Source organism: Solanum verrucosum, unplaced genomic scaffold (genome assembly GCF_900185275.1).
Source record: "Solanum verrucosum unplaced genomic scaffold, falcon-dt-bn FXZP01000125.1, whole genome shotgun sequence".
NCBI classification, from domain to species: Eukaryota; Viridiplantae; Streptophyta; class Magnoliopsida; order Solanales; family Solanaceae; genus Solanum; species Solanum verrucosum.
Genome location: NW_026019923.1, coordinates 2898117 through 3889847, shown reverse-complemented (window position 1 = coordinate 3889847; position 991731 = coordinate 2898117). Strand labels below are relative to the sequence as shown.

General features: G+C 33.1%; 99 protein-coding genes, 1 long non-coding RNA gene, 9 other non-coding genes and 3 pseudogenes across 129 annotated transcripts; 58 read left to right on the top strand and 54 right to left on the bottom strand.

Moving 5' to 3' along the window:
* The first annotated feature begins 6840 nt into the window (after nucleotides 1-6840).
* LOC125825572 (probable protein phosphatase 2C 23) lies at nucleotides 6841-9860 on the top strand. The gene is made up of 4 exons (XM_049504902.1): nucleotides 6841-8360; nucleotides 8465-8578; nucleotides 9014-9278; nucleotides 9377-9860. The coding sequence occupies exons 1-4, from the start codon at nucleotides 6960-6962 to the stop codon at nucleotides 9490-9492; spliced, it is 1896 nt and encodes a 631-aa protein (XP_049360859.1). The 5' UTR covers nucleotides 6841-6959; the 3' UTR covers nucleotides 9493-9860.
* A 5618-nt stretch (nucleotides 9861-15478) lies between these two features.
* LOC125825479 (dol-P-Glc:Glc(2)Man(9)GlcNAc(2)-PP-Dol alpha-1,2-glucosyltransferase) lies at nucleotides 15479-22295 on the bottom strand. Its single transcript, XM_049504809.1, has 8 exons — nucleotides 22081-22295; nucleotides 21737-21828; nucleotides 18889-19222; nucleotides 18079-18349; nucleotides 16832-16969; nucleotides 16526-16733; nucleotides 16001-16143; nucleotides 15479-15860 (listed from the first exon to the last, which is right to left on the bottom strand). Exons 1-8 carry the CDS (start codon nucleotides 22168-22170, stop codon nucleotides 15601-15603), a joined length of 1536 nt encoding a protein of 511 aa, XP_049360766.1. The 5' UTR covers nucleotides 22171-22295; the 3' UTR covers nucleotides 15479-15600.
* Nucleotides 22296-22999: 704 nt separating this feature from the next.
* Nucleotides 23000-24921, bottom strand: LOC125825562 (actin-71). The gene is made up of 4 exons (XM_049504889.1): nucleotides 24802-24921; nucleotides 24321-24714; nucleotides 23534-24147; nucleotides 23000-23075 (listed from the first exon to the last, which is right to left on the bottom strand). Exons 1-4 carry the CDS (start codon nucleotides 24859-24861, stop codon nucleotides 23010-23012), a joined length of 1134 nt encoding a protein of 377 aa, XP_049360846.1. The 5' UTR covers nucleotides 24862-24921; the 3' UTR covers nucleotides 23000-23009.
* A 5034-nt stretch (nucleotides 24922-29955) lies between these two features.
* LOC125827027 (uncharacterized) lies at nucleotides 29956-31816 on the top strand. The gene is made up of 4 exons (XM_049506386.1): nucleotides 29956-30270; nucleotides 30701-30841; nucleotides 30927-31085; nucleotides 31703-31816. The coding sequence occupies exons 1-4, from the start codon at nucleotides 29956-29958 to the stop codon at nucleotides 31724-31726; spliced, it is 639 nt and encodes a 212-aa protein (XP_049362343.1). The 3' UTR covers nucleotides 31727-31816.
* Nucleotides 31817-32976: 1160 nt separating this feature from the next.
* LOC125825917 (uncharacterized) lies at nucleotides 32977-34613 on the top strand. Its single transcript, XM_049505208.1, has 4 exons — nucleotides 32977-33264; nucleotides 33463-33603; nucleotides 33699-33866; nucleotides 34488-34613. The coding sequence occupies exons 1-4, from the start codon at nucleotides 32977-32979 to the stop codon at nucleotides 34509-34511; spliced, it is 621 nt and encodes a 206-aa protein (XP_049361165.1). The 3' UTR covers nucleotides 34512-34613.
* Nucleotides 34614-55037: 20424 nt separating this feature from the next.
* On the top strand, nucleotides 55038-55796 carry LOC125825865 (uncharacterized). The gene is made up of 2 exons (XM_049505160.1): nucleotides 55038-55428; nucleotides 55480-55796. The coding sequence occupies exons 1-2, from the start codon at nucleotides 55065-55067 to the stop codon at nucleotides 55794-55796; spliced, it is 681 nt and encodes a 226-aa protein (XP_049361117.1). The 5' UTR covers nucleotides 55038-55064.
* Nucleotides 55797-58451: 2655 nt separating this feature from the next.
* On the top strand, nucleotides 58452-62180 carry LOC125825619 (uncharacterized). Its single transcript, XM_049504945.1, has 7 exons — nucleotides 58452-60149; nucleotides 60284-60374; nucleotides 60457-60614; nucleotides 60890-60941; nucleotides 61032-61111; nucleotides 61198-61291; nucleotides 61374-62180. Exons 1-7 carry the CDS (start codon nucleotides 58518-58520, stop codon nucleotides 62081-62083), a joined length of 2817 nt encoding a protein of 938 aa, XP_049360902.1. The 5' UTR covers nucleotides 58452-58517; the 3' UTR covers nucleotides 62084-62180.
* Nucleotides 62181-62827: 647 nt separating this feature from the next.
* Nucleotides 62828-66198, top strand: LOC125825986 (uncharacterized). The gene is made up of 5 exons (XM_049505282.1): nucleotides 62828-63465; nucleotides 64528-64582; nucleotides 64660-64780; nucleotides 64873-64990; nucleotides 65985-66198. Exons 1-5 carry the CDS (start codon nucleotides 62899-62901, stop codon nucleotides 66039-66041), a joined length of 918 nt encoding a protein of 305 aa, XP_049361239.1. The 5' UTR covers nucleotides 62828-62898; the 3' UTR covers nucleotides 66042-66198.
* Nucleotides 66199-70326: 4128 nt separating this feature from the next.
* LOC125825876 (uncharacterized protein At3g17950) lies at nucleotides 70327-72018 on the top strand. The gene is made up of 2 exons (XM_049505172.1): nucleotides 70327-70473; nucleotides 71474-72018. The coding sequence occupies exons 1-2, from the start codon at nucleotides 70327-70329 to the stop codon at nucleotides 71984-71986; spliced, it is 660 nt and encodes a 219-aa protein (XP_049361129.1). The 3' UTR covers nucleotides 71987-72018.
* Nucleotides 72019-74104: 2086 nt separating this feature from the next.
* Nucleotides 74105-78190, bottom strand: LOC125825771 (putative E3 ubiquitin-protein ligase XBAT31). The gene is made up of 8 exons (XM_049505074.1): nucleotides 77874-78190; nucleotides 77136-77195; nucleotides 76859-76930; nucleotides 76658-76779; nucleotides 76329-76469; nucleotides 76142-76249; nucleotides 75743-76001; nucleotides 74105-74681 (listed from the first exon to the last, which is right to left on the bottom strand). Exons 1-8 carry the CDS (start codon nucleotides 78054-78056, stop codon nucleotides 74274-74276), a joined length of 1353 nt encoding a protein of 450 aa, XP_049361031.1. The 5' UTR covers nucleotides 78057-78190; the 3' UTR covers nucleotides 74105-74273.
* An 18083-nt stretch (nucleotides 78191-96273) lies between these two features.
* On the bottom strand, nucleotides 96274-98466 carry LOC125825821 (dof zinc finger protein DOF2.4-like). Its single transcript, XM_049505118.1, has 3 exons — nucleotides 98235-98466; nucleotides 97769-98052; nucleotides 96274-97632 (listed from the first exon to the last, which is right to left on the bottom strand). The coding sequence occupies exons 1-3, from the start codon at nucleotides 98283-98285 to the stop codon at nucleotides 96777-96779; spliced, it is 1191 nt and encodes a 396-aa protein (XP_049361075.1). The 5' UTR covers nucleotides 98286-98466; the 3' UTR covers nucleotides 96274-96776.
* Nucleotides 98467-100932: 2466 nt separating this feature from the next.
* LOC125827017 (transcription factor-like protein DPA) lies at nucleotides 100933-105595 on the bottom strand. The gene is made up of 8 exons (XM_049506378.1): nucleotides 105506-105595; nucleotides 105346-105389; nucleotides 104676-104741; nucleotides 104454-104594; nucleotides 104022-104090; nucleotides 103800-103898; nucleotides 102399-102469; nucleotides 100933-101083 (listed from the first exon to the last, which is right to left on the bottom strand). The coding sequence occupies exons 1-8, from the start codon at nucleotides 105507-105509 to the stop codon at nucleotides 100933-100935; spliced, it is 645 nt and encodes a 214-aa protein (XP_049362335.1). The 5' UTR covers nucleotides 105510-105595.
* Nucleotides 105596-107981: 2386 nt separating this feature from the next.
* LOC125825810 (beta-glucuronosyltransferase GlcAT14C) lies at nucleotides 107982-112769 on the bottom strand. Its single transcript, XM_049505108.1, has 4 exons — nucleotides 112062-112769; nucleotides 110013-110088; nucleotides 109782-109897; nucleotides 107982-108545 (listed from the first exon to the last, which is right to left on the bottom strand). The coding sequence occupies exons 1-4, from the start codon at nucleotides 112588-112590 to the stop codon at nucleotides 108031-108033; spliced, it is 1236 nt and encodes a 411-aa protein (XP_049361065.1). The 5' UTR covers nucleotides 112591-112769; the 3' UTR covers nucleotides 107982-108030.
* A 3226-nt stretch (nucleotides 112770-115995) lies between these two features.
* On the bottom strand, nucleotides 115996-116570 carry LOC125825928 (RING-H2 finger protein ATL33). The gene has a single exon (XM_049505218.1). The coding sequence runs from the start codon at nucleotides 116476-116478 to the stop codon at nucleotides 116026-116028; it is 453 nt and encodes a 150-aa protein (XP_049361175.1). The 5' UTR covers nucleotides 116479-116570; the 3' UTR covers nucleotides 115996-116025.
* An 18986-nt stretch (nucleotides 116571-135556) lies between these two features.
* Nucleotides 135557-138056, top strand: LOC125825737 (uncharacterized). 2 transcript variants are annotated; one of them, XM_049505054.1, is made up of 2 exons: nucleotides 135750-135838; nucleotides 136521-138056. In XM_049505054.1, exon 2 carries the CDS (start codon nucleotides 136733-136735, stop codon nucleotides 137867-137869), a length of 1137 nt encoding a protein of 378 aa, XP_049361011.1. In that variant the 5' UTR covers nucleotides 135750-135838; nucleotides 136521-136732; the 3' UTR covers nucleotides 137870-138056. The 2 variants fall into 2 exon arrangements, with proteins under 2 accessions (XP_049361006.1, XP_049361011.1); XM_049505049.1 differs by having other exon boundaries at nucleotides 135557-138056.
* Nucleotides 138057-138810: 754 nt separating this feature from the next.
* LOC125825659 (heat shock cognate 70 kDa protein 2-like) lies at nucleotides 138811-142334 on the bottom strand. Its single transcript, XM_049504988.1, has 2 exons — nucleotides 142016-142334; nucleotides 138811-140751 (listed from the first exon to the last, which is right to left on the bottom strand). Exons 1-2 carry the CDS (start codon nucleotides 142227-142229, stop codon nucleotides 139016-139018), a joined length of 1950 nt encoding a protein of 649 aa, XP_049360945.1. The 5' UTR covers nucleotides 142230-142334; the 3' UTR covers nucleotides 138811-139015.
* A 2390-nt stretch (nucleotides 142335-144724) lies between these two features.
* On the bottom strand, nucleotides 144725-145648 carry LOC125827006 (protein pleiotropic regulatory locus 1-like). The gene has a single exon (XM_049506367.1). The coding sequence runs from the start codon at nucleotides 145646-145648 to the stop codon at nucleotides 144725-144727; it is 924 nt and encodes a 307-aa protein (XP_049362324.1).
* An 8570-nt stretch (nucleotides 145649-154218) lies between these two features.
* LOC125825839 (uncharacterized) lies at nucleotides 154219-155260 on the top strand. Its single transcript, XM_049505126.1, has one exon. The coding sequence runs from the start codon at nucleotides 154259-154261 to the stop codon at nucleotides 155240-155242; it is 984 nt and encodes a 327-aa protein (XP_049361083.1). The 5' UTR covers nucleotides 154219-154258; the 3' UTR covers nucleotides 155243-155260.
* A 10405-nt stretch (nucleotides 155261-165665) lies between these two features.
* LOC125825628 (uncharacterized) lies at nucleotides 165666-170075 on the top strand. The gene is made up of 3 exons (XM_049504957.1): nucleotides 165666-166220; nucleotides 167872-168039; nucleotides 168370-170075. The coding sequence occupies exons 1-3, from the start codon at nucleotides 165666-165668 to the stop codon at nucleotides 170041-170043; spliced, it is 2397 nt and encodes a 798-aa protein (XP_049360914.1). The 3' UTR covers nucleotides 170044-170075.
* A 362-nt stretch (nucleotides 170076-170437) lies between these two features.
* Nucleotides 170438-173655, bottom strand: LOC125825977 (dolichyl-diphosphooligosaccharide--protein glycosyltransferase subunit 4A). Its single transcript, XM_049505271.1, has 2 exons — nucleotides 173589-173655; nucleotides 170438-170786 (listed from the first exon to the last, which is right to left on the bottom strand). The coding sequence occupies exon 2, from the start codon at nucleotides 170784-170786 to the stop codon at nucleotides 170673-170675; it is 114 nt and encodes a 37-aa protein (XP_049361228.1). The 5' UTR covers nucleotides 173589-173655; the 3' UTR covers nucleotides 170438-170672.
* Nucleotides 173656-173799: 144 nt separating this feature from the next.
* TRNAH-GUG (transfer RNA histidin (anticodon GUG)) lies at nucleotides 173800-173871 on the bottom strand. Its single transcript has one exon. It is a non-coding gene; the product is annotated as a tRNA-His (tRNA).
* Nucleotides 173872-175226: 1355 nt separating this feature from the next.
* LOC125825592 (5-oxoprolinase 1) lies at nucleotides 175227-181739 on the top strand. Of its 2 annotated transcripts, none has more exons than XM_049504924.1 (2): nucleotides 175227-175360; nucleotides 177610-181739. In XM_049504924.1, exon 2 carries the CDS (start codon nucleotides 177615-177617, stop codon nucleotides 181419-181421), a length of 3807 nt encoding a protein of 1268 aa, XP_049360881.1. In that variant the 5' UTR covers nucleotides 175227-175360; nucleotides 177610-177614; the 3' UTR covers nucleotides 181422-181739. The 2 variants fall into 2 exon arrangements, with proteins under 2 accessions (XP_049360881.1, XP_049360875.1); XM_049504918.1 differs by having other exon boundaries at nucleotides 177559-181739.
* A 645-nt stretch (nucleotides 181740-182384) lies between these two features.
* Nucleotides 182385-190156, top strand: LOC125825690 (kinetochore-associated protein KNL-2 homolog). 9 transcript variants are annotated; one of them, XM_049505037.1, is made up of 11 exons: nucleotides 182402-182518; nucleotides 182599-182684; nucleotides 183390-183534; nucleotides 185934-186012; nucleotides 186157-186337; nucleotides 186518-187004; nucleotides 187843-187918; nucleotides 188029-188087; nucleotides 188427-188484; nucleotides 188681-188760; nucleotides 189705-190156. In XM_049505037.1, the coding sequence occupies exons 1-10, from the start codon at nucleotides 182426-182428 to the stop codon at nucleotides 188722-188724; spliced, it is 1308 nt and encodes a 435-aa protein (XP_049360994.1). In that variant the 5' UTR covers nucleotides 182402-182425; the 3' UTR covers nucleotides 188725-188760; nucleotides 189705-190156. The 9 variants fall into 9 exon arrangements, 8 of the variants coding, with proteins under 8 accessions (XP_049360963.1, XP_049360994.1, XP_049360975.1 ...); XM_049505018.1 differs by having other exon boundaries at nucleotides 185934-186069; XM_049505041.1 differs by having other exon boundaries at nucleotides 185934-186069; nucleotides 186157-186517; nucleotides 186878-187004.
* Nucleotides 190157-196520: 6364 nt separating this feature from the next.
* On the top strand, nucleotides 196521-201719 carry LOC125825638 (cation/H(+) antiporter 20). Its single transcript, XM_049504966.1, has 6 exons — nucleotides 196521-196767; nucleotides 197708-198069; nucleotides 198624-199287; nucleotides 199931-200513; nucleotides 200860-201103; nucleotides 201365-201719. The coding sequence occupies exons 1-6, from the start codon at nucleotides 196585-196587 to the stop codon at nucleotides 201717-201719; spliced, it is 2391 nt and encodes a 796-aa protein (XP_049360923.1). The 5' UTR covers nucleotides 196521-196584.
* A 789-nt stretch (nucleotides 201720-202508) lies between these two features.
* LOC125825755 (probable ADP-ribosylation factor GTPase-activating protein AGD6) lies at nucleotides 202509-206478 on the bottom strand. Its single transcript, XM_049505073.1, has 3 exons — nucleotides 205528-206478; nucleotides 205107-205196; nucleotides 202509-203317 (listed from the first exon to the last, which is right to left on the bottom strand). Exons 1-3 carry the CDS (start codon nucleotides 206326-206328, stop codon nucleotides 202811-202813), a joined length of 1398 nt encoding a protein of 465 aa, XP_049361030.1. The 5' UTR covers nucleotides 206329-206478; the 3' UTR covers nucleotides 202509-202810.
* Nucleotides 206479-218849: 12371 nt separating this feature from the next.
* On the top strand, nucleotides 218850-223456 carry LOC125825848 (short-chain dehydrogenase TIC 32 B, chloroplastic-like). Its single transcript, XM_049505136.1, has 8 exons — nucleotides 218850-218993; nucleotides 221298-221529; nucleotides 221620-221699; nucleotides 222000-222153; nucleotides 222366-222444; nucleotides 222600-222684; nucleotides 222848-222894; nucleotides 223113-223456. Exons 1-8 carry the CDS (start codon nucleotides 218882-218884, stop codon nucleotides 223284-223286), a joined length of 963 nt encoding a protein of 320 aa, XP_049361093.1. The 5' UTR covers nucleotides 218850-218881; the 3' UTR covers nucleotides 223287-223456.
* A 1100-nt stretch (nucleotides 223457-224556) lies between these two features.
* Nucleotides 224557-227426, bottom strand: LOC125825946 (DNA-directed RNA polymerases II and V subunit 6B-like). Its single transcript, XM_049505238.1, has 6 exons — nucleotides 227274-227426; nucleotides 225728-225761; nucleotides 225451-225629; nucleotides 225280-225331; nucleotides 225111-225178; nucleotides 224557-224998 (listed from the first exon to the last, which is right to left on the bottom strand). The coding sequence occupies exons 1-6, from the start codon at nucleotides 227303-227305 to the stop codon at nucleotides 224929-224931; spliced, it is 435 nt and encodes a 144-aa protein (XP_049361195.1). The 5' UTR covers nucleotides 227306-227426; the 3' UTR covers nucleotides 224557-224928.
* Nucleotides 227427-229779: 2353 nt separating this feature from the next.
* LOC125826998 (LOB domain-containing protein 24-like) lies at nucleotides 229780-231916 on the bottom strand. The gene is made up of 2 exons (XM_049506355.1): nucleotides 231545-231916; nucleotides 229780-229845 (listed from the first exon to the last, which is right to left on the bottom strand). Exons 1-2 carry the CDS (start codon nucleotides 231914-231916, stop codon nucleotides 229780-229782), a joined length of 438 nt encoding a protein of 145 aa, XP_049362312.1.
* A 5535-nt stretch (nucleotides 231917-237451) lies between these two features.
* On the bottom strand, nucleotides 237452-237845 carry LOC125825967 (uncharacterized). The gene has a single exon (XM_049505259.1). The coding sequence runs from the start codon at nucleotides 237843-237845 to the stop codon at nucleotides 237456-237458; it is 390 nt and encodes a 129-aa protein (XP_049361216.1). The 3' UTR covers nucleotides 237452-237455.
* Nucleotides 237846-239613: 1768 nt separating this feature from the next.
* LOC125825787 (UNC93-like protein 3) lies at nucleotides 239614-350715 on the bottom strand. 2 transcript variants are annotated; one of them, XM_049505077.1, is made up of 11 exons: nucleotides 350711-350715; nucleotides 248297-248469; nucleotides 247819-247982; nucleotides 245289-245352; nucleotides 245101-245214; nucleotides 244965-245009; nucleotides 244629-244879; nucleotides 244459-244549; nucleotides 241588-241700; nucleotides 241378-241501; nucleotides 239614-239939 (listed from the first exon to the last, which is right to left on the bottom strand). In XM_049505077.1, the coding sequence occupies exons 2-11, from the start codon at nucleotides 248453-248455 to the stop codon at nucleotides 239754-239756; spliced, it is 1311 nt and encodes a 436-aa protein (XP_049361034.1). In that variant the 5' UTR covers nucleotides 248456-248469; nucleotides 350711-350715; the 3' UTR covers nucleotides 239614-239753. The 2 variants fall into 2 exon arrangements, with proteins under 2 accessions (XP_049361034.1, XP_049361042.1); XM_049505085.1 differs by lacking the exon at nucleotides 350711-350715 and adding an exon at nucleotides 319433-319437.
* On the bottom strand, nucleotides 253131-260246 carry LOC125825608 (eukaryotic translation initiation factor 3 subunit A). Its single transcript, XM_049504936.1, has 14 exons — nucleotides 260108-260246; nucleotides 259281-259342; nucleotides 258539-259020; nucleotides 257748-257963; nucleotides 257292-257660; nucleotides 257169-257198; nucleotides 256726-256953; nucleotides 256455-256616; nucleotides 255620-255841; nucleotides 255338-255541; nucleotides 255057-255263; nucleotides 254815-254895; nucleotides 254115-254316; nucleotides 253131-253855 (listed from the first exon to the last, which is right to left on the bottom strand). Exons 2-14 carry the CDS (start codon nucleotides 259324-259326, stop codon nucleotides 253431-253433), a joined length of 2874 nt encoding a protein of 957 aa, XP_049360893.1. The 5' UTR covers nucleotides 259327-259342; nucleotides 260108-260246; the 3' UTR covers nucleotides 253131-253430.
* Nucleotides 264019-266749, bottom strand: LOC125825648 (pentatricopeptide repeat-containing protein At3g53700, chloroplastic). Its single transcript, XM_049504978.1, has one exon. It carries the CDS (start codon nucleotides 266638-266640, stop codon nucleotides 264340-264342), a length of 2301 nt encoding a protein of 766 aa, XP_049360935.1. The 5' UTR covers nucleotides 266641-266749; the 3' UTR covers nucleotides 264019-264339.
* Nucleotides 269748-273097, bottom strand: LOC125825957 (actin-depolymerizing factor 1). The gene is made up of 3 exons (XM_049505249.1): nucleotides 272948-273097; nucleotides 270281-270546; nucleotides 269748-270187 (listed from the first exon to the last, which is right to left on the bottom strand). Exons 1-3 carry the CDS (start codon nucleotides 272948-272950, stop codon nucleotides 270037-270039), a joined length of 420 nt encoding a protein of 139 aa, XP_049361206.1. The 5' UTR covers nucleotides 272951-273097; the 3' UTR covers nucleotides 269748-270036.
* Nucleotides 285653-294264, top strand: LOC125825746 (arginine biosynthesis bifunctional protein ArgJ, chloroplastic). 2 transcript variants are annotated; one of them, XM_049505065.1, is made up of 17 exons: nucleotides 285653-285804; nucleotides 286305-286430; nucleotides 287258-287381; nucleotides 287645-287718; nucleotides 288196-288240; nucleotides 288457-288507; nucleotides 288589-288657; nucleotides 288844-288902; nucleotides 289100-289169; nucleotides 289542-289622; nucleotides 289698-289784; nucleotides 290424-290546; nucleotides 291040-291102; nucleotides 292344-292421; nucleotides 292503-292648; nucleotides 293104-293174; nucleotides 293910-294264. In XM_049505065.1, the coding sequence occupies exons 1-17, from the start codon at nucleotides 285742-285744 to the stop codon at nucleotides 293990-293992; spliced, it is 1413 nt and encodes a 470-aa protein (XP_049361022.1). In that variant the 5' UTR covers nucleotides 285653-285741; the 3' UTR covers nucleotides 293993-294264. The 2 variants fall into 2 exon arrangements, with proteins under 2 accessions (XP_049361022.1, XP_049361016.1); XM_049505059.1 differs by having other exon boundaries at nucleotides 285666-285804; nucleotides 286299-286430.
* On the bottom strand, nucleotides 294365-297772 carry LOC125825857 (uncharacterized). Its single transcript, XM_049505148.1, has 3 exons — nucleotides 297212-297772; nucleotides 295829-296253; nucleotides 294365-295014 (listed from the first exon to the last, which is right to left on the bottom strand). Exons 2-3 carry the CDS (start codon nucleotides 296228-296230, stop codon nucleotides 294547-294549), a joined length of 870 nt encoding a protein of 289 aa, XP_049361105.1. The 5' UTR covers nucleotides 296231-296253; nucleotides 297212-297772; the 3' UTR covers nucleotides 294365-294546.
* Nucleotides 303171-304186, bottom strand: LOC125825938 (histone H2A-like). Its single transcript, XM_049505228.1, has 2 exons — nucleotides 303906-304186; nucleotides 303171-303617 (listed from the first exon to the last, which is right to left on the bottom strand). The coding sequence occupies exons 1-2, from the start codon at nucleotides 304098-304100 to the stop codon at nucleotides 303375-303377; spliced, it is 438 nt and encodes a 145-aa protein (XP_049361185.1). The 5' UTR covers nucleotides 304101-304186; the 3' UTR covers nucleotides 303171-303374.
* Nucleotides 305774-310332, bottom strand: LOC125825907 (uncharacterized). The gene is made up of 2 exons (XM_049505200.1): nucleotides 309652-310332; nucleotides 305774-306100 (listed from the first exon to the last, which is right to left on the bottom strand). Exons 1-2 carry the CDS (start codon nucleotides 310284-310286, stop codon nucleotides 306094-306096), a joined length of 642 nt encoding a protein of 213 aa, XP_049361157.1. The 5' UTR covers nucleotides 310287-310332; the 3' UTR covers nucleotides 305774-306093.
* Nucleotides 311355-315199, bottom strand: LOC125825896 (soluble inorganic pyrophosphatase 4). Its single transcript, XM_049505195.1, has 10 exons — nucleotides 315087-315199; nucleotides 314952-315006; nucleotides 313817-313961; nucleotides 313681-313709; nucleotides 313160-313225; nucleotides 312973-313080; nucleotides 312301-312366; nucleotides 312109-312229; nucleotides 311874-311955; nucleotides 311355-311749 (listed from the first exon to the last, which is right to left on the bottom strand). Exons 3-10 carry the CDS (start codon nucleotides 313950-313952, stop codon nucleotides 311707-311709), a joined length of 651 nt encoding a protein of 216 aa, XP_049361152.1. The 5' UTR covers nucleotides 313953-313961; nucleotides 314952-315006; nucleotides 315087-315199; the 3' UTR covers nucleotides 311355-311706.
* On the top strand, nucleotides 323125-328301 carry LOC125825886 (ras-related protein RABE1a). Its single transcript, XM_049505183.1, has 9 exons — nucleotides 323125-323174; nucleotides 323311-323425; nucleotides 325522-325594; nucleotides 326328-326428; nucleotides 326582-326647; nucleotides 327008-327105; nucleotides 327203-327265; nucleotides 327342-327434; nucleotides 327869-328301. Exons 2-9 carry the CDS (start codon nucleotides 323353-323355, stop codon nucleotides 327950-327952), a joined length of 651 nt encoding a protein of 216 aa, XP_049361140.1. The 5' UTR covers nucleotides 323125-323174; nucleotides 323311-323352; the 3' UTR covers nucleotides 327953-328301.
* On the bottom strand, nucleotides 339050-352502 carry LOC125825670 (uncharacterized). Of its 3 annotated transcripts, XR_007442878.1 has the most exons (7): nucleotides 352380-352502; nucleotides 349326-350701; nucleotides 349178-349246; nucleotides 348894-349092; nucleotides 348725-348814; nucleotides 340499-340698; nucleotides 339050-339246 (listed from the first exon to the last, which is right to left on the bottom strand). XR_007442878.1 is itself a non-coding variant. In XM_049504996.1 (6 exons), exons 2-5 carry the CDS (start codon nucleotides 350661-350663, stop codon nucleotides 348744-348746), a joined length of 1677 nt encoding a protein of 558 aa, XP_049360953.1. In that variant the 5' UTR covers nucleotides 350664-350701; nucleotides 352380-352502; the 3' UTR covers nucleotides 339050-339246; nucleotides 348725-348743. The 3 variants fall into 3 exon arrangements, 2 of the variants coding, with proteins under 2 accessions (XP_049360953.1, XP_049360960.1); XM_049504996.1 differs by lacking the exon at nucleotides 340499-340698; XM_049505003.1 differs by lacking the exon at nucleotides 340499-340698 and having other exon boundaries at nucleotides 349178-349243.
* LOC125825833 (WAT1-related protein At2g37460-like) lies at nucleotides 339567-342159 on the top strand. Its single transcript, XM_049505122.1, has 7 exons — nucleotides 339567-339919; nucleotides 340064-340126; nucleotides 340206-340322; nucleotides 340478-340718; nucleotides 340797-340958; nucleotides 341404-341555; nucleotides 341627-342159. The coding sequence occupies exons 1-7, from the start codon at nucleotides 339726-339728 to the stop codon at nucleotides 341835-341837; spliced, it is 1140 nt and encodes a 379-aa protein (XP_049361079.1). The 5' UTR covers nucleotides 339567-339725; the 3' UTR covers nucleotides 341838-342159.
* A 4760-nt stretch (nucleotides 352503-357262) lies between the features above and the next one.
* LOC125826987 (uncharacterized) lies at nucleotides 357263-364159 on the top strand. Its single transcript, XM_049506346.1, has 4 exons — nucleotides 357263-357374; nucleotides 362196-362462; nucleotides 362663-362739; nucleotides 363329-364159. Exons 1-4 carry the CDS (start codon nucleotides 357263-357265, stop codon nucleotides 364157-364159), a joined length of 1287 nt encoding a protein of 428 aa, XP_049362303.1.
* Nucleotides 364160-367254: 3095 nt separating this feature from the next.
* On the top strand, nucleotides 367255-372236 carry LOC125826978 (two-component response regulator ARR2-like). The gene is made up of 5 exons (XM_049506335.1): nucleotides 367255-367339; nucleotides 368979-369128; nucleotides 369992-370324; nucleotides 370666-370742; nucleotides 371844-372236. Exons 1-5 carry the CDS (start codon nucleotides 367255-367257, stop codon nucleotides 372234-372236), a joined length of 1038 nt encoding a protein of 345 aa, XP_049362292.1.
* Nucleotides 372237-375309: 3073 nt separating this feature from the next.
* Nucleotides 375310-378828, top strand: LOC125824087 (nascent polypeptide-associated complex subunit beta-like). Of its 2 annotated transcripts, none has more exons than XM_049503444.1 (7): nucleotides 375310-375374; nucleotides 376273-376340; nucleotides 376832-376980; nucleotides 377068-377124; nucleotides 377370-377408; nucleotides 377500-377677; nucleotides 378441-378828. In XM_049503444.1, the coding sequence occupies exons 2-6, from the start codon at nucleotides 376273-376275 to the stop codon at nucleotides 377673-377675; spliced, it is 489 nt and encodes a 162-aa protein (XP_049359401.1). In that variant the 5' UTR covers nucleotides 375310-375374; the 3' UTR covers nucleotides 377676-377677; nucleotides 378441-378828. The 2 variants fall into 2 exon arrangements, with proteins under 2 accessions (XP_049359401.1, XP_049359408.1); XM_049503451.1 differs by lacking the exon at nucleotides 378441-378828 and adding an exon at nucleotides 378044-378062.
* A 1675-nt stretch (nucleotides 378829-380503) lies between these two features.
* LOC125824079 (uncharacterized) lies at nucleotides 380504-387760 on the bottom strand. Its single transcript, XM_049503432.1, has 9 exons — nucleotides 387577-387760; nucleotides 385820-385868; nucleotides 385586-385674; nucleotides 385389-385445; nucleotides 385233-385295; nucleotides 384955-385020; nucleotides 383588-383674; nucleotides 381504-381597; nucleotides 380504-381159 (listed from the first exon to the last, which is right to left on the bottom strand). The coding sequence occupies exons 1-9, from the start codon at nucleotides 387679-387681 to the stop codon at nucleotides 380672-380674; spliced, it is 1098 nt and encodes a 365-aa protein (XP_049359389.1). The 5' UTR covers nucleotides 387682-387760; the 3' UTR covers nucleotides 380504-380671.
* A 16763-nt stretch (nucleotides 387761-404523) lies between these two features.
* Nucleotides 404524-418458, top strand: LOC125824216 (mitochondrial fission protein ELM1-like). Its single transcript, XM_049503572.1, has 11 exons — nucleotides 404524-404752; nucleotides 406688-406853; nucleotides 406943-407009; nucleotides 412891-412987; nucleotides 414445-414594; nucleotides 414676-414802; nucleotides 416760-416872; nucleotides 416935-416998; nucleotides 417348-417441; nucleotides 417533-417641; nucleotides 418012-418458. Exons 1-11 carry the CDS (start codon nucleotides 404642-404644, stop codon nucleotides 418111-418113), a joined length of 1200 nt encoding a protein of 399 aa, XP_049359529.1. The 5' UTR covers nucleotides 404524-404641; the 3' UTR covers nucleotides 418114-418458.
* Nucleotides 418459-418861: 403 nt separating this feature from the next.
* LOC125826967 (F-box/kelch-repeat protein At3g23880-like) lies at nucleotides 418862-420061 on the bottom strand. Its single transcript, XM_049506323.1, has one exon. The coding sequence runs from the start codon at nucleotides 420059-420061 to the stop codon at nucleotides 418862-418864; it is 1200 nt and encodes a 399-aa protein (XP_049362280.1).
* A 6027-nt stretch (nucleotides 420062-426088) lies between these two features.
* LOC125824245 (mRNA-decapping enzyme-like protein) lies at nucleotides 426089-435213 on the top strand. Of its 2 annotated transcripts, none has more exons than XM_049503595.1 (8): nucleotides 426089-426331; nucleotides 427446-427486; nucleotides 428999-429048; nucleotides 429213-429360; nucleotides 430814-430864; nucleotides 432551-432674; nucleotides 433603-434073; nucleotides 434974-435213. In XM_049503595.1, the coding sequence occupies exons 1-8, from the start codon at nucleotides 426173-426175 to the stop codon at nucleotides 435025-435027; spliced, it is 1098 nt and encodes a 365-aa protein (XP_049359552.1). In that variant the 5' UTR covers nucleotides 426089-426172; the 3' UTR covers nucleotides 435028-435213. The 2 variants fall into 2 exon arrangements, with proteins under 2 accessions (XP_049359552.1, XP_049359559.1); XM_049503602.1 differs by having other exon boundaries at nucleotides 426139-426331; nucleotides 429216-429360; nucleotides 434974-435210.
* LOC125824334 (uncharacterized) lies at nucleotides 431442-616678 on the top strand. Its single transcript, XM_049503694.1, has 4 exons — nucleotides 431442-431445; nucleotides 614642-614738; nucleotides 615924-615977; nucleotides 616290-616678. The coding sequence occupies exons 2-4, from the start codon at nucleotides 614685-614687 to the stop codon at nucleotides 616521-616523; spliced, it is 342 nt and encodes a 113-aa protein (XP_049359651.1). The 5' UTR covers nucleotides 431442-431445; nucleotides 614642-614684; the 3' UTR covers nucleotides 616524-616678.
* LOC125824143 (nuclear intron maturase 4, mitochondrial) lies at nucleotides 436505-440136 on the bottom strand. The gene is made up of 2 exons (XM_049503506.1): nucleotides 439993-440136; nucleotides 436505-439146 (listed from the first exon to the last, which is right to left on the bottom strand). Exons 1-2 carry the CDS (start codon nucleotides 440060-440062, stop codon nucleotides 436706-436708), a joined length of 2511 nt encoding a protein of 836 aa, XP_049359463.1. The 5' UTR covers nucleotides 440063-440136; the 3' UTR covers nucleotides 436505-436705.
* On the top strand, nucleotides 442553-466736 carry LOC125824132 (uncharacterized). The gene is made up of 18 exons (XM_049503496.1): nucleotides 442553-442654; nucleotides 445580-446066; nucleotides 446385-446476; nucleotides 451514-451678; nucleotides 451772-452165; nucleotides 457036-457154; nucleotides 457247-457319; nucleotides 457397-457617; nucleotides 457698-457742; nucleotides 458384-458438; nucleotides 460117-460308; nucleotides 461471-461571; nucleotides 461709-461787; nucleotides 463865-464005; nucleotides 464786-464914; nucleotides 465525-465695; nucleotides 466171-466230; nucleotides 466311-466736. Exons 1-18 carry the CDS (start codon nucleotides 442614-442616, stop codon nucleotides 466413-466415), a joined length of 2670 nt encoding a protein of 889 aa, XP_049359453.1. The 5' UTR covers nucleotides 442553-442613; the 3' UTR covers nucleotides 466416-466736.
* On the bottom strand, nucleotides 466336-469636 carry LOC125824378 (protein trichome birefringence-like 8). The gene is made up of 4 exons (XM_049503752.1): nucleotides 469258-469636; nucleotides 467146-467535; nucleotides 466893-467051; nucleotides 466336-466800 (listed from the first exon to the last, which is right to left on the bottom strand). The coding sequence occupies exons 1-4, from the start codon at nucleotides 469629-469631 to the stop codon at nucleotides 466467-466469; spliced, it is 1257 nt and encodes a 418-aa protein (XP_049359709.1). The 5' UTR covers nucleotides 469632-469636; the 3' UTR covers nucleotides 466336-466466.
* LOC125824275 (B3 domain-containing protein At2g36080-like) lies at nucleotides 481898-486492 on the bottom strand. The gene is made up of 3 exons (XM_049503625.1): nucleotides 485750-486492; nucleotides 484789-485078; nucleotides 481898-482735 (listed from the first exon to the last, which is right to left on the bottom strand). Exons 1-3 carry the CDS (start codon nucleotides 486465-486467, stop codon nucleotides 482685-482687), a joined length of 1059 nt encoding a protein of 352 aa, XP_049359582.1. The 5' UTR covers nucleotides 486468-486492; the 3' UTR covers nucleotides 481898-482684.
* LOC125824183 (uncharacterized) lies at nucleotides 501496-506354 on the bottom strand. The gene is made up of 10 exons (XM_049503548.1): nucleotides 506004-506354; nucleotides 505524-505713; nucleotides 505158-505291; nucleotides 504481-504593; nucleotides 504032-504155; nucleotides 503012-503167; nucleotides 502312-502467; nucleotides 502133-502212; nucleotides 501812-501861; nucleotides 501496-501651 (listed from the first exon to the last, which is right to left on the bottom strand). Exons 1-10 carry the CDS (start codon nucleotides 506352-506354, stop codon nucleotides 501518-501520), a joined length of 1488 nt encoding a protein of 495 aa, XP_049359505.1. The 3' UTR covers nucleotides 501496-501517.
* On the bottom strand, nucleotides 511213-517143 carry LOC125824194 (endoglucanase 8-like). Its single transcript, XM_049503558.1, has 7 exons — nucleotides 516885-517143; nucleotides 516404-516811; nucleotides 515369-515461; nucleotides 514372-514533; nucleotides 512561-512672; nucleotides 512285-512448; nucleotides 511213-511740 (listed from the first exon to the last, which is right to left on the bottom strand). The coding sequence occupies exons 1-7, from the start codon at nucleotides 517086-517088 to the stop codon at nucleotides 511414-511416; spliced, it is 1470 nt and encodes a 489-aa protein (XP_049359515.1). The 5' UTR covers nucleotides 517089-517143; the 3' UTR covers nucleotides 511213-511413.
* On the top strand, nucleotides 523239-524524 carry LOC125824304 (casparian strip membrane protein 1-like). The gene is made up of 3 exons (XM_049503657.1): nucleotides 523239-523632; nucleotides 524026-524149; nucleotides 524309-524524. The coding sequence occupies exons 1-3, from the start codon at nucleotides 523325-523327 to the stop codon at nucleotides 524522-524524; spliced, it is 648 nt and encodes a 215-aa protein (XP_049359614.1). The 5' UTR covers nucleotides 523239-523324.
* On the top strand, nucleotides 526050-531374 carry LOC125824316 (peptidyl-prolyl cis-trans isomerase CYP18-2). Its single transcript, XM_049503668.1, has 6 exons — nucleotides 526050-526183; nucleotides 526270-526365; nucleotides 526532-526593; nucleotides 529787-529920; nucleotides 530639-530723; nucleotides 531039-531374. Exons 1-6 carry the CDS (start codon nucleotides 526112-526114, stop codon nucleotides 531082-531084), a joined length of 495 nt encoding a protein of 164 aa, XP_049359625.1. The 5' UTR covers nucleotides 526050-526111; the 3' UTR covers nucleotides 531085-531374.
* On the bottom strand, nucleotides 543170-561297 carry LOC125824350 (probable UDP-N-acetylglucosamine--peptide N-acetylglucosaminyltransferase SPINDLY). Its single transcript, XM_049503718.1, has 18 exons — nucleotides 561110-561297; nucleotides 559792-560230; nucleotides 554326-554487; nucleotides 554055-554230; nucleotides 553863-553938; nucleotides 552763-552891; nucleotides 552021-552140; nucleotides 551867-551935; nucleotides 551702-551783; nucleotides 551055-551149; nucleotides 550564-550628; nucleotides 546674-546872; nucleotides 546337-546531; nucleotides 545329-545423; nucleotides 545103-545238; nucleotides 544741-544958; nucleotides 544161-544288; nucleotides 543170-544003 (listed from the first exon to the last, which is right to left on the bottom strand). Exons 2-18 carry the CDS (start codon nucleotides 560200-560202, stop codon nucleotides 543564-543566), a joined length of 2796 nt encoding a protein of 931 aa, XP_049359675.1. The 5' UTR covers nucleotides 560203-560230; nucleotides 561110-561297; the 3' UTR covers nucleotides 543170-543563.
* Nucleotides 564519-567126, top strand: LOC125824340 (vacuolar protein sorting-associated protein 55 homolog). Its single transcript, XM_049503707.1, has 5 exons — nucleotides 564519-564543; nucleotides 564619-564670; nucleotides 565007-565046; nucleotides 565157-565241; nucleotides 566741-567126. The coding sequence occupies exons 2-5, from the start codon at nucleotides 564638-564640 to the stop codon at nucleotides 566922-566924; spliced, it is 342 nt and encodes a 113-aa protein (XP_049359664.1). The 5' UTR covers nucleotides 564519-564543; nucleotides 564619-564637; the 3' UTR covers nucleotides 566925-567126.
* LOC125824285 (NAC domain-containing protein 90-like) lies at nucleotides 569523-575646 on the bottom strand. The gene is made up of 3 exons (XM_049503634.1): nucleotides 575423-575646; nucleotides 573705-574009; nucleotides 569523-569963 (listed from the first exon to the last, which is right to left on the bottom strand). Exons 1-3 carry the CDS (start codon nucleotides 575607-575609, stop codon nucleotides 569637-569639), a joined length of 819 nt encoding a protein of 272 aa, XP_049359591.1. The 5' UTR covers nucleotides 575610-575646; the 3' UTR covers nucleotides 569523-569636.
* Nucleotides 587724-596440, bottom strand: LOC125824258 (uncharacterized). Its single transcript, XM_049503614.1, has 9 exons — nucleotides 596229-596440; nucleotides 594673-594739; nucleotides 593763-593791; nucleotides 593485-593693; nucleotides 592674-592792; nucleotides 592004-592099; nucleotides 591844-591919; nucleotides 590737-590890; nucleotides 587724-587959 (listed from the first exon to the last, which is right to left on the bottom strand). Exons 1-9 carry the CDS (start codon nucleotides 596424-596426, stop codon nucleotides 587810-587812), a joined length of 1098 nt encoding a protein of 365 aa, XP_049359571.1. The 5' UTR covers nucleotides 596427-596440; the 3' UTR covers nucleotides 587724-587809.
* On the bottom strand, nucleotides 601016-602079 carry LOC125824295 (uncharacterized). Its single transcript, XM_049503646.1, has one exon. The coding sequence runs from the start codon at nucleotides 602048-602050 to the stop codon at nucleotides 601328-601330; it is 723 nt and encodes a 240-aa protein (XP_049359603.1). The 5' UTR covers nucleotides 602051-602079; the 3' UTR covers nucleotides 601016-601327.
* On the top strand, nucleotides 605732-613825 carry LOC125824207 (sorting nexin 1). The gene is made up of 11 exons (XM_049503565.1): nucleotides 605732-605851; nucleotides 605957-606094; nucleotides 607806-607941; nucleotides 608315-608448; nucleotides 609664-609738; nucleotides 610023-610182; nucleotides 611003-611136; nucleotides 611219-611287; nucleotides 611983-612062; nucleotides 613203-613263; nucleotides 613353-613825. The coding sequence occupies exons 1-11, from the start codon at nucleotides 605840-605842 to the stop codon at nucleotides 613557-613559; spliced, it is 1206 nt and encodes a 401-aa protein (XP_049359522.1). The 5' UTR covers nucleotides 605732-605839; the 3' UTR covers nucleotides 613560-613825.
* A 1470-nt stretch (nucleotides 616679-618148) lies between the features above and the next one.
* Nucleotides 618149-622679, top strand: LOC125824388 (protein ORANGE-LIKE, chloroplastic). Its single transcript, XM_049503761.1, has 8 exons — nucleotides 618149-618369; nucleotides 620050-620167; nucleotides 620277-620393; nucleotides 620909-620995; nucleotides 621150-621226; nucleotides 621410-621537; nucleotides 621699-621832; nucleotides 622527-622679. Exons 1-8 carry the CDS (start codon nucleotides 618161-618163, stop codon nucleotides 622602-622604), a joined length of 948 nt encoding a protein of 315 aa, XP_049359718.1. The 5' UTR covers nucleotides 618149-618160; the 3' UTR covers nucleotides 622605-622679.
* A 446-nt stretch (nucleotides 622680-623125) lies between these two features.
* On the top strand, nucleotides 623126-623205 carry TRNAL-UAG (transfer RNA leucine (anticodon UAG)). The gene has a single exon. It is a non-coding gene; the product is annotated as a tRNA-Leu (tRNA).
* A 1042-nt stretch (nucleotides 623206-624247) lies between these two features.
* LOC125824327 (40S ribosomal protein S14-2) lies at nucleotides 624248-626782 on the top strand. Its single transcript, XM_049503680.1, has 6 exons — nucleotides 624248-624384; nucleotides 624522-624641; nucleotides 624741-624786; nucleotides 625175-625260; nucleotides 626306-626435; nucleotides 626574-626782. Exons 1-6 carry the CDS (start codon nucleotides 624382-624384, stop codon nucleotides 626639-626641), a joined length of 453 nt encoding a protein of 150 aa, XP_049359637.1. The 5' UTR covers nucleotides 624248-624381; the 3' UTR covers nucleotides 626642-626782.
* A 1741-nt stretch (nucleotides 626783-628523) lies between these two features.
* On the top strand, nucleotides 628524-628621 carry LOC125827076 (small nucleolar RNA Z266). The gene has a single exon (XR_007442968.1). It is a non-coding gene; the product is annotated as a small nucleolar RNA Z266 (small nucleolar RNA).
* Nucleotides 628622-628868: 247 nt separating this feature from the next.
* Nucleotides 628869-628965, top strand: LOC125827058 (small nucleolar RNA Z266). The gene has a single exon (XR_007442964.1). It is a non-coding gene; the product is annotated as a small nucleolar RNA Z266 (small nucleolar RNA).
* Nucleotides 628966-629236: 271 nt separating this feature from the next.
* Nucleotides 629237-629333, top strand: LOC125827065 (small nucleolar RNA Z266). Its single transcript, XR_007442966.1, has one exon. It is a non-coding gene; the product is annotated as a small nucleolar RNA Z266 (small nucleolar RNA).
* A 254-nt stretch (nucleotides 629334-629587) lies between these two features.
* On the top strand, nucleotides 629588-629684 carry LOC125827044 (small nucleolar RNA Z266). Its single transcript, XR_007442962.1, has one exon. It is a non-coding gene; the product is annotated as a small nucleolar RNA Z266 (small nucleolar RNA).
* A 204-nt stretch (nucleotides 629685-629888) lies between these two features.
* Nucleotides 629889-629985, top strand: LOC125827051 (small nucleolar RNA Z266). Its single transcript, XR_007442963.1, has one exon. It is a non-coding gene; the product is annotated as a small nucleolar RNA Z266 (small nucleolar RNA).
* Nucleotides 629986-630259: 274 nt separating this feature from the next.
* LOC125827071 (small nucleolar RNA Z266) lies at nucleotides 630260-630356 on the top strand. The gene has a single exon (XR_007442967.1). It is a non-coding gene; the product is annotated as a small nucleolar RNA Z266 (small nucleolar RNA).
* Nucleotides 630357-630734: 378 nt separating this feature from the next.
* Nucleotides 630735-630829, top strand: LOC125827038 (small nucleolar RNA Z266). The gene has a single exon (XR_007442961.1). It is a non-coding gene; the product is annotated as a small nucleolar RNA Z266 (small nucleolar RNA).
* Nucleotides 630830-632711: 1882 nt separating this feature from the next.
* Nucleotides 632712-635223, bottom strand: LOC125824359 (beta-fructofuranosidase, insoluble isoenzyme 1-like). The gene is made up of 6 exons (XM_049503730.1): nucleotides 635031-635223; nucleotides 634786-634794; nucleotides 633678-634696; nucleotides 633358-633602; nucleotides 633176-633272; nucleotides 632712-633090 (listed from the first exon to the last, which is right to left on the bottom strand). The coding sequence occupies exons 1-6, from the start codon at nucleotides 635221-635223 to the stop codon at nucleotides 632908-632910; spliced, it is 1746 nt and encodes a 581-aa protein (XP_049359687.1). The 3' UTR covers nucleotides 632712-632907.
* Nucleotides 635224-636809: 1586 nt separating this feature from the next.
* LOC125824173 (beta-fructofuranosidase, insoluble isoenzyme 1-like) lies at nucleotides 636810-640874 on the bottom strand. The gene is made up of 6 exons (XM_049503537.1): nucleotides 640646-640874; nucleotides 639275-639283; nucleotides 638145-639166; nucleotides 637604-637848; nucleotides 637306-637405; nucleotides 636810-637176 (listed from the first exon to the last, which is right to left on the bottom strand). Exons 1-6 carry the CDS (start codon nucleotides 640842-640844, stop codon nucleotides 636997-636999), a joined length of 1755 nt encoding a protein of 584 aa, XP_049359494.1. The 5' UTR covers nucleotides 640845-640874; the 3' UTR covers nucleotides 636810-636996.
* Nucleotides 640875-649489: 8615 nt separating this feature from the next.
* LOC125824163 (pentatricopeptide repeat-containing protein At4g21065-like) lies at nucleotides 649490-651480 on the bottom strand. Its single transcript, XM_049503526.1, has one exon. It carries the CDS (start codon nucleotides 651426-651428, stop codon nucleotides 649560-649562), a length of 1869 nt encoding a protein of 622 aa, XP_049359483.1. The 5' UTR covers nucleotides 651429-651480; the 3' UTR covers nucleotides 649490-649559.
* A 379-nt stretch (nucleotides 651481-651859) lies between these two features.
* On the bottom strand, nucleotides 651860-660374 carry LOC125824122 (kinesin-like protein KIN-5C). Its single transcript, XM_049503484.1, has 23 exons — nucleotides 660122-660374; nucleotides 659871-660000; nucleotides 659347-659505; nucleotides 658908-659257; nucleotides 658689-658827; nucleotides 658337-658434; nucleotides 658100-658256; nucleotides 657335-657404; nucleotides 657156-657232; nucleotides 656738-656791; nucleotides 656562-656642; nucleotides 656374-656485; nucleotides 656213-656299; nucleotides 655960-656135; nucleotides 655650-655811; nucleotides 655427-655534; nucleotides 655121-655279; nucleotides 654965-655048; nucleotides 654672-654877; nucleotides 654368-654469; nucleotides 653357-653466; nucleotides 652801-652952; nucleotides 651860-652305 (listed from the first exon to the last, which is right to left on the bottom strand). The coding sequence occupies exons 1-23, from the start codon at nucleotides 660169-660171 to the stop codon at nucleotides 652105-652107; spliced, it is 3024 nt and encodes a 1007-aa protein (XP_049359441.1). The 5' UTR covers nucleotides 660172-660374; the 3' UTR covers nucleotides 651860-652104.
* A 3604-nt stretch (nucleotides 660375-663978) lies between these two features.
* On the top strand, nucleotides 663979-666185 carry LOC125824152 (cullin-1-like; annotated as a pseudogene).
* A 411-nt stretch (nucleotides 666186-666596) lies between these two features.
* LOC125824368 (1-aminocyclopropane-1-carboxylate oxidase homolog 1-like) lies at nucleotides 666597-667877 on the bottom strand. Its single transcript, XM_049503741.1, has 3 exons — nucleotides 667348-667877; nucleotides 666940-667261; nucleotides 666597-666855 (listed from the first exon to the last, which is right to left on the bottom strand). Exons 1-3 carry the CDS (start codon nucleotides 667875-667877, stop codon nucleotides 666604-666606), a joined length of 1104 nt encoding a protein of 367 aa, XP_049359698.1. The 3' UTR covers nucleotides 666597-666603.
* LOC125824397 (uncharacterized) lies at nucleotides 666974-677233 on the top strand. The gene is made up of 2 exons (XR_007442771.1): nucleotides 666974-667100; nucleotides 677071-677233. It is a non-coding gene; the product is annotated as an uncharacterized LOC125824397 (long non-coding RNA).
* Nucleotides 676430-678007, bottom strand: LOC125824235 (1-aminocyclopropane-1-carboxylate oxidase homolog 1-like). Its single transcript, XM_049503585.1, has 3 exons — nucleotides 677437-678007; nucleotides 676910-677231; nucleotides 676430-676817 (listed from the first exon to the last, which is right to left on the bottom strand). Exons 1-3 carry the CDS (start codon nucleotides 677973-677975, stop codon nucleotides 676566-676568), a joined length of 1113 nt encoding a protein of 370 aa, XP_049359542.1. The 5' UTR covers nucleotides 677976-678007; the 3' UTR covers nucleotides 676430-676565.
* An 808-nt stretch (nucleotides 678008-678815) lies between these two features.
* Nucleotides 678816-680555, bottom strand: LOC125824267 (1-aminocyclopropane-1-carboxylate oxidase homolog 3-like; annotated as a pseudogene).
* Nucleotides 680556-695129: 14574 nt separating this feature from the next.
* Nucleotides 695130-697320, bottom strand: LOC125824226 (1-aminocyclopropane-1-carboxylate oxidase homolog 1-like). Its single transcript, XM_049503578.1, is given in 4 exon segments — nucleotides 695130-695499; nucleotides 696101-696422; nucleotides 696774-697089; nucleotides 697092-697320. Coding segments are annotated over 4 exon segments (1110 nt in total). The 5' UTR covers nucleotides 697312-697320; the 3' UTR covers nucleotides 695130-695247.
* Nucleotides 697321-699350: 2030 nt separating this feature from the next.
* LOC125825551 (uncharacterized) lies at nucleotides 699351-701396 on the top strand. The gene is made up of 2 exons (XM_049504880.1): nucleotides 699351-699467; nucleotides 700458-701396. The coding sequence occupies exon 2, from the start codon at nucleotides 700596-700598 to the stop codon at nucleotides 701178-701180; it is 585 nt and encodes a 194-aa protein (XP_049360837.1). The 5' UTR covers nucleotides 699351-699467; nucleotides 700458-700595; the 3' UTR covers nucleotides 701181-701396.
* Nucleotides 701397-702845: 1449 nt separating this feature from the next.
* LOC125824581 (1-aminocyclopropane-1-carboxylate oxidase homolog 1-like) lies at nucleotides 702846-704126 on the top strand. The gene is made up of 3 exons (XM_049503986.1): nucleotides 702846-703372; nucleotides 703459-703780; nucleotides 703868-704126. The coding sequence occupies exons 1-3, from the start codon at nucleotides 702846-702848 to the stop codon at nucleotides 704117-704119; spliced, it is 1101 nt and encodes a 366-aa protein (XP_049359943.1). The 3' UTR covers nucleotides 704120-704126.
* Nucleotides 704127-704537: 411 nt separating this feature from the next.
* On the bottom strand, nucleotides 704538-706748 carry LOC125824413 (cullin-1-like). 2 transcript variants are annotated; one of them, XM_049503798.1, is made up of 2 exons: nucleotides 705411-706748; nucleotides 704538-705332 (listed from the first exon to the last, which is right to left on the bottom strand). In XM_049503798.1, exons 1-2 carry the CDS (start codon nucleotides 706746-706748, stop codon nucleotides 704538-704540), a joined length of 2133 nt encoding a protein of 710 aa, XP_049359755.1. The 2 variants fall into 2 exon arrangements, with proteins under 2 accessions (XP_049359755.1, XP_049359747.1); XM_049503790.1 differs by having other exon boundaries at nucleotides 704538-706748.
* Nucleotides 706749-716988: 10240 nt separating this feature from the next.
* On the bottom strand, nucleotides 716989-719496 carry LOC125826948 (uncharacterized). Its single transcript, XM_049506302.1, has 4 exons — nucleotides 719425-719496; nucleotides 718730-719269; nucleotides 717476-718614; nucleotides 716989-717418 (listed from the first exon to the last, which is right to left on the bottom strand). The coding sequence occupies exons 1-4, from the start codon at nucleotides 719494-719496 to the stop codon at nucleotides 716989-716991; spliced, it is 2181 nt and encodes a 726-aa protein (XP_049362259.1).
* Nucleotides 719497-730104: 10608 nt separating this feature from the next.
* On the top strand, nucleotides 730105-734232 carry LOC125824459 (uncharacterized). Its single transcript, XM_049503842.1, has 3 exons — nucleotides 730105-730934; nucleotides 732673-732841; nucleotides 733718-734232. Exons 1-3 carry the CDS (start codon nucleotides 730134-730136, stop codon nucleotides 734158-734160), a joined length of 1413 nt encoding a protein of 470 aa, XP_049359799.1. The 5' UTR covers nucleotides 730105-730133; the 3' UTR covers nucleotides 734161-734232.
* Nucleotides 734233-735376: 1144 nt separating this feature from the next.
* LOC125824611 (auxin-induced protein 15A-like) lies at nucleotides 735377-735863 on the bottom strand. The gene has a single exon (XM_049504016.1). The coding sequence runs from the start codon at nucleotides 735818-735820 to the stop codon at nucleotides 735398-735400; it is 423 nt and encodes a 140-aa protein (XP_049359973.1). The 5' UTR covers nucleotides 735821-735863; the 3' UTR covers nucleotides 735377-735397.
* An 11018-nt stretch (nucleotides 735864-746881) lies between these two features.
* On the top strand, nucleotides 746882-751415 carry LOC125825422 (rho GTPase-activating protein 5-like). Its single transcript, XM_049504766.1, has 5 exons — nucleotides 746882-747457; nucleotides 749123-749243; nucleotides 749385-749504; nucleotides 750019-750249; nucleotides 750535-751415. The coding sequence occupies exons 1-5, from the start codon at nucleotides 746937-746939 to the stop codon at nucleotides 751126-751128; spliced, it is 1587 nt and encodes a 528-aa protein (XP_049360723.1). The 5' UTR covers nucleotides 746882-746936; the 3' UTR covers nucleotides 751129-751415.
* Nucleotides 751416-753818: 2403 nt separating this feature from the next.
* On the top strand, nucleotides 753819-757826 carry LOC125825527 (uncharacterized). The gene is made up of 9 exons (XM_049504855.1): nucleotides 753819-753896; nucleotides 753995-754104; nucleotides 754535-754710; nucleotides 755683-755750; nucleotides 755846-755947; nucleotides 756021-756176; nucleotides 756945-757064; nucleotides 757355-757484; nucleotides 757565-757826. The coding sequence occupies exons 2-9, from the start codon at nucleotides 754004-754006 to the stop codon at nucleotides 757675-757677; spliced, it is 966 nt and encodes a 321-aa protein (XP_049360812.1). The 5' UTR covers nucleotides 753819-753896; nucleotides 753995-754003; the 3' UTR covers nucleotides 757678-757826.
* Nucleotides 757827-758360: 534 nt separating this feature from the next.
* LOC125824936 (putative pentatricopeptide repeat-containing protein At3g11460, mitochondrial) lies at nucleotides 758361-760566 on the bottom strand. The gene has a single exon (XM_049504288.1). The coding sequence runs from the start codon at nucleotides 760564-760566 to the stop codon at nucleotides 758635-758637; it is 1932 nt and encodes a 643-aa protein (XP_049360245.1). The 3' UTR covers nucleotides 758361-758634.
* Nucleotides 760567-762157: 1591 nt separating this feature from the next.
* LOC125824970 (signal recognition particle 54 kDa protein, chloroplastic) lies at nucleotides 762158-769666 on the top strand. The gene is made up of 15 exons (XM_049504319.1): nucleotides 762158-762413; nucleotides 762490-762625; nucleotides 764441-764508; nucleotides 764582-764683; nucleotides 764833-764985; nucleotides 765189-765266; nucleotides 765442-765567; nucleotides 765647-765749; nucleotides 766708-766808; nucleotides 767507-767644; nucleotides 767736-767879; nucleotides 768140-768215; nucleotides 768545-768630; nucleotides 768743-768868; nucleotides 769324-769666. The coding sequence occupies exons 1-15, from the start codon at nucleotides 762249-762251 to the stop codon at nucleotides 769429-769431; spliced, it is 1710 nt and encodes a 569-aa protein (XP_049360276.1). The 5' UTR covers nucleotides 762158-762248; the 3' UTR covers nucleotides 769432-769666.
* Nucleotides 769667-770461: 795 nt separating this feature from the next.
* LOC125825361 (uncharacterized) lies at nucleotides 770462-771976 on the top strand. Its single transcript, XM_049504705.1, has 2 exons — nucleotides 770462-770670; nucleotides 771799-771976. Exons 1-2 carry the CDS (start codon nucleotides 770548-770550, stop codon nucleotides 771949-771951), a joined length of 276 nt encoding a protein of 91 aa, XP_049360662.1. The 5' UTR covers nucleotides 770462-770547; the 3' UTR covers nucleotides 771952-771976.
* A 1149-nt stretch (nucleotides 771977-773125) lies between these two features.
* LOC125825024 (FBD-associated F-box protein At2g26860-like) lies at nucleotides 773126-775258 on the top strand. Its single transcript, XM_049504378.1, has one exon. The coding sequence runs from the start codon at nucleotides 773251-773253 to the stop codon at nucleotides 774688-774690; it is 1440 nt and encodes a 479-aa protein (XP_049360335.1). The 5' UTR covers nucleotides 773126-773250; the 3' UTR covers nucleotides 774691-775258.
* An 806-nt stretch (nucleotides 775259-776064) lies between these two features.
* LOC125826937 (FBD-associated F-box protein At5g60610-like) lies at nucleotides 776065-776972 on the top strand (annotated as a pseudogene).
* A 1028-nt stretch (nucleotides 776973-778000) lies between these two features.
* LOC125824947 (ABC transporter B family member 29, chloroplastic) lies at nucleotides 778001-786640 on the top strand. 2 transcript variants are annotated; one of them, XM_049504300.1, is made up of 10 exons: nucleotides 778001-778670; nucleotides 779513-779599; nucleotides 779696-779803; nucleotides 780161-780427; nucleotides 781349-781432; nucleotides 782690-782906; nucleotides 783027-783112; nucleotides 784609-784796; nucleotides 785384-785513; nucleotides 786197-786640. In XM_049504300.1, exons 1-10 carry the CDS (start codon nucleotides 778065-778067, stop codon nucleotides 786341-786343), a joined length of 1920 nt encoding a protein of 639 aa, XP_049360257.1. In that variant the 5' UTR covers nucleotides 778001-778064; the 3' UTR covers nucleotides 786344-786640. The 2 variants fall into 2 exon arrangements, with proteins under 2 accessions (XP_049360257.1, XP_049360263.1); XM_049504306.1 differs by lacking the exons at nucleotides 784609-784796; nucleotides 785384-785513 and having other exon boundaries at nucleotides 786197-786584.
* A 1689-nt stretch (nucleotides 786641-788329) lies between these two features.
* On the top strand, nucleotides 788330-789882 carry LOC125825345 (replication protein A 14 kDa subunit B). Its single transcript, XM_049504692.1, has 2 exons — nucleotides 788330-788625; nucleotides 789607-789882. Exons 1-2 carry the CDS (start codon nucleotides 788370-788372, stop codon nucleotides 789669-789671), a joined length of 321 nt encoding a protein of 106 aa, XP_049360649.1. The 5' UTR covers nucleotides 788330-788369; the 3' UTR covers nucleotides 789672-789882.
* A 7756-nt stretch (nucleotides 789883-797638) lies between these two features.
* Nucleotides 797639-805044, top strand: LOC125825007 (heterogeneous nuclear ribonucleoprotein Q). Of its 2 annotated transcripts, none has more exons than XM_049504362.1 (9): nucleotides 797639-797839; nucleotides 800269-801296; nucleotides 801375-801491; nucleotides 801680-801820; nucleotides 802045-802215; nucleotides 802686-802893; nucleotides 802988-803175; nucleotides 804423-804508; nucleotides 804858-805044. In XM_049504362.1, the coding sequence occupies exons 2-9, from the start codon at nucleotides 800880-800882 to the stop codon at nucleotides 804985-804987; spliced, it is 1458 nt and encodes a 485-aa protein (XP_049360319.1). In that variant the 5' UTR covers nucleotides 797639-797839; nucleotides 800269-800879; the 3' UTR covers nucleotides 804988-805044. The 2 variants fall into 2 exon arrangements, with proteins under 2 accessions (XP_049360319.1, XP_049360325.1); XM_049504368.1 differs by having other exon boundaries at nucleotides 797715-797839; nucleotides 800844-801296.
* Nucleotides 805045-821850: 16806 nt separating this feature from the next.
* Nucleotides 821851-826677, bottom strand: LOC125825136 (F-box/kelch-repeat protein At1g57790-like). The gene is made up of 3 exons (XM_049504473.1): nucleotides 826572-826677; nucleotides 823354-824469; nucleotides 821851-822155 (listed from the first exon to the last, which is right to left on the bottom strand). Exons 1-2 carry the CDS (start codon nucleotides 826601-826603, stop codon nucleotides 823371-823373), a joined length of 1131 nt encoding a protein of 376 aa, XP_049360430.1. The 5' UTR covers nucleotides 826604-826677; the 3' UTR covers nucleotides 821851-822155; nucleotides 823354-823370.
* A 4693-nt stretch (nucleotides 826678-831370) lies between these two features.
* On the bottom strand, nucleotides 831371-832619 carry LOC125825110 (uncharacterized protein At5g39865). Its single transcript, XM_049504454.1, is given in 2 exon segments — nucleotides 831371-832573; nucleotides 832575-832619. Coding segments are annotated over 2 exon segments (1209 nt in total). The 3' UTR covers nucleotides 831371-831409.
* Nucleotides 832620-837844: 5225 nt separating this feature from the next.
* Nucleotides 837845-839677, bottom strand: LOC125825252 (mediator-associated protein 2-like). The gene is made up of 4 exons (XM_049504603.1): nucleotides 839488-839677; nucleotides 839079-839157; nucleotides 838848-838931; nucleotides 837845-838415 (listed from the first exon to the last, which is right to left on the bottom strand). Exons 1-4 carry the CDS (start codon nucleotides 839614-839616, stop codon nucleotides 838060-838062), a joined length of 648 nt encoding a protein of 215 aa, XP_049360560.1. The 5' UTR covers nucleotides 839617-839677; the 3' UTR covers nucleotides 837845-838059.
* Nucleotides 839678-850915: 11238 nt separating this feature from the next.
* Nucleotides 850916-851851, top strand: LOC125825242 (uncharacterized). The gene has a single exon (XM_049504593.1). The coding sequence runs from the start codon at nucleotides 850983-850985 to the stop codon at nucleotides 851832-851834; it is 852 nt and encodes a 283-aa protein (XP_049360550.1). The 5' UTR covers nucleotides 850916-850982; the 3' UTR covers nucleotides 851835-851851.
* A 2305-nt stretch (nucleotides 851852-854156) lies between these two features.
* On the bottom strand, nucleotides 854157-858492 carry LOC125825377 (alpha carbonic anhydrase 1, chloroplastic; the record flags this gene model as incomplete). The annotated part of the gene is made up of 6 exons (XM_049504724.1): nucleotides 854157-854294; nucleotides 855057-855236; nucleotides 855800-855902; nucleotides 856050-856156; nucleotides 856278-856498; nucleotides 858399-858492. Coding segments are annotated over 6 exons (840 nt in total), but the record flags the coding sequence as incomplete, so codon positions are not given.
* Nucleotides 858493-863686: 5194 nt separating this feature from the next.
* On the bottom strand, nucleotides 863687-870469 carry LOC125825204 (uncharacterized). Of its 2 annotated transcripts, XM_049504549.1 has the most exons (13): nucleotides 870129-870469; nucleotides 867735-867799; nucleotides 867575-867647; nucleotides 867360-867378; nucleotides 866619-866738; nucleotides 865866-865935; nucleotides 865525-865568; nucleotides 865387-865428; nucleotides 865131-865190; nucleotides 864923-864990; nucleotides 864247-864304; nucleotides 864052-864140; nucleotides 863687-863968 (listed from the first exon to the last, which is right to left on the bottom strand). In XM_049504549.1, coding segments are annotated over exons 1-13 (1005 nt in total). In that variant the 5' UTR covers nucleotides 870425-870469; the 3' UTR covers nucleotides 863687-863967. The 2 variants fall into 2 exon arrangements, with proteins under 2 accessions (XP_049360506.1, XP_049360497.1); XM_049504540.1 differs by lacking the exon at nucleotides 863687-863968 and having other exon boundaries at nucleotides 864050-864140; nucleotides 870129-870457.
* A 17344-nt stretch (nucleotides 870470-887813) lies between these two features.
* On the top strand, nucleotides 887814-888436 carry LOC125825261 (uncharacterized). The gene has a single exon (XM_049504614.1). The coding sequence runs from the start codon at nucleotides 887826-887828 to the stop codon at nucleotides 888405-888407; it is 582 nt and encodes a 193-aa protein (XP_049360571.1). The 5' UTR covers nucleotides 887814-887825; the 3' UTR covers nucleotides 888408-888436.
* Nucleotides 888437-929525: 41089 nt separating this feature from the next.
* On the top strand, nucleotides 929526-949992 carry LOC125824889 (uncharacterized). The gene is made up of 17 exons (XM_049504233.1): nucleotides 929526-929936; nucleotides 932705-933077; nucleotides 933163-933234; nucleotides 933332-933394; nucleotides 934805-934975; nucleotides 937359-937961; nucleotides 938052-938795; nucleotides 940064-940348; nucleotides 941368-941523; nucleotides 943203-943618; nucleotides 943840-944278; nucleotides 944534-944860; nucleotides 945422-946193; nucleotides 946276-946334; nucleotides 947745-948215; nucleotides 948781-948819; nucleotides 949661-949992. Exons 1-17 carry the CDS (start codon nucleotides 929563-929565, stop codon nucleotides 949844-949846), a joined length of 5550 nt encoding a protein of 1849 aa, XP_049360190.1. The 5' UTR covers nucleotides 929526-929562; the 3' UTR covers nucleotides 949847-949992.
* Nucleotides 949993-950731: 739 nt separating this feature from the next.
* LOC125824929 (putative pentatricopeptide repeat-containing protein At3g08820) lies at nucleotides 950732-952833 on the top strand. Its single transcript, XM_049504277.1, has one exon. It carries the CDS (start codon nucleotides 950742-950744, stop codon nucleotides 952803-952805), a length of 2064 nt encoding a protein of 687 aa, XP_049360234.1. The 5' UTR covers nucleotides 950732-950741; the 3' UTR covers nucleotides 952806-952833.
* Nucleotides 952834-955142: 2309 nt separating this feature from the next.
* LOC125825305 (glucosamine 6-phosphate N-acetyltransferase) lies at nucleotides 955143-956512 on the bottom strand. The gene is made up of 2 exons (XM_049504651.1): nucleotides 956448-956512; nucleotides 955143-955631 (listed from the first exon to the last, which is right to left on the bottom strand). The coding sequence occupies exon 2, from the start codon at nucleotides 955617-955619 to the stop codon at nucleotides 955149-955151; it is 471 nt and encodes a 156-aa protein (XP_049360608.1). The 5' UTR covers nucleotides 955620-955631; nucleotides 956448-956512; the 3' UTR covers nucleotides 955143-955148.
* A 7401-nt stretch (nucleotides 956513-963913) lies between these two features.
* LOC125824997 (IQ domain-containing protein IQM3-like) lies at nucleotides 963914-969050 on the top strand. Its single transcript, XM_049504350.1, has 9 exons — nucleotides 963914-964432; nucleotides 964608-964722; nucleotides 966690-966755; nucleotides 966844-966932; nucleotides 967117-967204; nucleotides 967412-967558; nucleotides 967646-967738; nucleotides 967996-968097; nucleotides 968461-969050. Exons 1-9 carry the CDS (start codon nucleotides 964047-964049, stop codon nucleotides 968935-968937), a joined length of 1563 nt encoding a protein of 520 aa, XP_049360307.1. The 5' UTR covers nucleotides 963914-964046; the 3' UTR covers nucleotides 968938-969050.
* A 794-nt stretch (nucleotides 969051-969844) lies between these two features.
* Nucleotides 969845-979563, top strand: LOC125825060 (uncharacterized). Its single transcript, XM_049504410.1, is given in 10 exon segments — nucleotides 969845-969873; nucleotides 969906-970100; nucleotide 970161; nucleotides 972902-973096; nucleotides 977873-977986; nucleotides 978065-978142; nucleotides 978408-978473; nucleotides 978656-978721; nucleotides 978842-979114; nucleotides 979116-979563. Coding segments are annotated over 10 exon segments (1452 nt in total). The 3' UTR covers nucleotides 979551-979563.
* Nucleotides 979564-980008: 445 nt separating this feature from the next.
* LOC125824920 (subtilisin-like protease SBT4.15) lies at nucleotides 980009-989745 on the bottom strand. The gene is made up of 11 exons (XM_049504267.1): nucleotides 989599-989745; nucleotides 989181-989272; nucleotides 988571-988671; nucleotides 988334-988474; nucleotides 987561-987666; nucleotides 986688-987195; nucleotides 985997-986097; nucleotides 985110-985331; nucleotides 984359-984467; nucleotides 983154-983370; nucleotides 980009-980594 (listed from the first exon to the last, which is right to left on the bottom strand). The coding sequence occupies exons 1-11, from the start codon at nucleotides 989677-989679 to the stop codon at nucleotides 980038-980040; spliced, it is 2235 nt and encodes a 744-aa protein (XP_049360224.1). The 5' UTR covers nucleotides 989680-989745; the 3' UTR covers nucleotides 980009-980037.
* Between the last annotated feature and the right edge of the window lie 1986 nt (nucleotides 989746-991731).

Genomic DNA, 991731 nt, shown 5'->3' with positions numbered 1-991731 from the left:
TGTTAAACAGTATGCAATATGCAACATACAACTTCACCATCTATAGGCTTAAAACTTCAAACAATGAAAGAAAATAGTGATCCAATACTACATTAAGCCTCTAATAGTCGTAGACGAACCACCTATCCTTTTTATTGAAAATGCCTTAGATATAAAGATGACGATAAACTGAACATCTAACATGACATGCTTAAGAGTCTAATAAACATAAAAACTATTTTGTTTTCTCTTTTTTTTCTCTGTTCTTTCCTCACCAGCAACTCGCTTTCCACCCTTCCTTTTGCGCGGAAGGCGTTTCCTGTGAAGTATCCACATGCATCCCGGAGGATTTTCCGGACTAATACTAGGATCTTGGTGCTGCAATCCCTTTCCCATTGTGTTATAGTACAACAAAATCGCCTTTATTCTGAAGGCCTAGCGAGTTCCTTTTTTTTTTCTTCTATCAAAAGGCGGTCCTTTTCTTTCCTCAGTCTTCCTACACCTGAACCATATGTAGGAAGACAATTAGCTAAAAACCAATAGATGATCAAACAAAATAACAACAATTCACTTATTCAAACTTTCCCCATTTCAATTACATCTAGTAAGATCTATAAAGTGTGTTTCACTTTCAAATCTCATAATATGGGCATCTCAAAGTGAACAGATAAACAATCAATCAGTTGTTTCAAAGTTACTTGGTATCTGTGCTAGTGGGAGGTAATAGTACACTGTGATATATGTTGAGGTGCATGCAATTTGGCCCAGACAACACGGTTATACATGAAAAAAGGATTAATACATGAGTAAGTTTGTTTAGACAGAGTATTCCTTCATCCTTAACCAGAGGTATCGGGTTAAAATATCTCTGGATACATAGTAGCCTTTGTTAGGGATTGCTTTACCACCAATGTGGAAAAGTTTGTCTAGACAGAAAAATGAATCAATGTAAGTTTCTGCATGACATCCTTATCACTTTCGAATCCAAGTATCAGATACATGATTAAACCAAAAACAAAAAAAACTTCCCATTTTTTATTTTTATTTTGACAAAGCAATTTTCACATCCATACCATAAGATTAAAAGAAAAGACAAATAAGGGTATAAATTTCTTTAAGATCAAGAGAATAATCATAGATGAATCCAATATTTATGCAATGTAATATATTAAATGGTGCACTTACTGATTTTTAAATTCTGAATCTGTCTCTCACATATATAAAAGAGTATTATAATTAAAATATTATCATCATCGTTATCATTGTCATTATAATACCTTAGTATATAAATTGAAGCTTCACAAACATGGTTGAATTTTGCAGAGAAAGGGAAGGAAGAAGAAGGAAATGGATGGAAGAGAATTGGGAGAGAGAAAATAATAATACTATTATTTTGTTTATTTAATTTTGGCGCCATTTATCCGCCAACCGTTTTCCGTTTCTTTCTCTAAAATTAATTAAAATGGATAAACTTTAGGTTTTAATAAGGATTTTAATTTTAATTTTTTTTTTAAGAAAAGAATTTTTAATTAGGTACATACTCTACTTGTGGATTACACCTGATATATTGTTGTAATAAAAGAATTTAACTAGGCAATTCATTTGCTACATCCAGAAACAAGGTTTTTCCCACTACAATGAGAAATTCTGAATTTACATAATTCGCAACCGAATTATACAAGTTCTGAATTTATACAATTAAGAGCCGAATAGCAAAATTTAAGAAACTATAACCGTGAATCGTAAATATCCAAAACTGTAGCTAAATTAAATAATATACTATAAATGTTTGTCATTTCGCATTTACGGTGATTCACCAAGACTTGTGAATATGTACATGGGCTTGTCGATCACATGCTAGTTTGATCCACGAATCTTTGATTAGCCTGTTGGGCTGAAATTTCAGGCCCAAAATCCTGTACTCTCTTGTAGTATAAATGCACATTAAGCCCAAAATGTAATCATTGTTGTTTCTTCACCTTTCTATGTTCCATTGATGATAATTGTTCAAACATATAATGCTAAGAGGAAGGATTTTGTTTCGAAATCGCTTATTTTCTGATTTAATATGTTTTACTTGAGTTGAGGGATTTTCGAAAACAACCTCTCTACCTTCACAAGATAGGAGTAAAGTCTACGTATATATCAAACTTTCGAGACTTCACTTGTAAAATTATACTGAATATATTGTTGATGTAATTGTACATAGTTTTCTACCGCTGGCTATTCTTATAGAAAGATTAGGATATTAGGTGTGTAATGCATTATTAAAGTTTAGGGATAATACATATTTTTCCTCATCAAATTGAACCATATATATAGTTATATTAGTTTGAATATTATTTTTTGGTGATATCCTTTACTTATTTTTCTTACACATTCTTCGATTATTTATGAAAGATAATTTCCTATTAGAATTTATATATATATATATATACTGGAATTGTTAACTTCACCACTAGAAAACGGAACATAGAATGAGTGTCTGGTAGCCACATTTTAGCTCTATCTTCGAAAAATAGTTATTACACTAAAGTTTCAAATTTTACAAATGAACTTCAAACATTACTCAAAAGTTTTACGTGTAACATTTAAAATTATAGATTCATAATTATTTTTTTAATTATAAACGCTAAAAAGTAACTATTTGTAAATATTTCTGGGGATGGAAGAAGATAAAGAAAGACTAAGAGGTCAAAAAGTAATTATGTGAAGGAGACAAGGAGTTGTGTCTTATTAGTGTGAAAAATAATAATTTCAGTATAATCATGAGGAGTCATGTGTTAAAATTAATTTGCCTTTATACTAATTAGTTACAAAAATGAGGAAAAATAATCTTCACATAAAATAATCTGATTTTATTAATGTTCATTTTTCTTGATTGTGGATGTTCATTTAATTTGTTGAACTTGAGTTATAATTATATTTTCCCTTTTTTCCCACTTTTCTTTTTATATAAATATAGATAGGATGATAATAATTGTTGATAACAATATAGTGAATGCTTAGAGATTAAGATGACAATTGACAGCTGCAATTATGTCTTTTTTGTGAAGTATGTAGTTGACCATAAGGCTAGCTTATTAATTATTTTGCTTTTCTTTTTAAAAAAAAAAATGCATAATGAAAAATGATTGTCAAAGTGAAATTGTGTATTAAAAGTTTGTTCAATTCAGATTTCAAGTCAATTATTTAATTAAGTTTCCTCTAATCAATTTTAATTTCCTTGGTTTAACATAAGATGTTGGAAATTGATTACAAGAATCCAAAATTTAATAACACCTTTATTCCATTTTATTTTTTTTGTTTTGGATAATAATATGTTAATGCCAAAGTCAGAAGATGTGGATTGTTGAAGAATATGGCAAATAAAAATAAGTAAAACAATAAAAAGGTTTAAAATAGTTAATTTCTTCACCACTGACTTAGAAGTCAATTTTTTTTAAGAAAAAATTGTTTAGTAAGTGTCCACTAAAATATTATTATATACTCTCTATTTAACCGTCATTTTAGCTTAAAAAATAATTTTACATAAAAGATAGAATAGAAGAGATTTAAAAATCTAATTAAAATAATCTGATTTTATTAATGTTCCATTTTCTTGGTGGTGGATGCTCATTTAATTTGTTATGTATGTATTAAAATGAGCCTAACTTTACATTGTTTGGTTACAAAAAAAGGGGAAAAAATAATCTTTACAATTCTATTACTATATTTTTTTTTTCCCATTAATTGTCATATTTCATTTTTAAATAGTTATTTTAATTTATTTTTGGAGCTAAACTAAACTAACTTAATATTTTAAAATTTACAATTTAGTTATTGAAAAACTAAATGAAAAGAAGTATTATGTTACTATTCTTCTTTATCAATATGATGAATAATATATCTTAAAATATTGATCAAAATTAATTTAATTTACTTATGAGCCGAAGGGAGATCGAATAATTTTTTTCTTCTCTTTTCCAACATAAAACATAGCATTACCAATATAATATTTGGTTCATGTTTTGCTTTTTTCGCAAAATCAATATATGTACAAGTTATGAAGAAATTTATATGTTATTTATGCAGAGTATGTAGAAGACTATATCTTACATATAACTAAATTTTATATAAATAATTTATGAATAGCTAATTTATGTATTATTAATACCAACATGACTATAATCATCCTTGAGTTAATTAATCCCGCCGGAAAGGTAGGATAAATGACACCAAATTTGATGGAATAAGTTTATGTTTTGTTTGGTTGAAGGTACAAATTTATTTTAAAATAAATTTACGTTTTTAATCAAATAAAATATAAATTTAATTCAAACTTAATCTTATAATGTTCCACCTTTATCTCCATGATCAAACAAATTCAAAGGTTGATAGCAATTTAATTTGGTAACCTTGAGTTATTACATTTTTCCTTTTTTTTCCCACTTTTCTTTTTATTTATAGGATGATAATAATAATTGTTGATAACAATATAGTGAATGCTTAGATATTAAGATGACAATTGACAACTGCAATTTATTTATTCTTTTTGTGTGTGTGTTTTGTGAGGGATGTAGTTGACGATAAGGCTAATTTGATATATCTTATATTTCAAAATAAGTGTAATTTAATTTAGCAATAATATTTTATATTCCTAAATATGTGTTATCTTAGAAATTTAAGAGAAAATTAATATATATTTTTAATAATACTCTTATACTAGAAATTTAAGAGAAAATTAATATATATTTTAATAATACTCTTATACTATATCTTTTCAATAGTGTTCAGTTTTTAAGAGACATTTATTAAATATGAATAGTTCAGTAAACTATATATTATATTTATTAATTTCTTAATGAGCATAATATTTGTTAAGATAACAAGAAAAAATAAATTTTAAAGTGAATTTGTATTTAAAAAAGTTATTGAAATTCATATTTTCAAGTCAATTATTCATTCAAGTTTCCCCTATTCAATTTTTTAAATCTCCTTGCCTTTTATAAAAAGAGGGTGGAATTGGAATCCACATAATAATACCTTTATTCCAATTTTGTTTTTATAGATAATAATGTGATTAATGCTAAAGTCAGAAGATGTTGAGTGTTGGAGATGTCAAAGCAAACCAAAAATAAAAAAGGATAAAAATAGTTAATTCTGTCACCACTAACTTATAAGTCAAATTATTTTAAAAAAATTCATATCCAATAAATATATTTTTATATAAAATAGATTATTTTATGAAATATAAATAGGGGGAATAAATATATAAGCTATGATTGGTCATGCCAAGCATTTAGCCAGCTGGATTCATATCTCCTGCAGACATGGCACCCAAATTATTATTTTTTCTTGACACAATTATCATCTTAGTTATCATGCCATTTTTTTTTAAAAATAAATCAAAATATGTTTTTTATTTTAATTTATGTATTTTAAAGAAAATTGATATTATGCTCATTCTACTACTCGCTTCGTCCAACAATAGTTATCCACTATACTATTTTGGGATTTAAACAATATTTGTCCATTTTATAAAATCAATAAATAATTTTACACTTAGTTCCTAATTTATCATTATCATTTCTATTTTTATGTTTTTAAGAATTGTGTAAAGTCAATAGTAAACATGTATTGCTGGTCAAACAGAGTATTAATAAGTTAATTTATAAAATCATATGAATATTTAATTAATTATAAATTTATGTCTAATTAAATAATGTCACAAAAAATTTATAATAGAGAAAAATTAATTTTGATTTTACTTTGACCCCATTCAATATTCTCATATTCCACGAGTTGCTCCATTTGACTTTTCGAAATCAAAGTACTATATTAATAATTATTCAAAAATGAACACGCTTTGGCTTTTACCTTAGCCTTAACTCCTAAAATTCCAAGCCCCCCACCCCCCCACCCCACCCCCCCAAAAAAAATCCTCACCACCAAAATAAAAAGAGGTAAAAAAAATAATATTCTTCGATAATTGATAAAAAAGTTATTTTTCACTTTAGCTAACTAAAAGTATGTAACATTTAATCACTTATTAAAACTATATTATCCCCGAATATGATAAAGTTATACAAATTTAACATCAACAACTCGAAAATTGAATGATTTAATACTTAAAAATTGAATAAATTTCATGAAAATCAGAATAAATAAAAAATACGTATCAAATTAATTATTATTGAAGATTAAATATATTTGACTAAAATTATAAAAATCAAAATTAGAATTTATTAGATTATTATTTAAGGGAGTACCACCCCCTTACCCCACCCCAAAATACGTATGTCCTAAAAAATTTGTTACTTTCAAACTGAAAAAATTAAAAAAATTAAAAATCAAATCGAACTAAATCGACAATAACCAAACCACGATTATTTTTTTCATTTGTTTGATTTTAAAGATTTTAAAACTAATTAAATTAATTTTAATTTTAATCAATAATCAAATCAAACCGAATTATGAACACCCCTACCCCTATCCCCCACCCCCACCCCAAAGGAAGAAAAAAAATTCCTGACTTCTCACCCACCGCCCAAAACAAAAAACAAAGAATCAAACAAAAACGTTATTTAATTGAATGTCAACGCCCCACCCAAAAAAAAAAAAAAAAAAAAAAAATATATATATATTATTTTTAAAAAAAAAAAATTAAAAAAGTTAATCAGTGAACTGCCCACCCAAAACACAGTATCAGTTTTATTTTTTATTTTTTATTTTTAGCAAAATTCAATTAATATAATATTCCACTTCTTTTTTTGGTTTATCAAAAGTCAACTCTTTCTCTTTCCTCTTACATCTTTTCTTCTCCATTTAAATCCTCATGCCATAGCACTTCCTCTGAACTTTCAAAAAAAAAAATCACTTTTTCAACAACATTTCTTCATAAAAATTCAATCTTTATGAACCTTTGATGATCAAAATCTTATTTTTTTTGTTGATTTGTTGATTTTAGTAGAAATAATTTCTGGGTTTTTCTCAAAAAAATGGGTAATGGAGTTAGAAAATTGAATCATTGTTTCGCCGGAGATGTTGGAGAAATATCAAAAAGACATAATGATTTGAACCTTACTGATCCACTTGATGAAGGTTTGGGTCATTCTTTTTGCTATATCCGACCCGACCCGTATTCAAAACCCCACCCCTTTTCCGATGATTCATCTTCTTCTTCAACCACCACCACTATTTCCAGCACCACCAGCACCACCACCACGGCGGCGTTCTGTACAATCTCCGGCGCTTCCATATCGGCAAACACTTTCACACCTTTGTCAACGGCCCTCGTTGACTTTTCTGCTCATGTAGATAAAGCTTCAGCTTTTGAGAGCTCTCAGTTTTTTTCATCTATCCCTCTGCAGCCAATTCCGAGGGGTGTTTTTCATTCCGGCCCGATCCCGGCCCGTGTATCAAACACGGGCTTAGGTTCGGGCCCGGTAGAGAGGGGATTCATGTCGGGCCCGATTGAAAGGAGCTTTATTTCGGGCCCGATGGAGAATCAATATGATCATATACAAAGGTATAAACTGAAATCCAAGAAATGGGGCTTGATTAGAAGTTTAAAGAAAGTGTTTACGAGTTCGTTTTTTGGGTATAAAGAAGTGAAATTTACTGAAAAGAATATTATTAATGTTAGTGAAGTTAAATTTATAGAGAGTAATAATAATGTTGGAAATGTTTTGAGTAGTGAAAATAGTTTGGGTGATGATGATGATGAAGGAAATGATTCATTTAGAGGCCAAAATGTTCAATGGGCACAAGGTAAAGCAGGGGAAGACAGAGTACATGTTGTGATTTCTGAGGAACATGGATGGGTTTTTGTTGGTATTTATGATGGATTTAATGGACCTGATGCTACTGATTTTCTGTTGAATAATCTTTATTCAAATGTGTATAAAGAACTTAAAGGGTTGTTATGGAATGATAAGTCAGAAACTCCCAAGAATTCGATGAGCAACGAGGTTGTTTCATTGAGGAATTCGGGTGTTAGTAAAGTGGAACATTTTGTTCCAAATCAAGAATTTGATGGGGTTTCTGGTGTTGATCATTCTGATGTCTTGAAGGCTTTATCTGAAGGGTTAAGGAAGACTGAGGCGTTGTATTTGGAGATTGCTGATATGATGGTGAATGAGAATCCTGAATTGGCCTTAATGGGATCTTGTGTTATGGTGATGTTGCTTAAGGATCAAGATGTTTATTTGTTGAACGTTGGCGATAGTCGTGCTGTTTTAGCTCAAAATCTTGAATCTGATCTTTCTGTTAGCAAGTTCAGAAGGATAAATGAGCAGAGTGTTAGCAGCATTGATGCACTCTATAGAGCTGAATCCGATCGCAAACATAATCTTGTTCCAGCTCAACTTACTATGGATCATAGCACATCTATCAAAGAGGTAACAAACCATAGCTCATTTACATAAGTAATTGCAAGAAACGTTTTGTATTTTTCCTGTTTTCGTATGTTTATGTTGAGCTTATCTTGTGAATATGATTGCAGGAAGTTGTTAGGATTAGAAGTGAGCATCCTGATGATGCGTTCGCGATTAAAAATGATAGAGTGAAAGGTTCCTTGAAGGTTACTCGAGCATTCGGGGCAGGATATCTCAAACAGGTATTAAGAATCGACTATAAACTCATTTGTATCATTGATCATATCGATGCCTGGCTTGCTCAACATTTTTTGAACTTGTTAACTATATTTGCAATCTAATGAAATATGAAGCGATATGCTTAACACAAACAAACACATGTCTATATTGCACCAGTATTGTTCGAATTGAAATCTTTCAAGTGTTCTTATTACAGTCAGACCTCTTTATAACAATCATTTTCTCGTGGATTCCATCTTTCATTTTATGTTATATTATATGTTATGTATAAAACACCATTTTGCTATAGCAACCAAAAAGTATCCAGACAACCAATGATGTTATAGAGAGGTTTGACTGTAGTTAGCTTGTATTTCACCTGAACGTGCTGCTGATTTGTTTGAAGATTGTTTTATTAGCCTTGTATTGATATCGTTTCGACTTCTATGATTTTACAGGCAAAATGGAACAATGCACTTCTAGAGATGTTCAGAATTGACTACATTGGAAATTCACCATACATCAACTGTTTACCTTCACTTCACCACCACACACTTGGTTCAAGAGACAAGTTTTTGATCTTATCATCCGATGGGCTCTACCAATACTTCACCAACGAAGAAGCAGTCTCGGAAGTTGAGACCTTTATGTCTATATTCCCTGAGGGAGATCCTGCCCAGCATCTCGTTGAAGAAGTCTTATTCAGAGCTGCTAAGAAAGCTGGTAAATACTAAACACTCAGAATCATTGCCATAGAGATTTGCTAACTACTAATGTCTCATATCAATCGTTCTAAACAACGTTCATTTTGGATTTTGCAGGCTTGAACTTTCACGAGTTGCTTGATATACCTCAAGGTGATCGTAGGAAGTACCATGACGATGTTTCAATCATCATTTTATCCTTCGAAGGAAGGATATGGAAATCATCGATGTAAATCTCAGCTAGATCGAGGAATTTTGGAAGTTTATAACCCTCAAGACAACAAAAACAACAGTACATAGAAAAATTCGAGCTAGTTTTGCTGTGCTAGCCCTTGTTTACCCCGAATTTAGCAGTAGTGTTCATAGTATACATGTCTAGGTTGCTCGATACAAAGATAGCGCGAGAGGCTGAGGTTTCTTGATCCACAGAGACTGTAAAGTTACCAATAAACTTACAATCCCCTGCCTCCTTTTACATTCAATTGTTGTTAGGACAATGGTGAGTTTTGTAACAGATGGAGTTCCATCTCACAAACTTTACCTCAATACAAAATTCCTTTATTTTATATCATACTTACTACGGTTAAACCTCTTTATAAAACGTGATTTGTTTGGATATTTTCTGACTGTTGTAGCGAAATGTTGTTATACAACTACCTAGGCGTAATCCCACAAGATGGGGTCTGAGTATGGGAGGTCTATGCAAACCTTATCCCTACACTAGAGGAACATAGGTTGTCTCTGATAGACCCTTGGCTCGATGAAAAACATGTCAAAGTAGTTCGGAAAAAGAAATAACAAAAATGAAGAAGTCATGGCAAAATACTATTAAAAACATGTCGAAACATATACTAATATAACATAATATATCGATTCTAAAGAAAACTTGACCGTTATAGTACAGTATGTGAAATCAAAATAAATGGCATAATGTCAAAAGTTGAAAATATGATGGAATTCTTTTTATTCTTCATATTTTTAAGTTTTGGTTTCTCATACAAACAATAAGATTGTTGTTGGAAAATGGAAATTGAAAGTTGACTATACTAATTTTGTTCACCATTTCAAACTTTGCCTTGTTTTCCTTAATTTTTTGTCATCATGAATGATTCAGGTTGACCAAGTTGTAGTCATTATAACTATACAAAAACTGTTCAAGTTTCTTTATCTGGTTAGTTTGGTACCAGCTTTCAATGTGACTAATAGCAATTATGTGTTAATCTCAAGCAAGTTGAGGTCAATTATATGTATCATTAGAGACAGATTCAAAATTTTAATTCTAAGTGGTTCATGACTCGAGTTTCAACAATTGAATCTATTACCTTATTTAAGTTAAAGAGTTCATAATTCAATATCTTCAGAGGATATTACACGTATAAAATCAGGTCTAGACTAAAAGTTATGAGTTCAGATAAACTTAGGACTATTTGATACGCCCATGTGAATAGTCACCGTCTTTCAATTCGATTAATTTGAATATAACAATATTTCTCATTTTTCTCCAAGAATTCAAAGTCTTCAAAATTCCTCTTTTTCCCCCAAGAATTCATTATAAATTTTAGTTGAAAATTTCAATATACTCCCTAAACAGAAATTAGTTGGTTAGAAAATGGAGATAGTCAATTAAACTCATCATTTGACATAAACTCTACGCGTTTTTTTTTTGGTAATCTATCCTTTCTTGAGTTGGAAAAAAAGAAGAAGAAAAAATTGGCAAATTAACCATAATAAGTCATACTTTTTTCTTTTCTTATTGACAAGGCAACTCGTGGTCGTTACTCTTCAGGTACACACTAGAATAATAGCCCGCAAATCATACATGAGAGGTGAATTGCATTAGATAAGCTTTGTGACGAGCTCAATCATATGTGAAAATATGCAAACCCAAGACTCTGTATTTAATTTGGGAGATCATCTGCTCAATTTGCTCGATCAGACTGGCGATTTATAAAAGTCATACTTGTGACCTATGAAATATTCAGAAAAAAACAGCATATTTGGTTTACTTACGTTAGTAAACGCCTATTATAGTATACAATAATGCATGACTCGTAAAAACAAACTAGAAGCAAAGAAAGAGAAACAAAAGGGAAATAAGTTGACTAAAAGCTAGAAGACAAAAAAGATTGCATTAAGGTTGTCTTTGTTCTTTTAGCTTTGTTGATTGGAGGTTTTGTTAGATGATGATGTAATTAACATTAACAATAAATAAATCACCATCGTGTTGGGATGGTTCTCATCATCTCTTCGTAATTAATCAGATATCTCGTATTTCTATTTTTTGATAAAAAACATTTTATATCTCTTGAAAGATTTACTCTCTGTGAATGTGTATTATTAGTCGGGTCAATAGCAATGGATAATGGTGTAGCCACATTAAAGTGAATGATAGTCAGTTGAACAACCTTCATCAGAAGATGCTACTGATTTGATATACAATTTTTTTGATGGTCAACAATGTTCAATACTAATTACCTTTCGTCAATTGCATCTCCTTGCATATTTTGTCCTTCAAATGAGCTTGTTTTAATTTTTTTTACCCTCTAGCAATCAAATTTACTTAGATATAAATTATTTAGAGATCGAAGTTATATCCGAACATAACTTATGAAATACAATTTAGAAATTGAAGTCATATTTGAACATAACTTATACAATATTATAATATGAAAATATAAATTTATGTCCATGAAAAAGTTATTTATTATGCGAAACATAATTTGATAACCAACACAGGATAGAGAAAAAAGTATAAATAACTTTGTTAGCACCACCTCTTATGATAGTTGACTTCGAATATCAGATGGTTAAAATCGAAAAAAAATAGAAAAAAGGGGGGAAAAGTGGAGGTTGGGTAGGTTTGGATCAATAAATATTATATGTATACGTTGCATGTACAATAAAATAGGATATATTAACATGAAGGTAGAAAGTCAACTTCTCGAAATAAAAGCTAAAAATAAAAATATTATTATTTGACAGTTGCTTGTGGTTTAGGTATCTCTAAAATCTCGTGATTTTATTAATGGAAGTATAAAAAGATGAAAATAATAAATGTTCAAAGGACAAAGAGGAGTTGGTTTTGATTTTTGGACTATCAACATCACTTATTACCAAATGAAAAATACACTATTGATTTTTTGTGATAATTAGTTGCAAATATCTTGTGAGAAAAGAAAAAGGATAATTAAATCCTTAAAAAAATAGTAGTTGTAAACATTAAGAGGTTGTATGGTTGGTTGAACAAGAGATTTGTTATTATTAGAAATAAAGATTTTTTCTATCGTGATATTAGTTATTTGATGATCGCTAACGCACACAAAATCACTCTCATAACTTTTTTTTTGCAAGTGGAAGGAAAGATAAAATGAGGGAAATGAAGAGCAAAGGGGAGGGAGGATTTACTTGAAATTGACGGGAAATTTGTGCTATAAAACATGATTTTTCACTGAACCAACTGATCATTTGAAAAATACATGGTGAAAACATATTTTCACTAAAATATTTGTTAGTTTCCTAGTTTTTTCGTATGAGAACACTATTATTTTCTATTTTCTCACCAATTCTATCAAAGTATATGTGAAAATAGTCACCAAATATTTTTCAATAGAAAATTTTAATAAAAATATAATGTTTTTTTTTAGTAATGTGGGATAAATTTTGGGATTATTTTAATTTTTCTCCTATAATTTTGGTAGTACAACATTTGATTTCTCGATTAGCAATTCTAAGATTGTTTATACCACAATTATAAAAATTTTGGGATTTCTCCCAATCATTTTAAGAAGACTAGGTTACATTTGTAAATGAAATTTATCCAATTTAGACTAAATAGGTATTTATATTTATACCCATATATGATATATCCCATTTTTAATCTAATGAACCAAGCATCTATCAAAAAAGTATATCTACTTATCTAGCAATAAACCATCATTGTTTAATTTCACATTATATTTTAGAGATAATTACTTGTTCCTTAAATCATAATGAACACTCAATTTATAATAATTAGTCATCAAAATCACTCAATTTTATTATATCTTTCACAAGTCATTAAACTTTGCTTAATTATCTTTCATAATCATTCAATTTTGTTTGGTTAGCTTCCCTGATCATTTAAGTCAAAAATACCATTTTTGATATCTATTTAATGACATAACATTTAGGAATTTTTTTTTAAAGAAATTAAAATCAATATTTAGAACCTAACCCACTCTATATTCAACCCAATTCTTAACCCAACCTACTTAAAATGAATTAACTATACAATATATGCCCTTAATAATATTTAACTAAAAGAATACGACGATTCTTCAATTTCTAATAATTTTAAATATTTAACCATCGTATTCTTTCAGTAAAAAAAAAACATTTAAAAAACTTATAAGGTTTAATCATGTCATTTGAGTTAGACTTCATTGTTGTCAATATTAATTATAAAAGGTGTAGGTAATGCAAGATGTGAAGCAATCTTTGACCAAACTAAAATATTAAGAAAAATCACAAATGGAGTATTAACTTTTTTAAAAAAAATTCCAAAATAGAATAGTCCAATATGAAAATGATTTATTTGTAATCCAACCATATATGGTTTAGGTTTGTACACACAATTAGTTAATTGAATCAAATAGGAATATTTTGGCAAAAAGGGTCCCATCATTTACTTCCTACTTTCTATATTTGTATGTACTAACGTCATGCAATTAGGTTGTCTTGAAATTTTTTCTAAATTGATAATTTCTCCGTTTCATATTATTTGACTCATATTTACTTAACATATCCTTTAAAAAAGTATTCCCGTCATCGATCTTTACGTGTCGAGTATTTTTTCCGTTTTGATTTACTTGTCAAAATTTAATTTGACACACTTATTAAGAAAACAGTGATTAATATAGTATTTCAAAGATATTTACTCACAACATTTTTCAAAGACATTAACTCAATGTTAATGAATTAAGGGTATAATAGAAAAGAAATATCCTTTCTTGATTTGTTAAAAATAATAAGTAAAAATAAAAATCAAATTTGACAATATTTGACAAGTAAATAAGGATAGAGGAAGTATTAATTTAACCTTCCCCATTAAGGTATATTAATAAAATGATAATTTTGCTGAAATATATTAAAATTTGCTGCATAATTGACTTTTGATAATATTTGATGTTATGAGAGTTTAATTTGACATTTTGATTTATCAGATTTACTGGTTGGTTCGATTTTTTATATCAGGTCATGTTAGAGCTTTTTACGATAAATCACGTGCAATGATTTTTGTAAGATATAAGTTGAGTAAATTTATTAATATAAAATTAAATTTAGTGACTTTACTAAATAATTTCACATACTTAAGCGACATTTTGAATATTAGAAAGGGTCAAGGGGGTTTATTCGAATCTCATTCAGTAGAAAATCATACCATTTATATATGGTTAAAATTTGTTTTTAGATAAATATTATACATGCAAAACCCCATTAAATTATTCGCATATTTATTTTTTATATTTTAAACTCCTTTAATAAAATTTTTGGCTCCACGATATAAGATATAAATACATATCATTCTGTAACCAGATACAATGAATTAATGTAACAGTTAAGCATAAAAAACGTGTAAAGTAATGTCATTTCATTGACTAAAACAAAATACATAGTGAGTACTACTTTTCTTACACAATTAATTCAATTCATACTTAATGTTCAACTTTCAAACAGAACACTTCTTTTAAAAAAAATAAAAAAATAGGATGAAGCGGAGACAATTAACTTGGAATATCCCGTACTAAAAAAAAGTCATTTTCTTTATTTTTTAAATTTAAAGAAAATATTCTTCGAAACATGATAAAATTAAAAACTATTTTCCTCCATTACCAAACACACCCTTAATGAATTAACTTTAATTTGTCCTAATTCCAAATTAGTTGGAATTAGCAATAAGAATTTTCTCTATTCCACTTTGCTTTTGTTTATTTATTCTAGTGGTGGCCTATTGTCTTCGAATCCTGAGTCCACCTCTGCTCTCTGTTACAATCAAACACCATCATATAAAACGACAAAGAGAGAATTATAGAACGAATATGTAATTCCAAAAGAAAAAAAAGGAAATGTAATATTATGAACTAGTAAAACAACCTCAATGGTTAAGACACTAGTTTTGATTGAAACAAATTCCTTTTACCACTCATTTTTTATACTAAAAAAGTTCTTGTACAATATAGCATCATTCTACAAAAAAATTATCCTAAACTACATTTCAAAAGTTGAGCAAATTGGGATCTGCAGGTACAGCCAGAACACTGGTGCAGCATATCAAAACTTGTTGAATTCTCCTGAGTATCTTGCTACCATATGAATCTCTGTACACCAGTTTCGTGGACCCAAGAAAACGGACGGAACAAGAACATATATATAGTGAAAATATTAATGGCAACATATAGGATTCCCATCAGAAGCCAACTTCTGTCATCATCAACATGAGAGTGGAGGATCAAGAAAAAGAATGGGATTGTATAGTATCTGAACTCTATAAGTGGAGCTGGAATCAGTGTTGCAGCGGTAGCCAAGAAATATACCAGTACCCATGTCTTCCTCTGACTTTTAGCTGCAAATAGAGGGAAACAAGAATATGTTTAAAAGAAACTAGAATTACGAACAAAAAATTTCTTTTCTTTGATTCCGAGTAGGAGCTAGGGATGTATTGTAGCATGCACAGGTTAGAATAGGACAGAGTGCTTTACTGACCCAAGATATTGAAGATGGAGATCCATGAATATACATAGAGTGGAACCAGGAGGTACTTCATTGACCAATGAAATTTGATTACTTTTCTCCACAGATAAAAGGTATAGTGTCGATTGTCAGCGACAAGATAGGGGTGAGCAATGCTGCAATATCAATATATCATGTCACATATGTATACTACCATTTCCTGGTCACTTGAATGCCAAACTATTGTGTTTCATTCTTGCAAGGAACCAATTATTAGATATCAAATCCAAATCAGAAAAAAAGAAAATGATGTGCATACAGCTAGAATTTATTAGAAATGGACGCCATTATGTATTCGGTATGAAGGAAAACATTTTCCTTCATACCGAGCACACCCTAAATCTTTGATGCAACATAGAAGAAAGAATGGAAAAATTATGTTATAGATTGTACAGCATGACAAAAAAGTGATGAATTGCACGAAAGAGAGGAAAAGGGACGGGAGGGTATAAGGATGGTGCAACTGAACTTAGAAAATTACAAAGCCATTCATCTAACCTGAAAAAGTGCACTGAAAGGAACCCAACAGCTAATGCCGTGCACAACTGAAAGAAACTGACCAGCTTATTTTTCTTCCAGAATGATCGGGCCAGTGCTGCAGCCTGACCAATTGTGAAGTGCACGGGAGTCACAAACAGCACAGAAATCAAGCTAAAATACATCAATTGTGCAAAATGTGGAGAAACCGTGTGAGCCTCTTTTGCACCTGGATAGCACAAGGATGGGAAAAGAAGTGTGTGCACGCACGGTTAACAAATGGAAGAGACCATAAAGAAACAAAACTACAAAAGTGAGAGTTGGTACCAAGCACTATACTCCCGTTCCAGAAAACAAAGGTGATGAAAGCGGCCATAATTACGAGGTAAGGCCAAAACGATGCAATAATCTCCCACTTAAATTGCCAGAGTCTTGAGATAATCTCACGCACCTCATGAGAGAAATCTGAAAAAGGAATGTAATCTCTTATACACTAAGATGACATATACAAAAGGAACCTAAATCGCATTGCCAACAACTAATATGCAAGAAAGGATAACTATGCATGAGCCCGAACAGCTTACCAGTCTATACCATGCCATTTGACAAGAAAAGCTTACATGTCTGTACCAAGCATAATCAATTGAAGAATTTCTTGTAAATGTGTTTGTGAACATGATAGCCACTCTGGTTAACATTTAATGGATGCTTCAAACATGCGAAGCAAGTTTTCCACATGACACACTTCTCATAAGAATGTTAGCAGCAAGGAGTGTTCCTTCAGTTTATCTAACTTTGTTTTTGATCTCCTAACAGATTCCCTCAAATCAAAGGGAATTTGGATACTAATTAGAAATACATTATATTTGTAAGAATTTATTAATGCTGGGATCAAAAGCCTAAAATTTGATTTAGTGAGGGTTAAGAGTATTTAGACTAGAACCACAGGTTGTCAAAAGACCAAAATAGCAAGTTTCTCTTGTTAAGTAGTACGTAATATTACCTAACAATTGAAGTAAACTATATCACTAGGGAAATTATTTGTACATCCAAGTAATTATTTCAAGTAATAAGAGTTCCTTTTCCGCCCCCACCAACTTCCATACTCTGGATTGAGGTGTTCTAACAGAAAGAAAATTTTTACAAAAGCACAACCAAAAGTATCTCTGTAGGATGCCAGAACGAGTGGAGTATTTTATTCCCTCATGTCATCCATGGTTACCAGGTTTTTTTACAACAGATAAATTAAATCTTCATGATGCCGATTCGCAAGTAAATCTTTTGGATATTTCACCTCATAAAGAAACGCTTGATAGCTTGTAAAATTGAACTTGATGTATTATTCTTTTTTTTTAAATGTTTTTTTTTTTAACTTGATGTGCTCCAAAATGGTGTTTGATTGTATTGTTTTTATTCAATGTTACTTTAGATCACTGAACAGAAACTACTTATCAAAAAGAAGATGCGTATCACGTGTCCTACACAACATAAATCAACAGATGCTATCATGTGTCCTAACACAACACAAATGCAGATTAAAAAAAAAAACTTGAAACAAGATAAGAAGACAGAACCTGAGGAAGGCACTGACGAAGCAATCTTTTGGTGGATAGGAGAGCTAAATGTAGCTGCCTGATTGTGGATTCTGCGCTTTCTCAAGTTAGAGTGTGTTCCAACACCTTGACTCGAGACTGGGAAAGCATCTTTACCTTGTGATTGACTAGAATCAGTCAAATCGGCACTATCCTTCGGCTGACCTAAAATATAGTCTAAAACCCCAGTGCATGCTATGAAAAGGATCCATACGATATTTGTTTGTCGTATCAGCACAGCCAAAGCCCCAACCTTCAGATGTATGAAAACACTGTTAACTTCTCAATTAGAAAAACAACATGGTCAAATTCAATATCTGATCATTAAATAGAACTATCCATAGCATGCAAAACAATAGCATTAAAGTAAATCAGGCTTGAGAGGAAGATAAATTGTTATGAAGTTAGAATTATAGTTACTGTTTCTTTTATTCTCTCTCCCTCCCCGTATTTACTGTTGAGTATTGTTATTCTTCTGATACAGCTCAAGTGGAGGCAACAATAAAATACAGTACTCAAAGCACACTGCGGTCTTACATGTGGTATACAGTAATCAGCAATTTGTCAGATGTCAAAATGACATATATCCTTGGAATAAGTAAAGTGCAGAATCTATTCTTGGAACAACATTAAAGCTTTCGATTGATATTAATCGCAAAAGTTATAAAGAAGAAAACAATTCTATGACAAGGAATGGGCTATAAAGAGTTTGAATAAAAGTCAATTTTATAACTTTGCTCCCCATTATTATCAACTAGAAAGAATTAGATGGGATTGAGTTGATCCTCTTACCAGGGAACTGAAGAAATATTTCTTCTTAAGACTCATAAGATATGATGCCAATACAGCAGTTAGCGATGCTACATCTGTATAATAAAGGAAAGTGAAGAACCAGTGAAGGGGATACAATGCAAGGACAACCGTCCGAAGAGTTACTTTTCTGTCAGTAAGAGAAGGTCTGAGGTGGGTAAGTATGTTGTAAACCATCATGCTGCAAAATATAGCCAATACACCATTGCTGGAGCGTAGGATGGAAGAGGAACAAGCATCTGAAAACGAAACATCTGCTTTCATAGAGAATATCCCTGGAAACAAAGAAGCAACATAGGCAAGTGAAACAATGTACCTGCAAAAGTTTTAAATTATTTGCATTAAATTCCCTTATCAGTTAAATCTATAGTGTTTTTTCAACTGAATCATCTTAGAGAACATTTCTTTTCATATCTAACATGGATCAAGGCCATGGCACAATTTATGCGATATCAGCTAGCTCCACTCTTTTATCTGTATCCTTATCTGTTATCTATATCCCTTTTTGTCTTTGAAAAACAAAAGAGACAAATCTGAGAGAATTCCTTTAAATCATTTGATGATGTTATATAGCATTTAGCTAACATATACTCACTAACATTGAACCACGTTGCCAAAGATCTATTGATTTTTTTGGACCCTCCATCAGTCCATCTCATTTATTATCTTATTTGACCTAGCATATCAGTGATTATTTACTGCAGGAATATGTGGATCCATTGTTGAACTTTCTGTTTATGGAGTTCTTTATTAGAAAGAGGTTCCTTACTGCCATTTTTTTTTGTGAAGTAAGGTTAACCTTACCAAAAAAACAAGAATTAAAAAAGAAAAATAAGCTGTATTGAGTTAAGTGGATAAGAGAGTCCAATTGTATAAAGATTCCTATTAGAGAAAATAGGCATCACTCAGGGACTGCCAAAAGGGAAAGTGGAACTATCTTTTCGGACAGGGGAACATTGTTCAAAGTAACTTACTGAAATCCCCACCCAATATAACTTCATTGCAAAAACGCTCCTTATATTTCAAAACCAACACTCGGTGCCCCTATATAATGGAAACCCAAAAAAAACTCAAAACTGTGGATGTGGAAAACATAATACCAACTCATGAAGCTAGCCTATGTAGACAAACACTACTATACATATGTACTTATCCTTAGTGAATTTTAAGCAGTGTGGGAGTAGATGACAAACTGGAAGGAATGGGTGGAAGAATGGTATGGCTAATGCACCATCTATGTTGCTCGGACCCATCAAATCATGCCTCACCCATGTCAATCCGACACGATTTGGGAATGGATGTGGAATTGCACCATCTATAAAAATAATAAGTAATGTTAGATGGGTGTTAGTAAATTATATTGCTACCACTCCCTCCAATTCATTTTATATAGTGGTATTTGACAGTTTGACTGGGCAAAATGTTGAAGGAAGAAAGAAAGATCGAACCAAAAGTACCCTTAGAACTTGTAGTCCTTACATGCCATTCCATTTCTATGGCTATAAGGGCATCTAATTAAGGGTAGAATATGTAGTTTAAACTAAAAACGAATCAAATATAATATAAAAGTTCCATTCTTTTGAAACAGTCTAGAAGGAAAGAGTGTCATGTAAAATGAAATAAAGAGTATTAATTTATTTCCTTTTGGTTTACTCCATCTATCAACTGCACCTTAACGAACTAATTGCAATATGAATCATCTAAATCCAATTCGCTCTAGATGAGCCCATTTTCATTCCAATACTACTTAATCTGTATTTTAAGGCAAATAATGATTTCTCTAAAGCTAAAGACTCTATTAATCTCATACCTATCCTTACACAGACATACAAGTCTTTAAGAAGACTAGAAAGGCTTCTAGCAAAACACCACATCACATGTACGTCTCTAGCCTTAGTCACTAAGGAGGACAAGGGAAAAGGACAAAATTACTGGAATTTCAATACAGAGTCTACATGCACTAGACTGATATTGTCCTCTTACAAATCATACATAACATACTCATTTTTTGCAACTAGAAGTACATGCAAACAATGAACAGAGAAAACCTCTCCTACCCAAGATTTAACATTCTACTACAACTACTACTGAAATTGGGGTAGGTTGTTTTGAGACCTCTAATTTACTCTATTGGACTTGTTCGCTCCAACATTCAATAACTTGGGGTTCTCTAACACTAGTACACTACAGGTCCTTCTTCATACTTACTCTTTGCATAGACTTTTCCTGTAAGCCACTTTTCATGATAACTGTGGAGAAAGATTGTAAGACTGGTACCAACTACCAATAACTCATTTATGAAGAAATCACTTGCTAAGTTAAGATCATCAAACAAAGTAAAGCTATACTTAAAAAGAAAAACAATAGACATTTTGCAATCAATTAAAGGAAAAAGACCCATTTATAGATACATAAAGTGTTCAAGCTCTTGTAAGATTGGGAAGAAGCATGGCATGTGCAATTCCTATTTCCAAGCAGACATGTTTGGTTTCCACCCTAACTAGATCATGTATCTCGCTATTTAGTCGATGTAGCTCTGAACCATAATTTAACACCAAAAAGATCAAGAAACGAATTGACGAAAAGCTCTCAACTTGTTGCCATACAACATATTCCCAACTCATCAGGAAAAATTGACTATATGAAGCTAATACTATAACATTTCATTTACAATATATCGACTCCAAGAGGCCAATGCAACATGTAATTTACTCCCTATTTTACATGCTCTCTGAAGTTACAGTACAAAGCAGGAACAATTTTGACAACACTACCTAAACCAACGACGAAGCAAGTAATCATACGAAACAGAAGAAGAACGAGATAGTACGTACAGCCCCAGAGGGTGGTGATCATGGGATCCCAACTTCTGAAATTGCCTTTGCAATACTGTTGCGCTTGAGGTATGTGGAATATCTCATCCTGCAAAAACACCCATATCCACATTACACCTCCAACAACAACTACGTAACCAGTGTAATCCCACAAGTGGGATCTCAAAAGATTCAAAATCATCCATATCCACATTACACCTCCAACAACAACAACAACAACAACATATCCCCAGTGTAGTCCCACAATTGGGGTTGTTTCCGATAGACCCTCAGCTCAAAATCCATAGAAGATTATCAAATCAATAAATTACATTCATATTAAACAAGAATACTTGATTACCATGTAAGGTTCAGTGACAATACGATTGACGAGGATGGATACAGCTACTACCCATGAACTTACAATCACTGCTACTGCAATTTTACCCATTTTTTCACCACAATTCTTGTATTCCCTCTTCTTCCTTCCTCTCAAGTTCGGATCTTTCTGCAATTTGGGTCTTCCCTGATACAGAAATTGGGATACCCAAATTCTACAGCAGCTCAAAGTAACGACGTCGTTTAGTTCATGATATGTTTTTTTTTTTTTGGTTAAAAAACCGATAATACTCCTCCTAAATATATTTTTTTCGTTTATTTTTAGTTGTTCACTGTATTAAAAATATATTTTCACTTTTAGCATATTAGGAGAAAATGTGTATTGTGATAAAATATTCGTGACAACCATTGTTTCTTAAGAGCATGTGAACTATGAAGTACTATCTGAACAAGTAAAAGTAAACGAAAAGTGTATTTAAGAAACTATTTTGAATATATTGTATTATTTAATGATCTTTTAAGATGGATTTGCAACTACCAAACTCTTTTACGATTCCTAACCATTTAATAAAATATTAATGTCTATAATTTTTCATAAGTGTCACTGGACTTTACCATTCTAACATATATGTAGAGAAAAAAAATGTATGCAAACTTTATTCCTATTTTTATGCAATAACTCTTTGTTAAGAAAATAGCTTCAAGGTCTATCACAAATTAATATTTGATGATGTTCTAGACCAGTTACAATTGATTAATACTCCTAGTAAGTAACAAATTAAATCCAACGACCAATTAACCCAAGTGATAAGAAGGGTTGCTCAAATAGTAAGTATTTTCTGTCTCGAATTCAAAGATTGTTAGTTCGAGTCACCAAGAAAACAAAAAGAAGAGGACTAAAATTGCCATTAGAAACTCACATGTTGAACCCAGACTCCACATTTGTTCTGATTAGAAGCACTTCCTATGCACAATGGAGGGGCCAGACTCATCATACTCTGCCTTAGCAATCCACATCTACAAATCCAAACAATGATAAATATGTTAGTCATCATCATTATCAACAAAAAGATAAATAACTCAATTAGTTGAAAATCAAACACACATGTATAACAATGAAGGAAAATGCCCCTCTTTGGTAGGAGCCCAAAAAAAGCCCATAATGGATTTCTACGATTCGAATCCAAATTGGTCGAGCTAGTGTAGGTTTCGGGAACCAGGTGGTTAAACCAAAAAAATGAAGGAAAATGCTTCACTTTGGTAGGGTAGGCAAAACCCTTTTTATACTAGGATTTTTATGGTATGAATCCAGATTAGTCGAGCTAGTGAATTTCGGGAACTAGGTTGTTAAACCCAAACAAATGAAGGAAATGTCTCTCTATGGTAGGTCGGGTAAGACCCTCCATAGTGGGGGTTTTTACAGTGTGAATCCAGATTAGTCGAGCTAGTAAAAATAACGGAAGGAAAATGCTTACCTGTTGGAAGGTACTGAGGGATGCCAAAATTGAACCTCCAATCCAGACACTATACTTCCTTTCAGGGGGAGCAACCACTTTGATCTTCATGCTACTTGGTGCTAAGGCTTGAATCTCCTTGCTCATTCTATCAGCAATGCCAGGAAACATAGTTGACCCACCGCTAAGCACAATGTTCCCATACAAATCCTTTCTAATATCAACATCACACTTCATTATAGAATTATACGTTGTCTCATGAATTCCAGCAGCTTCCATTCCGATCAAAGAAGGTTGATAAAGAACTTCAGGACATCGAAAACGCTCAGCACCAATAGTAATCACTTGTCCATCAGGCAGTTCATAGTTCTTCTCAACAGCAGAGCCTGTCTTGGTTGTCTCAAGTTCCTGCTCAAAATCAAGAGCAAGGTATGCCAATTTCTCCTTCACATCCCTTACAATTTCCTTCTCAGCAGTAGTAGTGAAAGAGTATCCGCGTTCAGTAAGAATCTTCACCATGTACTCAGTAAGGTCACGACCAGCAAGGTCGAGACGTAGGATGGCATGAGGTAGTGCATAACCTTCATATATAGGAACTGTGTGGCTCACACCATCTCCAGAATCCAACACAATACCTGCAAGAAAACATGAATTATATTTGACTACAATTCACTATTTACATCTCGAAGTACCCTTTCACTAAAGTGTAGCAAATCATTATGAAAAGGAGGAAAACGATAGAGGAAGAAAACATAGAAGCACGAAAGGCAAATTAACATTCGAAACAAAGAAAGTAAATATATCTTACCAGTTGTACGTCCACTAGCATACAAAGACAAAACAGCTTGAATAGCAACATACATTGCTGGGGCATTGAATGTTTCAAACATTATTTGAGTCATTTTCTCTCGATTAGCCTTAGGGTTGAGAGGTGCTTCAGTAAGCAAAACAGGATGTTCTTCTGGAGCAACTCGAAGTTCATTATAGAATGTATGATGCCAAATCTTCTCCATGTCATCCCAATTATTCACTATGCCATGTTCAATTGGATACTTTAGTGTAAGAATACCACGTTTCGACTGAGCCTCATCACCAACATATGCATCCTTCTGTCCCATTCCTACCATCACTCCAGCATGACGCGGACGCCCAACAATGCTAGGAAAAACAGTCCTAGGTGCATCATCTCCAGCAAATCCTGCCTGCAAGAAAGAAAAGATATACAATATCAAATTGTATATTCACAAAGCAAATTAAAAACGACGACATTTGCAAAGCAAATTTGTTACCTTAACCATGCCAGTCCCATTGTCACAAACAAGAGGTTGAATATCCTCAACGTCAGCCATTTTCTAAAACTTTCAAACAAGTAAAAAGTTATCAACAACTGAAAAACAAGGCTAATGAAAGTCACTACCCCATTCCAACCTCATTTTGTTTTGATAGATTATATATAATTGTTCTTGAGATAATAAGTAAGAAAGTCACTTGTTTTCAAGAAAAGATTTCTAGGAACACTAATTCATTTATCTTAGAAAGTCATGTTTCTTTTTTATTCTGATTTTCTACAACAAAGAAAGTGATTTTAAAAAATAATAACTATAAAACGTAATGACTGTAAGTTGATTGGCTATACGAAAAATCAACCTTATACAGGTTAACACTACTATACAACTTAAAAGTTCAATTTGAATTCCAAAACAATAATTATTATTTTTTGCTATAAATAACCAAAAATCTAATACAATCACAAGAAAATGAACATGTAAAACTAGAAAATTCTTGCGAAACGAAGATTAAATTCATTGTCATTTCAACAATTTAATTCAAAGGATCGAATCTATTCACATTTCCTATATATAGTTCATATACATGCTTCTACTAAGTGTCTATCGTCATTAACCAGAGAGGTTGAAACTGGAGGAACGTTTATCCTAAAGTGGATTTTGTTACAAATTTTGATTAATCGAATCCCAAAATGAATATCAAACTAATGAAAAAAAGACATGCTTCAAAATAAAAACATCATGACATGAACATAAACACGTAAAATAAAAACATCATTCTCACCTTTGTTGAACTTTTCTTTCCAAAACAAAAAATGTAGAAAATATTGTGATTAAGAAAAAAAAAATTCTAAAAATAAAACATAATTTGGAAATTATTTGGAGATAAATATAAGAGGGAACCGAGAGAGACGCATTGTGTATTGATGATGAGATCCTTTCGCCTTTTTTTCCGACTTCTTTTGTACTAATAATATATTTAATTTCGTTTTCTTTCTTTTTCTTAGCTTTTGACATATTATATTTTTTTGGGAAAATACATAAAAACACCCTTGAACTTGGCAGCAAAACTTACTTTAACATTTTAACTTTACGGGTAATTATTTACCCCCCTAATCTTATTACAAGTGAATTTAATATCACCCGGATGGCTGACGTGGCAAATTTCAAAAACATCAGCGCGTAAATAAAGAAAAAATAAATTAAATGGGGCCTTTTTTTTCCCTTTCCAGCCAATACAATTTTTTTCCCATTTCTTCTTCTTCTTCTTCTTCCTTGCACCCATCACCCCAAACCCAACTTATTTCTTTCTTTTTTTTTAATTATTTCTTCTTCCTCACAACTTGCACACCCCCTCCTCTCATTCCTCTATGCATCCTTTATCTCCGATTTTCTCCTTCTTCTAAGTAGTTTATATTTATAATAAAAGAGAAAATTTCAAATCAAAATAGCAAATCTTTAAAAAATTTCAACTATGATTTGATTAATAAAGAATTAACAAAGTGTCAGAACCTTAAAAAATAATTAATCATCTAACTTTAAACATTACTTATTCTATACCTGGATATGTATTAGGAAGTTAAACAAGAAAACTAACAATAAATCTAAAAAGTTAAGCACACTGATTTTGCACAAATCTAAAAGCGCCATTGTTGATGTAAGTTGAAGCTTCACTTAGCTGAAAAAAGAGATTAATGGAAGTAATAATAAATCATTACAAAGTAATGAAAATAGAATGAATCGGTCAGAATTTTAGAGGTTAAGAAATTGACCCAAATGAAATAATGAAGATAATGGGTGAATAGTGAAAATAATTTTTTTTTAAAATCTAGGGAAATAAAAATATAGAAAAAGTATATTTTTTTTCAATTATCTGACGTGTCATTGATGTGGCATAGAGGTGGTGCTTAAGTGGCGCGTGTGTATTTCACCCATAAGTATGAAACTGGTATTGTATGTGTAAGGTGCTATTAAAATCATTTGAAATAAGTTTAGGGGGATAAATAATTACCTGTAAAGTTAAGGTGCTAAAGTGAGTTTTGCTGCCAAGTTCAAGAGTGTTTTTATGTATTTTCCCTATTTTTTTCCCATTTCAAAGGCCGTTAAGATTTTCTATTGTCAGTAAAAAGGGACAAATTTGAAAATCTATATTTAAGAAGAAAAGGATCAATAACGACGGTGGATGCCATTATAAGAAAATGAGATGTTATTCCACTATCAAAACAACAACTATTGAATTGCACCTTTAAACACTATCCAATGTTTGATCTTGAGGGAAATCTAGATAAAAAAGGAATGTTTCGTATTATCCCGTAAGATGACTTAACATATTTGCTAAGAAACAAGTCATAATAGAGGAAGAAAAATATCACTATATTATGGAAAGAAGTAATTGCAAATGTCCACCTGATTCGGTATGTGTAATTGTTAGTATTGTAATTCTTTATATTATTTAATCTCCTAAAAAAAAACTCTCATCTTTATGGTCTGTTCCAGTTTTCTATTTTTCTTTTACGGCTAGTTATTGCTTTTTGAATGTGAAGAACTCTTGATTTTTAGCAATTTGAGGATTTTTAGCTACTCACTTACTCTTCCATTTTCGTTTTGTGGCCAGAAGAATTAAGTGGGCAAAATTTTTAATAGTTTGATTTGAATTTCTTGTCATGACAAAAAGACGAAAGAAATAACACAGCTTAAGGCCTGAAAATTCAATACTTGCCTATGATACTTTTTTCAGGAAGTACTCAATAACATTATTTTAGTTGTGTATATGTAGTGATTTTAATTTTATGTAATATTATATCTTTTGTTGTCATAAATAACATTGTATCTATTCTATTTTTCTAGTGATCTCAAATGTCTATCCGGTGGAAAAAAAAAGGTAGTCGCTTCGGGCTGCGAGGTTGCTATAGAAAATAAAATTTCCAAAATCGCTCATTATCACTCAAGAACGTTTTGAAGAAGAAAAAGGAAATTCTAGGAAAAATTTCAACATATATTCATAAAAAATCTTCATAAAAATGAGCAATCTGATCCTCTATTGTTGTAGTTCGATTTCTAGGGCTAAGAAAATATAATTTTGGCCCTTGGGATGACTTGAATTCATTTTAAGGTGTTAAAAATTCAGATTTATGAGGATTTAAGGGTATAAGACCTTGGCTAATCTCAAGAATATTTGTTCTCGATTTATTTACTGCAATTCACATGGAAAAGTCCTGAAATGGGAAGCATATAAAATACCATTATGTATGTTGATAATCTCATGCAATGAACATGCTATATGACTTGTGAATTTCAAGGGTTATTGTTCATTGTGATTGTGCATGATTTTTTTGTGTTTGCTGGTTGGCTCGGTACCAAGCCGATACAAGAATACTAACGATTGGTTCGGATACCTTGTCTAATATGATTACTAACTCTAGTTGGCTCGAATATTGTGTTGATACACTAACGTGTGAGTTCCATTAGGGAACCATGTTTACATGTTTTTTTCATAAGTGAATCAAATTTACTTTTTCATAATACATAGAAGCTCCTGCTCATGTTGAATGTAGAAGAGTTATGTTGCAAAGGCACTTGAGCACTAAAATGAGAACAATGTAAAGCTTTACTCACACTTTCCATTATCTTTTTCCTTTTTTTTTAGAAACTGATAAGGTTCCTCTAAATTTATTTTAGGGCACTAAAATGAGTTTGACCATATTCTCAAGGACGATAATGGAGGTAGATGTCAATACTTCATTTTCTATATTACCTTTTTGGTAAAAAATAAGCGAGAATGAATATTTTCAAGCTAAGCTAGTGCGACATATAAATCAATCTTTGAATTTCCCGATTGTTAGGCCAAGGGTAATGAAATCTGCTATACATTCCTTTTTGTTTCTTTACTTTAAATATCCTATAGAATGAATTAACATTTCAATTCTTCTAGTGTTGTCTCCGATACAAAACTTAGTCTCCTATATATTTTTCGGCCAAGAATAAATATCATTTTAGAATATCAAAAAGACATTATGTTTTTTGTTCAAGTCTACTATCTTAAAGATATATACAGAGTGTAATTTGAGAAAATATATATAGAGTACCTTAGTCAAATGATCCTCATAATTAATGCAATCATACAGTTTCTTATTAAGTAGGTCAAAATCTAAATCACTTATTTAGGATAGGAGGGGGCGATTTATGAACATGGTAAAAAAATATTAGATTAATATGGACTGTAATGGAATTATTGTGATCTATCCACTCTTAATCAGAAATATTAAGTTTGAGACTTCAAGAATAATTTTTTTTAATTGAAAGTATCATCTAAAAAATAAATTCTTCAATATGTGAAGCCATATCTAATCAAAATATCATTATCTATTATTTATAAGCAATGTATTTTCAAGGGATTAAGCTCTAGGTTTAAATTATAAACAACTAATCTTGTTCTCTTGTTCATATAAGAAGTTTGACTGCAGATACTCCTCAATACTATATATCAATTTTTTTTAATCTAGAGATGAGAGACCATCATTTTTTTTGTTTAAAAGAATCGTTAAGTAACAAACGTTTAATTATCATAATTTTTTGATATTTCTGACAGCAAAATATTGTTGATAGTACATAATAGAGAAACTAACCTTAATAGAATTTTAGTAACAATTAAATTTTATTTAAATTAAGTAATATCTCTATATATAACTTATTATTTTTTTTAAAAAAAATTTAACAATAAATAGCAAATGACAATGTTGTATATTTAATTATTTTTTTAATAAAGAATGAAAACTCAATTATTTCCTCACTGCTAATAAATTTGTAATTGTAGTCTTCAATCTTCATAGTGTTCATATTTTTATTAAGATACATGTTTCATATCACTAATAAGTTTACCATTTTTACACTTATTAAAAGTCATTTGAATATTTATAAAGCTAAAAGTAATTTTCTAACACTTTGTCGTGGGTTGAGTTATTTTAATTTACAAATAAGGAAAATTTTATAATTATTATAACTTTATAAATACGATAATTATTTATGAGAAACCAAAAATAAGTTTTGGGGTTAAAATTAAAATTTACGTCTACTTTAACGGTGTTAGGTTAATTCTGAAATTGATTTTTTAACAGTTTTGGGGTAAAATTAAAATTTACGTTTACTTCCGATCAGTTCATGTCGTCGCCTCCGCCACAATCATCGTCGCCGCCGCCTCCACTGCCACAATCGCCGCTGCCGCGGCATTACAGAGGTTCCTCAAGCGAATCGGATTGTCTGCCGTCGTTGAAGAAACAAAAAGTGGATGAGGAAGATGGAGAATCTAGCGATTGCGAAAGTGAGCAACCTTTATCCCCTCTTTCAGATATAAGCCTTCCCGACTGGGATATCGAAGAATTAATGGAAGATTTATTTTGCCCTATCGATCCCAATGATAAAAAGGTGGATAAATCTGTTTGGTATAGGTACTTGCAGCAGATCCGTGAGAGTGAGGTATCTTTTCTCTCCATCCATAACTATTTGCTCTATATCTCTACTTGTTGTTGCTTCTTTTTGTTGAATGTTCAGCTCAGAGTTTGTTGCCTTTTTACTGATTGCTGATTCTTATTATTAAGATGAAACACTTTGTTGGGAAAAAATGGTTTTTTTTTTTTTTTTTTATGACAAGGGAAATTCGCAGCTGCTATCCTTTGGGTGCGCATAGGGTAAAACTTTCGCTTCTATGCAATAGCTCGCAAATCACATAGGAGAGGTAACCCGCACTAGGCAAGCCTGATGCGACGAGCTCCATTCAGAAGACAAACCCCTTGCTTTCGCTGACAAGGGGTTTTGAACTTGAAACCTCCAATATGGATTAAAAATTCAAAACTTACTTTTAGAACAAACATATTTATTTTTAATTGATTGAGTTTTTTTTTTTTAGGGATTTGATATTAAAGATTATCCCGGTTCGGGTCCTCTTACTACCATTTACCCCATGACTAAATACTTAGAATATCCTGGTGAGGTTGAAAAGTTGAAGGTTTATGCTGCAAAGGCACTTGAGCAGTACAATGTCAACAATGTAAGCTCTACTCACACTTCCCATTATCTTTTTCCTTGTTTTCTCTATAAAGCTGATAAGGTTCCTCTATATTCATTCATTTTAGGGCACTAAATATGAGGTCGACCGTATTCTCAAGGTTAATGGACAAGACTTCACTTTTTACATTACCTTTTCGGTCAAAAATGGCGAAGATGAATATTTTCAAGCTAAGGTGGTGCGAGATATAGATAAATCTTTGGATTTCCCAATTGTTAGGCCAAGGGTAATGAGATATGCTATACCTTCCTTTTTGTTTCTAAACTTTAAATATCTCATAGAATGAATTAGCACTTTAGTTCTTCTAGCTTTGTGTCGACACAATTTGACATAAGATTCAATTAAAGATATTAATTTGATTAGATGTCATGTATTTGTGATCTCCTTACTCTCTCCGTTTTTAAAAGATTAGATAGATGTCTTATAACTTTATTCAAGAGCTCGCTTTCCTATTAGGTAACATTTGAAATCTCTGTGGATCGATATGAATGTTTTTGTGTTTTCAAATAGTTTGTACTACTATGTTATTAACCTCTTGATTTTCAAAAAATAAAACGCTCAACTAATCACGCTCCCAAAATGGTTCTGTTAATTTATCACATTATGAATGCTCATTTTTGCTTTGTGATTATGTAACTTTCATGTTGTCAAATCAAATAATTTTTCATTCTTCCTCTGGTTGCTGTTTTTCCATGTGTTGTGTGAGAAAACAAATGTAAATATGATATTCGGTTTGGATTAAGGGAACCTAGAAATTGTTTTGGAAAACCTGATCTACTTCTTGATTGCTTATTAAGTTTCAGCATTTGCAAGTTACTAACTCTCTTGTGTGTTTTTATGTAGGTGAAGGGAGGTTTGGACATATAGTAATGTGAAGTCTGTGCATCCTTTTGGCTTTGTGTTAACAACTCTTGTCAATGTTGGACATCATTACTAGTAAATTGCTCTCTTCTTAGTTAGTTTTGTCTCTATTGTTTAGTTTGAATAATAATGTACTACAACAACTATGCCTCAAACTCAATCTAAACATATTAGGATATGATGAATCCGCAATTGCGCCTCAAATACAAGCTAGTTGAGGTCAGCTATATTCCTCCTATATGAGAAATCACACAACAATCCTCAAAATCAAAAAGCTAATTGTATTTAGCTACATGAACCCTCGATACTCTATGGATGTCGATAATTAGGATTTAAGGTTAATAGATGGTTGAGCATTGCCTAGTTTTTCTTCTTTGTATTGTTAATTATTTTCTTATTAACTTACTCTTCGATTTTAGTATTACTCATCATGTTCTTTTTTTCGATTATCATATTATTTGGTACTGTTACTGTTTTTTTTTTCCCCATTATTTTCATATCTAATTTAATATGTTTTACTTAGTCAATTAGAAACAACTTCTATACCTTCATAGGATAGAGTAAACTTGTACACTCTACCATTCCCACACTCCTCCACTTGTGAAATTATACTAAGTATGTAAAGCATCAAAATGTGTCTTCAAAAAAACTTAATTATTTTATACAATAATTAATATTCTTAATTTTTTAAAACAAGGTCTAATAGCTATTGAAAGGGGTATCTTCATAGTTTAATTGATTGATTATCAATGAGGGTTCGATTTCTCACATAGCTAAATGTCTAAATCACGTGCCTATTTTGCATCAAAATGCGTATCAAATGAAAGGCGAACGATACCCATCAACCCACTTTGTCCAAAATTACAAAAATGTATACGGAGAAGCATCTTTCGCCACAATCACCTATGAAAAAGTCTTTTGATTATTTATAAAACTAAAAGTGATTTTCTTATACTTTGTCTTGGATTAAGTTATTTTAATTTGAATCCCTTATACGTATATCTAAATATATGTTTAGCCCCTTAATTTTTTTTAAGAAGTAAAATTTGGTAACTTTTACCTATTACAATTTACAAATAAGGAAAATTTAATAATTATAACTCTATAAATACGATAATTATTTATGAGAAACCACAAATAAGTTTTGGGGTTAAATTAAAATTTACGTCTACTTTAACTGCGTTTGTTAATTCTGAAATTGATTTTTTAACAGTTTTGGGGTAAAATTAAAGTTTAGGTTTACTTCCGAGCAGTTCATGTCGTCGCCGCCGCCACAATCGCCTCTGCCGTGGCAATACGGAGGATCCTCAAGCGAATCGGATTGTCCGCCGTCGTTGAAGAAACAAAAGGTGGATGAGGAAGATGGAGAATCCAGCGATTGCGAAAGTGAGCAACCTTTACCATACTCTCTCTCAGATACAAGCCTTCCCGACTGGGATATCGATGAAGCAATTGAAGATTTATATTGCCCTGTCGGTCCCGGTGAAAAAAAGGCGGATAAAGCTGTTTGGGATAGGTACTTCCAGCAGATTCGTGAGAGTGAGGTATCTTTTCTCTATTTGCTCTATGATTATCATAGTTTATGGAGAATTTTAGATTCATATCTCTACTTGTTGTTGTTGTTGCTATTGTTCAGCTCATTGTTGATTCTTCTCAGTAAAACAAAACACTTTTATTGGAAAAAATATCATTTTTTTCAACAGAATAAACATATTTGTTTCTAATTTTTTTTACTTTGATAGGGATTTGACATTAAAGATTATCCCGGTTCGTGTCCAATAACTAGCATCTACCCCATGACTAACTACTTAGACACTCCTGCTAATGTTGAAATGTTGAAGGGTCATTGTGCAAAGGCACTTGAGCAGTACAATACGGACAATGTAAGCTCTACTCACACTTCCCATTATCTTTGTAGTTTTTCTTTTTCCTTGTTTTCTTTGTAAAACTAACGAGGTTCCTCTATTCTTCATTTTAGGGCACTAAATATGAGGTCGACCGTATTCTCAAGGTTAATGAAGGTGGCTGTCAAGGCTTCATTTTCTATATTACCTTTTCGGTCAAAAATGGCGACAATGAATATTTTCAAGCTAAGGTGGTGGAACATTTAAATAAATCTTTGGAGTTCCCAATTGTTAGGCCAAGGGTAACGAGACCTTCCTTTTTGTTCTAAACTTTAAATATCTCATTGAATGAATTTACACTTCGGTTCTTCTAGCTTTGTGTCTAACTTGGTGACACTGTACATAGAATTCAGTTAAAGATATTAATTTGATTTGATGTCCTGTATTTGTGATCTCCTCACTGTCTCCGCTTTTAAAAATGTCTTATAACTTTATTCAAGAGCGCGCTTTCCTATTAGGTAACACCTGAAATCTCTATGGATTGAAATGAATGTTTTTGTGTTTTCAAGTAATTTGTACTATGTTGTTAACCTCTTGATTTTCAATAAAAGAGAGAGTAAAACGCTCAACTAGTTACGGTCCCAAAATGGTTCTGTTAACCTATCACATTATGCTTTGTCATTATTAATTATTATGTAACTTTCATGTTAGCAAATCAAATAATTTTTCATTCTTCCTCTGGTTGCTGTTTTTCCATGTGTTGTGCGAGAAAATAAATGCTAATATGATATTCGGTTTGGATTAAGCTTAAGAAAGGAACCTGGAAATTGTTTTGGAAAACCTGATCTACTTCTTGATTGCTTAAAGAATGATTAAGTTTCAGCATTTGCAAGTTACTAACTCTCTTGTGTGCTTTTATGTAGGTGAAGGGAGGTTTGGACATATAGTGATGTGAAGTCTGTGCATCCTTTTGGCTTTGTGTTAACAACTCTTGTCAATGTTGGACATCATTACTAGTAAATTGCTCTCTTCTTAGTTAGTTTGTCTTTATGGTTCAGTTGGCAGTAATTGAAGGAGAAAAAACCTTTGCTGTAATTGTGATGTTTACTCTATAATTATTATTTTGGTAGTAATTGAAAGTGGATTATCCCGGTTCGTGTCCACTAACTAGCATCTACTCATGACTAACTACTTAGACACTCCTGCTAATGCTGAAATGTTGAAGGGTTATTGTGCAAAGGCACTTGAGCAGTACAATACGAACAATGTAAGCTCTACTCACACTTCCCATTATTATTTTCCTTGTTTTCTTTAGAAAGCTAATGAGGTTCCTCTATATTCCTTCATTTTAGGGCACTAAATATGAGGTCGACCGTATTCTCAAGGTTAATGAAGGTGGCTGTCAAGGCTTCATTTTCTATATCACCTTTTCGGTCAAAAATGGCGAGGATGAATATTTTCAAGCTAAGGTGGTGGAACATATAAATAAATCTTTGGAGTTCCCAATTGTTAGGCCAAGGGTAATGAGATATGCTATACCTTCCTTTTGTGTTTTAAACTTTAAATATCTCATAGAATGAATTACAACTTCAGTTCTTTTAGCTTTGTGTCTAACTTGGTGACACTATTTGACATAGGATTCAGTTAAAGATATTAATTTGATTTGATGTCATGTATTTGTGATCTCCTCACTCTCTCCGCTTTGAAAAATGTCTTGTAACTTTATTCAAGAGCTCACTTTCCTATTAGGTAACATTTGAAATCTCTGTGGATCGATATGAATGTTTTTGTGTTTTCAAATAATTTGTACTATGTTGTTAACCTCTTGATTTTCAATAAAAGAGAAAATAAAACGCTCAACTAATTACAGTCCGAAAATGGTTCTGTTAACCTATCACATTATGAATGCTCATTTTTGCTTTGTCATTATTAATTATTATGTAACTTTCATGTTGTCAAATCAAATAGTTTTTCATTTTTCCTCTTTGCTGTTTTTCCATGTGTTGTGCAAGAAAACAAATCTAAAAAATGATACTTGGTTTTGATTACGGGAACCTGGAAATTGTTTTGGAAAACCTGATCTACTTCTTGATTGCTTAAAGAATGATTAAGTTTCAGCATTTGCAAGTTACTAAACTCTCTTCTGTGTTTTTATGTAGGTGAAGGGAGGTTTGGACATATAGTGATGTGAAGTATGTGCATCCTTTCGGCTTTGTGTTAACAACTCTTGTCAATGTTGAACATCATTACTAGTAAATTGCTCTCTTCTTAGTTAGTTTGTCTTTACAGTTTAGTTGGAATATTGTGGAGTATGTACAGTACAAGGTATATTTTGGAAAAGGACAACGCTTACAATGTCAATTGGTTTGTTCTTGTTATACTCCTGACTTTTTGATGCCACAACCTTCTCCAATCGTCCATAGTTTCCTTTTCATCTAATGTTTTTGTTGCTTAACCACCTTCATCACGCTTATCGCTGAAATATCCATCTTCTCTCCGTTTCGCTGAACATTCAGATCACGAGAGAATTTGCACTTAAAACCCTTAGCACATTGCCCCGCCTTAAAGAACTCACATAATATAGATTTTGGAAAAGATTCTCAGCAAAAGGATGATTCCAACAACAATTCAGGTTGGATATTTCACTTCAGTATCAAAATTTTTGATCATTCTTTGATATATAGCTTGACCCTTTTCTTGATGTTGTGAAAATTGCTCCTTTAGTTGCATATCAGTAGTTTTCAACCAATTCTAGTAACTGGCTTGACCCTTTTCTTGTTTGTGAAAACTGCTGCAAAGTTCTAGTCTTTTAGTTGCGATTCAGTAGCTTTAGACAACAAAATGATGATTCCAACAATAACAACAACAACCCGAGTGGGTTATTGCACTTCCTGTATCTTTTTTTGACCATTCATTGATATATTACTTGGCCATTTTTCTTGATGTTGTTGAAATTATTTTCCTTAGTTGCATATCAGTAGTTTTCGATCATTCTACTAGTAACTGGCTCGAGATCCTTTTCTAGTTTTAGTGAAAACTGCCTCAAAGTTCTAATCTTTTAGTTGCATTTCAATAGCTTACTCAGTTCGGTACTTTCACTTCAGTATAAATATTTCGACCATTCATTGATATTTGGCTTGACCCTTTTCTTGAAACTGTTGAAATTGTTGTTCTTTAGTTGTATATCAGTAGTTTTCAACCATTTTCACTAGTAACTGGCTCGACCTTTTTCTTGTTATAGTGAAAACTGCTGCAAAGTTGTAGTCATTTAGTTGCAGTTCAATAGCTTTAGACAACAAAATGGTGATCTCAACAAGATCTCATGTTGGGTATTTCACTTCAGTAAAAAATATTTTGACCATGTATATCATATGCCTTGACCCTTTTATTGGTATCGTTGATATTGTTGTCCGTTGGTTGCTTATCAGTAGCTTTCAACCATTCACTAGTAACTGGTTCGACCCTTTTGAGCCTTTCTTTTTATTGTGAAAACTGTTGCAAAGTTGTAGTTTTTTAGTTGCAATTCAATATTTCTTTTTAACTAGCTCTACCCTTTTCTTGATGGTGTTGAAATTGTCATCCTTTAGTTGCAGATCAGTAGCTTTCGACCATTCAGTAGTAACTGGCTCAACCCTTATCTTTGTTATAGTGAAAACGACTGAGAAATTATAGTCTTTCAGTTGCAATTCAGTAGCTTTAGACCCGTTCTTCGATATTTGCTTGACCTCTTTTTAAATTCTATTGTTGATGCTGTTGCCAATTTTTGTTTTTTTTTTTTAGTTTCTGTAGTTAAGAACTGAGAAGCTAAATTTATCCTTTTTAGTCTAAGCAACAGATGGTGGTGATTAGGGGTGTACAAAACCGAATCGATAACCGAACCAAACCGTAAACTGAGTCAACCCCAAAAAAAACCGACTAGTGGTTTGGTTTGACTTGGTTTGGTTTTGGAAAAAAAACCCGACTATATTTGGGTTGGTTTGGTTTTAACTAAAAAAAACCAACCCGAGACCAAATCAACCCGAATTTATATAAATAATTTTAAAATTTTATTTTATACATAAAAATATTTACTTTGATATAATTTTTAAGTATTTCTTATACTTTTCCATAGTTTTTATCTTTTAATATATTATTTCAAGTTTGAAACTTAGAATTATGAATGGGCCAATAAAGATTATAATACATAGATGTTGGTAATTATAATAAAGCTTAAATCAAAATCAAAGTAATACTAATGCAAAAAGAAAATCAATTCAACACTAAGAATGAGAATAATATTGAAAATTGTTCTTTAGTTTTACATTGGTTTAGCCAATTAAAATACATAATCTAATTTTAATTTTCTTTAATATTTAGTCATGTAACTAATACTTATTAAACTTAATTTTAGCATGATTTAGTACTTTTAAATTATGATAATTTTCATTGTGACTTGTTAATTTGCAATATTTGTTTTACGCGATTTCATTATTATTATTTTTGTTGGATATTTTAGTGTCATTAATCATATTATATTGTGTTATATTTTTAAGAAACATCTTAGATAGTTGTATTTTGGTAGGACTAAAGAAATATTTGAAGTACAAGTAAATTATATGTTTGTATAAATACTTTACCGGAAAAACTTGAAACAACCCGAAAAACCGAAAAACCCGAGGTTGAAAAACCCGAGTTTTATTGGTTTGGTTTGGTTTATAAATTTAAAAACCGACACAAATGGTTTGGTTTGATATTTGAAAAAACCGAACCAACTCGGCCATGTACACTCCTAGTGGTGATAAACTGCTAGAAAGCTTATGTAAGGATGCTTTGAAAGATGCAAGCTTTACAGGTCATGGTTATAAAGGCCAATCCAGTAGTTAGAGTCAGTGGGTGCATCTAGTGGCGGGTACACGATTTTCACTTAATACATGAAAAAATTTAACCTTATATAAGGTTCGGATGAACCCCTTTCCGTCCCTCTAGCTCTGTCCCTGGGTGCATCAGATAGTTGGTTCATGATATGCTAGTGTGTTATACTAGCATTACTATCTGCTGAATAATTGTACGCACTAGATAAATTCTCCACGATGTAATAGTCTGCAAACTGCACATGGACATGAGATATTTGTAATATTTATTATGACTTAATTGATTTGAATTTTGTTCTTATTTTACAAATGACTCCATAGATGGCATAGGATCATATAGAGTCTGATATCAAAACGGATACTTTTTGGGCACCATATATTAAAAGGGACCTTCTCTATAAATATATACACCAAAACGGATACTTCACCCACAAGTGGGTGAACTGTTACATCCCAAAATAAATTATAAATATTTAAGGTTTTCACATTTTAAATATTTATGTAGGAAAACCGATTATAAGAGGAGTTTTTGTCCCTGCCAACCTCAATAATTTTTTACGATTGATTTAGGCGAATAAATAGTATAATTTATTTTATGAAAAAAGTTCTCAGTTTTTTTTTTTACTTTTATTGTTGAGAAAACTCGCTATTTTATTAATCAAATAGACTTCACATTACAATTAAAATTTACGTATGAAATAGCTTTACGTGAAAAGCTAACAAAAAAATTGCAATTCACCCATTTGTGAAACTATCTTAAATTATTTGTGATTTATTTTGGGATGAAGCAGACGGAGTTAAGTTCATTTGTGATAGTTCATCCATTTGTGGGTGAAGTATATATTTTTAGAAAGTCTCTTTTAATATATGATTTCAAAAAGTGTCCATTTTGACATCGCCCATTTGTGATTTATTTTGAAATGAAACGGACGGAGTTATTTATCCACTTTATCTTTAGTCACAAATTTTTATTTGATACACAAACATTATATAACATATATAAAAGTTAAAACTATACTTATTTATTCATAAAAATCATTTCAACATCTAATTTTTTTTTTTTAATAATTGCAACAATTAGTCCACACCTAGTAGTAGCAAAGAAAACAACTGGCAAGGTATACCAAATAATAACCGTATTTTCATCACAGAATCCTATGCTTTATTTCAAAAACTTCAAATAAACGATAGGTCATTTCTACTATATTGTTTTAGTAAATATAGTAGAAATTTGTTGAATGAAATATAGTTCAGATTATCATCCCTACAATAGTTCCAAGCCTTTCACTCTGACTTCACTATCATACATCAGTTAGTTTTACATTGGTTTTAGCTTAGCTTTCAAGTTCAGAATAGGGAGACTCTATGGATATGTCATGAAACTCCTAAGTCCTATTGAAACATGTGTTGGGTTCGAAAGTGATTATGGCGTTCGCGAAAGCTTACAATTGTAAATTATATGGAGATAAATTAGATGACACATAAAACAATACTAAAAGACATAATATTATTATATGATATAACCAATGGGCCTACATAATTAATAGCTAATAAAAAGAATAGAAACTGTAGAGAGAAAAATCTTCCCATAAACAAAACTCTCTAAACGACTACATTGTTGATGCTATTGTTGTTCTTGATATGAGAAGAGAGGTTTTCAATTATAGAGTTCCAAACTTTTCCTCCAAGGAAAAAATAAATCAAATATGGAAGAAAATTATATTTTCCTTTCAGGAAAAGTTCAAGCATTTATGGTAATACTGACTTTCCTTTAAGGAAAAAATAAATTTCAAATAAAATAAGAAAGTCAAGGCAAAACCCTAACAAGATGTGAAAGTAGATGAATAACAAGAGTTTACCAATACGGTATGCCTAGTAAGCTTATAAATTGGAACAATAATTTTTTTTTGGTTAACAAATCAGAAAGTGAAAACATATTATTCATCCTGTTTTTTGGGATGAGCCATAGTATTGTGCTCCACAAATTATGAGGGGATTATGCTTTAGGTAGGGGTGTACATAATCGGGTTGGTTCGGGTTTTTCAAATATCAAACCAAATCATTTGTGTAAAAATTTTAAATTTATAAACCAAACCAAACTAATAAAATTCGGATTTTTTCGGGTTTTTTCAACCTCAGGTTGGTTCGGGTTTTTCAAATACCAAACCAATTCATTGTGTCAAATTTTTAAATTTATAAATCAAACCAAACTAATAAACCTCGGATTTTTTCAGATTTTTTGATTTTTTTCGGTAAAGTTTGCATACAAACATATAATTAACAATGTGCTCCAAATATTTCTTTAGTCCAACCAAATTACAATTATCTAAGGTGTTTCTTAAGAAAATAACACAATATGAGATGAATATTGATGACACTAAAATATTCAATAAAAATAATAATGAAATCATCATATAAAATAAATATTGCAAAGTCATAATGAAAATGATCATAATTTAAAAGTACTAAATCATGCTAAAATAAGTTTAATAAGTATTAGTTACATTACTAAATATTTAAGGAAAATTAAAATTAGATTATGTATTTTAATTGTCTAAACCAATGTAAAACTAAAGAACAAATATTCAATATTATTGTCATTCTTAGTGTTGAATTGATTTTCTTTTTGCATTAGTATTAATTTGATTTTAATTTAAGTGTTATTATAATTATCAACATCTATGAACTATAATCTTTATTGGACCATTCCAAATTCTAAGTTTTAAACTTGAAATAATATATTAAAAGATAAAAACTATGAAATAATATAAGAAATATTTTAAAATTATATCAAAGTAAATATTTTTATGTATAAAATAAAATTTTTAAAATTACATATATAATGTCGGGTTGGTTTTTTTAAGTTAAAACCAAACCAACCCAAATATAATCGGGTTTTTTTTTCAATACCAAACCAAGTCAAACCAAACCACTAATCGGATTTTTTCTCCGATTTAACTCAATTTGCGGTTTGATTTGATTTTCGATTCGATTTTGTACACCCTAGTTCTAGGTTTAAGATGGTACTGTGAGGCCAAACTTTTAAGGTAAGTAGTAAGTCCAATATATGTTTTGCCACTGAAGTCATTTTAGTGTAGTGTCAGAGTATAATAAAGGTTTCCCCCAACAAGTCCAACGATACTTGTTCTTATCATCATTTATACATCCCAAAAGAAATTAGGTGCAAGATTTTCAATGTCTTATAATAGTCTTGTGGGGGCAACAAAACACACTTTAAATAAATTGAATTGAATTGTATGAAATGCTTGTAAATAGTTGTTTTCCTGACAATTCACTTCCATAAACACATACAATTTCTCTCTTATTTCATCAACACATTGAAGATTACCAGATTTAAAACAATATTGAGATGTTTATAACACAAATGTGTTCTCTGTTGCTTGACATACATGTCAATAATAATTAATGATATCTTTGTCTTGCCCTTATTTGATTTTTCAGACTAAATTTACATGAGTTAGCAAAAAGTTTCTTCTTGACACTCAAGATAAAAAAGATTGTTGTAAGTCTCGCTTTTATTAATCATTATTATAGTATTAATATTATTATTGAATTACTTAATTTTAAGGCTGCTATTGGGCATTCGCCACTATTGAATCAATAACGACCGGTGGATGCCATCAGAAGAAAAATAGACGTTATTCCACTATCAAAACAACAACTATTGGATTGCATGTTTAGCTCTATCTATTACCTGAGCTTGAGGGAAAGTTAGATAAAAGGGAATGTTTTGTATTATCCTGTAAGATGACTTACATACTTGCTAAAGAACAAGACATAATAGAGGAAGAAAAATATCACTACATTATTGTAACATCTCGCACCTAGAAACGACTATAAAGAGTTTAAAATATGAAAATATTGATTTTTGGAAAGAATAACGAAATCTGGAAATTTTGTCTAAGTTAAGAAAGTGAGTTTTGGCCATTTTCAAACGGCCATAACTCCTAGCTCAGAATGAGTTAGGAGTAGTTCTTGATATGGTTGGAAATCCCTTGGAGAGATCTTTCCAACACCACCAAGATTTTACGATTTCGACATCGTATGAGTGAGATATGCCTTTTGGAAGTTGGGCTGTTGGAAAGTCCCAATCCGGATTTAGGGAAGGGCAAAGTAGTCTTTTCTCTAATTAATTTTCTAATTCAGTTTTAGGGATTTATTGGGGTAAAACAGAACTTAATTCAGTTTTGAAAAATTAGAATACGCTTAGGCTTGGAGAAAAGAGAAAAGAAGAAAGAAAGGAGAAAAGCCAAGATTTCGCCAAGAACGTCAAGCGTTTGAAGTGGAATTCGTCGGGGGTGATCCCTATTAAGGTATGTGAGATCTTTTAGTGATGGATTAGTTCACCCACACACCAATTTGTTTCAATTCAGCGATTTTGAGTTGTTTACATGTTAAGAAGTGAAGTTCTTGAAGAACATTGTTGAATTCTTGTTGGTTGATTGTTGAATGCACAGTGTTGATTTAATTCGTGTTTCCGGGTTGTTTTTCGAGTTAAATCCATTGGTTATTGAGGGCACTAATGATCCTAAGTGTTTGGGGAAAGAACTAGGGAAGATTGGAGGCTTTAGAGATGAAAAATCGAGAACACCTCGGTAACGGGGCTGGGGCGCCGCGCTAGCTAGTGCTCCCCAAAGCAGCCTCTGAAGTTTTGGCCTTCGGGCGCCGCGCCAGCCAGCGCGCCCCACAGACTTCTCTGAAGTTTGGGGCCTGGCGCCCCACGCCTCTCAGAGCGCCAAAGACACTAGTTTACCCCATTCTTCCCTTACTTTTTCGTACTAGCTAGTTCCTAAGTGATGTACCTATATTTCCTAGTTGATTCTAAAACTCTAAGGTACATCTAAACATCATGAAATCATCCATAAACATGATCATGAACCTTGAATCCATAATCCAATTCAAGGAAAGTTAAGATCAAAGTCAAGAGAAGTAAGAGTCAAGTCAAGATAAGTTTCTAAAGTTTTCCAAGAGTCTTTTCCAAATGTTTTAACTTTGTTTTAAGACTTAAAATTCAAGTTGAGTAAAAGAGTAAAGAGTAAAGTTTGAAGTTCATTTCTTCAAAAGTATATGGGGACTAAGTATTCCTAAAGAGATTTTAAATGTTTTCACATTTAAATAAGAACGGAAACTGAGATTTCCAAAGAGCCTTCGTGCTAGTTTTCAGAAAAAAAATTGCTTTCTAAATGAAGCAAGAGGGGAAAGTTTGATTTCCAAGATAGCCTTTGAGCTAAACTGTTGAGCACTAATCTCAAATCACAGAAGAAGTATGTCTTTAAAACACAAGAGCCAGTATATTTTGGGAGTAGTATTGAACACCGAATTAGGGATGAGCATGAGTTTAGATAACTCACGTCATCATAGAACCATGTAGCCATCATGGGTAGAAAAGGGTCATACTTTTTGGATGAATCATTTTCGCAATAGACTAGTGGATCCATTAGGCAATTTAGGCTCTATACCTTTGGCCGGGTATAGGATGCGCTGACAGCGTGAGGTAGATCGATGTATCATTACTATAGCTCTTATGTGATGATTGTCGGTTAGAGAAACTCCCACAGAAGTTATTGTATTTTTATATACATCAGTTTATTGTATTCTTACATACATTTCAGAGTTATGTGTATCCTTGTATATACACATAGTTGACATCATGTTTTTAAACAACTTTTCTTTATATTGCATTTGTTTAAACTACTTTATATTGAAATGAGTTCAGTAAGTATTCATGAGTTGAGAAGAGCCAAGATAAGTGTTTCTTTCAGATTTCCCTCTTAAGCCTATGTTGTTTTAACTTTCCAACTCGCATACTCGTACATTCAATGTACTGATGTCAGTTGGCCTGCATCTTATTATGATGCAAACACAAGTAACTAGGATCGGCATTTCGATGCATTGTTGATCCAGTGAGCAGTTCAGAGTCTGTTGGTGAGCCTCCTTGCTTTCCGGAGGATCCATTTCATTGCTTTCTAGTTTAGTTTATTAGGATGTTGTGGGGTCTGTCCCAACATCCATCTCAATTGTTATTAGAGGCTTCATAGACATTCAAATGTTAGTCCTTGAGTCTTTTCATTATCTTTTCTTATTGTTAAGACTTGGGTTACTACTTTTGGCCAAGTTAAATGTTTAATTTTTAAAACATTCTCAGTTATTTTGTTATTCAGTTCAGTTAAGTTCACTTATCATTATAGATATGAATATTGTCTTCCGCTGACTAAGTAAGCCAGGCCAAGGGTTCGCTTGGGGCCAGCAATGGTTTTCGAGTGTCGGCCATATCCAGGGTGTAGGCTCGGGGCGTGACAATTATGGTTGATGTTGTGTAATTGTTAGTATTGTAATTCTTTATATTATTTAATTTCCTAAAAAATACTCTCATCTTTATGGTCTGTTCCAATTTTCTATTTTTTTACGGCTAATTGTTGTTTGAGACAAGTATCATTTTTAATATTTGTTGGTAATCTGTTTTGATTTCACTTTAATTTTGAGAATAGGGTGCTAGGATGTTGTAGAAGATAAAGTTGGTGTCTTTATTATTCGTATTGATGTATGATTTCATTTAGGATCAATTGAGGGTTTATTGAAAACAACCTCATTTTGTGTTAATTGTTTGTTTTTTTTTTCCTAATTATTGATTATGTTTAATTGTCTTGTTCTTTCCTAACGTGCTTTGTTTTTGATGCAGTGAGGATAGATCGACATTCAAATTTTGTGTTTACTTGTCTTTTTTTTTTTCTTTCTAATTTACTGATTATGTTTAATTGTCTTCTTTTTTATAATGTACTTTGTTTTTAAGTAGAGAATTTTGTCTTTTAAGTAAAGGATTGTGAAGATCGATGGACATTGACAAGACAAATAAGAAGGAAATATAAGCTAAGAGTGCATCAAAATGTAGCCTTTAACCTATTCTATTAAGTGTTTTCCTAGTCTTCAAAATTATGTTGAAGAGTTTATATTTATCTTTTTTTCAATCAATTTTTAACCAATTAGCTCTTACTTATTATATATAATTATGTTTTTCTAATTCAATTTAAATTTTAGGAAATTTACCTAAGACCCGTGGATAAAGAAAAAAAGGCAATGATTGATAATAACGAGACAAAATCAATCTCTCATGCCTTGTTTATGGTGGGCTATGGTAAAGAAAATGGAGAACAATTCTATCTGATTCAAAATAGTTAGGAAAAGAAGTGGGGCTATAAAGGGTTTTCTAAAATCAAACGGTCTCTTGTCACTAGGTTATCATATCCTTTTATACTTGGGGAGGAGAAAGAATAAGTAGGTTGACTTATTTTTTTGTCGACTGAACTAAAAGAAATTGGACGAAAAAAGGTAGTCGATTCGGTCTATGAAGCTACTATAGAATGATCTAGACTATTATAGTGGGAGTATGAGTCTAATTGGGCCATTATAGCGGGTGAGATTATGTAAATATAGAAAAACTTCCAAAATTGCTCATTATCACCAAGAACGTTTTAGAGAAGAAAAACGACAACCTAGGGAAAATTTTAACAATTTTTTTCATCGAAAATCTTTGTAAAAGTAAGGAACCTAATCCCCTATTTTTGTAGTTCGATTTATAGGCCTAAGAAAATATAATTGTGGCCCTAGGGTTTGGCTTGAATTCATTCTAAGAGAATGAAAATTCTTAATTATGAGAAACTCATTCATGCCTTTTTTTAGCTTCGATCTTGCAAAACCACTTTTTAAACCCTAAATAAGGTTTAACACTTTTCAATTGAAGTTTTTGGATCAAATGTACTCTTTTTGCTTGTTCTTCCTTAAAAACACCAAGAACACATGAAGAACATAAACAACTCCCAAATTTTCAATAAGTCTTATAATAGTCTTGTGGGGGCAACAAAGCACACAATAAATGAATTGAATTGAATTGTATGAAATGCTTGATCATAGTTGTTTTTTCCGACAATTCACTTCCATAAACACATACAATTTCTCTCTTATTTCACCAACACATTGAAAATTACCAAGTTTAAAACAACATTGAGATGTATGCAACACAAATGTGTTCTCTGTTGCTTGACATACATGCCAATAATAATTAATGATATATTTGTCTTGCCCTTATTTGATTTTTCAGACTAAATTTACACGAGTCAGCAAAAAAGTCATTCTTGACACTCAAAATTAAAAAGATTGTTGTAAGTCTCGCTTTTATTAATCATTTTTATTGTATTAATATTATTATTGAATTACTTAATTTTAAGACTGTTATTGAGCATTCACCACTATTGAATCAATAACGACAGTGAACGCCATTAGAAGAAAAAGAGAGGTTATTCCACTATCAAAACAACAATTATTGGATTGCATGTTTAACCCGTGCTTGATCTTGAGGGAAAGTTAGATAAAAGGGAATGCTTTGTATTATCACGTAAGATGACTTACATACTTGCTAAGAAACAAGACATAATTGAGGAAGAAAAATATCACTACATTATGGAAAGAAGTAATTGCAAATGCCAATTAATGCAGTATGTGTAATTGTTATTTATTGTAGTTCTTTATATTATTTAATCTCCTAAAAACAACTCTCATCTTTATGGTCTGTTCCAGTTTTCTATTTTTCTTTTACGGCTAATTGTTGTTTGAGACAAGTATCATTTTAATATTTGTTGGTAATTTGTTTCGATTTTACTTTAACTTTGAGTATAGGATGCTAGGATGCTGTAGAATAGAAAGTTGTTGTCTTTATTATTTTTATGATATATGAGTTCATTTAGAATCAATTGAAGTTTTATTGAAAACAACCTCATTTTGTTTTTAATTGTCTGTGTTTTCCTAATTATTGATTATGTTTAATTGTCTTGTTTTTTCCGTAACATACTTTGTTTTTGATGCAGTGAAGTTAGATGAACATTCAAATTTTGTGTTTACTTGTCTTTTTTTTATTTCTAATTTATAGATTATGTTTAATTGTCTTCTTTTTCTAATGTACTTTTTTTTTTCTTTCTAATTTATTGATTATGTTTAATTGCCTTATTTTTTCTAATGTACTTTATTTTTTAAGTAGATGATTTTGTTTTTTTTTTTTGTTTTTAATTGTCTGTGTTTTCCTAATTATTGATTATGTTTAATTTTCTTGTTTTTCCCTAACGTACTTTATTTTTTATGCAGTGAAATTAGATGGACATTCAAATTTTGTGTTTACTTGTTTTTTTTTTCTTTCTAATTTATTGATTATGTTTAATTGTCTTCTTTTTTCTAATGTACTTCTTTTTCTTTCTAATTTATTGATTATGTTTAATTGTCTTCTTTTTTCTAATATACTCTGTCTTTTAGGTGGAGGACTTTTTAAGTAGAGGATTTTGTTTTTTTAAGTAGAGGATTATGAAGATCAATGGACATTCAGAAATAGACTTTGGCAAGACAAATAAGAAGGAAATACGAGAGTGCATCAAAATGTAGCCTTTAACCTGTTCTTTTAAAAGCTTTCATGGTCTTTAAAATCATGATGGAGAGTTTATAGTTATCTAGTTTCAATCATTTTTCAACCGATTAGCTCTTACTTATTATATAATTATGTTTTCCTAATTAAGTTTAAATTTTAGGAAATTTACCTAGGACCCATGGATGAAGAGAAAAAGGCAATGACTGATAATAAAGAGACAAAATCAATCTCTCATTCCTTGCTTATTGTGGGATATGGTAAAGTAAATGGAGAACAATTCTATCTAATTCAGAATAGTTAAGAAAAGAAGTGAAGCTACAAAGGGTTTGCTAAATTCAAACGGTCTCTCATCACTAGGTTATCATATCCTTTTATATTTGAGCAAGATAAAAAGACAAAATCAATTTCTCATGTCTTGCTTATTGTGGGATATGGTAAAGAAAATAGAGAACGATTCTATCTAATTCAAAATAGTTAAGAAAAGAAGTGGAGCTACAAAGGGTTTGCTAAAATCAAACGGTCTCTTGTCACTAGGTTATCATATCCTTTTATATTTGAGTAGGATAAAGAGACAAAATCAATCTCTCATGCCTTGTTTATTGTGGGATATGGTAAAGAAAATGAAGAACAATTCTATTTAATTCAGAATAGTTAAGAAAAGAAGTGGAGCTATAAAGGGTTTGCTAAAATCAAATGGTCTCTTGTTACTAGGTTATGATATCCTTTTTATACTTGAAGAGGAGAAATAATACTTTTATACTTGAGGAGGAGAAATAATAGGTAGACTGAACTAAAGGAAATCAGATGAAAAAAAGGTAGTCGATTCGGGCTACGAGGGGGGCTACGAGGCCGCTGTATCATGTTCTAGGCTTTTATAGTGGGAGTAGGGGTCTAATTGGGCCATTATAGCGGGTAAGATTCTGCAAATGTAGAAAAATTCCAAAATTGCTCATTATCATCACATAACGTTTTAAAGAAGAAAAAGGATAGCCTAAGGAAAATTTCAACAATTTTTTTCATTGAAAATCTTCGTAAAAGTGAGCAACCTGATCCCCTACTTTTGTACTTCAATTTTTAGGCCTAAGAAAATATAATTGTATTGTGGCCCTAGGGTTTGGCTTGAATTCATTCTAAGAGAGTGAAAATTCATAATTATGAAAATTTTAAGGTGTAAGATTTTGGGCTAGGGAAAAAGGCTCAAATATGCTATCGAGCTTTTAGAAAAGGCTCATTTATGTCATACGTGAAAAGTTTGGCTCATCTATGCCATTTTTTTAACCCCGATTTTGCAAAACCACTTTTTACACCCCCAAACAAGGTTTAACACTTTTCAATTGAAGTTTTTGGATCAAATGTACTCTTTTTACTTGTTCTTCCTTAAGAACACATGAAGAACATAAGCAACTCCCAAATTTTCAACACATTCAATTTTTCACGAAATCATCTCAAATTTCGGATACATCATTATTATTTTTATTTTAAAAAAAACCAAAATTCTAAAATCATTTGTAGAGTTTAAAAAATTCACGCGTATTAAGAAAAATATTTCAAAAAAACAAAAATCAGTTTCAGAATTTTAAAATTTTTCTTTGATTCGTGTTTTTGTAGTTGTTTTTGACATTAGATCTTTGTTCTATGTTCAAAATTTCAAATGACTTGAAGTTGTGAATAAAATTCTACCATTAAAGAATGTTGAAGTTTTGAAACTTAGAAGAAATTTCAAGTGGGTCTTGTTGAGTTAGGTTGAATTAGTGCTCAAAAGATATGAGTTTTGGTATCTAGCTCGGAGGGAAACTCTTTTGAAATTTTAGGTGATTTCGTGAAGAATTAAAGAATTTTGAAATTTGTGAATTGTTAATGTTCTTTATGTGTTCTTGGTGTTCTTAAAAGAAGAAGCAAAAAGAGTACAGTTGATCCAAAAACTCCAATTGAAAAGTGTGAAAAGTTGTTTGAGATGTAAAAATTGATTTTGCAAAACCGAAGTTAAAAAAATGGCATGGATGAACCTTTTCTTTAACAACAATGGCATAGATGAACGTAATCAAACTTTTAACGGATGACATAGATGAAACTTTTCTGAAAGTTCGATGGCATATTCTGTAAATGTAGAAAAACTTCCAAAATTGTTCATTATCACCAAAGAACGTTTTAGAGAAGGACAACCTAGGGCAAATTTCAACAATTTTTTTCATCGAAAATCTTCGTAAAAATGAGCAACGTGATCCCCTACTTTTGTAGTTCAATTTCTAGGCATAAGAAAATATAATTGTGGCCCTAGTGTTTGACTTGAATTCGTCCCAAGAGAATGAAAATTCATAATTATGAGAATTTTAGGGTGTAAGACTTTGGGCAAATGTGAAGAATGTTTGTTCTCAATTTACTACCGCAATTTATTAACGTAATCATGGTAATTTAGGTGAATTATTGGTGGGAAAGCCCTGGATCAGGTGAAAAAATTATGAGGTTGGTCTAGGGTTTGAGTTGTGGGTATAATATGAGAATATATAGGCCTTTTTGTGATGTTTTGTACTTGTATTATTATTTTTAGATCGAGAACAAGCTAAAGCTTCACAAATGATCAAAGGTTCGTGATCAAATTTTTGTAGCAACTACTTGCTATATTTTCTTAACTCTATATTTAGACTTGTTTTCAATTACATGATATTTTATAGATTGATGAGAGGTTTCAAGTCTAGTTCTTTCAGGTACAGAGTCTGGAGGGTTAAAAATTGTTTCTTATTGTTGTTAAGGTGGAAAAAGACAATGACTAAGGGGTGATTCTCTAATTTTTTATTGTTATCCTTGAGTTTTCTTGATTGCGATTTGCGGTTAAGACGAGAAAAGATATTCTATTGACTTTTGTAGCAACATCTTTTTCAAAGCTTACTTTTTACTAGAACGAACATATTTGATTCTAATTGATTGGGTTTTTTTTTCACTTTGATAGGGATTTGACATTAAAGATTATCTCAATTCGTATCTAGTGACTGCCATATTACTAATTACTTAGAAGCTCCTGCTCATGTTGAAATGTTGAAGTGGGAGAGCAGAGGTTATTTCGGTAAATCAATCATGAATTAACACTTCAGTTCTTTTAGCTTTGTTTTTAACTTGGTGACACAATTTTAATAATTTAGTATTCAGATTTAGAGACAATATCTTAATCATTCAAATGTGCATTTACATTTAAATTTCTTAATCTTAATGAAAACAAATTAGACCTTAAACTTGTACAAAATTGAACAATTAGACACATTCATCTTACATGACATTAGGTATACCACGCCATGTATCATCCACTCGGCTCAAGCCGAGGAGAGATAAAGAAAAATCAAAGATATGGTGATCGTGCCGTAAGACCTTGTTCCTTTCTACTTGACGTTCTTATTTTCCTTTGTTTTTACCCCACGGAGTGGTAATGCAGATTCAAAGCAAAAGGACATAAATGTCAAGTAAAGCTAAATTAAATGACATATTTATGTATATGCCTATTTTTGATACTGATACACTATACTTATTTATTTATAAAATCATTTCAGTATGTACCTGCTACTAGTAGTAGTAGCAAAGAAAAGAGCTAGGAAGGTATACCAAAAAATAAACCGATTCCATTTTCATTGCAGAATCCTATGCTTTATGTATTTCAAATAAACGATAGGTCATAACAAGTAATTAGGGGCGGAGCTAGCTAGAGTAGACGTCTACGAATTCAGTCGAACTCAACAGCTTTATTAGTTTCAAATTTTAAGAAAATATGGGCCAGGCTATTGCTCTCGTTGCATTATAGTTAAGCCACCTTTGATGGTGTGTATGCAATCTTACCCTATTTTGTGAATGTATTTTTAATCCTTCGGCTAAAATAATAAAGTATATCAAAATCAAGTATGGAAAAAAACACAATAATAATCAAAAAGTCATGTTAAAATAAAGGAGAAGAGAATAATAACAAACAATATGATAATACCGCATCGAATATATAAAAAGACATATATATATATATATATATATATATATATATATATATATATATAACACTATAGAGCCTGAAATTTCATGATGGGTGTCCAAAAAAATTGCACATCACTTCGTGTAATATTTTACTTGTATATATGAATATGATATTTTTTTCCGACGAATGGTGTCCAAATGAGCACCATGACAACCACGTAGCCCTGCCCCTAATAACACATACAGACAACAAAAAAAGAAATAAATCATATATATTACCCTATATAGTTAAATATTTGCAAATTAGGACTTAGGTTAGGTACACCTTTTCCTCATATTTTTCAACAGTAGGTGAAATTTTTAAATGACACCTAAAGACTGGTCGATAACATGCATGATTCAAGATAATCATTTTCTATTCTTGTTATTACTGGAAGTATACATCCTACTTTTCGATGGAATGTAAAAGAAATAAATGCTCAATCTGCAATATTTGATAACAATATTAAAGAAGTGAATCTAACGATACCATATATATCATAGCAATGGTATTCGATTTTAGATCTAATTAACATTCTGCCTAGTAACCATTCGGAATGGGAGATCGATTCCCATTTGGAACAACCTTAATAATAATCGAGTACACTACTAATAGCCATGAAATAATTAACAAATTTTCACTTTGTTCGTACTGAATACAATTAATTTCCCATCGCTTGCCCAACATTCTAATAGAGAAATTGATGTGCCTAAACAAAACTTAATCTCATATATATTCTCCGTCCAAAAATAAATATCATTTTAGTTAAATTAATTTAATTCAAACTAAATATCGTTTCAGAAAATCAAGAAGACATTATGTTTTTGTTCAAGTCTACGATCCTAAATATAAAATATATACAAAGGGTAATTTGAGAAGATATATATAAAGTACCTTAGTCAAATGAACCTCATAATTAATGCATTCATGTAGTTTCTTATTAATTAGGTCAAAATCTAAATGACACTTATTTGGGATAGGAGGGGACGCTTTATAAACAAGGTAAAAAAAAATTAAATTAATATGGATTGTGGTGGAATGATTGTGATCTCTTCACTCTTAATCAGAGATATTAAGTTGGAGACTTTGAGAACGATTCTTTTAATTGAGAGTGTCGTCCAAAAAAATAAATCCCACAATATGTGAATTCAAATTTAATTGTATCTCAATATGAATATCGAATATCAAATGAAAAACAAAAACAAAAACAATTTTATTTGATAGATCCGTTTAACTTAAAACTCTTCATTTTCCTTAATGACAAGTTGTTATAATGATACAAAATGTTATAGTTTTACGATCAAAAGTTTTAAGACCATAATTTAATAGTTCTTATTTTTTCTTAAATTTCATACATAATCAAATTTTACCACATAAATTGAAACGAGAGAAGTATATTTGTGTTTCAAATTATTGAACGGTCTCTTAGGAAAAAAATTATACAATGAGAGGTTGTACTAGTAATTGTAACTCATGGTGAGCAAATTAATGCACTGATAAAGTTACAAAGTACGTTACTAAAATATTTAAATCGTAATAATGACTCATAAACACAATTGAAAGATACATTATAGTTATTAATAATATAATGAATGAATATCTTATCGTTTTGAGAATATTTTCGAGCAACATTCTTATTTTGGCTTACTTGATGCATCAATTTTCTAAGGCCTAATCAGGAGAAATAGAGGTAGGTCGAAAAAGTATTAAGAAAAAATGATTCGATAAGATATATACGTCTTCCTATCGTAACATACCGAAGAGACATGAATCTAGATAGAAGATTATAGATGTCGATAATTAGGATAAGATATACACGTACTCCTGTTGTTTTTATACTTTAATTTCTAACTATCTTACTCTTCAATTTTAGTATTACTTATCGTGTTCTTTGTTTTGGTTATCATATTATTTGCTATTGTTATTACTCTTTTCCTCATTATTTTCATACCTAAGTTGTTATGTTTTACTTAATCGGCTCAAGTAGAAACAACTTCTCTACCTTGTAACGTTACATACATTCTACCCTCCCACATTCCAATTATGAAATTATAATGAGAATGTAATCCATTAACATGTGTGTTCAAAACTTAGTTATGATTTTAGATATGTCACGTAAAATATTAAAATTAAATTATTATTTAATATAATTTTTCCTTTTTTTTTTTTTAAAAAAAGGAGGTATAATAGCTATTGGTCCCCTAGCTAAATCACGTGCCTGCGTTGCATCAAAGTGCGTAGTAAATCAGAAAACCAAACAAAAGCTACCCATCAACCCTCTCTCTATCTACAAAATTAAAATTTGTACAATATTTTAGTTTGTTTCGAAAGAATGTCTTTTTGTGAATTTTTAAATTTTAGCTTTTTTACGTGATATGTTTAAGATAACAAGACTAAAATATATTTTAGTATGTTTGATATATCTTTAATTTAAGATCACATGATTCAAAAAAGTAAATTCATTACACTTCCTGTCAAATTAAACTGGACAAACAAATTGAACGGAAGTAATAAAAAGAAAAATGAAAGAAAAGAAGAAATTACCACTCTCTTCACTTTTACTTGTCACAATTCTCTTTACAAGAGTCAATTTAATTAATTTTTTAAGCTAAATTAAATTAATTTAATATTTAAAAGTTATATAGAGGTTTGAAAACTATATATACATACAAAATACTATAATTAAGTTGTATTCTTTTTAAATATTAATATAATAAGAAAATACATTTACCAAAATTTATAAAGTTTGATGTGACAAATAAAAATGAGTTAAAAGAAATTACTATTATTACAAAGTCATATTCATGACCAAACACAACAAATAATATTATGATTTTCACCCAAAAACTACTTAAAAAAGAAGAATTTTATGAGAGTTTGTATGCATTGGATCCTTCACCCAAAACTTTAACCATATATAAACCTTAATATAAAACGTAAATAATTATTTTCCTTCTTTATTCCCCCTTCTTTTTCTTTCCCTTTCCTCTTCAAACTTGTGAAACTATACATAAATTACCATCAATTATAACTAAAAGAGCTAGCTAGCTAGGTCCAAAAATATTTGGTAACTTTTTTTTGATAAAAAACTCTTCTTCTTCTCCTAATTCTAATGTAACTACTACACCTATTCCTATTCCTATTCTCCTCTTTATAATACATCAACAAAAAAAAAACCCTATATTTAACCCCCAAGACCCTTTCTTGTTCAAGATTTCATCTTTTTGAGTATATCATGGATATGTCAAATTTTGATGAGAGCAATTCTAGTGAAAACCAACAACTACCCACTTTTAAAGATCCAAAAGGGTGTCTAGATATTACAACAAATCATCAAAAAGATGATGATACCAAGAAAATTGTAATATTGCATCAAGATCCAAAAGGGTGTCAAGATATTATAATGGATGAACAAAAAGATGATGATGATGCCAACAAAATAGAAATATTGCACCAAAATAATCCAAAAGGGTCTCAAGATATTACAAAAGGCATCAAGAAAATAATGGTATTGCAAGAAGATCCAAAAGGGTGTCAAGGTATTACAATGGACACCAACAACATAGTAATATTGCATCAAGTTCCTAATCAAGATCATCGTCAAGAAGATGGTGTTGTCAACGAGACAATAGTACTACAACCCGTTGAAGATGGTGATGTTGTTAATGAGACAATAGTTATACAACACGTTGAAGACAAATTGGTACAAGAAGATAGTGTTGTTATACAACACGTTGAAGATGATGTTGACAACAATATAATAGTAGCACTATTAGAAGATGACAATGATGGATTTAGGACTCCAACTTCTTTGGAATCGAAAATTCCAATTTTGACAACATGTCCTGGTGCACCAAGAGGCAACTATAGTGGTATTAAACGAAAAGCTTCATCACCACCAAGAAGAGGGGAAAGAAATATAAGAATATGGAACGATTATCGCCACCGCGATACCGCTAGATTTTGATCGGAAAATCAAGAAATTGATTACCAACACCATACCAAGAAGTGAAAATTATAATTACAAAATAGAATTTTGCACAAAATTTATCTTTAGTTAAGCTATTTCATTTTAATTAATATGTCCTAAACATATTTTTCCATCTGTTCCATTTTATATGATTCAAATTATTATTTTGAGAGTGTCTTTTTCTATGACAGAATTATATGACTTTTAAATATTTTAAATTGTTAATGTGATTGAAAATTAGATAATTCGAGCATCATAACGTGAATATTAATAGAGTTTGATTCTATTTTGGTTTTTCAATTTGTATGTTTTCATGTTTTTTCTTGTGATTTTAACTTTTTTTGCTTAAGATTAAAGTTAGTAAAAGAGATTGGGGGGGGGGGGGGGGGGGGAGGGAGTGAAGTACAGACCAAGAAACTACAAAGAGGTAGGCATAAACATACAACTTTATTATATTGTCACCTATCTTCTTTTGTGATCAAGGTGTTATGTAGTTTATAAAAAGTAAAGATTCCCAAAATATAACGACTCTTTCTCCTTTACACTTTTTATTTTTTCTCAAAAAGGTTTTCCTATAGAAGTTAGTAGAGGTGTCAAAAAATAAATAAATTAAAATCAGTTAAATCGATCAAATTGAATTAATTAAGAAATAGCTATTACTATATATCAAAAGTTCTTTACTACCGGTCATTTCTTAATCTTAAAAGGAAGGGAATTGGAACTTACACTGACTAATAAGTAATCTTAAGATCGAAGGTGAGGGTGTTTATCAATCAGGTAATATAAATAATATTTATTTACCTACGTGTGAGATCACTTTCTTTTTTTTTAAAAAAAAGAAGAAGCTATCACTAATTTCTTCAATAATATCTAATTTAAATCATCAGTTTCATAATACGAAACAATGCGTTTTATTTGTTAATGTGCTTGAAATTGCTACTTCCATAATTTTGCCACACTGATATTCAATGAGGTTATAAATTAGGACCTGCTGGGAGCTACGAATGTAACCAATAATATTTTTGCAACATGACAATGAAATATGGGCGGAGCCATTTTAGGAAAAGAGTGGTCAAGTGCATATTTTGATGAAAAGTTATATGGTTTATAGACGTTAAATGTTTATTAGCTATTATGAGTGTTATATATTTAATTTTGTACATTCTTCGTATAATTGAGAAAAAATTTACACATCCTTCGTCAAATTTCTGGTTCCGCCATCACACACATATATATGACATACACAACAAAAGTATATCAATAGTGTATATTTTAATCATATTTGAATTTCGATGATTGGTCGAAAACATTCTTTGTACCTCATATTTGAGATAGAGATAAAATTTGCATACATTTTATTCTTTTTACATCTCACTCGCAAGTTTATATTGAATATATCAAATGGTATATTTATGTAATTAACTTTTCCATTACATTTTTTTATTAATCAGGTGGAAACAATCTTTTTAATTATTCTCAGAGGTAGATCATGATTTGATTTGCATGATTATAAGGCGTAAAGTTCAATAGCCTAGTAAACATAAATAAAATTTTGATTAAAAAAATGATACAAAGTATTTAAGTTTTTTCACAAAAGTTAATTGATGTATTATATATATATAGTTATAAAAATTTGTGTACAAAGTTGGTTGATTTGATCTGATTTTATCTTCTATTTATTTTTAATAAAATCAAATCAAATTAAATACTATATTAATAAACTCATCAATTGACATTATTTGACGAATAGAAAATCGCCACATATAGTTTAGCTATAATCATAAACTTTATAATACATGCAAATAATTCGTGGTACAAATTGTGGCTTCAAACACTTGGACAACTATATTATGATAATAATACAATTAATTATTGCCTACATTACTACCAACAAGTTTGTTGCCAGAATTATAGTACTAAAAAAAATATTCCAAAAGCTTAGAAAAAAAAAAAACTTTTTTAATGCACGACCTTCCAATTCTTCATATCCTAGGCACATCATAAAATATAATAATAAATGATTTATGATTGGGTAGGAATAAAAAGAATGTCAGAAATTTAAACACAAATAAATCAACAAATGCAAAGACATGATAACCTAAATGCCAACGTGAGGAGATGTAATCCTCCCTCCCTTTCATTATCTGGATTTTAACTTGACACGAAATTTTAAAAAGTAAAAAGAAAATTTAAATTTTGTTATCTTAAATTAAAAATACGTAGAATATATCAAATGCTCTTTAATATGATGATTTTAAATATGTCACATGGTAAATTTGCATTAAATAGTTATAAAAACAACATCGTGATACCTAGTGAAATCTCATTAGTGGAGTTTGGAGACAGTTGAGCGTACGCAGACCGTAGTGATAACAATACAGTAACAAACCACAAAAATGCGATAACCTAAACACAATCAACAACAAGTGATGGTGGAATAAAACAGTAATATAATTTTATTTTATTTTTTAAAACAGACTAAAAAGGAAAGTAAAGACAGATCGTTACGGAAAAGGGCATTTCATCAACCGTTTTATTTTCCCTCTTTCACAAAGAGTCTTTCTTACCTTATTTTTCTCTCTTCCACTTCTCTGTTTTTTTCCCTCATTCCTCTCTTTAGAGATCAAACAAACAACAACACAAAAAAACACAAAAACACAAGTTTCTTTGATCATATTTCATTGATTATATTCATCTTTTTACTTTCAATGTGCTACGATGGATCATCGGAGAACGTTAACGATGAACTGGGATGGTCTTGGAGACGATCAAGATGACGATGACAACTTCTTTGAGTCTCGTGATCGTCTCTCCACAGCCATCCCCCTTGACTTAGGATCCTCAGGATCAGACGATGATAATGAATACGAGGACAGTCGTCTCTCCTTTGTTTCGACTCTTTCATCAGCCTCCGTCAAGAAATTCCAGGGAATTGAAATTGAAACAGTTTCTGATTCATTTAGCAGCGCGGACTATGGAATGTGGATGGCTGAACCAGGGGATATTAAGGAACGTCGTAAACGCCTCTTACAAGGTATGGGATTGTCAAGCAATAAAGACCTCCTCAAGTTGAAAAGTGCCAAGATTGTAAGAGCTATTTCAAGAAAGGTTGAGAAAATCAAGGACACGAAAACATCTAAGACGAATGATTCTTCTCGTGTAAAAGGATTAAATCAAGAACGTGAGCCTGTAACTATACAACCGATTAAGTTGGTAAGGTCGAGATCAGATGGAGATATACAATATTTTTCTGTAAATACAAAGAAAAGGAAAGAGGATTTAATTGGTGACATTTCTAAACAACGTCTCACAAGGACATTTTCGGGTGTTTTAGCACCGAGTATAGGTACATGTCAATTAACAGGTTCTGTTAGAATGTCGCCAACAAAAAACAGAAGTAGATCGTTGATGCAAAATGGGAGTGATTTGTTATCAAATGGGAATCCTGATGTGGGATTTGCTTCTTTTTTCTTGATAAAGAATTTGGACACCGGAAAGGAGTTTATCGTCAAAGAGAGTAATGAAAACGGAATGTGGAATAAGCTGAGTGATATTCAGACAGGGAAACAACTTACGATGGATGAATTTGAAAAACATGTGGGATATTCACCTGTTGTGAAGGAGCTGATGAGACGAGTAAATGGATCAAGAAGTCACGATGATGAGAGGAAGCTAAACGCGAATTCATATCTTAGTAAGAGTTTTAGGAATAGTAAGAGAAGGGGAGTTGCTCTTTTGAAGAACATAAAAGGAGTAGCACATAGTATGAGTGGAAAAATTATTGATAAAGAACGCGAACAACCTGTACCTGAGGAACAGCAGAAGCCGAATAAGAACTCCTCCAAATGGATTAAAGTCCGTCAGCATGGGAAATCGTGCAAGGAATTCACAGCTTTGCATTTAAGCCAAGAAATCCATGCTCACGAGGGTTCAATATGGACGATAAGATTCAGCTCGGATGCACATTATCTAGCAACAGCAGGAGAAGATACATTGATTCATATATGGGAAGTTCAAGAATGTGAAGTAACCAACGATCTAAACTCTGTTGGTGGTACAATGGGAGGTTCTGCAAGTGCCTCGCCTAATCATCCAACGAGTGGCTCATTCAGTGCCTCCCCTGTTCATCCAATTGCTAGGTCTAATTCAGACCGGCCTCCTCTTCCGGAGACTGGACATATTACATCAGAAAGAAGGAAGAAGGGGAAGGTATCACATAAGAAAAAGGACAACTCAGTTCCGGAGTATGTCAACGTACCAGAAACTGTTTTTGCTCTTTCGGAGAAACCAATATGCACTCTTAAAGGTCATCAAGATGATGTCTTGGACTTGTCTTGGTCAAGATCTCAGGTCAGTTTCCTCCACTTTCATTTCAGTTAACTAGCACAAAACCGCGTTGTTTACTGCAAACAAACCGAATAATATCTACTATCATGTTTTAACTTTTAAACATACATAACATGGAATGTGAAACTTGGATGCAGCAACTGCTGTCATCGTCGATAGACAAGACTGTCAGGCTATGGGATGTTGAAACTCAGAGTTGCTTAAAAATGTTCGCGCACAATGACTATGGTAAGATGCAGCTAGTCAATTTAGACTTAAATATAATGATTCCTTCGCGTTATTTGCTTCTGATGAGCTTATGGTCTGGCAGTAACTTGCATACAGATCAATCCAATGGACGATGACTACTTCATCAGCGGTTCTCTGGATGCAAAGGTTCGGATTTGGAATATACCTGATCGGAAAGTTGTAGATTGGACTGATCTTCATGAAATGGTCACTGCTACTTGCTTTACCCCTGATGGCCAGGTAGATATGTCTATTTTACTTGTATTATATTGGAACATTCACTAGACTAAAGCTTACGCCAAACACGCGCCATAATACTCCAATTTTACATTAACTCCTGCTATTACATACCCTCCCTGCTATACACAACAACATACTCAGTGTAGTCCCACAGGAAATTTCCCGACTCCTTAGAATTCAAGTATACAGATGTACGAGCTTATAGAATAGATCCTGTTCTAGTAAGGTTGACAGTATCAATGAATTCTTCGTTTTTTTTTTTTCCGTTCTTGAAGGGTGCTTTAATAGGCTCACATAAAGGAAGCTGTCGTATGTACAATACTTCTGGTAAGTAATGCATTACATACCATCTTTTATTAAATTGATAATTACCCGCGAAAAACAGTAGCTGATTTCCACTGTGTGTTTATTATTCAGAATGCAAACTGGAACAAAAAGACAATATCGAAATTCAACCTAAGAAGAATTCTCAACTCAAGAAGGTCACTGGTTTACAGGTATTTACCCTCTTCTAGAGCTACTGTGTCGATGTACGATTTCTTTTCTTCAAGATCAATTGAAAGCTGAACACATTTATATCCAGTTTGCTCCATGGAATCCATCAGAAGTGCTTATAACTTCAGCTGATTCTCGTATCAGAATTTTTGACGGATCAGATATGATCTATAAGTTTAGAGGTATTTTCTCTACTATTTACTCTTTTCGAGAGTTCAAAATAACATCCATGTAACAAAATGTTCTATTTTGTGGTGGCATCAGGTTTCCGAAATACAAGTAGCCAAATTGCAGCTTCGTTTAGTTCAGACGGAAAGTATGTCATAAGTGCTAGTGAAGATTCTCATGTGTACATATGGAAGAGAGAAGAACCTAAGAGCCCCAGGGGAAAAGTTAGAACTTCAATCTCAGTTCAAGCTCACGAGCGATTTCAGTGTAAAGATGTTTCAGTTGCCATACCATGGCTAGGTAGTGTAAAGAATGAGGCACCACTTGTAGAGATGCATTCAAAAAGGCATTCGAAACGTTTCCTCCCACCCCAGTATCCTAACGGAGGTTCTCCAACAAAAGAAAACTCGGATGTGGCAAATAGTAAAAGGCATACGCCACCTCTACCTAACAAAAGTAATACATTGGAGAGAGTTCACAGTAGTCAGGAAGAGGAAGACTTAGCTCAAATCTCTCGTGCAGATTTTGGTAATGGTCACGGAGAATCATTTGCATCAGGTTCTTCATCAAATAGGTTTGGTGATTCACCTTCTATATCTGCGTCCAGCAGCTCCCGATCACAATCTTGGTCCTCCTCTTGGTCTCATGATGGTAGTAATAGCCACGGCAGCAATGTTATACAAGCAACAGCATGGGGGATGGTAATTGTGACAGCAAGTTTGGGAGGTGAAATCAGAATTTATCAAAATTTTGGGCTACCACTGAAAGCTGGACGTCAAACGAATCTCTTTAGAGACCTGACATAAATTGTTTGTTAGGAATCAAATCGATAATATTCTGTTCTCGCCTTCACATTTTTCTGTAATACCTAGTTGTTTAAGACTTAGACGAGCTCACGATAAACTGAACAAGGCTGAAGCCATCGGCTTCCAACTGTTGATAAGTAAATGCAGAAACAGGTAAGTTTTTTTTTTTCTTTTTAGTACCATTTACATTAGAAAAGACCAAGTAGAGATCATAGTGTTCAATGTTCCAACAAATTCAGCATTTTAACTAGCATTGTGCAAACCTTTGTTTTCATTACAAGTGTTACAAATATCGAATACATGAGAAATTTCATTGGCACAGTTTACTTTTAGAACATCTCAAGGTGTGTGATGTAGACAGTCTATCCTAATGCAAGTGGTGCTTTCCAGGCACAAACTCGTGACCTATAGATCACACAGAGATAACTTTACCGTCGCTCCCTTCCTGAAACAACAATAACTAGGGATGTTCAAAAGCAATGACGGGATATCAAAGGCGAAAAGCACAAACAAACTCTAAGATCCGTTGTGGCTTTAAGCACATAGGTCAATGCGGAAATAACGTGAGTGTTTTAACAAAGAAAGACAAAACTAGAGAAAAATCACAAGTACGACTTGAAATAAGGTCAAAGAAAAACTTATTTAAATCTCGAAATCTGATAAATGTCACGTAAATTGTTAAAGACGAACCGACACGTATAAGCTATTTTAAATTTGAATTCTGGCACTAGGCGGTAAGGTTCCGACTCACATTTCCAAATCCGCAAAGTTGAGCACAAACTTCTGGAGAAAGTTTTACATCTCTGAAGAATAAAATGGATTCTCCGATCAATTACGCAATCGACGACAAGGATCTAGACGACGCTGCATTATGGGCGGTGATTGATTCCGCCGCCGCTGCCGCCTCCTCCACCACCGCCGTCACTAAGTACAGCAAACCGCTACCTAACAATCACTCTCCAATTAGGCCTTTTCCTAGCTCAAATCCTTCTCCACAATCTAGGCTCGGCAAAACCCCTAGAAACTTCCAAAATCATCACCATAACGGAGAGGTACTAAATCACCGGCCGCAGAAAATGTCCAGGTCAGATTCTAACTGCGTTTCGGGACTGAGCAAGACGAGTCCGAATCCGATGGCGGTAGTTAAGCACGTGCAGAGAGATCCGGCTGTGACGAGTTATTCGTCGCCGGTGACGAGGTCTCCGGCTCCGGTGATGGAGTATGATCAGAGGTATAACAGTCCGATTGTTTCGGAGTGTTCGCTGGTGGCTACAATGAGTCATGGACAGCGTGAGGATAGAGATGGCGTCGTTAGGCATAGCTTGGCTGGTCCATTTCCATCCGTTTCTCTGTTCAAGGAGTATCAAAATGCAGCGATGGCGGTAAATTGATCAATTTTCACTGTACTATGTCATATTTCCAGCATTAGATAGTACGTTTATCAAAAGTTTAGCCAATTTTTTAGATATAAGTGTATCCAAATTGCTTAAGAGCTGCACAGATAGAGTGTTTTGGCATGATAAATGATTCTGTTTGATCTGAAATTTAATATGAATTTGGTATATTACCTGTTGTTATGCGAGCTCAATTTTTTGATTCACATAAAAATTGACAGTCCATATTAGCCTCTTGCTCAATGTAGATGTCAGTTGTAACTTTGCTTTCTGATCTTTGAGCTACTTTAGTGCACTTGAAGAGAAAGCTCTCCAAGTTATTGTGTCTACTCGTTTGTAATCCTCATCTTCACCTATTTTGCATTAAGGGCGCGAGTAAGATGTATGCTATTCGTAGATTTGTAAGGGTCCGTTCCCATTTTCCCACTATTGCTTTCTTGGTGACAGACTTGTCAAAACAACAACAACAACATACCCAGTGAAATCCCACTACGTGGGGTCTGGGGAGGGTAGATTGTACGCAGACCTTACCACTACCTCGTGGAGGTAGAGAGGCTGTTTCCGGAGGACCCTCAGCTCAAGTACATCATGTCACTTGTCTAATTTCCTCATTGAACATTTTGCTTCTTTTGCCATCACAAGAAATGTATCTCTCAATTTTTTAATGGTAATGGAAGTACTTTAGCCTCTTAAACAAACTTGGTACTTGGTAATAACTGAAGGAAAGATGAATCAAGAGAAACTATGGATAATTACAAGGAATTGATGAGGAATCAGAATTTTATGCTTAAATTGAATCAGCAAATCATTGTGCGAAAAATCATTAAATGTCTAGGTATAACTTGACTATCTCTCAAAATCTGAGCAATGTCTGCACCTTTTCGAGAATAACTTGTTACAAGTCCCCTTCAAGATAAATAGAACTACACTGCCTGTCAGTTTTTGTTAACGTGTATGATTATCAGCAATTACAGCTGTTGTTTCGTCATGAAGTTTTTTGTATACATGAATGTGATTTCATCAGGGCTTAAACAATTAAACATTTCACAGATTCTGGAGAAAAGTGACTACACTATGATTTCGGGACATCCCTTCATAAAAAAAAACTGGTATGTTATTAGACTTGGGTTGTTGGTTTCTTCTACTCTCAGTAAAACTATGTGATCGAAATCAATTTTTGTGCAGGTTGGAGGAAGATATCTTTTTACTTCAATCTATCATATGAAATTAAAGACAAGACCATTGAGTTTGATGACAACCGTAATGTCCTGCGTGCTGAATTTATAGTCCGGGCGCATATGCAGTAAGTTCTTTTGGTTCACCAACTATTCCTATTCAAATGTGTTGCTATGCTAGATTTTTTTCCATCTGTCCCTTTCTTTGTTTCATTCATAGGGGTGGTAGGTTCTCAGATGGATGGGGATCATGTGAGCGGCGAGAGAAGAAGTTTCTAAAACCAAATCATGACATTCCCAGCACAGCAGAAACCAGAGCAAAAAATAAAGCATGTCAGGTACATAGATTTCCTTCCATAGGAACCCTGTAAATGATAAGTTACTTTTCCTCGTTTAATTCAATTTATTCGTTCTCACTCTTGCTCACTGCTTATTTTGTTTGTGGAACAAGTTCTTTAATGGTTTTAGAATTTATTGTTGTTGATTTCCTGCAAATGCAGATCGCACTTTACGTGAATTTGTTGTTCTTTGTGGGTAGGGTGTGTTGTTTCTACCATATTAGGTGCATGGATCAGCTAGAGTAATAAAACTTCTTTGATTTTAATGTGATAACCCCAGCACTTTTTCTAGAGTCAGATTATCTCCACTGTCTTGGCTCATTTTCTCTGCAGTTCATCCTAACAAAAAGGGAAATTCCTGCAACGCCTTTATTATTCTGTACAAGCATTATTCAAATATCAAGTTACTGTGTTCCACATTAGTGGAGGAAATGAGCTGTTATCTCCTTATTTTTACCCCTTGAACTAGTTTTTGGGGTTGAATTAGGCTCGAGGTTCATCCTTTTAAAATATGATATAAGAGACTGACCCATTCATATTCTTGGTTCCCATATCATATTGTCCACGCACCATATGTCCAACCTTGGGTGCTGGAGGAAGGGGTTACTATGTGACCCATATTGGTAGAGGTTATGAGTTGTTGTCTCCTTGTAAGGACTTGAGTAATTCTCACCTTATGTGAGCTAGTTTTTGGGATTTTGCTAAGCCCAAAATCTATATATGAGTTTGACAGTGTGAAATCCCACTAAGAAGAAGAATATGGTAGTCTTCTATCAATGTTCTTTTTCGAGAAATCATGCATGCATTTTGCTTATTGAAAGTGCATGGTCCGTACTCCGTGGCATACTAACCTTATCTTTGTTCTTGCCAGTCATCTCTATTTGTACCATTCACTCTCTGCTGTTTGGACAATTTGTTCCTTCCAATAAGAATCAATTCTCCAACTTTTGTAAATTAGTTTGTTAAGCAACTCAATTAGTTTAAAAATTTACAGGACTTGCTTGGAATTGGAGAATATCGACCTGGAATGGGCCAGAGTACTAATGGGTAAAATAATGATACAGTAAGTATTCCATAAGGTACTCTATATCTAAGTCATTTGCAGTTCTATTGACCAAGAGGAGAATTCACAGGCAAAATTGAGATTGGGTTATATTAAAACTCATGGAATCAAGTATAGAAAGAAGTATGTACTGTAGTACACTCCCAGTGTACTTGTAATATCTGTAGTAGTTTACCTAGTAATTTTGAGCAGAGGATCTATTGGAAACAACTCTCTACCCCACTAAGATAGGATAAGGTCTGCGTATTTTCTACTCCCTCATACCTTGCTTGTCGGTTTGCACTGGATATGTTGTTGTTTATTGTCTCCTTGGCATGATACCTACTTTCAATCGTGCAATAATACACCAGGCAGCAGCATGGACTTCCAAATTTTATAGCTATACTTGTCCATGTTTGATTTATATAAAATGACATTTTTATTTGGCATTATATACCATAAATTGACAGTAAGCTTGTCTTCATCAGACCCTATCTTCACCTTTTGACCCAAATTGTCACATTTTTTCTTTTTAGTGGCAATGTGAAAATGGGCAACTGGGGTAGTCTGGTAGAATGGTTTTTTAGATCTGACACACCGACAGTTGCTCTTGTTAAATTAGACGTATATTTCGAGTATTGTGTATATTATATTATTGAGATGGTGACACTCCTATTAATGATCTCCGTTGACATCGCCGTACTTGAAGACTGTGATCTATTTGCCCCATAGTAACTTATTTTAAAAATGACTGTGGGGGTTTGGTCACGAAGTTCTTTTTACTTATTTCTCGGAGTTGAACTCCGACATAAGAATTTAATATCTTAGTTAGTTGACTACGTGAACTTTCACCTTGTTGGTGAGGGCTCGATTCTCCTACCTTATAAACTCCTTCCCTATTTTCTCCTTCCTTTCGGAAAACAAATTAGTGGAATTCAACTTGAAGTTGAATTTTGGGAACTCCAAAACTCACAAAAATTCAAAAACGTCTCTTATTTGTATTTATAGTTCTAATATCATTTTTTACTTTGAAAACAAAAGTACTTTTTTCAAATACTCACTATTTTCATAGTGAAATGCCCTTGAAATGTCTATTGAAGAAGTACAGATCATAGATTTTTCTGCACGAGATGTTAACCTCAAATCAATAATACTTGATATGAATATGTGGATAAATTGTCATCTTGTTAAAAACAAAAATTAGAATATTTTGATATAAATAGCGGGTGTGGATAATTTTTCAATCGATTGCCTATATCTTGGCATTGTAAGAGTTAATTCTTTACTTCTTAACCTTTGCATTTTCTAATTAATTATTTTGTTCTATAATATATGGGCTAAGCTTTTAATGTACAATACTTTTGATAAGCTATTTTTTGGTTTCTTTTAAAACTTTTCATGATTGACAATTATTTTTTTGGACGCTTTACTTTGAACTAATACTATGTAAAAATTCTATTAAATTCTCACTTTAGTAACTGTGTCAACTTTGACCATGTGAGTTTAGCAAATCATAATTAGTCTTAAATTGGGATAAAAAGGACAAATAACAATACCTTGACAGCAAATGTAAAGACTTTTTAGCTATGAATTATGATGACTCTATATCCTTTACTAACGATTGATGGGGTTCAACCAAAAAGCTTTGCAACTATGTATGGTTTTTTTTTTTTTTTTACCAAAAAACCATTCGCACAGAAGTGTTCACCTCCTGTGTGATGGGGGGGCTTTGGCAAGACCCCTACCATATCCATTTCACTACATATATATAAAAATACATGAGTTGGAGGGGGACATCGAGCCTTACCTCCTTTTACATCATAGAATACAAAAAATATCCTAATAGAGATTATGATCAGAAAAGGATCTTAAGTCATTAATCTCCCATGTGATGCACCCAAATAAAACACCTAGAATGTAGCACACGGAAGAAACAAGCGATGAAATGACTTATGGAGGGTCGTAGTGCCAGAAAGAGGCCTTTTTTGGTCTTCTCCTGAAGGAAGGCAAGTGAAGTTTATTCATTCTTAAAAGACCCCTAACCTCGGCCGGAAGTGAACTATGTATGGTTTATCATATAAATAAAAGCAATCAAGATGTGACCTAATAATTAACGAAATTGACACAAATAATGAAGATTAGAGTTTAAATTAAATGATTTTTTCTATATATTTTAAGTTTTAGCAAATAAAATTAATTGACAATTATGCTAGGAAGGAGATAATAAGCACTTGATGAGAGAATCCAAACTCGTAAATAAAAACCTACATCCACCCATGTTAATAAAATAATTGAGGTGTACGAAAAATCACAAATAATAGATATTTAGAAGGGAAAAAAATTAAGTTACACATAAGGTAATCCGTTACAAAAATAAAATAAAAAAATAAAGGGGTAACTACATTGTACTAACCATGGCCCTCGTACCCAAGAGACAGTCATAGACCAATCTCTTCTTTTATTCTTTTTCTTTTCGGTAGAGGTGTACAAAACCGAATCAAAACGCAAATCGAGAAAAAAAATTCGATTAGTGATTGATTTGACTTGGTTTGGTATTGAAAAAAAATTGACTATATTTGGGTTGGTTTGGTTTTAACTAAAAAAAAACAACCCGAGATCATATATATAATTTTAAAATTTTATTTTATACATAAAAATATTTACGTTGATATAATTTTTAAATATTTCTTATACTTTTTCATAGTTTTTATCTTTTAATATATTATTTCAAGTTTGAAACTTAGAATTCTGAATGGTTCAATAAAAATTATAGTCAACAGATATTGGTAATTATAATAAAGCTTAAATAAAAATCAAATTAATACTAATGCAAAAAGAAAATCAATTCAACACTAAGAATGATAATAATATTGAATATTTGTTCTTTGGTTTTATATTGGTTTAGACAATTCAAATACATAATCTAATTTTAATTTCCTTTAATATTTAGTCATGTAATTAATACTTACTAAACTTATTTTAGCATGATTTAGTACTTTTAAATTATGATCATTTTCATTATGACTTGTTAATTTGCAATATTTGTTTTACGCGATTTCATTATTATTATTATTTTTTTGTTGGATATTTTAGTGTCATTACTCATATCATATTTTGTGTTATTTTCTTAAGAAACACCTTAGATAGTTGTATTTTGGTAGGACTAAAGAAATATTTGAAGTACAAGTAAATTATATGTTTGTATGAATACTTTACCGGAAAAAACCCTAGGTTGAAAAACTCGAGTTTTATTGATTTGGTTTGGTTTATAGATTTAAAAATCCGACACAAATGGTTTGGTTTGATATTTGAAAAACCTAAACCAACCCGGTCATGTACACCCCTACTTTCCGGTGTCCGAAAATTACATTGAAGTCCTAACTAAATTCAAATCTCACCCATTTAACGATAACGCTCCCCACAAGATTTTTCTTCATATCCAGGACTTGAACTATGGATTTCTAATTGAGGGTGTGCAGTCCCACCAACCAAACTTACTTTTCTTTGGAAGATGCTATTATTATTAGTTCTCAGTGCCACCACATTCTTGTATAAATACTTTTCTTTTCTATCTTTTGTTGTTCAGAGAAAGAAAGGATATAAACTAAACTTATGAAGTTGACAATTAATTCTTTTTCACTCTCATTATCCCCCCTAATTTTTAGTTAATCTTTAAATCCATCAATCAATCAATCTCTCTTCAAATCAACAATCAAGGAAATCCATGGCTCAACAGGTATACTCCTTTGTCCTTAATTTTTTTTCTTCAATTTTTGTCCATTACATGAGGGGGAAAAGAGAGAATGAGAAGGAAACCAATATTGTGAGAATCGAACTGACACCTATTATATAATGATTCTCATCGATACTACTAGACTGTAAGTTCGTAATAGTCACTCCTCTTTTGTCCTTGATCTTTTCCTATTACATTAGGAGGGGAAAGAGGGCAATGAGAATCGAACTGGCATCTACTATACAATGATTCTCATTAACACTACTAGACTGTAAGTTCGTAATAGTCACTCTTTTGTCTTTGATCTTTTCCTATTACATTAGGAGGGAAAAGAGGGAATGAGAATCGAACTTACATTTATTGTATAATGATTCTCATGAATATTACTAGACGTAAACCGATATTATCAGAATCGAACTAACACCTAGTATATAAATGACTTTTACTGATACTACTAGACTATAAGTTGATCTTCTTTTTCCCCTCACTAACATCAAAATGAAATTTCTTTAACATATTTCTTTTGGAAGATTTTTTTTATTGATTTTAAGTTTGGATGATATGATATTGCAGGATGAAGGTTGGCCACTTGGGCTTCAACCATTAAATGTGAGAAATCATGGATTTAATGGATCAATTTCATTCAATACTTTGATGACTGTTTCTCCCTCTTCTTCCTCTCATTCTTCTTCTGATCTTGATACTGAGGTTTGTACACTTTTTTTTTTCTTAAAGAATATTCTTTATATCCAAAATTAGAAATAACTAAAAATGAACAAATATTGGCCTTAAAAACACTCTAATTGGTTGAGAATACATCAATAAGGAATCAAAGTGATATGTGAAAGTTGTCTTTCCTTTTAGATTTAATCATCTGATATCTGAAATTTATTACGCTAAAACACTTTATATTAGTATTTTGGTTTTATTTTTTACTCGAATTTAACATTTTTAATTAAATGTGAAGGAATCTAATTATATTTTATGACACCCATTTATGGTGTTATTTATTTTTTAATAAAAGTATGCATGATTTTTTATTTTTTTCATGTTATATTCACAATGGGGTCAATGTCTTATCAAAAAGTGGAAGGGGAGATATAGCACTTTACTCTTTACACATGGCCTTACAATTATTATGTTTCTCAAGTCTTTCAGAGAGAAAAAAGAGTAATATTTTACACAAAATATCCTCTTTCTTTTTTCTCTATATATATTAGAGTATAATATGTTGACAATATGTTAAATAAGTCAGTAAATTTTACTTAAATATTCAAATAATAATCCATTTCAATGAAATATTTTTATTAAACACTTTGGATTTATATTTTAGAAAAGTTTATGCATGTGTTCTCTAACGTAGATATGCATTTTTCTTTAGTTATACATATCAATTAGAATAGGCCTGAGATTCTACAGATTATTGAGACTAATATGAATAATTACAAGAAGCTAAGTGATATATTTTAAGTGGTTTACTCTTTTATATAATGACTGATTGAGAGCACATGCAAAAAAAATTCCAAAATTTTGAATAAAAATAAAAACATACCATGATTCAAGTACCTAAATAAACTTTACTGATAAATTTAAAGGTTGGTCAATATATTCAACTTTTCTCTTTTATGATTTTTCTTTTAGAGATGTATATTTTTTTTATACGTAAGAGATCTGAAAAAGTTATTTTCTTATTCGTTGGTTGTTGCAGTCTACTACTACAACATTCTTTCATGACAAAAGCATAACTTTAGGAAGCCTCATTGGAATTACAAGTATTCTAGAGTTTTCAAGAAGATCAACAAGAAGAAGAACAATTGTGGAAACCAAAATAAGGGACAAGAACAACAAGAAGAATATTAATATTAATATTAATATTAACAAATCAAAAACTTGGTTATTTTCACTTTGCTCAAAATTAACTACTGATGCAGTTAACATTAACAACATTAATCCTTCTCCATCTTTAGGCCATTTTCTTGAAGAAGAGAGAAAAGCAGCTGCTAATAATAATAATAATTATGGAGTTGATGATTTTAATCAATTATTAGATCATGATCATTCAAATGTGAACAATAATTCATTGTTCATTAGTGGCCAAATTGCTCCTCCTCATGATAATGATGATGAGTCAAAAAAAGGGCTATTTGAGCAAAATGATCAAAATGGTAATCATGGAAGTCCTTTAATTTTCTCATGTTTATGTGGACATTTAGTTCATTGATTGATTTTTAATTGTTGTGTAATTTTATTATTATCATATTTTTGTTGTCTTCTTGGGATGGAAAATTAAATTTGGTTTAATTTAAGGTGGGGGTTGTGTGGATTGGAATCTTGATTCTTGAGCATTTGTTATTGTCATTGGAATAGTAGTAAATCAATTTTCATTCAACATCTTAGATTCTTAATTACATTACTTTGTTTTTAGCTTTAATACAAGCTAATTCAGAATTTTAAATTTATGATTTTTATAATAATTTCTAATTAATATTTTCTTTATTTCAAAATAAGTGAATTATTGAGGTATTGCATATTCTTTAAGAAAAGAATATCAAGACATTAATTAGATATTATTTTTTATTGTTATCCTTATTAATTAGGAAATTCAATTAAAAGGTAAAAATAGAAGAAAATTTTAACAATCTATTATGAAAAAGTTTATAAGCTTGTTACAATTTTTTTGGAGTTTCTCATAATTCAAAATATTCTGAAAAAACTCAGTCCTATTGGATTCCAGACCACTTCAAATTAATCAAGGCAATACTATATACTTAATTCAAAAAATTACTAAAAGACAAGTAAATTCAAAACATTTTAGCGTTGTCATTAAATTTTATTTAGACACTCGAATTATTTTTATTAGATACAGGACATTTGCACGAATGCCCCTATTTAAGGGTGATCTCTTAATTTTACCCTTCAAATTTATGATCTTTAATTTTCGCTCTTTTAACACTTTAAATAATGAAAAAGGTGAATGGAAATAACCCTGACATCAGGGGATAAAAATCACAAAAGTAAAAGTTTATATTTTCATATCATGATATATCACAAGGTATGCCGCTTAATGTCTACAAAACTTAGATCCTTACAGACATAAGTTCAATTCATAACCCACAAGTTATACCTTACAAGGCATAAGTTCAACTTCGGAGCATAATGCTTTTACAAGTTTATTACCCACAAGTTATATCTTACAAAGTATAACTTAATTCTTACACAATTTATGCGAATAGAGATATAAATTTAGTTTCAAAAACGATAAAGTTATGTCTTCAAAAAAATAACTTATTCCTACAAAAAAAAATTGTCGACAAATCAAAAGTTCTCTAAACTTATGTCTTGAGAATTAGATACTACTCCCTCCGTCCCTTTTTAGTTGTCCACTTTAGAAATGGCACACAGATTAAGGCAACAATGATTAGCACAGTGAAGTTACAATTTTACCCTTATGACAACTTTTCACTTCAAAATTACAACCACTTATTTGAATTCAAGTGAAATAAATTGGAGGGAAACAACATACACTTTTATAATTTTCAAGAAGTGTAAATAAGGGTATAATAGGAAAAAATTTGTTGTCCTTTCTTGATTTGTCAAAATGGACAACTAAATAGGGACAACTAAAAAAGGAAATATGGACAAGTAAATAGGGACGGAGGGAGTATATACAAAGTAGCCTGACAAAGCAAAAGTTCTCTAATCATATGTCTTGTCATAGTTAAAGGTATTTTGTCCCACAAATTTTCATGAATGAGTAATATGAGGAAAATTGGAAGGACATTCTATTTAATGGCAAACATTACATATCACTCCGAGATAGGGGCAATCCGTAAAAAAGAAAACTTGATTAGATATAATTATGAAAAAAAAATTTGTACAACCGCATAAAATATTTCACATCATATAACTATATACATCAATCTTAATTGGAACATGCCTAAAGTTTACGATTTATTAATGCTAATGTATATCATTAAAAGAAGTGTTGTGATTAATTTATCTACGTAAAAGCACTTCAAAACATGTTTAAAAGTGTTTTCAAAATCTTTATAGAAAGTGTCAAATTATTATATGTACTCTTTTTTGTCAATTTTATTTGTCGTCCTTACTAAAAAGTGAAATTTCAAGCTTCCCCGCTGAACAAAAAGGGATGGCATAAACAACTAGAGGCATTTGTTTCATAGATCCAACAAGTCCAATAACATTGTCTCAAAGATGGAATCACTACAAAAATTCTTCAATCAACTGCCCATAGGCAGCCAGCATCATAATCATACCCCTTCAATTTGTAAAGGGGTATAGTTGAGCAACTATTGGAACAGCTTAAAAGTACCCCCCCCCCCCCAACCCCCCCCCCCAAATAGATATATAGATATACAATATATAAGGTATAACATGCCTCCTCGCTAGCTCGATTTAGACTGTGATTAGTCTAAATCTATGATTGAGCAAAGGATGTTCAAGATTTAATATATTTCACAGAGAATAGACGAACAGTTACTATCATCTTAAGGCTTAGCAAACGCTTCAATGCACTCAGCACTGATTTTGCCTGAATGGCGACAACCCAACTTCCCAAATGAGGTTAAGGGTGACAAAACTTTCAAGCTGGTGCTACTACTGCTGCTGCTGCTGCCGCCTTCAGTAAGACTGAAAGACGTTCTTGATTTTCTTGGCCTTGAGGGACTCGATACCTCTTCATAAGTGTCGATTTTATTCTGGACAACGACTAAATGAGTGATATCACTCCGGCAAAAGGGGCATAAAGGAACCTTCTCACTATTGCTAGCTGGATTGGGTTTATTGTGGCAACATAAGGCCAGAGTGCAATGAGCACACATCTGATGACCGCACTTTTGTATCTCAATCGTGCATGCCTGCTCAAAGCAGATGCAACATAGCTCAAGATCACTGCCCTGTTTGGAAATGAAAAACATGGAGTTGTTAAAAGAAGATTCATAGTAAAGGTCAAATACAAATGCAGTACTTAAGCTCCATTATGTTCGTCTATAATTAATCCAGATGAGTTCTTGATGCAAGATAAATGACTATCACCGATTCAAATGTGAAGCAAATTTATGACTCCGTGATTAGGGTCATACTGCCAAGGGGTGTGATGTAGGCAGCTTACTCTAAGCATAAGTGATAGATTTCATGGCTTAAACTCATGACCTGTAGGTCACACGGACTTTACCATCGCTCCAAAGCTCCCCCTTCCGAGTGCCTACACATTCTAATAAGATATCTCCCTACCAGCTTTGTAAGTTCTCCAGAGGCAAGTTATATCACTATAGGAAGGATTTGTAGTAATTTCTACTAATATCACTCAACCCCACATGTGGGATTACACTGGATATGTATGTTGATGTTGTTTGTATCACTCAACCACACCAGAAACGATTTGTGTTGATATTCAAGGGAAATTACAGCGACAAATCTGACGTAGAATTGCAGGAGAACACTGAAAGAAAGAACATTTGTCCTAGCCTTTCCTTTTATATAACTAACTCCTATAACAACATCACCCCACTTCCCACTACATAATCACGCAACTTTTGACGGCCTTTGTCTTGCTCGTTTTCCCCTTCCAATATTACCCTCCATAGCCTCCTTGGTGGACTCCACATCAGCTCCTAACTCGTTCATCCCATCAGCATGTTCATTTTCTGATTCTTGGTTCACAATATCAGTATGTTGTGAACTAAGAATCAGAATATGTACCTACTGACAAGTTGGTTGCGGATGTGGAGTCCATGAAGGACAACAGGATTGCATATAAGCAACAAATTTACAACCCTATACGTAAAACCATTTATTTATTCTCAAATGAAAGCTCTTTCATTGTACCTGGGAAAAATGCTACTCATATCAACAATCTGCTGAACATATCAAAATATTTGACAAGCCCAGACAAACAATTGCAGCCGCCGATGCAGAATAGTTATTAAAAAAAATTATTGGGAATGAGACTCGTTACCTCAAAGTCATCACTCTCAAGGCCAGAATCACAATGCGAAAGTGATATTTGTGAGACAGCTGTTTTTTCCAATATCAACTTCTCTCTATCTTTGTTGGCCTCGATCAGAGCATTTTCTAGTAAAGCTTTTGCCTCGGCGTCAAGCTCAGTAATGAACTTCAAAGGCGATGGCCATGTCAAAGGCTCCGGAGATGATGGATTCAAAAGAGCAGCACATGCTTCATGCTTGTTCTTCAAAGCAACTATGTATGGAATTCGCCTGTACACATTCCATTTACAGCCGATCAGTTTCACATCAAAAGACGGATTACTTGCAAAGAACTGAATAATACACAAAAAGAACTGGAAGGATATGGAAAATGACAGTTAAGGGAAGGGTTAAAGAAGCTATGAGCTCACCCAGAAGAATCTCTATAAAGTCGATCTGCACCCCAAGCAAGTAACTCACGTACACAGTCCAAAGAACCTTCTCGAGCTGCTAAATGCAGTGGAGTACTTCCTGGACGGCTGCAAAATCTTTAATGTCAATTAACCTTCAACATACAGTAGTATTTAAGTAAAAGCAACTCATGGAGAGTTTTAATACCCATAGCCACCACTAGAAGCACAGACAAGAGCCTCATTGCTTAGAAGAATCCGGACACATGCTGGTCTACCATGACGGGCTGCTAAATGCAATGGGGCTGCACCACTTCCATCTCTTATGTTCACGAATCTCGCAAATCCCCTGCACTCGAATTAACATATTGCAATTCATTAATAAAATAGCGCAATGCACCTGATGCTCAAATAGGGGACTTTGACAAGTAAGACTGAAAAAAAATCCTGGCTTTAAAAGTAAATCTCACTAAACTATAGTTGTACACTTGACACGAAAAGCAAAGGAGAGCAGAGTCGAAGGAACTAGAAATTTACCAAGATTGAGCAACAGGAGCTGAATGAGCGGATGCAAGGATAGATTGTAGGCAGTCAGAGTGGCCATGGTAAGCAGCATAATGCAGACAAGTTCTTCCATGTAGTGAATCAAACATTAAAATCTAATAACATACGAAGAATTACCAATTAACAACCCATCTCAATCAGTCAAAGAAACTATCACAAACGAAATTCACATACATTAGCACCTAGCTGAATTAGCCTCTCCACGCAGGACACATTTCCATGCATAGCAGCTAACATTAATGGAGTCTGAAGCAAGTCACAGTCACACAAATCAAAACAGCAAAAAAAAAAAAAAACACATTTCAATGATTATCATTCCAAAATGCTACAAAGTTTACAATTTTTCAATCAAATGAACATCACAAAGTGAAACTTCTTGAGAATTTGAATACACAATTGGCAAAATACACTAGGAACACATGAATCACAATTCACAACTACTACTAAATACCTGTTTGTGGCGATTCAAGATGTCTGGATTAACCCCACGATCCAAAAGCATACACAGAACCTATCCAAAATCACTCATCAAAGATCAACAATCATTACAAACAAAAACAAGGGAAAAACAAGACTGTAAAGAATACATTTTTTTCCTGACAAAAGGGTTGCTCAAACGATAAACACCCTCCACGTCCACCTCCCACTTTAAGGTTACATCACTCATCAAAGATCAAGAACCATTAACACCCCACCCCACCTTTAAAAAAAACAGGAAAAACCAAGATTGTAAAGACTACATTTTTTTCTAACAAAAGGGATTGCTCGAATGATAAGCACCTTCACCTCCTATTCTAAGGTGACCATCACTCATCAAAGATCAAGAACCATTAACACCCCACCTTTTAAAAAAAAACAGGAAAAACCAAGATTGTAAAGACTACATTTTTATCTGACAAAAGGGGTTAGCTAAAATGATAAGCACCTCCACATCACTGATCTACCTTTAAATAAAAGCATCAAAAATAAACAAGAGGGGTTGCTCAATGGTTAGCACCCTTCACTTTCCAATTTATAAGGTTATGCATTCGAGTTACCAAGAGAGCAAAAAGACTACATTTTTAGTCTGACAAAAGGGGTTGCTTGGATAGTAAGCTACTTCCAATTCTAACAATTCTAAGGTTGTGAATTCGAGTCACGAATAAAGCAAAAAAGACTACATTTTTATTCAAGAAAATGAAAAACCAACCTCGATCTGGCCATTAATAGCAGCTACATGAAGTGCAGAGAACTTCCCACGAACAGTTGTAAGTCTAATCACATTTGGATTTTCATCAACCATAGCTTCAACTTTTTCAACCTCACCATTTTGGGCTGCAATAAACAATCCATGTTCATTGGATTGTTGTCCACAGCTCAATTTCTGCCCCATCACCACCTCTCTATTAGCATTGAAAGTGAAGTAACCCCCCGGAGAGTGAATATCACGCGCCACCCACCACGGCGGAGGGGGACGGTGGGAGTTGAAATTGAGTAATGGAAAGTGTTAAAAAGAGAGGTAAAATGGTAATAAAAAGGAGTGTGAGAAGTAACCTCGGAGTTTGTTCCTGCCCGGTAAGAGTATGGGGCAGGTGCCCGTTGCTGTTTGGTGGGGATTAATTGTCAGATTTTTTATTTTTTTTTGTTCTTTTGTTTTATTTTTTATTTTTATTTTTTTACTTTTTGGACTTCACTTTTACTGGAGCTGAATACTATAGTATCAAGAATATTCTGTTTCAATTATTGAAATAACGGAACAAATTAACGACAGATAAAATTTCATTATTAGTCAATAAAGAGTTTGTGCGAATATCATTTAGTCATATGCGGAGTCATATTAGGCGAAGGGTGGTTGTGGGTGCACATCCTTTGGTGAAAAAAAATTATTGAAATTTTTTGCATGTCTTTAATATAATTGCGAAGAAAATTTGCACATTATTGACTAAATTTCTAGCTCTGCCACTATTAATGATAGATTATAAAAAAAAAAAATTAGTGAAGAGCTTTTTAGCGACGAATTAATTAGAAATTATCGATAAATTTAATAGTTAATTTTAGTATTTTCTTATAGTGAAAGAAGAGAGGGAAAGAGAGAAGATGAATCTTATTTGGCTCCACATGGTATAAGGGTGGTTGTATTATATTATATGGAAAGAAGAAAAACATTATTGCATTTAAAAAGATTTTAATAGTTAGAAAATTTTGTTAAGTAATTGTATTGTAGTAAGGAGGTTATAATATTGAAAGAATTTGGATGGTAAAATAATCTTTTTATCTTCTTTTTTAATACAATAACATTATCTCATTATGATTTTGATTAAATAAGATATGATATTCTTCAACTCATTGAGGATATGATTTTACAATATTTGGAGATTGCGAACTAACATAGAAGGTTAATAGATAACTAAGCATTATCTCGTTTTACTCAGGATGAAGCTTGGTGATAGTTTGACTCTTTCTAATAAATCATGCATTATTATTTTTTTCTAATTCACTCTTTCTAATTTAGTCCAATATATATATGTCAGTTATAGACTTATAGTTAATGTTATTAATTGATTTTCTTAAATACTCTATGAGACTATGACCATTCACTTAGGTATAAATAATTTCCAAAATAAAAAATAAAAAATTCGATTAGACTTTTTATTCACGTATGGACAACCATGCTCATTTCATGTCCAACTTTATACTAAAAAACAAATGGATTTTCTTTTTAATTTTAACTATTTATTTTTGTTGAAATGAAATAATTAACGGTGAGCTAAGCAAGTTCTTTTAGGAGCTCTGATTATTAAATTGATTTTATAACATGATTTTTTAAATGTAAATATTAATCTGCACTATTTGACAATGTATACAGAATAATTTAATTTAAAATTCAAGCAAAAAATGCCTGTTAAATTTAAGGGGGATATTTCATTTTTGCTATAATTTAAATTATACTTTTTGAATTTTATTAGGTTTGATTTCTTCATATAATTTTAGTGTTCTTCTTTACAAGAGGAAGAATAGATTTATATTTTTTTTTTCTCCAAAATTGTATTAGGCTGAGTTTTTTTCATATTGAATGTTTGTCAGTTTATGTCCTTAAATTAGCTTTTACTAGAAGAATTTATTGAATTTTGAGTGATATATTTATATCGAATGAAATATCATTACGAATAATATTTTAACACACCTCAAGCTATTAAATTTTCTTTCAATTTTTATGATTAAATATTTTTCGTAATATTTCAACCATTATCGGAGACCATAGTGAGAATTCCTTATTGCCATATACACTGATCCCTTTGTGAGGAAATGATCTAATAAGACCATTAATTCTTTACCTTACCATTTAAATAGAAGTGAAGATTTAAAAAAAAATTATATTTTGTTTTCAGATATCTTACGTATATATAAGGAGTACTAAATATTTCCTTAGAATTTTGACATAATTTTTTTTGGAAACTTTCGCATATAGCCACTTAAAAATAACTTAATTATGCTTCATAACTATAGTTTGCTAATTATGATTCGTAGCTACATGTTATAGGAAGGAGAGAGGCAGCAAGATTGGGAGAGGGAGAAGAGAGGCGAGCGAGAGAGGGCAGAGAGTGGAGAGAGACGAACTGTATATGTATTGTATATAAATAATTGATATACATATGTATCTGTATATCTGGCGAGAGAGATTGGGAGAGGGAGGAGAGTGGCGAGTGAGACTGGAAGAGAGAGGAGAGAGTGAGCGAGAAAGGTCAGAGAGTGGAGAGATGCTAATTGTATTTGTATATATGTCATATAAGTGTATATATGTGTATATATATGTGTGTGTATAATGTGTATTTGAATATGTATAAAAGAGGACAAGAGACATAATTAAAGCTAAAATTAAGTTGTAAATCATAATTAATTCAAACTATAGGTATATTAGCTAATTAATAGCATATGTTTATTTTTCTACGTAATTTTTCCAGTTTTTTTTTTTTATAATAATAGATGACAAGATCAATTAGCCATCATTAGAATCCCATACGTTTTTCTATTTTAGTCAAAATTATACGGCATATTAAAGAGAATCTTGAAAACTAAAAAGTTGGCACAAGGGCTGCTTTACATTAGTCAATTTAATCCCATATTATTCCAAAAAAAAAATTAGGAATAACACCTTTTTAATGATATTTTAAGCTAAAGAAAACGATGTTTAGCAGTAACATTGACAAATTTTTAATTAATTAAAGATATGTGCTAATTGGATCAAGAAAAGTACACTTAATTATGTTGAAAGTTGGTCACCTCTTAGATCTAAACAGTACTTAATATTTGACAATTAATTTAAGCAGTAAAACAGATATTTAATTAGTCACGATCATATCATTATGGGAGACAAATTATCGACATATTATATTATCCCAATGAATGTGTTGAGTTTCTCACGTGTGAAATCGTGCAGATCTCTTTATATGATTTTAGACAATTTTAATTTTTTTTAATCGTTAGGCTTGAAAATTGATAACAGTAAAAGTGTATCTAGCATATTGAAAATATTTTATAATTTTCCTCCTATTATTGTTGGACCTCAATTATCATTAATGTTAATTTTTAGGTTAAAAATGATCAAATTATGTTTAATCGATTATACACATCAATTATATATTTGTAATACGATGATGAATATACATCAACGATATTGATTATAATTTATTATGTCTAAAGGGGTAAAATGAATTTGTAGAAATTTCACAGGGTCTATTATTTGAACATTATTATTTAACTTTCGAAATGTAGTGACTGAAAAATTATATATCGCTAAAATAGAAAGAAACTGCGTGAAGTTCAAAGAAAGACGACATATATATGAAATTATTTCAAAGTGAATAACTTATAAGTTTTTTACTTATTATGAATGACTTAAATAATAGTCAAACACCACATTGCTGCCAACATTTTTTTTTACCAATTGATTAAAAATATTAGGTGTCCGTTTGATCATGGATATATTTTTCACTTTTTCAAAATATTATTTTGAAAAAGTATTTGAACATAAAATTATTATAATTTTCTATTTGGGAACATTTAGAAATATGAAAAGTTCCAAAATAATATTTTTACCAGTGACGTGCTGGTGAAGGCTTTTTACTTTTCAAGAAGAAGAGAAGCAAATCCCAAAATGACTATGTTTATCCTTTCCAATTATTTTTTCTCTTGTTTGATTTTCCGGTATTCATATTAGAGTTCGATTAAATTTAAATTCACATCGAAAAGTTTCATATTGGGGAGTAAAACGCTTCCTAACAAAGACGACTCATACCAAAGGAGACTCACACCTTGTTTGTTTTGATTGTTACTTAAATTTTATTGTATCGTATCGTTTAAATTAATCGTTTGGTAACAACAAAAAGACCTATATAACGACCGATTTGGTGTGATCGCATCGTTACTTTATTCTCATTCGTAACAACCATCCAAAACAAAGTATAGTAATCCTTATCTTGTTTCCTTCTTTAGTTCCTCCACCCACCCACCCCCACCCCATATATATTTACGACTTATTTCAAATAGCAAGCTTCCTTTGTTTTTAAATTTACATCTACTATCTAGTATAGTCAAATAAAGGTGACTAATTGATTATTTGGAAAATATATTTTACAAAATTTTCAAGTTTTCCCTCACATAATTTCAATTTAAATTTCATGTTTAAACATAACTATCAATTTTCAAATACTAACATTTTTCAACTCCAATTTTAAATTATTATATATATATTTTTTAAAAAGTTTCAACCAAATCATATCTAAATTAAACTAACTTTGGTTAAAATAGACAACTTTGAAATAGAGAATAAACCATACACTCAACAATAATAGAGTTATGAGTGTTAAAAGGTAGTAGGTTATAGGTAGTGTACAAATTTGGGCAAACAAATAGGTCCATACATATATCAACCATGAAAGTATTCGTAGAGGGCAAGTAGCTCATTCACATATAAACGTTCGCGAATTTATGATTTCTAGAATATGTATATTACTAGAAAAAGAAGCAAAAAAATATAGTAATCAGAATTGATTCTTTTAAATTCTTTAAGATAACGTTCAATCAAATATATTATTTAGTTTTATTATAACATAAATATAACAGAAAATACTATATATATATATATATATAATTTAGGTGATATATTCTGGAGAATTAATTCAATCTTAAATAGTAAAGATGTGTAATAAATCATCATAATAATTTAAACGTGTAATTGACTTTTCAAGATAAATTATGATTTTTTTCCTTCTAAAGAAGTACATGCATGATGCATGTCTACTTCTAGTTAAAGGTACGGTTCATTTAACCTGTTTTAATTCAAAGTGTTTCTCATATCATTCTCAACTACTCAAAAGTCCAGATACACTAGTTTGTCCACTACCTTAAAAAAAAAAAATTGAAAAAAATATAGCGGCTATTTTTATAGATATTTTATTAAATTGGTGGAAAAGATAATAATTGTATTTTCAGGTGAAAAAATTAGAAAGTTTTCTTATATTTTTGTGAGAATTTATTTTATATCATGTGTTTTTCGAGTGAGTTGGTTTAATAAAAAAATATATTTCATAACATAGATTTTGTATTGATTTGTGGTGGAAAAAATCTTTATTTCTATTATTGTTCATACGGAAGCAAAGCTAAGTAGAGCCAAGGGTTTCATCAACACTATTCGACAGATAAAAATTATTGTTTATATATTATTTTTAATATATATTTAGTAAATATTAAATCCTCTTAGAATTCTTAGTGTATTTACTCTTTTCATAATTTAAACCTTTTTATAAAATAATCCACTTCATTAGCGTGTATATGTATTATTTATATATATAGGCATATTTTGATCACCCTCCTTAGAAGAATTTATAATTTAAATTTATTTTATCGCTAGGGATAGTTAAAATATGAAGAAGTGTAAATGTTTTTTATATAATATGATTTGCTTATTTATTAGATTTTAGAAAATAAGTAAAAAAAAATCATTTCTTTTCCAAGAAAATATTGTTTAGGAACTAATTTCTTTTTCACGGAAAAACATTTTTATTCGTACCAAACAGTCACCCTAATTTGTGTGTGAAATTAATTATAATTTTGTGTAGTCAATTACTACTTCCACTTCTTATACCCTAATTGAGATGATTATTATTTTATTTTTGTCTATTCGGTATCTTGAGTTCTTTGTTATTTGATTTATTCGAATTAATTCACGCATCATGGCTCATAAATGAGGAAAACATATATTTCGTACTATAAGTTTCTTCATTTTTAAAGTTTAAATTCAAAAATTTTAATTTACGATAAAAAGATTACGTCGTCATATTTTCTCCAATACGTACTGTACTATAGTATATTGCTTTACTTCGAGGACAAATTAACTACGTTATCAATCAATTCATTAAATTGTGACCATACACTTTTCTTTATGCTCTTTATTTGTGTGTTATACTCGATAACGATGAAATTAAATCAAATGATATGCTTTTAGAATATAGATTTGGAATTTAATTATTTGATTATGGATAGTGACGTTCGTTATTCCTGTCCAATCCTTATACTTGGCACGTGGATTCACACGTTTTAATGGAACTCCTAAATCAATGGCTAAAAGAGAACTCTTAGTAGCTCGATCGATTAATTGAATATCTGAACTTTTATCTTGTTCGTGATGATTCGATTCTTCACCTTGTAATCAGCTCGCTCCCTGTTTTCCTTTTTCCCCAGCCCTAATTTATAGACAAAAAAATGCCAAAATTATAGGTAAAGGAGATTCTTTTTCTTTCTTTTTTTTAGTCAAAATGTTATAATTAAAGAAAAGAAAAGATAAGAATTAAATTATTACTATAAGTTATATTAATTTTGAAATAGCTATATATATAGCTACCATTGTGCTAATCACTATCAATGTTTGGAAAAAGTTTTGCCTCTATGGGTAAGGTGGAATTCTTTCTGCCACATGGAATATATAAGTAGTACTTTTTTTTTATTAAAAGGATTATGTTTAGTCCAAATCTAGTGGTCCTCTTGATATATATAGTTCATTCATTGCTTTTGGTCAAAATTATTTTTTAGCTAAACTTTATATCTAGGATGATATCATTGGTTTGGCTTCCTAATGACATATAATTAGATCAACATGAAAATTGGCTTCTTGGAACAATCATATGTACTAGGGACCATTTACTCGCACGATTTATCTTTTAAATGATTTGATATTAATTTTTACTTTTAAAATAAGTTGATCTTTAATTTTTGTCATTAGAAAACAAATTTATGCCTAGTGGAAAGGGAGGAGGGGTGGGGGGAGACATAACTTTGTGAGAAAATATGAAATTATGTCATCATAAAAATATTATATATTTTGAGAGTCAAAATTAAAGACCGACACATAATAAGAGCAAAAGCGAAAATGACCCCAATAGGACGATTAAATATATGGTCCATTACAAGTACTTTTTATAATTATATGATTCTTTTGGCAATTAAATCATAAAAGGAATATGAATCTCTACGCTTTATACAATGGCCTAACAAAGCTCATAACGTAAAATAACTCCTAATATTTATTTTCTTACAAATTTTAATTAGTATATATAAATTATGCCTAATTAATATGTATACACTATATACATTACTTATACACTTAGTATTCACCTTGACAAACAATTATGATAGGGTGAATGATTTTTTCTCAACGTACAAACGTATATTGTAAAGTCAATTTTTTTAACCCCTCCCTAGTCAGGAGCTTCCACCCTTTTTTGCTCCCTCGGCGACTCAAATCCATAATCTCAAGACTGAAGGTAAATGATGTTTACCATTCGAGCAACTCCTTTTGTCTAGAGCCAACTTTCAAATTCTATATAGTTCTTAATTGTTCCCGATATATACTTAGTGTATATAAAGTATATAATAAGTGTATGATTAATATACATACTATTATTAAAAAAAGATTATTTTTTATTGTAAATTATATATGTACAAATATCATATATTGTAAAGAATCAAGGCGCAAGTAGGGGTAATTTACATTTTAAAATCTAAAATATAATGGTCCTCTTGATATATATAGTTCATTGCTTTTGATCAAAATCATTTTCTAACTTTATATCTTGGATGATAACATTTCATTTGGCTACGTAATGACGTATATGATCAACTTGAAAATTGATTTCTTGGAACAATTATATGTATAATAATATCGACGATATGACAGATCAACTTTAATTTATGGTCCATTATATTACAAATACTTTTCAATATACGATCCTTTTGACAAAATATCCACAAAAGATAATTTTTTTGAAAATTGGTAGATAAAACACGAGAAAACTTTTGATGATAATTTTTTAAATTCCGTTTTTAACTTATTATAAAAGATTATTTCTTGTGATAAAAATATAACGTTTGCCTTTGGAAATTATTAGAAGGTAAACTTTTACCTTTTGTTGGGCCTCTGGCCCAATAGGTTGCAGTATCCATCCTAAATGGATCAGTCATTCCCTCAGGTCTTCGGCCCATCTTTGTTATGATAATTCTCGTCGTAGAAAATTTCAGAAATATCAAACATAATAGACATAATAAAGCTCTATATACCTATAGTTTTGATAATTGCGCTCCATCGTTATAGTTTCATTTGCTATGGAGATTGCGGTTTGTATATTTTTGTTTGTTTGTATATTTTGTTTGCGAATATACGAATAGGATAATTATGTATAATTCTGTATTTATACATTTAGGATTTTTACAGAACTATGTTTGTATATTTCGCTTGTCAATATACAAACATGGTAATTTATTATGAATTTTTCATAAATCGTATACAAATACCTAATATATGCTAAATGATTGCTATTCTGCATAATTTTCCCTTCTCATTATTCACTCGCAAATCACGACATTAACGACCGTAGTTCACGATATCCAATTTTGAGATTACCATTTAAGTCATATTCATAATGCGTAGAAGTTTTTATATTAAAAAAAAAAAAAAAAAGACATTATCTTAGAACGTGTGCATGGAAAACAGATAAGGAATCATAGTGGCTTTAATAAGACAAACAACTTTGCAAAATAATTATTAACTTGAAGATAAAATTAAAAAAATAAAAACCTAAAGTGCTATTTTACGTAAGCATCCATGCAAATCATGCAGTATCATTCAACTCTACTACAACTTTGATATTAACAGGTCAAACGCACGTAACCACTAATTATTATATATATATTGTGCTACTTGGATTTGACCACTTATAAAATAAACAACTTACATATTGAATTGAATTTGTTCAATAACTATATATACGACAACAATATATTCAGTAAAAATATTGCACAAGTCGAGTTTTAAAAAAATTGATGTAATAAAGATAAAAAAAATTATTTCTGAAAAAAATTCTAGGTTCGGATAACGTAATTTCAAACGAGACATATAAAATCGAAAATAATGTAAAAAAGGAATAGTGACAGCAACAAATAATACGAGTTTCTCGAACAGACTTACACAAACTTTATATTCAGTAAGAGTGTTCTCCAAGTGGAGTTTTAAAAAGGTGATGTAATGAGGATAAAAGATTATTTCTGAAAAATTCTAGGCTCAAGTAATGTATTTTTAAAGCAGACGTATATACAAAACTGAATATAATGTAAAAAAGGAAAAATAACAATAGCAAATAATACGAGTTTTCCAAATTATTATTATTATTATTATTGAGAAAACGACAAATCACTAGCACACAAGGCCACGTTTCAACATTGAACATATAACTTATAACCATAATATAAAAATTATGAGAAATAATATATATATTGTGGAGTATGCACTATAGCTAGGACTCGACATTGCTGAGGCAGAAATTGTCCTATTACAATATATTTATTTGCATTGTATTTTTTTTATAAGACTTTCCATATGAAAATAACAATTATTTTTTGAGCTGTAGATTGATTTTTGATAAATTACAATTTTCTTTATGTCTATACAATGAAAAAGACATATTATAAAATACTAATGAAAATTTACATAACTTTAATTTTGAAAAATAAAAAGTGCCACTAATTGAGACGTATGTAGTTCTATATTAGGAAAGCCCCAGAATTTACCTCAAAAGAAAATCCATAAAGAATACTATCGTCGTCTATTTTTAATTGTCATAGTTTCTTTTTTCAGAGTCAAACGATAATAACTTTGATTAATATTTTAAGATGTATTTTTTCATCATATTCATATGCAAAAATTGGAATTTATAGTACTTTAATTTTCATATAATTTTTTTATTATCTAAATTTTTTGTTTAAAATTTTAAATTAATGTAATCTAATTTAACTTTGAAAATTAATCAAATTGATATTCGAAAAATGCAAAATAACAATTTAAAGTGGACAGAAAAAGTATTTTTTTTATTTTAGGGTTGTAGAAAATATTTAAAGTGCTGTTGTGGTCAAGGCTAGCTCTCTTTAGAAGATGAAAAAGATGTTACATAGGATGCTACCTACTTACTTTTCAAATTGTGTCTTTGATAGACAACCTCTCAATGGTCTAGTAGAGACGGAGTCAAAAATTAAATTTATATATAAATTTAGAATTCTTTAAGATAAATATATAATTTGAGTTCGATTGGATCAGTAACTTGCATGGTCTTTGGCTCCTTCTCCGAGGTCGAACCCACGCAAGAGTAAAAAGAGATAAGTGTCATCTAATTTTAAGATGAGAAGATCATTGGCCCTAGTGTTATATGAATCTTTTGTATAATTTCATATATATCGTTAGAATATTTATAATTATCGAGCATGTTGAAATGGTTCGATCAAATCCTTTATTTTTTAATAATAAGTTTTGAATTATTGCTCTAGAAATAGTAAACTCTTCAATATGTATAGCAAATTAGTCATGTTAGTGGACAACTTCTCAATTCTCATCAAATGTTGTCTTATTTCACACGTTACTGCTCAATTTTTCTTTTATGATTGATTGTAAGTGCGAAAAAAATAAAAAGACAAAAAAAGATCTTCTACATGAAAATATGAATACGAATTTATTGAGCGGGTGTACTAGGGAAAATTGTATAAAATAGCAAATTATTAATTCAAAAATGTTATAGTCATAGTTTATTTTATTTGTAATTCGCAACAAACATCCCATTTTTTGCCATCTGGTTCGGTATACAATTAGTCATTTTCGGTATACAATTACCCATTCGATATACAATTGTATAAAATGTATAAAATGTGTTTGTGTTTGTATAAAGCGAGAGAAAAGTGTATATACAAATACATATATTTTTGTCCTATACACTTATAATTATACAAATACAGATCTTATTATATAAATTACAATGTATAAATGAATTTATACAAAACTAAACAATTTGTATAAAATTGGATGTATCTAGCGAATTATACAAATCAAAAGCTCCATAGCAAACATAAAATTTGCTTTGGAGCACAATTATGCAAACTATAGCTATAACATACAAATATGATTTTTATGTTTACTATATATGAAAGTTGTTCTACTTTAAATACTAAATAGCGATGGATGATTTGACATTGACCCTACCTCGTAAATTATTTAATTAACAAAATAGTATAAAGAAGGGGACGTAAAATATAACCTAGCTTTAACAGATTATAAAACATCATAGAACACAAAGGAAAAGAAAAAAAAAATACAGTAGGGGTGGTCACCCTGTAAGCTAAAACTCTAAAAAAATAATCACCTAATTATATAATTAGGATTTGCAAAACCATATTAATTTATACATTATTGATATAATATATATGCCCCTCTAACAGGTTGAGAGAGCGCTTATTAGTGTTTATATAATAATAATAGCTTGTTTGATCAAATTTTTCGAGTTAAAAGAGTATTTTTAATTGAAAAATATTTATTTTATAAAATTGAGGTGTTTAGTCAAGTTTGTAGAGGAAAAAGATGACTTTGAGTAATAGCAGAAACTATTTTAAAAGGTCATTTTTCATCTGAAATTAAACGTCCAAAGTGGTGCTCTAATAGGTAAAAAAAATAATTTAAATTGATTAGCAAAATACAAACTATTATCCCACAAATTACTTTTCAAAAGTATTTTTTATTTTAAAAAATACTTTTTATATAAGTTAATTTTTAAAAGTTTGATTAAACATACTATAAATATTAAAAGATATGTTGTGATTAATTGCTCCTACTTTAGCCAATCCATATGCCATTATATTTGACTCCCTAAAGCAGTGATTAGTCTTTCCATTGATACTTTCTCTTTGATTATATCTATCAAAATCACATTGTGAGATTAATCATTCTCTAATTAAGCACCATTATAATGAACCAAAATTAATTAGCAATTAGTTTTATGCCATATATGTTTATTGGAGCAAAATGTCAGAAGTAAATAGAGTTTTTGCATATTTTCGTTAATTTATGAACATGATCTATATATACATCTCTATATATTAAAAAAAATAAAAATTGATTGATAAATTTATCAAAACAAATATAAAGAAAACCATATATTAAACCAATGTACTGAATTGAACTTAGAGAAATGAAATAATCATATAGTTTCAATAGAAATAAGTCGATTTTCTTGGAAATTTCGAATTATTATAAATTACTCCTGCTTAATTGTTGCCAAATGCACATATTATTATATGTTTATATTGAAACAGTCTCACATCCGTAGGTTAAGGAATAAGTGATCTCTCGATTTGAATTAGCTTTAATGTCTATTTCTTTTATATGGTATCAAAGCAAAATTTATCTTAATTCTCATATTTCGATGTTGGAGCTTCATGTTAAAGTCACCATAATTTCATCCGTAAATATTGGACTTAACCATAAATAATTAAACTCATAATAAATATATATATATAAAAGCACACCACAAATAAGAATTATGATGAAGTGATATATATCTGATAAATATATCACCCCTAATTCATTCTTAACTAAAGATCTCGAACTTCAATTTTAATGGATACAAAATCATTATTATTAAGAAGCATTTTACCCTAACGTGGACCTCGTAAACCAAGCATTGTCACAAAAAGTACCAATAAGATTCCTAGCTTCTCTTTGACGATTTCACTTTTTTAAGAAAACACTACACACATTACAGTGCTTGCAGAATTTGGTATACGACAAAGTTATTTATTTATATTTGTTATTGTAACACATTAATGTACCTCTTTTTATTTATTTAATGTTTTTAATGTGATCCTGACTACTTTATTTTTGTTTTAACATAGTTAACAATGAGTAACAAAAGTTCGTGATTGTAAATTGTAATTTATTACTTTGTATCCGATTTTTTGTAGTTTAAACACATATAAAAATGAAGTCTGAGTTTAATAATTTAACCTTTGTGTTCGACTTTTATATCCATTTTTCTCAAGTTTTTATTTTATCATGCTTGTTAATTAGTAAAGATTGTCATCGATCTTTGTTATCTCGTTACTTTATTAAGATTAGTAATATATAATTATAAAGAAAGATTGTTATAGAGAAATTAGAATATAAGTTAAATCCATATATATAATTGAATGGATTGGACCTCAGGAGAGAAAATTTTCACCTTAATACAAGTGTTCTTTATGAAGGTCGAGGATTATAACAGAGGTTTGTAGGTATAATCGAGTATTCTGCTAGTGCCCTTCTAGTATTATTATTAATTAGTATTTGTTGTTTGTAGATAATTGAGCGTTTATCTTGTTTCTTCGTTTTTTGTATTATTGTTATTTTTGGTGCTTCAGGTAGCGTATTATTTTTTGTTGCTACTGTTATTTTTTTCATTATTTTTGGCATGACTACTATACTTAAATTTTCGATGTTTCTTTATAACTTGAGTTAAGGGTCAATATAAAAAAACTTTCTCTGCTTTTATAAAATAATAGCAAGACTAAATACAGGTCATTCTTCTTAAATCTTACTTATGAAATTATACTGAATACAACAAACAATCGTTAGTGTTGCAAACCAAGTGCCCACCAATGTCCCAAATTGAGTCAAAAGAAGGAAGAAACTGTATAAAGCATGAAAGTAAGAGAACATTCCCAAGAAAAGAAGAGCTCTAGCTAGGGAAGTTAATTAATTAGCAACAACCAAAAAACACTGGAAAGCAATATATGCTCACATGCTAAAATTAGCTTACATATAAAATATTATACTGCCACACAAACATGACATGTTTTTAGTCTTTTCTTGTTATTTTTCACTCGAATAAGAGACCAGTATTGAAAACACTTTTAAATTTGACATAAATTATTACTTTCATTTTTAAATTATTGTCAGGCTTAAAAACATCTCTCTACTTGACTAACTAATCTTTGACACACCCTCAATCTTTAACATGACATAACAAGTGATCTCAAATTTTTGTATGAGCATCGACTCTTAGTAAAAAAAAAAAGGAGAGAAGTGCTGAAAACACCTCTAAATTTGAGGAGAATTTAGGGGTATATTCACTCACATGTTGCAATATCGAAGGTGTATTTAAATTCAGTTAGTCAAGTAAAAGAGTATTTTTAAAACTGTTAATAATTCGAGGACGAAACTAATAATCCGTGTCAATTAATTATGATAAAAATCTAGTATAAAAAATTAAAGGAATATAATCTACATGTATTTAGGTCATTTCTTTTTGTAATTTTTTCTATTTGGTTATTAAGATATGGTCTCCCTGAATTATATTTTCTTTGTCAGAAGCATGATAAAACAATAACAGTTTTAGACCAGTTTGTCAAAATCAAGAAGAGAAGATCTAATTACTAGAAAGAACTAGAACAACATATATATAGTAGTACTATTATGTTCTTCCTAGAATATCGTGCAACAATATAAATTTTGCATACTCAGACGTTAATCTAGAATTTCTATAACATGAGTTGTATCGTTAAAAAAATAAGCATTAATTAAATTTTTAAAGCATAAATATCAATAAATAATATTAACAGAAAGATCATGAATTTACGTACATCGTGTATCTTTCAAAGTAGTGTTCTTTTGTTGTCTTTGACTGATTTCCCTCATCTTTATTTTCAAATTTTAGGTTGATTCTTGGGGGCAAATTCGGTATAGAATTCAAAAGTCTTTAAGATATATAGTTTGATAGATGTGATAATTCTAATCCTTTTTATTTATCTAATGTATATTTAGTAAATGTATTAATAAAGAGGAAATTATTAAAACGCCTCAAAATATAACGTGAATTATTAATTTTATTTTTAAACTATTGACAACCTTAAAAACACTCATTTACTGAACTAACTGAACTAAGATACACTCCTGATCTTGTAGCATGAGTGAAATACACCCCTAAATTCTCACCAAATTTAGGGGCGTTTTTAACGTTTCTCTCAGGTTTTTATTAAGAGTCGTATTCTCCTACAAGAGTTTGAGACAACTTGTTATGTCAAGTGACAAATAAATGATGTATTTAAGTTTAGTTAGTCAAGTAGATAGGTATTTTTAAGACTGCCAATAATTTGTAAACGATATTAAATAATTTACGTCAAGTTCAAAAGTGTTTCAATACGTTTCTTTTAATAAAATATCAAAATTATTAAATTTGATCGAATTACGTTATAACATAACAGAACCTCGGAGTTTGGGAATAGAAGGATTTTAGTGTTGTGGGCAAATTTTTGGATTTCGAGTCTTTTAATAAAAATGTTGTTGTCCCACTATTTGTCTTACCTTCTTTGACTATCTCTCATCATTGCTTTTTTACCATAAATTCTCTCAATTATTACTTTCTCTTTTTCCGTTTAATAATAGTTGTTCATTATATTATTTTAAAATATCTAATAATGTATTTAGTTTTTAAGTTATCTTTATCATTAATTATAATTATTTTTCTATTATATTTTTAAAGGTATTGTATTTATTATATTCAAATGATGATATTGTATAATTACTCTTCTATTTATAATTTCTTACAAAGTATGTAAAGTCGATATAAAGTCGATAGTGAAGCAATATTGTTAAACAGAGGAAAAGTATTACTCTATTATTTTTTTTTTATTATTATGGAATCATTTACTCAATCCCCAAGAATCTTTTTTTTTTTTACATTGGGTTGACTGTCTTCATGTTTCAGTTATCATTATGGGAATTATATATAACAAATGATTGAGTTATTGCATATAAATTTATGGGGGACAATGATCATATAAATTATAATTACCATGTTCTAGGTAGATTTTCCTATATAAAGTGATAGCCTAAACTAGCTTTATGTGTTGCCAAATAGAAGTGAAAATGTAATTTAATATATAAGCATATAAATTTATGGGGGACAATGATCATATAAATTATAATTACCATGTTCTAGGTAGATTTTCCTATATAAAGTGATGGCCTAAACTAGCTTTATGTGTTGCCAAATAGAAGTGAAAATGTAATTTAATATATATATAAGCTTTAACATATAGATATAGTTAGTTAAATGTGTTAGTATTTTATTTAGACGCTCGAACAAAAATAAGTTGTAACTGAACATTTTAAGTCCTATTAAAGTATTTCGGCTAATACTTTTATGTGTATTTTTCATTCGTCTATTAGATAGTTAAGTTAACCACATTAAATTGAAAATGTATTACAATAAGGTAACAATTAGTTTGCAATAAACAAAAAAAAAGAATATTAATTATTTGTTATAACAGGTCTCTTATATTATTCTTGGTGGTTGATTTCTTTCTCAAGGTTTTAGTAGAATAGATTTTTTTTTCATTTGGGGTTCAGAGTTTATATTGAAGCTTCGATTAAATTTGAATTGTGCATTATAAAATCCATTCAGAATAACGCTTTCAACAAGATTTTGTCCATATTGAAGACTCGAACCTTTTAGTTTTCTTTACAATTTCATATTTCTTGCTCTCCCTAAATAAATAATATATTCTTTAAACAAATCCAGCACATTCTTGATATTTTTGCTTAATAGATTGAATATTCCAGATTTTATTTTCTCTTATCACAACACTCATGAAATATTTAGATATTAAGCACGTGGATTAGATCTGGAGCAATTTAAGTAGAATGATCGAGAACTACAAAACATATATTCTCAGTCTCAATTTATGTGATATATTTTGTCTCAATTTACGTAATATATTTTCTTTTTTAGTAATAATTTATTTTTGAAATATTCATTTTATCTTTTACAAAATGATTTTAATCCCACTTATTTTAAATCACAAATATCAAAAATATTTATTTTTTAAACATTACATCAAGTAAAACAATATCATATAAATTACGACAAAGAAAGTATAAATTATCTAGTATATATAGCTGGAAGCAACTGAATCTCTAGAAAGTTGCTTCTTAGAATTCTTTTTTTTTTCCTTTCCATTTCAGCTCATATCTTACATCCATTATAAAACATATAATCTATAGTATATAATAATAATAATAATAATAATAATAATAATAATAAATAAATAAATACCAGAATAAAAATGAAGTGACTAGCATGCACCAATCAAACAGAATAATAATATTTAAGAATCATAATCATATCATGAAGTGCCAATAGCGTACACACCGACACGTTGTTGGCAATAGTAATACTACTAATTTAATAGATGCGGATTCAGAATTTGAATTATGTCGATTTTTACATTAATTTTAAGTTAATATTTTCTACGTTTTATATTATTTGGTTTATATATATACATTGACTTAAAAAATTACTTTTAAAATATTTAATTAGAGGTATATTTTTATGAAATTAACTTTATAGTTATTTGATATTGAGGGCTCATTTGACACGATAAATAAGGGATAACTAATTTCGAAATTAATTTTATGATGAGTTTATTCTATGTTTGGTTGAGGTAAAACCACAGAATAAATTATCTCATGATTAGTCATCTTGAAAATGTATTGTTATGTACATACTAAGTTTCAAGTATAATTATATTTTAAAGAAAAAAAAATTATATTCAAATGGTGCACATCAGTTATGATCATAATTTCACGAGGAAAGGTTAATGATATTTGCTTTTTTTTACATTCATATTCTTTCTAAATTTTTGCATATTTTTGTTTAAAATGATTAAATAAAATCTAAACATCAAATATCAATATACGTATCATCATAGTAGTCATTAAACTTTCAGACAAACACAACCACGATAAAGAGATTTAATATACACTGATTAACATGTATAAAAGAATGTTTATTCAATTATATCATGATAATTACATATAGCTCCCCGTAATTTGTGGAATTAATAATCCCTAAAAACAAGGCAGGTAATTAATTAAACCTTATACTATTACCATTATAAAGCTATATTTTAAGTTGCAGCAGCTTGAATATTAAAGTGGGAAAATTACAACATCCAAATTGGTTGATCTTGACATCCATTTCTTAATTAAGTTTAATCCAAATGTAATTACCAAGTGAGATTTTTTTTAATCATGTAAATATTTGAACAACATTGCTTTATCATATCATGGATAATTAATTCATTTCTAGAAAATAAACATTTATGAATATCTAAACCCTCATCAATATATTCATAATTAGGATAAATTAACTTGGATTAAACCAAGCAATAATAAATCCAAGAAGAAAATGTTGTAGTAATAATGAGAGAATTAGGAAGAAATTAAACAATATATCACCATATGAAATATACACATAATATTGAAAATACAAAAACTCCATAAAATTTCAAACATGAAGATGATATACCATTAGAAATGTTAGCCATATGATCATCTTTACAGCCCAACACCTAGAACCAAATTACATTGAAAATTAGACCTTCATGTCTACACAAAAGCTACCAAAAATAAAATAAAAACTCAAAAAAAAGTTCACTCCAAACATGTTCTAACACATTACAATACAAACTACAAATAAATCTAAATAAAACACTTGAAAAAAAAAAAAGAACTACCAAATCTAGGGTTTTCAGATGATCGATTGATATTCTTTTGTTCCCATTGTCCGGGTTAATTTCATGTTCACTAGATGCTTTTGCTGATAAAACATATTGACTAGTGAGACAATTCAGATTACTAGCTAAGACCTCTGAATGACCGCTGAGTGATAAAAGAAGATAGTATAAGATTTGGCTCGAATTTCAATAACTATAAGGCATTACTAGGGGAAGAAGAGCTAAAACTAGCTGAAAGATCACTCCAAGCATTAGCACTAGTGTTCCAATTTTCATTATTTCCTTGAATCCCCAACAATTGCCTTGATAAAGCTGATTGATCTTGATTATTATTATTGTTGTTATTGTTGTTGTTGTCTTCCATCTTCACCGAAGCCATTTGATTTAGCATTGAGGTTGAGATTTTTGGCCTACTAATTTGACTCGTACTCTCACCACCAAGGTATTGTACTGCCTCGTGCACCCCCCCTTGAAAGGGGTAAGAAGAAGGCGTATTAGATGGATCAAATCCACCTAAGAAATTAGGGAATTGTTGTTGCATCCTCCAATGTTCAAGGTTTCCACTTGATAAAAGCGAAGCAACATGACCCCCAACCCCAGCACCAGCACCAGAACCAAGCATATTGTTGTTATTAACCATCATGCCTTCAGTGGTCCCACCTAATATGTTACCACATGAACTTGTAGAAAAATTCAAGTTCATATGGTTACTCGGAGTAAAATGGTGGTGGTGGTGATGATCAGAACTAAATTGACCTAAAGGAGACATGAAACGAAGAGGCGGAATTTGAGGACTCATAAGCCCTAACAAACTAGTTGCTGATGCTGGACCCGAAAAACTGTTACTATGAGATGAAATTGTAGTTGAAGAACCCGAGTTGTTAGTACCTTGACGACCATCAGTACTAGTACTAGAAGCCGGAGATTTAGAACTATTATTATTGTTATTGTTGTTGTTACTGTTCTTGTTGTTGTTATTGCTTCTTTTGTTCCTCCTGCATCCTCCACCCACGGGTACACTTCTCAAAGCGCCACCTCTAGTCCAGTACCTGTTAGAAATATTTTGGAAAATATCGAGGAGAAGTACTCTCAATCAATCATTTTCTCATAAAAACTAAAATAATATATTTTAGCTCGTCTAGCTAATACATGTATTTTTCTTCATAATAAATAATAATAAATTACCTTTTACAAGCCTTGCAAAAGTGTCTAGGTTGTGAGAGACTATAGTTGTTGAAGTAACAAAACTTAGTGTTTGCTGAATCACATCTAGGGCATTTTAAGGCTGTTTCAGGCATAGGTATGTTAGCCATCCGGGCTCGATCAGCCATCGAGCCCGGTCTAATAGAACCTGCACCACCGCCGCCATGAGGCTGCAGTGGTACTACTACTGGAGGAGGTGGTAGTACTGGCGGCGGTGGTGCAGATGTAAGTTGTTGATGATGATTTTGGATAGTACTTCCACTTTGCTGAAAACAAAAAAAAAATGAGAATAATTATATATCTAAGTATATGCAAGAAATTTAAAGATGAGAAAAAAAGGAAGAATTTTTAAAAATAATTACAAAAAAGAGTGAGGAATATTATCTTTAATGCTTTTTTGCCAAAGAAACACTTGATAAAAGCATAAAAAAAAAAATTAAATACATACTTGTTGCCAGTTGGCTGGATCAAGATAAGCTGGAATTGAAGAAAAATTCATAGCAAATTCTTGAATATGATCTATAAAAATTCTCTTTTATAAAGTTTTTTGTTAGTGGAGAATCACATAAAAAAAATTTGAAGGTGCAGTAGTAGTAGTATTCAATTTTGGCAAAGGGAAAGGAAGAAAGATAAAAGGAAAGTAGAGAGGAATATTTTTGATGAGAATAATAATGGAGCTCAAAATAAAGTGAAAGGCTTTAGTAGCATATATATACTACTACACATTATAACCTATGGTTTGTTCTTACTATTATGTCCCATTTTTTGTATTTTTGTTACTTTTTAGTAGTTCGAGAGAGGGGTGGTAGTAGTAGTACTAGTAATATCTTTACTTTCTTAACCTTTAAGCTTCTTATTATATTAAATTAAACTTGTTGAGTTGCAACCCCCCACCCACCCACCCACCCCACTTTGGTTAGTGATGCAATCTGATACACAAAATATTTTATGTAAACAGAGTTTAGGAAATTAGGGTTATATTATTCCAAGAGGTGTCATGTAGACAGACTATGTTTATGCAAATATGAATAATTATTTTCACGATAACCGTGACCTATAGATCATACAGAGACAACTTTGTTATATATAGAGAGGGAAGGGGTGGGGGTTGGATTTTCTAGTTTTGCTTACGAGATATTTGGATGAATTATTTATATATATAAAATAAAAATTATAATATAGTTTTAGAGTTTGAATTAAAATTATTATATTATGTTGAACTTGTACCTTTAAGACAAAGAGGGGGTAAGGAAAGGGGGGAGGGGGCTTGGATTTTTTTAGTTTATGTGTATTGAGTCAAAAAAAAAATTGTTGGCTTACAAGATATTTGGATGAATTATTTATATATATTAAATAAAAAATTGAATATAAATATAAAATTTGAATTAAAATTATTATATTATGTTAAAAACTCATAACTTTAAGACTGATTCCGCTCCTATATATAATGTGGTGGCTGTCATATTCTATCATGTTGCATGCAGGGTAAAGTAGTGTTATTATGGGATACATGTTTGGAACAAGATATATATGTAGAGAGATTTAGTTAAATGTGTCCGTAACACTTTATAATTTTTTGTTAAATAACATGCACTTTTAATTTCTAGTTTTTATTAACTTATATTCATGATATTAATACTACAATTTATTTTTGCATGAATTTGTACTCAATTAATAACTAGCTATAAATTAGGTACTTATATAATACTAGTGCTATATAACTTTACTGTATTAGTCAATTGACTAATTTCTAATCCAAATTAAGGACATCAAATACAATATTAACATCAAAGTGCTCTTTGAAAAAGTAGGGTTTAGGATAGTGACAAAGTCAGCATTCTAACAAAATTCTATCGAGAAATTCAACAATATAATATATACTGTATAATTTTTTAACAAACGTAATTCATTAATCTTCGTTCATAACATGAGCTCTGCCACTAAATAAAACCGAGGAGCGTACTGCTCGAACCAGTAACCTAAGATGACAATAAATGTACAATTCAATCATTTACATGCATAGACTATATTACATATAAGATGAGTAACATAGTGTAAGTTTTTAAGATATATAAAATAATACTAATAAAAGTAATAAAGCCAAATTAAGAATTAATTAATTAAAGAAAAGGTCCTTATTATAGGGAAACATTCTCAAATGTGCTTTCCTCTACGCCCACCCCCACCCCTACCCCTCCCCCCCCCCCCTCTTACTGCTGTGCATGGCAGTATTTTTAATTAATAAATAATTAAAATTATAGGCTTTACCTACCAATATTAGATAATAAAAAATGAATATAATAGAGAGAAGGAGCCCACTTTCACATTCTAAAAAGGTGAAAAAGAATCAGACAGTGTGATAAGTTAAGTGTTACAACACATTTTATAATTTTCAAAGGTCTCTTGGGCTAAGCAACTTAGCAGTGTGGTAAACAAAAAACACTATTAATTCAGAAACTTCTTTTAAGAAAAAAAAAAGAAAAAGAAAAAGAAATTCAGTTCTTGTCTTATGAATTTTGTATTTACTTTTTTATTTTCTTGAGAGAACAGTTTTTAGTAACAATAAATATGTATTTTAATAAAGAGAACTAAAACTTTTACCGATATTAGTTAATTATCATTGGATCTAATGTCGCTATAGGATTTAGAGACATGTACAAGAGTGTTAATTGCCTTAAAAAGTACATATTTAGTGATAATTAAGCTATTGTCGTTAATTAATCGCCGTTAAAGACCAGTGATAAGAGCTGAAAGTGTTTAATAAGAACACTTATAGTGTATTTAGGCTACTCAATTGGAACAAGCCATAATCCAAATGTCTAAATAAAATTTACTGACAAATTTAAATAGCATTCGATGTACCCAAAAGAAAACATATGATACAATAAGAACATTTCTATTCACCAAAATCTTATACCACCATTTTCCAGAAAACTAACAAAGGCATGGTGTCAGCCTATTTAGATGTTTGCAAAATACAACAAAGATGAATACCAGCTCTTTAACTTCTACATAAGTTGTGTAAATGCCATGTATGACTATGTATCCTGTTAGGTACAAATACTCCGTGACGAGTTCTGGAGTCTCTACGTCGATTGACAAAGTATCATTCGAGATATGTCAGTTCCAGAGTTCCAGTAAAATGATCAGCTGCCTCCTGAAGCGACATCAGGACTAGCTACACGATGACACGATGAGTGTGTATAGGATGTTCGAGATACACTTTCACTCTCTAAGAGCTCATAGTTGCGCATCAGTTTTAGGACATAAGCATCATCGTGCAAAGAGAAAGGGACGCTGCCAAAGTATCAACAAGAGAAGTCATGTTTAGAAAGAACTCGAAAAAGAAAACGCTAATAAATTGAATCTGCATTTCTACAACAGATAATGCAGAAATATTGAACAGAAATATTTTTATTCTTCACGATGATGATGATGATGATGATAACGATATGCAAATCCTAACTACTTATGGTCGGGAAACTAAGATTTGACTTGAGGAAAAAGAATGTAATGGTACTATTTTCGTCTTGGATTGTCCCGTAATTCTCTCTATTAACACTTCTCCATACATTTCATGGTTCTAATAGTTCCTAAACAATGTTTAAATTCTTCAAAAAGAAGTCAACATTACCTTCATTTTTAGATACACTTTCATTTAAAATCATAAAATATAACTCTTACATTGTTAATCGAATTCAAACCAAATGGGATTACCTAAATTGGGACGGAAGAGGATACATGGTTTTTTGCATAAATAGTCAAGCTGTAATGATTCACTAAGTTACTCAAACTCTTCACTTTTGATGCAGCATCCGTGTCAGATTCTCCAAAAATACAATACTTTTGGAGATTCCGAGACGCACTCGTTGACACTTTTGAAGAGTCCGAGAAACATATGTGATTCATCCCCTTTCTCCTCTCATTATCATCTTTCTCCAGATTTGAACTCCTCCTTCGGTAGGTTTTTGAAATTCCAACTTGCTATTTATACTTAACGTCAAAGATCATGGACATGATCTTCAATAGGTTTCCATGTGACATAAGATTTTGAGGTTCCAATATAGACCTCCACAACCAGCAGGGATCGACTAAATATTGAAAAGTTAAAATCTGCTGGGAAGCCTTGGAGCAACGGGAAAAAGCTGTTTCCGTGTGACCTATAGGTCATGGGTTTGGGTCGTGGAAGTAGTCACTAATGCTTGCACTAGAGTAGGTTGTCTACATCACATCCATTGGGGTACGACCCTTCCCTAGACCTTGCTTAAGCATGATGCTTTATGCACCAGGCTGCCCTTTTTTTTTACTATTGAAAAGTTCAAACTAAAATTGAAGGTGAAGATTCACTACTATCTACCACCCCTCCCACGAGATCTACCCTACGCAACCTACGAAGTATCTTAATCTTCTGCTATCAATCGCCTTTCTGCAACTCTAACCCAATTAGCACAACAATGCAAAAATCAGGTTGCATGATAAAGAGATGCTTTCTTTTGTGGGGAGAATCTATTATCGGCCCTATGAGGATGACAACAAATTCTTACTGTATACAAAATTTTAATCACATGCCAAATGATATAATATCAGTTGGCCTTTGCAGATGTTCACGTACCTGTTGAAGTCAAAGTGAACCAACTGCATATCCTCCGAGATCTCAACTTCAACCGTAGCATGGGGAGCAGTCTATATCAGTATTTTGGCAAATAAGAAAAAAGTCAGAAAGGTTACTATCCGTATCAAAATTCTTTGGTAAGTTAAAGGGAAACTCTGCAAATTATAGGCATGTAGTCATAAACATCTCAGAAGTTCAAGAGTAGTTAACAGAAAGTTGCATATATTTCCAATAATTATGGTGAACGTGGAGTATCCATTTGTCTTGAGGTAACCTTGTTAAATTAGTATGAGGTGGGTGTGAATATTTTGGACAGAACCTTAAAAGTTATACTAAAACAGCTTGCTACACACTGGAAATGTCCATAACGATACTTACAAGCCCTGTACCTGATCGTCGATACATACCCCCCATGCCCATACCAAAGTCCATGAACATAGTCGCATTCCTTTTTAGTTTGTCCCGAAAAGAATATTACTTTTCTATAATTAGATATAACTTAACCTTAATTCCTTGTTTACCCCGGAATGATTTATAGCCACACAATGCCTAAAGGACTGATTTAGACCACAAATTTCAAAATTCAGAAGTCTTCCCTTCTTTTTCAAACTTCGTGCTTAGTCAAACAGTGACACATAAATTAGGACGAAGGGAGTAAACAACTAGCTGAGTGAACTGCAAGTGATGTGTCAAACAAGTAGGGTGCTTCCAGTCTTGGAAATCTTAAGTTCGAATGGTGGTTCCAACTCCGAACACTCACCAATCAGGACTCTAACTCATGCTTTCTGTGATAACTCTACATGCTTGTAGCAAATTCCACACCAACATGCATTTTACGCAAAACTATTTGGGAAGTAAATACAACAACAACAACAACATACCCAGTTGGGTATAATCCCACGAGTGGGGTCTGGGAAGGGTGATGTATGTGTAGCCTTGTCCCCGTACCTTGTGAAGGTGTTTTGGAAGTTAATAAGAATATTATTTATTTCATATTTCTATGTGAACTTTGTGGCTCAGCCAAAGAGCTGGAAATAATAACACATCACTGGAAAGATAGGGAACAAAATCATTCTCATGAACAGTATGAAAAACAAAAATCAATAACATTATAAAATTGCTTGCAAGTCTAAAATGTTTGTCAAAGGCTTAAAGGGAATTAACGTACAACACTACTAATACAAACGAGTAAATGAAAAGATACGAGTCAAAATTGATTATAAACCTACACCACTTGACAAAAAAAAATGGACTCGTACAATATGAATAACACAAGTAGTAAATTAGAGGGTGAAAGATATAATTAAGTACCATTAACTTTAATCATCGCATAATCAAAGAGTCTACCATGTAAATAAGTAGATGCAGTAATTTCGGAGGAAAAACTAAAGCCTTATATACCTGAACAAGTATAAATGGCAAAGAGAATCCTTGTGAAGGGCCATTTGTAGATTTACACGACTGTTCATTCCGCAGCTTAAGATTTTGCAAACTTGCAAGCTTTCCCAATATTTGCAGAAAGTTAAAGATCATTGCAACAACTCAGTTAGGTGTATGAAGTGCTTCTTCAATGTTGATTTGAAGAAATTATGACATTAGTACAAAAGGAGTAGACGAACATACTTGCTCTTCCAAGTCTTTCAGATATGCAGCTTTCTTCCCAATCTTCGCCAGTAACTCTGCATGCCCCTTCTGGAAAAGTACAGAATTGTTATATAATATCATCTAAAGACACGGCGAGTCTATACAGAAATGTGGGAATCAGTTGTAATGCAGGCCCGCTTCTCAATGAGGCCAAGGAATTAAGCATTCTTATACATCTAGGATCAGTTATATATATACTTTTAAACTGCCATTGTGCTCATCAATGCAGTTTAGGCATCTGACACAATTACTGTTTCACCCTTAGCAACTAAAGCAACCGCTTTCAAACAGTCCAAGATTTCCATCAGCATACGATCATAAAACTTTAAATCTTAAGCTAAGCCTTATGCATACATACAAAAGATAGTGAGAAATGACGATAAATTTTTAAATCTTAAGCTACCTGCTAACCTTAGTTTCATCCATGTCCCTTGCATCTGAATTAGGAAGGCCCTTCCAGCGGATCTCCTTTCTATCTCTTTCGATAACGTCGAGGGCCATAAGGACATTGAGCGAATCATATACTCGTCTACGTATATTCTTCTCATCTGACTGGAAAGGTTATAAAGCATTCTATTCAAATCATAGTTGACGGAGAAAGAAAGAATAGACGTCTTGAGATCTGTACTTAACCTCATTAAGGGGAACAGAGGAACTGTTTTCCATTGTCATTAACTCGGCTATGATTTCGTCTGCAACCTATATAACAAGAATTATAATCTATATGTCATATGCATATACTAGGAAAATCAAGAAAGAAGAACAAGAATCAAGACCGGTGTCACTAATTTACTTTCAACTGCATGTCAATGCAGAATAAACTATAAGCTTTGCCAATCATCAGTCAAGAAATATTTAAGCAAGAGGAGAAAGGAAAGTTTTCACATTAGCAAGGATGAATTGTGTAAGCGCCTAAAATATCTATGGCGATACAGTGTTTTTCTTCTAGTTTAAGATTCAATACCACCATTTCTCTACCAAAAAAGTAATCTTTCATATGGGCTTTCTCTTAAGCATGACGAATAATGTTCAATATTGCAACATTTCATTGAACGAGCAATAAATTGAAGTTCAATAATCCAAGCAGTCATTTTATCCTTTAAAGGCTATAGCAAATATGCAGCAGAATAGAGATACTAGGAGGTAATTCTTAGTAAACTAAGTGAAGATAGAAATGTTGTGAAGACCGAGAAGGTGTGAGTACTTATGATGTATAGGATAGATATCTACTAGGTCTACCTTCGCGAGACTCTTTTTCGAGTGTATAGGTCATTTAGTCTAGCAGAATAAGGGTCAAACTTACCTCACTGTATGTGATTCGTCCCTTATCTTCCACCTTCTTACAAACTGCAAATTGACAAGTTAAAAATGAAAAAATCGAAATCGTTATCCAGAACGAAAGGAATTACCCAAAAAAGGCCATAATGTATAGAACATTAAGCATTCCTTAGATTATCACCGACCCATTATACTGTATTGTCTTAGACCTCCTCCGACAATTTTTGAGCCTTTCTTCAGCTTTGCCGTGTCACTTTACAAAATTTCAGAAAAATATATAGGAATTAGAACCTTTTATAGGTCTTCATAACCATATAGAAAAATAAAAGAGAAAGAAAAGCATCAGTTAATTAAATCACCTAGTCTGAGCATGCTGGTTAACATGCAAAGTTTTGTTATCATAATCTGTTGTAGCTCGGAATGAACTTTTGCCCTCGGAACATCTCCGATTGAATCCTTGAATAGTGCTTGCAGAGATTTTGCCATCCATCATACAAGCAAATTTCCTTGTGGCAAAAAAAAGGAAAAAAAAATATGGCGTCCACGAGTTAGTACACCAATTTAATTCACATACTCCTTTACAAGGATACAAAGGATAAATATAATTGATCCCAACTTGTTTGGGATTGATGCAGTACAGTTTGATTGACTGATGCTTTCATAGGTCAACCAGAACAACTCAGTAGTACAATTCTTTGCAATTGTAAGCAAGAAGATACGAAACAAAAGCCTCAATAACGGTTGGACAACAGTAAAGATTCATAGCAAACTCAGTAGCTACTTGTACTAAAAGAACAAGTAAGCTTAACTATTGACATGGGGAGGAACATGTATTTACTACTTATATCATCCGCAATTGCTTGAATCTCGAGACGTTCTTCATACCAATCATAAAACTCCCCCCTCTAAGAACCGTATACGAGACTTTCAACTCGTAAACGTTTAAGCTTAATTAAAAAAAAAAAGACAATGGTAAAAAACACACCTGAACTATCATATTTTTTCCATGAGTTTCACACCCCAACTATCAGTTTTTCCCTTTTTCTACCAGAACTATACACATCTACGTATTAAAACACACCTAGTTGACTAGACGGTGATAGTTCAGGTAAAAAAAACGAACAACTAGTAGTTTGCCTAAATAGTTTTAAGGTGTATTTTACGGTGATAGTTCAAGTAGAAAAAAAAAAAAAAAGGGAAACAACTGATAGTTAGATGTGAAACTCGCAAAAAAGTGTGTTTTTTTACCATTTAATCAAACAGTAGGATTGGAAAAACTTATGAAACAGTTACTACATCATAAAATTCTACATTACTACTCACAAATCCAAAATGCAACCTCGATTTGTGTAACAGAATCAGAAATTACAAATTAAACAACAAGCAATTGAATTTAGTAAAGTTCCCCTTTTTTGTTAACAAAATTTACAAAACAAAGCAATTGAGATATAAAAGTACCAAATTTCACAATTGAATTTCAATCTCAAACAACAAAAAAAACCCTAGAATAATTTATCCAAAAAAATAAAAATGGAGAAAAAGTGAAGAACCTGAAAGTTGAGTGTCCTTGAAGACAAGAATCAGTAACAACACTAAAATGGTCGAAAAAAGACAATTATTATTAGTACCAGAAAAAAAAAAGCAGACAGTTTGACTAAACACGACCTTAAAGTCAAAGGCTTGTGTTCCCGCTATTTCATTCTCTACTGCCTTTTACGGTTTTGACCCTCGGTTGATCGGTTTGATATTGAGATGGTTTGAATATGTGAAGAGGAGATTCACATATACTCTACGGAATATATATACACGTTAGCAGCTATTTTAGTGTTGTCTAGTTTTTCTTATCACTTACTAATTACTACTCCCTCCGTCCACAATTGTTTGTCAGGGTAAGGTCATGCACATCCCTCAAGAAAAATTTAATACAAGGTGTAATTTGACTAATATAACCCTACAATACCAAGAATACCAAAAGTTCACATAACTTTTCAATTGAACTACACTATCATTAAGGGCAAAATTGGAAAAAAGTGACTAATTATTTCTTGATTGTTTAAATTGACAATTAATCTTGGACATCTATTTTTAGTATATCTGTCAAACAATTGTGGACGGAGGGAGTATAATTAATATGACTCTCTTACTATCTTATTTTTTTATTTATTGTAATATGTTGTTTCTTTTGTTTCGATTATCATATTAGTTGTTATTGCTACTGTGTTTTCTTTATTAATTTCGATGTGACTTATTTATTATTTATATGTTTTTTTTTCTATATGAATTTGATATGCTAAACATAAGCTGAAGGTCGGTCGCAAACAGTGACGTTGCATACAATCACCCTCTTCAAACCCTATTTATGAGATTACATTGAATAAGTTGTTATTGTAACATAAATTTTAAGATTTTTTAACTTGTGAGTTGTGGCAGATGGAGTAATTGTGAGCCTATTGATACGAACATTTGGTGGACCTCTTGAACAGTCTATTGAAAACAATCTCTTAGCTTTTACAAGATAGGGATAATATCTGCGTATACACCGCCCTTCGCAAACCACTCATGGAACACATTAGGTATATATGTTGTTATATAACTAAATAACAAACAAAAGGACTCTCATCATGCCAAATAATTATACAAAGCAAAGAGGCAAAAAGAATATGAAAAAGAGAAGAAATATTTTCAATAGGAATAAAAAAGTGTGTATAATTTATTTACATTGTCTTGACCTGAAATTTTCAGTATCAAGGAGCTTAAGTACAAGTTTCTCTAGGTTTCTTGAGCCTGCGGATGGTTTGACAGCATCTATACTGCCATAAACTATACAAGGATCTTTACCTAAAGAAGAAGTTCCCACACACCAAGCCCCTGGCGAAAACACGCCATGAGACCTTCTTAAGATTTCCTTGTCAATTTTATCAAGAACTGGATCATCAGTAGCAAAAGTACGAGCAAAGGGGACACCGCTCTGGATCATGTCCTCAAAGTGCTTGAGTGTTAAATTGATAGGATACTGCCTTGGGGGATTGTCCCATTTGATGTAATGTAAGTCGTGGTTCACTGTCGTGTTCTGGTAGTCTTTGTGATTGCAGACAATGGTGTGGAAGTAGCCCTCGAGAGAATACAAGAAATTTGTGTAGTACATCAGAAGAGTGCGCGGTAGATTGTCCCAACCCCAAATACAAAACTCAAGGAATGGCCTTGAGAGCATCACCCATTCAGACCCTGGAAGTGAAAACAAAACAGCAAATGACTATTAGGGAAACATTTTTTTACGAAAAAAGGAGCTAACAGTTTTAGCATTGAGCTATACGACTATTTGAGTAGTAGTAGTATCTCTTAGCACACCCAAAAGCAAGCTCAAGAGGTGAGGATTTCCCAAGACAATATAAAAAGACCAATTTCTCCTCATCCCACCGACGTGGGACTCAACACCTCCTCACACCTAGTACTGGACATCTTGGGGTCTGGCTCGAGTACCATGCTATGGACCTTAGACCTAACTCAAGCCCGAAAGCTAGTTCAAGAGGTGAGGATTGCTCAAGACCCTGTCAAGAGACCAATTTCTCCTCATCCCACCGATGTGGGACTCAACACATATTCTACCTTAGAATATGCTCCTTAATATATATATATATATATATATTGTTGGAAAGCATAAACAAGTGTCAATTAATCATCAAAAGAACGGCCGTAACTCATCTATGTTACACAACTTTTTTTTTGCCACATTATTTTGCTCAGAATCTGGAAGGCATCAAGAATCTCAATTTGATACAAAATCATCAAGAGGAAAGCAGATTCCTGATCCAGCAAACTCACTCCTAGTTTGATTATATACAGCATTTATGAGAAAACTGTTGGAAAATCATCTTGAAAGCTATATACTCTCCGAGTCCAAATTTGTGTATCCTGACATCTACATGGGTTTTGCATTAGAAGGTAACAAGTAATGGGATCACAACAGAAGATGAAAAATGGCTAATTAAAAAGGCTACTCAAATAAGATGATGGAACTCTAGTCCCACGACCCCCTACTCAGGCTGCTACATCCCTTCTTCCCCCCCTCCTCACTGCCGTAAAAAGGTGAAGAAGTTTGTTATCCAAGTTACGTCAAAGTAATCATTGTCCAACATCTGTTAATTTAACACTAAATACCAGTAGGAAGCATGTTATTCTGCGTGCAGCATGCCCTAAGAGCTCTGCGTTTTTCTCATTTGCCCTTGCAATCTTTCATTAGAAACTTCTCGCTAGGACACTTTTATTCTGCTATCTACCTTAAGAGAACTTATGAATAAATGATTACTGATCTCTATTTTATTCCCAGTTTCCTTCCCAAAAACAAATCAATTATCTATCGGTGGAGTAAAAAAATAAAATGAATCACTACAATGTAGAACACACTTATGCATGCATATAATATGCGTGTATCCAGAAAAGGAAGCAAATCTCGAGCAGTACCCATAAACACCTTGAAAGAAGCAGGCACAGATCTTTTCTCCTTAGCCCAGAACACGCCAGATTTCTTCAGATGATATAAACCAGGGTCTATTATAATAGGTCTCACCCTTGAAAACCTAGAAAACAGAATAGGTAACGGAAAGTTACTCAACAGCAGTCATCAAAGACAAGATCTGTTTGTCTCAGAAAGAGAGATCCTATGAAATCAGAGTCAAGTGATAGTATGCTCACTCTTTATAACCAATATTACTTGAGTGCTCAAGAAAATTCAGATCCCTAGGCAAGTATGAGAAAATGTGGAGTATATCTGAAAGAAAAAGAAAAGAGATTAGATGCATACAGATAATTGTAACAAATGTCGATAACTGGAAGCTGGAAATTGCTAAAAAAATTGACCATATCAAAAGAAAACAATAAGCAGTGATCATCTTTGGCTAAGACTAACAAAGAAGCTGGAAAATGATAGCAATAATAAACCTGGGAAAGAAATAGAATGACCAGATGAAAAACTGATAGAATGCTAGTGGTCTTTTGTTTTCTTTACTAAATACTCGAGGCGAAATAGAACAGATTTAAATTCATTGAAAATGATAAGACCTAGCATTTAACCATATAAGTAGAAGTAACACATGATGCTTTTGCGTTTATTTGATAAAAACAATGTATTTCTAAGGTTACAGAGAACATACACATATAATAACTACTGAACTCATTTAATCTTGTCGACTGTATAATGTTCCTTACATACACCATACTTGGACAAGAACTTCAAGATTACAAAGCTTTAGCAGAAAATACAATCACCTGTATTAGCAAATAAACTAAATTTCTTTCAATGACTTCACTGTGGTGACAATAGGATTCTCCTTAACTGTAACATATTAGGTATAATCAACTGAAGAAAACTATATAAGCATGTGATATAGATTCTTTAAAACCTTCCAATTAAAAAGTGCAAACATTCAAGAAATTAACTAAATTAATAATATTACCCGCCTTTCCTATGTACCATAAAACAACTTCTAGCTAAAAATAGAGTCTTAATTCAATCAAACTTAAGCGTGATATTTCCCAGCCACTTAATTTCTCCTTAGTCCTGCATTCACCCAATATAGCCTAGCAACTTCATATCAACTCCAAATAACATAACTAGGCTGAGCCAATCAAATTAAAATTTTGAGAGTCCTGCTGAGGAGCAGTATTTGGATCAAAATTCATTATCATCAGGGCGAACTCAGATATAACTACATCCACTACTCTGTCATGTCAATAAGGACTTAGCATAAATGTACATACTTCAAACACTTTCACCAATATATACAATTTTAGCCAAGAACAGTTGGTGCACTTCAAAACAAATTACACCCTCCGATTATTATTCTTATAAAGAAAACAAAGGGAATAGAGTATGAACTCAATCAAACTTAAGCAATCTATTTTCCAGCCACTTAACTTCTCCTTACTCCTAACATCCACCATTTATAGAAACTACACTTCCTATCAAGTCCAAACAACAAAGTAGGGTGAGCCAATCAATTTAAAATTTTGTGCGCGCACCCTTCTGAGGAACAGCATTTGAATCAAATCAGTATCATTAGGATAGATTCAATATTTTCAGTCAGTAGGAACAAAGTATCACTCCATTAACTGCTCCTTCGTGACAATTAGTGCAGACTTAGTACAAATATACACATTTCAAACCAACAACAACAAAAACAAACCCAGTGTAGACCAATAAGCAGGGTCTGCGGACGTAGAGTGTACGCAAGACCTTACCCCTACCTCGGAGGTAGAGAGGCTTTTTTAGAAGACACTCGGCTTAAGTAACAAACATTAGAGCAGCTAAAAGAAAAATACATATATAAATCAGACATAGCAAATAATAGGAAAAATATAACATAGCATTCAAAACAGGAGCAATGACAATAACCAACTAATATGATAATTGAAGCATAGTAAATAACAAGGAGTAACAAAAGTCATAACACAGGCAACTACAAGAAAAATGCTACTAGTACTGTCTACTGCTATAAGCAAGGAAATAGGTACAATGCACCAAACTACCACCAATCCTATCGCCCTAGGAAATGAGACAACATTCAACTACCTACTAACCTTAGACAAAGTTCAACTACCTAATAACCTTTTATCCTAATCCGCGACCTTCATAACCACTTATCTAAGGTCATGTCCTCGAAAAGCAGAAGCTGCACCAAATATAGTTTTTCAAACAAGTTACATCCTTTCAAAGTAAACAACAGGAAGAATCAGAGTACTAACCATCTTGAGTCATAAGGGGATAATCAGAGGCACTAAGATTAATAAACCAATCCCAACTCTTAGGCAGCTTCAACAGAATAGCAATGGAATGTAACATAGAAGCCAACATAGTAGGCCCTTTATAAGTAACCAGATCTGATTTTCCCACAACCTTAACATTCCCAAAATCCCTAAACACAAATTCCGACTTAACATACTTAGCCAACTCCAATCTCTCACTATCCAAACTCTCCAAATCAAGATGCAACAGATAATAATTCCTCGGATGATACACTGCCTGAAGCAGCCTTTTCATCTTTACTCCATCATTTTTAGTACCCGAAATCAAGTAAGCTAATCGAGGCAACTCAGGCAAGATTTCATCAAAAAGAACTGATTTTGAATGTGGGGTTGATGATTTAGGCTTAAATGAGGAAGTGGGGTTGGTTAAAATTAGTGCAAGAAGGAGTATAACAGCAAAGATTGTGAATACAATAATGGGTGTTGACCATTTTTTCTGATGAATGAATCTAATGTGAGCTCTTTTCATTGATTCTTTGGATGAAAAAAAGTTAATTTTTGGGTTCTTGATTCTGTGTTACTGTTGAGGATTTGTGTTAAGCTTAGATTTGAAGAATTTGAAGGGGGAAATGCAGGCTAAAGATGGAGGTTGGATAGTGACTGGGATTTTGCTCAAGAGGGGAAGAAATTGACATGTTGTCTGTCACCAATATCTTCCAGGTTTTTATTAGTAAAGGAAAAAAATCTCGTTCCGATTTACTTGTTAAATTTTGACTTGATATAGAATAATAATTGGTATAGTAAATTTATCATTTTAATATTTTCTTTGTCCAATAATACTTGATTTCATAAGTAGACAAATATAATTAGACATCTAAAATAGTATAGTGGACAACTATTGTTCCAACTTTATTTGTTAGTATACTATTTTGAGATATTCAACAATTCTTATTCAATTTTAAAATTCAATGAATAATTTATCATTTTGTATCTATTTTATCCTTGTTATTAATACTATTCATTTTTCAATGTTTAGATGACTTAGAATAATGGTGGTTTGCTAAAATTATCAATATCATTTACTGCTTCTTAATTCATGTGTTGGTTAATAGTGGATAACTATTATTGGACAGAGAAAGTATAAAGTGTGAATTTTCTACCAATTTCTCATTGAACTAACTTATTACGAAAACAGATGGTGGAAAACAAATTCTCACTAAAGTTTTCTAATTTTTCTATGTAAAAATATTACGTCCTTCGTCCCTGTTTACTTATCAAATATTTTCTAATTTGATGTCCTATTTTACTTGTTATTTTTTATAAATCAAGAAAGGATAATTTATTTTTTTCTATTATACTCAATTTATTAACATTGAGTTAATGCCTTTAAAAAATGTAATGAGTAAATATAGTTGTGATCCTATCAATAATAGGGATAAAATGATATTGTTGAAATTGTACACATAATTTAAGGACGTGTGAGTTAAATGATTAGATTATACTTCCTTCGTTTCATATTAGTTGATCATTATAGTAAAAAATAGTGGTCTCATATTTGTTCTCCACCTTACTAAATCAAGAAAGCATTAATTAAAATTTTCATCTATTACCTTTGTAATTAAATTTTTTTGAATCACATTTGTTTATATAATTTTCAAGAAATTTTTAAATGGATAAATTAGTAAAATTATCTTTTATTTATAATTTTTTAAGTACAATACAAAATAAAAATAATCAACTAATATGAGACAAATGAAATAATACACGAGCTTGTGAAAAACAAGCAGTAAATTAGATAATCAAACGATATGAATTAAAATATACAATTGTGTATTTATGAACTTGATAGTTTAGCAGCTTAGAGATTCCATACCAAACTCGATTGACTTTTCTAAAACAACTTCATACCTAACTTATTATTTTTACCTGAATAGATATGATATGGTATATATCGAATTATCATATTATATCAAAGATCTTAATATTGTGATTTTGATATTATGGTATTTGGTGTGGTATACGGTATACATTATTTTTTTTTGTATTTGATACGATATTTGGTATTTAGAAATAATATACCGAAATATTGAATATCATATCGAAATATATAGTTACATAAATAACATATATATATTCTTAAAATACTAATAAATATGCAACCTATTATTAGTATAAACTAAATGTTTAGAGGTTTAAACTTGAATACTCTGTTTTGATTGAAATGTATTTGAAATGTAATTGATTAACAAAATAGTTGTTTTTATTTTATTTTGAATATATATTTCCATATGTGTAATGTGTTAGTATGATATAATTGAGACCTTTTTTTAATTGTTGAAGTCGTAATACTCTATTATGCGAGTATATAACAGTCGAAGTTGAACAAACTATGGTTACCGATTTACCATACCGTAGAATACCAAAACCAAACTCCAATACACCGAATTAAATTGATATGATAATGATATAATATTTTAAAACCCGAATACCAAAATTACGATATCAAAACTTTCAAGTATTGTACCATACGATACCATACCATGTCCACCCCTACTTTTACTTTTACCACATGTATGAGTCATTCACCCAATCAAATATTGTATCGTACTGTATCATATCATACCATGCCCACCTCTACTTATGAACTTATAATCTTTATTTTTAACGGGGAAGTGTCATTTTTTGTGATTTTTTAAAATACTTGTTTACCTATAAAAATGTTGTCAAAATAAATTTATCACTCAAACGTGAAAAATATTACTTTTGAATGCATCTTGTTTGCTCCTTCCCTTTCATAATAAATTGTGTTCTTAGTATTTTTTTTGTTTTTTATTCAATATAAGTGATCTCTCACAAAATTAAGAAGGTATTGAATATTTTTTTTCTCTTCCAATATTATTCTTACATTAATAAATAGATTTTTATATAATAAAAATGATTAAAGAGCTATTTCTTTTTTAAAGATATTGATTAATAATAACTTACTAAAATTTTATTTACTTTTTTAGGAGTCAATAATTTTCTTACGAAATACATTCAAATTCAAATTAAAAATATCACTTATTATGAAACGAACGGAATAATAGTTTGAAGTTCGTTGGACTATGGAAAGAAGCAAACTTCAAAATGAATTTGGATTTGGCACATTGTCACTTCACCGTGATGGACCTCACCTCTTTTATTTTTTTTAATTATTATTATTTCTCTTTGATTTATTTGGACTATAATTGAATACCCCACTTTATTAATTTGACAATTATACAAGTACTAATTTATTTCGATTTCACAATTTTTAATTTTTTTTTACTAGACATGAATTCTAAGATTAATAGCTAAATAATCGATTTGTTAAGTTGATAAAATTTGGTTATTTGATGCATTAACTCAAATTGCAACAAAGTATGTTAGTAATTACTTATCCTTCTTTAATTAGTATTTAAAATTTACTTATCTAATTAATTAAAATTTGTCTTGTATAATATCGATAAATGGAAATTGAACTAGTGATAGCTTATTACATGAATTTTTTTTTGTTTGAAGTGATAAGTGCACTTTCTCCTTAAAAGTAATTCACTTTATTCTGATATTATTTGGTTGAACAATTTAAATTTCTAGGAATATATATTTATTTTCTTTAATAAGAAGTCTCAAGTTCTAACAATTCATATAAAATCATGAGAGAGTGCTTCCTTCTAAGGCTATGAAAATCAAAAAAAATATTTCACTTTAAAGTTAATTGAATCCAAATACAAATATAATTTTTTTTAAAAGGCATAATATATAAATGTGTCTTTAACATATATTTATGTCCTTCAATTTAGGTATGCACATGTAAATAACACTCAATTCAAAATAAATATGTAAATAATCTAATTCTTCACATATATATATATACATGAATCGAAATCGAAAATAATAAATTCAGTTGAACATCCGAACAAAATGTAAAAATGCATTACAACAATCAAACTAACGCAGCAGCATCCGGCAAACCGTGCCGGAAATCATCATCGAAGTTAACCGCCTGCCGTTTAGGCCGTTTAACGGTAACGGCAGCACGGCAAACAGGACAACTTGATTTAGAACAAAGCCATTTATCAATACAAGAAAAATGAAAAATATGTTTACACGTCATCAATTGTCTAACTTCTTCTCCGTCAACAAACGCCGTCAAACACACCGGACACTCATTACCGGAATCTTCCTCCTTCTCCGGCGAAGTTTTTTTTTCATACTTTACAGTCGATAACATATCCGTATGATGTGTAATAATTCCGGTGGTCGACTCACCGGAATTTTCGCCGGAGCTTCGCCGGAAAACGTTATCCGGGTGTTTCATAGCGTAGATGAAAGCGTATACAATAGTAGGTATGATTATAAGTATGATCAGAGAGACAATTGCAAATAAAGGGGACATGTCGGAGCTCCGGTGAATACGCCGGCGCCGGTGAAGGGAGAGGTTTTTGAAATTTTAGTGGTAGAGGAATTGGGCAAAGATATTAATTGATTATGTATTATTAAGTATAGTTGCCATTTAAAAAAATAATAATTTTGTTTGATTTTGGGAATTTAAGACAAGTGTACAATGCATTATAAGAATATTATATTTTAAAAATAGTTGTTGTTTTTTTGGAATTATTGAGATATTAATGAGGATTATTAAAAGGGTAAAAATAAACGACAAAATAGAGTAAACATCATACTTGAGATAAGATGAACATTTTCTTAAATATATATAATATTGTTTCAATGTATTTATCTGACTTTAACTTGACATGAAAGTTAAGAATAAATAAAGATAGATTTAATTTTATGATTTTAAAATTAATAATATGTGGGATGTATCAAAAAAATAATATTCATCTTGTAATTTTTAAATATGTCAAGAATCGGAATTTGAAGACTTTGAGTGCACCAATCTAAACTTGAAACAAAAACAACAGAATATGGCTTTAGCTGAGTTTGAACCTTGGTTTCAGGGTGGTACCTTCGGCTTAATATACCAGCGAGTAGAGACACAAGGCTCTACTACTTTACTCCTCATGATTGCACTATTAATTATATTTCAGTTTCTGCTAGTTTTTCAAGATTGATATACATATTTACATATGATTTTTTTCTGAATTTAACGAGTGCAGCACACCTACAACTTTGCATGTGCATCCGCCATTGTCTAGAAAGTTAAAACTAAAGAATGGTTAGAAAAGAAAATAAATATCTTTTTAAAACATACTAAAAAAAGAAGTAGGATAAACAAATAAAATAAAGACGTGACAAATATTTTTTAAGATTACTTCCAAAGTTTCAATTTATATGATAACGTTTGAATTTCAAGAATTAAAACTTTTTAGTTTTGACCATAGTTTGAATATGAAAATTTATTTAATTATCGGAGTTTGAAAAGTATCATGTAAATTAAGACGGATAAGTTATCAATTATTGAGACACTGAAATGTTAAAAAAAAATCACAATTCGGTTGGGAGTTCGATATACTTACTGATTTTATGGCATTATTTTAATTATGATTTCTTAAAACAATTGTGTTTGATGATGCTTTGGTTTATACATGGAGATGAAATGTTGAAATAATTTTTTAAATTATATATGCCTTGATGATACAAAAATCTTTACAATATCAGTGAAATTTAATATGTGATAATTACTTTTTTATTATTTTTATAAAGTTACTATATATATATATATATATACCTTATAAGCGATTTTGTTGCAGTTTTATAAATATATTTTTACATGTTAGTGCATAAAATTTTATAAGTACTCCACTAACTCACTTAATTTCCTATATTTAACTAAGCATTTGCTAATAATTTTTTAAATATTTTTTACAAAATAATATTTGAGTAAAGTTTGGATTGAAGTTTCAACGTGTGTTTGACTTTAGTTTTTGAAAATATAGTTCACTTTTTTAATAAAAAAAACACAAAGCATGATTCATATCCATAAATTTGACCTAAAATTATCATTTTTTTAAATAATAAACTTAGATAATACAGTATCCAAAAATCATAACATGATATTTTAAAAAAAAACGGTTAATAACATAATTACTAACTACTATAATTTATCAAATTACAATTCGTTCAGAAGATCCATCAATCTGAGTAATCTCATAAAAGGTATTGGGCTTGGAGTTTGTGGACCATATAAATGGTCATTTGGATCTTTTCTATTAGTCCCATATAGGAAATACAAAGATGTATACAAACCAAAACGCACGTAAACATGCGTATATACATGCTCATTCTGAATTCACAGACTCTAAATTATGAATTTGTCTATGGGACTCCGACAACAAACCTATTAAACGTTGATGCGGAGGAGCCAATAACGTAGTATCCGCACGACAAAGCGGGCAATTTCGATGAGAATGTAACCACACATTTATGCATGGTACATGAAAGATATGCATACATTGAGATAATACCCTAACTTCATCGCCTTCCAAAAATTCACCTAAACATATAGAACACATATCTTCTTTAGTATCTTTGTTGTATCTCGATAAAACAATCAATTGCACCATTGAATTACTCGTGCTCGTGCTACTAGACGTCTCTTGCTGAGCTCTAGTACGAGAACGATTTTGACTTTGACTTACTGGGATAGTCGTGTTTTGCTCTGGAGGATCAGATGAAGTATTTTTACACCATGATACTATTATAAAATGTATAATAACGACGATTATAGCACCAGCTATGATACCAAGAAGGCCAACTATAACAGGGTTGATTTCAAGTCCTATATGATGATGTTGTTCTTCTCCCATAGTTGAAGGATGATTAATTTGATCAATAAAATTTTGATTTTATTATGATAACCATAGTTGGAATGTTTAATTTGTAAGTCAAGTAAGGCTTGAGATTTTGAGTACTTATTATATTTGTTAATATATATACAAGTTCTTACTTGGAATTTTAATTTGTTATATTTGTTAGTATATATTATGTATAGCGTTAGAGGCACGTTCTAGTTACCATATAATAGTATATAACTTGGACTCAAAAGGACTATTATTTTGGAGCAAAATGATCATTTGAATTTGCATTACTTAGTACAATTGTCTTTTGTTTTTTTGTTTCCCATTAGACATCTGATTTGGAATTTGACTAATTGGTATTCGTGTGGAGATTTGAGAAGTTCTAATTTGAAAGTAAATCGCTTACTACTAAAGTCGTTTGCTTTTGCCTTGTTCTATTTTGAAAGTAAATTGCAAGGCATAAGTTGTGAATTAGATACTATATAATTTATATCGGACAAGATAGAAGTTTTCTAAATTTATGACTTGCGAAATTAAGTCATAGTAAGAGTACTTTAGCGTACAATTTTTTTATTAAATGAGCAGTCATGCAAACATTTAAAAAATATACAACTGCAACCTCCATAGCAAATGCAACTATAGCTATGGAGTACAATTATTGAAATTATAGCTATAGAGTCTTATTATATTTATTATGTTTGTTATTTCTAATATTTTCTCTATATTTTTTTTATTATTCTTATACACTCTCCCGAGCGATCCTTTTAATACAATAGTCATACTAGTTACTTAATACTTATCTTTACATTGTTCACAAGTAATATCACATCCGCAAACAAATCTTGAGTCAATTGTTTTAAAATGTATTAAAGCAACTTAGGTCCTAATTTAAATCAAATTAATACAGATAACCAATTTGCTATATTAAATATTTTTAAAATCAAAATAAAGGAACCACCCTCCCCAACAAAAAAAAGTAATGATTCATGTTTCCACAAATTCATTTTGCTTGCATTCCAAACAACATTTATTTGATCTTAATAATTAATATATATTATTACTTCTTTCTTTAAAAATATGAACTCATTATTAGATGAGTATTTGTACCAAAAGTTTAAGTGGAAAATAATTGAATTTATAAGATAAATATTTTGACATATAAGTAGTGATGAGAATTATAATCAATAATTGATATGAAATGAATTGACATTTTGACATTTCTCTCCACTTGTTCCTTCTTTGTTTTTAATTAAAATTGATATTTACTCTATTTCCTTTTACTTGTCTAGTTTACATTTCAGCTTACAAACAATATTAATTAATATATTATTTTACTAAAAAAAAAGTTAATAATACTTTGAAAATCCAAATTTGATTATTACTAATTCAGTTAATGGACAATGATTATCTAATTAAAAAGGGAGCAATTCATAATTTGCTAAAGTGAATAAGTAGCTTTTATTGAACTCCAATTTGGTTGCTGGATAGAATTATGCATGTAGTATTAATGTAGAGATTAGTTATGTAGGGAAAAAAATTATAAAGTTTAATTATTCATTATATTAATTATTTTATTTTTTATATTGCATAAAATAATATATAAATTGATTCATAACTTATACATATTTTATTTATGAAAGATTGTAAAATGATAATCAAACACAGTACAATTTCCCTTAATTATTGCAATTAAAAGCACAAGGACAATCAGTCATATCACTTATCTTAATTTTGTTCCCTTTTTCATTCTAATTAATTTAATTAAGTGAATCATGCATTATCATACTTTGCCTGTCTTTAATTTGTCTTTGATTATAATGTTATTTAATCATTAAAAAAAATTGTCATTTAGCTCCCTAGAAGGTGATAGTCCTAATAAGGATGCACATCTTATAACATTTATTTTCTATAAAAAAACAAAAAAAGTTTTTCTAAGATGTTTCATTTTAAGAGTCAGAAATAAAAAAAACCTCAGTGCTTTCTGACGTTTTAGATTTTCTCTTTTAAAATAATTTATTTTCATATTGGGTAGGTAAAAAAGAAATGAATCTCAACTCAAGAATTGTTCAAATTCATATAAGAAAATATATTATTATTATTATTTTTTATTCAACGTGATACTCTTCAGTACTCTGTTTCACATTCAAGATTGGATATCCAGTGCATGAGTAATTTAATCTAAAGGTTCGTTCATCAATAAACATTGATTACAATAGGTTCTGCTCTGAAATCGTGTAAAGAAATAAATCTTGAACCTAACTCAATCCTAAAAGTTAATTTATTCAAGAAAAAATTTATATATAGTTTATGGAACACCTGAACGTATAATTATTCTATATAACTAGATATTTTATATACATATTTTCTAAAACTGATCTAATGTTACTTGGGTTGATATACACACTATATAAAAAATTGATAATGCGCTTAGATTAAAGGCTCAATTATTGCAAAATCCAATGCTCACTTATTATATTTGATCAATAAATCTCCATCTATAACTATTGTGTACAAAACTTTTTTTTGTTTTTGCTCTTAGGACAAGATTTGATCGAATCTCGTTCCTATACATTATTATTTTTTGATTTATTATGATGTATGTTATTTCTATCTCTAAAATATATGATTAAAATGTGCATGTACATTATATCAATTTCGATTTCGTGAAATTATAATGAATATATATTTTTGTTATTTTAATTGTATGCTAGTTAAATTATGATTCCTAATATAAATAATAAAAATTTACCCACACTCAATATTCAAATCCAATTAAATAAATTAATTTCAACAATTAAAATTTTAAAATTATATATATTGTTGTAAATCATTTTGGTGGTTAAATGGATGACCATAACTCCTTGGTTAATTTCCCTCCTTTATGAGTAGTAATGTTGTTGATAATGTGGTCAAATGGATGACCATAACTCCTAGGTTAATTTCATCATTTATTGGTAGTAATGTTGTTGATAATATGGTTAATTGGACGACCATAACTCCTAGGTTTATTTCCCTCCTTTATGGGTAGTAATTCTCAAGGTTTAATGTAATGTTTATGACACCTTTTGGTATTCCTCAATGTAATCCTATAAATAGTGGTGTTGAGAATAATGTTGAATACACTTGAAAGAAAGAATGTTAGTTTATATTGTTCCTCTTGTCTTATAGTCTTCTTCTCTTCCTCTTTATATTGTTCTTTTGTCCTTAAGTTTTACAACACGTTATCAACACGAAACTCTAATATCATTTCGATTTTTCCAAGTTAAGCTTCTGATAAATAAAATTCCCAATCTTCAATTGGTTCAAGATGAGTAATGGAGATATGTGTCTTCTTGATAGTGCTACAACTCACACTATTTTAAGAGAAAAGAAATATTTCTCTACTTTGATTGTGAAAAAGGCTTATGTTAATACAATATCTGGTAGTGCAAAATTAATTGAGGGCTCTGGAAGAGCGGCCTTACTACTACCTGGGGGAACGATATTAACTATTGAAATTGCATTGTACTGTAGTAAGTCTCAAAGAAACTTATTAAGTTTCAAGGTTATTCGCCAAAATGGATATCATGTTGAGACTGCCAATGAAGGAAAGGTTGAATACCTTTATATTACTACAATAAAATTGGGCCAAAAATATGTGCATGAAAAATTACCCGCATTTTCTTCTGGATTGTACCATACAAGTATTAGTATGGTTGAATGACATGCCATAGTAAACAAAGGAATTTCTAATTCTAATGATTTTATCATTTGGCATGACCGTTTGGGCCATCCCGGTTATAATATGATGCGCAAAATTATTGAGAATTCACATGGGCATACTTTGAAGAATCAGAAAATTCTTCATTCAAAGAAATTCTCTCGTGTTGCTTGTTCTCAAGGAAAATTGGTTATTAAACCATCAGCAGCTAAGGTTGGGATTGAAACCCCTGCATTTTTGGAACGTATACATGGTGATATATGTGGGCCAATTCACCCTCCATGTGGACCATTTAAATATTATATGGTCTTGATAGATGCATCTACAAGATGGTCATATGTGTGTTTATTATCAACTCGTAATATGGCTTTTGCGAGGTTGTTGGCTCAAATAATAAGATTAAGAGCACAATTTCCAGATTATGCAATAAAGACAATTTGTCTTGATAATGCTGGTGAGTTTACATCGCAGGCCTTTAATGATTATTGTTTGTCCACTGGAATAACAATTGAACATCCAGTTGCTCATGTTCACACTCAAAATGGTCTAGCGGAATCTTTGATTAAGCGTCTCCAATTAATAGTTAGACCATTGTTAATGAGAACAAAGTTGTCTGTTTCAATATGGGGACATGCTATTTTGCATGCAGCAACATTGGTGCGCATAAGACCAACTAGTTATCATGAATTCTCTCCATTACAGTTGGTTTTTGGTCATGAGCCAAATATTTCCCATTTTAGAATTTTTGGGTGCGCGGTGTACGTTCTAATTGCCCCACCGCTACGCACAAAGATGGGTCCCCAAAGAAGGTTGGGAGTGTATGTTGGGTATGAATCTCCTTCTATTATCAAATATTTGGAACCTATGACAGGAGATATATTTACGGCAAGGTTTGTTGATTGTCATTTTGATGAATCAGTATACCCAACATTAGGGGGAGAACATAAACAGTTGGAAAAAGAGATAGATTGGAATTCATTATCTCTATCTCATTTGGATCCTCGAACAAATCAATGTGAGCAAGAAGTTAAAAAGATGATTTATTTGCAAAATGTTGCAAATCAATTGCCAGATACATTTACTAACCTTCCAAGGGTTACTAAATCTTATATTCTAGCTGCAAATGCTCCAGTTCGAGTTGATGTCCCGATAGGACAAATTGTTAAAGCAAATGAGTCTAAATCACGTTTAAAACGTGGTAGGCCAATTGGTTCAAAAGAAAAAAATCCTCGAAAAAGAAAAGGAACAAATGATCATGAAGATCATACCATAGAGGAAATTGCTCAAGAAGAGCCCCGAGACATAACAAATGATAAGACCACAAAGAAGGTCTAAATAACTGAAAATAATGAGAATGAAGAAATCTCAATAAGTTATGTCTCGATGAGAAAAATATGGAATCGAAATAGTATTGTGGTGGACAATATTTGTGCTTATAATGTTGTTGTTGAAATAATGCAACATGGTGAGGATTTTGAACCAAAATCTATCAATGAATGTAGATAGAGAAATGATTGGCCAAAATGGAAGGAAGCAATTCAAGCGGAATTGACTTCACTTGAAAAACGTGAAGTTTTTGGACCAATAGTCCAAACACTGAAGGTGTCAAGCCAGTGGGGTACAAATGGATTTTTGTGCGAAAACGAAATGAAAAAGGTGAAGTCGTCAGATATAAAGCACGACTTGTGGCACAAGATTTTTCGCAAAGGCCTGACATTGATTATGTGGAGACATATTCTCCAGTGGTGGATGCAATTACCTTCAGGTATCTAATAAATCTGGCAGTTTATGAAAAGCTTGAAATGCGTCTAATGGATGTTGTCACAGCCTATTTATATGGCTCATTGGACCACGATATTTTCATGAAAGTTCCTGAAGCATACAATGTGCCTGACGCATATAAAAATTCGCAAGAAAATTGTTCGATAAGGCTTCAAAAATCCTTATATGGATTGAAACAATCAGGGCGAATGTGGTACAATCGTCTTAGCCAATTTTTGCTAAAGGAAGGGTACATAAATGACCCTATTTGTCCTTGTGTTTTTATAAAAAGGTCTGGATCTGATTTTGTTATAATAGTTGTATATGTTGATGATTTAAATATCATTGGCACTCCTAAAGAGCTTTCAAAAGCCGTTGAGTGTTTAACAAAAGAATTTGAAATGAAAGATCTTGGTAAGACAAAATTTTGTCTTGGCCTACAGATTGAGCATTTGAAAAATGGAATATTTGTTCATCAATCAACATACACAGAAAAGGTTTTAAAGCGATTCTACATGGATAAATCACATCCATTGAGTACCCCGATGGTTGTGAGATCGCTTGACATACATAAAGATCCATTTCGACCTCAAGAAAATGATGAAGAGCTTCTTGGAAATGAAACTCCATATCTTAGTGCCATTGGGGCGCTTATGTATCTTGCTAATAATACTCGACCAGATATCTGTTTTGCAGTAAGTGATAGCATCCAAGGAAGCTCTACTCCATTGAAGGACAAGGATGACGCTTTAGAAACTCCAAGGAGGCCCATAACAAGATCTCAAACCAAGGAGTTCAATGATAAGCTCAATGGGCTTCAATCGCTGATCCAAAGGTTTCTTATTGGGGAAGAAGAGCTCAAGCCCAAGGGAGAGGAATTGTCCAAATGCTACAATTATTTGGTGGCCCAAATTCAAGCCCAAGATGAGGAATTTTAAGGTCCAATTTCGTGCAAAAAAAAGGTCAAGAAGAGTCCAAGAATCAGCCACAACAAGAGTTGCTTTCTGCCCAAGTTTTGAGAGAAGACTAGTCAAACTTTCCAAGATTGTCAAGATTCTTTTCCTAGTTGGGATTTACCTTATTTATTTATTTATATATAGGTTATTAATATTTTCCTTAGTCTATTTATGGTCTCCTAAGTACCATTTAATGCTTTCCTAGAAGTACTAAATTTGTTCCTAGTTAGGTTACTTTATTTCCTTTCTAGAGTAGGATTCCTTGTAATTGTTTTTTTAGGGTTTGGCTTCTTGGACGTTTTTCCCTTCTCCTATATATAGGAGTCCTTTTCATTCATTAAAGACAATTTAGATTGATATTAATAATATTTGGGAGAGTTCTTTGAACCTTTGTGACTTGTTCTTTGAGAATTTATCTTTAAACCTTTACTAGTTTCATAGTTTAAGGTATAAAGTAACTTCTTCTTGTGATATCTTTGGTTTCTTTTTGGTATTCTTTAGAAGGTGATTAGTTTCTACATACTAATTATTGTCTTTAGTTACTCATAAAGCGGTCAAGATCCGAATCTATCGTTTTGATTCGTTTTCTCAAGTAAAGGCGTTAGATTTCTTCCATAAATCTATACGTTGTTACTTGGATCTTTTCAAGGCCTTAGAACATCTAATCTTTGGAAATTCGTGGATCTTTCCTTCGAATTTCCCATATCTTTATTTAGTTTTTTTTGTTTTTTTTCTTTGTGCTTCCGCATTCTAATATTTAATTCTCTATTTGTGATCTCCCTTAACCTTGCTGTTATCAAGTGGTATCAGAGCGGTTCTATCAAGATTCCGTTCTTGATAAATCTTGGGATTTCTTCTTAGAGCAAAAAAAAAAATAAATAAATAAAATAGCGTGAACAGTAGCGTCGTGAAAAAAAAAAAAAAAAAAAATTATTACAGTTGCGTGAACAGAAAAAAAGAAGAAGTATAACTTGCTCTCAAAGAAATCTGATTACTTGTCCTCCAAGAAATTTGATTACTTGATACCCAAGAAAGCTTATTACTTGCTATTCAAGAAATCTTATTACTTGCTCTCCAAGTAAACTTATTACTTGCTCTCCAAGTTTTGCATTAATTTGTTTCCAAGCAAGAAGGTAGCAAGAAGAGGGGATTCTAGACCTTTAAGAATAAGAGGATTTTTTTTTTTCTTGTTCTTATAATTCTAAAATAAGTTCCTTTTTATACGCGTTTTGTTTCAACTAAATCCTACTTGTTCTAGGACTAGTTCTTTACTTTCTTTTGTACCCCAAGATTCCATACTTTATTACTACGAACTTGATACACGTTTTGGTTTAATTATAAATCTACAAAGTATTCTCGTTCAAAGGTGATTTTGAGTGGAAAAAGGCAAGTGTGGGTGAGTTTAAAAGAGGGTAAAAGCCATATTAAAAGTGTGATACTTGATCATTTATTCTTTTTTTTTAGATGTCTAATTCAGGTGGTGATGAGGAAAGGGCTCGTTTAGAAGCCGAGGTCAAAGGAAGGAACGACTTCACCCTTCAAGCTACGCACCAACAATTTGAGAGATGGACCCTTCAATTTCAAGAGATGAGGGATATGATTATCGAGCAGAATGACACCATAGCTGCAATTAGGAGGGAGAATAATGTTATACCCCCAAATAATGTTAGACCCCAAGTTAGAAGGAATGTACCCCATATCCCTTTTGTAAATCCTGAATATGATAATGATGATTTTGATGTTGAATTTAATCTAGAAAGAAGAGATAGGAGGGGACAAAGAGGTAGAGTAGAAGATGATAATATAAATAGTATAAAGATGAAGATGCCATCTTTCAAGGGGACAAGGGATCCAGACTTGTACCTTGATTGGGAGAGACGAGTTGAAGCCATCTTTGATTGCCATAACTACTCTGAGGGTAAGAAAGTTAAACTTGCTATTGTTGAGTTTTCTGATTATGCTGCTTCTTGGTGGAAAAAGCTTGCTAGGGACAGATTGCAAGAGGAGTTACCACCTATTGCTACGTGGGCAGAGATGAAGAGGGTAATGAGGAAGCGATTTATTCCATCATACTTCCAAAGAGATCTACAATCTCGCCTTCAACGCTTGCAGCAAGGCTCCATGTCGGTGGATGAGTACTTCAAAAGCATGGATATGGCTATGATCCAAGCTAACTGCATGGAGGAAGAAGAGGCTACAATAGCTAGATTTTTAAATGGTTTAAATATAGAAATAGCTAATGTAGTAGAGATACAACAATATGTAACTTTAGATGAGTTAGTTGATTTGTCTGTAAAAGTTGAAAATCAAATTGAGAAAAAGCAGCAAAATAACTCATGGAGAAGTCGATCAAACACTATCTCTAAGAAGCCATGGTCAACTCAAGAGGGGAAAGCTCCTTCCAAACCTCAAGATGATAGAGGTAAAGGTAAGGTTGAGGAGGGAGGTAAAACCTTTAATCCTAAATCTTCTAAACCTTCAAGTTCTATTCAATGTCACAAATGTCATGGAAGGGGGCATATGATGCATGAATGTCCAAGTAGAAGAAACATCCTACTTAGAGAGAATGGAGAATATGAGAGTGAAAAAAGTGAGGGGGAAGAAGAAGAGGGAGAAGGTGTAAGTGAGGAAGATGATTTGGAACTGCCTAATGATGGTATAATTGGGGTGGTTAGGAGAATTATAACTATCAATTTGGGTAGTGTTGATGAAGGGCAGAGAGAGAATTTGTTTTATACTAGGTGTGGGATAAAAGGGAAGACTTATTCTATGATTATTGATGGGGGAAGTTGTGCAAATGTGGTGAGTTCATACTTGGTGGATAAACTAGGAATTGCATGCATGAAGCGCTCTACCCCATATAGGCTCCAATGGTTGAATGATTGTGGAGAAGTAAAAGTAAACAAACAATGCATGATTTCATTCAATGTTGGTAGGTATGAAGATGAGATTCTTTGTGATGTAGTTCCAATGCAAGCATGTCATGTTTTACTTGGCCGACCTTGGCAGTATGATAGGGATACTACTCATCATGGGAGAAAGAATAGGTATAGTCTTCTGCATAATGGTAAGAAGTATACTCTTGCACCATTATCTCCTTCTCAAGTGTTTGAAGATCAAAAACGATTAAGGGAAACAATGGGAAAACAAAAGGGAGAGGTAAAAAGTGAGCTTGAGGGAAAAGAAAAAGGCCAAGAGATAGAAAAAAAGAGAGATGGCCGAGAGAAAGAGAGAGAGGGCAGCGATCTAAGTAAAGAGGTAAAAGAGGGTGTGAGTAAAAAAATAAAATGTTTTGGTGAGAGGAAAGAGGCTAAGGAAAAGAAAAATGAGAGCCTTTATATAAAAGCCAAAGAGTGTTTGAATGCTAGGAGAGAGGGACTGCCCATAATACTACTTACTTACAAAGAAGTATTGATTAATTTTGAGCAACTAACTCCTTCTTTGCCAAATAGTGTTTCTTCTCTTTTGCAGAATTTTGAAGATGTTTTTCCTGATGACACTCCAAAGGGATTGCCACCTTTGAGAGGGATTGAGCACCAAATAGACTTTGTGCCTGGGTCTCAACTTCCTAATAGGCCTGCCTATAGGAGCAATCCTGAAGAGACCAAAGAATTACAACGGCAAGTTGAAGAATTGCTTGTAAAGGGATTTGTTCGAGAGAGTATGAGCCCATGCTCTGTTCCAGTCCTATTGGTCCCCAAAAAGGATGGAACATGGAGGATGTGTGTAGATTGTCGAGCCATCAACAAGATAACGGTAAAGTATCGCCATCCTATCCCTCGTCTTGATGACATGTTGGACCAACTGTATGGTTCCAAAATCTTTTCTAAAATTGATCTAAAGAGTGGTTACCATCAGATTCGTATGAATCCTGGAGATGAATGGAAAACTGCTTTTAAGACCAAATATGGACTTTATGAGTGGTTAGTTATGCCCTTTGGCTTGACTAATGCACCAAGCACTTTTATGAGACTAATGAATCATGTTTTTAAAGATTTCCATGGAAAATTTATTGTGGTGTATTTTGATGACATCTTGATCTTTTCTCAAAATCTGGATGAACACCTAGAGCACTTAAAACAAGTTTTTGAAGTTCTTAGAAATCAGCGCTTATTTGCTAATCTCAAAAAGTGTACTTTCTGTGTGGATCGTGTGGTTTTCTTAGGTTTTGTGGTCAGTTCTAAGGGAGTTGAAGTAGATGATGAGAAAATCAAGGCAATAAAAGAATGGCCTAAACCTAATCGTGTAACTGAAGTTAGGAGTTTTCATGGACTTGCTAGTTTTTATAGGAGGTTTGTGCGAGACTTTAGCACCATTGTTGCTCCTTTAACTGAAGTTATTAAAAAAGATAAGGTTTTTACATGGGGAAAGGAACAAGATGATGCATTTAACTTGCTGAAGGATAAATTGTGTTCTGCGCCTCTTTTGCAATTGCCTGATTTTTCTAAGTCTTTTGAAGTTGAGTGTGATGCCTCTGGTAAGGGCATAGGTGCAGTTTTGATGCAAGACTCCAAGCCAATTGCCTACTTTAGTGAAAAGCTAAGTGGAGCAACATTGAACTACTCAACTTATGATAAGGAGCTATATGCCTTGGTGAGGGCGTTAGCTACATGGCAGCACTACTTGTGGCCTCGAGAATTTGTGGTCAAGACTGATCATGAGTCATTAAAATACTTGAAGAGCCAAGGTAAACTTAGTCGTAGGCATGCTAAATGGGTAGAGTTTATTGAAACTTTTCCTTATGTAATTGCTTACAAACAAGGAAAGGAGAATGTGGTTGCTGATGCACTCTCAAGAAGGTATGTTTTGATCTCTACTCTTACTTCAAAGTTATTGGGTTTTGACCAAATCAAGTTCCTCTATGCTAATGATTCTGATTTTGGTGAGATTTTTGCTGAATGTAAGTTAGGTCCTTTTGAGAAATTTAATCTTCAAGATGAATTTCTATTCAAGGAAAATAAATTATGTGTTCCTAACTGCTCGTTGCGTGAACTATTTGTTAGGGAAGCACATTGTGGAGGGCTAATGGGACATTTTGGTGTACCCAAAACACTGGAAATACTTTCTGAACATTTTTATTGGCCTAGCATGAGAAAGGATGTTGAAAAAGTGTGTTCTTATTGTCTTGAATGTAAACAGGCTAAGTCTAGAACATTGCCGCATGGTCTTTATACTCCTTTACCTGTTTCTAATTCCCCTTGGATTGATATTTCTATGGATTTCATATTGGGGCTGCCAAGGACTAAGTATGGTAAGGATAGTATATTTGTGGTAGTAGATAGATTTTCTAAAATGGCTCGTTTTATCCCATGTAAAAAGACTAATGATGCATCTCATGTGGCTGACTTGTTTGTAAAGGAAGTGGTTAAATTGCATGGAATACCTAGAACTATTGTTAGCGATAGGGATGCCAAGTTCTTAAGTCACTTTTGGAGAATTCTTTGGGGAAAGTTGGGAACTAAATTGCTATTTTCTACATCTTGTCACCCACAAACGGACGGGCAAACGGAAGTGGTTAATAGAACTTTAGGGAACATGTTGAGGGCTATTTTGAAAGGTAAGTTGACTTCTTGGGAAGATTACTTACCTATTGTAGAATTTGCTTATAATAGGACCTTCCATTCTTCTACTGGCAAGACTCCTTTTGAAGTTGTATATGGATTCAACCCCCTTACCCCCCTTGATTTATTGCCTTTGCCTACTAATGATTTTGCTAATCTTGATGGTAAGAAGAAGGCTGATATGATGAAGAAAATTCATGAACAAACAAGGCTTGCAATTGAAAAGAAGAACAAGGAAGTTGCATTGCGAAGGAATAAGGGCAGAAAATATGTTGTTTTTAAACCTGGTGACTTGGTTTGGGTGCATATGCGAAAGGAAAGATTTCCTTCCAAAAGAAAGACCAAACTAGATCCTAGAGGAAGTGGGCCATACAAAGTCCTTGAAAGGATTGGAGACAATGCTTATAAACTTGATCTTCCTGGTGAGTTCCAAGTTAGTGCTACTTTTAATGTTTCTGATCTTTCCCATTTTGATGCAGATTTGAATTCGAGGACGAATTCTCTTCAAGAAGAGGGAAATGATAGCATCCAAGGAAGCTCTACTCCATTGAAGGACAAGGATGACGCTTTAGAAACTCCAAGGAGGCCCATAACAAGATCTCAAACCAAGGAGTTCAATGATAAGCTCAATGGGCTTCAATCGCTGATCCAAAGGTTTCTTATTGGGGAAGAAGAGCTCAAGCCCAAGGGAGAGGAATTGTCCAAATGCTACAATTATTTGGTGGCCCAAATTCAAGCCCAAGATGAGGAATTTTAAGGTCCAATTTCGTGCAAAAAAAGGTCAAGAAGAGTCCAAGAATCAGCCACAACAAGAGTTGCTTTCTGCCCAAGTTTTGAGAGAAGACTAGTCAAACTTTCCAAGATTGTCAAGATTCTTTTCCTAGTTGGGATTTACCTTATTTATTTATTTATATATAGGTTATTAATATTTTCCTTAGTCTATTTATGGTCTCCTAAGTACCATTTAATGCTTTCCTAGAAGTACTAAATTTGTTCCTAGTTAGGTTACTTTATTTCCTTTCTAGAGTAGGATTCCTTGTAATTGTTTTTTTAGGGTTTGGCTTCTTGGACGTTTTTCCCTTCTCCTATATATAGGAGTCCTTTTCATTCATTAAAGACAATTTAGATTGATATTAATAATATTTGGGAGAGTTCTTTGAACCTTTGTGACTTGTTCTTTGAGAATTTATCTTTAAACCTTTACTAGTTTCATAGTTTAAGGTATAAAGTAACTTCTTCTTGTGATATCTTTGGTTTCTTTTTGGTATTCTTTAGAAGGTGATTAGTTTCTACATACTAATTATTGTCTTTAGTTACTCATAAAGCGGTCAAGATCCGAATCTATCGTTTTGATTCGTTTTCTCAAGTAAAGGCGTTAGATTTCTTCCATAAATCTATACGTTGTTACTTGGATCTTTTCAAGGCCTTAGAACATCTAATCTTTGGAAATTCGTGGATCTTTCCTTCGAATTTCCCATATCTTTATTTTGTTTTTTTGTTTTTTTTCTTTGTGCTTCCGTATTCTAATATTTAATTCTCTATTTGTGATCTCCCTTAACCTTGCTGTTATCAGTAAGTTTATTGGCAAGATTCAGCTCGTCTCCAACAAAGAGACATTGGAATGGAGTCAAACATATATTAAGATATCTTCAGGGAACCATTGATATGGGATTATTTTATTCTAATAAATCCAAGTCAGAAATGATTGGTTATGCAGATGTTGGATATTTGTCTGATCCACATAAAGCTCGATCTCAGACAGGCTATTTATTTACATATGGAGGCACAACTATATCTTGGCGTTCAATGAAGCAAACATTAGCTGCTACTTCTTCAAATCATGCCGAAATAATAGCCATCCATGAAGCGAGTCGGGAATGTGTTTGGTTGAGATCAATGACTCAACATATTCAAGAAATGTGTGGTTTTTCTATGGAAAAAGATATTCCAACTACATTATACGAAGACAATGCTGCATGTATAGCTCAACTGAAGGGAGGATATATTAAAGGAGATAGAACAAAACACATTTCACCAAAATTCTTTTTCACTCATGATCTTGAGAAAAAAGGTGAAATAAATGTTCAACAAATTCACTCAGTTGATAATTTAGCGGATCTTTTCACTAAAGCATTACCAACCTCAACATTTGAAAAGTTGGTATTCAAGATTGGAATGCGTCGTCTCCAAGAAATTAAATGATGTTCGCAATAGGGGGAGTAAACTACGCGCTGCACTCTTTTTCCCTTGACCTAGGTTTTATCGCAATGGGTTTTCCTGGCAAGGTTTTTAACGAGGCAGCAAACAAAGCGTATTACAAGATATATGTACTCTTTTGTCCTTCACTAAGATTTTTTTTGCCACAGGGTTTTTTTTCTTAGTAAGGTTTTAACGAGACATATTATCTATCAATGGTCATCCAAGGGGGAGTGTTGTAAATCATTTTGGTGGTTAAATGGATGACCATAACTCCTTGGTTAATTTCCCTCCTTTATGAGTAGTAATGTTGTTGATAATGTGGTCAAATGGATGACCATAACTCCTAGGTTAATTTCATCCTTTATTGGTAGTAATGTTGTTGATAATATGGTTAATTGGATGACCATAACTCCTAGGTTTATTTCCCTCCTTTATGGGTAGTAATTCTCAAGGTTTAATGTAATGTTTATGACACCTTTTGGTATTCCTCAATGTAATCCTATAAATAGTGGTGTTGAGAATAATGTTGAATACACTTGAAAGAAAGAATGCTAGTTTATATTGTTCCTCTTGTCTTATAGTCTTCTTCTCTTCCTCTTTATATTGTTCTTTTGTCCTTAAGTTTTACAACATATATATATATATAGAGAGAGAGAGAAATATTGAAAATACCACTAAATTTGGTGCGAATTATTAGTTTCGTTTCTGATTTATTGACAGTCTTAAGCAGAGGCGAACCCACGTTGGTTCCAGGGGGTTCACCCGAACCCCCTAGGCAAAAAATTACACTGTATATATAAGGTAATTTCTGTATTTATGTGGATATATATATTTTGAACCCCCTCAATGACAAGGAGAAAGAGATAGCCCAGTGACAGGTTCCTTGAAAATTAAGTCTCATGTTGAGGGTTCGAATCCCTGCATTAGCGTTTTATTTTTTATTTTTCAGTTTCAGTCTTTTTTTTTTAAGGTTTCAGTTATGTTTTCACGTTTTTTTTAGTTTTTTATTTTATAAAACATGCTAAAAGTGTGGTTTTAAATCCAAAAAAATTCAAGGGTCCGCCACTAAAACTAAATACAGCTACTTTCTTGAAATTTTGTTTTGTTGGCTTATATATACACGCTTATACTTTTATTTTTCGAACCCCCTGAACGAAAATCCTGAGTCCGCCACTGATCTTAAGAACACTTCCTACTTGACTAATTGAACTTAAATGCATCATTGATCTTGCCACATGGGTGATATATTCTCCTAAATTCAAGTCTAGGAATGTTTTTAATACTTCTCTCGGCATTTTGTTAAGAGTTTCACGCTCTTACAAGAGTTTGATGCTACTTGTTATGTCATGTGGCAGACCAGAGACATATTTAAGTATAGTTAATCAAATAGATGAGTATTTTCAAAGTTGTCAATAGTTTTGCGATGAAATTATTCGTACCAAATTTAGAGGTATTTTCAATACTACTCTCTCTGCATTTTCTTAAGAGTCTTACGCTCCTAAAAGAGTTTGAGATCACTTGTTATGCCATGTGGCTGGGGCTGCTTATCGAACGAATTAGGCGGATAATTTTGCTTAACGGTTTAGCTTATCGGATACATGTTTTTAGATTTACTAATCCTCTAGCCAACATATAAGACATCAGTTGGTTCAGTAACAGATTAATAATTATCGAGCGGTGTATCAGTTAACTTCTAATGTCTATGGTACTTTTTTTTTCGATGAATGCACCTTATAGAAAAAACGACATTTTAGCAATAACAAGATCAAATGGATAAATTGATCCAGACTTTCAATTAGTTGTCCCATTTTCATTGTTCAGTGGAAGCACTTTGTCAATGACTCGATAAATTGCGGCATACTTTTCATGTACATATCTTCGGTGCTTTTCTAGTTTTAATGATTTACAACTTTAGTCTTTAGGAGTTAGGACTAACAAAAGAAAAATATATAATCACTCTTATATATTATGGTAAAATATTAAATGAGGCTATTATCTAAAATAAAAATGTAAGTATGGTAACCCTTAACGGGTTAATGGTTTACCTGATAAGAAAATTGAATAATCCACCCTCACACCAATAAGCAGTTAATTTTATAATATTTCAATATGTTCCCCTACTGTTTATCCATTTACTCAATCCCAATAAGTCAATTTTGCGGTTGATTTATCGGTTACAGTTCGGTTTCGAACACTCCCTACATGTGGCAGATCGTGAATGTAATTAAGTTCAGTTAGTCAAATGGATAAGTATTTTAAAAGTTGTCAATAGTTTCAGGATGAAATGATTCGCGCCAAATTTAAAAGGTGTTTTTAGTACTTATCTCGACATTTGATTAAGAGTCTCAGACTTTTATAAAAGTTTGAAATCACTTGTTATGCCACGTGATAGATTAAAAATACTATATTTTAAATTCAGTTAGTCAAATAAAGGAGCAAACGCAATTAAGGAAACACGGTTGGGAAACGGTGATGATTCTTGATTTTTCTGTGTCAATCTCACCAGAAACCAACATATCTGTCCCCTAAACCTCACAGACCCCATTTTCCAGCCTCCTCCTCCATTTGTGTCTCTGTCTTTCTCTCTCTATATTCACTTTTCTCTCTCTATATATCTCTATCTCCGCCCCTTTAGCCCCTTTTGTATTGTGTGTGTATGTATGACGAATTCTTAAGAGAAAGACAACAAAGACTCAGTCAGATACAAAAACAAAAAACAAAAAAAAGAGATAAAGGGGTAAGAGAAGAAGAAGATGGGGGTGTTAATTTGGACCATTGATTTCCCTTCTTCTCTCTTCTTTGTTGCTCCTGCAGTTTTAAGGTATTCTTCCAAAATCACTTCAGATTTGGTACTTTTCTTGGGTTTTGGCTTCATTGATTGGTAATATACTATACATCCACTATATTTACACCTTTTGTTATTAAAAAAAAAAGTATACTATATAGTGATAAAGATTCAATTTTTATATTGTTTGTGTTGGAAAAAAAAAGCCTATGCGCTTTTACAGAGTTGATTTTCTTGGATTTGGGATTTTGTCATCTATGTATAAATAGGGATTTTTTGTTCCTAAAAGTTCATTCTTTTGTTGCATAAGAATTTGGGGTTGTGTGGGATTTCCCTTTTTTTGGTATTTTGCTGATTTTCCAATCTGGGGTTTTTGTTTGTTTCAGTGGTGGAATAAGTTTTGATATAGGTTTGTTGTTGTTAGAGAACTTTAGTATAGTTGTTGTGTTTGTAAAGATTTAGTCTTTTTGTTCAAGTAGTTGTTCTGGTTTGTTAGTTTTGAAGTTTGTCATTAGCAATTGTTTGTCTCCCAAAGAAAAGGAATTGTGAAATAGGAGATACTGTTTGGTGTTGTATTGGCTGTCGATGGAGAATCATCATCCTTCGACTCGTTTGTCCATGGATTCGAGTGCATCTTCTTCACATGATGAATTAGACCTCGAGATGAGTAGACAAGTAGTCATAACTTGTCCACCTGATATTAATTTGCCTTTATCAGCTGAGCGTAGCCCTCCTCCGCAGCCATGGAACTCAGAACATTGTGATATTCTTGATGTCGGGCTTGGGACACAGGTATATGAGACTGAAAGTTCTATTAGTGCATCTAAAGTTGGAAGGAAATGTGCGAAACGTTTGGATAGTATTTGGGGTGCTTGGGTTTTCTTTAGCTTTTATTTTAGGCCTGTGTTAAATGAGAAATCGAAGGCAAAGATGGTAAGGGATAGTAATGGATATTCCGGGTTTGATAAATCTGATCTCCAGCTTGATTTGTTCATGGTTCAGCATGACATGGAGAACCTGTATATGTGGATTTTCAAGGAAAGGCCTGAGAATGCACTCGGTAAGATGCAGCTTCGGAGTTACATGAATGGGCATTCTCGTCAAGGGGAGCGTCCGTTTCCCTTTAGTGCTGACAAGGGTTTTGTTCGATCTCATAGAATGCAGAGGAAGCACTACAGGGGGCTATCGAATCCTCAGTGTATTCATGGTATTGAGGTTGTTTCATCCCCCAGTCTTTTGGTTCTTGATGAAGAGGAGCGCAAAAGATGGATGGAACTCACAGGTAGGGAACTCAACTTCAGTATCCCACACGAAGCTAGCGATTACAGTTCATGGAGGAACCTCCCCAACACTGAATTTGAGCTTGAGAGACCACTCCCACCAATTAAGAGTAATCTGCATTCCAATCCAAAGAAATTGGCTAATGGATCAGGGCTTAATTTGTTAACTCAGCCATCCAATCACAGCAACGGGGATGCAATGGATCTACTACCTGCGAATGGCAAAAGGAAAAAGGATTTCTTCCCTCACGGAAATGAAGATGAGTGTTTCCTGCAAGTAAATCCTCCTTCCTATCAAACTCCAGATCTTGAAATTCACCCAACTGAACCACATTGGTTACATGACTTTAGTGGGGTGATGAGGGATGTCTACGGGCCAGTAACAGCTGCAAAAAGCATATATGAAGATGAACAAGGTTACTTAATCGTACTCAGTTTGCCATTTGTAGATCTTCAAAGGGTGAAAGTTTCCTGGCGAAACACGCTCACACATGGTATAATAAAGGTGTCTTGTTTAAGCACATCTCGTATGCCATTCATCAACCGACAAAACAGAACTTTCAAGCTTGACGAATCATCCTCAGAACACTGCCCTCCAGGTGAATTTGTCAGAGAAATTCCTCTGTCAACAAGAATCCCAGAAGATGCCAAAATTGAAGCGTACTACGACGAATCAGGAACTGTGCTAGAGATGTTGGTTCCAAAACTTTGCGAAGGACCTGAAGAACATGAAGTTCGTGTCTGCCTCCGTCCTCACCTTGGAGGAAACGACCTCATGTTGACCTAAGTGGAGATGTACTGATGCCTGTTAGGGGAAAGGGTGCTTCAGTATGCACCAACTTAGTTTTCATATATGATGTGGTTTTATGCAATTGTATGATATATATATATTCCATTTGCACACACTAGATGTTGTTGGTAGGTTTTCCCAGACTAGCTGTAGCTTCTGTTGCAACACTATTTGCTATGATATTTGATACCCTTTTTTAAGTATATAGTAGTAGGGAGAATTGATATTTTCAGTCTACGTAGATGATGTTCTGTTGGTATTGAAAAAAAGTATCACAATCCTGTATGAACCTCAATCAGTGATGACACTGGAGAGCCTATGATAAGGACCACAAACACCAGGCAATGGAGTAATTGTGGTCACTGGTCAGCATGTGACAATTAAAATGAAGAAAGCTGAGTCAAATTTTGCTTTCTTTCTGTTTTTCTGGAATAGTGCATGTCATCATCAACTTGCAAACGGTGTGGTCAATGGTGGCAACTGCTACCCACTGGTTTTATTGGTCCCCTCTTCAGCAAACTACTTTTCCCCTTTAATATTTTATGTAGGAATAGTCAAAAGAACTACGTGCTAATTTCATATTCCACTTGTATTGAGATAGTGGGATAACTGAAATAACTTTCAAACGATACAAGAGCTATCAATGGATAATCGACCTTTCAGATCAGCAATCGTCCAATTATCATACTTGACATTTCCTTAATCACAAACTTAGGAGTAAACAATATTTTATCCACTAACAACCATTTCGTAGGGCTTCAACAATAAACAAAACATGAATTCATTAGACAAATGATCGAATGAACAACTTTTAGTCCTGTATATCCTGTGTTTATCTTCAATAAACAAAGAGAGAGAGCCAGAACTAGTAGCCACAAGCATCAATATCATAAGAGTGGTCACAGAACGAATAACACAGTGAATATTAAGGCATAGATATAGATTAAACGGGACAGCAAAGCTTTCTAGCAAAATCTGAAATTATAAATCCGAAAAATGATAGTATACTTGATAAACAAGTTCAAGCCAAAATACGCAAAAAGTATCACCATTAACTAAAACTACGATGCAGAAATAATAAAATGGAGTTCTTAAGGATAAAAACTAACTGACGAAACCAAAAACATGAGGCGCAGAAACAGCTTAGTCGACCTCCTCGATCTTAGGACCGGCACCGCTGCCACCACTAGGAGCAGGACCATCATCACCCATGTCAGCACCCATGTCACCACCAGCACCTTGGTACATCTTGGCAATAATTGGATTGCAGATGCTCTCCAACTCCTTCATCTTGTCCTCAAATTCATCAGACTCAGCAAGCTGGTTGGCATCGAGCCACTGGATGGCCTGCTCAATGGCTTCCTCAATCTTCTTCCTGTCTGCCTCTGGCAGCTTGGATGCAATCTTCTCATCCTTGATGGTGTTCCTCATGTTGTATGCATAGTTCTCCAAAGCATTCTTTGCCTCTACCTTCTTCTTGTGGTCTTCATCCTCAGACTTGTACTTCTCTGCTTCTTGAACCATCTTCTCAATCTCCTCCTTGGAGAGTCTGCCCTTGTCGTTGGTGATGGTGATCTTGTTCTTTTGTCCAGTAGTCTTGTCCTCAGCAGAAACATTCAAGATACCATTGGCATCAATGTCAAAGCACACTGTGATCTGAGGAACTCCCCTGGGAGCAGGAGGAATACCAGAGAGCTCAAATTTGCCAAGCAAGTTGTTGTCCCTGGTTCTAGTTCTCTCACCTTCATAGACCTGGATCAACACACCTGGCTGATTGTCTGAGTAGGTTGAGAAGACCTGTTCTTTCTTGGTTGGGATAGTGGTGTTTCTAGGGATCAACACAGTCATGACACCTCCAGCAGTTTCCAGTCCAAGGGAAAGAGGGGTAACATCCAACAACAACAGGTCTTGCACCTTCTCGTTACCTTCACCACTCAAAATTGCAGCTTGTACAGCAGCACCGTAAGCAACAGCTTCATCAGGGTTGATGCTCTTGCAGAGCTCCTTCCCGTTGAAAAAGTCTTGCAATAGCTGCTGAACCTTGGGAATCCTGGTGGAGCCACCAACAAGTACAACATCATGGATAGAGTTCTTGTCCATCTTAGCATCTCTCAAACACTTTTCAACTGGTTCCATACACTTCCTGAACAGATCCATGTTAAGCTCCTCAAATCTAGCACGGGTGATGGTGGAATAGAAATCAATACCCTCATAGAGAGAATCAATCTCAATTGTGGTCTGAGCAGTGGATGAAAGGGTCCTCTTCGCCCTCTCGCAAGCAGTTCTCAACCTTCTAAGTGCCCTTGGGTTACCGCTGATATCCTTCTTGTTCTTCCTCTTGAATTCTTGAACAAAATGGTTGACCATCCTGTTGTCAAAGTCCTCACCTCCAAGATGAGTGTCTCCAGCAGTAGCCTTCACCTCAAAGATACCTTCCTCAATGGTGAGGAGAGATACATCAAAGGTACCACCACCAAGATCAAAGATCAACACATTCTTCTCACCAACACTAGTTGCCTTCTTATCCAAACCATAAGCAATGGCAGCTGCTGTAGGCTCGTTGATAATACGCATAACATTCAGACCAGCAATAACACCAGCATCCTTTGTGGCCTGACGCTGAGAGTCGTTAAAGTAGGCTGGCACGGTAACCACAGCATTCTTGACAGTGGAACCAAGGAAAGCTTCAGCAATCTCCCTCATCTTAATGAGCACCATAGAAGAGATTTCCTCAGCAGCAAACTGCTTTTCCTCACCCTTGTAGTTAACAACAATCATTGGCTTATCACCAGGTCCAGGAATGACCTTAAATGGCCAATGCTTGATGTCACTTTGCACTGTGGCATCACTGAATCTCCTACCAATCAACCTTTTTGCATCTGCATTATAAATAAATTTGTTCAGCATATAAATCTTAAAACCTACAAATTAACCAAAAATCTTCTCTACCAAATACAAATTCCAATATATTATTTATTACTTAAAATTAAGATTTCCAACCATAGCCTACTTGACCAATAAAATGACTATCATACTATGCAAGTAATCCAGCAATCAGAAAAATACAAACAAACTACATCAGACCTCTCCAAGTCAGATCTCCTGACAACTTCCCACTATAATAGGCATAGATACATATCAACATAAAAGAAATAAGCTAGCTAAAATACAAGGACAAGCATTGGACTTCAGCAAGAACCTAGATAAAACAATAAATTAAGCAGAATATCTAGCACTGTAACCTTTTCTAATCTTCAAACGTACATGTCAAAAATAAGACGGGCTACAAAACCAGTTTCAAACTCCATATGGACATGTCAAACAAGATATGCCACAGAAAAAGAACTTCAAACAATGTCAAAACTTCAGATATTTAAGTATAGTTTTATGTAAGAGCTAAGCTTTCAATATGAAAAGCAAATTGATCCAAGTACAAATAAGATCAAAAGTTGCAAGGTCAATTCAACTCTATATAAGCACAAGCAAATACTAGAACATAAAAAGTAAAATCGCTTATTATCTTCATAAAAAGCCAGTGGATCTACACTAGGTAAACTTACAAGGACAAGATCTTAAACTTAATTTCAATTATCGACAAAGACACGAATCAATAGCAATCACTGGCCTAACCAAAGTAGCACAACTTCCAAACTTCCCAATCAACATATCACATGCAAGGCAGACCCATAACACAGCACCTAGAAAGTGGAAACAAGATCACAAACTAGTAACTATCATACTAGTCATGAAACTTGTAAGATACGACTAATATGTTTCTACTTGCTTAAGATCTAGATCTAGGAGAACTATATCCAAATAATTAATAACTGCACAAGTACGCATGAATATTTAAGTAAATAGTGTTTGTCTAGCCTCAGAGCATAAAAAACTAAAGCTTCACAGTAAATCTAGTCAGATCTAGCACGATAAGTAAGCTAAACTGATTATCAATAAGCAATGAACATCCAACAAATTAGAACGACAGCAACAGTATGAAAAACAGAGATTGATACAGAATCATAGATCACACAACGTTTGCTAAAAAGATTAGAACGACAGCAGCAGTATGAACATACAGAGATTGATAAATCATCATAGATCATGAATGAAAAAACTTGTACAAAGAGTAGATCGAGATCTTACCGAATACAGTGTTGATAGGGTTCATAGCGACCTGATTCTTAGCAGCATCACCAATGAGACGCTCAGAGTCAGTGAATCCAACATAAGACGGTGTAGTCCTGTTACCTTGATCATTAGCGATGATCTCAACACGATCATGCTGCCAAACACCGACGCAAGAGTATGTGGTACCAAGATCAATACCGATTGCTGGACCTTCACCCTTTCCAGCCATATCTACTACTGTAAATCTCTGCTATTCTCTCCTTCGCTTAGTGTCGGCGAGTTTTTGAAAGGAGAGGCAGCAAAAGAGCTTTGAGGAACTAGGGTTTGTAAGGAGGAAGAATGTTAAGAGAAAAACGAGACTTTATAAGGAGTAGAATTCTAGAATGTTCCAAAACCCTAAGACTGAGAATGCGTTTATAGCCGTTTGATCTCTGATATGATGCTTTAACGGTCTGTGATTCGTTTAACTTAGTCCCGCTAGCCAGATTTGACTAGTTTTTGTTGCTTCCCACTTGGCCAAAATAGTTTGGCTATTTTATGTTTTATAGTATTTTTTATTTTTTTGACATAATATAAATAGCATCACATAACTATTCAAATTCTTCAAAAAAAAAAAACAAATTTTATTACATTTATAACATAATAAAAAAAATATATATATGTTACGAAATGAAATATTTCATTGTATTGTTAGTTAAAATATGATATTTGTTTTGATTGTTACTTAAATTTTATTATATCGTATCATTTTGTTTAAATCCATCGTTAGACAACGACGAAAAGACGCATTTTATGTAGGAAAAATTACGCGGTTAAGCTAACATAGCTACAATTTGCAATTCAGAACTTACTTCTAGCTATAATTACACTCCTCTCTCGCATCTCGCCTCTCGCCTCTCGCCTCTCTCTCCCCTCTCTCTGGAATCTCGTTTGTCTCTCTATCTTCACTTTTTCAATCATCTCTTATCTCCCTGCCCAATCTCTCTCTTGATTCACTTCTACAAGTCACTCCCTCACTTTATACAAACACAAATTATAGAAATACAAATGTATAATTTGTGTTTGTATAAAGTGAGAGAGACTAATTATACAAATACAAATACATATCTCTCCGTCATATACACTTATAAATATATAAATACAAATCTTTCCCTGCCCAATTCTCTTTTGCATATGTCTCTCTCGCTTTTATACAAACACAAATTATAAAGCGAGAGAGAGACTGGATATACAAATACAAATGTTTGAACTCAATTCAATTGTATACGGATACAAATTGTATGCAGCTATACAAATACAATCATTGATACATATACATACTAGTTACATACGAATACAAATACAATCATTTATACATACAGATACAAATTGTATGCAGATATACAAATACAATCATTTATCTAACCAATATACAAATACAATTAACCTTTCTCCACTCTTTACCTTCTCTCGCTTACCTCTTTCCTCCCTCTCGCTCGCCTCTCCCTCCCCTCTAACATGTAGCTACGAATCGTAATTGGAAAACTATAGCTATAGAGCCTAATTGAGTAATTTTGAGTGGCTATATGCAAAACTCTCTTTTATGTAAATACTGTTTTGGTGTGATTGCGTCGTTAGATTAATATTTTCTTCTTGTTTTGTCTTTATTTATTATTTATTAATTATATTTCATCTTTTATCCTTCATTTTAATAGTAGCTCTACTCCGTACCCTACTTTTCTTGTAGATTTATCGTTCAAATTATGGATGTGTGACATTATGTAACGATAGAGAACAATATAATCTATCCAAACATTGTATTCATTAAAACTATATAGTACAATACAATACAACATGAAATACAATACGATACATTGTAAAACAATACGTAACAACCCTCCAAATCGAGGGTAAATGGATTAATTGATATGTTTTATTCTTTATTAGTTATTACCATTTATCTTTCCTTTTTTAATAACATCTATATTTCTCACTTATTTATAGTGCATATGTTATAAAATGGTGACAAATTTTTAAAGCATTCAGTAATATCAAGACTCACATATATGTTTAGTGTAAAATCGCGATAACGACAAAGATCGTACGAGTATAATATATATGATAATAATAAGATCTAGAGCTTACAAAAGAATTTATGGTTCATAGAAATTTTAAACTTCATCGATGATTCTACAAGTTTGATCTTATTTTATTTTGATTTGATTCATAATCTACGAAATACCAAATTCAATGAATTGTACTCATGTGAAAATCAAGCAAAACTTCTTATTATTCCATTTCTTAACATCCTTTTTTGGTCAAAGGCATTATTGAACTAGTTAAAGGTCTCTAAGATGGTGTTGTAGTTTTTTAATTAGCTTTAGCAAAGAGGGTCAGATTATCAACAAAGAAAAGGTGCAGTTGATTTTGATCATGAATCAAACCTTGTTAAGGTAACTTTCAATTGATCAAGATTGAGATAGAGTTGTTGCTAACACATAATAGAATAAGAGTTCGTTTGGATTGACTTATTTTAAGTGTTTTTAAGTCAAAATAATTTTTAAACGCTTTTGAAATGTTTGGATAATAACTTGAAACAATGTTTATAAGCGCTTAGTTTTAAGCTAAAACGTCACAAGTTAGAATAGAGACAATAAACAATATAACATAAAAATAGTCCATACCAACTAAACAATAAAGAAAATAATTGCAGGAACCAAAATTTCCCTATTTTAACACCATATTTCATCTTTGTTTCCACATTTTTATGGTCTTGTCACCCTCACAAGTAATAAGTATTGTACCAGTAACATCATATGTGAGAGCATAGATAGCAGCGTCAGTATCCATAGATGATCCAGGTTGAACCTTCGTTCGAGCTTGCTGAAAATTGTGACCGCTTGTCCAATCCCAAAACCACAAACTTCCATTGTCACCTCCGGTAGCCATTACACCTTCATCATTCACCGCCATTGCATTGATTATATTCATCTGTTGTGGAAGCATGTTATGTAAAAGTTGTCCATTCGGAAGGTTGAACTTTTTTATGTTGCCATCAGTCGATGCTGAAGCAAAAGATGAACAATGTCCCTTAGGATGATGAGCCATCGCGCGTATAGTTTTCTTGTGATGAGTGAGTGTTTCCATTGTCTTACCACATCTTATATCCCACAACTTTATGGTTGAGTCATGAGAACCTGTTACAACTACTTGAGGATGCGCGGGGAGAGTCAAAACAGAGGAAACAGTGTTTTCATGCCCGGAAAAAACATGAATGTGTGTTTTAGTCCGGATATCCCAAACCTTGCATACACAATCCCTAGACCCTGTGTACAAAACGTCGATTGTAGGATGAAGAGCCAAGCAATATACACCATGTAGATGACCATGAAAGGAATGAATTACCTTATTTTGTTCGAGGTCCCAACATTTAACTTGTTTATCCTCGCCAGCTGAGAACATGTTTTTGTTACGAACACCAAGACCTCTTATTTGCCCAACATGACCCGTTAACGTAAGCTTTAGCCTACCACTTGCTAAATCCCATATCTTGATAGTACGATCCGCTGAACCTGTACAAAACCAAGTATTAGTAGGATCTACTGCAACTGATCGCACCCAACCCGAATGACCACTAATAACCCTGTAATTTCTCCAACCTCTCTCCATTATGCCTATATACTATCAGTGGCGGAACCAGAATTTTTAATAAGGAGGTTCAAAAGCTGAGAAGTAAACACACGAACTACTGGGAGTATAAATGTCAGATTTTGATTTCATAATCTCATAATAATACCCATATTTATAATAATACTCCGTATATATAACCTAATTTGACTAGAATTAGAACAACAATTACCAAATCCTAAACAATTTAGGATTTATAATCTTCCAAATTTGTTTAACTTATTACTAATTTTTAAATTTGAATTTGAATTTGAATTCGAACAGAATTAGGACTACCTCAACTGTGCGTGTAAATTACGAATAAGAGTTAAAAGCTTTTATAAATATTCCGCCATTAGAGCTTACCTCTATATTCTGATAAATCAATGGAGAAGAGAATTCAAGAGCACGCTATCTGCAATGCTACACGCCTTTTTTTATGGAACGAGAATCTCACAAAGAATCAGATTTCACCTTCCGAAGGCTTATGCATCTGTTGTATTCGAAGTACATACACCACGATTCAGCCTCGTATATTCGATCATATTTATAAAAAACTCACAGATTGGAAGCGTTCTACCGTCATCCCGTTTGATTTATCAAAGTTACTGAACAAAGACGCATCATTAGGTACATTGCTTGTTTCTTCTACTCTTCAGTTTCTGCCGCAAACTATCAAACAGTTAGGGGACGATATCTCTTTCTCCCTATTCACACGATTTCAATTTACTCAAGCTTTTCTTAATCCATCGCCACGACCTACGTACGTAATAGTTCTCGAAATCTCACATATTCGTTGTTGCGATTTTCGTCCTCCATTTGATTTAGCCTTACCGCCCAATTTCCTACCTCCTCTTGCTCCGTCTCATCGTCGATTTGAAAAGAATTGGAACGATGTGGCAGTTTGTGTGAGTAATGTTGAATTTGTTAACGATCCGTATAATCGATATCGCGGGGATGTTGTTGTGTATCTGAGGAAGTTAAGGGATTATACTGGTGAAGGTGGGATTTGTCCAACGAAACCACCTATTGCAGTGGATGTAGCTAGAGGATTTGTTGAAGTTGAGGTATGTTATCGATCGTGGTGTCCAGGTTCAGCTTATTGCATTGAGGAATTAGTAGATGAGAGTTGCCCTGTTTGTTGTGATGAGTTTAGGGATGAGAATGAAGTGATTGCAACTTATTGTTCGCATGTTTTTCATATAAAGTGTCTATTGCCATGGCTATCGAAGAAAAACACTTGTCCAACTTGTCGAGTTGTTTATCCTTTGCATTATTCGCCTATTTTGGATCGTCAACTTCAGTAAAAAACAACTCTATAGCAAGAACTTGAACCCGAGACATTAGTTAAGAGGAAGGAAGGAATATAGGAATGTGCAAATCGATTCGACTTTTCACTTTGTCATCTAGAGATAGTTTGCCTTGAGTTAGGATACAACCAAGATCTCCTCTTTGATTCTTAGGCAGTTTCAAGTTTAAGTCTATCCTCGAGGTCCAATTAAAGGTCACCCTCATATCCAAGTTATATTCGGCAACCAACTGGGGTCATGTGGATCCGGCCTCCCAGCTGCCCCCCTTGCCTGGACCTTCCATGACGGAAGTACATAAAACCTTGATTTGCTTACTTTCTCCTTTAATAAGATCAAGCAAGATCGTGCTAAGGAGTGACCAAGGATCGGTTTAAACTTGAAACGACCCGTAATTTTAAGATGTATTACTTTGTTTCCCTCAAATTAGGACAATGGAGAAAAAGCCTTTTGAAATAAATTTGTTTTGTTTCTCTCAAATTCTCAATTACTGGTTGTTTTGCGAGTTAATATCTTAAAATGTCACTCAACTTTCACAATTTATCTAATAAAGTCATTAAATTTTATTTTGTATCAATAAAATCACTTAATTTAGGCCTTTATATCATAAAATCATCCAACTAGATTTATCAATAAAAATATGTCTCTTCAAGAAATTTCTAAAGAGAAGATGCAGCAATGACATGAATGAAGTAGACAAAATAATTTTTTTTATGTCATGTAATATGAAGCTCAAAAATAAATAAAATTAAAGAAAACTCATTAAGAAGTCAATGAAAATGTTGTGCTCTTGCTCAAGTTATAATGGTCAAAACAGAGCACTGACCAGAGGCGGACCCACGTGTATTGACTCGATGGAAACTTTATATATGTATAAAGAAAATACTGAAAAATTTATATAAGGTTTTATTCATCACCCAATAAACAAAATGTTCCATGGGCTCGTGGTTCTAAAGTCGGTTTGTAGGAGTGCTGGTGCCCTCCACCGAGGGTTCGAGCCCCTGCGACAACATCTCTATCTTTTTGTTGAAAAAAGGCAAACAGAAACTTCATATCTCCAAATTGCACAGCTGTTAGTATTATCCCAGCAACAGCACCAGCTGCTCAACAATAACATAGAGTTATAACAAATGTTAATGCCATCAAACCTAAAGCCCAGAGAAGCAACAGCAACTAATGTCACGAAAACCTAAGACCAGACGAGGAAGAAAGAAGGAAACTCTAAGATGCTTAGGGGTCGTTTGGTGTGAGGGATAATACCAAATAGCCCCGGGATTAAATTATAGTACCGCTTATTTTGTTGTTTGGTTGGCAAGTTCGGGATAACTTATCCCGGGATTAATAATTAGTACCGGGATAAGTTATCCCTCTCCATGGGTGGTATAGTAATTTCGGGATAACTTATCCCGGGATAAAATAGGTAAATGACAAAAATGTCTCTTTCAACCCTTTTGTTATATCACTTTTTACATTAATGAAGGGCATTTTTGTAAACAAATAAATTGTTCTTAAAATTTATTATTTTAAATACAACAAACCAAACACTCAATAAAAAATAATCCCAACACAACTTATCCCATCATAACTAATCCCAACATAACTTATCCCAACATAACTTATTCCATCATAACTCATTTTCAAACCAAACGACCCCTTACAGTTCATGAGCTCAATATATAGGTAATACCTTTTAGTTTCAAATAACTAGATTTGCAGGTTCTTGATTCACTTCTCGCAGATGCGCACTGCTCATGAGCTCTATTTTATATTGCCAAAGTGAACGCGCTGATAGTGTGATCCCACAAACAACAACAACGAAATAGATTATAGTAACAAATATGTCAATAGATCTGCCTTTTAGTTTCAAATAACCGAGAATTATCATAACAAAACCACCTCCCAAAGATCCTAAGAATGTCAGCAAACTTACAACGATACCAACAAGAAAGTAATGAGCTCTAAGAAAATGAACAACTTGAACAATGATGGTACGTGTTATGGACAAACAACCGACAAGAGGTTTTACAACAGCCATAGCTAGAGATTGGACAGAGAATAAGAGAAAGTTTTTAGAGAGAAACAAATTAGTGCGATGGTTTTTAGAGGGAGAAAAATCTTTTTGCCATAATATAAGAACAAAAAGTGAAGTATCGAGTAGCAATTTCTTTTGTTGACTTTTTGCTCATATTAGTTTAAATTGTTTTCCAACTTTTTTTTTTATCTTTTATATTTCATTTACTAACTAAACTAAAAATATTAGTAAGCTTCTACAAAGAAAAAAAAATATTTTAGCTTGAGCATCCACAACCATCAAATCCTGAATCCGTCACTAGTACTGACGTCATCTATTTGAGGTCTCTGATCTTAGCTCTGCTCTCGTTTCAAGTAATTAGAACTAAAACGTTTCTGTTAAAACTCATTAAGGTTCAATCATTAACTTAATCTTCTCATTTTCTAATTTAATGTTTCGTTGAAGCTCTCTTATTTATTTTTTTTATTTAAATGACCATATAAAGTGTCTATTGCCATGGCTATCGAAGAAAAACACTTGTCCAACTTGTCGAGTTGTTTATCCTTTGCATTATTCGCCTATTTTGGATCGTCAACTTCAGTAAAAAACAACTCTATAGCAAGAACTTGAACCCGAGACATTAGTTAAGAGGAAGGAAGGAATATAGGAATGTGCAAATCGATTCGACTTTTCACTTTGTCATCTAGAGATAGTTTGCCTTGAGTTAGGATACAACCAAGATCTCCTCTTTGATTCTTAGGCAGTTTCAAGTTTAAGTCTATCCTCGAGGTCCAATTAAAGGTCACCCTCATATCCAAGTTATATTCGGCAACCAACTGGGGTCATGTGGATCCGGCCTCCCAGCTGCCCCCCTTGCCTGGACCTTCCATGACGGAAGTACATAAAACCTTGATTTGCTTACTTTCTCCTTTAATAAGATCAAGCAAGATCGTGCTAAGGAGTGACCAAGGATCGGTTTAAACTTGAAACGACCCGTAATTTTAAGATGTATTACTTTGTTTCCCTCAAATTAGGACAATGGAGAAAAAGCCTTTTGAAATAAATTTGTTTTGTTTCTCTCAAATTCTCAATTACTGGTTGTTTTGCGAGTTAATATCTTAAAATGTCACTCAACTTTCACAATTTATCTAATAAAGTCATTAAATTTTATTTTGTATCAATAAAATCACTTAATTTAGGCCTTTATATCATAAAATCATCCAACTAGATTTATCAATAAAAATATGTCTCTTCAAGAAATTTCTAAAGAGAAGATGCAGCAATGACATGAATGAAGTAGACAAAATAATTTTTTTATGTCATGTAATATGAAGCTAAAAAATAAATAAAATTAAAGAAAACTCATTAAGAAGTCAATGAAAATGTTGTGCTCTTGCTCAAGTTATAATGGCCAAAACAGAGCACTGAGTTACTGACGTCATCTATTTGAGGTCTCTGATCTTAGCTCTGCTCTCGTTTCAAGTAATTAGAACTAAAACGTTTCTGTTAAAACTCATTAAGGTTCAATCATTAACTTAATCTTCTCATTTTCTAATTTAATGGTTCGTTGAAGCTCTCTTATTTTTTATTTATTTAAATGACCATCTAAATTGATTATGCTTTTATATGTTAATTATGATAATCTTTGCTGACTAAATCTCCCGTGATTAATTTTGGAGGAGTCAGTTTGTCATAATAAATTTCATTGATTGAGTTCTAATTTAATATAGAAGTCATCATGCTGCCATTTCCGTAGCTATCTTTTGCTCTTTGCCCACTCTTGATGTTGGATTAATAACTGTTCTTATTCTCTATATTATCATGTTATAATCATCATGTATTGAACCATTAACACCGTTCTTGTTATAAGCCAATGAAAATGAATCAATAAGAAATAGAACAACAAGGAGAAGGCAGTAGTAGTCGCAGTTGTCATTTGCTAGGCCAGATTTGTTTTAATGACAAATCTAGTTAAGTGATTTTATTGATATAAAATAAAGTTTAATGACTTTGTCAGATAAATTGTGAAAGTTGAGTGACCTTTTAAGATATTAACCCCGTTGTTTTGCCTTTCACTCATGGTTCTTATCAAATATATAAAGATGATAATTTAATAACATAAATACTTATTCACATATAATGCTTACATCAAATTAATACAATTTATAACGATTAAGTGATTTGATACAGTAATTATGTACGTCAATCAATTAATCACGAATAATTAATAATTATATACATTCAAATATATATCTTGCATCCATTAATTATTTGATGTAAACATCCCATACGAGTAACTTTTCAGGGAACTTCGTTGACTTACGCGTTTTATAAGTATTTTGCCATTAATACCTTATTTGGATGGTTGTTACTTGATGTATATTTTTGTATTGTTAATTTAAATACAATGTTTATTTTGATTGCTACTTAAATTCTATAATCATATCGTATCATTTAAATCTATTGTTAGATAACGAAGAAGAATCTCATTTTGTATAACGATCGATTTGATATGATCACATTATTACCTTACACCTTATTTGGATGGTTGTTACTCGTTGTATTGTATTGTTAGTTTAAGTACAATATTTGTTTGAATTATTACTTAAATTCTATTGTATTGTATCAATATCATTTAAGTTCATCATTAGGTAACGACGAAAAAACCTATTTTATGTAACGACCGATTTGGCAATCGCATGATTACCTTAGTATTTTCTTCTCATTTTGTCTTTATTTATTATTTAATAATTACATTTCATCTTTTTACCTTACATTTCCATAATAGCTCTACGCAAACCTTACTTTTCTCGTAGATTTATCATTCAAATTATGAATGTGTAACATTCTATAACGACAACAACACATTACAACGCAGTCCAGTACGATATATTACGAAATAATAGTAACAACCATCCAAATTTTATCTTGTCGTGAAAACCATACAAATAAGGGGAAGAAGTATTCTATTGCAACCCTTTTGATCTACCGAAGTTACGGTACAAAGAAACTTTATTGGGTTCCGTGTTTGTCTCTGCCGCATACTATCAAACAGTTGGTGGGCGATATCTCTTTTCTCCTTTTCACTGAATTTCAAGAATATGCTTCTCCCAGTTTCACTGGGTATCTTCCTGGTGAGTGCTGCTGATTCAGTATCTTGACATGTTAAAAGGGAATATACGGGTGAAGTTGGGATTTTCCCAATAAACAACACTACCCCAATTTGTTTAGCTGTGTATCCTTTGCATTATTCACCCTTTTGTGGACTGTCAAGGTTAATGTTTGAAAAATGTGTTCTTTTTGGTAGTATCATATTGTAGTGAAGTGATTTTTCATTTGCTAGATAATGTGTTGGCTAATGTTAATATGATAGTGAAGTAATGATTTTTTTTTTTTTTATGACAAGGGAAACCCACAGCCGCTACCCTTTGGGTGCGCACAGGGTAAAACCCCGCTCCTAAGCAATAGCTCGCAAACCACATAGGAGAGGTAACCCGCACTAGGCAAACCCGGTGCGACGAGCTCGACCTAGAAGCAAATCCCTTGCTTTCGCTGGCAAAGGGTTTTGAACTTGAGACCTCCAACATGGAAGTCCCAAGTCCAAACCACTGGCCACCCGAAGGGTAGTGAAGTAATGATTTTCATGTGCTAGAAGGCATTCAGTATCTGGTTGTTCTGTTTCTTTCGAATTCTTAACTAGACAGTAGTGACAAGGTTTGCTCAGCATTATGATATAAGCAAACTAAATTCTTTTTGTTTGCCTTTTCTAAAGGTCTAGTGAAGTTGGAAACAACCAACTTATGTGAAGATCAGTCCCCGCATTTGAGATGCAAGCGAATGTGAAATGCAGAACTTCATGTGTCAAAACAAGTTCCTATCTTCATATGCAAACGGTACGTTCCACAGTATAAGGTTTGCATCTGCTTTTGATTACTTTAACTCTGTGTAAACTGTTTTTTTCCAATCATCACAAGTCTGTGTTTTTTAAACAATTCATTTTAATCATATGAAAGTTATAGTGGATGGTTAAAGTGCAAGTTTAATAGAGTCTGGATGAGCCCTGAGTCATGGTCGTTGATGTTAAAACTAACTTGACCTGAGCTTTGCAGTTAATTCTATCCCATCTTTGCCATGATATATTTGGTACTAAAGTATAAACTCCTGGAATTCAGCTGCTAAGCTGTATAGTTTCTCTCTGTTGAGCTTTATAATGGCTTATCTATGTAATTGGTTACTGTGAAGCTGGAATGCAGTACTCCCTCCATCCCAATTCAAGTGTCTTACTTTCCTTTTTGGTTTGTCCCAAAAAGAGTGTCTCTTTCTATATATACAAGTTTTCCAATTTCAACATTCTACATGGCAAGTTTAAGACACAAGATTTAAAGGACTACGCACATCTTTAATTTAAGACCACAAGATTCTAAAGTTTCTTGAACTCCATGTCCAATTGAACTAAGACACTTAAATTGAAACGGAGGGGGTATGATTTTATCTTGTAAATGTCTTATCTTTTAACAACAGATTCAACCATTGATATTTTTCATAGAAGGGGCATCAATGTCTGCTTATGGGGGCAACACTACAATATTATCCTTCTAAGGATCAATCAATAGAAGGACATTGCTGTCCAGATTTTGCCTCTTGCTTACACTATACATTTGATACTTCAAATTAATATTTTATCTCAAAAAAGAGAATGCTAATTGTTTTATCAAGCATTTGGTACTTAGCGTCATCTCATATGATTTCAAATCATGATTTCATCTCACTTGGCTAAACGGGCCCTAAATATATATAGTCCAAAATAGTTGTCATTTTAGAAAGCTAAGATATAATTGAGTACATTCTTTCCATTTTGCCCTTAGTAATAATTATTTTTGAAAGTTATAAACATCGACAAACATAAGTGAAGAACATATACACTTAATCCAATATTGTGATTATTTAGATTAACTCGCCTTTTATTTATTGAAGAGAGATTAATATTTTAAATAATTAAAAATAATAAATAAGGATATGACAATTAAAACACATAATTTATTAAGTAACATGTAAATAAAAAATGTGACAAATAAAGTGGTCAGGGAGTGTATGATGGGCCATCCAAGTTGGTATGGGACAAGTTAATCCTTTTTTATGGAACTTGGATTAGAACAACTTTAGGATTAACTTGACTGTGCATATGTGTAATATACAAGTACCTTTTTAGGAAACTTCATTAAGCTAAACGCTTTATAAATATTTCTCCATTAGTGCTTATCTCTGCATTCTGATAAGCAAAATCAACAAGTTTCAATGGAGAGAATCATTGAAACTGCTGACTGCAAGTCACTTCGGCTTTTCTTAAGGAACGAAAAGCTAGCGAGGAACCAGATTTCACAGTCTGAAGGCTTATGCTTGTTCATAATCAGAAGTACATTCATGATGTTTCACCCTTGTGAATGTGGTTGTTATAAATCTAAGTACAGTCGCTACACACTTGATGAGAAGAAGTGTTCTACTGTCATCCCTTTTGATCTGTCAAAGCTACGGAACAGAGAAACGTCATTGGGTTCCTTGCTTGTTTCTGCTACTCTTCAGTTTCTGCCGCAAACTATCAAACAATTGGGGGATGACATCTCTTTTTGCCTTTTCACTGAGTTTCAAGATTCTCAAGCTTTACTGCCACTGCCAAGGCCGACTTACGTAGTCGTCGTTGAAATCTCCCAGACTCGCTGTGTCAATTTTACTGATAAAGTTGATCTTAACGCGTCCCCCAATTTCACAGGGTATCCTCCTGATGCTCCATTGTATCGCCGGTTTGAGAATGACGATAGGGAAGAGGAGGGGGTTGTCAATGTGCGCAATGTGAGTGCTGCTGATGATAGGAATGATCCATTTTGTAAATACTCTGAGGATGTCCTTGAGTATCTTGACATGTTAAGGGAATATACGGGTGAAGGTGGGGGTTGTCCAATGAAACCACCCATTGCGGCGGATGTAGCCAGTGGATTTGTCGAAGTCCCTCCATGTTATAGATCTTGGTGTTCAAGTCCAGCTATTAGCATCAAAGATCTAATGAATGAGACTTGCCCTGTTTGTCAAGAAGAGCTTAAAGACGAGAATGAAGTGATTACAACTTGTCGTTCACGCATGTTTCATACAAGCTGTCTCTTCCCATGGCTATCCAAGAACAACACTTGCCCAACTTGTCGAGCTGTCTATCCTTTGCATTATTCACCCCTTTTGGACCATCAGCGTTGTAAGCGCAAACGTAACATGTTGGAGGCTAATGTTTGAAATATGTGTTCTTTATCTTTTTTCAGCTTTTTCTTTTTTTTTGGTAGTAGCATATAGTAGTGAAGGGATTTTTCCTGTGCTAGATAATGTGTTGGCTAATGTAAATATGATAGTGAAGTAATTTTTTTCATGTGCTAGAATAGAAAGCATTCAGAATCTGTTGTTTTGTTTCTTTCAAATTCTTAACTAGACAGTAGCGACAAGGTTTGCTCAGCATAATGATATAAGCATTCTTAATTCTTTTTGTTTGCCTTTTCTCAAGGTCTAATGAAGTTGGGAACAACCAATTTATGTGAAGATTAGTCACCACATATGAGATGCAAGCGAATGTGAAATGCAAAACCTCATTCGTTAAAACAAGTTCCTATCTTCATAGGCAAAGAGAATGTTCCACAGCATAAGGTTTGCATCTGGTTTCCATACTTTAACTCTGCGCACAGTGTATTTCACCGATAGTATGTTCCAAATTACCTACATCTGTTTGTTGGAACCTGTAATGGTTGAAGACCAGTATTAGTGTTGCTAATAATGAACTGACACACCCTTCGGGGTGGTCCAGTGGTTTGGGCTTGGGACTTCCATGTTGGAGGTCTCAAGTTCGAAACCCCTTGCCAACGAAAGCAAGGAGTTTGCCTTCTGGGCCGAGCTCGTCGCACCAGACTTACCTAGTGTGAGTTACCTTTCCTATGTGGTTTGCGACCTATTGCATAGGAGCGGGGGTTTTACCCTGTGCACCCAAAGGGTAGCGGCTGCAGGTTTCCCTTGTCATAAAAAAATAAATAATGAACTGACACCCTCAACCCCCTGGAGTTGGAATGTTAGCTTAAATATAACATTACTCGATTTCCATGCGGTGCTAATTTGTTAAACTGTCCCAAATATATAGCACTTTTAAAGTTTTTTATGCATTATAGAACTTACAAAAGTGCTCAGTCATATCATTTTTATCGTCAACACAAGTTTTTCCTTGTCTGTAACTAAAGTAAGAAGTAGTGGTGCTTATTGGTCGGTTATGTCCAGTCTGGTTTATCGGTTTTCGATTTATAAACACTCTAAACCGATAACCAAACCAATAATGTATTTGTCAACAATTTTCGGTTAATCAATTTTTGATCCTTGAAAGTTCTTTTCGATTTATAAACACGCTAAACCGATAACCAAACCAATAATGTATTTGTTAACAATTTTCGGTTAATCAATTTTTGGTCCTTGACAGTTCGATTTTTGGCTTAACCATTGAAAAAATGCTCCTCTAATATTTTTGTTCTTCCTTATTTGCAATTTTTCATATATACACGGGCTTCATGCATAAATTCTACACAAACTACATGCAGAAGCAAATTCAAATGCGTTATTGCTAAAACAAACTTGTTTTCTTTATGGTCAAGTAGCAAACTTGGATACAGTAACATTTTAGCAATCTCTCAAAAAGAAAAACATGTCTAGTTCATAGTTTACATTGATGGGTAGTACCTTACCAAACTAATGGCTTCATAAAGAAAACAACAACGCCTAGAAACCAATAACATTTTTTTTCAGTTCCGTTTATCGGTTAAATTAGTCTTTGCATACCCCTACTAAGAAGTTACTATTAGCCTAGTCCCATATCCTCCTATCATCATAAATTGTAATGCTATTGCATCTTTGGCATGATATATTTGGTACCAAAGTATAAATTGTTTGAATCCTGCTGCCAATCTACCTTGTTTCTCTCTCTTGAGCTCTATAATTGCTGACCTATGTAACTAGTTGCTATCAAGCTGAGACGTGGTTTGATTTTACTGGTAATTATCTCATCTTCCAATAAGAGATTCATCCAATGTATAATTTCACACAGGAAAGGGCATCTAAGCCCTGAGGGCACAATCGATAATTCTCCCTTCCATGGACCATTAGTAAATGACTACTTCTGTCCAGATTTACCCTCTTGCTTAGATAATAGTATTGCGGCAAATACTATATGAATGATACTCCCTCCATTCCAGTTTTATGTGACAACATTTGCTTTTTAGTCCGTTCCTTCAAAATAAAAAGGCAGCTTCTAATTTGAAAACTATTTAATCTGAACTTATCATTTTTATCCTTTATGAGAAGCTTTTATGGCCACACAAATGTTATGACATGTTTAACACCACATGTTTCAAAAGTTTTTTCTTTTCTTCTTAAACTCTGCGTCCTATCGACAAGAGGGAGTTGCTATGCCACTTAAATTGAAAGCGAAGGAGTAATTGTTTTATCAAGCACTTGGTACTCATCTATATGATGTTTTGTCTGGGTGTATTTCAGGACAAATATTCTTGATATCAAAGATAATTATAGTGCATGGCTATAGCACCGTTCAATATGATTGATGAACACTTCCAAGTCTTCTATTTCGCTATATGTTCGGAGAAGTCTAGTCAGTGATTCTAGGACTTCTCTTTATCCTCTTGCTGGTGCAGCTCTTCCTTTATGTCAACATTTCATTTCATTTCATGACAGGAAAGGAGAAGGAATTGGAGATCAATCAACTATAACTGATGACAGGTTCCTCGTAATTTGTTTGCTCATGCATCTCTTGATTCCTTAGTGTTGGTATTGGAGATTCAATCAGCTCTACTTGATCAACATGTCAAGAAAACTGATCAAATAGGGCCAGACCCTGAAACTTCAACTCTGGCACATTCTCAAAATCCTTTAAAGATCATGAAAATGCTCTTTTTCTACCAGGGGATAACAGTAAAAAAAGAAATTTATAGATGAGCCTTTTGAGGTATTGACGGATGACTATGAAACTAATGATAAGATTGGGAATTTTTTATTACATTGTTGATTTTGCAACAATTGTAGAAGGAAGAAGAACCAGCCTAGAATAATATGCGGAATAGCTTATGCCAAAAACAAATGTGGGAGTCTTCAAGGTTTAACCTATTCAGCATTTCATAAAGAAGTCGAAGTTGAAACTGCGAAAAGCTGAAAATACTACTGAAGGGAACAAATCAGTTAAAAAGTTTGCAGCAGAAGTTTCTCGTAGAGGTCTTTGAAAATATATCGAATTCAAGAGGTGAAAGTATAGTGTTCAACAAATTGAAGCTCAACAGGTGTAGATACTGAGAGTGAAGGAGAGGTTGCATTTACTGAAGCAGAAAATGTCAATGAAGGCATAAGAAACTTCATCATATTTCTCTGAAAAGTCATCGTGAAGAAACAGAAGAGAGTGAGTGATAATCATCCAGGGAAGGAATCCTGTGAAGAAAGGGATAGAGGTGCGCTACTGGAGAGATAGAAGGTACTAAAATAAAATTTCATTTTTACTAATTAGTATTGCTTTCTTGGGCACATCTCTACTATTCCACCGCACTTGCTACCTCTCAGTGCTCCTACCAGCGCAATGCAGAGCAGGACATTGGAAACAATGAGCAGGACATTCCCGTGAACCCATACCTCAAGGGCTAGATCTGCTCTAGTCTAGAGCGTGGATAATATAAAAGAGGGGGGGGGGGGGGGGGGGGACATTGGAAACAATGAATTAGGATGGACGTCATTCTAATACCATGATAAAGAAATGAACCTTAGGCCTAACTCAACCCCAAAAGTTAGCTCATCAGGGGAGGATTGTAAGACCGTATAAGGAGACCAAGTAACCCTTAACCCACCGGTGTGGGACTCCAACATTCACTATTACAGTAATTTCATTAGCTGTGATATTTTCCAACAGTAAATACTAGAAATCAAGAGTAATAATTTGAAAGTGTGCGTCCTGGAATAGTGTGTTCTCTTGAATTAATAAATCTTGCAAATTTATGAAATACCAATATCGCAGAGTAGTTCCAAACTACGATGAAATCTGAAATATAACATTTCTATTATACAATAAAGTCTGCACATTACATTTTGTACTTCATAATAGGCAACATAACAAATACATTCTATTTTTCTATTACATCAAAATTGAATTTATTTTTATTGTATATAAGCAACAATAACAGTAATATCATCAACTTTTCCTCCTTTATGTCGTCCCTTAGATGCTCTTGCATATGGTGTATCTGCAAATCTATCAAATGAGTTGTACAATGCAACGTTAACAATTTTCTTAGCCAACTCCCTTGCTTTCAAATTCTGGTTGATCGCTCTCCGAACAATTTCTTCAATTTCACTATCATTCATATTATCAAGCATCCCGTCCGTCCCAACCATCAAAATATCATCTTTCTCGATGTTTAATTCCATCTCTTGAGCAACACTAGGATTATCAGCATTGCAGTTTCCCAATTGATGCGGACACCCAAATACTCAGTTGTATCGGCGACTTGTATATAATAGGTAATGGAAAACAATTTTGGGAACTTTTTTAATGGAATATTTGGAAAATGGTGTGTAGTAATTACTCCTAGTCCTAGTTAGAAAAGGATTGGGAAACAAAGTTTTTGGTAACTAACTGAAATTGTAATTTTTGGAAACTATGTAAAACAACTAGAAGTAAGTAATCCTCATGCGTACAGGCGTGAAAACAAAGTGAAATTTTAATCCAAACGAGATACTTCAAACATAACTTTTTTTTGTTGTAAGCAAATGTGATACTTCAAACATACTTAATTGATGCCGTACAAGATGCTAAACCAGTTGTTTAGCATTCAAGGGTGTAGCCTAGTGGTCAATGAAGTAGGTGGAAAACCATGAGCTATTGGAGGCAAAAAGCACGACGATTTCTTCGCATCTGGACAAGTCTTGGTAGTCAGAGTTAATCAGTGTCTCTATTGGTGGGAGGTAGCAACCGAGCAGGTACCTGGTGGAATAGTCGAGGGGGTGCAAGGTGGTCCGAACACCACTATCATTAAAAAAAAAAAGAAGAAATAAAGTTACTGAGAATAGCTATGTTGCCCGTTGGTAAAGCGTAAAGGTTTCATGGGTACCCTATTTGGTTACCATTATTTAACCTGAAGCAAGTTTTTAAACTTTTTTGCATGCCTACCACTTCGCAACTAGACCAAATGGCTTGTTCTTCTTTAGACCACCAATAGGGAATGTGAGTTGGGTTTAGACCGTCTTGACTCGTGAGACAGGTTAGTTTTACCCTACTGATAACAAGTGTCGCAATATTAATTCAACCTAGTACCTCCTGTTAAAAGTTTGAAGTTTAGTCATGCTTCAATATCCTCACCAAGGGTGATTATTCCACATTTCAACAATTGCTATGGAATGCAGAATGAAAGAAATCAGTGACGATTTTGAATACCAGTCTTCAATTCTCTCAATCAACGGTGGTGTTTGTACCAGTTTGGGCACATCTCTACTATTCCACCGCACTTGCTACCTCTCAGTGCTCCTACCAGCGCAATGCAGAGCAGGACACAGGTACATGGTAACTCTCTTTTGTTCTTGAATGTACTCATCATTCAAATTTAGTATTTCAGAGGTGAAGTTTATGGAAGAAGCTTGTCAAAAGAACTTTCTATTTGATAGGTGTTGTTTCGTTGCCAGGAAAGGAAAATTGTCGAAAGAAACATTTTATTTTCTCTCTTCAATTTTGCATCTTTTATATGCGAGGTAAGTAAGAAGTTGTGAGAAAATGCTTACTAGTTACTTCCTTTACAAAATGTTTTCAAAATAAAAATTTCTTGTTTGAACAAACACTTTTCTTCCTCTGAAAAATGATTCCTTTTATTTTACTGCAATTTTTTTTTCTAATAACATGTTGAAAGTTAGTAGGTAGTCGAGTATTGTCGTACTTTATGTGGTAGAGGCAGAGGGCTAGCCTCATCTCTCCTCCTTTTAGTAGTCACATAGTTTCTTATTCTTCAATGTGTATTACTATTTGTTGCTTCATTTGTCTTGCATCTTGTTAGTTTGCTATCATATTTTCTTGCAACACTGCTTCCCTAACTTTTCTTTTAGTAGTCACATAGTTTCTTATTCTTCAATGTGTATTACTATTTGTTGCTTCATTTGTCTTGCATCTTGTTAGTTTGCTATCATATTTTCTTGCAACACTGCTTCCCTAACTTTTCTTTTGAGTCGAGGGTCTATCTAAAACAACCTCCATATTCCACAAAGGTAGGAATAAGGTCAGCGTACATCCTACACTTTCCAAACCTCACTTATGGGATTACACTAGGCATGTTGTTGTTCGTTTATTTAACTTTCTGCATCAGTTACAGTTCACTCTTTGCATATGTGGAAATCGAATGATATCTGCATCTAAACATTGAGTTTTGTTCGTATTGCAATTCCTTCATATTATTAGGAATATATTCACAATCTCTACAAGACACAGCAACCATATCTTTGTATCATTCCTACTGTTTACTCACTTACTGTCCACATACTCGTTGCACCTCACAATGGGTTCTAATTACTAACTCACATGTTTTCGTTTTCAGAACATCACACATGAACATTTTTTTTGGGGGATAATCACTCGACTCAAGAGACCTCGCGTATGAGGTCATGTAGAGTGTTTTGGAGGAGAATCACTCAACTCGGAATCTCCCGTGTGAGGTCAGGTGATGTATATAATTCTTTGCTCCACTTTGATAAATGCTGGCTCTACAAGTAGACAAGTCGTGTAGGTTGAGTCACATTTGGGTGGATTATGACCCAACCCGTAGAGTTGATATTGCCACCCTTATAAATGAGAATAATTAATTCAGTCATCTATAAGTATAGAGGAAAGTTCGAGAAGCCACGTATTTGTTATATGCAGCAAAATGATAAATGTCAGGACTAGTACAAATCATATAATAATAATTAATAATAATAAGATTATGTGGCTTAATTTACATTCCCTATCAAAGAGGGAATTAAGACAATTGAGTAGGAAAGTTCAATGTAAATGTCCTACATTTAATAATTGGGGTCAGTCACCAGTACTATGTCCTTGAATAGATGATAAAAGAGAGAAATACCGCTTTACGAGATGAAATACCGTTTTATGAGATGAAGAGGTTTGACTGACAGAGCTTGATTTTTTTCCCTTTTCTTTCAGTCGAGTGACTTCGTACCTTTCCTCGAGACCGCAAACACTGCCTATTTGACAAGTAGCTAGAGACTGAAAAAGATAAGTGTATATAAACTTTATTTCTAAATTGTATAGATAGAGAAGTTGTTTTCGTTAGATCACTAGCTTAAAATAAAACATATTCAAGCCGTCTGAGATAAAGGAATACAAATATAATAACAATAACAAAAAAAGTCAAATTAAGAGTAATACATTATACATAACATTCAGAAGAATAAAGAAAAAACAATTGAATAGGGTTTGCAAAAATACCTTTCTAAGCTTGTTTGGAATTAATTGCATCGAATGGGAGACTTTACTCATACATACATCAAGCTTATAATAAATTTTATGACATATTATCATCGTGAGAGTAGTGGGAACTGAATTGATAGCTAGATTTCTTCACCTTTTACCAAAGATCTCAAGTTCGAGTCGCAAGAATCAAAGAACTTCTTTGTAGAAAATGCTTTACCCTCATTGGTGAAACTACTTGACGCGAGTCTGTATTAGACTGGGATCCGGACAATAGGCTCTGGATACTTACAAGTGACGGAGTTAGTCAGTTACGAATTCAGTTGGATGCATTGATTTTGGTTCAAATCTTATATATATCTTAAAAGTTCATTGAATATGTACGTTTTATTAATCTAGAACCAATTATAACTTTAATAAGGTTTGTGGATGTGTAGATGCCATACACCAAATCATGGTGCAGACGAATGAATTCTTGGGAAATAATAATGACACACAAGTTGAATATATCGACATTATTGTCCATTCTATTATAATGTGCCTTGCAAAAAGGGGAATTAATTCCATTTTAAATAATTGGACAAGATTGTGAAAAATCTAACATTATATTTTGCGTCAAAAATTAACTTTTGTATGTGGATTATAGGTACTAAAATTTAAAAAATAATAGTAACTTTTTTCTTTTGACACCTTTCTTTTTAGAGATTAATATAGATTTGATAAAATTCAATACTAATTTTGATTTCAACGTGGTGTATTTTGTGTTAAGATATCATAATATATACAAAATATTAAATTCAGAATTTAATAACTAATATTTGGGATCATCGTCTTAATTAAAGACAAGAATTCATAAAGTTCAAATTTTAAATTTATCGATATTGTACTCAATTATAGGAGTAAAGAATTAATTGGTTGGCCTGCTTTATTTAAATTTTGGTAGAATTTAATTGGTAAAGCTTAGTTGTACTAATGGTGATTACTTGTCGTATCACATAATTATTTATTTGATTGCCAAAAGGAAGAGCGACAAGTTAGACAAATTTAATTTGGCTTGTTTATTTTATTAATCCTAATTATTAGTATTATAATTTTTCAATTTACGCATAAAATATTGAATATTTAACCCCTTTTATTTTTGGTTTCTCTATATGAGAGATCGTCTATACCCATTTCGAAAGTTCAAATGCAAATTTGACCCTTCCCTCTGTAAAAGATTGCCCCATATGTTGGAAAGTTTGATCGTTAATTCATAAAGGCAAATCTAACCCATTTTTTTAACGATATGCTAATATCTGACCCCAATTATATATTAATAGAGGAAATTCTAATTCATTGTATGGCATGAATATATATATATGACTCTTAACTATTAATAATGAAGGAGATATGACATATCTAAACTTATTTTGCAAAGTTTAGGAGAAAAAATTGAACATTTTCCCTTGAGTGATTAATACCATCAAATTTCTCTTCAACTTTGGTTTATTCAATTCTATATAACAATGTCATATAAATGGAAAATGACTTTTTCTTTTCAAATTAAAATAAAATGTCATCTTCACACCATCTCACTCTTATGAATATTTTAAAGTATTGATGATTTGTTAATTAACAATCCTAGCTCCAAGACTCTTGGAATAAACTTTTAATTTGTTGTGCCTCAAAAAATGGCCAAAATGGCCAGTGTGTTTGGCCATTCTCTTTGGATTTTATCAAAATTAGAAGTGCAATGCCAAAGATGGGAAGAAACAAAAAAGAAAGCAAAAAGTATAATTATTAGTACATCATTGTCATTGATGTAATAATTAATAGACCTCAAGATTAATTGTTTTTCTATCTTCTTTAGTAGAAATGACTTTGTTTATTGGCGAAATGGTCTGATAGACCCTTGTACTTAAAAGTTTGTGGAGAGTTTCTTAAGTTTTTGAACAATAACAACAACATATCCAGTGTGATTTTATAAATAGTCGATCGAGATTGTTTCCAAAGTTTTTGAAGCATCTAGTAATTATAAAACAATATGTGTATTGTCTAAATGTTAAATAAGAGTGTATAATTAAGTTGTAATCATGAGGCCTGGTGAGTAGTGAGAGGTTCACAAAATTTAATGGTTCCCTCATTGAAAGGATATTTCATAAGAGCCTCACAAGTTTTGTTGAGGGTCTACATAATTATTTCTGATTGACATGATAATTTAATCATTTCTTTGGAATTTGATAATCAAAACACTACTTATAAGTACCACAACAATAACATATCCAGTGCAGTTTCACTAGTGAAATCTAGGAGAGGTGTAGTGTATACAGGCTTTACATATGACTTTTTCCTTTAGACCCTCGACTCAAGAAAAAATAATTTTCTAGAAGAGTGCAATAACTTCACCTTTCTTCTTTATATTCTTTTGTCCTTCCATGTAAGGAGTTGAGCTAACATGAATATTCCCCTTGCTAAGAGGAACATATTCCTTACATCTTTTTTTTTTTGGTAGTGTTTTACTCTTTAACTGATGTAAAAAGTTGGATTGTCTAGATGTATGAGTGTGACACTTTAGCAATTCTATAAATACTTCTCCTACTGAAGGCCTAGAGAGGACCACTTCTCTACTAATTTGTGTACAACCAGCTGAAATTGGAATACTATTCTCTATTCTATAAACTAGTGAGCCTACTAACATAAATTCATCATATTTTCACTTGTGACATTTGCATTGCATTGTGCATGTCCATATAGTCGTTTCGTCGTGTCTAGAAAGTAGTCGTCTTGTTACTAGCAGGCGAAAGTCTATACATAGTCATTCAGTGGTGTGTTGATGAAAGTAGTCATCTTGTCACTACCATGTTGAATGACATATAGCCATTTAGTGTCGTGCTGAGAGTAGTTGTCTTGTTGCTGATAGGTGAATCTTCTTGTTAACCATTTAACTTGTGACATGTTGTACTAGTCGTCTTGTTACTGGCAGGTGAATCTTCTGGCTAGCCATTTAGTGATGTGTTGAGAGTACTAGTCGTCTTGTTGTTGGCAGGTGAATTTTCTGGCTAGCTAGCTTATTTAGTGGTATGCATGAAGTAGTCGTCTTGTTACTGGCAGGTGAGTCTCTAGTTAATCGTTTAGTGGCAATAGGTGTAGAGAGTAGTTGTCTTGTCACTTGAAGGTGAATCTTCTAGATTATTAATTGTTACTCTCATCATGCCAACTACCATGGTGGCGAAACGAGCTCGTGTCATGTGGTGGATGAGGCTACACTCAGCTATTCGAACCGCCTTAGCATGCATTATAGTGGGGTGCGTCACCCTCTATAGTCCACCTTCTCTTGCAAAGCAACTAGCATTTCCTTCTTTTTCCTACGTGACGTCGATATTCATAGTATCCGACGCCACGTTAGGCCATGCCCTAAGGGGATGTTGGCATGCATGTCTTGCCACACTTCAAACCATGCCACTTTCCATGCTAGGCCTATGGCTTCATAATTATGTCGCCACCGACCACTACTCACCCGAGGTAGCCGCCCTCATGGTGGCGGTGAGCGCGTTTTTGGTGGCATTACCGGAGAGTACCGACTTAATGTGCAAGAGAATTGCCTTTGGACAACTTGTTATAGTGTATGTTGATGCTGTTATTCATGGGCTTTATGTCAATTCTCCTGTGATGCACCCTCTTAGAATTGCTTTTAGCACTTTACTTGGAGCTTTGGCTTCTATCTTAGCTTTGTTGCTACCCTATCCTTGGCTAGCTTATCATGAGGTATGTATATATGAACTTCATCGCTAATCTGTCGTTAAATCGCTTCACATAATCTTTTTGATAATTTTTTACTAATATTCGTTGCTAAATAGGATTAGTGATAGGTTTTGTTATTTATCTATAAAATTTGTCAGTTGTTAATTTCTGTTGTTTATTGTTGTTATATTATATTATGACAATAATAAATATAAATATTATAATCTTAAGTGATTTTGAATGCAATGACATTAACTCAATTGCTGCTAATTATTTTGATGATTGCTAAAAGAAAATCTATTGCCACTAAAATGTTTTTATACTTTCGATGTAACCAAGGTTTTCAAGGCGTTGAAAAGTCAAATATATAAACACTATGTTTTAACCGTTCATTTAAGTATATATTATTTTAATTTGCTCAAAGTTGGTATTAATTTGTCTGTTATAATATTATTATTATTTTTTTCTTTATAAAATTTATAAGTTGAAAATTAAAGTTGATGTCTTTTAGTCTGGTCGGACATGAAACTACAACAATGAAGTTAAGTTAATTTGGATCTTCTAGGAAAGGTCCATTTGGTGTGTAAATATTTATAAATCAATGTTTTTTAAACAAATAATTATATCAATTATTTTAATTTTAACTTGAGATTAAATAACTTATATATGTTGACAGTATAAACATATGTTTATGTTTATGTATATTATTGGTGAAGTTACTTTATAAGTGACTTCATTGTGTAATATTGTTCCTATGGTTGGTGTATAGATCTTAAGCTCGAACTTTTAAGTTCTTTGAAGAATTACTCAACTCTAGTGCAAGAGAAGAGAGAGAAAAATTCGTTACGTGAAATCAGGGATGATAAAATCAGCTCATAAAATCATGATTTGTCCAATCCATTTAGGTTTGAACGGTTAATAACTTGTTTATTTTACTAACTCAATTTGTTTTTGACCTGTTTAATTCATCTCATTTTAAAATTGGACTAATATACAACCCAAATTGATCCCTGTGAAACTCCTGTCTGAATATTTTTAAAAGACAACTTTTAGTTTGATATATAATATATAGTCATGATTAATGAAAACTCAATCCATTTTGATATTCTCAAATTCAGTCCAACCTGCTCATTTGATATCCGAGCAAAATTAATTTTTTTATGTACAACTTGACATATGCTCATTGCACTTTTTTTGTGGTAGATAGAAATGCCCTTATTCTTATGACAATTTGATTGATTATATTATTTAATTTGATTGGTATGGTACTCTTTTATGGTCCATAATATAAACTTCACAGATATTTCCAGTCTGTTTGATTAAAAATTGTAAACATGGGGAAAGAGAAGATGCACATTTTGGAGTAAATATGTGTGGGGTTTTGTACATATATATAGTTGTTGCATTACTTCATTCAATGTTTTGATAATTAAATTTATAACATCATCATGTCATTTCACTATTGTGGAAAAACGTGTAAAGATTTTCACATCATACAACTCCTCGACGTCACAAATAAATAAGACGTAGGACCAGAAGCGAAGCTAAAGTGTAAGAAGTATTGTGCATATACTTCATTCATTTGGACCATAAAAAAGTGCCAAAAATTCATTTATATTGATTGCTAATGTGTGTATATATATATATAGTAATAAATATTGATTTATTATGACAGGTGAAAAAATTATACCAAATTTATGCAGAAAGTGCAACAGGAAGAATAAATTTATATTTGAAAGCCATTCATACACAAGATGGTCAAATAACCATGGAGCTAATTTCTCAAACAAAGCCCTTTACTGATACAGGAACTAAGCTTCTTGAAACTATCAAATTCTTGGAGGTAAGCTAAATACGATCGCTGAACTTTATCTACTATAACAGTAAAGTTACTAAATTATTTTTTCACATTAAAATAACCATTATAACAGTAAAGTCACTAAACTTAACCGATCCTAATGACAAAACCTATCCTAATTTGATTGCTACTGTTATAGTAGGTAAAGTTCAGTTTCTTCAAAATGCGAGTAACTATAGTTTTATGGTGCTCTACTTTCATATGATACAAGTAGTTTTATGACTTTACTGTTTAACGTGAATAAAGTTCAGTATCCATACGTGAGATAAAAATGTTATTGTTCAATAATCTAAATGGTCCCTCTTATACTTATAGGAAGGTTTGCAATGGGAGAAACCTTGGTTGAGATACTTGAATCACAATTTCACAGATCCAGGACTTGGTTTACAAAACATGGATGTATCAATGAAAGGAATGGAATTGGCTATAACTTCTTGTCCAATTTTTCCCACAAGAATGATAGATAAAGAGCTTTTTAAAGTCACACATCATGTTATGATGTTTCTTGGTCAAATAATGGGGCAAGATAGATCATTTTTACCACATAATTCAGTAACAGAAGGGGAGTTTGAGAAGGAGTACTCTTCTAGGCATTCTAATGAACCAATCTTACCAACAAAACAAGATCAAGCAGCACTCTTCTTCTTATCTTGTTTCAGAATGTGCATGAGTGACTCTGAAACGATCACACCTATAAACGAAGGACTTAGAGCCACAACAGAAAGAAGTAGTAGTAGTAGTAGCACATCGTGTTGCAGACGAGTCTGCATTGATAGGACTATGCTAATAATCAATGAGAGAATGGTGGTATTCGCGTTCAAGTGTTCATTTTCATTAGGACTGGCTGTGTTGCTTGGTCTGCTATTTAATATTGAAAATGGTTACTGGTCAGGCCTCACAATAGCCCTCAGCTTTGTTACAAGGAAACAAGCAATTTTCACAGAAGCAAATGCAAGAGCACAAGGAACAGCTATAGGATCAGTGTATGGTGTACTTGCCTGCACTATTTTTCAAAAAGTCGCGCAAATAAGGTTCTTATCTCTTCTCCCATGGATAATTTTCACCACATTTTTAAGGCATAGTAGGATGTTCACTCAAGCAGGGGGAACAGCAGCAGTAATAGGTTCACTACTGATTTTAGGCAGAAAAAGTTATGGTCCACCTAGTGTATTCGCAATTTACAGACTCACCGAGGCCTTCATTGGACTAGCTTGTTTCATCGTTGTTGAACTTATCCTGCAACCTACAACTTCAGCAACTTTAGTAAAAAAATATCTCTATCTAATCCAAGGAACAATCAATGAATGCACTAAACACATGGTAGTTGATTCAAGACAAAAGGGGTTAATGGAGAAGCAAAGGAATCTGAAATCTCAAGTCCAAGACTTGGAAAAGTTCATTAAAGATGCAGTCTTGGAACCAAAATTCTGGTTTATTCCTTTTCCAATTTCTTGCTACCAAAAGCTCCAAATGTCTTTGTCAAAGATGGCAGATGTTCTGTTCTTCATGTCCTGTGATATCGAATTCCTCTCTCAAGCGTTCGATAGGTATTATCCTGATAAAAGGGAGCTTCAACAATACATAAACAACAACTTACAGCATTTTAATGATGCTCTAAGCTCTTCAGTGAGCTCCTTTGAGAAAATTATTTCTATCAGACTGTTAAAAACTTCTCAAATCCAGCCAGAGCAGAATATATTGAATGATCTTGAAGAAGGGAATTCGTCATGTCCAAGGGGGGATGTAATGTATTCAAGAAACGACGAGGAGATGGAGATGATTCTGAGTTCTTTTCTTCAGAACTCAAACGAGGTCCGTGGTAAAGTGAGGGACATTGCAGGTATAGAGCTTAGAGGAACGATTGTCGGTTGTTTGTGTTCTTTAGAATTTTGCATGAGCTTTTTGGAGAGGGAAGTAAGAGACATCGACAACGCGATAAAAGAATTGGTGAAGTGGGAAGATCCTTTGGGTGAACCAATTTGTTCATAAGAATCTGCTACATGATTCTTAAGTTACTATATAAGCAAATCCATATGATCAATGGACACAAAAGCATAAAGCTGTAGCTCTAATATAGTTCTCTCTAGTTTCCTTAAATTCTAAAGCAATATATTATTCTGAATCTTCTTTACATTTTTATCAAACACATAATTATCTAGGCAATTTAAACTATGAATGACTTTATGGTCATAACAAAGAAAACCATATTCTAATAACAATCTACATGGTCTTAGTAAAAACAGTGTAACACATAAGGTCACTATGCATCTAGATTAATGTTGCAAGTTCAAAATAGATTTTGCTGTTAATATTTAATTCTTTAGAGGTGCAAATCTCAGAGACAGCAATTTCTTTTGTTTCGAACAATAAACACTACTAGAACATTAAGCAACAGGGGAAAGGAAAATATAACATCATTTACTCTATTTGTAGCAATGAACTGAATACTGATCAATAGTTTTAGCCAAGTTTCTATGGACCAGAAGCAGTCACATACAAGTCCATGCTCAGTAATTTAAATGTTTCGCCACATCAAAATTCAATATCTATCATATAGAGCTGCCAAAGGCAAATAAACATAACTATTTTTGCCCAAGCTAATTCTAAAATAACAACTTTCAATTGCCTTCATATTTGGGATCTGCCATCACATAATGGTAAGCGACCACCAGCACAAAGATAAAGATACCAAGAAAGTTGGCAAAGAAACCCAGGTCCTGGTCGTCAATCATCTGCAACATTCATGCACAAACAAGCATATTAGACAAATCAACCACCATATTTTTGTCGCATAATATGTGAACAATAAAACTCCAGAAAAGGATAACTAAAAGAGAAGGTAGTCACTAGAAAGCAACTATCTATTCCAAATTTACATCATTCTTACTTAAGTTTAAACATCTGGAGACTATTGCTGAGTCTCTTCTCTTGGCTACCCATTTTCCCTTTACCAATCTGAAATTCTTAATCACTCCAACTTTAGAATTCATATTTACAAGTTTTTTGCAGCTACACACTCAAACTAACACCTGTGTTCTAACAATCTAGAAGACAAATCATCCAACTAGATTAGTCAGCCAAGCTGTTCAACAGACTCTAACAAACGCTAAAGTCAGCAGAAAAAAAGGCAGAATTAAAAAAACAAGGACAATATTATCAACTGGCCAAAGAGTGCCTAGGAACCAAGATGCCAGCGAACCAAGAGACATGCAAAGCTGGAGCCAATGAACACATGCCAGCTCTTTCTTTTAAGGTACATGGATCTATCTCCTCTTTTCTCTTCCTAAAAGTCAATCCAATGGCAAAGTTAAACTTACTACTCTCTTCTCTTCTCCTTTCTTTTCCTTCCCTTTCATTCAAATAAAGTCCAAAACATCCTTTAGCAAAGTGGTTTGTAAAGTCTAACAAAACTTTAGGCTAATGAACAAATTACATTAAGTGTTACTGTCACATTACACATTTCCTTCTTCCCTTTCCAAGCAAATCCTAAAACAAATACTTAATACTCTCCATCTCTCTTCCTCTCTTTTGTTTATCCTACATGGTCTTCATTCTTATATCTTTAGTCCAGACATTTATTGGTTGGAATAATTCAGGGCCTATATAAATGGCAGGATTTAATCCTTTGGATTTCTAGTTCTTAAGCTTGAATCCAATGCACTTGTTTGGATACCTGTTGATTTTAGCTATAAATTAGGATCATGTACACATGAAATGTAAAACATGTCCTTTGAAATCCCATCTCGAGCAATGTATCCCTTTGGACCATAGGCGAATGTACAAGCCAAGAAAAGCCTGATTCATGCTAAAGCTATACCAGCAACTTGAGCTGCATGATCCAAGTTAAGCTAAAATATTGAGCAAAATGCAAAGACCTTATCCACATCACCAAGTATCAATTTGGTATGATCAGAACCTTGTTGGCAAAACTGCTTAAGCTATCGAACTTAAATGTTTTCATGAGTAGAAATGCTAAATAATCTTTTGAGGTGCTTAAGGCAATATACTCTATAGGTTTCTTCACTCATTCTAAAGATCACTCACTTCACCAATACTTAGGCAATATTTTCACTCGTTGACTCACAAAGATAACATCAAAAAATGCCAACATACCCCACTCCCAAATCTACATCATTATTGTATGCCACCAGACTACTCCGTAATTTCACTTCTACTTATCGGGAAAAAAATAATGCATGCCGCCAAACTTCATGTCAATCAAACACCAGAAAATGATTTAAGAATTATTTTCCCTTGTTAACATATTCCACCTATAAGCATTTTGCATTGTTTTACATCATATGAAACAAACCAATTGAGTCTTCCCACTTTTTGCATCTCATGAAGCACTATATAAATGAAACTTTATTGCAGACATTATTGGTTTGGAATAATTTCGAGGCCTATATGGATGGAGGGATTTAATCCTGTGGATTTCTAATTCTTAAGCTTGAATCCAATGCACCTCTTTGGGCACCAATTAATTCTAGCTGTTAATTAGGATCATTTCACAAATGCAAAACATGTCCTTTGAGATCCCATCTTGAGCAAATTGTCTCCATCCCCTTGGACCATAGGAGATTATACAAGCCAAGAAAAACCTAATTCATGCTAAAGATAGACAGCAATTCAAGTTGTATAATCCAAGTTGAGCTAAATATTGACCAAAATACAAAGATCTTTCCCACATCACCAAGTATCGGTTTGGTATGATCAGAACATTTATGGCAAAACTGCTTTAGCTATCTTCAATAGCTTAAATGTTTTTAATGAGTACAAATGCTAAATAATCAACCCTACTAGGGAAAAGTAGCTTCAATCTTTTGAAGTGCATAAAGCCAGTACACACTATAAACTTCTTCACTCATACCAAATATCACTCATTTCACCAATATTGAGACAATATCCTCAATATTTGAAACTCACAAGGTTAATATTGAACACCACCAACATTACCCCTCTCCCAACAAATCTACTCCAAACTCCCTTCTACTTATCAACAAAAATTGACCGTATGCCACCAAACTTCATGTCAAGTAAACACCACGAAATGATTTAGGTATTAACATTTTCCATTTACAAACATTTACATCACACGAAACAAAACCCCTATTAAACTCTTCCCATTGTTTGCAGAACTCCTTAACCACTATAGAAATGAAACCTTTAGTCCCCTATACATTCTGTTTCATCTTCATAGCCCTCCAGAACCCTTGATCCATAATCTAGTTCTTCTACATAATTCACTTCACATCATAACAAATTCCATTTCCTTCATAAAACCCACAAAACAAAACAACAATTCTCCTTTTTATACAATCTGATACAATGTACCTCATTCCTTATCGAATTACCGAAATTACAGCAGATCAACCATTCAATTGCACGAAATAACAATAAATCACAAAAAATTTACCCCTAAAAGATAAATCGCCAACCAAAATCAGCTAAATCAAAAAGTACTCTTTTTTTTTCTGAAAAAAAAAACAGGATTCAACAAAAATGAAATTGAATTATGCGAGGATGAAACTTACAGTGAAATTTGTGTAGAATTTGAAGAACCCAAAAGCTACGATCTTTGATTTTTCTTCCTCCGAGAGTGTCAGTGAAGACTTTAGATCGGACTTTGGAGCTATTTAACCTAGTGCTGATGCGGGTGGGTGGGTCATCAAACGACACCGTTTTAGTAGTTTGAGTATGTTATACGACGTCGTTTTAAGAGTTTGGTGTAGAAAAAATGAGATGTGTGGCTGCTGGGATTCGAGCCCAGGTCTCCACGGCCACAACGTGGAATTCTTACCACTAAACTACAGCCACATCTTGTTTCAAAAATTAGGAACTTTTATAAGTTAAGAATAATATTTTAAAGATCATGTGATGTAAAGACTAGCAATGTATTTTATCATAGACTTCATGAATTAGTGGTCACCGTGATGAATAAGATGTGAAAAGCGAGATTGTGATAGTTTGGACATGTGAAGTGGAGATTCCATACGCTCTAGTAAGGAGGTCCGAGAGGTGGATGTATTAGGCATGAGACATGAGATGGGTAGAGGTGAGACAAAAAAATAATTAAAAAGAGGTGATTAGACCTAACATGACATAACTTTAGATTAGGCATAATACATAAGTATGACCTTTAACTTGGTATTAGTTGGCAACTATGACCTTTAACTTTGGGTCTGTATAAGTAGACACTTAAACTTGTATAAAATTGAACAAATAGACACATTCGTCCTACATGGCAATTTTGTGTCCTACATGGCGTCCGATGTGTATTATGCCATATAGGACATGTATGTCTACTTGTTCAATTTTATATAAATTTAAGTGCCTACTTGTGCATACTCAAAGTTGGAGGACATAATTATTCGTTGAAGCCAAGTTAAGGGTCATGTTTATGCATTATACCTTTAAATTATCTTAGATGTGAGGGTGTGTGTACTGAAAGTTGTATATTATGATAGAAGGTTAATAGATAGTGGAGTGTTGTCAAGGTTTTGAGGGCTCAAGCTTGTTGGTGGCTTTTATTGTACTAGCCTATTTTTTGTTAGTTCTAGTTTCTTACATCTATTTTCCTTTGTTCAATATTTTACGGCAATTGCATTATTATGTTGTTGTTTATATTATTTTCTTATAGGCTTTGCACTACTTCTTCTATTAGTTATATTTTTTTGTTACTATTTGCTCCTTTATATATGAAATCATTGTATTTGTGCCGAAAGTCCTTTAGTAACAATCTTTCTGCCTCCCCAAGATAATAGTAAAACATATTTACGCTATACTCTCTATATTCACTTATGAAATTTTATTTAATATATTATTATTATTTTGGATTAAATATATCTTTGTAATTAATAAAATACGAGTGTCCAAAACACACCTAAAGTGAGTGCATCACACACACCATTGAGGTGTATTATCTAAACTAATAAGTAATAGTTTACCTAAATTGAGTGCATTATACACATTGTGTTATTTAAACAAATAAGTGATAGTTTATGTATGAAATTTACAATCTCACGATTGTTTAGATATCAAACTCAAAAAAAAAAAGTTTAGATGAATTTTTGACCTTATTTATGTCTAGCTTTTGTGGATATATACAAGTTTACAAAGCCTCGTCATTATTTGCATTTTCCTCATCATCATGAATTAGTATATAGTATTATATGACACTCGATTTTCCGCGAAGTTTCATAAAGTGATTGAATATCAGCTTCTTTCTTAGTCAGTATCAGCAAATGTTCGAATCGTTTTTGGATTTGTAGGTTGAAGAACTAAGCAGTTTCTCGTTGAATTTGAGGTACTCTTTTGCTTTTCAGTGATAATTAGCTCATTATACATCTGGGATTTGATTGAAAGTTGAGAAAATTTTGATGGGTTGTAGCTATATTGAAATTTAAGGCTTAGAGGTTTGAGACCCATTTACTAATTTTTGTTTGTTCATCTCCAGCACTTAGATTGATGCAAACCCATATGTGGATTTTGTTTGTTTTGGGTTTTGCTTGCTTCATTGATTCTCAGATTCAAAGTTATCAAAACTCAAGCTCTTGACTGTGGATATCTCCTTCCTCACTCCCTTGTGTGTTTTTTTGGGTTGCTTGCTGTTTTTGATTCTTGGAAGTGTATTGATGCTTAATCTGTTGAGTTCATATATCTTCTTTCTTAGTTATAGTGTTTGATGCACTATGAAGTCGTAATTTTTAATGTTGAAGAATGAAAAAGTTCCCACATCGGTTAGGTGATAAGATGAGTGGTCAACTTATATGGTCTCAAGCAATTCTGCCTTCATGAGCTAGCTTTTGGGATTGAGTTAGGCTCAAGATTCATTTCTTTACGTATGCTCTTTATTGAATCTCAGCTGCATTTAGAATATCATTGTTTTTGTTTGCACTTTCTTGTTTTTGGGTTGCTTGCTTTATTGATTCTCAGATGCTAGAATATCATTGTTTTTGTTAGCACTTTCTTGTTTTGAGGTTGCTTGCTTTATTGATTCTCAGATGCTAGAATATCAAAACTCAAGCACTTTGAGTGTGTATTGGATTATTTTTTGGGGGTTATTTTCTAGTTTTTGGTTGCTTGCTGTTTTCATAGTAGTTGAGTGCATACATCTTCTCCCTTAGTTATAGTGTTTGATGCTCTTCACTACTAAAAAGTCATAGTTTTTATGTTTTTTTTCCCCTCACTTTCTTGTTTTTGGGTTGCTTGCTTTGTTGATTCTCATATGCGAGAATATTCAAAACTCAAGCACTTGAGTTCATCATCTTATCCTTCAGTTACAGTGTTTGATGCTCTTTTCCTTTTCTTTTTGTGCAAAGAACCAGGATACTCCTTTTAGTTGAACATAAAAGATCCTTTATATTTGTAAAAGTGGATAGCTTTGGTCCAACATATAGCAGAAAAGACACAAGACACAAGACACAGTTAAACTAAAGCCAATATGTAGACACTAACTCCTTAATCTTCCAAAATCCTAGAAAATTAAAGGACTGGTAGGCACTGTTTCTACCAAAGATAATCTACCAAAGTCGCTAGAAACCAAACAGCTAATCTAGAAGCAAGGAGCCTTAATCAACGATAGATGTATAGATTTCATTAATGGATCATGGAAGGATCTAATAAAAAAAGAATTGAAGTTCAATCGAAGGAAAATTGTGCTTCAAGCCTTAATCTGTGCAATTTTAAGGCTAAGTATATTAGTTTGGAAATTAGCTCTCAATTAAATTGTGTTTGGTGGCCACGCGATTACGAAAGTGGGTCTGTAGCAACTAAATAGAGATTTGTTCACTGTGAAAACTGAGATGCATTATACACTTCTTTGTTTCTGGTGCAAGAAGGAAAGTTTGGGAAGAAGTTAAAGTTCTCCCGCTGTAAATGGGTTTTCTTTCCTTATTGTAATGCCTTTAAACTAGATTATTACAATTTTAGTTTTTCTTTGTGCTATTTTTTCTTGCTTTGCTGTATCCCTGCACTTTGGCGCCAAAAGCCAAGAAAAGAAATTAGGGATTTTCCTCTTTACAACAGGAAAATTTAGGAAAAGGTTTCTCTCTGTCTTCTTTACATTAGCTCAACAGATGGTACTGTTAGTTTGTGTCTTTTTTTCTGTTAGTTTTAAGAAATCTGCTATAGCTTGAACCAAAACTGTTCACTTTTGTAAACATAAGTATTCAGCTGTATTTATGAGGGATCAAAATATTCCTATGCCCACCTTCTCAAAAAAATAAATTCCTATGCCCATACTTAAGGGACCATCCTGATTTTTCCCTTGTATGGTTGCTGCCTTTATTGATTCTTATATGCAAGAATGTTAACATTCAAGCACTTGAAGACATATATCGATTCCCTTCTGAACAGTGTTTGATGCTCCTCTTCTTGCAATTTCTTGTGGTCCATAGTCTACAATGGTGCTGTGTTTATTTTGCTATTAGTCTTTGGCTAATTGAATTTGTCATACTTGTGACCAAAGCCCTTTTTAACTCTCTTTTACTGGCAATATACCAGGTTATTGCAATATTTTCTGTATAGTCAAGTCATTTCTTTCTCTTCCTGTAGAAAGCATGGGGAGTCAAAGTGAAGCAAAACTCAAATTTTGTATCGACAGAGGGGGCACTTTTACTGATGTCTATGCAGACATTCCTGGTAAACCTGAAGGCCGAGTCATGAAGTTGTTGTCAGTTGATCCTTCTAATTATGATGATGCTCCAGTTGAAGGAATAAGGAGGATTTTGGAGGAATTTACTGGAAAGAAAATTCCCCGTAGTTCAAAGCTTCCTACCAATAAGATAGAATGGGTGAGGATGGGTACAACCGTGGCAACAAATGCATTGTTGGAGAGGAAGGGGGAGAGAATTGCACTGTGTGTCACTCGAGGCTTCAGGGATTTGCTCCAGATTGGTAACCAGGCTCGTCCACATATATTTGACCTCACTGTATCAAAACCATCGAATCTGTATGAGGAGGTTGTAGAGGTTGATGAGAGGGTTGAGCTGGTTCTTGATAAGGAGGGAGTAGATTTGAACCCTTCTCCATCACTTGTTCAAGGTATTTCGGGCGAGCTTGTCAAGGTTGTAAAGCCACTTGATGAGGAAGCTCTGAAACCGTTACTGAATGCTTTGCTGCAAAAGGGTATTAGTTGCTTAGCTGTGGTTTTGCTTCACTCTTATACTTACCCAGATCATGAGATACTTCTGGAAAAGTTAGCGCTTAGTTTGGGCTTCCGGCATGTATCTATATCATCTGCTTTAACTCCTATGGTTCGAGCTGTTCCTCGAGGTTTTACAGCAAGTGTAGATGCATATTTGACTCCCGTTATTAAAGAATACTTGTCAGGTTTTATGTCCAAATTTGATGAAGGACAAGGGAAGTTGAATGTTTTATTCATGCAGTCGGATGGAGGGCTTGCACCAGAAAATAGATTTTCAGGCCACAAAGCAATTTTGTCAGGTCCTGCTGGTGGTGTAGTTGGTTACTCTCAGACACTCTTTGGGATTGAAACAGACAAGGCCCTAATCGGTTTCGACATGGGTGGTACCTCCACTGATGTCAGCCGATATGCTGGTAGCTATGAACAAGTTATAGAAACCCAGGTTGCTGGTGCAATAATTCAAGCACCTCAGCTCGATGTAAACACAGTCGCTGCTGGTGGTGGATCAAAGTTAAAATTTCAGTTTGGTTCTTTCCGGGTGGGACCAGATTCAGTTGGTGCACATCCAGGACCAGTTTGTTACAGGAAAGGAGGGCAACTAGCAGTTACAGATGCAAATCTTATTTTAGGTTATGTCATTCCTGAATTTTTCCCTTCCATTTTTGGTCCCAATGAAGACCAGCCATTAGATATTGATGCTACCAGGGAAGAGTTTGAAAAACTTGCAAGGCAAATCAATTCCTACAGAAAGAGCCAGGATTCATCTGCGAGGGACATGACAGTTGAGGCGATTGCACAAGGCTTTGTGAATGTTGCCAATGAGACCATGTGTCGTCCAATACGACAGTTGACAGAAATGAAGGGCCATGAAACAAGCAACCATGCTCTTGCTTGCTTTGGAGGTGCAGGTCCTCAACATTCCTGTGCCATTGCTAGATCACTTGGAATGAAGGAGGTTCTTATTCACAGGTTATGTGGGATCTTAAGTGCATATGGTATGGGGTTAGCTGATGTGGTAGAAGAGGCACAAGAGCCATATTCAGCTGTTTATAGTCCTGATTCTGTGATTGAAGCCTGTCGCAGAGAAATTATCTTGCTGAAGCAGGTGAAGTCAAAGCTGCAGGAGCAAGGGTTCGGAGAAGCAAGTATCAACAGTGAAACATACTTGAACTTAAGGTACGAGGGAACAGACACCGCAATCATGGTAAAGAGACCAATCAATGATGATGGATCAGGAGGTGATTATGCTGCTGAATTTGTCAAGTTGTTCCAACGGGAATATGGATTTAAACTTCAAAACAGGAGTATAGTTATATGTGATGTTAGGGTTCGCGGTGTTGGAGTCACTAACATACTGAAGCCTCGAGCCCTAGATTCTTCCCCTGGTGCCCCTAAAATTGAAAGTCACTACAAGGTATACTTTGAGAGTGGATGGAATGACACTCCTTTGTTCAAGCTTGAAAATTTGGCATATGGGCATGTTATTCCTGGCCCAGCAATTATCATGAATGGCAATAGTACTGTCATTGTTGAACCTAACTGCAAGGCCATTGTTACTAAATATGGTAACATTAAAATAGAGATAGAGTTGACTTCCAATACGGCGAAGGTAGATGAAAAAGTTGCAGATGTTGTACAACTGTCAATTTTCAACAACCGGTTTATGGGAATAGCTGAACAGATGGGGCGCACCTTGCAGAGGACTTCTATATCAACAAATATTAAAGAGCGCCTAGACTTTTCTTGTGCACTTTTTGGCCCTGATGGTGGGCTTGTGGCAAATGCACCCCATGTTCCTGTTCACTTGGGGGCCATGTCGAGCACCGTTCGATGGCAGCTGAAGTACTGGGGTGATAAACTAAATGAGGGAGATGTTTTAGTCACCAATCATCCTTCTGCTGGTGGTAGCCACTTGCCTGATATAACTGTTATTACACCTGTTTTTAACAAAGGTAGATTGATATTCTTTGTCGCAAGTAGAGGGCATCATGCAGAGATTGGGGGTATTACTCCTGGAAGTATGCCACCTTTCTCAAAGTTCATATGGGAGGAAGGAGCAGCAATAAAAACATTCAAGCTTGTTGAGAAGGGTATTTTTCAGGAAGAAGGAATCACCAAGCTTCTTTGTTACCCCTGTTCTGAAGAATCAACTCATAAGATTCCAGGGTCGCGCAGGCTTCAGGATAATTTATCTGACCTTCACGCACAAGTAGCTGCAAATCAGAGAGGAATTACCCTTATTAATGAGCTTATTGAGCAATACGGTCTGGAAACTGTACAGGCATACATGAACCATGTGCAGGCTAATGCTGAAGAAGCAGTGAGAGAAATGCTTAAATCTGTTGCTGGGAGAGTTTCTTCCGAATCAAAAAGGTCTGGAGAGGGAGACTTAGTGACTATCGAAGAGGAAGATTACATGGATGACGGGTCTTCCATACACTTGAAGCTTACGATAGATTCTCGGAAGGGAGAAGCATTTTTTGATTTCTCTGGGACCAGCACAGAAGTTTATGGTAATTGGAATGCTCCAGAAGCAGTGACAGCTGCTGCAGTTATTTACTGTGTACGCTGTTTGGTGAATGTTGATATTCCTCTCAATCAAGGTTGCTTGGCTCCTGTAAAGATTTATATACCTCCTGGTTCATTTCTCTCTCCAAGTGACAAGGCTGCTGTGGTGGGTGGTAACGTTCTTACATCACAAAGGGTCACCGATGTCGTTCTCACTGCATTCCAAGCTTGTGCTTGTTCCCAGGGTTGCATGAATAATCTAACCTTTGGTGATGACACTTTTGGTTACTATGAAACAATTGGAGGTGGAAGTGGGGCTGGACCTACATGGGATGGGACGAGTGCAGTCCAGTGCCATATGACCAACACTCGCATGACAGATCCAGAGATCTTTGAGCAAAGATACCCAGTTATATTGCATAAGTTTGGAATAAGAGAGAATAGTGGTGGTGCTGGACAACATAAAGGAGGTGATGGCATTATCAGGGAGATAGAATTCAAACGTCCAGTCATCGTCAGTATCCTTTCAGAAAGACGCGTGCATGCCCCAAGGGGACTCATGGGTGGAGCAGATGGGGCTCGGGGTGCTAATTTCCTCATCACCAAAGATAAAAGGAAGGTATATGTTGGTGGTAAAAACACAATTGAGGTGCAGGCTGGGGAAATACTTCAGATTCTTACCCCTGGAGGTGGTGGCTGGGGTTCAATATGAACAATCCCAACCAAAAACTTCTGCAAATCTCATGGATTCCATTTCAGAGGTTGCAGTTACATACTCTCCATGCCACAGACACATCCACAGAGAAGAAAAAGCATAACACCAAATAAGGGAAATGAGGACATGAACTTGCTATCGATTAGAATTTCTCCGTTTTAAAGATGTGTGAATTTTGAATAATTTCATGACTTCATATCAGCTGCTTGGTCTATACATGCCTCTGTTGTCATCTGGGGGGGATAAAGTGCCCTTCTTGTTTGTCTTTTGGAAACAACCTCTCTAATAAAAATGTTTCCTTTTCTTCGATCTTGGGTGAACGCAGGATGGTTTCGAAAATGAATTAATACTATATGTTATTTCATGGTAGTGCTTTCACTTGATAAGTTACTCTTTTATTCTCCCTTTGTTCCTGCATTTGATAAGTGACCAGTAATATAATCAAAGAGCAATATTTGCTGTTAGTTTTCAAAATTCAAACAACACTCCTTCCAAATCATATGAATTTTCTGTTAATCTAATAGCGCTAATTAAAAGGGTAAAAATACTTGATTGAACAAATATTCCTATCGGAAATACTAATATATTCTATAGTTTAAAATAACTATACTATATCATTTCACAAATTATTAATTTCTAATCAAATGCACGGTCAACAACTCAACATGTATCTTTTGATACTAGATACATGTATTTGATACCCAATACATTTTAAAGTATAAATTGGGGTTGCAATTGCGCTTGTTTTGGAACCCCAATTTAGACGTTGTCTCCCCCTCTTGATTAAATGTTACCCTTTTGGTTTCAAACTTATTTTGTTGCCCTTTTAAAAATTTCACTCAATTTTTTTTACTTTGGACTCCGGATCTATTCGCATGTATCTAAAATACGAGTGCGGGCCAATTTTGAACTTCTCCCCGAAAGGAACAGCAAAAGAGGTTTTTGGGAATTGAAAGACAAGGAAGAGAGAGTGACACTCCCGCGCAAGAAGGAGGGTGGCAATGACTTCTGCTTCAACTTGTCAAACTCAAAGGGTTGACGAGGAGAAGGAACCCAAAAGCAGCAATTCATCGAAATCTTGTTTTCAGCCAACAGTGAGTGTCTTTCGTAGCAATCCCTAAAAATTGATTCTAGTTTATTCTCCTGAATTTTGATTTTTTTGACAAAAAAACAGGTCAGTTTGAAAGATTGGTGGCTTATTAGGGCTGAAAGAGATTCTCAAGGAAGAACCCTTGCCGTTGCTGGGCTCACTTCTCGAGAGTAAACTTTCTCTTCCTTTTTTTTTCTTGCTTTCAAAGTTTTGTTGCAACTTTTAAGCTCCCATTTGGCCATAGATTTTGAAGTTGAAACTTGAGAATTTGAGTTTTTCAAGTTGTGATTTTTTTTTCTAGACCCCACTTGTGGGATTTTATCGGGTATGTTGTGGTTGTTGTTGTAAAGTTGTGATTTTGAATATTTGAAGCTGTGTTTGGATATACATTTTACTTGGAAAAATCTGAAGTTTGTGGGTACTCGAAAAGATTTGAAAAATCTGATAAAATTTTATGGTCAAATAGATATTTGAAGATAAATTTTCAAAATGTACTCCCGAAATCTATGATCAAATGCTAGTTTATAGTTGGTTTTAGGTATTTGGGGTTTTGTGATTTCGGATTTACTATGTGGTCATTCAATTTCTTGGACACCTTGGACCTAGGTATTGTTAAAATAGGCAAATTGGCAACCGTATTAAAGAAGTAAAATACATCTGAAGTAAAAGGATGATGAGGCCGAGTAATTTATAGAAGCAGTACGTGGTTATATTTGGTTGGGAAAGCCGGAGTTTTCTCAACTTAAGACCTCATTATAATTAAAGAACCCAACAAAGACATAGCTTTCCTGTAGTTTTTCTGTTATAGCTGACTCAGTAAGTGGCATTTTGCACTCAGATCCTTTTGTTTTAATCACTCTACTATATTTCTGTAGGGGTCAAGCTCTGCGAGGATTCACTTCTGCACCAATTCTCAAGATATATGATGTTTTTAATCTTGAGACCATTGATGGGATATGCGTTGTCCTCAAAGGCTTCATAAACAAAAGTCGTTCAGAGGAAAATGGTTTTCCATCTGAGGTATGTTACGAGCGACATGCCGTATTTGTTTGCCCATGAAATCTTTTTGTTGATGTGTTATCCAATTAATCGTATTGTTTGATTAGACTATCATCACAAAGATGGACGCTTTCTCTAATTGCAGTAAGGATCTGTGGTTTCTCTCGACTTTAAAAGGAAAAGGAATAAAATAATAGCAGAAAGAACATACTTGTTTAGGTTCTTATGCTAGTACTGCACAATGATAATAGAATATAGAAGTAATTACTGATAGGTTAGAAAGTATAGAAGAAGATAGAGAGAAAGACAAGCTATTGCCTAGAGCAACTTCAGTTTACTTGAAAACTGTTTTAATCTAACTTTAGTCCCGAAGGGTCATGTCAAACCCAAACCCCTTTTGAGAAATTTTCTCAAAAAAGTTAAAGTGAATCTTTTGGATATCTCAATATAAAGAAGGATACAATAACCTACTCACTTTTCAATGAGAAAGATCTCTGTGATTGTCTTGTTAATATGTTGAAGATGACAAATAGACACCCTTCTATCCTACATTTGAGCGTTTGTATTTGTCTCAACCCCTTAACTGAAGCCTTACTTAGATGAGGTCAAGTTTAAGGAGAAACTTCATCGTTAGCTGAACTATTGGTTCCTGATAGATAAGGCTAGAGCAGGTCCCTAGGAAAATCTGACGCTGGTAGATATAGAAACAGTCACACCCATTTGTAAATTGTAACTGGAGTAAAAATTTGTGAACACAGAAGGAAAAATGTGGTTTGGATATCTTACAAGTGAGAAGAAGTGAGACTTCGAGGGGCCTTCAAGACCAAAGGACCGCTAATATCTTCTAACAGCAATTTTTGATGCAATATCTTCTCATCAGGAGACAGTCTAAGCTGTTAGGCCTTTGTGGGCATCTTTTAGCTCAAAACTGTGACCATGGAGACTCAGATGGATTACAAAAATAAGAATTGCCAACTGTATGCATAGCATATGTAGTTATGAAGCAGATTTTTCATGACTTAATGTAGAGATTCATTTGATAAGTTGCTGAAATTAACTTCTTAAATAATGTAGAACAATTCGTTTGATTGATCATAACCATTGCAGTGAAAACTGGGCTCTATCAAAAGCTAAGTCTTTTGAGTAGCTAATTCAGTATACGTACTCTACTGTTCTAGCATATTTACAAGGCTTCTCGATGCTAACCTCCTCTACTATACTACATTTTATTAAACTATGATTCATCAGAAGGCCTTTATTGATTGGTAGTAAATTAAAAATTGGAAGGAGAAGGTGCGTCCTACCGAAAATAGTTTTTCCCGTAAATTGGTGTGTCTTCTATTTTATTTTTTTTAAGTTGACAAGAGAACACTTCCATCAGACTTGGTTAGAGAAGTAGCAAAGCTTAAATGGGTAGTTCATTATACTAGAATAATTTTTAGTTTGTTGTAAAGGTTAGATCAACTATTTTAGGGTGTCTATAAGTTTGATTTATCAGGAATCAAATAGCATTATCTGGACAAAAAAATGTTTTCTGTACAGAAATACACAAAAATTGTGAATGATGGATAAATTATCATCATCATTCATAAATTTGTCTCAAATGATTCTAGGAGTCCCGATTATTTGTAGTTTATTAGCATTAAATACAGATGTATATCTTGTTTTTTTCTTTTGGTATATCATGGCTATTGCAAATGACGTTGGTGCTATAATTGTCTGTCTGAGCTCATTACACAATACGTAATGTAGCCTCCTGTGGTAAATACGTCCCAGCATTTACTTATTGCTGAAATCAATATACTACCTTCAACAATAATAATAATAAAAAGATTCTAGGAGTCCCAACATAGACAATGTCTCAATATAAGAAAGTGATAATAGTTTATTTATCCTCATCATCTCTCCTTCTGGAAAAAAGCCAGAAAAAAAAATACTTCTAAGAACTTGGTGCAGTTTTTTACACTTATGGATTTCTTTGTTTGATGAAGTTTTAGCAATCATCATATGCTGACGTAATGTAGCCTCCTGTTGTAAATACGTCCCAGCATTTACTTATTGCTGAAATCAATATACTACCTTCAACAATAATAATAATAAAAAGATTCTAGGAATCCCAACATAGACAATATCTCAATATAAGAAAGTGATAGTTTATTTTTCCTTGTCATCTCTCCTTCTGGAAAAAAGCCGGAAAAAAAAAAAAACTTCTAAGGACTTGGTGCAGTTTTTTACACTTGGGATAGAAATCAGGGATTTAAATCAGGGATTTCTTTGTTTGATGAAGTTTTAGCAATCATCATATGCTGACCAAAGGCATTCAGACAATTATGTTACCGTCACAAAGAAAAGTAAAAGTGATTTTTGATAATTATAATTGGCGATCCTTTGAATTCTTGTCAGTGGTTCTGTCTTTACAGGTGATCGGACAGTTTCTTTTTGGTTTTCCTCCTCAATGGGAGACGTTCAATGAGAAATTCTTAGGAAGAGAATCTAAAGGTAAGGCTTCTGCAAGTGATGCCCTTTGTTTTGAAAAACCATCCATGTACTCTGAAAGTAAGTTCACTCTATGAACCTATTTGTATGTCTGAAAGTTGCCAAGTTTTTGTTGTAGTCTGCTTATACTTTCTCTGCAACCTGCAGAGGTTAAAGATCTAAAGAAGTTAGATCAAAATGATCATGTAGAGACTACCGGTGAAACAATTCAGGATCATAATGGGAGAAAAGATTATGAAGTAGAAGACAATTTGATGAGGGACAATCAGAATGATGGAGAAGTTGCAAATGAAGTTATTGTACAAAAGAAGAAAAAAAGAGCAACAAGGTCATCGGACCAGCTTAATTCTACAAACACTTCTACAAGCATTGCAAAGGAGCAAGGAATACTGGATCATAATGGGATAAAAGACTATGAAGTAGAAGACAATTTGATGAGGGACAGTCAGAATGATGGTGAAGTTGCAAGTGAAGTTATTGTACAAAAGAAGACAAAAAGAGCAATGAGGTCATCGAACAAGCTTAATTTTACAAACACTTCTACAAGCATTGCAAAGGAGAAAACAATACAGGATCGTAATGGGAGAAAAGACTATGAAGTAGAAGACAACTTGATGAGGGACAATCAGAATGATGGAGAAGTTGCAAGTGAAGTTATTGTACAAAAGAAGACAAAAAGAGCAACGAGGTCTACGGACAAGCTTAATTCTACAAACACTTCTACAAGCATTGCAAAAGAGCAAACAATACCGGATCATAATGGGAGAAAAGACTGTGAAGTAGAAGACAATTTAATGAGGGACAATCAGAATGATGGAGAAGTTGCAAGTGAAGTTATTGTACAAAAGAAGACAAAAAGAGCAATGAGGTCACCGGACATGCTTAATTCTACAAACACTTCTACAAGCATTGCAAAGGAGCAAACTGCAGATGTTAATCGAACAACTCACTTTAAAAGTTCAAGCACGGAAAATGCAAAAAGAAAATTGTCATATGTCAGTAGGCGCTCATAGAAAAGTCATCTTAATTTTACATTATGTGTTCTTGTGACATGAAAGTGCACTTCTCATTTACATGTTTAGCAGGTTCTAAAATAAATTAGTGTTTTAGAAGCATGACAGTTGTTGAGCCTTTATAACCCTCATGATTCTAGGTTTTTTTTTTTATAACCGTGGTGTCCGGGCTAGCTTGTGCGCACCTCGACTAATTCCACGGGATACCTGAGTGTAGCAAGCACGCTCTATACTTTTCACCAGCTTTCCCTCTAGTAAAGGATTAGCTCGTACCCTCTCTCTGTGTTTAGGGATTCCTGTCCCACCAGCAACCATGGTTCTAGGTATTTCTCAAACTAATATTTCTTTTTAAATTTGCAACAAGTTTTGTTAGTATGAGATTTCTAGGTAAGTTAATATGGATCTGGTATGAAGATTTAAACACGAGAGGAAAGCTATTAAAAACAGTGATGGCATCTGCTTGTGTGAACACAATCCAAGCAATTCCATCTTCTTGTTTTCTGGGTGGGGGTGTCTTAGTCCCAAAAGAGATCCGATACTTCTATCTTTTCTTGGCTGTTCCTCATTTAGCTGTTTATTTCAATTTTTATGGTTAAGTTTGTATTATTGCATCTTTTTTCTTGTTCCCTTGCTTTTATAATTGGTTAATCGAATTGAACAACTGATACCTGGTAACAGTGTGAACTTGATAGCTACTTCCAATGCTAAATGTGTCCTTTTATACTTTTTGATCATCATTGTTAGAAACAAATTCCACCCCCTATTTTTGGTTATATGTTTGATTATTTTTAAGTTTTTTATTTTTCCTTTGTTTACTTAGGGAAGTCCTCAGCAAGGGAAAGAGGCAGTTCGACTTATCTCTCCTGAACCTTTGAGTTTTAACAGATCTAGATCAGGTGCATTGGTCATCAGAGCTAGCTATTTCTAGGGTTCTCAGATTTTTTTTTTTTGTTTATGATTATGTATATATATAATGTAAAATTTGCCTGCATTTGTATTTCTGTAGGGAGAGTGCTACTTCCTCCGATGGCATTTTGGCGCAATCAAAGAGCAGTTTATGATGCGGTTAGTCATCAGATTTTGCATATACCTTTATATAACTCGGCCATGAATCTTGGGCTATCATCTAATCTTATGCACTTTACGGTGCTACAGATTCTTTTCACCACAGGCATCTCATGTCATATGCATCTTTCATTCTTAGCAACTAGATTCTATGCCTAATTTGAAGCAGATTTATCATCTTTTAGGCTTTGGAATTTGTTAACCTTGGGTGTATGGAGGAGTACTTAGGGTTTTCATCTGTGTATCTCCTTTCAGGCGTATTCTTATTTGCTCTTATTAAGGAGATATGTATCTCAAAATTGGTCCATCTTCTTATAACTACCCTTATATATGTTTCAGGATCAGAGGGTTACAGAAGTTATACAAGGCGACCCGAATCTGGATTATCTATCTAGAGGTGCTACACAATCTCTTTATTTTCCTTATGAGATGATTCATATCAAGAATTTTGCTTGAGTGAGGAGTGAAGAAATTCTCTTCTAGCTCCCAAACCTATTATTTACTTGTAAAATAGATCTTTCCTTGCTATATTCACAGTTGTCCTTTTCATGCCTGTGCTTATGTAATTTATTGGATGTTTATGGCTTTGGCAGTGTGTAGATCTGAACCATCAAAAAAGAGACGGCAACACAGATGAAAGTTAAAGCTCCTATTGTCTAGTGGAAATGTAAAGGTATGTTAAGTATTCACCGTTAACATCTTTGAATCTGCCGATCTTCACAAAACAATCTAAGAGTGTAATTGTTGTCAAAGGCGCTCTTAAAGCAAGGCAGAAAACATGTAGAGCGCTTTGCCTCACTTTGTAGGTGCTTCAGTGTCTTCAAGGCTTTAAGACATACTTTCTTTGCCAATGAGTGCAATCTTGAAGATGCGACACTAAACAATTGATATTTTACTTTATCATAATGTCTTTTCAATTTCTTTGTCCATATATTTATTATTCATGCTTGTGATTATTAATCTTGGATTACACGCCATTTGCACCTTTAGTCAATAAAAGTCCATGGTTTATTTGCGCTTATAGTTTAGAGCTTTTTTGTGCTTTTCGCTTTTGATGACACTGGAGTCTATGTTGATACTTTTTGGAAGGATTCAGAGTAACTTCCATCTTTGTTAACCAGAAAGTTGATCAACTCTGTACATCTTTATACATGTTCTCTGGTTATGTTTTTGGTTAAAGTGGATGTTTATCTTTGCTAATAAAAGACAGAGCAACAAACAAAGCGAAAGACCTCATGAGGGTTGTATTTGGTTTCAAAGAACTAAACTAATTGTTAGTACTCCACAACTCTTGACAAGATTCCTTACTAGTCCTCTCTGTATGGGTCGTCGTGATGCATATAAGCAAAAGTTGTAGAAAATCAGTTTCTGAACTTAAACTAAAAGGCGAAAAAAAAACTTCCTACTTTTATTTAGTTTCTGCTATTGCCTCTGTTTCACTGTTTGTTTAGCCGAGGACAAAGGTGGAGGTAAGGTTTGCGTACACTCTACCCCTCCAAGACCCCACTTGTGGGATTACACTTTGTTTGTGTACTTGTTTACTATTATTTAGTTTCCCTTTCATAATCAAAGTTGCGGATTTTCTCGCTTAACTCTCTTTGTTAATGTTTTGTTCAGGAACCTAAAGGGGAGGCATAAGCAACACTGGCACATTTGTACAAAAATGTGTGAAGGCTCTACAGTTTACTAATGCCATTTTTGGATGCATATTTACTAGACAGATATCTCTTTTGTTTCTTAGAACAGCTTGCAAGCTACGATGTTAACTCATTTATGCAGATAGTTATGTTAATATATAGGTTCACTTGGACTGTATCTTGGTATATCTGAAAGAAAAAAACTTTTCAAACACATCATGGTGTATTGTGTATCAGAAATAGTTTCTCCGTCTTCACAAAGCAGGGTAAGGTCACTCTCTCCAGACTTTTCAAACACATCGTGGTGTATGATGTATGGTGTATCAGAAATAGTTTCTCCGTCTTCACAAAGTAGGGGTAAGGTCACCCTCTCCACTTGTGATATTACATTGGATATGTTATTGTTATGTCATGGTCACGTGTTGTCTTCCATGTGAATACCATTCTTTTTTAGTTCAAGGACTCAAAAATCTATTAGTCAATATGAATCTCGAGAGTGGATGGTTGATTGTTGCCTCCTTGTCCGATAGGCTTTCCTATCGAGATTGTTATGGTCCATCAATACAAAAATATCCGTTAGCCTATACACTGAATAATTTTATGTATTAACCAAGTTTAAGCAAACGTAAACTTGATTATTTTATCTGATTCTTACATTTCGTCAGCTCAGATATTGAATAACTCTGCCAACAAAGTTTAAGCAAATTAAACCTTGTCGTTTGGTTGGGAACAGGTTATCCCACTATGTTTATGGGATAACTTATCCCATGCTATGATATAAATGGTGGGATAAGTTATCCCAAACATGACAACCAAACAAGAAATCAAAATATTATCCCAGGACTATTTTTTATCCCATGACTTTTATTCTTATCTGTCACACCAAACGACCTCTATATATTTAACATGATTGCTACTTTCCATCGGCATGGGTACTGAATAATTCTGCTAGCCCATTAAGAATGAACCTCGAATATTTTATTCAATATTTACCCTCCAACAACAAAGAAATCGAATAACTCTGTTAGTCAAGCTTAATCAAATGAGACCTTAATTCTTTATCTAATTGTTATCTTTCACCAATGAGTATTAAATAACTTTATGAGTTGTTAAATTTCTCATGATTTTCATCCACTTTGTTGTTAAGTAATTTATATTCTAAATTTAAAAACAATATGAAATATTTCTTATAAGAAAATTTTCAATTTTTTTAAAAAAAGAATCGATTCCCCACATCCTGGACTTCTTGTCTTTTGAGTACATCATATGGTTTTTTTCCAAGTGAACAGAAAAAAAAAAACTTTTCTTTTGTTGAGATTTGTCCATGTCTAGAAGAAACAATGTATAAATAAAGCAATTATTATTGAAACTATAAGATTATAATTGTTTTTTCTTGATGATTTCATCTTCCATGCATGTCCACTCTAAAAAAAGATTGATAATTTACTATTTGAAAATGAAAGGACAATATAGAGAAATCATTACATCTATTTTTCCACTTTGTAATTTTTTGTGGGTGTTAAAAATTCTCAAACAAAAAATAATAAAATTACTTTCTTCTAGGCAGTGGTGGATCTAGGCTTTTAGAAACAACCGTGTTAAAAGTGAGATTCAAACTCAGGCTCAGCAACACTAAAACAGTCTTAAGCACCCATGAGCTATTAAACTAGTCAAAGCATTTATTCATTGGGTGCTCTATGTTAATACAAATATTTCTTAATTTTTACATAGATATGCATAATTTGATACAAGGTTAATGGGTGCTCGAGCACCCGGAGGTATCTATGTGGGGTTTGCCCTTGCCTCTATGTATGGATTTAGTTGGGGAGGGTTCATGATTCAGTTTGAATTGATTCAAATAAATATTTATATAATCGATTTAGTTTAATTTTTTGATTATTTTACGCCTTAGAATCAAAACTAAACCAAATTTAATATAGATTCTTTTTCTTCAATTTTCAAATCTTTCATGAACTTTTTTGAGATACAAAAATATTCAAAAGTCAAAACTATCCACAAAAATAGCTATTAACATGAAATAGACCACTCTATATATGGCTTCCCTCAAATTTTCTACTTTTTTTTTTTTTTTTTGTGTGTGTGGGGAAGAAAATAAATAATTTATGTTTAGTGGAGCCACACCCATCCACTATTTTATGTTCAACAAGTGCAGATTATAATTTTTTGTAGTTTTCTACAATTTAAATCATTATAGAGAAAGAGGTATAATCTAATTTGGTCCTCAAATAAATAAATAAATATAAATAATTGTTTTAAAAACAAAGTTTTATTTTTTAGTTATTATTATTTGGCAAGTTTCGATCCATTTAATAAATTTGACTTTGTTCAATCATTAATTTTTTGCTTACGACCTTCCACTAACATAGTGGATCAAATAGTATAAAATATTTCATCATTCTTTTCTGTTGATTCTAGAGTTATTAATTAGTATAATTTATATAAATCTCATAGTATTAAGAGTCAATTATATTATTTTTTTTATTGTTTTTTAAATTATATAATTTCTTAAATTTTATGAATTCCTGATACATCACTTGGACTTTCGGATACATGACATCCAGATATGTAGGGGAGGGATGTATTTGAGAGGGGAAGAATGTATTAGAGAGGGGATAGGACATCCGAATATGTAGCAGAGAGATATATCAGAGAGGGGAGGAATGTATCCGAAAGGGGATAGAGATGTATTAGCGAGAGGGAATTGGTGTATCCGAGAAGGGATATATATATATATATATATATATATATCTTCTATACTACCTTAAAAGCATGAACTCCCTAACTTGAATGTTAAATTACTATAATACCCCCCAACTTAAAACACTAAATTTAGTATATATTCTATATTTCATATTTTATTTATTTATTTATTCTATATTATATTAAAACCTGACACTCTTTCACATTGATGGGTAGTGAGTTTATCGAAAAGTTATGACATTTCTGACAATTTGTGATTTTTCTGAAAGTTCTGACTTATTTGATAAGGCACGATAAGTATTTTTTCATACTAACATTTGTTGTCTATAAATAGAGGAGTTTTCTTCCACTTTAAAACTACAAATTTTGTAAGTTTTCTATTTTTCTTCTTAAAATAAGCAAGATTGTGAGAGTTGTTCAATTATGCAATTACATGTTTTTTGTGGTTAAATTAGATAGATCAACAAAATTGATGCAACAAGGAGAAAGGAATAACTCAACTCCAAATGAGAAGACTATCTAGATAATTAATATGTACTCACTTTCATAGCCATAAATATACTTTTGCAGCAACATCTACTTGACAAGAAGTTCAATGAATTTTGTGTTGCAAAAACTACAACTTGGTGTACTAGCTATGAAAAGTCAGAAATTGTTGGAGAAAAAAGATTACATCAAAAACTTGTTTGAAGAGTCCAAACTAGATTTAACAAGTAGTCTCATGTTTCCAATTTATTTGTTCTACTTTTATTTTTATTCAGTTCAATATAGAATGTTCTTTTTTCTTGGGGGTGGAGGAACGTCTTTAAGACCTCAAAGTTAAAAAACTTTTTTATATATTCTACATATCCTTAAATTAAAAGTCTTCTTTAATTTTTAAAATTTCATATCAAATTAAAATTAGACAAATCTATATCTATATTTTTGTTACCTATATCTATACTACCTTAAAGAATGAACTATCTAACTTAAATGTTAAACTATTATAATACCCCCAACTTAAAACATCAAATTTCATATATCTATATTTTATATTGTATTATACTTATATTATATTGTAATATATAATATTTTATTAAAAGAAGACACATTTTTACATTGAAGGGTTGTGACATTTTCGAAGAGTTATAACTTTTTCGATGAGTTGTGACCTTTCTACAGGGTTGCGACTTTTTCGAAGAATTGTTACTTTTTCAAAAAATTGTGACTTTTTCGAAGGGTTGTGATTTTTCCAAAGAATTAAAACTTTTCTGATGAGTTGTGACATTTTTGAAAGGTTGTGGCTTTTCTAAAGGATAGTGACTTTTTTTACTAAGGAACAATAAACATTTTTTTCATACACTACCCTTTTGTTGGCTCTAAACAGAGGGATTTCTCAAATTTTTAAACTACAATTTTTCAAATTTTTCATTGTTCTTCTTCTTAAAACACCCAATTTAGTATATCTTCTATATTTTATATTATATTTAATTTTATATTATATTATATTAAAAGAAGACACCATATATTATATTATATACACATTCTCATGTTATATTATGTTAACTATGAATGGAGAGGTCTCCTCACATTTTAAACTAAGATTTTTTAATGTTTTCTACTTTTCTCTTCTTAAAAACTCAAGTTTGATTTATAGACGTTGGTGATCTCAAAGTTCAATGAAATTTGAACACTCCCTAACATGAATGTTAAATTAATATAATACACTACAACAAAAACAACTTTTAGCGGCAATAAATAGGCACATTAATAAAGAGTGTTAAAGTCTTTACCGACATTAGTTAAGTGTCATTATATCCAATGTCGCTAAATCATTTAGGGACATATACAAAGAGCGATAATTGCCGCTAAAAATACATATTTAGCGGCAATTGCTAATTAATTGTCGCTAAAGATTATTTTTGATATAGTGATACTTCAACTAAAAGCATCCAATTTACTATATCTTCTATATATTAAATCAATATTTATTTATATTATATTATAATAAAAGTAAGAACTCCAAAAAAATATTAATAACTAAGTAATGCACTATGTGGAAGGGAGTATAAAGTATATTTAAGAGGTACAACTAAGAGATATTAAGAGTGACTAACTTTCAGAAGTAATCATAAGAAAGTTTACATTCACTGTTTATAGGAACTTATACTTTATAATTCATTTTATAATTGTTTACTTATATTTTTTCTTCAATAATGTTCACATAATTTTCAAAAATAGTGTAGTACATGGTTTGATATTCACGTGCAACGCAGGTGCGTCAAAACTAGTATATATATATATGATCGATTCCACACATTGTAACTCTTAGAGCCCGTTTGGATTGGCTTAAAAGTCGGTCAAACCTACTTTTAAATCAGTTTTTGACTTTTGAAAGTATTTGGCAAATATAAAAAATAACTTAAAATAAGTTACGAAGTGTTGGACAAGGTAAAAAATGACTTAAAATAAGTTTTAAATGATTTAAAATAAGCCAAAAACCAAAAGTAGGTCTCCCCCTACTTTTTTTTTTTACTTAAAAGTCATTTCAGTTTGACTTTTTATTTTTGATTTAAAAACTACTTTTTTAAGCCAATCCAAACGGGCTCTTAGTTTGATTCTAGAGTATTAATTAATCTGACTTTTCGCTAATTACTTTTTACCTAAACTAAAATTCACTTTTCTCAGTTAGATTTCTTTTAATACACTAGAAAAGACATAATAGTGTAATTTATTACATGATTTTCAAATATATTAATTTTTTTATTTCAAAAAAATTATTATTTTCATATTCGAATTCATGATCAAAACTAAATTATTTCACTCTCTAATTTCGAATAATGCCACGTAAATTTGAAAAGACAGTTGTAATCAACTTTGTACAACACGTGTAACAATTAAATACCACTAAAATATGTCAATTACAGCACAATTGCATAAAAATACTATTGTAGTACAGTAAAATAAATAATTATGTATCTCAATTTAATACTCCCTCCGTTTCAAAAAGATTGGTCTGATTTGACTTGACACGAAGTTTAAGAAATTAAAGAAGACTTTTGAATCTTGTGGTCCTAAATTAAAATTATGTCAAATGTACAAAATTGCCCTTAATCTTGTGGTCTTAAACATGCCACGTGAAAAGCAAAAAGTAAAATGTTACCAAAAAAGGAAATAAGTCATTTTCTTAAAATTGATTAAAAAGAAAAAGAGGTCATTCTTTGTGAAACAGAAGGAGTATTAATTTAACTAAAAAAAGTGACATGACAACTGAACTTACCTTTTATTTTCCGAAAATACCTTTCCTTTTTTTTTTAAAGCCAATATTTAATGAAATTGAAAATAATAAAAATTTCAGAAAAAAATATTTTTTATATACTTAATACTTATATAGCAAATCTATACATTTCGCATTGTTACAGGTTGGTTATTTGAATACTAATTTTGCTTATGATGAATTTAAAGCTGCAACTAAAAAATGTTTTACAATGATCCCATAATAAATTACATTAATAACTGGTCATTTTAAACCTCAAATTATAATTTATAATATAATATAAACTAATGTGACAATGATATACCACTAAATATAAATTTCAGTACATTGCATTGTACAAAAAACCCACCCAATGAAAGTAATAATTATATTCTTCTACTATGGTCGAGGAGATTAATTTGGAGGATACATTGATACGCGGATTCATGATTTAAATTTTTAATATTGAACTTATTAGGTTGCTCGTCTTTTAATAAGAGGTTTCGAGTTCGAATTCTGAGTATAGAAAAATTCTTAGTAGGGAGCACTTCCCTTCAAATGAGGCTCTACACAAAGCGAATCCAAATTAGTTGGGCTCTAATGGAGGTACCAAACACCAAATAAAAACAAAAAAAAAACAAAAAAAAATTGAATCTATTAGATTTTTAAAATTATGAATTTAAATTTGTTACAATTTTAATAAATTATTACACATAAATTTATACTTCACGTCGAAAATACTGAATCCATGAACCCTGGGTCTTTCTCTCCACTATAAATACCCCTCTCTATGGCTTAGTTTCAACATAACCAAAAACTTGAACTTAGGAAGATACACATTGTGTGTTATATAGTTCAAAATAAGGTTATTTTTGAAGAATTAATATAATTCTCATAATTGATTATGGATTTTAATGTAACTAATTCCATAAAAACATCATCAGATGGAGTATGGCAAGGAGAAAATACTTTACACTATGCTTTTCCATTATTAATTATTCAAACAACATTAGTTGTGTTCCTTAGTCGATTGCTTGCTCTCCTTCTCAAGCCCCTCCGCCAACCTAAAGTCGTCGCGGAGATTCTTGTAAGTTTTATGCACTGTCAGTATATTCTTTCGTTTTATTTTAAAGAATGTTACGTACTATGGTCTCTCATCATTTTTATGTAATTAATCGAACATTTTCACAATTGTCCCTCATCATATGATTGCGTATATTGAGCATGGATATATGTGTGAAAAAACATTAAAATGCTAAAAACGTCAAATTTAAATTCTGAATCCATGACACGTTCATAAGGTGTTAGAGAAGGTTACATATATTTGTCCCTAATTGGTTGGTTGTGTAAGTAGTTTATAATGTCTTGGATTACTAAGTCCATTTTCTTTAACATTTTCGATTTTATTGTTCATATTATTTCACACTTATAAAGCTCTAAACTCGAACAAAAAATTCTATCATAAATATATCCTCATATAAATCAAACTTTTTGAAAGCAAATGTATCCCTTTATTGCTCATATTTGTGTATAAACACCTTTCGTACACTATATTATACACATTTATATAAGGTTGATACATTATATACAATGCTTTAATTTCTCCAGGTATAATGTTGTATAATATTATATAGGGAAAAAGAACAAATATAATCACGAACTATCGTAAATGGTATGCAGATACCCTCCGTCATACTTTTGGAACATTGGTGCCCATAACTAAAGCATATATACCCTTTATACTAATGGACATACACGTGTCACAATCTTATCCACCGACCCGACATTTATTAAATATCGGATCGACGGATAAGATTGTGTCACGTGTCCCTATTTAGTCTTCCGTTAGAGTGAAGGACATATATGCTCTAGTTTTTGGACGGTAGGGGCATCAATGTCCCAAAAGTATAGCAGGGGATATATTTGTCCTTTTTCCCTATTATATATTGGTCTATATGACGTAATATTTTATGTTGGATCGTATATTTTTGAAAAAAAAATCTTTTTTTTTGTATTTTAATTTTCAGGCAGGGATTATGCTTGGGCCATCAGCATTTGGGAGGAACAAAACATTCACAAATTGGATTTTTCCATCATGGAGTACTCCAATTCTTGAATGTGTATCAAACATAGGCCTATTATTTTTCTTATTTCTTGTTGGTCTTGAATTGGACTTAAACACCATACATAAAAGTGGAAAAAAAGCTATTGGAATAGCATTTGCTGGAATTTCATTGCCCTTTCTATTTAGCATTGGAGTTGCTTTTGTTCTAAGAAAAATAATCAAAGGGATTGATAGTGTTGGATATGGAGAATTTTTCTTGTTCATTGGTGTTTCACTTTCAATCACTGCCTTTCCTGTTCTTGCTCGAATCCTCGCGGAATTAAGGTTTGTTCAATTATACGATCATCTCATCTGAAACTTCAAGTTGATGGTCAACACGCACACTCACTCTCTCTCTATATAAAGGTGGTTTAGGGGTTAACCTAGATCTATATATGTCCAAAAAAGATGTCACATAGATGTTGTGGTGAAGCCATCACCCCTTTACTAGAAAATTATACCGTGTAGATCGATAGATAGACAACTTTTTTTTATTTATTTATGTTTTATATTACCTTTTTTGAATCCATATGTGGTTTATTTCTTTATATTCTGACTTCTCTTAGTGAAAATTCTATATCATATATGCTCAAAACTACTCCTACATGATTAATTAGGTTTGGAGGGAAAAATTGGAAACCCTAATTTTGAAAACTCGCGAAGGATATAGTTTTAATTTTTACTATATTTGAATAGCATGCCCTTTATTCATATGATATTAATATTGTTACATGCTTACTAAAAAAATCCTGCATACGTTACTACGCGTGTGATGTCATATTGAATTATGTACGACCATCGTTCATGTAAGGACTTTTAATTATATTATGTCTCGACAGGTTACTGACTACACAAATTGGTGAAATGGCTATGGCAGCAGCTGCATTCAATGATGTTGCTGCATGGATTTTACTTGCTCTTGCCATTGCTCTAGCAGGAGGAGGAGGAGTTCATCATAGTCCTTTAATTTCACTATGGGTTTTTCTAAGTGGAATTGGATTTGTGGTTTTTATGTTCCTAATTATTAGGCCAATTATGATTTTGGTGGCAAAAAAATCATCAAATGGGAACAACAATATTGTTGAAGAAACTTACATATGTTTAACCCTAGTTGGAGTTATGTTGTTTGGTTTTATGACTGATTTTATTGGTATACATGCAATATTTGGAGGATTTATATTTGGATTAATTATTCCAAAAAATGGGGATTTTTCAGAAAAATTGATTTTGAGAATTGAAGATTTTGTGTCTGGATTATTATTACCACTTTATTTTGCATCAAGTGGTATTAAGACAAATATTTCACAAATTCATAGTGTTAGGGCTTGGGGACTTGTGGTTCTTGTTGTGTCCACAACTTGTGTAGGCAAAGTTTTGGGGACTTTTGTTGTGGGAATAATGTTGTGTTCAATGCCAATGAGAGAAGCTTTAGCACTTGGATTTTTGATGAATACAAAAGGGTTGGTGGAGCTAATTGTTCTAAATATTGGCAAGGAGAAAAAGGTTAGTTTTTTACTTTTATATGTGTTTCAATTTATACGATGTTGTTTGACCAGATATAGAATTAAAAAAGCGAAGAAACTTAGCTTTTATGGCATGTGGGGAGTTTTCTATGGCGATAAGAGAATATATCGTTAAGGGTCAAAAATTGAATATATAAAAGAAAAGAATTTTTAAGGTAGAAAAGTGACATTCTTTTTTAATTGATTAAAAATAATATAAATGTAAATATATAACTGTTAAAATTCTCGCATAGACTCTCAATGAGTGATGATTTGATCTTTTTATATGATTTCGAGCAATCTCACTTCATGAGTTAGTATTTTAGGGAGAAATGTATCCAAGCTAGGTTTAACTTTTTTTTTAATTATAATATCAATCAGAACTACACTCATTTTAATTCTCGATTTACCAATATTGAGCCTCATATTTTTCTGGTTGCTTATCAAATTTAAAAATAGTTAACAAATAAGAGAAGTTAATTAGAGTCGCAATTGAATAATGATAATTACTCATTTTACTTGGAATTATTTTATATGTACACTTTTGATGTATTATGTTATATTTTTAATATATTAAACCGTTCAATTATATTTTTGACAATTATATATTACAACTAATTTTATTTTTTTTGCTCCATTATTAGGTTTTGGACGATGAGACGTTTGCAATATTGGTGATCATGGCACTTTTTACAACCTTTATCACAACTCCTATAGTAATGGCTATTCATAAACCATCATCAACACAAGATCCTCAACTCGAAAAACCACAAAAAAAGATAAAAAAACAAAACAATCTTCGAATCCTAGCGTGCTTACGTGGCCCGAGGGATGCACGTGCACTCATTAACCTCATCGAGTCACTAAGGTCTGACAAAAATAACAATAACTACGCCTCAGTCACAAAACTCTACGTGATGAGACTCGTGGAATTCACCGACCGACTCTCATCCATATCAATGGTCCAACGTGCCCGAAAGAACGGTTTTCCGTTCATCGGCCGAGTGCTTTTTCGAGATGACGCGACCGATCAAGTGGGTGCGGCGTTCGAGGCGTATAGCACACTAGGAAAGGTCATGGTCCGACCCACAATGGCTATCTCGGGTTTATCGGATTTGCATGAGGATATTATTCATGTTGCGGAGAAAAAACGAGTCGAATTGATTATTTTGTCGTTTGATAAATATTGGCAAATGGAAGGAAATGAAGAAATGGAGATTCATGCAGGTAAGAGTAAGACCATAAGAGTGTCAAATGAGCCGTTGAATTACATTTAATAAGCATGTTAAAAAGATAGTCAAACTAACAAATGAGTTGAGTCCAATCAAACAATATAAGTTTTTTTTTCCTATTATTTATATCATGATTACATTAAACAAATAAAACATATAAAAATTCTAATTTTTTTATGCTTTGATTATATGTTAATTTTATTGTCAATTGTAGGGTAGGTGTGTCTTAAACATTAGATGACTAATTGGACTATGCCAAAAATGACACTAGTCGATAAAAATAGGTTAAGTTGAATCTAAATTTCATTTTCATGAGCTAATTTTGATATCCCGACATGTAGGGCACGGATGGAGAATGGCGAATGAGAGAGTGATGAGTCAAGCGCGGTGCTCGGTGGCGGTGGTGGTTGATCGTGGATTACAATTGGTTAATAATGGGATGAGAATTTGCATTGTGTTTTTTGGTGGAGCTGATTGTAGTAAAGCTTTGGAAATTGGTAGTAGAATGGTTGAACATCCTGCTATTAGGGTTACATTAGTAAGATTCATTCATCATGGAAGTACTAATTTTGATGAAGTTGAAAGGTAAAACTAACTAACCCTTCTCTATATATGCATTTGTTTATTGGTGTTGGATAACGTCAATATCCTGCCTATCACAAAGTCCACGAGAGGACTGGGTTGACCCTGGTTGTAGTCATGATTGAACATGAATGACACTTGTTTGGTTACCCTAGTTAAGAAATATAAAGTTGCGCTCATGCTACTAGCTATAGCTTTTAGGCATGATGGTATAAATGTTTGATCCTAACAGATGTATTATGTGTTGTTTTTTGTTCCAAACAGGACTTTGGATGATTCTACTATTGCAGAATTCAAGATGAAGTGGGGTAAACAAATTGTATATAGTGAGAAAGAAGCAAATAATTTGATGAATGAAGTGTTGGAAATTGGAAAAAGTGGAGAATTTGAACTTATGATAATAGGGAATAATAAAAGTAAGTTTCCACAAGGCATAATGGCAAAACTATTTGATGAGCAACAATTGAATATTTCAGAATTTGGGCCATTGGCTAATTTATTGGCTTCATCAGACAAAGGGATAAAAAGTTCTGTTCTAGTGATTCAACAACAACAACAAGAAGCTAAGTTTGGGAACTCAAAAGTGGCTAGTTGCTTTATTGACAAGGATATTGTGTGAATCATTTGATATAATAATAAGGTATTATCAAATTAGTGTTAGTTGTAGCTGTTTTCTTGAGTCGAGTGTCTATTGAAAATAACTTCTCTATCTCACGAAAGAAAGAGATAAGGTATGTGTACACACCATGCACACTCCAGACCCCACCAGTAAGACTATGTTGTTGTTGTTCTAGCGGTTGAATTTGAAGAATAGTAGTTAATTTTATGTATTGATGTGTCTGGTATGTATCTGTAGAATGAATAAATATGTTAAAAGTATATAATTATCTCATCTAAAAAGTTACGTTATGTTTCCAATACGTCTCTTTACGTGCGTGCTTTGCTTCTTGAGTCACATATATGTAATGTATCAAGAACTATGTGATTCCTAAGGGAACAGACAATAAAACCACCAACTATCATTGGATTATTTGTACTATTAATAAACACACTGGGGTTGGGGGAGGGGATATGTACGCATACATCACTCCCCTCTCGGATACACCCCTTACCTACGTATGTAAACATAAATCCAAAATACGAAAAAAAATATGTAAACTGTGCATAAAATCAAATCGCATAATTATGCAGAATTTGGTTGGCGATATTAAATAGTAACGAGTTAACTTCAGTTAACGCATGAAGTAACAGAAGGTTAGTTGAATGATCACAATTCACACAGAATGACATAGATGGCTACAAAAGCCTAAGCACACAATTCACGAGCCAGATGAAGATGTTAAGCTGCCAAAGCCATTTATCCAAAGATCTTTCATATGTCCATATGCAAACACACAGAAAAAAGACATAATATTCAAGAATCTCCAATATATAGGACAGAAACAGAAACAAAAATGGTCTTTACAAATCCAAATGTAACCTAAACGTTTTTTAGCCCCGAATAATGGTCTTCAACAAGAGTCTAATTCTGTTTGTGCTTTTGGCTCTTTCTTCTTTAACAGGAGGAGCGATTAACCCAATCTGCTGGCAATGGTACAAATATTAACTATATTCAGACACACAATTCCTTTTTTTTTCCAATAAGACATGGAGAAAATTGAATCTCGAAGGGCAAAAAATAACTAAGGGAAGTTATAACATGTACTGCCGTCAGAGGAAACCTCCATCGGTCCATTTGGAATCTGATTTTCCAGCATGAACGGCAGCATGTTTATTGTTGGATGCACTCTGGTAGTGATTATCAAATCCATCGTCCTGGCCGTCATCCCATCCAGCCCAGTCATCGTTCTTGTTGTTGGGTGCTGCTGCTGCCTTTGTAGGATTTACTTTGCTTTTGTCTTCATTGTCCCAATCATCCCACGACCCAGAGCTAACAGAATTAGCGTTCCTTCCAGAGGACTGGGCTCCTCCAGAAGCATTCCATCCTTTAGAATCCTGATTAAAGTCCTGATAATAGCCATTCTTTTCACTTTCACCTCGCTGCCAGCTATCATTCTTCCAGGCCGGACTTTCCTTGGTATATTCCTCTACCTTCTGTGAAGCCATGGCCAAGACTCCTTTCATGATACCCCAACTCTTTTGTCCAATCTCACTTGTTTTTGCCGTGACAACGCTGACCGTTTCATTAACCTTGGTATCATATCCACCTTCTTTCACCTGAAAGAACAGGATTGGCACACACATCTCAACTATCATTTAACTACACTGCTCCTTTTTGTAAACAACATACCAGAGATGAAAAGTAGACTATATGATTGATGAAAAATTAAAAAAAGAGCAAATATAAATAAATAAAACTGAAGAGCAGACTTTTAGCAAGCACATAAACAACTTCAAAGAGAGAATTCCAGCTCAGATGAAAATAGCCAATTGATTCATTCTACGGCAATTCTCATGCCTATGGAATACAGGGTAAACATTATAGACTCCAACTCATAGAGAATGGACGTGTACACCAAATAATATATTTCTGGCAGAATAGAAGTAAACTCTGGTTCAATTAAAACATGTGATAGTGAATGGTATTTTATCCATCGAACAGCAACTCTTTTCTCCTATAGAGATATATCGTAGGAACTATAGGGACCCCATTGGTCTAAATAATTCCATGCAAGTGCACCCTTCTTTCAATAATGCAAGTGTAGTATTGTCCCAGACAATTTATGGACAATAAACGGAACAAAAAAGGACCATTATATATTTAAAGGATTGAACTGATCAATACAGGTATCAGATGTTACATATTTTTATAAGCACCACATAAGGTGTGTAACAATGGTATAGCAGAGAAACACAGAAACCTTGGTGAGACTGCATATGCAAGGACACTGTTTATGATATAGCACCCAAGATAATCATTTATTTACTTCCCTAAGTCTCTGTTCAGATGATATAGCGAACGGCACTCAACCCAGCTTACATAAAATAGCAGAAGACAGCATGAATCTCTGTGGGAGGTAGTATGTCTTCAACCCTAGAACTAATAAATAGAGTTAAAATATTTGCATGGTTCCTGACTAGAACTAAATATCTGATACCTCGCTCTGCAACCTTTTTGGAGATGAAAGTTAAAGGAAAATCCTAGTGGATATTCACTCACAAAGACCTAACTAATTAAGTAATTATATGTTCACATATTTGAGCTTCACAAAGCCTGAATAAAGGTGGCTGATTGTACTTTGTAGTGTGTACGGCCAACATCAAGACCGTCTAACTATGGACTTGAATTGTGCAGATTGACCGTTACAAGCTAACTACGGCCAACATAAAGATTGTCCAACTATGGCTTTGTTGGCTGGTGTTAGGTTTGAGTCCATGCAGATCGTCTAACTACAGGGATATCCCATTGTCCATTTTGGATAACTTAATTACTCCATTTTCTACTCTTCCTCTAACAACGGTTACCAACCAGAGCTCTTTGCAAAACTCCCCATTTTTCTCTAGTGCCCTTGGTATACTCCCCCCACTTTCAAAACATTACCTGATAAATATACTTGAGCTTCATTTGTTTGCACTTAATGAAAGACTTAATCATAATTATTCAGATCTCAGTCATTAAGTTTGTTTTTATAAAGGAATGAGATGACAGGGAAATGGAGGAAATGATCCTCTTTCTGCAGATGATAGGTAGCTTCCAAGGACAGCAATTAGTACCAAATAAGATGGTATGGAAAGAACACAAGGATGGCCTTTTCTTAGTTGAGTCTAATTACGAAGTATTGTCACAAAGTAGACGACAAGAACAAGTATGACCGTAGAAATTGATATAGAGAAAGTTAGAAACAAACCACCTTATAAAGTAGAGTTGGCTAGTGGCAAGAGAGGCTTGCTTGACCCAAAAAAAGGAATCAAGGCATATCTCGAGAATTAAAAACAGCAAGTGTATGTAAAGTAGAACACAATTACATAACCATTAATTTTAAATCCAGAAATCGAATCAAAATACCTTAGAAGTCAACTCCTTTGTCCCCACTTGAACCACACTTGCAGCTGACTGTGCTGCCGTTGCAGCTATCATAGATAACCTACCAAATCCCTACACATACCACATCGCAACCCGATCAGCTATAAGAAACTAGACATAAAACAACACAGCAGAACAGGTACACACAGTTTACTCTTTATGCATAATAATAATATTACCTGTGTCCCAACATATACGCACTATTTCCATATATCTCAAAACGTTTGACAAATTCTCAACTTTGGAATTCAAATTCATTAACTACTCACATTTTTAACTTTGATCAGATGTTCCTTACCCGGATTACTTTTCAACTATCACTAGTATAATATATAAGTAAGTTCACATATAACTTCTGTTCAATCAAATCACAACATGTAAAATGTAAGGGAAGGTGAATAACCTGAGTAACAGCAGAAAAAACATCTCCTTGCTGATTCATGTTATTCCTAGGCATTGGGGCAGGATTTGATCCAAACCCAACATACTTCCCTCCTTGAGAGGGCGGAAGCCCATCAGGCCGGGACTCATTCTCAGCCATTCTCCTCGCAAAAAAGTTATCTTTATTCGCAGCTGACGCCTCATACTGCTCCTTCGAGATATCAGCAGTCGACCTCGACCTAGCTGGTGCACCACCACTACTACCACCACTCCTAAAATCTCCCACCGTCTGATTCCTCCGAATATCTTTAGTATTACTACCACTAAACCCTCCATCATCATTATTATCCCAACTATCCCATCCACCATTCCTACTGCCGCCGCCGCCGCTGCTCAACGGTGGTCTACTACCATTATTACTTGCTGATCCCCTCAAAACCTCCTTAACAACTGGTGGATCCCTCCAGGGCTTTCCCTCAGCTAGGGATTGGATCCTGTCACGATAAACAGTAGCAGCTTTTGTATTGTATTTGGTAACAATATCAGTTTCCTTCGGAATCCCATAATGTAACACGAATTTGTTGAAACTCTCGTTACCACCAAGCTCCATTTTCCGGATCTGGATCTCAGACCATGAATCCATGGTAACAGATCGGACAAACGAGATATGTACCCCAAGCCCTCGATGCTTACCGGAGCATTCCAAGCACATGAAAACTCCGTACGAAACTGAAGCCCATTGAGGATTCTTCTGAGAACAATCGACACAGATCTTGTTCCCCGGTTGGGCTTGAAGATCTCGTAGCCTCCGTGATGCCGCCATCTGACCCGGATCCGATTCGGAAGTGACTCGAAATCGGATCTGTGGAGTGATCGGAGAATCGAAAATTGAGATCAACAAAGAGGAGAATTGATCGGCCGGAGAAATTGCGGTTTAAAGAGGAGATAAATGGCCGACACCGAAAAAGAGATGAGTTGGATATCGGCTGGATTACAATTAGACCTTTTTTTGTCGTTTAGTTTACAAATAATTTTTAATTTTTTTCCTACATGAGGAACATGGTTAATTATTTTGGGGCAAGAGAGTTGGCTAGTCGAAAACTCTCATGTTCAGACGATGAGTATGTAGAGATATGGATATTAAGATGAATGTGTGGGGTTATTAAGAGGATACGATAAGATGCGGGAAGTAAGATTGAAATAGTTTGAACATCGGTTTCCCTTCATCCATCTAGTCAAGTAATTCGTTATTGGAACTTTATTTGTCGTTTATCTTATGACATGCTTCTTCTTTTACTTAATCGGTTCCTAGTATCAGTTACTCAGGATTTGTCATCAAGAGAGGGAAAAGTGAACCTCGTGAAGGCTGAGATGTGTAAAGTAAGATTGCGATAGTTTTTATATCTAAAGAGGAGATGTGTGGATGACGCAACAAGGAAGTGTGAGAGGTTGGTTGTCAAGGGTTTGAGAAGGGGTAAAGTTGGGTCTAAGAAGTATTGGGGTGGGTGATTAGGCAGAATATGACGCATCTTCAGTTCATCGAGGTTATGATCCTTGATAGGACGATACGAAAATTGAAAATTAGGATAGTTGGTTACTAGATAATCAATTGAGTGTTTTGTTTTCTCATTTCCGAAGTATTAGTTGTAATTGTATATTTTTGTGTTCTTAGATTTTTATTTCTATTGATTGTTTTCCGAGCCTTGATTGATTATTGTATGTCGGGATGATAAACTTTTGTTTTAAAGGTGAATTGTTTCACAAAATAGACAAGAAGATAGAGAAAAATAACCACATAATCACGGTAATAGTCATAGACTCATAGTCATTGGAGAAGGAACAATGGCAGAATCAAGATTTTTATTTTAGGGAGTTTAATATATGAAGCAGTAAACACAAGAAGGAAATAAAGGGGTTCAACATCTACTATATTCATATAAAAAATAATAATTTTAACAATGTATAAATATTATAATTTTCTATCGAAGCGGGTTTGGATGAACCCCTAGGTCATTCCAAGCTCTGCCCTTACATATGAGCTACCAATCATGAGCGAAACTAAGGCCAAAATACAGACACATGAATTCCTAATCTTTTCATAAAATTAGATATTTTATGTATATTTAAAAAATGAGTATAATATTATTTGTTCTCCCATACTACAAGAATGTTAAAAAGTGCACTTAATTTAAGTATTGAATTCTTACCTTAGCTAGGGATCAATTTCCACCTAATACATTCTTATTTTATAAATTATAGATTCGCCTCCATCACCACCCCTCCCTTCACTAAATATGCATAATATATACCCATTATGTAATATTATACACCTTATATACATTGGGTATATACATACAATGATGTATATAAAGTGTATAACCATGATACTTTTGGCATACACTCCTCCACTCATAGATACAACCCCCACCCTCCTCTCCCGTTGGAATTCAATGATAACTATGAGATCCATCCCAACTAATTTTAGTTTGAATTACCATAAAAGTTATAGATGTTCAAAAGTTTGTAAGTTCATAATGATTACTTATGTACATAAGTTGTTATTGTCTAAGACAGTCTAACATGTTTTTCAACGAATTTTCATTTACCTTCACCTATAGAAGTCGTTATTATCGAACATGAAATCACTAGTAAGTGCTTATGATGAGGAGAAATCGATAGAATTCACCATTTAACCAAATCGAGTAACGACAATACCAAAACACTGGAAGAGGCACTGGATGAAATAGGGATGGGGGGGGGGGGGGGGGTCACATTATATAATACCTTCATTGCACTATAATGTATCCACTATTTGTTCTGTATATTCAGTTGTAATGTTTTAAATTTAATACTAGCAGTGCATCATATATTTATGTATATATTTAGTATATGATGAATTTTAAAATTTAGTGAGAACTAGACATGTATTCAGATGGATATATTTGATCAAATATATGTTTAATTATGTGTACATTCACACTATAATGTATACAAAATTCATTTTATACATTTTCCTTGTGTATTAAGTTATTATGATCAAACTTATTATTATACGTTCAATATATGTTTATGTACATTAGTAATCCTATTATATATATATAAATATACTAAAATAACTATTGATTAAAAAGATAGGGAATTTGTGCGCGTTCAATGGAGAGATTTGCGAACAAATGAAGGATATATAGGAAGAGAGATGAAGGAGGAAAACATTTTTGGACGAAAAAAGATATATATAGGGAGAGAAATGATATACAATGACCTTTTTTTTTTAGGAAAAATTATCTAAGTACATATCTTATTTCATCATAATCTCTAAAATTTCCTACTCCTATTTTAAAAAATTACAAAAATCCTCTCTCGGATGCATTCATATCCCCTCTCAGATACATCTCTCCTCTCTCGGATACATCATCTCCTTTCGGATACATCCATGAGTTATGTATCCATAGGTTTCCTAATGTATCCGAGATCCTATAATTTTAAGAAAATTTTGTAATTTAGAAAAGAATGTGAATATTATGTAATTAGCTCTTAACACTACGAGATTTATGTAATATTTACTTTTTTTCTATTTTATACAATTTATTGGTTGAAATTGTCATGAAGTGCCAACTTTATCTTTTTTTTTTAGGAACTTTCACAAATAGCCACTATAAAAACCTAATTATGCTCCATAGCTATAGTTTGCATATTTACCGGCTATAGCCACAGTTTAAGCGGTCTCGTTTGTATAATTCGCAGATTTGTATAATTCGCAGGTTTGTATAATTTGCGGGTATGTATAATTCAGTTATTTTTGTATAACTCGAAATAACGAATTTATACAATTATAAATATCAGAAGTGTAAACAGTTGTATAAATTATATTATACAAATTCTGAATTATATAAAAGTTATACAAATTATATTATACAAATTCTGAATTATACACGTGTGAATTATACAAAACCAAAAAGCTGAGCCGTGTAATTATAGCTAAGCGTAGGTCGCGAATTGTAACTAAGACAAACTATAGCTATGTTAAGTAATTAACTAGTATATGTGCTTATACACGTAATTTTCCCCTTTTTTCCCCCATAAGATGATTATGAAAGCCCAAAACCAAAAGCCCAGATAACACAAAGGACAGGACAACCTACGGCCCAAGTTCATTTCAAGCCCATGTCTCAAATATTTACAAGGAGAAACTACCTAATTACGCAAATATTCCTATCATATTTACCAACTTTCCTTATAGTTTGAAATAATTATATTTTATCTTAGTATTTAATGATTTTATACCGGATCTTTAGTCAGTTACAAGTAAATCACACTAGATACACATTATATATGTGTATTTGTTGTGTTACACATGTATCTAGGATACCATATACGTGAGTGTGATATGATAGTGACGAACGAGACAGGAGGGAGGCGAGCGACATATATCTCAGATACATGTGAATCACACTAAATGAACACTATATAGGAATACTTAGGCTTAGAGGGTGGTCCCCCTTTCTCGCGTAAAAGCGATCAGAATTCGAACACACCACTATATATCTGATATGATTCACATGTATCTGGTTCAACACTTTATATCCAAATACATAATTATTATTTATTAAATCAATTTCAACTTTTGATGTCTTATCAACAACTTTTAATCAACTAATTGAAATGGAATCTCACTAGTAATTTATATCTCAGTAAAAAAAAATGTGTTAAGAACTTTGAATATTAGTGAAACTATACATAATATTGAACCAAGATGGATGAAAATGAAGTTACATGAATAATGAGTATTCATTTGGTCCCAAAATAACTTGGATAATCAATTGTACATGGGACCAATCTTTTTTCTTCTTCTATTTTTCTAAGAATTTAGGAATATTATTTGTTACTATTATTAAATTAAATCGTGTTAGATATACAAATAAAGTCTCATATCGATAGCTGAAAAGAAAAGGGAGATAACTAAATATAAGATGTAAGAGTATAATTTTGTAATGATAAGAGAAAATCACGTGAGCTTAATTCAAAGCGTACATGTTTAAGAGTTCTATCTACCCTATAATAAAATTGCTCATAATTATCATGTATATCGTAATATATCTTCTCAATAATTCATATTTATCAATTAACTCAATTTTATATTGTTTAAGAGTTATTTTGTTTTCATAAAAAAAGAGGGTACAACAAATTTAAATATATTATTGAATCGAGATGAATTAAAATGCATGAGTGATATGACTAATGAGTATTCATTTGGTCCCAACTTAATAACTTGGATAATCAAATTATATATGGGACCAATTTATTTTTCTTTTCCCCCCAAGATTTTAGGAATATAATTTGTTACTGCTACAAATAATAAATTAAGATATGGAACATGTTGGATGTACGAATAAAATTTGAAAAGAAAAATGATATATAAGACGTATGATATGAGGTTTTTTTTAAAAAAAATTGTATGAGTTTGATTTAACGAGTATAATATCACATAATGTTAATAGTATTTTTTATTTGATTTATTCAAATAACTGATATATGAGTTTGTGATTCAATGAGACAAGTAAAGAAATGTCGAAGTGATAACGTGAGACTCTGACTTACTATTTTTACCGTACCAACGATTGCTTGGAGATCGATGCATGCACGCAAGAAGAAGCTAGTTCTAGATTTGATCTAGCTATAAATACGCGTTCATTTTGATCGCTAACACTCGTATTATTTATCCTTTTAAAATTCTTTTGCACTTTCTTCTTATAAATCTTTGATAAGTTAGAGTAATATATTGTCAAAAATATAAATCAATAGTCGAAAAGTATTGAACAAAGTGACTTACAATCTTTTTTTTGTTTCTTCTTAAATTTTCAAGTATAACATAGACATATTATCTTTATGTAAAGTTTGTCAACTAGTTCTTAATTTCTTGTATCAGATTCTGTGGTTCTAATTCTTATCTTTATGTAAAATTTGTCAACTTATTACTTATAGAATTATGTTAACAATTTATATAATGATTGCCTTAGTGAAAAAATGTTTTTCAACGTTGAATTGATAAACTTTTACCTTTAATTAATAATTAAAACACGATATTCGAAGAAATCATTTAAAAAAAGATATTAAGTAATAATTTGCATTTAAAGCTACATATAAAATTTTTACTTTAGACCTCAAATTATGTTGAGTCGTCCCTACTCGAATATAATGTTTGTTTTCTAGGACCACCACAACAATTAATAATTTTATGGTATTCGAGGGACACAGTTGAGCAAATTAATTCTGAAATTGATATGTGACCAAAATTAAAGTCATCTCGATTTGCAAATTACGTACTATGGCAAAGGGTCAAATATATTCATGTACTATTAGAAATAGTTTAAATATGCCTTTCATTATACTTTTGGTCCAAATATATCCTTTTCGTTATGCTTTGGGTCAAATATACCCACTCATCCGTTAAATATTTGAATCTCAATCTTAAAATAGAGAAGTGGAGAGTTGGAAAATTGGGATTAATTTGAAGTATCCATATCCTTTTGTCCAAACGAACACTCAAAATAACTCAGTTAAACACTTTTTTGCCCAAACCCATTTATAAGCAAACAAAAGCACAACCAGTTTGTCAAAAACATTACTAATTGATTAGTTTCGTGCAGTACATGAATTTGGTTTTTATAATTACTGTTTTCATTTGTTTTGCCAATCAAAAATACAAAACGTTGAAAAAAATTCCGAACTTTTTAAAAATAGTTCACCGTATGTTGTTCTTATTGAGTTCATTGTCTGGGTTTGATTCTGAAATTTTTGAAAGTTCAACTGATAAGGTGCTTGAAATTTCATTGGTTTCGATTCACCCGCTAAAATTATAAGGCACATTCGGTGGAGAAGTAGGAAACGAAATTGTTGGGTCTTCGAATCGTCATTCATATTTATGGTTGAATTACTTAAAAAATTTGTGAATGGAGGTTACTGTAAATCAATGGAATATTGAAAATTATTTGGGTTAGTATTTTTTTTAGCTGAGATTTTCTCTTGGCGGATAGTATTGAGCTAAATTCAGTTTTGGCCTTTTGGGGTTCTTTAAATTTGACGATGAGTTTAAAAAAAATTCTAAGTTCTTCAATAATTTTTCACTGTTGACTCATCAAAACTTCAAGTTGTTGAGATTTTGAAGTGACTCTGTGTGTTCGGTTGTTGAGAATCATCAACTTATATGAATACGGTTATCATTTAACCGATCAAAACTGAATCGAAGATTGTTATTTTTGTGGCATTACTGCATTGTTGTATGTTGATATTAGAAGCTTTATTTGGGTTGGGTTATCAGTTATTTTGGGTGGTTGTTTGGACAAAAAGAATATGGGTACTTCAAATTAATCCCAACCCTCCACTTGTCTATTTTAAGATTGAGATTCAAATATTTAATGGATGAGAGGTATATTTAGCCCAAAGTATAACGGTAAGGGTATATTTAGCCCGAAAGTATAACGGGGTATATGTAAACTATTTGCAATAGTACATGGGTATATTTGACCCTTTGTTGTACGTACTATTCCCGTTACTTCAATGTAAATAAATTATCCATATCTTTTTAATAGTTTAAAATAAATAATTACTTTTAAAATGTAAAAATATACTTATTAATTGGTTTAATCAAAATTATACTTTTTGTATAGTTCAAAATAAATAATTATTTATAAAATCTTAAAATATACTTATTAATTATATTTTTTAATAGTTCAAAATAAATAAATATTTTTAAAATGTAAAAATATATTTATTAATTATTTTTTACAAATTATACTTCTTTTTTACTAAAATTTTATATCAGTATTTTTAAATCTCAAATAATGACAATTTCTATTTTTAAGAAAGTTTGAGGAGAATCAATAAGATAAAATAATAATAAATTACATATTGATTAATGTTTTAAATATTTTTTAAACTTAATATTTCATGTCTCAATAATTTATTTATATTGGAGTGCCATTTTTTTTTTTTTGGTAATTATTTTCTTCATTTCTATTTTTAAACTATATATGTAATATGTGAGTCAAATAATAAAATGATCAAGTGTATTTTATTTTTTTTGCAGAATAATTAATGAGATTGGACTAGAAGTAGATATTCTTTACTGATTGATTTAAATCTTTTATTAATTCGCCCATCCCTTTTGCCATATTGGTTTTTTGCCTGGTGCGTAAAGTCAATTCAAGATTTAAAATTTTATAGAATTTATATCATAATTTAAAGCCAATAATTTTATATTTATCTATAAATGTTTTATAAGATATTTTGTGTAGTGCACAAAGTGGTATGAAGAAGATAGAAGGTAAGAAACTTTATCTTTATTTCAAAGATAGAGGGATTATTTTTTCAATAGATCCTTAATTTAAGAAAAAACACTTCAAAGCAAAAAAAAGTGATATAATAAAAACTATAATAAAATAATACGATAGACGAGATATAAGAATAAATAAATAGTAGCAAAAATCGAAAGACAATAAATTACAGAAGTAATACTATGACTGATATATGAACGAACATCAAGACAACACATTATTATCTACTATTCTAATAGTACTAATTTGTAACCTCAACCCTATCCTATCTAAGAATAGGTAAACGATTGAAACCTCATCAAAACTTGAAAATGTTTTGAGTCTCCTATCAAAGTCTTACTCCATCATAAATATTCTTAATCGTCCTAGTGTATGTCACATGGCCTCTAGTTCCAAGCAACTCTATAGAACTTTTCCTGAGACTTTGTCACATGTCTTCTTTATATCGGTGAATACCTTTCGTCAGTGGCGGAGCTAAGATTTTCAATAAAGGGGTTCAAAATGTGAAAAAATAGACACACGAAGTAGTCTAAGAAGGTTCAACATCTACTATATATATCTAAAAAAAATATTTTAACCATGTATAAATAATATAATTTTCCGCCGAAGGGGGTTCGGATGAACCCCTCATTGTAAGGTGGCTCCGCCACTGCCTTCCGTCCTTTCGTCAGGGGCGTACCCACCTTTTAGTCAAGGGGTGTCAAGCGACACCCTTTTGTTGGAAAATTACATTATATATAAATGTTAAATTTTAGTTTTATATATATATATATATATATATATATATATATATATATATATATATATATATAGTATTGACATCTCTTGACACAAGTTAAACATTTAGTCTAGTGGTTAAAACGTTGAGAAAATTTCTTGAGGTCGTGCGTTCTCTAATTCTAATAGCCTCATAATTATATTTTTTACTACAATTATTGACACCCCTTAATGACAATCCTGAATCCGCTACTGCCTTCCGTAAGTCTTTCTTTCCTTTCCTATAATATTTTATTTTATGAAGCTAATTCGTTTATGTCACTATCCATATAATAAAATTCAAATTGTGGATTTTTCAACAATCATCCTGTGTCCCATGATAAAATAGACTTTAGCTGCCTCCCCTATATGTTAGGCACACAATTATATGAATAGTTTTAAATTGGTCACCTACTTAAAATTAGGAGATAATGGCAAATATTTGGACCGTTAATAGATAGTTATATTTTAAAAAAAATTATGAATTCTAACTATATTTTGAGTTTTTATAGAAAATACATAATACATACGTGCGTTGATATAGTATATGTTAATACACTCTTTCACTAGTTTTTAGTTGATACAATATGCGCTAATACAATCTCTTTCGTTGATACAATTGATATACGCTTGATACAATTCTCCCCCCTAACACAAGTACTATAGCTATGTTTCATAAATACATAAATTGTAGCTATGTTCCGTAATTACATTTTAAAGTATAGATATTTATGATATTTCTTTTCTCAAATGAAGAAAAAGTAAAACTAGTGTAATTTTTTTTGTTTTGATAATCGTGATGTCCGAATCAATTTACACGTACCTCGTTAAATCTCATCATGAGACACTTGAACAAATGGAAAAAATAACCTAATTTTTTTGTTCGAAATTTAAATATCAAAATTCAAAAGTAACAACTATAACAGGGATCTTAATAACTCAGTTTGTTGACTATCTGAACTTTAATTTTGTTGGTAAGAATTTCATTCCACCTCGTAATCTCCACCACCATTTCCCTTCCCCTACCCCTCATGTAATATTATTATTATTTAAAAATAAAATAAAATAATATACTCAGTATAATCTTATAAGATGAGATCTTGAAAAAAAAGTATAACGTACACACACAAATATTCTTACACTTACCTTGTGAGAATGAAAAGTCCTATAAGACGATCAAGTCTGAAAAAGTTAGAATATACGTAAATCTTACAACTAGTAGACTATCTTCGATCGACCCTCGGGTTAAAGTTAAAAAAGGTAAAACTTAGATGGTGGTTCATAGATTACTACGTTAGGTAACTTCATGTGACTAGTACAAATCTTAGACTGGACCATGCATGTGCATAGTGACAGATTTAGAAATTAGAATTTAATGCTGGCTTGCTTGTATTGTCAAGAATTTATTTCAATGAACATGATATGATACTTTTTTTATTATTATTGAAAAGTGGTGTAATAATTTACATAACATTTATAGATGCTGCCCATTTGCCAAATTTGTGTTACAATAATGCTATTCATACTTATAGAGATAATAATAAATAAAATCAGTTCCTTTAATTTCTCACCAACGGCCAATATTTATTACTCACTTTATGTAGGGTAAAATAATTATTTTGGTTATGAAGTTTCAAATTTAAGGATATTTAATTATCTTGTTTGACAAAGTTAATAGGATATAAAAAGTGTTTAATTTAAGTAGGCGCTTGGTTATAGAATTTGAAGTTTTCAAATTTTGATTTAGAATCAGTGTTTATTAATGAAATCTACATATAATTCAACTTCATTTTCAAATTATGATTTCATAATCCAAATTCTTAAAACAATCCTCATATTGTTATTTTTTAAAGAAATGTGAGAATCAAAAACACGATAATTATTTAAAAACGGAGGGAGCTTTTTTTTTCCTTTCAAATAAAGTAAAACACCAAAATTAAAATAAAAGGAATATATATTAATAACTTGAACCCATAAGTTTAAGTTTTTTCAATTATTGCAAAGCCATAACTGTATATTTATTACATTACTGAATGAACATAACTTTTAATTTCCCCATACATATATGTTTTATAATGAGCACCATAAAATAAGGGCGTCAACGGGGCCACCCGATTGGGTGACAGTGATGGAGTCAGAATTTTATTAAGAATATCTAAGAATAATGGTGTGTGACTGTTAAAATATACCGCTATGCCAAAGACATAACTTTGTCGAGGGTGTCCAACTTTAAATATATATCCTTTAAATGAGAATTTGACATTTATATATACAACGTAATTTTGTGATGTAGGATGTCCAGTTAGACATCTTAGGTTGGCTATAGCTACGCCCCTGATGGGTGGGGTGGGTTGGGGGGAGTTGACCTGGCTCCATAAAAGAGAGCCTCTATCTGTTCCGAGTTGGTTCGGGCCTAACCTTATGTCCGGCTCAACCTCCTTCTCCCCCTCACTCCCATACCTGGTTAGTGTCGAGCTAGTTTTTTATCGAGTTGATTGAGTTAGGTCTGGACGATTGAATTGGACCAATCCGACCCAATTTATAGTAAAACTTCATCTCGATGCTAATACAAGATATGTGTCATACTATATAATATATATATGGAGTAATAAATAATGTTTTATTAATAAAATTATGATCCGTCCTGATTTTTTTCAGGATGGGTGAGAAAAAGGATATATATAAATTAGGAAACATTGATCACATGAAAATGACTACGTACGTTGGCACTGACAAGACGTACAAATTACAATATTAATATGGACCATTTCATAATTAATACAAGTAAAATTAAAAATTTACGATAAATATTAATTAATCTTTTGCACTTTTGATTCGTAATTTATGTGTTTATCTCTATAATAATTGATTTTTTTTTGTCTTTACTTTCTAGTTTAATTTGTACTTTTTATTTTGTTAAAATTAAGAATATATTCATGTTCAAAATAATTTATCTTTGAGTTCTTAAATTAATCATTATTTTTAAATTCAAATACTGTTAAGATGTCTTGACAAATCACAACTAAATCTTAATTTATTTATTTTTACACAAAACAATTCAAAATTCCTTTAAAATGACTAAATTCTTGAACAATGTATACAATTTTTTTTCTGGAGAAAGCTATATATATAAATAATTTTTTTTGGTGGTGACGTGGTGTTATGTTGGAATATGGTAAATTGTAACTAAGTATATTAAAACTGAATTAAGCGAAAAACCCAACAAAATCAAAGCAATGAAAAACCGATTAAATTAATTTGATTTTATTCTAACATTTGATAAATCAAATTATTAATTTGATTTCCTTTTAACAAAAAATCGATCCAAACCACAGCCTCACGTGCATGACTTCATTTCAAATATCTCTATATTTTAAAAATTAATACGGTTTAATTAATTACACTTAACATTCTTGTAATATGACTTTATTTCAAATATCTCTATATTTTAAAATCAAACACTTATAATCTATGTATTACAAAAACCCTACCTTTTCACCCCTATAAATTATATTCCTAAAAAATCATATCAAAATATAATTATTATAAAATAAATTAAAATTATAATTCTTATTTATATGAACCCAAAAAACAAGAAAACAGTTGAGAGGTTGGTGAAGATAATTAGAGGCAGTCACCGACTTACACATTAAATTTGAATCTCTTCTACATCCCAATTCACTACCATCACCTACTTTTTTTTAAAAAAAAAAAAAAAAAGTTTAAAAAAAAACACTTTTTTTGGTTTTCTCTCCGATATTCGGAGTCCACATTAAAACCCTAACTAAATTTAGATCGCGCATAGTGATGAAGCCAGGATTTTCAATAAGGGGGTTTAAAATCTGAAGAAATAGACACACGAAGTAGCCGAAGGGGGTTCGACATTTACTCTATATACCTAAAAAATTATTTTAACCATGTATAAATAATATAATTTTGCTATAAGGTGGCTCCGCCACTGATCGCGCACTGCAACGCCTTTGGGTGACGCTTCCAACATGATTGTCTCCATACCTGGGGCTTGAACCCAAAATGATCTCTAGCTAAGGATAAAACAGTCCAATCACTGCACATAAAGTGTGTGAGAGAGATCATGAGACACACAATAATTTCTCCTATATTCACACCACCAACTTTTTATCTATATATGTTCCCATTCCAAAAAAATCATTACATCTCTAAATATATATTTTGAACAAAATTTCTTTTTGCTTGTCTCTCTTCTACTCTTTTTTCCTTGTTTAACTATTAGTTTTGTGTGTGTTACATTTTTTTTATTTTTGAAGTATGTTTAGGTTGATAACTGGAAGGCCAGGTCCAAGTGGTTTTGGATCAGCTTCTACTGCTGAGCAAGTTACTCATGGCATTGATGGTTCCAATCTCACAGCCATAGTCACAGGTTTTTTCCCCCTATACTATCATTTTTAAGTTATATATATCGATATAAAAGGATACATTTCGATGCATAAAGTATTTCATAAGAATATAGTTCGATGCATAAAGTTTTTTCATAAGAATACAGTTCGATGCATAAAGTATTTCATATTAGGTTTATTAGTAAAGGGAAGGGTTGGATTTGTAAGGGTGTGATGTATGTGTCAAATTAGGTTTTTGGCTTAACTTAAAAGGGAGGAGGATTGTTCGAGGTTTATAAGGAGTTCAAAAGTCTCAATTCTTAGTATTGATGATATGTGATTCTTTTTGTAAATCACTCCGTCACGCTTAGACATTTTTTTGGACTGGAGAGTACACATTCATGGACCGGGATATTTTCATCCCTTCGCATTTGATTGATTTGATTTTGATTCTGACTTAATTTAAATTAACTGTATGCATATGTTGGTCAAGCTTTTGGAAGGTTAAACGTGTTTATTTTTGTCAAACAGTACTTATTTTTAAAAAAATGAGGTGCATGATCAAGCTTTTAAAAGAAAATATTGTTTTTGACGACTAGCAAAAATTGTTTTTTAGAAGTTAAAAAAAAGTAGTTTCCTCCGCAAACACTTTTAAAAAGCTTGGCTAGACACTAATGAGTAATGATTGCTCAAAAATATTCTAAAAATTTATTTGTCAAACACAAACTGCTTTAAAAAAATAACGTGCTTTTCAAAATAAGCTCATTTTAGAAGCTTGGCCAAATAGACTAAAACAAAGAGAAAAATATATTAAGTGATAATTGATCCTCGAGATAAATAACTCAAGTTTTCAACTATGTGTTGTATTTAACCTTCTTGTAGAATGGGTGCTAACAAATATCATTATACCATTTTTTTTAAAAATACACACACAAATTTCTAATTTTACGAAAGGATCATGAAATTCACATGTTCATATTCTAACTTCAAATTTAATTTTTCGTATTTTGAATTCCTTTAGCGAAAATGTTCGCACCGCACGGCAGGTTACTGTATTTACTAGATTATATCAAATAATGCATTTAAACTCATAATGATATTGACGTGCATGTGAATTCATTAATAGTTAAAGCCGTGTTTGGATGAAAGTTATATAAAAGCTAGACTCTTTAGTTCACCTAAAGCCAACTTAATGGAATATTTTATATTAGGATTTCTTATTTTTTTATTATTTATTTTTCCTTGTATTAAATAAAATAAAATTGGAGACTTTAATTTGAGGGGCCAAACAAACTTCCCCATGTGTTGGAGCTCAGCAGCCTTAAAATTTGTCTAGACAAACATTCTCAAAGTACTTTGTGATGTTTTTAATTTGTTAGTTTTTGACTCTTTGTCCTCCAATATATATGGTCTCTCTTGTTTTGTTATATTGCTAAAAGGATCTTAGTTGGAATTTTAGATTTTCTTTTTTGGTAATAAAAAATTTGGGAAAATAATTTATGTATTTGATTAAATCTTGATTTTTTTATTTATTTATTAATGAATAGATCTAGTGGCGAAAAAAAAAAATTCGTTTAAAATATTCAAGATTTAATATATACATATGAAAAATTATTTGACTTTTTGTCCTCCACCATGCTGGCCAAATTCTGGCCAAATTTTTTGGCCATTTAAAATTACCCATTTTTCATTTAGTGGTAATATTTATTGCTGCAAATATAGTTACAAACTATTGAGTAAATATTATTACTGAATCGCTAAAACATTTAACGACATTAATGTCTAGTAAGTGAACTAACTCTTGAACAATATTTGAATTCGCATTGAAAAATCTCACTATTGAGGTAAAACGCTCTCTAATAAAGTAAGTCGGAATTCACAAGTGAAAGAACAACAACTATTGATTCACAAAAAAATACAAACTTCTATTGTATGAAGAATATGAATGTAGAATCTTAGAAAAGAAAGATTTACACTTACAGCAGAAAATGAATAATTACATCAAGAAATACAATCTCATTAGGTAAACACTATAGTTTTGATTAACAAATATGATGTTATGTGTTCTTTTTAGCTTTTACTCAGAGACGAACTTCACTGAGTATGTTGTTGTTGTACTCAAGACGAACTTCTTTATGATCTCATCCACATTATCCACGAAAGACGTTTTTACTTCAAATTCTTCATTCACACTTCAATTTTTTTTTTAGCTTTTACTAGAGACGAACTTCACTGGATATGTTGTTGTACTCAGGATGAACTTCTTTATGCTCTCATCCACATTGTCCACGAAAGGTGTTTTTACTTCCAAATTCTTCATTCACACTTCGTTTTTTTTGTCTAAACAGGAGGCGCGAGTGGCATAGGTTTGGAGACAGCAAGAGTTTTAGCAATGAGGAATGTCCAAGTGATTATTGCAGCACGAAATATGGAGGCCGCGAATAAGGCTAAACAATGCATTCTCAACGACAACAAAAATGCTCGTGTCGATGTTGAGAAACTTGACTTGAGCTCAATTAGATCTGTCAAGACATTTACCGATAATTTCAAATCACTTGATCTTCCTCTCAACATCTTAATGTAATTCTGCATTATTAATTGAGTTCTTAGCTTTGAAAAACAGAACAAAACAGAACATGTTTGCCTAATGAGAATTTGCAAAAAAAACAGAAACAATGCAGGTATTATGTTCTGTCCATTTCAGCTCTCAGAAGATGGCGTTGAGATGCAATTCGCGACAAATCATCTAGGTATATACTCTGTCAAACTCTGTTACTTTACGAATAGAAGTGTACGTAGAGTTGAACATAGTAAAATAAGAAAGTTAAAGCTAATCATCACAACTTCTTCTCTCCTTCAGAACAATAAGGTCGTTATGCTCATTATTGAACTTTTTTATCAGAGGTTGAATCAATCATCAGAAGAATGAATTATGCTAATACATCATGAAAAACTCAAATTTCTATCGAAGAGAAGCAAATGAAAGACTTTCATAAACGTTATCGAAGTTCTCAAACCTCTAAAAAAACTCATCTTTTTTGGATTTTCAGGTCATTTCTACTTGACTAATCTTTTACTAGACAAAATGAAGGAAACAGCAAAATCTAGTGGAATTGAGGGTAGAATTGTGAACTTATCATCAGTAGCTCACATTTGCCCTTACAAAGGAGGAATAAGATTTCAAAAGATCAACCAAAAAAACAGGTATACTACCGTTCCCACGTTGCTCAGACTCTACAAAAATGTTGTCGTTCCAGTATCAAATCCACTAAAAAGCACTACTTTTGAAGGATCTGACACACACCTGATCGATTTTTGAAGAGTCAGAGCAACACATATACTAATTTACTTACTATAAATGTTATCATGACTTCTCATTTAACTAATTTACCTATCTATTGTTTTTTTTGAACTAGTTATCAAAACAAACTAGCATATGCTCAATCCAAATTAGCAAACATATTACATGCCAATGAACTTTCACGTCGATTGCAGGTAATTAACTAAACTTTTTTTTTTACTGTAAGCTTAGAGAAACAACGCGCTATATGTCAATACTAGATGTTCATCAGACTGTGTGAACTATCTCATCTAAAAGTTTAAGCTGTTAGAGATTAGACAGTCTAATTATTTTATATCATCAAATATAGGAAGAGGGAGAAAATATAACTGTCAACTCAGTGCATCCAGGACTAATTATGACTCCCCTCATGAGGCATTCTGCACTTTTGATGAGTATGTATTTTCTATATTATTAAACATTCATATTTCCCACACTAGAGCTCCGATTAAATCCAGATCGCGCTCTGCAGGGTCCATTAGGGGGTGGCGCTCCCAACAGGATATACTACTTCATATTTCATGATCTTTTTTTAATCACTTGGATTTTGTTTGACAGGAATTTTTAGGGCTTTCACTTGTATCCTATGGAAGAATGTCCCTCAGGTAAAAATGTATTTCCTTCCTTGCAAACGTTTTGATCTTTTCGTGAACTGTACTACATTCAGTGGCTGAGCCAGGATTTTTACTAATTGTATTCGAAACATTAAAAAAGAGTAAACACATGAAGGCGTCAAGGAGATTCAACAAGGAGAATTGACATTATATACAGTATAATTTTCCGACATCTGATTCTGTGATTTACAATGATTCGAATTTTTCAGGGGGCAGCTACAACATGTTATGTTGCACTTCATCCAAGTTTAAAAGGGCTGACTGGAAAGTACTACTATGACTGCAATGAGTACAAGCCAAGCAAGCTAGCGCGAGACGAAGCTTTAGCAAAAAACCTTTGGGATTTCAGCAACAACTTGGTTAATGCATCTCTAAAAACTTGAGAAAGAAAATGTTACTATTTCATTCACATTTTATGAAAAAAGTTGTTAGGGGTTTGTTGAGTATTAAGCTTTGTTAGTTTTGCTTCCAATATCATGAGGGCTTGTCTCTTTGATTTTTCTCAGTTTATGTAACATACTTTGTTTTTTAGTTCGTAAAAAAGAATGTCATCTTTCTATAGTTGGAGATAATTTTAACTTTAAAATACCTCTTTTACCGTTAATGAAATGATTGATAAATGTACGAATAGTCAATGAATATTTTAGACCATAGAATTCAAAAGCCTTACATTTTTATTAAAACTGTGTATCAAGTCAAACGATTTCAGATAAAGTAGTCAAAAGAGAGAAGAGATTCGAGGAGGAAGATCCATCACTAATATTTGATTGGATCGCATCCACTATCTTTGTATGCTTTCGCCAATGCAAGTATTATGTTCTGTCCATTTCAGCTTTTAGAAGACGGCGTAGCAGATAGAAGAATACGTAGAGTTGAACGTAGTAAAATAAGATACTTGAAAGGTTTCATTGAGATTGTTCATTTAGAAATTTCCCAAAAGGCTAATCATAAGCTCTTCTCTATGCTCACTGTTAAACTTTTTTATCAGAGGTTGAATCGAACAACAAAGGAAGAATTAAGCCAAAATTAGACTTCCATTGAAGAGAAGAAATGAAAGGCTTTTATAATTAATTCTCATAGAATCGACAATGAAGTTTTTAATACACATTTTTTTTTTAGAAAAACGCGCTATATGTCAAAACTAGATCTCTCTGTTAGTCCGTTTTAAGTTCTTTTGGTCACACATGCTCATCAGACTATATGAACCAGTTCATCTAAAAGCTTTAAACTGTTAGAAATTAGACGGTCTAATTATTTTATATCATCAAATAAAGAAAGAGGGAACAAACATTACTGTCAACTCAGTGTATCCAGGACTAATAATGACTCCCCTCATGAGGCCTTCTGCTCTTTTGACGAGTATGTATTTTCTATATTTTTAAACATTTACATATGCACAAGCCAGTCTAAACACCATAGTAATAAAAATATAATTAACCAGACATCCACATGGACAATTAGTGCCACTTAAAATGAAATTATGTTAACTGTGATTAACAATGATTCTAATTTTTTAGGGGCAGCTACAACATGTTATGTTGCACTTCATCCAAGTTTGAAAGGGGTGACTGGAAAGTACTACTATGACTGCAATGAGCACAAACCAAGCAAGCTAGCGCGAGACGAAGCTTTAGCAAAAAACCATTGGGATTTCAGCAACTTGATTAATGCATCTCTAAAGACTTGAGAAAGAAAATACTAAAACAGAAGAACTGCTTAAAAGGTGTTTAACAAACTTCTGGAGTCTTAGGACCCAACTGGCAATTATCTCCGTTGCATTTGCAAGGCGTGCCAAGTTCAGAGCCCTAGCTTCATCAAGAGGTTGACACTCACGACAAATACATACACATTAGAACTTGTACTAAAAGAAACAGCCTATACGACTAATCACTTGAGTTTTCCAAAATATATTCATAGCATTGGTAATATTAAGTCGGCAACAATTCAGCAGAGTACGACAACCAGAAACGACAGATAACATTCCTAATAAGTCTGCAGCAACAAGCAAAAGAGGCACTTCAGCAGTCAAGTTCCTCCGACTTGTCTCTTCCATGAATCCTCAACAATCAGTTCATCGACTCCCCAATCTTCATAACTAATAAACACAGAAGATAAAATTAATTTAAGTGAGAAATGACAAGACATAGGATGAGGGAAGGAAAGAGGAAGATATAGTAACAAATGCTAACAGACAAAGGAAGTCTTGCCTTCCATCAGGCAAGTAACGGCGAATTGTGAATGGTATCTTCCTCTCTCGGAGCTCTTTCATAGCAATCTATTAGCATAAATGAATTTTGACAAAAAAGACATCAGTCAATCTAGAAACTTCACCAAATAGACATGTTGCACAATCTGCATTTTTAAAAAGAGGCTTACCTCAAGTGGGTCAGTTTCTCCCTCCAACTCAACCATCACAGGTGCATTCATGCTGCTCGAGGACAAAATAACTCACCAGGTCAGAAAACATATATATATTGCAGCTCTTACAAGTTATCAAACTATAAAGTAAGGCCTTGGCAAAAGCGGAATCGAGGAAAAAGTAATGACCTGATCTGGAGTGCACGAGTGCCCAGGATTCTTGCACGTTCATATTTTGTCATAAACTTTGATGTCTTACGAGGTCGTTCCACAGGCTCTTGCTGCTCTGGTTTTTCCTCACCTTCACCCATCAGGGGATCTGGTATGTCCTCATTGTTGCCATTATCTTCTTCAATCTCTGCTCCTTCCTGTCAGTTAAGCACAATAATGAAAAATACTTCATCAAATACTTATCCAGCATAAACATACTTATAATGAGGATTACAAATAAGAGAAATCATCTTACATCAGGTTCAGGATCCATTGGCTCGTCCACGTATCTGCACAAATGTAACAGATAAGATGCCTAATAGGTACAATATCCAATGACGTTTACCAAAATCAAACATAATTTATCTTCATAAACACCAAATCAAAAAACAACAAACAAATAAACCAAGTCACAAACGGGTTTAACCACAAAAGTAGCTACTAGGAAAGGTCAATACCCTACCCAATGCATAAAGTGATCTAGGGAAAGCTTGAAACCAAAAAAGTAGAAAGCTCCTGGTTTGTACAAGCATGCACTTCAGAAAGCAATATATACATTGAGAAGGTTTGCTGCAATTTTTGAAATACTCAGATATTTAAATATATTTGAAAACTTTGTATTAGTAATACAAAGTATTTCTTGAGCAAAATAAGGACACTTGTAACATCAGTGCTAAATGACCTTCAAGCACAGCTGATCATCCTCTCCCATTCTTGCTTTTTCTCAGGTAGCTTTTCTTTACACCTATTTAGCTGGGGGCATTGGCCATAGATGAAATTCGTAGAAGGGATAAAACAAGAATAAAGAAGAAAAGAAAGAAAGGGAAAGTTTTTTCATGTGAATTTCTTCCAATATGCAACTAGTTAAATAACTTTATGCTTAAATGAACTACTTAGCTAAGATTCACAATAATCTCTATATCGATACAAGTGATCTACTAAAAGCAGCAATGCAGCACAAGTTGAACTCAATGGTAAAGCCGTTATCGAGCAACCTCAGTCTACCTAGTGCTTAAAGGGTATTTTTCCACCATATCCTACAAGGTCATCTTAAGAATACTCTTCCCAATACATAGATCATTGTCGTTAAATAGTGTGAATTGCATCATTTAAAATCTTAAGATGTTGGAGAAGTTTTGAGTGTTTATTTTGGATATGGAATATTCCTCACATGTGGGTCTAACTTTTTTCTCTTTTGCACCATGCACAAAGAAGTACAACAACTCTGCCTCAAATCTCAATCCAAAAAAGCCAGGGTCAGCTATAAGAGTCCTCCCCGACCATTTTTCCCTGCTTAAGCTCAATTCATGTCATCCTCATACCAATTCCGTTAATTTGTGACAATGAGACTCAAACTGAGACTTCTGCCACCCCTGTTACCATATTGAATTGTGTGAACTGCCTCGTTTTAAAAGTTTAATCCTGTGAAACACCTCTCTAAAAGCTAGACTTTCAGAAAGGGGACACCTTTACTTGTTTATCTCAAGTCCTCAACACTTCCCACAGATAAATCAATAATCAAAGACGAAGAATAAGCCCGAAAGGGGCAAAAAGAAGAGAATAGGTCATGTTAAATTCAAAGAACAAAAACACAAATTCGCAAAACCCTAAGCCTCGACCACAAGCTAAACAACGAAACAGTAAAATCAGACAAACCCCAAAATAAGTTTTTCCATAAACCCTAGCCCTAAACCCTAAATAAGTTCATACTCAATAGGCAAATCAATTGGTATTAGACATAATAAACCAAATAAACATCAAATTTCAACAAGATAAAAACAATAAAGGACGGCGGCACTAACCCTCCGTCCATATCATAATCATCGTCCGCCATTGTTGCGTCGGCGTCAAAGCTCTCTTTTCAATTTGTGTAATACGGAGAAAACGCAGCTTTGAAACCAAATAGAATTGAAAATATTTTGCCCTTTCTGCGCCTTTAATAGTATTATATATATATATATATATATATATTATTGTGGGGTTATTTTTGTTATTTTACACATGTACTAGTACGACTTGTTTTAATTGAGTATCCGAACATATTATATAACGTGCATTTGTTAAACACTTTGAAAAAGCAATTGTGCACTTTTTTCAAGTATCTATCTATTAGGTAGTTAAGTTAACATTATAAAATTTGTCACTTCATTGAATTTATAATAACCTCAATAAATAATAAAATATTTTTAAATCGAGGTCGAATCTCAGGTTCCTGTTCGTTGGGTCTTGGATCTTGGGTTGGGATTGGGATTGGGTCCAAGGTCTCAAGTCAGGATCAGGGTCAGGTATCGTCTAGAATTGAGTTTTGGGTTGTGGTTTGGGACAGAGTCATAATCGATGTCCGATCTTAAACAATTCACGTGTCTAGTGGGTGAAAAATACCATCGACTATAATAAAGCATAATTTATAGTGCAAGAGGATAACAAGAACCCTACACAAAATATTACATTATATAATTTAAAGAGTGTTAAATAGGAGGGGTAGACTTAAATAAAGTATGTCAAAAACTGAATGAGCCAACAAAAAGAGACATGAAAGCAATAAAGAGAACACTTCGATATCTCAAAGGAACAATGCACTATGGAATCAAATTTTCTTATCCAAAGTCCTCTTAAAGCTATATGAATTTTGTGAAGCCGATTGGGCATGTTGTCCGGACACTAGAAGAACTACTGGTTGTTGTATATACGGAAAAGGGTCAAAAATATTCTTAAACTATCCGAAATAGCTCATATTTACCCTTTAACTATATTTCGGCTCAAAACTACCCTTCCCGTCAAACTATTGGGTCAAAAGTACCCTTCTTATTAACCGAAGTTGTTAAACGCCATGTGGATGTCACATTGCATGTCAATAGGGTTCCACTACCACATGGCATTTAACAACTTCCGTTAATAAGAAGGCACTTTTGACCCAATAGTTTGACAGAAAGGATAGTTTTGAGCCGAAATATAGTTTAAGGGTAAATATGAGCTATTTCGGATAGTTTAAGGTATTTTTGACCCTTTTCCTTTTAGTCTATGTGGCAGTGGAACCCTATTGGCGTGCAATGTGACATCCACATGACATTTAACAACTTTCGTTAATAAGAAGGGTACTTTTGACCCAATAGTTTGACGGGAAGGATAGTTTTGAGCCGAAATATAGTTTAATAAATATAAGCTATTTCGGATAGTTTAAGGGTATTTTTGACCCTTTCGTTGTATATATCTAGGAGCTAATTGTATTTCTTGATCATCAAAAAAGCAACCAACAGTTTCAAGATAAGGCTGAAGCAGAATATAGGTCAATGGCAAGTACATCGACAAGACTAATATGGATTACCTTCTTATACGAGATGTTGGAATTGAATTATTACGTGAACCACCACAACTCTTTTGTGACAAAAAAAATGCACTTTACATAATCATAAATTTAGTATTTCATGCCCACACAAAGCATATAGAGATCGACTATCACTTTGTTCGTGGGAAGCTAAGGTTGAAATTGGAGCATTGACAACTCTATATATTCCCCGATCTTATAAAATTATAGACATCTTCACCAAACCTTTGTCAAAACTCCCATTTCAATATTTTAGGAACAATCTAGGATTACATTCAATCATTTTAAAAAGGGTGAAAAGAATGATATTCGACCTACAATCCCATAATAGTTCATCAATGCAATTTTGATAAAGTTCTTATGTGACCTGCAATATTTCAGTGTTTGTTTATTCAAGTTTTGAATAGTTAACGAGCCTACTTATGCACTGATAATATTAAAGATAATAATTGTCAGTTCAAATCAAGTTAATGGTCATATATTATGATTTATGCCTTTTACAAATATATGTTTTCAAAATGTTTACAATTCTATAGCCAAACACTAGTTTTTTGTTATGCTTAAAAAAGTCATTATGTGATTCAAATAGTAATAGTACTTTTGGTGGCACCTGACAAGATATTGCTAGTGCTCCAGATATCTCCCTTGCTACGATTAATGCATAATATATGTACAATCATTATCAAACTAAGTCATTATATGATGATCCGTATTGATAATAGTCGCAAGAATATGTATGTTATTCTAATGTTTTTCATATATAAACATTATAAACTCAAAAACTTGATTTAATAATATTGATGATATTTTTTTTAAAATAGTGTACCAATAGCTCAACATATACGTGCAATGCACATGAGGAGAAACTAATTAAATAAAAACACAACAAGATTGTAATGTTCAATACTAGGACATGGGCATTAATAAAATTTATAAGATATCGTTTTACGTCACCAGAACTAACTTTTTTAAAATCATAATCTTCAGAAATTATGATCCTTTTTCACATCTTGCCTTTGTGTGCTGCTTGTAGAGATTTCTTCATTTTTCTGCACAAAATGAAATAATTGCATAATCAACAAATTAATCTTTTACCTAAGAAAATAGATTCTTCTACGTGAAAAAATTAATTTAATTCTTTTATGTGTAAAAAAATACATAAACTTATATATGACTTTGTGTATGCGATCGTGTGCATTTTTCAGATTGGCGCATTGTATTGTAGGCTAAGAAAAATTGTGATATAGTGATAAGTAAGTACTTAACTTAACAAGATATTTGTATAAAATAAAGTAATTTAATCATAAAAATTAAATGCTAAAGGGAAAATACATATCATTCAATCATGATTAGATAACATATTAATAAATTTATGTATATTATGCTGCCAAATATACATAATATACATAAAGATCTTGTTTTTCAATGATCTTATGCTGCCAGTGTAAGGACAAACAGTACATGAGAAAGAATCATGTCAACCTACACTAGCAAGAAGAGTACATAATCTTAATGTATATCCCTAAATATGATAGATTAAACTTATATAAGGTACTAATGCCTATTGATGGCTAAGGTCAGTGGCGGAGTCAAAAAATTTAATAAGGGGGTTCAAAATCTGAGAAGTAAACACACGAACTGGTGGAAGGAGGTTCGACATCTATTATACATACCTAAAAAATAATTTTAACCATGTATAAATAGTAATATTTTTCGACCCTTCGGGGTGGCCCAGTGGTTTGGGCTTGGGACTTCGATGTTGGAGGTCTCAAGTTCGAAACCAGAGGCGTATCCAGGAGGGGGTCACCGGGTTCACGTGAACCCATGCTCCCCTCCTGAAATCATATATAGTAGTGTTATATTTTTTTAAAATATTTAAATATAGATATGTGAACCCACACTCGAAGTATTATACCGTGCGATTATGTTGGGTGCACCTCTCAAAGTGAGGTTAGATATTTGAATCTTTTAACTATCTTGTTTTATTTTCCTTTTTAAAATTGGATAATGTCTCTCTAAGTGGTTTGGATAGGTAAAAATAACTTTGGACCTATAATTTTAAAATTTTAATTATTTTTAGTGATAAGAACCTAAATGTTAAATCAATCAAATTTATATCTTAGATCCACCTTTTTGTAATAGTGCACCCATCATCTCAAAATCCTGGATACGCCTCTGTTCGAAACCCCTTGCCAGGGAAAGCAAGGGGTTTGCCTTCTGGGTCGAGCTCGTCGCACCGGGCTTTCCTAATGCGGATTACCTCTCCTATGTGGTTTGCGAGCTATTGCATAAGAGCGGGGGTTTTACCCTGTGCGCACCCAAAGGGTAGCGACTGCGGGTTTCCCTTGTCATCAAAAAAAAAAAATCGCCGAGGGGGTTCGGCTGCCTCCACCCCTGGCTAAGGTGCTTGAGAAAGGCTTGGGGGGGACTGTTCAAATCTGTTAGCTTTTTTTTTTGTAAAGCTCTTTGATTAATTACCAAAAAAAGTACTTACCCGAAAGAGATATTGATAATAAATCAAATAATTTAATCGTAACAATTTAAAGTGAAAACACATATCATTCAATCATGATTAGATAACTAATTGATAAATATAAAAACAAAAGATCTCACAAAGAGCAAGTGATGTATATAATATACTTTAATTGATAATTTCGAAAATAAACATCGAATACAATAGGACAAAAACATAGACCAAAAAAAATAAAATATAAAGAAAATCAAATTAAAATTAAAGAAAAAACATACCTTGTTCAAGGATGATCTTTCACCCAATTCTTTGTAAAAAGCAGTTGTTTTTTGTACTAAGTCAAGCTCCTTATGAGTTTCTTCAATTTCTAAATTCAATTTTTCTATAACGGCAATGCTTCCGTACACAGGATTTTCATATCTAATCTTAGCCTCTAAAATTAGGGTTTCAGCCATTTTTGCCTTTTCCTCATTAGCAGTAACAGAATTAAGCATATTTATGAGAGTGTCTATGCTGTAAAGTCGAATAACTTTATCAAATTCATCAACTTTGTTGGAAGGAAAAAATGGAGCTAATGGACAATTCTCATCACATATGTTGTTTTGGTACTTACATGCTGCACATTTACCCCTCACATCTGCATCATTCATCTTTTCGTCACAAAAAATTGAGAACTCCTAAATAATTACTTAACAGAGAGAAGTTTTTTCCTTATAATTGTCTCTCTTAACATGAAATTAAAGAAAATTGAGTTGACTAATCGAATTGTATAAGAAATAATCTGATTTGACATTTAATAGACTTGACTGTTTTTCTTTAAAAGTAAGTGATATGTTTTAGTTTTTTGGAAAGAAATCCTTCATGCTAGTAAATATATTCATATTTGGTTGACTAGATATCGCGCCTCGAGTTTACACCCTGGACGTGACTGGCACTCAAGAACCGTTTATGATCCCCAAGCGAATCTTTGATCTGACTGACAACTTAGTGAAATACTTATTCACGCGGTAATGGGTTTAAAATAGAATTTTTAATATTTAAACTTAAAGTAAATACTCAACTCAAACTGTTTGTAAAATACTCAATAACATAAGTATAATAGTTTGCAAAAACATCAAAAGGAAAAGTAAATTATGAAAGACTCTTCAACTCTATCTATCTATGAAGACTCTAATGTTTAAGATATGTGTCGCGACAAGACCCATGACGCCTAAAAAAACTAAACTAAAAGTAATGTGAAGTCCTCTAGAATATAAGAAGGCTCACCAAAAGCTAGCTGAAGTGTAGAGTGATCTCAACAAAGCGCCTGTTAATAAGTATGAACACATGTTTCTGCATCATAAAAAGATGTAGGTCGAATGACATCAGTACATTTTAATGTACAAGTATGTAGTATAGCCGAAGTTAAATAACTGAATGAAAGGGTAGCATTAGATAAAAACTATACTCAAGCTGAATGTAAAGAATTAAAGGAGTTAAATCATTTAAAGCTTTACAAAATATTTACTCATTTCTGAATTCAACATAATAAGTGATATATAAAAATACACATTAACTCTATTCGAGATTCTCTAACTGACAACCATCACTATGAGCTACGTGATGATACAATGTGTTGTCCACATTGCCAGAACTATCCTACATTGTGCCAGAATATAGAACCTCTCAACTAAGTGGATCCACTAAGCTCTATCTGAAGGCACTAAGGATTCATCTAAAAAGTATGATCTTGTACTCATGTTGGCAAGACATGATTTATGGGGGCTATGAGTTTTTTGAACTCTCCCCTATATCGGTGCTCAATACTACTCCCAATAATATATACGCTTGCTCAAATATATAAAAATATATATTATTTCTCTGGTTTGAGATAATTGCTCAAACTATCCTCTTAAAATAGGTAACTGCTCCGAAATATCTCTTAAAATCAATACTCATCTAGAAAACAAGGTTTCATTTTGTTCAATGTAAAAATACATTCTGGATTAGGATAATTACTCAAAAAGGGCTTCTTTAAGAGGTAACTGATTTGTACTCAATCTTTCTGAAAACTCTTTTAACTTTTCAAAAAAATATTATTTTTCTTCATGTAAAAATGAAACATTTGGGAATACTTAATTCCCTTATACTCTTTCTCAAACTCTTTTTTTCTTCCTCAAAAATTCAGTTTACAACACAAATGTTGGCTTTAAAATTATCAAGATTTATAACTCAAAATAGGGCTCATGTTGAAATATAAGCATGAACGAATTAACTCAAGGATCTCAATAACAATATGACAATTAAATAATTAGGAATAGAATTTCAAAAAAAAATCAGGAACTCAAGAACTCAAATCAACTCATCTCAAGAATACTCAAATCTAAGTATAAAACCCTAGATTACTCTTTTGAAAGTAGATGTAGGGCATGAGGACAAACTAGTACAACACTATGATAGCCTTACATACCTGGAAGAACAAATTTCTTTGGCGAAATCGATGAAACTCGAAGAATGCTTGAACCCTAGATTTTTTGCTCTTGGAACCTTGCTATAATGTCTTGAAGTGTTAATGAACGTAAAATAATTGATTAACACTTTCTAAGCCCTTAATTAGGTGTAAAACATCATGGTTTAGGCTTAGAATAGGGGTTAAACGATGTAGTTTAAGTACCAAACGCATAGGGGAAAGACAAAAATGATTCAGCTTTTAAAACTGTCAAGGTGCCTTAAATAGGAGGTTTCACGGACCGTTTACGGCTTCACGATCCGTGAAACACTTCAAGGGTCATATAACTGGTCGTGAAGCTACACCTGTCCGATAGGGCTTCACTGAAACGAGCATAACTTTTTACTCTGAACATGAAATAAGGCAAACTTGGTGGTGTTGAAAAGAAGACTCAAAGTCCTTTAATTTGATAGGTCACCTGATTCATTGTTTTTTGAGAGATATGATTGTTTAAAACTGACCCAAAACTTAAAAACTGATGAGTGACTTGTACGGACTCCTAAATGGATCGTGCAAGCCACCACGTACCGTCTAGGGTCCCATCCAGGTGACCCTCACCCTGGCAGCCCTGGACGGCTGGCCACCCTTCCTAAAAGGGTCGTGGACCCCTAAACGGTCCGTATAGGGAGCCTTGAAGGGTCAATGGTTCATTTTTGGTTCGTGGACTTGCATGTTAGCCTCCACTTGTGAAACTGTTATTCATGAACTTGAGGTCATGATTAATGATCTCGGTTACTACAATAAAATTGACGTTAATAACCTATTGGATTTTCCAGGTGAAAATGATACATATATTCAGAGGTCTAAAACTTAGAAGTAATTATGAAATTGTGGATGATATAATACCTTTAAAACCAGTTATACGTAAGAAAATACTTATTATATCTAGAACTTTTCACAATTTTGTAGTGCGGTTCGAAAAGACAACATCGGAACTTCTGGATGCTATAAGAAAAGTTAGAGATGAATTCAACTAGATTTAAAATTTCACAAAAAAATAAAACACAAAAGAATTACATTTTACTAAATTGTCTTAGATATTTGTACTTTTAAAGAATTATTAATTTATAATATTAATGGGACTATATATTTATATAAGGGTCTTCTGAAAATATATTATATTATTATCTTATCGAACTAAGTAATTGTTTCCAATGGCCCAAGTCGGGATCGGAGGAAAAAATATCTTAGAGATATTATTAATTTATCAAGTATTAATTTATTGGGATTTTATTGTATCTATCTATCTATACTAGCTTAAAAGCATGAACTCCCTAACTTGAATATTAAATTATTATAATACGCCCAACTTAAAAACAACCAATTTAGTATATCTTTTATATTATATTATATTTATTTAAATATTTATATCATAAAATATATTAAAAGTATATACCTTTTCACATTAAAGGGTTGAGACTTTTTCGAAAAGTTGTGACTTTTCAAAAAGTTGTGACTCCTCCGATGAGTTGTGAACTTTCAAAGATTTGTGACTATTCATAAGGGTTATGACTATTATAAAAGGTTGTGACTTTTCTTAAGATTTGTGAATTTTCTAAAGAGTTGTGACTTTTTCGATGAGTTGTGACTTTCTAAAGGGTTGTGACTTTTTAGAAGAGTTGTGTCTTTCTAATAAGGCACAATAAGCACATACCCGTACTATCTTTCATGACTATAAATAGGGGAGTTTCCTCACATTTTTAAACTACGAATTTCTAAGTTTTCTATTCTTTTCTTCTTCTTAAAATACCCAATTTAGTACATATTTTATAGTAATTTATATTATAATATAAAATATATTAAAAGATCACATTGAAGGATTGTGACTTTTCCAAAGGATTATGACTTTTCTAAAGAGTTGTGATTTTTTCGAAGGATTATTACTTTTCCAAAGAGTTGTGACTTTTCCTCCGTGTGAAGAGGTGTTAGGCCTTATGTCTCCCTCTCTTGTAATTATTATATATTATAAATAAGCAAGACATGTTTTGAAAAAAAAAGACTTTTGACTTTTTTTGAAGGGTTGTGACTTTTCTGATAAGGCACAATAAGAACTTGTTCATACTACCCTTTATTGGCTATAAATAGAGGTGTTTTCTCACATTTTTAAACCACAAATTTTCAAAGTTTTCTATTCTTCTTAACACCCAATTTAGCACATATTCTATATTTCATACTATAGATAAGTACTACTAATACCAAAAGGCTTAGCCCAAATCCTACAAAATATTTCATTTTATATTTATTTATATTATAAAATATATTAAAAGCAAACACCTTTTCAAATTGAAGGATTGTGACTTTTTTGATAGGTTGTGACTTTTCAAAAAATTGTTAATTTTTCGAAGGATTGCAGTTTTTCCATATCGGCCAAACTTTACGAACACAAGTACCTTATCAAATTGTTGTGAAATTTATTCTCTTTTTTTTTGTCTCTTCCTTAATTTTGATTCCGTCAAGAATGCTTAGAATGTTTTCATAACCAAAACCACAAAATTAATTCAATAAAAATTCATAAAAGATAAAAAAAATTATAGATCATTGAATAAAATACTAACATAAGTTGCAGACAAAGTGATGATAGGAGGAAAAAGCCCACAAAAAGAAGTAGGCATGAGACAAAATATTGTCATGGTTGTGATCAGTTGTTTAAGAATTGAGCAATTAAAATAATTTTTCTTTTGACATGTTGAATGGAGGAAAAAACTACCATGAAATGATAGTTTTGTTTCATTATTATTTTTTAATGAAGATCCAAGGTAGACTTTCAAGAAATTGACAAAGTTCCGCAGAAATTACAGATGAAATTTGTCATGAAGAAGAAAATACAATAACGGATATGATTTGTCTAGATTTTATAAATAGTTCCTAAAGAGATGCAATCGAAGTGATACAACAAACAGAAGGAACACGCGAGTTGAAGAAACGAATTTAAAGGTAAAAATAAAATAAGGGTAAAGAACCTAAAAATACGAAAAAAACTATAAAAGTAAATTTCTGAATTTTAAGGATGACACGTAGGCAAGTAAGATATTCTACTTTGTGCGTGAAGGATAAATATCATATTGAATGTCTCATCATAGAAAAAAAGGTCGAAAAAAAGTGAGTAAAAAAATGAATGGATCGGACCTATTCTAAAGGAAGAACAAATCTGTTTGTTTTTATTTTATTTACAATAAGCTACAATATTTAATTTCAAGATAAATTACACTATTTCAAATTTAAGAAGAAAGTTCAATTGAATAAAATTGTACTACCTAGGTTAATTTTTTATTTTTTTTTTGTAAATTTATAATAATTTATCAAATTTTCTATATATAAATGAAGAAACATACTTTTTAACATAGTGTTTTTTGAATTCCCTAATTAGAATTTCTTTCAAAACATAAATCGTTACATCTAATATAAAAAAATTGCTAATTTTCCACGAGACCTTCATCAAAATTTGACTCATCGATATGGAACCTATAATACCCAACTTCCATCGAAAATTCCGATGAACAAACATCATCATCCAAAGAAAACGAGAAATTAAAAACTAGAGATCGATACATAAATAATAAAGTTCATTTCTCATATGATCGCTAAACTAATACTTATTATCTCAGAACGTCCACTTTCTTTAGTAAAAAAATTGAAATAAAAAAAGAAAGATAACTTTCTGAGATAATAACTAGTAAAATATTACACAAAAAAACAAAAAGTCAAAATTGATTATGTTGATCATCAACTTCCCATAAAGCAAAAGCTTTAACAACATAAGCAGATACAGCCACAATAGTAGCAGCAAAAATAGGAGGAACAATTAAATCCATTTGAGATCTTTTAAAAACTTGAGAAGGGAAACAAAAAACCTCTAATGGAAGATCCAATGGTATTCTTACATATCCATTTTCGTTACGATTATGATGATGATGACAAGCTTGAGAGAAGGAAGAAGAAGGTGTTATCGCGGAAACAAAGGCAAATTCTGGAGAAAATGATGCCACAGCTACGATTATCGTCAAAATAGTTGTCCATGTTGCTGCATAGAATAGTAATGGTAGCCTTAATGACACTCTTTCAAGAATTGAGTTCAAGAAAGTGAAGTTCATGTTTTTTTTTCTTCAACAAAATGAAGTTTTTTTTTTTTTTTTTTGGTAAGAGATGAATGAATATAATGAGGTTTTAGTATATGTTTATTAATTGGTCAAATCAAATATTGGTATAATAATAATAATTTTATAATAATAATAAGGATATTTTGTTGGTTGGTGGTGTTATGGGAAAGATGGACCTAACCCTTAACTACTTTGGAAATGATATAATGCACAACATGGTTTCAACTTTCAAGTAGTTTAGTTGTTGTTAGAGTTTTACTCCCTCCGTCTCAATTAATGTGACATTTTTCGAATTTCAAAATTCAAACAAGTCTATTTTTAATCATAAATTTTTCATACATCTTTTAAATATTTTGAATTATCAATTATTGTGACTTATATTACTTTTAACGTAGTTTATAAATATATAAATTTCATTTCAAAAAATTTGAAAATTTCATGCATAAATTGTCGGTCAAACTTAAACTGTTTGACTCTCGAAAAATGAAAAGTGTCACATAAATTGAGACGGAAAGAGTAACTTTTTTGTGTGTGTGTGTTGGGTGGGTGGTGGGTGGGGAGAGGGAGGAGGGAGAGAGGGGGATGAGATTCGATACTTCGCGACAAGGGAAGGAGCGAGGGTTCCTAACCAACTGAGCAACTCTCGGATCTCAAATTGTTAGAGTTTAACTTATATATATATATTGATCGTGTAAAAGAATTTTTATATTATTAATAGGTTATTATAAAATGTGGTACTAACGATCAATTCTTAATGATTCTACCTTAATGAATTCATTTTCTCAGAGGATAAAAAAAATGAGTTTGAATGAGTGTTCGTAAACAAAGTTATCTAATATCTATATGGTAGGAATTAGTCAAATAGTGCAAGCTTGATATAAGGGTAAAATTTATTTTTAGTATTTAAATTAAATATATGGTAATAATGGATGGATATATAATTGGTTGACTAACTCTATATCTATATATAACAAGATGAAGTTAATCTTTTGATAGTTTGGTGAGATAATAAAGGACTGTTGTTTTTGGTGGACAACGTGGACATGGCATTATATTATTTTAATTTATTTGGTATGGGTTTGGTGAGAAAAATATGATAATTATTTCATAATTTTAATATAAATATGATTTAAAAAAATTAAGTGCTCAACATGACACTTATATATTGCACTTTGACCATAAATTTAGGTGTTTTTAACCCTAGAAACAATGAGAATATAATGAAATTAAAGATAAAGAAACTAATGATAATGACATATGAAATGACAGTGACAATAATAATGATGATAATGATAATCATAATGACTATGATAACAATGGCACTGCCATTAACTCAATGTGATTAAAGGTTGGATGGAAATTGATGGTTACTTGTAATTGGTATACGCACGTGGATACTTAAATTTATATAAAACTGAACAAGTAACATATCATATATGACATAATATATGTAAGATGTAAATTGTCATGTAGGACGAGTGTGCCTACTTGATCAACTCTATACAAGTTTAAGTGTCTATTTGTGCATACTCAAAGTTGGACGGCATAAATATCAAAAGAGGCCAAGTTAAAAGATACGTTTATGTATTAAGCCTATTTTTTTTCCTTTTATAAGCAATAAAGTTGCAACACATAATTCAAAACTCGATAGATTATGGATACCGCTCCTATATAAACACCGTGCCAAGTCAAAACTCAGATCATTAAATTGCAACAGAGGGAGTATAACTCAACTGAAACAAGGAAAGAACATAGCAGAGAATAGATAGTGTGAAATGGAATTCTTAAGAACTCAATGAAACAGAAAACACTGCACAGGACAGGTCCAAATATAAACACAAGATGTATACAGAACAAGACGATAGCATAGCCAATACAAGACAATGTCTCGTTGGCATCGCCTTAGGCAGCTCGATATGAGAATGCTCTTTCTACTTTAAGAGTTAAGAAAAGAAAACCAAGAGCGGAGAAGCAAAGGGCAACGAACATAATCACTAGCATTGTCTGCAACGAGATGTAGGGGGCGAGGAAAAAGACTATGGCAATTGCAAAGCTCTGCCAAAGCTTAAGTTGGGCAAATGCTCCTTCCTGTTAAGCACCAAATAATTAGATGTTCAGTGTAAAGAAAACGATCATCCAACGAAAAACTGGCATAATATTTTAAGTAACAGAACGGAATAAGACGCCTCTAGATAGAATTCAGCACATCATTAACATGAATCTTGAACAACAGTGATGTTTATACCATTTTGTTTGGGTAAACCTTAAATGAGAATTTATGGTGAACACACTATGTTTCTCTATTTGAGGAGATTGCCATTAAACTACATTCAAGCATATATCATTGCTAAACGCCAAAATGTAAGATCATGTTTTTTTACCTCCATTTAACATATTGAAGCGTATGATCATCTCATCTAAAAACTTAGCACTTAGATTTACTTAATTATTTATTCAACTCATAGTGTGCTCTCTCTAAATGTGTATTTACTTAATTATGTCTTCACCCGGTTCTTTTTTCATGGCCAAGTACATGGAAATGGTTTTGATAACTAGTGGCAGTGAGACTCGAACCCAATACCTTTCTCTACTTTGATATCGTGTTGAATTGTATGAATGTCTTATAAAAGCTTAAGCTAGTAGTGAGAGCACAACATTATTTACTTAATTATATCTACAGAAAAAACTCGATGCACTTAAAGCTCCCGCTATGCATGGGGTCTAGGGAAGGGCCGAACCACAAGGGTTTATTGTATGCATCCTTACCCTACATTTCTGCAAGAGGCTGTTTCCACGGCTTCAAGTATACAATATCATATCTACTATGAAGTATACAATATGCTTCAGCAGTAGAGCCTTCAGACACGTCTGCATTTAACAAGGCGTCGAGGTCAGGGTCGCGATCTTTCTAACCTACTTCACTTGACCTAGTCAGAACATGCCTTGCCACACAGTCTAAGCCATTTTTGTACTAGTTTCTACATAAGTAAAATGAAAGAAAAATAGAAGGGATCATGACATCTTCTCCTGGTCTGCCAAAATCAAGACCTATATCAGTTAACAAGATTTTGAATTCCCATAAAGACAATGTCCAGGCCTCCTTCCTTCCCTATAGTTTTTATGTCGAGTAGCATTTCAGGTGATTGAAGCTTAAACACCACCGGCAACCTTTTGCCATTCAATGTTATGCATGAATTCTTCAGTGATGACTATAAGATTTGAATTTCTTTGATGGGAGAACTCACCCTGACCCCTGGGCAGTCTAGTCTATGAAACTTAGCGCAGCGACTTATAACAGCTATCTTTATTTGTTGTCCGCATTATTCTCATGACCACTTTTAATTTCATATGGATCCTTATAGCTATAAATCAGCGGAAAACTTAAAAAACACAGTTAGAGGGAATCATACAATTTTGTACTATGATGGTAAAGGCTTTTCAACTTTTATCAACCACCCCAAGTATTATATTCAGGAACTATTTTCAGAGAAGACAAAAATGTAGGGAAAAGTTGGCAAATTAGTACCAGATCATCCTTGAAGAGTATCCCGAGCAATGCACTTAGCTGGGTATTCAAGACTCCATCACCTATGCCCCACAAGGCTGCAACGAGAAGTGGATATAGTATGCCGAGAGCTCCAGCAGTCACACTACAACAGAGGAAAAACGATAAGATTTCAAGTACCAGTGTCAACTTCTTCCAAAAAGTAACAAGGGAACATTACACGAAGCAAACCTGTGAGCCAGTAGAATCCATACTAATACAGCACCCTGAACTAAAGCTCCACCCGAGACAATTATCGAGATAGATGAGAGACCAAAGGTAAAATGCCCAGCCAATAGAGAACACTGAGACAATGATACAATAGAATAATAATCACAGCATTATATCAGATAAGTTCAAATTCTGCCTGGGTACTACTATCAAATCTAACATACCCACAGTTCTATAGAGAATGTGCGTGCAGAGTTACAAATTTTGAAGTAAATTTGAAAAAGCTTACTGTAATAAGTAATGTCTAAGATTTGCATAAACCTATTTGAAAGCATTACAAAATATAGCTATGATAGAATATCTAAAAACTGTATAGTTTTATGACAAGCTAGATAAAATTAGTGAGCAACCAAAACCAACGCAGCAAACATTGCAGAGGTAGTATGTCAATCCATTGGATTAGGGTCATTTTTTGTCCTAATTTCTAAATTTCTTCTTCATTTTTTTTGATAGGTAAATAATTTTATCAGTCGTGGGAAAATCTCCATACTCGGGCAGTATACCTAAATATGAATCATTTTTATTCCAGACACAGTAAAATTCAAGCAGGTATCAAGATTATGTTTGAGTTCAGAACTTCCAGTAATTGTGTTAATGGAAAAGTATATATCTGGAGCTGCCACAATCTAGAGTACCTACCCTTTCTCTCGATTAGCAAAGGTTGATTTAATAGAAAACATGTACTGTGCCTTTATATTAGTCATGTTATTATTTTCTGTATATACAGTTTAAACTAATGTGATTTCTTCATAAGTTTATGAGAGAACATGTTTACAGTTATGTAGGATGTTTTCACAAGGGAAGAACAGAAATGGATATGTTGTGGATCATAGTCATATTAAAGTTACTTACTAATCCTCCAAATAAGTTGTCATTGATCTGTTATAATAATATTTGAAGATTTTTCAATGTTTACGAACATGAGCAAACGCTCTTTGAGTCTTCTTTTTATATTCACTGGGCTCACGTGAATAATTGATTTACACAGTTCCTTCAGTCACGCTGAGAAAACTAATACTATATAGGGAATAATTGTAACAAGATATTAGTTGCACTTAAGTAAAAGCTCTATGTCATTCAAATCAGTTTTTACTGTCAATACAAAGTAACTCAAGAACAGTATTCTAGTTAAATTCTATCAAACATAATAGATAATAAATTGCACTTTGATTACAACATAATTTGCCACCAATTAGCACTATACAGTAGTTATATATTTCCCAGACACAAGATCTTTGTATCTTAATGACTTAAATGCACCTAAAATACAGCTAGAGTAGATTGTTTGCAATGACTATTTTATGGATGATCTGTTACTTGGGTTAGTTCTCAATCCAATGCCACTACGCTTCTATCCCTCAAGATTATCAATTACTCTCTCAGACCATACATTCATTACTACGACTACCTTAGTATAAATAAAAATGCAACCAAAAAATTATAATTAAAGGCATACAATAGACTAGAAACACAGCAAATGAGAATGTGAAAAGGACAAATTTACTGCTCTAGTTTCCTCGTAGAAGACTGAAGAACATACCACAACGGTGGCAAACATGTCAATAGCATGCCATCCAGTACCATAAAGAGTAAAAGCAGTTTGCTCAAAGAAACACAGTCAAACTGCAAAACGAGTCGACCTATGACTCGTTATGGGGCTGCCTTTAGGGGCAAAAAGAAAGGGCAGTAGCATTTGGCTGGGGGTTGTTGATAGGTGCAAGAATACGCTCACTCCATGGAAAAAGCAATACCTATCTTTTGGGAGCTGGCCGATTCTTACTAACAGTACCTTGGATGGGATTCCTACATACACTATCTCTTAATTCAGTATGACTACAATAGTTGAAAGGAAATTAGACTCTATAAGGAGAAACTTCCAATGGGCTGGGAACTCAAACTGAAAAAAGAGTCATCTGATCAAGAGGCAAACGGTTATTAAAGAAAAAAAGGATGGTGGACTGCAGGTAAGGAATCTAAAAATGCATAATAAAATACTTTTTTAATGGCTCTAGAGATATAGTAAGGAAAGTGATGAGATTTAGCAGCAAGTTTTGGATGCTATATATGGTGCAAAGTTAGGGTGGAAACAAAATCCTTCACAATTGAAAAGCTGTGGGGAAATTAGTGATTGATGGGATGAATTTCTACCGGTCACTAGATTAGAGGTGGGAAATGGTAGGAGGATTAGATTTTGAATGGACATTTGGTGTGGAAATGAGAGCTTCAAAAGCAGGTTTCCGGTCTTGTTCAACTGTGCTTTGAATAAAGAGGGTTATCTTGTAGAATTTAATTCAGCAACTGGATGGAGTGTTACTTTTAGAAGAAATCTAAATGATTGGGAAATAGACAGTTTTTGCCAACTACTACAACAATTGAATTCATGTTCAATAGAACAAGACAGAGCAGACAGGTTAGTGGGTTAACAGTAAGGATAAGGTATTCTCGGTCAATAACTGCTACAAAATGTTGTTGCAACAGTTTAGTCCCTCACTGGCCTGGAAGATGATTTGGAAAACCAAATCACCTGTGAAAGCAGCTTCTTTTAGTTGGATAGCAGCTAGGGATGCTTGTCAAACACAGAACAAATTAAGGAGAGATTTTTCCTTGTGCAGCAAATGCTATTTCTGCAATTCATAGGAGGAAACCATTGAACATCTTTTCTTGCATTGCAGATTTTCAAGACAATGCAGGGAAATTTTCTTCAGCATAATGGGCATATCTTTGGTGTTACCAGAGAAAATTGGTAGCTTGTTGGTAGTCTTTAAATAAAATCCTTACTTAACAAAAAAATGAAGCGATTGAATTAGTCTATTACTGATTTTGCATACTTACAATTGCATCAAAAACCCCATATACGGCCATTGCACCACCAACACCACTCTCTCCCATCGTAGGCTGAACGATATACTTTGTGAATTCAGCCCTGAAACACATTGTAAATCAAAATACAGCACAAGAAGCTCCAAACTCTACTATAATGAACTATTAGAAGCATCATTTACCATACAAATGCTTGTTGTAAACCTGAATATGCAATAAGAGGGATGATCAAAAGCATTCTTATGTCTTGTAAAAGGGTAATGATAGACTTGAGCAAAGTTGCCACAGAAGAAACGGAACTAGCGGAGGAGTCTTGCTGTCTTGCCTCCTCTTTACCAGCTCTCTTACTTAAGAAGCACATCAAAACGGCACCAAGGGTTACAGTACAAACAAAAACCAAGAAAAGTACAGTTGTTCCACTAGTGCTTCCTCCCTGTATCATCAGAAAATTAGCAAATCTTAGTGAAAGACAAAAAAGATCTTGAACAGTTGGGCATTTAATCTCAGTAGATGCTTACCTCTTCGTCTCTCATCAAAGCAAGAGTGATAAGATTTCCAACAAACTGCAGGATGATGAAAGTTATGTGTATGGAAATATCATGTGAGTAGAAATATGTATTAAGAAGCTTTACTTGCAAAGTTCATAAAAGGTACCTGATGGCTTGCAAACATTCCCCAGAATACACCATTGAATTTACCAATTATAACTGCTTCATTTAAGATATGATCATTTGCATGACTGCGTGCTGCGGAAGTAAGATATGTTCCCTAACCACAAATGACAAGATTAAGGTTATTGCTGAAGCCAAAAAAAAAGTTCAACTCCTAAAAGAAAGTCATACCTGCCCAACCCATATTATGGAGGCAGCAAAACCAAGGTATAAAGAAGCTGGGACCATGGTATACCTACAAGATGGTTTAATCAGTTGCTGACAATTGAAATTCACGAACATCCTAAACAAACATGTATCAAGAAAAAAAACACCCAAAACCTTACAAAGTGTTAGCATTAAGAAAGAAAGCATAATCCATAAAAGATGGGTAGTAGAAAAGGAAAACAGGAAAATTGTGTAAATGGACTAAATTTATATCTATGTTTGATGCAGGAAGATAAGTACATGCCAAATAACTGAAACACAATTTTAAACATAATTAATTTTGAATAATTATGTTTTAAAATCTCACAGGAATGAGGCAAGAATTAAACTCATATTGTAAAATCAAGATGAGAGAACTTTTAAAAATGTTCTGATCATTTATGAGGTATGTTAAAGGTCATTGACTAATTTCCTTAGGATTATGCCCATTACGAGTCCAAAATAAGATATACATAGGCTATAGCTCATTTATATCTTTTCAAATAAAGTATAACTTAGTCATATCCTAGAAAATCAAGATAACACGCGTCTCATGGTAAAAATACAGGAATATACATGAAAAGAGAAGAATTTACGGAAAGTAAAATCTATACTGGAAGTGCAACCAGACTAATGTACCATTAAGTCCCAGATGTAAGCATATGATTCACCTAGCACCTTCACTGCCCTCGGAAATTAGTATTTTCTAAAGTACCAATCTCCCAAAGTAAATTTATGAGAAATGAAGAAAGGCAAGAGTAATTGTAGGATGCTATGTCTATTATCCTGAGACATTCATTTTCAGAACATGACTTAGTCACTGCTTCTATGTCTCGAATAGAAGAAATAGTTGTCAAACAGCGCATCAAATCATGTTAAATGTTGTCACTTTGGACCACATGAACCAAGCATATCTTTTGCCTGGTACATAAGGAAAGAAAAGAAGGCTCTATGCCTGATTCGAACTAAACTTGAGGGAAAAGAAGTCATAGAAAATTTCCCCTAGGAAATTAAATCTTAGAGCTATCAATGGAAAAAATTTAGTCATACAACACTCTGAGTTCTAAAATCAAGATAGAATTGTTCAAGAAAGCTCAAAGATGCAATACAGATACTACCCATTTAAATTATATTGACTTTAGTTCCTTTTCTTTTTTGATAAGGAATATTGACTTTAGTTATTATGGAACAACGAAACAGCTCCCAACTTGGTTCTGATGACTTCTTCCAGTGAAAGGTAAGGAGGAACAGCAGAGTTATCCAGAGCCAACTAAAAGTCATCATAGTCTTCCAGGGCTACACACATCTATCGAGCATCATACCCAACTCAATAAACTCCTTTACAGCCCATTTGTTGCAGCCACAACAGAAAACGATGACTATTTGAATAAGCCACTAAATAAGTCCAGCCACAGCGATGGAGAAGATTCAAGCTTTAACTACACTATAATGCATTAGGACTACTATCAAGTAGAGACATCTGCAGTCTGTTGTTTATGGACTGCTTTGTAAAAACAAGCATTCACAATAACTGACTAGAGACTAGAGGGCATCGCCATCTCTGATAGAGCAAGCAGACGTTGCTACTGTTAACTGTTTTAGGGGCTTCAGTTATCATATTCAGTTAACCTATGAGCAAAGCAGATTCATCCTCAAGTATTTCTTCATTTTCTTCCAGAGTCTGACTCTATGTTTCTATGGATGCAGTTTGTCTTTCTGGCATTACCTAGGAGAGGAGAATTCCGATGTGAATAAGCAATAGTCCTTCCTTGACAAGTATGTGCATAAAGATTGATGGCAAGTCTGTTATTAATTCTATTAACATCAAAAGGACGACTATAACATAGGTTTGGCTGGCTTCTATGGTCTTGCAGTTTGTCTTGGCATAACCTAAGTTTCATAAAGTGGTTGTTAAACCAGCTATGTTGTATGGGGCAGAGTATTGGATGGTCAAGAACCTGCACATTCAGAAGATGAAAAAGATTAGGAATGCAGATATTCTGGACAAGGTGGGAGTGGGCCCCGTGGTAGACAAGATGAGAGAGGTGAGACTGAGATGGCTCGGGTATGTAAAGAGAAGATGTTCAGATGCCCCAGTGAGAAAGTGCAAGAGGTTGGCAATATGGATCTGAGGAGAGGTAGAGGTAGGTCGAAGTAGTACTGGGGAGAGGTGATTAGACAGGACATGACACACCCGAGGAGAGGTAGAGGTAGCTCTGTAATTCAATACTTCTTCGTGGCTAATGCCACAACCTCACAAGGAGAAATATGAAATCTGATAGACCTCTATATTTATTCCAATGGAGTACAAGATTCCTATTTCCACTCACACTAAGGATCCATAAGCACACAAACATTGTTAAACGCAAATCCAATTTCAAAAGAACTACAATCACAACTCACTTCATAAAATTCAATCACTACCAACTCAATAGCCTAAATCTTAATCCTTCCCTATAGGTCAAAGATTTAATCTTGGAAAAGCAAAATGCACTAAACATAAGAGAAATCATACCAATTAGGCATCAAATTGGCAGCAACAAACAACCAATAGCCAGTAGTGCCAAGGATCAAAGCATTCTTCGACCCAAGCTTCCGAACCACCAATGAAGCAAATATTGAGCAGAACATAAATGACAAATACAATATCCCCAGTGAAATGGTCCCTAAATTTCCTTCCTGAAACACAAAAAAGAAAACCTCAAACTCACTATCACAGTATCACTTCAACGTCTAAGCTCGCATTTGGCCATAGATTTTGAAAATTTAATCTTTAAACTCTGATCACTTTTTGGGGCTTCCACTCACAAAACTTCAAACTTTTTCCAAGTAAAATTCATTTCCAAACACAACTTCAAATTCAAAAAATCACAACAAAAACTATAGCCAAATGGGAGCTTATAAGAGCCAAACAAACTCTATCCAAAATCACAATTCAACACTAAATAACCCCAAAAACTTCATTAAAAATAGATAATACACAAAAACCTTACTGTATTAATAGTGCTTTCAAGATTCTGAGCAGCCCCATAAGCCAAAAAAATCAACAAAAAAGCAGAGCTCAGAATATAAACATCCTTTTCATGATTCACAATTGAGTTCTCATTTTTCGAAATTTCAACAACAAGGGGTGCTTCCTCATCCATAGCCATTAACAAACCAAAAAAATTATCAAGATCAACAAAGTTACAACAAAATACCCAAACCCCACCAACAAATTTATGTACACAAGTGTATATATACAACAACAAAAAATCTTTTTTTGTCAAAAGAAAGAGAAATTGAGCGACACCATTTGCCGGCAAAAGGAACTATAAAGAAAAGTACATATAGAAAAAGCTTAAGCTACTGAAGAGAACTGATGAATATGACAATAACAAAATTTCAGCGGCCATAGATTAATGTTTGTTGAGAAATTTTTAGTATATTTTTTTTCAATTTTGGGACAAATCAAGATTCTTTTTTTTCCATGGAAATAGACAAAAAGATTTGATTTTTAGTTTAAAGTAAAGCAACTTTTAGGAATAAAAAAATAAGCACATGAACAATGATTACATATTCACCCAAGTTTTTACCGTGCCAGTTAAACACTCTAACTTATAAAATAATTATTTAAATATTTTTAAAATTTATATATTATATCAACGTAAGTTATACTCTAGTTCCGTTTCTACACATTTTTATATTTTTTAATAAGAAATTTCTTTTATAGCTATACAATTATTATCTCATGTTTAATATCATAAGTTTAAAGGTTTTATGATCACACAAATACGATAATATATTTAAAATCGTAAATTTTAAAAGTATTATAAAGTCTTTTTTTTCTTTATTAAATTTTGTGTTAAGTAGTGAAGAGGCAACTATTTAGCGGTAGGTTCATCTAAATCAAGTATTTTTCATGTGAAAAATAAATTTATATGTGAGTTTATTGGAAATAAAAAGTAGATTCAAAAACATATAAAATACAATAGATTCAATTTTTAAAACTTTAAAAATTATACTCATAAAAAATAAATTTTGAATACCTCTAATATCAAGTCAAACTATGACAAACAAAGTGAAATAAAAAAAATATTACACTAGTGGTCGTGAATTAAATCAACATGTTGAATAAAATTTTATTCGCACCTGATGTTTATATCAAATAATACTTTGTTGTCTTTACAAAATTAAGTCATAACTTAAGATAAAAACATGTATAAGTAAATGTTAATTTTGGTGATGAGGATGCATTTAATATATCATTGCATGATAAATGTTTACTAACAAGCCAAAGGCTGACATTTGTACTGCTAATGAAGCTATTAATTAAAAAAACACTTACAATATTCATGTATATTATAATGAATTTTCACATTATCAATATAGTTTTAAAAATTATACCTAATTTGCTTTTAAATGATTTGCTGGCCTAGAAATTCTTTAATGAATAGCTCCAAAAACAGAAATTAAATTTATTCCCAGTTAGAATAGAGAAGTGTCTCTCTAAAATTGAAAAAATAGTACTTATACACAACAATTTGATAATTATTTGTTAAAAACTATCAAAGATTTAACGAAATGGAAAGTACAGGTTTCGGATTCAACCCTTGTTTGCAGAGTTACTTTTAGTAGGAGGTGTTTCCTCTCTCTAAGAATAGTACTAGTAATACTAGTGGTATGAAAGCAAAAGCAGATACGGTGCTCCAAACTACCACCAAGCATGTCCAGAAAGCGAGACAATGCTTAACTAAGGAGAAAAATAGCCTACATCAACAAATAAAAACCAATTTATTTCTATTTAAATTAACTAGATATACAAATCAATGTTGAAAACAAGAAGTCAAGTTTCATATCTCAACTATCAATTGTTCCATTTTTCTACCGGAATTATCATCATCTATGTATTAAAATACACCTTGAAACCAATAAGGCCAACTATCAGTTGTTCCTTTTCCTACCAGAACTATCACCATCTACTCAATTAGAGTGTAAAACTCAAAAGCAATTCAATTATTTAAGTAAACAACACAATATGATTATATGAAATCAAGGATATTCATTTATGATATCTTGTATACTAGTAGACTTGTGGGGTGAAAGGGAATAAGGAAGGAGTAATCAATAAACTATAGAGTTTATGTAATATACATCGTCAGTTCAAACAATTTTACACCATCAGATCATCTGTATTTATTGTAAATATCCTTTAGATGACTTGAGAGTGTAAAAAGTTATTTACATCGACGTGTACAAAACTAAAACTATAAACTATATAAAGGAACAAATCAATTGGCAAAAAGAAATGAAAGCTTCAAAGTCCAAACCTTAGTCACAATGGCCCTTAGGAGATGATCAGGAAACGAATTCTCGAGGGTATACATAGACCTTGAACCCCTCATCTTCTTGAATTGAGATAATCGAGTTCACAGAAGAACAGCTGCACCAGTGTAGCTCAACACTCTGCAGCGTTGAAACATCGCCTAAGCATGAAGGGAACTCCTTAAGTTTCTTACAACTTTGCAGAACAAGATGCTCAAGGGAAGGTAAGCAATCAGATGAGATGTTCCATTGTTCAATGTTTTCAAGAATTTTAGTTTCAGGAACTCTCCGTCTTTCATGTCCCATTGCACGTCCTCAAAGGCTCGGGAAAGTAGTTTGAGGACCTCAGCTACATCAATGACATTGTCTACCACATCAGTGAAACCCACCACTACATCATTGTTGAACGTTGGAGCATTAGTTCGTGATAGTACACAGCTGAAAACCACTCGAACATCACAAACTGTTTCAAATGTTACTGTTCTAGATATGTCACTGAACTCTGCCTGGATCACCTTAAGTTGTTCTACAACATCAGACATCTCAACCACACTACACCATATTCCGCCTTATAGGCTGCTTGCATAACACGTGCCTTCAGATGCTCATTGTTCTCCTTGACAACATCCCAGAGATTAATCTTGAGATACTCTAACGCGTCATGCACTCTTGCAGTATGATGTTTGGGGAAAGGAACGTGATCAGCTTTATGGAGGAGGAGTTCTTTCAGATTTCCTAAAAAGGAATTGAAAAAGCCTATGTCTCTAGCCACTCTCTTCATGATTCTAGTTCTTTCTAGATAAACAGAAGTGGCTAACTCCATTTTGTTCAGCATGTCTTCGTTCGATGCCTTATTACTGAGTGACATAATAAGTGATCCAACCATCGACAATGTAACCCTCCCTTGTGTGATAAAAACATTTAGCTCACTTCCAAGAGAACGACAGTCGTCTGGTGCCTTGCAGAAACACTACTTCCTCGTAAAGAATTTGAATTCGATCCTCTTTACCAACTCAGGATGGGCTATTGATGCAATGTGTATCAGGATCAACTTTACCAACTCAGGATATCGCTCAGGAATATCTTTCAGAAACATCAAGTACTCAACAAGGCAATTGATTTTCCAGGACACAATCAGCAAATTCCACCACAAATTTGTCACAAAAATGTGAATCAGAACATTTTGAGCTTAAAACAGTTGCATAAACTTGTGTAACTTCTGCTTTCGAATCATTAACCTTTCCCAAGGCATTAGAAACCAGTAGAGCCATGCGGATAGGCACGTTTCCGTCTATACTCTTAACATAGAGAGATTGAAAATCTGATTCTGCATTTTGCACCAGAGTTTCTACATGCATCAACAATCCTGAGAAGCCTTAAATCCGCTTTAAGGGTCCGGATTTGATCCTTGATTGAAGGAGTTGAGTCTTCATGACTGTCTAAACAATTCAGACATTTCAAGAGACTGTTAACAACACTATAGTCCATCCCTTCTGTCCTATACAACAAAAATGAAAAAAATCAGCCCATAAACGAAATCTCCCAAGAAACTGTGACTAGTATTTAGTAAAAATACAAGAAGAAGTAGAAGAACCAAACATTTATCATGATTTAAGCTCTGCTGATCTCTGTCACCCAAACTATAATCCAAAATCGATATCGTGTAATGTATTAGCATTTTCTTGTTTTAAATACCGGTAGTGTTCAGACCAGCTTGGGCCTTGGGGCATGTCACGACACGAGGTACCTGTTATCTCTCACCAGCACAGATACCAATTAACTTTGCATACTGAGACCTTGGTAGATGAGAAGAAATCACTTAGCGTTTTTCGCCTTGCTATGATTTGAACCTGAAACTCATGATTCTCGTCCTACTTCATTAACCACTAGGCCACACCATTGAGTGTTAGGTAAATATTTAATCACTAATGTCACCATTCCATTTACATAACCATGAAGACCTCTTTTTAAAAAAAATGATAAATCATAGCATACGGATGAAAAGGAGAATGCACCCGCGCAGAGGCGGATTTGGCCTTTTGGTTATGGGTTCAGCTGAATCTGACTTCGAAAAACGAAGTACAAATATACACATAGAAATTACTAAAATCTCAATAAATTTTAGATTTTGAACCCATACTTTTAACAGTACATCAAGTTCTGAGAATCTTAAAAAAACTCATTAAGTTTAAATCATGAATCCACTATTCATAAATCATTATTTTTTCAAAAAATACTAAACGAGGCAAGACAACGCAACTTCTTGTCAATTGAGCAGATTCACATAAGAAATATTAAACTTTATATTGCACATGTAATTTGTCAATTGTGACATGTTATACTAATACCTAACAATACACTTCAACCTAATAAAAAGAATGGTTTGGTTCTCCAACATTTGGTCCAAAAGTGAAAAAACACACTTGACCTAGGAATGTATTATTTTCACTATTATCGCAAAAATGTAATTGCCAAAGAAAAAATATATGAGGATGAAGAAAACATGGAACTAGCAGGGAATATAGTAGGCAACGTCTTATACTTGAGGAAAAAAGGAAGTTGGAACACAACAGCAACTGTAGTTATTTGCTACGACAAAAAGTATATCAAGATCAAATCGCCTGACGAAAATTTCAACCCTCTCCATACCGTCGGAAATGTCCTAGCCAAGAATTGCTACTCTTGAGCTCATAATACCCACATAACCAATCTCTGATACATATTAAGGTAAAATGCAACAAATTGAATTTCTTGAACCAAAATGCCGAGGATGCAAGACTTGAGTATAAGCCACTGCACAACTCATCAGTTACTAACCCTCATTCACCGCCTAGAAGATGACCAACTGGTCCTCGAGCCACTACTACCAAATGATGTGGGCTTTCGTTCATCGCGCCATGATGGTCTATCATCTGGCTTGCTTCCAGTGCCGCCCCACCTGTCAGTTTCAGGAGGTGGAGCCTGGCCTGCAGCATCAACATTCCCTCGCAAGTGCCTAGGAACGTATTTCCCAGCAGCAGGTGCAGCAGCTGCTGCTGCAGGAACGGGAGCAGCTCCTCCAAGTTCAGTTGGACGCCCCAAGGCTGGAGGCTCAGCAGGCCTTGGCAGTACAGCGGGCTTACGCAAGCCCTCTTCTTTTTCCCGTCTTTCTTTCTCTTCAAGTTCTATCATTCGCAGCCTCTGCTTTTCAGCAATCTCATCTAGCTTGGCTTGTCGCTCAGCTTCCTCTTTCTTCCGTCTCTCTGCCTCTGCAATATTTTCAGAAAGTCCAAAGAATGCCAAATTAATTTCGAGTAGCTATTGAAACCGCAAGTGCAAAAATACAACTTAGAGGAACACAAAAGTTGACTACTGTACTGCAGTCATAAGAGAGTTGTAGATGTCATGTCACACCAACAGAATCATTAACTCTTAGGTTGGATACACCTCGACAACTGTCTACCTTCCTTGCTTAACCTAAATGATTTAAATGCATATGATGGGGGTGGGGATTAATCAGCAAAGTACCTTCACGTTTGCGGGCTTCCTCCTCTTCCTGTAACCTCTTTTGACGCTCCTCCTCAGTTCGCAGAAAGAATAACATTTTCCTCCTAGCTTCCCTCTCCTGCTTCCTTGATTGAATTATCTGGCTGATCCTTTCTCGTCTCTCCTGCTTCAATCTACTGAATTCAGCTTCCCGGCTACTAACAACTCTTTCTTGCAAAATCCTCTGCATGAGTAGAAATATATCAGCCGATCTTCAAGCAATCCCATGGTTGCTCAAATTTCAACTAGTGGAAAAGTAACGTCCATTTGTATTTCTTACGTTAGGTCTACCTTCCTAAAAAATGCAAGGATATACCAGATACAATTGTGTTAATGCTAGCTATTTTAGCATACCAATGTACTCATCATAGGATGAACTGCTGCAAAGGATTTTGAACTTCCTTCTTTTTCTTTTAGTACAAGGACATTATACAAAAACTTAGACGGAAAGCAGAATAAAAGAAAAACCAACTATTTCTATTTCCAGACAGCTCAAATCTTGAAGTACCCTGCACTAAGTTCAGAAGCTTCCAACTTGGTCCTACACCAATTCAATTTAGACCAAACAAAGTTGCATAGTTATCAATAGCTAACCCAATTCCACAACCATAAATTCACTTATATTATCCATCGCTTATATCTAGCAGTTCATGAATTCATAAAAGACAGGATATAAAGTGACCTTGTTCTCCAACATGCGTCCCAGTCTCTTTTTCTCTTCCAAGTCTCCAGCATGGCGTTGCCTGCTCAGTTCAACCTCTTGCTGAAAACGTACATTACAATGCAAATTCGTCAGCAATACTTCGACCAAAAAGTAAGAAAGAAAACAAAATATAATGTATCAAATTTACAGTTCTTAAGAGAGAAAAGTGAAAATTATTATAGTGGTTTGGTCAAAAAGCATGATGTATCTTTTATGCAAACCTGCTGCTCGCGTTCATGAAGAGCTGCCTCTTCAGCTAAACGCTGATTATATGCAGCTTCAATAAGAGGTGCAGCTTCTTCTCTTTTAGCTCTTTCCAAATGATCCATAGTTTTGGCATACTTCTGCAGCTTTTTCTCCCTTTCTTGCCTCTCCCTCAGTTGCTCATTCAGCGCCAATTCCATGATCACCTGTTTAGTCATCTTTTCCTGAAATCAAATTAAAGCCAGGTAAGATTTCCCATTTGAAGGTTTGGGGATAGGATTACAAATTATGCACTTACTCCCTCTAGAATAGGCTTCTTCTTCCTCTTGCTGCGTTTTTCAGCTTCTTGCAGCATAGCTTGGGCCTCTTCAAGTTCTCGGTCCTCTATTTCCTTCAAAATTCGCTGGCTCCTCCTTTGCTCATACTCAGCAGCAATGCGCTTTTGCTCAGCATCTTCCGTCATCTTTTGAAGCTCTCGCCTCTTCGACTCTTCCACTCGTTCCTTAATAAATAGTCATAAAAGTTCATACACGAGAACAACAATAACAAGCAATTCACAATGCAACCAAGAAGTTCATACCATTTCTAAGAGTAAACGCTCTTGCTCCTCTTTGCGTTTCTCAATAATGGACTTCCGTGCAAGAAGTCTCTTGTGCTCCTTCTCCACTATCTCTGCTAAATTAGACAAGGCATCCCCGAGCTTGGCTGCCTTCTTTGCTGGGGGATAGATCATTGTCCTTGCCTTGCTAAGGGATTCAGCAAAAAGAGACAGATGATCCCGGAGTCCTTCAGCCTCAATACTCTGGAAACAAAATTATAAGCAAATGAGACATGATAAGACTAGCACACATGAGATTATAATCCCTGCTAGTTCAAAATGTCTAAGAGAAACATTTGAAATTTCTCCTGCCTCAGTTCATCAACATATAATACCACAGAGGTACACAATGCTGAACTTACAAATCCACAAGAGTCGGACCATTTAACCATCCCCATGGCCCATAATCCCATAACATAGAATCTGCCAAAAATAGCAATCCAGTGAACTCTTAGATCTCAGAAACTTACCACAGCTCTTCAGAGTTCACAAGCTCAGTCAGACAGACTCATTCTAGTGACGTAACTACAAACTTATTAAGCCAACAACACACATTTAGATAGCCCACAATTTTACCGTTCAAAACATTAATATTAGATAACAGAAGACACAAGGTCAGATGTCATAAGCAAGCTATGCCCATGCTTTTACTTAAACAGTGAGGGAAAGAACAATGTGTCTGCAGAGATGAATGAGAGGGCTGACAATCCCTGACCAACACCTGACAAGGACAAGGGAAAGGAATATCTAGGTGTGCCCTACCGACAAACAAACAAAACGGTAGATGAAAATTTAATTCCAAGCGACACAATTATACCTGTTTGCCAAAGAAGACGGCACCCTTCATGTGATCAACTTTGATGGCTAGAAAATTACGCCTAACTGCATCAACTGATATTTTCTCAATAGCAGTAAAGTCGAAGAATGGGATCATCTTAGATATGTTATCAATCTGGATTGTCTGATACACCTGAGAGACCTGTAACAAGAAAAGGGTTCTCATTTAATTGAAAGATGGACTTCCGCCAAAATAATGAGCATGTCTGCTGATCTGCTCTTTATCAAAAAGTATAAAACAGTGTGCACACCTGCTGGAGCAACCTCAGAGTAGCAAGCTTTTCTAAGGCAGGAACATACTGACACAGTTGTACTTCAGGAACCGAAGAAACTGAAGACAGCTTACCACCAAGCTTTGATATTTTATTCAATATGGGCTGCACCTTCAGTGCCAGATCCAAAGGAAGAAACTCATTTTCTAACAGATGATAAAGATCTTTCACTTCTTGAGTGACACAAGACATCACACCTTTGGACACCTACAGAAGGAGAAACAATTAAGAAAAAGTAAAAGGAACCGTCACACAATTAAAAAATCAAGAGACTGAAACAATTACAAAAACAGTATGATGCGCTTATTTGTGCCTCAAAAATTTGATGGGTTCATTGAAATTTAAATAGACAAAAAGAATTTAATGGAAACAATCAAAGGACCATACGCTAAATTCAAAAAATAACAAATAAAATTACTCACCAACTCTGAGAGAAGTGATGATCGAGAAAGCTGAAAAGGAGAAACAGCAAGGAACTCAAGCTGATTAGCAAAGTAAGACATTATAAATAAAGAACTAAATAACATAATCAGAAATGAAATTACCGCCACTCTGTTTTCGGCTTTGGGTTCAACTTCAAAACCAATTAGATTGGCCACCCTCAAACTCCTCTCCTTCTCATTTTCAAGCTCAAGATGAGATGCACCATAAGACTGATCATAAGGAGGCACTGAAAGTGCAGCTAGGACAACAGACGATGCTATTAACTGCAAATCCTTCTGGCTTAAATTTTTATTAAAACCCTTCTGAAGAGAGAAAAGCTTGAGCCAGGCATAAGCATGATAAAGATGATTTGATGACATCCAGAATATCTCAGTAAGCTTCCCATAGTAAACACCCATTAATGACGCCTTGGGGGTTTTCTTAACCATGCACATCAAACCATAAATGTCTTCAATGGAACGAAAAGCTTCCTGCGTCAAAGAAAATTAGAACATATGAATGAAATTCACTCTCTAGGGACAAAAAGATATGCTTAAATCTATCAGAAAAGTAATAACCTGCCATAGACTCAGTTCAGTAGCAACTTTCAGCTGTTCAAATCTAGTGTCTAGATACAATTGCAGGCTTTCTGGAAGAGACAGATCAGGCCGGTCCCTCTGATCTCTATACTTGTTGAGATTTGCCAAATGATTCCGGATGATTTCACAAAGACGGCGAAATTCTGTTGTACGCTTGTATTGCTTACAAAACTGAAAGGCTCGGTGTGCTGTCATCTGAGCAAATTAGGTTTGAAACTTAATTAACCTATCTTTCAGCGGAAAAAAAACGGCAGAAAAAAGATGGAGAGAGTAAAGCATCTCCAATCAGCCATGCAGAAAGCTTAAATAGCATACAGGACAAATCTGGTTCTAAGACACAAAAAAATATTACAACAGGATGATATATAAACTTTCATATCAAAAAATAATAAACTTGTTCTGACAAAATGATATCTGTACTAGGGCGGGTCACAGACGGATTTCTCGGTTATCAAAAAAAAGAAAAAAATCTGTACTAAACAAAGTACATAGACAGATACCCTGCAAACTGAGAAAGACTCCCGCAAAGTTTGTGAATAAGAAGTAAAAAGGGACTGATTTCTGATTTACTAATCAGAAGCACAATAACTTTCCAGGCAAGCAAATAGAAAGAAAAGAAAAAAAGGATAATCAATTTGCTTACTCAATTACAGTCTAAAACAAGTCCTGAAAACAGTGAAAATTCAGGATGCTGGAATTCCTCGCCTCGGAACATAAAAGCAGTCAAATTATTCAACCACATAACAAAAGATATGGCAATGGAAACTTACTGCATACAGAGCCTCCAATCTAGAGTTGTTACGCAAGATCTCCAGAACAGTTCTATATGTCTCCCACAAGAACTTAAACCAGGGAGTGACAAGCTCACGATCAGATCTATCCTTTCCTTTCTCCCCACTAACATAACTCAACATAAGGTCTTCAGGCCTTTTATCAGCCTCCAAGTCTTCCACATCCAGAGCTTCCTCCAGAGCCTGTGCCTGATTGCGAGCTAGTTCAGCTCGCTCAGTAGCTAAATGCATGAAGTGCTTTATTACCTCCTCTAAGGAGTTAATGTTCACTTGTTGACAGACTATACGATATTGAATTAGGCCATCCTTGGCAAACCTTCCCCTTCTCATGTCAACACATAGCTCTACATACTTAAACATTATCCTTTCAAGAGTCTTTTGCCATGCTCTATATCTCCTTGAAGTAATAAGATCATGAAGTGCTTGAAGGGCTTCTTGCTTTTGTCCAACAGTAATCAACTCTGCATCAAATCATTAAACTCATCAGCATGCCAAGATTCTAAATTTTGCTATAAAAACACCTGGAATTTCAAAAATTTAACTCTTCAATAATACTAAGAATCATCTAGACTACCCTCACCCTGTGAACATATAACCCCCTCCTAAAATCTCAGACCCATTGCAAGAGATAAAAGTTTGCAAGTGTACAGAACCTATAATACTAGTACACGTTCCGTAAAAGATATTTGCTAAAACAGATGAAGATAGTAACTCCACTAACCTTCAGCACGCTTCAAAGCATTCTCTGGTTTGGCAAAAGTCGCCATTTCGATGATCTTTCACCTGCAAAGGAACAGTTGGATGAGACAAACGGCAGAGAAGTTCATCAACACAGGCAAAACCATATATGTTAAATCCATATGCACAGTAGTAGCATTTCTAGGAAAACCTACAACAAAACCCAATCAATAGTTCAAACAGGTCAGAACTTTAGCTTCTTTGTCCTCCCCAATCCACCCCACCACACCCCCCTAAGAAACAAAATATCATACCAGAATACTGTTTTTTTATCAACCTCATCTTATAACCAAGAAATCTCTAAACTAGGTGCCCGCCTACTACACCATTCTCCACTTAAACACCAAGTCTTCTTTCAAACCCGCGAGGTGCGCCTAACCCACACAACACAAATTACCCTCTCACCACTCGACCCAAAACCTAGAAAAGGTTTCTTTATCATCTTTTATTACCTGGGCACAAATCTAACAGAACCCCATCAATCAATTTAATCAACTAAGCTCTACCCCAAACCAGTAAAGTCAAACATATTAATCCTCTACATCCACTCCGCTCTAATTCATCCATACCCAAATAGGAACAAACAAGAAAAATCAATAAAAAAACGACAAAAATTTCAACTTTCATTCTTTCCATGTAAAGAAAAAGAACCCCACATCATAAATCGGAAGATTCAAGTACGTAAACACATCTATAAATCCAAATGGGAATTTCACACATATATGTAACCAAATCTACTCATACCGGATTGAAACTGTACTAAAAATTTGCAAATTTTTAAGAAAACAGATGATTGTATGTGATAATTACCAGTGGATTTTGGATGCTTTGTGGGTGCCGCAATCTCCTTCTCTCTCTATTGTTTGCCCTAAAAACTTGATATGATGTGAGAGAGAGCTAAGTGAGAGCAAAATATGATGTGTTACAAGGGTTCAACGAAACTGGTCCTTTATTTTATGGAAACGCTACTTTTACCCCCAAACTTTTGTGAAATGCGGAATCTAATAAAAATAATTATATCTACATATTTTATTTTTTGTAAAAATTACATAAATCTCGTAGTGTTAAAAACTAATTACATTTTATTTCTATTTTTTTTAAATTACAAAAACTTTTAAATTCAAGAATTTCAGATACATCAATAGACATGTGGATACATAGGTCGCGAGACATTGCTATTTAGGAAACTTGTGAATACATACCGAGGGAGAGAGGTGTATCCGACAGGGGAGGGATGTATCAGAGGGGATAAGGATGTATCCAAGAGGGGATACGGATCGAGAGAGGATAGGAATGTATCCGAGAGGAAAATTTTGTAAAAATAATTTAAATGGTATGAAATTTTAGAGATTGTGGTAAAATAAGATGTGTATTTGAGTAATTTTAATTTATATTTTTGTGTTACACTCACATAGCCCATTTTCTTCAGCAACGATGTTTATATAATATTATATAACATTATATATTTACTGTACACAATGTATAAGCTTGTATAAAAATATACAATAGTGTATATTTATACACATTTTACATTGTTATAAAGTTTACACAAAATAATATGATATATTTATATATACACTGTAAAAATATATGCTAATTTGTGTTTTCCAAGATGAATCGGGGTAACACCCTCTGTTTTAATTCATTTGTTTGATTGTAATTGGTAGAAAGTAAAACTAACTTTTGAAATTTTGATCTTAAACTAGAGATATGTAAAACGCACTTAAATTTTTTTTAGTTTTGTGATCATAAACATGTCACATTAAAAATTAAAATTTTAAATAATTGCCAAAAAAACAAAAAAAAAAAAAAAAATTCTTTTGGCAAAAATTCATTGTTATGACTGGACCATCTTATTTACAAGAAAAATGGTTGAATTAGTAATTTAGTCATACCCTCCTTCGTTCTACTTTAGCCATTAATGGTTTTTTCCTCTTCTCTTTGCTGCTTTTCAGTCTTCCTTCCTTTTTCTTCGATGATCAATCTCGATAATTAAAGTTTCAAAGTTTGATTTAAAATTTTGATGTAGCAATCGTTTCGAGCGAATTATATATCAAAAGATTCAAAACATCAACAGAATTTCATATTTAAAATTTGATATTGTTTAGAAGAGATGTTGAGTTGGACATGATCAAATAGAAAGAAGTAAAATTACTTGCAATAAAATCGTTTTTCTTCTGGAATCACCTCCTTAATCATAATCAATCTTCCATTTAACTATTTTTCATCCCTTTCCTTCTTCTTCAATTAGCCTAACAAATATTCAGAAAAGATTAATTCAATAAATAGTCAGTGTATACCTCATATGTAGTTAAGTTATATTAAACTTTTTTAGTATATCATTATGTATAATCAATGTATAACTCAAATATGAATAAGCTAGATTCTGCTTTTGAATGTATCATAATGTATAGTCAATGTATACTTTCAATGACTTTAGGCTATTTCTATGTAAATAAAAACATGATTATATTTGTCATAAACTAGGTACTTTATTGTAAATATTTGAAACAATCCCTTTTTTTAATTACTAATTTTATAATGTATCAAATACAAAATATTTGCAAGGTTGAGATTTGTAAAAGGGCCACATCAAATTTTAAGCTGAGACACGAATTACAACAAAAACATACCTAGTATAATCTCACAAATGGAGTTTCAGGAAAGTGGTTTGTACGCAATCTTAACCCAACATTGCGAAGTTAGAGAAGTTTCCGATAGATCTCGATGCAAATAAAACATATCAAAATCAAGTATGAAAAATATAGTATATGTAAATAGTCTTTTTGAAGTATATTTTTTGTTTGAAAAGCTTTGACAAAGAAGGTGCACCAAAAGTTCAGAACTTTTTGGTCTCTTTACTCAAAGGCTTAGGCATCATTACAAAGAGAATCTACCCAACTAGGCCACTACATAGTCAATATATAAACTTTATGCTTGATGCTATTACTATTTAACTGCTCTTTAGATTCTCAAAGAGGCAACAAAGTTTCTCTTTTGACATCGACGATCAGCTTGAACGCACCTCGACTAATGCACGAGGCCATTTTGTTTAGTGTCCAAGCAACAAATCATAGGTAATCCTGCTTACCAAGGCTGAAGTAGATCAACTTACACCAAGTCTTGCAGCTAAGATTTGAATATGATACATCTAAACACATGTCTGAACCACAACAAGATATCCTAGGTTCCTAAACAAGCTAAAACAATGAATGCCCCAGCTAGCCAAACAAAAACACACTCTAAGTTACTAATGCCAGATTTCCGTCTAATTATCAATGAAGAAACATCAAACATGCTTTGAATAAAATTAGAATCCAATTGAAATTAAAGATGAGGAGCAGTTATGTGAATGAACAATGTCACTGCTTCGAATTGGAACATATTACTGGTTCAAACATCTAATGTGTGTCTCTGATCCCATCTTCATGGATTTGGATGATATTGAGGGACATGACATATATTCTCTGATATAACTAACATTGTGAAAGAAGCTGGTGACTACAGCTTAAGACTAAGCCGGGGACGTGATTTGAACTTGGAAGACGTTCATATTCCCAACCATATCTCTGAGAAGAAGTCCGTACCTCAAACATTTCAGCACAATACAGTAATAAAGGAAAGGGAGGAGCCATATTTCTCGGGATACCTCATTAATCTACTTCAGAGTTTACTATCATACATCAATGAAGCAACATCATTTGCACACACTTCCCTATAGTCACTTACCCACCTTCCTGAGCAGCCAAGAGCAATATGATTCCTATACCAAGATAATGCACCCTATTGATGTCTCGGACAAGTCATCAAAGGCTTCATAAAGCTCATGTTGACTGAAAAACTGAAGTAAATTTTAAGAAAGAGGAAAACTATTTACCAGCTTGAACAACTGAAGTGAAGCAAAATGTGGTCAGCATGATCCAAGGACTCATGAAAGACCGACTTTGGCCTTTAGGTAAACTTAGCCACTTGGAGCTAAAGACTTATCCAACTTGTCTAAGGAAACAAGCTTGTACAGTGAATCTTAATGAATCTGCAACCAATACAATGATTACAGGACTTGAAGTTAATATGATCGAAACAAACGAACCAACAAAAATCAGAAGAACAAGACATACCTTCTGAGTTAGGGCTCAATGCATTCATCCAAGCTAACTTTAATTGAACTGAAATTCATGAAAACAGAAAACATGCTTGCAATCATGCAGATTTTTTCCCAAGCTACCTAACTTTATCCTCGTCCTTAGTTAAACTAAAGGTAGGGAAGGAGAACCGGGAGGTTGATTGATTATGCCCTCCAGTATGCATTCATAGTTCGGGCCCAAAATTTTCAGGTCAAGTGGATTCATACAAGAAACTTATATTAACTAGGATGATTTTACTATGTTAAGTTTTCAGTTAATTTACCAGCTAACAGCTACCCCTACCCCTATATCAAGTTCTTCTTTATCCCAATGATTTTGGTGTTTCTTGCATTGGAATTTTCATGTATTATAAGAAAAGAGAAATGAGGCTTATTGGAGTGAGCTTGCAGTGCTGAAAAGGAAAATGGTGTGCACAGATAAATGTAACTGAAAACATTAGTCTCACAGGTCAAAGGGTGGATGAACAACAACTTAATTGAGAGACAGCTTCAGAAACTTTAAAGAAGCAAATAACATATACATGCTCTGTATCCTTCTGATCAAGAAAAACCACTACCATGGTCTGTATCCTTCTGATCAAGAAAAACCACTACTTCTGACATTAACTTAGTAAGATGGCTTTGATACAGTTAGAATTCTGTGTTGCATGTATCTAAGAACAGAAATCAGTGACAATATATGAATACATTACTTAAGCCTTCTAGAGAACTGTATTAAGCTGGGAAATGTCCACAGTGTTTGAGTTGTAACTCATTAAAGAGATTATTTCTGAGATGGGCCAAAAAATGAAACCATTATCAAACTGAGTGGACAAAATTAGACACTGATTACTATTATAGCAAGCAACTGATACAGTTTGATTCCTACTTTGTGGGACCTCTACTTTGGATGATTTCTTTATCCCCAGTATGTCCTTTTTGGGTATCTGCTATCTAGGACACTGCCAAGAGTAGCCAGTGCATCTTGGAATTTCCGGATTTTCAGGAAACCTTTAATCATAGTAACCTCACTGTCTGAGAAGTTTGCTTTTTTCATGATCATGCCAACAAGCTTAACTAGCGTGTCCTCCCTCGACAAAGAATACAGTCCTTCAGCCAGATTGTAGAATGAGGAAAATTCAGGTATGTGTCCTTTTTCTATCATCTCAACAGAAAAATCAACAGCTTCTTGAATCGGTCCCCCACCAGAAGAAAGACCACGAAAAACAATTTTGTAAGATAAAGCATCAGGAGGATTAGCTGTTTCCTGCATTTCTCTGAAGAGTCTTACGGCTTCATTGGTTTTCCTCCGTCTGAAGATTGCTTGAATTACAGGGTTATAGGCCTGAGGGGTCAAAATCATTCCTTTCATTTGAATACTCCTGAGGAGCTTGCTCGCAATCTCAACCCTACCTGCTTTACATAGTCCCTGTATTAAGGTCCCATACGTAACGATGTCTGGTTCACAGCCATTTGATGTCATGGTTTGCACAATGTCTGCAGCCTTTTTTATATCACCTGCTCTGCAGAAATGAGCGAGAATGGAATTGTACGTGAATTTGTCAGGCTTTAGTCCTTCCAGTATCATCTGGTCCATAAGCTGAGCAGCATCTTCTACTCTCTTGCTCTTACAGAGACCATCAATCAGAGTGTTATACGTGACCAGGTTTCTAGAAACCCCTTGTAGTTCCATCTGGTCGAAAATCTCTTCTGCTTCTTCAATTTTCTTGTCTTTGCAGAAGCCATCTATCAGAGTATTGTATGTTATCACACTTCTTGCACAGCCACTCGATTCCATATCTTTGAGTAGGTTCAAAGCTTCACCTATTCTCCTTTTGGCACAGAGACAATCAATTAGGATATTATAAGTGAACTCGTCTGGCTGGCAACCTTTGTCCTTCATTTCTTCAAACATTTCCATTGCAACATTGAAATTACCGGTAAAGCAGAGACCTTGTATGAGAGAATTGAAAGTGCAAACATCAGGTAAGAACCCTTTGTTCGTAAGAACACGAGCAAACTCGGTAGCTTCTTGGACTTGGTTCTCCTTACACAAAGCACTAATGATGGTGTTATAAGTGACTGTATTAGGTGTACAGTCCCTTACAAGCATCTGATTGAGAAGTTCCATAGCCTCTTGGACTTCACCAACTTCACAAAGCCCAGAAATCAAAATATTATAAGTATATACATCAGGATCAAACCCGTCCTGCAACATTAAATCCAAAATATCCAAGGCTTGGACAGCGTGTCCTGCTTTGCACAAACCATTTATCAAAGTGTTGAACGTAAATTGGTCCGGAGAAAACCCTCGACTACACATATCTTGCACAAAGTTCAGAGCTTCATCAATCCTTCCTTCTTTACAGTACCCATGAATCAAAAGATTAACAGTAATATTACTTGCAAGACATTTAGCTGACACCATTTGATCCCTAATTCTCAATGCACCATCAAAATTCCCTTCCTCAATATAACCTTGCATTATCGTCGTAAAGGTCCTTTCATCCGGTACCAAACCGTGCATAGGCATTTCCTCCATCATCAAAATAGCAGGCCTAATCTGATGTGTCTTACACAAAGCTTTTATCAATATATTAAAAGTCGATACATCTGCCTTTACACCTTCATCCAACATTCTACTATGCACATTTTCAACAAATTTCAACTTATTCCCATCAACAAGAACATTCAACAACAAATTATAACTAAAAGTACCAGGCTTTACACCAAACTCATTCCACATCATATCAAGAACCTTAATAGCTTCATTATACAACTCAAATTTAGCATAACTTTCAATAAAGATAAAGAAAGTACCTTCAACTAATTCAACCTTCAATCTCTTCATATCATCCAATACCCCTTTCATTAAATCAAAAGATCCCACATTTCCAAGCTTCCTTAGAATCTCCTCGTATATAGACAAAGTGGGTGTGAAATGGGGTTGCTTAGAAGCCCATTTAAAGAGATGAAAAGCTGAAGTTTCATCATTTTCTTGACGAAGGGTGTCGAGAAATTGCTTTGGAGTGAAATCTTGCAAGAGTTCTTTTGCTTTAGAAGGTAAAACAGTTGAAGAAACACGTTCATGGCGAGATGAAAATGGGAGAGATATGGGTTTAGGAGGATGAAATGGAGGAGGAAATGAAAAGGGGTTTGGTGGATTTTGAGATTGAGTCCATGGATGGCATTTGAGGAAGGAAGAGAAAGAGAAAGCCATTGAAGCAATTCAACAAACAGGTAGCATGCGGTGACACTAATTCAAGAATAGCTCAGTGAAGAAGAACAGAGGCTTTGAGAACCAAAGATGCTAAGTGGATAAAAGTAACTCTTTCTCTTAACAAGATTACAAATTGTTAGTTGATAAGATTAGTTTAAAATTGTCCAAGTGAGTTTAATCCTATGTACCAATAGAATATTATGCGTTTTCTATGTTGGATCTTGCAAAGAGAGAACTTGTTTTTTTCTCTGACTTTCTCTCTTATTCGCGGAGCAAAGAAAGCGGGTTGTTTAAATGGGTTGTTTAAGCGGGCTGGGTGGGGGGAGAGATATTGTTGGCGGAGGAGATCGAGGAGAGGCCGATGGGAGAGAAAAATATTTGATTGTTTTGGAGCCTTAATTGGAATGTTTAAATTTAAAGATTATTAATCAATCTTAATTTTAAGAAATGTGTGTAATCTATTAGTATCTTCAATAATATACTGAGTAAATTATTATTAGTGGTAATATGTGTAATTATTTAAAAGTAAATGTATAATTAATATATATGGTAGTGGTGTATGAGCCTGTTTAGATTGGCTTAAACAATATAGTTTTTTTCAAAAATAACGCTTTGATACCATTTAATCATAATGTAATAATGTTCTAATACTACTTGATAAGAATCGTGTTTGTAATTCAAAATTTTGATGATAAAAAAAAATTCAACAACTAAGAACATCCTCAACTCCCTCTATTTACTCTCTAAACTCTATATATAACGAAAAAATAAAGAACATCTCGAACTTTACTCTAATTTACCCCTCTAAACTCTATATTAGGAGAATTACTACTCATCCTCTCTATTTCACTTTTTAACTTGTAGTTCTTCAAATTTAAAAGATCAAAATAAATCTACTCCAATAAATAAGGGGCTGATATAAAATGGATGTCTACATTAATATATTTTATGTTGTAGGAATATACTCACAACATATTATATGTTGTAAGATAAATATGCACATAATATATTATGTGTCGTAAGATAAATATATACACAATATGTTATGTGTTGTATATTAGTAACCATATAATATACTTGGAGCCCAAAGTATATACATGACAAAGATATCCATATATTACAATTGGTGCTCAACTATATACACTTATATATACCATTTCTTCTTGTAACAAAGATAGTAGCAAGAACAAGTGAAATTAAAATACTACACCTATTTTCTTATCCATTTTTTTTTTGTTATCGTAGCATTTATATTTATTTTATAATACGAACAATTTTAACTTAAAACTTTTGATAATAATATAATAATGCTCTGATACCGCTTGATAATAATGCGACAATATTTTTAATAATACTTAATAAGAAATTGTGTTAGTAATTCAAAATTTTGATAAAAAAATTCAAGATCTTAGGAGAGAAAATGGGTCAAATGTTGTAAAATGAATGTCCACATACATATATTTTGTGGTAACATATATTGTGTATAAGATAAAAATACACACATTATATAAAATGTTGTAAATTAGGTATCCATATAATACACTTGGTGCTCAAGCATATACATGAAAAATAGATATTCATGCAATATTTTTGATGCCCGAGTATATATATATATATATATATATATATATATATATATATAGTATATACCCATCTTCTTGTAACAAAAGTAAGAAGCAAGGTAAGAGTAAGTGAAAACAAAAGCATTCAATAATAGAGAAAAGCTATAGCATAATTGTTGCAACAACTTCAACAATTGTTTAATTTATGATCAAAAGTAAAGTTGAGAGGAGCTGACGAAAAAGCTGATAGTCATGACAGAGGTAAATGTGATGGGGTTGATAGCGATGACAAGTAAGAGGTGATTGTTGCAGCTGTGATAATGGCGATGATGGTGGAAGAGAAGGTAAAGTTAATAGCGAAGGAGAAAATAGTGATGATTTCTGCGGTAAAAGGGTGGGTGGAAAGATAGGACATTTGTATAAATAATAAAATTTTAAAATTATTGTTATTAACGTTGATCTTATTAAGTTGTAACCTCTACTCAATAATTAAGATTTGTTAAAAAAAAAATAATTAAAAATTGAAACTTTTTTCATCTCCCTTTTTCCCAATTTAGGACCCATTTATCTATGAGAATTACTTTATATTTATTTATTTTTAATTTTATTTTTTTTTACTATTTAGAGAAAAAAAACTGTGTTTGATTACAAATTGTCCATTTTTAAAAATCTAACTTGGAATTTATTCTAAATTTGAAAAAGTGGTCTACGTCTCCGACCCATCTTTCCAACTCACTTCCAATCATTAAGAATAATTTAATTTCAATTTTTGCTCTAATTTTGATTATTCCTTTCTTCTATCATCCACCAACTAGTGTAATTATTCAACTCCATTGCTATCACTTTCTATGTGATAAAATTCCAAAATGCAACTAGTTGTGCATGTCTCCAAGCAATCTTTCATCTTTTTATCAATTGATCGAGAAATGCATATTTGACGAAAAGAATTAATCATACAATATAGAAGAATTATTTTGAAAAATAACTAGTTTTTTTTATTATTATTAATTTTTTGTACTAATAGGTCTTTATAATAAAACTTAAAAATTAATGAAGTGTAATAACATATAATACCTTGTATATGCGATCGAATACTTAATACATACTGTCGTTTTAATTTTTTGTAATGCTATAAATACAAACCGTCCTGCTATTAAATGGGTGCACACAAGTTTTTCATTAGTAGTCGCGAAATGACGTCAACAACATACTCGTGTAAACCCACAAGTAAAGTATGAGAAGGATAAGATGTACGCAAATCTTATCTCTACTATACTTTTATGGGGTAGAGAGGTTGTTTTTGATAAACTCTCGACAAGGCAAATGTGACTAAGAATCTTCACTTCCCTTGTATCATTATGTTTGAGAAAAAAAGATCAAATCTTTGAAGGAAAAAACACTGTAAAATGCTCATGAACTTCTCTTGACAACTACTTATAAACTACAATTAAATCAAAATATACAAACTTGCTAATTATAACATCAATTAGCTTTGTTTGTATCCATTCCAAAACAAGAATCACAAAGTAAAGTGTCAAAAGAAGATTTTGGAAAACAATCTAAAATGTACCCTATCCCTCAGAAATGGATACATATTAGTTTATAGAATCAAGCTACTAGTTGAAAACTTGGAACAAAAAAAGTAACAAATTACATCATATATCAAATACCAGAAAACTTGTTCATTAAAAAGTACATATACTGTAGAGCACTTGGTAACCAATATACCAAGAATCTGTCACACTGTAAATATTTCCTTGAAGTAGAAAAAAGATGATTGCATAAGGAATTTTCACTTCTTATAAGGTCCATCTGATACCTATTCAGTCGATATCTAGTTGGCGCGGCTCTTAATAACATCAAGTCCCATTTCGGTTGGGTCGGTTGCTTGCAACTCAACCTGAATTCCATCAAGCTCTCTCTTGAATCTTTCCTTTGTACTGGCATAGATCATCTTGCTTCTCACTCTTGCTGTGTCAGGGGACCTTGAAGAGAAGAAAACGAAAAAAAAACACGTTGAGACAAAAGGAATACATAACAATTTAGTTTTAAATGGTGATGAACATTGAGAATACTACCATGCAATGAAAAAGATCCTGCTTTTCTGGCAATTCTCTGCAGTGACGAAATCAAAATCATAGACAGCATATCGACATTCATTATCAGGAAGACACGCAGTGAAATCCTCGTAACTTTGGGCTGGCTCACCAACCTTTTCAACCACAACCTGCTTTTGTTTCTCCTCTATCTTAAAAACAATAAAGCGGTGAGTTCTTTTTGCTTTCAGCTCCAAGAACCTTAACTTGCAGTCATCATGCACAGCCATCCCGGACGCTGCATTAGCCTATACAATAACCAAAATCCTCTGTTTGTGTTAGAACTTGTTCAATGTTTAATCAATCACAAGATTTTGAAGCAAAACGGTTCAATACTTCTCATAGAATTACATCAAAAGAGACCATCACAATAAATCTCCATTGTTCTCCATTCATCAATCAAGAGACACGACTCACGAGCAACAACACTAAATGTGTACTAGGTTTCATTCACGGAAATTAATGCTGTCACATTGGTCTGCAGCAGCGGAGTTTATCCTTGTCGTAACATAGCTTTCTAAGCTGTCCTAAACGAGCTCTGAACGCAAACAAGTGTAACTCCTGCATTCAGGGTAATGACTGGAAGGGGGACAGGTGGAGAGTCAAGTTTCAAGTGAATCTTGGCAGCGGATGAGCACAAGCAGGTAAACAGCTCATACAACATTTGTTTTCTCTGTCACCTCACCTACTTTAGTATCAAATAGGACACGAACTGATGGTTACATAGGAAGACCACATCATGACTTAACATTTTTTATTCTAAAGAAATGGACCTTGGGTCTAACTCAACACCAAAAGCTCCCAAGACCATATAAAGAGACCTATTAACCCTTTGTGAGCCAATGCGAGACTCAAAAAAAACCACGCACCGAGGACTGGACATCTGGCGGACAATACAAGATTTAGGTATCAGTGACACTTCTCATTGGTTTAGAACTATGTATCAATGTCAAAAGAGTGGTGGCAGCAGATTACTCTTCCAGAAACAATTGTCAATTATCATCAGCTAGAAATTTGAAAAAAGAAATGATCTTTCATTGGTCCAATTGATCTAATTCGGGTCCATTCTTATTCATATATTCCTCCAATACACGGCAGCCAAGTAATAGAAAAAGAAAATCCAAATGCAAAAAAATCTTAAACATGCATTAGATCAAAAGAGTACAGCTCCATAAACTCCCCTTAGATAGTAAATCATACTGTTTTCTCAAATTTTGTACTCGGCAGATCAAGAAAATCATCACACATTGGATCGACGGAATACCTACTAATTAAACACTTAATCTGAGCTGAACCCACATAAAATTAAACCAAAATTTTCAATTATAACAACTGCTGAACTGCCTGTACTAATCAAATACTCGGATCAACCCATAAGTTCACAAGATTTCAAGCTGAAGTAACCCCAAAGATTCCATAAAGTTCAGTTTCTTTAGCCAATACCCATATTTAACTCATCACGTCAATCATAGATCAAAAACTAAACCATTTACAAAATCTTCTACTAACACACCAAAAAAAAAAAAAAGTAAACCAGGAAGATCAAAAATGAAATTTCCATAAAGATCACTTGTTTAGCCAACATCCATATAAATCATCAAATCAGATCAATCACAGATTAAAAACTAAACCCATTTACCAAATCTTTCTACTAAAACAGACAGACACACACCAAGAAAAACAAAAGTAAAACAAGACATCAATGAAATTTCCATAAAGATCACTTTTTTAGACAACTCACATGTAGATTATCTAATCAGATCAATCATAGATCAGAAACTAAACCCATTTACAAAACCTTTCTACAAAAACAAACACACACACCAAGAAAAACAAAGTAAAACCAGAAGAATTCAACAGTGAAATCTCCATAAAGATCAGTTTTTTAGCCAACACCCATCTGGATTATCTCATCATATCAATCACAATCACAGATAAAAAACTGAACCCATTCACAAAATCTTTCTACTAACACCACCAAGATAAACAAAGCAAAACAAGAAGAAAACCAACAGTGAAATTTCCATAAAGATCACTTTTTTTAGCCAATACCCATATAGATTATCTAATCAGATCAATCAAACACTAAACCCATTCACAAAATCTCTCTACTAACACACACACACACAACAGGAACATCAAAGCAAAACAAGAAGAAACTAACAGAGATATTCCCGTAAAGGTCAGTTTTTTAGCTAACACCCATATAGATTATCCAATCAGATCAATCAAACACTAAACCATTCACAAAATCTCTCTACTAACACACACACACAACAGGAAAAACAAAGCAAAACAAGAAGAAAACCAACAGTGATATTCCCATAAAGATCAGTTTTTTAGCCAACACCCATATAGATTATCTAATAGGATCAATCAAAAACTAAACCCATTCACAAAATCTCTCTACTAACACACACACTACCAAAAACAAAGCAAAACAAGAAGAAACCAACAGCGAAATTTCCATAAAGATCACTTTTTTTACCAACCCCCATATAGATTATCTAATCAGATCAATCAAAAACTAAACCCATTCACAAAATCTCTACTAAAACACACACACACAACAAGAATTAACAAAACAAGAAGAAATCAACGTTGAATTTAAAATGCAAGAAAAGCAAAAGGGGTTGAAAATTGACTCACCATTTTGATTGTATTTGAAAATTCAAAGAGATTGAAGAAGGGTTCAAGGCTCAATAAGAAAGGGATGTTTTATGTGAAATATAAAGACTAGAGGAGCTCTTCTTCTTCTTAATAAAGGTGGCTTCTCAATGGAAGGGAATTTTTATTGTGTGGTTGTCGTACACAGTAATTATTGTGTGAGTGAGTGGGGTATAAAATTTTACTAATCACATGACTTGGCGCCGCGTATTTTTCAATTTAGCCGTCGGCTTAAGCTTAAGCTGCTGACCGACGACTACATTCCAACCTCACTTTTATTCACTCAAATTACGGTCTATTTCGATAACACTTAAACATAAGTTATTTGAGAATTAAAACACAATTTACGATAGCCGATAGGTTTAAGAAATAATCAATACATTAAACTTTTAAATTTTGATGGGTAAATGATTAGTGAAAGGTAAAACATTCTAATTTTTCAAAATTAGTAGTTTAAAAAGTCAAAATTGTTAATTGAGTATTTTTGTTACTATTAATCTATTTGGATAGACTTTACTTTTAAGTTGAGACTCTATATATTCTAGTGGTGTAGCCATATGTAATAATGAATTATCAGTTAAACAATCTTTGTCAAAAAAATTGTAATATGTATATAAAAAGTTAGATAAAATAATTCGGTCAATTTATTTTTGATACGTATATATTATGTCTTGAACATTTTTTTAAAACTTTTTAACTTTATTACTATCATATTACTTGTGGAATTAAAGTGCATTTGTTGTTATAATTATTGTATTTCTAACTAAATATTCATATTTACTCGAAATTCCGATAAAAATTTGTATCACATCATATAAAATCCGTTATAAAAGAAACATTTTTTTATTAAGAACTTGTTTTCATTCCCGTTACTTTGATAGTGGTTAATTTACTATTAACACTGTCATTATAAGTTGTTTGAATTATTGTATTTTTTTTGGTTATTTATTTTATTTGTATATAGTATTATCTATTCTTTACAATATGGCTTCGCTTGAAAGAGCAAGCTGAGCTAAAAGGAATATATTCCCTTTTTACTATATTTAAAAACTTAATTATATGATTACTTTTGTTGTTTTTTTTTTGTTTTTTTTTCTTCTTTTTCTTATTATTTTTTTAAAAAAAAAATGTCAATTTGAGTAACAGATTGGAAAGTAAATGCCACAAAGAGATGGGTCCATATAGAATCTTTTTTTGCATTTGTCTGCGTTAATCCCACGCTATCTGATTTTTTTAAAAAAAAATTCTCATTTATTTGTTGTGTCCACAAAATTATATTAAAATTATTATGGAAAAAGAATTAAATAGTAGTAGTGCAACTCAAGAAAAGTGGGTGAATTAATATGAAATGTGATTGGATGGTTGAGACTTGAGATCACGTCATTCTTGATCAGAGATCATGGTTCGAATTTTGAAAATGAAAAGAATCATATTAAGAATGACTTTCCGAAAAATAGATCGTACAGTGCACAAATTTAAATTTAATCGAAGACTAATATAAATTTCGAATATTAAGCGGAAAAAAAAAGTGGGTGAAATAGTAGCAGTGCAACTCAAGAAAAGACATTATATTTGTTTTCTTTAGAAATTAAGGTAACATTTGGTTGGGAGTACTTGAAAAATAAATCTCGGCTATAAAATATAACATTATTATAATTTGATTTCATTTATCACAAAGAACTTAATATTATTCACAATTTCTTCTGTACTATTCTTTCTTTTTTTGGGTAACTAATACCCCATAAACTATACAAGAAATAATGTATTATGTAGTGTATTATAATTAAAATGTGGAATTAATAATACATGAATTGAAAAAAATAACCATTCATATAGTAGTTATTATTTTATTTTGTTAAGAACATAATTTAAAATATATAGTGCATAGTAATATGATCACAACAAATCAAACAAGCAATAAAAAATAATTTGTACAATTACCGTCCACAAATTATAATTTCTCCATCTCTTGTTATTACATTATAAACTTTGTATATTGTTTTCTCGAGTCAAGGATATATCTGAAACAAATTATCTTTAACTCAATAAAATAAAATTATGTATATTCTATCTTCTCTAGACTTCGACTGTGAAATCACAATAGTATATTAGTATTATTATCAAGCATCTTATAATTTTTCCCTTTTTATTAAACAATAAATAAAATTTCCATTACAAATATAGATTAATGGAAGCTTAAATAAATCTTCAAAAAGTTTTGCAATTGCAAAGCACTATTGGAGGTTTTTCTTGGTCAAAGGAGACACAAAAAAAAAGTGAAAGATCTTTTTTCTTTATTATACATGAAAACTATATGGAGTACTATTTTATTTGTGGAAAGGGGAAATAAATAATGTTATTGGACTCGAATCCACGTCTTAAATGGTAAAATAACTAGTAGAAATTCCAAATTTAAATTGAAATGGTTAGATAATATTATTATGGAATAATAACATTATTAATTCTTCAATTATTGAAATTTTTTAATTTGTCTTTTAAAAGCAATATACAAGTTTTACATAATATATGAATAATTACGCAATAAAATGATTAATAATTACAATAAATTTGTACATATTCACAAGTAAAATAAAAAAAATGTGTATATACTAATTAAAAGTTAATTATATTTAATCAGATATCAGAATAACTAAAAATCAAATTTTACTAATAACCTATTGAACAAAAATTATCTTAACCTTAGTCTAAAATATAAATAATAATATGAAAAAAAAAAAATCATTATTTTTGTATACATATATATTAAATTTTGTTGAAATATAAATATTAGTCCTAAAAAAATAGTGATATTTGTGGATCCATTCATGAATGCCTTTTGGCTAAGCATTGCTAATTCCAGCAATACATGTTAGGAGGACCACAATTAACAGGTCACTCTTTGCCTCTTTGAAAATGACTTTTTAAAAAAAGTTATTTTATTGTTTATTTTGGATTCGATCGTTATATTATTTGTTGTTATTGATATCTTTTTCATTATATACTTAATTTTTTAATATATTTTAATACTTGATCGGATGACTTAATTATCAGAAACAACCTCTCAATATTCTTGCATGCATAACACTTTCTTCTGACTCTACTAATAGAATTATATCGGGTATATTATTGTTGTTGTTGTTGTTGTTGTATCGTTTCAAAACAAAAAAGGTTATTTTGTTGTTTATTTGGGTTCGATCTTTATATTATTTGTTATTGTTATTGATCTAGATTATTTTCTTTGTTTACTTGATATCTTTTGATATGTTTTACTTGAATCAATGATTTATCAAAAACAAACGCATGTGTTCACACCACTTTATTCAAACTCTACTAATAGAATTACATCATATGTACTATTATATTGTTGTTGTGTCATTTCAAAACAATGTTATTGTTATTTGAATGAAGCTCTAAATAAGAAAACCAACGATTATAGTGGAATAGTTGAGATCATTTCATTCGGAAATAGTCTTTATATTTTCATAAAGTAGGGTAAAGTCGTGTATACACCATCCATCTTAGACTCTACTTGTGAGATTACATAAAGTATGTCGTTGTTGTATCATTTCAAAAAATAATAATATATATTTTGTTATTCGGATGAAATTATTAATAAGAGATCACCAAAGATTATAGTGAAATAATTAAGATCCATTCATTCAGAAACAACATTTTGTACTTTCATGAGGTAGGGATAAGATTACCCTATTGTTAATGAATACGATTTCCTCATGCCTAATCAAATATTCCGAATTCAAGTTTTAAACATAAAAAATTATATATAAAAAAAAATCTCATTAAATAATTTTATATAATATGAATCTGAATTAATCGAATCAGTATTCAAAAAATTAGGTAATTTAACAGGATAAGAGAATGGAAAAGAAGTAAATGTTGCTTGACGTTATGAAATGCTCTTACATATAACAGAAATATGGGCAGCTTACATAAAATTAGGTCAAGTTGAGTTTGTCAAGATTCTTGTACATTTAATTAGCAATAACAAAATTAGTTTATGAAATTATAATTTATTTAATTTTGAACTGGTTATTAATTCATTCTTAGTTTAGTCTATTTTAGACTAACTTATTTTTATCTATCAAAAATTGAGTTGATATCTGATTCAAATTGATTTATGAAAAATGATGAAATTAAAACTTAGTAGGAATTGGACGAATTGAATTTTAACCAGTATTTTTAGCTCATATCAGTCTCGTCCATTTATTAACTCAATCTATTTTGACATGTCTAGATTCTATTCAATCCGCACATTTATGACGTCTACATTTAACCATATACGATATTTTATTGAATTTATGGGAAAATTAAAAGTGTATATATTTGTATAAAAGTGTATCATTGTGTGTGAAAGATATTAACATTGTATAAAAACGTGACATATTTAGCTATTGAGACAAACTTCAAATTTTGTAGATAACCTCCTTATACTATTTCCAACAAATTGAAACAATACCTACTTTAAAATTCTCAAAAAAAAAAAAATAGATTTGAAATTCTTCAAGTTTGTTCAACAATTGTGTTCATCTTATGTAATTTGATTTTCACCATTTAAATCTTATATAATTATTATTTTAATCATAGTTTTTTTAATTACAAAAATTTAGAAATATAAGAACATGATAATGCACTTCCTTTGAAGCATACACAAATATGAATCTCCTTTGGATCTATAGAAAAAAATCAAAATATAAAATTTCTTTTAAAAGTTCAAAATATAAAATTGTAATATCACAAACAACCAGGGAGAGTTGTGTAATTGCCTCCTTAATTGTAGTGGTTTCTGTAAGTTCTCTTTTTTCTTTTTGGGTTTACTTTGGATGACTAGTATTTGTGTTGGAGTCTGATTAAATCCGAATTTACACATTATAATGCCTATTTCTAGAGGCGGTGCTTCCAGTAAGATTTTTTTCCATTTTCATAAGCTCGAATATGAGACGTCTAATAAAGAACGAAAGGAATCTCAACCATCCCATTACATCTTATATCCAACTTTTGGACGATTTGATGTAAATTTAATGAGGTTCTAAATGAAATGCAAATTGAACTTCAAGGTTGAAGAATAGATTTATGTATATCATATATACGTTACGTATATAACATTTATACAATACTGATGCACATGACATACGTAGGATTTATACAATATATACAAATAACTTATAATGATATACATGTGACATACACAGTCAAATACTTCTCCTATTCTTTTATGCATTGTTCTCAAACAAAAATGTAATTGTCCATTGTGATTTTGCTCCGTTATTTGAGTTCGTTCGAGTTCTATAATTTGCATTGCCATGCGATTACATAAATGTTTTTTCATTCTATCTTGGGAAGAAATAATCAAATTCTTTGCAACAATGGGAGGTTATAATTTCTTAAGGATACACTTTATTGAATATTTACTTTGACATAATTATGACGTTTATAGTCTTCAAAATTAATCACTATTAAAAATAAAATAATTAATTTTATCTTAAATTTCTAAATAACAAATATTTTGATAGGAAAAGTTTTTTTTTAGAAAATTCTTGTCAAAGTCACGTCCAAATGCAAGTACCATCTTAATCTAATTCAGATATTTAAAAAAAGAAAGAAAGAAAAGAGAGAGAGAGAGAGAGAGAGAGAGAGAGATTCAATGTACCTTATGAAAAAACACAATTGAAAAAAACCAAGAAAATACAGTACCAAAATCTCAATTAACAATTTTCGTTAAAAGGTCTCGGGTTCGAGTTCCTTTGATATGGAGTCTTCTTTGTTAGGAAGTGCTTTATTCCTAAAATGTGAACTTTTCGATGTGAATATAAATTCAGTCAGACTCCAATGTGGATACCGAACACCGAATACTGGGTGAGATACAAAAAAATATATTATATTTTGTACTTGTTGCTTGACTTTCTTCCTATTCTACGTTTACTTTTACTTTTCTATTTTTTTTATTTTGCATATTTCTTGAAAATAATAATTAATATAAATATTTTATCATAAGAATCATATTAATTGATATATAATTTTACATTTTGAGAAATAAACAATTAATATAAATGGTAAAATATTTATTTTTTAAAAATATTTTCTTGATCAATTAAAAGTAACCAGTAAAAATAAAAATTCATATTTAAAATACTTAATAAGTAAAAATAAACGGAGAAAGTAAAATTCAGATCAATTTCTGTCAACTTACCATAAATTAGTAAATTACAATAATCAAAAGCAATTTCTTTAATTTGAGCAGCATTCACGAAGAAGATAAAACAGACAAAAAAGATTAAACAAAATCATGCCATTTTTGTTCACGATGTTGACTTTACTATCATTAATTGTTACTGTCCCATTTTCATGGATGCAATGAATTTGATCTATATATTTCTTTAACATTCAACTATTCTAAATTATTTTTTTGAACGGAGATGGATCTAAGATTTGAAAGTTTAAGAATTCGAATAATTTGAGGGATTTAAGAGGGCGTGAGGGTCACTTTTCCTGGTTTATTGTTTTAAATTTTTACTTGTTACTTTTAACATATCAAGAAAATATATAATTTTTTATTTTACTTTTAATATTTTTCAAAATATAGCACCATACATCAATTAATATGAATATCTAGGTAAAATGAACGAAGAGAGAGTAAATCATTTAACAAAGAAGTGTTGATAAACATTTTATAATACTTATGTGTTCAACATAAAATCAAATTAGATTATTTTTAGATATTTGAAAATTATACGAAAAGTTAAGTAACAATCCTTCTTATAAATCTTAAAATATTGGTCAAGGTTCATATAATTTGACTCTCAAAAAATGAAATGTGACAAAATAAAAATGACGGGGAGAAGCACCTTTTTTTTTAAAAGTAATTAACAATTGTTATGTTTTCACCACTATTCTCTCCTTCTTTGTATTTGAATTTGTTATACTTGAATCAACGAATCTTTCAAAAACAATATCTCTTACTCTATAAAATAGTCATAAAATTTACGTAAATTCTACCCTTCCAAAATCACTTATGAAATTTTATTAGATATATCATTATTATAATTTTTAAAAAAAGATTATTATCTCTCATTTGATCATGGATTTAAAGTTATTTTAATTTTTTGAAAATTATTTTTGGACATATATTTATTATAAGAAAGTTACAAATTTCCAAAAATGGTCATGAACTAATTTGTAAGAACCTTTTAAAATTTATAATCAAACGCTAACTGATTTCTTTCACTACACCCTTCCTATATATAGAGAGATAGTCAACAACCACTTTTCTGCTTATCTAAACTACACACACACAGAAAAAAAATCGAAAAAATGTCTACAGAAAGGGCAAATCGCCATCAAAGGAGGCCATCTCAGAGCTTCAATTTTGTTTTGCCGGAGAACATTTCGTTAACTGATCCGGTGGCCGCCGATTCCGACAATGGCGCCGGCGAGCAAATTAAGGTTGTTCCGCTGCCGCCTGCAAATTCGAAATCTGGACTCGGCCGTACTGCTAGCGGAGTTTCATTGCCGCCGCTGCCGGCGGAGACGTCGTCGGAGAAGGAGGGAACCTCACGACGTCAAGGATGAAATTAATTTTTATTTTTAGTTAATTACTTTGTGTTTTTTTGCTTTGTGATCAGTTGATAATCTACATGAATCTTTTTTATTAATTTTAATTAATAAAAAAGTACTTTTTAAATTTATGTGTTTTAAGTTTGGTGTATGTTATTTTTTTTTCTTGCCAAAAGATGGAAGAAAATAGAAAGATATTTCCCGTAACTCTTTGATTCTAACATTCACCTATACGTTTAGGCAATCGTTCGACTATAAGAATTATTTACGTGTTTTCTGAACAATTTTTTTTATGTTGTTTTGAAAATAGTGTTTGGTTGTAAAATTTTCAAAATCGGAGTTGAATCTGAATTTGGAAGAGGTCCAAACTTATTTTTTTCTATTTTGACTTGGCACGGAATTTAAGAAATTAAAGAAGATTTTTTGAATTTTGTGGTTCTAAAATAAAGTTATGTCAAATATATAAAATTGTCCTTAGTCTTTTGGTCTTAAACATGTCATTGGAAAGCTAAAAGTAAAATGTTATAAAAAATAGAAAAGAAATCATTCTTCTTGAAACTTACTAAAAAGAAAAGAAAGTCATTCTTTGTGAAACGGAGGAGTATGTAATAAAACATAACTCAATTTCATAAAATTTAAATAAAACAAGAAATATTTAAAATTTATGATCAAGTGCCACTATTCAAAGATATTCTAATATAGTACCCACACTTCAATTTTAAAATCATAACTACAACTTTTTAAAAACTTATATTCAGTCAAATTAAGACACGTAAAATATTTCTTTTTCGAAAGGTGAATTTAGGAGTGACTCATTCAAAACATTGTCATAAAGTTTGGTCCCTCTAACTCCTAATGGGTCAAGAATTGTCGGCCCATTTCATAGTTTGCCCATCCTAGCCCATACTGTGTGTGGATGATTTGCACAAATATGATAATTTTCGGTTAAACTTAAACTGTTTGACTCTCAAAAAATGAAAATGGTCATATAAATTGATAAACTGTTTTAAGTTTGGTGTATGTTATTCTTTTCTAGCCAAAAGATGGAAGAAAATAGAAAGAAATTTCCCGCAACTCTTTGATTCTACCATTCACCTGATACGATTAGGCAATCGTTTGACTATAAGAATTATGTATGTGTTTTCTGAAACAATTTTTTTTATATTGTTTTGAAAATAGTGTTTGGTTGTAAAAAAAATTAAAATCGGAGTTGAATCTGAATTCGGAAGAGCTCCAAACTTATTTTTTTCTACTTTGACTTCATAAATTTCAAATGATTTTTTTTTTGTTATTTTCCAATAAAATATATAAAGTTTTGGCGTTAGTTTTATATTTTTTTTCATGTTTTTATTAATCAATTACTTATTTTTGGGATTTATCGAAAAAATAAAAATTTAAATAAAATTATTAAAAACGGGTCGGGTAGTTTATTTAAAAGGAGGGTTGATTTATGGGTTGGATTAGGTGTTTATGGGTTCGAATTTTTTAGGGACATAATTGATCCCTTTTCATTTTCATATAAATGTCATGTGGTAAAGTCTAAATGACATGGCAATTCCATGTGGTATTTAAAGAAATGAAAAATGAGTTGGATATAGACGCAGGCCAACTAACGCCCATAAGGACATATCTAGACAAAAAGTTGGACGGCGAGGGCACGAGTGAGCCAAACATTAAACGGAGGGTATATCTAGACCTTTTCGAATAGTTTAGGGGCATATTTGACCCTTTACCCTATAATAAAACATAATTCAATTTCATAAAATTTAAAATAAATCAAGAAATATTTAAAATTTATGGTCAAATACCACTATTCAAATGTCAAAGATATTTTAATATGACACACACTAATTTTGAATACATAATTACAACTTTTTAAAAACTTATATTCATTCAAATTAAGACACGTAAAATATTTCTTTTTCTGAAGGTGAATTTAGGAGAGACTCATTCAAAACATTATCATAAAGTTTGGTCCCTCTATCTCCTAATGGGTCAAGAATTGTCGGCCCATTTCATAGTTTACCCATCCTAGCCCATACTTTGTGTGTGGATGATTTGCACAAATATGATAATTCTCGACCAAACCTAAACCGTCTGACTCTCAAAAAATGAAAAATGTTATATAAATTGAGACGGAGGGAGTAACTATTATCCCCGATTAAGAAATTTGTGTATAGTTTCATGAATCATGTCGGACATATTATGATTATTTTATTTATCGTTAGATTATTCATAACTTTTAATGAATTGTCAAATTTGTTCTATTCACGAGTCATGTCACGTGGAACATGACTTTAAGTACAATCTTCATTTAACGAGTCTTTATTCGAAGAGTTATTAAACTATTCATAAGTCAGATAAGATTGACAAGTCTAATGTGTATTGTTCAAATAAGTACATCAATGTCATAGTTATCTATGGTTTTACTTCACCATCAAAAGATAAAGCGAGATCATTAGAGCTCTATCACTTTTAATTAGAGATCTTAAGTTATAGTCTATATTATATTTTATTTTTATAGAAAACACTTTATTTCTTAGTGGACTTATTCAACAACCAAACAAAATTAATCGAAATAATTTTTTTAAATAATATGAAATTGGAGTATCAAACGTAAAAAAATAATATTAATTTCACAATTGGATATAAGTTGGAACACAATAAGAGAAAATTAACCAAATACTTAAATATTGAAAATTCAACAAGATTTGCTGAATGCTTACTACTTTTCATTGAGGATGATATTATTTCTCAATAAACTAGAATTACAAGACAAAATTATAATAATTCAGTATATGTATTAGAATTCCAAACATATTTTAAATTCGTGCGGCATAAAACTTATTTAAGGAAAAAAATATTTTCTAACATGATTTTTTTTTTCATTGTTACAAAGTCATAGTGAAATATCCTTGTACTTGTTGAAATGAAAATGATGAAATCATATGATGTTTAAGATTTTAAATTTTAGTCTTTTATTCATACCACAATAACTTTTTTTTTTTAATGACATATCTTGTTTAAGATTTAAATTGTTTTTTTTTTCTTTTAAATTTGGTGCACAAAACACATGATGTAATAATCTGTATTATATTAAAAGCATGAAAGTCCTTAAAAATGATGATTGAACCTTTTGTTTATAGACCCTATGATATACAAAATTGTTTACTATTTTTAAAAAAAATTATTGTTTAATTATCATCCTAATATTTAAAACTTTAAAATTAATTAAAATTATGAGTTATGACTTGAAAGTTAAATTATGAAAAATACTCTTTTATTACTCTATAAATTTCCTATAATTAAAAAAAGAACTACAAAAAGCTATTAAACCTAAATATCTTATTTTTATTAGGTTTTGAAGAAACCTGCAACTAACATTAATCCAGCAAAGAGACATTCATTAGTCATTACCATGCTATTTTCATCATTTTTTTTTACAGTTTTTATTCAAATTTTGTTCTCTTTATTCAGCCCTTTTTATTTAAATTTTAGTGTTTCTTTGTTTCAATTGTTATTTAAATATTTTTCAGCCTTTATCACTTAAGCATATGTTCCAAATTCTTAAAGTTACTATTGAACAAGACCTGTCTAATTTATCGATTCTGTATTTAGTGGGACTTTACCCGTCCCAATCATCTGACAGACAATTGGACGGGTTGGGTCAAATTAAAATAGTTTATAATGAATTAAAATAACGATCATGTTTAGATCTAATTTAATTTAAATTTGCTTGAGTTAAAATGAATTGGATCAAAACGGAATAGATGATGGGTAATATAATGGGTCAACACCAATGTCGAAGTCAGAAGTTTCATTAAGGGGTTTAAAATTTGAAGAGTAAACACACAAACTAGTCATGGGGGTTCAACATCTATTTTATATATACATATAAAAATATTTTAACCATATACAAATAGTATAATTTTCTGCTGAAGGGGGTTCAGATGAACTCTTGAAAGGTGGCTCCGCCCCTGGTCAAGACCCAACCCAATCCAATTTTTACCAAGCTTAGTTGTTTTATTTCTTCTTTTAAATTATTTTTGCACCTAATAAAATTATTATTTTTCTTTAATATGGCTATATATAACATATCAAACTGAAAAAATAAAAGTTTTTAAAGATATTTTGACAAGATTTCTTATGAGCCAATTCGAAGTACATATCAATCCAATTTTTAATGAGGTTGAAATGGGTTGAATTATTTTTTTTTGTTTCCCACCCGGTGTCCGGAGCCCACATTGGAGCTCCGACTAAATTCGGATCGTGCACTGCAGGGCCCATTCGGGGGTGACTCTCCCAACATGATTTTCTCCATACCCAGGGCTCGAACCCGAGACCTCTGGTTAAGGGTGAAGCACTCCCACCAGTGTATTACAACCCATATTGGTGAAATGGGTTGAGTTGAAACAGGTTGAACTAATAATTAACTCGCCCAAACTTAAACAAGTAAAATAAGTCGGGTTTGATTTTTCCAACCCTACTAACACCCCCCCGCCCCCCCAAAAAAAATAAAAATAAAAAAATGAAATGGGTTGAGTTGAAACAGGTTGAACTAATAATTAACTCGTCCAAACTTAAACAAGTTAAGTAGGTTGGGTATGATTTTGCCAACCCTACTGAACCCCCTTTGCCTGGCCCGTTAGACAAGTACTCCATTTGTTTCAATTTATGTGACACTTTTTCTTTCTTTTAGAGTTAAACAGTTTAAGTTTGACCAGAAATTTGCGTCTGAAATCTTTCAATTTTTTTTAAAATGAAATATATATATTTGTAAATTACGTAAAAGTCCTATAAGTAGCAAAAATTGACAATTCACAATAATTAAAAGATAGTATATAAAAAACTTAAAGATCAAAGATAAATTTGTTTGAATTTTGTAATCTGAAAAATATCACATAAATTGGGACAAATAGAATGCTAAATAATCATGAATCACGGGCAACATAAACATAATTAACACCAAAAACACGAGCATAATAATACTTAATACTTAGGTAACGCCATTAACTAATTAATTAATTAAATTAAAACCTAGGTTGTCCCAAAATTTTTTTGTCCACCGTATTATACACCTACTCCCAGTAATTGAACAATTTTTTCTTTTTATTTTGCTTTTCCTGTGTTAATAATTTCACAGATTTATGTTCAATTTATGCACAAAGATTTGAGTTCAAAACTCTTTAGCTTGACCCACCCAAACAATGTCTCTATCTGTTCCTCACTTCATCTCTGTCAGCAGATTTTCAGACCTCAATGGTGTAAAGGTTAGTTTTTTTATCTTACCCTTTAATGTTCTGTTTGATTACCCATGAAAATTTCTGCAGAAATGAGTTTGGGATATGGTAGTTTCAGTTGAACACTTGCTGCTAATCTAAGAATCAAGAATCTTGATTTTTATTGTAAAAAATGTCCCTTTATTTTGTTAGTGTAATAGCTTGATGGTGCTCAAATTACTTGCATTTTGTGTGTTGGGGTTCTGTTTTCCTTTTTTCTATTTATAATCGTGGTGTCTAGGTTAGCTTGTGCACATTTCGACTAAATCCATGGGATACCAGTTACCTCCCGAGTCCCGAGGCTAGGATTGATGAAAAGAAATTAGCTAGTGTATTTTTATTTTGTCTCTATTGGGGTTTGAGTGTGAGACCTCACGGTTCTCAATTCACTTCATTGACCATTAAGCTACACCTTGGGTGTAAAAAAGGGTTCTTTTTCTGTGATTTTTTCAGTTTACAGTAGGTAAAAAGTGTGAAATTTTAAGCTGCAGGTACGTGGTTCGCCAAGGTGTTTTCAGAGAGATTGTAAAGTATTTACAGTTATATCAATGTCAAAAGAGGCATCAAATTATATACCAGCAGCTCCTATGTTTCTCCCTGAAGGACCATGGCAACAGGTGAGGGGCTTCTCTCCTCTCTTTATATGTTTCTTGTTTCAATCAAACAACTACACCTCAATGCTAACTAGTTGTCGTACTGATTCAACTATATACGTTCCACTCTATTGGGGCCAATTTTGTTTAAATACTAAATTAGGAGGTATATGCAGCTAGACGTTTATGTAAATATCACACTTTTTTTTATATTTACGATGGTGGTTCATGGCCAGCTTGCACGAAAGAGAAATCTAAATATTACATTATACCTTTACTAACATATTTATAATGTTATCAAGTATTGTAATCTCTTTGATTGGTGCGACTGTTTTATCTACTGAGATTGAGACGTAGCTTTCTGTACAATAGTGTCTGAGATATAATGTGGTACTATGAAACAGGTGAGTTCCTAATTAGTGCTAGAATGTGGTGAATAAAAGCAAATATAGCCATTCTAAGCTACTCTAATAGACATTTTACAGCTGCTACAATATTTTTAGCTAGAGACAAGATAGATAATTGGGGAATGGGGTCAACATTCTAAAAGTAGTGCTAGCATAATTTTGCCAGACCCTCATTTCAGGAGAAAGCAAGCAAAGATCTATTGTAAGCTTAAGCTCATCGAATTTGTTAAATTATATATCTATATCTGTATGTATATATGTTGCTAGTATATGGTTCTTGATAAAACTTATGCAAACAGGGATAATAGTCTTTTTTTCCTGAACCTCGTTGTTTCTGTTTCCTCCACTTGTTTGATATTAGTTTTCTAATTGGACGGGTGATGATTCAGGATCAATATGATATAATTTTGTCTGTAGACAACTTAGACTGCTTCAAATGTGTAGATTCCTGGTGGTGTTACTGCTGCAAAGGGTTTCAAAGCTGCTGGGATGTATGGTGGATTGCGTGCTCTTGGAGAGAAACCTGATCTCGCACTCGTCACTTGTGATGTAGATGCCATATCTGCAGGTCAGCTACCCTGATATAGTCCTAGGACATCAGTGTTGAGCTTTTCGTAGGTTCATGAGTGAAAAACTATACTGTTGCTTTTTTAGAATTCTTACCTCCTTTCCCCCACCCACTCCTTCCTTGGGAGAGAAAAGAAACATACAGCTTTCTTGAAATGAAAAAGGAACACATTTGTTTGGCGGTTGTGTTAAAACTTACCATCTAACAATCAACCAATAGAAACCGATGAATCAGGAATCACCATTTTCTTGTTTTTCATCCAGGGGCATTTACTACAAATGTTGTTGCAGCTGCACCTGTACTATACTGTAAAAGCGCACTAAATGCATCTAAAACGGTATGTAGGAGACTTTGTACTTATTGTTCTGTCTCTCACTTGTGGTGAAAGAACTTTTTGTCACCTCTAGAACTGCCAACTCTCAACTTTCATGTGCTATTGTAGTTCTGTACTCTGCATTCTGTTTGCTTATCCTATATTGACTTATGCAATGATGAGATACAAAAAGAAGAAAAGTCGTTGCAATTGGTTACTATTGAGCCGAAAAAAGTTTTAAATTAAGCTATCATGCTATCTTATTGGTCTCCTTCACAAGTTTAAGCTGATGCTTTTGTATTTTTATGATTTATTATAGAAAAGGATGCATCTCCATTTATATTTAGGAATGAATCCAGACTTTCATGAATTTTTACTATTTTGTGAATCCAAGAAGCATATTAGAAGTATATATTAGTAACCTGATGTCATGGATTGGTTGCAGCGAACTTGACTGCTTTTGAAATCTTGTCTTCTTATAAGAATACTACTACTTTTCAGGCTCGTGCGGTATTAATAAATGCTGGTCAAGCTAATGCAGCAACGGTAATTTCTCCTGAATGTTTTAATTGGAAGCTCAATTTTTGAACTTTAGTTCAAAGCAGGGTGCATCTCCTCCTCTATTTTCAATTTGATTGGCAGTAAAAGCAAATCCAGACTTATCCAACTTCTCAAAGAAGTGATAGGCTTTGTGATGATGTCATATCACTTTTCTGCGTTATTTGATAATGTGACTTGAGATTTTCAGAATTTCCCTTTCAGGGTGATGCAGGTTATCAAGATGTAATAGAGTGCTCAAGTGCACTAGCTAAGGTTTGCAGTTTGTCCATTTTGGTTTAGACTTTAGATATTTGGTTTCTGATAGTAATTTTCAATAATTTTCAATTGTAATAGTTACTTCAACTGAAGCAAGACGAAGTCTTGATCGAATCAACTGGTGTAATAGGTCAAAGAATAAAGAAGGTAAATGCTTACGTGTTGCACTTAATTGATTTTTCCTAATTGCTTGAACCTCTTTCTTGCATATAACAATACCCAATGTTGGATGCCTTGAATTTACATTTCTTTGGCATATTTGTGTATGATTTTACCGTGCGAGTTTTTTCCCTGACCAGTAACCCCGTTTTTTTATGTTTACATCACTTGCAGGAAGCACTTCTCAACTCACTCCCACATCTTGTTAAACAGCTTTCACCAACCGTGGAGGGGTAATCATCTTTTTCTGATGTAATAATTTATATTTTTAATTGGCATCATCGGATTTTATCCTATATTAATTCTGTATCTTTCTTCCCTTATACTTACCCATTCGTGTTTGTATTCATTTGTTCTAAATAATGAACTTCAATCCACTCTAGATGGTCTGTTCTGGGTACAGATTGCTGATCTCACATGGCATTTGCAGGGCAAATTCTGCAGCTGTAGCTATAACGACCACTGATCTTGTTAGTAAGAGTGTGGCTGTTGAAACAGAGGTAAGATTAATTTTCCAGCATTTGTGTGTTTGTTTGATTAAGGTTCTTCAATGCTATTATTCATTACTCTCTGAATTTGTATGACAGTTTGAGTCAAGCTATTTATATTGGGTAGAGTTCTATTAGATGTCATAATTATGGTTTTGAAATAATTATCATGTAGTTTTCTTAATCATTCAAGTTCCATTTTCAAAGCTATATGCTTAATCCGGACCAAAAGCAGTAACTTAGCACTTAGGTGAAATCAATGTATAGTCGGACTCAAGACCGTCTGTAGTTTGTGTATCCTTAAGTTCCCATTTCTGAAAGGAAAGAAACTATAATGGATTCGTAATGATATATATATATATATATATCTGTACTTCTGCTCAGGTAAGAGGAACTCGAATCAGAGTTGGGGGCATGGCAAAGGGCTCTGGGATGATTCATCCTAACATGGCAACAATGCTTGGTGTAAGTATCTTCAGAATTCCTCCCGTTTCCACTTAAGCAGTGAGAGTAGCTTACTGGATTCGAGCAACTACGCAGGTGGTAACTACTGATGCCTCGGTTACAAGTGATGTTTGGAAAAAGATGGTACAAGTTGCTGTAAATCGAAGTTTTAATCAAATTACTGTAAGTAAGAAATTTTATATTGTTTTAATAATAAAAAAACATTATTCTGATCATGCATGAGGACTGGAGTTCAATGGTAGAAATTTTCCCTGAGTTGCATATGAACATTTCTGGTGTATTTAATTATCAAACTAAATTTTGAGTTCACTGAAAGTTTAATTGTCAAATAGATCAAAATTTTAAATATTCTCCTTATTCTATTTTCCTTTCTTCTCTGGCAATCTATATGTAAATTTATTGAAGTAAAGCTTTAGATTCATGAAACTTATGCAAGTTGTTTCCACCTGGTTTGTGGGTCTGAGGAAGAGAGATTGATGCCGTGTGGTTTTGCTACATCAGTACTGGTAGAAGGTCTTTCGCATGATATATCTGAGACGTATTATTTTTTCTGTAATGTTGAGCAGTCTTGTGTTAGTTTTTTGGTTGCAAGTTTAAGTTGTGTGATTTTATCAAATCCATTTCCCTATAATGCTAATAAACTCCCTGATTGATTTGACTCAGCCTGTTCACATATTTCAAATGAATTCATGTTCATTTGCTTTGTGTACTGCATTTCTGTTTATCCTCATAATAGACACAACAATGTATTCAATGACTCTGTTGCATGATCTAAATCCAGGAGAGCATATATTTTGACAGGTCGATGGAGACACTAGTACAAATGATGCTGTCATTGCTCTTGCCAGTGGACTTTCAGAATCATATGAGATTTCTTCTTTGAACTCCTCCGAGGCAGAACACCTACAAAACTGCCTTGATGCTGTATGTGCAATAATTTCCTTTATTTTCTTTATTCTTATCCGACTAGTCTATCTTGACCAGGATAGTGTGTTCGTAACTAGGTTGTGTCCAGTTCTGTCTCCTTACAAGTTTCTGTGAAATTAGCATCTTCAACCTGCCATAAAGTTTCTCTTATTTACCTCTTTTGTTGTCTTATAAGATAGTAGAAGAGTCAAATTTGTGATGAAATGGACTTTCAGCATGATGATTTCGATTCATGTTTCTATAACTTGATCTTTGTGTTGAATAGTTCAGCCTGGACACTCTTTTGTCATGGGTTTCGCCATAATGGATTGTATGCCAATCGCTTTCAAGCAAGAGCATTTATATAGCTTAGCAAAATTACTGGTCACAAACGAAGATTCTTGTGACCTGTGAAGTATTATGAACATGATAATAGAGGAATTTCCAGATAACTCATCAGGAAAAAAGGTATATCCTTATAGCTTGCAGGATTGACTCGATTCCACTACAGGTAATGCAGGGTCTAGCAAAATCAATAGCTTGGGATGGCGAAGGAGCAACATGTTTGATTGAGGTCTGTATTTCTTTATTAAATTCCTTATGAGCTTTGACCAACTTCGATTTGCAGTCTTGTTTCTTAAACATGCATAAGCTTAGCAACCAACTGTAGAAAAGTAGTTCTCATCTTATTTTCATTTATGCTAACCTGATCATAGACGAATACTAGAAAAGAATGATTAAACAGATGGCCGAGTAGCTGAGGTATAGGAGTAAGAAACTAGAGATCCAGGTTCGGATCCCTACTACAACACATGGTGTGAGTTCATTTTCTTCAGCTTTGGTGGGCATGTTTACTGGGGATGTGCTTGTGGGTTGTAGCACTCTGTCGGGTGGCAATCAAGGTGCGGTCCAGACAGCGTCATAAAAAAAGAGAACGATTGAATGGGTTATCATAGTTGAGCTTGTTAAGGATAAATTTAAAAGAATAATTTGAAGGTATCAAAGATGAAAAAGGATATCTTGTCTTGGTCATAGAAATAAATACATGTAAATTGTCTTAGTTCATTTCCCAGCAAAGGGCACCCAAGGGTGTGGCAAAAATGGTCAATGAAGTGAGATGAGAGCTATGAAGTCTCATGTTCAATTCCTAGTGGAGGCAAAAACATTAGGTAGTTTTTCCGCATATGTCCAAGTCTTAGTGAATAAAGTTACCCGAGTACCTGTGTTGGTAGGAATAAGTTACCCGAGTACCTGTGTTGGTAGGAGTTGGGAGGTAACAAGTACCCCGTTGAATTAGTTGAGGGCGCGCATGGTTATACATATAACTAATATAAGTAGAAGGTCATGAAAGAAATTTGCATTATCTGATGTTTATACCAATACTGGAAGATGGTAGCTTTGCTATATATAAGGAAAGAAATCAAGCTATGGCGGAGTGCTTGATCACAATGCAGGTTATGGTAGGGTGAAGGTACTAGTGTTTTAAATATAGGATACACAGAATATTAATTCTTTTTTTTTTGGTTTGACACTAGATTTGAATTCCTTTGTCACTTGGCATGATAAAGGACACTATCTAAGTGGAGAAGGGTAAAAGGACAGGTCCATTATCCATCGAGTTTCAAACTGCACGCCACTCGCCCTCCAGGATTTCTCGGTTATAAAAAAAAAAGGGGACAATCATGTGTTTTCAGTTGAAAAAATGTTTAAAATGTGGCTTCTTAATCTTCCAGTTCATTGATGAGCATATATACACGAGGTTCTAGAATCTCTTTTTTTATTTTTAAAGTTTTGCTCGTCTCTAATTGGACATAGGTGAGGGTTGATGGTGCTGATAAAGAAGCTGAAGCAGCAAAGATTGCACGTTCAGTGGCTTCCTCTTCACTTGTCAAGGTATGAAATGAATTAGTTTGCATATCTACTTGGAGCTATCTAGAAAGTACATTTTACTGATACTTTCCTTTCTATAATCAGGCTGCTGTATACGGTAGGGATCCAAATTGGGGTCGTATTGCTTGTGCTGCTGGCTATGCAGGTATTCCTTTCAACACCGACAAGCTTCGGATATCACTTGGAGATATTGTGCTTATGGAAGCAGGGCAACCACTTCCATTTGATAGGTATGGAGAACAATACCCCCCATTTGTATTGCTTTATTAGGCATGTGCCCTGGAATTGCCTTCTAGTGTCAGTTCTTGTCTCTAGAGAGAACTATAACGCTTCTTAAACAGACGCCTACAAGCACACTAACTAACTCATTTTGGTTAAGTTTGATGCTACTCTGATTTTCTGATCAATACATAACCAATTCCTTTAGCTCTTGAATGCTTAATTTTCCTGGTGAGGCCTTAGCCATTATAGAGCATAAAATAGTTCTTTTGTCTTGGATAATATCTCAACCTCAAATTAGTGGTTCTTGCTCCAGTATTCAGTAGGATGCTAGACCTAAAGTACATACCACCTCATTTATATTGCTCTATACGCTTTAGCACGTGATGCTCTTCCATAGATTTTTTTTTCCTTTCTCTTTTTGTTTGTCTCTCTTTGGACATCATAATCTTGGGTCTTTTTGCAGAGTTGCAGCTAGCAATTATCTCCGAAAGGCTGGTGAAGTCCATGGCACTGTTGAAATTCAAATATCTATTGGTAAGTTTAACATAAACAGGCATATTCACATTGTACTTCCTCTGCATTGGTGTATCGTGATGAAACTAAACCAGCTCCATGGCATCACAACATAACTTTAGAGATATAAGTACCCAGAAGACTGTCCCTATGCAAACTAGTCTTTGAATAGTGCATTGACTTGATTATCTATCTAAGATGACATGAACTGAGACTTGTTTCCAACATGCTCGACAATCACTGTTGCTTGAGATGTTGAGATCAGTACTACCTCTTGTTTTTTCAGACTTGACAGGGCATCTTTTCAACAACTATTCTTAACTTCTTGTCACTGCAATTATCATTTTGATTGCTCCCCTCTCTACCTCAATATAGGAGTGAGTGTTTTTAAAAGTTTACCTTCTTGATCTCCATGATAGTGAAAACGGTTCATACATTCAGGTGGACAGGATAATATCTATCTGCTCTACATATGTGCATATACAGTTTCCAGTGCGACTTTAGTTTGATAGTGTCTCCCACCCCCTTTCAAACTACGAAGCCCTCTGATAATGGGGCAATGTGTGTTCTTCCATAACACTTTCTTATCCTCCGGTTCCACCTTCTGAGGTTCAACAAAGACGACTCAATGTCACTACTACCTTCATCTGAACATCTGCTTTGTTCATGTTTCATGGATTCGTTTATATCCACTGTAGTTTTGTGGCTTCTTTGCGATGTACGTATAAATTTCAGTCGAGTGTTCTCCATGTGCAGGTGATGGTTCAGGAAGCGGACTAGCATGGGGCTGTGACTTGAGTTATGATTATGTCAAAATTAACGCAGAGTACACAACATGAAACAGGACGTGTTGTTCAAAGATTGAAGTCTCTCCTAATAAAGCAGCTCAGGCTCAGCCATTGTTATTGGTTCTGTAGTTGTAAAATTCAAATGCAAAGTAACATGTATGGATACTGCTGGAACCAGCAAAATTTTGCTATAGATTGACAAAACTTCCCAAGTTGTTATTTCATCATTTCACACATCTTATAAACTAGAAGCTCCTATGGCATGTACCTTAAATTCAGCGCGCGGCGTCCATTATTTTTATAAATTTGTATCTTATTTATTTCCAAGTCTTGTTACTGTGATTGGCTTACAGATTTTCATGATCAAAATCTCAAAATCAGAAAAAAAAACGCAATGAAACAACTTTAGACAATTTGCTCAAACAAACTACAAACATAGCTAAGCAAAAAGTAATCCGTCCATTCAACAGGTCAAAAGTTTATAAGGTTTTTAAGTACAAAAATGCCAACAACTCACACAACTCAGTTAAGCGTCAAACTTATTTATTTACAGAACTACAGGAAACAATCGAGAAGAACACACACCAACGGATCAGAAAGGAAGCTCATGAAGCCTTTGCAACTGGGAAATGCAACTTTGTGACAGATTTCTTTAGGAAACTGCTACCACAGAATGAATCCGGGGGGCTGCCGATATCATAATCCATGGCACCAGCCTGCAGCCCACTAGAATGAGCAGTAATGTTATCCTCCAGAGAGTGAAAGCTAGAACAAGTCATTATGTCGTTATCCTCTAGAGGATAATAACTCCTCCGGGTACTTCCACCATGTTTGCGACCTTGTTTCTTGTCTTTACCTTTGCTCCCACGTGAAGATTTGCCATTACTTTTCTGCTTGTTCTTTCCATTCTTCCTGTGGTCACTCCTGTGGCGTTGTACCTTGTTTGGCACATGTGAAACTGCTGTCGGGATAGGGTCATACACATCGGGAGCCCATTTCACAGACAGCTTCTTGGGTGCTTTGCCTTGTTTCTCACGGCTACCTTTAATGGCAGATACAAGCGTCAAAGCTGTCTGAGAGAATAAAAAAGAAGGGAAAAACACAACTGTTAACCAACAATATAATGAGAAATAACTTAATAGCTCAACCCTGAAAAAATCCCAATACAGTCTCCCTCTGTGTATGAGAGTAATATGCTTCAACTGCTGTTCCAAAATACTGTTGTTTCAGCCTTGATAACAGAGTCCAGAGCCATGAGTAAATAACAGAGAGATATATAGAGAGAGAGATACAAGGAACCGCAAAACATATGCTGGAAAAAAAATATACTCCCTCTGTCCCAACTTATGTGACACACTTCCATTTTCGGTCCGTCTAAAAAAAAATGCCGCCTTTCTATAATTGAAAACAATGTAACTTTAAATTTTCATATGCCCACTAGTAATTTCCATGGTGTGATTCCTGTTGAAGCATATACTCGGGGTGGGATGGGGGTGGGGGGTCGTGAACTGAGATCAGAATGCATACGGCTCTATTAAGGAATACTGATGTAAGCAGACAACAGTATATTTCCCTATATAACAAAAAATATCCAAAGAGGACTATAATCTTCATTAAAAACAGGGAGTCAAAAGACCTTCTAGGTCTTCTCTATATGTAAGAAACCCTTTATCATTAAAGCAAATTATGCTTGAAATTGGCAATACTCATGCAAGCAGACAACAGTACATTTTCTTATATAACAAAAGATATCTTTAAGTGGACTAAAAACTTCATTAAGAACAGGTAGTTAAAAAACCTTCTACATCTTTTTTATATGTTAGAAACCCTTTATCATTAAAATGAATATGCTAGGAAATTGACCTTAAATGTATAAGGAAAACTCACAGGTGAAGATATGGAACGTGAATAAGGCAAGTCAGTTGATTTAGCATCAGCCTCCTGCTCCTCCTTCCCATGAACCAACTCAGCAGGGGGAGTGCTCAAAGCAGAGCATGGAAATTCTGAGGACTTGATCAAGCATTTTTTTGAGTCTGTACTGCCAGTGTCAGTGTCATTTGCATCCAAATCTTCTTCACTTCCATCTTCCTCCAATGTGTTGGAATCTTCCTTGTAAATCAAGTCTTCACCATCCTTAATATTCAGAGATTCAGTAAAACGGTGCGCAAGATCACTAGCAAAAGGACCTCCTGGAATGCCAGAAGCACAACCAAGAGTCTCCTTTGATGACTCACAAAAGCAACTTATACTTTCAGAGTCGAACTTGTAATTCGCAGAACAAACGGCCATCAATTAAAGAGAGCAGCAAAGATCTGCACAAACATGCACACGTAGTCTCAGCACAAACAAGAAGCAACATTTGTTAGAAAAGAACAAAGATGTTACAGTTATACAACTGAACTTCGAGGATAATTAATTGCACGTTGAACTTAACCAGTCATCTCAAAGTTATCAATATATATTTTTTAGATCCTTCAAGATTTGATCCATCTATCATGACAAAGAAGCAAATCTAAAGTCAAAAAAAGAATGCGCATTGCTTCTCATAACATTAGTTAATAGGGATGCTGCACCTCAAACAAATACTTCCAAAATTCTGGCTAGTCATCTTCAATTTAGAGTCATGACCCTATATAGGAAGGTATGGGGTCAAGGACAAGGGTAATAGGTAGCCGAGTGTTGTTGTACTGTTATGTGGGAGAGGTAGGGGGCAAGTCTCCTCTTCTCCTTGTTTAGTATTCTTAGTATTTGTATCATATCTTATTCTTCAATTTTCACTACTACGTATTCTTAATTTGCACCGTTTATCTAGCTATTTTGTTGCCATCAATTTCCTCTCAATCCTACTTTGACTACATATTTTTTAAGCCGAGGATCTATTGGAAACAGCCTCTCCACCCCCACAAGAATAGGGGTAAAGTTTACATGCATCCTATCCCATCCCCCGAGACCCCACTTGTAGTATTAACTATCTATCTTTAAGGCAAATATTGCACCCTGCCTATAAGTAATCTGCCTTAAAAGTTAAAAGTATGGATTTCTGATCACCACACCTAGTTCATCATTACAAGAATTAGCCATCACAGAATCCAAACGTTACTAGAACTGATCAATTATAAACTTTATGCATTATCTAGACATAGATCGGAAGCAAGATAACTTTTTTCTACCCAAAACAGATATTATGTAATTTAAATAACCATAAAACACCAATCAGATCAACAACCAGATCCTATAATTGCAAAAAACAATCAAATCACAAATCATTACCTTTCAGTATGTCGATATAAAGCAAAATCACGCAAATTTCCACCAGATTCGGCTACAACTACTCGGAAAAAGATCTGATATAGCTGAAAAATCCCTCGAAACAAACAGAAAACCAGCAGATAGCAACTGAAACAGCAACGCAGAACAAAAAATAAACAGACGAAGATAAATTAAACGTTAACTAAAACTATTACGCCAAGGCTTCAAACGATGAGAACACAAAACGCCATAGAAAGAAGCAGCTTGAGGTAAAGTCAACAGATCCAATAGAAAAGGCGACACCGAATGCATCGTAAGGAAGCGATGCCCTTCGATTTCCCACCGCCACCGCCACCAAAATCCCTAATTCCCAAAAAACAAACCTCGATTCACCTCCACACAACAAAATCTCAAATTACAGTGATCGAAATAATGGATGAAGAAGATTGAATTGCTCGAATTTCAAAGAAGCATAACCAGAAAACGAGTAAATCGGATCATTATTATAGCCCTAAATTACCATCGAATTCAACGGAAGACCAAAAAAATGAAATTGGGGAGATATGGGAGAAAAAGACAAATATTTATATTTATAGGGTACTCCTTTATAGTGTATTCAATACGTTAAAAAAAAATGAAAACTATAGTTGTTGGTTGGCTAGGGATTGTGGTGCGGTGGTGAGACTCGACGGGTTCTGTGGTGTGCAATTTGAATTTAATCGGGCTTTAATGTAGGCATTCAAATGAGTCTTGCAGTAGGCGATCCAAATTTAGTTGGTGCTCTAATGCGGTAGTTGGAGCACCAATGTTTGCTCCGGACACCGAGTGAAAAATCAAAAGAAAAAAGATATATTTGAGGATTAATTTTGGGATAAAATTTATAATTTTTCTGTTTTTTTTTAAAATAAATTAATTAAAAGTGTGTTTAGTATAAGTGATGAGATAATTAATTATCAAATTTATTTTAAAATGAATTTATCTAAAGTAAAATAGTGGGATACTTTATTTTGAGAATAGCTATTTCACAATAGTAATGTTATTTTTTCGTATATTGAGGATGGATAACAATCCTAGATAATAATCTTGGGATAATTAATTTATGAATAACTTGTTGCCCAAATAACGAGTTTAGTTTCTAATTTATCTTTATTTAACCATAGTTGTTTCTCCAATGTATTTTACAAGCAAGTGAATTAATTATAGAGTTTTCAAAAGTTAATATAATACTCACTTTCTTTATTTTTACTTATATCATATTTGAATTTGATATATTTATTAATAAAATAATAATTGACAACACTATTTTATCATATTATTTCTATGTTTAATATTAGTCTTGAAAAATAATTAAAGCTAAGCGTAAATATATGAAAAAATAATTAAATTTTCTTGATAGGTTAAAAATGACAAGTAACAAATAGTGAACAAGTAAAAATAAATAGACAGAAGATAATTATCATTTTATTTATTATTCATAGGTAAAGTTAACATACAAGTAAAAAGAAATAAATAAAATAATCCATTTCGATGAATTTATATTATCAGTCAAATATAATATAAAGTTCATCTCAAATTATAATTTCACAATAATTTAGTCTGTCAGTAAAATATTACTGAGTCAATGAATGTGACATGGCTAATCCTGTTCGTACACGTGTAAGTATAGCGAGATTTCATTTTCTCAGATGCAGATATTTATGGAACTTGGGCTGGGCTTCAATATATTCCTCATTGGGCCCCGTATATTACAATGGGAAAATTAGTAATTAAGTCATAATACCTAACATAATTAGTCAAAATAACAACACTTTAAATTATTTATTTAAAATGGCAGAATGACAATATTTTTATAAAATAATATGTATTCAGATTTTCGTATTTAAAATTAATTTTATTTATGGAAAGAGTCCTATATTGGACCAAATTATATACCAATAACCGTTTAAAGAAAAAAAAAATAAACCAATACACATTAACCTTTTTTCAACTCCATTCACGTTTCTTCCCCACCTTTCAAGTTTCAAGTTTATCTTTCTTCAAGGTGCTAAATTGTTGTTCATCAAGAAATCTTCTTTATTGTTAAATGAAATCTATTTATTAATTCAAGCAGATTTATCGATTGGCAAGGTAATTTCCATTATCCATTTTGATTTGATGTTTAAATCACCGATTCTATATATTACGGATTTTCAGTCGAATTTTTCAATTTTTATGTGATTTTGTTTAGTTATTCATCAAATAGTTATGATTTTCATTTTTTTTGTGATCTTCTTTTAATTTTTCAGATTTTGGAGAATCTAGAAATTCATATATGTATGTTTATTTTGTTTAGTTATTCATCAAATACATTCTAATTTTTGATAATTTCGAAATTCAAATTATCAAAAAATTTGTCTTCATATTTGAGATTTAGTAGATTGTAGTAACTACATTAGCACACATACATCATATATTGTTTGATTTTTTTATACATTCATATTTAATAATTTTGAATTTTGCTTATAGGGTTACTAATGCACAAGTGAATACAGATTCAGATTCGATTTTGATGGAAAAAAACGAAAAAAAGAACATAGGAGATGAAGAAGAAGAAGAAAGACAGTCAAAGAAGAAGGTTCCAAAATTGTATTCATACCACAACTGTATTCCTATTAATTTTTGTTTGTCAATTGTTTTTCTTTTACTCATCATTTGTATTTTTATTTTAAAACATTGTATTTCTTTTTTAGTTTGTAGTAATTTAAATAGGTATATAATGTATTCGTCACAATTCTATATCTTATGATTGAATACATAATTTATAGAATTGTGACAAATGCATTATAAGAAGGGAAATGAAAACTTATTGGTATTCATTTTTTCGTTTGAAATACAAAATCATACTGAAATACAACCTGATATTTGAAATACAAACTTAGTAAGACATATTTTGTATTTTATTTGGCTAAAGCAATATAATTTTATGAATACATAATATATAAAATTGTGCGACGAATACATCACAAGAAGGGAAATACAAAATTATTGGTATTCATTCTGCGTTTGATATACAAAATTATATTGAAATACAACATGATATTTGAAATAAAAACTAAGCTAGAAAATATTTTCTGCAAATTTAAAGTGAAATAATAATATAACAAAATTGGGTATTGAAATATAAATACAATTTATTTTGAATAAACTTATTCTATGTATTATATATGTATTCATCGCAACTGTATTTTTCAATATCATTTCGATCTACAACTAATTTGTATATATATTTTGGTATATACTACACAACTGCCTTTATTTTTGTACTTGAACTAGAATGCCAAAGAGTTGTATTCATAATAAATCAATACCAACATTTTTTGTATTTTAAATTAGTTATACATATCATTAGGTATTCGAATACATTTCGGATGAACACATATTCAAAGAAGTTCAAACATTTAAATATCCAAAACAGAGGGCATTAGAAATTTTCCAACACTTCCACTCATAAAAGATATAAAATACTAACTACTGTTTCCAAAAAAAAAAATGAAATTCTTAAGAACAAAGAAAAAAACACTAGAAAGAAAAATGGCAACATATGCTCTTTCAAAAATGTAACTGATGTTAATTTTTTTTTAAAAATTACCTTTTTTGAAATTTTTTGTTCCATGATTTTCTCTATTCAGTTATTATTTATTTGTATTCTTTCAAATTAATCAAAATAAAATAAATACATAACTCAATCCTTAACAAACTAAAATATTGACATTTTAAATAAATAGTGAAACTATTGCTAAGGAGTCCCATTAAAAGCTAAAATATTGTTGTTTTGAAAATTTTCCCTATTACAATTCAAATCGAGATCCACGATTTAAAGATTAGGTGTATCTGTCGGATTTCAGTTTCATCTAACATAATTTGATATAAACACGGAGGGGTTGTTTGGTACAAAGATGCATAATGCAGGGATTACTAACGCATGAATTGGTAATGTAGGGATTAGTAATGCAGGGTTTAGCAATGCAGGGATTAGATTTTATCAACCGTTTGGTTCATTGTTTCTCACCTAATCTTATGTCAAGTTTAAAACTCTTATTAAAAGTTTATTTTCTATTATACCCTAAGTTATTTTGAGATTTTATATTTCATTTAATTAGTCAAGTTAAATACTAAAGTATATATATATAAAATATTATTAATTTTGAGGTGTGATATGTCACTATAGAGATACTTGATAGCACGGTATATATTTTAATTTTTTGTTGGTTAAGTATTCCCTAAACTTAACATAGATTTAACGCTACTTAAATTGTTCAAATACGCTAAGCTTATTTTTTTTTTTTAAAAGAAAAATTACAGAAATCTCACATTTTAGTTTACTTATTATCATTATCCCCTATAAGTTTTACAAATTTTCAAATTGTCTCATTTTCGCGCATCAGATTAGTGTATCTCGCGCATCAGATTAATGTATCAGCGCTTATATTATCGTATCTCGCGCATCAGATTAGTATATCATGTATAAAATGTAATGTATCTTACTTAACAATTATTGTATCTCGCGCATCAGATTAATGTATCAGCACTTATATTTTTGTATCCGTTTGAGGGATTTCTGTAATTATAAACTTTTAAGGGATAAATTGTAATTTTACCTTAAAAGTATGTGATTTATGTAATTTGCCCTAAAAAAAACAAATAGTTCAAGTGGTCAATGGATGAACTACATTTAAAAAAAATAATAAAAAAAAAAACTCAACTCAATATAACAAATCAAACATGGAAAAATATTAGTTTGAAAATCATCAAATTAAATGGAACGAGTTTGGAGAAGTTAAAAGAATATTTATAAATATTCTCATATAAATAAAAAGGAACATTAAATTACAAAAAAAAAATTAGATTTTTTTTTTGGGGATAATCTAGTCATTTAGGGGTCTTATCCAAGGATTGTTAAACATTTGATTAGTTATCCCTCCCCTTTTTAGGGATAAAATAAGACATTGTATGAGGTATAACTAATATATGAATTAGGTCAAATAAAGTAACCAAAAATGTATTTGTTGGACTAAATTTTAATCCATGGACTGTTTTGATTAATACCTCCTACCAAACGGATCCTGAGTGGTAGTATATACAAAGGGGTTGACTAATTTGATATAAATACTAAGTGCTCGTATATACAGAGAGATTGAATAACTAGTCGAGACTTCAACGTGGGCTCTAGACCACAAAAAAAGCCTACATCATTAACCTAAAGAAAAAATTTCATCAAGCATGTTTAGAATTTAATAGAGTAATTTTGTATTGCAAAGTAATTTCTAGCTTATATACGTAATATAATTTTCTTATTAGAACATACCAACTCCCCAAAACCCAACTAAAAGATAGCTATATTCCCATCACTAGCCTTATTTGGTTCATGACAATCCTCCATTCAACGGGGGATTAGCTGGAACAGGGAAGCAACAAAGTTTATGCCCTCGAAAACCCATGTACTACCACAGGAGAGCATTCCAACTCCCCTAAACCCAGCTAAAAGATAGCTATATTCCCATCACTAACCTTATTTGGTTCATGAGATTCCTCGATTCAACGGGTGATTAGCTAGAACAAGGAAGCAAGAAGCTTATGCCTTCGAGAACCCATGTACTACCATAGGAGAGCATTCCAACTCCCTAAAACTCAACTAAAAGATAGCTATATTCCCATCACTAACCTTATTTGGTGTTCATGACAGTCCTCGATTCAACGGGGGGATTGGCTGGAACAAGGAAGCAAAAAGCTTATACCCTCGAGAACCCATGGACAACATTCCATCCCAAAAAAAACCCAACCAAAAATGGCTAAATTTCCATCGCTAACCTTATTTCGGACTATGTGACTGATTTACTGAGAAAAGACAGTAACGACAGAACATTTGTCAACTACCATCAATCCAAAGGCAACACAAGACCAAAACATAATTCTAAAACTTCACTATTTCCTTCACATATAGCCATTGAAGTAATAATTGATAAAACTGCAAATGATTTGTTTTACAAAACATAAAACAAGTACTTTTAAGCCTTACTACAAACAGAAAATAGATACCAAAACCTACGTACATTGACAGATTATTTGAACAAACACAAGTCATAAAATCCTAAATCATGCAACTTTGGTAGAGTGTCCATTACGAGAAGTGTTGCTCTTCACAAATTTAAGCCTTTCGTGGTGATTTGGTAGCCTTAGATGGTGATTTAGTAGATTCTTTTCCAACTTTATCAGATTTCTTAGGCAGAAGAATTGGATTGATGTTAGGAAGAACACCTCCATGAGCAATGGTTACACCAGCTAGAAGCTTTCCAAGTTCTTCATCATTCCTCACAGCTAACAAAACATGCCTTGGTATAATTCTGTTCTTCTTATTGTCTCTCGCTGCATTTCCAGCCAATTCCAAAACCTACACAAAGAGAAGACAAATCAACACCAATACACTAATTGTATTCAAGCAAATTAGAAACACTCTTAGAAGCAAAAATTCCATTATCTATAATAACTTCATAGTTAATTCAATCAAATTTTCAAGTTTCAATTTCAAAAATTTATCATCAAACATGAGCTAAAAGTAAAAATTTCCAGATCCCACACTCACTCTCATAATAACCCTAAACCCCATATACTAAAAAAACTCAATTTTAGCTAACAACAAACCCCAGATACTAAAAATTGAAGATTTAGGGAAATATACCTCAGCAGCAAGGTACTCAAGCACAGCAGCAAGATAAACAGGTGCACCACTTCCAACTCGCTGAGAATAACGACCCTTTTTCAAATACCTCCCAATTCTACCCACCGGAAACTGTAATCCAGCCTTAACAGATCTTGTAACTGACTTCTTCTTTGGACCACCACCTTTTCTTCCTCCAGCACCCTTCTTCTCCATTTTTTAGCTCAAAAAAACTGAACCCCAAATGATAATTTCAATGAATAATTTGTATTGCTTTCGTTTGAATTGATTGTGATTGAATTTGAGTTACAGTAAGCTGACGTTTTATATATGAGGTTTGTGCTTGAAGAAATGGACTTTCTTTGGAGAAGAGTATTTTGAGCCGTTCGATTTTGGGATAAATCTACGGCTGTGAGATGAGAATGCTGACGATCCGTGTGATTATAAATTGACAAATGAGAGGAGAACACGTGTGACTTTGTTGAGTGATGTTGACAGACTGGATAAGCTAAGCTTTTAGGTTTCCTATAAATAATTGAAGGACTCACAAAAAATATATACTAATATAGTAAATACCACAAAATCAATCAAATTAATAAATCAAGTCTAATTAATTTAACAAATCGAAAATTGATTTAAAATAATTTGATTCATTTTTTTTCAAAAAAATAAAAAATAAAATCAAACTTATTGCTATATAGATACAAGAATACTACATATTTAATATAATTTCACAGAGGTCGGAAAAAAGTAAAACATACGCAGAACTTAGCAACTCGTTTTGTAAGTTCATTTACTATACACAAATACATAGAGCCGTCAAAATGGGATTAGCCCATAGGATCAGCCCAACCCAACCCGTTATTAGGATAGGATTGGAATAAGATTTTTCAAACCCTTTAAAACTAGGGCGTATAAGTCTGGTCCATATAAGCTCTTGACCCTTTAGGCTTGATTGGGGACGGACCGGGGTCGGGGCCAACACTTTTTATTTAAGGGTAACTTACAATAATCTCACTAGTATATAATCTAATTACTTAAATACAAGTTATGTTGTAATATTATGAATCTTACCAGATTTTGGTACGTCCAGATACATGTATCTCGAAATATATGGACTCAAAATTAGGTTAATTTGTTCTAGATACACTTTATCCAAGTAGATTCGCATTTATCTAGGATACATAGACAAATCTCGCACTCACGCCTCCCTCCTATCTTGTTGTCACTCTCTTATCTCGCTCACGTATCTGGTATGCGAGACACATGCTAATTACACTAAATTTTTTGCTAGTGTTATTGAAACAACACTATTGTTTATCATACTTGATTTGAAAATCTTCTCATTTTTCTTAAATATACAAACTTTATCCTTATTTCGAAAAGGCGGAGAGATATGTTTATGAAAGACTGTCAACTCATATACCACATATCAAAATAGATTTGAATGGAAAAAATAAATAAAAAAATAATGAAGATATCACAATAATAAAGAGAGCATTCTTGTTTAAGGACATCACTAATATTTTTGTACTAAAAGAAAAGATTTTTTTGCCATCTCATCGGCCATCGCTTTCTTACGTGTAATTTAAAATTATGAGTTTTGAAGTAATAATACTCAAAATTTGAAGTTATGTTTACATGTGCATTTTACTTGATTTTTTTTAATTCTATGAGTAGAAGTCCGAAAACTTTGAAGATCACATTTCTTCGCCCAAAAAAATATTTGAAAATAAATTTTAAAATTTGATTCAAAATCTACTAAATAAAACAAAAACTATCCTAAAATGGGATGACTATATACTTCAAATGATATGCCCTTAGACACGACCGTATAGAAATCACACGTAAAAAAGGACAATTAGCTAGAGCTAAAAGCATTCTCTACATACAAAAGCTCCAAAAACATTTGCTTATGAAAGAAGAGTAGCTTATTCTGTAAACAGATTTTCAACCTCCCTTGTAATAAAGAAATTGAAAAAATTAAGAGAGAATTAAAGAAAATAAAGAGCTATTCTCATCTGCTAGGAGTTCCTATTTTGCTTTGCAAATGCAATATTTCAGACCATGTAAGATCACAATTTGCAAATAGCTATTTTAACACAACACCAAGTAGCTTGGGAAAATGAAAAGTAAAAAATCTCCATGCAGCCAAGCGAAAATACGCAGCAAACCTCAAATTGCTTCTTTGGTGTAAAACAGCAAACCTCTAGACCCTGTCAATTTGTAACAAGGAAAACTCAGTCAAGAAGAATGAACAGATACGAGGAGGAACGAGGAAGGAGAGTAAAATATTCTTCGTAGCACAAAAGAACAATCAAATATTAGAAGTGGAGAAATTGGAGAAAAATCAGCTAAAACCACATTCAAGCACACAAGAAGCAACTAGTAAGTTAAAACATCATATAGGACGAATGCATCAAGTGAAAGACAATGGATGCTAACTAAAATTTGGAGAGATAAAGATTTTCAATAAAAATGTCTAGCAAATACGCATGCCTAGAGGGTTAGTAGAGAGTCCCATCATTATATGTACGCAACAGATCTTATGAAGGATCAGCTATGAGATAAATATATTCCTACGGGAGTAATAGAAGTTTCCATTCTCAGAGTATTAGTATTAGACTTCTTTTGTTCCTCATCTTTAGATTTCTATTACTACATGCTATTTCTTTGGCCCTTATTTTCTTCTTGTTGTTTCTGCTGCCTCTTTTTCATCGTTCGTTCAGTCAAGGGTCTATTGGAAGCAACCTCTCTACCTCCTCAACTCGCAAGGTAGGGTAAAGGTCTGCATACTCTACCCTCCCCAGACCCAACATATGGGATTACACTGGGTTTGTTGTTGTTGTTGGAAGTAATAGAAGTCTCTTACTCGGATACGCCTTTGTATCAAGAACTAATATATTATCTTATGGTGTTTTGTAAAGGTTTGGTTCAAATTTCAATAGTTCCTTCCCCACCCCCTACCCCTCGCTTTCAAAACCCATTTCTAGATCAGTCCCTGTTCTTACAATGAAGGGTTAGAGTAAAGCAAAAAATCATAGCACAGTTTCACACTTTGAAGCTCTTAGAGTAACACAATATTGTCAATTTTGTTGTATGATGACCACATTTTGTATAGGGAGAAGACTAGGGATGTCGATATGGCAGGGCATAGGTGGGACAGGGCAGGTCAAATCCTTAACAGGGCAGAGCGCCGCGAGGCGCCAATTAGTGTACCAGGGTAGGGCGGGGCAGGCTAAGACTTAATTTAATGGGACTAGGCAGATGATGGGTCAGGCATTATTTTAAAGCAAAAGAGCTTCTTTGCTGGGAAAAAGTTGGCGCAATATGAAATGCAAGCTTGATCTTAAGACTGCATATTCAGCCTCTATTTTCTACTTCTATTTACTGTTACATTCAAACAATATATGAATCAGCATAAATAAACAGCAATATACTGAATTCCCATCTGTTACCTTCAGCATTAACATATCAATTTTGCACAGTTTTGAACAAATTATATTGGTTATTTACACTTAATTCTTTTTAGTTGGGTTCTCAGGAAAAGCAAACACTGAAGTATGCTGTTGTTGCTTTTAAAATGGAGGAAACACTGAAATACTGATTAGTGACTTGCACCATATTTTTTTTAATTTATAACTAGAATAGTTTAATTATCCATATGTGGGGTTGTTCCTCCTCAATATCTTATATGTGTGCGGACACACAGGAAAGATAATGAAAGAAATTAAACAAACAAGTAAATTTTTAAAAGAATCTGACAAGAATTAATGAGTAGTACACACAAACAGGTTAAAGAAAATGCTTCATCATAGATTATTCGGTGACTTTACTTTCTTGGAAGATCTTTGGTGTAAATTACAATTGAGACAGTAGAGGAGTCAACCCTATATAGTGATGCTAAGTCTCTCTGGCTTCAATGCGTATGAGCACATTACTATTGTACTCCATTTGACATGGATCCAGCAAAGAGCTAACTGTTTTTGTTGTCTTTGTATCATAATAAGGGGTCGTTAGGCTACTGAGATGGGATAGACAAGGATATTCTGCCTTCTATATGGGACAGATTATCCCACCATTTTAGTACAAATGGATATGGGGACCAATTAATACCCATAACCAAAAACGGGATTAAATAATCCCGCATTTATCCAAGTCCCACCAACCAAACAACCCCTAAGAGTTCAGATTATAAAAGCATTACATCAGCACAGTTCAAAGATTAGCGAACACGTTAAGTCACTAAGTGCTGCACTACATAGTTATATTCCTCCTCAGACAAGTTTTGCGGGCTTAGCACACATACGATGTCACTCCAAAGCATCACCTAATATGCTGAGGATAAGATGCTATGTATCTAGTTGTTCATATTGTCTTCAAATGTATAAAATTGCTACTTTAGTATGCTAATAGCCTTAACTCTTAATCCTGGTTCTTGGAAAACTGACATAAGAGAATAGTTTCTTTGAAGATAAATATAAGGGGTCGTTTGGTAGAGTGTATTAGAAAAAATAATGCACGTATTAGCCTTGTCTATTACTAGTACCTTGTTTGGTACTCTTTTTCAACCTATGTATAACTAATGTTTGCATTAGTTATATACTCTATTGTGTATTAAGGTGTGCATTGCTAATACCATGGATTTCTAGGTATTAGCAATGCAATGGTTTTAATGCATGCATTAATATGATAAAAGACTCAATTGCCCCTCAAAATCTTTTTTACATCTTTTCCACCATAAAAGTGAAGGGTATCTTTGTAAACAATTTTTTTAATGCAATACATACAATTTTTAATGCATCAAACCAAACAATGCATTAAAATAATCTATGTATAATTAACACAAGCATAACTAATACATGCATTGCTAATGAAACATTACTAATACACTCTATTTAGCATTATTCTTATACACTCTACCAAACGACCCCTAGCAGTTCGCTCATTCTAATTAACAGCAAACTTAGTGGTGTTCAACCAGAACTACGATACAGAACTCTTTGAGAAACTGGTGGATTTTCATTTATATTGTTGGCGATCCTCTACTCCGAAAAGAAAAATCAGAATTTGACAGAAGGAGTTTTATTTTTGCCCTGGCTTCTGAAGACAAACTTCACTCACCATCCATCTAACCATTTTCCCTTTTTTGTGTTAACGGTCACATTTTAGAGTAGTATACTGCTAAAGATCTCAATATATGGAACACAATTCCTTAATTTGCATCTTGTTATTAACTTCGAAGAAAAGGCTATTGATGTAGGAAAAGTGGAAGTTATCTAAGAACTTGAGGCAGAAATAGACTTTTAATGACGATGTATTTACCTAATATGGGATGCACATTCGCAATTCAGAACAAGCAAACAGCCAAAACATATCTAAAGTGCTCCTGATATTATACAACAACAACAACATACCCAGTGAAATCCCACAAGTTGGATCCGGGGAGGGTAGAGTGTACTCAGACCTTACCCCTACCTCATGAGGTAGAGAGAATGCTTCCGAAGGATCCTCAGCTCAAGTGAAGCAAATCAAAGTAGTTATGACAAGAAAAAACGACAGTAAAGAAAACATACCAACTAACAAGTAAAGTAGTACGCGCATTCAGAAAGGAGCAATAACAACGAAATAGTGCGATAACCAAAACACAATAAACAAAATATCTAAACATGCTAAATACTCAAGCAAAACACCATTGGAGCATAGATGCAAATGAACTAGTATAAAAAAAAACTAAAAGGTAAAAAAGCATTGATTCAGTATAAACCTTGTAGAGCCAGCATTCATATTCCTCCTAAGAATCCGACCCTCATTATTCGAATCTCCTGATGATATCAACTCTCTCAACCCCAAATTCCCAACCTTCTCCTCTTTCTCATCACTCTCCTTTTCTTCTTTCTCACTCTCCTCTTCTTCTTTCTCCTCTTGTTTCTTCTTCATAAGCTTACCATTAACTCTTTCAAAGTAATTCCCGTATATGTATTCAGGTGAATACCCATTTTCTTCATCAAAAAGCATGATATGCCCGTGCCACTCCCACACCCGATAATCCGAACCCGTATCCTCATGAAACCCGATACATATATGGTGTTCACCAATAGCAACAGCTTGACCCGAATTTGGTTTTAGCGAATCAGTTTTTCCAGTTAGAATTGTCCGGATTATCTCTTTCTCAACCCTCGATTCTTCTTTCGCTAGCTGAGATTTGGAAGAAGAAGACTCCTTATCGTCGTCGTCTTCATCTTCGTCGGAGAAAGGGAGAGTGTTGAAGAGGAGATCTTCGAGGGATTGTGGGGAAAAGGAGGAAGTTGGGTTTGAAGGAGGACGAATTTGGAGACGGTTCATTAGGGACTGGAGGAGAAGGTTGTCGAAGTTTGGGGTGGTGGCGTTAAAGGAATTCATGGCGGTTGGCGGTGGTTGATTCGAACTTCGAAGGGTTTAAGCAGAGGTTTTGGGGGTTTATTGGAACCAAAATATTAGGGAGGAAGCTGTGAAATATCTTATTTTATATGAATTATTTTTTGAAAAAGAAATGCTTTTAAAAATAATAGTATTAATTTAGTAAAGAATTGTTTTAATAGGGATAATCTTATTTTTTTAATTTTTTTGAGATTCTAGTTTTAAAAAATTTCAACTTCTGCTTGAAATATGAAAATTAGCTTATACTACTGTTTTACATTTTTAAAATGACAATATGGACCTAACTCCTTTATTCTTCAAAATAAATAATTTTTTAAAGAAAGGAATACTTTTGATCTTTCAAAAAACTGGCCAAACAAATCACAAAGGCTTAGGATATATATTAGGGGTATTAGTAACAGTTCATATAAATTGATTTTCATTCTCACATTATCCCTAATTGAATCTGTTTAATTGTGAACTAGTAATAGAGTAATTAAAATAAGTATTACTCGTGTAGTTATTTGTTTTTTGAGTTTCGATTATTATTAATAGTCTCTTTTACATTTTGATTATGATTTCAACTATAATGACTACCATATATGATGATTTGTCAGGTTATCTACGATATTTGTCATAACCTTTTTCATTTCAATTACAATTTCTCAAGGGGATAACCCAGCCTACAAACTACACATGACACACTAGAGGTAAACTCTATGCGATAGACTCGATTCAGAAGGCATTGAGGGGGTATTGAATGACCACCCTCCAAACCAACTGAATTATCCCCTTCAATCGATTTTCAACACAGAACTTCATGATTTCCCTTGGACGATAAAAGCTGAGTTCTATTATGAAAAAAGTGAATTCTCCTAGATGATTAAAAGTAGAACAACTTTCACATATAGCAAACATAAAAATCATATTTATATGTTATAACTATAATTTGCATAATTGCGCTCCATAGTTCATTAATAATACAAACCGAATAAACTTCACAACTACTGAGTACCAAGTTTGGACAGATCAAATAGACGCCATTAAACTCAAGGAACAGAACAGAGTGCATACAAACTTAACTTCGTTTATAATCCATTTCATAAACCGGACAAATAAGAGATAGTTCAAATCATACAAAAATTGACCAGGGGAAACGTGAAGTTTCCTTTTCGTCATCATCATGTACTGTATGGAAGAGTAATTTCCCATACAGTAGATAATACAAGCATATTGTAGATATATATATATATATATATATATATATAATATATAGCATGTTATATGCTCATGTAACATGGTATATAACTGTGCTTAGCAGTACAAGTAGACGAAATATTAGAGAAGTATTACTATATAGTATATTAGTATGAGAAATGTAATGTTGACGGTCATTCACGACTTGAGGAAGATGAAAAGACTATCATCTCCTCAGGCTCTCCACAATGTAATCTGCATACAGATCCCTGAGAAAAAAAATACATTATACGTAAGCAGCTGAAATATGAATTCTCGTTAACATAACATACTGCAGAAGGGAGAAAAATTGAACTTCTGGTAATGTTTGAAATGGTGGTAGGTGTTACTTACTGGGAATGCTGGACGGCTTCAAAGGCTTTGTCGGATGGAAGAAAGTCATTAACAGCAACCTCCTTGTTCTCATTTTTCTTGTCTGATACATTAGTCAAGGACCAAACCATATACTTAAGTTCATATTCATGCTTGCACACACTAAACAGTAAATGAGCGTAATAATGATAATTCATAAACATCTGAAATTAAAATACATGCTGCTCTTAAGATTTGTGATTTTGGAAAAGGATACAGTCCTCAAAGAAGCGACGGATCTCAGCCAAACGATGGGGTGGCAGCTCATTGATATCAGCGTAGTGCTTATATTCAGGATCGTCAGCACAGACAGCAATTATCTTGTCGTCCTTTTCTCCCTGTGTTATGACTAGAGTTAATACATGGAAGATTGGGGACACAAAATTTACTTCTAACCATAGATAAGTACCTGATCAATCATGGGCATAACACCAATTGCTTTAGCTCTGAGAAAGCAACCCGGAAGAATAGGTTCCTGTAAATTAGTATGGTAAGAATCGAGAGAATAAATAACTGTTGATAGGCATCCCCTTTTTTTAAAAAATAAAATAAAAAAGCACAGTTCATAGAGGTAAAAGCCACAATACTAATAATTTCTTTAATCTGTCAAATATATGCATTGCAAAGGCCACAAATGGTTAAATTGTCCACTTCCTTGACACCCATGCACTGCACTGGCAAACTATTGTAGGATTGGCTTCTTAAGAAAAATCGACAGTTTTATAGCATATAGAAAAAAAGACATAATACAGAAGTCAATAGGTTATATACAGGGTAATAGAATGTCCACATAATTTAGAGCAATAACTGAGATCACATATGCCTATAATAAGACCTAACACCAGAACCAGATCAACTTTTCTGATCCAGCACCGTTTTTAAGTAGTAGTAGATATAGGTTTGGAAGTTAAAAGAGTGGATTGGGTAAGTTACGACCTAACTATATCTTGTCCATCCCTTGCGTACACACAAACATGTAAGTTATAGGTAAGTTCTTGGACCCTTAGCTGCAGTTCAACTATCAGCAAATATCCACAAGTGTGTTGTTTATCAGGACAATGGGAAAGGATTATCAGCTCACCTGCATGATGACTAAGACATCCAGAGGGTCACTGTCTTCACAGAGTGTACGAGGGATGAACCCATAGTTATGGGGGTATACAACTGATGAGTAAAGAACACGATCAACCTGGAATAATGAAACAGCGTTTCAGGTCACTCAGCTAAAATTTCACAATTTTACTCGTTTCAAGATATACCGCATATACCTTGATCAGTCCAGTTTTTTTGTCAAGTTCATACTTCACCTTGCTCCCCTTACTGATCTCAATCACCTGCACCAACCAATTGGTAGGTTAACATACAAAAACATCTCAACCAAGTATGTGGTAACATAAATAACTTCAACCATACATTAGCCTCTTGTAAGTCCCAAGGTACCTAGGTGAAAAATCAACTTTACACAGTGAAGAACTTACAGATTACTATCAAGAAGTAAAGCACCTCTTAACTTAAAAAAGTTAGCATAAAGCCAGAGCGAAGACTCCAATTTTGGCAGCAGCTGATCTAAGCTATCTAACATGAAATTAGAGAGTCGGCCTAGAAAATCAATCATGCTTGCTCATTAAAATTTTGAAGATTTACAATATGTTTTGGACTTGATATCAATTATCACCCAAGCTAAATATTATTCAGCATATACATGAAGCATAAATTGCCTTATTTGTATAACCAATATGAAGGTTCAACCATATTAAATATCAGTTCGAAAGTTTTAAAGATTCCTTACCACATTAAAAATCTGTGGAGCATCAGGTCCTGCAGCAAAACACAAATTTTAGCTCATGAAGAATATTCCAGGAGCCATTTTTTTTTTTGCACAACTGTGAGGAATGGTGTTTCCCTTTACAGAATTTATAAAATACCTATCTCAAGATCATGCCAAGGATGAGCTGCAACTGATCTCCGTGTCATAGAAGAGAGTATTCTTTCATTAAGAGGTGGAATGGAGAACTTCTGAGACACTGGAGACTTGACTTGAGTTTCGATAGGTGGAACCATAATTGCTAGCTGGACATCAAGGTATTAGTAGCACGTAAGAATCTCCATAGGTATAGGAAAAGAAAATGATAGCTTTCGGAGTAGAAACATCAAATAAAGTTGTCTGACCAAACAACGGGTAAGAAATATATGTATATTTATAGACCAATGACCCAGACTCGGAATGAAACAAACAAAACTTAACCATACAGGAAATATAAGTCATGATTTATATTTCTATAATATTAATAATTATTATCTTCCTGTAAACAAATAAAAAGACCTTATTCTAACAGATAATGTAAGCATACAATATACATTTGACATGGAGGTTATAATTTGCCATGCTGTCTATATGTACAATCTATCTCAGTAAGGACTTTACAAGTAGTAAGCTTCAGATGAAACAAACAGAACAATTGCCAGTAATTCCAGTTAAGTAGAGTCAATAACGACAACGAAGTCGAAAAGATTGACTCCTCAGAAATCTATAAACATGCCGAAAATCACTCCCAATATTTCCGTTCATGAATTCATGAAATACGTGCAGAAAGCAAAGCAGAACCAAACGGAAGCAGAAAACATGGAACACTATAGAATTCATGTGCTTAAACGCATTTACTGCAGAGACATTCAAACAAAAAAAAAAACAGAGCGAAAACGAAACAAATACACTATTTATCAGTTAAAAGTAGAGAAAAAAATGCCGTGAAGAAAGCGATTCTCACCTGAAGAAACAAAATCGTTTTCAACCAAAAAACTTCAAAAAAAAAAAAACGGAAATGAACAAGGAAATTAAGTCCTAACTACAAAAACATCACTCCATCCAAACAAAAACCAATCATATCAGCAAAAACTGCAGAAAATGTAACCGATCCCTAAAAACATTACTACAAAACAAAAACAAAAAAAAAACAGAAATGAATGATTGAAACGAGTAAAATGAAGATCATCAAACACATTTTCCGAAAAATCACTAGCACATTGAACAGAAAACGCATTAAAGCAAACAATCGATACCTGAAGCAAACGAAGGAGGAAACGAAGACCGTCGGTGGAAGCACACAGCTCAGATCTACAAAACAAAGCGTATGAACAACGGCAAACCGAGAAAGAGTATTTATAGAAGAAAAAAAAAAGAGAAAGAGAATAAACCCTAGAAAGTTGAGTAATGAAGGTGTAAAACGCGTTCTTCTCCTTCTTCCCGCTCTTAAAACTCTACCATTTTAAAGCTTTATTAAACAGCTCAAAGCTTTAAAAAATATAATTGCATAATTCTTACGTTTCATCTTTTATTTTTTGTTTTTTTTTTTCTGAAGAGGGAAGATTCTAAATTAGAAGCGAATATTATAAATACTTGGACACGTGGAGGATTTTTATTGGGTGTTGTGGGACTTAAAACGGTGATAGTGACGGAGTTCCTAACGGTGGAGGTTGGGGATTTGACGGGAAATGTAGGGTGGGAAGATGCCGTTAAAAGAGATTAAGTTTAAGCGGTGGAGGGAATATTCGTGTCATTTATTTCATTTAATTTTTGATAATATAATAAACTTGATAAAAAATTATATCAACGTAAAAAAACGGTTTGGGTAATTTTATATTATAAATTTAGAAATGAAAAACTCATGAAAGATATTATTACAAAGTGAAATGGTGTTAAATTGTGAATTTAGAAGTGATATTTAATAGAGCAACTTTCACGTATAGCAAATATAAAAATTATATTTGTATGTTATAGCTATAGTTTGCATAATTGTGCTCCATAACAAACTTTATGTTTGCTATGACTATTAATATGTATATTTTGTTATACATATACAAAAGAAGCAATTGTATAATCTGTTTCGGCAGAGGATTATCTATGGGGGGTCACCGGGTTCACGTGAACCCATGGTTTCCTTCTGAGATCATATATAGTAGTGTTATATTTTAAAAAAAATACATTGAATTATAGATGTGTGAACCCACACTTGATGTATCACATAATGCGATTATGACTGGGTGCACTTCGTTCCGCAAGGCTAGAAATTTGAATTTTATATTTATCTTATTTTATTTTTCTTTCTAAAATTAGATAACACTTCTCTAAGTGGTAATTGGTATGTATATATATAAGAATTAAGTTTAGACCTATAATTTTAAAATTTTAACGGTTTTCAGTAGTAAAAACCTAAATGTCGAACCGATCAAATTTATATCATAGATCAACCTTTTTATAACAGTGCACCCATCATCTCAAAATCCTGGATATGCCTATGTGTTTCGGTATACATATACAAAAGAATCAATTGTATAATATGTGTTTGTATAAAGTGAAAAAGAGAGAAAGACAAAAGAAAAATGGGCATGGGAAGATATGTATTTGTATAATCACAAGTGTATAGAACAAAAATATATGTATTTGTATTTATATATACAATTTTCTCTCGTTTTATACAAACACAAACGCAATTTATACACTTGTGTTTGTATAAAGTGAGAGTGGCGAGCGAGATCTGGGAGAGGGGAGAGAGGGGAACGAAAAGATACGTATATATACAATTTTCTCTCGCTTTATACACACACAAACACATTTTATATATTTGTGTTTGTATAAAGTGAGAGAGGCGAGGAGAGATTGCCTAGCGAGAAACGAGAGTGGCGAGTGAGAAATTCAGGGAGAGAGGTGAAATGACAACAGTTTGCTACGGATTACAATTAAATCAAATTGTGGTTATAGTATTTAATTTAAATTAATAGTTTGCTATTTTATACAAATTTCCCTATTTAATATTAGGAGGAAAGAAGTATATCTTTGAATATCGATTTCAAATTTTGTGGGATTTTTTCACCATTAGTAGAATTTTGATTTTGAGCAATCATACAAAAATTGCCTTGATATATTGGTTTTATGTGATTAGACGAAAGAAAATTAGTCTGAACCAAAAATATTCCGACATTAAATGAAAAAATTAAATGGTATTTCCCTTGTTCCTTTTAGTTGTTACAATTTATTTATTTTTGGGTCAAACGATAAGAATTTTGACTGACATTTTGCTATGTTTTTTAATTATACTGATATGTAAAAAATTGCAATGTAGTGAATTATCTAAAATTTTAATCTAAAATGTCGAATTAATGTAATCTAATTTAACTTTAAAAATTAATTAAATTGACTTTCGAAAATCACAACATGACATGACATCTGAAAGTAAGTAATTAAAGGTCTGGGCATTTAGTCCAAATTTAGACGTGGAAACAACTTATTATTTTTCTTTAACAAAAATATATCTTGTGTTTGGCATGTTGTTCAATTTTAATATCCCATGTTTGGTACTATAAATAGGGATTATTTAAAAAATTAGTAGATGACACTTATTTTTCTTTAACCAAAAAATATCTTGAGTTTGGCGAAATGTTCAAATATTTCTTTGCTTGCAAACATGAAACATAGGACATTATTTTCAAATATCTACTTTATATTTATTTATTTTCTTATTTTTTTTGCATATAGTTATTAAGGGAGGATAAGATAGATCGAGTCAGCATTGACTAGGTGATTACTAAGATTTGAAAAATTTGGCAAAAAACATTTAAGACTATTAAGAATGAATTCATTGAGTTTTTAAAAGGTAGTAATTACATATGAATTTCAATTATCTTAATAATATTGAATTCAGTTGAATCCGCAACTAGCGCACAATGAAAACATTTGTCACTATTGCAAATGTATATTTCATGATGACATAAAATGTTTTCTGGTAGAGTTGAATTTTCTCATGTTTTGATAGTTCTATATTTTGAAAAGAAAAAATATTTTCTATAAAAATAGTCAAGTTCCTTAAAAATTAAGAAAATAATTTACGAGTAAGAAAAATAAGTTTCATAATACCCTGCTCTCTCTACCCTATCTCCGACATCCACCTCCACACTTGTAGACTACTATGTCGCCTAAATTATGTATATAAATGTTTCTGGAATTATATTTTTTGTTTATTGTTATTATAGTTCTTTTCTTCATTATTTTTCTTCTACTGTATTCTCTCTTCATATGTATCGTGATATATTTTACTTGAATCGAGATATTTTATTCTCGTACCAAACATACCAATAATTTATTAATATTCGCAAATAAAGGAGGAGATGGAATATATGAGTGGGAATGGGAATAAGTAGCGTTGAAGTAATTTCTTATTCAAGATATATATTCTCCCACTTTAATTTCTCTTTTTTTCTTTTTTATTTTCTGCATGCATGTGACTTTTTCTTTATAACAACGACTCCACCCACCTTTCCTTATTGTTGACACATCTATTCTTCTCAACTTTTCTTATTAATTAAATAAATACAAGAACAAAATTAAAGAATGTTCCAAATTAATTTGAAGAAATCCACGGTCTAAGTTGATACATCATAGTCTATCTTCCACTAGGAATATTATAAGAATTTTAGGTACTAATAAAGTAAATTTTGAATTTAAAGTTTATAGGTAATATTTCAAGTTAATATATATAGTAATAATTAAGTTTACACTCAATATATATTTTGATATATATACGCAAAGTTAGATAGAAAAAAACTACTAGATTTTCTTAAACTTATATATTAAAAGTTTCATCAAAATACAGTAAAACCCACTAAATTAATATATGTGGACCATGAAATATTATTATAGGTATTATTTAATCGATATATTAATATTTATTATTTAATTAAAAGAGTGTTTTTAGATTCATGTTCCGAATTTCAGAGTTTAGAAGAAATTGTAGATATCATCGGAAAAAACATTGATGATGATGAAATTGAAGATAATACAATACATTTGAAACCAGTTACTATAAGGAAACACTTATCACATGTCGACTTTTCGCGATTTTATGATACAACTCGAAAAGACAACATCGAAACTTTAGTATGCAATAGGAAAAATTAGAGATGAGTTTCAACTAGATTTAAATTTTAACAAAAAATAAAAACAATAGATTTTTTCCATTGGCCTAAGTCGGGATCGAAGGAAATATTATCTTAGAGAGGTTACTAATTTACCGAGTATTAATTTAGTGAGATTTTACAATATATATATATATGAAACTTAAGTTTGAACCCCAATCGCAAACATGTATCACTCAAAAGCGCCGTCCAAAAATTCATAACCTGAAGTTCAATCCTAAATTTGACTTAATTAAATTAATTAACGTGACGGTACAAAAAGTTACACACTATAAGACAAATAACTTAATTAAGACCTTTTTTTTTTTTTATAATATATACTATTAAAATGTTTGACAGTTGCACCACACGTCTTTGCTTGCTTGATTAAGGGGACCTAATCTTTATACGTACTTTTTTGGTCTTTAATTTATATTATTTGTGATGTGAATGTGAATGGGTCAATGTTATAATCACCACGTCAAACATTAATTGAAGACTCGTCAATGTTAAACATAATTTGTGTGGATCTTTGATTTTGTAAATAAAAAATAGATTAATCTTTGGTCAATTTATTCTTCTTCCCGGTGTTATTACAACAAAAAAAGATATTTAGTGGTAATAATTTTTTCTTGTGATAATATTTATTGTAGCAACAGTAATTAATACCATTGCATTTTGAGTCACTAAAATTTTTAACAACATTTATACATAATGTTGGTTATAAATATTTATATGATACTATTATATAATTATATTGATAATTTTATTATCACTGTTAAATAATTACCGCAAAATATTTTTTTTGTTGTAGTGTGTGTTTGGTGGGTAGAGAATATTTTAATGAAAAATAAATAAGTTTTTTTATTTATTTTCTAGTATATGGAAACTAAACAAAATAATATTATACCAAAAGCACTTATATGTAAACAATATGAAGATGGAATAGGATGGGAAGTGTGGTTAGGGATGGAATGGTCAAATGGGTGGAGGTGATAGTCGAATGAATGCGATGAAACGATGAACTTGAAATGTCACTAATAATACTTGTTGGACTACATAATTAGACATATGTTACTACCATATATACTACTATTATTTATACTTTCTAAATATTACGTATGTTACCATCAATCAAGAGGTTCATATCATATAATAAGGAATATACATTTAGATACATGTATTTTTGCTATTGGATAACCTAAAATAGGGAGAAAGGTGAGCGAGATGGAGAGGGAGACGAACAAGATTCGTTATGTATCCCAAATACACATGAATGACACTAAATATACACTTGTATGTATCTGATGTGATTCACATGCATTTGGATACTAGATGCATAGGAAAGTGGCGAGCGAGATGAGAAATAGGCGAGGGAGGCGGGTGAAATTTGTTATGTATCCAGATACATGCGAGTCGACTTAGATACGATATGTCTAAAATAAATTACACCTAATTTTAACCATATATATCTTGATATACATGTATTTGGACGTGTTTGAATGTATTTATACACACTAAAGTCTAATAAGATACGTAATATTGATACATTTAAGTTTGATGCGTAAGTTTTCCTAGTACTTGTTTTCCATGTTTCGCTAGGGCGACTATTTTTCTCATTTTTATCCAACTTATTTTCTTTGATTTAAGACTAAACCAAAATTTCTTTGTACCAAACACACTAATTCCTTTTAAAGCTTTTCTTTCATTCTCTAATGTAATGTAATTATTAGAGTATTAACAAGTTAGGTCCCATTTGAAGTTTTGACAGCTTATAGACATGTTTTTATTTGTGGCACTATAAAATAATGAATTTGAAATCATGTAAAAAATATGTATACATTAACATCATTGTAATATTTTACATATGTTGAAGCTCTTTCGTGTTTTAGTTAGAAGTACTTTCATTAACAAATTTATTTTCACTTTTAAGAAATAGCCATTTCTAGTTTATAGTCCAAACATTGACAAAATATTACTCCCTCCGTCCCATTTAATATGTCATCGCTTTCTATAAATAGTTGGACCACAATACTTGTGATTTTATAAAATTTATGCATAAATTACCAAATTTTGCCTATTATACCCTTGATAGAATAGTTAATTAATCTTGCCATTTATTAATAAAGTTGGCTTAAGAAAACATTAAATAAGGGCAGAAGGGTAAAATTACATCATTTCTTAATGCAAGTGCAAAGTAAAAAGTGACATATAAAATGGGACGGAGGGAGTAATAAGCAATCTAAAGCTGGTCATCTAAGTTAATTTTTAGTGTAAAGTACAAAAATTTCAAAATTTTTGGATGATAATTACATCCTATCTCAAAAGTTTTATAGATTACAATAATTTCGGATTTTTCAGTCATGAATACATTGTTGCTTCGCCCGATACATAACAAACAATACATTAGTTATCTACCAGATACATAACTTAAATCAGATTCATACTGATTTAGTTTGAAATAATTGAGGTTATGTATCAACAATAACATTGTACTAAATATATTATACACAAAAAGTTATAATGTATCTAATAGAGGTGGAGTGATGTATCCGGATGTTAAGAGAGAAGGAAAAAATGGAATTTTTATAATTAATTCAGATGATATTAATTTTTAGAGATTATGTTATCTTAAATCGCGTAATTACGTAATTTTCCATGCCCCTAGGCTAAGATAAGATGAGCTTTCCAGGCCCAAGCTCCGCTTACTGTGGGCCTTGGCCCATGATTTTATTGGATATGTAATGTCTATAGAAGGGTGATTTGGGCCTTATGGATTTGTCTGCTTTGAACAACATTTCTTCATTCAGTCATATCGCTGCAATTTTACAAGTGATGTCTAAAAAATATGATATACGTTGACTTGTTCTCTATCTTTGTGGGATAGAAAAATTCTTTTTAATAAATTCTCGACTCAAAATAATTTTCTTTAGCAAAGTAACAGGAATAATTAGTTTGATAAGGAAGAGAAAAAAAAAAAACATGATTATGCTAACAAAATAGATACATGTTGTTCTATGATTGTCATGGTTTTCTTATAGCAATTTCAATAAATGTCCATATGATGGAAACAATTAGACATAAGAGGGATTTCAATCAAAACATTTTAAATTTTTCGGATGAAGTATGTTTTTTTTTTCAACTTCAACTAATATATTTTTTTAGTTCCATTTTATGTAATTGAAATATTTTTACATGATAATATATTTTTTTAACGCAGGATAATCCCGTAGTTGCTACAATTTTTGCCCTCTGCAATGAGCATTTTCTGCACACTGGGTAAACCATCCATTATGAAATAGCCTGCAAAACTACATATACAAGATATAAACCACACTAGACAAGTCTTATGCGATAAACTCGACTCAGAAGACATTGAGGAGAATCAATCTTGAATCATTCATATAGATACCGTCCAAATTAACTGAGTCAACCCAAACGACCATGATACCATTTTTATACAACCAAATTATTGAGAGGTGATGAAGAGTTAACATTTGAATTGGAAAACAAAGAAGGTGACATTAACCACCTAATAAAATAAGTAGTTTTGTTATTAATTTATGCTTCTTCTAACTTATTTAAATCTTTTTGTTTTAGTCACACCCATTAGAGAAGTTCAATATTTGAATAATCGCTCAACTTGTAGCAACAAACATTAAAGTTATTCAATATTCATCTAGCTAGTTTTCTTTTTTGATTTCCAACTTGGTGTCTGGAGTTCACATTGGAGCTCCGATTAAAATCGGACCGCACATTGAGGGCTTGAACCCATGACCTTTTTTTTTAGTCACACCCATTAGAGAAGTTCAATATATATTTGAATAATCGCTCAACTTATAGCAACAAACATCAAAGTTATTCAATATTCACCTAGTTAGTTTTCTTTTTTGGTTTCCCACCCGGTGTCTGAAGTCCACATTAGAGCTTCGACTAAAATCGGACCGTACATTGAGGGCTTGAACCCAAGACCGCTGGTTATGGTTAAGGGTGAAACACTCCCACCACTGAACTACAACCCATGTCGATCATCTAGTTAGCTTTTATGATCATTAAACCCATTATCTATTCTAAGACGCAATGATTTTTTTCAAATAATTAATATTTAAATTTATTTAGGACTCGATCCATCCGACCCATTTAAAATGAGTCGACTGTACAAAAGAGAAGTAAATAAATAAAAATCTACGGCCGACCGGTGCCGACGTGAGTGACGTTGCAAAGACGCTTTCCCTCCTATAATATTTATTTCATTTTTTTTACAGCCTCTCTATTTATTAGATCTCAAACATATTTTCATATCTTTCTCTTCCATTTTCAGTTTCTCCGATCCCGGTACGTAATTGTATGTTTATATGAATATAATTATGTATAAATCTTCGTATATATGTACGAGTTAATTTTTTATTCAAATTTGATTTGATTTGATTTTCAGGTTTTAAGGTGATTTTTGTTTTGTTTGTATATCTAGGGTTGGAGTTTCCCTTCATCATTTTCTGAGAAATAATTTCTAATGGCCGCTCCACCCGCTAGAGCTCGAGCTGATTACGATTACCTCATCAAACTCCTTTTGATCGGCGACAGCGGTAAGTTTTTTTTTTTTTTTTTTAAAAAATTAGGTATATTGAGCTTGAGGTTATGTGTTCGAGCTATGGAAACTAGATTTTTGTAGAAATGTAGTTGATTGATTAAAACTTGTCCTGCACATAGCGAAAGTTTAGTGCATGAAACAGCCTTTTTATAGTTTTTCTATGTATAATTATATTTTATATTTACGTTGATTGATCAAATTTTGTAGAGTTATAGTATATGAGATGTTTGGGATAAGGTTAATGGTGTGTAGCGCTGCGATCTAGGTGTAGAACTGTGATGTTAAGGCTTATTTTTGTTTAGTTTTCTTTAATGGCTTATACGTCAGTTCTAAGTCGCGGTTTTTGTATATGTGTAATAACAAAAATGTGTGCAGTGATGCTAGAGAACATCTGTCGATCGAAGAGTGTTAGGATTTTTGATTGCTTCTTTGGGACATGAAGTGCAATTAGAGCTTGAAGAACTTATTGTTAGCTTTGTTAGTATTGTTCTTTCGGTTGACACTATGCTTCACTTGCTGGTATTTTTATGTAACTAGGAAGGAAAATATTAATGGATGCTTATTTAAGTTTGGTTGGAGAATGAATTGGTGGTTTGCTTATATGGACTTGCGCGATCCTCTCATCATGAGATAACTTTTGGGGTCATATCTTTACGTGGAATCAGAGCCATGTCCATGTTTGTTTGGGCTCCCGGTCCATGTCCATTTGGTACTGAGCGTTAACTGTCAAGGGGGTGTTAGAATAGGTTAGAGTTTCACATTAGTTGGAGAATGGATTGATGGTTTTCTTATATGTACTTGGACAATTTTTAGAGCTAGCTTTTCGGGTTGAGTCAGGTCCACGTGCAATATTTTTACATAAAAATTGACATGATGCTTATTAGGTCAATTTTCTGGTTGTTTAAGTCATTTTTGACTTTCTTATCTTTTTATTTTTCTTATTAAGTTCTATTCATTTTCTTGTCAATCTTTTTTTTCTTAACAATTTTATACATTTCTTGTTATGCTTCTGTTTCATTTACGTTTTGTTAAATGATAGAGAGAAAAATTGATGAAAGAAATATTACATTAACGAAATTAATTATCTAGTGGAATTTTATTTGATGCATGTATAAACATGTCTGTGAACTAGTTATGTTGGGTTCAAAATCTGGTAGATATAAGTTTCAGACTATATTCTTGCACCAACAGTAGATGCCTCCCATTCCTCTCGTTGTGCATAATGTAGATACAATATTAGACATGATCGAGGATTTGTAAAACATGACACCCAAGGGTGTGATCTAGTGGTCAACGAAGTGAGATGAAAATAGAAAGTTCTAGAGTAACAGTTTACTCTTTAAATGCCCCTGGAGATTGACAATAAAATGACCTGAAAAGTTGTTGTTCTCATGAAATATGGGAATGAAGGTTCACTGGATTCCAAGGTGTTCACATATCAGAATTACTATTTGGAAGCAACATTTATAGATAGTGGGAAGAATTCCAGTCATTTCCCAAATTAAAGGTGGGTGATAGAAATCACACAACATTTTGGCTAGATCAGTGGATAAGTAGCTTTTGTATTTTGTAGCCTCAACTCAGTTTCTGTTCTTTTTAGTGCTTGTAAGTTGTAACTTTTACTTTGATAATAAGATAAGTCAGTTACCAAAAATAAAAAGGATTTCTAAATAAGTCAGTGCCTGCAAGATTTAATTACATGTTGAATAAGAATCTGTGAGATTTCGCACTAGCAGTTAGAATCTAGGAATGCATTTTAGGTAGACTGTAGCCGAATTGTTGAAAACAGATGGTTCCAATCATTGTGCCAGCATGCTCAGCAGTTTGAAGATGGACATGTAGACAAAATTGGCAAGATTTTCAGCACTATTCATTTGCTTTCACTTTCAAATATTCTCGCAGCACTATATCAAGAACATTACCATCATTATGCATATCAGTTACCTTCCAAATTATGCTGAAGATCAGTAGCTGTTTAGTGTTTTTTGTTTCAACAGATTGTTCATTTTTTTGTGCTAATATGTTGAAATTTCCTATTAATAGTTTAGTCCTTCTGAAAGATGACATAATAGATTCTTTTTGAATTTTCAGGTGTGGGTAAGAGTTGCCTTCTTTTACGTTTCTCAGATGGCTCCTTTACGACCAGTTTTATCACAACTATTGGGTAATCATCTTCTACATTTTAAGGAACGCATTGTCGTTATCTCATCATCTTCTTCTTCTTCTTTGGTGTTTTTCTTAAAGCATTTGTAACTCAAATGTAATAAAAGGATAGATGAACTAGGAATTTGATAAGATAATAAATTCTTATGGAAAAGTAGCACAAACCTCTTAACTTGAGTTTACATTATGAAAATGTGAACAACATGTTGCTACTACCACTACCACTACCACCACATGCTCTTGTATTGCTCTTTTGTTCTTTTTTTTTTTTTTTTAAAAAAAAAAAGCCCCTAAAGGCATTAATACATAAAACGGAAATAATACAAATGCTATTGGCCCAAAGGTGACCTCTCTTACCAAACAAAAGCAATTTTTCTCTTAGCACTTGTACCTCAAAGTTGATCAAGAAATACAAACCTTTTTTTTTATGACAAAGGTAACATAAGATATACAAACATAAATTGATCTAAATAAAGAAAATGTGTTGAGCAGTTGATAAGAAAGGTATCTTGTTTTACCACGTTTTATCAAATAAGAAGGCAAGATTTCCATAAGGTGAAGTTTCTTAAGTAAAGTACATAACCTCTTGACTAGGAATGTAGATTATGTAAGTTGACTACAGTGGTTTCAAGAGATAGTAAAAACATGGATGGATTGTTACACAAACAAATTATTATTTGCCTGTGGAGTTATTTTTCGGGAGACCTATTCTGATTGAAAGTTTTCTTTCACAGTATTGACTTCAAGATAAGGACCATAGAGCTTGACAGTAAACGGATCAAACTGCAAATCTGGGATACTGCTGGTCAGGAGCGGTTCCGAACAATTACAACTGGTAAGCTTGTGGGTGAAACATGCCGTTCCTCATTTCTTCTTGCTATTTTGTCATTTGATATTTCTTTTGGGCGAACATAGACCAAACCAGTACTCTGTTCTGCTGCATTAATATGTCAACTTCACATTTTTCGTAATTTTACTGCCTTTGCAGCTTACTACCGTGGAGCCATGGGTATATTGCTGGTGTACGATGTAACTGATGAGTCATCTTTTAACAGTAAGTTCCCTTGTTACACTGGGGGAGAGGAATTTTAACTTTTTGTTATGTCAATTCATGAGTGGTTCCTTTTACTTGGTGGATGATTTTATAAGCAGTGAGGGGTTGACTTCTAGGAGTATAACCACATGCTTGAGGTCTTGACAAGCGAATCTCCCTCTTCCAATCCCTTCTAATCAGGCATCTGCCAACAAAACTATATGTTCTACTTTTATGACTTCTGCCCCTCCTCTTTATAATGAAGCAGTTTAATGAAGCATGGCCTTTAAGATTACGGAGAAGCTATTCATTTTTCTCATGCGCTAGAATAATGTACACTTCTGTTGGTCAGGTCAAATCTAACTTTGTGCACATGTTTAGACATCAGGAACTGGATAAGAAACATTGAACAACATGCTTCCGACAATGTCAACAAAATTCTGGTCGGCAACAAGGCTGACATGGATGAAAGCAAAAGGGTTCTCTCTCCTCTCTAGCTCCTTTTATCTGCTGATCTTTGTATGTTGTTGTATACGTGCTATTGAGCAACTGAGTTGTGATACACCTTTTCTCTAGGCTGTTCCTACATCCAAGGGTCAAGCACTTGCTGATGAATATGGCATTAAATTCTTTGAAACTGTAAGTAGAACTGTTTGCCAGCATTGTAATTATTTGCAATTGCAATTCTCTTAAATCCTAGTAATATTTAATGCAGAGTGCTAAGACAAATATGAATGTTGAGGAGGTTTTCTTTTCCATAGCTCGGGATATAAAACAAAGGCTTGCCGAATCTGACTCAAAGGCTGAGGTATTATTTTCCAAACCAAGTTCATTTAAAGCGTGCATACTTTATGCTGGCTGACAAGTTTGAATACTGAAATTAAATAGAAACGAGAGATGATTGATATTTCTATTGATTTAACTTTTGACAAGACAAAGTTTGAGGGTGAAATGTTGGTGTATGAAAACATTGGGCAAAGATCCTTCCGTTCTAAAAAACTAAACGAAAGGTGGAAGCACACACTAATTTGTTAAATATCTGTTTGTCCTGTTTCCCTAATGCAGAATAACTCCCTTCCAGGTTCCTATAAGTGGGCATTATTCAGTCTTTGTTGCATCCCATCCTCCTTTTTAACTTCGAATCTTTCATTTCTCCAAATACATCAGCACGATGTTATCTTGTTCCATTTCCTAGACATGGAATAGTTCGTGGACTGACTCGTGCATTCATGAATTTTGCAGCCTCAGACCATCAGGATAAATCAACCGGACCAGGGAGCAGGATCTTCACAAGGCGCCCAAAAATCAGCTTGCTGTGGTTCTTAAAATATCGATAACAGCAAATGAAGCCAGGATGATGGGAAATACATCCTTAAAATGACCATTTTAGTGGGAAGGCTGAAACTAATCTTTTTTTTATATAACATTCTCATTGTATTTCTCTCTTTACAGCTCTTTTCTTCCAATATCTATTTGTATTTGGTGGCAGCTCTTAGTATTTGCAAAAAATTTATCAGTATATTGCTCACCACTTTTTTGACTTATATAAATGAAGGGACAAACTGCCTTCTAATGTTTTTGTACAAACTTTTGGAGGGGTTTTTGTGTGGGTATTTGCATTTTAAGATTGTTCTTAGGGGTTGCCATTTTATCAATCAAATATTGTTCAACTAAATTCAAGTATATGAAATTGAGCACAATTTTACAAAGAATTGTTTTCTAATCATTTTTTGGAAGAGTCTTTAATTCTTACTTTTCACATGACATGTTTAAGATTGTAATATTTAATAATACTTTAGTATATTTCTATGTATCTTTAGTTTAAGAATACGAGATTCAAAGGTTTCTTTACATTACCTTTGTATAAAGTCAAAATCAAGTTAACAAAATGGTTTGAATTGCAGAACAAAAATACGCATAACTCAAGCAGTGCACTTCTTCATTTTTAGCTTTTTTTTTTTCTTTCACGTTTTAGGGTATTGTTTTGAAATTTTACTCGGGCTTGATCGAGCTTTCAAAAATTAGTTTCTCAACAATCAATATTTTTTATGAATGATAGGGCACTGGGGAGAATTTATCGATAACAAAAAAAATGAGGTTTCTGTTGGAGGAGGGTCACTGATGTCCCCAATCAAATAGAATTGAAAAAAACATTTTTGATATTTCAAGATGACATTTAGTTGATTTAATCATGAAACGTTGAAAAACCTGACCAAAATGTCCTAGAACATGATATTGAATTGAGTGAGAAATCCCCCACCCCCCACCCCCCACCCCCCGTTTTTATGAACTTTATGAATATTGTTCTGAAGTGACTAAGATGTCATAGAATATGATATTGAATCTAAAATAATGTTCTCACAAGGAATTTTAAGTTGTAAACTCTACGTTTGTAATATTAAAGTAAAAGAATATTATGATTGTATCATGAGTAAAATAATATTAAAAAATTATATTATTAAATATAATGAGTGAAATAAATGTCGTGATTGAAGTGACAAAAGATTGTTGCATCCAATGGAACTTTTCCATGTTTAAAGGAGACACAAGGGTTTTCCTTCACATATAGAATTTGTGTTGTAATCCAAAAGAATTTTACCTTTAATCATGTGAATCCTTTTTTTTTGTGTGTAATTCTAGTCAGCAAATTAAAATTCCTCTCAATCATGATGACAAAAATCAAATGACTAATCATTATCCCAAGAGGCAAACATTTTCTAATTGAAATAATATTATCACCAATGTGTTATGTTTAGGATAAGAGCTTACGAGTTATTTTGATTTTTGATATTTGTATTTGAATTTTAATTAATTTGGGTTCACACAAAATAAATATAACAAAAGCAGTCATACAAAGATAACATATCCAATTGACTCATGTCTACTAAATATATAATCTAAATTGACTCATGAAATTCTTTATTAAAATATTTTTATTTTTTTTGAGATGTTACATATAGATATGATAATTTTTCTTAATGAAGCAATTAAGCAAATTATAAGAAAACAAATAAAGAAATTAAAATTTTAAAAAAAATTAAGCAATTCATTTCACCTCACATAATCTTTTGGTGCGTCCAGTCAACTCATTTGATACCGTTAACATAAAAAAAAATAATCATTCTTCGAGCTTGAGCTCAATATCTTTAGATGTATAGCATATCTCCAACCTTACTTAGCTCAATTGTTATTACTATTTGCGTTTGGATTAAACTCGTACGATTCTTCTTAAAAGAACTTTCATAATATTAAGAATATCATTCTATTTTAATTTAACTTCTATTATTCATCAACTGAACTTTATTTGCATACTCAACACAATCTTTAAAATATTAATCAACATATTAGGAAACTTTTAATCCACTTGTCGAATATTGGTTTATTTGGTTATAATATAATTGGGGTCTCACTTGGCTTTTCCTGTCTGAGTGCAATATCTTGACTAATGATCTTACTTTAATCATTTTTAATCTAAAATTAGTGGCTATTACTGTTTTTATATTCTAATTTCTAATCATAGAGATTTTAAAATAAGGAAAGGGAATTTTTTTTTTCTTTTTTGGATAAAGAGAGAGAGATACTTTTTTTTTATATATAAAATAAGAACATGTTATGTTTGTCCAAACTTTTGGAAAGCCAAAAATAATGTTTATTTGTTTTAAAATGTTTATTTTAAAGAATTGAAGTGTTTGTTCAATTTAAAAAAAGAAAAAGAAAAAACAAGTGTATATTATTAAGTACTAATCACAACTTATTTTCAAAAGTTAAATAAAAAAAAATATTTTTTAAAATGCTTTTGGAGTATAGCCAAGCATAAATTTAATAATATATGAGAAGAATGTAGATGAGAGACCTTTTCTTTTAAAAAAATAATTTAAAAGAGGGAATATATATATATATATATATATATAATCCATGCTCTCTTTTTTCTCTCCAATCCCTTGGTAGTTCTTCCAAGAAAAGCAACTGATAATTAAATGAAGTGACAAAATGGATATATAGACTTACAGATCTTCAAAACCCTTCTATATAACAACAAAAACTAATTGTTGAAATTAGAAGGTCAATAAAAAAAGAAGAGTTTCTATAGGCCCTTAAAATTTCTTTCGGGGAAAAAAGGACAAATATACCCCTGAACTATCGTAAAAGGTATGCAGATGCCCTCCGTCATACTTTTGGGACATTGGTGTCCCTGCCGTCCAAAAATTAGAGCATATATACCCTTTATACTAACGGACATACATGTGTCATAATCTTATCCACCCATTCGACATTTATTAAAATCGGATCGACGGATAAGATTGTGCCACGCGTCCCTATTTAGTCGTCCGTTAGTGTGAAATACATATATGCTCTAGTTTTTAGACGACAGAGGCACCAATGTTCCAAAAGTATAACAAAGAGTATTTGCATACCATTTACAATAGTCGAAGATATATTTATCCTTTTTCCCTTTCTTTTGGACTTCGTCAAAGTTTATATGCATGGATAATGTTGTAATAACTTACTTATGGATTTTTTAAATAGTGGAATTGTGTCCTTATGACTCGATTCAAGAACCATGATATGATAATTAAAATTAGAATAATGAAGAAAGAGATATTGTGATATACGTCTATTATTTCTTGCATTACAAGTATTGTTGTGTCTTGAGATCCTGATTGTCATGGTTTCATTGTATCACAAAAAGAAATTACAAGAAATAATTATTCACTATACAAAAAAGAGAGATTGAATTTGTTCCACCTTTTTTATACAAACAGTAAAAAAATATATAACACTTTAGCTAGTAATTGACTAACGAAAAACATGAGAGAAAATAACGAAGAAATTACGTAATTTTCTTTCTAAGAAAGAGATCACAATGATTTATAGCTCTTTCAATCTGGCAAAATGGAAGGCTTAAAATGGAAAATTTGAATTATATTAGTAAGCCTACGACCACTGAACAAACTTGATTAACAAACATAGATTATCCACTATTAATATAACGTATGTCGAGTCCTTCACAAACTCACATCATCCATTTCAAATTAAACAAAATTTATTCCCCGAGTACACGAACAATTCAACCTATAGAATTTTTTTCTTTTTTCCATCCTTACTTCTTTTATGTTTCCCGTTAATAGCGATATATTTAAGAGCTCTTATCAATATCTTATCATTTCTTCGAAATTATCCACTCAATGTAACAGATTATTGCCGATGCACTGACTTAATGGATCTACTTGAAAGGCGACCAACTCTATAATTTTTTGAATGCCATATCTTTCAAAATTAAGTTGTATATCAGTTTGCAACCCATACTATATCTGCATTTACGATATTTACTATATTTCGTATGTTTTAAATATAGCACACCTCGTTTTTCTCGTATGAAATTCAAACTTCAGACACTTGAGATTCCATAACAAGAGATTACCACTCGATGCTATTAATTAGAGTTTCATGTAACTAACTTTCAAATAACTTGAATAATATTGCACAAATATTATATCTTTAGTGTGTAAAACTTAAACTCTTTACTTTCCTTTCTTTCTTTGCTGCGTGCAGGAGATAAGGTGACATAATATGTTCTCTCAACATCATATTTATGGGTTCAAAGTAAGATAACTTTGGCAATCTTTATATTTATAACCTCAAAAAATTTGTAGATTTGATAAGAAACATAATGGAGAATATATATAGTGGCGTAGTCAAGATTTTCATTAAGAAAGTTTGAAAATATGAAGAAGTAAATATAGTGTTTGCGTGTAATTTAATAACATAAAAAGTTACCTTGTTTAATTTTCAAATTACTAATTAAGCCTGTTATGAGTAACTATATGAAATTATCTTTCAAGCAAAAGAAACAAATAAGAAAGATTAAGCAACAATATAAGGAAAAGGGAAACAATGAGCTAATAAACCCCTTTAATAGTAAAATAACGACCACAATTGAATTGAATCATTATATTATATATATAATATTAAAATAGTAATATAGGCGGTGCCAATACTAAGCTAGCGTTTGGCCATAGATTTCCAAATATTCTTAGCAAATATTATTTGGGTGAAATTTCACCATGTGTTTGGCCATAGTATTTGGAAAACATATTTCACATTTTTAGAAAAAATATGATTTATACCCATAAGTTTTAAAAACTATCAAAACTAACCATAAATTTGTATTACAAGTCAATTGGATCTTCATTGCAATAAATAACGAGTAGTGTCCGTGACACTGGAGCAATGTGGTAGTTTGGAGTGAGTGCAACAAGCATCATTCCATACATCGTGAAGTAGACAAAGCACATGACTTTATTACCATGAGCCGATTGTTCATCATTTTCATCAACAACCATAACATCACTTTCATATTCACCGAATATTTCATCACTATTTTGGTGTTCACATAAAAAATTATGTAATACAACACAAACAACTACTATAGAGGGTGTTTTTGTAAAAGATAAGAATTTGGTGTAAAATTTCAATTTTTAAAAGATCCCAAATAATGAGATTTGGCCAAAATACTAGAAAAAACTAGTATTTGGAAATTTGGGATATTGCCAAAAATATTTATCAAATAATGGTAAATTATATGGACAAACACTAATTGCCAATTTTCCCCCCAAATATTACTTGGAAAATCTATGGTCAAACGGGTCTAAAATTTGGCTTGGGATTAGTGTGCACTGAAAAGGGTTTTCCTTCTTAACGCAAAAAGCAAACATAAAATAATAATAATAAAAAAAGGTATTTGGTTCCTTTCTTGATTATTTGAAGCAAGAAATGGAGGGTCAATTGGCTTCAAAACATATATCTACAAAGATTATAACTTTTGTGACTAAATTGAGCTAAGTCATAGGAACAATTGGATAAGAGCTTGTATGTGCCCATTGGCATTTGATAAAAAAGGTTTGAACTACTAAAAAAACATTCTTTCCATTATTTGTTTTATATATTTAACAAAATCAATAAGACATTTTACTGTCGAGGACCATTAAACAAACATTAATAATATATATTTTCACTTCACTAAATCACTTAATAATGATTAGTTGGATTAATTTAGGGGTGTATTTCGTATGGCAAAACAATTTCCAGAACATATTTCAATTTTCACATATTTTGTTGGTCAAATTGAAAAGAACATCCTTAAAAAAACAAATTTCTCAAAAATGCGGAAAACAAGTTTACTAATAGAAATAATAAAAACAAGTTTCACAAATGACATTACATATGCACACAACAATAGCCCCCATCACCATACACCTACACTCACTCTCACCTCCCATAGTAAAACGACAGTCTGATGCACTAAACTCCTACTATGCGCAGGGTTTGGGAAAGGGTCGAATCACAAGATTCTATTGTACGCATTCTTAGCAAAAGTAAGGTAACATTGCCTAAATTATATAAAAAAATATATTAAAAAATCCTTCGTACCAAACACATCCCTAATGTAAATACACGATGCGAATAAATATTTACCTACCAATCAAGGAGGAGGAATACTAGAAATGAGGTATGAGATCATAAAGTAATAAAATGTTAGTTGGTGCCATGGCAATAATGGAAGCTCTATCTCTTGTGGAAGACACAACAGCCCATATTGGCAAACAATTGAAGTCATACGCTGCTTCCACTCTCTCCCTTCCCCTTTTTCTATTCTTTACTAAGACCTAAGCTTTTATCCCAAAGCCACATCTTCTTTTGTCCTCTTTAAAAAAAATTTGCTTTACATATAATTCAATGCTACCTCATAGTATTACAATAATTCAATCTTTATGTATGTGGAGACTGGAGATTCACTAAAAGGACCCTCCTTTTACTTGCTACTTTGTCTGAAGTTTGACCATCTTTTCAACAATAATAGATAGTGTTTGGCTTAATTATCTACACATTTGATAAATAGCTAAAGTGCTTACAAATTAAGTGCTTTTGAGTCAAAATAAACCAAAAGCTATAGATTGATCATTTTCATAAGTTGATCATTCCCAACTCAATCGAGATGTGATTTCAATAATCACGTTGGGACAACTTTTAGTGGTTTTGACGATGTGCATGGAGCCTTTGATTTTGGGGATAGAAATGAAGGTGGGGCGTCGTTTTTGGATTTCACTAGAACTTTTGAGTTGATTGCTAATTCGAACTTTCCGAAAAAGGAGGACCACCTGACTACCTTTCGTAATGCAATGGTTAAGACGCAAATAGATTACATACTCCTTAGGAAGGTGGATAGAGACCTTTGTAAGGACTGCAAGGTTATTCCGAGTGAGAATCTCACCACTTGACATAAGCTTTTGCTGATGGACTTGGAGATCAAGAGGAAGAGGGAGGAGAGGACTTTTAACTGGTCGAGGATCAAATTGTTAGGGTTTTTCCCTGATTTTCTAACCTTATTTGAAGTTCATTTTTTCCTTAAAGAAAAGTAAAAGTATTACCATAAATGCTTTAACTTTTCCTGAAAGAAAAACATAATTATCTTCCATATTTGATTTATTCTTTCCTTGGAGGAAAAGTTTGGAGATCTATAAATTGAAGATTCTTATTCTCATAGCATAACACAATAGTATCCACAATGAAGTCGTTTAAGAGTTTAGTTTATGGGGAGATTTATTCTCTCATCAGTTTTAATATTTTTTTCTTTTATATTAGTTTTCATATAATAATATTATGTTTTTAGAATACTTTTTGTTATCTGATTTATTATCTTTACAATTTACAATTGTAAGCTTCCGCAGGACGCTCTAACCAATTTTGAACCCAACACAAATGTGGTGGTTCGACCCCTACTTGAGCATAGGAAATTGAGGAAAAATTGATGGTGATCGAGGCAAGGGGGAATAATGGGGATGCGAACACCATGTGAGATATGACATCTAGTGGTATTAGGGTTGTAACTAGAGAGGTGTTGGAGATTTCGAAGGGTAATGGTGGTGTCATTAACGGAACATATGGTGGAATGGAAAAGTCTAAGACAAGCGAAATGCCTATACAAAGTAGGTGGAGAGAAAGGATAAGGAGGAAAGATGGATGAACAAGAAAATATAAAGGGTAGCGAAGACTGAGGCGAAGTTTGCGGTTAAGGCGACAAAAATAACAACACCAATTAGTAGTGATTGAATTCCTTCTATGGTTCCACGGGAGAAACCAATACTAATAGTTATTGAACACTTATATATTGAACTAGCAGAAAAAGACTGACATGTATAGGCCCGTCAGAGAGTGAGAGAGGAAGTCCCGAGATTTGGATCAAGATCGATGAAGCGTATCAAGGACGAGGAAGGCAAATTATTAGTGGAAGAGACACTTATTAGATAGAGATGACAAACATACTTTCATGAATCTCTAAACGAAGAGGAGCACAAAGACATTATGTTGGGTGAGTGATTTGGAGCACTCCGAGAGACACCAAAATGTTGGGTACCGTAGGTGTAACTTTAAGGAGGTTCATGTGTCAAAAGATGTGCAGGGGAAGAGCAATCGGGCCAAGATGAGATTTTGATGGAGTTTTGAGAGAGCTCAAGTAGGGCATGTCTAGAGTGACTGACTCGGTTGTTTAATGTCATTTTCAAGACAATAAGATGCCCAAGGAATAAAGTAGTACAATGATCCCTCTTTACAAGAACAAATGTGACATTTAAAACTGCAATAATTATATAGATATCAAGTTCCTTGGCCACACTATAAAAATTCGGGAGAGCGTGGCGGAGAAGAGTGTACTGAGGGGCCGAGAACCAGTTTGGTCTCATATCGAGAAGTATAGAGAGGGGAAGAAAGACCTTTATATAATGTTTATTGACGTAGAAAAGACTTACGATAAAGTTTCAAGAGAGGTCCTATAGAGATGTCTAGAGACTAGAGGTATACTGATGGCTTACATCAAGAGATGAAGGACATGTACGATGAAGTCAAGACATCGGTAAAAATAGTGAAATGAGACTCAAAATACTTTCCAATCAAGATAAGATTGCACCAGAGATCAACGCTTAGACCATTTTTATTGCCTCTGTGATAAATGAATTGACACTTCATATCTAAGGTGACAGTGGCGGAGTCAAGATTTTTATCAAGGAGTGTCAAAATATAAAGTTAAAATGTAAACGTTGCTATCAAGAATAGAACACAAAACCTCCAACAAGTTTTGCAACCCCCTAACCATTACACTAAATCTTCAACTTGTGTCAAAATGTGTCGACACTTGTATATATATTCATTAAATTAAATTTTGACCTATATATATAATGTAATTTTCCAACGAAAGGGTGTCGCTTGACACCCCTTGCTCTAGGATATATCCGCCCCTGTAAGGTGAGGTGCCATAATGTATGTTATTTGTGGATGATATAGTACTGATTGATGAATCTCAGGTGAAGTTAATGCTAGGTTGGAAGTCTGGAGACAAACCTTGAAATCTAAATGGTTTAGGTTGAGCAAGACTAACGACAAACTACTTGAAGTACAAGTTTAGTGATCCATCATACGAGGTATGTGTGGAAGTGAGATTTGATACACATGTCATCTTAAGAGTAAATTTCAAGTATCTTAAGTCTTTACTCCAAGAAAATAGAGAGATCAACATGATATCACACATCATATTGATGCTGGATGAATTGAGGTTTTGTGTGATAAAAAGTTAAGTTCCAAAGAATGGTGGTTAGACCAACTTTGTTTTATGGGGCGGAGTATTGACTAGTCAATAACTCCCATGTTCGGAAGATGGAAGTTGCAAAATGAGAATGATGAGATGGATGCATAGTAATATGGCGAAATAAGACTAAAACGATGATATCCAGAACAAATGTGAGTGACCTCTATGGTGGACAAGATGAGGAAAGGGAACCGAAGCTGGGATGTATGTGAAGTGCGCAGAATCTAAGTCAGGTGTGAAAGGTTAGATATAGTGGGCATGGAAAAATGTAGAGGTAGACCATTGGAGTATTACTCTTGACTTGACATGACAACAACTTAAGCTTCCCGAAGACATAACTTTGGATAGAAGGATATACTCTTGACTTGATTGTCAACTTGTTTATGCTTGGTGGGAGCCTAAGAGCACCGTGTATGTCATCGTATTAGCCTCATGCATATATTTTCTTTTTAGTTACCATATTATTTTGTTGTTGTTATTGTTTCTCTACCCTGGTTGCTCTATACTACTTTCATTTATTATTTGACATATTTTTCTTCATTGTTGTATTCCCTTTTTATAAATACTTTAATTTGCTACACTTAAGCCAAAAGTCTTTCAAAAATAGCCTTGCTACCTCCATGAGGTAGAGATAACATCTAATACACTCTACCTTTCCCAAACTCCACTTGTAGAGTTACACTTAATATAGTGTAGTTGTTGATCATTCTCAATTTATGACTTTTCAGCTTACAAACACTTTTAATTTGACCTTTTTATTATTTTAACCTTTTTCCCCCTCAAAATACCCTCTTCACCCATTCCTCTTCTTTACAAAAAATAATATTAACTCATATTTTATGATAATACATTTTAACAAAAGAACAACTTAGCGACACTATTTTACCACACACATTAGCTACTTACCTCTAAGTTTCAGCAACTTTAACTATGCACATATGTGCTTATTTATAAATCAATTTCAAACATTTAAAAATATCGTCCAGCGCTTAAAGCTTATCACCTATTTACAATTAGCTTGATGGCCAATAGATCACACTATGGTGCTCCAATCCATGTCAATCAATTATAAAGTTGACAATAATGTCAAAAACAGACTCAAGTGGTCAATCTGGATGACCATATCACAGTCGATGATGGGAACAATGATTTTTCAAGTGGGACGTAAGAGAGCACTATGGTTTTTCATGTCAATAAATATTTCTTTCATAAAGAAGATTCTATACTAGCTACCCCTATACAATCTTTTGATTCCCTGTAATCATTCTATACATAATATAAAATCATAATATGGAAAAGGTTACCAACACAACATGCAACATAGAAAAGGTTGGCAATTTGGCACGTAATCCAACCTACTATGCTTTTTTATGCAAAAGATATAGGCAATGTGATTGGTTATGTTTTCTAAGAAATCATTATGAATGCATCAATCAAAACACTAATTTTAAAAAAGACAAATGGTGGGCTGTGAATATTTAATGGAACCGTTTTTAACTTTAAGATGATGTACCTCATAATATTCATGTGCCTAACCTGGGCACTTGGAACAAAATTTCTGCCCACAGCAACGTATCAAACTTTAAAATACTTTAAAACCCACAAGAATATTCAATTCAGAAGTGGCAAGTTTGGTGCACTGCCAATGGAAAGAGCAGCTAGGATCCTCATGGTCTAGCTATAAAACTATGATACCAACTCACACCACTTAGTTGGGGAAATTTCTAACACATGGATTCTCATCGAATTAACCGGGCATGCAAAAACTTATGTACTAATTTACATACATCAAAATTTAGAACCAAAGGAAAGATTTAATTTACAGCCATAACTATTTGACAAGAATTATTACCAAGGATCAAGGCGATAATTGAGTGATCAACTATGAGGACCAATAGCAAAAGAGAAAACACAGTTTCTTTAAGCAGGCAACCCACGCACCTTGGTTGTCAATCTGTCATGTACATAACCATAGAAGTTTCTGCAAGAAATTAATATCCATGAGTATGAGCATAGACATGGAACAAGTATTATCTCAAGGAATAAAGATAATTTTTTTGAATATACAAAATATTAAGATATACAAGAACGTATTAAACCAATTCAAGAACATTTGAGCTCATCCAAAGTAGACAACTAACAGAAAGTTGCAACAAAATAAAAGGGTACTCAGTCCCAGTTTACTTTTCCTAGAAGCAAGTGATGAGTAGGTCCGGGTGACTAGGCCACTTCATTTTAAAAAGTGGAAGGCTTACCGGGTAATTAATTAAACAAATTATATACACAAATGAAATCCAACAGATTTTGTCCTCATCTGCTGATAAGATAATGGGCAGAGAGAACGAAAATAGTGTGAAGAATTTGTCTATATATACAGAAAAGCAGCAGTTACTTATGCTGCACTTGTGAGCTTACAATAGTAGTGCTCTCAAAGAGGTTGAGCTTTGTTGCAAGTAAACAATGGAGGCAGTACGTGAACAATACAACAGAGCCAAACCCTTTCTTGCAGTCATTTTTCTCCAATTTGGGCTAGCAGGCATGGATATCCTCACCAAAGTGGCCTTGAACGAAGGAATGAGTAACTATGTATTTGTTGTGTACCGCCATGCAGTTGCCACTTTGGTTATTGCTCCTTTTGCAATAATTCTAGACAAGTATGTCTCTCCCTCCCTCTCTATTTTCAATTAATGTGTTTGCAACATCAACTCTAGTCTATTTCCCAGTGGAAGAAAGACAAATACAAATTCTTATTATTTCCCCTAGAGAAAATGATGGCTGAACTGAATATCTCTTAACAGGAAAGTAAGACCAAAGATGACGCCCTCAATATTTGCTAAGTTGGTACTTCTTAGCTTACTGGAGTAAGTCTTAAAACACTCAAATTCACTTTTTCTCAATGCAATCAGTATCTAACATAAGCATGTTTCTCTTGACCAACAGGCCTGTCATCGACCAGAATCTCTACTCTATTGGCCTGAAATACACAACAGCAACTTTTGCAGCTGCAATGTGCAACATTCTTCCTGCCATTACTTTTATAATGGCCTGGATATTCAGGTAAATTATATGCTTTGTCTCATTCTACAGATATAAATACACATGATCACTAGCAAAGATGAATTAACAAGAAAATCCCAACATAAATTTTTTGACAAAGGACAATTCCCAAATCATGATGTGAATTCTTTTGGCACATATATTGTTTATTCTAGGCTTGAGAAGGTGAAGCTTACAAGCATCCGCAGCCAAGCCAAACTAGTTGGGACTGTTGCCACAGTGGCAGGAGCCATGATCATGACCCTGGTACGAGGCCCAATAGTTGAACTATTTTGGACAGCAGGAAATGCCGGTCATGACTCTCAAAGTGGTGGGTTAAATCTAAGCCATGCTATCAAAGGTTCCATCATGATAACAATTGGGTGCTTCAGTTGGGCTGCATTCATGATTTTGCAGGTAAAGACAGAACTTAGTTAGAAGAAATAAGTAATTAGCAAGTAAGCATTATATCTAACTCTAGTACCCTATTCCCAGGCAATCACACTGCGGACTTATCCCGCTGAGCTCTCGCTCACTGCTTGGATATGCTTGTTGGGAACAACTGAGGGAGCCATAGTCGCAATGGTAATGGAGAGAGGAAAACCTGCAGTGTGGGCCATAAACTGGGACTCTAAGTTTCTTGCAGCTGTATACAGTGTAAGTGAACCATATTTTGTAGATCTCCCCCTTTTGCATGTCTCTTGTATACGGCCATATGGCCTTGTTATTATAATTGAAATTTTTTACTTGATTAAAAGAAAAACTTATGCACAAAACGTGATGTGGCTAAATTTTCTTAGAACACGAGCATACAAAGAATTTTAGAAGTATTCATCCTTTAGATGTTTATCCAACATATGCACCAAATTGCCCAGTTCTGTACTACTATGTGTGACAGAACATGTCATATGGAAGCAGCCAATGCTTCTTCAAATTTAAAGACATTGATTTTAAGATCAATGTTCCCTAACCACTGTAAGCAAGCAACTTACTTCTGCAACATGAGAGAAGTGAGGGGGAAAAAATCTAGAAGCATAGTTTTACCAATAACTCATAAATTTAAGCCTATTAATAGCTCCTCACTTGTCATGTCACAATCCAGGGAATATTCTGTTCAGGACTCGCGTATTATATCCAAGGAGTCATAATGAAAGACAGGGGACCTGTTTTCGTCACAGCTTTCAATCCATTAAGCATGGTTATTGTAGCTATATTGAGTACAATCATTCTACGTGAACAACTGAACCTGGGAAGGTAATCCTTATAACCCTAAAACTCTTATAAGTTACGACCAACACCAAACTCTAATGTAATGCTTTTTGCAGGGTACTAGGTGCTGTTGTGATTGTTGTTGGCCTTTACATTGTCCTATGGGGTAAAAGTAAGGATCACAAATCTCCATCAATCGATGAACAAGCAATACCAACACATGAAATGACACATGAAACCAAAATTGACAAGGAAACTTTAAGTCAGACAGTTGTCCACATCAATTCATCGAGAGGAACAACTGCTACCAAAGATGAAACCATATAATGATTTTCTCTTTGAGGCTTTATCTTCCAAATTCCAAAAGGAGGTCTGGCTATAGAGCAGACTCTTCATCTAAGAAATGAACTCCTCTTCAGCTGCATCTTGAATTAGTAATTATTAGTTAAAGATGGTTTACAGCGTGTGGCCAAATTTAAGCCAGTTAAACCACCATTTTTGGAAACTTCTTTCTGAACTATAGAATGACTAAACTATGTTAAGCCTATAGGCCTTTTCTTTTGGTTTTTAATCGATATCAAACCATGTATAATAAATTATAGTAACAACAATAATCATGCCCAGACATGTAGATAAGTTGGTTCTTGAACTTCAGATCTACAATACTGAAGTTCTATCTGGAAATATTTCCTGTGTTAAAAGATCAGTGTTTGAAAAGTTTGAACCAGTCAATCTTAACAGTTATTCCGTTGTATGGGTCGGACCAAATTACTGCAACAGAGATGCTAAGATAAAGTCCGAAACTTGCTTAATTTAGGCTCCTTACCAATTTTTGACCTTCAGGTTACTAGAGAGCCATGAAACTAAAACTAATATTTCACATGCTTAACAAGAGAAAGCCATTTCATCACTTCCAGACATCACTGTTTGTTACTGGAACGAGCACATATATCATCAAATTATGTATTAAATTGTTGAGCAAGTTGAAATGAGGAATTATTCAAAATTCAAAGGCATACTATTGACACTCACTTGAAACAAAACATTTTTTTTGACAATTGGCAAGTACACTTGAAACAGAACATAGCAATTTGAAGATTGAAGCTTCCACCATTTAACAGCCACCATATTTCAAGCACTAACAGGTAATCTTAGTCTCACTTTTATCAATACAAAAATGAGTTGTCTATTGCTAGTCAATATATTATATGCTACAAACATTCATGTTTGGACGTCTCAAAAAGCTGACTCAGTTCTAATATCTGATAACCCATACCATATTCACCAAATTGAAGATTTCAAATTAATGAACTAATGTACTCTAAATTTAATGTCATACCTCCCCTATAAAACTAAATGTTTGACTTACAAAGAAACAACTATTACACTTCAAACCAAACTATTGGGGTCAACTATATAATCCTCAATACTCAATTCGCTTCATTTAAAATACTTTACAACTTCTATTTTATCATTTTCTTTAATTCCTTCCAATATGATATGCACATTAAACTAGCATTTTCAAATTCCATGTCAAATAAATGGGAGGAAGGAGTATCATTCAATACGAAGTGAAAAGGTATTTTTACTTTATACTTCAATGTGTACATGCACTTGCCTAAATCTTTATGTTCCACATTTATACTCTTATCCTTATCTCATCACCAGCTATCCTTTTTTACTTTGTCCAAGCTTAATTGATTCTTTCCGCTAAGTTCAAAAGTTCTGCTATCTCTAAGGGGCCGTTTGGTTTGACTACAAGTTATGCTGGGATAAGTTATACTGGGATAAGTTTTTATTGCTTGTTTGGTTTGCCATATTCAAACTAATATTCATGGTATAACTTTTAAGAATAAGTTGTTTGTTTACAAAAACCCCCTCACCTTTTTTAATTTTTTTTTTAGCATTTTCTTTGCAAGCTTTACTTACTCATTCTTAAAAATAAAATTTCCATCTTATTTAGCTTAAATATTTTTGTGTGTGCATTTTCATGATTGTGACGTATGTTTAAAAAATTAAATTTTCATCTTATTTAACTTAAGAATAAAATGTTCATCTTATTTAGCTTAAATATAAGATTTTCATCTTATTTAGCTTAAAAATAAAACTTTCATCTTATTTAGTTTAAAAATAAAACTTCCATCTTATTTAGCTCAAAAATATAACTTTCATTTTATGTTTATTAAAGTAAAAGAAAATTTATTATTAAAGTTATCTATATTTTAACTATAGATAAAATATAATTTTTAAGTGAGTAATAAACTATTTAATGAAAAATATGTAGTTTAGTAGTGGAGTGAACATTTTAAGAGAAATCAAAATATAAATAAACATAATAATTACGCAATTAAATTCAACTTATAATATATTCATAAAAGAAAATATTTATAAAATGTAAATTTTTAATAGAAAAATATATTTATCATAAAAAAAACGAATAATTAAGGTTGCAAATGTTATTATAAATGTTGTTAAAAATTATGTTAATATGTATGAATGTAAAAGTGGTGTATAAAATAGAATTTTTTTTGAAACTTGGTACCTTTATAAAATAGAATTTAAGGGGGATATTTTTGTTAATTTACACACCTTATCCCAGGATAACTTATCCTGGGCATCCCAGTGAGGGATAACTTATTCCAGGACTAATTGTTAATCCTGGGATAAGTTATCCCTATCTTTGCAACCAAACAATGAATTAAAGGTCACTCAAAAGTTATTGTGAGAAATATGGAAAAAGAATATTATTGAATTGTTGTTGTGTCTACATTATTACATTGAGACCCTATTTATAGACCCTAGAATACAATCCTTTACCAAGTAGGATACTATTTAGTATTCCTATATCTATTTCTATTCCTATTCCTATTCTAATAGGATTGTATAAACCTATTCATATTCTAACATTCCCCCTCAAGCTAGTGCATACAATTCATGTACCTAGCTTGTTACAAATGTAATTAACACGAGGACCGATGAGGGGCTTGGTGAGATATCTGCAAGTTGATCACTCGACTTCACAAAATTGACAGTCAATCTCAATGTGTTTGTCTTCTCATTAAATACTGTATTTGATGCATAATGTCAGTCAATCTCAATGTGCTTAATCTTCTCATGAAATACTGAATTTGATGCATAATGCCGATAAAACAGAGTGATAAAATTACAACGTTGAACTTCCCAAACCTAACTTGCAAAGACTGTTTCAGACCATAGAGTGACTCACATAATCGACATACAAGGCTACTAAACTCCCCCTGAGCAACAAAGTGCTCAAAATCTAGTATAAAGTATATGGATCATGTTGGAATCAATAGATGAGTCGATATTAAACAAGTCATCGAAAAATTGGCCGAAACATGCTCATATGCCGGAGTATTAGATTTGATGGCTAAAAGTGGTCACAATCTAAGAAATAAAATTATATGGGTAGGGTCGAAATGATGTCACGACCCAACTAGAAAATAAAAATTATATAGGATAGTTCAAATTGATGGAACGACCTCATTGAAAAAGAGAAATAATATGGGTAGGGTCGGAATGATGGCACGACCCTACTGAAAAAGAAAAAATTATACGGGTAGGGTTGGAAGTGGACGGCGATGATAAGTTAGTAGTGGTGGCACTACAACTGGAGATGTAGAAGTAATCGTAGATTCCTCAAAAGTTGGCACAGGTAAAACCTGAGGTATGGGTAAGACCATAGATACATCAGGATGATCAGAAGATGTATAGTAAGGTTGAGACTCAAAAAATGTAACATCAGCGGACATAAGGTATCGATGAAGATCATGTGAATAACAATGATACCCTTTTTGAACTCGAGAGTAACCAAGAAAGACACATTTAAGGCACGAGGAGCTAATTAATCTTTCCCTGGGGCTAAATTATGAACAAAGCATGTGCTCCCAAAAACACGAGGGGGGATAGGATAGAGATGTGATTGAGGAAACAATATGGAATGTGGAACCTGATTCTGAATAGAAGAAGAAGGCATTCTATTAATTAAATAACAAGATGAAAGGACTGCATCACCCCAAAAACGCAGCGGAACATGGGATTCAATGAGGAGAGTGCGAGCAGTCTCAATGAGATGCCTATTCTTTCTTTCTGCTACACCATTTTGCTGAGGAGTGTATGGACAAGATGTTTGGTGAATAATTCCTTGGTGAGACATAAACTCCTGAACTGGGATGATAAGTATTCTAAGGCATTATCACTACGAAAAGTACGAATAGAAACACCAAACTGATTTTGTATTTCAGCAAAGAAACTTTTGAATATAGAAAATAACTCAGAACGATCTTTCATTAAGAAAACCCAAGTGCATCTCGAATAGTCATCAATGAAACTAACAAAATAACGAAATCCTAAGGTGGAACTGACTCTACTAGGACCCCAAATATCAGAATGAACTAATGAAAAAATAGACTCTGAACGACCCTCAGTACTACGTGAAAATGTAGCACGAGTGTGTTTCCCAAGTTGACACGACTCACAATCTAATGTGGATAAACTAGACAAACTAGGCACCATCTTTTGCAGTTTGGATAGACTTGGATGTCCCAAACGTTTGTGAATTAGATATGGGGAATCTGTAACGGAGCATGCTGTTAAGGAATTTGAAGAGGTAAGATAGTAAAGGCCTTGTGATTCATGTCCTGTTCCAATCATCTGTCCCGTACTGCGGTCCTGCATGAGAAAAAAATCATCAAAAAAGGTTATGCTACAATGTAGGGCTTTCGTCAAACGACTAACCGATGCTAGATTAAAAGGAGAACCAGGGACATAAAGAACAGAGTCTAAGGTGACAGAAGATACGGGTTTGGCTTTTCCAACCCCTTTTGGTTTTGTTTGGATCCCATTGGCTAAAGTAATAGCTGGAAGAGATTGTGAATAAACAATATCAGACAATAGTGATTTATTACTAGAGTCTATGACCCATGATCCAAGAGTGCTAGACTGTGACACACAAGTAAATGAATTACCCGCAACAGAAACATCAGGTTGTGCAACCGAAACTACTTGTGGAGACGTTTGTTTATTTGCACGATACCGAAAGAACTCTTTATATTCCTTTAGAACAATAGGATCATAACTGGGTCGTGGACCATGCAAAATATAACATATATCACGAGTATGTCCAGGTTTATGACAATGACTACACTTGGATCGAGGTTTTCCAAAACGTTGTTTACTTGCGCGATTTCGAAGGAGCTCATTATATTCCTTTAGAACAATAGGATCATAACTGGGTGGTGGACCATGCAAAATATAACATACGTCATGAGTGTGTCCAGGTTTATGACAATGACTACACTTGGATTGAGATTTTCCAAAACGTTCTCTCCTTCGTCGATTCTCCATAGACTGGTATGTATGCTGGAAACTGACAGAAACTGCTACAGTGGTCTGAAAATGCTGAAATCTGCCCGCAGTGGCCTGAAAATTCTGATTTTACCGGGAACTTGCCAGAAACTGCCCTACAGTGGTCTGTTTTCGTCGGAAACTGCCTGTAAATCACCGGAACCCTAATTCCGGTGATCGAATCTGGAGAAAACTGACTGGGTTCTGTTCATAAATACTGGACGACCCTAACAGAAGAAAACTGCTCGAAAACAGATGACCGGAGTAGCACTCACGCGCCAACGCGTGACCAGATCTTGCCGGAAAACTTCCACCTTCGAACGGCGCGTGGAGGCGCGTGAGGGGCTGTTTTCCGGTGGATCTAATTGGGGTTCGGTCGCCTGAGCTTCCCGAGCCTCGTGATGGTGTTGTCTTTCGCACAACACCTTCAGAACGAAAGATGACACAAATCAGTCCCAACCGTCGTCGCCGGAATTTGACACGGTGACTGGAAGTTTCTCACCAATGCTCTGATACCATGTGAGAAATATGGAAAAAGAATATTATTGAATTGTTGTTGTGTCTACATTATTACATTGAGACCCTATTTATAGACTCTAGAATACAATCCTTTACCAAGTAGGATACTATTTAGTATTCCTATATCTATTTCTATTCCTATTCCTATTCTAATAGGATTGTATAAACCTATTCCTATTCTAACAGTTATCACAGGATTAATTCCTCTTATCCATAACACCAAACGACCCCTAAGAGTACTTCTTTATAATTGATAGTTTACGCGGTCTTAGCCTAAGCATGCTATCTATGTAGTGGTGTACTATAGTTTTGACAATGGGATATTTTTTTATAAGGACAGTTCTACTCTACTCCTCCTTCAGATAAAATCTTATGTGACAGTATTTCCTTGTTAATCCATATCCGTTAGGAAAAGAATGACACATTTCTATATTTGGAAACATCTAGCAGTAAACTTCTCATTTTGCCGTTAATGAAAAGCTTTTATAGCAACACAAGTTTCAAAAGTCTCCCGTTTTAACTTAAATTTTGTGTTGACTCATACTATGTCATTTGAATTGAAATGGAGGAAGTACCAATTATTTTGAACATGTCTCTAGCTAACCTTACGTAAGAACACATTCAAATGTTTTTTTTTTTGTTTTCTTCTCTCTTTCTCTGCACAACTTTATTTTTTCTACGACAAGTATAATTTTCTTATTTTCCTTGCTTTTCAAATATGGTTAGGGTGAAGAGATAATAAATGTTGATGCATGCAGAAAACATGAATCCAAAACATAGGCAGAGATCATTGTCTATTTTTCCAATTAAGAAACTAAAATCATAAGCATCCCATCTATTACAAATGTCTTTAATCACTTTCATAAGCATTGTCGACTTAGTAGTTTAAAGTTAGCATTTTAAGCACTTAACAGATATTATAATCTCTTTTCAACAAATTGTATATCTCTAATGAGTTAACCACTCCCAATTAGGTGAAAATCTTACTGCCAGTATGTCTCCTTCGCAGTCACTAGCTTGGAACCACTTCCAACTTTGCCCACAATATTTATAGCTTCTGTGGACATGACAAATTAATTTGGTGAAACTTCTCTCTGAGCTCTTTAAATTCGTAATGTATGAATGAGCTTGTTCTGGCTTTAATATACAGGTTTCAGGGGAGTTAATACACGTTGTGCAGAATTAGCATCATGAATTCTCCTGTAGTTTCTGTCAATGGCGTCCCAAAAAAAACCATTCTGGACAACCATGATTTATAGGGCAAAGTATTAAAGAGTACATACTTCTATTATATGGTATGAAGATGTAGACATGTTTTTGCATCATACCTTGCATATGGATACCTCTTTATGACAGTCGTCTGACCTCATCCTTCCCATATATACGCTGAAGTTCACGTGTCGCAGCTAGAAAAGATTCTGAAGACATAAGAAAAGATGCCAACATGAGAAAAAAGTAAACATTCTAGAATATTAACCGCTCAGTTAATTAAAACACCTTTCCAGATGCGAAATGATTTTTGGTTAATGGATGATCCAGTAATTGTCTGAATAACTTCAAATAGTAAATCCTGAGGTGTGTTCCTGAGCTCCTGAACAATCCCATAGATCGTCTTCCCATTCTCAAAGTATATATGATTATTAGGGTGTTTTGTCTTACAACCAGCATGTCGCTCAAACTCATAAGCATTAATTGCCTACACGTAGAAGTTAAACAAAATCTGATCAGTAAATTGTGCAACAAGCTGGTCCTGCAATAATGAAAACTGGCATCAAATGTACCTTGGAAAAATTACATGACTGACAGCCACAGAGGTAACCAGAGCCTTTTATAATACCACGGAGCTCCTTCTACCATGCAAAGGAAGAACAGTGTCATCTAGTGAACATCACAGTTGCAAAGATAAAACTCATATAATGTAAAGTTTACCTCTCTGGACCAAGCTATATACTTGACAGGTACTCCATCTAACATACCAGTTGAGAGCAAGCTTCTCACATTTGAAGGGAAACTGTTCGAATGAGGCTTTTTAGTTGCTTTCTGCTCCTCCTTTTTGGAAATAAATTCCTTACTGCCAGCCATTTGAGCAGCACTTGTAACTATATCCGCATTTGACTCAACCAATCGCTTTCCAGCCACAATATCTGATTGTTGGCCTGAAGACTGACTCATTAATAAATCATAACTGCAAATCAGCCTTCCAGAAGAATTTATATCGTCATCGTCATTGAATCCACCAAAGGATATGATATTGCTTTCTCCATTGCCAAAAGATTGACTCATTGACAAATTATTGTTTTCAACTTTGCTATAGGTCTGACTCACTGATATGGCATTGTCATCGACTTTGCTGTAGCAGTGGCTCATAGGTGGATTGGTGTCAGCCATCTTATTAATAGTTTGTCCAACTGATGTAATATTGCTATCATCATTACTGAATTGCTGGCCCATTGATATGGCAGTATTATTGTCATTGAATGAGTGACTCACTGATATTGTGCTATCATCCTCTCTGCTAAAACTTTGATTCAGGATAGTAATATTGCTTTCATCTTTACAAAAAGGGTGACTCATTGATAGTAAGCTGCTCTCTTTGAAGCTGTGACCCACTGATATTTCATTGCTATCCACCTTGTTAAAAGGTTGACCCATAGATATGAAACTGTTGTCTTCCCTATTAAATGTGTCACTTAATGACATCAGATGCTCATCACCTCCGTTGAAAGAGAGCCCCATAGCTATGCAATTATCCTCAGCCTTACTAAATGCATGATCTGTTGGCATTGCATTGCTGATCCCTCTGGTATAGATATCACCCATTGACACAGGCATGAAATTCTCAGCCTCCTTCACCTGGTTGACTTTGACCTTTCTGATACCACTATAGTTAAGACCTAATCTATGATCCTCCAGTGTATGGGATATGGATAAACCAAATGAGGAATCACTTCCAAATGGATCTTCCATCACCTTTCTAGACATATTCATGTTGCCTATGCCAACGGATGGAACACTGTTGTCATCAAAGCTGAGCGATCTTGCGCTGTCATTGTCAAACTGCCTTTCTGCATATTGGCCTGGTGCTGAGTGGAAACCAGGAGTGTTCATCCAGGGGGCAATATTGGAACTTAAAAGTCCAGAGAATGAACTGTGATTAGGTACTTCAATGGCTTGCTTCTTGTTGGGAAGCAGTTCAGGCTCGATGCCATCCATGAACCATTGATGGGAACGTTTGGGCTCAAGCGTGGAGGAGTTATCATAAGCCATTTCCTATGGATTCACTTAGCCACTCAGAACTGCAAGTTCTGCAAAGATTACAACAAAAAGATTGTGATTTGAGATTTTACCGAGGAAAGAATTTTTGTTGAAACTCTAAGCTAGTTACTAAAGGGGTAATGTAAGGTAAATTAATCGTGAATCTTTTTTTTCCCGAAGTGAATGACATCCTGCAACATTCCTTTTCTTATTCAAGTTCTATTTGAGATTAAGGATATAAGAGAGAACATTTAGCAAAACTAAAAAAATTGACTTGACCAATATAGAAAACTTTAAAGAGCCCAGAACGTAATTCAGAAATGTGTTGAATCAACAATAAATCTTAAAAACAGTCTCAATACAACTAGCTTATCAAGTATCTACCTCTCTAAGGTTGAGACAAGTTGTAAACTATAATACTAGCTTGTCAATCTACCTTTCCAAGTTTGAGACCAATTGTAAATTGTAATACTAGTTTATCAGGTATCAACTATTCAATGTAGGGTCAACATCTGTTTGAGACAAGCCGTAAACAATAACACTGGGTTATCATGTATCTACTCCAGGTTTAATTTTTCGAATCATCTCTTTCTTCCTAAAATGGTACTCTGTTCATCATCTGCAGGATATTAAAATTCCAAGAATGTGGTATTATGCTTGGAAGGTCTTGATATAGTGCTTAAAATTCAAGCCCCCCCCCCAAAAAAAAAAAAAAAAGAGAAAGAAAAAGATATTAGTTCTAATTCCATCTAACAATTGATATGACCAACCTAAGCTTGTTAAAGAGAAGAATTATGAATGTTATGAATTTTTTTACAAGAAATTATGAACATTATGATTCGACAATGGGAGTTCCAAGTTTACAATTGATATAATTGATGATACTTCTTGAGACTAATTTGATAAAAATTTATGTAGTCAAGCAAGTATGTGGAGAAGGGATAATAACATGAGTTGCTCCAAATAGACCTAACATTCATTCGACCTAAAATGACATCAAATTCCAATTATGAATTGCAGTCGATTCATAAGGAAGTATGAAAGACGAAATGGACCACTAAAAGTTGGAAATATTCATACTGACAACCAAACATAGTATCAGTTTCTCTATAATGCACAAGCGCGTTGAACCAGGTATCCTATAATTTAGATGTTCCAAAAATAAACGAAGGAATATCAGAAACTATAGTCGAACACAAGCAGAATGCAGTTGACCAATATGACCACTTCAGTGTGAGTTCATTCCTAGCAACTTAATTCCTCCTAGTTCCTAATAGCAATAAAACCATTGCGTATTGATTCTCCTATGTCACAGAAACTCTATTTTATTCACATTTACTCTCTACACGAGCTTCTCAGAGTACTAAACAGCTTTCACATAGCCAACCACTCATTGCAACTGCACTGCAATAACATTAAAAGAACCAGCTATTACACTCATTCACTTAGCTAAGATTTATTAAGCTTTTCCAATTTCCTTTACAATCAAACTACAATTATAACTCCAGTTTGCAACCAATGCTCATACAATTCTGCATCAATTTCTCCAAAACCATACAAAATGTTAACATTTTCAATTCAACACACATCAGTTCACTGAAACGTTTACATAAAAAAAAGACATTGATAATCCAACAGAAATAGTCTAAAACATAACCCTAACACTCCCACATGCAGTGGTGAAGATATACAAGATAATAAGCATAATGGTGAATTGGTGATTATTACATATATAGGTACCGATCGAAGTATTTCCAGTGTTCCGGCTCCAACAAAGTCTCGATCGGAAAAATTAGAATTGTACTTCTCCGGCGAACTGTAACGGAAGAGGGAAACCGGCGAGATCTATAAAAGGTGAAGAGGAGTAGAAATATATACCATGGTGGGACGCACGATTGAGGATAGCTGTGAGAGATCTGAACCGTCTACGCTAATCTTGTCCAAATGAACGGTTCAGATTTGATAAATTGTAAACAAAGGGAGTGCTATACTGAAGGGATGAGGAACACGGAAGAATTGCCCTCAACTGAACTTGAAGGCTACGTGTCAATGTGCTGTATTAATGCAGTAATTATAAAAATATACATTAACTAAATAAACATTATATATATATATAAAAAAGAGTACTTATCATTAAAATTGATAAAATACTCATGTAAATAAAAATAAATAAATGTAATTACTTTGATGTTGTAGTTAAATATATTATAAATTATTATTTTTTTGTAATTATGAAGATTTTCATTAATTATCAAAGTAGTAGAATTATAAACTAGTGCAAATCAAAACAATATGCTTTGTTCTTAGGGAAGGAGCTACATGGAGTTCAGGGGTTCGTTCGATCCCCTTTCATCGAAAAATCACATTGAATTAATTTTGTAATTTATAATGATGAACCCCCTCAGCTTAAGCCAGAGATTTGGTTCAACAGAGAAGGGGTTTCACAATTTGTCAAGATATGCGTGGATTCGCAAGATCAAGTCAAAGGAACAACCATTTTTCTCCATATTTTCAATTATTTTTTCTAAAATAATAAAACAAGGACGTCATTTTTTTTAAAAAAATGATTGAATTTTATATATTTAAATTAAATCTCTGATTACAAAGTTAAAAAATAGAAAAACTTTGTCTATTAAGCAAGTTTTTTATGTTTTTCCTTTTGCGTTGATATTTTTCCTACCCTTATATTTGTGATAATTAAATCACTGTGGTTATTTGATCCTCTTTTACTTTTTGTTTCATTATTTTTATAATTATTTTTATAGTCTATACTCAGTAAGGCTAAAAAGTAGAAAACATGATATAATTTTCTCCATACTCAAGACTCGAATCTCAAACATATGATTAAGTATAAAGCAGATCCACCACTGCATTATAACTCATGTTGGCAATGCTTGTATTGCTTATACATGCTATCCTTTTGATCAGAGCTTCAGTAGCTAGTATTATCCACTCTCTTAAGCACTGTAATGACCTGTTCTCGTCGTTATGGAAAAAGCCAATGGGAAGGAATTTGGGCCAGAAAACTTCTGAATAGTAACTTGGAAATTTCTAGTCTAGGCCAGACTTGGACGAAATCTGAGTCAGGTACTGAGGTCTAGGGTAATCCAGTAATGGGTGGGGGATTTAATTATGAGTTTGATCACGTGAGTGGATATCCAAGACATTAAGGAGACTGTACGGCTTTACGGAAATGAATTCGGGCGAGTAAAACTCCCGAAACTGATCTTGGCGTGAAACGGTAGTTTTTGAACGGCAAGGTTTGAAGGTGTGTTGCGAAATGGGAGCTTGGAACTCAAAATTCGAGTTTCTGTCTCCGTGCAAGTCGTTAGGGTGGGGTTAATTCTGCCAGGCCGGGGCTGCTGTGGCGGGACAATCGCGACTTAAATCGGGGAAAAACCCCAAAAACATTATTTTCTGCAAAACTTCGTTCTTAAGAGCTAAGGGGCGACCTAGGGCAGTTTCTCATCAAATTTCCACGAATTCTCACGCCAAAGGTAAGTTAATTACTCCCCTAATTCGTATTTCGATTCTTAAAGCTTAGAATCCTTGTTAATTATCGTTGGGGGAGGGTTTTGGCCTGAAGTTAATGATGGGAAAAGTCCTAGTTGAGCATTAGGATCATGATTTTTGGCCTTGGGTTGATATTTTGATATAATCCAAGTAAATTAGGCCTTGTTTATTGACCCTTACATTAATTAATTGTTTTAGACCAAGAACAAGCTGCAAGACTCCGGAAAGGGAAGACTCAAGTGTCTTAGGAGTATCCATGCTTGGTTTTGAGGTAGGTGATGGTTCGACGTCCTGTCATGTATATGAATAGGGAAACATGAAGCGAATCTAAGGAAATGATTAAGTGTGAACAATTACATGCCACGAATTTGTTACTTGACTGTGTGACTGGGTGCACTATTCATTATGGGTGTGATTGTGACTGTGGTTGTGATGATTGGACCGGATGTCACGTTCCGACACGTACATTGGACCAGATGTCATATTTCGACACATATATTGGACCGGATGTCACGTTTCGACACTTATATATATTGGATCGGGTGTCGCGTTCTGACACACTAACAGTTTGGGTGTGGGTTCTATGAGAGAACCACTTGTGATTATTACATTCATATTTACCTGTCATTGATATTGGGAAATTGTATGTTGCTCATAAAGTGATAATTGAATTATTCATTTTGTATATGTGTGTTTACTGTGTTGTAATTACTTGCCTATATTTCGCTTACTAGAGTAGCCACGTGATCCTACCAGTACACTGTGATTTCGTGTACTGACACTGCACTTGCTCTTTCTTTGTTGAGTACAGGGCATCTTCAGGCGGCTATTGACAGACCTTAGTTAGGAGATCATTGACCGAGACCGGATTCAAGGGTGAGCCTATTCTTTCAGGCTGTCATGGATCCATCATTAGTTTAATCCATTCTTTTTGGACTTAGACTATATGTTCAGACTTTGTTTATGTTTAGTTTTCGTGGTCACACCCCCATTTCTTGGACTTGTTGATTAGTAGAGTTTTGGTACAAATTTCAGGTCTAGGGGTTGAATTTCCGCGAGGGTTATACGTAGTTGTTTTTGTTAAACTTTTGAAATTTATGAGAACTCCTTATTTAATTCGTCATTTAAACCTGCTTCCGTATCTTTAAATGGTTTAGCTTCTTTAAGTTGCTTAGTCGGGTAGTGGTAGTGGTTCTCCCACCGGAGAGTTAGTGTGGGTGCCAATCACGGCGATCTGAGTCGTGACAAACACTCAATTCTGTAGTTCTTCAAAAATGAGAAAATTAATTTACTTTTATGATATTTTGTAATTATAGATATGTTAGTGTTTAAGATAATAATTTATTTTGTTTACATTTCATATAATACTTGTATATATGACATTCTAGGTGAATGATGTGTTTATGCACACATTTTGTTTTAATGAGTACACAATTTAAAAATCTCATTTTGTCAAGTTTGAACTTAACACAAATTTAAGAAAATAAAGAATTTTAAAATTTTATGGCCTAAAATTAAAGATATGTAGAATGTTTCAAAAATATTTTAATCTTATAGTCTTAAACATGTCATGTGAAAAGTTGGAAATTAAAGAAACAAAAGATTGAAATGAATAGATAATTAAATAATACAGAAAAATGATCTCTATAGTTTATTTAGTTTTTTATTTTTGGACGGAAATTAAACATAGTATACAATATGTAAAAAGACATTATTAGATTTCAAGTTTGATACTTTTATTAGCACAATTTTAAAAAGTCATGATAATTTAAGAATCAAATTAAACTACTATAAGTACAATTTGTATTTCTCCTAACAATAATTTTTGTTTGTATAAAGTAGAGTAATCCCAACAATTTAGGTGCTAGTTATATTCTATCTCGAAAGTTTTTTAAATTACAATAATTTCAGATTTTTTAGAATTTGAAAATACATTGCTTTTTTGCCCGATATATAACAAATAATACATAAGTTATGTATCAAACATGTGAGTTATGCATTAGATACATAACTAAAACCAGATTTATATTAATATAGGTTCAAAATAATTGAGGTTATGTATCAACAATAACATTTGTACCGGTACATTGTACACAAATAAAGTTTTAATGTATCATATATAAATGGATTGATTTATCCAGATGTTAAGAGAGAAGCAAAAACTTGTTTTTTTTGTAATTAATTCAAATGATAAAGTCGTGTAATTACGTAATTTTCCCTAAAATTTTTTTATCACGGTAACTAAATATCTTAGTAGAGTTTATGTGCTTCAAATTTGTTACTATTAACATTATTATATGAATAATCTTAACTAAGTCACATATAAATAATATACAGAAAAGAAGAATATAGAAGAAAAAAAAATTAAGCAATATTAATCTAAATGTTCGGTAACTTACTAATAGTATTGCCTATTTGTAAGTGGGAGGTAAAAAAAATGTCGATATCTTATATTTCTTTAAGGTATAGATCACAACGAAATTATTTAAGTTGTGTTTTATATATATAAAATAAAAGAAATTATCTTTAAAATATTATTTTTTAGATCAATTTCAAATTTTGGTCATTATACAATACGGAGGATATGATAAGGAGATAATGATTTTATGACTTTTTTGAATTATAATGGTGATAATAATATGTAAGTAATGGTTGAAATAAAATTGAGATAAAGTAAAAACGCGTGATTGCTATATATTTTAATTGAAATTGAATACTCACTTATAAATCATAAGTGGCATAAGTCATATTTCCTTACAATTAAAAAAAATAATTAGAAAAATGAAAAATGATTTTATCAAAAAAAAAATATTGCGCTTCATATAAAATCTGTGGAAGGAAAAGAAAAAAAAAAGGATAAAAGTATGCCAGACTCAAGAAAGAAAAAAATCAAATAGGTCAAATAAAAATTATTTGTATGGTCAACACTAGGCACGCCCACCAGTCGGTAGAGGTACTATATAAACACCTATCAAAAGAGTATAAGGGTTTCTCTACAAATTTAACCTAATTTTATATATCAAATAATTTTTTGATGTCTCCTCCTTGTTAAGTCTGCCGCGGAAAGTTCTCAAACTATTGAAGGGATAAACAATTCAATGTCATCTCCTTATTATGGTATGATTGATCAGGTTCATGTGATGCTGGTGGATAATGACAAAGAGTTTGCCAAAAAGATGACTGCTTTGTTAACGTCTTATGAATATAAAGGTGACATTTCTAAAAATATATATGATGAAGTTATAACATTTAATATTTTGATACAATTAAACTTGTGTGATTTCTTTTTATAATAGATTAAACAGATATAATACTTATTATCTCAGTTGTTATTTGTACATCGGTCTCTTTTTAAATTTCATTTATATACTTGTAAATCTTGAATTCACCTTTTCTTATTGTCATAACACTATTTCTATGCTTGTATATGTTATTTCCTAATCAATAAATGAGTTTTGGGTGATTATAAAAGTCAAATTATATTCTCTATTTTTTATTTTTTCTATAAGCATGTAACACCCTTGATTAGCTTCCTCCACAAAGATATATATGATTTTTTTAAAACAAGAATTGATAATTTGCAATTTTACCGGATGTATTGGGAGGGAGATAATTTTATGTTAATTTTAATTATTTAATCATTGAGGTTTTGCACTTTATCTTTTTGCAGAAAAATGAGAAAACGTTATTTTGTAAATTGGTAGTGAGTGATTTAGAGATAGAGAGGCATAATTTTATTTTTTTTACCAAGCTATCTATTATTTTTTTAAAATAATTTTGCTTGGGTGAAGACAAAAAGATTAGAATAATGGAAGGGAGAGAAAAAGTAAGAGAAGGACGAACATAAAAATTTATCGGGCTATTATTATTGACCTTGAGATAAAAATAGTTTTTTTTATTGGATGTAGACCAAAAGAGTTGGAAGATGTGATTTTCTCAAAACAAAAAATGTTTTCCTTCCTATTTTTTTGTTTATTTAAAAATTGATTTCTTAATTTCAAGGAGTTTTTTTTCTCCTTGCAACTCAACTCAACAATTGCATTTTAAATTTTCTTTACTAATATTTTTTAATATACACATGTTATTTCGTTCCTTTGACCACACTGGTGCACCTTGAGTTTTAAGATATTTAAAATAAAATAAATTAAGACATCCAGTTACATTAGGAAATCAACTAGAGAGATATTACGAGTGTCAAGAGGTAGTTTTGGTGGTGTGATACCCCAATTTAAGATAACTTATTGACAAAACACATGAGAGATGTTGGGTATATAAATAAGCAAACCTTACCAACTAGTGATGTGTTTAAAGTTGTGGGGGGCCTAGGCTGGAGCAAACAATATCGCTAGTGCGTTGGACCGTTGCAAATGGTATCAGAGCTATGCTTGTGTCAGCCTTGTTGATGGGGCCAGAGTTTAACTGAGTTTAGACAAATCTCGTTAAGGCGGGATAAACTTCAATGTTGAGTCTAGGAATATTCTACGCGGTGGGGCAAATCTCAACGAGGACATTGAGTTCATAGAGAAGGTGTATGTGACACTCCAACTTAAGATAAAAAGTCTCACATCGACAAAACACAAAATATATTGGGTATATAAGTAAGTATATCTTATCAACTAGTGACACATTTTAAAGTCATGCATGCCTAGGCCCGAAGCAAACAATATCACTAGTGGGATGAACCGTTACAAGTGGTCACCAAGAAAATTGATGGTGGAATAGAGAATTCCAAGACAAGTGGAAGCAAAGAAGACTACTTACAAAAAGTTGGTGGAATGCAAAGACAAGGAAGAAAAAGAAAACGAATAAGAAAATTTATAAGATAGTAAAGACGAATTTTAAGTTAGCGAACAACAACAAAGACTACAACTTTTTAACAATTGTTTGTAGAACTAAGGGACAAAGATAAGAAATTGTATAGGCTCGTGTAGGTAAGAGAGAAGAAGACCCAAGATCTGAATCAAGATGAAGAAGGCAAGATGTTAGTGGAAGAGTCCCTCACTAAGCGAAGATGACAAGTTTACTTCCATAAACTATTAAATGAAGTAGGATACAAGGACATTGTGCTGAGAGATTTGGCATCATAATTTTTAGGTATTGTAGGTGTATTAAAGTTGAAGAGGTTAACAGAACTATTAGTAGGATGAGTAGGCGAGGAAGAACAATCAGACTTGATGAGATCTCAATGAAGTTCTGGAAAAGCACAAATAAAACATGTATGAAGTGGTTAATTGATTTGTTTCATGACATACCTAAGGAAGATAAATTGCCTATGAAATAGAGGTGGAGTACAATGGTTTTGTTGTATAAGAATAAGTATGATATTCAAAATTGTAATGGGGCATCAAGTTGTTAAGTCACGCAATTTTTTAAAAATAGAAAGTGGTGGAGATGAGGATGAGCAAGAGCTTGTCCATCTCTGAGAACTAGTTTAGATTCATGCCCGGGCAATCGACTAGAAAATACATCCATCTTTTGAGATACGGGTGGGAAAATATCAAAAAAAGAATAGGAATTTACATATAGTGTTCATTGACATTGAAAAAGCTTATGACTAAGCCTCGAGGAAAGTCCTGTGGAGATGTCGGGAGGATAGAGGTGTATCAATAACTTACATTAGAAAGATAAATGACATGCATGATGGAGCTAAAACTTGGGTGAGAACAATGGGATGGGAGTCAGACTACTTCCTACTTGGGATAGCCCATTTTTGTTTGTCATAGTGATGGATCTTAACACGATATATTTAAGAAGATGTGCCCCAGTGTATATTATTTGCAGATGATAAAATACTGATTGATGAGACTCGTAGTGGAGTCAATTTTTGGATGAAAGTGTGGAGGCAAATTTTGAAGTTCAAGAGGTTCAGGTTGAGGAGGAACAAAACAGAGTAATGAAGTGCAAATTTTGTGATGCCATATATGAGGCAGGTGTGGAAGTGAGCTTTGACACACAATCTATCTTCAAGAAAGATAATTTCAACTACTTCAGTTCTGTAATCCACATCGTATTGATGCGGGGTGGATGAAGTGATGGATTGTCTTTAGAGTTTTGCGTCATAAATGGTACAACCAAAACATGAAAATAAGTTCTACAACGTGGTGGTTAGACTGAAGTTGTTGTATGGAAGATAGTGTTGGCCAGTTAAGAACTCCCATATTCAGAAGATGCATATTCTAGAAATTAGGATACTAAGATGAATATGTGGTCATACTAGGAGCGATTTGATTAGGAATGAGGTTATCCGAGTAAGATACAAGTGTCCTTTGTGGTGGATAAGATGAGGGAAGTGAGATTGAGACGGTTTGGACATGTGAAGTGAAGATGAATAGAAGCCCCAATGAGAAGGCGCAAGAGGTTAGATGTAGTTGTCATGAGGAGAGGTTGATGTAGGCCAAAAAATTATTTGGGAGATGTGATTATATAGCACATGACACAACTTCAGTTATTGAGGGCATGACCTGATTAGGAAGATGTGGATGTGATCAAGGTCTTTGAAAATAGTTTCTCTACCTTCACGAGGTAGTTATATAACCTGCATACACTCTACGCTTTTCAAACTCCACTTATAGGATTTCAGTGGGTATTTGTTGTAATTTTTTCCATACGTTGAAAGAAAAAAAAATTGAATCTAGTTCAATGACTACTTGCCATATATTATAATTTTATTCTGGCTCTACCTTTATGGTCGTTCAATTACTTCTTTTACTTTAATATTTGAAGAAAATAGACAATTTTCAGTAAAAAATTTAAAAGAACAAGTAAATGCTATAAATATCTTTTTGATGACAAGGGAAACCCGCAGCCGCTACCCTTTGGATGCGCACAGGGTAAAACTCCACTCCTATGCAATAGCTCGCAAACCACATAGGAGAGGTAACCCACACTAGGTAAGCCCGGTGCGACGAGCTCGACCCAGAAGGCAAACCCCTTGCTTTCGCTGGCAAAGGGTTTCGAACTTGAGACCTCCAACATGGAAGTCTCAAGCCCAAACCACTGGGCCACCCCGAAGGGTGAAATGCTATAAATATCTTATCCGGAAGCTATCATAAAATGGTTATTCTCTTGAACTATTTTACCCTGCAAAAAATATATATACCTGGCAATTTTAGTATAGCTTAGGACTGTTTTATGGCCTTTTCCCTTTTTTTTTTTATTTTTTATTCCTCAATTACTTTGTTAGTATTCATTAATTGTTCTGTATCCATTGTGTGTTAAATCATTTTGACTTGAATTTCTTTACTAGTTAATTGGAATAGATTCTTTATAATATATTTCTGTATGATCTTTTTTGGTTTTATAATCCAAGTAGTTATCCTAAATACTATTGTATAAAGCTTTATTACGTGAATGTGTCTAAGATTAAAATATAAGTTGATTAATATATATACACAATTGCAGACACTAAACTGTTGCAATATAACCTAAAAATTCATAGTTGAGTTTGTATATAAGGAATAAACAAACCTTCATGATAATTTTGTGATACAATTTTTTTTCACTGACTTTTATAAAGCATTAATACAGTTGTGACGGTTGAAACAACTTCATCAGCAATGTCAATGCTTTGCAAAAAAAGGCAAAAAATCGATGTGATGATACTCAATGTCCATCCATCGAACCTTTATTCTTTTGACCTCTTAGCTCAAGCCGTGGTCTTGGATATAATTACACTTGGTAAGTGTTTGTTCTAGTCTTTCTCTTATTATGTCTACCATGGAAAAGTCTGTTATTTTAATTAATACACTGTAAAAGAATTAGCTATAACTTTCAGTGTTAATTTATCATTAAATTATTCGTAGATAAATAAATTTCTACAATCTATCGTTAAATAGGATTAGTAATAATCTTTTTTGTTTAGCGACATAAATTATTAGTTGTTAATTTCTATTTTTAGTATATGATGAAGAATTATTTAGTAAAATTATTGTTATATTGAATAAAAATTTAGTGTAAGCATGAAATTAACTATTTATATAATTGATAATATAATTCAATTTTAATTAATAGATTTTCAAATCAATTATGCAGTTGTATGTGATGAACTCAATGAGCTGGTAGCAAAAAAGACTTTGGATGGAGGAGCCTATCTTTTCCTTAAAAAGCCATTTGATGAAGAAATTTTGAAATACTTATGGCAAATTGTATTGAAGAGACACATGCAACGAGGAAAAGCAAGAGAAGGATCAGAAAAAAATAGAGATCAAATAAATGTTGTTAAGCGAAGGTATCCAACTAAATGGACTGATGATCTTCATGCCAAATTCATGAAAGTTGTACAACAACTTGGAGAAGGAAGTAAGTTCACTTCACCATTAATTAAATTTATTGATAATTCATTTATATTGAACGATATTAACAATGAAAATTCGTACTTATAGCGAACGTCAATTTGTATGAAATTAAAGCATAATGATTGTTGTATTTACATGTACTTAAACTTGATATGAAAATATTATAGTTATTAAATTAAACTTACATTCTTATGGAACATGTAGGATGTTACCCCAAGAAGATTTTTGAGCTAATGCAAGTGCCTGGTCTTACAAAAATTCAAATTGGTAGCCATCTACAGGTATATCTTTAAAAAAAAAATTGTAGTAATTATGTATCATTTGTGTGTAAGGTACGAGGAAAGTTATTTTGCAACATAATTTTTTTTTAAAATTGTGAAGTTATTTACTCAAATTTGGTTGCTAGAAAACGTTTTGATTGGACATATTTTTTCATCAAACACTTCAGTGAGAAGTTATTTGTTTTTCAACTAACTTAATTTTTATTTATATCAAAAGTAAATTTTTGTAATTTTATTTCACTTTTATCAGTGAATATTTAGATATTATTGTCAATTTTTAGTACTCAAAAGTCTTATCAAAACACTCACTCATTAAAGGTGATTAGAAATAGATTTTTGTTATAATATTTACGGATAGAACTTAATTAATCATTACTAATTTCTATTATTTGTAGTTCAATGGTACAATATAATTATCAGTCTTTAATTCATATTGTTTTAAAAAACTTTCATCATTCACCTATTATCAAACACCAAAAAAATTTACTCTTATAATTGATTTTGGTTGTTCCAAACACACCTAAACAACAATGGGTTCAGAGGATAAATATATTCATGGTCTAAATTGTTTTCTTATGACATCTTTTAGAAATGTCGTCGCAATAATTGGAGATCACCAAAAGAGCAAAGATATGTTTGTCTCCCATCAGGACAGGGATCCTCAAATGATTCTCATGAACCAAGAAGTAACTTTCCAAAATATGGGGCAATGCCTCGACTTCAAACAAATGTACTGAATTTGCAATGTAACCCAGACGAAATCCAAAAAGGACCAGAGTTTTCATTTTCAACTCCCAATACCAACAATAGTTTTGCTAGAAGAGAGAATTCAATTCAACAACAATTCAATCTCCCACAACTTCAGGTTCAACCCCACTCTTTCAATATTGATAATCCATTCAATGACTCATTTTTGTTGGACCAAAATAATGTTGGTGGTGGGCTACAACATGAAACATTATTTGGAATCTCGAGTTCACAAGAATTACAAGGCTCAATTAATGGGAACACTAATTATAGGCCTGGCCTGATGTTTAACAGTGGGGATCATGATCATGCTCAATGTGCTTACAACTTGAATCTCAATGCGACCTATGGGGCAACATATTCAAGTAGAAGAATAGTGTCTGATATAGACATTGAAAATGTGTCAATTAATCAATACAATTTGAATGTGAATGCAGACAATGTGACAATATGTTCAGATAAAACAATGATGTCTAATACTTATGTTGGAAATGCGGCTATTAATGGATTAAGAGCAACAAATACAAATGTTCAACAATATATTGGTGAGCCAAATATATCTGATCCAGGCAATATTATTGCGACATTATATGAGAGTGACATTGAAGGGCGTGATCCAAATGAGAAGGAAGATTGTGAGGCATATTACAATAATATGGAGTATCTCCTATAATATCATGAACCTCTGAGTGCTAAGTTTCATGAACAAGACGGTAAGTTTCATCAAGTTTACTCTGATAGCAAAGTTAATGCTTCTATCTAATTTGATTACATATATTTCGATTATTGATATTAGCTAAAATTAGTATAACCTTTAAATCATTTTTAAAGTTTTTAGAGACTATGTTGTTTGGTATGACTTGGATTGCTGGTTTGTTTTTGTTTTTCCATTTGGAACTAATGTCCCTCATTAGTTTAAAGACCTTTGTTATTTTCTTGACTTGGGATTATTATTTTGTTCAATATGGAACCCATTTATTTTACCGTTTTATAACCTTTTGGTTTAACGGTGATATAATGTATATGGGATCGATTATTTGTGGGACTAATTATATTGCATCATAATGTTTGGTGTATCCTTAACATCTATGAGATACATTTTTTATTATTGTGCTCACATTGACTTTTAGGTAAGCTCTCTTAGGATTTTCTTCGTATTTTGGCATTACATTTTTTCCCCAATTATGGAATAAATAAAACAAGTTGTTGTAGAGGAAGGTATGATGATTATGTATTAGTTGCGGCTAAATATATTAAATACCTACTCTACAATGGACCATTGGTTTCAATGCCAAAGAAGAGATGTCAAACGCTTTTATTTGGATATCTCTTTCGAATTATTCTCTAAACCGTCACTACTATCCTTAGTCTCCACAATAGACAAGCCAATTGCGATTGATAAAGCCATCCATGAAAAGTCGAGACCTAGTAGAGCCAGAGTTAAAGTCAAGGACATGACGAAAGTGAATGTTGATTACTTTGAATGAACCAAATAAAACAAGAAGAATCATCCAAAGATATCATTGATATTTAAAATATCAAGGTAATGGCGAGTGAATTATTAGACGCGAATAGAGATGGAAACAAATTCATTGTGGCTAGTAAGAGTGGTGTTGAAGATCACGTTGTGTCTACTTGTGGTCACTATAAAGCTGCATTCAATTCAAGATAGATATTGAATTTTGATTTGATATATATATATATATATATATATATATAAGTAAAAGTATTGCCACCTTTTGATAAGTTAAAGGGACGTTGTGAAAATTTCTAGAGATCGTGTGTTCTAGTCCTTATTATTATTATACACATTGATTATACACATATTATACAATGATCATACACGAATTACACAATATACAGAGAGAGAGAGATTTTCTGCCATGTATAAAGAGATATAGATATAAATAATATTTGTATCTATCCGTACCCCTATAAACGTACGTGATTATAATCAAAATTCTACAAATACACCTAGAACTTGTCCTCAATAGCATAGTAAAGTATATCTAATTATATGTTGATTTAACAGTAACATATGAAGTTCACAAGTAATAGAATTTTGTAATAGAAAAAGAAGAACATAGGAAAAAATTAGGCAAAATTAATTTAACTATTCAATAATTTAATTACTAATAGTACTGTGTATTTGTAAGTCAGAGGTAAAAAAGATGTTGAGGTCTTATATTATTTGATGTATAGATTACAACCAAATTATTTGATGTATAGATTACAACCAATTTCGAGTTATTCACTAAGCCATCATTATTGTCCATAACTTCTGCAATAGACAAGTCAATGATTGATAAAGTAATTCAAGAAAAGTCGAGATCTACCAGAGCCAGAGTTAAAGTCAAGAATAAAACTACAATATGTCCATGAGAAATTTGAACGAATTGTGGAATACTCTCAAAAGGTTGTGTATGATAATTTGTCATTTTATTGCCCCTTCTATAAACACCATGGGCATGACGAAAGCAAAATGATTAATACTTTGAATACAATTAAAAAAAAGATGAATCGTCCAAAGATATTATTGATATTGAAAAATATCAAGGTGGTGGCGAGGGAATTATTAGACATGGAGAGCTATCGAATTATAACACTAATACTAAGATAACTATATCTAACTAATGGTGTATTTTGATTTTTTGGAAGTAAATTAAACATATTATACAATATGTAAATACACATATCAATAGGATTTCATGTTTGATACTTCTATGAGTACAATTTTAATCACAGTCATAACAAATTAATAGTCAAATTAAACTACTACATGTACAACTAATTTTTGTAGCAATCAAAGAATTTATCAACAGTAACTTAATATATTTAAAGAGTGTTTATATGTTTCAATTTTTTAATTAAGGTTATATGAATCATCTTAACTAAGTCACACATGAGATTTAAAATTATTAAGATTGAAGTTCCACCAATAACTAATATTGCTCTGATTTTTGTCCTCAATAGTATTATAAAATATATCTATGAAAGTAACTAGATATATGTTGATTTAACAATGAAGTTCGCAAGTAATAAAATTTTGTAATAGAAAAAGAAAAATATAGAAAAAAGTTAGGCAAAATTAATATAAATATTCAATAATTTCCTAATAGTACTGCATATTTCTAAGTGAGGTAAAAAAGATGTTGATGTCTTATATTCTTTAATGTATGGATTACAAACAAAATTATTAAGGTTGTGTATGATATACGAATATATATATATATATTATTCTACCTAGAAAAAGTTGTTTTTTAGATCAATTTCAAAGTTTAGTCATGATCCAATGTAGATGATATGATAAGGAGATAATATTTTATGAAGCTTTTGAATATAATGGTTGATAATAATATGTGAGTTTGATTATAGCGATTGAGATAAAGTAAGAGCGTAACTATTAAATATTTTAAATGAAATGATTACCCACTCATATTCCATGAGTGACATAAGTCATTCTTCTTATAATTGAAAATGTTTTTTTTAAAAATGAAAATTGATTTTTTAAAGAAAAATATTGCGCTCCATATTAAATTCATAAACGAAAAAGGAAAAAAAGTCAAAAGTATACCCTTGTCTAGACTCAAAAAAGGAAAAAAATTAAATAAATCAAATAAAAATTATATGTACGGTCAACGCTAAACATAGCTATTAGTCATTAGAGGTACTATATAAGTAGTGTTAAGGGTTCTCTACATTTTTTACTATTTTCTTGTATCTCCTCCTTGTTCGAAGCAGAAAATTCTCAAACTATCAAATAATTCAATGGCAACTCCCTATTATGGTATGATCGAAGAAGTTTGGGTGATGCTGATTGATGATGACAAAGAGTTTGTCACTCACATGACTGGTTTGCTAAAGTCTCACAACTATAAAGGTGATATCTTAGAAAATATACATATAGCGAACTTATAACCTTAGGTGTTTGATATAGCTAAATTTGATATGATGTTTGTTATCTCATTTGTGATTTTAACTTCGATTTCTTTTTCGATTTCATTTATGTATCTTGTAAATCTTGAATTTCTCTTTTCGTTGTTATTATAACACTATTTATATGTTTGTATAATTATTTTTCTAGCCAATATATGTATTTTGTGCAGTTATAAAAATCAATTAGATTCTCTATTTTTTATTCATAGTATAAGCATATCACACACTTGATTAGCTTTTCCCCACAAAGATGTAAATGATGTTTCACAAAGGCTTGATAATTTTATGCAATTTTATGAGATGTCGCTGGAGGGAGACAATTTTATGTTAATTTTAACTATTTTAATCAACTTATACTTGTGTTTTTCATTTGATCTTTATTGTAAAAAACCAAAAAAATGTGTGTGTGGGGGGATTGGTCCGGAGTGACATACGGTGAGAGGAGAAATTAAATGATTTCCACAAAATTAATTTTTGAATAGGCAGATCTTTGATTTTTATCAATTTATAGATTATTTTGAAAATAATAAGTTTGCTAGGCAAGATTAGGGTAACGAGAGGGGAGAGCAAAACTAAAAAAAGGGCTAGATAAGACCGATCTGGCTATCATTATTATTGACCTTGAGATAAAAAAAATATCGAATATAGACAAAAATAAATAAAAAGATTTGATTTTAATAAAATAAAAATATTTCTCTCCCTATTTTTTGTTTAATTGAAAATTGCTTTCTCCGAAGAGTTTTTTTTTTCCTTGTGTAATTCTACAAAAAGAAATTGTATCTTTTCATTTTTATACTAATATCTTTTTATATACACGTGTTTGAATTTAAAAATATTTTAATTTTATTAATTTTCTTCTTAATTTTAAAAGGAAAAAAAAATTGAATCTAATTTACTGGGTACTTGCCTATATCTTTTTTTTTTTTTTTTTGGCTCTACCTTAATGGTCATTCAATTACTTCCTCTATTTTAACTTATGAAGACAAAAGACAATTTTGCAGAATATTCTAAAAGAATAAATCATTCTATAACTATCGCACTCGTAAATTATTTAAAAACAATGATTCTCTAAAATTATTTCACCTTGCAAAAAAGTACATAACTAACAATTTTAGTGTAGTTTAGTCTGTTTTATGACTTTTTCCCCTTTTTTTTTAATTTCTCATTTACTGTGTTAGTATTTATTAATTGTTCCTTATCTAATATGTGTTAAATCTAAAAAAAAATATTATGTGTTAAATCATTTCAACTTGAAATTTTTCGCTAATTAATTAGAATTGATTTTTTAATAATATATTCCTATATGATCTTCTCTATTCTATAATTCAATTTTATCCTAAATAAAACGGTAGTATAAAGCTTAATTATGTGAACATGTCTAATATTTTGCTCACATTGAATATAATATAAGTTGATCAATATGTGCAATTGCATAAACTAAATTGTTGCAATGCAAGCTAAAATTTATAAATGAATTTGCTTATGAGAAATTAATAACCTTCATGATAATTTTGTGTATAATTTTGTTCACTAACTTTCAAAGAGAATTGATACAGTTATAACAGTTGATACGACTTCAACAACAGTGTCATTGCTCTCTAAAGGAAATCAAATAATCGATGTGATGATACTCAATGTCCATTCATCAAACCTTCTTTCTTTTGCCCTCTTAGCTCAAGCTGTGGCTTTGGATATAATTTCACTCGGTTAGTATTTATTCTACTCTTCCACTTATGACATCTACTATATGTAAAGTCAGTTATTTTAATTAATACGCTACAAAAGAATTAGCTATAAAGTTCATTGTGAATTTATTGTTATGTAGTTTGTAGCTAAAAAGATTTCCAATAATACATGGTTAAATAGGATTAGCAATGAATTTTATGGTTAAGCGGTATCAGTTACTAATTCTTACTTTTTTTAGTATATGAGAAACGATTTGTTTTGTAATATTAGTGTTAATTAGGGATGACATTGGGGAAAAGCGGATGTAGGGCAGATTTAAGGCAATGACGGACGGGGCGATTTTAAGGTTATGCGGGGCGAGGAGGGATACGGGACGGGTTGAAGTGGATTTTTTAAAAATTAATGTGGGGTGGGGCAGGGCGGGTTGTGGGTCTATGAGATTTATGCGGGTTCAAACTCAATTTTAACTTTTTATATGTTATAAGAGTGATAGAACATTATTTATTAAGATAGTTTCTTTAAAGTTAATTATTAAAATATTCAAGAAAGTAAATAAATATGCTTCAATCACAACTAATGCGGTTTCTTACATGCTTCCTTATTGACCTCTATAAAATAAAATTTTAAGTTAATATCTATTAAATTAATACAACTTAATGAGAAAATAAAGTATATTTATGAATTTTATTTTTAGTATCAAACTTAATTAAAAAATATTAAAAATATTATGCGATGCGAGTTCAAAGTTTTGTGGGTTAAGCTCAACCCGCCCCGCCGCATTTCCATCTCTAGTGTTAATAAAATTTAGTAAATAAGCATTAAATTAATTGTACATATAATTTAATTCAATTCTGATAGATAGCTTCTTGAAATAATTATGCAGTTGTATGTGATGAATTCAATGAACTTGTTGCAAAGAAGACTTTGGAAGATGGAGCTTATCTTTACCTTAAAAAGCCATTTGACAAGGAAATTGTGAGATACTTGTGGCAATTCGTATTGAGTGAAAAAATACAAAGAGAGAAAGCGAGAAAAGGATCAGGAAAACATAAATATCATATGAAGTTTGTTGATATCAGTACTAATAATATTGTTGGAGAAAATAAAGAACCCGAAGAGAAAAATGTCTCTTATACTAAGGAACAGAGCAATAATATTCATGAGGCTGGAAGCGATGTTGTATTAAGTGGAAAATACACGCTACATAGGAAGAGAGGTACAAAAAATATGAAAGAGAATAACGAAGTAGAAAGACAAAACAATGTTATTGATACAATTGTTAGGCGAAAGGACTACCGAGAATAGACTGAGGATCTTCATGCCAGATTTATGCAAGTTGTACACCAACTTGGAGAAGGACATAAGTTTACTTCAATAATAACTTTTTTTGACAATTCAATTATATGGAACGATATGAACAATAAGAGTTCATATGTATAGTTAACATCCACTTATTTAGAATTAAAGCATAGTGATTTTCTTATTTAGATATATCACAACTTGATATGAGAATATTATGGTTATTAAATTAAACTTACATTCTTACGGATTATGTAGGATGTTACCCCAAGAAGATTCTTGAAGTGATGAACTTGCCTGGTCTTACTAGGATGCAAGTTGCAAGCCACCTGCAGGTACATCTTTAAAAAAAACTAAGTGGTAAATTATGTATCATTTGTACGTGTGTAGTATGGAGAAAGTTATTTTGCAAAATTAAAAATTAACAATTATATCATTATTTTCTCGTATTTGATTGCTAGAAAATGTTTCCTTGGACAATTTTTTTCACCAAAGGGTTTTGTGATTATTTTTATTACAACTGTCTTAATTTTAATTTGTATCCAAAGCAGAAAAAAATTTAATTATATTTCACTTTTGTCAGTAAACTATTAGACATTGCTATCAATCTTTAGTACTTGAAAGTCTTATCAAAGCACTCACTCGTTAAAAAGGATTAACGATAGACTTTTGTTACATGTTTACTGATAGAATTTAATTATTCGTTGCTAATTTCTATTATTTTATAGTTCAATGGAATAATATTACTATCAATCTTTAATTCATATTATTTGAAAAAAATTTATCATTCACTAATTACCAAATATAAAAAAAATAAATCTTTATAAATGACTCCAGTCATTTCAAATACACCTAATAACAATGAGACCGATGATAAATATATCCATGGCCTACTCTTTTTTTATTGTTTTCATATAACCTCTCAGAAATGTCGTCGCAACAATTGGAGATCTCCAGAAGAGAGAAAATATATGCGTCACCTATCAATAAAGCAATCCACAAATGTTTCTCAAGAAACAAGAAGTAGCTTTCGAAAATATGGGGTAATGCCTTATCTTCACGCAAATGTACCAAATCAACAATGGAACCCAGATCAAATCCACAGAGGCCCAGAGTTTCCATTTCCTACTAATAATACCAGCAATATTTTTGCTCGAGGAGAGAGTTCAATTCAAAATCAAGTCTACCACCCACACATTTCAGGTTCAACCTATTACCTCAGCATTGACAATTCATTTAATAATTCATTTTTGTCTCCCCAAGCTAATGCTAGTGGTGGGCTACAACAACAATATTGACCATTATTTGAAATGTTGGGTTCACAGGGATTACAAGACTCAATTATTGGGAACATTAATTTTAGGCCTAGTATGACACTTAACAATGGAGATAATCATACTAAAAAAAATTACAGCTTTGATCTCAATGTGGCACAGGGAGCAACATATTCAGGTAGCATAATAGTGTCTAGTACATACATTGGAAATGCAATAATTAATAACTACAACTTGAATGTCCTTGTGGACAATGTGACAACTTATTCAAGTAGTGCAATGGTGTCTGATACTTATGTTGGAAATGTTACTATTAATGGACTGGGAGCAACAAATGTGAATGCAAATGCCCAACAACATGTTGGTGAACCAATCATGTCTGGTCCAAGAAATACTGATGTGGCATCGTATGAGAATTACGTTGAAGGGAGTAACTCAAATGAGAAGGAAAATTGTGATGCATATTTAAATTTCAATAATATGGATTATCTTTTCCAGAATCTTGGACCTCCAAGTGCTAACCTACCTAATGAGCAAGGCAATGAGTTTGATTAAGTTTACTCTGATGATCAGGATAGTGCTTCTATCTAATTTGGTATTACATATACTTTGTGTTTGATTATTGGTTTTAGGTAAAATTAGTATAAATTTTAAATCATTTTTGTATTATATATCCATATCAGACGCGGGATTAAATTTCATTTTTTCTATGTTTGGTTGGGACTATAATCTTAACTTTACTTATTTCAAATCAAACGAGCCCTTTTCAAATCGGATAGTGTTTTAATGAAATTTTTTAGTATTAAAAAAAGATTAATGTATATACTTGAAGTAGTCATTTTCCTCCTTTGGTAAAAAAAGTTTTCCACATTGATGTTCTTTTAAAACTTAGTAATGACTTAATTTTTTTAAAAAAAATACCGTCACACTCATAATCTCCTCGATAGTTTACCTTAAACCTACATATGCAGGTGGCAAGAGCATCAAACGCCCAGTTCTCAAGATAGAGAATCATTCAGACGAATCATCAATATGATGATCCAATGCTATTGTGTCTATCAGTGACAACTCCATTAGGCTCTTTGCAGTGGAAAAGTTATTTTCTCAAATGGAAATTGCATGTTTTTGGAGATTATTTTGTTTGATATGACTTGGGCTGTTGGTTTATTTTTGTTTTTTTCATTTGGAACTAACGGCCTATATTAGATTATAGGCTTTTATTCAGTTCTTGACTTGAAATTATTGTTTTGTTGAGTATCGAACCCATTTACCCTGTCATTACATAACCTTTTGTTTGACTGGTAATATATCATATAGGAAATTGATTATATTGCATCTTAATTTATCAGAATATTTTGTATTACCTTAACATTTATGTGATACACTTCATATTATTGTGCTCATATTGGCTTTCAGGTAAGATCTCTTAGGATTTTCTTCATATTTTTGTTGTTCATTTTATCATGGTCATGACAATGAATTTGATCAAGTTTATTCTGATTATCCAGTTTATGCTTCTATATAAATTTGTAATCACAAGGCAAGCTACTCTTTATTTATTTGATATGAGTGTCTGATATGATAGAAGTTGTTTTTCAAAAAAGTGTTTTTCGAAAACTTATCTTATGGCTTGCACGTCGACATATATTGGTTAGATTTGATAGGTATGATGATTATGCATTAAATGCTGCTAAATATGTTAACTGTCCACTCTACAATAGTATACAACACCAATTTAAGTATTTCCATGGACCATTGGCTTCAACCCCAAAGAAGAGACGTCAAAAACTTTAGTTTGAATATCTCTTTCGAGTTATTATCTAAACCATCATTACTGTCCATAGCTTTAGGAAGTATAGCTGAAGAAGATGATAATTTTGAGGCATGAAGAATCACTTTCCTTAAAGAGATATTACTCGTATACATATTGGGGAAAATACAAGTCATTCCCTTCGGGATATAACAAAATCCTTGTATATACATGTATATTTTTCTTAGGCTACTTCTGGAGAGTCCTTATATTTATAAAACTTAATAGATGAATTTTTATAACAGGCATGTTCTTTCATGAACAAATGACTTTTCATAATAGTCATCTTATTTCATGAACAGATGACTTTTTATAATAGTCATGTTCTTTCACTAACAAATATGTCTGTTCAATTTAAAACCTCTATATATTACAAAATATCCAACATCAACATGGTATTAGGGCAATTGAGCTTCCGATTGTTGCTCAAACAACCAGTCTTCCAATGAAGAACCTGTTCCTTCTATTCCTTCACAAGTTGTTCCCTTTATTCCTCCAAATATTCAACACATAAAAAATTTCACAGCCTTTGATGTTTAAATACTTAGTCAATTTCAGGCACAATTAGTGATAAAAAATCAACAACTAGAGATATCTTGTCAAGCTAAGGAAGTGCATTAGCGGGGGTTGATTCGCCGATATGTAAATTTGCATTATTGTGTATTTCGGCATCAAGAGGATACGAAGATTCAAAAACCTTTAATTTGATAGAGTAGACATAGAAAATTTATGGGACTCTACAAGATGTATTTGATTTCAGTTAGAATTCTCAGAGGCTACTCTATCTAAACCCCAACTCATGCATATAAAGGGTAATATATTCCTTTAGAAGAGACATCTCGAATATTCTGCAAATTCATGGAATATTCACAGTCATGGAATATTCAAAAGATATTGCAGATCAAATAAATCTCATCCTAGTTCGAGAAATACATCACTATGACCCTTCAATCACAGAGAAATTACAAGAGAGAAGAATCAAATGAGGAACAAAATTGTAACCATATTGTTTTATCAATGACCAATTTAATAGTTTAGAAAACTAGTTTACCCCAAAATTACAGAAGTATCTATACACTCATATATAATAATATACAAAATGAAATTTCTTCAATCTTTACCAGTTGATACTTCTCAAACAACAAGAATCTTCTGAAAATTTGTGGTAAGATAAATTTATTGATGGCATATTATTCCCAATAGGTGAGACATCATGAATCAGAAGAGAATTTGATTGAGAAATATTTTGAAAATGACTAGCACTTTGCTTTTGAGATTTCACTCGAGTAATTGTGCATGAATTTGAGATTTCTCAGAGTTGAGACGATTTTTGGTACATTTTATTCGTCTCATCAAGATTTATCATTTGACTATGATTTTGGATTTTTCAGAGGTCGAGAAGGGATTGTAACCCATAAGTTTCTCATTTGATCCAAATTAGTTAAGTATTGAAAACCTTCACTAAATTATATAGTTATTTATAAACTGTATTAGAATGTATTTATCACATTAATAGATATTGTATTATATAGAAGCTATGTATACAATAATGTCCATTGATTTAGTTTACTTATATCTTTGAAAAATCAAACATTTTAAATTTTTTATAATTAAAACCAAATGAAATCATTAAACTAAAATATCAATATAGTCTCTCGATTTAGTTCGATTTTCGATTATCCAAGAGGAAAAATGCAAAAAAAAAGGAGGGGATACATACGTATTTATTGGAAAAGTGTTGAGGGCAAAACCGGAAACTGAAAACTTCTCACATTATAGTACGATATATAGTTTTATCTTCACCCGAGCAAACTCTCCTTCTGTCTTCCATTTTTTCCCTCTTATCTGCGGCTAGGGTTTTAGCTCAGTCTTCTCCTCACAAGGTTAGCTTCTCTATGACTCCCCCTACCCCCTAATCTCTCTAATGGGTGTCCAATTTTATGATTTTCTTGGTTTTTTTCTCTCTCTTTGTTTGTACATGTCTATGATAAATTCTGTGTGTTAAGTGTATACTTTTTGTTTGGGTAATAGTATTGAATGTTATGTTTGGATTGGAATTGTTGATGGGGTTTGGATGAATTGATGTTATTAATTAGATTTGGTTTATGTTTCCTGGATCTTAATCTGTTGAAAAATGAAAAAAAAGTTGCTAGCTTTATGGTGGAACTTTGACTGTATACTCTTTCTATAGTAGAACTGTGTGTATGGTAGAATGGGGATTTTTCTTTCTGTTAGATGACACAGAATGGTGGACTTTTGATTTTTGAAGGATGAAGCTTGTATTTTTTATGTGGATTTTGGACATGATTTTGTAAAATTTTTAAATGAATTTTTCATACTTTATAACTACATAAGGGGATAAATGACCAATTATTTAATGATACTTCTTTACTTCTTGATTTTGGTAGCAGCTCTAAGCATTGAAGTGGTTCTGTTTTGTCTTTCTATAGTTTGCAGGGAGACTTATTATTTTGTTATCTTCTTTTAGCATATCAATGACCAATTTAATATTTTAGAAAACTGGTTTACCCTAGAATATGGATGTGTTGTTTCCTAGTCTTGTCTTTGTCAAGTTGGTACTTGTTGTTAGCTATAACATTCATGTATGCTTGTGTGTTAAGCTTCTTATATAGAAGCATTTATTATTTTAGCTTGTGAATTTTCTGGATGTGGTTTAGTGTAGTTTTATGGTCATGGAGGTTGTTACAAATGCAATAAATATGCCAGTTTCTTGTTGCCTGTTATTGAGAAATATTGACTTTTGGTGTTTTTCTGGGACAGATGAATGTAGAAAAGTTGCAAAAGATGGCCGGTTCGGTTAGAACCGGTGGAAAGGGTACCATGAGAAGGTATGTTTAGTTTTCTGTAGTTTCTGTGACTCTGTGACTCTGTGACTGTTGCGACATGAAAATAGTTTGTGTTAATGTATTGAGAAAGAATGTGGGTTTGTTGCTAACTTAAAAGATTTCAATTACTTGAGAGCCTTTTTTCCATGATAATTATTCCCTTTTTCCTTAAAGAGTTACTCACTTTATTACAAAATGAGTGTTTGATCATAAAATTTCCAATTCTAACTTGGAGTTTGATTCCACGTTTGAAAAAGTGCTCCAAACCTATCTTCCAACTCCATCTTCATCTCCAATTTCATAAATTACAAATAAAATGAAAAATATTTGGAATCTAATGGCCAAACGCCTACTTAAGTTAGTAATGACTAAGTAGTGTTTGTCCAAGGGTCAAATTGAGTGAGGAAGGGAGAGAAAGGGGACATGAGAAGTGTATTGAAAGGGGTATCTTATTTTTTTCATTCATGTTTGCTGAATTAGTGCTTCTTCTGCAGAAAGAAGAAAGCCGTACACAAGACAACTACAACCGATGACAAAAGACTACAGAGCACGTTGAAAAGAATAGGTGTCAATGCCATTCCTGCTATTGAAGAAGTCAACATTTTCAAAGAGGATGTTGTTATCCAATTCAGTAACCCCAAAGGTATTAATATAATCTGTGTTTCACATAGTTTAGTCATCCGTCGCTTTATTGCCATTCTAATAACCTTTTGTTTTGGATTCTGTTCAGTTCAAGCATCAATTGCTGCAAATACATGGGTTGTCAGTGGAACCCCCCAGACAAAGAGTATGTGCTCTATTCTTTCTTCATGCTTTGCACCATTTGAATGTAACCTCAACATATGATTTATTAGTTATAACTATGTCACAAAACAAATTTGATTATGAGACTAGCATTCTTTCTGTTGGGTCTATAACACATGAGTCCTTGATTGTTAGCGGATTTGTGCTTCCTTACGGTTTTAACTCCTTTTGACTATGTCTTGGGGACGCGCAAAAGAATTTCTAAGCAATATTTCTTGACTCTTGCAGAATTGCAGGATATTCTTCCTCAAATTATTCACCAGCTGGGTATGTGCCATTTTTTAGGCCTACACTTGAGTCGTGAGAAACCTTAAACAATTAAGTATATGTTTTGACTGTTGAAAATTACAATTTTCAGGTCCTGATAATTTGGAGAATTTGAAGAAGTTGGCTGAGCAGTTCCAGAAGCAGGTACCTGGTGCTGCAGATGCGGCTGCAGGTGCTGTTGCAGCACAGGAAGATGATGATGATGTACCAGAACTTGTGGCTGGTGAAACTTTTGAAGCTGCCGCTGAGGAGGGCCACACTTCCTGAAGGTTTTGTTGAACTTACTTTCCAGTGTTCTGATATTAGATTTTGCCTTAGCTTTTGAGTGTTCTATTTCATTTCTATTGTGACACATCTCAAAAGAATTCTTAAATGCTTTTAATAGTAAGCTACTTTGCCCTTCAAAGCATAATCTTCTATTTCAGCATTGCTGCCTTCTTCTATGTCATAGTATTTGTTATTCTATACAAGCTAGTCTTTATAGTAAGAATATGTCATAGTAGTTGTTATTCTATTCAAGCTAGTCTTTATAGTAAGAACACGTGATTACATAGATCTCCTTTTGACACACACAGGGAAGAACTTTCTGCTTTTTGCTGATGTCCTTAGTTTTGTGTATGATGGGGGCTTAGCAGGTTGTGTAATTGAGGTTGAACAGTCATTTTGGTTGCCATGAGGTAACAATTCTGTATTAATTATAGGGGCCAAGGCTAATGCTATTTGAGCTTAGCAACTAACAGGCCAAGCAGTAACAGTTCTGAGATTACTTTGTAGGGAGCTCTCAACCAGTGACTAGTTCTTTTGGAATTTCACCTAGTGTTTGGTATTTGCTTTGGTCTTAATTGATTTCTATTCGCACCAAGAAAAACTCTAAAAGACTTTTGATAAAGAATGATTGTGGTTACTACTAACCTATCACAATCTCGAGTAGTACACAAACTGTTTTTAAGTAGCTCGTTAACTTGTTGAAGTTATCTTCTCTCTTAATTACCTTCACACTTTGCTGAGGAAATTCTGGGATTTTAAGTGCAGTTTTAAAACCAAAAGGAAGACTCCAATGTTTATTTTTCAAAGAATTCCGTTGATCACAAGAAAGGCAAGTGTTTTTCCTGCTAATGGAGCAAGGTTTGGAAGGTAATTAATAAGTACGTTACAATCCATTTGTTCAACGTTTAGTACACAGCAAACAAGTATTAGCAATATGGCTTATGACTATTGACAAGATTATCAATTAGTATCATTTAGCAGATGAAAAAAGTACTTTGTACTAGTTACAATTAGTTGTTGCAATAACCTACTTGCATCCAACAAGCTCATGAGGCACTTAGAGATCACATAAAATTTTGAATACTGCTTGAACTCATTTAGCCACATTTTTAGTTTGTGTCAATTAGCATAACTGAAACTGGTCTACTACACACAAGGTTACAATTTTGTACATTATATTTTGTTGCAAGTCCACTGCTGCCCATCTTCTGGCTTTCCAGCTAAAGCTAGAAATTCATCCTCATGTGATCGATCCTAACACGCTTCCACTGCTTGCTTCACTCTCAACTATCAGTACTACTGTGACTAGCAACTTTTTTGGGATCATAGTCATCGTCAGATGGCCAATCTTGTTCAGGGCATAACGACTCCTTACCCTGATTAATAGATAATTCTTGGAGGGGTGAACAAGTGAATTTATGGAAAGTCACAGTAGATTACTCAACCTCTCAGTTACTATAACATCTGTTGCTTCTACTATTTCCTTCTTACACTTGCAAAATATGCAAAACCAGCCTTCATCATATGATGGGACTGCAAATTATCATTTCTCTAGGAATAAGTTGTCATAAATAAAATATGACCCTGCAGATGTATAGCTAAACAGAAGTTGTAAAGTTGTGCTCTGATGCATAAGGATTGGAAGAAAAGGAGAAATAGAGGATTCAGACAAACCTGCTATTTTCTCAAGACATTTTTTATGGAAAGCGCCGCGCAGTTGCATGTACCATCATCATTCTCAGGAAAAGCTTCTTGCAATTTGCATTTGCAGATAATCTGAAAACAGAAGAAGAAACTTTGAACTCTGCATCCAAGTTTGATTATCTATCTATTTGTGCAGATTTTTTTTTTCCTATTTCAGCTTAGATGCAGCTATGAGTTTTAAGGGGTAGACAAATAAAGTGCAATTAACAGAGAAGCAGTAGAGAAAGTTAGCAATTATCTGTCAAGACATGACTGATATGACACCTGAGATTAACTCTATTTCAAAAGATAGTTCATGAGGGGAAAATTATCTAGTCCATATAAGCAAACTATTTCATTCTCCAATCAATGTGAGACTTTAATTCACTCTAATAACCCCTTCACACCCAGGCCCAATTGGAGCATTGATCGGAAGTCCAAATGGAGAGGAACCTTATTTTAATACCATTTTTAAGTTATGACACTGGTCATAGAGATCTAACTTAACCTCAAAATCTAGCTCTTGTTTGAGTCCACTGGTCCATTCCGATACTCTACAGTCTACTCTAAACATAATCAAATCTGGCGAAGGTGATAGTTGCACACATGAAGGACCTCTTTAGAAAGGTGGAAGTAGTGGTGGAGCCACCGTTGTCAAGGGTTGTCATTTTACACCCCTTCGTTGGAATATTATATTCGTACATCAACTTCTCAACTTGCTGCAAATGTCAACCTTAACCCTTGAATCATTGATTTCTGCACTAGTTATTCAATGTTTATTAATTTTACCACTAAGGGCAAATGAAAAAAATATACTCGTTTCAACTATTTTAGTAAGAACAAGTAAAAGGAACTAAAGGAAGTAGTTATATGTAATAAGGCTAATATTGAGAGGAAATTATAATTCTTCATTAACTAAAATGGATAAATAAAAAGAAAAATCTAATTTTAGTATCTTGAACAAGTAAAAAGCAAAGGAGGGTTCACTAAACTGAAATTAAATTTTAGTATCTAATTTTAAATCATCAACTTGCATATATATATATATATATATATATATTACAAAAAAAATTACACTATCGTGTAATTTAACATGTATATGGCATTTTCACAGAATTCAACAATCATACCGGACATATCGTCTCCGATAACAGAGGTCAAAAGCAAAAGTTAGTTCCATATCAAACCAATCCTCGGCATAAACTTTGAAATTTCAACGTTACACTTTTTTACAGAGTATGCACTAGTATAAAAACATGTTATCCCAGAAATGAATACATCAAAGCTAATACAAAATTTGGGGTTCCAAATTTTCAACCGGGTGCAGGTGGTGGAGGGGGTGGCTGCATCGACATATGGGGCATAGCATGGTGACCACCATTAAAGTGCTGAGGTGGTGGTGGTGGTGGCGGACGCCAAACATTACCACCCATTGCAGCTGGTGGTGGAGGGGGCCTATTTAGAGGTGGAGCCATTTGTGGGGGAGGCGGAGGTGGCATTCCTATGAATTGCATTTGCTGCTGCGGAATGCCAGCTGCACCTGGTTGCATAGGCTGTCCCTGCCAAGCTTGTGGTGGAGGCATCTGCATTGGTGGGTAGACATTAGGCTGCATAGGTGGTGGCCGGATTGCTGGAACAGGAGCTGGAGGCATAGGACCATTTGCAAAAGGCCGTGGGGGAATGGGAGCACCAACCGCACCATTGGCTTGTGGAACACCGGGAAGTGTTGGGGGTCCACTTGCAAACATGGTGTGAGGCCTGTTTTTCTGGGTACCTGGGTTACTGGAAGCTAAAACCCTCTCTGCATATCATCCACAACAAATCAGAATTGTATTAGAAAAGTAATGATTACACAATTAAAAAAAGAAAGATAATAAGGCTCCTGAAATTCAAAACACCGAGAAGACATATAATAGCAACTCGTGCATTTTGATAAACACCTCACTCATTCCCTTTGTTACCCACTTTGAAGGATTTCAAAATACCGAGTCTTCTACAGGCTTTTGGTTCCAAATCACTACTTGAATTCAAATGACATTTCCAAATTGTGATCGCACAAGCATAACAGAGTTCAACAATCTTGATCAAAGACAGTATCCACATCCTAGCATTCTCAACTTCTTTATCATAAACATAAACTCTTACCAGCAGGGGTGCCATGACGTTCCCCCTTAGTATCTTTCTTGTAGGCATAGGACACTGTAATTTGGCGGTTGCAAAGATATTGACCATTCATTGCCTGCAGAAACGCCAAGTTGGAAGTCAGTCCAGATTCATCAGCTAGAAAGCATCTGGCATGGACTAAGGATTTGAAACCTCAAAAGCAACAGTACATTAAAAATCCAGAGTTCTCCAAACATGTAAACTAGTAAATGTCAGATGAAGATGCAAAGTTTGAACTCAAGTACACCACATGGGAGAAGTTGTATCTTTACCAATAGCAGGGTCCTCATATTTAACAGGACTTCAAGAAGCTGGTTTAGTGGTGCCAATTAGATCAAGTTACAAATTAGGCACTAGAATAATAAACAGTTCAAATCATCACATTGACCACTTAAACTTGTCTGAGATAAGATATTCAACGCTTGGAAGATGCATCCTGCACACTACTATTTTTGTAAGTGATATTTTATTGCTATCAGACTGCCACAGCACCCAGAGGGTGCCTCATAAGGTTTCACAATATGTATCAGAATCCCTAAAAATGTAGGGAATCTAGGAAGTCCATCAGTTGCTCACACTCATATACAGCCAGATACTCGCACCACAAAAACAAATTCTGCAAAAATTTGAAATTCACAAAAGAAACTGATAATTCTGTCTTCAAAACATCTATGAATTCTAAGCAAACTGTCCAAAATATGCATATCAGAATGATTCTCCATAGATGCTGTCAGGAATTGATTGCAGATCCTATGTACTGACTTCTGTGGTATTACTCATATTGCATCCTGTACACTAATTTTCCAACTTCTTCATTTTTGTTTCTACCACAACCATCAGAAACGTGACCTTCCTAATCCCTCAACTGATATTTAAACTCAAGACTGCCCAATATTAGATGAGAAAACTCTCCTTTTAGTTGTTGTCCCTTAGATACAAGGTCAAGCTATAATCCTAGGACCTTTAACGCAGAGATGCAAACTCTGAGGCAAAGGAGAGGTGCTGAAGGAAAGGAAAAAGGAAAGACGTAGAGACTCAATGAATTTTAGCACTTAATCCAAGAATAATGTATTCCCCCATTTCAATTTGTTTGTGTTACTTTCTTTTTTAGTTTATTTCAAAAAGAATGTCAATTTCTATATTTAGTAAAATTTCACACCTGACATCCTACATGGCATATTTAAGATTTTGATACATTACACAAATCATTAGTTTAAGACTGCAAGATTTAAAAGACTTCTTCATTTTCTTAAACTCCATGCCGAATCAAACTAAGACACATAAACGGAGGGAGTATTATATAAGCAAGGTAAAACTAAAGTTATTTTGTCCCGAGGACACTACTATTATACTAAAACCTTAAAGCAGATATGCAAACTTTGAGGCTAAGGGGAGGGGACGCAAACGAAACATGTATATGTTTCAAAGTATTTACACACTAGTCACAACTGTGATCCATAATAACAATTAACGTATATACATGCATACCTAACTATACTTGAGGGGTACAACTTTTACTATATCTGATTGTTCAATTACACAATTTTTAAAGAAACACAAGCTTCCATCTCCTATACAAAGTCAGACACGGATAATTTGGGGCAAAAGGTTTCCAAACTCAACCCTTTTATCATTAACTTGGAGACAATCTCAAATCATATAGAACAATTGATTGCGGCAACTACTTAACCATTTGGCTACTTAAGTCAAGTGGTTAACCATTTGACTTGTCTTTCAGACATTGAAAGGAAGCACCAATGTTGTGATTGTATTATGATTAAACCAGATTAAATAATAGTACAAACCAGACAGGAAAATACTCCATTTCTAACACAGCATAACCTCCATATCATGCAAATAGCTTATCCTCTCAAGTCTGATTAGAAATGTATCTTAACTTATAATCCAGACTTAAAAAGAAGACAGATCTTCACACACATCACAAGCTCCAAGTCAAAGCAATAGCTAATACTTATATTTGAACTTCTCTGGACTTGTAAATCGCAACATATCATATAGCTGTTCAAGTTATGATTGGTAAGCAAAGAGGTAAAAGGACAGTCTACCTCAATTGCTGCATCAGAGGCATCAAATGAATCATAACTAATGAAACCAAAACCACGGGAGTTCCCTGTCTCGGGATCTCTCATTATCTGGAAGAAAAGATAATACATTAAGATATAACAATGAAGATCACCTGTAAATGGCAAGTAACCTATGTGGTCCTAGTAAAATGTATGTATGCATTGTAACTTACCAAAATTTTTTTATATATATATATATATGCATAGTTTGTCATTCAAGCTGGTCTAGCATGTTTGGTTAAATGAATTCTCATACAAAAAGGATAAGTTTGATGGATGAGCTGCCAGCCATTCAGGAGAAGGATAAAGTTTTTCCTGATTTCGCCAAGCATTCAGGGAAGTTTGAGGAGCAAGAAGAAATATTGGAAATGAGCTAGAGACGGAGTTAACTAGCAAGTCTGGGAGGTTCTTAAAAGCTGTGCGGGAGGAAAGGCTATCTTGGTGGCTTCAAAAAGGCCATTATTTCACCAATGCTAAAACGTGGTAAAGTATTTAGAAGTTCCAATCTATTTTTTATTGCACTCATCCCAAAGAACATTAAAAACCAAAGACTTTATATTAATGAGTCCAGTGGGAAACAACAGTAAGACATTTGTTAAGGTGCTTTTGACCAGATAACAAGGTTGTAGAGGCAAGGCATTAGATGTAATGGATCAACATCTCAAAATATTTTTATGGGAAGGAGACAAATATTAGATGCATGTTCATCATATTAATACCAGAAGCACTTACTAATATGATGGATAACAAAGTAATGAGGGGCTGTCTGAAGTGATGCAGAAATAGGATGGCAAGGCAAGGTGGTGTAACAGTGGACCACCTACAGATGGCAAGGCAAGGTGGTGAAAAAGTGAACCACATACAGTTTTTTGATAATCATCTAGTGCTATGTGTTTTGGAGGGAATAATTTGAATGATCCATATTGATTATTAAATGAACAAAAAAAGGCTCAATATTCAACTAAATCAGAGTGCACTAGCCATTAGGTCAATATCTCTATGCTAAGTAAGGAGGACAATCATTAATAACATTGCAAGGAACCATACTTTTTCGCCCCTCCCCCACCCCCCTATCCCCGAAAAAGAAAGGGAAGGACAATAGAGAACCTGGAGGAATCTACTTCAAAGGGAAAGATGTTTGCTAGAGGATGTACGAATACAATACACACTAGCAGATTGCTATAATTTCATAACATAATCTGAAGCATGGATACAAAATAGGCGGGAATTAATAAGCAAAAAATAAACCCCCTTTTTTCTTGACTAAGTAGGAAATTTACACACATCTTAAAAAGCAGCAAAATGAAGAATCATGAATCATATGAAAATAGAAGGGAAATGACTTCAACCTTTGGATTTGAAACAACAACTCCAAAAGCGCTGAAAGTGTCGTATAGAAGCTTCTCATCTACATCCTGCATATAAGATCGAAAAGGATTTTGTAAGTTACCAAAAGTGCTATCATGAACAAGGTTATATATGCAAGTGATGTCATACACCTAAATAAAAGCTGCTATCCAATGTCGACATCGAAACACATTTGAATGAGAATAGTACGAGAGTTTGTAAATCTTTCTCAAAAAGGAAAAGAGTTTGTAAAATACTATCAAAGATATCTATTGCTTACCGGATCAAGGTTCCCAACAAACAAATTGGCACCAACATCAACACTCTTTTTATCTTGTGATGCCTGTACAAGGATAAATTATTAGATTAAATAAAATGTAAAATATGTAAGAAAAATCACTATAGCAAGGGAGATGCATCAATGTCATAGCATTACCTTATTCACCCGTATTGGTTTCCCATAAAGTTTAATCATATTCAGTACCTTTATTGCCTGCATCGGTAATGCTTTAGAGAGAGAGAGACAGCAAGAATATCAAAACTTAAATCCATGTCCAAAAAAAATAAAATATAACAGATAACAAGACTTCAGCAAATAAAATTAGTGTAAATGGAAAAACAACCAACACTTACATAGTCAGCATCTTCTTCACTTCGGAATTCCACAAAACCGTATCCTTGATGAGCATTAGTAACTCTGTCCTTGGGAACATAAACATTGACTGCAAATTATATAGGCAACAAGTGAGATTTAAAAGAATCTAAATTTCCCAAAAGTTTAAAAAAGGCTAAGAGGATGCCGATGAAAATTTTAAAAACAAAGAGGATGTTAAAGAGCCAGCTGTTCAGTAAAAAATTTAGACATACCTACTGGACCTGCTTGAACAAACAACTCCCATAACAACTCTTCAGTAATCTACCAATAAAAAAAAAACAAATCAGTAACCTGAATCAAGAAAAAAGAATCTCAATTTTCTGAGTCACTTCAACCCTGAAAGCAACAAGATATAAAAAAACAGAAGGAGAATCAGGAAGGAGCTAGTGAAAGGGGACACCAGCATCAAATATAGTGTTAGCTGCAAAGGGGAAAAACAGCGAGAAACTGCAGAGGTAGTAATAATAGACAATGAGGCAAAGTTTTTAAAGTGACTAATATCCAAAATATTCAAAAACCTATTGAGGCATATCCACATAGAGACACAGGAGTCAAGGCATAAACCCTCACCAAACAGACGAGCAGACACATAGCTATATATATGCTATGGACATATTAGTAAAAACATACATGTTAAACCAATACTAGAACAAGGAATTCACTAGCACTCAGCAAAGACATAGTAAGATTAAAGGGGGAAATTTTGATATTATAGATGCCAGATAACATTGAACATTTTGTTCTATATAAGATGTCAATCGCCAGCTGATCCATAACTGGGGAAAGAATATCGTTTGGGTATTAAGAATGCAGTTGGTCTGCTTTCATTTTCATACCACAATTCTAAGACGACTTGGATTGGAGAACAACTCTAGTTTTGCTGGGAACAACTAGGAATAAGGCAGAGGAAAATATCCATTACCAGATTGTGATGGGGACTTCGTGTTAGGTATAGACTTTACCTAAAAACGTAGTGTTGCTATACAATCATCTGGAGAGTCAACATTTTATAGTGCCTATATCTAGGTAATGACGTATCAAGTTATTCTAGCTTGGCAATAAAAAAATTGTGGTTCCATGAAAATTCTTAAATGAACATTAATCATGTAAGTATTGACATATGAATTGCAACTTTGAAAAGGCTTCAAAACGAATGTTAAAATGGTTGAAATTGCAACTCTTTTATCAAATATAACCATGGTGTCCGGGTCCGCTTGCACGCTCGTCAACTAATAAAGAGGTGGTTGAACGTTATCTATGAGGAGCTAATCACCATATAATTAACCAATTTCTATCCAATTACCCCCACTCTTTTCTCGTACATTGACATCATTAATTTGGCATTAACTATTACACAAACGTTTGATTTATAGAAGGAAGCTAGTCATACCCAGGTTTATCAAATTGGAACAGGAAATCACCTAATCTATTAGCATAAAGTCAAAAGAAGAAACAACTAATCCAGTCAATTTCGGCAAATTGAAAATGAATTGAACCATTTTAGTGGGAAATATATCGAGCATCAAATTGTATGTATTTTAACCAATATTTTAAGATGTACTTTCTCATCATATTCATATTAATATTAAAAGTACTGCAACTTATAGTATTTTGCATATAGTTTTCGAACATCTAAACTTTTAAATTTAAAACATTGAATTTATCTGCTTCAGCTTATCTAGTCAAATTGACACTCACAAAGCAAAAAACTGACAAGTAAAAGTGAATGGATGAAGTATTTGACTCTGCTTCTCATCTTTCGAGAAGCTTTTGTCAATTTAAGGGTACAAAGATAAAACTTTTTACACATTCTGCCAGTAACAGTGACTATTTGTGTTGTGATTGAATCAGCTGTTCCATTTCTTTCTGTTAGTAGGATTTCATAACTAGTCCCATTCCAGATACTGGAAACTGGACAGAAGCGTCAAGAAAGCGAAACCCTAGGAGGATTAGAAGGAAGGAGAGATACCTGAGGGTCGAGGTTTCCGACATAGGCAGTGGCGTCTTGGTTGCGCTCCGCCGAGTGTTGGCCGAGAAGGTTTGCTCCCACACCCGGAGCGATACGGGTCGTCATACTCACAAGTCACAACTCTCCTTCACTAAGATTTGGCATTTAATTAAGTCAATTGACACATATTATTGTAGTCGGAATGATTGGGACACTTGTATTCAAAGACGAACTCGTGATTTGAAGATTTCAGCTGCATTAATACTAGCTATATTCGAACCTGATTTTACGGGTGGTTCTCTAGCTAGTGCCAATAGCACAAAGACACTCCTATGTTTCTTATGGGTGCACTGTTTCCGAAGCTAATGGAGGCACGTGCACCCTCCTATAGATAGTGGCAGAGCCATGAATTTTACAATAAAAGTTCTTTTCAAAAAATAGAACCTCATTCCAAGGAGGTGAAACCAATGGCTATAACAACTTGCTATGTTAAGGGTGTTCAAAATATGTTATTAATCATTTCGTGTATCATTTTATTTGTATATACGATATTTTTTTCGATAAAGGGTGTCCAGGTGTCCAATTGGACACCCTAACCACATTGTGGCTACGCCACTACCTATAGGTGTGGGTCCGTCTCTGCCTATACTTGGTTATGTTTGTTAGTTAAACTCTCTTACTCTTCAATTTTTTAATTAAATCTTTAAATTTATTAGAACACAACATTTTACCCGCTTTTGAATCACAATTTGCTCGCTTTCAAATACATGCAATCACATATTTTTCCAACTAAGCAATATTAATATCACATAAATTCAGTTAATAGTGAGAGAGTTTTAAATATTGTGTTCTCATGAATTTAACGGTTTAATTGGCAAAGTGATTAATAGAAGAATTCAACTAACAAACAGAGTCAACTACATGGGTCTTCAAAATCACTTTGTCATTAGTATATAATTATTTATTTACGTAATTATCTATAGGCATCAAGATACGTCAAAGGCTCATAGGCAGCATATTTATAGGCGTTATTATAATCACATGATTTCTACGTCAATTTAATTGTTATGTTGTCCATATCAACATGAAATACTAATCAACTAATTACAAAGCTCCTAAGGCATCAGCAAGGCGACAACGTATCAATAGCTAACTAAGCAATGACAATTTATTCAAGAAGATTTTTATGTCACTCTTAGTATGTGGCAATAACAAAACAAAACTAATTCCAACAAGGAAAGCTCACATGTACACATATATAATATAACTCCATCAACCGACTTCTAAGACATTTGATGTGATTTTCTGAATGATTATGAAAGTAATTTGCGATAGCTTTTGTTGACTTTAATTTTTATAACTAACATCATTTCACAACTTAAAATACAACTACTGAACAATTTGAATATGTTTTACCATATCCTTCTTTAACTTATTTAAACTTATTTATCATCCTTAGTTTTACCTCGAAGACCAAAATTGATTTAAACATTCTGAAAGGATGGAATTTATTCATTATTTGATCTTCCAATTAATAAATAAATAGACTTTAACTTTATCTTTGAATGGTTAGATTAAGAATTTAAGAAATCTTCTTTCTAAATATCCAATTTTTTCTTTCAATTTCCTAAGTTTTCCATAAAACTTTCCCTAACATTTAGGACTTTGAATTAAGTTGGTCAAGTTTTCATATTATTGAACAAAGTTTATAAAAACAAGATTCAAGTTAGTGTATTTCAATAACATCTTTTTAGCTTAAAATATGTTTTACTGAAATAAACAACTATTAATTACTACTCTTGCATGTTTATCAATGAAGCTAGTGATTTATGTCATAAGAATAATATAGCTATAAATTACTATAACGAAAAAGATGAACGCGACACAAACTTCTTGCATACTTAATTTTTTATTTATGACATAAAATCTCAAGCTTTCATAGATAATGTTTGTTAGTACTAATATTTATTTATATTGGTAAATAAAAGTATTTTTCAGTTAAGCAAGATATTAGTAATTTGATTGAAATACACTAACGTCAATTTTGTTTTAAAAAACTTGACTAGTTTATTCAAAATCCTAACTAATATATTAGGCAAAGTTTTACTTTAAAACTTAGAAAATTGATAACTTGGGCCTTGGAGATTTATTTTTTTAAAGTCTTTTTATTAAGAGAAAGAGCTCGAATATTATCAGTCTTTTGAGAAAAAAGTTCATCTATGTCATTGTCGTTTAACTAAGTGCTTATTCAAGCCATTATTTTTTTTAATTATAAAATTTTTGAATTTATAAACTATTTTTTACACTCGACCAAATATAATTCGACCACATCATTAACTATTTTTAAAAAATATATTTAAATCATGTAAAAATTGCAAAAAAAAAATTGAAGTGTAATAGGTGTGTTTGCAAATGAAAGAAATTCTCAAAAACATACTCCTTTTACATTTTACGTGATGTAGTTTGACCCGTTACATGAAAAGGGAGATTTTCGAGAATTGTTGTCTTAAAAATATCATTATATTTGTGTAGTTATAAGTCTTCTGAAACTTGTGATCTTACACATATCATAGAGCAGGGCTATAAACGCTCTCTTTACGGTCCTTATATTTTCCTTATTTTTGCACATCGAACAAACGTCAAGTTGTAATTTCCCAAATTGAAAGGCCCAATTTTTTTAGTAATAATAAAATTATAATAAACCTTTTTAGCAAAAAAAATATACTATATGTTGTAATTTATTTGTCTTTTTTAGTTTGTTTTGAAACATTAAAGAATGTTTCTTTTTTTGGATCAATTTTTTTAAAATTTACTTCCACATGATATGTTTAAGACCACAAGATTAAAAAATATTTTGGTATATAAATATATATCTTTAGTTTAAGACATAGAAAAAATAAAGCTTTGTTATTAAAAAGAAAAAAAAAACTTTGAATTTCAGATATAAGAAAATAAAAAAAATATTACTACATAAATTCTCATAGTTGACTTGATGTAGTTTGACTCGTTACAGAGTTTAGAAAATTTGACTCGTTACAGAGTTTAGGAAAAAAAATGAAGATTTTCGAGAATTAATATCTTAAAAATATCATTTGTATAGTTATAAGTCTTCTTAAACTTGTTGTCTTACACATATCATAAACCATGACTATAAACATACAGCATGGCTATAAACGCTCCTCATTGAGGGCAAAAGAAAACATTCAATAAAGAATTTCAACAGTTAACCTGGATTAGGAGCTTTAATGCATAAGGCATTTTACAGTCCTTATATTTTCTCCATTTTTTCACATATCCCAGCAAACCACATTTTTGGCAAACCTAAAAACCAAAATATATAGTTATTTAGCTCACATGTGAAAAACATAAACAAGGGCGGCTTAATGCCTTTAAAATTGAGGCATATGTCTTAGGCCCTAAATTCGAACGGTTCAAATTTTTAGTAATAATAAAAATATTATACTATATTTTGTAATTTAATTATCTTTTTTTTAGTTTGTTTTGAAACATTAAAGAATATTTCTTTTTTTGGATCAATTTTTAAAATTAACTTCCACATGATATGTTTAAGACGACAAGATTAAAAAATATTTTGGTATATAAATATATATCTTTAGTTTAAGACCATTATTAAAAATAAAGAAATAACTTTGAATCTCAAATATAAAAAATATTAAAAATTAAGTCTCCGATTTATTTTTTATTTTAGGTCACTAATTAGTTTGAGCCGTTATATCAAGATTCTATTATCTTAAATAATTCAATTAAACATCGCTTCATGTAGAAGATATTACAACAAGAACAAAATTAGATTTAACCATACCCACAGTTCAGGCAAGTTCATATCTTAACCAAGTTGAGCGACAAAATGAATCTATAGTTCACCTTAGCCTCATATAGATCGCTGGAAATCATCAAGCGCTCATGTATTAACGAGTTTGCATTGTATGAGACCAAACAATCACGTTCCATTTCTCCCACATAAACGTGGAGATGATAGAATTTACAGGGATTTGTTAGACATAATGAGAAACTGATACTACTAATTACTCATCGCAATATAATGAAATTTTAACATTAATGTTAAGGAAACAATGCATTTTAAGGCTATTTTAATCATTCAACTTTTAACGTTTTTGCTTCCTACTTTTTGCTAGTATGATATGATATATGATATAATGATTGCGAAATCTGTCTTGGGCCATCCATTAGGACAAACTAGGGAGGAGCTAGTGTAGAGCTTGTAGATTTGTCCGAACTCAACTTTTTAGTCTAAACCTTGTATACATCTTAAGAAATTCATTAAATATGTACAATTATTTAGTTTAGAACCAAGTAAATTAAAGAACTAGAATCCCGAATCCACCTCTGCCAACCACAACCTTCAAAACTCAAAAATAATAGCCAACAAAACTCGAGTAAAAGTTGCTTTTATATTAGCGATTCATTAAATATGTACAAATTATTTAGTTTATATCCTAAAATGTGCAATTCTTTCTTTTATTGTGATTTTTAATATGTCGAATGAAATCTACTAAAAAATATTTTATAAACTAAAAATATCAAAACTAAACTTAAAAGACATACTTAATTTCAAAATCACAAAAATTTGATAGACCCGTTTTTACTTTAAATTACTTCAAATTAACTACGAATTTGATATGCAATACCATATCACGATATGGAATCGTGAGATGGAATCAACGTTTGGACATGCGATTTTATGCTGATTTCATCTCATGATTTCATATCATGACATGGAATCTCATATTCTCCAAAAATCATGATTTAGGAATTCCATATCGTGATTTGGGATTTTTTAAAGGCATAATACATAAATGTGCCCTTTATCGTGGCTTCATTTTACATTTATGTCCTCCAACTTTGGATATGCACAAGTAGATACTTAAACTTGTATAAAGTAGAACAAGTAAACAGACGAGTCCTACATGGTACAATACACGTAGGACAAAAAATGACATGTAGAACATTTGTGTCTATTTGTTCAACTTTATACAAGTTTAAGTGTCTACTTGTGCACACCCAAAGTTGAAGGGCATAAATGTGATTTGAAGCCAAGTTAAAGGGCATATTTATGTATTATGCATTTTTAAATACAAAATTGACCCACAAGTTTATATTTTGTTAAACATTTATATTTACTAACCATTTATTTCATATGTAAATAAAATTTATAATCACATCATTACTTTTTAAATTTTATTATTCTCACCAACATTAAATTTATTATTACTTTAAATTTGGTGAATATAAATGATAAAGTAGGAATTGATTTGATGAATATAAATAAGAACGGAGGGAGTGATACCCTTTTGGTTTTCATAATAAAAAAGCATCTATTCGGCTACATGTGAAAATGTTTAAAGCAATTTAATATGAAGAATGACAAAATTGGTGATGTATGTTTGATAATCACTATTTTCAATATGTTTGATTTCAGCACAAAATTATTGAAAATGTGTAATTGCACACAAGTGAAACTATGCATGAACCATTATGATATTGACACAAGTGAAAATTATCATAGCTTGTACATTGTTACATAATTATTTCCGAGAATATCAAAGGAGTGATAAAATATTTATGGTCTATGATCAGCATGAAAATATAGTTGCGAAGTATATTGATCAACAAATGACTTAAAGTAACAATGTTGATTCGTCTTTTCGGCCATATGATCGAAATATGCAAGTTCAATGTGAAGAGATGGTCCGTACTATGTTGTAGGATTATATTAAAGACTAGTACACTACAATTTATGTTCAATTTTTTTTTATTAAATTAAAGTTAGATGAGACAGTTACTTAAATGGAGAACAAATAGCTATGTAATAATTTATTATGCAATTTTATAGATGTTTGTTTATTTGGTAAGATTGAATAATAGTTTGGGCTATTTTAATAGTTTTACAACTTATGAGGTTCTTATGTTTATGAGAAAATATACAACACAAAAATTCTATATCGCATGTCCAAACAAAACTTTAACTTTATCTCATAATTTCATATTATGATATCATATCATGATTCTTTCGTATCGCTTATAGTAACTATATAAAGAAGAGAAACACCTAGGAGCAAGCAAATTGTGCATATCAATTCCAATTATTATTGATCATTTTATAATATATAATTTCCACATTATTATTCTTCTTGTATAAATAAACCACTCATTATAATTATAATCTTGTATAAATGGCTTGCAAAACCACTCCTCTATTTATTGTATTAAGAGTTTGTTTGACATTGTTATTGTATGTTGGAAATATTTATTTTGATGAAAAAACACTATTTAAAAAAAAATTAGATTTATGTTTGGCTATTTCATTTGAAAAATGTTTTTCCTAAGCAAATTGTAGACCACAAATATTTGTTAAAAGTGTTTTTGAGAGTAACTATGAAAAAAAAGGCAAGCATCAATTATTTTATAAAGAGAAAATATTTTTAATATCGATTAAAATATTAGTTTAATTTTTACTTCAATCAATATTATACCTTTTATGGAGCACTGAAATCTTTAATTATTTTTTTAATCTTGCAAAAATATTGTTGTTATCTTTTTTTCTATTTGTGCAAAGCAATACTAATATAATAAATAAAATAATAATAAATAAACGTAAAATAAAATATAAAAATTTATTATATAAAAATAAAATATAGAATTCTTAAATGAAACTTAACCAATCTTATGAGATATGCTAATTAATTAATAAGAGATCTATTGGTAAATATGTATATATGAAAGGGATATTTTGATCTTGGAAAAATTAATCTTCTGCTCCTGCTTTTTTTAAGAAGCAATTTTTTTTAACTTCTTTACAACAATAGAACAATTATTTCTGTTTCTATCTTTTAAAAAGCTATTTTTAAAAAATACTTATAAAAATAAGCGGTCAATGTCAAACAAGCTCTAAATCCAATTGCATAACTAATTTTAAGCCTTAAGAATAAAAGAAGATTCCAATAAAGAAGCAGTTAGGACTTAATAACTAGTTAACTGAATCAAGATTGACGTTAGTGTATTTCAATCAAATTACTAATATCTTGTTAACTGAAAATTACTTTTACCAATATAAATAAATATTACTAACAAACGTTCTCTATGAAAGCTAGAGAATTTATGTCATACGAAATAGTATAGCTATAAACTACAATTACAAAAATATGAAAGGTGACACTAAAATTTTGATTTATAACTTTTCTTATACTCAAATTAAGTGCACTTAATATAAATGTGTCAAAGAGATCTATTAAATTCACCATTGGTGTTTCCTATGAGTTTTTTCAACCTTTGAAGTTTTTTTTTTTTTTTTTTAAATACTTTTTTTTTTACCCTTCCTAGGAACTCTCACCCCTTTTTGCTTTCTTGGTGACTCGAACTCGCAACTTTTGGGTTGGAAGTGAGGGGTGCTTACCATTTGAGCAACTCCCTCTCGTCTTTCAACCTTTGAAGTTGTTGCATCCATGGTTGTTTTTTTTAGCCTTAGTAGTTGTTTTACCCATAGTTGCATCCTTTCCTTCCGGCAAAAGGGCCAAACTAGGCTTTCAACGTAGATGTTTACCTCCGAGAAGAAACAATAGTAGGTAACTCTTGATATCTCATAGAGTCATCTTTTGTATCATAAATCATGAAAGTTGAATTATTATACTCAAACAAGAATTCACCTTCATTTGATATGAAGAAGAATGAAGAAAATTCATGAAATTGATATACTATGTTTATGGTATATATTATATGTATGAAGAACCTTAGAAGGATAATTCGCCCAATAAAGCTTTCCATTCACAAAAATACCATTATACTTTCTAAATAACCCCACACATGGAACATCATCTACTAAAATTCTCCATGAATTAGTATTGGAACTATATATTCTCATCTCAGAATGATTGTATACCAATATCTTGTAATCATTATGAAACTGATCATATCCAAAACCATACCAAACATAGTAATCAGATCTAGAATCTCGAAATTTCTTGTACTTATTAATTGATGGATTCCATATAATAAAGTCTTTATTAATGGAAAACAAATCAACCCATTGACAGAACCGAAAACCAAAATGGACTTTTGGGAATTTTTCATAAGATAAAAAAGAGCTAACGGAGCAGTCCATAAGATTATGGTAAGGATATTTATATCTCACCATGAGTCTATGGTGATTGCAATCTTTGTTATTAGTAGATATGTTGAGATGGTCGTTGACAAATTTTTACGACTAGAGATTAAACAATACCATGATTTGGAAACACACTTGAATCGTAAGAGGAATGTCACTGATAACTTTAAGATAATTTCATTGATGAGTTCTACGGGCAAAATAGGAATTTCATAGCATGAATTTTGCATCAAAAATTTGCTACGTTTTGGCGATAGATAGGAGGCTTCAGATTCCATTAGGGTTTCCTCCCCAAGGTCTTGATGTTTTTTCAGATTCCATTATATTAGTGAATTTGTTCTCGTTAAAGTGCTTATTTTTTAGACTTTTATTATTTAAAATACCTCGCATATTTTTATATTAACAAGTGGTTTATGTAGCTCTATTTGGATGGTTGTCATGTTTATTTAGTAGCATGTGTATATTTCGTTAAATAGTATTATTTTTTTGTTTTAATAATTTGAAAATTGTCATGGAAAAAATAATTGAAATGGACGTGGAGTATGATGATCTTGTTGTATAAGAGCAAGCGTGACATTCAAAATTGCAATAACTAGAAGAATATCAAGTTGCTAAGCCACACTATGAAGGTTTGGGAGTGACGGAGATGAGAGTGAGGAGGGACGTGTCTATTTCTGATAATCAATTTGGCTTTATGTTGTCGGGACGTTCAACTACAAAAGTCATTGATCTGGTTAGGAGACTAGTGGTTAGTACGCGGAGGAAAAAAGACATTCACAAGGTGTTCATCAATCTAGAAAAAACTTATGATTGTTCTATGAGAGACTGTGTGGAGGCAGAGGGAACCTAGGAATTGTAGAGTTCGGGTGTATTCAAATATGAGCTCTAAGTTAAACTTAAAATAAAAACTACAAAAAGGGTTTTAGCTAGATTCAAAATCTGGTCTCAAGGGTGGTTCCTCTGGCTTGTACCAGTCACACAAGACACTCATATGCTCTTTATGAGTGCACTGCTAATTATACTCTAGTTTCTGTTAGTTTCTCAAGAGTCAAAAGATAGATATACATATATACACATGATTTTTTTCGAAGTTGACGGGTGCATATGCATCCCCAATTTTATATGTGGGTCCGTCTATGTGTGGACGTGGGGAGGCTAAAGCCGTCGGCATATACTAGGGTAATTAAAGATATATACGTACGATGAAGCCAAGCTACGGGTAAGGACAATGAATGGGGGCTTTGAGCACTTTCTAGTTGTGACGAGGTTGCACTAGGGATCAACTCTTAAACCCATTCTTATTTGTCTTGATGATGGATGAATTGACTCAACATATATGATAAGGATCAAAGAGACAATTGAAATAAATAAGAAACCATATGTGAAATAATCGAAATCTAATCGAATTTATGAGCAATAAATTAAGGACTTTATACCTTCACCTCTCAATTGAATTTGATCAAACAACAATAACTCAAACTCAATCAAAATGGGAAAACCAAATTGAATCCACAAAGAGGATAACTGATGATTGATTAAGCTAGAAGAAGTTAACACAAGCAATATCGAAAATCCACCATAATCACTCAACCTCAATTACAAACTTGCACTACACTAATGTTAGGGTTCACCTAGAAACTACAAGCTTCAAAACTCTCAAATATTCAATTGATCATAATCTTTATAATCTATGTCTTTCAAAATGATAAAAACTACTATTTATATTAAGGAAATAAATAAGACACTTCTTTGACAATTCTACCCTTAATGAGATAAAGACTTTGTTTGATTGCCTTATATTGTGATTTTTTGAATTTATGAGATGATTATTTGCACACATGGTCACTTTCTTCTTTTCATCACTTGATGGAACTTCAACACAATATTTGTCTTTATTTGGTGTTCATCAATCTCCTCTAAAGCTTTCATATGATCTATGATATTCATGTTGTTATCATCCTTTCCTTCTTGAAAACATAAAGTCAAAGATACACATCACCTTTTATCTATTAGTTGACTTTAAAAGATGAACAAAAATGAGTTATATTATTAGATGGATCGGATTGGGTTAAAATCAAGAAATTTAAGTAAAATTGGGTTATTTTTGTTGATTTGAAATTTTTTATCCAATTGAGAGGTACAGGGAACAAATTTATAGACGGTGAGGGTATAAATAACTTGATATTAACGATAATAAATGAAAGTTGAGGGGTCGTTTTGACCATTTTCCTCTATTTAAAAGTGGGAGTTACCATCTTTTTGAAGATGACATTGCATTGTAATTTCAATTTAAAAAATTGAATCGGAAAACTTAATATTGTTAGTGTATGAAATTGAAATACATTGTTATTGGATTGTAGTATTAATTAGTGACTTTGCAAGTAAGTTCTATATTGGTAGATCTCTCAAAAAAGAGTACAAAAAGAATATAATTAAAAAACATATATCTATCTATCTTTCCAACATAAATATTTCCTAACTTTGACTTACATTACATAAATCTTCTTAGTAATAAATAAAGTTGTTATAACAACATCAAAGGTAATGTGTTACAAACAAATGCTAACATTTTATTGATTCAGATTCATTTTTACTATTACAAAATAGTATTAATATGTGAAATTCATTATTTTTAATTTTAAATGTAACAGTACTAATAAAAAATTCGATGTACGTTATATATAAATAACTTTATAATATTATGTAATGATTTGTGTCGACGTGATCGTATCAGTTCCTAGGATAATCTTTTTTTTATTTTATCTCAACAAAATAGTTCAAGGATCGGAGTGCAACTAGTTCTTCATCAATCCACTATACTAAAATATTTATTTGGAGCAACCTTATACTTGTCCACCATATTTCTCTTCTGGCAACAAACAAAAATGATTATCAGAATTACATGCAATTATAAACTATATCAATTGTTAATAAATAGATTTTCCCATTCAACATCCTATATACATTACCAAATAAGAGGAAACCAAATGCATTGATGAATTGAGCCTACTATCAAAGACACAACATATAATTTAGAAATGGAAAATAAATTGTTGTATTTGGGGTTTTTTTTTTTTTGTCATAATCATTCTTTTAGAAGTTTTTATTTTATGCTATGTACTGCTAACATGATTTGCTAATTTAAAAATTAAGTCGGTTAATCTAAGATGATGATGTAATTTTTTTTATTAATACAATATAGCTTGAATCCGTTGGATAATATATAGTACGAAATAACGAGTCTTTTAACTTTCAAGCACAACTGAATCAGACTGTTGCTCTCATCTTCAAGGAACCTATTCCTTTTACTTTATTAATTATTTCGTATAGTTTATCATGCAACTCCTTTTTCCGAATATTGGTTGTTTTGGGTTGATAATAACTATGTCCAGAAAGTGTTTCTTTAGATTCATCAACAATTATATTATACACATGCTTTGACCTATCTTTATGATTTTCCCTGAAAAAGAATGAATTTTTCTGTAAAATGTGTCCACCCACTGTTAAAGCATCATTAATGTTGAAGTTTTGGTACTCTTTCAAAAGACTGTGTTGTTGCTTCCTTCCCAACCATTTGTATAGTAATCAGTTGTAATGGTTGTCCCTTGTATTTTCGAGTTGAAAAGATTTATCCCTACTAGTGAAGAAAAATTTGAACACTGCATTACTGCGTTGATTTAGGCCATTCTTAGCCCAAGATTAGAAGTACATGCCTATTATTTGATAATAGTGGGAGATTAGATTCGGCCATTTTTAGCCAAGATTAGAAATTCTTGACCTATAGTTTTAATCTTGGAATGTTGTCTTGGATTGACCTATAACTAATGAAGTCTGGGCGTTAATAAATGAAGGTGCTACTGAAGAAAAGAAAATATATATGTGCTCAAGAGAGCAAGAATAATAGCAAACCAAACTAGGTAAACGAAAAGAATTGAAAAACGTTCAATTAAGTAAAATATATTTTTAAGTGTTGCTGCCATGCATGCTGATGGATAGGAATACGATTAAAATCAGAGGAGAAATACTCTAAGATCCAAAATCGACATCATCTCTCCTCAAACCACCATTGAAATCCTCTCTCTAATATGACCTAGAATCTTTTTCGACTTTCTCTCTCCTCCACAGTCTGCTCCAACTATTTCTTCTTCCTCCTTTTAGTTTTCTCTCTACTCCAAAACAACTTACGATCTTCTTCTCTCCGACATGACCTAGAACCTTTTTCAGCTTTCTCTCTCCTCTATAGACTCCTCTGATTATTTCTTCTTCCTCCATTTCATATTTTCTCTACTCCAAATCAACTTACGATCTTCTTCTCTCCGACATGAATAAAAAAAATGTTTCACTTAAGTAAATTTTATGAGAGTAAATAACTAAATATGCTCGGGGGTTAGAGGTTTTGGCTAAAAATATCCTTAAACTATACCTCAACTTAAATTACACCCCTTAATTATTTAAATTTTCAACAACTTTCATCATTTTATTAAAATTCATCAAAAATTAACAAATTCTTTACAAAAACATGTACAGTTCACACTACTCTCAACAAAACTCCCTAAATCACTCCAATAAATCAATTCTTTTAATTAGTAATTTTATTTTCATTTATTTGATATCAAAGAATTACTAGCTAAAATGTTTTCTTCTCATTGAATCTGCAAGAAGTGGTGTCGATCGAAGACTTTTAATTATAATAATGGAGAACGAGACTCACAGTGGCGTATGCATCATATATATATATATATATATATATATATACAACTTCTTTAAAAAATAAATAAAAGAATAATACTTATAACTTATTTTGATTGAGTTTTTTTCTAAAATGTATTCAAAATATAATAAGTACTCTCTACTAAAGTGGGAAAGAAGGGAAAAAAATAAAAATAAAAAATTGTATAAAAATAAGGTTATGCAGGTTTGAGCCCGCAACTTCAATTTTAGAAATTCAAAGACTTACCAGCTAAGCTACACACAACTTTTGCTTAAGGAGTGTCACTTTGTATTATATATCTTTTTATCTGTTTTTCTCTTTTAACCATATATACATATTTAGTAAAAAAATTTGAGGAAGTAGTGTCACGTGACACCCCATAACCCTTCTTAAATCTGCACCTGGAAACTCGAGTGCTAGAGATCAAAATCAGCTGAATTTTGATCACCTCAACTATTAGTTTACCCCGATAAAATATTGATCTAATAACATTTGACTTTGCATAAGGTGAAGATGATGCGAAATTAAGTAAAGAAAAAGAGAAGATCATGTCTCCTGATCGACCCACACCGTCCTAACATTATTCTTTTAATAGCAAACAAGGATCTCAAAGAATTTTAATTTTTTCTAGGAGTATATACTTTCCAATAGATAAAAGAAATTATAGAAAAAAGTTTTTGATGAGAATAGTATGAATTGCATATGTTTTTGCATGGAATTTTTTTTATTTTTTTTGATAAATTTTAATAGAGGGATATAAGTTGGTAAGTTTTAAATACTTAGAAGATTTTTTTGTTAAGAGTGATAATTTAATAATATATTTTAAATGGGGATATAGTTTAATAATGTTTTTAACCAAAAAAAAAAAGCTCCTCGGCTTATCACACACACACATATATATATATATATATATATATAAAGAGAACCTTAGGCCTGCCTACGTGGCACCACCACAAATAAGGATTTCCTTTTAATTTATTTATTTTCAAAATTAGCATTCCCCTCCTCTCATAAACTTTCACAACCGTCACCACCACCTTACCAATTAAGCCTCCATCAGATCTTCCATATGTATAAATATCAGGCCCCCTTTGAACTTACTTAAGCAATTGATCGCCAGATTGGAATACTAGGCCAAACTTAAGTTTAACCAATTAGTACCAAAATGAAATATTGGGCCAAACCATGTGAGTTAGCTTGCTCAAATGTACATGTAACAATTATACCTTGAGAATTTTCTTTTTAATTTGGGAGTTGTGAATGCTTATCCGTTAATCCTATATATACTTGCATTGTTGCATGCATTAGTCTACCGTTTCTCGATAGTTTTACTTTATCCTTGCTGATTTGAGTTAATCATTTTTTTGTTTAGGAGTAGTACAATATAGATTGAAGGTCAATGTCATTTATTAGAGCTTTCAATTGATATCTGAAGTACACGTTGTTGGATTTTAAGAGGTGTGAATAAAATATGAAGACTTGTGACTTTCATGAAAAATTGTGATTTTTATGAAAAAATTGTGACTTTTATGAAGAGTTGCGACTTTTATGAAATGTTGTGACATTTCTGAAGGGTTGTAACTTTTCCAAAGAGTTGTGACCTTTCTGATAAGGCATAATAAACATTTGTTCACACTACCATTTGTTGTCTATAAATAGAGGGATTTCCTCTCATTTTAAAACAACGAAAATTTTGAACTTCTTCTTCTTATGTACAATTAAATATTCGTGTACTTTGCTCCTGTTGAGTGGCTCACTGACACCATTGTTTTTGTATCAATAAATATTGAATAGAATCGTTCTATCCTGAGAGATGATCTATTTCTTTAAACCTCGGGTACTATAGGAGAATAATTTCTTTAAGGGGACACTGTGCATTTAGTGGACTCGATTTTTTCCTTTCTATTTTTATCTATTGTTACAGATCCTGGTATGTTTTTTATAGTCATTAATTTATGCTTATGTTATTAATTGTTGATTTTGAGTACATGCTTTAAACTTTGTTGTTTATGTTTTTGCAAAGTTATTGTTATAAGTTTTTATTTGTGCATATTAAATAACACACGTTAATTGAGTATTCATACAAGTTTTATCTATTGGAATTGTTGAAGGTACACAATAAAAGAATCTCTTGAAGATCTATTATATCATCTCTCGAAGACAAAACTCAAATTTTGCCATTGTAAGGACATAAAGACCTTAAAAATCTTACCGTACCTTGGTGTGCGAAGTGAACCAGGAAAAGAAGTCAAGAATTAATAAACTTTTGATATGGCTTCAAGGATATTGTGCCAAATGATCTATAGAGGAATATGACTAGATTGAAATCTCTTTTAATTCCAAAGACATAGATAGTTACACAATAAATTAATTGCTTATATTCAATATGAACTATGTATAGATTATCAAGTTTATTGCAAGTTGTAAATACTTTTCTTGAAGTAATAGATGTGTTTCTTGACACTGTGATTGGAATAGAAGTGTAGTTTCAAATTGAACTCCATTACTCTGGTATGCTAATTTTGAAATAACACTCAAACAAACTGAATAATTTTGTGTAATATTTTTCCCTTTCAAGTATATATAATAAGTTGAATTGTTGTCCAATATGATACATTCTCCCCTTGTATTTTCCATTTGAATATTTTCTTATGATACATTTAAATGTGAAACTTTAAAATGATATATGTAAAGCAAAAGATAGGGCTGAACTTTCTACTTCACTTTTTTCGGCATTTTAAAATTTATTTATCCCATCACCATCTATTATTTATTTATTAAAAAAATTAATATCTCAAGTTGATGTTCATTTGATTTCCCAAAAATATCAAATAGTAAACAAAAGGATAAACTATAAAATCAAATTAAAGATGATTGATTGAAGGATAAATGAGAACAATTATCATTTTTCTTTACAATATTAATGTTGTTATTATGTAATCTTGTATGTGAGATAATATAGTGCTTTAGTTTTAATGATTGATAGATTTTAAGTAGAGTTGTCAATATGGGCTAGCCCACCCTATCCGGGCTAACCCATACAGACTTTGACATTTTACGGGCCAGGCCAGGGTAACCCATTTTTGGTGTGGGCCAGAAAACGGTCGGCCCAACCCACAAGTACGTGGGCTACAGGCTTGCCGGGCTTGCCCACTTTTTTAAAAGTTATATATATTTTTATAATTATTAAATTAAATTATAAATTATAATTTAAAAATATTATATAAATATCGATAAAACAATATTACATGGTATTAATGTTACTACTTGTTAATCAAATCCACAAATAAAATTATCTTTATAATATTTATTAAGTTTTTTTCAAGTGAAAGTATAAATATCTAAATAGAAATATTAACCTAACTGTTTTGCAATGATCACAATAAAATACAAAAAATATGACAATATTCCAACCATAAAAATATAAAAAATAAACTCCTTAAAAAATCATGAAACTTATGGCGTATCTAACACTTCATGAAACCTATGGCGTATCTAACACTTCATGATCATCTTCATCAAGCATATCTGAATCAACTTGTGGGAAGGTTGTCTTAACATCTTCATTTTCATATGCAATTTATATGCGGTTTCAATTAGTTAAATATTAAAAAATAACTAAATTGAGAATTATAATATTTAAATGTACACAAAAATATATTACCAGTTTGAGAAAAACCATGTAACCAGTTTCGAGTAGCAACAAGTGTTTGGATATTTTCATGGTGGATGCAACTTCTATACTTAGTGATTTCCTAAAAAACTTTAAATAGATTTTGAGTTTGGATCTCTTTAATTTTAAATTTTAATATTATATTATATTTTTAAATTAATTTGTATTAGCCCATGGGCCGGCCCTACCTATATTTCTCAATCTCACAAATCAGCAGGCTTATTCAGGCCGAGCTAAAATGTCCTTTTTTTAAATGGGCTCCAAAATTTTTAGCCCAGTCCTATTAAATCCCGGGTTAGGCCAGGCCGGCCCAACAGGCCTAGCCCATATTGACGGCTCTAATTTTAAGTATTGTTTTATAAATTTCGTGATATTAAATTCTCGGAAATTTTATTACTACTAGTATAGAAAATAAAATAAAAACTCTTTTTTTTAAGGGGTGATTTTGTCACCTTTGTGTTTACCCATTACTGGAATTGTTGGGCCAAAACCCGCACATTGTGGGGGGAAAATCCCTGAAACCCTTCCGAATTCGAGTAATAGATCTCCGTGATCGAAAATGCGAACCATTAGCAGAGTATTTATAATAGGAAATGGCGTCCCCGGTGCAGAAAATCAATGCTTCGGTTTGGTTCGAGCTTTGGGCTTATCGCATCGACAAACACTATTTGTAATCTATTTCTCTTTTTTTTTCATTTTTCAGTATTTTGCTATATAATTGTTCGCCTGCTTTGCAATTCAGCTGGGTTTTGTGTGCTAGAATGTGTATTTTGTTGTTCATTATGGTTTATGTGAGGCTCTATAGATTACATTAATATATATTAGCTACCATGTTAGATAAAGTAATATTTATGTTAGATACACTTTGTTAGCAATGGGTTTAAGTTGTGGTACTCAGAAAGCTCGAGGAACTGGAGTTAAGTAGGCTTTTTAGTAGATAGGGAACTCAGAGAGCAAGTGGTAGAGGTTAGGAGGGTGAATGATAGTATGACGGTCATTAAGCTAGTTGGGGAGGGTTTACTTTTAACATAATTAGTTAATATGCCCCCACACCATGCAAAGTGAAGCCCGGTATTTAAGTGGAGAAGGGTAGAGGGGCGGGCCCATTATCCACCGAGTTTAGAAGGCTGTGATTGGTCCAAAGGGGGGGTCACAGACGGATTTCTCGGTTATAAAAAAAATAAAAAATAAAAATTAGTTAATATGCACCGCAAGCAAGTTTAGACGAATAGGTCAGAAAACTTGTTTAGGAGGAGTTGGATGGGGTTGTGAGAAGTATATCGCACACCGAGAAGCTATTTCTCAGAGGAGATTTTAATGGTCACATAGGAACCACTTCAAGGGACTATGATGATGTTTATGTAGGAGATTTTTGGTGTAGTGACAATCGCCCAATTTACCAAGTGAAACTTCTTTCCCAGCTTGAGCTATCCCTCAAAAAATTCTCTCTCAAGTTTTTCCAATTTCCCGTAACACTTACTGGGGTTTGTAACAAAGACATGAAATATGTGGGGATGTTCGACAACGTTAACTTAATTAACACTTCCTTCCCTCTCCATAGATAAATAACTCTTTTGCCAACCTGCAAATCTCTTTTCTACCCTTTCTACCACTGGGTTCCAAGCTGCCAGGTCCTTATTAGCGGCGCCTACAGGTAAACAAAGATAATTAGTACGAAGAACCCCAATGTTTTCTACCCTTGTCTTCTGTAATTTCATTGTGGTGATTGAAAGGAACACCTCAAATTATTCATTGACGGACCGCTGATTTTTTTTTTCTTGACAACTTTTATGGAGTTGGTGATTGCAAGTTGCCGGAGTACATTTCTAGTCTAGTCTACCTTGTATGGGATTTGAAGACAACATGATATAAGGGTTCTATTTCTGCGGTATGTCTGCAAGTGGACCATACAACAACAACAACATACCCAGTGTAGTCCCACAAGTGGGGTCTGAGGAGGGTTGTGTGTTAACCTTACCCCTACCTTCAGAGATAGAGACACTATTTTCGATGGACCCTTGGCTCAAGAAAATAACAAAAGTGAAGAAACCAAGGCAAAATACTCAACCAGGCATGACACAACATCTAAAAAAGGAACAATAACTAAAAAAATAATACAATAATCAAAGTAGAAGGAACAAAAAATAGTAATAGAAATCGAAGAAACAAGAAACTACAAGTGTAATACTACGACTACTAGTATGATAAGTGAGACAACACTCAACAACCAACTAACCTTCCACCCTAAACCGTGTCCTCCATAATCTCCTATCTAATGTCATGTTTTCGGTAAGATGAGGTTGCGCCATGTTCTGTCTAATCACCTCTTCCAATACATCTCCAGCCTACCTCTACCACTCTTGAAACCATTCATAGCTAACCTCTCACATCTTTGCACTGAGCATCTGTGCATCTCCTCTTCAAATGGACCATGTAATGTGGAAAAAAAGAAAAGACAATTTTGTTTGTTGGATGAGATTTTAAAGGAAAATTAACTGTACTATTAGTTCTCTGCATCATGTAAGGTCATGTTTGGCATAGTTGTTTAATGTGTCATCGTTTCTCATCTGGTGTTTGTTCACTTGTTTTGCTCATTCTTGTGCAGCGAGTTATTAGGCCAAAAGGAGGTTTTAATAAGCGACTTCAGTTTTTGCCTGTTTCTCTCCATAAAAGGTTAGAAAATGTCAGAAAGTTGATTTATGGAGATTCACTTCCAACACAAATAGCAGTCAGAGGACATAAATTGATGTCTCTTGCTGCCGAAAGACAGGGTACTATGGATTTCTGCAAGTTCACTCATACTGAAAAGCTATCTTAATATTATATGTCAAATGATTGTGTTTTGTTGGTGGTGATGCAGTTTCTTCAGATATCCTAGAAGCTAATGCAAAACATATTGCAGCACTATCCTGTGAAGCATTTGCCAAGTATGTTCTGTTTAGTATATTTATGTTTCTCTATTTTGTGCATTCCAGTCCGTTCTATGGTCCAAATGGTGAGCTATTAGTTGGGCGGTATTAAAGCAATGAAATGATCAGAAAATGTTGGATTTAATTTTATTTATTTATTTCTGTAGTGACCACATTAGTAATTCCTTTGCTCATTGTTTTTAGAAGTGAAAAGTGCCAAAAAGTGACAAAGTCAATGTGACATGAAGTGGAAAACGAGAAGTGAAGCGAACATTTACTGAAAATAATAAAGTACCAAAATATATGAAGTTTAGTATTTTAATAATCAACTTATAATTAAAATAAATAATATCAGCATCCAATAGACTATAATGCTGATAATTTAACTCCTCAAAGTTGAAATTTAAAGAACCGATTGCTTATCATTGGCATCACTCTGCACCTCATTGTTTGAAGCGCACACTTTGCTGAAGCTCATGGCTTCACCTATGAAGTGATAATCCCTCGCTTCACATCGCTTCATCACTTTAAATGATGTCTTTTTAATTACACTGCATACTTTGTTAGCAGCTAGGCTCAGGCTTCTGTTTGTGAAACACATTGATATGTATATATGCATCTGGTTTAAGCACTTCTCATATTGTTTGATCATTTTTATTTTGCTGTTGAACTTTACCTTTTTTTTTTTGAATGTACAACGAAAATTTTATTAGACAATAGCACCTACAAAGTGCAATGAAGTTGTTGAACTTCATTGCTGACTATAGGTTTGTAGATATTTGTCATCTTAAATCTTACTGAAGCAGAAGCTGCACATAGATTGGGGCTTTTAGGTCCTTACATGTTTCTCACTCTAAAGTACATAGTGCAAATTAAATTCTTTAAGGACAGCGGTTTGGAGGAAAAAGTTGTGGAGTGGAGCAGATTTACTAATGATGAACAATGATGCAAACAGGTTTTTCGGAATTCCTGGAAATTCTTCTGACCTGTTTCTATAATTGAGAAATCTCCGAGACTAGTGGTGCACGGTTTGAATCTCGGTGGATGCTCCTTGATCTACCCTTCTCCACTTAAACAACATGCTTCTTTTGTCTGTGGTAGTGTTCAAACCTGTAACATGCGCCTAATCCAACACACATCACGTGTTACACTCTTACCACTAGACTAAAGTCTTGGAGGTAGGAAATTCCTTTCATCTCAAGCTTGAACATAATGAATATCGTTGTTGGGCTTGAACACTTGAATTTTCTAAACAATCGAAGTAATAAGGATATGCTCAATAATGGAGATCTTTCTCTTTTCGGGATAAGTCTGACTCGATAATAGAGTTGAAGGACTTAGCAAGAGAAAGGGACAAAACTCTCCTTAGATATTTGCTTTACGTACTTGTTTTTCTATATGTTTTGCTTGAGCCGAAGATCTATCAGAAACATTTCTACCTTCACAAGGTAGGGGTAAGGTTGCCTACACACCACCTTCCCCAGGCTCCACTTGCACAATTACACTTGTGTCACGACCCAATTTCTCGAGTCATTATGGCACCTACTATAACCAACCAGTAGATAAGCCAACCCGTAACCCGGAACAACAAGTAATGGGTCTGAGGGCAGAAACTAAACAAGAGTACGCAAAATTTAAGATAACAATATAAAGAGGCGGAAGCAAACCAAAACATATATATACAAATAAAGATCCCTCCCAGAACCTGGAAGTCACTAGTAAAGAGCTACTATCAAAATGAGTACAAGTCCCAAAAGTGGACCACAGAAAAGTAGATTGTCTCGAAAGGTACAAGACAAGTCTATATATATATAGGTGGAGACTGAAATAGTACAAAATGTCGTGTGCTCACCCCCGTCTCTGGATCAGACTGCTCCAAGAATGATGTCAACGTTGGTCACTGGTGCTCGGACCTGCATCACGAAAACAGATGCAGAGCGTAGCATGAGTCCAAAACAACAGGTACCCAGTAGGCATCATAGGCCGATTGAGCTTGAAGAGTAAAGGCAATATGAAAAGAAGGAATAACACAAATAAGGTCAAGAGCGAAAATCTAAGTAAACAATGGAATACACACGAGTGTAGAAAGAACTAACTAAAATAATCTATAAGCTAACTATACCTAACTGGACCCCATATACCCATAAGGTACACTCGTGCGCAAGTTTAAATAAAAACCCGAACGGACCCCTATAAGCCCGACGAGTACACATAATAACTCTAACTAAAGAGAACAGAACCCAAGACCGAAGAACATCGAACCAGAACCTCAAACCCAATTAGTAGAATCTGACAGTACGGAGGCCAGACCTCGAACCGGATGTTCACCAGAAGTACCCAAGTAACCAATCACAAGTATCAAGTAACTGAGGCCGGTCCTCTAACCAGATGCTCCAAATAAGTATTCGGGTTATCGAGGCTGGACCTTGAACCAATGCTCTTTGAAAATATCAATGGGGTCGAGGCCGGAGCTCGAATCCAGATGCCCGACAAAGGTGCCAATGTAGCTGCTAAACGAGTCCCAATCGATCCATGATCATAAATGTCTGTGGAACGCCGTCCATCCTTAGCCAATCAATGTAAGTCCTTGGAACCGAATCGAAAACCAACTTCAAATTGCGAAGCAGAACCTAGTGTCGCCGACATAACTCGTGAAGCCGTAGCATCGGAGAGATAAGGATAACTATCGTCGGAGCAAGCGTATCGCCTAGCTAAGGCCCAAACTATCAGACTCAAGTCTGCTACACCAGTCTACAGGGATCTAAGTCGGCCGAGCGACGTCAGGGAAAAACTAAGGCCTATCAGTTCTGAATCACGCATTTCTAACGCAAGCCCTAGTCAAACCTAAACTAAGGTCCAAAATGCTTCAATAAATAGTAATCAAACATACATGTACTCCACATAGCAAAGAGGATCAATTAATAATAACATAGCATGCTCACAGTTACCCGATAATTCCTGAAATAGTAATCAAACATACATCTAACCACCTATGCATGATTCAATAACTACCCTACCCAAATCCCAACTAATTAACATGCATTCACATGCTCGAGCTCAATCTAAGAGAGGGAAGCCGTAGCCTACCTGTAGGCCGATCACGCGCGCTTCAAATCACTTCTCCGAAGCTTTCCCTTTTCGAACGGCCTCGAAACACTGCCACGCTATCAAAAATAAAGTCACAACGTTATTACGGTTGTTTAGACACTAAAATCGCACGAAGCGGAGACATACCAATTTTGGGGTCAAAACGAGGAAAGTGGACCCGCGCTGGAAATTCCGAAATTAACCCCAAAAATAGGTCCTAAACACCTCCCCAAATTGGAACACAATTCGGGGCTCGGAACAGTCCCAACACGAACATGCAACGAAAAACTCAAAGTTACACTAAAAGGGACAACAATGGCAGCAACTATTTACAAGAAATTACCAGAAACGAGGGTCCAACTGCTGAAACCAGCCACACCACGACTATCCTCACGAAAAACTCCACAATCTAGGTTCTTAAATCACCAAATTCGGACCTAAAATGGCCAAGAGATCATCTTCCAAAATTTCCCAAAACTTGAGCTCGAAAATGAGCTATGGCAGCAGCTGAAACCAACGAAGCCTCAAATACGAATTCCAACCACGCCAACACGTTCTCCTTGAAAAACCACTCAAGATAGCCCCAAGAATCACTAGAATCGGACTTGAAATGAGAGAGTTATGATGGTTTAAAGTTGAGAAATGAGGCTGAAATGGGGCTTTTAAAAGGCAGAGCTCGGGGAGGCAGGTCAGGTGGTATATCGGACGCACCGGGCAGAGGTGCTCAGGGCCATTTCTATGTAGCCTCGGCGAGGGCGGCGGCTGAGGCATCTGACGATGTCATCACAGGTACACTTTTATTATGCCATTCTAGCCAGAGATGTTAGGCAGTTGCGGTCGAGAGTCATTCCTGTTGTTAAGATACGTTGGAGGCACCGTCCAGTCGAGGTAGCTGGGAGACTGTGCAGGAGATGCAGGAGCAGTTCCCCAGCTTATTTGAGCCCTCAGGTATATCCTTATCCTTACTTTCGCGGGCGAAAGTTCTTTTAGTAGGGTAACATATCTATTTTATTTTTATCGGGTTTCGAACGAATTTCAAGCACCCCGCCGGAGACTTTATAAAATAGTAAAAGCTGAAATCTGGTGCAGCCCTTTTAGTGACCAGATTTTGGGCTTTTACCGACCAGATTTTTGGGCTTTTTAGCGACCAATTTCGCCTTTTAAAAGCCCCATTTCAGCCTCATTTCTCAACTTTAAACCTTCATAACTCTCTCATTTCAAGTCCGATATTAGTGATTCTTGGGGCTATCTTGAGTGGTTTTTCGAGGAGAACACGTTGGCGTGGTTGGAATTCGTATTTGAAGCTTCGTTGGAGGTAAGAATTATTATTTAGCTGCTGCCATAGCTCATTTTTGAGCTCAAGTTTTGGGAAATTTTGGAAGATGATCTCTTGGCCGTTTTAGGTCCGAATTTGGTGATTCAAGAGCCTAGATTGTGGGGTTTTTCGTGAGGATCGTCGTGGTGTGGTTGGTTTCAGCAGTTGGACCCTCATTTCTGGTAATTTCTTGTAATTAGCTGCTGCCATTGTTGTCCCTTTTAGTGTAACTTTGAGTTTTTCGTTGCATGTTCGTGTTGGGACTGTTCCGAGCCCCGAATTGTGTTCCAATTTGGAACACAAGTTCGGGGAGGTGTTTAGGACCTATTTTTGGGGTTAATTTTGGAATTTCCAGCGCGGGTCCCACTTTCCCCGAAATTGGTCTGTCTCCGTTTCTTGCGATTTTAGTGTCTAAACGACCTTAATAACTTGGATGTTGTTGCATTAGTCCCAATCTTCAGGAATAGAAGAAGGGAAGAGGAAAAATTCAAGTATTCCTTTAAGGATATTTGAATTTTTGATATAAATTCTATGATACAGTTTCTATCCCTTATGTGAAACCTCTTTTTAACCAATCAAAAAAGTTGCACATGTGGGATAGAAATCATATTACAGTAACTTTATCTAAATAGAAAACAAATTGCATTGTAGAATTCAAGTTTAAGCATTGTTTACTCGAATATTCTCTTTGACGTATCAACAAATAAAAGCTCTCTTTGAAACAATTGCATTCAAGTGTAGCAATGGTTTTTTCCAGATCACAACAACAGCAACAAACCCAGTGCAATCTCACAAATGGGGTTTGGGAAGGGTGGGATGTACGTAGACCGTATTTTATGTTTGTGGGGTAGAGATGTTGTTTCCGATTGACCTTGGATCAAAAGAGAAGTTTTTGAAGTAGGGAGTCAAGAAAATATGACAACAAATAGCAAAATATCTAGCAAATGAAGTAACAAATAGTAATACCCTTGTCTCCAACATAATTCTAAAATAGATTGGATATTCTTGAGCCGAGGGTCTATCGGAAACAACCTCTCTACCTTTGAGGTAGGGGTGTAAGGTCTGCGCACGCTCTACCCTCCCCAGATCCACTTGGTGGGATTACACTGGGTATGTTGTTGTTGTATGTTGTTTTGAGATAAATCTCATGTGGGTATAGCAACTTGACTCCAAGCAAACTCAAATGTCTCTTTCAGAATTATGGGAATTACAAAACTAGCTGAGGAAGTTGAAGAAAAAAAATATAAATCTAAAATAGAAAAAAGGTAACAGGTATATGACACTTGATCAATGCGCAATGACATGTAAAGTTGGTTCTGCCTAATGAAGTTGCTTTTGAGACAATGAGGGAACTGTCTATGCTTGTGCGTTGCAATAGTTCTTATGCAATTGCAATTGTTTATGACTTCTTTATTTGCAGGAGGTATTGTTGGATCAAATCTTGCTCTTAGATGTTAATTACATCTGATCTTTCTGTTTCACTTTCTCAAAATTTAGGGATGGTCCATCATTAGTAGTCGCATCAGGTCGTGATACTATCTCCATTTCAAGCTCAATAAAACAGTTAGCTCCAGAATATGTTTTCACTGTGCAGGTTTGATAAAACTAAGCTTTCTTGTATGATATATAAGAACTTTTTAACCCAGTGACGGAAATACATATTTGCATGGATGAATTAAGAATGCTACTTCGTTAGTTTTTCTGAATATTTTTCTCTTAATGTCTAATAATATTAGTGCATCTGTCGTTCCTTTTCTCCTCGGATGCTTCATTTAATGTGGCATAGTCCTACAAATTTTGAAAGCTTTAAAAAATTGTGAGGTCATGCCACCCATATATAATTTTCTCTTTAACTAGGATCTATTTGTTCCAAACATTGGATGTCAGTGACTAATGAAATTTAATTTGTGTGTAAGCACAGTTTCATTCTGGTGTTCCATTTCTTTTTGAGACTATCTCGGTTTTGGGGTGCCCACAATTTGTTGAATCATAATTCTAGGTTTACCTACTTGTCTTTGACTTTGTAATGGATTCAAAATTTTAACCAAATATCAAATGAGAGGGAATACAACTTCATTTGACATTAGTAAGGACCTCAAGTTCTTTAATGTGAATTTTATTTGTCTCTACTGACCAACTCTCCTGCACCTTTGAGATTGAATAATCATCGCTTTTAATTGTTGGGACATTAGATTCGGCATATAGTAGTATTCACGTTGGTCATATCACACACACATAGTGGAAGGGAGGGAGGGATATCACGTGACAAGTGCTCTCCTAAATAAATTGTTTTAGTTTTTTCTCGTATTCAGTTTAATATAAACCTTAACATTAATACCAAAAGCCCTTTTTCTATGCCAATGTTGTTTGGAATTTCCTTCATATTTTTTTCCTTCCATGTTTGAAGTTCCAAAGGAGTATTAGAATGACAATCTGCTAATAACATATAGTGCTGGGAAGAAGCAGGTACATAGGGAAAGGATAGGATTAGATGGAGAATTGTCCCAGCTAGTAGCTAGTGGACAATTTGGAAGGAGAGAACCTTACATGCTATGAGAGCATAGAGAATAGTATAGAGAAAGTCAAATTGAATTGTACTTTTTGGACTAAAGTAACTTTGTATTAAAACCAGTACTTCAGTAGTACTGAAACAATTGAATTGTATTTTGACTTTATGTTTTTGGTGTAACCAGTTGTATTCCAATGATACTGTTCTATCATTGACACTTTCGATTAATTGTAGTCACAGGACAGTAGATCATAGAATACTCTTGTAAATATGGTTTCAGTGCATAGGATGCACTGCCTTGTTTTATAATGGATTCAGAAACAGTTACCATTGTTCCCATCTGTCCTATTCTTGGTGGACAGAGTTACCTGGTACATGTTGCTGGTGGGAGGTGGCAGGTATCCCGTGAAATTAGCCAAGGTGCGCGAAAGCTGGCCCGGACACCAGTCATCAAAAAAAAGAAAAAAAACAGTTACCATTGTGCAAAAAAATATATATAGTGCTAGTTAAACTGGTAAGATTCTGTTGTGTTATGTTTTCAGATACAACATCCCAGATCACGTCTAAATAGGTTTGACCTAGTGATCACACCTCGTCATGATTATTATCCTTTGACACCTGAGGGACAAAAACAAATTCCTTGGCTTCTTCGGAGGTGGATAACACCTCGCACATCTCCAGAGAGACACGTGGTATGCAAATTTCTTGAAAACCTTGGAGTACTTTACCACCTCCACATTTTGTAGACATCTTCACTGAGAATTTTGAGGCAGATACTGACTGTTGGAGCTCTTCATCAAGCTGATTCTAATGCGCTGAAGGATGCAGCTTACACTTGGCATGACGAGTTAGCAACTTTACCAAGACCTTTGCTTGTGGTTAATGTTGGAGGACCTACAGGTAGTTTGCATATTGAAGTCTTTTTCCTGTCTGTGGTTTGAATATTTTGTTGTGAAGGGGTGATTGGCATTTTGACCGCCAGTATTTAATCCTCGTACCAGGTTCTGAATGTTCTTAAGCTACAATTGGCATCATCTGTTACTATAGGAAAAATGACTGTATTAACACTGTCTTTTGTTTAGCCCTTTAAGTTCTTCTCTGAGTTCGTTTGCTCGCTTGTTTAACACCGCTTATTGGTTGCCTTCTTCTTATTGTCTTGTTAAGGACTCTGGATTTTATGTCATCTATTTAGAAACCATGTCTGATCCTTTTTTTAATAGACACCATGGCTGATCATATTTATTTGTACAAATTTGATCTGGAGGGGAAGGGAAAGTATTTGTTTTTAACAAAGAAACTTGGGGAAATAACAGTGAAAGGCCAAGAGAAAAATACTGGCTATGCAGTCAAAGATAATCGTAAAAAGATTATTTACAGGGAACTTTGCAGCAACAAAAACAGTAAAAAGAATCGTTATCGTAACCTAGAATATCTCCACAGAGTAAAATATTCAACGAACTGATTACTAGAAAATAGGGATAGCGAGCTAACAAATTATTAACTAGGACTTATTAAAAACACTAAACCAATAAAATAAATGTATTTTGCTTCGTTGTAATTAGGCCTTCACTGGCCCCTTTTGGATTTTGATTTTAATACAACTTGTTACCATCTCAAAAATAAAAGTGATATGTCCTGAGCAGCCAACCATAGTATAAACCTGTGTTTCAACAGCATTGTTCTATTCCAGACCAGCTCAGCTATGACGATCTCTTTGGTGAAGGTATCAACATTTCCAGACAACTTGTACTAATTGAATACTGACCATTGGTAGTTAGCATATACCTCCCTTGCTGATTGCCAATTTTTAGTTTGTGCAACCTCTTCCAATACTAGCTACAATCACTAGGTGTCTTGTGACTCTAAAAATCACCACTATTGTTCATATAGACTCCATTCACCCATCTTACCCAAAGTATATCCTTCTTTTCCATCAGTAACCATATCAGCTTACCAATAGCAGCCAAATTCCAAAGTCTGCATCCTTTAATATTCAAACCTCCATGCTTCTTGGGTTTGCAAATTGTGCTCCAAGCCACTTATGACATCTTCTGTTTGTCCTCTGTGCTACTCCATAAGAATTGTCTGCACCTCCTATCTACTTCATTAAGCACACTCTGGGAAGGATAAACACAGACCCCTAGAAGGTATGCAAGGAAAATAGGACTGGATTAATAACCTGCAATCTGCCTGCATAAGATAAGTGTCCAGCAGAGGTTGCTCTGATCTTCTCTGTAATTTTGAGACACAAGTGATGGCAATCTAGTTTATTACATTTCTTAGTTGAAAGAGGCAAACCTAAGTACCTGATGGGGAAGGTTCCAGGGAGATACCAGTTAACTCAAATAGCCTGTCCCTTGTTACACTGTCTACTCCAGCTACAAAGAGATTTGATTTGTTAATATATGCCTCTAGTCCTGAAGTGGCTGAAAATGATGTAAAGCTTGGATGATTCTCTGAACTGAGTTAACATTACCTTTGCAGAAGATCATGAGATCATCTGCAAAGATGAGATTTCCAGGATTAAACTGAAAACCTACAGTTTGGATTGCCAGATAATCACACTTCTGAGTTTCAGTGCATTCTTAGCATTTATACATTATAAGCATTTCATAAAAGAGAAGCGTTGTTGCATTTTATATGACTGAAATGTAATAACTTTGTTTATTGTGAAGGCAAAGTTGTATAGATCAGCTTTCGAGTTTGTTCTCGATGATTACTCTGATATTCCTTTTGGTATAATAAATCTGCTTCTAACTTTTTGTGGAACTTGTCAGAATGTTGAATTTGCCAGCACAGTTATTACAACTTGTTAAACTAGTTATTTCCTTTTTGGCTCACAAGTCTTTCTTTCTAGGTCATTGTAGATATGGTACAGACCTAGCACTGGAGCTAACAGACTTGCTTCTGAATATTGTTCCAACCTGTGGGAGCATCAGAGTATCTTTTTCTCGTAGAACTCCTTGTAAGGTATATTATTTCATCTGCCAATTTTCCTTCTGGTGATTGGTTGTTGATGTTGTAGTTAACAGGTCTCAGACATCATATGGGAAGAGCTTGGAAATCATCCTAAAGTTCACATTTGGAACGGTGAAGGTACTACTGATGCAATGTTTGTATTCCTATCCCTTGCTGAAGAGAACTGCCTCTTCAATGAGAAAATAAACGAGTAGCAGAAATTTGAGCTTTTTGATGAGCTAAAGAAAAGGGTGTTCTGATGTCAAATTTAATTGTTCAGCAGATCTTGTATAGAGATTCAACAAAGAAATGGGGAATATAATTTGCTATTAAGGAAAGTATACTCAGAGAGATACTTTAATCTTTTTTCCTCGAAGAGGAGATATTGCTGATATTTCAATTGTCGCCTAATTCTCATAATTATTTGTATTTCCTTCTGATGCCACTGACGTAATGTATACAACCTTTTTACATTAATACCTTTCAGGTCCAAATCCACATATGGGACATTTGGCTTTTGCAGATGCTTTTGTTATCACTGCTGACTCAGTTAGTATGTTAAGTGAGGCTTGCAGTACGGGGTAAGTTGCCCTTGATGCTGACTCTTGTCAATTCAATGTCCCTTCTGTTCTCCTTTTCATTAGCATTTCATCTAAAGAGTTTAAGGTTCAGGAAACCTGTTTATGTAATTGGTGCTGAGCGATGTACGTGGAAATTCAGAGACTTCCATCAATCCTTGAAAAATCGAGGAGTGGTTCGGCCATTCCTTGGAAAAGAAGATGTGAGTAGAATTGTATTAATTTATATTCTAGGCTCCTACTAGGCACAAGGATAACATCCACCCTTCTAGTTTTATTCTCCTTCGTTGAGTTTTTGCATGGACAGGAAATGACATACTGATAGATATTGGTTTGCCGGAAGATAACTGCATAATATTCCTCTCTATCCTCTAAACGCACTATATAGTGTTGAAATTCAATTGGAAGTGGTTAATTTCGCGTGCCATTTGACCAAGTATCTTCTATCGCTGGCACATCTTTTATTTGGAATTCAAGCGAATTCACCCATGAACATTATGCTTACAGTCACTGGTCATGAAAGAGCATGATGCCTGCAATCCAGAGTTTTAACTTCATCCTCTTATTTTGTAGATATTTGAAAGTTGGAGCTATAGTCCCCTGAATGATACTAAGGAGGCTGCTGCGCACGTGATTACAGCACTAGCCGAACGTGGATGGGGATTGCCATCATAATTTCTTCTCGACTATAGTAGTAGTATTTACCTTGATTCAGGTATATACCAGTTTTAAGAAATGGAGTAGAGGGAATTTGTTGATTTTCTAGCATCAGGAGAAGTGTCTATTCTTCTCATTTGGGTTGTTTACTTCTTTCTATCCAGTTTTTCTTTTAAGTCGAGGGTCTACCGGAAACAACCTCACAAAGGTAGGGGGTACGGTCTGTGTAAGTGGTTTCTGCAGCTCCTGTATCCTCTCATCAAATTGATTGAAGTGAAAAGTTATAGTGGATCACTTTTGTACCATAACTTCACATAGTTTTGTAAAAGATATGGTCATTCGATTGTATATGCTAGCTTTGCTAGATTGACATGTGCTGACGTTCAATGTTTCGAAAACAATGAGTGTCATTTAATAGGCCATGACATGTTAGGATTTTGAATTAAACTGGTCAAGTTTTCATAAAGAGCAAAGCTTGTGAAAGCAAAATTCTAGTTAGTGTTTCCAAGCACGTACTAGTATCTTTTTAGCTTAAAATATGTGTATATTACTGACAAATATTTGCTATGAAGCTGGAGATTCGTTTTATGTCATCAGAATTATATAGCTATAAATACAAACTACGAAAATAGTAAGGCGATACTAACATTTTGCATACAAAAGTGTTATTGAAATTTAGTTTTAGGTCATAAAAATTGAAGAAAGAGAATTTAGCAATGATCAATACAAATGTGTTGCAACTCTAATACTAGTTATTGAATACGTTTCACTTAGGGATTTCCCACCGTCGTGGTTGTTGCATTTGTTGTTCAAACCTTGTTTGCTTTCTTAGACTTCGTAGTACCCCGCATTGCATCATTCCCTTCTGGCTAATGGGCCAAACTAGGCTTTCATTGATGTAGATGCTTGCCTCCCAAAAAGGATATTCATCAATAATCACCTTTTGACATATAAAAGATTCCTTTTTTGGATCATAAATCATGAAAGTTGATTGATCAACCTGAATCAAGATTTCTCCTTTATTTGACATCTTGCAAAAGAGTGGAGAAAAGCCATATCCTTCGGGATGATCATTAGGGCGATTAATGGTATACATCTTTGTCCAAGATTCTTTAATTTCATATTCCTTCATAATCCACACATCTGTTTGAAGGCTCTGATTATTACATAAATTAGAAAGATCACTTCCCAACACTCCCACACATGGCGTTAAATCAAAATCTCCTTCTCCATAAAAGGGTTTTTCCACCTTTCCCCATTTTCCATCGGTCACATCAATAGAAGTGATGTCCCAACCATTATATGAATGTTGATCCTGTGAAGGAGATTTAGCCCAATGAAGCTTTCCATTCACAAAGATACCGTCTGTCTCTCTAACTAGCCCATGCGAACGATCATTTACTATAATTCTCCATGAATCACTATTTGAACTATATATTCTGACCTCTTTGGAAATAAGCACTAAATTATAATCATCATGAAGCTGATCATATCCAAAACCATGCAAGAAATAGCGACCAGATTGAGGATCACGAAATTTCTTGAACTTCCTAATTGACGGATTCCAAAGAATCAAGTCCTTGTCAATTGATAAACAAATCAATCCATTAACAGAACCCAAAATTGTAACAGATTTACGAGGATTTTGCATAGGATAATCCAATTGAAATGTCTTAGGATCAGAATCATAAAGCAAAGAACTAATGGAGCAGTCCATAAGATGGTGGTGAGGTTGAATAAATCTCAACAAGAGTCTATTGTGGATAAAATCCTTGTTATTAGTAAATACATTAAGATGAGTCTTGATAAAATTACGGCTAGAGATTAAACAACGCCATTGCGTTGAAACACACTTGAATTTTAAAAGGGATTTCACAGGTAATCTCGAGAGGATTTCAATGATGAGTTCTACTGGCAAAATAGGAATTTCATTACTTTGTTTGCGTCGCTGTAGATGGGACCCCATTAGGGTTTTGAATTCTGGACAACAATTTTCTTTTCTTTTTTTGAACCATGTGGGCATATTTAAATAAATATTAGCAGTGAGGGTTTGAAAATTATATTTGGTATAGGAAAGAATTATTGAAAACGCACAAATTATTAGTTTAGTTTCCGAACTATTTATAGTCTTAAAAACTCACCTCTAATTGACTAACCAAACTTAGATACACCCGTCACATGATATAGCAAGCAATTTCAAATTTCTGTAGGAGCATGAGACTCTTAATAAAAAGTCCAAACTTGATAATAATTTAACGATCGGTAAATATTGAGAAAAAAATTAATTATAAAAAATCATAATCATATTTAGTTTTATATAGAGAGAAAATTGATAATTTCATTTTATTACATTAATAACATATGGGTGGGACGTAGGATAAATTTTCCGTATGAGAGGATACATTCAAAAGATGGCATATGAGAGTATTCTTTACGAGATGATACACTTAAAAAATATTTTACCTTAAAATACTTAAAATAAGTCAATCTTAGCAGATAGAAGCCGGACATTATGCATGTTAAGGACGTACAATTTGACAATTCGGGGTAAGCATCATATAACTATTAACTAAGTCCAATACATGAACCTCCTCGAGGCTTTTTGCCAATGCCCATTAAGAATTTTAGAAATCTTCTTTTCAAATTTGTATAAATTATTGAAATACACGTCTTATGTTTTCCTTATTTCTAATATTCCCTTCTATTTCTAAAATCCTTTATTTCTCTCCTAATTCTAAATTATTTTATAATGTATCTGAGCTAGTTTTTAATGTATCCGGTTTATTTTATAATGTAACCGAGCTAGTTTTTAATGTATCCGAGCTACATATGATGTATTCGGTTTGCTTTACTTTTTCAGGGATTAATGTAATCACAAACTAAATAGGGATAGATTGTAATTTCATATTAAAACGATGTGATTTCTAAAATCTATCATTTTTTTCACACAATTTTCTATGTTTTCGGTAAAACTGACTAATATATTAGGATTTTGAATTAAACTAGTCAAGTTTTCATAAAGAACAAAGTTTGTGAAAGCAAAAATTCAAGTTAGTGTATTCCAATCACATACTATTATCTTGTTAGGTTAAAATATGTTTATATTAAACAAATATTTGCTATAAATTACAATTACGAAAATAGAAAGGCGATACTAACATTTTGCATACAAAAGTATTTGTTAAAATTTAGTTTTAGGTCATCAAAAATGAATAAAGAGAATTTAGCAATGATCAATACAAATGTGTTGCAAACTCTTATACTAGTTATTGAATACGTGATTGGTTTCACTTTGGGATTTCCCACCTTCGTGGTTGTTGCATTCGTTGTTCGAACCTTATTTGTTTTCTTAGACTTCGTAGTACCCCGGATTGCATCATTCCCTTCGGGCTAATGGGCCAAACTAGACTTTCATTGATGTAGATGCTTGCCTCCCAAAAAGGATATTCATCAATAACCACCTTTTGACATATAAAAGAGTCATTTTTTGGATCATAGATCATGAAAGTTGATTGATTAACCTGAAACAAGATTTCTCCTTTATTTGACATCTTGCAAAAGAGTGGAGAAAAACCATATCCTTTAGGATGATCATGAGGGCGATCAATGGTATACATCTTTGTCCAAGATTCTTTAATTTCATATTCCTTCATAATCCACACATCTGTTTGAAGTCTATGATTATTACACAATATAGAAAGATCACTTCCCAACACTCACCCACAGGCGTCAAGTCAAAATCTCCTTCTCCATAAAAGGGTTTTTCACCTTTCCCCATTTTCCATTGGTCACATCAATAGAAGTGATGTCCCAACCATTATATGAATGTTGATCTTGGAAAGGGGAATTAGCCCAATGAAGCTTTCCATTCACAAAGATACCCTTTCTCTCTCCAAATAGCCCATTCACAAAGCTTTCCCTTCACAAAGCACTGACTGTGTAAAGTTTTTGAATTTAGTATAGATTCTTATATGATGTTTCAAACTGATGTTGTTATATCTGATCTCCAATCTCATTCTCTTAGCAATTTCGTGGTATGTTCGATTCAAATTTTCTATTTACTCTGTATAGTCATATTTCATTGAAGAAGGTACATGTTGTTTTGCAACTTATTTTCATCATCGGTTCTAAGGATTACCTCTTTTGCAATTAAATGATAAGGAAGTCTCAGAAAGGATTCTAGAGCAACCTTTATGTTGCTGGACGAGTGTTGTTGCACAGGGCCGGGAGGTGTTGGTATTGCCTTGGCCAAGCTCTGTATTTGCCTTCTCGAAATGTGATACTAATGCCTTGGTCAAGCTATGTAGATCTGTTAAATCTCTAAGACCAATTCTTATTACTAAACGGGTCATATGGAACAAGCCTCTGACGGGACATTTCAGAGGCTTCAAATTATGTTCTAAGTTTTACCTCAACTTGACAAAACGTGAAACTTCCAGACACCTATTTTTGCACAGCAAATGTGATATGGAGTTGCATCTTCTGGATGTGTTGGCGTCATTATGGGTTAAAAGATGCCTATAACCTATGTTGCTCGAGCTCTCCAAATATATTGACGCAAAAATAAACTATTGTTGGAGTATCAACACACACCCGTATATTTTCTTAAAAAAGTTTGAACAACCTAGCCTACAACAGCTGATATATAGCAATTATGTTCAATGTATTTTGAAAGATTCCACTACGATAATGGTAACATTATTATAGTCTTCTCCATTCCTGTACAATGCAACAACAACAATTATGCGGAGATATTAGTTGTTTGATCAATCTCCTTTGCTCGTTAGAGGCAAGGTTCATGTCCCCCTCTAATCTTTTGTAAGTATTTCTACTTATGTTTACATGGTAGGGGTCTAGCCAAACCCCCCACACTCAGGCTCACAACCTATTGGTGATGACTTTTGTTAAAAAAAATCTTTGTATAAGAAAAATATTCTTTAGAATGAAGAAAAACTTTTATATCTTGTTGTCATTTACTCTTTTGGCACAATACATTATTCGTATATTGCTAAAAGTAGTGCATATTTCCTATTGATTAATATAAAGTTAAGTTATAACATTGTGTATGTTTTAGTCCATTATTATTGGGAGTCTATCATTGAATTTTTTAAAGCATTGTACTTAATTGGATTGTCTAAATTGGTTTGCACTTTTTTATTGTTAAAGAAGCAGAAATTGTAGTATTATTTTCACCTGACTATATAGTATATACTTCTGTAGATACTAAATGTTACGGTCAATAGCGGAGTCAGAATTTTCAATAAGGGGGTTTAAATCTGAAGAAATATACACATGAAGTAATCAAAGGGAGTTCGACATCTACTATATATATCTACAAAAAATATTTTAACCATGTATAAATAATATAATTTTTCACCGAAGAGGGTTCGGATGAACCCCTGACTATAAAGTGGCTCCGCCAATGGTTATAATAACAACAACAAAAACATACTCAATATAATCTCACAAGTCAAAACAGAGAATAGTGTGTACACTAAACACAAGTTATAAGTTTTGTGCACATTTGCACTACTATCAAACCGTACATCAAAATTTTGAAATCCCAAAAGATTTTAATAGTTAATTTTATGATTTTAGTTTCACTTGAGACAATATTAACATTATTTAACTATCTACTTTTTATCAAAAATATTTTAGAACTTTCACTTAAACAATTCAGATCTTCATATTAATAAATAAAGTTTTTACATCAACATACAATGTGATGCATTGCAAACAAATGTCTAACCTCTTATTAACTACATTTTTGTGTATGTGTGTATATATTTAAGGCTAATTATTATAATTTGACTTAATGCCATTAATTTTATTGAGATGTGAGTAAATAAACACACAACCAAATATAAAGTGCAAACTTGAATTAAAACTGTAACCGTGATTGTGATTAAAATTGAAAACAAAATCTTGAAAGATTTTTTTTTTTCAACTTTAAAATCTAAAAGTATTTTCTATCAATGAGAAAGAAAATATGAGAGTGTCAGAGGATACACTAAAAAATTATTTTCCCAAAAAACACTTAAAATAAGGGAATCTAAATAGAAAAAGAGAACAAATGTGAGGATACACTTAGGATGTAATTGCAATACTGTAGAGCTATGTGAGGTTTACATTCAACGTCAATCAGACAATACCTTTTTTCTCTGATGGTGAAATAAGGGAAGTTCAACCTATGACATTTTATTGTTCAAGGTAACAAAGACAGAAATGAACTAAACAATTTGTGACAAACATATTTCTTAGCAACAAGAAGTCTGGTTTTTTTTCCCAATTAAACTACAAAAGAAAGAATGTCACAAGACATGATCCAAGTCAAGACTCACAACAACGCTTTTGTTAAGTTTACCTAAGCGAGCAAAGTACTTATCGTCTGTATTGATTACAACGACATCTTGACAAAATTTGCGATTGACATCAGGGGAAACCTGTAATTTGTTTCGTGTAGCTAGTTAACATTGTGATATATATTCCCAATTTTATGTAAGTTAAAGAGGCAATCGATCCACTCACATTCCATATATCATCTCCAATATTCATTTTAACATTTCCACTTTTGTAAACCAATTGCTTTCCCCTGCGCCCGCCAACCTCTTCTTGATCATCAGCCAAAGCTTTCTCTTTCTCTTTCCCTTTTGCATTTGCGGGAATTCTAGAACTGGAAGCAGTGACATTGTCGTCCTTATGTTGTTTAAGCAAACTATGTGGCAATTGAAACATAATCATCTGTCGTTCATCATTTTCTCCTGTTAATCAGCAATAGTACTACTTATCAATACGCGAGCAAAACAACTTTTTCCCCTATTCAACATATTTGTAATTCAATTTTTGATGCCTAGTAAACATACCAACAAACCAAGTTCTGCAGCACAATTGAGAAGAACAACGGTACCTTTAATCAGCTCAATCAGTCCAAGGGGGAAGATCAACTAAATAATGCTATGGTTGATAGCAAAGATAAAAATAACAATGATGCAGTGGCTGTAGACTTAAATACCCAAGTTAACAATGAACCAATTGGTGATGACTAAGAATCTATTTTATTACGACTATTGTTTAGGATGATTGTGTCATGTTGTCTATGATATTTTGTCACGACTTTCTTCATTTCCGTTATTCTTTTCTCTATATTGCTTTGGATTATTTTTTTTGTTAAGTTGAAGGTCTATCAATAACTTCTCTACTTTTAGAATAGTTAATTAAGTCCGCATTTGCTATTTTCTTCAGATCCTACTTTATAAGATTACACTAAATATAGTTCTTCTTCAGATCCTACTTTATAAGATTACACTAAGAGCTTGATTTTGCTGAAGTAGTTTCAAAGTTAATTGTTATTCGAATTTTCCTATATTCCTTTCATTTTTTTTACATGCCATACTTGTTTTGAGAGTCAAACAATATGAATTTTGATATATTAACATTTTAAATATATTATATGAAAAAAGTTGTAATTTATAGCACTCGTTTTATACTTTTTGAATATCTAATTTTTTTATTTTAAAATATCAAATTAATGTAATTTAATTAAGCTTTGAAAATTAGTCAAAATTACTTTCGAAAAGTATTTTGAGAAAACGTTCATCTATGCCATTATTTTGAGAAACGCTCATCTATTAAAAGTTTGGTTCATCTGTGTCATTTCTATTTGAGAAAATGCTCATCCATGTAATTATTTGTTAACTAATAGTTCCTATTTTGCAAAATCATTTTTTACACTAGCCAATTATGATTCGTATGATTAGATGAACCATTTTATTAACGGATGATATATATGAGTTTTTTTAAAAGTTTGATGACATATTTGAACTTCTTTCCTTAAAATATATTAATTAATGAGGTGATTAAATAGACCACGTTAAAAATAGTTTCACAAAATCAAAATACACGAATAGTGTCACTTTTCTTGTTAGTTTTGAAATTTCTCGTCACCATTTATTAGTATTTTTTCCCACTTCACTCTTCACTTCTCTATATTTTCTTCTCCGATCAACAAATCGATTCTCCGGTTCTCTCTCTATAAGAATCTATCTGGTAGGATCAATCGGAAAGTTCTAGAAGAAGTATGTCGTCGACTTCAAAGTTAATGCCGAATCTGGATGAGCGAAGTACGAAGATGCTAAACCTCACTGTGCTACAGAGAATCGATCCGTCTATTGAGGAGATCCTCATCACCGCTGCTCATGTTACGTTGTACGAGTTCAACGTCGACCTCAACCAATGGGTTCGTAAACTTAATTTTCGTTTAAATTGAGAAAATGAGATTTATATACTATCGAGTTTTTAGGAAATAGAGGCTAATTTGGTGTTGAATTAATTTTGGCATAGTCAGTATTCATTGTTTTAATATCCAGTAAGTATTGAATTTTGCTTTATGTAGATATATGTGAATATTTGAGTGATTTGTGGAAGTACACATTAATCTCTCTCTCTCTCTCTATGCGTATATTGATGGATTTGATTGTAAAAAGTGCTTTGGGATAACACAGTAAATTTCAGAATTGATCTCCTTATAGTTCTCTGTTACTACAAAAAATTGTGTCTTATTGTGTGATGCAGTATGTATGGAGTTTTGTTTTATGTTGATATATGTGAATGTTTGAGTGATTTCTGGAAGTACATGTTAATCTCTCTTATGTGTATATTGATGGATTTGATTGTTAAAAAGTGCCTTGGGATAGTTCTACACAGTAAACTTCATAATTGATCTCCTTATAGTTTCTTGCTGTTCTACAAAAACTCGTGTCTTATTGTGTGTTGCAGTATGTATGTAATTTTGTTTTAGGTAGATATATGTGAATATTTGAATGATTTCTAGAAGTATACATTGATTTCTCTATGTGAATATTGATGGACTTGATCGTTAAAAGTGCCCATGGATAGTTGTATAGAGTAAATTTCATAATTAAGCTCCGTATAGTTCTATGTTGTTACTACAAAAACTCGTGTCTTATTGTGTGTTGATGAATGTATCGAATGTTGATTCAGTTGTGCGTGATTTAGAAAGTCACGGTGTATACTTTTTAATCTGTGCATTAATTTAGAAAAAAATGTTGAAATAATCTCAACACCGAAGTTTAGGTATGCCTCAATCCTAAGCTAGTTGCAATCAACATATAAATCTCACTTTCCATTTTGCTCTACTTGGACGCAATTGTCATGATATACATCATTCGGATGAAAAGGTGGTAAATTAGATGTTCTGGAAAAATATATTCCAAGGGATCCGCTGTGTACTCCTGCTTCCCGCCTTTTGCCTATTTATAATGCAATCAGTCGGTCTTCTTGGAATATTGTCTTAAAGGATAAATTGATTGAATGTTTAATTTGGATTTCAGAGCCGCAAGGAGGTTGAAGGTTCTTTCTTTGTAGTTAAGAGGTATGCTTGCAATATTCCACGCACCTGGTTTTGTTTTCTATTTAAATGTAAAGTGTTTATATCTGGCTTTGTTTCATATGTCGGTGTATCAGATTTAGCAGGTATTTTCTGTTAAGGTGCTTGCGTGAACATTCATATACATGGCAAAGTTCCCAAGCCAAACTGGTCTAGCCCCAATTTAGGAGTTCAAGGGCTCAGAGCGGTGAACCAGCCCGAACCTGACCTTAAACCCTTGGGAGGGGTATAGTCTCGGACCCCCTTTTTTGATACTAGTCTTAGACCATTTTTTCCCTCTTAAGAAATTTAATTGAAGAATCTAGGGATGATTTATATAAAAGAAAATTGTGTTCCCTTAGAATAACTTACTTACACACAAGTAGATGATCATAAATAAAAAAATAATTCAAGAAAGAGATTGGACAATAGTAAGAAATTAGAAATATGAACAATATTTAATGCATTGGAACTTGAATTAATAGTCTTAACTTGCCTAGATACCAAAAAAGCACATCTATTCTAAAAGGGTTCGGTGGGTTTGTTTTGCTTCTGAAATTGACATAGTTCTCATCCATATAAATTAGCAATAACTCTTCTAATTTGTAACCGTGAATGTAGGAATGTTTCGGTACGGTGTCAATGAATTCATTCAATTAGGGAATTTGGGGTTAATGTGTAGGCATCTAACTAGCCGTTGCCACTCTCCCCCCCCTCCCCTTTGAACACCGTTCAGTCCATGGGCCTTGTACCGTGTGGCTGGCCTAGCAAGTCCCACGGGCCAGACTGCCCTTCATGGAGTTTAGGTTGGTGGGTTACCCCGTATCAGTCCACCCCCTTAGTGGGCCGGACTTGTTCAGTTCGTGGATTGGACAAGCGTACTTAGGGGTCATTTGGTAGAGTGTATTAGGAAAAATAATGCCTTGTGTATTACTAGTACCTTGTTTGGTACTCTTTTCCAACGAACCTATGCATTAGTTATACACTCTATTGTGTATTAAGGTGTGCATTGCTAATACTATGGGCAATTGTTTTAATGCATGCATTAACATGATAAAAGACCCAATTGCCCCTCAAAACCTTTTTTACATCTTTTCCACCATAATAGTGGAGGGTATCTTTGTAAATAATTTTTTTATAACGCATCAAACCAAACAATGCATTAAAATAATCTATGTATAATTAATGCAAGCATAACTAATACATGCATTGCTAATACAAGCATTTATAATACACTCTATTTAGCATTATTCTTTTACACTCTGCCAAACCACCCCTTAAAGTTAAATTTTTTCGTAAGGAGATGTCTAGTGTTTTGTCAAAAAACTGTTTCTGATTCAACTTTTGTCCGAAACTATTATCACGCTGTGCAAATACCATATAATTATGTGATGGCTTCTTTGGTTTTTAGGTTATTTTTCATGTAATATTTTGGAAATCTGATGGTTTTTGATGGATTGTGTGCCTATAAGGAGATTGAATTACCAGATTTCGTTGTTGTTGGTTATGTTATTTTAGGAGTGCTCAGCCAAGGTTCCAGTTCATTGTTATGAACCGCAGGAGTGCAGGTATTATCCCATTTCTTCTTTTAATAATATATTGCGGGCCTCTCCTTCTCAATTCGTAGGGGAAAACATTAAGAATTCTTTATTTTAATTTGTCCCATTTATGATGTTCGAATGTAATGCCTCATATGAATGATTTCCTATTTGACGTCTGAGTTCATATGAAGCAGAAAATATGGTGGAAGATCTCTTGGGGGACTTTGAGTTTGAGGTTCAGGTTCCATACTTGTTGTATCGCAATGCAGCCCAAGAAGTCAATGGTATTTGGTTTTACAATGCACATGAAATTGAGGAGGTTGCAAATCTCTTTGGCAGGTTGGCATCTTCTTCAGTCTTCATACTCAAGCTATATTTATGGGTGGAGCTTTATCTCTTGTAATTGTAGATGAAGGTTGAGATTATTGCAATGGAGATCTATGATGTTGGTGAACACATTTGTGTAGATTAATTAATTATTCTCTCCAATCAATATCAAACAACTGTTATGGTGGTGGATTTTGTAGATATTTTTGATAAGATAAGTAATTTTATTAATGTTAGGTTCCCGTATACAAAAAGTGTACAAAAAAGTAGAGAAACCTAGACCAAAATATGTTTCTCTGCAAAAGTTATTCAGTCATATATACACACAAGAACTCTCGGGTGTACCTAAAGGTAACTAGAGACACGAGGCTACAAAATCTTTCTTGACCTCTTCAAACGCTCTCCTATTCCTCCACCTTCACATTATCCACATAATAGCTAGTAGTGCTACATCCCATGCACTGCATCTTCTCTTCTTTCTTCTAAAACCGCATGTATAGTGCCTCATTTACCATGCTCGGCTCACCTATTGTATTACGAACCAATTCATAACCTCCCACCACAAGCATGTAGCAACTTGACATTGTTATAAGAGATGATCTTACATCTTCTCCCTGAACATCTACACATATAAAAACAGTTGAATTATTCTTGTAGACATTTATGATAGAGAGCAAAACAAATAAGTGAACAACCTACTTGCAGAAAATGTTAAGGGCTGGTAATTATTCTTGTATTTCGAATTACTTGTGGTTGACTGTTATTATTGTAACTAGGCTGAATTGATTATAAAATGGATGGTAGTATGAGTTTTCTTTGACAAGGATAGCCATGATAGGGTCTTTCTATCAAAAGGCATTAAGTTGAAGGCTGCTATAAATGAAATATTTTAAATTTCGAAGCTTGTTTAGTCAAATTATGACATACCTTAGGCTTTAAATATGTAATCTCAATGACATCTAACATTTATTTTAGCGCGATGGTTATGTTGCCAGTTTCTTTGGTCTATTTTTTCCTTGAGCCGTGGATCTATTGGAAACAGTCTCTCTACCTCTGAGGTAGGGGTAAGGTCTGCGTACACTCTACCTGCCCCAGACCCCACTTTGTGGGACTATTTTGGGTATGTTGTTGTTGTTGGTTATGTTGCCAGTCTCTGTTAAGTATTCAGTTCTGAGTTTTTGTTAATGAAGGTGTCTAATTTGTATGGAATCCATTTCTTCTTTGTGTTACATGATATAAATGGCATTATCTTATAGGAATAACAGTTAGTTGTTGTGTTATATTGGTAACTAACTTGATAAAAGAAGTTTGTTATATCGGTTGATGGAAATGACATCAAAGACGATTTATTGTTAGTTTGTTTTAGTGGTGCAGGGCATGTGAAGTAATTGGGTCATTTTTCTTACGTAATCATGGCGCATAATCTGCAACTTGTATAATTTTACTTTGATGTGGTGGATTCCAGAATTTTAGGTGAATACTCAAAGGTTCCCCTGAGGCCACAGCTAAGAAAAAGGTGCGGCATCATAGATTCTTCCCCTGGTTCCTTAATTTGTTTGGAAATTAAGATGTTTGTCAAGCGATTTCCTTATAAGCACAAGTTATTTGCCACAACTCATGAATATTCTTGTTTCTGGTGAAGCTATAGCATTTCCGTATTTTAGTACATGGTAAGGAACTGTTTCATTGCTACAGCATGATAGAGGATAAGTATTAAGAATCAGTTTGATGTGAGGCATAAGAAAAATAATCTCTGCAAAATTGTGCTTATCAATTGTTGGTTCCTATGTAATCATACATGTATTACTTTGTGGAATATCAATACGCATATTAGTACCTTCAACCTTCATAGTGTTGTGTTATGTTCTTCGTTGAGTTTGTATGAATTCCAAGTTATTTTAGGTCTTCAAAGATATTTTCCTTTGATATGTGAATCGGTGAATGTATACCATCTATTTTTAGCACTCTTAACTATCCCAACATTGTGACAACAGATTAGTTAATTTGGAAGTCTCCGTGAGATAAATTGGTACCATCTCTGATGACCTCTCTCATGTTATGCTTTATGCAATGACACTTGCACCCTCTAGGGGATGGGATCATTTCTAATCATGTCTAATTTTGTATGATGACATATCTATCCTAACATCTGTATTTTGACGGTTCTCGTTGCCCAACATTCACTTCTATATAAATAAACCTTGTTGGCCTTAGAATTGGTCTGTAGAACTTTTTTGTCACTTTGATAGGTTTCATATCGTATTTTCTTCCACTTTTGTAGCATTCCTCCGCTACAACCATCCTATTTTACTTCAATATATTCATCAATCAAGTCGTTCTTCTAAAATATATACATTTAATAATTTTTTAATTCGATGATAAAACCAATATACATTCCAACAAAATACTAGTGGACCCCCCCCCCCCCCCCCCAAATAAAATAAAATAAAATATATATATATAAAAAATCTGTTACATCCTTGAGAGAAAGACTGCAAAGAAATTATCTAATTCCCCTTGTCTAAGTTATGCCAGATGGGTACATCTCCTGGTGTCGGATAATTATTCTTTATAAATGGATATAAGGAGTACACATCACAATAGTCTAAATTTTCACCAAAAGGGCTTATGGACACTGGGACCCTATTTGGTTTTAGTAGTTACTTAGCAGATTTTTCTTTTACTTTCAGTAGTTAAGATAGTCAAACGTAAGCTAGTTAACCTACCAGTTTGAGTTTTCCTATTGGCTGTAGGAAATTGTCATGGTAAGTGAGACAACTTTAACAAAAATGAAATGAGTCATTAATATGGATACTGTTGGCAACACTTTCTGCTCATTTCTTCGCTTGTGGAGAGAACATATAATAGAACCCGAACTTTTTACTTCCTAGAGTTGGTCTTTCATTTATGATTTCTCATAGATCTTCAGGATCCAACTTAAACAAAGGCACTTACGGAAGAAAAGAGGAAATCGAGAAATAATCAATGACTTTGTTATCTTGTATCCATTGTCATTTTTCCCTTGTCAGCATATTTGTCCATAAGGGGTGACTAAATCAATGTTTGTTGCTCTTATAAAAAAAGGTCAACGTTTGTTGCTCTTCAGCTATTAATTTCTGTGTTTCTTGATTTTCTCCCCCTTCTTTGGTGCGGTTTTGTTTCTACTCTAATTTTTAACTTATCCTGATGTTTTTAAGTGCAGTGAGTTTACAGAACATGAGGTGGTCCCAATGAGTACAGCAATAGAAGGGTCATCTGGACTGGCATTTACCACCTCTACGAATGGGTTTGGTGCTGATGATTCTTCCTTTATGAACTTTTTCAATGTATGTAGTATGTACTCAACCTTCCTATGATATTGATGTATAATTTCCCGTCTAACATCTAAAACTGTCAAGTTTAAAACTTTAGCATCTGTTCATGAACTTTAAACCGAAAAGAAGCTTCTGTTTATTGCCAAATGGTGTTAAGCCTCTGTCTACCTTATTTGCTTTATTTGTACATTTCTACCTATTGGCTTCTCCAGTCACTCAATTTGTGCAGTGCAAGGTGTCAATTTGCTGTCCCTTGTACATTTTCTTAAAATGTTGCCGCCTGAGATTTTCTTGGTCAAAGATTTTGTTATATTCTTGTAACAACTTGTAATGCATGTATATTCTTTGATCATTTACAGATACCATCCATTACCAGGATAAATGTTTGAATAAGCCTAACATTTTCATGCATGCCTTCGTTAGGTGATTTAATTGCATATTCACCCCCTTTCCCAAAAACAAAAAATCATGAGGAACACTGTTCTATCCCGGGAATTTGGGGGAAACATTTATGTCCAAAAGAGATGACTATGGGTTGACTAATGATGATTATGATACCAAGTGGATGGAAATGAATATGAGAAATCATAGTATGGAATCTTTTCTGTGAGGAATATAAAATTCTCGAGGATCCAAGAATTTATTCTCTGTTACTAACTGAAACTGTTTGAGGGCTTCACTTGGAGACTAGCATATTTTGAAGAAAACGAGGTTATACTGAAGCTGGCTTTTCTGAGATAGTGTAGTTAGGGGAATAAAATGCATCTTTTTCTTCAGGATATGAGTGAGGCTGCATTAGTAGATGAATGCATCATGGAAGATCAATAAGAATGTCTTCTAGTTTAGTAAACATTGGCTTTAAAATACTGGGCAGTCTTCCCCTACTGCCCCTCCTCCTTGGGGTGTAGAAAAGTCCTGAGATTTAATTTTGTTGTTGCAGACTGCTGCAACTATTGGGCATACCTCTTCAACTGTTGTGAACTCCGGACTGCCATATCATTATCCAGTTCAAACTATTGATCCATCAACCCGAGTTCCAAGTCCCCTACCATCTCCTGCTCCAATTTTGCAAGTCTCATTACCTGTTCAGTCAGCTCCATCACTTCCTCCACAGTCACGCCGTGATTCTGCTAACCTGATCAATAGTACTAATTACCCTGCAAATCTTGTGAAGCCTTCTTTCTTTACACCTCCTGTGTCACCTGTATTGGTGACAACTTCTGTCTCCTCAGCTACATCAACTCCTGCCCTTTATCCTCATGTGAATCCACAACGCCCACATGGTACACCTCTAGTTCAACCCTTCCGACCACCTACTTTGCCTCCATTTCTCACTTCTACTCAGATTCCTCCACAAAGTGTGACACTAAGCAGAGAGAAAGTTCAAGACGTGCTTCTAATGCTTGTTCAGGTATATCCAGCCATCCAGGATTTAATTTATGTACTCTGCCTGCTATTCGGATGACTACAATTGTGTTAATTAATTATATATTGTCATTGCTGGGTGCATCTTTTGTGTACTTGAACAGTAATTGAATTCCATTCAGCTGCATAAATCTTGATCATTTTATCCATAAAATTTGTGGACATGACTTATTATCGAAACTGCTTCTTTGCAAACACATTCAGATTTTGGAGGGTTCAACATTTGTAACTTCAATCTAACTTGTGTTTACAATCATAGGATCCGTGTAAATGACTAAGTTTAAAATGCATATGCTAGCTCTGAGTTCTTTCTCTTTGGAGGGGGGGGATGAATGCTAGATCTAAGTTCACTAAAATTTTTGGTTAAATAATTAAAAGATATCTGTTATGTTGTAGAGTTACATCCTAGGTGGCTTGTTTAAATTTTTAACTTTTACTGATGAAGCATCAGTTAGTATAAGATGCCCAGTCAAATTAATTCTTGGTTTTGACTTCATATTTCTTCTTATGTGCAATTTCCTTTTCAATGTTTAGAGAGCTATGGTCCCCATTTGCTGTCTAAACAAGTGAAAAGTTTCTTTCTGTAAAGAGTCTCCCTAAGTTCTGGATCTCATTTTCGATTGGATCTATTTTACACGTAATCTCAAGCTTGACCTGTAACTTGGCACATTGCACCACCAGCGTGTTCCTGAATATACTGAAAAATGTTTGACCAACCATTGGTGAATGGTTGAGATGAAGAATGCCTTGGCATACGATGATCATGATAGATTTTAGTAATTGTATCATTGTTGTTTCATCAATAACATGCAGCTCACATACAGGATATTTTCTGAATTTTCTATTATTTGAAGAAAAAATGATTGTTTTCTTAATTTTTTTGCAGGACAATCAGTTTATCGACTTGGTCTACCAAAAGTTGCTTAATGCACATTCATGATTCCTTGAGAAGTGTGGTGATGTTGTAAATCTGGCACCATGTATGAGTAGTTTGTACATATTTGTTTCTTGTGCTGGGGATTTGGACTTATCTTCTTTTCACCTCATGAGGGGATTGACTAGACCTATGACTTGATGTAATATATGAAACTTGGACAATCCTCAACCAATCCTGATGAAAGTGTATGAACAAGTGAATATCGATAACAGCAAACCTTTAAACATTTCTGTAAATTCTATGCGGAGTTTTGATAGAATTTGTTGGACATCATGGCTTTGGTCTGTGGAATCATTGATGTTCACCAAGTTTGGTTTTCATTCAACTGTTAAGATGCATTGATACGAGCAGAATGATTATGTTCTTCATTCGGTGCATTCATGAACTGTCTCACGACTTTCACAACATTAGCTATATGTGGCTTGACAGATACATTAATCTCCCAACTAGCCTTTGATACCAAACAATATTTGTTTCCACGGTGTAATCTCAAAAGTGGGGTTTAGGGAACGTATATGTAGACCTTAATCCTATCTTTTGGGTAAAGATTTCAGAACTTGATCAGGCAAAATCTTAAGCATATGATTTATTTCTGTTCAAGTGTTTATATTGGTTTGCACGCAAATATTCCAGTTTTCAGCCAATATATTTAACATTGACATGTAAACTGTGATATCAGCATTGTTTACATTTGTACATCAACCATCTACTAGTTTAATCTTTGTTTAGGTAAAATAGAATTCATCCCGATTAGATTCACCATCTCTTTGTTTGCAAGAAAATCTGGGTTTGCCCCAAGTTCTGGTCATCAATACTTTATACTAGAGAATCGTGAGAAATTTTAAAATTAATATGTAAAAAACTATTAAAAAAAAATAACAAAAAATAATCTTGCATTTATGTAACTTCTAAACGAATTCATATTACCTAAACTGAAATAAATCGTAGCTGAAAGTTTCACAAAAAAAAAATTCTGCAAAATTGACAGTTGTCACAATTTTGACAATACCCAAGGTCAGTAAAAGTTGAGAAAATGTAGTTCTGAAAAGTGAAAACACAAAAAATAATGTAACAACAGCCTAAACTGAAAGCAGGAAGATAAACTTCATTGAGCATTCAAAGGTCGTTTCGTAGCTGACTAAAGTTATGCAATGAAATAATACATAGATTTTCTCATACCTTATACATGTGTTGATTATGCAGTTTTTGAAATTGTCAATCAAACATCATATTAATTTTATACATGAATAACTTATTTCCTATCTACTTACCAAACGTTGTATAAGATGTACGGAAACTAACTACATGGGTAACTTGTTTCGTATCCATCAACCAAATGAATTTACCTTCACATTAGTTTCTTTGAACCATCTGTGTTCTCAGTATCAGACCAACAACATACAACTTTCATAGAATCTTCAAGGCAGCTACCTAAGAAACTTCAAACTTTTTGCATTGATTTGACACAGCCAAGTTGAAGTGGACATTCTGAAGTCAAAACATTATCATATTCCCATGATAATGATGAATGTAATTCAATCACATAAAGACAACAAAGACAGATCTTCAAAAAAATTACAAGATTTTTCCATCTTCCTGTTTTCTCTGGTCCATCTACTCCAACTATTGAGTGTTCATGCTGCAGAATATTTACCACTTCGCATCAAGGGAAGTCGTTTCCTTACCAAGCACCAAAATTAATAGATTGAAGAGAGATATAACCAAGAAGTAGATCCTTCAGATGATGTTTACACAACCCAAGTCGCCTTCTATGTAAACTGGGATGGATACAATTAGAAAATCCAGTCTTCCAACCAGGGAATCTTTGTCTTTCCATCACGTGAAGAGTGTATACACGAGGAGCTGCTGCTGAACATCCTATAACAAAGCAATTGCAAGGACGTGACTGACTCACCGTTCTTGCTAAAGAGAATAAACATATTCCACTGTATGTTATTCCATACATTAAGGCGTCATTATCAACAGCTTCAGAATTTGTTGCTTCACTGGTTATCTCAAGCTCCAGATCTTCAGTTGCAGGAATTCTGCGCAATTCAGAATCAAATTTCTTCTCTATCTCACTCTCATGGATCCTATATTTCATCGCCAGAGTTCTGATGCAAGACAATCTTACTTGATTGCAAATAATGAGCTTTACCTCATTAAAGTTGTCACACTCGGTGTACCATCTCTGCCACCGGCAGATTAAACCTGCATACCAGTCAACAATTTCATTGTCATCCCAAAAAACTAGCAGATGACATGGCTGGGAATAACCTTTGGAGTTTGTCAATCCATATCGAAAAAGCCGCTTCTTTATGATGCTGATTGGGGCTATGATCTGTGTCGTAAATGATGAACAGTTGGAGTTTGGCAACAGGGCAAGAGTCGAAGCTGTCTCAGAAGATATATATTCCTGAACACGCTTCTGGAACTCATAATATGAATCTCTTAGATCTTGAGGGAGAGCTGGTTCAACTACATGCTTAGATAAGATAACATCCTCGTTTGTTTGGCAATTAATATTTTTATTTTGCATCCAAACTTTTAGCAAGACTTTATACCAATGATCCGTTTCCATCCCATCTTTTCGAAAACACGAAATTTGGGTCAAAAGGGAGCTACCATCAGAGAGATGCTTAATCTCTGATTCTTTTACCTTCTTCAACCCATGAGCCAGCCATTTCTTTCCAATTCTTGCTGTCCCAGTGTCCCACGAGTGCTCTTTCTGCGAAGCAAATAATTCTACTTTCTCCTTCAATTTGTGAACGGCCTTTACAGCCGGACTCTCTTTCAGGCTTCTTTTAACCACACTACCCAGAAAGCGAATGCCAGTAGGCCCATCACATGGAAAAACATCTATTTCATTTTCAAATTCTAAATGAAGAGAATTCTTAAAGTAATTTTCAGTTTCAGACTTGATAGCAACAGCCACGTCTTTGGGACCAGAGATGGCAATAAGAATCTCATCCATGAAGCGGCAACAATGCACCCTAATTTCAGAGTAGCCCAAATCATGGCATTCTTGAGAGCCATTACCAGATATCTGTCTCCTGAACCAACTGCGTAACACAGAGTTGGGTGCACTTTCTTCAGCGCTTGATCCTTTATCAATAGCTTCATATCTCATTGACAACCTGTACATTTCATGATCAAATAGATCAAGATATATGTTCATTAAAATTGGAGACAATGCTCCTTCTTGTGGGAGACCATGTCCTTTTGGAAAGCCCCCAAATTCTAAATTCAATACTCCACAGTCAAACATACTACGTATTATCGTATATAGGAAAGGATCATCTATCTTGTCTTCCATAACTGAAAAGAGCTTAGCTACGATTTGATTGTCAAGCTTTCTGCAAACTGGCAAGGTGAACCACCACTTTGGATTAATTATCTCTTTGCGAATGTACTTAAGAGCAGATAAATGGCTCCTACCACTACGACAACCGTGCGATATCTTAGAAAAGTGAGGTCGGTAGACAACTTCTAAAACTATTCTGATTGCTTCCTCAACAACTTTGAGTTTAACATTTGGAAAGACAAGGACTTCTTTCTTTGCTCCCTTAGTTGAGATCGAATATGTGTTAGCACTAACATCAAAACACCCACAAGAAAGCTCTTCAGCCATGGCTTCAAAAGGCAAATCCTCGCCATTAGATGCTAGATCAACATTAGAACTCAATCGAATACAATCATAAGCATCACAAAGTGTTTTTGGATTGGCAACCACTTTCTTTATGAGGTTTTGAAACTTCCCATTTACATACTGTTCCTTAACTCTCTTTTTTATGCGTAGTTCAAGTAATCTTTTATGTTCCGCACGATTCATAGGTTTAGACTCATCAAGATTATAAGACTCTTCCACCAAGTTCGCTAATTTTTGTGCCAGCGACGCTCCATGTTTCACACCCCCCGAATTCTCAACCAACTTCTCAACCATAGGCACCAATCTCTTAGATACTTGGGATTTTTTCTCCTCTAAGTTCAAAGATTCCTGAACCAAACCAGCTAGGTCCTGAGCTAGTTTTAGTTTGACAATCTTCTCATCACGAGTATGACATCCAACTTGACTAGCATTAAAATGAAGTGAATAACCAAGAAATCCTACAACAGGCCTCCCTGTCACATTTAACCAAGATTAGAAACAGATGAATTCTTCCTAATGACCTTAATTCTATAATACAAATGAAGAGGAGTACTTTATACATATAGGTGTGATTGTATGGCTAGAAAAATATTTTTCGAAATGAATTATTTTCCGGTTTTTGGTATTTCAGCAAAAAGGGAGAAAATGCATTCCTTCACAAATAGGTAGACGTCATTTCCTTTCCAAATATCCCAACTTTTACTCCATATTAACCAACAAAGTGAGATGCTTTTCCAATCTTTAGTACCAAAAAATGTCACGAAAATACTTTGCCATACATATCCTCCAATCTTCCACCTTGTATGAATATCATATGATGCTGAGCCAGGATTTTCATTAAACGGGTTCAAAATCAAGTAACATATGAACTAGCCAAGCGAGTTCGACATCTACCATATATGCATAAAAAAAATTAACAATGTATAAATAGTACTCCCTCCGTCCCATTTTGCGTGGCACTTTTTGGATTTCGAGTCTAGCTTTGACCGTAAGTTTTTCATAGATATTTTAAACATTTTGAATTATCAATTATTGTGACTTATAGTACTTTATACGTAGTTTACATATATATAAATTTCATTTCAAAAAAAATTGAAGATTCTATGCACAAATTTCCAATCAAACTTAAATCGTTGCTCGAAAATGAAAAGTGTTGCATAAATTGGAACGGAGGAAATTCCGCCCAATAACAACAACATGGCCAGTGAAATCTCACATAGGATGAGTAACACTTAAAACCTTGGGGTAAAAGAAGATTATATGAATTAATTTCTATATACATATATATAAAAAAAAAGGAATAGTGGAAAGAGCATTACCAATACCAGAAGAAGAATTGCGGCCGAGAAAGTGAAGACTTCGGAGAAGAGAAGTACATTTATGGACCATATTATACAGTCCGAACGGAGACTGAGAAACAAACGGAAAGAGAAGGGAATAAGGGCTCGTTTGCACATAACTTTTCTTTTCCTTGTGTTTTTTTTTTTTTTGCTTTGCTTTGGATATTTATTGTGTCAATTTTGTCATCAAATACACTCTAGCATAGCAAAACTAATGTAGTTTTGATTTGATACGGAATTGTGAAAGAAAAATAAAAAGAGAAGTATTGAAAACAATTATAAACTAGATGTGAATTATTAGTTTCATCCCTAAATTACTGACAGTTTTATATACACATCTTTAGTTAACTAACTGAACTTAAATACACCTACGATCTTACGATATGAGTGAAATACACTCCTAAATTTTCGTCAAGTTTAGGGGGTTTTCAACGCTTCTCTCCGCTTTTTATTAAGAGTTACATGTTATACAAGATTTTGAGACCACTTGCTATGTCTTGTGGCAAATCAGAGATTATCGGGATGTATTTAAGTTTAGTTAGTCAAGTAGAGGGGTGTTTTAAGGTTGTCAATAGTTCAGAAATGAAACTAGTAATTTGCGTCAAGTTTAGGAATGTTTTTAACACTTCTCTCAAAATAAAATAATAAAATTTATTATCTAATATAAATTGTGTGATTATAAATTATTTGATTAAGAACAAAATAGATAAAGTTAAATTAGATTATATAAAAAATGTGTCATTCTTTTTTAAAGTGACTGAAAATCTATTTGAATTGATTTACTTTAAGTGTTTATAAGTTAAAAATAATTTTTACAATGTTTGGGTATAATAATAAAAAATACTTAATAAAATAACAAAAATAATCTAAAAGTCATAAGTTAGAAATTACAGCTTCTCTCGGTCTTCTAGTTTGAATAAATAATCAACTATGGGTTGAAAGTCATACTTTGTAGATAATGATTCTACAAAGTATAAATATAAAAGATTTGATTCGATACTAATGAAACACTTTTATGATATTAGGTATTGATGTTGAAGTGGTAAATTGAATTTAAACAATATATAAATTGATCAATAAATTAATCACTTACCCGTTAACATAGTTATTCGTTAAGGTAATATAAATTGATTTATTCATTACATTGAAATTGAATATACAAATTAGATCGTGATGAATGAAACTCCACCAACCAAAAACTAGTCATATGAGTAATTCACTATTTTAATTCATTACAAGGAAGAATTAATAGTTAAAATACAGCAAAAATATCAAAAAAATATATATTTAGAATCTCATGTCTCAATTATTCATCATTTTTCATTATTTATCTAAACTATTAATCCCTTCGTGTTAAAACACATCTTATTGAGCTAATAAATATTTATTCTTATTTGATAATAAGTTTTATAATTAACTTAATATTAAAGTGCATTTTAGTATAAAGTAAATTACAAATTACAATTAAGATATAAAACTTGTAAATAGATAATAACTTGAATATAAAAATATAGTAGGATAGTTCAAAGTATGAAAGTCTGCTAATTTATATGTTACTGCAATTTTACTCTCTAATGAATGAGGTATATACGAAGTGAATTCAAATTAATTAAACTCGCGTATAAATATTAATTATTGATTAAGAATTATGTGATACAAATCTAAATTAATCACGCTATAATATAGATACAAAATACTTTGTGAGATAAAAAAATTCTATAATAAATAATGTGAAATTATTTATTACTCTCTTCGTGTTAAAATACGATTAGCCATCATTCTCGTAATCTATCTAAACTATTACTTTCTTCATGTTAAAACACATCGTAACGTTGGGTTGATGAATTTTAATTCCCAATTGGTTGTAAGTGTGTATAGTCAACTCAATATCAAAGTGTTTTCAATATAAGGCGAGTTATAGTTATAATATCGCCAAAAATAATAATTTAAATAGATAATATAATAAGATAAGATTGTTAAAATATGAAACTCTATTATTTACATGCGATGCAATTTAATTCTATAATGGTTTTTTTTGGAACCTTAGGATAATCTGATCCGTTACAATCTCTGTCACAGTCTCTGTCCTTCGGGTGAACACTTTGTGCACACTGGGTAAAACGTAAACCTCCCGCTGTGTAATAGCCTGCAAACCGCACTAGGCAAGTCCTATGCGACATAATCGACTCAGAAAGCATTGAGAGGATCTATCTCGAATCATCGTGTGAATAACCACCCTCCAAACCAATTGCGCCATTTCGAAGGACAATTCTATAATGAATTACTGATGCGAATTTGATTAATTAAACTTTTATACAAATATCAATTATAAAATAAGAACTAAGAAATATACATCAAAATTAGTCGAGCCCCAATACAAATACAAAACAGGAGATGGGTACCAAAAAAACACTATAATAAAATGTGAAGTTATGGAGACATAGGAATTATGTGATGAATTGTCTCCCCACGTCTACGGATAAACCCTTTGTGTCACGTCTATTTACAAAAAACTTTCAGCTTGCATTTTCATTTCTCTTGACAAAAGTTAATCGTTTTATTTCTCCCTTCTCGAACACTCAAAAGCATCTTTGAAGCTGATGTCGTTGAAGCTCCACCATCAGAATCTTCCTTCCTCTAGGTGATTTTCATCCTGTGTAATCTGCTTCAGTTTTCTAGCTATTGATTGATTATCATCATGTTGAATCGTTAATTGATTCGAAAAGCTGCAATAGTAAATCATTTAAGTAGGATTTTTTGATGCTAAACCTAAATTAACTCAATAAGTTGCTCTGTACAGCTAGAAATTCTGCTTGCTGTTGTGAATAATATTTATCAAATTTACCGTAATATTTGGATGATGAGTAAAACTGACCATTTTTTGTGCTGGTAAAATGTTTTGAGTCATAGTGAAGTGGTTGAGTGTTATGAGGTCTTAGGTTGGAATTCTTGCTGAGACAAAAAAAATACTAGGTGATATTTCACATGTGTCAAAGCCTTGGGGGACAGAGTTAACGGGTACTTGTTGCTGGTGGGAGGTATCTTATTATGGAAGGGTTTTGTTGTAAAGCTGGAGTTTGTCAGTTACTAAACTTATTTCTGAATTCTGCTGCATATGAGTTTCTTATATCAGTGTAGCCTGAGATTGAACACATTCTCTCTCTCATTTGGTTAAAGGAAAACTTGAATCTGTTACTTTATCTACTCCAGTTGTGAGTTATAACAAGCTTAGGAATAAAGAAAATTGTTTGTTACGGTCTTGCTAATGCGCGACACACTTAGGCTTTGGTTCAAGTTCAACAGCAAAAGTAGTACAGTGTGGTCCCACAAGTGGGGTATAGGGAGGGTGGGGTGTACGTAGACCTTACCCCTACTTTTGTGGGGTAGAGAGCTGTTCCCAAAGGACCCTTGGCTCAAGAAAATGAATCTTGATTGGTTGTACAAATGGGGGATATGTGTTCGACGCATATCACGGGTTTGAATCCTGACTGGTGAGCCAAGTTTGTTATTTAAGTGGAGCAGGGTAGAGGGCTGGATGTATTTTTGCCATTATCTGCCGAGTTTCTAAGTTGGGAAAGCGGATTTCTCAGTTATCAAGAAAAAGAAAGAAAAGAAAGTAAACTAGTAAGCACCACCCGAACTTGGATTGTTCTTCACTTCACCCCAAACCTTCCCAAATGTTATCCCTAATTTGGATTTTGGATCGTGGCTAGTGTTTACTAACTACTTGTGGTACTTCCCTGTATTAATGTGTCCGGAAATGATGATCTTGAAGTTGTGACATCTTGAATAATGGGTTTAATTTTGAAGTTTCACTATACGAATCCTTATCAATCTGGAATGACGTACTTGAAAGATGGAGAAAAAGTTGACGAATTGGAAATGACAATACCTCTCTCTTTTTTTTTTTTTTTTAATACCTCTCTCTTGATGGTAAAATCACTATGATCAACAGTGTTCTTAGTGCACTGCCTGCCTACCTACATTATGTCACTTTTCCCCGCACAGTCCTCAATTTTGAAGCGTATGGACAAATTAAGGAGAGACTTTCTCTGGAATGGTAACAAACAAGGGTAATTCTTTGCTCTTGTAAAATGGATTACAGTTATTAAAGATATGAGAATGGGGGAGGGGGTTGGGAATCAAGAACCTGAGGCCGTCACAATGAAAGTTTATTATTGAAATGGCACTGGAGATTCAATAAGGAAGATTAATCACTCTGGAGGAGAACCTTGGTTGGAAAGTTCTCTATGGAGAATCAATGGTTCACCAAAGTAGCCGCAACACCTCATGGCACGAGAGTCTGGAAGCATATTAGAGGGTGCTGGGAACAACTTTGTGGCTAATATGGGCTTCATTGTTGGTAATGGAAGGAAAATGAAGTTCTGGGCCGATGTATGGCTGGGCCACTCTCCTCTTAAAGAGTAATTCTCGGATACTTTTAGACTATCAACTCATCACAATGTAGTAATTGCGGGATTTTTTTCAACACAAGGGTGAAATCTCTCTCTTAGAAGGAAGGTAATGATTGGGAACTAGAACGAGTATGTCTTTTGCTTCAGCTGCTAAGCAACATAGCTTTAGCTGCAACAAAGCTGATTCTATTAGATGGAAGGGACATCCAAAGGCCTCTTCACAGTCAGAGGCTGCTACAGGAGCTGGAATTAAGCAACAACATGGTTTTTTGGCCTTGGGAAAAAAATTGGCTTAGCAAGGCACCTTTGAAGGTCTCCTGCTTCTCTTGGATTGTGGTTAGAGAGGCTAGTCTCACTCATTCCAACCTTCAAAAGAGGAAAGCTAAGTTTTGTAGTAGGTGCTCCATGTGTGAAGATGTTGGCCACCTCTTCTTGCATTGTAAAGTTGTTACTCAGCTGTGGAGCATGTTTTTATCAATCTTACGCGTGTCCTGGTCCATGCCAAAATCCCCTAGGGAGCTATTGCAATGCTGGAACAAAGAATGGATGTGCAAGAAATCACAAAAGATTTGGAATACCATCCCTCAAGCCATTTGGTGGACTGTTTGACTTGAAAGAAATGACAAAATCTTTAGAGGCCATAGGAGCAATTTGCATTGCCTAAAAAAAAGATGTCTTATTTTTCTAGCTTTTTGGTGCAACCTGGTTATTGGACAGGAGGTTGATGCAATTTTAGATACAATTGGGGATCTACACAATTTGTAGTTATGTTCTCTCGCACTGGCTTAGTGCAAAGCATTTATAAAATATTTTGATTACTTATCATTTTATTTTTTTGAAGTTTCAGCCGTTTATCCTGAATGACATCTTGACTTGTAGTGTCCTGACATTGACAAAGAGATCTGATGATTAATATATTGATCTTTAAGTTGAAGATTCATACAATGACCTGAAAGACTGTGTCGATCATAGATACAGAGGATTGCTGATCACTGATTTAGTTAATGTTTAGCAGAAAAAGTCCTAGTTAATCATTCTTATACTACTTAAATTGGAGTTTCCACAATATCTTATAACCATTGGATCTATCACTATTAAATTCTTCTTAATGTTACATTAACATTTGGCTGATTGTGTTTCTTATATTTCAGTTCTTCTAGTCCATGGCCTTCAGTTAAAGCAGTGAGAAACTATTATTTCAGCAGGAAAGTAGTAGGCTTGGATCACCTGATATACAATCAGTGCAATACAAGGAGGAGATGCCACACAAAATTTTATTTGTTGCAGGGTGGAAATCGTGATCTTAGCTGCACATCTGATTCTATGAAACGTAGGATTAATCCTCGAACATCAAGGATATTACACCTTTTACCTTTTGCTTCTACTGAGGATGGTGTGTCAGTCAATGGCAGTTCCAGACCAACTACCAGCAGTGATATGGAGGATATGAGACTAAAACTAGATCTATCTCTGCAAGGTGAAGAGAACAGTTCTGGACTTGTCCAATCATTGCATGATGCTGCAAGAGTAATTGAGCTGGGACTTAGACAACAAGGCTCATTATCTAGGGTATCCTGGTTTTCAACTGCCTGGTTGGGTGGTGATAGAACTGGTTGGATCAAGGTGCTATCTTATCAGGTCGGTAACTTTTATAGTCTTCATTTTTGTACCTTGCTCTACATGTTTTGTTAGTGTTTAGATTTAGTGTGTTCTTCCCCATTACAAACTTGAAAACAGATCTTTTAATGGTGAGAATCACTAATGGATAATTTTTTGATAAAGCATTTTTTTTGACAAAGAATAGACAATTAAAAGTACTTACCATGGAATTTTGATTTCTGGGCTATTGATGGGTTATATTTCTGTTCATTACCAGTAGTTTTATGTAGAGATTCATTTTTGCACTGTGTGATGTTATTTTCTGATATGGTGGAGTTCATTGTAACTTCTTTTCAGGCATCTGTATACTCTCTACTGCAAGCAGCAAATGAGATTTTATCTCGAGGAGATGAAAGAGATAATGATATTAATGTTTTCACGCAGAGGAGGTAATTCATTTTACTCTCTTCAATGTAATATGGAAAAACTGTGTACCAAGAGTCAGAAGCATAGGCTTCTGCTTGTTGCAATTTACTAGTGATGCATAATTGATGATTTTGACTACATATAGGGCATAGACTGCATGCGCTGGAAAATAGTTTCCCAATTTTTCTTTATTTGATCGCCTTAAATTGTGAAAATGTCTTTTACAAGTTTAAGTGGTTTCCAACAAAAGAAGGAAAATGAATTCTCTCACATATGGACGGAAGTCTTTTTCCTTAACAAATATTTCATCTCTCACTTTATCACTTGTTTCAATTAACATTTATATATTGTTGTCAGCCTTTAATACTCAAAGATATCAATAGTACACTGTTGTCATCCCTTATTTCTTGTACTGTTTTCCATATGTCACTTGCTTTGATATCCTACCAAATATTAGAAATGATCCAGAAAATTACTTCCTAACGTATGTCATTACCTGTGGAAAATATTTTTGATGAGAAACATTTTCCTCAAAGGCACCCCCATTTTTCTGATTTGTTTGCAAGGTAGAAGTATGAACACGTAGTGTTGGAACTCTAAACATAGTGAACAGATTTGATTTACAAGAAAATTAATCTCTATCCTTAAAACATTTTCATACTTCCCATTTTAATTTTCTGACAATGTGTTCATTTCAGTAACCCTTTCCCGGTAAGTATTTCATACATAATAAATACTATCTACATCTGTGTTTGATTGGGAGCGTGGAGTTTAGGTAAGAAAGAAAAACTTTTTGCATATAGGCTAAATATGTATAACATATCTAAACTACCATTAGAATCTTGTGGTTTTCAATATGTCTATCATTTCTATAAGAACGTTTCATTACTGGTGAAGTAGGGGCCGGCTCATTATACATCGTTTTCTGAACTGTGCGCCACTGGTAAACCCTTGAGGATTTCTCGATTTTTTTTTTTTGATAAAGGTAACATTTGTATATCAATCATCAGCTCAAAGATGGTATCCAAAAATTTACATCATATCCTCCCTCCACACGTGTGTCGGGCATAAACAAAAGATAAAGAAAAGAAAGAAGAAAAAAGAGAACTATCCCTAGATCCTCCTTTCACCTTTATAAGGACCCTAGAATGTCTACAATAGCCACAGGGTCATCTATATACTCTGAACTACACCAATAGCAAAAAGTGATAATGCAGTTCATTTTAATCTTGTGCAGAGGGCTGATCTTGTTATCAAAATTCCTAGAATTCCTTTCTTTCTATATGGTCCACCAAATAACAGCTGGGACAATTTTCCATCTACTCTTGTCTGTGCTGCCACTGCCCTCCATATTCCAGATTTCTAGAGCCTGTCCTGTTCTCCCTGGAATAGTCCAACTTATACCTTTGAAGCTAGAAAACAAATTCCACAACTGGCCAACCACTTTACAATGCAAGAACAGATGATTAACTGTCTCTACAACCTGCTCACAAAAACAACATCTTGGGCACATTTGTATTCCCCTCTTCATAAGATTCTCTTGTGTAAGTACAACCTCTTTCACCACCAACCAAGTAAAAACTACCACTTTATATGGTATTTTAACCTTCCATATAAGTTTCCAAGGCAGAAGGTTAACTTGGGATCCCATCTGATTCATATTTCTATATGCAGAACTAACAGTGAATAAACCTTTATTATGACATTTCCATTTAAGAGTGTCTTCTCCTTCCTTGAATCCTAAGAACTGATCAAGTGTTCCATAAATTCAGCCAACCTTTCCACCTCCCAAGTCTTGCATCAGTCTTCTGTAGGTAAGGTTCCATCCATGTTCAGACCAAACTTCATAAAGAGTCGACTCTTGTTGTTGGTTCAGGTGATGAATATCTGGGAACAAGCGCTTGAGGCTTCCATTCCCTAACCAATTATCTTCCCAAAACCTGATCTTCCTCCCATTGTTCACATTACATTCAGTTTTTGCATAGAAACCATGCCATAAGTTTCTAATTGATCTCCACAAACTGGTTCCATATGTGGATGTCACTTAGTCTTCCAGGGTCCTTCCTTCCCATATTTGGCCTGGATCACCCTACCCCACAAAGATTGTTCTTCTAAAGGAAATCTCCACAACCACTTCATGAGAAGACTTTTGTTCTGCTTCCTAAGATTTTTGATTGCCAGTCCTCCCTGCTTCTTGGATAGTAGCAGTGTCTTCCATTTGACTAGGTGGAAACCTTTATATTCCTTCTCACCGTGCCACAAAAAATTCCTTCTCACCGTGCCACAAAAAATTCCTTCTCAGAGCATCAATTCTTTCTTCCACCTTTGCTGGAAGGGGAACAACTGACATTAAGTAAGTTGGTAATGCATCCAGGACTGAGTTAATCAGCACTAATCTACCACCTCTTGATAAATATTGAGACTTCCACCTAGACAATCTTTTCTCACATCTTTCCACTACTCCATTCCATATCTCCTTGGATTTGCTATTGGCACCCAAAGGCATACCCAAGTATGTTGCTGGTAACTGTCCTATTTCTACACCCAAAATATCCACCAGATTTTGTATTTTGGCACGTCATTGATTGGAAAGATGTGACTCTTCCTCCAATTAATGTGTAACCCTGATACTGACTCAAATAGTATGAGAACTATCCACAAAATTTTTAGTTGGCTGTCTTCTGCATCACAAAAAATCAAAGTGTCATCTGCATATTGCATAAAAAAGAAAATAATTGGGAATGGCTTTGGGAGCTATAGGAAGAGTCCCATTTTTTTGAACTGCTCCTAATAAAGCCTCCGCGACCAGGTTAATTTTTAGTGACCTTCCAGAATGTTGAGCCACTGTAAGAAGAACTTCTGAGAGCTCTCAATCATTTTCATCAGAGGGGCACCTTTACAAAGAGTGTAATGCTTCTTTTATTACTTAAATTATAAAGGAGGATGCAGTAAAATTAAAGATTTTCGACCTATAAACTTGTTGGGATATGTAGGTTGAAAGTGGTATTGTCAAGCAGTTTTGATAGCCAAAACGCGTTTGTGCTGGGGACAAATAACTGATTTTGCTGCCTGTCACGACCCAATCACTGTAGGCCGTGACTGACATCTATTGAGCACCTACCCACCAAGCAGATCAGCATCCGTGACAAGCAAGCATGTTCCATACAGAATCGCACTTTAATAAGTAAAAGTAGTCCATATCATATGCCAAACTCTTGAGTAACTATGCTAAATATTTTTATTGTTGAGTAGTTTGCTACAGACGATAGTACGATTGTCGTAAACGGAGCACAAAACCAACGAAAAAAATTGGCCAACATAGTATCTTTTTTATTGGTATTTCGGCCAACATAATATTTTGGATAGGGATTCATTTCCTCTCTTTTCTCGCTCCTCAAGAAAGATGGCTAGAAACTTCCTATTAGGAGTGACTTCCTTTCAGGTTGTGTTGTTACAGGCCAGACTGTTCTAACATGGCAAGGGAGACGGACAACTAATCTAATACACTACAACTATGATCGACAACAACACAGATAAGATCAGACTGAATGTTGAGGATATGATTCTGGTTCTCTTCTGTCCCGCTCCTTCAATAAAAAAGAATCCATTCCAAGAGCTAGTTCCGACCCATAGTCTGAGCCAATCCTTCTATTGAGTGCCTTGTGGCTCCTTTAACGATGAAGAAGGCGATACCGAAGAGAATAACTCAAGAGCATTGGCTACTCCGTCAACTCAATTTCGTTGCATAAGTGAGGATGCTAATCATCTTAGTCTGAGCTTGAAATCTTTCGTAGGCTCATCTCGTCGATTGTCATTCTGTTCCTGTTCATTCATAGATAGTCAGATCTTTTAGTCACAGGCTATCACCCGTTCCTGATAGCCGCAGCTCTTCCCGTTTCGTATTCCATTAAAGAACGAATGATAATTGATTTGACAAAGGCTGGGGAAAATCTATCTCTTTCCATCTCTATGTTCACTAAACTCCTCAGCTGCCTTGGGTCAAAGGATGTCTTTTCTCGGATGTCGCCGTTAAATTCGAAGAGTGTAAATGCTCATTAAAGGTCTTAGACCAGGTGAGAAATAAGAGATACAAGAGAAATTATTGAGAATTTGGGAGGTGTCAGACAAATGTCTAGCACCTGTATCCTTTATACCTCATCACATAGTACTATTTTTACATATCTCAGTGTGGTACACTTCTAGCTATCTCACCACCTAAAAACATGGAACTCTAGTCTATTTCCGACCTATATAATGCTAGGATCTTGAATGAACATTTTGCCAATTTTCACTTATAACATTGATGAGAGTCATTATAATTATTTTGATGAAGTCCTTCTCAAAAAAATAATTATTTTGATGAAGTCTCATCTTCTTTTATAATTCCTTTATCAAGTTTCTTTCTTTGCTCTAGAGCAGCAGAGAATATTCAGTGCTATGAGTTCTTGTTTTACTTGTGCATTATCTAATATTGGTCCTAGGATTTAAGATGATTGTTGACGTTTACCTCCACAACCATGTAGATGAATGATTAACTGGGATTCTGGTATATGTCAGCGAATGTATTAGCTGCATCATAATGTATAATGCTTATATTAAGTTAGCTAAACTTTTAGGATGTTCTCCCATTACTTTTTAGTTTGGAACTGCAGGTTCCTTCTGCCAACCTCTTTGTCTCTAATATAAACGTCACTTGATTTGACTTAATTCTTTTTTTTTTTTCAATTTCCAGATGTTATGTATTGCTAATTTTGTCTCTCATGGATTTTATATTGGTGGTGAAAATTAGAATTGGTATTTTGCGCATAGAAGCTTGAAATGTACTTTAACACGCTCTTTGCTTAGACGATTCTGTCATTTGGGCACCATGGGAGGCTATTGATATCATAAACTTGCATTTGTGAACTTTTGGCCCCAAGGACTAGTAGACTTTGTTGCTTACTATTGTGTTGGTTCAGCCTCATCTATTTTAGTGTGCTTGACGTGGAGGGCTCATTTACCTCTCTACTGTCATTTTGATTTGAAACATATTATCTAATGTACTTTTTGCATCAATGAAGTTTATCAAGGCAATCTGCTCCTTTGGAGAGCTTGATTAGGGATAGTTTATTAGCCAAGCAACCTGAAGCTTATGAATGGTTTTGGTCTGAGCAAATTCCCGCAGTGGTTACCACCTTTGTGAATTATTTTGAGAAGGATCAGCAATTTGCTGCTGCTACTGCAGAGTATGTACTTACTGAAAGAACCATGAATACATTAATATCCTGGATAGCTATTTGTGTATTAATTGATGCTTAAATAGGATCCTCTTTGTTCAGGACCAGAAAGCAAACATTTTTATCTCCTCGAAATGCCAGTGATGTATCACTCCTTATGCTTGCACTCAGTTGCGTTGCTGCGATTATGAAACTTGGTGCTGCAAAACTGTCATGTACACAATTCTCGTCTCTTGTTCCGGACACACTTGGAAGATTGATGGACATGCTTGTCGAATTTATTCCTCTCCGACAGGCCTATCATTCCGTGAAGCCTATTGGTCTGCGTAGAGAATTTCTTGTCCATTTTGGTCCCAGAGCTGCAGCATGTAGAGTACGAAATGATTCAGGAACTGAAGAGGTTATATTCTGGGTGAGTCTTGTCCAAAAGCAGCTTCAACGAGCTATAGATCGAGAGAGAATATGGTCCAGACTCACCACAAGTGAGAGTATCGAGGTTAGACCAAAGCTCTTTTACTTATTTGATACCTACTCGAATTTTTTTCAAAGACATGACTCATGAATATTGACTGATAGTGGTACATTTATAAGCTAGAACAAGCAAAATCGTCAGTTTCTGTCCCGCTGCAACTTACTTTGTATATATATATACATTCCATTGATTTCTTAGTTAACGTAGAAGTACAAGCTTTTACCAAAGCTGGTACTCTCAACAAAACAAGTCAGCGGAGGGAATCAATTGAAGGGAAAGAAATGTTGCAGATCAGCGAAGTTCAAGGAGTAACTTCCACTATAAAAGATATGGAGGTGTATCGTATGGCAGGTGAAGTCGAGATCAACGAAGGATTTCAAGGGGAAGACTGCAACATAATAACAGAAAAGGTAATCCCTCTAGGTATTCAATTCCCAGAGGAGAACTACTCGCAGACAGCCACGCCGGCCTGGATACAACAACACATTATGCGCCTGAGTAAAGAGTTCGGGGTAGATTTCAAAGGTTGTGAGGAGAATGCGGCAGAATTATTTCAAAAAATCGACAGGAACAAGCTGGAAAACAAAGACATCCAGAATGAGCAAAAAGTTCAGAAAAGAAAAGGGTTAAATGAGCTGAAGAGTCTAGAACTGGACACCAATTTCATGAGTTATGGCACAAGAAGCAAAGGGGGATTTTTGGCTATCAAAGATCAATGAAGTTAAACATAGTTTCATGGAATGTGAGGGGGTTAAACTGTGAAAGGAGGAGAGGTTTGATAAGGAGCATGCTGTTAAACTGGAAAGCTGATGTTGTTTGCTTACAAGAGACAAAAATAGAGGGGAATATTTCCAACATAGTAAAGGAGGTATGGGGCAGTAGATGGGCAGATTTTGTACAATTGGAGGCTAGTGGAACAAGGGGGGAAGTAGTGATCATATGGGACAAGAGATTCTGGGAAGGGGAATTGAGTAGTGTTGGGGAATACTCTGTTTCATGTTCTCTGTCCCGAAAAGACCAAGACTTCAAATGGCATTTAACTGGAGTTTATGCACCAAATGATAGAGTGGAGAGGGAGGAGACCTGGTGGGAGCTAGGCGCTGCAAGGGGGCTGTTTTCTGGGCCATGGGTCTTGTGTGGGGAGTTCAATACTGTCAGGTATCCAACAGAAAAAAGAGATGGCATCAGAATAAATAGATCAATGACAGAATTTTCTGACTTCATTGAAGACATGGAATTAATAGATATAGATCTATATGGGGGAAAATACACTTGGAAAAAAGGGGACAGACACACAACAGCTGCTAGATTGGACAGATTCTTGCTATCAGAAGAATGGGACACTAATTTTAGTTGCATTAAACAATCCGTTCTCAGTAGAGTAGTGTCAGATCATTCACCTTTATTGTTACAGTGTGGAGAGTGGGGGCAATCAAACTCATACTTCAAGTTTGAAAACTGGTGGCTTCACACAGAGGGGTTCAATGCTAAGGTTAGGGATTGGTGGGAGTCTTTTAATTACACTGGCAGGCCTGATTATGTCCTAATGGCAAAGCTGAAGGCACTAAAGGGGAAGTTGAAAGAATGGAGAAAAACCATCCAAGGAAATCTGAAAATGCAAAAGGCCAATGTGTTGAAGCAATTAGCGGATCTAGAAGAGATACAAGAACATAGAGCTCTTGAAGAAAGGGAAATAGCTTCTAGGTTGGCTTTGACTATGGAGTTTGAGGACATAGCCAAGCATGAAGAGATAGCATGGAGACAGAGGTCCAGAGCTTTGTGGCTTAAGCAGGGAGATAGAAACACAAGTTTTTTCCATAGAACAGCAAACCAACACAGAAGAATCAACAGCATTGATAAATTGAAAGTAAATGGAGTGGAGATTGCAGAACCTGAAGAAATTAAGAAAGAAATTGTTGAATACTATGAGAGGCTGTATACAGAATCAGAAGAGTGGAGGCCACAGTTAGACATGAGAAATTACCCCAGAGTTGATGAAATTGATGGCAACTTTTTGGAGGCTCCTTTTGAAGCTGAGGAAATACTAGAAAGCATCAAAGCATGTGCAGGAGATAAAGCCCCTGGACCAGATGGCTATACAATGGTTTTCTGAAGTCAGTGTTGGGACATAATCAGACATGAGTTGGTAGCAGCTGTCCAGAATTTCCATGCTAGAGAATGTTTTGAGAAGAGCTTTAATGCCACTTTTGTTGCACTTATTCCAAAAAAGATGGGGGCAATTGAATTGAATGACTTCAGACCCATCAGTCTGGTGGGGGGAGTGTACAAGATCATCTCAAAACTATTGGCAGAAAGATTGAAAAAGGTAATTCACAGAATTGTCGACAGACAACAGATGGCCTTTATTAAGGGAAGGCAGATTATGGATGCAGTGGTGATAGCAAATGAACTGGTGGATTCAAGAGTGAAGAGCAAACAACCAGGCATAATATGTAAGTTGGACATTCAGAAAGCATATTATCATGTGAATTGGAATTATCTAGTGAACATGTTACAGAAGATGGGTTTTGGATCTAAATGGATCAGGTGGATCAAATATTGTATAGGTACAGTCAAATTTTCAGTTCTGATCAATAGAAGCCCCACTGGTTTTTTCTCCTCAAAGGGGGTTGAGGCAGGGAGATCCGCTCTCACCTTTCTTGTTCATTCTAGCAATGGAGGGGATGAGTAGCCTGATTAACACAGCAAAAACCAAAGACTGGATCAGAGGGTTCCAAGTGCAAAACAGGGCAAGTAACAACCTAGAAATCACTCACCTACAGTATGCAGATGATACCTTAGTTTTTTGTGAAGCAGTGAGGGACCATTTTCTGATTTTGAGGACCATTTTCATTATTTTTGAAGCTGTGTCAGGCTTTCATATAAACTGGGGGAAAAGCTACATCTATCCAATTAATGAAGTGGTACAAATTGAGGAGCTAGCCAATACGCTAGGGGGGCAAATAGGGGAGATACCCACCATCTACTTGGGCATGCCATTAGGTGCAAAAAGTAAGTCAATAAGCATTTGGAGTGGAGTGATAGAGAAGTGTGAGAGAAAATTAGCAAACTGGAAAAGTCAATACTTATCCCGAGGGGGAAGACTTACTATGATCAACAGTGTGCTGGATGCCTTACCAACTTACATGATGTCTGTTTTCCCAGCACCAGCTGGTGTAATCGACAGAATAAAGGTACTCAGAAGAACTTTCTTTTGGCAAGGAAATGAAGATAAACGGAAGTATCATCTTGTCAAATGGGAAGAATTGAGCATAAGCAAGAAGATAGGGGGTGTGGGCATCAGAAACATGAAGTTTCAGAACCAAAGCCTTATGATGAAGTGGTTATGGAAGTTTGCATCTGCTGAGAACTCATTGTGGAAGGAAGTGATTGCTGCAAAATATGGAATGAGGGATAAGTGGATGACAACAAAGGTGACCTCTCCCTATGGGTCTAGAGTATGGAGATCTATCAGTGATCTATGGGATTTGGTGCTAGAAAGATCATATTGTAAGGTGGGAAATGGCAGAAAGGTGGCGTTCTGGATGGACAAATGGTGTGGTCAGGTCCCATTAAGCCAAAGGTTTCCTGACCTCTACGACCTATGTCAAATGCAACAAGCAACTGTAGCCGAATTATGGAATGATCAGGGGTGGAATTTGCACTTAAGGAGGAATTTAAATGATTGGGAGATCTGCAGAATAACTGAGTTTTTGGTTACCCTAGCACAATTTAGTAACCTGTCTGAGGAAGAGGACTCACTGGTGTGGAATGTGGGGAGCAAAGGGTGTTTCACAGTAAATTCAGCATATGAAGATCTCAACTCAGTTGGCATTGAGGAAGTAGAATGGCCTTGGAAGATGATATGGAAAACCAAGATACCCTATAAAGTAAATTGTTTTACTTGGCTGTTAGCTAAGGAGACAGTTTTGACACATGAGAACCTGAACAAAAGAGGCGTTCACCTGTGTTCCAGGTGCTTTTTGTATGAAGAGCAAGGAGAGACAGTCAACCATCTCTTCTTACACTGCAAGTGGACAACCCAGCTGTGGCAAATGTTCACCAATATGAGAGAGGTTAAATGGGTGAAACCAGGACGGATCAAAGAGGTTTTGAAGTGCTGGAATAGAGATGGAAATGCAGGAAGAAAGGAGGAGAGATGGAAGATGGTCCCATCATGTATATGGTGGACAGTATGGCTAGAGAGGAACCAGAGATGTCATGAAGGAAAGCAGAGCAACATACAAAGATTTAAGCTTAACTGTTTAGCTCTGTATTATTTTTGGTGTAAACAAGTAGTCTTAGATAGCTCAGAAGTAATCAACACAACTATAAACTGGCTGTAACTTGGTAGGTATAGGAGCCTATGTAACTACAACACTTTTGGAGGGGAACTACACTTTTGAGGTAGTATACCTGTGGATAAATATAGACTAACTGTTACTTTTATCAAAAAAAAAATTCTAATATTACTCGCTATAAGTTTTTCTTGTAGATGTAAAGTGATTCTAATAAATGGTTGGTAAATTTTGAGTATGTCAATGTAATGAGGTGGAACACCTCATGGACAGTCATTTCACTTGGCACTTCTTAAAATGTCCTGAGAAATGGTGACAGATGACAGATGTATAAACATCGTTTGTGAACCTTATCCTGGGGAAAGTGGGCCCAAGTGAAGGACTAATCAATATATTGTGATATGTATTGAGGCTAATATGAGTCTCCTATCAAGGATAGATTGATTATGGCATAGGAAAAGCAGAAAAGCTGTATGAAATGTAAATTTTTTTGCTACACCTTTAGGTGAGGCCTTTGCCTCACACGTTTCCCACTTGAATATGTATTTTGTACATCGCAGTCGGGTTTTTATATTTATTGCTGATACATCATACAGGTTCTCGAAAAGGATCTGGCCATATTTGGTTTCTTTATTGCTTTGGGTAGAAGCACAAAGGCTTTTCTTTCTGAAAATGGATTTGATACTCTTGATGAGCCGATTGAAGAATTAATTAGGTAACACATTTTTGTGTTCCTCGTTTATTGATCTTAGCCTATACTGATAATACGCTCCATGTATCCAACTTTTCATTTTGAATTTTTAACAGGTATCTGATTGGGGGCAGTGTATTGTATTATCCTCAACTTGCATCAATAAGCTCTTATCAACTGTACGTGGAGGTTAGCATTCTTATGAAGAAATTGTCATTAGGACATATTTATGTGGCACATAAAACTGAAATATCTTTACATGATAGGTTGTGTGTGAAGAGCTAGACTGGCTTCCTTTTTATCCAGGCATTACTGCTAATTCTATCCGCAATACTGGGCACAAAAGTAAACAAGAAGTTCCTCCAAATTTAGAAGCTATTCCACTAGTATTAGACGTGTGCTCTTACTGGATCCAGAGTTTTATCAAATATAGTAAATGGCTGGAGAACCCTTCTCACGTCAAGGCAGCAAGATTCCTTTCAGTTGGGTAAGAAAGCTGGAAAAAAATCCAATCAATTAAGTGAATATACAGGAGTTAGTAACAATTTGTGAACATGAATGTTTCAGGCACAACAAGCTTAAGAAGTGCAGGGAAGATTTAGGAATTGAGAAGTAAGTTAAATAAGAAAATGTTTACTTTCTTCCTCTTCCCCTCTTCCTTACTCTCCCTTTTTGTGGTTTGTGACTGTTATCATTATTTTCATCCGTCTGTAAAAGGCATTAGACAGGTGGTTTTCCTATTAACAGATATAGACTGATCTATATTTGATCCTAATCGCCGTGGAACTAATTATATCTCTCAGGAAACATACACAAACTTTGCACCATTGACATGTACTGTACTTGGTCTACCTTGTTGAAGACCTAAAATAAATGAATAGGAGTGTTCTTCTCTAACTTATCTTTTAGATGGATCGATATAAACCATTTAACATGGTATCAGAGTATGCTAGATTTGAACCCTAGTTTGTTAGGTATTTAGTATCCAATTCATTGACCTCTAAGCCACACCTTTGGGTGATGAATGCATTAAATTACTGTATTTTTTCACTAAATTTTAAATGGCCCGAGTAAGTCCAACTTATTTAATTTCCTTAGCTTTTCTTTTTTCGTAGTTATAGTTTATTTGCTTATCGTAATAGTCATTACATTCTAATAATTTATGGCACGTTGGTCAAATGCAATGGCAATACAAACTCAATCACATGTGATATGAAAATCATATTACTAACAATGCTTTAAAACATGGACAGGACTCGCGCGGGAGCTTATTCACAGATCAAGAAAGAAACAGATTCCTTTGATAAGGTATTACCTCTTGTAATTGAAGCATTTTCTGTTGTATTTATCCTCATGCGATGTGATAATCTTGAAGAGTGTCTCTCCAATTCCTTTGGACATAAAGGTGGATAAAGAGCCTTCAACTTTTTTTTTTTTTTATATGGTAAATAAGTTTTTTGTTTTGTGAAAATTCCTGTGTACAAGCAAGAACCTACAACACGTAATGTCCTGTGCTATACAAAGTCATTTTTGTTTCCTCAAAAGCTCTTTTATTTCTCTCCTCCACAGAATCCACATGCTAAAGGGAAAATCCCATGACCTTCATGTTCTCTTCCTTCGTCTAAAGGCCGAGCTATGTAGCACATCCTTCTTTGGACACAACATTATCCGTTGCACACGGGGCCATTTCAAGACTACTCATCACAATCATGTAGCCATCTTAGTTTTTTTGTTTTTTTGAAGAAGGCAAGATAATTTTATAAATCCAGCACTAATAATGTGCTGTTGTAACAGTACATAATTAGCAGAGGCCCCAAAACTAATCCTGAAGTGAATCTACAATTATTTAGCCGTCTTACAAAGCAATAAGAGGTGATCAACGTCTTTGTCTGAACGTTTGCACCTAAAGCACCAGCAATGTAATACTACTCTCCATCAAATTCCCAGCTGTCAAAATCTCCTCCTCACTGCCAACCAAGCGAAAAAACTGATGAAGTGCTTGTATTAAATGACAGCCTATAAGTCCAGTATCCAACCAACTACTTTCCAGGACCTCAATGGAGAAGTAACATGTGTGCTAGTGGCTAACCAGTTCCTGCTCTCATATGGTTATTCCTTCCTTATATTTCCAAGTTATAGAAAAAAATGGTATCTCAATATTTAACTGTATGGTTGAATCGTGAGACCACTTGCTTATAGTTTAAAAGTTCAGCGGATAGAAGCCTTTCTCAATTTATAGTTGTTCTTAACACACACCTTTATAAGTGCAGGTCGAGATCTTTCCCCATGACCAAATGTGTAGAGTTATTTGATGACAAATGGCATTGAGGCTCAAATTTAGGATCTGTCTTCTTTCTAAAGTGTTGCTCTTCATCAAAAAAGTTCAAGCCCCTAGAAAGGAAGCATCACTATTTTTATACTTGTCCACAACATCTACAAAAAAGCAAAATGACCAAAAGAAATACTAATAGAACAAAAGAATCGTCGCAACCTCTGATTGTTCAAAATTAGTATTACTCTTGATAGGAAGATACAGTAGTTGAGACTTCCGTTGGTACTTGTTGGATTTAGATAATTTTTTTTGAAATTAGAAACCACAAGCCTTTATATGCGAAAGAGGAGGAGGGAGTGAGACCTTCCTCTTCAATTGGTTTCCCCAGGCTTGATTACTCAAATGAATTTTTTTTGCTCTAACTTCTCTTTACTAGGTTCGTCCTCTCAGTGTTCTCTTGATACCAAACAAAAGTAATCATGCAGTTTCTTTTTTTTTCAAACAAAGTGTAGATAGATAGCCTTCCTCTCTTGATTAATAAGATGTAACAGGCAATCAACCTCTTTCAATTATCTTGTTTTTTGTATCAGTTGCTATTTCTTATCAAAGTGCTTCACCTTGATTTCAATGACACATTGTAAGGTGCCTCTTTCCTCTTATCTCAAGGATTAAATTATGGATCTGAAGATACAGTTTTTGGGCATTTCATTTTAGGCACTGGAGAGTGTCGAAGAGGCTTTGGTAAGGCTAGAGGTATTGCTTCAGGAGCTGCATATGTCAAGTGCTAGTTCACAGAAGGAGCACTTAAAAGCTGCATGTTCTGACCTTGAAAGGATTCGTAGAATCAAAAAAGAGGCTGAATTTCTTGAGGTTTCATTTAGAACTAAAGCAGCTTTCCTACAGCAGGTATCTTTCTGCAGTTCATTTCAAAAGGAAGAAAGTTTTACCAAGTTTTTGCCATCTCAGAATTGTCCTGCTCAGTCCTGACATTTTCATAAAATTGCACCGTATTTTTGTATTCAACCATTGCATATCTTATTCTGGTGCTTGGAGTGTTAACTGCGCTAGATAATTTATTAATTATTCTTTTTTGAATTTTTTCTTATTTGGGGAGGGTGGGGTTACTCTTATTTTCATTTTTTTGGCCTTTTAATGGGGCTGGGGAGGGAGGGGGTTGCTCGGACTCTTCAAAAATGTCAACGGGTGCGTGTCTAATTCTCCAAAAGTAGTGTATTTGGAGAACTCGATACGGGTGCGGCGTCGAAAGTGAAGAGTCCGAGCAACTTGGGGGGGGGGGGGGGTTACAACTGGTTATTTGTTGTTGCTGGGAAAGAAAGAGATGGAGACTTCAACTGAATAAAATAAAATTCTTCTGTTGATTTATGTGGTTTTCTTTGGCAGAATACATAGACAACTCTGTAAACTTGTCAAAACTTATTAAGATACAAAGGCATAAATGGAGTGATGATAGGCTGCTAACTTAAAAAGGTCAACATCATTACTTACAAATTAGCTTTGATCCCCCTTAGCTTGGCATGGCAAGTTTCCTTGGTGAAACTTGACATTATATCAGTAACACCAGAAAATAAGAGGGCATACAAATGAGTAGGTGCCTACAAAAGGGGATCATTTTGTCACCAGATTGTCTTTCCGACTTAACACGTTATGTAATATATGAAGTTCAGATCTTTGGATAGCTTTTTTTAGTTTCTGTACTTCCAACAAATAAGCCAAAGCTTAGCGTAGCAATGCTGCTGCTATTTCAAGTACTCATTGAATTTAAAAAGCTCCAAGCTTGTTATCTTGACCAATAAAGAAATTCGTCACTGCATAATGGGGAAAAGAATACCAAATTTATCCCTTGCAGAGCACAAAATGGTGAGTTCTTTCCATGGAAAATGCATATAATCATCTTCAGGTTGCTCGTGTTGCATGCATAGGGTAATTAAGCCAACTTTTGCATCTTTTAGAGTCTTTAGGACAAATTATGTGCTGTAGTGAACAAAACTCTGCACTCTTAATTAAAAAAAATCGGAAATACTCTGAAGTGGATGTATGTATGAACTAGGAGGAAGATGCTACTATGTCTACATCATCAAGTAGGGATGAGCAACAGTTCTCTAAACGCAAGGACAACAAGGATGGTCAAAATAGGAGTGGGAACAACAGGTATTCCCACCTCTTTTTCTTATTTTGGGCTGTGAAGATAAAGGCCAAGCATGCCCCTTAGTACCAATATTATGCGTTGTTATTATGCTAATTCCCCCCGACACACATAATTTTATTATTGTGGATTCTTGTGCTAGGATACAGGGATTATGGAGCTTTGTAGGACGTCAACCTAGCAAATCAGTAGACCAGGCATCATCGACACCTAATGATATCGTATACCTTTGAACTGTCTCTTTGCCTACCTTTTACCATTGTATATTTTAGACTTCTTTTTTAAGTTTGGCATCTATGTTCGCAAATCCTTGTTTTCAGTAATATTTCTGATCTCAAATTCGTTAGGTTCTTTGATTGGGATGTCGTTGATTAATTTAAGATCAAAGCCTTTTGGGTCTCAAACTATTGGGAGTTTGATAATACTTTACTACGTAATATGCTTAAAAGGGGCTAACGTTGCTCCATTTCTCTCCTCTTAGTTTTTCCTTCTAGGTTGCAAATGATCTCCTCTATGCATCCTATTGTACATTCAGAAGCTGTTGAATAGTTTGTATGATTTAGTTTTCCCAGTGTTTTTGGTAAATCAAAAACTGTTGAATAGTTTATGGTATGGTTTTCCAGGCATTTTCAGGGTTTTATCCTTTTAAAGACTATTGTAGAGCTTCTGACCAACATGTACCATCTAATTTGCAGTTATATGACATTGATATGTCACTTGAATCCAACTATAACTGTTTTTCCCCTATGGATAGATGAATGCAGTGCCATAGATTTTGAACACTGAACATGCTTCTCAATTATGGATGTGTTAGAGTGATGTTTTATGGCTCTCAATACTAATAAGTAGTGAAATGATGAATATCATTCTTTGATCTGCAAAAGGGATTGGATAGATTTGTTTTAATGATTTTATTCATCTTTTGTGAAAGTAAAAGGACGTACCTGCTTCCTTCTTTCTCTTCTCTAATTTCTCTTGCACTGTCCGTTCTCTGCAAAAAGTGTTTCTTCTATGCATAAGTTATTCCTGTGGTTGTGTGTGTGTGAGAGAGAGAGAACATAGTCCTTTCCTTTGCTCCGTCTGTAGAAGAACCAAATTTTGTGCTTATTCTTAAATATACCGTTTTCATCATCTTCATTAGTTTTACATCTTGAATTCATGATTTGGAGAGCGGGAGCATTTTGTCCTTCTCTTAGCTCTTTTATACTAGAACCAAACTTGAGGTTATTCTCAAGTAACACCATTCATTGATCTGCCTCTTTTACACTTTGATTTCATACTATGGAGTGGTACCTCCTTTCCCGTCCACATGCAACTTTGAGATGGGTCAAAAACTATTAATTATTTCACATTGCTCTAGCTTTCAGTCTGGATAAATAAATGGGCTTACTTTGAACTCACAAATAATGCGAAGTCAAGGTATGACTCACATTATCAAAAAAAAGTTAAGGTATGACTCAAGGGTGTGACTAGTGGTCAATAAAGTGGACGAAGTTTAAAGACCCAAGGGTTAAATCCTAGCAGAGAGACAGCTATGTTAGGTGATTCCCATCTGCGTAAGCTTTAGTGGACAGAGTTACCTGGTACGTTGGAGTTAGCGAGTACGGTGGAATGATCGAGGTGCAAGAAAGTTGTCTTGGACACCTCCTTTATTAAAAACAAATAATGCAAAGTTCAGATACATGCTCAAATGCTTGTTATCAACCATTAGTGATAGATTAGCTCGTTAGTCATGGCTAGTTCTCCTTTTGGTGATGTAAACTACCCATCATGTTTCAGTACTTCAAGAAGCTGGAAATGCTTGCTTTTAGTTTTTGTTTGGTGAATGAGATGGGTGGGTTAAACTTCAGTCTGTGTAAAAGATATTCCATGTTGCTCAAACTATTGACTAGGCAAATATTTTCGCAATTCAAGACTTTAGCTTAATTTGTCGTTAGATTTTTCATTAGAGAAACTGAAGCACGGATCACTGGAAACCTGTGTAATTTTATGGAAAGCAAGTAATAACATGGTTCAGTGAAGAGTTGTCAAGCAAGGAACAAATATCAGTTTTTCCGATGATTCTGTTCACCTGAAATGTAAGCAGTGACATCTTGCTTTGTGTAACCCTTTTACTGCATACTGTCTCTTCTTGAGACTACTTGCAAATTAATGAAATTGCTTCCGTGTCACTGTTGCACATGCTTTCTCCTCCTTACGCTGGTCATTTGTTCAATTTCTTCTATAATTCAAATTTCTGTAAACTTGTTAAAGATGATTTTATCTTCCAAGTCACTGAGAATCATTCTTTAAGTGCAGGGTGATGATGAACCATCAGAGAGTACAGGCATTATGGATTCAAAGTCAAATGAAGTTCGAAAGTTTGAACTACTAAGGAGTGAGCTAATGGAACTGGAGAAGCGGGTTCAAAGAAGTGCTGATCAATGTGAATATGAGGAGGTATTTTCTAACTGCTGTATAAGGCCTGTGTCGAGCATGTTGTAAGATGCACTGTCTTTTTATTTCGCTTTCTTTTTGTCTCTTTCAAGTTTCATATTGTGAAGTTTGTTAATGTTTATTGAGACTCTACTCTTCCAATTTCAGTATAAACTTTTTAGGCTGTACTGATTATAATGACAACTAACCGAATAATGATGATACATAAGTAGTCCTGTTAATTGACATATATCCGTCCACTCCATTCATCTTGTTGAACATGGATTATCTTGCTTGTGAAAGCAGTAAAATATATTCATTAAAAATGGTTTTTTGTTCTATAATCTTTATTTCTGTCTATTTGTAACTACTGTTGTGATAATACTTGAACAGTGGAAAAATTATGATCATCTTATTTTATGCTTAATAATGTGATGGCCTATTTCGCCAGGTGTAGACCTTTTGTCAATATTGATTCCCATAAAATAAATGGACAAACTCTTATGTAAGAGGTTCAACTTCCAATTCTTTTCTAAGTCGAAGAAAACTTCCATGTTTAATGTGTATAAGACGTAGGTAGAGATTGATGCTCTTATTTTATGTTGTATGTGGAGTTTTAATCTTATAGTTCTGTGATCATCTTTTGTTAGAATCCCATAATTATCAATGACCCAACTTCATTTGTTTTGAGTTCATTTTCTATATATTTCCATTTTTTCCAGAGAGTGATGTTTCTGAGATACATGATCTGTTTATTATATCCCTGAAAATTTATTAGCTTCTTGTTGATGCACTCTACTCTAGGAGGAAAGTCAGAAGGCAGATCGCACTTCCAAACATTCTGCAGGAGCTGAAAGTACTCAATTGGTTCTTCAGAAGAAAAAAGAGAGTGTTATTGAGAAATCATTGGAAAAACTGAAAGAAACTAGCACGGTATTATGCACTTGATCTATTTTCTTCTGTTTTATGTATTGCATCATATGTCAACTGAATAAAGCCATAGTGTGGTTTTTTCCTTTGCTTTGTAACTTCATTTTCGTGGATTTACCTTTGAGAAAATAACATGGGTATGGGGATAGACATGTGGCCCATTTAATTAGCTTTGAACTCCACTAATTGTCTAACAAAGAGAACTTCGATCAATATGTATGGAATTGCATTCGGTTTGGGTTCCTCCATGGGCCTATTACTATTAGATAATTGTCTACTTTTTAATCGACTATTCTTGTTCTTATAGCTAGTGCTCGTTTTCTTCTTTCTTTTTATAGTACTTTGTGTGTTTTGATTATCTGCCTCCATTTGGTCCGGACTTTCCTGTTCTGGGTCTTTATTGTTGTACGTGGAGGGAACGGAGTTCTTATAAGCATTCAAAGTAGAGTTTATAATTTAGACTTTAGAGATTACACTACACATGTATTCCGTGTCTTACTATTCTGTTGGAAACCATGACTCAGCACCTTATCTTCAGGAGCAGTTAGTAGTAAGAATTCATAGTTGTCTATTAAGGCTCTCAGATAGAGTAATAAGGATTTTCCATGTCCAGGATGTTTTGCAAGGAACTCAGCTTCTCGCTATCGATGTTGCTGCAGCTCTAGGGCTACTTCGGAGGTCCATAGTAGGGGATGAGTTGACAGAAAAAGAGAAGCAAGCATTGCGGAGAACTTTTACTGACTTGGCATCAGTCGTACCTATTGGATTTCTTATGCTTCTCCCTGTAAGTAGTTCTATACTTCTATTCCATTGTTCTTTATCAGGCAAAAAAGTTCAAGCTCCACAGAACTTGCTGATTAGACAACGATAGTTCATATTCCAAAAAGATTGAAATTCTGCTTATTTTTATTTTCTGTTTCTTAAACAGTTTCATTGTCATGCATGTCCAAGATCTGTATTGAACTGAGGATATTAACTGTAATTGAAGACATGGACCTTTAACTGGCAATGAAACCCATTGATTATTCCCCGAGCGTCATGTTTTTTCGAGCTTGTATAATATATTACTAAGTGCATAGTAGTTGGTGCCCAATTAACTAGTTTGAAGGTCTTCCGCTGAGTTGCAATTAGAAAAATAGCCCATTTGAACAAAGCTCAAGCTCTCTCTCTCCTTCCACACCTGCTACGTGATTGCAGCATCTCTTTTACTCGTGTAGCTTGATTCAGTGCAAGCTGACATGGGATAATTTTTCTTGCAGGTTACAGCAGTTGGGCATGCTGCTATGTTGGCTGCAATTCAAAGATATATGCCATCTCTGGTGTGTAGTTGATCATGAATTTCCTGTCAAATTTAGTGAGCCTATCTGCTGTGTTAACTGGTTGATTTCCTTTTTGGCAGATACCTTCTACGTATGGACCAGACAGATTAGACCTCCTAAGGCAGCTTGAGAAAGTCAAGGAAATGGAAACTGAGGTGAATCCAACTGAAAAGGCTGATGAATAGCCCAGGTTAAAGCATACGAAAACAGCTAATCATATAGTTCTACCGTCAAATTCATTTCAACTTGGTTCTATATCCATTCAACAGTAGATAGGCGTAAAGAAGTTCATTCCAAGAGTCTGGCACTCCCGGTAGGCACCAGTGGCTGCAGTCTTGTGGTGCACCAGCCGGGGTGCCAGGTTCACGATATTTTGAAGGGTGACCATCTTTCCTGAACTCACTTAGATATGTGATGTTTAGGAAGGTCACGTTTCTTCTTGTTTTTTGCATTTTCTCAACTACCTCAGAAATGAATATATTGTTGGCTGGCTCTTTCTCCAGCTTGGTATAGTCTGTTTCTGGTGCTGTATTTGTGTGGCAATGGCCACCCTCATTCCAAGCTCCATCCCTGCAAATCAATTTAACCAAATTCAGTTCCACTAGCGTCAGTTAGTATACTGTATTTGTGTTGCAACTGATTAGTTCCTACAAAGTACTTACCTGTAGTGTACTGGCGAAACGCTGCGGAAGAAGATGTGACTCTTTTCAGGCTTGGTATTTTGAATCACCCACGACGCCCAAGTATTCAAGGATCTTTGAAAAGCCTCCACAACATCCATCGTCATGTTCACCGTTGTTCCTTCCTGGAAATGAATGCCCCTGCAATACATTTGTGTAATGTTAGTGATTGAAGTTCTTATGTTCAAAGAATCCAGATATATGTGATTATTGCTAAAGCACTTGGGATTCATACATGTTAATAGTTTTGTCTTCATTCCACCAATGTCCAGCATTGAATATAATTACATCTGCATCAACCCACTTTGTGAAATACCAGTGCAGCTTATCAAGTCTGATCACTCCTCTCACTTCTTTCGATGCATTCGCGGGAGGACGATCAACGACTACGAGGAAAGGTACTCTGTAATATTCAACAGTAAGGTTGTACTCTTGAAATTTCATAGAGAGATAACCTCTGTGTTTGGTTATGGGGTTTCCAAATTCTTCATATATGGTGGATTGGTTAGATACACCTTGTGCTAACATACATATCATAGATTCCCATTGGTTTCTTCCAATTGAATCTCCAGCAAACACTATTCGACCATTTCGACTACGTTCGAGGAAATCCTTTGCATTGAACCTGCAATAATATAATGTTACTCACAAAGAACCATAGTTTAAAACCCAAAATTTTCTAAACTCTAGTTCATGTCTATGCAAAGGATAATATATTTTTCTTGAATCGACGTCTCAATCAAAAGAGATCAAGATATGACCAGACTCTACTTGTCATTCAAATACTTCAAGTAGATTACAAAATCTTCCTTGAGGCCCAAATCATATCACAAGACCCTCCTTGAGGTCTAAATCATCCTACCTTGGAAATATAGAAGAAAATTTAAAGAGAAAAATAAAGCGGCCCTTGAAATGAATTTTAAGGAGGTTCAAATCATCCTACGTACCTTAGAAATATCAAAGAGAAGAATTAAGCACCTCTGGAATCACGAAGAAAATGCAAAGAGAAGAATCAAGAGAGAAATAAAAAGAAAATTCAGAAAAAAGAATCATAATTGTATCTACATTGTTTATTACTTCTTCTTTCTTCATATTTTGTTTGTAGTTACGGGTTAGAATTTAATTTCCATACATTAAAATTTATTGCAAACGTGATTCTCCGAATTAACCATATCCAAGTCAGACAAACGATTTGCCCAATATCATTGCCAAAGTTGCCTCTAGCAACCCAATTACTAATGTTCACAAACATTAGTAAACTGTGAATATTAAGATCCATTTGGCAATGATCTTAATATGCACTCAGTGTGAAAAGGCATAACAAATTAGGGTGAATGTAATCATAAAGCTACAACTTTTACACACCTCATGATTTCTAACAACATGAAAGCACTATATATCCATAAAAAAAAAGAAAAAGCCACATACACTTGCTTTGTGAATTTGCCATTTTGTTGCATTGACATAACTTCTAAGGAAACTAAAAGTCCTTCTCAATTTGTTACCTTTTCAAATTCCACACCACTTTTAGTATATGTGAAAGAAAAATAAATAGTTTTATTTGAGGGAAGGTGAGGAGTTCAAGAAATATATATTACAATACATGCATTGTCATTCTCATCATTAAATTATTATTATATTCATCTCTTGTTAACGAAACTAAGAAATCTTCAAAGGTTAACATTGCACAACTTGAAACTCAATCGAGTGGTCAATGAAGTACATTGTACACCATGAGATTTTAAGTTCAATTCCGTTAGACAAAACACTAGGAGGTTTCTTCCCATGTATTTTTTAGCCTTGATGGGTGGTCGTAGTGAAGCTAGAAATTTCATTAAGAGTGTTCAAAGTTATGACAAAAGGTGTTCAACTGGTCACCCTTTACTACATGTACGCCACTATCTTGTGGAACTAGTCAAGGTATGACAAAGGGTGTTCAACTGGTCAACTTTTATTACATGTACGCCACTATCTTGTGGAACTAGTCAAGGTATGACAAAGGGTGTTCAACTGATCACCCTTTACTACATGTACGCCACTATCTTGTGGAACTAGTCAAGGTATGACAAAGAGTGTTCAATTGATCACCCTTTACTATATGTACGCCACTATCTTGTGGAACTAGTCAAGGTGTGATAAAAAGTGTTCAACTAGTCACCCTTCACTATATGTACGCCACTAACTTTGTGAAATTAGTTTACGGTTATAACAAAGAAAACCATACAAAAAAGAAAGACAAAAAAAATATGTATATTTTTTAAAATGAATATAATAAAGCATGGAACATATATGCAAATAGTAATTAACCTAAATATAAAATATTTTCAAACAAACTTAATATTATTACCTTGGAAGATGACAATGTTGAGGTTGCCATCGCCACTTCCGGTAATCCATATCCCGGCGACCACTTTTCCGGCACCGGAAACCGGGATCCAAGAAAGGACAATTCTCATTATATTGATCAACAACATATTTTTCATCCCAAATCCATTTTCCATAAGAGTAATCACAAGTAGAATTTTTGGAAAAAAAACTAATATTGGCAATTACGAGAGGGTCATGATAAAGTGGGCTTAGTAAATTGTAGAAAAGAATAGAAGAAAAGAATAAAAATAGAAAAAATAATACATGATACATATATTTCTTTACAAATTTGAACAAGAGATTATTATTCTTGTTGTTGTTTTCTTGTTGATGAGAAAGTGGTGGGAGATCCATGAGAAGAGGAGAATATATTAAAAAGGTATGTTTTGTTGCTATGTATATATAAAAGGAGGATGAGTGGTGATAGGGAAATTATTACTCCGATTTCAATTTATATGATGTAATTTGATTTGAGTTTAAGTTTTGTGCCTAGTCAGTATATAAAACTTCTTTACACGGTCAAGTAAACTTTCAAATTAAGATTTAGAAAAAGATATTAAAAACAATTAGAGTCCTAGTTATACTCTAATTAAATTTTTTTAGGAGTATTGAGTAATATTATTTCCTTTTTTGGCGTAAATCAAATATCACTCCCTTAAGTAATCATTTGGGGAGTTAATTAAAATTTTATGGTATGAAATAAGTTTGAGAGGTTTGTGTGTCTTTCAATTATTTTCATTAAGGATAGAATTGAAATTTTAAAGTTAAATTGTTACTAATTATAAAAATGTGTCTTTTTTTTTTAATACGGATTAAAAAGAAAAGTGAATGTATAAATTGGGACAAAGAGTAATTGGAAATTAATTCAATAACTAATATATGACATAATTATTAAGGAAGATTTCTTATTAAGACACTAATATATGACATAATTATTAAGAATATTGTGTATTATACCCTTAATACGATAGAACAAATATCTTTTTTCCCCAAAATTTGGCTATCGTATATTATTATACTCATTATTATTTAATAAAGACACAAAAAGTAGTTTAAATAGATGGAAAATAGTAAAAAGATAACCTTGATTTATAACTTCGTCTAATCATGCCCTGCTTACACGGACCTAATCAATCTTAATTAGGAGACTAATTAGTGTTAATTAAACTATGAACATAATTAGAAGAGGAGAAAATTTCATAAATAGTAAAGAGATTAAACTTAATTATGCTTCATAGCTACAGTTTGCTTAATTACACTCCATAACTACATTTTCGGGTATGTCCGTTTGTATATTTTGCTTCCAATATACAAATAAGGCAAGTATATACAAAATTTGTATTTATACATTTAGGAATTTTGCAGAATTTTATTTGTATATTTCGCTTGCCAATATACAAGCAGGGTAATTTATTATGATTTTTTCATAACTTACACAAATCAAATACATCAACAAATTGTATACAGATAACTAGAGTAAACATATACAAAATCTAAATATATACAATTAGAAATTGAATTATACAAATATTGAATTTTTATAATTAGAAATCGAATAGCAAAATTTAAGAACTGTAGCCGTAAATCATAAATATACAAAACTGTAGATATGGAGCGTAATAAACTATAAATATTTTTTATTTCACGTAATTGGAGGACGGTTATGGACCTAAACAGATTCGAAGGTTGTTTTGGTCCAATTTAATTCTTATTTACAATTATGTGATAACTTATGAAGCTGCATTTGTGAAAAAGGGAAAACGGTGATTTTAATCTCTGTATTATTGTATAATTTTAGTTTTAGTCCTTGTGTTATTTGATCATGCATATTTAATCTTTAATTATTTAAAGTGTGCGGTTTTAATCCTTAAAATTAACAAAAGTTAACTATTTAACAGAATGATTATTTTTAAATATATAAAATAAATTAAATTAAAAGATTGGTGAATCTAAATACTTGAAGAATTATGTGTATAGAAAATTTTGAATTTAATAAAAATTAAATGTTAAAGTTTTTTAAGACGGAAAGTTCTTAGGACAACGTTGATAGTCTTAAAGAGCCTGTCCACCTACTAAATTCTTTCAAATGTAGTTGTATTTGACATTGATTAGTAACCATTAAAAAAGAGAGGAAGAACGAGTTGCTAATGAATAAAAAACAGAGCAAACAGAGAAGCAAATGAGACCAATTTATATATTTAAAATAATCATTTTAATGGTATATTTTTATAAAATATAATTTTAATTTTTATATACATAATCAAGCATTTAGAATCACCAACCCTTTATTTTATATACTTTTAAATAATCATTTTGAAAACTTGGTCTCAACCGATATTTATGTTATTAACTTTGTTGTTGCACGTAGACATTTAAACTTGTCCACATGCATACATTTGACGAAGCCAAATAGGGCAAATGGGTTCATACGAACTTTGATTAGTGGAAAATTGCACTCTTTATATATAATTAAAAATTTAAAATCATTTTTTTGTGTAGATATGGTAGATATATCCTTGACTTCTTTGAATGTTTATTTCTTCTCTTAGTAAAAATCTTAATTCCACCACTAATATTACGAATAATGTTAGCGTGGCAGAGCCATGGGTTGGTTACGAATTCGGCCCGAATGTTTAGTAATGGAAACAAGTTATACCGTGATTAGAATTCCATTAAATTCAAATTCTGCTCCCGCCTGGTCTGTTGTTCACTTTCAGTTTTCAAAGAAAAAATTGGAGTTGCAGATTGCATAAGGTGTTTGATAAATTGCCCGAGAGAGAAACTCAAACCATAGCTAAGCTTGATTTTGACAACTTTTTTATATGTATGTACGTGCAATTTCAGGCATGGAAGATCTGAAGTGCGGGCGTTTCTGCTTTTTCGGTCATTCAGTTTCATCTATCGATCGAGAAAACTGTGGTAGTAAGCTTCCTCAATTGTATTTCTAGGTTAATAGTAATGTTTTTCATTAATTGTGAATCCTCATATTTTGTTTGCGTTAGCAACCTAATACTATATAGTAACAGTTGATTATGATTTTTTCGTCAGGCTTCCCATACTGCTGTTTTAAGTGGGAATTCAGTAGAGGCGAAGCTATGATTTCAACTTGATGGAATCTGAATTTAATAGTTGTATATATTTGAGGCTGAATCCGCATGTGGACTATTAGCTCTGCTTCTGGTGGGAAGGACCTTTTCTATGTGGCGTTGATATGGTCACTGATTAGCTTTTGCATTGCTAAAACAAGGTATGGAATGCTTAGCTTTTGTATTGCTAGTCGATCGACTGATATATTAGACATACTGCAACTGATACTGCATCTGTTGTAGTTATTTTTATTAGTTGGAACTTGGAAGAACTTCTTATTCTTTAGTTGTATATATTGTTTCATGAGCATATTGTTATATGAAATGCATCAACTGACCTTCTCGAGAAGATTATTAGATATTACGAATGGAGCGTCTTAACTGTTAAGATACTATTATTTGGATGAAAATGCTAATTAGCTCATAACTATGTTTTTAGAGGAATTGAGATGATGATAGCATATAAAGAATCAGTTTCCAAATGAAAGGTGTAAGTGTTTCCATAATAGAATTCTAGATTGAATGTTATGACTTCATGAGCTTTTTGTTAAAGAATTGGATTTCTATTAGTTCAAAATGAGTTGGATTGCCAAAGATTAGCTCGTTAGTCATGCTATGTTTGAACTCTTCTTATCTTCTCTTATTTTGATAAAATTCATATGACTGCCTTTGACTGAATCCTTCTTGTTGTATTGTTTGTGGGATGTAAAGCAAAAGAACATGTTCATACCATCAGATGTTGAAAGGGTGTTATGAACTTGCCTGGGTAATTTATTACTTTGGATGTCATTTGGATCTCAATATTCTTTATTTGTAAACCAGATCCGAATATTAAAATGTCTGCTTCTCAGTTACATACTTCAAGTCAGCCTTACTACTGCTAAGGCCTAATGTATAGAATAACTGTGTTAAATGTACTACCAAGGACTCTTGAGGAATTATTGATTCAAAACATTCTATCGCTACACCCATTTTCAAGTATCTCAAATAGCACACTAGCCGTAAGATGAAGAGGTGTCTAATACGGCCACTCATTCGCTGAGCTGGCCGAAAGAATCAAGTGAAGAGTCTTTACTCTAAAGAAAAAGCCTTTTCCTATTCTAGAAATCCTGCAAACTATTAATTGAAGTGCTTACCAGTCACCGCTACAATTGGCAGAAAGTAATTGGCACTGCATCTATATCAATGAATATTTAGCTTTTCTTTAGTCCTCTTTTTTAGCACTGGCTTACTCACAGGAAGCTGGCTTAGCAGAAAGGTGGACTTTGTGTGTAACCTTAACAGAGAAAAAGTAAATGAACTTTGTCATATGCTTTAATACAAGATTGTGTGCTTAAATACTTGTGCATTATGTACACTTCACATGTACAAGTGTCTTGGTTTAGATACTCCTTATTATCGTATATAAATCTACTTGCACCTTCTGTTTTATACTGTATAGTGTATACCCTATAACCAGGAAGGACTTTTGTTGGATTTGCATTTGATAATGTGTTATCATCTTTCTTTTCAAGAAAAAAAAAGAAGAAAAAAGTATGTCTTACATTGATCAGAAGAACCTGAGTGCTATGACCTGTACTTGAATACAAATGGGGAGATTTCCTTCTGCTTTTATCTGCCTCTATTTTCCACCAGATGATTTTCGAATGTGCAGCTCCACCAAGCAAATTGGACAGGAAATGGATGAAGAGTTGCAAGAAGTGAAGAAATCACTCATTTTTCCAAGGTTAGTTATTTGATTGATTTAGGACAAATTATTTGACTTTAACACAATTTTAGTTGTGAAGGCTACAAATATTCCCATTTTTTGGGGAAACAAAACTATAGAGGAATGTTGTATTGAGGAATCCGATTTCAGTTTAAATGATCTATGTGAATGACATTAAGGTATATACTTTGAGCTTGAATGGTTATGGTATCATGTCAATGACATAAAATTTAAAACTTCATTTCTGAAAGAAAAATGGCAAAAGAAACTTTTTCAATACAATAGTAAGTAACAACAACAGCGTACCCAGTGTGGTCCGACAAGTGGGATTTGGGGAGGTTAAAGTGTACACATACCTTACCTCTACCTTGTCAGTTAGAGAGGAGGTTGTTTCTGAAAGACCCTCAACTCAAAGAAAGCAAAGACACAACATATAGAGACATAAGCAACAACTAGAAGTACGAAAATACGGGCATACGAGACAACAAGTAGTAATAGAAAAATAATAAAATATCAAAAATAATTCTAATACCACTAGCTAGAGAAACCAGGTGCAAAACTATCTACTACTAGCCTTCTACCCCAGTCCTCGACCTCCATGCCTTCCTATCAGGGGTCATGTCCTAGGTAAGCTCAAGGCTCGTCATATCCTTTCGGATTACCTCTCCCCAATACTTCTTTGGCCTACCCTTACCTCTCCTCAGTCCCTCTATCGTCAACCTCTCACACCTCCTCGCTGGGGCGTCCATGCATCTCCTCTTGACATGCCCAAACCATCTCATTCTAGACTTCCGCATCTTGTCCATGGCCACTTCCACCTTGGCATGAATATCTTCATTTCTGATTATATCTCTCCTAGTAAGCCCACACATCCATTTTAACATCCTCATTTTTGCAGCTTTTATCTTTTGAACATGAGAGTTCTTGACTAGCTAACACTCTGCCCCATACGACAAAGTTTGTCTAATTATTGCTCTATAGAACTTACCATTAAATCTTAGTGACACCTTTTTATCACATAAGACACCAGAGGCTATACTCTATTTTAACAACCTCACATCAGTGCGATGTGTAACATCCTTGTCAATCTCTCAGTTTCCTCGAATAATAGCTCCCCAGGTACTCGAAACTCCCTTTCTTGGAGATGACTTGAGAATCCAACCTTACTTCCTTCTCTGCTACACGAGGCACATAACTGAACTTGCACTTCACGTACTCTGTCTTAGTCTTGCTCAATCTGACTCTAGGATCTATCTCCACACCTCAAGTTTGTCGTTAACTTCGCTATGCATCTCCTTATTCAGTACAATGTCACCGACAAATAACATGCATCAAGGACCTTTCTTGAATGTGTCGCGTCGGAAAATCCATAGCCAAAGCTAATAAAAACAGGCTAAGAGTCGACCCCTGATGCAACCCCATTACCGTTGGAAAGTGACGTGTCTCCTCTCCTCACCCGGGTCTTAGCTCCATTAACGTGTCCTTAATAGTCCTAATGTACATGATTGGAACACTTTTGGTCTCCAAACATCTCCATAGAACTTCTCTCGGAACTTTGTCGTATGATTTTTCAAGGTCAATAAACACCATATGCAAGTCTCTATTACTTTCCGTATACTGCTCCACCAATCTTCTTCTGTAATCGCCCCATCATCAAACCGAACTGGTTCTCGTTAATTGAAACCCTCCTCCTTACCCTCACCTCCACGGCTCCACCAGCCTCTCCCAATCTTTCATAGCATGGCAATATCATAGTGTCACTCATAATTTGTAGACGATTGCACAAGTCTGACCAACAATCCAAATTTTCCAAACCCTCTTAAATATGTCCTAAGAAATGAGTTGGAAACTCATTATGCTGATTTTAAAAATAGTCGTAAATAAATGTCACAATTAATTACCAACTGTAATAGCAAAAAGGTAGCCCACGCATGAAGCATCCCAGCCCAGGATCATGCATCATCTAGGAAGCACCCAATTGTAATATAAATGTCGGAAGATTTCCTACTTTGAAATTACTGACACTTGCTTGTCAAATAGATGTTAGCAAGTACTTATTTCGTAAATCTAATTTCTTGTAGTGCAAACTTTCTTTTCTTGTGGAAAATTATGTAGGTGGCTAATGTCAAACGTTTTGTTTGCATCAAACAGAACTGCTTTTTACGTTAATATTAAGACCCTTACCTGCCCCTAACTATTGCATGTCTTGTTGCTGTCTCTTTGTTTGGCAAATATTTATGCCAAATGTACTAGGAGTATGTTAACTGCAATTAGTAATTTTGTGAAGCAAAATTTGTGTATGAAGCATATATAGGGAAAGAACTAATTATATAATTCTGTTGTGTCATGGACTTCATACCATGTTGACATTTGTAGTAACTGGAAATATGAATGGTGGGATATGCTAGTTTGGTTCTAAATCTCTATAATCTACTAGCTAGCGATTATGCCTTGAACAGCCTTAGTAACCTGGGTAGAAATACTGATCGATCATTTATGTGATTTGCTACTCCGTGAAAGAGACAATGAAGACAGAATCCTTTAGGTTTACCTGCAAATAGAATATTAGGTCTAGTTCAGACATTAAAAAACTGTTGAGACTAGAATTGCTTTCATGAATTTGATGGCTTAGTTAGAAGTTATAGCATACACACTATTGTTAGAGCAATGATAGTGAAAAAGGCAAAAGTCTCTTGTTTAAGATTCAAAATACTAGAAGGATTCTGCATCACAAACAACAACAACAACATACCCAGTGAAATTCCACAAAGTGAGGTCTGGGGAGGGTAGAGTGTACACATACCTTTCCCCTACCTCATGGAGGTAGAAAGACTATTTTCGAGAGACCCTCAACTCAAGTGAAACAAATCAAAGTAGTAATGAAAAGGAAAAAACGATAGTGAAGAAAACATGCCAGCTAATAGAAAAGCAGTGTACAGCATACATGCAAGGAATAGTAACATCAGCAAAATAGTGCGATCACTTAAATATCATAAACAGATGATAACAAATAACAAAAGAAAGAAACTGTATGAACTGTATTAGTGTCCCCCAGCATGACCTTAAGTGTCCCTAATCCACCCTCTCAAAGCTTGCTTAACATTCTTCATTGAACCTCATGACTTTATTAGTGTCCCCCAGTATGGCCTTAATCCACCCTATCGAAGCTTGCTTAACATTCTTCAATTTGTGATGAAAGATGATGAAAAAATCCCTTGTACATATGTCCTCCAATGCTGCCTCACTAAGTCAGGGAAAGTCTTATGCTTAGCCCAAAAATTCAAGAATTTAAAGAAACTTCTAAGTGGAGTATCATCCAAGCTACAAGATATTAGCTAAAGAGCATGATGTGGCTCCTTCTTGATCAAGTGTGTGACCCCCAAAATAGGTCCTTTAAATTCTTGAAAATGCATTCATCATTAAATCTTTTGAGTTTTGCACCTATTCTTTGTCTTCCCCGCTCCATGTCCAACAACTTCAGCTCCTTTAGGATTAGAATCCTTAGCCTCTGCCTGCAATTGAATCCCAGTAGGATTAGGATTAACCTTCCCCTTTCCAATTGAGGCATCAATTACCTCCACCAATGCTGTCAGTTTGCATCACTATCTTGGCTTTCCACTTCATCAACAAGTGCTGCAAATTATTTCCCAGTTTGTGTAGGAACCATAGTTCCTTTATTAGGATGGGATTCGAACCCCCCACACATCCATGATTGGACATCTGGAGCATGGACAATATAAGGCTGGGTCCCATCATCGGAAACAATGAATTGAGATTGCCCCAAAAGCTACCTCCTAAGGGGAGAACTGCCCAAGACCATATAACGAGACCAAGGTGCTTATTATCCCACTGATGTGGGACTCCAACAAGCCTTATTGTCATCCTTCGATGAATTTTGTTCTTGAGATCTATGGGCATTAAATTTCTTACTTCTAGCTTCTTGCCATCTCCATTTATCACTCACGTTCCTTAAAACTTATCCACTCTTTAACACCTTGGGAGGAGCCTTCCCTTTGTTATTTGGTTCCACACTTTTCCCATTGTTCTCAACATCACCGTTGCCTTCATTATTTCCTTGCGTCTCCTCAATTAATTCAGGATGTAAGACTCAACAACCATATTATGCCCTTGTAATTTGCGTTCTTTACAATGTTTAGGCATATAATTATGCTTACCGTTATCTATTTCGTTCTTACCTCTCTAGTAGCACCTCACCACACCAATTTGAATTTGCACACTTTGGGAATTCACCAAGTAAATTCACTTCAACTTTTACCCTCGCATAAATTGGCCTTGTTTTGTTCTTTATTGCCATTTCAACATGTAATGACTTCCCAACTGATGGAGCAAGTTAGCTAGGATTCCTTTACAAAAAAATTTAGGAGGCAAAATAGTAAAAGGAACTCCATGCAATAGCAATGGAAGTTTCTTCTTCCGAATCAAACCAAGGATCCCACTATGAGGACACAATTGACAGAAACCATCCTTGGCTTTGAGATAGTAAGCACACTTCGACAACAAGTGGACATAATTTTAAAGCAATGTCAATCGAATAAGAACATGTCCATTGCAATTTGCACAAAAATCTTACAATTCACCTCACATTGCGTAGGAATGATCTTGCAATTCTTGTATTTCCATCCATCCATTAGAGAATTTACCAACAATAGCATATAATAAATTCTCTGGACTATACCTTATCCAAAAATAATTACTATCACAAGATCAACTTTATCCACAGATCAACGAGCCGTGAGTTCGCCGTGATGGTATACAATAGGTTTAAGGGGTATAGGTTGCATGGTGGGGTTTTTCCTGGGTGTTTTTAGGAGGGTAGCATAAGAGGGGTTCACGGGAGGTTAGGGGGCTGAGTAACCTTATGTGGAGGCTTCCGCTGGCCATATTGTCTATGAAAAGCTCACAGATAAAGTCGCCTCCAAATCATCCTGTTCGAGAGGGTGTAGAGTTTTTTTTTCAATTAATCCTAACACAGGCTTTCACTCCCGTGCAACCTGACTCAGTTTGAAAAATAGAAGAACACAATTACAATGAGTTCATTCTCCTATTTTATCTACTAAGACTGTTAGAAGTGACTTGTATAGAGGACTACAGCTGCTATATAGTCTTTTAGTTCATCTGTAACAACTTTAAGTAGGGAGTGAGGCAGGACTTAAAGTTTAAAGCTGGATTAACCTAGAGGACAGGCAACTGAATTTACATGAATTTTTTGTTGCTTCTCATTCTATGATTCATTTGTCTTCAGGTATGAACAATCAGGTAGCTTTTTGGTCAGTGAGTGCCTTAAGTCTTAAATATTAAAGTTATAGTGTGCTATTAAAAAACCTGCTAGAATTAAATGTATCCTGGATATAATACAACCCCGTGAGAGTTTACTAAAGACGCATGTAACCATATTCTGAATATCTATTTCTTCCAATCTGACTTATAGCACATACTTGCTAATACAATATTATTATAAATTAGTTGGACTTCTTTTGTAGTCTCTTCAATGAGTAGTTAACTCGGATCAAATCTTTTCTAGTTTGAGTTCTGAACCTCTGACATCTCTTCTAGCCTAGCTGTGGATGCAAGCGTAGAATGGAGACAGTAGACACTACGACCAGCATTACAGCGTGTTTACATGACAAGAGCGTCAATTTATAAAGTTGCACTTAAAGGTTTCATAGTGGGATATCAAGAAGGTATTCAACAAGTCATGGAGAAAAAATGAGGACGCTAAATTGCATAAGGACACTTATGCAGCCAAAGAACAATCTTGGCCTCCGAAGTAAAAGTTATGAGTTCTCTTAAATACTCTATACGAACTTGACCTTTGGACTTCTGCATAATTACTGATGCTGTTGTGGTTTGCTTTCAGTATGTATTGGGGAAATGGGGGAAGGAGATTACATCGCAAATGGTCAATGTTCAACTCATTGAGGCTCTTGTTTGTAAAAGTGATTTGGCTTGACATCAATTGAACCTCAACGTGTAAGGTCAGGATCAAATACATAAGCCTATATAATGTGCGCCTTCACCAAATGCATGTGGGAAGGGAGTTGTCATTTGAGCTTTTTAGTTGCTTTTTGGAGTAATTGGTGGCTTGAAGTTAAATCTGATGGAGGAGGCAGGACTAGACCGAAACAGGTCAGGTGAGCCAGGATTGGATGTAAGATAGTTGAAAATGACTTCCACCCAAATATTGCCTTCTATTTGGTACTTTATTCCCCATAGTATGTGCTGCAGATTCTAAAGCAAAAGCATATAATGATTTAGCCCTTGAATCTATCATCGAGGTGTCTTGCTCGGTGTCTAGAGCCTCCTCTGATAAAGCATCTCTTGCCATCTTTATTTGACGTGCCATCAGCTTTCCATTAGGATAGTTTCAGCACTTGTAGTTCCGGACCCATATGTGACTGTTTGTGGGTTTTCTTATTAGGTATATGTTGGCGGGGTCATGGAATTTGTCTCTTGATTGAAATCTGTCAAGCACATGGGTCTTCATTTGAGCACATTGTAATAAGAATCTTCTACCATGTCCGATAAATTATAGTTCTATCATCATCGTGGATCCTACATAAGACTGAATCAGGAATTATTCTATGTTTCTTTAGTGCATGTACTGTGATTTTGGCCTTACTCTCGACTGCTAGCTTCAATTATTATGTGTGTGAAATAGCTGCCAACCGGTTTGGAGAATACCAAGTCACGTGATTCGATTATCCTATCAAGAGTTGTCTAGGTACATTCTCTTGGTAATCATCTGATTGAAACAACGCAATTTGATCCACTTGCATGTAGAAAAGGTAAAGAACATACTACAAATGTAGAGCTTGAAGAAAACTAATGGAAGAAAATGGTCCATTCTGTTATTAGATGTTTTGTTACTGTGATGATTGACTATTGTTGCAAGAGGAGTCCATTCAATCTTGTGATAAGCCACCACCTCTATTTTGTTTGTGTATCTAGTGACACTCTCCCACTTGCAGGAGCACTAAAATCTTGCTGTGAGTCCTTAGTAGAAGTCAATGGGGCATCCTTTTCTTTCTTGATTCTTAATGGTCCATGACACAAAAAAGTACTAGTACTAATACTCATCAAACTTTTCTTCTTTTGGTTGATTTATTCAACTAGGCATAGTGTTATATTCTTACCAATTCATTTGCAACTTGTGTTTTGGACATGTGGCCAGAATGAAAAGCCTGCAGCCTGTGCTATATGGAAAGTGATTGACATGCTTCCAAAGCCGTATTCATGTTTCATTTGCGGTGCCATTGTCCTCATTCTAACAAAGTAAGTGCTTATTACTCCGCAAGAATTTCATAGAAAAATATGGACACATATCTCACGATTCAGTTGTATACACATTTACCTAAAACGTAAATGTTCCTGTATTTTGGAGTAATTGCTTGCTGGATAATGCATGAATGAACTCGTATATCTTGATAAAACACTAAAAAATGTGAAATATAGGACAGTTTCTATTGTCAAAATAGAAAATGACAATATTGGAATTATCAGCAGATAATTACTGGCCACCTTGCTACATCTTTTCTTTGAGTATACATTGAGGGATACAAAAAAAAATTGAATCTTGAACCTAATTCAACTCTAAAGCTGATTGTGAGGATTCTCCAAGACAATTTAAAAATATTAACTGCTTCCTTAGAAAGATGTAATTGGAGATTTAGCGAATAAAAAAATGCTTAGAAACAATAAAGTTATGGTGCCAGTGTTATGACAAGTAGAGACTTCTAAGAATATTCAAATTCAAACTACAATTTTCTGGTTATTTGACTGATGTTGGTGACAAATGAAACTTACAATTCACACAGGTAAGATTGATGAGTCTTTTCATCAGATTTTCATATGAATCATGAAACACAAAAAGTACAATGTACATATACATACTACTACTACCACTGTTGAACAAAAAGTATTATGCCATTGAATCAACATGTGAAAGAAAAGCAGTTAAAACTGTTAGTTGCCTTTCAAGAGTTGGCAAAGAACATATTTTTTGTCCTCCTAAATGACTAATGGGTTGTGACAGACATCCATCTTATCACCAATAACAAGACAAGTCCACCACCCACTACCACTACCATCACCACTTTGGTAAAAGAACCATCTTTCTTCTTCGTCTTACTATTACTATCCTTCAGTTTTGGTCAATTGTCATGATTAGGATGAAAGCCCCTCACAAAAATCTTCAGGCAGAATCTCCACAGTAGCAACCAAAATACAATAACATATCTAGCGGAATCGCACAAGTGGGGTCGGTAAAGGATAGAATGTACATTGACCATATATATATTCCTCCATCTGCTCAGGCTATAATCTGATGGGCCCACAGACACCCTAAAGTCTCTTTCAAAGCTTCACCTCCAATATTTTCATTCTATCAATTCCCTCTGGACTTGGAATAGGTGTTAAAAGTTTTATGATATATACTACCTTTTTCTAGGGGGAGAAAGTTGCCAGAAAATCTGGGATTTTTACCCTTTTTGGATTTTCTTTTCCTATTTTTTCAAGAATATTTTTTAAAGAAAAAAATAAAAACAAATTCCAAGTGCCTGTAATAGACAATCCTGGTTGTCAAATCTACAGATCTTATCCCTGGTGATATCTCATCTGGTTGACATCTCTTGAGAAATTCATATCCTGTTACAACCATACAGTATAATTATTAGCAATCCCATCATTTATTTCATAGAGGTTTGAGCATTCAAAAACAATAGAAATAAAATAAAAAGAATTAGTAACAAAATAATATATACCAGCAGTGGACCATTTGGTTATTTGGTGGCTTAGTTATTACTAGTAATAAATTGCAAAGCCTCAATTTGAAGAATCAAGAATTAAGTACATGTTTAAAAGGGTTGAAAGCATCATTAAAAGGAGATTATATATTATAAATAAATTAAGCTTTTCTATCTTTAACAGAAGCAAGACGGTATTTCATTGTTGATTCTAAACATACCACAACAAAAGAGACATTTCGTAATAATAAAAAATACTGCCATGGCATCCAAAGTCGTGAATTCTTTAGCGGTATATGTATAGAGTGTTGGCAATAAATACCAATATTTATTATTACCTTTAAATATAATATAATGACACTTATATTATTGCTGTGAAATCATTTATTTGTTGCAGTGAGAATGTCACTACTCTCCTACTGATTTTTGGACCTCTAGTCAGAGCCCCTTTATTAGAAAATAGATAAAGGAGAATTTGACTTTAATAATGAATTGTCACTTTCTAAACTAAAAAAATAATGGAGATTATATTGAACTAGCCCAAGCATTATCTTTTGGAAACTTACTAGATGTAGTTTTATTTGTATAAACCTAATTTTGAATGTTAGGGTCCCAAAGTCTTCAAACCTAAAAAAGATATGGAGTGGGAAAGGAATAGTATTGAGATTCAATCAATCACAAAAAAAGTAATGTGTATTGTCACTATCCAAGCTTAAAATGGTCCATTGCAAAGTAGCTTAAGTCTTTGATGTGTTTGGTGTTATTTCAAGATATTCTTGAATGGCAAAGAGTTTGGTTTGGCTGTAAAGTAGTACTTGATTCTTGGTGGTGACTACCAAAGTTGACTACATAACATGTAGTATAGTTTATTATTATTATTAGACACAGATTTTTACACTGCGAATTAGTAAAAAAATTGTGTTATAATATATTTATCATGATTTTTTAAGTCATTTTTCACTAAACAAATTCACTGAAAAAATATATGATGGAACAAATTCTCACTAAAACAGTGAAAACTTTCATAATTTTTTCATTTGAAAATATTACTATTTTTTTCTGTTTTTTATTGTTTTAATCAAAATATCTATGGAAAAGTTTTTGAACATTTTTTAGTGGAAAAATCAGTAGTAAATTAGTGTTTTTTTTTTGTAGTGATTCATCTTGACCCTCTAGTCTATTTGAACTACTAATAAAATAAAATAAATATTATTAGGTACATTGGAGTTTGCTGCCTTTCAAGTTGTTTTAAATTACAGCTATAGAAGTTTGGACCACATTACCCCCCCCCCCCCCGCCCCAAAAAAAAAAAAAAAAAGAAGAAGAAAAAACCAAGTAGGTCACATGAAATGGTTGACATGATAACATACTACTATATTATTAAAAGGCATGCCAGGCTTAGCCCCCAGGGTATTTTCATTTCACACGACTCAACAGGTGTAACAAAAGGAGAAAAAGAATAAAAAACATTAAAAAAATCAAAAACTTTTGTTTGGAAACTAGAAAAAGGAAGGTAAATGTAAAAGAAAGAAAAATAAAAAATTTACTCCAAAAAGTTTTATCATCATTTTTTTTTTTTAAAAGCATAAAAAATATTTGATTGCTTCCAAAAAAGAACATTACTTGTTCAACTAGACTACTTACTATAAACATAAGATTTTTTTAATTTATTTTTTTGAGCGACTTTTACCATGACTTTTATCTTGCTTTAACTAATCCACTTGTTAGGCACATACTAGTTTTAGAATTAAATATTACTACTAAATAGTATACTTATAATATAACTAGCTTAGGGTAACTGTAGAGATTTTTGTATATATTTGTCTCAGTAAATGAAACAGGAAATCATAGTTGAAAAGTGAGACTAGTCACATCTTTAACAATTTTCTAATTAGTCTAAAAAGAGAAAAAGAAAACTTTACATTGATAAAATAATTTAAGAGTCATGTATGTACCTTGTGATTGTGATGGTTATTATTATAGGAAGAAGCAGCAGCTGAAACAGTAACATGAGGCTTTGAATACTGAAATTGGTATTGATAATAGTGTTGGCTAGCTTGATCCTGACTCCGACCATGATCCTGGTGGTGGCTCGATGTAGAAGAGCCACCACCGTCTGGAGTCGGGGGTGGCTCCGACCACGATGAATCATCGGCCTCACATTCCAAGTTAACCCCAAACAACCTCACGTGTCTTCTTGTGTTATTGTTCACACTTGTTGTTTGGTTCGGCATTGCTCCTCCCCCTATATTTATGTCACAAACAAATAGGAAAAGGTAAGTGATTGAATGGTTTTGCTATCGTGATCCACTGAGATTCAGCTCTTTGTAGCTCCGCCTAAACATATGGCATTTGCAAGAATCTCTAAATAAGATATACAAAACACAAAACAACAGTACTTTTTTTTGTTTGTTTATATATGCAGATAGGTAGCCACTTGTTATATTATAATACAATAGTTAAATAATATCATCATCTTTGTTAGAAACCTACAAAACAAACTTTCTGCAATGTGACAAAATATACAACTCTTTGCAACATGTATGGCCACCAAGATAGGTATAGTTGAACATTTCTTTTCACATTAAAAATAAATTATTATTTTTTTGCATTCTTTTTTTTTTTTTTGGGGGGGCTACTATGCATATGCCATTTATAACAAAAATAATAACATCAATTCTAAAATTAATTATCTCCAATGTATTTGGAAAGTGTACTGATTTTCACAAAACTCCAATCTGTCAGTGTGAAAGACAGAAAAGGAGTAGAAATTAAGTGACTTATATATAGCTTAAAATTACAAATTGTACATGGATAATGTAGTCAAGGATTCAATCGACGAAAAATTATAATATTCATATATGATTAAAAAAATTTTTTTAACGGAATGTAATGTACATATGAAGAAAATGATACCTGCATGAAGACAGTCAGGTTGGTATAGAAGACCTGCACTTGCGCTTGGATAAGGATGCCCACCGTAGTATACGTGGGCCCACCCACCTCCACCTCCACCACCACCACCACCACCCATATTTCGAGTCACCGCCGCTGCTGCAGTGCTATGATATACTGCAGCAGGAGTGGAGATAGAGGTGGAGGCAGAGGCAGTATTCCTCCGCCTCCACCCTATAAATAACCGGTCAGATTCTGACCGGTGTCGGTCAAACAAAACAATATCACCAGCATCAAGACGTTTTTCCTTGACAAAACGGCTCCAACCTTTAGTCAATACATAGCTCTGGCTACTATTCCAATAAGAATATCGAAATCTCCATGATTTTCCCGACTCATCTTCGAAACTCAGTAATAATCCCTTTTCAGTACCGCCATCGTTATTATTCGTATTATTATTATTATTACCGCTGAGAGGAAAATACTTCTCAGCGTGCTGTTTAGGGATTACTAACCTGTTAAGCTTTCCAACATCACTTGGAGTTAATGGTTTCTCAAACAAATGATCTCTTGGAATTTCTTCCAATTTGTCTTCACTTTGTCCTAGCTCCTCATCATCTTCATTATGAGTATTGTTGCTCATGTTGTTGTTAAGGTTAAACTCAAACATATTTGGGATTGAAGATTGTTGTTTTTTGGTCCACCAAAATGTTTCTGAAGAAATATGGTTTATGGACATTTCTAAGAACAAAAAAGGGAGATATATAAAAAGTAGATTTTTATTTTACTTTATTTTATTTACAAAAATGATGTAGGAAAAGGTAGGTATTTAAGGGGGGTGGGGGTAGATAGAGATGTAAGTACGAGAGTACTTTACTTTAAGGTATTTTGCGTGATAAGAAGAAGAAAAATCAATCATTATATTCAGTGCAATTTACTAGGCAGCTACCCAGTACTCATACATCACATACCTTGTCTCTTTATGAAGGTTAGTAAGTACTTAAACTTAGCATTATATTTGATTAAATTTGTGCTATTAACATTCATTTCTTATTAGTGAATAGTGACCATCTTCAATATACACATACGTATTCTTTTCCTTTATTTTTTGTTGGGTCCAGTTTCAACTTCGCACTTTTAAAAAAAATATATATATTATTTTTATTCTATGTGAAGTAATTTAATTTGATACGAAATGTAAAATATATATTTTAGAAAAAATTGTGATCTAAAATAAATTATAAAGTTTGTGTGGTTATAAATCAATAAGGGCAAAATGAATATTTTAAAGTTAAATTGTTATGAAATATAAAAATGTGTCATTTTTTTTTAAATTGACTAAAAATGAAAGTGAGTCATATATTTACATGAGTATTTTATAATTAGTTTTCAGATTGTTTTAAAATTTCTCTTTTTATAATTATTTTGATATGAATAACTTGAGTCAATGATCTTTCGAAAATGACATTTTTATATTCATAAGATAGTGTAATGTTTATGTACATTCTACTATTTTTATATTATAAAATTATTCAAAATTTGTTATTGTTATAGATGTCTAAAACTAGATTTAAGTAACCAGCTCAAAATGTTGCTGGTTTATAAACTCTCTTTTTTGTAGAAATTACTTTTTCATGTGGATCCCATTGAAATGATTCAAATATTTTTTTCCTATGTAATTATGTACTAGAATATGTAAGACTCACGGGATTATTGACCTTTTTTTTTTAATCTTGTGGGAGAAAAATGGTACATAGTGTAGTATAATATAATGAGTGAAGGAAGCAAAATATATAAAAGATATATTGATATTTGGTGGCACTGAAATTGGCAGAAGATGTATCTTCATATGAATCTGGGGGATAAGAAAAAGATTATTTTTCTTATAGATATCATCATATATTGTCATAGTCGACGAAGTTAGAATTTTAAATTTTACAATAATGAATTCAAATTTTACTATATTTATACGTATTTAGTAAATCTTTTAATAAAATTATACCTTTAAGAAAAAATTATCAAATTCGATCGAGTTCATATTTGAATTCTAGCTCCGCCCCTATAAATATAATTCTATGAAATACAGGCCATGTTACTATGTTTGCTGGCTGGCTAAGGCCTTTGTGCTTAAACCAAACAAACAGATCATGAAGTGAGTAAGGCCCACCCAGCTGACACTGTACCACTTCTCTACAATAGATATACTCTAGGGGTGGGTTGGGTGGGTGGACAAACATGCTAAGTTTTTATAATTTTATCTAAATATTATTCTGTCTGTCTTATTTTATATGACTCGGTTTTTTCTATGTTTATTTTTATTTATATAATTCATTTTTTTATAAAAAAGAATAATATATTTCTATATTTAGTAATAATATGTTAACATGAAAATGTATGCTTTACTCTTGATGAAATAATTTATAAGCACACAAGTATCTATGTCTTATTTTACAATAGAATTTTTTTTAAAAAAAAACTTTAAACTTTGTATCAAGTCAAACGCTATTACATAAATTGAGATAGGATAAGTATATTTTGAAATAAATTCAATTGTCATTGAAATTGTGATTTGCATATGATGTGAATATAAATATCCGGTGGACTAAATTATTATTATTATAATGCATTAAAAAAATTATTATGTAAGTTAAAATGCATTAAAAAATTAGACTCCAAAATTTTATTTTTAATTTAAAAAATATAAATTATGACCCACCACCTTAATTTGAGCCTGGCGCTTGTACGGTTAGTTTTTGCACCTGATGCATCGCATAGTAAGTATCTTCGTAATAATAATAACCTAGGACCACCTAAAAATAATTGTCATACCAACAAATAACAATTAGTGAAACCATTTAATATCCACTGCTATAAAATGTTGTAGCTGGTTTTTTAAAAATAGTACTCTATTTTTGAGCGTTGTATTCAGGTCTGTTTTTGTATATTTTGATTATTTTTTAAAAATATTTGCCATTTTTTACTAGTAATAGATATCATATAAATTTATTGAGTAAGGTTAGGACAGAATAAATCATTGCGTATGTTTGATTAGTTTGGTTCCATTTAATCGTTAATTATGTGATTTGAGTAGGTTATTATTATTATTATTATTATACACACACTCACTCTTATATTCTTGTTTTTCTTTTGGAGTAAATGCAAAATTGAAAAATAAGCGTGCTAATATTTGGTCCCCGTTGTTTATTTCAACACGCTAATCGCCCACACGTTCTCCTTTTTCTTTTTCTTTTTTCTTTTTTTTTTTGGGAGGGGGGGGGGGGGGGTGAGGGTGAGGGGTTAAGCCTAAGACACTTTTTTTTTACATGAGGAATTTGAAAGGTAGATAGTAGTAATAATTTGAGAGTTATGTGTAGTTAGGAGTGGTTCAAATAGAATCGAGATTAATAATAAATATATAATTTGATTTAGTGATTTCAGTTAGAATTTAATTTTATACTTATATTTTTGTATGTCTTGGACTCTCAGTTATTCTTCAAGAATGATCAATAGTCGATAAATTGATAATTAATATATTAAACTGATAAACTTCAAAATCAAACCGACATTATTAACGTTTGGCCATTCCTAGTTTAATTTTATGATGATGAGGATGAAGCTAAGAAGAAAACCAAAAAATAATAAATAAATGGTGAGATGTTATTAATTATGAAGATGATGAGATAAGATTTGTCCAATGAGAATAGAAAAGAGAAGGAAACCGCCTTTTTCTTCTTTAGAATTCGTGTTTCAATTCTCTCCTCTCATTTTTCTCTAATTATTTGAATTTTGATTTGGACTTCTCTCTCCAATCTTTTTTTAAAAAAATTATTATAATAATATTTAAATTAATTTATATGCAACTCAATTTATTTCATCGAATAAGTGTGTATATTTCTGTCAATAGGTATTTATAGACGAATAAAAGAATAAGTATAGATTCCAAAGATACTTATATAGTACTTTTCTGTTTTAATTTATATGATACAGTTTAATTAAGAAAAAATTACAAGAATATGGTGTTTAAGACTTTAATTTAATAAATCATCTAAGAAAAAAATTAAAAGTAAATTATAGATATTTATGTGGACATAAATTATTTTATTAAGAGTGAAATTAGAATTTTAAAGCTAAATTGTTGTTAAATATAGAAATATGAAGTCTAATAAGAAAGATTTGTGAAATTTGTGGTTTTTAATAAGTTATAAATATTTTGTGGATATAATCAATTCATTAGCGTTTGGTTAGGAACAAGTTATCTTGGAATTAGTTATTTCAGAAGAAATTATCTTGACATAAGTTATTTCACTCTATATATGGGATAACTTATCTCATCACTAAGGTATAAATGATGGGATAAATAATATATAGAACTGCCTAATAGCTAATACCTCCAATCAACTCCAATCAAATGCAGAAAAAAATAGTACTACATTTTAGAATTAGTAGAATTAGGATTTTAAGCCTAAATTATTATTAAATATAGATATATATTATTTTTCAAAAAAAACTGATTAAAAAAAGTAAATCTTATAAACGGAAACATCGATATTTTATATGATTTTAGGGGAAAACTGAATGTAGACAATAAGTAAAGGATTTGGATACAGAGAACTCTGCAATGTTTTGACTCTCAAAGCACGTCGTCAATGGTCATCATTTAATATAAATATATACGTTAATCTTTTAATTAGAATAAAATAAAATATGTAGCAAGTGATCGAATCTATACATTTCATGTCCACTATTTGAAATGGTCTCCCCCTTTTTGTATCTTTGTGACAAGTTGGTGGCTAGACTCAAGCATTTATTACTATATATCTTCTCAAGTTGAAGTTAAAAAGAGATCATTATTTCTATTAGTATTGATGTTTTTAAATTTCGATTATACATAAATAGATAGGTAAATTTGTTTAAGGTAATAAATAGATATATAATTTTGACATGACATAATACAAATTAGTTAGAGTATTATAGCTCATGAAATTGTTATGTAGGACGTATGCGTCTACTTGTTCAATTTTATACAAATTTTAGTTGTGCAAATTTAAATATCTACTTATGCACAACTAAAATTAAAGGACAGAGATATTTGGCTAGAGCCAAATTAAAGATACGTGCATGTATGTATTATACATTTTGATAACCTTTCAGGTTAGATTAGTTATTTCTTTTGTCTCAATTTATGTAACTTATTTTTCTTTTTAGTCAGTCCAAGAAAGAATGACATATTTTTATATATAGTAGTAACTGTTTAACTTGAAAATATCCATTTTACCCTTATTGAAATTCTTTTTTTCTTAAAATGCTCTCATGTTTTATCTTAACCCAAGTTTCATTTTAACCAACAAGGGTTTTAGTGGAATAGTAAGTACTCTTTCATTCTTAATCACAAGGTCTTGACTCTTGAGTTTGAGTCATCTTCTGGGTGTGAAGTTGCTTTTGTTAGGGAGCGTTTTACTCCCAATGTTGGACTATCCAGTGCAAATTTAAATTTAGTCAAGCTCTAATATAAATATCGGACATCGAATTTAAAAAAAAAAACAAGTTTCATTTTTCATTGATATTGTTGATGATGAGTACAAATCATCAAATTGAACACTTTCTTTTATCTCTTCAACAAAATTTAGGATACATGCTTTACGTGTTTAAGACAAATCCCACCTCATTTTTCCAGGTAGATTCAGACACCCTTGAAAACGTACGTATGAGTAGTTGTTTAATAAGTAGATGTTGGGGAAAAAACACACATAAAATAAAATAAAATAAAATTAAAAAATATATATAATTGAGGTTGTTGGGAAGCTTTGTGTCTTTCAAATCTCAATAAAAAAAATCTTGTGTCATCTTATAAGATCAATCATTAACACATACCTCACATGCCCCTTCCAATCTCTTTAATTTTATTAAAAAGATAAAGTCAAAAACCACCTTCTATCTGACTTAATTTGGCTCCAATTCACGAGCAATATTATACATAAAATAAAATACTACCCATCTATATAAGTTCACACAATCATTTATCATAGGAATATAATACATGGAGTGACATGAAAAGTAAAAAATTTAAATCACTTAATTTGTTTGGGATTGAAACGTAATAGTCGAGTCAGCATGGATTGAGTTGATTGATTGCCTAAAAATGATTCTTATTTCATCTGTCAAGTTTGTATATACTCACGCTTTTATTTATTGTTTTCTAAAACCTCATGAATTATTTTTTCTAGTTGCCTATCTTGTGTTTAATCAACCAACCTATTCATATCGAGGGCTTTGACGATGATGTAGTCGTAATAATCCTCTAATAATAAAGTATGCTTTTTTAATATAATAACTAGTTAACAAACAACCACTGCCAACGTATGAGGTTTATCTTTTATTTTAGATTATATTATTAATTAAATGGGGTCGTTAAACATTTGAAGGGTGTCTAATGGTGTCAATCTTGTATAAATCAAAACTAATGATACGTATGAAGAATATAATTAATCCACTAAGTGATTAGTTTTTTTAAAGATTTTCTCTATTTATGGTTAGTTAATTATATGTTCAATAATATATATAAGCATTAAAGAATTAAGTACTTACCATCATGAGTTGATTAATACTTAATTAATTAATATAGTATGCTTGTGAAAGAACAAAGTTTGAATAAATTGCTACTTAATCAAATGAAACTTTTTGAAACTCCAAATTAAAAAAATCCTTACATGCATATTATATTGTTCATGTTTGGTCATGGAATACATTTCAAATTGTTAGGTGTGGAATCTATCATGTTGTTGAGAGGATTTTTATTTTAAAAAATGTTAGCTACATTATCCTAAATAAAATATTATTGTCCAAATGGGGTGGAACAAGATAATATCATGAGATATTTGGGTAAAGTGGTGACTACTTTGAAAAAGTGAGGTGATAACAAGAAATAATAAATTAAATACTTCCAAATCTGGACTTGTCCAATTTTCAAGTGAGAAAACCTATCTGGTGGGGTATACCAATTTGTCATTTCATCGTAAAATTAGTATTAGCGAATTATTTTCTTGAAAATAATATATAATAAAAAATAGATTTTCACTCAAATAATTAAAAAGTTTTCTAATTTTTTCATATGAGCTACAATTCATAAATCTTTTTCTTTTTATATTTTCTCTGTCCAATTGTTTATTATTGACTTGGCGTAAGTATTAAGAAGTAGCCAATGATAGGAGTAATTTTACTAAATCACACTTATTAAATAGATTAAATACAAGTCATATAAATATTGAAAAATCAATAGTAGTCAATAGCAAGAGTAAAATAGACATAAAATAATAAATTATTCATTGATTTTATAAATTGGACAAATATTATTGAACATTTCAAAATAATATAATGGATAAAACAAATAATATTTTTTGCGTTATGTGTGACACTTAATTACTTACTGAACCCCCCATATAATATTTTTATCCTATAATCATAACAGCACAATAATAATAATACTATCAATAAAATGAAATAATAATAATGTCTTGGAGAATATAAAATGCAGCCAGGTATACGTGAAATAATAATGACCAAGTCTTTCTTTAGTGAGTTGGCATTATTATTAATTCATTAAAATAAATCAAATGCATCTTAAAATAAATTAAAAATATAATATTGGATTGTATTAGTGCAATGTAACATATATCTGCCTAAAGATTATATTAGACCAAGAACAATGAATCATAATCTAAACTGGTTGATACGCATCTTCCAATTTAATTAATCACTAATTATAGGGATTAAAATAAAAGAGTACTGTCGGGAATTATATTTAATTGAGCTAATATTTTATTATTATTTGGTGTTGATAATTATTAATTTGGCATCTAATTAAGTAGGTCTACAATTATTTTTCTAAGTACTATGATTATATATTAATTAACATGTGCTTCATCGAAATTAGAATTAACCTTGAGTCCAAGTGTTGCTCTTTGGGTCATAGAAAGCCATATAAATAAATAAATAATTAAAAGAAGGGTACGTTGGGATTAGAACCTATATATATATATATTTCAAATATTAACGTCACTTATAAGTTGGTTCATAAAGCTATCAAAACATATAATACATAGTCATAGTTAGGTAAATTACAAATATTTTATCTTCTAATTTTAGCAATATCAGAAGAACTATATATAGCTATTATTGTTAAACATTAATCCAAACAACACAACAAAAAATACTATAGATCTAGTGCAGGGTGAAAAATAATACTCTTTTTTTATGAAAGCATTATTACAATTGACTATTCTGACTAGGATCACTAATAATTTGGGTCAACAATAACAATAAACGTACAATTAATTTTGATATGATATATGTGTAAATTCATAAAAATTTTGGTCAGGGTGTTCGGACTAATTTTCTCCCCTACCAGCAATAGGTATCACATAACTCTGTTCATCAAGACCAATGGCGAAGTTAGGATTTTCAATAAGGGGGTTTAAAATCTGAAGAAGTAAACCACAAACTAATTGAAGGGGGTTCGACAATTACGATATATACATAAAAAATAATGTTAACCATGTATAAATAGTAATATTTTCCGCCGAAGGGGATTGGGGGTTCGGATGACTCTATGCTAGCTCCACCCCTGATCAAGACTACGACAGAAAGATTAATCATCTAGTGATTTTTTTATCTCCGCTAAAAGTTAAACCTGAGACTTGAGAACTCTTAAGCACTTTATTGATCACGAGGCCACACTCGGAATGCATTGCTACTTATTTCTTGTAATTTGGGTATCAAAGGTGGACCTTAAACTTAATTTTACAGTGACCATACAATCTGATCAATCATGAGGCTAAGCCGTTATCTTGGTATGGAGGAAGGGGGTGGGCGACTGGATGGAGCTAGTAGTCTGCACGTGAATTTAGCCAAATTCAATAGAATTTTCTTAAACAACGTTTATATATATATATATATTAAATTTAGAATCAGTATCACTTAAAATTGTCATTATAAAATTTAGAACCATAAAATCGAAATTTTAATTTCGCCTCTGAATGAGGGATCTATCTAAAAGATACCTAACTATGTAAAAAATATCTTGGATAATGGATAATAAAAAAGTTTTAGACCAAGTGTAGTTACGTGATTACGTCTATATTTTTGGTTGATCGATCGAGTTTCACTTTTTTGGTTGGACTTGTTTTATTGATTGATAAGATATGATTTTGATGCACTACAAAGACTTGATGATCATCAACTATAATTGCATCTCAATTCTACCTAGTACATGTTTGTAATAAATTTTAAAGTGACAGAAAATAAATTATAATTATAAAAAATATGAAGAAACAAGAATATTTTAAAGATAAATAATGCAGGTACAATTTTGTTCCTCCTTATTCTTCTCTTGTATTTCTCGAATGTAGGAGAATTTATAGAATTTTCTAGATGTCTCTTCAAGGAAATATATTACCCTTTATATAGGAATGAACTAGAGTTTACGATAGAATAACCTACAACACCTCAGTTCCTAACGGAAATAGAACTCGTTTTGTATAAGTCATGAAGGTTGTGTTTTTTTTTCTTTCTTTTCACTCAATTCAAACATCAAACTTATCCATCGAACTAGGAATAGATAAAGTTTTTTATGTATTAGAACATTAGGAAAAAAAAGGAATTTTAGAAAATAAATTAATAAGAGAAAACTAATTAGTTATTTGGTGAAGGAAAACATAAAATTAAGTTAAAAGTATTTTCACAAAATTTGTGGATATTTCACTAATCTCATGTGGGTTGGAATTTTAGGTTGATAATGTGAAGATTTTTTTAGTTTCAAGCTGCCATATTTATAGACAAATTGAATTATCCGTTGTTTGTTTAATTTACTAATTAGTGGTAGATGATATAAAAAATTCATACACTACAATAAATAACGAATTTAGTAATAATAATTGATAATATCATTGTCATTATAATATTATATCCAATGGTAATAATAATTATGAATATTTATAAATAATGTTTTATATAAATACTACTAATTTTTTTTTCTAAATGCATTAATATTAATTCAATTACCACTAAATATTGCTAAAAAAATGAAGCTATTATCCCTAAATATCTTTTTTTTAATAGTGATATACTATAAAAGTTAATAGTCTATGAAATGATGCAAGTATTTTGTTCTAGAGCTCTCAATTAATTAATTAGGACCTACATACATACTGTCACAAATAAATAGCCCTTTAATTAATTAAAAACCATTCAGGACCACGCCTAACTATTTACAGCAACTCCATACCCTACATTTTATGAGATAGTAAAGTTCGATTACATATAGTAGCGGAGTCAGATTTTTCACTAAAAAGATAGAAGTAAACACACGAATTTGTCAAAGGAAGTTCAATGTCTACAAGATATACATATAAAATATTTTAATCATATATAAATTATGTAATTTTTCATTGAACCCTACCTAACGCTGTCCCTTTTTGTACACTATTGAATTACATACTTTAGCTAGTGATGTTACAATATAATGTCATACTATTTGAGTTTTTAGAAGAGTATAAATGTGAGAGATGGATGTTATCTTCTTACACAAATTAAATGTTGATATTGTTAGGTAAATATATATAGGCGCCATGCTCTATGGAGGTATCTATATATATATTAAAAATTATTATAATATTAATTAATAAGTAATATATATACTTGTAAGGAGTAAATTGCACAATAATGTAGGGTATATAGGCACGTACAGCCAGTTAATAATATAGAGAAAATAGAATTTTGCTCTATTAATTTATATGTTTGTAGCACACAATGAACAAGTGATTTTTTGTAATATGCATATATATACTCTTTTATTGTGTGTAATCATATATTTATGTTAGTAACCAAAAAAATATTAAAAAATATTAAATCACTAAAACAAATAAAAAATTCAGTGGTAATTATCAAGCGTAGTCATATTATTGGTACTATATTATATTTAACGGCAATAATGAATATGAATATTTATAATCAACATTCTATATATATGTCGCTAAAGACTTTATCGACTCTGGGTGAAATTAACATCAACTCAATTGCCACTAAAAGAAATACATTTGCCACTAAATGACTCTTTTGTTGTAGTGTATGAGAAGCAACCACGTACTACTCTTGTCATTATCCTTTAGTTCTGTTATTATTTGTGATATTTTCTACAATTTGATTATCGTTGTATCTTTTTATGACTATCGACTATCGTTGTCAGATTTTACATGATTGTCTTCATTTCCGTTATTATTTTCTCTATATTATTTTAGATTTTTTTAAAGTCGATATTTTATCGAAAACAGTCTCTCTACGTCGAAACTACTGATAACATCTGCTTACAGTCTATCGTAAGAAGCCACGTCTTCACTTTTTCTAGCTGTTAGGCCTGCTTCAGAAAATGGTCCCAATTTTTCCTTTTAGAAATCATATTATATTTTGCTATTATTAATATTTAATTGACAAAAAGCGTGCTGCATGGATCATAGAGTTGGAGGCCCACTTATCTGTGGGCCCACAAAAACACTCAGGCCCAATTAATTTCAGCTGCATTCTGCCACCGCCCACTTCTTTCTCCTTTTTTTCTCCCACTTCTTATACCAACATGTGTTAACTTTTTATTTATACATCGTAAAAATATTTTTAAACTATGTAAAATTATATAAATATGTTCGTAGTTAATATTTTGATTTAAAAATACCTTTGTGATCAATAACTTGATCGAATAATACATGTATTATTACTTAATGAGTATAAAAATATCTTTATTTCAATAAATTGTCTTTCATTTCCTATTTAATTATGAGAAACCCCTTGTTTGGCTAGTTTCATGTTCGAAATTTCTCAAGGAATCTGCCTTCTGGGTCGAGCTCGTCGCATCGGGCTTGCCTAGTGCGGATTACCTCTCCTGTGTGGTTAGCGAGCTATTGCACAAGAGCAGGAGTTTTACCTTGTGTGCACTCAAAGGATAATGACTGCGGATCCCTCTTATTATAAAACAAAATATCAGAAAAATGGTATTCATATCAATTTAATTAAGTGTCCAAACATTTTATAGAAGTTCCAATTGAATATAAAATGTATAGAATTTTGTAGCTAATTAATGTGTTGGAGCTAGGTAGATTAGATAAATGGTAGAAATATAATGAGATGAGAGTTGTTGGAATATATATTTATCCTCAAGGTCCCATCATAAGTGTGGTCCTAATAAATTGAATACACTCCAACTGCAATTTCTAGAGAAATTTTATTCCCTCTCAGAGTTTTCAATCTTTTATTGTATTTCTATTAAAAAATAGAAATCTCAAAAGAAATAAAAGATTTGATGATTTAATATATTCAGACATTATAGAACATTTTTATTATGATCTCTTTATTCTGTCTCCATTTATAAAAAAAAAAAAAACAAGCCGACACAGTAGGTATTGATGATGATTTAGAGTTTTTTTCTTAGAGATATAGAAAAAACATGTATCACACATATAAAATCTGAGAAAGTCTCATATGAGTTTCTACCATAACGGACATTCAAGAATGAGTACATGAAATTTTAAAGAAGTTGAAAGAAATTGTATTAAAAAGTAATATATATGAAACTTTTGACACTTCAATTTGTGTCAAGAGTCATGAATATATGTTTTTACCATCTTATGTGGAAATCGTTAATATACACAATATATAACTAGTTTAACAAAATCAATTAATTTAGACATGACATTACTTGAGTACAAATACATATCTGCTCAAATATATCTTCTGGCTTATTTGATACCCGTGAATCGTGATCATAACCAAAAATGTGGTTGCACCAAACTTTTGTTATTTCCAAATCCTGTCTTAATCCACTACTACCTGCATAGTTGGATGGCATATATATTAATGTCCCCTTTTCCCTATATTGTTATTTGATATAATCTCTACCTGCTGATAATCTTTTAAATCCCCAAAAAAGAATTATATAGTGAAGGAATATTCTCAAAAGAAAAATCTTCCTGATTATAAGTGAATTTACGTATTATTTTACTCAGGTATATATTAGTTATTTCACTTTCTATCCAGCATAAAATAATACATAAATTTTCTTATAACTTATACATGTATTAGTTATGTGAATTTTTGAAATCTGAATTGTCAACCAAACATCTTATTAATTTTGTATATAAATAACTTATTTTTTATTTACCTATTAAATATGATATAAGATATACAAAAAATAATATACGAATAACTTTCACCTTATCCAACTACCAAACAATCGATCCCACCAAAATAGTGTTATTTTCTGAATAATAGTACTTTTAGGTCCGCAGGTGTCTTGTCCCAATAAATTATTTGTCTTTTTTATTTCTTGGTCTATAAATTATTTGTCAATTAAGGACATTTTTTAATTAATTGCATGATTCATGTGGGAAAAGTTATTACGTACTGTTACTTTTTCACTCCTGGACCTAAGTCCTACCTAATAATTAATGACACCAAACTTAGTAAATTTAGAAAATAAAATGACTTATGATGTCATTTAATTATTACTCAAGTTGTAACACAATGGTTGTTACACGTTTTATTTGTATTGTATTGTTAGTTATATATCATGTTTGTTTTGATTATTATTTAAGTTTTATTATATCGTGTTGTATAAATTTATCGTTAGATAATGATAAAAAAAATCTATTTTATGTAATGATGATTTGGTGTGACTATATAAGAAACTCTGGGTGCACCAATATTAAGCAAAAAAAAAAAAAACAAGAGGTTCTAGTTGGGATAGAACTCAGGTCGCATGGGTGGATGTAGAGGTGTATCCAGGAGGGGGTCATCGGGTACACGTGAACCCATGCTCCTCTCCTGAAATCATGTATAGTAGTGTTATATTTTAAAAAAAATATTTAAATATAGATGTGAACCAACAGTTGAAGTATCATAACGTGCATTATGATTGGGTGCACCTCTCTAAGTGAGGTTATAAATTTGAATCTTTTATTTATCTAGTTTCATTTTCCTTTTTAAAATTGGGTAACGTCTCTAAGTGGTTTGGATAAGTATAAATAATTTTGGACCTATAATTTTAAAATTTAAATTATTTTTAGTGATAAGAACCTAAATGATAAATCGATCAAATTTATATCTCAGATTCACTTTTTCGAAATAGTGCACACCCATCATCTCAAAATTCTGGATACGCCTCTGGACCGGATGTATTAGCATTTGCCATTAATCCTAGGCATCCTTTTATTCATTTCATGGGCACTGTTAATTAATATTTCGTTTCTATCAGTTTCTCAAGATAATATATATATATATATATATATATATATATATAATTTTTTCTGAAGTTAACGGGTGCACGGATTTGTCTCTGTATGTAATAACGGATATAAAGTGTAAAGTATAATGTCTATCTAAAAGTGTAAAAGGGTCTTCATGATGTCAAATTAATACGTCTCTACTTTTGGACTTCTATTTTTTTCATAGATATATATAGGTCAAACAATTGGCAGAAATTTTGTCACCGACCAAATTGGAAAATAATAATAATTGAAATTAGATAATCATGAGGTATTAAAACAACCTGTCACATTCTTTTTATGCCTAACTTTGAATAGGAAATATGAAACTGATTGTCAATTTCATTGAATTTCTACTTTGGTATAAAACATATATATTTATCTTAGTTAAGCTTTTATATTTAATTTATCCTCTCTTGAAATAATTAAGGATCTAGATCTGACTTCCACTTAATTAGTCAATTAGCAATCAATAAAAAATCATCAAATCAATATGGATAAGACCAAGGAGTTTTTATAGATAATAAGTTAATAACAAGGTAGTTATTTCTCATTGAAAAGTAGTAATAGTTTTCATGAATTTATTAAATGTAATGCTTAATTATAATTTTGTCTTTAAGAATCTCGATTTTTTTTTCAATTTTTCACCCGATGTTCATGTTGGAGCACCAACTAAATCCAAATCACGCACTGCAGAGCCTATATTGGGGATGAACAAGGAATTTGACAATCTAGTTACAGATCAAAAGTTTATGTTTTTGACTTAATGACCATTCTATTCCATTTTCTTGTTGATCTACTTTGGTGCCTTTGTGATTGATTTGGGAGGGGGGGAGTGAACTCATAAAATGAGTGAATCTCGGGGAGAGACACAAATTAAAGAAGTTAATTTAAGTTTAGTCAATAATCGTTCTAGTATTAGCTGGTACAATAATTTTAAGGAGCTAACTTAAACTTAGTGCGAGAATCACTGAAAGTGTGCAATCCTAACTAAGGAGTAAGGACAATAATTTAATTTAAACAAACTATATAGGGCTAATATAGACGATTTCAAAATGTGTCGTTGCCCAAAAATACAATTATAAGAGATAACTTCTATTTGAAATCTTAGCGGAACACTGAATTTCTTATCTCATGTTTGCTTTTGGTGAGAAAACTAGTCCTTATTATTCTATCAAAATTTAGTGAAATTGATATTGGGCCATATTCGATTTGTCCCAAACATGAAAACTCAGTGACATCACCCAAAGTGATAAGGCCCAATTTGGTAATACCGGCCCATATTGGTTACAATTTGTTCTTTCTACAATATCCATTATATATACATTTTCTAGCAAGAAGTTGAATGAACATCACTTTATCAATGCATACATATTTTTCCTTTCTTTGATATTCTAAAGATATTATTCAAGGAATACAAACTAATTGGATGCATTTTTTTTTTTATTGAACATTTGAGAATTATATTATAAGTAGAATCACTTCATTAGTAAATTTCATTTAAAGATTGATAGTATTGAGAGAGCCAATTGGATATGATATTGACCTCTCTTTCTCTAACTTGTTTAAGCCACTTTGGATCTTCTTTGCTTGACCATCTAAGATCCACATGATGTGCACCTACAAGTCATGTAAAGGAAATTAAAAAGAAGCAACCACACAAATATAAAAATATATTTTAAAAATCAGATAAATTATATAAACATATATATATTTGTGACTCACTTTTGATAGACATATTAATTTTAAGACGTACGTTACATTAGTGGATCTTACTAACCTTCTTTCGCGACGATAGCAACTATGCTCTTAGATATGTCCTTAAGCACTCTGTCAAAAAATATAATACAAAAAAAACTTGTGAATGCTACATAACGCTACTAAAAATCACTATTTTTCCACTGAAAAATGTTTTAATACGAAAAAATTAAGAATTTTCCCCCTATTTCAGTGAGAATATATTTCCAATCCTGCATTTTTTCAGTAAGCTAATTCCGTGGAAAATGGGTGAAAAAATCATGTTTTAAAGCAATTTTTTTTTTACTGATTCGTAGTGAGAAAAACTTTTGTTTCTAGTAGGGTAAAGAGAGATGTGACCAACCCTGCACCACTCCATGGATCTCTTTGCCCATTAAAGAAGATAATGTTGCTTCCAAACCTCTTTAATACCCTTTCAATATTCTGAAAAAAAACAAAAAAAACAAAATAAAATGTTATAAGGTGGTTTGGGCCTGGGTTGAAAAGTTGCTATTTTGGGCCGGGCTATAAAGATCCACTTACATATCCACCAAATTCTGTAGTGACCCAATTTGGTCTGGGCTCAACACCAAAATTTGATTTGCAAAATTGGGCCCTTTCATTGTAATCCCACTTGGAGGGTGGAAATATGCTCTCCTTGTTGTTCCCGTCGGTCGGCATAACCATCTCCGTGCATGCCTGCAGTATTACTAATGTCAGCATTACTAATATATCATATTCAATGCTATTTGGTAATGGCTTTAGTAAAATGCGTAATTGTTCTTGTCGGAAGGGCAGGGCTACTATACTATATGGTAAAGATCTCCCACACCTAGACCAGGCTAAATGCGATGAATTTTCTCTTTTCAGGGTTAGACTATAAAGAATCAGAACAATAGACTGATTGACTAATTGAGATTCCTTTTCCTTTAATCGAAGGTCTTGATTGAACATTTTGAAATAAACAACTTTTTTTAGTATCCATCCCCCTGGGTAATCAATTTGGCATGATATTGAATTATCGTGCTACTAAATTTTGAATATTAATTAGTACTAATGTTTTTTTAAGAATAAAAAATAAAAGTTGTTCAAGATTTAAAAAAGTAGTCCTAGCTAACTTACCTAATTATGGTACAGTCAAACTTAAGTCATAATGTAACTACTTTATACAAACAACTTAATTAAGTCCAAATGTACAATTGTATGTTATTTTTCGTAATTAATTTAAGCGATATCATAATACCTGCCAAGTCCATCCAGAAAGACCGTGAGGATCAGAATGATCGTTGAGATCGAAACAAGTGGCATTTCCAGTGTAGTTGTAATATATGTTAGCAGCACCATAAATTTTCTCAAATGTGTCCATTCCACTCTTTGGATCATCAATTGCCTTGCACATCTACATTATTATTATCATTATCGGGGAGGAGTCAAAAAAATTTCACTAAGGTATTTAAAATCTGAAGAAATAAACACATGAACTAATCAAAGGTAGTTTGACATCTACCATACATATATTGAACTTTGAGTTAATATATCCAAAAACTATTGAACTTTCAGAATTTATGTAACAAAGTTATTGAACTTTGTTTAACTTTGTTTTATATTAAGAAAATCACACATTTAAGCATTTGTATCAATTAAATCAACTCAACGCAAAACTTTGTGAAAAATATATTCTACTTATATGATTATAATATACTACATTTTATTTTTGTAAAATTTTTGAGCATCTTTTCTTGGATTTCACGAGAAGTTAGATATATCCAATCAAATTGTTGAAAGAGACCCACACTATTATTGTACTAAAAACAGTTTTTAGCAACAATAAATATATACATTAACAAAGAGTACTAAAATTTTTATCAATATTATTTAATTGTCATTAGATTTAATATCGCTATAGAACTTAGAAACATTTACAAAAAGTATAAATTGCTACTAAAAATATGTATTTAATGATAATTAAATTACCATTAATTAATTACCGCTAAAGTAGCTAGAGTTTCAGCAAATACCTTAAAATGTGAGGATGGAAGATTTCTTTTTTCAAATTAAATTTAAGCATTGGTTGGCATAAGGATTAAATTAATAAGAAAGAGAAAAGGTTGAAAGCCACAACTATATCTTTTATTAAAACTGTACCATTATTTAATTTTCTTTTTAGTGATATTAATTACTTTACCATGACATAAAAATAAATCATGCATTAATTTAAACAAGTTTATAATATTAATGAAATTAAAAAAAGAAAAAAGTGTACCTGTTTGACTGGATAGGCTGGCAATGGATTAAGGAAATTAGAAGGAGTTGGATAATCAGTCATGGCGGTGTACACAAAGGCTGTATAGAGCCAATTTTCAAGAGAACCTTGACTAATATAATTCCTATAAATAATTTAAAAACAATAATATTAATTACTTATTATTATTTCCCATATTCATGAATGCTAATTAAAATATTCACCTTATTTCACTTTTACTCGTTCGGCGTTTTGCTTTATATAAATTAATTTGACTCATTTTCGAAGAATTAGAGTAATTCAATTTATAAATTCTAAATTCAGATGTTCAAAAACTATACGGAAAATATTATATGTTGTAATATTTCTCATATTATATATCTTAAAATATTGATTAAAGTTATGAAATTTGACTTTTGTAAAATGAAATGTGACAAGTAAAAGTGAACCGAGGAAGTATTAATTCTTACTTGCATATTCTAAATGACTTTCTGAGTTTCTCCCATCCACCTTTTGTTTTAGCCATATCTTCAATTTGTTTCCATGATCCTTTAATCACCTTGTAACAATTCTCACTTTCACCCTGTTTTTTTTTTTAAAGATATATATAAGTCAAGAAAAAAAGTAAGTGACAAAAAAAAAGTACACTACCAAAAAATTATTATTATTCCACTGAAAAATATTCAGTTGTTTTTCTTATAGATATTTTGATTGATTTATGGAAAAATAAAAAATAGTAATGTTCTCATAGAGAAAAATTTAGAAGTTTCTCACTATTTCAGTGAAAATCTATTTCTCATCGTACATTTTCTTAGTGAGTTGGTTCGATGAAAAATCATGATCTATAACACAAATTTTCACAGATTTACGGGCTGAAGAAATATCTTTGTTTCTAATAATGCGTGTTATCTTATCGTCAACCTTATCTTCATAATTGTCCTTTGTTATTCGACAACTTAATTAAAAATACATATTTTAATTATATTGATGCAAAGCACAATTGGCAATACATTTTTCCTTTGTTAGGAAAGCTAACACTTGAAAAAAAAAACAAGAAAGGAAAGGAAAGATTATTTCACAGAATACCTTCATAAATATTAAATAATTAATTTTATTCAACAAATAAAAAAAAAGATTTGCTTTTTACCTTAAAGTCTTGCGTAATGATATTATTAAAGGAATATGGAGAAGTGATATTGCCAAAGTTGAGAATTGGTGCAGAAGAAGCCAAGGCCCCAATGGTCACATGTGGGTATTTTAACCTAAACCATGCTGCCAGCACTACATTGTCACAAGAATATATAGTATTAAATATAAATCTCAAACCTCGAAATATCATATGAGTCGATTTCTCAGATAATCACTCAAATAATATACTCTATATTATATCAGAAAATCACTTTCTTTATTGAAAAAATATATATAGAATTGAGAAGAAACGTGACTTTTTGAAATATAACTGTTAGTCGAGCGATCATTTGAGAAATCAATCCTCGAAAACATATATACATACTTCCACCATAAGAACCCCCAAAAACAACGACAGGTGAGTCAATGGCAGTCAAGTTGTTCTTGAGATCAATAATAAGAGTTGCATAATCTGCTAATGCTTGTGTTGAACTCAAATAACCCAATGTAGTCTTATTTGAATATGCTATTGTCTTGTCGCCTCCATATGGTATTGACTTCCCATAAAACCTATGCTACAATGTAAACATATATATAAAAACACACAAAAATCAACGAGTTATTAGAAAGCCGTAATGCCTTTTATAACAAGTTTACAAGAAATTACGCACAAAATAGCCCTTTTCTGCTTTTTAAAGTAAAGAGAGAGTATTAGTCAGAACTCAGAAATAAAGACCACACTCCAAAATTGTAGCGTTCAAAAAGAGTATCACAGGTTACTGTGTTTCTTATATATGTAGATTAAATTGATGAAAGTTACAAAACTATAGTGTGAATTGTTCTAACAAAATAGCTTGATGAGTACCTCAATGAAGACTAGGAGGGCATTAAAATGAGGAGCAATTTCAAACATGAATCCAGTATTTTGAGTGAACCATTCAATGTTACCTTCATTGCCAGTGTAAACAAAGATAGGAGCATTATTCTTAGAACCACCCCAATATTTGTCATTCAACAAATATCTTTGTTGAAAAGTTTGTGGATTATTATAATTGAAGTGGTCAAGAATTTGTGTGAAGTAATTTGTCTCATAACTAAGCTTCCCTTTAGATGACAATTGATCATCTAAAGAAGAAGGGAATAATCTTGGTGGAATTTTGGCAAAGGAGATTGGAGAAAAACACACAAGAAAGAGAAGAATTAATCTCATTTTCATTTGTTTCTACAACCAACAAACAAACACACTGAGGATATATATATATATATTGCTCTCATTGTTTGGGTTTTGTCCTAATTTTTTTACTTTATTTGAAGTTAATTTTTCTCTGGAAGGAAAATCAAAGTATTACCATAAATGATTTGAGTTTTCCTGAAAGGAAAATATAATTTTCTTCCATATTTGAGTTATTCTTCCCTGGAGGAAAAATTTGGAACTATATAAATTGAAGACTCCTTTTTCATATCAAGAACACAATAATATCCACAATGTAGTCATAATGAGTTTTATTTGTGGGAGATTTTTCTCTCAACAGTTTTAATATTTACTTTTTTATTAGTTTTTCATAAACCATATAATAATATTATGTTTTTAATATAAGTTTTTGTCATCTGATTTATTGATATAATGATTTGCAATTGTAAGCTTTCGCATCACGTCCTAATCACTTTCAAATTCAACGTTTGTCTCAATTTATACGACACGATTTCTAGTCAGTCAACAAAAAAAAATGGCATATTTCTTTATTTGATAAATATTCAATAATACCAATATTTTACATGTGTTAGGTCCCACATACTTGGCAATATCCATAAAGGTGTATTCTTTAAGTCTTTTTAAGGGCAGCTTCGAAACATAACAAAATATCTTTATATGTCTTAAACTTTATGTTCAGTCAAATAATATCACATAAATTGAGAAGGAAGACAAAAGTATTATATATAGGGTCATAGGGGAAAAAGAAATCTATCAATAGTAGTATATAGTTTTAATTTGGATTTAATTTATATCCATCGATTGTAGCAAAAATATAATTTATCATGATATTTAACATAGTAATTAGTGTAACATGTTAATTTTTCATATTACTAATTTCATATGTTATATGTAATTTCATTAAATGATTTTACGCAATCAATATATAGAGAAGTTTAACTCAGCAGGGGTTGCTTATAGCTGATTTGAAAGTGAGTGAATATTAGTATTAAATTTTACATAAATAATATCTACAGACTACACATTTGATAGCTAATCAGAAGATAAGTTATTTATACAAAACTTACTTAAAATAATAAATTTCTTCATAATTAATTCAACTGTATTATATATAATAATACAAAAGTTGTGGGGGGACCTGGGCTAAAGTTTTTGTTGTTGGCTTTGTTGGACTGGGAAATTTAGGGTTGAATTGTGGTGGACTCCAAATATAAACTTAAAATTTAAATGTCGTTATTATCGAGAAAATTCACATCAAAATCATCGTCTTATTATAATGTTAGCTTTAGGTTTCTATGGTTTCTAATTTTAGTTGTAGTTCTAACATTCTTCGTTCCTAATAACTTGTCCACTTTTATCTCTTTAGTTGTCCCTAATCACTTATTCATTTTGACAAATTAAGAAAAAACAAATTTTTTTTACCTATTATAAATACCCTCAATTAATTAATTTGAAAAAAATAAAAATTCTTGAAAATCTCAAGTTTTTATTTCATCCACTTTAAAATTAATAGGGGTAAAATGGTAATCTCACTATGCCATTAATTATTTTATTAATAGGTATGTCAATTCAAAAGTGGTCAAGTAATTAGGGACAGATATCTCAGATATTGATACCCAATTTTCCAAAATCGTACTCAGATATCTCTATTTACTTTTACTTATTCAATTTAACATATAAAAAAATAATTTCTTTATTTTTTATTTTACTTTTAGCATTGACTACTCATTCCTTAAGTTCATTAAAAGTGATTACAAGAATTAGTACGAATATCGTAATAAGATATGCTCTTAACTTTTTTAAAGAAATATGCAAAATTAAGTAAAAATCAGATAAGTAAAAATGAACAGAGAGTGTCAGATTTTGTCGTTGCCTTTTCACCCTCTCGCGTAGAACAAGTGCTAAAGAGGTGAGTAAATATAGCTAGTGTTAACTAGTAAGGGATAAATATGACTCAAAAATATAACTATAAAAGTATATTTGTTAAAAAAAATATATAACATAGGGAAATATAACTAATATAGGGGAAAATATGATCATTTATATTACAATTGAAAACAACTTGCGAAAGATTTTACTAAAGATAAGTACCAAAATTAGCATTTGATAAAGATTTAACTTAATTTTCATTTAGACCCTTGAGGTTGTAAGAAATGATTACTTATCCCCTTATGGTCTTAAGAATGGTAAATACACCCTTATAACTAGTAATCAAAGTGACATAAGGTCTTAAAAATGGTAGATACACCCTTAGTTTTATAAGTATATATATTAGTGTTGACGCCTCTATTGACACAAGTTGAAGAGGCATCTTAAGGTTGTGTATTCAATCTTAGTTAGTGACAATATTATAATTTTTTAACACCCTTTAATAGAAATTCTGATTCCGTCATTGAGAATATATATATATATATATTAGAAGGATGAGTTAATTATTCATATATATACACATACCTCAATGAAGAGTAGGAGGGCCTTAAAATGGGGTGCAGAATCATACATGAAACCAATGTTTTGAATGATAAATTCAATATTTGCTTCACCTCCAATATATACAAATATAGGAGCATTTTTATTGGTACCACCCCAATGTTCATCATTTAAAATATACCTTTGTTGGAAAGTACTACATCTTTGTGGATTATAGTTAAAATGGTCAAGAATTTAAGTGAAATATTTTGTCTCGTAATTAAGTTGAATAGAGTGAACAGAAAAGTAAAAAAGAAAGAGTGAAAAAGAGAAAAAAATTAAATTTGTTTTCATGGTTGAGGGGTTATTATTCATTGTATATATGAGGATGGGTCGTATATAAAATCAAATATTCTTGTTTTTATAGCTAGATACAGATGTAATTTTTTTAAAAAAAAATAAGGCTAGAGAAGTGAATATCTAAGGATATTCTACATCAACATTATCAACTTTAAATGAAAAATAAATAAATGACAAGGAATATTATAATTATCAGCCAGTCCATAGAGGATCTAAAATCCCAAAGAAAAAATAATAATTGTTGGATATTGATTTGAGTCATGGGGTCGTCTATATGGACTGATCTACTTGATCTGATTCATTTGAAAGAGAGATAATACCAAAGGAGGTTACCTAGGAAGTTGAGTAACATCTTAGGGTGTGTTTGGTATGAAGGAAAACATTTTCCGGAAAATGTTTTCCAATTTTCTCATGTTTGGTTGGGCTAAATGTTTTGGAAAATATTTTCCAAATCAACTCATTTTCCTCAAATTTAAGGAAAATGACTTCCCTTCTAAACTTAAGGAAAACATTTTCCAAAACTCTCTTCCAACTTCAAATTACAATTATTTTTTATTGAAAAACCAATTTATTCCTCAAACCACCCCCCAACCAACCCCTCCCCAAAAAAATAAAAAATTTAAAGCTTGTTTTTAAATTCAATTTTTTTACCCCGACCTCACCCCTACCCCCACCCCCTCCCAAAAAAATATTAAAAATTATTTTTAAAAAATATTTTCAATTTCAAAATTTCATTTTTCCACCCCTACCCTCGACCCCACCCACCCTCTACCACCCCCCCCCCCCCACCCCCAAAAAAATAAAAAATTTCAAGTTTGTTTTTAAAAAATATTTTCAATTTCAAAATTTCATTTTTTCAGCCTACCCTCGACCCCCACCCACCCACCCCCTACCAGCCCCCCACCCCCAAAAAAAATAAAAAATTTCAAATTTGTTTTTAAAAAATATTTTCAATTTCAAAATTTCATTTTTTCACCCCTACCCTCGATCCCCACCCACCCACCCCCTACCAGCCCCCCACCTACCCCCAAAAAAAATTTAAAATTTCAAGTTTGTTTTTAAAAAATATTTTCAATTTCAAAATTTCATTTTTTCACCCCTACCCTCGACCTCCCCCCACCCCCCCCCCTTCACCCACCCCCTACCACCCCCCACCCCCAAAAAAAATTTAAGTTTTTTTTTTAAAATTATTTTCAATTTCAAAAATTATTTTCTACTCTAGTAAAAATAAAAGATATTTCTCAAAAATATTTTTCATTCATGAATCAAACACTAAATATCTTTTCCGGAAAATATTTTCTACTCACCAACCAAACATGAGAAAATAAGTCAAAAATCAACTTGTGTTTTCTGGAAAACATTTTCCTTCATACCAAACACACCCTTAAAGAAAACTATTGCACAAAGGTTAAAATAAAAAAGTAGAAATTTGAGAAATTTTTCTAAGTTCTCTTATATATATTCTCCATTAGAAGAGTGAATGTGTGTTGTTATGAACCAAGTTCAACCCAATATGGGTACTAAGGTCATACAAGTAGTTATTGGGTTGATAAGAGCTATTGGGCCAAGAACAAGTAATAAATTTAGGCTAATTTGGAATTTGGGTTGAGTAGTAGATGTGAAAACGGGTTTCATCAAAAGGGATAGTAGTCAGTGATTTAGGAATTATGCATATTGAAGGAAATGTATGTCCTTTCTTCTTCTAGAGTCTAAGTTTCTCATCCTTATTCTTATCTCTATTTTTGGCTACTTGTTATTTCCATTTCCATTATAATTCAGTAGTTTAAGTATTACAATTACGATTCTAAAATTGTAATTCATTTCAGTTCTCTTATCAATATAGTAGGGAATTCAGGTTTGTTACATGTGTAAAGAAGAAAAATTATCCTTTTACAAAAAAACACACAATAACATTAGAACATCTAACTTTGTGGAATCAAAGTTTTGTTTGTAAGTGATTCAAAATAGATTCAAGGCAATTTCATCTAAAATAAGATCAACAATTTCCACTACAATTTTGAAGTACACATCCAATGTTCATTAGATATCTTTAATTTATAACCTTTTCTTATTTGGATTTGGACAAAAGATGTTTGTAGGCACATGGATAAGACATTCCTTTTTGTATTAATAATATATATAGTTGGCAATTGTCATAATACAATGTATAGTGGAAAAAAACAACATTAGTCCTAGTACATTGTTCATTAGACAACAACACAATAATAGAGAGGGTGGCCTTTGCACACCACTACATTCTCTCTTTACACATGTTATATGAGTAAGTAATCCATCAATTAGGATGGGCTGAAAAGTAAGCCAATAGGCCCACCAATGGTGCATTAACATATGTTGTTGGCTCAGATTCTTGAAAAAAGGGCCTCGCGTCTGGGAACGAATCTGTTAAATTTGGCCCCCCAACAACAGCGCCAATTAAGCGATTTGGATTCGGATTGGGTGAAAAAAAGTAGTGCGATCCTTCTTTGCAACCAATACGTGCTGAATGTGCGGCCACAGATGGTACTGAGCTCCCCCTATGGTGAATCCTTAATGGGTAATGTGGACCATACCCTACCATATATGACATTCTTTGAGGATTATCTCCAAGAATATAATCCACCTACAATTCATTACGATTCTTTTAGTCAGTCTCAAAATAATTAATGATACTATCAACATTTTAGTCAGGTTAAGTTCCAGGTATATATGAAAAATAATTACATGGGATATATTTTCATGAAAAAACAAGTAGATTTCTTATTTATTTTCTAGTGTCTGTCAAGTAAGTAATCAAGAAAATATAATCTTAAAAGTATTTATATGTTAGTAATACTTTATGAAGACGAGATGAGATGGGGGGGAGTGGGGGTTCGAGGGTTGAGGTATTGAGTGAGTAGAGAGCAAACAGTAAATTCAGAATAACAGTTATGTAACTTGTTTTTCCTACTTTTTTTTTTTGAAAGAAATCAAGATTTTCCTCACTTTTAACTTTTTGACCAATCCAACTGAAAAATATTTTCCTCTATACCAAACACACGCAAAAAGTTCAGAAAGGTGTATTATTTATAAGAGTAACTTCAAGACACCGTATAATCTTCTTATATTTCTAAAACTCCGTGTATAGTTGAACTATATCAGATAAATTAAGACGAAGAAAGTAGTACCTGACGTTTGGCAATGTGTTTGAGGAGGGCAGGGGTGGCTGTCATGGAACCACATGGCACAACATGATTGGCATGACTTAGATAATTAGAATAAGTTAAGAGTAGGAAGGACAAAGATGTCACATGCTGCATGTTACAAACCCCAGGTTTGACAATGAGTCCACCTTCACAGACACACAACAACAACAAAATGACAAACAACACAAACATTAGAATATAATTTAATTTAATTTACTCAAATGGTTTATTATTAATTAATAACTATTCCCAATTTACCTGGAGAATATTGAACTTGGGGATGAGAAATTCCAGGTAATATTGAGCAAATGAAAGCATCTGCATTTACTTGAAATGATTTTAGATCTGGTGCTTTTCCCATTAACACTTCCTGTCAAAAATTTAAAAAAAATATTTGAAATGCTAAACCTTCATATTCCAACTAGTTGAGATTAGTATATTTCATGAGATAAGGAGAATCTGAACACCCATGTAACTTGTCAGAGTATTGATTGAGTGTGGGAGATGTTAAGTTTCGCGGACTCTTCACTTTTAACGTCGTTGAGGTTAAGTTTTGCGACACTTCACTTTTAACACATATTCATTAACATTTATGAAAAGTCTGAGCAACATAAGGATAGGGGGAGGGGGGAACTTAGTCAAAATGTTACTAGTAGTGTTTCAATCTATATGACTCGCTTTTTTTTCCAATCAATTCCAAAAATAATTACACTTTTATATATGTACTAACAATTTAACTTTAGAATGTTCATTTTTTTATTCTCACTAAAATGATTTATAATCACACAAACATCTATGATTTATTTTAAACCACAAGTTTTAAAACCCTTTTATATTCTTTCTTAAACATCCTGTCAAGTCAAATTACATCACAGAAACTGAGGAAGGTAGAGACGAAGCTAGCTTATACTCCCTCCGTCCACAATTGTTTGTCAGGGTAAGGTCATGCACATCCCTCAAGAAAAATTTAATACAACGTGTAATTTGACTAATATAACCCTACTATATCAAGAATACCAAAAGTCCACATAACTTTTCAATTGAACTACACAATCATTAAGGGCAGAATTGGAAAAAAATGACTAATTATTTCTTGATTATTTAAATTGACAATTAATCTTGGACATCTATTTTTAGTATACCTGCCAAACAATTATGGACGGAGGGAGTACTATACATAGTTAGGATTACTTTTTATATATATGTAATGAATGTCAAGGCTCTTTTAATAGTAGTGAATTTACTTCTTCAAATTAAAAATTCTAATTTCGTCGCTACCCGAGAAAATCTTTACTACTACAATGGTATGTCATAATCACACTTCTATCGAGAGGTCCACTTTTATTATTATATATATAAAATAAGCAACTGCCTTTTGGCACATGCTTACCACTAGTAAAGTCACTTCTCTTACCCTTTATTACTTCATGAAGGACTATTACCAACCTCACTTTTTTTGTCTCATTTTAATTTTATATCATTTTTTGTCTATACACTTCACATGGAGTACTTCTATATATAGCTTTCACATTCTTTTTTTCATTTTATAGATTTTTAAGTATATGTATGTATATATATTGGTGCAAATAAGTTAAGTTTGGACACCAAACACATATGGAGCCCATAATAACCTAAACTCTATCATGTGGAATAATTACACTCACACAATTAATGATGATTTTTAAGGGGAAAAAATATCAATGTGTTTAGTTGTTATGATTGAACTTTTTTTTTTCCTAAAAAGGTCTAATTAGTCTTTTCATATGAGCAATTTCGATATTTTATTTAGTGAATTATTTGATTAACGTTTTAAGATGAAGCAGTTCTACGTTAATTTTCAAATAAGAGTGGGCCCACTAAATGGACATTCTGACATGGATAACTATATCTATCTACAGCATGTGATTGGCAGACTGAACAAGTCAAGAATAGATATCACAAGAATATATCTAAGTCATAAATGAGACAAGGACAGATTATTTATGTAATGAGAAAAAAGGAATGCAATTAATTAAGTTCTAATAATATCTCCTTATCCATAGTATAATATAATTAATTAAATTACTAACCTTGGAAATGAGAACATTAATACCAGCATGTTTGTTATCCCAACCAAATTCATTAATGGTATCTCCAGCTCTTAAGATAACCTCATTTTGCACTATGTACTCTCTATATTGCCTTCTTCTTGTTGCTTTGTGTAACCATGCTGCACCCCAAAGCAATTCATCCTGTACATTCACCCATTTTTATTTCAACATTACTAATTTTGACTCGGAATAAGTAGATACGTGTCATACATGTATTACGTCGCGTAGAGCGTGTGTATTTACTTGCTTAATTTTATACAAAATTAAATATCTACTTGTGCATGCGCAAAATTGAATGATATAGATATCAGCTAAGACCAGTTTAAAGACACGTTTATGTATTATGCGAGATAAACGCATGCGCCCTACATGTATCATGTCACACATGATATGTGTGTCTACTTATTCTACTTTATACACATTTAAGTGTCGACTTGTGTATGCGTAAAATTGAAGGATATAGATATCAGCTAAGACCAGTTTAAGGACACGTTTATGTATTATGCAAGATAAACACATGCACCCTACATGTATCATGTCATACATGATATGCGTGTCTACTTATCCTACTTTATACACATTTAAGTGTCGACTTGTGTATGCGCAAAATTGAAGGACATAGATATCAGCTAAAACCAATTTTAGGACACGTTTATGTATTATGCGAGATAAACACATGCCTCCTACATATATCATGTCACGTATGACGTGCGTGTCTACTTATTCTACTTTATACACATTTAAGTGTCGACTTGTGTATGCGCAAATTTGAAGGACATAGATATCAGCTAAGACCAATTTTAGGACATATTTATGTATTATGCGAGATAAACGCATGCCTCCTACATATATCATGTCACGTATAACGTGTGTGTCTACTTATACATACGCAAAATTGAAGGATATATATATTGAAAGATATAGATATAAATTAAGACAAGATGAATGACACGTTTATGTATTATGCGAGAGTTACCTGGTAACCATCAAAATCACAATAGAAAGGGCAAACAGCAGAGTGTAGGCTGGAGCTGTATGCACCTCTATGCCTATTGGCAAAATCGAAAACCTACAAAACAACCAAAAGACTGATTTTAATACAACGGTCATATTTTTTTTTTTATTTTTAGCTTTTTCTGCTGGATGATAGTGACATTTAGAACTTTTACATAATTTGTTAGACAAACTATTTTTGTGACTATACACACAAGCATTCATCAAATTTAAATTTTAACATATATAGATAAAAATGCATGTGTAATCAATCTTCATAATTAACTCTCACAAGTCTTTGTTCACATGCAAAACAAACTTTATATGTCCACACTAGCTAGTGACTAAACGGAACGTTTTGTGTAGACTGTATTAAAAAAAATAATACAGTTATAAACTTTATGTATTATTAGTACCAAATTCGGTAAACTTTTTCAAACGTTAGTTATACACGCTAATATTAATATTAAGATATGTATAACTATTACACGAGGTTTGTTTGCTTCAAGTGCCAAATCCTTGGAAGGAGTCAACAAACTTATTTAATGCCAGTTCAACAAGCAGAGAAAAAGACACTAACACAACACTGCCCAAAGCATTTTACTTTTTAGACTTTACAGAATGAATCAAACCATTGATGGGCCTATCCTGGATTTTCTTAATTATTTAATGAATCAAAACTCTCTTTTTTAACTTTTTATATATATACATTTTAATTACACCTAAAATATGGAATACCAAATACATAATTTCATTCATCATCAATTTTATTTCATTTATTAAAAAGGTAAAAAAAAAGAAGAAAAAGATATGAATGCACCAAAAACATGTTGATTCCTTTATTCACAAACAAGTCAAGTAGTAAAAGATTAAAAAAAAGGTACTATTCTTTTATGTAAGATAGTTTCACTTGAGACGGACTTCTTGTCTATAATGTGTCATTTTTTTTTAAACTGATTAAAAAGAAAAGTAAGTCATATAAATTGAGACAGAGGAAATAAAAGATATTGTTCCTTACTTTAACAGCGCGATCAAGTAGTAGATTTGAGTACGAAGAGTCCAGTGATCGGAAAACAATGGAAGCAGCGGCTAATGCAGCAGCGATTTCACCGGCGACGTCGGAACCGGGATGATTCTCATCAATTTTATAAACAGTTCTTAAAGTATCCATATCTTCTGGTCTCTCCCAACAACTATGATCTGAAAATGCATCACCTACTTGTACATATATCACTCCTTCCTTCGCCGTCGCTTTTAACAGAAAATCCGTCCCCCATTTCACCGCCTTCACTGCGTTACCCAATTCGTTCCCTATGTTCCTTTTAAAGTCTATTATGCTCCACGATAACAATGTCGTTGTAAACGCCATTGGAAATACAAATTTTACATTATCTCCTGCATCGTAATAACCTCCTGTCAAATCAACCTGCAACGAAATTCAATTAGGTAAAAGCTTAGTAACTATGGAATATTATCGATAAATTTTGATTATTACTTACTCCAGCGGAGGCACCGTCGTGCAATGCGGAGTCTCTACGCCATTTGATACGTTGATCCGGAGGGAGTTTTCCGGATCGTTGTCCTTCGAAAAAGAGGATACTCTTTCGGAGGGCGTCATGATAGTCATGACCCCCTCCGAAAGAGTATTGGAAGGAGTTAAGGAGAAGGAAGAGGAAAATGAGGGAAGTATATTTTGGCGCCATTATTTGGTTGTGAACTCTAAGAAGAGAAAAAGAAGTGTAGCTGAAGCTCACAAGTAGTAGTAAAAAGAGGATTATAAGACTGATTTTATATATAAAAAAAAAGTTGTGCTTTTGATCATTGGATTCCTGGGGTTATACCAGTAGGGTTATGACACGTGGTGGTATGTTATTGGATTTGGTTGAGAAAACGATGAGCTGAATTTTGACCGTTTTGTTGGACCGGGTTTGTTTTTCTATTTTTGATGGACCGGGTTAAATTTTGCTTTTTTGCTTTTTTAAGATCTATGAGCGAGATTAACGGAGGGGAAAGAAGGATTTAATCATAATTTGTGTGCGCTAAGCTATAATTTGTCTTGTCTTAGTGTCGGCGTGTCATAGATTTAGCAAGCAGAATTTTTTTTATGAATTATGAAAATTATTATAATAGTCAAATAATATACCTAAAGAGTACTTTAAAAATTTAAGAAATTTTATTAAAGTTTATTCGTATCTCTCTAGGTCCTCAAACATAAAGGAAACCAATAGTTACAAAACTTCTTAATTGAGTATAATTTACTCTTTTCTATAATTTTCTTTTTAATTTGTGTATAAGTCATTACTATATTTTTAGTTATCCCTCTAAATTGCTTTCAATTTATAGATTTTCATATGTGATATATCTTAGTTCCCCGTATTGTAGTTGGGCGAATGCTCTTTTTTTTTCGAACTATTTCTAATGGCTACTTATGATCCATCTTAAACGTTGTGTTGCTTGGCCCTTTCATTTGTATTTTAATTACACTTATAATAGTTATTGCTTCTCTTGTCTCAATTTATATGACTTAATTTTTTTTTTAATCAGTTTGAAACAGAATGATACATTTCAATATTAAGTAATAATTTAATTTTAAAATGTCTATTTTACACTTAATGAAACGATTTATAGCTATTGAAAATTCTATTATTCATTTTAAAACATAAGTTTTAAAAGTCTTTTTTTAACATCGTGTCAAGTCAAACTATCTCACATAAAATGTATCAGACTATCCTTTGTTTAAGGTGACTCGATCTCATCAATACACATGATACCAATTTTAATCTTATACTCCCTCTGTCTCTAATTACTTGTCCGCTTTTGAATTGACACACCTATTAAAAAAAATAATGATTGACATAATAAGTTTACCATTTTACCCCTATTAATTATGAAGTGGATGAATTAAAAAGTTAAAAGTTTCAAGAATTTCTATATTTTTCAAAGTGATTAATTGAAGGTATAATAGGCCAAAAAAAATGGGCCTTTCTTGATTTGATAAAATAGACAAGTAGTAATTAGAAACAACTGAAAAAGAAAAAGTTGACAAGTAATTAGGATCGGAGAGAGTAATAAACATGTTAGATATGAAACTTTTTTATTAGTTAATAAAGTAGTAACCTTATAATTTAATTACTACTCACTTACTTGCATAATTTAACCAAAAAAACGGTGTGGAGTTGTGACAAAAATGAATGGGGTGACTCACCGTCAGTTGATGGGGAACACGTGGAACTTCTGAAATGGGTCCCACTTAAGTCTCAACTGTTTTGACTGAAATAATTTTCGCCGTTGATTTAGTGGAATATTTGATTTTCGCTATCATTTGCGTGAGGCATAGCTAAGGAGATTCATGTGGCGGTGCTAAAACAATTAAATTAAATATATCTTTCTAAAGGTGGTTGGTTACTCCTTTATTTTTTATTTATTTTTGGCTCAAGTAGGTGTTTGTCTGAAAATTAAATAATTCACTTTATTTAAAATGAATATATCACTAAGAATTGTATCGAAGTAATAAGTATTTCTTCATACTTAATCAAAGGTTTTAGGTTCGAGTCTCATTGAGTACATAGTCATTTTTATTATGGAGTGCTTTACCTGTTTACCCTCCAATATGGAACTTTTCGACATGAATTCGGGTTCCAATGTAAATATCAGACACCATATAAAATATCATAATAGATAGTCACATAATGCAGAGGAGTAGTAGCTACATAGATCGACGGTGATCAATTGAACACCCTTGGTCACAAAATTATATTTGTATATATATGTCAAAAACTATGTTTTAGAGACTGTCAAAATTTTTAAAATTCCAAATTTCGTTACTGACATAATGTCATAGATTAAATCTTATATATACGAGCTACTACATGCTTTATTTGAAAATTTTAGAGTTGAAATTGAAGATAAAGTTACGTTTGGTTATAACCTTTATAAACAATTTCAAATTATAAAAGAAATTGTTAGACGAAGCATCGGAATTTCAAATAAAGTGAAAAAATTGGGAGTGAGACAAGCATTAGAAAAGATAGCATGAATATAGGCGTATTAAACGCTTTTGACACCAAAATGAATGTTGAAAGAAAAGTGTGTAGTGATTTTTATGGACACATTTAACAAGTGATTAGGACTAAGAAACAACAAATATAGAAATTAGAAGAGGTAGGGTATCAGACACCGTATGGAATTAGACATCGAATGAAAAACTGGAAAAAAAAAACGAATATGATTTATATCTCCGGGTTTACTACATATAATATATCATACTGATAGATAGTCACATGCAGAGGCATAGTAGCTACACAGATCGAAAGGTGGTCAATTGAACATTCTTCGTCACAAAATTATATTGGTAGGTAAAAAAAACTATGTTATAGAGACTGTATCAAATTTTTGAATATTCCAAATTTCGTCACTGATATAATGTCATAGATTAGATCTAATATATACTAGCTTCTATATATTATTATATTACATATATCTTTTCACTCTATTAAAAATTTTGAAGTTGAAATTGAATATAAAGTTATGTTTGGTTATAGCTTTTACAAACAATTTCAAGTTGTAATAGAAATTATTATGACAAAGCGTCTGATTTTCAAATAAAGTAAAAAAAATTGTAAGTGAGACAAACATTAGAAAAGGAAAGTTAGGGAGATAGCATGAATATAGGCGTATATAACGCTTTTGACACCAAAATGAAAGTTGAAAAAAAAGTATGTTGTGATTTATGTGAACACATTTATCAAGTGTGATTAGGACTAAAAAACAACATAGAAAGAAGGGGTACGTAGGGTCTCGAGCCGCTAAATTTATGGGAATTATCCTTCTAATTAGCATTCAACATGCAATGTAGACCTACAAATACCTATTACCTAACTTTATTTGACTAAAGTTCACCATGAGAATAATTTTTGAAATCTCATAATTAATCATAATCATGTTAATTACAAGTGTAAGCATAATGATTTTGTGGTTTGATCATAATCATGTTAGTTACTAGTTTAAGCATAATGATTTTGTGGTTTGAGAAATTGCATATACCTCCTATTTACATTTTTAGGTAACAAAACTTGATTCAAGTGACTAAACGTTTTAATGTTCCTATATTGTTTTTTTATAGTGTGATGAAATTTACGTAAATATGGTATATTAAGAAAATATTTACCATTTATAATAACAATATTTTTTTTTCCCACTTAGACATGTAATATAGCTTTAATACATCTTACCGAGAATAATTTATAAAACACATATAATACAATTTTTATTGATGAATAATTCATTTATCACATATTTTAATATACTTATAATACATTGTGTCAATTTCTTACCAACGAGCATAATATATTTTAAAAATATTTATAATACGTCTATATTGCATGCATAATTACTTTTAATGTACATACTAAAAATTTACCATATTATTGTTATATATTGCTATAAATAATAATAAATTAAAAATATTGCTAAACTCAATAATTATTTATTTAAAAAATACTCACACAAGTAATTTTTCCATATTTTTGCAAGTATACAAGGGTCTGTCTTACAGCTATACCAGACCATAAACAAATTGCAAATTATTTTAATTTGGGCCAAGTATACAAATGGACTCTGGGCCTAAACATTTGAGAGCTAGTCAAAGAAATTCAATTGACATTTAATAGTCAAATATATTTATTTATTATATATGTATTATACACTTTATATATACATAATGCCTATTATATACATTTTTATCAATAAATTTAATATATGCACTTTATATTCACTTTTCATACCATATATCTACATATGATATACAAGTTTATCGGTAATTTTTTTCCTACATATTTTATATTCACTATTTCATAACAATATACATATTATATACATTCTTACCAGTACATTTTTCATACACTATTAACTACCTTCACCTTACCATTACTAATTATCACCATACATTCTTCGGCCATTACTATCAACTATTAACATCAACCAACTCCATCATAACAATTACTATTATCCGTCGCTATTACTAGTCACTGGCATCACATATCACCATCAACTCCACTACAAACCAGATCTACTGTCATTAGCAAACATAAATCTTTCATGTTTTAATAAATTTATATATTTTTTCTAATCTTGAATGATTTTTTATAATTGAAATTGTATATTTATTATGTTTAAAGTTTGGGCTTGAGACTTTCATGTCGGAGGTCTCAAGTTCGAAACCCCTTGCCAGTGAAAGCAAGGAGCTTGCCTTTTGGATCGAGTTCATTGCACCAGGCTTGCATAGTGCGGGTTACCTCTCTTGTGTGGTTTGCGAGCTATTGCATAGGAGCGATGGTTTTATCTTGTGCGCACCCAAAAGGTAGCGGCTACGGGTTTCCCTTGTCATAATTTTTTTTTTATATATGCATATTTAGACGTTGAAAAACAAGCAATCTTGATTTCAGATCTAAAGACAATATCTTAATCATTCTGACATTAAAAATCCCCAGGACTTCGATCTAGTGGTACTTAGTAGAGCTCGATATGTGATGTATAGATTATGCATTAAACACTTGGTTTAAAAGCTTTAGGATTTTAGATTAGCGGTAAGAGAAATAAAATTAAACGTTCATTGATCAATTGTTGGTCATGTCTTTAAAAAATAGTCAATAGCATGAAAATTTTGAATTTCAAGTGAAATTTCATGGTAAAATCCTCGAGTTTCACATGTTGAATTCGAAACTCTTTATGATAACAACTATTTTTTAATTAACATGATTGAAATTAGTTATTGGTGAATTTTACTCAAATAAGAATGCAACACATAATGTGTTGATATTATACACTAAAAGTCTAGTATCTAGTTATGAATCGGACTTCAGAAATTTCTTGATTATAGAAAAAGTCCGGTTAAGAAAAAATTGAATTGATGGATTTAATGAAGCTCAAATATCTCAATAATCCAACTTCCATTAGTTTATTATAAGAAGCACCTTTTAGTTTGGACTACTGATTTCAACTAATTTGCTTAATGGATTAGGGGAAAAGTTCGTTGTTTAGTTGTCAACTCATGGGAATAAATTAAATTAATCTCGACTTGACTAATCCATGCAAAAATAATAATCTTAACATTATTTGAAAAATATGTTCTCTATTTAATTAATTGTAACAAAGGTAGTCAAAGGACTATAATAATAAGATTAGGTAATATGATATGATAATTCCAATTAATTTCTAACTCGGTCCACCAATCATTCTTGTTCTATCTGCCCCATTGATCACCTTTTTTGCTTTCTAATTTAAAAGTTGATTTACTACTAATAAACTACCATGCTAACTAATTAAACAACCACTCTTTTGCTCCTTTTAAGCTATGAATTATTTTTTAAAGTTCCATTATCAAAATCCGAGATACATAATAGCAGTGGTGAAGTTAGAATTTTCATTAACGACTTCAAAAAATGAAAAAATAAACACATGTAGAAGTCGAAGAGAGTTCAATATCTACATAATTTAAATTTTAACCATGTATTAAAATATGTAATTTTTTGTCGAAAGGGGTTCAAATGAGACCCCCGAAACCCTTACTAGCTCCGCCCCGCCTGCTTAATAGAATTACACAACCACCCTCCTTTTTGATAGAATTGAACAACCACTATTCTCTCTCTTTTTGGCTAAATAAAGCTAAATCTTACTAAAATAAAAAGTTGAATTGATTTTTAAAATTCCACTATCAAATTCTAGATATAGTATACTTAAAAGAATTAAACAACTAACCTCCTTGCTAGCTCCATTAGCCTAAAAATGACAATTATTTTCCTAATAATTTACTTGATTTAAGCACTATATAAGGTCCATTCCACTTAATCATTCTCATCACAAACAAGCAAAATATATCATAGGCATTAAGCAATCAATTGAAAACAAAATCACCCCCACAAATTAATTTTCTTAGATCAAAATGGATAAAAGTGAGTCAACCAAAATTGAAATGGGAGAGAGTAGCAAATTAGAAAGAAAATTAGGAAAAGCTCCACTTTTAGGATCACCATCTCATGCTATTTCATCAAGTGTTCCTATAGTTGCAAATAATAAAAGAGTTGGTAATTACAAGAAAGGAATTTCTATTTTTGATCTAATCTTGAGAATTGCATCTGTTGCTACTTCTATTGGTGCTGCTGTTGGCATGGCAACTGCTGGAGAAACTCTTCCTTTCTTCACTCAATTCTTTCAATTCGAAGCTGGTTATGACGATCTTCCTACTTTTACGTAAGTAACTTGTCTGTCTTATTTTCATGATTACAATTTCCACATCTTAGTGAAGCTAACGTGTAAATATCATTCAGGTGACGTGATAATGTAAAGTGACGTACATAATTCACTACTAGACTACAAAGAATTAGTGACCAAACAAAATTTCATAGCTAAACAATAAAAATCTCATGCTAATCTCATTTAGCTACAGATTAATGACGGATTATAAAAAAATTCAATTAGCTAAGAGCTATTTAGCTTCTAATTAATTAACTAGGGATTATCGATAAATTTCACAGTTAGTTTTATTTTTTTCAGTAGACATAACTTAAACTTGTGTATATATGATACAAATATCATATATGACTTTATTAATGTAATGGTTAATTTGTTGGACATATTTTGTAGGTTCTTTGTGATAGCCATGTCAATAGTGGTTGCCTACCTAGTCCTCTCCATACCATTCTCTATAGTGTGCATTGCACGCTCTCATGTCGTTGCTCCAAGATTGCTCCTCATTATTTTTGACACGGTAAGACATTATTACTATCAAAATACTCCTTCACTTTTACTTTATCTGACACTATCTTTTAAAATGACGTACTTTTGACACTGTATGAACCACTAACACAATATCATTATATATATAAACATCATTTTTTTTTAATTAATGTTGTGCACATTTTTTTAGGTCATTATCACATTGACAACATCAGCAGCAGGGGCATCAACAGCCATAGTATACTTAGCACACAATGGTAACCAAGATGCTAATTGGCTTGCATTTTGTAACCAATTTGGTGATTTTTGCCAAACAACTAGTGGAGCTGTTGTGGCTGCTTTTATCACAATTGTGCTTTTGCTTATCTTGATTGTGTTGTCTGCTATTGCTCTTAAGAGACATTAACTGACCAAAAAAAATTAAATTGTAATTTGTATTTCCTTCTTGTTACTTTTGTAATTGTACTTTTGTGTAAGTGTTAATTTATTATGATGTTTTTATTTTGGATGAGGGGGGAGTGTGTTTGTAATGTTGTGTTGGTGTTTGTAACTTTTCACTAAACAGGGAGAGGTAAAAAAATTGTAACATTACAATTGGTGAATTGTGAGAATTAATATTCTGATTTGTAATTTTCTTGTACTTTTTTCTACCTATATTATAAACTAAGCTATGTGATATTTCATTTTTATGATGTCTATGTGACTTGTAGCAAACACCTATTACTACACAAATTCTCTTGATACATAATTTGTGATTTTGAAAACCATTCTATTATTGTTTGATTATGCATTAGAATGATTTTTGTTTAGTTTTTGAATTGAGTTTTTCAAATTTGTTGGTTTTGATTAGTTTTTAAGTGAGTCATAAAATTTTAATTATTTTTCAAGTAAAATGCACGCTGAAACACTATCTTTCAAATGGTAAATATTATTGTCGATCTTTCACAACCTTGAAGTATTTCAAGTGAGTCATAAAATTTTAATTATTTTTCAAGTAAAACGCACTCTGAAACACTATCTTTCAAATGGTAAATATTATTATCGACCTTTCACAACCTTGAAGTATTTCATCTTCGTGATCAAAGAGAGTATAGCTTGAATATGTATACTTGAACTTTCTTGGAGTGTGAAAAGTACATTTGTGAGCCTCAAATCTTCATTAAAAGTTCTCTTCAAACCTCCAAAGTAGCGACTTGATGAAAAACATTCTTGAACATCTTGCCATTATTGATCAAATCTTATAGAATCCCACTTAAGATAAAGACAATAATATTTAAAACAATGAATATGTTATTCAATTACCAAATGTGAATAAGGTTGTTGTATATCATGTTTATGAGGCAGTGAATCAAAATATATCAAAAGATGCTAAAAGTTCTATCATAAAACTTATATAAAATTGAGAAAAAAATAATCTCGTAACACTTGTCTTTGAGAGAGCACTGCATGATGTATAGATTAGATACATATTATAATATTAAACTCTCTCCCCTACACAAAAATATGATATATGAAGTGAAAATAGTAAAAACGTAAGCCTATATTTATCAAGTTTTGAACCTCGCAACACTTGTCTTTGAGAAGTAGAAAAATAAAAAAAAACAAAAAAACTTACTTTATGATGTATGAATCAATCAAATTTGACATAAATTGACAACTAATTAATGAAAACTGAATTGAAAATTAAAAAGTAGAATTGTGAGAAAAATTGATTTTTAAAGTTTTTAATTTATTTATAAAAAAAATTAATAAGAAGATAAATACATTATTTTTTAATTTAATAAAAGGAAAAAAAAATCTTTTTAACTCACTCAACCCCGCCGATATCAAATTTAAAAGATTGTTTAAATTCTTAAAAAAAATTAAATTTATATATAAATTATAAAATCATATATTACTAATAATACAATATTTTACTTCATATATTTGGGGCTAAAGACAAGGGTTTCACCATTATTTGAAATTTGTTCACTGAAGAGAGAGTGTAGCAGAGATGTGGCCGAGTGCAGAAGGAGGACCACCGGAGGTCACTCTAGAAACTTCCATGGGTTCTCTTACACTTGAGGTACTCTATTCTTCTTCCTTTTTGTTGATTTTGAAGTTGTGTTTTTGCATAATGATGATAAAGTTGAAATTTTGCAATTTGTTTAGATGTATTACAAACAAGCACCAAGAACTTGCCGGAATTTCATAGAGCTTGCTCGAAGAGGCTACTATGATAATGTCAAGTTTCACAGAATCATTAAGGTTTTGCTTTTTTTCTTATTTTAGGGTTCATTTGGTTCGGAAACAAGTTATTCCAGGATTAGTTATCCCTCGTACCAAATGAGTCTTTAGATTGTTGTGCGTTTGGATCTTTATTTATATTGTTTTATCATTTTCATTTATGGGTTTATTTTCTATTTGGGTATAGGATTTTATTGTGCAAGGTGGAGATCCAACTGGTACCGGAAGAGGCGGAGAATCTATCTATGGGTATGTAGATGTTGTAAATAGTGTGTTATATGTGTATGTATTTACTTCAAATTGCATTTGATATCCTATGTGAGATAGAAGAAGGTAGGCTAAGTAGGGCATTATAGCTAATTCAATTCTTGTTGGAGAGTAGATAGTAAAGTTAGTTCTTGTTGGAGAGCAAGTTAAGTGGAAATCAATCTAGTTAGTTTTGGGGATCAAACATTTTTGTTTCCTACAAAATAGGAGCCTCTCTTTACTCTAAATAAAAGATGCTAAGAAGTAATGCAAGTCTATCTGTAATAGCTTTACAGTTTACTCTACCTCTCTTGTTTCACTTGTACTTTCTACTACCTCTTCAGTTTCAATTTGTTTGTCTTACTTTCCTTTTTTGTCTGTTTCCAAAAGAATGTCTCTTTCATGTTTTGACAACCTTTTAATCCCAACTTGCTTTTGTTCATGTTATGCGATCCAAGAATTATAATTAAAACTAGTGAACATGAACTTTATTGCTCTTGTGTGGCAGCATGCCATATCTATGGTATTCATGTGATGGAAAACACTGCTGCCTATTGCCATCTATCAAATATCTCAAAAAGATTGAATGAGCATGCGTGGAGTTTTATGGTATAGAGAGTGTTACCATAATAAAATATTAAAATGCAATAACCTATATTCACATCAATGTTGATAAATAGCTTGATTTTGCATAAATATATCTTTAGAATCTACTTAATTCATACATTTCTAAATTGTTGACATTCAAAAACTTACAAGCCAATTTATTTTTTAATAAATGGTACAACACAACACAAGGATGATGTTAAAAATTAACAATAGTGTGCAAAGCTCCGATCTTTTCTACATGGTATCTACATCATATATAAAGGTCATGTTGTACCAAAAAAGCTAGCAAAGAAATACATTTGTGTTTAAGGCTATGTATCTTTCCAGGTTTACCTTTGAAAATTCTATTGTTTCTTTCGGTCCAAATGGTTCACCAAATGACCATGGGAATATTGCCCCAAAGCCGATGTGTCTTCTATTGAGACTATCTCTTCTACAACTATGTAAGAAATCCAATATGGCTACGGAGTTATTATTATAGGAGATGTCCATAATGGCAAACAACATGCTCCAAATATGATAAATTATCTTATCAACTATCTTAGGGTTCTCTTTATAAAAGGAACAGCCGTTACATAATTGCATTTCTCCTCTATGAGACTTTGATTAAGTGAGGCATTGCTTCCTTAGCCATAAGCCAAGTAAAACAAGAAACCTTAAAGGGTGCTTAGTTGTGACTTGTGTCAAATCTTCCCCCAAGACCAAAGATCAATGTCGGAAAAAGTCAATGACATGTTATAAACAACTTAGAAGATTCCACCTGAATGGAACCTTCATATAATAAAGCATCCCTGTGTTTATTTGGGAGGATTGTGCTTTGGGACTGTAACATAGAACCAAATCTTGCAATTTCCCAATTCCTTTTTAAGAACAGATTTCATCATTGCGCATCAGAAAAATCGGCTATAGCAGCATTATGAAGTGCAGAAATGTTGTCAGGGAGGAGATGTGGGGTGAATTTGCAGGAAGCAGGGGGCTTGGGAAGATCAATGAGTAATGATCTACACAGTCATAAATAGCTTTTCCTGGAAGTTTATTAGCAAGTTTTAGTCCTATAGAAAATTCACAGGGATTTGTTGTGGACATGTTTAGATATCTTAGAGGAACAATTCGGATATGAGTTTGTCTTATTAATTAATCCAACTCACCGCTAATTGGTTACGTAGAGGAATTTTTTTTGTTCGATCCACATGAAGCTTGATCTCAGATAGGCTATTTATTCACGTATGGCGGCAAAATCATATCATGGCATTTAACAAATAAAAAATGGTTATTAATTATTTAAATCATACAGAAATAATAGACCGAAACACATTTCACCAAAACAATTTCACTCATTGTATTCAAAAGATCTGGTGAATAGTTGTTCAACAAGTTTGTTTAAGTGATAATGTAATAAGTTCACTGGGGCATTGGCAACCTCAACATTTGATAAGCCAATAAATACAAGATTGCAATGTGTCGTCTCCAAAACAATATATGTTTTCATCAACGGGATTAGATTACATGTTGTACTCTCTTTTCCTTGATCAAGGTTTTTGTTCCAATGGATTTTCCCTAACCAGGAAGTCATGCAAAGGATAATACCACTTAGCCATAACTTCTTTCTCTTAGGGGTTGTTTGGTACGGTGCATAAAAATAATGTGGAATATGGCGTATTAGTAATGCTGGGATTATTCTTATGCACTGTTTGGTTTGGTGTATTAAAATAACATGCATAATATAATTTCTAAAAAGTATTTGTTTACAAAAATACCCTCCACAAATATGGTGGAAAGGATGTGGAAAAGGTTTTTGAGAGACAATTGTGTCTTTAATCATGCTAATGCATATATTAAAACCCCTTGCATTGCTAATATCATATCATGTATTAGTTGTATATGACATAATATCAAATAAAGTGTATAACTAGTGCTTGCAATAGCTATACGAAGGTTGTAGAAGTGTACCAAACAAGGTATTAGTAATACACAAAACTAATGCATCCTACCAAACGACCCTTAAAGTATTATTATTTCAGCAGTTGCACTAACAACCTGGATTATCTTATATATTTTATAAATCGATGTTATTATATATGAATTATCAATTGTGGAAAGTAGCTATAGAATTATCTATTTTTCTTAAAATTTTGAAAAGAAGGATAAAAGGAGAGACAAGATGAAACTGAATGGGTAATCTCTCGTGACTAGAGTTTGTGCTCGAAGTAGCATGCCAAATACATAGTTATATTACTGCTGGCATACATCTGTTAAAGGTATATTAAAACCGTTTCTATTGTCAAATAAATGTAAATAAAGGGCTATCTGTTCAAGGTTGCTGCAAACAAACGTAATATTTTTGACCACATGCTTAAGCTCTTGCCGTTCTGCATCTAGTTTATTATCTCCAGTGGCTTCGAAGAAGATACATCATTAACAAGGGACTGATGGTGAAGATTTAATTGGGGCATCTAATAGTTGTGTCATTTACTGTTATTGATTATCATTTATAGTCATACATAAACTTGTCTGTCTGACATAGTGAAGAAGAAGATCATCTTTTGCATACTTGACCTTTTAGTGACTTCTTAAGTTAACCTTGCAGCCAGAAGTTTGAAGACGAGATAAACCCACAGCTAAAGCATACAGGAGCAGGTATCATATCCATGGCTAATGCTGGACCAAATACAAATGGAAGTCAATTCTTCATCACCTTGGCACCTGCACAGTCACTTGATGGTAAGTATACATATCCAGGTTGTTTTCCATCAATTTGTATGAATAGGCTCTTTGATGTTGAATCAGCTGGCTGTAGTGCATGTGCTGATCTATTTTCGGTACCTTGCTCCGTTAACACTATTTTTCTGTTTGTATATCAAATAGTAAAAAATAATTTCTAATGGAACTTGAAGTGATGATAAAAAGGTGTTCCAAAAATTCAGATGAATCCCCTTGTCAACATGATTGAGCTTAAGTTCATGGATGACTATCCATGTATGTGTGGAGGATAGTCATGGTTGTCTATCCATGTATGTGAGGAGCTTAAGTTCATGGATGACTTCCATGATGAGATGCTGGCTCTCTTTTGATTTCTATTGAGGATGATGAATTCATACCAAACCAAGTTGGGGGAAGAAATCTTCTCTCCTTTCCTAGATTGTCTTAAAATTCATGAGCTACCATGTCAAGGCTGCCTTAAAATATTTGGTACATGATTCCAAGATCAATTCTTGTGACGGCATTCTCATTTTTACAATGATAGAAAATATATTTTAAGACCTTGGTTATGCTGAATCTAATACTCTTGCCCCAGCTCTGTTGATGTGTCTCTCTAGTCTGCAATTAGCATAAGCCTGACTAGAACAGTTGTGATCTCTTCTTTGTTTGTAGTTTTTTCTTATGGTGCACTGTTGTAACACACTATTAGCTGATGAGTTTTCGTTCAATGTGATGTTAGGGAAACATACTATTTTTGGAAGAGTTTGTCGGGGAATGGAAATTGTCAAGAGACTTGGCAGTGTACAGACTGATAATACTGACAGGTAATGTGCTTCCTTATAATATTTGTGTTTACATTAGAATGAGAACAAATGTCATGCTCTAGCATTGCAAAAAATATTATGTGTACAGAAAACATCAATAATCAAGGTCGTCTTTGTTTGGAGAATGAAATTTGTAGAAAGACTAGATAATTTATTACTTTGTATGTAAATGTTCTTGTCAACTTGTCCTTCTCTGTTATATGTTTGAATGCAGAAAAAACTCATCCATGCATTTAACGTTTGTTAGTCCTATCTTTAAAATCGTACTATTGAGTATGAAAGCTCTAATTCCAGTTCCATTTGATATCAATGCAGACCAATCCATGATGTGAGGATATTGAGGACTACTGTCAAGGATTGATCTTCTGCATCTTTAAAAAAAATGTTATACTAGCTAGAGCATAACAATTGTTTTAATTTTTGTCATCACAACCAAGATCCATTCTATCATCTGCTTTCTAAGTGAGAAAAAACTGATTTAGGTCTGTATGTGGGAACGTGGATACAAATTTTGTGCTACCAAAATGATACTAATATGCTATTTTGTGTGGGGCTTAGTTTTGTGAGGCTTATGCCCCGAACGTACGGCTGTACGTCCTAAGCACATGTAATGCTTAATGTTCTGACATTTTAGACCTTGCCATGACTGAAGTTTCTTTTTTCGTTTTTCTTTAATGATGTGTGTGTGTTTTGGGATCTTGAAACATGAATTCGTGATTATATAACATAACATGTAATGCTTAATACTTTGACTCATAAATGATGCTCATAGTTTTTCTAGGGAAGACATTGCTTTTTGGAGTTAATGGATCATGAAACAGTAATTTAGGGTTATCTAAATTTTGTGTGTAATATCTATAAATTTTCCGTAACATGTGTGACCGATTCTATTTGAGCTCAAAGTTTGTGCAAAATGACACTCTTAGTTTTGTAGAGAAATGCATGCCTTTTATTTTTGGAGATAAGAGTCTCGAAAAAAGAAATTTATGGAACACTCCGTAGGGAGTTAGGGAACAGTATGTATGGTCTCACCATTTTCTAACTCATTATTAGGGATTCAGGGGTCAATATATTTTGGTGATATGGCTTTCAAATGATTTCTTTGATAAACCTTCACAAAACCCTCCATATGGAGTTGAGGGAACAATACGTACAATCTATTCATTTTTGAGTCATTTTTGGGCATTTAGAGGTCAATTTACAGGAATTAAACGGTTTTCTCAGTTTTCGTGTATATTAGTCCATGAATATTTTGGCGATATGCCTCCAGACAATTTCTATGCGAAACTTTTATGGAACCCTCCGTAGGGTTCTCGCCATTTTGGAGTCATTTTTGGGCATTTAGGGGCCAATTTATAAGAATTAGACAATTTTTTTAGTTTTTCATGTGTTTAACCTATGAATACTTTGGTGATATGACTTCTAAACAATTTCTTTGCGAAATTTTTACGGAACTCTTCGTAGGGAGTTGGGGAGCAGTACGTATTGTCTTATCATTTTTGAATCAATTTTGGGCATTTAAGGGTTAATTTACGGGAATTAGGTGATTTCTTCGTTTTTCGTGTGTGTTTGCCAATAAATATTTTGGTGTTGTGACTTTCTGATACTTTTTTGCGAAATCTTTACAGAACCCTCCAGATGAATTTGGGGAAACAATACGTACAGTCTCACTATTTTTTAGTCATGTTGGGCATTTATAGGAATTAGATGATTTTTTCATTGTTTTATGTGTATTAGCCTATGAATATTTTGGTGATACGGCTTCTGGACGATTATCCTGCGAAACATCTACATAAATCTCCATAGAGAGTTGGGGGACAATATGTACAACCTCACAACTTTTCGAGTCAGGGCATTTAGGGGCCAATTTATAGAAATTAGGCAAATTTCTCTGTTTTTTCGTGTGTATTAGCTCAGGAATATTTTAGTGATATGGCTTCCGATGATTTATTTGCTAAACCTTTACGACACCTTGAGTAGGATGTCCTGGGAGTAGTACATACAGTCTAACCATTTTTGAAACATTTTTGGGAATTTAGGAGCCAATTTACAAGAATTAGACAATTTTCTCAGTTTTCTTGTGTTAGCCTATGAATATTTTGGTGATATGACTTTCGAAAGATTTCTTTGCGAAACTTTTACATGAACCCTTCGTAGAGAGTTGGGTGAGCAGTATGTATAATCTCATCATTTTTGAGTCATTTTTGGACATTCAAGGGCCAATTTACATAAATTAGGCGATTTTTTCAATTGTTTGTGTGTTAGCCCATGAATATTTTGGTGATATCGCTGTCATATGACCTCTTTATGAAACATTACGGAACACTTCGTAGGGAGGTGGGGGAGCAAAATGTATAGTTTTAACATTTTGAGACAGTTTTGGGCATTTAGGGGCCAAATAAAAGGAATAAGACAATTTTCTTTGTTTTCGTGTGTAAGTCTATAAATAATTTGGTGATTTAGTTTTTGGATGAATTCTTTGTGAAATCTATACGGAACCCTCCATAGGAAATTTGAGGAGTGCTACATACATTCTCACCATTTTTTTTTTGCATTCAGAGGCCAATTTACAGAAATCAGACAATTTTCTAAGTTTTTTGTGTGTTAACCAATGAATATTATGGTGATATGGTTTCCAGACAATTTTTTTGCGAAACGTTTATGAAGCCTCCGTAAGGAGTTGAGGGAGTAGTAGGTACAATTTCATCATTTTGAGTCATTTTTGGGCATTCAGGGGCAATTTATAGGAATTAGGCAATTTTATCAGTTTTGAAATGTGTACATAACTTTTATATTTTTTCGTGTGTATTAGCCCATGGATTTGGCGCCTTGGAGCACCCAAAATATTTTTCTGAATTTTTTTTATGAGGAACTCCGTAATGAATAGGGGGAACATTACGTATATTTTTCTGAAAAAACGTAAATTTGTTGCCACTAAAAACAAGCATTAGTGACAACATTTAACGTCGCCAAAACATATATAAGTCGCCACTAAAAGATTGTATTAGTGCACACTTAATCGGCTAAAACATGTATATGTCACCACTAAAATGGCAATTATAGTAGCCGCTAAAAGATATATAAGTCGATACTATTAGTGGCAAGTATAGTCGCCGCTAAAATATATAAATGTCACCACTCACCACTAAGAGTCCGTATTAGTGGTAACAATAGTCGCCGCTAAAACTTTTACAAGTCGCCACGAAAAGTCTATATTAGTGGCAGTTATAGTTGACGCTAAAACATATCTATGTCGCCACTAAAGTCATTAATAGTGGCAACTATAATTGCCGCTAAAAGATATATCAGGCGCCGCGAAAACATATATATGTCGCCACTAAAAGTCGTTATTAGTGGCAACTGTAGTCGCCGCTAAAACATATAAGTTGCCACTAAAAGTCTGTTTTAGTGGCAACTATAACGCTGCTAAAACTTATGTCAATCGCTACTAAAAGTCTGTATTAGTGGCAACTATTGTCGCCGCGAAAATATATATATGTTGCCACTAATTGTCCGTATTAGTGGAAACTATGTTCGCCGCTAAAACATATATATGTTGCCACTAAGTCGGTATTTGTGGCAACTTTAAATGCCGCTAAAACATAGATAAGTCACCACTAAAAGTTTGTATTAGTGGCAATGTAGTCGCCGCTAAAACACATATCAGCCACCACTAAAAGTGTGTATTAGTGGCAGTAATTATCGTTGCCAAAACATTTATATGTCGCCACTAAAAGTCAGTATTAGTGGCAACTTTATCGCCGTTAGAAGATATATTGTTGCCACTAAAAAGGAGCTTTAGTGACAACAATTGCCGCTGTTAAAACATGTCACCACTAAAAATCTCTATTAGTGGCAAGCTTAAGTCACCGCTAAAAGGTATACTTTTTGCCACTAAACACAAATATTTTTGACAACAATTCTCTCCATAAAGGTATGTTTATTTGTTGCCACCAAAAATAAGCATTTGTGACAATAATTATCGCTGCTAAGACATATATAAGTCGCACTAAAAGTTTGTATTTGTGTTGACTTAAATCACCTCTAAAAGGTATATTTGTCGCCACTAAATAACAATATTTTTTACAACAATAATCGCCGCTAAAACATGTATTAGTCGCCTCTAATAGTTCATGGATCTGGCCCCTTCTTTAACCCAATTTGTTTTTGAAAATTTTTTATGAGGACCTCCGTAATAAATTGGGGAAGCGTTACGTACAGTCCCACTGTTTTTTCAGGCATATTTTCGCATTTACAAGTCAAGTTTTAGGAATTTTGCGATTTTCTTGATTTTTTATGTGTATTAATCCATGGATATGACGCCTCGGAGCACCATATTTTTTTTTTCTAAAAATACTTATTGAGAACCTCCGTAATGAGTTGGAGCGTTACATACAGTCCATAGTTTTTAGGCATATTTTCGCATTTACATGTCCAACTTTTGAAATTACGTGACTTTCTTGATTTTTTGTGTATATTAGACCATGGATCTAACATCTTGGAGCACCCATTTTTTAATTTATATTTTTATGAGGACATCTATAATGAGTTTGGGAAGTGTTACGTACAGTCCTACCTTTTTTTCAGGCATATTTTCACATTCACACAGGCAACTTTTAAAAATTACGTGACATTTTTTTTCGTGTGTTAAGCCCATGAATTTAGTGTCTCGGAGCACCAAAATTATTTTACTAATTTTTTTTTTGAGGAACTCTGTAATGAGTTTGGGCAGCTACGTACTATTCCACCATTTCTTTCAGACAATTTTTCATATTTATAAGCTAACTTTTAAATATTTCACGACTTTCTTAGTTTTTTGTGTGTATTAGCCCATGATCGGACGCATTGGCGCACCCAAAAAGTTTTTCTAGATGAACTTTACAAGGACCTTCGTAATGAGTTGGTGAAGTGTTATGTACAATTCCACCATTTTTTTCAGGCATAATTTCGCATTTACAAGCCAACTTTTAGGAATTACGCGTCTTTCTTGATTTTTCGTTTGTATTAGCCTATGTCTGACGACTCAAATCACCCAATTTTATTGTGATAAATCTTTTTGAGGACTTTCGTAATGAGTTTGGAAAGCTTTACATACAGTCCCACAATTTTTTCCAAGCAAAATTTCGCATTTACAAGTCAAGTTTGTAGAACTACACGACTTTCTTGGATTTTTCGTGTGTATTCCCATGGATCTTGGTACCTTGGAGCAGCCAAATTTTTTTTCTGAAAAAACTTTATGAAGACCTCTGTAATGAGTTGGGGAAGCGTTACATACATGTCCACTGTTTTTTCAGGGATTTTTTCGCATTTACAAGCCAACTTTAACGAATTACTCGACTATTAAGGTTTTTCGCATAGATATGGTGCCTTAAAACACCCAATTTTTTTCTTTCTAAAAGAGCTTTATGAGGACCTCTGTAATGAGTTGGGAAGTGTTGTGTACAGTCCCACCATTTTTTTCAGATATATTTTTGTACTCAAAAGTCAACTCTTAGGAATTACGCAAATTTATTTGTTCTTCGTGTGTTTTAGCCTATTGATCAGGTGCTTCAGAGCTCCTAATTTTTTTTAAAAAAAAAAAGCTCTATAAGGACCTCCATAATAAGTTCGGGAAGCGTTAAGTACAGTCCCATAGTTTTTCTGGCATATTTTCCACATTTACATGGCCAACATTTAGAAATTACGCGAATTTCTTTGGTTTTCGCGTTTATTAGCCATGGATCTGGCGCCTCGGAGCACCCAAATTATTTTTCTGAAAAAACTTATGAGGACCTCCATAATGAGTTGGGGGAGCAGTCTACCATTTTTTCAAGCACATTTTCTTATTACAAGTCAACTTTTAGAAATGACTCATTTCTTAGTTATTTTCGTGTGTATTAGCCCATAGATCTGATGCTCTCAGACCACTGGATTTTTTTTTCTAAAAACTTTATGAGGACCTCCGTAATGAGTTGGGGATGCGTTACATAGAGTCCCACCATTTTTTCAAGCATCTTTAAGCATTTACAAGCCAACTTTTAAAAATTAAGCTACTTTCTTGGTTTTTCATGTGTAGTACCCCTTGATTTGGCGCCTTGGAACAACTAATTATTTTTTTCTAAAAAATTTATACGGAGCTCGTTAATGAGTGTGGGATGCGTTACGTACAATCCCACAATTTTGTTTTAGTCATATTTTCGATTTTACATGACTAACTTTTAGGAATTACTCGACTTTTTTTATTTTTCGTGTATATTAGCCCATTGATCTGACGCCTTGGAGCATCCAATTTTTTTTCCTGAATAAATTTTATGAGGACATCCGTAATGAGTTGGAGAAGTGTTACATACATCTTCACTATTTTATTCAGGTATATTTTCGTATTTATAAGCCAACTTTTAAAAATTACGTGACTTTCTTGGTTTTCGTGTATATTAACCAATTGATTTGGCGCCTCAGAGCACTCAAAATTAATGTTTAAAATTATTTTTTGAGGACCTCCGTAATGAATTGGGAAAGCATTACGTATAGTCCTACAATTTTTTTCATGCATATTTTCTCATTTATAAGTTAACTTTTTGAAAATTTTCAAATTTCTTGATTTTCGTGTATTTAAGCCCATGAATTTGACGCCTCGGAGCACCTAAAATTTTTTCTAGAAAAACTCTATGAAGACCTTCGTAATAAGTTAGGGAAGCCTTACGTATAGTCCCATCATTTTTTTCAGGCATATTTTTGCATTTACAAGCCAACTTTCAAGAATTACGCAACTTTGTTTGTTTAGCGTGTGTATTTGCCCATGAATTTGATACCTCAGAGCAACTAATTTTTTTTTCTGAAAATATTTTATGAGGACCTCCGTAATAAGTTGGGGAAGTTTTACGTGCAGTACCACCATTTTTTAGGCATATATTTGCATTTACAAGCTAACTATTAGGAATTACGCGACTTTCTAGTCTTTGCGTATGTATTAGCCCTTTTTTTCGTGTGTATTAATCCATGGATCTCAAGCCTCAGGGCTCTAAAAAAAATTTTCTGAAAAAATTATTTGAGGACAATGGTAATGAGTTAGGGAAGTAGTACGTACAATCACACAACTTTTCAAGCATTTCTCATTTTCAAGCGAACTTTTAAAAATAACGCGACTTTCTTGATTTTCCGAGTGTATTAGCACATGGATCTGGCACCTTCGCGTATGCTCTCAAAATTTTTATGGGGACCTCCGTAATTAGTTGGAGAACCTTTTCATATATACTCACACCATTTTTTAATGATCATTTTCGCATTTGCAACCGTTCTTTTAAGAATCGCCCAAATTTTCCTAATTTTTCATGCGTATTAATTAACCCATAGATCTGGCGCCCGGAGTACCCAATGTTTTTTTTTCAAAAAACTTTATTAGGGCCTCCGTAATGAGTTTGAGAACTTTCACGTATACTCACACTATTTTTTTAACGACCATTTTCGCATTTAAAAGCCTTTTTTGAAGAATCTCCCAAATTTTGTAATTTTTCAAGTGTTATAGCCCATGGATCTAGCGTCCAGAGCACCCAAATTTTTTTTTCTCCAAAAACATTATGAGGAACTCCGTAATGAGTTGGGGAACCTTCACGTATAATCACACAATTTTTTAACGCCCATTTCTGAATTTACAAGCCATTTTTTAAGAATCTACCAAATTCATTGATTTTTCGTGTGTATTAGCCCATGGATCTGGCGCTCGGAGTACCCAAAGATTTTTTCTAAACAAAAATTTATGAGGACCTCTGTAATGAGTTTGGAAACATTCATATATAATCACACCATTTTTTAACGCTCATTTCGCGATTATATGCTTTTTTTATGAATCGTCCAAATTTCATAATTTTTCATGTGTATATACTAATGGATCTGGCGCCCAGAGCAATCAAAATTTTTTTTCTCAAAAAACTTTATGAGAACCTCCGTAATGAGTTGGGGAACGTTCACGTATACTCACTCCATTTTTTAATGCACAGTTCTGTATTTACAAGCTTTTTTTTAAGAATCACCCAAATTTCCAAATATTTCGTGTGTATATGCCAATGGATCTGGCGCCCGGAGCAACCAAAATCTTTTTCTCAAAAACTTTATGAGGGCCTCCGTAATGAGTTGGGGAACCTCCACGTTTGCTCACTCCATTTTTTTAACGCACAGTTCCGCATTTACAAACTTTTTTTTAAGAATCGCCTAAATTTCCAGATATTTCGAATGTATTAGCCAATGGATCTGGCGCCCGGAGAACCTAAATAGTTTTTCTCAAAAAAACATTATGAACACCTCTGTAATAAGTTGGGGAACCTTCATATGTACTCACAACAAATTTTTAACGCCTATTTCCTCATTTACAAGCCCTTTTTAAGAATCACCCCTTTTTTAAGAATCACCCATGGATCTGGCGCTTAGAGCACCAAATTTTTTTTTCTTAAAAATATTTATGAGGACCTCCGTAATGAGTTGAGAAACCTTAACGTATACTCACACCATTTTTTTAACTCCCAATTTCCGCATTTACAAGATCTTTCTTAAGAATCACCCAAATTTTCTAATTTTTCGTGTATATTAGGCCATGGAAATGGCGCCTGTAGCATCCAAAAAAAAATTCTCAAAAAACTTTATGAGACTTTTCTAATGAGTTGGGGAACATTTACGTATACTTACACCATATTTTAACGCCCATTTCCGTATTTACAAGATTTTCTTAAGAATCGGTCAAATTTCTTGATTTTTTGTGTGTATTATCCAATGGATTTGGCGCCCGAAACACCCAAATTTTTTTCTAAAAAAACTTTATGATGACCTCTGTAATCAGTTTGGAGACCTTCATGTATACTCACCCAATTTTTTAACGTCCTTTTCCGCATTTACAAGTGTTTTATTAAGAATCGCCGAAATTCCCTAATTTTTCGTTTGTATTATTCCATGGATTTATCGCCCGAAGCACCTATAATTTTTTTCTCAAAAAATTTTATGAGGACCTCTGTAATGAGTTGAGGAACTTTCACGTATACTCACACTATTTTTTAACGTCCATTTCTGCATTTGCAAGCCGTCTTTTTAAGAAACTACCAAATTTTTTGATTTTTCGTGTGTATTAGCCCATGAATATAGCACCCGGAATTTTTTTCTCAAAAATCTTTATGAGGACTTTCGTAATGAGTTGGTGAACCTTCTCATATACTCACCATTTTAATACCCATTTCCACATTTTCATGCCTTTTTTTAAGAATCGCCTAACTTTTCTGATTTTTCGTGTGAATGGCTCTATGGATCTGGCGCCCGGAGTGTCTGATTTTTTTCTTCTAAAAAACTTTTATGAGGTCCTCCGTAATGAGTTGTGGAACCTTCACGTATAAACACACCATTTTTTTAACTCCAATTACCTCATTTACAAGCTTTTTTTAAGAATCACTTAAATTTCCTGATTTTACGTGTGTAATTAGCCCATGTATCTGGTGCTCGGAGCACCAAAAATTTTCTCCTCAAAATTTTTTATGAGGATCTCCGTAATGAGTTGGGGAACCTTCACGTATAATAAGACAATTTTTTAACAACCATTTTCGCATTTACAAGCCTTTTTTTAAGAATCGCCCAAATTTCCTGATTTTTCGTGTATATTAGCCCATAGATCTGGTGCCTAGGGCACCTAATTTTTTTTTCTCAAAAAACTTTATGAGACGTATCTAATGAGTTGGGGAACATTTATGTATACTCACATCATTTTTTAACATCTATTTTTGCATTTACGATTTTTTTAAGAATCGATCAAATCCTCCAATTTTTCGTGTGTATTAGCACATGAATTTGGCGCCTAGGGCACCCAAAAAATTTTTCTCAAAAATCTTTATGAGGACCTTCGTAATCAGTTTAGGAACTTTCATGTATACTCGCACTATTTTTTAGCACCCATTTCTACATTTACAAGCCTTTATTTAAGAATCACCTAGTTTCTCAAATATTTAGTGTGTATTAGCCTACCGATCTGGCGCCCGGAAAACCTATAATTTTTTCTCAAAAAACTTTATAAGGACCTCTGTAATGAGTTGAGGAACCTTCGTATATGCTCACACCATTTTTTTAACGTTCATTTCTGCATTTACAATCCCCTTTTTAAGAATCGCCAAGTTCCCCGATATTTCGTGTTTATTAGCCCGTCGATCTGGCGCTTGGAACACCCAAAAAAATTTTCTCAAAATTTTTATGCGGACTTCCGTAATGAGTTGGGGAACATTCTCATAGACTCACACCATTTTTTAATGCCTATATCCGCATTTACAAGCGTTTTTTTAAGAATCGCCCAAATTCTCTGATTTTTCGTGTGTATTAGCCCATGGATCTGGCGTCTGAAGAACCCAAATTTTTTTTTCTCAAAAAACTTTATGAGCACTTCCGTAATGAGTTGGAAAACTTTCACATATACTCACACTATTTTTTTAACTCCCATTTTCGAATTTACAAGCCCCTTTTTAAGAATCTCCCAAATTTCCCAATTTTTTGTGTGTATTAGCCCATGGATCTAGCGCCCGGAGCACAGGAATTTTTTCTCAAAAAACTTTATGAGGACCTCCGTACTGAGTTGGAGAACCTTCACGTATAATCACACCATTTTTTAAGTCCATTTTCGCATTTACAAGCCCTTTTTTAAGAATCACCCAAATTCATCAATTTTTCGTGTGTATTAGCCCATGAATTTGGCACCCGAAGCACCCAAAGATTTTTTCTCAAAAAAACTTTATGAGAACATTCGTAATGAGTTGGAAAACATTCATGTATAGTTACACCATTTTTTTAATGCTCATTTTCGCATTTACAAGCCTTTTTTATAAATTGCCCAAATTCCCTAATTTTTCGTGTGTATATATATGCCCATGGATTTGGCGCCCGTAGCAACCAAAAAAAAATTCTCAAAAAACTTTATGAAGACCTCCGTAATAATTTGGGGAACCTTCACATATACTCACACCATTTTTTTAACGCCCAGTTCCACATTTACAAGCCTCTTTTTAAGAATCGCCCAAATTCTCAGATATTTCGTGTGTATTAACCCATGGATCTGGTGCCCGGAACACCTATAATTTTTTTCTCAAAAAACTCTACGAGGACCTCCGTAATGAGTATGGAAAACGTTATGTACAGTCCCACCATTTTTTTAAAATACATTTTCGCATTTATAAGTCAACTTTTTGAAATTATGCGACTTTCTTGATATTTCGTGTACATTAGCCCATGAATCTGTCTCCTCGGAGCACCCAAAAAAAATTTCTGAAAAAACTTTATGAGGACCTCTATAATAAGTTGGAGAAGCGTTACGTACAGTTCCACAATTTCTTCAGGCATATATTTGCATTTACAAGCCTTCTTTTAGAAATTATGCACTTTTTGTTTTCATGTGTAATAGCCCATGGATCTGGCGCCTCAAAGCACCAAAAAAAAATTTCTGAAAAAACATTATGAGGACTTCTGAAATGAGTCGGGAAAACGTTACGTACAATCCCACTATGTTTTTCAGGCATAATTTGTATTTACAAGTCAACTTTTAGAAATTACGTGGCTTTCTTGATTTTCCATGTGTATTAGTTCATGGATCTGGCGCTTCAGAACACCCAAAATAATTTTCTAAATAAATTTTATGAGGACCTCCTTAATGAGTTGGGGAAGCGTTATGTACAGTCCCACCATATTTTTTCAGGCATATTTTCGCATTGACAAGCCAACTTTTAGATTATGCGATTTTTTTTCGTCTGTATTAGCTCATTTCTACGGAACCCTTTGTATGGAGTTGGGGGAGCACTACGTACAATATCACCATTTTCTAAGTCATTTTTGAGCATTTAGGGGCCAATTTACAGGATTTAGGCAAACTTTCAATTTGTCGTATGTTAGCCCATCAATATTTTGGTCATATGGCTTTTGAACGATTTCTTTGCGAAACCTTTGCAGAATCCTTCGTTAAATTTTTCAAAATATGTGTGACCATCTTTATTTGAGCTCGAATTTTGTGAGTCATAAGTTTTCTTTTATTTTAGTGTGTATTAGTACATGAATTTTTGGGATTTTGATTGATCGAATTTTTTTACCCAATATTTCAAGAATCTGCAATACCTAGTGAACGATATCATAGGTTCTATTGGGTCTACGCCATTCTTTATAAGCCTTTAAAGGTGAGGAAATAAGAATTCAAATTTTCTTAAGTTTCACATGTATTAGACCTTTCGTAATGACCTAGTGAACAATATTCATAGCTTCTATAGGATTCACACCACTTTTTTTAAGCAATTAGAGGTCACGAAAAAAGAATTCAAAATATTTTTAATTTTTCATGTGTAATAATCCATAAATTTTTGAGAATATAAATGACTAATTAGTACATGTCAATTTTCTTAAATTTGATCAATGTCATGTTTCCCTTTGGAACATAACATTCTTAAAAGCTGAACAGAAAAAACTTTAGACAAAAATCATTCATTCCATTAGAAATATGATCCAAATCTACAAATTCCAACTTGTAACTCAAGCATAGAGAGAGATAACTAGTACAACCCACATCCTAATACACTATAATTCTAATTTTTTTTTGGAACAAATAATAATTTCACTAGCCCTTCCAACATTCTTCCCCGCAAAAAGAATTATGCCTGCACACTCCGCAACAGAGACGACTGCAGACATTAACCATGTCAGCCGTTCATTTTAGTGCATAACCGCCCCGTAAATTATATGATACAAGAGGCTTGGTCTCATTTCAGACATGCTATTGAAGACTTGTGTCCTTGAATCTTGGCTTCTATTACCAATCATTCCCCACTGCTTAACGGACAGACTCACAGAGCAAACAACTAACTCTCAACTCAGGTTACCATGATTACCATTTTGATTTGACTGCACCCCATTTTCTTCACTAGTGGAAGAGTTAAGTACCAAGGCTGGTATCGTAGTGAATCCATTCTCTTTAATTGACCCGCCTGTAGGAGCAGAAGTGATGGTTCTTTCCAATGAATTAACAGGTGACTCTTCTGGAACCACCGACTCAATTTTTGTCTGCTGCTGCTGTAATAATTCCATACGCCTCAGAGATGGCACATCACCATCACAGTACCTGCGCCACATACTCCTATATATTGACTCGATGTTTCGGGTGAACTTGGCCCCGTCACAAAGTGGTGATTTTGACATCAGTTCTCGCAGACTCATTCTCAAGTTTGATAGAGATGTAACATCTGAAGCCAGCTGTATAGCTGACTCAACGTACTCATCTTCATTCCTCGCCACAAGGTTTTCTAACCCTAAAATGCAAAATTGCCCACCAATTGTACAATGTGTTAGAACAAACTTATGATTTCCCCCTGAAACTTATTTCTCGGGGTCAATTGGCAAATGCAAGCACAAGAGCTCGTAATATACAGCAAGTTAATAAGAGCAAGATCAAAAAAACATACTTACCGACTGTCTTAAGAAGACTCACACCAACATTGTGAGCGTGTACGGAACCTCCCATAGTGACACAAGGAACTCCCATGTATAGTGATTCACATGTGGTGGTTGTTCCAGCATAAGGAAAAGTATCCAAGCTACAAAAGGAGGTCTATTTAGTTTCTTGATGAACAGGGATCTATCAAATACGAAATGTTTCTGCAGCTTCCATGACAAGCTATGTTGCGACTTGCTGTTGACAGTCTTGCAGCAAATTTGTATGTTTGTATTTGATAATAATGCAAAGAAATAGTTGACTTCAGTGAAGAAAACACTAGTGAACAAAGGGATCATGAACTTTAATTTAGATATAACATATGAGTAAGATGAGAAGAGCATATGTATTGTATTCGTTGGGTATCTTCTAGGAGAAAGAAGAGAGATGGAGATAGTAATAGCATTGTATTCGTTGGGTATCTTCAAAGTGAAGCTTGATACCCCATAAATTTGGAAGTGGAACTGAAAAAGACAGCCTTGTGAACAATTTACAAATGAAATCAAAAGCTTACACAGATTGCTGAATATAAGGCCACATGAGCAAAAGCATTACCTAATGTCCATGAGGGAATATGCTTGCATATGATCATGATTTAGAAGGATTAAGGGCAAAAGATCAACTCTCTGTGGCTCCAATCCCAACTGCTCTAGAATAGAAAGAAATCTCTGCCTCACACTATCGCAACAGAAAGGCTTGCACTTAACAATTAGCCGAGAATGTGGAACTGCAGATAGAATTCTTGCCCAAACTTGTAGAACTTTCGGTGTTATCTGTATTGAAAGCAAGTCAGCATGAATAAAAGGAGAAAGAACCACAGAATGCTATCAATGAATGAATGAATACAATTGAACTTTAAAAAGCAAAAAACAATCCCATCACACGCTTCTCAATGACACTTGTTTCCGGATTAATACCTTGGCAAGATTGTTGAAGCTACCAAATGTAACGAAGCCATTGGATAAAGCAGGTGCTGGACACACTGGCCCAGCTTCAGGAGAGGGTGTATAACAAAGAAAGCTATTTGGCAATCGGACCAACTCTTCCACGTGTCTGCCAATAAAATTTATAGGATTAGCCACAAGATTGTCGTGAGATCCAACTTGGTAAGGTCAACATGAAAAAAACCTTTCTCCCACTTACTTCTGTTTTGCATTAGGAGGGTCAGCCATAGCATCAGTGATTCTATAATCAATAGTGGGCAAACCAGTTGTGTTAGGGTATCCAATCCAAGTCACCTAGCAGGAGAAACATATAGAATCATGAGACAGCGCAATAACAGCTCAAAAATTCTGTCATAGCAAGTAGATTAGTTTAAGACTTCGTTTATAGCAGGGAAGCTTTGATAACTAAAAGCATAAACATGTTTTTCAGACGTTCAATAAGAGTGGTTGAATTAGCATAAAACCAAAATGACAGTAAAATGAAAACTAACTATCCCATTTCGGAAAAGATTTACCTTTGGCTTCAGATGTCTTCATAAACTAATTAGCTTACCAATTTCAAATGAAAATTTTCAATTGACAGGCAATTGCTGGACAGCCGTTTTATAACAATTCGAACCACCCATGCAATTCTCCTAGTAACACCGCTATCCATGTATCTTACAAATATATTGCCATATGACCAAAGAAGATGAAGTACGTATTTTTCCTTCTACTCGATAAGATCCACAATTTGAATCATACGAAATTACAAGGCTAGCATGGACGAAAGTCACTCTAACATAATTCGGAATGCTATCGAGTGCATACACACTCATGACTTTTTATTACATGATGCACACCAATCTCCAAACCTTCTTTAGAAATATGAACTTGGTAATAGCAACACCATGCTACACATATATCTCCATTGATCAAGCTCTTGGAAGCATAAAAGTCAAGAAATGATGAAAGGAGATATTCCCTTGGGATTATTAATAAGCCTAATAAAGGAAAACAGAAGAACCACCAAATTCCAGTTTCTCATTGTATGCGAGCTCAGCTTAATCATTTCCCGTTAAAAGAATATCAAAAAATAAATAAAAATGAAAGACCAGAACATTCCCTTAAAAGCCAGACATATTTCATGTGATGCAGTTGGGCTTCAGTCAGAGCAGTAATATTGAAATCGGAAACAATTAAGTTTAGGACATAAGATAAAGATTACCTGTACAGGCGCAGGTCGGCAAGCCATGGTTCCCAGTTTATTGTTTGCTGTATGGCCTGTAAGTTCAACCATGATATCAACTTTATCTTCTCTGATCATGCTGGATACCTTTTTCTCATCAATCCCGTAGATATCCCTCCAGAGACCACCCTTTTTCATGACTTTGTCCCTAAACCTGTTTGTTTTTGCATCTGCCTGCAGTTCCAAACAAAGAACCATATAAGAGCATGCCTTAGTGATTTTGCCCAAAGAATGTCTTAATGATATAATCCGAACAGCAAACTAAGAGCTGTCTTAAAAAAAAGATAAATGAGCGATTGGGGATTGAAAAGAATACCTTTACAACAGATGAATAAACCACCACCTTGTAGTTTGTGTAATCATGATGGGCAAGTGGTGCTTCGATGAAGTATGAAACAGAGTGAGTAAAATAATCAGGTGAGACATATCCAATCACAAGTGGCCTTTCCGGAACTTTTGAGTTGTCCCATGAAGTGTACTGTGGATATAATTTCATAAAACGCCGACCCCAGTCTCTGCATTATGCAACTTACAGTCAGGATAGGCACTAACAGATCCAGAAACAGAAGCGAAACCAAAAATACAGCCAACTACAGGTACATGTATATTACTAATCATAATGACAAAGGCCACCTGAAGCTTTTTTCCATTATCTTTAATAAGGTCATATATGGGATTTTGGGGAAGTCCTATTAATCCAAGCACCAAGTGACGAAAAGAAAAATATAGGAATAATACAGTGTCATGTTTAGGTACAGGCATATCAAGTAGTAGAAAAACTCAAAGAAAACATTCTTATCCGTAGTCTTCTAAATTTAATGAAAGTTGGAACACGATGGCTCACTTCTTCCAGGAAACTCACTTCCTGACTAATCCAGAAACATGCAAGGCTAAACACTTGCTGGACGAAACTTGTTATCTCATTTCGCTTGAAAGTTATAGCAGGCCACGGGTTAATGCTAACAGCAACAGAGTTAATGAAAAACTTGAGGGCGGGTGAGCTTTATTGTAAGACTTGGAAAATTCAACCTCAAAATGTTGAGATCATTGAGCCTTCTCCAGTTACCGTTTTTTCCTCTATTTCAATCACCTTTTTTCCAGGTAGACAGGAAGATATTTACTAGGTCATCAGTAAGGTTATTTTGCGTCACCATTGAAACAAAAGTTGTCAAACCCCCAGGGATTAGTTCAAGTGGCGAAGGTTGAGGGACTTGTGACTTAGGTCACAGGGTTGGGCCTTGTGCCATTCGAACTAAGCTTGGTATTTAAGTAGATAAGGGTGGGTAGAAGAGAGGCCCCAATAACCTGAGTTTCAAAGGTTGTGATTGGTGCTAAGGGTTTGCTCAGAATAATTTCTTGGTCATGAAAAAAGAGAAAGGTCCCCCAGCTCACTTTTATCTTTTTTTGTTTTTGGTGATAAAGAGGTTTATTAACCAAAATGATGTTATGTACAAAGCTCGAAGGGAAACTGGCTTATGGACAGTCTCATGAGTCCAGCAGACAAAATAACTAAAGAACACTATGCTATGCCAATAACTCCAGGGTAGAAATTAAGAGCATGAATTCTACTAGCTAGCTTGGGCTTTAGGCTTTCTCTCTTGACTGTTTCTTGGACAATCATTCTGGTAACTGACTCAGGGTCCCTTTCTCTGGCATTGGAGAAATCTTGCATTCTTCTCCTGTCATACAAAATACACACAACCAGCAACAACAATCCTGAACATTTCTGCCATAGCCTTCCTTCTATTCACATGAGTGACCATCCATTGCAATCATCCTCCCAACTCAGTGCAGCCCTCTGATAATTCTGCCAGATTAGTAGCCTTTTAGTGCTTAATGGTACACCAAGATACCTAAAAGGCAAGCATCCCTTGTATATTGTGTAACATGTTAAGAATATTCTGCTTAGTGGCAGTGTCAAGTCCTCCAAAATACACAGAACTTTTGTTGACATTGGCTTTGAGGCCAGAGGCTGCAGAAAAGTTCTGGAAGCAAACAAACAGTTTCATCACAGAGATCTAATCCCCTTTGCAGACCAGCAATAAGTTATCACCAAATCCTAGTGGGATAATATTAAGCTTTTCACATTTAGGGTGAATTAAAATCAGGATTTCTCCTCAGAAGCATGGTAAGGTAATGTTGTCTTAGCAGGAAAGGTGAGAGGAGATGACCCTATCTTAATCCCCTCTTAGCAGGAAAGGTTGTGAGCATACCATTAACAACAATTGCATAGAGACAATAGTGACACAAGTCATAAACCCATTTGACAAAACCATCAGGAAAGTTGAGACTGATCAGCCCTTATTCAAGAAAAACCCGCATAATGGACTCAAAGAACTTCAATACAGGATCAGTAACATTGCTGTCTATAACTGGCCTTGATTTTTCAAGGAAACAAGCATTAAATCCATTGTGGCCTGAGGACTTCATTCCATCAATGTCATTTAAAGCTTTAAGAACCTCCTCCGATGTAACAGGGGCAATTAGATGCAGCTTGTAAAGTTGGTAAGGAACTAGTATCAGAACCAAGACATTGCTTATAAAAGTTGAATTCATCTTTTTCAATATTATTTTCACCGTGTATTTGAGTCCCACACTCAGTAGTCAAATTGGAAAAATTCTATTTTGTGCAATCCTGCTTTTCATGTTGGCAAAAGAGTACTCTGAATTTGGGTCCCGCAACTTCAGCCATTGAACTCAGTATTTTTTCCTAATAACACTCTCCTCAGTTGAGGACCACTTTTCAAATTGTGCCCTGACCTCCTTTTCAGTCTCCACGAGCTCCTGGTGTAGGCCATCTGCAAGTTGTGCATCTCCACCGGTCTTTCTATGACAGTTTTGAGTTTCTCTGAGACTCAAACCTTTCTCTGCGAGCTTGTTCCCAGTGAATAGAGTATTCCATCCACCATTAGAGCCAGCCTCAGTTTGCCCTCCTCCATTGGGGTCTGGGTTACAATACCAGATGTCACTGTTCCATTTGTCGACTCAAACCCCAACATTTGGGGACTAGGGTTTAGTGGAGTATCTCCATTGATCACAGTCCCGACCTCATCAATCGCCAATAACTCAATAACCTTCTCCGACCCAGTCACGGTTCCATCTACAACTTGCGAATCTGGTTCTGTAGTTACTGGCTTAACACTCTCTGCACATGCAGTCACACGAACATTCTATAGCTGCATCATAACTCCCTGGCCTCCCGATGGGAGGTAGCCTTACTCCCACTCTTACTTGGGAGTGCCAGCTATGGGTCATTAGGGTCACCCGTGGAAGCTTGCTTATCAGTGTTTCCAATCCAATGGTAGGTGCAGATTGCTTGCCATTCTTCATAAGCTTAAGGTCCGATATGTTTGCATCTTTCTCAATCATCCCTTTGCCATTCCAGCGAAGGGTGCACACTAGAGACCACTAAAGTGCACCAGGAAGGAGAGAAAAACTGCAAGCTATTCCTACCTATATTAGAATCATATCATATTGGCATTTGACCTAGTGGGTGAAATATAAAAGTCCATATAACATAGGACTAGAGTTCTATTGTTAGCACTGGCTTCCCCACTGTATAGATAGGAAAAGGAGTTACTGAGAAACTGAAAAGATGAGATTTATGTGGTTTAACTCTCTCCTATCTAATGGAACTTCTGATTGATCTCATGAAATGGATTAAAAGAGGTTTATATGGGCACAAGCCCTGTAGTTACTTAGTGTCGCAAAGGGGGAAGTTGATACCTGTGATTCTGTGAAGCAGACTACAATAAAGGTTCCCATGTCCATGTTAGGTACCATATCGTACATATCACACATCAACATCAAGATTATACAGCAAACATTATTGACCACATATATATATTTTGTTGATGAGTAAGATTGACCACATATATACTATTCTTTTTAATGCACAATCAAAGGAAACTCATATGTCAGTCATGTCCTTAAAAAGTTAAAATATAGTTGTTATTCGTATTATGCTTTTGGCATTTTCTTTGATAAAAATCTCACAAGGCTATTGTTATTAGTACTATGCCTATTGGCTATCTTCTGTGCAAAGAAGACTTCCTCAAATTCTTCCTTACTCTCTCAGCATGCACACCATTCTTTCTTTATCCTTTTTCCCTACTTGTTAATTTCCCTTTTTTCTCCCATGCTAAGGTAGCACTTGCAGCATCATATATTATACAATAGATCCCACAAGAAAGAAGTAAATAAAACCTGTGAGCCTCATATAACTTGTCATCAGTTCCTTCATTAATGTAGTTCATGGCAAGTAACCGGTTCTGCAGAACACAAAATAAAGATACATGAAAGGAGGTATAGCAAATCCAAAAACTTCTAAACGAAGACGCAAAAATTGCCATCTCATTTTGGTCAAGTAAGAAATTCCCCTCTCATATGCATAGTCAAGAGATTATCAGACATTGACTCACTTTCAAATATATTGCATTCCAACTTCTCATTTTTTGTCTATAAGGACTTGAAATATAACAGTTTATCCTATTTGACAATTATTTTTTATTTTTTATTTTGAGAAAAAAAAAAAAAAAAAGGATAAGTAGCCAAGGCTAAACATCCATCAAAAGTAGCATCTAATGATCGAATTCATCTATTGTTACAAATATTTTGAAGATCAGCATTTATATCAAAAGAAGGGTCTTGCAGAAAAAGTCAGGATACTTCCAAAATCATAAGAGAATAGGCAATACCTGGCCTGCATTTCGGGAATCAGGATCTATCTTGAGGCATTGCTCATATGCTTCAATGGCCAGGGATATATTGCCTGCATCCCTGTAAAGAACTCCTGTACAATTCCCAACAAATAGTTGATTATCCCAATAACCTAAGGAGTAATACTTCTTCAAGGATTTAAAATATACATCTGCAAGGTTAATCACTTTCCACAACTAAATGGATTACTGAGACAAATGTGACAGCATAAACAACCTAAAAGATGGCTCCAACACTTTGGAAGAACTTATCAATAAAATTGGATGGCTTAATGAGAAATTTGTGGATGAAAACATCAGAAGAGTGGAAACAGGTAATTCCATAAAATACAGGGACAATAACCTCGAATCAATCATTTTCTCGAGCGATGCGACGAGAAAGCTTCCTATATGTTTCAAGTAGTTACATTATAAATCTCGGAAATAATGTTCTAGAGAAAGTAGTACCATAACAACCAAAAGTGTAACTGGATAGTTAATTTTCTTCTTTCTCTTTTTTTTCCTGAGGGGCTAGGCAGAGCAACATTATAGAGAAACTGGGATGAGAAAGAAATAGACACGAGATGCATAGAGAAACAAGAACAGACTGTAAGTTTACACACATAAAAGAGAGGTGGAATAAGGACCTAAATTATTATATGCCTCTGCATATGTTGGGTTTGCAATGATAGCTTTCTCAATCATGCTAGCAGCAGCATCCATTTTACCCTGCGAGCAATCAAGAAAGATGTTACTAACGACAGGACATAACAATGCTACACAGACACTAGTAGATATCAATCAATGTTCACCTGAACAGTGTAAACTACTCCGAGATTGTTTAATGACTGAGAGAAGTTTGGTTTGATTGACAAAGCCATCTGTGAAACATGCAATTGCAAATTGAATAAAATATTTATATCCTCAGCCAACCCAAATATAAAAAAACACGTGCAAGATAATTGCCTGATAACATTCAACTGCTTTATCAAGGTTGTCCCTATCCTTGTATATCACTCCCAAATTGTTGCATGCTTCAGCACAATGAGGATTAAAGTGGAAAGCAAGTTCATAGAACACAATAGCCTGCACATGAAAATAAATCATCAACACCTTCACAATGGAAGCAACAAGAATAAGTTTCTCATCCAGGAGAAGAAATGACTAACAAGAGTGGAACGAGGGGAAAAAGAGAGAAGATAATGGAAACGTACTGAAAACTATACATCTATGTACTCCCTCTGTCCCATTTTAGTGGCCTTGTTTGACGGCGCATAGAGTTTAAGAGACTTTTGAAACTAGTGGTCTAAAACAAGCCATAGACATTTGTGACTATAAATCATCTCATTAAAGGGAAAAATAGGGATTATAAAGTTATATGATTTCTAAACACAAGAAGTGGTCATTCGTTTTGGCCTTTGGGATAGACTAAAGAGAAGTGTGCCACATAAATTGGGACAGAGGAAATAGTAGAGAGTGAACCTCAGCCATTGTGGGCTGCAGAAATAAGTGCAATCCCTGAAAAATGTGGCTCTTCAATGTTGATCTAGATACCCCACAAAACTAACCAACAACTTCATAGCTGATAACTCAACAATCCTATTACTGCATTATGCTACACAGCCCTTATGTCAACTGCAAGAGCACATATTATTCTAAAATGTTGTCATATTAGAGTGAAAGTGGAGGGACTTGAGCACAAAATTACCATGTCAAATTTCAGCATTTCACCATAGGCAACACCCAGATTATACATAGCATCAGCATAGTGCCAGTTATAGCAAAGAGCTTTCTTGTAATATGCCACACCTTGGTTGATGTCTCCTTCCAACTTAACCTGAATAGAAAAAACAAGAATTCGTAAACATGACAAGATTTTGGAAGTTCTAGAAGAAGTGACCTGAGAAACCAGAAAAGCTGTAACTTGATTTATTATAATGAAGAAGGAAAAAATCTAATTTGTTAAAACTTAAAACTGCTAATAAAAGATAAGAACAAGCATATGTCTTCATATTTGTTCCCTTGAAAACGTGATCATTGTTAAATTAGGTCTTGGGCCTAAGTCACACCCCAAAAGCTAGTTCAAAGGGAGGAGGATTGTCCAAATCTTATAAGGAGACCACCCATCTCTTTAACCGATGTGGGATTTTCTCATTCTTCAACAATAATGTTTATTAGAACCTCCACCTCAAGGTAACCTCCATTTTTTCCCAATGGATTGGGGCGGGGAGTTGTCAATTGGAAACTTCTTATGCTGCTAAGATAATATTTCAGCCTTCATAGCAAGCAGTATCTGCTAAATGCTCACCACTCAAAATATTTATCCTTCAATGGCTTTTTTGACTTTGAAATAAGCAAGGATTTTTTCTTTGAAACGTAAGGCTGAATTTGGTTGTGGTATCAATTTGAATCAAACACTTGTAGGATTCAAAACAATTGTGTCCAATTTATTGTATGAAAAAAATCTTATCAAAATTTGTATGGATTTCTCATTTAAAATTTGAAGTATGTTCATCTAGAACAAAAATAAAATTAAATACTTAAATTAATAAACTTGAAACATATCTTCTAATGTTCAACAAGAAGCAAAAGATAGATATGTGAACTATAAGGCAGAAAGTGAATGTGAAATGCTTCTAAACATGGTTACCATGCTCTTCACTATGAAATTGCAATATGGACTGTCAGATTAACAGTACAGGAAGCCGATATAGCGATAGTAATAACTGCTAAATTAGTAAAAAGTCTTCACATTGAAGGATTTGAATGCCATTTAATGAAGTTAGGACTATTCACACACTAATTTACCTTTGTGCCTAAATCAGTCAGAGCAATTGCCATGTTATTCTTTGCGATCTCAAAATTTGGGGACACAGCTAAACACCTGAATAAGCATAACGAGAAATAAAAGTAATCAGATGGAGACTGCAAATCATATATAGCCACCTCATATAAAATACAAACTTCAATCAAATAAACTGAATTTAACATTGAAGCAACCTCTCATAACAAGCAATTGCAGACTCCAAATCCCCACGATTTTTGAATATAACACCCATATTACAATAAGCTTCAGCATACATGGGCCGCTCCAGTGCAGCCTTCTCATAGCAATTAAGGGCCATATCATATTGCATCATTTCTGAATATACAACGCCAAGGTTATAGTAAGCAGGCTGCAAATACAACACAACATGTTAAAGTTTGGGCTTCCGTGATAAAGCCATGGTAAGCAAAGTAAAAAAGGTCACTGGAAAGTGGAATTAATCACCGCATAGTGTGAATCAATTTTGATAGCTTCATAATATTTTTGAATTCCCTCCTGAGTGTTGCCAGCAAGCTTCAGGCTGGTTCCAATATCAGTCAATACAATTGCAAGGCATTCTGCTGCTGGTTTATATGAGGGGTCAGCTTTAAGTGCTTTCTCATAGGACTGCATTGATTCAAATTAAAGATAAAGATTAACTGAAATTATAAATGAAGCAAAAGAGAGCTCTGATTAGTGATAAGCTTCTGATTCAAATTCAACATAAAAATTAAGTGAACTATAAATGAAAAGATTAATAGCTTCGAACAGTGGTTATTTCGTCACGAAAAAAACACCAGAATAATTTAAAGCAACTCATGTAAACTTTTGCAGTAAACTAATGAAGCTAGATCATTTGCTTAATCAGAATTCCATCTAATCCTGATCACTTCCTAAATCTTTTAGTTTGAATTAACCTTGTCAAAATGATGCCCCCAGGGCTCAGCTCACTTGGCAAATGTTGAGGGATTTGAGAGGATCCAAACAAATTTCTCGGTATCAAAAAAAATTAACTTGTCAAAACGATCATATAAGAGGTCAATTTACCATCTCTAGAGCAAATTTTGTCCAGCTCTTCCATCAAGGCAGACTTCGAAATCCAGTCACATTAGCACCATAAGAATGAACTCCTTGGTGCATTTCTATTCTTTTCTTTTTGAAATTGCCTTGATGCATATTTCTATCTTCAAGGCCTTTAAGACTCCACTTCACCAAAAACAGAAGTCCATTTCTGTATTCAACTATTTCTACCTAGCTTTTAGCTTGATATTTATCAGCCTAGTTTGTCGGAGATCTGAAATCTTTGAACTAATTAAAATAATATTTCAACTCATTTGCTGCTAAAAAGGTAAGCATTCATCTACTCTCATTGATACCATATTTTTCTCCAAATTTAAATCTCTTCCCACCTGCTTCTAATCATTTCTGCCTTCAAAAAATTTGACAGAGCATTGGCTACTCGGCAAGCATATTACTATAAGTTATTACTAGTTACTTCCAAGCTTCTTACAGGTCTCTTGTGTCAATGAGAAGGATACAATGCAATACAAAATTAAAGTAACTACAAAAAAATTAGACTTTGGGACTGCTTTGGACTGTTTTTCTTGAGCCAAGGGTCTATTGGAATCAGTCTCTTTACCTCTGAGGTAGGGTAAGGTCTATGTACACTCTACCTTCCCTAGACCCCACTTTGTGGGACTAAACTGGATATGTTGTTGTTGTACCAAAGAATTAGACTACGTTCCTTCGTCTTCTCCTCCTTCTCCCGCTCTTCCAACTCTTTCACAGTATTTTGCATTGCCCAAGGGTGCCAAACCACCTAAACATATCCCACAATAATCTCATGGTTAGCCCGCAATGTATAAGAAGATGATCCATGTCTCACCCGACTCCTTACACATGTAGCACCAACTAACACAAATAACCTTCCGCTTTCTAAGATATTCTACTGTCAAAATCACCCCTTTAGTAGCTAGCCATGTGAAAAAAGCACATCTTTTTTGGCACACTTGGAACCCATAATGCATTACTGTATTTTTGCTTTAAAATGGGTCATGCCGGAGACCATAAAAGAGGCACACTTGAACTGGAGCTTGTGGAGAGTTTATAAAGCTATCAAAAGGATTTGGAGGATGATCCCTGCTGCTATCTTCTAATCCATATGGAATGAAAGGGATATGAGGTGTTTTGATGGAATCTCAACTCCAAATCACTCCCTCAAAACAAAGTGATTACTTTATCCTTTTTGCTGGATTAATATGACTATTGTAATTAGCATTAATCAGTTGTTGGATTTGTTAGGTCCCTTGTCTTAGATTGACACTGAAAAGGGATTCATTAGTGCATTTGTTAATACTTTTTCCTTTCCTTCTAACTACGCATCTACTTTATGCTCTTTTGTGGATGATGCACCGTTTATCCAAAAAAAAAAAAAAAGAGAAGATGAGATTATCACACTTGCAGTTTGTTTCCGTCAAACCTATCAAAACAAGGAATCATGAGTTATTAACATCAGAAGCTCCACTATATCCATAACAGATTGAATGTACAACAACATCATGCCAGTGCAGTTCTACAAAGTGGGGTCTGGGTAGTGTAGAGTGTATGCAGATCTTACCTCTACCACTAAGGTGAGGTAGATAGGTTGTTTCGATAGACCCTTGGCTCAAGACAAAAAACAGTCTAGAAAAAGACGTAATGGAAGTGCAAGAGACGAGAACTAGTGTCTACTTATGAAATGGTTATGGAGATACACACAGGAGGAACATGTTTTATGGAAGGATGTGGTCAGTGCAAAGCATGGGATACAGAGTCATTGGTGCACCAGTCTTTCAAAAGCACCTTATGGAGTCGGAGTCTGGAAACACATATGCAAGCTATGGGAGAAATTTTCTCAGCATAAGCACTTCACAGTGGGGAATGGACTTCATATCAGATTTTGGAAAGACAAATGGCTTCGCAACACAGTTCCGATGGATGATTATCCAAGTCTTTTCAACTTAGCTAGGGATCCAGACTCAACAATTTCTCAAAATAGAGATGGAACAACCTGGAGCATTATGTTTAGAAGGAATATGCAGGATTGGGAGTTTAATGACCTGATCAAACTACTACAGACTCTACAGAGTTTCTCTCTCAACACTCAGGCAACAGATCAGTTCAAATGGGGTACTACAGGAGACGGGAATTACACAGTGAGTGCAGCCTACAAGCAGTCAAGAGTATTTAATGCAGTCACTGACCACTGGCCATGGTTAGAATAGGAATAGGTTTATACAATCCTATTAGAATAAGAATATGTTTATACAATTCTATTAGAATAGGAATAGGTTTATACAATCCTATTAGAATAGGAATAGTAATAGAAATAGAAATAGGAATACTAAATAGTATCCTACTTGGTAAAGGATTGTATTCTAGGGTCTCAATGTAATAATGTACACAACAACAATTCAATAATATTCTTTTCCTATATTTCTCACATGGTATCAGAGCCTCTACGAACTTGGTAGAGAATTAAAGAGCTTCCGCTGCCGGCGGGTGGCACCCATAGATGCTGCCCGTCTGGCCAATGATTATGTTAACAAAAGTTGGGTCACCGTGTATCTATCCGGTGACTATTTTCTTATATCTAATTTGTGTAGCACCGTGCTATCATTCCGGTGACTACTTTTTCATATTTAATTTTTGTAGCACCGTGCCATCATTCTGGTGTCTACTTTTTTGTGTAGCACTGTGTCATCATTCCAGTGACTACTTTTTCATATATAATTTGTGTAGCACCGTGACATCCTTCCGGTGACTACCTTTTTTGCATATCTTATTTGTGTAGCACCGTGCATCTTTTCGGACTACTTTTCATATTTAATTTGTGTAGTACCGTGGATTTTTTCGAACTATTTTCTCATATCTGAGTTGCATAGCATCATGTGTCTTTTCAGTGACTCCTCAGATTTGATTTGCATAGTTCCATTCGTCTTTCCGGTGACTCCTCAAATCTGATTTGCGTAGGGTTGTGCCATCATTCCAACCCTACCCGTTTCTTTTTCAGTAGGGTCGTGCCAACATTCTGACCCTACCCATATTATTTCTCTTTTTCAATGGGGTCGTTCCATAAATTCAAACTATCCTATATAATTTATATTTTCTAGTTGGGTTGTGACATCATTCCGACTCTACCCATATAATTTTATTTCTTAGATTGTGACCACTTTTAGCCATCAAATCTAATACTCCGGCATATGAGCATGTTCTGGCTAGTTTTTCGGTGACTTGTCTGATATCAACTCGTCTAGTGATTCCAACATGATCCATATACTTTACACTAGATTTTGAGCACTTACGACCGTTGCATTGTGAAGAAGTCTATATGGAGCAACCACCTAATTTTGTTGCTCAGGGGGAGTTTAGTAGCCTTGTATGTTGATTACGTAAGTCACTCTATGGTCTGAAACAGTCTTTGCAAGTTTGGTTTGGAAAGTTCCAACACTGTAATTTTATCACTCTGTGTTTTATCGGCATTATGCATCAAATTCAGTATTTCATGAGAATACCAAGCACATTGAGATTGATTGTCAATTTTGTGAAGTCGAGTGATCAACTTGCAGATTTCACCAAGCCCCTCATCAGTCCTCGTGTTAATTACATTTGTAACAAGCTAGGTACATGAATTGTATGCACTAGCTTGAGGGGGAGTGTTAGAATAGGAATAGGTTTATACAATCCTATTAGAATAAGAATATGTTTATACAATTCTATTAGAATAGGAATAGGTTTATACAATCCTATTAGAATAGGAATAGTAATAGAAATAGAAATAGGAATACTAAATAGTATCCTACTTGGTAAAGGATTGTATTCTAGGGTCTATAAATAGGGTCTCAATGTAATAATGTACACAACAACAATTCAATAATATTCTTTTCCTATATTTCTCACAAAAATTAATTTGGAAAATCAAGCTACCGCCCAAGATCGTCTGTTTTTGCTGGACTGCACTATATGAAGCATGCCTAACTCAAGACAACCTCTATAAAAGGAAACGCATCATTGTGAATGGATGCTACTTATGTCAGAAGCAGCAGAGAGCAATAGGCACCTTTTTCTGCATTGTACTGTTACAGCAAAATTGTGGAACATGTTTTACTCTCTTTTTGGACTCAGTTGGGTCATGCCACATAGTATCAAAGAAGCTTATGAGAGTTGGTGTTGCTGGAAAGTTGACAGCACCATCAAACAGACTTGGAAGATGATACCTGCAGCAATTTTTTGGAGTATTTGGAGGGAAAGGAACAGAAGATGTTTTGAAGGTCTATCAACTCCTTTACATTCTCTCAAAGCGGAATGCCTTATGTGTCTGTACGGTTGGGTTAATTTGTCCTATGTAGATTCCCTGGATAGTTTTTCAAATTTTGTTGGCTCCTTAGTTTTAGCATAATTGTACTTGAGCCAGCAGACCAACTGTTTTTGCTTCTACTTTTGTAACTAATTTGCATCTTCTTGATGCCTTCAATGGAACATTTACTTCATCAAAAAAAAAAGAGACGAGAGCTAGTAACAAAAATAACATAGTAGTAGAAAAGTATTACAACAAATAATACTATGATCGAACTAAACAAAACAACAGATATCAACAGAAATCGAAGAGCAAGAAACTACAAGCGTAGTTTTATGACTACTGGTAAGGCAACAAGACAATCCATTCCAACCTACTAGTATGGACGCACTCCTGCCTATTAATTTTCTAGCCTTATTCGTGTCCTCCACACCTTCCTATCTAAGGTCATGTTATAAGTAAGACGCAACTGTGTCATGTCCTGTCTAATCACCTCTCCCCAATAACATCTCCAATGTGATCATTATTATTGGATACCACTAAATGTGATCAGATGACTATTGTTAATATCAGTAAAAATAACTCCATGCACATACCTCAGCAGCCTCGACCAGGCGACCCTCATCTTTGTACAAAATTCCACAATGGGTGAGGGCACATGCATTTTGTGGGTCCACTTTGATGGCTTCAGAAAAACTTTCAAAAGCAAGCCTCCCCATATTTTGCATCTGCAGGCAAATACCTTTGCCAATCAGAGACTCAATACTCTCGCTATCCTTCTGCAACACACTCTCATAGATTGCAAGTGCATCAACAAACTTGTTCCTAGAGCGAAGAATATTTGCGTAAGTGATGGCATCCTTGTCTTCAAAAATCTTCTTTACATGACTTATTCTACCAGGAGAACCTTTGGAACCAGAAGAAGATTGGCCTCCCTTCAGAAAACCATTGTTACCAAGTGAGTCACTTTCTTTTCCATTCTCGACATCTTTTTCCGTCCACGCCATCTACCTAAACCTGCAGAACCACTTGAACCTGTCAAATAAAAAGTAGCTTCTTTTAATAAACAACCAAGGAAAAAAGTAACAAGAAAAGGTCGTGTTAGCTGTAACAATCCCCAAGTAAAGTTTAACATCTAGTTCACATTGACTCCTTCACGACACCTCGCCATAAATAAAAGTTACAACAATTTGAGCACAGTTAGGTGTTCATGCTCACTACTGAATGAAGCATCAATTAAGTACACACTCGTGATATTCTAAACAAACATGAGTATCAATTACAAACAGATGAACAAAGCTTAAACTCTTAACTACTCTCTCCTTTTCAATTTGTTTGTCTGAATTTGACTTGGCATGAAGTTTAAGAAACTAAAGAAGATTTTTTAAACTTGTTGTCTTAAACTAAAGATACATAGAATACAAAAAATGTCCTTCAATCTCATGGTCTTAACATGTCATGTGGAAAGTTAGAAAGTTGAATAAAGAATTGCTAAAATGGGTAATCAACATTCTTTTTTTAAACATACTAAAAATGAAAGCAAGACAAACAAATCGAAACTAAGCAAGTAAAAAGAAATTAATTCAACATTCAAATGAATAACAAAGACTCCACCACAGCAAATGTTGCTACTTTTAGTATGACGATCCTACTAGTTTACCCTAACTTTATCAATAAATGAAACAGTACATTACTATCCAACAAACACAATTTACCCAAAAAAAAACTCAACTTTCACCAAAACCCCATATCAGTTAAACCCCTAAAAACTAAAAAGACAGTTTTTTTTTTTTTCACAAAAATCAACTCTAATACTGAAACTAAACATGACCCATTACACAAAAACATAAACTGATCATGATTAACCCAAATAAAACTCAAGAAAAATTAGGGCAAACACTTTGAAACCCTCACCTATTCAATCAATTTCACTGCTGTTATGCTTTCACCATAACTCCCACACATCAATACACAGCTTCTTTGATTTCTGTTTGTTGGGTGGTAGGTTAAGTGGGGTGGGTGGGTGGGGGGTCGGGTAGGGGACAAGTAGGAGGGTCTCTTTCCGACACTGAGGTTTGATGTCTGCCAAAGCACCGGAGCCCCTGGTGTTCGTCCGTTAACTACAATGGCAAACATATACAGAAGGACTCTTCATTAATTACCCTTATTTGTTCACATAATCACGATATTGCCACTGTTTTTGCGCCGCGTGAGTATTCTTTTCATATACTCCCCTTGTAATTTGTATAAATTTGTATAACGCCCATATAGTTTGGTTTAACTTTGTTTTTGACACTACACTTTGTGATATTTGAGCTAATTGTCTTTTTCTAATTTTAGAGTTTTGAACTAATTTTATTTTATATATAAACTTGTTCTTTGGCTAAGTTGTATATAAAAGGCATTTGGTGGATAAGATATTAAAAAGGAAAAGATTAATTGGAGCGGTTAGAAGAAATATTTGTCTTGTATAATTTAATAAAATTTGCTGAATTATTTGTTGAATTTTATGAGAAGTATGTGAGGAATTAATAATTAATTTTTGTTAAACAACAAAAATTAGTCAAATGACATTTATGAAGGTTGATATTTGTTGAGTTTATTTATTTTCTCTTCTTACTTTATTTATCCATTTATATCTGAGGTCTTTTCTTGTTGATGTGAATTGTAATTTAAATTTGGTTAATTCTGACTTTTATTAGGTTGTTTGTCGATCCAATCTAGCATAGTTCTAAGTTGGTGGCTTTTAGTGCTCGTTAAAAATTTGCATACTTTTTAATTTGTTGTACTTGAGTCGAGGGTTTATTGAAAACAATCTTTATACCTTCATGAGGTAGCTAGGGATAAGGTTTGTGTAAACTCTCTACCCTTCTCAGACCCCACTCATAAGATTTCACTTTCCTTATTATTTGTTGTGTTATCTTCACTATCATTTTTTTTCATACACTTTGATTTGTTGCACCTTAAGCCGAGGATCTTTCGAAAATAGTTTTTCTATCTCCACGAGGTAGGGCTACTCTTTACAAATTCTACTTATGAGATTTCACTAGATATGTTGCTGTTGAGAACAATTAGGTATTTATGATGACTATTTAATTAAATATCGATAAAGTATTCTCGTGATATTCCAAACGGACATGTATCTGTCACGAACAAATTAATTTCATTGTCTGATTCAATTTTTGACACTGCAGTTTCTAAAATTTAATAAGACTTTTGTGGTTTTTTTTTTTTTTTTTTTTTATCTTCTTCACACTAGAGCTTGTTAAAAAAATGATAAAAGCTAAAAGTGCTCGTTGTTTATAATTTTTAAAAATAAATTGATCAAAATATATTTAAGGTATTAATTTAAATCTATCCTTATATAAGAATATATACCATTTTTATCATTTTCTTGAGCAATATACATCACACTACTAAAGAAAAACTACATTTGGGGCCTTAGAAGTTTTTTTTTTCCAAACATTAAAGCACAAAACAACAAAATAACAAAATATGGGGGAATCTCCTACATTAATACTATTTACAGGGTTCTTATAGAAAATATATCCAAATTTACAAAAGCCCAAATTTTGAGTGCTTTATTTCAATTGTTTCAGTTTCAAGAATCAGACTTTGGATCAGCAGATCAAAAACAATTTTTTCATCCTATTTTGCCCCTTCAAAATTAACCATAAATGGCGATGACCATTGAAGGTACAATCTTTTTGCTACTATAGTTTCAGTTTTGAATTAGCAATAAACCGTTTTTAACTTTTTTGTTAAATTTTTCTTTTTTTTTAGTTATATTATTTAGTGCTTGTTTTTTTTCTAGTTGTTTTGTATCATAAATTTGAGGTTTAAGGTAGTTGATTTTTAGATTATGGTTGGTGGGGTTCTTTGTTGGATGAATAGAAATGACCTAATTTTACTACAGCTGAAATAATTTTGATTAAACATTAAGCTCCTGTTTGGCCATAGATTTTGAAGTTGAAACTTGAAATATGTGTGTTTAAAGATGTGATTTTTGGAATTTGAAGTTGTATTTGGATGTGCATTTTAGTTGAAAAAGATTGATTTTTTGTTAGTGGAAGTACCAAAAACTGGTTTGAGTTGTTTTTGTGAACTTGAAAATATTTGAAGATCAGATTTTGAAAGTCTGATCAAATTTTATGGCCAAACGCTAGCTTATGCTTATAGTTCAAAAAAGTTCTCATCTTTTGATTTCGCTTTTTGCTGGAAATAGAATTCTTGATTCATCCATGACCCAGTTTTAGTTTTTTGAGTTCTGTAATAATTTTACTACAGCCGAAATACTTCTGATTAACATTTAGGGTTATGGTTCAAACAAGTTTTACATTTTTCATATTTAATCTTAGCTTTTGGCTGGCAATAGAGTTCTTAAAAAATCTTTAATTCTGGGTTCCAGTGGAGCTTATGATATGTCTTATCATTTTCCTTTTCACCCAAGCTTGATTCTTGAGTTAAAAATAATAATGAAAATCGAAGCTTGATTCTTGAGTTCAAATAAAAAATCAGTTTGCACTAGAATTTGAGCAAGTTGCATTGTATTATCAATAAGAATTGAACTGCAGAAAGTTCACATAGATCCAAACACCATTTAAGCGGATGTAGAATGGACTGGCATTCTCATTTTGGCCATCCGATTGCGGATGGTAAGCTGACCTATGGTGCAATTCAACTTTCCAGTGTTGCTTTAGTAGATAAGTTATTGGCTGTGTGTCTAAACACATGGAAGCAATGGAGAACTCGCAAAATGTGTCAGGTTTTATGAGAGCAATACATCTTGGAGATATCATCCAACCTTTGTATTCAATTCACTTTTGAAATTATACTAAGAATTTTTGATAAGGGGATTGTAGTTTAGTATTTCATCCTCTTGTGCGTGGTGACTGCTTCTGCCATATGTAAGTACAACCAGCTGCGGCTGTGGATCGTGGACTATGACTGCCTCTTACTCTGACTTCTAATGAAACTGTGATACTCATTTGTAATTAATCACAAGCCTACTTGTTAATCAATAAAACTCTGATAATTTTCGAACTGATCAGTCTACTGAATTTACTGTTCATGAAGCTACTAGGTAAGGTTGGGTCTATCTGGCTAGACTGGGGTGAATAGAGTGGGGCATTGCTTTATTTACTTGATGTTTCTCTTTGAGTTTTCTATTTACAAAAATGATGGTATCACCAAAACAATTAATTTGATCATATTTCTTATTCCATGTAGCTTGTTAACTTTTAAATTGTCGAATATCATTATGTTCATACAATTACTAACTTGATTTTTTCTGGTTCTCTGCGTCATCTTTATGGTTCATTTGCTGGTTTTCACTTCTTGGATAAAGTGTAAGTGATTCAACTAATAGTTGCCTTTGGTCTGTATTTCTGGTAGACTGTGTTCTGATATAATGTCTTATCCAGGCTTGCGGGGCTTGCCTTCATGTTCTCTTCCAGCATCTTGTTACAGATTCTGGTAGGTCTTATAAATGTTTTCCTCGTAATGAGTGTGTGTGTACCCCTGTATTTCCAAGGGTTGTGCAAGTACAAATGAGTTTAGTGTATTTGCTTGTGTAGAAATAAGTTCAATTAAGGTTCTCTACTTTCTCATTACCCCTTGTATTCCAACAATCTACCCCCACCATGCATTACCATAACATGTGTGTAATATATATGTGTGTTGTAAGTAAACAAGAGGATCATTCTGTTTGCTTTTTGTGCATCTAATCTGTTTTTTTAAAGGAAACAGTGTCTTTGGTCTTTATCCAAAGAGTTAATTGTAATGCTTTTGCTTCAATATTGTTTCTTGTAGGCTTGTGCTTTATACAATAACTGGTGGCCAATGTTATCAGGTTTGTGAAAGAAATGAGATCTACGTAGTTGGCTTATTACTCATTTCTTTCTTAAGCAGAGTAAGACTCTTATCTGTTGGCTAACTAAGAAGATCACTTGGTTTTGGCAGCTCTTATGTATGTTGTGGTTCCCATGCCATGCTTATTCTTTGGCGGTGGATCCACACAATTCCTAATAAGTCGAGATGGCGGGGGGTAAGATACTTTTACGATATGCAGAAGTTTATTGAATCTCCTTCTCTCATGAATTTTCTTGCATACTGCTGTAAAACGTGCTTTCTTTTCTTATGAAAACTGAGGATAAACTCTGTCTTTTGTGATGTTGAATAAACGGGGCACATGTGAAGTATGTTGTCTGATAAAAGATGATCTTGCTGCACCCACTACCATGGATGTGAAAATTGGGGTTCATCCCTTGCTTTTTTAATGATTGAAAACTACATAATACAAACTCTTTATATAGTGTGCTACTGTGATTCAGTTTGGACTTTGGAGTGCTTTGAAACAAAAGTCATATATAACTTATATACCAGAAGTTGAGGTTAGACTTACAAGAATTCAGGAATGTAACTATGTTTTAAAAAGTTGCTTTAAGAAGAATGAAAGGATCGGTTGTGTTTCTTTTATTCATGATGCTCTAATAGCCTGTTTGACAAAGCTTCTAGTAAGCCAAAAGTACTTCTCCCTCCGTCCCATTTTATGTGGCACCCTTTCCTTTTTAGTATGTCCCAAAAAGAATGTCACATTACTATAATTAGAAACAATTTAACTTTAAAATATCCCTTTTACTCTTAATGATTTTCAACCACACAAATGTCTAAGGATTGTTTTAGACCTTAAGTTTCAAAAGTCTTTTTTTTCTTAAACACCATACCAAGTCAAATGGTGCCGCATAAAATGGGACGGAGGAAGTACTATTTTTTTTAGTTAAGCCATCACCAAGGATCATGGGTCCTTGATGTGGGGATTAGGCTTGAGCCCTACCATGTCTATTCATATGCAGAAAGTTACATAATTAGAGGGGCACATGGACCAAGGCCTCTAATACGGAAATTACATCAAGCTCGAAAACCTATAGTCCTACTCAATGCCCTTTTGTTCAAAGATGAGGGCAACTTTAAGTAACCAAAAAATTACATTAATCATTTCTCCTCCTCAGAGAAGGGAATTTTCATTTATGTCTAGTGAATTAAGCCTTTAACCTCTCTAGGAAGATGTCGTGAAGTATAAAAGGTTTCAATTCCACTCGATGAAGCCATTTTAGCAACAAAAAAAAAACTGCCACCTGCCACTAGATGAAGCCGGAAGTACTTATTTAAGAGATTTGGCATTTGAACAAGATTTTAGGAAAAAGGTAAGTGTTTTTGAGTAGTACCAGGAGTTGTTGCTGAAAAACGTAGTGTTTGGAATTTTGGCCAAACACAAATTGTTGCTCTAATATTAACAAAAGTGTTTTTCAAACTGAATTGCTTCTCTCTGAAGTATTTTTTCGAAAATGCACTTCTGACAAAGAACACTTTACAAAATGGCGATTTTGAAAGTTTGGTCAAACAAGATATATGTCGCGAGTATCTATGATTTGATGTTTTACTTTATGAAGACCTTCTCCTTTCTTGTTGCTTTCTCGTCTTTTGTTGTGTACTTCTCACCAAATTGTTCTCATTTTAGGCCTTTTCGTTTTTTCATCTTTGCAGCTGGATGGATGCTGCTAAATTCTTAACAGGGGCATCAGCTGTGGGAAGCATAGCCATCCCCATTATTCTCAGACATGCAGATCTTATCCAGACAGGTGCAATGTTCATCGAATTCGTGTCATTCTTCATATTTGTCTGCACAGTCATGTGTTATCATCGTGCCAGTCTTGATGACGAGTGGTGATATATAAATCGAGGCATTGTGCTTTAAGTTCCTCGACTGTAATTACGTTGCCTGGTTCTAACAAACAAGAAAAAAAAATGCAAACAAAAGGTAGCTGAGAAGGAACCAATGCTAGAAATGAAACTAGAAATTTGATTTACCAATGTGTATAACTTTGTCAAATGTCACGTTTATAATTTCTTGATGTGAGAGTTGTTTTCTCGGTATGGAACAAAGATCATATTTTTAGTTACTATTTGCATAGATAGTTTCTAATAGATCATAAATACTCAATTCTGAGGATGCTTCTTCTTGAACTTGTGCCTTTTTTTTTTTCGATTTTTCACCCGGTGTCTGGAGCATCGACTAAATTCAGCTCGCACATTGCAGTAGCCCCGATTAAATTTGGATCGCGTAGGCTCATTGTGGGGTGATGCTCCTAACAAGATTTTCTTCATATCCAAGGCTCGAACACGAGACCTCTAGTTAAGAGTGAAGCAGTCCCACATTGCACCACAATTCATGTTGCTCTTCGACTTATTTGAATCATAATTGGTGCATTTTCAAAAGCCTATTTTTAGTTGAATTAAAAAAAATTATTGGTTGTTGTTGCATATTAATATGATCTTAGAATTTTAGTTTGAATCATGGACTGTTCCAAGATTACTAAAAATTCCTTTATCTGTTGTATATAAAAGTATACTTTAAGCCTTAGAATTATGGAGTAAAATTAGCAAAAGAAATGAAATAATAATCTATGGTGTATTTTTTTCAACTTTATTTTTATATTTGGTTGGTTAAAATATTTTGAAAAATAAATAAATTTCTGAAAAATAAAGAAAATGATTTCACTTGTGAAAATAAGTTTTATAAATAACATTCCGAGTTTCTAGTGTTTGCAAACTTATTAAACACTAAATAATAAGTAAAGAACTGGAAACACCGCAATCCAAAAAAATAAATTAAATTATAAAGGCTCTATTAACTACAATAGAACGAATCCAGTATAAATGTATAATATCATAAATAAGATCTGAAGAGAATAGAATGCATACGGATCTTTCATGAGCTAAAAATATTATTTCGGGTAAATTCTTGACTGAAAAAATGTAATCAAAGCAAGAGCTTTATTAACTACAGAAAAAGAAAAATTTATAGAAAAATCCATTACAAACCCGATAGCACAAAACCATTAGACACTAAAAAAATAAATTTCCTAGCATCAGATAAATTTTATAGCTAAATAACTTTATAGTTAATCGTCTTATTTAGCGACAAATTATCAATAAAAATTTGTAAGATTTTCAGTATTTCTATTCCTGTCCTTTGGTTTACTTGCAAAAAATATTCTAGTCAAATTGCACAAAATTTTCTAGTCAATATATCAGTTTTGTCTGTTCATAAAATCCCCCAAAAAGAATGCACAAACAATAATCCCTAGAAGAAAAAAAATTTCTTGCATTGAAAAAATATAAGCATGTTTGTGTATACATAGACATAGATAAATCTACTTTTACTATACTATATAGTTAGACAAAAAATTGTTTCCTATATATTGACTTTTCTTGTCATCTTGGTGCGATTACTTTTTTATATTTTAACACATTCTGGTGAAAAAGTTAATTCTATCGATCACTTTCTGCTATATATGTTGTGAAAGATAGTTAACAGGTTGAAATTAATTATGGAGCTCACACACTTGATGTGAATATTATAATTATATATAAAAAAATTTAATCATATATAGTGGTTTTAGAAGTTTTAAAAAGTCTAAACATGACAAATACATGACTAAATAATTGTGTAAATTATATTTGGAATATTATTCAGTCAAGAAAACTTATATTGGGGTCCTATGAATTATGAAAAGACAAAAAAAATCAAAAACCTCAGATATATTATTGGACCCATGCTCTTCCAATTTTTTATGTAAAGATACTGAAAATTTCAACAATTATAAATAGTAGTCATTTTTATATAAATATTGTAGAGTGAATTATGAGAAAGTGAGATTAGTGTTTTGAAAAATAAAAAAGTTTGTTGAAGGAAGATGTTCTTTTTTATGGAGCTTTCGATATGACAATTTATTTAATGTTTGTTTGAATAGACATACGACGTTGTCGTGTTGTTGTATATTTACTTATTGAGGAGATAAGTCGAGAGTATTACTATTGGATCAGTGAAGATTTAGCTGCAGCTGATTAAATCTCTTCAAAGAGACTGCTGAGATATTGATCACGCCTTTTTAAAATATAATTGTATGTTTACCAACACATGACAATGACGATATATGGAAAGATGGAGATATAAACATGAAAAACATATACTCTATTTTCACGACCATTCCTCTCTTTAGACGATTCTCTCTTATAAAATAATTCGATTGATTTGACTTACTATCCATAAAAAAATGACCAATTTAATTAAGACATTCAAAGTGTACAAAAGAGAATATATATAATATTAAAGTACATACTCCAATTATTATTTCCCATAAATTAAAATCCAAGAGAATGTCATCATAGGTTCACTCAAAGTATTTCCAACAACATTAATAGATTTATTGAAACCTTAGCTCTCTTAATTATTACAAAAGAGTACATTTTAATTTCTAATTTTTTGAGATCTAAGAATTGATGGATATATTTAGAGTTATTTAACCCTATTAGATAATCCATCAAGTCATTATACATATAAAATCATAATTAATCCTATCTAAATAACATTAATTTTTTAAATAAAATTCCAGTCCTCAAAATCCCATAATGGGGTATCAGACAAATCATTGTAATTTCCCATTGGCTGTATTATTTCTCTTGATGATGAACTTGTTCCAATATTATTATTATTATTATTATTATTATTATTATTATTATTATTATTATTATTATTATTATTATTATCATTATTATTATTATTATTATTATTATTATTATTATTATTATTAATTAGTGGTTGATGAGGGGGTAATAATAATCCAGAACCAGCTGGCCTTCTATCAAATGCCCTAACACATTTTGATTTCTTGTAAACTCTGCACAAGCTAAATTCATGTTGTAACTGCATAAAATTAAAAAAAAAAGTTATATATATGTATCGATAATGTAAATCAAACACAATATAAATTTTATTTCAGATTTAATCATAGCTATACTAAACAAATCAACTCATAAGGTTATATGTATCGATTTCAAAAGGTTTTTACATCATTAGGTCATTTAATAGGTAATTACAAGTAAATTTCTTGATAAAGGTGATTCACATGTTAATATTCACTAATATTGATTTATTTATTTATTTGTAAATTGTAATGTAATGTATATTATGTGTATAACTTAAATTCAAAACTTAAAAAAAAATATATTATATGATTTGCCTGTGCAACAAATATATACGTGATAAGTTAGGTCACTTATAAAATAATTATACATAAATTTCTAGAACAAGAACTAATAGGTAACTCGATAAAAATAATAAATTAATTACTATAATAAAACTACACTGATCATATATATAAAAAATTTACATTGTCAATATATATACGTTTATTTAAACATAAAAAGGTGAAAAGAATTTGTCACTTCGTACGTTATATATCTGAAAGTTTTTATTATTAATGGAGCACGATGGTGTCTCTCTCAAGAAAAAGACAATGTTATCTAATCATGACATTTTTTTCATAAATTTTGTAAAAAACTTTACACAACAAAAGGAGGTATTCGTTTGACTCATGGATTAAGTTATTTCGAAATTATAATTTTTATATTAATTTATTTCACTTGAAAGATAGAATAAAATAATATCAAGTTGGATTGAATAAGGTGAGACATGCATAAATTAAAATTATATATTTTATTTGATTGAGGGTATAAGATAAATTTATATTTTTAACCAAATAAATATAAATTTAATTTTAAACTTAATTATAAAATATATCATCATATCTCATGAACCAAACGATCCCTTTGAACCAAAAACATAACTTTCCAAGTAAATCAATACTTCAAAAATATATAAATTTGGGGGTAATTAACAATCAAACAATAACCATAAATTTTAAAATATTAAGTTAAAAAAACATGTGTGTATATATTTCATGTGTGGTGAACAAAAATAATTTTATTAGTTAATATAATGGCCTAACCCATCGGTGGCCTTCTAAACTTGACACGATCTTTCACTTAGACACCTTAACTAGGCTTTGTTCATTTTAGACACCTCATGTCACGCCCAATTGTGTCAATTTGACACTTTCTGCGCGCTGAGATGGCATAGCAAGTGTGATACACTCACTAGACGCGCGTGAGAGCCTCATTTTACCAAATTTTAATTTTTTTTCTTCTTCTTCTTCCCCATTTTTTGGCTACCAATTTCCAAGCTTAAACTCTTTCCATGGTGAAATAAATTTGACGATGTCACAAACAAAAAGTGAATTCTAGCGCCCATAAATTTTAAGCTTAAATACTTTCACTTATTTTGTTGTCCTTCTCCCTCCTCAAAATAATTTGAGAAAATCAACATAAATTTCAAGAAGAAAAAAACACTCAAAAATGGCAAGAAATCATATTTTCAATTATCAAATCCTACATTTGGTGGGGGAGGGTCGGGTGTGGTGGTGGGTGGAGAAGAAAATCTGATTGAGAGAGAGGGGTTGGGGTTTGAGGTGGAGGTGGGTAGTAGAGAAGACAATTTGGGGGTGGTGGGGGTATAATTTTCTTTTATTAAAAGTGTTTTTTTTTAAAATTATTTAGTTAAAGAAATGCCACATGTCAACGAGTCATTGGTAGTTTTTTTCCTACTCAAGATTCATCATTTAATAAATATTTTTATATATATATGCCACATGTCTTTATTTAATTCGTCACTTTGACACATCATCATCGAGTGTTTTACACACACCTTACAAATTTGGCAGATTGTCGAAAAAGTGTCAAATTGACACAATTGGACGTGACATGAGGTGTCTAAAATAAACAAAGCCTAATTAAGGTGTCTAAGTGAAAGATCGTGCCAAATTTAGGAGGCCACCGATGGGTTAGCCCTAATATAATGTATTGTCTTTATCATATACTCAATAACTAGTGGAAAAGCAAAAGAAGATAATCATGAAGAAGCATATGCCAAACACTAGATGATATCTACTTAAAAACAAGCAAATAATCCAATGCTAATTCTTTCTTTTTTTTCAATACAAGTTGACAATATATTCAAACCATAAATAATTTTCCTAGGGGCCCATGTATTGTACTTGTTGAATATAAACTTAAATAAATAATTTTTAAATAACCTAAATATTTAAATAAGATTATCACGGATTTTTATTTGTTATCACGCATTTAATTTGATATCAAAACAAATATAAATCCTCATATTAAACCTTACCGCCACTATTTATCAAAAATAATAATTAATTCACGTGTTCGACCAAGGAAAAAAAAAACAATCAGGCCCCATGTACATAAGAAAAGGTGTATCGAAAATAAAATACTTTTTTTGGTCTGAATTAAAAATCATTATGAAAAACTTAAATTGTAAACATCGTTGCTAATTCATCACTAAATTGCTTATAGTTAAAAAAAAAATTTAGTAATCCATGGATGTATGGAAGTAATAATAAATTTATTATTTAGCTATAAAATTTATCTAATATCACTAATTCTTATTATTTTAGTAATGAAATATCAAACAAAAAAATAATTTAGTTTAGACTCTCTATTTTATTGTTAACGATGTGATTTATAGCTATATATAAATATGTATATTTTAGATATAATTTTTGAAAGTTGCCTTTCCTAAAAAATATCATCATATGATTCTGTATCTGTATAAAGAAATGATTAATGAAGTACAACATTTTTTATTATGCCTTATTGTCAGAACCAACAAACCAAATTTTCTGAAGAATTCACTGGTTTAACACATGTAGAAGTTTCAATTACAAAAATAAAAATAAATAAAAATATTACTGTTATATAGAAGCGGCTACAAGCAGACAATTGTTCATCGACGTATCTGTTCTTATTTGAAGGTACTTTTGAAAATTAGTATTTTCTATGTTTTAATTTATATGTATTATTTTTTTGTTTAGCTTGTTATATATTTGAAAATTACGTATAAATATTATAAATTACAATAATTAAAAAAAGTTAAAGAACACATAAAAAAATTATGAGTACTTTTAAAGTTCTACCGGTGCCGCATAAAATTAGGACAGATTGAAAGGAATAACATATATTATTTGAAATTATAGTACTTTTTTTAAGTAATATCATATTGAAATATATACTTAGAAGTAGATTCACGATTTAAAATTTATAATTCTTTCAATGATAATACTATAATAATAATAATAATAATAATAATAATAATAATAATTGAGTTCACTATAAACAATAACATATAGGGACCTCTAGATCAGCTGCCTTTATCATTTCATCTAAAAGCTTTACATTAATAATTATGTTTCAACAACACAACTAGTTTTGCTTATTATGAACAATTATTATAGTTATTATATATCTTTTTGGCGACATGATGATATAAAAATTCAATGTGTTAAGTCTTTTTTTCACCTGATTTTTGGTATCTATATTGATGCTTTGATTAATTTAAATTCACGTTGTGTAAGAGGGAGAACTTATTCCGACAATTTTATTTTTTTACCTAGAGCTCAGATACAAAAAGGATGAATAGATCTTACCCATCCCACCAGAATCCTATTGGTATATTAAAGTTAAAAGTCATGATATAAAAACCTAGAAGTACTAGTACAACTAATATTTTTAGGGTTGCAAAACTAACCTTTAAATTTGTGATATGATTATTGGTTAGTGAAGGTTCTCCATGAGTACTAGCTTTATACTCATTCATCTTCCATTGTGTTTTCTTCCCATTTGGAGCTCTTCCTTTATAGAAAACCATTGTTCTTTTGCCTCCAATAATTCTATTATTGTTTGATGAATATACAAAACCAGGAGTACCAGTAGCTTTCCAATATCCTTGTGTTGTAAGTCTAGTAGGTCTTCCTCCTCTTGCTTCCCTATCTTGAATTGGAATGAAGAAAAACCATTGCTCAGTGTCATGTTTAATCACTTCTCCTGCCATTTCTGGTTCATTTTCAAGAATCACATGTTTAGAAAAACAAGTGTTAAATAACAATTCTATGAACTACAACGTTAATAATAACATATTCGGTGTAATTCTATAGGTGGCGTTTAGGAAAGATGGTGTGTATACATAGTTTTATTCCTACCTTGTGAAGGTAGGGAAATTGTTTCTGAAAGATCCTCGAGTCAAGGAAAGCATAACAAAACCAAATATGTAAAGCAAATAAAGAGCAATTATATGAACGACGACAACAAAAACAACAATAGCATATTCGGTTTAAGCCTACAAGTGAGGTCTGAGGAGGATCGATGATGTGTACACAATCTTATACACCTATTTCGTGGAGGTAGAAATATTGTTTTCGATAGACCCTCGACTCAAGTAAAGCATGACAAAAATCAAATATGTATAGCAAATACAATACAATTCTATAAACTGACAGTATAAAAAGATTCACACTATAGACATCGACGGATTCAAGATTTTCGTCAAGAAGATTCAAAATATACAAAAAAAAAAAAAAAAAAAAAAGCGAACTCACAAAAAAATTTACAATACCTAAAAGATATTATATAATTACATGTAGTGTTATTAATTAATAACTAAGACTACTAATTATTGAAGATAAAATTAAGTGAATAAAAACGTGCTTCCTCTCCTAGATTAAATTTAGATAAAATATTACATGCTTCAACATTAACCTAAAAAATCAATTTATAACATTTTATAATAGATCAGGAAACACAAATATTGTAAAAAATATTTAGGTTAAAATGTTAAATCTTATTTTCTTTAAAAAGGTTTATCAATCATCCTATCAAGTATATTGGTGCATATACTAAACACACAAAATCTAAATTGTTCTTTATGTCTAGTTATGATTTGAATTATTAGATTCTTTTAGTTTCAATTTGATTCTGGATATCTATTGAAAGAATCGATCAATGAAGAAAAGACTTAAAAGTTACATAAAATGAAGATTAAGTAACAAATAATTGATCTTTTTTACAGCAATAAATGCTTGATTTAATAATTAAACCATAATATAACAAAAATTGAAGAAAAGGCTAACTTAAACTTGAATGGTTTAATTTTCATTTTATTAGAGAGAATTAAAGTCATTTCTCAAAAGAATTACTTAAAATAATTTCACTCAAAAATATCGTCCGATCTTCAAAAATATTATGAAATCATTAAGAAAAAACATTTGAATCACCAAATTTTATTAGGGCTAAAACTTTCTCTCAACATATGACAAAGAAATTAATTACAAACATAGCGAATTGGAACTTAATTACAAAACAAAATTTAATATATATTGTATGATATATATATCTAGGTTTTCAAAAACATAATCATGCACAAACAATAAAAAAATTACCAAAAATAAATTAAGATGTATATATGCAAACCTGGAAGTTCAGATGGATTATGATGATAAATATTAACAACTGGTATAACACGTTGAATATCATTTCTTTTTCCATCAAGCTTATTTCTTAAATAAAATTCCACCAATTCTTCTTCTGTTGGATAAAATCTATATCCTGGTGGTAACACATTATTATTATTATTATTATCATACATATTATTCTCCATTTTTCCAATTAAAAAAATATATTTTTATGTATATATAGAATTTCTCTCTATTTTTTTTTCTTAACTCACTAATATTGAAATTCTCACTCACTTATTAATTTTGTGCATGTCAAGGTTTGTTCTAGCTTAGTATTTATAGAGTAAAAATGTGAGAATTTTTTTTTTTTGGGCGGGGGGGGGGAGGGTTTAGGGGGGTGGGGTAGGAAAGGAGTGAATAATAAAACGAGTAAGATAAGGAAAGAAGACTTAGAAATTTCAACGGCGGTGAACGTACAAGAGGAAACTTTAATACATTTTCCTTCTTTTAAGAGTTGTACTTTGTGTATTGAGTAGTTGTACATTCATTTTTTTAAGAAATATGTGGAATTAGTCAAGTAATTTCTACTTCAAAAACATGCACATGTTTTTTTTTTTAGTTACTAGCAAAGGAATGTTGACGAAATCAGAAATTTCGTTAATAGTGTTCAAAGTTTTAATTAGTGATCTGAATATTCAGTGTATAGTCTCATAAGTGAGGTCTATTTCCTACTGTTGAACAAAATAGAGAAAATTACTAGTCCATCCATGATGTATAAATTAATAATGTCTGAACTGATCCATTTCAAATCCATCTGGAGGTCTTTGGGCGTTGTTATGGACTAAAATTCTAAAGAAGAGCGAATACAATGGCCTTCTCAACCTAGGTCAATGATCTTTTTCAATCTTCTTTTTCAGGGACAGAATCAAGTCAATCGTTACGATCAGTAAAAGATAATAACATATATATATATGAGTGTGGAAAAGCAATAATATTTGTACATATTTATGCTTTTTGTATATATAATTTTCAGGTGAAGGATATTAAGCAATCGACCATCCAGAGTACATATTTTTGCCCATGTATCTTGTTACTCATGTATTTGATTATATATGATGCAATAAAAACAAATAAATTAGGAATTATTTTTGTTGGACAAACACATAGTATTAGTTCAAAATTCAAATAGATATTTATAATATTATCATGCATCGAAGACATGATGTCTAGAATCACCTTGTATATGTTATGACGCAAATTAGTTATTAATATTAATAATAGTATTATCTTTTGCATAACAAAAAAGTCAAGAATTATCCAAAAAAAAATTCCATATAATTAACTTTGTATTAAAAAAATAAATCAAAGTCACGATCTTATTTCCTTGACTTATTTAACCAAGAACGTGGAAAAGGTAAGATTAAAGTCAACAATCTATTTGTATGCTAAGTAAAAGAAAAGCCAAGCAATATGGGCCTGTATGGAAGGACACTTTGATAATTGGATTTGGTGTAATTACACTGTCTTATCCTGTTTGGAAGGACATGTAATTACTTGGTCAACAGATAATTGGTGTAATTGGCAGGGGGTAATTACACTTACAATTCACAGGCAAAGACTGTGAATTGCTACTTCTTTTTTTTTAATATCTATTTTTATTTATTTTTACTTCTATTATTTTAATTTCTTTTTATTTTTATTTTTATTATTCTAAAAAATTGTAAAAGTCTATTTTTTATTTACTATTATTATATTTCATTTTATTCTTGTTCCCAACCTTACTTTACGTGATTCTATGTAATTTTCTCGTATTATCTATTTCTTTATGCCATGTTTATTTTTTCATTAGCATAATTTTATTAGTATTCTAATTTTTAAATTAAAATAGAATTTATTGTTAAGTAAGGTTATAGACTTACATTTTCTTTATTATGAAGAAATAAAAATAAATCATATTTATTGCTATGTTGAAATTTGTTATAAGAGTATTCTGTTAAATTTTTGTTTTGAATTTATTACTTATGTTATATTTTCAGTTTCATTTGTTTTAGTAATATTGAATTTACATTGCACGTCATTTTTTAATTAGACTTGATAGATTATATTTTTGTCAAACATTTAATAATTTATGATATTTTATTTATATATTACTATTCTTTTTATCAAACATGCATTTCACAATGTTCGTAGAAACTTCATACTTTTAATTGTTATGATCAATACAATTGAAATATATTAATTTGAAAAAATATAAATCAATTATTTTTTCATAATATTAGTTACAATAAATATGTTTATTAATTAATACATTTTCAAAAAAGAATATATATCTTAAATATTTAATTTAATGTCATTTATAAAATTTCTTATTTGTCTAGTATAAATTTAAAATGATTAATTTTTATTTTTAAAATTTATTATAATTTTATATTGCAATTGTGCATCCAAACAGAACATGTGTAATTACACTGTGGCATCCAAACAGGACATGTGTAATTACAGTGTAATTACACTGTGGCAACCAAACAGGTCAGTGTAATTACTAGACTGTGTAATTACTAGGCTGGTAATTACTACCCTAGTAATTACACCAATTTCAATTACCTAGTGGCTTTCCAAACAGACCCTATATGATTTTGTTAGTTTTACCCCTTTAACTAAGTTTAATTATAAGCTCACTTTCTTGCTATTTTTCATCAGCATATGTATCGAGTAATTTTGTCTCCTATTATGAATAATTTTGTCCATCATATGCATATGAGATTTGGACATAGATCTCCAAGATTTATAATCACTTCATTAATTATTAAGCCACGTTCTTGAGCATATTATTTCCTCAACCCCAACTTTCTACAAGATAATTGTTTTCTTGACACCCTAAAACTATTTATTTATCATTCGTAGTTTCCTATTACAAAATATGATAGTTTATATTGCAAATTATCGTTTATATATAAAAAAAAAAGTGTATTTTGAATGAGTTGATTTTGTTTCAACCTAAGTTTTCAATGCATGAAATTAACTAATAACTAGCTATGGTGAAACCTCTCATAGAGAAAATTAGTCAAATGGATTTGACCAAATTCAGATTTGCATCGAAAAGTTTAACAATGAGGTAAAATGCTTCCTAACAAAAATCAACAGGGCTCGAATCTGATACATATATATGGTTAAGGACGAAGGAATACTTACCACTCCACCCGCTAACCTGGTTGCAATCTCCTATATATATATATATATATATATATCCAACCATGAAGATGAAAATATAGTTCTACTTAGTAATCTAGACAGAATTTAGATAGACTTTTAATATAAATTGAATTTTTTTTACATAATATATAATGTAAATATTTGTTTTGGTTATACTGATCAAATCCTAGGGTTTCATGTATGCATAATGGCTTGAAATTTAATACTATACTATTATTTTAGTATAATTAAGAAAGAAAATGTTGATTCCTAGAAGCTTGAAAATATATTCTTCAGTCAAATTTTAATCTTACCAGGAAAAAGGAATTTACTATATATTCAAGTCAATTAAGGACCCGTTTGTCTTTACTAAGACTAATATATGTCTAATTCCAAATATTAAGAATATTGTATAAAAGATCTCGAACAATTTTATGTTGTTTATCCATCTCATCGTCTAAATAGCTAACGATGATGTTTGTAACAATGTTACGTTGTTTAACCATCTCATCGTCTAAATAGCTGACGATGATGTTTGCAACAATGTTATGTTGTTTAACCATCTCATCGTCTAAATAGCTAACGATGATGGTTGTTGTTGGCAATCACAACTGAAAATTGTGGTAATATATAGTTAATGGTAGTAGCTAGTGATTGATAGCGGTAACAATTGGTGAAATATACTGGGATACTCATTATTGATAATTATCGATAGTGATTAATGAACGGTTATATATAGTATATATTAATAATGTTCACTACAAAGAAAAAGCACGTCAAGTATTGAGAAATTTCATTGTTTGAATATTTTTTCTTTTCACACTTCACTATATATATATATATACCGCGTCAAATGTATATATGGAATCCTAGTTAACATCAAGATAGGAATCTTTGTCTACTTCTTGTCTCTCTATTTTATTAATACTATAAAAAAAAAAAAACACTTAATAGTCAACTTAATTAATTAATTTTAATACTATTAATTAGATCAATATTTTTCATTTCTTATGTTACTATTAAAAAATTGAGTCAAAACCGGCAAATGTGGTCGATTTCTTAAAGAAAAATCAACGCTCAATCGATGGACTGGATATCGTCAATTTTTTGTGGCAACTCAATTTAGGATAAGTAGTCACACGATAAAACACATGAGAGATATTCAGTATATAAGTAAGCATGGTTTATACATCCTAGTGACGCGTTTTAAAGTCGTGATGGTCTAGGCCTAGAACAAACAATATAACTAGTGAGATGGGTTGTTACAGATGGTATCGAAGTAACTCCTTCTGTCAGCCTTGTCGATCTGGATTAGAGTTAAATTGAGTTTAGGTAATTTCAATATGACGAAGCAAATCTCAGTGCTAAGTCTAGGCAAATTTTATGCGGTGGAGCAAACTTTTGTGAGGAAGTTAGGTCTCAGCAAAACACAACAAAGACATTGGATATATACGTAAGTAGGTCTATCTGACATTAGTGACGCGTTTGTCATGCAAGTCTAAGCCTCGCGGACAATATCACTAGTGATTTGAACCGCTACGATTTTGCCTTCACTGATTTTGTGAGATCGATTAAAATCGAGATACAATCAATATATTCTATCCGTTAACTTTTCAGAAATATACATAAAAACATTATTTTATATTTTTTGGAGGCTTAATTTAATTATAGTTGGATGACCTATTTGTGGTCGCAAATTAAACATAGTGTTGACCAATTAATATAATAGAACTTTATTCGATTCCATTTTCTACAACTGGAATTAATTAGTCATTTGTCAATTAAATAAAAGTTGTGGAAAATGGAATTCAAATAAATAAAGTTCAACTAAATCTGTTGGTCAACACTAGTTTAATTGTGACTACAATAGATAAGAATATATTATTTCAACTCTAATAATTAATAAGTAATAATTGAAAATTAAAAAAAAAAAAAACTTGTAAAGGGGAATTGTAATATTACATTTGAATTGTATTTTATATATATATATATTATGTTAATATAATGGTTATGTTATAATAAATATTGACATCATTTTGAAAAATTCTACTATGCTATTATAAATATATTCTTTTTAATGATTTGATATAGTATAAAGAAATTTTTATACCGCAATTGATATATATATATATATATATAAATACTATCAAAAGATAAGTTGCAACAGATGGAACTGTTCTTTTCTTAACCAAAGATCTCGGATCTGAGCTCTTGGTATGAAAAAAATCATTGATAGAAAGCGTTTTTCTCTGAATGGAGCTTTATACAACGCAAATTCATTAGATACAAAACACCAAATGAAAAAAATACCTTAAAACTATTAATATTTTTTCATGGACTTCTCTACTAAGTTAGTTAAGGTTTGTTGGCAATAACAATAGAGACAAAAATATAGAGGTGGAAATTATTTAGTTTGTATAAAGACTTATCATTAATATTTATTAATATATAAATGCTCAAACTCCTTTGACCATTTAAAGAGGAAAAAGGTTTGTGTAACTTTGATACCAACATTTCTCCCTTAATTTGACTCGACTCGTAAATTTATTATATATTATTTATTGAATATACTTGAAAACACCTTTAAATTCGAAGTGATTTATTAGCTTGAGACAGTTTTAAAACACTTCTTTACTTGACTAACTAAACTTAAATACATCCTGATTTTATAATATGAATGAAATACACTCCTAAACTCTCGTCAAGTTTAAGGATATTTTCAACACTTTTTTTCAATTTTTTATTATGAGTCTCGTGCTTCTATAAGAGTTTGAGACCATTTGCTATGCCATGTGATAGAGGGTGTATCTAAGTTTAGTTAATCAAGTAGGAGGATGTGTTTAAGGCTGTCAATAATCAAAGATCAAAATTATTAATTGATATTAAATTTAGAGATGTTTTCAATACTTTTCTCAAATTTATATGCATTAATGATGTAAGGAATTTTACATATTTATATGTTTTAATTAATTATGTTGAATACACATGTAAGTTTATAATTATTTTTAGTTATATATAAAATATGTTGTATTTATTTGACCTCGTCTTGTGTTTAATTTTTTAAAATTTTTTACTCCCTTAGTGCAAAGTTTTACTTGCCCTACTGATTTAAACTTATCATTAACAATTGTGTTTAACTAACATAATATACATTAATAATATAATTCTTTTTATATTATTAGATTATGTTTACCTGTTATTGCTGATAAAAAACTTCATTTGAAAATTACCAAATAACATATATCGGATAATCTATAAAGTTCTTTTATATATTGAATAATATTGTCACTTATATTTTACCTTTTTAAGTACTAAAATGACTAATTATAATTTGTTGTGATGCTGGGCCACAGGCCTTATTTGGGGTTCCTTCCATTAGAGAGTTCTCCTATCTTGGGCTATTTGGTATTTTATTTTTGTTAATTATTATTTTGTATAAATTATAGGAACCACATATTATAAGTACTAAATAATATCTTATCCCTTCTAGTTTTTTATTTACCAAAAAATTCTTAAAAATGATGTTTGCGGGATACATAACGTTGTGCACGGGATACATTAGGTTTGATACATTCCACATAGCGGGATACATAGCGTTGTGCACGGGATACATTAGATTTGATACATTTCACATAGAGGGATACATAGTGTTGTGCACGGGATACAAGCGGGATACATAGCGTTTGATACATTCCACATAGCGGGATACATAACGTTGTGCACGGAATACATGCGGGATACATAGGTAAATATGGGATTTTTGAAATTTTTGAAATAAGTAGGGATAAATGGATATTAAGGTAAGCAAAGGAGTGTAGTTAAGTAATTTGTCCTATTATTTTTTATGCGAGTAAAAATAGTTTTTCTTTTTTTTTACATTTAGAAGGATTAATTATGGTTTCATTTATTTTTAGTGTAATTCTCTCAATTAATAAATAAACGAGTTACTAAATTACGTAAGACGAGTTATGTCTTCACGGGCTAATTATTCCATCCCTAAATGTGTCCCACTCTTGATAGGTGTCATCTCAATCCTATCACGTATATCACTTGACAAAAAAAAAATTAATTTAAATTTTATGAATTCATATCCGAAGTTTCATTATAGGAAAAATTACAGAAATCTCACATTTTAATTTACTTATTACCATTATCCCCTATAAGTTTTACAAATCTCCAAAATCCCTTATTTTCGCGCATCAGATTAATGTATCAGCGCGTATATTAGTGTATCTCACGCATCAGATTAATGTATCATCGTTTATATTATTGTATCCATTTGAGGGATTTCTGTAATTATAAACTTTTAAGGGATAGATTGTAATTTTTCCTTAAAAGTATGTGATTGTTGTAATTTGCCCATTATTATACCCCATCTAATTTATTAGTTAGGTGGTTGATGTGATTGGTTTGAATCATGTCTTTTAAGTTTATTTCTTTAAAACTTACGGGTCGTTTGGTACGAGGGATTAAAAATAATAGTGATGGGATTAAAAAAAAATTATCTTGTTTGGTTGTTATGTTTGGAATAACTTATCCCATCATTTATATCATAGTGATGGGATAAGTTATCCCATATATATGGTTGTGGGATAAGTTATTCCAGGATAGCTAACTCCATGATAACTTATCCTGGGTTAACTTGTGAATCTCTAGTACATAAATCATTTAAGAGTCAGTTTGGTAAGGTATACACAAATAATGTTAAAAAGAATGTATTAATAATGTTGATATGCTAAAATTATTTCTTATACATCATTTGATTTGATATATTAAAAAAAACATTCAATTGCATAATATCTATATATATTTATTAAAAGGTATCCTCCACAAATATGATGGAAAAGATATGAAAAAGACTTTAAGGAGTAGTTATGTTTTTAACCATATTAATAAATGCATTTAAAATTCTTATATAACTAATACCATAGCTTGTTGTATATTAATGGGAAAAAAAAATCTGAAATATATTTGAACTTTGACCGAAATTGTTGTTACGATATCGAACTTTGGAAAGGACCTTTTTACCCCCTACACTATTTAATAGTGTATTTTAAAAGGTATATATGTGCTTACGTGGACATCATAAATATTGCATAATTATAAATAGTAACGTATTTATGTGAACACATATATACCTTTAAAATACACTATTAAATAGTGCAGGGGGTAAAAGGTCCTCCATAAAATTTGGTATCGTAACAGTAATTTCGGCCAAAATTGAAATATCTTTCAAAGCTTTTTCCCTATATTAATTACATTATGGGATACATAACCTAATGTCAAATAGTTAATACATATATTATTATTTTTCTAATGCAATCGTATATTAATTATATATATACATAACCTAATATCAAATAGTCAATACATATATTATTTTTTTCTAATGTGTCTACTAAATTACCATTTGTTTTCTCTTGCTCTTGCTCTTGCATTCTTGCATTTCACATTATTATTATTAGTTGAAAAGTTGGATAACTTTTTCTTTGACTAGATTTTCTTTTTCTTCTTCTTATGGTCTTACTTCTTTCTCATTTTTTTTTAACATATAGTCATGCCGATACATATAAAAAGCGAAGAAAAAAAATCCTCATTTTATATATAGCGTTCGGAAAATGCAGGCTTGATCAAGGAAAGGCTCGAGATGAATTTTGAAGTTATAAAATATTGAAGACTCATTACTTATTTCTGATTAGTTTGATTGAATAAATTTAAAAATATTATTATTAAATTTTTGTTGAGCTTTATTTTTCAAGAAGACAAAGTAAGTCAATTGATATTTGAAATTTAGAGTTGAATTGAACAATTTGAAAATTCTTAAATTAAATTGATATTAAAAGGCTTGACTGTGAAATTTAGACTTACTTAAAATCAAATTTGAAATAAAAATGTATTAGTGAATTCTCTTTGAAGTTTATGGTGATAAGACAGAGTTGGTGAACAATTTGTTCCAATGCAGAATAATTGGACTCAAATACAAATATCGAACAAGAATGAGAAATAAATAAAAAAAAAACCTATATTACATGGTTCACTATATAATTGTTTAATGTTACTACATAATCTTTACCGACCCTAGTAAATTCACTTGAACTTCTGGTAAGTTCATCCATCCAAAAATATTGATGATTCGTTATAATATTTTGTACTAAACTCCTGATAAGATTCGTAATTAGTTAGTCAGACACTTTTTTTGGTAATTAAGCTCAAACTTTTTATTCGAAAATTATTTTTGCACAACTTATTTTAACGAAGTCAAAAATTAAATAACAAAATAATTCTATTGGTGCAAATCATCCCAAAATTTATGTGTATACATGTCAGCCTATCACAAGGGGGCCTTAATTACTTTTTGTGTCATGTCAATGTTCTTACTTTTTGTATGTATGTGCCTTTGCTTTTGATGAATTATTGTTAAAATTATTTTTTTGGATTATTTATAAATTATTGGTTCAAATTATGAAATTAATTATCGATATTTGAATTATTAATTAGTTTTGAAATTGTTTGTTTATTATAATGATGGGATAAGGTATTTCATATATATAATAAAATAATTAATTTAGATAATTTTATCTATCTCATCCCTCATATACACTAAACTGTTAGGACTTAGGATCAAAATAATCAAGGTGGATGCGGAAGCTAATGATTGTAAACTATGACAACGATAAATCAGATGACACATAAAATTATGATTTGACCAATTAGCTTACATATGATAATATTAATATAAAAAATATTCTAAAAACTATATTTAAGAGGATAAATCTCCTCTTAAACAAGATTTTTTTAATAACTACATTGTGTTCTATAGAAAAGAAAGAACCTTCAACTTATAGGAGTTCAAAAATATTCCTCGTTTCTGACAAAGAAATCTTTTCTACCAAAAAAATATTGTTGAAGTAAAATAAAATTATAATGTTGAACTCAAATACGAAATTTAGGATAAATCCTAACACAAATAGCCTCTTAGAGCGTAATCCTTTCTCAAATTTTATGTGAACGTAAAATAATTTATGTACCAAAATGTTATTGTGTTTCTTTTGTGGGTGACTTGCTTTTGCATCTACTTTTTCATCTCATTGGATAAGGAAATTCATGAGAAGTTACCTAAAATTTTCTACGAGCATCGCCTTAGGGAACAACAAAAAATTGAGAATAATCTTAATGGTATATTCTTCCTAATTTTCCACATATTAATTTTACATGTGTTTTTTTTTGGTAAATTTGCATAAACAGCTGGCTTAAGAAAAGTGTGAAGCAACTTCCTGTGGACTACCACTCGTTGTCACATCTCGTGAGAGATGGCAATGGGGCGGGACAAATGCAAAGTGAATTAAAATAAAATTTATTCGAAATAAGAGGAGAGTTTTTCATAGGCGAAGCTAGCTATAGTCAATATGTTGCATTAAATTATTTGTACAATTGTAATACTTGTCATTAATGATAAAATAAAAAGTTTAATTAATTTACTTTCAAAATCTAGAAAGAGAGTCAAGTATACTACGAAGGATCGGTAGAAAACACCATTCTGTCACAAAATGAGGAGGGGTGGATATCAAATTAACACGTACATAATTGTCAAGATGCCCCAAACTATGAGGAGAACAAATGTGTGATCTTTCAATCAACTTATTTTTTAAAATATGATGCTGAAAGAATTTCAATTTGATATCAGAACAGACAGAGATTCCGCATCTGAATCTCAACCCCACCCCCTTTGAAAAGAATACTATTGTGCTTCGCTCAAAAGAAAGAATCAAACACACATATAAAGGAAGCAGATTGAAGTTATAATTAAATAAAGAAAAGTTCGCTCTCTAACAATCATATACTCTCGCCGTCCATTTTTAGTTGTTATGGTTTCCTTTTTTAGAGTCAAATGCTAAGAATTTTGACTAACGTTTTATGATATATTTTTTCATCATATTGATACGGAAAAAATTGCAATTTATATTACTTTTCATATAGTAATATCTAATTTTTTTGTTTAAAATATCGAATTAATATAATCTAATTTAATTTTGAAAAGTATTCAAATTGACTTTCGAAAAGTGCAATATGACAACTAAAAATGGATAGATAAAGTACTCTCTAAGAGACTTTTTCACCAATAGAAAATATAAGAATCTAGTCTAGATTCATGCAACCAAACTTAACTTGTTTTGGACTAAATCATAGTTATCGTTGCAATATTATTATTTTTGTCCTCCATTTTGTGGCCACAAATCTGAGCGTGATTTCCACTCTTCATCAATTATCATAAAAAAAAAATTTAAAAAGATTGTAGAAAAAAATCATAACCTTGTCCCCTCCATTATCATAAAAAACAACATTTTTTCAACTTTTTGTCCTAATTTAACATCTTCACCTTGAAGTCTCCACTGAAAAAACCTTCTAATAAATCTTTGTCTACTTCAGATATTTGACTGCTACCAAACAAAAACATCATTTTTAACCTATTTCCAATCACGCGTGCGCACAGGAATACATCTTCTTCTCTCGTTTTTTCGATGTTCGATATCCATATTTAGAGGTTCAAATTCGAAAATTGTAATTACGAATGAGGAATACCTACCACTCCACTATGATCTTTGGTGGTTATAGCTTATTGTACATCAATATTATAAAAAGACTTAGCTCGAATACCCCTAACGTCTCCAAGCGTCAACAAAGCAACCAAGGACAAAAAAGTTATATACACTACAAGAAAAATGACTTTTAACGAGGAAAAATTCAGTCGTGAAATGTCACTATAAGTCAATAACGACAAGAGAAAAATTGGTCATCTCCGGTAACTCTATCCTGTCATAAATACCGTTCAAAATTATAAAACAAATAATCAAATACGATACTCATATAAAATTAAATAGTTAATTATAAAGAACTAAAAATCTAAATTATGTGACTATCTCTACATCTTCTAAAATGAGAGAAAATTGAATAGTAGTATCTGTACAAATGACAACATCCCTACACTCTTCAAGAACACCATTATTCTTCAAATTCTTGATCTGTTAAATAAAACAAATTCATGTCAGCTTCTAATAACAAAATTAGCTATTTTGGTTTAGAAAACAAATGAATAATTAATTTATAACCATAATAACTAAATACAGAAAGAAATTTATAATTTCTCATATCAAAACTCAAGTTCATGCTTCATATATACTTGGAGGAGCATTACCAGGTTTAATGTCTCTGTTCAAGTTGTATCCCGGGAAGCAAGCTGACGCTCAAGGAAAATTTGAGACGAAGCATCCCAGAGATCCTTTGCGAGTTTGGAGTTATAAGAAAGCTGAGAAGATCTTAGAGTTCTACCATTTCCTCCAAAGAAGTATACTCCCGAGGTTTCCTGGTACAGTCATCAACGTTCAAGAACATTTTATCACAGTTCAAGATGAAATAGAAGTAGTAGTATATAGCAATAGCACAAATGTTCCAATAACTGAATACATAAAGCAAGCAGCTAACGAGAATAGCAATTATATTATAAGATGTTCCGTTAAGCACCCTCCTCTGAGATGTATGGTGAAATCAAGATCCTAAAATCTGTGGATAGATTCAGAGAAAAAATGAAGAGAGAGAGAGGCAAATTAGTATGAACATTGGCTGAAGAGAGACGGCATAAATATGTCACTACACAATGGTTAATGAAGTCTCATAGGGGCAACATGTAAATAGGACGATATCGATGTGTTTCAGTTGCATTTATCTCGTAAACAATATGCAACTCATAAGAGTAAACTGCACATTTGTAGAATATATACTTGTAATAACCTATCTTGTGAATGTACTTGCATCCGTGGCTTATTTATTACATGGCATGAGAACATACATCCATTTCAGGTTTGATAGGACTTAGAGTGTGTTCAACATTGATTATAAGGGGAAACTATGGGCTATGGACTTGTGAAAGATGATACTGGTTGCAATTGGTCAGTACAGACGTACGGAATTAGGCAAAATAATATAAGCACCTTATAGCATGCAACAATTAGACTTTTTGTATTTTGGGTGCACCACTAAAAATAGAGAAAAAAGAAACTACTGTGGGAATTGATCCCTGTTCCTCTAGGTAAATAACTCAGCATTCAACCAAGTGCACTATTAAGCCTTTTTAGGAGCATGGGTGTCAGCAGATAATATTAGATCAATTCTAGAAAATATGTGCATAAAATACCTAGTTTGACGGTGAAATCATGGTTCACGTGCACCATAAATTGGGCTATAACCCTGGACAGTAGCATAGGGCTACGTGATTGCTAGAGCGATCAAGGAATTGTACTGGATTGCTATAGCATGAGTCAATCACTACACTGTGCACAGAGGGGGTAAGGACTTAGATGAGGCAGTAGTGTACTGTGTAAACGTGCTGACAAAATTCAACAAGATTGTTATAGTGCTACAGTGATCACTGTAGTGATTGCCCTACTGTGTCAAGAATATAACATGATCTCTATAGCATCGCTAATGCAACCCATTATCAAGAAAGCACTAATGCGGGTGTTTCCCAAATTTTACCCAAAAACACTTTCCAAATAGCAAGGACACATATTATGAAGGGGAGAACTGAACTCCATTCAATCCAAACCACTAAGGTGAGTTAGGAGTTGGCTATTTTAACTTCTTATTATATCAAAACTTGAGCCTTACCATGAATTCGTGAAACTAAATATATTCATCATTGGGAGAAATTCACAACTCAAAAACGAATTTATTGAGTCATTGACTAGAAGAGGTAATTGGTTTTTGCTTGGTGGTTAAAAGATTGACATAGACAATGGACAACCTGAGGAAATAAAGGTTACTTATATCAGTTAGTACTTTGTGGAGATGTTCAGGGTACATTGTAAGGTGGTGTTGGATCTGTGAAGGATGGTTCTGAACTATTTCAAAAGACGGTCAGTGATGCATGGTAGAGTAACAGAGACATTGCAAAGTTGGACATCTAAAAGCAGGAAGAGAAGATCAAGGGCGTGGGAGGTTTCCATTTAAGTCCTAATGTGGGCTAGTATGGAAGGAAAGAGTTTGAGGGATTGAATATGAGTTCGTATATTTGAGAAGTCTCTTGTATCTAATTTCTATTTGGTGCACCCATTGAGATCCCGTGTCTTTAGTAGACAAACCATATTTGAACGAAGGTTCCCTACTTTTGGTATACTGCTCATATACGGGAGCCTTTCCCAACATTAGTAGAATTATTCAACTTACCGAAAAATCATGAAAAGAGAATAATAAAGGAAGTCCCTTAGCTGCACGGCGATTGGGAGCAAACTTGAATAGTTTACTCATTCTTATGGTAGTGAGATGCTAATCCATAGGTATGATGAGATTCCCCATCTACTTGATGATTGAAAGTTAATGTGGATGGTATCCCTAGATACTCGGTGACTGAAAGTGGACATGGATGGGTTCACCAAGCTGCTAAGTTGGGCGCAGACATGGATGGTTAAACTAAGAAACGTGAAGCTAATGAACTTAAAGAGTAATTACCTAACTATATGTCAACTAGTAAGCTCGTCAGGTCCCGTATTTTGGATTTTGACAATACTCTTTGAGCAACTGCTCTACAGTTACTGACCTGTGTCAGGCTGTCCCTACTATATTTGACAGCATCAACTGTGGTTTTATGAATGAAACGAAAACACAACCCTGTTAGTTTTTGGAAACCAATTAATCTAGAACATAGTACTATTCAGTATGGGTGCAGAACTCCCCTCAATAGATACGTGCTTCCAAAATGACAATATGCCACCCTCTTGCAACGCTACCTGAACTCTTTATTTTTTTTATCTTACTTTTATGAGTCTTAACTTTTTATTGATCAGATATTTCACAATCCACATGATTTGTCAATCTCATTTTCTGTGTTGAAATAGCAGAACTTCTTCTGCAGGAGCATTATTCTTCATTAAAAATACAAAATGAGGGGAATCCATTGACTATACGAGTACTTGGCCTAATTTCATAGAGAAACAAGTTCCAAAGAGTTTTGTGCTTCAGCTTCTACGAGAATATTGTAAGCATTGACCAAACAGGAAATTAAATCAAAGAAATGAACCAATAAATTGAGAGCCAATTGATACATATCACAAAACAGAAGATAGGAGGGCTGCAGGGAAGACTCACTGGTGGCGCATGTACTGCATCTAGAACAGAGGTAATTCCTACTTCGGGAGACTGCAAAAGGCCCAAAAGTTTCAAAACGAAGAAAGCCAACCATGAGAGGCATGACGGAATTTCTCGCATAATATTGGTTTTCACAACTCCAGGATCTGCAGCACTTCATCATTCCAGAACAAAAACAAAAGAAGTGTTCAGGCAAATAAAATCACCACTTAAGACACATATAAAGAGATCTTTAATCAGTTAAGATTACAGGATCTAATTTACAAAAGTAAGACAGGTAAAAAGTTAGAAAGAAATATTAGAAGCTAAAAGGCTGAAAGTAACACACATTAACAATTCACAGCTTTCACCGTAAATTAAATGGTTGTTTCTGACTGAGAGGCAGGCAATGGTGAGGCTGAAAGTAGATTAACATGGTGGAGCAACTTTCTTTTACACACTCTTTGCTCCAAAACTACTTTACTTTTGATGACCAATTCAGGCGTCACAGACTCTACTACTATCCAAATATGTCATAGATCGCAATGGAAGGATCTAAATTAAGCCCACGTCTCGGATATCTTCTCAATGGGCATGAAAATGCATATTTCATTAACAAAAACTAAATGAGCACAGCATGACTTCTTATTCTAATTCTATTGCAGAAAGTCATAGAGACTAACTAGATGCATCACAACCCTACAACTGAAGCACTCTACAGTGCCCATGGTTTACAAAAAATATGCTCCTTTGAAGTACAATAAGCAAACATAGTGTGGAAAACTACACTTGAAATCAATATCCCCTTCAGAAAGTATCATAGTTCTACCCTCTTCGTGATGTAACTATCATGTTACACCCAGAAAAGCTCAGTTTACACTTACATATGCAGAATCATGAAAAAAAAAATTAGCCTACAATTTGGTTTCTAGGTAACTAGATATGGACAAACAGATGACACGACAGGAAAAGTATGAATTAACCTGTACAAACCAACACAAAAGATGAGCTTTACCTTAATATACAAACACATTCTTGAAAGATATAGAATTAAATTGATAACCATAATGGCTTACGAGGTGACATAGAGAACCTAAAATTTGTTTGTAAAGGAGAACATAAACATACATGACAGAGACACTATGTGATTTCTCCGCCAGACCAACTTGCCGATGAAGCTCATATGTGAAGAGCAGAAGGCATACTGCAAGAGAAATGGCGAGAGATTTTAGGTGTCAATGAGTTCAAGGATAGTAACGGTCACTTTAATCTGGAAAGTTGAACTTACATTTGGAGTACTCATATACATGAGCATATGGATAGGAACTTAATTTTGAAAACCACTGCCCAGATATTGTTTCTCTGGTGACCTCCATGCTAGACACTATCAATCAAAAGTAGAAAATGCCAAATTACAATCTTATTATTCGTATGTTCACCAATAACAGCCATAAGAACATTCCAAAAAAATTGCAGTTCTGGTTAAATTCTTACCAACAAAACTACCCTCATCAATTTATATTCAACTATATTCTCAGGAAAAAAACATAAATGAACACGATACAAGAAGCATTCTTAGCAGAGACTTTAATGACACAAAATGTTCCAATGGCATCTGTCCATTTAGCAATAAAGAATCTATAATTTTCTAGCTCATTATCTCAGGCAACCTTCATCCCCGGATCTCTAAGGCTGAGTTGTTAGGCTTCAAATTGACAGAATTGACTAGTCCTAACACTGAAGAATATAGTGTAGAGGTTCAAATTATGAAATGAAGACTGTCAAAGATATAACCACAGATGAACATATAAAGCAACAGAACATGCACTAGAGTAGTTTACATATGTGCTTCTGAGTTTCGACACAAGCCAACACCTTTTTTATTTACATATCGAGTGTCCGTGATGCTGATAAACATTGAGTGTACATAATACTGATAGTATATGAATTGTACCTACCATTTCGATGCGTGAATGATGTAACATTAACAACACGAGAAGGGATAGGGCTCTGTTCTAGAAGTGGCAAAAGAAGTTTTGTAAGACAAAATGGACCAATATAATTAGTTGACACCATCCTGCAGAAAAAAAAAAAAGAACGTCCAATTAGCACATAATTTATGTGTTTCTCGGGATTATCAAAATCCTCATAGCAGCAGGAGAAAAAGGGGACAAAGAGAGAGATTAGCTCCTATCAGTGCTACAGGTGCCAAGTTTACCATGCAACTAACCAATGCGGGATCCTCACAAAAATAAGGTAAAATGTGAAATTGTTGCACATTAAAGGCAAGTGGAGGGTGTTGATCCCAATGCAGCATTATCTAAATCACAAGAACATTCTACTAAAGGTCTCGCCTCTTATCTGATAAGTGAAGTTGGGATAGATAGTGTTGATTAATAGTGCAGGATCCTAACAAAAATAAGGCAAAATGTGAAGTTTGTTGCGCATTGACGACAAGTGGGGGGTGTTGATCCCAATGCAGCATTATCTAAATCACAAGAACATTCTACTAAATGTTTCGCTGCTTATCTGATAAGTGAAGTTGGGATAGATAGTGTCAATTAAAATGCTCTTCAATATTGTGTTTCATATCTCTGTAAGATTTTCTCTGTTCTATCAGTGCAAGGAGTAGTAGAAAGAGTTCTTCCACAAGAACAAAGGATGAAACACATATATTTGCAGTTTTGCTTGAGAAGAATGCTCAAGACAACCTATTGCAAGGATAGTCAGAATGAAGAAAAGCAGTATATAAAGATTTAGGTGGTTTACTGATCACATTGTTCTGTAGTGACTCTGTATGATGTCGCAAGGATTCCAGCATTATTTATTAAGAGCTGGACAGAGCAATGCAAATCTGAGTCCAACAGCCACTGTTGAAGGGAGTGTTTGAAGCTCAAGATTGACTTGTATGATGACAAATCAACCTGAAAAGCTTTTACACAAGCATCATCTATCTGTTCTTTGATTTCAGACGCAACCTGTGAAACAAGAATAATGAGAATATCTTAAAGCAGAATCAACAAAAGCCAGTGACTCAATTACAGTACCTTTGACAATGAGTGCAATGACCTTCCAGCTGCAAGTATTAGAGGGTCAGTTAAACCATACTGGCATTGACTTAGAGGTGTAGAGGTTTCACTAAAAACTGTTGACAATTAAAATCTTTAGTTGCATGAATAATAAAAAGAAAAAAAAAAGGTTGCAAATGTAATTGGAATAGAAGTAGCCTTCTACTGAATCGATTTCTAATATCATAGTTAACAATCTACTAAAATCACCAAAAAGATATTTGCCATATGGAATGGCCATTTAAGATACTAAATAGAAAAAAACATGAAGATTCCTGATCTAAGACAACAAGAAAGCCAGAAGATATTGGAAAAAAGGGAACTAACTAGTGAATACTTCACCACTGTAAAGTGGCATCATCATATCCCACATTGGAAACAAGAATTTTCTTCCCAAATTTCTTTGCCAAGCAGCTTATCAACAAAAAGCCATAAATAGTTGAGACAATTCCTTGTATAACAAATTATGGATTCTGTTGGGAAAAAAAAAGTCTATCAGCTACAAGGAAACAGTTAAATATGAACCCAATTACATCTAAGTGCCTCCTTATAGCACAAGTCGCTGGACATAATTAATCAAATTTTGATTGAAGGCACACCAACGACACAAAATCGTCAACGGTCAGCCTAGGAAATAATCTTTGACACTCTCCATTTGTGTGGGATGGATGCCACATAAGCTACTAGGGATAACAAAAAGGTTGGATTTAACAAATTTGATCTTTTAATTAGAACATCTTTTTGAATTCATAGATCAATAGATTTGTAAGTTTGCAGTGTAGTTCTCATGGAGAGTGCTTCTCCATACACACACTCGATCTTTTAACAAGTATAAATAAAATTAGAACGACATTTCATTTTTTTAATCATATCAAGGAAAGAAGCCCACCAAGAATAACGCAATAGCCTTCTTTAGCAAGGGCATAGGAAACAGCAGCACCCAAACCAGATGTGGCCTGTAAATGATAGCAAATTAACACCAATAAGAACAAGACACAGATGGTAATGTGAAGCATAAATAGCTTGTAGCAATTGGCACATATATCACGTAGCACTCAGGTAGAAAAAATTGGTTAAGCCGAAAAGACTTTCTTGAAGGCAAAAATTAAGATATCTACGGAACATGGTGATAGCCGACAAGAATTCAAAGTTTTTTCACTAAAAACCAAATACCCATAAAAGATAATAATTATTTGTTTTGATGACCATGGTGTTCGGGCTAGCTTTCGCACACCTCGACTAATTCCACAGGATACCTGCACCGGCAACAAGTACCAGGTAACTCTGTCCAACAAGGCTAGGACCGTGGTTGTACTAGTTTTGCTATTGAACTTGATCCAAAGCCTAAGTGTGGCACTAATTAACAAGAAAATTTTGCTTAGTCTTAAGCTTGTTATAGCTCACAACTAGAGTAGATAAAGTAACAGATTCAAGTTTTCCTATAACTAAATCAGAGAGAGTGTGTTCACTCTTAGACTACACGGTATAAGTAACATATATGCAGCAGAATTCAGAAATATGTTTAGGGGGCAAGACATGACCACGACTTAAGAAAAATACCCTTGAAAAGACTAAAGGAATGGGGAATTACTACCTCCATAATAGTCACTCATACACACACACAAAGACCCTTAAAAACTAGCCCCTCCCATGTCAGGTAATTCCAAACGATCAACTTTTTTTTTATGACTGTGATGTCCGAGCCAGCTTTCTAATTCCACGAGATACCTGCCAGCTGTCCCACGGCCAGTGCTCATAACTTCCTATCCAGTACTCCTATTAACTGCTGAAAAATTCAGTGGTTTGACTCATACAAGGTGCAGCAATATTGAAACAAGCTTCCCCTTGGGTAAAGGAAACATCAGCAGACTTGGTTTCTCCCTCTGTACGTGTTAATGAATTTCGAATCAGACCTTTTTAATGGGTCAAAGGCATCTGCTTCAGATGCCCTAACTAGCTCATTTGTCACATGTGATTGAAAGATTAGACTTAGTTTCTCCCTCGCTGCTCATTAGATGAATTCTCGTCAGACCTCTTTAAAGTGTCAAACACATCAGCTTGAGATGAGCCAACTATCTCATCTATCACAGGTGATTGACAAGGCAACTTTATATCTCCATTTGAGCTCAAGCCATCACTTTTACCAACAACAAGTATCAAGTAACTCTGTGTACAAAGACTAAGACACATAGAAAGAATCACCTAGTAATTTTTTTTTAATCTCCACTCGGATTTGAACCTGAAACCTCATAACTCTCAACCACTTCATTCACCACTACGCCACACAAAAATATAATTGCATCGACAAAATTGAGATTGATGACAAGTTACTTGAAAATAACACTATGTACCAATGTAACCTAAATCATTTACCATTCCATACGAATAGGTTGAAACATAATCACATAAAACTACCAAAACGAAAAAGGCTTACAACACACTTACACCTGTAATTATGCAGATTGGTTTTCTGATAGCAGATGATGATATAGATGAACAACGATCAAATAATTTGGATTTACGCGATAAATGTGTTTGGGAAAACAACTGCAAGTAAGATAAGATGAGAGATACAGTCCAAAAAACAGCCATTCTCCAGAACTGTCCTTTGCATAGAAAAATTAAAGCTTCCATTAAACCCATTTTGCAACTGAAATCTCTCAGAGAAAAGGAAGAAATGATAAGTAGAAATTGGCATTTTTGTGGGCACTAACAATTAGAGAGCCATAGCCATAGCCATAGCCATAGCGCTTGAGAGTTTCTAATATGTGTCCACACCAGAAATTGAAAACAGGGGTGGCGGCTCTAGAATTGAGTGGGTCAATATTGATAATTTTTCCGTCTAATTAAATTTATTTATTTTATTTTTCTCTATCCTATAATTTATTTATATTTTTCCTCGTGATTTTAATTTCTAATTTCTAACTTCTAACTTTGATTCTTTATAATTAGGTATCTATCTATTTTATCACAATTGATTGATCCATGTAGAAAGCCTTTTGTGTTTTTAAACTTTCGCATATAGTCACTCAAAAATAGTCTAATTACGCTTCATAGATATAGTTTGTTAATTAAGATTCATAGCTATATAACGAGTGAAGAGTGGCGAGTGAGACACGGAGAGGGAGGAGAGAGGCGAGCGAGAGAGGTCATAGAGGTGAATTGTATATTATACATATGTATTTGTATATTCTGGCGAGCGAGATTTGGAGAGGGAGGAGAGAGGCAAGCGAGATTGGGAGAGAGAGGAGAGAGGCGAGCGAGAGAGGACAATAATTTGTATAATTCGCAAGTATGTTTGTACAATTCACGTGTTTTTGTATAATTAAGTAGTATAAAGTCTGGAGTTATACAAATATAATAAAACTCGAAATAACGGATTGATACAGACATAAACATATGAACTTTTAACAATTATACAAATTACATTATATAAATTATATTATACAAAATCCGAAAACTACACGTTTATACAAACTTTAAAAAGTTATACACAAAAAGATTGAATGTATATGATGACAAAACTGAAAAACCAAAGGAAATCATCGTCATATACAAATACAAATCATCGTATACAAATACAAATCAAACAAAGAATTGTTAGTTGTGAATTATATATATACAAATGTGGCTAATTATACAAACTCGAAGTCAGCCCACGTAATTAATGGTTAATATTAGTCGCGGGTGATAATTATAGCAAACTATAGCTATGATGAATAATTAAGTAGTATAAATTTGTTTAACCGCGTAATTTTCCCAATTCTAAAAGCAAGTATTAAGATTTAAAACTCGATATTCATTTTATTATATTTACTTTATGTGTCATGTTTGTGTAGAATACAGAATGATATATTTCTATTTTGTTGAGAACACTACCCTACAAATGTGTTGTACAACCAACTTCATTCACTTTTGGTAATATATATATTCAATTATTAACTATATTTAATATTTTTGCCATTATTGTCTTTATCTTAAGTAGTACTCTATACATTTTAATTTGAATGTTTAAGGATAAAAGGTGGCTCAAGGGGAGGCTAGTAGAACCTCTATAGAGGCTCCTAATTTTTTTGATAGTAAATGTTATGATTTTATTTAGTTACTTTAAACGATATTAAAACATTTAATTTTTTTAATATTTTAATATTTTTTAAAAATATTTAAGAATTTATTTTTTCTTAATTGAAAAATATAACAAAAATATCAGGAAAAAAAATTGAAAAATACGTTTTGACAATTTTTCACATTAGTCAATTTGGGATAACATCAGTTTAATTTTAAATATATTAAATTGGATTGACCAAAATGAATTGAGCTAATAAATTAGCGGATTTATCCAAGTTTGAACGGGTTGGACAAGTTATTTTTTCATATGATGAATACCTATTTTTATAGTTGCAATTTAATTTTTATTTGATGGTAAAAAAAATTTGCAAGTTCTTCCATTTTACATGTAACTTCATACATAAGCGACTGATGCTAAAAATTTACATATTAATTCAGATAATTTGTCTGAAGTATAACCTTGTAAAAAATAAATATGCATTTGTTCAAAGTTTGATATGGCTCATCAAAACCAACTTTCAAGATCTTTTTATCGGAGTCGTCTTTACCAAGATCAGACTTTAGACAATTATATAGGCATGTGTGGTGAAGACATGTATATGTGAAAAATATGACTGAAATTAAATAAACCAATTGAAGCAAGTAACGAGAAAAAAGGGTTCCACTCTTTGGGTAGATTTTAATGAAGTAAAGGTTGATTTTCTATATTTGTAATTTTCATGTATTTTTTTTATTATTACCAAATTGGAATAGTGCATTATCTTTTGGAACATATGAATTTAGATATAAATGTGATTATAATTTTTAAAAATGGTTATATGATTCGATTCAGATATATATATAACAATAATGTTGCGATAATAATATGTGACCCATCAACAGCTTGGATGGGCATGGGAGAAAACAAAAGGGATTGACAATATTTATCATTGTATAGAAGCAAGAATTTCATCAATTGGATCAAAGCTAAACACCCACTTTATTCATCTACTACTGATACAACAAGTTTCGAATGCCCAGATTTTTTTCCTGTTGCATTGCAGAGTACTAATGGCTTAGACACTGCATCATCACACAAAGGGGAAAATATTGCAGAGTGCAAATCGTCATTTGCTGGATATGTAGATGTAGATTTAATGGACAAAAAGTTGTCTTTTAAGAGTTTGGTAAGTTCACTTTCGACTATGATATTTAAGGCAGTGAAGCAAAACAAATACCTATCCAAGTTGCAAAGGATCAAACACCGACGACTCTTTGATATCTCCTTCTCCCTTGACCTGATAAAAGGTACTGAATTCGGCCTGATCAGAGATCTTAGCTTTTCTTGTTTTAACATTGCGAATAAACTATAGGAGCAGATAATAATAGTCTCCACAAATACCACATTGGATACATCCCATTCCCATTTATTACTGAATGGTGACAACAATCAGAAGGCAAACTTACATAAAAACCAACCAACAAGATATCGTCATTATCACTTCAAATTTTAGGTTACACTAGGATTCCATTGCCTCATGAAATGAAAAGAAGAAATAAAGGCATCAGTAAAATAAAGAACCTAATGCAACAAGGCTCCGCTTGTATAAGGTATGCGGCCTTGTCACCACAAAAGATTGCACAGATATAGCAGGATTCCCCTCACATATGAACAAATTATACAAACTTGAAGTAGTCGTCCAAATTAAATTCTCCAATATCGAGAAAAACAGCAATCAACAGACAATATTAGAACATAGGTGCTAGGTTCTTATGGGATCCCGCACACCTTAACATTTCTTTCCAATATTGGGACTGAAAACAGAGAAGGTTAGATAACATCGAGAGATAAGCACTAGATTCATTCATTGAAGACAACTCTTTTAAGAATTAAAAAACCAGGAATCACTCTTTAGAGTCAAAGATGGCCTGCAAGTTGGTATAACTTAAGACAGCAGGCACAAAAGTCATCTAGTGGTTTTGTCTATCAATTAACTAGTGTAGCAGTTGAAATGCATCAAATGTTGACAAAGTACAGAGCAATATGATTTATAGACATTTCAACTAGACAGGGAAACTGCAAGAAAAGAAAATTGTGATTAAAATCATTCCAACTATAGTCGTTTCAAGGGAGGAGCCACAGAATCTTCACAGTAGTAATCACTCGGCCAGTATCAAAAGTCTCTAATTATGTGTACCATGAGAATGTAAATATATGATTACATCAAATAACTTGCAACTACCCAGTGAAATGCATAAGATGTAAACTATACATGGCACCATGTGACTGATGGAGATAAACACACTCCCAACAAGGAAGGTAACTACTTGAAGAAGGCTTGCTACTAGACGCGCTTAACCAAGCTGGATCTTAAGATGAACTACCAAAACTTACTGCAGTTTAAGGAACATGATAATGACGTCAATGCAAATCTCTACATGGATGGCCGGAGGCTATATATCCATGAATAAACAAACTCCGTGTGCTCTGGGCATAGCAAACTGGTTGACAAAGAGCGCCGAGAGAAATTATCCCAAATGCAAAGCCGCAAGCCAACCCTTTGCATTCTTCTAAAATTTAGGATCAAACATTACCAATCTAGGTATTAACCACTAGACCGATATCATAGCTACTTTAATTTGGTCAACATACAGCCAAACTCAATTTTCTTTCCTTGCGGTAAGATCATCTTACCCCTAATTTGACCATTTAAGCTACCTACACCAGGGTAACTCAATTCATTCATCATCAAATACATTCCAAGTTACCTATACCATTATTTCATCCAAACATGAACTTTCCCATTCATTCCCGTCATTCAATTAACTCTTGATTCTCAAGCTTTCAATTATAGAATTTCGAAGGATGAATCCCAGTTGAAGTGAATACCCCAGGGTATTATGACAGAATTATATATCACTTGGACCAATTGATGTTTTATCAACCACCGAAATCATGAAACATGAACCAAATCATAAATCATCTTTTATATAATGGTAATTATATCTTTATACCAAGCTGCATATTAGAATCCCAATACAGTTAACAAGTACAGGAGAATCTACCTAGTATATAGCAATTTGTATACCGAATTATAGCAAAACATGAGACAGTAAACAGAAGCCTACTTCGATAGATTTGATCACAATTGACATGTAATGAAGTTCTTCAATCACAATCATATAAAATCTAACAAAACTATTTTCCATTTAAATTCTCTTGATCTCCATGGCCAAATGTACACCAAAATTTCCTAGAATAATATTTTCAACTCCCATTAATACGGTAAACACCCATAAACTGAAGAAACGGATGAAAAAACATATAGAACTATCTCCATTGTATAATGTTATCTAATGATGGATTCCATGACTGAAAGTTGGCTAGAAAATTTCACTTCAGTCCAGCTATAATGATTTTGGACGAAAACCTCAGTCCAGATTGATTAACAATATGTATAATTCACTCAAAATTAACTGAACTGTTCCTTATCATTTCAATCTAGAAAACCTGTTTGGCGGAAAACAGCATTGCGAACTCGACAAAGATCTCTCCCTTTGAGTGTTCTTCCCACGCCTTCAAGCACCGAAAACGTGGTTTTAAGTGATCTAGCTGATCCTCTGGCTACGATCTCATGCGGAGGAAGCATCTCATCATCGCCGTCATCATCATCGATTTCTACGTCAGCAAGGTCACTTCTCGGTGCCTTCTTCGGTATCATCGGCACATTCACTGGCACTGAGTGTTGGAACTTCCTCACCGGCATAGTTTGTGAATGGTTACGGTTATAGCTATGTTCTCTATCCAATGGAGGCTTGGGAATCGTAGAAAACGCTCGAGAAAAAGCCATCGCTGATGAAATCGGCGGTGAATGAAACAGTTTTGTACTAGTAGGTGAGGAAGTTATCGAAGCTTTCCGATAAACAACGGGGAGGTTAAGTTTCCGGTGATCCTCAGGCGATGCAGCGAGAATACCGAATTTCTCCGGCTGACGGAAAGTTTTCCGACGACTGATTGAAGAAGGAGAAGTAGAGTGGCGCCTAGGTTCAGTGAAGTCTCCTGTCCAGAAAACTTCATCTTCGTTCAGCTCATCGTCAGCGATGGATACATCTGCATCGCCGATAGCACTATCACTCTGCGGTGGAGAGAATACGCCGAGAAATCGATCGGAGGACGGCGATCGCCGGTGGTGAAAGCTAACGACGCCGTTTCGGTCCATCGAGCGTCTCTCCACTTCCGTTTTGTGGAGGTATGAAACTCTCAATTTTATAAATAGGCACAGGGGCTTTAAAATCACCTGCTCCAGCTTTATTTAACGGCTGAGATTTACTCCTGTGGGACCTACTGGGATAATCAATGGATAATACTTAATGAAGATGAGGTAATAATAATAATAACATGAAAAAACATAGATTATGAATTATGAACTAGTAATAAATGCATAATGTGTATTTAATTGTATTTCTTTTCGAATAGATTTCTCCATTATTAATATGGCATTCGAATAAAATCAATTATAAAACTCATTCAATAAATAAGAATAACCCACATGCTCAATCTCACTTTTTTTTATTAACAATGACTTGTTTCAATTGCATATTATAAGAAATTCATTCCACATACATTCAAAGGTCAAATCTCATCCTAATAGTAAGGGTGCGGCTTTGATTAATTGCTTAAAAGGAAAAGATAATTCCTATATATTTATGCATTAATTGAGCTATAAAAACAACCATAAAATTAATCGAATTGTGGCAAGTTAATTCTAACACTACAATTATAAAAATAAAAAAACTAGAAATCCGACAAATTCAACTTTTAAGTTTAGATTATATATAAGTGTAAAAGATGAATACAAATAAAATGACGTGTATCGTCTCACACTCTAAACTTAAAAAATAATAATCAAAATACTTGTCACATTAACTTAAATCATTTAAACTTTGATCAATATTTAAAAGTGCATTTCATCATATCGATATAAACTTTGATCGATATTTAAAAGTGCATTTTACTGTATCGATATGTGAAAAATTGCAACTTATAGTTATTTTCATATAATTTATTTATTTAACTATAAAAATCAGTTAAATTAACTCTATATAAATCAAACATGAAGAAAATTATAATATTATAAAAATTATCACAAAAAGTTAAAATTATTTTAAAATTATTATTTGTGTTGATAATATTTAGTGGTGCCTCCTTTTTCCAAAGATTTATATTGGGAAAGAAATTCAACATTGGACCCCATTAAGGAGTCATAATCTGATTTCATTTCATTTATTTCTTTTTGCTGGTTTTCAAATGTGGGGTCCACTAAATTAGAGGAAATAATAACATTCTTATCCAGAACAAGAATAGTGTTACAATTAAAAAAATAAAAATAAAAAGAATAGTGTTTATTCCTTAATCATCCTACTAAAAATATATATATCATGGGTTTTTTTACTAATCTTTATCATGGGTTTTTTTACTAATAAGGGCGGAGCATATTGGTGACGATGGATCAAATTCAATAATTTTAATTAAAACTTGATTTTATTTTTAAAAATTTATTGAATCTGTATAAAGTTTAATGTAATTAAATGGATTGAATTTTTAATCAATAAATTTCAAATCTTGACTTTGAATTTATCTATCAACACATGGAAGAGATAACTCTATCTATAAAAAATTGATTATATTGGATAAAATCATCTTATATTTTTACTTTTGATACTTATATAGTGAATGAAACATTAAAATTAATAAATAAGTGAGCCAGTAATATATATATATATATATATATATATATATATATATAAGATAAAGATTATAATTTCATAAATGAATATTATTTTCTATCAAAACATGGGCAACTCTATTTATCATATGGGTAACTTTATTTTTTATGTCTCTGTCGTTAAAAAACTAGAGCATATATACACTTCACTCTAACAGAAGACTAAATAGGGACAAGTGGTGCAATCTTATCCGCCGGGTCGGTGGATAAGATTATGACACGTGTATGTCGTTAATATAAAGGGTATATATGCTCTAATTTTTGGACGACAGAGGCACCAAATGTCCCAAAAATATGACGGAGGGTATCTAAATACCATTTACAATAGTTTAAGGATATATTATCCTTTTTCCCTTTACTAAATCTTAAACTTGTAAAAATAGATTGACCACCTTATATTTTTTCTTTATGAGTGAATCATAACATGAACAAATAAATATGTTGGTAATGGATATTGAATAAGGTAGTTTTTAAAAATATATTAAAAAAATATCTTTTAAAAATGTAAAAATATAAAAGGGATAGATTAATTATATTATCTTGATGAAAAGCAATTTATTAAAATTATCATTTACTTTGCAGCAATGAGTGAATTTCTTATGTCCAAATTAAAAATATCATATAATGTAAAATAAAACTAAAAAGGTAGAATAATTATGCCATTTTGATTACATGAACGAGTCCTTTATAGATTATTGGATAGTTATTCTGCAACTGATAAGTCAATAACGAAATTGGTTTATTAATTTATTAATATTGGATTATTGAATATATGGTTAATAAACGAATTGAAATTTTATAATTAACAGTTTATTGGTGTGAGGGTGTTCAATCTCCTTATCAGATAAATTACTAATCGGTAAAAAATCATTGTAATTAAACTTTTAACTTAGGCTTATAATATCATTTAATATTTTTTCATAAAAAATAATTATATATTATTAGTCCTAAGATCATAAATCAAAAACTTGAAAATATATTTATTTTTTTTGTTATTAACTATTACATTACTATTAATCTCTATTTATTTTTTTGTAATAGAAGAATTTTATAATTTAATTGTGTTTAAAATATGAAAAAAAAAAGTCACTTTTTAAGGTGTGTTCATAGAGAGGGAAAAAAAAGGTAAATGTTAGTCATACACCGTTCGATAAGTGATAGTCCATTATCGAACCAACCGATATCTTGTATGTTGGTTTGCAAATTAGTAAATTCTATAACTGATACCCGTTAGGCCAAACAGTTGAGCGAAATTATCCGTCCAATAGGCAACCCTAATTGTTACTTATCATGTTGTTAGTTTGAATATAATGTTTGTTTCGATTGTTATTTAAATTTCATTGTATTGTATCGTCGTTAAATTCATCGTTATATGATAAGGAAAAATCTCATTTATGTAACGACCAATATGATGTGATCGAGTCGTTACTTTACACTTGTTTCTCATTTTGTATTTTTAATTATTATCTAATAATCATATTTTATAATTTATCCTACTTTTTATACTAACTTTATACCGTAATACACTTTTCTTGTAGCTAGGTGTATCCTTCAAATTATTTAATGCATAACATTATGTAACAATTGAAAACAATACAATACATCCAAATGTTGCACCATCAAAATATTACAGTATGATAAAATGCAATTAAATACAACACAGTACATTATGAAATAATATGCAACATCCATTTAGTGCATAATAACTCTAGTAATTAATTAATACTCATAACCAAACAGGAAATAAAACAAACCGACATAACTAAATTCCCAACCAACAACCAAATGACAACAATCACATATCTAGTGTAATTTCACAAGTGAGGTCTAACGAGATTAGAGTACTATGCTTAGAACTTACTTATATATTATTTTTGATAAATCCTTCCGATAAAAAAAGTAATAACGTAAGTGAAGAAATAAAATCACAACAAACTACTTTTGAAAATAAATTAAGTATTTTGGAGAAAAAAACAAACAATAACTATAAGAAAATAGTATAATAATCAAAATACAAAGACGATACATAATAATAGAAATCAAAGAACAAGAAAATATCGGAAAAAATTAATAATGCTATTCCTTAATAATGTAATATATCTCATATGTTTCACATGTGTACTACACGACTCTTCCCTTAAGACCCAAAGTCACGAGTAGACCTTTGCACAAACCGCAACCCATCGCCACCGTTCTCCGGCAGAATCTAATCGCCGAACAGCCATGAACACCATGGTAATTGTGTGTTTCCGCCATTATTTTGATTTCGCAGTCAATTTTTTGAATTTCTAAGGATGAATTTTTGTATTGTTTGATTTTGAATTTTGTATAATGGTGCAGCAACGAAGTGGATCAGGTTCGTTACAGAGCCCTAGATCCTCATCTTCACAAGCACCGTTTTTATCAGTATCAGTTACGGATCCAGCTAAAATGGGTAATGGAGTTCAAGCTTATATCTCCTACAAAGTCATCACTAAGGTCGTTGATTCATTGCCTTCTCTTTCCATTTACTAGTTATGCTTATACACGTTTAATTGTATAGCTAGTAGTAGTATTATGCTCGGAGTTGCTGGATTAAGGCAACTATCAAATTCATATTTTCTCAGAAACCCCTTTTTGGATCTCGAACTGGGGTTTCCTGTGCTTCAGAGAAGCTAATTGCATTAAGTTTGATTGATTCTATGTTCAAATTCAATAACACCTGATAAGACTAAGAATAGCATATAGAATCAGAGTTAACAAATGGAAGGACTTCCTGTTGAATGTATATTTGGAAAGATGCATCCTTTAAGCTTGACATAACTACATGACTTCGAAGAGAAAACATCTTGATTTGAAGAGAAAAACGTCTTGATTTGATACGATTGACATTAGAGAGTTTGTTCTCATGGCAATATGAAGTTTGTAGTTCAAAATATATCATCCATAGAAAGAGAAATTATATAGTAAGATGGGATTTTGAAGAGACGTTAGGAAATTGGAGAGTCGAACGTTACACATGGATAGATCTATGCTCAGTTATTTCTTGTTCATATCTTGATTCTACTTGGATTTCATTGTTTAACCCTGCCAGGAGTTCCGTGAATGTCTTTAAAGCAAGGGTTGTCTTATACTTCTAATTGCAAAGGAAGTTTTGTATTCTTCTTTTGATAGAGGTGGTGAGACTTGAAATCAAGGTCTCTGCTCTAGATTCTAATACAACAATTACACGTCAATAGGAATCCTTACAGTGCGGGTTGCACAATTTAAGCTCATCTTAGTTCAATGATCAACTTGTTTTTGTTGTGAGAACTCATCATAGATTGCTAGTTGTGCGCTAGTTATAAACCTACCACAATCCTCCCTCTTTATCTATGGTTGGGATCGGCAATGTAAGCGAACTCACTCATGCAGAGTTAGGACCTGTACTGTAAGACTATACTGAATAGTGTGAAGCGCGAACTGCTTATTTAAAGAGTTATACTTCTATTGTTTTCACTTTATGCCCGCAACAATCACATCAGTGTTTGCATAAACAATTTTTTTTTTAAGTCACTTGCTCTTTTCGCACTGAAACCTTCTTTAATGTTCTTAGGAGTAAGTCCTGTATAGATACTTTTACCATCTAGGGTATTTGTACTTTCGTTTCTCTCATTCAGTTCTAAAGATCTTTTCCTTTAAAAGTATGCTTTCATACACATAAGTCATAACATATTTAATATGTTGGTCTTTTGGCCATGTTGTAAGGAAAAGTTCTTTGACATTTAGTTGGGGTGGCTTTAGTTTGGAACTTGAGGCCTGAAATGTGAACCTCATAGTTTGTGTTAGTGTCCAAGATTGATTGAGGGTATAGGCTATCGCCTTGATCAATCCTTACTCCATGTGTTAGCTTTTAGGTTGAGTTAGGCGAAAGTCCATTTTTCTAATAGGCTGAACCAGCAATGAAACAATTACTTAAGAACGTTTGAGACCCAACTTAATCTCCAGAGACTCTTTTTGGGTCCAGAGCTTACACATCCCAATCCCTGCATCAAATGGATGTTATTTTACTGGACTTAAGATTCTATAATATTCTGCTTCTTCTGCTTGTTGTTTTCTCTTCTGCCCCGTTCCTGGAACAGACATTCATATGCTTTCTATCAGCAGAATATAGTATATACTTCTCTTGATTCTCCTCGAGTTCTCATTCACCATTTTTTTTCCAAGACAGACAAATTTGCCAGAGTACCAAGGGAATGAAAAGATTGTGATTCGACGTTATAGTGATTTTGTATGGTTACACGATCGTCTTTTTGAGAAATACAAGGGCATTTTTATTCCTCCACTTCCAGAGAAGAGCACAGTAGGTACTGGCTACACTTCTTCCGCATGTACTGGTTATCTCTTTGACTTTTCTCTAACTCTAAGCGATGCTAAAACCAATAGGTGTTCAATATGTTCAAGCTTTAAATATATTGATTTATCGTTGCTTATTGGAAATGACTAAATGAGATGGGCAAGAATTGGGAGTCATGTAGGCGGAAGTTGTTATAGATTGACATAATTAACTGTGTCAAACATGTGTAAGGATGTCTGTGTTTTGGGGCATCAATCCCATTTTGTTTGGAGAAGTATAGGTTAAGTATTGGAATCTATCAAGGGGAGCCACTAACTTTTGCACCAATAAAAGGATCTTCTTTTCAGGGCATTTTGAGATTATTATTATCTACCTTCTTGCAGAAAAGTTCAGATTTAGTGCAGAATTTATTGAAATGAGGCGCCAAGCTCTGGATGTGTTTGTAAACAGAATAGCTTCACATCATGAACTTCGACAAAGTGACGATTTGAGAATCTTCTTGCAGGCTGATGAGCAGGTAATGAATGTTAGTTACTTGGTTGAATATTTAGTTTGAGTTCATATGTTATCTTAACCTTTTGTGGAGGTATTCTTATTTGTCTAGTGTCTGTGATTCTGATTGTTAGTAAGCCATAGCATTGAACGTCTCTCATCTTTTCTTGTACTGGTTTTGTAGTCTCTTTAATTTGTGTTACTTAACCTTGAACACACAATTGTAGGGAACAACTAGTGTAATTGACCCCAACTCTTTATTTCTATTAACTAATTGAGCACTATCTTTGAAGAATTTAGGGGCAATTCAGTTTATAGAATAGTTATGCAAGGATTAGTAATGCAAAGATTAGTAAATCAGGGATTATAATGAGAGATTATCTCTTGTTGGAGGGTTGGTATTATATACTACAAGTTAGTATACAATGTAAATGTATAATTTAAAATTTATTTACTTCTTAAACAAAATAAAAGTTTTTGTTTACTTTTATAAGGTTAGTTTTGTGATTTCAGTGTTTTTAATTCATGTGCGGTGTTATTAATATCCGCTACCGCATTCTTATTCCACATTCCATTCTGTGCAAAAAATATTACATAAGTTCCTGTAGAGCTTCTGCTTGTATTATTTATGAGGTAGACAAAAGTAGCAACTGAACATTGCACAAATAACCACTGAGTTTAGAATCGCGCACCAGTTGGCTTTCAGGAATTTCTCGGTTGTATAAAAAATTGTATAAAATAATTTTGGATTTTCACTGAGTGCTAGATTTCTTATTTAATATAATTACTACTTGCCATTTTCGAAAAAAAATGTTGGATTTTATATGGAGATCAACTCTCCTTACTACACCAACCAAATGACCCTTAAAATTATTTTGATTTGGTGAAATTAATGCACTGTTACCAGATGCACATTTGGGGGAGCATATTGGTGTAATGAGCTTCTAGAGTAATAAACTAGTCTTAGCAGATCTTTGGTACATTGGAGACCTTATTTTTATTGATTTCTTTCAGATTGGTATTTGAGGACATCGCCTCTCAAAGCTCTCTTCTCTTCAATTATTAAATGCTTTAGATTTCAAAATCTGTAGGAAGAGGTCACATAACACTGTACTTGAGATATGAAACAAATGTTGAACTATGTCTAATGCATTTATCATATCAGCTTTATATTTTTCCTAATATCTCTCAGTTTCATCTTTTTCATAAAAGTGGTTCACGCTTGTTGCCTTTTCTTCAGACAATGGACAGAGCAAGGTTCCAGGAGACCGGTATTTTCAAGAAAAAGCCTGCAGATTTGATCCAAATCTTTAAGGTATCTGACAGTTACATAGAAGAATAATACAATTTCCGGATAATTATACTTCCAATTCCACACTTTTGAAAATTTGATCACACTTATTGAAGTAAATTCCTCCTTCTATGCTTCTTCTTTGACAACATATCTATTGATGTGTAATTTAATGAGGGCTTGTGGTGCATATAGTGTGTTTCTTTTCTTGAACTTTAAGGTATATTGCTGACGCCACTGAGTGAGGAATATTACAATGGCTTGTCCACAGGATTATTCTAAAACTAACAGTAAGTCGTAAATGGCAGGATGTCCAATCTAAAGTGAGCGATGTCGTTCTTGGGAAGGAAAAGCCAGTTGAAGAATCAACCCCAGAATATGAGAAGATGAAGAACTACATCTTTGAGCTTGAGGACCATTTAGCTGAGGCTCAAAAACATGCATATCGTCTTGTCAAGAGACACAGAGGTAGGAAAAATCTAGTTTAAAGGCATTGAGTACTCCGTGTAAGTGTATTTGCACTTCAGATATTTAATACTGTCAGCACTTTCTATTTCACTCTCTTAAGGAGATATCTATCCCATTCTCAAGCAGTGAGAGACATGGTGATTCAGGTGCCATTGCCTTCTTTCGACCTTGAGCTTCTGGGAGGAGTCATCCTATTCCTTCATCCCTTAACCAAGTGGGCTAATTTATTAACTAATGTTAAAATTCGTATCAGTAGTTTGATCCTCATTTTTGTGCCCGAGTTATAGTGAAAGGAGTTCATCAACAACTTTTCTGAGAGAAAACAAGGTTAACCAATACATTGGACAACTCACGACCTTTGGTTCATCATCAACTTCTTTCTCTTCAATGGGAAAGTTCACTTTTGTAAATCCAAATACTGGATTGGAAAAGATTAAAGTAGAACTGTTATTGTGTGAAGCTAAGATCCATCTGCAATTCTGTCAGGGAAGACGGGGGGGGACCTAAATTAGATAATAACGATTAAGCCATTTGTAGAATGTGTACTGGAGAAACTCGAAGTGAACTAATGAAAAGGCCTCTTCTGTTTCCCGTCATCAATGTGAACTATTTGGTCAAACACTGTCGTATTTGACATATCTTGATCTCCTTCTCTTTGCCTCACAGTTTTCAATCCGAAGATGGCATATGACTTTTGTTATCTCATCATGTGTTTGTGTTTCTAACATATTGTGTGCTTTAGTTTCCCTTTGCTCTCCTTATGTATATGACAAACTTGTCATTCCAAGCAGCTGACTTATGGTTTTTCTTGTTATTTCAGAATTGGGCGAGTCTCTCTCAGAATTTGGTAAGGCGGTCAAGCTTCTTGGTACTTGTGATGATGATGCCCTTGGCAAAGCATTTTCAGAACTTGGGGCAAAGGCTGAGATAATATCAATTAAGCTGCAGAAAGAGGTATTTTCAACAAAGAATAACCCATGGTCTTTTCTCTTATTCAAAATTAGGTAATGATAACAGGCAATGCTCTGTCACTCAGGCCCACCACCTTTTAATGAACTTCGAAGAACCTTTGAAGGATTATGTTCGAGCTGTGCAATCTATTAAGGTGAGTGGTCAATTTTGCTTGTAAGAAAAAGGTGTTTTTTACCAATCAAAAAAAGTGAAAGAAACAGTGTTATTTACCCAACAAGTGGATGGAATTTTTCAGTTCAGTGTCATCAAAGGCTAAAAGACAAAAACGTGGGTGCATTAGTGAAGAAAGCACATGATGAAGTTAATTATAAGCACATGATGAAGTTGCATACACACGCAAGAAAAAATAACTATAAAGACAACTGGTAATTATATGGGTAGAGAAATTGCAATATATCAACTACGTTCAGATGCCATCACAATTTTTAATTAATATGCAATGGTACAATTTAAAGTTTTTTCTTAAGATCTAAGATCAAATAGTTTTCATACAAAATTTATAATTTTCTGTTCTTGATCATTTAGTATTTTAGTATATCCATATGTAACATTTGGGTAACAGTAATAGATCATTTTCCAACCCTGGTTTGAGCTGAGCTTCAGGACTCGGGCATGCCTTTTAAGGCAATAAGGTTCAACTTAAACAAGGTGAAGCACCGAGTCTGCCTGGAGCCTTGCTTCAGGACTTGAGTACATTTGACAAATACTGCATCCTCAAAGATAAAACAACCGTTGCATCTGTATTTGTGCTTTCAGCTTTTTCTTTGCTAAGAGTAACCTAGTGTTCTGTTGCTCTCCTACACTAATATCCGTCCTAACTTTGAACAGGCTACAATAGCAGAGAGAGCAACCGCGTTCAAGAAACAGTGTGAACTGGCCGAGACAATTAAGTTTAAGGAAATTGATTTGTATGTCTCAACACCTATACTGCTCTTCCTCCTGTTTTGTTTCTTTTGGTGGTTTCTTAAATCTGATCTTGATTTGCATTTGGTGGTTGTTCTGTTGAATTGGTGCAAACTTTCCTTCGACTATGTCATATTTATACACTGACCTGGTCTATGACCCTTCTGCATTCCAGGGGTATGGGGAGGGTTAAATATGCACTATGATATCTTAAATCTGATAAACAAGGCTTCATTCTGTTTTACTGTTAGTATGGCCTAATCTGCTACTCTTATCATCCTGGCATGTTTAGTGTGAGACGTAGTTTGATGTTGATGTATATACTGTCTAGGTCTTGTTCTACTGGAGAAGTTACAATTTTTTTAAATCGGCTACAAGATCTTCAAACTTTGCAGTATGAGAATTTGGTGTATTTAATTAGTTTATCATTGTCCTGCAAGTTGTATATAAATACAGTTTAATTGCTGATTTCACCTACATTGAGCTCAATGTTATAATTGTGTTTATTAGCCATCATGTTGGCTCCTTGATTTGCGTATGTTTACATGGGTCCCTCTTATTTCCACCCCTCCTCCCGACCTCAGCCTCTCTCCTCTTTTCTTTTGTGAGAATAGCCATATAGGTACTTTTACTCTGCCAGTGGTATACTGTTGCATAATATTATGACGACAAACAATATATGTTTTTATACAAACTTACATAGATGGGGCCTAAATGGAAGGCCTTTTAGCATCATGTGTCGAACTGTAACTATTAGGTTCAAGATTAGATGGTGCCAAGTGTGTATTTGATTTAGTGAAAAATGAAGAAATTACTTTAAGAATTTGATCCACTGAAGAGTGAACTGAAGTCACTTTTTGCAATTTTATTTAATGTAGCGTCCTCCTTGTCTTGAAAAAATATCTGCGTCGTTCTTGCATATGTAATATGCATCTCGTAGGTGAAAAGTTGCCATTATAAACAGACTTCTTTTTCATCTTTCCTATCCTGTAAATCTGCAAAGTAAAGAGTCGAAACATGTGTTTGTTGCTTTATCTAAGACAGGGAAATATGCAATCCTATTAATAATCTTGTTTAGTCATTAAGTGGAGCATCTCAGAGTCTCTGTTCTGAAGTGAAATTCGGCTCTTGCCTTTTTATTGCAGAAATAAATACAGGCTGACACGATCAGAGAAGTTGGCTGAGGCTGAGCGCGAGTATGAAATGGTCAGTGTGTTTAACTTGTTCTTTTTTTCAGTTGGCTAGTCGTGGAACTGCCCAGGCAGGTACTTACATTGTGTTTCTCTGGAATACAGCTTAAGGCTGAAGGGGAAGAAACATCGAGAAGATTTGATACGATAGTGAGGCTTATGAACGAAGAGATTGCCCGATTTCAAGAACAGAAGACATCGGATATGGGACTTGCTTTCCATGAATTTGCCAAGGGACAGGCACGGCTATCTAATGGCATAGCAGATGCATGGCGAAGTCTTCTTCCCAAGCTTGAAGCTCACTCTTCATAATAATTTTACAACAATATGAAGACGGACTTCAGCACAATCTGCTCTCGACGTGGGAGCATACATGGAAATTGTTGCATTCAGTTTGCAAAAAAGGGTCTTTGAGAATTGGTTTTGTTGCTGCAGCTTGGTGGTTGTATGATTTTTTAGTTAGATACTTGTGGATCTTGTACAGCACCAAAGAGAAAAAACTGAAAATAGCTTTAAATTAATTTCTTTTTATCTTCCAAATGCTGAATAAACTTGTTTAATCCATAATTTTTTTTTAATCTTCCTCATCCTTCTAAATGATCCCAATTTCCATGCATTTTTTATTTGGATTCTCAGAGTGAGCTGTGTCTCTGTACCATTAGCTAAACTTTTGTTTGCAACAATATTAATGCAGTTCTGGTAAATCATCTATGATCCACAGTTCTACCTTAGAATGAGTTAGATTTATGTTCGCGGGTCTGAGAAAGGATCGGACCAACGTTAGAGGTTTTTCCAATATTGACTAATGACACAACATTGTCCTAGACTGTTCCATAAGAGATTTGTGTACTAAGCTTTCACTATGCATAAGATCTGAGGATCCCTCAATCTGGTGTACTAAGCTATCGCTATGCCAGGGTCCAAGGAAAAGTCGGATCACAGTCAAAGAGTTTCCATGTCAAGAAAAAGTATATAGAACATCTAGTACTAGAGAACTAAGATTTTTTTTGTATATTATTTTTGGACTAAATAGTTGATATCACTTGCTTGAGATGGAGCTTAGACTGTCCACCACTGATTTGCAAAAAGGCCTTATCCTATCGTCAACAACATGTTCACAAAATAACCATTTCTAACAAGCAAACAAATAACAAAACTTAAACAACAAAAAAAAAGGGAAGACAATTAGCCATGTCTTCTTCCTTAACAACCAAACAATTTTTTCACATAACACATAATTCTCAAGTGCAAATTTGTCCTTCTAGGTCTATTCCTCCTTCAACTTTGTTCATCACCAACAAGAACAACAACATTAACAATAGGTTCTTTAACCTCAATGAGTTTTCAAGTTACCAGAATTTGACTGTTGTGGTGAAAGCAGGTGGAGGCATTTCACCTAATGATCAAGATTATGAAGATGGGGTTTCTTTGGGAACAATGAAATTGCCAAAAGATATTGATCTTGCAAGATTTGAAACTCTACTTTTTCAGGTATTGCTTTTCATTGTGAATTTGTGAATTTTCATGTTGAAATGTCTACAGTCATTTGATTGCAATGACGACATACCAAGTGTAGTCTCATAAGTGGGATATGGGGAGTTAGAGAAGTTGTTTTCAACAGATCATTGGTTCAAGAAAATAACACGAGTGAAGAAACCAAGACAAAATACTAGAAAAGGAACAGCTAACTACAACAAAATAATATGATAAACGAATTACAAGGGACAATAGATAGTTACAAAAATCAAAGGAACAAGAAGTTATAAAAATAATTTAATTGTAATAATTATTTTTAATCCATTTAATTAGAAGTGGTAAGAATTAAGAGTATGCTAGTTCTTGAATCTCTAGTGGCTCTTCTCTTTGAAACCAAAGATTAAGAGAAGTGAACTGTTGTATTTATTTGTTAGTATAGAAAACCTCTGGTTCTTCCGTCTTTGACTAGAGGTCTCATGTTCGAACCTTGATAGGAAGCCCCAAATCTGAATTATCGGATGTTTAACCCGTAGACTTTCAAAGGGGTTCAAGAGAATGACTAATGCAGAAACAATGAGAGACATTGGCTAAGGCTCCCAAAATTGGAACTTCTGCTATATGAGGTAGGAGCTAGGGAGTATCCTCTTGTTTTTCGGAGACAAACTGGATGAGGCTCCGTAAAGGGTCTTCAACAACCACTTAAGGACTCGAGGCTATGACGTATAGAGCTAGAATATATATACCTAATGAGAGATGCTTTAGTCACATTTTGATTCATTAAGCAGCAATCTTTATAATGAAAGGACTAGTTTACAGCTAACACATTTGTTCTCTTAGAGAATCTCATTTCTGCATACATCACCTCGAGACCAAGAACAGAACGATGGAGAATTGAAAAGAAGTCATAACAAAGTGCCATATTCGTGTTCGTGGACTTTGTGCATTTGCAGATGACATTTGTTCATATTTGGACTATGTGTTTATTCTGGTGCATCATTTAACATGCAAATTCTGTGTCCTAATATTAACATAGAAAAGAAAGACGTTGTTTCTACTAGTGTCTTTGTCAATAAACTGGAATAGTGAGTATTCATATAGCCGACTCCAACTTATTTGGGATTGAGGCATAGTTGTTGTCGTTTAATGCTTACAAACCTTAGTATGTTAATGTTAACAAATGTTTTGTTTTGTGACTTGCAGTGGGCTAACAGCCTTTGTCAAGGAGCTATGCTGCCACTACCCATGCCTCTAAAGGTAATTCGTCCTCATTTCTAAGCTCGATATACTGTTTAGGAGAGTCATATCATTGAACATTGGATTATATACAACCTCGTGAACATTATAACCAATCAATCGAGAGTCAAAATATAAAGAAGTAAACATCAATTGTCCTTAGAACAAAAAAATAGGCAGATTCTGCTTTCTTTTTCCTGTCTTTTGACTTATGCAAACGAAACTACTATCCGTCTCAGCATAGTCATTCTTACGGAAAATGCATACATTGTTCGTGTTGTATACACAATGTTCATCAAGATGAGACTTAAAAGTTGAACTTTTCGTATACAGGTTGATAAAATTCCTCGCGGAGCCAGAGTTTGTTTCATTTCAGTTGATGATGCTCAAACTGAAGTTCTTGCATATATAGACTGTATGGTTTTCCCTGCAACTGAGACCTCACCTCCAATATTTCGAGCCATACGAAATGGACCCTCGAGAGATAAGGCACCTCCCGGGGAGCCAAGAATCATGAGAAGCCTCTTAGGTGCCCTTCAGAAGTCTGTTGAGATAGCTAGTGTTTAAAGTTGGAACAATTTTTGTATAGTCACAAAAAGTTCTTTCTTTCAACACTCTTTTTATGTATAAAGAACATTTCACTTCTTTAAACTCAATGAAACTTCATTACAAGTGAAGAATCTTGAGTGTCATACATAGACAATGCATGTAGTTAACTTGAAAAAGATTTGGTTTCCCGCCTGGTGTCCGGCACATACATTGGACATTGACTAATGTGGATATACGTTGTGAAAGATCCATTAAAGAGGAAAACACTCTCCAAATCTAGGATTTGTGCACCATTGCTTTGAAGATAAGATCTAAAAGCTTTATGCACCACTCGATTTTTGTTTACCATGAGTGTCTTAAAAAAATATTAGATATATTTTGACAATTATCCATATAATATACTGAACATAGTCAGATGAACACGGATTCATGTGACCAATTTTTAATACATATATTTGCCACTATTTCTAAAAAAAAATTCATGTCGAAAGCTCAAATAATGAAATCTTTATATGGAGGAATCAAATTCATCTCACTACAATGTTCCTAAAAGTTTGTAGTATAAAAATAGAATGTTACAAACTTTTAGAATAGCCAAAAATGCATAAACAATGTCATAAATGTTAAAAAAAAATTTAGACGATTTTTTAATATTATTTCTTTATACGAGTCATGATAATATGTATAAAATAAATTCAACCCCTTCTAGACAACTCTACAAGCGGGTAGTATTTGATTTACGTAAAACACTTTTCTTCATATTTTTTATAAAAAAAATATTATTTTTCTATAACTTTTAGAAATAATATGACTTCTTTTTTCTTTTCTTTATCTTCAATGAAATGAACAAATATCTTAAGTTTATTTTAGATGATAGATGTCTTAATTTATTTTTTCTTTTTTAAATTTTGTGTCGAATTAGATAAATTAATGTGAAGCTAATAGTTAAATAAGATATAATAACAACCTCAATCTCAAATATATTGGCATAAACTATTTGAACTACACTTCTTTGGTTAAGCTCAAGATTCGGATCATGAAGTCACGAACTCATTTCTAAGGTAGACTCAAAACAATCAAAATGAAAAAAACTCAATCATTAAATTACAATTCATATTGATTAAAATTGACATAATACATAAATAAGACGCTTAACTTGGCTTTAACGGACAACTATGTCCTTCAACTTTGAGTATGCACAAGTAGACACTTAAACTTGTATAAAATTGAATAAGTAAACACTCATGTTCTACATGACATAATACACGTAGGACACAAAATTGTCATGTAGGATGAATGTGTCTTTTTGTTCAATTTTATACATGACAATTTTGTGTCCTACGTGTATTATGTCATGTAGAACATGAGTGTTTACTTATTCAATTTTATACAAGTTTAAGTATCTACTTATGCACAATCAAAATTAAAGATCATAGTTATCTGTTAATGTGAAGTTAAGAGTCATGTTTATGTATTATGTCATCGTCATTTACCAAATAAATACTCTTAACTACCTAATCTTTAAGAAAGTAACATCCTAAAGCAAGTTGGCTTAGGTCAGCATTTTGAACTTTGGCATCATCCATTCCTCTTGTAAAAACTTTGATTCTCAGTATAATCCTCCAAAAAACCATATTTTTCTCAAAAGGGTGAAGATGGGTTCTATCTTTTTTTGCTTTCATCCATTAATACACACTTCTAAGCTTGATTCCTCAAAGACCCATGTTTTTCTTAGCTCCTCTTTGAGTTCAACTCCAAAGAACCAATCTTTATTGAAATACACATCAAGAACACAGCTTGTTTGTTCTTCTTCATCTAAAAAGGGCTCTGATTCTGTTCAATCATCTGGAGATAATAATACAAGGTTGGGTTTTCAAAATTCTTGATAATTTTCCATTTATTTTAGTTTTATATTTTGGTGGTGTGGTGATTATTTGCCCTTAATGATTATTCTTGGTGTGAGTTATTGGATAGTTTTTAGTTTGTTGAGTTTGGTAAAGGGGAATTCTTTGGATTTCAGGTAGATTAACCTTCATTTTACTGTATAATATATGACTGTATATGCCTGAAATATTGATATGGAAACTGTAACTTGTGAATTTGGATAGAAGTTCCCTTTATTTGAATTTGGTATTTTTAGTGCTGATTTGCCCTTGATGATTATGTTTGGTTTGAGATATTGGGTAAGTTTTGGTTTGTTGAGTTTGGTAAAGGTGAATTCTTTGGTCTCCTTCTTCGAGGCTCGACAAAAAAAACATATCAGTGTAATCCCACAAGTGGAGTCCGAGGAGGGTAGAGTGTATGCACTTCTTACAAACTTGGGAGGTAGAGAGGTTGTTTCCGATAGATCCTTGGCTCAAAAATAGAAATAGCAGGAGTGAAGAAGTCATGGAAAAATACTCCTTTGACAGTTTAATATGTCCATGTATATAACTGAAAAACTGTATCCATATTTAAAAAGTTTGTAACTTTACTATCTGGTTTCAAAGATTTTTTTTTTCTTATTTCATGGTTTTGCTTGAAGTTCTGATTGTTAAGGTAAGTGATTGAAAAAAGATCATTACAAAGTAGTTTGCTACATATAGCTTTTCTAGAAGGATGTTTTTTGGGGGGCTCGTTACTCGGCTGTATGTGAATTTGGTAGCATAGCCGTCTTTAGTTTGGGTAAATGAAGAGTGTTTATAGGTTGAAGGCCAGCAAAAAAATAGTTACTAACTATGATGAGTTCTCGAAATACTCGACTCATTTGGATTTGAGGCAGATTAATCCTCATTCGACAGTATAGTATGATCATGTATACGGCTGAAATATTGATATGGGAGAACTGTATATATGTTAAGAAGTTTGTAAGTTTAGCATCTGGTTAACATCCTTTTTGGTTCTTACTGGAGATTTGGTCCAGAAATTTTTACCTTTACTGAATGGTATTGTTTTACTCAAGTTGGATAGTTAAGCTTGGTGAGGTGAAGGAGATTATTATGAAGTATTTTTCTACAATGAAGTTCTTTAAAATGATGTTTTTGGACTGATAACTCTGTTTTATGGCTAGTGGAAACTTTTTAGAGTATAGAATGTCTCAAGTCAGGGTCATTGAGTAGGGGTGGTGTAGGTTGAAGGCCAGCGTAAAAATAGTTTCTAACTAGTATGAACTGTCTGCATACTGAACTCGTTTGGATGTTGGGACACACGTAGAGCAGAACGGATACACAAGATTCATATAGCTAAGACCAACTTCTTTAATATTGAGGAGTGGTTTATTGAGTTTATATTGATTGCTATTTTTGGACTCCTAATCTATAAGCTTGCATTTTTTAAGTTAACTAATGTTGGTCCATGTTTGTATGATGATTTCTATATCACTTACGGACCAGTGACCATACGAGATTTTGGTCAGATGCAGTTTCAAGAAGTCCAAGACAACATAAGCTCGTGTTGGACTCATATAAGCTTTGATTGATTGTATATTGCTTGCTGTTTTTGGACTCATAATCTAAAAGCTTGTGTTCTTTTGAAGTTAACTAATGTTGGTCCATGTTTGATTTAGTAATTTCTGCATCATTGAAGGACCGGAGACCGTTCAAGATTTTGGTCAGATGCAGTTTCAAGAAATCCAAGATAACATTAGGAGCAGGCGCAACAAAATTTTCCTCCTTATGGAAGAGGTGAGTTTTCTCAAGTTCTAACATTCTCTAAGGAACTGAAGGAACAACTTATTATTTCCTAAGGATTGTACTCTCAAATAGCTTCTTAAATTTCGGATTAATTTTTCAGGTACGTAGGCTAAGAATACAACAAAGGTTAAAGAACTCTAACACTAGAGGTGAGACTGGTGAATATGAAAATGAGATGCCAGATATCCCATCAACGATACCGTTTCTTCCTAACATGGTAATTTGCCGAGTCCTCTAGTAAACAACTGAAGTATACTAGGGATTCAATTGGTTTAGGAGGTTTTATACATCCAGTTAAAAACAAAAATCTCTGTTTCGGGAAAGTCATCTGTTCATGTTTTGGTTTGTCAAAGTATGCTATTTGACAGACATAGCGGATCGGGGATTCAAAGTTTATGAGTTCCTACAATGACCTCAAGTTAATATACAATAATAACTGCGTTCACAGTCAAAGGTTTGCTATAATTAGCAGCCTTTCTTACTTTGGAAGGAGACATGTTTTTAGCTAGCTTAGCATTGAGAACAAATAGATGTAAATCTTGGCAAGCATCGTCACTGCTGCAACACTTTTGAGTTGAGATATCTGGAAGCTTGCCTAATTGACTTAAATATATGAAACCGACATATTCTGTTTTGTTTGTCAATTGGCATTTTGTGAAACTTATCCTTTAACTTAGTTTCTTCAAGTTTACTCCTTTAGAAGTAACTTGGTGCATTTTTTGTTTGTATCAGACTCCAAAGACACTGAAGCAGCTTTATCTAACAAGCTTTTCATTTATAGCTGGGATTATGGTCTTCGGTGGATTACTTGCACCGATAGTAAGCTCATAAACTCAATTCTTTCCTTGCACCTTTCCTTATCCTTATTCTGGTTCTGAATTATGCATAACGGAACTATGACGTGATTTATTTGTGTATTATTGACTATTGAGTTACGAAGCCTTTGGACTACTGTAACTCTTTGACATTGCAGCTTGAGCTGAAATTAGGTTTAGGAGGCACCTCATACGAAGATTTCATACGGAACATGCATTTGCCTATGCAATTGAGGTACGTAGACTGCAACCTGAACTACATTTCAGATATAGAAAAGGTTGCTCAATTTTTCCTTACGTACATCGTTGAATTGTACAAAGTTGTTCACTGCATTGATCAAAAGGAGGATAACAAAAGATAAAAGACCACTTACATCGTCAGACTTTGAGAATCGACTTCTTTTTCTCTTCTTCTCAGCCAGGTCGACCCCATAGTGGCGTCCTTTTCAGGCGGGGCAGTGGGAGTCATCTCAGCCCTCATGCTAATAGAAGCTAACAATGTAGTCCAACAAGAGAAGAAAATGTGCAAATATTGCTATGGAAGTGGTATGTCCATGTGAAACTTATTACATATCATTGCACAATGTCTACACTATTGAACTCTTGAGTAATAGTTGATAACTTTTTTGATTATTTGAGTTCATGGTACTAGATTAATCGTCAAACGTGACCATAATCTCATTTCATGGTCATTTGATTTGGTGTAGGGTACTTGGCATGTGCACGCTGTTCAGCAAGCGGTAAATGCCTTTATACTGAACCGATTTCAGTGAATGGTTCTTATCAATCGTTGCGTGCACCAACTCTTAAAAGATGTGCAAATTGCTCCGGGACGGGAAAGGTATGAAACATGATCATCTCCTAACTTCATGCACTTAACAGTCTTTTTATATCAGTCCAAAAGTAGTAATTATTCTGTTACATCATAAACTTATTCTTCATATCATCCAAGCTTACTCTACAAGAAAAAACAATATTTGTGTTGTCGCAATTCGTCCAATATTCGAGCATCACCAAAATGAGGCCGTTCCCTGTAGTTAGAATAAAATCCTCAACAACTACCTTCTTTTTATTCATTTATCTTATGACCGTGGTGTCCGGGCCAACTTTGGTGCACCTTGCGACTAATTCCACGGGATACCAACCACCTCTCACCAACAACAGATACCAGGTAACTCTATCTATCAAAGCTGGAAAGAATCACCTAGTGTTTTCGTCTCTGCTGGGATTCGACCTAAGTTCTCAACTACTTCATTGACCACTAAGCCACAACCTCGGGTGCCTCAACAACCACCTTCATTAAACCCTTTCTTCCTATCCTCGCTAGTTGCTACCTATGAAACGAGTTCCTCCTTCATTCACAAAAGAGCAATTGATAGATACATGTCACAATTTCATTACATATCTTTCCGTAGTAAATATTCAGTCACAAATCCGCGCATGCATCTCTCATTACATGTTACGACAACTTTCGCTTAACGTATACGTATATATGCTAATGGCTTTTGTTTCATATTATGATATTTTTTGTCTAGGTAATGTGTCCTACATGTTTGTGCACTGGAATGGTGATGGCAAGTGAACATGACCTTCGAATAGATCCATTTGATTAGAACAAATTTTCATTTTGTAACTTATATTCATACAAAAAATAATTGGTCATTTTGCTTTGTTATAAGCATAGTTATATATAGTATATCCTTGTTATGGCCAGATCCTTTGGTTATGAAGATGATAACTCCTCATCTATCTAACAATGACGGAGTTAGAAATTTTGTTAAGGGTATTTGTCAAAGATTTATATATATGAATGAAAAAGAATTTTCGACCTATATACTTCGTACAATTTTCTATATACATAGTATAATTTTTTGACGAAGGGTGTTCGTTTGGCCACCTTAGGTATATGTGGCTACGCCATTGTTCATCTTTTTATGAGTAACTAATAACACCATGTATTACACCTTTCAAACATGTTATAGTTGGCTATATGTATTCTTATTTCTTCGTTTAATCTCGACTCATGTCATTATTATTGTTGGATTTTTTAAGAATTACGATTAGTGCATAAGTTGAAAACAATATGTTAAGAGTAATTAAATTATCGATATATTATTCAAATTAATACACATAAGACAGTTTGGCCGAGTGGTCTAAGGCGCCAGATTTAGGCTCTGGTCCGAAAGGGCGTGGGTTCAAATCCCACAGCTGTCAATAAATTTTTTCCCCATTTTTAAAACTTAATTTCTAATCTTGTTTTTCTTCTATACTATTTACTATAACTTTTTAAACAAATATATTAGGTGGTTTTTTTTTATTTGTCTAAGTTTTGATAGACAGTATAACTCAATATTTATATTGATAGGAGATAGTAAATATATCACAAAATTAGTTGAGATGCACGCAAATTTGTCTGAATGCTATAATAATTTTAGGCGAAAAAAGAAAGTGACAGGAAGCAAAAATTATCTCAAAGCACCACAATCTTTACTATATATGTTAAAGCAAAGATTTAACAGACATATTTCTATATATATATTTGAGAATAATTAACATAACATTTTAAATTTCTCTCAACTTTTATAGTCATACACATATAATGATATGTTTAAGATCATATATTTTAACAAGATTATAATACAAAAATGGTACTCTAATATATTATAAATCAAAAGCCTAGTTTATTTCTTAGATTTTATGTTATTCAAACTATGTTACATAAATTATAATAGAAAAAGTATATTTAACAAATTAAATAGCAAGTTTAGTTTCTTTTTACGTAATAACAAAAAACAAGACAAATTATTCACACTAAATCTTATTCCCACACCTTAATGTTTATTTACAATGACTCAATTCATACAAATTTTTCATGATTGAAAAATGAGAATGTTTATCAATCAATTATAATTTAATAATCAGTACGTATATAACACAAAAATATGTGTCGTGTACTCATTAATTTGAAACAAGCTCCGAGTGTGGAAAAATTCTACTTTAAGTTACAGAAGGAAGATGACCAAAACTTAGGTATTGGTGATCCATTTGAAATTCAATACTTGTACCTGATCGGAGGAAACCATCAAGGGGTTTATTTATTGAGCTTATTATTGATGAGAGTAAAACCGATCGATTAGTATAACGGAGGATAAAACTTACCAATAAAACAATAAGACGGGTAGGAATAAACTTTCACTCAAACTAGAGGGGCCACTTATAGTCAAAGCAGAACAATAGGGGTAATTATCGTTATTATCAGAAAAAAGCTCATCCCCAAACCCTAATATATAAACAGCGGCAGCCATTTTTGTGAGCTTCCACTGCAAATTAGGGTTTCTTCAAGCTGCTGAGTATCTCTGAACTTTCTCACTACCAAGCTCAGCCGGAACCATGGTACCATTTCTCTTACTGAAATTTCCATTTCATTACTGAAGATTCGAAGTTATTTGCTGTTTATGTCGATTATATTTAGTTTGATTCGAAAATTTCAATTGAATAGTTGTATGTTGGATGAAATTGTTTGTTTGTAGTCGAGGAGAAAGACCAGGGAGCCTAAGGAAGAGACTGTTACACTTGGACCAGCAACGAGGGAAGGTGAATTGGTGTTCGGTGTTGCACACATTTTTGCATCGTTCAATGATACATTCATTGTGAGTGAGTTATGGTTTTTGAAAATTGGATGTAGAAATGTAGAATTGGCTTTGTTATTTGGATGTTTTACTGAATCTTAGTTTATGTGATGAATGCAGCACGTTACTGATTTATCTGGAAGAGAAACTATGGTTCGCATTACTGGTATGCGTTATAGTAACAATAGTTTTATACTTTTGAGTGTATCATTATTGTCCTTGTAGTTGCCGATTAGCTGGTAGTGGTATAATTGTTGCTTTCGATGCGAACATTGGTTATGTATGTATATATATAGATGAGTTTCTTCCAGGATCTAGCATCCTGTTGTTATTTTCCCTATTTGCTAGGCATTTATATTTTTTCAGCATAGGTGAATGTTAGTGCTAGAAAATGTGGAGTATCCCTAGGGGTTAGGGAACTCTAAGCTGTCCTAGACAACAGATTATTAGCATTAGAATGAAATGGTTCTAGTGTGGAGTTTAGTCATAGTTGTTGGTGTAGTATTGGTATGGTGAAGGCTTTCATCTCAATTTGTTATACATCATGTTTGCAGGTGGAATGAAGGTGAAGGCTGACAGAGATGAGTCTTCTCCATATGCTGCTATGCTTGCAGCTCAGGATGTGTCACAGCGATGCAAGGTAGTGTCTTGTTTGGTTTCTGATAAAGTCTATTTCTTTAAATCTACTTAACTGTTAGTTAAATCCATCAGATATGAAGTTGTGTAGTTCAGGTCTATATCAATATAAACCATTTATGTACGAACGAAGAAAATGAGGACTTTTGGCCTAGATGGTACTGGCTGATTTACAGAGATTGAATATTAGATTTCATTTGTGAAAAAAGTGTCACTATTCTAATTTCACTGGGTATTGATGTAATTTTTAGTTATCTTGGATGTTGTATTCCATGTTGGTGCAAGGATTGATGTTTCCTTTCCTGCATTGACCAGTAATATAGGTGCCAAATTAGATAGCTCTTCTATAAGTGTAGAGTGTTGCTTTGAAAAAAATTAGCAGTTACGAAATTTAAGACCTTTTGGATCTTCTGATACCTCCCTTCTAGTTGAAGATTTTTCTGAATGTGTGCTAAAGCTAATAATTTCTGCCGACTAGACATTCAAAGATCTTATAATGTACATGATGGCCTTTACTCCTATCTATGTTTCTTGCTAGGATGTAGATGGTCCGTAAGATTGTTTTTGGGTTTCATATGCCTGATGCATCTCACTTTTGCTTAACGATAACAAATTTGTGTGTATAATTGATTGGAATATATGTTATTCCATTGAACATATTTGTAGAGACCCGTAGATTTTATGTCACCGGTTTGTATCTAATTAGGCTTTGTTGTAGAAGATTCCATTCTGAAGTGATGTGTGCACCTTCAATTTTCAGACACTTCTACCACTAACAATTACATAATGGCTGGTAGTGCATGAACTATGGAAAATATGTTTACTTCAGATTCTATTGAAGCGTCAAGGTTTTTGAATGGCGGTCAGAAGTATTGTAAATGAATTCCATGCTATGCCATTTATTCGGAGTCTTAATATAGCTACACTATGTTTATTCAAGACTGAAGCTCTCGGATCCTTCCATCTTTATCCCTTTGGTCTGATTTCACTAGATCTCGTCATCTCTTGTTAATCTTTTAAAATATTATTTATTAACTTTTGATTTACAGGAACTTGGAATTAATGCTCTTCACATTAAGCTCCGAGCTACAGGAGGCAACAAAACCAAGACTCCTGGTCCTGGTGCCCAGTCTGCTCTTAGAGCTTTGGCTCGTTCTGGCATGAAAATTGGACGTATAGGTACAAATATTTGTTGCAATACTACTAATAAAGAAAAGATAATTGTCTGTTGCATTAGTATTGTATTATGCTCTGTAAATGCTGTTGTATCATTGTTATGTCATTACTTTTAAGTAATTCTTCCTATATATTTTGCAGAGGATGTTACTCCAATTCCTACCGATAGTACTCGCAGAAAGGGTGGTAGAAGGGGAAGGAGGCTGTGAAAACTTTCTTTTCTGCAGCATGTTGCAAGTTGGAGGAAATATTGTTGTCGAAAATGCAGCTTTCGATATCTATTTACATTTGATTTCTGAACACTTTGTAGTTGAGCACTTTTGGTTTCGAAACCACCTTCATTTTGAGTTGGTCAGCTTTTCGAGATAGTGAAATTCTCTTAAATTTGGTTTATGTAGGCTGTTTGTTGGATAAATTTATACTGATTTTGTTTATCTTACAAGTCTGTTTTGTTTAAAAAGCTTTATTTCATCAAGTGCTTTTAAAAGATGCATGATTCTTCAAAAGGAAACTGAAAGCGTGGTTACTGATATAATGTTATGTAACTTAAATTACAAATTGAATGAGTACTTTAGTTTATGCAAGAAATGAAATTTCATTATGGTTATACTTGTTAGGAGGAAGTGATTAAATAACTATTTTAAGACTTGATTAGAATAGTTGAAATTTTTAATCTAATTTGAGGTTTAAAGTTCGGCATTTAAAAAGCTGACTTCAAACTTGTGATATTAGCGTTGTAAAGAGTCCAACTTTATATACTTCATATGTGGCTAATCTATATACTTCAGTGGGATCATTTTATTCTGTATTAGTCAATTATGTGACTATTTATTTCACTACTTATATTTTAGTGTACCCAATTAAACGATCCTTTCCATCTATAATATGAGATAGTAATCAGACAATTTTAGTACAAATAATGAAATAAAATAATCTAGAGATTAACTGATATTTCAAATTACACATGAAATAAAGCTAATCCCATATTTTTTACTCGCATGGTTATCCTTATCCCATATACCAAGTGATCCTAAAATAATTTTTAAAACATGATACGTTTTACATAAAAATGTACCTTTTAATATCAAATTCGAAAATTAGAAAGTCCTATTAAGACTAATAAAAACAACTCTTACCTACATTAGTACTTTTTTTTGCAACAAATGAATCTTCAATTTGGGCCTATACATACCTATTCGGCCCAACCAACTTCATCCTCCAGGACATAGCAATGTTCAGGTCCATTTACTCTTTGGCCCATTAATCCTCTGCTAAAACCCTAATTGCTGAGTCTATAAATCTCTATTTTTCACTTCAACAATTTGGGGATCAACCCCCAATATAGCTGAATCAATGTGAGTTTCTTCTCTATTCGTTTATGAATTGAATTTCTTCTTGTTATTGTGTTTTTCCTCTTTTAATTTCATGTTTTAATGGGTTTATAACTGAAACCTCTTATGCAACAATTTAGTTTGCTACAGTGGAAGTTATAATACCCTATAATTATTTGCCATTCTCAACTTAGTCAGCTGTGTTTTTTCTGTTGCAGTTGATTATCGTGACTGGTAAATTTCATACTTTTCTTAAAAAACAAAAAAAAAAAACGAAATTTTGATATGATTGACCAAAATGCTGTTGGGTATGTATTGATTTCTCTAAAAGATGTGATTTTTGGATTATGTTACAACGTTTTTGGAAGATTGGAGCTATATAGCGAAGTCTATCTCTTTTGGAATAGATTTGATTGTGTATAGATTAATTTGATTTGTTCTGCGCCGCCCTTAAGATCGCCTTCCATTATGCTCCATGGAAGCGTTTTGAGTCATAGCTGCGCTATAGTAATTGTATATTTACATACTCTTTTGTATGTACAATTGTATATATGAAAGGTGTGTTATATGCTGGAGATTCTCTTTAGGGTTTTCCTTTAGTGAGTCTCCTCTTGCCTTTCCTAATTTTATGAGTCATATCCCTTTTTTTGGTTCTGTTTTTCCCAATTGGGATTATAGAACCAAATATACTTTTGAATGGCTCTGGTTGAGGTGGGGCTACATTATGTTGTAATTTTTGTTTTATTAAATTTGCTTGTTCTTTTGGCAAGAGTGATGAAAACAAAATTAGATGTGTGAGAGGTGAATTCCTCTATGAGCTCAATCATCGAGGCTTATTGATATTCTGACTTGCCTATATGAAGTACTTTCCATTTCAATATAGGAATTCTAGTGTGACGTTTTGAAGTTTGTTGTCTCAAATTAGTTTATACAATTTGTTTGGTTGCTAATGTTTGTCACTATGGTTAAAATGGAATGTTCTAGTTGATTTGTTTTGAAATTTTGAAGTGTCATGGTATTATGGAAACAAATACACCTTGAATAGCTCTTGTTGAGGCAGTGTGTAGATTATATTGCAAGCAGGTTTTTTAAGTAAATTTATTTATTATGGCAAGAATGATTGGAAACAATTAGATGTGCGAGGGGTGAATTCCTCTATGAGCTGAAACATCGAGGCATATTGATATTCTGACTTGCCTTTATGAAGTACTTTCTATTTTAATTTCGGACCTATTTTAATAATGTAATGCAGACTTTTGAAGCTCATGGCCTCAAATTAGCTTAATTCATTTGTGTTGTTCTAAATGTTTGTCTAAGGTTATAATAATTGAATGCTCTAGTTGAGTTGGTTTATGATTTAGGAATGATCGATATTTTGGCATTGCAGAACTGAAGACGGTTTGAATAGCTCTTGTTGAGGTGTGGTGTTACATTATATTTCAAGCAAGTTTTTTTTAGTAATTGCTTTGTTTGTTATGGCAAGAATGATTGGAAACAATTAGATGTGCGAGGGGTGAATTCCTCTTTGAGCTCAAACATCGAGGCATATTGATATTCTGACTTGTCTTTAAGAACTACTTTCATTTCAATTTAGGAAAAAAAGAAGTCCTTTGAACTTTTGCTCATAAAAGTCCGATATGAATTTAAATTGTTTTGAAATGAGAAAGGTGCCATCTTATATGATTATTGTGCCAATTTTGGGCTTATGCTCCTTGTTTCTATCTTAATCATATGAGATTATATAATCCTATTGGTTTCTGTAGAGCTTTTGTTGTTGTGGTGTGTACATTTTCTTTCTAGTTCTATTATTAAATTTGTTGTTTGTTATGTCAAGAATGATGAAAAACAATTAGATGTGCGAGTGGTGAATTCCTCTGTGAGCTCTACCATCGAGGCTTATTGATATTCTGACTTGCCTTAATGTAGCACTTTCCATTTGTTGTTCTAAGACAAATTTTCAGTTGTAGAAACTTGTGGTCTTAATTATGCATTTGTGTGTTTGAAAAATTTGTCACAAAGTTAAAAATGTAAGGTGCCATTTGTTCAAACAAATAGATGCTTTGAATCTCCCTAATTGAGATGTGGTTTACATTATATTTCTACATTTATTCATAACATTACTTTGCTATGGCAAGAATGATGATAAACTATTAGATGTGCGAGTGGTGTATACCTCTATGAGCTCAATCATCGAGGCTTATTGATATTCTGACTTGCCTTCTTAAAGTACTTATCATTTTAATCAATAGGAATATATTGAACTTTTGAAATTTGTGATCTCCAAATTTGCTTCATTATAGAATTTGTACAGATTTGTCAAATTGTTTATGTTAGATTGGTTTTCTTATTTAGCCCTTATTTGAAGTTACATATCAGGATATAGTATATACTTTTTGTGGGGTCACATCCCTTGTAGGTTCTACCTTTTTCTTATGGAATTACAGAACCAAAGCCACTTTAAGTGACTCTAGTTGAGGTGTCTATATTTACCCTTTGTTATGGCAAGCATGATGAAAAACAATTAGATGTGCGAGGGGTGAATTCCTCTATGAGCTCAATCATCGAGGCTTATTGATATTCTGACTTGCCTTTGTGATTTACTCTTTTATGTTTTTGATTTACATGGTATAGATTGATCCCTTTAATGTGTTTGAACCTAGCTATGACTATATAAGCTTATTATTAGCCAGTACTAACAGAAATTTGAGAATTTCAATGTAAATTATTATCAAATATATAATTTGGTTGTTGTTTTGACATTTTTAGTTGTTTTAGGCAGATATAGGAATGATGAATATCTATTGTGTGAAGGGAGAACTCCCTGTTGAATCTTTACACTAACCGCTTATTGATATTCTGACCTTTCACTTTTGACATTGTGTATTCATAATGTATTTGTTTCCACTCTTTCTTTCTCCCTGGGTTATTGTGTGTGTGTAGGTGATGTACTTGTACACTTTGGCTATTCAATTTATGGCAAGAATGATGAGTCTATTAGATGTGCCAGGGGTGTATTCCCAATGAGCTAAAACTTCTGAGGCTTATTGATATTCTGACTTGCCAACTCAATTCAAGAACCTTTGTTTCCACATCATCTTACTTCTTTGTTCCGACACACAGCCGATGCAACATGTTTAGTTTGTCTGAGCAACAAATCAGTTTTTTGTGTCCATTCATCACAAAGTTGATTTCTTTTTTTCTTTTGTTCTGCTTCTTTATGTTTCAGAGTTTCATTTCCAGCTTGTCAATGGTAAGGAGGAGGAAATTACTCTATGCAAGAGTCAGCAAATGACTCTATGAGCTCCAATATTTATGCTAATGTATTCTGACTTACCAAACTTGTTCCAATTTTATTTCCTTTCTTTTCTTTCATTTTTTTTTTTCAATTTGTTTGCTTTCTTGATCTCAAATTGGAGATGCCAATTCCTGTTACTTTGTTAATTATGTTTTGTAGATTTACCAACTCATTCATTCAGTTTTGACCGTGTTTTGTAGCTTTTACCACTTTCCAGAATCACTGTTTGCCCATCGTTCTTCGTCTACTGTTTCATGAAACATTTGGAGTACTCCACAGTTCAAGTCTTGGTCAGCTAAGCTAGTCGACATGAATATCAAGTATAGCTCGTTACAGTCTATCTTGACGTTCTTACACGGCGCGTTGGTGACTCAATGTATTGGTAGAATGACATGTAAATCACTAATTGTACTTACTTTTGTTGAATACAATTTATCAAATAAAAATTTGGTCCATTTGAGCTTGTTATTGTTATACAATTTATTTTAGTTTGATCCACTTGAATCTGTTATAAATTGTGTTTCATTTTTAGTAAACTCAAATGCAATGATGAGTTAATTTTATTGATACATTTAATGGTCTATGTTATTGAGAAAGTGCTTTGACAATATTTTGGATTATAACTATGATGCCCTATGACAAGGCACTAATTTGAGGAAGTGTGTGGTTTGGAATCTTACTTTCCTTGGCTATACAGAGATCATGGTCATTGTATCAATTAGACGTGAAAAATGCCTTCTTGCAGGGGGACTCTTGGCATCGATAATTCTTTATGGATTTTATAACAAATCGATTGAAGTGTAATGATCATATATGTTACTATTCACATTTGTCTTTTCACCCTTTGAAATGTAGTTGAAATATATGATGGAAGTTGATGTAACCAAATATTGAACTATATATACATTCTATTATAGAAAAAGTAAGATACAAAGTGTTGAAAATTTACTTTTATCAACAAGTTATTTTGCAATTCTTTTATCAAGTTGAGTCTTGGTTAAGATATAAGAGAGAAATTTACCATATCTTAACTCGGTTAGTTTGATCATGTGACAGAGTTTGAATTGATACGTGAGAGTTTGAATCTTTACAACCTTAATTCAAGGACAAGGGGATTGTGATCTGTCCATAATAAAAAAAAGGTGTGAGATGCCAACAATTGAACGAAAAGATAGAGAAAACAATTGAACGAAATGATAGAAAACAGTTGGTTACATTTTAATTTGGCTCTCGAGAAACGAAAGATGAAAAATACGTTGATTATTCAGGAAATACCCAATGCACATCATATTATTATCTGAAACTATTGAGAGAGTTTCAGATAAGTTTTAACCAATTATTCCCTTTCATTGAAAAACTTTTTGTTATTAGTTGACATTTTTGTTGGTATAAAAATATTAAGAATAAAATAATAGATTTAAATTTAATTATTTTCAAACATTGAAAGGTATAATACAAATGTTTTGGTTCGTATTTTCGTTTTAGTATCTTAAATTGCTTTAAGAGTTAAGTTTCTGTATTGGCTTTTTTATGAACTTATTTTGCGATTCTCTTTAATAATAGAGTTTCCACCATAAACATTTACTTCATTCTTCATATCTAAATAAGATAAATATGCGATTGAACAAAACAATAAAAGAACAATTATTTTGAAAGCAAAAACATAGCATTATTCTTATAAATTGAAAATAGAGGATAAATCTATATACATTATTTTTTTGACTCAAGGGATATCTATCTAATTTGATAAACAAAAATAGAGTTGAAATATCAAAATAACAAACTCTTATGTCCATCAAAATCTCATATTTCCCCCCTTTTCCATAGTTCCTTTCTCCTAATTCCTTTTTTAATATTGTATCTTAGCTTTGCCCATACTCCATGCATCCAAAGTCTCAATTGTGATTGGCTCAGTTCCGTTGTTGAACGCAAATAAATGTGCCTTCTCATTAATCGCTAATGTTGGATAAACCCTCGATGTTATACATGTCTTTCCACCAGCACCAAAACTTTCTATAACTGAATTATCAATCTACAAAAAAGAGTTTCAATAGTCAGAATTATTTTCGTTTTGGAATGTGAGATAGATTTTTGATTAACGATGAAAGAAAAGTTACCAAGCTTCTGAGTGACAATTTCTTGTCTGCCAAATCAACATCCACAAATCCAGCAAATGAAACTTTGTACATTGTTTCATTGAACTTAAGAGTTGACCTATCAAACATAAACAAAAGATTTGTCAATTTCTCAAATATAATACTATCGAAAACGTTACCAACAAGTCAAATTCAATATGTACCTTTTAGCGTCAGAACACAAAAGAACCTTGTAATTTTGTTGTGCTTTGAAAACTCGGAAGAAAACAGGTGTGTTTTCTTCTAAGTTTTCAGTAGCCAATGTAGCAAGACCAAATGGCCCAAGCCCTCCTTGTACATCTGCACCTTTGAGTCCACAAACATCTTGTGCATACATATCAGTCCAACTAGAATCAAATGACTCTGCTTTATCCAAACTTGCAAAAGAGAATGTCACTTCAACATCTGCCTGTCATATTTTTCATAAATTTTAAACATTATTAAATAATAATAAATAAATTTTTTAAAAAAAGTTTATATATACCTGTGCAGGTGTGATTCCTGTAACTTCAATCTTTTCACCATTGTTCAACTTTTTGTTACTCAATTGAACCTTTTGGGTTCTTAGGGTTTCTAATTCTTCAACAGGCCATTGAATCAATTGTTTACCACTTGGGTCAAGCCATACTTTACGTGGGATCAATTGAATTCCAGCCCATCCTTTCGCATTATCATCTTCAGGGAATATATCTGATTCATTAGACCAACCCCAAATAACCCTTCGGTTTTTGCTAGTATCATAGAAAGTCTTTGATGCATAGAAATTACCATAATCGAATCTTAATCCCTTCCAACTATCAATGGAACCAACATCTGGAACATACCTATCTTTTTTTGTATCGTACTTACCAAGAGTATAGTACTCAAATCGAGTAAGATCCATACTATTCTTAAGCACATATTTATATTCTTCACCATATTGATCTATCCCATTAGTTCCTTTCAATGCAACAGGGAAAAAATCAGGACATTCCCAATTTCCAGTACCATTAGTTGAGTGAAGTGGGTGTTTAGCCTTAACCCATTTCATGAAATCTTTGCTTCTATACATTATTGCTAAACCCCTACTATGTTTTCTCAAACTTCCCATCACAATTCTCCAATGTCCATCTTTACCCATCCATGCAGTTGTTGGATCACGAAATTTGGTCTTGTTGATACTATCATCAGCTACAATCAATGGATTATTATCAGGCTTGATCCATTCACGGAGATAAGGATCAGATAAGTTAGCTGGAATCGCGTAGTTTTGAACTTGAGTTTGGTTAGCATCTACTATTCCAGTGTACAAGATAACAGGTTTGTTACCAGGTAGAATAGTTGCAGATCCAGACCACGTACCGAATTGATCAAATGGTTTAGATGGGTAAATTGCGGGTTCTAAATTGATCCAATTGATTAAGTCCTTTGAAACTGAATGAGCCCAAACAATATTGCCCCATACTGACCCGTTTGGGTTGTATTGGTAGAATAGATGGTAAACTCCATTGAAATACATTGGTGCTGTTCAAAATATGAAAAACAATAACATAATAAGGAAATTATATAATAAAAATAAAATAAAGTTAAAAAATATAATATATTTGACTTACCATTGGGATCTATTGTATGTTTTGAAGGCATCCAGAGAGATCATCAAAAAAAAAAAAATGATTAGTAAAGATTAAATAATATGAGAAACAACGAAAGAAGAAAATCGTACTAATATATGTCATGCATCTATTGAGATATTAACATAACGGTTATTTATTAGTGACAAATCTAAATTAAACACATTTTCGACCAAAAAATTTATTTTTTTTGACACATATAAAGAAGAAAAAACGCGTATACATACCATTGATCCAATGTTTTTCTGGCTGAAAGTGGTAACCAGTTCTATGAACAGTTTGAACATTTACAGCATTTTGAGATTGCAAGTGAATAAAAACTTTGTGAGAAGCAAAAACAACATTATTGGATAATAAAACTATAAAAAAGCAAACTAAGATAACTGGCAAAGCCCAACGAGAATTAGATGAATAATCCATAGTTTTTTTTTTTTTCAATAATTGGGCTTTGACAGATAGTGGTAATTAATCTAAATAATTTTTTTTATATTTTTTTTGGATAGGGAGAAAGAAACTTGGGAATGAAGAATAAATGAAAATTATGAAGAGTATTTATAGTGAAAAAAATGGGTAGAATTTGTTTTTGAGTGAAAGATGGAGAGGTAATTTAGGTTTTTTTTAAAAATAAATTAAATGGATTGGATGATTATTTTTTATTTGTTTGGATAATATTTATCTAAAATTTTGGATAATTTGTTGGTTATTGTTACATTTCATGAGTCTGTTTTACTAATTTTTTTTTGTTAGAACAAGTCTTTTGCCATTTAATTTGCTATTCCGTTCTTTAATGTTTTGACTTTTGAGTGTGTTAAAAAAAAAAGGAATTCGAAAAATAATGCAAAATTTGGGATTTTTCAATTCACAAAAATAAGATAAATGGGTAAATTTGTCTTTAAAAAAGATGAAAAAGAAAAGAAGTCATGATCACAAATAATGTCTAGTGGCGACTAACTCGCCACAAAGGTTATCACCGGTTATGACGAATTTTTTGAGTCACCACTTGAAATGTTGTTCTTTATTACGATTGAGGAAGTAGTTTCCACGAAGGCATCACAAAAACATGATTTCTTGTTACCTTGAAAATTATATAAGTTTTTTTCCACATTGTTTATATATGATGTGAAATTGGATCATATATACAATATCCCTAGGGTGAAAAGCCCTAAAAGAATAATAAGAAACGATATTGTGCATCTCTTAAAATTAAAAGTTAACTATCAAGTGTTTTTGAACAGATTAGACAATGAATGGAAGTATCAACTTCGTCAAGTTACTCTATTTTGGCCATCTACTGTATTTAATTTTTTCATTTGTGATTTTTTTTAGGCTCATCACTCCTCTTCCTTCTTTGCTTTTATAGTTCGTCATTAATTAAATATTCGATATTTGTATTTGTAATATTATCATAGAGCGTGTTGTAAATTATACAATAATTATAACTTATTTAGTTCTTTCGTCTTCTCATATTTTACATACTTGTTAATAGGAATTTGGTGCCTCAATAGAATTAGTAAGGTAAAAATTTGTCCTTTCACTTACTTGCAGAGGCGGATCTACATGTATCTTGAGAAACTAGTAAAAATAGAGAATATAAAAAAGAGTGCACCTTTAGAAGGCATTGATCTGGCCCATTGTTGGAAGTAAGGGAGTCCACCCCTACGACCTAGAGTCGATTTCGGCCAACAACCCATTTTTTACTCTTTTTATTACAAAGTTAAAGAGTTTATTTATAATAGAAAAATTGCTAAATAGGGGGATTCTAACTCATGACCATTAAATAAATTATTCGTTAGCCATCATTAACATTTTTGCTAATGTTTAAATTAAGATAATATTGATGCAACTATACTCTTCAAATTCTGGATTCACCTCTGCTTACTTGTACTCTTCTCTTTGAACTTCTTATTATATTTGAATAAAATAAGTCACATAACAACTTGCCTAATATTACCAAATATTAGTTCTACATAAGACCACACATTTGATTGTGTAACAAAACAAAAAGGAAAGCTAACAAATTTCTTTCTTAGTATATATATGGTACAAGATAAGTCCATATACACACTCTTTGCCTTCTAAATTCACCAAAATAAATTAAGAGACAATTATAGAGGATTCTTGAGGACATCATCTACTGTTAAATTTGACACAATCTTTGTCTCTTTAGACATAATTCCTTTTTTTTGAAAATATTTAGTGCATCTTAGGTACATCCATGCTCCAAGCATTAAGAGTCTCAATTGTGATTGTCTCAGATCCATTATTGAAGACAAATAAATGTGCATTATTATGAATCGCTAATGTTGGATACACCCTCGATGTTATGCATGTTTTGCCACCAGCACCAAAACTCTCCACTACTGAGTTATCAATCTGAAAAATATACATATGATACAAACTGATTAATCAAACACAAATCGTTACTCTTCAAAATAATCGAATCTTAAAAGCTTGATCAAATAAATTATAAAAAAATAAAAAAAATGATGAAAGCAAACTTACCAAACTCCTAAGAGATAACTTCTTCATGTCTACTAAATCTACATCTACATATCCAGCAAATGAGGGCTTGTACATTGCTTCATTTTGTCTCATGGTAGATCTGCTCATTAATAAAGAAACTAAACAAGGTTAGAGTTTTTTAATGACACTAATAAACAATCGATAAGTAGATGTATTTCTTATCATGATATCAAAGTCGGGTCATTATAATTCTTGATTTACTCAAATTTTGTGCTCCTATATTGAGTTAACTATGTAAACTATGATCATTACAACTAATTCAATTGAAGAAACAAACCTTCTAGCATCTGAGCACATGAGAACCTTATAATTCTTTTGAGCCTTAAACACTCGAAAGAAAACAGGTGTGTATTCTTCCAAGTTCTTAGAAGCTAATGTCGCAAGCCCAAATGGTCCAAGCCCACCTTGGATAGTCGAACCCTTAATGGCACAAACATCTTGGGCATAAAGGTCGGCCCATTTAGGATCAAATTGTTCGGCCTTGTTCAAACTTGAAAAAGAGAACGACACTTCAATATCAGCCTGCAATCGAAGAAATGTAAGATGAGAAAAAGCTAACGCACAAGTTTATTTAGCCCTAGTCTATAAAATGACTTTTTTTTTTCCGACTAACCAAAAATATTTCACTCATTCAATTGCAACAATTTATAATTATCACCGATATACATATAACAAGTGTATAATTAATCTACTATATATAGACCTATCATATGCAATTGATATAATAGTTATACATTGATTATACATTGTCTACTAATTAAAATTACTTTTAGTTGGGATATTTAAAAGACAATAGTTTAATAAGGAAAAATTAAAACCTGTGATGCTGAGATTCCTTTAACTTCAAACATTTCTCCCTTGCTCAACTTCTTGTTGTTCAATTGAATCTTTTGCTTTCTTAATGTTTCTAATTCTTCAATAGGCCATTGAATCAATTGTTTACCACTAGGGTTGAGCCATACTTTACGCGGAATAGCTTGAATTCCAGCCCATCCTTTCTTAATTTCATCGTCAGGTAAAACATCTGATTCATTTGTCCAACCCCATACAATTCTTCGATTCTTCATAGGGTCATAAAATGATTTAGATGCATAGAAATTCCCATAGTCAAGCCTCAATCCCTTCGAACCATCGATAGAATTGTTATCAGGAATGTACCTATCTTTTTTGGTGTCATACATACCAATAGTGTAATAATCAAACCTATTAACATCAAGGCTATTCTTAAGGACATGTTTGACATTTTTTCCGCGATACGATGAATCTAAGCCATTAGTATTTTTTAATGATACAGGAAAAAAATCAGGACATTCCCAATTTCCCGTATGAGGAGATGAATGAAGTGGATGTTGGGCTTTGGCCCATTTAATGAAGTCTCTACTTCTATACAATAATGCCATCCCACTATGTTTTCTCATACTTCCTATTACAATTCTCCAAAGCCCATCTTGGCCCATCCATGCGGTTGTTGGATCACGAAATTTGGTTTTGTTGATGCTATTGTCAGGTACAATCAACGGGTTGTTATTAGGTTTGATCCATTTACGAAGAAATGGATCAGACAAGTTAGCCGGGATTGCATAATTCTGAACCTGAGAATCATGGGAATCTACTACTCCGGTGTATAAGATAACAGGTTTGTTATTAGGTAGAATAGTTGCTGACCCGGACCAAGCACCATATTTGTCAAATTTTTTAGATGGATAAATTGCGGGTTCTAAATGGATCCAATTTATCAAGTCTTTTGAGACTGAATGAGCCCAAACAATATTGCCCCATACTGATCCTTTTGGATTGTATTGATAGAATAAATGATATACTCCATTATAATACATTGGTGCTGTTGAAAAATAAAATGAAAGTCAATAATATAATTGAGTTATTGATAAGTTGTGTGTATATATAGTATATTTAGGAAGAATAAATAAAAAATAATAATCTAACTCACCATTAGGGTCTTTGTATATTTGAAAAGCATCCATGGATAGAGACCATATATGAACAAAAGAATTTTTAAAAAAATAAAAGATTAGTGAAGAAAATAGAATGCATTACATAATTAATCAATAATTAAGAAATAATCAAATACTATAGTAATTAACAAATCAAAGGTGAGAAAACACAGAAATGTAGGAAATACAAAAATGACTAATTAGTTGAATCATTTTAATTTATATGGCGTACTTTGATTTAATACGTAATTTAAAAAATAAAGTAAAAAATGTTTGAAAATTATGATCTGAAACATGTCATGAGATTTATTGTGACTATATAAACATTTATATCATGTAGAACGATAAGTGTAATTTTAAATATAGAAAATAGTCATTCTTTAGATAACAAATTAAATAAGAAAATTGTGTCACATGAAAAACGAAATTGATGAGGTAATTTTTTTAGGGTGGGGTGGGGTTGGGGGTTGGGGGGAGTCAACTTTATAAGAGACAATATGTTTGGCAAGTTCTAATTAATATAAGACCTACATATTAAATGTACACAATATAGGAGTATGAAATGTCACTATATGTCAATACTTAATAATAATTTAGAAGGAAAAATATAAGGGAGAAGAAAATGCCATGGGGAATATAAAGGGTGCCTCCAACAAATTAATTTTCACCTTAATTCGATGGCCAAAATCTTAGGTTAAAAGAACCTTTTCATATATTTCATGTTTCTTTTTCTCTTTTGCACATTCTTATCGAAAACCTTAGCCTTGTAGTTGTCTTGCCATGATTATTATTAATCTAATTTCGAATTTAAATTTTGAGAATCGAGTTGTTTATAATTGGTCAAGAGTGGTTTTACCTCCAAAAGTGAAACATTTTAACGCAAATTTAAATGAATTAAACTTCAAAATGAGTACTGAATAGTGAATAAAAGAAAACTAACACAAATGAACCACATAATTATGTAGGTGTGTGTATGTATACATAATTTTGAAATATCAAGAATGATCAATCTTATATATATGTAGCTATAAAGATCAGTAAAAAAAATTATTTTTTAAAAATGTAACAATAAAAGAAACAACAACATTTGAACTTCTCAATATAAAAGTAATCGTTTTTTTCTGAAGTTTTATCACCTATATAATGCAATATTAATCTTAATAAAATTGCACCATCAATTAATTTATTCGTACTCATATTTATACCAAGTCAATAGATGTATTCCATGTATATATATATATATATATATATATATATATATATCTACGGAAGCAAAGTCATATATACAAACTCGAATTTAAGTAATAAACCGCATTGCTAATGTTAAATTTAACGTACGTCAGTAAAAAAATGAAAGATGAACATACCATTAATCCAATATTTAGGAGGTTGAAAATGAAAACCAGTTCTATGAACATTCTTGACACTAATAGCACTTGAAGATTGCAAGTCCAAAAAAATATTATGAGAAGCAAACACCTTATTAATGTTTGATAAAACTATAAAGAAGCAAAATAAATAAATTTCTAAACCCCAAAGAGAAGAGCTTTTCATAAATAATTCCATTTTTTGTGATTTTGAAGAAAGATATTGAAGAATAATGAAGAAGAAAAGAAAGAATGTTGGATTATTTATAGACAAAAACCAACTATGATGAGTGGATAAAAAAACGGTTGATTTTTATATTTTCTTTTTCTTAAATTAAAATAAAATGGATGTAAATATATTTTTTAAAGATAAACTTCAATTGTATAGCCGTTTTTTTCTTACACGAGCCTTCTCTTTCTTTTCTAGAGTTTAGTCACGAAATCAGAATTTTCATTCTACGAGATTTATTTTTAACTTTTGTCTTGATATGTATATTATTATACATTTTTTTAAAGAATATTCATTCATTTTTTATTACGACGATTGAAACGATGCGAAAATTCAAATTCGTAAAAGAAAAGAGTCGTGGGGAATATTTGGAAAAGTCAGACCGATCAGATTTCTTCATTCAAGCGACAATTAAAAAAAAAACGAAATGAAGTTAGAAGCCGGGGAGGAGAGGGGGGGGGGGGGGGATTTAAAATTATAAAAAAGTAAATAGACGATAAAATTGAACAGATTCAATATTTACTATATAAATATAAAATATAATTTTAATCTTTATATATAAGATGTAATTTTTTATTGAAGAAAAGTCAATCTATGTAATTTATAAAAAGATGCTTGCATAAAATTTTTATATTACCAAAGTAAAGTTAATTTGCATGACAAAGTAATTTAACGTATTAAGCCTGATGTAATAATTTACAATTAGAGTATATATAAGACTCTTGGTAAAAAAAAATAATCTTATTCTATATGCATCGATTACATAGAGATTATCACATAATTAAAAAAGATCACTTTATGTTATAAGTATTGTATTTAAACAGTCTAGTCTAACGTATAGAGAACTAGAGAAGGGACCGTTGGTTGACGAAAATTAATCATATATAGATTGTTTGCTTTGCCTTACGTCGCCCTTTCAATAGGGGCGGAGCCAACATACATTCAAGGGGTTCATCTGAACCCTTTTTGGTGGAAAATATTACTATATATTTATATATGGTTTTTTTTTTTTTTATGCATATATAGTAGATGTTGAATCCCTTCAATTAGTTCGTGTGTTTACCTTTCTATATTTTGAACCTCCTTGTTAAAAATCCTAACACCGACACTACCTTTCGAGACATTTTAGAATTGCCACATACCAATATATATATGTTCAAATTTTACCTACCTTCTCCCTCCAAAAACATTAAAATTAAAATTAAAAAAAGGAAACCTAATGCCAACCTGCACCTAACTATATTCACATAATTAAAACTTGCCTAATGCTACCAATTATAGTATCAACTATATATATATATATATATATATATATATAAGCACGAATTTTGCAGGATTCAGTAATTTTAACATAAACGTTAGTATATTTATATTAAAGCTCCACTTATATATATAAATAATTTTCGAATCTGATAAATTATCTCTTTTAGAATTCAGAACGCTCAAAAATTTAAAATTACTATTCCGCCTTTGAGAAGAATTTTGACTATGGACCACAATTTTTTTATAGGTGACTCGAACTCATAACACATTAAAGTTGAAGATGAAGGGTAATTATCATTGCATAGCAAAAACAATATATTTTCTTAATTCACAAATTATATAACGTATAGTTGAAAAGACCATTTGTGTGGAATATATGATGAAAATAAATACAATGTAGAATTTAAGCACAATGAAATAAAAATCGTGTGGAATTCATCATTTTTCGATGAATAAATTGATCAATACTAAAAAGAACCTAAGTTTACGATGTAATTAGTTAGAAATCTGTCAGAAACATTATTGTCAACGTAACTCGAATTTTTAATAATATGTAATCATGATCTTTGAGTTTCAAAATAAAATGGATAGGACCACAATAATTATTGAAAAGAGAAAAATGATAAATATACCTCCGAACTATGGTAAATGGTATGCAAATACCCTCCGTCATACTTTTGGGACATTGGTGCCCCTACCGTCCAAAAACTAGAGCATATATGCCCTTCATTCTAAGGGAAGACTAAATAGGGATACGTGGCACAATCTTATCCATCGATCCGATATTTAATAAATGTCGGGTTGGTGGATAAGATTATGACGCATGTATGTCCGTTAGTATAAAAAGGGTATATACGCTCTAGTTTTTGGACGGCAGAGGAATCAATGATCCAAAAATATGACGGAGGATATTTGCATACCATTTATGATAGTTTGGGGATATATTTATCCTTTTTCCGTATTAAAAATGAAAAAAATGGATAGATGAATAGGTGATGAATATGCATAACAACAACAAAGTGCATTACACATTACATTTGTTGATGAATTTGGCAATAATTTTAACTTTCTACTTTTCATTTGCTTAAATATGTCTTGCAACATTTGCAGTTAATAGCTGGCTAATGGCTTTTCCACCTTTCAATTTCTTAGTGGATTCCATTGCCAAATATGTGTGAATTGCATTTAAAAAAAAGTAAGAAAATTGTGGAATATTTTTACCATAGTCCTTAGACACTAATTAATCAAACTCAGAAAGCTAGCTCATTAGGTAAAATTACACAAAACAATACATTTGGAGCGTGAACAACATATAACACGGGAGGCCAACATTGGGAAATCAAGGAAAAATTCAAAAATATTCATTTTCAGACTTATAATTGAAAAATAGTCGAAGAATTAAAAAATTATTGAAATATTCAATTTTTGGGATTCACGAATCTCATGAATTTCATAAATCATGTCAATATCTTACTTGTTTAAGTTCGAAATATGTGACACTATAATGGTGTTTTTGCATCAAAAGTGGCGATTTTTCAAAGACTTTTCAAAGACTGAATGTTTTCAATTCTGATAGCATATAAATGAAAATAGACAACTCAATAACTTTGACTAAAACCACATACATGTTTAAAGAATTTGCTAAATAAATACAAATAGTGTGTATACCACAAACGTCAACCCTATAAATCAAATGAATGGAAGAATCTCAAACTTAAATCTATAGTGATATTCATATTCTGAATCCACTCTACTTTAGTATTCTTTCATCAAAACACAAGAAAAATTGATGATAAGCTTCCTACATGCACTTCCACTAAGGTTTTTGCTCACTTGATGACAAGTTTTCACAACTACTTTAGAAAAGTCAAATACAATTTTAACACAATTTGGTGATACCTCAAAAAGAACCAAGTGTAAGATATGCATTTGGTATTGGAAATTTGGCAATACAAGTGCACCTCCAAAATTGTTGCAACTTCTATATCAAAACTTTTATGTTGCACTAGTTTCTCTTACCCATAAATACCTAATTTTTATAAAAATTAATAAATAAATTTTTATTTCTCATGTCAACATGATGTAATAATCATAATCTTGAAAAATAAAGCTCTACCTTTAAATATATATATAGTAACAATAACAAAAGGAAGATTTTATTCCCTTTCATTATTCAGCAAAAAAAAAAATGCAAAATATCTCGTTGAATTCAAATATCTATCTTAAACGAAAACTCCAAAAAAGATGATTTTTTTGTGTGTGTAATTACTTGATATGTGATATTTACTGGCCAAACTAATTTTATTTGCGCCAAGTAAGGCTCAAAAATAAGGAAGCGCTCTCTATAAAAAGTTTCTTCATTCTGAAGGCTCAAAGAATTGTTTTAATTTTTAATTCTTATGAAGCTACGTCAACAACAAATCTTTTTTTTAATTTTTTGTAGTATTGCTTCTACTATCTAAGGAGCAACATTGAGCGTCATGACCCAAACGAAAGTAAAAAGAGTTTCAATTCTTTTTTAGTTATTATTTTTCTTTTCCTTCTTTTTACTTAAAAATCAAGGAACTTATTTTTTTTTATGTGCAACCTATTTCTCATGGTTCATGCAAATTAATAGATTAGTAATAAATAAATAAAAAATATTCTTTTCACCTTTTACTCTAGAAGTAGCTAGCCCCATCATTTTCAGATTTAATTAGCATATAGGTTTAAGGACATGCTTTTTTTAAATTTCGTGGATGTCAATTAGAAAATCTAGAGTTCACATTTTTATAATCATAGCTACAAAAATGGAAAGAGGAGTTTGCATTTATTTTGAAATCTTATTATATAGTGTGGTGGAGAAAAAGTGGATGTTGATGTAATAATAGCAAAGATGGTGTTCACGGTTTGATTTGAATTAATTTTTAGTTAAAATTAAAATTAAATTAATTTAGTCCCTTTTTTTAATTTATCAAAATCAAATCAATCAAATACAATTTATACGTATCAATTTAATTATTATTAATTTTGGATGAATTTGATTTGATTGTTCAATTTTTAATCATACAAAAATATATACTATCTCCTTCTTATATATTTTGTTTTCTATTCTTATTATAAAGTGTGGGGGAGAATAAGCGGATGTTAAAGTATTTAACAACATTGCATATTTGTAACCATGTGTACATTGATTCTTGGATTTAATGATTAAACAACAAGTTGACTCTAATTTGAATAATGAAAAGAGGTTTGAATAATTTTGATATTCTCCAAAAGTTATTTAATTTTATATTTTAAAAGTCAAAATTTTAAACTACGAATAAAAAATTGCTTGGTAATTAACATCGAGTATTTATGACATTTGTCTAAATATATAGTAAACTTAAATTTAAATATAATACAGTTCAATAAAGTACAAATTAAAGGCTTAGTCTAGAAGACAAAGTCACACAATTTTATTTGTGTGTGTGGAGGGGGGGGGGCGGGGTTTCCAAGTAGACGTTTGTATATGAAATGAGTGATATTTGAAAAAAAAGAACATTTAAGTTGAAGTTGAAAAAAGGTATTTGAAAGTGAAAATTGTATTTAGACAAAAGCATTTCACGAAGAAAAAAATAAGTTGAAATCTTGTGCGTGGAAAAAATTCACTTGAAAAACTTATCTTCGAAAACTAACCAAAAAATCATTCTTATGTATAACAAAACAACATTTTGATTTTTCTTTTTTGAAGAAAATGAACAAATACACATGTCAGAACGAGCCCTATAATTTTGAGCTTAGACAAGTGGAGCAACTTCAACTTCTTTAACCAAATCCAAGAGTCACACATTGGTTATGAGCAGGTAGTTTGGTCTGTTTATATGATTTTGAACTACGCTAACCTTATAAGTTAGTGCGTTTTTATGATCGAGTTAGGCTTAAGGTTTGTTTTCTTATCAATAACAGACACCCTATAACGACTCGTAGGATATCGATGAATCGTGTATTTCTTTAGTGTGTGTATGTGTGTGAGCAAGTTGTTCTTTTGCCATGTTGGAGTAGGCAATTTGTCTTTTAAATGAAAAGAAAGATGTTGCTCTTAATTCATGTAGTGGACACAAAAATTAATTGGTTACAACAAGAAGGCACAATGTATGTAGTGAACTAATTATAAGTGTTAGCTTTTGCAGCTTTCACTTGATTTCCCATAAAGTAGAATATTCCTTAGCCTCTTGAACAATATATACTTTTTTTTTGAATGTATAGTTCAATGAATTGGAGAAATCCATGAGTTTTTAAGCACCAACAAATCCAGAATTTAGACATTGAGTTTTGAAACACCTCGGTTCATTGAATGTTCTACCTTAGAGGCTTAGACCATCGACATTATATGCTCTACTAAAATGGATTTCATGAAACAAAGTATAAGAATCATCTAAAGACTTGTGTATACAAATTATAATATATGTGTAAAAGTTTGTTAGCAATAATTTGATCTTCAAATATCCCAGTAGTTGTTATTTGAGAATGAACTAGGTGTTTAATTTGTTGCTCATGTAGTACTTTAGGTGTTTTTCGTGTTTATTAGTCCACTGATTTTTCGGAAATTAGTAGACTTGACTTCATTGGCCCCCAAACTTGTCCAGTCGGGCCCTCACATGCCTGTTAAACAATACTATTACATTTTCATTAATGACAACTATTTTTTCTCCATTTCAGTGTCACAAAATACGAATTCACCATGTAGTTTTCCCAAACAAGAAGTGATTTTTTTTGTGAATTACAATTACCAACATGTGATGAAAGATAGTAGTAAGAGACGATATGCTAGTAGTAGCGACTCATCACGATCCATTGGTTCATATAGATTCATGTCTTAGGATCCACTGTGTCCACCACGAAACCAAGAGGGTACTAACTAACGTACAGTGAAGTCCTCTCCAAACCGGCTCACCAACTTCATGATCACTTACAATACACAGGATCTACGAAGGAAGGGGTTGGGTTAGGAGCGTTTTCAGTACGATTCTTTACATGTATATGTTGCACTCGTGTTGGATCCTCCGAAAAAGGAACTATCCAACACACACCTCGAGGCATTACAACATAGCATTTCACCTCAAAAAGACTGGAACAAATCCAATCACCAGTAATCTCTGTAAGAACAGGTACCTTCTTTAAAATGGTGAAATCGATTTTCATCACGGGCAACGATCACCCTACTTGTAACCTGAGAAACAAACTTACAGAATGTGTGGCAGTCACCACATACTCTTAAGGTTCTTCATAATTCTAATAATGGATTGTTCAGGTGTGCTTATGAGGCCAAATGCAACAGCCAACTTTTCACTATGACAGAATAAGGTTTCCAAGCTTAAGTTCCTCATCAACATCATGCAACACAAAGTTTGTATCTGGAACATAACCAGAAATCTCTAGTTCCTTGAGCAGATATATTAACTTCTCGTAGATCTCTTTCGATAAACTATACAAAAACTGCATGCTCCCAAACTCTCGATCTTGCAAACAATACCTGCAATAGCGCAATGGAGAGCTCCATTATCTATTGATGTCGCGGGATGGATACTGGTCTCCCATGAGAGATAAGGTCAACAGCAAAGGATGTCACGGAAAGTGGTGGATGTAACTCAGCTCTTGCAATGTTGCAACTCGACCCTGTCACATATTATCAAATAAAATTTGATTTTAAAAGCAAAAATATTAGCTAAACATTACCATCAGATCAGAAGAAAATCATAATATCATGTGTTGCCCTCATAAGACTAGCATTTAAAATGTCATATCTTCCAACTGTTTCTTACCACAATTGCATACAAATCTCCTATTCTTACTCACAAACCACATATTTGGTGGACTTTCCTTCTAATTGAATTATGGAATTAACTCATCAGAAAATTTTTGTGACAACCAATTAGTCCACCATTCGAACGTAGCATTAGTAAGCTTTCTAAGTACTCCATCTTGCAAAAGAATTCAATTATCTGCAAGGAACATAAACACAACGACTACACAAAAAGGAGGAAGAAGAGAGCACAAGAGAAAAAATAGCCGGCCACATCAAGAAAGGATGTCACGGGCTCGCGGCTATGATCTCCTTAAAGCAAAATATTGAAGTCCTTTGCTGAAGCTCCTGCACAATAAATTATGATTATAGAACAAGGAAAAGGAAATTGAAACCATCGGAAGCCTTGAACCAACTACCACAGTTTCTGAGTATATTCAAATACTTCAACAGCAACCAATAGGAAAGTATAAGGCCAATTACCACCAGAAACTAAAAATTGAAAACATGAATTCAGCCACTTACAATAGCTTGAGCAACAAAAAGTAAATATAACAAAAACTAGCAGGATTGGAAAAAGAAAAAACAGGAGTTACAATTTTAGGAGTAGCAGAAATTTAGAGTTTGGTAAATTGTTTCAAGAGAAATGAATAATAAAGAGCTGAACTTTCAGGCAACTCAGGTATGGGAAAAGAAGTATTTCATTGTCTGAACAGAATTATTATTGAGGATTCATAGAGCACACCCCAACTAGTTTGTGATCGAGGCATAATTGTAACTTATCTCAGAGTCCTGCAAGCTACTTATCAATACAATAACTAATTCAATGTAAAATTAAGAGTAGAATGAAGCATAAAGAGACGATATATTGATACTAAGCATGATGGAACCATTTATTTGCTTGTCAAAGGGATCTATTTCAATGAACAATGCATTAATTACTGCCCTGTGGTTCAGTTTTCCCAGACAAGAAGTGATTTTTCTCTTCTTTCCTCTTTGAATTACAATTACCAACATGTGATGAAAGATAGTGATGCAGGAAAACATCTCAATTTCTGATTAACTAAGAGACATGAAAGGTAATTGAAATTAAACTTATGAAAAACTCCATATAGGAGGCACACCTTACATCATTGCAAAATAAGAGATCAGATGCTAGTAGTAACAACTCGTCACGGTCCTTTGTTCATATAGATCCATGTCTTAGGTATATCAAAAAATATTCTTTTTGGTAAGCGTATCCAAGAAAATAAGAGTGAAAATGTCCACCCCAAAATTAAGAGGATACTAAGTACTAACTAACAGTGGAGACCTGTCCAAACTGCAGGATAGAGTTGTCCATCATACGGCTCACCAACTTCATTTGCCTGGACAAGAGGCTTGTTGCAGGCAGGCTCAGATCACTTACAATACACAGGATCTACGAAAGAAGGGGTTGGTTAGGGGTGTTTTCGATATGATTCTTTTCACGTATATTTTCGATGAGAAATGTGAGTCTGTTTAGTCCACTTTCTTCATCCCCTCTCATCCTATGTTGTTCGGAATCTCCAAGAATATTGTTGCACCCGCGTTAGATCCTCTAAAAAAATGCACTATTTGACACACACCCGGCAGCATTACGGCATAGCATTCACCTCATAAGACTGGAACAAAGCCAATCACCAGTAATCTTTGCAAGAACAGGCACCTTCTTTGAAGTGGTGAAACCGATTTGCATCACGGACTATGATCACCCTACTTGTAACCTGAGAAACAAACTTACAGAATGTGTGGCAGTCACCACATACTCTAAGGTTCTTCATAATTCTTATAGTGGATTGTTCAGGTGTGCTTATGAGGCCAAATGCAATAGCCAACTTTTCACTATGAGAGAATAGGTTTCCAAGCTTAAGTTCCTCATCAACATCATGCAACACAAAGTTTGTATCCGGAACATAACCAGAAATCTCTAGTTCCTTGAGCAGATATTTTAACTTCTCATAGATCTCTTTCGATAGAGGATGGGTGTGGTCTCCAACGCTGAATCGGTGAATCTTGTTATCAACTTCAATCCATGTCCAACCGGGGACTTTCTTCAATTTCTGATGGCTCATTAATTCCCTAATCTTGGCCATGTCCTTCCATTTACCAGCTTTAGCATATATATTTGATAGCAAGACGTAGTGCCCTGCATTTTCGGGTTGCAATTCAATCAAGGATTTTGCTGCCATTTCGGCAAGCTCTACACGTCCATGAATTCTACATGCTCCAAGTAATGCCCCCCAAAGCCCTTCATCTTTTTCAACAGCCATATCCTCTATTAACTTTAATGAATCGTCAATTTTCCCAGCACGGCCCAAGAGGTCCACCATACATGTAAAATGTTTGATATCAGGCTTCACTCCGTACTCTTTCTGCATAGAATTGAAAAGTTGTTTACCTTCTTCAACCAGCCCGCTATGACTACACGCATACAAAAGAGAAACAAACGTGATCTTGTTAGGCAATATCCCCGTCCTTAACATCATAGGGAACATATCAACAGCTTTGTTTCCTTGGCCATGATAACCATAAGCTGCTATCATTGCACTCCAAGTTATAACATTCTTTTCTCTCAAACCATCAAACACTTCCCTTGCAACATCAACCGATCCACATTTAGCATACATGTCAACCATCGTTGTCCCCAAGATAACATCGAACGAAAACTTGTTCTTCACTATATATTCATGTACTAACTTAGCCTTATGCATTGCCCCTATCTTTGCACAAGCATTAACTACATTTACCACAGCGACTTTATCCGGGACAACTCCTTCCTCTCTCATTTGATCAAACAGAACTAAAGCCTCAGTCGGATCCCCACACTCCGTACACGCCCCAATCATAACGGTCCAAGTCACAACATCCCTCTTAGGCATTCCATCAAACAGTTGCTTTGCATCCCCAATAACCTTACATTTTGAATACATATCAACAAGTGCTGCAACAACAAAGTCATCTAACAGCAACCCACATTTGTAAACAACACTATGAATCAATCTACCCATTTGCAGATCCATTGTATCTCTACAAACCCTTATCACAAAAGGCAAAGTATAAGTATCTGGTCTAACCCCAGATCTTAAATACTCCTTAAAAGTTCTAAAACAGTTCATAAAGTCTCCAGCTTTAGCATACCCACCAACCATAACACTCCAAGAAACAGCATTTTTCTCACTAAATCCACAAAACAAAGCATATGAATCATCTAAAGACTTATGCATACAATATATGTATAGAAGTTTATTAGCAACAATTTGATTTTCAAGAAACCCATTAGTTGTTATTTGAGCATGAACTTGTTTTACTTGATAAAGATTTTTACACTTTATAAGTTGAGAAATATAGAATCTTGGATCAAAATAATGAGAAAATTGTGAAATTGGTGTTTGTTCAAGAACTACTTGATGATGATGAGTGTTGGCCTCAGCTATAGAGGGAGCTGAAGAATAACAAAGTGTTGCATATTTGGAAGACAAAATCTTTTGGGTTTTGGATTTGAACATTGGGAATTTGGCACCAATGGTTATTGATTCTTGAAATTTAGTTCATATATGGAGTTGATGGACTATACTTGGGACTGAAAATAGCCATTGCTTTTGAATTCAAGAATTTGGTATATTTTGGGTCATGAAACACAAATTCATGAATTTGATTATTTTTGTGTAATGACCATTCCGAATTCCTGAATTTGATTGAGCTTCGACTAAAGTCGTTTTTGAGATCATGAAGTCCGAATTAACGAATTTGATATTTTCCATGTGTATTAGTACATGTTGATTTTTCTAAATTTGATTGACGAACTTTAATTAGCCTAAAATTTGGTTGATCCCATATAAACAGCCAATGAGCAGTACTAGTTGCTTTCGCCAGGACTTACAACTTAGGGGTGTACAAGTCAAACCGTAAAGGCAAACCAAATCAAACCGAAAAAAATAAAAAAAACAATTTGTGGTTTGATTTGGTTGGTTTGGCGATTGAATTATCAACTCTTCAAGGAATAACACCAAGAGTTGCTCATTTACAGCCATTTTTCTAAATCCCAAGGTGGGATTTATATTTCAAGACTGAATTAATCAACCTACAATATATACTGCAGTTTGCAGTTTCACTCAGTATACAAGGAAAATACCAATACAGATTAAGTGATCATATGCAGGAGGGAATGATGAAACCAATCTGCTAATTGTTAATTAGTGAGAGAGGAGATCGTGGTATAAGTGATGGCTTTAGGTCCTTTACTTGGAAGGACTCGAATGAATTGTTTTCTCGAAACTCCTCTAGTAGAGTCTCCATTGGCATGGCTCGCAACGACTCAATTGTTCCCTTGCTTGGTACATCTGGTTCAGACCTAATTGGTGTTGTTCCAGTTGGCTCATAATCCTGAACATCAGTCAGAAAAGTAATAAAGGTTCAGCATAAGTACACAGTACAACGTCTTGTCTTAACTAGAAAATGCCAAGAGCTACGAATGGATTATTATAAAGTGAAAAATAATGTAGCAAGGAATGGTATGTAGGGCTCATCTACTTTTAAGGGCATTTTTCTCTTTATATATTTCATCTCCATATTGCTAATACATGTAATTCTTATTCCACGTTTCTATCCTACATAAAACAACACATGAATTCCCTCATAGCTTAGTGTTTCTATTATCTAATAACATCAACCAAGCAGGTATTAGGTATGTAGGGATTTATTTTTCTTATTCGGCCAACAGAATTTCACTAGTTATGCGGAAAATGGAATATGACAGCATTGTCTTATCTACTAACCAACATCAAAAAAAGTCGTAACAAAGTGAAATTCTGAGAAGCTAAATATGTCCAGGGTAGATCCTGAACATTTTAAGTGTAGTAAGATTCTTGATCAACATACCATAAACTTCTGCTGAAATGTTTCAAGGGCCTTCTGTTCAATGGAGGTAGACTGTGTGCAATGATCTTTCTTAAGTTCATCAAGGGTCTCCGAGTGTGCACTGGCTGTATCCAAAATGCCAGATATAGATCCTCTCTCTTCCCCTGATATGCCTGGATAAGAATGAAACCAGAGGAAACATTACAAAACAGCATTCAATAGTCATCACCAAATCACGCCAACCATAAAAAAAAACACCATTGTATAAGCTACTTTTTTGGAAAAATTACTACTTCAAAAATTGAAACAACATATTGGGCAGCAGCACCCGAACCAAAATATGAACTAATCATGACAGACGAAACTAGATAATCTACTATGAAATGTACTATGTCATTTTACTATGTTAGAATTTTTGCTTGTATGAGCACAATTTACTTCCAAAATGTCTAACTTATTGCCTATAGAAGATTTTCTTTAGTATTGAACTGCATGCCTACCTTTTTGTTCTGTTAAAAAAAAACTCAAAGCGACAACCCAAAATCAGAACATACTAGACAAATTTTTAAAATCTTACCGTCAATAGATTTAATGATATCTTCACTATTCCGTTTCACAGCTTCTTCAGCAGCTTCCCTTGTGGAATCAAATTCAATTACATGTTGCTCATTGCTATCGCATATGTTCCTGTAACAGGGAAAGGAAAAAAAAAGAGATGTCATAATGATGTTGGATGCGGTGCTCAAGTTTCTCTAAAAAAAAAAGTAATAAGCTCATATTTGTTTTTCAAATACCCAACAACATAGTCAATATATATTATATTTCTGCAGGTTCATGTCCTGTTGTTTGTTATAAACCTTCCGAGATCCATTATTGCTGACAATGCAAGTTTAACCACTCACAAATTCCCTAAGCGCTTCTAGATATAGGCAATTGTCTTATATTCTCCCAAGTCCCAACAAATTTCAACTACTTGATGGTTCTCTTTCACCAGTACAAAATAATACATAGCATCCATAAAAACACTCTTAATTCCCAGCTCCAATGAAGTTGTCTCAGTGAATAGGAAACAAGAGTATTATAAGTTCATTTGAACACTCGGAAATATTTTCAACCAATACAATGACAATTTATGTTGCAAACCCTACCACTGGTTCTGGAACAAAGGAAGCAGATATTGAGTGAATAGGCACAAATGAACAAAAGATGAAAAGACATAACATTTCCCAAAATAGTTTCTTTAACTAACAGTGTTAATAGGCAAAAAAAGGAACTGAAAATTGAACAAAAAATTGGAAACCTCCCCAATCCCTATCAACAATTTAATTAGATGGTGGTAGGAATATTACACCTGTTGGTTATTTCTATTTATCTGTTTGCAGAGGAAGGCGGTTTTCTTGTCATAAATAAACGAACTAACATGTTTAGTATGGCTTTAGATAATTTACTTTTCAGACAAGGAGTTGAATTCTTATACATTTACAAAACGTAAGGTAATATACATCTTTCATTTATTAGAAGTAACCAATGTGTTACTTATCTGCTCTCTTCAGGCAGAATAAAATACCAAGTAACATTGAAAGTTTACCTGACAACAGAATGCATTGTTGAAACCTGTTGATTGCCCATGTCTTTTGCCAATTCATGAGTACTTTGCCACCGTTTCACAGTTGTTTCAGTTGTGCTTACACTGCATAGAAAAGCCACACACAATTGCTTACGGAAAAAGTAGAAGCAAAAATATTTAAAATGAAATAGAATAAAGGAGAAACAACTATTCGTTGAAAAAGGCCAACAAATTCAGATCAGAGTTGAGTTAACCAAATAACAACTACTGAAACTTAGCAGAATTTTAAAAATCACATATATAAGGTGCAAATTCAGATACTTACCACTTCTGCATGAGTAACTCCATTCGGCAATGTTTAGCAGCTGAGAAATCAGCATTTTCTTTGGTCTCACCTTCTGCTTGTGTATAAAATTCCTGCCATTTTCTTTTTGCATCTGTTGTAATACCTTCCATAGAGGATACATGCCCATCCAAGAATGTCTTATTCCCAGAAACAGTTTCTCTAAGATCACCAAGCCTTGCACCAACCTGTCAGGTAGACTTTGAGAACAGGAACAGAAGAAAGATCATATGTATATTACATAAGATGGGAAATCTTAGAGTATAAAAACAAACCAGTTCTTTTTGGCGACGCATGTGATCGGAGACCAAGGAAGTCACCTCAGCAATAAGCTTTTCTGCATCTGATTTTGATTGCTCCTAAAGTAGACAAACACAGACATCAAAATTAGAGGAACAACAACATTGTTGTATCAGATCTTAAAGGCATACCTCATATGCCTTCTCAAATTCAGCAATAGACTTCGTTTGAATCTCATCAGCTGTTGTTGAATGTCTTTCAAGTCTTTTTGATTCTTCTAAAAGTTTGTCAAAAAATCCTTGTATGATCTCAGAGATATTTGTCAAATGCTCTGTACTGTCATTAAATCTCTACATAATTGGAAAAAAACAATGATGAACGTGAAAAGAATGAACAATGCAGAACTATATCCTCAAATGAACTTTAACAACCAAATCTCTGGATGTAATAAGTGTTGATTATCAATCAAAATTTACAAGTAGAGTTCATAAGGAAACCTGACGAAGCTCTCTAGCAAAATGTGCCATTTCTCCTTGGTGAGTTGACAGAGTGCTCTGAAGTTCATCAAAAATTAAATTTGCTTCAACAGACTCTGCATCTAAAAACTGCAACAAGGAGAGGAATAAAGAAAAGGTATTCAAACCACAAATACATCTATTATTTTAGACTAACAGAAATCCAAATACATCAGAAGCTGAAAGCAAAACTTTCACGTCATACTTCTTTAGTGGAAATTGAATTAGAAGAAGCCAAAGTCGAAATTTCCTCCAGAGCAGCATTAGAAGTGGCTTTATGCAGCTTCACTACATTTTGCATAGCCTCAAAGTGAGATATGTACAAGGCCTTTGAAGAATTAATTTTACTCGTCAAATCTAAGGCAGCCTACAAGAAAAGTTATGACATTGAAGGTTTAAAACAACTAGAGAGAACCAAAGAAAAGCACAGAAATCACTAGCAGAACAAGCCAAACAAATAGAAGGGGAAAGCAGAAGATGAAATAGGAGAAGAGCCACTGGAATCCAGTAATCACCTTCTCATGAAATTCAAGAAAATTATGACAGATTTTCTCGACATGGTGGAGGTGTTCATTTTGTCGAGACACTGATGTTGCCACAGTGCTGGAAAGACTACCAAGTTGCTTTGCAAGCTCAGTTTGAAAGTTGTCTACCACTGACCGATTATCAGTGCTCAGTTTATCCTCTCTAGCTGGAAAAAATAAAAACAGATAGGATGAAGTGAATAATCCTGACAAATCATGCAGCAGAAGCGATTAAATTACTTACCAATTTTTTGAAACAAGGAAGCATTCTCTTGAATTGATTTCTCTAAGTCAGCCCGTAAAACACATGCTTGGTGAGCCAGGGCATTTTCTGAAAATATCAGATTTCAAAGTTAATACTGAATGGGAAAGCACACTTCAAAATGAATGGTCAGATAGCTATACCAGCTTTTTTTTGTTCAGAGATGATAAAATCCCGTTCCTTGAGAGTGTATAGATTTTGTCTCAACTGTTCTTCAGTGTAGGCTAGCAATTTGCTTGTTTGGTTCAATTGTTTCTGCAAGAACCCTCTACCATAAGAACTTCCTAAAAGGTTGCACAACATGACGAAGGAATAAAAGGCTGCTAATCACCTGTGTTGCATCAAGTTTACAAGTCAAATCTGAGCACTGTTGAACCTGACAATCATGTCTACTTTGTAACTCCTCGAGTTGCTGATTATCACAGATCAAAGCAAAAGTTACTTATCACATAAGAAGTGGAATATAAAAGAACTATTCAACTACGAGTGTTTCAGTCAAGTACAGACCTTCTGTTGGTTTTCTATGCTAACTCCCATTTGTTCAATTTGATCTGCCATTGCCTAAAAATAGAAAGGGTAAAAGAATCTAAATCAGAAAACTCTTCCAATAAACAAACTGAATAAATCCTAATACAACAACAACAACAACAATATATCCAGTTAAATCCCAGGTGGTGTCTAGGGAGGAGAGTACGTAGACCTTACTCCTACCTCTTGGAGGTAGAGAGATTGTTTCCAAATAATTTTGTAAAGTAAAATATAGAAATAAAGGGAACAGAGCTGTGTAAGCAGATGAACCATTGAATCTCATCAAGATAAGATTTGACGATAGAGGGAATACTAGACAGACCAAATATTTTTACTACTCATTCCTTGAAAACTCAAAGGAAGGGAATAAAGAAAAGGACAAAGCAAAAGGGCCTACTTTTCTCTCGCTCTCCTCCTGATAATATCGTTCTTTTGGTATATAAACACCATTCTTCTCACGAGCAGCATACACCTCTGGAAGAAAGCAGTTGAAACAAAGGGGAATCAGTAAAATGTTGCTCTGAACTTGTGGAAAGAAGCCTTTAAAATATTTCAGTCTAATTATAAAGCAATGACCTCCTTTAAGCCGCTCAATTTCTCCATACAAATCCTTGATGAGCGTTGATTTCATCATTTTTTGATTCACCTACAGATTAACATCAAAAGGAATAAGATATTGAAGCAAAGAAGAACTAAAACAATTATTACAGTTCAATTTATTTTAATCTTTTGAAGTTATCTGGAAAACAGAGTGTATTAGATAATGCATCAAGTATTGCACACACAACAAATGTCGATAAATTAAGTCTAACAAATAGAATTCAACTAAGAAGCCAAAGTGACTAGATTCACTGCCAGTAACAAATTTGCTTTTAAAAATGTCAGCTAAGTTATTCATATTCCCCAATTGCTCTTAGCTCTTTCTGGCAGGTATAAACACTTCCTGACAAACAACCTTAACAATAATCTTCTTGTACTTATAGCAGTAAATCTGGAACATTTTGTTGTTGGTAGAGCAGCATACCAAATAACTTGATTAACCAAACTCAATGCCACTCCACTCCAAAAGGAATATAATCTAACCACCGCTGGTGTATGGTACTTCAAAACTTATACAAACTTCAGTACTTGCTCCAGACAGCAATACGAGGGATGCTCACATGTTGCAGTATAAAACACTACAAAGATCATAGATTGCATACACACAGAAGATGGAAAGCTTTTGTTATTTGAATACAAAGTGAAGTGAACATTAGACAAAGATTTTCTATATTGAAAGAGTGAGAGAGCAGCATAAGGTGATTCTGCCATGGAAATCATTTTGCTTTTTTCCAAATATACCTCAGGCTTATTCCTTATGTTTTTTGCTCTGTGGGCATAGTCTAGTGTGCTCAGAGTCTCCTCAAGACAGTGCACAGCAGGTGACACTGTGGCAATGATACATGTTTTGGTTCTTCCTCCCAATGAATCACGCAGCAAACGTGTAAGTTTGCTATCCCTGGATTAGCATCATAAAAAATGACATAATAAGTATACAGATCCAAAAATGGATAAAGAACCACCAAAAACCGTAGATACCTGTAAGGAATATGCCCAAGATGCTCAACAAGGGCATTAATCACTCGTCCAAGTGTGAGTAGACTTTTGTTTATTTCTCCAGCTTCCCTTGCACGACCCTGGGAATTAAAATTGTGAAATATTTAAAAGAACAGAATGATTTCCTATTTCACTATAAGCAATACAACAGAAAGATAGAACGCGAGGTATGAAAAGTACAACTACCTCTAAATGAGACAACAAAAAGACGAAAAAACTAAGAGTGACGTTCCTTACAGAAAGAAGAAAAATAAATCAATTGTACATGTTTGATTAAATGAGATCAAGAAATCAATTTCTAATGAGTTGATAGATGGACGAGTAAATGTGTTACCTCCCTAGCCCCAGAGCGAGAAATATTCTCTGAACCAGCCAAATCAACTAAATTCAACTTGCCACATTTTATTAGTTCTTCGCCTTCAGGGGTTGCTTCCTTGATGTGTATTGTGATGGAAAAAAGAGAATGTGACCGACTGAAACAAAACTATTACTTCTATCATCTTGTACGCAAATGATAATATAATGACTATCAATATGAGCAAAAAAAGTATACCTTGATTGCTTATTGAGCAAGGTTTCTGCAGTCCGGCGTTTTGATGAACCCCTTTCAATCAAGGTGAATATCTCATTGGCACTTGTCACAATTTCTTCTTCAAGCCCTCTAACTAGAACTCCACCTTTCCCATCTTCCATGAGTGGCAATTGTTTCTTCTGTCTGTCTTCTAAAGCGACTTTAGACAAATCCTCAGGGGCTAACAAGTCAGTGATTTCTTCATTATACAACTCTAAGAATGTAACTTTCACACTGTATTCTGCATTTTGACTCTCTAATGTATCAAAAATTTGCTTGACGGCTCTAGGTATAACACCTGCTCCTAGTGGAAGCTCTCCGTTAGGCCCACTCTGCAATGTCATACAATCAAAAATAAGAAAAAAATGTACCTAAGCAAGCTTTTAAAGTGAACAGAAGCTCAAAGCCTGCTATTCAGTACCTTGGACCTCTTGCATTCACCTTCCATAGTGTAAGTTTTGCCGGTACCAGTTTGCCCATAAGCAAAAATTGTACAGTTAAATCCCTCTAAAACTTCATTGACAATGGGGATAATTGCTTGATCATAGAGGTCCCTTTGTTGTGCAGAGGGGCCAAAAACCTGTACTTTAACAATAGAGCAAGCATAACAATATATAAGTAACACTTTCTGAATTACATAAAAGTATCACATTTACACATTTTAGCACTGTGAATGACATCACATTTCATAACAATATCAAATTAATTTCCATACCCAACTATGAAAAAACAAATTATCCTCTCTTTTTTCTGAAATGCCTTAATGAAGCAAAAACTAAACTTGTTTTCCTTTTCTGCAGCAAGATATTAGCTCCAAACTAAACTAAAATGCTTAGTCACATCAGCAACCACACTAATGTTCAATTTCTAAAAAATCCAGTTCTAGTCCATGTACTTAACCAACTCAACAAAAACATTATAATAATCAAACAATCGAAACATTACCTTATCGAAAGTAAAAATCCTATCTATGTGTTTTCCAGCAATGTTCTGTGAAACAGCAACCTCTCTCTGAAACTCATTGCAAGTCACCACTTGCGGAGCATTACTCCGCAACTCATCATTACTAAACGGCCTGAAAATCAACCCAAAATACATCAAAACATCAAGAAAATCGAAGACCCAATTTCCAAACACCGTAAATTAAAAAACCCTAATCACAAAATCACAATTTTTAAATTTTTTTCACAGGTTACCTGCAACGAAGCAAAACCTGAACATTTACACCTTTCTCCTTATTCGACATCTTCAATCGTTGAACACAGGGTGAACTTATGCTTCTATTAGGTGTACTTGACTGAGCCACTGTGTGTTTCGGTGTTTCTGAGCGTTTAAGAGAAAAATGACGAACCGAACTTATTCTTCTCTGTTTGTAATGATATTTGTGCGAGCTACTGTGTGATTTAGGTGTTTGTGTGTGTTTTTTTGTGAGTTTTCAGTGACTGGTAGAGAGAGAAAGAGTGTAGCCGTTTGGGTTTTGGAAAGATCTGAAAATGGAAGCGGGAGGAAGAAGAAGAATTTTGAAATTTGAGAGAGGCGCGTGTGGAGATTGATCTGGCCGTTGGTTTGCAGGGGATTTGATCGGACGGTCGAGATGAATTAAGATTGTCTGAATTTCATATTGGTGGCTAATTTTTCAAATTTTCAAGCTCTTAATGGGCTTTTGAGGGGCATGAGTTTATAGTGGGATTGTTTGATACGGAAGGGCTAAATTATTCTGGAATTATAGTTTTTAGATTATTTTATTCCGTCTTTAGTATGGAATAAAATAAGAGCAAACACATTGGTTTAGAGTTTAATTACGTGTCTTTACTTTGGTTTTTAAAATCACCTTGCGTACCACATTTACTTCACTAGATACATGTATTTGGCGCACTCAGATATATGTATCTCTGATATATGCGGGTCAAATTAGGTGTAATTTATTTCAGATACACTATAATCAAGTGTGATTCACGTGTATCTAGGATACACTAACTCTCTTACTCGCATCAAAATGTATTTAGTATCAAAGATAGATGTATATAGTATATTTGATACATGAATCTGACTTGAAATCTTTTGTATTTCATTATGTGTTTGGTATCAAAGATAAATGTATCTAGTATCTTTGATATATGTCTTGAAATCTGAAGAAATTGTGTATTTATCTTATTTTGAAATTTAATACGAAATTATTAATTAGTGAGACAATGTGTAATTATTTCAAACTATAGAATAGATCAGTATTATAAGAATATTTATGTAATTAGATAGTATTTTCATAAAATAATCCCAAATTGACGAAATAAGATGAGATATCTCATAATTAAGCCTATGATAATAATTGTACTGCATTTGAATTTTTGAACTTGTATATTTATGATCGTGTTGATTAAGCCTATGATTAAAAGGCGTTTTCACCTCTATAAAATATAGTCTTGTATTTAATACTAGATACACGATCCCGTGCCAGTACGGGGCCCAATATATATTACTAATTTTTTGTCTCAATGTGATATCATGAAACTTGACAATTTATCAAAAAATTTATATGATTTTAAAAATATTTTAAGTTTTTAATTATTGTAATTTATAATACTTTTTTTTACATAATTTTAAAATAATAGTATATATTATTCTCTTTGTTTTAATTTATGTGGCATATATAGGATTTCAAAAAATTAACTTTTTTTTGTCTTTTAAATATATTAAATTATTAATTATTGTAATTTATAATACATTTTTAATGTAATTTTCAAATAATATATGTTACTTTTCATGTCTAAAGTTATGTGACATTGATAGATTTTTTGGAGTCAAGTGATTTTTATATATATTTTAATTCTTTTAAAATTATTAATTATTGTGATAGGACATATAAGTGTTTGTTTGGATTGACTTACTTTGGGTATTTTTAAGTCAAAATAGCTTTTAAGTAATTTTGAAGTGTTTGAATAAAGTTAAAAAGTGCTTATTATTTAAAGTCAAAATAACAAAACTAAATCAAAAGTCATAAGTTAAAAATTCTAACTTTTGACTTTTAACTTATAAGTCATAAGCCAAAAGTCAAAAGTCAATCCAAACAAGCCCAAGCCATTAGGTAAATATTGATTGGTTTTTGGGTCCAATAAAAAAAAAAGATACAATCTTAAAGCAAGAAGATACAAAGGCTTAAGGAAAAAAAAATTTAGAAAGTTACGAAAATGCCCTGCCTGCTTGTAGACTCTTCTACTAAGTAATATACCTTTTGAATATTGCCTTCTTATTCCAAGTGAACAACTAGTTTATTGTAACACATTTATATAGGCACTATTTAGGCAATGTAATTTCTAACTTATAAAGAAATAATTTTGAAATGTGTTTGTTCACTTCTAGCAAATATCTACAATCTTTTAGAATAGCCATTACAGGTTGATATTGTATGTCTTCGTCTTTAACCGAGAAAAGGGTCAAAATTATCTTTGAACTATTCGAAATAGCTCATATATATCTTTTAATTATGTTTGGGATCAAAACTATCGTTGCCATTTATGTTTTAGACTACAAATACCCTTAAAACGTTATATTTGCCATTATAGCTGACATGGCAGTCCACCCAGGCAGCAGTGGCGGAGCCACCTTATGGTTTGGGGGTTCATCCAAACCCCTTCGACGGAAAATTATATTATTTATACATGGTTAAATTAATTTTTTAGGTATATATAGTATATGTCGAACCCCCTTCGGTTACTTCGTGTGTCTATTTTTTTAGATTTTGAACTCTGTTAATGAAAATCTTGACTCCGCCACTGTCAGGCAGTCCAACATGGCAAAAATACCTTCCTCTCAAAAATGTTGTTCTTCCTTGTTCATCCCTATCACAAAAATAAAATCAAATATAATTCTTCCATTGTTCTTGTTTGAGTTGTTATTCGGACTTTGGAGGTCCAATTTCAAAGTGTGCTGACGTTTGTTTGAGGTTGTAATTACGTGTTGAAGGATCGAGTTCATTATTTGAGTTTTGGGGTCATAGATTCCCAAAATCAATTTTTAAATTTTCAAGCTTTTAAGAATTCTTTCATATATTGTATTGAATGACAAGATAAATTTATATCCTTAGTTCAAAATTTAATTTTGAAATATCTATCTTATCTCATATACTAAATATAGAGTATAAGAAAGAAGAAAGGTGGACAAATGAAAGAAAATGTAAAGAGTAAAGATATGGTTGTCTTGAATTAATATACTAATTAACTAGTGGATTTGTTTTTTTTATTTAACTTTTTTTTTTTTTTGAAACTAAATTAATTTCAGCTTCTTGAGTAGCAAACAATAAGATATCCCAGCGATATTAAGGAGCAAGCTACTTATAAGATATTTAATATTTTTCTTCTTGTAGGAAGAAATACTTAATTTTTAGTAAACTCAGTTCTTAGTCTTATCTTAATTAATATCTATTTTACTCACCTTTCGTATTTTCTTAATTCATCACCTTTTAAATAATAATAATAAAAAAAAGAGAGGAGAAATTTGTGTTCTTTTTCTATTTGTGATTCTCTCGATAACTATGATGCCTAAGTTTGTATACATTTCAACTAATTCCACAAGATATTCGAGATTTAATGACTAATTTAGTAAATTTTAATTTATGTGGTATCTTATACTAACATCAATAGCATGTAACTCTATCAACATGTTTTGATAGATGAAAAACATCAAATATAACACGTAACTTTGTCCATTAGTATTTATAGAGATGAAAAAATATCATCAAGTTTACGGTTCTAGATGCAGTTGGAATAGGAATCCTAATTTGTTTAAAATTTGTTATTTTTGGTATTTATTTAATTATGTCTATTTAGAATTTGCTTGTCCTAGTTCATTAAAGAATAGATTTCCTAATCGTAATTTAATTTGGTTTCTTACTATTATAAGTAGGGGTATTGCTGAATGTTTTCAATATATAGAATAGAGAGAAGTTGAAGTCTGATTCAACAACTTTTGAGTTTATAAATAAAACTCCGGCGATTGTGATTCAGCTCTCCGGTGATCGATTCTTTTCTCCGGTGGACGTAAAATACGTGGTTCTAAGATGGCGATGAGTGAGGTGAAGATTATTGAGTTTGAGGAAGGATGGGATTTTTTGCAGATGGGAATCACTAAATTGAAGAAAATTTTAGAAGGAGAAGAGCTTTATTTCAGCTCTCAAGAGTATATGATGATCTATACAACTATATTTAACATGTGCACACAGAATAAGCGGCGGAATGATTACTCACAACACTTGTATGATAAGTACAGGCAAACAATTGTAGACTATATCAATTATACAGTTATGCCCTCTTTACGAGAGAAGCACGATGAGTTCATATTGAGGGAGATTGTCAAAAGATGGGTGAATCACAAAATTATGATTAGGTGGCTCTCACGCTTCTTCCATTATCTGGAACGATATTTTATTGCCCGATGGTCTCTACCTGGACTTGACGAAGTTGGTCTGATGTTCTTTCGTGATCTGGTTTATGAGAAGTTGAAGGGTAAAGCTAGAGATGCAGTTATTGTGTTGATTGAACAAGAACGCGAGGGTGAGCAGATTGATAGAGGTTTATTAAAGAATGTGTTTGATATATTCGTTGGAATTGGAATGGGGAATATGGAGTATTATGAGAATGACTTTGAAGATGCAATACTTAAACATACTGCAGCTTATTATTCTCGAAAAGCTTCAAGTTGGATTGTGGAAGATTCGTGTCCAGATTATATGTTGAAGGCAGAGGCGTGCTTGAAGAAAGAGAAAGATAGTGTGTCTCATTATCTCCATGTTGTTAGTGAGACGAAACTTTAGAGAAAGTGCAAAACGAATTGTTGGTTGTATATACGAATGAGTTACTTGAGAAGGAGCATTCTGGATGTCGAGTATTGCTTAGAGATGATAAGGTAGAGGATTTATCTCGAATGTATAGACTATTCCACAGAATCGACAAGGTATTGGAACCTGTTTCAAATATGTTTAAGCAGCACGTCGTTGCTGAAGGCATGGTTTTGGTGCAACAGGCTGAAGATACGACAAATAGCAAGTCTGAAACTCCATTCTTTGTTAGAAAGTTGATTGAGCTTTACAACAAGTATATGGCTTATGTTACAAACTGTTTTGCTAATAACTCTCTGTTTCATAAGGCTCTCAATGAGGCATTTGAGGTGTTTTGTAACAAGATTGTATCTGGTTGTTCAAGTGCAGAGCTCCTTGCTTCTTATTGTGATAATATTCTTAAGAAAGGCGGAAGTGAAAAACTCAGTGATGATGCTATTGAGGAGATGTTGGATAAGGTGGTAAAGCTTCTCGCATACATTAATGACAAAGACCTTTTCGTGGAGTTCTGCAAGAAGAAACTTTCTCGTCGATTGCTCTTTGATAAAAGTGCGAATGATGACCACGAAAGGCTTATCTTAACAAAGCTAAAGCAACAATGTGGTGGACATTTTACATCAAAGATGGAGGGAATGCTGACAGACTTGACTTTGGCTAAGGAAAATCAGAACAAGTTTCAAGAATATCTCAGCAACAACCCGAGTACGAGTCCTGGAATTGATATAACTGTCACAATTCTTACAAGTGGGTTCTGGCCTAGTTATAAATCTTGTGATTTGAGTCTTCCTGTGGAGATGGCTAAGTGTGTACAAGTCTTCAATGAATTCTATCAGACAAAAGCGAAACACAGGAAATTGACATGGATTTATTCATTGGGTACGTGCAACGTCAATGGGAAGTTTGATTCAAAAACCATTGAACTGATTCTGGGAACTTATCAGGCTGCTGTTCTGTTATTGTTTAATTCGTCAGATAGATTGAGTTACTCAGAAATCAAAAGTCAGTTAAATTTGGCTGATGATGACTTGATCAGATTGCTTCAATCCCTTTCATGTGCCAAGTATAAAATTCTGATTAAGGAGCCTAGTAATACAACTGTTTCGTCATCTGATCATTTTGAATTCAACTCCAAGTTCACTGACAGGATGAGACGGATTAGGGTCCCATTACCTCCTGTGGATGAAAGGAAAAAGGTGGTCGAGGATGTAGGCAAAGATAGACGTTATGCAATTGATGCTTGTATTGTGCGTATTATGAAGAGTCGGAAAGTTCTTCCTCATCAACAACTAGTAGCAGAGTGTGTTGAGCATTTGAGCTCAATGTTTAAGCCTGACTTAAAAGCAATCAAAAAACAAATGGAAGATCTCATCACTAGAGATTACTTGGAAAGAGACCAAGAGAACCCAAATTTGTTCAAGTATTTAGCCTAAACCAGTAATCTAGTTATTTAGGATTTGTTATTTTTGGTTTTTATTTAATTATGTCTAGTTAGGATTTGTTTGTCGTATTTCATATGTGAATAATTTTTTTTTGTCTTAGTTTAATTTGTTTCTTACTATTATAAGTAGTTTTGGGTGATTCTGCTCCTTTCTTCATACTGTTATCAACTTGTATGAATTGTACATCTTATTGAGTTTCTCTAATTCAATCAAATAATTCAAGTGCTTCTAAGCATAATCATGAAAATTACTTGTAGAATTTATTGATGGTAACATAATAAACATACATAATTTGACATAAATAGTTGTACAAACAACCTTATTTGATTCAATATCTCTCATTTCCATAACTATTCCAACACATACCTTACCTGTTACATTTGCGATGATAATTGCTGAACAATTTAGTCTAAAGTCTAAACTGCAACAGAGCTGAAGTGCCATCCAGCCCTTTGTTATTGAAATAAGTTGTGAACTCCTTAATCGTTGTTTCCCTGTACTTCGGAGGATTCTGTTCCGATATCAACTCCTTTATAGGTCCATACAGCCTATGTGTTGTCACACAATTCGTCATGAAGAAGCATGCCAACGATATTCTTGGACCAACTTTATTTGCCAGTACTCTATGATCAACACTTTTGAACTTGTCATTCGTTATAAGCTGAAAATGATCGAGTCAAAAATATCATAAGCTATAAGATAATTATGTTTCTGAAACAGGTATGATAAATGTAACACTACTTGCCTGTAGAAGATCTCCTATATTGACCACGAGTGCTCCGGGAGTAGGGGGAACATCTACCCAATGGTTCTGATGTAGGACTTGGAGACCGCCTATGTTGTCTTGGAGAAGCACGGTGAGGAAGTCGTTGTCAGCATGCTTACTGGTGCCTAGAGTAAGTTCAGGTTGTGGACATGCTGGATAATATTGGCCTATAGCAAGAAGCCCCTCTGCACAACCCATATCCTTGAGGTGGTTTGGTTCGAGGCCAATAGCCTCGGACACTAGTTCAAATAGAGTGTCACCTAATGTCATCACTTGGTTCGTGTACTCGAGGAGAATATCCCTATCACAAATGCACAATAAGCAAATTAAAATACAATACAATATTCAAATCTCTCTATAACGATAATGTTTGTTTGACCATAATACCTGCAGACAGAAGGGAGTTGTTCGGGCTTTGGAGGTATAGGAGCTATAGTGGCACGAAAAGTGTCCCTCCAGTTGGTTACTGGTGCTCTAAACAGATCAAAATTACTGTTAAATGTGAACTCTTTTGTCAAGTCTCGTGTATACCACTGCTTCTTCACCTCAGTATCTTGCTCAAAGAACCTGGTAACACCGTCTTTCATTGCATCCATAACATGACTAGGAATCCCATGATTGATCACTTGAAAGAAACCCCAACTCTCGGATGCATGGCCAACTTCCTGGACTATGTTCTTTCGTTTGATCGGATCTTCCTTGATGCCATCAAGATCAATTATTGGAAACTTGATGAACTTCTTGTTGTTGTGACTTCTTGAAACTTCAATCTTTGATGGTTGTACAAACATTCTTGGTACTTTGATTATACCTGCATCGATTAGTCCCTTAACACCGGCTTTCGTCTTATCAAAGGCTTGTAGTTCAGCCATTCTTTCATACTTTGGTACATGTATGTTGATCTTGATCATTTCCATTTTTCTTATGCTTTTGTCTAAATCTCAGATTTGAAGTTAAATCTGTCTTAGAGGTATTGAATGAATACCATGTAAAAGTTAAGATACATATATATATACAAATTGATTTGCACATCACCTAAGTATTACTCCGTCTGTTTTAATTTGTTAGTCTTACTTTCCTTTTTAATCTGTTTCAAAAAGATTGTTTCATTCCATTTTTGGCAACTCTTTAGTTTCAACTTTCTACATTGCATCTTTAAGATCGCAAGATTGAAGTTGTATTATGGTACTTTAGTTTAATACGTCAAGATACAAAAGTCTTCATTATTTTTTTAAAAAAAACTTAGTGTCAAGTCAGAACCAAACAAATTGAAATGGAGGAAGTAATTAAAATCAAGGTCAAACCCATCAGTGGCCTCCTAAAGTTGGCATCAAGTTTCACTTAGACACCTCAAATGGAGGATGTTTATTTTAGACACCTTAAGTAGGGTCTCGCTATGTCATTTTGGAACTTTTTTTACAATAAGCAAAAAGCTGAAGGAGAGTGTAATACACTCATTGATGACATGACAAACAACCAATTAAATGATTACATGTGTAATTTTAAGTTAAAAAATATTTTAAAATCTATTTAGTAAATAAAATAAAATATTATTTTAAAAAAAATCAATTTAACCCCCCCCCCTCCTCCCGGAAGGTAGTTGTCTTCTCTACTACACCCAACAATTTTTTTTTCTAGAATAGTCTAGTGTAGTATCTGGGATAAACTAACAAAACGTTTTTCGATAAATCTTTTCTTCTTATATTATTCTGATCTACCTGGCATAAATAAGTTTTTTCTCGTCGATTTTTGAACATGTATGTTGAGTTGTTAATGGAATCACGAAAATTTGTTGTCTAATCTTGTTGCATCTGTTTACTAATTAGGCATTATTATATCTCATTGACCTAATTATTATAATTAAGTTGCTAATTTTTTAAGATCAGTTCTAAGTTTAAAAACAAAGCTTCTGCTACTTGATACTGACATTTAGCCCATAATGTACATATTTTATGTTAAATGATATACTAATTATTTCAAATCAATTATGCTGATTGATACTTGGACATAGTTGATTTTTACTTAATAAGTTTAAGGCAATCTAGAATGTTTAAAATATTCACATACATAAAATTTTATGCTATTTATAGTATGTGCATGTGCATTTATGTTCATATCTCAAACATAAATGATGTAGATGAACCAAACTTTTAATGGATAACAAGTGAAAAAGTTAAAGCTGTAGAATATCATAGATTGTTCTAGAATAGTCTAGTGTAGTATCTGGGATAAACTAACAAAACGTTTTTCGATTATACTTTTCTTCTTATACTATTCTGATCTACATGGCATAAATAAGTTTTTTTTCGTCGATTTTCGAACATGTATGTTGAGTTGTTAATGGAATTACGAAAATTTCTTGTCTAATCTTGTTGCATCTGTTTACTAATTAGGCATTATTATATCTCTCATTGACCTAATTATTATAATTAAATTGCTAATTTTTTAAGATCAGTTCTAAGTTTGAAAACAAAGCTTCTGCTACTTGATACTGACATTTAGCCCATAATGTACATATTTTATGTTACATGATATAATAATTATTTCAAATCAATTATGCTGATACTTGGACATAGTTGATTTTTACTTAATAAGTTTAAGCCAATCTAGAATGTTTAAAATATTCCCATGCATAAAATTTTTATGATATATATATACCATATATCATATAATATAATATATAATAATATATGACTAAAAATAATAGGAGAAATAAAGTTAAAAATTAAATTACTAAAATACCCCTACACTAAAATAAATATCTAATTAATTAAATTTTAAAATTTAAATAAACAAATAAAGAATTTGATACAATATATTCAAAAGAAAGAAAAAAATAAAGGAACATGGGAGCACAATAATAAATGGAAAGATAAATGGTTGGACTTCTATTTAGTCACTTGATGCACTTCAATTCATTAGTTATCACATTATAAATTTTCTTAGTTATTTATCAACTAATAAATTTGTCCGCGCTTTGCGCGAAATACATGATCATTTTATAAACTTGTTATTAATTAAAAATTAAAACTTATTTTTATTACTATAGCTCTTTCAAGAATGTTTTAATATTATAAATTATAACATATTATTGATGAAAATTTATCACTGTGCAAATTCCTTTTTGCTTCGAGAGGTAAAGTTAAAATTTAAATTTGATGAATTTTGAATTTTTATCTTTTAAATTATTGAATTCTAAATTAGTTTGTGTATTTATTTGATGAAATTTGAGAAGAGGTTTTCAAGTTTTCAACGACACAACGTTTTTTAAAAGATAAAATATTTATCTTTTCTTGATATTATAAAAGTAATAAATGAAATAAATAAATATATTTTTAAAATAGTGGACAAATAAAATTAAACGGAAGGGATAATATAGTAATTTCAATAATAAATAAAAAGGCACAAAATTTTACTCATAAATCACATTCGTTGAGTGTGTTTTATACCTTTCATTCTCAACTCTTTCTATTTAGGTATCTGAGAAGAGGTTTTGAGGTTTTCAACGACATGACGCTTTTTAAAAGATAAAATATTTATCTATTCTTGATATTATAAAAGTAATAAATGATATAAATAAATATATTTTAAAAATAGTGGACAAATAAAATTAAACGGAAGGGGTAATATAGTAATTTGATCAATAAATGAGAAAAAACAGAATTACTCATAAATCACGTTCGTTGAATGCTTTTTATGCCTTTCATTCTCAGCTCTTTCTATTTAGGTATCTGAGAAGGGGTTTTCAACGACATGATGTTTTTGAAAAGATAAAATGTTTATCCTTTCTTGATATTATAAAAGTAATAAATGAAATAAATAAACATATTTTAAAAATAGTGGACAAAAAAAATACTTACACGGAAGGGGTAATATAGTAATTTCAAAGATAAATAAGAAGACACATAATTTTACTTAATCGTGTTCTCTGAATGTGTTTTATTCATTTCATTCTCAACCTTTTTTATTTAGGTATCTATGAACGGGTTTTCAACGACATGCCCTTTTTTAAAAGATAAAATGTTTATCTTTTCTTGATATTATAAAAGTAATAAATGAAATAAATAAATATATTTTAAAAACAGTGGACAAATAAAATTAAAATAGAAGGATAAAATAGTAATTTCAACAATAAATAAGATGACACAGAATTTTACTCGTAAATCGTATTCTCTGAATGCGTTTTATGCATTTCATTCTCAGCTCTTTCTATTTAGGTTTCTGATAAGGGGTTTTCATGTTTTCTATGATATGACATTTTTTAAAAAGATAAAATATTTATCTTTTCTTGATATTATAAAAGTAATAGATGAAACAAATAAATATATTTTTAAAATAGTGGACAAATAAAATTAAACGAAAGGGGTAATATAGTAATTTCAACAATAAATAAGAAGACAAAGAATTTTACTCATAAATCGCATTCAGCTGCGTTTTATGCCTTTCATTCTCAGTTCTTTCTATTTAGGTATCTGAGAATGAGTTTTCAAATTTTCAACGACATGACATTTTTTAAAAGATAAAATGTTTATCTTTTCTTGATATTATAAAAGTAATAAATGAAATAAATAAATATATTTTAAAAATAGTGGACAAATAAAATTAAACGGAAGGGGTAAAATAGTAATTTCAACAATAAATAAGAAGACACAAAATTTTACTCATAAATCGCATTCGCTGAATGCGTTTTATGTCTTTCAGTCTCAGTTCTTTCTATTTAGGTATATGAGAAGGGGTTTTCAACGACATGACGCTTTTAAATGGTAAAATGTTTATATTTTCTCGATATTATAAAATTAAGGCAAAATGACCTCGGATATCCTTATACTTGGCTCCGTTTGTCAGTCGGACCCTTGTACTCATATTTGATCATAATTGAGCACTAAATTCATGTCAAGTTGGTCTAATTCTTCGTATTTGACATGAATTTTTTTTACACTAAAAGCTTACCAACACAAACCCAATAATTTTCCATCATAATTTTAAATTAATTTCATAAATTCACAAAACCCACTCATTATTCTTCAAGTTTTTTTCAACTTTTCTGTATACATCATTACTCTTCAAGATTTCAAAATTATCTAAATTTCAATCTTTCACAAACAAGATTCGAAAACCCAAATTTTAGAACTGTGTAAATCGATCAAGATTCATAGAGAAGTATTTTGAATTTTAAAATAAAAGAAACTAAACTGGTTGAGATAAGAGATTTGGTTAGGTGGGGTGAGGGGTGGGGGCGGATGTTAAGAAGAAGAAGAAGGGGGTGGGGTAGGGTGGGGTGGGTGGTTTCAAGGAAGAAGGAGAGCGTGGGGTGGGGGGTTGAAGGAAGAAGAAAGTTACAGGCAAGGGAGTGGGATGGGATAGGGGGCTGATGGGTTGACTTTTTCTTTTTTAAAAAGAAATATTTTTTTATGATTTTTAATATAAAAAATATATATTCACTCGCTTTAATGCGCCTGTAGTCAAATATTTTTCCATCTCAGCAATATTAGTGTCACATAAGTTTGGCCGATGGTCAAATGTGTTTAAAATATTGTATTTTAGTAAGTTTAAGGTTCAGTTGGCAAAATCGTGAGTATAAGGGTTCAACTAACAAATGGAACCAAATACAAGAGTCTCCCGGGTCATTCCGACTAAAAGTAATAAATGAAATAAATAAATAAATTTTAAAAATAGTGGACAAATAAAATTAAACGGAAGGAGTAATATAGTAATTTCAACAATAAAAAAGTTGAATGCGTTTTATGCATTTCATTCTCAGTTGTTTCTATTTAGGTTTCTGAGAAGGGTTTTCAAATTTTCCACGACATGACGTTTTTGAAAAGATAAAATATTTATATTTTTTGATATTATAAAAGTAATAAATGAAATAAATAAATATATTTTAAAAATAGTGGACAAATAAAATTAAACGGAAGGGGTAATATAGTAAATTCATAAATAAATAAAAAGACACAAAATTTTACTCATAAATTGCATCCGCTGAATGCGTTTTATGCATTTCATTCTCAACTCTTTCTATTTAGGTATCTGAGAAGGATTTTTTCAAGTTTTCAACGATATGACCTTTTTTTAAAAGATAAAATATTTATCTTTTCCTGATATTATAAAAGTAATGAATGAAATAAATAAATATATATTTTTAAAATAGTGGACAAATAAAATTAAATGGAAGGGTAATATAGTAATTTCAACAATAAAAAAAAAAAGACACATAATTTTACTTATAAATCAAATTTGTTGAATGAATTTTATGCCTTTCATTATTAGCTCTTTCTATTTAGGTATCTGAGTAAGGGTTTTCAAGTTTTCAGCGATTGACTTTATTTAAAAGATAAAATGTTTATTTTTTCTTGATATTATAAGAGTAATAAATGAAATTAATATATATTTTTTGAAAATAGTGGACAAATAAAATTAAACGGAAGGAGTAATATAGTAATTTCAACAATTAATAAGAAGACACACAATTTTACTCATAAATCGCATTTGCTGAATGCATTTTATGCCTTTCATTCTCAGCTCTTTGTATTTAGATATCTGAGAAGGGGTTTTTAACAACATGGCGTTTTTGAAAAGATAAAATGTTTATCTTTTCTTGATATTATAAAAGTAATAAATGAAATAAATAAATATATTTTAAAAATAGTGGACAAATAAAATTAAACGGAAGGGGTAACATATTAATTTCAACAATAAATAAGAAGACACAAAATTTTACTCATAAATCGCATTCTCTGAATGCGTTTTATGCCTTTCATTCTCAACTCTTTCTATTTAGGTATTTGAGAAGAAGTTTTCAAGTTTTCAACTACATGACTTTTTTAAAAGATAAAATGTTTATCTTTTTTTGATATTATAAAAGTAATAAATGAAATAATAAATATTTTAAAAATAGTGGAAAAATAAAATTAAACGAAAGGGTAATATAGTAATTTCAACAATAAACAACAACAGTAAAATCTGTGTCTTCTTAATTATTGTTGAAATTACTATAATATCCCTTTCGTTTAATTTTATTTGTCCACTATTTTTAAAATATGTTTATTTATTTCATTTATTACTTTTATAATAACAAGAAAAGATAAATATTTTATCTTTTAAAAATACGTCATGTCGTTGAAAACTTGAAAAACCTTTCTCAGTTACCTAATTAGATAGAGATGAGAATGAAAGGCTTAAAAGGCATTCAACGAATGTGATTTATGAGTAAACTTCTGTGTCTTCTTATTTATTGTTGAAACTACTATATTACCCTTTCCGGTTAATTTTATTTGTCCACTATTTTTAAAATATATTTATTTATTTCATTTATTATTTTTATAATATCAAGAAAAGATAAATATTTTATCTTTTAAAAATACGTCATGTAGTTGAAAACTTGAAAAACCTTTCTCAGATACCTAAATAGATAGAGATGAGAATGAAAGGCATAAAACGCATTCAGCGAATACGATTTATGAGTAAAATTCTGTGTCTTCTTATTTATTGTTGAAATTACTATATTATCCTTTCCGATTAATTTTATTTGTCCACTATTTTTAAAATATATTTATTTATTTCATTTATTATTTTTATAATATCAAGAAAAATAAATATTTTATCTTTTAAAAATACGTCATGTCGTTGAAAACTTGAAAAACCTTTCTCAGATACCTAAATAGATAGAGATGAGAATGAAAGGCATAAAACACATTTAGCGAATGTGATTTATGAGTAAAATTCTGTGTCTTCTTATTTATTATTGAATTTACTATATTATCCTTTCCGATTAATTTTATTTATCCACTATTTTTAAAATTTATTTATTTATTTCATTTATTACTTTTATAATAGCAAGAAAAATAAATGTTTTATCTTTTAAAAAACGTCATGTCGTTGAAAACTTGATACATAGCTACGTCAAATTATACGGGCATGATACATAAATACTAATTTATACTAAATGTATCGATCTCAAACCAAACAACTTAGGGCAACAAGTACATGTTTAATGTATCCCGTAACAATACAATACTTATCAATTTAAACGAGATACATACATAGTAATGTGTATCATGCACTATTTTTTTTTAAATATATACGTAAATTCGAATTTATACTAAATGTATCATAACATAGCAACTACCACACAATAATGTATCGATCTCAAATCTAACATCTTATGGGCAACAATTACTTATTTAATGTATCTAATATAAATACAATACTTATCAATTTAAACAAGATATATAAATAGTAAAATGCTATGTAGCAAATATATTCATGATGTATCTTCTCAAAATTTTCGACAAGGATTTTCAATAAACTAGGAAAAGAATTTTGAATCTCAAAATTTTCAACAATTTTGAATCAAAATTGAAAGGATCTTCGATGAACTGGAGAAGAAAGAATCTTGAATCTCAATTTTTTTGACAATCTTGAATCAAAATTGAAAAGATCTTCGATGAACTTGAAGATTCAAAAGGAAATCGTTTGTCCAACAACAATTCCATCACTTTTGTATCCTTCATAACTCACCTCGCTTACCCAAAATTTCGATTTTTTTAAAAATCAAATCTAAAAGGTTTCTTTATTGATGGGGAGAGCAATTTGAAAATTTGAATTTCTTCATTTTGATAGGATTTGCCTCAGTATGATTGAGAGTAAGAAGAAACGTAAGCGTAATTTATGGGATTTAATTAATTTTCAAATTTTATTTCCTTTTTAGCGCATTAGAAAGATTCGTCTTGTATTAGAATTAATGTATCCGGAAGGTACACATATTAAGGGATTATTGTAATTAATTAATTTACCCTTTACACTATGGGGTTTAGGTAAGTTATATAGTGCTTTAATATTCCTATTTATTAAAGCATGAGATAAGTTGTAGTTCCTCTTGGTGTTCTATTTCTATGTAAGGGTCTTTTGTGAGTTTAATTGTAATGATCATTCATATAAAAAATTATTTTACCTATCTACATGATTAAAAAAAAAAATCATCAAAGAGTCTCAATAGACACCAGTGTAACATTCTTAGTCCTACTCAACCTATAAACCCTTTAAACTCGAGGGTCTGTCTCCAAACCTCCAACCTATATCGTTAACTATGTCGCGTGTCTCATCAATCAACATTGTTTCATCTGCAAAGATCATACACCATGACACCTCTCATTGAATATGCCACGTAAGTACATCCATAACGGGGTAAGAGTTTATCCCTAGTGATAGCTCCATCATGAATGGAAAGTGATCCGAGTCTCCTCACACTGTCCTTACTCGGTCTTGGCTCCATGTAAGCTACATGTACACCTTTAGTCTCCTACCACCTCCAAAGAACCCCCTATGGACTTTAGCAGAAGTCTCTTCTAGGTCAATGAACACCATATGTAAATTGCTCTTCATCTCCCTATGAGTAATGAACATAACAAGAAGTGCATCTAAATCATAATCATGAAAATTACTTACTATGAGTAGAACTTATTGATGGTTACATAATGAACTTACACAGTTTGACATATACAGTTTTACAAACCTTATTTGATAAAATATCTATCATCTCCACAACTATGTCAACACACACCTTACCTATTATATTTGCACCAATAAGCCTTGAACTATCTAGTCTAAAGTCTAAAATGCAACAGAGTGGAAGTGCCATCCAGCCCTTTGTTATTGAAATAAGTTGTGAACTCTTTAATTGTTGTTTCCCTGTACTTTGGAGGATTCTGTTCTGATATCAGCTCCTTGATAAGTCCATACAACCTTTGTGTTGGAACAAAATTTGTCATGAAGAAGCATGCCAATGATACCCTTGGACCGACCTTATTAGCCAGTACTCTATGATCAACACTTTTGAACTTGTCATTTGATATAAGCTGAAAATGATAAGAGTCAAAAATATCACAAGTTATAAGAAAATTATGTTTCTGATACAGGTATATGCTAAATGTAACATTACTTAGCTTGCCTGTAGAATATCTCCTATATTGACCACGAGAGCTCCGGGAGTAGGGGGAACATCTACCCAATGGTTCTGATGTAAGACTTGGAGACCGCCTATGTTGTCTTGGAGAAGCACGGTGAGGAAGTCATTGTCAGCATGCCTACTGGTGCCTAGAGTTAGTTCAGGTTGTGGACATGCTGGATAATAATGGCCTAACGCCATAAGACCCTCGGCACAACCCATATCCTTGAGGTGGTTTGGTTCGAGGCCAATAGCTTCAGACAGTATTCCAAATAGAGTATCACCTAATTTCATCACTTGGTTTGTGTACTCAAGGAGAACATCCCTATCATAGATGCACAATTAGCAAATATAGTCAAATCTCTCTATAACGATGTCATTTGTCTTAATATGGATGCTATTGAAAATACTGTTACAGAGAACATATAATATAACATAACATGAAAAATCTGTTCGAAATATAAGTTTCACCGTTATAGTGAAATGTTGTTATAGAAGGGTATAGGATTGTAGAGTAAAATTTACGATACCTGCAGACAGAAGGTAATTCTTCAGGTTTTGGAGGTATAGGAGCTGTGGTGGCAGTAAAAGTGTCCCTCCAGTTGGTTACTGGTGCTCCAAACAGGTCAAAATTGCTGTTAAATGTAAACACTTTTGTCAAATCTCGCGTATACCACTGTTTCTTCTCCTCAGTATCTTGTTCAAAGAAACTGATAACACCGTCTTTCATTTCCTCCAGAACATGACTAGGAATCCCATGATTGATCACTTGAAAGAATCCCCAAGTCTCGGATGCTTGACCGACTTCCTGGACTATGTTCTTTCGCTTGATCGGATCTTCCTTGATACCATCAAGATCAATTATAGGAAACTTGAAGTTCTTGTTGCTGTGAATTGTTGAATCTTCAATATTTGATGGTTGAACAAACATTCTTGGTACTTTGGTGATACCTGTATCGACTAGTCCCTTAACACCGGCTTTCGTCTCATCAAAAGCTTGTAGTTCAGCCTTTCTGTCATACTTTGCTTCACTTGGAACCTGGACTTCATTTGTGTTGATCACCTCCATTTTTTTCTTAGCTGATATTTAAAGTAAAATATGTCTCATACGCATTGAATATCTTGTAAAAGTTAAGATATATACAAATTTATTTGCACATCAACTAAGTATTAGTCAAAATGTAAGAGATAAATCAACAAATAATGCAACTAAGAATTGACAGTTTTAACAAAGTCAAGATACATCTTTTATTCAGCTTCAAGACAAATCTGTCATCGTCGCAGCTGGAAAAGAAGACTAGTTCAAAGTTCTGGTTCACAAGGAAATGGAGAAAGAGTACACGCATCATCGGTATTACTGGTACTGATCTTAATTCTTTTATCATCCATGCATATCTTCAGAATATAGATTTAACTTTGATCTGTCTTTGTTTTGAATTTCAGTGTTTCTTCCACACAAGACACGGTATTATAATCTACCGTTGATTTTTATTCTTGAACAGATATAATTGCTTTAGTATAGAAAATTGAGTACAACAAGAAAGATACCATACTGATTATTCATTTCAAAAAGCTTGCTAGAGATCTCTTCTCATTTCCCTGACGTTAATTCCGCCTTTGTGAGCTTGCTCACATTGTTGGTCTCAATCTCGGATAAAAGTGGAGGGTCGTGGTAGATTGACCGCCACTGTAAAACTAGTCACTTCATGATGAATCCTCACATTACAGAATATACTTAGCTGAAGTGTCAAAATACATAACCAAGAAGTATTTGTAAAGATTCTTTATAACTTGAAGATTACAACGCATAAATCGTGACTATCTATACTAAAATGTTTTACAATATAGTTCATTACAACAGTTTAAAGTGTATTATCATAATGAGCATACTGTTAAGATTACACATAGTCTAAAGCCTAAAATGCAGCAAAGCAGAAGTGCCATCCATCCCTTTGTTAGTGAAATAAGTTGAGTACTCCTTAATTGTTGTTTCCCTGTACTTTGGAGGATTGTGTTCAGATATCAACTCCTTTATAGGTCCATACAGCTTTTGTGTTGGTAGTAAACCTGTCGTGAAGACCATTGATACCCTTGGACCAATCTTATTTGCTAGTACTCTATGTTCAACACTTTTGAATTTGTCATTCGATATAAGCTGAAAATGATTTGAGTAAAAAACATATCAATCTACATAACACAAGTAATAAGAGACAAGTATGTTTCTGATACAGGTATGCTAAATGTAACACTACTTGCCTGTAGAATATCTCCTATATTGATTACGAGAGCTCCGGGAGTAGGGGAACATCTACCCAATGGTTCTGATGTAGGACTTGGAGGCAACCTATGTTGTCTTGGAGAAGCACGGTGAGGAAGTCGTTGTCAGCATGTTTACTGGTGCCTGGAGTAATTTCGGGTTGTGGACATGCTGGATAATAATGACCTAAAGCAAAAAGGCCCTTGGTTCAATCCATATCCTTGAGGTGGTTGGGTTCTAGGACAATAGCCTCAGACAGTAGTTCAAATAGAGTGTCACCTAATTCCATCACTTGGTTTGTGTACTCAAGGAGAATATCCCTATGACAGATGCAGAATAACTAATAAGCAAATAAAAACATAATACAGTCATCAAACCTCTCTATAACAACGTCGTTTCTCTAAAAAAAATTGGGTTGCTATAGCGAAATCTTGTTATAGAGAACATACTCCCTCTGTTCCAATGCATGTGACACACTTCCCTTTTTAGTCCGTCCCAAAAAGAATGTCACCTTTCTATAATTGAAAAACAATTTAACTTTAAAATTTCTATTTTACCCTTTTAATGAAATGATTTATAACCGCACAAATGGTGAAGGAGTGTTTTAGACACAAACTTCAAAATTCTTTTATTTCATAAACTTTATGCCAAGTCAAACGGTGTCACATAAATTGGGATGGAGGGAGTATAGCATAACATAACATAACATAAAAAATTGGTTAAAATAACTTGGCCGTTCTAGTGAAATGTTGTTATATAGGATGACTATTATTGAGAGGTATGCAACTAATACCTGCAGACAGAAGGTAATATTTCAGGATTTGGAGGTGTAGGAGCTATGATGGCAGTAAAAGTGTCCCTCCAATTGGTTACTGGTGCTCCAAACAGATCAAAATTGCTTGTATATTGAAACACTTTGATGAAGTCTCGCGTATACCACTGTTTCTTTACCTCAGTATCTTGCTCAAAGAACCTGATAACCCCGTCTTTCATTTCCTCCAGAACATGACTGGGAATCCCATGATTGATCACTTGAAGGAATCCCCAACTCTCGGATGCTTGACCGACTTCCTGGATTATCTTCTTTCGTTTGATCAGATCTTCCTTGATGCCATCAAAATCAATTATTGGAAAACTGAAGTTTTTGTTGCTGTGAATTGTTGAATCTTCGATCGTTATGGTTGAACAAAAATTCTTAGTACTTTGGTGATACCTGCATCGACTAGTCCCTTAACACCAGCTTTTGTCTCATCAAAGGCTTGTAGTTCAGCCTTTCTGTCATACTTTGCTTCATTTGTGTTGATCACTTCCATTTTTCTTATTCTTTTGGAACAATCAGTATTTGTTAATAGATTTTAGCTTTTGTGAAAGCTAAGATATATACAAATTAATTTTCACATCACCTAAGTATTAGTCGAAATCAAAGAAAGAGATGGTATCTCTATCTTTTGTATTTCCTCTTGTTTTTCTATTTTTTCTAGTATTATCATCTCTCTTGTTAATCCAATCTTTATCACTTGTATAATAGGTTTGATTTCGTCATATAATGTAACGACTCGGAAAATGATAGAGTGAAACTAGAGCCTCACATGTGAGTTTGGAGTCGAGAACTTAATGAAATGATTATATTTGAATTTGACCCAAAAGTTCTTAAAAATGTGCTTCGGAAGTTACCGGAAACTTGTTTAGCGGTATACTAAAAGATCCATTTCGTTTTTCGAAAATCCAACTTCATATTCTTGTTTAGGGGGTCAAATTGAGTGGGAAATGGGTCTAACCCAAATTTTAGAGCAACCGTATCAAAATCCGAAATTTCCAAGTGAAGCCTTTTTCGAGGGTCTACTTTGGAGGGTCATATCTCCTAGCACACAAATTATTTGGGTGGCCATAATATATCCATGGAAAGCCCTTTGAGTTAGCTACCTAACGCACTTCGTTTCATCTCATTCGGAGTTCGGACGAAGAAGTTATGCCCATTTTCGTAAAGTCTGTCCGGCAGAAAATGCAAATTCCAGTAGCTAATGTTACTGTTCATTACTGTTCACCCGCCTGAAAATTTTTCTAAGTGTTGGACCCTTTTTTTCAAAGGACTTATATTATTTCCTAGATACCATAATCCAATTCCCATCCCTAAAAACATTTCCCTCTCTACAATCCTTCATTAAGAAGAAGAAGAACTTGGAGCTAGGGCTTGGATTCAAGGCTTTCTTCATCAATTTTCTTGGGGAATCATAGCAAAGGTATGGTGACCCTTGATCCTTGATTATCTTTCCTTCAAGGAGTCCATTAAAAAGGGTTTCAAAAGTCTTCAAAGAACAAAATTTCTATTTTCTATTCTAGGTATGGGTTCATGGATAAAATGTTTTCAAAGTCATTATATTGGTGAATTGAAATTGTATTTATGATTTTAAGATGATTTTATATGAAACTTCTTCAAGAACCCATGTTTTCATTAAAAGACTTGAATTTGCTTATGAAGTGGGTTTAATGCCTATGATTTAATGTTGATGAATTGTTGGTATATGGATGAATTGAGGATTGTGGCCTTATGGGCAAATTATGGGCGAATCACCTTGTGGTGATAGAATTGTTGGGAATTGAGTAATGGTTATTATGGCTTTGGAGGATGGTAAGTTGGCTTAATCTCATATTAGGGATAAAACTGTTCTTGCTTGGTTTGATCCACTTATGGTGGAGGTGTTTAATTATGGAATGTATTGTGACCATGGCCTTAAAGGCAAGACATGAGGAGCTAATGTTGACTTAGAATTGTTTACTTGTTTGTTACATTGTGACCATGGCCTTGAAGGCATAGTATAAGAAATTGAAGTGTTATCATGACATTGTATGAATGAGAGTTCAATGAAGATAATGTGATCATGTTATGAATGTAAATGTGTTACTATTGAAAGATTATTTCTCAATTTGACACTCATGAATGTTGATGATAGAATATGAAGGATTCTTCAATGTAAAGTATACCTTGAATTGGTAGGGCTTATGCATCCTTTTCTTGTATAAATGATTATATTGTTGATTGTTGAATCCTTGGATCGGTAGGCTTATGGCACCCTTCCACACATGCTTATAATGAACCTTGGATCGGTAGGCTAATGGCACCCTTCCATTAATGATAAGTAATGAACCTTGGATTCGGTAGGCCTATGGCACCTTTCCATAAAGGTTAATGATGAGACTTGAATCGGTAGGCCCATGGCACCCTTTCAAGAGGAGTTAATGAGCTTTCCTAAATGTACCTTGAATCGGTAGGCTTATGGCACCCTTTCATGTGTTAAATAATGTACCTTGAATCGGTAGGCTTATGGCACCCTTTCATGTGTGATGATGTCAAAGTAATGAACTATTCTATGGGAATGTAGGCTAAGCACCGAGCGGATTTGGTTAGATGGAAACTCCCCCGACAGTTAGGCATGAGTTTCAATGATCGTCTACCTTATCCCATAAACTATGTGCCCGCATAGGAAGCTAGTGGATCCATTAAGCTATATACCGGTCTTCCTTAGGCAAGTAGACCACCTCTTTACGGTGTGGGGACTTATGACACCGGATTCCATGACAAGCTCTCATGGTCTATGTCGGTTAAACGCTTACTTCCCATCATGTGAGATTTTATTATGGTTTCTTGATAAGCTCTACAAAGTGTAGGTAGTAGTATGGGATGCTACCTATACATTGCACGAGTAGGCTTGGAGAGGGTCATAGTGAGTTTCTCTAAATCCTAATGTATGTGACACAAATGTGCCCTAAATGAGGTTATTAAAGAATGTTGGCTCTCAAATGTTTAATATGAGATGCATGCTATACTTGGGTTATATTATGAGTTATTTTCCCTTGTCATGTCTTAATTAATGATATACCTCTTATGTATGAATATTGTGCAAAGGTGAAAGAAGGAATGATAAGTTACTTTAAGTGACCTACATGTGGTGCCTTAGTATGGATGGTGGTATGGGACGTCACCCATACATTGCACGAGGTATAGCATAAGGGTTTCTTGAGGTGAAGGTCCAAGGTAAAGGTTTTCATGTTGATATTGTTTAAAGGTGATATTATGACTTACTTGATGTTATGCTTGTCTTGTATGTCTTTTATACTATTGTTCATGATATTTCAAAAAGGTGGCATAATGCATGGTTTCTAACTAAAATGTCCCTTTTTAAAGCATGTTTTGCATGGTCATCATACTTAGTACTTAATTGTGCTAATTCCATATTTCTCTATTTTTTATAAGTGTAGGTTCCGGCAAGTGATCACTCCTAGCTAGTTTGAAGTGTTGGATTGCTTTCCTCCAAGACTTGGTATGTCCTCATGGATTCGAGGATAAGACTTTTAAGTCCTTTTGTTCATGTAATAGACTTAATAGACTTCTTTTGATTGTAAAGGGCCGTGTCCCTACTTATGTTTTGCGACTGTGTCTAAGATGGCCATGTGAGACTTAGACTTCCGCTGTGTGTTTTTAAAGTTGTTTTAAGAAGTTTAAATGTGTGGATGTAAATAAGTTTTTTTTTTTTATTCCGCACTATTTTCATTATTGAATGCAATGAATGACTATGTGGCTCGTATAAGGCCCTTTCGGGGTCGAATACGCCATGTTACGACTAGGGGGTACTCTCGGGTCGTGACAAACATGGTATCAGAGCATAAGATTTTGGGAATGGTTTTTAGGATCAAAGTCTCACAAGCCAAGTCTAGTAGAGTCTTGTTCATCGGTGTGAGTCGCGACACATCTATGAGCGAGAGGCTATAGGACGGTAGAAGTTACACTTCTTTCATATTCTTAAAGTCGTGCCTTAGAGTGTGGTTCTATAAGTGTTCTTATCCTTATCCTTCTCTTGTGTTTATAGGATATGAATACAAGAGGGAGACCCGCAAGGAGAGTAGGAGAAGAGTATGTGAATGAGGAAGTTCCTCCCCAAGTTGTGCAAAATGGTCAAGGTGTGCAATGCAATCAAGTTCCTATAGGTGAGCAAGAGAATGAGGTTCCGGTGGTTCCCCCGGATATGACCAATGAAGAGATTAGGTCGGCTTTCTTAATCTTGGCCCGAGCCATGGCGGCTCAAGCGACTAGAGATATGGGGCCTAGGGTGAATGCTAATGAGGGTACTATGGCTTCTAAGTTGAGAGACTTTGTGAGGATGAATCCTCCGGTGTTTCTAGGTTCTAAGGTGGGAGAGGATCCCCAAGAATTTTTGGATGAAGTGTATAAGGTAGTGAGTGCTATGGGGGTGACTTCAAGAGAAAAGGCGGAGCTTGCCTCCTACCAATTGAAAGATGTTGCCCAAATTTGGTTCACTCAATGGAAGGCTAATAGGCCGGTGGGAGCGGATCCTATAGAATTGGAGGAGTTTAAGGAAGCTTTCCTTGGTAGGTACTTTCCCCGTGAGATGAGGGAGTGTAAGGTTGAGGAGTTTATCAATCTTCGGCAAGGTAATATGAGTGTGCAAGAGTATTCCTTGAGGTTTACCCAATTGTCTAAGTATGCCCCATGTTTGGTGTCAAACCCTAGGGATGAGATGAGTAGGTTTGTGACCGGCGTATCCGACCTAGTCAAGGAAGAGTGCCATACGGCAATGCTCCATAATGACATGAACATTTCTAGGCTCATAGTGTATGCTCAATCCATTGAGGAGTCCAAACTTAAGAGGATGAATAGGAATGTGAAGAGGGGTAGATCCGATGAGCAAAGTCAACCTAGGTTCAAGAAGAGGGCTCAAGATCAAGATTTTTCAAGTGCTCCTAAGGTTAACCAAGATAAAGGTGGTGGATCTCAATTTCCTAAACCTACTTGCACCACTTGTGGCAAGAGGCACTATGGGAAGTGTCTAGCCGGTACTAATGGATGCTATGGTTGTGGGAAGAATGATCACAAGGTGAAAGATTGTCCTACTTTTACGGCTAGAGGAAGGGAGGCAAAGCAAGCTTCTAAAGATGGAACGGTTCCTATTCCTCCAAATTATGGTCGTTTCTATGCTCTCCAAGCTAGCAAGGACAAGGAAGCTAATCCGAATGAAGGCGCCGGTAAGTTTTAGTTTCTTATGGTCATGAATGTCTTGATGAGGTTTCTATGGTGTTGTTTTTCATGTATGCCTTAATTGGGTTTTCTTCTAAGTGGGGGATGGTAGGTTGAATAGCAAGGTTGTTGAGAGTGTTGATATCCTTATCTCATTCTTTCTATTCTTATTCAAGCTTGAGGCCAAGAGTTCCTAGTAGCTTGTTTTATGTTTTGGAGTCTTGGGTGAAAATGAGTTTCCATGGTCTCCTTATGTTATGCATGTCCTATTTGAATTCTTGTTAAATGATAAAATGAGTTTTCATAAACGTGTTCCTCGTGTTGATGTGCATTTAGTTGAGTTGTCTATATGCTTCATGAGGATAAATGTTGAACATGCTTAAATGTTGCATGAGTTGATTTATTAGGCATGCTTAAATGTGTTCTTGAGAATGTTGCATAATTGTACTTTTGTGAGAAAATTGCATAATGTGTCTAATAATTTTGGGATGAGTGTGATGTAAATTGGAGAAGGAAGTTCATCCAATGAAATGAGAAATGGTAAAGCTTGATGCATAAGGAATTGGTAGATGTATTCCTAATTTCTTGAATTGCATGAAGTTGTTTGAGCCTCATTGATGTGGAGTTGATGTTTCCTCCGATATTTATGTACTTGTATTGATGTTGTATGCATGTTGATGGGCCGTATACTTAAGTTGTTACCCCTTATGTGTTTAAAGTGTCATTCGAGGACGAATGTTCCTAAGTGGGGGATAATGTAACGACTCGGAAAATGATAGAGTGAAACTAGAGCCTCACATGTGAGTTTGGAGTCGAGAACTTAATGAAATGATTATATTTGAATTTGACCCAAAAGTTCTTAAAAATGTGCTTCGGAAGTTACCGGAAACTTGTTTAGCGGTATACTAAAAGATCCATTTCGTTTTTCGAAAATCCAACTTCATATTCTTGTTTAGGGGGTCAAATTGAGTGGGAAATGGGTCTAACCCAAATTTTAGAGCAACCGTATCAAAATCCGAAATTTCCAAGTGAAGCCTTTTTCGAGGGTCTACTTTGGAGGGTCATATCTCCTAGCACACAAATTATTTGGGTGGCCATAATATATCCATGGAAAGCCCTTTGAGTTAGCTACCTAACGCACTTCGTTTCATCTCATTCGGAGTTCGGACGAAGAAGTTATGCCCATTTTCGTAAAGTCTGTCCGGCAGAAAATGCAAATTCCAGTAGCTAATGTTACTGTTCATTACTGTTCACCCGCCTGAAAATTTTTCTAAGTGTTGGACCCTTTTTTTCAAAGGACTTATATTATTTCCTAGATACCATAATCCAATTCCCATCCCTAAAAACATTTCCCTCTCTACAATCCTTCATTAAGAAGAAGAAGAACTTGGAGCTAGGGCTTGGATTCAAGGCTTTCTTCATCAATTTTCTTGGGGAATCATAGCAAAGGTATGGTGACCCTTGATCCTTGATTATCTTTCCTTCAAGGAGTCCATTAAAAAGGGTTTCAAAAGTCTTCAAAGAACAAAATTTCTATTTTCTATTCTAGGTATGGGTTCATGGATAAAATGTTTTCAAAGTCATTATATTGGTGAATTGAAATTGTATTTATGATTTTAAGATGATTTTATATGAAACTTCTTCAAGAACCCATGTTTTCATTAAAAGACTTGAATTTGCTTATGAAGTGGGTTTAATGCCTATGATTTAATGTTGATGAATTGTTGGTATATGGATGAATTGAGGATTGTGGCCTTATGGGCAAATTATGGGCGAATCACCTTGTGGTGATAGAATTGTTGGGAATTGAGTAATGGTTATTATGGCTTTGGAGGATGGTAAGTTGGCTTAATCTCATATTAGGGATAAAACTGTTCTTGCTTGGTTTGATCCACTTATGGTGGAGGTGTTTAATTATGGAATGTATTGTGACCATGGCCTTAAAGGCAAGACATGAGGAGCTAATGTTGACTTAGAATTGTTTACTTGTTTGTTACATTGTGACCATGGCCTTGAAGGCATAGTATAAGAAATTGAAGTGTTATCATGACATTGTATGAATGAGAGTTCAATGAAGATAATGTGATCATGTTATGAATGTAAATGTGTTACTATTGAAAGATTATTTCTCAATTTGACACTCATGAATGTTGATGATAGAATATGAAGGATTCTTCAATGTAAAGTATACCTTGAATTGGTAGGGCTTATGCATCCTTTTCTTGTATAAATGATTATATTGTTGATTGTTGAATCCTTGGATCGGTAGGCTTATGGCACCCTTCCACACATGCTTATAATGAACCTTGGATCGGTAGGCTAATGGCACCCTTCCATTAATGATAAGTAATGAACCTTGGATTCGGTAGGCCTATGGCACCTTTCCATAAAGGTTAATGATGAGACTTGAATCGGTAGGCCCATGGCACCCTTTCAAGAGGAGTTAATGAGCTTTCCTAAATGTACCTTGAATCGGTAGGCTTATGGCACCCTTTCATGTGTTAAATAATGTACCTTGAATCGGTAGGCTTATGGCACCCTTTCATGTGTGATGATGTCAAAGTAATGAACTATTCTATGGGAATGTAGGCTAAGCACCGAGCGGATTTGGTTAGATGGAAACTCCCCCGACAGTTAGGCATGAGTTTCAATGATCGTCTACCTTATCCCATAAACTATGTGCCCGCATAGGAAGCTAGTGGATCCATTAAGCTATATACCGGTCTTCCTTAGGCAAGTAGACCACCTCTTTACGGTGTGGGGACTTATGACACCGGATTCCATGACAAGCTCTCATGGTCTATGTCGGTTAAACGCTTACTTCCCATCATGTGAGATTTTATTATGGTTTCTTGATAAGCTCTACAAAGTGTAGGTAGTAGTATGGGATGCTACCTATACATTGCACGAGTAGGCTTGGAGAGGGTCATAGTGAGTTTCTCTAAATCCTAATGTATGTGACACAAATGTGCCCTAAATGAGGTTATTAAAGAATGTTGGCTCTCAAATGTTTAATATGAGATGCATGCTATACTTGGGTTATATTATGAGTTATTTTCCCTTGTCATGTCTTAATTAATGATATACCTCTTATGTATGAATATTGTGCAAAGGTGAAAGAAGGAATGATAAGTTACTTTAAGTGACCTACATGTGGTGCCTTAGTATGGATGGTGGTATGGGACGTCACCCATACATTGCACGAGGTATAGCATAAGGGTTTCTTGAGGTGAAGGTCCAAGGTAAAGGTTTTCATGTTGATATTGTTTAAAGGTGATATTATGACTTACTTGATGTTATGCTTGTCTTGTATGTCTTTTATACTATTGTTCATGATATTTCAAAAAGGTGGCATAATGCATGGTTTCTAACTAAAATGTCCCTTTTTAAAGCATGTTTTGCATGGTCATCATACTTAGTACTTAATTGTGCTAATTCCATATTTCTCTATTTTTTATAAGTGTAGGTTCCGGCAAGTGATCACTCCTAGCTAGTTTGAAGTGTTGGATTGCTTTCCTCCAAGACTTGGTATGTCCTCATGGATTCGAGGATAAGACTTTTAAGTCCTTTTGTTCATGTAATAGACTTAATAGACTTCTTTTGATTGTAAAGGGCCGTGTCCCTACTTATGTTTTGCGACTGTGTCTAAGATGGCCATGTGAGACTTAGACTTCCGCTGTGTGTTTTTAAAGTTGTTTTAAGAAGTTTAAATGTGTGGATGTAAATAAGTTTTTTTTTTTATTCCGCACTATTTTCATTATTGAATGCAATGAATGACTATGTGGCTCGTATAAGGCCCTTTCGGGGTCGAATACGCCATGTTACGACTAGGGGGTACTCTCGGGTCGTGACATATAATATCTCGGCTGGTGCTGAATAAAATTTTATATAAAATAGTGTTCCTTTAGTAATCCATTTGTAATGCATAAATGCTTTGTGTAGCTCTGGGATTGTTGATATCTCGTCTCCTGTTACGGTATATACGGTGCTTAGTAATCCATAGTGATAGCAAGTTCCTACTAGATTAGTGCTAGTTCCTGGTTGTGCAATCAATTTGTTATATCCTTGTAGGTTTTGGGTAATATAGTCTTCATTAGGGTTTTTTGTATTTTTGGATCTAGGATTTAGGTTTAAAAAAGTTTGTATTTTGTGAATATTTTCTATATAGGCTCTGGTTATATGGTTATATGTCTTTTTGTTTTGTCCTAGACTCTCCTTATATGTATTAAGCTGAGGTGGTAGGAATAATGGTTCTTTTTGAGTTTTTGGTATAAATGGTTTTTAGAATATTTTGTTCATATTTGTATTGATATATCTGGTTTTGTTTTCTTCCTTTGTTGCAAGGTGCTTCCTGTAGCTGCATGTAACAAATTATTAGTTTGGGTTTTTTGGTGTTTCCCATCGTCACCTTCTAGCTCTGGAATTTTCAAGTCTTTCGATTGACTTAGCTCCGCATATTTATTGTCATGCTGCTGACTTTTCATTTGTTGTAGCTCTTTATCCAGGCTATCTACTTTTGTACAAAGCAATGTCATAGTATTGAGTATCTTTTCAATATTATTTTCTTTGTCTAGATCCGTCTGTGTAGCTTTGTCTTGAAATGTAATCTGCAATGACATTTTTGTTAGTACCTATCACTTCTATTGTAAATGTAAAATTATGTATATTTAATACTAGTCTTCGTATTTCTTTGGTTGTTACCGAATCTTGTATCTTCCTTGTGATCCACCATTTTACCTGCGTATTATTTGTTCTTACAATAAACTTATTATATACGATATATGGTTCAAAAGCTAATAAACATTTATATAGTGCATATAATTCTTTTCTATTTATTTCCCATTTTATTTCCGAATTTGTAAATGTTCCTGAATAATATCTGCAATGTTGTTCTATTTTTTCTTTATCATATTTGTATTTCAGTACTCCTCCATAACTTATCTCACTTGCATATGATTCTACTATGTATATAAATTTTTAATTTTCGTCTAGAAAATATAATTTAGGTAATTTCTTACATAATAATTTGATTTTTTGTATTTGTTCTTGGTCTTTTTTGTCAAAATAATATTCTACATCTTTCTTTAGTTTTTTGTGCAAAGGTTTAAGATTTTCTGCTAAATTAGGTATATATTCTCTTACCTGATTTACTAATCCTAAAAATGATTGTAATTTCTTTTTCGTATCTATTTGTTCTTCAGAATTTATTATTTTTTGTACTATGTGATTTTGCATTTTTATACCATTCTTATCTATTTGTATTCCTAAAAATTCTATTTGAGCTTTCATTATTTCTGCCTTTTTCTTACTCAAACTTATTCCTGAGTGTATTATAATATGTATAAATTTTTCTAGTAATCGTATATGATCTTCTTCTGTCCGTGAATATAACAATATATCATCTATGTATACTATACAATTTTCTAGTTGATTAAAGTAATTATCCATAAAATGTTGATATTTTCCTGGTGCATTTTTGTATCCAAAAGGTAGTACGTTCCATTCATAGAATCCTTGTGGTACTGTAAAAGCTGTTAATTTTTTAGATTCTTCTTCTAACTTTAGATGATAAAATCCTGATTTACAATCAAATTTACTAAAATAATTGTATCCTTGTATTTGTCTTACTTTTAGTATTTTGTTTGGTATGGGGTAATTATATGTTTTTGTTTTTGCATTTAGATTCCTATAGTCAATAACCATACGGCTTTTACCTCTTTTCTGTTCACTATGTTTATTTACTATGAATGCTGGACTTGTATGTTTACTATTACTTTCTTGAATATATTTGTTTTCTAATAGTTCCTTTATATGCATTTTAAATTCTTTTAAATCTTCAAAATTATATTTCAATGGTTTTTCGGTTATTATACTATTTCATCAATTAGTTCAATTTTTATTTTTGTTTTGTGTTTTTCCCATCCTTTTAAGGGATCTTCACTATATAACATATCTAATTTTTCTTGAATTATTTTTAATTTATCTATTGAAAATATTATTAATTCTATATTGTGGGTACTTTCTTTAATATTTTCTAATTTTTGTGTGATTTTTTCACTCCCATTAATCCATGGTGTCGACTTTCTGTTTTTATTATTTACTCTTTTTGCTCCTATCTTTTGCTTACATGGTGTGGTAAACCACCAATGTGTTTTTGTTATTATGTGAGGGTATAATTTGTCTAAAAACGGCATTCCTAAAAGCATATCTTCATTTATAAATTCATAATTATATATATCTTCTATAGTTAATATTTTATCCCATATTTGTAACTTTATATTTCTTGCTTTATATGTTATCATACTTCCTTCATTATTAAATCCTGTTACGACTATAGGTGTTTTTAATTTTTCCCATTTTTCGTCTGGTAGACAATTATGTTTACACATATTTGCTTCTGCTCCTGTATCTAACATTGGAGTGTAATATCTGTTATAGTAATTTTCTACTATTATTTTTGCAAGTATATAAATTTTCATATTGCTCTCTTAATTATGACCTTTTTATTTTTATAGGTTATAATTAATTGCGTATTTTCTAGATTATATGGTTTCATTTCTTCTAACCATTTTATTCCTAATGTTATAGTATCTCCTTGGTATATTTTAAATGTTATTGGTATGATTATTCCTCCTATTATTACTTCTTTTTGAGTTATTTCTTCTATATATGATAATTCTTTTGGTAATTCTGGGCATACTTGTTCTTTAACAGTTATTTCTTCTTCTGATACTAGTTCTCTTGGTATATAATTTTCTTCCTGTCCAGTATTTATTATGATAATATGCTTTCTTTGTTCTATTATTCCAGTTATATGATAGTGATATGGTTCAATTTCTTTTATCATTTGGTATTCTACTGATTTTCTTGAGAGTTGGGATATATTATCATTATCTTTATCTATGTTTTTTATCCTTTTCGATGTACTTATTCTATCACTTATTATCTCTAGATCTTCTTCTATGTCTATTTCTTTATAACTATAATCATTATTATCTATTACTGTAACAATTTTCTCAAAAGGATTTTCTATTTTTATTTTATTTATCTTATTTGTTGCAGTTATCTTATGTTTTGTTGTTAATACATATAGATTTTTACAGCGAGCTGTAAATATTTTACTTCATGGGGCTAACTCTATTCCTGACATTTTCCAATATAGTACTAATGATTTATCTATATTTTGATCATTTATTGCTACTGAGTAATTAACACTTATTATAAATTTAAATTTTTGGTACATTAAATTTCCTTTTACTGCACTTATTATGCTTATTTCTATTGGTTCTATTATTCTATCATCTGTCAAATATATTTCTATCGGTGTATCTATTCCTTCTCTAAAACAAGCATTTATTAATATCTCTGTTCTGCCTAAGTGTACGTATTTTATGGGGTCTCTAGCTTTAATTTCTTGTATTTCTTTATTTATTATTCGTTTATTTATTATAGGTATTCTTGCTTTTCCTTTTGTGTATTTACAATCTATTATATGTTCTTTTTGACTTACTACATAATATTCTTCTTTTTGCCTTTTAAATATATTTCTTAGTACTGGTATTTTGAATATTTTTTCTACACTGAGATCTAATTCTTTTCCTTTTATATGTTCAAATATATTGATATCAAATATTACTTTTTGTTCTGTAGATTTTTCATTTATATACTCTTCTTTATTTATTATTTGTACGTCCTTTTCAGTCATCATTATAGATTTATAGTCTTCTTTTATTTCATTTTCAGATAGTTCGTTCTCAAATTCATATATGCTATCATCTCTTTCTGGTTCATAATCTATATAGTCTATTTGTGTATATGTCTCATCATTAATTATTATTTCAGATATTTGTTTTTTCTTTGGATTCTTAGGTACTTTACAATCTTTAGCTAGATGTCCTAGTTTTCCGCAATTATAACATGTACATTCTGTTATTTTCTTCTTTGGTCTAAAAGGTCTTTTTGCTTTAGTGTTTTTTTATATAATATCTTCTTCTTAGTCTTTTATACCTATATTGGGATTTATATTTTTTATATTTCCCTGGTTTTCTATATTTCTTTTTATAATAATTATCATTACATCCAAATTGAGGTGTTATCTTATCTTTACAACATGCTAGGTTTTTAATTATTGTTTTTTTCATTTTTATCTCTTCTCTATATTTTTCACATATTTCTGAATACCATTTTTGTAAATATCTCATTCTTGCTCCAAGTGTATCTTGTAATCCTGCTTCATTCCAGTCTTTTATTATTTTAGAACTAAATGGTTCTGGTAATTTTGTAAAATATAATTTTCTTATTTCTTTTGCTTCTTCTGTATTATACGTTCCTTTATAATAATATTCTCTAAATACACATGTATATTTTTCTATGTAACACATATTACATATAGCTAATTTTAACATTAAATTCCTATTTAACTGTTTCTCTTTATTTTGTTCTTCTACTTCTGTAGTTGTACTACTGAATTCATTTCTTATAGCTATTTCATATTTATTTAATATCTCAACTGGTGTAGTCGCAATTTCTCCGTCTATTTTCTTATTATTTCTTAATGTTTTTATACTTTCTTCTGCTAAATTTTGTAACCATAATTTTACCGTTCCTATAAGTATTCTTTCTATATATCCCGGTACTTCTGTCATTCCAATTTTGTTATCTATTAGTTGTTTTGATATGTATCCTACCTATAGTTGTATTGTTTTGTTTATATCAGCTACGCAATCTAAATCTAAAAAATCATTATTTCGGGATGTTGTAGATGGTGTCCATTTTTTATTTAATCTTTTATTCCATAAACTATCATATCTGTCAGATTCTTCATAACTAACTGTATAATAATTAGGACTTAGTGTTTTTGGATTTTTTACTTCAGATGTACTTGTACTTGCTTTATTTTTTATTTCTTCCGTATTTATTTCTATTGTATTATTAATTGTTTCGGTTTCTCCTATTTTTTCTAATATTTCTGTATATGTTTCACTTATGTCTGAGCCTTGTTCTGAACAATTTTCATCTATATCAACATTATCAACTCTTATATCTGGGTTTTCTTTTTCTTCAGTTAATTTTTCTTTAAATTTTTCTATCTCTATTTTTAATTCTGTTTCTATTTCTTTTCTTTTTTTGTCTAGCCATATATAATTCTTTAAGCATGGTTAATTCTTTTTCTAAGGCAATTATTTTATCATTTTTTACTTCTTCAATCTGCTGTATTTCTAATTTTGCTTGTTGTTTTATCGTATCTATTTTTTTTTTATCTATTTCTTCATTTTCTCTAGTTATTCTTACCATTGCAGTTAGACTATCTTCTAATCTTACTGTTTCTTTTTCTATCATTAGATATATATTTTCACCTATTTTTTTATATCTTCTTCCTAAGTTTGAAAATATTATTTTTATTTTTAATCGCTCAGGATTTTCGTAGGTTTTTTCTTCTATAGCAAATTCTTCCTTATTCATCTTAAATTGTGTTTTGATTTATACTCAATTTTTTGTATTTCGAGTTGTAATTTAAATATTGCTTTTCTTTGAGCTAGCAGAGACTTTTGGCATACTCCTACATATAGATAGGTTATATTGTAGCCTTTCTTGTTTATGTTTTAATTCTTGTTGGTTTGATATTACTGTTCTAATTAATTCATATTTATGGGTCCAGATATTTTTTTGTTCAGCTTCAAGACAAATTCGTCAACGTCAAGATTCATTATCATATTCTGCATTAGCTGGCAAATACAACCACTTCAAAGTTCTGGTCCATGAAGCAATGGAGGAAGAGGAAACACATCATCGGTATTACTCGTACTAATCTAATCTCCTATATCAACCATGCATATCTTCAATATCTAGAAACTTTGACCTGTCTTGGTTGAGTAACATAATTGTTGAGTCGGAGAAAATGAATGTAAAAAAAGAACAAGCTAGGAATTTCAAAATAACCAAGAAAGTAACTATGAGATTCTTATAACTTGAAGATTACAATGCATAAATAGTGATTATGCATTGAATAATCAGCATGAAGAGTCAAATGGAAAGATAGTTCATTACAACAGTTTAAAGTCTAAAATGTTGTAGAGCAGAAGTTCCATCAAGTCCCTTTGCAGTAAAATAGGCAGAATATTCCTGAATTGTTGTTTCTCTGTATTTTGATGGATTTTCTTCTGATAACAACTCCTTAATAGGACCATAAAGTCTTGACGATGCTAGGAAAAATGTGGAGAAGAAGCATGCTATAGATATCCTTGGACCAACACGATTTGCTAGAACGCGATGTTCAACGCTTTTAAACTTGTCATTTGTTATTAACTGTACATTTTCATGACAAACAACATTAGTACTTGTTTTCTCTGCATGAATAACCTTCAAGTCTAGTAATATTAGAGAATAACTCAAATTAATCATTGTACTGTTGTTTTGACGGACTGATGTTTGTGTCAGGGTAGGCTGCCTACATTACACCCTCTTGGGGTGTGGCCCTTCCCTGAACTTCGCATAAACATGGAATGTTTCATGCACTGGACAAGTTGTCCCGGTGAATGGACCTAACGACTTGCTGTTGGTTCATTTGAACATACTTCTTTCGACATAATCACACAACATATGTGTGTGTGTGTGAAATTAGAAGATCAGTGCATATTATGAAATAGTGACTCCCTATGAGTCCACTGATTCTGTATAATGTAACTCAAGTATACACATGACCGGTACATACTAGTCTATGAAGCCTCTAACATATGACATGAACTGTATAGGTGTCGGGACAAGGCTCTGATATACCTTAAATCATCTATGTACATCATATGAATATGACAAGACCCTCAATGCTACAAGCCTGAGAGGGATTCACCGGCTCAAAGTGTAGCCAACGAGCTACTCATTTTCAATACAGATTGGTGAGAAGACATACCTGCAGAAGATCTGCAATATTTACAACAAGAGCACCAGGGGTAGGAGGGACATCAACCCAATGATTTCGATGAAGAACTTGCAATCCCCCTATATGGTCTTGAAGAAGCAAAGTCAAGAATCCGTCATCAGCATGTTTACTAGCACCTAATGTAAGTTCTGGTTCTGGACAAGCTGGATAATAGTGACATGCAACTGAAAGTCCTTTATCACAATCCATGTCATTGAGATAGTTTCTATTGAGCCCAAGTGCTTCTGCTAATAGTTCAAACAAAGAACGCCCGAGTTTCTTCACTTCCTCAGAGTATTTAACAATGATATCCCTTTACCACATCATAAAGAAAACACAAAACAGTATCAGTGTCGGAATCAGGAATTCTAACACGGGGATTCAAGGAATGATAGTGTGTCACAACTTATATCTGCAGGGGTGTAGCTATGTGCTAGTAAGGGCAGTCAGTTAAACACCCTCGATCAAAAAATTATGCTATGTACATTTAAGTCATTTTATATTATACATATACAAAATCTTGAACACCCTTAGCAGAATTCCTAGCTTAGCTACTGGTCTTCTGTCAAGGGATTCAACGAGTTTCATACATATCGGTATACTTTTTCAACGAAGAGGATTCAATCGAACCCCTTATAGACCATGAATCATATAAATGACATACCTACAGATTGGAGGCAATTCTTCAGGACTAGGAGGATTAGGAGCCATAATGCAGAAAAAAGTATCCCTCCAATTAGTTGCTGGTGCACTATACAAATCAAAATTACTATTGTAAACAACTCTTTTAGTAAACTCTCGCGTATACCATTGTTTCTTGATATCATTATCTTGTTCATGAAAACTACAAACACCTCGTATAATTTCTTCCAAGACATCACATGGAACGCCATGATTGATCACTTGGAAGAAACCCCATGTCTCTGATGCATCGCGGACTTTCTCAATGGCTTCTTTTCGATTGATTTGATCATGACTATAATGTCTTGGAGGTCTATGACTGGAAATATGAACTGTCCTGTGGTGGAATTTGAGTATGTATCTTGAGGTGAAATGAATATCTGAGGGACTTTACTTACTCCTGCATCAACAAGTCCTTTGACACCAGATTTTGTGTCATCAAAGGCTTTTAACTCACTTTTTCTATCATGTTTTGATTCATTTGTATCCATTTTCTTGATATCTCTTGTTCTCTTATTCATCAATAGGATATAGTAATTTATATCAAGATTTTGAGACTCTTTCTTTTTACAAAAGTGATGTCTCGGTCAGCTTGCATACACCCGTGGAGGTAAATGTTACCTCCCACCAGAACATGCACCGAGTATATCTATGTACCAATACTTAAACAGACGTGAAGAAATCACCTAATTTTAAACCTGAAACTTCATGATTCTCAATCCACTACTTCGTTGACTACTAGGCCACTTTCTTGAGTGCAAGATTTTGGAACTTTTTTTTAATAATTAGATGGATAATACAAGATTCCAAATTTGTAGCCATAATTAAGTGAGTCATCCATTGTTGACTTTGAAAAATGAAATAAATAAACAAACAATAAATCCAAATCAATGCAAGTTGTGACTTATGGACAACCCATTGTCCCATTCAGAATTTTATGCCAAGTGAAAATACAAATTGCCTTTATTATTGATAGACAAAAAAAAAGAGAAACGGCATCAAACTAAATTTGAACTTGTATAATTTATGAAAGTGATTTTTGATACTATACATGATGAAGTCATAATACAAAGTAGAAAAAAAATCAATATAGCAAAAATATTCTGTCCAAAATTGTCCTCCTTTCTATTTTTTTTCGTTGTACCAACTACCAAACATTTGTTAATAATAAAAAATGGAACTTCATAATAGTGGCTATTTGTTAAAGACATAGGCGAAAAGTGGCTAGTTCATTCTATTTCTATAGGTAATTTACAACAGCGGCGGAGCCACCATATAGTCAGGGGTTCATCCGAACTCCCTTCGACGGAAAGTTATATTATTTATACATGATTAAAATAATTTTTTAGATATATATAATAGATATTGAACCCCCCTTCGATTACTTCTTGTGTCTATTTTTTCAGATTTTGAACCCTTTATTGAAAATTCTGATTCCGCCACTCCTTGAAATTAATGTTTGTGAACTTTTGATCCTGATTGTCCCATTGACAAAGTATTAAGTTCGGAACAAGTTTTGACCAACAATTGCTTTTTCAGCCACTTCGAATTGTTTATATAAAATAAAATTAAAGACAAGTTCAAAAATTAATGATGATTCCCATATCTCCTACTTTGATGTAACAAGTAGAAATTGCACCGTATATAGCCAATTTTTATCTTGTTATTCACGTTGTATTTAGTTTTTTAAAATTATTATAACTCAAGTAATGCTTCTTTTTAAAGAAATTATTATTGGGTAATGGCAATACTTACGAGGGTTTGGGTGGCTCGGATTAGAGTCATGATTGAACATGACTCTTACGTGGTGGAGTTAGTTAAAAAATAAAGTTACGTCTTTGCTATTAGCTATAAGTTTTAGCATGATGATAAGCGTTTGACCCTAACAAGTGATATCAAAGCCAAGATTATGGGTTCGATTCCCAAGAAGCAAGTGTTGGGAGGGACTCTTCACATAAATTTAATTATTAAAGGAAAAATTAAAGACTAGTCACTCGAAAGGCCAAGAATAACATAAATTTAATTGTTAGAGGAAAAATTTAAAACTAGTCACTCGAAAGGCCAAAAATTAGAAGGGAAAATTACATGATTAAGCAAACATATATTAGTTAATTACTCATTATAACTAGAGTTTTAGTTAATTACCACTTGCGACTTACATTTAGTGATAATTACGTAGGCAGGGGTTTTGAGTTTGTATAATTCGGATTTTGTATAACTTTTGTATAATGTAATTTTGTATAACATAATTTGTATAACTGTATAAAGTTCAAATATTTGTGTTTGTATAAATTCGTTATTTCGAGTTTATACAAAAACAATTCAATTATACAAACCTGTGAATGATACAAATGAGAGAGGTTAAACTATAGCTACAACTCGTAAATATGCCAAATATAGCTATGGAGCATAATTAAGTTTATTATAATGGCTATTTGCGAAAATACTCTAAATTAAAAATCAACTAGTTCGATGGTCAAAAGTACAACTTTTACGTGGCATTGGGCCGATGTAGGACTGTCAATGAGTCCAATACCCAATTTATGGGCCCAAACCGATTCTTATTTTTTCTCTCAGCCCTAAATTTCAAATTTCACCCGTCTTCTTCGGCAAGTCGACACCGCACTCGCCGGAATCTCTCACGGCGGCGATCTCTTTCTCCGGAGGATTTAAATTCGTAAGTCTCTTCATTTATATATTCCATTCACGAATTTCCTTCCGTTAGTGTTCATGAGCTATAAACCCTACTTTTTTTTTATTTGGTGAAATGTGACTTTTGAATTGGATCTATATGCTGCTTGAAAATCCTCAGGTTCAATTTTTCTTAGCTCTGTGTGAATATTTACGTAGCTGTGCTTCCGCTACCTATAGAAATGATAATTTAAAATCAAAGGAAAACATCATAAGTTTGGCCTATTCAACTGTTAGCGCGACTCTTTTTTTTTTTTAATTGAAAAACTCTTCCTCTTTTGTCTGCTGTGCTTTTGGTTCTTCGTTTAATCTTTGCTTCTTGCTGGAATTTTTTTCTTTTTTCTGCTGCATCTTCGGTATGTTTTCGAAACTGAATTTGGGGTTTTTTTGGGCCTAAAGCCACTGCTTTGAGCTGCCCTTGGGTGTTAGCAGTTAGTACATTATCTGGAATTAATTGTATTCGTCTTTGCAGTCTGCTGCAAGAACAGCAAATGATAGTTCTGTGTTTCCTTTGATAGATGAGCAACTAGTTTTCCTAGTAAAAATGATGTAAAAAAGTACAATTTGAATTTTTTTTTATGGGATGCATTCTTTATTGTCACTTTAGTTTCAGTCTTGTTCATTCTTTGCCGTAGTTGTTATCTGTATGTCACATTTGCCTTTTTTATGTTATTATTGAAGATGAAAACTGGCCTGTTATCCATCTTTAGTGTGTTGCATTGCGTTTATAATACACTGATGATTGTGTCAATCTAAAGTCATATATTCTCCCTGATTTTAGTTATATCACTGTAAAGCTTCATTTCAACTTGTAAATTTTAGGAACTTTTATTAGTGGCCGTTCATAAACTAAACCAATGAAAGTTTTAGTTTCTGAGCAATTAATGTGTTTGTGTCTATTGATTAATAGGGTGATTGGACTGTATTTTTCGTTTCTATTATATCAGCTGAATGTCGAATTTTCTTTTCAAGGCAGGAGTGTAAAGCACAATCTTTACCAAGTGGTTGAAGTGGAAATTATCTGTGTTCTTTTGCATTAGCACAACACGCGTATGAAATTCTGATCAAGCTAGCATCATTTGCAATTCATTGCTTGGAAAGTGATATCTTAAGCATGAAGCTCATTGCACGGTTAAGACCCATCCAAACCTGTACAGCTCTACGTGAAATTATAGGGCCTTTGCAGTCTCGTTCATTTCAACCTGATTTTGTCCCCAGAGATCCCAATGCCAAGCCCATAAGGTACAAATATCCTGCTGCATATGATCCATATGGCCCTAGACCCCCACCATCAGACAAGATAGTTCAGCTTGCTGAACGTATTGCTGCTTTAGCCCCAGAAGAACGTAGACAAATTGGTCCTTTACTCCGGGAGATACTAAGGCACCCTAATTTGAAACAAATTTCAGTAGAAGGCATGGATTTGGGTGCAATGGGAGGAGCAGGTGGTGGACCGGCAAAGGCTGAGGAGAAGAAGGTTGAGAAAACAGCATTTGACGTCAAGTTGGAGAAATTTGATGCAGCTGCAAAAATCAAGGTGATCAAAGAGGTTAGATCCTTCACGAGTCTAGGTCTAAAGGAAGCCAAGGAACTGGTCGAAAAGGCTCCTGCTATACTTAAGCAAGGAGTAACCAAAGAGGAGGCTAATGAAATCATAGAAAAGATCAAAGCTGTTGGAGGAGTCGCGGTTATGGAGTAATAACCTCTGTTGGATTTAGCAGGTTCCCTTATCCTGCCAAAATTAACATAATTTCTCTTTGTTGGATTTCGTTTCTTGGTTTAGGACAATCGCGTTTTGTTTAGTAGGTTCTGTGGAATTATCTGGCTTTTTACAGCTTTAAACCCATTACACCATATAGGCATGGTGATCACAAGATTTTGTATCTGATCTTGCTGCTAGACTATTAAGAATTCGAAATAATCCCGTGGAATTAGTCCAGGTGCACGTGAGCTTGCCCCAACAGTCCAATACTAGAATCTGTCTTACAATGGTTTTTGCTTGATTTTATCAAATCAGACTTACTTATTAGTCACTTTGTATATCACCTTACAGTCAAAAAAGGGAAGAAGTTACTTATTATGTTATCTTCTTTCTCATATCTATCTCTTGTAGGTGATTGAATTTTTCATGGATAGTAAATTGGGTGAATGAAAGAGTTGCTGGTTACATAAGTTACTAACAACTAATGACCACTTTCTTCCACAATTGATGAGAGTAAAGAGACACAAATATAATGTCCGTCAATATACATAGCATGATACATAATGTGTGACATATGATATATTTTTATTAATATTAAAATATCGCACTATTATTATATCATTCATATCACATGGCTCTTTAACATAAAATATGTACGTTATGGGCTAAATGTCCGTATCAACTAGCAGAAGCTTTATTTTTAAACATAGAACTGATCTTAAAAAATGATTAATTTAATTATAATAATTAGGTTAATTAGTAAACAAATGCAACAAGATTAGACAACAAATCTTCGTGATTCCATTAATAACTCAACACACACGTGTGAAAATCGACGAGAAAAGACTTATTTATGCCATGTTGATCAAAATAGTAGAAGAAAAGTATAATTGGAAAACATTCTGCTAGCCCAAGATTGTTAACTAAGATCAGAAGATTCAACTAAAGAAGAAGAAACTAGAAAGGAGAAGGAAGAGTTTGGAAGACCTAACTATGTACAAGTTCATTCCGTGTTTATACTTAACATGGATGGTTCTAGATACAACGAGATCTAAACTATTTTATAATTTTCTACAAATATTTGATTCTCTAGAACATCTACAAGAAAATTCACTATCTTCACTCTGGATATTTCTACAAGATGTTTATCCTAGATTCTACACTAGACTATGTATTCTAAAAAATTCAACTTTAACTTTTTCACATGTTATCAGTTAAAAGTTTGGTTCATCTATGTCTTTTCTGTTTAAGATATGAACATACATGCACCCATAATATAAAAACCATAAACTCAGGTATTTGCATTGAAGCTGTCCAGGTATTTGCATTGAAGCTTCATGATAGGACAAAACTACAGACTGAAATTATTATTATTTCATTCATATCACATGGAATGTTATCAACTAGCAGAAGCATTATTTGCATTGAAGCTTCATGATAGGACAAAACTACAGACTGAAATTATTATATTTCATTCATATCACATGGAATGTTATCAACTAGCAGAAGCATTATTTTTAAACTCAGTTCCAATCTTCAAACATTAGCATATATATATACACTTAGGTGATGTGCAAATTAATTTGTATATGTGTGTATCTTTAACTTTTTACAAGGTAGATTTAACTTAAAATCTGAGATTTAGACAAAAGCATAAGAAAAATGGGAGTGATGAAGATCAACACAAATGAAGCAGAGTATGAAAGAATGGCTGAACTACAAGCCTTTGATAAGACGAAAGCCGGTGTTAAGGGACTAGTCGATGCAGGTATAACCAAAGTACCAAGAATGTTTGTACAACCATCAAAGATTGAAGATTCAAGAAGTCACAACAAGAAGTTCATTAAGTTTCCAATAATTGATCTTGATGGCATCATGGAAGATCCGATCAAACGAAAGAACATAGTCCAAGAAATTGGCCATGCATCCGAGAGTTGGGGTTTCTTTCAAGTGATCAATCATGGGATTCCTAGTCATGTTATGGATGCAATGAAAGACGGTGTTACCAGGTTCTTTGAGCAAGATACTGAGGTGAAGAAGCAGTGGTATACACGAGACTTGACAAAAGAGTTCACATTTAACAGTAATTTTGATCTGTTTACAGCACCAGTAACCAACTGGAAGGACACTTTTCGTGCCACTATAGCTCCTATACCTCCAAAGCCCGAACAACTCCCTTCTGTCTGCAGGTATTATGGTCAAACAAACAACATCGTTATAGAGAGATTTGAATATTGTATTGTATTTTAATTTGCTTATTGTGCATTTGTGATAGGGATATTCTCCTCGAGTACACGAACCAAGTGATGACATTAGGTGACACTCTATTGGAACTAGTGTCCGAGGCTATTGGCCTCGAACCAAACCACCTCAAGGATATGGGTTGTGCAGAGGGGCTTCTTGCTATAGGCCAATATTATCCAGCATGTCCACAACCTGAACTTACTCTAGGCATCAGTAAGCATGCTGACATCGACTTCCTCACCGTGCTTCTCCAAGACAACATAGGCGGTCTCCAAGTCCTACATCAGAACCATTGGGTAGATGTTCCCCCTACTCCCGGAGCGCTCGTGGTCAATATAGGAGATCTTCTACAGGCAAGTAATGTTACATTTATCATATACCTGTTTCAGAAACATAATTATCTTATAACTTAATGATATTTTTGACTCGATCATTTTCAGCTTATAACGAATGACAAGTTCAAAAGTGTTGATCATAGAGTACTGGCAAATAAAGTTGGACCAAGAATATCGTTGGCATGCTTCTTCATGACGAATTGTGTGACAACACATAGGCTGTATGGACCTATAAAGGAGCTGATATCGGAACAGAATCCTCCGAAGTACAGGGAAACAACGATTAAGGAGTTCACAACTTATTTCAATAACAAAGGGCTGGATGGCACTTCAGCTCTGTTGCATTTTAGACTTTAGACTAAATTGTTCAGCAATTATCATCGCGAATGTAACAGGTAAGGTATGTGTTGGAATAGTTGTGGAATTGAGAGATATTGAATCAAATAAGGTTGTTTGTACAACTATTTATGTCAAATTATGTATGTTTATTACGTTACCATCAATAAACTCTACAAGTAATTTTCATGATTATGCTTAGAAGCACTTGAATTATTTGATTCAATTAGAGAAACTCAATAAGATGTACAATTCATACAAGTTGATAACAGTATGAAGAAAGGAGCAGAATCACCCAAAACTACTTATAATAGTAAGAAACAAATTAAACTAAGACAAAAAAAAATTATTCACATATGAAATACGACAAACAAATCCTAACTAGACATAATTAAATAAAAACCAAAAATAACAAATCCTAAATAACTAGATTACTGGTTTAGGCTAAATACTTGAACAAATTTGGGTTCTCTTGGTCTCTTTCCAAGTAATCTCTAGTGATGAGATCTTCCATTTGTTTTTTGATTGCTTTTAAGTCAGGCTTAAACATTGAGCTCAAATGCTCAACACACTCTGCTACTAGTTGTTGATGAGGAAGAACTTTCCGACTCTTCATAATACGCACAATACAAGCATCAATTGCATAACGTCTATCTTTGCCTACATCCTCGACCACCTTTTTCCTTTCATCCACAGGAGGTAATGGGACCCTAATCCGTCTCATCCTGTCAGTGAACTTGGAGTTGAATTCAAAATGATCAGATGACGAAACAGTTGTATTACTAGGCTCCTTAATCAGAATTTTATACTTGGCACATGAAAGGGATTGAAGCAATCTGATCAAGTCATCATCAGCCAAATTTAACTGACTTTTGATTTCTGAGTAACTCAATCTATCTGACGAATTAAACAATAACAGAACAGCAGCCTGATATGTTCCCAGAATCAGTTCAATTGTTTTTGAATCAAACTTCCCATTGACGTTGCACGTACCCAATGAATAAATCCATGTCAATTTCCTGTGTTTCGTTTTTGTCTGATAGAATTCGTTGAAGACTTGTACACACTTAGCCATCTCCACAGGGAGACTCAAATCACAAGATTTATAACTAGGCCAGAACCCACTTGTAAGAACTGTGACAGAGAAATCAATTCCAGGACTCGAGTTGTTGCTGAGATATTCTTGAAAATTGTTCTGATTTTCCTTAGCCAAAGTCAAGTCTGTCAGCATTCCCTCCATTTTTGATGTAAACTGTCCACCACACTGTTGCTTTAGCTTTGTTAAGATTAGCCTTTCGTGGTCATCATTCGCACTTTTATCAAAGAGTAATCTACGAGAAAGCTTCTTCCTGCAGAACTCCGCGAAAAGGTCTTTGTCATTAATGTATGCGAGAAGCTTTACCACCTTCTCCAACGTCTCCTCAATAGCATCATCACTGAGTTTTTCACTTCCACCTTTTTTAAGAATATTATCACAATAAGAAGCAAGGAGCTCTGCACTTGAACAACCAGATACAATCTTATTACAAAACACCTCAAATGCCTCCTTGAGAGCCTTATGAAACAGAGAGTTATTAGCAAAACAGTTTGTAACATAAGCCATATACTTATCGTAAAGCTCAATCAACTTTCTAACAAAGAATGGAGTTTCAGACTTGCTATTTGTCGTATCTTCAGCCTGTTGCACTAAGACCATGCCTTCAGCAACGACGTGCTGCTTAAACATAATTGAAACAGGTTTCAATCCCTTGTCGATTCTGTGGAATAGCCTATACATTCGAGATAAATCCTCTACCTTATCATCTCTAAGCAATACTCGACATCCAGAATGCTCCTTCTCAAGTAACTCATTCGTATATACAACCAACAATTCGTTTTGCACTTTCTCTAAAAGTTTCGTCTCACTAACAACATGGAGATAATGAGACACTCTATCTTTCTCTTTTTTCAAGCAGTCCTCTGCCTTCAACATATAATCAGGACACGAATCTTCCACAATCCAACTTGAAGCTTTTCGAGAATAATAAGCTGCAGTATGTTTAAGCATTGCATCTTCAAAATCATTCTCGTAATACTCCATATTCCCCATTCCAATTCCAACGAATATATCAAGCACATTCTTCAATAAACCTCTGTCAATCTGCTCACCTTCGCGTTCTTGTTCAATCAAGACAATAACTGCATCTCTAGCTTTATCCTTCAACTCCTCATAAACCAGATCACGAAAGCACATCAGACCAACTTCAGCAAGTCCAGGTAGAGATCTTCGACCAATAAAATATCGTTCCAGATAATGGAAGAAGCGTGAAAGCCACCTAATCATAGTTTTGTGATTCGCCCATCTTTTCACAATCTCCCTCAATATGAACTCATCGTGTCTCTCTCGTAAAGAGGGCAGAACTGAATAATTGATATAGTCTACAATTGATTGCCTGTGCTTATCATACAAGTGTTGTGAGTAATCATTATTATTTGGCAGCGGCATATTCTGTGTGCACATGTTAAATATAGTTGTATAGAGCATCATATACTCTTTAGAGTCGAAAGAAAGCTCTTCTCCTTCTAAAATTTTCTTCAATTTAGTGATTCCCTTTTGCATAAAATTCCATCCTTCCTCAAACTCAATAATCTTCACCTCGCTCATTGCCATCTTAGAACCACGTATTTTACGTCCACCGGAGATAAGATCGATCACCGGAGAGCTGAATCACAATCACCGGAGTTTTATTTATAAACTCAAAAGCTGTTGAATGTGACTTCAACTTCTCTCTATTCTGTATATAGAAAATATTGAGCAAAACCCCTATTTATAATAGTAAGAAACCAAATTAAACTATGATTAAAAAATCTATTTGTATATGAACTAGGACAAATAGACATAATTAAATAAATACTTAAAATAACAAATTCTAAATAAATTAGGATTTCTATTCCAACGCATCTAGTACCCTCCTTCCAAAAATATTATTAGCTCTATTTGTCCCTTTAATATTGTTATTATTTAAAAGGTGATGAATTAAGAAAATAGAAAAGTCGATCAAAATAGATATTAATCAAGATAAGACTAAAGAGCTGAGTTTACACTTTTTTTAATTTGTCAACATTTCTTTCTTTTTTATACTCTTATATTTTTTTGACGTATGTCATCTCTCAAAATCACACGTAGTTGATATTTTTCTATCTATTCAAATATTGATGGATAGTTTTACTTGATATATTTGTAATTTTTCATCTATTAAAACATAATGAATAAAGTTACTCTCTACATGTATGAGGTATCACAAAAATTAATTAAAATTTACTAAATTAGTTCATTGGATCGTGAATATCTCGTGAAATTAATCGAGATGTATATACATAACCTAACTCATACCCTATAGTTATCGAGTAAATCACAAGTAAAAAGTAGAACACAAATTTCTCCTTTCTTTTTTTAAAATTATTTAAAAGGTGATAAAGTAAGAAAATATAAATGTCCACCAGAATAGATAGCCATCCTATTATTGTACAATAGTGTAAAATAAATTAAGCAAGAAAGATATTAATCAAGATATGACTTAATAACTACGTTTACTAAAATTAAGTATTTTTCATACAAAGAAGAAAATATTTTATATCTTATAATTTGCTACTTAAGATCGCTCAAGTATCCTATAGCATGGGCGGATCCACGTATATATGTGAGGGTGCATATGCACTTGTTAACTTCAAAACAAAATAATGCAAATCTATATATATATATAAAGCTGGATAATAAAATAGTGATGTGACACCTTTCATTAGCCAGCATTGACATTTATCTTTTTTCTGTTTTTTCCGATTTTTTTAAAACTTTTTCTTTATTTCTTATATCAAGTTTAATGTTCAGATTCCTAAAAGACCATATTAAAGAGGTAGACATTCACGTAGTAAAAGTTGTCATCAATTCGCTTAAATTTTCTGCTACTTCTCCCATTCTTTACCTTTTACAATAGCATTTAAATTGTCATTAATGTGGTTATCCATTATAAACTAATTTAGCATTTTATAATTAGACATTTATAGTTACGTTATTTCTTATCAGAATCATATCTCATAAAGTTTTGTTTAATACAAATGAAGTGATTATCTTCTTTTTTTCTTTAAATAATTTGGGTAGAGATTACAATGTGAGATCCCAACTCTACAAAACAAAGTGGGAGGTAGCCAACCAACTAAGCTACTGTTCGCAACAAATTTCCTTAAGCGCTGAAAATCAATTGCAAGCAAAACAAATAAAAGAAAAATGTTATTTTTATTGATGAATCGTTGTGAGTACAATTCTGTTGTTCTCTTGATTCTCTCTCCTAAGATTCTCCAAGATTCGAGGGCCTTCAGTAGCGTATTTCTTGAAATATTGGATAATGTAGACCTCCTTGAGATGTTGTCGATCTCCGGGAACGTCGAAAAGCGCTTCGTCGTTTCAAGTCGATCTCCGGGAAGAACTCCGTTGATGACTCCTTCGAAGAGCTATGTAGTTGATGGTGTAGCTTCCTCCAATTGCAGAATGCTTGTTGAAGAGTTTTCTCGATCCCCCTTAGAATGTCATGTCCATCCCCTATTTATAGTTGTAGGGGGTGGATAAGGTTGCTTGTAATTGGCCAAAGAATGTCATTTTGACACTGGCGGATTGCGATTGGTTCTTGCATTTGACTAGGACTACCACCTCATTTGGACACGTGGCGTCACCTTGTTGGTCTTGGATGCCTAGTCACTGTGACACGTGGCATGAGTTTGGGCTTCAAGGTGAAATGGACCTTGAATTTGAATTTAATAAGATGAACTTATTTATTTGTAAAGCCCAAATTAATCATTCAGCCCAAATGAACATGGACTTAATTCAAATTTTGTATGAATTTGATCCAATACAATTTATGTGTCTACAAATGCCCCTTACTTCGAGACTTGTCGACATGTATTCATGAATGTGTGTGTGTGTGTGTTTATTTTTTTTTGAGACTTGTCAACGTGTAGGCTTGTCGAATTTGACGACGAATGTTGAAGCCTTCGTGAATGCATTTTCATTTTCTGAGACTTCTCAACGTGTAGGCTTGCCGAATTTGACGACTAGAGTTGAAGTCTTCATGAATGCATTGTTGAGACTTCAAGAGTATTTATTTCTTGTTGTCGTATTATAACTAAGCCACTACAAATGATTTGCTTGTAGTGATCTCAATTTTTTAAACATTCTTGCTCGACAACCACATGAACCCTCTATATTGATTTCAAATAGATGGGTCTAGTGAGTAGTAACATTATTTTTTCATCTGATCTTCCTTGCAAGGTGTGAAAAAAAAAACAAGAAGATTGGTTGGATTTTGAAAATAAAAAAGAATATCAACTTTCCTTTATCCAAGTCAATGAAGATATTCTTCTTTCCTTATCTCTTTGGTTCATCCTTCCATATTGGTGTGGCTTCAAAATGGACATGAAATATCTCAACCAAATCAGATTTTCATTTTCTAAATTCACCTTATTAAGCTTTGTGGGAGGATTAGAAATCTTTCACAAGAATCCCTATATAATCCCCTCCAATGCACAAAGAATTTCATCGCACAAAATTCTAGACGCTGCAAAAAAAAAAAAAAAAGTTATCCGAGTGTATTTAACTCTTCAGTTGCAACGTTGCTTGTTTTTTATCAAATCCATAGACGTAGCCTCCCTCATATCTCGAAAGACACTTTAAGCAAAGTACCCTTGCTATTTTCTCAGGTAACTTTGAACCTTGTTTAGCAGTAACCCGTTTTGATGGTTCAGCTTTGCGCGCCTGTAGTGTAAAATCCATATCTAATTGTAGAAAAATCAAAATCGCAAGCCGTTTGGTTTTTCTGAAACTAGAAACATGGTACTACGACATATAAAATATTTGTAGCCAAATTCTTTTTCAATTGCTACAGTTTTGATCTTCAAGTTTGAACCCGTTTCTGATTGACAGATTTGCGCGTCCATAGTGTAAAATTCATTTCTAATTGTAGGAAAATCGAAATAGCAAGCCGTTTGATTTTTCCGAAACTAGAAACATGGAACTACGACATATAAAATATTTGTGCCAAATTCTTTGTCAATTGCTACAGTTTTAATTTTCAAGGTTGAACTCATTTCTGATGGTCAGATCTTTTTGTCTTTTGATTACTCCGATCGTGTTTTCGCCAATGTAACCTCCTTTTTTTTTTTTTCAGAGCCACGTTGTGCAATCTTGATTTCCAGCAGCGACAATGGACTTTAGTGACCGAGATGTGCCATACCCTTGCCTTGAAATCGTGGAGAACAAGCAACATTCGCGCGCCAAAGTTCTCACCTTGAAAGTTCATCCTCCGGTGATCGGCGCCTTCCCACTTATTAGAAAGATGCTGGACACTTCTCATCATCTCCCAGATTGGTCGTCAACAAAAACGAAGGATGTTACGGACAATTTCTCTGGTAATGTCACAACTAAAAAAGTTCTCCTCTTGAGGTCTTCCACTCATCAAAACGTTGGTGTTGCCATCCCTCCTCGTCGTGATGAACATCTTAGCAGTTGGTGTGTTCCTTCTTCTGGGTTTGGTGAGGTTCGCTATACGTCTGACTATTGGGAGTGGGTAGAGGATGTGCTTGCCCGCTGCAAGGAGACTTTGGATAACATCAAGACTTATGATGCTATCTTTGCTTCAATGTTCACATACGATCACAACGAAAATGTTCTCCAGGCCTTTTGCGAGAATTGGCGTCCATCCAATAATACAGTCTCTACCTTCGTCGGAGAGTTGTCTATTTCTTTATGGGATTTGAGAACCATTGGAGGTCTTCCTGTTCATGGCTCCTTTTATGATGAAGTTATACCCTCAGCAAAGGAGTTGACACATGTAGATGATCAAGGGAAGTCTTTTCTTCCAAGCAGCTGCTCCTTCTTGTTTTCAGCGTTCTACCGACTTACCAAAGGTGCCATCGACGAAGTCTCTTTTTGAGAATGGACAAAGTTTTGGTTTAGAGGGCTGAGAAAATATGCCGAGCCTTCACCAAGGACGTCTAAGAATCGCACAAAACCAAGGATGAATCATGATCCTTCTGGAAATATTGACATGAGCTTTTTGCCTCGAACCGAAGAAGAGAATGCTCCTTTTGTCGAGCTAGGCGTAGAAGAATCATTCAGAGATGAGACTTATCTGGCAGCTTTTCTCGCATTGGCTTTGCAAGTTTGTTCTTCCTAACAGGAAAGCTGATTGTATTCGTGCTAGTGTCTTCAAAGTTGCAAGCTTGATGGCTCATGGAGAAATATTTTCTTTGGCGGTTCCGGTCCTAGCAAGCATCTATCGCGGTCTCAGGGATATATCCACTTCTTCAAACTTGGGTGCCTGCAATACATTACTTCCCCTCCATTAGGTATATGGATGGATATGTGAGTATTTTGAGACCTACTTCCGTGTTACCCGTCCTCAACGAGGTGTGCGAATGTGGCAGATTTCTGGAGAAAAGATGGCGAAACATTTTGACCTTGTTGACGCTTGCAAGTTATTTCAACAAGTGAATATGCATGACCTCCACAATCTGGCCATGCTACAAGGAAATGAGCTGCATATTGATGATAGTGGAAAATTGTCCACTTCCTGGAGCGATTTCCTTATAGGACTTCGTTCAAGTTTTGTCACTTTGAGGCTGGATGATGAACTGATTGTGGAGCCTTATAGCCCTCACCGATTCAGTCGACAATTTGGATATTGTCAAGACATTCCTGGTGCACTCATAGAACACCATTATGATGGTTCACTGCTAGCTTTGGTGCAACGTAACTATGGGATTCATGTGTTCATCTTGGGAGCTCTTCGAAGATCATCATACCGATGCGTCCATCCAATAAGGGGTCTTTAATGACTCGTGAGTATTCAGAGTGGTGGCCATCCCATCGAGAGATTCTACTGAGACGAAGTACCCACATAATTTTGAGAGGTCCGAAAAAAAATGATGTTTCTTTACCAACCAAAGGAGAACAACTTCAAGAAAAGCTTCCTCACTCTTTAAAGTCCAATGTGACACCAAATATCCCTCTGCAATCTGTCAGAGTTGTTTCCAAGTCTAAAAGTTCGAAGGGAAAGGCTACACATGTGGATAACGGAGTTAAGGGTCCTTTACAGACTCCTAAGGCTGCCAGCCTCACTGATAAAGAGGTGATCGATGTAACTCTCAAGAGGAAGAAACTTCCAGCTCATCGGAGAAAGGTGTTGTAAAGTCACTCAGCATTGCACCATTTTGTAGCAACACGTCAAAAACGTCTATTTCACTCCATGAGATTGACATTAGTACTAGTGCAGCCTCGTGCTCCAATGAGAGCATTGTTAGCCAAGAGTTACACTGGAAGCGTTTGAAGAAAAAGCCTAAGGACTTGAACACTCAACAATGTGAGTTCGCTGAATTGGATTCCATTAGTATTGATATTGCAATCTTTGAAGATGGTGCTGCTGGTTCTACAATGCCCTTGACAGAATTGGCACATCAGGTAAAAGTCATCTCTTGAATATTTCTCTAAACTTGCCTGCCCCTTTTTTATTTAATCATTAGATATTAATTTTTTTTTTTAATTATCCAGTTGGGTCTTGGGGACATTCCTAGCGATGTAGATGTATTTGAAGATTGTATCATAAGCTCGAATTCCCTCAATGTGGCGAAAAATCCTCACCTCCCTCTTGTCAAAGTTAAGAGTCAAGCTGCAAAAGAGATTCAACTGTCAAAGCCGACAGTCCCTTTTTCTGAAAAGGTTGAAACTTCTCAAAATATCTCAACTACTAATGTGGAGGTTGTTGAAACTTCTCAAATTGGTTGTTCAGATGTTTCCAAGGATTTGGTCCGCCCTTTGCTGGGAATTGCCTCTAATTTTGAACCACAAAAGACTATTTCTAGCTTCAACTTATCTTACATTTCTGGAATGTGGCGTACCTTATGTGAGTGTATTACTCAATTCTCTGTTGAATCTTCAGAGAACCTCAAAGAGTTGGAGGCAGGTGTTGCCATGATTCTTAAAGGGCTTCGAGAAGTTAACATCATCAACCTTTCCCCTTTAGAGGTTCTTCTTGAAGATTTTTTCAAGAAACATAGAGATTACGATGCTGCAAGGCTGTCCACTTCTCAAAAGATAACAAGGGATTCTCATCAAGAGTTTCTTTCTACTGCACAACAATGTCTTGATACCGCAAATGAGGTCATGAGCTTTTTCCTTAGTCTTCTTCCTGCATAAGGATATTCTCTTTCATTTTCTTGTTCTATTGTGTATCTTTTTTTTTTTTTGTCTTGTTTGTTTTCTGGAACATTGCTATGATGTAGTGACAGTCCTTCTTGAATGAATAAAAGTGTTGTATTTTTTTTTTCTTAAATGCCTTCTTTTATTTCTCTATTTCAAACGACTGTCGTGTGATTTGTAACTTACTCTATATTACGGACAACTTTCCCCAAGATTTCAGCTTTGAGCTCTTATGTTTGAAATTCAATAACTCGTAGTAGGAACATTCAAATAGCGAGTGTTTCATTTCATTGGAAAGATAACTCACACCAATACAATATATGTGAAACTCATGACCGAAAGATTTCCAGGTTAGTACGACTATTATTCCAAAGTTAGCTCGAATGTTGCTTTGACCGACTTTTCAGCTTTGAGCACCTGCAGTAGGAAACCAATAACTCGATGTGGGAGCATCGAAATAACATGACTCTTCTTTCTTTGGAAGCATAACTCATAGAAATACAACATAGGTAAAAATCATGGCTAAAAGATCTCCAGATTAGTACAGATGTATTTTTCAAGTCAACTTAAATTCTGCCTCGCTCAACTCTTCAGCTTCGAGCGACTTTGGGAGAAAATCAATAACTCGGCGTAGGAGCCTCGAAATGATGCGATTTTTGTTCCTTTGGAAACATAACTCATAGACGTACAACATTTATAAAAATCACGTCCTAAAGCTTTCGAGATTAGTACAGATATATTTTCAAAGTTAGCTCGAATTCTGTCTCCCTGAACTCTTCAGCTTTGAGCAATTTTGGGAGAAAATCAATAGCTCGGCGTAAAAGCCTTGAAATGATGTGATTTCATTGGAAAGATAACTCACACCAATACAATATATGTGAAACTCATGACCGAAAGATTTCCAGGTTAGTACGACTATTATTCCAAAGTTAGCTCGAATGCTGCCATGACCGACTTTTCAGTTTTGAGCACCTGCAGTAGGAAACCAATAACTCGATGTGGGATCATCGAAATAGCATAACTCATAGAAATACAACATGTGTAAAAATCATGGCTAAAAGATCTCCAGATTAGTACAGATGTATTTTTAAAGTCAACTTAAATTCTGCCTCGCTCAACTCTTCAGCTTCGAGCGACTTTGGGAGAAAATCAATAACTCGGCGTAGGAGCCTCGAAATGATGCGATTCTTGTTCCTTTGGAAGCATAACTCATAGACGTACAACATTTATAAAAATCACGTCCTAAAGCTTTCGAGATTAGTACAGATATATTTTCAAAGTTAGCTCGAATTCTGTCTCCCTGAACTCTTCAGCTTTGAGCAATTTTGAGAGAAAATCAATAGCTCGGCGTAGGAGCCTTGAAATGATGTGATTCTTATTCCGTTGGAAGCATAAATCATAGACGTACAACATATGTAAAAATCACAGCCAAAAGTTTCCAGATTAGCACAGATATATTTTCAAAGTCAGCTCAAATTCTGCCTCGCTAAACTCTTCAGCTTTGAACAACTTTGGGAGAAAGTCAACAATTCGGCGTAGGAGCCTCAGAATGATGCGATCCTTTTTCTGTGGGAAGCATAACTTATAGAAAAACAACATTTATAAAAATCATGGTCAAAAGATCTCCAGATTTATACAAATATATTTTCAAAGTTAGCTTGAATTCTGAAACTATGTGATTCTTATTTCATTTTGAGGAGCGCATCTTCGGTGTGAAATCCAAAATTCATTGTAAGAGTGGTGACACCATGAGCTTCTTATTTCATTTTGACGAGAGCATCAAGCAAAACACTATTTATTGAAGTTACAACAAAATTCATTCCAAATTGATGAGAATAAATTTTTCAAGTTGACTATACGCCCAAAATGCCATTTCCTCAACTTTGTGCGCTCTTGACAACAACAAAAGATTGTCTCTTGAACTTGGAGTGTTCACATCATGATCTTTGTGGCTATACCATTTCAACATAGAGCTTTGATCCGAAGAATATCCCGATTTGATGTTATAGTAAAGATGCCCCTAATTTTGAGTAACTTACTGAAGCATCAGTGAATTACACAAAATTATCTCCACCATAAGCAAAAAATTCAAGTAGAATCGCAAGTCGCTTGATCCAATGAATTCCTCGGCCTGTCGCATATCAATGATTCAAATCAAAATTCCTTTGAATTGATCAGATTAATACCCGAAGTTGAGTTCCAAATTTAGCATGCTTGATATGCAACTTTGAACGATCACAATTGAAGATCCATGACTCGATGTAGGAGTCTCAGTATTACGAGCTTCTTATTTTGTTGCGGAGAGGGATTCAAGAACTTCAATGTGTGTAACAATGATGATCAAGATCTTTATGAATTCCCACTAATAGGCCTTTGAAATGCTCAGATCAACTCCAAAATATAATATTATTATTTTTTCAGCTTTGAGTGGCCGTGGTAGAAAATTCACAAGTTAGCGAAGAAATATCTGAATCACGAGCCGATTTTCATGTTGGGAAGTAGGCTCCAAAAATCTTCTCCTTTGCTCATTTGTGACGCATTTGAACTCATGTGCTAGCTACAAAAATTTAAAGAGCTAGTGTGATAATCACGCAATGCCACCAAACTTTTTTTTTTTTTACTTATTTGACTGAGCTTAGAGTGATTACTCCAAGCGCCTACGTACCTCGGTGAAGAGAATCAAGTCATATCGTAGTTCAGGATGATGAGTTTTATTTTTTTTTATTTTTTTTTGGGTCGTACACAGTTTATACTCTTACGGGCCAGGAGTAACATGCAGTTTATACTCATACCTTAAGGAGCGTAGCCAACCTTCATGGGAAGTATAGCTTCAGAAACTTGGCATTGATTGGACCAACTCTTATACCATCTTGGTCTACAATTTATAAGCGCCACTTGAATATGTTTCCTTCACAACATACGGTTCATTCCATTTCGATGTAAATTTATCACCAATGCGTTTGTTGAGGATTATGGGTCTCCGGACTGCTAAGACCAAGTCTCCCACTTGAAATGATCGAGATCTCACCTTCTTGTTGAATGCTCTTGCAAGTCGAGCTTGATAACACTCCAACCTTTGTTGTGCTTCCAATCTCTTTTCATACAATGCCTCCAACTCTGCTAGACGAAGTTGAGCGTTACTTTCAGTTGTGAGTCCCTCTTGGATTGCTATTCGTAATGATGAAATTTGCTTCTCCAATGGAAGGACTGCTTCTATGCCATACACCAATGAAAGCGGTGTCGCTTGCGTAACTGTTCTAAAGGTTGTACGATATGCCCACAAAGCTTCACCAATTCTCTCATGCCAGTCCCTTTTATTCTTTGCAACTACTTTCTTCAACAGGTTACCAAGTGTCTTGTTAAAAGCTTCAGCAAGACCATTGGCAGGTGCATTGTACATTGAAGACTTATGTTGCTTAAAATTGAACCTCTCACACAAGCTATTCATGAGTTTATTGTTAAAGGGTATTCCATTATCAGTAACTATACATCTTGGTATACCATATCTAAAAATTATGTTTGATTTGATAAAATCAACAACATTTTCCTTCTTTACCTCTTTTAATGGTACAACTTCAACCCATCTAGAGAAATAGTCAGTGGCAGCCAAGATATACATTTGTCCTTTTGATGACTTTGGAAGAGGTCCAACAACATCAAGTCCTCATGCATCGAAGGGCCATGAGGCTACAGTCGGATGCAAAACCTCTGGAGATTGATGGATGTAATTAGCATGGAATTGACACACTTGACACTTTTTTGCATGCCCTAAGCAGTCCATCACCAATGTTGGCCTATAGTAGCCCATCCTCTTGATGCGAAAATGAAGTTTAGGCCCTGATTGGTGTGCTCCACATGTGCCAGAATGTGCCTCATCCATTGTTTGTTGAGCTTCTTCTTTGTCAAGACACCGCAAAAATAGTCCCTCATAAGAACGACGAAACAGTATCCCATCGTGAAAGATGAATCGTGGTGCTCTTCTCTTAATGTCTGCTCTTACTCGTGGATCCTCAGGCAGTCTTCCATGTTCAAGATACTCAACCAGTGGTTTTCTCCAATTTTCTTCTTCAACCACTCGAACTGATATATGAGGGCTTTCATCGATTTAAAGATCAAGACGACCAGGAATAACCCATTGATGACATACACACACCTTTGTTGTCTCATTTTCTCCGAGTGCCATTGTTGTAGCCAAGTTAGCCAAAGCATCTGCCATGCAATTTTCTTCTCTTGGGACGTGATTTAAGAACACTTGATCAAACCTTTCAAGTAAGAAAGTAGCATATTGGTGATATGACAAAAGATCTTCCTTCTTTACCTCGTAACTCCCCGAGAGTTGATTGATGATCAATTGAGAGTCACCATAGACATCCAATTGAGGAATCTTCATATCTAATGCCATTTCAAGGCCCACAATCAAAGCTTGGTACTCTGCAGCGTTGTTGGAACAGGTTTCACCTTGAATAAATGAAAATGGTAGGATTAGTTGTTCTGGAGATATCAACACGACTCCCGCCCCTGCACCATCTCGACGTGCAGATCCATCAAAGAACATTGTCCATGCTGGCAGCTCTTCAGTAAGAAATACATCTTCATCAGGGAACTCATCTGAAGTTTCCCATTTCCCCGGAAGAGGGTGATCAGCAAGGAAATTAGCAAGTGATTTCCCCTTCACAGCCTTTTGAGGTGTGTAAATGATCTCATATTGATTAAAAAATATAAACCATCTTGCTAGATGTCCTGAGAGAACTGGTCGAGTCATTACGAACTTCACGGGATCAGCCCGAGAAATTAGCTTGATAGTGTACGTTTCAAAATAATGCCTCAATTTTCTTATCGCATAAAGCAATGCTAAGCACATTTTCTCAATGGGAGTATAATTCAACTCAGCTCCTATCAAGGTTCGACTCAGATAATACATTGCTTGTTCCTTCTTAGCTTCATTCTCTTGAGCAAGAAGTGCCCCAAGTGATCGCTCTTGCGATGCAATGTACAGTATCAATGGCTTTCCAAGTGTTGGTTCCCCTAATACAGGCAAATTCATCAGGTATCTCTTGATGCTTTCAAAGGCATTTCGACATGATTGGTCCCAATGGAAAAGAGCATCTTTCTTCAATAAATGGTTGAAAGGTTGACATCGTCCAGCTAGGTTAGAAATGAATCTCTGAATGAATGCCAAATTTCCTTGTAGACTGCGGAGGTCTCTCAAGTTCTTTGGCTCAGGCATTTTTTGAATGGCATAAATCTTTGCGGGATCAACTTCAATTCCACGGTGACGCACAATGAATTCCTGAGGTAACCCCAAATGCGCATTTGAGTGGATCCATCTTCAAGTCAAATTTTCTTAACCTTTCCAAAACAATTCGAAGGTCTTCAAGATGGTGTTCCCTTTGCTTCGTCTTTACCACCAAGTCATCGACGTAACATTCCACCCTCTTATGAAGCATGTCATCAAATATGTTTTGCATTGCACGTTGATAGGTGGCCCCAGCATTCTTTAGACCAAAGGGCATCACTTTGCAACAATAAATTCCTTTTGGAGTTCGGAAGGCAGTACATTCTTCATCTTTTAGAGACATTCTGATTTGATTATATCCAGAAGATCCATCCATAAATGACATAGCTTCGTGCCCAGTTGTAGCATCAACCATGAGCTCAATGATTGGCAGAGAGAAGTCATCTTTTGGACATGCCTTGTTCAAATCTCGAAAATCAACGCAGACATGTATTTGACCATTCTTCTTCTTAACAGGTACAATATTTGAGATCCACAACGGGTACTTCACTTCTCGAATAAATCCAGCTTCGATGAGCTTGTTGACCTCCGTTTCAATTTGTGTTACCAACTCAGGACGAAACAGTCGTTGTGACTGTTTTATAGGACGTGTTCTTTTTTTATCCCCAAATGATAAATAGCTATCCTGGGACAAAGGCCCGGCATTTCTCTATACGACCAAGCAAAAACGTCTTTGAACTCATCTAATAACTTGAAGTATTTCCTCTCTTTTTCTGGTGTAAGAAGTGCACTAATGAAGATTGGATGCGGATCTTCTAGAGTGCCTAGATTTAGTTCCTTGAGGTCGTCTACGGTTAATTGTACGCCATCCTCCAATTGAGGAGGAGCCTCTTGGACATCATCATCTGTATCATCAATGTCTGAACCTTCTTCCATTGTTATGTGATAGGATGATTCTGTCAAGTTTCAATCTTCCATCTGACTTTCCACTGTGACGGTTTCATCTTCCTCTTTATTAGTTTCTCCATGAAACTGGTTGGTGACAACAATTGTGCTTCTTTTCACCTTCAAAGAACCATCGGTAGTGATTGACAATACAGTCTTTCTCTTTATACATGATAAGAAAACACTATGAATCTCCTTGTCATCAGTTATATCACAAGAATCTTGATTTTCATGCTCCAACAACCTTCTTTCGGATAATGACTTTCTTTTAGTTCCCAAGCGGTGAAATACAGAAGTCTTTCAGGTGGTGGAATATTCGTCCACTTGTTTAGAGGATCATCTTTCATCCTTGCAGCTCAATCTTTCAAATGCAGAGACACGGGGTGTCAATCTTCCAATGCGTTCAAACACCGAAGCCCGTTGTGGTGTTTTACCCTTCTTAGATTCCTTCGTCTTCTCTATAGAGATGTAGTGAGATAAAGTTATTGCTTTCCCCTTCTTAGATGAAATCAGAAGAGGCTCCGGCAAACTGAATCCTAACCCAAACTTAGGAGTGGCGACATAATATCCTTTTTCTCTCAACCGCATTTGAGACTTTGTAAGCCCATGTATCTTTTCACCGGTGACTTCCTCCGTGAGTTCTCCTACCTTTGATGGATTTGAGAAGTTGTAACCTGATTTTTCAAATAATGTGAAGACCTTTTGATCAAAGTTCCCTTTTATCTGACCAACTTGGGTATTTCCTTTGGAAGGCTCCAAAGTGAAAGATGGGACTTGTGTAACTGGGACAGTCATTTTCTCCTTCAAATCTTGGAATGTTGTGTGACTCAATTCTTTCCTCGGTGGGTGAACTTGTTGAGTACATTCCTGTAGCAGTGGTTGTCCCTTTTTTCGACGTTCACGTGGAATATAGCGAAAAATTGGTTGCTCATCATCAACATTGGCCTGCATGTCTCCTTTAGACTGTGAAAGATTAATGGAAACCTCTTCCGTTCTCTTCTTAGATATCTTGATAGCGTCCCATTGAACTTTACTATCTTCGAGATCAAATCGAGTCGGCTTCTGCATGTTTCTCCGTATTTGATTTTCCAGAATCTAAATAGAATTTTGCACCTGCAAAATATGACTCCGTCTCAGTGAAAGGATTGATGTCTGCATCAACTTTGACTACTTCACCATCTTTTATATACTTCATGCATTGATGCAAAGTAGATGGCACCACTCTATTTCATGAACCCAAGGACGTCCGAGCAACAAGTTGTATGATGTTTTGGCATCTATGATATGAATCAAAGTGTTTGATTTCACGTCGCCAATGGACAATCCTACGCGAATCTTTCGTATGGATCGTTGCCCTCCTTGATTGAAACCTTGGATCGTTAGGTTACTTTTGGACAATTCATCAATAGAGATCCCAAGTTTTTTCAGAACAACTTTTGACATGATATTGATTGCCGAACCACCATCGATTAGTATGCGATTGAGATGTTGCTCTCGAATAGACCCTACAACAAACAAGGGCCTATTATGTAGCTTAGACCCTAACAACAAGTCATCATCTGTGACGGCAATTGTAGCACAACATGGGGTAACTTTTTCATCTGTTTGATGTTCTTGTGTTATTGTTGGATTACGCTCACATTTGCTTCCCTTTGTTTCGTCTGTGCTGGAAATAACATGTGTTACACCAATTTGACCACCACAAAAAAAAAATCAGGAAAGAATTCATCCAATGTAATGGGCCTTCGAACCTTCTGCGATGAAGAACCATTAATCTTTTGGCTAGTACAAGGCTTGACGTTTTTTTATGGTTGCAGTTGATTCACATCACTCATTGTTGCTCTTGTCTTAGGAAGTCGTATCCTAAAGACTTCTTGATGTCTCCGCTTCTTATGAGTAACCAAAGTCCAACCATCAACTTCATTTTATTTGTGGTTGTCTATCTCTAGTGAACCCTCAAGAGTTTTCCTTGGAAAATCAACTTCAATAGGCATTAACTTCCAAATTGCAAGAAAGTGGACCTTGAGCACTTCTTTTGATTTGGTGCTACACTAGCATGATTTGCCTCTGTTGTTTCATCCTGGTCAATGATGATTTTTCCTTCACTTACTAACATCATGATTTTCTCCTTCAAGATAAAGCATTTACTCGTCGGGTGGCCAAGGACACGATGGAACTTGCAGTATCTAGGATCCCCAACCTTATTGATTTCTTCAGGCCTCTTTGATTCAGGAAGATCAATAACTTTCTTAGCTAGTAATTCATCAAGAATCATAGGTACATGTAACATCCGGTAAGTTAAAATAACTATGAAGAGGCTTAGAATCGAAAATAGTCATTTTTAGAAGGAATTCAAAAATCTGGAAAATTTGTTAAGTGTGGAAAAAAAGTGAGTTTTTGGCCAACTTTGAGCAGTCATAACTCCTAGATCAGGATTATTTAGGAGTAGTTCAAGTTATGGTTGAAAATTTCGTGGAATGATCTTTCCAACGCCGCCGAGTTTGCTCGATTCCGACTTCGTATAAGTGAGTTATGCCCTTTGGAAGTTGGGCAGTTGGCAGGGAAATCCGTCCGGAAATTTTAAGGGCATTTTGGTCTTTTCCCTAATCAATTCTTTTGGTTATATAAATGTGTTAGACTAATTTATTTTTTTATCAATTTTACCATTTTAAAAGAGTGAGAGTGAGGGTTTTGAGTGAAGAAGAGAAGAAGAGGAGAAAGAGGAGATCAAGCAAGTTTCCGTCGTGGATATCGTCGGGGGTGATCCCTACTAGGTATGTGAGTTCATAGTGTTGGTTGGTTCTTTCCCCCACACGCCAAACTCATTTTTATTATTGAGAAAATATTGATTATGTTTGTTGAAGTTGTTGGTTGTATTTGTTAAAGTTGTTGGTTGTGTTTGTGTTGAAGTTCTTGTTGATTTGGGACTTGTTTCCGGTTGTGTTTATGAGTTGAAATCTATTGTGTGCTGAGGGGTTTATGATTCTAAGTGTTTGGGGCTGGAACCATTGAAGTTAAGGAGGTTTAGAGTTGGAAAAATAAAGGAGAAGAGTCCGATTTTTTGGGGAAAAGGCTGGGGCGTCGCGCCAGCAAGCGCGCCCCAACAGGGGTTCTGAAGTTTCCCCCTTGGCGTGGCACGTCTCTCAAAGCGCCCAGCAGGCTCCTCTGAAGTTTTAGGGCTGGCGCCCCGCGCCTCTCAGAGCGCCAAGGACGCCAACCTTTCCCATTCATTCCCAACTTTCTTATGCATGTTCCTTGGTATTGTACCTATGTTTCATAGTTGTTTCCGACACTACAATGTACGTTTAAATGTCAAGAACTCATCCATAAACGTGTGATCACATACCTTGAATCCATAATCCAATTCAAGGTGAGTTAGTATCAAGTCAAAGAGAAGTTAGAGTCAAGTCAAGCAAAGTTAAGAAGCAAGTCTTTAAAGCTTTTCAAAGGTCGTTATTGAATGTTTTAACTTCGTTTTAAGGTCCAAGTTTCAAGTCAAGTTAAGAGTATAGATTTTCAAGCTAAGTCAAGAGTCTTAAGTTTCAAGTTAAGTATAGAGTTTCAAGTCAAGTAAAGAGTCTCAAGTTTCAAGTTAAGTATAGAGTTCCGAGTTAGGTATAGAGTTTCAAGTTAAGCCAAGAGCATAGAGTTTCAAGTTAAGCCAAGAGTAAGAGTCAAGTTCATTTCTCAAAAGCTATTAGGGAACTAAGTATTTCCCAAAGAAGTTTATAAATGTTTTCACATTTAAGATGAGAGGAAATTGAGATTTCCAAAAGAGTTTGGAGCATTTTGAGTATTATCTCTTTTAAGAAAAAAATGAGTTTTGCGAAAGAGTTTCTAAAATATGATTAGTATGACAAATCGAGTATGTCATCAATGTTTAAACAGTATGGTCTCTAGATTACCATCAATGTTTAAGCAGTATGAATATCCCGAGTCATCAATAATCATATTAAAATATGGTTTTGAGATGTTCTTTTTTGAAAGAGTTTTCAAGAGCCTTTGGGCTAAGTTTTGAGTAATTATCTCAACTAAAGAAAAATGTGTTTAAAACACTAATGAGCTAAAGTATTTTTGGGAGTAGTCTTGAGCACCGAATTGAGGACACAAGTTCATATTAACTCAACTCTCCATAAGAACCATATAGCCAAACATGGGATTTCTCGGGTCATACTTTTTAGATGATCACGAAAGTTAAGCTAGCGGATCCACTAAGCAAAAGTTAAAGTAAGGTCCTATATCACGGCAAGGTATAGGATAGTCCTCGGGCAACGTGAGGTAAAACGTTGTATCATCACTTGGACTCATAGTGGTGATTATCGGTTAGAAAACTCCCACAGTAGAAATTGCATGGTTCCTCGAGGGGTTCTGCTTAGTATGGATAAGGGTATGGGACTTCATTCATGCATTGCACAAGTAGACTTTGAGAGGAAACACGGTATTTTCATGATATTATAAATATGATTTTTACGTCATGTTTTAAATAGTTTTGCAAGCTTTATATATATTACATGTGTCTCATTGCTTTATATTGAGTTCAGTTATTCATGAGTTGAACAGAGCCAAGGTAAGTTCTCTTTTGTATTCCTTTCAAGCTTAAGTTGTTGCTTAGCAGTCCAGCTCGCATACTCGTACATTCCATGTACTGATGCCAATTGGCCTGCATCTTTTTAAGATGCAGACGCAGGTACCCAGGATCAGCATCCAGCACGTCATTGATCCAGCTAAGCACTCCAGAGTCAGTGGTGAGCCTCCTTGCTTTCCGGAGGACTCATATATTTTGTGTTCCTAGTTTTGTCTTATTAGGATGTTGCGAGGTCTGTCCCAACATCCATCTCAATATTTTAGAGGCTTAATAGACAGTCAGTCAGTTAGTATTGAGTCTCTCATCTATGTATATATGTAAACATTCTATTTTGAGACTCGAGTTGCCTTTTTGGCCAAATTTTATAAGTTAACTTGTCTTATGACCTTTCATTGCATTGAGTTATTCTGTTGAGTTAGGTTTCCGCTGAGTAAAGAAAGCCAGGCCAAGGGTTTGCTTGGGAGCCAGCAATGGTCTTCGAGTGCCGGTCCCCCCCAGGGTGTAGGCTCTGGGCGTGACAGTACATCTGAATCTGGAAATGGGTAGACCTTTGCCTCTAACTCCTTCAAGGTCGGGTGTCGCCTCTCCTCCTTTGGATATTGACTTGGGGCTTCCTCCTCTTTTAGTTTACTCTTGGTGGTGACTTTTACAGAAGTTGCTTTCACCGCCATAGATTCCTTAGTCTGGATCTTTGAGGTCATACCTTTCTTGAACTCCTTCTTTTCCTTTGTCAGATCAGCAAATGAGATGTTTTCCCATGACTTGCGATGCTCAACTCCATGTCATGCGCTCATATAGCAAGTTCCTCAAAAGTTCACAGTTTGATTCCTTGTAGTATGTATAGAAGTCCCCAATGCATACCCTGAATGCACAATTCCACAGTAGATATTTCAGAAAGACGATCTTTGCAGTCCAGACTCTACGATCTCCAACGATTGATGTAATCCACCACAGGCTCATCCTTTCTTTGCTTAGTACCGGTCAACTCTATCATGCTTACGGTTCGGCGAGTACTGTAGAAACGATTGAGGAATTCCTTCTCGAGCTGCTCCCAACTATTAATGGACTCGTGTTCCAGGTCGATATACCAGTCGAATGCATTCCCTTTCAACGAACGAACAAACTGTTTTACCAAAAGGTCACCATGCGTTCCAGCATCGCTACAAGTTTCAACAAAGTGAGCGATATGTTGCCTTGGGTTCCCCTTGCCATCAAATTGTTGTAGCTTTGGTGGTTGATAGTTTGTTAGCATTGATAGACAATCAATCCGTCTGGTACATGGCTTGGAGTAATACAAGGAACTTTGTGGTGTTCCGCCATATTGAGCCCTGATAGTGTTTGTTATCATGTCTTGCAACTGTTGGACAGATAGTGCATCAACTGAAGCAAATTGTTTCTCCTTTTGAAATTTTGACTTTGCTAGAGATTCCTCAACGTCCTTGTTTTGTTGATCAAAACCAGATGGACAAGTGGGGACATGACTTGACTCTAGGTATGAAGGCCTCCAACTTGTTCATAAGTTGAGCAATATGAAGATTTTTGTCATCAACAGATTTCTTCAAGGCCTCAATGGTTTGCTCCATCATCGCAAACTTCTCGTCCATGTCAGTTGAGTCAGCCATCAAAGCATTGACATTAATTGAAGATGGAGCATCCATTGAATCTTCAGATTCACCAAAGTTGGAGCCAATTTGAGAAAAATCTCCAAAGAACACAGACGCAAGATTGCCCCTAGGTGTTGCACTTATGACCATCGTATGAGAGTTGTTATTTTTCATCACCTCCAAAGAAGTGAAGTATTCAGATCCATCTAGCCCACTGTTCTTGAACTTACGCCGAGTAATCGGGCCAACATGACTGAGATCAGCAGATACGACATCAGTAGTCCTTGTATGAAAAATCGCTACTCTTTCTGAAGGCCATTGCAGTAGTTGCCTTTGTAGTTTCTGATTTGCAAGAGAAAGAGATGAAAAGCAGAATCGGTCCCACTGGGCGTGCCAAATTTGTTCGCAACAAATTTCCTTAAGCGCTGAAAATCAATTGCAAGCAAAATAAATAAAAGAAAAATGTTATTTTTATTGATGAATCGTTGTGAGTACAATTCTGTTGTTCTTTTGATTCTCTCTCCTAAGATTCTCCAAGATTCGAGGGCCTTCAGTAGCGTATTTCTTGAAATATTGGATGATGTAGACCTCCTTGAGATGTTGTCGATCTCCAAAAACGTCGAAAAGCGCTTCGTCGTTTCAAGTCGATCTCCTGGAAGAACTCCGTTGATGACTCCTTCGAAGAGCTATGTAGTTGATGGTGTAGCTTCCTCCAATTGCAGAATGCTTGTTGATGAGTTTTCTCGATCCCCCTTAGAATGTCATGTCCATCCCCTATTTATAGTTGTAGGGGGTGGATAAGGTTGCTTGTGATTGGCCAAAGAATGTCATTTTGACACTTGGCGGATTGCGATTGGTTCTTGCATTTGACTGGGACTACCACCTCATTTGGACATGTGGCGTCACCTTGTTGGTCTTGGATGCTTAGTCACTGTGACACATGGCATGAGTTTGGGCTTCAAGGTGAAATGAATCTTGAATTTGAATTTAATAAGATAGACTTATTTATTTGTAAAGCCCAAATTAATCATTCAGCCCAAATGAACATGGACTTCATTCAAATTTTGTATGAATTTGATCCAATACAATTTATGTGTCTACAGCTACTAATTAAGATTCTCCAATGCGTTCATTATCTCAGTTGAGTCATCATAGTTTAATTTGTTCAACAATATCCTATTCTTTTAATTTTATGTGAGTCATGTATGCGATTTTAAGCCTTGTAAAAGATTGCGGAAAAGAGAATTTCTTTAAAGCGTATAAAGATAATGATTATCGATAATAAAATCGAGAAGTAATTATCAGAATTTGGTATAATCCTTTTATATAATCTCTCTCTCCTGTCCTAATTTATGTGTCACAATTTGAATTGATTTAAAATTTTAGAAAAAAAGAAAAACTTTTGACATTTATGATCTAAAATTTAATTAAAAGGGAATTATAAGTTAAATTGTTTTCAATTATAGAAAGGTTCTTTTGAGGTTGACTAAATAGGGATCCGGCTCCTCTCCATTCCCCTTCTCTCCATTTTCCCCAAGTTCTTGCTTAGATGTGAGACACATGGCATAGATAAAAATTAATGGTTAAGATTTAATTGATTAAAATAAGATTCTAACTATGATTTAGATAATCAATATTTCATAAGAAAAATAATAACAACATAATCATAAGTCATAACAATATAATATCTTGTCCATAAATATATTATAAAAACTTTTCTCTTTTCTATTTTTTTTTAAAAAAAATTGAGTAAGTGTTAGATAGCAACTTTGAATTTTCTCTTTAAAACTGGTTAACATATAATTAATAGCAAAAATAATCGCACGGAAAAAAATTAGAAAAAGATAAATTATTTTATAATATATTTATGGACAAAAAGAGAAGATAATACTAGAAAGAAAAATATTAGAAAAAGGGAATTTTTTTAATAATATATTTATGGACAAGATAATATATTGTTATGATTGTGGACTTGTAGTATTGTCATTTTTCTTATGAAATATTAATTATCTAAATTATAATTAGAATCTTATTTTAATTCAATTAAATCTTAACCGTTAAATTTTACCTATACCATGTGTCTCACATTCAAGCAAGAACTTGAGAAAAATGAAGGGAAGAGAAATGGAGAGGATCCCGATCCACTAAATAAATAAATGTGTCACATAAATTAGGAAGTTGTATATGTTTTATCTTCTTCCTAATTTTGGAAAAGTATCAACAATAATTACTTCCTAAGTATTTTTATTTTTTTTAAAGTGAGTCAATTGGGATGACTCAAATGCAACTTCATGAAATATCCAGTTTATGCATTACGATCGTCATTGTTCTTAATCAAAAATAATTTTAGAAAAATCTTATATGGCTAAAATTCTTGTGAACAAGTAAGATATATGTCGATATATTTCATATGTGAAGTTGAATGTTTTATAATTTGAAAAAAAAAAGATGATTTTTTTTTAATGATTAATTATTTTACAACATAGAGTTCAATCCATAAGAAGGAAATATATATGTATTTAGGAAACAATGTTATGATCGAAGTATGTAAAAGGGTAATATAAATTGATGATAAGCTTATACAATCATTCATTTGAATTTCTTGAGTTGCGCATGACAATGCCAAATTTTGTGTACTTTATTTTATAAATTTAGTAAAATATTTTAACCCAGAATGTCCACATATCACTAAAAGCTAAACTTCCAGATAAATTTTTAATCACATTAATATTTCTTCATCTTATATCCATTTTCTTCCACTACGTAATGTTTTACATAGTGAGTTTCTCAATTTTTTTAATCTTTTACATGATTTTTTAATTCTTCTTTTTAATATAAGTATTTTTTTTAAGTTTAATATGTTTCTTCGCGACCGAATTTCTTAGTTTATATATAAATACTAGAAAGTCATTTTTACATTTATGTGATGATAAACAATCCACATATGCCAAATTCATCTTCCATATTAGTTTCGGTACAAGTTTGAGGATAAATTTATGCCTTTTTCCATAATTCAACAATCTGCCTAATTAGTTAGGCTACACTTAGCACTAGCTCTCACAACCCATTTAATTTAGGGAAAAGGCTCAAATATCTCATCGAACTTTCAGAAAAAGCTCATTTATGCCATCCGTTAAAAGTTTGGCTCATCTATGCCATTACCGTTTAAGAAAAGGCTCATTCATGCCATTATTTTTTAACGGTGGTTTTGCAAAACCATTTTTTACACGTGGCCAATTATAATTTGGCCACGTCATTATTTTTTTCAGAATTTTGATTTTTTATTATAAAAAAATAATGACGTCCGAATTATAATTGGTCACGTGTAAAAAATGGTTTTGCAAAAAATGTTTGTTCAGAATTTTAATTTTTTATTATAAAAAAAATAATGACGTGGCCGAATTATAATTGGCCACGTGTAAAAAATGGTTTTGCAAAACCACCGTTAAAAAATAATGGCATGAATGAGCCTTTTCTTAAACGGTAATGGCATAGATGAGCCAAACTTTTAACGGATGGCATAAATAAGCCTTTTCTGAAAGTTCGATGGCATATTCGAGCCTTTTCACTTTAATTTATATGGCACCTTCATTGTAAGACTCCCTCTATAAATAATGTAAAGAATATTTTAGTTTCTATAACATATAAATAAATACTATTTATTTAATTGCTAAATGACAATGCTTCACCTTCAAAATCTTTTTTCCCTTAATACAAGGGTACCAACAACTAAGTTGTTTTCTAAAATAGTACTCATTTCTCTAGCAAATTTTCATACAAAGTTAGATCAATGAAGACTAGTATATATATATATATATATATATATATATATATCAGTATATATATGTTAAAAAACTAACAGAAACTAAATATAAGTAACTATGGCCCCATTAAAAGCATAAAAGGACACTTGATGACCCACGTCGTCAATCCCAAACTAGAACCTCATTTTTCAAATTATTAGTGACCAATTAAATATTACGCAAAATAAAGTAAAATATTTTAAAACTAAATTCATATTGTGTTAACAGTTAATAGACAATATAAATTTATCTTTATCATTTTTTTCAAAAATCTCATAAAATTTGACATTATCATATCCCATCGCTTTGGTTGGTAAATGAGTCCAAAGTTTATAGTTGTCAACCTTTCTTCTTTCTTACCCATTAACATTCGATACGCAAAATAAAATGAGATATTTTAAAATAAATTTTATATTATGTTAAATTTTTAAAATATCCCATCAAACTTGGCATTATTATATCTCATCGCTCCGATAGATAAATGAATTTGTAAATTATAATCTCGAGATAATTTAATCTTGTAAAAAATACTAATCATTGATTTTATCAGTAAAAAAAAAATGTATAAATAAGTGGTTAGGCTTCATTTGTCCACTTTATAGTACCTTTCACTCCCATTTAGCTAATCTCTCAGTCATGGCTGAGCAAGGAAGCGCCGCCGCAGCTCCGCCGTCTGAGTTGAAAATCCGGCTGGCTGGTAGCACCGAGCACAGCTGGTGCAAGGCGGTTCCCGGTGGCACAGGTATAACAGTCTTAGCTCTACTCTTATCAAAACCACCAGACATTTCACTTCTCGAAAATGCCCTTCACAAACTTCAAAATTCCAATCCTATTCTCAAATCTCAACTCCATTACGAATCAAGCACAAATTCCTACTCTTACATCATTCCCTCCACTTCTCATCTTCAAATCCAGCCGTTCGATCTCTCATCAACGGTTCAGATTCTCCGACGCCTCAAAACCTCCGATCTCACCTCCGTCTCCGATTTTCATCTCATCCTCGAACACGAAATCAACCAGAACTCATGGATAAATACCGGCACTTCATCAGATTCCGACACGGATATTTTCTTCGCAAGCATTTATCAATTAGAAAACGAGAAATCGGTCGTCGCGTTAAGGATTCATACATCGGCGTGTGATCGGGCAGCAGCGTTGGCGCTACTGAAAAAGTTGCTAGAGCTGGTGAGTGGGGAAGACGGAGAAGGGACAGAATTGGAATTATTGAAAAAGATGGAGGTTGGTTTGGGGATTGAAGAGTATATTCCAGCTGGTAAAGCGAGTAAGCCATTTTGGGCGCGTGGGATTGATATGGTGGGGTATGGATTGAATTCATTGAGATTTTCTAATTTGAAGTTTATGGATTCGGAATCAACAAGAGGATCACAAGTTGTGAAATTGCAGTTGAATAAAGAAGAAACTGATCGCATTCTTGATGTAAGTTTTTCACATTTTAGTAAATCTCTTACCTTTTTGATACCAGCAGTGTCCGGTTAGCTCGTGCACGTCTCGACTAATTTCATGTTACTTCTGACCATTCAGGCTTGGTTAGATTAGAAGAAATCACATAGTCACTCGTTAAGTCCTAGATAGTCCGCTTCAAAAAAGAAGGATTTTTTTTCTTTTTCTACAATTCATTAATTTCAACTTTTCACGTTGGTACATAAATTAGCTTGTGCACAGACTAATTGAGGCTTGGTTAGATGAGAAGAAATCACGTACTTTCTTGTTTCAATTTGTTTGTTTTAATGTCCTTTTTAGTCGTTTCAAATAAGAACGACTCTTTCCTTTTTTTTTGTCCTCTCATTATTTTTATCTTTTCGCGTGATATATTTAAATTTATAAGATTAATGGTATTTTGGTACACTTTATGTATCTTTAGTTTAAGATTGTAGAATTTGATTTTTTAAACTATGTTTTAAGTTCAAATCAGATAAATAAATCAAAATGTGGATGGGGAGTAGTGTTTTTCTTTAGCTTCCTTATTTAAGAGCAAGATAGTGATATTCCTTTTTCTCTTTCAATAAATTTAATTGTCAGATGTTTTACAAACTCAAAGAATTTAAAAGTTTTGAAATACTATATATAAGGAAGTATATTAAACCTATCTAAATTCAAGGATTATATTTGCCATTTTCTCGATGTATGGTGTATTGTTTTTAATCATATACTTTTCGCACTTAAATCATAATTAATTATAATTTCCTTAGTATAATTTTGAAAATATGTATTTTTCTCACTTAATCATAAATTAATTATAATATCCTTAGTGTTATTTCGAAAATATGAAAAAAGAGATTATGGTTTAAATTTAAGTGGAGACAAAATATATTAGATGATTCAAATTTCTTCTTATGTGCCTAAGTTTTGATCGATTAAGTTATCTGGTATTTGCGTAGATGGAAAATAGCAAGTATCTAATAGATAATGTTTGCAAACTGACTTGAACATCATCGTCATTCGTCATAAAAAAATAGATTTCTAATTGTCAAGTTAGGTTGACATCTTTTTTTCATTTTCTTTAGAAATTAGGCAAAGCTACTCTATAAAAACTTGCTTGGCCCAATTTTCTTGTTAGGTTGGTTGAGAATCTATGGCCCTCATTGAATGCTGATGTACTATTCTCTTCACATGATGTCCAACTTTAATCACATTCGAATTGTGAATTGGCCAATTTGCATGCTACATCTTTCACATGACTAGAATCTGGCCTGATTGTGAGTAATGGTATTACCTAAATTTTTCTAAAAAATAATCGTGGTGTTCGGGTCAACTAGTGGTTACCTCAGTACCTTCTATCTACATGTGTATCAAATAACTGTGTCCACCGAGAATGGTATAAACTAATACCGTTAATTCAAAAGATCCAATTCGGCTCAATTGCGATCAGGTTTATAGCCTGATTAATGGTTTAAATTTTATACAACGACACTGCAAAATCAAATTATTTAGAAGTTAGTTGTATGTAACTGTCTATGATAAGTGTGTGCAACACTCCAAAATGTCGCTCGCCACTTGCTAATCCTCCAAAATTACACTACTTTTGGAAGATCCAACATGCACCTGGCAAACACTTTTGAAGAGTCTGACCAACAGGTTATGACTCCCTAATTAAATGTATATTGTTTGTAATTTAGAGCATTAGGAGGTAGTAACAAAATGTGAATTTTTGCAGGGCTGCAAAACGAGAGATATAAAACTGTGTGGACTGTTGGCTGCTGCTGGATTAATTGCAGCTCATTCCTCAAAAGGCCTAAATGAGAATCAATGGGAGAAGTATGCAATTGTAACCCTTATTAACTGCCGTTCAATTCTTGATCCAGTGCTTAGCCCTGATTTTCCAGGTTCGTTAATGCATTCATGGTAAAAACTTACTTGTATCGGGTCTTTACATTTCTTGGATCTAGGCCACCACTCTTGACACCCATCTGACCCCATTAGTCACTACTGTCTACTGGCATCCGATCTTTTTTTTCTTCTTTTTGGACCCAAGTTAGTCATAGATGGTACCGCTACTGATGTTCTACCAGTTGGTCAAGGCTAGCACACTCTTGGGTCCAGGTAACTACTCCCAATTGATCACGGTTAGCACACCTCTTGAGGTCAAAGCCATCACATGTGACACTCTCTTGATCCCCCTCTTTGATTTTCGGGCTCAAGCATTGCTTTGATAGTAATTGTTATAGACTAAATAGAAAACCTCAGCCTATTAAGTAAGGGAGGGAGAACCTGTCAATCTATAAACTCATACCTACACTCAATCGGGAGTCAATTATTGGTATGCAACGATTTCTTTGAAGGTAAATAACAGAGTTGCTATATGTGACTTGCAAGTTCATTGCACATAATCTATGTACTTGGAAAAGCTCAAATTACCCTTAGTCTTTTGGAAACATCCTATTTGCCTTTTTAACTTGAGCAAGTACACCTTACTTCGGTACCATGCGATTGTTCTTACATTTGATGAACTCTCACTTCTGTTCAGCTTTTTCTTTTCATTTCTATTGTTGTATCCCTTCAGCCTTTCCCGAGTCTTAAAACTCCGACTTCTAAACTCAAAACTGGTTGGAAATGCCCATTTTGAGCTGGTTCAGGCAGATGTTCCCGCTGATCTAGATTTCAGAAATCGTCAGCTTCTGTCCTTTTAGTCATTTCCATTATTGCATCCTAAAGATGTTTACTGAACAGAGCATATTAAAATGATGACCTATGTCATGCAGGCTTTTATCATTCTGCCATCCTCAACACGCATGACGTTAAGGGAGGAGATGATTTATGGGAGCTAGCAAAGAGAAGTTACACATCTTTTATCAACGCCAAGAACAATAACAAGCATTTCACAGACATGGGAGACCTGAATTTCCTCATGTGCAGGGCCATTGATAATCCCGGCTTAACTCCATCCTCTTCACTAAGGACTTCTCTCATCTCTGTGTTTGAAGACCCTGTGATTGATACCTCCAGCACAGTGCATCAAGAAATCGGATTAGAAGACTTCATCGGGTGTGCATCCGTGCATGGGGTAGGCCCTTCTATTGCCATATTCGACACAATTAGGGACGGACTGTTGGATTGTGCATGTGTTTATCCCTTCCCCTTGCATACTAGGGAACAAATGCAGGAGCTCATTGGTGAAATGAAAAAAATCCTTGTTGACTGCTAGTATATTACTAAAACAAACATGATGTTTCCCCACTGATCATGTTCAATGAAAATGCAATAAATTTCCTACAAACAGTTTTGTTTTTTTACATTAAAGTTTCAAGTTCTTGTTCTTTTTGTGCTTGTTTTAAAATGCTAAGTTTATCAACTCCAAGTTGAAGTGTGTGGGCAATTGACGATGCAACGAAATTTTACATCATCATGTCAAAATTTAACTGATTATAGCAGGTTACTCTTCTATTCACTTAATGTGATGGATATACAGACAATGCACATAACATAAACTCTTTCGAAAATTACAATTTCGAAAACATTCCATGAGTCATTTATGGCTCTAATTTATCACCTAACTACTAAAATGCTGCTGACTTCAACAAACATGCAGCCAAGTACTTATTTTTGTTTTTTGGCTAATGTGGTTACCACTATGTTCAGTATCTAATTTTTGACCAAGTCAAAATTAAATAATTGTATAACATGCATGCACCTCTTGATGATAATCAAACTACCAATCATCCATTTTGACTATTTAGAAACCCTTTTGACTTGATAACTATGACTAACTACACACATTGTTGAAAACAAGGTGAAGAGAAAGATTAAAATGATAGAGATGTACATCCTTAGTTAATTAGCTTACCCCAACTCTCTTTTTTTATCTGACTTTGAAACTGACTATGTGAACGAGCTCAAACTACTTAAGTTTAAGAATGAGGCATATATAGTATATATACTAGTAGTTGTTATAGTAAGATGAACATTCTCAAAATGGTCTTAATGTAATTGAAAGGGCAAAAAGTAAATTATTAACAACTACATTTCTCTTTCAATTCTTGTCACTTAAAATTTACAATTTAGCTAGTTGACATTAATTAAAGAGAAATATAAATAACAAGATTTACTTCTCTCAATTGATTTCCCCTCATGGGAAAAAACAAAAGGAAGCTTACCTAGGATATTAAAGGTGTAATAATTTACACTATCTCTTTGGTACAAAAGTAACTAAGACTTAAATTGTAAATTACATCCTTAAGATATGATTTAATCCTTGAATCTAATTCACCAAATGCTATTTTTCACTCTAGCTAAAAAAGTAGTTGATTCCAACTTGTTCGAGATTGAAATGTTGTACGTTGTTGTTGTTGTATCCTCACGCTAGAAAAGTGGTAAAAAATAATAATGCTAATTCGATTCTTCTGAATCAAGGTCAGATACGACCCTGAATAATATCGACCTAATTATAGAAATTCCTCAACCAAGCCACCAAAATCAAACTTCCCATTGCAACACTCCACAGCATTGACCACTTCTTGAAATGCAGCAACACTACATGGCACCACAAGTCCATTTGTTTGCTCAAAACCAAACTCATTATATGTCTTCTCTAACAAAATCTTGAACAATGGATGTGAAAGATAGCTCGTTGGCACCGCGAATCGTTCTCTTTCTTCCCCTACATACACTGCAAATGTCCCCATCTTTTTTGATGATTTAGCACTTGTTGGACTAACCCCTTGATAATCTTGATCTTGATCATCCTTAACAAGTAAATATTCAAGATGTTGTGATTGATCATGGTGAATAGAATTATCACTAGGTGATCTAATAACCTTAGCCTTTTTGGCTAATTTCTTCATTGAACCAAACTTCTTGCCTAGCATTTTTGTGTACAAGAAAATGAGAAAGAAGTTAATTTCTTGAATATTTTTGCAATGGAAAAGAGTGGGTGGCAATTGGCTATTTGTAGTGTGGAGAAATTATCAAAGAGGGCCAACTTTTGACTTTTAAAAATTGGAAGAGTGGCTATATGATTGTGGTGGTTTAATTTATTTGTCCTTAAATGTTGTCTCTATGCACTTTTGACTTATCAATAATAGCAATTAGTGCATATCAAACTTATACCCTATAAACAAATCAAGAAGACCTAGTATCATAAGCAAATTTAGGATTTGAATTTTATGTGTTCGTACTTAAAATTCTACCACATCCCATCAATACAAAACATAAAAAATCTCGATGGAAGTTTCCATTGGAGATTCGGATTTTTTTCTTTAGAAATTATGTCCAATTATGTCATTAACGTAAAGAATTACTCTCTCCGTCCCAATTTATGTGACACATTTCGAATTTTGAGATTCTAACAAGTTTATCTTTGACGGTAAATTTTTCATATACCTTATAAATATTTTGAATTATCAATTATTGTGACTTGTAGTACTTTTTCACGTAGTTTACAAATATATAGATTTTATTTCAAAAAAATTGAAAATTTTATGTGCAAATTTCCGGTCAAACTTAAATTTTTGACTCTCGAAAAATGAAATGTGTCACATAAATTATATATATATATATATATCACTTTTAAAAAAAATTATTATACCTTAATTAATTAGGTAAATGGATGGTAGAGATCTGGAGTTGGTTCTATCAAATAATAATATTTACAAACATTATAAAATTTTAAAAAGAAATAAATATCACTTTTTAAAAATAGAATAGCAATAGCTCATGCTATATTTTAGCCATTAATCCATTACTTAAAAAGGCATACCGGATTAGTTACAACCAATATATTCCTTTATAACCAACAAAAAATAATTTTAACCATTACATAATTGAATAATCAAGAATAATTTTAACTTAATCAACTAGAAAAAATTGACTAATCACCAACCCTTTAATATATTGGACGGCTAAAAATGGTGGGTGCCCATGAAACTAAAAAAATTAAAGGATAATAAAGTATATATTATAATAATTAAACAGTCGGAATATTTATCAGTTTATGTGATTAAAAATTAGTCAAAATTACAAATTATTTTATATAAAAACAAAAAAGAATGAAGAGAATTGAAGAGTGGAGACACATAACTTTTGATTATTAAAAGAGAAGAAAAAAAACAAAGAGAATTTTGGGAAAATAAGTAAACAAGACGGCACTACTTGCCAATTGTCAAAGTAAATGGTTGAAATGAAAGGGAATATTTGCTTCCACAAAAGGACAACTTTTTTTTCGAGTTTATGTTTGATATTCAATATCATGATAAGAGCAATCGGCCAAATAATTGTTATTTTCACTTACGGTTACAATGCCTCTAAAATAGAACAAGTCTAATTCTCCAGCTCCTTTCCAATCTGTCTTTCTATCTATACTTCCCATCTGGAGGAGCAAGTTATGGAACAATTGAACTTATTGTTGGGCTGGTTATTCAGAGTCAGCATTTAGCTACTTAAGTTAAAATCAATACTGAAATGGAATTCAAATTGGTCGAGAAAATAACAGCGCTAGTCGGAGTAAGAAAAATATGTTTGAAAGGTGCATATTTGTAAAGTGTATTGGATTTTGATTAATTCAGGCCAACCTAAGAGGAAGTTCTTCCTAATATAAAACTTTTCATACAGAAACGACTAGAATTCGAGATCTACGGTAAAAGATAGAAAAATCATGTTTATCCCATCATAATCCTTATTGGTAGGAAATAATCTTTTGCCCCAAAATCTATGTAGAAGTAGATGATTTAGCTAGGATTTCGGTCCAGTGACAAGAGTGCAATGCGTAATGTATGAGTTAAACACATGTCATGAGTTTGAAATATAATATTTAAGTGAAACCACCCTCCAAAAAAAAAAAGACCTATTATCCGTTAAAAATTCTAAAAAAAGAAGAAGAAGAAATACAAAAACTAGTTACGAATTTTGTGGCTGATTGATCGCTAAATAGCCTATAGCTTATATGTTTTATACGAAGATTTTTTTATATTCAACAATAGAAGTTTTTCGTTTCTGAGTTATAATATTTTAATATTATTTAAAACGTTATGTTTTAAAGTCTAATAATTCACGTAGAAAAAGGAAAATAGTTGACTTACTAGTGTTTTTGCCTAACATGATGGCATAACTTGGACAAATTGAACCATATTAAAAAAAAGACACAAAATTCTATTAGAAGCTTCCAATAAAGCATATCTCCTTCATAAAATTCCTTTCTCCGTTTATTTTTACTTGTCACATATTTTTTTCTTTGATTTCTACTTCTGTTATTTTTGACAAATCAAAAAAGTACAATTTTTTTCTTCCTATTATATCCTCGATTTATTTACATTGAGTTAATGTCTTTAAAAAATGTAACGAATAAATATGTCTGAAATCCTATTAATTAATAGGGATAAAATGGTAAATTCACTATACTAAGCGTTGTTTTCTTAATAGATATGTCAGGTCTAAATTTGACAAGTAAATTTGAATGGAAGGATCACATTCAGCTTAACCATATGGTATAATGAAGTTTACTAATATGATTAATCTAGATTCATTCCAAGTGAAAGACATGGTAAGAAAGTTGATGAAGCGTAATTCAAATCTCTAATTAAGAATAAAGGAACTACAATCATCTCATCACCCTTCGATTGTTTCTGCACTTGTTATGAAAGAATAAATGAAATTTATATCTTAAAAATATATTTGTCGTAACAAATTGAATTTCATACTATTTTTTTCTTCACTCGTTGTTCAATATTCGTTTTGTAACGCGCCTGACTTATTCAAATATGTGCCCTAAAAATCTCACCTCGATAGTAAAATCTTTCTTATCAAAGACGACTTTATTCTTATGATTCAAATCTGAAACTTCTCATTAAATAATTTCATACTGAGTCTTAAGAGTTTTGTCAAGTCAACTTTTTATTTAAAGTAATTCTTATTTTTCTTGGTTTAAGTCTTGAGAGTGTTGTCAAGTCAACTTTTTATTTCAAGTAAATGACCTTTTTTTCACAAGTCAATGTATCACAATTCCTTAATTAATACTCCTTTGTCCCAATTTATGTGACATTTTTCATTTTTCGGAAGTCAAAAAGTTTAAATTTGACTGAAAATTTGCGCACGGAATCTTTCATTTTTTTGAAATGAAATTTATATATTTGTAAACTATATAAACAGTACTATAAGTCATATTAATTGACAATTCAAAATATTTAGGATTTTAACAAGGTCAATAGGTAAATGGGCTGTTAAATTGGGCTAGTGCGTAATAAAATTGGGCTCTAGATTCAGCAGCTCTTGGGCTTTTCTAATTTAACAGATCATAAAAGTTGCTTGGGCCTAAATTAAGTCTTATCTAATTTTTTTAATTTTTATTTTATATGTATATATCAAAATTGATGCCTAAAATCAAGAGATATATATTAAATTTAACTTAAGGTGCTATATTTTCAAAATTATTGTTATATAAAAGTGATAATTATCAGCCATATTTTGTCATATAACGTAAAATTTTATTTTTATAATAATAACTTCGACTCCAATATCCTAACACTTTAAGTTCGTATTTTAATTGAAAATTAATAAACGTATGCAAACATTTGAAAATTAATCATATTTAATGTAAAAAATAAAATCTAAATAAAACGTTCTTGGTTAAAACTTAAAACATAGGGAAAATCATCAGAAGTTCGAACTCTTACATGCATGTCAAATTCTAACATAGACCACAATCTAATTGAGTATGTAAATACATTTTTATCACTAATGTATCTCTAACTACGACTAATATTTTTTTCTCCGTATCTAAATCTCAGTTAATAGTTCACTTGTCTTTCTCATTATATGTGATTCTATTTGACTGAACATAAAATTTAAAATATAATTTTAATTTATAGATAGTATATTGTTATGATAAAATATTAAAGTACTAGTCTAAAAAGAAAGAAAAATGACAAAAATGACCCTAATATTATATGACAATACAGTTTACTGCCCGTTGCAAAAAAATAAAAAGTGGATTAAAAGAATTAAAAGGCAATATTTTGTTGGATAATAAAGTGGTTCTTTTGGTCCAAAAGAAATTTTGTACAATTGGTCATTGGGCCAAAATGACCGTTAAAATCCTTTGGTATAATGTTTTTTGTTTTTTAATAATCGCGGTGTTTAGATTCGTTTGTGCCTACCAGCACGGGTATCGGGTGACTTGAACGTTAAAAGTTTGCACAAATAGAAAGAAATAACATAGTATTTTCTTATTTCTGCTGAAATTTGAATCCGAAACCTCAAAGGTGGATATGAAATTTAAGCTTTATGGATTCAATTTCTTAAATTATGAGTTTTTTTTTTTACCCTCCCTAGGAGCTCCCACGATCACATTATTGCTCAGCTTCTACGAAACTTCATAATTCTCAATCTACTTTATGAGCGTAGATTATTTTTTTTGGAAGAAACTAGTAAAAACTAATGACATGTAAAATAAAACATAAAAATCACTTTATTTTTTGGGGGTCCACCAATATGATGAATTTGAATATTTGAATAGTGAATATTGTAAACATAAAAAGTGCAAATTATTGTTTTATATTTCTAAAACCAAAAAAAAAAGTTTTCTTCCGTTGTATCATCTTTTTATGTATCTTTTTCCATGTTTTTCTCTGTCTTTGTCTCTTTAAATTTGGTATATACATAGAGCCTATAAGTTTTTTCTTTGAATAAATTAATTTTTAAAATTTGTCCAAGTTAATAAATTTGATTTAAAGGTTTCGAGTTCAAGTTTTGAATATAAAAAAATAACCAAGTTAGAAATTATTAATTTTCTTAAGTAAGTCTTACACCGAGCAAATTTAAATTAGTTGCTTAATATGAGTATCGAGTACCTAATGAGAACAAAAAAAAACATCACATGTTACAACTACAAAAAAAATAAAAAAATTGCATCCGGAGTCATTAGAGCCTTAAGAGACATTTATATAAAGTGTGATGCATTTCTTTTTCAACAAAAGCATTAGTATTTACTTAATTATGGATATTATATATATGTTCAAAAGAGTAAGCAACATTATTTACAATCCAACTTGAAAATATTCACGACTCTAATTAATCAATAAATTATAAACATTAAGAGTATTTTAAATTTACTCATTTTGTATTTAATTATTCAATATTTGAAACTCACTCGTCATACCAAATCCATTGCTTTATGATCGATGGATCCAGTGATGTAATAAAAAACATATTTTGACCATAAATTACATGAATTGAAGTTTATGAAATCGTTGATAGTTCGTGAAAAATAAATTATTTTCACTGTTCTTTAAATTTAGGTAGCAAAAGATGTATTTTGATGTAATCAATGATTGAAGATATAATTAGACAAATTCACCAAATTTAACCACGAATTAAGGCAATTAACTTTGTCTACCACGAGTGCAAAGCTTTTTATAGACATAATTAGACAGATACCTATTTTTTTATGTTTATGAGTAAAAACAAGTGGTCCCTTTTAGTACTTTTATAATTTATTATAATATTTATATAAGTAAGAAATATACAAAGAAATTATTTTTTTTGGACTAAATGGGGACTATTAAGTCATTTCATATGAATGATGGGGGTATTATCAACACTTCCTATTTATTTTGTTTATGGTCCCTTTATTCCTAATTTTTTTAACCTATGGTAGTGAAATGAAGCACCAGAACTACATATTTTCTTGGCCGAGCTCATCGTATCAGACATATTTAGTATGATATATTTTTTCTTGAGGTTTATAGGTTATTATACTAGAGTAAAATTTACTGTGTGTCCATCAAAGAATAGTGACTACGAATTCTCTGGTTTACAAAACAAGAGAAGTAATAAGGTTTAATTTCTTCTCAAAAGAACATATATTATTCCATCTATCCATTTTAACTGTCTTTTTAATCTCTCTTTTTTTTTTTTACGTCCATTAAGGTAAATAATAAATTCAAGATAAGTATAGTTTACTAAGCTATCCATATTTATTACATACTCTTTTTTTTAAAAGATTTGAACACTATTAAAAAGAACAAGCACTTCTTCAATATTAAGGGTATAGTTTTAAATACCTTTGAAATAAATTTCTTGTGCTTTATCATGGGATACCCTACTACTAATATCTAAGTTTGATATTTTTTTTTTTTTTTTTTTAATCTTGATTGCAATTTTATGAACTAATTATATGTTTCTCTTTTTGGTTTCCAACATAGTGCTTGTTATTTGTTTTGTGGAACAATTAATTTAAATTCGTATAAAATAATTTCCATAAAGTTTGAAGGGTTTTAAAGTACATTCTATCGGAAGTGATTACGTTTTCAAATACAAATCCAAAATATTTAATTTAAAAATAAAATAAAAATTCTTATCATTTCATTGTAATATATGTAATAATTATTTTGATTGCTTTTAAAATGAACCATCTCAAATTTAAATTAATCAGACCAATAAGTTTTGAGTACACAATATCACTTATATTATTTTCTAAAAAAAATCCAAGATAAGACGATGAGCATGTAAAAATAATAAATTTTTCCTTCACCCTTAATTAGAGGTCTCGAAGTCAACTAGTGATTTTGAATTTTTTAATTAATCGAACTAGTGATTTTCGAATATTAAATAGTTGAACTAGTGAAGTTGTACTCTATTCTTTTCAAACGAAAGAGAAAAATACAATATGACTTTATTATGATCAATTGTCATATTCTTGAATTTGACACATTTTCTTGATGACACAATTGAAAGTTACAAGTCTTTTTTGGTAATAAGCTAAATCATTCTCCAATTTAAAATTCCTAAAATAAAAGGTCACATCTTAACCACCCCAAGTGAAAGGGAATTTTGCACCATAGTTGGTATGTGTCACACTTTGATTGTTTTTCTTAGTGTTCAAATGGATAAGTATGATTATCGGAGTGATAAATATTCTTTTATTCTTAATCATATGTCTTGTCTTTAAATTTTAAAAATTGAATCATCTTTAATAAAATTGTTTTCTTCAAATAAAAAATCTCAACACGAATTCAAATCAATCAGAATCTAAATTAAACGTCGAATAATAATAAAAAAGAAGAAGAGAGGATATATATATATAAGTATGAATAAGTGAGAGTTTCATTAATATATATATATATATTAATTTTTCTTAATTTTTTTCTATAAATTTTAAATTTTGTAAGTGAAAATTTGATTCCGCCATTTGGACCAGGCTCATGTGTTAGGACCTTAAAATATTATTCTTCCTTGGATCTCCAACTACTTTAACAGAGCCAGGTACCTTCCTACACAATACAAGTTGTCATTAGCACATTAAAATAAAGGTTTCGTTTATACCAAAATAATAAACAAACGATTAATAATTCAACTAAAGATATTAATATGACCTGCAAAAGAAATAAATTATGTGTTAAAGAGTAGATAAGATCTATACATGATTAGGTCATATAATTATTGGATTAGGAATATAAATTCTTCATCATTATACTCGGAGTCCCTTTAATTAAACAATGCAAGTCATGTGATTAGTCAAGTTTTGGTTTTAGTGAGTTGATTTGACTAAGTTTTGAAGTTAAAATAACTTATTTTGGTATTGCAATTTGTTACGTTTTGCTTCTAGATAGTTAATTTGATTAATTTTTACAATTAAGATAAATTATATTGGTAATATGATTTGTTACGTTTTGCTTTTAGAGAGTCAATTTTGACTAATTTTCAAAGTAAAAAAGAAATATATTAATAATAATTTGACTAGAAGCAAATCAATTTGTCTAGTCTTTAAAGCTAAAATGAATTATATTGGTGGTATGATTTGTTACGTTTTGCTTCTAGAGAGTCAATTTTGACTAATTTTCAAAACTAAAATGAATTATATTAATAATATGATTTGTTACGTTTTGCTTTTAGAAGGTCAATTTTGATTAATTTTCAAAGCTAAAACTGATAATATGATTTGTTACGTTTTGCTTCTAAAAAATCAATTTGTCTAATTTTTAAAACTAAAATGAATTATATTTTATTTATATTTAAAAATTAATATTTAGATATTTAAAATTATAAAAATAATAATTTATTTTTTTCTTATTAATATAGTGAAATATATATCAGAAATTGATGATTAAAGTTCATGTAGTTAAATGCCAAGAAGTTAAGAGTACCAAGTATTTTGGAACGGATTGAAGAGTAACTTTCATATAATTTTCATTTTTTTATTCCGTGTTAAAATATTTAGAACTATACTTAAGTTCACAATCAATTAAATATTTTAATTCACACACTCCATTTCCGTTACAATAATTGGAAAGAGGGAGTATTAGAAAATGAAAAAAATAAAATAAAAAATAAATATATATATATATATATATATATATATATATATATATATATATATATTATATTTTAAAGTTATTTTCCACCAAATATTTAATACTAATATGGATGTTGTTTTTTAAGGGAACTAGGGAAGGCGGACTCCGCAGCTGCGGATCGAGCACTATCATTATACTACGTGATGCTTTTAATAAAAAAAAAATGGAAACGAAACGTCTTAGTATTGTTCCTAGATGCTCAATGTAATTTGAATTTGCAAATACTTTTACATTGGAAGTAAAATATTTTATAACAAAAGTGACTCTATTATCATATTTGAATTTAAGATTTTATCTAAAATATAAAGAATTACTCACTATTCCATCGAAACTCTTATTTATTATTTCAATTAGTATCTTATATAAATTTTATAAATATTTTCTAACAAAAATGACTCTACGACCAAATTTGACTTTGAAATTTTTGATCAAAAATAAAAAATTGCTTACTTCTTAAGACTCTTTGTTATTATTATATCAATTAGTATCTCATAGAAATTTATAAACATCTTCTAACAAAAATGACTTCATGACAAATTTGAATGCAATATTTTTTACTAAAATAAAAGATTATTTACTACTTCAATACGACTCTTATTTATTATAAGATCGATTTATATCCTATGTAAATTTATAAACACCTTATGACAAAAGACTCACTATGATTAGATTTAAATTCGATTCGAAATTGCTGACTAAAAATAAAAAATTACTTACTATTTCATAATAACTTTTATCTATTATTATATCAATTAGTATCCTGTAGAAATTTATAAATATCTTCTAACAAAAGTGGTTCATATATTACATTTAAATTCGAGATTTTTGACTGAAATTAAAGAATCATTTACTATTCTGTCGCGACTCTTATTTATTATCGTATCAATTAATATCCTAATTTTTTTTATAAACACCTCATGATCCCAACTCTTATTTATTATCATATCAATTAGTATAAAAACCTTCTAAGAAAAGTGGTTTCATGACCAAATTCAATTTAAGACTTTTGACTAAAAATATAGGATTACTTACTACTTCATTCCGACTCTTATATATTGTCATATCAATTAGCATTCTATATAAAAAAAAATATGATTGTCTTTTAATAAAAGTGACTCCATGACCAAATTCAAATTTAAGATTTCTAACTAAAAAAAATCTATTTATGACTTCATCGTAACTTTTATTTACGATCATATCAATTAGTATAAACACCTTCTAACAAAAAATGCTCTATTACCAGGTTTGGATTCAAAAATTTTGACATAAAAAATATAGGATTACTTACTACTATATCGTGACTCTTATTTGTTATCATATCAATTAGTATCCTATCAAAATTTATAAACATCTCCTAATAAAAATGACTCCATAACCAGACTCGTATTTAAGGTTTTTGACTAAAAATAAAAATTTACTTACTATTCCATCGCAATCAGAGGCGAATCTAGGATTTTTCGAACATGAGTGCATCAAGTAAAATGTATTGAAGTGAGAATTGATCCTTAATCCTCAAGGTGAAAAGCTCAACATTTAACCATGTGGACCATTTAGACTTCTTGTAGTACGGGTGCAAGAATGTAATATTATACAAAATCTTAAAAAATATACATATAAAATATCTAATTTTACGAAGAGACTACGGGTGCGGATGCCCTATTTTTTGGCTGTAAATTCGCCACTGATCGCAATTCTTATTTATTAACATATCAATATCAATCAGTATAAACACCTTCCAACAAAAGTGGCTCCATGATCATATTCGAGTTCAAAGACTTTTGATTGAAAATATAAAAATTACTTACTACTTTACCGTGACTCTTATTTACTATCATATTAATTAGTATCCTATAGAATTTTAATAAATACTTTCTAATAAAAGTGACTTCATTCAGAAATCTTGACTAAAATGATAGATTTACTTACTACTCCACCGCAACTCTTATTTATTATCACACATATCATTTAATATCCTAAACACATTTTATAAAGAGGAAAACATCTAGAAAGTGCCATGGTAGAGGAGCCAAATCCAACTAAGCTAATCTTCTTCTATTCCCCTTTTGCTTCTCTATAACACAAACTAGATTTTTTTTAAAAGTTTTTGATTCCAAAACAAGAGCTCTATTATAAACTAATCCCCTTCTTTCTATAGTATAGTTTCTCTCTCCTTTTTCTCCTCAAACTCTACTAAATTCTCCCTACTCCCCTATAGAGTTTTTCATATAAAGAATTGAAGTGCTTCCATAAAATAGGGAGAAGAAAATGAGAATGTATTGAAAGTGATGATGATATTAATATCTCACCTTCCAAAAACCAACCTTTGCTTGAATCCAACTCTACTCAAACCCCATTTCTACTAATCTACCAAACTATCATAAAGAGGGGTTTACTCAAATTTTCTTTAAAAGTGTCCACCAAACTTTTCTTGCTTCTTGTTCAACAATTAAAACCCACCAAGAAAAATCCAATCTTTACATAAAAATCCAATCTTTAAATAAAAAAAAGGATATTTTTTTTGTGGGTTTCTTGAAAATGATTGAATTATAAGATAGGAGCTTTTCTTGATTTGTTGTACCATTAAAAATTTAAAACCCACAAAAAAAATCCAATCTTTTTTATTGTGGGTTTGTTGAAAATGACTGAAATTATACAACCCCAACATGAGTTACCTTCATCTTCAAGCTCCATTAGTATACTACCATGTTTAGTAGCTAGAGATAATGATGGGTCTCACCAAGAAAGTCTAATTAGTGGACCCAATTTGTATTCTGTTGTAGATGTATACAGAGGGGGAAATAATACTGATGTACAAGTAAGAGGAGTTAGTATTTCTGGTAGAAAAAGAGAGAGAAAAAGGAGAGAAAGAGAAGAAGGGGGAGATCAGCTGTCTTTGTTAACACTTTGTTTAACTGGTTTTAGGAAATCTTTGGTTGCTTGTAAGAGCAATTTTGATATTATTAGTGGTGTTGGTGTTGAAGAGCTGCTTTCTTCTTCTTGTTCTGGTTTTAGTTCTAGTTCTGCTAATTCATCAATGGAGATTAGTTGGCCTAGTAATGTCAGACATGTTGCTCATGTCACTTTTGATAGGTTTAATGGATTTCTTGGACTTCCTGTTGAGTTTGAACCTGAAGTACCTAGAAGACCTCCCAGTGCCAGGTTTGATCTTTTTTATTCTTTTAAAGTACTTTTTTCTTCATTTTTTTTGTTATTAGTGGGGTTTTGCTATAAATCATTCACTTTTATTTTATTTAGTATGATGATGATATGAAATGAGCTCTAAAATAGAGATTCATATAGTCGACTCTAACTTGATTGGAATTGAGACGTAGTTGTTGTTGTTTGTTCTAAATCATTCATGACTTAAGAGATGTGCTTGGTGTTACTTTATTACTATTATTATTCTTTTGGTTTTTCCCTTGTATGCGTTTCTAGTATTGTTGTGTTCTGATGACATTTAATGTCCCAAGCTAGTTGTCATGTTTCGCTTCTCGAGAGTCAGTTTGATCATCTTTGGACCTACACTGAATTAGTTTAATTTGATATTTGAAACCTATACTTATAAGTTGCAACTTTTCTCATATCAATATGGCGAAGAGATACATCTTAAAATATTGGTTATAGTTCATGTAGTTTGAATCTTGAGAAGCAAAACATAACAACTATATATTTTGGGTCGGAGGGAGTAGTAGAATATGATTTTACGAAATTCCAGAATTCATTATTATTGTTATTATTATTCAAGTTTTATCTTTTTGTTCTTTTCTCTTTCTGGTGAGCTGAAAAAGGGCTGTTGGCTTCTTTTAGTTATCTTGTTAGTTGTTTAGGCTTTTGACAGCCTTGTCCAGCAAATGCTTATGAAATAAGGAGAAGAACATATAATTGTGGTTTAAATTATTCGGAGAAAGCTAATAATTTATGCAGTGGAATGCATAAATATTTGATTAATATATCTGTGAATTGATGAGTAATTGGTGTGTCCTTGTCTTCCTTACTAGACTTTAATTAGATCGAAAGTAACATGTTCTTTTGCTTCAAGTTCAGATTTTCCTTTCTTCATGATGACTACACTTACCAAAAATTGACTTTTTTTATTTGGTTGGGGAATTTAAAACCATACTTTTTATTCAGTAACGTAGAAATTTATTATGTGTTGGCAATAGATGTGTGTGAGAAAATGGTTCAGAAAAGGGTGCAGAGAAACGTAGTGAAAGCTTAGTATAATTACTCTTGTAATTAAGAAATTTCTTTGAACATTTTGAAATGGTAGTTGCTTTGGAAATCCCGGGATAGATTATCAAAATTTGAAGAAAATGAAGTATAAGCCTTTTAATTTTACCTTTTAGTTTCATGTGTCCACGAGTCTACATCTTCTCATACTACTGTGGGAATATGTCATCCTTCAACATAGTAAAAGAAAATGAAAACTGAAAAAAAGAAAAGAAAAAGTTGGTTCTCTTTGTTCGGCGAACAAGCTGTTGCTTCATAATTGTTACTATAATTACGATGTTACAGTCCCAAACTATTGGGGTAAGGCGATATGAATCCTCTATATCTTTCAACTTCGGATGTGCCTGTTTCATTCCAATACTTCTGTTTCATAATGGTTAAGTTGATACCGACCTAGTACTGAAAAGCCATATCATATATCATACATGTTTTGTGATGGCACATTACTTTTGTGTAACTTCTTTTGTATTCTAGTATCTTTTGATCCTATCCTTTTTACGAGCTTTTATATGGTGTAGAACGACTTGTTCAGATTGTTGCCTAGTTAAAAAGTGTCACGCTCTTCTAATTGATATTGGTGTTGTTTTTTTGCAGTACAAGAGTCTTTGGAGTTTCGACAGATTGCATGCAGCTTTCATTTGACTCTCGAGGAAATAGCGTCCCCACAATCCTTCTGATGATGCAAGGGCGCTTATACGTTCAAGGTGGCTTGCAGGTGTGGATTCACCAACTCTTTAATCTCCCTCATGTTGATCAATAAAATGTTTGACAGGCATCTATCACTGATATGTGTGATCTCTAGAAGTTTCGTAAGTATAACTTTTCAATGATGAAAATTAGTTATATTCACTTGCAGGCTGAAGGGATCTTCAGGATCAATGCCGAAAATGGCCAAGAAGAATTTGTCAGGGAGCAGCTAAATAGGGGAATTATTCCAGATAACATTGACGTCCATTGCCTAGCAGGTCTTATAAAGGTGATATTCCGCACCTTGCTCTCAGAATATGTTTCATTCTATGTTGCTCAGACTCTCCAAAAATGCTGCCGGTCCAGTATCGGATCCTCCGATAATGCACTACTTTTGGAGGATCTAACACACACTTGACGACACTTTTGAAGAGTTAGGGCGACATAGATTTCATTTGACATTTTTAGGTAATTGTTGAGAGGAGATTATTTACCCGGATGGCAAGTGATCAATATGTTTCCATATCAGCTTTTGAGGCAAAATGTCTCATTTTGGAGGAAGTATACTTCCTTTAAATTGCATTTGAACTTGAATTAAAATTTCTTATCATCTTCATTGATGAAGAAGGTACATTGTTGTGTTCTGATCAAGTTCAAAGAGTTCTCTCTCCTCTCCCTATTTGGACAGCGGTAGGAGGTGGTTCTGTTGACATCGATTTTTGTTTTCCTTATGCATTTTATGGTTTTAATTTTTCATTTCGTCTGTATGTGGTAATTGACGTAAAGTGATGATACTTTTATAGGCTTGGTTCAGAGAGTTACCGACGGGAGTTTTGGATTCTCTCTCGCCAGAGGAAATTATGCGTTCTCAATCGGAAGAAGAGTGTGTGCGGCTCGTGAGACTTCTTCCTCCAACTGAAGCTGCTCTATTAGATTGGGCTATTAACTTGATGGCTGATGTTGCTCAACTGGAAAGTTTTAACAAGATGAATGCACGTAATATTGCTATGGTGTTTGCTCCAAATATGACACAGGTAAGTCAAAACTTTCATGCAATTTAAAAGAAACATGAAGGAATCATATTGTTGCTCCTATAGCGTCTCTTTTCGTTTTCTTAGTTTCGGGTGTGCGTTTGGGGGGTTACAACTTGTTAGGAAAGTCGTTGTGGTTGTGATATTTCCTATATTAAGAGTGCAATTTCCATTTCATAGACAGCAAGCAACCTAAACGTGTCAATGAAACTAATACAATAGTTCAAAATCATTAGAATGCAGCGAGTGTTTTCTTGATTAACAAATGGTGAATTTCTTTGCCTGCAGATGGCAGATCCGTTGACTGCTTTGATGTATGCAGTTCAAGTTATGAACTTCCTCAAAACTCTAATTCTCCGGACTTTAAAAGACCGAGAAGAAACTGTTGTAGAAGCTGGTCCTGCACCAGAATTGGAACCATTCGATGAAAATGGACATCATAGTGCTTCACAGCCAATAATTCAGAAGTCTAACGAGATCGAGGAGGATATCCTTATATCCAAAGGACGACCCTCAAGTGGCGCTGCTAATTCTACCCTCAGAGAGATAATAGTTGAGAATAAATCCCATGGATTACCGTGTACCATAGAGAACGTTCTTCAGGAAGATGCGTTCGTTGATTGTCTCAGTGAAATCTCAAACCTGCCAGACAGCACAAAGGATGAGCTTGGATCTGGTAACATCAATTCAACAAGTGGAAGAAGTCAGCCAAAAATACGAAGGACTAAAAGCGTGCATTCAAGTAGTTCTAGTCTGAAAGGATCAAAGAAAATGATTGAATGGCCAATAGGTCATGTAGCTGGAAATTTAGAGAAAGGCAAGGGGGTCAGAATCATCGATAGGTTGAATTCGACAACAGAAAGGGTGGAAGCATGGCGATGAACACGTCTCTCGCCTCAACGAGCCATTGTTGCTACCTCATCAAGAAGTTAAATGGTTGTGATTTATGTTTGAAACAAAGACAATGTATTATCCAGTTATGTTTGTGCTTTGGATATTGGTTACTTTCTTAGTAGTTCAAACAGGAATCCTGTCACCTTTCCCTCTAGGCATGTTTGGCTGGGGAAACTAGCAGGATGAATGTAATTTATGTGTTCTTTTTTTTGGTAGAATGAATATTGTTGTGGTTTCCAATTTCAATATGATTTTCTTCATTTTGACATAAACAATGACCACTAGTGCTTTCTACATACACTCCTTCATCCTTAATCAGCGTCGAACTGAAGCTACTTTTGGGTTTGAATCCAATTCATGAAGTCACTTTTGGGTTTGAATTCAAGAACTGAGGGTTTGAATCAAAGAAATGAAGTTGCTATCATGTTATTCAGTACAAACCTGGACTATATGGCTTTCAAGCGAATATTGAACACCAATTGAAAAATAAAATAAAAATAATTTGCATTACACATTAGATTTTTTCAATTGAGTGAGTTTAAAATCATAATATAGTATATAAAATTAAGGGAAAAGGATCAAAAATACCCTCAAACTATTACAAATAGAGGAAATATACCCTCCGTTTGAATTTGGGTGCAAAACTACCCCCACCGTTACTCAATAGGCTCAAAAATGCCCTTGGCTAACGGAAAAGTAAAAAAAAGGAATTTAAAAAACTTTTAAAATAAGAAAAAGTCAACTTTTTCTTTTCACCTGCCCCTTCCAATTTTCTCCCGCTGCCACTCTTCTTCCTCTTTGTTCCTTCCTTACCTCTTAAAAGCAGATCGAACCAAAACCCAAACAAAAAAAACTTAAATCCCTCTTTTGTCACTCAAAACTGAACGCATTTTGACTAATCTACACTCAAGTTTCACCCACGACCCATGGCTTGTATTCGATGATGAAATTTTATGATGTCAAGTAAACAAATTTGTATATAAGCACCACATCAAAAATATCTTTAGTGACAATTAATTAACAACAACAACTTAATTACAGTTATATATATAAATATATGTGTGTATTTTGAACAACAATTAACACTCTTCGTAAATGTGTCTAAACCCTATAGCGATATTTGATCCAATAATAATTAACTAATGTGGTAAAGACCTTTTTATTAATACGTATATTTATTATCGTTAAAAAATATTTTTATCATACTGAAGTCATTTCTGATTAATATTGCAAAACAAACTAACTTCAAGTATTATTCTTCAACAAGTGGCAACATATATTGCAATCAAGATAAATTGCAACCTTTTAATATTTCTCTTGTATGCATATAAGTTACTTAAAAGTAAACATGAACTAATTGCATATTATAGGATATTGAACGGAGAAAACTAGCATGTAGGAATGATACAAAGAGCAAAATTTTTCTACTAGAACAATTAGTGCCAGTGTATATGTTGAATTGTTCAGTTTAATATGCGTACACTGAAATTTTAACTCAATTTTGTGCAGTATTAATGATAGAAAATCAGTAATAAATTTAGACTTTTTAACAAGAGTACTCAAGATTTCTACATATCCTTTGCTTGATATATATTTGCTCTACTTGGCAATGAGATAGCATAACTTGAATTTAGCAATTTAGCCCGTATATGGAAAAATCATGCAAGTTCTTGATAAATATGCCTTGAGAAAAAATATTTTTTTTTTTTATAAAACAGGCTGGTGGATGGAACTTGGGGGCAGCGAGCAGAATGAGAGAGGAGGCAACAAAAGAAAAAGTCAACCTTTTCTTATTTTAAAAGTTTTTTAAATTCCTTTTTTTTACTTTTCCGTTAGCCAAGGGCATTTTTGAGCCTATTGAGTAACGGTGGGGGTAGTTTTGCACCCAAATTCAAACGGAGGGTATATTTACTCTATTTGTAATAGTTTAAGGGTATTTTTGATCCTTTTTCCCTAAAATTAATCCAAATTTGGTTGCTTGATTTTTTTTTTGTTGTTGATAAAGTAGCATTATTTTTTCTTCTAAAAAATATCCAAGCAAATATAATAATGGTAAAAAACCATACATAAACTATCACCTATTCACTCGCGTGTGCCGAGTGTCATACCTTAATTATTACTCTCTTTGTATTAAAACATATCTCGATGTTGAGTTGTCCTACACACAACTATTGTCGATATTAGGATCAACTCAGCATCGAGGTGTGTTCAAATACTAAGCGAGTGATAATTTAGGTAGAAAAAAAGAGAATAATAGATAGTTGAAACATAAAGCTCGCGAAATAATGATAATTTAAGTGTGTTCAAATACTAAGTGAGTGATAATTTAGGTAGAAAAAGAGAATGGATAGTTGAAACATAAAACTCGTGAAAAAATGATAATTTAAGTGTGTTTTTTTACATTAACTCTTTGATTTTTTTTATTTTTTTTTAATCCTATCATTAGGTTCGAATCTCAATCAAGCAAATACTAGGTGATATTTTCAAGCCTTCCCGATGAATAAAGTTATCTATTACATGTATTGGACGTAGTAGGTATTGTTGAGGTGCACCTAAGCTGACCAAAATACTAATTCCAATTTTTGTTTTTTTTAAAAAGCAAAAATATTTTCAATCAATACCATTCATTCCCAAAATAAAACCCGGTTCACATTCTTGAAGAAAAACCAGTTTTTCTTCTATTTCGTCACTATAACTGAAAGGGGTGGATTCCAAAATCCCTCAAATTCTTGAAACTTTTTGATTAATTTGACTTTGTATGCATATGGGTTTTCATTTTTGAGCTCTTTTAAATTGCTAAATCAGTATATCTGTAGATTTTTATTCATAAAGACTCTTTTTTTTTGTTTTGCAGAAAATTTAAATGCTTTGTGGGTTTTCAAGAATGAGGATTCAATGTTGTATTGATGGGAAATTGCTCAGTTCTTTGCCCCCTTTAAGTCCTATTTCACTCCCATCTCCAAAGTAAGGTTCAATTCTCTAATTTTCTCTATGTTAAGTTTTCTGCTGTAAGATTGATATAAAGAGAAATGTTTAATTGTTCTGCAAAGAATGGATTTTGAGTTTTTTTTTTTTTTTTTTGAATGAAGGGTTAAAGACATGCCTAAAGTATACTGATTTTTTGAGTTTTATACCTAAACTATCACCACCAAATATTTTTCGAAACACACCTAATTATCAGTTATTTCTTTTTCCTGTGATGGTGATGTTTTTCAGGTAAGAAAGGGAACAACAGATAGTTTAGGTGTTTCGATAAATATTTGGTGATAGTTTAGCTAGGAAACTGAGACCTAATAGTTAATGTATGAAACTTGAAAAATCATGATATTTCAGGTGTGTTTTTGACCTTAACTCTCTATGTTACTAATTCTTTTGTTTAATGCATTATGCTTAGGGAGATACATCTTTGGTATGTGATACCCAGTGAGGTAAAGGGTGAATCCCTTATGAACAAATATATGGAGATTCTATCCCCAAGTGAGATTGAAAAAGTTTTGAGTTTTCGAAGAGATGAGCTGAGGAAAAGTGCTCTGCTTGCTCGTGCACTCGTCAGAACTACCATTGCTAGATGTAAGATATTATAGTTGAGTTTTTAGTGTTGAATTGGATTTGCTTTGGCATGTTGTTGTTTAAGAAGAATTGATTATTGGCAAGAAGAGATAACTAATTAGTATGACTAGTTAGAAGGTTATGTGCATTACTCTCTATACTTACTGTCTGCAGTTGTTTTAGTTGTGTTCTCTTTATTAGTGATATCTACTTCCGCTATTTCTTTTTCCTTGAGCCTAGGGTCTATCACCCTCATCAGACCTCACTTGGGGGTTTACACTAGGTATGTTGCAGTTGTAGTTGTCTCTTTATTCGCGATGTAGGCAAATAATGTAAAAACTTATCGGCACAGGGTGTTTACCCAAATCATGCTAATTCATCAGGGTTACGTCATAAATTAAGGTGAAAATGTTTACTAATTAGCTATGGTTTAGTGATAAGAGTATATGTGTACAACAACATACCAGTGTACCCCGACAAGTGCGGTATGTGTTAAGGCATACGTCATGTATTCATTGGGTTGGTGTAAACACCCGGCAAATAATGCGGTCATTTTGAAGTAGTCGGATCAAAATAGAGATGATTGGAGAGTGAACAACGTTGTGCATTTTAGTTCATCTTGGTGCCATTAAAATATCTGGTTAAAGGATGCATCATTTGGTTGGGTTAGAGATTCAGTCTGTCTTCCACAATTGTAACTATTCAGCTGTTCTAATCTCTATGATTTATTTTTTGTGATTACTGAGTATTGACGTATAAATGCAAATGTGTTTTTTAGCTGCTAATGTTGAATTCAAAGAAATTGTAAAGTAAATGATGTTTTTCCAATTGTTTCATTTCAGTGTCAGATTCTGAAATCTATCAGGTTATAAGTTATCAACGTTCGAGTGAAATTTTCAGTTCTGTATAATAATTTGCTCTATCATTAGTTATCATAATAGCGTAAGAGAGTTTGAATGTCTGATGGCTCATGAAGGCATTGGTTTTTGCTAGATCAGATAAATTCTTCAGTGACACCCAAATCCATCATGTTTAGGAATAATGTTCACGGGAAACCAGAGGTTCGTCATTCAATGTATTTCCGTTGGTTTTTTCGTGTTTTTCTTCTGGTTTGTTATAGTTGGGTACAATTAACGTTATATGTGTATGTCAATAGGTAGATTGGCCGTGCAGTTACAATTGGGAGCCTCCCGCGTTGCATTTCAACATCACACATACATCGTCTCTGGTAGCCTGTGGTGTGACAATAAATTCTCCTGTAAACATTCTTGTCCTCAAGTCAGTTTGTGTGTATATTCAGGTAAGTGGTAAATCACTTCTTTTATTTATAGATCGGTGTAGACGTGGAGGAAAAAGAAAGAACAACGAAGCACAACATATTGACTTTAGCTAGAAGATACTTCTCCAAACATGAGCTTGAAGTGTTAACTGCTATTGGAGATCCCTATATCCAGCAGCAGGAGTTTATAAAGTTATGGACGCTGAAGGTAAATTTACCTTTAGGTCCTTGATAAATGTTTCAAGTTTGTGATGATATCTACATGTTTACGGTTGAATCATGCTTAATTATTACAGTCATCTGCAATAAGACAGCTTAAGAAATTAAGATTGTATAACTCATGATTTAAGACTTGAAATGTATTTAATTTAGTAATCCGTCAATGCACGCCAAACATCAACCCCAACACCCAGTAATAGATGCTATGCATTGTTGCCAATGCCAACATTGCAAGGCCAAAGCAAGCACTGCCAGCCACGAGAACTCAAGGTCAAACTCATTCATCTGTATGTACGTACATTACATATATGAGGCATTATAAATGTTGGAGTGGGTTAGAGTCCCACATTGTTTGGGAATTTGAACTTAGGAAATCCTCCTCCCAAGTTATTGGGGTTGAGTTAGGTCCATGTGTCATATCTTTATAGAGCCTACATCCCTATTTGGGCTCCCGGTCCATGCTCCAGTTGTACCTGGGCGTGAAGGAGGGGGGGGGGGGGTGTTAGTGGGTTAGGGACCCATGTTGGTTGGGGAATGGACTGATGTTTTGCTTATAGTAAGTGGAGAGTTATAACTGATCCATAACTTGGCTTTATGCGTCATATCTGATCCACTTTCTTCGAACATGTTGTCTTCACTGCTTAATCAATAAAGACGGTCGTTTCACTGCTTGTATGCTATGTAAATGTGAAGGAGGAACATTATTTCCTTGTATTATCTATTATGTAAGTTCTCTGAAGAAATATATTGTTCACAGGAGGCATATGTTAAAGCACTTGGGAAGGGTTTCTCAGGTGCACCTTTCAAGACATTTACCATTCGTCTTGGGAGCTCTATTGGAGAACACTTTCATCCATCTCAGAATTCAAGTGCTGAGGTATGCCACAACAGTTACTTTTTATTCAACTTTGACCTCTACTTCAGAGGGGTCTATGTTGCATTTGTCTTAGGTGCATCTTTCTATGGGTTTAGCCATGTTTTTATGAAAAAAAGTAGTCAGGTTAAACCATTTGAGAACTAAATGCACTCTTAAGCCTTGTCCAAACAGAGCATTTCCTCGGTACTGTTTTTTTCTCGAGCAAGTACTAGCTAACTTATAGAAGATATCATATTTTTATCTCAACGTTACACTGGATGTTTTTGTTGATACACATACTTTTCTTTCAGGCAAGTGAAATAGTAGTGGATCCTCTTGACAACACAGAGAACCTTACAAGTAATTGGCAGTTTATGCTCTTGGAGTTTGCTAGTTCTCATTATGTTGCCATTTGCACCGAAAAGGATGTGAAAACAAAAGGTAAGAAAAGCTCTTTTTTCCCCATGAAGTTGAGAATGTCGATAAAGAAGAGTTCTAAACATGTTTTGTGATTACCACAGGTGATTGTAATAATAATCCTATGAAATTAACAGTGTGGAAGACAATTCCATTTGTCGAAGATAGTTGTGTCTCTGGAACAGACACAGTTCTTAAAGTTTGTGGCTTGAGATAATGATTGTTACATCCGCGATGATACCTAATCTGACAATATATCATTATACATTAGAATCCTTGGATTCAGAGTAGCAACTTTTATTGGATCCATCAATTTTATGCTTGGAAAACAGATTGTAGAAGTGCAAGAATTCACATTATTTTGCATTCTTGTCTGTAAGATGGCTAGTTTTCTTCTTGATTGTAAGCATTGCTTCTGTTACATAATAAGTACTTCTTTTTCTTCATTTTTTTCTTCATGAGACGATGAAAAACCATTTGTCAACGTATGGAGTGTCATTCAGTAGTATGAATGCTGCGCGACAGCATTTAAGAGTTGGTGCTTGCACACATATAAGGATAGAATTGAAAGTTGAGGCACTAGCATTGCAAAAAAGAGAAGAGAACATACATCATAATCAATAAACATTTTGTAGAATGATGGTATAGTTCTTAATGCTTATTGTAGCCAAACATGTAACTGTTTCTTTTCGAATTCAGCTCCACTACATCAAAATGGTTTTAGGGCTCTAGAAGTTAACCAAATTTTTGCCCCTCCTTGAAAGGTCTCAACATGCTTGCCCCCAAAATTTGTGCTCAAGGAAGGAGATGCCTCCATCAAACATCCAAACACATCTGTGTTCTCAAAAGTGGTCCCTTGTTTGCCCTTATTTTCTTGTGATGACAATTGACAATTCATATCTCATGGTCACTCAACTTTTCAACTTCTGGTGAATGCATGTTCTTTCTTATATGGACCACATGGGTCAACTCGGAAGAGGTTCAACCATCGATATATTATGATCCCTTGCATGGGGTGTAGGTTGTGTTCAGTTAGGTCCCGAGGACTCGATGAAAACAGAGTTGCACAATGTTGCCACAGGCTTCAAGATTCGGAGAGCATACATGACTGTTTTCCATCTTTATAATGAGCTTCACTGCAAAGTTCTTGTTATCATTTGTCCAGTCTCACCAGTCACCAATAATCATTGCAAGAACATGTACCATTTCTAAAATGGTGGAAACGGGTGGCATCTCTGACCACGAATAACCGATCAACAATTTTGCTGATTCGCTTTACAAATGAGTGACATTCATTGCATATTCTTAAGTTCTTTATAACAAGAATGTCAGCCCCTATTTCAGTGTTCAACAGAGCAAATGCAATTGCCAAACGTTCACTATGAACGCCAATAATATTAGGAGGTTCGTGATTTATTACCTCTTGACCATTTCTGTTTGCTCCTCCATACTCACTTTCAGTATCCTCCAATCTGTTCAACAATTTGTATATCTCTTTTGTTTGAGGATGACTTCTATCGCCAGCCACGAAGAGGTAAGTTTTCCCTTTACACTCAAAATAGCTATAACCTGGATCCTTTTTGAGCTTTCGTTCTCGCATCATCAATCTAACTCTTAATATACCTTCTGAACTATTTGCCTCTGTGTAGATATTTGAAAGTAGCACGTAATAGCCTACGTTTGTTGGCTCAAGCTCAACAACCTTGTTAAAAGCTAATTCTGCAAGTTCAACATTTTTGTGGATCTTGCAAGCACCCAAAAGGGCACCCCATACAGCACCATCAGGCTCATCTTCCATCAATTCAATAAGTTTCCGAGCTTCCTCAAGTCGACCAGCACGACCTAATAGATCCACAACACAAGAGTAGTGCTCTGAGCATGGCTTCAACCCATACTCCCTCTTAATCAGATCAAGATAATTTAACCCCCTTTCAGTCAACCCTGCATGACTACATGCATTTAGAACACTAACAAACACCGTTCCATCAGGTTGAATGCCAGTCTCGATCATCTTATCAAAAAGCTCCACAGCAATGTTTCCAAGCCCATGTATTCCATAACCACCTATTATTGCTGTCCAGGAGACCAAGCTTTTCTCTGGCATCTCATCAAATATAATCCGTGCTTTCGCCAAATTACCACATCTAGCATACATATTTATTAGAGCATTCTTCAAGAATACATTCCATCTCATACAACTAGACCTTATTTTCTCTTCCACCTCAAAACCAATCTTTTGAGCACCAAGATTAGCACAAGCTGACAAAACTCCAACAAATGTCACTGCATCAGGATTCACTTGCAACAATTCCATCTCATGATAAAGCTCCAACACTTCACCAGCCAACCCATTTTGCGCGTATCCAGAAATCATCGCATTCCAAGTGATCAACCCCTTTTCTGGTATATGATCAAACAACTTCCTCGCTAACTCCATAGACGCACAACGCACATACATTGTCAACAAGCAATTTGCAATAGCCAAATCATTCACCAATCCACACTTAACATTCAAACAATGCAACGACATCCCCAACCACAGATACCGCGAAGCAGTACAACCTGGAACCAATCCCAAAACAGTAACCGCATTAAACAACACTCCTCTCAACCTCATTTCACTAAACAACAAAAACCCATTCAAGAAATTACCATTCTGAACATACCCAGAAATCAAAGCATTATAACAAACAGTAAGATTTCTTTGAGGCATTTCATCAAACACTTTCTGTGCAAATTCAGTTAACTTACATCTACAGTACATAGATATCAATGCAGTTTGAACAAAAGGCTCAGATTCACAACCCAACTTGATAACATGACAATGGAGTTGTTTTCCGGTGATGGGAAGGGAGAGTGAAGCTGAAGATTTGAGAACAAAAGGGAAAGTGAAGGCATTTGGGGTAGCTCCAGACTGAAGCATTTGACGGTAAAGAATGAGTGCTTCGTTGTACTGACCATGTTTTGAGAGATTTCTCAAATGGGTATTCCATGGAGTAGCAGTAGAAGTAGTAAAGCTTGAAGCTTTGGTGAAAATGGCGGATTTGTTAGTATGGAAAAGTGACAAGAATTTGGTGTTTTTGTGGAGGTGGAGATGTTTGGTCATTTATTTAGACAAAAAAGGGTGATTGATTGCTTTAATGCATTTTTATAGAAGCGTGACAATTCAAGCTCATGACACGTATTATCTGTTGTTTTAGTTCAACGAATCTCATTAAATATTTTCTCAACCTATGTTATTTTTGCGTCTAACACCTTATTTGGATTTGTTACCGTTATATTGTATTGGATTGTTAGTTTAAATGTAATGTTTGTTTTGATTGCTATTTAAATTCTATTATGTCGTATCGTTTAAATTCATCGTTAGGTAACAATGAAAATACTATTTTATAGAACGACCATTTGGTGTGATCGCGTCATTACCTTAATATTTTCTTCTTATTTTATCTTTATTTATTATATAATAATTATATTTCATCTTTTACCCTACCTTTTTATAGTATATTTACCTCGTACCTTACTTTTCTTGTAGGTTTATTATTTAAATCGTAGATGTAGTGACATTATGTAACGACGGGGAACAATACAACCTATCCCAAATACTAACAGTGTATTCATTAAAACAATACAATACGATATATTATGAGATAACACGTAATAATCATTCAAACAAAGTGTAAAAACGCGCATGCATTATGAATCACATCATTCATATTAAAAAATATATTTTGTCTAAGATGTAATATGCATTTGATCTTTAAAAACTCATCAACCTACAAAATCTGTTGATTTTAGCTGATCCTCATCGATTTACCCTTATGCTATTAGTGTCATATACAATCTTATACGGATCTAGTTTTCGTTGAAATTTGTCCTACTATTATATTAAAGGATAAATTTATGAGGTATGTTGAGCAAACCTCAAAAGACAAACATGAATTTGAATCGTGATAAATATGAGTTCCAATAAAAGAAATATATATAGTTTTATGACCGTAAATTATTCTATCACTTACAATATCTTACTTATTGCTTATTTACGTCAATTCCAATTAAAAATCCTTCTTCGCAATTTTAATATTAACTTCATTTTCGTTTGAACCCAATCATTACATTGAGTGAACTAAATAAGAAATAAGAAATAACATAAGTAGCAAAAAAGAGGAAAGAAGAAAAGCTAAAAAATTACATTAAATAAATAATGAAAAATTTAAATTTCATTATCGTATAATTTTATCGATTATATAATAATAATTTTTTTTGGACCCTAGGATAACCCACAACCGCTACAACCTTGGTCATAGCCTCTGCCCCCCCCCCCCCCCCCCACTAAGTATAGTTTGCAAACCATATAGAGAATGCAAATCGCACTAGGCAAGCCCTAAAGACATTGAGGGGGATCGATCTCGGATCATGTGTGCCTCCAAACCAACTAAGTCATCCCGAAAGACAATATAATAAAATTTCACACTTGTGTATATTCCCACACTCCAAACTCACTTCTACTTTACTCCATCCAAGTACTACCACCAATCTTACTCGACCGATTTGAATTTAGTCGAGCTCTAATATGGATATCCGAGGGAAAACAAAACAAAAAAAGTTGATGGAGTAGGATATTACGATGGTCTGCGATGCAAAGAATACTGTAAAAATCCCCCTAGTAGATAGACCATAGATTACATTTTTGTTCTTCTAATGGATAAAGCATAAAAGAAGAAGAAGAAGAAAAAAGCTTCAATTTTTACTCCCATTTGCTTCTTCTGATTGTTTGTTCTTTAATCCACCATGGAAGCCACTGCTTCTTTCTCTTCAACTATGGCTTCTCACCATTTCTTTCCACTTTCTAAAGCCACTCTTTCAACTTCCAAACTTAACCCCACTTGTAATTCTTCTTCTTCTTGGATTGGTTCTACTCATTCTCTTTCATTTTCTTCAAGAAATTCATTCACTGTAAGACCCTTTTGGATGTTGATTAGTTTTTTTTTTTTTTTTGTAGTTTTTGGTTAAAGATTGAATTTTTATGTAGAGGGATACATGGAGGGTGATCAATTCCAAGAATGTGGTTACTATAAGAAGGGAAATGCGTGGAGGTATTAGAGCTGAGATGTTTGGACAGCTCACTAGTGGACTTGAAAATGCTTGGAACAAGCTCAAAGGAGAAGGTAAAAGCAAAAAGTACTTTCTTTTTTTAAAAAAAAGAGCTAAATTTTGTGTGAAATTTTGATGTATGGGAGCTGAAACTTTAATTGTTAATCTCGAGTAGGTATATGTTAGAGTCGCATGTTAGTTGGTTGGGAATGGACCGGTGGTCTGTTATGTGGACTTGGATGATCCTCTCTTGATGAGCTAGCTTTTGAGCTTGAGTTAGACCCAAGTGTCATATCTTTATATGGTATCATAGCTACTTAGCTAGGTTCATCCCTGTTTGGACTCCCGGTCCATGCTCTAGTTAGACAGGAGGTGTTAAAGTGGGTTACAGTCCCACATCAGTTTATATGGATTGGACAATCCTCCCGTCATGAGTTAGTTTTTGGAGTTAGGCAGGGGTGGGAACTGAAAATTGATATCTTGGATAGAGAAGATAGTTCAAAAATATGACTTCAAGAACAATGTCTTCTGGTTTTTTCATATTCAGGATAATATCTTAAGATAATTCATTAATACATCATAGCAATCTAAGGGAATGTGTTTATTTGTTGTCGTCACGATTTCAGTTAAAGTAAATGACCTTTGCTAAGTAAAGGCTGTGAGATAAGATAGGAGCATGTAGTCATACAAGGGTCATACCAATCTTGGTGAATGAGTTCAGCAAGACTTACCAAAAAAAAACCTGGAATCGATCCTTAAATAGGAATTAAGTCTCATTTTCCAAGATTTTAACATGCTGAAATACAAAATAATAACAACCTGGAATCTATCCTTAATTAGAAATTATGTCTCATTTTCCAAGATTTTAACATACATCACTCATCAGAGCTGAAAATGTATCAATGAGGATTTTCTTTATGGATGTTGAGGCTTTGGAGATAGAGTGGCAGTGGCGGATCCAGGATTTAGAGTCCGTGGGTGCCAAATGGGATTCGAACCCGCAACATCAACCTTCTAAAGTTGTCCTCCTACTGTGGCACCACAAGCCAATTTTATTCTGTGGGTGGCACGCTTTATATTTATATAAATATTATATATATATATACCTATGTATATATAGAGTTTCCGTCGAAGTTCGGGGGTGGCGTGGCACCCCCACAGCCCTTCATAGATCCGCCACTGTAGAGTGGGACAGCAAATCCCAAAATTTTATGCCCAAGCCAATTGATTCTTGAAGAATTGGTAAGTAGTTGACCTAACCTTCTGCTATGAGAATGTTTTAGTGGAAATGTGGGCAGTCAGGACGGGATGATGTGGAGGTGGAAGCTATATAAGTTGGAACATGAAGCTTAATGTCTAGACTTAAACCCCACATGTTTAGAGGACTCAACAACATGCCTGATTTCATTTTCAGGGTGGATGATGAGTTGTCGTAGATGGTAATATTGATCCATTCGAGGAGGTGCCAGATGGGGTATAATGAATTATACTTCAAGAGAAGAAACCGGGAAGATGTATAATTGATTGTTAAACTCCAATGAAGTGTATGGAAAGGGAGAGGGCCTTGCTACTATAAGATTTTAAATGCAAAGAGTAGAACATATTAACAACTATGGGTCATTGTTTCTATTTAACAGGGATATACTTTTCCTTTTTAGTTCCAAACATTATTTCTTGAAATTTTAAAGTTTCAGTAATAAACTAAGGGGAGGTATTTAATTGTTTAAAATGTGAGTTGCTTGCCTTATCCAAATCCAAACTTTTAATCATATTTTCTATGTCCCCATTTTTCAAAATTTTGGAGGTTTAGGTTCTCATTTCCCTTGTTACTAAATATGTGGTTTTATATAATGATGAAGTGGCTGTTGTTTGAATTCCTTGTGCTTCAGAGGTTTTGACCAAGGAAAACATTGTGGAACCTATGAGAGACATCAGGAGGGCTCTTTTAGAAGCAGATGTATGTTGCTCTCTATTTCAGTAGCTAATCTCTATACATTAAATTTTGCCTCTCATTTAACTTTAATCGGCAGGTTAGTCTCCCTGTTGTCAGAAGGTTTGTTCAGACTGTTAGTGAAGAAGCCGTTGGGACTGGCTTGATTCGAGGAGTAAAGCCTGATCAGCAACTAGTTAAAGTATGTAGTATCGGACTGATCACTTTGAACAATACACAATTGTACTTAGAAAACAGACGGTCTCCCTTCTGTTATTAATTTTATTTTGCTTGCACAACTGGCTATCAGCTTGATCTGAACTTTTTCTTTGTCTCATTTGGTTGGTGTAGATTGTACGTGACGAGCTTGTGAAACTGATGGGTGGAGAGGTTTCTGAACTGGTTTTTGCTAAATCTAAACCCACCGTAATACTATTGGCCGGTCTACAAGGTGTTGGGAAGACAACTGTTAGTGCAAAGTTGGCTTTATATCTAAAGAAGCAGGTGCACTTCCTAACTTCACCTTCTCTTAGTACTTTCCTGACCTTGCTTTACTCTCTCTCACTCTCTCTCTTGCTCATTCTATTGCAATTTACGTATATGGTCGTAGAACCTGCATTTCTCCAAGTACCTTCTAATATTAGCATTTTCCCTCTTTCTCATTCTATTGTCAAACTATTGATGGGCACTGGCGACATGGTCTGCAGGGTAAGAGTTGCATGCTGATTGCTGGAGATGTGTACAGACCTGCTGCTATTGACCAACTTGTTATTTTGGGTAAACAGGTATGCCATGGCACATTAGCAACAGTAAGAATGTATATCATTTCATTTTAGATGCTTTTTTCTGTTCTTCTACACATTAACACTCTTTACCTCTATATCATCTTCTTTACTAGTACGCGGAATATCTAAACACAACTTTATCCATTCTCATGTTCACTGATAAGTGGGGGAACAGGTTGATGTGCCTGTTTATGCAGCAGGAACAGATGTAAAACCTGCAGATATAGCCCGACAAGGATTACAAGAGGCCAAAAAGAAGAACGTAGATGTCGTCATAATGGATACAGCTGGAAGACTTCAGGTCATATCATTTTAGTTTCTGGATTCCGCTATAATTTTCTCCTAGTAGTTTGTATTTAAATCTTTCTTAGTTCCTGTAGATAGATAAAGCTATGATGGATGAATTAAAAGATGTGAAACGGGTACTGAACCCCACAGAGGTTTTGCTTGTTGTGGATGCAATGACTGGCCAAGAAGCTGCAGGTACTTGTACACTCATTAAACATGCAAACAATTAATTACATGGAAATTTTTATCACATGCCACAGAGATTTTGTGAAAAATGGCTTTTGACAGCATGGCATATCAATTTTCTCATATTTTCTTTCTGTATAGCTTCCTTTATACTTTGATCTACAGCAAGGGCTCACTAATATTTATGATCTGTGGTTGATCTCATTGAGGGACATCTCTTTTTCTTAGCCATGGACATTCACGGACTGTTAAAGCAGTGTATCTTATTTGCATACTTTTGACTTGCCACACTTCTGCGTTTTCTTGCTCCAAGGACTAAATCGTCTGAAACGAAAAACTTTTGCTTAAAAATCCAGGACATACTGTTATCTGAGATCTGCTTCTCATGTAGAGAGCAAAATATCTGTTGTTTGTGTAATATGGCCACCGAGCATTTTTCTCTAAAGAACGTTATATTGCTTTTCATCGAAGCTTGGAGACTTATGCCACAGCTATATATGACAGTTAATTTCTTTCTTGTGCTTGTTTTGTAGGAATAGAAGTTATTTTTTGGAACTTCATTACATAAATGGGATGTTTATCTTTGACAAAACACTGTAGCTGTTTAGCTATTTTTTACTCCCTCTATTCATGCGACTTGTTTGGTTGATATGGAGTTTAAGGAATTAGTTTCATTTACTCAAAACTTTTTTAGTCAGAAAAAGTAATTCTGCATTGGTTTTTTGAGGTTAATTGAGAAAGGCATTCCATATCTGAGTTGTTAAATGAATCTGAACTCTTGAAATTTGTTACTAGATAGTGCAATAAAAGTCTGTAACATCTCAAAACAGAAATCATAGTACTTCACTTTCATTGAGATCTTACTGACACAAGGACATAAAGTCTGCCCTTTACCAATCATTTCATGTTGAAAACAGAAATTTCCGGTTTGTTTTCTCTCTTATCGTTCACATTGATGAAATTGTAGCTTTGGTCACAACATTCAATCTCGAAATTGGAATTACTGGTGCCATCTTGACGAAGCTAGATGGAGATTCTAGGGGTGGAGCAGCTTTAAGTGTCAAGGAGGTGGGTTCTTATTACTACAAGACACATACACTTGTTTTTTCCTTGTTCTAAGTTCAGCATTGTACAGTGAGGTAAAGTCTGAAAATGAATGGTACCTATGGAGTTATGTTTTGCTTCAACTTCTCTTGATTAGATTTTCTCAAAAAAACTTCTCTTGATTAGGAGAATCAACATATATACTTTTTGAACTTGGAACAGCAAAGAAGGAGAATTAATGATGGGAGTAGATGATTATAAATATGCAAAAGTTTTTTTTCCTTGGAGGGATCATGCAGCGAAACAAAAACTAAAACGTAAAGAGTGGTTGGACCATAAACTTCAGATTTCCTCTATGTTCAACATGTCTTCTGAGTATTATCTTGGAAGATATTTACTTTTGTCAAGGTTTAAACTGAATGGAATAGATTTGAAGCCAATAGGCAATTGATGATATCTGTTTAAGTGGTTGTGTCAAATGTTGCTAATAAGGATCACAATTCACAAGTTACAACACAACAACAGCCCAGTGTAGTCCCACAGGTGTGTAATGGGGAGTGTAGGATGTAAGCAGATCTTACTCCTACCTTTTGTGGGGTAGAGAGGTTGTTTACGAATCATACGTTATAGACAAAAAGAAATCACTGATTGCTCTTTAACAGTCAGGTTTTTCATTAAATGAACTAAGATTTTGCATCACAATTATATGTTCACTACCACAGGTATCAGGAAAGCCAATTAAGCTCGTAGGAAGGGGTGAGCGTATGGAGGACCTTGAACCTTTCTATCCTGACCGCATGGCTGGACGTATTTTAGGGATGGGAGATGTTCTATCATTTGTTGAGAAAGCCCAAGAAGTTGTAAGTGGCAAACAAGTATTAATGCTCCTATTTTTTTTTCGTTTTAATTTGGTTCAAGTAGGTTCATTTGACTCCTTATAAATGATTTTAGATGCGTCAAGAAGATGCTGAAGATTTGCAGAAGAAGATCATGAGTGCAAAATTTGATTTCAATGACTTCCTGAAGCAAACTCGGGCAGTTGCTCGGATGGGTACCATGTCCCGCGTTATTGGAATGATGCCTGGCATGGGAAAGGTATATACCTGGTTCTTATTAAATCTATTTCTCCTTTCCATGTCGGTAATATTGTATGGTGAAATTCATGTTTTAATAGCTACTACACATACTTTAACTTGGTTCAAATGTAACGACCGATTTCAGATCAAACAATCAAACTATGTTATGAATTCTCAAAAAAAAAGATCAAACAATCAAATCTTGTATCAGCTATATTCCTTCGTTTTTATTTATGTGATGAAATGGGACTGAATCCCTTCTTGTTCATGCATAAACAGGTTACTCCTGCACAAATTCGAGAGGCAGAGAAGAGCTTAAAGATAATGGAGTCAATGATAGAAGTCATGACACCAGGTTATTTATCTTACTTCAAGGTTTCTAAGGACACATGTTACTTTGTCTAACCTAAACATGTATACTTCCTCTGTTTCAATTTGTTTGTCTTACTTTCCTTTTTAGTCCGTTTAAAAAAAAATGTCTCTTTCTTTTTTTGGCAACTCAGTAATTCTAACTTTCCACATGACACGTTTAAGACTACAAGATTAAAGGACATTTTGGTACATTCTATGTATCTTTAGTTTTCTATGTATCTTTACTTGGAAACCAGAATCAAATTGAAAAGGAAGGAGTTCTAGTGCTGCTAGCTCAATTCATATTTCATTGTCTTTCATCTTTGTTCTCAGAGGAGAGGGAGCAACCAGAATTGTTAGCAGAATCTCCTGCTAGAAGGAAACGTATTGCTCAAGAGTCTGGGAAAACTGAGCAACAGGTAAAAATCTGTGTGGAGTACTGATGCTAATATGCCATAAAACATAAATTCTTTGTCTGAGAACGTTCGGTACTCCTTGCATGCACCTACATAACTTGATTGCAATTTGTAGGTGAGTCAACTTGTTGCTCAACTTTTTCAAATGCGTGTACGTATGAAGAATTTGATGGGCGTTATGGAAGGTGGTTCGATTCCTGCACTGAGTAATCTAGAGGAGGCACTAAAATCTGAACAGCAGGTGCTTATCTTGTCTAAATTTTTTTTGACAAAGTTATCTTGTCTAAATTTTTGGCTGAATTACTTGTTATCAAATTAGAATATGTGGATATAGTAGTCAGTTCCAATTTTGAGCTCCTTACTACGCTGTAATCATTTCTTCCTACATATTAGTTGCGGTGTGCACAAACTGGCCCCGAACACCACAGTTATCGGGGAAAAAAGAGTTCTTACATAGTATTTCTTTTCTCTTCCAATATGCCTTCAAGATTGTAAATTCCACTCGTTCGAGGATTTGCTAATACATCTGTTCAATCTGATACGCATTTCTGTTGTATGAGATGGAGAAACCTATTCTACTATGCATTTTTTTTTTACTGGACTTGTACCCGAAAAGTGCATGTTTGCCATGTATTTTTAGATTTGCACCTTAAGCTGATGGTCTTGAATGGTCATCTTGTTTCCTTCTTTCTTCAGGCTCCTCCCGGTACTGCAAGGAGGAAGCGAAGGTCAGAACCAAGGAAGCAATTTGCAGACTCAGGATCAGCTAGGCCTAGCCCTCGTGGTTTCGGGGGAAAGAACTGAAGTATAAGACTAATATGTCAATCAAATTTTTGAAGGGCTAGCATCTTTGACTAGCTATTTATGAGTATCAACTAGAAAAAGGAATTGTGAGCAAAAAAGGAAATGATCAACTAGGAAAGGGAAGTTCTTGACAAGATAATAGTACATTGTATGTACTCTCAACTATATAGTTTTGTCCCTCTTCTTGTGTAAAACTATTGTCTTGTTGATGTATTTAAAGGGTTTGATTTCTTCACATAACCATCTTGTAATCTTGGAAATTTGTTAGTTTTTCCCACTCCTTTAAAGTTTTACATTCAAAAGTTTTTTGCTTAACTATAGCATGTTTGGCCAAACTTCTAAGTGGTTTTTTCTCTTTTCTTTCAAAACCACTTATCTTGAAAAATGAAGGTTGTTTGGCCAATCTTTGAATAGCAACAAAAGCTAATAAAAAAAATGTAGCACTCAAATAAAAAGTTCATATTTACAAAACTTTGAGCAGAGAGTCTATAACCTCTACCTCCACAAAATAGTGGTAATGTTTGTGTATATTCTACCTTCCCAAACTTTACACGTGAGATTTTATCAGGTATTATGTTGTTGTTAGTAGTGATAACTTATGACAATAATATAGCCAGCGTAGGGGTCTAGAGAGGGTGGTGCGTACAAAATCTTGTAACCCCATATGGAGATGAGAGAGTATGGTGTGTGGACAAACTTACTCGAGTAGGCAGAGATGTTGTTTTTGAGCAATATAAAATACATGAATAAGTAAAACAAACCAAAAAAATAAAATAAAAGAAAACACAAATCATAATCAACATTTTGCCAATTTTTTGTTTCTCTTTATTTTCTAGTAATTAGTGATAAATCAAATTTCGTTTTTCCTTTATTTTCTAGTAAACATAAATCATAATCAACATTTTCTCAAAGTAGTTGAGATCCTCTATATATGGTAGCATCATTTCAAGGAATGTCATCCATGTGTTAGGTAAAACTATTCTTTTTAATCCTACTTTTTTAACCAAAATCTCATAATTCAATATATTATAATTACATAAACAAAGTGAAGTAAAACAACAAAAGAGAGTAAAATATTAAAATATTTACAATTTTTTGTTTGGATAAAAGCAAAATATGGCAAGTGGAGTTGAAAGTTTTCCAGCAGTGGATGCTGAAAAAGAATTGAATCCACAAAACAATAAGGACTTTCAAGTTGATTCAGTATCATCACAAGTTGCTTCCTCACTTGAAAAAGAGGTAATCATATCTAATTTCTTTGGAAAAATAAACTAATCGAGATATTAAAATCGTTCAGGGTTAAGTCTGCTAGGAGAAGAAACTTCATGTCCTTAAATGCGTTACTATAGAATATTAAAGCTTCTACATGATTATGTGAAATTTGCTAGAAAAAATCGACACACTGATTTGTTTTTCGTTTAGACATGTCTAATCGTGGTCTTAGACAAATATTTATAATTTTCAATAATAGATCGAAGTTTGATGATGTTGTATGTCCTCTTCATTGGTAAACTTGACAAATATTTCTCGTTAATGATCTTCAAAATAACAAACATTTTTATCATATTAGTGGTTAATGATATATATAGATGATTTATATAAGCTACGTAACTAACTTGAGATTGAAGTAATGGTTAATTTTCTTGAATATGAAATATCTTATTAAGAATGAAGAAATCTTATTCATCTCACCACAACTACTGATCAGATGTAATTAAGATATAATTTGCAATTATGAAATATAGAGTGAGATTGAGAATATTAACTCATTCATAACTTACTAGCATCCCATTGAATTTTTAAAAATGGGAAAAAGGACAAATATACCCCTGAATTATTGTAAATGGTATGCAGATACCTCCGTTATACTTTTGGGACATTGGTTCCCCTGTTGCCCAAAAACTAGAGTATATATACCCTTTATATAAACAAACATACACGTGTCATAATCTTATCCACCGACCAGACATTTATTAAATATCGAATCGACGGATAAGATTGCGTCACGTGTCCCTATTTAGTCTTCTGTTAGAGTGAAGGGCATATATGCTCTAGTTTTTGGACGGCAGGGGGCACCAATGTCCCAAAAGTATGACGGAGGGTATCTGCATACCATTTACGAGAGTTTGAGGGTATATTTGTCCTTTTTCCCAAAAAAATTGACACAAGAATAATATTTCATGCATGAGAAAAATAAACCATGGTATATATTTTCATTTTCTTTTCTTGAATGAAACGGTTTTGCTAGCCGAGTGTCTTTCAGACACAATATTGTAAGGGTAAGATCTATATACACATTATTCTTTTCAAAAATTATTTACGGGGATTATAATTTATACTGAATATGTTATTATTGATTTAATACAGGCAAAGGAAAAATTGGAGAAAATGAAAAATGAAAAAGATAGAAAGGATGCAATACAAAATTTCAAGACTGCTATGATTATCTCTGGAGTTGTTGTTGCTGTTGCTGGGGCTATTTTTGCCATTACCAAAAAGCTCAGAGAGAGATCAAATTAATTAGCACTTTATTTATTTATAATATAGTTTTAATATTCACCAAATTCATACATATAAAGAATTTGCTAATATTTATTTATGTTTTAGGTTTTATAGTGAAGAGGTAATTTATAATTTTGTTCTTGGATAATGTTTATGAATTACGAGGACAATTTTGAGTCATTTTGAGAGGTGTATACATTGAATTTGAGATATGTTTAATATCTGAATGAATTATTGAGTTTTATATTCCTAAATCTATTTTAATTTTCTATTTTTAAAGATATATATAGTGAATCTGATTAAATATATTTAGTCTTTAATTAATTAAATTTTTATTTTTATTTTTGTGAATCGTTATAAATTTTGATGAGTTATGAACCAACAAATCATGTAATTAATTTTTTAAAAATATTTATTGCAACAACAATAACAATAATAACATATTCAATATAATCCTATAGAGTGGGGTGTGTGGAGGGTAGACCTCAGAAGTGAGAAGAGAGGCCGTTATCGATAAACATTCACCAAGACAAAAATAGTCTAAATAAGACGCAATGAAAGTAGAAAGAGGCAATAGATTAAAGATAGTAGCATAACAATACTACAATCAAACTATACGAAATAATAACTAGTGGGAGTTATCGAAGAACAAGAAACTAAAATTCATCCTAGAATATTAGCAAGGACAATACGACAAACCACTCCTATTTATAAGTATATATGAATTTTATTTTTAAAAATATAAAACTCAAATTCACTATTAACAGTAACAAATTTCTCTCAAGAACAAATACTTAAAATAATTGTCAAGGTCTCAATTTCGAGTCCTTAGTATGGAAAAATCTTACTTACTAATTACATAGAAGAAGGGAAATTCTCAACAAATAATTGGTAAGAACATGATTAAGAGTCTATTTAAATTGACTTTCGATTTATGACTCACACAAATTGATATAAACTAAAAATACAAGTTAGAATTTTTTTTATTATTTTAGATCAAAACTAAGTATTTTGCTTTTAATAATTTTGTAAACCATTTTCTTTCGTTTCCACTTATCTCATAAGGTCGAATTCGTCTTGAAAAGTTTCACATTAACTTATTAAGAATTAAACGCTTTCTAACAAAACGAACTCGAACCTCCGTACCAACCCTCGTTGTCATTCCCTTTTCAGTTAACATAAAAAGTTGGAAAGCCCTAAAATTGGCTGATAGAGCTCTCTATTCACTCTCGTTCGACTGATAAATCTGCGGATGCGAGGTAATCTCACTATACATTTGAAATCAGTACTGTTTTCTGCTTTTAAATCCTTCGAAAAATGGATGATTTGATGCAAAAATCATTGAAACCCCCCAATTTTTTAGCTGTATTTATTAACAGTACAAGTGAAGGAGTCGATAGAATTAGCTATTTGCCGGATGATATATTGCACAATATACTTTCATATCTCTACATCTTCGATGTTGTTCAGCTAAGCATTTTGTCGAAAAGATGGAACTATATATGGAGGACAATGCCTTACTTGAATTTTGATATTAATAGCTTTGGTTGTGAACGGATTAATAGGCCTTGGGATTTGGGTATGGCTGAGAAATTCAAAGATTTTATCAATTGGGTGTTTATTAACCAATGTGGGAATACCCTTGTTTGTTTTAAGCTTTGTTGTGGAGATATTTTCGGTAAAGGGGCTATTTTTCGCTGGGTTCGTGTTGTGACAACTCGAAATGTTCAAGAACTAGTGTTAAATTTTTGTCCTGCTGAGCCATTTGAGTTGCCATATTGTGTTGTGACTTGTGAATCTTTGCGAGTTTTGAAAATACAGATGGATGGGTCTGTACTTAAGTTGCCTAATCATTTCGGATTTCATCAGCTTAAATTTCTTCATCTTGAAGAAGTTGAGTTATCAAACGAGCATTTGACGAGTTGCTTGTTCTCAAGACTAGAAAAACTGAAATTGGATAGTTGTAATTTTGGAACTATGACTATGGTTGATATTGCTTCGACGTCTCTGGTTTATGTGTCTATAAAGAACTTTGTGGACAACAGAGTAAGTTTCGTCAATTGTAACATCAAAATTTCTTGCCCGAATCTCAAGGTCTTGAAATATGGTGCTCCATTGGCAAAGGATATAATTCTAGAGAATCTCTTCTCTATAGAAGTTGTTCACCTCTTCTTTTTTGATTCAGATGATGTAATGGAAGAAATTGGTATGTGTGTGCATAAGATGATCAAGAATGTCGTTTCTACTTCAACTTTGAAATTATGCCATAGTTCCATTGGGGGTTTGTATGCTGTATTTCATGGAGTCAGAAACATCCCAGTCACGTTTTATAAGCTTAAGTGCTTAAAATTGGCAGTGGCAATTGATGAATCTTGCATGGAAGTCATGATGCTATTGCTCAAGCATTCTCCTAATTTAGAGGTTCTGGATTTGTTTTCTGACGAGAATTATGGTTGGGATGAAAACTGGAAGTTGCATGATCCTAGTGAAAGCGTTGTGTGCTTGGAGTCTCATCTAAAGTTGATACAGTTGGCTGGTTTCAAAAATGAAGAAAAAGAGATAGAGCTACTAAGGTTTTTCCTTAAAAATGCACAAGTATTAGAAAAACTGATAGTTGTTTGGGAATGCTATAATGACATATTAGAAGAGGTATCCGATGAGGTCTCGAAGTTTCCTAGAGCCTCTTCGCATGTTGTTGTGTCATTTCTTAATTTCAAACCCAAATCAAGATCTCGTTACCGGGACAATTTAGTTTAAAAGAGGTTTTGATTGTGAGACTATGTTGCTTGGACTTGGACTTTGACTCTCCAAAAATGTTGTACTACTTTTGGAAGATCCGACATACATTTGAAGTGTCCAAGCAACATAGGCTAGAAGTACCCTTTTAGAGAACTAGTGCATGAGCAAGCACATGAAGCCTTAAGTTTATGAATTTCTACTACTGTTTCGCCTTTTCAATGAGCACTAGACAGCCTTCAATGAAGCATGTTTGACTCCGGACAAAGAAGCATTCAACTTGTCAACAGATGTTACACGCGTCTCCAAGATTTAGGAAGTATCAGTCATCTCTTTCTGCACTATATGGTTGTTGTTGACCTCTGAAACGTGTTTTATTATGTTTTTGGACTCGCGTGGGTCATGCCATACACAGTTAAAAGATGCATATGAATGCTGGAAGCATGAAGAAGCTCTGGATGTCCCTGCAAGTATTTTTTTTTTTTGGTGTTTTTGGTGTATTTCAACTCCAAACTACTCCCAACTATAAGCTAGATGTTTGTGTAACTTATTTAGCTTGATGGACAACTTAAGCCATGTAAATTACTTATTTCATCAAAGAGTAAGGATAATTTCCCTTTGCTTCATTTTTCGTATTATTATTGTAGCTTTACTTGAGCCGAGGGTCTATTGGAAACATTGAGGTAAGATGGCGTACACACACCTCTCCAAACCCGGCTTATGAGATTGCTTCTACTTTCACACACCAACAATGATTACTGCCAAGAAGAGTGATGAGTGCTTGGTGTATACTCCAAGATTGGCTTGTGGAAAGCAAGTCTTGATTAATGGTTTTCAACCACTAACTATGGCTTCTGCTTCATCAAAAGCTTGAGTTAAAAATACACAAATGTGGACTAATGTTATCTTTATAACTTGGGCCAGGGGGAGGGAAGAGAGCAGAAGGGGATTGCATTCTTCTTTTTATCCGGATGGACTCTAATCGTGATTTTGACTCTATTATGATACCTCCCTCTGTCGCAATAGAAATCCCGCAGCCGCTAACCTTTGGGGGTGCACGTAGGGTGAAACTCCACTTCTATGCAATAGCTCGTTAATCACAGGAGAGATTAGTTATTAGAAGCCATTGTAATTGAAGACATTATTCAAGCCATTGCACGTAGGGTGAAACTCCACTTCTATACAATGACTAATGTTGAGCCTTGAGCCGTGAGCCTTGTTTGCTTTAAGCTTTGTTGTGGGAATATTTTCTATAAAGGGGATATTTTTCGATGGGTTCGTGTTGTGACAACTCGAAATGTTCAAGAACTTGTGTTAGTTTTTTGTCCTGCTGAGCCATTTGAGTTGCCATATTGTGTTGTGACTTGTGAATCTTTGCGAGTTTTGAAAATACGAATGGATGGGTCTGTACTTAAGTTACCTAATCATTTCAGATTTCATCAGCTTAAATTTCTTCATCTTGAAGAAGTTGAGTTATCAAACGAGCATTTGACGAGTTGCTTGTTCTCAAGACTAGAAAAACTGAAATTGGATAGTTGTAATTTTGGAAGTATGACTATGGTTGATATTGCTTCGACGTCTCTGGTTTATGTGTCTATAAAGAACTTTGTGGACAACAGAGTAAGTTTCGTCAATTGTAACATCAAAATTTCTTGCCCGAATCTCAAGGTCTTGAAATATGGTGCTCCATTGGCAAAGGATATAATTCTAGAGAATCTCTTCTCTATAGAAGTTGTTCACCTCTTCTTTTTTGATTCAGACGATGTAACAGAAGAAATTGGTATGTGTGTGCATAAGATGATCAAGAATGTCGTTTCTACTTCAACTTTGAAATTATGCCAAAGTTCCATTCAGGGTTTGTATGGTGTACTTCATGGAGTAAGAAACTTCCCGGTCACGTTTTATAAGCTTAAGTTCTTACAATTGGCAGTGGCAATTGATAAATCTTGCATGGAAGTCATGATGCTATTTCTCAAGCATTCTCCTAATTTAGAGGTTCTTAATTTGTTTTCTGACGAGAATTATGGTTGGGATGAAAACTGGAAGTTCCATGATCCTAGTGAAAGCGTTGTGTGCTTGGAGTCTCATCTAAAGTCGATTCAGTTGATTGGTTTCAAAGACGAAGATAAAGAGATTGAGCTACTAAGGTTTTTCCTTTAGTATGCACTAGTATTAGAAAAGCTGATAATTGTTTGGGATAGGTCTAATGACACATAAGAGGCAATAGAGGAAACTCTTCACATGTTGTTGTCACATTTCTTAATGCCAAACCCAAATCAAGATCTCGTTACTGCTCAATATAAGTTTAAAAGAGGTTTTGATTGTTAGAACCTAGTTTCTTGGACTCTGACTCTCCAAAAACTGTTGTCATACCCGTGTTAGAAGCGTTCAACTTGTCAACAGATGTTACACGCGTCTCCAAGATTTGAAAAGTATCGGTCACCTCTTTCTGCACTGTACCATAGTTGTTGGCATAGGAATGCTAGTGCTTATGAAGAAGATTTGTATGTGCCTGTAAGTATTTTTTGGATAGAAAGGAATCGTAGATGCTTTGATGGGATGTCAACTCGAAACCACTTCCTATAAGCTAGATGTTTGTGTAACTTATTTAGCTTGAACAACTTAAAACCTGTTAATTGTGTTGATCAAAGAGTAAGGATAATTTCACTTGCTTCGTTTTTCGTATTATTATTGTATGTTGTTTTCTTTGCTTCAGTTTCCGTATTATTTGTTGGTTCTATTGTTCTCTTCAAATATTTTGATGTGCTTTACTTGAGCTGAGAGTTTATCGGAAACTCTCTAGATCTCTCTACCTTAGTAAGGTTTGAATAAGACTACATATGTATCCCTCTCCAAACCTCACTTGTGGGACTCCAGTAGTCTGTTGTTGTTGTCGTCGTATCTACGCTAAAGAATGATGGAAGTACAAAGGGACTAGTTTGGATCTAAATGAAGGGATTAAGAACGACTACTCGTAAATAAAACAACAATATATAGTTTTACTTTAATACAACATGTTCTTGAGAGATAGAGAGACTGTTTTTGATAGATTCGATTCAAGAAAAAGCATATCAAAGTTGATTGAAATTTTTTGAAAAGTAAACAAATCATGACAAAATACTATAGAAATTACTAATAAGAACAATAACTATAATAAAATAATGCGGCAATCGAAGTGCATGAGACAATATATATATAGAGAAAAAATACTACGACTACTATTATGGAAGCCGAAAGGGTAAACAAGACAATGCTCAAAATAGAAGGACAAAAGTTGTATATTTCTTAATTGCAGGCTAAATGTAATTAATTAAGTATATAGTACAAGGACCAAAATCCGAGTGTATGGATGTTAAGGGACCAAAACCGCAAATACCTAAATTAACCACCGGGAAATGTCCCTAATTCACCTGAAACCGCCGTATCACGGCCGTTCGCCGCCCCTTCGCCGCCACAAACTCACAGTCCCCCGCCAGGTAACCAAACCAAGTACTAACATCATCTTCAATTTCTCCATTTCCACCTCAGCCTTAACAATAAAATCATCATCTACACGCGCCGCTGCGAACTCCGGCAAGTTCATTTCTCCGTTCACCTCTATAGCTCCTCTTAAACCTTATCTCCTTTCGGAATGGAAACCGATTCTCTGTGGATGGCTCTGCAGTGTTTTATCTGTTTACTCTCTGTCCAAAATTGTTCCCAAAGTTGGAAAATTCTCGTCTCTCATGAATCCGTTGGATGTTGTGAGGCTGAGAGAGGAGTGTTTGGTTTTGGGAGGTTTGTTTTTCGTTCGACTCGTTGGTAATTATCTGCAGCAAGCGTTTCTATGGGAAGCTGCGTTGAATTGTGTGTATAAGATGAGGGTTTGTGTTTTCCATAAGGTTTTGCAGAGAGATTTAGGGTTCTTTGAGGGAGAAAATGGGATTGCTGCTGGAGATGTTGCTTATAGGATTACTGCTGAAGCTTCTGATGTTGCTGATACTGTTTATTCTCTCTTGAATGTGAGTTGAGAAAATGATGCTTTGATATCTCTAACCAATGTTGCTCGAACTCTCCAAAAATGTTGTTGCACCTGTGTTGGATCTCCAAAAATGCATAGCTGATGCTACACAAACCCACCAATATCTTTGAAGAGTCCGAGCAGCATAGCTTCTTACTAACTAGCTCTCGAGCCTCCAGTTTTGTGTATTTTTATAATGTTGAATGAACCACATTAAGACAATAATGCGTTGTTACTCCCAACGACCAAAGCTCATGGATCATCTGTTTCTGTATGTTTTATGTTGCTGAACTGTGTGAACTGCATAATCGAAAAGTTTTAACAGTTATAAGGGTACACTTATATTTATTTGTTGTGCTTGCAAGCACCCTTTCACCATTACTCTCTTGGATCATGCATGTGAAATTTTTGTTTTACTGGGTGGGATATCATATATAATATTTGAACCTATGATCTAAGAAAACGATTTTTGAACCCCCTTAACACTACACTAGACTAGAGCCTTCTCTTATGTCAAGAGGATTCACCAGTTTATATATAACCAAAAAAGAATTGGTTTTGCTGTATTTGTGTCGGATAATTTTCCGGCGAAGAGGTTCGGCCTCAGTGGCCATGAGATTTGATCTCAGATACTTATTTATGTTTGCAAGATGTCCCTCACTTGTGTGATTCTTTTGTTGGATAAGCACATAGAAATACTATTTGGAAGAGTTCATTGGACTCAAACCTCATGAGTGCTATTAGTACCATGTTGAACGATATGAATTGTTTCACTATTTACTTTTATGTCTTCAACAAACTCTTTCTTTTCTCTTCCTAAATCTCGTGCTTTGCTATTTACAGACTATTGTACCAAGTAGTCTTCAATTATCAGCAATGGCAGTTCAGATGTTGGTCATCAACCCTGTTCTATCATTACTTTCCGCCTTGGTGACAAAAGATGCATTAGTTCTTTCCTTCTATTATTATGAATTATTTATGAATGTTGGATGAGTTTATATCGAATCTTGATGGGTGTTATTTAAGGTGATCCCATTGATGGGTTTTGTGATTGGTTACTTGGGCGAAAAACTTCGTGATGTATCAAACAAGGCACATCTTGCTGCTGCTTCTCTCTCTTCCTATCTGAATGAGGTAAGTGTTTTTGGTTACAATAGCATATAATGAATCAATCAACTGGCTTTGATCCAAAACTAGTTGGTTTTTCCATATGAATTCTCTATATCCATTGTGTTATTCAGGGCCATTTCATTCCAATATGAAATTTCAGTCAAAGCGCAATAGCTTCTTAGTCTTCTTAAGTTTGAGGTTTGGTATACCTTTTGTTTTTCCAAAATGAACGTATGCTCATGGACATTCCAACTCATGGAGAAAATGTCTTCCACCTTCTCCCTTCTTTTCCAGCTTTTTTTGTTCTATGTTACTCTCTTCCTAGTATTCAAAGAATCAAGCTTTCGACAGTAACTGAAGGAAAATTACTACTGGTTACAGATCCTCCCATCAATTCTTTTTGTGAAGGCAAACAATGCGGAGTCCTGTGAAAGAAAGAAGTTCCAGTCACTTGCTTTTGCTGATCTATCTGCGACTATGGGAAAGAAGAAGTTGAAGTCATTTATTCCTCAGTTGGTACAGGCAATATATTTTGGCACCTTACTCACATTTAGCGGTGTAACGCTGCTTGTTTCAAAAGGCTCAATTGATTGCTCTGCCATGGTTTCTTTTGTGACATCCCTGGTTCTGTTGATCTCCCCAATCCAGGTTATGTTTCAATTATTGGAAGGATTATGTTTCTGTAAGTTCATTTGTTTGAAATTTGATATGTCTCCTATCTTTGAAATAAGATAAATAGGTTATATTACTTCCATCCCATGTGCACAACACACTTCTAAACTAATTATATTCCTGATTAACTTATACAAATTTCAAGAATCCAGATTTCAACTTTATGTGATGTTCTTCCCTTAAACCAACTCCACAAAGTAGAGGTAAGGTTTAAGTACATTCTACCCTCCCCGGACCCCACTTGTGGGGTTTCACTGGGTATGTTGTTGTTGTTGTCTTCCCTTAAACCAACTTTTGAACGACTACTTTATATTTTTCTTGTATCACTTCAACTGTTGCATTACACATTGCTTCGAGTTTGATGTTACTTGAAAGAAGGAAGCGTATAGAAGTAGGTTACTCTATAAAAATTGAAAGCATATAGCAGTAGGTGTTACCTGGGAGTCTGGACCCCATACATTAGCTTTGTTTTTGGGCGTTGGGATAAGAATCATGCAGCACAACCTACAAGTATAATTAATCATGAGACAGCTTTACCTTATGAATTGCTGATCTAATAGTACCAAATTATCCAGGAACTAGAACTGGTGGAACAAGGTTAGTCAGGAGGTCGTCTTGACATCAGAAGGCATCCATAGGAAGATTTGAATAATACTGTGAATCAGTCAAAACTTTCCCTTAATAGAAGAAGCTTTTCTCAAGACAGAGGCTTCATAAATTTGATCAACTTTCGATCCCATTTATATTGGAAGTGACCTACACTTTTATGTTTCCCTCTCCTCTTTTGACTTTTTTTTTCTTGTTCGGTTGGGCTTCTCTCATACTGCTTCATGTTGATATTATGGTTTAACATGTGGAGCAATTTTAGCCATCAATCTGAATCTAAGAGTTGTGCAGGATGTGGGAAAAGCATACAACGAATTAAAACAAGGAGAGCCAGCAATTCAGCGTCTATTTAGTTTGACAACATTTGAACCAGAGGTAAATATATAACTTGTTGATTTCTGTGACTTTGGTAATGGCATGTAAGATAGAGAGCGGCAGAACTAGAATTAGGTCTTCTCTTAAGTAACAATACAAAATAATTTAGTCTTGCATTGTTGAACCTGAAACCAAAAACACATGCTGTCAGATGTAAGAGTCAAATACTTACAACCTGTGTTGTCAAAGGCTTATTTAAGGCGCGCTAGCCCTGAGAAGCTCAGGGAAGGCGCTTTAACTCGATTAAGTTTCAGTGTAGGCAAGGCAATATGGTGTGCACCTCATTGCGCATGAGTTCTGTCTTGAATCGAGCTGGTACTAAACAACAAATACAATAAGCACTAGTGTATTACTCCCTTCATTTCAGTTTATGGGTCTTTTGGTGTAGCCCTTATATACTGTCAGATTTTTTGCCATGTTTATGAATGAAATATTTTTACCTGATAAATAAAAAAGAAAGAAAGAGGCATTCCTTTTGAGATATACTAAAAGGAAAATAAGAAACTTAGATCAAAACTAAGGGAGTAGTTGTTAAGGAAAACAGTGTGAATGAAATATGTTACTTTTCCTTGAATTATGCATACTTTTCTATTTTTTTCTTTAATTGCGCCTTTTTCTTCACTAAAGCCTACAGTTAAATCGCCTGTTGAACTTAAACCACAAACCTAGAGTGCTTTTTAGAGATTTTCACCTTTGACAACACTGCTTACAACTGCTTCCATTAATGTCATTATTGCAAGCATATAATCATCATATTTTATTCATATCATCATTCCAACAACATACCCAGTGTGATCCCATAAGTGGGTTATGGGGAGGGTAGGATGTAGGCAGACCTTATCCCTACCTTTGTGCAGTGGAGAGGCTGTTTCCGGTAGACCCTTGGCTCAAAAGTAGTGTAATCAAAGCAGGATTGAAAGGACAATAACAATAGCAAAATAAAATTCATGTCATGATTGGTGAAGGAAAAAAAAGATAGCTCTCCAGTGGCTACCAAGTCAGTTCTATCTATCTTTCATTATCTTCTTAGAATTTTGAAAGCTCCATCTTATTAGGTGGTTTTTTTACACTTTGCTTCTTTCATCTTCTACTTGGTATGATTGATTGATCTTCGCTAATATAAAATTTCTGAAGTTCTTTCAATATAGGTTACTTTTATGTTGAACATCCTTGTAATTAGTGATGTTATTTTAACTACTTTCAACTAGAATCATGCAACCAAGTGTGCCTGAATATCTACGATGTTCAAATATACAGGAAATTGTGAACCCAGATGCTGTTGACTTAGATTGTGTTGCTGGAGAAGTAAAATACTCTAACGTCTCTTTTAGATATGGAGACAATGGACCTCTTGTATTGAAAAACATGGACTTACATATTAAATCTGGTGAAATAGTTGCCCTGTGTGGACCATCAGGAGGAGGAAAAACAACTCTTGTAAAACTCCTTCTTCGCTTATATGATCCTTTACAAGGTTAGCAGTTTTGTCACCACAACACCACAGTCTAGCATTCTCTTTTGCCCTGATCCTCAATGATGAATATAAAAGTTGTCTTGTACTGTAGCATGACAAGGTTTACTTCCTCACTGACAGGTTCCATTTTCATTGATGGTTTGGATATTAGAGGCATACGAATCGAGAGTTTAAGGAGAAACATTGGTTTGGTCTCTCAAGATACAGTAAGTCCAAGCCTCTTTCCCTATTTACAACCATGATATGATGAATTATTTTGCCTTAATTATTTCAACATACTGCTAATCCTTTATTTGTGGTTAGTTGTTGTAGTGTTCAAGACTTTTGATGCTTATGCATTTCACTTTCGAATAGCAGACAGTAGTTGTGTTAAGTTTTCTCCATTTTCTTTTGTTGATGTGTAATTATATTTGGTGGAGTTGGGGGTTGGGAATGGAGATTCATTACCTGGTACTAGTTTATACCCTACTTCTTTGCATGATCCTCCTGTTACGTTCCATAGAGTGGAGCTTTTCACCTCAAATCTACCGCGTTCTATAAAATCAAAAACTTCCATGTTTGGAGAGCTAAGCTACAGGGTTTTTAACCAGAATCATCTGGCAGTACTGGGGTAAGCAGATGATCGATATCCTCGTCGTGGATGGCAAGAATTGGAGACTCAAATTTATTGTTAGAGCCAATAGAGGTTCAATGATTAGTTTGTTGCTAAAACTGAGGTTTTTACACTATAAGGATCTAGTCAAAGGAGAGGAGTTTTAGACAAAGCGTCTAAAGATTCTCCAAAGCAACAATTTCCCATGGTTTGTTGACCCAAATTTGAATTTTGTACTGCAGTGTTTCAAATGTGGGGACTGTTATACTCTTTTTAAGTTTTAGTCCTTGATTTTGCTCTAATATTCGTTTCATTTTTCTTCTTTGTATCCGAGAAACATTAAGAAAAGTTACCGCATAGAGTTTGTAAAATTTTCTTTGCAAAGGGAGTGCTTCCAGGTTCTTTACAGATGGATGTTTCTCAGGAACTAATTGGGCATTGCTAAGGATTACCTATGTTTCCTAATTATTTTGCTCCAGTCTATTTCTTGGATATCAAATTATAGAAAGTTGAATGTGCAATATACTTTGTGAAATGTGCTTATAAATACTATGTGAAAATATTTCCTACAATCATACTTGATTATCTATTGAGCATCTATTTTTGAATAATGCTACCTGTCCTTCTGATTGACCTTGTTATGTTTTGAGTCTATCTCAACTAAATTTGCTTCCGTTTTGGCAAAGCTCCTCATCTCGAAAAAGTCGAACTAATACTCCCTCAACTTTTTCCATGTTTGTGCTCATGCCTCATATACAATTAGAGATAAAAGCTTCCTAAATAAGTGGAACTACTATATATTAGTTGGACTTCAAATCTTACATGTCAATTTAAAATACCTGTTCCTGAAAGTGGGGTGGCATTGCTTTTATTATCTAGAAGTTAATTGAAACATTTCATTTAATAAAAGTAGATATTCTAGCAAAGAGATAGCATCTTGTTGAACCAACTGTCCACTTTTCACACTTTTGGGCTGATACTCTGTAATAATCTGGAGCTAACTCCTACATTGTAAACACATTCCTTAAATCCACGCTAGCAAGGTCAGCTGAAGTGGGAAAGAGGAACTACACAGCTGAATGTTTTCCAATTTTTTTAAAATTCTATCAGACATTATTTTCTGGAAGTGTCGCCGAGAACATTGGATATAGGGATAGAATGACTGGTATTGATATGGAGAGAGTGAAGCTTGCTGCCAGAACTGCAAGTGCCGAAGAATTTATTGAAGCGCTTCCTCTTAGCTATGAGACAAATGTTGGACCTAGGGGCTCAATTTTCAGTGGAGGGCAGAAGCAAAGGTATGATACTTTTCCCACCAATACCCTTTTATTTTCTGAATTTTCTTATATATTTCTCTCACACAATCAATCAGTAGTATGCCTTACTTTTTTAGAAAGAAAACTTTCCCCTCTTGAGAACGTCTTCTCAAACGAAGGGAGTAACATAATCTCACACCAAGAAAGTTGTGTCAATCCAAAAATGATAGGAAGAGAAGTCGATCTAATCTCGACTAGTCCTTGATTCTCAGGATTGACTGTAGGTCTTCCTCTTCAGTTGATTTTCTCAATAAATTAATGTTTTTCCAAATTCATTTTGGGTCCCCTTTTCGGGTACTTCAGCTTCTTTGTTTTCATCAATTTTCATTGGGTAATTCCTGTGGATACTGGGTGTGTTTGAATTCAGTCTCTCCTGAGTTCTTTACTGAATTGAGATTTTTTTCTACCTTCTCAAGGGATAGATCTTTTGGGAATGCTATGGAACCTGATACCAATGCTCATGTTACCTAAAGACTTACTGCAATTGTAAACATAGGGGCTGTAATAGGCTAATAGCTAACCTGTTTTGATCTAGGAAATTCTCTCATTCCTTTTCATTTTCATCTCAGAATAGCTATTGCTCGGGCTCTTTATCAGGATCCATCTATTCTAATATTGGATGAAGCTACTTCAGCATTAGACAGCAAGTCAGAGCTGTTGGTAAGACAAGCTCTGCAGCACCTGATGCAAAATCGTACCGTAAGTAAAAGAAGCTTCTATGGTTTTGTTTACAGTTCAGTACCATGGCTCCTCAACCTCTCCTGTCTCTCGTCGTAATTATTTTTACAGAAGTTAAAATTCAGGTCCTCTCTATTAACCATGATGATGCATATGGAGTGGAAATATATACGAATCTTATCTACCAAAAAGGAAGTACAAAAAAGCAAATGTCTATTCTGGTAAAGCAGGGTAACTCTCACAATAGATGAGAATGAGGACGTTGGTTAACAGTCTCCACAAGATAGGGAACCTCACAATACAGCTGGAAGGGGGTAGTTATATGCATGTTCCGCTACTGATTTACATGTTCTGTACCTTTATCATTATTGAATTATGTACCACAGAGTAAAATTGTGGATACCCCTTAGACCTTACCCTGTTTGCTTTTAATTTTCTTCACTGCATAATTTTTTACATGTGAATGGAAGAACTAAATTCTTGGCTTGTCTAGCAAACATCCTTCACTGGGTGCTGTTGAAAACGTGCCTGAGATGTGAGAAACCTGACTTTGTTGGCACTAGAAGTGTGTTAAGCCATTTTGATTTGAAGTTTGCTAATTGATGACACATTTTATTACCAAGAATAATTGACGATATCTTTCACATGCACGCACACCTATCCTTCAGGGCAGTTCTAATTATCGTCTAAATCTTTACATGCAGGTACTAGTGATTGCTCACCGCTTGGAAACAGTTTTAATGGCTGAACGAGTTTTCCTTTTAGATGATGGATACTTGCAGGAGGTTCCTCGCTCCTCTCTTTTGGACGGTCAAGGTGGCTCACTGGCATCGATGAGTTTAACAATATGATGTTTATATGAAGCTAAAGGTCTGCTTCTTGGAAATGAATATGCATTTGTTGCTCTAGTATGGAAGTATGTCCTACAACTTTCTTATCCTTCCAATGTAAGCTGCTCGTCGCATCAAATGCCCCTTTATATGAAGCTAAAGGTCTGTAAGGTGCTGTAAATTTCTTGAACAAGTACTTACAGAGTGATGTATATGATTGTATATCTTTACATACGTTAGAAAATGCAATAGAGGCAATACAATAATGTCGTTTTTTTGCCTCATCTGTTATAGTGGTAAATGATCAATTGATTTAAGGGATTATAGATCAATACTTTAGATGATGTTTGTGGAGGTTTCGTTTTCTTCAACAATTTCCAAAAACTTTTTAGTTCAAAAGATAGAAGGGAAGTCCTCTGGTGTGATAAATCTTGCACCTAAATAATGTAGGATGAATTGATTCCACACTTGTTCTTTGCGAGACTGATGGACTGTACGTAGATTTTACATTTATAATAAGCAAGAGTGGAGGTCACCTTTTTAATGGTGAATAACTGATTAGATCCCATGAGAATTTAAGATAATACATTACATTATCCCAAAAACTTATTACTCCCTCTCTTTGTCTATTTTTATTTGTCATGTTGCACTTTTCGAAGGTCAATTTAATTAATTTTCAAAGTTAAATTACATTACATTAATTTGATATTTTAAACAAAAAAAATTAAATCTTCAAAAACTACACGAAAATTACTATAAATTGCAACTTTTTGCATATCAATATGATTAAAATATACATCGTAAAATGATACTCAAAGTTTTTATAGTTTGAATCTAATAAAGGAAACTCTGAGAATTATTTAGCAATGATTTAGTGGTTAGACTTTAATTTTTACCCCCTCAAGAAAAAAAAAACTTTTTTCCCCTATATTTCACTTTATAATATCGCGCAAGTTATGTTTCATGCTCTTAAAAAAACTTGCAATAAAGAACAAAAATTAAAGATGAGCAAACCGTGCAATTAGGCCCATCAATCTACATTATGGTCCATGGGCCAGAGGGCTGCAAACTTAGCCCAATAGAATGAATTGCGCGGGAAGTTTTGCCGCCATATGATGAAGAGTAGAAAAAACTCCATTTTCCCAAATTTTAATTCAAACTCATCAGCTCCATTCTCTCTCTGCAGTTAATCATCCATACCCTAGGTTAGTTTTTTTCCATTTTTGTATATTCTCTGCATAATGGTATTTATTGATTTTCATGAATGAATTCAGCGTCCGATCTTCTGTTAAAAAAAATATAAAGAAGTAAACACGCTACGCGAAGGGGTTCAGTGTTTACAGGATTATGAACTCCGTCCTCATGATTGTGGGTTTGTTGTAATAATTAGGTTATTAAGGGAAACACAAATGTACCAATTTGCTACAAAAGTTTGTCTTTTTGAATTTTTATGATTACCCTTTGTTTCATTTTATGAAAATTATACTACGTTAAAATTACTTTCTATATTTATATGTACATGTTGAATCCATTCGGCTAGTATGTGTGTTTACTTCTTTTGATTTTGAACCCGCAGTTTTGTTTTAATAATGGTTTTTTTTTCTAGCGTTGGCTTTTAGTTTCACAGTTTCCACTTATAATTTTCTGTATAGAGATTTTCCTGATTTACACTTAATAGTGTATCAAGTTGCTACAAAATTGTGTTTAATAGATCTTTTCATTTTTTAATGATTTGGGTTGTTACACTTTGTTCATTTGTGTCTCTGGTTTTGCAGTTTCCTTGTAATTATATGTTATTGAAAAATGAAGGTTCTTGGAGTGTAACTAGTCATTGACTCTAGTTTGATAGTCAAGAGTGAAATGCTTGTAGATGTGATCTCACTCAAAATCCTAAATTTCGTGTAGCGAATGAATTTGAGATACAGATGGAAAATTTCATATGTTTTAGTTGATTTCTGTTGTTCATTGGAAGTTAATGATGCAATGGCATGAAGAAAAGAAACACAATCTCAATTTTGAGCTTTTATTTTATTTTTGTTTGGTAGATATGGACATGTCAAATCCTGCCGTCTTTGTCAATGCTGAGTTCCTTAAGGAGCATGTAGGACGGAAGGTTCGAACAGTGGTTCAGGTTATGCAATCTGATGGTGATAAAGTCATTGGAAAATCCACAGATGAAATACAGTTAGTTGTGAAAGGAAATCCACCTAACGCTCTTTCAACTTTTGTTGAAGTAATTGGTATAGCTGACACTATCCAGTCTATTGAAGCAGAAATTTGGACCAATTTTGGTGATACATTTGGTATGTCTTGCTTATGTTATTTATATTTATTGGCTTCTCCTGTATCTGTTAATGCATTTGAATGTCAATTTGTACCATACATGTTTTCACCGGCAATCAAATCCATGATTTTATTACTTGTTTCCTTTGCTTCATTTACGTCTTTTTTGTCGTTTTGCTGTTTTTTTTCTCCTTTATCTTTAGCATTATTTTCTCATTACTGTATTTTCTTTCCATACTTGAGTTTGATATGTTATACTTGAACCGAGGGTCTATCACAAACAGTCTCTCTACCTTCACAAGGTAGAGGTACGGTTGTATATACACCACCCTCCCCAAACCCCACTCGTGGAATTACACCGGGTTTGTCATTGTTGTTGTACCCTTCTTTGTGTCTTGTTCTGCGTATTTTTCAAGGTGTTCTTTGATTAAGTTCATAAATCTATAATTGATGATAACACTATGAGTATGCAAACTGTATGGTTATCATCTACTAGGAACCTTCAGATCTATAGATATTCAACAGATTTGTCCTTCCCAACTCGGCCAATTTTATCTTCATTCTTTCACTTCTCTGAAATGTTTCTATACAAAATTACAACAACATATCCAGTGTAATCCCACAGATGGTGTCTGGGGAGGGTAGAGTGTACATTGTCCCTGTTTCTATATGAAATTCAAGGATTAAAACAAAGGGAAATTTGGTTAGTGCGATATTTTTCAGTAGTGTTCTACTTTGTTTACACTCCTACCATCATGCAATAGCTGTTTTATACTTGCTCTGTCAAACATTTTCAAGACCAATGTAGTCGTCAATGATATCCAGACTGCATTTATTTTTGACACATTGTATAAGCATTTCATGTAAGCATAGTTTGTTGCTTGTTAAACTTCTACTTATGACTTAAGGTTTATAGAAACTTTATGATATGTATCTAGTGCTTGTCTCTTGATGATATATATATGTACTTGCTAATCTACAAATTCTTCGATATGTGGCAGATGTTAATAGCTATGACAAAGTTTGCAGACTGGCAAATGGTGACTATAAGCACTTGTTTATTTGAGGAATGACAATTGGATGCTATGAAAGAGGATATATACACTCTTCTTTCTGCTGCATTCTTCAACAGAAGTTTCAATGTATTATAAGTAGTTTGAAGTACTTTTGAAAATTTTGGAATTTCAGCTTCTGTTTAGGTAGTTTCATCAACAGAAGTTTAGCTTTGTGCTTAGATGTAAACTTGTTTTTCTTCAACTTATGCTATTTGGTATTTTTGAACACTAATATTCTATCTACTATTAGAAGCCCCATGATATTTTTTTCTTAAAATTCTTTATAAACAATACTTCACTTGATATTTTTGTATTTTAAGAAAAAGATCACTAGTCATGATTGAAGTATGCTAGTGCATATTAAACCCTTTTTAATTACTATTTAGGTCTTTGCAAATTGTTTATGTTGTCATTGAGTTCCTCCCCCTAACTTCAAATAACATAAATTTAAATTGCCTTTTGTATCATAATTACCTATGAAAGTTCAGTATTTCTCATTTTATATGATTCGAGAAATTATTATAATTGTGCTAGTTCGTACTTTGTTTTTAATAATTTATGTTTAAATAATTAAAGTTCTTTAAAAGATACGCATGGTTTGTAATTTTAGTAGCTAATGTTTTTAATTATTTACATTAATTTTATCCTAAACAAGTATTTTCTCAACTTTGGGAGGGTTCTTGTGCACATTTAAGTAATGTGATTATTACTTGATCACTCATCAATAAAACATATGCACGAGTCAATAACATTTTTCACAACTAATAACACCACCATTTACTTTTGATTCGAGTTTTGAGAATGAAATCATCTTTTGTATGAAATAAGATTTTTCCGCATGCTTTCAAATCAATTCAAAAATCAAATACTAGGACATCGTATGAACAACATATCTTGTGTTTCTATAAGTGAGGATTAGGAAAGATAATCATGTGTACATAGTCTTATGAAAATAGAAAGATCGTTCTTTGATAGATCCTCAACTCAAGTTATGCATATTAATAATCAAGTATGTAAAGCAAATAACACAGTATAAAAGTCATACTAAAAAGAGAGTACTATAACAGACAACAAGTAATTCGATAATCGAAGCAAAAGAAATAAAAAAAACCATAGTCAAACTGAAATCGAAGAATAATCTAGTAGGAGACTAATAATAATAATCCTAATAAAAAAAACACTCTCTATAAAATCACATTCTCGATAAGTTGTAGGTGTGACATTAATACTCTGTTTGGATCATTGTTACCCATTGTATTGTATTGTATTGTATTGTTATCATACATACAATGTTTGTTTCGGTTGTTATTTAAAATGTATTGTATTGTTAAATTTCGTTGTTACATAACAATGAAAACCTCCATTTTATGTAACAACCGTTTTGGTGTGTTCTCATTGTTACTTAATTTCTTTGTCCAATTATATCCTTACTTAATATTTCATAATACTATTTTATCCTTTACCCTATATTATTTAATCTCAATCAAATCTCCTATCTTAGAATAATTAAGGACATTTTAGTAAATTTATAAATTACAAACAGTACGATACAGTCAAACAATAAAAATGTTATTAAACAACCGCAAACAATACAATCTAGCTAAAATAGTCATAATACCAATTCGAAATGGAGTTTTTGTATACCCAAAACTAACATCTAAAGCCAAAATTATGAACGTTCGAAGTTTCTTTTATTTACAACTACACTAGTCTCTGGTAAAATGGTCATAATGCCTTACTTCAAACATTAAATGATACAAAATTGGTGGCATTTGAAAAAAAAACTCATTGACCTACAATTTCATATGTCATGGCTCACCTAATTCATTACGTACTAAAGATATGGTAGTATACATTGTTTGCCTTCAAGAGAGGCACACATTGATTGCATGCAGTTTTTTGACCAAAATTTTTTGTGGGTGTTTGTGATGATTTAATTAATTATGTGTGTTAGTTCTAATGGGTAATTATAGGTTCAAATGAGGTATGGACCGTGAAATAGAGTTTTTCTACACCCGAAACTAACATCTAAAGCCAAAATTATGAACGTTCGAAGTTTCTCTTATTTCCTACTACACTAGTCTCTGGTAGAATGGTCATTAATGCTTTACTTCAAACATTAAATGATACAAAATTGGTGGCATTTGAAAGAAAATTCATTGACCTACAATTTCATATGTCATGGCTCACCTAATTCATTACGTACTAAAAGATATGGTAGTATACATTGTTTGCCTTCCAGAGAGACACATTGATTGCATGTAGTTTTTTTACCAAATTTTTTTGTGGGTGTTTGTGATGGTCAAAATACTACATGCAATCAATGTGTGCCTTTCTTGAAGGCAAACAATGTACACTACCATATCTTTAAGTACGTAATGAATTAGGTGAGCCATGACATATGAAATTGTAGGTCAATGAGTTGTCTTTCAAATGCCACCGATTTTGTATCATTAAGTGTTTGAAGTAAAGCATTATGACCATATTACCAGAGGCTAGTGTAGTTGTAAATAAGAGAAACTTCAAACGTTCATAATTTTGACTTTAGATGTTAGTTTCGGGTATATAAAAACTCTATTTCACGGTCCATACCTCATTTGAACTTATAAATACCTATAATTGCCCATTCAAACTAACACACATAATTTATTAAATCAATAAAAACACCCACAAAATATTTTGGTAAAAAAACTACATGCAAATCAATGTGTGCCTCTCTTGAAGGCAAATGATCTTAGGCATATTTATATGCCTAGAAAACTAATTATGCCTGTATTTAAGCTTGATTTGAATTCAATATGTGTTTGTTTATAGTTTTATTGAGTCTTTTGGTTGTCTATGAGCTAACCAACATAATTAGTTGTGTAGGTAAGCTTAATTGGAGAAACGAGCTCGAAAATGGACAATGGAGGAACACAAAAGATCCGAGGCAAAAGAGGGCAAGGAAGAAGCTGGAGGAATGTCACTTAAGGCATATCTGTATCCTCTCCTTGTCGCGGAGAGGAATGATAATTTAATTCGCGAAATCAAGATTTAGGCAGAATGGTCCATGTAGCTCCCGCGTCGCGGAGAAAAGAAAATTATCTCAAAACAAAATAAGAGATTACCTCCGCGTCTCACTTTTTGTGCCCAGTTTTGATCATTTCGACTTTTAGTATAAATAGGTCATTATTTTATTTTATTAATTATTACTTTTCTGGGTTTTGAAGAACGACGACTTGGGAGAACGTTTTCACCATTTTTAGGGTTCTTTCTGAAACAACCCAAAAAATGCCGGAAAATGTGCTTCGGAAACACCTATAATTGTAGTTTCCATATATCTCAAAATCCGTGCATGATTTCGGAAATTCGACTTCATATTCTTATTCAGGAGGTAAAATTGAGTGGGAAATGGGTCTAACCCGAATTTTAGAGCAACCGTATCAAAATTCGAAAATCGCAAAAAATGCAATTTTCAGGGTCAACTTTAAAGGGGCATATCTCTTAGCACACAAGGAACTGGAAGGGCCACTACCTATTAAATTAAAGCCCTTCGAGTTATCTTTCCAATGCAATTGGTTTCACCTCATTTTGAGTTAGGATGAAGGAGTTATGACCATTTTCGTGAAACATGTCCGGGCAGAATCGCAAATTCCAGTGAGCTACGTTACTGTAGCGGCTGGGACGTTTTTCTTTTATAAAAAAAAGGATTGTCCCATACTTAGTTATATTTCTTTCTAGCTTCAAAACACTCAAAAACACTCACTAATCCCTCTCCAAAATTCCACCAAGATCTTCAACCAAATTCAAACATCTCAAGTTCTAATTCCGGATTCAAGACTCAATCTCAAGCATCAATTCTCCATTCCAATCTTCATCAAGGATTCTCCAAAGTTGAGGTATGTGGGTTGATTGTGGAAACCTTCCTTTCCACAAGTCCAACCATTTATCCTCTATTTTACTTCAAGTTTATGGGTCCTTATGATCATTTATGAACTCTTGAATTATGGAATTACTACTACACATTCTATTAAGGTCTATTTTTGCATATTATCATGAAATGAAATTATTATGTGATGTTTATGGTTTCCATGCTTCCATGATCAAATTATGAAGGTTGATATATATATGTATGTTGTTGGTGGGCTGATTTATATGTATTTCGGAATTGGTTGGACTTAGTACTCTTGAAAGACATGATTTTATCTACATGAACAATAGCCCACCATGTGTTTGATAAAATGTCATTTATAGAATTCATAGGAAATGGAAGGTCCAATGTACATCCTATGAGTCGGATGATTATATAATTATTGAAATGATGATGAAAGGGATACATGTATATGATTTTCTCTATATAAGTGATGTGAGTCGACCAAGCCTAGCTCGGGGGGTTGTAGGCCCGGGTAACCGTATCAAGGGGTTGGTACCTTGGTTGCCTAGTACGGGGGGTAGTAGGCCCGTATAACCACATCGAGGGGTTTGTACCTTGGTCCCTAGCTCGGGGGGTGGTAGGCCCGGATAACCACATTGAGGAGTTTGTACCTCTTTCGCCTCTCCAAGGGGGTGGTAGGCCTTGGAAAATACTATATTGATGGTCACTCACCACACATGTACTACGTCCCACTAAATATGATTTTTATGTAAGCATCATTATACATATCATTTCTCTAATGTGCTATCTATTGGGTATGATTATGCATTTTTCCTATGATGTCCATCTATTGTAGCGTTGCATTGCATCCCATATACTTAGTACATTCAAACGTACTAATGCATACTCTATGCCTACATGATGTCACCATGTAGGGACCGGAGCACCGCTTGACCATCCTCCTCCGCGTGGCTAATACAATTTCCTATCAAGGTTATTGGTGAGTCCTCCATTCCGGGGACGTTGCTCATGATCTTTTGCTTGTATAAGACTTTTCTTTTTAGTTATGTTTTGACTATGAGGGTGAGCCCGGTAGTTTGTCTTGGCCCCCGCTAAGTACTCATGTTTAGAGGTGGTGTTGGACAAGTTGTGTATTATGCTTGAGCTTGACTCATCTATGGTATTTATGTATCATTTCTTCTTTTTTTCTCTTGCTCCCTTAGTCCCAATTTCCCCCTTTGATTATGCTTATTGCTTATGGTCATTTTAATTGCTTCCGCGACCAAGGATGTGTAATGATACGCTATGAGGCTTGTTTGGGGTTCCTTCGGGTTCCCCATTCGCCGGTCACGTCTAGGCCCTAGGCTTGGGTCGTGACACTTTCCTAAACTCTTTTCCTTTCGATCTTTGTATGTTATTTGAACATTGTTTGATCGCTTCTTGGATTATGAGTAGCTAAATACCCTAGTTCTAGGGTTGTGGCTACATGATGATTGTAATCTATTAATTTTTTTTATTGGGTTAATGTCAATTATCATATGGATCTTTCTTATGTTCTTGCTTTTCGTATTTCGTGACTCACCATTGAAATAAATACATTGTCCAAATTGAACTCGGGAGATGAATAAGAGGATAGAACGTGGGACATAAGAAGCATGATTAATGCTAAATAACTAGGGTTAATTTGTATCTTGGATAGGGATATACCTAGAAACCATGCTTGGGTCACCATATAGGAAGAAATCGTAATGCTCGGTACTTAATCTATCCTATCCCAGCTCAACGATGTAGTTAGGGTGTTATTTATCGTAGGCGATTAGAGGTCGGAAGACCATGATCATACATTTAACCTTGTGATTCATTGATTCGATAGTTGATAATTACCCATATAAATGATATTGATTGCATGATTCCTGATAAAAGCTACAGCCCTGGACTTTACCCAATTACTGTTTTTAAACCCTTGAAATTGAATCGCTTTTGTTATAATCTTAGAAGCAGAAACTAAATCACTTTTGAAATCTTGAATACACTTGTGTTTAGCTGAAAGTTAGAGAAGTTAAGTAATTCTAAGCGTAAGTCCCTGTGGGTACGATACCCGACTCTAAAAAAGAGTCACTTTAATACTTGAACGACCACGTGCACTTGCTTGTGTGATTTGACCGCAACAGCAAACAATGTATACTACCATATCTCTAAGTACGTAATGAATTAGGTGAGCCATGACATAAGAAGTTGTAGGTCAATGAGTTTTCTTTCAAATGCCACCGATTTTGTATCACTAATGTTTGAAGTAAAGCATTATGACCATTTTACCAAAGACTAGTGTAGTTGTAAATAAGAGAAACTTCGAACGTTCATAACTTTAGCTTTCGATGTTAGTTTTGGGAATAGAAAAACTTAATTTCACGGTTCGTACCTCATTTGAAATTAAAAATACTGATAATTACTCATTCGAACTAATAATTTATTAAATCGTCACAAACACCCACAAATAATTTTGGTCAGAAAACTACATGCAATCAATGTGTGCCTCTCTTGAAGGCAAACAATGTATACTATCATATCTTTTAGTACGTAATGAATTAGGTGAGTCATGACATCTGAAATTGTAGGTCGATGAGTTTTATTTCAAATGACACCAATTTTGTATCATTTAATGTTTGAAGTAAAGCATTATGACCATTTTACTAGAGACTAGTGTAGTTGTAAATAAGAGAAACTTCGAACGTTCATAATTTTGGTTGTAGATGTTATTTTCGGGTATAGAAAAACTCTATTTCACGGTCCATACCTCATTTGAACTTATAAATACCTATTATTACCCATTCGAACTAACACACATAATTTATTAAATCATCACAAATACCCACAAAAAATTTTGGTAAAAAAACTACATGCAATCAATGTGTGCCTCTCTTGAAGGCAAACAATGTATACTACCATATCTTTTAGCACGTAATGAATTAGGTGAGCCATGACATATGAAATTGTAGGTCAATGAGTTTTCTTTCAAATGCCACTGATTTTGTATCATTTAATGTTGAAGTAAAACATAATGACCATTTTGCGAGAGACTAGTGTAGTTGTAAATAAGAGAAACTTCGAACGTTCATAATTTTAGCTTTAGATGTTAGTTTCGTGTATAGAAAAACAATATTTCACGGTCCATACCTCATTTGAACTTATAAATACCTATAATTACCCATTCAAACTAACACATAATTTATTAAATCATCACAAATACCCACAATTTTTTTTTGTCAAAAAACTACATGCAATCAATGTGTGCCTCTCTTGAAGGCAAACAATGTATACTACCATATCTTTTAGTACGTAATGAATTATGTGTGCCATGACATATGAAATTGTAGGTCAATGAGTTTTCTTTCAAATGCCACCGATTTTGTATCATTTAATGTTTGAAGTAAAACATTCTGGCCATTTTACCAGACACTAGTATAGTTGTAAATATTAGAAACTTTGAATGTTCATAATTAATTTTGGCTTTAGATGTTAGTTTCGGTTATAGAAAAACTCTATTTCACGGTCCATACCTCATTTGAACTTATAAATACCTATAATTACCCATTCGAACTAACACACATAATTTATTAAATCATCACAAACACCCACAAAAAATTACATGCAATCAATGTGTCTCTCTTGATAGCAAACAATGTATACTACCAAATCTTTTAGTACGTAATGAATTAGGTGAGATATGACATACAAAATTGTAGGTCAATGTGTTTTCTTTCAAATGCCACCGATTTTTTGTATCATTTAATGTTTGAAGTAGAACATTATGACCATTTACCAGAGACTAGTGTAGTTGTAAATAAAAGAAACTTCAAACGTTCATAATTTTGGCTTTAGATGTTAGTTTCGGATATAGAAAAACTATATTTCAAATGGATATTTGAAAGAAAATTTAATTTTGTGGGTGTTTGAAACAATAATATATATTTATATAAAAAAATTCTTCTTTCAATAGACAAAAGAAAATAAAAAAGATTATCCTTGTGTCACCACATGTTCACACTAGATACTAGATATATGTAATGATATAAATACCCTCGTAGATATTTACTTAGGACAAAAGAAATATAAGGACTAAATAGGAATATAGAAAAAGCAAAAAAAAAAATCCCCAAATCAAAACCCTAACCAATCTAGGGTTTTTTTTATATATATAATACCCCACAAAGAGAGATAGAGAGAGAGAGCAGAAATTTACTTTCAGAGAAACTAAAATTAGCTGTCGATTTTCGCTTTTGCTTCCATAGTTGAAGAAGGAAAAAGGGTCCTCAATTTCAACTCAGGGTAACAATTACTTCTTCTGTTTTGCAGTACTTCTTGTTAAATTATGTTTTATGTTTGTTTGATATGCAATTCAGCATTTTTCTGCTATTTTCGGGAACCCTTTTTGCGGTTTATCCGGATTAGTTTTGTTTTGTTCTTTGCGATGCAACTGGGTATCGAATTTTTGTGGGTATACGTACGTGGATCTGTTTGAAATGACCTGTGGATTTATGTTGTTGTTTTGTTTCCTTGAATAAGCTTGATTTTTGCTGCTTTAGAGGTTAAATGAGTTAGAGAGGATATATTGAGACTGTAGCACAATAATGTGGGTTTTTTTAACCTTAAAGGAGAACATAGATGTGGGTTAGTTTGCTGATAGGTGAAAATTGAGACATTAGGCATTAAGTGGGACACCCAAGGGTGTGGCTTAGTGGTTAATGAAGTGGATTGAACACCTTGAGGTTTCAGGTTGAAATCACCGCAAAGACAAAAAAAACTAGATGTTGCTGGTGGGAGGTGGTAGGTATTATGTGGAATAGTTGAGGTGCTTTGTTGAAAATAAATGGTTAATGGTGGATTGTTGTCATTGTTGAAAGGTATATGTTTGGGAAGAGTGCGGAATTGGGTTTCCAGGATGTATAGTCTATAGTACACTGAAATATTCTTGATTTTATGTTGGAGCATCTTCTTGGATAAATAAAGTTCAATATTTGAAAATTTCTTTGAACTAGAATTTGTAATAAGCTATCAAGCTGCTCTTGGATTGGTCTAGGAAGGTAGTAGGAGGATGGGAATTCATTGCACCATATTAGTACTTTTCTGTTTTTAGACTCTTACAGACTAATTGTTCTAAAACTGCAGTGGTACGACAGCAGACATTTTTCAAGAAATAGGTGATGTTTTGGAAAACTGTTTTCTTAAAATGTTTTCTGTGTTTAGCTGATGTGTGGAAAGAAAACATATTTATTAAACATGGATGATTATCCTTGTAGCAAGTTGCATATTTTGATGAAAATAAATTATAAAAGATTGATAATAATGTCGAAATGCTGGTTAGAGTTGTGATTTGAAGTTAACAGTTGAAACAGTTGGGTAGAAAAATGATATCCACACATAGATTAAGGAAGTCAGTTTCTTTCCTTTTGGTGAAAAAATATTTTCAGGCAATTAAGCACCAGAAAATGTTTTCCATCATACAAATATACCTAGTTTGGACTTCAAAATCACTTATTATATCATGTATTTTCGAAGACCACAAAATAGTGTTCTTAACTTAGGGGCAATGCATGATCCAGATGCATTGTTCTCACCTTATGCTCTCTCATCTCATCTATCTATCTATTTTAGGCGAAAGACTCTGGCTACTTCTCGATAAGGTTCTATTTGTTCTAGCTTTCCTGTCCCTTTCCCAACATAGAATGCTTCTCAGTTCTTAAATGTTCAATAATTGATGTATTGAATAGTTGAGAATTCACCTTAAGCTTTAGAGCTCAAGGCTCCCTCCGTCCCAATGTGAGGTAGTTTGACTTGGCACGGAGTTTAAGGAAAAAGAAATACTTTTGAAATCTGTAGTCTAAAATAAGTTATAGATGTTGGTGTGGCTATAAGTCATTTTATTAAGGGTAAAATAGGTACTCTAAAGTTAAATTGTTACTGAATATTGAAATGCGTCATTCTTTTGGGGTTGACTTGCAAGAAAAGTGAGCATATAAATTGGGACAGGGAGTATATAGAAAGGAAATATTATGAAATTTAGTGATAAACCAATCGCTGGTGAAGTAGTTAAGACTGCATGATCGTGATGCTACTGAACTTGGGAGATAATAATTATGTTCTAAACGTTGGAATTTCGAGCAAAAATGGTTTTGATTTCTAATAAAAAAGCTTTGCTTTACTGTTACCATCCTAAAAAACAAGCTTAGGTTTGTAGTGGAGAAGTAGTTCTGTACTTTTGAGCTCCTCTTGTGTGTTTTCCACTAGAAAATACAGTTGGAGAAAGAAACTCAGTGATCACTGGCTGAATTTCTTAACTGGTCTCGACTTTGCAAATGGAATTTATTGTGTCACCAGTCAACTTAGTGACATACGCATCAAAGGAATATTTGGATTTGTCCACCACCCTCCCAAAAAAAAGGACATCAGTGATGTGTATTTCTTAGTTATTGCCTTCAATGGTTGATCTCACTTTTTAACCGATTATTCAAGCTCGTGGGTGTAAGCTATCAGATTTGTGTACTATTAATATTCACAGTCTAACATCATTAAGAGGCATATTAGACTTCTGCTTAAGCTAGCTATGAATTAATCTGCTTCTTGAGGTCAAGTTTTAATTCTAATGGTAGTAAACGACTCGCGGACTGTTCTGATATTGAGCAATGGTTTTCTAAAAAGTGCAGTCGAGGTTGCTCCTCTATCAGTACATTCACTGTATATCCATTAATTTACTGCAGGGAGGTCTCACTTACAGAATGGGACATGTATTTTGGAACTGGAATTATGTTTTATGGGGAGGGGTCTGGTGGGATCTAAACCTTGATGAACATCCCATTAAGCATTCTATTTTCCCTGCTATTGCCTGGGGATAGATTAAGCCTTTCATAATCTCCTCTCCTCTCTCTTTTTCTCTTTCCTTGTATTCTTTTATTTTTCTTTCTTTTCCTTGTTCCATTGTTATGAATGCATTGGTCCTAATTATAGTTTAAACTAAAGGCTGACTTTCCTTCAGAAATCAATCAGTACCTTTTATGGAATTCATTGGTTCATTGTTTTTGCACCTGATGGAGGATATTACCCTCTTGATAGTCATTCAGTATTCTTCTCTTGCCTGTCTTTGTTTGTATTGGTAAAATTTAGTCAGCCTTTTACTGAAAATTGACATTGGAACTCCTTGGCCATTTCTCATGGAACAAGTTCAATTGAGATATTCTTTACTCTGGAAATCCTCTTGGCCTTTCATTTTGGTTCAGCCTGTCCACATTTTTCTTCTTTCTTTTGCAAATGCTTCCGGCTTCTGTGGTTCCATCAGAGTTGCAGCGCCAGATTATCTTCCTAGAAATATAAGATGCCGAGAACAAGGGCCAGTGCTGCAGCTATTAAATCTGAACCTGAGAAACCTGTTGAGACTGAAGAGCATGTTGACTTTGAAGGTGATAATGAAGAAGAGGAAGAGATTGAGTATGAAGAGGTAGAAGAAGAGGTGGAAATGGAAGAGGAAGAAGAAGAGGAGGTCGAAGAGGAGGTGGAAGAAGAAGAAGAGGAGGAGGAGGAGGAAAATGGAAGTGATGGAGCTGGTGAAGGAAAGGGGTCAGAGGATGTAAAAATGAAAGTTGATGCAGATGCTGAGGATATGGACAAAAAGCATGCTGAGCTCCTCGCCCTTCCTCCTCATGGTTCAGAAGTGTACATAGGTGGTGTTACTCATGATGTTTCTGAGGCAGATGTGAGGGAATTTTGTGAGACAATTGGGGAAGTTACAGAGGTAAATTCTTTTCTTGTTCATTATCTGTTCTTTATTGGTATCCCTAATTTTAACGGATGACATGCATGAAAATGCCAGGTAAGAATAATGAAAGGGAAGGACTCAACTCAGAACAAAGGATATGCATTTGTTACCTATAGAAACAAGGAATTGGCATCCAAGGCTATTAAAGAGCTCAACAACACTGAGCTGAAGGTACGCAAAATGCTAATTTTCTCGACTGGTTCTGTACTTTTTTGTTGTCTCTCATCCTTCCTTGTTTATTCAAATAATTTATTTTACAGTTTACAGTCCTGATGTGCATTTCTGAAAGTGAATGGAAATTCATCTGTTTTCTTGTTTCCAACTCTTTGGATTCTCTAACACAGCTGTTTCTGTATCAGGGAAAAAGGGTCAAATGTTCTCCAGCTCAAGCTAAACATAAGTTATTCATTGGTAATGTTCCTAGAGCCTGGGGAGAGGAAGATATGAGGACAGCTGTAACAAATGTAGGGCCTGGGGTTATTACTATTGAGTTAGTGAAGGTAGAACCTGACTTTTTTTTTACATATGTTTATTTAGTTCATTTTCTCACCTTTTGGTACAGTTCTTTATTGTCATTAGGTGTACATATACTGCTCCATGTTAGTTACTCTTCCAATTATATCCTGTTCATGGAAAGAAAATTAACCCCCCGTTCCCTCTCTCTATATATGCAAGAAAAAACTATTTTGTTGCTTTAATATTTTTTTCTACTTTTATGATGCAGGATCCTCTGAATTCCGGTAAAAATCGTGGATTTGCTTTTATAGAATATTACAATCATGCATGTGCAGAGTATTCAAGACAAGAGATGTCAAATTCAGATTTTAAGCTTGATGATAATGCACCAACTGTTAGCTGGGCTGATCCCAAAAATGCTGAAACTGCTTCTTCACAGGTTCTACTTTAGAACTCTTGCTAATTTTATCTTTCCTCTGCATACAGACTAAAATGCTGCAGTTAAGATACTCGCACATATGGTGATTTCTATTCAACATAATTCTTCTGGGTTATGTGTTGGTAAAGTCTCTTTCCAACAAGGAATATATCTGTGAACATTTCATCTCCTGCAAAGCTCCCCCTTCACCCAAATCCCATAACTAAAAGGACTAAAATATTGTCGTAGTTCCAACTGATTAACATACAATGCTTTTGGGCATATATGTATTCTTCTTTGCTTTAGGGATTTCATTTGGGGTATTTTATCCTAAGTTGATGTACTACCAAGTAGCTATATTCCTTTAAGAATGGTTTATTGTTTGGTGCATAAAACACTGCAATATGGTCCAGCTTGGTTAATTGGCAAATGTCTGAAGATGTGGAATTATAATGTAAGCATCATGTTTTGTCTCCTTTGGAACTCTATAGGTTAAGGCAGTGTATGTGAAGAACTTGCCCAAACACATTAACCAAGACAAGCTAAGAGAGTTGTTTGAACATCATGGGAAAATTACGAAAGTAGTTCTTCCTCCAGCTAAACCAGGGCAAGAACAGAGCAGATATGGCTTTGTTCACTTTGCTGATAGGTCAAGTGCTATGAGGGCCCTGAAGAACACTGAGAAATATGAAATAGATGGTATATCTGTTTCCACTTCTTTCTTTGGATTGGAGTTCACTTCATACAACAAAATGTATAGTGACACTGATGCATTGATGCTCTTTTGGATCAGGGAAAATTCTGGAGTGTTCACTTGCAAAGCCTCAGGTAGATCAAAAATCTTCAGGAGGATCAAGCTCACAAAAGGGAGCCACACTTCCAACTTACCCTCCTCGTATTGGATATGGCATGATGGGAACCCCTTATGGTGCGCTAGGTGCAGGTTTTGGTGCAGGATATGGTGGTCCAGGTGTAGCCCAAGTAAGAGCTTTTTTCATGTCTTTGATAGTGAATGCTTGTGTTTGCCGCTGATGTTCTTATCTTTTCATAAATTTTGTTATATTTAGGTCATTACATTTTAATACTAAATATTTGTCTTGTAAAAATGCATAGTTTTGAAAACTACACGTCTCCCTACATGGAGATGTGTGTCTTCCAAGGAAAGACTCCGGAATAGTACCTAGGCATAGTTGAAGTGTACGAATGGAGTTTTAATGAGTTAATAACGTTTATATATGTATCATTTGCGTATGTAATTTTTTTTCTTCATGGAGATGTGTCTTCCAAAGGAAAGACTCCGCAATAGTACCTAGGCATAGTTGAAGTGTACAAATGGAGTTTTAATCCCACTGAGTTAATAACGTTTATATATATATCATTTGCATATGTAATTTTTTTTCTTCTGCTGTATTCTTAACTTAGTTTACATTGATCGTGAGCGGTTATTTGGTTTTTGGGACAACTTAAAGCTTAACCTTCGGAAAGAAGTTTTTTTGAGGTAACTTTGCTCCACGTGATATTAGGTCTACTTTGTTTCTTCTTATCACCTTTAATTGTCACGTTGTTGAACCATAATATTCAGTGATTGATACCTGCCCCACCCATCCCAACAAAGAAAAAGAAAAAAGATATTCGTTGTTTGGATAATTTTTAACATTTGATCCCCTTGGCTTTAGCATAGCGGAGTGCGCAACACGAGATGTGTAGGTTATGCGCACATAACGGGTTCGAATCTTGCTGCACAAAAGCTTGGTATTCTAGTGCAGAAGTATAAAGGGATGGGCCCATTATCCATTGAGTTTCGTACTGCATGCTACTAGCCCTCAATGATTTTCCCATTATAAAAGAATAATCTTAAATAAGTTTACTGTTGATTTGTAGCTTGTAAGCAAAGTATTCAGTTGCTAGGGTCTGTTAGTTTATTTTGTGGCAAGTTGTGTGGCGCTTCTATTAATGATGAATATGATTTATCATCTACACAATGTTGTCAACTGTGTCCAATATGTAAAGCAAAAACCGTGGAGATAAACTGCTTCCGATGTATTAATATTACATATGCACAAGTTTTTTCAGAGACCAAGAAATACCTATTTCAAGATTTCAGTTTTGATTAAATCTAAATAGATGAAAATCACAGCCCTTTTATTGTCATCCTCTTGTATAGCTTGTGGTTAGATAGATTTGTGAATCTGCAGCTTTACTAACACTCCGTGCTCCTCACTTCACAGCCAATGGTTTATGGAAGAGGAGCTACACCTGGTGGTTTGGCAATGATGCCGATGCTTTTACCTGATGGAAGGATTGGATATGTCCTGTAAGTACAACCTGTCTATAGCAGTTGCTTCGCAAAGTGTGATAATGAATGGAAAAGTCCAATCTGATTTTATGATATAAAGGAAAACTAGTGTCCAGGAGCAAAACAACTTCTTTCTGCATTTTCTGAACTCCATTTATTGTGAGTCATGGCTGAAATTCACGAAATAGAAGACCATTAATGCCATATTATCTAAAGACAGGCGCACCTCTAGTGAAGCATTAGATACTATAGTATTAGTAAAATAGGGTGTTTAATTAGGTTCCATCAGAAGTGCTTGTTCTCAAATGCTTCAATGGTATTTAGCTTGTTTTCGTTGTACTATTTCTGATCTCTCTTTCCCATCCAGGCAACAACCAGGAGTTATGCATTCTCCTCCTCCAACATCACGAGGTGGACGTAGTGGTGGAGGCAGTTCAAGTGACGGAAGGCGGGGTGACAGTGGTGGAAGAGGGCGTCCCCGTTACAACCCATACTAGGTGTAAATGAACGCCGTTGATGTTATAAAGCACAATGTTTGCTGTCACTTTGACAATTAAGCTATTCGACTGATGTATCTGTAGCCTGTTTAAAGAATTGACTCTCATCTCTACTCTCTTTGACAAATTTCTGTTCTTCTCTGTTAAAGTAAGTCTCTTATTTTTGCACATCTCTGTTGTCACGTCCCGCCACATCACAGTGAAATTGTGTCCGAATAGGGGCGGAAGGATCTAGAGTTGTGGAGAGGTTTCCGGAAGACTCTAGAACCCTTTAGATTATTCAATAAGGCTAGAGAATTCCTTAGAATTCTCTAGAATAACTTAGAAGGCAATGGAAGGTTCTAGATAGTTTCCAAGAAAGCCTTAGAATTCTCTAAAATGTGTAGAGAATTCTAGAAGAGGGACTAGATATTCTCTTGGAAAGCTTTAGAATTTCCTAGAATTAGTAGAAGATTCTAGGGAGGGATCAAAGTGTAAATAGTTTAGGGACTTGTAAAGTAAATATTAATTACAATTTAGTCTCTAGAAGGTAGTATAAATAGAGGTGTCCCTCATTTGTAAGGCACCAGCCAAGCAAGCAACCAAGAAAGCAAGTGTAAAGCAATCTTCCAAGCCTTCTTCTAAACTTTCCAAATCTTTCTAAGTCTTTCTTTTCATTCTCTTAGCGATCTTAGTTTCAAAAGGGCTTACTTGAGTTTACAAGATCTTGAAAGACTAGTGAGTAAGTTGTCAAGTGCCGCACGGAGCTTTAGTAAGACTCTAAGTCTGTGACATCTGTGCTCCCTATTTTCACTTCAGTAGGAGTAAATATTTATCTTTGCTCTAGAAAATTTTCTATTTATTTGAATGGTGCTGTTTGGGTTAAAGTTTGCACACACCTCGACTATTTCACTTGTTAACGTATAGTGAGGAAAATGTGTTCCTTAGTCATACAGTTTCACCAACTTTATGATTACTGAGCCATACTCTTAAGACGCGTTTGTTTTGTGAACAAGTTATATTGATTATAGTGATAATTATAATACCAAAAAAAAAACGAAATCCATGAGATATAATATAGAGCTTGTGGTTTTAAACTAGGTAAACTTATATGTTGCCATTTTATTGTAGTATTAGTTAAGTTTTGTGTAAGGTATAAAAGTCAATATAACTTATACCATGTTTGGTTGATAGGATTCTAAATGTTGTATAAAAGTTATTCATATTTAAATTTTATACGGTGTTTGGTTGCGTTTTTTGTAATCCTATATAATTAATTAATACCTACAAAATTTATGAGGGAATTTATGTATAAGTTCTGAGGGAATCTATGTATAAGTTTTGTGGGATAGAAGATAGAATAAGTTACGTAGATATTACTTATACATGTATTAAAATAGTAAATTACACATTTACCCCTATTGATTTCTGTTTGAAATATTACATACACACGAAAAATTGAGAAATTTGCGTGAATCTTTAAAAAGGGACTGTAAATGCACAAATGGGAGCAAAAGAAAGGGTGTGAGTATAAGTGAATGTTTCCCAACTCAATACAGATGTCCTAATAAAGTTTTTTGAGAATTTTTTTTTGGGTGCTCCAGGTGCCAGATCTATGAGCTAATACACACAAAAAATTGAGAAATTTGTGCGATTCCTAAAAAATGGTCTGTAAATGAGGAAATGGGAGCAAAAGAAATGGTGTGAGCATAGGTGAATGTTTTCCAACTCAATACGGAAGTCCTCATAAAGTATTTTGAGAAAAATTTGGGTGCTTCGGATGCCAGATCTATAGGCTAATACACACAAAAAATTGAGAAATTTGCGCAATTCCTAAAATAAAGTCTGTAAATGAGGAAATGGGCACGAAAAAAATAGTGTGACTATGTGAGTATACGTGAAAGTTCCCAACTCAATACAGAGATCCTTATAAAGTTTTGTGAGAAATTTTTTTTAGTTGTTTCGGGTGTCAGATCCATGGGCTAATACACACGAAAAATTGAGAAATTTGCGCGATTCTTAAACAAGGGCCTTTAAATGTGGAAATGGGCGTAAAAAAATGGTGTGAGTATATGTGAAGGTTCCCCAATTCAATACCGGGGTCCTCATAACATTTTTTGAGAAAAAAAAATTTGGGTGCTCCAGATGCTAGATCCTTGGGCAAATACACACAAAACATTGAGAAAATTTGCACAATTCCATAAAAAGGGCCTGTAAATACGAAAATGGGCGGAAAAACAATGATGTGAGTATTCGTGATGGTTCCCCAACTTAATACGGAGGTCGACATAAAGTTTTTTGAGAAAAAAAGTTTAGGGTGCTTCGGGCGCCAGATCCATGGGCTAATACACATGAAAAATTGAGGAATTTGTGCGATTCCTAAAAAATGTCCTGTAAATGTGTAAATGGGCGTGAAAACCATAGTGTGAGTATACGTAAAGGTTCCCCAACTCAAAACGTAGGTCCTCATAAAGTTTTTTAAGAAAAAAATTTGGGTGTTCCAGGTGCCAAATCCATGAGCTAATACACACGAAAAATTGAAGAATTTGTGCGATTCCTAAAAAGGGATTGCAAATGCGAAAATGGGCGCGAAAAAATGGTGTGAGTATACATGAAGGTTCCCCACTAAATACAGAAGTCCTCATAAAATTTTTTGAGAAATTTTTTTTGGGTGCTCTGTGCGCCATATCAATGGGATAATACACACGAAAAATTGAGTAATTTGTGTGATTCCTAAAAAAAACCTATAATGAGGAAATGGGCACGAAAAAAATAGTGTGAATATACATGAAGGTTCCCCAACTGAATACAGAGGTCCTCATTAAGCTTTTTGAGAATTTTTTTTGGTACTCCAGGCGCATATCCATGGGCTAATACATACGAAAAATTGAGGAATTAGCACGATTCCTATATAAGGGCCTGTAAATGAGAAAATGGGCGCAAAAAAAATAGTGCGGGTATACATGAAGGTTCTCCACCTCAATACGGAGGTCCTTATAAAGTTTTTTGAGAAAATTTATTTGGGTGCTTTAGGCGCCTAATTCATGGGCTAATATACCTACGAAAAATTGAGAAATTTGCGCGATTCCTAAAATAGGGCCTGTAAATGTAGAAATGGAAGCAAACAAAATGTTGTGAGTATACGTGAAGGTTCTCAAACTCAACACAGAGGTCCTCATGAGATTTTTTGAGAAAAAAAAAATTGGGTGCTCCAGGCGCCAGATCCATGGACTAATACAGACAAAAAATTTAAGAATTTGCATGATTTCTAAAAAGGGCCTATAAATGCGAAAATGAGCATGAAACAAATGGTATGAGTATATGTGAAGGTTCCCTAATTCAATACGGAGGCCCTCATAAAGTTTTTTGAGAAAAAAATTCGGGTGCTCCGAGCGCCTGATCCGTTGACTAATACACACGAAAAGTTAAAAAATTTGCTTGATTCTTAAAACAGGGCCTGTAAATGCGGTAATGGGTTAAAAAAATGGTGTGAGTATATGTGAATGTTCCCTAACTCAATACAGAGGTACTCATAAAGTTTTTTGAGAAATTTTTTTTGGATACTTCGACCGTCAAATCCATGAACTAATACACACGAAAAATTCAGAAATTTGTGTGATTCCTAAAAAAGAGCCTATAAATGAGAAAATGGGTGCGAAAATAATGTTGTGAGAATATGTGTATGTTCACGAACTCAATATGAAAGTCCTCATAAAGTTTTTTGAAAAAAATAATTTGGATGTTTCGGGCAACATATCTATGGGCTAATACACACAAAAAATATGAGAAATTTGCGTGATTCCAAAAAAGGTTCTCTAAATGCGAAAATGGACGTGAAAAAAATGGTGTGACTACACGTGAATGTTGCCCAACTTAGTACGGAGGTCCTCATAAAGTTTTTTAAAGAAAAAACTTTGACTGCTATGGGCGCCATATACACACGAAAAATTTGGAATTTGCGCGATTCCTAAAATAGGGCATGTGAATGAGGAAATGGTCGCAAAAAAAATAGTGTGAGTATACGTGAAGGTTCCCCAACTCAATACGGATGTCCTCATAAAGTTTTTGAGGAAAATAATTTTGGTACTCCGGGCACCAGATCCATTGGGTAATACACACGAAAAATTGAGAAATTTACGCGATGTCTAAAAAAGGGCCTGTAAATGCATAAATGAGAAAAAATAGTATAAGTATACATGAAGGTTCACCAACTCAATAGGGAAGTTCTCATAAAGTCTTTTGAGAAATTATTTTTGGATGTTCCGAGCACCAAATCCATGGGCTAATACAAACAAAATTTGAGAAATTTGTGCGATTTCTAAAATAGGGCTTGTAAATGAGGAAATGGCCACGAAAAAAATAGTGTGAGTATACGTGAAGGTTCGCCAACTCAATACGGAGATACTCATAAAGTTTTTTGAGAAAAAAATTTATGTCCTCCGGGCGCGAGATTCATGGGCTAATACACACGAAAAATTGAAGAATTTGCGTGATTCCTAAAAATGGCCTGTAAATGAGGAAACTGAACGCAAAAAAATGGTGTGACTATACGTGAAGGTTCTCCAAATCAATAAGGAGGTCCTGATAAAGTTTTTTGAGAAAAAAATTGGGAGCTCCGGACTCTAGATTCATGGGCTAATACACACGAAAAATTGAGAAATTTGAACGATTCCTAAAAATGGGACTGTAAATGCGAAAATGTGCTCGAAAAAAATGGTGTAAATATACGTGAAGGTTCCCCAACTCAATACAGAAGTCCTCATAATTGTTTTTGAGAATTTTTTTTGGGTGCTCTATAGACCAGATCCATGGGATAATACACACAACAAATTGAAGAATCTTCGCGATTCCTAAAAAAGAGCCTGTAAATGCGAAAATGGGTGCGAAAAAAAAATTGTGATTATTCGTGAAGGTTCCCTATTTTAATACGGAGGTCCTCATAAAGATTTTTGCTAAAAAAAAATTGGGTGCTCCGGGAGCCAGATCAATGAGATAATAATACATACGAAAAATTGGGAATTTGCGCGATTCCTAAAAAAGGGCTTGTAAATATGGAAATCAGCGCGAAAAAAATTATGTGAATATACATAAAGGTTCCCTAACTCAATACGGAGGTCCTCATAATGTTTTTTGAGAAAAAAAAATTCGGTGCTCCCGGCGCCTAATCCATGGGCTAATACACAAAAAAAATTGAGGAATTTGTACGATTCCTAAAAAAGAACGTGTAAATACGGAATTGGGCGCGAAAAAAATGGTATGAATATTCGTGAAAGTTCTCTAACTTAATACAGAGGTCTTCATAAAGGTTTTTGAGAAAAGAAATGTGGTTGTTTCGAGTGCCAGATCCATGGGCTAATACACACAAAAGAATTGAAGAATTTGCGCGATTCCTAAAAAAAGGATTGTAATAGAAGAAATGGGAGCGAAAAAATGGTGTGATACAAGTGATTGTTCCCCTACTCAATACGGAGGTGATCAAAAAGTTTTTTGAGAAAAAACATTAAGGTGCTCCGGGCGCCAGATCCATGGGCTAATACACACGAAAATTAAAAAATTTGCGCGATTTTTCAAAAAGGGTCTGTAGATGCAAAAAATGGGAGCGAAAAAAATGGTATAAGTATACATGAAGAATCTCAAATCAATACGGAGGTCCTCATAAAGTCTTTTGAGAAAAAAAATTAGGTGCAATGGGTGCAAGATTCATTGGCTAATACAAATCAAAAATTGAGAAATTTGCGCGATTCCTAAAGAAGGCTTGTAAATGTGGAAATGGTCTCGAAAAAAATGGTGTAAGTATACGTGAAAGTTACTTAATACCGAGGTCCTTATAAAGTTTTTTCATAAGAAAAGTTTGGTTGCTCCGGGCTCTAGGTCAATGGGCTAATACACACGAAAAATTAAAAAATTTGCGCAACTCCTAATAAAGGATCTATATATGAGGAAATGGGCGCGATAAAAATGGTGTGAGTATACGTGAAGGTTCTCCAACCCAACACGAAGGTCCTCATAAAAAAATTTTAGAAAAAAAATTTGGGTGCTCCGGGCGCCAATTCCATGGGCTATTCACGCCTAGCTGCGGTGTCAAGCTCATATTACACACCAAAAAATTGAAGAATTTACGTAATTCCTAAAAAATGGCCTATAAATCAGGAAATATGAGCGAAAAAATGGTGTAAATGTAGGTGAAGGTTCCCCAACTCAATACTGAGATTCTCATAAAGTTTTTTGAGAAAAATATTTTTGGTGCTCCGAGCACCAAATCCATACGCTTATTACACACGAAAAATTGAGAAATTTGCGCGATTCTTAAAAAATGGCATGTATATGCGGAAATTGACGCAAAAAAAAATGATGTGACTATACGAGAAAGTTCTCCAACTTAATACGGATGTCCTCATAAAGTATTTTTAAAAAAATATTTTGGGTTCTCCGGGTGATAGATCTGAGGGCTAATACAAACGAAAAACTGAGAAATTTACGCGAAACCTAAAACAGGGGCTTGTAAATAAGGAAAATGGGCGAATAAAATGGTGCAAGTATACGTGAAGGTCTGTCAACTCAATACAGAGGTCCTTATAAAAAAAATTTAGAAAAAAAAATTGGCTGCTCTGGGTGTTACATCTATGGGCTAATACAAACAAAAAATTGAGAAATTTGCGCGTTTTCTAAAAAAAAGACATGTTGATGAGGAAAATGGACGCGAAAAAATTGGTGTGAGTATACCTGAATGTTACCGAACTAAATAAGGAGGTTCTCACATTGTTTTATGAGAAAATAAAATTTTGGGTGCTCCGAGCACCAGATCAATTGGGTAATACATATTATAAATTGAGGATTTGTGCGATTTTTAAAAAAGGCATGTAAATATGAAAATGGACGCAAAAAAAATGGTGTGAGTATACGTGAAGGTTCCTCAACTCAATACGGAGGTCCTCATAAGGTTTTTTAGAGAAAAAAAATTTTGGTGCTCCAAGCGCCGGATCCACAGACTAATACACACGAAAAATTAAGAATTTGCACTATTCCTAAAAAAGGGCCTGTAAATGCGGAAATGAATGTGAAAAAAAAAAGGTGTGATAATACGTGAAGATTTTCCAACTCAATACGGAGGTACTCATAAAGTTTATTGAGAAAAAACTTTTGGGTGCTCGGGACGCCAGATCCATGGTATAATACACACGAAAAATTAATGAATTTGCGCGATTCCTATAAAAATGGTCTTTAAATAAGGAAATGGGCACGAAAAAAAAGTGTTAATATACGCGAAGGTTCACAAACTCAATGCGAAGAACCTTATAAAGCTTTTTGAAAACATTTTTTGGGTGCTCTGGGTACCACATCCAAGGGTGAATACACAAGAAAATTGACGAATTTGCGTGATTCCTTAAAAAGGGTCTGTAAATGTGAAAATGGGATTGAACTTAAAAGGTGTGATTATACGTGAATGTTCCCCAACTCAATATGGTGGTCCTCATAATGTTTTTTGAGAAAAAAATTTGGCTGCTCTAGGCGCCACATCCATGGGCTATACATACAAAAAATTGAGGAATTTGCGTGATTCCTAAAAATGGGCCTGTAAATGAGGAAATGAGCGCAAAAAAAAAATGGTGTGAGTATACATGAAGGTTCCTTAACTCAATACGGAGGTCCTCATAAAGTTTTTTGGGGAAAAAACTTTGGGTGCTCCAGACGCTAGATTCATGGGTTAATACATACGAAATATTGAAGAATTTGCGCGATTCCTAAGTATGGGCATGTAAATTCAGAAATGGACTCGAAAAAAATGGTGTGAGTATACTTAAAGGTTCCCCAACTCAAAATGGATGTCCTCATAAAATCTTTTGAGAGAAAAAAATTAGCCTACTCCGGACGCCAGATATATGGGTTAATACATACGAAAAATTAAGAAATTTTCGCGATTCCAAAAAAATGGCATGAAAATGGGCGCGAAAAAATATTGTAAGTATCCGTGAAGGTTCTCCAACTCAATACGGAGGTCCTCATATAGTTTGTTGAGAAAAACTTTTAGGTTCTCTGGGTGCTAGAGCAATGGGATAATACCACGAAAAATTTAGGAATTTGCGCTATTCCTAAGAAAGGGCATGTAAATGTATAAATGGGGGCGAAAAAAATGGTGTGAGTATACATGAAAGTTCTCCAACTCAATACAGAGGTGCTCATAAAATCTTTTGAGAAAAATAATTTGGGTGCTTCGAGCACCAGGTCCATGGGCTAATAAATACAAAAAATTGAGAAATTTGTGCGATTTGTAAAAAAAGATCTGTAAATGGGAAAGATGGGTACGAAAAAAATTGTGTGAGTATACGTGAAGGTTTACCAACTCAATATGGAGATCCTCATAAAGTTTTTTAAGAAAATATTTTGGGTGCTCTGGGCCAGATCCATGGGCTAATACACACGAAAATTGAGAAATTTGCGCGATTTCTCAAAAAGGGTCTGTAAATGCAAAAATGGGAGCGAAAAAAATGGTATGAGTATACATGAAGAATCTCAAATCAATACGGAGGTCTCATAAAGTCTTTTGAGGAAAAAAATTTGGGTGCAAGATTCATTGGCTAATACAAATCAAAAATTGAGAAATTTGCGCGATTACTAAAGAAAGCCTGTAAATGTGTAAATGGTCGCGAAAAAAATGGTGTGAGTATCCGTGAAAGTTCCCCAACTTAATACCGAGATCTTTATAAAGTTTTTTAATAAGAAAAGTTTGGCTGTTCCGGGCGCTAGATCCATAGGCTAATACATACGAAAAATGCAATTCCTAATAAAGGGCATATATATGAGGAAATGGGCGCGATAAAAATGGTGTGAGTATACGTGAAGGTTCTCCAACCCAACACGAAGGTCCTTATAAAAAAAATTTAGAAAAATTTTTGGGTGCTCCGGGCGCCAATTCCATGGGCTATTACACACCAAAAAATTGAAGAATTTACGCAATTCCTAAAGGGGCCTATAAATCAGGAAATATGAGCGAACAAAATGGTGTGAGTGTGCGTGAAGGTTCCCCAACTCAATACTGAGGTCCTCATAAAGTTTTTTGAGAAAAATATTTTTGGTGCTCCGAGCGCCAAATCCATAGGCTTATTACACACGAAATATTGAGGAATTTGCGCGATTCTTAAAAAATGGCATGTATATGCGGAAATGGGCGCAAAAAAAATAGTGTGACTATACGTAAAGGTTCTCCAACGTAATACGGAGGTCCTCATAAAGTATTTTAAAAAACATATTTTGGGTGCTCCGGGTGATAGATCTGAGGGCTAATATACACACGAAAAAATGAGAAATTTACGCGAAACCTAAAAAAAGGGTTTGTAAATGAGGAAAATGGGCGCGAATAAAATGGTGTGAGTATACGTGAAGGTTCGCCAGCTCAATACGGAGGTCTTTATAAAAAAATTTCAACAAAAAAAAATTGGCTGCTCTTGGTGCTAGATCCATGGGCTAATACAAATGAAAAATTGAGAAATTTGCGCGATTTCTAAAAAAGGCATGTAAATGAGGAAAATGGGCGCGAAAAAAATGTTATGTGTAGACGTGAAGGTTCGCCAACTCAATATGGAGGTCCTCATAAAAATTTTTGAGAGAAAAAAATTGGGTGCTCCGGACATCAAATTCATGGGCTAATATACACGAAAAATTGAGAAATTTGAGCGATTCTTAAAAAAGGACATGTAAATGCGAAAATGGGAGCAAAAAAGATTGTGTGAGTATACATGAAGGTTCTCCAACTCAATACGGAGGTACTCATAATGTTTTTTAAGAAAAAAAATTTGGTACTCAAAGCTCTAAATCCATTGGTTTATATGTACGAAAAATTGAGGAATTTGCATTATTCCTAAAAAAAAGCTTGTAAATGCGAAAATGAGAGTGAAGAAAATGGTGTGAGTATACGTGAACGTTCCCCAATTCAATATGAAGGTCCTCAATAAGATTTATGAGAAAAAAAATTGTACTCCATGTGCCGGATCCATGGGCACATACGAAAAATTGATGAATTTTTTAGATTTCTAAAAATGGGCCTGTAAATGCGGAAATAGGCGCAAAAAAATATTGTGAGTATACATGAAGGTTCCCCAACTAGTTACGGAGGACCTCATAAAGTTTTTTGACAAAAGAATTTTGGGTGCTCTAGGAGCCAAATCTATGGGCTAATACACACGAAAAATTGAGAAATTTGCGCGATTCCTAAAAAAGGGCTTGTATATAAGGAAATGGGCACGAATAAAATAGTATGAGTATACATGAAGGTTCCCCAACTTTATACGGAGGTCCTCATTAAGTTTTTTGAGAAAATTTTTTTTGGGTGATTCAGGCGCCAGATCTATGGGATAATAGAGACGTAAAACTGAGAAATTTGCGCGATTCCTAAAAAAAACATGTAAATGAGGAAATGGGTACAAAAATATGGTATGAATAAACGTAAAGGTTCCTCAACTCAATATGGAGGTCCTCATAAAGTTTTTAGCAAAAGAAATTTAGGGTGTCCTAGGCGCCAGATCCATGAGCTAGTACGCATGAAAAATTAATGAATTTGCGTGATTCCTAAAAAAGGCCTATAAATGCGGAAATGGGTTCGAAAAAAATGGTGTGAGTTTACGTAAATGTAATCCAACTCAATACGGATGTCCGTATAAAGGTTTTTGAGAAGAAAAGTTTGGGTGATCTGAGAGTCGAATCCATGGTACATATGAAAAATTGAGGAATTTGCGCGATACCTAAAAAAACCTTTAAATGCAAAAATGGGCGCGAAAAAAAAAAGGTGTGAGTAGACATGAAGGTTCCCCAACTCAATACGGAGGTCTTCATAAAGTTTTTTGAGAGAAAAAGTTCGGGTGTTCCATGCACAAGATCCATGGGCTAATACACGAAAAATTGAGGAATTTACGCGATTCCTTAATAAGGGCCTGTAAATGAGGTAATGGGTGCGGAAAAAATGGTGTGAGTATATGTGAAGGTTCTCCAACTCAATACGGTTGTCCTTATAAATTTTTTTGAGAAAAATTTTTGGATGCTCCAAGTGTTAGATCCATAGGCTAATACACACGAAAAATTGAGGAATTTGTGTGATTTTTTTAAAAAAGGGATGCAAATGCAGAAATAGACGCGAAAAAAATAGTGTGAGTATACACGAAGGTTCTCCAACTCAATACGGAAGTACTCATAAAGTCTTTTGAGAAAAAAAATTCGATTCGCCGGGCGCCAAATCCTTGGGCTAATATAAACGAATAGTTGAGAAATTTGCGTGGTTCCTAAAAAGGGGAATGTAAAGGAGGAAATGGCACAAAAAAAATGGTGTGAGTATACCTGAAGGTTCTCAACTCAAAACGAAGGTCCTCATAAAGTTTTTTGAGAAAAAAAGTATGGGTGCTCCGGGCGCTAGATCAATGGGTAAATACACACAAAAAAACTAAGGAATTTACGCGATTCCTAAAAGAGGGCATGTAAATGCGGAAATAGGTGCGAAAAAAATGGTGTTAGTATACGTGAAGGTTACACAACTCAATACAGAGGTCCTCATAAAGTTCTTTGAGAAAAAGTTTTTTGGGTGCTCCAGGCGTAAGATCCATTGGCTAATACACACGAAAAACTAAAAATTTTACGCGATTCCTAAAAATGGGCCTGTAAATGCAGAAATGTGCGCGAATAAAATAGTGTGAGTATACGTGAAAGTTCCTTAACTCAATATAGAGGTCATCATAGAGTTTTTTGAGAAACAAAGTATGGGTGCTCTGGACGTCGAATCCATGGGCTAATACGCATGAAAAATTGAGAAATTTGCGCGATTCCTAAAAAATGGCCTATAAATCCAGAAATACACACGAAAAAAATGGTGTGAATATACGTGAAGGATTCCCAACTCAATACGGATGTCCTCATAAAGTTTTTTGACAAAAAAGTTGTGTATTCCGAGCGCCAGATCCATGGGCTAATACACACAAAAAATTGAGAAATTTACGCGATTCCTAAAAAATGGCTTGTAGATGCGGAAATGGGCGCGAAAAAAAAAATGTGAGTATTCTTGAAGGTTCCCCAACTTAATACAGAGTACCTCATAATGTTTTTTGTGAAAAATAATTTGGCTGCTCCGGGCCCCAGATCCATGGACTAATACACACGAAAAATTGAGGAATTTGCGCGATTCCTAAAACGGGCTTGTAAATAAGGAAAGGGGCGACAAAAAATAGTGTGAGTACACGTGATGATTCTCCAACTCAATATAGAGGTCCTAATAAAGTTTTTTGAGAAAAAAAAATTGGGTGCTCCGAGCGCCAAATCAATGGGCAAAATACACACAAAAAATTGAAGAATTTGCGCGATTTCTAAATTAAGGCTTGTAAATGAGGAAATGGGTGAGAGAAAAAAAGGTGTGAGTATACGTGAAGGTTCCCCAACTCAATACGGAGGTTCTCGTAATGTTTTTTGAGAAAAAAAGTTTGGGTTCTCTGAAAGCCGGATCCATGGGCTAATACAGACGAAAAATTGTGGAATTTGAATGATTCTTAAAAAATGGCTTGTAAATGCGAGGATAGGCGCGAAAAAAATGATTTGAGTATACGTAAAGGTTTCTCAACTCAATACAAATGTCTTCATAAAAAATTTTAAGAAAAAAAGTTTGGGTGCTACGGAGCCAGATCTGAGGGCTAATACACACGAAAAATTGAAGAATTTGCGCGATTTCTAAAAAGGGGCCTATAAATGAGGAAATGGGCGCGACAAAAATGGTGTGAGTATACGTGAAGGTTACCTAACTCAATACAGAGGTCGTCATAAAAAATTTTGAGAATAAAATTTTGGGTGCTCGGGGCGCCAGATCTATGAGTTAATACACACGAAAAATTGAGAAATTTGCGCGATTCCTAAAAAGGGCATTTAAATGCGGAAATGTCCGTGAAAAAAAAGGTATAAGTATACATTAAGGTTTCTCAACTCAATACGGTGGTATTCATAAAGGTTTTTTAGAAAAAAAAGTATGGGTGCTCTTGGGTCCATGGGCAATTACACAAGAAAAATTAAGAAGTTTGTGCGATTCCTAAAAAATGGCTTGTAAATACGAAAATAGGCGTGAAAATTTGGTGTGAGTATGCATGGTGGTTACCCAACTCAATACGGAGGTCCTCATAAAGTTTTTGAGAAAAAAAATTGGGTGCTCCAGGCGCCAAATCCATGGGCTAATATATACACACAAAATTGAGGAATATGCAATTCCTAAAAAAGGGCCAACAAAATGCGTAATGGGCGCGAAAAAAAATTGTGTGAGTATTCGTGAAGGTTCCCCAACTTAATTCAGAGGTTCTCATAAAGATTTTGGTGAAAAAAGAATTTGGGTGCTCCGAGCGCCAGATATATGGGCTAATACATACGAATAATTGAGGAATTTGTGCAATTCCTAAAAAAGGGCATGTACATGTGAAAATGGGCGCAAAAAAATGGTGTGAGTATACGTGAAGGTTCCCCAACTCAATACAGGGGTCCTCATAAAGATTTTTTGAGAAAGAAAATTTTAGGTGCTCCGGGCGCCAGATCAATGGGATAATACACACAAAAAAATTGAGGAATTTATGCGATTTCTAATAAAGGGCCTGCAAATAAGAAAATGGGCACGAAAAAATTGTGTGAGTATACGTGAAAGTTTCCCAACTCAATACGAGGTCCTCATAAAGATTTCTGAGAAAAAAAGTTTGGCTGCTTCGGGAGTCAGATCCATGGGCAAATACACAAGAAAAACTGAGAAATATGCGTGATTCCTAAAATAGGGCTTGTAAATGCAGAAATGGGCGCGAAAAAAATGGTGTAAGTATACGTGAAGGTTCCCAACTCAATGCGGAGGTCGTTATAAAGTTTTTTGAGAAAAATGTTTTCGATACTCCGGTGCTAGATCCATGGGTTAATACACACGAAAAATTGAGAATTTGCTTGATTCCTAGAAAGGGGCCTGTAAATACGAAAATGTGCACGAAAAAATGGTATGAGTATACGTGAAGGTTCCTCAACTCAATACGGAGGTTCTCATAAAGTTTTTTGAGAATAAAAATATGGGTGCTCCGAGCGCCAAATTCATGGGTTAATACACACGAAAGATTGAGATATTTGCATGATTCCTAAAAAAGCAGTAACTGAGGAAATGGGCGTGAAAAAATGGTGTGATTATACATGAAAGTTCCCAATTCAATACGAAGGTCTCATAAAGTTTTTTGAGAAAAAAAATAGGTTCCTCGGGCTCCAGATCCATTGGCTAATACACACGAAAAATTGAGGAATTTGCGCAACTCCTAAAAAATGACCTGCAAATGCGGAAATGGGCTCGAAAAAATGGTGTGAGTATATGGAAGGTTCCCCAACACAATATGGAGGTCCTCATAAAATTTTTTGTGAAAAAAAAATTGGGTGCTCCCGGCGCCAGATCCATAGGCTAATAACACACGAAAAAATTGAGGAATTTGCACGATTCCTTAAAAAGGGCCTGTAGATATGGAAATGGGCGCGAAAAAAATGGTGTGAGTATACGTGAAGGTTCCCCAACTCAATACGGAGATGCTCATAAAAAATTTTGAGAAAATTTCTTTGGGTGCTTCGGGAACCAAATCCATGGGCTAATACACACGAAAAATTGAGAAATTTGCGCGATTCCTAAAAATGGGCCTAAAAATACAGAAATTGGCCAGAAAAGAATGGTGCGAGTATACGTGAAAGTTTCCCAACTCAATTCAGAGGTCCTCAAAAAAAAATTGTGTAAAGAATTTTGGGTGCTCCGGGCGTCAGATATATGGGCTAATACATACGAAAAATTGAGGAATTTGCGCGATTCCTAGAAAAGGACCTGTAAATGCGGATATGGGCGTGAAAAAAATGGTGTGAGTATACGTGAAGGTTCCCTAACTCAATACGGAGGTCCTAATAAAGTTTTTTTAGAAAAAAATACTGGGCGTCCAGGCGTCAGATCCATGGGCTAATACACAAAAAATTAAGGAATTTGCGTGATTCCTAAAAATGGGCCTGTAAATGAGGAAATGGATGCGAAAAAATGGTGTGAGTATACGTGAAGGTTCCCCAACTCAATACGGAGGTCCTCATAAAGATTTTTGAGAAAAGAAATTGGCAACATGAGGGTGATGATGTTAGTTGTGAGATCTGATGTCACGACCCGAGCCTATACCATGAACATGACCGGCACTTGGGAATCATTTATGGTCCCCAAGCGAACCCTCAGCTTCTGTCCTTCGAACTTGCGTTAGATCGGCGATACACTGATTAGAGAAAGTGTAGCACCAACACCTCAAAGTTCATGGTCCTTACCTTGGCAAGTAGGACAACCCTTTTCGGTGTGGGAGACACCGGATTCCACATAACTATTATATTTTCCTAACTATTTTTGTTTCCTATTTCTTTTTATATACATACGATTTTTTATTTGTTTTCATTTGAAATCCTAATGTAAATATTTTATTTATATTACAAATTGAATTTTAAAGTTTGATTCGACGCATATGTTAATCAACATATTGACATAATATTTTACATAATATAAAATTGGATATTATAAATTTATAATGTACTTGAAAATTGGAAGCAGCAACAGTTGCCCGTTGTTAAATAAAGCTTCGGTGACACAAAAAATAGCATTATCGATGCGAGGAAATTTAAAATATCAAGTTGATCAAAGAAACAGTTATTACAATATGTTAATGGTATTTTATTTTTTATAAGCTATAAACATAAAAATAAAATAGCCAAAAAAAAAAGATTGCCCACTTAAGTATAGAAGAAGAATTCATTTTTCTTTTATCTTTTATTCAAAAAGAGGGAGAATTTATATTAACTTGCAACAAATTCAATATTCAATATTCAATAGTTAATAATTCATGTAGTGTAATCTCTTCATAACTAAATAATACCTACATAACTTATACCTGCATAACTAAACCCAACATAACTAAACCATGCATAACAAAACCTGCATAACTTATACCTAGATAACTATAACCAATAACCAAACGGCCCTTACGGTTTAACATTAAAAAAATGAAGTTTTGGGCTAAAAACATCCCTTATTAATAGGTAGGTTATATCCGTGTGATATAATAATGAACAAAAAACCTCCTTATGAAGTTGCTAATAAGGGGTGTTTTTTTTTGTTCATTATTATATCACAGGAATATAATTTAGGTTTAGCCTATACATAAGGGAGATTTTTAGCCCAAAACTCAAAAAATTGCTTGGATCTTCCAAATTGTTCCAAAAGCTATGCATTTCAGATAGTTTTTGGAGGATCTGATATGGTGCCATTCCATTTTCAGAGGATCCAAGCAAACAATGTCGATGATATGTGCCGGATCCTCCAAAAGCTATGGACTTCTTATTGCTTTTGGAGGATCTAATATGGCGCTATGCCATTTTTAGAGGATCCGAGCAACATACGTCACTAGAGGAGTCACCAGCTATATTGCTTGGATCCTCCAAAAATGTTTATAGTGTCTCATGAGCAACATACACTATAGGAGTCACCAGCTCGGATCCTCCAAAAATGTTTACGGTGTCTCGGATTCGAGCAACATAGATCACCTGATGTAAGAACAACATATGCATACAGGAAGGAGTCATTTAGTACATGGGATAACAACAAGGATAATAATCCTAAAATAAATTTTAGGATCAACTTTATCCCATGTTTGGTTTGAGATATTAGCTAATCCCAGAATTATTTTATCCCACCGTTTGAACTAAAAACGATGGGATTACAAATCGCATGGGATATCCTTGCTCATCTCATTCGGCATACCAAACGACCCCGAAGGGTATAGACAACCAGATCATAAACAATCAATCTCAGAAAGATAATAAGAAGCAGAACATAGAAGTACCTAAAAAGCTCTTATTTAGTCAGCTTGAATTAAACTTCTACAAATTCAACTACAACATTACCCTAAAATGTTATCTACACTGAAGGAAAATGTTCAATGACAACTTATAAAGTACTATAAATTGAGAGATAACATGATTAGAACCCTGTTCTTTATCATGCCTTCCAGGTCTTTGACAACATTTAGTGATACATCTGAACCATCGGTTCGGTTTTCACTTTTTCTGCAGCAAGGTGGCTACTTGACTACATCTGCAGCTCTAGAACTGGTCGATGAAGCCGTTTGAAGAGGGACCTTGTATTTGAGGCCCTGGAAGAAATGATTAGCCAGAAGTTAGTATATAGTAATTTTGAATATGAAGAAATAGTTGACGAAAGACATACAACAACTACAACAAACCCAGTGTAGTCCCAAAAGACAATCTGCAATGCAACAACAACATATCCAGTGTAGAGTGTATGCAGAAAATCAAAGTAGTTATGAAGAAGGAAATACGTAGTGAAGAAAACATGTCATTAGTAATGAAAGCAGTAGAGCCCATTCAGAAAAAAGAACTAGGTAGTTTGGAGAATTTGAACTAGGTACCCATACTTATTCTACATCCATTTGACGTTGTACGTCAGGGCAAATGAAGGATCCGATGTTACATAGTAACACACAGCTCCGAGCCTCTTGGTCATTGAAACACAATCTTCCATAATGTCCAACTGGGACTCTCTCAATCCAACATGTCAATACTTTCTCTGAACTACGAACACACTTACATGCTGCCGTTATATTCTTAATTGCCTAATTTAGAGTCTACAGATGCCAAACATATGCCTTCATAGTCTAGCATTTGCAAAGTTGAGGAAGAAAGAAAGACATAACAGAAGGATCCACAATCAGTTGGAGCTTTAGGATCCTTTTAATTGGGATATACAATTAACTCGTGCTATAGCACCTTAAATATCATAAACTTGATTTTGCCTTGGAACTTCTCGAATAGACAACGGGGGCTTATGAAAAAATGTTCCATACTTTAATACTATAAACTTTGCCAAATGAGATATCATTCGGTTAAGCCAGGAACACTTTAGCCTCGAGAAAAACACTTCCTAAGGTGACTTGCAAGATGTGAAGTTTCAGCCTTCAAAAGATAGAGATCTCGTAGGCCAAGTTGCTTAGACTCTTCAAAAGTACTTCCCGGTGTGTGTCAGATCCTCCAAAAACTATGCACTTTTTGAGGATCCGATACGGGTGCAGCAACAATTTTGGAGGGTCAAAGCAACTAATGAAATAGAAATTGACTTTAAACCAACAAAAATGCACTTAGCTATCATACTAATCTTAAAATCAACAACTTCATCAAACATCCTTAAAGATTGAGTACATATCCGTAACACACACGTCCTTTCTTGGACATGCATGCTGTTATAAACAGTTTATGATTTCAGTCAAGCAAAGATATTCTTATGTTCAACCTCACGACTAGAAGAAGTAAAAATCCAACAGAAAAGAATAGTACCTTTGTCACAAATCTTTTCAGGCAAAGGCTGAAAGGTCCGGCGGTGCATCAATCCAAATGCTCTCGAAAGGATCTTGTTCTCCCCAATCGTAACACTGCTTTCGCGGGTAGTATCTGTTTTTATCGAGGGAATAGGATATGCAACGCCTTCCATAAAAACGAACCTTAGAGAAATAAATACTATTTCTCATCACACCAAGAATGTCTGTCCTTGCTTGGGATGAAAGGAAACTAGCAAAAAGAGTCAAACCACCTAAAGTTTGCATCTCCACCCAAATTTTATTTATTTGGTCCAATTTATATACCACCGGATTTGCAGTAGAGCAAGTGTATATCACATAGATATCTCCATTGTGCTCTGCCATGAATTTTCCTTTCCACCAATTTTTGACGAAAAAGTTCTCGGGGCATCTCGGAGGTGGAACCACACGAACAAGCCAAGTATGTTCTTCTGGATCATAGACTCCCAACCAGCCAGTAAGACTCAGACAATAAAAGAGACCATTGCAGAAAACTAACTTATTCCAAATGCTGCTAACAAATGGCAAACGGTTTTGGTAATTGGCAGTTGTCCATTCAGTTGCCCCTGGTTTACATGTGCTAATTGCAACCAAAGTGGGGCTGACATGCTTAACTGTGAAAACAATACAGTCGGGGGATGTTGGAGCTGCCGAAAAAGCAACTATCTGGTATGTTAATTCTAGTCCTGGCAAATTGATCACGTCCTTCGTATAAGGATTGAAGAAGAACACACGCAAACTTCTGGGCTTGTATAGCAGCAACCAGCCATCCTTCGCATAGCAAAGCCTCGAGCCACGTAACTCTGGTAACTCAACAGAATAAGTTTGCCTCACTGAAGGGTCATAGAATTCAACCAAGTCACCGAATTTCGGGAAAAACATAAGCCAAGGTGGTTTATTCGCAACTCTTACAGAAATGGCAGCAGCAAGCCATTGCTTGCAAACAGCAGAAGCAAGGATATTTTCCTTCAAGTTTAACCGGCAGAGAATCTGTTCTAGGATATCAACCGGCACACGAAACAATGAGTTTTGCTCATCAGATTCTTCACGCTCCTCACTTGAAGCAGCACCATTATTTGGAGCTGTCGCAGCTAATCTAGAAATATAAAAGTCATCTTTAGTTTCAAAATGGATAGTGAAATAAAAAAGTAAAAACAGATACCGAACCCTTAAAGTTAACGTTATCCACAAAATATAAAGTACACATTACCTCCACTTCCACTCTCGCCCCAACAACAACAACGTACCTAGCGTGACCCCACTTGTAATCCCACAAGTGGGATCTAGGGAGGGTAAAGTGTATGTAGACCTTACCCCTACCTTGGAAGGCAAAGAGGCTGTTTCCAATAGAAACTCGGCTCAAGGAAAGCATATCAAAACAGATTGAAAAAGAAATAACGGAAGTGAAGAAATTATGGAAAATACTATAGAAAGTATGACGAAGTACTCTGAAAAAAAGAAACAATAACTACAAAAAGAAGAAGAGGGAAACAAAAACAGAATCCAAATGTGTCACCACGTGTAAACACACCAGATGAGGCATTTCCCTTAAGAGCCTTAGCAATAACTAATATACATGATTATAAAGATAGTTACAGTTGGCTTTCCACATTAAATCCAAAACATTCTGCTTTAAGCGTAACTCCTCACACGCAAATGACGACATGAAAGACGACAAATCCTAAATCAGATACGTATCGGTGAACTTTAGCATCAAAGACCAAAACATTCTACTTTTCGCTTTTGAGTAACTTCTCACACGCAACGGACAACATCAAAGACGACAAAGACATACCCTTAATCAGGTTACACGAGACTTCCAGCATTAAAATCCAAAGCATTCAGCTTTTTTTCTCGCACACAAAGGACAACATCAAAGGCGACACCGTTACTGGTGGCTTTAAGCACCGAATCCAAAAAATACTGCTTTTAAGTAACTTCTCACACGCAACAGACAACATCAAAGACGACAAAGACATATATCCTTAATCAGTTTACACATGACTTCCAGCATTAAAATCCAAAACATTCTTCTTCTTTTTTCTCACACGCAAAGGACAACATCAAAGACGACAAAAACATATCCTCAATCAGGAAATTACAGGTGACTTTGAGCATTAAAATCAAAACATTCTGCTTTTTTTTCTCCCGCGCAAAGGGAAACCTCAAAGACGACAAGGAGATATCCTCAATCAGGTAATTACAGGTGACTTTCAGCATTTAAATAAGAACATTTCTACTTTTTTTTTCTCCCGCGCAAAGGGCAACATCAAAGACGACAAAATCCTAAACTAGTTACAGATAGCTTTCATCATTGACACCGAAAAATACTGCTTTTAGAGTAACTTCTAACACACAAAGGACAACATCAAAGCCGACATATCCTAAATCATCCAACAAACTGAACATACACTAAGCTGATTAACTGTCAGAACAACACCGAAACACTTGACTATCTGTATAAACAGTTATGTTCCCACTAGGAAAACAGAACCGTTATAAACTGTTTCGATCAGAGTAAGAATAACTCTTAAGACCAACAAATCATCACACAAGTACCCAACAGCAACATTTATTCAGCTATACAAGTCATCAATCATCATCATCAACATCACATATGCCCATTCCCTAACATTAAAAAAGTCACAGATATCTTATGCAAAAAGTGACATGAATTTGGAACATTTTTAGTACAACAGATTGAATTGAAGTATAAAATGGTTAACAAATAGACATCCTTAAATTCCCAGATAAACAGATCAAGTGATAAATTCATAAAACCCCTAATTTGGGCAACCACCAAAATTGTCAAAATTCACCTCAAACACAACAAAACTAAAAAAAAACACCACATAAATTAAATCCACTCATTCCATTTCAACTCAATTTCTCTTCCACCTCTTGTAAAACTTTGGGGGTGGGGTTTGGGAGGTGGGGTTTGGGGGGTGGGGGGGTTTGGGAATTCTTTAAAACTCAATCACTTGTAAAAAGACTACACCTTTCAACTCAAACAGTGAAATCAAAGCTGGATCCACACAACAAAAAACATCAAACATAAACAAAATCAAAAACCCATATAGAATTCATTAAAATTCAAGTCTTTACACTCAAATTAAGCTCAAAACACCCAAAAAAAACTGAAAAAAACATGAAAACACACATAAAGATTCATAAAGTTTCAATCTTTGAAGGACTTACGACTTCATTTTTCTTCTTTTTCTTCCAGCCATGGCTGCAAGAACTCAGCTTTGGGCGTTTCTATCTAAGTTAAAGCCAAAGCAGTATATGTTTTTTTTTCCAGTGTGCGAAGACAGAAAGGAGAAAAATAAGGCAAAAGAGGATTTATATATAAAGTTAGAGAAAATGGCAACTGGCAACTGGCAAAGACTGTTGTCAACTGATATCAGTACGTGAGAGTTACCACCACACGTGTAGTTTCAAAGGGTATCTTCTTTTCTTTTCTTTTTATCGAAAAATTCATGGTCGGACCTCATCATCTCGACTTTCATAAGAACTACAAGACGTTATTGACAGCCGAGCATCAAAGACGGACCATAGTACCTTGTTTGATGTAATTTAGAAGAGAATTCAACTGTTGTGGTTTATGAGTTTCGGAAAATGAACTTAAGTTAACGTAAAATGAGAAATGAATTCAAAATCAACTATTTATAGATATTGCGGAGATACAAATCCAATGTATGAACAAAAGGATGTCTTTTCTTATTTATTTTGTAATAGTTTACGTTCAAAACTCGAACAACGTAAAAAATATCTACACAGTCAAATTTGTAATTAAGTAATTATAAGTATATCTCTGAAAAAGAAACTGACTTCATCATCTCGACTCCCGTGAGAACTACAAGACGAATGTTACAGCTGAGCATCAAAGACCGATCATAGTACCTTGTTTGATGTAATTTAGAAGAGAGTTCAATTGTTGAGGTTTATGAATTCATGAAATGAACTTAAGTTAACGTTAAAATGATAAATGAATTCAAAATCGATTATTTATAGATATTTCGGGGATACAAATTCATTAATCCAATGTATGAACAAAAAGGTGTTTTTTTAAATAAAAAAAGTTAGTTCAAAACACAAATATCGTGAAAAAAATATTTATACAATCACATTAGTTATTAAGTACTACTTAGTAAATCTTTCAAAAAGGCTGACTTCATCATCTCGATCTCGTAGAATTATGAGATCACCTTGGGGTCGCCTTTCATACTCGAGTATCCAAGACCGATCATATAACCTTATTTATAGTTTTAATTTCAAGTTATCGTAAAATAATAATTGAATTTCCAATCAACTATTTAGTAACTAGGTCTGAATAATATTTATTACTAATAAATTTCATTAAACTGTGAAATTTTATTCTCCTGAAAATACGATAAGTTATCTTAATAAACATAAGTTGATACTCCCTCCGTCCCATTTTATGTGGCAACATTTCCTTTTTGGTCAGTCCCAAAAAGAATGTCACATTTCCTTATAAGGAAAGTATTTAAAGGTACAATTCCTTTTTTATCCTTGTTGGTCCCACTTAATCTTAAAATAATACTCCAATACATTTATGACGAGAGAGAAATTGAGTCTACTTTTTAAAAGGGCAATTTGGTAAACATTTCAAAGTCTTCATTTATTTCTTAAATTCCGTGCCCGGTCAAATGTTGCCACATAAAATGGGACGGAGGGAGTAATATAAAAGACAATTACAATTTACTGTTTTTTTACGCTATCAACATAAATTATTATTATTATTATTATTATTATTATTATTATTATTATTATTATTGTGTTTAGAATGATTTGGACACTGAGCTAATTAGGATATTGTCACATAGGATTATTGTACTTTGTCATAATTAATAATTATGTTGTCTCTGATTATTCGCTAATTAGATTCAGAGAACATGACCACCTTTTTTAGAAAATTCTTAAATGGAATCTAAAATGGATTAATTACAAGTTTTCTAAAAATGGATTATTACATTACTGATTAAAATAAATAAAAAAAAAAAAAATTTAAAAAAAGTAGTGGTTGGTACATTACAGGATAATCACTGTACAATCACATTAGTTATTAATTACAATATTTTTTTACCTTAAATTCATTTTAATTACTTGGGATTTTAAAATTAGTCATTGATTTTATAATCACTCCTAATCAACTTAGTTAAACCTAACAAGTGGTTGGTACATTACAGGATAAAATTTTGAAAATGGATTTAGTGTACTTACAAAAAAACTTTCCCAAAATGGAATATTTACTATTATCTAATATTTGGTACATTGTTGATTTGAAATAGTAGTATTAAATAGTTTGATTTTTTTTATAAAAAAAAATAGTACTCTAATACTCTTTATAATTAAATTAATAAAATTAGTTGGCTTTTTCAGAAAATTAATTTATGACTCTCTTTGTTAGGAAATTCTCAAATTGGAAACTAAATTATTGGATTTTGTGTACTTACAAGTTTGCCAACAAAGGATTGTTAATGCTATCTAATGTTTGCTGTTTTTTGGATAAAATTTCGATATTTTAATATTAAATGGTTTGAGTTTAAACTAATAGGACTCATTTAACTTTAAATAAATTGTACTTGTTGGATTTTATATAATTTCCTCTACGGCTTTAAAAATATTTATATTTATCCTTCGTTGTACTTTTTAAAATGAATTAACTCTCATTGTTAGCCTAATGTTTAAATATGAGTTTTGTCCTAAAGGAGCCAAATGTACATGCAAAATATAGAGGTAAAATTGGTCCTTTTTCAAGTATAAAGACACATCTTCTCTTTAGTATAATTTTCTTTATCTTTCTGTCTTCAAATTTGGTAGGTCCATCTGAAATAATCTGATAATCTATACTTATTATTTCGTCGTGACTGACATTATTATTTGATATTTCAGAATCACAAACAAGAATTTATGATTTTTCAAAGTATTTGGTGTGTGTTAGTTTATTGATTATTTGAAATTTGTTTAATCGACTCTATTGGGCTCCAAACTTGGTGAGTCAATCTAATACACATTGTAACCAATACTCATTGCTTCGTCGAGACTAACATCATCATTTTTGTCCTTTTGGGATCACGAAACATGAATTCAAAATTTTCAGTGTATTATAATCCATTGATTTTTAGAAAATTGTTTGACTGACTCTGTCGGATCTTATATTTAGTGATTTTATCTGAAACAACCTGGTGGCCAATATTCATTACTTCTCCTGTTGAAATACCTATAGTGAGCTAACATCATATGTAAGACTTGCCTCCAAGAAAAAACACTATCATGCTTTAAAAAAATCAGGAGAAGTACAATCTTGTAGAACTAATTCTTATAAAAGTTTTTCTTTTTGTTTCTCACACACATTCGATATTCGCATTAAGATCTGACTAAATTTGAAATTGCACCAGAAAATCTCATATATAGGGAATAGCCTTTCCTAACAAAGCTAAGGCAACAAAGTGCTTACCAGAGTTCTAACTTAAGAATGAAAAAGCATTTATCACTCTATCCAGTTCTTAAAGTGTTATTTGGCTTGTTGGTACTGAAACCCTAACCACTTTACTAAAAAGAAACAAAACAAAACTAAACATGACTAGTTTGATGTAACTACTAAAAATAGTGAGACCAAAAACTTGAGAAAAGAGGCCCACAATTAAGGGCCTAGGCCCTAAAATACATCAATGGGCTGAACTTGATGTAGCCCATATTACATCAAAATGTAAAGGGATCCATTTGACTATTTCTTTCTCAATAAAGCCCATTAAGGGATTTCATCATTTAATACAATAATATTAGTGTGGTCACTATCCACTACTTGTCAGTGACTATGAGAGTTTTTCCTTTTTATTAAACTCCAAGAATCTTTGGTACCAATTTATGTCAAATAGAATTTAAAAGAAATCCAATAATACTGGTGATTTGGTTTGTAGCAATTCAAGTATATTCAAAACTTATAGTTTACGATATCCTTGGTGATGATATTTTCATCATTTCAATTTATGTGGAATAATTTGAATAAGAAAGAAATAACGATTTTTTTTGAAGTGCCAAGAGATATATGTGACTATGAGAAACATGTATTATTGGTTCTTGAGCAGAACCATTTGATAGCTTTCTACCTAGATAAATGTCATTAGACAGAATGAAATAAAGAATGAGATAGTCTATATCTTGTACTGATTATAAGATCACTCTATAAATAAGTCAATTCTATGTGACTTTCTGTCATTCAAGATACCTCATACTTCTCGTAAGAATGGATCTGCTTTAGGTTGTATAAATAAAAATAGAAATCGAATCCACAATTATTACATTGAATTGTTGGTATTTTTATGTGAGGGGGTGGGGGGTGGGGGCGGAGTTCTATTTGAAAGTTACTAGACCAAGCCACTAGATCACTTGGCCCAACCATTCCCCCTACCAACCAAGGAGTTGTCACTATCTAGCCAAGACAAACAAAGTTTTTTTTTGTGTGCTAAAAAAGCAAAAAAGTCAGCAGCATGCTTGACATCTTAAATTCCTTAAAACAACAAACATCAATCTGCATATTGAAAAAGACTAATTTGATTGTTGGGAGTCATGTTTCATTGACTACATTCACAAACATGACCAATGCCACAACATTCTTTTATAAAGGCTAGGTCAGCTTATGTTCAGTTCGACTAATTTCATAAACTACATGTTACCTCACATCAACACATATACTGAATAACTCTGTCCACTAAGATTTGGACAATTAACAATGTTGTGTAGATCCCTCATTTGACTAAACATACTCGTGTTCAAAGATAGTAACAAAAGTGTAAACACTTCGTGTAAATTGGTCAAAATACATGATTCTATCGAGTACTTCCTAGTAATCGTTTCATAAACGAGTCCAAGCAACATAGCATATATTCATTGCCATTTCAAATTACAAAACTTTCAAATCAAACAGACAATGTTATGCAACAAACATAGTTCAATGATTACAAATCCAAAATAAGCAAAATAAACAAACATAAAATGGTTAACTTACATAGTTAACAACAAATTGGACATTGAATCAAACCATTCTCATTGCACTCTCCACATTTCACAGTACTCTTTCCATCCTTAGCCAACAATTTTCTACTCCCATTGCAGTCCATACACATCACAAACCGGATCCCCGCGCAGCCATCACACGTGGCAGCTGCCCTCGGGATCCCGTCTAGTAAAATTCCCAATTTACCCTCCTCTTCCAACTTCAACATTTCATCAGCTCCACCAATCAACCTCCCTTTTACAAACACTAAAGGGACTTTCACCTCTTTTGTCCCCATTAGTCCTCTTAGTTCTTCCTTATACCCCGAATCCATCGATATATCACGCTCAATCACACGAGTATCATTCGATTCGAGTATAGCTCTAGCAGTGTTACAATCCTCAAATGTCTTTCTAATACCCCTCAATGTAGTTGTATAGATTACAACTGCATTTTCACCTTCTGGTGGGCATTTTTTCTCGAATAACTCAAGCATTGTCTCTGCTTCTTGCGAATTCCTAGCTTTTCTAGAAATTGGCGTAGCAAACACCATTTTCTTGATCTGTTCTTCTTCTTCAGACATCTCTTTCTCGAAAGCTTCCACGAGCTGTGGATCAAACAACGGACTTAAACTCCTCCTCCTCCTCGAAACCACAACAGAATCAACCTTCAAATTATCACATTTCACCTCATTTGGACTCCCCTTCTTCGAAAAATTCAATCTTGGTGACATTTTCCATGGACTCTGCATCAATTTACTCTCTTTCAACACATTTTTTGGGCTAAAATCAACCAAATTAGCTTCATTACCTCCATTACCCCTTCCTTTATTCTCCTTTCCACTCAATTTCTTGAATTTACGCGGAGAGCTCATCTGATTCAAAAACTTCAACGGGCTACGAGCATCAATATCGACAAATCCACGAAGAAAAACCCGAGATTTTGGGCTAATCTTGGAATTTTGTACAACAACTTCTTCATCAAGACCTTCCATTAGCTCCCAAGCATTAATAACTTCATGAGATTTTTCATGGGGTGGTGATTTCTTGATTTCTTTCACACATTCCTTAATAGATAAAGGTGGGTTTCGCGTAAAGTTTGAATCTTTTTCAAGATTCAACACACCATAAGTACTTGAAGTTAAAGAAACAACATGGTCAGGGTAATCATCACCATTTTTTTCTCAATTTTTTTTTCTTGAAGAGTTTGGACGGCACACAACCCATTGATTTGGGGGTGGTGGGGTGTGGGGTGGATTTTTTCAGACAAGAATTTGCATTTGGTTTTTGTTAGGTTTTTGAAGAAGATGAAAGTGGGAAAGTTTCAGTTTAAGGAAAATAATAATAAAAACATCAACGGTTATGACTGTCCTCATAACGGGCCCAAACGGTCGAAAATTTCGAATGAAACATGTTGGGGTAAATTTTTTTAACAAGTCCTTCATTTTTGCCTATATTCATTAAAAAACACCACTTTCATATTTCTCAAAAAAAAAAGAAGCGTAAATATGTTATTGAACTATCAAAAATATGATTATGTTACCGTTAATAATCGGGGGATGAAAACGTCATTATCGTGATTCGTGAGTCGTGACATGTTTTTATGAGATTGGTATGATTTTTAAAAACACCACTTTCATATTTCTCTAAAAAAAACGCATAAATATGTTATTAAACTATTAGAAATATGACTATGTACCCGTTAATGATCGGGGGATGAAAATGTTATTGTAGTGAATCGTGACATATTTTTATGAGATTTGAATGATTTGAATTAGTAAAAGAATTAAACTTGATCTGGATTTGACGATGTTGATGCTCGTAGCCCGTTGAAATTCTTGAATCAGATGAGCTCATCGCGGAAAATTCAAGAAATTGGATGGGAAGGAGAATAAAGGAGGAAGGGTTAATGGAGGTAATGAAGCTAATTTGTCGGTGAAATGGATGAAATCATTAGATTTTCGTTTGGATCGAGATAATGACATAGTAGTTAGAAGTGAGTGGCAATAGAGAGTTACATGTTCGGCAACCAGTATTATTTGAGTATTTACAGTGAACTGGTAGAAGTGGCGTATGCCACTTCTCCAGTTCTATGGCAACCATATAGTTTTTTTGTGTGTTGTGTTGCTAATCACTAACAACACTGCATCCGGTTTAATAAGCCAATTTCTTTTATATATATGCCACGTGTCGTTCGATTAAATCACCCACGTCGCTTAATTAATCTGATTCGTCTATTTTAACGAGTTGAACTATCAAAAATGGTATGTTCATGACACTCGTTAATATAGTTAGGCATAAAAATGTCACCGTCGTGACACATTTGTCCCTCATCCGACTAATCACTAGCAACCTACATATTCGATTTTTAAAGCTAAATTTTTTATCTTAAATATCATATCACGTGTCATTCAATCAAACGACCTACATCACCTAACATATTCCATGTATTTTAATACATTCCATTTTATTTGTCACACACAATATGTTGATCATGAAAAATTAAATTTTAATTTTATTTATTAAAATTAAACGTTTATTACTATATTAAAAATTATATTTATTAGCAAGGATATAACTTTATTTTATAACCAAATCCATCCCAACAAACATGGAATATCTTCATAAATTCTCCTTTCCCTTTTTAATTATTGTCCTTTTGAAGGCCAACTAAATAAAACCTAGTGAAGTTAATAATTTACATATTTATTACATAATTCTTTTAAATTATTATATTTATTTATTCTTTTGAAAATGCACCCTCTTTGGAAAAAAATTAGTTATTTATAGCCTATACTTTATAGGGGACTTTAGTAGTAAATGAGATTTGCCTTGACATTATAAATGTCAACATTCTTCGAAGCATAGGGACAAGTAGATTAATGCTTATGAGAAGAGACAAAAAAGTTGTCAATTATCAAGAATGTTGGTAGTTAAAAATTGTCATTTATAATTAACACAACTACACTCCCAAAAAATAATGGACCTTCATATGGATATCATATTTCAAATCTTGTTAAAAATTAGTGGAGTCAAATGGACGAGATGAACAAATTGAATTAAATTTGAACAGATCAAAATTGATATATGGATAGGTTATTAACTCGTTCGTCAAAGGTTATTTAGATTAAGATTAGCTAAGTAATGGGTCAAAGGTCAACCCTCCCGATTTATACCGATTCTTAGCTAGTGTTTGACCATAGATTTTGGATTAGATTTTGAAATTTTATTTTTAGTTAACTCGTTCAAAGGTTATTTGGGTTGAGATGAGCTAAGTAATGGGTCATAGGTCAACACTACCAACTCTTACAAACTCTTAGCTCGCGTTTGACCATAGATTTTAGATCAGATTTTGAAAATTTATTTTTAATTAATCGTTTAAACTTTAAAGGTTACTTGGGTTGAGATGAGCTAAGTACTCCCAACTCTTATCTAGTGTTTGACTATAGATTTTGGAAATTTATCTTCAATTAATTCGCTTGAAGGTTACTTGGGTCGAGATTTGCTAAGTAATGGGTCAAAGGTCAACACTCCCAACTTTTTTGAACTCTTATCTAGCGTTTGATCATAGATTTTGGATCAAATTTTAAAAATTTATATTCAAAATATTTGTTTGACCATGAAATTTGATCAGATTTTAAAATTTTGATCTTTAATATTTTCAAGTTCTAAAAAATTGGCTTAGATAAATTTTTTAAAAAAAATTAGGACTTCCACTCACAATTTTTTTTTTTTTTAAATAAAGTAAAATAAAATAAATGTCCAAACAAAACTTTAAAAATTAAAATTTTCAAGTTTTAAGTGTCTGCTTCAAAATCTATGTCCCGACGGATGCTATTTTATTTTTGGTTTTCTTATAATTTATTTGATTATCTCATAAAACACTTTTTTTCTTTGTTGTGATAATATATAGCATATCAAATTTAAAAAATTTAAAAAAATTAAAATATAATAAAAGACTTGAACAAAAGTGAATTTGGGCCAAAGCAGGAAGAAGCTATCCTGGGCCATTTCGAATGGACCGAGCCCAGTCCAACAAGTTAGCTATCATGGCCTTCAAACAATAGGCCCACCTTTTGTTTGTTCCAAGTGAAAATGAAGCATTTTTATCCGTAATAATTTAGCTAGCATTTGGTCATAGATTTTTTTATTAGATTTTGAAAATTTATCTTCAAATATTTGTTTGATTATGAAATTTGACAAAATATTAAAAATCTATCTTCAAATATATGTTTGATCATGAAATTTGACTAGATTTTGAAAATTTATCTTCAAACATTTGTTTGACAATTAAATTTGATAAGGTTTTGAAAATCTATCTTCAAATATTTATTTGACCATTGTTTTTAACCAATTTTTTGAAAAAACGATCTTCAAATATCTGTTGACCATGAAATTTGACCTGATTTTGAAAAAAAGCTATCTTTAAATATATATTGTCTAGATTTGAAATTTTGATCTTCAAATATATGTTTGACCATGAAATTTGACCAATTTTTGCAAAATCGATCATCAAATATCTGTTGACCATGAAATTTCGACCAAGATTTTAAAAAAATCTATCTCTAAATATCTTTTTGACTATGATATTTGACTAGATTTTAAAATTTAATCATATTTTAAAATTTTGATCTTCAAATATTTTCAATTTCCTAGCATGTTTTTGGGACTTCCGCTCACAAATAATTCAATTATTTTTCAAGTAGTATATTCAAACACAACCACAAATTTTATATTTTCAAATTTCAAAATATAATTTTAAAATCTATAATCAAATAGGATCTTAAATAAAAGTCTAAGATATGTGGAAAACCTAATTGATCACATTAAAATAAAGTAAAATTTACTTGTAATAATTTATGATTTGACACATAGAAAAGTGTAATAATTTGGCGTGTTTGAAATAATATAAGTTGTTATTAGTTTATCGTAACAAATTAAGCCTTTTGTTATACAATATAATATAATGGTTAACTTAAATTGACTTGTGCATGACTATGGTAACATGATTTAAATCTCTCCAATATTAATCAGAAATTTCGAACTTTAACCCCGTTTTCAACACGAATATCGAACACGAATTCATAAATCAAACACTTGTTTCTTTTTCCCAATAAAGCACTGTCCACACTTCCACCAAACGTGTATAAGCAAATAGTAGCAAAATCAGAACTTTATTCTAAAAAGTAATGCTTTATCGATTTCGTTTTATGCAATATATTACTTTTAAGAGAATAATATATTTGATTTATATAATAAATATTTTAATTCTGAACCTTTCATCTTCTTCTTTTTTAAAGAAGTTTTACCGTCACACATATTTTATAGCACATTTAAAATACAAATATAAAATTAATCTTGTAGTCGGGTTTCAAGAATTTTCTTAAGAAATTAAACGACAAGTCAAATTCTATTACATAAAAATATAAACTGAAGATGTAGTTCATTTTTACTATCAATCGATGTGGTGGAACAAATGAGATCCTAACTCCAATTCCCTCTTTGGAAGTAAAGAAGTTTTGATAAAAAAGTGTTTCTCTTAAATTTATCATACACAACGCGAATCTAAATTAGTCGGACGAGCAGATATATATTTCTTTTCAAAGTAAGCATGTTCTTGGAATTTGGGGTTATATCAACTTTGTGTGGCGGCTTTACTACATGATATATGAATAAATAGTGACAACAAAGAAGTCCAAGGTGGTGTGCACATTTTTTTGTTTATTACCTTTTTCCTTATGATGTTTAGTGTTTATATTTAAATCCAATTAATTTGAATTTACGTATTTCAGGGCTTATTTTGGAGGGCAATGCAATTAGCATGATTTTATTTCATATTCAGAATTTGAACACAATTTTTTTAATTAAAGATGAAAGAATCTCAATCATCCCATCATAATTCAGGCCGATTAGTTATTTCTATCTACCTTTCACCTTTGCTTCTTTGAGTAGTACTCATATTATTTTTGTTTCTTTTTTACATTGGTGTGTTGGACTAGTTTGAGTTAAGTCAATTATCTTGTTATACTTTTTTAAAGTTTTGCATTTGATATTTGTATTGAGATAGCTTGATTGATTTGAATTTGTACCACAAAAAGCCATAAAGGAGAAGTACTTCTTATTAACATTGTTTCATGCGTAAGGTTCAAATTCGAAATATCTAACTAAAAAATAAAGAAATTTCATTCACCTGGTTACAATTCTGAATGGTGATTAATGAATAATGGAAGAAGAATTAGCTCATACAACACTAGTACTGAATAGAATGTATCAATAATGTTATAGAGTATTATTAGTTACGTTGAGACTATTTTCTATCTTTATCCACGTATAACTAATATCATAATTTGCTATGTATACATTAGTTATACACCCTAATACTGAATCAAGAGTAAAACTAATACATATATTAAAACTGTTTAAAACCAAAGGTATATAACATTTGATACTTGATTAAATATTGGTCCCATCATTGGGGGGATTAACAAGGCACACAAGCTATGGCGCAAAAACCTCACACATTTGTTCTACAACTAATATAAGAGGGAAAATAAGGTCGTGTTGAGTTCATGGCTGAATGGTTAAAGCGCTCAATTGTACTAGAGCAACTAGAAAGAGATTCTTTAACCAAAAAGAATTCGATTCAGAACACTTAAGAGGAAACACTTCAACCATCAATTTTCCTCTTCTTCTTTGATTTTTGATCTTGAGAGTGATCGAAGGATCCTGAAGAGGTCAATGCACTACGACCACTTTTGCCTGAATCTTGAAGAGATTGGTTATTGGATTTTGCAGGGCCGCCATCACTGTGTTTTCTCTTGGTAGATTTGGATGAACTCCCTGATCGCATAATACTCCGTGTTCTAGTACTTTGACTAGGAGTTGCAAAGTGACGAGACGAATTGGTCAATGTAGTACCAGACGATCTCTGAGCCATCATCTGCTTCAAGTTTATGCTGTTCTGTTTAAGCTCACTTGGTTCCGGATAATGGATTAGGGAAACACGCCGGGAAATTTTGCCAGCTGCCAAAACATGCAAAAATCTGCTCAAACGCGTTGATTTTGTGCTTGAATGGAAAACTAGCAGCATTTGGATCATACAGAGGTTCACATTAAGGAATAACAGTAAGTTCTACCAAAAATATAAACAAAAAAGCATTAGTAGTTGGAGTATGTGCAAGTTCCGCACAACTAAGAGAGTGCAGTAAAATCTCAATATGCAAACAAAACGAGCCTCAGTACTCACATGACAATAATGCATGGTACAACAAGATTATGAAGCATGACACCTCAACTGTCAATAGAAAAGCTTTGACTTGACACTAACATCACAAAAGAAGAAATAAAAATTGGCATATCCAATGGGACATTGCAGTATTGCACGTTTTGAGTGTCGAGATCATGAGTGAATAAGCAGACAAGTGGATAGTAAAATGCAAAGGAACTAAGAGTTACCAATTTTTGGCTCAGACTCAGATGGTAGAAAGACCACCGCATCTGGGTCCTGCGCTCTACAACTGACCACTTCATATGATTTACCTGTTACAAAAGCAATCATTGAGCAAGACATTAAGAAATTAAAAGCATCTTTCATTCTCTTAAAAGGCCTGCTATGAAAATTAGAGGTGCTGAGATGGGGAGACAAACTCAATTAGATGTAAATGTTATTCTTATGACTGTACTTGCCAGATGAATCCTCAAAGCTGCCCATGTGCCCATCATGATGGAGCTTCAACGAAACTTCTTGCCCATCAAGACCTGGATGCTGGAGTAGCCAGTTGGAAATGTCAAAACTCAGAACCGATGTAAGTGACAAGGACTGAAAAATATATTAACAACCTCAACTCCTCAAGTACACACCCAACATTAAGAATCATTCTCATTCCATTCAAAATCATAGTAAATCTCATAAGTAAACTCTCTCTTTGCTTAGAAACTAGGAAAGGACCGGAAATTTTACATGGCTTGTCCCAGAAAAGGAAATAGAGAGACAGAAAATATCGTCATTAGTTGGATATTTTTCACCTGATTGGGAAAATAAAGCACCTTATTACATCCTAAAAGTGGAAGAACAATAAATTCTCATGAATCTTACTTGATTAAAGGGCCACTGTATAAGCCAGAGCTCAGTTGAGTCTGTAATGTTAAGATTGACAAGTGAATCCTTTTTGACCTCCTCAAATTCTGATGGTGGTTTGTAGCTCAGTTCATTCGGAGCATCCATAATGATGGAATATATTCAATAAGAGCACTTGAAAATGGCAGCCTAAACAGCTCCTGAACCAAAGGTTTACACAGAAAGCACAAACAACATAAGATAACTCAAAATTTGAAAATCTTTGGAGTTAATAGACCTTTGACCAACAACAACAATAAACCCAGTGAAATCCCACAAAGTGGGGTCTGAGGAGGGTAGAGTGTAAATAAACCTTTCTACTACCTCTCCGAGGTAAAGAGGTTGTTTCCAAAAGACCCTCGACTCAAGCAAATCAAACCAGTAATTAAGAGAAAAACAAGACAACAAATAGCAAAGTAGTGTGGAGCATATATGCAAGAAACCATGACAATAACAACAAGGTGCAGTCACCTAAACGCAAAATGCATTAAATTACAGATGATAATTAGAAACCCAAAACCAAAGACTACATGAATAAGCTAATACTATGACCAACACGGAGCTCCACTCAGCCAAAGACATGAATATGCTAGTAATAAGAACACCCCTCAACTAACTACTAACCTTCTAGCCTTATTCACAGCCTCTATACCCTCCTATCTAAGGTCAAATAGTCTTCCCGTTCCGTCATGTGGGTTATGTTCTTCATGTAGCATTCAAACTGAATCCTAGATAAGTTGCAACGTTACATATCGTGCATAATCACCTCTCCCCAATACTTATTTGGCCTACCTCCGCCTCTCCTCGAGTCCACTATCAAGAGTGGATTAAACTTGATAAGACTTAAAATTCGCACAATCACAGTCTATATCTAATGTTCAAATCACTTGAACTCCTAAACACAAACTCCTACAAATTAATTTAAGAGTTGAATAAGACACTTTCTATCTGAATAACAACTATTAGTTCAGTTCCCATGACAGACACTCAAATTCTCATGTGCCAAAATTTCAGGAAAATAGAGTATGAATTCAAAGAATAAACCAGGTACTATGTAAACTAAGTTAAACATACTGAGAAGAGGGACTAAGAGACGAGAGTCAGAGATACACGCACTGCTGCCGTGCTAGTCGACGACGGTTTCTGCGCCGCTGCCGTACTGGTTGCCGACGGTGGCTGCGCCGCTGTCCTGCTGGACGCCGACGGTTGCTGTGCGGTGAGAGTAAACAAAAGTGAAACGATGAACAGATTTTTTTATTTTGATTTTAGGGCACCAAATACAAAATTGGGATTGGGTTAAACATAAATCTGAAATGGGCTTGGATTTTGGGTTTTAAAATTAAAATATATTTAGCCAAAATTTTAAAATTTATTTAATAAAAAATGTTATCGGACACCGAATTAAAGAATCGAACTTTCAAAATCAAAATCAAAAAATTAAATTAGTTCGATTTTTAATTTGATATTTCAATCTTCTAGTATTTATGTTCATCTCTAGATTGAACTGAAATATGCTTAATAAGTCGGTAATAATTTGACTCGTTCAATTCTTACTAAATTTTCATAGTCTGTTAAGTGTTTTTTAAAAAAATATTTTTGTTTCAATTATATATAACATAGTATCAAATAAGACTACAATATTTTTTTCGAAAAACATTCTAACGAAGCTTCTCATTAATCAACAACTTTTTAAATGATTTGAAACTGGGGCAAATCAAAATGTGTTTAGTTCCCCGTTTGGCCATGCGATATGGTATCATGATATGGAATCATTATATGGTATCATGAGATGAAATTAAAGTTTTGTTTGGACATGCGATATGAAATTTTTGTATTGTATATTTTCTCATAAACATAAAAATTTCATAAGTTGTAAAACTATTAAAATAGCTTCAATTGTTTATTCAATCTTATCAAATAAACAAAAAATTATAAAATCGCATAATAAATTATTACAAAGCTATTTGTTCTCCAATTAAGTAATTGTTTTATCTAATTTTAATTTAATTAAAAAAATTGAACATAAATTATAGTGTACTAGTCTTTAATATAATCCTCCCACATAATACTGACAATTTTCTCACGTTGAACTTGCATTTCTCGATCATGTGACCGAGAAGACGAACCAACATTGTTACTTTGAGCCATTTGTTGGTCAATATCATCCGCAACTATATTTTCATGCTTATAGACCATAAATATTTCATCACTTTAACAATTGGTTGGTGAGTTAAAGTGACTATATGTTGGCGAAAATAATAAATTTTATGTCGGCGAGAATAATAATTTTTAAAAAGTAATGATGTGATTATAAATTTTATTTACATATGAAATAAATGGTTAGTAGATATAAATGTGGGGTTGTTTTAACAAAATATAAACTTGTGGATCAGTTTTTGTACTAAAAATATCTCAAATCATGATATGGAATTACCATATAATTTCATATCATAGTTTTTGGAGAATATGAAATCACATCTCATGATATGGAATCATGAGATGGAATCAGCGTAAAATCGCATGTCCAAACGTTGATTCTATCTCACGATACCATATCATGATATGGTATCACATGGCCAAACGCCTACTTATGGCCCGTTTGGCCATGCGATATGGTATCATGATATGAAATCATGATATGGTATCATGATATGAAATCATGAGATGAATTTGAAGGTTTGTTTGGACATGCGATATGAAATTTTTGTGTTGTATATTTTCTCATAAACATAAAAATCTCATAAGTTGTAAAACTATTAAAATAGCCACAATTGTTTATTCAATCTTATCAAATAAACAAAAAAAATAATATAAAATCGCATAATAAATTATTCCACTTAAGTAATTATTACAAAAGTTCGTTCAATCACATTGCGTAGAGATGAATGCCTATAATTAAATAGTTCTTTGGCATTTTGAGGCTCTCTTTCACTTCCTCAGTAATCTTGCAAATGATAGCGTAGTCCTTTGTATGGAGCTAAAAATCCTTTTGTGTTTCGGAAATCAGCATTTTATAAAGAATTACTAAAAGCATATGTGACATAAATGAGACAGCTTTGTGTAAATAAATAATATTTATTTTAAGGATATAATTTAAAGTTACCATGTGGCGGAAATGGAAATTGTGACGTTGGTTCAACAAGTGCATTCTCAAGTACTTTACTATCATGTGCAGTACCTTCCCAACCAGCAGCTACAAAGGTAAATCGCATATCAAAATCACAAGCACATAAGACATTTTGGGATGTTCTTCCTTTGCGATTACGGTAATCTGGGAGAACTAAAAGACTGACCCATTCGGTGACTTTCGCGGTCGCCCTCACTAAACCAACTTGAATCTGAACTACGATTCAGATCAAGTCTTACCGAATTGCACCACTTTAGGAACCTCCCCTTCTATATATGTTCCATCAATCGCACCAACTCAATCCTACCAAATAAAAAATACATCAATATTAGTTTAGTGAACATAAAATAAATTGGAAGCATTATAGAATGCACTTCATAAAAATAATGTTTGTAAGAGTAATAAAAATAGTGTTTCTAAGACAATGCAAAGTCATAAAATAAATATTATCTCTTTAAACAAAGTTGATAGGAAATATGTAACTAAATACTAATAGCTTACACATAAAATATAAATGTGCACTTATTAAGGCCATAAAATAAATTTATTAATGTGATTGAAATTTTACCTTAAACCAAGGCCAAAATTGAGTATTATGTCGAAATTTGGAATATACACCAGTCATATTTTTTGGTTGGATAAATGTTGGTGCCACCTTCACCTTGCTAATTGCCTCGGCAACTATTTTAACATGCCGGTTAATTATTTCAAGTGAATGTTGAAAAGTTTCACTTGCCGAGCGTTGACTATCATTTCGTGCAATGATGGGTTAGAAAAATACCCAAAGCCTTCTCAATTTGAACTCGTGTGGCCCGATGCTCAATTGACAACAAGTTATTTTGTTTGATAAAACTAACAAGCTGACAAAATATTTCGGTGAGAATAATAAATTTTAAAAAGTAATGATGTGATTATAAATTTTATTTACATATGGTTAGTAGATATAAATGTGGGGTTATTTTAACAAAATATAAACTCATGGATCAATTATTGTATTAAAATATCTCAAATCATGATATGGAATCACCATATAATTCCATATCATGGTTTTTGGAGAATATGATATCACCTCTCATGATATGAAATCATGAGATGAAATCAGCGTAAAATCGCATGTCCAAACGCTGATTCCATCTCACGATACCATATCGTGATATGGTATCGCATGGCCAAACGCCTACTTAGTGAAATGAGGTTGACAGGACATATTTCACATTTAATTTTGTTGATCAAAGACACGTCTAGAATATTCTAATTTTTCGAGTTTCATATCTAAATTATAAGGTGTATGAGTTTTTAACTCATTTATCACTAAATATTTTTCGAAACATACCTCAACTATTAGTTGTTCTCTTTTCCTAACTGAACAATGGTGATATTTCAAATATGAAATAAAAAAGGGAATAACTATTTGTCAAGGTGTATTTCGATAAACATTTGATTACAGTTCAAACATAAAACTTGTCCATCTGATAATTTTGATATGAAACTCGATAAAAAAAACATTTTAAATATATTTTTTACTATTAATAGTAACTAAATGTGTAAATATTTTATTCTTGTCCTTATTTTGAGTACATCTTTATTCTCAACTTCATCATGTTTTTTTTACTTACAAATTTTGTTGTTTTTTCCAAATTGCAATTTGACCAACCTTTTATAGAATTTTTAGGGCATTCTTTGACTTTTTGGTTTTTAGTTTTCCTAGAACATTTTAATTTATAATATTAGTTTTGTTTTTTTTAAAATAGAGATAGAATATTTTCCTAGCTCATGTTTTTTTAATCAATGAGAAGTTGAATTTTGATACTCTTATTTCATTTTCTCACACACTATTTTTTCCTCATTTGTAAATATTTTTACTTATTAGTCAACAAAGATAATGATAGCAGACCAAAACGTAGTAAAATACAAATTAATTCTGCCTAATTAGTACTTACACTTCTTATAACATTAAAAATAAAAACCTTGTTGACTTGGCACAGGGTGACGGTGCGACAAATATTAAATTATCATATTTTAATTTTGACGCTTCAATTTTGATATTATGATATTTGCTATGCATTCTTTTTTAAAAAAAAGTGGTGTTTGATATTTTAAAAAATAAATTGAAATATTGAATATCAAATTTAGATAATTATCATCTCCTTCAAGTGTGCATAACTTTTAACTTTATGAAACATGAAATCGAGCAAATTGTAATTATCGACGTATCATGTGTAGAAACTAAAATTCTAACACAAATTTTCAAAATCGTACTGTACCAACAACCCTACTTGGTTTATAAATTCAAAATCTTGTAAAAGAGAAATAAATAAATTGAAAAAGAAAAGAAGTTGAAAATTCAATTCTTTGTCATTGCTTACGTACTTATTACTACTCTATAAACTTCTTCTCGAAATCTTCTTAAGAATTGTTGTTAGGTAAAACATAAAATCAGAATATTGGTTCCTAATAAAAAAAAATATTTTTATTTTTCACCCGGTATGACCCATTTCGAAAAGAAGAATTTTTTTATCGAGGAATTTTTTTCATATCTAAAGTTTGAATCTGAAACCTCTTATTAAAGAAGAAATATCTAATTCTTTAGTGATGGTCCCTAATAAATTTCCTTTTTTTCTTCCTTTCTTAGTTTTGTGACTTTATTATATAGACTTGTTAGGCACTTATTGATATTTTTTTCTACCTATATATGTAAAATATACTAGCCCACAATGATTATTACTTATTCAATAAGATATTTCTCTCTAATCTTAGGCTTCATCAAGTGGTGAAATAAAAAATAAATATCACAATTTTTTCGAGTTTGGGAAATAAAAAAATCTTTGATAAGAAGCGTTTTTTCTTTTTAATGAATTGTATGTGGTGCAAATTTTAATTATTAGGACTTGGGTTGCAGATAGAAACAAATCTAAAATTTAAATATTATGGGTTCGATTGTTAAGGTTGTTAGCATTTGAAAATTGAAACAATTATTATTTTAAAGTAATAAGTTCAAACCAACTATTTAACGTAATATTAGTGGAGTTTTATACGTAAATTTGAAATTCATATCCAAAGTATTGAGTTCAAATAAATCTAATGTTATAAGGTTAATTGCTTCCACCTTCGATTTTGAAGACCAAATGTATACACAATTTTTTAATCATAGTGTTCAATCAACTTGTTTCATCTCGATTAGTTTCACATGTATCTACTATCAATACAAATACTAAGTAACTTTATTATGTATCAAGATTTAGACAAATGAAAAGAAATCACTTGATTTTTTATTTTTTTTGTGTTCGTAACTTCTTGTTGTTACTATATTCCCCATCATTTTAATTGACCTAATTAGCTAGTTTGGTAAAACTAATACTACTATCTAGTGAGGTTGACTTAATTAATAGTGGTTTAGTTTGATTAATTAGTCTTTTTGAAGATAAAAAATAACTACTCTTTCTAATTAAGGTCAATTAAAGCTTGACAATTGAGTGTTGTTATTGACAATGCCTAATTGTTACTATCATTTTTGGGCTAACCCATCGGTGGCCCCCTAAACTTGGCACGATCTTTCACTTAGACACCTTAACTAGGCTTTGTTCATTTTAGACACCTCATGTCACGCCCAACTGTGTCAAATTTGACACTTTTTCGACAATCTGCCAAATTTGTAAGGTGTGTGTAAAATACTCGCTGATGATGTGTTAAAGTGACGAATTAAATAAAGACACGTGGCATATATATAAAAAAAAATTATTAAATGATGAATCTTGAGTAGGAAAAAAATTACCAATGACTCATTGACATGTGGCATTTCTTTAACTAAATAATTTTTAAAAAAAACACTTTTAATAAAAAGAAAATTATACCCACACCACCCCCAAATTGTCTTCTCTACTACCCACCTCCACCTCAAACCCCAACCCCTCTCTCTCACTCAGATTTTCTTCTCCACCCACCACCACCCCCGACCCTCCCCACCAAATGTAGGATTTGATAATTGAAAATATGATTTCTTGCCATTTTTGAGTGTTTTTTTCTTCTTGAAATTTATGTTGATTTTCTCAAATTATTTTGAGGAGAAAGAAGGACAACAAAATAAGTGAAAGTATTTAAACTTAAAATTTATGGGCGCTAGAATTCACTTTTTGTTTGTGACATCGTCAAATTTATTTCACCATGGAAATAGTTTAAGCTTGGAAAATGGTAGCAAAAAAATGGGGAAGAAGAAGAAGAATTTTTTTTTTAAAATTTGGTAAAATGAGGCTCTCACGCACGTCTAGTGAGTGTATCACACTTGCTATGCCATCTCAGCAGAAAGTGTCAAATTGACACAGTTAGGCGTGACATGAGGTGTCTAAAATGAACAAAGCCTAGTTAAAGTGTCTAAGTGAAAGATCGTGCCAAGTTTAAGGGACCACCAATGGATTAGGCCATCAGTTTTATAGTGAAAGCAAATTTTGTTGTACCTAACATATATAGACTTCTTTCATTTTTAATTAAGAGTACATCAACTTAATTCCTAAATTTAAAACCTATAAGCTAATATGGGGCCAGAATATTTGAATATCTTAAACTAAGTAATAATTAAAAAAAGTAATTAATAACAAAATAAATATTATTTTAATGCTATATGATTATTGGCCAATGCCATTATTTAAAGTTGTGTAGCTAGCTTCTATCCACCTAATTACTTGTTGGTTTGACAAATGTCTTACCAATTATCAATCTGGTTGGTGTTCCTTTTTTCCTATCAGTTTAAGCTAATTTTGAGGAAAAAGAATTCTTCCAAATATTCGATATTCATTTTGGGGCCTTCTTTATCTATAAGTAGAGAAAGATTCATTGCGTCAGCGACCTGATTGTGTCGTATATGTGCTCTACAGGACGTACTCTATATTTCTTCCCAACCCCAAACCTCCGTTCTTTACTTTTAAAATAAATAAATTGAAAGACAGCACTACGTCGTGATTTTTTTCGTATGTCAGACTTTCACTAATTCAGTTACATAGTGATCCATTCTTTTGAGCGTAAAGCATATCGGACCTAACAAGCAGGCATCTCTTGCAATACAAGCACTATTGTTTGATATCATCGAGGAACAAAAAAATATTCATAACTTTAAACTAAAAATATTGAAGCCAGAATTTTTGTCAAGAATATTAAAAATTTAAATAAGTAATTAATATCCAAATTTTTCAATGAGTGAGTGCACCGCCATCTTATTTAACTTAAATACAATTAATAATTATTGTCCCTTTATATAATAACCACCTCACAATTCTTTAGAATCTATAAGACTTTTTTCCCTCAATTATTGGGTTTATTGGTCACAACCTCCAAGTTTTATGATGTCAAATATTAAATTCATTAGAAAAATCAATTTTATTTTCTTTCAATTCTTTGGCTAGAGGCTAGAATTTTAAAATAATTGACATTTACTTAAACCTAATTCCACTAAAAAGTACTTCTGGGGTGGGGACATTCGGTATTCGGTTCGAGATTATCAAATTTTGGGTTCAGTAATTTGATAATTGATAGTTAAAAATAGATATCAAATATCAAATTTTAAATTTCGATTCTATAATTTGGTAATCGATAAATTAAATTTTGATTTGGTATGATATTCGGTAATACCGTATTGAAGTTGTAGCCGATTGTATTACAAAGTTGATTCTATTTTTCGAATCATTTCTATTTTTTTATGTGGATGGACGATATAATAGAAGATCACTAAGTAAGAAGAGATCAAGATAAATAAATTGATACAACTAAAAGACATGTATTTGAATTGTTTATGTTCATTCTTTAACTTTCTTCTTTAAACTTGTACTAATGAGTAACATACATGTTGATACATGATCTTCATTAAGTAAATATTTCGGTATTCTGGAAATACCAAATACCAAATGTTACTGATGTCTTATACCGAATTCAAACCCGAATACCATAATTCTAAAATTCTACTCCCGAATATCATATCAATACCCAATTACCAAATACCAAATTACCAAAAATTTCGATTTGATTTTCTATATTTTATGTCCACCGTACTTCTAACACGCCAAATTTGGTACCTACCAGAAGTCATGCATATCTGATTATTGTATTTAATTAATCTAATCAATTGCTAATAATTAAATTATTGATTGCTGGCTTTTGTTTTGAATTATTATATTATGATTGGGGAGGGGGGATGAAGAATAAAGAGAAAGAAATTCACTTGGGAAAAAAATTAAAATGGCTTAACATACAAATCGATGCTTCTAATATAATGGAGCTATTTAGTAAAGTCGACCATTTAATTTCACAAATTTTCAGTTTCTAGTTAGTCCAAAATAATTTTTTGAATATTTCTAACTTAAAGACGTTTCTCATTTGTCTTGACGTGAATATACATCATATTTACGTGGAAGAAACTAGTGATGTATATTCACGTCAAAAAGTAGTAATGACAAACACAAAAAAAAACAATTAGATACTTAAAAACTTAACAAGTTATTGACATTTGAACTAAAGATTTCTTAAATCATTTACAAATATTGTAATACACTAAAATTAAAAAAAATACTTAATTTCATGAATTTTCAATTTCTAGTTAGTCCAAAACAATTTTTGGAATATTTCTAACTTATCGTGTTTCTCATTTGTACTAACGTGATTAATACATCAAATTCACGTGGAAGAAAATAGTGAGTCGTCACTATCATCTTTTCAATAAAATATCAAACCAAAACCTAAAAGGCTACTCTCCATCGAGGGAAGAGGTGCACCACCATCAACTCCTTCGTTGTTTGCTAGTCAACACCTCCTCACAATTCATCATGAAACTATGTAAAAAAATCTCTATCTTTAATTTATTGTTAGTTCAATAGTTGAAGCTTCGTATACCTACTTTTACAATTTTAAGATTTGTGGATCTTCATGTACTTTACAATTTGCGATAGAACAATCAATCTAGGTAGCGATCTTATAAACATCTTCTAGTGTGAGATTTTTTTTTATTTGCATTTTCTCCTTTAGTCAAAGTTTTTAAAATAAAATTTAAGTGTGGAATTTAATCTCGTTCTTAAGTAAATAGAGGAATGAGCTCCAAATATAGCTATCTTATATTTCATAACATGTTGTTCGAATTCCTAAAAATATTTGTGAATCCAGATTCACACTCTCCAAATGCATGATTCAAATGTCTTACAACCAAATCAATCAAACATATGTTACATACATATGAACAACAATAAACGATATTTTCAAAAACACGTGTTTCGAGCAATTAGAAATACTAATTTAGAAAATCATAAAGTTTAAAGTTCGAGTGTACAAAACTTAGATACAAAAGCCAATTATAGTATTAAAGCCTAATAATAATAATAATAACGACTTTACAAAATTTAGGTACAAAAGTCAATTGTGGTATTAAAGCCTAATAATAATAATAACAATAACAATTTTCATCAATTACTCAAAAAGTAGTAAAGACAAACACAAAAAAAACAACTTGATAATTTAAAAAAACTTAACAAGTTATTTGAACTAATTAAAGATCTCTTAAATTATTTACAAATATTGTAATACACTAAATTTAAAAATATTTGTCCCTCTTATAACTAACTTCACTTTTCTTTTCTTTTTTGCCATGAATAAAAAATACAATCTTAAAATTCAGCACAAATAAAAAATATTCTAAAGTGCCCCACAGATTCATAGTAAACAATGTACAAAAAAAGTTCATCAAATCATTTGACTTATCTCAAAAAGTAACAAAAAAGAAGTTTTGGAAGTTTCCCTTTGGTTCACTTTCATTTTGGCAAAAATGAATTTCACCTTCTAGAAAAAGAATCCCATTAGTCCATTGTTTATTACTAGTATATTATACCCTATTTATTTTCGTTTCTTTGAGTTGAGGATCTATCTAACGTAACTCTTCAATGTTGTAAAAATAAGGATAAAATTTACGTATATATCTTAATTAGACTAGAATGGATAGCATTGTTGTTGTTTTTCGAAATTTTAATCATGTAAAGTTTGATCATTATTTTAAATATGTTTTTGTCATTAAGATAAGAAAAGTCGCAATAACAATAATAACTATGATTCAATTCTATCAAGTTGAAATATATATATATATATCATTTTTCATTTAAACTCATTTTATATTATCATAATTATACGAGAATTATAAATTATAATTTTTTTTAGGACGAAGGAGTATATTATAAGATATAAAAATAAATCAATTTCAATTTTTAAAATTTATGTATAAATATCTACTTTCGTATACTCAAATCGCCCAAGGATTTCTACCTTTCACATTTATATTTTCTCTCTCTATATACTTCTTCTTCTTTCTCTCTCTCTCTCTAGAATGCCTCAAGTTGATTTGGAAACTCTAGTTTCGGCCTGTGCCGGCGGCGGAAGTGACCGGAAAGTTGCATGTGAGACTTTGGCTGACAGCGACGACGGCGAAAAACGTGTGAAAGACGATGAGAAGCAATCGGAACATCCGCCTGATTTTCCGCCGGAATCGTTCTGGCTTTCGAAAGATGCTGAGTTCGATTGGTTCGATCGGAACGCCTTTTTGGACCGTAAACAGTCTACGAAAGGTATCGGTCCAGGTTCAAATTCGAGTTCGCAGAGATTTTCGTCGACTTTGAAAAGTAAGGCTTCGATTATTGGATTTCCGAAGACTAGTTACGTCGATTCGAAACGGAGAACATGTAAACCGGCGAACATTAGGCTTTTTCCGGCGAAAAGGTCTGAATCCACGTTGAAATCGGCTTCGGGTACGGAACCGTCGTCACCGAAGGTATCTTGTATGGGAAGAGTAAGATCGAAACGTAGATCACGAAGCCGACGATCATCGGAGAAATCAAAAAAATGTGAAAAAAATTCGCTCGAGAGATCACGAAGCAACAATGGAGAGAAACGCAAATCCGGATTCTGTTCACGATTACTATCAATATTCCGATCTAATCGGAGTAACAAAAAGCCGGCAAGTTCCAGTACTGATAAAACGCTAGGTTCAAAGTCGACGACGGAGCCGATAAAACCGCTGAGAAAAAGCAAAAGTGTGAGTGTAGGGAAAACTCGCGGAGGAGCTCCGGTTAGTGTTGAACCGGTTTTTTCTGAACCGGCTGGTTTAGGGGGGATGAAACGGTTCTCTTCCGGCCGGCGATCGGAATCATGGGGAGGCGATGAAATCAACGCAGTTGTTTAAGTGGGTCCCAATGAAAGTTGTAAAATACCAAAGCACGAAAAGTCTTGATGGTAGTTGGAATTTTGGCAGGAAAATTTCACGGCTTTGGTTCACCTATTCGGTTAAATTTCGAGGTAAAAAAAATGTTTTTGGAATTTATTTTTCTTTTTTATAAAAATGTTTTTTCCTTTTTATTTTTATTTTTGACCTTTTCAATAATAGAATGATGATGAATAGGTTTTTTTTTTATATATATATATATATTGTAAATATATTTTGGTTTTGGAGTGAAGGTTTGTAAATTTATACTATTTTCTATTAGTTTAGAATATTATAATGAAAATGATTTGGAAATAATGTTTTTGCTCTTTTATTATCTAGTGTAGTATTTTTTTTTCCGATTAATTTGAGAATCATAAGATTTCACGTACAGATCTTAGTTTAATTTTTTTATATATTTATTTTAGCTTTGATGGATTTATTATCTGATATTTATTATTGGTGATAAATGATTAAATGTAATGTATGTATCGTGAAATAGTAGATTTATGCTATCTGATATCTATTGTTGGGTGATAAGATGTGATATATATCTCGTAAAATTAATAGATTTGCGGGGTGAGTTAGATTTTTGTTTATATTAAAAAGTTCACTAAAGAGTAAAATGTGTCTTACTAGAGGCGATTTTATTTGTTAAATGTGAATACAAACAAAGATAAGATATTATGGTTGATACAACAAGGACTCCACTACTAATATTGGATTTCTTTGGTGGAAAATATTACACTTTTCTTTATATAATAATAATCATGGTGTTTTATTTAGTTTCTTGTTAATTTTTTATTTTGCTTATCACTTGTGTTTGTTTATTTATGGTTTGGTCACCGTCTTATTTTGTTGTTGTTATTGTTCGTTTTTAATATATATTGACTATTGTTTTTTACTTTGTGTATTATTTTATTGTTATTAGTCGTTACTTTTCTTTTAAATTGAGGGTTTATTGAAATAATTTCTCTGTTTCTACGAAGTAGACAATGGAAAATCTGTGTGTACAATATTTTATCTTTTCAAACCCTAGTTGTTGAGTTACATTGGTCATATTATTGTTGTAATCATGGTCTTCTATAGGGTCTTTTCAAACCCTAGTTCTTCGGTATTTAGTTTGGAATTTCTGAATTTCGGGTTCGATAATTCGGTAATTGATAGTTAAAAGTAGATATCAAATATTAAAATTTTATGATTTGATTCGGTAATTTGATAATCGGTAAATCAAATTTTGGTTGGATGTGGAATTCGGTAATACCATATTGAAGTTGTAACCAATTGTATTACAAAATTCATACTATTGCGTTAATTATTTCTATTTTTCTATGTCGAGGTACAATATAATAAAAGATCAACAAATAAGAAGAAATTTTTAAAAAAACAATTTGACACAACTAAAAGATATATGTATGAGTTGTTTATGTTTAGTCTTTAACTTTAATTCATTTTGAATTTGTACTAATGAGTAAGGAACCTATTAATATATGATCTTCATTAAGGAAATAATTCGATATTCAGAAAATACCGAATATCAAATGGTACTAATATCTCATACCAAATCCAAACTCGAATACTATAATTCTAAATTTTACTTCCAAATACCAATCGAATTACTGAATACCAAAACTATAAAAAAAATTAATTGAAAAAAACTAGAAGTCTAAACAATGGGATTACAGCAAATTGGGAGGAATCATACAGACTGTCGAGGCAGAATTGTGGACTTTGCACATGAAGTTTGCTTCCACGACGGTCTATTTATTATTTTTAGAAAATAGAACGAAATAATTTTCTAGTCTTTTATAAAAAAAATAATTATTTGTATATATAAAAAAATTTCTATTATTATTATTATTATTATTATATGTGATTAAAAGATCTTGCTTCCTAGAAAAAACTAGCTAAGTAAAAGACAACAATTTAGTCGTACATGCTTTTGACATTTAAATGGGTTGATTAATTAGTGTGAAAAGTGAAAAGCTTTTGAGATAGTTGAAAACAAATTAATTGCTTCATTTTTAAGATGGAGAATCAATTAGTCAAATTGTGCGACTTATTAGAAGTGCTTTTGGAAAGAATGTTAGTGATCAAATAAATATGTTATTCTTAACAAGATGTGATATTATTCGTCTGTTCTAAACTTTTAAGCCAAGCTTGCACAATTTTCATTACTATAACTCAAAGGTCAATTTTCAAGATTCAATATGTGTCACCCACATCATCGAAATATTCTTTTCTTTTTTCAAAGGAGTCTTTTATTATGGGGGAATATTTGTACACATTTATTTGTCTTCCATTTAATTAAGGGGTGGGTTGGGCTTCATACATCTGAATTTGTCTTCCATTTAAGGGTTGAGTTGGTCTTGCATTTCTCTTGCATGTTGGATCCAATGGAGCTCTCAATTCTTCTACTTGTTCTCTTGATATTGATCTCACCTATAATATTCACAATTTTAAAAAAATAAAAATATTCATCATTTCATTTAACTATTAAATCTCATACTACTTTCATGCTCAATCAGACCCACTCCGCATGACCCGGTCCCGCATAATTTTTTTAATATTTTCTTTTCTAGTTAAGTTTAATAAAAAAATAAAATTCATTTTTTCAATAAGTTGTATTAATTTAATAGGATAGTGACTTACAATTTTATTTTTTAGAGGTCAATTGGGAAACATGTAAGAAATTGAATTATTTTTTATTGAACCATTTTCATTTACTATCTTGAATATTTTAGTAGCTTTAAAGAAATTATCTTAATTAATAATGCTCTATCACTCTTGTAACAAGTAAAAAATTAAAATTAAGTTTACCCATATAAAATCACATATACCTGCAATCCACCCCTCCCCGCATTAGTTTTAAAAAAACCCACTTCAACCCACCCCACAACCTTAAACCCGCCCCACCCCACCCCACCCCACCCCACCCCGCATCCGCTCCGCCCCATTGTCATCCCTAATGGTGTTGACGTGTTGTTTAGTAATCAGTGAAGTGAGTTGACAACTATGAGGTCTCAGGTTCAAATTTCAACCTAGGCAAAAATAGTAGGTGATTCCAGAGTTACCTGGTGCATGTATTGATCAAAGACATTAGGTACACGTAGAATTAATCAAGATACGTGCATGTAGCATTCATATAAACCAACACATTAAACTAAAATACAACAAGAAAATAAAGGAGAAAGATTTGCATACCTTGCCAAGAATGTACCAAGAGACAATTTCAGAGCATGGTGGAGTTGTTAAAGAACCAGCGTAAGAGTAATATTTGTGAGAATGTTTCCTTATTTCATGTGTATCAATTATTCCAAGCTGCACTTGTGTTTCTTTATGTGTTGCTACATCCCTTGCTAGCTCATTCAGTTTGTTTTGAAGCTGATCAACATTAAAAAAAATAAAAAATTACAACATTTTAGATGACAGTATTGGAGTCAGAATTTTAGTTAAAAGAAATTCAAAACATAAAGATTTTTCTTTTTTTTTGGTTAACATTTGATACAATCGACGACTTGTACACCAAAATTATAAAGAAGTAAACATATAAGAACTCTTAATTAGTTGTGTCGAGGAGACATTATAATTTTTGGGGATGGAGATTTATTTGAACCCTCTTGCGCTTCAAGCTATGACACTGATAAATGAATCTAAAATTTAAATTTTATAGATTCAAGATTATACACAACACATTTGATTTACTTATCAAGTTCGAAGTCTATTTTATATATATTTTATATATATGTGTGTGAGAGAGATCTGAACTAAAATCACTGAGTTTGAATGAACCAATAACATTAACAATACGTTCTCCATTGGTTAATGTCTAGTCATTGATAATTAAATTTCAAGTACCACCAAAAAGTTGTGATCAGGCCGGGCAAATTTATTTCCATCCTTATTAGAAGTCTCGAGTTTGAGCTCTAAAAATAAAGTGATAATACCTTGGTCATTAGGGGATCAGGATGGCCCAAATGGAAGAGGATTGATAAAACTGCTATAGTATTGTCTTGAGCAAAATGAACTAGATGAAGCTCTGCTGCATATCTGAAAAATAAAATAAAAAATATTATTAAATAAATAATACATTTTTTTTTCAATTAGAAAAACACATTTAATTCATTATAATGATAAAAAAATATATATATTATTTTATTAAATAAATATACAAATGAAAGAAAAGAGTAATCATACCGATTGCCATCAATTGTATGTTCAGAAGGGGAATGCCAATGCATTTGCTTAAGGTTGTAAGTTTTACCATCCACAATTAAACTTCCTGCATTTTCACCATATTTTATCTGCAAATATTGGTAATTATTAATTAATCTCATGAAAATTTAATAATAATGGAAAAAATATGTAAGTAATGTGATTGGCAAAAAGTAAATTTGGAGGATAAAAAAGAATAAGAAAACTAACCCCAACATTAAAGCCATTATCAACCAAAGTAGCAACTTCAGAATGATTATATTGCATAATCAAGGGCTTTAACTTCTTGTTAACAGCACAATTATGACTAATTATGTTAATTGGGGACTGTGATTTGCCATTTGAGCAGACTGAATATGTTGGGCTCAACCTTCCCCAACCATTTGGGCCTACTGGGCCTGTGTAACCAAATTTGACTCCCAAAGCATCACCTAACCCAAAAAGAGTTTAAGTTAGGAGCAAATAACACAAATTCTAGTAGTTTAGGGCTTAGTACAGTGCCTTCAGTTTAGTTTTAGAAATTACCTTCGGTATCACATTAACTTCTTCAAATACATCTATCTGGCGCACTTAGATACATGTATCTTGGATATGTGCAAGTCAAATTAGGTTTCAGATACAATATATCCAAGTGTGATTTACATGTGTCTGTGATGCACATCTCTCTCTCTCTCTATTTGATAATGTATTTGGTATCAAAGACACATGCATTTAATGTGATTCACATGTATTTGATATACACTAACTCTCTTGCTCGCTTCTCTCCTCTCTAGCTCGTCTCTAGCTCGCCTCTCTCCCTATGTATATGTATTTCAGAATGTATTTTGTATCCTTGATATACATAACTGACTTGATGTCTGAATGAATGGTATATTTGACTTGAAATATGGTACAAAATTGTTAATTAGTGATATTATATGTAATTATTTCAAATTGATGAGTGGATTAGTATTTATGATAGAAATGTTTTTGTAATTAGCTGATTTTTAAAAAAAAGTTATATATTATACAAAAGCATTCACCAGTTGTCCCTATTTTAGACAACTATTTAGTTAATGATCCTCTTTTTTAATTTTGTTTTTCAGCTCATGGGTCTTTTAAACAATGATCTAATTTTTTTTTATGCAAACTGAAAAATATTAGACCACTATAGTTTTTTTTATAAGTAAATGTAATCGTTAGAGGAAGGTCTACTGTTTTGCTTGTAAGGTTGAGAAATCCGAATCTAACATTCAGTTTAGTGTAATTTCCTAAGATTTATCTTTGCACAACTTTTAAAAATAGAAAATAAATCTAAATTGGAGCCTAAAAAGAGAATATTTGCATAAATCATAATCGAGAAAAAAGTTATATAGTAGTATAACTTTTTTTCTACATCAGTCAAGTAATAATATCTATAACTACAAGTAAGTCTCCTTAACTACTGTGATTTCTAATCTTAAAAATAAAATAAATTATCTGCTATAACAAGTAAAAATGATCGGATAATGCAATTCTTGGAATCATAGTATAAAAATCGCAAGAACTTTAGACAACTAAAAAGTATGACCATGATGTTTTGTTCTTTTAAAAGCATATTCTCATCACAAAATACAAATACGTCAAAGATTTTTCAATAATTAAAGCAAAGCTTCAAACTAGGATGGTTATATTGCGTATACTTTTTATTTTTATATTAATTGTTTAATATTTGAAATTCAGTACCTCGATTAATTTTGATTTAAGGGAGGAGGCACTTCTTATTAGAGGTTTCAATTTACATGATTCGAACTCCATCGAGACGTTTAGTTAAGAATGGGCAATTGAGAATTTAGGATTCAATATTTTAACCATGTTAAGTTATAGGGTTTTAAAACATGTTAGTTTGTATATGTTAAATGGATTTCTTAAGGCAAATGCAAAGTTTAGACTAAAGTTTATCCGCTTTGCCAAACCCGTAAACCAAACTTTACATCGGTCCCGAGGAAATTCATCTATCACACTTGCTATACATGGTCCCAAAGCCACTTAATGTTGTTTTGTCATTCGATGTTCAATATCCGTATTGGAGTTCGACTAATTTAAATTTACATATTGTAGGGCCCATTTTTGGGACAACGCTCCCAACATAATTTTTCTATATAAAAACTTGAGCCCGAGACCTTAAATGAAAGATAGAAAGATTACAATTCTCAATCATCCCACTATAACACATATCGGTAGAATCTTACCATTGAAATTTTAGAATTATATTTTGATATTTAATTAATATTTATTGTACGTATTAGCTTCGCAACATGAAAAACATTGAATTCAGTTGAAACCGCAAAAAGGAAAGATGAGTAGACTTACCAAATGCAGTAGAAATTAGATTGAGTAGAAGAACTACACATATATTGATCACCCAAACTGAAATTCCACCAATATCAGCCATTGCTGTTCCAAAATAAAATAAAATAAAAATCAATATCAATTTTCTTGAAAACCCAAAAATCAAGAATTTGAATGAAACAACAAATTTTGAAAAACAATTTGTATTATTGATGACTTACAGAGGATGTCTGAAGCAAAGACAACTCAATGTCTGAGAAGTTTTTTTTTAAAATTTTTTGTTGGAACATTAACTCAATTTTTGTCCTTTATTTATAAGCTTTTTGAACAAACCTTTTTACTATATAATATCAGCAGTTGTCCATTATTTGCTTTTGCTTTTTTTGTTTGAGGATATAGTTCTTTTCTAATTTAACAAGTAAAAAAGTATTTTGTTTTTTTTTTTAAAAATATTGATGGTGTATATAATTTAAACTCATATAATTATGTATTCTGAATTTTATATCACGCGTGAGAATTTCGCTTAATGACTTTATTTGTTCACTTTAATTTTACATGGACATGAATTCTTGTTGTGCCTTAGTTACTAATCGTGACCATCAAAAGAGATAATTTTTTTCATTTTTAATCAAAGATTCCAGATTTGAATTTGAAAATGAAGGCGCTTTTGATAGGAAATTTTTATTTTACCAAGTGAGACATTCCATTACGAGTCTAAATTATCAAGCCCCAATGTGGGTGGAAAACCAAAAAAAAATGTCACTAAATTGTGGGATTTTGTTTTTTTATTTAAAAACAATTTATTTAACTTTGTTGTACTATATGTTTTGAACTTTTTATCTTTTATAATATGGTTCATATGTGATACGTAAAAACTGTGCAATATCTTAACTCTTTAATTTTTGTTGTCATATTTAGATCTCATAATGGAAGACATTCACTAAGAGTAGAATCTCATTTAAGAATTTTAGTGGAGAGGTTTCTTTGTTCTTAATCAAAATTTTTGAAGATAAGTCCAAAAAATATAATTATTTTTAATAGAAAATACTGTAAATTCAAATTAATTGATCTTCAAAACAGATAACCGTAATATGAGGGTCATCAAACCAATGTAGGCATCACAATTTTCAAGGAATATTAGGAAATTATTGAGAGGTGCATTAATCATTACTATGATATATTGTTAGAAGGAATATAAATATTGTGAATTTTTTAGAATAGTAATATTTATTTTCTGAAAATGTGTTATCCCGTGACCTGTTTGAGCCAGTAAATTTTGTAATGACATATTTTTGGATAAATGAAATATTTTATTATTGTCATTGAGACAAACATTTTAAAAAAATGCATATGTTACCCCAATTGGTAATAATTAATATTGAATTTTTGACGTATATATATTCCCTATAAATATGTTTTAACAAGTTGTAACATGTAATTTATTTTATTGTATTTTAGGTTATCGATTCCATTTTTATGGAATGTATAGATAAACTAGTTGTAACAAAATTTTATTAATATTGTTATTCACTAAATAATCTTGTTATTATTTAATTTCGATATATTATTTGAAGATTTTTATTTTAGAAAAGAAATTGTATCAACCTAGCAAACAAAACAAGTAGCTGAGACAAAGCAAGCAACACCCTAGATTAGGAGGAGCAAGTCCCTATCAGAAAAAGTTATTGGGTGCTAGTGTTTTTCAGCTGATTGTTATGTTAATTGTATTTTCTTGTGATGATTCTATTGAGAGAATACGTATAATTATTTTTTTGTAAGCTTGATCTACTTGATCAAAAGGTACAATAGGATCTTTAATCTGAAGAAAAAGAATAAATACCTGATCTATAATTCGTTATAGTCTCGTAATAATTTATACCCAATCAAACGACCCCTGAAAAAAGAGTATGATTACATGTATATGATGAGTTGATTCTTGAAGATTATTTTAGAACTGAAAGGCCAAAATGTAAATTGGCCATAGGAAAAGAAAGAAGAAGAAACTAGAAACTAATTAGGGGTTAGTGAATTATTCCAATTTTTCTTTCTTCTTGTTTTCCCCTTAAGTGGATGGTGACATCCACAAATTATATCTTTGTTGGAGAAGCCACTGTTAATTTAGAGGTCACTAATATCTCAAAAAGGTAGAACATTCCACTACATAAAAAAGTTGTGGTATGGAGAAGACCTAAAGGGATTGGATTTGACAAGTCATAGACACAATTTCTTTATCATCTATTTTTCTTTGATCAAATTCCTATCGAAAAGTCGAGGTATTCTATTCAAAAGTGATTTCATTCACACAAGACTTAACTTCGAGATCTCTAACTAAGAATAAAGCGATATACTTATCACATCACTATGAATGATATTATCAACTTATTTCCTATGACATTAGATAACACAAACGAAATCTATTTTGTTTCAAAGTGTCTTAAACTAATTTCACTAGTAATATTGTTTACACATAATTACCAAAATTTTAAGAATTCAGATTAATTTAACTATCCAAGATAACTTTGATTGATATTTTCATTACCAAAATTAACTTTACAACTGATCTTTTAACGTTTACTTCTAAAACAACTAGTAACATAACACAAAATTAACTTAACATTTTTACTCTAACCCGATGATCACCCTCTTTACCTCCACGAAGTAAGGGTAAGGTCTGCATATACTCTACCCTCTTCACATTTCACCGAATACGTTGACGTTGTTGTTGTTGTTTATGTAGCCAATGATGTCAAATAAAACAGGACAAAGAGAGAGTATACATATTTATTTCTTTTAGAAGAATATACAACCAGCAACCTCCCTGGTGGTAGATCCAAATTTTAGTTTCCAGCAATGCCACTTATATAACTTTATTAAACTTTTAGAAAGTCTCAACCATATTTGGCAATTGGACGAGAAGAGGCCAAGATTTTCCAGCTTGAATCTTGTTTCTTGTGACAATTACAAACAATGCACCAACTAGTGACTACAAGTTTATTATGTATACATACAATTAGTCACGAGGAACCAAAGTTCTAAATAAAAAAAATAACTTTTGGGTCTGTCTGACCTTATTTATTTTTCAACTAGGGGGCAAATAATCCTAAGATGAATATGGATCATAACTTAATTCGACCGATAGGTTTTAGAGTCAAGCACACCAAATGCGTGTGATAACTAGAAATTCATAATTATATAGAGTCTCTAGTTTCCTATAGAAAGTATGTGGTTTAATAGTTTCAAGATTTAGGCAGCTCACATACCAAATATTTGGGCAATCATGGCTTATAGACAAAACAAAAAGAAATCACCAAGAATTTTTTGTCATCAACTAGTGGATCAATAGTGATCTACCCTGAATTTTTGTCATCAACTAGTGGTTCAATATGCCTAAGAGATCCAGATAATAATGCAAGAAACTCAAAGTGACTAAGAGAATCCTAGAACAAACAAGAAAAGAACAAAGTAATGACAAAAATGATATCATAATCAGCCTGATCAGTCAGAAAGCAAAATGTAGGGCCAGAAGGATTCAAAATAAGCATATAATGCAAGCACTAAAAGCCATATTCTTTATCTTATAGCTACTCAAAGTGCAAGAACCATATCTTACCAAAAGATCACTATGCTTCAAAGTAGCAGAGTCTATGAATTGTGAAAGTGGAGGAAGCCTGTCACTGGACCACAGAACATGCTAATACCCAACTTCCACAATAAATGGCTACTATTGATTTCTTTTCTTCTGAGCTTCAAAAAGACATTAGGAATTCCCAATCAAATTTGATACTCCATGGGTCCTAATTTAGGTGGTATTGTGTGACTGGTTACGGCGTTTAAAGAAAGAAAGGACTTTAGAAACTTATGGTCCAAAACAAGCCATAAACATCTGTGTGACTATTACTAATCACTTTAAGAGTAAAATGACAAGTTTAAAGTTAAATTGTTTCTAATTAAGGAAGTATGGCATTCTTTTTGGAACAAACTAAAAAAGAGAAGTATGAAACACAAATTGGGACAGAGGGAGTAGTATTTTAGCCCCTATCTCAAAGCAAGGTGCAGTCCTTGATTATTCCAGGGACAGACTGTCTTGTAATGAGAACTCAAAACTAAAAGGATTGTGAAAAATAGCATAATGCTTTCCAACTTTATCATCCTATAATATTCCTTGTTCACCAATTTATTATCCTATCAGGAGTCTCTATCAATCAGAGACAAGACACACTGCAAGAAGTTCTTTGCTTGTTCTTGATGAAATTTTGAGTCTCATATACTTGAGAATCTCTTCATTGTCCTTCAATTATAGGTAGGCAGTAGGCACTAGGCACCAGGAGATGAATAAGTAGTGCTACGGTGAGGTGTTCATTTAGACACACTTCTGTCAAGTAGAGGTGTATGTCTGGTCACTTGCTAAGTTAAAGTGTCTAACTTACAAATCGTGCCAAGTTTAAGGGGCTATCTAGGCATTTAGCCAAAATATTATAATGCTTTCCAACTTTATCATCCTCTACTATTCCTTGTTCACCAGCTCATCATCCTATGTTTCAAACACACTAAATGTATATTCCTTCACAAAAAATAATACTATGGTGCACTACAGAAAAGTACTGCTTTGGTAAGTGAGATAGACAGTGATTTTCACAAGGAATCTGTATCAATCAGAGAAAAGACACAGTGGAAAAGAAGTTATTTGCCTGTTCTTGATATAGTATTAGTCTTATACTTAGGAAGAATCTCTTCATTTTCCTTCAAGCATAGGTAGGCACCAAAAGATGAATAAAGTAGATGGAGCACATAAACGGTCAAGAGAATTACAGAACACGAAAATACATGTTGCATCAGTTAGGTAGAATAATTACAATTCATGGACATATCTCAGCTGATTGTAATCAAGAGACGAACTAAGAACATGAAGGAGAGAAACTTGAGGATGACAGACCTGATGGCCATACCTGCTATACCGTGCAAATGGAAGGGTGATGAAGTGGTTTATAAGGCATGTTACTCCAGAATAAGCTTTAACAATTTAAGAAGTTGAATTAGCCAATAATGGGAGAATTAACCATAACATCTCGTTAGCACCACTCGTAATTGATATTATAAGTCAACGAGTTGCAGAAAAATATAAACACCAAAGACTGCTCACAGTTTGTTGGACTAGATATACAAGTCATACATAGCAAATCCCTTTATTGTGAACCATAATTTTTTCTCTGGAGAGTACATATTTACAGTGTTAATCACCTATATAGCCAAGCTATGGTCTAACACAAAATATTTAACTGAAGTTGACTGTTAATACAAACAACACGACATGAAATAATAACATATTGAATTAATAATAATGTGAATAGTGGGCAATGGATGAAATTCCCTGTTGGCTTTAAGTAACATAGGCCAATCTTTTGGACTGTGTCAAAGCCATTTACTTTTACAGACTGAAACACAGATTTGATGAGGACGTAGATGGAACATCAGTGTACTCCAGAACATCTTTCCTTTTATATACTTATCTCCATATAAAAATTTATCTTCAGTTCATTTATAAGAGAAGTAACTTTGAGCCTCATAGCAGGTATTCTCCTGTGAAATTATCTCGAAAGAAAGCAGCTCAGACAAATTTGACCGTTTGTTACAGAGAGAAATTAAACTATAGAAAAAAGGAAAATGCCTCACATCTTAACGAGCATAAGTTGCCTGTATATATTCCACAATATCTGCACTTTCAAACATCTGGACTCCAGTATTTGGATCTTCTAAGTATGGGACCTAGAGACAGACAGAGTCATTATTAAGTTTTCCACATTTCTTGTGGGAATGTGTGTAACACTTAACAGATATCCAAAAGGTAGAGTAACATAAAGCAAGGAAAAACCTGGAAATGACCAACTCTCTCATATAATACTTGGCGTTTGGGGCTACCACGAGCACAACTGCACCATTTGGTTTTAGTCCGTTCAGAGAAAATAAAAGGATTGAAATGGAATGGACATGTCAACTTTATCTTATTTTCTTATTTTAAATAAGTCATGAAAAATAATAGAAGCATCTTGTTGATCAAAATAGTCCTCTTGGAAATGAAATGCAATTATTGAAGCTCCACACCAGCTATAAATATCATCTATTAAATTTCTTTAAACCCCCCTCCAAAAGCAGCTAAGAGGAACTTCATTCTTGAAACCAGTGGCAAAGTATACTTTTGAGATAAATCAACAATTCAAAAGACAAGAGAACTAAATGCATTCAGATTCTCTTCAGTTTGGGTAAGAGGAGGGTCCTCTGTTCAACCCTTCTAATGAATGTCAATTAGCTCTATGTTAAATCCTTTGCATGGAACCTACTTAAATCAAATGTATGAACTAATAGAAGACTTCATAGAAAACATATTTAATTGTTGATGGTATTCTTTTTTTTGAAATAGGTAACTTTAATTGTTGATGGTATTCTCACAGATAACATTCTAATTTATTCGGCTTATCATAGTGCCAACAGCATCCTATATTGCACAGTGTATTGGTTTTGTTCATCATCCATTTCGTAGTAACATGTACCTGTGAAGTATGTGGGGTAGCTCTTGTTCTACAAGTACCTCACGTACAACTTTGCAAAATGGAGAAGGCTGAAAGAATGACACGAGTGCAAGTAAGCCGTGTAATTCAGCAAAAATTCTTTTAACATAATGATTGAACTAGAAATCTGATAGAATTATTAATTTAGATTCATTTAAACCAAAACTGAAATCAAAAAACGGAGTCTAACCTCGTATGCCCATAACTCAAGCGGCTTGGGAGGCAGTTTAGATGGCTTATAAGAAGACCCCTGGAAAAGTCACAAAAAGATCATCTATTTGTCCTGTTCTCAATATTAATAGTTTTCTGACAACCGTATCTATATACAGAAATCTTAACTTTGAATGAAATTATGCACATTGGAAGTCTTTTAACTTGAGGATTATGGAGAAGAAGTTGTAGCATCAAAACCCATAAACTTATTAGCAGAGAGCGAAAGCCTATACCTTCCCCATTCGACCAATCATGGCAAAGCCTGCAGTAAGTGTCTGAGATGACAATATCCAAAATTCAATAAATTGTACATCTATTAAATGCTATATCTAATAACTCTAACTCATTGATGACCAATGTTTGTAGCTTACAGTGAAAAGACCAAGGGACAACATAAGTGGGACATTTCCATCACCTGCGCAAGGAAACCAACAGAATTGATGCACTCACTAAGAAAGAGTTTTACCAAAGAGATAGAAAAGTAGTACGAGATCAATGTGTATCAAACCAAACAATTTCTTAAATGGGTCATTTGGAATCAACTGCGATTCATGCGAATCGAAAATCTAAATGTCGCTTTCCTTTTTTTACAGAATAAAAAACTATATGGACACCAGTATATAGCTTGAAGTTGTATGAACAAGTTACAATAGTAACATTAAGAAGTACAATTTAAATAGCTTTTCAATATAAGTTGGCCATTGCAGCATACCATATTTTCCTACCAAGTACTTGATAATCTCATCTGATTCATACATGGAAACTCCAGTGTTTGGATCAACCTGCAGTAGAGTAACACAAAAATTAGATGCCATAATGTTGTAATAGACCAGATCAATGAATAGAATAAAACAACTGGATTAGTTTGAAGAAGCTAAGTTCAGTGGAGTTACAGCATAGCTAGTCATTTTCACATTTCAGAGTGAGCAAAAAGAAAATGCAACCGAGACATCAGTGTCCGACCAAACTACTTAAGCGTGTTTTAAGCAATCTGAGCCATCAAATAATTGTGTTAGTAGAACATAGTTTTCAAAAGAACTTTTAGTAAATTATTCCGAAGTATCAATCAGAAAAAGTTTCTTAGTTGGCAGGTGAACTACACCTTGTGCTCTTCAATTACATTCAATAACATAGTGGTTGAGGGTTTCTGAAGGAAAAAGAAGCATGTAAACAAACAATCACTTCAGTGAAGATTGTCTTCCTCACAGCTTTGTTTTTGTCTCAACATAATTATTGACACGATCTTTCTCTTGACTCACAGTCGCACGTTATCAAGAGAATACAAGAGGAGAACATTTTGAAATATAAAATTTAAGTGAGTTTTAAGGGAACTTTTAAAAATGATGATGCAGTTTACAAGTCGCCATACTATTTTATTTTAAAGCATGTAAAAGGTTTGTGGTCATAAGAGCTTGTGACTGTTTTGTTTTATCTACAGTGAGCAGTAGGAGAGAAGTTATCTAACCATATAGGGGAACTGCAGCTTTCCACCCATCTGACCAACCTTGGGACGGAAATTCGGACCATTTCTTGGGCAAGGATAATAGAGGACATCAAGATCTAAAATAGCCACTATTTCCCTAACCTGCAACAAATTGACATCTTTAACAATCTGGAAAAAAAGGAAAGGAAAAAGATCAAATGAGTAGTTCAATCTGTATAATATTCAAAGAAAAGATGGTCCAGGCGGATGAAGAAAAACGTCACAAGATTCTTTTTTCTTTTTCTAGAACTCCACAGAGTTAGTAGGCTAACCAAAGCTGAAAGAATAAATATAATAGTTCTACACATTTTTTAAAAGTAGTTCTACAGACATTAGTGTAAACTTTCACTATCAACCATCTTAACAATTGAAAGAACTCCATATGAAGGAGCATTGGAGATGCTTTGTAACAGTAACTGGAATTCCAGCTTCTTCTTTTTTTGAAACTGGAAAATAAAGGTGTCAATTCCAGCTTTAATTCACATAACAGCAGTAGATCAGTTGTATTATGGTGTTCTATTTTTGGTGTTAAGATAGTAGAATAAAGGAGACAGACTCCTTGATAAATTTGATTGGCTCTCTGTAAATTCCTTTTTGCACAGTAGGGTTCTTGGCTTTTTTGTACATACATATGTTACCAGTTTAAAATAACGAAGAAGAGTAGATTATAACTATGAACCTCAACCAGAATGAGAAAGAAAGAGAAAATGCATCTGCAGTTACCTTCCTACAAAACGGGCAGCTGAAGAAATCCCCACATGTTCCATGCCAGGCAATGTAAGAGAGGAAACAGGTGAATTACGTCTACAATATCAATATGTCCAAAACTTGGATAGGAAATAGGAAAAAATAAATGAATAAGAAGCATAAATTTGTAATAAACAGATTCTGACTGGAATGTAATAGTGGGCATTAAAACACTTCCCCAGCAAAAATACCTTTCAAACTCATATATCTCGATTGGCTTCTCAGGTCGAGGACCTATATTTGAACTCTCCTTCACCTTGAAGCCTATTATAAACATCTCGTGTCAGAAAAGCATCACCCAAGACTCATACTCTGAAGTTCAAACTAAAGGTGGATGAGAATAAAAACTACCAGCAATTTCAAGTGCATACTGATCAGATGGAACCTCATTTTTGGGGACAAAAGATGCTGAATACCTGCAGTAGTACATAAATAATAGGTATCCTATATATTATCAACATCTGTATTTCAGAAGAACTAATACAAAGCTCTTTTAGAAAACCCAAAAGAAAGATGTAGATAAGCTTCAACTCATCATTCCTAAGACTGAAATGTTACAACAAGTGGCATTCTGGATTCCATGCAAATCATATCATGAATCACTATGTACGTCACGTATTGAAGACAACTAGACACTCCAACTTAGATTTTGTACATCTTGAAGTTACCCCTTGCATTGTCTCGTACAACTAAATTGAAGTTGAACTTTAGATAAAAACATCATTGCACTGTACATGTACTTCTTCATTTATCGCAATTACTTTTACCACATAAAAGCATATTGCATTTTACTTCTCAATCAAGCTATAAATACCCTACCAGCTGCATCGCTATGAATTGAAAATAGAACCTTCTCTGGTTATCTACTTACTTTTGGTTTTCATCTTCTGCAAATAATTTAGAAATGACATCCCATGTATTGCCCTCAATAAGTACAGAAAAAGGGACCAAATGTCAAATTCTTATTAACTCTAAAAATAGTATGCTTGTCGCTGAAAATTCCACCAGGCATCCTACACTCATGCTATGAACTATCAGTACCTCTACTCAGGCCATATCTCAGTCTTGATTAACTGATGTGTTTTATTAAGTTTGTTAAGATAAAATGTTTCACAATTACTATGAAAGGTCACATATTGATGAGATCCTGGGATCCTTAACCTATCACTGATTGTTCCGCACAAAAAATATAATAAGGTAGAAGACTGTTTATCTGCCAATGTCACATTACTTCTAAGTTATCCAAATACTCCTGCTCAATTTGATTTCCTCATAGAAAAATCCATCTTGGACACTATGATTACAAGAATTGTTCCTTCAGTTTTCATGTTCGTGAGTTTTTTTTTGGCATAAAAATGGGCATCTCATCCTTTACTGTTCTCATGCCAACGATCTGTTTATTGCCGACCATAATAAGTTATAACATACCAAAATCAATAGTGCTCAATACAGATACCTGGCTGCTCCATTCCAGCAAATTGGTTTTACGCTGGGATGAACATGTTACTCTTGGAGAAAACTTAAAAGAAAAGGAGTATTTTATTGCAATTCCTGGCTGCCTGATGGTACGTATAATTGAAAAGAAGAACTCATTAAATGTCATTTCAGAGAACTTTATTTAAAAGTGTCCATCACAAAAGCTGATTATTATCTTTCTTTACTAAGTTGTGTCCTCCTCTTGTATTAGTAAGCAGATTTTGTATACTGAACATGCTTCTTCTTCATAAAGAAGTCAAATCAAGGGGTTATTAGAAGAAGTTACTGTCTGGCTGAAGTACAAATAACTGAACTGAGAGACTCATATTCTCACCCTAAAGTTATAGAGGGAATTCTTTTGTAGAAGCTAGTCAGTTGGAGTTTAGTTGCCCAAAAGTACGATAAGTTATTGCAAGAAACTGGGATCACTAAACAAAAGATTATATTAAAGCTTGCCTGTATTGGTTTACCTGTTATTCTTGGGCAAGTTCTCATCCATTGAGACCTCCTAGGACTAAGCTCACCATCTCCTTGCCCTAACACACAGGTCAACCATTGGTCACTAGACAGAGTCCTTAGAGCTGTAAGTCGAGTCACAAAACTTAAAATAATTATAATACTAAATGCAAAACCACAACTTTGTATCAAATCAAAACTAGTACTTTCCAACTACTTAGCTCCTGATGTTTTGTTCTTCAAACTTGAACTAAATTAAGCATCCAGAAGAATATGTTGACATTGCTTATAATTCTCAACAAAACAAGAGTAATAACCCTAATAACCGTGGTGTCTAGCCAACTTTCACACTCTAACTAATTCCACAGAGTACCTACTATTATTGTTACCTTCCACTAGCACAAGTACCGGATAAATCTATCCACATCCTTGGATAGATGGGAAGATATTACCTAATGCTTTTTCCTGTGCTGAGATTGAACCTAAGACGTCATAGTTCCCAACCTACTTGACCATTAAGCCTCACCCTGAGTGCACAACTCATTCCATTTCTGGAAACACTTTTCCATTTTCCAATTCACAAATACTACAACAATTAGGAAACCAATGCTATACAATTATTCCAACAAAATCAATCAATCACTAGATCAGCTAACCTCAATCCCAAATTAGTTCGGGCCAGCTAGTAGAATCCTCTGTATCCATTTATATTCAGATAATTCATCATAATTAGACTAATTTACAAACACATAATCAAATTTTAGCTAAATTGAGGTGATTAAACATGAAATTAAAATGAATGAAGTAACATACCCAGAAACAAGAGCACCAGTACCAAGGCGAAAAATCAAAGCAAGAGAAGCACCCAATATGTCCAAAATTTTATCACCTCTCGGTGTAAATGGCTTAGGTTTCGGTGGTTTGAAGTTCGGCGGCGGCGAAAATGAAGAATTAGGTTCCTCTTTGGTGCTCAGAGAAGTGGAACCATTAGAACTGTCTGAAGATTGCGCCATTGACTTTACAAACAAAACTCTGTTGTTTCTAGAGAGTTTGTGAGCAGAAAATGGCCGGAAAATTGGCGCCGGCGAAACGTTGAGAACTCCAGTCATGGTTTTCCGGCGAAGCTCAGTAGTGGTATCTGTTTGGTGTGGCGGAAAATGGAACAGGTAATTCTGTTAAGTGGTTTATATTTATTTTGAGGGATTTTATTTTTAGTCCCTCAACTATTATTAAATTAATGCATTAATCTATATAATTTCTAACTAAACATATCGAACCTTCAATTATAGTTGATATATGAAATTCGCGAAAAAGTAATAATTTAGGTAGATAATTGAACCATACGTACATATTGAATAATATTAGTACAAAATTGACATCAATAATTAAATACTATATATCGTAGTTGATAATTTATCGCAAGTAGAAGAGATTAAAAGTACATTACTTTAATAATTGAAGGTCGTATATACTTAGTTATATCTCAAAATTAATTCTTTTTTTTAAAAAAAAAATCGGACTTAGTTCTAACGTTTGTCATCACTTAAAGAAGTGTACTCAAAATACCATTACTATTTTTTCGACTTCTAATTAGAGATTATCTCATTACTTAAAAAAGAAGGAAATATTAACATACCCAAATCAAATTTGGTCAAAGAAAGATAAAATGGGGAAACATTTTTTAACTTTAATTTTGAGGAAAATAAATATGATACAAAACGCTCAACAAAACATGGAGGAGCCTTACCTGGATAGAATGTCGAAGAAAGGAGAAGACCTTTGATGTGCACAGAACAGTGGAGTATAAATTGATGAAGATAGACACAGAGTGACGTGTAAATTGAAAACACAGCAAAAAAACACGTAGTTATAATGGAGAACTGAAAAGACCAAAATACCTTTAGAGCTATGAAACATGCATGTTGAAACACGCCTTTTCTAATATAAGAGTAACATGATCATAAATTGTAAAATTCTAATGCTAGTAATTTGGATTATATTCGTGTTTGCTTTAATTGTTCAAACAAAATCTCAAAATATCACTCCATTCATTTTATTTATATGTCTTAATTAATATTTGAAGAGTTAAATTTTTATTTTTTTTATAATTTGTTGCCATAAGAGTTTAGTCTAAAGACAATCCATGAATTAATCCCACATTCACAGGATAACTTTGAACTTTGAAAAAATAACTAAAGTCACAAATTTTTTAGACTTGTTTATAAAGTTAATAATTAATATAATTATTTGTAGATTATATATCAATAAATGATAAAATCATATATTGTGAAATCTATTTAATTCTCCTATATATATATATATAGTATTATAATTACATTTAAAAAATGTAGTGCTCTTGTTGTAAAAAAAAAACAAGTATAAAAATGAAGCCCAATCAAGAGTTCATCAACCCAAAAAGAAGAAGAAGAAAAAGAGTTGTAGATTTTAAATGGCAAAGTTTCTTGGTTTACTTTGTGTCCTCTTTGCTCTTGCATCATATATATATAATTATTTTTTTCCAAATCGATTGGATATGCTTTATTTTAAGTTGAGCATGTGTTGTAAATAATTTTTTCTATCTTTATGAGGTAGGGCTAAGATCTACGTATATTCTGTCCCTTTTAGAGTTCAGACACCACTTATGAAACTACATAGATATATTATTATCGTTATTGTTGTTGTTATTATTCTTATTTTAATTTTTGTGAATGTAGATATAAGAATTATTCCAATGGTATATGGAACAATTCCAACATTACATTGTCATGTTGAATTTGATTATAATTGCAAATCTGATAAGCAATGTAAGCTACCATGCATGGGAGATGTATATGTCTATCTTATTGATAAGGCAATGTGCAAGTTACACAAAAATGATACTTCATTTTGTAAATGTCTGTATACACACGATACCAAAAATTGTTGTAAAAGAAAAATGTAATCTGTAATTTTTGTATAATCTATAAATATATAAGTCTTTAATCTCAAAATGATGTCTCCAAATAGCTATATGTGTGAAAGAGATAACAAAACAACATATTCCTTGACTTGATTATTATGTAAAAGAATTTATTAATTGGATTTTTGTTTGGAAAATGAGAACAAAATATTTGTTGGATACACATGTGTTGAGAGTATTGAATCATGAAAGATATTTTTTTTAAAAAACTTTTAAAAGTAAGAAAATATAATTATTATAGTGCGATAAAAAAAAATGGACCTTATGCCTTAATTAATATCTAAAAATTATTTATAAGGTAAAGATTGTTTCAAATCAAAGGTTTTATTGTTGTTATCACTTAGGGTCTGTTTGGAAAGTCACCACATAATTGGAATTTGTGTAATTATTAGGATAATAATTATTAGGATAGTAACTACCAGACTAGTAATTAAAAAAATGTACTCTACTATTACTATTTTTTCTATTTCTAATTAGAGAAGAGATTATCTCATCTATTTAAGCAATGATATTAAATAGTAGAATTCTAATGCCGGTAATAAGCATTATAATTCTCTGAAAATATTACTTTATTTATTTAATTTATACGTTTTAATTAATATTTGGAGAGTTAAAAAGATATTTTTTTTTACAATAATTATTTTAAAATACGGAAAAAGGTTTAAAATATTTCTTAACTATGTGAATTTATATAAAATCACCCTTCATCTCTATCTACCGATCCTAAATACTCCTGACGTCATTCTTTTGACGGCCCAATAATTAACCTCAATTACCAACTCCATTTATGACGTGTCACTATCTTATCGACTTTCCTAAAATTAACTTGAACTAATTAAAAATTTCTTACCCAAATCTACTCCTTCAAAATTACCCACCCGTAAAATTCCACATCACTTGTTTTTGGGAATATAATAACCATTATTCAACAATTTTGTGTTCTTGATTCTTGATCATGTTCTTTTAGAGTGGCTTATTTGATCTCTTCTTTTGTCAAAAATAATAATTATTATTTTTTATAATTTGTTGCAATAAAAATTTAATCTAAAGACGATTCATGAATTGATCCCACATTCCACAGGATAACTTTGGACATATTTGAAAAATAATTTAAGTCACAAAAATCTTAGACTTGTTTATAAAGTTATTATAATTAATACAATTATTTGCAGATTCAATAAATTCAATGAATACTTTTTTACGTACAATGAATTAAAATCTTTTAAGAGGAATTTAAACGTCAAAACCAAATTAATTGAATTTAAATTCTAAATGAGAAGAAAAATGAAAGCTAAGTAAGTTCTTTCTTGTACTTGGTCAACCAATTTCTTCATGACAAAAAAAATATTTGTTTAAATATAATATTAAGTCATCCCATAAGCACTTATTTGGGAGAGTAAATTAACCAAAAAAAAAAAAAAGGAAAGAAAAAAAATGTTAGATTTTCTATGAATATTATCATTTTTTTTAGGCCAGAAAACAATATATGTGAAGTTTCAAATGAAAACACATTTTGATGGTAAATTCGATAACAAGTGTGTGTAGACTAACTCAATATATCAAGGCATATTTTAATTTAAAAAAGAAGAAGTGATGATAGTTGAATATGAAACTCGCAAAAGGTGATAGTTTAGATAAATAAATAGAACAATGAACAATTGAGATAAGAAATTCTCGAAAAAATGATATTTAGATATGTTTTTTTGTCATTAACATTTAATTTTTTTCTACTTCTAACTAGAGAAGAGATCATCTCATCTCTTTAAGCAATGATTTTAACTAGTAAAACTCTAATGCTAGTAATTTGTTACAATAAAATTATTTAGTCTAAAATGGTAAAATAATCAAATGTGAAATCCTTTTAATCCTTCTACATATAGTACCTTAATAAATAAAATACCAAAAATGTAATCTTCTTCTTGTCAAATAAAAAAGTATAAAAAGGAAGCCCAAATCAAGAGTTCATCAACCCAAAAAAAAAGTATTGTAGCTTTCAAATTAAAAATTAATATTTGCAAATGGCAAAGTTTCGTGCTTTGTTTTTTATCCTCTTTATAGCCATTTGAACAATTGAAGATTGCAACAACATCTGAACGTGCATCTTATTGATGTTTTGGATTCAAGAAAATATTGTAGGAGTTATTAGTTATATGAAAATCTATGTAATGTATAGTTTTCGTATACCGTTCATAAATATATAAACGTTTTGATCTCAAAATGATGTCTTCAAATAAATAGCTACATATTCTTAACTTTATTTTGGAGATAATAGTACAAGGCTTGATCCAAAACGAATAATTGAAAATAATGAAAGAAATATACATATATTCCCACACAAAAAGATGCACATAGAATAATTTGAGTGGTAAAAATGTGTAATAAATCGTCATGATAGTTTAAACGTGTAACTGACTTTTTAAGACAAACTGTTTATATGAATTTAAAAAACTCATATATAGGAATTTAGGAATATTTGCAACTCGTATATATTGAATTCATGATATAAATTCAATATTTTCAATGTAGAACATAATATGGATAGATAATCATGCTTTATTTTCAACAAATGTTTGATTTAAACTTCTAAATATTGAAGTACAATGAATCAAAAGCTATAAGAAGACTTTAAAGATCGAATTCATCAAATTTAAATTCTCAATGCGAAAAAAGTGAAAGTTACCTTATAAGTACTTGGACAAGCTATTTCTTCATGACAAACAAAATCTTTGTTTTAAATGATTTGTTTGAGAGAGCAAACTAACCAAAAAAAAGAGAGGAGAGATTATTGTTAGACTTGTTACGAATATTGTCATCATTATTAGTGGCGGACCTAGCATTTTCGTTTAGGGGTTCGAAAAATAAAAATATAAACGTGTAAATAAGCCTTCAGAAATGGGACCCTTGAATTCTTTTGGGTTTAAAACCCCACTTTTAGCACAAAAAAAAACTAAAAAAAACGTGAAAAACATAACTGAAACTAGAAAAAAAAAACTGAAACTAAAATAGGAAAAAATAAAATGCTATCACAAGGACTCAAACTGGTGACATGAAACTTAATTTCAAGGGGATTTGCCACTGTGCTATCAGCTTCTCCTTGTCATTGAGGGGGTTCAAAATATATATATATCTACAGAAATAAAGAAAATTTACCTTATATATATAGTGTAATTTTTTGTCGAGGGGGTTTGGGTGAACCACTGGAACCCACGTGGGTCCGCCCCTATCATTATAGTGACCAGAAAATAAAATATGTAAAATTTCAAATGTAAATACGTTTTGATGTTTAACTGGCCAAATATTTGTTCTTAATAAATAAAAAACACGTGTAAGGAATAACACAACATATCAATATGTGTTTTAATATATTTTTTTGATAATTTAGATATGAAACTTGCAAAAAGATAGTAGTTTAGATAGGTAGATAAAATAATAAACTGTTAATATACGGAATTCACAAAAAGATAATAATTTAAATGTTTTTTACCATTTTTTTTTCTTCTTCTACTAATTAGAGAAGAGATCATCTCATTTGATCTCTTTAAGCAATGATTTAAATAGTAAAACTCTAATGCTAGTATATTCTGCTTCAATTGTTTAAACAAAACTTCAAAATATTACCCCATTTGTTTAAATTTATGCATTTCAATTAATATTTGGAGGGTCATGATCAAAGTATATTTTCTATGAAACATAACTATTTTAAATACTCTCTAAATATTTTGAATTGTTTAGAAAAAAAGATCTAATCTTTTGTCACAAAAAAAAATATATTTAATAATATGTTGTAATAAAAGTCTAGTCTAAAATCAATCCCATATTCCACAAAATAACTTCAGACTTTTTTGAAAAAATAATTAAAGTCACAAAATCTTTGACTTGTTTATAAGTCAATAATTAAAACAAATTATTTGCACATTCTTATATATGTAAATGGTAAAATCATCAAAAGCCAAATCCATTATTTCTCCTATATCCATATATAGTATTTTAATAACTATAATAATTATATACCAAAAATGTAGTACAAAATCATGTATAAAAAGGAAGCCCAAATCAAGAGTTCATCAACCCAAAAAGAAGGAAAAAAGAAAAAAGAAGAATATTGTAGATTTCAAATGGCAAAGTTTCTTGGTTTACTGTTTGTCCTCCTTGCTATAGCTATTGCATCAGGTATATCTCAATTATATTATATATTTGTATTCCTTTTATTTAAAGTCGAAGATCTGTCACAAACAATCTCTCTATCTCTTAAGATCTGTATACATGATTGTGTTCCCTCTCCAGACACCACCTAAGAACTACACTAGGGTTTGTTGGAAACAACCTCTCTATCTTTACGAGGTAGGGGTAAGGCATGTATATACTATTTACCCTTTTCATACACCACTTATGAAATTACATTAACAAGTGTTTAATTTGTTGTCACAAACAACTTCTCTATCTCTACAAGGTTGAAGGTAAGGTCTGTATACATGATTTGTGCCCTCTTCAGACACCACTTATGATATTACACTAGCGAGACTTCTTTATCTCTATAAGGTAAAGGTGAGGTCTACGTACACTTAGTGTCCTCTTCAGACACCACTTATGAAATCACACTAGTAAGACTCTGTCGAAAACAACCTCTTTATTTCTACGAGATGTAAGGGTTTGTTTACACTATATATGTACCCTCTTCATACACCACTTATAAAATTACACTAGCGAGAGTTTATCGAAAACAACCTCGTTATCTCTACGGGGATAAGGGTAAGGTCTGTATACACTACATACCCTCTTCAAACACCACTTATGAAATTACTCTTGCGAGGGTCTGTCGAAAATAACCTATTTATCTGTACAAGGTAAAGGTAAGGTCTGTGTACATGATTTTTGTGCCCTTTTCACACCACTTATGAAATTACACTAGGGTCTGTTTAAAACAACCTTTCTATCTCTATGAAGTAGGGGTAGGGCTTGTGTGTACCCTCTTTAGACACCACTTACGTACTTACACTAGCGAGAGTCTGTTGAAAACAATCTCTTTATCTCTACGAGGTAAAGGTAAGATCTGTTGTGTACATGACTTTGCGTCCTCTTCAGACACCACTTATAAAATTACACTGATATGTTATTACGATTGTTCTTATTCTATTTTATTTTTTTAATGTTGCAGATATGAGAATTGTTTCAATGGTATATGGAGAAAGATTTACTTTTGTATGTAATGATCTTAAATTTAATTCGAATTGCACAAGTGATGATGAATGTATGCTCCCATGTGGTTCAATAACATATACTGAACCTATTGATAAGGCATGGTGCAAGTTACACAACAATGGTACTTCATATTGCAAATGTTCATATACATGCGCCAACGACTACAACATAAATTGTTGCAAGACAAAATGTTGTTAGATTTAATTAGTTGTATCAAAAATATCTATGTAATCTATAGTTTTCGTATCGTTTATTATTAATACATATAAGTCTTTGATCTCAAAATTATTGTCTTTATATATATTCTCAATTTTATCTTGTGTGCGCGAAAAAGAATCATGGAAGAAATTCGAAATTTCTCAGTTCATCACTCAATATCTAAATGACGAATTTATGATTTAAAATCATGAGTAGTTTTGCTCGTTATATAAGTAAAAGAATTTATAATTTGGATTTCGCTATGAAAATGCATCACTAGTTGGTAAGACCCGCTCACTTATATACTCAATATCTCTCATGTGTTTTGTCGATCCGGGACTTCTAATCTTAAGGAGGGATGTCACAATAAAAATGATTCCAAACACTTTCTAATATTTTGAACTATTTAAAAGAATATTTGATCTATTTTTTGTCACAAAAAAATAGCTCAAAAACGACGGCCAAAACTGACGGACATAGTTAGTATATTGACCCAAACTGATGTGATTAATTACATAGGATTTTGGTGCCTCGTATTCAAAGTTTGGACGGACAGATTCAGCTAAAATAGAGGGACAACCAACCTTGTCCGTCGATTTTTATAAGTTTTAAAAGTCTGGTTAATGTCGATTTTTAAGAAATATACACATAAAATATAGTTACATGGAATTAAATTCAGATACTTTTTATGACTTTGGATAATTCTACGACTCGATTACATATATGCTCTTTGATGAAAAATATCATATAAATGGAATTAATCGATGATCCTATGATCAGTACACGATGATTGTCTACTAATACTGCACTTGCTCTTTCCTTGTTGAGTATAGAGCATATTTAGGCGGCTGCTTCGCGACCTCAACTGTGAGACCTTCATTATCTGGATCCAAAGGTGAGCCACTTCCTCCGGTTTATCTTCTTAGTCCATTTGTTCGGACTCAGACTCTTTCAACTCATGTTTTCCTTGTTTTGGGAGTATCCCCTTATTTTAGACAATTAAAATTTTTGTACAACAACTTTTAGTTCTATGAGGTTACCTCCGGTATTGTTGACGGTTATAATTTTCTCATTTATATATCTGATTTAATTTATTGAAATACTGCTTAGAAATCTTTAGAACTGCTTATTTTGATTGCTTACTATACTATGTTCAAGTAGTCAGTTGGTTCTCCTACCGAAGATTAATATGACTGCCACTCACGATAAGTCAGGATCGTGACATTAATTGATATGCTTTGACAAATATTTGGAGAGTTAAAGTATATATATTTTCTTTGATAATAATTATTTTAAGTATTTTGAACGGCTTAAAAATATATTTGATCAAATTTTGTCACATTTAATAGTTTGTTGAAATAAAAGTCTAGTCTAAAGACAATATAATGAATTACTCCCACGTGATAACTTTGGACTTTTTGAAAAAATAATTAATCACAACAATCTTCGGCTTGTTTATAAAGTCAATAATTAATACATTTGCAGATTCTTAATATATTAATATTAATAATAAATGATAAAATCATTTATTGTGAAATCTAGTCAATTCTCTTATATCCATATAGTATTCTAATAATTATTTTATAATAATAGATATAAAAAAAAATTAATGTCCTTGTTGTAAAAAAACAAGTATAAAAAGGAAGGCCAACTCAAGAGTTCATCAGCCCAAAAAGAAAAGAAGAAAGAAAAGTATTTGCAAAATGCAAATGGCAAAATTTCTTGCTTTATTTTTTGTCCTCTTTGCTATTTCATTAGGTAAATCTATATATACATATACTTTACAATTTTTCAATTATTATACTATATAAGTATTTTCTTTTTCAAACTATTTTGATATGTAGTCGAGTTGTATATCATAAACAATCTCTCTATCTTTACGAGGTAGTAGTAGATCTGCATATCCCAAATCCCACTTGTAGAATTACACTGAATATATTATTGTTCTAACTTGTTATTTTATTTTAATTTTTGTGAATGCAGATATGAGAATTGTTCCAATGGTATATGGAAAAGTATGCACTATTGATATTGGTAACAATATTTGCACCCTTAATGAACATGAAGGTCAATGTAGGAAACCATGTGAAGATGCAGTAGTTGCTCATGTTGATTATTTTTGGTGTAAGTCACGCGAAGATGGTTCTACATGTTGCAGATGCGAATATACTTGTAACGAAGAAGACATATCTGAACTTGCACCTTATTGATGTGTTGGATTCAACAAAATGTCACATGAGTTAATTTTCGTTATATGAAAATCTATGTAATCCATACATCTCATACCGTTTATTAATATATAAGTTTTTGATCTCATATCTATAAATAATTATATATATTCTCAACTTTATTTTTTGAGAGAATAGTGCGGGACTTGCAGTGGCGGATATAGGATTTCAAGGTTGTGGGTGCTCTGAAAGTGGCGGAGTCAAAAATATAAAAAATACATGTTAACAATGAGATTCGAACTTAAGCTCAACAACACTAAAAGAGCCTTAAGCATCCACCCAAGAGCCAATGGGCTAATCAAATCATTTATTCATTGGGTTCTCTATGTTAATTTTATACAAATACCTCTTAATTTCTACATAAATATTTAATTCCAAGACGAGGTTAATGGGTGCTCGAGCACCCGACGGACACCATGTGGATCCGCCCCTGGGACTTGACCCAAAACAAAGAAATATGCGTATATTGATACACCTCAAAAAGTTCCAAGCTAAGGATCATATTTAGAATCTAAGCTTGAGTTTCACGGACGCAATCTATGAATCGTGAATCAGACCACAGGTCGTAGATTGGACTCGTAAATCAAACTTCATAAACATAAGTTTTAATATGAGTTTCACGAACTCAAACCATGGGTCATGAATCAGATCACAGACCGCAGATAATTAAGCACGTGAATTAAATTCATAAAACATAGCTACTGTCTCACATTCAGGAATTCAATCTACGGACCATATATCAATCTACTTCATGGTCTCTTGAATAAAAACTTTATTTTATAATTAGTTGCAATAGAAGTCTAGTCTAACGACGATCCATGAATTAATTCCATATTTCACAAGATAAGTTTAAACTTTTTTGAAAAAATAATTAAAACAAACAAAAATCTTTGACTTGTTTGTAAAGTTAATAATTAATATAATTTTTTCCATATTCTTATATCCATAAATGGTAAAATCATTAAATGCCAAAATTCATTCAATTCTCCTAGGCTATAACCATATATAGTATTCTAATAACTATAATAATTAGATACCAAAAAATGTAGTACAAACTCAAGTATAAAAAGCTGGAAGCCCAAGTCAAGAGTTCATCAACCCAAAAAAAGATCAAATGGCAAAGTTTCTTGGTTTATTGTTTGTCCTCCTTGCTATAGCTATTGTATCAGGTATATCTCAATTATGTTATTTATGTATTTCCTTTCTCCAATTGATTGGATATGGCTTTGTTTTAAGTCGAGGGTCGGTTGGAAACAACCTTCTATATATTTTTATAAGGGTAGGAGTAAGGTCTGTGTGCACTTTGTGTCCTCTCATACACCACTTATGAAATTGTCCCCTCTATCTTTACGAGATAGCGATAATGTCTATGTACGCTATGTACCCCCTTCAAACAACTCTTATGAAATTACGTGTCTTAGGTATATTGGAAACAACCTCTCTCTATTTCAATAAGGTAGGGTGTAAGGTCTGTGTACATTTTGTGCCCTCTTCATACACCACTTGTGAAATTATACTAGAGTCTGTTGGAAACAACCCCTCTATTTCTACGAGGTAGGTGTAACGTTTGTGTACACTTTGTTTCCACTTCAGACACCACTTATGAAATTACACTAAGGTCTATTGGGAACAACCTCTCTATCTCTATGAGGTAGAGGGGTAAGGTATATGTACGTACACTATGTACCCTCTTCAGACACCACTTATGAAATTACACCATGATCTGTCGGAAACAACCTATCTATCTCTATGAGGTAAGGGTAATTAGGTCTATGTACACTATCTACCCTCTTCAGACACTACTTATGAAATCACACAAGAATGTCTATTGAAACCTCTCTATCTCTACAAGATTGAGATAAAATCTGCATATACTCACTCTGCCTTCTTCAGACACCACTTATGAAATTACACTAATACATTATTATCGTTGTTGTTCTTATTTTAATTTTTGTAAATGCAGATATGAGAATTGTACCAATGATATATGGAACAAATACAACTTTGGAATGCAATCGTGAAATTAATCATATTTGCAAACTTGGTGATCCTGATCTTGAATGTATGTTAACATGTCTTCCACGAGCATATCCTCATTATGTCGATAGTGCAATATGCAAGTTACACAAAAATGGTACTTCATATTGCAAATGTTTATTTAAATGTGTCACCAACGATGGCACAGATTGTTGCAAGACAAAATGTTGTTAGACTTAATATAAGTCATATGAAAAAAAAAAAAAAACAATTCTATGTAATTTATAGTTTTCGTATCGTTTTATATTAATATATATATATAAGTCTTTGATCTCAAAATGATGTCTCCAAGTAGCTATATATATATATTAGTCATATGGAAAAAAAAAATCTATGTAATGTATAATTTTTGTATCGTTTAATGTGTGTGTGTATATATATATATATATTAAGAATAGTGGAAGAAATATATATATTCACAACTTGTGTCAATGTTCAAAAGTAATTTAAATTAGGGAAGAGATTATCTCATCTCTTTAAGCAATGATTTTAAATAGTAAAACTCTAATGCTAGAAATTTGAATTATATTCAATGTTTGGTTCAATTATTTTAAACAAAATCTCAAAATATTACTCCATTTGTTTAATTTATGTCCTAATTAATATTCAAAGAGTTAAAGTATATTTTCTTTAACAGTAATTATTTTAAATACTTTTTAAATATTTTGAACTGTTTAAAAAAAAAATTGATCTATTTTTTGTCAAAAAAAAACTGATAAAAAACGAGGGCTAAAACTAATGGATATAGTCGGTATATTGGCCCAAATCGATGTATTGAATGACGATTTTTAAGAAATGTCGACTTTTAAGAAATATACGTATAAAAGGTCGCTACATGGCATCAAGTTCAAGTACTTTATATGATTTTGTTCAATTCTACCAGTAATTATATATATGCTTTCTGATGAAATATTATCATTTTATTTATACTCTTCGACTGTATTTTTACACTTCAAAACTGACAAAGTTTCTCAATTTTGTATTAAAAAAATCCAAAGACATCCATCGATCTTCAAATAAAAACTAATGGACTGGGTCTATTTTCCATCAAATTTTTGGATCGACCATGTTGATTGATTTTCTAACCCTTAATTTTTGCATTATTTTTACTAGTGTGGTATACTGGTATATATCACTTGACCATAGGTCTTGAAGTAGGGATATATGCAACTCATAAATATTAAGTTTATACAAATTCATTATTTTCGATGTATAACATAATGCATAAGCGCGGTTTATTTTCAACAAAAAATGTTAGATTTAAACCTATAGTTTCTTAAGTACAGTGAATTCAAAACTATAAGAAGACTTTAGAGTTCAAATTCATTAAATTTAAATTTAAATTAATGTGAAGAAAAATGAAAGCCATCAAAGTTCATTCTAGGTATTAATACATGCACTTGTTTGGGAGGGTAAATTAACCAAAAAAAAAGAAGATTATTGTTAAATTTGCTATGAATATTGTCATCATTTAGAGACAAGAAAACAACATATGTAAGGTAATTTCAAACGAAAACACACCTCGATATTTAGTTGGCTATATATTTATTCTCAATCGATATTAATTTCGTATAAGTGATCAACTCAACATATCGAAGTGTGTTTTAATAAATAAATAAAAAGTGATAAAAATTATATATGAAACTCGAAAAAAATAGTTTAAGGTGATAAATTGAACAATGGACAATCAAGGTATAAAGCTCACTAAATCACTATTTGCAAATGGCAAAGTTTCTTGCTTAATTTTTTGTCTTTAAGTTGCTATTGCATCAGGTAGATCTCAATTATTTTTAGTAAATTATAATAATATATATAAATGTCTTACAATATTATCATTATTATCTAATTATTTCTAGATTTTCTTTTTCAGATACTTTATTTTAAACGTCTATATGTCGATCAGAAACATCCTCTCTTCCCCCTCAAGGATAGAAGTAATTAAGATCTGCGTACACATATATCTTACCTTCTTCAGACTTCTCTAATGACTAACATGAATATGTTATTATTGTTATTAATATTATGATTATATATTATATTAATATTCTAATTACTTGTAATTAACTTGTAATTTTATTTTAATTATTATTTTTTGGATCCAAGAGAATGTTGTACAAGTTGATTAGTTATACAAACATCTATGTGATTTATAATTTTTGTACCATTCATTATAATATAAGGTTTTGATCTCAAAATTGATGTCTCTGAATAACTATATGATTCTTGTGCTTTATTTTTTGGGTAAAATAGTATCCAATCATGAAAGATATCTTTTTTAAATAAATAAATAAATTGTATTATTACATTGTGCGATAAAGAAATGACCTTGCACTTTAATTAATCTCAAAAATTTAATATTTATAAGGTGAGAATTGTTCAAGATATATCTAAGGAGAACAAGTCTCTAATCCCTCCATCAATGTGGAACTCAACTCAATATTTCTACGTACTCTGCACATTCATGTGTACTAACGAATTGTGAATGATGCAATATGGAGGCCGAATAAATTAAGAATTAAAATTAATCTGACTTTGTTACTATGATAAATATATAAATTTTAGGTCTGACTCATTCTATGTACTTATTCAACCTATCTCTTGAGGGCAAACAAAATGTTTGTTTAAGTACACTATTAAATCATTATTACACTTGCAACTTATTTGGGAGAAGTAAATTAACCAAAAAAGAGATTATTGTTGGATTTGTAATAAATATTGTCATTGTCATCATTTTAGAGACCAGAAAACAACATATGTAAAGTTTCAAATGAAAGTGCTACACTTTTAAGATTGTGTTGTTTCATATAAGAGCTTCTTCAAATCAGACTTATTGCTATTGATTTGATGATCTCTATAAGATATGATCAACGAGAATTAATTATTGGAACAGACAAATTGATAACCAACTGTAGTAGCCACATATATTTATGAAATGTGATTTGTAATGCAATTTCTAAACCCTACCAAGAAAAATATCTAACTATATTAGCTCCTCATATACCTACACTATATCAAAAATGATATTAGCAGTAATTAATTAACGAAAATAGCTTAATTGTCGCTAAATAATTTTTTAGAGGTAATTAACACTCTTTGTAAATGTTCCTAAAGTGTCTATAGAGACATAGAATCAAATGACAATTAACTAATATCGATAAAGACTTTAGCACTATTTGTTAATCTACTTATTTATTGTCGCCAAAAATTATTTTTTTGGTTATATATATAGTGGGGTTGGGGGAGCTAAGAATGTGGGCGTTTTGCGTGTTGATAACATCATCAAGCACTTGTTTACTATTTTGTTATTTTCCTATTTCTCTAATGTTCAAGTGGGCCTCAATCACATTCATATCTCCTTTTTGTTTGATTTATTTTTGGGAAAAAATCGTCCAATATTCAATACGTGTTTGACATGATTAATTTGAATTTACGATGAAAAGTCATTATAAATAGATTGAACATTATAGTAGGAGCTATATCTCTCAAACCACTTTAGCGATTTAGAGTATGTACTCATTTTGAGACTCGACTAATCTGAATACATGTCAGTAAGTCACTACAAATAAACTGAAAATCGATCATAGCAGAAGCCACATCTCTCAACCCACTTTGGGGGGGGGGGGGGGTTCTAAAAGTACCCATTTTGAAACTCGACTAATCTGAATTCGTATAAGAAAATCACTACAAAAGACCGAACATATATAGTAATAGAAGCTACACCTCTCAAACCACTTTAAGTTAACGTGTTTTCTACTAAAGACGATTCTATATATACTAACTATTCCTTCACAACTTAATTTGATTTTGGTTTCGAATATTAATGATTCGACAAACTTTCACATTCCAGAAATTTAAACAACTATTCTTATGATTAAAGTTATGAAATGTAACTCTTAAGAAATATCAAATATATCAAGAATATTAAAAGACATATATTATGAATAGAGATGTAATAGCATCTTACATATTATCAAATACATTTTCAGGCGTGTGGATCAAGCTTGAAAAGTGTCTTTAATTAATTAATGATTTTGCTAAGTCCAAAATGGAAAAGTTATAATTACATGCCACTAATTAATCTTATCCTAGTCAGCATTTTATTTGAGGTAATTAATTGATTGATAAATTAAACCTAGCAAATAGCAAGAGTGGTTTAATTAGCCACTAGCTAATATAGTGAATAGTTAGGTGGACCATACAACTTGAGAGACTTGATTAACTCAAGTCCACGTTCATGCATTACTTAATAGTAAAGATTATTTTACCGATCAGGATTATGGTGGAGTGGTAAGTATTTTTCATTTTTAACAAGAAGTTTCGGGTTTTAGTTCCCTTGGGTACGGAGTTACCTCTGTTAGGGAGTGTTTTGCCCCCTGGAACTTTCCTGCGCGAATTCGAATTTAATCGAGATTCAATATGGGATTCTTTATTTATATTTTTTTTTATAATAGAGAAATTTCTGAACGCATGATTTCAAATTTAATAGATTATAGATCCCTTTTTTACTCGTCTTCACATAAATATTATAATATGCGTCAAACTCATATATAATGTGTTGGGCTCTAATCAATGGACCGAATCGTGTTACAAAAGTGAGGTATATGATTCAATATCAAGATCAAATGTGCCTATATTACAAAAAGTATATTAAGAAAATCAAGATAAACTATTTCTATAGTTCTAACAAATTAAAATATCACAAATAAAATGAGAAAAACAATGATATATTTAGATGCCAAAACCGAGTTTTTTGCGCAAAATATCAGTCACACTATGTCAAAAACAAACAAGAAAAATAATAGTCAATTAATTGTGCAATAGAAGAGGAGTCAATGAAGTACCAATTAGGTAATTAAGTATACCAATTTATGGTGCATATAATAGTCAACCACTTGCAATTGTTTTAGTGGCCCTTACTAGTTACTAGTATTACATTCTTGTTTTAACCCATGAGAGGAAAATAAGTTTTACCAAGTCAAATTTATATGTAATTCATCTTCTTCTCCTCACCTCATGAGTTAAGTTATCGATCAGATTTCCTATGCAATATATATTGTCAACTTTTTATACACAATTTTAGGCATAACGAACTGTCCATACTTTCACCTTAGTAATGGAGGTTCGAACATCATTGTATCCTCCCTCCCCAAATCCCTCCCCCCCCACCCCCACCCCCACCCACCCACCACCCCAAAAAATGTTTTGGACATGCAATTACATACTACATATAATGTTTCATATTAGTTGAGAGAATATATTGCTATCCCCTTATATGATTTTGCGTAATTCTTATTTTATGAGTTAGTTTTGAAGTTTAGTTAGATGAAATATGTATTTTCTTTATACAAGTAATTAATAATGCTATACTATTGGCTCGGGAAAAAGAAAAAAGTAAACTAGCTAGCTATAGCATGTCCTTTTTTTTTATCAATTGGGTTTAATCATAAATACTAACGGATAGAAAGCGTAAACAATAGATTCAACTTAATCCAATATTTCTAACATAAAATATAGATAACTATCTAATTTTAAGCAAATATTATATTTAAATTTCATGTTTTAAAACTATCGACAATAAAAACCTAAATATTGAATTTATCAAATTTAAATTCTAAATCTGTTCTTACCCTATTCACAAAGGTAAATGGGAAGAAAGTTTCAAATAGAGCATAATCATATCAATCTAGTGATATATTAAGACTCTTATTATAAGCACTCAATTACACATCAACAACAAAAAATCAACTAGGTGGGGTCCAAAAGTTCTAAGGTTATACTTGTAATATTCCTTATTCCAAGGGGCATTTACAAACATCATTTCTTTATAAAAAGCAAACACAACTATATGCTCCAAACAACAAACAAACATACATACTCAATATACCAACAATGGGAAATTGCATAGTTCTTCAAGAAAAAGTTGTAAAAGTGATGAAAACAGATGGAAAAATTCTTGAATACAAAGCTCCCATCAAAGTTCATCAAATTTTATCACAATTTTCTAGCCATGTAATTTCTAATTCCCATCAAGTCATTGAAAATCAACATCTTCAACCAAATGATGACTTGCTAGGTGGCCAAATTTATTATCTTTTGCCTAGTTTACCAAAGCAACCTCCTCCAAAATCAGCCAAGAAAAAGGTCAAGTTTGCAAATGATCAAGTGAAAAAGAAGGTCAAGTTTGCAAATGATGATCAATTAGTAAATGATCATGAGAAGGTCAAGTTTGCAAAAGATCAAGTTGAATTATTAGAAGCTAATCATGATCATCACCAAAAGAAAGAGGTTATTAGGGTTAAAATTGTCATTTCTAAGAAAGAGTTGCAAGAATTGTTGAGTAGTAGTGAAGGTGGAATAATCAAAGTTGATGATATGATCAAGAGTACTACTATTGTTGAAGAAAGTACAATAACTAATGGTAAAGGATGGAAGCCTATTCTTGATATTATACCTGAAATACTTGATCACTAGCATACTTACCCTTCCTACTTTTTTTTAATGACGGTGGTGTTCAGGTCTGTTTGCGTGCAGTTCAACTATTTTATCAGATATCTATACTATCTTCAGTCAACACAGATATCTGATACTGCCCATCGAAGCTTGAGCTCTACTAGCATATATACCTTCTTCCTAGTTGTATTTGAAACTTCTCATAGTGTTTACGTTGTATATAGGTGTATACATGCACCAATAACTATAGGGAGCAGAACAGGATAACAAACTTATATAAGCTAAACGATGCAACAAGGAAAAAGAAATTTTGTTCTTTTGACTATTTAACATGAGTTCCTTCTTTGTTTGCTCAAGAAGCTATTAAAGCAGACAAATTAGCAACTACTTTTATTAGGTTGTTATTTGATAATTAATACGAGTTTGGAAGGGCTTCATGTCCATGATAACCTTGTACTTTGTTATTATGATACATACATATTAATATAATATATAGTATATTTCTTATGTTTAACTTTATATGTTCAAATTATTATTTAACGAGTAAAATGTTAACTTTTTTTTTAATTATGATATTTTAAAATATTTTGAATAATTAACTATTGCGATTCATATAGTACTTTATATATAATTTTAAATATGTAAATTTTATTAACAATTGAAAATTATATGTCTGAATTCATATTGAATATTAATTATTAGTTCGCCCTTTATATTCGATCAAACCACACAAATTGAAACAAGAGAACTGAAGTTGAATATTATTCGAGTAAAATAGAATGACTTTTTTTTTAATTTTAAAAAATAATTTTAATAATTTAATACAGTAAAATAAAAATTGAGATAGCACAACTGTCCTTATGATCCATATTTCCAGATCTGGTAAGTATGAATAATGAATAATATGAAGATGTGAATGGAATAAGTTATATATTCTGATAATAAAACTAGAAAAACTGAAAGTCATTTATGGGAACCTCAAGCCAACAAAAAAAAATCATGTTCCCCACTGAGAGATGATTCAATTTTATAGGTTATGAATTTTATAATAATAATTTTAAGTGATAATAATCAATTTAAAATATAATATTTATATATATTTAATGAATTTACAAATATATGTTTGAACAAAATCTATTAGATTCTGACAAACATGTATGCAGATTACTAATTCCGCCTTTGAATGCACCATAATTATCAATATCTTAGCTACATTAACGAAAAGGTGGTCAATTAAATAATATTTGTCAAAAAATTGTATAGCATATTAAGAAAGTAATACTCAGTAGATACATGAATTAAAATTACTTTTTATAATAAATGTATTAAATTTTAAATATATAAAAATTAGTGGATTTCACTTTTCCTTGACCACTACTCAGCATATCTTGTTACCATAATATAAGTTAATTTTAGTTGGTCAATGTGAATAAAAGATTAATAGGACTCAACTGTTATTAGTGCATATATAGAAAAAATATATATATATAAACTCTGAACATTTATAAAATTATTAAAGTATATATAATTATTTCACCTAAAAGTGAATTTTTTTTTTTAAAAAAAATACACTTTCACTTGCATAATTACGTTTTCAATGTTAATAACTTATAGAAAGCCTCAGTTTAAATAAAGAAAATTAAATTCATAGAAATATATGAAATTCTTGATGATTTAACATCTTATATTTACGATATACATTACGATGAAAGGATTCAGAAGAATTTCCTCACATACCTAGCTAATTCTACCCTATGTAATTTAACGTAAAATAACATTTTCAACTATTTATTCTAAATTACATATTATTGTTATTAAATATAATTACTTATAATTATTTTTTACCTCGTCAATATATCGAATTCATAATTATTACAAGTCTTATTGGCGGTGACCGCCCAACAAATGAACAACTAGTCTAAAAAAAAAAAGACTCCATGGTCCACTCAGTCTCCAAATGGGAAAATTTCATAAATTACTAAAATTAAGAATTGCGGTGGAATGACAGAAATTTCTTCATTTAAATTAGAAACTTTTTATTCAAATTGAGACGGTGAAAAAAAATCTTATTAAAAACACTTTTTAAAAATTAAATTTTATAATATATAAATTTAAATGTTATAATATATAAATTTAAATTTTATAATATATAAATTTAAATTTAATCAAATTTTAATACGATATCAAACTCCACCACGAGGAAAAATACTAGAAGATGATATTTCTCATCTCAACGGGTAAAAAGCAAAGGAAAATAATTAAAAATATAATCTTCTTTTCGAATGTGGGGTTACAAAAAGGAGATGGTGACATTTCATTTTGTAAATGAAAAAAGAATATTTGTCTGATAAAAATAGTATTTTATTGTAATAGTTGGTTGATTTCCATTTTGAGATCAGTATCATGATCTTGATAGCAAAATTCATAAAAAATTCTCAAAATTTTTAGCCTATAATATGTATATATTTTTTTTTTGATACTGTGATATTCTATGTATATTGATTTGTGTTATACTTAATAAAAGAAATTTACTACACTTTAATTTCTCATTTCGATATGAAATTTATCTAAAATATCATATTTATTTCTTTTCAAGAGTTGCCATCAACCTAAAAGCTTATCAGTCTTCTGATGTGACTTGCCTTACGTCAATGAAAATAAGAGAGAATCTTATAAATTCTTTTTTTTTTTGTCATGTCTTATTTGATGGTGGGTAGGATTACTTTCGTGAAAAAATAAATAATCAATCGAAGCTAAATTTTTGTTTATTATCCGATATTCAGTTCATATTAGGGTTAACTAAATTTAGAATCACGTATTGCGGAGTCCGTTCATGAAGATAATGATGCTTCTAACAAATTTTTTCCGTTATTGAAACGGTTGTATACTTATACTCTTCTTTTACCTTGTTCATTTTGGCTTCTTTAATGAATAAAGGTATATTAATATAATAACAAGATTTGGTTAGAATATAGAATGGCTTGCAAGCAATATAATCAAGACGTTAATTGAAAAATGCCAACAACAACTTTTAAGAACCATAAATTGAAAAATATCAAGGGCAAAAGAAATTTACATAAACGAATTTGGACGGGTTAAAATTGGCTAAGTTAATAAATCAATAGATTATGATTTGCCTTTTTGAAAGAGTCGGTATTCAAATTTTTGCTTTTTAAATTGGCTGATTTTTAATTTTTGTCCTTCGAAATCAAATTTATGCCTAGCTAGCAAAGCAAACGTTCTTTAAGGGCACGGGACATAAATAATGAAATATTATGATGTAAAAATATAAATTTATGACATGCGAAAATGCATAAAATTAAAGACCAATACAAAATAGAGGAAAAAGTGCAAATAACCTCGTTAACTGACCACGCTCGAATGAGGTGAATTGAGTTAATAAAATCAAAAGTGATAGATTTAGTTGAATTTGAAGGAGTATTTTCATAAATTAATTTAACGATGTGAATGTATTTTGAAAAATGGTATCAACAAAGTAAGCAAATTAGCATGTTACGTGCCTTTGGCTCAAAGAATATATAATAGTATACATATATATAGTAAAAAACGTTATATATAGTACACGTGCATATATAATATACAGAACAATTCCACGAGTAGGGTATGATGAGGATAATGTGTATGCAAACACATATATTAATACTCCTCACGCACCGATACATCAAAATTTTCAGTTAACATAATGACATGATAAATGTTTTCTCGTATGAAAATGGCATATAGATGAGCCAAACTTTTAATGGATAATGTAGATGAACACTTTCTCAAAATTTGATGACATATTTAAATTGTACCCTAATTATTTGTCAATATCCAAAACTAATTCAAGAATCAGTTAAGCTCGTCAACAAGAAAACCAAAGAGCAATGTGAATGCGTTTTGGAAAATGGTATCCACAAAATAAGCAAATTAGCCTTTAATTGGCTCAAAGATACATATAATTGTATAATAGTATGAGTGCAACAAGCACAATTCTATTTCTATACTTTGAATTATGTATACACGTGCAGTGTATATATATATATATATATATATATATATATATATATATCAGTATAATTTCACGAGTTTGAGACTTTGAGGAGATAACGTATACGCTAACACATATATTAATACTTTTTGCCCACTGATTACATTAATTCAAATTTTGAATTCGTCTATAACATTCAATATTTATAGTCTTATTATTATATAATAAAGTCTTACTATAGAAAAGGTATGCATTTTGCTTGCTTCACAAAAAAAAATGACAACATGAATGATGAAATGAATTTCAATAGTAATAAGTAAGTTCCTCATTGCATAAAAAAAGTTGGATTGCTTCTTCAAGCTTCTAATTAATTATATACCGTATAATTTATAGTGTAGACCATTCCCTAATATCCTTAAAATTCGTTAGATTTAATCAGGATAAAAATAACGGTACGTCATGCAAAAGTTAATTATTATTTTATTAATATTGAATTGGACAGGTTTATATATATATATATATATATATATTGGGAAGAAAATATCTCATGAGGTAGGATCTCTATTAAAATTGTGAAATGTCATATTGCATAATCCAAAATTAAAAAATCACAATGCTAAATATCTCGAAATTAATATTTAGATTATTGTACTTTTATGGTATATGTCTTTATCCAATTGCTAATTGCTGCAATTTGTGTGTGGATGATAAATCAAAATGCAACCAACTAAAAGAAGCCACAACAACAAAACAAAAAAACTTGATATAAAAGTGAAAAGTGCAAACCATATCATATATACCTAACATAATCACTATAATAGTTGGATATTTATTGATTACATAGAGATATTTTTTATTATGTGAAGCCCTTCAGCTTAGCTTGTGATTGACGAATAGTTCGATGCATAAAGTATTCTGTATTTACGTAAGATTTGGAGAAAAACCGCATCCAAAAAAATTTGATATAGATAGTCTAACTTGATATAATAAGCTTCCACAATTTAGCTTAATTTATATTAACAAGAACCTAAAAGGCTAAAATGTTATAGTAAATTGATAAGAACCTAGCTTCATTAGTTAATGTTCTTTTATCATATACATTTGAAAGTTTGATGAATGACTATGAATCATGAAACCATAAACCAAAATATTTTCATTAAAATAATTTCTGGTGTTATAATGTAAATAATTAGTGAAAACTTTATCAAATTTGAAAAAAAGTGTAATTTGTAAACAAGTATCAGTAAAAGATAATCATTTAGTTGAATTTTTGACCAAAATAAGCCATTATTAAAATCAATTCACCAAAATAGTATATTTTTTTAAATTTTTACGAAACTAGTATAAACGTGGTTCACAGTAACGTTTTAGGCTTTATTTTATTAAATAAAATTAATGGGAAAAAGGACGGACGGATAACGCCGTTTAATAATAACACGTTATTGGAGATAACGTTTTAAACATAAAACGTTATCCTGAATAACGATTATAGCCCGTGTGTACTACAGCCCATTCATTCTTATCAATTGAACAAAACCCATCAACTGAACAAAACCTCATTCACTCCAGCGACTATTGCGAAAAAACCCTCACCTCTCACCACTTAATTCCTAACCCACCTGCAAAAAATCCAGCCGCTTACAAAATTGACGCACTAACTACACTGGATTTGAAATCCTTTTGTTCAACTGTTGAAGATTTGACACACTACAAGAGATTTATATAGGGGTGAAACTTTCAAAATTTTGAAGGAGGTTGGCAATTTTACTGGCAAAAATCGGTCAAATAGCTTTGAAAGAGAAGTATCTTTTTGTGATTGAGGTAATTTTGTCACACACTAATACATTTGATCTAAAATTTGATGTATATTTTTTTCTTTTTTGTGAATGAAGCTAACGTTTTATGTATATGTTGCTGGTGAAGTATTTGTGCAAGGTTTTGGTCATTATTTTAAAAACATTCATTTGTGTGTAGGTATTTCTTTTATGGCTAGTAATAATACATACCAACTGGATCCCGGTCCACTTGATCCGTCTGTATTAACCGAACAGCTCACTCATAGGTCACGAGATATATGGATAGGAAATGATAATATGATTTTGAACACAAGGAAGTGTGATGGAAAGTTTTGGGACCTCGTAAATGAACATCCCATCCATCCACGAGTCTTAGATGTAATTAGATTATCCGGATTGTACGGTGTTTATAGATCTCACCGGCCTGTTGTAGATCGTAGTTTAATCACTTCACTAGTTGAGAGATGGCGTCCTGAGACTCATACCTTCCACTTTAAGACAGGTGAGGCCACAATCACCTTACAGGACGTGGAGATATTGTATGGCTTACCCATGAAAGGTAATCCAGTACTTGGATATGAACCACAGAGGACCATAGCGGATTGGCAAAATATTTGTCAAAGACTATTAGGTTTTACTCCACATACTCACGACTTTAAACATAGTAGTCTTAAGGTCTCCGCGCTTAATGCACACTTGCGACTTCAACCATAACTGTCTGATTTGACAATACAAGATATGGTCAACGAGAAGGCTAGGTGTTATATGTTTTGGATGATTGCTGGTTTAATGTTGGCAGACACATCTGGCGGTCTTTTAAAGCTTATGTACTTGCCTATGCTCGAAGACATCACTGCAGTAGGGTCTTACAGTTGGGGTAGCGCAACCTTAGCATTCTTATATCGCTTTCTTTGTAAAGCCTCCCAAAGTACCCAGAATGAGATTGCTGGATTCCTACCACTACTTCAGGTATACCTAATAATGATACTAATTATTTATTGAAATTTCTTCTAGTTTATAAATATCTCTCGATATATATTATGTTAGATTTGGGTATGGGAGAGAGTTACTGTCCTCAGGCCTCAGATAGTAGCACAAAGGGACACGAGAAATATTTTTCCTGTTGGTTTACCTAGGGGTCTACATGCTGCTAGATGGTTTGCACATTTTAGTTGGACCAACACTACCAAGCATGTGCTAAGAGTTTTTAGGGATGCGCTTGATTCAATGACCGAAGATCAGGTAGGATGTTGTATTAGTTTTCCCTTAACTTTCATGTATATTATAATTGTGAACTCTTTTTGTCTCATGTAGTTTATTTGGGAACCATATTCTGTTGACTTGATTGAGAGTCTTCCCGACTATTGCCGCGTTGGAAGAGATATATGGCGTGCTAGAGTTCCAATTTTTTGTTGGGATGTCGTGGAGGTTCATTTGCCTGATCGAGTTATGAGGCAATTTGGATTAGTTCAGGAGATAGCATCTCCATTTCCATTTGATGCTACTCATTTTCACCACGATCGTCGAGGAAGGCCAAACACTAATTGGGAGTTGGAGCATGCACAATGGTTACCTTTTTGGAACCATATTGACCAATATGTTTGTAATGCACCAATCATTCATGGATCACTTAGGTATGATGATCCCTACCTTATTTGGTTCAGACGTATTACTCGTTTTGTCATTGGTAATCCTACTTCGCGTCCTCAACAACTACAAGGTTATGTGCCTAATGCGACTGCATATGAAACAATGGTAAGTTCAATACTTGGTTTTTCTTTTAAAGCTTATTAATGAGTTCTGGAAATCCCAGATGCGTCATCGCCCTTCTCTAATCATTGTTATGTAATGTGATTGGTTCATGGAGCTGATAGATTAATGTGAGTTTGTTTAGTTTAATTGAACTATATTATTTTAGTTCGAATTATGTAATGTGATTGGTTAAGGCAAAATTCTATTATACAAGAACACCTCTAAGTGACTGAAAATATTGAGGAGAAGAGGAAGATGATAAGAATTGACTTTTATTTCCATTCTATGTCACAAATGATGCATTTTTTCTTAATTATCTAGTGACTCTAAATGACTATAGAAAATTAGGATGTCTGATTGCAATAATTTTATAGTGAAAGATTTTGACTGCAACAATTTTATTTCATTTTCATTCCCCTGCTATGCTGAATCTAAGTTGAAAATGATACAGTTTGGTTGCATTTAAGTGCTGGCATGTCATTCTTTAAACAATGTGCTTAATCAAAGTTAGATCTTTTTTATTCATTGGACATGGAATGTCATTCTGTTCATAATGGATTAATAAGAATTATTCTTCTCATATAATTAATTTATTTTGCACAGGCGCGTCATATTTATTTGATGGTTAATAAAGCAATATCACTCGGTGATAACCCATCAATGGAGGAATTTTACATATTTCGTGCAATGGTGCGGGATGAAGGATCTAACTGCTTAACGTATGTTCAAGAGGCAGATAGGATTAATGTACAAGCCAATTATAGAAGAGACGAGGTACAGTCTGATCATTTGCATCCCCCTATTCGTAGGCGAGGAAAATGTGGTGTTGCGGGTAGAAGGGTACGTGCTGTTGAAAGAGGTCGAGCGCTTATTGAAATGGGTGATGAGGATCAAGCCACATAAGATGTCCAAGCAGCACCGGAATATGAACCAACAAATACTGAGATTGTTCCATACATGACACCACAAACTCCACAAATATCAAGAGATCCAAGTATTTCTTCACATGAGAATGTCTTTGGTAGTTATCGACCTCAACATTTTGAGAATGCTCCAAACTTTACTTCATCGCCTGTATAAGGTAATTGTAACACCCCGTATTCAAAATAGACAAAAATGCAGATTTTGAGAAGTTGCAGGTGCAACTTACGGTCACCATCCACGGACCGTAGGTCAGACCACGGCCCATGCTGGTGGTCCGTGGTTCTCCACTGCAACCCCTCCCCAGCCAGCTCAGAAAATTGGTTAAGTCTCGACTCACGGACAGACCCACGGTCCGTAGATCAGACCACGGTCCGTGGTCTGTGTCCGTGGATCAAGACCTCCTTTACCCAGCCTCTGACATGAACTACGGTTGACCAGCACGGACCGTCATTCGATCCACGGTCCGTAGGTCTGACCGTAGATCGAAGGATAGTAGCCAGTTAGCTGAAAATTCTGATGGGTCAACTTCAGATGGTCATACCTTTTAGCACAAAATGAATTATGTGTCCCATGACCTATGGTTAGATAGATAATTGAATTATCTTTCCAACTCCACCGAGTTTGCTAAATTCCAACCTTCGAGTAAAAAGTTATGCCCGTTTTAGTGAAGCCCTGTCGGGCAGACTCGATCTACGGACCCAATCGACGGACCGTCGATTGATTGACGGACCGTAGGTCCATTCCGTCAGTCACTCCGACAGCAGTTAATTTAGGGGTTTTTTGGTCTTTTCCTATTTCGTTTAACCCCTAAGATACGTCGTTTAGACCCTAAATCATGACGTTTTAATTAGTTTAAACCTAGAAACATAACTAGAACTTACCTAAGTCAAATTCATTAATCAAAACTTAGAAAATTAGAAGCAAGAAGGGAGAAAAAGGCCAAGAACCCTAGTTCAAGAACGCAGCAAGGTTCCATCAGTTCCATCCCCGAAATCGAAAGATTTCTCCGTGGAATTCGTCACCAGGTATGTGGGATTTCACTAGTGGGTTCCTTTCGCCCATTAGGTCCCTAGAATTCAGTCAGATTCTTGATTCCATGATTATGAACAGACCTAGGGTTTCTAGAATTATAGCAGATCATCATGAATTAGTTATTTAAATGTTCCAAATCAGATTATCATGTTATTGCTCAGTTTATCGCATGAATTTCAGAACCCTAGCTATGTATTTCTTTAGTTCTTGAATTACACATGCTAGGTCAGATATTTCAGCTATTCAGTTTTACATGCCTCAGTTTATGAATGCATAATTATCAGATTAATTGTTGCATTCTCAGTTTGCATGTTCAGTTCGAGCTATCCAGTATTTACAGAAATTCAGTCATAACTAGTTAACTACTTAATTCATTGGGAGTAGCATAATACCGAGTTGGACTAGGGTATCAGCGTACCCATATAGTCCCAGAACTACGAGCCACGTAGGTGTAAGTCCCCTCTGTGGGCAACATCAGTTTAGTGATCACGCCAGCATGCCTTTATACCTCTGGCAGGGTATATTGGGTCCTCTCGATGGGGCGTATATATCGGACTCCACATTTAGCTCATGTGGTTTTATGTCGGTTATTAGTAGCTCCCACAGTTCAGTCAGAATCTATTGCATTGACCATATTTCAGTACAGTTAGTATTCAGTCTCAGCATGTTATAAATTTGGTCATTGCATCAGCTAGCTCAGTAATCAGTATTTTCAGTATCTATATCATGTTCAGATTATTTCATTGCTTTATTGCTTTGTTCAGTTATATGTTCTTTCAGCTTTACTCCATCATGCATGCTCAGTACCTTTCAAGTACTGACGCATACGTGCGCTACATCTTCTCGTGATGTAGGTTCAGGTTCTCAGCATCCAGATCCCGCTTAGATCGATTCCCGATCTCCAGTTCAGCAGATTCAGTGGTGAGTCCTCATTCTCCGAGGACAATAGTCATGAGTTTCTTTTCAGTATTTTAGTCTTTAGTTTCAGTTTTGCTAAATCTAGTTGGGGCATGTCCCAACATTTCTAGTCAGTTTAGAGGCTTATTTCAGACATAGTTAGATTCAGCTTAGTGTTTTGAGTTTGATATTTCTTTTGTATTAAACTCTCAGATTTCATATATTCAGTTACAGTATATGGGTATTCCCCATCTTTTCAGAGTTATTTATGATTTAGCTTCCGCATCAGTTTATTTTCTTTAGAATGTTCATGATCATGCCAACAGGGTTAGCTTGGGATCACTTGTGGTCCTAGGTCCCGTGTCCGCGTCTCGGGGGTAGCTCGGGGCGTGACAAACTTGGTATCAGAGCATTAGGTTTAAGTGTCCTAGGATGTCTGAAAAGCCGCACTAGGTAGAGTCATTTTCATGGGTGTGTAGTGCGCACCACATCTAATGAGAGGGAGGCTACAAAGTGTCTTTAGGAAAAATCTTCATTTTCTTGTTACTCTTATCGTGCGTAAGGTATGATCTAATTCCATTCTAACTCGACGTTCTACGTTTCAGTGATCATGCCTCCTCGTAGAGCTTATGCTAGGAATGCGAATGCCAGGAACGCAAACGCAGCTCCTCCAGTTCCAGATCAGAAGTCTCAATGCTGAATTCAGGAATGCCATTCAGATGTTGGCTCAGAGTGTCGCTAACCAGAACAATCAGCGGGTTCAAGCTCCTGTGAATGCAAATGGTGGATCAGCAGCAGCAAGGGTCCGTGACTTTGTTAGGATGAATCCTCCAGAGTTCTTAGGATCGCAGACTGGTGAAGATCCCCAGAATTTCTTGGATGAGATCAAGAAGATCTTTGAGGTAATGCATGTCACTGGGAATGATCGGGTTGAGTTAGCATCTTACCAACTTAAGGATGTAGCTCATATCTGGTATACTCAGTGGAAGGAGAACAGGGGTACAGATGTCGCTCCTATTACTTGGGATTGTTTCAGCGAAACCTTTCTAGACAGGTTTTTCCCCATAGAGTTGAGAGAAGCAAGGGCCCAGGAATTTATGAACTTAAGGCAGGGTAACATGACTGTCCAAGAGTATGGGCTCAAGTTTAACCAACTCTCCAGGTATGCTCCTCACATGGTTGCTGATTCCAGGGCTCAAATGAATAAGTTTCTCTATGGAATGTCAGACTTAGTGAAAACAGAGTGCAGGAATGCTATGTTGTTGGGAGACATGAACATCTCTAGGCTCATGACTCATGCTCAGCAGGTTGAGGGTAATAAGCTTAGGGAACATGCTAAGGAGACTAAGAAAGCAAGAACAGGTAACTACGAGTATTCCCACCAGAAATCGGGTGGTGGAAACCGCTCGCATTTTCAGCAGAAGTCTTCGACTCCAGCCCCTTCATCAGCTAGTGTTCCACCCCCAGGTTCCGTAATGATCAAAAGGTAGGGCGTCAGGCTCTAAGTCTCAAGGTAGTGTTTCAGGCACCAAAACCTACCCAACTTGCCCGAAATGTAGTAGGAACCATCCGAGCGAGTGCCTTGCAGGTAAGGAAGGATGCTTTGGGTGTGGCCAGTCTGGTCATAGATTGAAGGATTGTCCTTCAAGACAAGGTCAAGGAGGAAATAACGGTAGAGCTCAGTCTACAACTTCAGCAGCACCAGCAGGTCGCCCGACTCAGCAGGGTAACTCTTCTGGTACTGATGGCGGACAGCGCCAAAACAGGCTTTATGCTCTTCAGGCTCGTCAAGATCAGGAAGATTCTCCTGATGTAGTCACTGGTACGTTACGAGTCTTTGATCTTGATGTTTATGCATTGTTAGATCCAGGGGCTACTTTGTCTTTTGTAACTCCTTACATAGCAGTCCAATTCAGTGTTAGTCCAGAAACTCTTTTAGAACCCTTCTCAGTCTCTACTCCAGTCGGTGACCCAGTTATAACTAGACGGGTATACAGAAATTGCCCTGTCACAGTCTCTCAGAAAGTCACCTCAGCAGATCTTGTAGAGTTAGAAATGGTAGACTTCGATGTCATTCTAGGTATGGATTGTTACATTCATGTTATGCCTCAGTTGATTGTAGAACTAGGATTGTTCGTTTTCAGTTTCCAAACGAACCAATTCTAGAATGGAAGGGTAGTAGCTTAGCGCCTATGGGTCGATTCATTTCTTACCTTAAGGCCAGAAAGATGATCTCTAAGGGTTATCTCTATCATCTAGTTCGGGTTAATGATTCTAGTTCGAAACCCCAACTCTTGAGTCAGTTCCTGTAGTCAGTGAGTTTGCCAGAAGTGTTCCCAAAGATCTTCCTGGAGTTCCTCCCGAAAGGGAAATAGACTTTGGAATTGATCTCCTTCCAGATACCCAACCTATCTCTATCCCTCCTTACAGAATGGCTCCAGCAGAGCTTAAGGAATTGAAAGACAGTTGAAAGACCTTCTAGATAAGGGCTTCATCAACCCAGTATTTCGCCATGGGGTGCACCAGTGTTGTTCGTGAAGAAGAAAGATGGTTCTCTCAGAATGTGCATTGACTATAGGCAGTTGAACAAGGTCACAATCAAGAATAAGTATCCTATCCCCAGGATTGATGACTTGTTTGACCAACTTCAGAGTGCTAGTCATTTCTCAAAGATAGACCTCAGATCAGGTTATCATCAGCTTAGGGTCAGAGATAGTGACATTCCGAAGACAGCCTTCAGAACTCGGTATGGTCATTATGAATTTGTAGTTATGTCATTTGGACTAACCAATGCTCCTGCAGCTTTCATGGATTTGATGAACAGAGTGTTCAAGCAGTACTTGGATTTGTTCGTTATCGTCTTTATTGATGATATCCTCATTTACTCTAGGAATGAGGAAGAACATGCGAGTCATTTGAGAGTTGTTCTGCAAACTCTTAAAGATCGCCAGTTATTTGCAAAATTTAGTAAGTGTGAGTTTTGGTTACAATCAGTTGCTTTCCTTGGGCATATTGTGTCTAGTGAAGGAATTCGAGTAGATTCCCAGAAGATAGAAGCAGTGAAACAATGGCCCAGACCTACTTCTGCTACAGATATCAGAAGTTTCTTGGGTCTAGCAGGTTATTACAGAAGGTTTGTGGAAGGATTTTCATCCATAGCCTCTCCATTGACTAAGTTAACTCAGAAAAAGGTTAAGTTTCAGTGGTCAGATGATTGTGAGAAAAGCTTCGCAGAACTGAAAACTAGGTTGACTACAACTCCTGTCTTGACTCTACCAGAGGGTTCAGATGGTTATGTGATCTATTGTGATGCATCCAGAGTCGGCCTAGGTTGTGTGTTGATGCAGCGAGGTAAGGTTATAGCTTATGCTTCTAGACAACTTAAGGTACATGAGAAGAATTATCCAACTCATGACCTCGAGCTAGCAGCAGTAGTGTTTGCACTTAAGATTTGGAGACATTACTTGTATGGTGTTCATGTAGATGTGTTCACAGACCATTAGAGCCTCCAGTATGTATTCACCCAGAAAGAGTTGAATCTTCGCCAGAGTAGATGGCTAGAGTTCCTCAAAGACTATGATATGAGTGTGCATTACCATCCTGGTAAGGCAAATGTAGTAGCAGATGCCCTTAGCAGACTATCTATGGGTAGTGTAGCACATCTTGAGGAAGAAAGAAAAGAGCTAGCAAAGGATGTTCACAGACTTGCTCGCCTAAGAGTTCGTCTTATGAGCATATCAGATGGTGGTGTAACAGTTCAGAATGGGGCAGAATCTTCTTTAGTAGTAGAGGTTAAGGAAAAGCAAGATAGTGATCCAATCTTGCTTGAACTTAAAGGTGCAGTCCACAATCAGAGAGTGGAGGTTTTCTCCCAAGGGGGAGATGGTGTACTTCGCTATCAAGGTAGATTGTGTATTCCTGATGTGGGTGAATTGAGACAGCATATTCTTGCAGAATCCCATAATTCCAGATATTCTATTCATCCAGGCGCCACTAAGATGTACTGCGATCTGCGGGAAGTCTATTGGTGGAATGGTATGAAAAGAGATATAGCAGATTTTGTGGCTAAGTGCCCCAATTGCCAGCAAGTCAAGGTAGAACATCAGAAACCAGGAGGTATAACTCAAGAGATTGACATTCCTACTTGGAAGTGGGAAGTGATCAACATGGACTTCATCACAGGTTTACCTCGTACTCGCAGACAACATGACTCCATTTGGGTGATTGTTGATAGGGTTACTAAGTCTTCTCGCTTTTTGGCTGTCAAGACTACAGATTCAGCGGAGGATTACGCCAAGCTTTACATTAATGAGATTGTGAGGTTGCATGGAGTTCCTTTGTCTATCATCTCAGATAGAGGTCCTCAGTTTACATCTCATTTCTGGAAGTCATTTCAGAAAGGTCTTGGTACTCAGGTTAATCTTAGCACAGCATTTCATCCGCAGACGGATGGTCAGGCAGAGCGTACCATTCAGACCTTAGAGGACATGTTGAGAGCTTGTGTGATCGACTTCAAGGGTAGTTGGGATGATCACCTTCATCTTTGAGTTCGCCTACAACAATAGTTACCATTCCAGCATTCAGATGGCCCCTTATGAGGCATTATATGGGCGTAGATGTAGATCTCCAGTTGGTTGGTTTGAAGTAGGTGAAGCAGCCTTGATAGGACTAGATTCGGTCCTTGATGCTATGGAGAAAGTGCAACTCATTAGAGATAGACTTAAGACTGCTCAGAGTCGCCAGAAGTCTTATGCAGAAGTGAGAAAAAGGGAACTAGAGTTCCAAGTTGATGATTGGGTTTTCTTGAAAGTGTCACCTATGAAAGGGGTGATGAGATTTGGCAAGAAAGGAAAGCTCAATCCCAAATATGTAGGCCCTTACCGGATCCTGAAAAGGATTGGTAAAGTGGCTTATGAGTTAGAGTTGCCAGCAGACTTAGCAGCAGTGCATCCAGTCTTTCACATCTCTCTTTTGAAGAAGTGTGTGGGTGATCCAGCATCCATAGTGCCATTAGAGAGTGTGGCCGTGAAAGATAGTCTTTCTTATGAGGATGTACCAGTTGAGATTCTCGATCGTCAGGTTAGAAGGTTGAGAAATAAAGAAGTCGCTTCAGTCAAGGTTTTGTGGAGGAGTCAGTCAGTAGAGGGAGCTACTTGGGAAGCAGAAGCAGCCATGAAGTCCAAGTATCCTCACCTCTTTCCTTCCGATTCCATTCCAACTTGAGGTAATAGTTCCTCATCAGTTTTTCAGTCATTCATGCGAAAATTCAGTCTTAGAATCATGTTCCTTCAGTTTGTACTTGCATTTTCAGCGTATTTGCATGTTCTTGGAACTCAGTTCAGTTAGAAATTCAGTTCTCAGTGTTTAGTGGTAGGGATTGCAGCCCTCTCCCTCTATTTCAGCAAGTTTAGTCTTCATTCGAGGACGAATGGTCCCAAGGAGGAGATAATGTAACACCCCGTATTCAAAATAGACAAAAATGCAGATTTTGAGAAGTTGCAGGTGCAACTTACGGTCACCATCCACGGACCGTAGGTCAAACCACGGCCCGTGCTGGTGGTCCGTGGTTCGCCACTGCAACCCCTTCCCAGCCAGCTCAGAAAATTGGTTAAGTCTCGATTCACGGACAGACCCACGGTCCGTGGTCTATGTCCGTGGATCAAGACCTCCTTTACCCAGCCTCTAACATGAACTACGGTTGACCAGCACGGACCGTCATTCGATCCACGGTCCATAGGTCTGACCGTAGATCGAAGGATAGTAGCCAGTTAGCTGAAAATTCTGATGGGTCAACTTCAGATGGTCATACCTTTTAGCACAAAATGAATTATGTGTCCCATGACCTATGGTTAGATAGATAATTGAATTATCTTTCCAACTCCACCGAGTTTGCTAAATTCCAACCTCCGAGTAAAAAGTTATGCCCGTTTTAGTGAAGCCATGTCGGGCAGACTCGATCTACGGACCCAATCGACGAACCGTCGATTGATTGACGGACCGTAGGTCCATTCCGTCAGTCACTCCGACAGCAGTTAATTTAGGGGTTTTTTGGTCTTTTCCTATTTCGTTTAACCCCTAAGATACGTCGTTTAGACCCTAAATCATGACGTTTTAATTAGTTTAAACCTAGAAACATAACTAGAACTTACCTAAGTCAAATTCATTAATCAAAACTTAGAAAATTAGAAGCAAGAAGGGAGAAAAAGGCCAAGAACCCTAGTTCAAGAACGCAGCAAGGTTCCATCAGTTCCATCCCCGAAATCGAAAGATTTCTCCGTGGAATTCGTCACCAGGTATGTGGGATTTCACTAGTGGGTTCCTTTCGCCCATTAGGTCCCTAGAATTCAGTCAGATTCTTGATTCCATAATTATGAACAGACCTAGGGTTTCTAGAATTATAGCAGATCATCATGAATTAGTTATTTAAATGTTCCAAATCAGATTATCATGTTATTGCTCAGTTTATCGCATGAATTTCAGAACCCTAGCTATGTATTTCTTTAGTTCTTGAATTACACATGCTAGGTCAGATATTTCAGCTATTCAGTTTTACATGCCTCAGTTTATGAATGCATAATTATCAGATTAATTGTTGCATTCTCAGTTTGCATGTTCAGTTCGAGCTATCCAGTATTTACAGAAATTCAGTCATAACTAGTTAACTACTTAATTCATTGGGAGTAGCATAATACCGAGTTGGACTAGGGTATCAGCGTACCCATATAGTCCCAGAACTACGAGCCACGTAGGTGTAAGTCCCCTATGTGGGCAACATCAGTTTAGTGATCACGCCAGCATGCCTTTATACCTCTGGCAGGGTATATTGGGTCCTCTCGATGGGGCGTATACATCGGACTCCACATTTAGCTCATGTGGTTTTATGTCGGTTATTAGTAGCTCCCACAGTTCAGTCAGACTCTATTGCATTGACCATATTTCAGTACAGTTAGTATTCAGTCTCAACATGTTATAAATTTGGTCATTGCATCAGCTAGCTCAGTAATCAGTATTTTCAGTATCTATATCATGTTCAGATTATTTCATTGCTTTATTGCTTTGTTCAGTTATATGTTCTTTCAGCTTTACTCCATCCTGCATGCTCAGTACCTTTCAAGTACTGACGCATACGTGCGCTACATCTTCTCGTGATGTAGGTTCAGGTTCTCAGCATCCAGATCCCGCTTAGATCGATTCTCGATCTCCAGTTCAGCAGATTCAGTGGTGAGTCCTCATTCTCCGAGGACAATAGTCATGAGTTTCTTTTCAGTATTTTTAGTCTTTAGTTTCAGTTTTGCTAAATCTAGTTGGGGCATGTCCCAACATTTCTAGTCAGTTTAGAGGCTTATTTCAGACATAGTTAGATTCAGCTTAGTGTTTTGAGTTTGATATTTCTTTTGTATTAAACTCTCAGATTTCATATATTCAGTTACAGTATATGGGTATTCCCCATCTTTTCAGAGTTATTTATGATTTAGCTTCTGCATCAGTTTATTTTCTTTAGAATGTTCATGATCATGCCAACAGGGTTAGCTTGGGATCACTTGTGGTCCTAGGTCCCGTGTCCGCGTCTCGGGGGTAGCTCGGGGCGTGACAGTTATGAGTTGAATAATTCCAACAATGAACTGAATGATGATGAGACGGAGGATACAATCCAAGGTGGTGAACCTTCGGTGAAGAAGAAGCGTATAATTTTTCCTAAGCTTTGTGGGACAGGTACTTTTAAATCTTTACGTTATATCTTTGACATAAATGCTCATTTTTTAATTAAATAATTGAATTTTCTTTTAATTGCCAGGGAGTCACCATCTTAACGGGCTCGGTCAAAAGAAAAAAACAAAAGGTAATAAAGCCTCTGTAGTAACAAAGAAGAAAAACAAAGGATAAATCATGAGGCGAAGACTTTCGAGTAAGGTTTTACCATCATCTCGCAAATTTGTTTTCCTATCATTAGCTTCAATTGTTAACAATTCAAAATTTCTATTGTAGAGTTTTTGTGAGGAAGAAAAGAAGACAGCTTGGAGCATGACCATAGAGAGAACTTCCCTTCTGTATAGCTTCAGTTCATTAGCTATAAAATGATAAATTTGCTGCAATTCATAAACTATTTGTCTTCTTTCATGAAATTTGTTTATAAGTTTGTTTATAACTTCCCTTATGTATAAAATTTTGTTTATAAGTTTAATAGAAGACTCATTGGTATTGTATAGAATTTTGATCGTGCCAATTTTTTTTTTTGGTGTTGTTCAATTCAACATGATCACCGAGTGTTGTTCAATTTAGGTGCCAATATACTTTCTTTTAAAGCACTGTGTGCTGTTAATACACTTTGTAAAATTTATTACACTAGTAGTTATCATTGCTTGATGTTCACTGATGTATAAAATTAACCTCTTTGGCAGCAATATAACAAAAATGACTACCTGCTTAATTGATATAAAAGATTGAATATTATTTAGGGAATTACATCACAGTAGCTCGGGAATTAACACAACTAGACATCCATCCACAACTGAAAATTAATACAATTGCACTAATAAACGACTACTCACTTAAATTAATTACGATCTGGACATCGACGCCTATCATGTCCGATTTGCCTACATAATCCACAAGCTCGCTCATAAATGGCAGGACCACAATCCATCTCATTAGGAATTCTAGTTGTCCTTGATCGATTGGGACGACGATAGAATTCATTACTTCTCATTCTAAAACTAGGAGATGGCCAATACGCCTCGTGGCCAACTGGTGAGAATGACCCAGAATATGTTGCAACATAATTATCTATTGTGAAATGCTCGCTAACAAAATTTCTAGCTAGCTCTCCCATTCTATCAATGACCTTCATGACATGCGAACACGGGAAATGCAAATTAGCCCATTTTCCACAATCACATTTTCTTTCATTTAATGAAACACAATGAGGATTACCACCGGTACCATCAACTTCTAAAGATCTAACCTCGTATACCCCTGTGGGTATATTCCAATCAAAAACAAAGTGCCTCTTTGAACTTTCATAGTTCTTCTCCCACTTTATCTTAAACCTCCCAGTCCATAGCTCATTTTGTTCTTGAAGTTGTTGCGCTATTTGAGACCTACGAGTATATCGTTCAATAGTTTGCTCCAATGAAAGTTTAACCATAGCAGTGACAGGCAAGCCTCGTGCCTTTTTCAACACTCCATTAAACGACTCTGAAAGATTTGTTGTCAACACTCCCTATCTTTTCCGTCATCGAGATTGAAAATTACTCTTAAGATGCCTTATGCAAAATCGATGGAAGACTTGAGGCTCCTGAAATCGCCGCAACTCCTGCAAACTAGTCAAGATTCCTTTTGCTCTATCAGAGATAACACAAATACCCTCTCTATTCTTTATCACATGTGCACTCAAATTTCTAAAAAACCACTTCCATGCCTCTTTCGATTCTTTGTCTACAATAGCAAACGCTAGAGGAAGAATGTTATCATTTCCATCAATTCCAACATCAATCAATAACTTTATGTCATATTTTCCATACATATGAGTTCCATCTACTGAAATAACAGGGCGACATGTTTAGAATCCATCAATGCATGGCTTGAAAGCCCAAAATACAAATTTAAAAGTTTTTACCTCCAATGAACTCATAGACTCTTCATGTTTCCATTCCACAATAGTTCCATGATTAAAGTGTTGAAAAGCTGCAAAAAAATTGGGTAAGTCACTAAATGATTTCTCAAAGTTACCATACACCAATTCAAATGCACATTGACGTCCAAGCCACGCCTTTCTGTATGTAACTTGATGGCCAAATTTTTCGTGAACCTTCGAAATGACATCTACCACCAAAACTTTAGGATTATGTTTAATTTGATTTAGAATCAAGGATGCAATCAAATTGGTATTTAGGTTGGCGTGACCTCTAGAAAGCCCTTCAGTTTCACATCTATGATTTTCAATATATTTTCCAATTTTCCAAAGATTATCTCCAACCTTTCGTCCTCGAAGAAATCACAAGCAGCCCAATAAAGTATAAAACTTGCATCTCACAACCCATAGACTCTTGTTTGATGTTACCACCTTGAACTCTTTATTTTTTTTCAAACTCCAAATCGCCACAACCCGTTTTAGTTTTTCTTTACTACTAAAACACATACCTTTTTTCAACTCTTTTTTGGCATCCTCAGACCAAACTGAACAATGTTCCATCTCAGATTCACATGTAGACATGAAAATGTCTTCCTCATTCTCCAAGGTCCTGAAATAGGGTACATCATGATTTTGCATTTCAAGCACATCCTGTTCACATCGATTAGAATGATTTATACCAATATCATTTTGAGAAAAATCTCTAATATCAACTATATCTTCATCAGGTTCACTTTCATCATCATCTTTTGAAGGTTCATCTTCCTCCGAACTTTCATCACTAATTTAAGCATTTACATCATTATGTAAATCAATGTCGGTCTCATTTTCTCTGTGAAAAAAATATTAGTTAAATTCTAACAAAGTTGTGAAACTAATTAAATAATAAACTACTCAACAAGTTATGTTCACAAATTGTTACACTAAAATTAAGTAAAATATAAACTTGTTACTTTACCTGGCCTCATATTCCATGTGATTACTATCAAAATGTCTTTGGCTACTTGAGCCTTCACCAAATGGTCGATGGTCATGCATAGACAATTGTTGGAATGATGGTGGAATAATCGGTTCTGTAAAATGAGGTTGACTGATCGTGGCAAATCCATAATTTTGAGCCAATAGATTCATGTGAAAACCATGATGACCACTAATTTGAAATACATCATTTTGATTTCTTGATTTGGTCATTACATACATCTCCAAAACATTTATATCAATTTTATCCGCAAATTTTTGAGGTATGAGAAAAAATTGTTGCAAGGATTGATCATTCTCAATTTTAAACTCAATAAACCTTGCATTGCTACCTTGAATTGAACATGGATATTTTCCAATAATATTCATTTCAATATTTTCACTATTTGTTTCCATCTTCTCATGCAATAATCCAACCAATTCAACATAATTTGTTGAAGTAGACATACTAATAATCATTCTAGCACATTCATTATACCTAAATCCATTCATTTCAGTAATTATTTCGCCACCCCAATACAAAGCAACCATCACATTATGCTCAAAATTTGCCATTTTGATTCCTACACATAAAAATAAGACATTTTATAATCAATAAACCAGAAAAATATTTATAAAACTGTGATAAAATAATAACATAATATGATATACTAACTTGACTTATTTTATACATACCTATGAACTTTTGTGAAAATTGTTTCAATAATGGGCTACACAAGAAAAAACTTGGCTGAATGTTGAAATGTGTTGAACATTTATTTGTTTAAACAAGGTTTATATAAAAAATCACGTGGTCAGTTTGAAAAATGAAAAAGTATAACTTTAGCTGAGTGTCGTACTTGCTAGTCACGTTTTAAAGTTAAAACGTGACTAGCAGTAACGTTTTATAATCTGCAAGATTCTGCATTGCCAGGATTGATTCTTAATTTGCAGGCCCGTGATTGGATTCTAAAGAAATGTTACGTAGAGTACCGTTTTACACCTAAAACGTGGTTGAGAGTAACGAAACATAAAACGTACTTTTGAGTAACATTTTAAGTGTGAAACGTTACTTCCAGTTACGTCTTACACTTTGCAAGATTTTCGCAGGATTCGATTCCTAATTTGCAGTGCCCGTGATTAGATTCTCAATAAATGTTACTGTGAGTGACGTTTTAGCCATAAAACGTGACTCAGAGTAACGAAATATGAAATGTCACTCATGTATAGCTGTAAAACGTGTATAGTTGTAAAACGTGTTTGTCAGTAACGAAGTCTAAAACGTTATTGACAGTCACGTTTTATTGCCGTCAGCTTTTTGCCATTTTGTACCGTTTTGTCCTTGAATAAAATAAAGCCTAAAACGTTATTGTGAACCACGTTTATACTAGTTTCGTAAAAAAAATTAAAAATGTACTATTTTTTGAATTGATTTTAATAATGGCTTATTTTGGTCAAAGATTCCATTTAGTTTTTACCAAAAAAATGACAATCTACCTTTTTTTTATCAATCTATTTGGCATTAATATTTACTAACTCTATTAATTCAATTTAATATCACGCATGTAAAAACAATTGGGGAGAATCACTTGCTATCAAATGTGGACCTACTCTTAACATGTAAGGGGAATCGATACCTTATTAAAAGGTTTTAGAGCTGCCTTTATTGGTTATAAATGATTTTTTTCAGAGACATATTGACGAAATACGAAAACAACCTCATCTACTTCATCATATTGTTTGTAATTGTAATATATAATTTTAGGCCAAATATTACTCATTGACTCAAAATGTGATCTATTAAAAATATATAGATACCTTGCAACTTCCATTCTCTTAAATTCTCCAAAATATATCATGAGTTATGTTTAGTGCTGATTACTATATAATAAGAAAGTGCTATTAAATGTGGCAGATATTACCTACCTATTTCTTTCCTCTATTTTAATAATAATTAATTCTTTTTCCCTGTTGTATTGCATGAAGGATTCAAACTAATTTCTACCCCCACCCACAAAAATATTCAAATGAGATGCGATAGAAATTCAAATTAGGATTCATAATATTTAAAGACAGATTCAAAATTTGAAGATGTTGATTCCTGCATTAACCTCAAGTATAATAATGTACTAAATTAAAATAAATATTTATATATTTTAATGAATATATATATATAGTTAAACCCTAAATCCGTCCTTTATTATATTGTCTTTTAATTTGTCATGCTTGAGCCACCCTCAATTTCTTTTTCTTTTTTTTTCTCTTGAACATTTGCGTGTTGATAACATCACCAAGCACTAGTTTATCTATTTTTTTTAAAATAAAAAAACTCTATGATGCATTTTATTTTGTAGTCTCCAATCTTCAATGTTCAAGTGGGGTCTCTATCATATTCATATCATCAATTCTTTTTTTTTTTTTTGGAAAGTCAAAAAATGATGTTTTTCTTAATTAATAAATTCTTATGTATATCATCATATTAGGAGGATAAAGCATGAAAAGTGTAATAAAAGCAATCAATATTTGGTAGGTTAAAATTTAATTTGCACGCCATGGAACACAACTTGAGATCTAATCAACTTGATTGTGCACTAAATAATGTAATATGAATTAATGATGGATAAAATTACCTGACTTATTCAACTAATTATTAAGTGTTAAATCATTCCATTATCAACATAGTATCATGATAAATGTGTATAGTTATTATTTCATAATTGAGGATTATAAACTTTTTAAAATACATTAAATATCACATATTTTCAATATGAAAAGGATAAAAATACGCATTTTAGTTAGCTAAAGATTAACTATACTTAATCAGATATGATATACAGATCAAAATCCAAGGTCATAGATAAAAATACAATTATCCTCAATAAAATGCCAAAGTGAGGTGTGTGCTCCATTATACGATTGATTTTTGTGAGGATATTATTAGTACAACAATATTTATACTATCAATATGATGTTACTTATTATTTACTTTATGAGGAATAAAGTGTGTATTTTGTGATATTTGATTTTCATTCTTTCTAACATTACCTATAACAAATCACCCTAGAAATGATCATTTTTGGATTCCACAAACATTACTAGAAAATATAAAATTAGCTATGAAATTTATTGATATCCTCAATTAGTCCAGCGCTAAATATTTCATAACTAATTAAATTTTTTTATAATCCATCGCCAAATGAAATTAATATGAAATTTTTGTTATTTAACTATTAAGTTTTGTCTGTAGTTAATTTTTTTTTTTTTAATTAACCGACTTAGAGCAGAAAATAACAGAAAATCCACCAAGGCCCAAAAAAAAAAAAAATAGTCAATGAGTGTAAACTTATCATGGTGCATAGTAATTAGTAGTCAACCACTTGTGTTACCAAAAGGCCTTAGTGGTCCTACTTGCTCTTTTAACTTATTATAAATGAGGTAAATATATATATATATATGGTGTCTGGTGAGAATCCACCAACAAATTAAGGTGGATTTTTCCACAGTAATTAACAACTAATAACAACAATAATCTCTACTTGCAAACTCATTAGATGGACAAAATTGAAAGACATCAGAAGTATTAAGGATAGTCTAATTAATACGGATAAGACACAAGTACCCCCTTAGACTATGACCAAAATTTCAAAGGCACACCTTAACTAAATTAAGGTCTTATTATCCTCCTGAACTTATTTTTTTTGTAATTGTGTACACCTTTTGTCTTACGTGGCACACTCCGTGACTCCACGCAATTGAGGCGCGTGTGAGATATTTGGATGATACGTAAGTCAAAAAGGTGCACAAAATTACAAAAAAAATGGGTTCAGTGAGGTAATAGGACCTTAGTTTAGTTAAGGTTTGTCTCTGGGATTTCGGTCATAGTCTAAGAGGTACTTGTACATTTTCCCTAATTAATATGGTATAATATTGTCTGGTTTGAGCTAAATTTATAAGGTATTTACACATTTATATGTTCTTTTTTCCCCTTATCAATTTTTTATGTGAGACGACTTACCCATGAGCTCAATAACAAAATTGAATTTAATGAATGAGGTTTAACTAAACCTGTTTCAAAACCCAAGTACTCTCATCGTGGAGCATAGAATGGGGTTCAATAATAAAAATCGAATATATAAAGGTTCAAATTCAGGATCTGATCTCTATCTTTATCCAATAATTATATGGTGCAAACATGATTTTTTTTTTTAAAAAAAAGTTTTTGTGTATATTATATAAACAGTTGAATCCCATGTACATAAAAAAAAGCTTCTAAGTATATAGCATTTTAATTTCCTATTTTTGAATCCTCTGTTCTAACTTCTGGCTTCGCCACTATCTAGCCCTCAAGTTGCACAATCAACAAAAATCAACAAGGTGGGTCCAAAGTGTTTCCTGAATTTGACTAGCAAAGAGCCTTTCGACGTTTTTTTTTTTGGTAAAATTATTTGATATAACTAGTTATCTTACAATTGCAAGGAGCAAATATGTCAATGTTAATTACTTTCTCTGTCCTAATTTATGCGATATTACAATTTTTTCTCATATTTCTTAAACTCCATAGTACAATCAAGTTATATCATATAAATTGGAACAGAGGAAGTATATATATATATATATATATATATATATATATAATGAGCTTATAACTCCAGTTCGTATTATTGAATTGTTGTCGTGTCTACATTATTACATTGAAACTCTATTTATAGACACTAGAATACAATCCTTTACCAAGTAGGATACTATTTACTATTCCTATTTCTATTCTAATAGGATTGTATAAACATATTCCTATTCTAATAGGATTGTATAAACATATTCCTATTCTAATAGGATTGTATAAACCTATTCATATTCCAACACTCCCCCTCAAGCTAGTGCATACAATTCATGTACCTAGCTTGTTACAAATGTAATTAATACGAGGACTGATGAGGGGCTTGGTGAGATATATGCAAGTTGATCGGTCAACTTCACAAAATTGACAGTCAATCTCAATGTGCGTGTCTTCTCATGAAATACTGAATTTGTTGCATAATGCCGATAAAACACAAAGTGATAAAATTACAGTGTTGAACTTCCCAAGCCAAACTTGCAAAGACTGTTTCAGACCATAGAGTGCCTCACATAATCGACATACAAGTTACTAAACTCCCCTGAGCAACAAAGTGCTCAAAATCTAATATAAAGTATATGGATTGTGTTGGAATCAATAGATGAGTCAATATTAAACAAGAAAGTCACTAAAAAATTGGTCGGAACATGCTCATACGCCAGAGTATAGATTTGATGGCTGAAAGTGGTCACAATCTAAGAAATAAAATTATATGGGTAGGGAATGATGGCACGACCCAACTAGAAAATAAGAAATTATTTAGGAAAGGTCGGATTAATGGCACAAACCTATTGAAGAAGAGAAAGTATATGGGTAGGGTCGGAATGATGGCACAACCCTACACAAATCAGATTTGAGAAGTCACTGAAAAACTAATGAAACTACACAAATCAAATCTGAGGACTCACCAAAAAGACACATGCTGCTATGCAACTCAGATATGAAATAGTAGTTTGGAAAAATCTACGGTACCACACAAATTAAATATGAAAAGTAGTCCAGAGAGATGCACGGTGCTATACATATAGGATACGAAAAAGTAGTCACCGGAATGATGGCACGGTGCTACACAAATTAATTATGAAAAAGTAGTCACCGAAATGATGGCACGGTGCTACACAAATTAAATATGAAAAGTAGTCACCGGAATGATGGCACAGTGCTACACAAATTAGATATAAGAAAGTAGTCACCGGAATGATGGCACGGTGCTACACAAATTAGATATGAAAAAATAATCACCAGAAAGATACACGGTGACCCAACTTTTGCTAACATAATCGTTGGCCAGACGGGCAGCATATGTGGATAATAGCCACCCACCGACAGCGGAAACTCTTTGATTGTTTACCAAGATCGTAGAGGCTCTGATACCATGTGAGAAATATTGAAAAAGAGTATTATTGAATTGTTGTCGTGTCTACATTATTACATTGAGACCCTATTTATAGACACTAGAATACAATCATTTACCAAGTTGAATACTATTTACTATTCATATTTCTATTTGTATTCTTATTCCTATTCTAATAGAATTGTATAAACCTATTCCTATTCTAATAGGATTGTATAAACCTATTCATATTCTAACAATCCTAGAACAAGTTTTCAACAACGTGAAACATGACATAAAGCAAAAAATAGTTAAATCTCTTTAACTAAATCTGATTATACTTGCTCCTCTTTCATTGTTGCTGCCAGGCCTGTGCAGACTCTTGGTGAGGCTGTTCCAGTGTGTAGGCCCCACATGTTGCTCATCTTCCCCTGTTGGTGGTCTTACAGTAGCAATAGATGTAGAAATTTTTTTTTGCATGACTTTTAACATTTGGGTTCAATAACATTCACCTTAGTGGAGGCCCTAACACCATCTTTCCTTAGTGTCCTTCGTTTTAGCAGTTCTCCTCTTATTCAGGTATCTGTTTAGTATAGTTTGAATCAGATCAACTACAAAAATTTAACTAAATAACGAAGTTAACATAAATTAATGTCAAAGGTCATCAAATTTACAATAGACTTTCTTTAAACCAAAAAGACATAAAAATAAAAAAAATCTAATACATCGTTGTCTTTATTGTTGAAATGTATGTGTCCATCAGTGTGTTATAGTACCAGGTCAACCGTATAAAGAGAATGCAGTAAGGAATTAAAACAATTGATAATGAAAACATGGAGTTTTACGTAGAAACATCATTGCTCAAGGGAGTAAAACCACAACTTGTCACACAGGATTTTCAACTGCTTTCACTAATCACAAGCAAAAGTGAATACTGACTTCAAATACAACAATGGGACTAAACTCTTAATCTCACACTAAGTAATAACTCTATTGCTTACTGAGCTAAAACAATGCATTCATTGCCCACTATATTGACTACCTCTAATTAATATAGACTTCAATATGTATGACACGCAATTAACTTTAATCGTGTTCTTACGATTAATACACACAAAAGGCTTTGATACGTTTCTTTATGAATGTGAAACGAATCCTACATTTTAGCACAATCCAAGTTATTCAAAACAACTACACTTCAAAATTGATTTTTTTTCAGTCTATCAGGTCCCTTGCAGTGTGTGTTCTTTAATGCTTAAGTTTTTAAAGAGATTCAATCGCCTTATTTGAGTGAATGAAATATTGTTGTTCGTTTTTTGTTGAATATATTAATCAACAAGAATTATTGACTACTGAACAAACAACCTCGTTCATTCCTATTTGTGAAGTACGTTGTCCTTCTCACCAACTAGTTGACAAGACAGATTTACAGTTGTACATTATTTTGAACTTGGACGAGAACAATTCTACCAGGGACCGGGTCCCTGCATTTGTGAGAATCATCAAAACATCTTAAATACAACAATGTACACAATGTCTGACTCAACTCACAACTTCTCTAAATAAAACTTATATATATGTTTGGCTTTCTGTAACGACCCGTAAGGTCATTTTTAGATTTTTCTTTTAATTACCGTTTTACCCCTCTCAATAGTTATTTTGGATCTTTTTTTTTTATCAGTCGGTGAACTTGGTTTGAGAATTGGACTATTCGATAACTCGGTTATTTAAGTAATGGATAGTAATTAAATAATTAATTATTTGTAATTAGTAATTAATGGGCCAAGTCTATAATTTAATTAATATCCTTTCCACTTGGTCCATGTATTAAAAAGATGAATTAATGTGAGTGCGGTTAATAATTTTAGGGCAAATTACAGAAATCACATATTTTGAAGGTAAAATTACAATCTATCCCTTAAAATTTTATAATTACAGACATCCCTCAAACAGATACAATAATATAAGCGATGATACATTAATATGATATGATGCACGAGATACAATAATATAAGCGTTGATACATTAATCTGATGCGCAAGATACAATAATATAAGCGTTGATACACTAATTTGATGCGCGGAAATGAGGGATTTTGAAGATTTGTAAAATTTATAGGGAATAATGATAATAAGTAAACTAAAATGTGAAATTTCTGTAATTTTTCCATAATTTTATCTCAAAAAAAACTGATCCGGACGTGCGGCAGAAAAACAAAGAAGTACGAAAACTGAGTGGATCAGGTAAGTTTATTCAAGATTCTTGGTAAATTGTATATATAATTATATATAGATGTGTCGTCAAGTGATATTAGGTGAGGATGATATTCTTGGAAATTGTTTTAAAATAAAAAGGAGACAAAATGGTTGTCAGTATAGTAGTGGGAATTGAATTGAAGATTAGGTTGAGGTGATTATTTTAAGAGAAACTTTCATATAACAAATATAAAAATTATATTTTTATGTTATAACTATAGTTTACATAATTGCGCTTCATAGCAAATTTTATGTTTGTTATGGAGCTTTTGATTTGTATAATTCGCTACAAACATTCAATTTTATGCAAATTGTTCAGTTTTGTATATATTCATTTATACATTATAATTTGTATAATAAAATATGTATTTGTATAATTATAAGTGTATAGGACGAAAATATATGTATTTATATTTATATATACATTTTTCTCTCGCTTTATACAAACACAAACACATTTTATACATTTTATACCAAAATGTATAAAATGACTAATTATATACCAAAAATGACTAATTGTATATCAAATCAGATAGCAAAAAAAGAAGATGTTTACTGCGAATTACAATTAAAATAAGCTATGGTTATAGCATTTAATTTAAATTAATAATTTGTTATTTCATACAATTTTCCCTTATTTTAATGGCATAATGTAATCACTGGTATGAATAGATAAGTTTAGGAATTTCGTGCCTTTGCCTCATATGGTCTCCGCCATGCAGGATTTTTGTAACCAGTTAGATTCTATAGTTAGTAGTTCTTATTTTAAATCATATTATGAATTAACTTCTTGATATATTGAGATAGGAAATTAAATATTAAATGTTTTATATTATACAAAAACTATTAGAATTGTATTGCTGGGGAAAATTAAGACTTAACCCTAAACTTAATTTTAGTTTTTGGTTTGAGTGAGTTTTTTGGTCTAAGCTAAATCTATAGCAATATGGGTGTTGTTAGTTCCAAAATCTTATTGTGATTATGTACTTGAATAGATTGCATTGATTTGGAAGCTCAACGAAAAGAGAAGGCTCAAGTCCCGGAGTGAATTATTGATTAATTGAGGCAAGTGAAATTCTAAACCCTTGTTAAGTGTATAGAATCGTGTATTTCCTTGAGGTATGTGTTGGGGAGTAATGTAACTTGGTGATGGGTTGACTTGTCCATGTTGAATAATTCTAATGATGGAAAAAGGGTATAAAAAGGTAATGTGATTAATTGTTGGTGTGTGATGTTTGAGAATGATTTGAAAGGCTTATTGCTTAATTGTTGATATTGTATCACAGTTGTATTGTTGTGAATTGTGCCTTGTTATGAAAATGGTCATCTCCTCATTATTTGTGTGAACATGTCATTTGCATTGGTTCTGAGACATAGTTGTGATAAGTGTTATGTGGTAAGAGAATGTACCATTTCGAGAGACGTAGCGCGCGTCGCGATGGATACTATATATCGAGGGTCGTATCGCACGCCGCGATAGATGCATGGATAGATATGTTCTTCATGGGTCCCGGACTGAGAGACAACGAGTGTGTATCATTAGGTCAGACATGCATCATTATACTTGACATTGCATTTCATTGCATTACACATCTTTATCATTGATGAACTTGATCATGTGTGCTGCTGATCTTGTTAGTGTCTTTCTGTGGAAGTTGTAATTGATGAATATTGAGTTTGTTGTTGAGGATATGTAATTGTTAGAGTGTTGTTGTTGAGCTGTGTGATATGTAAACTGTGAACTGTTAGGTTGGGCTGGTTGTATGCAGGTTGTAGTTGTGGAGGTTCGATTGGGGGTGTAAAGAGTACTCGTATTCTATTCCCTTAGCTTGTGCTTAGAAGTTTACTTGTTGAGTACCGTGCGGTTTGGTACTCGCCCCTTGCTTCTACATTTTTGTAGGTTACTAGCCCGGACCTTTGTGATATTTTCTCTTCTCCTTGTCTGAGGCTTCTTGTGGAGGTTTGTGAGGTAGCTGCTTGTCATTTCAGCGAACCTTCTTTCTCCTTATTTATGATCTTGTTCTATTCTAGAAACAATGTCATTTGAGACTTGTATTTTCTTTCAATTTTGTTATAACATATTAGAGACTTGTGCACGTGACAGCCAGGTTTTGGGGTATTTTTAAGTTGATTATAAATTTTCGCATATTAGCGTAATGACTGAGTTTTAGGCTGACTTGTCTAGGTGGAATAAGACGAGTGTCATCACGTCCATTTTTGGGTCGTGACACTTTCAGAAGAACACTTCAGCTCCTTTCAAAAACCTATTTCTTGTGACTGGTTAAATGGAGATCCCAGAAGTAAGTTTCCAGTAGTTGAACAGATAGACATCTTAATTCCTTTTTGAATACTTCAGTCTAAACATTTTCTTGTGAGGATCTTTGAACAATCCTACATGATTGCAATGTTATAACTTGTAAGTTGGAAATTTTGCTTTCAACTCTTGAATACATAGGACTTCAACTTAAAAACACTGAAAGTACTACTCCTATTAGTATTTAATCTTTAACTTTAAATTGTATAGTAATCAACAGAATAACTATTACTGATTTACAGAACATAATGTAACAGTTTGAAGGGTTTAAGTTTGTCAAGTTTTTTCATGACCAAATCTTCATTGTTGTGCAACATACAAAACTATTCATGTTTTACTTTTGATGGCATGATCAAATAAGAATGATATAGCATTATCTATACATATTTAGCTTATGTGCAAAAAGTCTGTCTTTCTTTCTTAAATTCAATGTCTGATCCCAAGTCGTACAAGATAAAATGAAGAAAGTTAAAAACTGCATACATGATACACCAATAATTATCTCAGAGAAGGAGGTTAAAGAGTGTTACATAAGTGATGTTCTTTGCCCAAAGAAAGTTCAACACAAGAAATCTACGAGAAATTAAAGCTGCAATATTATTCCTCATAAAATGAATATAATTTTTCAGAAACTAACACAAAATGTTCCACAGTAGGAGCATACCTGAAAGTAGCAAAAACAAACATGGAGGCACACTACCTTATGATTAACTTCCTTAAAATGTCTCTCTCGTCTCATATAATTGAGTAAAAATGTTGAAATTAAATTAGTAGTTACAGGATACACATTTCAAGAAGATAAAATGTTTGACATTAATTAGTAGAAGATGAAATTCTCCTTCTCATTAAGTAGAATGCAATTTCGTAATTCAAATTTATAACTAAGGAAATTAATTAGAAGGAAATAACTAAAGAATTAAAGTGCAACGGTTGGTATTTAAATTTGTCATTATATAATTAAAATATTAATATTTAATTAAATAAATCAAATTTTAATTTAGTGGAGAGCCAAAATGACACAATATTAATATTTTTAATTTTAAAAGTTTGTTAAAATATATTTTACGTTTTCTTGTTAAAAATATAATAGGAGCAATATTTGGTTGGAGGTTAACACATCTTCTAACTTCTTAAGCATTTTGGTGTATCATTTTTTTTTACTTTGGGATTTGAATCTCATGATAATTTTAATTAAAACTACCTAAAAAATATAGATTTTATCCACAAGCACATGTAAGAATAATTCTTTACAAATATTTAAAATTTAAGGTGCAAAAAATGTAATTATTAATAATTTGAAATTAGAATATCTTGTAGGTATTACTTGTCTGTTTTTACATGCCTTATACACTATTATTATGATTCTATTTATTTTATTTTCAATATAAAAAAATACACTCTTCAATCAAATACATCTTAAAATGAAATTACAAATACAAAGAAAAAAATCATAGGAGCAAGCTTAGCATAAGGCTACCAACGAAAATAGAAAAATTCTAAGACAATACAAATTGAAACAAACTATAGTAACACTCAACCTTTCACCATAAAAAAAGAGTTAAAATCTTGGAAGACAAATTAACGGAAGTGACATTCAATTACATAAATGGAGGGGTCTTATCATAGTTCTAATCTTGCCAAATAAGTAAAAAAAACAAAGACATCAAGCTCTGATATTCTAGTAATTAAAGTGTTATTCATTCCTATAATCACATTATGCCTTGTACTTTGACACAAATCCTCTTATCTTGAAATTTTCTTCACTTGGTTAAAGTTTCTCTAGTCATCCACACACAAAAATTGTATCACATATAAGTCTTTCTATGGAAATACTATAGAAAGATTTGTATTTATAGGAAAAAATATAGCTTTGGAATATGAAGATTCACTTACAAAGTTGAAAGGTCAAGTATTACAACAAATTAAAGACAAATATTAATTAAGAACACAAATCAATTTGGAAGATGAAACATGTACGTACATATATCTATTTGAAGGGATAACTGTTATTTTTAATTTTTTTCTATTTTATTTACTCACATGTATACCAACTCAAAATATTATAGAAATTCTACTATTTACTATTTAATTAATTAAATATTTTAATAACATTTCGATTTAGCATAAGGGTAAAATGGTAATTCAACTCTTTACTTTGGAGCTTTCCACTTTTAATAATATATGAATATGAATGATAATAATCCAGGACGAAGGTGATTAGGACCCTCAACTGCGTAGCATATCTAGATAAAACATGGAACTTAGCCTCATAAGCAGCTACATACATACCACCCTGCTCTAAGGCCATGAATTCATCCTTCTTGCGATCTCTCCAGGTCCGGGGCACATACTTCTCCAAGAACAGAGCTTGAAACTGGGTCCAAGTGAGTGGGGGTAAAGCTGAAGATCTGAATTCCACATAAGCTCTCCACCATTACTTAGCCTCACCTTGAAGCTGAAAAGTTACAAACTCTACTCTATGCTGATGGACTATACCCAATTTTTGCAGCCTCTCATAACAATCTAAGATGAACTCATAGGCGTCCTCATTCTCAGAACCTTGGAATACCGAAGGCTTTAGTTTCAGAAACTTGGTCAACATTTCGTGTTCATTACTAGTCATCACAGGTTCCAACAAAGGACGAAAGAAAATATTAGTACCTACAATTCCACCCACATTGGGGACAATAATAGTAATAGGGGGTTGGCGGGAGTTTGAGTTGCTTGAACTACGGGAAGAACTCCAGGACCAACTAATCATTTCAAGAACGACATAATTTGTTGAGCTAACACTGGGTCTAAGGGAGGAATACATGTAGTCTCAGTTTGCACCTTTTTCTCTTGTCCAACATCCTCATCATTCTCAACCTCAATATTCTCTTCTATCTCGTCATGATGCACATGGGGATTCTTATTTCTGAGAGCATTCTCAATCAGATCTCCACCTCTAGCGGGTGTTACCCCTCATCTGCATGTGCCCCTTGCTCTCTGTCTCTACCCCTACCTCGACCTTGACCTCTCGTTGCGGATTCTTCAGCTGGCTTGTTGACGGGAGTTGTGGGCCTGACACTGTTGAACCTAATGTTAACTATTTGCGGACAGAAGAGTGACTGAGGTTAAATACCAATTTGGATCACCAGATACCAATTGAAACCAAGTTATAGCACGAAAGGAGACACGAGAAAACATAGAGAGTTCTTAAAGTCCTATAACCTCTCGAAGAAAAGTACAGACGTCTCCATATAGTTCCGCAAGACTCTACTAGACTCGTTTTGGTACACCGAGATCAACGACCTAGGGCTCTGATACCAACTTTGTCACGACCCAGACCGTCGTGATTGGCACCCACAATAACCCTCTGGTGGGAGAACCATTAATACTAATTGGCTAATAAAAAAACTAGATATTTAAAGATACGAAAGCAGATTTAAATGTAGAATTAAAGTAGAGTTCCCATAAACTCCAAAGTCTAACAATGACTATCAAAACATTGAGGAAATATTCCCTAGAAACTGAAAGTCAGTGTACCAAAACTCTAAAGTTCAACAAGTCTAAAGAAAATGGGTACAACCCAATTAACCATACGAATATCTAACTAGAAAGTCTAAGTCCGAAAAGAGTGGACTGAAACATAAAGAACTCATGGCAGCCTAGAAGAACTAGCTCACTCTTGAATTCGATTGATCACTGATCTCCTAGATGAGGTCTGTTAGTAGCCGCCTGAAGATGTCTTGTACTCAACAAAGAAAGAGCAAGTGCAATATCAGTACACAACCACAATGTACTGGTAGGATCACGAAGCTATTCCAGTAAGTGAAATATACGAAAGCAGTCACAACCAGTAAACACGCATAAACCGAACATATACAACATCAATTATCATTTCAGAAGCAATGTACCTTTCCGCATTTTTAATATCAAGTAATTACGCATATATGACAAGTCAATGGTCCTCTCATGGAATCCACACCCAAACTGTTAGTGTACTGGAACGTGGCACCCGATGCCAATTAGTGTGCCAGATGTGACACCCGATCCCATATATGTACCGGAACGTTGCACCCGATTCAAGTTAGTGTGTTGGAACGTAACACTCGATCCATTCAACAAGCCACAATCACAATCACAATGTACATTCACAAAATCATACAATTAAGTGTTGATTCATGACATACAATCATTCGTTCATACTCATTCACATTTAATGATCAATAGTGCAACATTCGCATACATACATGCATTACAATGAAGCAATTACTAATATACATCACACAAACATGAAATCAAACCATCACTTACCTCAAAAACAAGCTTGAATCCTTCTAAGAAACTTGATTCTTCCCTTTCCGGATTCTTTCCGCTTGTTCTAGGTCTACAAACAATCAATTCAATACGAATATCAATAATTAAGGTCTATTTTACCCGGATTATGACAAACCTAAAACCCAAGACTCAACTCATGATCCTAAGGTGCAGCTAGGACTTTTTTCCACCATCAAATTCAGTTAAAAAAAACCCTCCCCTATAGTAATTAACCAAGAATCTACATTCTGCGGATTGAAAAATGGATTTGGGGAGTAAAAATCTTACATTTAGCACCAAAATTTTGGAAAATTGTCAAGAAATCACCTGGGGTCGTGGAAAATTGTCAAGACATCACCTAGGGTCGTCTCCTAGCTCTCAAGAACAAAACTTGTAGAAAATAACATTTTTGGGGTTTAATTCCGACTTAAGTCGCGACTGGCCCGCCGTAGCGGGACCCAACCCGCCACAGCTGCCCCCCGGCAGAATAAATCCCGCCCTGGAGGCTTGCGCGGAGACAAAACGTCAGAGTTTGAGTTTCAAGCCCCTATTTCAAAACACACCTTCAACCCATGACAGTCAAAAACTATCCATTCACACTAAGATCGATTTTGGGAGTTCTACTCACTCGAATTTGATTCTGTAAAGTCGTATGAGTTCCTTAGCGTCTTAGTTATCTACTTATGTGATCGAATTCATAATTAGATCTCTCATTCGTTACCAGATTTCCCTAGTCCTTAATGACTCCGATTTCGTCCAAATCTGGACTAGGCTAGGAAATCCCAAGTCACTACAAAAAGTTTGTTTGACACAAATTCTTTCCCCATTGGCTTTTCTATAACGACGGGAACAGGTCATTACAAATTCATTTTGTTGTATACAGTTTGGGCAAACAATTCCCACAGCTCAGCTGTAGGATGGAGACCCATTCGAGTCTGGAAACTTTCAACCTTCCTCAACAACCCGAAATCGAATAAGTTCCATGGTAGAAACTCCAATTGTTGAGTTTCCACCACTGATTCGTCCATGGAGTCTAGTCTTGTCCATAAATGCACCGAGAAATCAGTTGGATTTAGATCGTCATAGACCCTTTCCGCGAATGCTCTCCAAATTTCCTCCGATTGGGTCGGAAGGTACCCTTTCTCTAACTAGAATGCCAAAATGTTGTTCCTGAGATATCTCCAGTGAGATCCCAAAAATAATCCGCCATGGAAGCAAACTTTAAAACCTTTGCTCTTTCTTCTTTTTCTTTTTCTTTAGTCAAACTTTTTTCTTCTTTCTTTGTTTAAAGTCAATGCTATATTACTTATATGGTATATATTACTTATATAGTAGTGGTTAGTAACTGAACTAACCGTGACATTATATTCAAATACTTACCTCTATCCACTTTTAATTTGTTATTATTTCCTTTTTTTGAATTAAATCATAACAATTTTTTACTAATATTTTACGGTGTATTTTTTTGATTTATCCACTCTTTTTTTTCCGATTTATCAACTGGAATCCTATTCCATTTATGTCGTTTCTAGATCATGTCATCCCAAGTCGCCCACGAAGAAAATTTTATAAGTCAAAATAGTTAATAAATTAAATTTTAAAATGTATTACCAAAAATGGCAATAATTATTTTATTTTATTTGACTCTCCAAATAATAAATGTGTCATATAGAGTAGAGCCAATAAATTAATTAATTAAAAAAAAGGTTAGTTTGCTTGCCAACAATTATTTTGTCATGTGGTGTCAAACCATATATAACGTTTCATCAGTGGAAACATGATCCTTGATAAAATGACCCTTGAATACCACTAATTCCTCTTCCCAAATGTACTGTAATAAGCAGACGATAAATAGATATAAAATATTTTTTTTTTAAAATGAATTATGAAGAAAACATATAATGATCTATAAAATTTTAGTCTTATAATCTAGTTTTTAATTAAAAAATGGATAATTATTTTTATCTATTATTTTAATTTACCTCGTGTAGTACTTTTGATTGATTTTCTTAAGGGTCTTTTTGCGATCCATCGTAGAAGAATTGTGGAAATTGAACAAAGACGCAGTCTTTTGTCATCCTATTGGGATAGAGGGAGTATATATAATCAGGGGGGCGAAGCTACAGCCATTCAAGGGTGGTCAGCTAACCACCCTTCGCCGGAAAATTACATCATATAGAGATATCAATTTTTGGATTTAAGGGATAAATAATCAATGTTGAACAACCTTGACATAAACTCTTTTGTGGCGCAGTGGTTAAGCGTGTTCATTTTCAACCCAGGTTTGCGGGTTCGAATGCACAACATTTTTAGTTTTATTTCGAGAGCAGAACACAACCTCACACACCATTATTATGTTCCTCAAGTTTCATAAATGAATACATTATTTTAATTTTGAATATTTAGATATCATGTAGTTCTAATTTTTATCTAGGATATAATGCACTTTCGAATGGTGAAAATAAAAAAGGCAACATTTTACTTTAAAAAATTGTGTTTATATATGTTAACAACTTTAAATCCAAACCTAAAATCAATACATGCGTTTTATCTTCTTCTTTTTTTAAGAAAAAAAAATTCTACTGGTGTGATTTATGTTTCGTGAAGCTAGACGCATTTGTTCTATCAATATTTCACTTTAAAAACAATAATCATATATTTTTATCATATAAAATCAAAGCATCAAAAAGAAAAAAAAATCGATTGTTTATATTTGATATAGACAAATGTTGAGATCATTCATGGTAGAATCCTTAGGTTAAACAAATAACATTCAACTCACTTATTAAAAAAATTCTTGAACACCCTTGATGAAATTTTTGGCTCTGTCACTGTATATAATGAGCTAGATATGGTTTATTACTTTTTCAACAAAGTGAAACATAACATTAAGCAAAAGATAGTTGATCTTTGTAGTTCTCAAATTCTTCCTTTACTCTTGTTTCAATCTATGTTGCTCATATCCTTCAACAAACGACAATCCAGTTGTGTCAGAATTCAGGTCCTTCAAACATGCATTATTGTTGGAAAATCCAACATGGATACGACAAACTAATATACCTTAACTCATCTAGAAAACAACCTTTTGACTTTGTTTTATAGTTTTTGTAAACTTATTAAAATATAGGAATAAGGGTTTGAAAAATACCTCAACTTTGGTCGAATTTGATGTTGCGATACTAAACTCTCATGAGGACCTATTACCTTCCTAGACTATTTAATACCATATTTTAAAACATATATATTTACCCACGTGGACATAAAAAATAATGCAAAATTATAAATAGTAATGTGTCCACGTGGGCATACCTTTAAATATACTATTAAATAGTTCATGGGGTAAAAAATATGGTATTAAATAGTCTAGGGAGGTAATAGGTCATCATGAAAGTTTAGTATCGCAACGGTAAATTCGACCAAAGTTATGATATTTTTCAGACCCTTATCCCAAAAATATAACTTGATCATTACCTTAATTCTAAAATGCCAGAGCAATTTTCTACAAAAAAAATGAAATTAGAATCCGGTCTAATTTTTGCTTGAAGTTATTCATTCAACAATTTTCTTAGAAGCAGTGAGAAGTGCAAAGTGAATAAGGTTGCTCTATCCTTAATCAAAGGTCTTAGATTCGAGTCTTAGATATAGAAAATTCTTAGTAAGGAGTGCTTAATTCCTTCCGAATGGGTCCTAGTACAAATTTAAATTAATTGACTTCAATGTGGATAGACCAAATAAAAAAAAGTTACTCATTCGTCAATTTTCTAAGAATTAGTGAATAGTGCCAAGTGAAAAAATTTAGGCCTTTAGGTATGGAGCCTAGTATGATCGACACTATAGACATAGGCAGATAAAAATGAAAATAATTTTCTTAGCCCACTTTCAGTTTCTTGTGGAAGAACAATTATTTACTTTCACATTTGATAATTAATTAATGTCAAATTCCATAGTCTATCTTTTGTTCAATTCTTTGAAATGCCCTTTTAAACTTTTTGAACTCAAATTAATAAGATTATCAAATAATTAAATTTAAAAAGACGTTATCTTAACTTTGGCGATTTTCTAAAGCATAGTAATCACTACAATACTAATGATTTAAACCTATTTTTGTAATTAAAAGTAATATTAAATATTATACAAGTAAAAATGATATTGTAATTGGCCCCTCTAATCCGTTAAAATTAAGGATAAATTTGTACTGAACAATGAAAGAGATATATTTGAATAAAAAAATAATTTATTTTTAACCAAAAATATAATAATGGGTACATTTAAATTTGTGATAAACTATTTATGGTGCTTTCAGTCTTTGTAACTATGTTCATTCCTAAACTATCCAACCGGCATGAATTGTGGTGCACTGATGAGAGTGTTTCACCCTTAACAAGAGGTTTCGGGTTCGAGCCCTGGGTATGGAGAAAATCATGTTGAGAGCACCACCCCCAAATGGATCCTGCAGTGTGCGATCTGAATTTAACCGAGACTCTAATGTGGCTCCGGACACCGAGTGAAAAACCAAAAAAAAAATTGCCCATCCATATTCTAGGTAGGTTGTATCAGTTTGGAGAATAATTTCACATAAAAAAAATTTCTCCACTTATATAGTATCTCCACAAACAAACTTTGTTGCCAAAATCTGATTCACTTTTTGAATTTCATAGATTTGTAGGAGTTGTACTTGTATATATAACAATTATCCTATGTATTTTTCTTGTACTTTACAAGTACCTCCTTGGTACTTCTTTTGATGAATCAGAATGATGTTCACACTTGATTCTAAATACTTACAAAATAATTGTCACAATTGTTTTGAAAGTTAAAAGATATTTCTTCCGTTCATTTTTAATTATCACAATTTTTTTTTTTAGAATCAAACAACGGAATTCTGGTATTCTCTCCTAACGAATTTTCTCTTTGCTACTCCCTTTCACTACTTGGAGCCATGTTTTTTCTTATTATAGATACCATACAGACAGGTGATCTATCTACTTAATGGACTAGCTTCACTAAGACTCGTTCAATTTTCTATAGCGACTTTCAGACCATTTTATTCATTGTCTTCTTCTCAACCTCTCCTCGGTCACTGAACTTTGATTAACATTTTACGATGTATTTTTTAATCATATTGATATGCCAAAAAATTGCAATTTCTAATAATTTTTTAAAATAATTTATTTAAAATATCAAATTAATATAATCTAATTTAACTTTAAAAATTAATCAAATTAATTTTCGAAACAGATTACGAGGTAAATAGGAAATGCATACGGACACCCGGATAAAAAATAAATAAAAAATATAATCCCCAATTCTCCAAAATAACTCGATTTATTTAAGCTTTTTCAATTTAACTTCCCACGAATGAATTTTCCTCTCTCTAATGGATACACTCGTTAACTCAGCGCTTGAAGAAATTTGCTCCCATGGCGATTCCGGTCTCCATCTCTCCAAGCTATGGCCGAAGCTACAACCTTCAATTTCCAGTCATGGTCTTAAACTTTGCCCAAACGTCAAAAAAGTTCTTTGGTTTAACCTCATTGACATTCCTGGCCTTAAATTCGAATCCAATGGCGTTGTTTATAGTTCGACTGATAGTTGCATTCGTGCGTTCGAGCAAAGTGAGCGATTGGATTTGAAAATTATCGCGCCGGAGCATATGTGTGATGCTTTTATTGGAGTTTATGATATTGAGGCCTCCGATGCTAAACTTTCTGACCGTGAACGGCGTGTTCTTCGTTACCTTGCTACTGTTAGGTTTGTGTTTGTTTTTTCTTTCTAATTTCTGTTATGAGCATATATGAATTGTTATTAGAGTTAATTGATAAAAACTATGCTGGATTTCGAGTTTCATACCTTTTATGCTTATAATCTGAATTTCTCTACATAGATCACCTTCATGCAGTTATTTCATGTAGTTATTAAGAGATGAAACAGAGGCGAGAAGGAAGAAGAAGAGTAAAATCTTATTAGAAGTTTTAGCCTCTCAATGAGTACAAATCAGGCCTTTTGTATAGACTAACTAATCGAGTGATCAGTTATAACTAACTAACTATCTTAATTATGGTTAATAACTAATACTAACAATCTGAGAGATAGAATTAGACAGTTCTTCCATTTAGTCTACATTTGTTACTACTTGATCCTTCTTCTCAATACTCACCTCAATCTAGGTAGTGAGAAAATATCAAACACTCTTAGCTTGGAACTCAAGTAGTGATGTTGAACCTTGCTGAGTCCTTTGGTTAGGATGTTTTTTGTAGGAATGTAGCTAGTTGACACCAACCTTGGTTTATTTTCCCCCTTATAAAATGGCAATCAATCTCATTGTATTGAGATTTAGTTCTTTCATGATAGACAGGGTTAGCTTCAATTTACATTGCTGCTTTACTATCAGTATATACGCTCACAGGTTCCTTTGCTTTAACTGTCAAATTCTTCAGAAGTCCTAAGAACCATATCAGTTCAGCCACGGTGGAAGCCATGCTTCTGTATTCTGATTCTGCTGAGCTTTTTGAAACTGTTGACTGATTCTTAGATTTCCAGGTTATCAAGGAGTCTCCCAACTTCACTAAGTAGCCTGTTACAGACTTTCTTGAATGAGGACAGGATGCCCAGTCTGAATCACAAAAGGCTGTAATTGTAGAGTTGGATTTCCTAGACATGCCTTGTCCATGTTGATTCTTCACATACCTTATGATCCTTAAGTCTGCTTCCATGTGAGATTTTTTTGGTTGTTGTAGCAACTGAGTTAGAGTCTGTACTCCAAATGCAATATCATGCCTAGTCATGGTGAAGTGATGTAATTTCCCAATCAAATCCTTGGTATCCTGTTTTGTCAGTCAGAGGATCATTGATTTCACTAGTTGAACCCTTAGTTGTAGTCATCATATTGTCTGGTTGTTAGCTTGGCATTAGTATCTAGTGGTGTTATTGCTGGCTTAGCACCACTGAGTCCAGCTTTTGAGATGAGTTCCGGAGAATATACCTCTGATGCATCAATATTCCATGTTCAGACCTTGCAAATTCAATTCCTAGAAAATATCTCAGCTCACCAAGATCTTTCATTTTAAATGCTTGTTTCAGTTTTCCTTTGGTTTCTTCAACTATTTTTAGACTATCTCCTGTTATCAGCATGTCATCTACATAGATAAGTATAATAGTTGTCCCTTCTGGTGTCTTTCTGATAAACAGTGAGTGGTCATACTCACTTTGTCTGAACTCGAAGTTTGACCAGTGCTTCACACAACTTGGCATTCCATTGTCTAGATGCTTGCTTAAGGCCATATAGTCTGAGCATATATGAATTGTAATTTAGAGTTGATTGTAAAAAAAACACCTAAAGTATCTTGTTTTTTCGAGTTTGGTACTATGAAGAAAATTACTCCCCATGTCCCAAATTACTTGTCATGTTTAGTTTTTGGGGTGTGAAACTACATGAAACTTTGATGGAACATTTAATGTATATTTTTCAACATATTTATATCAGAAGAATTGCAAATTGTAGTACTTTTGCGCATAGTTTTGGAATATCTAAATTTTAATTTTGAAATATTGAATCAATCTAGTCCAATTTAGTTTTGAACATTAATAAAATTGACTCTTCAGAAGCGAGATGTGACAAGTATTCTGGGATTGTGGGAGTAGGACTTGTGAAATTCCGTGGTCATAATAAATGTGCCATTACATTTGAGGGATGTAAAACTTTTGTAACATAAAGCTTCTCCTTAATGCTAAAGTGAGAAGTTAAAATTAAATCGTTTTCAAATTTAGAAAGATGTCAACCTTTTTGGGACTAAGTAATAAGAAACTAATGTTATTTTTTTTCTGGTCTTAAACATGCCATAATATTAGTGTGGCTATACAAGCGTTTGCATGAAAGGTAAAATTGGAAGTTTAACAGAGAAAAAAAGACTTTTGTAACTTGTAGTCTTAAACATGTTGTAACATTTATGTGGTTATAAAAACTTCTCATCAAGGGTAAAAAGGGAAAGTTTAAGAAAAATATGTATCTTTTGAAACTTGTGGTTATAAACAACACCTAGGTGATTTTTCAAGTACTTGATCACCTCCACCGTCAACCGGTAGGTTGAGGGTTCGAGTGACGCTGGAGGGTAAGTGAGAACGCTATTGGTCCTCCTGGTAGCGGTGGAAAAAAACACCTAGGTGATTTCTTCCCATGCATCTAAACCTTGATGTTCATGAACTTTTGTGCACATAACTAATTCCACGGAGTTCTTCCCAAATGTTGTGTCCGATCAACTTTTGTGTACATGGGCTATACTGGATACTTGCTACCTTCTACTAGTAGCAGGTAACTCTTCTACAAGTCTTAGATGGGGGAAAAATCATCTGGTGGTATTTGTTTGCCAGGATTTAAACCTTGGTCCCAAGATTCTTTCCCACTTTATTCATATTTAGGCCATACCCTTGGTTGTATGCTATGGGGAAAAATTATTAGGTTTACTAGTAATTGAAGTAGCTTAATTGCTTACCAAGGTCTCTTAACTTTGACTGAGTTTCAGAGGAAAAGGAGTAGCACAAAATGAGCTTGGCAAAGACTTTAAGATCAAAGGCAACGACATGTTTTACATAGTGAGGAAGCTTGAAAAACGAGGATTGATTGTCAGACAACCAACAATCCTTAGGATTAGAGACATGGGTCCAGTTTCTACCAATATGCTCTATTTATCCCGCTATGCAAAGAATTTGGGTAGTCAACAAAGGCTTGAGATAACCAAGGGGGTTAATTCCTTGGAGGATAGTGAGATCACTGATGGTGAAGATGAAAATAGTGTTGGTGTTGCTGAGGAATCTCTTGATGTAGATCTGTGCGTAAAAGATTTTCTACCAGAACTAGAAGCCGTCTGTGATAAGCTTGAAAATGCTGAGGGAAAGGTTGGTTTTGATGTTGAATGCTCCATCTATCTGGCTTTTAAATGTACTCTATAGCTGATTCTTTTATTTATTTTAATTTATGAAGGTCCTGGCTATGGCTGATATCAAGCCAGAACTTGGTTATCAAGGGACTCGTGGGCATAGGAGATGGAGATATGTATGTTCTTCCTTTTTATTATTTTGTATCTTCAGTATGTTGCAACTCATAAACCCATCTCATGCATCATATTTAAATCCAAATTTTTTACTCCTAGATTCTCAAGAAGCTGAAGGAGGCTCACTTGGTGAAGGAGGACGAGGTCATTATGGATGGGAAGGTCAGTGAAAAGTACCGGCTTATAAGTACCAACTGCTCTGGGTTTCATCTGTTACATTTTAGACTTTCCATACAAGTATCTAAGAGACCTTGAAAGTGCCCATGGCTTTACTGCATATACTCCCATTTCTTCTACTGTTTCTCCTTTTCCTTTATGGACTTAAAGTCCTAGGGTAATTATAATTCTTTTCTAATATTTTCTCCTATTGGAATCATGGATTGAACATCTTTGTTGGGAATCCACTGAAAATTGGTCAAATTGCATCAGCTTTCTGAACAAATCTAATCTAGCGGAAATCAGTTTAATTTTTGTTGATTATTTATGCTAGATTTCCTTTTTGTTTGATAGGTGTTTCAATCAACTTTGTATCTTACAGTAAAGAAAGTTTTTGACTAGATCTTTTGCAGCTGTTTAGTCTAACTTGTACTTTAGGGAAGTATATTCTTGACTTTCAACTTAAAGCAGTTCTGATAATAGATAAAGTGAGAGACGCTTAAATATTTACGTAATACTTTGATGAATTGTATACTTGTTGGAAGAAGTAATTCTTTTTCTTACCAAAGACTATTTGCTGATTCAACCTAGTTAATGCAACTGAATGACATATTGTCCTTTTCTGAAAGTTGTTATTGGCCCAAAATTTTGAATTGTGATTTACTGCATTGGAAACTGAGACTGAAATACATACGTACACAAGGTTTGCAATTCCATAAAATTAAAGAGATTATGACAAATTTCTTGCTAAATAAAGGTCAATCTTGCCTAAACTCAAGCTTGGACTTTAGTGGAAGGGAAGTATTTATTTTTTGGTGTTCTTGGATTCTTTTTAGTTTTATACTTTGATTCATGTGGTTATTGGATCTTAATAAGATATAAGAGTTGTATCTGGAGATTGGAAGCGGCGATTGTCTTCTGCTAAGTTACTCTTTAAATTTTTTTCTGTAAATTCTCAAACATATTGTATGAATTTCATTGAAATTAGTGTCCAAAGAGTAGCGCAAAGATTCACTGGGTTGAGCTGATCCTTTTCTTTATTTTTTCCCTTACTTTGGGAGAGGGAGAGGGGGATGTTGTTGGAGAGGCTTACACCTAAAACTTGAATGATAGCTAGTTTACTAACTATTGAATTGATTCCAGTGCAAGTTTTTTAGCTTCACCTTATCCCACAGGCCACAGCTGTCATCCACAACTTTTTTGTAAAAGAATAATTCTTAGTTTCACCATTTCTTGTCTTCATTTTCTTTCTAACTAAACAAGTTTCGAAGTACCACTTTTTTCCTGTATAATCGATTTAAAAAAAAACATATGTGCCATAACAAAAGTGTAGAAAAGTCTTAAGCTCTTACATATTTTATAGGAATTAGGACTTTGACTGACTAATTAATTGCTTATCATATGCCCGCATTGCAGGAGGTCAAGTGTCTACATCTGTTGAAGGGTTTTTCACCAAAACATTTTGAAACAATGATGAAAAAGGGCAAGGGAGGTCATATTTCAGACCTGCTTTTAGAGCTTCCTATTGAGCATCAAATTTATGATATGGTTGATGCTGAGGGAGATAGAGGGTTGCCCTTCAATCAGGTATTGGATGTTTTCTTTTATGAATGTCAAAACTAATGTTGATATCATTTTACTAGTGCTATTTTACGTGTATATTGTCTTCTTCATTTTGGTGTAATTTCACCCAAGCTGTAATTTGTGTCCTGGATCATATTTTCTGATTCTTTTCGCAGTCAACTTTGAACTTAAGTTGATTATGTCTTTACGATCACTTTTAGGTGCAATTTCACCGAAAGCCTCATTTTTAACTTTATGATTTGTTGAAATGTGTGACCATCTCATTTAAAAGCTTAAGATAATTATATTCTCAACAAGACCCCCTCACGTGCGGGCCTGATTCTTTTTCATGGCCAAGCACGTGAAAATTCTTTTTAATTTTGGGTGGCAGTGAGATTCGATCGCAGGACCTCTGCCTATTCTGATACCATGTTGAAGTGTTTGGCCATCTCATCTAAAAACTTAAGCTGTTAGAGAGAGCACACTTTTATTATTTAATTATATTCTCAACATGATCATTCTTCAAGCCTTGGATCATATTTTGAATCTTTTGTGAGTCAGCATTTTGTGATTTGGTACTCATTTATGTGTATACTATGGAAAAAAATGACAAAAGAAGAGACATCAAATGTGTATTTACAGAGTCTCCCCCCCCCCCCCCCCCCTTCCCCTCGGCCCCTCCAACACACACACAAAGGGATTTTGTCTAATGGTAAGAAAGTAACACGTGGTGTGTTTGTTAGATGCACATCACTGGTTCAAATTTTACCGCAGACAAAGATTGGTATTTAAGTGAGAAGGGTAGAGGGTGGGCGCATTATCCGCCAAGTTCCGAACCCTATGTCATTAACCCTGGTGATTTCTCAATTGTAAAAGAAATAATTATATAGTTGACTAGTATATTGTAATGACCTCAGTTGAGATCTCGAAATCGAATTGCAGAAATTTAAATTGGACATACATATATATATATGTATGTATTTTTGCTCCATTTGCACCTTTTTTCATTAAAGCCCACAATTTATTTGCGCTAAAAGCTCCAACAGACCTCAGAGATTTTTTGCGCTTTTCGCTTTTGATAATACTACATACAAATCACAATGTTGGTTGAATATGAATATTATTGGGCGGGTTGGGTTATGACCCACAATTCAATCCATCTTGACCTAACCCATTTTGACCCAAATAAATTTTGTGCTTGTTGGATTGCTATCCGTTTATTAACTAACTCGTTTGGACTCGCCCGAATTTAACCCAACCTGCTCATTTGAGTTTTGACACACAAAAGTAGAAGCAACTTTTCTGTTCTGGGGAAGGAGTTACAAATTTCTGACTGCATAGTCTCTCTATTTTGGTGGTGTAAAGAGAATTGAATAGAGGAAGTAGATTAACTTGTAGACTTCTTAGGTGCCTTTGGGGATGCCTCTGGGAGCTAAAAGCAGGTCTATAGGTATTTGGAATGGGGTGATTGAAAAGTGTGAAAGAAGATTGGTGAATAGGAAGAGCCAATATCTTTCCCTAGGGGGAAGACTAACACTTATTATTAGTGTCTTGGATTCTATGCCTACTTATATGATGTCCCTTTTTCCTATTCCTGATGGAGTAACTGATAGACTGGATGCTCTAAGAAGAAACTTTCTATGAGAAGGCAACAGTGAGACAAAAAAAATTTCACCTGGTTAAATGGAAAGCCGTGATTGGGAATAAACAAGCTGGAGGACTAGGGGTGAGAAACTTGAAGACTCAAAATCAATGTCTACTAATGAAAGGGCTCTGGAGGCTAACCTCCAATGAACAAGCATTATGGAAGGAGGTGATTCAGGCCAAATATGAAATGGAAGATCACTGGTCAACTAACATGGTGACCAACACTTATGGAACCAGCCTTTGGAGAGCCATATGGAATCTCTGGCCAAAACTTAGAGGGAACTGTAAAATCAAGATTGGAAATGGTGTGGAGGTCTTATTTTGGGAAGATAGTTGGCTGGAACAAGGTCCTTTAAAAACCCTTTTCCCTGATGTGTTCATCCTCAACCAACAACAGAGGGCTACTGTGGCAGAGGTTTGGTCAAACTAAGGATGGAATCTGAGGTTCGGTTAGTTTAGCTACAAAATAAATATATTGCAAAAGGTTTGGTTAATATCCAGAGTTCTGTAGAATTCTACTACTCTCTGGATCTCCCAATCATTAAAAGGCTTTCTATAAGTTGCAATATATTTATTTTGTTTTACATTTATGCCTCTTTTAAGATTGCTTTTCAGTTATAAGGTATAAAACACATTTATTGATTGGATTCATGTATTTGTGTGTGCATTTGACTTTTCAAATATGTCTCTTATGCGAGGGTTCCTTCAGATGTACATATGTGATATCAAAACTTTCCTTGCCATTATAATGATTTTTCAGGTATGCAAAAGGCTGGGATTAAGTAATAAACAACACTACAATCGGCTGTTTGATATTGTTCATAGATTCGGAATACATATGGAGCCAGAACTCATGAACAAAGCCAAGGTTTACCGACTCTGGACACCTGGAAACCATAATCCTGGAGCTTCACCTATCACTCTGAATAAACCAGTAGTAGACCCTTCCGAAATTTCTGGCTGCCCTCCACTTGGAACACATAGAGAATTTCAAGAGAACTCAGCATTAGCCAGACAAGATGTGGATGCTTCAGTTCCTGAAGGTAATGGTGTAGCTAATAGCCAAAATGTAAGCACAGGAACTTCCCCAGAAGTTTCTGATGGCTTGGTGCTGGATGAAAAGAATGGATCTGTCCCAGTTTGTCTGAGCAGTTCACTGGACTCGACCATCAAGGTAAGCAGTACCACTTCTGATGCAGAGTTGCAGATAGTGAGTGCAGCAGCATCATATGTTGCGCCAGAAGATGCACTGGCTCTTGCTGTGCCGACTCCTCCAAGACGCCGATCTTATCCGAGGTATCCCTGTCTCACATTGGAAGCAACCAGCGCAAAGAGGGAGCAGTGGATACTTAAATTTCTACAGGTGTTTTTATTCTCCCATTCTTTTTAAGCTTTTCTGTCTGTTAGGATATTGCTACAGATAAAGGATCACAAATATATTTTCTTTAATCAGGAGGAGAAGTTCCTGGTCAAATCAGAGCTATACAGACGGCTTCAGGATCTTGAGAAGGAGAAGACGACAGAGACAGACAGAAAGACCTTAGATCGTTGTCTGAATAAGCTCTTGCAAGGAGGATATTGTAAACTTATCGTTGTTTATGTCCCTGTTCTAACAAATTGTAACCACAGTCGTAAGATACAGGTTGTTTTGCACCCTTCAGTTTCTAGCGTATCTGCTGAACAGATTCATGAGAGATTCAGGTCTTTTGAAACATACATCCGCACTCAAGCCTCTTCTCAATTGAAAAAGGGAGAGCCATTTCCTCAACTGAATGATCTCACCAGGACACATCAAAGCACAAAATTGAACCAAGCTGAGCGAGCTGAAGCTATGCGTACAAATGGATTTGTACTGGCCAAGATGGTTCGCACAAAGATTTTTCACATTTATCTATGGGAATATGTGAACAGTTTGCCTGGTTGTGAAGATGTTTTGTCATCTTTTAAAGATGGTCATGACCTAAAAAATCCTCATAGTACATCTAAATTAATTGATTTAAATGCAGCTATTAAGGCCATGTCGCTTGAACTGTTCTTACAAGTTGTTGGCTCTACTCAAAAGTTTGAGGATACGATCGAGAAATGTAAAAATGGGTTTCGCCTTTCTGATCTTCCTCTGTTGGAGTACAAGCATCTGATGGATATCCGAGCGACTGGACGACTATCATCATTGATTGACATTTTGCGACGTTTGAAGGTACAATGAATTTTACTTTGAGAATTTAAATTGTTGATGCTTGGAACCATGTGGTTACTGGAAAGGCTTAGAACTATTAAGATTGGAATGTTGCTACTGGAAAGAGGAGTTCATTGTTTTCCCAAAAGACGAATTTTCTTCTATATACATGCCTTATTTCTAGAGGAGCTAAAATGTTATCCAGCTGTTTGACTGGAGTTCACTTACAATCTCCATTATCCACTAGATGTATTCTAGATGCTTTTACAATAAAAGAGGATGATCCTGTGGCTATTGTAGACATCCTAGGATCCTTATAAGATGGAGGGGGGGTCTAGTGATAGTTTTGCTTTTTTTCTTTATCTTTTTGTTTGATAGGCACACTCCTGTGGATGTAGGATATGCTGTAAATTTTTGGTTACCAGCTTTGGGCTGATGATTGATATACAAAACGTTACCTTTATAAAAATGAGAGCATAGTGTAGTTCAGGTTGCTTGTAGAGAACCTGATACATGAAATTCAGTCACCGATAGCTCTTGACTAATTCAAAAATTATTTAAGGAAGAACCTTGATGAGAGTGAAAATTGTTTTCTTTGTAACTTTCCCAGCAACGTCTTTTTGCTGGTATTTCTAATGTATAAAGTTACTCTTTTCCGATAAAAAGAAAAGTTGTTAGCTTCCAGAATATTTAGAGCCTGCGGAGTACTCAAAGAAATAGCAGTTTCTGTAGTTGAAAGCTGTTTGCGACACTTGTAGGACGTCTTATAGGTATTGAGTTTCAGGATTAATATTCCTGATGATGCTTTCAGTTTGGTGTTATGTGGTATACCCCCTCTCTCCAATAAAGAAAAGAATACAAGAGAAAGAGTCAGAAATTATAATTGGTGCTAACTGCCTGACAACATATCTCTCCCTGTGAAATACATTCTTACTGGTCATTCCTATAAGTAAACGGAATCCCAAAGTTTCAATAACTAGTGCAAAAGCTGGCTATGTTGCTTGGACTCTTAAAAACTGTCAACGGGTGCATGCTGAATTCTCCAAAAGTAGTGCATTCTTGGAGGATTCGACACAGGTGCTGCAACATTTTTGAAGAGTCTGAGAAACATAGAAAACTGGTAATCGTAATTCACTCTCTGAAAGAGAAAAAGCTTCATATATTGGAAAATCAAAACTGACTTATGGAATTCAGTATATTGAACTTCTTCCTACTCTTGTGTCTGTAAGAGTTTATGGTAGTTGTTATTGATGCAATAGTTAATTGGTTGTGTATTTTTCTTATGGCAGTTGATTAGGCTTGTATGTGGTGGACATCCAGAAAACACTGCAAATCTCCCTCATACTACTCTGACTCACGTATTGGAGCTTAAACCTTACATTGAGGAACCTGTTTGCTTAGTGGGTTCATCTCATTCTATTCATTGTCCAGATCTTCGCCCTCAAATCAGACATGATTTTGTTCTTTCAAGTAAAAAAGCTGTTGAGGAATACTGGAACACTTTAGAGTATTGCTATTCTGCTAGTGATCGTAAAGCCGCTTTGCATGCATTCCCCGGCTGCACAGTTAATGAGGTTTAATTCTTTCTATTTTCTTTGTCTTTTAGTGACTACTTAGAATTTCCATTCTTTGAGCATAGTGGATGTCCATAGGAAAGGCCAGACCACAGTAAGTCTATATTTGATACAGGCTTACCTTGCATTTCTAGAAGAGGCTGTTATAATAATTTCTACAATTGAGTATTTGATCTACCTTAAGTGGTATCTTCAGCCTTTAAAGGACATAACAACTCAGGAAATGGCCAAGAGTTGACAATACTTCATGCAACAAAATGCGTAAAGCCAAGGGCCTTAATTAGCCAACTTATGATGAAGTTGTGCACTTAATAGCATGTCTAATTTCTGTAGAGTTCGATTGCATCCTTGAAATGGTTAAGAACGTGGGGAAATTTCTTGTTGTACTTCTATTTCTCTATGATTTGTTATTTATTATTGAAAAATTACTCCCTTTGTTCTGTTATACATGGCAGCTGGAATAGGAGTTCAAAATGTTACTGTGAGTCTGTGACTTGAATATTATATTTGCTAATAATTGAAGAAAAATATTTAAGTAACGCTTGAAGAGTTACCTTGATAGAGAAACCATCAAGTCAAAGTTTGAAAATTGAATTAATAGTAGTGATTTGAATTATTGAAAGTTGTGAAATTTGTATAGGAATGGAACTGGTGTTGAGCCTTTGGCCCAAAATAGAAAGTAAATAAGGATGAGTATTTTTTCTTTGATCTGTTAATTTGGAGGAATAAAGTGGATTGCCATGCAAGATACTTCTATGCCTATCCGAAAGAAAGATTGTCTTTTAGAACTTTCATTTGTTTATATAATAAGATGGTTTGCTTTACTTGGTTAGTCTCTTGCTCTTTTGCATGTTTGATGCTTCTTCGTGCTTAAGAACTTGCTGCTGCATGAGTATTATATTTGGAGAAATGTTATTTTTGTTTCATCTTCTGTAGCATTGTATTTAGGCTATCTGGCCCTCTTGATTATTTATTCTCAGTTTCTGGTTGTACTGAGAGGGAAGTAAAATGTTGGTCAGGTATTTCTTTTCCGATCATGGGCTTCAATCAGAGTTATGACAGCTGATCAGCGGGCTGAACTCCTTAAGCGTGTTATTAACGATGGCCCACAGAGGAAACTTTCATTCAAGGAATGTGAGGAGATTGCTAAAGATCTGAATTTGACTTTGGAGCAGGTTCTTCTGTGTTCTCTTTGCCCGCTCTCTGAGTTGCAATAAGAAAATTATTTAATCAACTTACAGGACATCTGGAAGTTGAATCTGTTAATAAGTATTAATGTGGTAGTTTATCTAACTTATCTGATCATTAGATATTATGAGATCATTTAGTAACTGTTTGCCTTTCATCAACTCGTTTCTTTTAATGGGATGCCAGAAATGTAGTTATGTTCTTGGCATTTGGAGAACTCATTTACACAAAAGTAGACATCTTCGATTTTGGTCGTTTTCAACGTAAAATCATGTCAAGTCTTACTCCGCATTTTTTTGGTTTTGAATTGTATGTGTTTATGTTGTGATGCTGCTATCAAGTTGAAAAAAACTTCATGCGCAACATAGTCTTTCCTCTTTAGTTTACTTATTTTGTTGGCCATCTTCTTCCAGTAGTGTTAAAATCTGGATCCACTTGTAAGCCTATAAAAACAGAGTTGCTGAGGCATATATATTGGGAAATATGCTGCTGGCAAACTTGCTGATTCTAGGTTAACAATTTATTGTTGGAAACCAGACTTTCCAGATTAATGACTTGCTCGAATGTCAGTGTTTAATTGCAGTTCTGCCATAAAATAAGATAGTTGCCATTTTTACGTGCTACTAGATGAGTAAAGCTGAATTAGTTTGGTATTGGAAGGTTAAAAAGGGGAAATAATAGAAAACACAAAAATATTGAAGAGCACCCAAGCTACTAGGTTAAGGGACAGAAGGAATTTTACCAGTGTTGATCTGAAAAAGGATATAGATGAGTTGCTGCTGATTTTGTAAAAAGAGAGAAGGAAGAAAAAGATGAGTCAAAAACAACAAAGCAAAAAAAAAAATGGAAGAGAGATGAGTGGCGGTTGATGTTGACTTTGTAAAGGACTTCTAGTTAGACACATAAGGCCAGCGTTCACTGATAAAATAAAAGGTCAATATTGTACTTAATAATCTACACTCCTGACTAGTACATATCTCTGTTAAGGGAGCAATAGTACTGCTCTTAATTATGTTTTGTGCTCCTAACTCGAACATGTGCATGTTTTAGGGAAGCCACATCATTGTCATACAAATAAAAGAAGATACATAGAAAATCATCATGTTAAAGGACCAAAAGATTGCTTACGAGGGGCCAGGAGTAAAGTATCTGTGTTGCCTTCAAATTTTTCCTACATCAGTTTATTACTAAATCTGTCACAAACAAGCAATATGGTAGAAATCAGCTTCTATTTGCATGTAAACAGTGAACTCTCACTCTCTTGCTGCTCAACTTGATGAATTTGAAACTTTATCCTTTTTATTAAGGAGCACATTTAAATGATGAATCAGTGAATGCATCAAACAACACCTAATGATCACTTTTGCATGCATGAAGAGCTAAAGTAGTTTTCCATTAGAAATCGTCTTGATTGGTACTCTCTTATGTAATGGCTGAAGAAATTCTTCTAGACCTTAAGAGATTCTTATTTTTTTGAAGGAAACTCTGTTTGTTTAAGCAAATATTTAATTAAATTTGTTTTTAGACAGTCCCATTCTTGGGGAAAGCTCATTCTTACCTGTCACTGGAAAAAAAGAAAGAAGCTTTTTCCAATACTGATGTCTCATTTATATCATTAAAGTATGCAAGTCCTACATTTTTCAGTCAGGTTACTGTTCACTTGCAGGTCCTTCGTGTCTATCATGATAAACGACAACGACGACTTACCAGCTTTGATCGAGCTTCAGATGCTGGAAAGGATGAAATTCAGCCGCACCAAGGTACACCTACATTATCTCCAAAGAAAAGGAAAAGACCTGTAACAAGGAAATCTTCAAAGCCTGCAGAGGCTGGTACCGAGTTTGGACAGCCCCAGCCATTGAGCCAGATAGTCAACGAGGAACAAAGCTCTTTCCCATCTACTTCATGTGCACAGACATGCAGCTTGGAGGGATATCACCTTCGAGATGACGTGGTAGCTGCTGAAGAGTCAGAATTACCTGAAGATGATGGGGTAGGACGTGCTTTTCTTGATAAAATTGCCTTGTCAAGAGCGAAGCCTACACGCAAGGGAAAGTTCTGGTGGACAGATGATGTAGATAGGTAAATCTTATGAATTATTCGTACCTCATGAGGTCAATAACCAAATGGCTGGTTGGTATGCACAGATTTTTTTCAAGAGTTCCCGATGATAATAAGATTTTTGAGCTTAAATTGTTGATTTACTGCTACATCCTTAATGCTACCCATGGTATCCTGTTGCCTGGATCTATTTGTATTTTTTAAGCTTATTACTTGGATTACATGAGAAACTTTATGTACAGGCAACTGGTGATCGAATATGCAAGACACCGAGCTTCTCTTGGAGCAAAATTCAATCGCGTAGACTGGGGAAAGCTTCATAATCTTCCAGCACCACCTGATGCCTGCAGAAGGAGAATGGCATCATTGAGAACAAATCGACAGTTCAGAAAATCTATTATGAGACTGTGTAATGTGCTTAGTCAGCGTTACGTGGATTACCTTGAGAAATCCAAAGATAAAAAATTGAACCATGAGGGTCATCAAGCAACACAGTGTTATTGTTTTAAAAATACCTCGAACTTCCTCTCTCAAGATCCATGGGATAACTTTGATGATGCCAATATAAAATTGGCCCTGGAAGATGCTCTGCGTCACAAAAAGATATCCAAATCGGAGACCTTGAAAGATGTTCAGCCTTTCTTTGATAACAGCTCAAATGTTAATACTGATGAAAGAGATGTGAGACTCATGCTTTCTTGTCAGTTATTTCATGAGCTTCTGTGGCATAAATTAGTCGTTAATTACTTAGATTTAGGCCTTAGCATTTCAACAAAAATATCAGCAACTTGAGGTGCCGGCACTTGCTGTAGGTTGTTTGCCTTAGTGTAGCTTATCTTATTTTTTGAAGAAACTGTGACTAACTCAATTTTTTTCTTTACAAGATTGTTATTTGAATTTTGTATTTAATTTGTTTGATGTTCCCCTCTCTTTCAGGGTTCTTGTGGTCCTCAATCAGTTTTACCAGTTTCTTGTGGCCAATATGTTGATAATTTTAGTGAAAATACTGAAGATTCTGGTACACCAATAAGCTCAAATAGGATCCCTCAGAAGTATGTGAATCTCACGATTGGTGGCATCCCCATCAGTAAACGATTATATGAATCAGCAGCAGTTGCTAATGCTGCAGAGCTATTTAAGCTCATCTTTCTCTGTAGCTCAAAATCTCCACTTGTGCCAACCTTGCTTGCTGAAACTTTAAGGCGCTATTCTGAGCATGATCTCTTTGCTGCTTTCAATTACCTCAGGGAGAAAAAAGTTTTGGTAAATCTTGTTTTGTACTCCTATGTATTTAGATGCTGGCCTTGGTACATTTTTGAATTATCTCTCCATGTCAAATTTATGTGATGATATTTCTGTTTAGAGATGTTCATAATACTTTATATGATTCCATTGTATATATTAGTCTACAGTTTCGGCAATTTTCAAAAATTCAATTTCATCAAACAATTGAAATTATTTTGTACTTTCATGTGATGTAGGACTAGCTTTTCATTCATCACTGTAATATTTTCTTCCACTTCAGTTAGTTAGTATATTAATATAAGTCAAATTAATGTCTTAGATTTTGTGCTAGTCAAATGCCATACAGAAAAACAGGAGTATAAATTTACAGCTTGTTTTTTTACAAGTAATCTGTCTTCACCTATGTCCTATAACTATAAACGTAAACTAATTGAAATTCACTATCATTTTCTTCAGTAGGTGCAACTGTTGCTACAAAGACCCATCCTGTGTCTTGACCTATAATTAGAAAAAGATTTGTCTTCATCTTTTGTTTTCTCCTGCAAATATTTCCTAAGCTTTAAAAATTTCTCCTTGCAGATTGGGGGCCATTCCAATTGTCCTTTTGTCCTTTCTCAGACCTTCTTGAATTGTATAGAATTTTCTCCATTCCCAAGTGATACCGGAAAAAGAGCTGCTAAGTTTGCTAGCTGGCTTTGTGAAAGAGAGAAGGAATTGATTGCTGAGGGGGTGGATCTTCCAACGGATTTGCAGTGTGGAGATGTTTACCACCTTCTTGCTCTGCTTTCTTCAGGAGAACTATCTATTGCACCATGCCTTCCCGATGAAGGTGTTGGAGAGGTTGAGGACTCCCGGACATCTAAACGCAAGACTGATGACAGTGAATTTTCTGACAGTGACAGGTATAAAAAGCTGAAAACTTCAATGGCTAGTGATAGTGAGCTTTGCTCACGCCGGGCAAAAGGTTTTCCAGGAATTAGGTTGTGCTTGAGGCATGCTACACTTTCAAGAATAAAAATTATGGATTTACTCAAAGACAGTGATAACTATACTTGTGCACAATCTGTTAAAGATCATCAAGCCACTGATATTGGCAGTGTCTCATTCGACTCAGATGACCAAGTAAATGAACTTCAAGATAGCGGGGTCCCATATACCGCAGTTTCTCCGACCGAGTCACAATGGCAAGCCATGACGACCTATGCTGAACGTGTTTGTTCCTTTGGTTCTTGTCTGGAACAGAACTCTCTGGTATATCCGGAAATGTTTAGATCTGTTTATTCAGCTATCCAAATGGCTGGTGACCAAGGTTTGTGCATGAAAGATATCTCGAGGATTCTAAAGATGCAAGGTTTGTAACCACAAACCTACAAGGTCTTCTAACCCCGCCATTTAAATACTCATTACTTCTATTTATTTTATTTTTTTTACAGATAAAAAGCTTTCTGAAGCTGTCATTGAGGTGCTAGAAGCATTTGGACGAGTTTTGAAGGTGCGTCTGAATTAACAATTAGCTATCTTCCCTTGTTCTTTGCACCATCTGATGAAGTTTCATGCACCTGCTTAGAGTTACTAATGAAAGAATTCTGATGAAATCCTCAGTTATAGTTTATCTGATGTTATTTTTGTGAAATAAGACTTCTCACTCATTTACTGAATAGGAAATATTAGTAAATGGATTGTTTTAAAAAGAGTCTTTCTTGTAGAAGAAATAGAAGCTGTTGGTTCATTTGCTTTTAAAACGGATACTTGTAATGGTATGCTCAATGTGGATTCACTTGTGTGGAGTGTAAACTAGTTTTGCCTGAAACTCCTCTAGGTCTCTTCATTGTGTGTTTTACTTTTCTGTGTAGTGTGTTTGTCTTGTCACTTAAGCCTTGAATCTTGAGAATTTACTTCATATGACACTGACTGGTTGCTCCTGAAAACAGATGGATATTACTTTGAAATTCCCCGTAGCCCCAAATTGTATTGTATTTAGAATAATGGCATATCTTGGTATGTTTTAACATGAATATGCCGGTTTAAAGTGTCAAATGATACTCCCTCTGTTCCATTTTATGTGGCACCCTTTCCTTTTTAGTCTGTCCCAAAAAGAATGCCACCTTACTATAATTAGAAACAATTTTAACTTTTAAATTCCTCTTTTACCCTTAATGAAATGAAACTCAGCTACACAAATATGTAAGGATTGTTTTAGACCACAAGTTTCAAAAGTCTTCCTTTTTTTCTTAAACACCGTGCCAAGTCAAAGGGTGCCACATAAAATGGGACATATGGAGTATTAAGAAAATTGTTGTTTATATAAAGAATCTACCATATATCGCCTGATTTTTTGTTAAAGCATGATGTACAATAAAGACGGGATGGAAAGAGAAGAAAATATGAGTTGAGAGGCCAAAATGCTTTGATGAGTTCCCTGATGTCTTGAGTTGGTTTAGTGATATGGAAAATTTTGGTAGGTTAAAAAATGAATCATGTGACTAGGCACCCAAATTGGCATAGTTGTCATGATCATGTACTTCAAAATTCTTGTATTACTTGTAGATTGCTCATCAGTTTAAGTTTGGTGTGTTGGTGTTCTTCTCAGTTAAGTGTTAGTATGTCTCTTGTGTTGTGAATTAATATAACATTGAGCCATGTGTTCTATGAATAAAATTGATGGACATGCTTAATTCGCTGCTGACCAGCTTCATCAATATTGTGTGGAGGTAGTCACTATAACTCAATAAAACCCATAACATTATGTATTACGCTTGTTGTAGTTGTTTGTTTTACATGTGGTTTGATTAAGGAAAGATGGCACTATAGCTAGTGATGTAATTAATAGAGAATGGAACAGAGTGCAGTAGAAGGCCCATCTTCTATTCAACTAATCATCTAGTGGCACCACAAAATGCAGGTCAATGCTTACGACTCTATTCGGGTGGTTGATTCTTTATATCGTTCCAAGTACTTTTTGATTCCAGTGGCTGCTATTCATGAAGATGCTACATCATCTCCTTGTGAAGATTCTGAGACTAAAACATATGAAGAGTCTGCTACACATAATGGAGAAAATCATAAAGATGTGGAGTTGCAGAATTCTGATAAGGTACACAAAGTCACAATTCTTAATCTTCCTAAAGCGGTTGCTGAACCTTCAAGTAAAAAGCAAACCATCAATGAGGCAAAAGGTTGTCGACCTACTGAAGCTAGTTCACCCACAAGAAATCACCCAGAAGAACCATATCATCTCCGCTCTACTGGTTTGCATTTGTGCAAGCCAATATTGCCTTGGCTAAATGGTGATGGTACTACAAATGAACGTGTCTACAAGGGGCTTGTACGCCGTGTTCTTGGCATAGTGATGCAAAATCCGGGAATAAAAGAGGTACACCCTTTTACTTACATAAAAACATAGATACCTGATCATGACCAGTGAATCTGTGCAATTTAGAAGTATTACTTTCTAATTTTGTGCATAATGAATTGCTTCAAAATATTAGGGACAATTGATCCTTGTTGGTTGTAGAATAAATCAGTGAATTTCTTCTTAATTTTTGTCTAGTTCTCGTTGTTAATACAATCTTTTTTTTTTCATTTTTCTTAGTCTTTAGTGCTAGGTTCATTTGCTTCTCTATCTTTTTCAATGTTCTCACAGATTTTGTGCTATGTTCTTGGGAACACCACTTCATATCGATTTGTTATACTTCATGTCATATGGATTCATTTCCTTATGAATACTGGAACTCAATCATTGATGATTGAATCATAGAGTCATTCTTTTTCCTCATCTTGATCATTGATGAACACTGCATACCAATTTAAACATCCATTTTCAGTTTGACTGTTTTATGTATAATCCATCCTCGTAGCAATATATATGTATATATATATACACAGATACTTCTAATTTATATTATTAGTTTCAAACTGACTTCTTAATTATTGTTCAGGGTGATATTATCTGCCACATGCATGTTCTGAATCCTCAGGTATGATATTTATTTCTGTTTCCTCAGACTTGTTTCTTCAGTCTGTTGGTTATCAGATAAAATGTAACATGAAGCGGTATCATTGTTCTTGCCCAAGAAATGATAAAAATTCAATGATCTCTTCTCCCAAGGCCTTCTTTCCATAAATTATGAGCTGCTCAAAATTTTCATGTTTTCTATTATACCAATCTGGGACTTCCTCTAGCCAGATTTATTGCTTCTGAGTGCGCATTTGGAACCCCTGATGTGCCTTCTAAACATAAACAAAGTTCCATCTCTTTACCATACTTGTAGTTTCTACATACCGGGATATTTTCTAGTTAGTGAGATTGTGTGATCCTAGGACAGGGGCGGAGTTAGAAGCCCAGCTACGGGTCGAAACCAATAGCTTCTCCTCGAATAATGTAGTTGTGTTGAGAAATTTATTAAATATGCACACATCAAATTTAGAATCTAGTTATTAACACTTTGAAGTCATCGTTCTAAAATCCAGAACCCAAAAGGTTGAAATCCTGACTCCGTATCTCTTGAGGCAGAGAATTGCTGGCACCTAATAGTTCTACTTTTTTGGTCTGTAGATAGCAAAGAAAATCTAAGTTTTGGTAGTAATGGAGATCTTAAAGTCTCAACAATATTTCAAATCCTTTTGCTTATAATGTGTTATGGGTCTCTACCTCAACGAGGTAGGGGTAACGTATGTGTACACTTTACCTACACCAGATCCCACTTGTGGAATTACACTAAGTTATGTTGTTGTAGTAGTAATGTTTTATGGGCATGAGATAGACAAGACACTTTTACATCTTCTCATCTGCTAAAACATTCTTGTTGTGTCTTTCAGAGTTGCAGAAGTTTGTTAAACATGATGGTCCTAGATAACGTTATCTTTTCGCGTAAGATTCCTCAGGCAAATCCAAGCGGAGCACCAGCAATTCTGAGTAGTCTTATTGGTAGCCATTTCAAGAAATCGAAGTTAGTTTCAAGGGAACATTTCTTTGCAAACCCCTCTAGTACACACCTGTTGTAATGTAGGTAGATGTTGGATCTAGTTATGTGTTTGTTTTGATCTTTTCGTTCTCTTGGTCCGTGTTTGGGACTAAGGCATAGTTGTTGTTGTCATCTCCTAGTGCTGATCTTTGTATAGTAATTTTCCTAAAAATGCCCAACTTGTAGCCCGGTCAGACACAAGCGGATGTAAATGTAATTTTAGGATTTCCAAAAATCCAATAGCTTTTGCCTAAGAATTCACTAGTTATTATTCATGTTATTACCTTGTGGTCGGTGTAGAAATGTATAAACTTCAATTCTTGAATTCACCTCTGACATGTTCAGTTAACAATCTTGTTTAGGTAAGAAGAATCATTTGATCCCTATAAACTTTCCCATTTCCACTTGCGTACAAGGAAAATGGAAAGGGAATCAAGAAATTAGTTGATAAATTGATGCTTCTTTATTTCGTTAATGGTTAGTTTTAAATGAAGAAAAATATTTCACTTTTTTAGTATTAAGCTAGAAAAAATGTTCAATTAGGAAATTAATCATCGTGTAAGTAAATACATTATATTGCAATTTTCACATTTACTACTTTTATAGATAATTAATTTAACTAATTTGAATTTACTTTATATAAATACATTAAGAGAGATTACTTCATATCAAAAAAGAGATATTGTAGCTTCACGAGTTCATGCAAAGTCATACAACAAACATATGTAGTGAATTTACGTCATCGAAAATATTTTTACCATAACATGACTTTAAATTATATATATCATCATAATAATCAACCATAACATGAATTTAAATTATATATATTGTCATCATAATAATATGAATTTAAGTTATATACACCACCATATAAATAATTAGAGTTAGGTACTAGGTAAAATTAAGGTAATTTGTTGCGTATGGTTGTTGAAGCCATGAATGCAACATTCTCAGCTGCTGCTCCCAAAGCTCTAATGGAGCTAAAAGCAGCTCTCTTTCATGGCTTCCAATCCTTCAATCAACTTAAACACATTCATGCTCGCCTTATTCGTACAGGTTTTGATCAAAACAACTATCTTTTAAACTTACTATTAAAATTTACTTTGAACAATTTCAACAATCCAAATTATGCTAAGCTTGTATTCAATCAAACTCAAGAACCCAACATTTTTCTTTACAATACTATGATTCGTGGGTTGGTTTCGAATAATTGTTTTCACCAATCAATTGAATTTTTCCATGGGATGAGAAATGAAGGTTTCTTGCCCAACAATTTCACTTTTCCCTTTTTGTTGAAATCTTGCACGAGGTTATCGAATTTTGAATTGGGTGTTAAGGCTCATGGGCTTGTTGTGAAAGGGGGATTTGATTATGATGTGTTTGTGAAGACTGGGTTGGTTTGTTTTTATGCTAGGTGTGGATTTCTTGATGATGCACACCAGATGTTTGATGATATTCCTGAGAAGAATGTTGTGTCTTGGACTGCGATAATGACGGGGTATATTGATTTTGGGAAGTTTAAGGAGGCTATTGGTTTGTTTCGGAGGTCGTTGGAGATGGGTTTGAGTCCGGATAGTTTTACTCTTGTTAGGGTGTTGTCTGCGTGTAGTCGGGTAGGGGATGTTAGTGCTGGTGAGTGGATACATAGGTACGCTGTGGAGATGGATATGGGGAGGAATGTGTTTGTTAATACTGGTTTGGTTGATATGTATGCTAAATGTGGGGAAATGGCGAAAGCTCGTGAGGTTTTTGATGAGATGGTAGAGAAGGATGTTGTGTCTTGGAGTGCTATGATACAGGGTTATGCAGTGAATGGGCTTCCTAAAGAGGCTTTGGAGGTGTTTTACAGGATGCAACGACAGAGTGTTAGGCCGGATTGCTATTCAATGGTTGGTGTACTTTCTGCGTGTGCAAGGTTAGGAGCGTTAGAAGTTGGCGAATGGGCTAGTAAGTTGATGGACATGAATGAGTTTTTGTCTAATGCTGTTTTAGGTACAGCACTTATTGATATGTATGCTAAATGTGGACGGATGGTATCAGCTTGGGAAATATTCAAACAAATGTTGGTGAAGGATAGAGTAATCTGGAATGCTGTTGTATCGGGTCTTGCTATGCACGGGTACGTGAAATCTGCCTTTTGTTGTTTTGGTCAAGTAGAGAAACTTGGTATAAAACCTAACGGAAACACATTCATCGGTCTCCTTTGTGCTTGCACTCATGCTGGCCTTGTTGATGATGGTCGCAAATATTTTCAGAGCATGACTCACTTGTACTCTTTGGAACCAGCAATTGAACATTATGGATGTATGGTTGATCTTCTAGGCCGAGCTGGCTTGCTGGATGAAGCTCACTCGTTGATCGAAAGTATGCCAATGAATGCTAATGCCGTCATTTGGGGAGCTCTGTTAAGTGGCTGCCGGTTACATCGTGATACCAAGTTGGCTGAACATGTGTTAAAGCAGTTGATTGAATTGGAACCATGGAACTCTGGAAACTATGTTCATTTATCAAATATCTATGCATCTAACAATAAATGGGATGATTCGGAAAAAATCAGGTCTTGTATGAACGAGAGAAGAATGCAGAAGATTCCTGCATATAGTTGGATAGAGATTGATGGAATAGTTCATGAATTTCTCGTTGGAGATACATATCATCCAATATCAGATAACATATACGTTAAACTCGGTGAACTGAGCAAGGAGTTAAGAGAGGAAGGTTATGTTCCAAAAACAGAATACGTTCTATTTGACATCGAAGAGGAGGAGAAGGAGCATTTCGTGGGCTGTCACAGTGAGAAGCTCGCGCTTGCATTTGGCTTACTAAGTACTAAACCTAGTGATGTTATCAGAATAATAAAAAATCTCCGTATCTGTGGTGATTGCCATACATTCTTCAAGCTTGTCTCAGAGATAACGGAGAGAGAAATTATCTTACGGGATAATAATCGTTTCCATTGTTTCCTTAACGGATCATGCTCATGTGGAGATTACTGGTAAGACTTCAGTTGGTAATATGATGTTGCAGAAGAGATAGACCTAATATTTATCTGTCATCAGCTCGATAAGAGGAGCAATGTAGCCTGGTGCACGAAGCATCTCGCGTTCACGCAGGGTCCGGAGAAGGGTCGCACCCCAAGGGGCATGATGTAGGCAGCCTACACTGATGCAAGCATCAGTGACTGATTCCACGACTCGAACCTATGACCTATAGGTCATACAGGGGCAATTTTACTGTTACTCCAAGGAAGAGGAACAGTGAAATGCGGGAGCAAAATATTGTGTGGCAGACCGTTATATGGTATGAATCAATTGGATAATTCTTTTAGCATTTCTAGAGTTAGATTCTCCGTCCTCATAAATGGTTGTCTTCATGGCTTCTTTCCTACCTAGAGAGGCTTAAGACAGGGAGATCCTCGTTCACGCTTTCTCTTTATCCTTGTGATGGATGGTCTCTGCAATGTGTTATACATTGCCATGTAGAAAAACTTGATCAAAGGCTTCATCGCCAGCTCCAGTACACACTTCATCTTACATGTGTTATATCTAACAATTCATTGATCCTATGTGATGCAGAGGCTGATATGTCCTCCACCTCAGGTTGATCCAATCTACTTTTGAGATTACACATCATGTAGCATTGGAAGCATTTCTACAAATTCTCTGGGCTCGTTGTGAGCTTTAATCAGTTGCTATATGGGATGGTGTCATAGAAAGACAAAAGTTACAATAGACGCTTCGTGTGAAGATCAAAATGAAGATGCAAGCCACCTGTTTCTACATTTAAAGATCAGTTTCATTGCCCAAATCTTGGATATGTTTTTCTCCGTGTTGGGACTTCACTAGTCCATGCCTAGAACCACGAAGGAATTCCTCCAAGCTGGTACAAGAGAGTGCTAAACAAAGACTCAAACCGAGCGTGGAGCTTGTCATTTGGAGAGAGAAAGAAGGGGAATGCTTATAGGTCATGAGTTCAAGCCATGAAATTAGATACTTGCGTCAAGGCAACCTGTCTACGTTATACCCACCCTGACTGGGTACAACCCTTCCATGGCCCTTGGGTGAATGTGGAATGCTTCGTGCACCAGGCTTCCCCTCATTTAGAGTGGAAGAATTGAATTTTTGAGAGCAAAAAAGCAGAATTTAATGACCCTGAAATACAGTTGTATTTTCTTGTATCCTAGCATCTTCTTTATGCTGGATATTTATATCAATAGAATTACCCTTAATTATCTACAAAATAAAAGAGTAGTGTATGTATATTAGAAAACAATTTGCTATATGAAGAATTTAATAAATTATGGGTTATTTTATTGCTTTGGCAAGAAAAATGCTTCTGCTTTGTTGTTATAATATAATGGTGGCATTAAGATCATTTTGTTTTATTCTGTGTTCCATTTGTTTTCATTATGACTATTTTATACACTACGCCAAACTCTTGTAGATGCACTCACTTACCACCAGGAAAAAATACATCTGAACCCAACACTTCCAACAAACATTACAACAAATAGTAGATATTAACCCATAGCTTCAAAAATACAATATGGTCAACGTTAAGAACCTTAAAAATTGAATTCATAAAGCTTAAATTCTGGATTCGTCTCTGTTCAGCAATTCAAAAAATCACATGTAGGCTCCAGCATATTCCTATAATCCTATTGGGAAAAATCATGGAAAGAAATAGTTACCACAACTAGATAGTTACTACGCTTGATCTTTAGGCAAAAGGTCGAGAAAGGTACCAAAGCTAGACAGTAACTTATCAATGTAGAGAGATTGATATTGTTCTCTGCATCTGCAGAATAAGGATTCCCTTTCTCTTCAGATTCTTCCGAGTTCGGAGTCAAGCAGGCTTGCTTAGTTGCCAACCAAGAAAGCAAGCCAGCTTGAATGGTATTTTAACTTTCCAGATATGCTTCCAAGGTCAGTTGATATCTTGTTGCCCAGTATTAGAGAATTAACAACAGGCAGATTTAAATAAGAAATATCCAATCCAAAAATACACATGATCTCAGGACAAGATATCCCCCCGATCCAAAAAACAGAGAAACAACATGTTCATGCTCATTGCAGAGAAATTGGCATCAATGAAGAAGGGTTCACGCTGGTCAAAAACAAATACTTCACTTATACAGTCACTCGGGCAAACAACCCTCCTCTAAGAAGAATTGTGCTATGTCCCCCCGATCCCACAAATGCTCAAAACAAAGCCACAGGGCATACAACAAAACAGAAGATCACGTGAATGATGGCAATCAAACTTATCAAACCATTTATCCTTATTATAAACTCAGTATTTTTAGAAAAGCTAGGAACAACAATCTTACAAAATTATATTCATCAAACAAAATACTTAACCATCTGAATCTCTTTTTTCTTAAAACCACATTTCTCATAAAAAGGTCTATTCTCTTCAGTGCAATCAAGGATTACCTTATAACACCCCATTGAATGAGCATGATCAGCAAGATACTCAACAATTCTCTTACCTAATTGCATCCCACGAGCACTCGAATCGACCACAACATCCTCAATATGTCCAGCTTTGCCACAATTCCTCACAAACTTCTTCTCAATAAACACACTTCCAGTCGCAACAATCTTCCCTGATCGAACATCTTCGATCACACAAATACAATGATCATCGCCATATTTCGCAATTTCTTCAAATCTCTCCTTAAACTTCTCGTCCGAAACAGAATCACAGACAGTCAATTGTCTCAGCAATTCAATAAAGCCTTTTTCTTTGTCAGTAACCTCCAGCTTGCGGATATGAAGCGAATCTTCAACAGAATTTTCGCTCTGCATCATTGCCTTCAAACACTAACCAATTTTCCAGCATAATCATTTTAGATTAGAAAATAACAAAACAATAAGGTTTCATATGACCAAATCCAATTATAAGTAAAATATCAATACCAAAATTAACAACATACACAACACATTCCCACAAGTGAGGTCTGAGAAGGATAGAGTATACACATACCTTACCTCTACCTCGTGTAAATAGAGTTGTTTCCAAAAGACCCTCAACTTAAATAACACATAACGCCAAATACCGAAATTAGCAAAAACAAAGACTTCTCCTAAGCTTTATCTCAAATTAACTAAATCATCAAAAGGAGAAAAAAGATAAAAAAAACTATATGAAAGATGATATAACTGAAAATTTCCAATCAGAGGCACAACTAAAGTATCAACTACGGTTTCGGCAGAACCCAATAGCTTTGGCCAAAACAATTATATCTATAATCATATCAGAACTCAATAAGCTACATTTCCTAAAATCTAAACATATAAACTTCAAATTCTGAATCCGCTATTTGTTTCCAAATGGAGATTTCTCATAATGAGTTGCCCATTATTACCCTTACTTCTGTCAAGTATGTATCATCATCTAAAATTAACTAAGCTTCTGCAAAATCTATTAAATCACACCATAGCTTTGAACTAGTAATTCATAAAAGCAATGGATTGTGTTTTACTATCTTCACCAAATTTAGCATATACAGCAAATTGATGCACAAATCCAATACAGAATCACAAGCAAAAAACAGATATTGCATCCTTTCAATCAGTCAAATCCAATGGAGATAGAAATTATTGTCCAATTTGAAAAAGGAGAAAAAAAAAACTGACCTAAGAGAGCAAATCATCACATGGAGAAGAAGATCTACAGGGAAATTATTTGGGTGAATTGCAATTTGGACACAAAAGAGAAATGTAGATGAAAAGAAAAGAAAATGGGCCGGGTCGGGTCGGGTGGTTAAATGGGTGAGGATCTAAGGAAATTGGGTATTTAATATTCGGGTGTTTATTAAAGAGCAACTTTCATATATAATAAACACAAAATTCATATTTGTATGTTATAGCAAAGTTTGCATAATTGCGCTTCATAGCAAACATATATATGTATAATTCGCTATACATATACAAAAAAAAAAAAAAAAACAGTTATATAATCTGTTTTGGTATACATATACAAAAAGATCAATTGTATAAAGTGAGAGAGGCGAGTGAGCGAGCGAGATCTGGGAGAGTGGCGAGCAAGATCTGGGAGAGGGGAGAGAGGGAACGAAAATATATGTATATATACAATTTTCACGCATTTTATACATTTGCGTTTTTGTATAAAGTGAGAGAGGCGAGTGAGAGAGCGAGATCTGAGAGAGTGGCTAGAGAGATCTGGGAGAGGGGAACGAAAATATACGTATATATACAATTTTTTCTCGCTTTATACAAACACAAATGCACTTTATACACTTGTGTTTGTATAAAAAATGAGAGAGGCGAGGGAGAGAACGAGAGTGGCGAGCGAGATTCACCAGGAGAGAGGTGAAATAGCAACAGTACAATTAAATCAAACTATATTTATATTATTTAATTTGAATTAATAGTTTGCTATTATATACAATTTTTCCTTTATTAAATTCTAAACTTCGACGTGTGATTTTTCGTTGAATTAAAAGTAAATTTGTTACAAAGTAAAATGGAAGGAGTATTTTGAATTCAAAGTATAGGGGATAGTGTATAATAATTATTTGTAATGGTATAGAGATATATTTGATTATTTTTTTGTATTTCTTTTGCAATGTTTGATTTGGTTTGATTTATTAAAAATAGTATGCATTGAGTAATTTTAGAAAGAAAAAAACTATAAAAATATTATCTACATATATAATGGAAAGAATTTTGACGGACAAATACATCTTTAACCGTGTTAATGTATGATTGTATGTATTAAAATTCTTTGCATTACTAATATGATGATTTTTCATATATTAGTTATACATATTTTGATATTAAAGAGAGTATATAACTAATGTTTGCATAAGTTATATATAAGTTGAAAAAGTATACTGATTGTATCACTAAATTAAAAGTAAATTGTTTTTTATTTTATATATTAATATGTTTAATCTCTTTGACACAATATATACATATATTTTAATTTCCTTTAATTAAAATTCTGATTCTACCGCTAAATTATAATTTTAAGAAATTTAAAGTATGATCATTAATCATTTGCAAAAGGCCTAATAATGTAAGCCCATAAAATAAGAAGAGTACATGATAATCGACAAGAGTGCAGCTTTAAGGTAGCAAAACCTATTGAATTTCCACCTTTTAGTTCATTCTTCTTGTTTATTTTTATTAAGGAAAGTTAGAAATAATCGATCGGATTTTTTTTTATTTTTAATGAAGAGTTTTGAATTAAAAATTAAAAAATAGATAACTTTTTTATATGAAGCGCTTTTATCCTTTTTAATGAATTTTTCCAATATATACTCGAATTAGTGAAGTGAATAAATTTCGGATACTTGATAAGTAAAAAGAAAAAGAAAAAAGCTAAAAAGATAATGTTATCTATTTTTGAAATATTACACATGTAGTAGTTATTTTTGTTCCTTTAAATTACTCTAATCCCCAACAATTAATAATGAAGTATAAAGCTCAATGAAACACTAATTTAAACATTTAAATCAACTTGACTATTTAGAAGACTAATTAAAGTTTTAAAAAAAGAGGTAATTTGTCATTTGGAAAGATGACAAATCTTCCAACAAATCATTACAATCTGTATTAAGTGGAATTTGTGCTTGTAGAAATTATTTCTATTATTTTGTCTATTTTCATGATCTTAAATTATGTTCTCCATTATAATTATTTGGAAAAAAAGAGTACTTATTTAACACTCGTAATTATTTTTCACCAACAAAAGCCAGAATCGTGCATTCCTAAGCTCGAGGTTGCGTCCATTCCACGTGCTTTTCTAGTTCCTCAATTTGTTATCCTATTTTTTTTAATATATAAATTATTGAGATAAAACATAAAACAACCTTTAAAAAAAACTGAAGAAAAAGACAGAAAGGAGTAGGTTATATACAAACTTAAAATAATTCCATAACAAAAAATAATTCATTAAATTAAGGTGACAGCTTAAACAGTGAAGGACTATTTTGTTGCTACATATTTTACAGATAATATTTGCTATGACATCAGTATTTATTAGAGTATAATCTATGTATGTGTAGCTTGTGGATAAATTTACATGTGATTCACCTAAGTACTCCTTTGAAGACATATTTATTTTTTATACCTCGATTATTTCATTGAGTATAAATATCGCATAAGACTTAAATAATGGAAAGAAATTATTTATTATTTTTACCTTCACTAAAATTCAAATATAAGATTTTACGATTTTATTCTTATTTCATTGATCACTAGGTTATACGCAACCTTGATTATTTCAGTGCATCTGCTATCTCATACCAACATATATATCATGATTTGCACGCCGCAACTTACTGATGAAAATAAATTATCTAAAATATTTTGGAAAAACTACATAATTAGACATAGTTCACTACTATATATGTTATTATTACATATATTTTCAAAATATTATATATATTATCACTAATTATGAATTTTCTATCATATATTGAAGACAATACACTTAGATACATGTATTTTGCTACCAAATACACAAAATATAGGAAGAGAGGTGAGCGAGATTTGTATATATCCCAGATAAATGTAAATCACACTATATATATATTTATCTATATCTAAAGTGGTTCACATGATGTATCTCGAAATTATAAGCTCTTTCAATTAAACATTTTTCTTACCAAACCTTATAATTGTCGGTATGCAATTCAATTCAAAATTTATGCACTCTAATTTGGTCCCTACTTGAGTATTTGTTGCCATTGAGGGACCATGTTGCCTACTATATATTAAACTCACCCAATAAGAATTGCATATCCAATTCAAGTCTACAAAATTAATTAAAGTTAGGTAACCAACAATATCAATCAAAGGATTATAATACTACTTATAGATTCATGTGAATTTAGTAGTTTTTATCAAGATATTTTATATATAATATATTAAATTTTCTTTTAAGTATTATAAATATGTATTTGTAAATTTAGTTAGTATTATCTATTAATTTAAAGTTGTTGCAGAAATTCTTAAAAAGTGAAATCATTATTCTGTCTTTGATAACAAGTAGTTTTACATATATAATAATAATGATTGAAATCCCTTCATCTTACTCAGAGTTCTAGAAATCAAGCCCTTAAAAATGGTATATTTGTTAGTAGGGAACCGTTTATAACTCATCTAAGACAATCTACTACTTGATTCAAATTAGTTAATCAGATAGTGAATTTAAATATTACGAGATGTAATTAGACTCTTCGCTTGATTTTATGCTCATTAAAATCAACTAGATGTCTGAAAAAGAATATAAATAGAATGTTTTGTCAATATTATGCATGACATTTTCTTTTTATACTTAATTAAAAGTTTCGTGCTTAAGTCTTATATAATTTTTTTTTATAATAAGCACCTCCTTCTTTAATGGATCATACGTGGTGCAGATTGATAGAAATATCAATACGGATTTTGAACATCGGATAGAAAAGGAAAAAACCTAAGAAGCATGACCCTCTAAATTGCACCTAGTCAAATGAATCTAATTGTTTGACATGGTAGTCAAAGAAGTGAGCTTCTCTATTATTGTTTGCTAGGTCAATAGAGTCAACAAACCATTTTTTTAATCTTGTTTTACATATATTATATAGTTAATAGGAAAGAAAATGATCAATTGATTTAACATGAGTTAATGGAAATTATTTTAATGGGCAGTTGAAACTTGAAAAATTTAAATGTCTAATATTATAACTTTGTATTAGAAAAATAATATGTAAATGTTCTTTATTTGTTTTGCTTGACATTATAATAGTATCACGAGTTGCTCATTGGTAAAACAATAATAATTAAGTATTTGATATCGTTATCACAATTTTGTCTCCAAATTGGAATTGAAATTATATTATATTCATGACCTATTAAATCATTAAAAAAAAATAATCAAAAGTTGAAATTAGGTAAGAAAAAAATTGGTCTACTCTGGCTACTGTATTAAATATTTACCAACCAAAAAAAAATTGAAAATGAAAATGAAATTACATACAATAGATTTAAAATTGACCCATGCAACGTAGAAATAAAAAACATCATTTTCCAGCAAGCTTGACCAAGACAATATAGAGTGGAAAAGTAGCATTGTCATTTATTTTTTTTGGATGATCGCTCCGTTCGAATCAATTTTTATATATCTCGATTAATTTTAAAGAATATATTTGAACTATAAACCTCATGATTCTCAACTATTTTATTGATCACACGAGCAAACCCTTAGATGCTGATTTTTTGTGATTATATATATGTAACAAAAAATGACTTGACCATCGAAAATTGTAATAAGTAGTAAGGACTAAGTACGCAATCAATTATTTTTAATTATAGATTTCAGATTTGAGTTCTGGATGTAAAGTCATCTCTGATAAGAAGTGTTTTATTTTCTAAAATAAGACTTTTTAACGTGAATCTAAATTAGTCAAATTTTAAAACGAGTACAAAATATCAGAGGGGAAAAGAACGACTTGGAACTTGTTGGGTCAATTATTTTGTTATTATATTATTGGAATTTTTTTGGATTTTTGTATTATTATATTATCTTTTAATGTTACTATATTGTTCTCTTAAATTTCAAGCTAATAATAGACGCGCATACTAAAGGGCGTGAAGACTACTTCTGAGTTTGGCAATATAATTGGATAAACTACGGATCGTTTGGTTCGAAGATAAGTCATACATTAATTAATAATAAATGAATGAGTAATGCAACTTCCATTTCACGAGTTCTTAGAAGGATGTTACTCACACGATGCACCTATAATTATGATATTCACTCACACGATGCACCTATAACTATGGTGTTCGGATCAGTTTGCAAGCTTTTCAATGTAATTGTATGAAAATATGCTACTTTCAATTAGGATGTGTATTAAATAATTCTGTTCATTAAGACTTGGACTAATGTGAAGAGATAATTTTTTATTTTTCTTTTATCTCTGTTAAAATCTGTACCTGAAATTTCATAATTTTCAGTTTACTTTGTTGATTGTGCCTCCACAAATTGAGTGCAAAGTTATTGTACCTAACTACTATTACTACTACTTTTTTTTGTTGATAAAAATTATACATTAGTTTGATTTTTTTTAGTACATACACATCATAGGGTATTGGGGTTATATAGAAGAAATAAATCTTAGACAAAAAGTTCAAAATAGACTTTGAGTGCTTTCTTTAAATGCACATAAGGGTATTATCGAAGCTTGTACTTTAAAAAAACCAAAAATAACACTCTAGGATTGAAAGTAAAGAAATGAGACAAAAAGAAGAAAAATACAAGCAACAAAAAAGTAGGAGAATATCAAAGTCAATAGCTCTTTACTCTTTAGATGTACCATTCTAGTTTCAATTTTTTTCCTTTCCTTAGATCTCGATTAATATAGATTCGCATCGTGTAAGGTTCATTTAAAGAAGAGCCATTTTACTTTTTTATTTTTATTTTTCGTTCGATGTCCGATAACCACATTGAAATCCGACTATTTCAAATTCGCATCGTGTAGAGCTCTATTTGGGGGAACGCTTCTTACTAATGATTTAGTCATACCCAGAGCTTGAACTCAAGATCTCTAGTCAAGGGAGGAGTAGCCTCATCCACAACACCACATCCTTTGATGGTGAAAACACTTTCATTCTCAGGACTCGAACATAAAACCTTTAATTAAGAATAAAAAAGTTATATTCATCTCACCACAATTCTAATTAGTCAATACTCTAGTAATATCAATGATATATTAAATACATACAAAGAATTATTCACTACCTATGATCTAGACTGAATTCTACATTTATACATTCTAAGGATTTTGATGTTGCCAAATGAATTGTGTTTTTTTGATAGAAATGTAAGTGTTTTGGAAAAACCTTAAATCACTCTATTTGATAAAAGAATCAACTAATTATTAAAAAGATATATATCTATATTCATGATATATGGACCTACACAACCTATTCAAGTCCAAACTATGAAACTTGGAAAATAGACCACGTACAATCAAGACATGTGGATGAGACTTGAGTTTGAGCAACAATTATTGACACACCACTTTTCTGAATGATAAAATTAGTCTATAAAAATATGACTTGTTTAATTCGTATGAATTAATGATCATTTATTATTAACTCAAGCTAGTTTATTGTCCAATAATGTAATTCATTTAAAAGTTAGAATTGATATATCCTTCAAATTTATAATATCGATTTCTTTTGTTACAAAAAAGATGTCTTGTTTTTATAGTTAAAAATAAGTTAAAATTTAAAATTATTTGATCTTACACATAATAAGATAAGTTATAGTCATATTAATATCTAACATTCTTTTTAAATCATAAATTATAAATATTTTTATTTTTAAATTCCATAACTAATAAAATCGTACCACATATATTATATTGAAAGGATTAACAGGTTTAAAAACACTAACTCTTTAGAATGCACACTTTTGGAGTTAATAACAAAAAACACCGATAGCTATCTACTTCTTTCGGAGTTTCATACATTAGTTATTACTCCCTTTTGTATTAAGACACGCCTCCATGCGCTTAGTGTCGATCTGAAACACAAATTTAATTAACTAGCATCATTGTGTGTTTTAATACAAAGAAGATGATAATTTAGATAAACTAATACGATGAATCATTAAGATATAAAACTTGCGTAAAAAAGAAGAAGTTAGATATGTTAGCCCAATATGTGTTACATATATTAGCTATTACTTCCTTTTATATTAAAACACACCTCGATATTAAGTTAGCCTCCACGCACCTAATGTCAATCTGAAACACATATTTAGCTAACTAGCATCATTGTATGTTTCAATACAAAGAAGAGTATAATAAATAATTAAAATATGAAACTCGAAAAAAAATTAAATATATTTTTTAACCGTGATAACTTTTTTTTTTTTAATGTCAATTGCCAGAAGTTTAGTAGTGGAATAATCAAAATAGTTCTTTATTCAAAGTCCGTACGGGCGAGTATAACTCTCTATTTTCATACTCGAGCGCGTGGAATTTATATCTCATAAATTGTTTCGTCCCAAAAAATTTGACAAGTGGACTTACCGGCGAAAAAACGCAGTCTATATATATATATATACACACAAACTCCGTCTCACTCATTTCATTCTCCGGCGACTATTTCTCTCTCTACAACTTTCTCTCTCTAAAACTCACTGGACTTCGTTCGTTGTCCGAATCTCAAGGCCTTTTGTAGAGCAGAAGCAGTTATTTGACCGAATCTCTCTCAATGGACGTCGAAACTACCGGCGTGTCAAATTTTGATCTCAACAACTCTTCCTCTCAGGTTAGTTCTATTCATCCGTATAGAAAACTCATTGACATGTCGGCTTGTAAACTGACGGAGCTCCGTATTCCCGATTTTCGGAGCTCCGACGACATGCCGGAACTCGAAGGATTTGGTTCGCCGGTTTCTGCTGGTGTAGAATGTGAAAACGGTATGGTTTCGTTTCCGGCGTCTCCTTCTGTATCTGAAAATGGAGGCCGAGAATGTGATTTTTCTGAGTCCGTTGAAAAGACGCCGTCGAATGCCGCGAAGAGATTGCAGAAAGTTTATCGGAGTTATCGTACACGGCGTATGTTAGCTGACTCTGCTGTGGTAGCTGAAGAGCTTTGGTACGAGTTTTAATAATTTACTTTAATTAAATATAATTCATTTTTTATATTAACGTGAAAAAAATTGCATCTTATAGTAATATTTTTTTTTTGTAATTTTGTTGAATTTTTAAACTCGATTTAGTTTAATTCAACTTTAAAGATTAGTTAAATTAACTCTGTTATTTGTATGAAGGTGGCAAGCAATAGATTATGCTCGGTTGAATCACAGTACTATTTCATTCTTCGATTACTCGAAGCCGGAGACGGCGGTTTCACGGTGGAATCGTGTCGGCTTGAATGCTTCTAAGGTACTCTCCGTCTCAAATTATCTATCGTACTTTTCTTTTAGTACCATCACCATAATTGAACAACCATAAGATCAACATAATTGAGGCATTGGCTGTCTTCAATAATAATTGCTACTAAGTATAAAATAGGATAATCTTGTCTTAAACTTCTAAAATGAAAAAATAATTTGAGATAACTATTTTTAGAAATCAAGATAGATATTGAACTTCTAGAATAAAAAATAATTTGAGATAACTATCTTTAGAAATCACGACAGATAATTTAAGACAGAAGAAATATTATTTATGTTTTACTTTGTAGATGATTGATAGTAAACTATAGGCTAAATTATGCAGAGATCTCGATACCAAGCTCAGGGATTAGTTTTACTATTTGTATAGTTGTACAAGTTCTAGTTCATATAAATTGAAAATTATTAAAAGACCTTAAGTATTATACTATTCATTGTTTTTTATAGTAATATAATTTGCCTTTCTTTTAATTTACTAGAACTAGCACAAGGTCCCATAATTTAAAGCTGTTTTTGTCATGTTAGGTGATCTTTCGTATTCCACTCTTTATTTTGTGTGGTACTTAGCATAGTCCCCACTAGTGGCGGAGCCAAAAATTTCATTAAGGATATTTATTTATTTTTTTAATAAATGAGTTGAATGTTATTTATTTAACCTAGTGATTCTACCATGAACGATCTAAACATTTGTCAGTATCAAATATAAACAATCGAGTTTTTCTTCTTCTTTTTGATGCATTGACTTTATATGATAAAAATATATGATTATTGTTTTTAAAGTGAAATATTGATAGAACAAATGCGTCTAGCTTTACGAAATATAAATCACACCAGTAGGAATTTTTTTCTTAAAAAAAAGAAGGGGATAAAATGCATGTATTGATTTTAGCTTTGGGTTTAAAGTTGTTAACATATATAAACACAATTTTTTTAATGTAAAATGTTGCCTTTTTGTTTTCACCATTCGAAAGTACATTATATCCTAGATAAAAATTAGAAATACATGATTTTTAATATTCAAAATTAAAATAATTTATTCATATATGTTACTCTATATTATTAAAATTTTAATATTAATAATTAAGAAACTTGAGGAGCATGATAATGGTGTGTGAGGTTGTGTTCTATATCAAATTAAAATTAAAACGGTTGTGTGCTCCATGGGATTCGAACCTGCGCACAAAGGGTGGAAATGAACAAGCTTTACCACTGTGCCACAGAAGAGTTTATGTTAAGGTTGTTCAACATTAATTATTTATCCCTTAAATACAGAATTTGACCTCTCTATATCGTTTAATTTTCTGGCGAAGCTGACCACCCTTCGATGGCTGTAGCTTTGCCCCTGGTCCCCACCTAAAGTTTTGCAGATATAGTTGTGTGGAATTATTCTCAGGGGTGGATTTACCTTAGGCGAAGGTGTGTCACGTGACACGGCTTCGTTGAAATTTTTTATTAAATAATTATAAATAACTGGAAAGCAAACTGAAAATAAAGAACAAATACAATAAAGTGACACTCCTTAAACCAAATATGAGCTTAGCTCAGTTGGTCAGGGTACTTCACTTCTGGTTTGAAGTTGGGTGTTTGAACCTCAATACCACCTTTTTCTTTCTTGGTTAAATTATTTAATCTAAATATATTTCGCTACACACATAAAAATGCTAAAAAAAATCTTAATTTTTTAATATAATATTATAATTTTTTAATTATATTTATTTTAAAATGTGACACCACTTATGAAAAATCTTGCGTACACCACTGATTATTCTATGCTACAAACAAAACAATCCGAGAACCCCACGGGTGGGATTACACTGAGTATGTTGTTGTTGTAGTAATCTAAAATATTTTGCCGGAGAATTAACATTGTAGTTGTAATGCAAAATTTTATACCGGGATTATTTTTCGCATCTGAAAAAACCAAACAAGTATTAACTATATATACATTCTGGTCAGGTTGGTAAAGGTCTATCCAAAGATGCTGAAGCGCAGATATTAGCTTTTCAACACTGGATTGAGGCTGTGAGTCTGTCCTTTTTACTCTGGTGTCCGCTCTTGCTTTATTCAATTTCATTATTAATGATTGATCTATGTGTTGTGGTAACTGTAGATTGATCCACGCCATCGATATGGACATAACATGCATATCTATTATGAAGAATGGTGTAAAACTGATGCTGGCCAGCCCTTCTTCTTTTGGTAAGGAAGCTGAATGCTGAAACTGGTATCACATGCATTGTCTCAAATGTAAATCTTCAGGTCGTCAAAGTCGTCAACATAGACTTTGATGACCTGAAGATTTACATTTGAGACAATGCATGTGATACCAGTTAAACGTTATAAGCTTTAGTCTGGGTAGCTTAGAATGACTAGGTATGTGCAGGTTGGATCTTGGAGATGGCAGAAAGGTTGATCTCAAAGAATGTCCAAGAGCTAAGCTTCAGAAACAATGTATCAAGTATCTTGGACCTGTATGTGCTGAATCTTTTGTTACTTATGATCTACATATCACGTAGTTTAGCATCAATCACGCACTGCAACAGACATATGTCCACGAAAATACTTGCACCAACAGCGCCGTCATACACTATCTAACTTGATTCCTTGTTATGCATGTCCCATTACCTGATAATAGGACACAACTCCTGATTGTTCCTTCTTAATCTTTTTATAATCAGCAAGAAAGACAACATTATGAGTACATAATTGCTGGCGGGCAAATACTGCATAAGCTAACCGGAAGTTTTCTTGACACAACTAAAGGCCCAGATGGGGCAAAATGGATCTTTGTGATGAGCACATCAAAAAGACTCTATGCTGGTGAGGTGAGTGGTATAGTGTTGCTGCATAAATTTCTTGCTTTTGTTTTCCTTTATTAATATAACTTTTTACTGTTCTGTAATGTCTTTCAGAAAAAGAAAGGAATGTTTCATCATTCCAGTTTTCTGGCTGGTGGGGCTGCTTTAGCTGCTGGAAGACTAGTGGTACAGGATGGAACAGTGAAGGTAGGTAAATTGATTTCAGTATCATAATCTTTATCTGAACTACTAAAAATCAAATTGATCAGGTAGATTATCTTTACCTTTGTCGGATATGATCTTTATATAACGCTGTCTGTGATAATTCTTTCGCAATTTCCTTGCAACTCCAGTACTCTACACCATATAATTTGCATATAGGCTTGTTATACCGAACTCTTTTGCCTTGCTGTTTACAATGTTTTACTTGAATTCTGCTACACTCTGACATCCTTTTTCTTCAGTCTATTTCACCTTACAGTGGCCATTATCGGCCATCAGATGATAGCCTCGAAACCTTTTTATCGATTCTCCAAGAACACGGAGTCAACGTGGATGAAGTTGAGGTGAGTGATTATCCATGTGTCTAGTCTTACATCCATATTTCTCTTCTGTATGAGAGGGCTGTTTATCACATTATCTACTTTTGAATGGCACAAAGACCCAATTAGTCCTCTATCCCGACCCCTAGAGCCTATTGTAAGCTATGTTGTTAGGACTCTTCAATATGACATTGTAAGTGTGTTTTTTGAGGATCCAACACGGGGCTGGAGACTTGGGGTGGGATTCACCTTTCAATACTCAAAGGAGGCAATGCTTACTAGGTCCCTAGGCCTTTTACCATACCGTCTGCTTTGGATCAAAATTGACTTGTGAGCATTCACCAAGTTCTAATCTAAATAATCTGCATCTTTGTGATCTGTCATCAGATAAAAAAGGCAAATGAAGACTATGACACCTCCGGAGATGTAAATGTAAATGTAAAATCTGTTGACAAACGTCCGCCAAAACTTTCAACTCCTCCACAAGCAGTGAAAGAAGAGAAGAAAGAATCAATTGGATCACCACAAGCTGCAACTAGCTGCTACCAGAGAACGCTCTCAGGCGGCCTTCACAGCCCGAGAACAGAAGTGCCAAAGACTGCTATACTAGAAAGGATCAATTCCAAGAAATCATCAAGATCATATCAACTTGGCCATCAACTATCTCGAGTCTGGTCAACAGGCGCCGGTCCAAGAATTGGCTGCATTGCCGATTACCCTGCTGAACTACGATGGCAAGCCTTGGAACTAACTAATGTTTCACCTAGACCTTCTCCATCATCAACTCCTAGACCTTTAGACGCTCTTTGTTCGCCTACTTGTTCTTCCCCAGTTTTCAACAATGTACTTGTAAAGTCTTCTTGAACTCAAAGTCTTTTTTTCCTTCTTAAATTCCATGTTCCTGCTACAATATACTCTAGCAAGTGTAAATGCCATTTGTACTTCTAACATTTGAGTATGAGTTATTCCCTTCCATATATGGTCTCTCATGCCAATCTAATTTGTTTTCTTCCAATTGGCCATAACATGATAATACGTAGTAGCTCGTACATGAAATTCAGAAGCAATGACGAGAGGGAGTTGCTCGGATGGTAAGCACCCTTCACTTTCAATCCGAAGGTTGTGAGTTCGAGTCACCAAGGGAGCAAAAGGGGTGGGAGCTTCCAGGAAAAAAAAATCAAAAGCAACTATAGTTTTAGTTAAATATTTTTTATTTAATTTAAATCAATCCAACTTTGCTCAAGTCTCGTGAACCAAGAATTACTTAAATTGGGCTAAATAATCTTGTTTATAGATGAAATTCAATTTTTTTAACCTAATTATATCAAATTACGGGTGACTAACTGACTAAATCTGTATTGACGGCTCTAACTAGTCATAATATCTTTTATCCTTATTTTTATTTCACCAGAAATAAAAACACACAAATGATTTATTTCATTTGTTTAGCCTTAGTGAACTTAATTATCCGACACAAACACCAAGACTATCAAAGACAAAAATAGTAATGTGATGCAGTGGATGAAATTATGTTTCAGAATCAAGTCTAAGATCTTTAAATGGGTGCTCTTCCCTGAATGGACCCTACGCGGTGCAAGTGTAAAAATAGTCGTGCTTCAATGCATGTACCGATATCGGGTGGAAAAAAAAAAGTAATTTGTTATGCTAGAAACTACTACCAAGTGCCAAAATTAGCTTTTGCACGTGTGGCCTCCACGTGTACGTTATAGATACATAGAGCTTCTTTTGTACCTATATTTATGATCTGGCAATGACACGTTGTACTCATTCACCGCTTTAATTTTTCCTCCAATTTCGTTTTCTCCATTCTTCTTCTTCTTCTTTTATCCTCTCTTATACCTCACTATGAATACCAAACCCATCGGAAATTCAACAACACGGCTGTGCACGGCGGAGCAACAGAGGTTTTCCGGTAGCGACGACGACAAAGATGAACTGGTGGATTGTGAAATGGAAGAAGCAACAAAAGCTTCGGTTCTACGTAGAGGCGGATCTGAAATTTGAAGGTTATGATTACTTTTTATAACCATTTTAAATTAATATACAATCTACAAACTTTTTCATAGCGTAGATAGGATATAAACAAAAATTATTGAATTCAGGTGAACCGAACCACCTCTCGACTATGAGGTTAGTTTGTTTTTTCAATTTAGATTTTTTCCTTTTTTTCATTATGGAATTTATATAGTTGATTTTAACTTAGAAGTATTAATTTATATTTTAACTTGCAGAGAAATAAGAGGTAAATAATTTAAACACGTCGTTGCTACGTAAATAGGTAACAAATACGACAAAAATAAAAATAAAAATAAGGCGGCAATGATAGAATAAAACCTTAAAGTTAAGTCGAGTTACGGAATTACCCTTTTTTCCACGTGGCAGCATTAGAAGGGGCCACATTCCTCCACCATAATGTCCTACGTAGTTCACCATGATAAATTCCTATTGGCATAAATGAAAACAAAACATATCAATATTATAAGTTGAAACAACTAGATTAAAACATAATAAGAATTGGATTTTAATATTAATTAAAGTAATCTATTTTAATTATTGTTTTTACTAAGTGTATTAAGTTTAAAGTGGACAAATAAAGTTGAGTGAAAAATAACTTTACAAGCATCTTACTAAAACACTAGTTGACAAGTGGCTTATGGAGTAGCTTGGTGAAATAGCTGATAAGTAGCTTACAACTGTCGGTGTATAAGATTTTCTACACCATCAAGTAATTTTTAAGATAAACATGGTAACTTAATTAAGTAATTAATAAAATATCTTTTGAATATAATTATAATCACGGTAAAATATAGTAAAGGAAAGTTGAGTCCTCTTTCTTCTCTAACCAAAATCAATTAATTAACCAAGTTTATTTGGTTTTCTAAATCTAATTATTTTTTTCATCAAAAGTAATTTTCAATGGCACAAATAATTTCTTAATTTTCATTGTTTTTTTCTTTTGAAATTTTGGCAAAGTCATGATCCGTACACACAAGAAGAAGACAACTATGAATTGTGTATACGGATCATGACTTTGCCAAAATTTCAAAAGAAAAAAACAATGATAATTAAGAAATTATTTGTGCCATTGAAAATTACTTTTGATCAAAAAAAATATTTAGATGTAGAAAAACAAATAAACTTTCTTAATTAAGAAGATAACTATGAATTGATTTTGGTTAGAGAAGAAAGAAGACTCAAATTTCCTTTACTATATTTTACCGTGATTATAATTATATTCAAAAAGATATTTTATTAATTACTTAATTAAATTACCATGTTTATCTTAAAAATTATTTGAGTGTAGAAAATCTTAAACACGGTCCGTGCACAAAAAACTCTTTTTTATTTAATCTATGAATAGAAAGCTAATTTAATTTTTTTTTTATATATAAATCTCAAGAAAAGCAAAAGAAAAATATCTCCCTCCACTGATTTCTTTGGCTATATTTTTTGTATAGTTATTAATTGTTTTATAACAATTTGGCCATTTTCATTTGGATTAATTCAATCTCTTTTTCCTTTCTTATATCGACTCATATTACATGAGCATCTTACTAAAAATATTTGTCTCATATTACTTGATCACTTACTAAATCAGGATATAATTAATTAACTTTTTTTTTCTCATATTACTTGTCTAATCAGGATATAATTGATTATTTTTTCCAGTTTATCCCTATAATTAATATGACACTTGAAAGTTTAAACAAATTTTAAAGATCTAAAATTTCTCTTTATGAACAAAAAGCAAAATAATAAATTGATCAATCCATTAATGATTTCTTAATTATCGTGTAGAATAAAAAGTGTCTATCTAATATCGAACGGAATGAGTAAGTGGTAAATGTTTTAGCCACGTTGGTGCCATGTAACACAACAAAAGGCGCCGCAGAGATATAATCGAAGCTTTTTTAAGACAATGAATTTACGAAATTAATGCCTTTTATTTTCCACGTGTCAGTATTTCAACTGGCCACGTGTCAGTACTTTTCCACCTTTTCTCTCTCTTAATTTAAAATATACTATTCACTGTCTATTTTATGTCAATCGTAAGTTTTGAAAGTATTTTTCTAAAAAAAATCTATTCCTAAATCAGGTACAATCATAGTAATATACAGTAATAGCATAAAAATAGATTATTTTTTTTAATTATTATATCTGCCGAGGAGAATTTGCTTTTTGCACCACTAACAATTTTTTGTTTTTGTTTAATGGTTTTTTACCCATATTCTTTCATTCTTATTATTTTCTTTCGTTCATTTTGTAAGTAATCAAGAGCTCTTAATTTCTTTATAAAAGCCGTAACACTTAGGGATATCAAAGTGATCGAGCCAATTTGACCTTATGTAGAGCAGAACGCGAGAGGACATATTGAATTTTTGCGAATTGAGTACATGAATCAACTCTTTCTTTTAAGTCGACTTTAAGCTTATATCGATAATAACCAATTTGTGAATACGTGCTTTTAGAGTCCAAATCATTTCATGATGAAGTATATGAATCGACTCTCGGTTCAAGTCGATTCTAGCTATTTTAGTTATGTTTTTTTAATGTTATTCATATCAATAACTGGTTTATGAATGAGTACGTTGGAAGTCCAAACCCGCGCCCCGCCACATTGCCATCATGTGCCAAGCCTCAATATGTGACATTGTCACACACGTGGTCTTTGCTGATACAGTACAATAGTGGGAGTGTGCATTTTCTCTGATTTGACATGACACGTGTCACTCATTCACTACCCTCTTTTTTTTTCTTCTCTTTTCTCTTCACTTTTAATTTTAATTTTATTTTTTTGGGTCTGCAGTTTGTTTTTCTTTTCAAAATGAAGGACAAATTTACGCCGCCGTGCAAGGCGGAGGAAGGGAAGTTTGCTGGTGGAGATGGAAAAGATGAACTGGTGGATTTTGAGATGGAAGCAGCACAAGCATTGGCTTGTTTAGCTCATCCAGGGAGTAGAAGTGATGAGTTTTCAGTTCCAGGACCATCTGGTCGCTCTGAGGTAGTTTTTTTTTTTTTGAATAGAAGAACTTTTTTTCATGTTTATTTGGAGTTATTATAGTCGATTTCAACTATTTTGTGATTTTGTAAGTATATTGTGTGTGTGTGTGTTTTGAAATTTTGATTTTGGAGTGAATATTGAGTTGAAATGGGTAAGTTTATGATGATATGTGTATATGTATGCAAGCATTGGTCATATGCGAATTTGTGTATTTGTATGATGATTATTGAGTTGATTTCTCATATGGTCGTGTTCAAGTAATAGTTGGCTATTGGCTATGGAAGTTGTGAGTATTTGGAAAAAGTAGTTTTTGTTTTCAAATTTGAAAAATGATATTTGAAAATTGGAGTTGTGTTTGGGCATGAATACAAATTAGAGTTGTTTTAGAGTTTTTGTTAGTAGTTTGAAGTAAAAAAGTGGTTTGTTCTTCAAATTTCGGAAAAATCACTTTTCTTTCTCGATTCCAATTTCCTTCAACAAGGGAAGTGCCTTTCTAAGATAATAGCTATTAGTTAAGTGACTATACCAGAAATCAACTCGATGATTATTGTACACTGTGACTTCCACGATTGGAATTGTAGCCTTCTAAAACTCTGCTAGTAATCTTGGTTACAATTTGGGGTGAGTTAGGAATGATTTCTTCTGTTTTAATGAAAATTTTGAGTAGTGAATAGTTTTGTTTATCGTTCTTGTGCTTTGTTTTTCACATTATTTTGCTCTGTATGGTTTGTTATGCTTTCTCTATTATTTGTTATGTCTTAGTTGCTAAGCCTTGTTTTACCTATGTATTGTCCTTTTCAAACTGCCTTGTCATGTGTTGAGCCGAGGTCTTTTGGGAACAACCTCACTATCTTCACGAAGTATGGGTAAGGTCCAAGTACACTCTACCCTCCCCAGACACCACTTATGGAAATATGGAAATACACTGGGTATGTTGTTGTTGTTGTGTGTATGCTGAAACGACAAAATAGGGTGCCTTGTTTTTACTTTGAAATCTACAATTCGGGGAATTTTGCAAGCAAGGGCGGATGTACGATTAAAGCTACTGGTTCAGATGAGTTTAGTAACTCTGCCCCAGACCCTGTACATGTGTTTATGTGTTTTGGGTATATGTCCTTTTCTGAAGAGCACATATCCGGGTACTATTTTAGGTGCAGATTGTTATACGGATTTAATAAGTAAGTCTGAACAAATATTAAATGTTGAACCCGTTAATTCAAATGATCAGCGAGTATAGTTGCATCCTGAATCCGTGAAGTTCAAATCTTAGATCCTCCGATGTAAATTGCACCAGATTCTTTAACTTAAATAGCTACTAAGTTCTCCGGTATAAACCAGTGGAAAAGATAATTCACATATTTCAAACATAAGTAGCTCAATGAGCTCATTAGAGGCAGTTCCAAGATTTGAACTTGAATGTTTTCAATCTGTAAGATTCTTTGGCTAAACTCATTGTACTTTACAAATAATGGGTTCAAAATTTAATATTTGTTCAAAGTTTTTGGGATTTTTCACATATATATATGTCTGGTTCTTGTCGAAAATACTAGGTTAACTTGAACCCATTGTGCAAAGGTGGATGCAGCCTTTGGACCGTATGGTGTCTTCACTTAATCTTGGAAAAAATAAACAGTTTTCTTGATTTAGTTTGCAATGGTAAAGCCTTCTTGTGAATTTCAAAGAGTTCTATATTAAACTCCGCTTGTTTACTATCTTTTCAGCAAGTCATTTTAATGGAAAGCTGTTAGAAGAAGATGTAAGTTTCCTCTAAGAATTTCACCAGGTAGGGGGTTTTCAAGGACAACAATGCAAGGTGTTTTACTATTAAAAGTTCTAATACTGTTTTCTTTTAATGAATTCTCGCTAAATGGGTTTGCCCATATGAGTTCCATGTTATATCTTTACTTGTGGTTTGTCCTTAGAACTGTTAGAGAGGGGTGGCTGAGACAGTAGATGCAAAAGATGGTTTGGAAAAAGAGTTCGCTGGGCACCCAAGGGTGTGGCCTAGTAGTCAATGGGGTGGGTTGAGAAGCTTGAGGTCTCAAGTTCAATTTCCAGCAGAGACAAAGGCACAATGATTTCTTGCCATATGTCCTTACCCTAGTGGACAGATCTACCTAGTACCTGTTGTTGGAGGGAGGTGATAGGTATTCAGTGGAATTAGTCGAGGTGCACGAAAGTTGGCCCGGACACTACGGTTATCCAAAAAAGGAAAGAAGAGCTAGCTGGTCTGACATGATTTTTTGGGTTAGTATATGAAATGGTGGTTGGATTGTTAGTTCCCATGTTCTGTTCTGTGGCTTTTTGGGTAGGGCTGGAAGCTTTGTATGCCATTAAAGCTTTGATTAATGCGTGAAGGAGGACTGAAATGGGATGAGACTTTTAAGTGAGGAGGAATTGTCCTGTGATGGGGCTAAAGATTGGTCTTTCTGCGCTTGAAGAAAACCGTTCTGTTTTTGTGGAAAAACCGCTCCTTTTGGATCATTAGCTTGGCTATGGTTATGGACCTCTCTGAAATGGCTCTCATTTTCAGCTGCATGATGACGAGAGGAATTATGTTTGCGGGAAGGTGAGTGTTAGTGATGTAGTCTGAGTATGGGTGGTTACTGGTGCAGCAGTGAGGGAGGAGATAGTAGCCGTTGTAAATAGTAGGTTATCAGTCGGTTTATCATTGGTTAATTGCGGTGGTGGATCTGGTGGGTCCGTAGGTGGGGTTGTGGGACTACTGGTGGTCCAAATAAATCAATGGAGAGCATGTAGTGAGAACTTACATATTTCCTTTAATATTTTTTTATAGCTCGAGCACATTATTTAATAATATCTTTTAATTTTTCGTAATTATATACTTGTTGATATTGGTACTCGCGCGAAGTGCCTATCGTAAAAGTAGTACTCTATATTATAATTTCATGCACACTGGCATATTCAATGTATGTTTCTATCTAGCATTATTCCATGCTTGGGCAGAATTCAAGAATCAATTCATAAGATAAGACGGATCATGGTTATCTAGCATATTCTTGCCGTAGTTGGGTGTATGCCCATTCATAATATCAGCTATATCTAATGGATAATACTATTCTTTAGTTTGCATGTATTTACTCCCAGAAAACTGTTAGTTCCTGAGTATAGAATTGAAAATGTGGCTGGGGGATAAAAGAAAATCCTAAGTAGGGGTTTCTCTCATTGTTATCGTCTCTTTATAGGAGGTGGAAACATCTTTTCAAAGTGTTGATGAATCATGAAGTTCAAACTCAGACATTACAGTTTCATGTATGTATTAATGATGATCTGTTTTTTGAAACTGGTAATTTCAGTGCTCCTAGAAAATCAACTATCTGTACTTCCATCAACTATAAATTATAATACGTTCTTTACAACCAAAAACATACAGATACAATACAATTTGTCTTGATCTTCTGAAACGGAATTAAATCTATCTTCAAAGATCCTCCCATTCCTCTCTATACACCACAACTTCTTCTGACTCTTACTGCCTCCACTTCTGTTCCAGCAGCTGAGAAGATCTCCTGTATGTTATGGCATTTCCATTCCTCCTTGCTCATACTATGGAATAAACCCCTAACCTGTGCTGTAACTTTGCAATGTAGAAAGAGTTAGACACTTAAGACTGTTGGTTTCCTCTGCCTCCTGGCATAAAACATATCTTGAGGCTATTTCTATGCCCCTTTTCTGTAAAGCTTCATGTGTGAGGCATGCTTTCCTGGCCACCAACCATGAAAAACACTTACCTTGTCGTGTTTGCTTACATGCCTATTAAGGGCTTATATGATGAGCAGTATCAAATGACATGTCTGATCAGTACCGTATAACATTTCGACATTTCCATACGGAGAAATAGATAAAGCTATATCATATTCTAATTTGGAACTGCTATAAGGATTTTGGCATGCCATTTTGAGTTTCAATTTCTTGAAGTCATTCATCTAGGAAGATCGAGGTTAAGATCCCTTCCCAACTCTCTTCTTCAACATTGATGCTTGATATTAAGAATTTGTCATTGCAATGACTACTTCGCTACTCTGGAACCACTCCCTTTCCCTTCCACCATTGGTATAGTACGTGTCGCCAGTTTAGTGGAAAGCTGTTAGAAAGAGCTGTAAGTTTCCTTCCACTAAGAATTTCACAAGGTAGGGGGTTTCAAAGGACAAGAATGCGAGGTGTTCACTTTTAATGATTCAAATACTTTTTTCCTTATTGAATTCTTGCTAAATGAGTTTACTCTATGGTAGGAAAATAGAGCAGAATTTAGATAACAAAAAAAGCATATATCTTTGTGCTGCTTGGCTCTAGAAACTTTACACAACTGACAAGAATGTCTTCTTGAGGCAACCTATCTGAACTTACAGTTGTGAATTATTGGTTGCTCGTAGTGGAAGTTAGACCACCATTTCCATAATTTAATTGCTCGATCTAGCAGATGAAGTTGTATCATTAACATTGTTGTGGAATTGCTGGCGTTCTCTCTTATGGAGAAGGCACAGGTTAGAGTAGTTTGTCTAGTGCAACGTGGGCTTAATTTTAGCTGTTGACGGGATTTTTCTGTCTCTAACAACTTTCTTGAAGACAAGTTAACACTTTTATCTAATCCAGTTTCTTGATGAGCATTTAACTCTCATTTAGAGGAAAACAGTACTCTTAAAAGAAAAAAAATAAAGGATCTTGTTTATCTTTATCTAAGCAGACACATATATTGACTTTTGATATATTACCAGTTCTTTTGGAGGAGTTGAGTAATTCTTTTGCTTTTAACAGGAACAAGTAATAACGATACAGTCCGAGCAGGAATCTGAACCAAAAACAAGCCCTCAGCATGCTCTGAACTATCCACCAGTTGCCAGCAGAAGATCGAGGCAGAATTTGACTGAGGTACTGAAAATTATTGATCTCTCATCCTTATATCCTTCAGGATGTCCCTGCATTGTTGCTTGATTTTGGTAATCTCAGGAGGAGAAGGAAGAACGAAGACTCTGTCGTGTGTTAGCAAATAGAGAGTCTGCTAGGCAAACAATTCGCCGGAGACAGGTATGCTCATCTGAGGGATTCTTTTGGTAACATCAGTTTATAAGCAAATTTCAGTTAACTAATTCGAGTTGTATGGTTGTTGTTTATTCTCTCCCTGCGGAAGCTATATGTTAGAAATTACGTCTGCATCCTGTTCACTTGTTAATAATAGAGTACTTAATGTCATGGCAAGGTCTTTATTAATGCAATAGCACTTCATGTGAAGTCGTGCATTTCTTGTGTTTGTATGAGAACATATCGTGCTCATGTAATTATTTCTTCTTAGGCAATGTATGAAGAATTGACAAGAAAAGCAGCTGATCTTTCATCAGAGAACAACAATCTGAAGAAGGTATTCAGAATTTCTTTTCACTTGTATTATCCGAGTTTTGACAAACAACTTGGTTGTGAAAGTAATGTATAACTTAGTCCATGCGATCTTAAGATACTCGTCCTACTATTACATTTCTTTTTATGGTCTGCTACAAATCTCCACGAACTCATTTTTTGCTGGATGATGTTTGTTACAATTAGAAAAAGGAGCTGGCAGCTAAGGAGTACGATTCTTTGAAGAACGAAAATTCTACCTTAAGACGACAGGTAATCCTGGTTTTATCGAGGAAAATATCAAATTAGAAATTCAGACTATGAAAGAGAGATATAATCCACCTGAACAGTCACATGTGAAAAACTATAACGAATGACTTTGGCGTTCTGCAGATGTCTAGAATAGAGAAGGCTGAAGCAGAGGGAACAGATGGTGCTTCTAGGTCGAAACCTGTAGAAATTTCCACTCCAAGCCCAGCTCCAGCTCCAACTCCGACTCCAGCTCCGACCTCTCTTTTTAACCAGCCTCCTATATTACCTTTCTTTTGGCCATCCATTGTTCAACCTTTCAACTTATTACAGTGTAGTACCCAAAATATTCCTGATATTGCATCAGTGGTGCCTTCACCTACTGCCGGCGAATTAAATTCTATTAACAGACAACAGAGTTTCAAATCCAGGAAATCCACTATATGTACTTCCCTTCCCTTGCTTGATCCCATTTCATCCTCAAAACACTCCATTTCTTCCTTGGGCCTCTACCGTTACTGGAAAACATGCCGAGACTTCCTCAGCCACAACTACCCAGGAAACCGAGACGGAACCTGTGCTTGGTTTTCCACCAGACTCAGGTGCATCTGAGAGAAGGCGGCAGCGCTCTAGAGAAATGGTCCCTATGACTGATCCCTCTCGACATCAACAAGACGATACCCCTGATCCCAATGCTGTCTCTTGTACCGCGGGACATGGAGGAGATACTTCAGAAAAGACAACTCAAGAATCCATCACCTGCTCTAGCGAAAAGACGGCAGACGCCATTGCAGCAGCAACAGAGGCTCGGAAACGAAGGAAAGAGCTACTGCATTTGAAAGGTCACCATTAAACTTCCCAGGCATGAAGTTTGGCGAAAAATATTGATTTGTTGATGGTCAATCTCTACAGTAGAAGGTGCACTCCTTTTCGGTTTTTGTCTTAGTATATATATATATAAGCCATCTTTTAATTTCAGTAAGAGATAGATGTAACGGCAGCAATACATTACAAGTTTTGTGAGAATTTTGGTTTTGCTAAGAGTAAATATTAGAAGAGGATGTAAAATATATGTGCTCCTGTATTTTGAACATTTCAAAAGTTTAAGTTTGTTAAAGTACTATCACCAGTATAGAATGTCTCTTTCTAAATTTTGAAATAATTTACGTCAGCCCCTCATCAATACTCACTAACTAGCTAAATCTGATGCGAGCCCCTCATCAGGCGAATTAACAATGGCGGAGCCAGAAATTTCATGAAGGGTGTACAAGAAAGAAACAGTAAAAGATAAAAACCAAATGATTCAAAATCTTAGTATCTTATTGAACAATATCTAGCTTTTAATACACAACATTAAATAATGGCCTATAAACTAAGATAGGACTTTTAACATAAGGTTTTTTCCCACCCCACACTAAAGAACTAGAAATGTACCATGATTTATCTCTAGTGAACTTTCCCTTCAACTCAACACTAAATGATTTTTTCTCATTCACTTTACTAAATGACAAAATATTCGGCACAACATTTATAGAAAGACACTTTGGTCCCCTAACTTTTGCTTTATACACAGCTTTGCCATTCCCAACATATGTCACAGTTCTATAAAAAATTGCAGAAATATCACTTTCATTTGGATTTTGAAGTTGCAAGTGTATTGAAGGGTAATTTAGTCCATCTGCCCCTAATGCTTTTGGAATGCTTGAACAGTTGTACATTTTGCTTCCAGTGAGTAAAGCTATGTTTGTACTGTTATAACCTTCTTTGCAAAAATAGCCTATATATGAGTTAATATCAAGATCATATATTAAACCAGGATTAATTGCCTTTCTTGGATTTATTTGTCCTGATCCTGAGGCTAATTCAGCTCCCACTGGCCTAATCTTCATAGATGTAGCTGAAAATTAACAAAAAAAAAGTTCATTAACTTCTATATAACAACAATATAAAATAATTTTTACGCTATCAGATCAAACATTGATGAAGCTAACTACTAGCGAAGGAAGGTTGGTTAAATCTTAAATTTATAGTAAACTTGCTGATTTCGCCAGTCTCATTTTTTGTGATACACTATGATTCAATAAAGAGTTCACGAAAAAAATATTAAAACACTTTTGATATGAGAAGTTTAAAGTTATATTGTTTCTAAATAAGGAAGTATGACATTTTTTTCGGAACAAACTAAAAAGGAAAGTATCAGGGGGACATATGGATTCTGAATTGATTTTTACCCTATCAAGTCGCCAAGTGGAGCATCTACCGTTTATGGAGGATGGTCAGGTGAACATCCTTCATTAAAATAATTATACAATACTATGTATATATAGGTCTATACAACAACAATACAAAATAACTTTTACACTATCGGGTCAAACATAATGAAGCTAACTATTGGCGAAGGAAGGTTGATTAAATCTTAAATACTTTTAGTAAAATTACTGATTTCACCATTAAGCTTGCCTAAGTAGATATTCTCGCCGTTCCATTTTTTGTGATACACTATGATTCAGTAAAGAGTTTAAAAAAAACAAAAACACATTTGAAATGAGAAGTTTAAATTTAAATAGATTCTAAGTAAGGAAGCATAACATTCTTTTTGAAACAGACTAAGAATGAAAGTATCACACATGAAAAAGGACATAGGGATTCTGAATTAATTATTACACTATCAAGTCGCAAAGTGGAGCATCTACCGTCAATAGAGGATGGTTAGGTGAACATGCTTCATAAAAAAAATTATTCAATAATGTGTATATATAGGTCATATATTATGTTTTATACATATATATTAAATTCTGAATATACAAGTGATACTAAGAAAAAAATAGGAATTAACTACAAAATTATTCTCTAATAGTAGGGGTGTGCAAAAATCGAACCGGCCGATAAATCGAATTGAAAAAAGTGTTATTGATTTATTGCTATTGGGTTATTGGATTAATGGTTTTATGAAAAAAAATTATCGAGTTATCGGTTCGGTATTGATTTTCAATATTGGGTTATTGGTTTAAGAGTTAAGACTATAGTAATTTAATACTTTTACATATACATACATATTAATAAATATTAATCTCAATAACTTAATAGTTATGTCTTTATCATTTAGCCATCAATTCATACTTTGTTGTGACTTTGAGTTCACAACTTTACATTATACAAATCATCAAAACCTAAAGTAAGAATCATATTCCTCTTTATTTCTCTTTGTGTTACACATGTATAATTCTTTTCATGTTTGTTATTATTATTTCTATTTTATGAGTTTTGTAAAGTTACATTATTGTTTTGTCGTGTCAAATTTATTAGAGAAGTCATATATTTGTTTTATAAGCATATTTTATTGGTTAAACTGAAAATCGATAAAAAATTATCTTATTAGTTTAGCGTATTTAAAAATCGAAAATCGATAAATCGAACCGATAATTCATAAAACCGAACCGAACCGACCGATGCACACCCCTTAAGGCTGGGCACCGGACCGGAATGGGACCACCGGACCGGAACGAACCGGTACCGGACCGGAACGGGACGGTTTGACCGGGTTGTTGACCGGTACTGGGATGAACCGGACCGGAACTACCGGGATGGAGGCTCAGTTCCGTCCCGTCCCACTATATACCGGGATAGAACCGGGACGGACCGGAATGGACCGGAACGGAACGGGATGGGATAAACGGGACGACACATATAGCTATTTCAAAAAATAATTATTTTTTTTTAACTACGAAAATACGAATGTTTTTTTTATTTTTCTAAGTTATATTCATTTATAGTATTTAAGTTTTAAAATTTATAATAATTTTACTTAAGTTTATTTTAAAGATATTTTTTTTAATTTTTACGTATATAAGTTTGTAAGTTAAGTTTAATAAACTTTTTTTTTTTAGTTTTTCAGCTTATGTAGTTATGTTATAAGTTTTAAAGATTTGAATCTTTTGAAGTTTATAAGTTATTAAGTTATACTTATAACTTGTAAGTTAAATAACTTAAGTTTGTAATTTTTAAAAAATTAAATAAACAAAAAAGAATGCTAATAAAAGTAAATAATGAAAAAAAAATTATTTTTTATTTTACCGGTATACCGGTACCAAATCATGGTACCGTTCCGTTCCGTGTACCGGTTCAACGTATCCCATCCCGTCCCGAATACTACCGGACCGGAACGAACCGGAATGGTACCGGAACGGACCGGAATGGTACCGGTACAACCCGTTCCGGTGCCCAGCCTTACCCCTACTATATAGTCAAGCGATAGCTAACATGATTTTTTTGATAATCCGTAGATAAAAGTTGTATGTCATTAATTCAATGTTTTTTCTTTACCAGGAATGAAATTCGTGGTGTGGTCACTAAAGCTACCTAAAAAGATAACTAGATGTAACCGTCCATGACAAGTACTCAGATTAATAACCCGAATTACACGTGTATAAGTTTGAGACAGGTGTCGAAAATGTACCGGTTGTCATGAGAGCAGATTTAATAGCCGCAGGAGACCAATCAGGATGAAAGGATTTAACATAAGCAGTGGCTGCAGCAGCATGTGGACAAGACATTGAAGTGCCTGAATCAACATTATACTTAACCATTCTCTTGTCTTTAGTTCTATCACCATTGATAGAATTCAATCCTGTAAATGCAGCCAAGATGCTCAATCCAGGGGCAGATATGTCAGGCTGCCACAAATAAAATAATAATAATACTTCGTGTCAGAGCAGTAGCAGAGTTAGAGTTTTCACTAAAAAAAGTCAAAAAACAAACACATGTTAGATGAAAAAATCAAAGAAATTTAACATATACTCCATGGGTGACATCTGAAGAGGATAAAGTATATGTAGTCTAAGGATAGTCATAACGTAAACACATGGCGACAAAAAAGTCAAGGAGATTTAACATATAGTATACAACACCAACATACCTATTGTTATCTCATGTGTGACATCTGAAGAGTGTAGAGTGTACGTTGTCTAAGGATAGCCAAAACATAAACACACGACAACAAAAAGTTAAGGGAATTTAACGTATAGTATACTACAACAACAACACCCATTATTATCCTACAAATGACATTTGAAGAGGGTAGAGTGTACATAGTTTAAGGGTAGTCAAAACGTAAATACACAACGACAAAAAAGTCAATGAGAATTTAACATATAGTATACAACAACAACACCCAGTGTGTGACCACACATATAAAGTTAGAGATAAAGAGGTTGTTTTAGATAGACCCTCCACATTTAGCATATAGTATATACACATAAATTTGCATTAAGAGAAGTCCAAAAGAAAATAAATAAATAAATATATGAAGAAGTTAAAGAGATTCAACATATAGTATATTGATATAATTATTTTATCTACCTATTGATATAAAAGAATTTTCTAATTAAGGAGTGTCAATTCGAGCAACATAGTCCGAGTATTACTTTTGAATGGTGTTAGGCCTATGGCAAAGATATACTTAATTGTTTTACATAAAAATACTTTTTGCACACGTAGGTAAAAGTTTACTTTTATGAAGTAGTGTCAGATGACATTCCTTGATAAAATGACGTTTTTGCCATTTGATAAAATATTTATATAAAATATGTTTTTGCCTATATACATCGAAAAAACCAATACGAAGCGGTGTCTGATGAAACCATTAATTCTCATTTTTTTTACCTTGAGAATGTTGAGACTGATTGATTGGGGTCCTCTAGATGAGAAAGAAGGCACAAATGGTGCAGTCATGTTCACAGTTCTTGTTTTGTATATCACAGCTTGAGGGGATCTGAATATTCATTTAAAAAACCATCAGAAAAAAACATGATATATTATTCAATGTCGAAATCAGAATTTTTAGAAAGAAAAGTACAAAAATATATTAGTACACATGAAAAAATTAAGAAAATTCAACATTTACTCTCTCTCTCTCTATATATACATATATAAAACATAAAAAACAATTTTGATGTCATATATACTTCATGAAAAATTGATAACAACTAAATTTTCATGAGGAGAACACCTTTTTCCCTTTTATTAATTAATTCATTAAATAATATCAATAAAAGTTGTGTTAGAATGATAAATTTTTCCTTCATTGTTAACCGAATGTCTCAGTTCCGAGCTCAAAATATGAAGCTCAAAAACATATTATTTCATGGCATGAATTTGAATTTAATTAGTTTCCAAATACGAATAACACCCTATATAGAATGGAAGTAAATTAATCCATAAATATCGTGATAGAATGATATGTTTCTCTTTCATTCTTAATCACATGTCGTGATTGATCCCTAGGTATAAAGTCATCTTTTCTTAGGAAAAGTTTTACTTCAATATTTAATTTCATGACATGAATTCAAATTTAGTCAGTTTTATCAATACGAACAGATACCGAATGAAAAACAAAATTCACAAAGAAACTTACTTTGTAGAATGTATGTACTTCTCAACTTGTGCAGCATATGTTGTGTTGATACTTGTTGATGATATATATGTAATAAATGGAGTGTCTGTCATTTTGTCAGATAATATAATTGTACCAGCTCCTTGTAATCCTTTTAGGGCATAATCTTGTTGATTACTTCCAAGACAATATACTATTTTCCCTTTCACTTTGCTCTCATCTAAAGTCCCATAATCGCACGCACTGGAGTTTAAGAAATAAATGAAAACTACAAATATATAAAAGGTGTGGTGACAACATAAAAATATAAATGTATCATGTTTGTATAGGTTACAAATATTTTCCTTTATGTTCGGTGAAAATCACATGTTATACTATATTTCATGACTAATATATGTGTTATGATCAATACATGTCAGCATTTTAAAAAGTAATGATGAGATAAGGTTAATAAGGAATAATATATTGTTTGCAAAATAAAATTGGAGGATAAGTAATAAAAATAAATCTCAATTTTCATTTCAATAAATAAGTTGAATGAAAAACCTTTGATTCATTTATCATTATAGGCAGACAGTTGTGATATTCTTAAACCTGTTATATTATTAGTCTCGTTATAATATTCTTGAAATTTATGATTTTAAATAGCCATAAATATTTATTTGGGTCGGGAAGAAAAAAATGAAAATTTAAAACAAATTGAGGTTGTAAACGTGTCATAATGTTGCAGATTATAAGAACAATGCTTTTACTTTATACAATATTATAAATATTTATGTAACTATAAAAACTTTTCATTACTGGTAAGGTGAGTCATATGAAGTTAAATTGTTTTCAAGAGTATAGAAATGTACGTTTGACTCTAAACAAATTAATAAAAAAACAGTGTCACATAAATTGAGACGTACCTTGAATTTCCATAATAAGATGCATTCTTTGCTTGTGCAAGAGTTCCAGAGGTTAATGAAAACCATTTTTTCGTTGGTTCAAATGTGTTGACTGAAATTCCCTATAAAAGGAAAAATATATTAATTTATCATATAGCTACATTGGAGCTCTGATTAAATCCGGATCGCACTCTGCAGGGCCCATTCGGAGGTGGCGCTCCCAACAGGATTTTCTCCATACCCAGGGCTCGAACCCGAGACCTCTGGTTAAGGGTGAAGCACTCCCTTATTATATATAGAGGTGTCAAATCGACAAATTAAGTTAAATTTGAACGAGTTAGTCATTGTTCTTGATGAAATTATTTTTCATGGAGTTTTTTTGGTTTCCCATTCGGTGTTCGAAGTCCACATTGGAGCTCCGATTAAATTCGGATCGTGCACTGCATGACTCATTCGGAGGTGGTGCTCCCAACATGATTTTCTCCGTACCTAGGACTCGAACCCGATACTTTTGGTTAAGGGTGAAACAATTTCGCCCCTACACCACAACCCATGTTGGTATTTCCCGTGAAATCTATTACTACTATTAAACAATGACTATTTTTCAATCGCTGAGGCCGATTAGGTAACACAAACATATATACATATATATATATATATATATATATATATATATATATATAAGTGAAATAAAAGAGTTTGTGTAACTTACAGAAATAGCCACTCCATTACCCAACATAGCATCAGTCTCAAATTTTCTATCAGCGCTAGTAGCAGCCACTGTGAAAATCCATGGTGCTACATTTTCAATAGTTCCCAAATCAGGCCCACTATTTCCAGCAGCACAACATGTCAAAATCCCCTTTTTTAGGGCATGAAATGCTCCAATAGCAATTGAATCCTCGAAAAAATCACGCCCTCCGCCTCCAACGGAGAGGGAAATTATGTCCACCCCGTCGGAGATGGCAGCGTCGAACGCGGCTAAAATGTCGCTGTCCGTGCACCCCATGGACCAACACGCTTTGTAGGTGGCAATGCGCGCGGATGGGACCCCTCCGCGTGCAGTGCCTTCTGCTAGACCGTACAAGCTAGCGCCCGGGACGGGTACTCCACTGACCGTGGATGCCACGTGGGTCCCGTGGCCTTCGAAATCGGCCGGGGAGAGCTCGTTATCATTTCCTGCTCCTCCAAGATTGAAAAATTGTGCTCCGATCACTTTGCTGTTCATTTATAGAAATATTACTATGAGTTTAACTTTTATACACTAACATAAAAGAATCACTACAAAAACAGGAATTACCAACAAACAACTTTCTGAATAGTATATATATGTACTCTAAATCCTATTTAATGACAAAATAGCCACATAATAATAAAATCTTATTTTAGAATCAAATAGTGAAATGTTGAAATTTTACTACATATGGGCTAGCAGGTCGTATTCAATATTTACGTCAAATTAAACAATTTAATATTAGTAGTTACAAATTGAAGTAAAACTTTGTATCACATAACTAAAATTAAGCAATAACTTGTATTTATTAAATTGAGGAAAATATCGAGTGCGAATAAATTTTTAACTTACTTGTTGCATTTAGTGAAGTTGGCACCTTGGCCACATTTGCCTTTCCATTTTGAAGGTGGAGGCCCAAATCCTTTATCATTGAAACTTTCTGATTGAATCCATATTCCTAAAATATGTAAATTCCAAATAAATAAATAAATGTAAGTGTTGGTGACATACCAATAATATGTTGATCAAGTGATGGAATAAAAGCCATTATGTTTCATTATTTTATAGTGTGAGCCGGTTTGCACACACCTAGTGAAATGGGATGGATTAATAAGAGTTTTCAATTTATGAGTTCTGAATTTTAGAAAAGATATGTATTCTAAATAATTTATGTATACATATTCGTATATTTCTTAACATAATAATATAAGGTTTTAGCCAAACTAATAAAATTTGTTAATTGTTTACTATCTCTCACCAGATATTACTATCTCTCACCAATACAAATACTACATCAAAAAATCTTAATTGTTTATAATGGATACTGATCTATATTCCTAAAAAAAACATATACACATGTCATGACGATGGTGTTAACGCCAGTTCAAATGTACATTAATAATCCTATCTCGCATAAGCGGATTCATAATTTTGTGTATGAGTTTTAAATTCTAGTAAGAAACTTGTCAAAGTATGATATTTCTTAACAAATACAATTTTCCAGAAGATGTAGCTAGAACTCTAGCTCCGCCTCTAATCTCTATCATCAGATACCTACGATCTCCCACCCGTACAAATACCGTATCAAATAATTTTTGGTAATTTTTTAAACAATGGATACTAACCTGTATCAATAATACCAACAATAATATCACTTTCAACTTGATTTCTTTCAACATTCAATGGCATGCCAATAAAATCCCATGATCTTGTAGTAGAAAGTTGTCGAATTGTGTTGGGAAACACTGAAATAACATCTTCTCTATCTGAAAAAATAACAATATCATACTAAATTAAATTAAAAATTGACGATTTTTTTATAAAAAAATTAAAATTAATTGATATTCGATATTATTTCATACGAGATAGAAGGTCTGCTTCTTTTGGCAATAATTTTGTCACGAACCCGTTAAAGCTTTTGTCGTAACTGTGTAGTACCCTCGGTAGTTGTACTACTGCTAAACTGAAAATCGAAAAAAAAAAAAGAGACAATATTTTAAGACTCGAATAATTAATTAATTACTGGCGTACACATAATTTTTCATAGGGGTATCCACATTTTATAAAGTGAACACATGAACAAAAAAACTCTATTCAAATGGTATTTACTATAACTCTGACTAGTATTTATATTTTGAAATATATTCATAATAATAATAATAGTTTTTCATAAGAAATATAACTAATTAAATACTTCATTAGTGCATTCATTTTGAATCAAATAACAATTGAAGCAAAAATGTCTTATTTTTTGTTGCTAGGGTTGTCTTGTGTAGTAACTTCAAATTTAATCAAGCAGGATACAAGTATCTGACATCAGGTGAAAAAATAAAATAATATGTATACTCCAATCAATCGTACTCAACAAACTTTTGATGATTAACAACTATATCAACAATCAACAATAATAATAAATTCACACACACATATATAAATATATATATATATATATATAGGTAGAAATATATTTACTTTGATCCAAATGCTTGTTTGAGGATGTTGTTGTGATTGCTAAACAAGGACCTTGTGTCCTTTGGAAGTTCTCCCATATACACAATATATGACTGCAAATTACACATTATAATAACATGATCATTAAAAAAAAAATTAAAACATTAAAAAATGGCAAATATAATGAAACAACATCAACAATAACCAACAATATATTCAGTGTAATCCCACAAATGGGATCTAAGATGAACAGTGCGTACATAGCCTTAGTCCTACCTCGTGAAGATAAATAAGTTATTTCGAAGAGAACATCCATTTAAATAAAGCATAATAAACTCAAGTATGAAAGCGGATCGAGGATACAACAGTGAAGTAGACATGCTAAGCACACCGAAAAATAACATTAATACAAGAATTTTACAAAAATAAAATAAATTACCTTTCTTTGATTGTCATTATTTGCATTTGCACTAACTAGAAGACACAAATTGAAGATGAAAATGAAAATACTTCTCCACATTTTCTGTCTTTAAACTTCAATTATAATTATTTTTGTAGATTTAATTTAGTTGTAAGAGTTGTGAAGATTTAGATTTATATTGCTTTGAATGTGAATTTTTTTTCCATAACTACTGGGACGTGTTGACCTAATCTTTTGGATAAATGATTATTTTTTAATATTTTTGTTTTTATTTTAATTATTCTTTTAGATCTAGTTATGTGTTTGTGTATATTATTATGTAAATTAAATAAAAAATTTGAATTATTATGTGTTTGTGGAGTGGTTGGTGGTTAAAAAGATCCATTTATGTCTCTTTCCACAAATTATGGGATATAATTAATCTTGTAGCATAAATTTATCATTTATGTAAAGTTGTCATTTATGTATTTTTTACTGTCTGTATTTTCTATTTATATCCTCATTATTATATAAATGACGCAGATATGCCATTTTTGGCTAACCGAAGTGAAATAATCGTTTTTATTTTTTTTATTATTAAAATAAAAATCATGTACGAGTATATTTGATTATTCTCACAAAGTTATAACAATAATAATCTGAAAGGGTGTGTGTACAAAAAATGAATCACTATCTCGTGAAGGTAGATATATTGTAATCGAAAAATCTTCAACTCAAGAGCATCAAATTCAAGTATAAATAAGAAGAAATAATATGTAAAACATATAGAAGAAACTAAAAACGAAGTTGAGCAAAGCCAACATGAGAGGAATAAAAACATCTGAATGTACATAATTTTCTTTTTATAAACATAATAAATATGCAATTGAAATAAATCAACAATGGTATACATATAAAATTACAACGGGTTGATATGCTGCCAAACATATAATTTATACATCGAGAATTCACTTTTTCTAACTGAAAATGAGGTATATACTTTCAAATTCGTCTAAAAGTGATTTTCCACACATTTATTAAAAACAACAATAAATAAAGCATAAGGTCAAAATACTCTCCAACGTTTGATTATATCTACCATAATATGTTTTATCACACGTCAAGAGATATTCAATTATCTTGATTACATGACTCGATAACGATATGCAACGCATGTGTCAAGAAATAAGTTATAAGAAAACGGGAAAATCATTTAAAATTAGTAAAAATTGAACAAGTTGGCTTATGACCCAATTCTTGGCTCAACTCAGTCTAATTCGAAACAATCCAAGTAACTTTTGATTACTCGGCCTATTTTGACATGTTCAATATTTTCAGCCCAACTCGGTCATTTAAAACTCATCTCGATTTACGTGCACGGTAACAAATCATCAAGACATACTGATCTATTAGGTTTATAATTAATGTGGTAATTATGAACTTCTTATCATGTATTAGTTCTTGAGATTAAATTAATCAGTATGTTATTTGCTTTTATCCTATATAATGCTTCAAAATACCTTGCTCCAAATCAAATCAAGTAAAAGTTATATGATCGTCATTTCATTTTACTTGTTGTCCTTACTTTACTCGTCTAGGATATAAAGTTCAGTGCCAAAAAATAATAATAAGGAAGGCCCTGTGAAGTTTGCAACATTTGTTGTTGTTCAATACTGGCCAATTATCCTGGGTAATTGTCCCTATTTCTAATTCTCACTAGCACTAATAATTTATTTTTACTAGAATTTTTTGATAATTTATTGTCAAATATTCATTATTAAATATAATTAATAACTGATTTCACAATGAAATGCTGATTATTTTTATTTTTAAAAATATTTTCAGTTGCAGATTTTCCATTGTTTTTGTGTTGTGGGTCTCAAACCTGTTTGTTTATTACATTTACTAAGAAAAACATTGACATACTTTAAAATATACTTTCCACGTCCGTTGTGAAATCATAAATGTAACTTTGTAGGTAATGCAAGTTATACCCTAAAAAGTAACAAACTTTATTAAAGGAAATGACAAATATGGAAAAAAAAATTAAACATCCATCTTGAACTTTGAATAATTCAATTATTTTGAACAATGAAAAAAGGCCCAAATATTCAATTAGGCTTATAATTTATATGGTAATTAATAGTCAACTTGCTTTACATTTAATTAATT

Excerpts from the sequence above, each read along its gene's own strand:
- LOC125826998 (XM_049506355.1), bottom strand. The coding sequence starts at position 231,916 with ATGAATGATGCAGATGTGAGGGGTAAATGTGCAGCATGTAAGTACCAA. Across the intron at positions 229,846-231,544 it reads AAAGATCATCCTTGAACAAG|AAAAATGAAGAAATCTCTAC; the intron begins GTATGTTTTTTC and ends CATTTTGTGCAG.
- LOC125825261 (XM_049504614.1), top strand. The coding sequence starts at position 887,826 with ATGGGAAATTGCATAGTTCTTCAAGAAAAAGTTGTAAAAGTGATGAAA.
- LOC125824183 (XM_049503548.1), bottom strand. The coding sequence starts at position 506,354 with ATGAAAATGAGATTAATTCTTCTCTTTCTTGTGTGTTTTTCTCCAATC. Across the intron at positions 504,594-505,157 it reads TCATTACGCAAGACTTTAAG|GGTGAAAGTGAGAATTGTTA; the intron begins GTAAAAAGCAAA and ends AAAAAAAAACAG. Across the intron at positions 502,213-502,311 it reads CTACAGAATTTGGTGGATAT|AATATTGAAAGGGTATTAAA; the intron begins GTAAGTGGATCT and ends GTTTTTTTTCAG.
- LOC125825938 (XM_049505228.1), bottom strand. The coding sequence starts at position 304,100 with ATGGAGAAGAAGGGTGCTGGAGGAAGAAAAGGTGGTGGTCCAAAGAAG. Across the intron at positions 303,618-303,905 it reads TTGAGTACCTTGCTGCTGAG|GTTTTGGAATTGGCTGGAAA; the intron begins GTATATTTCCCT and ends CTCTTTGTGTAG.
- LOC125824997 (XM_049504350.1), top strand. The coding sequence starts at position 964,047 with ATGGACGTCGAAACTACCGGCGTGTCAAATTTTGATCTCAACAACTCT. Across the intron at positions 964,433-964,607 it reads GTGGTAGCTGAAGAGCTTTG|GTGGCAAGCAATAGATTATG; the intron begins GTACGAGTTTTA and ends ATTTGTATGAAG. Across the intron at positions 967,739-967,995 it reads TACAGGATGGAACAGTGAAG|TCTATTTCACCTTACAGTGG; the intron begins GTAGGTAAATTG and ends CTTTTTCTTCAG.
- LOC125824334 (XM_049503694.1), top strand. The coding sequence starts at position 614,685 with ATGAAATTGCCAAAAGATATTGATCTTGCAAGATTTGAAACTCTACTT. Across the intron at positions 614,739-615,923 it reads TTGAAACTCTACTTTTTCAG|TGGGCTAACAGCCTTTGTCA; the intron begins GTATTGCTTTTC and ends TGTGACTTGCAG. Across the intron at positions 615,978-616,289 it reads CACTACCCATGCCTCTAAAG|GTTGATAAAATTCCTCGCGG; the intron begins GTAATTCGTCCT and ends TTTCGTATACAG.
- LOC125825242 (XM_049504593.1), top strand. The coding sequence starts at position 850,983 with ATGCCTCAAGTTGATTTGGAAACTCTAGTTTCGGCCTGTGCCGGCGGC.
- LOC125824970 (XM_049504319.1), top strand. The coding sequence starts at position 762,249 with ATGGAAGCCACTGCTTCTTTCTCTTCAACTATGGCTTCTCACCATTTC. Across the intron at positions 765,750-766,707 it reads GACTGGCCAAGAAGCTGCAG|CTTTGGTCACAACATTCAAT; the intron begins GTACTTGTACAC and ends ATGAAATTGTAG. Across the intron at positions 767,880-768,139 it reads TGATGCCTGGCATGGGAAAG|GTTACTCCTGCACAAATTCG; the intron begins GTATATACCTGG and ends ATGCATAAACAG.
- LOC125824143 (XM_049503506.1), bottom strand. The coding sequence starts at position 440,062 with ATGGTCCATAAATGTACTTCTCTTCTCCGAAGTCTTCACTTTCTCGGC. Across the intron at positions 439,147-439,992 it reads CAATTCTTCTTCTGGTATTG|GGAGGCCTGTTGTAGGATTT; the intron begins GTAATGCTCTTT and ends TAAATGTGACAG.
- LOC125825928 (XM_049505218.1), bottom strand. The coding sequence starts at position 116,478 with ATGTCCCCTTTATTTGCAATTGTCTCTCTGATCATACTTATAATCATA.
- LOC125824295 (XM_049503646.1), bottom strand. The coding sequence starts at position 602,050 with ATGGACCGAAACGGCGTCGTTAGCTTTCACCACCGGCGATCGCCGTCC.
- LOC125825787 (XM_049505077.1), bottom strand. The coding sequence starts at position 248,455 with ATGGCTATGGATGAGGAAGCACCCCTTGTTGTTGAAATTTCGAAAAAT. Across the intron at positions 245,010-245,100 it reads GAATGTTTGCAAGCCATCAG|TTTGTTGGAAATCTTATCAC; the intron begins GTACCTTTTATG and ends ATCATCCTGCAG. Across the intron at positions 241,502-241,587 it reads TGGATTCTACTGGCTCACAG|TGTGACTGCTGGAGCTCTCG; the intron begins GTTTGCTTCGTG and ends CCTCTGTTGTAG.
- LOC125825628 (XM_049504957.1), top strand. The coding sequence starts at position 165,666 with ATGCCAACTACCATGGTGGCGAAACGAGCTCGTGTCATGTGGTGGATG. Across the intron at positions 166,221-167,871 it reads CTTGGCTAGCTTATCATGAG|GTGAAAAAATTATACCAAAT; the intron begins GTATGTATATAT and ends TTATTATGACAG. Across the intron at positions 168,040-168,369 it reads AAACTATCAAATTCTTGGAG|GAAGGTTTGCAATGGGAGAA; the intron begins GTAAGCTAAATA and ends TTATACTTATAG.
- LOC125826967 (XM_049506323.1), bottom strand. The coding sequence starts at position 420,061 with ATGGGGTCCCATCTACAGCGACGCAAACAAAGTAATGAAATTCCTATT.
- LOC125825592 (XM_049504924.1), top strand. The coding sequence starts at position 177,615 with ATGGGGAGTCAAAGTGAAGCAAAACTCAAATTTTGTATCGACAGAGGG.
- LOC125825638 (XM_049504966.1), top strand. The coding sequence starts at position 196,585 with ATGGATTTTAATGTAACTAATTCCATAAAAACATCATCAGATGGAGTA. Across the intron at positions 198,070-198,623 it reads CGAATCCTCGCGGAATTAAG|GTTACTGACTACACAAATTG; the intron begins GTTTGTTCAATT and ends ATGTCTCGACAG. Across the intron at positions 200,514-200,859 it reads AGAAATGGAGATTCATGCAG|GGCACGGATGGAGAATGGCG; the intron begins GTAAGAGTAAGA and ends CCCGACATGTAG.
- LOC125824388 (XM_049503761.1), top strand. The coding sequence starts at position 618,161 with ATGGGTTCTATCTTTTTTTGCTTTCATCCATTAATACACACTTCTAAG. Across the intron at positions 618,370-620,049 it reads TCTGGAGATAATAATACAAG|TAATTTCTGCATCATTGAAG; the intron begins GTTGGGTTTTCA and ends TGTTTGATTTAG. Across the intron at positions 621,833-622,526 it reads ATTGCTCCGGGACGGGAAAG|GTAATGTGTCCTACATGTTT; the intron begins GTATGAAACATG and ends TTTTTTGTCTAG.
- LOC125824611 (XM_049504016.1), bottom strand. The coding sequence starts at position 735,820 with ATGCTAGGCAAGAAGTTTGGTTCAATGAAGAAATTAGCCAAAAAGGCT.
- LOC125827006 (XM_049506367.1), bottom strand. The coding sequence starts at position 145,648 with ATGGAGAGAGGTTGGAGAAATTACAGGGTTATTAGTGGTCATTCGGGT.
- LOC125824285 (XM_049503634.1), bottom strand. The coding sequence starts at position 575,609 with ATGGAGAATAATATGTATGATAATAATAATAATAATAATGTGTTACCA. Across the intron at positions 574,010-575,422 it reads TAATCCATCTGAACTTCCAG|AAATGGCAGGAGAAGTGATT; the intron begins GTTTGCATATAT and ends AAAATGAACCAG. Across the intron at positions 569,964-573,704 it reads ATCATATCACAAATTTAAAG|TTACAACATGAATTTAGCTT; the intron begins GTTAGTTTTGCA and ends AATTTTATGCAG.
- LOC125825755 (XM_049505073.1), bottom strand. The coding sequence starts at position 206,328 with ATGGCGGCATCACGGAGGCTACGAGATCTTCAAGCCCAACCGGGGAAC. Across the intron at positions 205,197-205,527 it reads TTTTTTCTGCTGTTACTCAG|GGATTTGGTAGGTTATCTAT; the intron begins GTTATTCACCTT and ends TGGTATGTGTAG. Across the intron at positions 203,318-205,106 it reads CAAAGGAGTTGACTTCTAAG|GTGAAAGAAGGTGGATATGA; the intron begins GTATTTTGATTC and ends CTGTTCTTTCAG.
- LOC125824936 (XM_049504288.1), bottom strand. The coding sequence starts at position 760,566 with ATGACCAAACATCTCCACCTCCACAAAAACACCAAATTCTTGTCACTT.
- LOC125825848 (XM_049505136.1), top strand. The coding sequence starts at position 218,882 with ATGTTTAGGTTGATAACTGGAAGGCCAGGTCCAAGTGGTTTTGGATCA. Across the intron at positions 221,530-221,619 it reads CTTCCTCTCAACATCTTAAT|AAACAATGCAGGTATTATGT; the intron begins GTAATTCTGCAT and ends CAAAAAAAACAG. Across the intron at positions 222,895-223,112 it reads TATGGAAGAATGTCCCTCAG|GGGGCAGCTACAACATGTTA; the intron begins GTAAAAATGTAT and ends CGAATTTTTCAG.
- LOC125825479 (XM_049504809.1), bottom strand. The coding sequence starts at position 22,170 with ATGGGTAAAATTGCAGTAGCAGTGATTGTAAGTTCATGGGTAGTAGCT. Across the intron at positions 18,350-18,888 it reads AATATTTCTTCAGTTCCCTG|GTTGGGGCTTTGGCTGTGCT; the intron begins GTAAGAGGATCA and ends ATACATCTGAAG. Across the intron at positions 16,970-18,078 it reads TTCGTCAGTGCCTTCCTCAG|ATTTCTCTCATGAGGTGCGT; the intron begins GTTCTGTCTTCT and ends TTCCTTTTTCAG.
- LOC125825204 (XM_049504549.1), bottom strand. The coding sequence starts at position 870,424 with ATGACTGGAGTTCTCAACGTTTCGCCGGCGCCAATTTTCCGGCCATTT. Across the intron at positions 867,800-870,128 it reads ACTGGTGCTCTTGTTTCTGG|GTATTCAGCATCTTTTGTCC; the intron begins GTATGTTACTTC and ends GTACTACTGCAG. Across the intron at positions 865,936-866,618 it reads AGCTGCAGTTCCCCTATATG|GTTGATCCAAACACTGGAGT; the intron begins GTTAGATAACTT and ends ACTCTACTGCAG.
- LOC125825361 (XM_049504705.1), top strand. The coding sequence starts at position 770,548 with ATGGCAAGTGGAGTTGAAAGTTTTCCAGCAGTGGATGCTGAAAAAGAA. Across the intron at positions 770,671-771,798 it reads CTTCCTCACTTGAAAAAGAG|GCAAAGGAAAAATTGGAGAA; the intron begins GTAATCATATCT and ends GATTTAATACAG.
- LOC125825619 (XM_049504945.1), top strand. The coding sequence starts at position 58,518 with ATGGATCATCGGAGAACGTTAACGATGAACTGGGATGGTCTTGGAGAC. Across the intron at positions 61,112-61,197 it reads AGAAGGTCACTGGTTTACAG|TTTGCTCCATGGAATCCATC; the intron begins GTATTTACCCTC and ends ATTTATATCCAG. Across the intron at positions 61,292-61,373 it reads TATGATCTATAAGTTTAGAG|GTTTCCGAAATACAAGTAGC; the intron begins GTATTTTCTCTA and ends TGGTGGCATCAG.
- LOC125824947 (XM_049504300.1), top strand. The coding sequence starts at position 778,065 with ATGTCCCTAATTCACCTGAAACCGCCGTATCACGGCCGTTCGCCGCCC. Across the intron at positions 782,907-783,026 it reads CTTATATGATCCTTTACAAG|GTTCCATTTTCATTGATGGT; the intron begins GTTAGCAGTTTT and ends CCTCACTGACAG. Across the intron at positions 784,797-785,383 it reads AGTGGAGGGCAGAAGCAAAG|AATAGCTATTGCTCGGGCTC; the intron begins GTATGATACTTT and ends TTTTCATCTCAG.
- LOC125824163 (XM_049503526.1), bottom strand. The coding sequence starts at position 651,428 with ATGTTCAAATCCAAAACCCAAAAGATTTTGTCTTCCAAATATGCAACA.
- LOC125825876 (XM_049505172.1), top strand. The coding sequence starts at position 70,327 with ATGATATTGCAGGATGAAGGTTGGCCACTTGGGCTTCAACCATTAAAT. Across the intron at positions 70,474-71,473 it reads CTTCTGATCTTGATACTGAG|TCTACTACTACAACATTCTT; the intron begins GTTTGTACACTT and ends TGGTTGTTGCAG.
- LOC125825690 (XM_049505006.1), top strand. The coding sequence starts at position 182,426 with ATGACTTCTGCTTCAACTTGTCAAACTCAAAGGGTTGACGAGGAGAAG. Across the intron at positions 182,685-183,389 it reads GCTGGGCTCACTTCTCGAGA|GGGTCAAGCTCTGCGAGGAT; the intron begins GTAAACTTTCTC and ends ATATTTCTGTAG. Across the intron at positions 188,088-188,426 it reads AAAGAGCAGTTTATGATGCG|GATCAGAGGGTTACAGAAGT; the intron begins GTTAGTCATCAG and ends TATATGTTTCAG.
- LOC125824235 (XM_049503585.1), bottom strand. The coding sequence starts at position 677,975 with ATGGAGGTGATCAACACAAATGAAGTCCAGGTTCCAAGTGAAGCAAAG. Across the intron at positions 677,232-677,436 it reads GAATTACCTTCTGTCTGCAG|GGATGTTCTCCTTGAGTACA; the intron begins GTATCGTAAATT and ends CATCTATGATAG. Across the intron at positions 676,818-676,909 it reads ATATAGGAGATATTCTACAG|CTTATATCAAATGACAAGTT; the intron begins GCAAGCTAAGTA and ends TATCATTTTCAG.
- LOC125825886 (XM_049505183.1), top strand. The coding sequence starts at position 323,353 with ATGGCCGCTCCACCCGCTAGAGCTCGAGCTGATTACGATTACCTCATC. Across the intron at positions 327,266-327,341 it reads GCATTAAATTCTTTGAAACT|AGTGCTAAGACAAATATGAA; the intron begins GTAAGTAGAACT and ends TATTTAATGCAG. Across the intron at positions 327,435-327,868 it reads AATCTGACTCAAAGGCTGAG|CCTCAGACCATCAGGATAAA; the intron begins GTATTATTTTCC and ends TGAATTTTGCAG.
- LOC125824929 (XM_049504277.1), top strand. The coding sequence starts at position 950,742 with ATGAATGCAACATTCTCAGCTGCTGCTCCCAAAGCTCTAATGGAGCTA.
- LOC125825572 (XM_049504902.1), top strand. The coding sequence starts at position 6,960 with ATGGGTAATGGAGTTAGAAAATTGAATCATTGTTTCGCCGGAGATGTT. Across the intron at positions 8,579-9,013 it reads GGGCAGGATATCTCAAACAG|GCAAAATGGAACAATGCACT; the intron begins GTATTAAGAATC and ends ATGATTTTACAG. Across the intron at positions 9,279-9,376 it reads CAGAGCTGCTAAGAAAGCTG|GCTTGAACTTTCACGAGTTG; the intron begins GTAAATACTAAA and ends TGGATTTTGCAG.
- LOC125825865 (XM_049505160.1), top strand. The coding sequence starts at position 55,065 with ATGGATATGTCAAATTTTGATGAGAGCAATTCTAGTGAAAACCAACAA. Across the intron at positions 55,429-55,479 it reads AGTTCCTAATCAAGATCATC|ATGGTGATGTTGTTAATGAG; the intron begins GTCAAGAAGATG and ends AACCCGTTGAAG.
- LOC125824413 (XM_049503790.1), bottom strand. The coding sequence starts at position 706,748 with ATGGCAATGAGCGAGGTGAAGATTATTGAGTTTGAGGAAGGATGGAAT.
- LOC125825252 (XM_049504603.1), bottom strand. The coding sequence starts at position 839,616 with ATGGATGCTCCGAATGAACTGAGCTACAAACCACCATCAGAATTTGAG. Across the intron at positions 839,158-839,487 it reads TACAGTGGCCCTTTAATCAA|CATCCAGGTCTTGATGGGCA; the intron begins GTAAGATTCATG and ends TGGCTACTCCAG. Across the intron at positions 838,416-838,847 it reads TGAGTCTGAGCCAAAAATTG|CTGGCAAAATTTCCCGGCGT; the intron begins GTAACTCTTAGT and ends ATGTTTTGGCAG.
- LOC125826948 (XM_049506302.1), bottom strand. The coding sequence starts at position 719,496 with ATGGAAGAAGGTTCAGACATTGATGATACAGATGATGATGTCCAAGAG. Across the intron at positions 718,615-718,729 it reads GTTACGTCGATGACTTGGTG|GAATTCATTGTGCGTCACCG; the intron begins GTAAAGACGAAG and ends GGGTTACCTCAG. Across the intron at positions 717,419-717,475 it reads GAAAATGAGACAACAAAGGT|CCCTCATATATCAGTTCGAG; the intron begins GTGTGTATGTCA and ends AATCGATGAAAG.
- LOC125825917 (XM_049505208.1), top strand. The coding sequence starts at position 32,977 with ATGTCGTCGCCGCCGCCACAATCGCCTCTGCCGTGGCAATACGGAGGA. Across the intron at positions 33,265-33,462 it reads AGCAGATTCGTGAGAGTGAG|GGATTTGACATTAAAGATTA; the intron begins GTATCTTTTCTC and ends TTACTTTGATAG. Across the intron at positions 33,867-34,487 it reads TCCCAATTGTTAGGCCAAGG|GTGAAGGGAGGTTTGGACAT; the intron begins GTAACGAGACCT and ends GCTTTTATGTAG.
- LOC125825957 (XM_049505249.1), bottom strand. Across the intron at positions 270,188-270,280 it reads AGGATCTTTTTCATTGCATG|GTCCCCTGACACAGCAAGAG; the intron begins GTAGTATTCTCA and ends CTTCTCTTCAAG.
- LOC125824327 (XM_049503680.1), top strand. Across the intron at positions 624,787-625,174 it reads AACTATGGTTCGCATTACTG|GTGGAATGAAGGTGAAGGCT; the intron begins GTATGCGTTATA and ends TCATGTTTGCAG. Across the intron at positions 626,436-626,573 it reads CATGAAAATTGGACGTATAG|AGGATGTTACTCCAATTCCT; the intron begins GTACAAATATTT and ends TATATTTTGCAG.
- LOC125824378 (XM_049503752.1), bottom strand. The coding sequence starts at position 469,631 with ATGGATCTCCCACCACTTTCTCATCAACAAGAAAACAACAACAAGAAT. Across the intron at positions 467,536-469,257 it reads CAACATTGTCATCTTCCAAG|GTTCAATGCAAAGGATTTCC; the intron begins GTAATAATATTA and ends ATATTATTGCAG. Across the intron at positions 466,801-466,892 it reads GTTTCGCCAGTACACTACAG|GGATGGAGCTTGGAATGAGG; the intron begins GTAAGTACTTTG and ends ATTGATTTGCAG.
- LOC125825907 (XM_049505200.1), bottom strand. The coding sequence starts at position 310,286 with ATGAATTCCTTTAACGCCACCACCCCAAACTTCGACAACCTTCTCCTC.
- LOC125825821 (XM_049505118.1), bottom strand. The coding sequence starts at position 98,285 with ATGAATTTTTCTTCAATTCCAGCTTATCTTGATCCAGCCAACTGGCAA. Across the intron at positions 98,053-98,234 it reads ATCCAGCCAACTGGCAACAA|CAAAGTGGAAGTACTATCCA; the intron begins GTATGTATTTAA and ends TTTTGTTTTCAG. Across the intron at positions 97,633-97,768 it reads TTTTGCAAGGCTTGTAAAAG|GTACTGGACTAGAGGTGGCG; the intron begins GTAATTTATTAT and ends TATTTCTAACAG.
- LOC125825986 (XM_049505282.1), top strand. The coding sequence starts at position 62,899 with ATGGATTCTCCGATCAATTACGCAATCGACGACAAGGATCTAGACGAC. Across the intron at positions 64,583-64,659 it reads ACATCCCTTCATAAAAAAAA|CAGGTTGGAGGAAGATATCT; the intron begins ACTGGTATGTTA and ends TCAATTTTTGTG. Across the intron at positions 64,781-64,872 it reads ATAGTCCGGGCGCATATGCA|GGGTGGTAGGTTCTCAGATG; the intron begins GTAAGTTCTTTT and ends TTTCATTCATAG.
- LOC125824173 (XM_049503537.1), bottom strand. The coding sequence starts at position 640,844 with ATGGAATTATTTATGAAAAGCTCTTCTCTTTGGGGTTTAGAAATTTAT. Across the intron at positions 637,849-638,144 it reads AAGGAATCTCAGCATCACAG|GCTGATATTGAAGTGTCGTT; the intron begins GTTTTAATTTTT and ends CTTCGATTGCAG. Across the intron at positions 637,406-637,603 it reads ATGTGCTCAGATGCTAGAAG|ATCTACCATGAGACAAAATG; the intron begins GTTTGTTTCTTC and ends ATTAATGAGCAG.
- LOC125827027 (XM_049506386.1), top strand. The coding sequence starts at position 29,956 with ATGTCGTCGCCTCCGCCACAATCATCGTCGCCGCCGCCTCCACTGCCA. Across the intron at positions 30,842-30,926 it reads AGCAGTACAATGTCAACAAT|GGCACTAAATATGAGGTCGA; the intron begins GTAAGCTCTACT and ends CATTCATTTTAG. Across the intron at positions 31,086-31,702 it reads TCCCAATTGTTAGGCCAAGG|GTGAAGGGAGGTTTGGACAT; the intron begins GTAATGAGATAT and ends GTTTTTATGTAG.
- LOC125824359 (XM_049503730.1), bottom strand. The coding sequence starts at position 635,223 with ATGGATTATTCATCTAATTCTCGTTGGGCTTTGCCAGTTATCTTAGTT. Across the intron at positions 633,273-633,357 it reads TTGTGTTCTGACGCTAAAAG|GTCAACTCTTAAGTTCAATG; the intron begins GTACATATTGAA and ends TATGTTTGATAG. Across the intron at positions 633,091-633,175 it reads AATTGTCACTCAGAAGCTTG|ATTGATAATTCAGTTATAGA; the intron begins GTAACTTTTCTT and ends TCTTTTTTGTAG.
- LOC125824581 (XM_049503986.1), top strand. The coding sequence starts at position 702,846 with ATGGGAGTGATGAAGATCAACACAAATGAAGCAGAGTATGAAAGAATG. Across the intron at positions 703,373-703,458 it reads CAACTCCCTTCTGTCTGCAG|GGATATTCTCCTCGAGTACA; the intron begins GTATTATGGTCA and ends CATTTGTGATAG. Across the intron at positions 703,781-703,867 it reads ATATAGGAGATCTTCTACAG|CTTATAACGAATGACAAGTT; the intron begins GCAAGTAATGTT and ends GATCATTTTCAG.
- LOC125824122 (XM_049503484.1), bottom strand. The coding sequence starts at position 660,171 with ATGTCGAATAAGGAGAAAGGTGTAAATGTTCAGGTTTTGCTTCGTTGC. Across the intron at positions 660,001-660,121 it reads CAGGTTTTGCTTCGTTGCAG|GCCGTTTAGTAATGATGAGT; the intron begins GTAACCTGTGAA and ends GTTGATTTTCAG. Across the intron at positions 658,828-658,907 it reads TTGCTCAATAAGCAATCAAG|TCGGTCACATTCTCTTTTTT; the intron begins GTATACTTTTTT and ends GTTTTGTTTCAG.
- LOC125824216 (XM_049503572.1), top strand. The coding sequence starts at position 404,642 with ATGCGAACCATTAGCAGAGTATTTATAATAGGAAATGGCGTCCCCGGT. Across the intron at positions 407,010-412,890 it reads TCCTGTGAAGCATTTGCCAA|GGATGGTCCATCATTAGTAG; the intron begins GTATGTTCTGTT and ends CTCAAAATTTAG. Across the intron at positions 414,803-416,759 it reads TAATGTTGGAGGACCTACAG|GTCATTGTAGATATGGTACA; the intron begins GTAGTTTGCATA and ends CTTTCTTTCTAG.
- LOC125824194 (XM_049503558.1), bottom strand. The coding sequence starts at position 517,088 with ATGGCGCCAAAATATACTTCCCTCATTTTCCTCTTCCTTCTCCTTAAC. Across the intron at positions 516,812-516,884 it reads ACGACGGTGCCTCCGCTGGA|GTTGATTTGACAGGAGGTTA; the intron begins GTAAGTAATAAT and ends ATTTCGTTGCAG. Across the intron at positions 515,462-516,403 it reads TACTTGATCGCGCTGTTAAA|GTTTTCGATTTTGCCAATAG; the intron begins GTAAGGAACAAT and ends GTTGTTTTGTAG.
- LOC125825977 (XM_049505271.1), bottom strand. The coding sequence starts at position 170,786 with ATGATTGACGACCAGGACCTGGGTTTCTTTGCCAACTTTCTTGGTATC.
- LOC125824087 (XM_049503444.1), top strand. The coding sequence starts at position 376,273 with ATGAATGTAGAAAAGTTGCAAAAGATGGCCGGTTCGGTTAGAACCGGT. Across the intron at positions 376,981-377,067 it reads CCAATTCAGTAACCCCAAAG|TTCAAGCATCAATTGCTGCA; the intron begins GTATTAATATAA and ends GATTCTGTTCAG. Across the intron at positions 377,409-377,499 it reads TCAAATTATTCACCAGCTGG|GTCCTGATAATTTGGAGAAT; the intron begins GTATGTGCCATT and ends TACAATTTTCAG.
- LOC125825007 (XM_049504362.1), top strand. The coding sequence starts at position 800,880 with ATGCCGAGAACAAGGGCCAGTGCTGCAGCTATTAAATCTGAACCTGAG. Across the intron at positions 801,492-801,679 it reads TCAACAACACTGAGCTGAAG|GGAAAAAGGGTCAAATGTTC; the intron begins GTACGCAAAATG and ends TTTCTGTATCAG. Across the intron at positions 802,894-802,987 it reads TGAGAAATATGAAATAGATG|GGAAAATTCTGGAGTGTTCA; the intron begins GTATATCTGTTT and ends CTTTTGGATCAG.
- LOC125824245 (XM_049503595.1), top strand. The coding sequence starts at position 426,173 with ATGTCGTCGACTTCAAAGTTAATGCCGAATCTGGATGAGCGAAGTACG. Across the intron at positions 430,865-432,550 it reads AGGCCACAGCTAAGAAAAAG|TGAGTTTACAGAACATGAGG; the intron begins GTGCGGCATCAT and ends TTTTAAGTGCAG. Across the intron at positions 432,675-433,602 it reads CCTTTATGAACTTTTTCAAT|ACTGCTGCAACTATTGGGCA; the intron begins GTATGTAGTATG and ends TTGTTGTTGCAG.
- LOC125825136 (XM_049504473.1), bottom strand. The coding sequence starts at position 826,603 with ATGGCTGGAAGAAAAAGAAGAAAAATGAAGTC. Across the intron at positions 824,470-826,571 it reads AAAAGAAGAAAAATGAAGTC|ATTAGCTGCGACAGCTCCAA; the intron begins GTAAGTCCTTCA and ends TTATATTTCTAG.
- LOC125825527 (XM_049504855.1), top strand. The coding sequence starts at position 754,004 with ATGCTTTGTGGGTTTTCAAGAATGAGGATTCAATGTTGTATTGATGGG. Across the intron at positions 754,105-754,534 it reads ATTTCACTCCCATCTCCAAA|GGAGATACATCTTTGGTATG; the intron begins GTAAGGTTCAAT and ends CATTATGCTTAG. Across the intron at positions 756,177-756,944 it reads TAAAGTTATGGACGCTGAAG|GAGGCATATGTTAAAGCACT; the intron begins GTAAATTTACCT and ends TATTGTTCACAG.
- LOC125825659 (XM_049504988.1), bottom strand. The coding sequence starts at position 142,229 with ATGGCTGGAAAGGGTGAAGGTCCAGCAATCGGTATTGATCTTGGTACC. Across the intron at positions 140,752-142,015 it reads CCCTATCAACACTGTATTCG|ATGCAAAAAGGTTGATTGGT; the intron begins GTAAGATCTCGA and ends TTTATAATGCAG.
- LOC125825648 (XM_049504978.1), bottom strand. The coding sequence starts at position 266,640 with ATGGCTTTCTCTTTCTCTTCCTTCCTCAAATGCCATCCATGGACTCAA.
- LOC125825562 (XM_049504889.1), bottom strand. The coding sequence starts at position 24,861 with ATGGCTGACGTTGAGGATATTCAACCTCTTGTTTGTGACAATGGGACT. Across the intron at positions 24,148-24,320 it reads TGCTAGTGGACGTACAACTG|GTATTGTGTTGGATTCTGGA; the intron begins GTAAGATATATT and ends GTTTTCTTGCAG. Across the intron at positions 23,076-23,533 it reads CCCTCAGTACCTTCCAACAG|ATGTGGATTGCTAAGGCAGA; the intron begins GTAAGCATTTTC and ends TTGGATTTGTAG.
- LOC125825345 (XM_049504692.1), top strand. The coding sequence starts at position 788,370 with ATGGACATGTCAAATCCTGCCGTCTTTGTCAATGCTGAGTTCCTTAAG. Across the intron at positions 788,626-789,606 it reads CAATTTTGGTGATACATTTG|ATGTTAATAGCTATGACAAA; the intron begins GTATGTCTTGCT and ends GATATGTGGCAG.
- LOC125825670 (XM_049504996.1), bottom strand. The coding sequence starts at position 350,663 with ATGGCTTATGATAACTCCTCCACGCTTGAGCCCAAACGTTCCCATCAA. Across the intron at positions 349,093-349,177 it reads AGTCATGTAATTTTTCCAAG|GCAATTAATGCTTATGAGTT; the intron begins GTACATTTGATG and ends TTCTACGTGTAG. Across the intron at positions 348,815-348,893 it reads ATCATTTCGCATCTGGAAAG|AATCTTTTCTAGCTGCGACA; the intron begins GTGTTTTAATTA and ends TTATGTCTTCAG.
- LOC125826987 (XM_049506346.1), top strand. The coding sequence starts at position 357,263 with ATGTCATCTCCTTATTATGGTATGATTGATCAGGTTCATGTGATGCTG. Across the intron at positions 362,463-362,662 it reads ACAACAACTTGGAGAAGGAA|GATGTTACCCCAAGAAGATT; the intron begins GTAAGTTCACTT and ends TGGAACATGTAG. Across the intron at positions 362,740-363,328 it reads AAATTGGTAGCCATCTACAG|AAATGTCGTCGCAATAATTG; the intron begins GTATATCTTTAA and ends GACATCTTTTAG.
- LOC125825608 (XM_049504936.1), bottom strand. The coding sequence starts at position 259,326 with ATGGCGACTTTTGCCAAACCAGAGAATGCTTTGAAGCGTGCTGAAG. Across the intron at positions 257,964-258,538 it reads GATTGGAGGCTCTGTATGCA|ATGACAGCACACCGAGCCTT; the intron begins GTAAGTTTCCAT and ends TAATTTGCTCAG. Across the intron at positions 255,542-255,619 it reads AGCGTTTACTCTTAGAAATG|GAACGAGTGGAAGAGTCGAA; the intron begins GTATGAACTTCT and ends CTATTTATTAAG.
- LOC125825810 (XM_049505108.1), bottom strand. The coding sequence starts at position 112,590 with ATGAAAAGAGCTCACATTAGATTCATTCATCAGAAAAAATGGTCAACA. Across the intron at positions 109,898-110,012 it reads AGTAATATTGGTTATAAAGA|GTTTTCAAGGGTGAGACCTA; the intron begins GTGAGCATACTA and ends TCTGTTTTCTAG. Across the intron at positions 108,546-109,781 it reads TTCTTTCAAGGTGTTTATGG|GGTCTGAATGGGTGATGCTC; the intron begins GTACTGCTCGAG and ends TTTCACTTCCAG.
- LOC125824258 (XM_049503614.1), bottom strand. The coding sequence starts at position 596,426 with ATGGGTTTAATGGAAGCTTTAATTTTTCTATGCAAAGGACAGTTCTGG. Across the intron at positions 592,100-592,673 it reads ATCATTCACGCATCGAAATG|TGTCTAGCATGGAGGTCACC; the intron begins GTAGGTACAATT and ends TTTGATTGATAG. Across the intron at positions 591,920-592,003 it reads TGTATATGAGTACTCCAAAT|TATGCCTTCTGCTCTTCACA; the intron begins GTAAGTTCAACT and ends TTTCTCTTGCAG.
- LOC125824889 (XM_049504233.1), top strand. The coding sequence starts at position 929,563 with ATGGATACACTCGTTAACTCAGCGCTTGAAGAAATTTGCTCCCATGGC. Across the intron at positions 934,976-937,358 it reads GAGGGTTGCCCTTCAATCAG|GTATGCAAAAGGCTGGGATT; the intron begins GTATTGGATGTT and ends ATGATTTTTCAG. Across the intron at positions 944,279-944,533 it reads TTAATACTGATGAAAGAGAT|GGTTCTTGTGGTCCTCAATC; the intron begins GTGAGACTCATG and ends CCTCTCTTTCAG.
- LOC125825967 (XM_049505259.1), bottom strand. The coding sequence starts at position 237,845 with ATGAACTTCACTTTCTTGAACTCAATTCTTGAAAGAGTGTCATTAAGG.
- LOC125825737 (XM_049505049.1), top strand. The coding sequence starts at position 136,388 with ATGGAGAATCATCATCCTTCGACTCGTTTGTCCATGGATTCGAGTGCA.
- LOC125824368 (XM_049503741.1), bottom strand. The coding sequence starts at position 667,877 with ATGGAAATGATCAAGATCAACATACATGTACCAAAGTATGAAAGAATG. Across the intron at positions 667,262-667,347 it reads CAACTCCCTTCTGTCTGCAG|GGATATTCTCCTCGAGTACA; the intron begins GTATTATGGTCA and ends CATTTGTGATAG. Across the intron at positions 666,856-666,939 it reads ATATAGGAGATCTTCTACAG|CTTATAACGAATGACAAGTT; the intron begins GCAAGTAGTGTT and ends GATCATTTTCAG.
- LOC125824275 (XM_049503625.1), bottom strand. The coding sequence starts at position 486,467 with ATGTCCATAAACCATATTTCTTCAGAAACATTTTGGTGGACCAAAAAA. Across the intron at positions 485,079-485,749 it reads ACCTGACTGTCTTCATGCAG|GGGGAGGAGCAATGCCGAAC; the intron begins GTATCATTTTCT and ends ACATAAATATAG. Across the intron at positions 482,736-484,788 it reads ATAACCATCACAATCACAAG|GATATGAATTTCTCAAGAGA; the intron begins GTACATACATGA and ends TGGTTGTAACAG.
- LOC125824079 (XM_049503432.1), bottom strand. The coding sequence starts at position 387,681 with ATGACGACCCGTATCGCTCCGGGTGTGGGAGCAAACCTTCTCGGCCAA. Across the intron at positions 385,675-385,819 it reads TGTTCAAGCAGGTCCAGTAG|TCAATGTTTATGTTCCCAAG; the intron begins GTATGTCTAAAT and ends TATAATTTGCAG. Across the intron at positions 381,598-383,587 it reads CCTCTGATGCAGCAATTGAG|GCAATGAATGGTCAATATCT; the intron begins GTAGACTGTCCT and ends GCGTTTCTGCAG.
- LOC125825746 (XM_049505059.1), top strand. The coding sequence starts at position 285,742 with ATGTCTCTATCTGTTCCTCACTTCATCTCTGTCAGCAGATTTTCAGAC. Across the intron at positions 286,431-287,257 it reads CTGAAGGACCATGGCAACAG|ATTCCTGGTGGTGTTACTGC; the intron begins GTGAGGGGCTTC and ends TCAAATGTGTAG. Across the intron at positions 287,382-287,644 it reads TGTAGATGCCATATCTGCAG|GGGCATTTACTACAAATGTT; the intron begins GTCAGCTACCCT and ends TTTTTCATCCAG.
- LOC125824132 (XM_049503496.1), top strand. The coding sequence starts at position 442,614 with ATGTCGTTGAAGCTCCACCATCAGAATCTTCCTTCCTCTAG. Across the intron at positions 458,439-460,116 it reads AAACAGATTCCTTTGATAAG|GCACTGGAGAGTGTCGAAGA; the intron begins GTATTACCTCTT and ends ATTTCATTTTAG. Across the intron at positions 464,915-465,524 it reads AACTGAAAGAAACTAGCACG|GATGTTTTGCAAGGAACTCA; the intron begins GTATTATGCACT and ends TTCCATGTCCAG.
- LOC125825839 (XM_049505126.1), top strand. The coding sequence starts at position 154,259 with ATGGAGAGAATCATTGAAACTGCTGACTGCAAGTCACTTCGGCTTTTC.
- LOC125824207 (XM_049503565.1), top strand. Across the intron at positions 610,183-611,002 it reads TCTTGTCAAGAGACACAGAG|AATTGGGCGAGTCTCTCTCA; the intron begins GTAGGAAAAATC and ends TTGTTATTTCAG. Across the intron at positions 611,137-611,218 it reads CAATTAAGCTGCAGAAAGAG|GCCCACCACCTTTTAATGAA; the intron begins GTATTTTCAACA and ends TCTGTCACTCAG.
- LOC125824920 (XM_049504267.1), bottom strand. The coding sequence starts at position 989,679 with ATGTGGAGAAGTATTTTCATTTTCATCTTCAATTTGTGTCTTCTAGTT. Across the intron at positions 989,273-989,598 it reads ATAATGACAATCAAAGAAAG|TCATATATTGTGTATATGGG; the intron begins GTAATTTATTTT and ends TGTAATTTGCAG. Across the intron at positions 986,098-986,687 it reads GTAATGGAGTGGCTATTTCT|GGAATTTCAGTCAACACATT; the intron begins GTAAGTTACACA and ends TTCCTTTTATAG.
- LOC125824459 (XM_049503842.1), top strand. The coding sequence starts at position 730,134 with ATGGCTGAGCAAGGAAGCGCCGCCGCAGCTCCGCCGTCTGAGTTGAAA. Across the intron at positions 730,935-732,672 it reads AAACTGATCGCATTCTTGAT|GGCTGCAAAACGAGAGATAT; the intron begins GTAAGTTTTTCA and ends GAATTTTTGCAG. Across the intron at positions 732,842-733,717 it reads GCTTAGCCCTGATTTTCCAG|GCTTTTATCATTCTGCCATC; the intron begins GTTCGTTAATGC and ends TATGTCATGCAG.
- LOC125825857 (XM_049505148.1), bottom strand. The coding sequence starts at position 296,230 with ATGGCCGTTTGTTCTGCGAATTACAAGTTCGACTCTGAAAGTATAAGT. Across the intron at positions 295,015-295,828 it reads CACGTTCCATATCTTCACCT|ACAGCTTTGACGCTTGTATC; the intron begins GTGAGTTTTCCT and ends TTATTCTCTCAG.
- LOC125825896 (XM_049505195.1), bottom strand. The coding sequence starts at position 313,952 with ATGGTTCCACCTATCGAAACTCAAGTCAAGTCTCCAGTGTCTCAGAAG. Across the intron at positions 313,226-313,680 it reads CTCCACAGATTTTTAATGTG|GTGATTGAGATCAGTAAGGG; the intron begins GTAAGGAATCTT and ends TGGTTGGTGCAG. Across the intron at positions 312,230-312,300 it reads TTATGCCCATGATTGATCAG|GGAGAAAAGGACGACAAGAT; the intron begins GTACTTATCTAT and ends GTCATAACACAG.
- LOC125824316 (XM_049503668.1), top strand. The coding sequence starts at position 526,112 with ATGTGGCCGAGTGCAGAAGGAGGACCACCGGAGGTCACTCTAGAAACT. Across the intron at positions 526,366-526,531 it reads AGTTTCACAGAATCATTAAG|GATTTTATTGTGCAAGGTGG; the intron begins GTTTTGCTTTTT and ends ATTTGGGTATAG. Across the intron at positions 530,724-531,038 it reads CAGACTGATAATACTGACAG|ACCAATCCATGATGTGAGGA; the intron begins GTAATGTGCTTC and ends ATATCAATGCAG.
- LOC125826978 (XM_049506335.1), top strand. The coding sequence starts at position 367,255 with ATGGCAACTCCCTATTATGGTATGATCGAAGAAGTTTGGGTGATGCTG. Across the intron at positions 367,340-368,978 it reads GTTTGTCACTCACATGACTG|TTATAACAGTTGATACGACT; the intron begins GTTTGCTAAAGT and ends GAATTGATACAG. Across the intron at positions 369,129-369,991 it reads TTTGGATATAATTTCACTCG|TTGTATGTGATGAATTCAAT; the intron begins GTTAGTATTTAT and ends ATAATTATGCAG.
- LOC125825946 (XM_049505238.1), bottom strand. The coding sequence starts at position 227,305 with ATGGCGGACGATGATTATGATATGGACGGAGG. Across the intron at positions 225,332-225,450 it reads ACTCGTGCACTCCAGATCAG|CATGAATGCACCTGTGATGG; the intron begins GTCATTACTTTT and ends GTCCTCGAGCAG. Across the intron at positions 225,179-225,279 it reads GAGAAACTGACCCACTTGAG|ATTGCTATGAAAGAGCTCCG; the intron begins GTAAGCCTCTTT and ends TTATGCTAATAG.
- LOC125825422 (XM_049504766.1), top strand. The coding sequence starts at position 746,937 with ATGACTGAAATTATACAACCCCAACATGAGTTACCTTCATCTTCAAGC. Across the intron at positions 749,244-749,384 it reads ACGTTCAAGGTGGCTTGCAG|GCTGAAGGGATCTTCAGGAT; the intron begins GTGTGGATTCAC and ends ATTCACTTGCAG. Across the intron at positions 750,250-750,534 it reads TTGCTCCAAATATGACACAG|ATGGCAGATCCGTTGACTGC; the intron begins GTAAGTCAAAAC and ends CTTTGCCTGCAG.
- LOC125825551 (XM_049504880.1), top strand. The coding sequence starts at position 700,596 with ATGAAGCTCATTGCACGGTTAAGACCCATCCAAACCTGTACAGCTCTA.
- LOC125824304 (XM_049503657.1), top strand. The coding sequence starts at position 523,325 with ATGGATAAAAGTGAGTCAACCAAAATTGAAATGGGAGAGAGTAGCAAA. Across the intron at positions 523,633-524,025 it reads GACGATCTTCCTACTTTTAC|GTTCTTTGTGATAGCCATGT; the intron begins GTAAGTAACTTG and ends CATATTTTGTAG. Across the intron at positions 524,150-524,308 it reads TCCTCATTATTTTTGACACG|GTCATTATCACATTGACAAC; the intron begins GTAAGACATTAT and ends ACATTTTTTTAG.
- LOC125825305 (XM_049504651.1), bottom strand. The coding sequence starts at position 955,619 with ATGATGCAGAGCGAAAATTCTGTTGAAGATTCGCTTCATATCCGCAAG.
- LOC125824350 (XM_049503718.1), bottom strand. The coding sequence starts at position 560,202 with ATGGCGTGGACGGAAAAAGATGTCGAGAATGGAAAAGAAAGTGACTCA. Across the intron at positions 551,150-551,701 it reads AGAGGCATATAATAATTTAG|GAGTTCTTTACAGGGATGCA; the intron begins GTCCTTATTCCA and ends GGAATTGTACAG. Across the intron at positions 544,289-544,740 it reads TATTCCCTCATGGACATTAG|CTTGGATACTTTTCCTTATG; the intron begins GTAATGCTTTTG and ends CTCCTTTTGTAG.
- LOC125825833 (XM_049505122.1), top strand. The coding sequence starts at position 339,726 with ATGGAGGCAGTACGTGAACAATACAACAGAGCCAAACCCTTTCTTGCA. Across the intron at positions 340,127-340,205 it reads GTACTTCTTAGCTTACTGGA|GCCTGTCATCGACCAGAATC; the intron begins GTAAGTCTTAAA and ends CTTGACCAACAG. Across the intron at positions 340,719-340,796 it reads CTGCATTCATGATTTTGCAG|GCAATCACACTGCGGACTTA; the intron begins GTAAAGACAGAA and ends CCCTATTCCCAG.
- LOC125824340 (XM_049503707.1), top strand. The coding sequence starts at position 564,638 with ATGTTCTCTTCCAGCATCTTGTTACAGATTCTG. Across the intron at positions 565,047-565,156 it reads CTGGTGGCCAATGTTATCAG|CTCTTATGTATGTTGTGGTT; the intron begins GTTTGTGAAAGA and ends TGGTTTTGGCAG. Across the intron at positions 565,242-566,740 it reads ATAAGTCGAGATGGCGGGGG|CTGGATGGATGCTGCTAAAT; the intron begins GTAAGATACTTT and ends TCATCTTTGCAG.
- LOC125825771 (XM_049505074.1), bottom strand. The coding sequence starts at position 78,056 with ATGGGGCAGAAATTGAGCTGTGGACAACAATCCAATGAACATGGATTG. Across the intron at positions 77,196-77,873 it reads CTATTAATGGCCAGATCGAG|GTTCTGTGTATGCTTTTGGA; the intron begins GTTGGTTTTTCA and ends GATTTTGGATAG. Across the intron at positions 76,002-76,141 it reads CTTTATAGAGATTCTTCTGG|GCGAATTCCATACATAGTTG; the intron begins GTGAGCTCATAG and ends GAATGTGTACAG.
- LOC125825024 (XM_049504378.1), top strand. The coding sequence starts at position 773,251 with ATGGATGATTTGATGCAAAAATCATTGAAACCCCCCAATTTTTTAGCT.
- LOC125827017 (XM_049506378.1), bottom strand. Across the intron at positions 104,595-104,675 it reads CCTCTGTTCCCCTTAATGAG|TCAGATGAGAAGAATATACG; the intron begins GTTAAGTACAGA and ends TAACCTTTCCAG. Across the intron at positions 103,899-104,021 it reads TGAAAGACTTGGAAGAGCAA|CTTGCAAGTTTGCAAAATCT; the intron begins GTATGTTCGTCT and ends ATATTGGGAAAG.